General features: G+C 36.7%; 1 protein-coding gene and 3 long non-coding RNA genes across 9 annotated transcripts; 1 reads left to right on the forward strand and 3 right to left on the reverse strand.

Moving 5' to 3' along the window:
- Nucleotides 1–3966: 3966 nt before the first annotated feature.
- Nucleotides 3967–63824, reverse strand: LOC148051052 (uncharacterized). Its single transcript, XR_015700726.1, has 4 exons — nucleotides 63630–63824; nucleotides 8003–8086; nucleotides 7054–7177; nucleotides 3967–4035 (listed from the first exon to the last, which is right to left on the reverse strand). It is a non-coding gene; the product is annotated as an uncharacterized LOC148051052 (long non-coding RNA).
- Nucleotides 63825–199588: 135764 nt separating this feature from the next.
- Nucleotides 199589–276545, reverse strand: LOC148051053 (uncharacterized). Of its 2 annotated transcripts, XR_015700412.1 has the most exons (6): nucleotides 276448–276545; nucleotides 218251–218385; nucleotides 211005–211173; nucleotides 210316–210450; nucleotides 200641–200747; nucleotides 199589–199727 (listed from the first exon to the last, which is right to left on the reverse strand). It is a non-coding gene; the product is annotated as an uncharacterized LOC148051053 (long non-coding RNA). The 2 variants fall into 2 exon arrangements; XR_015700413.1 differs by lacking the exon at nucleotides 211005–211173.
- A 27-nt stretch (nucleotides 276546–276572) lies between these two features.
- Nucleotides 276573–679326, forward strand: CDH8 (cadherin 8). 5 transcript variants are annotated; one of them, XM_087739090.1, is made up of 17 exons: nucleotides 276573–276642; nucleotides 283368–283513; nucleotides 410518–410680; nucleotides 437371–437573; nucleotides 526741–526923; nucleotides 541931–542021; nucleotides 542115–542377; nucleotides 580690–580984; nucleotides 597955–598074; nucleotides 612141–612308; nucleotides 616101–616288; nucleotides 619026–619279; nucleotides 626453–626589; nucleotides 644162–644283; nucleotides 651040–651157; nucleotides 675867–676118; nucleotides 677260–679326. In XM_087739090.1, the coding sequence occupies exons 6-17, from the start codon at nucleotides 541940–541942 to the stop codon at nucleotides 677751–677753; spliced, it is 2493 nt and encodes an 830-aa protein (XP_087595216.1). In that variant the 5' UTR covers nucleotides 276573–276642; nucleotides 283368–283513; nucleotides 410518–410680; nucleotides 437371–437573; nucleotides 526741–526923; nucleotides 541931–541939; the 3' UTR covers nucleotides 677754–679326. The 5 variants fall into 5 exon arrangements, with proteins under 5 accessions (XP_087595216.1, XP_087595215.1, XP_009464010.2 ...); XM_087739089.1 differs by lacking the exon at nucleotides 276573–276642 and adding an exon at nucleotides 276805–276950; XM_009465735.2 differs by lacking the exons at nucleotides 276573–276642; nucleotides 283368–283513; nucleotides 410518–410680; nucleotides 437371–437573; nucleotides 526741–526923 and adding an exon at nucleotides 463372–463459.
- Nucleotides 679327–1002225: 322899 nt separating this feature from the next.
- LOC148051054 (uncharacterized) lies at nucleotides 1002226–1027289 on the reverse strand. The gene is made up of 3 exons (XR_015700759.1): nucleotides 1027084–1027289; nucleotides 1003842–1003966; nucleotides 1002226–1002431 (listed from the first exon to the last, which is right to left on the reverse strand). It is a non-coding gene; the product is annotated as an uncharacterized LOC148051054 (long non-coding RNA).
- Between the last annotated feature and the right edge of the window lie 126144 nt (nucleotides 1027290–1153433).

Here is a 1153433-nt window from a genome sequence, read left to right on the forward strand (position 1 = left end):
CAAGTTTGAATGCTCTTAAAAGGGTCACTTATAAAAATAAAAATTCCAGTGATGTCTTAAATTTCTAACAATGCTTTGATATTTCAAATTTGTAAAACTCTTTATTCTTTCTACTTTTCCTCCCCCAATAAGTCACAACATGCTGAAATGCAATATTTTGCCTTTACAATAATTAATAAATTGGTATTTACTACATTTATCATCTCCATTTACTATGCTCATCTGACCCTGTCTCATCTCATATATTTGCTGTTTCACATCAAGTTTTAAAAGTTGTTTATTTAAATGGTGAAATGAATTTTGTTTGTGCCTGCCATAACAAAGAGTAATAACATTTCCCCTTCTGTAGACATCCTCCATACAAATGGCCTCAAGTTTAAAATCAAAATAAAAGGGTTAGTCAACCCTGCTAATTAATTTTACAGACTACTTAGATTTCTTTGGGCACAGCAGTGTGTTAGTTTGAAACTAGGCCATCAAGCATCTGATCTGTTAGAGCTGAATTGAATTTTTCTGCAGTACAAATGCAGTTTTCATATTTGTTTCCTAAAAATTTTGATTTATTTTCCCATTGAAGGTAAATAAGTCAGTTTCCCCTTTTTCATTTGCCACGACATTCAGATGTAACAGCCTAAAGAATGGCCTGTAAAAGTTCTGCTTGATTATTTCTTTCTAAAATCTAATTTAACTTATTTTAATGGAAGTTTTACAGAAACCATATCTTATTGCTCCAACATAAGTAAATATTTCTATGAAATGCAAAATGTGCTATGATTTCATTTGGCATTATTCTCACTTGGATTTGCTTACAGTGCATCGCTAAAGAATTTGCCATCCATTTTTTTATTAATCAGACAATAACATACAACGACATGGTAGTTAATTCAAAGAAAGTCACAAAAAGTTGAGATGAGTTTAGATTCATGAATTCAAGCCCAAATGCATCACCTAGACCTGGCTAAAGTAATTTCTGCACCTACCAACCATCTCTTAAACATGGATAGAAGGATAAATAGAGAAGAGAGCTGGAGAGATTGTACAAAACACAAGTCATTCGCAGGCAGTTTCTACATCCTGAATAAATACATCAGGAAAGAAAAAAATCAAAAGAACAATATCCATTTATTAAATAACTTCATGTAAGAAAGAGATACTGTGCATGTGATACAGCTTGTATACAAACCACGCTCACATAAGTCTAAAGAAGAAGGGGAAGGGGTAAGGAGACATTCTAATTCAGACTCTCAGCATCAAATAGCTTGGCCTGTTTCACTATGTGGAATGTGTAACACTATCCTATTATATTACTACTATTTAAATATATCTCAAGTTATATTGCATAGTTATTCTGCAAGACCAATCTTTAAGCAACTGGACTAGACAGGTTGCTCAGTAATGAGCCCCAGCCCACCTGAACTGCTCGTTAATCAAAGCTACTGTTCATCGTATGACAATTAGGAGACAGTTACATTAAACAGCACCAACAGCCTTACTGCCAAACAGTCCTAAGCATAAGTAATGCACTTGTAAATACAGTGCATTAATTACAAATATATGTGATTAAATAAAAAAAAACATTAATACACATTGAACTACATACTTTCTTGTTTAAAGCTTATGTGATTTTGGCTGCTACACTACTTTACTGATTTGTCCTTGCCCCATTTCATAATTTTCCAATCAGAATTAATGTTAGAAGCTTTATGTCATTCCCTATCATTGTCTTTCCTAAACAAAGAAGTAATAACTTCAAAGACTCTCACTCTCTCTCACTTTTATTGGCAGTAGAAGTTACTAATTATTAGACCATTAATCTGATGCCCCCCTCTTGGCTGTCAAAGCAAGAAACTCCACAGTGCCAGATGTCCCTGTCCCACATAAAGGTTGCAGTCCTAATCTTGATGATTAAAGATTCTGAACATAATAATTTTATTTCACATTGCTTGTTTTTGTACAAGCTTTCATGATTTTGGGTGGGGTATTTTTGTCATTCCTTTAATTATTTAGCTCCTCTTGTAGCCAGAACCATTCACCATGGCCTGACCATAGTGTCTAGGATTTTGTGTCACAAAGATACATTGGTGTTGCTTTGGCCTTTGCTTTGAGGACTTCACCTACTACATCACAAACCACAAGTAGCAAGAAGACTTCTGGCACAGAACAATAGGGAACGTAAATATAATAGCTCTCAGGGCAACTTCTAAACTGCTTATCTACTAATATTTCTTAGATAATTTTGGGCTCTTATTAAAGATGTATAATTCTTTCTTTTTGGTTGAAAGCAGATCTTTATTGAACAAACAAATACAAAACCCTTCTTTGGTAATTTGCCTTACACAAACAACTAAAAAAGTTAAGCAATATGAAAGGAAAAATAACTAAAAGAAAAAAAAAAGTAAAATTAAGGATAAAAGCAAGAACTTTATTACCATATGAACCTCAGGCATATTCTTCTAATTCCATTCTTTGAAACTACAGCAACTATCTTTGATAGAATATACCACCAACAAGACAAGCAATATTTAACAGTATAGCAGAGCTTGGTTCATCATGTTACTTCTCAGTTTTAATAGTTCTGTAAGATAAGGATATCTCTGTACACTGTAGTGACAGTAAAATATTTTCCACACACTATCAGTGACAAAAACTTGACATGCCACTACAAAAATTAACTACTCCTATTGCAAATATTTTCATATATATTTAAATAGCACTAATAATACAACAGATTCAAGCTTGACTGAGGCTGCTTCAAACTGATTAGAGTAAAACTTTTTGGAACAGTTAATAGTCAGTCTTCTTTTCCCACTCACTAAATAGATGCTATCTAGAAAAGCTGGCAAAAAAAAAAAAAAAAAAAAAATAAATCAGTATTTCAGTTGTTCTAAAGGATTCTTTTACTTCAAAACAAGAGCAAAGCTTAAGCCATTTCCATATGAGTTTTATGAGAGATCATGAATCCTCAATGATCTTAGAACATGACAGGAGAATTAATCTCCTAAATCTTTACTTGTTCCTCCTTGAAAAGGTAGTATAGAAGTATTAAATTTGAATACTTCTATTTTTTATATTATCTATGCAAGAATTCAGCCTCATGCAGGACTACTTTCAAGGTCAAAAAGCTCAATTATTTTCAAAGTTTCTCTTGCATTCAGACTATTCCTCACCACTCTTTTTCAACAAAATTTCATAAGCTTTGTACTTCGTGCAGTTGAAAATTTGCCCTTTCTAGTTTGCCTTTCTTCATAACGCTGTTATAGTCATAACAAGCATATTGCCACCAGGCAGTATGACATGTGCCCACCCAATAAAGAATAATTGCAAATATTTAGAAATTCAGGAATTGCAAAAAGTAGTAAATAAAGCTTAGTCAAAGCCAGGATATGCAAATTATGACCTTAAAATATTGCAAAGTCCTTCTAAGTTTCTAATTTTTCTTTCTCCAAATTAAACTTACTTTTATTCTCTGAAAAGCTTCAGTGAAATAACAGTTAACAAGACCTGCATACATCCTGTGTGTCATTAAACTTCCTGCTCTCTGTGGAGCCTGTGATAAGGAAAGAACGTTTACTAAAAACTTGGAAAGATTATTTAAAAAATACCTTATTTGGAAAAAGACCAGTCCAGACTATACCTCTTGTTAGTGGAAACACTTGAGTGCTGAAATGGAAGAAAATTCACGAGAGGAACTGTGTCACTGTAATTTAAACAACTGTTTACAACCTGCTTCAGGACTGGACAGGGTTAGACTTCCATGAAGAGTGGAACATAAAATCATGTGTAATGCAATCTGAGACACCTTCTGAAATACTCTGAAAAATGGGTATCAGCCTAGTATAGGAATTTAGAAACTTAAACCACAGATTTCTTCAAGGGAGACAGAAGATGGGAAAATGCATCAAGCTTAATGATTAGACATAAACTGATACATCACAGAGACATACAAATTGAGTGTACTGGAATGAAGTCATTCCAATGATGACTCATGTCAACTTTATGTTCATAGATCGTGGGATGCTATTTCATTTTCTGCATCTGTAGAAAAAAATTATACAGTAGAGTCATAACTTGCTGGATGCTTACTACATCTTCTTTTAATCTCACTCATCTAAATATGTCTACTTTTTGCTTTGAAACTTTACAACTCAAAAGTTTAAAAATATTTTTAAAAAGCAAGGATTTGTGTTTACCTAAAAGTCACAGAGGAAAACATAAAAGATACCAAAATGTAAATGACTCTGTGAACTGTGCATTTCCATGTTTTTTATCTAGCTAAAAGCAATCAAAATCTTCTTCAACGTGGCTATCATTGCTCTCATGTTAATGACACCTTGACAAGTCAGGAGGAAAATGAAAAACATTGATTTCTGAAGGACTTTTTTGAATCTGCAGCCAAATAGCACTAGAATAAATTAGCTTCTAATATTTTAATAAAGTGAAAGTTTGTGATTTTTCCTCAATAGCTTATGACTCATCTCACATAAGAGTACAATAGCACAGCAGATTAACAAACAGCTACTTCTTATTATGTTGCTTTAATCTGTTTTTATTCACTACAAAAATGCTGAGATGATGCAGTTTACTAAGCACAGAACAACCCTTTCATGAAATACAAAGCACGCTTAAAGCAGAAGTTCCCCATTTAGATGGCCTTTAACATGCTTAAAATGCAATTCTTTAACTGAAAATTAGGCATCCTAAAATGAAACTAGCATCGTTGTAGATCATTGGATTTCTTTTGTTTGTCTCACTATCAATCATAATATTCTCAAGTTTCAAACTCAAAAGATAAGGGGACAAATGTTTCAATTATAAGTGCTACAAACCAAACTAAGTCACAACAGAAATAAATTTGACTTAAAAAAAATATTTAGAGTGAAGACACCCTAGATTTGAAAAAAGCAAAATACAATAGCTGCACAAATGTTCTAGTTTACTTTACGAGCCTTTAGAAGCAGTAAATGACTTTTGAAATGAAATATTACTGTGAAAGAAAAACCACAAAAAAAACCCTGTAGATAGATTCTGGGTTTCTTACAGGTGATTTTTCAGATTTTTTAGCTTTGTTAAAATTACATTTCAGTAATTTTTGTCAGTTTAAAGCATTGTACTGTAATTCTATAAAATACCATATGCACATAAATATTAGAGAATGAAAAACACTTAGAAAATGTCTTTACATCTTAAGATCCTTGACTGATTTTTAATAGGCTGTAATTATTTCCTGTATGAAAAAAAGGAAACAATAAACCCTTCTTGTGTAGACAAAAACCTCAGAAGCATACCAAAATGTCTATTTCTCTCTCTCTCTCTCTGATATAATGTTGATGACAAAAGGGAGACTTAAAGATAACTTATCCTTTGCACAACCAGCAAAACATTACAAAGAAGCTTTCTGATGAGGAGCTATTTAGGAAATCACCTGTTCAAAACAGAGACAGCACTGTAGAAGTCATATGCAAATTCACTCCCCTTATGCTCATAAGAGTACATTCTTTATTTGGAACTAGGGCTGTTTTTTTAATGTAATAGGAATAGGAAGCTAACCAGGACATTAAGGTCTTAATCTCTACAGCAAAACAGGCACCTTCAAGACATTAAAAAAAACAGTTTACTATTAGCTGCCATGGAAAAGCCTTCCCTTCTTCCAAAATCAACCAAATACTATCTCATAAATTTGCCATTTTCATTCTTGACCTCATGCTACAGTTTTGGGTCCATGGAGACATGGTTTTGTTGAATTCATTTTCTATTAGGCTTCCCAGTACAATGTTTTGACCATGTATGATTATATAGCTCTCTGAGAGTGCAGAATATTACCAGTAATTTCGGAAGAAATTCTACAACGAAGGCTGCAAGAATGTGTTCTTTAATTTAAAAAAAGTATTCACAGAACCTGCTTGTTTGTGCTGGTTGTAAGCACTGCTTGAACCCACCATAGCCCAATGTATCATTCAAATAAATATCATTTTATATCTTTGTCACTCTCTCCCTCTCCAGTGAATTTAAATGAGCTTGCAGAAATCTTTCTATTGCCACTGAATACATAACCCCACCATTCATTTAATTATACATACAGCAGCAGGAAAGAAAACCAAAGAATATGTTAGTACTGTGATGAAATGCTGTGTGTGAAACAGGAAAAAAAAAAAAAATAAAAGTATTAAACTGAGACACTGTTTTGGTCTTGATTCACTGATTTTCTCCAAAACAGGGGGAAAAAAGCGATCCTCCTTGGGTATATTTAAAGATTCTGTTAATTTTATAGACATAGATCATCCACAAAGAAAACAGAACTAAATCAATGATCAATGACCAATGATCATCAGTTGTATATACTGGAATTGCAGCCAGACCTTATATGCTAGCTTCCACTTTAATTGCTATTTCATTTTCTGCTCTTTCAGTATTGCTCATACCTAACATTTATTTCAGCTAGTCCACTATAACTTTCTCAGTTACTGTATAGACCAAATTCTCACTACTTTGGACTGAAATCCACTTTTTGCTACCTTTTTTTTTAACCAGAGTATAGCTACTTTTTATGGAATAGACAAATCCCAATGCCACATTTTTTCTACAGTGTGTTGTTTGTCAGCCCTGTTTATTATTATACACAGAGGAGCGTCAAGTCACAGCTGAATTAAGACATCAAGGAGTTTATTTCATCCACCTGCACTTCCCTCCTGCTTCTAAACATTTTTGAAGAGTCACTAGTAGACCAAAGATATAACTACTCCATGGTTCAACACAAATATGGTCTGACCTTTCACTGTCTGTTCACCATCCTTCAAAAAGCACAAGAGTAATGAAAAACAAACCCCACAACCTTAACTGCAGGACACAACAGAAAGTATGGGTTACAACGTGCAGTTAATAGTTAGATGAATTTGAACAGTCAAAGTAAAAGGTTGCAGACAGAACCACGCATCTGGTAGTATAATATGATTTACCTCTGGCCATGCAAGAATACCATAGAAAAAAGTAAACAGGTATAGTTTTGACACTTGATGTAAATGATCAATTCCAACTAATTCCATCTTTCAAACTTACTGGTCTTTCTGGGCTCGTAGGCTGCAGGGCAGGTCCATATCATAGCATGTCTCCAGAAACATCTCTAGGGATCTCATTAGAAAGTAAGGAGGCTCCCTCTATACCATGCACCCAGGTTTTCTTCCTGTGGAAACCACAGCATGTGGGTAGATAGAAAGCACACTCACATTTTGCCTACCTACGGCCACAATATTCATCCCTTAAATTTTAGAAATAGCTTGCATGTTTCAGTACACTATTATGTTGCAGCAAGTTTGCATATTACCTTACACCTTAGTTAAGCAAATAAAAGTACCTCATCTCTTCTGGAACATACAGCGTAGTTTTGTTACTCTATATACTTTCAGTTCACACATCATTCTATTTTCAACATTTATGTTATTTCTACTACCAATCTGAATGTGAACGGAACAAGCCCTTCTGTGATTTCAGATCTTTGATCCCACCATGAGATGCGATGATACATAAGATAGGATTATTGTTCTGCATTTTAGTAATCTTTAAAGTCAAAATAAAGGGTAAGATTATGTTAGATCAATGAAAATCTGAAAGTGAACAAGAGCCTTCATTCGCAGTCTACATGTTGTTCTGAGAACAGGAGCCATATCAGAATAGTCTTACCTCCACTCCATAGGAAAGGGAGAATCAATACATTTACAAGATCACCATGAGAGAGAGGGAGCAGTGCATGAAAACCATGAGTTGAAGGTAATTAATAAGTCAATTAAAAAGCAAAAAGGGCCACACAAACACCAGGCGTGTACTTTACAGAAAGATTAGCCTCAGGGTTTTGGGGGTTTTCTTTTTTGTTTTGCAAGATCTAGATTAAAACATTTTTATAGTAAAGGATATTATATTAACATTAAAATACATATATAAAAACCTCAGTAAATCTGAGATAGATAACATTACTCAAATACTATAAAGAAAAAGTTAAAACAATATTTACCCTCTGAGTGAGCAGTACTTTCAAAGGACACTCATAGCTCTCTCTGTTCACTCTGGATACAGTCCACTCAAATGTTCTTTTATGCTAGAAGACACATGGGAGGTAAGTAAATAGCGCTGCCTCCAAATGACTGTTCTCTTAGCCTCATTTTTTTTTTTTCATATATACTCTTTGTATATTCTTGGGTGTATTCAAGTATGCTTTGACATTACTAGGTGGTTTCAACATTCAGTTTGTTTTCTGTAGCATGAGTACACAAGCATTAGGAAATATTGGAAAGCTTATCATTTTGGCGACCTGGGTTTCATTTTGTACACTGATGTTTTGAGGTTAATGATGCCAATTACAACAGCTTCTAAATGTCTTCACAGGGGGACAGTATTTGGATACCTAGTAGTAACGGCAGTAAGCGTTTGACGCAGCTTTCAGGTTGTCAATATATTTATGTTCTGTCACGCTAACATTGTAATAATGAATCTGTAGTGATTTCTGTGATCTACACAGCTAATGACTTCTGGTTGATATTAGGAACCTCATTTATTTAAGTCAGACAGCAAAATTTTGTTCTCTACTTACTTCTGTTGTCTTTTTTTAACCCTGGTTTTAGACGAATTCCAAGAGGGACAGAAGCTATGATGATAAACTTCCACAAGCCTCTACTCGTGCAGTAGGCTTCTCAAGGACAGTTATTAGAGGGAAACCCCTTTTTTCTCCCCAGCTCTGAAGTCTCAGAAATTAATTTACAAAGCTACACACCACCTGGTGCAGCACACCTACTATCCTTAAGTGTATTCTATCTGTCACTTGCACGTGCAAATTTACCACTTCCATTCCCATTATTTCCTATCTCCACTCTGTTCCCTCGCTGGCACCATTTGTGTGAAAAGCACAGACCTGTTGTTCAGCTCCTAGCCCTTCCATACAAGATTCAGAAAAACAGAGTGGGCCAGGATATGGGGACGTAAGCCCCAGGAGATGTGGACTGTTTAACCATACGTGTGGTGCTGCAGTAATGAATATATCTGAAAATCTAGGCATTCTTCAAATGCGTCTGTATCTACTTTGGTGCAAGGAAAGGCTGCTGCTGAGAAGGAAAACCCTGCTTGTCCTTTTTGTTCTCCACCTGTCCTTGATTCTGCTTCTTCCCTTCAATTTCATTTAGGTTTCACAGTCACAATCAGATTTGCTGACATCACAGCAAGCAATTCCCATTTTTTTGGTAGGTTAGTTTTCAGTTGTACTGGTCCATTGATCCAACTTAACCTTTTGCTGCACAATCACTTAACCCAATGTGAAGCACTGGTGGAAACAAGCAAGGTGAAGAGAGCTGCAACCCACAGTTACACTGAATCAAGTATAATGTGAAATGGACTCTTTAGGATGCACTCACCAACACCACAAACACTAGCACCTGCTCCACATTGTCATGGGCAAGACAGAGCAAACAACTCCCTTTAGCAATAGCTTGGATTTAGACTAAATTATGCCACTTCTGAGATACATATCATAATGAATGTCAGAGGCCATGCAGTTGCATTTCCATGAAGCGATAGCCGAGAAAGCCAGAACCCAAGATAACTCCAGAGATTCATGATGAAGATAACCAGGCTGGATGCTCCAGATCAAGCATTCTAGGGAGCAGATGTGTCTGGTAGGTTGATATTAAAGTACTCTAAGACAGTAAGCACCCAGCTTGCTTGGTATTGGTAAGATCTCTGGTGTAATAACACAGCTAATGATAGGAAACTAGAAACTAAAAACTAATAATTAGATTTCTTTGATTTCCATTTAGAAAGAAAAGTTGTGCAGTGCAGTTGGATTGCCCTGAAAAAAATCCTTGGAAGTTCTAAATACTTTGAATTCCCACAATGGCATGATTGTATTAAAAAGTTGTCTGCCCCACCTCACAGGGTTTGGTATTTTGTATATGTTAAATCCATTTGAAAGATGCTGAGGAATCCAAGCAGCAAAATTGAGCAAGCCTTAATGCATAACCACTGTTGATTAATTTGGTTTCTCCCCTGCCTTTTTTACAAAGCCATAGAAATTAGGAACACTAAGATTCAGAATACGTAAATGGGCACCTGGGTATTTCCCAACATATTTGTCCCTACTCATACTATGCAAATGTGTAGAAAACTCTAGGGCTCATAAAGGGCTATGTCCAACATTCCCCATCCAGGCAAAGTTCCCACTTAACGATCCCAGTCAGAGGTTTTTGCTTGAGCAAAGGCTGAGGAATGAAATCCAGACAAATATCTTCAAGTGCAAATAGGTTTTACTCATCATCTTGTTTAAAGAAAAACAAAACCTTCTCAAAGATGTTACTTTCCTTGCTACAGATACTATAAGGAAAAGAGAACTAGCACCACAGAAAACAATTAGACAATGCTTAATTACACGGAAAGTCAGCTGCAGTATTAATCAGCACATTTGGAAGACTTCCTAAGTCATGGCCATGTACACTAAAGTAAGACTGCAGATATTTACAGATTTGCATTATAATACAAAGAGTGGGCCTTCCAAAGCTGCTGTAAGAAGTACTTCTCTCAGGTCTCTTATGCAATTTCAGTCAATGCTGCTTGATGTTCATTTAGAAGAAAATAAAATTGAACTCCCACATCATGAGGTGAAGGCAATATTTATTTATTTTTATTTATGTAGATTTACTTAACCATAGTTGAGGATGGTAAGGTATAGGCATCTGTGGCTCACTGAACACACCTGTCATGTTACAGTGCTCTGATATAAACATTATCTCCTTGGGAAATTTAGTCATGTAATTGTGCTGCAAATCTGAATACATCATGTAATCAGTCCCACATTATTCATAGGACTAAGTCTGGTAGCTGCCAAATGCCCAACTGTCAGCTTTCAATACGCAATATGGTCTACAGCTAGACCCACTGAAACAGGTGCAAATTCAACTTTTCTGCTTATGTGGAATCAAAGAGTGTTGTGAACATTAGTGCAAATGCCTGTTATCTCTAGATGTCAAAGGGCGGTAAAGAAAACCATCTTTCTTATTATTTTGTATTTCATCTTCTTCCAAGGACTACCAAGCACATCCAGGCACTATCAAGGAATTTATTCTACTATTGAATTGTCTGATCCTTGTCTTTTGGCAAGTAATAGGTGGGATGGGCTAAGAGTTTAATTTTAAGCAGATACCATAACTGGATTTAAAACAATCACTGCTCTAATTTTCATAATTTTTAAAGCTCAGTATTAAACAGCATATTACTACTTTTTATCAAAAAGTAATAATTTAGAAAAAACATGAAGAATTTAAGTTCTGAGCATTTACATTAGATTGCTAATAGATTTTCAAAACCGAAAATAAGCCTGCAGTACTTTTTATACTACAAAAAGCATGTTATTTTCCATTTTGAGACAGAGAAACAGTCTTGAAAGGAATTTATTTCTTATTAAGCATTTATCACTGTGAAACTACAGTTACCAATCAAATTTGATTATAACCAGATCTGATTTGGTACTTTTATCCCAACAATTTTTAACAAGACAACATCTGTGGTTTTCTGTATTCGTCCTGTTAGTTGTTCATCACTAGCACATTTTCATTCAGTGAAGAGCCCTTTAAGCTTTTACTGTAGTACATAAAAGCTAGTTTTCTTATAAAGGAGGACCTTTCAAGAAGACTTAGAAAAACAGTCAGCACTTCCAGCAACTCTGAACACACGAGTGAAAACACAGCACTGATTTAAACACAAACTCAGGACACTGGGGAGAATCTTGAAAAGCCAGTGGCGTATGCCTGCACCTCTGGGTGCTGGGGCCTGAGGCAGGCCCTGGCTGCCTCACCAGCCTGAGGGGAGGACATCCACACCTCTTTCCACCGCAACATCCCCCCAACGACGCTTTGCAACTCTGGACAGCCTGGCTGAACAGCAGCATAAACTAGAATACTTGAAAAAGGAACTCAGGGCAACCAGGGAAGCCCAGCTAGGAGGTTTATACACAACAGCTCCACTCACCATGCACCTGCAGGTTGGTCTCCAGGTCTGGGGCTCCTCACTGGCAACCCAGTTATTTCCCCAATTAGCAGAAAATAAAGCTCTTTTACACACTTGCACACACATTTACACACACACCCCCCTCCACACTTTGTGCCTACCCCTCGCCTGGCTGCGTGCAGGCCCCTGGCCTGTTCTACCCCTCACAGGTGCTCAGTAGCTCCCTCAGGACTGAGGCACCTTCCTCTTCCTCAACCGCTGACTAAGGGAGCATAACACAGAGCCACATGAATACAACAATTGTCATCTTCACCTTCTTTCCACTTGTCTGCCCTTTAGTCAGGGGCCATGCCTCAGGCACATTTATGTAACTGCCTGACCTACCTCTAGATTATGAATCCTGGAAAAGGGATGTGCAGAAAGGCAAGGCACAGAAGCGTAACAGGCTGCACAAGTTTCAGGGCCAGGCAGCAGTCTGGTACTGGACTCATTCATTTCCAAACACATAGCAGAGCAGCAAACTTCTGTAAGTTGTTATATATACACATGATTTTAGGTAATGAGTAATCTTGGGGATTTTGAAGAGGCTAAAATTCAGCATGTAACTCTGGGAGGAACACCCACTGCAGGAGGGGTTTAGCTGGTTCCTATCAGGTAGCATTTGTACTCCTTGCCTCAGGAAAGGAAATGTCTAGAGTTGCTAGAATAAAGAAGATATTAAAGAAAGCTCAAACCCCATGGTCACGTTTTTGCCACCCCCTGCTACAGCTGCATTCCCACATGGCAGTTTTGCTCAGATTACCCAGCACCCCACAGAGCTGGTCTGCAGCTGCCCATGGCTGCATAGATGTTGAACAGTTTCATGCCTTGCTATCTGGCAAGAAAACTCCCTTACTTTCTGTCTCTATTCAATATTTCTTCTCTGTCAGCACAGCTATTCACCTTTCCTGTACCTCAACAGCATCTGCCTTTGCACTGTTTTCCAAGTTACAACTGTTTCTAAAAGCCTGATGTTACATGGTTTAATCCAAACCAGTTATCACACCACCCAAATATCTGCAGTACAATACATCTCAGTACTGTGAAATTCAGTAGAACTGAAAATTTATTTCAATGTCAAGAGAACACATACAATCCACCTATGGTTTATCCTCAGGTTACCAAGGATAGCATGGAATATTCTCAGGCATGACCATACAAACTGTCCTTTAAAAACCCCTTATTTTAACAAAACGTAAGGAAATAACTCTGCACAGACATCTATAGGTCCCTGACTGCCCTCTACAATTTACTCCAGTCAACAAAAGATAAGCAGATGACTATAAAACTGTCTTGGTGGCAATATACCTACAATTCTCCTGATCAATATTTGCCCTGTAGTCTGGACAGACTCTAAAAATCCGACAGTTTGATGGAGCTTAAGGTGATGCGTAACCATTTGCAAGAAAACAAGAAGTCAATATTAAAATTTTATTTGAAAAGAATGTGCCCTAACTATTTTATAAGGGAGCCAGCAGAGCATACAATTTCTTGACTAATCTAAAAAACTCCTAATGACATCTGTGGATATTCAGTCTCGCTGACTGAGCGGTTGGGCCAGCAATGATTCATTAAGTTCTCAGGGCACCACTGAGACAAAGCAGTCTCTCTCACCCAGCTTGGCTTCATTTGTAACCTCAGATGGAGAGCCTGTGGTAATACATAGCTTTCAAAGTGCTGCTCCTTTGCTTCAGTGTGCTCCAACCACTGCCTCCCAAGGGTATGGATCCCATGTGGCATGGCAACCTTTTCCTCTTTTGGATGTATCGTTACAGCAGCAGAGAATAAAAGTAATGGGAAACTACAAAAGAGACCATGCATAATGGGATGATGCCACAGTGAAGCAAAGAAAACTCCAACTGCAGATTCTCCTTATGTAAATGCTGGTTCTCCTGAAAACATTTGTTTGTGTTCTATTGTTTCTGCTTTTCTCCTTTAGCTGAAAGTTAACTACAATTCTTGTTTGCAGTGCTCGCAGTGAGCTGGGCTCTTTCTAATTATTTGCTGTTATGTGATATGGCCTATTCACCACAAGCAACATGCATACTAAGATGAATATAAATAGAATTCTTAAAATTCTCCAGCCCTACCTTCTTCCTCCTATTCCATTTCTCAGGAGGTGTGGTAGATTTTAAATGTACTTGGGAAAAGACATAACCAATTGATGTTATGTTGAACAAAACAGGATTAAATTATTTGCTTCAAGCCACATTTGCTTACCAAATTTTTCAAGGTTGTTTTGCTTTATTAAATTTAGTATATTTTTATATTTTTGACAGAACACAAAATAAACTGTAAAATAACAGCTGGGTGGACAGAAAAACAAATACTTTGTAAAGGAAAGCAGGGTATTATAAGCAGAACAGTTCAACTTAAAACTACCTTCTTGGGGTTTTTTTGCAAGGCCTCTTCCAGTCAAAAGAATAAAGTCATATTTATGTCAACCTTCTCATATACATACTTGCAAGGTGTATTTCCATCAATTTTCTATACAATAAAGAGATTATATCTTCTATACTGTGCAGCTTTATTACCAAACTTACATATTCCTATTTGGCTGTTTTAACTGCAGAACTGTTTTGATTTTCATAAATTGGATGTAGTATTATGCTTAACACAGCAATATGTGACACTGTAGAGCTGAAAACTATCATTATAATAAATCAGAATACAACATGAGAGTTTATGAACTATTCCTTCTTTACAGCCTTCTTCTGTTCTGGCACAAACTCAATTTTCAAAAATATATTCCAAAGTCCTGGAACATAAGCAAGTATTTGGGAAACTGGGGGCCCTGATGACAAATGATTTCTTTACTTGATTTTTAAAAAATTATGAAAATTTATGTGTAATCCTATTTGAGCCCCTGGAGCTCTATAGCACCTTGGGTTTAATTGCCTAATTTGAATGGATTTAACATTTTAAAAAGGCAAATTGTAATGAGGACTGAGCAGATTCTGAACTCAGTTTGGAATCAGGAGTCGGCTCTAGTGGCCATTACTTCTCTCATTGTATGTATGTGCTCACCACATCATGGTTTCCTTCTCCCCATACTCTTCCCTCTCCAAGAATCCAAACCCCCCTGCCCCCAAGTAAAAGGTGGTGGTTCTTTTGAAAAACCTGAGGACTGACCAATTTTGCTCAGGTTGTGTGGGCCCTTGGATGGCTGGCAGCCCTAAACCACATTGTAATTAGTGGGTTGGGATGAGGTCTCTTCCCTGCAGCTGGGACCCTTGCTACATACACAGAACTGACTCAGTCACAAGTATCAAGTGGGCTTTCAGCTGCAGAAAGAGTGAAGAATTACAACTGGAAGTAGAAAAGCACAAGAGGTAAGATGGTATTCCTCCTCTAGTGAGTGATTTAAAGAGTCTGTCCATTTCCAAACCTGGTTTCTTTTGGAAAGATTTTGTCAAGAGACTATGCCTTTGGGTACAACAACTACTACCAGCAATCACTGCACAGACACCACAACAAAGCTACCATGACGTAAAACTTCCCTATGAATTACTACCTCGGTAATCATGGCACTGTAAAAGGTCACAAGTGTAAGGCTGAGTGGGGCATTTCAGAAATGTTTTATATATGAGTGGGATTTCTGCCACTCCAACACAACCTTTCAAGCTTATTCAACAAGGACAACTCTTCTCTACTGCCTAAGTCATCTGTCATTCAACATAAAAAAAAAATGCATATTAGCAGTCTTTTGATTATTATCATTGACTTAGAGAGTTTTAACTCATTATGAATCAGTAGGAATGCAAGATGATTATCAGTTGTCTGTATCCTCCAGTGCTAAGTAGTTTCGGACTGAACACCACTGAGCTGGCATAATGGGATTTGTATTTGCAATGATGGTCACATTTTTCTCTTCAAATAAATGAAGCCTCAATAGAAGATTATGGGAATACAGCAAAAATAATTGAAACAAGGCCTCAGGGAACTTTAAACAGCAAGAGATTATTATCAAGCATTTTTTTAAGAAAATAATGAAAGCTTGGGAACAAGTGATTTCCTTCTTATGCTCTTTCATACATGGAAAAGATACACTCCGTTTCTTTATTCCTGTCTATCCATTATTTTTAGATCCACAGACTATGTTCATGTAATGCGTTATTATACCAACACACCTCAAGTAGCTCAAAAGATGGGAAATATATTTCCATGTAGATTCCTGAAAGTAAAGCACTGCCAATGTAAGTTATTTTCTACACAGTACTCATTTCTACCAAGCTGTCAGCTATTCCACTATGTATCTCCCAACTATGAATCTTTCCTATACAAACAGCTAGTCATCTGCAAAACTGGTATCCTTGTTCATCCTGCATTCTGCATTAAAATGGCATGACCTGCATATTTCGTTGAACTGAGGAAGTAAATCTCCAGCTTTCTCTAGCACAATTATGTCCATGCCTCTCAAATCAACTGTCATGCTGGCCAGTCCTTAATTGCTCTAAAAATAAACCATTGAGAATGTAACATCAGAGAATGACTAAGAATTAAGAAACACACAAACAAATAAAAATGAGTCTATCCATCCATCAGTAAATATCCATTGGCCAGTCAGATATATTACACTGTAGACTGAAAGATAAAATTTGCAAAGTTAATGTTTTATAAAATCATAAAAATACTGACATTCACAGTTAAAGATATCATAATCCGCTCCATACACATTACTTCTATTCTTAAAATATATTTATGTGCATTTTAGAAGAGATGGATAGATTTTAAAACAAAGAAGTGTCCTCATTTTCATTGCAAATCAAGTATTTGTGTTGATGGCTATGATGCTTGGCTGCTTTTTAAGTAACATTTTTTTGTAGTAAAGAAGGAAGTTATGCACATCCATCTCCCTTTTTGGTGAAGTGGTGTTTAGGATTGTCTCAATACTGTGTCCTAGATCTTTGGAAACAGCTGTAAAAGCAATATTTTTTAATGATTTGCTGACACGATATGAAAACATTCAGCTTTCTAATTAGAGGTTGTCTAATTCCAACATTGACACAACTGCATGCTCAAGGCAGGACAGCTGAATATGATAGTTAGCCATGCAGAATGTATGTGCAATGGGAAAAACTAGTGAAAGTTTAAAAAGTTTGAAGTAGTGAGGAAAGAAGAATTATTAGGAGTATTCTTACAAAAATTCATTGCTGTATTTACACGTGCAGGAACATATTCTAGTTTGTCATAACTAAACCATCAGCTTAGGTTTTGGAGCTGTTTATGGAGAATATATAATAGCACTGGAACGTTTCCCAGAAAGTTTTTAGGACCTGACACTAGAAACATTAAAAAAGAATCTAAGGACTTTGTTGATTAATCATAAAATATTTTGGGAATTATGTTTCTGCAAGACGATAAACCAGTGGTATATTTAGGAGCTGACTGAAGCCCAAGAAACTGTGTTCAGCCTGAAAAAGAAATGCTGAAAACTTTTGAGTACTTCCATGAATATAGAAAAGCCAAAGATGGTCAGTAGAGAAATGCACTACAAATCATTGGAAGCTACATTATAGAATCCACTGTGCAAAACACCACCTACACATCAACAGATGATTGCAAAATTGCACGAGCATTTGTCAAATATGAAATACTTCCCCAGTGAGCAACTTCATGTAGTGGACACATTTTCAAGAGCATCTATAAACACTGGACTGAAGGATATGTAGAGTGTTTGAAACAAGTATAAAAAAAATACACTACTTACTCCTAAAACATGATAAGATGATATAGGATCACAAACATTTCAGAGGGAAAGATGATCTTGATAAATTGAAGAAATGGACATAAACCAATAAGGTGCAATATTACACAGAAAAGTATGAAGTATTGAATTTAGGTAGGAATAATCTGCTACACAGAGCACCAGGAACAATTGGTTAAGCACCACTGAATAAAATCTGGGTTTGCAGCAACCCACAAACTAAATAAGTATCAGCATTATCCCATTATTTTTTTAAAATAAGGTAGTATCTTACTAGATCAGTAAGATTTTATGGAAGTCACTTGAAGCAATCCTTTCACTTTCTTCAGCACTCTTAACATCCTGTGAAAAGACAAGTTAATTGACTGGAAAGAATCTAGAGGAGACAATAAGAGTGACTGGAGGTCTAGAAAATAATCATTTGTTAATCTTAGGCAAGTACTGAAATAGTAGCTCTGTTAATGCAGAAAAGCAAAATACTGAAATCAGACATCAAAAAAATCTTTACATATGTAGAAGGCAGCTGCAAAAAACCAGAAGATTAAAAACCTGATTTTTTTAATCTACACAGTTTTAAGAGAAGTAGCAATGTTCATAAATTACAATAGGGAAGAATAAGAGTGTACACCAGGGGAAAAAAAAAATCATAAGAATCAGGATATTCAGATATCAGCTGAATATTGGCAATGTTGTTCATATGTGAAGGTGCGGAATCCTCACCACTGGTATTTTTTAAAACAACACGGAAGTTGCTAAAACAGATATGTAATTTTGTGAAACAAACGTCTGCCAGAGTTATAAATATTAGATCCATTCCTTTGCTCAAGACTAATCACCTTTCCATGTATTGCCAATATTTTGTGGGGTTTGTTTGTTTGTTTTTAACTATCCTGTAACTATCTAAAAGAGCAAAGAAACCTAAAAAGTTGAAATCTACAGTTGTTTGGATGGTGGTGAAGTGACCAACAGAGATGTCCTGGTGTACTAAAAAAAACCCCAAACTTATGAGGATGACGGAGAAGCTGAAACATAACATGTTTTATAATTCCACTTCATCTAATGCATTTAATACTAATTTAACTGGTGTACAACCTTTCTAAATGAGGCAAAAATCCTCATGTTTATGAGGAAGCTTTTTAAGCTTATGCCCTATAAAAGTTTCATTATGTAATAAAGCTAACATGTTCTGTAACACTGACACAGGCGGATTACATGGGTATTTTATGATTTATGATCATGACATCTAAATATGGGACAGTGGAGGATTTTTATCTCAAAATCTTAAAAATTGGCTGAAATCCTAGATCACAGAAAAAAGAGGAGGGATTAACTGTGCAGAGATTGACATGAAAATCATCAGTATCATCTGGGTACTTTGTAACGCAGAAAGATGCAATAGTCACTCAACAGTAATAGCTTGAATTATCTGGGTTTTAAAAAAAATAGGTAAATGCTTCCTTGGTAAATGTATATAGAAGAAAAAAAAATATTTTTTTTTTTTATGTCTCTCTAAAACATATGCAGGTCATACTGTCTTAAGCTCTTCATACAAAATGCTGTTTATTTTCTAAATGTGCTTCCCAATATAAAGTTTTCAGAACTAAAAAGAAGGTATATCATTCTTTTCGCCGTAATTTCACCTCAAGAAAGACTAAGTAAAAATTAAAACATGTAATTTAATGTTTGCTTATGTCAGTAGAGTCTGATAAAGGTATGCTCTTTTTAATCTCTTGCAGTTCAGGAAAGTGCAAACAATTTTTTCGGATTCCTGTTTGGAAATTGTACTCTCTATGATGCTATGCACCCCATTCAGAAAATATGCAGCATACTTACTTTCTGCTTGTAAATCCTGAAGTAACTGCATGTTCCAGACAAATTGTGGCAATTTACAAATAACTAATACAACTAGGCATGCACGCCCAAATAAGCAGAAGTGTGGTGAACTCAAATTAGACAAATAAATACTACCTAGAATTGTACTGCTTTGTCATGCTGTTTGTAGTGTCCTCTTCAGAGCAAAGCAAACCAAACAAATCTTTTTGTTTGGCAAACCAAGCCTGTGAACTGTAAGATACAGGTAACTTGCACAGTGACTTGTTTGCATCTAAAGTCAAGTACGCACTCTTCAGCAACATGAAGGTTTTTTTCAAAATCATTTCAGCACTTTTCTTCTACCTGAATGAGATGACAGTTACAAAATTTGCTATTTTATTCCACTCTGATTTTATTCAGCTTCAGCACACATTGTCTCAAGATGTGAAATCATAATCTTGGGATGCATTTCACTTAATGTCTTTAAGTCCTCCTTTTTGGCTCAGAAACCTGGCTTTCAGGGCTATAAAGAGTAACTGGACGTTTGCCAGAGAATGGAAAAAAGGGATATCTGTGCTGCTAGTGCTGTCCCAGAATGTACTGTTTCACTGCTGTCTGATTTCTAATCTCTGACATAATGCACGTACTGCCTAATTCAAAACAAAGCTTAAGGACACAAAAAGACAGTAGCTAAATTTGACTGGTTTTAGCTGTCATCTCAAGTTGGTACACTTGGCCTTTTCGCCTTGATAATCACAGACAGAGATTAAAATACAAAGTAAAAATAGACTAGCCAATGTCAATGTCCCTGTAGCCAGATACAAGCAGGTGATCTTGCACAAGTGCTTTCCCCCTCGTAAGGTGACCAAAGATATTAACCTTCAGAATTCTGTTGGAGCTTTGCAGCAAAAGCTGTTTGAAGAGGTAAGCTATTTTATACTTATGAGGCTGCTGAACACCACTAAAAGCTTAATGTTCTAATAGTTAATAAATCTGATTGTTTATCTCTTTTGCACTCAAAGACCTGAAAGTGAAACAGAATATATGAATCAAGGCAACAGATACAGTCATCCTCTCTATGCTTTACAGATTTGCCCCTCTGCAGCAAGTCAAACTCATGATTAAATACAGATTTTAAACTCTTCACATTTCACTGTAAATGAGATTTGAACTGCAGATTCTTGTTGGGATGACAAAGTCAGCATAAATAGTCCATCTTGCCACACTGTTTTTTCTTTTTACTCTATGACATTATATTAGCATAAGACTGAAAAATTATACTTGCAAAATTATTTCTTTATAACAGTGGTGCAATGGAAACAGAATATTCTATTCCTTTTACACATACACTTGTTGGAAACCTTATTAGTTGTAAGCTAATTTCTCTTCCTCTTGTATAATAAAAGAGGTACAAAAATAATGACATTTTTAATCATCTATTTCCGCTCCAACACAGTTGTTATTTGGGGGTGGGTTTACACTAGTGTATTTCACTTTGATCTGACAAAAAAAGGGAACGTGTAAATGATGTAAAGATGGAAACAAAGAGTTGATGCAATTTAATTTCTTAAACTACTCCAGACCGATCACCAGGGGTACAGCTGTCTAAACTCGGCATTTTAAGCTGCATGTGCAAAAGGTAAAAAATTTTAGTTCCACAGGTGGTTTATTTGGTGTCTCTATTTATGCATTTCCTATAAATTCATCAAATTCCTCTTCTAAATCAAAAGCAACTTTTCATGTTGCTGGAAATATGTAATTAAAAATAGATGATCTGGGAAAAAGTTGTTTGGATTGTGAATGTGACAAGCATTACAGGCTAACAGTAAAAATCTCACAAATAAACAACTTCAGCTATTTGCTCAAATCATTTTCAATAATCCAAACAGAGTTTTAAGACTACAGTATTTTGCATAAGTTATTCAAATTTTAAATGTGCTCAGTAAGAACAAACAGAAGAGTTCCAATCTTAAGTGAATGAACAATTAGTCTTGTGACAGATATTGCATTTGATAACTGCTGGGTTGAATCTCTGATGGAGTTAGACTCTGAACAGAAAATGAACTAAACAATGTTGAAATAACATCGACTCAATTTTTCTTTGCCTCTTGTTAAGTACTACTTTGTTTAGCACAGGTGGGAAAACTTGAAAAAATGCAGGAAATATCTGTATTAAAGATATTTGAGGTAGGAATTCAGAACTTGGGGACGTGTTTTGGGTTATTATCCTTCATATAAAAGCTGACATAGAGAAATGGAGAAGTGAGAAAGAGAATTACAAATATACACTGTTCTTGGAGCAATGTAGTGTTACAGGAGATTTAAAAGAACCTAGGCAAATGCTTAGCTATATCGTAAATAATCATACTGCCCTGTCAAAGAGAATGACAAGGTAACCTAAGGTGTCTTTTCCATTGCTAAGTTCCCTGTTTCTGTGCCTGAGCTAGAGTAAACTCCCCTCCTCCCCCTAAATCATCTCGGCTAATTCCTAAGAAAACTGAATTTTCTGTAAAATGTTGAAAGTGTCAGTATTGCACTTTTCTTGAGGGCGATGGCATAGTAGCCCTAGTAACTGGAGTTCATGGGGACTTATATTTTGTTATGTCTTTCTCCATGTCTTTCCTTTGGTGCCTAAGGCTTCCGAATGTACTTTCAGCTGTATCGTGAATTTGTCAACCAACAATTGCCAACTTCATATTGTCAACTACTTTCCACAAGTCAGTTCATGCCATTAGCAAAATCTATTTTTTTTGTTTTGTTATTTTGTTAATTTTAGGAAAAATATGCCTAAGGATGACAACTTGCTTCTATTGTTGATGTTCTTCACCTCCCTGCTGACACATTTCAGTTCCTGCACCATTTACATCTGTAATCAGCAACATATAACAGTAACTTGTCTTATCCAAAACAGCAGCACAGAATATGTTACAAGATGTCAGTATTTTCTATGTCAATGTCTTCATTGCAGTACAATACAAGTTTGCAATAATGAATTATCCCCCATAAAAGGCATATATGATAAAGCGGTACTGTTAAAATCTTAACAGCTAGCTCTTTATGTCCTGCTAGTTAGATCCATTTCATTTGGAATCATGTCCAGTACCTTTTTTTATGAGATACACCTTAACAGATATCAACAGCAATTGCTAGTTAAGTGACTATCTCAGATGACTAAAGGAAGGAAGGCAAAACAACCTGTCAGAGTAGAGAAGCTGTAAGCGAGCAGATAAAGACTGCAGCTTTTCTGTTTGAGGTTTTTTGTTGTTGTTTCCCCCTCCAGGTTTGCATTTGGAGCTCTTTTTGGCCTTAAAGTTATAAAAATACACAGGTAAACAAAGTAGTGAAAATTGGAGCTTCATCTGCTCTCTACATGCTTTCTCCTTGTTACTGAGGTTTATATTCTATAATGTCATTGATAGAAACCCACAGTCTCCAGTGTTCCATGAATTATGTGTAGGAAATTCTCCACTGAGGCTTTACCAGAGTGCAGCAAACCATTAAAGGGGGCAGAAAAAGCCTGAAGACAGGGAAAACATTAGCTAAAGTTAGACAAATAAAGTGATTCTACCTTAAACTGAAACTCCTGGTGACATTCATGATCCTGTTACAGTTTTGTGAGTATTACCGTGAAAGAGGTTATTAGAAACTGCCAGCAACCTACCTGTAGAAATCATGGACCTTCCCATAGTTGCTGGGCCTGCTGTCAATTCCTCACCACGACTCAATGGCTAATTCCCCTTCTTCAGGGAGCAGAAAAGGTGAAACAATAGTCCCAATCTACTGAGTGCTCATAATTTGAGCAAGAACCAGCTTGAGATGAACAAAACTGTTTTCCCTGGATACGTGATCAGTGGAAGGCCTGAGGCACTGACTAGAGTGTAGTTTTAAGGTTTTGTCAGAAGGAAAAAAAGTAGTATACAGCTACCCAAAACGACAAAAGACAGGCACAGCTAGCCCTGTTAGCCACTGTCAAGTGTAGTCAGTGTTTTGATTACGTGGAATCATGCATTTCCAAACTATACAAAAGTATACAAGCATAGGCTATTTTGGTATGTATTCATCAACTGCACTGTGTTGTGGATAGCAACATCACAGGACATTGCTGTTTGCTGTTGCAGAGCTAATCCTTATTATGTCTAGTCCTCCCTTATTGTGTTCATATCACAGCTGCTAGGGAGCTGTAGGATCAATTGCATTCCTAAAACTTACTTATCAATAGAAATTACCAATATATAGTTTGTTGATGTTTCTGAGGGATGTTTTGACTCCAAATTAATATACTGGAGTCTACTCAATTTTTAAAAAGTATTAAGAAATTGACTTGTAGAAACATCAATATTAGTAACCTGATCTGCAAAGTGAAATAATGCTATAAAAGTATCAATTAAAAGGTGACAAACATCTGCAAAGGAGATATTTTTCAAGGGAAATACCAATTGACATAGCTCTGTAGAAATAGTATTGAATGGAAGCACAGATTTTAAATAACAGCACCACCTAATTAATTTTTACCGTTTTTGTTGATATTACGAATGGATGTATCAAAAGAATTAAATAATCTGTCTTGAAGGATATTTAGGTGCTATGGAAGTCTTAGAAATACTATAATCTGTCTTGGTGGCTGGTCAAACTATTAGGATTGTCATTCTACACTAAATACAAAAGTTAACAGTCAGCATCTATTCCAACAATGAGCAATTTAGAAATTATCAAAAATCTAATGTACCTCTTTACTGTCCAGCTGAAATAGCCTTTAATACTTCAAGAGAAGAGAAGGATTATAAGCATATTCTCAGACACATGAAGGTACCCAAAAACATAAGGATTAGTATGCGCTAATCTTTACAAGTCTGAAGCAGCAAAACATTTTGTTCTAATTCTGCAGGAGGAGGAACCAGAGCACAGAAAGCGAGAAAACTGGGCCAAAAATCACACAAGAAGCTGGACTCTCCTGAGATTCATTTCAATAATTAGGGTAGCCTTTTTTCCCCTCTAAATTCTTTTTCTAATAGCTTTGCTACCTAATTAATAGTCCATCCTCAACTCTCAGTAATTATGACTGGACTTTCACTGAAAGTACTGGCTTCAGCAAGTTTTTTCACCTATCATACATATTCAAGAATCTGCATGTACGTAACATGCATTAATAAACTGCCATAAGGCACAGCCACACAACTGAAATTGTAAGCTTAATCCACATAAGGAAAATACTTCTGTTTATGATAAAACTTACAGAAGGGGAGCCCAGTTATCCCTATCCTTACTGCCATTTTCCCCCAATTTGAAAAACTGCAACAGTACTTCCAAGAGCTTTAGTTCTAGTATTTGCTTTATCTGCTTTTGTTTATTGGTAGTTTTGTACATGAAACGCATCTCACTGTACTCATTAAAGGTGACTTCCATGCCCCCTAGGACAATGGTCATCAGACACCTGTGCAGAAAATAGCGTGAAGGAAATACATCATTTTAGGGGTAGTTCTCTTGGCAAGTGGGCCAGTGCATAGAGTGAGATGACCAGAAAACCCCTTAACTTCTCTTTTGAAAATATTTTCAGCCCTGAATGTATTTTTTTCAAAAAAAAAAAAAAAAAAAAAATCAAATACATCTACTACAACCAAAATGGTAAATGTTTTAATAATTGTATCTAAATATATCTGTTTTTAATACCAAGGAATATTTACTTTTATTTTTATTGTAGAACAACCTTGAAGTTTTAATTTTGTGGAAAAATGTTTCAAACAAATGATAAAAATCATATAAAAATTTATATCACTTTTAAGTTACAAATATTATTTTCACTTGAAAGTTTTGGGTTAGGTGCAAAGAGTATTTTGTTTTTCTTTAAAATTTCCTTTCTTGCATGGTAGACAGCGTTCCTCAGGCTGAGAATAAGGAAAATGATTCAGACAAGCTCCACTTGTTAGTGAGACAGCTTCAGATTTGCAGAGGCTTTTTTAGTCAGACAATTACTACCTGGGATATATACATGTCACTAACAGCCATATAATCTCGATTGTGATTTTAGGTGTGAGCTTTGGAAATGATGCTGCAAATACATTACGAGAAAACTACAATTTCACAATCACAGAGTGAAAATATTCTTTGTGTGGCGTTGGCTATGTTACACATTCATTTCACCCCAAAATTTTTTAACTTAAATTTCTAAACTGTTTTACTACATGCTTGCATTGATTTAAGCTTTGTATTTCTTTAAAAAACATCCAAGTTTCATTTAATTCAAGTTAATTAGAACTTTAAGAAAATATAAGCAACTTGTAATTAAATGTGTTGGAATAACTTTTGGAGTGAACTTTCTAATGTTCAGTTCCACAAGTTAGACACCTTAATTAGAATGAAGTTCTTATTTATTCCATTTTCAGTTTAAGATTTAAAAGTACATTGATTTATCTGAATTAATTGTCTATGCTGATTCAAGCCTCTTGCCAAGATCCCACTTCACCCAAAACTAACCACTTTTCATGATAATGGTTTGTTTCTTCAATACATTAATACAGCACAAAATATTAAAAATATCAACTTGTACAATGCTGTATTTAAATTACCAGATCAATCTACATTCTGAGATTATTGTGGCCATTTCCTCTGAAACCTTTTTTTGGCTATGTGATAATTATTCAATTCCTTTTTGTTCAGAAAAAAAGGAAACAAAGACTTATTAGGTAATGTTTTAGAGGACTAAAAGCAAATAAAATAGTAGAGAGACCATCTTTCCGTATTTAAAAAACACATAAAAATGAAGTAGAATAACAACATTTTAGCTTACATATCTAGTGTTACTACTGATTTATGACTTATGGCTGACTGTTATGCTGACCTTGCATTGTGCAAACATTTAGCTCGAAGCCACATTAGCCAACCAAATGTCCTCAAAAGAGTTCTTTAATATGCCATATGGAAATTGAGGGAAAGGGATGTTTCACTGTTTTTGAATCTTAAAAAAATTAATTATTCACAACACTGAAAACCCACCAATACCTGAATTAAAAAGTTGTTCCAGCTTTATCATACTGCATTGTTACTTTGCCTTTATTAGCATGCTTGAAATACAGGTATTTATATTTTACATTAAAATATTAACCATTAAATCAAAACGAACTGTTAATTTATACTAAGCTTGATAATTAATACACTGCAATGAAGACTCACTCTCTTCACAGAAAGTCTGTTATAGTCACTGTTATAGTCACTGTTTACTCAGATGTGTGCGCCGATTATGCTATTTTGATGAAAGCAACTGGGCATAACATTCCACCACGATGAAGAATTTTAAAAATGTCTTTTCCATTCTCTCCCTCATCCGTATTCTCATAACTCTTAATGTAGATCATGATCATGCAGTTCTTTCTCAAGAAAGCTTCTCTTATTTGGACAAACTTCAGGTAGATAGGAATGAGAATAATTTGCCCCTTCTTTATTACTGATTGCCAAATGGCCATTGAGTAATGCACAGAACAAGATACAAAGTCAATTCCATCTGCCAGTTTCCTGCAAGACAGACTAGATTTACATTTAATATAAGCAGAAGAAAGCCCAAGTGATTAGTCCATGTTAGTGGTAAGTCTGACTGACTTCTTTTCCTCAGAAAAATGCGAAAGGAATACAGAACTGATTAGTAATGATTATTACTGGACTAGAGATATTTTTTTGGCAGAAATAAAAATTGAGGGGTTTTCCCCCCCCACTATATGATGGTGATTTAACTTTTACAGCTCCAAGAAACTGCAATTTCAGAAAGAGGTCCAGCTGCTCTTTTTTTCCCTTTTCCACATACAAGGATAGTAGGATATTCCTCTCACTCCAACAGCTAAACATAATGGAATCTCCTTTCATCAGCCACTTAAGTAGGAGTCAGACCTCCTGAGCATGGAGCTATTATACCTCCCAAAATTATTATCAGAAGGAAGTGCTAGAGCATGTGTAGTACTTGGGAAGGAGTTCCTCTTTACTTACACCTTGGGAACAGAAAGGGATTAATTTGGAAGGCACTTGTCATCTGGAAACATCAAGTGGCAGAAATCGCAGCGAGACATGCTACTGAACAAAAAAACAACACGCTGGCACTTCCAGATGGTGCATCTCCCACAGATCTACACTTTCCGGGTACAACAAGTGAAAAGAAACCTGAAGCTGAGAGCAGGAGGGAAAACCAACATGGTTACAAACACAAGGTTCAACACCAGTGGGGAAAAGAAAGGCAAAGTGAGGGCCACAAGAGACAAAGGACCTATTCTAATACAGAAGATAAATAACGAACTTCAGGAGAGATGATTTGGGTGAACAGACTTAGGCCCTATTTTAGGCAAGGATTCATCAAGGAATTATTTATTCAATCCTTCCACTATGAGTGAAATTTACTTCTCTCTGTACCAAAGCTCAAGCAAGTACATAGGAGAGAGAGACCCTTCCACGCTCCATAATCCATATGGTATCTTAGCAACTGTTATCTATCTATGTCCCTTGAGGACAAAATAACTCTCATACCTCCACATTTTTTTCCTTTTCCTTTTATGCGCTATCAAAATCTACTTGTTTGAAGACAAGTTTCAGTACATCTAACATTTAGATATCACAATCCAAATACTATTTCCACTATGCTTCTATCCAAGAATCACTTGGATTAGGTACACGTATACTATTGCTCAATAAACAAACTATTGCTGTATGACTGCAGGGCAGGTAATGTTGTCTAAGAATCCATTACAGTGAAGCACAGCAACGTCATTCTGAGGATGTTGCTGCCAGAATTGGAAAGCTACATCCTCCTTGGGAGTTAGCAAAATAATCAGTCATCTGGACAATAATTAGCCAACAGCAGGTGAGGATGTGGTCCAAAACATCCTAACTGCACTACTTCCAAATGCAATTTCTGGAAACTAAAAAAATGCAATGACAACATTCAGTGTTTCAGACAAGCGTGCTAGTGTTAGCATTGGGATCTAGAAGACAATTCTCAACCTTTATATGTTAAGAAATCTTTCATTCACCAAAAAAAGTTAAAGTGGCTTATACAAAGAAACCTGATCAGTAAGCATGGAGAATAAGTATGTATTATTAAATACAAAGACTGTCTCTAAGTTTCTTCAGTGGTAAATTAGAATAACTTTGACATATACTGCAAGCTTAGAGCCTTGTTTTCTGACTTTGCTCACAATGACTTACACTGTAGGTAATATCATTTCTTTCACACAGCAGAATACTAAATAAACAGCAAATTTAATATAATTCTAGCCCTTAAAATTTGCTGGTTTAGATTATTTTACCTGAAGCAAACTGTACTTGGATGTGTTATATTTTTAATTTTCAACCAATATAGTTTAAGTAATGATTGATGAGGAAAAGACTACAGTTTGTGCATTGGAAAAGCAAGATATGCTGTACTGAAGATTTCTATCTAGAAGAGGTCTTAGGAACGTGCAATAGGGATTGTAAAAGAGGACTACAGAAGTCAGAAATTACTCTTCCCGGCAGGCCTTTGCACTTTCTCCTGTACCTGTTTGTCAATTGAATCAAGTCCCCACAACTTGTCTCTCTCCTCCACTTCTTAAAGAATACTAAGATAAAGAAGTTCATCTGATTAAAAATACTTTGGAGACCTGCACTTTAAATTGAGGGAATTAAACCATTAACTACCATAGCTATCTACGTACCACCCTTGGAAACACAGCATCTGTTGCAGTCACTTTCCATAAGCTGCATTCACTGACCCAGTTAGTCAGCTTTGTATCTCTGTTCCCCGAGTGTCAAAGATGTGAATCTGTCTCAGTTTAGTGGCATCTCTAGAGAACTACATCATATATATTTAACTAGAATAAAAGTAATTTTAGAACACTTGCCTGTTACTGATTTTTCCCTTTTCTATTCCATGAAATGTATAATCCTAATTTAACATTAAGGGATATTATTTTTCATTCTTTGGGAGCATATTTTGTCTTTGTATGTCTTTAGATATTAAGGCTTCAATATGCATTTTGTTAAAGCAAGCATCTTATTTTTATTAACATATTGCCTCTCAGATCTTCATGACTCGTCAGTCTAATGGAAGCATGCAAATGCAGCTACAGATAGAATTTAGCTCAAGTTCAGAAATGCATTCTCACAGAAAATAAGGCTGAAAAGCATCATATGTACTGAAAAAGTATCACTAGGATTCTTAAAATCCTAGTGGGTCCTGAATTCACTGAAGTAAAGAGGAAAATCTCCTTTGATTTGAGCAGGCTTACAATCAGAGTAAATCATCTATGGCTCTCACCATTTTCTCCATGTGCTATGAATTCCCCTAGCAACAAGGTCACTCCTTTGACTACAAAACACAGACTGTATGGAAACTGGAGCAACTGAAGAATGTTGCAATGTATTTTGTTATGCTGAGGTTATTCATGTCCCCAAATTAGTGGTATGCTAGACACTGAAATAACTGCACACCAATTATAACAGAAATATCTTTTCATTTAACAATGTTTACCGCATAATGTATATTTTTAGAATAATTAGTTGATTTAGTAAATTTATATTTGCTGGTTAATTTATATTTGCTTGATTAATTTAATGGCTTTTCTCTCTTCTCTATCATTAAACACCTATCAAGAAATAGTAAAGTAGAAGCTAAATAAAATCTATGCGTTTTCCTTTAGTTCATTCTGGTTTTCATTTTGTTTTCAAGTTAGCCCATCAGTTACTAGGACACACTCATGTGGCTCTTTTTTCATCATTTTAAGCAGGAAAAATATAGTGCATGTACTGTCCTGCCAAACAAAGCTATCCTCCATTTTTAGTTAAGCAGAAACTAAAGCTATATATACATAACATCCATAAGATGATACACTTAAATATTTAAAGCTTTAACAAGTATTTGACATTGCCCAATTTCAGTGCAGATAAACAAACCGGTGCCACACATTCTGCCTAACACTCTAAATCCTAAATCCTACCCATTCCTTTGGGCATCAAGGGACCATTAACTACAATTTTTCTCAAAGGGGGCTTTTAACTCCTAGATAAAGGAAGTATAACAGCTATCAGATTTCCCAAAGGCTTCAATTCTGTAGGTACTGTCAACTTAAGCTCTATGCAAGCTCTGCAGAACCTGGGCAAAGTGCCCATCAGTTGGTACCTCAATTGGGTTATCTGTTCTTGCACTTCCTCAAACACTTTCAGACACAACCCATTAGAGCCTGTGGTAGCATCTTACTCTGAATAAATTTTCAAGTATCCTATACTGTTGCATGAACCAGTTTTACGGTCCACACTGCAATGTATTTTTGAAACACTTTGTTTCTTCTGCTTCTTACCTTGTGCAGATCTCCCACTCTCAGCATGAGAGAGACATTAATTCAACACATCTGGATATTCTTTCTTCAAAAACAGACACCCCTCACATCAATGTGAAAAGCTCATGCCCTTTTAAAAATTATTTTTAGTTGCTGCCTTAATGAATGCATTGTCCTCAGTAAGGTTGCCAATATCATTTGCCATCTACCATACAAAACGTGTAATCCTCCTTTCATTCTTTGGGTCTTAAATTTTTATTTTGTACTGTACTTATAGGGTAAGGAACACAGCATGGTTCACAGTCCGTATCTAGGATACTTCAAAGAAGATCAAACTGATGACAACCTCAACAATGCTTGAACACCAGCTGGTAATTGAGGCAAAACTCAAGTGAAAGCAGAGTGAAAGAGCTAAGGAGAATTCACAGCAAGCTACATTCTTTACGCTGGATTGTGTCAAGGAATTACTGGCCAGTTTTTTTAGATACAGTGCATTAATGTAGTAATAAAGGGGAAGCAGACTGAATATGTTGTGACTTCCAGGAATTAGGTTGCTTTATCTAAACTGGAAGTGATCAGCTAATTCAGATCATGCCACATTCCCTTTGAGCTCTCTGGAATATGCCTTTTACCATCTCCTTTCTTCTCATGTGGTATTAGGAAAGGCAGGACATTGAATAGGGAAGCCTGATTTTTGTAATAATGGGTGTGATCACAATAATGCTTTGTGCACCAGATCAAATAAAACTGGAAAAAGTTCTTACAAATAAAGATGCCAATAATTTGAAGCTCGGTGAACATAAATATTGTGTGAGGAAGAAACAAAGCCACCTGACCTCTAAACTTAAAGCAGTGCAGAAAAACAGCAGTACTACCTGACAAAAGTTAAGTTCTAAAACTACTCAAAACAAGATAGAAAAAGGTTATATACTAGATGTCTTAGTCCAAGAGAAGAAGTAGCAGCAAAAAAGATCCTATCAAGTAAAAGAAGCAGACATTTACAAGAGAAAAAGAATTAATTAATAAGAAAGATGTATGGCAAGAAAATAAGTAACATCCAAAAAATATCTGGTGCTGGAGCAATGTGAGGATGTTCTAATAGACCACTGAAGGATTCATTAGACAGGTAAAAAAACCAAAACCCAAACCAAAAAAAAAACCCCAACTTATTGTGGGCTTACTATCTTTCTTGGTCAAATAACTACTCATGTCAAGTACTTAAGTGAAAACCAAGGCCAAGTAGAATCCTGGCCCAATTATCTGGAGAAATATTAATTACAAAGTTTGAATCAGATACTCAGAACTACAAGGTAGAAAAAAAAACATTTTGACTAGCCAGATTTGTTATGCCCTCTTATTTATCATAAAATCGCAAAAGAAAACAGTAGCATAATAAATACAAAAACCAGAAGAAACAGACTACAGCCTGATAGAAAGTAGTACTTTTTCACTAGCCCTGCGTAATTCTTAAGTACAAATCCATAAGTGACATATAAAAGAAGTTGCTTTCAAATAAGCCAGAAAGCATTTAGGATTCCACAGTATTTGAAGAAAAACTCATTAATGAGAAGCAGGCTTTCAATTTTGATTTGTCAGGAAATAGATAATTTTAAAGAACTGATGCCGTTTGGGTTTCTTTCAAAGAAATATATTAATTTTCAAAGATTGAAATATTTCCTGAAGTAGTATCTGATAATTCTCCTTTGTGCCTCTTTTTATGAGTACTGCTAAGACTTCCAGAACAAGGATAGTCTTGATTTGAATATCTTCATATATATCCTTTCAGTAAGAAGAAATGAGATATCTGCCTTCAAGATTCTCTTCTTAGGAGTCCTTAAATCAGGCAAAGGAGCAGCAAGAGAAAGAAAACACATTACATAATGTTGGCACTCCTTAGCTCCCATCCCTTCTGCCTCAGGGTTTTGTTTCCCTCAGATTGTGAGGGGACTGGAACACATGAAGAGGACCATTAAAAGAATTCATAATGTTGTGAACCCAGTGTCAAGCATTCTTTCATTGTGGGCCATGAAATGATCTCAGAAACAGAGAAGGGTGGGGGCAACTGTGACCTGTGAAAGCTGTACTTTCTAATCCATGGAAGTAGAAAGATATGCAAGTGCAGTTTAAGAACATGAACCTTCTTTGCACAGTATGTGTGATTAAAAATTTACAGAATACATGAGACAGAAACAAGTAAGGACGGGCACTGATTTGCAAAATGTAATAGTTTAGTTAAGAGGAATTAGTAACTGCTATTTAGCTAGAAGAAAAGGAAGAAAATGAACTGACCTGGAAGGCAAACTGGCTGAACTTACCTTTTATAGGAAAAGTAAAAAAAAAACTCAACTCATTAACAGTTGAGCTGGGGTCAGTCATAAACCAAAGGCGATACTGGCTTTGTAAAGAAAATTCTCAGATCTAACAGCAGCTGTCACCTGCAATCTTGTATGCATTGGAGACTATCCCTACAGCTATGTTATTTCGTCTGCCCAATGGCAAAATTAAGTTTCTTAAATATGGTTGTTTTCCAGGGTGAGGCTAATTACAGGATCATATAAAGTTATCTGTTTGAAGACTGAGAAGTTTTAGACTTATGAAAGCATACAAAAAGTTGAGGACATTCAAAATTTCCTTCCTCAAATTTGAGTTCTATAATAAAGATAAATTCTGATCCCCTAAAAAAAAAAAAGATTATATTTCAGATATAGCCTTTTATGCACAACAGCAGGGCATTTAAAGATTATTTCACTGGTTTAATGTCGCATGAAAAATGGAGAATGCTTTGAGGATTTTCATTTAATTTAGAAAAAGCATTTGACCAAGTAGAGTTGGGCTATCTCAAGGATGTTAGTAACAGGAAAAGAAGTTCATACATTTATATGTGTACATTCATACTTTGAATACGAGGGAAGTATTCAACTACAGAGCTAGTAAAGGGATATCTGTCCTGCCATCACCAGAGAGTCCTTTAATTCTGTGCTATTTGATCTATTAATTCATTTCAGGAGATGAGCAAGCAGAAGCAAAATGAGAGCACCTTTTCTTAAGCCATGATATATAAATGCAGATACGTAAGTCTGAATTGAGAAGTCTGACAAGTCCGGTCAAAACTGTGTTACTACTTCTGTTCGGCTACAACTGTTTTATAAAATGGATATGAAATAAGCCAGAGGAAATATGTACGTTTAAAAAAAGTTTTAGTAGTAAATGGAGCAATTTAAAGGAACAAATACACACATAAAGGCCTGATGTTCAAAACCACATTTTTTACATGCTATGTAAAGCACCTATCCACCACTTCAGCTCTTTATAAGGTCCATAAAACAGCTGCACTCTCTTCTTGGTAGAATATATATCTCCACAGGAAGCCATTACTTGTTGTCCTAAAGCAAACTATGGGTGAACAATGGCATATTTACATGTACCAATGAGCTCAAGAACTCATAGCAGTAGTCCATGAGCTAGGTAAAATTCATACCTTTTCCAGAGGTACAGATAGACTGTTCCTCCCGCCTCACACTTCTAAAATAAGACAACTTGTCAAGTACATCAACATACTTAGAAAGTTCTGTTTTCTATTCTGTCTGATAAAATGTAAACCATATTTCTGCAGCTATTCTGCAGATAGTTTTTTTCCTATTCATAACTGCTATTAAAGCTCTTGGGGGGGGGGGGGAAAGATACTCATCTGAATATTTTGGAAAGGAAAAAGACAAAATTCTATTGCACAAAGAGATAAAATTTAGTGCACGGTAAATTTAAAAAGTCTCACTTTCATTTTCAGCTACATCCTTGCACTTGAATATGAAAGAGTAGGAGGACAGGCACATTGCAGGATGGAGAACATTGATGTTAAACATGGCTATTTGCAAAGCAAGTCTTAGAGTCTTCCAGTGATGCCAGAATCAGGATCCTGACAGAAGACAGGGTACATCTTGGGATTTTGACCTTGTGTATATTGCCCAGGAAACTATAGGAAAATATGGGATTGCAAAGGAACAGAGAAGGGAAAGAACGATGCATAATAAATAAACCATTGAAGAGCACTTGAGATATACTTGGCTACATTGGAGGTATCAAGGGTACAAGTACCTATGTACGTGCATAGTTCAATTAGCTTAAAGTGCAGTGATTTCCCAGTTGTGTCCTATAGCATGCACACATGCCTGCTTACACCGAAGTATCAAAATGTGACAATATTTAGATGTAAATGTATATGTGCAAGTAGATATTTTCCAGACTGTGCTTACAGTGGAATTTATGAAAAGCTGTAACAACCTAAGGGTATCACCTGATACTGCAAGTTTTCACTTCTGAAATAAGGGACATAGAATTGTTAACCCAGGAATTATTTTAACAAAGAGGTCATTTATACACACTGGACCTGATGTTGCCTTTTTATTTTACAAGTTCTTCCATTAAAAACACAATGGCCCTGAGATAGATAGATATATGGAGGACACCTACCAAAATGTAGGAAATCAATACTTAAAACAATAATTGAACAAAAAAGAAATAATTGCATTTGCAGATTAACTGTTTCTGTCTCCTTATAAAATTAGTTTTATAAAAAAGTTATATGTAGCATCTAAGGGAAAGGAAGTAGTACATTTTTCATAGTCTTCAAATCTATTTTATGCTCTGCTAGAGTTAGCACTAAATTTGAAACAGAAGAACATGGATATTAGCCATTGAGCACGGAGTTTGGCAGAGTATCTGGTGGAAAAGTTGGTGGCTTTTATATGAAACTGCTGATATATACAAATGGAATCCCCTGCCTAAATCCTCAGACATCTGTACAAAGGGCACATAGCAGTGGAAATATAGATTTTAGATTAAAAGCTCTCATTATACCAGAAGCCACAAGGCTTTAGGTTCAAGACTGATTTTATTTCAAATACGAAAAAAAAAAAAAGTAGAAAAAACCCCAAGCTATAAATTTATATCTATTCCCTATCTCTAGCAAGTAACCCTTTAAGAATAATGAATTATTTAACAATATTACGTGTATCAGTAATTCCTGCTTCATGTCTTTGAGGAAGTAGAACACCATCAGTATCAAAAAAATACACTTCTGCATGATTGCATCTACGTTAGTTTATTCTAAAAAGCAAATCATTATATGGCCCTGATACAGAACACTTTAGAACTACAGTCATCCAAGGAACTTCACCTTTTTACACATAGATTAGACATAGTATGTCAACTTTAGCTTTCAGTTTTACTGGCTTTTTCTGTTTTCATATTAAAACTTATTTTCCATGTTTTAACCAATTCTACTTTGGATACGTAAGCTGTTATTAATATTCTGCTTGCTTAAGTAAATGTCTAAAGGGTTTTTCTAAAGTATATCTCTCTGCAAGGAATTAAGTGAACCATGTCACAAGCTCAGGACTAAACTAACCATTGTATTTGCACATTTAAATCACAAAACAATCCAGTGCTCAATCTTAAGACAGTAACTCTTCTAAATAACAGGCAGAAATAAAAAAAACCAATACCCAGAGATAAATAAGGTTTCAGCTAATCAGTCTCTGCATGTGATGAAGAGCTGAAGAGGATCAAAATTATTTTAAGTTAATTGTCTGTACTAAAATTCAGAGATAGACTACCTTCCTTAATTCATTTAAGCAAAATGGCTCCTTATCTGTTACTGAATTTTCCTATCTTACTTTTATTTTGTATAAATTTTCTTCTTAAAACCTAGATTCAGGAACATATTGTATATAGACAACAGGTAATTTGCTGTAAAGAAAAATAAATAATTTAATTGCACTGTCAACCTGTGTTTGCAGCAGGACACTAAAATGCTTATAGAGCAACAAACCAGGTTGGAAAAAGCCCTATTTGTGGACAAATTCTAACCAGATGCCTCCAAGATATTTTGATTTCCACAAGGTAAATTCACAGCAATAGTTTCATTCCTTGCAAACAAGGTAAAAACATTAAGGTGTTAGTATTTTCTTGTCTACGCCTAAGACCGTGCAGTCACGCTGTTTCTGTATACTGTATTTCACATTCCTGTAAGTTCCCAAGCAGTGACTTTTCACACAAGTCATTAAATTTAGTCATTTCTGCATCCATTTTAAACTAGTACTCCATAGGAGGGGAAAGCATTGGCCTTTAGAAGGCAGACTTCAATGGAATGCAAAATGACTTAATGAAACTTGGCTACAAACCAATAATGCACGGGAAACCAACAGCAGAAGAATAGTAAAGATTCAGTCATGCAGATGACAACTGTTTTCTTCTTCAATAATGTGTATATATATAAATTTATATGCAATATAGTACATATATAAAAAGCCAAAGTAAAAGAATGGATTTCATTTTGTTGTTTGGTGCAGAACTGCATCATAGACAAAAAGAAATACATAATAAAATGTTGAAAGCCAGTTTATGAAAACATATTAGCAAACTACACATATATACATTCTTAAAGTGATTTTCTGAACTGAAACGGAATTGCCAGCTTCTTGCATGTTGAATTATGGATTCCCATAGGGAACTTACACATTGGTTAGAACTAATATTGCTTCTAATCCATTCTTCTGTCTAGGTTTCTAGAAGGTACTTCAGGGAAATTTCTAGAAATTCTGTAATAAAATAAGCCACTTCTTAAATTCCATCATTATTCTGCTTAATGTGTTGCTGCCTTGTGTTTGATGCACTGAAATTTCTACAGCTTTTTGACTCTACCTATTGCAAAGACCAACGTTATATTGTATGCCCAAAATAGAAGCCATCCAATATTCTACAGCTTGTGGCAGTGAGTTCCCCAGACTATTTTTATGTTTTCATGAAAAAAAAAAAAATACATACTCAGTTATAAAAGGAATAAAAATGAATTTTTTTGTATTCATTATTTTCATGCTTCTTATGTTCCATTTCACTCCTCTCTGCTTCAAAAAGAGGGTCCTAATTGTTCCAAATCTATCTTCTTACAAAGTCATCCCAGGTCTATAATTATATTGTCACCCTTCTCTGGACCTCTTCTATTTATGCTAAATGTTTTTGAAGTACCTCCTCTGACATTTTAATTTACGTTTTTTGAAAAGAGTTACAAATCATTTAGCTTTTCAGCATAAACCTTATTCACCTTAAGTGCTCCCTTTGCTCTTTGGTAGGCCCAGTGACCCAGCAGCTCTCTCACAGACTGCGTGTGTCTGAAATATTTAATTTCTTATTAACTGCTTCTCTGAAATAATTCCATCAGAGCCCTCCTAATTCCCAGCTTTTAAACTACAGTGGGTAAAACTTGTATCTTTTTAATGTGCTCGAGTAGATCTGCATTTCCATTTGCAGAAGATTTTTCTTAAACCCTCCTATCATATACTTGCTCAGTTGCAATGTCAAAGGGTTTCTGCACATTCCCTCTTCATTTTAGGGCCCTTCTGTTGTTTTGGGTTTTTTGGGGGTTTGGTTTTGGTGTTTCGGTTTGTTAGGTTAACGGTTGGACTTGATGATCTTAAGTGTCTTTTCCAGCCTTAACGATTCTATGATTCAGGGGACTTTTGGGGTTGGGATTTTTTTTTCCTTTTTCTTTCCTGTGTGTGTTTTTTGTTTGTTTCTTTTTTAATTTATTTTTTAAAATAGATTCTTATTAAAGCAATCACAAAATGTAGTTTATTTAGATACCTCTTAGTGGCACAATTTCTCTGTTGCCAGATGCTGATTGCTGCTTCAAGCTAAATATACTTGACTTCTGCTTTGAAGAGATACTAACTTTTCATACTAAATGCCCTCCTAAATAAGGACTCTGTCTGAACACTCTGGAATCCTGAAATGAGCTGCCAATCCCTAATGTCTGATTCTCACAGAAACGTCTTGTCTGTTGGACAGCTTGGAGGTTTTCAAATCAAAAAGAGACAGATTAGCAGAAGCACTAAAACTTCAAGGTACGAAAAAATATTCTTGGGTGGAAAAAAAATTGTTTTAAAAACTTCCCAGAAACAGATAGCTTATACAACGGTTACAGTCATCTTGTCCTTGGAAATCATCTCATTGACCTATAACTCAGCATTGTTAAGCAGAATAGTAAAAAGTAAATACATCCTCTCTTTCAAATATTTAATAAAGGAAAAATATGCACTGCATTTAAAATATAGCTTTTTATGACTGATTTTAATGACAATAGAAGGCCAGTATTCTAATTTGTCTATAAAATCAGAACTGATGATGAATTTACAAATATGTTTTCTTCTGATATAGCATATTATAAGTGTATATTAAGGTAAGATTTACCTTCAGATATTACTCATATTACTAGTAAACTTTTTTCCTGAATTGTGTACATTGCGTATATTCTAAAGTCAAATGGACTATCTTGAGCCTCAGAGGCACAAAAAAAGAAGATATTTTATAACTCTGCAACATATCTTACACAGGGTGGAAATATAACAGTAATAGGAAACAATAAATTGAGGTAGCATTCACTTTGCTTACAGCCCACTTCAGGGACAACTGAGAATCTCGATAATGCTAATTCCAAAACTGTAGACTGAATAAAGACATTTTAGTTAAATGCCACTGAAACAGTCAAGAGCATTTGTTGAATGCCCTTGGTACTAAATAAATACTTGTTGAATGAGCAGGTAATATTAACACATTCTCAGAGGCTTTACTTCCACACAAATTCTTCATTATTTAGACCTAAGTAAGACCAACCTGCATTTTCCCTTCCAAATGTCTTCTGAGATTTTCAGTTCACCCAGAGCTCAAAACACTTTAGTACCATTAATACCTTCCAGAGCTCAAAACACTTCAGTACCATTAATACCTTCCCTGGATAATGCCTATTGCTCAGGTTACAATGGCTCAATAAATGCGTGAAAATGACAGGTCTTTGATGCGCAGTAGTTCAGCAGCTTCCTACAATACTTTTAGTATGACGTAGGCTCAGTGATAAAATAACTTTTGTAATTGCATAACTGAAGATAAAAGTCAAAATTAGTAAGTGTTTTGCTGCTAAAGAACCAGAAGGATAGTCTTGTCGAGCAAAAGAATAATCAGTGAGCATCAGCTATTAGAGATGCACATCCTACTGCTTTGCCTGCATTTGAAGGACAAAAAAAAATAATTCATAACTGAAAATATGAAAAGCCTTTGAAAAAAGCTTTTACTGTAGTGGTATTGGGTGTAGTGCTGCACATAGGAAAATTACTGTCTTCCATACACATATGCAAACCTCTGTATATTTTAGCTTTAATTTTTTATATTCCTACAAGTGATAAGCTGTATTTAAAAAATATATGAACTTAGATTTAGGATAGTTGCCAATGTTTAATTATGTTCCCTGACATGCTTTTGGAACACAGCTTTGTAATTTTATCATTCAGAGCTTTTGTTTAGTTTTTCCCATTTATTGATTGCTGGCAGTGTTTACCTATTGACAGCTATCTTCTGAAGTACAGAATCACGAAGTTAGGAGAACCATAGATAAAATAACCATCTTGGAATAAGTTGTAAGTAGCTGAATTCTGATAGCCTCTTGAATATGGCATACTAACACAAATATGTAATTATCACAGAAGCTTTTGAAATGCAGTAGCCTCATTCAGTTCTCAGGCAGGGTGCTACAGAACCTGGTAATACACTGTTAGTTCTTCCAGCTCTTCTTGTGTAGTTTCATATTCCTTTCGTCCAGTGACATACCTCATCAACCAATCTGCAAGGCTGAAGGACTCATTTAGGGACTGGACTGAAGGAAACTAATTATCTTTCCATGCCCTAACTTCCTTAACCTTCTCTACACTGTCTTTGCAGGTACTCCTAAATAATCTTCTTTTAATATTGCAGCTGAGTGCATTTCAGGGGTAGCCATCTCAATTTGCTTTATTCTTAATATAAGTCTAAATCCAAATTATACCTCAAGCACAAGAAATTTAGGTACTTGTTTGTTTTTTCTGCAGTTGGAGTCATGTTCCTCAGCCTTGACAATGTGGATGAAGTTTAAGATATTGCAACTGCAAATTTAAAAAAAAAAAAAAAAAAAAAAGAAACCCAAAGAAACCCATGTCCCACAGACAAGTATCACATCAGAAAAATTTTAGCATAGGCCCACAGGTTCACATCTGTGATGATATTGTGGTGCTTTCTGGCACTCTTATTAAATATAATAAGTAATTTTCTACATGTACTTTTTTATATTCCATTATAGCTCAATAAAATTTTTTAGTACAATATTTATCTCTTTGTTATATCATTCCCTAAAAAAAAATAAAGAAAAAAAAAGAACAGGTTCAAAAAGAGAGTCATAGCTATATCATCTCAGTCAGGAGTATTTCATGGCTTTTTTTTGTAGACTACATGCAAATCTCCATCATTTTATTATCCAGAAAATTGTAAACGAAAGTGATATATGCATGGAGGTCAGATAAATGATTTTAACCTGGCTAAAAATCATCTGTTCATCAAATAAACAGCATCTCTCTCTACCTTCCTCTTGATCTGACACTGTTTCATACACTGTCTTAGGTTGGCTAACAGCCCAACTTTCATTATGACCTGGAAAACAGGGAATCTGGTTCACATAGGTCTCAGGTTTTTGTCTCTAATAATAATAATAATAATAAAATCTCTAATTAAAAAATCCTGGAAAAAAAAAATCTTGCTTTTTCTCACAACTTCTATTACACTTTCATCTTATAGAAAATTTATTAAACGATTAGGTTTTTTAAAAATACTTCTGATGCATTGCCATACAGTGATACCATCCCTTGACAGAAGTGGTGTGGGTGGGGCCATTTCTATGAGGGGGTCAAATTGGTTTCTGCATTCTGGGGGGTTTTTTTGTATCTCAATTTGACTGGGATATGCACAACAGAAGAAGATACTATATCAATTCTCCAAGTAGCCTAAAATGATACATATTACTTCATTTCAATGGCTACAAGATGGATAATATGGTCTGTTATTTTTATTCCTCAGGACTCCTTAAAAACTGTGATACAAGAAAGAATTATAGAAGAAGGAATTACATAAAAATACAAAACTTTGGGCTTACTGTAGCAGCCCTTAGAATTACACTGTACATGCATAAACTAGGACCAGAATAACCAAATAAAGGACCAGAATGCATAAACTAGGACCAGTAAGAGAACACAATAGAATCAGCTTCCCTGTTCCTTATGAGTGCATATACACATGCAGTACATTTACACATACATATGTCATGTAAGTTTGTTATAAGTAACAAAATGCCACGTTACTATTGCTAATGCAGATGTGTAAGCCAAATAGTTTATAAAAGCCTTTGTCCAGAAATTTTTCAGAAATGCTTTAGTATGCTACCACAATATTTTACTGTGCTCCCTAAAATTTCTGCAAAAGAAAGCAATAATATAGTAACAGTCAGATATTAAATTCATTTGAAGCCAATGTCTTCATTATAATTTATCTGAAGAATATAAATGACTTTTTTTAAAGAGATCTTAAAACAAAATATGAAAATTTTGGACTTGGTTTTGTGTATACAAATTATATACCATCCCTTCAAATATTCATGAACAATTAATGAATATTCACTTTTGTAGAAAGAGAGTCTCTAGTATAAAGCAATAAAAGATGGCATATTTATTTTGGCCCACTATTTCCATCTCCCCCCACTCCCAGTCAGGAATATCCTTTTACTGGCTTAATAGCCAAACAAACAGTATAGTCAGCGAAGTGTAATTTGGTAAGTATTGTCTCCTTTTTTTTTTTTATTTTTAAAGGATTTATGTCAGGTGCACTCTGGCAACATTTGTAAAGCTTGCTCCTGAAATAAGGCTGGGGCAAGAATCAGCCTGTCCCTGGTTACAGGAAAGGAAGGATTTGACAAGACAGCAGGACAGCAGCAGTGGCCAGCTATTTATTTGCTGTTATTTTTGGATGTAGTCTTAAAGATTTACCATTTGATGTAGATTGAAACTGAAACAGAACACTGAAGTTGGAGGGGGAGGTGGTGGGGTGTTTGTTGTTTGTTTGTTTGTTTCAATCTCAGTACTCTTCACTTAGTAAAGTCCTCTCTAGAAGTATTTACTTACCTAGATTTTATATAAGGAAAAGAAAAACTCTGTGTCTAAGCACACTTGCTATCACTTTAAATAAAAAGAAAAATCATTCCAAAATCAATTGATTTTGGTCACATATTGCCCCCTTGCCTATCAGGTGTACATCAACCACTAGTCAATAAAACATAACAGAAATCAAATAAATCTCTTCCTATCCCTTATATAACCCAACAGGCACAGTCCAACAGGCCTCATCCCTCACGTGCTACATGAATACATACACACGCACACCTCTGAGCTCAGCACACTTGCCAAAACACCAGTACATTTGAGCTATATAAAATCAAGATGGGGAGTGAACTGTAATGGCAAAGGTTCCTTACAAAGTATTTTCACACTTGGAAGCAGTTGTGCATCTGAAACCAGCATAAAGTTCAAGGAAGACTAGCGAACCAAAAGCAGCTAATACACTTGAGTGCTAAGAGCTGCATCAAAAATTAATTACTGGCCAACATAAGAAATGAAGGAAATAAAGCCACCATTTAAATGAGACTACACTAAATAATATCTCTTGCTTCAGTGATTTTAGGCCACCTATATTCCATAATGATCTGGGAAGACTGTGTAAGTGGAGAAAGAGCTTTGTGTTTCTCTCAATGGCAAACAAAGGATGGAGTTACTGTCAGGACAATCTGCTGGGACTGTAACAGCTTTTAAGAGCAGGTGATGAAAATAGGCCCTTTCTCCAAACAGCAGCAGTCTATGCAGATTCAGAAGAAGCACGATAGCAGCATTTAAAGAAGTGGCTAGGATACATGGATTTGGAAAGTGCAAAGCAAGTATTGCAAAGATTACGTTAATCAACACCAAAGACCAGACTGCAGCTAAGAAATAGAGTATGTATGCCATATCCTTTATATATTTCTCTCCTATTTTTCTTCCGCCACAGAGAGCACTTGCAGCAAGTTCCACCACCTCTTCAGAATGTAATGGAGCTATCTTGGCTTCCATTTCTTCCACTTAAAATTCTCAACAAGTCACCATCTTCCGATATGTCAAAAAGATCTTTTAGATTAAATATATCACCAAACGTCAGGTGTAAGAGCTGGCCAATCTTTCATCTGAAGGTTCTGATTTATGTACTGTGTCACACTATCTGTGTGCCCTAACAGCGTGAAAGTCTGCACAAGTGTCTATCTGTTCCTTCAACATAACCAATTGTCAAGTCAGCCTGTGAGGCTTCTGCCAATGTGCTGGATTATAAATGTACTCCTAAGTCACCCAAATATTTATAGTGATTAAAACTGATCACAGACATTCTCATTTAACATCATTGGACAAATACAGGATTATGCATTTAAAAACAGTTAGACTTTCTTTTATTTACCAAAATCTTATTACTGGTGAATTCTAGTGAAGGTGTTAAACTGAAATTTCTTAAGAAATAATCAGCCACCAGACAAATCTTTTAAATTCCTCATTGGAAAAAAAGTTGATGGCCAGAGTTGGCCCCCAAAAGTGATCAGTAGCATACTTCCTCACCCCAGATCTAGGTGAAAAACAATGCATTACTACACCACCGTGAGTCTAGTCAAAGACATCTACACGTTCTCCTTTAAGCGCTAGAAAACTGTAGTATTGTTAGGGTTGTGCTACTTTGGCTGGACCAAATCCTAGCATCCCATCTGTGGTGACAAAAGAACCCCAGGGGTAGTTTTATTGCTTATTAGTTAGAAAAAAGCATATGAAAATATTGATAGGAAATAGTTTCAAGGACAACTTAATTGCTGTTATTTTTAGTGAATTGTGTAAAGCATCAGCACAGAAGCAGCCATTTGGCAAAAGTATTATCATCTGAATAATTTTCTTAGAGAAGAGTCCTAATGCTCTTCCAAATTTTCTATTGCTTTAATATCACATCATTGATGAAATACTTACAGTAGAAATAGTAGGAAAGCAAATTGCTTTGCAAAACAAAACCATGCCAAAAAAACCCTTGATAAACAGATCCATTATTCATTTTAACAGATCATTAAAAAATAGTTCTTCTATTTGCTTGGTTTTTCATATCAGTCAGGAAAAATAAAGTATTTTATTGCCTTTCATTTGTTGTACTGACAGTTAAAAACTGTATAAAAATTATAATGTTGGACTCAATTTAGCTTTCTACATGTCTAATTTTCAGAAGTGCAAAGTGAACAAATACTACTTATTAAAAACTCAGGCTATTGATTTAGGACATATCATTCTATGCCACTCTTCTCCCGCCCCACCTCAGCCTAACAGTGTAAGTGAAATTGCCTATCAAGAAATCAGGGGATCAGTTTTCACTGGGCCAAAATATAACCAATGGGTTTGGGTACTGAGATTTTCCAGAATTTGTGGAAAGCTTGTCACTTTGGCAGGAATAAAATGTATGCATAAATATTAGGGTACTAGATAGGATTTCAACATGCATATAATCAGAGGGTTCTAAAAGTGCCTGACTTGACTTCAGTTAAACTGTGTTTATATCAGCATACACCTAATAACATCCAGAACCTCAAAATGCTCAGCAATTTACACTGAAGTAAATTGCATCATTTCAATGATTTACATCAATGCTGAGGATTTGGAAAGTTTGCATTAATGTTTAGTGGAAGGGGTTTGTGCCACTGCTTTTCTTGAGATAAGCAGCACATGCTTCTCTAAAGAATTCATTCCTTTTTTATTCTAATTACAGTACAGAGAAATAACTGCTTGTCTTATCCAACCAACACCAAAGAACTCCTATTGTCTCAAAACCCTGAATCCTCTCTGAAATAAGAATTAATACAGTAGGTCATATCTTTTATAATACTGCCTCAAAAGCCAAATCGCTCTGTGTCCACACCTTGTTTCACAGCTTTCACCATGAAGTTACATCCTAGACCATGAAGTTACTATTTAAACCTATATTAATTAATAATGAGTAACAAAGCACATAATAAAATAGTTCCTTGTCAGGATATATATAAAATTTATATCCTGAATCAGTTTGTTTTATTTTCCATAAGTAATTCAGAAAAGTAAGAACAATGAGGATCTAAGTTTAACTTCCTAGAACATTACCAAGGATTTCAGCATGTTTTTAAAGCAGTTTTACACTGCATGATAAATCAATCAAACATTGTAGCAGATGTCTAATGTATTCTTTTCACATAAGCCAAATAGAAGTGGGTAGCATCTGTGTCAGATGCAAGCACAACTGCTTGCCAGCTAGGTTGGCCACAAGATGATGGATGTTGATTGACAGTAGCTATCAAAAGCTGAACCAAAAGTTTGAGAGAAATTCAAAGAGGGTTACTTTAGGGATAACAAATATGTTCCTCCAAAGAATTAATTCATTTTTATTCTGATTACTATAAAAGTTACTGTTTTCCTGGACAACTGTTTCAACTTTGTAACGTAAAAAGATTTATATGTAAAAGATGTGACTATTTCAGCTCATAAAACATGAAATGGTAACACTACTGATTTTTTAACAAAAACTGCTAGATTAGACCTGTACTATTGAGTTATGAGACTTGTATTTTGCTAATCAGAGATCAGTCTTATTAAAGTTTATAATGGTTTCAAGGGAAAGAATATCCATGTTGCTTTGATAAGAAAAATAAATATTAATGTATTAACAGCAGAAAGATGTAAAATTAGTTATATTGTACAGATATACTGTATACTGCTCTTGCACTTCTTTCCATCAACTTAAAACATGAGAAGTGAATGCCAGAACAAACCAAGGCTCCTCTCCCCTCCCCTCCCATACTTTACCACTATCACTTCTTTTCATTATTATTGAATTTTTATACCTGAGACTATACCATCTGGTCCACCCCTGTCTCCTCCCATACAACTGGGTTTAGACTCATCTTTGATGCTTTTGCCCAACAAAATTTCTCAGGTAAAATTCTCAAAAATCATCTTGTTTGCTTCTTTGATTTAAATTTCCATCTCTATTGGATTCATTAATAACTATGTGAAAACGTGAAAGAATATGACCTCCAGAATTATGCTTGATTCCTGCCCTCACAGCTTTCATCAACCTTTCTCTTTGAGTAATTCTCCTGACCTCCCCTTTTCCACTTCATCAGCAGGAATCAGTTCTTCCAAGGAAAACGCAGTATTCCACGTGCTCACTAATCTGCCTTCTCTTTCACATCACTGCTGCATAGCCTTTGTCCTACCAGTAAGCCTGGCAGGGACAAACCGTTTATCAGCTTTTTCACATGTCTCTGCACTTGCTTCCAAATCATCCTTTCTGACCCAGAACTTCCTCCAGCTCTCATGAAATGCAATAGGAAGATTCTGCAAAGCACTGCATCTCCAATACATAAAGTCTTTTCTTAATACTGACCTGTCCTATGATGCTTAAGATAGCAAACTTGTGCTGAGAAGAATGAAGATGCAAATGGGAATCTGAGAACAGGTAGCAGTTCGTATGAAAGACACCTAATGCTTCACATAAGAGAAAATTTTTAGATTTAATTTTATATATTAGGATTATTAAAACAACCTTTCCAACAAAGCTTTGGGCTTTGGCTTAAAGGTAATTTTGGGGTCGCTGAACAAATGTATTTTGCTGGTCCTATGAAATGCCATTTAGATTTGGCAGCTATAAAATACAGAGTCATGATTTCCCATCTGTGATTTCAATTATAAAACTTGATTTTGGCAACATGTCAAAACCCCAGAGCTTTCCAGAGCCCTGCTCACATACCACATGCAAGCAACTTCAGTATTCTGCACAGAGCTCATTCCCAAAGAGGCCATTGTGAGTGAGGAGCTCCTGGGAGCAGAGCCTCAGGCTAAAACCAGGCCACAGGACATGGAAGATCATGAATTAGAAACTTTGACCATCAACCATTTGTTTATTCCATTATTCTTATTGCTTCCATTAGAACTTCACTTGTCCAAATGCTGCCAACTAGGGCCCTCCTCCCAGATTCTCCTAGAATCTACCTCTCTGGAGATTACAGTTGCGTTTTTATTTTACAAGCCTAGACTTTTTTCCTTCCCCAGCATTCTGACTTGGAAGAATGCATTAGTCTCACAACACATTTTATAGCTGAACATTTCCTTGTCATTTGAGAGTAATTTAACTCTCATTTAACTGCATTCTGCTTTCTGTAATATGATTTGGTTTGGTACAGTACGCAGAAAATGTCTTCATTTCATAGAATCAATTGCAGTGACAGAAAAGGAACACAGAAGACAGGCTATAGAAAATAACTTTAGACTATTCTAGCCAATATTATACTACCCTTAGTCTATTAATAAACTAAATTTGCACTGTTAAATTGTGTTAGCAATGTTAATACTCAACAACCAATAACATACTGGCATACAATTTTTGTTTCCCAGTTAGTTCATTGTAATCCTGCTCACTACAGAGCTACATAACAATCATGGAAAAATATGTTAAAAGATATCATCAGAATATTCTGGTCACCAGGTATATTATAGTATCCTGCAACACACATTTGATGCCAGATCCTTTTTCCACCTGCGTAATTAGCAGTAACCGTACCACAGTTTAAGCAGGTGACTGGTGAGGATCAGTGCTCAGCTTTCTGTATTCTAACTGAAGGTGTTTTGAAAGGGCTTGATTTCAGAAAGGACAAATACTCCTTAAAGCAAGGACAACATTTCTTAAAAATCAACCTTCAAGAGATCTCAAACTGGAATATCATTTAGTCATTAATAACACCTGAAAATTTAGACTACACTTTAAGGTGAATCAAAGAGCAATTTTTCCCTTGCATCATTATCCACATCTAGGCATGTATTGAAGTAGTACTAGCTGAAGAGCATTTTGTTCAATCTCTTGGGTTTAGTAGTTGCTTGCTTTTATTTTGGAAATGTCAGGCTTAGTTATGCTCCTGGACTGATTAAGGAATTTAATTAACGTGAGTGGGCAGTTTATCAGATATTAAGCTACAGTGTTTTCACATAAATGCATAGCCTACAGTTATAGCTTTGTGGTTATATATCTGTTACACATACATAAATATAATAGGCTACCATTGTTGTTGCGAAGACCAAACCTAAGTCTACTATAGTCATAAATAAGAATTTCTACAAGTTTTCTATTCCTTTTCCTACTGGCAGAAGAATTATGTCCCAGAAAGGTGTGGGTTTAGCTTTGCAGCACAAATCTGAATTCCACATCAATAGCTTTTGTTTCCTACCTACTGCCTCTAAGCCATTATACTAGAAAAGAGATATGTGGTGAAACTGCTGCTCCTTCCCTGATATTTTGACTCTTTCAAAGAACAAATAAACAAATCCTTTTATTTTTCTTTCTCTGCATTAAGCAAAATATCACTTGCAAAAAAAAAAAAAAGAAGAAAGAAAACTGTAAGCTATGCAATGTAAAAGGAACAAATGCTTATTTATCTTATTCTGAATTTAAAAGCAAATGCACAAAGAAATGACAGAGCGGTGCCTTCAAGGATTCATTTGAGAAGGGACTTTTCGCTGGGTCATACAACAAGGACAAAAGCACTAAGCAAGACAGAGTCATAGACATGTTTCACTTGATCTTTGAGTAATCTGATACAATGTTGTGCGTAGGGGGAGAATGATTATAATATTGGCGCTGCTGAGCTGCTTGAGTGGATAACGGACTGGCTCGGTTATTAAAGACAAGTGCTTATAAAAGAATTCACTTCAGAGCAGAGGGAAAATACTATCAGCATGCTATAAAGATCAATACCAGACCACTTTTGTTTGATTTATTTAATCAGTGACTCCAGAGAAACAACACGCAAGGAGAAAGAAAATCTGCTGATTGTAGAAAACAGGGGTCGGGCAGAGTGGCACGGGGAGGGTGGGCTGCCGACTCTGCGGAAGGTGAACAGAGCAGTCAGAGAAGCAGAGAAAACTCAGCACAAGTTGCTGAGACAAAACAGTTTAGGGTAAGGAACTGAACAAGTACAAATCCTGGGGATCCAAAACAAGAAATGGGCTATTTAGAAAACGTTGATTTCAATCATATGATAGAGACACTCAAGTAATCCTTCCATTTTGCCATTTTGTGACTATTGTAGCTTCTTACTGTAGTTTTGACTGTATCAAACAAAAAGCGAACAAAGATATGGAGGAAACCGACAACAGTGCTCACAAACAGAAAGTGTTTCTGCAAGAGGGAAAAGGGTACATGCTCCTTCATCACTTAGAAGAGAAAAAACAATGCAAAAAAGTTGCAGTAAGAAAGTCTGGGGGCTTTTCAAACATCAATAAAATTTCTAATAATGAAGTAATAGACAATGTTTCTAATATTCTAGTATTTAATGAAGTACTAGACCAGACAGCTTGAGGAGACTATATGAATCTTTTGGTACAGACTCCATACAAACACCTGTCAAGAATGGTGTTCCTGCACCAAGGAACAGAAGATCTGCTAAATCATGTAATGAGGTTCCTTTGAGTCCTACTTCTTATGATTTTATTATGCTGATAGAGAAACAACCAAAGAGTCTTGACATAGAGCTTAACTGCGGTAAAAGCATTATAGTGTACAAAAGCATGACTGTCTAAAATATTTACAATAAATAAAAAAGCAAATATAAATCAAAGGAAATTATATTACTACTCAGATTTTAGTGTTCTATTAAGAACATTTTGAAGATTATTATAAAAAGTACATCAAATATTTAGAAAGAGTGAAGCAAGGTCATGCAGAATTCAAAAGCTCTAATTAAATGAGACTTCTGTTTAGAAAACAGTAGATAAAAAGTATATGAAATTCTTCAGTGAAAAGAAAATTGTACGTCACAAAGAATTTCATGCTAATATCTGACACAGAAAAACAGAGACTGGCTTGCACAAAAAGCTGGACAACACAAGAATCTGAGCAAAAGTTCTTTCATCACAGAAAGGACATTCAGGACATCCTTTAATTGATAAAGAAAAAGCAGCCCCATAGAACTGGCCAGTTTATATATTTCCCCCTTAAAAGGCTAAGGAGAAGATGTTGTCAAAAACCTGTGCATGTTAATAATGACATAATTTATGCACTTTCTTCCACCCATGTACATTTAATATTTATTTAGGCAATTAAATACATTACTTAGGATTAGCCTTTGCTGCAGTAGCAGATTCTTTTCCCAGTTATGCCTTGACTCATTTTTTGTGGTTTTTTGTTTTGTTTTGGGTTTTTTTGCTGTTGTTGTTTTTGTTTTGTTTTGTGTTTTTCCCTCTAAAAAGAATTGATTTCCCTGAAAACATACAAAGAAATTTGGAAAGAACACATCAAGATGTAGGTACATACAAAGGCACATTTAGGTACATCATTCTATCAGCTGCTTACAACGTATGCATGCTTACAATTGCATTCCTCTTTGTAGAGGGCCTCCATTTGAAACAGGTCTAAATAGGAACTTATGGCTCACTGTCAATGGGAGATGAGATCTTCATCTCTATATACACTAATAATTCCTATAATCCATTATATTCTACTAGAGTATCACATTTGTGATTGTTTTCAGTCAGAGACAAAAAAATAGTTTTTTAGCTATGCCACAAAAATCCTCTATGTAAGACAGGGGCTGAAATGTCAAATCTTGATGTACCACAGCTAGTAGTATATAGTCTTTTATATACCTAGAATGAGAGCTGGCAAATAATTTTTCTCATAAGGAATCACCAAGATATTTGTTTCTAATACATCAAAATAATATGTTTTAGAAATCCATTGGTTTTATTGAGCATTATAGTTTCAAACAAGCTGAAGAAATATTTACCTCAGAGTAACCATAGTTAGAAGTGTGCCAGCTGTATTCTCAATTTCATGTTTTCTGGTATATCAACAATTCAAGTGTCCTTAGGTTCCATATAAGACTAAGAATAACCCATCAATTGTTCCTTTACTTCTTCAGTAAGATCCAGGTATTATAAAACAAGGCAGACTTGGGAAAGAACACAACATAGGCCTCAACCAACCATCATCACTGTAACATAAAACCTACTGCAAAAGCTTGTTCATATATCCTGTACTGTATGGGAATAGCACAAGATCAGCAAAAATCCTTTTGAGTAAAACTTTGAAGGGTGGACTATTCGATGGATAAGAAATTGGCTAGATGAACACATCCAGAGAGTTGTGGTCAATGACTCTATATCCAAGTGGAGACCGGTGACGAGTGGTGTCCCTCAGGGCTCCGTCTTGGTACCAGTTCTTTTCAATATCTTTATCAATGACATAGACAGTGAGATAGAGTGCACCCTCAGCAAGTCTGAAGATGACACAAAGCTGAGTGGTGCAGCTGACACACCTGAAGGACAGGATGGGGGGACCTGGACAAGCTTGACAAGTGGGCCCATATGAACCAAATGAGGTTCAACAAGTCCAAATGTAAGGTCCCGCACCTGAGTTGAAGCAATCCCAGACATGAGTACAGACTGAGAGAAGAACTCATTGAGAGCAGCCATGCAGAGAAGGACTTGGGGGTCCTGGTGGACAAAAAGCTGGATATGAGCCAGCAATGTGCACTAGCAGCCCAGAAAGCCAACCCTATCCTGGGCTGCATCAAAAGACCCGTGGCCAGCAGGTCGAGGGAGACAATTCTCCCCCTCTACTCTGCCCTTGTGAGACCCCACCTGTAGTACTGTGTCCAGCTCTGGAGCCCTCAGAACAAGAAAGATGTGGACCTTTTAGAATGGTTCCAGAGGAGGGCCACTAAGATGATGAGAGGGCTGGAGCACCTCTGCTATGAGGACAAGCTGAGAGAGTTGGGGTTGTTCAGCCTGGAGAAGAGAAGGCTCTGGGGACACCTTATAGTGGCCTTCCAATACTTAAAGGGGGCTTATATAAAAGAGGGGGAGAGACTCTTCGTAAGGGCAAATAGCAATAGGACAAGGGGGAACAGTTTCAAGATGAAAGAGGGGAGATTTAGATTAGATGTTAGGAAAAAATTCTTCACTATGAGGGTGGTGAGGCACTGGAACAGGTTGCCTGGAGATGTTGCGGACACCCCATCCCTGGCAACATTCAAGGCCAGGTTGGATGGGGCCCTGAGCAACTTGTGGCATCCCTGCCCATGGCAGGGGGGCTGGAGTTAGATGATCTTTAAGGTCCCTTCCAGCTCAAGCCATTCTATGATGACAGTTCCAGGATCTGGCATTAGATTCTGACATCCTATTTTCTGACTGATCTTGGTTTTCTCACTAGCTTTGACCTCTAAATATCTTTCTTACTCTGCTATAGGAATTAGTACATTTCTCAAAGATGTTACTGAAGCTAACAGAGCTACTGTAGTTACCATTAAAGATGTATGCTTATTCAGTTGGCCCACTGGAAAAGGAAACAGAAATACCGGAGTAAGAGGAAGAGGTTTTGGGTCATACTAAATTCACTGTGCTTTTTTTCTTGACAAAATGAAAAATCTTAAAAACTTATTTTGCTTAACATGCAGACCTGATATAAAGACTTTCTTTTCAAGCAGAAATCTGTAATTCATAAAAGCTACTCTTTACACCAATTATACACCATTTTGCCCATTGCTTTTAATTGCATTCACCAGAGATGCAGGTTCAGAACAAAAAATACTGAAGTACTTCTTCCTACCCACAGAATTAATCAGGCAAACACTTGTTTTCAAATCTCATTGTAAATATGTAGTAACCCATTAAACCTTTTTTTTTTTTCCCCTTAGTGGAATTTTAGCTCATCATCTCATTGTGTTCCACTGAGTAGCTATAAATAAAAATGCAACATCTTTTAATGTAGGAATGTCTCAAAGTAAAGTCAAGGGCCCAATTCATTACAAATGTTTTGCCAAGGTCTGAAGACAGTTTACACTTTTTAATTTGCAGAGCCACCAAAGTGTTGATTGTATTCTTAATTCATATTGGACAATTTACATGCAGGTCACACACTTTGTTGTGCATGCTGGGTTTAATGCCATTATGAAAGTGTCTTCTGAGAAAGACAAGAACCGAGAATATATACCATTTTGGTAGGTATAAACAAAGTCTGATATGCCCAGTAATCAATGTTTATCTTTAAGGAACACGTTAGAAACAAACAGGAAGCTACCAGGAAAGGAAAAAAAATATAATTTTGACACTGATGAATGCAGAAAAGGGCAAGGCCAAACACGTGGACCTTTATCACTATATTATTAATATTATCACATCACAAAAGGTATTTAAAAGCACAAGTATGGTGGTTTTCACTGTTCCCTGGAGCATATAGCACAGGCTAGATTCCAAAAGCAAAGCTACCAGAATTTCACAAGGGCAGAGCCTGGCATCAAAGCACATCACTCAGCTAAACTGAAACCACATGTTACATCTCAATGCAAGAAGAAAAGGACAAAGAGGACATGCAGGGTTTGAAATCTGAAAGTTCAAACTTTTGCTTATTTTGTTTACAGTGCAGTGTAATATGAAAAGTAATGTCCCAGAGTAATATCAAGAAAAGTAGGTGTTACAGATAGTTTTCAAGGGAATCCTACTAATGGTGGTAATAAAAGCACCTAATCTAATAATAGTATTTTCTCAAATATAGTCATTCAGAAGATAGAAAGCAAACCTTTCAATAGACTATAACAAATATATTATCATATTATGTCAATTATAGTCACACTAGATAGTTTTATGGAAATGTGGACAAGTTTTGTAATACATTCTAGCCTCATTATCACTTCCATAAGAATTAATTTATATTGTATTTTTTCCTGTGGTAAAGTTCATAGCTAGTGCAGAGCACAACAAATCAGATAAGGCAACATATGCTTCATATATTCTGAGAAAGTTAACAGCAAACTGTCTTATATTGACTTTTTTAGTGTTCTGTAATTTTCTTCATTTATATGTTCAGTATCTTCTAACAGTATGGATAGTCATTAAAAACAAGGAATATTTGAATGAATAACTTATTGTAAGAGTCTCATTTCATGCACTATAGTGGAAGTGTAAATTCAGTGTCCTTTTCAAACAAGAAAAGGAGAAGGAAAAAGAAATGTATCTTTTTATGAATCCTGCATGTCAGTCTCCTGCCCCCAAAATTACTTCTACTTAAAGTGAGCAACATATTTGTTGTATTTTCAAACCACAGAACATGTGTTTCCATCTCTTCACTCAAAAACAAACACAGTCAAGTCAAAATTCACTGAAATTTTGAAAAGTCTAGGTTATAATTTTTGAAGTTAGCAATAATTTTCTTCACAGCAGTCCAGAAGTCTAATAAAAACTTCTGTTCATAAACTAGACTTTCTCTCTGTATTATATTGTCTGCTTTCAGGGAATTCCTGCATGCTTGTCAAAAGAAAGTAAAATAAACTTGAAATTCTGTTAAGTATGAAAAGTACCATTCATTTAAAACCAATTTTTCAACACAGGCTCCATAATTATAAGTATTTGCAGGGTTCACATGCCCCAAGAAGGAGGAAATGGTAATAAACAGAAGTTAAAACTTTTGTTATACAGTGATTCCTCTTGATCACAACGATGCTAAACACTTATATCCTTTTGAAATACAAAATATTGTTCTATCCAACACCCCATCCCTAGACAATGTAGATTTTATGTTGACAGAATATTTGTGTGTGTAGTTTTGAGGCAAAGTGCACAACGTGAGCAATAAGCTCACTGTTCCAATGAGAGATGGATGTAAGGTCTTCTCATTTGCTAAATTCAAGTTATGCCAACTCAAGTCCAGTCAGAACGCTGTATTATTACAAATTCATTAACCTTTTTACAGATTTGAAGACAAAGGAACCATTTTAATCATGTAGTTTGACTTCTGTGGTTTGTTCTGTGGTATTGACTGAACTATAGCACATGTTTAGATATCCATCTAGTCTTGAAACCTGAGCAAACTTCCTACAGCTAATGAATCATTAAAAAATTTGTATGACAAGAAACACAAAAAAGGAACGTAGCCACCCTAATCGCAATCCAAGTGCCTCGTGGAAAATTTACTCAGAACCAGCATTTCAAGTGAAAATACAGGATAACTTTGTATTAAAAAGTATCTGCTTCATTCAAAAAGTAAGCACTAAGACATGCAGGCCATGCGATCTACATGGTACTACAGTAATGAACTGTAGATTTTCCAATTTGTTAAATCTATTCTTATGCAAACAAGGGATTCTTATATTCAACACTTCAATATTTTAAAAATTCCCTTCCAAAAACTTCTAAAATCTGTTCTAAAATCTTCCTTAACAATGTACTGACAAAGTGCCTGTGGGCCTCCTCTTACTTCTCCAAGATCTTTTGCTGTCTTTCAAAGACAAGGTTGCCTTCTGTAGAACTCCTTTTTCAGTAGAACCTGGCCACTTGCACTTTGACCCCAAAGATCACTGCTATGATCAAGTCAGTTGGCGCTTGCCAACTCATGTGTATCTTGTCACAGATGTGGATGAGATATTATGTAATTATACTTCCTATTACATTAGTCCAAGTGCATAATAAAATGAAGTCTGGTTAATTTTTGTTTCCATATTTGCTTTATATCCAGCTCAGGGAAGATATTACGTGTGATTCATAAACAAAATTGCAATTTAGGCATGTGCTAGCATATTTATAGAACTACATTGCATACCAAATTATGTACTAAATTCAAGTTTGGACATGGCAATTTCCCTTGTGATGACAGTATGTGGTGGTAAAAATTAATCCTTAATCAGACTATACAAATATACTGTGATCATTTAAAATATTAGATACTTTCTCTCATAGAAAGAAAGAAAACTTTCTTAAACTTAGAGCATGGTAGGGTATCAGAAAAGGTAAATATCTGAGAAACATTTCCACCAGAAAAATGTTTGCTCTTTTAAACTCAGAAGGGAATGCATTGTTTTATTTAAAAAAAAAAAACAAAACAAAAAAAAACCCCAACCAAACTCATCCTTAAAGGCTCTGCTAACCCCCAGCCAAAACATTCCATTTTCTTTCTTATTTATCTGGCCATAACAAATCAGCTCCTCTTCATCTCTTTGTCCAAATAAGAAGTCTCTTTTCTCACTAGGTTTTGGGGAATCAAGTCTTGAATTTTAAAACATAAATACTAGTTTATGTCATATTTTATTGTAAATATATTTTAGTGGATTAATTTTACATGTATTCAATGGATTTAATTCCATTAACAGTATTCCATTTAATTCTGTTTCTGTTAATGAGAGAAGTACTGATAAAATGGAAGCTGAAGAGTGTAAGACATGAATCACAAACACGATCAGTATCGGAGATCCACATAATTTCATATAAATCGGTCTTTTTTTAATCATTTCTGGAGAATGCAGTTCTTTATATAAATACCTGTGTTTTCTTCAAAGGAAAAATATTTCTGCACAGTTAAGAATATTTGTTATTTTCTTATGGCTTGCTCTATTCAATTTCTTGTTTTTCATCAATTAAAAGCTCAAATCATTATCAAGTAGAAAACTAAAATAATTTTATTCTGGTTACAAATCAAGCAACAGCAATAGCGATCAAGAATAATTCATAAAATGATTCATGTATCCCTATACGTGGCAAGTAATCTATTTGCTGAAATACATAAACTACTTGGCAAATACCTAATAAAATTGTACCCAACTGGGATCAATCTATGAGTAATACACATAAGGGAGAAGACCAGGAAAGTTATCCAAAGCTGACTAGTCAAAGAGAGACTTTTTTTATGTCGACCTCAATGGGCTTTCAACTAAGCCCTAAAAACCGTATGACAAACCTAGCATGCTGTGCTCAAAGGTGAGCCTTAAAATGAAATGCATGCTGTGCCAAGAACAACCCAGGAGTTTCAACTGGAAGTTTAATGCGTTACAGATGAAAGAAATATAGATTTAAATGGGTGCTCTGCAGAAGTAATTACTAAAATATAATCAGTCTTTTAAAATGCAAGCACATTCTTATGATCAACAATAACTACAATCAAGAAGATATATACAACTCAAAATGTCTAATTAATGTCTATGCAAATACTAGGCATTGTGAATAAAAGCATCAGTTGTAGTCAGTCAAATTCTGTGATAATCTCTAAAGACTTTCTGAAGTCATGGGGACAGAAGTTAGACAAACACAAGTGATCTGGATGAAAAACTGAGCTCAGAAGTTACACATTTGATGTGATAGTACATGAAGTATCTACTCTTGCTGTCCTCATTTGTTCTGTTCAATGAATATGGATTAGCAATTAACCACTGCTACACTTGAAGTTAAGATGTATTACAGGAATAAATTCAATGTGGATTATATGATGTGAACTTCTTATTGATCAACGTGCAGAAAATGACCTCAAAACTACTGCCAGCCTTATATGATTGGAATTACTTGTTTTATTGTTGTTGTATCCAATTGTGTTAGATCTATCATTATAGATGTGCTAGTGCTGCTAGGAAGCAATTAGGATTAAAATGGTTCCAGTAATTCCACATACTGCCTCCCCAATAGGCATTCAATTTTCTTCTACTCTTCTGCATGGAGTACCTGATAGAGGAAAATGGCTGCATCTTACACAGCTCACTTCTTTTGGCACAAAACTCATCATCCTATTGCAAATAAAAAAGTATAGCTACAGGTGCTTAGATTGCAGTTTACATAGCTTCAAAATGAGAAATCCATGTTTCAGTTAGATGTGAATATTCTATAGAAAAATAACAAACCAAAAACCTCTCTTTGTTGTGGAACAAACGTGAGATGCTACATAACATAATGACATTAGGAAAAGTTGAAACCCCTGATTCCATAGCTCTGAATGGTGCTGAGCCATGCTGTACCATTAAATACCGTCAAATAAATTAGAACACAACCAACCATCAGAAAGGAATTATAAAAAAATTATACCAGACTTCAAACTCAAAGAGGTTTAAATAGAACACTACACAGTATCTGTCATGAGTAAATACCAGGGAAAGAAAGGTAAAATTGTCAAAATAGTTCCTTGTCACTGACCAAGCAGATACTAAGGCCCTTACTTTTAAGTAAACTTGAGCAGAACAGGATAATTAAGACACAATATTTAAACACCCAAGTGGCATAAACACAAAAAAATAGTTGCAATCACAATCTAAGAAAGGTAGGGAGTTATTTACAACAACAACAAAAAAAATCAGTTAGTTCATCTTTTGGATACTGGGCATTCTCAAGGGACTAACTCATAACCAAGATATGTGACAAAACACAAGATGACTACAAGCCTCAGAACAAATCCTTGACAAAGCAATGAGAAACTTATAAATAAATGAAGTTACCCATTTCAGAATGGAGCTCAAGTGTCAACAATCCTTTGATCCTATTGAAGCTACACTACAGAAAATATTACCAGTCTGACATTTAGGAAAATCTGTTCTGTTGAAATTTTAGCCTCATTTTCAAGAGCACCAGTAGAGCAAGCACAGCAAAGATGGTAACAGCAGTAGCACCGATTCAAAAGAAATACTCGCACAAACAACAAAGAACTCTATAAAAATAATATGCAATGGAGAAAAGGTAAAGTCAGCATACAAACATTTAACATGACTCCCAGTTAACAGAGAAAGGGAACAAAGATTTCTAGCTTTAGTCACAGGTGTGAAGAGTGGCCTGACTTAATGTAAGAGGAAACAGCTACTATCTGAAAGCAAGCACACAGTATTTGCCAGAGTAAGCCTAGCAAACACACAGCCAAAGCAAAGACCTGGTAGTCCAAACGACTAAAGGCATGATTAAATTATACTGTACTACCAATGGGTTGCCACCTTTTGCCACTATGACAAGATTGTGAAAACAAAAACACCATTACATAAACTTATGTCAAAGCCTCTACAATATCACAGATATACTGGGAGAAGAACAAAAGACAACATAATTTGGGCTCTAGGAACTGTCATCAATTCACATATCTAAAAAACAAGTGACAGCAGAAGAATCTAAAAAGAAAGCCCTGCCATTAGATGAAGTGGTGACTCCAGAAGAACAAATTCTGCTCTGTGTTTTTTACTACTGTTCCTAATTGCAGCAGGTTTAGGACTTGTAATACCCCATTTAAGAACACAAAGCAGTAAAATTTGGATGTACTTTGTAAAATTTTAACAGCAGCATCTATTTCAATGGGTTTCCATTTTTATTTGAAGTACAGAATTTTTGAACACCTCCTCAGCAGCATCTCAGCTTATCTACTAACCAATTAACATCGCTTTAGGGTGATCCCTGAAGTGTTTTTTTCATTGGGTCACTGCACTGTATCTTTAAATACTTGACTGCACAAACAAACAGTTATTTATGTTTATAGAGTAGTATTGAATCTGTGAATATATGGCTCTAAGTAAATGTCAGTCACTGATCAATACCAGTCCATCAGCTATAATAGTACCTTGAAGAAATACTGTTTAAAACTGCCATTATAAGTAAGACAGGAACTGTTGCAATGATGAACCAGTAAGCCAAGAAACTCTTGACTACAGCTGTCTACAGTACAAGAATTGAATTCAGACAGTTTTCCAGGAAAAAGACTCAAGTTCTAAGGCACTGTTGATTAAAAACCACCTAGAACTCTAGAAATACTTGAAGTTTCTTCTAAATTATTCAAGTATCATAAACTAAACAGCTGGACACTGTTTCAATCTGCTCTGAGCTGATTATATAAAATGGCACCATATGGCAACTTGAGCACACCCAGGCATATCACAAAGGTCAGGTGCTCCAAGAGTCAGGTAATGCTGATTTGCAAGAATGAAACAATCTTGACTGTTTACAAGTCTGCATCTTGTCAAAAGAGGGTCATGGCAGTTCTCTCTAAATTAAAACTGAAACCATCCTTCTTTCATAAATAGTGACATTTTGTAAAATAATAGAAAAAGTAAAAAGAATAAAGACATGCAATAATCAAAGTTACAATAACAGATTCATTCTTAATGAAGTATGTTTATCAATTCAACAAATCTAAGAACCCCCAAATGACATTTAACTCTCTTAATTCATAAAAATACTTTAACTGCAACATTTGTTAAAATTTAGGACAAAAATAAATGTTGTAATACTGTAATATTTATGGAGACAGGATATGAATTTTGCACTTAGCTCTAATAACAGGGTTCATACAAAACAAATAAGTACACTGGAGGGCAAAATTATCCCAATTCAGGAAACTGGAGAGAATATTGAAGGAGTTGTTTAAAACTAGGCACCAAAACTCTATTCCTAACTGAAGCCACTGTGGCTCAAATTCCTTTGAGCATTTTTCTGTATCAGAGCATTAGTCAACCATCACCTGACTTTTTAAAACTAAAAGCAATCCACATGATATCACCTCTGAGGTAAGTCATTCTTACCCCCCAAAAAAAAGAAAATAGGAAAAAAGCCGAAGTATTTCTGGTTATCAGTTTCTTCTCAGATGGAGTTGTTTTTAAAGGATCAATAAAAATAACTACTAAAAAGTCATTTCTATGTGTTCAGGAGGTTAATTAGTTTGTTTTATTTCAGTTATTAGGTCTTCCTTTGCTCCATCTCCTGTGTTTTCTTCTATTCTTTTTGACACTGTTTTGTGGAAATTAACACAGGTGGAAAATCATGTCAATTTCTTCCATTGTAATGAAAAGTATAAAAAAATATAAGCAGTCACATGCTATCACATCAACACATAAAAATTAAAACACACAAAAAATTAGGCAGAATTTGAATATTATAAGTTATCGCCCTTCTATGCCCTCATGAAAATATAATTCAAATAGTGACATTACTACTTTTTTTTTTTTTTTAAATCATACTGAATAATATCTTTTAATCTGAAGAAGCAGCAGATGAAAGCACAGAATAGACGAAGAACTCAAAGCTGAATTCAGGGGCAGAGCCCATGGACCATAACCAAAGAAAACTTATATTGATATATAAGCCAAATAGTCAAGTTAAACACTGTTCAGTTCTTATACACAAGCACACAGAATAAAAGCTGGTCTCACTGCCACTAAAATGAAAAAAATCTTTGCTTCTGCAGTACTTTTGCAGTGAAGTCTTCTCCATGCACTAACAGTCTATGAGAAAGAACGAAAAGAAAAAAATTCTAGAAGTCAAGCTGCTATACTCCTGAGTTTCAGAAATCAGCTACAGAGGTTTCCTTCCTGTTAGCTAACCACTATTTGTCTCATCATGTCTAAACACACTTAACGTTCCCCATTTCACAGCTTAAAATCTGTTCTGTGCTATCAACAGTTTGTACCAAAAAAGTCATGCCCGCATTACTTTTAACTTCATTAATGTAGTTGTTAGTAGATAAAATTTAAAGCATATGTCTTTAAGAGAAATTAAAGTGTTACCTTACCAGAGGAAAATCTTCCAACAAATGAAAGTCATATGACTTCAACACTATTTTTCAAATTTTAAGAGTATTTTTTTAAAAGGGAAAAGATTCTGCAACTATTAGCTATAGTAGACTTCAAATTAGCAACCTCTGAATAAATCCCTTCTGGGACACTGAATTTTAATGTAAGTTATGCTGCCCAATGGTCAACAGGAGCACTTGCACAAATAACAGTAATTCAACTGCCTATTTGCACCTGATTTTGTTTGTAGTTTCACATTTTTATTTTTTAAAGTGTTTCTTTAGCAGGAGTAAGTCATTCTATGAAGAGCAATCTTCTTTGCTAGATGATCCCACTTTTCTTTTATTCATACAAAATGTTCATTAAGGGAAGCTCAAAATTCCTACCAATTTTTGAGGTACTTGAACTTGGCCCAAGGGTTCATATGTCATTGGTTAGGATGAGAAGGTAGAAAGAGAAAGAACCTATCAATACAGACAGAACGACCACAGAATCCTCAATTCCCTAGAAACAAAATAAAAATACAAAAACAATATTCTAGAATAGGTGAATAATTATCTCAGCTGCACATTCAGTCCCATAATTGCCCTATCATCCTGGTGGAATTCTTTGTGATGATATTTTATCCAGGTTTTTCCTCAGTCTTTGGCACTTTTTTTCACTCCTATTCCAAAATTTCAGTCCTGGAAACTATCAGGCACCTGTTGTAAGAAGAAATCACCAACCTTGGTTTTTGTGACGTTCCATGTAATCTGTCATTTTTTGCCCCTAAACACACATTAAAAAATAAGAACAAAAACTTCATTACCTTGCTTCAGAATAAAGAATCCTAGAACACTGGCTTTATTTTGATAGTGCCTACCAGACAATTTTTGATAAAAAAATAAATAGATGACCCAAAACTTATTTACTTTACACATAACACTAAAAAATTAAAGCAAACTACAATACATAAGAATTACAAATTAGTAATCTCCTGGTCACCTTATAAGTGTTCTGAAATGTTAAATTACTTCATTACTATGTAATCACTATATGTTCAAACATGATAATACCAATGACTAATTGACATTCTTACAATTATGCCTAATAATCTCTGAAATATCAACATGGAAGTCAACAAGCAGCTGTAACCATGGCATCAAAGCTCTAAACACAACAATATCTGGATTTAAACTAAAACAAAAATTTTTTTAAAAAAAAGCAGAAATAAAGTGCTCAGTTTTTGCTAAGCACAGAAACAGGTTGCCCAGAGAAGCTGTGGAATCTCCATCCTTGGAGCTATTCAAAAGCCATCTGGAAATGGTCCTGAGCAACCTGGTCTAGGTGTCCTGCTTGTGCAGGAGAGCTGGACAAGATGACCTCCAGAGGCCCCTTCCAGCCTCACCCATTCTGTGAATGTTAGCCTTTTCCCCTAAGAGAAGGCTCTCATTCATTGGGGAGGAACAATAGTGATTATGGGTTTCAAGATGACTCTAATCTCAGTTACAGGCTACCAGGGAGCAGCAATGGCTGGCAGCTCTCTGCAGGACTCAGAGAGATAACCCACCTGGCAGGGCAGGGAGTCTCACTGGCCATATTTCATCCCATCACGAGCAGGCTGGTCAGAGAGGGCGCAGACACAGTCTGCCCAGAGTCCAAGTCACCAGGCACTTTCAGGGTGAAAAGGCATGTCTGAAGTCCAGTCAAAAAGACAAACCAGAGGTCAGGAACAACAAGGTTCTGGACTGAGCTAGAAACTACTTCTTTTCCATCACAGCGCAGGAACAGAACTAATGACCCAGGGCTGAGCTTAAGTGAGCAGGGTGTGGCTGGGGCCCCAGGTGAGGCTGGGCAGGGTCATTAAGGCCACCTGGTGCAGTCAGGGCTCTACCACGGTCATTTTGTTGCCAGAAACACTTAAGTACCTTTATCCATTCTACAATATTACTCATGCAGTATGAATAAATGTAATTTGTTCTTACTTACCTATTTCAAGTACTACTAATGAAGGTTATCTAAGCCCAATACATATAAAAATTAAATTATAAATAAAGTTAAACCTAACACCCATATGTATTTATATAAATTTTCTTTGATCTTCATTTTTATACAAGTAGTCTGTAAACTCTTAAACTATAGTAAACTGTGGTCAGAAGGAAAAAAATCTTGAAGTAGCTTATTGTGTTTCTTGGAACAAAGTTTGTCCCTAGAATTTCCCAGAGTTTACTGCTAGTTTACTGAGTTAGTCCACTGAATTTACTGAGTTAAGAGTTTAGTTTACAGTTTACTGCTATAGTAAAGTACCTGTAGTCAATCTATTTTTTACAGTATCCATAGTCAAGATTTTGAACTTTTTTTTACTTTTTGTGTAGTACAGATAGATTTTTAAAGTTTACTATTTATTTCTTTTATTTTTTTAGGTCCAGTGTTCATGGAAAAAGAATACACAGTACTGAGGTTCTGCACCAGAAGTGAGAACATGATTATTGATAAAGTAGATACAAATTTGAGGCAAAAGGTAGACGTTTTTACCATTTTTGATTTCTTGATGTTATGGATGAGTCCAGTAAGACATAGATATTTTATGGTATTTCAGCAAAAGCTAGCAGAGTTCCTGTATTCTCATAAGTGGAATATCATCCTGATTCTCACCTTTTGCAAACCATTCCATCTTTGTGGTAAGGATGAATTTGCTGAGAAATAAAGACCAAGGTACCATGACTTAGTTTTATATTTCTTTTTTTAACAGTTGTACACTATCTCAGCTTCTTTTGTCAAAGCTGACTTTCATGATTTTATGGTTTTAAAAGTGGATCAACATTTTTCAAGGCAACTGTTCTGGACCAGAAATAATGCAGCTGAGAGCAGTAGGACCCTTGTGCCTTGCTTCTTTAAAAATGACTTAAGTTTTTGAAACATTTTGTGTAGTCAGATCAACATCCACCATTCTCGTTCCTCCCCAGTCATACTTCGTGTTCAATGAACAGTGTATTTCTATAGTGCTCCTTTGGCAGGTTGATTAGAGTTATCACTGCAGGACTACACTAATAGTTGGTATTTCATATTCCAAACTATAACACACTAAAGAGCTTGCATTTCCAAGCAAACAGCCATGCCACTTAACTAGTATAAATAACAGGCCCTGCTGTGATCTGAACAGTGTGTATTCAGCAAAGGTCCCCCTTTTGGCAGACTTTCCCCAGCATTTCCACTGCTGCTGGGGGATTCGGGTTTGGTATTTTCAGCTGCGTGCTTTTAAAGAGGAAGTTTCCAGTAAATTTTTCTGTGTATTGTAAAGCTGTTATGTTAAATGTTTAAATATAACAATTTATGATATGCTGTATTTATTCATATTTAATCCTTAGTAATATAACTTCTTTGCCCCAACAGTACTGAAAGGATTACTCAACTGTGTGGTTTGGGTCTTTATGTTATGTTTTATTCAAAACTTTTGCAATTAAAAAAGCTCAGCAACACAGTTAGGTGCTTGTTCCCACTTTGCATTAACCTTCAACTTTAGGAAACCTCCCACAAACTTCAGGATCATATCCTGATTCATATATTATACATGGAGGAATTTACCACATATTATCAACTTAAGAACTCTGAGAAATTCTACATTCTGTAAAATGATGCAATTGAACAGATGTCTCCCTTATGGGAATGTATTATTTTTGAGACTGAAATACAAGCCCTTGTAAAAATTTGAACTTATTTGATTCTAAAGGTTTCCAAAATCTAATGAAGACATGCATGATTGATCACCCCAATCAAAGGTTTTTTTTTCTTGTAGGTCCAGAAATCGGAAGTTAAGCCAAAATTTTATAACTTTTGCAACTAATCTATTACAATTCTAGACCAAATGTTTCCATTTTCTGTGAAAAGGAGTTAAAGCTAACTTAGATGACAAAAGCAGAAGATGCTACAGAAGATTCTAGATTTCCAGGGCCCATGAATTGTTCTTCATTTAACTTCAAGAAATAACTACAGAATGCACTCTGCAAGTTGTACTTACACAGAAAAGAAAACTCAGAATTGCAATTATATAACCAGATATCTCCATTTACACTAAGGTATAAGGCATTAAATATCAATGTGTCTGTGATGTATAAGGGCATTGGAGTAGCAGACTCTATAAAAGAGAGCACACTGGCATTCCTTTATGAGTGCGATTAGACCTAACCAGAATAATTTTTTACTGACCATTTTTGCAAAATATCAGTGCAGCTTGCTGTGTGTTTCTCGAAGGAAGACCCTTGCAGGTAAGCAGTGTGTGCTAAAAGGAAGCAAGAGAGGCAATTTCTTCTCTGCTCTTATTATATGAGAGATACATTATATCTCTCCTTATATGGGAAGACTGGTCCTTCAAAGAAACATTTGAATCTTATTACAGTAAAAACAATAGTTAAAAATAATATTTCAGGAAGCCCTTCTGGATTATTCCCTCAGTTATTCCTCAGCATTCTTAGCAGTAGGATAATAAGGATGCCCAAATGCTTGATCTGGCATCCATGAAAACAAACAAACAAACAAAAAAGCCACAGCTGTTTCCTTTTTGGAGCCATAACTCAAGCTGTACTTACCCCTGAGGGAGTACCAAAATATTCTAAGCACAATAATAAAACTTTCTTCAAAAATTGTAATTCAGCTTAATTTCTGAGATTTCTCAAACTCCAGCAGGCTGATTATATCTCTTCTTTTTCCTGATTATTTCTAAATCAGCCTTTTTTTCAACAGTAAGTCCTTGTTTAAGCAAAATCCAGCAAGACAATCCCACTAATTTCTGTAAATATGGCAAGACAGAAACAAACTGTGGCTTAAAACCAAGGTAAAAATAAAGATGAGGAAAAATTCAAATTTTCACATCCCATTCATATATTGTGTCACTCACAGCACATTTTGCATGACACTTCTCATTCTCTTCTAGTCACAGAAAGACTAAAAAATTACTGAATGTCAGGTGGCACATGAACAAGGTATTATATGGTAAGCAGTTTTGAAAATGGGGGAGACACTTGAATGAGTTGTGATTTTCCTGCAGCAAAGCCACGAACTGCAAATTTATTCTATCACCTAGAATAGATAACTAAAATTCTAACTTAAAATAAAATTTCAGGAACTACTATTGACTCTGTTTGTACAGAAGATGGTTACAATGAAGTCTCAACCAAGTTGAAGCGCACTAAGTGCAAACATCATGTAAATAATAGCTCTGTACTATACGGCAATAGATACAATAATTTAAAACTTTCATTTAGAAAAAGAAATAATTTAATTTCAGAACCTGTTCAACATTCAGCACTGCATATATGGAACAAAGGTAAAGAAAAGTACAATTAGAATGAGAGTCATGTATTGCACCACTAAATTGTATGATTTTCTTGTGATTTCGCCATCCCGTATCTTATTAACCGAATCCTTTCTTGGGCCAAACCCAACCATAAAAAAAAAACAAACCCACAGCTTTTTTTTAAGTAGTTTCTAAAACACTTAACTCTGTCATGACTGAAGGAGTTCAGTACATCTGAGAAGATACCCAGCATCACCAAGAAGGGAGCCTCTAAACAGATAGTGCTTTGTTTTAAAGTCACAGCATATAATTCTGTTGGATTTTAAGCTTCAGTAAGGCAAAATTTTATCCAAAACCCACCTTTTTTTTGCTATACCAGAAGATATCTTCCAACTGATATTCAAATAGCATTCCATCTTTAATAGGTCTTTGTATTTTAAATTGAAAATCCCAATTTCTGTACTCACTATATGACTGAAAATAAATATTATTTTAATTGTCCTCAGTCTCTGAAAGTAACGCTGACAGCCTCAGGGCAGCTGCCTCCATTCTCTTATAAGATCTATAAAAGTCTCCTAAAAGGACAAGAAAAGTTTCGTGAAAACCAACATAAGATTGAAATTGCACGTTAAAATGTTGTTATGATATTTTATGATAAATTAACAACAGGGATATTTTTAAAGCCTCTAAATCATGATGATACAGCTTTTCAGGTGCTATTGCACTTTTACAAAACATATTCAAGCTGTTCCTAAAACTATAAAACCAGCCCAACCTGGGAAGAGAAAATGATTCAAAACTTGCTTTACTCCAGGATATTGTGTAACATCTGGACAAAAATTCCTCTGGTTATCAGCAAGCACTTATGCTGCAGTAAGGGGATTAAAAGAAAAGGCTCTTCTCTTTCATTCATGAGTTGAAATGAATTTAGAAGTTAACCTTTTATTGAATTCTCTTTAATGAGATTTCTGCTAAATGCTGCAGATTGCATTTCCTTTACCCAGGTTGAAGAAAGTTTGCGCTTCTTCCATGCTCATTTAAATGTTTTTGGAAAAGATAAGCTGTATCTCCATCCTCCCCAAAGGGAAAAAACTGTATCCAATTCAAATCTGTCCACGGTGTACACAGGTGCACTTTCCTTCACACCAGTGCTCTCTTCTGAGGCAGGCGTCAGAATGTTTACCAGATGCCTGCAAAGAGATACATTGGTGCATTTGCTTTGAAACAGAGCTATGAAGGACAACAGGGAGAGGATCCAAGGCAAAGGCGGATCACCCAGAGGTTCCAATACCTACCTTTCCGACATTAGTTTGGGGTTGTTTTGCTTTGGTTTTTAACTAATATTTAAGTGATATCAACATTGACAAACTTGACTTCTTCAGTGTAAGAATCAGGGGAAAGATTAGCAAGAGCATCAGTTAATAGAGATATGTCTTCTTGTTCCTAGCTACATCTGCTGTGTGGAGAAGGACCTCAGCTGGCCACTACCCTCTATACAGCTACAGAACAGAAAGAACAGAATTAAATCTGTATGAGTGCTAGTACAGATAACATGCTTGTAGCTGGATTTATTTCTGACAACTATTTCAGTTTAAGTATGCTGAACAGATAGTAAAAAATTATATTAATAGTTATTGCAATAGTTATATTAGTAGCATTTTAATATATTAATAGTAATTGTTATTCTGATTGTAGCAAGGCCTTATGAGGAATATTTGTATGCATAACGATACAAGAAACTTAGCACAGGAAGAAGTTAAAGTAATGGCTGTAAAATGTGAATAGTTGATAGAATTGAGTAAAAGTCAGATGGGAAATATAGTGTTCCCAGTGGCTGAAGTAAAACAAAGGCTGCTACCTAAGGAGGCATACCAATAACATCTGGTTACATATTTAATTGAACACATACTCTTTGAAAAGAATTTATCACTAAAACCTGTTTTCAAATTGCCAGAGTGGGGATTCTATAAATAAGATCATTAAACAGAACTGTTAAGAACTCAAGGCAGGAGGGCACTAAAAGAGCAAGTACCAACAAAATAGAGGAAACGTGAGATGGCAGGAATTATAATTTTGTTTTGGTTTGTTTGGGTTTTTTTTCTTGTTATGAAACATTTTAGCATTATATAGTAACTATAATTTCACTTTTTATTTAAGAATATTAGCAGTAGTGGACAGAGGCTAGATGTCTCTTACATCTCAGTGAAACTTATGAGTTTGTTTTAAAGCTGGTGCTTTTACCTAAGTCTCAAAGAATATGCAATTCAGTGGAAGCTTCATACTTAAAACAGAGAAAAGCAAGTGAAATACAGCACGACACATGAAAATAAACTCTGTCTCTCCCAGAAGATACCAGCACTGAGTCCCCACTCTGCACAGGATAATCTATGCTGTGCAGGGTTACTTTAGTGATTATAATCACACAAAATCTATTCAGAGTGGATATAACTCGAGTCTCTCTTTGAATATGTCTCCTACACGTAAAGATTCTTATGCAGGGAAAAGCTAAGTAAAGCCTAATATGCTCTCTAATAACTTCGACTAACCTGACATAGTCTGTATTTTGATATATGTAATTCACATTTGAGAACTACACAGTAGCAAACCCAGTAATATGTAGCTCTTTTCTTTCCTACCCTTAAAGAATTTGAGGCATAAGTATAATTAACATTAGAAATGGCTTAGTTTTCAGCCCTCTTATTTCCTAGGTTTGGCTGAGATAAAACAAAATATCTCAGTCTCCCTTTAGTTTCTACACAACCTGTATTAAAAATTCCATCTCACATAAAAGAATATCACCATAACCAGAAAAAAAATCAGCATTCTTTCATAGATTTTGGAGGTCCTTACCAAAGAAAAAATTGTTCCCTGCCAACATATGACACTAAACGAATTGGAAGGAAAAATATTTTGGAGGTGATATTACCCAGAAAAAATATCTATACAGAAATTCATGTGGGAAATTTACTAAATGACCTAACTGATTATCTGGGACATATCCTGGGATCAATTCTGCTTTTTCAAATCTCAAGGAAAGGAAAAAATAAACCAAACGTAAAATACAGACAAGATATTTTAAAACATGCATACAGCAAGGGAGATCAAATGGGTGAATAAACTTGCCACAGAATTAGAATGAAAGAACAAATGCTATGTAAAACATGCAGACCTTATAAAAATACAGGAAAAATATATCACAGAACACTGGAAAATATATCTGCCAAAATGCTGAACTGCTACAGAGCTTCTATAGCTTCCTACTCATTTTGTTCTTTGTTATTTGAATGGCAATAGATAAGCAGCAGAGTGAAATGACTGTTTATCATACAGCTCACCATTGTTACTGCTCATTACTGCTGCTTCTTTGGGTGATTTATAAACACATTCCAGTGTATGGTCCTTACTTGTATCACAGACTGCAACTGTAATGTTCGGTTAGTTCAAAATGTCGTTTAAATTCAGGAAGGAAGAGGCTACAGAAGAACACAGTATTATTGTGCTCAGATGTCAATTTTGATATAGGAGAATTAATGTTCATAAAATGGCAAAAAGCAGGAAAAGAATTTGAAAGGAGAAACAAAAGAGTATGAAAACTGAAGGATAGATGTTAACTAATGCTGTTTAAAAGTCTGTCAGTATGTAAATTAAAGGAAAACAAAATAATCCCAAACCTCAAGTAGCGTAATTCATAAAGCTATGAATGAATTATTATAAGCTAATTTTATGCATCTTTTATTTGTTTTGTATTACAAAGGCTTATAAAAAGTTCATATATTTCAGCAGCCAATATAGATAATACATTTGTTACAAATGTGAAATCCCTAGTTGTTCATTTCCTAGGGACTGACTTATCAGGACATACATTGTAAAACAAACAAATAATGTCAGAATGTAAAAAAAGAAATCACATAAACATAACAAACATCATTCTAACCAACAAGTCAGCTGACCAACTAACTGACTGGTAATTCTGTGCTGAAAAATAACCAAGTAGGCATCAGTTTTTAGTGAAGGAATAAGCTCCTAGAAAGACTTAATAATTGTGATTTATTTCCTTTTTTCAGCATCTTGAAAAGATACTCAGGGATCAAAACCACTGTTCCTTCTGTATACTGAAGCCCAGTACTCATTGTTTTCTCCAGAGACTTTGTACTGGCAAGGAGACGGGTTGCTTTACAGGAATATCTTCTACATCCACACAGACCACTGAGTTTCAGTGAATGGTAGTTGTGACCAAAACAGGAATACTGATTTCGTCACAGAATTTTGCTTCATGTTTCTCCTATTAGCTTCACAAATCTGAAGGCTGCAAGAAACTATAGCAGAAATTCCCGAAAAGTCGTCATTAAATCATCCTGATATCAAAGCAGGATAAAGGTATCTAAGTGGGCTTTTGTCTTCTCTCAGATTAGAACAGAAAACAGGACATGACTAATAATGTCAAACTGAATTGATCAATGAGATATATCTCCTGCTATCTCAAAGTAGCTCAGTCGTATATTGTGCTGAGCTTTCCCTAAGGCATCGGGCTCTTCAGTTTCTGAGATTTCTTGCATTGTCAAAGCAAACAGACTTTCTCCCTTATTATATTCTCTCTTATTACATTTGGAATTCATTTATTTATTGCATTCTAAATTCATAAATTCTCCTGAATTTATTATTGATAGAATAAACAGAAAGCATGCTCATTTCTTCCTAATTCTTAACTTGTGCAAATTCTCTAAACTTGAATCCAAATGCCTAACACATAGGAGTTCAGTGTTACTAGCTGCCAGTAAAAAGGGGACAGGTCGTGTGCCCCACTCACCTGAACATACCAGGACTGGTCCAAGGAACATTGCAATTAATCAGAAGAAAAGGCAAGCAGTATCAAGATAGTATTACTGTTTGTTTGGAAAAACACAAATAACCAAAAGTGACCTAGAGGATATTCCTTTTCCACTGCTGAGGGCTACATTTAAAGACAAAATTTGGTCTGAGCTAATTAGCACAAGTAAGCAAATGCCTCAGATCATTGGCTCCTGTAAATCACATTCTTGATAGGAGCTACATACTATATACTGTGCTACAAATAGAAGTGCTCTTTCATTTCAGTTGTTAGGGAATGTTTTATTACATATTATGTTTTATTACATATTCTACACAGCTAGAATTCTGCACTTGCATAGCTCTTGGCACTGATAAAGTAATCCTAAAAAATTATCAGTAACATTTCAGTGAATGCTAATGGCACAATGTTCCTAAATTTATAGAATCTTTGGCTTAGATGAATGTTGCTTGGAGCAACAATTAACTGGGAAGGCAAGTTTGGTAATCATCGCATATAACATGTGATGCAGATGCTGAATGATAAGAAAATTAGAAGATAAATCCACTCAATCCATGCAATGTGATTTATTAGCTGACAAAAGGATATGCAAACCTCACATTCCAAGGCCAGAAAGGAAAAAAACCCTACTTGGGCAATGTCCTCTCTCTTGAGGTAGTAATTCAACAGCCTCTTGTGCCAAGGAAGAGATTCCAAGTAGCCAACCCATGCCATCCTTCCAGCCAAAGTACCTGCTGCTTGGCTGCATCTGTCCTTTCAGTGCAAATGAACTGCAGCTCCCATTCCCAACCCCCATAAAGAAGCAAACTTCCCATAGTTTTTATGTCATTGGTTTATTAGTTCTGGAGAAAGGACTTAAACCACTGTTCCCACTGAAAACGTTCCTCTTAGAGTAGCAAGAACAAATTTATTTTTTGCCTACAGCAGGTGTTATTCAGAAATCTCAAACAAAAGTGTTTAAAATGCTATAAAAGTAATAATTTCAAAGTTTTATATAGTTTTCTGCATAAATTATATTAAAATATTTTGCTCCTGCACCTGCCTACTCTTTACATTAGCATAATTATTCATATCTTAACAAATACATTGGTGGCATTTGGTTATATGAAAAGAAAAATAGGAGCTTTGTCCATCTGTAAAGCATCTGCCATGACAGGAAAACTCCTGTCTTTTAATTATGGGAAAAAAAAAAGAAAAAGTGAAGGTTGGTTGTTTTGTTTTTTTTTTTTTTTAAATCAGAACTTTCAAGAAAGAGTAGGTCCTCTTTCTTATTTTCTTAAACTTCATCTAGGAACCACATGGTCTTATTAAGTTGAGATATGTGTTCTGATGAGTATTTATCTAAACAATGAGTTTACAACCATACCTATAGTAATTACCATAGCCACGCATAGTGTCTACTGGCTAACATCATTATGACCATTATATGATCCTGACTTGAAAAAGAGTCCCCTAGTGAAAGTATATTTATCTCAGACACAAATTCAATGGGAAGAGGGGACATAATTTCTCAGAGACCTTTGGTCATGTGTAGCCTCTGTATAAAGGTGACACAATATCCACTGGATATGGAAATAAATCAGTTGGTTGCACAGGAATTTTACACTTGGCAATTAAAAGCTTTCCATACGGATATAAATCCAAATGTATGTTAAAATGTTCTGCACATTGGCTAGAACTGGCTTCTGGATGTTGGGGACATGATATCATTTATAAAGACATTTTACTACCATGTGGAAAACTCTTACAGGAGACTTAGCTACAGCAATGGCAGAAAAAATGTGTCTCTTCTGCCATCATCTCAGTGCTGGATCATTAGGAATATTTCTGTTTGAAGGGTATTTCAACTTCATCACTTTCACAGGAGATTTTTTCAAAACCCATCTGAAAGTTCAGTCTATGAAGGGAAATGAATGCTTAAAGTCATGTTGCATAAAGAACAATGCCTCTGAGGCTGTGACATGAGGATATTAATTTACTTGAATGATGGCTTTGTAATACTTTGACATATTTTTGGATGGTAAAAAAGTTTTACAATATGGAGAAAGAAATACCAAGTTATTTTGTGACAACAGAATTTGTAAGTGTGTTTATATAATTTCAAGAGCATTTTAAAGGAAAATTTAGGACAGGGAACACTTTAATCCCACTGCATTCAAGATTAAAAATCAGAATTTAGCAAAAACATATACTCCTCTGGCTTCTCTTTATTGTTCCTTTTACTGGTATTACAGCCTACTGTTTGGATTGTCAAAGATGTGTAAGTAGTTTTAAGAAATGTGTCAAGCTGACACAAAATATTTTATAAGGCTTTACTTTTTCTAGTTATTGTGTATCTTATTTGGCGAGCTTTCTTACACCCCACAATGAATTTTTACGTGCTAACTTTTTCATTATTCAGTCTTGTCACATAAAAATTATGCCAAGAACAAAATCTACATAAAAGCTGAGCAACAAATTCTGTTATCATTTCAGCTTTCAGGATGAATCAAACACCTTGGTAATCAGTAGTTCTAGCCAATAATAATGCAGAGAATGTTCTTTCACTTAGTTTACCAATCACTTAATCTTGATTTACATTATGTATGTATAACATTAAATATTATATAAACAGAATAATAAAACCCTGACCCAGTAAAGTGTTGTGTTCTACCAATTTGCACTAGTTTGTATCTGAAAATGACGGTATTCTATACCTCTCAGAACTGACTTCTAAATCTCCAGATGCACCTAAAGTAGAAAAATAATTTAAGATCTGACATTTGTTTTTTATAACTTTGCATACAAGAGCAGGGAGATCTGTAAGAGAAATAGAACTACTATAGTATAAGAAAGAATAGCTGCATGTCTGGAGTGGCATGTATCTACAGATTATAATCTCATACCTCGGTCTCTGAACTCGAAGTTCAATGTCACTAGCCACTTCTTGTAACTATGATCTACTCCAGAACTGCAACACTTTATCACAAATAATCTTGAAGTAAATAGAGCATAATTCAATGAAAAATAAACAACAAACCTATGTCTCTTTCTTTCATTGCTAATTAAAAATGGATTTTTAGCCTAAAAAGAGGAATTATTTTCTATTTTTTATTGAACTAGAAGCATTCATTTCTGCTTACCTATGAGAATCCATGGACAAATGGACTAATATCCTGAAGATAGTCTGCTATGTTTTTTCAGGAGCTCTCATCAGGAAATTGAAATCTGAATTATTACAGCTCCATTAGACACCACACAAAGCAAATGTTCATTAGGCTTTAAAGTAATTTAACTAAAATAATTAAACAATTAGTAATTTCCTTTGTTTTCTGATGTCTTGTGTAATCTTCTAAGCTAGAGCAAACTGCATAACAAGTCATCCTTTCTGCTCAGTATTGCTCCTTTATTTGTTCATGTTGATTTCTTGTTCCCTGAAAGACATATCATTGAAATAAGCATTTGTCCCAAGGAGTTTTTTTAATCATATGATGTCATGTTAGATGACATTTTATCATTAAGACCTGAGAAGGCAGCCAACATATTTTGCTAGCAATTTTTATTTTGATCAGCTTCAGATCAAGATTGTCTGCAAAAATCAGAGACCATTTCAGAATATGCAGGGAAAGGTAGACTTAATATTCCTTACACTACTAAGATAAAGATTTAATAACAAAGAGTTTAATTAGATCTCTTCTAAAAACCCTGAAAGTCAGCAAGCGTTGGTTTGCAAGAGATTGGTAACTCAAAGAAATGGTCACAGTGAAGCAACATTCCGGAATGTAATAAGGCTTTTATTGAGATGATCTTAAAATTTCAAGTACAAGATCACAACTTAGCATGTAAGGACTGTATGCATATTTGCAATATATAATATATTCAGCTGACCACTTCCAAAGGTATGTTAAATTTATAAAGCAGAGCCATTTGCTGAAGTTAAGCTTCCCTTCTATGTATTCAACTTCTCAAATGTCTGTTTATATCAAAACTAATCTTTTTCACAGAATTTAAAATTAAATATAAAAGTTTGCCATCAATAATTTTGCCAATGCACTAATACAGATATTTAGTGGAGAGTACAAAATTAATTTTTAAAGAGAAGGTAACTTCCCCTCCCACACAATTTGATACATATTTTCCTATTCTTTACCTGCTTTAGTACTTACTTTCAGTAACTTCTGTACATTGTTCAGCTGGTATTGCTCAGCTGAAGATTTTTTCTTTCCGTAGCCTGTATGTTTTCAGACAAAATCAGCCCATAAAGATAATTTTAGATTCAAACCAATTACGTTTCTTTTAAAACAAATGAGTCTTGGCTGGCAACAGCAGGTATACTTTCAAGAGAGTAACATTAACTGAATTCCAAGTGCACTCTTTCCAAAATATTTTCCTGACCTCTTGAAAATCTGGCAGTATTTACCAAATTGTTCCTACACACATATCTCATTTATATATAGATGATTTTTTGTGTGCATATACACGCACTGTCTTCTTCTACATTCATGGCTTTCACTGCAGCTGAAGTGTAACTTAAACTGACTGTGTGATATGGATCAATGCCAGATACAAATGGCCAATAGACATGACAGAGCACATCCAAGACTTCTCAATCCTATAAACCATTTTCAATTTGTGGCATTGACTAGGGAAGCAGCAAAGTGTGGCAGGGATCTAGTGGGAGACAAAGGGAGAGCAGGCTTGCACAATATTGGGTTCCAGATAGGTAAGAGTAGCTGAGAAGGGCTGTGAGAGGCCATAAGATCATAGCAGATCTATGGGCAACACTGGGGATTTCTTTTCCTCTCTCTCTCCAAACTTTCTGGTACAGCTTCTATCCTTGAGCCCCTCTCATCCCACTCCACAGTCCAGACAACTCTCTCTGGTGGCTTCCTTTAGGATGCTGAAAAAAGCCGTTTTCTTTCTTCCAGCTCATCATGCTGTAGCCTCTTAGTACTCAGGGAAAATGGCTGGAGAAGACACCGGAGGATGCCCCTGAAGATTTTTGGGAGGTTTTGTTTGTTTTTTCTCAGGAGTAGAGGCAGAGTGGTTATTGCTGTTCCCACTCCTCAGCTATAGGCAAAGAGTTAATCTGTTACTTCCCGCATCCTGCTACTCTCAGCAGCAGCTACTCTCATTACCATTAAATTGGCTGTGCTGTAAGAGGTGACAACGCTGGGCCAATCCAGCACTCCTTGTCTGAGGAATGATGCAGTGAATCATTAAAGAAAAAATATTCTTGTTATGTGAAAGATACAACAAAAGGGGGAAATGTCAGCTGTAAAATGCACACAGTCACTTAGAGAGATTACTCTAAAGAGATAACCATCCTTTAAATAAAAGTGAAGAACTGTAAAAATTATTTTAATTATCCAATCACATTTACTTACATAGTATAATACCATATATATAATACTTTGATTTTGAATTGAAAAAAGAAGTAAATTACTTAAGTACCTGTCCTTATCAGGTCCTAACCTTCCTGCGGTAGATTTGAATTTTTTTTAATATATATGTAATTTTGTGTTTCTTTTGAACACCATTCTTTTGAATATCATTCAATTCAATAGGTGCCAATATTATAAGCATTAATATAATTTTTGTGCTTCTAGTAATCTATATACCAGGACACATATGAATCAGTTCTAATGATTAAAAACCTTGCATTAATTCAGACTTGGAAGAAAATCTCCCTGCCTGCCTATATAAACTAGAATGAGAATCCTAAATGATTTAGTAACAGTCATGAAGCTAAAACACAAAACTTTAAAAGCTTACAGGCTTCAAACAGATTTGTTTCTTTTTCTCTGATGGTTTTTCATACTTTTGGCCTTGTTGTATAACTACTGAACCAAAGGAAAGAGACAGAAAAGGTATGCCTTCAAATAAAACCAAAAACCTTTAAATATATATTTGATGGATGGTTAAATTTATCACTTAAAAGCCATGTTTTAATAGCCACCCATTAATAGACATTTTGAAGCTCTATCTGCTCACATGGGGAAACGGCTTTTGTTTGTAAGTCAACACACCAGAGGAAAATTGGAGAACAATAGCATTATGATGGAGGTCCATAGGGAAAAATTCTGACAATGCAGTCATGTTTTCAATCACATGTACCTAAAATTGTATTCCTAAATAAAAATGATCTTATTAATCACTCCTGATTATTATCCAAAACCTGACACACTAATTTTGCTAGAAAAGAAATCTGAAGTATCATCTGTATTTTTCCTTTGTTATGCTAATCAACATCAAAGACTAGGTTACTTACTTCTAATCAGTACCACTTGCTAACTGGTAATCAATCTGTCCATTTATTTTTTCACCTGGACAAACACAAGAAGACTTTGAATTTCTCTAGCCATTATTTATTAAATCAAAGAGACCTATCTTGTCCTGAGATGAAAGACAATTCCCTTCCTTATTCACATTGGAAAATTTCCCTTTCTGAAACACATAACCTGAATTAGAGTTCAGAAATAGCACAAAATTAGTGGTTTAGAATTCTTGCTTCCTAAACTTTTCTTGAGTTTATAAAGCTCTTTAAATTACAAATCTCTTTGTGATTCTTCAATAAAAGAAAAGTTAAACTCACATTTATGATGTTTTTTCCTCAGCAGAATTCTTTGAACATCTATTTCATTAATATTATGACAGCATGAAAGTGATACACTTGGTGTATAATGTTGGATTAAATTCAAAGTTATTTCTTTAACAGCTATTTGGTTTTGTGAAAACTGATATATTTTAAGAGAGTGGTTCTGAGGCAGGCAAAATTCTTTTGACTTAATCAGTTGGTTAAACTAAACAGCTTAAAACTGACACACTATAGCATAATTTCATCTGGTTCAAATGCAAAAGGATATCCAGAAAAAGGTTAAATGATTTCCTAATGAGATGTTATTGTTCATAGCCATAAGCATATAATCCTATAGAGCTAATTGCCTTGGACTGACTTCAATGGATGTTTGTTTAAAGAAAGCAGGGAGGATATACAGTATGGGTAAATTGCCCAGCATTCCTACTAACAGTTTAGCTTGTTTATAGTACTACTTAATTTGGTCTGAAATATTCCATTTTCTCATTTGAAAAAATCTATCCAAATTAGTTCATCTGTTTCTGAAAATAAGAGTAAGGAAAATAACTTTTGCCCTTGTTAAAAAACTTATGGTGACCTTTTCTTCCATCATTTGTTTCATTTATAATTTTGAAATTTGGTAGAGGTTACTGTGCATGTCAAGGGTGGACCTTTTGCCATCCACTTGAAAGTCACCTAAGTTTGACAGTTATAGCCTTTGAAAATTGCAGCTTGCCTATCCTCAACAGATAATTACTAGTTCCCCAAACCTAAATTTCTTTAAGAATTAAAACATTACAACTCTGGATAATGGTAGGTCAAGTTGGGTATTTTAACTAAGGAGAAGCAACATGCTTTTCAACTTCTCCCAGCAAGAAAAAAACGAACTATGGAGGGGATAAGATAAAAATATCAAAGTATCATCAATGTCAAAGGTATGGAGCCAAGTATGACAGGCATGGAACAGTAAAAAATGGCACAAGGTTCTTTGAAATGGGCAGTCTCAGGGTGTTGGGAGAGAGGCAAGGACTTGGAACAAAGACAAATGGAGACTGGAATATTTCTGCAAGGAGACCTGTGCAGCATACTGGGGCTGATGAATGAAAAGATGGTTGCAAGAGAGGTACATATAAAAAAAGAGCAACACAAAAAGACTGGAAATGGGAACCAATCAATAGGAATTAAATCCTATAAGTTGAGGAAACGGACTATTGTGTAGAAACAGAGCAGACCAAAAGCTAGATGGAAATGAGAAAGGAACTTGGGGCAGGAAACGTCTACAATTATAAAGAGGATAAGGCTCTCTGTATAAAGTTAACAGAAGGGGAAAGAGAACCAAGAGCAGAGAAAATACAATAGTACCAGGTTAGAGGGCATGAAGCATAAGATAGGAAGCTAAAACAACAACAGCAAAAAGACACCTTAATTTGTTAATAAAAACTTTCCATGCCAGAGCCTGGAAAATAATCCATTAATTACCTTCACTTTGCTGTCTGTGAAACCTATGATCAGACAGTTACATATCACATCAGTGGTATGTAGGATGACACATTATTGTGCTGGTTGCTCAGGATTTGCTGATTGCTTACATGGCCAGCATGGTTGTAGTGAATCAAATACATTATCTTACTGATAGTACCCTTGGGAGTCAATGTGTTGTCACATTCCAGCTCATTTTTCTTAAATATAAGAATATAAACACTGACAATCTGTACTCCAGTACAATTAACAAACTTAACACAGAAATGTCATCATTAAAATCTGTGCAACCGATAGCTAGGAACTGATCCACATTTAGGACTGTAGCACTCTACATTGCATATTTTTCCCACTATTTTTCCCCACAGGACTCATGACATTTTATTGACTTGCTTAATTAAAGTGCACTGAAGGATGTTGTTCGTAGGACTTCTGCTTCACTTGTTGTAGGAGGTGAAAAATGAATAATGAATGAGGCAGGAGATTCAACAATCAGAAACGTTGTTTAACAGTCTATATTAGGGTTACACAAACCGAATGTCATCTGACAGAGCTAAATCGCCTGTGCCACAGAAGTCCTATCCATGGCTTGTCCAGAGGATCGCTGATTGTTTCTCACAGTCTAGAAGCCAAACTAGAGGCCTTAGAACTTGCAACCAAAAGCAGTGGAAGTCACTGAAAAAAAATGAAATGAAAAAATGTTATGGGCTAAATCTGAAGATCTGAATAGAGTGGCATTTCAGATTAGACTTCCAATTCCATTAGAATTGGATTAGACTTCCAATTCCATAGACTTCCATTTCAGATTAGACCAGGCTAACTTCAGTCTCTGAGTGCCTCATGCCTTCATCTATTAATGATGAATGATAATATCATCTCGTCTTAGAAGCTGTTCTGAAAATTTTGTCAGGCTCTCAGAGGTTGTACAGATAAACATTACAGAAACACAGAATCACAGAATCATAGAATAATTCAGGTTGGAAGGGACAACAAGAGGCCACCTAGACCATTCCTCCAGCCTATCTAAGATCCACTGAAGGGTAGCTCTATCTTGGGGGACTGTTTCCTCCAATTTGGTGTCATTGCAAATGTGATTATCAACAAATATTGATATCAGACCCATATTGTCTAAGTGCTATAGATGACAAGACAAAAAAAGCTTGTATTAATACATATGGAATTGGATAGTATTGACAGTGGATAATATTGATTTTATCTAAGTAAAATTTAGAAAATGTTCCTTTCCCACTTTTATCATCCTCCAAGACATACTGTCATTACACTGTCTATGGCCTGAATGGGAGTGTTCTGTGGCCTAAATTCCATGAAACTCAGAATATGCATTAACACAGTGCAAATGCAACTGTTAGTTGTATAAGATAAAAATATTAGTTATGGTATTACTTTAAAAGTACCTGAACAGGGGAATATTTTATTTTGTCAAAAACAATGGGCTATCTAAATTTAAACAAAATTGTTACTGGTTTTCATGAGTGCAAATGAGACTCACTCCCAATTAAGAAACTCAAAATACTAAGCAAGGAAAATAATCTAAAACTCTAATACAGTGAAGAGAATATTAAAGTTAAAAACAGTTTTAAAAAACATTTACACTTATAACATGCTCCAATTAAGAATCCAAAAGTGAAGTATCTGATTTTATATCAAGTGTTTGAAAAACACTTTCTGTCACCATTAATCTAATCAGTTAATTACCCAGTAAGGCCTTTATTTATTAGAAGTGACAGCAGAATGGAATGGAAGGAACTTGGGAAATAGAAGGAACTTGGGAAACCTCAAGGAAGTAATTAAATAGCATCCCCAGCATTTGAACATACCAATGAGCTCTGGCAGGAATGACTGAACTGGACACTATGCTCACGGAAAATGCTCAGACCACGTTTCTGAAATTTATGTGTATGAATATTGTCTCAGATGAGATACTTGCTGAACCCCAAAATGTACTAGATTTGAAATGCTGTCTTAGATATATGGTTTCAAGTAAAAAAACTCACAATGAGCCCTCTGAATAACAGTTGTGATGGGACTTACAGTGAGCCCACAAATGAACATCAGCCACAGGTAAAATATAAACTGAAGAACAGAAGGAAAAGAGGAGCATCTAAAGAGAATAAAGGCTAACTGGGAAAGAAAAATAGGAAGTTTATATGAAAAGATTTCAATAATTGTGTAAGTAAGTTTCCAGTCTAAAAGAAAACCTAGAGGTGTAGGCCTAACCAACTAGAAATGGTGACATCATGGTTTCATGAGTAAAGCTCTGTGCAGACAAGAGGATTTAACAGAAGAATATGTGGAAGCGGGAAATACTGTTTTAAAAATATTTTATGCTAATTTTGTGACTTTTTTATCAGCTCTACTCGACTATAAGGCTCTTCCTGTATACTGCTCGGAAACCAGCCATTTTCAGGTGTGGTAGTACCAACACTATTTCTGTCTCAGTGATTTATGCATTGAATAAATATTGTTTCCTTATTAGACACCCAGGTAGCTACTGATTCTTACTACAGAATTTAAATTTTGTCTTGAACTTACAGTCTCCTACTATTTCTTCTTTCTTCATTTTGATGAGAGTTTCTGATCTGTATCAAAGAACATGTTCTTTTCCTTCTGTACAGTGATTAAACATTTGTTCATTTACTAATGATTAATTCATTGATGAAATAATGTCTATATTGTCTGTTAGACATATAGGACTTGCTCCTATTGCAACTGACTTCATTGCATTTGACCCTTTGAAGCACTATATAAGCACTATTAATGTAATCTTCTCTCTAGCTCTCTATTATTGCTTTATCTTGTTCGTTCAAATTCATCACTTTTCAAGCAATTCTACCATGCATGGTGTCTCAGCTCCTTAGGGGAAGCTCTTATGGTAGCAAATACCTTGCCACTTAATTACATTCTAGTAAATTATTAGATTGTACTCTCCAGTTTATCTTGTAAGGGAGAAAGGGAACTGTGTATATTTTGTTTATGAATTTCATATGCACTGCCGTTCACCTATTTGATACTGGTTTACTTTACAGTGAGGAGTTAAATTAAAAGAGATTGGGAGTGATAAAGCAGTCTGAAGAATCCAAAGAGCTCTCAAAGCTTACATGCTCTTGAACACACAAAAGACAATCGGATTTATTCTCCCCTCTATGAGACCAGGATAAAAGGGAACATGACATTTCAAAAGGGGTAGTCTAGGGAAGGAGACAAGGTGAATTGGTTCTTAGAAGCTCCTCAGAGTGAGGATGCCTATAGAAACAAAATAATAAAAACACACAGACGCTTCAGTGAACAGGCTGTTTTCCCACTTTTGGTAAAAGGTATTCATATTACCTTTAGCAGGCATATTGGGAAATATGTACATTAACATTTTCATTATACCTCTTTATCTTGCACTATGTATTTCAGGGTGTACAGGTGAATAGTCCTTTTCATTTTTCCTGAAGAACCCAATTATTTATCACTGAGCCACTGCTGCAGTGTTGCAGAGGAAAAGCCAAAGTCACTGGCCGAACTCATTGAGGCCTGTCAGATGACCATAGTTTGTACAATTTGAGGTTATAACCTAGGAAACACATTCGTGTAATCTCTTATAAAGAGATGAGAGTAGCAAAATCAATTCCCCAAGGTGTATGTTAAAGAAGACCTAACGTATAGCTTGCTGTTTACACATGATAAACCATAAAATTGTATAGACACAACTCAGAGTTGTCTAGCTGGGTCCAAAATGTAGCTGGCTTAAGTCTTAAAATGCAGTCTTAAAATGCATTACAAATTTGTTCTGCACTTACATAGCCCTGAGTACTTTAAAAATGAAGCATCTTATTCTGTCGCTCCCAATGTCTAATCTTCATATTAATAAAAAAGAGCTTCTTATTCAAAGGAGCGTATCCAGCTCCTTCTTTCTTATAGATGAGGGAGAGGAAAGCACACAGCCATTTGTGTATTGGTTGCAAGAGTTTGTTGAGTACAGAATTCACATTTACAATCCATTGCTTAATCTACAGTATTCATGACGTTCACAGGAATCAAACAAAAGCTTCCAACTGTTGCATACTCTTTATCCAGAAGATTAGATCATCTGTCTATAGCCTAAAAATCAGACTTACGCATTTTTTTTTCTCCATTCCTTTTCATAAGGATTTTCAGCTGGATTTTAAAAATGCTGCTCTGGTTTGTTTTGATGAAAATATATTTATATATTCCTCTAAATTGTGTTACTGAATATCCAGCATATGTTTTACCTCAAACTATGGCTCCCATTGGTGTAACAGGAACACTAATTTTTGCTTGTTTGCTATTTTTGTACCATTGCTTCTGTGGCATGTGGACTCACTACATAAACTGCATATAATGACCTATTAGTTTAAGACGCTTACAGCAGGAAGGTATAAGCACCAGGTATGATCACCTGCTACTTCTCTGACACACTGATTAACCACTGCAGCTACCCACATTTGTTCAAAAACCCTGAGGATAAAAAGCAAGCAAAGCAACCCAAAACCTTAGCTTTGGCAAATTTCCAAGAAGAGACATTCAAATGAAACAATTTACACCGTCACAGAAGAGGGCCATAACAGATGTATAAGCAGGTAATTGTACTAAATGGACATCCCTCCCCTCACCCCCATTTCCAGAATATTTGCACACGTAAACGTTGAACCGCAGAAAAGCCATTGCAATTCCTAATGTACGTTGCAGTCCATGAGGTACCTGATGTACAGAATCACATTCACTCACCTCCAAGCAGACAGATTATCACCTTCTGTGACAGGTGAAACTTCTGAGTAGCTTTTTAAGACTCATGAGAGAACACTACAGCAATCAAGAAGGAAGACTAACTAGCTCAATATTGGTCTCTACAAGACAGAACAAAAGATTGCTACTAGCTGATTAGGGAAAATATTGTAAGATAGTGCACTTATTACTAATCCCCTCAATAGAAGGAATTTATTAGATTTTTAGTAATAAACGGCATAAGTGAGACATTCTCAGCTATTCTGAGTAACCAAAATTGCTTTTTTCCAGGAGGGTTAAGGCAAGATGTGACGTGAAACTCATTTCAGCCATTTCTGCTTTTGCTGCTTCCAAATTTTATTATTAGAAGGCAATCTAATATGGGCTATATGCATTTATAAATGATTGTACATTATAATTTCTAGGTGATAAGAATCATAGAAAGACTGTTTAGCAAATTTCAGCCGAGCAAGAAGCGGTGCAGTTGCCAGGGATGTTTTAGTGTGGGGACCATATTACACCTGTTTTCCCATAATTCATGCTGTGTCTTAGTTTGCTCTGTATTTTGTTCAGAGTGCCAATGTTAACCTTCCAGTGTTTACTATTGCTTTACACAGGTAGATGAGCTGTTGAAACAGCAAATAATGCTGTATCATGGAAACATTATGGGCATTCTGAATCTTTTATGACACCTTCATATGCAGCTTCAAATATACCTGTATTCTCAGACTTCTGCGTAACATACATATAACTAATGTTTCCATGGGGATCAATTATAAATAATAACATAAGATGGATCATGCATGTCACCGTAGTACTGATGGATTTGGGAATGATTAGTTGCCATAGTGATGACTTGGCTGGGGCATGCTGGGAGAAGTTAGTCAAAGAATAGGGGAGGCTGTGTTTTGCATGTACAGTCAACTTAATTAATCTTGACATCGTGTAGAATAGAGCAAGAGTCCCTTGAAAGAACTTTTTCTTGAGGCATTTCTTATGTCCTTGAACACTGGAGTCAGAAGGTAGTTATGCTAAGATGTTTTCCCTTTTTTTTTACACATTTTTACTTAATAAGAGGTATTTTTTTTGCATTTTGAATCCTACATTTAAAATAAAAATCATTGAAGCAAGTGGCTTTTTATTGTATAATATTAATTAACAGTTTGTATTGATTGAATAAGATCAGCTTTAGCTAATGTATGTTTTCCAGTATGCTTTAGCTAATGATTTAAGAAACACTTTAAAAACTCAGTGAATACTATTTTCATTGCATAGTTAGGATAACAGGCACACAAAGAGGGCAAGTGATTTGCTTTGTTACCTAAATATATAGGTATAGAAAAATAGAACATATAGAATATATAGAATATAGAACAGCAGAATATATAGGTATAAAAAAAAGAAGACAAACTGCGAATGCAAGTAAAGAATTGTTATTTCATGCCTCTACGTCATCCATTAGTCTATTATTTTTATTTTTATTCACAAAGATCCCACTACAAATATTACAAGTTATTTTTTTTTCTCATGGATTCATGCAGTTCAGTATTCACAATCCAGTATCTTTTTTAAAAAAGATAAAAGTAGCACCTGATAGAATTCAAAATTTATTAATTCTGTATGTTCGAAATACTCTTGAGGATGAGGTATATTCATGATATACACCAGATGTAGATAACAGGACATTTTGGCCATTGAAAAACTGTCCAAACATGCTAACACTACTTAAAGCAAGATTGCTTATGATTTTTAAGAGCTCATGAAAATATATAAGCACCAAAACTATACTCATACCAGTAACATATATATTATACCGATTTCTATTAATAAATTTTGAATGACCCACCTGACATGCAAGCTTTACATCTCTTAAAAGAAAAATTTATGCATACACTACACAGAATTCAAAGTGAAGAATGGTACAAAATTCTCACGATGCTCTGACTCCTGACCAAATGGAATTAAAAGATCTGTATTCTCTTTCAAGGGCTAACTGGTAACATGCTGGCAACTTTAAATATCTTAAGAATTAGTATTTGTTTCACTAGTTCATTTGCAAATATAATTGGATGTAAAGAGGTACTCTTGCCTCTTCAGTAGAATATTATTTTTACCCTTCAGAAAAACAATAAAAATACTCTCTGCACTTATCTGTATGACATATAAGGTTGCATGTTGCTTAAAGTCTGTCCTTCAACTGTCTACTAATTAACTCAAGAAAAATAAAGCATTTCTTTCTTTCAAAATATACTCAACAATTTTCTTAGAGAGATCAGAATGAAAACTGTGCATATGAAAACATGCTAGGATTTTGTGGAAAATCCAACACCAAGCATATGATTTGTTTTTTTTCCCCTTAGCTTTTACAATGAGAAAAAAAAGCAAAAGCACTGTAAACCTTGCTTGTACAATGAAGAAAAAACAACCACTAAGTAACCTCTCTGAACCACAATTCCTCTCATACTCCTGACTCTAGTGCGGATAACTATCCTGATCAATGAGTGCAAACCCTGACATTTCCTAAAGTCTTCCATACACAGGCACAGGCCTGCCCACAGATTAGCTCTGCTGCCACCTACAAGCCTACGTAAAAACTTTTTGTCCTCTTGTCTGTACATGCAGTCTCAGAACATTACTCCCAACAGTTACAATTTCTGCTTGTCATTACTCGTCATAACAGTCCCTGCTTCCTTTAGTAAGACAGACAATTTCTAACCTAATGTTTTATCTAAATTAATCTATTTCTTCACAACCACTTTTTTTCTTAGGAATTATTAGAAAACATTCAAAAAGACATTTATAAACATTTATTTCTAGTTACTACTTAATCAGCATCTGTTTCATAATTATGCCTCACTTCTATAAACTGTCTTCATGTCATTTGGACTTTATTTCACTTACATACTTAAGATTTTTCCCCCTTTTAACTGCAATTGCTTAGAAATTTCACCATGTTAGCATGATTTTCCCTTGGATTAAGTATAGTTTTACATTTATGAGTTATTACATATCATACTAGTTTACTGCAATTAACAGTATGACCCATGGAAAATGATCTGTTTTACCAATATAGTAATACTTTCTGGAAGCCATACCTCAGTTTTTCTGCATCCTGAATCACAGAAGTAAAATATGTGAACCATGAAGCATTCATGAAAGGCGCTTCCTGCTTTTCATATATATCTAGTTTTCATATCTGGGACACTTAAATTGGATATAAGGGGTTCATTGTATTTTACTTTTTAATATCCACTAACATATGCTCTTCAATTATCCTTCTACAGAAACAAAGGAAATGAGTTAAAATTACTAATAAAACTCTAAATACATATAAAAATATCCCCGGCTGTGACCCTTAGCTAGAAATTGGTTTGGGTGGCTTCCTCCATCAAAATTTACAACATGTCATTTTTATACATGAAACGAGTGAGAAAGGATATAAGATAAAGATAAGAAAGTTAAATAAAGGACTGCTTGAGAAACTTAATTTAACTTGGAGATAATTGTATCATCCCTGCATCTTAGAAACAGTAATTTGGCATGCCTAGGGACAGGAACTGCAGACCCAATAATGAAATAAGATGTAAAGATAGAAGACGAGATTTTGAAAGCTTGTAACTTTAAAGCAAAGACTTTTTTTTGTAGAAGAGCTGAACCATGTTCTGTTACATCTGCTCTATCTAATCCTCAGACAAATCTGTTCTACCAGTAGCTACTCCCAATACTGTCCTTTTTGTAAGGACAACTTTGTTTAAAGGGGCACAAAGCACCTAGAACAATCTGATTGACTGTTCTTACATTGCATTAGCAGCCAAATGGGACCTACTTCTCACTTCTTCAGAAGCTTTTTACTCTAATGCTTACTAAACTACCAGTTTAAAAGATTCATAAGCTTTACATCGGAGTTTTCATTACAAGCCATGTACAAAGTTTTCTCTCTAATTGCTGAAACTACATCTTTTCAAAAAAAACAGACAAAGAACAGCTCTGTACCTGAAACGTTTCTAATAAACATAATGAAAAATGTCCTATAATGACTGGAAACCTTCAAGTGACTTTAGGAGTGGGGGTTATTCCAACCACCTGATTTTTGTTACAACTTTTAAAGAAAGAACCCTGACATCTAATCTAGAAAGGGTCCAAGGCTTTAAATATCTGTGGAAGAAAGTGCATTTTTGGTGAAAATGTCCAGGCTGAGGATGGGATGGGACCAAGGATCTGAAAGTGAGTTGCTTTTTAAGTACCTTGGGTGTACTGAGAGTTCCAGGCTGCACCCTGAGCATGCAGTTGGTCAGCACTGGGCAGGTTGGGAACTGACTCCAGGGCAAGCAATTGCTTCTGGCTACTCACTGCAGTGTAGTGTTTCTTGTCTGGAATTCAAGGTGTTTAAAGAATTTAACACCTGGAAGCATATAAAGAAATACATAAAGGAAGTAAATGAACACTCAGATATACATCCTATGATCTCAGATATACATCCTATGATATATTCTAGATAGACCTAGGAAGGGAAATATATTTTATCTCCCTGTATTCTCATGGAATATGAACTGCTACTGCATTAATTTCTGTTACGTAGCTACAATAACACAGCCACAGATGAAGTTAGATTTTACAAGGTTTCAGTCAAACTTATGGCTGTATGTGTGTCATAATCCTGAATACAGATGCTACTGTCTTTTATCAAACTGGATGTTTACCTGATTTTTCTCCCATTTATTTTTCCCAGTTAATTTCAGATGTTCTGCCTGTGCAAACAGGATAGTCATGAAGCTTAACTGTAATGCATCAACTCGCATTAGAGTGAAGGGCACTGAAGCTACTTGCACCTCACAGAACGCAATGGCCTTCATGAAGGATTAGATCCATTATATGAGGGGGGGAAATGATGTACAAATATACATGTTATTTGGACAATAATAAGTTTAAGTAACTTTTTACATGTTGATGACACCTCCCCTATTAGCTGTCTTATCCATTCAAAACAAATATCCAGGAATCAAATATTTGGAAACTTGAAGTAAGTTTCGCTGCCAGAGTGCACTAATGAGATGGGCTAAAGAAGACTTACTTTAGCTCTAATTGGACTCAGAATGAAGCTTTTTACATATTTTCTTTGAAAGGTCCCTATGACTAATTCTCATTCAAACCTGTCTAAGCAATGCATACTCTCAATTACCAGCAGCAAAGGTTACACTAAATGGGTAACTGCTGGTTTAACCACGCGCTATTAGAGTCTGCTAAAATTACATTTTGGGAAGTGTCAGTTACTGATATAACTTGACTCAGGAAATAACTTGAACTCATTTAAAGCCCATAGGAAAGTAAACTTTATTTTGCTTCATTCCTGTTTCTTATTCATAGAAACTGTTTTAGAGTCCATGCCTGGGAAGCACTAGGTGTATCTTCAGACATAATCATCTAAGAAATATTTATTTCTTCAGGATTACCTGAAACCTAAGCCACTAGTATAGCTCTTATGCAGTGATGGAGTTGGCCATGTTCTTTGTGCTGGTGCAGGAAGTAAGGTGGTATACAGTGAGTGTCTCTAATCACTTAAACTTTTTCATATTGAAAGTTAAGGATTATGCATAGGTATTAAGAGCTTCAATTTGTCCTTAGTAGCTAAAGCTGTGCAAACATTTGCTTTGTTTTACAGCTGTTTCCTGGGTTTTGCTTGTGTTCTTTTGCCTCAGATATGGTTAGATAATACAGTTGAAATGATGGAATGGTTCGTTATCATCAAAAATGATGATCCCAAGCCATTGCTCTGCTTCTGCTCCTTGTTCTCTCTGCTTCAGGTCCTTGTCATGCACACCCACCTCTCTTCTGGTTTCTTTAGTGGTGTGGTGTGTTGATCCCCAGTCAGGAGCTAAGCACCACAAGACCACTTGCTCACTCCCCCTCCTCAGCGGGACAGAGGAGAGAATATGAAGAAAAGTGAGAAAACTCACACATCTGACTAGTGATTTGAATCATCTCACTGTGGAGTTAGACAAGCACTGGTCAGAGTAATGTCTGAAAAACGGAAGGAAAATCAATCATAGAATCATAGAATGCTTTGGGATGGAAGGGACCTTTAAAGGTCATCTCGTCCATCCCCCCTGCAATTGGCAGGGACATCTTCAACTAGATCAGGTTGTTCAGAGCCGCATCTAGCCTGGCCTTTAATGTTTCCAAGGATGGGGCATCTACCACCTTTCTGGGCAACCCATTCCAGTGTTTCACCACCCTCATTGGGAAAAATTGTATCCTTGTAAAATGGTTTGCTCAAGGCCTTAGCTTAGAAGTATTACGCACTTCCACCCTTAGTTCAGTTTTGAGTTACTTGCGTTTCTTGTCTCCATAGTACCTGTTAATATTGGTATGCCTGTTAGCTGTGGTAGAACTTAATCACTGAGGCTTGGGTTTTTACTAAAGGATGACAACTATTCATGGACAACTACTCATGCTATGTCCTTCATAATGATATCACAGCCTGGTCCAACAGAATTCACACAAAGAATTAATCATTAAATACCATGTTTCGTTACAATTAAATATATTTAACTATCAGGAATTCATCGTGTAAGCAATTGTGCCACTTAAAATCATGCCAATTAAAAACCAGATGCATCTATTACATAAGAAATCTTAAACCTGTCTCATATGATTTCAAGTGATTCAAAATCTCAAGTCAACTCATCAAAAACTCTGCAAATCCTTAATCAGTGACTTTTACACTTAATTAAAGTTATATGTGACCAGTAAAGGGTCTCAAAACAATTTCTATTTTGCATATTATGTTTGAGCTACTGGACTAAACACTTCCAAAATAAGTTTTCTCATTGAGAACAATGATTAACTTACCATGAGCAGAGTTAAGCTCATCCTTGCTCAGCTAACCATTAAATTCAATCTCCCAGTCCCCTGGGGGATGAAGCGCAGACAAGGAGAATGCTAGCCCGTAAGGCAAAATACTTCAAAAAGGAAGGATACGCATTGAAGTGTCAGGTCGTCTGTTGTGATTTCATGTAGTAAATTCACTAGACCATCCATTGATTATCAATCAGAATTCATCACATTATATTCTTTATGCTGTTCAGCATACCAGGTCCCATTAAAATAAAAAAAAAGACTTGAATTAAATTCACTCTGCTTCTGCAAGGATGCATTAATACAATTTCAGAGATCCAGTGTTGGTCTTATTTTCATATTGCAATAGAATTCTCCTTTACACCAGCAAAACTTACATCAGACCATGCTTGATTGCTCACTAAACTCAAACTATTAAGGCTGTGCACGTATGGCCTCATGTTCTGAGGAATTCATGCTGACTCCCTGAGGAATGAAGTATCCCAGAAAATGGTCACAGCTGAGGCAAGACCCAGTAAAGCAATTTAAAGTACACACATATGTGCTGCTGAAAACTCCAGTTCAGCATATACATAAGTGTGTAGATTCATAAGCTTCGTTCACATCTCATAATTTGACTTTAAAGTACCTTGGGTAGCCGGACTTCTACTGCTGTTTGCACCTGGAGTTTCTCTCAGACTCCAACATTGTGCATAGTGCCAGAGCTCGTGCCTGAGCTCAGAATGGAACCGAGGAACAAGGTGAAGCTTCTTGAGGGATATGAGCTAGAGACAACTTCTGAAAATGCCATACAAATATTACCAACCTTCCAATTGAATAGAGTACTTGCCAGAACTGTTTTCATTTATAACATTTATAAATACAGCAATAAAAGGACATGGTATTTCTTTTTTTTTTTTTTTGTGGTTACCGTAGCCATTAAAATCACACCTTATATTCCAGAAACTTGCCTTAAATACTTAGGCTATATACTACCTGATCTCCACACAAGTTTGCCCATACTTTTTATATTAGCTATTGAGTAAAAAATTAAATATATATTAATCTCATGGATGAACTCAATCCTTCAGGGTAACTGTTTTAGCCTTGTTTAGTGTTGTTATTACTCCCAAACAGTCTATCTGACCTAAGACTCACTTCAGGTTTAAGAAGAACTTCAGCAAACCTCCGCCTTCAGGATCACAGTGTCGAAAGTATCATGTTCTTCAGAATTTCATCTATGAATAAATTTACTTACCTTGCAATACATACTCCTACCCAAATCTTCTTTTCAAGCTTTACTTAACCTTGGGTTCTTCTATAAACATATGAACCTACTGGGTATCACCACATAACCTCTGTTCACTCATCATTTCTCAACAATACAATAATAAAATTACTTTCAGATTCAAAGTAGGATTCAATTTGCTTCATGAAAAAGGAAAAAGCTGTAGTTCTCACAACCTTTTTTTTAACTCTAAGTGTAACAAGTGGTGCATCTTCACTCGTACTCTGACTGTGAAAATGTTTTCTTGCTGTTTTAGTAGATAAAGATATTGCACATGCATGTTCCCTGTACTCCAATGCTTTTTCCCTTTTACCAATTGCATGGTCATAAACTTATCATTTAAGTAATTTTGAGCATGACCTTTTTTAACCAAATACACTGTCTCTATACATTCAGCATGAGTTTATTCTGTAAATAGTTTCCATATCCTTAGGTTTATCTGAATTTTACGTTGGTAAAATTTACAGACAATTTAATGTCTACAAAACATTTTACAGGCTTGTATTGTTTAAAGGGGAAAAAAGGCTAGACATTGCAACAAAAAGAGACCAAAATTAAAGAGCAGCATATGAAGAATGGACCAATATATATACAGACTGATTCACAATGAACCCGTCAAAGAACATAATACAAAACTGTATGTCAGAATCAAAAACCTGTGATTTAGGACTTACTTATAAAAAGGAAGTTGTGCTTTGGCACACATACTTCTTTTTTAAACTGTAAGCAATGTTGACTGTGGTACCACTTCTCAGACTGGTCTGCACAAAAAAATAAGTACAATAGCAAGGAGTTATGAAAGCTTGCCAATACAAAAATCTGAAGACAGAAAGACCACAGAATCACAGAATGGATAGGGCTGGAAGGGACCTGTAACGATTGTCTAATCCTACCCTCCACCCAAAGTAGAATTAGCTACAGCATGTTGCCCTGGACCATGTCCAGTTGAGTTTTGAGTATCTCCACAGATGAAACCTCCACAACCTCTCTAGGCAACCTGCTCCACTGTTTGACCACCATCACAGTAAAATACCTTTTTCTTATGTTTAAATGGAATAACCTATATTTCAATGTGTGTCCATTGTCTCTTGTCCTGTCACTGGTTACAACTGAGACAAGTCCAGCTATCTTCTTTACTTCACCCATCAGTTATTTATATACATTGATAAGATCCCCTGAGCCTTCTCTTCTCCAGGCTGAACAGTCCCAGCTCCCTCAGCCTTTTCTAATTTATCAGACACTCCAGTCATTAAACATCTTTGTGGTCTTTCACTGGACTTGCTCCAGTACATCCATGTCTGTACTGGGGAACCTACAACTGGAAACAGCACTGCAAATGTGTTTCACCAGTGCTGAGCAGAGAGGAAGGATCACCTCCCTCAACCTGCTGGAGACACTCTGCTGCCTGCTGGCCTTCTTTGTCACAAGGGCATATTGCTTTCCTGGTTGTGCACCAGGACCCCCAGGTCCTTCTTTGCAAAGCTGCTTTCCAGTTGGTTGGCCTCCATCCAACTTGTGCTGATGTGTGGGATTTTTCCTCCCCAGATGTAAGACTTGGCATTTCCCTTTGTTAAACTTCATGAAGTTCCTGTCAATTTGATTCTCTGACCTGAATCATTCAGGTCCCTCTGAATGATAGTGCACCCTTCTGGCATATCAACCAGTTCTTCCAATTTTGTGTCATCTGCAAATTACTGAGGGTGCACTCAGTCCCATCATTCAGGACATTAAGAAAAATGTTAAACAGTACCAGTCACAATATTGACACCTGGGGTACATAACTCATGATTAGCCTCCAGCTGGACTTTGCATCACTGATCACAACCTGTTTGAGCCCATCAGTTCAGTCAGTTTTCAATACACCTCACTGCCCGTTTCTTTAGTCTGTATTTCAACAGTTTGTCTATTATGTTATGGGAGACACTGTCAAAGACTTTGCCAAAGTCAAGACAAGCAGCATTGCTTTGACATTTCATTGTCAAAGGCCATCACACTGGTCAAACATGACTTCCCCATCATAAATTCTTGTTGACTACTCCCAACTACCTTCTTGTCCTTAATAAGATGTCTTAAAACTGTCAGCAAATTTGTCCTGGTTATACCTTTGTTTTATGGCCAGTTTCATGACATCAACTGGGAAAAAGCCAAAGCTGAAGAATTCTAACTTTACCCAGAGAAAATACTGATACATGTGCAAATTATCTTCTCTGTCAGCAAAATATGATCTAGGAATAAGGCATTTTTTAGCACTTATGATATGTTTGTGGGTACAATAAGAACTTTCTATAGAAATGAAATAAGAACTACAGCAGCCACAACTCATTCAGTTTGAAGTTTTATTGCCAAACCAAAACTTACACCCGAGTCAATGGAGGTCAAGTCTCTTCAATTAACTTCAAAGTAAGCTGCGTTATGCATGATGTTTCATTGAAATAATGAGAAATATGGTATACCAGTTTGACTTTTACATTTAATGAAACCTAAATTCAAGGCAAATGTTAGAGATTCCTAGGATCCCTCAAAGTGGAAATGGTCAATTTTTACAGTTATAAGCTATTCTGCAGGAGAGGAGTTGCTCTCCCTCCCTCCTGTTTTATGAGCTGTTCTGCATCGCATAACAGAATGAAAGGGGCCCATCTGAATAGGGAAAAAAAGAGTGAGCAAAGCTGTGCAGTCTGGGATTTAAGGAACTCTCCCAAGGAGTGTGTAATGGGGATTGCATACACAGGTGCAAAAACAAACCCTTGAGTCCATATTTCTAACTGAGCGCTCTAATTTCCAAAAGACTGGATAATGCTGGGAGGGAGAGAGGGAGGGACAAGAAAACAGGAATTGCCTCTAACCTATCTTCTGAAAGTAGCAGTTTTGTTATTTTTATTTGTTATTCTGTTATTCTTTTAAGGGAATTAGAAGTCTACCTTCATGAGAGACTGTGAGTTGTGAACTACAACTGAAGAAAGATACCTACTTGTGTCTAGTGAATACAAAGGCCAGATCCATCTTAATGAACCCCACATATCCATCTGAGGCTTCTAAGACAGCTGGGTGGTTGATACGAACTCCCTGCTCTGTCAGCACTGAAGGATCCCTTCCATTTGAAGTTTATTTGCCTTCTCAATGTATCTATCTTTCTGCACAATTTCCTCTGCATCTACAGGGAAGATGAAAAAGACTGCCCTCTGAAGAACTTGGGTGTCTCAGTTAGGTAAAAAGCCAAAGAAGGCAGAAGAAACAGAACATCCCTCCTGTTTTTGAAATTTCCTACTGGTTTGCCTGTCTCTTTGTTCTTCGTGTTGATCTGCATATACCTCATCCTGAAGTGCAAGATCCTGCCTGTAGATCATATAAGTGGTCTCAGCTCAGTATTCAGTGAAAAGGGTTTTGGCATGGTGGTCAGATGCCTAAAGTTAGGTGTTGCAAAGCTCTGTGTCACGACACCTAAGTGCCTTTGAGCCTCTGGGCTAAGTTGCTAAGGCTAAAACAGAGCCTCAAGCAGTCATTTTTCTTGTTAGTGCTTAAGGCTGGCTCCAGGAAAAGCCTTGATAAAATATGAAAGCCTTTACTCAAGAATGGAATAAAATGTCTCAGGCCAGGAGATTACAGGGAGCATAAAAATACCCATAATCTAAGCATAATTATCCATCCCCTTTTCTCTCTAAAAACAAAATTGCACATCTGAAGTGATACGTTTCTAACACTGTGCTGAGCTGGTCCAGAACATAATTCATTGGCTCCAGTGTAATGCACTGCAGTCAGCCATTAACAGTCAGGCTTCTCAGGCTTTTTAAAGGCATGGACAGCTGTACTTTTGTGCTACCTGCAAAGCTGGCAGCTAGTGTACTGCATGTTTGTTCATTCGGATAGGTTAGTGATTCAACAGTTCAAAGTGTCAATTTTATATGCATTATGTACCAGTTCTTCAAAACTGTTATAATTTGCATCATAAAGATGATAATATTTGGAGTAGTACACAGTATTTATTGTATATTTTCAGACTATAGCATCAATACCTAAGCTGGCATTTCTTCCATTAGTATCACTAAACTTTTTTTCAATTGGACTATACTCAGAAGACTTTCATAAACATTTCTGCATTACATACACTTCTGACTGAGCCTATAGCAAAGATTTACTTGACCTCATTCGTATCTGGAACACAACTATGCAGAATAAAATTTTAAAATGAGGAAAGAATAACTTATGCAAATAAGTAGTGAAATGTATTATTTCCTGAAGAGATGTAAAAACAAGTAAGTATGGCAAATTAAAAATTCCCTCAAGGATCTAGACTTTTGATGTAACTGAATACTTTATTATCAATTACTAAATGGATTTTAAAATCTTCGGATGATTTATAAACATGATACAACATACAATCATCAGATTTTAAAGATTCCTCCATTTTCCCAAGGGAAATAATTACAAACAAAATAAAAGAACTACTTGCTAATATTTCTCATTAGTTTATCAAAATAAATTTTTAGCCATTTATCTTTTAAGTAAGAGGCTTTATAATGAATACTCTAAACTGTGTGGAGAAAGACATTAAGGATCATTCAGTAAATTGATTCTATAAAAAAAAAAAAAACAAAAACTGACTATCTATTAAGCCATTGCATAAAAAGGACAGCTTTCGGGTTAAACACCTCTTTCTGGTTGAGCCCCACTTTATAAGACACATGAATTCAGTGTGCCAGTTAACCATGAGGTACTCAGTAAATCCAGTCATGAAAGCAACCTCAATTTTAACCAGCCAATGAACCAAATATGGTTTTGAATACTTGAGGAATGACACTTAGCCATGTTAGTCACTTAAGCCTAGGACTTTAAAAGCATTACACATCAAGAAATGTAAGCTTTAAAACCCAAAAGGAATTTCAACAATTCTAGAAAGCTTACTGAACACCTATGTGTGTATCCAGATACCTAAATATCTTGAACAACTGACCAAGACTGTCTGGTTTAAATTTGACTTTTTTTTTTTTTTTAAAAATAATATAAAGAAAGCGCAAGCACTAATATTCCAAGATATTTTAAAGCCTGGAGTTTCTTTTAACACAAAAGAAAACACAAAAAAAAATGTTGTTTTCCTTCCCCAAACATGAAGATGGACATTCGCATAACCACTCAAACAACACCTTTAATTGAGAAATAAGCAGAAAGAAGCTTTAAGGCAAGAGATTATATTTTGGGCAGATCCCTCAGCCAAAAATATTGGGCAAATTTGTGAGCAAATCACACAGCTGAATTTAGCAGTATGTTAAATGCATCATTTCAGTTGTAACTACAGCCTCACTATCCTTTGTTTTAGTAACAGTTCATAGTGTTGAGTCATAGAGCCTGCTCAGAAGTGCAAGACATGTAATTGAGTTTGTGATGGAAAATGACTAAACGTAGCAGCAGAAATGCAACATGTGCTGCTATCTGACCTTTGTCAGCAATGCCAGAGGCTTTTTTCATATGCTGCTGCTAGTTGTCATTATTAACAGTGACTATGAATTTCTTTCTGTCAAAGTAATCAAACCACAGGAGAAAAGTTTCTGAGGAACTCCGCATAGAGAAGGTCACTGGCTCTTGATCTCATCAAGCTGTTTTCTTTGTTATTAGAAAAGGCAGGTGAGAAAATGAGTAAATGACACCCTTAAGATTTTTAAGAGCATTGGAAAGTCGTTATTAGACTTTGAGATCAGCAAATAGTATATCCTATTGATCAAGAAGACATGGGATATTGAGGAAAAAAATGTTGTTTTGTTCTCCTTCCCTTTGACTTAAACAAATTAAATTCTACCACGTCACACCAAATTTTTTTGAGTATTGATTTTTTTCAATCTTTGCTTGACATTTGAGGTGACTGAAAAGGTTCAGTGTGAGATCCTGAAGAAAAAAAGAGAAGTAGAGCAATGATGTTATATGCGGTCTGCAACGTGCTATACATCCATTATATACAAAAGATGACAAGCCAGATGGATATTAATCCATTTTCCTTTTGCATTATTATGTAGTTTGCCTCAGATATGCAGCTAAACAGTCAGAGAGCATATCACAACGGGCAGCTTCTTCATCACAACTGCAAAATGGCTTGTCCACCTAAGGTTATAAAACGCCTTTTTCAAAAAATGCGGTAGGAGCTCCCTCTACTGATACTTTTCAGCTTTCCAAGCTTTCTGGCTTTGGCAAGTGTAATACACCCAAATACATTTGAATTAAATACATATCGAGTGTTTTTATTTTCTTTATTACATAAAAGAAAAAAGTCATCATTTAGTGTAAAACACATCTAATATAGGCATTATTGATTTATATAAATGTATTTCTGCATTCATGTTACATACTCGTGATTCACCAATGGAATTAAGAAAAATATATCTCTGCTTTGATAAAGTAATTCTAGAGGTTTGTCATATTGTGAGACACATCAGCTTTGAGAAGTCAGTGGAAGCTGTCTAGCTGTATTAAGCTGGATTTGGCCTCTTAGCAAAAAGTTACAAGTTCTAAGAAGATTTGTCAGATTGCTAAACAACGGGCACCCTCTTCAGCTTATTAAAATTTGGGCATCTTTTTAGCAATTTCACTTGCAGTATCTTAAAAAGAACAAACAGCTAGGTTGGGTAGGCTACAGTGTTTTTAAGATCGTTTTGAAAAACATGTTTAATTAAGGAGGGTCACCCCAACTTTGTTCACCAACTGTTACTCAGCTGGATCATAATCCAATCTTTGTTCGTTCAGCTTCATCCAGCCAACACTAGGTTTATTCATCATAAGAGCTATGATGATTTGGACTCTAGAAGGTGACATGCCTCAAGATTTATTTTTGGTTTCATTCCTCAATGGAAGTTTAAGATAAGATTACACTATGAATAACGTGTCTTCTCTTAGGGAAATAAGGTGGTTCACATCAAGTGCCCATACAGTTTTGCTATGGAATCAATTACGTTCCTCAATACTTTTCAGGAAGCATGTAACTGCCTGACATCCATTATAAGTTATTGTTTATTTAAAGAGGAACTTAATGCATGCAAGAGAAGGTGATTTTCAAGGAGCTAAGGCCCACAAATGCTCATAATATCACTGCCAGAATTTTCAAAAGATGAGCCCACTCTTGTTTTTCCTTGTTTTGAATTTTTTAATTATTGGTACAGAGCGATGTTACTCAAATGGAGGACCAGTCCAGAAACAGACAATGTGTCCATTTTATCTGGAGTTCTCAGATGTACAATGTCTTCCACATTCCTCCAGCAGATACTGTATTTCTTGCCCTTCTCTCATCCTCAAAACAAGCAGTCTTAACAGACCATTGCAATTCTTAGCCAGGAAAATCATATGCAGTTCCTGAGTAGCCCAATACTGCTTCCTAATAAAGGGACCTCAATAAAAATTAGCTAGATAGTTCCAATCTAGAATTAGCCATTACTTCAATATCCTCAATTCATAATCTGAGATTTTGTTCTACTTCCTGCCATTGCAGTATGAATCTAGAAATTTCTTTTGTTTGTTCCCGTGCAGCAATTTTAATTGGCCATCCCATCAAGTGATGGATTTTTGTTGGTTTTGCATAATCTGGAAAGTTTAAATGCCCTCTAGGGCATTTTAACCATCTTTGAAACCACAAAAAATACAAAATATAACACCCAAAATGGTAAAGATGAAGAGGATATTGAAAATTATCAGATATGTTGGATTAGATTTTGGTATTTTCATTACCAGAAACTAGATATCCCAGTACTGTATTAATATAATTGTCTTACAATAGCAAAACAGCACCTAACAATTAAGTTAAAAATATAGTGTCTCAACTGTTGTAGGATGTTATTCACAGACCACATTAAGGTAAAACTATCGACATCGTCTGGGCACATAACAAAAAGAACATAAAGTTGTTATCATGACTGTAAACACTTTAAAGTGCAAACAGCATATAAAAAGCCAAAGTTAATAGTACTAACTATCACTATTCAGTCATATTTTTATGTATTAACATTAAATATGATAGAACAGGGCTTTGAAAGACAACTGTTAATTGCATACTAGTATTGGTCGCGACAGGTGTTTATTACTCAAAGGACTTACCGACCAACTGGACCAGAGTTTGCTCTTGATACCTGATCTAATGTTCAGTTTTAAAGGTGGAATTTTTCACTCACTTCACCAGATTCAGGGCTCATTACATTTAAAAAAGCCATCCTGGTAAAGAGAGAAGTAGAGATAAGTATAGGAAGATGGGCAAACAAAGTATATTCACTCTAGAGATCCATTGCATTTCAACAACTAACAAATCAATTTGGTTGTTACTCATTTTTTGTGTTCATAGCAATACATTTATACTGAGATGTCTTCAAATTCCCTACAAACTCTGTAAGGTATCATTTAAAAATCTCAATTAAAGACAGCCCTTGATTGAATGAAGACAGGCAACATAGTTCAAGCAATACTATGTGAGAGAGAAAACAAGAAAAATCTGTGTTGAGATGCAACTGTGGGGTATTTGCCACAAGACATTCAACTTTCACGTATCAAAATGTGATATGAGTCATTAAATTTGAGGTCTCTTCATATCAACTGAGAATGCTGCCTTTGATTTTATGTGAATTAGGCTCTTCCTATCAGTGTTAAGATTTTATAAATCAATGTGGAGGTTTATATGACTCCAGATTTGACAATTATCATGTAAAATAAAATATCATTATTTAGAAAATTGCTATTTCTTGCTTCTTAGGCCTCTCCATTTTGCCAATGCTATTTTCAATGACATCCAGAAAGCTGAATGTGATCAGGACAACGTTTGTCCTTCTGTTTCCATACAATTCTTTTAAAGTCGAAGTCAGATAAGTCACATGTATATTTCAATGCTTTACACCTCAGGGTGAAACTTCAGGCTGTCATCTAGGGCTTAGTGATAAAAGAAGGACTGATTAAAAGAGACTGACACTACAGAGCTGATAGAGTTGAAGGACTCTAGGGGCTTCCATGCTATTAAAAATCAGTCATGATTTTCTTTCAAGAGCACTGTTTCAAACAATGAGATTTAAATATTAATTCAAAGCAACATTTGTTGCCCTCTGCTCTGTGTATTTCTGGATGCCTCATTACAAAAATAATTTGATTGTCATCTGTATCTGTCACATAAAAATCTAACAAAATACTGTCTGTATTGTTGAAGTTTAAGAGGTATCAGTATATTAAGAAATGACTTTGTATTAAATTCTACCCAGGCAGATTCCAGCTGAAAATGGAATGATTACTACGGTAGCTTTTCCATGAGGGAACATGATTTAAAGTCTAATTTGGATGCAACAATTTAATATTTACACTCATGCCAGCTATACCGTTTAACAGCAGGTTTCCTGTTTAAAATTCAGGAATTACTGTATTCAGTAAAATATTAATACACTGCACTTACACAGTGCCTCAATTACAGGATCTTAAAATGCTTTTTAAGCATTAATTCAGATTCACATCATCCCTGAGAGGAAGGGACTTGTAAGCAGCATTATACTCGCTCTTTAAAGTAGCTGAGGTAAGAAACAGGGAAGCTACACTCTTGGCCAAAGGGCATACAGCAAGTCAGTAGCAGAACCAGGAACAGAATTTAGGCTTTCTGGTTTCTACTGCTCTTCTCTCACCATTAATTTACATTTTTTTCCAGCTTCCCCCTATAATACCAGTTATGACCTTAGGTAAGCACGCACATCCTTCATTGTCTTTGAAAAGAGTTTGTGTATTTGTCCATTGTATTCAATATATTGAATGAATTGAAAATTTGCACGAATACCATACTTTATGGGTAATTGTATGAAATCTTACACAAAAAGCCTTCAATATTATGCTCAATCATTTACCATTTACATATATCTTGTCAGCATTATTTAGTTTGATAATATGAAATAATCTTACTCTTAAAATTACTGGAACACATAGCTGGATTGCTACTTCACACCCAGGGATTAATGTCTGAATCATACAACCTTACTTCAATCAGTGAATAATCACAGCAACAGCCCCAACTTGGCCAACCTGAAAGATTTTGAAACTTTTCACCAGGTAAATAAAGGTAAAATATCAAATCCCTAAATTAGCAGATTACTTTAACAGCTTAAAAGCAATGTCAAGTCAATTAAATTCTTTGAAATTCTGTCATCCCTATCCCAAATATGAGCAGTCCTGTAATTTTTCCAATTACTGCCAATATGCAGTATTAAGTTACAATTTTGCCAGAGCAGAATGCCAAAGAATAATAATAAAAAGAAAATTAGAAAGGAGCCACAGCACCTATGTAAGGAAAGATTTTAACACCACACAAAATGAACTAATAAGAAATTCTTACTGCAGTGAAAAGAATGGGAGTATGCAATTTTCAAAGATGTTATCTGCACCATAACTGTGCCATAAACTTTTCCTTTGGATAGGATTCTACTGTAAAAGCATTAGTTATTTGCCAGGAGTAAATTTTCTTAGCATTAGTTATTCTTTGCTAGGAGCATGTTTCATTATTTTTTCAAGGATAATCTACCAATAGAGAACAATGACAAAATCTTATTCCCTTTGCCAAAAGACTCTGAACAATCTTATTTACTGTGATACTGGGTTTTCTAAAAATGCCACTACTGTTGGAGGTTTTTGACTTTCACTGTGTTTTCTTTTGTCATTTCATAAAATGTGTAATGTCACTTTATATCTCTAGTTTCTCCATATCTCTTCCCCTGTCTGTCTCTTTTTATAAAACACTTTCATGCATTGTTTAGCTGATGTCAAGAACTGTGGATAGCAGGTAAGTAGTTCTCCCATCGACTGCTTAGGCAATTCAAAGAACTTCATAATAGCAGAACAAAACAGAAAGGGAACAGTGAAAATCTGATGATAGCTGAGGTGTAAAAGGCGAGCCTTCTACTTTTCTGCAGCTTGAAACATAACTATTTTTTAGCACTGGTGCAGTTGCATTAATACTACCAACATAGTAAACTAGTATTATCTGAACATATATGTTTTTAATGACCTTATCACCAATGCTTGCTATGATTCAATCATTGAAAAATACATACTTTTCTAATACAGAGGCAGTTTGAAGTAAAGCTTAATTTCACTAAAATATTCCATGAATGCAAAAAGATCACAATTTCACAGATATGAAGTATTGTGTTTCCTGCTCATAAAGCTGATGAAGAAATGGGAAAGAAGACAAATAGATGGAAGGAGTCTGGCCCCCAGATTGTACTGGCTTCCTTAATCTGCCAGACAGTTTTCAAAGGATTCTTCCTCTCCTTTTCTGGGTAATAGGAAGAACTACTGAAAAGTAATCCTTTCTAGTAGAACTGCTATCGGGGTGGGGGGGAGAAGCTGACCCTCTTTACCTTAATAGCAAAAAGTCTTCTCAAATGCATTGCTTAAAGAAAGTCTACATTCCCTTTCTGCTGTTGCAAGAAGGACTTGTCTATAAGGGAACAGGCAAAGAGCTATTCTGGGTCCTGCTTTTTAGTGTGGAGTATAGCTGGATATTCTTGGCACCATCAGGACTTTAACGTGGACAGGCTGCCGAAGAGCTGCAAATACAATAGGCTGAAGAGTTCTGCAATAGCTTTTCTGCTATGGTTTTGTAACATGCCAATTGCTGATTTCATCTTTTTCTAGAACTGATTTTAGTTTTTACAGTATATGCTGAAAGCAAGAATTTACCTAGGTCTTAGTAAGACAATCTATAGAACACATCTAAGGACATATCTATGCCATCTTTGAATACTAAGCCACAACTGAAGTCTCAAAAAACCAAAAACAAACAAAAACTTTAAAATGCCTCATAGTCTTTGTTCTCTTAACATCAGGTGTGAAACTTGGAGTTTGAAAGCTCTGAGGTAGAGGGCAAAATGGCCTCCTCAGTCAATCTGTAATTGTATAGTTATGTGTTCACATGCTACTCATTTTGCCCACGGTTTTATAGGTCCAAAAAGAGGTTTATCAAAGCCTGTGCTAAGAACTTGGCTGTAAGATATTAAGTCTGAGAATCATATGACAGGGAACTTAACTTCCATAATTCTGATGGGATCACACCATCAATGAGTAATATACAGTGATTCTTGGCTATTTGTAAAAGCCTGAGAAGTCTGTTAGGACCAACTGAGAATGTACTTTAAAAAAAAGACTTTAGGAGATGCTTAATAAAATGGCATCCAGTGGCAAGTTTAACCAGTGCTCTTCGTCTTTGCAGTCACTGTATTCTCTTTTTAAATCTTGCAAAATAAATGCTGGAGATGCAACAGTCTCGATGGTTTGGTTAATCAATTCTCCCCAGAACAGACTTGCAAGCTGGGAACTTTTTTCAAGAAATATTATATATTGCTATAGGTTCAAAAAAGAGTTTCCACATATTGGAAGCAGCATAAAAAATAATGAATGAATTAGGTATTCAAGATCAATCTCAAAAGTATGTATGCTGAACAATTTTTATTTTAAAAGATATTCTTAGTTGAACTAAATATATACAGTTTTCTCTATTATTTTTTCTTATCTTGAGTTCTTCTTCCAAAGAGCACCATAAAGGACAGGTAATTTCTAGGGGAGGTGAAATGGAGATAGGACAAGGTTGACAAGGACAGACTGTCCATCATGCAGTACAAAACAGCATAATATGGTAAGAACAATGAAGTACTTTTCAGAAGGAACCATCACATAAGATATTGTGGTGGGTTAACCCAGGCTGGATGCCAGGTGCCCACCAAAGCCACTCTATCACTACCCTCCCCAACCGGACAGGGGAGAGAAAATATAACAAAAGGCTCATGGGTCGAGATAAGGACAGGGAAAGATCATTCACCAATTACCATCACGGGCAAAACAGACTCAAGTTGGGGAAAATTAATTTAATTTATTACGAATCAAATCAGAGTAAGGTAATGAGAAAATAAAAACTAAAACACCTTCCTTTCACCCCTCCCTTCTTCCCAGGCGTAACTTCACTCCCAACTTCTCTACCTCCTCCCCCCCCAGCGGTGCAGGGGATGGGGAATGGGGGTTGCGGTCAGTTCATCACACCTTGTCTCTGCCGCTCCTTCCTCCTCAGGGGGAGGACTCCTCACATGGCTTCCAGCAGCTTCTCACAGAAGCCACCCCTGTAGCCGCCCTGCTACAAAAACCTTGCCATGCAAACCCAATACACACATGAAAAAGAAAACTAATTGGGAATAGCTAGGCCTACAACAAAATCCAAATTTTTAGTACCTGAGACTTGATTAGCTTTTTCCTCCTCTCATAAAATAGTTAATTTTTCAGAATCTCTCGAAAAAAGCTTAATTAGTTCTCTTTCAGAGTTGCCCTAAAGAAACAATGAATGGTCCAAAAGAAAACAACACTAGAAAGAAGAGTATTTTCATGTAAGAGAAGGATGTTTTCATGTATTAACCTCAAAGAAGAGAAGACAAATTGTTAGGATAGACAGATTATTAATAAGCATTCCAAAAAGAAGAATTAACCAGCACAAACTAATCTATTAAAAGATTTTTGTATTAGAAAACAAGGAATTAACCTATTCATTTAAGTTAGCAAAGAATTTCTAGTGTTTTAGAGGACTAAAATAGCTGAGTAGTAGTAAGTTGATATAGCATGAAAACTAACATGTAGAATAAGAAATACTGTCCTCTAAACTATATAACAAGCTAAGAAATTAACCCATAAACTTTTTGCACAAGTGCATCTGAAAACTGTCCAGGTTTGAAAACATAGTCAGCTATTTGAATAATCAATCAAATGTGGAGAATTGCTAAGAAAGTGTGACTCGAGTGAAGTGCTCATGCTGGTGAAATAAATGGCTGCAAAGCAACTAGCCTGGTAAGTGTGATAAAGTATGGATGTCTGCTTACTTCAGAACACCCACTGTCTTCTGTGGTTTTACATTTTAGACACCATTTTTTCTTCTGAGATTGTGTAAGCATATTCACTTTATACTTTACTAGCTTTGAGCATACTCTATCCCGTTCAGATTTGACCAAAGCAAATACAGTTCTGCAGTTTTGATGCAGGTCTCCTGTTATAAACAAATAAGTAAAATAAGCATGTAGACACAGAAGCAAAACCCCCTAAGACCTTGTCTGAGAGCCACTGAAGATCCACTGACTGACAATGTTAGAATCATTATTTTATAGTTGCCGTCACAAACTCTTATAAACTCTGTAAAAATTTATATTTTTGAGTTATGAATTAGGTGTTGAATGAATATTTGCAATCACTCATTGTGTGTGAATCAATAAGAAATTGAATTAAGCATTAAAACTGGACATATTAAGTTCTATTAACCTCATATTTTGGCTCTCAAAATCTCTTTTTTGATGAAGGTAAAATGATCTTAAGATATTATTGAAGGAGAATTTAGTAGGTGTTTTCACATTTTTTAAATGTAATATTTACTTTTAATGTTTGGAAATCTCTAAAGCTCAAGAATAAAAATCTCCATACCATATTACATTATTTGTTATGCTGGACACAGCTATAGGAGATAGGCGGCTATCTCTACCTAATGGATTTTTATATTGCTCTCTAGATTGCAATAAGGATCAGTTACGTGAAAATGTATGGACACTTATATTCATGCTTTGAACTCTAGGGGATTTCCACAAAACAGAGAAAAAGAACCATCTATTTTTTTATTCAGCAAATTAAAGATATAAAACCAGACACAGTAGGCATAAAATAGTTCCCTGTAAAAAAAACTTCAGTAGAAGTTATTTTTTAGTTTATGTTTATCTTATAGTCTCTCTATACTAAAAATCTCCCCAAATTAATTAAATGAGTCAACAGTAAGACTTCTACAGAACCTTTACTTCTTCATGCAAAGCTCTAGTATTTATCTTAGCTTTTTTTTTTTTTTTTTTTTTTTTTTAATAACCTGAGGTGCCAGGATCACTGGGGCAGGGGTATACAGAGTTAATTTTTTGGAGGGTTTTTTTTTGATATGTAGATACCTGAAAAGAGTGCATCTAAAAACTTTCAGTGGTGAAGTCTACCTATGCAGCTAGACCTGTTCTGGTTCAGAAGCCCTACTCTCACACATTTTCTGAACTATAAAAAGATTGGAATAGCAGCATTCAGTCTGCATGGTTAGTAAGATGCAATTAATAGCAAGTTTGAGGTCCTGGCTTTCTACATGTTAAATTGCGTCAATAACTGGTAGTGAGAAAGAACAGCAACAACCTCAGGTGTTGTCAGGTACATATGTAAGTTTAGTTACTCCTGAAGGTCATTCTGTAAGTCAGCTCAGTTGTCTATTACTTTAACTGCTTATAAATAAGCTGTGTTTCTCCTTCCCTTATGAATGGAAATGCTCAAGAAGTTTATGCTCAGCAGACAACTAGCCCTTCTGGATGACCTTGCAAGAGAGGTTGCGTGTGCATTGTGGGTGATTTAATGGCAGACTAAGCATATGTTCCAGCTGAGAAATGGAAATCCACATCTGGCAGTAGTGAGCATTTTAAGCCACTTCAAGTTCATTTTGGTACAGGCTCAAAACGGTTAGCTTCAGCTAATTTGAACAACCTGATTCTACTTCCTCTCAGCTATAAGTTGATGCCACCCAGTAAAGAAGTGGCTTTTACTCGTTTACCCCTTGGGAGGCGAGCTGGCTATCTGGATAGAACGCTTGCTAAGGCAGGCCTACACATGGCCGTGCACTCTAGACGTGTACTCAGGGAAGTACCGAATTGTCATTTTTAGTTTATTTTCCCTCCTCTGTCCATTTTGTACTTTAAAGCAACTTTCTGATTAGTCATTAAGCAGACTTTCATAAGACAATTTTTTTTTAAGACTTAACATTTTTAAGACTTAATTTTTTTTAAGACTTAATTTTTTAAGTCTTAATTTTTAAGACTTAATTTTTTTCATCATGAGAAAAGGGAAGAAGGATGCAGAGAAATTGAATTAGCTGCAAATTATGTTTCAGAACACAACATGAGCCATTATGTGCTTTACCCCACTGCCTCCTCAAAGTGTATGTATGATCCTAATTCTCAAACTAAGCTGTGAATCAAGAAGTTTGCCAACATTTGCTAATCACTAGGAAACATGTAACTTACTCTGCAGTCAATAGTTAACAGTTGGCAGGAGCATACCCTTTGGTTTGGAATTGATTTTGCATTTGTTCAAGGATGACATGCATGCTGACAAGTGAGACCAGATAATTCAGATTTATCAGTTCTGACTTGCTGAATAACCATGTCAGATAGATGACGGATGGCTCCCAAACTGGCAATAAGACACAAGTTGGTGAAGGTGATAAACAAAAAAAATTAGCCTTCTCTGTGCTGAATAGTCTAATATTCCAAAATGCCAAATGGCATTATCCCAATATCTTCTGAAATATGTTAAGATTCAAAAATCGGTAAAGCATTTATTTGAAATACAGTAACTGTTAGACAAGAAACACTGAGGTCCACATGCTATGAAAGACCAGGGGCTTAAATAAGCTTGGAGTAGTCATGTAGTCTGATATTAGTGGCCAGGAGAGAAAACTTCACATGAATAACACTCACCGCTCCCCCCGCAGTCATTGCCAGCAGTGATAATAAAAGCAAAGTTTATTTCTGACTTTGGCATGACAGCCACTGATTTTGTCTGAAATGGCAGTATATCATCAATGACATTTATGACCGATAATGGAACAGATACTTCAGCTGCAGTTGGGGGCAGAGGGCATTTTGGGAGGAAGGACATGAATACATAATATTTGGCTGTATGCCATTTTTGAGAAGAACATGACTGAATAGAAGCCTGTGGCTTCTAGGAGTTGCTAGAGCATGAGGAAGTCCCTACTTAACATAATTTCCCAGGACTTTTATTCTGGCAAGCAGGATGTTGCAGAACCAATTGTGTTACGCTAAGGGATACTTCACTAGCTGGAATTGAGTTCAGGAAGACTGTCTGAGCATGTCAGGCTCTGAGGAGCATGGTCCAAATTGTGGAAATCATAGAAATGCATCAAGTTATGCATATAATATATTAATTTCCTCAGTCATCGTTGCCCATGCAGTGGTTGTAATTAACAGACACTCTGTAGGAATATTTACAGTAAGCATATTTACAGGAAACAACTTAAAGGAGAAGCTTATGAAAAGTAATAACAAATAAAAAGCATTCAGCTGTCATCTCTCTAATAGTTCATGTAGTAATCAGTAAAAATACATAAAACGTTAAAAGTTCAAGAGGTGCCCAACTATTTAATTCTGTTTTGTTCATACTGAGACTGCAATGTACATAGTGCTTTCTGAAAAAGGATGTACTTAAATCTTGAACTATTCAAACACATGGATTTGTGAAATTCAGGTGAAGTTTTCATGAAGGGTTTTTTTTTTTTGGTAAATTATCAGTTTCATCCTTTTTTATAGGATAGGAATATCCTTCTACAATTTGACCCTTGGCACACCACCTTAGAAGCAGGAAATGCAGAACCATATAAAAATCTCAGGTTTTACTACTGCGTAAGAGACTGAATTGGCTGATTCTTTGATTAAATTTTCCTATGCCTGCTTGAAAACTTAAAACACCTATCTCTAGAAGTCTTTTAAGACAGTATTGCAATCACTGTACATATGACCTCTGAAATGTGGCATTTAATGTTTAATTACCAGCTCAGGAATAGATGTCCTAAGACTAGCAAGAGAAGATAAGAGTCAAGAACAATTTTACATTTTACGTTATAAGTACAATACAGAAATTATTACTGAATATTGTAGACCCATTTCTTTCTTATTCAGATACATAAACAACTGCTCATTAAGCATCATAAAGAGCAAATTTTGTATAAAACAGATTTCTCCATAAAATAAGTAAAAAGCTATCTAAAACCAATCATCATTTGGATAATTTGCTCTTAAAATTTTTATTATTGTGTTGGTTAAAAAAAAGGGAGTTACTCCATATCGAAAAGCAGACTTTCTGCATCCAGGTAGATTCTGACTACCTGGAGAGACAGACACATAAGCAAATATAGAAATAATAGAAAGTAACCACTTCTCCCCAAAATATGTATTTTTACTTCTAACTGTCACTGACCATAATCCATGCGTAACTGAGAACCACCAATACATTTTTTAAGTACAATAAAGTAAATCTTACAGAAGTAATTTAGACAATAACATTTTCAGTGTATCATTAGGGCCAAATCCACACCAGCAGGCAAAGTAACATCCAGAGTGCCATTATTATTATTATTATTATTATTATTATTATTATTATTATTATTATTATTATTATTGATAACTAGATATTAAGACTCTCACGTAATAAAAATCAACTATCCATAATTCTTGAGTTTAGTATAAACACACATCGTTAAAGATGGAAACACTCCAATATAGCATAATACAGCAATAGATATCTGTACTATTTAAGTTTCACCTAATAAATTGTTCTTACAGTGCAATGTGCCGACTGACAAAGGTAACCTTATTTAAGATATACACCAATGGATCCTAAATGTGTAGCTTTGCCAAGAATCCTATGTACCCAAGCTTAGTCACAAAACTATTTCAACTACTGTTTGGCTGCCAGGGAATCCTTGAAAGCTAAATATCTAAACCAGTAAAACTCTACGACATATCACAATGTTGTTCCTTAGATATCATATCAAGAGAACAGAGCAGTCCGTTCTCAGGTAATAGTACAGTAAAGTGTCCAAGACAGATTCCAGGACTTTTCTGACATAAATAATATAGGAACAGAAAAATACCCTGAAAGAACAGCATTTACCTGCAGCAGGAACAGATTCACTGCAGCATTCCAAACTGTGATATGCATTCCTTGGTTTCCTGTAGTTTCCTAATGTCTGCTGCAAATTTGTGAGAAGCAAAGACCACTTTCTTCTTTGTACCTTGTAAAGGTATTAAAATAATGTTTGCTCTTTATATTTTTTTCATTTATCTATTCTTTGTTAAAATACACACTCATTTCACAAGCCTCAAACCTGATATATCAATGGTATCTATGGACTTTTTTTTTTTAAAGATACAGCTGGAAGCACATAATGAAGAAGTTCCAAAAGATAAATTCATACTGCAAACTGTAACAGTAGGAGATTCCAGTTCATAGGAGGTTCCATATAGTTCTATTGACTTGAATAAAGCTATGCTGATTTACGGTAGCCAAGAATTTGCTCATATATCCATGCAATCTAACTAGGCCTTTATATATCTTCACAGTAGACACTATAGTATCTGAGTCAAGCAGATCAAAGTAGAAAGCCTTGTTTTAAATCCCCTTGTGACAACAGCTTTAAACCGAGAAAGATTTAAAGACATTAGTGTAGCTTTAAACTGTAATAGAATATTCACTTTATAATTGAAGTGATCTCCTTGAACAAATTAAAATCCCAGAAGCAGCTGTCATTTTTAAAATATATTTTAAGAGTACTGCAAACTTCTTCTGCACACAGTTAATGGGTGAGGTTCAGCTTCTTCATTCTCAAAGTGAGTACTTGGATGCCTGTCTACCCCCACTTGAGGACTTAAGTGACTATCTCAAAGACTATACTGAAGTATACTATACATTCTTTTAATGTACTGAATCACCATAATATTCTTACAATTCATACCAGTTATGCTTCTCCAGAGACTAAACAAAAGAATTTCTAATGTTTATTGATTCTGAAAAAGTATTACTTGGGGATCTACTAGTAGCACTATCAGTGAGGTAGACTGCCTCCAACATCCATTAACATCAACTGTTTGGACTGGCAAAAGGAAGAACAACAACATAAAAAAGATGGGGCCTGAAGCGTTGCCAACTGCATGAAACTATCTGTTAGTCTGCAGAACAGCTGGAAACAGGGAATCCATAGTACATAGCATGCCCTCTTTCTGCAAGACTTTACGAAGCCCACTCCATAGGACCTGGGACACAGATGAGACCATGAAAAGACTTGAAAGAGCATGGTTGTATGTGGAGGCAGAGGGAAAGGAAGAGTGACTGCTCAGAGATGCTTGTAGTTTCTTTTTATATAGGTTTGACATTGTGGCTTCCTTAAAAAGAGGCCTGAAAAGAAGCTATGGCTTTTAACACAGTTCCATTGGAGCCTCACATACAGAATCTCCATGTGGATGATCACAGTCAACTGATCTCCCTTGAGCACATCTGTGCTTCAGTGATAATAACTCGTACTGCCACTTGGTACAGAAATGGGACATTTTCAGATTCCTTGCTGTTAAATTTGCTCCATGCAGTTGTTCACTAGAACCTGACTTTGCTGACATTTAAAATGCAGTGCAAGACATCGCTTCTTGGTCAAACATTTGCTTGATGCTATGGCTGCACTTAATTATTTATTGTGGTTGTTTCAGATGATGCAAGGCCTGGGAATACTTATCCTGCCTATTGTCAGTTTGATGTTTGCTGTTTTAGGTTTTTCCCCAGGAGCACTCTGATGACATTAGGAAGGAAACATAAAAAACCCCCAGTAAACAAGCTACTGCAAACTGTGATAAATATGCTGCATTTGCACATACACACAAAAAGGCCTCAGGTTTGTTTGTTTGTTTTTAAATTATTCTAAGTGGAAATGGTTTTTCTTCACATATGAAAGTCAACATCTTTACCAGCACACAGCAATTAAGGGGAGAAAACTCTGCAATTCTGACTTGTACCCCACAGTTCTGTCTATTGAGTCACAACTTACCCAAATTGCTGCAACAAGAAGTTTATTTGGAAGGTTTCTCATTAAAAAGATGATTCACATGGACCTGCTTAGTTTGAGATTTAATGAGAGTGTAACCAGAATTGGTCTGGCTGTGGTTAAAGCAGTGCTGAAAGCAGCCTATCACTTCAAATTAATGAAAATGCAACTTAATACAATCCAGTAACCATCAGGAAACTAAAATGCAGGAAAAGAAAAGAAAAGAAAAGAAAAGAAAAGAAAAGAAAAGAAAAGAAAAGAAAAGAAAAGAAAAGAAAAGAAAAGAAAAGAAAAGAAAAGAAAAGAAAAGAAAAGAAAAGAAAAGAAAAGAAAAGAAAAGAAAAGAAAAGAAAAGAAAAGAAAAGAAAAGAAAAGAAAAGAAAAGAAAAGAAAAGAAAAGAAAAGAAAAGAAAAGAAAAGAAAAGAAAAGAAAAGAAAAGAAAAGAAAAGAAAAGAAAAGAAAAGAAAAGAAAAGAAAAGAAAAGAAAAGAAAAGAAAAGAAAAGAAAAGAAAAGAAAAGAAAGCATTAACGTATAACAACAGGACTCACTAAACATTCATCAGGTAGAGCCTAAGATGGAAAGTATTTGATATCAGCACTAAAACATGCTGACACTAAATTCTCTCCTGCTCTTTACAGTCACTTTTGAGAACTTTATACACAATGTCTCATTGGATTTGTCTTTCATGTGCTCTTAATACTAACAATAGAATGATGGCATTGTCTTTCACACTGCCTAATCTGTACAATGGTAATTTGAATGCATTTATTTCCTACCTATTGTTTTATGTGACAGGTGCCAACCCCCTCTCCCAGTCTACAGTGTCATTCCAAAGGTACATAATATAAAATTCCATATTCATTCAGCTTAACAAAAAGAGAAATTTTGGAGAGTGATAATTCTGTTAGCTTCTATTGTTTTTGTCAAAGGTCTCCATATTTCTGTACTAGATCAATGATCTTGATTTAGCATGCTGCCATATTATTCAGTTCAGAACTGGAGAAGACATTAAAGCATTCAATCTTTAGACATCTTAGTTCTGCAAGAGGAAAGACAACAATGACAGAGCCTACATACAAATGGGGAGTCCACTTTACCAATTTTTATTTATATGTCTTTGAGGGAAATTCTCAACAAAAAGGACTTTTAAATACCCAGAAACTGCCAAAAGAAGACTTGACTTTACATGGCATGGCCAATTCAGGATATCAAATAAAAGAGTTAAAATACAGGCAACCTCTATTTATTGTATCTATCCCTCATCAGAACTAAGTATGTTATTCTGTACTTATTTTTAGTATAAAAATTGCTTAGAGAAATGGATGCATCAAACCAATGAAAAAAGAGAACAATTCCTGGTACTACTGGAACAGATAATTATGTGACATATTTGTTTATTTCTATATTAATTAAAAATAACAAAACAAAACCCTAAAAAGCAGTTGCTTCTGCTAATGAAGAAGCAGTGAAGTAAAACATTCAGGTTGAAGACACCACTGAAGTACAAAGTTGGAAAGTTTGCTGCTTCTGGAAATTTAAGTTAGCTGCTTCTCATTTTAGGTGAGTGGAACTTTCAATGAATTTACCAGTATCATCACCAGCTTTCTTAATGGGTATTAATAATACATGTGTGTTGCAAATTATGTGTGGTACTAAGCTTTCAACTGTGTTGGATTTATGCCTTTAAAATTAGAGATAGAACTATAGTATCTGATTTTGTACTTAAACTACAAAAAATTACACATAGGAAACCAACTTTTAGAATAAAAAATGCGTGCTCTTTCATTTTTCAGTCAATAGATGACTATACTGAAGACAAGGTATAGTTACTAGTGGCACAGAGCCACAATCTAATTGAAATGCAAATGGTGCTGCAGAGTGCCAGGGAATATTTGGCTTACTGTAAGAAAACTAACCTTGAGAATTCAATTTCCTTTGTCCAAGAAATACCATCACTAATCTAATAGTGTAGTTCATTTGTAATTAGTGATCAATCAGGCAAATTTCCATATTCATTAACAAAAATTAGTGAGTGTTTAAAGGGACCATTTAAAAACCTACAGATCCATGCTTCTAATTTAGTCTTAGTACAGTGGGACCCTTTCATCTGTGTTCTTATGGAAAACTAACAAATCTATGTATGTAACTAATTTTCTCTTATTTCCACATCATGTTGCTGTTTAGATATAATAGAAACTTTTCACATTTTGAATTCTGAAATATTATGGACCTTCTAGGTTTCCAGAACTTTTTAAAACATTAACAAAACTTGCAAGAACATCACTTCCTATGACGGGCAGCTAAGGACTTTGGCTTTGTCTAGTCTGGAGAAAAGGAGGCTGAGGGGTGACCGCATTCCTCTGTACAGCTCCCTGAGGAGGGGAAGTGGAGAGGCAGGTGCTGATCTTTCCTCCCTGGTATCCAGTGACAGGACACGTGGGAATGGCTGAAAGCTGCATCAGGGGAGGTTCAGACTTGACATTAGGAAACATTTGTTTACCAAGAGGGTAGTCAAGCACTGGAACAATGCTTTTTAGAGAGGTGGTCGATGCCCCAAGCCTGTCAGTGCTTAAGAGGCATTTGGACAATGCCCTTAATAACATGCTTTAATGTTTAGTCAACCCTGAAGTGATCAGGCATTTGGACTAGACGATTGTTGTAGGTCTCTTCCAACTGAACTATTCTATTCTATTCTATTCTATTCTATTCTATTCTATTCTATTCTATTCTGTTCTGTTCTGTTCTGTTCTGTTCTGTTCTGTTCTATTCTACTACCTCCTCACCTCTGGAAACATTCTATTATCTTACACATCATGGCAAGCAAGCTTAGACAAAATTTTGTGAGTATTTCCTCTTACTCACATTGATTCCTTCATATGGCCTCTCTAGAGGCTGGAAAAACTTTTCTCAAGTCACATCTTTTTGAAATTCCAATGCTTCTTACCTTTGCATTATAACAGGCCAGTAGCAGAAGCGTAATAAATTTAGACCTGCTGGTGGTAAGAAAAAGTCTTCAAAGGAATGAGGAACATTTGAGTCAAGTACTGAGAGAGGAGGAAACATTTCGAGCAGTAGTGGCAGTGATACAGAGGAATGGACTGGGAGATTATGAAGCCCACATTAGGAGAGACCTGTAAAAACAGATTAGGCAAGCACCTGTTAGAAATATTGCTAATCCTCTCTTGCAGAAGAGGAGTGTCTGCCTAAAAGCCTTTCTGCCTGTGATCAGATAGCATATGGCTGTGATATGTATATTCTCTTATCCCATCCCAACATTCTTTGCTATTCATAAGCACTTTGAGACCCATATTACAGAAATTTTCAAAATGAAAATAATGTATCGCTCCACCTGTGACTTCAGATATAGTCCAGCTGCAGTATCCAAAAGAGTACTTCATATGCTCTGCTGAGGCTCAAATACTCTTATGTCCTCTTTGCAGTGTGATGACCTTGAGAGGCTACATTAATTCCATACTATTCCTATGCAGTGCCCAATACCTTTAACCCTGAAAAATAAGACCAATGAGAAAGAGGTACGCGTTCTCAAACAATTTCTTGCTACTTGCTAGAGGACCTCTCAGCTACAGGGTAACAGCAGCTCATCAGTCTTCCAGGCACTGGGGTTTTTGCAGTCTGTAAAGCTCCACAGATACTTTGCACCAGCAGCTTCAGTCCTCTCAATTTTTTGATCTTTTCAAATATAGGATCAAAAACATTACTCCTTAATGACTAGGTTCTTTCCTTACGATATCTTCTGGCCTGTGCTGCCCTGAAGCCAAAGCAGTAGGGTAAAATCTCACAAACACCTCTTCTTTACTTCACAGGATATGGAGGAGCATTTTCTTATGTCACTCTGCGGCTTTACGAGAGATGCACTACAGGGTCAGACCAATAGTCTAGCTTGGTGTTCTACCTCTAGCAGCAGCAGCAGTAAAAGATGCTGTTTATGGAAGTCATGTAAGTTTAGCAACTTTCTGCAGTCCATTGGGTTTTGTCCCCCAACAGTCATTGGAGTAGGGGTGGTAGAAGGTATGCCTCTGTCTGTCTTTAGTATCTGTTTGTGATTATATTGTCCACAAATTTGTCTAACTCTATTTTGACTGTGTTGACACTCTCTGCCCCTACCATCTCCTGTGGCAAGAAAATCCAGAAGTTCACTGCCTGAAGTGTAAAGAAGTGCTACCTCAATTTAGTGACTGCCTTCGATGGGCCCCTTCGCAGTGCCATAAATGAGTGCTATGTAACACAGGTGTACGTGTTCAGGAAAGGACATGTTAAGGATGTGCTACATTGGCTGTCCAGACAGACATAATGTATATAGAAAAAAAACCAGTCAGTTCAATACTTTGTTAGAGAATTGACATTCTCAGGCATGCACTTTGGAGTTGATCTGTACAGGTTCAGTATACATTTTCAAATATCCAGCAGACTGAAATACTGGATAACTGTATAAAAATTTCAAACATTGCTAGGATAAATTTTCCAGGTGAAAAAAAGGAGATGCCTAGGCCTATAAGGAGCACTTTAAGTCCACGTGGATCTCAATTCTTTACTGGCTAATGGAAAAAAACACCCCTAATATATTAGCTAGTACAAATTATTTATTTTACTGGAAAGAGGAATATATAGGAGATACATCTAATTCAAAAGGATCTTTGCATTCAAGGATGCAAAGCATTAACCTTTTATTCCCAACCAATGTCTCATAGTGTTCAACAGATTTCTAGAGTAAGATTGTATATTTGATTATGTGTTGCAGAAATGAGCCATGATTATGTTAACAGGTAACTATAATGTCTATGACAAAACAAGTAATGCTTACTCTTCTATCAGAATTCTACTGAAATTTTATTATGATTATTTTTGATGTGTTGTACTAATTTGCTGACTTTCCTGAATGATCAAAATTTGTAACAATTATATTGTAACATAATTATACCTGACTTAATAGTCACCAAATTAATTCTTCATTACGTTAATGTACCTGCTTTAAAATTATGATATTCAACTCATAGTAATAATTGTAACTAAGAACATCCTTAAGCAAAGGTAAGAACTGTTTGAAGGGGACAAATGCTTGCATTTTCAGCTAGTGAAATAAGAGACTAAATGCAGAAACAGTCAGTTATTAGCTATTGAAATTGTGTTTCAGCTTTAAAGAAAAAAACAGCTTTGGCTTAAAAGCAGATATACGTATACATACTTGAGATATAACATGTGTGTGCTTGAGAAATAACAACTCCATAAAATCTATTTTTCAATAGAAAAAAAAATCTCTTAGAAATACGGATTGCAGCTTAAATTATTTTCACAAAATCAAATTCTACACTCTGTGAAAACAGTTAGAAGTAACAAAAAATGTTGGATTTTTTGTTCACTGCTCTGTTTTTCCAAAAGGAGTTGCATGTAACTCTGGATATAAGAATGCAAAAGAACAGGAAAAGGTTTGACAGAAATAAACAAAAATATATATATTTATAAAACATACCTTAGAAGTTCTTTTAGAATAAAACTCATCAAATAGTGGCTTTTTAGTATCTAAATACCTATCATATAATATACCAAAATCCTGAATACATTGGGAACGCTGTGTCTTTAATAATAGAGTGGATTCTGTAGGCACTATTGTACACATTTAATTTCACAGAAGTAACACTATTACGAGTATAAAATTGTATATAAAGTCAAAGACTTTGCAGTATTGAAGGCAATATATTTTGACAAGATGTTTCAAAGTATGGCCTTGCTGTAATGTTCTAAAAAAACTATGTCAGGGCTTGATAATACTTGGCAATAAATGCCTATCCCAGCTGTTCAAAACTTAGGATCCTTGTCTCCTAAAAGATTACACTCACCCATAAAATAGAAGGTTTGAGCCTGCCTGCTTTCTGAATTTTGAGCTAATAAGGTCTAGATGTTCACAGTCTTTTCTTGAGAAAAAGTATTCTCAAATGTTTTCTTTGGGTATTTCTTCAGGAACTAGGCTTTGGGAGGAGGAAACTTAGTGTTTTAGTACTGCAGAACATCTAGGACCAATCACTGAGCAAGACCTTCACTGCACTGAACAAAACACAAATAAGTGGGAAAAGCGTAATCCCATTCCAAGGCTTTCTAAATCAATATATCTGGAAGGATACAACGGACAATCACAGTAGGAGCAGTCTGAGAGGCAGGGAGAACAAGTACCATAACTAGAGCTTAGCAGAAATAATTTTCTAAGTGAGTAGCGTATGGTATATCAGTATTTTTTTCTGCCATACCAATCATTCTGTAAATATTGGAATGTTTTTTGAGAGCAGATTTTGACAGACATTTGTGTAGGTGTAAAAATCCACAAGTTTCTACTCTTCCAAATCACATGCAATGATAATCAAAATTACCAAGTGGGTACCCTAAATATTAAAACCAACCAATCAGTCAAACAAAACAAATTTACTAGAATGTAATCTATAAGAAAATTTCTGGAGTTTTCTCTCTTGCTTCAGTTAAGCACTGATCATTTGATAATACAGTTGTGTTTTTAACAGTTCTTGGGATCTCCATTAAAGTCAAGTCTTCCCTTGTCATGCTGATGTACAAAATGTATGTACTGAGTTTGTAATGGATGACGCAATATAAATTGACATATATAACCTACAGTACTTCAAAGAACTGTAGCACAAAGCACGTTGACATGTCTAATAATCATAAGTGACAGATGGTTGCAGGGGTTTTTTATGCTTAACAACTGAGTGGAGAGACAGCATTTATCTTGTATTAAACTGTTGCATTTTAGAATTGCCTTTAATTACAGGGGAAGGTAGGATATTAAAAAGGAATGTATTTTGCTGGATCATTTCGCCTTCACAGTCCTTATCTGTTAGATGTGCTTTAAGACAGCCTATCACACTGGTCCCTTGAGGTGAGAAGGGTCAAAGAAGCATAGGCTTAGGTAAGACGTAAATAAGAGGCAAACACATATCGTATATTGAGGATTTTTTGGAAGAGTCAAAATTTCAGGGCTCAGCATTTGACTCTACAGTCAAAGGCAGACACTTTCTGGTACACAGGTGTTACTTGTGAGGGAAATTTCAGGATTGCAGAGTTCTACTGATTCAGTTCCAGTAAAAAAAAGAATAGTCAACAATTCCCAGCATTTTAGTATGCAAACGGTAGCTCTTGCTACAGTGACACAGGGAAGGAAAAATTCCATAGATCAATTACATTATAAAAGCCTTTTATCATAACTACCTTATTTATAGTGGCATGCCTAACTTAGTCCAGGCAGACTCTGGTCTACTTAACTACATTGTAATTTGCTAATGTCTAAATAGGTTCCATAGGCAAAGGGTTCATGCTGATCTTTACCATGCTACTACTCTCTAATAAAAGTTGCTGCTGGAAAGAGCACAAAGATGTATTTTTCTAATAGGTAGTGGATTACATTTTTTAAACACTAGTTGAATAGTGGCATTGTGATGTAAACTTTGACTTTGGACTCAAAAATGTAGAATAATTAAGTAAAATACACTAATACATTATAAAATCTTTCACATTTCAGAAGAGGTAATTACTTGTTTAATATCAGGATAGCAACAAGTCTTTTCAGTAGTGAATGGAATACATGGAACCACAAAGTTGCAGACTGACATCAAGGAAATTCAATGTCCTTGTATGATTTGTTCCAAGGCAGTATCTTTAATGACACTGATACCAAAAAACACCAACAAAAAAACCAACCTGAACTGGTTCTGGCTGCAAAAACATGTGTGAAGATTATTTTGTTTTCTTTGCAAAACTCCTTTTTTCATCTCATTTTTTTGACATAAAATTAGGACTTCAGACTCCTGCACAGAGTTGTGAGATAACAAAGAGAAAAGGCTAGTAGGCATGCAGATTTCAGGACAGAGGTGGGTGCATAGTTTGTGGCGATGTAAGAATGCTATGCAGATAAAGTGCATGTTGAGTGACAGGAATACATGAAGGACATGGGAAAGGACTGAGAACCATAGTTTGATGCTACATTATATTAACATCTTTCCCATATGCTCAGCAGCCAGAAATTTTGAATAAGAAAGAGCAATTTTTGCAGAAAAGGAAATGTCAGTATGTTTGGAGAGAACGGGGGCAAAACAGGAGGATGAAGGAGAAGGATGGATTCTGGAACAGTCTGCTCCCGCTTTTGTATCACACGGGGCTTTTTGCATTCCTACCCCTTCTTACCTATTTTCAAAAGTTAGCATTAATCCTGCTAACATTAAACTGAATTTTGAGGTCCTGCTCTCCCTTCTGCTGTTAACACATAAACCAGAAATAGGGTCATGCCAGGTAATGGTGCATGGGAAGAAACTGTCTCTGAAGTCTCTGATGAGACAAACAAATAGACAATGAAACACAGATTGTTTCAAGAAAACAGTGTTTAAGACCCTGTGGAGCCTATACTGAATGGCACCTTGATGGCTTATATGAGGATTAGTAAGAACGCCTTTACATATGATTAAAAAAAATGCATATGGAAGGAAAGCTTATGCAGCATGAGCCTATGAAGGATTACCTCTTCTGGGCTTGAGGAAGGAATATTTGTCACGTCACTGTGCCATGCAGGCACAACTGTAATAGGTACAGGATTTCAAAAGCTTTAATACCAAGAAGATAAAATTATTCCTTTGCTACAATTTGCGTCTAGGTGAGGCAAACCAACTAATTTCCAGAAATAAATTTTGCTGAAGGATTTGATGGATATAGATGCCAGAAACCAGCAATTTTTACAGGATGTAAGCTCCCCTGTTTCACTCTGTAATTTCCACTCCAGCTTTCAAGAAAAGAGTATGTCAGGAGTAAGCTGTGAAAGGTCTACACCAATTGGACTGGTTACATGATACATTTAATATATTCTATACCTCTTGCAAAACACTACGTAGGGTCATATATAGGTCACTATTTTTCAGTGATATTTGAGAGAGTGGCCTACCACTTAAATCCTTTCATTAAATATGTCATTTATTCACCTTGGTGTCCTGCACAGTTAATGAGTGCCACGATGTGATGCTGCTTAGAGACAAAACATGAAGAAATGGTACCAAATATCATTTTCAGACTATAGGGGATTTGGTAGATACTAAAAAAATACTTTAAAAGGCAAATTATTTATGGCTTTTTCCATAGCATAAAATACAGCACTATAGCTGTATGTTTACAGTCTGGCATTTATTGTGCTTTTTATTTATAATACTTTCTGACAATTTTAGAGTGTATATACTAATGTTTCTTCTTCCCTTTAAAAATTTCAACATTTTCATTCTTTTTTTTGGGTGGCAGTGAAGGAGAAAAACCTTGTAACTAACAGTCACCTCACTCTGCTTCCCAGAATATGTTCTAGAATCAAGAAAAGCCCATCTTATTCAGTGTTCTTCACAGTTTGCTGTTGTTTTGACCATTGCTTTCCCTTCCTGACATAAATTAGTCAGTTCCAATAGTAAAGATCATAAACTTATCTAAAAAAAAGCAAAGATATTTGACATTTATGAAGTAAGATTTTTTGAGAAGATAGGACTTTATGAGTTGAAATACAAATCAGCAAATGCAGTAGGCTTAGTTTGAGGGAATTTTAAATTTCAGTAAGTGATAAAGATTTGTTAACACCACCACTTTGTTTAGGTTTTTAATATTTTATTTCCTTTTGCTCTCTGTATTATGGATAACTGTATTGTATTTTAATTGCTTTTTTGACATGCCGGCATCTCAGTAGGGGTTCATGGGGGAGTTTTATAACATTTTAAATAATTAATAGTAATTAATAGACTGCATTAAATCAAGCTCTCGTAATATTCTCCATATCTTCTGTGTATAGCAATGTTTTCACAAGCTGAGAGCTTAGCTCATCTTTTACAGTGTTTTAAGCTATTTTTTTTTCTGCATAAAATGTGAAATACATTAGGAGTTTTTGTTTTATAATATGCTGTCCTTTGTACTCCAGAAAGGCATCAAATACATTGGAGACATTTTTATGCTATATTTAATTTTTAATGAAAATGCCCTACTGGAAAAATGTGTTATAATTTGGGAAAGCCAAATTTTGTCATCCTTACTCAAATAAAACCTACTGATACTGATTAAGTCTGTGGGGCTGTACTTCAGGTCATTCTTATTACAGTGCCTAAACTTGGTCACAGAAGTCTAACTTTTACTGCTGTTCATGATACACAACCTGATACATACCTCATGATACACAACCCACTGAAGTCAACAAGTCTTGTTACTGATAGAATGGCCTTCTGATCAGGCAACTAGAGTAAGGCAATAATGTACTTGAAGCTAAATATGCTGCATGTCCCAAAGTCACTAAAATTAGTTATTTGTGATGTGCCAGAGCCTTAACCCATTGTACGTAGGTATTTGAATAAACTGCATTCGCATATTCAGCCTTGTGACTTATATTGTTAAGGTGCTTTCATACAGTCAGGTGAAGCATTTGGTGCAAACACAAAGTTACACTGGTATTATATTTAACCTATGAGTGAAGAAAAACATGCGAGTTTTTTTAAACAACCAGAAAGAATGAATATTTATTTTTAAATATCGTCTTTCCTATAGATACAGAAGGTAGCTGACTAAAAAGTATTCTCAGTTACTATACACCCTCTCTCTGTCCAGTAAGACCTTGAGATCTTTTAAAGCACATGCCTAAATTATTGTATAAAGGCAGCAAGTAACTACTATTTCTCCCAAAGTAAGACAAGTAAAGTGACAGGAAACTCTCTCTTGCTTTTCTCTGTGTGATGTTTGCTGTTTTACTAGGGAATAATCTAATTTTTCTTCCTTTCAGATGTGTTTATAATAATGTACAAACACATGCATGGAGTATTTCAGCTGTCAGATTCATTTTTGCCATTGATAAAATTATTGGCTGCTAAAACTTCCCGTATTTTCTTAAACCTACAGATTTTTGACTGCTTATAAAAACCACTATGTTATTATTCCTCACACTTTTGAAACTCAGAGATTAATGTAGTAGAGGCTCAAAGACCAAACACATGGTTATTCTCCTCATCAAAATCTCTCCTGTCTTATTCTTCTTCAGCTTTCATTAGGGACACACAGTGCCTTTTCTGAGCGAGTTGCTTGTATTTCCTTATTTCTCGTATTTCAAAATACACTGTTGTTTTCTAGACCCACCCTCATTTCTCTGTACCAATCTATGTCTATGTTAACTTATCTTTGTTTATTAATTAAGGCTTTCTATTAGGAGAACATGAAGGAATAAATCGTAACATCTGAAAAATGTGCATAGCTTCATTTAACTCAGAAAAAAAAAAGTCACTGAATCAGGAAAATTTAGGTTGGAAGAGATCTCAGGATGTCTCTAGTCCAACCTCCTGCTCAAAGCAAGGCTAACTTCAAAGTCAGGTCAGGTTGCTCAGGGCTTTGTGCCATCAAGCTCTCAAAATCTCCATGGGTGGGGATGCAGCAGCCTCCCTGGGTAATCTGTTCTGGTACTTAACCACTTTCATCATATAGCCAATTGCATGTCCTTTACTGCAACTTGTGGTTGTTGCCTCCTGTCCTTTCACCATGTGGATTCTCTTCTGCAGGCTAGAAAAACACAGCTCCCTCTGCCTCTCTTCATACACTGCCTGCCCCAGTCTCCAAACAATCCTCCTGCCTCTTTGCTGGACACACTGAGCTTCTGGCATAAGTGTTCTGAATCATGAAGAAGCATGCAGGTGTTTTCAATTCAGATTTAAATGGATTGTTTTTTATGTACTTCTTGTACCCTATTTAGTTATTTCTACTCAAATAGAGTATAATAGCCTTTCTCCTACTTCCATGAATCTCCTCCTTCCTCACCAATTAAAGTTGTCAAAATCACATTCTGTACCTCAAGTGAAATGTATTTTTAAATAGTAAACACAGTCCTATTTATATACTTTGGCATGCTATCACAGATACAGTAAAATGTAACATTTTTCAAATGTATGTCATCTTTATATACAAACTGAGTAGTAACAGACTACAAATGAGGCTTACATGTCATCATTTACAAAGCATGAGCTCCAGCATGTAAGCGGATAAACACTTTAAAAGACCTATGCACAAAAAGAAGTGAGATCATTCTAAGACCTTCAGGAACTGTTATCTAAAATTATCAAATTCCACTTTTTTTTTTTTCTTTTCATTTGTGCATACGAAGAGTCACCAAGTGAAATGCTTCTCTCTTAAGGGAAGTTATCATACACCTGACCTGTTCTTTTTGAGGACCTGTAATTTCTGTTGCTGTTAGGAGTTACTTGTCTTTTATGGGTTTTTGTTTGTTTTACATGATTACATACATCTTCAGCAGCTGCATTCTAGATATGGTTTTTGTTCCAAGTTATTCAGCAGTGGCATTTCCATTCCTGATAGCCCCTCTAGTCCCACTCAATATTTTTCACTTGACATGTCCTGTACATAACCAAGTATCAGTATGTATAGAGTGTGAATATAGTTAGTATTTTCACTAGGTAAGTATGCTAAACATGTATCTATTCCATAGATACAACCCAAAGCTCTATCAGAAATCATTTATCACTCACATCCACAGGCATGAAGTCAAACTAAGGACTGAAAGAATGTGATCTACCTTTCTCAGCAGGATCCCCACCAGAGTGTAAGTGTGGGAAAGAAGTCCTTCAGCTTTTTCATCCTGTGTGCTTCTTTAGAAGAAGGAAGCCACAGATGAGGTTACAAGAAATCTAGGAAACACTTTTGAGATACTTTACCCCAAAATGAAGCATTGAAGAAGAACAATTGAGGAATATTTAGTGCAAGCAAAATCTATAAAGCAAGTGGTATGAGGCCGTTTCATGTGAATTTAATGACAGAGGTACATTTCCTGCAGGAAAAAGGAGTGAGGTCAGTTATGCGTACACTAGATATGAAAAAAACAGTTAGGTTCTTAAAAGAAATGGGAACCCAGAAATGACAGAAGTAGTGAAAAACAAAGATAAAGCTTCAACTCCTATAACTAAGACAACAACAGAGAAGCATTTAATAAGAGCTTTTCAGATTTTCATGAATATGTGATGTGCGTGCTAGGGATCTACTCATTGGCATGCCACGGTTTTTCTTAATATAACCTCCCTTCAGATTTTATGTCAAGGTAAAGGGATCTTTTCCTTGAATACTTCTCTTCTTGCAACATTCAAGTGCCTGTCTTTATTAGAATTTTCTTTTCAAAAACACAAGTGACAAAATTCTGACTTTGGTTAACTGTGTCACTGACTTCCAAATGGACAAATATTTCATTCAATATCTCTATTTTTAAACAATGCTGCTGATACAGGCTGAATCATTTGAGAGACTGGATGCTGAGCAGAGCACTTGTTTTAAGTAATCATTTTCCAAATGGTATCATTAGAAATAGAATAATGCATAAAAGGTATCACATGTAAACTTGTCTTCTTTTGCAACATTCAGAAAATTCATGAAGGCCTTTGTTCAGAAAATGAGTATATACATAATACTCTGCTTATGAATATAAAGCAAAAAACACTGAGCAAATTCTGTGTTTCAGGATAGTTTCTGCATTTTCAATGATTTTATGCAACTGCAAAAATAGTGCAAAAATAGGAACTGCATGTTCCTTAACTTACGGAAAAAGGTGTATTAACTTTCATTTTGATATAAGAAAGAAATTTTTTACAGTGAGAACAATCAATCACTGGAACAACCTCCCCAGGGACATGGTAGAGTCCCCATCACTGGAGGTTTTCAAGATGTGATTGGACAGTATGATATATAATTTCGTCTGGGCTCCCTTTCCCATGAAAGGCTGGACCAGATGATCTTTTAAGGTCCCTTCCAACCTGGGCTGTTCTAGGATTCTAGGAATTATCACAGTCAATTTCACCACCAATTTTACCTGCTCTACTCTTTCACCATAGCCACCTTCAGAGTAACAAGCATATGGGTACTTAAGTGGGTGAGTCTTAATTACGGTCTTCAAAAGACTAAGAAACATATGACATGCAGAAAGACAAGACAATGACCTTACCTTTTTGTCTGTGTGTTGCCATTTTTAGTGGCTTCCTTAAAGAGCCTGATATAAAGATAAACAAATGAATGGGAGTCTTTCCTTTAAGGTGCATGTGATATGGGTAAGTCCTCCGTGCAACCCTTTTTTAATTAAAAAACAGATCAAATTCATCTTTTTACAATGCAGGTGTCGTGGTTTAACCCCAGCTAGCAACTAAGCACCATGCAGCCACTCACTCACTCCCCCACCAGCAGGATGGGGGAGAGAATCGGAAGGGCAAAAGGGGAAAACTCGTGGGTTGAGATAAGAACGGTTTAATAACTAAAGTAAAATAAAAATAGAACAGTAGTAATAGTAATAATAACAATAATAATAAGTAATAATAGTACAATAGCAATACAAAGCAAGCGATGTACTGTACAATTGCTCACCACCCACCAACTGATAGCCCAGCATGTCCCCCAAGCCGTGATCGTTGCCCCTCCCCTGGCCAACTCCCCTTGCTTATATACTGAGCATGACGTCATGTGGTACGGAGTGGCCCCTTGGCCAGTCTGGGTCAGCTGTCCTGGCTGTGCCCCCTCCCAGCTTCTTGTGCACCAGGCAGAGCATGGGAAGCTGAAAAGTCCTTGACCAGTGTGAGTGCCACTTAGCAACTACTTAGCTCTACTTAGCAAGAACCAAAACATCAGTGTATCATCGACATTGTTCTCATCCTAAACTCAAAACACAGCCCCATACCAGCTACCAAGAAGAAAATTAACTCTATCCCAGCTGAAACTAGGACAGCAGGTATGCTCAGGACTTAAGATGACTAAGTCTTGGGCTTCTGGTCATGCATTGGTTACAAATAATGACACTGATGGAACAACTGAGTACAGCAGATTGGGAATTCCTAAAAATTGCCAGACATCTCACTGAAAGAACAATGTGTGGAATGGTATATAGGAAACAAAGCCAGGATAAAATAAGAAAGTTGGAAAAAGTGGGCATGTTAGTATATTGAAAGGGTGAAAGTGAAAGGTACAAAGCATAGAAATGAGGATTCTTGTACATTTATACCTGATTTTCTCCCTCCTTTCTGTCAGTGATGCTCAGACTTAGAGTATTTTTTCTTTGAATTTTACACAGAATTTTGCAGAAAGAAAACTTAAAACCAGGCTGAAATAATAATCTAGGCCCTATCATCAGTTTTGCAATAGGTGCCACTCATATCTATTAAGTGAACTGAAGAATATGTATATATGTGTATGTATCTATATGTGTGTGTATGTATGTATGTATGTCATTCTGGATAAGCTACAGGCAAAGAATGATTCAGGTAATACTCATCATGCATTTTCTGCTCACAAATTGAAAAAAGCCACTGGACAATTCAGTAACAAAACAGGCTAAGTTCATTGATTAGACTCTCAGGTTGGGATCTAAATTGTCCCTTTAAGGACGTGTAGATGGTGCTTCATCTTCATAAGCGCTTGTTCAGAGAGATACTTCAAAGTCCTAAGCTCTCTTCATGATTTGCCCATATCCCATAACTGCAATACGTTAGAGTACCCCACACAAGAGGAGCTGTACAGGCCTAAGCAGTAGGGAAAACATTCAAATCTCCAACCCCATATTTAGGACCTGCCAAGGAAGGGAGTAAAATGCAACAGATTCTCTCTTGAGACACAGGAGGGCTCCTCCTTCCCTGCTTGAAAGCACAGCTCAATTCACAGCCTAGCTACATAAATTACAGGCTCATTTCTAGTAAAGTCAACAAGAGGAAAAGGCTGTAACCATATATCTGTGAAATGTAATATATTAATGGAAAGTACATAAGGCTTTTTTACATAGACTACACACCATTAACCTACTCTCATTCATATTAGTTTATCATTCTAAACTTAGCTTCTGCTTTCACTCAAATGTTTTTATTTGCTGTTGCTCACTTGCAAAAGGAGTAAAATAACAGGTTATCTAATCACCATGAAAAAGCCCTACTTTTAAGGAAGTCAAAGTTCTAAAACCTGCCCTCATAATTCATATAATACAAAAGGCATTATAATTCCAATACTTCATTCCTTTGACAAAGATTATAGCAAGGACAGAAAATGCCCACAGATTAATCCATCATTCTGACACAGTTTTTAATGAGTGGGAAATGCCAGAAATATGATCCATTATCTTTGCAATTCAAAACCTGTAATATCATGGACCAGTTTGAACTACTTGCTAAAATGTCTTAGATCTAGCATTCATGCCCAGAAGCTTGCCACTCATTAAAATTTTTAAAACATATTACACATCATTCTGCATGGATTAGAAATTAGATATGCATGATTTTTATTTTATTTTAGAGCAAGAACAAGAGGATTTTCCATCTTCATTGTTTTTGAAATGTCTTTCATTTGAACAAAAATGTAATGTCCCAGTGTCCCCTAGTGGGCAAATGAATTCATAGGTAAAGCATTCATTTCATACATGTCTATGCCTGTCATCATCAACACATTCAGAAAGACTGTTCTGAAGTATTGCACTAGTTCGCACCTTTTTTCCACTAAATAAATACACCATGAAGACCAGTGTCATGGTTTAGACCTAGTGGGCAACCAAGCACCACGCCACCGCTTGCTCACCTTCACCTTCGCTTCACCTATCACCGAGATAAGAACAGTTTAATAATTGAAATAAAATAAAATTTTATTTTATTATAAGAAGAAGAAGAAGAAGAAGAAGAAAAGAAGAAGAAGAAGAAGAAGAAAAGAAGAAGAAGAAGAAGAAAAGAAGAAGAAAAGAAGAAGAAAAGAAGAAAAGAAGAAGAAGAAGAAGAAGAAGAAGAAGACGAAGAAGAAGCCGAAGAAGAAGAAGAAGAAGAAGAAGAAGAAGAAGAAGAAGAAGAAGAAGAAGAAGAAGAAGAAGAAGAAGAAGAAGAAGAAGAAGAAGACGAAGAAGACGAAGAAGAAGAAGACGAAGAAGACGAAGAAGAAGAAGAAGAAGAAGAAGAAGAAGAAGAAGAAGAAGAAGAAGAAGAAGAAGAAGAAGAAGACGAAGAAGAAGAAGAAGAAGAAGACGAAGAAGAAGAAGACGAAGAAGACGAAGAAGAAGAAGAAGAAGAAGAAGAAGAAGAAGAAGAAGAAGAAGAAGAAGAAGAAGAAGACGAAGAAGAAGAAGAAGAAGAAGAAGAAGAAGAAGAAGAAGAAGAAGAAGAAGAAGACGAAGACGACGAAGAAGAAGAAGAAGAAGAAGAAGAAGAAGAAGAAGAAGAAGAAGAAGAAGAAGAAGAAGAAGAAGAAGAAGAAGAAGAAGAAGAAACAACTGTAATGAAAAGGAAAAAACAAGAGAGAAAGATAGAAACAAAATCCAGGAAAAACAAGTGATGCAACCGCTCACCACTCACCGACAGACGCCCAGCTACTCCCTGAGCAGCGATCGCTGCCCCCTGGCCAACTTCCCCCGGCTTATATACTGAGCATGACATCATATGGTATGGAATAACCCTTTGGCCAGTCTGGGTCAGCTGTCCTGGCTGTGCCCCCTCCCAGCTTCTTGTGCCCCTGGCAGAGCACGGGAAGCTAAAAAGTCCTTGACTGGTGTAAGCACTACTTAGCAACAACTAAAACATCAGTGTGTTATCAACATTATTCTCATACTAAATCCAAAACACAGTACTATACCAGCTACTAGGAAGAAAATTAACTCTGCGCCAGCTGAAACCAAGACAACCAGGTCTGATAAACTATTGTGAAGAAACAGGTAACTTTAGGAAAAACAAAACCAGATGCATTTACATAGGATATCCTACTGGACAGAAAGAGAAAATAATTTTAAAGACTACTCTGTTTTCTCCTCTATACTGTATAGGGTGATCTTGGGAAGGTTATTTCACATACCTATGCTTCAGTTTTGCTTGAATATAATGATATTGACAACTTTTTAATAGATCATGCAAGCACTGCACCGTAGCTGTACTTTGCTGTTGATTTACTGTTAGGTGGTGGGTAAGGAGCAGTTGCTATATTGTTTCAAGCATGTTTCCATCATCTTCCTCCTTACTTGAATTACCAGTAAAAGTCTGACATGATCACAGTAAAGCAGCCTAATGCAATGGTTAAATGAAAAACAACTGAAATAATAGAGAACTATCTCAAAACTTTTAAATGAATTCAGTCTTTGTGAATTTGAAGAATTCAAAAGTCATTCCTGAATTAGAGAAAGTAGTTTGCACTACTTCCTGGGCTTCCAAGCGCATTGGCGTTCTCAGGTTCTTTTAAGAAAACATTTTCAGTTTTATGCTGGCTCAACTAGCACAAAACTGGCAAATGGAGGTTAGAATCATGGTGGCTTAAAAGTAGAAGAATATTCAGGCACTTTAGCACTCAATGCTTTTGGCATCCAGGCAGAAGTAACAAACCTGTAGTTTTCCTACCACAGTGCTGAACCACTGATAGCAACAGTGTAAGTGACGTTTTTTGAGATTCAGGATGTAGCTTTTGAGGAAATTCAGCATTATTTTCGCTCAACATCGGCCATGCAGTTTTGGGGCTAGGAGAATACAGCCGTTTATAGGAGCTGCCTTGACAATGAGGAACAAAATAGCATAAATTTCTTATCCTCTAGTTAGCAAAACTGTTCTTCTCATAAAATAACTGAGCAACTCAGGTTTGCAAAATGAGAAAAAATAAGCACGTGTAATTAAGGTAATGATTTTAATGATATATTTAGAGGTTTTGAAAGCAAACATTAGCTAGTAGAATGGCTTCTCAATAATATTATACTCTCAAAACCAAATAAAGTTCTCATGGACAAGAAACAGGTCTCGGGAGATGCAGATTCAGATTTTCTCCCCAGAAGACCTTTGTGTAAATCATGGTTAAATCACTTCATCTCTTTATACCAGCTGTACCTCCGAAATTGCATAATACTTCCTTTGCATGCTTTCTAAAACCTGTCAATTTTGTCTGCTTTTTGAACTCTCAAATCCCTGGGCTAGGTACTGATTCTATGTATGTGCATATATGGAATCTATCACAACAGGGTGTCTAGCTATGGCTATGCAGCAAATAATATATACCTTTCTTCTGAGCTTATTTCTTCTTCCATTGCTTTGATTCCAGAATTGATTTATTTTACAGGAATGGCTTCATCTGCCTTACAACAAAAGCTAGAACCTCTAATCTATAAAGTAACTAATGAATAGCTATGGCATTGCCTACACCTTCTGCAGTCATATAAATCAATACAAGATAATTTCAACATTTTATTAAAGAAATGGAATTCTATTAGAAATAAAATATATGTAACAAAATATGCTTTATTACAAAACTGAACTGCAGAAGGCCAACACTATTGTTTTTCTTCTGAATTTATACAGGAATAAACCACCTTTTCACACAAAGGGCACATGTTTGATATAAAATGCAATTTTATAATGAGATGTAGGACAGACAGCAGAAGTGCTGGTACACTGCCTTCTCTTGCAACTGTAACGTCTCTAGAGAGATTGACCAAGCCAGGAAAAAAACTGCTAGGTCACAGCTATGTTTCACTCAGACTGTACTTATTCCAGATGCATAAAACCCTTCAACCAGGGGATCCGTGCCAACCATTCTCTGTGCTGCAGGAAACCTCATGATCAGTGTGACTGAAGACACCCACCTGAACATAACCCCAAATCTTTTAAATGTATATAGCTTAGCAAGGATCAAAACACAGATATGAAGAAGCTTCTCAGCTCAGTATGACACATTTTGGTCTGTAACCCCAGCACAAAGCAGAAATCCAATAGCAGTGTAGGGCAACTACCTAATTCTCTTTTCTAAGGGCTGCACATGTTGCAGCAGATGCCAGAGCTGCATCAGGCACATCCCCTCTGTGAATGTTATATTGCCCTACTAATTGCAGCTATGTAATTAGCATCTTTAAAACAATTTTCATATTTGCATATCTGACAAACTGCCTCCTCCAAGGAGAAATAAGTAGGATATATAAATGTATCAGGGTGGAGAGGGGAAGAACAAAGTACTGAGGGAAGCAACATGGCTTCGCAAAGAAACTATCCCAATGCAAAACCAGCAGTAAGAGTATGCAGGCTTGCTTTAGTTATTATTAGAAGTGTCTAGTCTGGACATCTAATATGTATGAGCAACAGCTGCTTCATTAGAGAATGAGTTCAGTCTTGATTCTAGACTACTCACCAAATCCACACTTTCACAACACTATCAAATACATTAATACCTTCTTCCTCCAGTATGACATGCTCTCCAGCATTTTTAAACAGGAAGATACATTTTTAAGGAGCTGAGATTATTCAATTTGTTAAGAGCTCAAGTTATAAATTAACAATAATACAGCGTAATGCTTTCCATAAGAAGTCCCATATTTAGTGACAAATCAGTGCAGCTCTAATATACTTAAACTCCTAGATACAACTCTTTATAGTCTGAAAAGACCACTCCCCTTTCTAACCTGATCTGCCTATCAAAACAAATTTGTTCAATAAACCTATCATAAACTGAGTAGTAAAAAGAAACAGATTTTCAGTTGTGTTCTGAGAGAAAATTGTCTTTGCTTCAGATTAATGGATTGAAAGTTGAGACAAAAGCTCTTTCTGGTACCGTAATCAGAAAATGAAGCAAGGGAAAGTAGAGAAGAAAAAAAAAAGCATGTTTTTAGGTTTTTTTTATTTCATCACTTAACAGTATGTGAAAAATGTCGACCATCTCTACAGCTGATTTTTGGTTACTATTGAGCCCAAATGTAATCACAAAAATAAGAAGAGAGGATTCAGGGAGGGAGGTGGGGGTGGGTGGGAGGGGTCAATTTCAACCCCTGGCAAGTGCATCCTTGCTCTATTTTCTGGATTACACTGGAATCCAAACAAGCAAGTTATTGTTTGGATGGAGGGGCAGGAAAAGGACAAATAGGGTTAACACATCCATTCAGAAAGGCTATTTTTTTCTAAAAAACTGCTCCACTACAGAGGGAAAGATAGAGCAGACTCTTAGTGCTATTGACCCTTTCCTTCCCACATGAGTTGAGCCTACTAATGAAATCTCTCCTCATTTTGGTTCTGGATGTGTCCTAAGAGTCTTACAACAACATTTTCAGAATTTTAAATCTAAGTTACCACAAAAGTCCCATTGGCTTCAGCAGTCTCACCCATTAACTGTTAACTTTTACTTAACTTCTGTTTTCCCACTCATTTTTGCTGATCTATTTCTATGCATGCCAAATAAATGTTTTGACAAGCTATAATTTTCTAGCCATGATATCACACAGGAAGATGATGTGCCACAAAACATTAAACTTCTGTTCATGTCTCTTTCTCAAATATCCATCTAACACAAAACATCACAGTTTCCAATGAAAATTTATACTTTGATAGTGAAAAAATTTCTTGGATTGTTACATGTGAGTGAGTCAGGGTCTGGTCATGATTAAGAAACACTAAATCCAACAGGTTACTTGCAATGAATTATGTCTTCATCTCCTCAGAGAATATAACCTGCAACAGATTTGTTTCATAAAAAGTGCTAAGGTTCATAGCCTCTCAACTGCTAGAGACAGATGCACTTAGCTTACCTATTACCTGTGAAACAGATTTGGTTGAATTTTGGCCTGGAAGATAATATTGTACAATGTTGGTGAAGTGCTGTAGTCAGAACAGAATTTTTTTTTTCCTACATATCATACCATCTTTCTGCCTATGTAATTATTTTTAAAAAAAAAGTAAGAAAAGAAAAAATCGGTAGGTTCTAAAAAACTTTTTTCTCAGCTTTTTCTCTCTAGTCACTGGCTTATCTAGTCTTCTTGAGCTGAATCAGCGTGCACTAGGAGTGTGCCCAATTTCAAGCACATAAATACCGACATCAAAATGGGAGACTATCCACATGGGCATAAAGTGAGGCTTGTCCAAAACTGTTTACAGCATAAGGCCTATGGAAAGTAATCACCCTCTGCACACTGGCTCAGAGGCACTGCAGTCTTAATGAATTTCAGGCTCAGACCAGTTTACATTTTCTGGCACTTGGTGCCTCAGTGGCATCTGGTGGGATTTTTTTTTTTTTTTTAAATTTGTTCTGCATCACAAGCCTCAGTAAATTTGCAAGGTTTTTGCAAGTAAGCTTGAAGGGCTTGTTCATCAGACCTTGAATTATCAGTAAGTACCCCAAATTAGTTGTCAACTTTGAGAAGGCTAGAAAATCCAACAGCATTCAACATAAATCTCTCACGCTTAGTGCTTTTGGGGGCACTCTGCAAGCCTTGTGGACAGTATTGTTAGTGTTTCCATTTGAATTTTGAGGTGGACCAGTGTTGTGTCTAAGCTTTTTCTTCACTGGAACAATTGCAGCACAATTTCAAATACACCTTCACAAGTGTGCACCTCAGTAAGAGTAAAGATTTGTCATCACACAGAGCAGCCACTACATTAATAGTGGCACAGGCAGTCTGACCTTCATTTATCAAAGGAAAGTGAGCACCTTCAGCCTTTTAAATCTCCTGCAGTATTCACTTTTTGTGAATTCACTCATTACTTCTTACTATTTTCACAAACACATCATCACTACTTCTAATTATATTACCATAGTATACAGTACAGTAGTATACTCAGTATGAGATTGAACAATACAGTTTCATGAATATCCACTACAAGGACATTAGTGGTAAACACAGAAGGGCAACAATTACAAACACTAATGTGTGGGCATGCAACTATTAAGCTTACAAAGTCAAGAACTAGAAGCCAGGAAATACTAGAATTAATGTTAGCTGCGTGGCCTTAATTTCTTCTATTTGAGAATACGTATTGTGATACTTTCTGTAATGATATTAGAATTTAATGCCCTTATGTCTAATTTTTCCATAAGGCCAACTCCTCCCAAATTTTGAGTTCAAGTTATTGAAGGAATTAGACTACATTGATTCTATGTTAACCACACAGATTATCAGAATATTTTAAGGTGTACAACATTTTTTTCCAAGCCTCAGAAACAGCTGTGCTGTTTTGGCTAAAACTTTGCAAACACCTGTGGGAGAAACTCATGAAAAATTCCAACTGGAAATGTGCAGTGCTATACATAAATAGAAAGAGGTGTGGGCTAATCCATTCACAAGGCTGACTCCACAATGCATTGTTAAAAAAGGCAGTATTGTACATGTTCAAAACATTTTAGCAAGCAGCCTTCAAAATAGCCCCATAAAGTAGGTAGACAGATGTGAAAACTGATACTGACATCAATTAAATAACTTAATCATGTAATCAGTCAGTAACAAAGGAGAGATGTATTCCACATTTCTCCTTCTCTAGCATACCAACTATGAAACAAATGTCAAATCAAAAACAAATAATGGTTGCAATCTATTTAAGGTACACAAACCAAACCTTTGTTCCTACCAAAGATTATCTGTGCAAATAGAATAGACAATTAGGTCTGAAACTACCCATTTTACATTTGCAAATACATACTGATAGAAACAAATTGAGATATTTCAGGTAAACAACTTTTCAGCATATTTGCAAGTGGAAAATTCATGCTAGCAGGTGATAATTTGGTCTATACTGTACATTTTTAGAGCTATTGAATTGCATGCTGCAGCGCTGCAATCTACCATTTCACTACATCCTATGTTTTGCCTAAGTGTTTGGTAAGGCAAGGAAAAATAGAGCCAGCAATGAAGCACACAAACAGAATAACAAATAGCATCACTTTTCATTTCACGCTTTTATATTATAGAATTATATTTTCAATCCTAACATAGGTCACAATAGTCACAATGGCAGTTTTTAACTTGCTTTCTAGGCACGTAGTACAGTTAGGAAAGATTTTCACATAATCAAAGTTAGATATTTCTAGAGAGATCAAAAGAGTCTGTGAAGTGGAGAGCAGGTGCTACAGACATCTTAGAGGATCTGAGAATGCAATTAACCAGCAAATGAGCCTTGGAAAACCTAGTCTTCCTGAACAGATGAGCACAATAAAAGCCACTGAGAAATGAGATGGCCAAAGCACGCTAATAACAGCAGCAAGCATATAGACATCTGCCCTGTATCTTAACCTTTAGGAAAAGATTGCGGATCAGATACAGAAAGGAAAGCAGGTACAATTATGCAAATGTGTGGGCCTCCCGGAGGAGATGAAAGTTTATTGATTGCTTTTACGGAGGCTCAGTTAAGCAGAATACTACTGGCCTCTCTCTTTTCACTCCAAGTGAATTGGTACTTAGGATGGCTAGTGCTGGAAGAAAATGGTAAAGTGGCTTCTAGAAGATTAGAAAAAACAAGTGATTTTACCCCTCAGCATTTATGTAGCAACTTTTTTCATCATTTATATTCCGACTGCCAGCATCAAAGTTTAGCACTGGGAGGTGTTTAATAAGGTTTGTGGGAATCTGTAGTCACTGGCAGCCTTTAACATTTGGACAAATGCAATATGGCTTTGGACAAATGAAAATAATCCATCTGAACAATTTCTGCTGATGCCAAATTTCATACAGGGTTTATTTAAACAATGGAAAAGTGAGGTCTCAAACTTTAAAAATGGGTCAGACTTTCTATAACTCTGTTCGTATTTTCTTCTGAGTTCTGCAATACACACTGCAGTAGCTTATGTCTTTACAGGGTATTAATCAGAAAAATTATCACATGTCAAGCCTAGTATGGATATTATAGGCATTCAGGTTAAAAAGGGGATTTTCTGCTCTGCCACAGAGGATCTTTGCGTGACAGGGCCATAAAATTTCCTCTTTTATGAAGAGAGAAAGAATTCAATGTGGGAGCGCGGGAACAAAGTGTGACACGATTCACCTTGAAACAAGTCACGTTGGTGCAGCTTGCATAGCTTTAATACTACAACTGTTATAAAATGGTTCACTATGTATAATTACAGAATATTTTCTTTATTTCAGCCTCCAACAACTCTGGAGTCTCAAAGAGCTTTGTCTTCCCCATTACTTAAGCTTGCTATGACTTGTTGAAACCTGAGACATGGCTGGAATGACCTTCAGCCCATCCAGCTAGCACTGGCAACAGCATAATCAGGCTGTGCAGCACCGCTGTGAAGATGAAGCGGCAATTATTTTTAAATGGTTTTGACTTGTTTCCTTGATCATTTTTTGCTACATTGTTAAGTTTGAGGACCTAGCCTTAGGTTGACACTGGATAATTTTTCTCTTCTTTTTTTAAACTAATGATTTTTAGCACCTCACAGTCTATAAATTAGACAGAGCATTTCATTACAGCAGTTGCTCAAATTACTCTTAAATTGTACTTAAGACACTTCTGAGCCCAGTTCTTCCATACTTAGATGTAGCTACCTCCCACTGCTAGACTTCAAGAACTTTCTCCAGCCTGAGTTAACAATTCAGAGATTCAAATACCCCTCCTTATGCTGAGAATGAACCTCACACTCACCCTTAAGAGAGTTCATTGGCTTAAATGGAGCTGAACCTTAAATGACCATATTCCTTGTGAATAGGAGTCTCAAATCAGATGCTGCCCCCATCTTTGAAATGCTGCAGGCTTATTTCTTTGCTCTGCTGCCATTTTTATATTGCTTCTTCCCCCTCCCCCCCATTTTGTGATATGCAGTTGCACAAGACAAGTATCAGCTATTTCCACTCCTTACACTTTTTTGTGTTAGCTTGATAATTTGTTAAAACAAAGATACCAGTTTAGCACCAGTGACTTCAGAGATCTTTAATGGCTTGGCTTTTGCAATAGGACAGTTAGACACAGTAGCATGCCCCTGTCATTTATTAAGGATTTAAGAAAATTAAAATCTTCCAGTCACGGAATTGATATTTAGAGGTCATCAGTCTGCACAGTTTGAAAGACATTCAGAAATATTTTCTGAATCACGCTAGGAGAAAAATCTTACACTTACTATTAATTACCACAGCGTGACAAGCAAAGTTCTCTTCAGGTTTTGTTCTTTTCGTTGTGGATAAAAGTCTTAAACTTTCATTTGCTCATTTTCACTCACAGGCAGCAGGCCAACTGCCGTTTGCCTGAAATAACCCATTATCCCAACATTGCTGGGTAATACCACCTGATGTAACAGAGTTAAGAATAGCTCCAGGGAGAAAAAGATAGAAGGAAGAAGTGTTTGGGTTAGCACCCTCAAAGCACCCAAGGCTAGGGGGAAACAAAATGCTGAACCTCCTGTTTGTTCTTACAGGATGCATTGCAACATTTCTCTCCTCTTACGGAGCTAAAGCTTTTGAAGGATATGCTGGAATTCCATGTCTGTTGACTCTAAGGATCTGGCCTGTATTCTCTTCTATCTCTTTCGTCTTTTTGTTCATTTTTTGTTTTGGGAAGGGTGGAGTCCAGGAGGAATCTAATGTCCATGAAAGATCTAGGGTGCATTAGTAACTACAATTACATTTTTCATCACGTCGTAATTTTTCACTCTCACCACCACCTCTCCTTAAAAATCTGTGTATTGGGCTGGTTCCTGATATTTTTTTAATGTATTTGCTAATATTGATGGTTTTAAAATCTGGATTATAAAAAAGCAACAATTTTTATTTGAGTTAAATGCAATCATATTGCTCTGTCAGTTCTGCCTATATTGATTACTTGGGAAGTAACTATCATATTTACTCCGCCAATTGTGCTTTTTATATTTTTCAAAATTCTCTGATATGAACAGACACAGAGTACACTTTCAAATAAGAACAAACATCGGATTAGATACAGAATCCACTACTTTGTTCACCTTTCTCTTAGAATGTGAACGAACATTTAGCCGCAAACCACAATGAGTTACATTATATTGGACTAAGGCCAATCCTTATTTTCTCACTCTCCTATTGCATGTATTCTCATGAACACATTGTAGAAAAAAAATGTAAGAACTATCTTTCTCAGTCAAAGATAAAAGAGTGATATGGGCTTCTGCAAGAGGAATTAATCTAATCCCACTGCTGGATGGCTCCCTCGGATTGGTTTTAGCTACCCAACAGCTCTCCTGAGAGTAACCTCAGGACCAGGGAACTGATTTAAATACTGGTGTTCGGCATCAATCCAATTAAAATAGCCATCCTCTTCCAGCTTGGAACAAACAAATAAAACAGCTGTCTGCCCATTTGCTGATGATGTTACAGCATGGGGGAGGCCTAAATCCTCTCTGTCCATGTCCCATGCTCCTGCTGGATTTCTGAAAAAGATCACTCTCTGTCTACATCCTTCCCCCAGCCCTTTGTCACCTCTCATCTTCTTTCCTTAGTTTTTACAAGTATTTTCCTCCACTTTCCAACTTCCACTATGCAGCAAACCTTTATGCAGCTAAGAAGCAATGTACAGAAAACTAGTTCTTTTCCTAGACTTTTCCAGACTTGGTACCAGTACCATTTCTACAGGGAAGTTATAAATCTCAGAATGTATTACTTCAAAAGCAACAGAGTTTGGCTGTCCTGAAATCTATTAAAATTGCAGTTCACACTGCGCCAAAAAAAAGATAATGGGAGCAAAACATTGCCAGTTCTTAGGACTTGAGGGGAAGGGGAATGATGTGAACATGATCAGTAGAATGGAGGACACTCATCATACATGTGCAATTCTAACTACTTCTTGATGATTTAAAAAATTCTGTATTTTGATATGTTACAAATTTTGGTCAGTGTTTTCTTCCACACAACTTCTTGATATTTTGGGATTTAAACTGATTAATTCTGAAAACTTCAGTGAGAAAGCATTAACACTACCAGAGAAGGAACTCAGAATAATGTAAGATTTTTAAAGGTGCTATGAAAACAACCGTCACTTGTATATTACACTTGCATATAATGCTGACAGATTATATTAAAGAATTTCAGAGTTTCATTTAGGCTACATCGTGAGGTCTCCATGGTGTTACAAGTGGGACATTGCTAAGCAGTCATAAACAGTCATTGCAACTATTAAACAATTTCAAAAAGACTTTAGGACTGACCTATAGTTTGTGAGCAGAGAAGAGTGATGTAAAGAAGTTTCTGGCCCACTTCAGATATAACATGCCACTTTCATCACAGAAACAGAAATCACTTGCCCTGTTTTCTTGCTCTCTCTTTAATCTGATTCCCTTTATTTCACTTTTCCACTTCTGCATGTGATAACGCAACAGAGTTGAATCCTTTTCCACTTCCCTACAAAAAAATCCCCAAATTCACACTGGTGCTGACATTGTAGCTACCTTCTCTTCATCTCTCTCCTGCCTTCTAGAAGCAGTCTGAACCACTAGATATCCAGGCCCTTATTAATTGTGTTTTCTAATGATTTATTAATTGGAACAGGGGAGCAGTACATCTGGCAACATTTACATTTGCAATTAGGGAATCTGATTCTCCATAGCAGAAGTCTAATTTTATTATTTGGCTTAACTTAGAAATAGTCAGATGGCTTAGATATGAAGAAATTTGTATTACTGAGGGATACAGAAATCTGGAGAGAAAGAATCTATCCTTTTGTAGAATATGTTGAGCCAAGTTTGTTAAATTTATGCACCCTCATGACATCACATTTGGTCTTTCAAATGTTTCTATACATATATTTTTACCTTCTATTTAAATTGATTGTAAATCAATTAAAAGTACTAGAAATACTGCTAGGTTTGCTCTTTTTCAAACTGTGTAGGTGATCTGGGACAACTGGCTTGACCTCCTTGGTGTTTAGGCAGGTAATTGGACAGGGCTACATGATCTCCAAGATTAATACAAGTATCTTCTGACTACCATTTTAGACATAAGCAACTTTATATTAGTGCATGGCTTTATTTAAAAATAGTATTTTGGCAAACAGCATTTCATATGCTCAGGAATGTATATGGTGGAGAATAATAGCAGGAATTTGAGTATTTGAATAAATACTAAGACAAATTAAAAATACAATAGAGATGTTTCCATGGCAAAGGTCTGAACTTAATAAATTCTGAAATATATTTAAATGTACTTGCTGTTTCTATATAATGTATTTTAATATACAATAATTATTTTTATGTTTTTAAACATAACCTTTGTCATTTCTCATCTGCATTTCTGCATCTAAACCAAATACAAGAATATGTAATATTCTAAAACATTGTCAAGTTTTTCAGGTAGTTTGAACGGCTCTAAGACAGTTGTACTATCATCTGCAGCACATCTCTACTAGATGCTAAAACCTTAACATGGTAAGCAGGAGCTGTATCCTTACAGGGCTTATTCTTTCAATGCTAAACTCTAGCAGGAGCTTTCTTGATAGGGAGTATGAGGAACAGAGGGCTATTATAATACTAAAAGTGTGCATGCTCGGGAGATCTGAATAGCACACAGCAAATAGGAAGGTCTATCTCCGTCCCTAATACAGCCTAAAACATAGGTAAGTCTGTAAAACTTCTCTTATAAGTAATTTCAGTTGCAAATTGCCAGGATATCTGAGAACTTGTATGGATGAAATAAGAGCAAGCTTAGGGCAGAAATCCATCCTTAAAGCATATGCCAGGATAGGGGAGTCACCCCTGTTATGAAGGATATGGGAGATAAATGAAATTGAAGCACTTTCTCCTGCCCTGTCTTTACACAGATGCAATGTTCAAGCACCCACACAGAGCTCTCAACAGGATTTCCATTCCAATTTTATTCTTCTAGCCCTTTGTCACATATATTGGACACCTCTGTCAAGGTATATGCGATATTTACATCGTAATAGATGTTGATGCTTTCATAGGAGATCCATAACTAGATGTTTCATTGTTGACTGAAGTATGTTATAAAAGTACATAGAACAGTCCAAAACACTTCTACCATGCCCATTTTTTATGCCATCACATTTTCAGAAGTTCTCTTATCCTCTATGCAGAGATTTCTTTGGTCTTTAATATTTCAATTTGCCACAAAGTCTTTACAAAAAAGTCTGAAAAACCACTATAATAATTTTTGACCTGTAATTTAATGATGAGATTTGATTTAAATTGATGACATGTAGGTTGGTGAGTGGAGCTTTTGGAATTATCCCCTGCCATGTATAGGAAATATAATTCAAAGCCTTAAAGAGATTAGGTTTAAATTTTGAAGGACTCACAGACTTGTTTTATTCAGCCTAATCTCTATAAAAGTATGTTTGGTAAGGTTCTAAATGGAATAGTGACATTTGCTTTTCAGATCCAAATTTCTTTTCTCTGGATGATCTTTAGACACACCAAAGAGTGGGGAAAACAGCTTTATTACACTGATTAAAATAATGTTTTGTAATAAAGCAAGGTGATGGTGATGAAATTGATAAAAACAAAGCACCCAAACATCTGACTAACTGCATTAAAAAGGAACTACAGTATCTGTTCTAATCCTTCCTACACGTAACACCTGGAACCTTGCTAGAGAAGGGTTTGACTAATATGTAATACAGGACTTCAGTAATATTTTTCTCATTTACAAGATTTCCGGAGCTTTTTAAAAGAAGGCAGGTACAAAGATGTTCTACGTACTGATAAAATATCCTACAAAAAAATTTATAGAGTGATTTCTATCAGACAGATGTGAAAACAAAAATAATTGTTTGTAAAAGCAACAGACTCAGTGAGGTTTTTCCTTCAGTTAAAAAAAAAAAATCAATACAAACAATAATATATGCCTTTTCCAGAAATCAAACAAATCCATAGCTTATACTATCTTTCATTAATCTGTCAAATGTAATTTTCAGAAGATTTCTTAATTTTTTTTTCCTCCATTTGACAGTGATCAGACCTAATGTACTCAACACAGATATTAGTATTTTCAGGATACCACTGTTCCATCATTTTGAATTATTTTGTTATTAGAGATGGGTAATTCCTAATACTTTCCAGTCAGTTCCATTATTCATTTTTTATTAAGCTGGCTAGAACTCACAGTCCACAAGTAGCCGAGTAGTCAATTTGTCTGTAGTTCCTTCTCTCAAGTGACTGTCCTACATCTGTGCTTTATTAAAACAGAACCCTGCAATTCAGCCCAATTTTGATTTTGTCACCAGGTTATAACACCTAATTTACCAAACAAATTGTTTCCAGCAGAAGTGATTTAATTTGTCCTCACTTCAGATTCACCTCTGGGAAGTGCAAAAATGAATTAAAACCAATCAAAAGCACAATGAATTTTCTTCTAAACCTTTCCTTGTCAATTAACTAAGGCTTGCAGGACACAAGATTAGCCAGCAGTCTTTCTTACTGTCCAGTCACTCAGCACATGTGGACAGATCAGTGCTGTCCATTAGCATTTCTGTTTCAAACTTCCTCTTCCTAAAAATTTTATTCAGCTAGCTTTAAAGGCTACATTAGAAAAGAAAAAAAAAAAAAGAAAAAAATTGCAACAACTTAGTCTTAGTATTTTTGATTAGCTTGTTTTTGTTGGGTTGGGGAGGTTGTTTCTGCCTCTGCATTCAGCTTAAGACCACAGCAGGATTATAGCAGGAAAGGCATTTCAGAAAGTCTTGATACAGTTCATTTTAAGCTATTCACGTATCATAACTAATAGCTAAAGTGTTACCTAAGAGGTTTTCTCAGGTTATTTTTTCCCCCTTTGTTTCTTCTCAATAAGATTCCTTAACAAAACAGCAATTACTACTTTATTACTAGGTAGGAAGTTTGGGAAAATCCATTAAAATTGAGATAGTGGTACCCAATCTTTTAATATTTACAAACATTTTTTTTTTAATATCCTCCATATGGATTGCCTTTTTCTCCTTCTGTCTCTGTTCTTCGTCATCCAGTGGGAATGACTTTGATTGCTGAATACTAATGAATGTATGATTGGTCCAACATATGATTGTTTGTTTTGAGTTATTAATTCAGTTTGAAAAACATCTGACCTGTGTTCCTAACTGTGAGAGAAGTGAGCTTAGGGTATGAAACAACTGAAATAATATCATGCAGTCCTAGTGAAAGATAACAATGGAAATGCACACCTGTGGCAGCAGACATTTATGAATACATTATGCTCTTCTCAAGGTTTCTTCATGTTTTCCTCTTTGAAGCATCTTCTCAGCAAGAACACTTATCCGTGTTCCTGTTACTTCTGCAAGCTCTTCCATATCTCCCGTACTTTTATTGAAATGCAGCAGAGAAACTAAACATCTGGCAAGTCACCAAGCTAGAGTGACTGGGAAAAGCTGAAAAATCCCTCAGAGAGTGAGCAACATCTGTTTGATAGGCAGGGAAAAATAAACCAGCAATAAACTCATTTTAACAGCAAATAAAAGGTACATGGGGCTAGGGGAAGGTTTTCTAGAAATGCTGATTACTCACATTATACAATTAAATTGGCATTACTGTGTTTGACAGTCATAGAAAAGCAATTGTGAAAAGCTTATGTGCTTGAAGAAACTGATTAAAGACTTAATTTTCTACTTGCATAGCAAGAAAATCTGCCTTTTGAAGTCTCCTGGGTATTTCCTGGGCAAGAACCTATGAACCTTGTCTATTTCAATCCCAAGAAAGCTGTAAAGGAAATACCGTACTCGCTTGGGGCTGAAAAAAACACCACAATGAAACTGATGCTTTATGTTCTTCGGAAATGCTATTAAAAAAGATGAAAAAAAAAAACCCCTCCACCTTGTTTAATGAATAGATAGATCATAATCAGATAATTCACCACATGAAATGAAGTACAACTAAATTTTTATCATTTACTGCAAATTTCATCATGATTCTAGATAAATCCATTGGAACTGGTTTGGATATAAAGCCGTCATCAATGAGCGTTATCCAATGGAATATAAATGCAGGTACTTGTAAGTAAACAAGACATTATTTAAGTTATAAACTCAAGAAATACGCTGAGCAATAATACAAAAATCCAAACTTCCTAACAAAGTACAAAATGCTGTTTTTGTAATGCACAGGCTCAAATCCGTTTATGTTCTAAGTCTAGTTTGCTTGGGAACAAGTGACAGAATCCTTTCCCTACTAATACGCTATGAAATAACGCTGAAAACTGTAAGAAAAAGTCCCTACTCCACTGATACACCACAGTATTAATTTTATCAGATTTGCAGCCTTTGGGTTACATGTGAAGTGTACACAGAAGAAACATGATCTTGTCCCATAAAACTACGGGCTGACGAAGGTGAGATTAGACAGTATGCAAGAACCAACTGACAAATATGAAGCTTCCTTCATACTGTCCTCTTGAATCAATGTATGATCATGAACACAGTTAGTGTCCATGTCTGTAAGATGGCCTACACTAATAAATCCCACTGAGAAGAGCAAAGCTGTGGAAAATACCAAGTGTTAGTACCTGAGGAAGCGATCACAGATGAACACTGACAGTGACAAGAGTACTGCAACAGTTCAGCCATCAAGAAAAGCACATGTGGTTCTGCCTTCACCTAAAAGGCATTAGACCATGCAAGCTGCACCCAGCAGATATACAGTCATTTACTCCTGCACATCACAAGGCTCTGAGACAGATGAACTACAGAATGTACATTTATCCTTCCCTTCGCCCTGTGACATCAGTGATGCATCTCAGAGAGAACAAAGCACCAAAAGATGCTTTTAATTCCTTGACAGTCATGAAGATGCCTAAAAGGAGAGTCATATGGGAAAATCTTATCCTGACTACTAGAGGTTTGTCATCATAACTTCAGGAGTTCATGAAGAGGCCAAGCATTTTTCATAGCCACCTTAAAATGTTTAAAATAAGACAGGTTTGTTTGGGTTTTTTGTTTTACCATGTAAGATTGTTTACTAACACTGAGGGAAGTTCTACTTTTTCTCCTGTTTTAAGGTGTCATTTGTGATATCATAACTAATGTTATATAGAAAGCCCTACAGCTAGACAGGGCAAATTTTACAGAAAGGTACACTTGTTATGATTTATTTTAAATATTTTTCTTTCCAGAGTGAAAGACGTTTGCTTGGTAAAATTTGTTGAGCAGCTCAGGGCAGCTGGATGCTTGCTTTCTGTTATAAGTCCTGTTTCAAGATACAAGTGCTTTAAATAATCACAGTGATTTTGCAGTTCACATAGTGGTGAATACTGACCATTTAAGGAAAGAAACTATTCACACTTTAATAGCAATAATAATGATCCTGTAAAGTGAGGAGTATCAGACTGTGTGCAACTTTGCTAATCGTTTAGGTACTCTAACCAAACTATTTGAAGCTGTTCCAAAATCTGAGGTACCATAATTTCTCATCTAAAGATATACAGTAGCACTTTGGAAGTCCTTTGCATAAAAAACTGTTCTCCTGACATTTTTGTTGTAGTCCAGCAGAAGGATCAATCTGTTACATTATAGAGCATAGGTCAAATTTTGGTTGTTATGAATTGCACATTTTCATGTTCTTGCACTTTTTATGTTCATTTGTAATATCAGCTTTCATCATGGTCAGGTGGATGGGAGAGGTTCATACTACAGTACAGATTCTACTTCAGTGGATTTAGATTTTGCAAGGTTCTTCCTGCAAAAAAGCAAAACTTAAAAACGGACCTTAGATTTTGTGACTTCAATCAAGGATGGTGTACAGCACATACCATTACTGCTAACCTGCACATTGCAGTTATTTGGCAAATTATATGCCATGATAGTCTTGAATATGTTTAATGGTTTAGGGGTTTTTGCTTCAACAGATAGAAATTTCTTTAAGCAAAACTTCATCTTAACCAAACATAAGCTTACATTGTAACCAGTGTTAAGTAAAATCATCCACAGATGAAGTATTCATATCAAGGGTTCAAGTACTACGCAGTTCTTACTCATTTTTCCATATAGTGAATGGTAAAGAAACACACTTGTGATTATACCTGACTTCAAGCATGTCCACAGATTCTTTGAATCAATTACATAATTATTTCTTTAAAAGGTCCAGTCAGAAGGACAGAGCTAAATTAGCAAGTGTCAGAGTTTAACCCCAGCCAGCAACTAAGCACCACACAGCTGCTCGCTCACTCCCCCTCAGTGGGATAGGGAAGAGAATCGGAAGAGTAAAAGTGAGAAAACTTCTGGGTTGAGGTAAAGACGGCTTAATAAATATAGCAAAAGCCACACATGCAAGCAAAACTAAACAAGGAATTTGTTCACTACTTCCCATCGGCAGACAGGTGTTCAGCCATCTCCAGGAAAGCTGGGCTCCATCACGCCTAACAGTTACTTGTGAAAACAAAACGCTATCACTCTGAACATCACCCCCCTTCTTTCTTCTTTCCCTAGCTTTATATGCTGAGCATGACATAATTGGTGTGGAATAGCCATCTGGTCAGTTGGGGTCAGCTGTCGCAGCTGTGTCCCCTCCCAGCTTCTTGTGCACCCCCAGCCCACTCACTGGTGGGGTGGGGTGAGAAGCAGAAAAGGCCTTGATCCTGTGTAAGCCCTGCTCAGCAGTAAGGAAACATCTCTGTATTATCAACACTGTTTCCAGCACAAATCCAAAACAGCCCCATACTAGCTACTGTGAAGAAAATTAACTCTACGCCAGCCAAAACCAGCACACCAAGTTTTTAGATCATTAAGCATTACTTAATTACCAAGAAACCAGTGTTTTGCATTAATTCAAAATGAACTGTAAGAACTGAGGCTAAATTTCTATCTTTTGAGTTCTTAAAGGCAGTCCTATTTCAAGAAAAACTGTTTAATTTCTAACATTGCAAGTTTTTGTAAAACCTGAAAGTACCTGTTAATGGTTATGTGAGTTAGTTAAAATATTTTATCTTACTGGAACCTACATTCTTCAGTGAAAGGATCTAAACTGAAAATTTTCTCTCACCCCATATCAATGACTCATTAAGACTAGTTACATCACTTGCTTAAAGTTCACATGATCTTATGTATCTTGCTTGTACTTGGAAGCCAAAAAAAAAAAATTCTGTTGATGGTTCTCATTACCTTTAATGGGCTGAGCCAGAGAAAGAGGCCCCAAAAGGTCCAAATTAAAATATTTAAATTAAGCTAAAAAAACTGGGAAGATATTTGTTTGTATTACTGGCATTGCTAGCTGCCTGCTGGATGAAGACACTGGACAAGCAGCACAAGTCTTTTTTGCCTAGAGAAGGCAGAGAGACTCAGATTCACAATGGCTGCTGTTATTATGCAAGGATAGATGTACGGTGTGAAGAATTAATCACATTCAACACCATTCATGCAGAGTAAGGCACAGTGTATAAATCCAGTGTCCCCATTGATTTCTATCTGTTACTTAAACGTTCTGACTAGAACAGGTCAAAAGAACAGGTTGTTTTAGTGACTATATTATAATGAAGCCTTTCTTCCTTAATAAAAGTAATACTGCAATGTACTAAAGCAAAATAATAATTAAAAGAAGATATTGACTGTCAATAGATTCCAGACAGGACTAATTGGCTTCCAACTTACAGAAAGCTCTGAAATACAGATTTGACTTTTCAACATCAAATTGATTAAATTCTACATAGAGAGTGCCTGGTGGAGGCTTTTAAGACAGGTTTCTTTACCTTGCTGATATGTTTTAATTCTCTTGTCACTCCACTTACCACACCTAAGACTGTTATTACTGGTACATGTCACTGTTCTGATTTAAGGACTCCAGAGAATTCAGCCACAGAGAAGGAGATTTTAGCCATTCCCTTGAGTAAAAAAAGCCATTTAACTTCACTGGATGAAAATGCCACCAAAGACAGAGACACTAAACACATGTGACATTGCCCTTGAAACAACAAGTAATTACTACCATGAGTGCCACTCACACACTAATATGTAAGAGACACTTAACTGATAATGTAATAATAGACCACCAAGAGAATATACAGACAATCTCCATTAGACTGGAAGAAATTTAATAAACAATTACCAGCTAAAACACCTACATGATTTTACATATTTCTCTGACATTCAGTGTGCTTGAATTTGAACTCTTTCGCAGAAGATTCACCTTTGCTTGCAGATATGAACACTGATAACACCAAGCCTTTTGGCAACTCCCTTTGACTCTAACAAGCTTTGAGTAGAGTTTTAAGATGACAAGGAAGTGTTTTTTCCTCTCATGAAAAGTCAAAGAGAAATTAACTATAATCCACAGCAGGCAGAGCTTGCTTGTACCCTGCTTCTCCAAAATGCAAGTGCTGTGACACAGTCACACTTGTAGAGCCTTTTTCTGCAAGTGCCAGTACAGGCCAAGCTCCGGGAGGCACTAATGGCTCTACACACATAGCACTAACTCGCTTTACCAATGAACGCACGTTTGCATACACAGATATGGCACTTCAACATACAACTTAGATACAGGATATAACTACATATATCACGTTTGCAGGCATTAAGAACTAAAGAGCAGTAGAACTGTCCTAGCCGTTCAAGCTGACAGACTGGTCATTGTCAGTTATTTGTGTACCAGTTCTTCACACAGTTCTCGAGAAAAAGCTGAAAACATGGAAGATTGATGTCACACCATGAAACACATTTATGCAAGTCTAAATAATTCAGTACCCAGAAACACAGCTTCCTCATCGAGCTAAGATTATACTGGTGTGATCACATGGCAGATTTTGACGTTTCAGTAAATGTAACTTGCTTTGGTTCCTTTCAGTGAAAGAGCTCATAGAAAGGCATAATATAATATGTAATCCTTTTCCCAGCCTGCATTCAACAGTAACTAGAGTTCTCCCTAGAGGTAACAGATGAAATTTAACAGTAACATCTCAAGCACCCACCCAGAAGACCTACTGAAAGTTATGCAAGAACAAGCAACGCTTCTTCACTTCCAAGCAGTAAGTTAGATGGGCTTAAACAGGATGTAATTGGGTGGAACAGGGAAAGATAATAGGACACCTACTTAAAGCAGTTTGAACAACTAGCAGTAGGCAGAACTACTCTCTCTCCACATGCCCCCCCACTTACAGCTGTGGACGCACTGTACACTAGCAGTAAGCTAATATTGCAGCCTTTCCCCCATTACAGCTCATTTATAATTCACCATAAAAGCATAGAGAAGTCCTCATGAGGGGCAGGGCATCCCCTCAGCTCTACTGAGGTCTCCCAAGCCAAGGCCAGCCTGAATGGCTGCAACTTCAGGGCTACCCTGGGAGGTCCCACAGATTTCTGGTGTGGATTGCCACAACCAAGCAACACACCAGTGACCACCACTATCCCTCCTCACCACTACACCTCTATATCTCTGCTGCTCTTTGCCACCATATCTTTATATATTGTTAAATTACCCTTCACAGCTGATCCTTTTCGGAAAGAAATCACTTGAGTCACTATGACAAAAAAAGAAAATCCTATTTTATCAGTCTTTCCTTTCTTCTGCTTTCACCTACAACTTTCACATTTTTCTATAACTGAAAGTTGGAGTTTTGGCTTTGGTCATTCTTCAGTCTGAAGTCTCTCATTCAGAGATGTACAGATAGGAATAATTTCTAAACAAATACTTCCCCATCTGTCCCATATCTGACATGTAAATGAGGCCTGGCTCATCCAGTTAGCTTCTCTTACTCTCCACAGGTTAACAACAAAACATTCCCTCTTACTCCACCTTTTCTCAGGAAAAAGGAACAAATCTGCATATTTTTTCCTTGTTTATCCACAAAAGTTAACAGTGGGCACATTACTCTTTGAGGTCCTCTTGCATATTGCTATTACTTACTCATTTAAATAGTGAGAAATTTACAATAATGTCTTTCTCTAAAAGCTTTTTAACAAAACATTTTGCATTGGAATTTTTTTCAGAACTATACCAATTTTACTTCAGTCACATATGTATATTCCCTTTTACCCAATTTTCAGAATTTCCCATAGAAGAAGAATTATGGTTGCTGTACAATACCGAAATACCACAAATAGGTGCCATATTCTGAAACAGAACATCTTTTGGAAAGAGAAGCTTTAAGATTTACCTGCTTCATACATAAAAATAGAGCTTGAGACTTCTATATCATCAATCACATACCCTTTATGAGCAGCACTGTTATTCATACAGAGATTTACAAGGATAACTGTTAACTGAATATTAGCTAGAACACACTCCGTTTTTCACTCTGATAGTCCCTTTCCAGGAGTTCATGTGACATGCTTAATGTTTCTTAAAAATAGCAATTTCCAGTTAATTTTGTTTTCTATTTTTAATTTATTCTTAGCTTCCTAAAAAATGCCCTGTTGTTAGACCTTCAGTGGTTAAAGATTTGCTCTAATCACGTTTCAGGATCAAAACTATAATAGGTATAATTATGATTTTGCAAAGTAAATAACAATATTTAGTTACACTCCAGCTGTCTCATGAGAATAATATATAATTACCAAAATCTGATATTTTAATTTAATATCTTCACTGCAACAACACACTGAGTGTCTAGCATTACAAAAATTAATGAGCTTTGGTTCGAAAATTAACTTGAACTGTAAATAATTAAGCATCTCCATATCTACATGTCCACAGGAATTTGTTACACAAGGAGTAGGAAAACAGACTCTATACTTCATCCCTTCAGCTTGTCAGTGCAATTCACAGATCCTGACTCTATCTTTCATAGATATTTAGCACATATAATAGGGGTGTGGCTATGCTACATGTAGCATGGGCTTTATTTTTGAGTTTAAATGATTCATTTGATAAAATAAAAAAAAGACTGATTTCCATTTTGGCTCTTCTTTCATAAAACTTAATTATCTTCTAAAATGGCATAACAGTTTAAATTAATGGTCTCAGGCACTACCAAAAGCTATATCATTTTCAAATTCCATGCAAAACACGACACAGTTAAAGAAGTGTTAAACCTTAACGATTCTATGGTTCTAAGTATCCATGAGACCAGTTGACATTGTTATCATGTAAGCCCATAGTATTTCCAGTGCCCAATAAATATAGAACTTTGCAAGAAAATTGTCTTCTGTGAAAAAATACAGGTTTTGTATTCTTGTGCTCAAAAACAACAACAAGAAGATCACCTTGCATTATGTATTTTTATTAAAGAAATGAGCAATATTGTCTGAATATAGGGTTTTGCCAAAGGGGAACAAATAAACTGTTCTGCCACAGTATCTCCTATCTCCTGGCTTCCATATGACCATGGTTAGAGCTTTTAGTCATGCTTCCTCTCCACAATACATCACAGTTATCATACTGTTCCCATACATACACCATCCTGAGAGGCTCCAGCCAGTAAATGTGGGCTAAGAGACACTGTGATACCACGCACTTGAATGACAGTTCCCACAGGGAACAACAGAGAACTTTTTCTAGAATCAACACTTCCCATTTTTGGAAAAAGTTATTTGAAACCCATTTTCCTGGCCAGACTTTGTGCCTGATAGAGTATGCCTAAACAGTGTTAATTATAAGGCAACTGCTGTATAATATAGTAGTTACGTGGCTACTACAGGGGAAGAAGATAAAATTAATTACAGATTCAGTTAGCATTAGGGTTATTTGGAAGCTCAAGAACTGTGTTTTAGAATTCATTACAATGGTGAAGCAGTAACACTAGATCATGAACATATTTCAATAAAGCGTTATGAAGAACCATTATACAAGGATCCCCTAAATCCTTCAAGAACAGGACAGGTGAAAAAAATTTCCTGGGATAATAAATATTTTTTTCTGCCTACATTGTGAGCCCCTTTATAACAGTTTCAGTTACAGTAACAGCTCATTCTCACTTTGCAGATCGCTACATATAAAAATGTCTTGAAGTACTGAGTGTGCCCTGAAGGCACAGGACAAGGTCTCCAGGTAGTGTAAATCACCAGATACCACTACTGAAACTGTAATATTTTAAAAGCCAAGGATCTGTCTCTCCAAGTTCTCTAAGTATCATTTAAAAAGCCACATTGCTTGCAGCACTTTACATTTACATATTCAGCCTTAAGGACTCTGGATTGTTAACGCTGAAAATAATTATGTTTTTAAAAGATACTTTGCAGCAGAGGGTCATTGCCTGGAAAGTGAAATGAAAAGAAATAGAAACTTGGTTATGGGCATATTTCAGAAAATTATTTTGAGAAAGATGAAAACAAAGTAGGGTTTAGGCTTAGTTTTTAATTATTGATTTAATTTCCCTCTTTATATAAAATTGTTTTAAGGTAAAGCTAAGAAAACCAACCAAGGCATTGGACGTTGCTGCTATACGGATTTTTTTTTTTTTTTTAAGTTAAAATATGTATATATTCTATTGGCAAAAAAGAATTAATATTGTCTAAACAGAATCATCATCATAATTAGGATACAGACAGATGTTTCAAAATACTTTGCTGTGAATGATGTTATACATATCATTTTTGATAATTTAAACAGCTGCTCTTTATTCAGGATAACTGTTATAAATAATTATCCAGCTTTACAAAGGCAATTGTTAAAACCAAAGAAATCTTCACAGAAAATAGCCATACGTCACCAGCCAGAATAAAGGCATATGCAAAGCCTGTGAAGGCATAGGGCCTTCATTAGTTATTAATTTGTGAAGTGATGCATGTCTGTGAGAGAAGTGGAAAGACAAGAAGCACCTGTGTGAGACAGGAATGAAAAAGAAATGCTAGAGAGAAAGGGCAGAAAACAAGGACACAACTTGAATAAGCAATGGCGCTCTGACCTTGAAAAAAGCTTAGTTAGATTCTTAAGCCAAACCTTAGCTTAGGTTAGATACAGTAGATTTTGCATTTTACTTATCAATAAACAAGAAACCATAAAAAATATATTCCTTCTTTTCTCAATCAAATATCTCTCCCTCCTAAACAACCAACAGATTACTAAGTTTTGGCTAACCAGGAATGAATGGAGAAAAGAAGGAATAGCATACCCTCTGAAATAATAATCCTTAGTGCATGTGGAACTGTTTTATCTAGTGGTGAAAAAACATTTCACCAATACTATGTTTCTTGTTCTGTAACTTAAATTATTTTGCTTTTTCATTTGAGCCTAGTATAATAACCAAAAAGCTCACAAACTGTAGATGGTACAACGGTCTATTTATGGTATTGCCAAAGTAAGAGACTTATTGTTACTTTTCTGATACTGTTTCTGTTAGTTCTGGTTTTTTAGAATACGTTTCTTACAATGAGGGTGGTGAAACACAGGAACAGGTTGCCCAGAGAGGTGGTAGATGCCCCACCCCTGGAAGCACTCAACGTCAGGTTGGAGGGGGCTCTGGGCAACCTGATCTAGTTGAAGATGTCCCTGCTCATTGCAGGGGGGTTGGCCTAGATGTCCTTTAAAGGTCCCTTCCAGCCCAAGCTATTCTATGATTCTATGATTTTCTTCTGAGAAAGCGGCAACAACTATGCTATCAGGTCTCTGTATTATCTTTCCCATGGTGTCTATTTATTTTTTTTTTTTACTTTTATTAGGAATTCTTTTGTTCTAGGATATGTTTTATTCTATAAATCTCACAATAAATTTAATAAAGAAAAGAGTAATGTAACATTTTTGTAAGTTATTTTTATTCCATTTAAGAGTGCTGTTTTGATAAACTAATGCTTTAAGCTATTTGACAAGGATGTAGAACGAAATATTTGAAGGACTAGATATTGAGACCTACATTTCATCAAGCATAATATGTTTGAATTTGATTATTTCAAATCCTTGTATTGGTTCTATTCCTTAATGGAATACAAATACTTTATCAGGTATGTTCACTTTGCTTTCTTTCAAACACAAAGGCAAACACAAAAGAAAATGGCCTTTAGCACAGGTGAATTTTCTGCCAATAATTTCAAATTCAGTGAAGTATGTAGCATAAATTTAGCCAAGGGGACACGTTTTCACTCATATGGCATCGCCCCAGAAAGTAAACCCAGGAACACACCATGTATCCCTGAGCAGCTGGATCAAACATTCTGGCTCAAAACTCTTTCAAGCGAGCCCATGTTTTCCACAGTCCCCAGATAAACTCCACTGAAAGCTTTTACTACAGCTTTCATAGAAATTAATTAAATAACACTCCTGTATTTTCTTTGGTCTCCTTTTTACAAATTATCCCCAATTCAGATGTGGAAGACTTGGCTGCATTTCAGTATTATTACTTTACATTAAGGGTGAAAAAAAGTTGGAGGGCTTAGGAGAGAAAAATCACAGATTCAGGCTGACAAGTGATGTTGATTCTTCACTGTATTGTCAGGAGTATGAGATGCATAGAAAGCTATAGCTATTTACATAGCAATTTAGCTAAGCACAACATGCTGCATGACTGTGGTCTTGTCTGAATATAATTGGCTCATTAACCAAAACCATTTCAACTTGTTCACATTATCAAAGTCAAGAAGCACAAATATGAGCTTTGATGAAAACATATATATTTGTTTTTTACAAGGAGGGGTGATTCAACCAATCATTCTTACTGATAATGTTCAGCTATTTTAAAGCAACATTTTTATGTCTTAAACAAAACAGACACTTTATCAAAATGACTGGCATTTCCTGCCCCTCTTTACCTAGTCTCATAGCAAATCAGAGGGACTGTATTCTACCTTGCTAACTCAATCTGTGCTTTTGTTTGTCATCTGGCTTTCAAAAGTCTGTCTGCTGACACACTGGTCTCACTCACTGTGTTTTCTGTGAAAATCAATTTAATACTTGGCATGTTTGTCTGACAATCAGGTAATAAAGTAATATTTGGAGCAAAGTCTATGGTGGGACAAGAATATCTCTCTTCTAGCTGAGAGCTGCATAATTGATTAGGAGAAATAAATGAAACAGAGAGATCCCCTTCTATTCAGCTCTGGCATTTGAGTTACAATTTGTCACCTGGGCATCAGCAGGGGAAATTGATTCTATATTCAGTAATCTATACTTTTATTTGCTAGGAATGGATGGAGCAATCTGTCTTCCCTTCCTCTGCCCTCCCCTGCCAAATCAGGCTCGCATACCTACAGGTGTTAAATACAATGACTGCAGTTGGTGTATTTCCAAAATACGGCAGATTATGTATATGTGATGCCCAAAGCAGTTATCAAGAGACAGAAAATTAGGTTAGGATGCAAACTCCCTAAATGGGATTTTAGGCACATAGAATTGACCAGAGTCACAGTCTCTGATCCAGTTAGCCTTGTTCATAGCACCACTGAACCTTGGTAAGGGCCTAAATTCACTAGTACTTCCATAATGAGTTTTAAATTTACCTAAGCTTCTCAACCATCTAACTGCAGATGCACCTATTCCCCTTCTAAACTCCGGAGTAATCAAAGTTTCTCTAGAAAGACACCTAAACATTGCTTAAAATCTGCCTAAATGGCCCAAAACACAGTGCTCTTACACTTGTAAGAGTGGTGAATACGAAACTGAGGAAGAAAGACTAAAAATATCAGAGTGGCAGAGAGGTGAATGGGCAACAGGTAAGAGCTTGATCATGATGCACAGTCTAGAGCCAGTGGATGATGCAATGCTTCCATGCAGATAGGAGAGTTGGTGGAATGTGTGGGTGTAGGAAAATGATGACAGAGTACAAACAAGGAAAGAAATTGGGCTACAGCAGGGATACACGTACCAGACCTGAACCAGATATAGACAAGTCAAAATGAAAAAGCAGTGGTGAGAGCCTCAGTGTTAACTACTCCTTAGCAAAACTTCACTGCATCTATAACTGTGAAGGTACTTATGAAAACTGCTTATAAGTAATAGCATAGACAGTAGTTGTATTTTGTTTGTGTATATAAATCTGCAAAAAAAAGCACTAGTTGTGTTAACACTACACTTCAAAATAGGGGAGGCACAACTGATCACCGACCTATTCAATACATATGCAAGCATTTTGTTATCACTGAAGGGAAATACACTTCTATTGCTTGTGTTTGTCTTCCATTTTGTTGCTAATTTTATGGCTTGTGTTTGGGTTAACAGTTTATTGCTTCTGTTCGGCCCAGTACACACTGGCCTTGAGGCTTGGTTATAATTTGGTAGCACAACAGTGTCTCTTCTGCAAGAAGCACTGCTCTGCTGGATTCACAAGACTGTCTAGATGACCGATTCCCTCTCTCAGCAGTGTAGCCCCTCTGCAAAGTTTCAATAGTGACCCTCACCGATTTATTTTACTTGCTGATGAGGTCCATGCTGACCCAGAAGTCATGGATCAAACACAGAACATAGCCCAAAAGCAAATTGTTTGAAAGGATACCTACAGCCATTAGCAGAGCAGACGGCCTGGCTCCAAGTACATACTATGTCAGCTATAGTAAATATGCTTGGGATATACTAGCAAGATGAGAAAGATCTCTGAACTAAATTGGTAGATAAATGAAGACACAGTCTTTAAAGGTAGGTAAGTCAATGGCTTCAGTTAACATTTCCAAAGATAAGCTTATGTCTATAGTTTATCATAAAAAAGCACAATAAAATGCTCTTTCCTATACTAGTCTTTGGGAAGACTGGCCTCAGCTCTGCAACTGAGTGGTACATTTTCCATGCCTGGAAGACTATCTAAGTATCTCTCTCACTCACCAACTGACTGGCTGGCCCTCTGACTGGCTAGCTACCTGGAGACTGCTTCTGGGAACCTCTCATTTTCATGACTGAATATCTCTGGGATCATTTTCACCACAGTGGAAGGTCATTTAAAACACTTCCACAGTTAGCATAAAAATACAGTTACAGATAAAATACAGATAACAACCCCTCTTTCTGTCCTGGAGGCCCAACATTTCAGTAAAGCACTGCTTAACCTGGGCTACATGCCAGACTGAAACTCAGAATTGTAGGGTATATGTATATATTTTTCTAAAGAATCTTAAAAAAAAAAAAAAGAAGTTTTTGAGTCCTTTGATACAAATCTACAATACTTGTACATAGACCCTAAGGTCAACACTTCAAAAAAAAGCCTCTGCAGTCTAGAGGTAAATCCCAAACTCAGTTAACTGGCTTTCAGAGATAACTAGCCCCCACTGAATTCAGTCAGGATGTTGATGGGAAAACTCACCCAATTAAGAGCTTGAATACAAAGCTAGAATTCCAGCTTTAGGCAGCCCACTTTTTTTAAACCTTAGCCTAAAATATATTGCATGTAGTTCTGCTCTTGTGGGGTCACGTATTCTACATGACATTTTCTCCAGTCTTTTGAAGCTCTTTTCATTGCCTCTTTTCCCATACCAGAGAGGTGTTTTGATAACAGGGGCCTAAATTCACTAGTACTTTCATAATGAGTTTTAAATTTACCTAAGCTTCTCAACCATCTAACTGCAGATGCACCTATTCCCCTTCTAAACTCCAGAGTAATCAATATTTCCCTAGAAAGACACCTAAATAGGAGCACCAGAGATTATCTCCTAATATGACAACTGGCATACATATGCAGCACTCATCACTGGTTTTCCTGATGTCATTGAATTGAAGCTTTATTTATAAAGCAACTCTTTCATTTGTTTGTTGTGAAATAATGAGTTACAGGAAAGAAATGCTGAAGCCTCCCTCAATCTTCTTACACAAACCCTCTCAATAAGAGATTTTTTAAGTATTCCTTTCTTTATAAACTCTCTATGCAGTATTAGAATGTGATACTTAACCTGTTCTGAGCAGGGTATCAGATCAAATGATCTTCAGAGATCCCTTTCAACCTAAACTATAATTATACTACCAAGTGATTTATTTCTACCTGGTAGGGCAGCACAGTAGAATGAGGCTCCTTCTGCCATATTTATGCAAAGCTTTGATCAACTACGGTAGGATACATGGACCCTGTGCTATTTAAATTTGACTATTGCTATTGATCCTATAGCTAGGACAAAAGGAAATAGGAAAAATAACACAGAATTGGATATTGGATATAGGATGTCAATTATCCACAAATATCAAACTGCCTCAGAACCAATATGCTTCAATTTAATGCTTGCATCTCTGTACAAGAGTAATTTCTCCTCCCTTGATATAAGGGCATAGAACATAGATTATAAAAATGCTTTTTGCTCATTCATCTATTTATACTTTTCACTTTGGCCTTTTTTTTTTTTTTAAGCACACACATAGCAGGACATAGGAGGCAGGGTGCACATGAATGCACTTGGGACTCTGGGAAAAAAGTGAGCATTTTTATATATGACTACTCTACTATTAAACTAACAGCACTGTTCAGGAACAGATACATAACTCTAGTTTTTTGGTTAAGTCATTATTTCCAGATTTTTCTTGTATTTACCACTAGTGAAAAACAGCAGGGATTATATTCAACGTGTTAGTTTAGAAAACTATTCCAGTTACAGCTTCAGTAATCAGAGAAACTCCGCCCCACCTCCATATTACAGAACAGGTAAAAAAATTAATTCTCAAAGGAATTAAGTTTAAAGCCACATATTATTGAATTCACGTTTTTTATTCCTTTCAAGTCAGTATGAAAGCTTAGTAAGCTTATCTGATTTTAATATCTAGTCATTAGATAGAGAGGAGGTGAATCAGGCTTTCAGATGTTAGCAGTAGGGAAGAGAGGGAAAAAAAGGAATACCTGTCTTTAATCTATGCATACATATACTATTAATATCAAGAGCACTAAGAGTTAAAAGGTTGTCCATAACCATAAATGCAGGACAAAAATAGCCGTGTTGAAAATTCAGATATATTTGGATGGCCATTTAGAATGATATTCAATATCCAGGAGAAATGTGCACTTGTACAGGCCAGTCTTCTGATTTTAAGGGTTACAAACATTCTTCAGAAATGCCAGAAACCCATACAGGTCTATGAGATGAAATCATATGCAGAGCTTCCTGCATTTCTAGATTACTACTGCCCATTTTTACCTCCCCTGTACATTTTTCATCATCCCTGTTCATGGCTGCTAGTCTATCTGAATGTGGGTGGTGGTGATACTGTGGGAATCAAATTGCATCTCTCTGCTGAAAAAAGAAAATGATGTGAGGGCACCAGAAGAGCAGAAATCTCCGCTGGCTGATTACAACTGGACATATACCTGTATTGGTACTCATCACTGTATCAGGTAAAACAACTCTCCTGGCAAGAAATACCCACAGAATGTATCATAACCCAAATGTTCAAAAGTATTTAGATGGTGGAACTTAAGATACTTTCAAAATCTAGAACCTGTAGACAAGTATAAAAACAATGGTCTTTGACAGCAATGCAGCCTCATTATCTGTTTTAGAAATGCTTGTTCCCACCTGAATTGGTATTCTGATGTTAAAAAATATGAACTTTATAAGAAAGGCCATAATAAAAGCTTCCATGTGTCAATTGCTACAGAATGTAGTATTTGAGCAACTACCCATGCAAAATTTCTTTTATGATAAACAGTCCAGCCTCTCTGCACAGCTTTACAGAGATTGTCAGTCCTTGCACTTACTGCTCAGGATAAAAAGAAGTTGTCAGTCTTCCACATCTGCATGCACAAATTTCTTCCATTTCTTTCTTTGCCTCCTAGCATTAAGTCATTCAAATACTTCTACTCATGAACAGAAAAAATCTGAATAGGGATCATTTATCTTGACAAATACATATCTGCTAAAATCTAGAGACAATTAATCAGTTTAAGATAAAATTTAAACTGTCTGTAAACACTGCCATTCTATGACTCTATCCTTCAAAATATTTTCCTAGATCATCCTATAAAGAAATCCTAAATGTTGAAAATTTGCAATATCAATTGTATGCAAGTATTCTATATGATAAAGTTTATATATTTAACAGCAGTAATGAATGTTGACAAAGTTTAACTACAAGCTTCTATTGTTTTTAAATTCAATGGAAGTTCTCTAGATAAAGATAACATTCAGACTAAGAAACTCTCATTGATTCCAATGAGTTGAGTTCAAATTGTAAGCCTTTTTAGGGGTGTCTGTTTACATTTCAGAGTAAGTCCCAAACTAATGTCTTATAAATTCAGATGGGTTACAACCCAGCTGTTAAAGCTGTTCTAAAAGTGAAAGTTTTATGACACCACAAAACTTATGACTTCTGTTTTTTACTCCCTGCCAACTATTCAGTTTGTCTTTCTACATTTTATGGAAACTATTACCCTGTTTCAGTGTAGGTGAAAAGTAAAACAGGCATGGAAACGGGTTCAAATATTTCCCCATACTACTTGAGAACAGTGATTTTAAAAAATTATGCCTTTTTTAGGGTATAAGAATAAAACACATATGCATACATAATCTGTAACATACTACAAATACATATTGCATATATATATGTGACTATATACTATATTCATACATCTTCTAAGAAAATAAAAAATTAATTTAAAAACAGTGCAGCCAAAGATGTTTCATGGAATTACTTTGAAATATGCAAAATGAAGGTGGCAGTGAGAAAGAACAATCCCTCACTATTTTCCCTTTTCATACTCCAAAGATGCCAGAGATTTCATTTCCTTCTCTCTCTTCAGGATCTTCTAACTGACAAGCAAAAGCATTCAGCACCTTTGCAGAAGAAAATCAGTCTTTTTGATTTAATGCAATGGTGTTTAATTGGAGCAAGAGACCTGTGACTGTGTTCCCACCTACATCACATACTCTGTAACATTCAGTAAGTCCCCCAAAAAGCATTTTCTGATGTGAGTGGTGGTAGTGAGTTCCTTAAATTGTGAACATCAGCTGTGACAAACAATGCACCCAGTTTCAGAAGTACTTATAATCTCTATCAAAGTGACACACTTCAAATTAGTTTCTTGTGTTATCTATATGTAAACATGACAATAATTAGTTCTTGGGGAACCTCATATTTCACTCAGGCAAATTGAGACCAAAATGTAGCATACTTTTTAAGGGATGGGTACATGGAAATACAATGTTCCTTATTGTTTGACAATAACATAGGAAGTAGAGGCACTTTTAAATACTAAGCCAGATGAAAAGTTGCCAACATCAGAGACTCTTTAAACCAGTTGTTTGTGTTACTATTAGGCCATAGTGAAACTTTTCCATTAACCTGTGTTCCTTAGATTCTAATCCTGCTGCTGAATCAGTTGTAGATAATGCCACAAGAAACAATGATTTCATGCTAGCTCTTTACAGGAACAAACAAGCAGTACATGCTCAAGGCCAAATTAAATATTTATTAATGAATTATAACAAAGTAATTAGTGTCAAGTTAGAATATACTGTAGATTTGATTAATAGTTAATTGTCTTTACTCACCTGGGAGTCTGTTGTTTCTGTATTCTCTGCCAAGTTAAAAATACAAGATGAAAAAAATTGTACATTGCATTGGAATGCTACATAATTTTGAAGGTTTCCATCAGTTAAAGGAGACAGTAGATCTAAGAATATATACTTATATATTACAAAAAAAAAAAATGCATTTTACTAGCAATCCTGAAAGTTGCATCCTGATTTAAAGACAGTCCTTCTAAACCATAATGTACATTATTGGTTCTTTAGTAAATGTGATAGCAGGATTATACCTAGGAATCGTCTCACCTAACTTCTAGATCACTAAAGCTAAATATCTACACTAGTTTATTGGGAATAGGAGTTTAAATAACTAGTTTAGACTATGTTTCTGAACTGACATAAGGTTAAATAAAAATCTAAAACCCAAAAGCCTAGAATTCGTGTCAACACCTTATGGGGAAAGGTAGTATGAATTTAGAGGGTAGGGGTAAGATAAGATGAATTAGAAAATGACAAATCATCACACAAACTCAGTAAATGTGAGACACAAATTGTACAACTCAGCGAGGATAACAAAAATATGAGTCTGGCTTTAACAAACATCTGTAATCAAAAGGTCTAATTCTCTGGGAATGTCCTAGACTTGAATTGAGCTCTTAATTATAGAAAACTAGCATTTGATACTTAGTCTAATAAGATCAGATTTTAACTCCTGCTCCCTCCACTTTGAATTCATCTAATGAAAATCAAGAGGAAGAAAACAGTTAACCAGTGCTAATGAGCTATAGATAACCAGTCAGAAAAAAACAAGCAAAGTAGGCTAATCCCTGTCACTCATTCTACTTTTTCAGGCAAAATGATGGATCATTTCTGCCCTCATGTGGTACCAAAAGGCATTACAGATTCAAAACATCTGCATAGTCAATGGAAGTGCTTGTCCTGCTCTTGAGCAAGAATAATAAAAAAAATGCATCATGGAAGTAGTGCCTGTGTTCCCACATCATTTTCTATTACGAAAAAACAGTCCAACAGAAGAGTGGACTGAACAGGAAGTGGTAGGATACTGCACACGATTTGGAAATTACTACTTTCAGAAACTTCACAAAAGACTAAAGATTTAAATGGAGGATGCCATGGGTAACCTATTTTTAGTTCTTTCCTTTGGCCTCACTCAGTCTCAGGGGAAATTCCATGAAAATACATACAAAAACACAGATGAAGAGACATGATATATTTTTGTGGTACACATCTTGAGATCAGTTTTCTCATGTCTTAGTACTTTGTTTGGAGACTTTCTAATAAGCTTTTGGCAATTCTCATTAAAGATAAGACCTGTGTCTCTTGAGATTTCTACGTCTTCTTTTGTACTACAGTACCTTTTAATATTGCTGGATTTACCAAAATATATGCAAAAGATAATTTGTCAAAACTGACATTGTAGGTCAATAAATACTTTAACTCAAAGTTTGTAGACAGAGGAAGGAATTTTGGCATTCATTGCTGGAAAACCATTTAGGTGGTCATCTTTTAGACCATTACAGAACAGGACAGGGACAAGAGCAAAAGGATGAACACTTTTTTCTTTAGTCAGCTGATGTAACTCTTCATTCACATCTGTAACCATTCACATCATGTGCTTGCTTCCTCAAAAAAAGGTGTAAATCAAAATGACGCTTTGTGCTTAGAAAATTCTCTGAAATAAGGGATCAGACAAAATATTAATTTTGTCTATAACTTGTTTCCACATAAATAAGATACCTGCTTTATTCTGTGTGCAAATCCACAATAAATTAACTAACAGCAAGATCTTAAAGAAAACAAAAGAAACAAAAGCTCCATATTTCACCTTCATAGTATGTAGAAAAGTAGACTTTATGAAATACCAGCAATAGGATTAAAAAGTTTGAGATATATACTTCATCTGCCTTTACTATGTCAACATATTGTGTAAAAGATGATCGAGGTTTTGTTGGACTTTAACAAATAAGTGTAACACATGCACACATTCTGCATGTCAGAAAAAGAAGCAAAAATATCATCTGCAGAACCAAACTCTATTGCATGAAAGCACTCAGAGACAGGATTTCAGTCTTGTGTAATGAATCTTTTCACCTAGTGGAGAATCCTTTCACTAAAGACATCTACCCAATTTACCTAGTCATTGTAGGCTTCCTATATGGGCAGTGGAGAAAGGCGACTTCAAGGGATGATTCAATTCATTAACGCCATAAGGTATTTATTGATTATGGTACCTGTTGTTTTCAAGCATTTTCATTTTACCAGCTTCATATTTGAACATGTTGAGATAGTTTTTTTCTCTCCATCTAATTTTGTTAAATGCAGACAGTTGAGGGTTAAGATGATGAAATCCAGTGTTTGGTCTGTAGAAAGCACAGAGTGATTTAGCTCCACGTTAGGCATGATGGGCATCTAAACATTGGGAACATGAATCTACCAGCCCTATCTACATCAAGAAAGGAAGGACTACCATCTATTTGTTCACTTAGTTACTAAATTTGACAAAGAATTTTAATTAGAGAGCGTTTCTAACAAAACAAATGCTAAAAGGAACGTTCATTTCCCCCTCTTCTTTTGTGTGTGTGTGTGTTTTTTGGTTTTTTTTTTTTGTCTGTCTGGTTTGTTTTGTTTTGCTTTCAAGGCAACTGAAATGCCTCAGAATGTAGCAGCATACAGGAATGAGCTCTCAGAAACATATTTTTACAGGTGAGAGGTATTAAAAACCTCTTGAAATTCAGAACTTAAATCTTTGGAGAAACTTCTATTTGCAATCAGATCTCATTCAAGTGTACAGGTACTGGGAGATGTTTAGCATCGCTGAAAACTAGGACATTTATTCAAGTGCTTAATTCCAAACAAACATTCTTATAGTCCTTTGACAAATACCAATGCTCAAAATATTTAAGTTTGGTCCCTTCACGGGCAACAGAATTGGGATGCAGGGAAACAAGATAAATGTCATTCACAGCATTTTGTGTAGCAGAAATTCTGCTGTATCAATGACCAGCTTAAAAAAAAAAAAAGTTTTAAATGAGGTAAGTGAGGTTTGTATGCAAATTTATGCTCTATATTTTGTAATTGTATTATATTTCTGGGAACAAGAAAACAACAAAGCCACCAACTTCTGTCTCAGCTTCTCTCTGATCCAAATTAAATTTCCAAATAAGTATCAGAAGGAAAGAGGACAGTTTCATAAATGCTTGAACTTTTATGAAATTATCCCGCTATTGCCATCTTGTGGATGACCTGCAGCATGATACTGCTTATTTTGCTTCTCTTTCCTTCTGTCTTGTAGAGAAATGTTTTCTGATACACCCAATTGCCATGGCAATCCATCACCTGAAAGTTATAAAAGATAGTTCTTTTACGTCAAAAGAATTAACTCTATTAATTTAAATGAACCAATTAAAGAAAAATAAACTTGTTTCAATAAATGAGGAGTTACTTTTTCCAAACAAGATGGTGAACACTACTAGTATGTGAACTGAATTGTAAAAAATAGCAACTGTGCCATAAAAGTGGCTTTAATTACATTTGTATAGTTCCTGTATTATTAGAGGATTGAATTTGTTCTGAAGAAGAATTATCTATTGTTTAAGGCATAAGGCTTATGTAAATCATGTAACTATTCAATGTCACAAAGCCTTGGAGATAATAGTTTTAAATATAAATGTATAACAGATTGTGTAAAACTCAGATACCATGGTATCCGATGGTAGGAGCCATATAATATAGAAAAAACCTTTCCAGCAATATTGCTTACTTATTATTTTTGTTCTCACATATAATATCCTTATAAAAATGAAATATAGCTTTTTAAATAGGCTTTTTTCTTTCTTTCCCCCCTCCCTCCCCCCCCCGAAAATAAGAGTCCCAAAGGCAAGAGAATACGTGACATAATTATGGAATTCCCAAGTTTAAAAAGATTTGTATGCTAAGCTGTCAAAGACTTTGTTTTCAGGTTTCATTTCACAAGTCTAGAGGTAAAAAAAAAAGAATTTAACTAATGGAAAATCAGTCTTAAGTACACAGCATTTCACTCTCCCACCATGAGAAGAACTGCAATAGAAATATCGCAGATACTATTGCACAGTCTTTTACAAGCAGATACCAATGCATTCTGCCTGCTCTATTCCAGCTGCTTTGCTTCCAACCCACAGTGGAAGCTGTGATTACTTTGGCACTGTGTTCAGTTAGTTAAGTATGCTTAAACATACTGTTATGCTGTTGTAACTACACTTTTTTCAGATAAGAATGATTCTACGTCTACCAGTGAAAAGCTCGCATCAACATCCCAATGGCCCCTCTGACACATATATAGCATCTACATAGAGTGTATTAAAAATATTTTTTTTCTGTATGGAAAGAATTATGCTACTAACATCATCTAAAATCTGCAAGCTTTGATCCTTGATGAATCAAGCCTTCTTGGCCAATTTCAGTTATGTTTGACACACACTCACTTAGAATATTACCTCACTGCCATGTCCCTTGGATTTTTTTTTATATTGTGCATCGCCATAATACCTCCATATTTCTTGAACTCTTTTCTCGTCCTTAAAATGTATTTTCAGTGTAATTTCAATGTAAGAAGTATTTAAAGATTTTTGAAGAGAGTTTCTACCTGGATTCAGTATAGTTTGCCTGCTTGTTTAGAAAGCAAGTCCCAGATTTTATAAATGGAAAAAAAAATCATATTCCATTGAAAAAATACTCCTTCAGTCATTTTTTCCCTAGGTTTTGGGTTTCTTATAAACAATATCATTGCACAAAATGATAGCTCTGATAACAAGCCTTTGGCTTTCACACCACAGCAGAATTTTGACTTCAGAGAAAAACACATCCTTTGTCAAGGTGGACCCAATTGGTACAAAATGAAAGATGATGTTACAATAGAGCAGCTTTTATAAATGCTTAAGCCTCAGCCTGGCAGAAATAAGCCAATGAACAGATTCAATGGAGAAAAAATCTGACTTTAGAAAAACCTCAAGGAAAAAAAACCAAGAGACACCCCCTTTTAAGGAGTCAGATTATATATTTTGTTAGCCATTTTCTGATTATATCAAACAGATTCCATCATTAAACATAAATGACAAATGTAGTTTTTTCCATACGGTTTTCCCTAAACAGCCATTTGTAAATTTTGAACTGTGCATACATGATTAGTCAGTGTCTGTCTACGCAAACTCCATGAGCTTGCAAAACATTATTCATGGAAAAGAGGGCTGATATAAAATCCTTTTAAATAAAAAAAAAAAACAAAACTCTGTTTACTTGGAAAGTATACCACAACATTGCTGTCAGAATTAGAGTATTTAAAATTTTGCTAAGTGCTAGGGACCTCTCAAATGTGCTTCTGCATTTGGACAGTGGAAGACATAAAGAAGGTGGGCAAGTCATGCGGTAACTGACTGGGCCACTTCCATAACAACTGTTACATAACAGTCTCCAGTAATTATTCATGCTATATAGAATAGAATCATAAAATCATAGAATATCTCAAGTTGGAAGTAGTTCATATTTCTGTCCTAGTCTAGTTTTATACATTGTACTCATGAATTTGAAAGATTCCTGATAGAGAGGGTACCTGAAAACATACAACAGATAATGAAGCTAGACAGTAAGGTAAAAAAAAAAAAAAAAAAAAAAAGATAAAAATTTACAAAGAAAGTGCAAATTGACCCACCTTCTATTAGTAAAGAAATCATGGCCACAAACTTCTGATCTAATCATATAATACAGTTCCTGAAGCTCGAGGTTTGGGAATGCACTTGTAAACCACACTGTAAACTGCCAGATTCAATGGCCAATTAATGTGGCCATCTACAGGGTCATCACATTTTGGCACCTGGCACTATATAACATTATTATTTGGGGTTTGGAGCTCTTGCTAGCCCATTGACACTGTAATTAATATTCACAAAGCTTCACTTGCGCTTCAGACCTGTTGCTACATTTCACTGACTCAGGGTGTAAGCAACATGCCTAGACATGAGTTAGTGAATGTAAACTAGCGTGGGTTAAAACAAGTATTTAAATTTTATCTGAAAATACTAATTTAATTGGACTTTGCATAAAGATGTATACAGACTTCTGAGATAACACTGGCAAGCTGTCTGATGTTTAAAACTCATATGAAAATTCAAGTTCACAATATTTTGCATGATGTATTTTATTTCATGTCAAAAAATATTTTGTCTTCTGAAAAGAAATTATTAAAGGGGGAGCTGGTAGCAACTTCTAAACTTGTTTTACACTTCCCTCTATAAAAAGTTATCACAATTCATTAGGATTATGACTTACTAGGTGAAAGTAATAAAGATCTCTCTTCAAAATAGATCTTTGAAATATGGCAAGCAACAGCATTGTGTTTTAGAAAGGTGCCTTTCTGTTGTCTTTTGTAATTACACTCTGGTTAAACTAAGTTCTATGCTATTTGTCTCTCTCTCTTTGGGGTAATGGCTTTTCTGCTTAGTGTCACATAATACAGCTAAACCTGTGTAGCAAAATGGGCAGGGGTGATTGACAGAGGGCAAACCTGCTGTACTTACTTGAACTTGTTAATTCCCATGGGTGTCAACAGAAAAAATTCTTAGGAAAACATGTGTACAATTTATATTGCCAAGTCAAACACTCCATAATTAAGAAGTAACAAATAAAAATGCATATTTATTATCTTTAATGTATTTCATTGACTGTATGCTTTATTGCCTAGACATTAATTACTTGATTGAATCCTTTTCTCCACTCCCTAGCCCCCACCCCCCAGTATGTCTACCACACTTTTTTTTAGTTTGTTTAGGGGTTTAGATCCCATCAAATGATAGCAACATGCATATAAGATGAACACTGATGATTTCAGCTGCAGGACTCTTTTGGCATGAATGAACTACAACACTGACTTTCAGAATTCTGAACAAGATGCTGAAAGTAATTTTAAATAACTCCCACTAATATTGTTTAAAAGATCTGAGGAGCTGTTTATTTTCTGAGGGGATTTTTAAGTTCTGATGTTTCAAGAATTCAGAATACAAGCAGTTTTCATAGAAACACCAAATTTCATTAGAGATTATTAGAACAATTGAAAGGTCTTACAATACAGAAGTAATTGATCTGTTCTATTCAAATGAAGAACACTTGTGTACACTTTAATAAAAAGCATCTCTCATGAAGATTATGTCCTACATATTGTGGGAATTCTGTCACCATAGACAACTTAGATTAATTGTAATAAACAGAAATTGTCACTAAAGCTTTCAGCTTATGCCATCTAATATTGTCTGAATAAATTTCATTTTCTAATATTATGCAACAGCCAAGAGTATAATAAATCATCTACCTAAGTCCTTTGAGAATTTTTGCATAATTTAACAAAACAAATTGATTTTAGCAGAAAAGCTACTAATTTACATGGGGAGGAATGCTTTTCTTAGTGTGATGAATTTAATTTCAATTTCCCTGTTTGCATGAATTCACTCCAGCAATTCATCACTGCTAGAATTAAACTGCAACTGTGTTTTACTTGAGCAGGCACATAACTTAAACCTGAATGACAATAAACTGCCTTTAAAAGGTAAGATGTGAAATTTGCAGAAGATATCTAGTGAAAATCATTGGAAAGGTGACACTACCTGTCAAAAATATAAACAATAAGATGCTGCAGAACAATATTAAACATTTAGAGAATTTTATCCATAGATCTGTTGTCAACTTTACATTTCTGAAGTCTAACCTTTCTAATAATTCATAAGTTTTTATTCTATAATAGGATACTTTCTCATGAAAGAACAGGGGTGTAAAAGAGAATTTGTAAAATGTGTAGGTTTAAATTAGAACAGAATGAACTCTCTCTTCAGATTTTTAACGCGAGTCATACATCCAAATGCTTTGAACATACATGATATGGGAATAAATTATCTTTTGTAGTCAGTTCATGCTAGTTCAACTTGGACTGAAAAGTAAAATAATATTACTGGCAACACAAATATAAAAGGAATGAATTTCTAGACTTATGTCCATAGTCCAGAATAAGATAATCCAGTGGCTACTGGGAATTCAAAGTGAGTGAATTTAAAGATCCGGAAATCAGTGCAAGAATGTATTTTCCCTAACCGTTCTCTTTAGTGACTGCTGCTATCAAGCAAGTGGCTCATCCCCTGAGGTTACTTTAGAGTTAGGCTTCAGTCAGCATTGTTCAAAGATGCTATCCTTCCATCAGGATAGAATATAAGAAAAACTATTCAGAATTGGGTTTTGGTTGGTTCATTCCATTTTTCAGTCATGTCTTAGACCTGTGTTCTCTGCCTCAAACCACAGCTGACACATTATAATAATTTTTAAATGTGATTTTCTAAGATATTGAGGTTTACATGATGTGTGAATATGCCTTTCTCCAAACACAGCAGTTTTTGAAGCTTTTACTCAATTTCAGGAAAATAATCTGACAAGAGAAACACATGACTCAAAGACTTTTGGTGCTAAACTTTTGCTGAAGGGTAGGAAGGCTCTAGAGAGGGATCTGGACAGGCTGGATAGATGAGCCGAGGCCAACTGTATGAGATTCAACAAGGCTCAGTGCCAGGTCCTGCACTTGGGTCACAACAACCCCATGCAATGCTACAGGCTTGGGGAAGAGTGGCTGGAGAGCTGCCTGGGGGTGCTGGGTGACACCCAGCTGAATATGAGCCAGCAGTGTGCTCAGGTGGCCAAGAGGGCCAATGGCATCCTGGCTTGTATCAGGAATACCGTGGCCAGCAGGACCAGGGAGGTGATAGTGCCCCTATACTCGGCACTGGTGAGGCTGCACCTAGAGTACTGTGTTCAGTTTTGGGCCCCTCACTCCAAGAAGGACATCGAGGTGCTGGAGTGCGTCCAAAGAAGGACGATGAAGCTGGTGAAGGGTCTGGAGAACAAGTCTTATGAGGAGCGACTGAGGGAGCTGGGGTTGTTTAGCCTGGAGAAGAGGAGGCTGAGGGGAGACATTATTGCTCTCTACAACTACCTGAAAGGAGGCTGTAGTGAGGTGGGGGTTGGTCTCTTCTGCCAAGTAACAAGTGATAGGATGAGAGGAAACAGGCTCAAGCTGCACCAGGGGAAGTTTAGGTTGGATATTAGGAAAATCTTCTTCACCGAAAGGGCAGTCAGGCACTGGAAGAGGCTGCCCAGGGAAGTGGTTGAGTCTCCATCCCTGGAGGTATTTAAAAGACGGGTAGACGTGGTGCTTAAGGACATGGTTTAGTGGTGGACTTGGCAGTGCTAGGTTAATGGTTGTACTCGATGATCTTAAGGGTCTTTTCCAACCTTAACGATTCTATGATTCTATGATTCTAAAACTTTTGTGAAAATAGGAAAGACGGAAGTGCTCTTACCGATGAAAAAAGTCAATACAAGTATATGACAGAAAATGTAGTTAAGAACTAAAATGTTTGGTCAAGAAAGCCTTAAAAGACTCATGTGCCTTCTCAGATATCAAAATCAAATGAAAACTTTCAGAATATGTAGGAATCCAGGGTAGCAAGCACGGTAGCTAAAAATCGACCCATTATTTCCTGCCTCTTGGTTAGCTGATAGTATCAGATCCATTGTTCTCGAACAAACACATATGTAGGAAACTAAACAGTAAAGGAAGTTGCCTTGTTTGCCTGCTGAGCTAAAGACAGTTGGTTATATTTTAAGCCATATTAGTTCTCGGGACTTGTGCCCATGGATATTCTAGGAATATCATTCTGCAAGGGAAGAAGATAGATCCAGAAATGTACAGGAATGGAAGCAACATTACTCAAGGGTCAACCATACAGACTGGATACTTTTCAGGTTTTCACCTCCCTTCATCCTAGGTTGTCCACTAGGGTAAGAAGCAGAATACTTCATTGTCATGATCAAGAACTGATGAATCAGAAGGTCACTCACCTCACTATTTATAAATTTATACCCATCTTAAATTACAATAATGCAAAAATAGTTAGCTAGATAATGACAAGATTTTTAATGAAAGTATTTCTCCACCATATACAACGCATTTGAAAGGAGAGTGGTCACTTGCTCGGTTTAGCACGCACAATATGGAAATTAATTTCACAGAAAGTAACTTGCTTCTCAGAGGGAAAAGGACACTGAAGATATTTATAGATTATTTGATTAGTTCCTTTCAGCAGCATCGAATTAGGATGACGCTATAGCAGTCTGTATTTACTTAATACTGGACCTGTAAAGAATCCATCATTTGCATATTTTTCTCAAAAGCACCAGCTGCACATTCTTAAATAAAGTTATAAATGGCACTGACAAGACTTCATTCTTTTATTGAAAAAAGAAACATATTATATGGTACAGACCGTGCCTGTACTTCACTTTCCAGACTTTTATATGCTTTATATGCTCAAAATTCTATAAATATTCTCAATTAGAATAAGAAGGGAAGTTGAAACCTCACTTGAAAATGCACTTGTTTGCTTATGGAGTCTATGTACATTTAATAACATTTGATTTACATATTTTACGTATAATTATTCTAAATAAAAGTATTTGAAGTAAAAGTAAATACTAAAGACAGCAGAGTAATTTTTACCTCCAACCACCCAGCCTATCTCACCGTTGCAAGATTGATATCTGTGCACTGCATGCATTGCTTTAAATATACTACTTCATAGGAATTTTTCCTTTTTATAGGTTGTAATAGTGCCAACAGCAAACTGGAGTGGTTCCCTTGATTTTTTTGAACCCATTCAGGGGAAGTTTTCTGGACATGTAACTACATGGCAAGCTTTTCTGGAGTCGGATTTCTGTTCTTTGTTTATGGCATGTAGTACAATAGAGTCCTGGAACACCTAGATGCTTCTATAATACACTGAAAATAATTCTTAATTAGAGACAGGTTGTTAAGTCTCCTTAGAATATGCACCATACTTCCCAAACAAATCATTCTGACTCCTTTCCTTCGTTCTGTTTTTATTTCTCTTGGTATTCATAATAACCTGTTAGGGATCTTTTACTCTCTTATTGTATCACTACCAACTTTCTTGTCTTTTTTTTTTGTTTTTTTTTTTTTTTTTCATTCTGACTCTTAAGATCACATCTTGCTTCCTGTACAGAAGCTTCTAAAATACATGATGCTTCCATTGCACCTTCATGCCTACTTCAAATATCGTAACCCCTAGTGTACTAGAAGGCATGAATGTCCTGAACACAGTGTAATGCTTTCACTGTACATTAGATTATTTCCTGCATTTTCTTCCAAAAATAAATATTTCAAAAATGAGAGGCAGAGCCAAGAGAAAGGAGAAAAGTTAAGGAAGCTCAACATAACCTCAAGAACCTTCTAGAATGCAATCCTTTTAAAACCAGTCTTTTATGTCATTGATTATGCAGACTGCATCTTCCTTTTACTACTTTCCTCCCATAGAGTGATTAAGAACTATATGGTCTGTGGCATGGAACTGTCCAGGAAGCATGACACCCAAAAGCAGAAATTCCTTATCAAGAAATCGAGCTTTCCTTTACTTAGAAAAGCAACTCTCTATGCATTAGGGACTAATACCTCAAGTCTTAGCAAGTAGAGGCAAAACTCAGTACAACAGGGCCAAATGGCAACAAAACTATAAAATTTATGTACATAGTCTCGCTTTGACAACTCCATAAGCTTATAACAAAGTTAGAGCAATACAACAATGGAGTTTTGGGGGGGTTAGGTTTTGGTGTTTTTTATCATTTTTAGTTCACTGCAGAAAAAAGGTGGGACCTGTGAGAATATACAATTTCCTCCCCTCTGTGTAGTAGTTTACACCCCTTCATGATATATTAAGCACACATCACCAATAAAGACTGCTTGCAGTCTCAACAGCAACATACACAAAACATTACTTGAAATCTGTTTGTTTTATGGGAAAATGCTTAACACTGAAGGAAAATTTTCTAAATCATGAACTTCTAACTTTAACAGTCATGTTCTTTGCCACATCTTGAATGCGTGCTAAATGGATGCATTATTGCTACAGCTTTCATCACCAGCTCCTGCTGTAATCCTTCTGTTTAATGATCCTGATTTAAAAATCGTTACAGTTAACAACTACTGATATTTTACTTTCAGCATTTTGGCATTCAGGACTGCTTAAATGAAACAGTTCAATCTTCTAAGTGACATTAATAGTTCTCATTATACCAACCTGCAGGACTTCCATTCTGTTACATTTTGATATATTATAGCCTACTCTGCTATAATCATTAGCATAGTATTAAAAATACACTTAATCTTTGTCAGAAAGCTCATAAAATATTGAATTTTTTGTTTGGAAAAATAACTGTTTCTTCCTGGGAATCATTCTTCCTTTTCCCATGTTGGACATGGGCTACAATCTAGCTAACAGTCTAAAGGTCTGACTTGATCATTCTGTTATTGCAAGTATGTAAAACAGTGTATTAAAACTGCCAATTGCTAGACTAATTCATGAATCCTACAGTCCCCACTGTCTTTTTGGAAGCTCTGGGAAGTCTTTCAAATCAGTTCTTTAAAGAATGCTGATAGCACTGAAACATTTAAAAGTCTCAACCTAAGTGATTTCTAAGTTTCTAAGAAGTGATTAATTTTACTTCTGTTTACTACATATTGATACAAAAGGTGATGCCCCTAATGTTACTAATAGATTAAAAACTATCAAGGTGAGGAGGAGGGGGAGTAGGCATTTCTGCTAATATTTTCATTACAGTAACAGATACTACTTTCTGGAAGACAAATGTCAAAATAGTAGTAATACAGGAAAATATTCAGAATGTTCATTCTTATGTACATATATAAGCTAGTTTAATATTGCTAAGAAGGCAGAAAATTTCAAGCAGACACCTCTTTTGCATACCTGCACTAGGTGAGAAAAATCAGAATCACACACATTAAAACAGCAATCATCCTAAGAGTTGGGAGGAGAAGTCACTTCTTTTCACCCTTACAGGTAAATATTGTAATAGTTCTCTGTCTATATAACAAAAGTCTGGAAGTTGCTCTTCATTGCTCTATTATGCTTTAAGATCTTAAGGTCAGATCATAACTCTTGCTTTCCACAGTCTCCTTTACCTTTTGCATAGATGTTAATACCAGTAATTCTATGCCCATTTCTAGCTGCTGAAGCTTTAGAGCGCTTTCTGACTGACGGTTCAAATGCTCTAGAAGTCAGTTCACATCCTCCTGTGGTCATGAACCTTGTTGTCATATGCAATCACTGAGCTTTTCCACTGTTTCAAACCTAATATCGATGATTAGAATGGGGTTTTAAAGGTCTGTAGCACTGCTCAAAAGGCCCTTACGAGAAAGTCCTAAAAGCAGTTTTTGACATAAGCAGACTCTTATCAGATACACATGTAAAAGCTACACCACTAATTGTGCCATGGTCTTTCTCCACTGGTGGCATCTACAGTAGCTGATGACCTTACAACACCCATCTTAAGAGAAGGAAAAGATTGATTAGCATCTGATGTGGCAAAATCCCGGAAAACACAAGCTTCATCTCAGCTGTCAGTAACTGTTTACAGAAGATAGTGTCACACATATGAGAAACCATAGAGTGGTTCAGCACATTTCATGAAGCATAGATGGCTTGTAAATATTGGTCAGCTTGTGCAAACCCTGTCATTCCTTTCTGGAGTAATTCATGCTGCAGTGAAGCACTGAAGGATCAGTCAAATACAGGACCTGTGATTGAGCAAAGAAAGCTAAGAGACATCATTCCTTTTCACCACATCTGTGAGGCATAGTGCCAACTTGACCAAAAATTAACACAGAACTGAGTATAGTAGAAAACAGATTTGCACTTAGAGATCTTGTAAGCGTAGCAACAAGTTTAGTACTTGTACTTTAGTACAGAGTAGGAAGCATAAAAGAAGCTGTTAAAGCTTTGCATTTCCAAACTTCTGTCTCGAGAATCACATAGGATCCAGAAAGCAAAAGTAGGAAACAGGATTTGGGCTGTCTTGGCTTAAAAGATCAGCAAGATAATGGGAGGAAATCAAGGTTAAACCTTTAACTGGAAAAAATAAAATCTCATAAACATAATACTTTAACAAAATCAGCAGAGTTGTGAAAGGGAACTGACTGTGTTGCAGTAATTGTGAGAACACAGATTCCTGGCTATTGAATTTTGGACTGTCTGTTTCTTTTTATTTGTGAATTTCTGAAGCTTAGTTCACTGAGCACGTCAATAGCCCATTTCTTGGGTTAAATTAAAAACATCACAACATTCAAAAGAGCAATGCCACATAAAGGGGTGGTATCAAACAGCCTGCAGTAATACAAGGGAAGTACGCAATAAAATGCTGTCTGTTAAATAATCCTATCACAGAACTGAGATAACTATCTTGACAAGGAAGCTCACAGCTTTAAGAGCTCATCAAACTCAAAAGTCAAATGAAACTTCTATTAATATTATTAGAGAAAAAAATAATTAAAATAGCAAGGAGTTGGGGAAAGTGGTGTTCTTGAAACCTGCCAAAGGATCTACACTTTTCTGCTTTTATGATTTTATAGTGAAAAGAGGTGGAGAGAAAAAAAAAAGTCAATACAATTTGCTACACGGCTACTAGGAAAGGGGGAGATCACATTCTGTTTTCCACGTAATTGCATCATCTCTTTGTTGATCCAGCAGTTCAGCTGAATTTCAGAAACAGGCAACTGTCTCACAGAAAATAAATTACTGGAATGTTATGAAAACTGGGAGCTACACAGCTCCGAACAGATACAGCTCCATTTATTCTGTTCTGCCTCTTGCTGGATAATAGTTATGGGACACAAACGAGCTGAGAGTACTAAGAAACAGGAGTTGTATGTGATAGAGAGGAAAAGGAAGAGTATCATGCAGAGGATGAAAATTAAAAGGGGGATGGAAGATGCAGGAAGAAAGAATTAGTAGCTTTGACTTTTTCTTTTAATTGGAAAGTATCCAAATCAAGTCTTGGTAAAGCAATTTTCCAAGCACAAGAACAGGACAAGTAATAACAAAACAGACATTCAGAATGTCTTTAATGCAAAAAATTTCTTTTTATAGTGAGGTCTGCAGTGACCATGCAAAACTGAAAAGACCCTGGAAATTCCATGTTCTTCTAAGGTTAGCCCACTCTACTTTCAAACCTGCTGGATAGATACCATGCTAGAAGGTAAGGAGACAACAGTGAGCCTCCAACATAATTTAGATGCCTAGCTCTATTGTCAGTTTAAAGTATGGGCCTTATTTAGAACCTGGCTCCAATATCCAGATGTCATACATAGAAGGTCTCCCACAGGAAGCCCAGTCACCTTGCAGCTGATGTAGATGTAGAAAGGACTCTCTGGGCACGCATTACAGATTTTCTGCACATGCAATCTATAGTCCTCTGCACTGTGGTAAACACGATGTTCCAGACTCTTATGATCTCTCCTAATTCTCATATATCTCATTTATATGCTCAAAAGGATCTCAGCAAAGGACCATCACCTTTTGTGCTGGCAGTTAAGCTCCATTGGCCATGAACAGAAGAATACACTGAAGCCCTTACAGCAAAATCTTTCTAGAGAGCTCTGTACCCACTTCTTGGAACTCTATCTAGATAATATGTTTAGAAGCTGTGTATGAAATCCTACTACACATTAGTATTTTATGTGATACAATATAGGAATTAGATTAGAGACAAATAACTTTTGCTGACACCTTACTCTTGGAAATAGTCCAAGGAATAAAGGTCACTCATAGTAAGGCTATCAGAAAGTGCCAACTGTTTCATAACCACCAGCTATAGGCAATTTCAGTCTCATCCAAAAGATGGAACTTACACTGATAAAAAATAATAACAGTTGTCAATTCCAATTATTCATCTCAAAGTGAATCTTGGCTTTATATTAATTTTCTTTTCATCAATGAATCAGTCCAACTAAATCCTCCTAATTATAATTTACTTCCAAAATTAAAATGTTATTTAGGCAACAGATCTTTCTATGCTAAAGTTACAGTTTATATATACAATCATTTAAATTTCAGTATGTGATCCTGTATGTATATATCTATCTCACTATAATTGTGTTTTAGGGCATACCATACATTTTTATGTTAAGGAAAATTATTTGCATTTTAATAAAGAAATTAACTCATTACAGAGACTGTACCATTGGAGGTTGACTGCAAGGTTGAAACTCCTGCTGAAAGCCTGAAGGAAGACCAAATGGATTCTCCTTTAGATTATTTATACACGTCATGTGCCTATAATCCACCAAATAACACTGTAATAATCTCAACTAATTTGGTGGCTGAAATCCAGCTTCTTATGGATAAATCATCAAACCAAATTATCAGTGTGCCCCTCATTTATAGTCAGCATAAAGCCACTTTGAATGTCACAGGATTTTAAACTGACCTTGTAAACTGAAGCAGTACTGAAGAACACTTTCATGTGAGTAAGGAAAACATGGTACCTTCTAGAATACCACATTGAAGGTAGCCACAACGAATTGGCTAAAAAGAATTGGCTAAAAAGAATGCTAAAATAGACAGGCAGAAGGAGAATTAAAGACTAAGACATTGCTTTGGGTTGTTTTTGTTCAATCTGCCACACAAAGATGTGTCACAACACAAGAGGGATCAACCAGAGGAGAACAGACGCAAATTAAATTTTTATCTCATCTTCCTACTTAGATAATGTGAATAATCAGGTTTATGTGATCCTTGATCTCCAGACCTGCAATGGGTGACCGTCTCTGGCCTGGAAAAAGTGCTGAAGCAGTACTGCTCAGAAATTATCTGAGGCAACTCAGAAAATGAATTGAGAGATTAGCAAGATTCTTTCATGTTAAGTTCTTAAATCACTTTTTAAAATTTCTTTTGCAAGCCAAACTAGACCAACTGCATTGTGTACTAAAATGACTGACCTTGTCTGCTTCTCCTAAATAAATAATATTATTTTGATAGAGAATCAAGACCAATTCCCACTTCTGAAGGCTTGATTGTTCAGGAAAGAGTTCATTCTCTATAGCTTTAAAGGTGATTTTTTCTTCTTTCTTGTAGCTAAAAAGGGCTTTTCCTACAGTGATAGCAGCTTTGCTGTTTCACCTTTCTATATCCACAAAACACTTACTTGGCCAGCAGATACACCTTCTGCAGCAGAGGATGGAAAGCTTATCATTAGGCTTGTGTAGTCAGGAGATCAATAACTAAGTGTATCTTTAGGGAAAGAAAGTGGAGGAGGCTGAAACAGCTACAAAGCATTGATGGAGAAATCCCACTTGACCAAAGATTTCCTCAGATTTCAGTATTTGTTGCACCTCTTGATTCAGAACTCACCTGTTAAGATTGGACCCTAGGGACAGGATTTGCCCTACAGAGGTTTATTCAGCAAAGGATTTTCAAAAGAAAAACTGCTGAGTATTAAGTTTGAATGGATTAAGAAGAAAACCCCCACAATGGTCAAGTTTTGCATTATTTACAATATTTGAGTATCAGAGAATGAATTGCCCAAGGCGAAAATAAGAGATCCTGTATAGAGGTTTTTTAGTAGGAGAAAAATCCAACATTACAGATAAGGGTACAACAGGAAATATATATGTGTATTTCACTTAGAAAGACTGATAGGAATGTCTTGAGAAAACTGGTCTTATGAAGAAGTTACAGGAAGAAACATTGCTTCAGTAGAACTAAAAGCAGTAACTCAAGATAAAATTCCCTACCTTTGTTTGGCAGATCTTGAAATCAGATTAACTTCTTCTTAGTGTTTTCTGAATGTTTTTTGAGAGCCTGCCTGAGAAGGTATGTCCTGACTAAACTTCTTACCAGGTTTTTGAAGCTAATCTTACCTCTACTACTTCTCATACTCCATTGTGCTTTGCAGATGTAGAAGTAGGAGGAATACTGCTCCTTCCATAAAATATCATAATGTCTTATGTTTGTGCAGGCATTATCTAATTCAATCTCCTTGCTAAGAGAAGAGGTTAAGAGATGGATTATCTTTATAATTGTTACTACCATCTGGAAACATGTATAAACCACCACTGACAGAAATAGTAGGCTACACAAAGAACAGAAGAGTGGTAAATAACTATGACAGTATTTTTTACAGGTTAATCCAAATGTCTGACAAAATGGGCCAATTAATGCAAGATGTATTTTAATACAGCTAAGCATCCGTAGGCAATAAATACAAGCCATACAAACAGAGCAGGAAGCTATCCTGGAAAACACAGACTCTGAATAGGATGTTAATGTCACGCTGATTAGTCAATTTACAGTGAAAACCCAAAGGAAATGAATGGCAGTAAATAATTTTACTCCTCTACCTAGGAATACTTCATGCAGATTGGGTGTTCATATGTTCAAAATCATGCTTAAAGAGTGGAATAGGTTCAGATAAAGACATAAGGCTGCAGAAAAGGCTGCAGAAAAATACTTGTAGTGAAAGACTTAGAGTTCAGTCTATTTAGCTTATCAAAAAGAAGACTGAAAGCAATTAAAAATTACTACTGTATAAGCATGTTCATAAGGAGAAAATATCAGTTACAAAAGGGCCCTATAACTAAGCAAAGAACAGCATAACATGAAAGTGAAGGCAGGCAAATAAAAATTGTTAAAAACAATTGTTTTTAACAGTGACTGTGACACAATAGTTGGAGTGAACTATTGAGGGAAACAGATAATTTTCCATCTCTTCGAGAATAAAGATTGCATGCCATATAGAAATTCAGCCATACAGAAATACATATGATCAAGACAGAGACATTAGGATAAGCATATGATAAATTAAAAAAGGTAATTTCAGGCAAGAAAGGTCTGGTAATCCATAAAATATACATCTGAACAGTCTGTCCATGTCTGAATGTGAGTAGTTGCTTTAATGAATCAATGGACACAAAATAGAAATCCAATAGTTACCAGATCATTAAGACTTGTGAGTAGCCAACGGGTAGAAATGATTTTGATGTCCAGAACCAAAATAGGATCTTTCCATTAAAATAACTGAAAAATTTCCACTAATTTAACATGAACGTGCTATTATTCTCCCTTTTGGGAAATCCATCTTTCTTGTGTTTTGTTGTAGGTTTTCTTAACAATAAACACCAACTTTAAAAAACTGGGTTACTAAGTTCACATTTACAGTTACATACATCAGCTGTTCAAAAGACAGACTAGCACATGCTTGTTTGGGATTTCAGTCAAAAAGCAAAAATTCACTTAATGCGTCCTATTCATATGCTTGTTTGGTTATTGTTCTTGTGAGACTTTCAGAACTGAAAAGAAATGAAGGAGGAGAAAATATCTATTACAGTGAACCAAGGGTGCATACTTGACATAAATTAAGAATTATTAGGACATCATAAGTAAGTATTTTGGCATATCATTATATGATGGTACATGCCATTTCTCAAAACAGAATTCTATTAGGTTACACACAGATTGTCTATCCAGACTATGTTAGACTTGCTAATTAAGACATAAAGCATGCAAATGCATAGGTTAATTACATAAGCAAGCATTGTAAGGCTTTACATACAATCCCAAAGTGTACTGACTGCCTCAGTAAATAAAAAAGCATTTATTTTCCTTTTCTACCAACAGGATTTTTCTGAACTAGTACTCATGTTTCACATTCATTCACTGAGTCAGTAAATGCACTGGTATTTGGCAAATCAGATTATAAGCGTACTGTTAGTCTCCCTTTCTGACCTCTCAGGACCATAGTACAACTTGGACACAAAGGCTTCACAGCTCAAACTGGTTCCAGAAAGATAAAAGGAAATGTCTCAGGGTACCTTGAGCTGCATAGTCATAAAAAGTCAGCCTCTAGTGCCTTTATGTGCTAAAATTTTGCTATGCCTCTAGCAAACGGAAGAAAGCCTGTGGTGTATATGCTTTTCCTAAAAATAGGGTAGGAAAAAAATTATCATCTAAAACCAGTTAAATATGTATATTTGTCTTTCATTCACAGAGTGAATAACAGACTGCTTAGCTTTAAACATGTGCCCATACGTTCTACTGACTTCAGAGGAATGTAAATCTGATTCACATTGATGGAATTATCTGAATACAGAGATGAATACAAGATCAACATTATGCATTGCATTCACACTTCCTGGAGTGTCTCTTATGCATTTGTTCACCAAATAAGAGATTATTTCACTCACAGGAATTTTACTAGTGCTTGAATTTCAGAAGGGCAAATATTTAAGAATGAAGAAAAATCACTGGCAATAAAAACTGGATACTTCTAGAAGCCACTGATAAAAGCTGCACCAATATTAAAAAAAAAAAATATAGTACTTTCTGAAAAAGCAAACAAACACCCCATATATCAGTCACATTTTGACAAGGAAAAGCAGTTCTTACTTCAGAAATTGTCTTAATCTTAAATGGAAATGTTTCAAAAAATAAAGAAAATTAGAAAATGGAGCAAGAACTCCCTACTGATCGGGCATGTCAGAAAAATGCTGATAGGCAATATATCATGTTTGACCTCTATAACCTCTGATCAAAATTTAAATTGTCCTCTGTAGAAATCATTATATTGTAATCATTTTCTCAAAAGGTTCATGATTATTAAAATGGCATAGGATTCATCACTAAGTGATATTCCCCGAATGAAAATGATTGCATCAGAATAATAATAATCTTGCTAGAAACATCAGTACAATAGGGAGTTTGTACCAAATCTAAAAAATTTAAAAATGTCTACATCTGCTGCTGAAAAATTTTACCTGCACGGCATGGAAGAACACTGGGCTACATAAATTGCTACATCTAAGAATTTTAATGAGGAGAAGTCTTTCTGATTAGTACTCCTCACTTTAATATTAATCAAGAACATCTTGATTACTTTTTTTTTTTTTTTTGATTCAGCTTCTTTTAGCTACAACCCAAACAGCAGAAATTTGGCAACTCTTGACATTTGGCTTATTGAAGGATAGGTGAATAAGCCGTTTGCAACATGCATCAGCAAAAAATCCCTATAATCAAAGAGCTATTAACAGTCTCAATAAATAACTGCACATTATCAAAATAGACTCAATGAAAGACAAACATGCATTTCAGATTCTGAACAAATGTGTCTTACATTTTTTGATACACTTGAAAACTTAACAGGAAATTCTTCAGAAAACTTGTTGATATTAGCTGGGTAGTTTGATTTTATGACCTTGGTCTGTTTTACTATTTTTGTGACTACACTCACTAAGACGACAGCAATTTTTTACTATCACAAAGATTTCATATGCAGAAGTACATAGTTATAGAAATGAAAATAAAACTAGTTAAGAAAAATATAGAACAGTAACAAAAAAGCTAAGTAATTTTAATCAGTCCTTGTACAAACTGAAGCACGTATGTCATGCCTTCAATCACATAAGAAGCTTTTAGAAAGAGTGTAAATTTCAACGATCACTCAAGAAATCACAAGCATACAATCTGAAAATTCTGGCTGACTGTATCACATCGTGGGGCTGCAGCTGTACTTTCTTCTTGCTGTCTGCATTTAACCCAGTTCTTTTGATCTAGTATTCCCTTGCTTAACCTGCTTTTATCTCTATTTCTTCTTCTCTCTCCTCAACCCTCTTATCTCCTGTAAGCAGAGCATGAATCTAACAATATTCTGGTCAGAAGTCAACTATTTTTTTGAAAGGGTAGAAGGAGGGGCAAATATATATTTCTGTTCTTTCATTCATTGCTGCTGCTTTTGATGGTCATAAAAAAGTAACTGAAGAGGAAATTATTTTATTTTTAGTTAAGTATTGAGCATGGCACCCAGTACCTAAGAAAAATACCACATCACAAAGATTGACTGGGAGGAGATGACATCCATATAAGAGAAAGATGTGTTGCTACAAAGTTGTGCAAGACTAAGAGTGCACCATATTTTATAGAATTTTACAGGATGGTTTAACCACTCCAAATGAGAGCTGCATGTTATGTTTTGGAGTTCGAACACCTGTTTCAGCCTCAAAAACATTTCACACAGAAGGAAGTTTTCCTTTTTAGAACATCACTGCTTTATTCTGCGCACATGTAGTTATAATGCTCCAGGCTTGAAAACACATATTAATTATGAATTTTTATTAATGTGCATGTTTTTGCTACTTGGAAGTCTGTGCAATGAAACTGCTCAGAATATAGACATAAATCGCAGAATATAAGCATGAATCATAGTGAGTGTTGATTTGTTCTTAGACTTACAAGCAAGTTGCATTCGCCAGTAAATTCATTGACTCCCTCACCTCTTCAAAGTCCCCCTAAACAGCTGTCATCATTACAAAATCTGGAATGGCAGATAAGCAACTCTATTTGGAACAGTGCAGTCAGCAACTTTCTCCAGGAAACAGAATTTGTCACTTCTGCCAAACATCCATCTTCTTGCCAATTCTTGACTTAATATCCCCAGGCAATGCTCAAAACAGGACTGCCTGTACTGGAACCTGTTGGTGTGCCACAGGCTGGTTTAGCTAAAAATTGAACACCTCAAGAAAAAGACCAGAAATGATCCTGATGACCTCGAGCTAATGCAGCAGGGTATCAACACACAAACATAAATTTAGTATTTGTTCACTATGCGATAGTATAGAAAATATTGTTTTCAAATATGCCAAATCATGTATGATGCAACTAGTCGAAGATGCATATATCAGCCTTTGCTGTTAAAAGGAAATGTTCCCTCAAGACAAGGCATGCTGCTGAGGACTTTTTGCACCATTTTAAGAGCACCTGATATTGGCTATCATCAAAACCTGGTCTAGACAGATGACAAATCTAGTTCAAGTTTGCCACATCTGTGAGTGGTCCTTACTGAATGACCCCTGTCAGTCTCAAAATAGTGGGAATTTTCTTCATTTAAAGGTTTGTTAGAGAAAAGGCTTCCTAAGAACTCTTTATATTTCTTCTGCCTTTGAAGACATGGAGAAACATATTGAGAGCTTGATACAGAAAAACTTTGTTTCCTTGTTGAGGCTAGCGCCTAATCAGTATTTTAAAAGTTTCTTTCCACATAATGCAAGATAAACGGGTTTAACCTTTTTTGGGGAAATTATTATAATTACAAGTCAATTTTAGAATCGTGCTTGAAGAATATAGAACGAAATTTTTCAACATGTAGAATTACAGATCCATGACAACTTGCATGAGTATCACAGTCCTTTGCAGACTTACATTTTTAATCTTTCCAAGGCTGTTCAAAAAAAGACCTCTTGGATAACCCACAGTTACAGAAATGGCAAGGGCATTTGAAACTCTGTATGAGGTATTCAAAAGGATAACCAACTAGGTTCAATTTGGCCAAGTACTGGTCCTGTTATTAGAACAAAAAGGTCCTGAAGCTAGGACAGCTCTGGATGTGTTTTTTCATATCTAATGAACAAAGTCAAATGGAAGCTTCCAGAACATTTAGATGAGATCTCCAAGGAAATTTCTGGAAATAGAAATAACCAATGTTTATTCACTAAGCTACAGATTTTCCAAGGAGCAAAGTCATACCTCAGTTTAATTAAAAGGACCATGAAGAGTTGCTTGCCAAGCTGTTGTCAAGAGAGAGAATTTCTGAACTAGATAAGGGATGGACTGCTATTTGCAGTCATTAAAGTACGCACAGCATTTTTCATGTAAAGGTATTGACCCTGGTACACTAGTAAAATCCCACTGCACGGAGTCTATGTTAACTTGCCGCTTATTCCCCTGGATGTCTCAAATCTAAAAGATTCTTTATAAACGCATTTTTCTCACTGTTCAAAATATGAGAACTAAAGCATGTTCAGTAAGTGTCTTGCCTTCTGTGATCTCTTGGCTCTCAGTCCAACTGAGATATCTACTATTAAGTGCCATTTCACACCTACAATTTTTTAATGATGCTCTTAACATTCCTATCACCAATCATTCTGTAGCTTTGCTGATCTTTGTTCTAATGACTGCATTTCACCTTAGAGGTGGCTGGATTTCTGTAATGCTAGAAACAGTATTCCCTTGGTGCACTCACAAAATATAAAAAAACCCTCAAAATCTTAAAAGGAAAAGAGAAAACAAAATTGGAAGGCAGTTTTTCATCTCTGTAAAATACATACTTAAAGTATTTTCATTCTTGTCATTCTATGAAGGACAAAACCAGCATAACTACAACTGTTTAATGTACAGCAGACCCGGAATAAACTGCTTCAGGAATTTCTTGTGATTCACCTAACTGGGATTTGGAGAGCTTAATCCCATTACTACAACTTTGGTACTCCTGTCAGCTGTGTTCTCTATCTTAGTTGCTTTGAAGGAATGTAAAGCATTCGTAGTAGCCACTATATAAAAACTCTTGCTGCTCTACTGTCTCAGAACAAAAAGTGTCTCTGAGCTCTCAGTGAAACTCTGTTGTGTACAAGAAAAGCATTTAACTCCAAATGATCAAACCTACAGGAAGACAGTAGGTATTCTCTTTAGTATATTTGCTTTCCTCTGTTCCAGTCATTCTATGTGGTGTTATTTTTGATAATATTCTTAGGTTCAGGCCACAGGAACATATGTACTTTGGCTCACTTCTTAACACAGGTAAGGAAAATTGCATGCTAGTGGGTGAGAATTTAAGGGAGTACTATAGGGAGCCTTACATTCTGATGTGAATGACCATTTGACCCCTGATTTATGCTGTGAGTAGTACAAACATTAATGCCCTTTTCAGATAATACATTAGTCTTATTCTCATATTATGCTTTCATAAATCTTTGGAATAGCTTTTCTAAAGATGAATGACTATGCAGCTTCAGTTGAGAAATTAATAGGAGGTTTGCAAACCATAGCCAATGGAAACATCATCAACCCACGTATCAGCTCAGCAATGTTTTTACTGAAATTGTCTGCAGCTGGGTGATTTGAGTGCAATTTATTTTCAAAGGCCATCATTTCAGGCAGTTTCAGATGGCTTTTTACGGACATCAGTGGCATTGCCCTGCATTAATCGTAGGTATTACATTTACTTCTTTTATTTCTGTGCTGCTATTCATTGGTAGGAAAGTACCTACTGGAAGTGTCAACACAGAATCACAGACTGGAGAAGGCTCAAGGGACCTCTGGAGATAGTCTAATCCATGCCCCCTGCCAAAGCAGGGTCACCTACAGCAGTTTGCTCACAGCTGCATCCAAGTCAGGTTTTCAGTATCTCCAAGGATGGAGAACCCACAATCCCTTTCAATGACCTGTTCCAAGGTTTGTCTATCCTTGCAGTGAAAAGGTTTTTTCTTATGTTTAAATGGAATTTCCTGCATTTCAATTTGTTGTAATTACCTCTTCTCCTTTCACAACATACCACTGAGAAGAGTTTGGCTCCATCTTCTTTACTACCCCCCATCAGGTATTTACATACTTCTGTAACGTTAACAATTACCATCAGCAACATATAAACTAGAGGGAGAAAAGGTAACTGGCATTTCAGTTGTCCTAGCCTTTTACTGCTCCATGAATTTTTTCTGCTTCTTATTCAACAATTTTGCATGGTAATACTGTCTGCAGACCTGAAACAGACTGGAGGCTCATCTGGGCTAGAGGAGAATAACAATTCCTTCTCTTCTTTTGGGTGGAATAAACTGAATTGTAGCACAGATTAAATGAACCACTGAGAGGGAGAGTTCCTCCCTTTTTGCCTATGTGCTCATAAATGGGAATCATGAGTTCCTACGCTACTTCTCACCAGGCTGACAGTATACACAAATAGGAGGAGGCAGAGGGCTCAACTTCCCCTCTACACAAGGAAGCTTTTAACAACAAAATAACACCTTTTTTCCATAATTTTTAAAAATTTCAATTAGGATAATATATTTAATTTAGATTGCAAAGAGTTAAAATATGAAAAAGGCTAAGATAGATTTGGTACCAGTAAAGAAGGAATGGAGAGGGAACTTCAGTCACCAAGACGTTTTAGCTGCTTGCTCACTGCCCTCTACCCCTGCAGTGGGATGAGGGAGAAAACAGGAAGAACAAGAGTGAGAAAACTCGTAGGTCAAAATAAAGACAAGGAAGTCACTTAACAAGTTTTGCTGCAAGAAAACCAAACTCAGCTTGGGGAATTTAACTTACATTATTGCCAATTAGAATAAACAATTACTGATTATGGTATTTGAAAACAAAAAAGACAAACACTTAAACCACCTATTCTCCCCTTTTCCCAGGCTCAGCTTCACTTCAGACACCTCTCCCCCCACCTTGTTATTGCCCAGGTTATCCTCAGTCCCTTCAGTGAGGAAATATATGGCACAGTGGGTTGGGGTCAGGTAGCTGTTTCTCTTTGCTGCTCCTTACTTCTCCATAGATATGAAGAAAATGAAATACTAGTCTCTAAAGTCTGAGAGCTGGTGTGAATTACTACAGAACACATCATAGCTGACCGCACTTAAAGCATCTGACTCATCTCTTGTAAAGTACCTAAGGCGCTTCAAGTGTATAAAACCAAATTCTAGCCAGCATGCTTCCCTAGCAGTAGAAATAATATGATGACAGCTAAGAGAGATATTGGAGTTTTAGGTGTTGGAACAGGTGATGGTACCACTAAGTCTAACATATTTATCCTTTGGGATTTAAAAATCAAGAAAGTGCATTAGTTTTCTTGTCTTTGCAGGAGGCTGACTAACATTGCTGGTACCTTCATTTTTTTGGAAAAGCAAGGGAGTTTTCCAACTCTGTCTTAATGCTTTTTTTCCAAGTTCATACCAAAAAGAGAATCACTTATGGGTTTTAGCTTCATTTTCCGTTTTCAGTGTCCTTTCATAAACCCCTTCCTGCTCTTATACAAGAACAGGTAGGATCTTGGTGGATAACGAAAGGAATGTACACTTCATATTAGAAAAGTAGCCTGGAAAAGTTGTGTGATTGACAGAATCCTGAGCTACTTAACAAAATCGTTTTCCTTAAATCTTGTGATAAATCTCTACTTATCACAAGTTTGCTTTGCAAAAGTGCAACAGCATAGGGTCATTAGAAGAAGCAGGGCAAGAGCAATAATTACTATACAGCTATATTATACAGTCTACAAAGAAAGTAGAATGTTTCTATCTGAAACCCTGAAAATTTCACATACTGAATTAAAGTTCGAATGCAAGTATGCATTTTCAAGACTGAAAAAAATCACTACTCTGGCGCATGATACTAAAACTTTGAATTTCAGCATTTCTTCAAAGGAGTTCACACATATAACAGGAAATAATTCTGTGCATATTTAGGGAGCATTCATAGCAAGCGTCATCACTTCTGTTCTCTGTATCATCATAATATTCATCACAATGAATTTTAGTCGAGATGGTTTCTTCTCATGATTAAAAATGTATATTCATAAAAAAATTTAGATTCACATTTGGGAACTTTGTATATTCCATTTGCATTAAATGACAGTTTTAGTGACTTTAAAAAGTAAACAGCTCTACCTATTTTCTGTATACACGTCTTATAAAAGGATTTGAATATTTAGGTAGCTATCATTTATATCTGCTGCCACATTGGATTTCAGTGTAATTTATCAGGCTTTACAAAAGTATCTCTGCAATATCTTGATTAAACAAACATTAAATTGCTAGATTAATCAGAGCTTTCATAATATTTCCACAGAATATTTGTCTGAATTAAGGCTGGTTTTAACTAAGATACCTTCATGTTCAAGTACTGCAATAGACATGTAACTAAAATGACCATAATACTCGACTGCTTTTTCTCTGTGTTTAGACACTACTGCAACTCCTGCTGACTAGGTTAGAAGCAGTGTTAGATTAATGCAAAGACATGTAAAGTCATGGGAAAATATATTAATATAAAAACCGTGCAGTTATCACACAATCTGTTCTTCTACTTATCCATTAACACAGATTGATTGTGTCTTTACACAAATGAGTGCAAGTGAGATTGACGCTAAAGGCTTGAACCAAAGACCCTTGACATCAACAGAAAACTCAAGTGACTTCAAAGAGCTTTGCACCAGACCATATCATCTGTAAGACAAACCTACCATAAAAAAGATATTCAGCATCAGATCTGCTAATTAAGTAGTAAGTAACACCATATATTTGGGTCTGAATCTCGCTTCATATTTTTATTCTGAAAAGCTTATTTTCAGCCATTGCAATTCACCTTTAAGTGTCTTAGGTAAAGTGTTCTGGACGTGAAAACATTTACCATTAGCAAGATGGAAATATTCACCCATCTCTGTCAATTTTCTCTAATCTTAAAGATCACTGTGGTTTTTCTTTGCTTTTGTTATTCATCATTTAATATACCAAATTACCGTGCAAAGGACTTACCAGTCTTCCTATGGCCACTATGTACACAATAGTATTTTCTGAACCTTAATCATTGAACTCTTCTACTTCACTGGTACATTTATTATGAAGGTGAAAGATTTCACACATTGCTGTAGGCCAGTTATAGTTTTGGTTCTGGCTGTTAATCTGCTTGCATGGCATTATCACTATAGTATTGAAATGACAGATGATAACTCCATAGTCCTCAATTCATACAGTTCTGGGAGAAGACTGGACACTAACTTATGAAAGGAAGTGATTCATTTTAGCCTTCTTTGTATAACAATGCACCTGTTTCCCATATTCCCAAATGATCATCTTTTCCTCAACACTACAGTCTACTGCTAATGCAGGCTATCTTTTGATCAGTTTTTCCTTCATTTCTGATGCTTAGCATAAACACCACAGAAAGTTAAAAAAAAAAATATATATATTCCAAAGTAATGACTGATCTAAAACTGCAGCTAAAATCTGCAAGGCTGGTTTCTACACCTCCTTTATCTTGCCAGCCAATAAAGACCATCTTAGATGATCTTTCTTGCATTGAATTTTTCCTGTCTTTGAATCTTTCAATGATTCCCTATTCTCCAGAGTACTCAGCTCAAGCTGCCTGCTCATCTCTAAAGCTTATTCTGTGTTGCTCGTCTTGCTTCATTCTATCCATTCTCTGTTCATATTCTTTAATCTGACATTGGCTTTGTCTATAGTGAGAAAAGTAAATGTTGGCTCCTGTCTGTACAGGAAAAGGGTTTACATTGTACTTATCAGGCCATAAAAAAAACCCACACACAAATGCCCAACTATACTTGGGAATTTATTTCAGGAAGAATAGCTAATGTTTTGTTCAGGGTATGTAATTTAAAATGTGGTTTTAGCCAAGGAAGAAAGCTACTTTTGTAACGGAAATGCATGTCCACAGGAGGGAGTTACATATATTACATCTGGGGAAGCCACTTGGTGTCATGCCTGGGTGTCACACAGAGAAATACCATCCGGGAAGTACCTTCCGAGACAAAAGGCAGTGAACTCTTGCTGATGCATGCACTCAGTTTCCCACAGAAAGACCTCCGTGCACTCCGTCAAGCATGGCTTTGCATGGAACTCCCTCCCAGCACTGCCTTCTCCATACAAACTCTCCTATGCACTTCCCTTTGGCTTTCTCAGTTAACTTTAAGCAAGACTATTGCTTAGCCTATTTTTTTGTAATTCATAATACATGAAGAATACAGTGGCCTTTCCCAAAAATAAATAGTGGTCAAAATTACTGTGCACTTCATTTTTTTTTCAGTATACTCATTGTAAATATACAACTCGTTAATCAGTTTCCTACACATTTGCAAATGGTGATGTATTTTTCTATTACCTTCAGTCACTTTTAGTTAAGATAAATTTCTAAAGAGCTTGAAATTGCTGGTCCTAAAAAATGGATGGGGAACTTGCTAGTAATGGCAGGATATTTTGCTCCCACAAAAGCAGATGTCCACATTTTGGCAAAAAGCCATCATCTACCCACTAGCTGTGGTCAGTGTTGGCTGATCGTTAAATGTCTGGTCTGCTCTATTGCTACTTACTCCGTCTGACAGCTGCCACTGCCTTTGCCTCTATTCCAGTAGCATAGTAAATGGCACAACCTATACATACTGCTGCCCAAACAAATACCAGAGGAGCCTAGAACCCAAACTTCATCAGACATGTCCTCCTTTGTAGAGAAAGTAGTACAAGATACATTTATTAGCACGTATCAGAAACATGAATATTATATTCAAGCTGCTCATGCACATTCATATCAAAAGCTGGTATTCTGGACTTAATTGGCACAGGTTAGCCAGATTCATTCTGAGTTTGAAGTGAATTTTGAATTAGAGTGAATGAATATGGGTGAAAGTCTCTGGAAGTTCAGCTTAGATGATATGAAACTACATACTCTTTGTTTTCACTATCTATCTGCAGCATTTAGGCCAGTCAAAGACCTTGGTAGTAGCTGACAGCTTCCTTGCCAGTTGTCATATGTAATTTGTATGATCATTTCGGCACAGGCTTACACTCACTACTGAATTGACTGCAAAGAACGTATCCACAATAGCCTGGTGAGATCTAGCATATTTGCATCAAATTTCTACTGAAGGAGATGTAGTGCTAGCAAGGAAGAGCAGACTAGCAGGCTGCCAAACCCCAACAAATGCAAAAGGATTGCATACACAAGCTTCTCCTCTTCCTCAGTGAAGCTCAAATATAAAGCTTGGTAAGCAAATAGAAGCAGAATCTGCCCTCAGCAAGCCTCTGCACAGAGGGGTGGCACCTTGAAACTTTTAAGCAGCACTCCCAATCTGCCTGCATGGAGTCACTTCAGAACTTGGGCATTTTCAGATGCACAGGAAAAATTAATCAGATTTTCAGGAAACAACCTGCTTTGCAGTGGACAGTTTGAAGGGCTGGCAAATATTTTTACAAAGGCATTTCCATATTAATGCTACAGTTTCTCTCTGACATAATAACTCACAAACCAGCAACTTGAGAAATGAGACCTATAGACATACAATTCTAGCTTGGATCATCTTGCCTTGGCTGCCACATGGATAAGAAGTGCTGTGATAGTTCTGCATAGTGGCTTAATTTCAAAACCACCGAACCCTGAAAGGCTCAAATGAGATTTCCCTTTCTGAGACGGAAAATAAAACTTCAAGATCCAACTGTTGAAAAGCTTCCCTAAATCTCCTGGGAATCACAGTGCAGTTTTATGTAGCTCTAACACCCATCATACCTGTAATTCTTCATTAAAATACAGCCTTTGCCATATGAGATAGATAGAATATGCCCACGCAGCATCGGCAACAAACAGGAGGAGCTGGAAGCCCTTGTGCAGCAGGAAAACTATGACGTAGTTGCCGCCATGGAAACATGGTGGGATGACTGGCACAACTGGAGTGCTGCAACGGACAGCTATAAACTCTTCAGAAGGGACAGGCAAGGAAGGAGAAGCAGTGGGGTAGCCCTGTATGTTAGGGAATGTTTTGATTTTCTAGAACTTAACGATGGTGAAATAGGGTTGAGTGTTCATGGGTAAGAATCAGGGGGAAAGCCAAAAAGGCAGATATCATGGTGGGAGTCTGTTATAGACCACCCAACCAGGACAAAGAGGCAGACGAAGTATTCTATGAGCAGCTGGGAGAAGTCTCGCAATCACTAGCCCTTGTTCTCGTGGGGGACTTCAACTTACCAGGCATCTGCTGGAAATACAAGACAGCAGAGAGGAAACAGTCTCGGAGGTTCCCGGAGTGTGTGGAAGAGAACTTCCTGGCACAGCTGGTGAGGAAGCCAACGAGGGAAGGCATCCACTGGACCTCTTGTTTGTGAAGAGAGAAGGCCTGGTGAGTGATGTGATGGTTGGAGGCCATCCTGGGCATAGTGATCATGAAATGATAGTGTTTTCAATTCTTGAAGAAGTAAGGAGGGGGGGTCAGCAGAACTGCTGCCTTGGACTTCTAGAGCCTATGGGGCTCAAGTCTATGGGGCCAGATGGGATCCACCCAAGAGTACTGAGGGAGCTGGCGGAGGTGCTTACCAAGCCACTTTCCATCATGTCTCAGCGGTCCTGGCTAACTGGGAAGGTCCCAGTTGACTGGAGGTTAGCAAATGTGGCGCCCATCTACAAGGAGGGCTGGAAGGAGGATCTGGGGAACTACAGGCCTGTCAGCCTGAACTCGGTGCCGGAGAAGGTCATGGAGCAGATCATCCTGAGTGCCATCACGTGGCACATACGGGACAACTAGGGGATCAGGCCCAGTCAGCATGGGTTTATGAAATGCAGTCCTGCTTGACTAACCTGGTCTCCTTCTGTGACAAGGTGATCCGCTTAGTGGATGAGGGAAAGGCTGTGGATGTTGTCTACCTGGACTTTAGTAAAGCCTTTGACACTGTTTCCCACAGCATTCTGCTGGAGAAACTGGCTGCTCATGGCTTGGACGGGCATACTCTTTGCTGGGTAAAAAACTGGACCCAAAGAGCTGTGGTGAATGGAGTTAAATCCAGTTGGTGGCCGGTCACAAGTGATGTTCCCCAGGGCTGAGTACTGGGGCCGGTTCTGTTTAATATCTTTATCAATGATCTGGACGAGGGGATTGAGTGCACCCTCAGTAAGTTTGCAGATGACACCAAGTTGGGCGGGAGCGTTGATCTGCTGGAAGGTGGGAAGGTTCTGCAGAGGGACCTGGCCAGGCTGGATCAATGGGCTGAGGCCAATTGTATGAGGTTCAACAGGGCTCAGTGCCGGGTCCTGCACTTGAGTCTCAAAAACCCCATGCAATGCTACAGGCTTGGGGAGGAGTGGCTGGAGAGCTGCCTGGTGGAAAATACATAGTATTAAGAAAGAAAGAAAGAAAAAAAACTTAAGTGGAAAAATACTTTCCTCACAAGGAGCACAAAAACAAATATAGAAATCCACTCAGGTAAGTAACAAAGTGTAACCAATAAATTCCAATATAAGAAAAAAAAATCTGAAACTAAAAACAGGAGGAAAGAGTCCTAGATGTGCAGTTACTGGAAATAAAAACAGAACCTTAGTGCACTGTAAGAGTGCCAAGTTCCTACAATATATAGCAGAGCCAACCACTATGATGTACTGTGCATCAAATGGATCTGCTGCAGACATGCACAGGTGTGAAGGAGGGCAGACCAAGGCTAAGGACACATTGAGATCCAGCAACCAAAGTTCACAGAACTAAGGTACAGGAAGCAGACAACAATCAATAGCATGGCTTGATATGTGGGAGTCTGTACTGACAACCATCACGGAAAGCATGCGGCTGTGATATTTAGCTATGGATTGCATTATCTTGGAATGACTTTTCATTTTATTCTAGGGAAAGAAGTACAATATTTGAATGTAATTACTCTAATACGAATTACTTCACTGTGAGTCTTTTCTTTTAATTCTGCAGTGTTGATTCTGCAATTGACCTGAAATATTTGAATCGACAGAATTAAACCTAGTCTGTTCTCAGGAAAATTATGGAGGATAGTTTTCCAATCCCATATGTAGGAACAAGCATACTAATATTTTGTCCAATTATTCTTCTAATAGCGCATAAATCACCATATTATCCGAGTGCTTTCCAAAAATCTGGTTATCAACAACACTCCCACATAAATAAGAACACCTGTTCTGGCTCAGGTGAAAGGCTTATTTATTTTAATTGTTCAACTATCATAGCTCCAAGCTGTTGTTTAGGAAAGAGTATAAAAAAAGACAAGTACTTGCAAAATTCTCTCTCAGCAATTTACATTGAGGTGTTTCCTCAGCCAGATGTGGTCTTTTACTTCATAGTTCTTAATGGATTTCTTCTACACAATTTTGAGTCACATCAGAATCCAAATAAATGATTAGCTTCCGTACATCCTGTAGCAAGGAGTTTCAGTGCTTAACAAGGTAAATGTTAAAAACAGTATGATATTTTAGATTAAAACATGAGTACTGACTACAAATTTTCAGTGCTGTCTCCTCAGTCTGTGTGCATTCAGTCTGTACTGGGAAAAGAAAATTAATCCACTTTTCTGAATATTAATACAACTGTGCATGTATTTAAAAAGCTACTATGATTGTGCAAGCATTGTAGGTTCAGTAGTAGGCAGAATATAAAATTTTTCACTATAAGATAGTATGATGACTGAACAAGGTGAAATGAACGATATTCAGGCTCATTTATGAGCTGGCCTTTTGTTCAAATAGAAATTCAGCTGTTATATTCTGACTTGCCTCAAGATGGTAGTGATATCATACAAACCTTTCTCCCAGTTAAATTATGCAACTGCATATTCTGAAGTCAGTCAAACACCTCATTTTGTAATCTTCAATACAGAACTGAAACCATTTCAGTCAGCTGTTCTAAAATATTTTAATCCTGTTTCTTCTCTAATTTACAGTAATGTAAATATAGAATAATAAGTTGTTCACGGTGCATTATTGTGGAAATAACATTTAATGAACTTATTTTTCTACAGCTCTAACTTAGCTTTCCAGAGTGAACATTACTACAGGTGGGAAAATAATAGATGTTTCAGTTCTGTACACAAACCCTCAAAAAGAGAGAGTGGTTTGGTTGACTTTTAACAGAACTTGAGGATGGAAGACAGAGAGAGAAAACAAAGGTGAGGAAAAAAAACCCAGCACCTTGGGGCAGCTTGAAATGCATCACTTAATCCAAAATTAAGTATTTAATGCAAAAACACTGCACAGAAACACTGAAAAATGCTGTTTTGAAGAAGTAGCGAAGAAATACTTAAATGTAAGGGTTTATTTTTCATACAGTATTTCACTTTGAAATTGACAATAATGAAACACTAACCACTTCCTTATTTCTGGAGAGATTTTTTAATTTTGATATCAAGGTACTAAAGATTTCAGCTGTCTTTCCAGTGGGGTCAGACAGACCCTTCTTATTTAGGAGCAGGAAGAATTGGGAGGAGTGAGGACTATCACTGGAGTCATAAATATATATAACATTCAGGTGTTATATAGGTTATATAAAAAGGCTATATACAAAAGATATCATTTACAGTCAGCTGATGTCACTGAGCTAAATGGCCTTGAATTTATGTTTTTCAGCTATTTGATCTATTTTATTTGACTTTTTCTTTCTTTATATAATTGAATGTTGTGCCAACGAATATGACCTTGTTTTACAGCAGAAGAAACCCACAAAAAAAATCTTGAATGTCCTAATCTTCGAATAATTAACTGTAAAAGATTTGAGTATAAGCTAAAAAATATATGTATATAGCCCATTAGAGCTCTTCATCAAAAAAGCTTTGTACATGCCAGGCAGCATCCTGGAGTCTAATGGGAAATCTCTTTTTAATGCTGTTGGAGATAAATGATACAATGCCTTGAATGGCAGACTATGTTCACCTCGTGTTGAAAACTGGTAGTATGAGAGAATGTTCTAATGTCTACTCAAAAAAGTGGACAGACTTGTTTGGATTAAGACCTTTGTATGCTGTCCATCTCAAGTAAAAAGATTTATTTTTTAGTATCAAAGATGATCTAACTCATAAACCTATGATGCTGAATCAAAAAAAAAAAAGATAACTTTTTGCCATGCCATGCCATTCAGAAGAAAATTACTGTAAGAAGCCTAGAGTTGGCAAGAATCGCCTTGCTATTCTCATGATTTCTTCCAAGGCACATAATTCTCATTGCTAATTATTTTGTTTAACACAATTCTATGCGTCTTGTACAACGGTATACTTTAGTGTTCACAAAATACAACTAGCTAGTACAACAGTTCTACCTACTACAGTGATACAGACCTAACATTCTTGCCAATGTAAGTATGCCATTGACAACAACTGTTTTGCGTACATAAAGAACGGACATACTCCTTCAGGCTTAAGCCTGCAATTCCTTTATTGGTTGAAAGTAATACACTTGTGGCACGCAAAAACAATGTATCAGGGGATGGGGTAGAGCATGTATAATTTCTCCAAATTTTATAAATTTCTACCGTAGTGGCAATGAAAATTCACCTTGGAAAGACTAACTGTATCATAACAGCGAATAGACTCAAGTAATCTAATACAGAACACCTAGGAAAGAAAAAAAAAAGCCAAAAACTAAACCTGATTCTGTGCCTGGAAAAATAAACAGCATGGCTATCAGTGACTTCACTAGACACTGAATAACCCACTTACATATAACTGCCAAATTTTTCTAATAAAAAGACAAAAATACACCATAAATTTTCATAAAGATTCATAGACTTATGTATAATAAAGAATTAGTAACCTGTTCATTGCAAGGAAGCCTTGTGAGAGCAGCTGTGGAATCTAAATGTAGACCTAAATTAGGAGGCAAGTCAGAAAAACATGTTACTTTTAAGCATTTAAATATCAGGGTTATTTTTTGAGTCACATCACAGACAGACACATATAATACCCAGTCCTTCTCAGACAGCCCACAGACTAGACACAAAACCTATAAAATTAATCGAGCTTCCCAGGAAACTTGGAGGAAGGGTCAAAATTCATTGTTATCTCACAGTTCTGTAGTGAGGCACAACATCACAAAAAAAAGACAAAAGATAGAACATGGTCTTTCACCTAAAACAGCTCTCTGCATCAATTTCCACTTCAGCTCTGTTTTCATATCTATTAAACAAAAGAACCGGATGGTAACTGCATCTGCCTGCCAAACTTGTAGCCAACACAAGTGTGGCTTATTCTCTGAGATTACCCCTTAGCTATTGTATAAAAATTATAATTAACATCCTTCATAAACACAAAAGAACTACCTTGTATCACACCAAATATCTGAAAGATTTCATGCTTCTATGGTGATACATTTCTGTATTTTTTTCCATATTCAATATTCTATAGATTATAGATGCCAGGATTTTCAGGGAGTTGTTCTTCAGTGTTGCTGAAGTAAGCACGTCTATTCCATTTGAAGGAAGGAGAGAGAATGTCAAAATGGCAACCTCATGGTTTCCCTGGCAATTACATTTGTAGAAGTTTTGAGTACCCAAGTAGGATCCCGAATGCTAAGAGTTTTTTGAAAAATGTTATTTTGGATCAATTATTGGTTGGTCTGATTTACACACTTTTTAATGATTTGTTATGTGCTATTAGAAGAATCATTTTGCCACCACAATCCTCCATCTTTCCTTCATTGTACATTGCCTGACATCTGTTGTTTAGCAGAGAACAGATTATCTCTATTACTTGCCTATTTTCTACTTGTTTGCGAACTTACGTCTTTTGGTGAAGTTTTCGTTTGCATGCATCTCCTTTTGAATTTGAATTCTTAGTCACTGAGACTGTTATGCAAGTAGCTTCAGCTCAGCTGCACTTTATTTTTTTCTGAAGGACAGATAACAGAATATAACGGTCCAGTGAGAACCACAAAGGTTATTTTCTGTTCTTTGTAACATGTGCCCAAAAAATCTTCTTAAAATACTTCTTTGTTTAAAAGATGATTTGAGAGGTTTTGTTATTGCCGCACGCATTTCCCATAATAGATTTCATCTTTTCAGACCATGTATGCTTTAAACGGATTCATTCAGAAAGCATTTTTCTGACTTATAGATGTCTCTAAATTAATGCTATAATAAGTAGAAATAACTCTGACCTCTCATGCTTTTGTTATTTGTCTGGAAGGCTGTCCACAGAAGACAGTGTGAAGAGGAGAGCTATACTCTTCCTCTTGTTACATTACAAGGACACATATTCCTTCCATTCCTTTTCGTAATGCAAAAACGGCTGGAGTCAAGCAAAGCACTTCTTTTATTGGGAATCCTTTTGATGCAGGGTCCATTGGGAGCTACTCCCTCCATAGGTGTAACACATGACCATACCACCCCTCCCTGTCCTTAGGATTTCTGTGCCAGAAAGAAATCATGACTTCTTAGGGGAAGAACATGATGCAAGACTCAAGTGGATGGATGAAGCAGGACACCTGTCATATACTTAATTATATTACTGAATCAGACCACTCATGGAGGTTGAGAGCCTGAACAATGAGATTGTTGTTCTAAGGTCAGCTGTCAATGAACTACCAGAAAAGAACAAAAGATTACAATTATTCTTCATTACCGATCATATTTAAGGTGTCTGATGCTCTGATTAAGCTCAGACTATTACCTTCTCTGCTTTTCTTCCCTGAAAGAAGGGGATAAATACCTTCTTCAGTAAATCAGTTAAGACTACAGATTCTGAGCAAGACCCTGCAGCCTTGTACGAAGCCTCTCACAACAAAGAATGTAAATTTTCCTAGGTTTCTAATTTCTGTAATGGTTAAATCTACCAGTTTTGTCTTGACTGATTTGAATCCTATTCCATAACATTAATTTCTAATCACTGCAATTGCATAGGTGCTTATACAATACTTCCTAGTTTTTAGTTCCATTCTGGGCATCATGGGATTAAAAGTTTTGTGTGTAGTACATATATTTTTTGCTGTACTGTAAGGCTAGCACAATTTGTACCTGCTTATACAGTTGACTGAGCTAGGAAATCTACTCTCTGTTCTCTTACCTGGAAACCAAAGCCAACTATTCAGACGTGCAAAATAAAGTGTCCTCTGCAAGACGAATATAAAAAATTTTATTGGAGCTCTGCTTGCATATGTCCCTAGAAATCCATCCTAGAAACTATTTCTCCCACCAGAAGCCTGAGTATAAACTTCTTATGGCTGTAATTCCTGATTTCAGACAAGTCAACAACAGCATTTCTCAGGAATTTTTATTTTAAAAAATGTGTGTCATTTCTAATGGTCAGTTAATTAGCAGACAGGTTTGTATTTCAATAATCTTACTGATATATTTAAATTACTCAAAATTACAGAATTTCTATATGTGTTTTCTTAAGGCAAGGTAGTTAGCTTCTGTTTACATGCGTCCTTTAAATAATGCTGCTGCACCTGTGAATGCATTCTAAAAATTTTTGTGCAATTAAAAAAAAATGTTTAAATAAAAGTTATAGCCTAAATTTCTTTTACCTTATTAATAAAAACGGCAGTATTATTTGCACTTACAGCATTGCAGCATTTTTGTAACTTAAATTTTTAAACTAATCCAGCTTTCACTCTTTACCTTTGTATGTGTTGCATATTAATCATATTATTCTTGGCTCCATTTATAGCTTCATGAAAACTATACAACCTACTTTAGTATTCTTTAGTCTTTAACAAGCGAGACTGGGAATTGAGGAGTAATCAGTAATGGTTATCTGCCTTTCCTATTTAAAAACAATAATGATGTTCACTCATCCTGAACAAGGCCTTTAATTAATCATTGTAGTAATGCAGACTGAAGTCCCAGTGTTACTATCACTGACGCGTAACAGTAATATAAACTCCTGCTTAAATGCTTTTGTTCTGTGGAATAAATCTTTACATCTATTCCCAATAATTTAGTAAAATTAAAATATAACCTCATTATTCTATTAATTACAAAATTTTCAAGCAGGTGTATTTATTTTTATCATGTGAGAGCTGACAACTATACTTGATTTAGAGGACTTTTCAGGCAGTGCATAAATAAATATATTTTATATATATTCAATGCATATAAATTTTTATTCTATATATATATATTTAATTCTTGTCTTTACATGCCAGTTCCACCTTCTATAAAGTTTTTCATTCAATTTTACAACACATGGCTAAATTCCACAAACCATAGCTTAACCTCAGGCTTTGTTTTCTTTTTTTTTTTAAGATTACTCTGTTTTCATAGGTATGGGGAGCACTACAAAACCATGTGCATTACCTCAAAGACTAGTACCCTGTTGACTGAAATATAATGTTCACCTTCTATTTAGAGATGTTCATCTTCTACTACTAGCTAATAGCCTAAGTACATTAAAAGCTACCCAGTGTGCTGTTTTTTTCCAAGTGAATAATTCAAGTGAAATAACTAATTAAATTCTTAAGGGAACCACATAGCTATTTATGATGATAACTTGGAGTCCCCAGCAAAGTGGCCATGCACGCATCTCTTTCTACTGTCAGATTTAAGTATACCCCCCTAGGTTGGAAACACTGTAGAAGTGAGGACTATGCAGATGAATTCTCCGAAGAGGAAGAATCAACTGTGCAGGGACTTAACAAACTACAGTTTCTAATGGAGAAAGAAAACAAAACCAAAAGAAAATATATTTCTTCAGCATCCTGAAATGTAAAGGGCTACATTTCATCTTTATATACTATGCTATATACAGTGTCATACTCTGAAGGTAATGAATTATACATAGCCATTGGGGTTTTTTGACACCTATTTAACTGGACTCCACGTAGATTCTGTCAGGATTTGGTACTTTTTTCTCAAGCTTTATCTGCCACATCTACTCAAAAAAAAGTTTGGCTAGCATCAACTTTGCTTTCCATCCAAATTTTCTACAGTTCTCGTGTAACATTCTGGTCCAGCCAATAGCAGTGTGAGTCAGCAAGGCACAGAGACTACAGTGTTCAAATGAAACTTAAAAAAAAAAAAAAAAAAAAAAAAAAAGCTGAAGCAAAGAATGTTGGTTTTATGTTTAATGGGCAACATGGAATTCCAGAGATGGGGACTGTGCCTTGCATTCTAGGCAATTGTGGACAAATCCTTTGACCTCTGAGCTTTCATTACCATTTAACAATTGAGGATGCTGACTTTTCACTACCAAGATCATCAGGTCACAAACACACATATCAATCAGTGGTTGTTATGCACCTTGGTAATACAGAAATCAAAGTAATACTTATTTGTCTAGATAGGTAGAAACCTGGTATCAAGCTCTCTGCATGAAAATTGAATCTGACTTTTAATGAGGAGATTTGGATAGGTGGTCTGGTTTTGAACGTAAAAACACTGAGAAACACTTTCCAAGTATATTTTTGTCCTTTTAATTAGAGCCTTTTTTCATTTTTCCAATCCCTTTCAACAATCCTCTAATATTTTTACAGCCTTGCCTTTTGAGGGGCAGGCACAAAGTGAGGCAGATACACTGAACAAGGGGATATCAAAGAATGAATTTCCCCTGTCGCTTTAACCACATGAAAGCTCTCCAAATGTATTCCCTTGCTCCTCTTAGTGGTTTGTATAATGAGATCAGTAGAAGCGAACACTAACATCTCCCTGTTCCATTTGCAGCTGTTAGTAGCTGAAGGATAACTGTGCTATGGTAATGATTCTATTTGAAAAGGGAATATTTGCTACTGCATTCTTTCTTCTTACTTTTTTTTTAAAGCTCTCACAGTGTTCTCAGTTTTGGGGAGGAAAGTGAAGGGAAGAGAAGAGCACTAGAGAAAGTGATGATCCCTGCCTCAAGAATTTAAAATCTGAAGAGAGAAAAAAGAGGACAAAAGAGGTGGTCTCAGGGGACACTATTATGGTGTAGGGAGGAAGAAAAGCCTGTTTGTTGCTTATCAGTCTGGAGCTGTGATGTCCAAGATAACTTATGTCAGTCTTCAGAACTGGAAACAGTAGAGCTCTGCAAAAATGTAGGTTTACAGAATACATGGTGTTTTGGTTGGGGTACACTACAAAATTGCTACCCTTTCTTGGATCCTCAGTTACTGTCTATGGTAGTGCCCTGTGCTGACTGTAGCTGTATGAATTTTCTAAGGCTTTTTCAACTGTGAAAAGTTGCTCAGTGTTGTATTACATAAAGGTCTGCAGGAGAAAATGAAAATGGAAAGACTACATGCTTGGACATTGAGAAAGGAAATGTTCACCGGTGAGGGAAACTGAAATCCAAAAGCGAGCATGTCTACACAGCAATCAAAGGTGGAACCACAGCATTAGGTAAGCATACTTTGCTGCCTTTTTTTTTTTTTTTAAATCTATATAGCCTCAAGAACATGGCTTTTGGTACTTACCACATTTACTGAATACAGACAAACTCCAAACCCCAGTACGTGAAACAGGAAGTGGGTGTATTGGTCTATTTTTAAGAAGATTGATACTTGAATTAGGACTCTACATTCATGCTGTTGTACGGTACCTCTCCTCTCAAATTAAAAAGCCAATCCCATGCTCTCCTACTACTCCATCCTCCCCCTATAGCACTCCTCTTCCCACTAGCCTGTTCTTCCTTAGCCTACTCTTGCATTCTCAGGTCGTAGGTTCTGATAATGGCTGAGTACCTGCAGGACCAGCAAGATACTACTTGCCTGTTTCTAAGGCAGAGCTTTTTGTGATAGCAAGAGATGGAAGCTTCTGTGTGTGGAGATCAATAGTATCTTGCTGCTGTCCAGGGTAATAGTCACTGCTTTTGCTCAGTTTGGAATACTGCAACATTCCCTTACACTTTAATACTGAAGCATACTGAGATGAAGTATTAACACCCAATACCTTTGACGGTTTGCTCAGGGAAAGGGGTTAGGAACCACACTTCCCACAACCCACATATCTGTATTTCACTGCTATACTTTAGGCTACAGTCTACAGTACAGAGGCCCAATTATCTCCCATGTCTCCAAGAGTATCTGCCTTTCTCTCCCTTTCCTGTAATAGACTATCTTGTGCCTACAGTCCTGTCCTTCTCTTAAATATTTCTGACATGCTCAATGCTCTCTGTACAACAACCTATATAAGAACAGCCCTTCACATCATAGACTTCCATACATATAAAATGATTTAACTGTTTCAGATATGTTTAAGAGATAAAGCTATCACAACATGTCAGTAAAACAGTGTAGTGAACCTAACATAAAATTGGATTAATTTGTTATATTCTGCACACGTAGTACTATGATGCCACTCCAGGATATAGTAGCTTTTGCTTATGCGCAGGTATGGAAAGCTCATGCAAGAATGAACAAGCCCTCCTAGACAAGATGGAAACAGTTTTCCTCAGAAGAGCTGTTTTACGCTACATGGATTTTTATGGAAAAGACTGAATACATAGGCTTTCACTGTGCCAAGTTCTGGTAGATAAGCAATACAAATACTTTTATTTTTATACAGGTTTTCTTTTTCTCCAGACAAATTAGCCGGGGGGGTGGGTGCCTTTAACATGTTATTTTCTCTAATAACATATACTATATACCTAATTTTTGCTTATGTATGGACAGGCTTACTACCATTCCGGGTCAGTGCAGTTATTAGTACCCCTTCAGGGAACAGTACGGCTTAATCTTTGTTCTAAAGAAGAGTATTATTAGAGCTGTTTGAATAATGTATTTTTTCATTCAGCTACTGAACCAGGCAATAAAAACTAATAAAAATTATGCAGATCAAATTAAAACTAAAACTTGCCACTTTTTCCTCATCAATTCTACAACTTAAGAAGTTTCATTTATTTTGATCTGCAACCTGAAATGAGACATTTTCATTTCAGGGACCTCTTTGAAAAGCAAAGAAAAAAAAGAAAGGCTAAATTCTCAAACTACCAGTGGAAGAAATACTGCTTGAATTTTACTGTTGGCTCAAAAGTTAGTCTCAGGCAGCGTAAGAGAAAAGATTGAATCCAAACCGCCTTCGTTAGGGAACTGTCAGTCTTGCTGATTTTGTCTCTTCTTTACCAATTAATTATTTTAACTCTGAAACTGATTTTGCTGAAGTCTGCATGTTGCTGGGATTGACTGAATTCAGAAAAAATGCAGCATAAAATGAAGAAAGGCCTTGTAGGAAGACTGTAAAGAAGATTTACACTCACTTCAGACAAATGCATGAACATGTAACAGTTACTAACAACTGAGCTTTGCCATCCAAATACATATAAATGTCAAATAATCAAGAGATCTCTCTAGTTTGTTTGCTTCAATAAGTTAACTTTTCAGAACCTGCCTAGCATCAGAGTATAACCTATTGTGAGTGATGTTGAAATATCACCTTGTAATATTCAACGACCTTACTTTCCCCAGGAATCTCTCTTAGCAGCATTTTACTCTTTTAAAATCAGAGAAATAAGACATTTAGGAACTTTACTAATTCTTCTCCTCTAATTACAGCATAAGCTAAGTGACATAGGAGTGCTGTAACATATGAGAACAGCCCAATGGCAAAGAGCTTGAAATGAAGAAATACATTGCTTTATGGGCTGCTCGTGTTAAAACCAAGATCAAGCAACAGAGTTAGAAAACACATACACCTTTCACCTTTGGTCAGAGAAAAATACCGGATCCTGGCAAGAGGGGGTATTGTAGTTCTTTTTAACGTTGTTTGTTGATTAGCTGTTGTTAAATGTGAATGTGCCAGCAGTTGTTAGTTCATTTGAACATAGAATAGAAAAAAACTTCTCCCCTGTTATTTTTTGTAAATGTTTGATGCAGTATGTCATTTCACACAGTCACAATACAAAATGGATCAAACACTGAAATAGTTGCTTTGTTTGCCAGTCAGAGAACAATGCCAACTGTCAGCATTTGAGTTATTATAGAGCCATTTGACATGTGTACAAAAAAGACTATGTATTCTTGACTTGCCTTGTATTGCATCAGCAAATAGAATTACTTAATAGGATTACTATTGAACTATATTGTACACTTCTATTTCAGTTACAGCCTTTGTACATTGCCTCTCTTTGTACTTTACACATGTAACTATATTATTAAAAAGAAATATAAAACATTGAAGAGCAGGCTGCTTCGTTAAAAGAATTTTATATGGTATATTTCAAATATATTGTTAAACTTAACCAATCATGGTAAAACAAAACTGCACTGAATCACATGGAAAAGGTTATTTTAAATTATTTGATTATTAACATTATATAAACACTAAATCTGGCTCCTGTTATTTATGCTATCTAGTTAAAAAGGATGGATCAACTGAATTCATGGGAAAAATCATTATTTTGATGGGTCTGATCCAGAGGTAAACAGAGGAAAAATAGGATGTCGCTCACTGGCAGGAGTGAAAATCAAAATTGCTCAACAGTAAATGGGCATAATCTGGGGGAAGCTAGTCTTACAACAAGTTGATGCACATCCCACTCTGAGATGAATTGTTCTGAACATGAATGAATTGAAAGATAGTTCTGATAATTGCTAGAAACAAGTGTTATGCTAGCACCCTGTCACTCTTAAGGAAGCCCTTCTGGACAAGCTCTCCCAGCCTAGAGTGAGCACATTTTTGTGCTATTATGCTTATTTTACAGAAGGTAACCCTTCTTTAACACAAATTGTGCATCTTTATCAACATTACAGTTCCTTCACATTGCATTTCCTTAAGATGAACACCACCCTCCTCTGAAGATATATTGCATCTGTTTTTCACAATTAGCTCTGTAATTTTCTCCTTGGGCCTCTGCTTTTTTTTTTTTTTTTTAAGTCATAGTCTGATTTTTTCCAAGGTATTCTTGGGATAGGCACTCCGCTATTATCCTCTGCTAGGGATACCCTTTGGGTGTAGAGGTGAAGAAAGAAGGGAAATGGATCAATTCAATAGGACCTGACACTGTCATTTCTAAAGAAGCCTCTCAAGCAGTAAACTTCACAAGAGACGAATGATACTGACTTCCAGTGCTCAATACTGCACACCAACTCGTTCATTCTGTTGCATTATTCTGAGTTAATCTTCACAGAATCCCTTTTTCTCACACAACAATTCTACTCTAATCCTTACCCAGACACAGCCTTTCTATGGTAAACTCTAAGTTGCAGAGAACCTTGAGGTGAAAGAGGCCTCTATTTTTCTTATTTTTCCTGTTCTAGAAAGATGTAATATAAATAAATCAATAATATAATATTGTTCGCTTTTTCCAATTAGATGTAGATTTTGTTATCATCTCTTCCAATTTCAATGACATGAAATATTTGTTGTACAGCAGTTATATATGTATCTGTATTTTCTTGAGATCAATCACTTCAGGTCAACCAGAGCAAATTCTGGTCTCAGTGAAACTGATCTGTCCTGCTATGTGCTCAGTGACCTGGGTCTCCCTGGGTTTACAGGCCCACAAAATTTATTATGTGAGTATTAACTGAGGAGATTCTGGAGAAACTAATTTTTCCAGAAGGCAGTAAGAAATAAAAACATTTGTTTAGAGCATTTCTGAAACAGAAAATTGGAAAAATTGAAGTTCTAGAGATACATTTTTAGGATATCATTAGCCACTGAGAAGTGCATAGTATTTATGATATAAAATAAATTGCAGAAAAGCTTGACTGAGTCCATGATGAATCTGACCATACTTGCTTTTGCTACAACATGCTAAAGCTCTAAGTAACGAAAAATTAAGGTATATTTGGACTTGTTCTATTTCAAAGTCAAACTCTGAAAAACATCTTATAAAGAACACATTTGATCCCATCAAGTGCATGTGTATGTGTGCCAAATCACTAAGAGTTTTTATGTATCCAAGAGTTTTTAACCTTTAATTATCAATCACATAAACCGGCAATCCGTTTTAGATGACAGAAAAGTACAATACAGCTTATTTCCTTAAATGAAAGTCAGTTCTGAAGCCTGCTCTTTGATGGTTTTCCGAGAAGCGGTAATATACCAAGGAGTTACAACACAAAATGTGTAAACTGAATCAGGTGTCACATGTGATGTGAAATCAAATCCTCATCAAATTCATGCAAGAACATTACAGTGCTTCACAGTTCTTTTAAAAAATAGATGTTTATTCAAACAAGTACGAAATAATGTCGTATTAAATGACATATGAACGACCTCATTTCATACCATTGATGTCTTTTAACATATACAATCTAACAATACTGGAACAAAACTTAAAAGATTTTTGAAACACTTAACAAGGGAAGCCATTGGTGCCAAATCTGTCTATTCCTTACCTTGCTCAGGTGTGCTCACCAATTTTTTCCTTGATGCTTTATCAAGCTCAAATGTACAAAAATGGTGGAAAATGAAAGGGAGAGGGGCTGGAAGGGTTAGGGGCTGGTATAAAGAACTACTTCTATGCAGAAGGTAAATTACTGTTTTGTAGATAAGAGCTAATTTGAACAATACCTAATCATTCTATGCTTCAGGTTACTTACCATTTAGGCATAACTCCCCAAAATGACAAAGGAGTAAAGGAAGAGACCTCTTTCCTTAAAATTTGATGATTTTCTCTTACTTAGTTCCGGATTCCTATCCTTCTTGAAGATGCAGTGATGATACCTTCAGGATACCTGCAGTATACCAAATGAAAATACTTTATTTCCATTGGTTTCAGTGGAACTCAACTGTAAAGAAATACATTGGCTGATTACCGGAATGTATTTTAGCCATCAGACTGTCAATATCAACAGAGAAACCAGGACTGTAAGGATGCAGAAGCTAATGAGAGAGAAAAAGAGAGAGAGAGTGCATATGTGTGGTTGTCTGTACATGAGACTAGCAAGGGACTTCAATGAAAATTTTGGAGTTTAAATGGCAAAACCACATCTTTCCATAAGGAAAGACATTACTTTAACAATCTCTATTAGTAAAAGGCCTGTCACTTCATCACATAAGTGCCTATTCTAAAAACAAAACTAGGATTTCTTAACAAACTCAGTATCCTAATAAAGTGAAAATATAACAGTGGCTCTCTAACAAGTACCTCAAGACACAGAAAAGCAGGAATCTGGCTTTACATCTCTTTAGCACCTGACTGAAGTCAAAGAAAATTCTAAGTACAAGACTTTATGTCTTTGCTTTGTGACTTTGTCTCTACGTTGTAAAATATAGATTGTAGGCTTACACGTGTAGGATTCTGGAACTGTGATTGTTTTGACATCACTGTCTTCAGACAATTCTTATTGTAGATGAATTTGTCCTTATTCTTCCTCCTCAGATACACAATTCATGTCATGATTGAAGTTATTTCCCTTAGACAGGAAGTTTGTATCTACCATTACATCAAATGCAATCTGGAAGATAAACGCAGTAAATTTGGGAAAAAAATATTACCCATAAATAAATAACACCTTGTCAACAAATGACATCTATGTACCTGTAGGAATATTACTCTTCAGTTTCAACATATCAGTTTCCAACCACTTTCCAGAAGAAAACACCAACATTTCAATTATATATAATCTAATGTTATGAAGACTTCCTTATGAAAATTTTAACAGTCATTTCAAGTAACATGAACGGAGACCTTATTGTGGCCTTTCAGGATATAAAGAAGTCTACAAGAAATACGGAGAGAGATTTTTTCCAAGGCCTGTAGTGACAGGACAAGGGACATCAGTTTTAAACTGGAAGAGGGTAGATTTACATTGGATATAAGGAAGAAATTTTTTATGATGAGTGTGGTGAGACACCAGAACAGGTTGCTCATAGAAGTTATGGATGCCCCATCGAAGCGTTCAAGGTCAGGTTGGATGGGGCTTTGAGCAACGTGATCTAGTGAAAGATGTCTCCCGCCATGGCAGGAGGGGTTGGACTAGGTGATCTCTAAAGGTCCCTTCCAAACCAAAACCATTCTATGATTCTATGAATAAGGATATGCAAGAGGAACTGATCCCATTAAGTATGTCTGTGGCTTTTTTTCATGTAACTTCTGAACAATTACTTGGGAGGGGATACCAGGATAAAAATGATGTAGCAATATTCAGATACTTTCTTCATCTGTAATGATCTCTTGTCTGTGTTGAAATACCTAACTTTTTAACTCTATGAATGGCAGTTTGCTGTTAAAACTTTTGTCTGTTTCTGTTATAGAAGGCAATAAAACTCTGAATTTCCTTTGAGTTGCTGTTACTTCATCTTAGGAAGGCATTCCACACTGCTGAATGTGGAACTATTAGCAACTTGACTGTCAGTCCTCCTAGATTAATATTTGGTTAATGGTTTGTTACAAGCACATCATTCAGATCTTTATATAATGCTAACCAGTAGCATGAAGCTGATTACTAGGCACAAATATATGTATCTCTCAATTTCTTAAAAGCATCCCTCTTCCTCGACTGCTGGACTTCAAGACAACGAAGAATTTCACAATTACATTGTTTGTTTGATGGATGGTTACAATAAATAGGATTCACGGAACTAGCAGCATAGCGCAGACTACTACGTGGTTCTCTTAACCAGTTATTTTTTACTTGCTGTTTGTTAGATTATGCAAAGAAGTCCCAGGATGCTTTGATTCTGTTCTCAACTTATATAATCTTGTGTGATTACACACAAGATTGTATGTAACCTAAAAATCTTTCCTCACTTGAAGTTGGTGGAGATGTGTTCTTTGAATCTTCAGGGTAGCTCTAAACAGGTGTCTCAAAATTATATTTGGCCCAACAAGGGATGGGTTTGAGAGGTTCACAACTTGTAAGAATTCAAAGTTTAAGCTTGCACAAAGTTCAATTCTTTGTTTTCCATACTGCTAAATAGGATAGTTTTCTGTCAAAATGTCACTAAGTGTCACAAAGTTTTAAACTAACGCCTGCTAGAATGGGAGGGGAAGGTGACCGCTCCAGTAGGAGGGTACTTTTACACTTAATTTGCACTTAAGTATACTTTCCACTTGTGTGAATCAGTAACAAGTATAAAATTTGGGAGGGGAAAATGAAACAAATAATTAATATTGAGAACTTGTAGAAAGCAAAGTGAAAATGTAATTTTTCTTTTTCATCAACAGAATTATGATTGCTTTTCATCTGTTTTCTCCTTGGAAATGGAATAGCTATGTACTTCACTAAAGAGTTAGTTTCTAAACAGCTTTGGAAAACTACTACGACAAACATGTCCAGGCATGAAGCAGCAGTCTTTGCAGGGGCCATTCTGGACAATGTTCCTGGGTGTGCTGGGGAGAGTACATAAGAAGAGTCAGAGTGAAAACAATGGTGAGAATCTCAGTTCTTAATTCCACTGTTGCAACCAGCACCTTTACAACACACAAAATTTCTGCCAGTTTTTGCTAGTGTCGTGGTTTAACCCCAGCCAGCAACTAAGCACCACACAGCCGCTCGCTCACTCCCCACCAGTGGGATTGGGGAGAGAATCGGAAGGGTAAAAAGGAGAAAACTCGTGGGTTGAGATAAGAACAGTTTAATAATTGAAGTAAAATAAATTAGAACAGTTAAATAGGCAAAGCAAAAACCGTGCACGCAAACAAAGCAAAACAAGGAATTCATTCACTACTTCCCATTGGCAGGAAGGTGTTCAGACATCTCCAGGAAAGGAGGGCTCCATCACGCCTAACGGTTACTTGGGAAGACAAACACCATCACTCCCATCAGAAGTCCCCCCCCTTCCTTCTTCTTACCCCCGGCTTATATACTGAGCATGATGTCATATGGTATGGAATAACCCTTTGGCCAGTCTGGGTCAGCACCCCCCCGGCTGTGCCCCCCTCCCAGCTTCTTGTGCACCCGGCGGAGCAGAGGAAGCTGAAAAGTCCTTGACCAGTGTGAACGCCACTTAGCACCTATTTAGCAACAGCTTAGCACTACTTAGCAAGAACCAAAGCATCAGTGTATCGTCAACATTGTTCTCATCCTAAACCCAAAACACAGCCCCGTACCGGCTACCAAGGTGAAAATTAACTCTATCCCAGCTGAAACCAGGACAGCTAGTTACAAAAACAAAGATGGGCTTGTATGTCTTTGTTTTGTACTGCCTAACAGTGCTAAGGTGAATGGAACCTGACATAGGTCATGGAAAGGAGTGACTAAAATCCATTGTGATATGTTCTGTAGAGTGAATTAAATTCCATTGGTTGGTTTTGAATTAATATTCAGAAAAGCAATCTCACCACTAATTTATTTTCACTTACTTTATTGCAGTGTTTCTGAAACTAAACATAACAAGCTCCTTGAAAAAAGAAGGCTCAATGATTCTACTATAAAGACCACATACATTGTACTTGGTGCATATGTTCATCCAACATTTAATTAGAATTATTAGTTAAGAGTCTGGACAGTCTATTTTCACTTTCGTACATGTTGTCATATTAAAGATAAAACAAGCCTCCTACTCCCTCGCCTCCATCTAAATCAATCTGGTTCTTTCTAATCTTTAGTCTTTAGACTTTTTCTCATAATTGAGTAACTGCATTTAATATATGAGACACATGAAACATATTGTCCTGGTTTCAGCTGGGATAGAGTTAATTTTCTTCTTAGTAGCTGGTATAGTGATTTAGCTGTTTTGGATTTAGGATGAGAATAATGTTGATAACACACTGATGTTTTGGTTCTCGCTGAGTAGAGTTTACACCAGTCAAGGACTTTTCAGCTTCCCATGCTCTGCCAGGCACATAAGAAGCTGGGAGGGGGCATAGCCAGGACAGCTGACCCCAACTGACCAAAGGGCTATGCCATACCATATGACATCATGCTCAGTATATAAGCTGGGGGAAGAAGAAGGAAGGGGGGGACTTCTGATGGGAGTGATGGCGTTTGTCTTCCCAAGTAACCGTTAGGCGTGATGGAGCCCTGCTTTCCTGGAGATGTCTGAACATCTGCCTGCTGATGGGAAGCAGTGAATGAATTCCTTGCTTTGCTTTGCTTGTGCACGCAGCTTTTGCTTTACATATTAAACTGTTTTTATCTCAACCCATGAGTTTTCTCGCTTTTACTCTTCTGATTCTCTCTCCCATCCCACTGGGGGGGAGTGAGCAAGCAGCTGTGTGGTGCTTAGTTGCTAGCTGGGGTTAAACCACAACACATATAAGAGACTAATTTGTAACTTCATAAATGCGAAGTATAAATGGTGTTATTTAGGTCAGGTGAAGACTGACTGACCATGAACAGATATCACTGTTCTTTGTTTACCATTCAGAAATACCCCATGCTCCACAAAAAATGAGAAAAAAATCTAGATGATCCAGATTAACATCTAATGATATAAATAAATTACCAGCAATCACATTGTGGTGGGTTGACCCTGGCTGGATGCCAGGTGCCCACCAAAGCTGCTCTATCACTCCCCCTCCTCAGCTGGACAGGAGAGAGAAAATATAACAAAAGGCTCATGGGTCGAGATAAGGACAGGGAAAGATCATTCACCAATTACCATCACAAGCAAAACACACTCAACTTGGGGAAAATTAATTTAATTTAATACCAATCAAATCAGAGTAAGGTAATGAGAAAATAAAAACTAAAACACCTTCCTCCCACCCCTCCCTTCTTCCCAGCTGTAACTTCACTCCCAGTTTCTCTAATTCCTCCCCCCCCAGTGGCACAGGAGACAGGGAATGGGGGTTTTGGCCAGTTCATCACACCTTGTCTCTGCCACTCCTTCCTCCTCAGGGGCAGGACTCCTCACACTCTTCCCCTGCTTCAGCATTGGGTCGCTCCCACGGGAGACATTCCTCCATGAACTTCTCCAACATGAGTCCTTCCCACGGGCTGCAGTTCTTCACGAACTGCTCCAGCGTGGGTCCCTTCCATGGGGTGCAGTCCTTCAGCAACAGACTGCTCCAGCGTGGGTCCCCCACAGGGTCACAAGTCCTGCCAGCAAACTACTCCAGTGTGGGCTCCTCTCTCCATTGGGCCACAGGTCCTGCCAGGAGCCTGCTCCAGCCCAGGCTTCCCACGGGGTCACAGCCTCCTTCTGGCACCCACCTGCTCCGACATGGGGTCCTCCATGGGCTGAAGGTGAATATCTGCTCCAACGTTAACCACCATGGTCTTCATGATGGGCTGCAAGGGAACCTCTGCTCTGGCACCTGCAGCACCTCCTCCCCCTCTTTCTTCCCTGACCTTGGTGTCTGCAGGGTTGATTCTCTCACATATTCTTACTCCTCTCTCTGGCTGCAGTTGCAGCAACTTTTTCCCCATCTTAAATGTGTTATCCCAGAGGTGCTACCACCATCACTGATAGGCTCGGCTTGGCTAGGGGCGGGTCTGTTTTGGAGCCGGCTAGCATTGGTGCTATTGGACATAGGGGAACCTTCTAGCAGCTTCTCACAGAAGCCATCCCTGTAGCCCCCCGACTACCAAAACCTTGCCACACAAACCCAATACACACATTAAAGTGTATCTTTTCAATAAAGTCTTCTTTTGTAGCTTTTGTGGGGAGAAGAATACTTCCAGAGTATTCCAGAGTATTTCCATTTTTACTTTCAAAGTAAAAATGCATATGCTAAAGACATGGTCTGCCATTTTCCTATCTAGGACAAATCCTATTTGTTCAAATCCACCAGACTGAATAAGTGTACTGTTGGGAGTGTTCTCTGAGGAGTTTAGTAACACTTACCCTCACCTTTCCCTAATGCAAAGGAGAAGGTAAAATACAAGCCTAAGATTGCCACACAAGACAGTAATGTAACTATTTTACTTTACATTTTTTTGGAGCTTTTATTTAAAGTGTGGATTTTAGGATCCAAATTTAGTTGGATTGCTTTCAGATTCAGATATTTCACCTGAGCTCAACTTTTTACTGCTAAGCCCTTCATTCCAGTACGTTATCCAGAAAGCTGGTAATAATAACTACTATTTAAATTTTTGGCAAATAATTTGTTGCAGCTGTAGTTGTTCACATGCATCATTAACTGCCTGGGCACATTCGGAAAAATGTCCTGTCTTTTTCAGGGTTTTTCATAGCTTTTCTGCTATAAGACTTATTAAGCTACGTTATGAAAAATCTCCCAATTCCACAGTATTTCCAACCCTCCAAGAAAAAAAGAGTCCAAATTCACCTATTAGAATTCTTCACAGTGGTTAGAAGCAACCATCACTTCTGTTTACAGTATAGGATTATAAATTATATTGAAATATCATTCAGTTGTAGTCGGTCTCCAACACTGCAAAGAGATGGATGGTCTCCAGGGTAAGGTTGTCATAAAAAGGAAAATCAAACCAGCTGAATAATACAATAAGTCTGTGTATCAAGCCAGCTCAACCAAGCAGTGATAAGAACTGTGGCAGCCTTTGAGGAGCTGGCTGACAGATTTCATTTGTCTGAGTTCAGATCTTGCCCTAGTGTCATATGTCATATCGTCCCACCATCCCTTTGGTGTTCTACCGGCACCCCTCCAGGTGCTGTCAGGGGATTAGAAGGAGCCTGCCAGTTAAAACGCTTGAATGGATAGTCAAGAGTACAAGTAAAGAGCCCATTTTTTTTTTAGGCCACAAAAATGACACATCTTTTGCATTTGGTTCTGTAATTAGATATATATTAAACTTTAGAATATAAATGTGTAGTACTATGTTGAAATAGGATATTTCACATATATATAAATGGTAATGAGAATGGAAAATGAAGATGATTAAGCCCTTTGACAATGTCAAGAGTTATCTTTAAATCCTATGACTACTAATGCAACATCTGGAACCACATAATCTGCTATTACTAATGTCTCTACAATTTAAAACATAAAACCTTGCCCACTTGTAAATGAGGCACATCAACATAAAAGTTATGTTAGCTACAATGTTTCCAGACCAAATAATTTTAAAATTAAAAAAAAAAAAACTCTCTAACTTTTTTTCCTCATAGATTTTCCTAATACGTGGATTACTGTCGCTCATCAATTTTAAGTAATTTTTGCATTTCACTCCACTGAGGCAACTAGTAAAGAGTTATACTTTACAGACCTGTCTAATGCAGATTCCTGAGTTGGTTCTGAATGAGTTTTGGAGAATAATTCAGATGACTAAGGTAGGCATCTAGTGACACCTTAGATGCATAAGTATCCTATCCATTCTCCAGTTGTTGCTCTAGAATAGTATGATTCACCGACATCGTATCTGCCATGGCTACTCTGGATGTCATGGTTACAGTAGTGTGTCCGAAACAGCAATAATTATCTATGCTTAGGTGTCTAAATCACAAACTATGCATTCACGGCACTGGTCAAGAGCAATTGTGCTCAGTTTCAGAGAGCAGCTCTGGCATGTTAAAGCAATAATTCAAACAGCCTAATATATGTAGAACAACATTGTACCTATATTGCCTACTGTTCCAGCTCAGCAGGAGTAAGGGCTGTATCACCATGAATAACAGATGTCTACACAAGCACGCAGGTACACTCCTGAAATTCACTATTTACCTACCTATGCCATTCCGGGAAGAACACGAAGAACAAATCCTCCTCTTAGGAATCTCGGGGCCTCAAGCTTCAAGGTTTCAAGCTCTGGCAGACAGCAAACTTCCATTTCATTTTACACAAATCTCTCCCTCACATTTGCCTGTACACAAGATTTGTAAAACAATAAAAAAATACAACATAGCACTTTTTATGCGTAAAATTCAACATCACACTTTTGATGTGTGATGCCACTACAATTTGAAAACGTAATATAGAGCATACAAACTAAACAGCAACTTTTTCAGAAAGTATTCTCTGTGAACACTTGATGAAAAGCAAAGGTAAAAGTTTTAGTCAGCTTCAAATTCTTTGTTTACAGGAGGAATCCTTGGATGTTATCAACACACTGAACAGAACTGTGAAAGGATAAAGTACAATTTAAAATTCAATTGACATTTCTATTTCAGATCAAAATTGAAAGTTTTGCATAGCATTTGTGGTTAAGTGCAACAGCGTTCCAAAATCAAGGGAATAAGATTCAAGTCTCACATAATCTATAAAAAATATTTTTTTAATTCAGCAAATGCCACTTTATATCTATTGAAATAACAAGAGTAATTATTCCCGTATCAATTCTAGGCTTTTTGATCATATACACATCTCCTGAAGGAGGTGGTCAAAGACACAGGGTATATATCTAAAAATTCCTGTAATGAGTGCAAAGTATACCTGAGCTGCAGATCACAAAAGAGAGGCAACAGCCAAACTGTAGAAGAAAAAAGCTAAAAACCCATTTCACATCTAGTCAAGACGTAGGCTTCTAGGTTTTCATTTTTATTAATTTTAAAATGTTTACCTTTCTATTTGTGAGCAAAAATAAAAGTGCACATGAATAAAAATATCTGGAGAAAAAAAAAAAAAAAACAACACCAACTCAAGCTCCCTTTAATCAGTAGCATTCAAGAATAAAATAGCTGTCAAAAAGCTGTTCCACTGTATCCTAGTTATCAGTCCAGCCTGATGCCAGAATGCCTCTAGCAATGTTGTTTTGACACACTAGTAATGTCTGCAACTTGTTAACAAGAGTTGTATTAAATCATCTTGTCACCAATTCTAGCTTTTATCAAGTTAAGTTAAACAAATTCACCACTTAAAATAGAAAAGATTGTTTTCAGTAAAATAATTCTAGATACATCATCTTTGAAATCCCATTTCCTTGTCTATATCTAGAACTAGACTTAGGCGTGGAAGATAGAAGAAAGGGTAAGCCCTTTTTGCTTATTAAAAAAAAAAATGGTAAAATGAAATTCTTTTTCACTACCAAATCTTAAAAGCACTGCCTTTTAAATAATGTTGATTTTAGCCAAAAGGAGAAAGACAAGCAGGTGGTGTTGCTAGATTTATTTAACATCAAAAAAGAGCTCGCTACAAGAAACAACACTTTTGAAGAGTTTGGTACCGTCAGTCATATTTTGAAATTTGGCATCTTTAATACTTTAGGGCCCCAAAATAAAATCAAATAAAAAAATTTAATGTAACAGTGGTGTCAAAGGATATATATTAAGGATGGCACAAAAAGGACATGTGGTAGCAGTGGATGGATTGATGGCATGACACATAATGCTGTCAACATGACTCAAACATTACAAAAATTGTCAGAGAAGAGGTGTCCTGACTTCCTAAGAGAGAATAAACTAAGTAGTACAGACTCTTGAATGAACACATATGCATATGTCCTGATGTTTGTGAAGTACATTTACTTCTGCTTCCACTGTGGAAATCTGTGCAACAGTGAATTCAAGAAATGGAAAAAACAGGCTTCAAGCATTAAACATTTTTAGACAGCTCAGAATCAGAACAGCTAATTTCCCTATGTCAGTCCCTTGTGTCACAGGCAGGGCCAAGGATAAAAACACAAATAGAGCTCCTCTGCATCCTGGTCCTCTGTCTATAGTAGTAGTAGTAAAGAGATGGTTACTACAAGTGAGTACACCATACACACCATGACTCTTTTCTGACTTTAAATTAGAGTTGCATCTCTAACGATACCTTGGAGAGGGGAGTATTAGTTTTGCTCTGCTTTTAAATGGACTTTATCTCAGTTTCTTAGAAATCAGTGGTAAAAATCCTACCAACAACTCGATCTCACTGCCAATGCTTGCTTTGCGTTCTGAAGGCAAACAAAAAGGAGAAGATGGGAGTAGAAGGCAATAAAGCAAGCAGCAAATCTAGACTCCCACTTAGAAGTTTAAATAAATTCTATATGAGAAAAGAGTTGCTACTATTCCCCAGTGAACTTCATGGCAAATCAGTTTTAAACTCAGTGAACACTGGGAAAAGAGCAGACTACTGTATTATATCTAAGCCCTTATATTACACAAAGGTGTAATAAAAATGCCTAGAAATATTTCAGCAGTTTCTAATTAAAACACTTGAAAAATATCCTGACGTGCCTCTACATTCTCTTCACTAAAATAAACATCGTTTCAGTAATCACAGTAGATTAAATCCTGTGTCTAAGATTTTTTTTGATTTTTCAGCCTACACTTAGACTCCTAATTCTAGATTTAGGTTACTAACAAAAATCCTGATAAGAAATTAAAATTGACCGCTTATTTTTCAACCATTATTTACTTTCCCAAACTAAATGAGTCTATTTTTGACAAAGTTGGCAGAAATTGATTGTGGTATATCTTGCAGGGATATCAGTCTCTTAGACAGAAAAATCCCAAAGTGGGAAGGGAAGAGTGGGATGCATAGCCATTTTCCAGCAACCCTTATGGATAGAGAGAAATGCTGTGTCTCCTAGCTCTGAACTCAAGGTATCTGGGTCAAGCACAAGCTTCCTAAACTTTCAGAAAACAGGGAAAGTTAACATAACTCTCAGAGGAACAGGCCTTCATATGTTCTTCTGGGTGAATAAACAGTACAATTGTTTTGAATGAGCTGTTTTGAGTCACCTGAATTAGCAAGAGCTCCCAAAGGAAATTTTCCTACTCATGGAAAATTCAATTGGGATTGTCATGTGAGCACAGTTTTAAAAGAAAAGACTGTAACTAGAGGATTTAGGCTAAGAATGATTAATCCCAGTGCTCCACCCTTGCAAGTAGGAAAGAAAGCAGTAAATGTTCCTATAGTGAAGCATTTGAAAAAAGCTGCAAAATGACTCTTCAGTAATCATGCTCTCCAACCTTGAAGAGTATTTGCTAAAACTTTACAGTTCAAGATGGGGTTTTACACTGCCCCAACTGACCTGCTTTGCCAGCTAGACCCCTCTAATCAAAACCTTGGTTCTGAAGAAAATTACCTCCACCGGTTATATGTAAAGACAAGCCAAAAACCCAGCTAAACCAGTGTGAATTCTTCCTCTTCTCTTTCCAAGAAAAAGAAGTATCTTCATAGATGCGTAGAAGGGCACTGCAAAATACACTGACCCCATAACTGAGCTGAGTAATTTATTTCCTTTTAAAAGCTAAGTAAAATATCATCAGGGATTTTCTTCTTCTTCAAAATCCATCAACTACCACAGTACAGTATAGGTGGGCAAACTTTATGCCTCAGATGGTAACTTTCATGATAGTTCTGCAAGACTGACTTACAGGGTATCTTGATTACTGCAGAGTCAGTAAAACTCTTGAAGTTTTGTATCTCAGTAAAGTTACTAAAGCTTTTGGATTTTTAGTAAATATACAATCACACACTTCTGACCTTCTCTCTCTGCGATTTACAGCGAATGCCACGTTCCTCACCTTAAAAATTCCCTTGTTGCAAAGAGAAGTCAAAACATGTGTCAGGAGGTGATGTCAGCCTTGCCTGTCACTCAGGCATTTAGCAAGATTGTTGCGCTCTTTACTGTGTTATCTCTGTATGGCCTGCCTGTAATACAGTTCTACAAAGGTGCTTGCTTGGAGACCAAGCAGGTTACCAGATTCCCAAGTGGATATGCACTAATGGATTAGATTTTGTGTGCTGAAAGACAAAAACCTTTTCCCACTAGATCCTCTTATTACACTAATTCTGAAAAAAAGGTCAAGGAATCAGTTTGCTGCTTCCTCTCCTCCAAAAAGCATTAGGTAAATTATCAGTTGGTGGGTTTCTTCAACATTCAGCATTAATACAGTAGTATTCCTCACACTTCAGTGAGCTCTATCTTCAGTTAATTCCTTGGAGCACTACTGCTCATATACTGTCAGATAACAGCACAGAATAGCTTTATCTGAGTGAGGTAGGAAAAATAAAGAGAAAACTGGCTTCACAATAATGAGCTGAAAGGTGTTGGTTAAATAAGGAACTTATTCAAGAATTCCACATATGCAGTCTACTGTATCTGTCTGCACTTTAATTATCTAAATTACGTTTATTTAGCCATAAAAATGGGATTCTTAAGGAGCCTCAGCACTACATCACATAAATTACAGAACAAATCTAAGTGTTAACTCATATACATTACAAATTTAGAACCTTAAATAAATCTGTATCTATATATGGGAAGTTATTTTTATTTACATAACTATAAACAAAGACAAGGAGAGAAACTTCAATTGAAGTCAAAAGGCATTTCTCATAGGCTAAAGCAATGTCTATTAAGAAGCCTATACCTAAAATCAAGCCCAGATTTTGCCCAAACCCCAATGAAATATTTAATTGCATGGACAAAATAATCTCACAGGCAGCACACACCCATGGGATACTCTGTGCGTCTCCTTTGACTATGCAGAAAACCCTTATTTTTCCAGTTTAATAAAAGAAATGGACATTGCACATATCATTAACATGCTTTGGAATAAGGTTTTACAAAAGCTAAGATTAGTATTTGTGTGACAATAAAAAGTCACCAATCTGCCCTTGATAGCAGATGTCTAGAATATGATCTTTTTTTTTTTTTTAATAAACAAAATCTCTTTATGCAGGAAAAAAGATTAAAAGATTAAATGTTTCATTTGAGTTGTGAGATTTGAAGGAATGGCAAGTCTTTTAATACCAGCCTATGAAACACCAGATTGCATCTAGAAAGGTTTAAACAGTTTATTAATCTACAGTAAAGAATAGAGAAAAAAAACGCAGAACCACTGAGTATATCTTGGAATAAAAACTAAATACTTATGAGTCCGTACTCCTCAAAAAAGGAAATGGGATTTTTCCCATGGACTTCAGTTGGCATTGGATCAATCCTCAGAATGCCTGTTCTTTTGATAAGAAAAAAGTTGAAGAACATTAAGAGAGGTATATTGTAATGTCTTATGCTAATTTCAAGTTTTTTACTTGTTAAGCAGTATTTATTCTGTCTGGATAACTTTAAAATGTTTGGAACTAGAAGCGTCTCTTCTCCTGTCCCTTTCCTCTGCAAATATGCTGAACAATTTTGAAAAGCAGTACAGAGAATTTTCATTAACAAAGAGAATTCTAAGGTATGTCAGGAAAATCCCAAGGAAAGTTTAGTCAACGCTTCTCCATATTTAATAATAAATACTGATTATTTAACAGCCAGGCTTCCAGATGCTGAAATGGCAAAAACACTGTTGGCAGCAAATCAACAGAGTTGGAACTCTCTACATTGAGCATAAAAAAAAAAAAGTTAAGTGCAGTAATCTTGGGAATCATTTTACTTCTCTAAGTACAATGCCTCAGCCCACGTTGTTTTTCCTTTTATTATTTCCTGGTCACCAAATTCTCATTGTGCTAATGTTGTGCTTCACTTAGTGACTGTTTCCAAACAAACCTTAAACTAAAAAAAAAAAAATACTTAAAGAGAGGAGATACATGTGTGTATATATACATGTTTGCATATGTATTTACATAGATAGATATCTATCTCAAATGGCTAGGAAACAATTTGGGTGATTGCATACCCAGGGAGCATAACAGCCATTCCATTTCAGTTTCTCTCAGATTATTCTTGTACATTAGGAAAAGCAGCATGTGTTTCCCATTAATACTCAAAAATCTGTAATGAACATTGGTTTTTACTTCTTTGTTGTTTTATGATGAGAATGAGTTTAAAGAAATACTTCAAAGTACTGCATTCTGAAAACTACTCTATTGTTTGCAGTATGTGAGGAGAGCTGATTATTTAATTTGATAGAATCACAGAATCATTTTGGTTGGAAGAGATCTCTGGCAGTCATCCAGTCTAACCTCCTGCTCAAAGCAAGGCCAACTTCCAAGTCAGATAAGACAGATTTCATTGTTAAAAGCCTTGTATACTGTGCAATACTGTGAAAAGAAAATCTCAAAGCCAGAATACAAGAAATTTCTTTCAAAAGAGCTATATCTACATCTTGTTCTTTTTGCCCATTCAGTGATTGTAAATCTGCAATAATAGAACTGGAAAACTCTGCCTGCTAAAACTGTAGATCCTTTGATGAGTTTTACCATCTCACTATTTGAGTGCCAACACTGTTTTTAGCATATATATCAGTTATATCAGTATATGCTTACGGCTTTATCCTAACAAACTTGTAGCCTAATACAAATGGTGGAATAAAACAACTGTAAAATGCAATGGCTCCTAATACAATACCAATTTTGTGAGCAATAAGAAATTGTTATTGAAATGCTTCTGATAGGTATTTGTTTTAAGAAGAAAGGGGTACAAGGAAAAATTGTTATATCAGGTTGGTTCTTGTTTTGTATTTGTTGATGAAAAAATCCATTTAAACTTAACTTGTTCAGTGCCTGATTACGCACAAGGAACGTGACCTAACTAGTGCTGAACAACTTCTGAGAAGGAGCCTGATTGATTTCAAATCCCAGCCATTTAACTATAAGCCAAAAAGAGCATTGGTCTGCATTAAAGAAATGAATATGCTTACAGTGACAACTGTTGACATGAATCTAGCTAAGTGGGGGAAAGCTACCTAAGGGCACACAAAGAATAAAGAACATGAACGTACAGAGATGTGAGCAGATGGGAGTTGTTCATTGTGTTTATACAGTAATTGAAACAAAGGATGTTTCAATAGAAGTCAAAATGTCTTAAAAATAAAATAATGTTATAGAAACTGAATTCAGAGATACTATGCACATCATCACCTGTTCTGAGTTTTAGAGTCTCTGCAGAGTGTTTGTAGTCTGTCCAAAGGCTGAGAAAGTTCTTGAACCTGACATTTCAAAGACTGGCAAACCTTCTGCAGAATGGGTTCAATCAAGCTTTCACACATATAACCAGAGTAGCTATCAAATGAAAATTATCCCTCTAATCTCTTAACATTCATTCAGAACTGGAACTACCTGTAACTCTGCAAATAACATTATCCAATGGTCAGGCAAGTTGAAGCAATTATCCATTCAGTCTTAGGTACGGCACACATTGATGTATATTCGGTTTCTAATGAGGTGGGAATGGTCTTTCAGCTGAAAAGACGAAAGATCATTGAGAAAATCTGTAGACTCAGTTTATTTAATCCTTGAGGACCTCATAAGATCCAAAATAAGTACTGTAATATTCTTTTACCATAGGTATGGCATAGACTAGAAATATCTGTGAAGAATACATTAGCGTATAAAAATATCTGGCCTAGCATCCCTGAAGAGAGACAATAATTAATCATTCACAAACAACTGTTAAAACTTATTAAGCATCAGACTGAGGCTATCATATTTTAGACAGAAACACAGGGTGAGAAATCCCACAAAGCACAACATGAATCATGGTAACAACAGGCTAGAGATATTCAGAATAGACATCTCTGTACATAACTTACATAAGTATTACACATAATAATACCAATTAATAACTCAAATAATAATGCACTCATCTGGCAAATAAGAGCTTCCTCTGTGACCCGCAAACCTGATTCCTGAAAACAACCCTGCTAAAGTCAAGCTGAGTACTTTCATAAAAAAAAATTTCTAAGCTTCTGCGGTAAGGATCTGTGTCTTAACCAGTAAAACAGATTAATACAATGATTTTTGACTTTGAGAAAGACTTTCAGTGCATCTACTTTCTTTTGATCTTTTTTTAGAGTATAACACTAATGATGAGAATTTTATTTCCTGTGTTTATAATAAAGCTGGTATTAGTTCTGTGTTCTTAATCAAAGTTTTAAGATGTATTAGACAAGGGCACGAACAGATTTAAACGTACTAAGCATTCTTTGAAAAAGTTTCAGCATTTTGCACTTTGCTTCTAGTATATGAGTGCAGAGATTTCACAGACAATGGAACCAGTGCTGAAGACTTTTCAAATAGGAGCAGCATTCCAAAAGCCCACAGAAGAAGAGGAAGTATGGATCATTTTTCAATAACTGAGGTGCAGCAGAGAATGAAGTTCAGTTTCAAAATCTCCTGCTGCAGGAATCTTCTCAACTTTTTCCAGTCTGTGTGGGTTTACACTCCCTCATCTGATCTTTGCATTCAGTAGCACGTGTGAATACTAGGGTGGTGAGAACTCCTCCTTTTCTTGGACCACTTCCTTAGAATCATAGAATCATTAAGGTTGGAAAAGACCCTTAAGATCATAGAGTCCAACCGTTAACCTAGCACTGCCAAGTCCATCTATACCATGTCCTTGAGCACCACATCTATCCGTTCTTTAAATACCTCCAGGGATGGAGACTCAACCACTTCCTGGTTGAGGCAGCCTGTTCCAATGTCTGACCACCCTTTTGGTGAAGAAGTTTTTCCTAATATCCAACCTAAACCTCCCCTGGCGTAGCTTGAGGCCATTTCCTCTCGTTCCATCACTCGTTACTAGGGAGAAGAAGCCAACCCCCACCTCGCTACAGCCTCCTTTCAGGTAGTTGTAGAGAGCAATAAGGTCTCCCCTCAGCCTTCTCCAGACTAAACAACCCCAGTTCCCTCAGTTGCTCCTCATAAGACTTGTGCTCTAGACCCTTCACCAACTTCATTGCCCTCCTCTGGACACGCTCCAGAACTGGCTCTATGCTGTGGACCTTGGGAAGAAAGACTGCCTCCCATAAAAAATATGAAAACGCTGTCGGTGAAACCAATGTAAAGAAAATGTTAACATTAGACCTGAGCATATTTTTTGTCAAAATGAGTTAAAAAGTTGAACTTCAAATAAGACTGACAATTTCTACTTCATTTTAAATTAACACATATATCTTTAGTTTTGTTCTTAGGAAAATCAGGTTTGTGTGACTCCGCTCTTTCTGTACACCGCTTTAATTTTTGTTGGTCAATTTGAACCAAATTTGACAAGGAGGAGAAGTCACAAAGAGAATTCAGCCCCCACAGTTAAAAACTGAATGGGTGGACTGGTGAAGGAAAGATGCCTTATAACTGTTCTCATCAATGAAAAGGCTTCTGTCATGAAGCAAGGCTCAAACATGTAAGAAAAGTTTCAGTTAACATTAATGCCTTCTTAAACACAAAGTTGACCAGAAAGATGAAAATCCATAGGAAAGTAGGCATCAGAACTGGGGGCTCACAGACTTAGTTGATTTCTGTCTAGAAATTAATCTTTTTTTTTTAAGTGAAATGCCCTGTTTTAGAGACAATTAAACCAGAAACTAAGTCAAGCCCAAATCCATGTTCTAGTTGATTATACGTAATTTTCCTGGGGATTTTTGTTTCATTTATACTTAGCTACTGAACTAAAAGCACCATTATTTCACCTTTCCACCTCAAGTCAACTGGTTCATGAGAAGTATAGAATTGTCTGGCCTTGGTTGATATTAGACACTGAGGTAGTTGTTTATTTGTCTGTTATTCTTGACTAAAGCTATGAAAACACTGTGTAAGTACAAAGGATTTAGAACAAGCAAAAAAACCTAAATGTCCACTCCTTCACTGTTATGAGTTTATTTCCTTTTTGAAATTATTCTCGTTTATCATATACTTGCCTTCATCAATGATGTTCTGACTTTGGCTAAGCTGTCAATAAAAATTGGTATGGGGTGGAGATAAGGAAAGAAATCAGGACTCCTCTAGATAAATTAACAAGTTGTTATATCACTTTTTGTATTTGGAATTATTTTTTCATCATCTCTCCAAAGCTAGCAGAAAATACTTTATCAGGGCATTAGCTCAGTGTTCTATGGACTAAACTACTTCCCTTGCCCTCAAATTTGACAGTATCTTCTGTAATAGAAGACAGTAAGAAAGAGGCAGTAAATATATTATCATAAATGAAAGTTTAATCTATATCTGAGAAGACCAGTTATGATTATTAGAGTTATGATCATCAAGAGAAATTCAGGAAATCCTAATCCCTTTGTCTGGTTGTATGCGCTTCTATTTGTCCTTTGAATAACTTGTCTGATTTCCACATTCATTATATGCACTTCATTACTGTCAACAGCATAACATGTTTTCCAAGGAAAGGCAATGAATAACATAACACATACCTCTCTTAAATAAATGTTGGGGTATGTAACATACTGTTTTAAGCTATTAGGAACCAAAACATAATTACTAAGTTTTTTGTAATATCTGAGAAGAGCCCCCTTGGTTGCTATTACACACAATTAGGCATTTATGAGTAATTAGGGATTTATGAATTTTAGAAGCATATGCTTCTTTCATATCTCTAAAGTACTGTAGGTTGCCATAGCATTTTTTTCCTTCACATCATCACATTTTCCAGAAAAAAGATACATGGCTAATGCTACCAAATTTCAGATTTCTCACAGTAAAGTAAGGCAGCTGGTTTTCCCTCTCTTCAGTTTTGCTGGGCAAGAGTTATGGATTTGCTTCACTTCCTGAGTTCTGCTCAGTAACAAAACACAATAGGCCACTGAAGAGGTAAATATTAAACATTACTTTTGAAGGAGTGACCACACTAGCTCCCTTTCTTTGGTGTTTTTAATCATGCCAATTGCTCTAAATACTTTACCGCTTCATGGAGTAAATTATGGAGCAGTAGTGACTTTGTAGAAATGAGGTCACCCGAAGGGTAAGCTGGAAAAAATGTCACACCCTATGTTCGGGTAGAATGAACTTTATGAGAATATATTCACAGAATATATTTTTAATATATTTTTAAATAGCCTTCAAACATGACAGATAAATGGGGTTTTGCTTTTCAAATTTTCATGCAAGAGGTTTCAAATAATTTAATTTTGTAAAAAGAGGTGTCCAAAGAATAGATTGCAATTTAGTTGAAATACCTGTTACCAACTGGAACGCACCTGAATTTCCAGATAATGGAAATACACATTCTTATTATTTTACTAACTCTGACTTTCAAACATAAGAAAACTTGGTTTGTTCTTAATAACTCTATATCTGCACAGTTCCACTGGCTTTGACAGAGCCATTCCAGCTTTGCACCAGCATAAATGAGAGAACGAGGTGGCTTAGGGACTTTTGACATATCTTTAAGGTCTGATAGAGTCAATTGCATACTGCCTCCACCCACTAATGAGGCAGTCAGTACGGAAATGGGTAATTTTAAATTAATTTAGACATGTAAGCACTCAGTCAGACTTGTTGGTTTAGGCAAAGCCCTGGTTTCATGAGACTATCCATGTCTGACTGCTCAGATAAGCTCTTTCTCTTTGATGAGACAGATATGAAGAATAGTTATTTTATGCATACCTGAAGGCAAGGCATATATTAAAACAAGACAGTTCTTTCCAGGAAATATATTTATTGATTCAATATGTGAAATTTGTCTTCTCTTTAATCCGTGTCCAAACCTAGAACTAATCACAAAAACTGACTTAACTGTAATAAAGAGTAACACACATATCCAACTACATAGAAAGAGAAGCTTCCTCATAGCTAGTCCTTAGAAATACACACACACACACCCCTTTTGTTTTTTTAAAGTGCTTTATACAAGGACAACTAGAAATTAAGCCAGCATGATCTCTGAAGACTTCCGATTCCATATATTTGGTTTCACCTTAATGAATCTTTTTCTTTTGCAAGCCCTTGGCATCTTTTTGTTTTGTTTGGTTTTGGTCCTTTAGCCACTGGAAAACTGAAACTTCAGAGTAAATTGTCTATTAGTCTTTTAAATACAACAGATGATAAGTGAGATCTGAATTGCCAAAATAGATCCACATAACTTCCAAATAATGCTGGACTACAGAGTTCAGAGTATAATGTTATTTAAAAAATTACTGGTTTTGGTTTTATGGCAATCTAGAATTGTCGTCTTAGACATTAGTTAAGGGTAAAATCAATTTGCACTAGAAATACCTATTTGTAACTGAGTATTCTCCGTGTAGAAGTTCTGAATTAAAACTAAGAAAGTCCTGTTTTCATCTTTCTATATGCTTGGTGACCTTCACTGACATAGCAGCTGGGACTGAATGTGGAGAACAGTATCATGGCAGAAGGTGAACACCTCTATCAAGGTGGTGATTTAAGTAAAATCACAATTTTCCCATTGGATTTCTATCTGAGGGGATCTGACAGACTGGAGAAGCCATGTGACACAAAATGAATTCTATAGCTACTTGAAACCTGCGAAATTTATACTCTGAAGCTGCACAAGAAAAGTGGAAAAAGCTGGGTTTTTTTCTTTCTTTTTTTTTAAAATCAAGACCATTGGCAATGCAAGTTACTGTAATATATAAAGGCCTGATCCCTCTCAGTCCTAATTCTGTACTCCACAGAATTCAACAGCAATAAGTTCATATATACTTGTATGCCCCTGCTCAGTTTGCCTTGGATGCGGTGCTCAAAAAAAAACAACCTTTTTGCGTGAGGTTTAGATCTCAGGGCTCACACTAGCTGATAGAATCCATGCTTCCTGAAGTGCCGAAGAATTTTAAATAATGCAAATACTCCAAGCATTTGGGAATAGTAGTGAAAGTTCAGCTTGTCTTGGGTTTGCAAGCTACTGGATATTATGAAAAAAGTTTGAACAGTCCCACTTGGTAAGGCCTGCACAAAATGCTCCTTTTTGTAGTTACGCATAATTAGGAACTTTGAATTGTAAATAGGAATGTGTTAATACCTGAAACACAGCATAATAGCATAAAAGTAAGGGCAAATAATGCAATGTTGTTTCCTCGAAAGAACATCACTTTTCCATGTTAACATTAGTATAATGTAGTAAGTATTTTAATACTAGTATTTCTACTTTTTTGCAGTAACACCAATCAAAACACTGGCTATTACAACAGTCAGGGAGAAACAAGGCACCGAGGTATGGGGAGAAGGAAGCTAGTTAAGTCCAGGATGCCCATTCCCTATGAAACTTATCCATTTCACCTTCACAGTGATAGGAAAAAAAATGTGATTTCTAAATGCATCAATAACCTAAGTCACTTTTTTTGGTCCTTTGTTGCCCCTGAATTCCTTATCTTTATGGCAGGCTGTGATATTATCTGTCTCACTGCAAGACAGAAAATAAGAGGGCTGTCAGGTTGACATGCATCTAAAAGCACTAGCTTACTATTAAATGAAAGACCTCCCAACAAAAACTGAAAATATTTTCTCCTTTTGTTGTGTTGTTCCATATTGTTTTACTTGCTGATACATACTGATGGAGGGTGAAAAGGGGAAAAACCATTTCTAACTGTGTATTGAATCCAAGCAGTTGCACTGTTTGTGCTTAGGTTGCATAGCTGAGTGATATGAAGAAGCAGTGAATCTCTCATGCAGTGATTCTGCCACCAGTACAGAAACAGCATCAGTGATTCCACCTAGACAGACTGTCAAATATAGTAGGTTTACATTAGCTGCTTTCTGAAATGCAGAAATTTTACAAGGACAGCAATAAATCCATTGGTTAAAAACCTCTCGCCTCATTAGAAGAATTCAGGCAAGTAGCTCACTTGTGCCTTTTCTGGTCCTTAATGTTAGTATATATTGAGTATATTGGTAGGTAAGATATGATACTCCTCATTGTTGTTACACCAAACCTTCATTGCTCCTTGTGCTCTGTTGATCAGCCAGCCACATGGCAGACCAAATGTATGAGAGGCATCTTTGCAGAAAAGACAGGGAGAGAGCACACAGGGTTCTCACCAGCCAAACTGAGCAAGAGAATGAGAATGATGCATTCTCCAGGAAAAGGCAGGAAACGTAGGGAGTACAGCAGTGGTTTGGGAGAAGCAGAACTTACCATGTGGGACTATTCGAGTTTTTTTCATCATCTTCAGTATCTCATAAACAGAAAACAATGTCACTCATAAGGAGATCTTTAGTAATATCCTTTGAATGAACGGGAACCCATCTCACTTAATCCACTGGATAACAGCTCCAGTTTCTCTTCAGAACCAGAAGCAACCGAGCCATTACAGAAGACTTACTGAACAGATCTGAAAATTACACATTTCTTACATTTGGGTTTGGAAATTTATGTACCAAGAAGCTGCAATATTCTGAGTCCCCCTAAAATGTTTATAGCTGCTACTATCAGCTCAGTCCCCCTTTCTGTTATTTCTAGGAGTGATGATCATACAGCAGCCATGTCTATTTCTGCTGTCATACATGCAGACGGAAAACTAAAGATGCATTCCTTTAGTAAGACAAAACTCAGGTGTATACACTGTAATGTTTTCTTCCATGGCATACCACCTCTGAAACATTGAAACACAGGGAAGTAAGAATTAAGGCAATCAAGTAAGGCTTGTGAAAACAATTACGTTAAATGTTTTACTTGTCCTTCAAGATTTCTATTTATTAAAAAAAAAAAAAAAAAAAGAAAGAAAGATCCCTAGCAACCCAGTCATCTGGTTAGCTACGGGCGGGGCAAGGGAAGAAAAATATATTTAACAAATATTTAAAGACAGCCTACAAAAAAAGATTTCAAAAAATCTTAACAGTTCAAAACTGTGAAAATACAATTAGAGGTTTTAAGATTATCAGGCTGACTCTTTCATCATTCAGTCATACTTCTAACAATTCAGTCTCTTTACTGCCCCTGAAGTACAGCTTAAAGGAATTAAATCTACCTTCTCTATTTGCAAACAATGGAACTACATTATAACATTTTCAGTTTGTTGACTGACCTTTACAGGAATTTCTACCTGGCATTTTTTTACTCTTAGCTTGAATTTGCTAGAGTTTCAAAAGATGAATAGTCATCTGCCTTGTAAAGGGTTTTGCAGAGATAAATCAGGATGAGGTTATCTCTAGACAGCTTCTTCTCAGATTAGGACACCCACTTTCTTCTGTCTCAAAAGATTTCTTCAATCTTACTATAGTTGGAAAAAAGTCTTTTTTTGTGATAAGTATTTATTGCATTCAGGTGCTATAGAAATTAAACATTAGGCTTCCATGAAGCACAGGAATTCATGGATCAAAATTATTTCCTTTAAGAAAATGCTTGTGACAGTGAAATTAATTCAACAAATTTTGCAGAAGACAGGACTGGCTAAGAGTTTTTACTTTCAGATAATAGCAATTATGATGATTTATTATTACTAGCCTATCACTTTTATATACTCAGCATGCAAAACGCATGACAGAGGAGTTTCTGCAGACATGTTTGGCCAGTTTGTGGTGATTTTGATGGTGAAATCCTTTCAGAAGTGCAGGGAGGTGACACTGCTCCTGTGGTCTAGAAAAAAATCTTCATGTGACCTTGCCTAGTTATTAACAATTGCAATGCCACGTTCTTGTTCTGTTCTTAACAATGCTTCTTGGACAATATTGAATTAAAAAGTGATTCTAATAGAGTGAGTTTCATGCAGGGTCTCAAAACTGAATAATGCATAGAAGAAGAAATGTATTTCCAATCAGTGAAGAAACAGACAAAATTTTCTGTTCTGTCACAAATGCTCTCTTGTTCCCACTGAACCGAGCTGTAAAATTTCTCTTATATGGAAAGGATGATCTTACAATAAGTTACTGGCATAATAAAGAAAAGAGTATCTGAATAAAAATTTAGAATGCAAATTAGATACAGAAGAACATCCATGCTGCATTTAGCATTTGAATGTAATTTGGTCATTCTTCCAAGCAGATCTCTGAACAGGATAAAGTCTGTGCTCCTAAAGTCTAGGGCTATGGTCCTGCTTTTTGCCTTGCTCCCTCCTCTCAGTATCCTGAACTCCACAATCTCATGGTCACTGCAGCCAATGCTGTCCCAAACTTTCACATCCACAACCTGTCCTTCCTTGTTTGTAAACATGAGGTCCAGCAGAGCACGTCCTTTCATTGGATCCTCAGTCACCTTTCACAGGAAGTTGTCATTGATATACTCCAGAAACCTCCCGGATTGTCTGTCTGCCTCCAGCAGATATTGGGGTGGTTAAAGTCCCCCATAAGGACCATAGCCAGTGAAAGGGAGGCTTCTTCCACTCATCTACTTCTTCCTGATCAAGCATCTGTAGCAGATACCCATCACAACATCGTCCTCATTGGTCTGTATGCTAATCCTCATCCATAACCTCTCAGATGGCCCATCGCCAATCCCAAGGCAGAGCTCTATATGTTCGTGCTGCTCTCTCACATATAAAGGGCATGTTACTCGCCCAGCCTGGCCTTCCTACTGAGCCTGTATCCAACCACTGCCGCATTGCAGTTGTGTGAACTATCACACCACATGTCGGTGACCTCAATGAGATTGCAGCCCTGCAACTGCACACAGTCCTCTGTTCATCCCGTTTGTTTCCCAGGCTGCATACAGGTACTTTGGAAAGGCATGCAGTTGTGCCAATTCCCTGGAAAAGGTATGTATGAGAGGTTTCCTCATAATGCTGTCCCATAGACACCTTCTTATTCTGTGCATACTCTTGAAGTGGGTTAGCTAACACAATGGTGTGCAAAAAAGAAAAAAACCACATCATCACTTTCTAAAATAAAGATGAATTTTTCAACAAACGACCTTGATAACTGGATGCTGTCCTACTATTTTCTATGCAAAACTATCTATGATGAAAGTGAAGAGAGGAAAAAAAGACTATAATATAAATAGCAAGAACCTAACTTTGCAATTAAAGGTATCTAATGAGTTGAGTGCATGTAGATATACATCTGTATAACATTTAGTTTGGACGACTGGATAACAAGTCACATCAGAAAGGAATTTCTACACATTTAAACCCCATGGAACTGGTAACAACACAGTAAGCACTAGTTAAAATCCACATGTATTTTGCATTATATATAACTCAGCATAATAGAATCAAGCTGCACAATAAACACAAACTGTAATTCCATGGTACAGAATATTTACAGTAGTAAACTGAATACTGATACAACCCTTAGTAATCTCTTAGGTTTCAGCACATGTTAAAGATTAAATACTGAGCAACATATTTATCTAATTATTAAATATTTATCTTCTCCCCTCCTTTAAAGGAAAAATAATCTATTTTCCCTGAAGCAAAAATATTTTGCTTTGAAAGTACTTGTTTTCATTAATGTGATTTTAATACTTAATTAAAAATGAGGGTTTTATTTGAATGAATTACATGTCGGAACTGTAGAAATAAAAATTAGTGTCACCAAACAAAATAGAATTTTAGTTGCAATATTAACTGGATCCAAATTACATGATATTTCAGTGACACTACTGAGTTAACTCAGAATTAATCCGATGGCAGAATTTTGCTGTAGATGTCTACCATACAAAAGTAATTAGATAGAGTTTGAGATTTCGAAAAACATTCAGTCTTGATCTAACTCTTAATCCTCAAGAAGTCAATGATAAACCAGCCATAAGCTTTAGTGGAATGAGAATTAAGCAGCTGACTCACTTAGACTTAACACATATAGAATACAATTACTTGTTCTCCCTCCCACTGTCCCCCCAAAATGTGTTATCATCAGAGACATACATTTTGGGAACCGTATTTGTAATAGTAGAACACCAAAATTCAGTTCCAGGTATATGTATCAATATGAACAGAAAGTATTAGGCCACGTTAATGTAGCCCCAGACTACTGGAGAAAAAAAAACGCAGTACGTGATCTATTTTCCAAGAATTTGTCACAATGTAAACTGTGAAAAACTCACATGAAACTCTCTCTTTTCCAAAGATTATGAAAAATTTGGCCCTTTTTCTTAAAAGGCTTTACATACAATGAGTTTTCATGGCACTGTTTAATTTCTGCCACACAAGAAGATGAACAGAGCAGTGGAATGTAGGGAATGGCCCAGGACTGAGACTGGGAACTCACCAGTGTTTGATCAGCTCACCTAGGAGTATCTTGCCTTGAGAGATCCAGTATTACAGATAGGTGATATAGTATCTGCATAGTACCGCAAGGTGCTGCAAGCACAGCAGTATCAGTAAGACAGGAAAGACACTATTTTCACCTCCCTTCAGGCTGGCTGGTGGAGAACTCAGCAATCTAAACTTTGTTTAAAGTATCTTTTTTCATTTACCAGTATTTTCATCTCAAAGACCACAAGTCTTGATATCCCAGAGATATGTGATACTGCTTGGTGTAATTCATTCTAGATGTTTACTGAGATGAAGAAATGCTTCACAAGGTGCCTTCACAAGGGCACCTTGTGAATTTTCACCTGGGCTACATATCCATCTCACTTCAGCAGATGTTGCTGATCCTCCTAGGGGTATTCTAACTTTCATTGCTTTATTTTCTCACTGAGTAACCAGATGCCAAACCACAGAAATACCAAATTCTGGTGAAATGTATGTCTACTTCAGTCATCAGAATACAAATTAGATAACTAATCTACACCAGCAGGCCGTAATTAAAGATCGAAGACTGCAGACAAAACCCTAACTAATGCTTACTTTGCAGTTCTTCCAAACATATAATCCATTTAGAAAAAACAGTTTTGAGATCTACGCCCTGCTTGGCTCTGGCACTGAATTGCCGAGTGACTTTCCCTTTATTTTCATTAGCTATCAAATGGTTTAATAGAGAGCTAGAATAAGTATGGACAAATGCAACTAGTGTGATTGGAAGCACGGAAGAGGTTCAATATGAGGGGAAATTAAATAGGCTAAAAACCTTCCCCTTCATAAAGAAAAGACTGGGAAGGGAATATGATGGAGATCTGAAAGCTGCTAGGGATGCAAATAGCAAATGGATGTGTATGCTTTCTCAAAACACAGGAACCTGGGTTCATTCAGTGAAACCATCAAGCAGTTGGTTTAAACCAAAGAGTACTCTCTCATGCAACCAATGCATTTACCACACAAAGGTATGAAGATAAAAGGTTATATGGGTTCAAAAAGGGATTAGAAAAATTCAAGTAACATAGGTTTAGTATTAGCTATCAAACACAAATATCTGTGTGCAAGTTCTTGTTCAAGATACCCACATTTTCTGGAAGTTGGGACAACATAACCCTAGGTAAGACCTATTTGTTCCCTAAAAATCCAGTAGTCCCTTCTGTTGGAATGAGATGCCAAAATAAGCTCACCTTAGATCCAGTCTTGTGTGGCAGTTACATATTCAGCAAGACATTTATCACACCATCTCATGAAACTTTACATTTTCATGAAGGAGAGGACCTTCTGGTGGTAGTTTAAAACACCCTACAGAAATGTAAGGAGAAGTTATGACTGGGACACAAAATCTTCTTTAGTTTCTGGACTGTTTTAATTCTTTTTGTTTGTGCAAAATTACCAAGTATAATGCTTGATCAAATTCACTTTTTGATCTGTATAAGCATTGATGATCATAATCTGTTATAAGAAAAGATCTTAATTTTTTTTTTTTAGTATATACACATAATCTGGATAGTAGGAGCATGCAGGACCTAATTAGCACACTGTACTTTGTACCCAGGGATGTCAACAGAAGGCAGAATATATGCTTAAATAATGCAGAGATTTTGCCACAAAGACTGCAGTCGCAGATTTCCACTCTGGAAATGACTCAACACTGTGTGAAATAGCTACATGACAAACAATTTCTGCAATCAAGAGAGGAACAACATGCTTGACTTAAGTTTCAAACTTAAGTCATACACAATCAGAAATGAAAAAAGAAAATTACGTAAAACAGAGCAATTACTCATTTGTTTCAACACACTTGACCAAAATAGGGCAAGGATGACATCTTATGAAATATCAATGAACTTAAATGATTTTTTTCATTTTTTTTTTCAGTTGTTTTAACAGTTGCTAATTTGTTTGATATTTTACAAGTGTGTTAAAAATGAAAATAGTGACTGGAAGAATCTAGTCCATTATGAGTAACTGCAAATATAAACTCCTGACAGACTTTCTAATAACTAGGTTTGTACCTGTTTTGTAATCTGATTTTTAAAATATGCCTCATTCATTTTTAATTAAATGAACTGCTCAAATGTCTGTATCACAGCTTCATTTTTAGAGTTATTTCAGCTACTTCTGAGAAGTTTAAGGTTTACAACACTTTGCAAACAGTTTAGGCAAAGAGAGCTACCTTTTAGCTCCTGGTGATACCAGTAACCCACAAAGTCTAGATAGATACAAAGGGAAGTTTTATTTTAACTACCTCACATTGGCCCCCACATATGTAAAGATCTTCAGCACTGGCAGAGCTTCTAATGTTCCATTCTTCCACTAGAGACATTTTTTAACTCCTGGTACCTTGTGTTACTCAGTAATCACTCAGGGTCAGCTTGTTGAACAGAATTCTGAATCACTTGGTAAAAAATCCAACTCCTCAGCAATTAGAACTTCTGCTACAGCAACTGCTGAGGATAAGGTGCTACAGAAAGTAATTACGGTCACTATTAGCACTGGGTGCCCCAAGCAGCATGTTGCTAGTCCCTATTACTGACCAAGTAAATAAATGAGTTTTTTTTTTTTTTTTATTCAAAAGAACTTAGGAACAGCAATTTTTAAGGCATCACTGAAAACATATATTAAAAAGGAACACATCTCAGCATTGAGAAATCTAAAAGAAGGGCCAGAGATCTCCAAAGTCATACCAGAAAAGTATGTACCCATACTCATTGTAAGCACACAAATAAAAGTAGAGGCCAAGAAACTTGATTAAGTCCATACACACAAAAAACCCAGACCATATATTTACACAATATCAACACATAGCATAAAGAACAAAAACCCCTTATGCACTTAGTCCTGGATAATTAGGACTTCAATTCCCACAGTATTATCTAGTTAGAAAGCATTGTATCAGAAATAACAAGTTATTGTGAATATAAGACATTTTTCTTAAAAAGAAGTTGGATCTGATAGCTGGCATGGTGAAATCTGAATACTGAGCAATATTTTGGCAGGCTAGAATTTAAGCATTTTGTTTTGATGTAAAGTTATACAATCTAAATGAAAATATAAAAGATAGATAATGTTTTCCATCAAATTGTGTGTTAGGGAATAAGAGTTATAAAAACAAAATACCAGCAAAGACAAAGACCATACAGAGCCTCTGATCTATATTTAGCACTCTTAAATTATAAAATACTACAAATGGGTTACCCTGGGTAATATTTCATTAAACAGAAACAACAATTCCCATATTATTAGCAACTTAAAAGCAGAACTGCAGGGAATAATGGGACACACAAGGGGATAGGAAAAGCCAACCAAACCCCAAATCCTTCATAACTTGTCCAGAAAGCTAGTACAATTTGAATGGTAGTATTCTTAGGTATATGCTGAATATATTTGTATCTTTAGTAAGACACAATGGTCACAAACAGTAATATTACAGTAAGTAGTCTGGCAGTTAAAGGAGATTGTAACAGAAAATTCTAATTTGAAAAAGAGATTATCAGTTAAATTTCAGTAAACAAATTAAGCATATCTCTATGAGACACTTTGCCTTTGGACAAAATGATATTCCATTCATTTAGTGAAGATAAAGGCAATAAAACATGTCTTCAAACCCACTGAAATATGTTCATTAGCAAGATACTGCTAAGGTTTATACTATCAGTAGGAAGTCTGTGTTGCCTCTAACATTTCATACATTTAAAATAATTTGATTTTTAATTCCAGTAGAACTTTAAAAAAATTTGAACTGAAATGTCTTTTATGAGCAAATACTTAGCTCAGATTTTGGTAACTATATTTAACCTCAAAACACTTCAAAAACTGTTATGTGATTAACTTCTAGTGCTACGCCCCCAAAGCACGCAAATGTGCTCCTGTGCATCCAATGCAGTGGTGGGGGAAAGAAGAACTCATCAGCTTAAAAGAAATGTTTCAAGCATTCGCTTCAGTAGTCTGAAGGGAAAGTTGGAGCTTTTCATAGAAAGATTAAAGAGATTAAAAGACATTGTAGGAATATCTTTCCTCTACTTAGACATGACAGATGATATACCATGTGCCAGTATAATAAATAATTTCTAGTATGGGGAATACACTTAACAGCTGAGCAACAGAGATGTAACTTACACTGTCAGATCATGGAAGTAAGACAACAAATTAAGAGCACCTAAACAGTAACAGAGAATAGACAGAAGTAGTTAAGGATTCTATCATGTGACACCAGCGCTAGACCTTTTGAAGCCAAATGTGGTATCTCAGATGAAAGTATTATTGTTATGAATTTAATTGCCTAATAAAGGCTACAGAGATGGCAATTTATAAATTATTTACCTGTCTTGCATTTTTAACAGCTTCAGTTTTCTTATGGTATCTTCATCTTCTTAACCAATGGTGAGGCCATGATTTACTGTATGTATTGCTCCCCAACAAAACCCAATAGCATGTTTATAGGACAAGCTCTATTACACCAGTGAAGAGACTGCAAGCTGTTTCATTGACTTGAGTAGGAGAAATACTGTGTCTCACATGATTTTAGACTTGCCTTTTAATTGGAACTCAATATCTGACTGACCTTAACAAGGTCAGACAGATGCCTTAACAGACACCTTTTGATGTAGACCTTTTGGTATTTTGTTGGTATAAATCAGCCTCTAACACTCACTCCAATGACCTAGGATGATTCATGTTAGTTTGGATGTGCTGGTGTCCTTAACAAACGAAAATTCTCATCATCAAATATTTCAGATGATACTGGAATTTTTAGGTATTTTAATTTTTAATCAGAATATATGCAGGGAAACTTTATTAATTATAGTTCGAGTTGTCAGAGTTGTTTGTTTGTTTGTTTTTAACTTTTCTTCAACTTCCCTTCTACCCTCAAGGCTACTTTTTCTGAGTGTGAGCATGTCACATTTCTCCCCCGAACAAAAAATACAATTTCTACTCCTTCTCCTATTCCTCACCATCACAAATACAATTATTTTCGGTAAGATACCTTCTTCGTCTTGACATCTGGTATATCCTCAAAATGATTATAATGTTACTTTAGAAGCTTCTTGGCTTTTGGAACTAGATATTAAAAATAAATTCTATTTATTGGCTTTCTTATTAACATCATCTCTTTCCCTAGTTGTAGATACTCTATAGATAATATTTCCTCAACAGAACACATTAAGAAAATGCGCAAAAGCACTTTTATCTGCACCTTGTCAAGTCATACACAGCCTAACCTGCTCTATGCTTTCATTGCTCTCACTATTCAATTCACAACTGAAACGTTCCCCACATTCTGTTTTTGTGCAGCGTTGCAGTACCATACGTATTTTAGGACAATAGTAATGGCAAACAACTGTAAAAATACCGCAAAACTACAATTAACACAAACAGTAATGTTTTATTTTGTTATAGCTGTAGAACGAAACTGAGGTGTGTGAGCTTAGTTATCACTCAAGTAAAGCTTGAGTGAAAGTGATCTGGTTAATACCTCATGCTTTACAACATGATACTAACTTGTAATTAAGAAAACTGATTGTTTTGAAATATAAGTTTGAAACGTAAGAGGACTACTAATATCAGAAATATTTCATTCCTCAGCTATGAGCACTCACACACTTGGATCTGTTTCCCAATGAAATGAAAAAGGAATACATTTGAAGCAAACAATCCACCTACATCAAATGGCTTTCACCCTAACAGCAAATGGATTTACTTTCCCAAATATTCACCTATTGAGGATTTAGTTTTCTTTCAGGCATCTTCACTTACAGATCTCATAGAAGTGACAAGGGTCCCATTGTATGCTTAGCCAGAAAATGATCTGTTAGATAGCTTGATAGTACTATAAAGTGTATTTGAAAACCTTCTGGCATCAGCAATCCCCTGTTGCCAGTCAAGGTGAAATACTTTATGTCAATAATAGTGTCACTTAGCAATTGTTCACATGAGACTTCTATTATAACCTCTTTTGGAAAAACTAGATATTCTATTAACAACCACAGGAAGAGCTGATGAAAAGCCTTCTTGGGTTACCAGAATTACCTGTGCCTGATTTATTCTGCTGCTTCAAGGATGCATCCACATAGAAGAAGGAATCCAAAACTTGCACAGCAAGAAAAAAGTTAATTAATCATTTCCCCCCCCGCCCCGTACAGTTGCTCTAATGCAGCCAGACAGGCAGGAAACTTGAACCTTAGGTTGCTGTGGCACAAATAATGTCTGTATGTGCACTGCTTAGTAAGGTATTTCTTAAATCTACTTCTGAATTATCTTAATAAACTTGCATCTCAGTCTTTTAATTGAGGCCATGTGTGGTTAATTATACAATCCACAGATAACCTGCTTAAGAGAAGCTGTTTTCAATATGAGTGTGTCCTGTATGCACATGTACCTTTTTGTGAGAAAGAACTACTTTCTTTTTGTGAATGGCAATCATGATTTCAACAGGAATTTTGGTTAAATATGTGATTCTGTGCATCTAAGGTGAACATGAAACTAGCAAACTGAAGAAAAACATTTAAAATTAAATTCATATTGCCACAAAATTGTACCACCATTGAATGGTACAAAGTTGAAAAGAGAACGAATTTGTGTCTCAAGACAATGACGTGGCAATCCGTATTGGTATTTCCTTTAGAGATTATATAGATATGAGAGTACATGTGTAGAATTTCCTGCCTCCATCTTATATAGCTCTGTCATAATGTAACCTTAGTTACAATACCAAAGGTGGTATTTAGGTTAATCTGTAAAATATTTTTTAACTGAGTTAAAACAGATGGAGGTAGAGTTTTTATGAGGACAGATAAAACACATTGTTTCCAAAAACATCTAGGGAGTTTATCAAATGAAGGTACAAAAAGAACCATACTGTTATAGGGGATAGATATATGTGTAATTATTATATTCGTTCAACTCTAGATAACATCAATCATTTTATTCTCTCAGTTTGGGATACTGTTCTGTAAGGATCTATTTTCCTAAGTTGGTCTAATGCATACAGCAATCCCTTCATAACAGAAATTTTTATATCCAGTAGAGGCACTTATGGCAGATGTTTAATGTAAAATTACTGCAAAATTACTATAAGTCTTCATTGCCAACTGTTAGGAAACAGAAAACAAATTTGGCATGCCCTTTAAAAATAACGCACTTCAGGAAATCACTAGTACCTTTCTTCTTTTCAGGAAAATTATTATATTGCCCTACAGGTTCCTTCCCCAAAAATATTTTTTATTTTACTGCTTCCTTCTCATGGCTCCCTAGGCAAACAATTATGGCTTTTTTCAAACCAATTTATTTCTTTTGTTTTCTAAAGCTTCTGCAATTTGAAAATGCATATAGAAAAGCGCTGGGAGTACACAGGCCACTATAGGTTACTTACTGTTGCTTTTAGCAACTGCATCACCAGTATATATCCTGCCATTGATCTGCATGTGCTGAAGTTCCTACTGAAATCAATGGAGACTTCTACAGGGGAAAAAAAAATAATCAAAGGCAGGAAACTGTCTTCTAATGAACAGACTGAAAGTCTATCACAACTCCCATTAGCAAAATAGACTACACTTCCAGACAGGTACCAATGTTAAGCTTAGTGCCATTTAGTATAAGCTTCTGAATATTTTCATTTAAACAGTTGCCACAAACCCAGATTCTGCTTTTCTCCACAGCTCTCCTCCCAGAACATGAAATATAGCTTTGTTATTTTGCCTTCCTTTCCCAAACATACTGTTAGACTCCCTAGGCACTAGATGACTTCCTCAGTCTTGTTCATCCTTAGCATTTCTGACGGATCTGAGGAAGAAAACACACTTGGAATAGCAATCTGGTATGGAAGAGCATTATCGCTAACAATGAAAGACCATCTAGGCAATCTGATTCCTGAACAAAACATAAAGGAAAAGAAACTCTAAACTATATCTTCATATTTAGGTACTCACTACTTCTGACCTGTCACAATGCTTAGAGGAAGCTTAGACTGTAACAGAAAGTTTATTCAAGGTTTTAGAAAATTCTGTTCAATTTCTGCAACTACATTACATGAATCAAAGGCATAGGCAGCCAAAAGGAAGCTTCCAAATACCCAGGGAGGGAGAATAAACCCATTAATTTTGTTACTACTTCATCTTACTCTGCACGCTGCCTTGCACATAATTAATTTAAAAATAACTTAAACTATATGTAGTGATCTAAACTATATCTAGTGACCTAAAGGATCATGAAACAGAGGTTTACTGGTTACCTGGCTCTACATGACTAATATGAAATCTGCCAGGGCCATAAGATAAAACTAGACACAGAAAATAAGGCTAAACAGTTCTAAAACAACCCTTTGTTTCACTTAATATATTCAAAAATACTTTAAAAAAAAAAAAGAATACTAAATACATTCAGAATCTTTAAAATGCTACTTTTCAATTTTTAACAGATTCTTTATTTTAAATTCTTCAGATTAAAAACATAATGCTTTTTCTAAGCATAAAACCATACTCTACAATATGTCACATTAGGCCAACAATACCATTTGTGAAATACGTGAAGGCATTGTGAGATTTGATGATAGTAGTGATTCCTAGTGCAATACAGTAAAATTCTATTTGAACAAAGACAACCTGGATTTATACCAGAATAATAAAATCAGAAGAGAGATTTCCAGATACAAAGAATGAACATTTATAACACAATGAACCAAGAAAAGCATGGCCACGTCCTAATTCTGCAAGACGCGAAGTGTTAAGAGTATGTGAGAAATATTATTCATGCATTTTCACAATGTTTTCATTAGTACACAGCCCTTGAATGAAATCTTGGCCAAAATGAAGGCAACTGGGATTTACTATTGACTTGAAAAAAACAGGAATCCTTTCTATGTGTAAAAACAACAACATAAAAAAAATTATTTTCGATTCTACTTGTATGTTTATTTTTTATGATATTTATTGAACATTTCTGAAAAAGAAATGCTACAATAGTCTCTTCAATAATTATGAAAGGCCAGTAGAGAATTCAGAGAGTGTCTCAACTGACACTAGCCTGCCATCTGCTACCAAAAAGGCACATATGCTTTGGATTTACTAACCCATTTATCGTGCCAGAGGTTACATTGGCATGAATAGCCACTTCTGTAAATAATAGATAATGTCGGGGAATTCAGTGTGATAATGATTCTTCTGAAGCATATTGTTCAAAAGAATTAAATGTTCAGAATAATTAGACATTCTAAGTTTTAATTGTGATTCTTAGCATTTTCTTATACTAATTTTGTAATTCTTTGGGTTTGACATGTGCAAGGTTAAATTAAAAAAGAATTAAAAAGCATATATAAATTAGGAAGGTTTTCTAGAAAAAAAGTGTCGTGCAGATGACGGTTTCAGCTTTGCTCTATATTTTCGTATTCTGTGTAACTGTAGAAATGGATAGTTGGTATCAAACGATGGAAAAAGTCTTACGGAAAACTGTATATCCTTTATGCAATGAAGCATGAAGTAATTGCATTGAAAATATAGTCTCTGATCTTGCAGACATTCCATTTCCCCAGCATAACTTCCAAATAATTGGCTTTCATATAAGTGAAAACCAGAGGAGCTTGGAAATGAAAGTTCACCCAGCCAGTTAGGGAACTGGTTTTCATGAGAACTATTCACCACAGATTATCCAGTTTCATTTCGTTTTGTAGTAGAAAGTAAAAAATTGGCATTAATCAAATACCGTAACTTTATAATCTGTATAAAAATGTTTCAGTATAAATTGTATCTAGAAGTACCTGTGATCACAGGATACCAAAATCCTTTAATCCTAAAACATACCTTATCTGGTAAGCATAAAGAAACCTTGTCTCCATCTACCTGATTCCTATTATCTGCCATTTTAACTGGTCCATCAAACCCTTCCATTAGTATTTGAGTTTTAATTATAGATCTTGGCTATGTAGCTGCTCCAGGAATTTCCAATGGACATGCCAAGTAATACTACATCCCCTAAACTACAACCAGTTGCTAAAGATAATTATCCCATCTTACCACTTCTATATTACTAATTTTATAAAGAAGGCAAAACCATCTGAAGGAGGAGGTGGCTGAGGTGGCAGAGGGGGCAGGGGGGGAGGGCAGTTCTTTCCTACTCCTCAGTGATGCAGGCAGTTGGATGTCACATAGTCTTCAGAATTTCAAACAAAAGAATCTCAGTTATTAGCAGGAATATGGGACTTGTTTTGTTTTGTTTTTTGAAAAGAAGAGCAAGAAGGAAAAACCCAGATACAGATCATTAATGGTCTACCTATCCGTTCACATGGAAGAGAAGTCAAACCCTGCTTATTTATTACATGGTGCTAATACCACCTGGAACAGCAGACATAGCTATTCTACTTCATTGAATAACAATTAAATACACCTTTTTTCTGATCATGCCAAAGGCAACAGCAAGAGCTGAGTTAGGAAGCCCAAAATGCTAATATGGTTTCTAAAAAGCATACCCATGATCAACCTCTAGCTGTGCAGTTTCTTGCTTACCTTCTAAGCTTTGCTTTCTGTCAGGCTGAAGTGAGTACAACTACACAGTGGTAATAATAGTAATATAGCAGTCACTTAGCAATCTGGCTGTACCCACTTGGGAGAGGAGTGTTTCGAGTGAAAAGTTGTTTATTGATCCAAGAGAACTTATTGTGACTCTGCTGTGCAGATAAGGGAGAGCTTTGGCAATGTGATTTATATAGATGATTGATATATAAGCCTGGAATGGATATGAACATGTCATTTAACCCTCCAAAAATAGAGTAATTCAAAATGAAAACCAAAACATTTTCAACACTTCTCCAGAATGTAAAGAAGTTCATAAGAGCTAAAGTACTCAAGGGACATGAAATTTTGAAGGACAGCACATGTATTGCAGTAATCATCTTCTTGTTTAATGCATATACTTTTATACTGAAGTAAAATACAGCTGTGATTATTAAACTGTATTATTTACTAAGTAAAACGTTCTGAAAGATTCTTTCCTAATGTGGTACACAATACAGACAGTACATTTTTCAAGGTAGTGTTCAATCCTCATGTCTGCAAGACCTTGGAATATTGAAGGTACTGTATGAGAATATATGCCATGCATTAAGTACTCCTAAGACAACTTTTCCATTCCACTTAACCCTTCACTAAGTTCTACTTCTGACAATTTTACTTATTTATTTTACTTTACTTCAAACAGTGTTTTTAAGTGCTCTGCAACAGGCTACACGAAAGATGACATACGAGAACTACAAATATATACTATTTAATAGATTTTACTTGTAAGGTATACTTCCAGAAAGTATCTCTGACTAAGTGCAGTTTCTGTACTGTACAGGATGATACAGGGTAAAAAATTGGCCCATCCGTTTAACTATCACTCATACACTGTAAAGAAACTATTAAAAGTATCTTTTTTTTTACCAGTACCAATTCAAATGATTACTCTTAAAGGCCACTGAATGTTGTATGCTTTATTTTGAACTCAACTAGGTGAATTTTATCTTAAAATTCGCATCTTGCCTTTTAATTTTTTTAAATCATCTTAATGCTTAAAACCACTGAAAACTCCTCAGAGAACATAGCACCTGAATGCCTGAAGAGACAGAAATTACTAAAAACCATCTGCGAAATAAAGTAAGATGGTATTGTATTGGCTTGTACGTTTTACATTCTTGGTATGCTGCCTAATAATAAGAAAGGTAACAGAATAATACAGGAGGTCCCAGGCATGAGATAAAGGTGCAGTGACCAGAGCCTCTTGAACATAATGACTACTTCGGCTACTACTTGTGTAAGATGGTTAAGTAAGGTGATGAGGGAGGACTCCTACTTCCCCTCTCCTTTCTCTTCACCTTAAGACCAGACTCAAAATACAGTCTTCACAATGGGACTAAGAACCTGAAATCGCTGAACTACACTATCTTTTCATGTTGTCTTCAGTAGATTCTGAACCAGTTGTGTGCAAGGTAAGACAGATGACTTTCACAGGCAAAAACCACTCTTCGCTATTTTTGGAACTGGAAATTTTTTTCCAATAATCTTCTGTCTCAATAATCACACCAGAGTTGTTCTGGTGTGGAGAACAGGATAACAAATTACTTCACAACAGTTAGCTTCTCACATATGAGAAACCTGCCTAGCACTATTTTACACAACACAGTGTGGATATCCACATTCTACAAGAGAATGATTGCATGTACCATGTTCTTGCTTTCCTATTGATTTGAGGTCTGTGGGCACGCATAAACCCTGATTCTTCATGTCAGGCTGCATGTGCTAGCTATGCATGCACTGCTAATAACTAATCACATTTTTTTGTGATCACTTCTGTGTATATACTGGCGAATCAATATGAGGTTCATTGTAATTTTCTATCACATTGATCATGATGGTATGTCACACTAACAGAATCTGATTGCTCTTTTACAGTAGTTACAGGTGTAGTTACAGGTGGATTTTTTTTCTACGCATGCACTGGAAACTCCTTTCTTGCCAAATGGAAATTTTCAGTATGACTTATTGTTGGTTCCCATATGTAATGTCACGTATGCCTTTCTAAAGTTACAGAGCACTTATTTCTCTGTAACATGTAACTCTTGCTATGCAAAACACTGATTGTGAATTCAAAAACCTTTTTAATTATTAATTAAAGTTTATGGGCATTGCCTTTTTGTTTTTTTCTTTCCAAGAATTGAAGTCCCACACAGTTATACTGTGTCATATGTGCTTCCTTCTTCATTTGATTACAATAATTCTTTTACTGTAAGTTGAATTACACTAATTCAAAGCAATTTATTGCTTTGATGGATTGATTTCAGCTGCAATTGATCACAGAACCATAGAATCATTTAGGTTGGAAAAGACCTTCAAGATCATCAAGTCCAACCATTAACCTAGAACTGCCAAGTCCACCACTAAACCATGTCCCTAAGCACCACATCCACACATCTTTTAAATACCTCCAGGGGTAGAGACTCAACCACTTCCCTGGGCAGCCTCTTCCAGTGCCTGACTGCCCTATCAGTGAAGAAGTTTTTCCTAATATCCAACCTAAACCTCCCCTGGCACAACTTGAGGCCATTTCCTCTCATCCTATTGCTTGTTACTTGGCAGAAGAGACTGACACCCACCTCGCTAAAACCTCCTTTTAGGTAGTTGTACAGAGCAATAAGTTCTCCGCTCAGCCTCCTTTTCTTCAGGCTAAACCACCCCAGCTCCCTCAGCCCCTCCTCATAAGACTTGTGCTCCAGACCTTTCACCAGGTTCGCTGTCCTTCTTTGGACGCACTCCAGCACCTTGATGTCCTTCTTGGAGTGAGGGGCCCAAAACTGAACACAGTAGTTGAGGTGTGGCCTCACCAGTGCTGAGTACAGGGGCACTATCACCTCCAGGGTCCTGCTGGCCACGCTATTCCTGATACAAGCCAGGATGCCATTGGCCCTCTTGGCCACCTGGGCACACTGCTGACTCATATTCAGCCAGCTGTTGACCAACACCCCCAGGTCCTTTTCTGCCAGGCGGCTCTCCAGCCACTCCTCCCCAAGCCTGTAGCATTGCATGGGGCTGTTGTGACCCAAGTGCAGGACCTGGCACTGAGCCTTGTTGAACCTCATACAGTTGGCCTCAGCCCATTGATCCTGTCCAGGTCCCCCTGTAGGGCCTTTCTACCCTCCAGCAGATCAACACTCCCGCCCAACTTGGTGTCATCTGCAAACTTACTGAGGGTGCACTCAATCCCCTCATCCAGATCATTGATAAAGATATTAAACAGAACCGGCCCCAGTACTCAGCCCTGGGGAACACAACTTGTGACCGGCCACCAACTGGATTTAACTCCATTCACCACAACTCTTTGGGCCCAGCCATTCAGACAGTTTTTTACTCAGCAAAGAGTATACCCGTCCAAGCCATGAGCAGCCCGTTTCTCCAGCAGAATGCTGTGGGAAACACTGTCAAAGGCTTTACTAAAGTCCAGGTAGACAACATCCACAGCCTCTCCCTCATCCACTATGCGGGTCACCTTGTCACAGAAGGAGATCAGGTTAGTCAAGCAGGACCTGCCTTTCATAAACCCATGCTGACTGGGCCTGATCCCCTGCTTGTCCCATATGTGCCCTGTGATGGCACTCAGGATAATCTGCTCCATAACCTTCCCCAGCACTGAGGTCAGGCTGACAGGCCTGTAGGTCCCCAGATCCTCCTTCCAGCCCTTCTTGTAGATGGGCGTCACATTTGCTAACCTCCAGTCAACAGGGACCTCCCCGGTTAGCCAGGACGGCTGAGAGATGATGCAAAGTGGCTTGGTGAGCACCTCCACCAGCTCCCTCAGTACTCTTGGGTGGATCCCATCTGGCCCCAGAGACTTGTGTGTGTCTAAGTGGTGTAGCAGGTCACCAACCATTTCCCCTTGGATTATGAGGGCTTCATTACACACCCCGTCCCTGTCTTCTAGCTCAGGGGGCTGGGTACCCTGAGAACAACTGGTCTGACTACTGAAGACTGAGGCAAAGAAGACATTAAGTACCTCAGCCTTTTCCTTGCCCTCTGTCACTGTGTTTCCCCCCATATCCAATAAAGGATGGAGATTCTCCTTAGCCCTCCTTTTGTTGCTGGTATATTTGTAGAAACATTTTTTATTGTCTTTTATGGCTGTTGCCAGATTAAGTTCCAGCTGGGCTTTGGCCCTTCTAATCCTCTCCCTGCATAACCTCACAACACCCTTGTATTCCTCCTGAGTTGCCTGCCCCTTCTTCCAAAGTTCCTAAACTCTCCTTTTACTCCTGAGTTCCAGCCAAAGCTCTCTATTCAGCCAGGCCAGTCTTCTCCCCCATCGGCTTGTCTTTCGGCACATATGGATGGTCACCAGTATACAAGGGATGACCAGTAACTTCCAGCTAACTTTCTTTTAAAATTCTTATAGGTTTGGTAAGTTTTAAGGTGTATGGTCTGAGAGAACTAAGAGTGACTTGGGTGTCTGTGCACTGTCACTTTATTTAGATGAAAGCAGTTCTCCTCCTCCTAAGTCACATACAAAATTGGACCACATCTGAGGTGAAAAGTATTACGTGTAAAGATCCCTGCACAGGCCTTTTAGAAACAAAGAGAAATAAATATATTTTAATTATTTGCTTTGAATGAAATTTATAAAGGTTTTATAAAGGATTTTTTTTTTTAAGTAAAAAAACCGAAACTGTAAGAGTTAAGGGGATCTAAACCAGAGATTTTGAGATTGTTGGGTACTTCAAGGTGCATCTAACCACTCATCCAGTTAAAAATCAAAGTAAGTAATCAAAGCAGATGAGTATTTTCATTTTCAGATTCCCAAATGCTTTCAGAAATGAGTCCTGATCTTTTATCCTTAAAACTTAAGTAAAAAAGATGCATCTTTCTGTAGAAGAGTCTGCATCTTCATATAGAGATATACATCCTAAAATCCTACCCCAACCTGTATAATTAGCTGTAATATATGGTAGAAACACTATACAAGTACAATACAAATGTTGCATATTTTGTAAAAAAGGATGTTACAGGGTATCAGAAGGAAACGCTGCCTGTATGTCATCTGACTGCTGTACTGTGTAACACATGGAGCAAGCCCGGTATCTAACTCTAAATACAGTGACCTGACCATAATTTCAGATCGACTTTTTTTTGGGAGCAGGGGGTCCCCAAATGAAAAATTACAATCCTGAATACTACCTTTCAAATGGTATCTACCCTCGGAGGTGTTGGAGGGTTTTTTAGGGGGTTTTTTTGTGGTTTTTTTTTTTTTTTTTTTTTAAGACTAGATCTTAGATTTTCCAGCCACAAGTAAATAATAAGCACACAGTGGAGAACATAGCATATGGCTATTTGAGCTAGTGACTATGCCTGCACAAAACAGAACATACAACTGGAAAGAACTTAGTGGCTGCAAGAGGCAACCATGTCATATCACCTCTTTCAGAAACAGCAAGTTTTCTTACAGAGCTGAGGGACCACTATTACAGAATGTCTTGCAGCTCTTAATTTCAGGCATGTTCTTTGGAGATGAACATTTTCTGAAACAGGAACTAAAAAAAAAAAAACCAAACAAAAACCACAAACCACAAACAAACTTGATTTTATATTTCTTACATTCTGGGTGAGTTAAGCACTACATATTTAGTTCCTGATATTAGTTTTTGATCTCTAGAAGAAACAGAGTTGGTATGAACCCTTAACTGCTTAAGACTATATAGTATCAGGAAACCCTATCCATGCTACACCTTTTACTACCACCAAGGGGAATGTACCCACACCCTGCTCCCCATTGATACTACTTTTCTTTCACAAATGTTTTATTTGACTGATTATGAAGGTGACTAACGTTTCCAAACATTGTGAATGCACTATAACTCAAAATATTACAAAATATGTTAATGCAGGCTTTGCCTTTGTGATAAAATCCCAGAAACTATCAAATATTTCCACCATTTTGCAAAGTACAGTAGAACATGTTGGACAATCAGTTTTGGATGCCACTACCTTTTTTTCCACTCCCAAATACTCTGTTTCCTTTCCATGATATCTCTCCTCTTACACTTTTGTAGGATTTACTAGTATATTTAAAAACCTGGCATATTAATCTGATTATCCTCAAATGTAAATTATTAGCATAATCCCTATTAGTGACTGATACTAAAATAAACATATATATCTTAAGGACAGAAAAATATTCAAAATCCCTGACTGAAATTCAGCCACTACTTGATTAAAAAGAGCCAGGTTACAGTCATTTTTTTTCAAGTTACCCTAGAACTGAAGGACACTCAAACAAATAACTAGAAAGTGAATGGCACTTGGTTCAGATTTGCAGTCCCAATGAAGCAAGAGACAGAAAAGTAGAAAAACACCTCCCTCTCCCTGCCCCCTTCCCCAAACAGCATTTCAAAGTTGGCCTGCTCATCTGGAAGTTGGTCTGTATCTCTACCTGGACAGATAGAAAGTATAGCAGTACCATTAAAAATATTTAAAAGCACTGCAACATTTATCACTGATGGCACACGTCTAATTATTGAAACGATGATGTTAAACAAAAGTCAGTGATTTTATTTATTAGCAGTCTGAGTAGCAGAGGGGAAGTAATCTCTGAAATAGTATCAACCAAATGAATTATAAAAGAGATTTAGAACTTTCCTTTTATTTGAGTACAAATAACGCTAGATCTAATTAAATTACATGTTAAGATCTAATTAAATTACATGTTAAGAGCATCCTTATATCCCTTAATGCTGTACAAATTCACACATTGCCATCTGTCTCTCACATACACTAATTAGTCATACAAGAATGAAAATCTGTTTGCAATCATATGCTCTGAATTCCAGCTTCTTGAAAGATAAGCTTGCTTTACATGCATAGGGCTTAAGAGTTGGCTAGGTTTGTTGAGAGGAAGAGTGTCTGTGGGAATCAGCTTTATATACATACATATTCCATTTCATTTCGGTGTTTAAGTTCTGACTACACATTGTTTCCTACCCCATAAATTATCTGTAAGGGAGCAAAAGCTGTCTTAACAAAGTAAGAGGCTGACTGAAAAACAAATGAATAGGCTAAACAATGAAGAAACTTGCTTTGAAGAAAAATAAAATACTTAGCACGTTATCTTTGCTGATTCATTTAAATTCTTCCTACCACTGTCAAAAAGATTCCCTAAAAAACCAAACACAAGAGGGCAATGAGCATATGATGTATGCACATCTGCCATTGAACCTCTGAACATTATTTTCTACTTAAAATTTTTTCTTTGTGATTACCTCTATTAAGAAAGATGCAAAACTTCATTATTCAAGCACAACAAGCTAATATTCCTTGCACATTTATGGTACTTCATGTATTACGAACATGGAATCAGACCTCCAAAATTTCAAATCTCAGGTCACTTAAGTTTATTTGCAATATATCACATCAAGTTCAAGAGTGTATTATTAGTTTATTTAATAAAGCAGAGCTATTTTCTACTGAAATCCAATAAGCAGAGTTTAGCACCCAAAATCCTGGAATCTTTGTGGTTTCTTTAGAGTCAGCATGACTGCATTTAAAATACAGAAACTATGTTATCACCTTCAGAAAATCCAATTAGCAATTTTGGAGTCAAAAGTCATTTGGTTGGTAACTGCTAATGATGGCAATACCTGTTCATTAATCAGACTGCAGTAAAAAGTCAATTTATCTTTTAGGAGTCCATTGTCCCACCAGATAAAAAAAATGACTTAGAGTCTCATTGAGATTCTTATTGTTCATATATATTAGCTGAGGGTGGAGTCCTCCTCACACCTTACATACATAATGTTACTCAAAGAAGTTGAGGATCAAAACTAAATATGTATTGAAACATACAAGATTAACTCAACATATTTTTAAATGAAATCAGCTAAATTAAGACACAACTTCAGATATGTGGCTCATCTACCTATAGTGCATAGGGGAACGCAGAAGAGAAATCCCCAAAATAGAGCTCAGACAAAATATTTTGGAATCCTTTCTGACGACTGAGCTGCTCCTGAGGAAACTGAACAAAAAATCTGACAGACTGCCTACCTTTCTTATATAAAGCTTTGGTATAATTTCAGTCACAGTAGTTTAATAACAAAATTGATAATATCTTCAAATTTCCTACCTTTGAATATGCTTTAGATATATCTGGATCTCAGGGAAAGAAAAGTCAAGTAAGAAAAAACAAAAAGAAATATCTATGTCCATGCTGTGTTTATTTAGCTTCCCCCTTCTAGCTATAGGGAGTGTAAAAATACCTTTGCTTGTCCACATGTACATTTTTATATATACACCTCTATGAAGGTATATTATTACATAAAATAAATATATAAAAAACAAGCCACCATGACTGAAATATCTGATACACACAGCAGTGACTGTGTTAATAGGACCATGCTTTTGTACCCTGTAGTATTTCTATTTGCATGTTAATGAAGTTGAAGGTCAGATGCCACTAATTACAACCTATCCACTCTGTCCAGCATACCACTACCAAATACTCATGAGTGGACCTCTTAATGCCATTATGCAAATGATACTTAAGTACAGAAATAAATTCAAAATAGTGGCATCTAAAGCAGCATATTAGCAGGAGGTAAATTAATAAATATATTCAAGAAATTGAAATTAAAAATTATTATTCAACACTAGATTAATCATTGCTGAATAATATGTAAAAAAAACTTGCCCCGCCCCCGCCACTGGTGTTAGTTGTAACAGAATAAAATTTCCAGTATCTTGCTAAAATATATTAACCAACATTTCTGGAAGGATTCCAGCATGGGTCTGACTGAGAGTATACTGAAGTAAATATTAAGTAGCTATACAGATAAGTAGAAAAGTAAAGAACTGACTCTCAAATAATTTGAAAATATGTTGAAGTGATGTTAAAAAACCACAAACAAACCACCCCCAAAAAACCCACAACATCTCATAGTATAACAGTTTGGTACTGGAGAAGATACATAATATGCTTTCTACAATTCATGGCTGATGTAAACAATAAGTAAATAGTTGCTTACCAGTGTAAATTGTTAAATGTGTTTCACATGTAACTCCATGGCATAAAAAGTGCGATTATTTGTTCTTCGGTGTTAAGAGTGCTAAAAGAAACTGATCATTTATTTTAACATCTTATTTCCCATTTAAAATGAGAGTATAAACAACTCTATAACTTGAAAGGGAAGACCTCATATAAAAAATAAGCCTGGAAATAAGCATTGAATTCAGACAATTCAGCATTTACAGACACTTGCTGAAAAGGATAAAGTAGGGAATAAAATTATTTTGTCTATTGTGGGAGAGCAACAACTAATACAAGGCTTCCAAAGACAAAGCAAAAGAATTCATGTGAAAGAATACCTGAAGCTGTGAAAGAGGTTTACCGTGAAGAACGTGATGAAGGTGCAAGGAAGACAACAGGTCAGCATTTCCAAGATGACATAACGGATTTAGTCTGTAGCAAACACCACAAAAGGAATTATGGTGATATGCAGGATAAAAGAACAGGAAAGGGTGCAGGGTATCTATGCTACTGGTTTTAATCACATAGAGAGAGGAAAATTAGTTACACCTGAGAACTGGCAAAGAACAGAAAAGCATAAGAGAGGCTAAGGAGATCATGGAGAGAGAAAACACTGATATTGCAAAATAGTAATCAGGTAAAACACTCAAGGATAAGTTTGAAGGTAACTGAGTGAAAAAAATAGATTGCCAGAAGAAAAACAATGTGATATTATATAGTAATGCAAGGAGTCAGGACATGAAATAAAAGCACTAGTTCTGCAATGGATAAATCTTGCCTTAGTCCTTTATCCCCAATGAAAAATATAAAGGATAGCAAAGCAAAAAAATCTATAAAGGATAGCCCAAAAAAAACCCCTCAAACTAGCGGAAGATCATTTGTCTACATAAATTAGAGCTCAAATTAGGTAATTATGCAAGAACTTCATCACTTCACGATGCTTTGGAAAATTGAACTCCTGTTCCAATGGCTTTTATACAAAATTTTTATTCATTCTCTTGCACCAAGACTTTCTTCTTTGAATGCTTGTAAATAAAGGTTCAGCTTTAAAATTATAAAACTTCTCTGCAGAACAAAATCAAGTGGCATGACAGAAGGAGACCTATAGACTGAATGGCATGGGGAATATCACCACAGTTTGAATTCACAGTATATCCAACTATTTTTAACATTAGTGTTAAAACAAGGGTAAAGGCAAGCCCTACAGGAAAAGTTTGAGACAATACAAGAACGCTATCAGCGTCTTGATATATGTCAAGAAAGATAATCAGTATTTCTTGGGGAAAAATTTCTCCTAGAGTAGAAATCTGTCACAGTACTATCCAAAATTTGGAAGGACACACAGCGCTATGTAAATCTTTGTTTCTGAGAGTAAGAAACGAAGCAAATCCTTTTAAAATATCCTTCAGAGGATAGTGAAATAATGAATCACGTTCTCTGGATACTGAATTCTGTAATATTCACCTAAGTAGTCTTTTATGTTTTTCTCACAAATACTTATCAATAAGAAAAATTCTCTTTAAGATTTCATCTTGAAACCCAATTTCTCTATACATTAGTTTATGCACTCCACAATTCAGCCAATACTCTCTTTGTCCATTTCAAATCAGATATATTAATCCTGTACCTATTCTATCTTTTTATCAGTCCCTTTGGATGCGGGAGTCAGCAGGATCACTTAGGAACTAACCACAATTTATATACTCCTTCCCCACCATTTTTCCCATTCTGTAGCATGTAAACCCTTCTTAGTTCACTAAAATAATTCACTGTTCTTGCTTTACTTTTGTCTTTCATCTTCATTGAATGTAAAACAGTCGGATAGGTGCACTTAATATAACTCCCTCTATAATATTAAATACAAAAAATACAAAAAATGTCACTGGTATTTTCTCAGTTTTTGTTTTCATGAGGTTATGGTACTAAAAAAACTTCAATAGCCATTATTTTGTTATCAGACTAACAGAATAAAGTAGAAAAAGTGTTTAACAAATACGTATCAGTGTTTTAGGACTGATAATTTGGAGGATTTAAAATAATGAGCAAAAATAAAAGCACAAAGTCATAAAAGATGAGAACGAGCAGTACATTTTTAATAAAGAAGATTATAATAATCTGGTTTTCATCTAATTCTATCTGGTTTCAATCTTAGATGGTTTTCACTGTAGTAATACATTAGATTGTATATCATGACTATAAAAATCTGTCAAAGAAAAGATATCCCCTCCTGTAAGATAACTGAATAATAAAACACTCGTAGTATTACACCTATAAATATTAAAATCAGACATAATCAATAATTTTAACATTTCTTCCTCTATTGTAAATTGCCATCTGTCATTTAATAAGCATAAAAGGCAAACCTTTTAAGGAGCTGAAAGACACTCATTTCCAAAATCATTTAGTAGTGAATTATACCTTCATGCACTCCTTTTTAGATATTTGGTTTGGTTTACCAAAGACCATAATGCTAGCCAAGCTACTTTGAAATCTTCCCTGCAGCATACACACATTTACTTGTACTAAGATGGACAACTCTAAAACGTTAACAAGGTTTATCTTTTCTGGAAAAACAGATTAACATAAGCAAAAGTCACCTTTGCTACATAAGGCCAGAATCTCTTAAAGCTTTCATATGGACTGCATAATGATGTATTGAATTCCTTCAGCTGTTTTCCCCATATTCTTATACAATCTTTCCACCTCTTAGTCCTATAACCACGGGACAATCATAAGGCTGCTTTTATTCTGAAAGCCTTCAGCAAGGAAAATCTTGCCAATATTTGTAGCTATTCCTGTGGCATATGATGGATGGTCATATTGAATCGCTTAAAGATTTTCTTTTTTTATAACCTCTGTAATTCTATTCTAGAACCATCAGTGTGCCTGAATATATTCAAAACATTTTTTGATTCTTATGATGGGACAGAGAAATCCTTTGATGACATACCGTGTCTTGAAGTACCTCTTGGTGTTTACAATTCTGCATGAAAGTGTCTTAATGTAGTACTGGTCTAATTTTAAAAGATTAATTCAAGCTTTTAAAATATTCTGATCTTCCAAATTTACATTATTTAACTGGAACACTCTTCTCATTAGTAGCTTTATTATATTTTAATTTGCTCATTGTTTGGAGAGTATTGACATGTGTCTAGAAAGCACTGATGCTATGCAGAAAAAAAAATTAAAAGAGAGAAGAAATATTTTAGTGTGAATTCCTTTAATATAGCTCTATACAGTTTTTGTTTGTTTTACTTTGTTTTTAATGGTTTGGGGTTTTTTACACCATCTTTGTATGCCATGTAAAGGTCAAGTTTGCACAGATAGTATTAAAGGCTTTAGGAGGGTTCCAATTATGCCATTCAGTGACATTTTAAATGGTATTCTAAGTTCTTTTCAAATAGTGAGCCACCCTCACCTAAGTTAATATTTTTGTCTTTATCAAAGCAAATTATAGCCATCACACAAGATGTCCTGGTCTCTAGAATGTTTTAAAAATAGATTTGACCTAAACTTCAAGAAGTTTTGGTCTTTACCTAGGTTACAATTAGAAGAGAAATTATATAAATCATCCAGATATATTAGCCAATAATAAAATGCTTCTGTTAGGACATCAAAATATTCAGTTTGTCCCTTCCAAGTATTCCCTCACTGACACAAAGAAAAGCACACCAGGTCCCTCCTGACTGCAGAAGCAAGGCAGACCTAAGTATATTTGACCTGCTTCATCTTTTATTTCCTTTTTTGCCAGCCAACTACCTCTGCTTTACCACCTTCATCTCTTCCAGAAAAAAAAAAAAGAAAAAAAGAAAAAAAAATGTACTGGCATTAGTGCCACAAGCCTACCCACACACATACTTCAGAAGTTCCTCAATAACTTTGCTCATAAGCAAGTGGGTTTCAGTACAGCTTTTTTTGCTTGTTTAATAATTCATTTCCACTGTATACAAAATAGAAAAACAAAAAGGTCTAGCAGGAAATAGGAAGTAGCTGAAACCTTGAAGTGTAAGCGTGCTGGCGTTAGAAAGCAAAGTTGGTGTACTTATCCATAATGAATACCCAAGGCAATAAATAGCTTAATACGTAACAAGAAAGTACTAGAATATTCACTTTATAGAAATAATCCACTGACATGTGATTCATTAATTTTCTCCATTTGATCTTTTCATACACTATAACTGAATGCAGACGAATTGTGATAGAAAGGCACACAGAAAAGTAAAAAGTTATACTTGAGATCTGGTTATGTTAGCTTAACTGTCTGCTAATGTTAACGATGTTATTTTTAAGAGCATACAGGTATAAACATGATCTCTGTTTATCTCAGTAATTTTGACAACTCATACTATTATTCCAAAGCACAGCTGAAGTAATTCAAAATGAACTTCTACACATCAGCTGGAGGCGGTCTGGATGGAGTGATTTCAGAAAGCTTAGCAAGTACTTTTATTTTGTGGTAATAAGCAGAAGCATAGGCTGTGGGGGCTTAGTATTGAAAAAAAAGAAGAAAAAAATTTCCTTGTATACAGCAGGAACATTTTAAGTGACCATAGTGATGGCCTAAAGTGAGTAACACTTTGCAAAGGTCTCATGATATAACAATATCAAAGATATTGATTACATGAGCTGCAAAAGCACTAAAGGACTAAGTTCCCCTGAGGACCGTACACAGGATACTAAAATTACCTGTCACTGAATCAGCTTTGTTACTATTTTCCTTTTCATTTGAAATTGAAATTATTTATTTAACATTTAAGATTGTTACTCTTTATAACAGGGCTAAAAAGCAGCACTCACAGCTCTAAACATATTTCAACATTGTGCAACAATGACAACTGCAAACTGGCACTAAAAGCTAAAACTACAGCTAAACCTTTTGATTTAACTTGTAAAGTTAAAAGTTTATTTAACTTTACACTTTCTGATTGAAGACGATCTCTCTATTCTATAAGGTGGATACTATACGAAGTACAAACTGATTGAGAAAAGGTGAAGATATGTACTAAATATAAGCAGTTACGCTGAAATAAGGGAGGCAGGACTACCGGAAATTTCAATAAATAGCTTTTGTTAAGTAACTTGCATTAGGGTTTTTCTTTTTTATGGTATTATGTGGTTTTTAGTACTAATGTAGAAGTTGCTTAGTCCAGTTCTTAAATAGAGAAAAAGCAGATGGTACAGTAGCTCAGAGTAAGTTGTGTATCATATTATATACACAGAATCATTGAATCGTTAAGGTTGGAAAAGACCTTTAAGATCATTGAGTCCAACCGTTAACCTAGCACTGCCAAGTCCACCACTAAACCATGTCCCTAAGCACCACATCCACACATCTTTTAAATACCTCCAGGAATGGAGACTCAGCCACTTCCCTGGGCAGCCTCTTCCAGTGCCTGACTGCCCTATCAGTGAAGAAGATTTTCCTAATATCCAACCTAAACTTCCCCTGGCGCAGCTTGAGCCCGTTTCCTCTCATCCTATCACTTGTTACTTGGCAGAAGAGACCAACCCCCACCTCACTACAGACTCCTTTCAGGTAGTTGTAGAGAGCAATAAGGTCTCCCCTCAGCCTCCTTTTCTCCAGGCTAAACAACCCCAGCTCCCTTAGCCCCTTCTCATAAGACTTGTGCTCCAGACCCTTCACCAACTTCATTGCCCTTCTCTGGACACGCTCCAGAACCTCAATGTCCTTCTTGTAGTGAGGGGCCCAAAACTGAACACAGTACTCAAGGTGCGGCCTCACCAGTGCCGAGTACTGGGACACTATCACCTCCCTGGTCCTGCTGGCCACACTATTCCTGATACAAGCCAGGATGCTGTTGGCCCTCTTGGCCACCTGGGCACACTGCTGGCTCATATTCAGCCAGCTGTTGACCAACACCCCCAGGTCCTTTTCTGCCAGGCAGCTCTCCAGCCACTCTTCCCCAAGCCTGTAGCATTGCATGGGGTTGCTGTGATCCGAGTGCAGGACCCAGCACATGCTTCCTTGTATTAAATTGCCATATTTGGTTGTGAGGTATCATGTTACCTCATTATCAAAACCAGGACTTTCTTATATAGGATAATGAACTATGGTAATTAGATAATTTTCTTCATTAATTCTATTTCATAGTTTGTGATATTGCTGAAATAATAAATGGCACTCTCAGTTGTTACGGCCTATAATTCTATCTTTCATCCACAATGCCAAAGATCACACTAAAAAATTTTGCAGTTTAAGACCATAAACATATTTGACATCCCAATTCATGACTGGGATTATACTCTTCCTTATTAGTTATCAATTAATTAAAGATAAAATCTCTTCTTCCTTTCTCAGATGAGCAACTTGACAGCAAGTGAACAGATAGAAACATTGCTTAACATAGTTTGGCTTAATTATAATGAGGTATATGAGATTTGCTCAAATACTGTTACATACTCTGAACTTTTATCCCAGCTACCAGATCAAGAAGTTGCTTGCAGTATACGTTCTTGATTAGATTTTTATTGCAAAATTTAAATCATTGCCCTTTGCATTTAAAATTGAGCAGAGGAATAAAGGGATTTCCACACCAATTTTCTTTTAACTAATTGCAGAGATTGGTCCTGTTTCTTTAAATTTAATTAACCATACTGACTGAAGTTCATAGAGGCTCCATACTTTCAATAGGCACTAAGGACAATGTGAGCATAGAGTTCCCAAAATCCTGAAAAGCCATAGCTGAAACAGACGTTCTTGCTACTCATCTTGAAAGTTACAAATGCAAGAAGAGACTAATGTTTCTTCTTGTTTTCTCAGCAAGCTGACAATACTCCATGCTAATATACTGTGGGTCATAACACAATGAACACAGATTTTGTCTTTTTTTTTTTATGTTAAGAAATTAGATGGCCCCATCATCTGAGTAAAAGATAAAAAAAAAAATATTATTTATGTGGGTAATTCAGTGCTAAAAGTTTTGTTTAAGCCCAGGAGGTACGTACTCTTTTTGTTCTCTGAAGATGAAATGCTTCTGTGTTATGTAATAAGCCTTCATAACACCAAAAAGAAAATGTATTTGAAACAAAAAAATTACTATATATTGCATGCTACTGTATAAGGGAGTAAGGGGAAATTCAATCTCAAGACAATTTTCTGAAGCCAGAAAGAAAACAATGCAATTGCTAAGAAAGCAATCAGACTCTTTTTTTATGCTACCTGTCTTGATTTTTAATAGAGATAGCTCTATCTCTCAAGACACAGTTTGATACTGAATACAATTTATTTTTTTCTGAGTACAAAGAAGTTTAAATCATTTCTTCTAGAATGAAAAAAAAAAAAAAAGAAGAAAAAATGGCATTTACATTTAAGATATGCAAGGAATAAAAAACCCACATGTATTGAAATTGTAAAATCTATTTTCTCACTTCTCTGCATATAAAATGGATGGTACTAATACATCTAAGGAATCTGTATTTATAATTATTCCTCGTGTTTTAGTAATCCTTTTGTCTACTGGGAAGTATAGAAAACCTGTCTTTTTTTTTTTATCCTTCTTTGAAGATAACTATTATATGTAAAGATATTTTATATTTTTTTCCTATCCCATTAACATGAAAGCTAAAATTACTTGGAATCATGGGTCATGTTGAAAAGCATCAGGAAGTCAAGAAAATGTGACTCTGATATTGTTTCACACTAATGCTTATCTTACTTCATTGTATAAACTACTATTGACTGGCATTTCTGGAGAAGGATATTCAATTTACAGAAGCCTGAATTGTATTTGTATCTATGACTTTGAGAAAAGAATGACCTATAATCATTTTAATTTCTAAAGTATCATTAAAAAGACTGTTGAATTTTCCTTTCATTTCCATAAAATACATTCTGCCTTTTGAGTCTTAATTGCTTTTGTAATACCATTATTGTCTGAAACAGTAAACAATCTGGAAATAATATTAGGTGTTTATTGCTGAGAGGCATTTGCATCAGTAGACTGAATGTAATACATCTTTTCACTTCAGAAAGCTGACACACCTTAATGCTTTATCATATGACACTCACAAAAATGTAATAAGTAAAAAACAAAATTTTTAAAAATTTTTAAATGGATAAAACTTTACTTACTGACACTAAATCTGGTTCATCTGAATAGATTATTAACTGCTAAATATGTGTTTTTCTACTCAAACACATAATTCTATATTATGTAAATTATTCAAAATATTTTAATTACAAAAGTACAATTTTAAATGCTTCAGTATCCTGATCTTGCATGATGTCTCTGCATGAGGCCAGATTCCCTGGTTTTGATCCCAGCTCATTTGTGATGTTCAACAAGATATTTATTCACTGAAAACTAAAGATTCACATCCATTCCTCTCTTTTGCATGTACCATTCAGTCCCTCCCAGTCCATTGTTCATGGACATGAAAGTATATCAGAAAAACAGAAATGTAGATGTTGTAGCTCTGATGCAAGAAACGATATGATTATATAGACATCTACATGCGAGGAAAAAAGAATTTAACTCTGCTACAAAAATAAAGTAAAGCATGTATCAAATCTTCTGTAAAGATCCATTCTTCTTCAAGTGGGAAAAAAATAATTTAAAAAAAATCACTTTAAAAAAAGGAGTCATATACTGAAAGGATAAGTGTGAATAGAAACAGCCTTTAACAGAACAAGGCACTGGTTACCTTTGTTACTTACCCTGGTAACTGATTCAAGACTAAGTAGTTCTGCCTTAAGTACACTGGTAGAAATGTTTTCTACTAGATCTCCCCAGCTTAAGTGTGAAAACTATTGGACTTCACTATAATTCTTCAAATCTACTGTTTTTCAAATGTAATATACCATTACTGTATCCCTCAAAGGAAGACCACAAACAGTACTTTTTAGTTATTCCCTTACCTAAAGTAAAATGTAAATGCTTTTTCCTTTCTTCTTGTGGATCTTACTCAATGATTCAAGAAGGAAACTCTCAGTGCACTAGTTGAATATGGCCAATACCACCATAATATATGTTGGTGAAATGACATACTAGGTCCAGCATTATTTTGCTGAATAGCCAATAATATCTTTAGAAGCAGAATTTTTTGTTGATTTTGTTTGTTTGTTTTTCCCTCTCTCTCAAACTGAATTCTCTTTACATGTATCCTAAAAACAGGAATATAACACTATGTTATAGCTTAAATAATTTTCTGGTTTTTTTTTTCCTATGTTTCCTGCTCCTACGCAATGAAACAAACAAACAAAAAAAACCAGTGGAATCTCTTACGAACTTATTTGCTTTAAATATATATCATTATGTAACTTGCAAGTACTTTGAAAGCCAGGTAAAATATTTACTTTTTTTGTTGGGTTTCCCAGGCATTTTATCTCTTTATCTTGTCTTATTTTCTTGCATAGTCCATTAGCCGTATATTTTGTCAACTCACAAAACTACATCAGGAGACAAGTAAATAACGCATGGAAAAGGTTATTAGTGGATCACCATATTCTGCAAGATTTTAGTCAAATCTCTCAGTAAATTGAAACAGGAAAAAAAAAAATCCGGCAAATAGATTTATAATTTATGCTGTATTTCTAATTTAATACTGATGATATAAGCCATACTTCTATGTATATGACTTCAGAATTACCCCTTAGCATCTGGAGACCTTTATACAGAAAGGTTACTTTTTTGTGATAATGGCTGAGTGATGGTTGAGGTCCTGCATGTCTCACAATATGTTTTTACAGAATGAAAAATATTGATTCTTTCTCTAAAAATTTTCATTTCCCCCTCCCACCCCTCCAAATGTTTTTCTCTAAAAGGATAATGATCTTTTAGACACTAATTATATAGAAATTAATGCTAGTATTTTGGCATTGAGTAGACAGGAGATGGTGCAATATCAGATATTTTCAAACTTCACTTATAAGGAAAATAAAAGTACAAAGAAACAAATAAACAAAGTGACCTATCTCATGGATCAGTGTGTATACCATACTCTACTTTCAGCATGTTGTTCAAACACTTCTTTGAATACAGAATAAAGATTTTCTTCATAGTATGTAAACTTCTGAGCTTGTCACAGAACAAGACCATAGCAAGGATACCTTCATAAATCCATTAGAACACTGGGAATGTTTTAACATGTTTTTAATATTTCATGGCAGATGATAGGTCACAATGCTCAGGATTCTTAAGGAACTATTTTATTCATTCTTTTCAGAGGTATTAATGATGAAGAGGCACAAGTATACATCTAAAAGTAGGTAACAATCCCCAAAACCTAAATGAATTACACATCAGATTTTGACCAGTTATGTTTCACGTTTTTATAGCCTACACCTCTTCTTCATTCAAACTGCACCAGTGTCACCGTTTCATTCTGCCTTTCTGTGGCAATTTTGGGGTGGCTTGATTTGGGTATTTTTGTGCATTACTGCACCATATAGACTGCAGGCTATCATTTGTTTCAACAGACAAGAGCAGTGGCCCAGTTGTGCTCCCAAAAATCCTATTCAGGAGAAAAAGGACTAAGTCCCTGACTTAGTAAATTTCTAATAAGAAATTAATATAAAAACATAGGCAGTCACAATTATTAAATTAGCATGTGTGAGGAGTATAATAGCCCTACTAAGTAATGGAGCCACTATATTCAATGACTATCAATTAAACAAATGGAGGCAAAAGCATAAACAGGTATTTGGTCTTTCGGTGATGGACCACATAGCGTGCACATACTGATGAGACTCATTTCTTTTATACTAGCCTGGCAATTTTAAATAGGGGTACATGGATTAGCAAAGATGCAGTGAAAGCAGCAAATGACTTCCGAGGCAAACACAAGAAGCACTTAACTTCTGATCTCAAGGTAATTAAATTTATTAGAAATGTGGACTTGAAGCCATCTCAAGCCTATTGTAACCCAGTAAAGACCTTCCAATCAGTGCAAGTCGGGCATCATCATGTCTTCAGATGTCTGGGTCAATGCTACTTTCAGCATTTGTTCTTGCTGCGTATTATTTTATAAATAATACATGCAAGTCTAATTCTGCTCAGACTATGTCAGACAAAGCTATTTGACATTGCTTGCTTTCTAGAAAAGTAATTACTGTTTTTTGTCAGTAAAATAAAGCCCTGTGGGAAACCTATTTTTCCTGGTCAAGAAAAGACTGCAGTGGATACTGAGTGAAGGAGAGTACTCTTAAGTACAAAAGAAAAGTAGAAATTATGCAGACAGTATGACTGGAGAAGAATGAGGAAGAAGTGCAAAGCGAGCTTACAATACATGTGCAAAAAAGAGCTGACACGCATATCGCTGGTGATGTAAAACAACTAATCACCAGTCTCTACTATCACATGCTAAGGTTCACAAAGCTGGAATCTACTCATTTCAATGCTTATTGTCATGCTTACTGTCCATTCAACTAGGGAGCTAGCGGATTCTCAGATCTAGAAGTGAAGGTCAAGTCTTGCAGTTGTAACAAATTTTATAGGCAGGTATTTGATTTACTCTCCTAAAGAAGACTTTGTAAGATTTTTTTTTTCTTTCCCTACACAGTCCCTCTTCTGATACCCTGTAATCTTCCAAGACCTCAAATGACCTTCCCATCTTGTTGCTTTCTAGTATGCAAAATACATTACACATTATAATTCACATTCTATGTGTCAGATTGGAAAACATTGTTACTTATAGTTTAAGTTGGTTAGAACATAGTTTAATAGGTGGAAGTATATTAACTATTCCCTACTGTTAAAGCAAGCACAGTGAAAAAGACTGGTGGCGCAATGCTGACTGGCAGAAGGTCAGAGGTATTGCTCATAAGAACTAAAATGAAACATTTTTCAATATATTCATTATCTTGGGTGCAATAATTACACCACATAAAAATAATAAATAAAATTTTAAATGAGGAATACTAAACAGTGAAATTATGGTAGTATATATCTATTCAAATGACTTAGCTATGTTCAAACACCACAGTATTTTTCAAGGTTTCTAGAATTAATTTAAATCTGGATATGAAGCAGCTATTTGATATGGGCTTTGAAATATTTTTTTTTCCTTTTTTATTGCTAAGTTATATACCTATTTTTAGTGCATTGATAGTACAGATAATGTCTTTATTAAGTTTTATCATCATGAAACAAACGCATAGTCTATGCTTTTAAAGAAAAAGCAAGCCTGGTTAAGAGGGAAGTGTTTAAGCATTCTTACCCATACCCCATTAGCCAGCCTGCTCTAAAGGATGCATTCAACATGACACTCATACTGTCAGTTTCAGTGTGAGCGATCTTACTGATAACTGTGTGGTCACTCTGGAGATACAGTTTTAACCCTACACATTTTTAAAGCATGAAAACCTAAATTATATTCTTCATGTTTTAGCACTGTTATTTAGCAATGACAGAATCACTGAAAAATGCAGATTGGAGAAGATCTCTCAAGATCATCTAATCCGACTTCCTCCTGAAAGCAGGGTTAACTTTAAAGCCAGATCAGGTTGCTCAGAGACTTGCACAATCAAGTTTTGAAAATCTCCAAGAATGGAGATTCCACAATTTGTCTGGGCAATCTCTTACAGTAGTTAATCACTCTTTCATTTAAAATTTGGAAAAGCAGCTCCAGACAAAATATATCTGTACAACTCTAAATACAAACCCCTGTTAATTCTAAGAATTCATAAGTGTATTTTAAAATAGTTTTGAAATTACTTTGGGCAGGCAGCAACAATCTTGACAATTTGGAACATTCTAAACTTAAACTATGGCTGAATGCAAGTATTTCTTTTGATAGGCTAGTCCTTCCCAAATTGTATTTGCTTTTGCAGAATACTTGCTTTTCATCAAGGAACAGAAATTGAAAATTACAGCAAAAAATCTCACTGAGGAAGTTCTTAGTTTTGTTACTGTCAATTTTTTAAGCCATATTTTCTTGAGAATCACTGTTTTCCAATGAGTCCTAATTTAACTTAAAAAAACATTACTTTTATCTCTAAAAGCGGTACAAAGATACCAGTCCATAAGGACTTCCTCAATAGACCAAGATATATATACACCAGACTCAAACTTAAGTACTTGAGAAAAAATAATTTTAATGAAGATAAATAATACAGTTATATGAGTAGTTGCATGGTACTCAAACTACATATGTTCAGATGTTCCAGCATCTAGCTCTATGAATATCATTGAGCAATTATTCTTTGAAGTAAACAGTGGAGAAAGTAACTTAAGTCATTAGAATAGAAATGTAAGTAGGTGAGCAGGATAAACAGTGTTTTAATAAATGTTTTCCTATTCCATAAGCAGTCCCAGTAATTTGCAACTCAATTGCTTTTATTCAGCATGAGAGGACTTTGTGACTATGCAAGTTGCTAAAATAAAGCACATGATACCTTAACATGGCACTGAATTGTACATTACATAAGCATCTTGTTGCAGTGGTAGTTGGTAAGTTTTGAAATGTCAGTTATATGGTTCCGCACATTTCCCAAATGGCACATCAACTCTTAACTCCTGCGTTCTTCATTCTGAATTCTATTACTTGCAACAGGACTTGTAAAGAGGTAATAATTACCTAATCATACACTTGTTGATTAATCTGGTTTAGAGTTAATTGAACAGTAATTAAGTTCATTTCTTGTAGATTTAAGTACCCTCTAACAATTAGAGTATGTATTTAACATAGTCTATTAAACATAAATGAAATTGCTTGCATTAAGCAAAAAAGGCTCCTTTTTCTGTACACACATTCACATAAGCATAAAAATGAAGAAATACAATGCCAAATATACGAAAGGATGTAAACACATGGAAGGCATATACCAATGTCAAATATTTCTAACAAAGTTTTAGAGTGGTCTGGTTAATCTTTTTTGAAAGCAGTTATTTTCTGCAGATGTTGGGCCACCAACACTTCCTATGTGATTAAATTCAAACAAGTAAATAACCATGCTTTTTTTAATGTTTCTGCATGGGTTTTTTTCCTAAATCCTATCTGCTTGTTGCCCATTGACTGTAAAATTGCTAATTTTATCTGTTTTGGAAAAAATTGCCAACCAAACAATGCATTAAGATACAATGATAAAGGGTACAGGTGTTCAGAGCAACTGTCAGGTAGCAAATCAGCTATGTTAAACTGAGTAAGGACAACAGATAAAGTTCAATTCTCTCATTGCCATGATTTGTAACAGCAAATTATGACAGGAGACTGTGTTCTTAAAGTAGCAGAATTTAGGCAATATATCCCCTTTTCTGGGCATGTGACTGTGAGAAAAAGAGCAGGTAGAAATTACTGATTACAGGCAGTATGAACCACAACAGGAAGCAAATTTGGACATCCTGGTACTTCCCATCTTCCCCTCCTTCTCCCAAATGCAAAGTTTTAACCTGACTTTCCCTGCTCTAAGCTAACTTGCCATTTTCTTCAGTTTCTCTGCTTCTTCCATTTCTTTGTGCCTAGCAATCTGTCCTCTGACTATGCTCTAAAAATGCTTTTCCTTTAATGACCCTTATGCCTTCACTTGTCTCTCCATTTAGCAGTAAAGTTCATCCAGTGAAAGAAAAATAACATGCATCTTAGAGAAAGCACATTGCTTGTAGCTTCTACGTTTTCATTGCTCCAGGAACAACACATTACTCTTTGCTTAGTAGTGCCGGGCACAAAACTCCTACTCTATGCTGGTCATAATAGAAAGAATTAGTGCATAACTAGGAACATAAGTAAATTGTCCTTCAGTGCCGCACTTGAAATAAGGTATCACGTTCCTAACAGCATGGATCTCACCTACTGGTAATGGGGGCCTGTAGTGCCTGCTATCAGGGGCTCTATAGCAAAGATGCTGAGGAATTTCCTTACAAAAATTCACTAAAACATTGATTCACTGAAAACCGTATTTTCTAGCAGAAAAATGTATCCATTTCCAATGTTTCATTGAAATATAAATGAATCATCAGGTGCCAGAAAAGGTAACTCCAGTGCAGAGTTAAGGATTTCTCTTTTTAATTCTCAATTGGACTGACAGTGTTACAATTGCCCATAGCCAATTGTATCATGTCCTTGTTAAGGTTCTTTATATTTTGATGTGCTTTGAACCATTGATAAGAATAGATACTTTAAAGTAAATTGGCAAATAATTATAAACAACAGAACTGGAAAATTGGTTCAACGTATTCACTATTAGTGGGCATTTTATGATATTTTTAATTTTCCATTAACACCTGAAATTCCCCTAATAAAGAAAATAGCGGACTAAATGTTAACCCTATTACTGTTAATGAAAAAAAATCTGAAGTACCAAGTCATTTTCAACAAGTAAGCAGTAACAGACTTTTAAAAAGCAATAGTATCTGCATTTCAGGTACATCTCTGCCTGCAGGACAATATGCTAACTGTTTTCCTTCATCTTTTTATACAATATACAAAACACAAATACTTCCAGTATTTTAAAACCTGGTAAATCCCTACTCCAGATTAAACCAAGTTATACTGACTCTCAACAGATGAAACTTTTAAAAATGACTGCTACAAAGTTTTTATCCAGGCTAACAAGCATGATCCAGTGAGGCTCTTAAGCCTGACTTATGCAGAATTTAGTCTCCCAAGTGTTAATTGAAAAGCTCGGTTTACTGTCATGATTAGTGACATGAAAGAAGACATTAGTGTCATGAAAGAAGTGCTTAAAGCCGTTATGTACTTTAATATTCAAATTGCTGTACTTGGAGCTATGCCTGTGCTCATATCTAGCTAGATTTGTGCTTCAAAATCAGAACTTCATACTGTGAAACTCAAGATCTAAAAGAGGGGAGACACTGGGCAGGTAACTAAATCCTGGTCTCCCCCCCTCTTTCTAAGTAAGTATTCCAACTGCTAAGACTACGCAATAAACATCAGGGTCTCTGGATCCCAGTTGAGATTGGTACTCTACACATATGTAAAGGAACCCATAAGTACAGACATTGTAGAGTTTTGCACTCCATAAAATTTGGTACCATAAAATTTGGACATTGCCATGATTTAACTTCCAGGCACCTAAAACTGCATTAAGCTCCACATATCAAGATTAAGCATGGGTTCCCTAGAATAATTCAGTATAACATGAATTTAAGCAACTTTCTTTTTTTAATAATGTATGAAATTCTTATGCGATGTTTTTAAATGAAAATTTGTGGCTTCCTTGGATAAGTGGAAGTTCTGCTGCCTCCTACTTGATCCAAAAATTGATTCTTTTAAGTAGTAATTATGCATATGATAGCAATGCCTGATTTGATAGCACTGAACTCAGTTCACTTCACCAGCCAGGTGAGTAAAAAAAATAAATTACTTACACTTTGACTAGGTTTACTTTGACTTCTTTAATAGTATCATTTCATAGCCTTAGTTCAAGGACTCAATTTCACTGAGCTACAACACATTAAAGGATAAATAAAACAAAGGAGTTATTTGATTGTTGATAGTTTTTTTTATAGTATCCAGCAACAGCTTCTTTTTTTCTATTCTAATACAAAAACTTCTCAGACTGAAATTTCTGACCTCTCCGACATTAAAACTGATGAAGTATGCTTATGACAACTTGGAATTATATTATGATGACGAAGTGTGTTCACTGCACAATAGTATGGGGGCATTATAGTATTGCCATTATTACTACTGGAAAGCTCTCTATTAGATTAAACCAGTAACTGATCACACATATACCAGCGGATCTGCCGCACTACAACAAAGGGGAACAAAAAAATACTGTAACACACAGAAATGGGATAATGATAATAATAATAATAATGCAGAGGAGGCTATAAAATTGCAACTATTCAGTTGTCAGTGAGCAATAAGAATCTGATCCTTAAATTATTGCATATAGAATTTACTAGCTCAGTACAAGCTACACTGATCATTATTATATTCTATTTGCCAATCAGCACCATACAACAGTATCTTAGTAGAGGATGTAAATGTGGCATCTGTAGGTTTCTCAGCGATGACTGTTTACATATGCCTGAGGGTACCAGGGTCTGGCATTCAACCCTTTCATAATTTATAATCTATCAGAGCCGTTGCCATAATAATCTGTCCTATTGATGACTGCCTCGATAGTGTTAATGGTACAGTTTGACTTAATCTTCCCATTTATTAGAAAAAAAAAGTTAAGAACTCTGAGAAGGTATAAGCTATTTTATTTCTGATGTGGTTTTATAGCTCCAGTTTGCATTCTTCACTCCCTGACATTTTGCATGTCATATGGTGTGTTTCCTCAGGGAAAGTAAATCAGCTTCTCTCCTGGAGTGCAAGCTTCCTAATACACAAAAAAAGTGCTTTGTTTGAGAGCAAAAGTACTGTATAGTTGTTATGGTAACACAATTTTAAAAGGAAGTGCATAGTTTTGAAGGGCATCTGCTTAATTCCCAAACAAATTCTTCACCCCAGCTGCCCTCAAAGGAATGATTTTAAATCAGTCTCTTGCAAGACGCAAAGAGTGACTTCCAGCTGAGAAGCTTAGCACAGCTCCCACTGGCTCAATGAAAAGGATGATCCCTTTATTTCAGCTGGAAGAGTTGCTTGTTTATGAGCCACAAGAGTCCTCGCTTATGCCTCAGTTCTGTTAACGTAAAGGGTGAATACATTGCACATCCAGTTGAGGCAGTACTCGGTGATTGTACAGTGCTACAAAATTTAGTTTTACTTGGCAGAAACAGAGTATCCTCTTTTCTTCCTGGACATACACACAAGAATAATTTCCAATGCAGGTATAAGGTCCTGTACAAATAAGGAAAAAGCATAAATGGAAATCCATCTGGCACGTGTGTGTGCGGCAGGGGCTGGAAATGGCAATGCTGATCATGGTTGCCACTGTACCATCAGAATCTGTCGAAGAAGTTTTAATATGAAGCTATGAATTAGGAACTTAAGTTCTTTCATATTTTTAAGAAGGCTACTAATATTTGAATCATGCATAATTGACAACATTGACTTTCAGTGGTCTTTACTATGTGTAGGTTTACCTATTTTCAACAACAACATTACACAGATTCAGGTTTGGTGGTTTTTTTTTTCCTGAAACATGCAGCACTTGCATATGCAACATATATACGCATACAGACAATATTACAAATGAAGAATATTCATACTAGTGAAAAACTATACCAGAACTAATGGCTTTGTATGGAAAAAGTGCAGTCAGTCAAGCAACGAAAGGATCATCCAATGACTTACAGCTAAAGAGTCAGGTAAGATTCCTAACGTTACAAGTAATACGCAGACGTACAAAGGAGTTCTTTCAAAGGAACATTTACCATCAAGCACAAACTGAAGTAAAACGGACAAAGTAACTGAACATGCCAAGAGTCACGCATTATATTAACTTCAACAATAATTAACTACCTTCTCAAAGCTATGTGAGTCTTACTGAATGATATCCAAATATACAAAGCCTCTTGTATCTTGTAGAAATATGAATGGCTTGAGAAATGTTAAAATATTGTATAACAACAATAATAAATTTCAGCAATCAGAAGTAGAAACTCTAAATCTGGATTCAACTAAAGCAAGGAGTTCAAAATACCAGACCTTTAACGATACATTACATTGTAGCTGCTAAAAATACACATGCTTCTCACCTGATATTGTAAATGAAATGTTTTTGTTTTGCATTCAAAAAATTCTAAAGTCTTAACAAATGTACAAGTATTTAATTATAGCAAAGCAGCAGTATTATTTTGTACTGATAAAAATAATAGAGAATCAATATGTATGAATAAGCCCAGTAGAAGGCATTACTTATATGGCTGCTCCATGCCCTTTTCCTTTTTATTTATTTTTAATAGTGTCTTTCTGTTTTCAAGGCTGCTTTGAAAGATGGGCATCAGATGGCTGTTTACACACGTAAACAATGTGCATCTTTAAAAAACTCTGAATTATATCTAGTTTATAAATACTGCCAACTTTCTGCACCTGCACTAAATCAAGCCAGATTTTATATAAGGAGGAATTGTGTGTTCACAGATGCATCTTAACATTAAAGTCCATTTCATTTACATGACCCTGGAGCCTTGTCCAAACAAGCTCACTTGAGCTTTACCCAGATGGTGGCCATTTGCTTGGGCTTCATTTATTACTATTCCCTTAAGTTAAGGCAGGCAGCCAGCTGGCAGAGAATCACAGACTTTTGCTGTAGAGATTGCATGTCTTCATCACTGCATAGTAAATAAAGGAATGACAGTTATAAACGTGCTAATGTTTGCATCATTTTCTTGCTTAACCTACTGTGTACAAGCTTGTTTTGTGCCTGAAAGTAATATATACATACATTAATAAGCACAGTCATGAAAGAATTGCAGCAAGAGCAGAAAAGAGCTGCCCCCAATTCACAGGACACTAGTGTTGCCATCTAAGCCTAAAATAAAGCTCCAAACTCTAAAAGAAACTAGTGCAGGATAAAAATCAAAATATCAAAGATGAGGATGTTATGAAGAAATAAACAGGTTTTCCAGCAAATTCTTGTTAGAACAACTTAAGCAGATTAATATGAAGCTTTTTCATTTTAAAATGTTTTACTATAGTAGCATTACTAAACAGATGAATGAAATATACCAACAAGAGTTTTTATTTAAAATTTTACCAGGTTTAATATTATGTATCCTAGCATATATGCAAGAAAAATAGGTAGTGCTGCCTGCATGAAATTGATACATGTTAAGCTGAAAGTTTTTACCAGTGTGTAATTGTGACTGTTTATTTCACCTTCTGTGAAAATAAAATATTACCTATATGCCTAAAAGACTTACATATATCACATTCATTAAATGTTAGTAGTATAACATGCTAAGTTCGCTATCATCACACAATTTTATTATTATATGGTAATTTTTCTTAAGATAGCACTTGTTATCATATGCAACACGCTGAGCTACGCCCATGTTGAAAATAATAAAAAATAAAAATACATCCTTCAAAACCCATCTAAAGACAGCGTGAATATTATATAAGGTATACACTAGCAGACATAACACATGGCTGGCAGTTTGTAATACCTTTATGTGAGGAGTGTCAAGTTCACCACCACTGCTCTACTATGGAAAAATTTTAAGTGACGACTTTACAACACTAAACAATATAGAATAAATTCGTATTACACGAGCAGCAGTCAATTCATATTCAAGTATCCAGCATTAAAATAAATATAACCTCTTATATTCCATCAACATTAATGATATCAGTACCTAAAACATTTATCGTGTTCCCGAACTATTAATTTTCAAGTAGCTAATGAATGGACAACCAAACCATTAAATTACACTACCTCTTTTCATAGATCTAGTAGAGAACAATTTACTTGTTTTAAGACAGCTTCTGAGCTTTTAAAAGTGTATCATTTCCTACTCAAGGACAGCAAGTCTGCAACAGATTTAGAATTTCATGTGAACGTCCAACTTTTCTAGCTAAAAGTTTAGGTTTTGAGATCTTTCTTTTTTTTTTTTCTCCAGAAACTCTGCCTATGATGTCTACAACCAGAGTTTCAATAAACGTAAAAGACTTGACTGAACTTGATTTCCAATCATTTCCATGTGCAAATTACACAGCAAATCAGAGCCCTAACTTTAAACTTCAACAAGCAGTAGGAAAAGAAGTACCTCCTCATGCGAAACAGCAATACAACCCTCACGTATGTGAAAGGTGAACCGTATCCCTATCAAATTGCACTGTGGACTTACTTGAGGCACCTGGCAATGGCTTTTCCTCAGCAGAGCTGCAACCTGAAGCAGTTTGTCTCAGGAAAGTCAGGAACTCCCTTCAGCAAAGTACCACCAGCTCTCTGCTACCTCAACTCTAGCAAAGCACCACAGGAGATGTTAAAGCCACACCACGTACAGCTGCTCTGTGTTAGCATCTGCCTGATTTGTGTGAAGGTATGAGGTAAAACTACTTTCTTTCTTAGTGACCATTCAAAACAGCTTAGGAAAGGGGGAGGAAAACCACCTAATTGCCTTAACCTGTAGCGGGGGTGCGCCCCGCCGTAGAGTTACCTCAGCGAGCTCCACCTGGAAGCTTCTAGAAGGCACGGAACGGCGCGGGGCTGCATCTCACCGCACCTCGGCACCGCACGTCGGGGCGGTGTTTGCAAGGGCTGCAGTAGGGACGGCTTCAGTCTGGGAAGCCACGGGGAATAGCAGTCTGAAGGAAAGTGCCGCCTTGCTTTGCTTCCTCATTGCTAACGGTATGGTGACTAGGTTTGGGTTTTCTTTGGTTTCTTTTTGTTTGTTTGTTTGTTTTTCGGGGGGCGGGGCGGGGGGGCGGTTTTGGTTAATTCCCCTGGGAACTCCTGACTGGCAGCGCCTGCCCTGCCCGTGTAACACCATGTTCTCAGCCCGTTTCATGCAGGTTGACTGTTCCTGCCCCGGAGAAGCGCTCTGTGGAGCCCTGTGGGTTTCCTGACTGACCGCCCGCGGGAGCGCGGCGGGAGGGCTCTGGGTGCAGGGCAGGCTGTGCTTAGAAGTGATCTTACGCAGATGCTTAGGTGCATGTAAGGATACGCTTTTCCGAGATAGTTTCTGCTGTATTTTTTTAGTTGATTGTGCGTTTTAAAGCTGACTTCATTATCTGTTTCTACAGTGAAATTAGCTGTGTGTCTGTATGCTTTGGGCAAGTGTTAAAATTCAGCCTTGTCTGTGCTGAAATTGGCATTTGTTGCAGATAAAGCTACTGGTCCGTTCCTGTCAGGGAATTTGTTTTTAGCTTTTGTTATCTACTGAAGTCATGTTGGTTTCTGTCAAGTTTAAGGACTGTTAAAGTCAAGCATATGCTTAAATTCTTCACTGAACCCAAGCACTTGTTAATGGCTTTATTGAATTGGTGATATGTTTTTCAGCAGCTTTTCACTTAGTTCAGATGTCGTCAATGTAAACACTTAATACCTCTGTTTCATCAAAAATAGAGGCTGCAGTAAAATAATTGTCACAGAGTTAGTGAAAATATAAAGATCGTGCTTTTTTTTTGGTCTCTATCTATAACGGTGCATTAAGGATGTACAAAATTGGTCAGCTGCAGCCCTCCTCTTCCCCCATTGACTCTGTGGTTGTTGGGAAATGGTTGGTTTTTTTTCATGTTGTTGGTTTTCCTATACCTGTTGGAAACTTTGCATTCTTCTTTCCTTTTAGCTATCATGATATTTACTCAATATGTGGATTCTTGTACTTAATGAGTTTCAGAGCAATAAACATGTTCAGTATCTCAAACAGTCCCTGTTTTCACAAACTACAAATTGATTTTCCTTCTTTCCATTTTTTTTCCTGAGTTATCTTGACCCCACCTGTACCACAAGTGAAACTTCTTGATAAGAGCAAGGACTTGATAGGCTTCTAATCTAATCTTTGCTGCTAATTCCTTTACTAGGAATACTAGTGGATTTTTTTGTTTGTTTCTTCTTTCCTGAGCTTCTGTTGCAGGAAAAAATCTAACGGTCTTGATGAGTTTATTTCTGGGCTTTCTGCAGTTCCTACCCCGCTCTCCCCCAGCTTGGTACATGCAGGGACGTTCATTTCTAAATATAGCATCTTACCAGGATTTCCTCTTAGAGGAATGCCCTGGTCTTCAGCCTCTGGATAGTTACAAAGCCTATTCATTGTTTCACATTTGTTTGGAGTTTCTGCTTAAAATAAAGCCAATGTTTTCCTTCACAGTACTGCTTAGATGTGTGTATGACAGTTTCACAGCCTTGTTTACATGCACAAAATCTGAATGCATAAAGCTGTAGCTTTTTGCCATCTTTTCACAGGCATTGATTACTCGCACATCTGGATTAAAATTTTGCTTAAACTTATTTCAGGTTTCAGGTGTCTTCCATATTTGCAGTGATTTTTCCCTTGAAAGATGTTTAATTTCTGGTTACTAAGGCTGTTTTTCTTTATTTTCTCTTACTGCTGTGTGTGTGACAAGTATTGATTCTTCAAGATGCTTGAAGCTTTGGCAGTTCAGTCACAGCATAGCAGTCATTTCTCTGTAGCTCAATGTGGTCTTCCATAGGTGTCTCTCAGATGCCTTGTCTCCAAGGCCAAATTAATGTTACGGTTTGCAAGACAGTCTTACAGTCCAACGTCCTTGCATAAGATTGAAAAAAGAAACTTAGTTTTAGAGTTCCAACTGAATTCTAAGCAAAAGAAAAACTGAATTGCAAAGAGGAATGGAGTTCAAAAGTAGGCACCTTCTAATTGAAGTAAAATTACAATAGCAAAATGTGAGTAGCGTCTGAGATATTAATGCATCACCACATAAGGTGTTGATTATAACTTCTTAATAGGTTACTTCTGACCAGTGTTGGTTTCTAGGTAAAAATAACTGCTCAACAAACAAACATTCCAGCATATACAGAAAAATCACATTTTTTGGTTATATGAATGATTGTCTGAATCTAGATACTTGCAACAAATTCTGAAATCAGTACATGGCTAATAACGTTTTACCATCACAGAAACTAAGTCACACAATTTCAGTTAGTATCTACAAGCTTAATTTTTAAATAGCAGAGTGGCTGTCTGGAAATAATCTACAGGATAGGATAAGTCAAAAGGAAATTCTGTCAATGGGCATTTCTTTTTGGTAGTGCACAATTTCTTCATTTGCTGTGTGTGTGCTGTGACCTTCCTGTTGCTTTTAATTACTAGAGCATCGCCGTTACTGTTTTAGCTCAGCACTGGCTTGTGTTTATTGCCTGTTGTGAACTTTCCTAAACTTTTCCTGGGAGTCTTCTAGGTTATAGAACGTGGACCCTCAGCACTAGGTCTGTGATCCTGGCAATCTTGTACAATCTACAAAAGCCGTCCTTGGAGAATCTATTGAAGGGGATTTTATTAACAGAAAAATTGAGCCCATGAAGTGGGTGCAAAGAGAAAGTTGTGAAGTTTTTTTAAAAAAAAAAAAAATACAAATGAAAAGCTACTCATTCATGGTTTCTAATAGTAATTATAATTCTCAGTTGTTGTTAGTTATGTATAGCTGGATTTGTTATTTTAGTTTAAGAAATCACATAAAGATTGATAATTAATTTGCAACCTCAGCTAATAAATTCATTACATTAGCAGTTTTCCCATGAACATTATTTTTTGAAGGATTAGGACTACAGAATGTACATTTTTTTTTTTTTTAACAAGCACTTGACAAACAGTTCAAGTAAATCATGACAAACCCATAGAAAGAAAATTACTTATTTTGACTCCTAACCATTTGTTAATTTTCTTGAAGTTATGAAATATTAATGAAAACATTTCTTGCTACAGAAGTAACTTAAAGACAAAGTTTATTATAAGTACGATTCATAAAGGGCCAGTACCTTCAATGTTGTTTTAAGGATGAGGAGCAATTTTAGGTACTCCTTTCCTCTGGGCCTGCTGATGTCTTATCCGGGAGGGGGGTGGGTGTTTATTTGTTGGTTTTTGGTAGTATTTGTATGTATAAGCATGTTTCAATAAAGTGGAAAGAAACATACAAGTCATCCTGAAAGTTTCTGTTTTCCTGGAGCACTTCAACCTTTTTTTGTTTAGCTTGATAATTTCATTTTTATTGCCAGATTTCTGGGGTTTTTTACTTATAAAAGCGCTTACACCAGTATCATAACATCAATGCAAGTGTCTCATATATATTTCTACTGACATGGTAACAGCCCCAGAGGAGCCATTACCATCACATTCCAGGCACTGGAGCTGTTACAGTGTCAATGAAGTGTCTCTCATACTTCCTTCGATGTGGTAACAGCCCCAGAGGAGTCGTTACAATGTCAGTGCAAGTGCCTGAGTGGTTATGATGTCAGTGGAAGTGCCGTTTTAATGCCAGTGTAGAATGGTTGTGCAAAATTCCATAACCATGATGAAATAAGGGATTGCTTTTAACACGTTATTTTCGCTACTCAGTGGAAGCTTTGAATGTAAGCCTCAAAGAGAGAGATCCTCTGCAACATCTTAGCTATGTGCTTTGGCGTACTGAGAAAGACAAAAATTACTTAGGAATTTCTAACTTCTACTACACTACATAGTACCAACATACTATAAAGGTGCACCACAGTACAGTTGATGCAATAGAGTAGTAACTATTGTTCTTGCTGAACTAGACAAATGGTGAAAGCATCAGTCATGACACAAAGTGATGCTGGAAACACAAGAAAATTGTGTCTTATTCTTCGTCCTGTCTGGGGTAGGTATAGTAAGTTCTATTCAGTTCATGTTCTGGTGATCTCATGGATGAGATCCTAGAATACAATCTTTGCGCTGCATTTAAAGAACTCGTAGGACTGAATGTTTTACTCAATGTTGTTAGCTAGTCAGGTGAACAAGGTGAATTAAACATTCGTTGCTTTGCCAGATTTGTGTCTCTAACCAGAAATTTTGAAGTAATTGCACTGTAACAATGGATTTATATTAGAAACAAAATTATAGGAGTAACTTTTTTTTAAAACTGAAAAATCAAAATACTTATTTTCATCAAAGCAGAAGTCATAGAAACGTAAGAAGAGTAGCTCTGGGCTATGTCTGTGAATAACTTATAGTAATAGTAACTGCTTTGATTTGTTGTGCTAAAATGGATCACGATGGAGGTTGCCTCAGTAAAAGGAATTCCAGAGAACCATTCATCTGTATGTTATCCAGACTTTTTTATGATCCATTTTCTTTATAGGGATGTTGTGAATTATTTGGTTAGGACAGCTATCACAACATATCCATGTCTCCCCCCCACCCCCCTTTGTCATATCTTTGTTACTTTAACTTAACCTAGCAATTGGTTATTGATTAAAAACCACTCCCAGCAAATGCTCATAAATAAGGGTACAGGGCAGTAAAATATCTACTGTTAAATTAATTTTTCTTTCTAACACTCACTGAGGATTGAGGTTCATTATAAATCAAATTATTTAGGGAAATATAGACTGCACAATAAAAAAAGTCAAGTGAAACATTTGATGCTGTATTAGTTCATATAAATATATTTACTGTAAAATGTTTGTGGGCTGGTTGGTTCTCATACAATGAAAGGCAGATGGATAAGTAATACAAGATTTTTTTATTCTTAGAAGAAAAATATAATCTCCTTTAACTAGATCTTTAAATGCATCCTTATATTCCCTGCACTAATCTGCATGGACACTTTTAAGCTATACCTATTTGACTATATTCTTTTTATTGTACCTTTCCTAAATTTTAGTATCACCTTAGTCATTGTTTAAAATCAGCCTTACAGGTACTATTGAAAAACATAGTCTGACTTCACTGATGTTGAAAACATCTGCATTTGTAACATCTAAACTATGTAATAAAGTACTTTGTTAGCGCACTACAAGGTTAAGTGCTTTTTATGTTCCATTAACAGGAGTGAGATGTGTCTTTTTAAATAGAGAGTAATATACATTCTTCATTCTCTTATTCTTGCTTTCATTAATATATGGTAAGGGACCAACATAACAATGATCCTAGGTTAGCTACTTGTATATAACCACAGTTCTTTTAATTCGTTAAAGTAACCTAGGTCAGTTAGTCCTAGGTGTTAGTAATTCATTAAAGGTAAGTTTCTTTGCCCTTACTAACCTTAATTTCTTAATTTGCAAGTAAACAGTGGACCAGTAATTCTGGATTGTGGAGGAAGGCAATCTGTGTGTTTTCATATGTGTTCCTACAACTATGCACAACTGGATATGTAGTTAATAAATATATACATATTGATATATATTCTAAAATATTGGTGTCTCCCTTAATAGCGATGTTTTGTTTGCATTTAATACAAGATAATACTTTTTCCTGGCAAACAAACTTTGTATGCAACACAAAATGCAGCTTCAGAGGGAAGAGCATTATGTGTTTTAGTAACTAAGAATTGTAGCATTTGTTCAATATTTAGAAACTTCACAGCATTTGTTTACCTCAATTTATTTTGCTTTTTTAATTCATTTTTGGTATGAATGCCTACTTTTATATTAACAGTGACAGTTTCCCCTCAGTGTTGGGGGAGTGAGGGCACTATTTAATTTCTTTATATTGTCCCTCATTATTTACTTATTCCTCTATACCTGCACTGATTGATTAGATATATTAGGCTTTCCAAATTGTTAGTCTGTAACTATCACCTGGTGAATTTACACATTATCTTACTCTCTTTGCACATCAGGCTTCAATTATTTTGCTAGACTAATAGACAAAATACTGTTCTCTCTTGCCAACTCTTCTCTGAAGTCCTGAGGTAGGAATATCCAAATTAAACCACCTTGTTCATATAGAAAAACTTGGTGACTATGTGATATCCCTAGAAGCAGGTCTTGTAATCCTTTTCTCCATAGTTCATACAAAATCTTGTTTAACATTACTTTTGTTTTTTACTACTTCATATTTATATCTTTTGCTGTAATTTTTGTGATGCAAGAAATATATTTTGACAGTGCACAAAAGACAGTGACATTGCAGTGTGCAGATGTAGGTAGTTAGAGGTTAAAGTAGCCTATTTTTAAAATATATGTTAAGAATTTGTTTGTCATTTCTTTTTAGGTAGAGACTAAATTACTTTATTTTCTCAGTCTTGACCTTCAGTACCTTGACTCCATTCTAATTCAGTGGTGGTAGCTCTGTTTTTAGCTGGTAATGGTCTCTTGTGTACTCTGCAGGTACAGCTTGCTCCCTGTCCTGGCTTACATCTCGAGTTTCCAGTGGGTTGTGATGTTGGGCATGGTGCTTTGTATGGGAGAGAGAGAATCTCAGATTTCAGAAAAGGTATGAAGTTCTGGTGGAGGTGGCCCTTCAGTAACTCAAGGTAAGAGCTGGCTCTTGTGAACATAATAAGCTTATATGTGGTGGAACATAGGAGGTCATCTCAGTGTGTGCTCAGAATATACCATAATTTTTATGTACTAAGATGTAAAATATTTTAGTATCTACAAAAATGTTCTTTAATAATGACTTTACCCATGTTCCACTTTCAGGGACTGTGGCTTATAAACCACAAGCACCTTGAGGATTTGTAGGAGAATTAATTCTACTTTTAGGCTTTTAATGGACCTATGTCAGAAGAAGTACTACAAAACTGTTTGGTTTTAATTTGGATTGGTGTGTTAACTAACAAAAAAAATCCTTTGCCTGGCTGTTAATACATTATTATTGCAATACTAAACACTAATGCAATACAATACATGCTTTTGATAACATTTGGCTATGCCATTCCTTCCAACATTCTCACCTTGGTGGAGGGACTCAACGGAATGTGTGTTTCTCTGTGTTTGTAATACCTTACTGTCATTTACTTACAATCCTACTTACAGTTCTACCTTTATTTTTGGGACTGAGTAGTAGGAAGGAACCAGAGGTACAAACAGAGGCTTCCTTTCTTTCAGGCACCCTCTGTCATGGTTGGAGAGGCTTTCCAAGCTGGAAATATGCAATGTAAAAGTTTTAAATAATGGTTAATACACATAATGGATGCTGTTTTCTTCACACCCCACACATTCCCCTTAGAGTTTTCTAGCTTTTGATGTTGGCATTTCATTTTAGGCACTGTGAGTGCCTAAAAATTAATGGAACCATTCTTGTAAGGTGTGGTATCTGGGAAAACAGTGTCAAAGTAATAGCAAGGCAAATTCTTTGATGATGCCTTCTATAATGACCTTGCTATGCTACCAGTGAGAGCAAACATGACCTCTGACTTCACTGTTTTTCAGTTTTGTTAGATGGTAGTAATGTCTGTCACAATTTGTTTCTCAAACGTGCACAGTAACATCATGACTGCAGACTTCCTCATTCTTTCATTGAGCATAAGAACATGTGTGGGAGTTGAGACAGTGGTTTCTGTGCTGTTTATTTTCCATGCTGTTCTGACATGTATAAGCCAATTAGTGAGATTCTGCATCCAGAATATTACATGCATCTCTCTTCATCTTGATGACTTCCTGTGGTTTGAACAAAATAGCTTAAAGTTGGGGTTTTTTTTTGTGGGAGTTTATCTATGCTTTATCTTTTTTCCACGGCTGAGAAGTATTTTGAAATTTCTGCTGGTTTAGTTGTGACATATTTCACTTTTACTATTTACTGAAAGCCCCAGAGGCAGCAAGTACACGTACTGTCAAACATTTGCTTAGTGCTGATTGAAACTCTAGCAATTGGCTGCTGTTGTTATTTGTCTGGGATGCGTATTGCTCTGGAATGCTTTGATATGCAGAAATGGGACTAAGAGAAATGAGCTGCAGTTCTTTTGAAAAGAAATAAACCTTAGCTTGTATATTTTTGAATTCTATGAGGACATTCAGACCACTCTTAGACAGCCAGCATAAATCTTTGAAGAAATAAGTCTTGCTAGATAGACAAGTGACCAGTAAGTTTGTTATTCACAGTAAATGTTTGAAGACCTTAAATGAAAATGTCACAGGAATGTGACCCGTATAACAATAAAGCAAAACAAAAGAAAGTCTTTGTCTTTCCTGCCCCCCTAGCTGAGTTTACATTTACTTCTAAGAACATGTAGGACTCTGGTTTGTGGAATATTAGTTCTTTCCTTGAATACTTGGGGGTGGGGAAACCTGCATTTGCTCTTAACAAGACATGAAACAACTGTCTAAAATGTACTAGTCTAAAGTGTTCTGTCCTGGTAAAGTTCCACTGCTCATTCCTCACTGGAGCTATTTCAGTTATCCATTACTTTAACTATCCTTTCCTAATTGTCTGCTCACTGTGACTCTACTTCCACCTCCCTCCCCCCTTTTCAAAAATAAATTGTTGCAGTAGTAAGCCTTTATGTACAGTAGCCTTGGATCGCTGATAGGCCTTGAACTCCCACAGTTTCTCATTCATGTATACCCGCTGTTTAACTGTCAATCTGTAAACCCTTATTCTTGGGGTTAGGTATTGCTCGTTTCAGGGAGGTGCAATTTTGAGTGATCTTTGCTGTAAGTGCTGTAAAACCAAAGAATAAAATAATGTTAAAAGTGATATTTTAATTTTTAGAGAAAGCAACAGAAGTGTTTGTATGTTTGTAGGTGTAAGGATTGCTATGTTTTATGATTTCATGTTTTGTGGCTTCTATTATGCAACCTCAGAAGTCTGGACACACTGAACAGATAATTGCATTTGTGCTTAAAGGCAATAATAAACATAGATGTGAAAAACAAAATGCTGCTGAATGACCTTGGAGAGGAATGCCTGAGGCACGGTGCTGTGGCAGCTGACATCATTAACTGTGACTGTTATGGTTGGGTCCTGGAATAATCAGACTTCAGAGAAATGTTTCGCAGGGGGCACCGTATGGATGTTAGTCTTTCATGAACTCATTATGATGCTGTACGTGTTTGATTGTGTGAGAACAAGGAGGATCTACCTTGAGGCGTATCAGGCAGTCTAGCTGGAGGTATTAGAAATCTTGACAGAGTAAAGCAGTGTATTAAGAGCTTTCACACTGATGATCCTCTTGAAAATGAGACTTCGCAACATCTATTGCATAGCATGATTCATCTAAGACATCAAATAACATATGTTCTTAGCCTTTGACTGCAGTCTTATTAATGTTACACTTCAGCTGAAAAGTAAAATTAGTAATAAGTTTTAAAATACCTAACTAATTTCTCCACAATATTTTTGCATATACCTCTTGCCAAGAGGCTGATTCCTGTAATCATTGAATCAGTGAATTGATGCCTGAGTTAAGTCACTTTTAGGATAAAATATTTTTTAAAAAATTATAAACCTATGTTTTCCATGCAGAAAAGTAATTGAACATAAGAATCTTTTATAACATCTTTATATCTGAGATCTGTTATACTCTGTCCTGTCCCTTTACCGGAGAAACATTTTCTATTCCTTAGCACCATGTTGTGAATCCCTAGCAGACTAAGTCCTTTCCATGACAACATACGCTTGTGAATAATTTCTCTTGAGATAAGGCAGACTTCCTAGATTCTCAGTCTTTGTTCTCCCTTGTCCTCAAGTATAGCTTTCCCCATACTTTTCCCCTCATTTCACTGCATTCGAGACCCAGTAGGATAGCTGTCATATTTGTGATTTTCAGGGAAAGTTAGTATATGATTAATGATCTTCCCAGAAGATATCTACTTCATCTCCTTTTTCTATAATGCCATCTTCCCAAATGTTCTCACAAACTGATAACTGACTGCTTTCCACTTGCATTTGCCAATAAGATGATAATGTGTGATCTTGTCAAGTTTGTTTAGCAAGGATGTCTTCAGTTTCATCTTTATATACCATTCCTGTTTGTCAGACAAGAGTTTAGATAAGTTACCAGGTATTTTGTGAAAGCATATAGAATTTCATAGAATCATAGAATGGTTTGGGTTGGAAGGGACCTTAAAGATCAGCTGGTTCCAACCCCCTTGCTGTGGGCAGGGACACCTTCCACTACACCAGGTTGCTCAAAGCCCCATTCAACCTGGCCTTGAACACTTTCAAGGATAGGGCATCCACAACTTCTCTGGGCAACCTGTTCCAGTGCCCCACCACCCTCATAGTGAAGAATTTCTGCCTTGTATCTAATCTAAATCTACCCTCCTTCAGTTTAAAGCCATTACCCCTTGTCCTATCATTGTGTGTCCCTGTAAAAAGTCCCTCTCCAGCTTTCTTGTAGGCCCCCTTCAGGTACTGGAAGGCTGCTATGAGCTCTCCCCAGAGCCTGCTCTTCTCCAGGCTGAACAACCCCAGCTCTCTCAGCCTGTCCTCAGAGGAGAGGTGCTCCAGCCCTCTGATCATCTTCGTGGCCCTCCTCTGGACTGGCTCCAACAGGTCCATGTCCTTCTTATGTTGAGGACCCCAGAGCTGAACGCGGTACTCCAGGTGGGGTCTCACCAGAGCAGAGCAGAGGGGGAGAATCACCTCCCTTGACCTGTTGGTCACGCTTCTTCTTGATGCAGCCCAGGATATGGTAGGCTTTTTTTAGGGCTGCAAGCACACATTGCTGGGTCATGCTGAGCTTCTTATCAACCAGCACCCCCAAGTCCTTCTCCTCGGGGCTGCTCTCCATCCATTCTCCACCCAGCCTGTATTTGCGCTTGGGCTTGCCTCGACCCACGTCCAGGACCTTGTGCTTGGCCTTGTTGAACTTCATGAAGTTTGCACAGGCCCACCTCTCAAGCCTGTCAAGGTCCCTCTGGATGGCGTCCCTTTCCTCCAGTGTGTCAACCACACCACACAGCTTGGTGTTGTCGGCAAACTTGCTGAGGGTGCCCTCAATCCCACTGTCCATGTCGCCGACAAAGATGTTAAACAGCGCCGGTCCCAATAACGACCCCTGAGGAACGCCACTTGTCACTGGTCTCCACTTGGAGATCAAACTGTTGATGGCAACTCTTTGAGTGCAACCAGCCAGCCAGTTCCTTATCCACCGAGCGGTCCATCTGTCAGATCCACGTCTCTCCAATTTAGAGACAAGGATGTTGTGCGGGACAGCGTCAAATGCTTTGCACAAGTCCAGGTAGATGACGTCAGTTGCTCTTCTTTTATCCACCAATACTGTAACCCCATTGTAGAAGGCCACCAAATTTGTCAGGTATGGCAAATTGTTTCTTGCTTAAAAGTTTAAATACGGTTAATAGGAAACACGGCACTAAAAATCACAATTAACAGTAGAATCTGTACTGTGGTTTCAAAACAGTATTTCTTCAGCAAGCTTCTGTACAGTGTAGTTCACTTAGATATATTTTTCTTAGAGCTAATAGATGACTGACTTATTAGAAATGCATTTATGAATAGAAAGAATTATTTTAGTAATCATCCATTGTTATCAGTAAAACAGTGATAGGTATCTTATGGAAGTTAATTATCACATTAAGCTTACCTATTGTAATCTAGTAACATTATGAAGAGAATTCAAAATAATAGACCTATATAAAATAAGCATTTAAACTCAGTGTTTATCATCTTTTAGAGTTAACTGCCTGAGAGTCATTGCCCTTAAGTTGCTCCTGCTGAAGCAGCAGGAGTCGGTCAGTTTTCTGTCATGAATGAGTGGCACTACAAAGGAAGGGGCCTGTCAGGACTGAAAAGGAAGTTGAACATCTCAGAGAAACCATTACTACTGCTTTAGCCAAATATCTATGTGTCATTGAAGAGATGGAGTAGATAATAGATTCTTAGAAAAAAATGTGTTTTGTATCAAAAGATAAGCTAGGGAGACTAAAAGCTTTAGAAGGGCACCTCATTATTAAACTTTTTTTTGTGTATGATGTGGGTTTAGATGTATTTATCTTCCTGTCACGTCCCACCTGGGGAGGAGGGGGGAGGAGTGACAAAGATTCGCAAATCCTCTCGGTCTGGATTAAGGTGGGCCAACACTCAAGGTCCGTACACAAACACCAGCTTTAATAGAAAGCTTCTATAGAGACAAATATTGAGTACAAATATTCGATACCCGCCAACCCTCTCACAGTTATATTCAGCCCAGCTATGCAGTTTTACAGAAAATCAAGGTAGGCCATGCAGTACTTCAATTTAACAACTTTTAACAACTTAATCACCTTAGGAAAAGTGAAACAAAAAGAGAGAGAGAGAGAGAAAATCACCAGTCCTGGATCCAGTGTTGGTCCTGCCAACAAGGGTATTCGCTGAGGGAAGAAGAAGATTCTTAGAGAGATGTTAATTCTGCGCAGGGTGCTCGGTGAGAATAATTCCACAAATCATGCACGCACGAGCATGAGCACGAACGTAAACACGAGTACCGGTACGCACACGAGCACACACAACACGCACAAACTACAGCACATTTATCAGGCTACATGATTAGTATAAACCCGCCTAAATTTACACTTATTGGTTAGTGATTAACATTTCATACACTATTGGTTTACTGTATTTAAATTAGCCTCGCTTGCTATGTAAATTAGCACACATGCTCCTTTCAGGTGTGGGGGGGCAAGTCTTTTCGGTCCTGAATTGAGTTGGTGGTCGTGATCTCCCCTCGCCACATTTACCTTTCACCTACTTTCTGCAGTTTTATCTTCTCTGGCCACTGTCCAGTCTTTGGTGCCAAGATGTTCACTTTTGTCGGCTTGTTAGCTCTTCTTCAAGGTTAGAGCCGTTAGTTTTCCACAGTTTGTTATATTTTAGCTCCCTCCCAAATTCCTTTCCCAAGGCACAAGTGGTTAGTAGTTTTGCTAATTGGAAAATTACATCAGTGACCAGTCAAAACCAAGAGGAGTGATACGCCCCTACTGCCTGGGGGACAGTCCTGGTGTGGGAGGAATAAGACGCTTCACAGACCACGGGGAATGGGGCCGAGGCAAGGCTGCCCTGTCTCCACAGGACTCCCTCCCTCACTCCAGGCTACTGTCCGGTCCTGGGTCCTAGCGACCGTTGTTCTGCATTGTGGATTTAGCACCAGGCTGTTTGAGACATCTTGTTGTTTTACATTAGCAGTTCTCCACCCTTCCAATTAGGATTTTGTTGGTACACTGAGTGACCAAATTTAGATGCAGGTCAACATCAGTTACAGATATGATCTGTTGTTCACATTTGTTGTCTCGGTGTAGATTTTTTTAGACCCCTTTTTTACAGTCTTGTGAAATCTAGATGTTTCACAGATTTGCTCTCAAAATACCTCACGTATTTTATGCTTCCTGGTGGAATACCTTTAAAAAGATATTGACACTGTGCATTCTGTCCCTGCATTAATGATGAGCTGACTATTTAGCTTTGAAGAGTTCTTTGTTTTGTTTTCACAAGTGATTCACTCTCTATGGGAGAAACACAGTTTTAATATTGTGTTCTGAATCGATTACAGGCTTGAATTAGGCTGTTAGAGGTTATCTGGTATTCTGTATGAGCAGCAAAATATCTGAAGGGGACCCCCCATTCCAAACACTGTAAAGAAATGTCTTGGGATTGAAACATCCTGTGAAGAAGCAACCATGAGTGCTAAATGAGTGTTTGTCTTGCCAGTTGTATGGGTTTGGACCCTGAAAAGCAACTAACAGAAAGATTCTGTGATAATGGTTGGTAAATTTTCCGAATATGTAGAATCATAGAAGTGTAACAGCTGCACCAGACTGTGGTTTAGAAGTATTACATAGCTATAGTAAAAGAAGCCTTTCTTTTTAAAAGTAAACCATGGCATGCAGGTGTCTGTAGTAGTTGTATTGTCTGACTTGAGCCAACAGTATCCTGTAGACAGTAATTTCATTGCTTCTGGCCCTGATCCTTAGCTTTAGACCCATAACAGTAGTAGGGGAATGTTTGAGCATGAATGTTTGTAAGGTTAGTGGTAATTAATTGTGTAATAACTGAAGACAAGGGAAGCAAAACTGATTCTATTGGCTCAGGAGGTAATTATTATTTAACCTAAAGCAGAATTTCCACTAGCTGTTTAATGATGTATAACTTATACCTGTGCAATTGGGCATTTCTTATCTTTATCCAATAGAAGGTAATGGCATATAGCATACTAGCCAGTTAACATGTATTTGATATCTCAGACTTTACAGTGACACGCCAAGATAGTACATTCTCTGTACTTAACCTATTTTAATTTACTGCAATTTATTTGTGGCAGTACTCCTTGTAAAACTTGCCTCTTCACCACAAATATTAAGTGGTCACAATATATTTGGTGTATTCCATTGCTGTTCATGTGTTCTTGGGGTTTTTTTTATGTGACAAAGCTTATAGGGGAAACAGAATTTAGTTTAACACTCAACTCCTGTGTGTCTGTAGTTATTACTTGAGGTCACAGTGCTTGAGTTCAGATGGCAATTGAGTTTATTCAGAATTTTATTTCTGATTTGAATATGCTTGATACAGTGGAATATCTTAATGACTGTGGAGTGTTTAATTTTTTTTTTCATTTAATAGATGAGCTCTTAGCTATAATAAATAAAAAAAAGGACAACCTTAATACTACCACCCACTATGTGTGCAAATGTGCACGCATGCACTCAGTTTTTATTTTTTTCCCCATGGGCTAGTGCCCTTTGAGCAAGCCTTCAAATTTATAGCCAAGCCTAGGTCTGTTAGAGTCGAGACACTAACAAAAATTTTAAAGAGAGATAACCTTTTGCAATATTAATAAATGCTCTGTATTTTTACTATATTTCTTTGACCTATAATGCCAGAATTATAGATTACGCCATTAAATCATGCATTTCTGCATTCTTATGGTATTTGCTTCCTTTTATTTTACAATGAATATGTCCAGATTTTTACAACATCTGGCATATTTTTAGTAATTAGTTCTGGACAAGCTGTGCTGCTGTCATTCTAAATTGCGAAGTCCAAACACATACACCAATTATGATTAGAAGTGATTTAGTCAATGAGTAAGTAGTTTATCTTACTCACTTAAACTATAAAGCTATGAAACCTGACAGGTCTTACTGTTTTGATGCTCTTTTCTTTGATTAAAATTAAGCTTTTTATAAGTTTTTTAAATTTTTTAGGTAAGCACAAATGTGAAATGATGTAAATACTGTTCAATAAGACTGTTTTGCTTTGGGTGGAATATATTTATACTGATGAATAAATCTTTGATAAAGGAATTCTGAATACAACACGCATTTACTTGTGGAGTAGGTGTCCTTGTGAAATAAATGGATCTATTATAATAATTAAGGCTATTCTTGTGAAAAAAGGGTGATTTGTTTTGCAAATTCTCTCAAATATAAAGGTCACTGTCAACATCATTCTGTTAAGTCACTTGTCAGCTTTTACTTTCAACTTCAATAATACTGAAGTGTATTTAAAAAACTTAGCTTTGTGCATTTCCTATACCATAAAAAAGGTCATTAAGTACTTAGTATATTAATTACCTCAATTAAATTGCTTGTTATTGGCATAGCTCTTTGATACCTAAGACCATGATCCGTGCAAAAATGCTATATTATGCCCATACAGGAATCAGTAACTGCTCTAATACAGACTTTCTACATTGACATTTCCATCGTTGAAAATTATTTCTCTGTTACTGAACTTTTTTTGTACAATGTAAGATGCTGCAATTTTCCAGTAAAGGGAAAACTGTAATTTGTAGTTTCAGGAGTGGTGTATTGATGATGGTAATACTTACATGTTACACAAAAAAAAGAAGTCTGTAACATCCCATTGATGCTCTGTGCGGTGTAGGAATCTATAAATTATTACTTGGCTTTTTGTTGACAACATGACTTATGAATCCTAAGTGACAACTCTGTCATGCCCCTGTACATACGCAGGTGTACACACACACACACATATCTCTTCAATAGTGGAGAATGCAAGCCTACAAATCCATTAAAGCTTTGAGAGTTGGCAGTCCTTTTTCCTCTACCTGATCCAGAAAATTTGCTTGTTCAAGTACAGAATAAAGGACAAGAAAAGGCATGCTGTCCTGGTTTCAGCTGGGATAGAGTTAATTTTCTTCCTAGTAGCTAGCATAGTGCTGTGTTTTGGATTTAGGATGAGAATAATGTTGATAACACACTGATGTTTTAGTTGTTGCTAAGTAGTGCTTACACCAGTCAAGAACTTTTCAGCTTCCCATGCTCTGCCAGGGGCACAAGAAGCTGGGAGAGGGCACAGCCAGGACAGCTGACCCAGACTGGCCAAAGGGCTATTCCATACCATATGACATCATGCTCAGTATAGAAACTGGGGGAGTTGGCCATCGGTGGGCAGTGACCGCTGCTTGGAGTCTGGCTGGGCATGAGTTGGCAGATGGTGAGTAATTGCATTGTGCATCACTTACTTTGTGTATTATTAGTACTACTAGTATTTTACTTTATTTCAATTATTAAGCTGTTCTTATCTCAACCCATGAGTTTTCTCATTTTTACTCTTTGATTCTCTCCCCCATCCCACCGAGGCAGGGGAGTGAGCGAGTGGCTGCGTGGTGCTTAGTTGCTGGCTAGGGTTAAACGACGACATGTGCATTAGGAAAAAAGTTAGTAGTAAGTTTCTTTCTGCTTGAAATAGACTGTTTAAAAAAAAAAAATGTGTCTTTGTGAAGTGTCCTCTCACTGCAGATTAATTTCTGCATCTCTTGTCAGCTGAATGCATATCTTAAGTTTTTTGATTTTGTTTTTTTTAATGTTCAAGAAGGATATTTAATTGGATGTCTCTACTCATCTGTGGTTTACATTTGGTTAGCAGAGAATTAATGTGTGCAGATCACATTGTTCGTTACCTCAAACAGTGAGATTACATTATGTATATCTTGCTCCATGCATTGAGATTGACTGCCTAGTTGTGGACATGAGGGTTACAGAGCATACATGTTCAAATCCAAATTGTGAAATGCAGAAGAAATCAGCTAGTATAAACTAGTCAGGAATGCTAACAGGAAAGTTAACAGCTTTTTTTTTTTTTTTTTGTAAACAGGTATTTCTGGTTTGTCAAGAATTGAAACAAATTGTAAAGCAAAGTGTACTTGAAAGCTTTTCTCTGACAATCCCTGGACAAAGGCAGTCTTTACTATGTGACACCTTCATGTCTGGTTTTCATAGTAAATTCATAGAAAGGCAAAGAAATTTGATTGTAGTGTCCTAGCTGGAATGCCTAGAAGTGATTCCCCCTGAATGGTATAGTTCAGGTGATTTATTGTTTGAAATGTTACTTTCCACATGGGACCAAGACAAACTCTGAACAAAAAAGGAATCAGTTATAATGTGCAATAACAATGTATCTTAACACTTGTGTTCTCATCACTTCTATGCCTTTTTTATTTTTAATAGGATAATTTAAGGATTGTACATTTATTCTCTGGTTCAAATCAGAACAGCTGAAGTGGATTCAGTGGAACTGTTTTCAGCTACCAAGCATCTGTCCCAGAGTTAGAAATAGGCTATGTTTTTAGGTAGAACCTGAGCATAAAATATTAATCTGTCGTCCTGAGTAACAAAGATGATTAAGGAAAGTCAGCCTGTCTTTGATAACATAATAATTCTGCAATATGTAGTAGCAAATTAACAGCAGAAGAAATGGGTAAAGGTACGGCCCATGTGTATTTCTGCTGTTATTCCACACTAGCCTTTTCATTATTTGAGGTCATTGGAAAAACTCTTCTTACCAGCATCATTCTATACCAAAATACCTACTTGGCCTACAGACTGAAAAATTGATCACTTTACATTATGCAGTGTGAAACTATTACATAAAAAAAAGTTCTACACACAATCTGTGAATAGTTTGGTTTGAGAGACTACACTTTCAAGATTTCTGTCTCATGTTGCTCTTTATGGCCAAATTCTAATATTAGTCTATGTAACTATTTGATTCACCTTGCTTTCAGCTGAGTGACATTTGCAGCTAATGGAAACTGGCTTTGCTTTGTTGAAGTCAACAGAGTTGATCCGAGTTAGCTGAGAATGTTGGGCTGCATAAATTTTAGCTCCTGTCTTGAAGTCTTGAGAATTTTCTACCCTGAAAGGAATAAGCTTGTACAGTAAGTTAGCCAAAAGATGCAAGAGCTGTAAAATAGCAGTATGCAAAAGATACTAAATAAATGTATGCTTTTTGATTGAATTTTTCTGTTTATAGGTAATGGGCTTTGAATTACCACAACTTTTTGTTATAAATGCTTTTAAATGTAAATTAGTGTAAGCAATTGGGACAATATGTGCAGAGAACACTTTAAAAAAAAAAAAAAGCTATATGCAGTATAGGATCTCCTGTGAAAAACAGCTGCTGGGAGGAAGATAATCCTTTCAAGTAAATCCCTAATGAGTAGTATTTTGTCCAGCTAGGTGTTACCTCTCTCGCTATATGTACAAACATGAAATAATTTTCACTACAGTTCCTAAGATATATAATGCAAGAACCTGATGTGTGTAAAAATCCTTCTTTAATGCTCTATGGTAGACATTTATAGTTCTATTTGATGTTTAGGTAAGATGCTTGCTCTATCAAATATGGTGATTAGTCACTCTTGAATATAAGAGAGGGATTTCTGGCAGCAGAAATCTATTTGACTGTAAAACCTAGGAGTCTGGAAAGAAATCCTTCATATAAAAAATGTCTCTATATAGTTGCTCATACACCAGATTCTAAAAAGAACCTCTAAGCTGTCAAGAACTACAATATGATAAAAGCAGGGATGATGAAAAGGAAATGGCACCTTGCAGCTGACCGTATAAAAGCATAAATTCCTCCTGGGACTTCTGCATATAAAAGATAGGTTTCACTACTTTCCTAAGAACACTGGATCACATTAACTTATTCAAATAGGAGGTCAGATCACAGTGTTTAGGTTTTAAAGCTGTCCCACACAGTCCTTGATAAGAAAAAATTGACAAATCCCACTTTTGAATAAACTCATTTTAATCCTTTTCTTCCTTTTAAAGTAATAAAAATACCCCTGTCATGCAGTTGCCATTGCATTTAATGGATGTCATTTAGTGAAATGGAAAAATGATATCTGAACATAATGACTTCAAATATGGCTAATAACATTTTACATGAGGACAAATACTTTTATTTTACATGAATATGGCTGTTACTCTACTATTATTGAAAATTTAGCTGTTTTGCCTATTGCAGCAGAGTGACAAGAACAGATATGATTCTTTCTTGTCATCCATGTAAAAGAATAGTAATATGTATTCTTAAGTTTTGTATAATTTTTCAGAGCTCAACAAATTCTTTACCAATTACCACTTTATATTATTTTTATTTCATATAGTAAGCAAAATATCACAAACTGTTATATTTTAAAATGATGCATTGATTATGTTTTGGAATCTGTTGTCATAAATGTGCTTTTATCCCAGAATACATCACTCTTGTTGAGATTTATGGCAATGCCATTGTATAAATGGGCATTAATTACTGCTAAATTACAATGGGGTGTATATGGAATTAGAGGTGACATCCACATCAGCACCAAATGAGTTCCTAGTGATTAAACTTACTAACATTTCTAATTAACCTTGACTGCACTGGACATAAACTGCACAAATCCTCTGAATTGCATAACATGATTTGCAGCTCCACTGAAAACAAGATGTACTGTTCAAGAAATGGCTGTACAAAGTAGTTAAAAGACCACCTGTATGCTGAGCTGACATTTGAAAGAGCCCAAGAGAATCAGACCTCATTCAGATCCACTCATAAGGAAAATCAAACAAATTGCAGAGTCAATAAAAATATGTCTTTGGAAGGCTAAGCATACTTTGTTCTCAACTCTAGTGCTTACTCCGGGCAATACCTTTGCAAGAGCTTTCATAGAAATCTCACTAATGCGGCAACTGAAATACATTACCTTCTTTGTACCGGACACATTTGTATCCTGAAGGGGGAAATCAGACTTTGAATTGCAGTGAAGATGCAGCAGGTTGACTTTTAATTATTGGAGGATTCTGCCCCTAAAAGAACAATACGAGAGGCTTGCTTATTGCAACTGATTTCGGGAGCACACTGAGAATACTAAGTCACGGCAGGTTTTAGCTGAGATATGAAAGTGGGGATAGTCCAGTCCATAGTTGATTGTTCTTGAGTATGTGGCAGAAACCTCCAGGTTTATTTTGTAAGTGGTGGTTAAAAATATAAAGACCAGAAAGAAGAAAATGCCTCTTATTGAAACTAGGAATGGCTTATAGCATAAAGTAAATACCAACAGTATTTCGAAGTAATGCATACAGGCGTTTGCTTAGAAAGGTACATTTTAGTCCCCATTTATATATGTTGTTCTCTGGACCACTTGAGGTGCACTGTTTATTCCATCTAACTTAAGATTGTTGTTCGTATTGGATGTTTGTATGTGTCCGGTTTGTGGCTTGTGTCTATGAGAGTGTAACACAGTCATAAATATGGATTGTTTCATTGAGATGAAATTGGCTGTCAGTGGATCAAGAGCAGCCCCGAGGAGAAGGACTTGGGGGTGCTGGTTGATAAGAAGCTCAGCATGACCCAGCAATGTGTGCTTGCAGCCCTAAAAAAAGCCTACCATATCCTGGGCTGCATCAAGAAGAAGCGTGACCAACAGGTCAAGGGAGGTGATTCTCCCCCTCTGCTCTGCTCTGGTGAGACCCCACCTGGAGTACCGCGTTCAGCTCTGGGGTCCTCAACATAAGAAGGACATGGACCTGTTGGAGCCAGTCCAGAGGAGGGCCACGAAGATGATCAGAGGGCTGGAGCACCTCTCCTCTGAGGACAGGCTGAGAGAGCTGGGGTTGTTCAGCCTGGAGAAGAGCAGGCTCTGGGGAGAGCTCATAGCAGCCTTCCAGTACCTGAAGGGGGCCTACAAGAAAGCTGGAGAGGGACTTTTTACAGGGACACACAATGATAGGACAAGGGGTAATGGCTTTAAACTGAAGGAGGGTAGATTTAGATTAGATACAAGGCAGAAATTCTTCACTATGAGGGTGGTGGGGCACTGGAACAGGTTGCCCAGAGAAGTTGTGGATGCCCTATCCTTGAAAGTGTTCAAGGCCAGGTTGAATGGGGCTTTGAGCAACCTGGTGTAGTGGAAGGTGTCCCTGCCCACAGCAAGGGGGTTGGAACCAGCTGATCTTTAAGGTCCCTTCCAACCCAAACCATTCTGATTCTATGATAATGAACAATACCAAGATCTTCAGTTTGTGTTATTGTTTAGTAGATTTCCAAATATGAGCCTGTTCACATCATTGAGAAGCTCCCCTTGATGCTTGTGTACAATTTAATGCATCATTTTGATGTCCTAGATCATTGAAACAAAGTTGGACAGATGACCATATGTAAATGACTCTACTTTCCCTTGTTGTAGAACTCTAGATGGTATATAACTGACTATCCTTATATGTGCACTTCCTATTCTCAGTTTCTTTGTCAGGATGAAAATCCTGATGCAGAGATGGATTTTTTTGGCAACACAGAAAAATTTTTGTCCTTTAAAATTTGGAAATTCAAAAGTTGTGCAGTATGAATTGGCAGGGTGGCCTGCAGATTTTGATAAAATATCATAGATTCACTTCCAAGTGGCAGCTAATTAATACTTGGTTGGGATATAGAGAACTTTTTTTATTACATGAATTAAAATTGTCTTCTGCATTTATCATTCATCCAATGCCTCCAGCGTTATTTTTTTGCTTTTAGTTGCTATGATAAGATGCCAAAGAATTTCAGACAGACAGGTAGCCTTCACTTTAAACATTCTGCTTAAAATCTGAATTAATAGTGTGCGTATTGAAGTGCTAGTGACATCACATTTAGTTAATAGATATGGAAGTTTAAGGATGACGTGTGCATGCGTAAACTTTTCTGTGTATTAATTAAATTTTTTCATGATGTCACAAATGTCAAATAGGAAACCTTAAGCTACAGTGCTGCTTTCTAATGCAATATGGTCCTCTTGTGACTGCTACTATGGGATAAAAGGATTTGCTTTTCATCATAGGCCAAATTAAATTTAATTGCCTCTGAAAACACAAATGTCAAAAGCAAATCTTCAAGCCAAGATTGTGATCCTTTGTCACAAGATATGTCCCCATTTAAAAGTAAAATAAATGTTTTCTTCACTTCAAGTGTTTTCCACAAAATATTCTAAAGTTTTTTTTCAAAACATAGTGCTATGATACATATGTACTGAACCATGGTACAGCTGTTTACATGGTAGATCTTAATTTACGCATCATATCAGAAACTGTTATGCTTAATATGTCAGTTTTTTGATCATCTTGCAAGTACATCAAATTGAACATAATGTATAGTTTGTTAAATTGTATATTGTGGCATGTAGTTTGCATACAGAACTCGTAATCAACTAAGGGGCAAAGGGGAACATTCTTAGTGGATATAGATCAATGAATCTTCACTGTCCTTAATGTTGCATTCTCTGGAATTGACCCTAAGCTTCTTTTTGCTTAATTCTAATTCTTACATGTTTCCTGTCATTCCAAGCTGTCTTTAACATAAATCCTGGTTCAAAATCGCTATTAGGCATATTGATCTGCTAAATATAACTCAGTAGCTGTTTCATACCAGAAGGTCCTGGTTCATTATGATCCCAGTAAGAGAGGCACTTGAATGTATTATTTAAAATTTTATTGAAGCTAAAACTATAAAGAAAGAGAAGATAGTATAGATTATCTTACATCCTTCCAGGTACTGAGAACCCTGATTTGTGCAGCATTGAACAATCCTTTGGCTGGGGATCAGCATTCTGTGCCGATTCTGTCCATGAAGGGAACCCGCTTTTTGGTCTTCAGAGGTTTTTATAGGATTTTCTTGAAAGAAAACAACTCTATTCATTATTTGTTCTTTCAAATAAAAATAATGTTCACGTGAGAACTTGTTGCTGCACTTTTAAATAAAGGCAAAAGACACAAGTAGTGTTATCACTGGTAACAAGTGGGAGCTGCGTATAGAGGTTCCTGCGTTACAGTTGGCCCACCAAGTTTATGCTGCAGCCAGGGGACGTGCACGGAGCAACACACGCCTTAAGAGCATGCTATACATGCAGCATAGGCCTGCTCTTACTCAGAGACATGGATCATACATTCCTTGATGTACAGTGCTCTTCAGGTTGGGATCACTATAGCAGCTATGACTTTTATGAATGGAAGAAAATAGGCAATATTATTTTAAAGTCTGTAAGAAAGCAGACATGAACATAATGATTTTGTTTCATTCAATTATCATTCAAATATGGCATGTAATTGTAAAACTTATGGAACTATGAAAGTGGAAATTTATAATGAAGCAGTCTTAATTTTATTAATTTAATCCATAAAGCAGATATTACACCAAGACAGACATCAAATTAAAACTCTCAGACTCTAATTAGCTTTAGGAGTCTCTTATGTCTAATTTATATGGCTGTCATAATTAATTTAAATACTGATTTCAACCTGGTCATGATGCAGAAAACTCCATTCAGTAGCAACCATTAAAGAAATATTAAGTGGGATCTCATTTTGTAACCATGCTTTAATTTACAGTAAAATGTCCAATTGACTTACATGATCTGGACAATATTAAGGTACTTTATAGGAAAGAGAGAGAAAACTGGAAAAGTTAACCACACCACATACTATTAGGATTGCTTGGCTTGTCATGCAGAAGCAATGTGTTGAAGTAGAGGTTTCTGTGTTCTTTGTAGCAGATAATACTATTTTCCCAGTATCCTTAGGATGACACCATAAAGTCGTCATCTTTTTTTTTTTTTTTAAGTTTTGAATTTGAAAAGGTACTTAGGTGCTTTTTTGCCTCTTTTAATCCCAAGACCTAGGTGCCAAAAAGGTGTAAGCCATCTGAAGTTGAGGCAGGAGCCGAATTTCAGTGTCTGTGGTTCAGATTCACTAAAGGATCACAGAAATTTATATAGAAATATTATCAGCTTCTGTCTAGTATTTAAAGCTCTTGTATTCAAAGATCTCTTGATATGTAGAGTTCTTTTTCTGTGCATGCCGTAAACACATCAGGCTTTGAGCAATTCAGTATCCATCTTGCAAAATTTAATCCAAGTTGTAGAATCCATTAATTATTCCATCTAACCTCTTGGTACAGCCCAATTCTGTAGATACTTCTTGGCAAAGCCCTGGTGCTTAGGCTTCTTAAAATTTAGTTATGGGTTCTTTTTATTAATGGCTCATGGAAGAATGAGTGGTAGCATCCACCTGTTAACAAGTTCTCCAGTTAGGTAAGTGTATAGCTCAAGAGGTAGAATTATCATCAAGGAAGTTGGAAATGTAAGTTTTGTTTTATTTCTTAAGTACAGGATGTTGAAATCAACATCAGCAATCTTTTCAGGAGGTTGTCCAAACCCTCTAGGCAAAAGTCACCCTCCTGAGACTGAACTGTGATTGTACAGATTTATTGGTCTGTACAAGTAAGAAACTAACGCTGCAGCTGCCTTGTTGGGACTTTTACTGGAGCATGCAAATGCACTGAAGTTACTGCAGTGTTTGAAGGAGTGCTTCTATGCTTTGTTTTGATTCTGTAACATTAGAAAGCTAGCTTTTAAAATAGAAACTAGCAGCCAAGATTTCTTTTCTGTTAGTGAGTATGAGAATAGAATTGAGATTTTAGAAGGGGGTGGGGGGGAAGGAAGCAGAGGGGGGAGGAATGGAGAGAAAGAGAGGGAGGTTTAGCTAGTAACAGCAGATTTAGTATAACTTATGATGCTTTTAAAAGTGAAGCAACATTGGGGTGGCATACGCAAGCCTAGCTATACGATAGTTAAAGGCAGTTCCATATAAAACCATTAATATAACTTGCACTTACCACTGTGAAAGAAACAATGCAAAAATGACAAGACTCTTTAAAAATAAATAATATAAAGAATTAAAAATTGGTTTGCGTTTGCATACTTTTATAGGCAGAGCTCAAAGTTGAATGATTTGTTTCTTGCAAGCAGCATTATATCACCATAGCTTAAGCAAATGGTGAATGAGTCTCGAAGAGTGGTTGGTATCAGCACTCATCTATTGTATGGTAGACTGCAGTATAAGTTCTATTCCAGCAAATCACCTCAATGTTCAACAGGCTAATTGCTATGGCACTTCATTAAGAGGTGGGACCTAGATTGAATTTCTTGTTCCAAGTCAGGATAAGAAGGAAATTGTACCTAACTGTTGGAGGTTGGTGCTGCATTCAGAGGGCCATAGGGTGGAGGCATCTTATTTGAAGAATCAGATAAGCTCTGAGAGAAGTGAAGGACACCTAGTTTGTAAATCTCTGCTGGTGAGCTCTGAGCGTAGCAGTTTGGATGTGTACCCCTGAGGCCTGCCTTAGTGCACACCAGCTGGGGTGTGTGTTGGCCTGTTGCTCTTTCTTGCCTTTGTATATTCTTGAGTGTATATGCCATCGACAGCAATCTTTTTTTAATGAAATTTCATTGAGATAAATGTATATACCTGGGAACCTGTTCTTTAAAAGTTGTAGATACATGTGGAAATCAGTTGTACTTAAATCTAGTCAGAGATTTGAGGCTTTGAATTTTGCATGTGCACCCTGGTTAATCCAGCCCTTAAAGTGTTTTATTGGGCTGCTCTGTATGACATCCCCAGCTGATGTAAAACTGTATCTTCACTCACTTTTGTAACTGCATCAAGTATCACCAGCTATTTCTGAATGGGAAAGTTAGAAAGGAATAATTAGTGAGTTTTCACTTTACTGGTTGTTAGATGCTCCATAAATAACTGTGTCCGCTTTTCCAGCAGTTTTGGAGCATCTTTCCTTTACTTATATAATCTTCAAAATAACACTAAGCTTAAATCAAGGTAAGTGTTTAGAAGTTTAGGTTTATACTTTAGATTAAGGATGCTTATCTGCATCCAGGTTTCTCATTTCTGGTTCATGATTAGGTAATTGTGTGAAAAATAGTTTAGAAAAGTCATGAAAACATAAAGACAGTCATATAAGACTAATTATCACTTTTTTTGGAATACAATAGCTGTCATATTTTCCCGCTGAAAATATGAACACTAAACATCAGAATAAAAGGGAAGGAAAAACAACTGCAGAAACATGTAAAAGCTATTTTCTTTCTTGCTAGATATAATAAAGAGCTTGCATATGAGTAGTCATTCATCATATAAATGAATGGAGTAATTTGTTAAACTTATTTCACAGATGTGAAAAGAAGTTTAACAGTCTTCATTAAAGTTTATATAGGATTCTTCAACTTCCATGTTTTCCCTGAAATTGCTTCCTTTCAGGCTGAGGGGAAAATAAAATACCAAACATTTTATTTATTTATATCTATTGCAGCTGACTTAGTTGTTGGTGGAACAGTTGATTTGCACTAGTTTATGGTGACTCAGCATCTGACTTCAGATGAGATAGGTGGTTTTGATGCCATCTGGGAATTTGGGTAACATGCCAAAAAACAGTCTCTAACAATTAGTGTGAATAAAAGCTGACACCTTAAAAAATTCTAAGCAGCTGAATGGTCTTGACAGTTAGTTATAGTGCAGTGGTTTTTTTAAATATTTGCAAATACTGACAAATTTCTTGTCAATATACAATCCGATTTTCTTTCACCTATATTAGAAAATAACCTTGAGAGAAGGAATAGTTAAGGGGATTCTTCAAAATATGCTTATGGATATCACTTCAGGATTTTTTTCATTATGGTTTTTAGGAGACTTCAACTGTGTCACTTCTAATGCTGATGTCATGAGAGCCATCCAAAACTAAACCTATGCTCTGTTGTGAGAAAGATGAAAAAAGTAAGATTTTTATCTGAGTTTAATAGACCCTCTGATATATGGAAGCCTTCTTTTGGCCAAGCCTATATGACACATTTCCCTCTTACCTATAGCTGTCTTTCAGGATGGACACAGAAAAGCTTGAAACATCTTGTCTTCTAGGAAAGAGCCATGCTATTTCTCTCACATCTCTGATTTAACATGCATGCTTCATGGTTGCCTTAAAATGCTTTTCAAGTCTGATTTGAATCATATTTTTCCTGAACTTTTTAATCTCTTAATGCCAGTCAGTCAGCTTATCACTCTGCCAAGCTCAGCTCACTCTCAAGTCCCACAACTCATTCCAAATGTGAAGAACCTTTCTCCAGAACAAGGCTGTTGTGTTTAAAACAAAACAAAAACATTGCCATCCTCTAATTTTTGGCAAGAGTTCCACTGAGAAATTCAAGATGTTTACTATGGAAATGACCTGTTTATGACTATTAGGCTGACCTGAATAGCATGGACCATAGGATGGTGCATAAGTCTAGTATTTCCCCTTTAGTTATCCACCTGAAGTCTGAGATTTTTGCATTAGGAGGAAAAGCCCAGCATCAGAAAAAAATTCTACACAAATTCAGGATTCAATTTCCTTACAGAACATTAGCAATGCAAATTCTGATTTGTTGAAAAATAGTTCTTTGCCAAATATTGTAGGTTCGGGTAAGGAGCTAGTTCAAGCGGGTGGAGTACTGATGTAATATAATGTAACTGCACCAGCATATGCACAATAAGGCTCAAGTTCCTAGAACACTGCAAGCAGTTAAATTCAGTAAATGTGCAGGGAATGTATTTTTACCATAGATAATAGCAGAAACAGAAGTGCATATGTTTCTTTGTAATTGCTAGAAACATGAGCGAGGATCTGAGTAACTTAACAGTGGGAGAGATATAGGAAACAAGTTATGACTGTTGCAGTTAGCAAAAGAGTGGAACAGAAAATGCTGACGGCAAATAAATTAATAGAGAATAATGGTCCGTCCTAATTTATTTGTACAGAATGATTTTATGCTTTTTGTGGTTTAGTCCTAAAGCACACAGAAAACTGGAGCTCACTGTTTTATCACTGACATGATCTCTCAAGACTATCAGTATTTCAGAGTTGGCTAACACTTCAATCACGTAGTAAAATACTGGAGGTAGCACATATAAAATTCCTTTGGTGTACTCCTGCGACTTCTTGACTGCAGTGGAACTGGCAGTCTGCATTGTTACACTTGTCATGATATACATGAGAAGTGTTCTGTGCAGGATCATTTGGGGTCATGGCGTTTGTAATCAAAAAAAAAAAAGGAAGAAAAGAATGAAACCCCACATCTAAAAACTCCTAGAGGAAAGAAGTTTTCTGAGTCTCCATAAAGCATTAGAACAAAAGTTTAAAATTAGCATTAAAGACAATATTGTAAATGCAAGTCTGCAATGCTTATTTGGAGAATTAAAAATGAATGTATTAATATTTTACAGCCATAGCCAAGCTGCTGCCATGCATACTCCAGGCTACTTTTGAATTTAGATTTATTTTTTCAAATTGCTTATTGGTTTAAATAAACAGATGTAAATACTTCAATGTTCAGCATGTCTTTTTGTAACAATTATGGCTAGGTTAAAATAAGGGTACAGAAGCTACCTACAGAGGAAATGGGGGGAGGAGGGAGCAGGGAAAGATGGACTTCAGGGGGTGGGGCTAAACCTGCCTTACAATGGCAGGTTTCAAATACAGATCAGATGACGAAGTGAGACAGTATTCTTTCTGAGTCAGAAGTTTAGTGACATGTCACAAAGGCAGTGATTTTTCACAGGACTTCATATAAGATGCTAGTGTTAATCAGAAGCAATCAGTCTGGATTATCCAGAGCATGTTTGGGCTTTTTTGTTGTGTGCGGGGGTTTTTTTGGTGGTGTGGTGGTTTGGTGTTTTTGTAGTGTGGTGGGGTTATTTTTGGTTGTTTGGGTTTGGGTTTTTTGTTTCCTAAAGATTGTGTAGCCAGGGCTCATAAGAGATTTTTCTCATGAAAGGGTTTTCTGTTAGGAAATACCGATCATTTAAAAATGATCTACGGAAATGATCACTTTCAATAGAACATTCACTGAAGCTGTAGCTGTGATTCAGATTCTAGCTGTAGTCTCTGAGGAAGTCTGTGATCTAATCACATGGTTGTGACAGAATTGGGGGGCTTCAAGATGTTTCAAGTCAGCAACAATATGTATCAACCTCACAGTATAGACTCCTCTGGGTTGAGGGGCCTCAGCGCTTACTGGCTCATACACAGCTGCCTAATTGGCATATGCCAGCAAAACAATTGCCAGAGTGTCAGGCAGTCAGGGAAGCCTGGCCATGAGACTGCATGGCTGAACCTGAAAAGCAAAGGGGGTAGTTGGTAGAAAGTGACGTATTTCTGCATTTCGGTGATCAACAACAACAAAAAAAGTGATGAAATTGAGGAAAACTGTATCAGTTCTACTCAGTGGCAGCTGAGATTCCCAGGAAGCACAGCTTATTTCTACAATGCAATTAAATCTCTTACTTTCTAGATTTGTGATCTCTGAAACATTTGGAGATTAATTTGCCTCACTTCAGTACAAGGAGATACTTCAAAACTGCTGTAGAAGATGCATGCTTTTCTTCAGCCAAATCTGTCTACTTGTAACACTCCAGAAAAGCATTAACAATGTTGAGAATCCATTAAAGTAGTGCTCAGGAATAGGAAATAATTTCATGTTGCCTCAGGTTGAAACATCTGGTTAAAGTGCAAATTGCATTTGTATTGTCTTACAGCTTCCAGTAGCAGTACATGGGGGAAGGGAAAGAGTCTGGTACACTTTTCCTAAAATTCATTTAGATTCCAAGTTTTCACGGAGAAGTTCTGAGTTCATAGCTTCCCTCTACAGTCTAATGCATTGCCTGGAAGCTTTTGTTTTGAAAGCTTTGTTTGCAGTTGCCTTTAGCTGTGTGCATGACCTGTGATGCTGCTCTCCTTGTCTGTTTTGTCGAGATCTGGATGTGCCTGGCTTGCTCTAGAGTTGCCTTCTATCACTCACTGATCTCATGCCTTGCCAGTTCATTTCATTGACAAGACGCTGGTACTTTGATAATTTCATCAGAAGCCCTTATGAATGCTGTTGTAGATTCACGAAGTTCCTCCTTTTTTAAAAAACAAACAGTATTTTTGAGAATACTATAAATTTTGAGACTGATAATTCAAGTAGGCTGTGGGTTTTTTTCATGGGTCACTACTGAATGTCTCTCTCTTACATAGTAGAGGTAGATAATTTTTGCTGTGTACCCTTTGAAAGAGTTCTAGCTGGGAAAAAAGTCATAGCAACCAATTAATTACATGTGCTGTTTCCTTTTTCTTTGTGACTTCATTGTAAATAGACAACAACTATTTGACTTCTTTAAAAAAAAAAAGAAAACACAACAAACTATTGTTAATGAACAACTTCATAGGTTTGGCTTCAGGCCACTGTTGGACAATTGTTTTTAAGAGGGAATTTTAAAAAGAACAAAATTGTGCTTAGAGGCACGTTCTGCAGCATTTCCAGCTTCCAACTTAATACTTCCAACTTAATTTTAGAATCTAGTTTTCTGGTTAAAGTGTATGGATTCAAAATTCAATATTTGCTTTACATCCTTTTTTTTTCATGGTAACTTGGTATTGCTCAACTGTGCTTTGTTTGTTTTTTATTTTTTAAACCACCTTTTTGCTAGATTGGGATCAAACTATGAATGCACAAGGGATTCAAACACTACTAGTAGAGATCTGAATCTTTAGTCATGTAAATAAAACCCCACAAATCTGATGAATGAACAAACCAGGATCAACAAGTGTCTTCTCTTACAAAAGTAGCAGTGCCCTATTGCTGCTTTCTTCTTGTAAAGTGTTCCCCAAGCCATGACCTATTAATATTAAATTTCTTATATTAGCATTGCTTACTATAGGTTTTAATTCTATCAAATGTCACTTTTCTATAGTGTATGTATTTGCTATATATATGCTGTTGCTATTTTGCCTGGTGGTACAGCTGCTGTTATGGTGTGAATACCATCAGGGTTTCTGTTTGCATAGACTGTTCTATTAGGGACAAGTGTAATCTATTTTTGTTCACCTACACAAAATGTGACCAAAAAAGTAGCTGGTAAAAGGCAATACCACAAATACACAAAATAGGTTTATTCTGTATGTGTATACCATATTTAAAATCCCAACAGCAAGACATGGGGATCTCCAGGTGTGTCTCATATTTTGACTTGATGCTTTCAGGCTAAAATGATGTCATCTTTCAATATTACTGTCAAATGATTTATTTTTTTTTTTTGTGGGTGAATTGTCTCATTATGCTTACCAGACTTAGAGTATCAAAAGAGAGTTCATTTAGAGTCCAAGAATATAATGCTCAATTCCCTTTTAAATGCTTAAGAAATTAAAGAAATTAAGAACCAATATAAGAACAAAGTAGAGATGGAAGGGGGCAAACACAGGAAAGGGAATGGTTAAGAATACAAAAGTAGCTAGAAAAGATTGCAAATACACTTATATCTCCTCCTGTTCTACCTTGCATGAGTGTTTTGGGTGTGTGCCTTCTTGGGGGCATTTTGATTTTTGTTTATTTTTTGGTGTGGGGTGGGTTTTTTAAGTGTTTTTTTTTCCCTTTTTTTTGTAGTTATTTTTAATCTTACTGTATTGCCTTTACAGATCTCTGTCTGGACCCTAATAGTATTGAGGCTGATGCTTTAATAACTGCTGCTTCTACATTGGTTCTCGCTATTTTGAATTCTTTGACCCTCTGGTTTTATTTTAATGAATAGCTGGTGGGATGTGTGAATACCATGTACTCCCAAACAAAAACATTGTTGCCATCTGGGAGGTTTTTGCTCAGATTGTGAAAACAGGTTCCATATTACTATAAATTTGTTTTCTGCTAGCAGTATTCTTGTTGGCTTCAAATGGGAAAACAGCATTGTAGTTTAAGTAAAAATTCAGAATTAAATCAGTAGATGGTGCTATAATCTTAGTTTTACTTGCTAGTGCAACAAGTCAAAGAAAGACTTACTGCATGATTTTTTTTGTACATTTGAGAAGGAAACTGTTATATAAAAATGTAATCAACATGATGCTATAATTATTTTATATATTTGACATTTAAAATATTTTAATGTGATATTTACTCTGAAGACTATGCTATATTTAGGTATGGTTCTTGATGAGAATCTACTGGACAAGCAACAAGTATGTAATGTGATTCTGAAGAAAATAAAGATTTGATTGTGCCCACTGTGGCTTTTTTCACAGCTGTATATTGCGTTTGCTTTGCTTCAAAACAGCACATCTCCCAAAGGTTCCCTGTTGTGCTGAGAGAAAGAAATCTGTTGTTTCTTTTGAGACTGCATGTCTCGTTGGAACCTAGGAGATTTCTGCATGCTCAATTCCTCTTTTTCTCCTAACCAGCTCTTTTTCTCTGGTGGGGAGGGGAAAGGGAGAGGGTATTTCCTGGAAGTTTGACCTAAGTAATTTTACTTTTCAGAGAAAAGGAGTTGCAAATGTAACCTGTAGTTAAGACAACCATCTGGGAAGGATCTTTACCCTGTTGCTCTATGATGTGTGTTAGCTGACGTTATTGGCTAAACAATATATTTAAATATATGAAGCTGGAAGCAGTGGCAGTGATAAGGATTCGGCCATCATTTGGTGATAGATTCAGAATTTAGGAAAGCAAGTAAAATCAAGTACTCGCAGTAACAAGCAGTTGCTGCATCTGGTAGAGAGCTACACTTTACTAGAAGACTTACTCTGAATAATCTACAGTTTGTGTAGCACAAGACCTATAAAAGATAGCATAGGTATCATCAAGGAATGGTAAATGTAAACTGAAAAACAAATATTCCTGGAATCTTTCTATACTATGAAAATTAAAGCACACCCCCCACCCCCTACCCCTTAGAGACTAAATGAGAGATACGAGCCTGAGCACATGCTGTAGGTGTGAGGTCATTGTACAGTGTTGTTAATGAACAGTACTAACTGGTCACTTTGTACTGAGGTCAGGAAAATTTCTGGTAAGAAGACTTTCTGTCATTTGCAGTATAAGCTCTGCACAACTTGCATACTTTTCTCTACTTTCCTTCTATGTACCGCCTTGGCATGAATCCTGCACTGCTATAGCCCCTATGCACAGTAATATATATAAAGACACTTTCTGCAGGTGGTAGAGTTATGGGACTGTACAAGACTTGCACAAGAGTGGATTACTCTTGTATTGATAGCAGATGGCGTTAGCGATGAAAACAGTTTACTCCCACCTTGTCTTGCATTTCTTTTCTAAACCTCCATCTCTCTTGCAATTACAGACTAGGTCATTTCAGGGAGGTATGGCAATGATAATTTGTATAAGCCTCTTTAAAGTAAGACTAGGTGTATAAAAACTTTCATATTAATAACAATTATGCCTTGTTAAGTTTCACATGTCCTGGACAATGAGACTTAAAGATATAAGTAGTTTATAGTGGCATAGTGAGGGGACTTGAAAAGCAATTGTTATGGTAGAGTTACTATTATTTTCAATATAATGTTTCTCTTTTAGAATGACCAAAACCTCATGTTTCTGTGTCAACAAAACCAGTAAATGCTACTAGTTCTGGAATGCATGTTTCCTACTGGAAGCTTTTGGTAAAGCAGAAGATAAACCAGTTTTTACTAGTGTACATTAAAAGTGTTTTCACTTCTGTTTAAAAAATATGTAGGAATGTTGAACTATTTAAATGAAAAGATCATATTTTGCAGTCTAGTACCTTAGCACAGTAGCTGATGCTTGAACAAGGAATGTAGTTTAGAGGCCCTTATTTGTGACAGTACTACTTGTGACGGTAGTCACAGGGACATTGTAACAGTTCCTAGTACATTAGATTATTAAAATATTTGAATTTTTATGCTAAGATGTGAATAGCTGCACTAGTTAGATGCAGAACTATTTTAACCGTGGGGGAGCCTTAACACAGCTCTAAATGGGCAATGAAGATCTTATGAAGCTTATGTGAAGTCTCATCGGTACCACTTAATTGGTGAAAAGACTTCTGAGGTCCCAAAAGCAAGCATGCATTATAAAGTACAAGATTTTTTTTCTCAAGAAGATCTTCACTTGTGGGAAGACTCTGAAGTGGAATGTTTTATAAACGAGCAGGTGACTTGCACTAATTTTTGCTAAGGAAACAGAGGCTATATATGCCATAAATATAATACAAATCATAATCTGTAAAGGTTAACAGTATAAAACTTTATACTGTGGTTTATTTTATGTTGCTGGTAGTTGTTTCTTTTATGAGAGTTCCAAATTGCTCCCAAGCAAAGATACATAGCAATAACACACAAGTACATTGTATTGTTAGGAAGTGGCTCATTATAACCTCATCTTATCATATAAACCACCAACTCAGGGATGCATTAATGCACTTAGAATGTGCCTTATGGGCTTGCACAAGAAACAGATTAATGCTTGTGAAATCATATTTTAATTTTTAAATATTCTTTCAAGATGAAAGGAATCCTCTTATTGCTATGGGTAAGCAATATTTTAAATCTGTGTGATTGTAATGTGGTTATTAATTTAATGTATTATACTCATACAAAAACACATATTATCATGAGTCTGGTTTAAAATGCCAGTATTGCAGAAGCTAAGCATTCCTTTTTTGAGCAAATATAGTAACACAGTCAATCAAAACCAAGAAATTTGTTTTACTTTTATGTGGATGTATACGTTCCTGATGCAGTGGAAAGCACTTAATTGTTGTTAATAAAGTTGTATTTCTTTTATCTGACATGACTAAATGTTAAAAACTGTATACATTGGGGAAAGAAATAAATAGACATAAGCATAAAAACTTTGAGATCATACGGTGTGACAATATAACATCATTCTCCACTGTGTGAAAGCAAAAGGAGACTACTGAAATACATTATCCTAGTTAGAAATTGAATTAGAAAAATTAGATATGCAGTAGACATTTCTAAATTCTTCTTTTTACTTCCAGAATTATCACTTTTCAATTAGAATACAGTGTATGAGGTGCTAAATCCTGAAATTCAGTATTTCTTTAGAGCTTTTTAAAGTGCTGCAGATTGACAACTAATGTCTCCATGCATTCCAAAGAATAAAGGAGAAAAAAAAAAAACAAAAAGCAAAACCAAAAACCAAACAACTTTGCAAGAATTTGGAAATGGTTTGCAAATCATTCAGAGGAAAACACAGCTGAACTTCTAAAATGTGTAAGAGTTGCAGCTGTCTTCAGATAAGCAGCCTTTTGTAAGGCACTCATGGAAGCCTATGGCCTTATTCAATTGTCTAAGGCTGTAGGTAAGAATATAATGATAGAGAAGATAATATTGAAAACAGAATTAATCCTGCTAGTTAACCCAATGGATGTAAGAAACTGAGTTCCTTGATTGTGTTTTGTAGATCCTGATCAGGATCCTGTTGATCCTGATTTGTCTTCTGTAGAACTTCAGCAAGGAATTGTATCCAAACTGCATGATCAGTCACTGATTCAAATATCCTAAAGGTGCCTTTGAAATTGAAATAGATATGTGATACTTAAACATAATAAAAATCCTCTGTTACTTCTTCATATCGTCAGATAGCACTCATGAGAAAAATGTTTACTGTACAAACAGAAACTTGTTTAGCAATATTTTATAGTTGAACCACTTCTGCTAGGAAAGAGCAAAAATAAATACTTCTTGTACTCTGAGGAAGCTCTTTAGTCCCGAATTTCTGTGTATAGTAGTAGTGTCTTGCCAAACACTGAAAAAGCTCCCAGTTCTGCTGAATAAAAGGAAGGTTTTCCTTCTTTTTTTCTTAAAGACTACAAGAATCTAATTTTGGATTTAGGCTCTAATCTTAATCTTCAAAGAATGTTTTAGCCTAGTAAATTTATCTCAGTCCCATTTTCTGATATGTGTGCTAGCAAGCAGAACTCTTCATTGTGTGAGGTGTTTGTGCTAGCAAGAGACTTGTAAGCAGCACATGCTGATGTAAAACTCAGCAGTATCACTGGCGTACACTGCTTAGGGAGTCAATTTTCTATGCAATTTGGATGTGGATAACATGCTACGTCTGACAAGAAAATGGAATTTGCTGTATTTGTAGCTAGGTGGTTAGATGTAACTAATGAGTTCGGCAGGTCTTCTGGTCTTAGCATTACTATTCTGGAAGTTCTGGCTTTTTCCCAGTTAAAGTTTAAAAGCAATTGATCCCAACACAAAGCAAGTTGGACAAAAATGCCTGGGAGGCCTGCATGGATGAATGAGGCGCTCCTGTCAAAACTCAAACATAAAGACGAAATATTCAGAAGGTGGAAGCAGGGTCAGGTATTAAAAAGACATTTTCTCCCTACCTGTAATACTGTTTTCACTGCAGAGCATGTAGGTTGATGCTTCAATTTTGAAAGGTCTGTGTTTGATCAGTTGTTGATCCATATTTGAGTGTTAATCGTTACTGAAAATTATTTAAATTGACTGACACTTTCACCTTTAAACTGTATTCCTATTAGCAGGTCAATGATTGTTAGACATGTGTCCGGTGACCATTCTGGCCTTCCAAACACATACTATAATGGTAAGCTAGTATAAAGTCAGGAAGAAAAAAGTCAAGCAGGGGAAATCAGCAACTGACTTGGTCCATGAAGAAAAAAAATTGGACCATCTTGCCTGATTGTCTTTAGCTCCCTCTAATTCTCTTGTTAACAATTTTATGCAAGGTGGCAGATTTCTTTAAGAAGCTGAAGAAAGAAATGATTGGCATACCACACCTTTAAAAATTATGGAAATATTAATGGATTAGTGTAAAGAGTGAAAAATTCAGGTCATTAGAATAGACAGAGCTTGAATTCCATCTTTTCTCATTCTCAGAATATAGCATTAATGTACAGCACTGTAACACTCCTGAGAAAAATATTTTCTTTCTTTGCATTTGCTTATCTGTTTCAGACATAATTTTATTATAGCGGAAGCTCAACATTGGCTATGAAAATATGAACATTATGTGAAAGGAATGAGAGAACGGATTTCCTATTCTTTTTGTTTTGAAAAATTGAAAGCTTTTTATTTTAATGATCACTGAATTCCTTTAAAAGTATGACAAACTTCAGCAATTTACATCTATTTTCCTAAATTACTATGGCATTCAAAGCTGTTTGCATTCTTATTTGTTACATACACACAAAAGACCTTTTTATAGATACACTGTCTGTCATGGGCTAAAGAAATAACCATAGTAATTACACATTTTAGGATTGTAAGAGGATCCATATATAACATACAACATCAGTTGTTAGTACCTGTGGGTGTTCAAAATTGAATACGAATTCTGTTCTGAAATAGTTTAGGGTTGTTTAGATATTTGGTCTATGTTGTATTTTAATTAGAAATAAGTTTTCGTTTTCGAGTCATATAAAGAAAACCCAAAAGATACATGACAAGTTCTTCTTTTCTTTTTTTTTTTTTTCATTTCACTATTATCTTAGTACTTGTCTACTCTCTCTTTAGTCAGTTTGAAGCATTAGAAAATGTAAAATCTTACCTCACAACTGTGTCACTTGCAGTGATTTGAGAAGAATTTTTTTCTTCCATTGAAACTAAAAGTAAATAAATAGTGCCTGGCTATTACATAGCATATTTTTCAGTAGCTCCCAGTGTACATTGAATTGAAGTTGATTGTCATTACCCCATTCTACAGATGAAAAATCTTAATCAAAGAAAAGAGACTTAGCAAAACTATTGGAAGGTCGGGGCCAAGAGCAGAAATCAGTCTCCTGTTCCACTGTACTGCCCATGTTGCTATGTATATGAACCAGATTGTATAGATGTTAGAGAAGGCATGTGCTAGTCTAACTGCACTGCTTTTTCTTTTGTACCGTTTTTCCTCACTCGCTCTTGCATTTTCCTTGTTGGCTCACCAAAACCTTTGACTTTTCTTTATATTCTTTTGAGGTCATTTTGTGTTTATGTATTGTTTAGGGGTATGTGAATTGTGTCTTTGATACATGCTTATCTCTGGCCATATTTTTGAGTGCTACGTATTGCAAAACAATGAAGGTACAACCTAAGCAGGAAGGGAGAAATTAAGTGTTCTTAATAAAAAAAGATACAGTAACAATGAAAAAAGGCCAGGTATGTGATGGCTTGAATAAAAAGTAAGTTAACTTCATTTGATAGATTGTACATTGGAAAATGCGTTCCAGCACATTTATTTAAAATTCATATTTTAAAAAAGCATCTTGTGTATCATGTTCGGAGAAAGTTTTCGGGATTGTATGTTGCCAGAAACAAAGTTTTGGTCTCTGTGGTGTAACTGTTGTAGTGATCCAAACTGGAAGACCACCTTACATTGGGAAATTAGTAATCCATATTCAGTACTCTGAGCAGCTGCAGGACTGGGCTGTTCTGCACATATAGCTTGGCCTTCAGGCCTGTGCTGTGCTGCGCACATCCCTTGGCCACAGGATAAATTTAGCCAGTTAAGTGTTAAAGAGGAGCCTGTAGGTTTCCAGTCAGTACTGGTGATTACACCAACTCTGTATCCCTACCTTTATCTAAAAGTGCAGTAACAAGTTCTCACGTGAATGTCCTTTTTGTTTTACAGTAGAGATGAACAGCATTGTTTTCTTCTAAGAAAATGCTGTAAGAACACAAATACCAAAATGAGGTAACCTTTGCTGAGACAGGATCTGCATGGCATGCTGCACGCTGGCTGGGGGCCCATTCAATGCCATGCAGCTTGAGATTCCCAGCATCTGAAGGGATGTAAAATTATCTATGCTGTGATATATTTCTTCTTGGTGTTAGCTCCAATGAATGGCATTCTAATTGATACTTTGCGGAGTCTGAGTACCTTTCTTACAGGGATCATAACATGCCAGCACCTCCTGGAGCAAAAGGAATGTATGGCCTATACACAGTTCTGAGTAATTATTCTGTTCTCGATTTACTTAATCTCATTTCCAATTTAACGTTCATCTGTAGTTTACTGGTGTTCCTGATACTCCTGTCAACACAACACAGGAGCCTTCTCGGCTAGCCTTAGCCATTTTAGGCACCTAGTCAAAGACAGACTTCTTGTCCAGTTAGTGGAGAATTCTAAGTATGTCCAGGAGGTGAGACATCTCACTATGGTAAGAGTCAAGGGTAAGTTACTTAGACTTCAGTATTTAGGCACTAATTAGGATACTAAGTAGGGATTTTGTGTTGTTTACACATAGCAACTTATTTTACCCAGATAAATACCTAAAATGACCATCATTAAACATTTAAATAATTAATAAACTAAAACTGCATATGTGAATAATAACTAAACAGTGCAGTAATAGAAATACTGAGTTATGATTTAGGAGAGAACAGCAGGAAACAGAACAGGTTCTGTGTCTTTGTCATTGGGTTTTGCTGGATTTGGGGTAGACTGTCTTGTGTGTGTCAAACTCTTGCACTGAAGGGAAGTTCAATCAAATTTTTAAAAGCTATCACTTTGTTGCAAAAAATCCATTTTTTCATTTCTTTGATAGCATGTTGCAGTGAGGTTTGAACTGAGAAAAGGTAACTTTGGAAACCTGATTATTGTTTCTATCTGAGTTGTTGAAAGGTTGTTTTATTACATATCTGCAAAGTTATAGAAGTTTCCAGAGTATCTTTTGAATTATCAACTCTTGTACAGATTAACTGATTCAAACAAAAGAACAGCTCTCATCTAAAATTTGGACTATATGTTATGCCACTTTTAGTTGGAACCATTATCTCTTAAAAATAAGCTATCTTCATAATTAAAGTTCATCTCTGTACTTTTGTTAAGGACATAGAAATGTAATACCCAAATCCCACGAGACTGTATTGTTCAAATGCTCTTCTTCTGAAGAAGAGAGTAGAACTATGGGAAGGCTTGCTCTGTTAAGATTTCCATCCCACTTTTTCAGAACAAAGAAGGGGAGATGGGATTTTTCTGTGCCTGCAATTATCTGATTTATATCTTCAAATTGTTAACATCAGCAATTGCCTAGGGGTACTGAACTGTAACAGTTGATGAAGTACTTATGAAGGCTAAAGTTCTGAAACATGGCCTTAATTACATGCCCAATTTTAGGCACCTATGTGTAGTCTGAATTTTGGAGCTGGCAAACACTTGCAACTCTATGATGTGTGTGTTAAACAGCCAAGTAACCTTGAAATGGACAGCAAAGTTTGTCTGTTCAAACATTAGATGGCATATCTTACTATTTTGTTCCCATAGCCTGGTTTCTCAAGGTGCTGAGCACCTGTCTTTGCTGCTGATTGCTTTAAGAATTGAGACCATTCAGGGAAGCTCTTAGTACCTTCTTGATTAGACTCCCCCGTTGGTGAAAACCAGCATTTTGATTGTTAGGAAGTTTAAAAATCTTTTGTCACAAGCATGAGAATGGGATTCTAATAAATGTGCTAAATTGTGGAGAAATACATATAAATTGCTGATATTATGCAAACGCTTAATCAGTTCTTACAATGTCATGGGATTGTGAGGAAATTGGATGTAAAAGTCTTTAAAATGTTTTTGATAGTAGTGTGGCAGTACCCAAATCCTGTTAAGAACTGTTCAGCGGAGAACAGGCTAGCATGTAAAACTGTCTATAGGCTCCCAGCATTACTGGCCTCGGTTTATCAGGGAGGGTAAATCATGAAGAATAAACAGAAGCTGGATATCACCAAAACAGCAGTATTTTTGAGAGACAGATTCCATGTTTCTAGTGCTGGGTTGTCAGAGTCAATATGATTGTACTGAGGTGAAGAACACTGCCTGTAATCAATGACAATTTACAGAGCCTGAAGCTCTGCCTTCAATTTGATGTGTAAAGTGAGGGAGTAGTTATAAATTTACTGTATTTGTATTTTTCTATGTTTCTTTCTTGATTAAAAACCTTATTCTGTCAGTACTTAATCAGTCACACATTTTTAGCGTTCTGTGACTATGCTTCTGAGAATTTCTAAATGTTTTGGAAGTCCTAATTTAGACAGTGGATGTACTAAGATACATTGGTCTGTGCTGAGGAATGGGGGAAATCATTGTAGGAGTACTGGGAAGTGCACTGAGAACATCAACAGCCTTCATTCATTTATGCAACTCATCAAAAGGCAGTAGAGGACCACGTATGAATCTCCTTCAGCTTCAGTATCCATCCTTGCAGCTGTACATCCCTCAAGTTTACAGCTCTTCAGTAACGCAGGTCATCAAAAATAAGTTCAATAATTATTTCTGCAAGTTGATTTTAACTCCTCTACCAACACGCTATCCTTTTTGAAGGAAACCTGATTGACTGACACTGCAAAACTTGAGATGAATAGAAATAGGTGAATATTTGTCCATTCCATGTGACACATATTTGCTGAAGCCAGTTTATAACAGGGAAGAACATAATTCTTCTGGTTTAGTGTATGAAATAAAGGAAATAATTTGCTTATTTGCCACTAATGTCAACAGCATAAACAAAGTTAAAAGTAAAAGAAAAAGCTTGGTAGTATGTCAGAGAGCAGCTAAGCAGCTATACTCTTGAATTATTCATATGGCTTATGTAAAAATGGAACTTGGAAAATGGAAAAGGAAAAGCTATTATTTATTTATGCTACTGAAGAATACCACATGTAAAGTGGAAAAGCAAGTGGAGTCTGAATTGTAGTCCTATCATCTTTTATTTGTGTTTTAAAATAAATAAAAATAAACTTATTTTAAAATAAATAAAACTAAACTAATAAATCAGTTCTGTTGAATATACTTAAAATTCTGGTAAGAAATATCCTTGGTTACAAATTTTTATGCAGATACACAGTTTCTGTAAATACCTCAATTACACTAAAAGAGGGCTTGAGCCATTGTCTTCTCTGTTTTCTTTCTAGACTAGTATAAGAACAGGAAATGCAGCTGACATGCTCCCTGAATAGTTTCTGTACATATATATTTTCATATTATATATCATTATATACAGTATTTCTCCATATCACTAAAATACTGACATTGTCATGTATGAGTGCTTTTTGTGGTTAAAGAATCCTGATGTGAATTTCTAATGCACTTAGAAAACACTGATCAGGATCAAAAAATAATAAATAATTTGAAGCACTTTGCTCTCAGGACTCATTTCATAATGTCCAGGTACAGACAGCCTAGATTAAGATCAAAGTGTTTTTAAGCAAAATGTGGAGGCTTTGTCTCCCAACAGTCAATGATCTAGCAGGGGTTAGTAGAGATGCTGCTGTTGTGGCTTTTTCTTGTTTCTTCATAATGCCCTGCAACATACTTTTCCTAATGGGACTAAGAAAGCTGGCTCCTGTGCCAGCTCATTGCTGCCTGAGGTTTCTCTGGTATGTGGGCATCCAGCTGGCCAGTTACACCAAGTTTGTATCATCTTTATCTCAGAGCTGAGCAGTGAATCTATTGCGTCTCAGCTTCAGCCTTCTCTGGCTTCACCTGCTTTAACAGGCACACTCACAAAGAATACACTGCGTACTGACATATGTAAGTAATGCGTTCTGCAACATGGACATGTATATTTAGGACTTAGCTCTTGAAGTAAAACTAATTGATTGAACAGAAGATAACCTTCATGTCAGATGCTGTTGAGGATGCACTGTGCAAATATGAGGCAAAAAGCTGTTTGGATGGACCTACTGATTCGTCAATATTTTTTTTCTCCTTCTTTGCTATATATTCTCAATGTTCTTTATCTCTTACAATTCTTGCTTCATTGCTTGGATATTCACTTCAACTTGTCAGGCAGCTAAATAAAAAAAAAAGTTTACACATGTGCATACATGTATGTACATCTAAATTTACCATGTGAATATGTATTACAGGAGAAATTTAAACATGAAACAAGTAGAACTAATTATCGTTGCTAAGGTTATAGCTAAAGGGTTTTTTTTGTGTGTATATACATATATATATATATATATTTTTTTTTAGATAACGAAGGTGGAAAAGGAAGAACTTTAGGAGATAGGTTATACTGTGAACCAAGATTCAAGTTTCCAGTCTGATCATTCTGTATAAAACCTCATATACTCACTGTGGTTTGTTCTCTTCTAGAGGTGACTGGATTGCCTGTGTGTCACTGGGCCTGTTAAGGGGTTGGTGAAAAGATCTTTTCACCAACTTTTCCTCAGGCTGTATCACTCCATGCTTTTTAGTGTAGAGGTCTCTCATTTGACCCTTATTTCTGCTGACTTACTTGGGGTCTCATTATCTTTCAGAGTTTGTAAGGATGGGAGTTTCATTCATTGAGTGGTAGGACGGAGTCAGGCATACAAGTAACTTAAATCAGGATAGCTGTGTCCAGTGAAGAGCATGGCCAAGAAATGGGGATATTTGTTTCAGGATGTTTTGGGGGTATATCTGTGTGGTTAAAAAAAAAACAAACCCACATTTATTAACCATATTTTAAAGAGAATTCTTCAGCTGCAGTTCTACGCTGTGGGCAATAAAATCGACCAGCGACCGATGACACAAAACAAACAGAATACTGTGGTGTCAGCTTCTCTTGAACATCTCACTGATGTTTCTCACAGTAAAGGCTGGATTTAAGAATTTTAGTTTTCCTTACATATTTTCATCTTTTTTGCTACTTCTTTTTAAGTAACAAAGCTAATTTTAACTGATTGCTTCATCAGAAGGATTTCTTTGATACTTTCTTCGCCCTCCAACCTATCCCTCACTTCCAGCTTTTCCTGTGTAGAGACTATTAGGTTTCATGGTTTCTTTTCTGTTCACAATATTTACTTCAAAATGACATATTAAATGTATAATTCACACATGTATATTTTGTATTTTCCCTGCCTCTTTTTCGTATTGTTGCTAAAGGTTTTTGTCAGCAAAAATACAATTGATAGAGAAGATGGATTCATGTACTGTTACTAATGGTCCAAATGTTACACTGTTTTGTCAACAGAGCTCTATTGTTGAAAGCAATTTCTCTCACTGTGTCAATATATATGCCATGCTGTGTTGATATTAATGGATCTGCCAGGAAAGGCATTTAATTAATCAGTTCCCAGAATAAACTCTGTCAACTTTAATTTCCTAGCTAACAGTAATGCTTGGGCCAGCATGGTGGGTCAGTCAACAAATGTTGTAATAAGTTAGATTCATGTTGAAAAAGCCTTGGTTCAGGACCTAGGAATGGTGCTTAGGTCAGCAATTTGTTTCTTTCTATCTGTGGACATGTTTCAGCTGTCTGGCAGCTCTGACATTGTGCAAGGAAAGAAAAGAGTAGTCTGCAGTGTTCCAACAGGTCATAGCATCAAAAGCATTTGCCAAGTTCTGGAGGAAAACTAGGAATACATTTGGTTGCCTGTTGGTCAGTAAGTGTATTAATTGCAGTTTTACTGTAACTACAGAATTATGCATTAATGCGCCAAAAATTCACGTAAGTCAGAAGTGATCACAAACTTTTTGAGGACACTTGCATGTAATTTCCAAGATTTTGTAGCATATGTGGCTGGTTTTCGTCATGTTTTTACTTGAACAGATCTTATAATATGCAAAATGAAATAACTTGCATATTACTTTACAAAGAAGAGAGTCTCATCCAGTGCTTGTTGTTATCAGTAGGAAAATATATTGGTGGATATTGTCAGACACACCAGTATAAAAACAATTGCAGTGCCTAGTAGCAAAAATATTTTTTTCACAATAAGTTACAGAAGATAAAGATGAGACTGGGAAGCAGAAGTTAAAATTAAAGGTTAAAATTGTTAAATCAAGTCTCTGTGAAATTTCTCTTACTACATTTATAATCTGTTAGAACAATGTTTTTGTGGCCTCTATGCTCTGTATCATTTAAAGTAACTTTCAAAGTACACTATGAACTATATGAGTTTCAGAGCTGTCTTCCTCAATCTGACAATTTGCAGTACAGCCTCCAAAATTGCAAACCTTAAGCTTGCATAAGATCTCATAACAAAATTCCATAGTTACCACAGAAATGTCAGAGCACTGGTGTCCTTATTTGTAAAATAATAAAATAATTGAAAAGCATAATGGAAATCCAAGTTTTTGCATTAGATGAGAAAGTTTTCTTACTATTTTGCAGAGGAACATTTTTAAAGAATTTTGTTCAGTGGTAACCTGCATGCTCCTAACCCCCAGGGGTACAATAATCAATAGTATTGTACTAGTGGGATTTATGTAATTTCTTTCAGAGGTGTTACTAGCTGAAAAAGATGGTGGTGAAATTAAGTAGTCGTGTTTCTGCTTTTGAAAACACTTGACACTGCAGCTGATTTTAGATAGAGTGATTGGCATAAAACGGAACATTTGGGGAATTTCTGTATTCAAGAAATTCAAGGCCATTTTGCTCATAGAATTTTTATTCCAGCCAAACAGCTAAGACAACTACATTTTTCTTATTACACATAGGTAATAAAGTAACTTCAGAATCATCAGCTTTGACAAAGTTATAGTTAATTTTCACTTCTGCAGTCAGAAAAATTGCTATGTCTGGTACCTCCAGCAAGGATCATACTTTGAAGTCCACAAGAAAATAAGATTTTACTTCTATTTATAAATTGGTTTGAGTGCTTTGTAGACTGTTATTAGCTTTCTGCATGCCTATTATTTACACAGTATAAATCATTGAATCATAGAATCGTAGAATACCAGATTGGAAGGAACCTCAAGGATCATCTGGTCCAACCTTTCTAGGCAAGAGCACAGTCTAGACGAGATGGGCCAGCACCCTGTCCAGCTGAGTCTTAAAAGTGTCCAGTGTAGTGGAGTCAACCAGGGGACTATTAATTGCAAATATAAGCAAACACCATATATACATAACATCCATGCGTGCATGTTATTTACATGCCTGTAAAGTATTTAAAATGTTTTTGCTTTCTTATCAGATTTCTGAATTCAGCAAATTTTGATCTCAAATTGCTATATATCAGGACAACTAGGTTAGTGGAATGGCACAAAAATAATACTCATGTACACAGCCTTACTTACATGAAGCATCTTGTTCGTATTGTCAGATGAGTGGAAAGCACTTCATTTTTCAAGCAGGTTTTATTTTGAATGTCAAATGTCCAGAAAATTAATGTTTCTTAAGAGATAATAGTATCTTAAATACTCATTCTCTGCACGTCACTTCCTCTACTCACAGATGCACTTTTTAGTGTGATTCATGCAGGCATTGACCAGTAATTTTAAATCCTCAAAATATTAATATCCTCTTATTGTCTGGGCATGCTGTGTTTTACTCTTGGATACTGATAAATCTTTCTGCATTTTGTCCTGGTCAAGAATAAGTAACAGGACATTTCTATTTGATTAGGAGTCAGTTAGGCATGGTAATAGCTGAACTCTAGCCAAACTCCAGAATGGCTTGGAGATGGGAAAGAGGAGTTGGGAGCCAAAATATTAATTTTGTAATTTAAGCTTCTTACTCCTTTTGAAGATCGTTTAGTTCTACAGTGAAGTATACATGCTTTAGGCTTGCTGTCGTGGTTTAACCCCAGCTAGCAACTAAGCACCACGCAGCCGCTTGCTCACTCCCCCACCAGCGGGATGGGGGAGAGAATCGGAAGGGCAAAAGGGGAAAACTCGTGGGCTGAGATAAGAACAGTTTAATAACTAAAGTAAAATAAAAATAGAACAGTAGTAATAGTAATAATAACAATAATAATAATAATAAGTAACAATAGTACAATAGTAATACAAAGCAAGCGATGCACTGTACAATTTCTCACCACTCACCAACCGATGCCCAGCACGTCCCCCAAGCCGTGATCATTGCCCCTCCCCTGGCCAAAAAACCTTCAAAACAAAACAAAAACTAAACAAAAAATATCCCCCAAAACCCAAACCATTTTTTTTTTTTTTCAGTCTTACTTGGCCTAATATCTAAGGCCTTTTTTTCAGAGAGTGGAAGTGGCAGATTCTCTTACAAGTGCAGCAGTGGACATACTCATGGAACCTGGGGTCATGCCTGTTCTACTAAAATCTGATATAAAATACATCTTGCCCACAAAATGAAGTACTAAATGAAATTCTCTGTCTCTTAGCTTTTATTCCCTCCAACAAGTACATTATTTATTGACAGAAAGACTGAATTAAATGCATTTTATCAGCAGCATTACAGATGGGCATTGTTGAATTGCAGGGATTTTTTTAGCAAATTAAATTAAAGGACTCACCATAGTTTGTATCGATGGAATGTAATAAGAACTTTAATAAAACTGTTTTGTTAACAGACTAAACTAAGGGATTTCCTGAAAAATGTGTTTTATTGACAAAAGAGAAATACGATCTTGGAGGAAAGTGCAGGTCAACAGAGTATCGTGCAAACCTTGAAAATTCTTTATAGTGAAAAATTGCACCCCTAATTCTACTTCCACTTGTTAAAGTACTGTGCTAGATGTGATGATTTCATTTAACAAAATGAGTGTCCTAGACTCAATTGACACTAATAGTTGTAGTTCCCTTGAAGCCAATGGAGCCAGGCCAGCTTATGGTAGATAAAGATTTGCCTAATTGAGTTTACTAAGATTCAAAGTTTTGTATTCCTACAATAGCATATTCTTTTTTTTGAAAAGTGGGGAGCAATTTAGCAGAGAAGAAAATACTATGCAATGTGCATTCCTCTGTGTGCTGTTAATATTTTGTTATGTAGCTTAGTTTTATCCACCTCTAATACTCTGAATTAGACTGGTCTAATTATAGGGACCTAAAAACTATTACACTAAAAAATAAGACATTAAAAATATATTGAATGACCCTTTTCTCATATAATCCATCATGGGGTTTAATGTTGAATTCATATTTGCCCACTGTGTCTCAGCAAAGAGAGCACACTTTAGAATGGAATGAAAATTTCTAGAAGTGGCTGTGCTGCTATAACTTTTCTTCAAATACTCAGTGAGGAATATGTGTATCTAAGATATACATTCTCTGAATTATAAAAGGTGGCTACCCCAATGTATTAGATAGTGATCCAATTCATGTATTAAAATAACAGGACTATCTTAGAGTTGAATTTAGGTGGGTCATTGTGCCCCCCCCTGCTCAATTAATTCTCTTAATCTTTGTAGTGCAGTTCTCTTGCATCCTGTATAGTCCTTCAGGGACTTCATTGTTCTGCTTTCAGAAACCAGAACAAATTTGTTATCAGAGATCTTCAGCTAGAATTACTGTAACAGAACCTGTTAGCGTAGTATGAAACTGAGATGAAGATAAGGTGATAACAGCCATAATCTTACCTTCTATAGCTGTCCTCCTATTGAAGTCGTTACTGGTTGTGCATGACATTTGGTAGGCACAATATATACTGAGTGTTCTGTAGAATGAACAACATGTTTATTCCAACATTGAACATTTGCTAGCTATTGGATGTAAGATTTCCAGAAATTATAACAAGCAGATATCACAGGAAAACTATATATTTGGAGCATATAAACATCAGGTATTAAATCACCATACTTAGCTACTTATCCGTGAATAATGTTATTGAAAAGAGATAACACCCACATAGTATCACATGACTCGTAAGGTTGGAAGTCGAGAGATAAAAATGTAAATGCCCTGCTCAATTTCATCTAATTACTGATGCTTCCTATTTTAAACAAAGAGATCTGTGCCAACGCACGCAGCATGGGCAAGAAACAGGAGGAGATGGAAGCCCTTGTGCAGCAGGAAAGCTATGACATAGTTGCCATCATGGAAACACGGTGGGGTGACTCACACAACTGGAGTGCTGCAACGGACAGCTATAAACTCTTCAGAAGGGATAGGCAAGGAAGGAGAAGCAGTGGGGTAACCTTGTATGTTAGGGACTGTTTTGATTGTCTAGAGCTTAATGATGGTGATGACAGGGTTGAGTGTTTATGGGTAAGAATCAGGGGGAAGGCCAACAAGGCAGATATCATGGTGGGAGGCTGTTATAGACCACCCAACGAGGACAAAGAGGCAGACGAAATATTGTATATGCAGCTGGGAGAAGTCTCACAATCGCTAGCCCTTGTTCTCATGGGGGACTTACCAGACATCTGCTGGAAATACAAGACAGCAGAGAGGAAACAGTCTCGGAGGTTCCTGGAGTGTGCGGAAGAGAACTTCGTGGCACAGCTGGTGAGGAAGCCAACTAGGGAAGGAGTCCTGCTGGACCTCTTGTTAGTGAACAGAGAAGGACTTGTGAGGTGATGTGGTGGTTGGAGGCTGCCTTGGGCATAGCTATCACGAAAAGACAGAGTTTTTGATTCATGGAGAAGTAAGGAGGGGGGTCAGCAGAACTGCTGCCTTGGACTTTCTAAGGGCGGACTTTGGCCTGTTCAGGAACCTGGTTGACAGAGTCCCTTGGGAGGCAGTCCTGAAGGGCAAAGGAGCCCAGGAAGGCTGGACATTCTTCCAGAAGGAAATCTTACAGGCGCAGGCGCAGGTCGTCCCCATGTGCCGAAAGATGAGCTGGTGGGTGAGAAGACCGGCCTGGCTGAACAGAGAGCTTTGGCTGGAACTCAGGAAAAAATGGAGAGTTTAGGAACTTTGGAAGAAGGGGCAGGCAACTCAGGAGGATGACAAGGATGTTGTGTGGTTATGCAGGGAGAGGATTAGAAGGGCCAAAACCCAGCTGGAACTTAAACTGGCTTCTGCTGTAAAAGACAACAAAAAATGTTTCTACAAATAAACCAGCAACAAAAGGAGGGCTAAGGACAATCTCCATCCTTTATTGGATATAGGGGGAAACACAGAGGGCAAGGAAAAGGCTGAGGTACTTAATGTCTTCTTTGCCTCAGTCTTCAGTAGTCAGACCAGTTGTTCTCAGGGTACCCAGCCCCCTGAGCTAGAAGACAGGGACGGGGTGTGTAATGAAGCCCCCATAATCCAAGGGGAAATGGTTGGTGACCTGCTACACCACTTAGACACACACAAGTCTATGGGGCCAGATGGGATCCACCCAAGAGTACTGAGGGAGCTAGTGGAGGTGCTCACCAAGCCACTTTGCATCATCTCTCAGCAGTCCTGGCTAACCGGGGAGGTCCCTGTTGACTGGAGGTTAGCAAATGTGACGCCCATCTACAAGGAGGGCTGGAAGGAGGATCTGGGGACCTACAGGCCTGTCAGCCTGACCTCAGTGCTGGGGAAGGTTATGGAGCAGATTATCCTGAGTGCCATCACAGGGCACATATGGGACAAGCAGGGGATCAGGCCCAGTCAGCATGGGTTTATGAAAGGCAGGTCCTGCTTGACTAACCTGGTCTCCTTCTGTGACAAGGTGACCTGCTTAGTGGATGAGGGAGAGGCTGCGGATCTTGTCTACCTGGGCTATAGTAAAACCTTTGATACTGTTTCCCACACCATTTTCTGTGCTGGCTGCTCATGGCTTGGACAGGCATACTCTTTGCTGAGTAAAAAACTGTCTGAATGGCTGGGCCCAAAGAGTTGTGGTGAATGGAGTTAAATCCAGTTGGTGGCCAGTCACAAGTGGTGTTCCCCAGGGCTCAGTATTGGGGCTGGTTCTGTTCAATATCTTCATTGATGATCTGGACGAGGGGATTGAGTGCACCCTCAGTAAGTTTGCGGATGACACCAAGTTGGGCGGGAGTGTTGATCTGCTGGAGGGTAGAAAGGTTCTACAGGGGGATCTGGACAGGCTGGATCGATGAGCCGAGGCCAACTGTATGAGGTTCAAGAAGGCTCAGTGCCGGGTCCTGCACTTGGGTCACAACAACCCCATGCAATGCTACAGGCTTGGGGAGGAGTGGCTGGAGAGCTGCCTGGCAGAAAAGGACCTGGGGGTGTTGGTCAACAGCTGGCTGAATATGAGTCAGCATTGTGCCCAGGTGGCCAAGAAGGCCAATGGCATCCTGGCTTGTATCAGGAATAGTGTGGCCAGCAGGACCCGGGAGGTGATAGTGCCCCTGTACTCAGCACTGGTGAGGCCACACCTCAAGTACTGTGTTCAGTTTTGGGCCCCTCACTCCAAGAAGGAAATCGAGATACTAGAGCGTGTCCAGAGGAGGGCAACAAAGTTGGTGAAGGGTCTAGAGAACAAGTCTTATGAGGAGGGGCTGAGGGAGCTGGGGTTGTTCAGCCTGGAGAAGAGGAGGCTCAGGGGAGAGCTTATTGCTCTCTACAACTACCTGAAAGGAGGTTGTAGCGAGGTAGGGGTTGGTCTCTTCTGCCAAGTAACAAGTGATAGGATGAGAGGAAATGGGCTCAAGTTGTGCCAGGGGAGGATTAGGTTGGATATTAGGAAAATCTTCTTCACCGAAAGGGTAGTGAGGCACTGGAACAGGCTGCCCAGGGAAGTGGTTGAGTATCAATCCCTGGAGGTATTTCAAAGAAGGGTAGATGTGGTGCTTAGGGACATGGTTTAGTGGTGGACTTGGCAGTGCTAGGTTAATGGTTGGACTTGATGGTCTTGAAGGTCTTTTCCAACCTAAATGATTCTGTGATCTAGGAACTTAAGTGTCTTCGAGATCAGATCCTGCAATCCAACAATTCATATTTTCAATAAGATGGTAGCTTCTTTTATGGTAGGTGGAGGGTTCTGAGCAGTCTTGAAACTCTGGTTGAAGATAGATTCTTTTCCGTTACTGGCAGAATGTATAATATGCTTAACAGTCTCTTCTATCATTTAGCTTTTGTTGAGTTCTTGGAAGCTTATAGTTAATTGGATGAAAAGGTACTAACTTCCCCAAAGTGGTTCTTATCTCTTGTAAATTAAGACCAGATTTGTTTAAGGTTCCAGCAGACTTTGCAATAGGTAGAATATAATGCCATGCAGATAAAATGGTCTAAATAATGGTTCTTTGGTATTGTACCTTCTCCTAGCATCCATAGATATAACAGTTCTGTTGAGACCTACTTGAATAATGTGATAATTAAGTTTTTCATGTCTGCTCTTTTCTCCTTTTGTATTTGGTTTGTAGCTTTAAATAGGAAAAAAAAATTTGCAATATTCTAAAGAAGCATGACAAAGAATATAATTTAACTTCTCTGTTGTGGTGATGTGGGATCTGATTTTGTAGCAGTTGTTACTAATAGTTACTAGTTTGTGTGCTATGGGGAAAAGTCTCAGAAAGGGGAGAATGGGGAAAACAATTTTGCAGTTTGATTGCCTGTTTTAATAAAGGATTCAAATAAAATAATAATAATAAACATGAAAATATATTTCTTCAAAGAGCTGCATGGTAATAAGCACCCTGAATCATTCTAGGTGTAGGTGATCTGCTACCTTTAAGGCCAAGTATGGAATCTAATTGGCATATCTTCATCTGCAAAGATTTAAAAAAAAAAAAAAAAAACCAAAACACCACACACACAAAAAAAAAACCCAAACACTATAAAAAGCCCCTAGTCATACAGTACATTTTTCTCTTTATAATTGTATGTATTTACTAGAGATTTCCTGGAATTGAAACTGTAACATATAAACAATCGTCTTTAAAATATATGTGGTGCTGTGATAATTTGTATTTGTGCACAAATCCATATCTTTGAACTGGGTGTTTGTAAATAACTGGATGTTTATAATACTTGGAGGTAATCTGATTAACTAAATTTCAAACAGAGAATTCATACTGGGGTAAAACTTAAAAAAGATTTTTTATTAAAGAAGTATAAAGGTTATGTTAATTACTTGATCTACACATGCTTTCCTTTTATGATCAAGAGTAGCTTCTATGAATATACTGTTGGGATTGAGCTCTCATGCACAAAATATTTTTTTGCATTTGTGTTTCTAATGAAGTTCAAATTTTCATTTTATGAGCATCCATGAAACTATAGCAGTTAGGTTTGAAGCAGTAGAAGACTTGTCATTTTGGGGCACTGCTAGAAACATGATAGGTTTTCCCAGAAACTATGCAATCTATTCTCACCTGGGCAACTGATTGGCTTGCTGACTGTTGTTTAGTAGCCCCTTCATGCTCTGTACTATTAACATTTTTACAACACATTTAAGACTTGTTGTAATGAAATTAAATCTCAAGCATGTGGAAAAACCAAATTCAAAAGAAAACTGGAGTCAGAATGAAAATTACATCAGAGGTCTCCTGAGTCTGTTGTATGTTGAGATATGGTGAATGCCAGCCACATCAGTAACCTTTTTGAATCTTAGCTTTGATATTGAGGTTGTAGTGTGTAGGAATGTACCTAAGGAATTACAATTTTGTTTTTATTTTTCTCTCATGAAGTACTAGAATACTGTAAAGTAAGCCGTATCATTATTGTATTATATTGGTTTTGTGAAAAGATTTAATAAGACTGTAGAAACAAGTCAGAGTTGTATTTGGACAACCATATTATGAGCCAATTAAATTGGGTGATTAGAAAGTTAGAATAAATTGTTTTGTGAGTGTATATCTGCTGAGAGAATACTTTGGCCATTGCATATTTTAGTGGACATCCAAATAACTACTCAAAACCCACAAATTTTAATATATAACAGTTCTCCAAACTACTTGCTTAATGCTATGTCAAGACTACAGTTTTAATGATGCCTCACGCTGCTACTAAGCAGTGGTTAAAACCAGTATTTAAATGAACATATTAAGTGCTATTGAAAATCACCATCACGTGGATACTGGTTCTAAAAGCTGTCAGTTCACTAAAGCTTTCAGCAGTGCTCAACCTCTGCAAGACCAGCTTTTACCTTTTACTCAGAATGGTAAATTAGAATTATTATAAACCTTTAATCTTCTTTCATCACTAAGAAATAAAAATATAAAGCCAGAACAAATAAAAGTAAAAATGGCTGAAAGCCATGATTATGCAAATCCCCTTATAGGTAATGTTAAAATATACCCAAATACTGCTAGAAATAGCAAGAGAAAGGATTCTAGGAGGAACTCAGAAAGTATTTTCTTAGTAGTAAATGGCAATGTTAATGGGTTGAAATAGGTACCTCAGGTGGGAGCAGCTGTACTGCAGGGGCTGCAACTGGAATGTGAAGGAGTGCAAAAGGTCAAGGAAGAGGGGGCAGGTCGCAGGGGAGGATGTTGACCAAAGTTTTATAATAAGAAGGAACTCAACACTATGAAGAGGGAGACAAGGCTGTATACATATACAAGCATACAAAAGGGCATGTAATCACAGAATCATAGAATCGTTTAGGTTGGAAAAGACCTTTAAGATCATCAAGTCCAACCATTAACCTAGCAATGCTAAGTCCACCACTAAACCGTGTCCCTAGGCACTTCATCTACCTTCTTTTAAATACCTCCAGGAGATAATGGCAGAAGTAACAGGAAAACAGAAGGAGGTAAAATGGAGAAAAAGAAATTGAATTATGGAAGATTATTTTTTAAAAAAGCAAAAAAGAATGCAAAGGAATAAGGGAATTGTGTAACTACTACAAATTCAAATATACCTGAATGTAAAGAGGAAACCATAAAGATAACAAATATTAAATTGGAATTATTAGTGAATTGAGTTTAAAATGATTAAAATTAGGACTATAAATGACACTGAAGATGTATTTTTTTATATGTTAAGGCAATCGAAAATTCAATTCTTGTTCCATGGAGTACCATATATTAAGATTACATTTATGTAAGCACAGTATCTATATCTATATAAACTTTTACAGTCTCTCCAATTCTTTGAATCATCTTCATCACTGAGGTTTTTTTCTGGAAGACAGATACTGAACAATGTAAGACAGAAATTAAAAATGCAATTCTCTTGCTGACTGTTTATGCTTTTTTACAATTGCATCAGTGGTCTATAAGAAGAAGAATAGGAGCAATAATAACATGGACATCTGTATCTTGTACTCTAACATAATGAGGAACCTGAATTCTGAAATACATACTTTGCAGAAGGCTCTTGGATTGTTTCAGGCAAGTAGTCAAATTATTGGAAGGAAAGATGTTCCTATCAAACAATGAGTTCAGAAATGAGGAGCTAGTAAGAAACAATTGAGAGAATAGCAAAAATTTTAAAAGAGTCTCTATTTGTACTGTGAGACTTGGTAGTGTTCCTAGAAACTAATATGTGGGTGTGTTTTCTTTCTACACTGTGACTCCTTTAGAAGAAATCTTGAGTGCACAAACCAGAAGAAAGCCACCAGGCTCCTGACCTGCTAAGTAAAATGGCAGTTTAGAGTTATTGGAGGCCACGACTGTGCAGGATAAATTTGGTGGTATGACAGTGTATGTCCTTGTCCCTTCATTTCTTATGAATAATAATCCTTTGTTCATTATTCTGTATCTACTTCACTCATGGGACCAGCATTTCAAGTGATACTCTTTGAATCTGGATAGTAGATCCAGCGTGCCACAGAAATTCGTGTTAGTCTGTCCCTTCCTCAGGTGTAGGTATCATTTTGTTGTATTTTTAGATACCATGTAAGATTAGCTTGCACAACTGTTCTGTAAATTTTCTGATGTTGGTAGGACTTCTGTGCTATGAGAATGAATACTTGAATATTCTTGTGTCAGAGTTAATAGTTAGATATTCTTGTATAAATCTCTCTTCTATGGTGATGAAATGAATGTATTTTGAAGTACGTTAAATCTGCAAATTTGAGTACTTTGATGCCAGTGTTCCTTTTATTGCTAGGTATCCCATTTTCATCTTCATAAAATTAAATGCTTACATGTACCACGTAATTAAGTTTAGGCACAGCAGAGAATTTGATCTGTGCATTTATTAACTTTTGACTGCATCTCTGTTTAACTGCTTTGGAAGTTTTATCAGACTACAATGTATCCAGGATACATTTACCAAGGAAAGAAATGTAAAAATGTTGACACATAGGAAATTGTAACATTTAAAAACCAGACTATCTATATGCATCACAGTAACCTTCATACTGGGTGTGAGGGGGAACCCAACCCTGGCTCCATCTCTAATACTGTTCATACGCTATTTTTCATTATTTTAGAATGGAGAGATATGAGCTTTGTGTGTGCAGTTGTGCGTATTGGGAGTGAAAGATGGAATGCATTGTGCACACACATTGTTGAACTGGAAGTGTTTCTGGATCTTTTTAATATAAAATCTGTAGATCGCAGTGTGTACATAATGGACATGTAGAGGTAGATTTGTCAAACACGCTTCCTAAGCACACAGAGTTTTCCTGATGCTTGCTAATTAAGTTTTGAGAGTGTAAAATTTATTCAGAAATGTGTCCTCCTAAATGTTTAATAAAGATTAAGTTGGTGAAACCTTCTAAAACAGCATACTTTCACTGTTCTTGGTTTAGAAGGCATGGTAGCAGCTAACTCATAAACTTAGTGTGAATATTATACTGAACAGGCTTATGTTAATGTTTGGTAAACAGAATAGGAGGAAGGAGAAAGAATGAAAAAAGCATATAGCAACAGCAAATTACTCTTAAGTGATTTTATATTTCAAACTCAAGGGCAGAATTTCCAAGGCTGTAAAACCACAAATGAGGCTGAAGTCAGACGCGTGTTCAGTAGTTTGAATATCAGTAATTTGATGACCACTGTGTGCCTCATTGCTGCCTTTGAGCATATTTTCGGGTTCATGCAGAATGCACGACTGTCACCATCTGGACTTTGTCCAGCTGTGGTCTACATGTACCCCCTTTTTCAAACTGTGTCCTCTTGTGACTGTTTAAAGTCTGAAATTGTATGAATACACAGATACATGCAGGTCAGTTTTATGATATGTTGGACAACCCAAGTGTATGACAAATTGAGCATGGATTTTTTTTTTTTTTTTTTAGTCACATAGACCTTAATATTTTTACATGCATGCCGTAGGCAATTATGGTATAATTCAAACACCACATCCTCTGGGTGCAAACACCAGTTCCTCTGTGCACAGTAGATCCTTAAAGGACAGATAAATTATAGTGAGGTAATAGTTCTGTCTACAAGGAAGACTAGGGCATATGTTTCTTTCAGAATTAAGTGTAATAGTTAATAATATATTGAAAGATTATGTAGCCATGGTTTCATGGATCTTTTCTGGTTTAAGTAAATAGAAGAGTTGTAGGCCAGTACTAAGTTCTTTCTTCTTCTGTTCATATGTCTGTGTACATGTGTGCACACACACATTGTATAGTAAAGAATATCTGCAAATATCAGACAACTAGAGCTCATATGGGAAGCATTTGAGGAGCTGGCAAATCCGAAGTACTCTCCTCTTTCAAAACTTGGATATAAATGGTAAAGCTTTGTAATCATGCTGGTTCTGATATACAGAGCAGTGAAACTGAAACTTTAGATCTTAAAATGTGCTAAGAATATGCTTCAACAAACACTCTTACTTCATCTTCTCTTGATGATATCTGTTATCAGTATGTGTGGCTGTGGTTGCAACAGTATATGCTTTCATACCTTCAGATAATATAATGTGAAACACTTAGGGTTAGGTATATAGGATGTCAGTGTTTATGGATGTGGAAATAAGTATAGTAGAAATGTTGAAAAGGAAAAAGGAAAACATATTTTAACTATCAGATAATAAGAAAGCATTCTTGATGCCGTGACATTGGATGAGAGGTATTACCTGTTTCCTAAAGATATTATTCAGAAGAAAAATGTCTGCCTGGTAATGAACTTCATAATAAATTTTGCTTGTAAGTTTCTGTTTACCTCAATTTATGTTGAGGAAGAATTCTAAAGGATTAAAAAATTGATTAAAAAAGAAAATATTTGCATTTTTCCTTATTTTATAGTAAAAGGAAACTGGTAAATGCAACAAATTTATGTGTACATGTTCCAGGTTCCAGATAGGCAGAAGCTCTTTTTTTTTTTTTTTTTTTTAAGGTTCTGAAGTATCTGAAAATGTAGCCACTGGGTTTTGTTTTTTGTTTTCCTTTCTTACATGCCAGCCATTGATTATTGATTCAGGACGTGTTTGGAAAAATCATAATTCTAGCTTTTAAAGTTTCCTTCTTTTGATCTTCCCTTAAACATTACCATCGTTACTTGGAGGAGGAAGCATTCTGTTCATATTGCCAAGCATTGCCTTTCATCTTCTATTTAATGTTAGAGATGGGTTCCTGTACACTATTCAGTTGCATCTGTGACATAGCTGCCATCAAATCTTAGCCAATATTTCCTGAAGTGTCAGAAGTAGAAGAACCATCATTTTATTTTGCTGCCCAAGATTTTGACAAGTTAATGCTGAGGGAAGTCTGATTCAAAATTTTTATATAAAACTGGAAACTCGATAATGATATTGTTGACAAGAATAAATTTTATTCAATATAAATATTAAGAAATAAAAGCCTAAAATTATGCAATATTATTAAACAAATTTTGTAAATTTGTTATATTCTGTGTATCATACAGTGCCCTGGAAGTCTTTTTTCATCTTCTTTTTATTTTCTTTGGTGGTATTTTCTAAACCGATATGAATGAACTTGTACTTTTTTCCTGAAGTTGTTCTTTCACTGTTTTATATTGCTTTCAGTCAAGTCTGTCATAGTCTGCTTAGCATTTTCCTATGCAGTTCTAGAATTAGTTTTCAAATGTACAGGCAGGATGGCTTTCACCTTGGCAATAGTGGGTTTTTCTGATCAAAATTTTATAAGCCTCACTATAGTCTCATATCATTCTGTTCTAATAACAGCGTCTTCAAGGATGGCAGCTTTGCAACCTTTCTGAGTATGCAGTGGAGCAAAAAGCAGTAATCATGTGTAGCCAGTTTTCATAGGTAAATAAATAAATATATATTGGCTAATGCTCAAGCACATTTCAGAGTGTGCACACATTTGTGCACATGCTCAGTAGCCTTCACAAGGGATTTTGCTGGCTGTCCCCAAGCTTACAAAGGTAGGCATGAGTCAAGTGAGGCTTAGAGCAAAAGGGATGTGTAGGAGAAAATTACAAGGTCCTTCGCAAGTTAATGGTCATTATTCCTGTCTTCCAACATACAAACAATCGTATATTCTCATTCTGGTAATATTACCTTGATAGTGAATGTCCTGTATTATCATTGCTTTTACAATATTGTTCCCTCTGTGTTATAAGTCCGTGTGCATGCACGCACATGGATGCAGACATACACACGACTACTACAAATTTTCTGTTGAAACTGCCACTGCTAAAAAGCATTTGAGGCACCACTGCATATGATACAGTATAATACAACGGTTTCCATATAAAAATATTTTGTTCTCCTAAGAACAGTGAGATTGACTTCTTAATATGTTTGTATCTTTGTTTCTTACTGTTCTTTTTCAATTTAACTGCATTTTCATACAATTTTATTTTTATAATCCTTCTACTGTTGTAAACCTTTTAGCTCTTTGTGATCCTGAGGGTAGTACTTGCTAAGTGCTTTGGGATGCCTTGGTAGATGTTAAGTCTTTAGAAATGAAAGTTGTTATTATTTTTGTCATGTTACTGATGTACTGCTTATTTGCCCCCATTATAATGCCACACACACAAGGCTACTGTTAAGATTATGTCAGACTTTCTATTGTAAACCTTATTTTTAGACTTAAAGCTTGCCTATGAATATATCTTTGAGTGCTAAAACACATGTCATATCTCACCTTGAGAACAAACTACAGAAAACTGGAAGAAAAAGAGTTGTTGATAGACAGAAGTTTAATTGGGAAAAAACATATCTAATTGTAACAACTGTCCATTGTATGATATAAACAATACACAACAGTGGTAAGTATTAATACATGGCAATAAAACATTTATTCCACTCTCTCATATTGTGCATATACTATAAGGAATACAGTAGAAAATAACAACTGATTAAAAGGTTGGGGTTTTTTTGTCCTACAGCAAGATATTATCTATAATATTTTAGGATTCAGTGTATTTATTTGCATAACTCTTAAGTAGTTATCTCTTGGATTGCTACTGAAGAGTTATAAGGATAGGAAGGGGCTGTATGTATTACCATAAACTGAGACCATAGGTAAAATTTTTTTTACAAGAACATGAAAAGAAAGTTTTAGAATATAATTCACCTCTAACATAATTCAAAATACTGGCGTTTTGGAATACAGTTAGAATTTTTTCATGGACCACCTTATTTGAAAGCAGTTGTTTTTCATGTGTCACGTCCACCAATTTGAAAATATGTATGTATTGCTATTTTCACAGAGTCATCTTAGCTAGTCTCAATATAGAACAATTTACGTATGGTCTGGGAAAGCTGTCTTAGAAAATACAGGACTTAATTTGCATGGTAATTTTATTTTAATTAATAAATCAAATTGATATGGTTCAAGTCTGAAAACATTTCAAAATCGTAACTACCATATACTCCCCTACATTTCAGGTTCCTGAATTTGAAATTTAGGCAATGAAAATATTCTAACTTTGAGGTGATTCTGAGATTGAAATTATTCAATTTATATGGCATAACTTCTGAATGACATAATTTTAAAGCAGTGCACATAAGCTTGGTAAGGAAAAGGTCAGCTTATTCAGTGTCTGTAGCTTTAAATCTCCTGGAGTTTTTTTTCCCAAACTTAGTCTCTCTTGAAAGTATCAATAAGATCATACCCCAAAACAACATGCAGTGTACTGTATATTACTGCGGAGTGGTTAAGAAATGTCATTTTGCATTAGGGTATACCTAGCTGGTATATTCAAAACATGTACTCCTTGGGTTTTGACTGCCTGTTTATTTGGCAGTTTATAATGATTGCAATGCTACTTTTTAATTCTAATAATATGATGATAACACAAATGTGTGTGTGAAGGACGGGTAAGGTAATAAGCACTTGCCTAAGTGAGCTAAGGTTAACTTTACACTCTTCACATCATGTCTGTTTAGAAGTCTGAGGCTGTAATATTTTTAGTTTGGAATTAAACGCTGTGCCATTGCCTTACGTATGATTTATTTCAGATAATGAAACTGTTGAATTTTAAATAACTTATGTCAATTAATATTAATCTTTTTATTAAATACATTTTTACTTTATATTTGACTACAAACTCCACTTGTAAAAAGACTATACTGTAGCACTGTGAAAAAGAGACATATCATTCTTCTCTCTTAACAGCCACACAGCTGATAAAAACCTTAAAAGTTTATTTGGTATATCTTTTGCCCAATGGCATGCTCAGCTATAATTGCTGTCATTCTTGAACAGATGTTTGAACATCACTCCATTAAAAGATCTCTCTTTATAGGGATTAGAAAACCTCCAAAGGACTGTATATCATCCATTCCAATGTTTCTGATCTTGATAGTTAAAAAAAAGAGAACGTCTTCTTAAGTAAAATCTCCCATTTCAATTTCTTTCTTCTTGCAGGAATCTTTGCATTTAAAGATTAGTAATGCTTTTCCTTAGAATAAATCCAACTTGTTCAAGCTATCCTTTCAGTTCTAGATCTATAAACATTCTTGTTGCTTGTAGCTTTTCCATCTGGTCCACAACTTAAAGTACACAGATCTGAGAAAAAGGAGGTAGGAAACAACCCAAGAAGTCATAGAATTCTCTGATAAGAGGGAATGGTTTTCAGTCTGAGCAGTTTGTCTGCTATACTTTTGGTGCAGCATATGCTTTACATCTCAAGCAGAGAACATGGATATGTCAACCTGATGATGATTTGAGAATGAAATGTTCTGTGGTTGCCTGCCTCCCAATTTCATGTAACAATGTTAATGACAGAGAAGTGGAAGAAGAAAAAATACTGTGAAAGGATGCTGTTAATGATCTAGAACATCTTCTGTATTGAAGGCTTTGAGTACTTTATTTCTTGCAGCTGAGAAAGAAGAGAATACAGGTATTTGGGAAAGAGAAAGTTTGGGGGCACAGATTTGAACCTATGCACTGAATCTTTTCCTAAATCAGGATCTAATTTATAAACTGCCTTCCTGTTTGTTTTTTTTTTTATTTTGGATAATACAGATCAACTCAGTTTATATGTAATTCCGGGGTCGGGTTTTTTTCTGTATGTGAAGTAACCCACTTGGCCTGTCCCAGAAGAATACTTACAGACTTAACGTTAAGCAAACAAGCAAACTCAGTGGTGTTAAATAATTGTGAAAATTGTAATGTTACTTAATTTTCAAAGTTTCTATGAAGTTTTGATTTAATTCTTAGAGCATATTTCACAGTTCTTATCTGAAAAATATGATTGCATAATTAAGTGTCGATATTTTAATAAAGTTCTGTTATGCTATAGGATATCGGCTGCCCCTTTGCTAAGGTTCTGGTGATTCTTTTTCCAGATAATTCATAGATAATTTTATCCAATATGTGAATAAATTATTATATCTGATAAGTATTGGCTAATGATACTCTCAGTCCCTGCATAATATATTAAAGGATATATAAATAATAATACCATTAAATAAGTATTCAAACTATTTTTTTACCTGAAGGAATGAGTTGTAGATTGCATTATATACTCAGAACTGTTTGGCATTTTCTTTGGAGATGTAAATTTATACAGTAGAGATCTTCAGCATCTATTATTGCAATATTGCTGTTATGTTAATCTGTGGCTCAGATAATTTACAGGAATATTTGTAATTTCCTCATATAAAAAGTGGGGAAAAATTGCAAGTGGTTATATTGCTTAATAGTACGCTTACATGACTCATGGTTTCATTAGATAGATTGTATGGAGACATTACATACCTTTATGTAACAATTGTCAAGGTTTACCATGGAGGGTTTTATAGTATAGAACAGCAGCATATCTGTAATACTTCAGTCCCCTTTCCTAGACATCATGAAGTTTTGTGTTTTCAAAATAGGCTGATAAGGTTTTCCTCACATTTTGAATTTGCGAATGCTTTCAGTTACAGTCTGTGATTATTTGGGGGGAAGGAGGCAGTGCATTTTCCAAAACCAGTTTTAGATTAAAAAATTAGAGATTCTAACAGTTCAGGTGACCAGTTTGGAAAAAAAAAAAAGTGTCCAGTCAGCTAATTAATTCCTGTTTTTCTTTATAGTCAAACCAGGTTTTTGGTTATGTGAGGTGAAAGGTATAAGCAAAGAATTGCTGACTATATTGCCAGTATTGATTTTAATTAATCTGGAATTATTTAAATTGTTTCAAGTGATGAAGTCTTGTTATGATACTTTTTGATTTGAGATGTATGATATTTAAAGTATACTAGCACAGCATGCTATTAAATCAGTCGGTATATGAATGTTGAATACCATTGTCACTTCACAATGTGCAATGTCACAGACTTTATCAGATCAGACTCTGGTACACAGTCCTTCATGTTGTCAGATCAGTGAGGTTGACTCAGTTCTGCTAGTAAGTCTTCATTTTGGATTTCACCAAGTGATGATAGTTCAATTGATTACTCTGGCAACCTGTGGTATTGGTTTCTAGTGATAGTAGTATAAGTAATCTGATAAGGTGAAAGAGAGAGTACTCAAGGATTTTAGCAAATAAAAGCAATAAAAGCAGTTAATTTGTAAAAAAAGTGATAAACCTACTTAGAGAAAAGAGAATATGATGGTACTTTGAAAGGTGCAGAATCCTCACCTTTTGATGAGTAATTGGAATGGAGTGAGGTTAAAGTTTAGGGTAATGAAAAGGAAAAGTAGAAGAACCCATTAATGGTGGATATTTGCTGTTTGGAAAGGGAATGATATAGGATAGGCTGCATTGTGTTTTTTAGGTCGTAATTCATATTGGTTGGTTCCTCATCACTACTTACTCCTGGGTTTATGAGACACTTTACAGGTAGGGCTAGAAAAAGGAAGTACCAAAGCTGGGGAGTACCACATTGGTGCATGTACTATGAGAGACCAAGGATGAAGGGTGTATTCCTTTCTGGAGACGCAGTAGTTCTTCATAGACCCTAAATGTAGGGTAGCCACCATTTGTCATTGCAGGAGTTAAAAAAATGGAAGGGAGGGGAAGAGTCCTTGTTGTTCATGGTTATTTACTGCCTGAGACAAAAGAGAGATGTAAGCTGGGTTCATGTGATGCTTAGATGTAGTTGCCCAGAGTACCTCCAGATTTCCAGTCAACAGAGAAGTAAGAGAAGTTTTAAATGGGAGAGGATGGAGAATGGAACAAGGTCTTCTGTTTCAGTTTATTCTTGGAATGCAACGCCATTCAAACACTTACCATGAAACTTTTTTTATGAATTGTGATTTTTGAAAATGTCTTAAATACATGACTTAAATTTTTGTGTTAGCTTCAAAAAATAGGCCATTTTAAGATGTGCAGAGCTGAACAACCCCACCGCTTTGCAAGTTATGTGTAGTCTGAAAGACACTGTTTTGGTTGAATATTATATGTTTAGTTCCAGCTGTGTGATATTTAATTTAGAATTATTTGTTTTAGTACTATTTAGGTCTTCACATTTTGAAACCTAGTTATACAGTAACAGTGTATTAGCCATGCAATTTATCAATATTTATTCATTATCCAAATGGCAGACTACTTGTCATAACTAATTATTGAAGTAATAAATAGTCTTATTAATAAAAACTGATGACAAGAACAGAATGATTTCCTTGATAGAGACTGGTGACAGATTTTAGTATCTGAGACGACACTCAGAACAGTGTGCAGATTGAATCTAAGGCCTCCTGCATGGATAATAAATTGTTATTTCAGAGAATGAAATGATTGATACATTTGCTTTGTGTGGAAAAAGCACCTGGGAAAAGATTCTACTCCCTAAGTTATTTAAACAGACTATGGTGAAATTTTCTTTCCTTGTGACAAATTTAACTTTCCAAGGAAGTGACAGCTCTTTGGCAGAGAGAGAGGAATTGATGCCTGCTTGGGGTCCTTGACTTACAGATTCTCCTAAAAGTCATATTCATTTGAAAATCTCTTGGCATTCTTGCTCACTTTGCATACTTCTTTGGCAGCACACAAAGGAGTGGCTGCAACACAGCAAAAGGATGATGGGAAAGCATGACCACGTGACATGGCAGAGTCTATTCTGAGACAAATGAAGCCTGTCAGATCCTTTGGAAAGACTGCTGCTGTTTTTATTGCTGCATGGCTGAGTTGGCCTCTGGTTCAAACTCATTGTATTTTTTTCATTGGTTTGATCTTACCTTCTGTGACAAAGCAACCCCAGAGACTAAGCATCTTTTGACAACTTGGAAATGGCTGGGCTGGGGGGGTGGCCGGGGGGAGTCTTTCACACAGAATAATGATTAAAAAAAAACAAAACAAAACAAAACAAAACAAAACTATTGTATATTTCAGGAAATGTTTTATTCATAAGCAGTATTATTGAAAATTAAAATCTAAATATTATATTTGAAAAGTCGTCTGAAGGGTGTTGGGTCCATAAGATGTCTGGCATTCAGTTTCCTTAGCATAAGGAAAGTAGTACATTTTGTTTCCTTTGGTGCATCGTTTTCCCCATTTTCCATATTTTAATTGAACTTAAAGGAGTTTCATATATATAAAATAGCACTGACATTTGCAACAAATTTAAACATGGAAGTCCTATACAATTTTCTGTTAATTACTTCCTTAATGGCTTATTTAAGGTAGTCTATAAAATCAGTCTTGGCACCAACAAAGTCATGATATGGAGATTTATAACAGTTCTTACAAATTCTTGTCTTTCAGTTGCTGAGCTCTGTATCAACAATATTATAAAGCAAGAAACAGTAACAGGATATGCTACTCTACTGAATGTCCATCTAATTTATTTAGAATTTTTTATACTGTACTCCATAGTTTGCACTAAATCATACTGAATGATTTCCAGATCATACTCCTATAATCATATACAAAATGTAGTTGTACTTTTATTGGAATTTTGGGTTTAGGCCAAACAGGTGAGTAAAATACCAAGAAAAGACTCCACGGACAAAGACATGAAAAAGATATGGTTATTGTCAGGTTTGACACACACCTTTATGGAACAACCTTTGCATCTGACCCATTGATTTGCCGTATACTTGCATATAATTATTCTGAGAATGGCAGTATTTTTTCTTCTGATTAATTAATGATGCATACCTTGCGCCAAATCCTGTCACAATGAACTGCAGCCAGTCTTAAGTTATGTCATCTTTCTGAAAGTAGTTAGATGATTGTAGCATATGATACAAGAATAAACATGGCAAAACTTTACTTCAGTTTCTTATTTTTTAAATTTTTTAGTAACGAGTAGAAGGGAGTTGTGGATGACTGACTACCGTTAAAACTGCTTGCTAATGTGGATATTCAATAATCTAATTATATAGCAAATTCTAATAGTAGGTAATTCTAATATTTGCAATTATATGCTACATGCATCATGATAACAGTTCTGTAGGAACCTGATCACCTTCAAAGTGATCAAAGTTCAAATTCAAGTGATCAAATTCAAAGGAAATCTGTCAAATTTGTCTATTTTTGCAGAGCAATAGCTGTAAGATAAAAGGCAGCTTAAGAAAAAGAGAATACATATATGTGCAATTGGGAGTGGGAAGATGTAGTATTGTTTAATTTTGAACTACACACCTATAACCACAGAGTTCAGAGTTGGGCACTGTTGCGTTTGATTGGTATTAGAATGAAAGATCTCAGGAACCTAATACAGTTAGCCTCTTCCTTACTTGTGCTATGTATCTGTGCTTACCATGTAGCTATATGCCTTCATAATATTCCTGAAGCATTATCATTTGACTGTGCAAAGTACATTCAATTTTTTGTTGACTGGTTGTAGACTGAATTATTACACCTCTATAGGAAGGTATTGAATATTATACCTATATTGAATTATTATACCTCTATAGGAAAGTGAGATAAAAGAGGTATGTATCAAATAATAATGCTTCTCTGAAGATTAAACATTTCAAAAAAGAGAAAGATTAACAATTAAAAATAGAGTATATATAATTAAGTTTTCATTGTTTGAACACTGACATTCTGTAACATTGAGAGTACAGTTGCCTCTTCCACCAGAAGTTTTTAACAGAAAGTGAATTGCCATATAGTACTTTCATTGTTCTTGCAATATTAACGTTAGCAAGCTGTTTGTATTGATCATAGATATACGTGCTCTTTAGAGCAATGTTGAAAACAAAGTATGTGTTACTTATACTAGGAATATGTTCTGTTTCTTTTCTGAATGTAAGTGAATGCATCTGTAATGTCAGTATTCTCCTTTCAGGGTCCTACTCCTTAGTTGTTTGCACAGCATACATAACATCTCATTCACAACCTCCAATCTGCAGTCAGTCATGCTGTTCCCTTGTAAATGGGATGTGCAAAATTCGGAACAGTTTACTCCAGTTTTCAAATCCTATAGGGAGTGTGGATAAAACCTAGTTCCTGGAACATGGCCCAGGATTAAAGACAGTGTAGGCATAGCAGTGGGTGGGCCAAGTTTGTACTGAGATTTACTGAACAGGATGAAGAATGTCCTCGCATATTCATCTGAGACGCATCTCTGCTTCCTGTTCTCTCCCCTGTCGTGCCTGGGGGGGATGGTGGGGAGGGAGGAGGTGGTGAAGGGGGTAAGGGAGTGAGGAACTGTGTGGGTACTTGGCTGCTGACTGGGGTCAATTTACCATATCTGTATAACATGGTAGTTACAGCAGTCTCCTGTCAAATGGATTTGAGGGTTTGAATCTATTTGGGGTAATCCTTACAATTGCTGCCCACAGAGGGTGTGTGTGTGTGTGTGTGTGTGTGTGTATTTAAAACCATATGATACAGTACAGATACAAAATCGGTATCATTGCTACCTCTTCCTTGATCTTTGACAGCTGTGTCAGAAAGGAAAAAATGCAGTCTTACTCCATTCCTTAAATAAAAATATATGTGCATGTCAAACTCAGGATTTTTAGCTGTGCATTTGTAGTTGATTCCTATCTCACTGCACTTTTAAGTTAAAGCCTCAGAAGTAAAGGGTATAGACACATCATTTGCAGCATTTTTTTCTGGTTTCCTTCTAATCAAATCTGTAGCCTATTGGCTGGTATGTCCCATTCTGGAGCTCTTGGCCCTACTTAGAGACTGAATACATACCTAGGTATGAAACAGGTGTTGATGGTACTTTGGGTGCCAGGTACTTGAAGTTAGTTTTTAAAATTAGTTCAGCATTGTAATAGTCAACTTACAGATAGATACCTGAACTCCTCCTTTAATGTAGGTCTTACAGTACAAAGAAGAGTAATGGTGAAAAAATATTTTAACGTTTGAACTGTGTAAGATTTTCAGAAGCATTTAACTATCGTGCTGCCCATTCAAATGCAATATTCTATTATGATGTGATAAAAGAATCAAAGCAAACTACTACTTTGAGAAAGTAATAAACTTTAGAAGGTCCTCATATGAGTTATGAGGTTCAATAACACATGCTTAAGTAAAATGACTGCAAATCACTAATAAGCTCTTGTTCATGAAAGGATTCTAGTATTTTGGCCCTGCACTGATCCAGAATTGTCCCAGTTTCAGGACTGATACCTGTCTGAACACTAAGCCTTAAGCTAGTTTCTCCTTTTGCAGTGCCTAATCTGACAGATGCATATATTGGGAGGAATGGATTCCACGGAATTCTAGCATTGTGTTCTGAAGCTGAGCACTGTGCAGAAAAGTAATCAAGGACCAGTGTAAACCCCAATTGTATTAGTAGGCCAGTAACTTCTTGCTTTGCCTATGCTAGTTGGACACAGGTCATCTATAAACTTGAAGCTGTATAACCATAATAAAAATAACAGAGAGAATGAGCTAGTAACTGTTTTGATGGGGAACTTGAAAGAACTCAAGCCTTTCAGGTTTCCTGTTTTTTTTTTTTTTCTTTTCTGATGCAGTTATTCTTGTTTTCATTCCCAGATACTTTCAACAGATGGGTTGGTGAGCATTCCTTTCACCTTCATAAAATTGCCCAATTGTGCATGTGTAGAGCAGAATGTAGAATTTATTTATCTTACAGTGTTGGTTTTCGTTTGTTTGGCTGGTTGGTTTTCTAAATACCAGCAATTCAAAGTGAAATCTAGATGTCGTCTTAATTCTAGTGTTTCTGAAACTTCTGTCAGTAAGGTCTCTCTTATATTTAATAATTAAAGCTATCTAGGGTTCTATTGGGTTTAGCTCCAGTAAATTCTATAGCATTTTCCCAAAGGGACAATAAAATACTTTTAAAACTTTCAAATAAAGAATGAAAGGAAGAGAAGCAGAATATGTAATACTGAAGTAGAAGCATGCTGCAGAAAACAAGCTGAAGAAGCTGATGAGAAGCTATTAACATCTGCTCCCTGTGCTAAAATCAGCACTAAAGTCTGAACATCTAAAAGAATTCTGTTTAATAGGAAACCTTATGCAACCTGATTATTACTTAGCAGGTGAGAGGAAAATCAGGAAATTGCCAGAACTCATTTTTATGTATAGAATTAATAACAGCATAAGTTTAAAAAGTGGCTTAGATGGCAATGAGAGACTGCGAATGAAGTGATGATTAGGCAGATAACAGGTGGCCCTTATGCAAGGTTGTCCAGGTTAGCTTCAATGATGTAAGATAAGTTTGTTGTGAGTCAGCTAACTGCATCATGAATATAGAAGAGCTAAATGCCCTGGTTCTGGGCCCTGTTAGATAGCTCTTGATGTAAATTTTGTTTGTGTAGTTTCAACATGCACTCAGATGAAACATCCTATTTTCATGTTTTTAAAGTAAATTACCCTGAATAGAGAGGAGATGATTTGCAATATAATTAGGCTAAAGTGAAATCCAACTTTCATACAAAGGTCAAGATATCCTCTATTTTATCAAAGTTTTTACCTTTTCTATCAGTCCATGCCCTTTGAAGCACTGTTTCATCTTAAAACTGATACAATTGTATACTGCTTCAACTGTTAATAGTGCCAGTGGAACGAGTGGTTCATTTTTGCTGGATTATAAGACAATGATGTGCTAAACCACACATACAGAATTTTTAGTCCAGTTCTCTGTGTGTTGACAAATGTATACATCTAAGAGGTAGACTTAGATATTCCACAGTGGCATGTTTGGAAAAACACTTTGGAGAGAAACTGCTTTTTTCATTTCTTCAGAGAGTGACCAAGAGGGTGGAAACTTCTCTTTTACTGATTAAATGAAGTCCATACTTAGAAGGAGTAGAACTCCATGCATTATTTTGAGCATCAAATGATACTGTATTCATGGAGTACAGTCTGAGCTTAGGAGCAGGGCTTACATACACTTAACATGTATTTCCAATTAAGCTTCCTTATATTTCTTTTGTGGGACAGGTAAAAATATTGTCCCCCCAAAAAGGTGGCAGGATCAATAGCCCAACTGAAGTGCATCGACACCAATGCATGCAGCATGGGCAAGAAACAGGAGCTGGAAGCCATTGCACAGCAGGAAAACTATGACGTAGTTGCCATCACGGAAACATGGTGGGGTGACTCACACAACTGGAGTGCTGCAACGGACAGCTATAAACTCTTCAGAAGGGATAGGCAAGGAAGGAGAAGCAGTGGGGTAACCTTGTACGTTAGGGACTGTTTTGATTGTCTAGAGCTTAATGATGGTGATGACAGGGTTGAGTGTTTATGGGTAAGAATCAGGGGGAAGGCCAACAAGGCAGATATCATGGTGGGAGGCTGTTATAGACCACCCAACGAGGACAAAGAGGCAGACGAAATATTGTATATGCAGCTGGGAGAAGTCTCACAATCGCTAGCCCTTGTTCTCATGGGGGACTTACCAGACATCTGCTGGAAATACAAGACAGCAGAGAGGAAACAGTCTCGGAGGTTCCTGGAGTGTGCGGAAGAGAACTTCGTGGCACAGCTGGTGAGGAAGCCAACTAGGGAAGGAGTCCTGCTGGACCTCTTGTTAGTGAACAGAGAAGGACTTGTGAGGTGATGTGGTGGTTGGAGGCTGCCTTGGGCATAGCTATCACGAAAAGACAGAGTTTTTGATTCATGGAGAAGTAAGGAGGGGGGTCAGCAGAACTGCTGCCTTGGACTTTCTAAGGGCGGACTTTGGCCTGTTCAGGAACCTGGTTGACAGAGTCCCTTGGGAGGCAGTCCTGAAGGGCAAAGGAGTCCAGGAAGGCATTGTTAAAAGAAGTCTTAAAGGTGCAGGAGCAGCTTGTCCCCATGTGCCAGGCCCAAAGAGATGTGGTGAATGGAGTTAAATCCAGTTGGTGGCCAGTCACAAGTGGTGTTCCCCAGGGCTCAGTATTGGGGCCGGTTCTGTTCAATATCTTTATCAATGATCTGGATGAGGGGATTGAGTGCACCCTCAGTAAGTTTGCGGATGACACCAAGTTGGGCGGGAGTGTTGATCTGCTGGAGGGTAGAAAGGCTCTACAGGGGGATCTGGACAGGCTGGATTGATGGGCCGAAGCCAATCATATGAGATTCAACAAGGCTCAGTGCCAGGTCCCGCACTTGGGTCACAACAACACGTGCAATGCTACAGACTTGGGGAAGAGTGGCTGGAGAGCTGCCTGGCAAAAAAGAATCTAGACGTGTTAGTCGACAGCTGGCTGAATGTGAGCCAGCAGTGTGCCCAGGTGGCCAAGAAGTCAAATAGCATCCTGGCTTGAATCAGAAACAGTGTGGCCAGCAGGACCAGCGAGGTGATTGTCCCCCTGTACTCAGCACTGGTGAGGCCGCACCTCAAGTACTGTGTTCAGTTTTGGGCCCCTCACTCCAAGAAGGAAATCGAAATACTAGAGCATGTCCAGAGGAGGGCAACAAAGTTGGTGAAGGGTCTAGAGAACAAGTCTTATGAGGAGGGGCTGAGGGAGCTGGGGTTGTTCAGCCTGGAGAAGAGGAGGCTCAGGGGAGAGCTTATTGCTCTCTACAACTACCTGAAAGGAGGTTGTAGTGAGGTGGGTGTCAGTCTCCTCTGCCAAGTAACAAGTGATAGGACAAGAGGAAATGGGCTCAAGTTGTGCGAGGGGAGGATTAGGTTGGATATTAGCAAAAACTTCTTCACCAAAAGGGTATTTCAAAGATGTGTGGATGTGGTGCTTGAGGACATGGTTTAGTGGTGGGGTTGGCGGTGCTAGGTTAATGGTTAGACTCGATGATCTTAAAGGTTCTTTCCAACATAAAGGATTCTAGGGTTCTGTGATAACATAACTGTGTTACATGAACATAATAAAAAGTACACAGGAACCCTCCTCTCCAAAGCATATTCAGAATTATACCTTACAGCTCTTGGATCATAATAGATCATAGAATCATAGAATGGTTTGGATTGGAAGGGAACTTAAAGATCAGCTGGTTCCAACCCCCCTGCTGTGGGCAGGGACACCTTCCACTACACCAGGTTGCTCAAAGCCCCGTCCAACCTGGCCTTGAACACTTTCAAGAACAACGCATCCACAGCTTCTCTGAGCAACCTGTTCCAGTGCCTCACCACCCTCATAGTGAAGAATTTCTTCCTTATATCTAATCTAAATCCACCCTCTTTCAGTTTAAAGCCATTACCCCTTGTCCTATCACTGTGTGCACTTGTAAAAAGTCCCTCTCCAGCTTTCTTGTAGGCCCCCTTCAGGTACCAAGATAAATGAAGGAGGTTATCCACAGCTAATTGTGAATTCATCCATGGTCGAAATCCTCCAAAATAGAAATGTTATCACTTGCATACGTGTTTCATACTGTAATCATAGAATCATTAAGGTTGGAAAAGACCCTTAAGATCATTGAGTCCAGCGGTTAACCTAACACTAAAGTCCACCACTAAACCATGTCCTCAAGCACCACATCTATCCGTTCTTTAAATACCTCCAGGGATGGAGACTCAACCACTTCCCTGGGCAGCCTGTTCCAATGCCTGACTGCCCTTTCAGTGAAGAAGATTTTCCTAATATCCAACCTAAACTTCCCCTGGTGCAGCTTGAGCCCGTTTCGTCTCATCCTATCACTTGTTACTTGGCAGAAGAGACCAACCCCCACCTGGCTCCAGCCTCCTTTCAGGTAGTTGTAGAGAGCAATAAGCTCTCCCCTGAGCCTCCTCTTCTCCAGGCTGAACAACCCCAGCTCCCTCAGCCCCTCCTCATAAGACTTGTTCTCTAGACCCTTCACCAACTTTGTTGCCCTCCTCTGGACATGCTCTAGTATTTCGATTTCCTTCTTGGAGTGAGGGGCCCAAAACTGAACACAGTACTTGAGGTGCGGCCTCACCAGTGCTGAGTACAGGGGGACAATCACCTCGCTGGTCCTGCTGGCCACACTATTCCTGATACAAGCCAGGATGCCATTGGCCTTCTTGGCCACCTGGGCACAATGCTGACTCATATTCAGCCAGCTGTTGACCAACACCCCCAGGTCCTTTTCTGCCAGGCAGCTCTCCAGCCACTCCTCCCCAAGCCTGTAGCATTGCATGGGGTTGTTGTGACCCAAGTGCAGGACCCAGCACTGAGCCTTCTTGAACCTCATACAGTTGGCCTCGGCTCATCGATCCAGCCTGTCCAGATCCCCCTGTAGAGCCTTTCTACCCTCCAGCAGATCAACACTCCCGCCCAACTTGGTGTCATCCGCAAACTTACTGAGGGTGCACTCAATCCCCTCGTCCAGATCATCAATGAAGATATTGAACAGAACCGGCCCCAATACTGAGCCCTGGGGAACACCACTTGTGACTGGCCACCAACTGGATTTAACTCCATTCACCACCACTCTCTGGGCTCGGCTGCTCACTGTTTGGATAAGTGCACTCTGCACTGGGTTGTTGCTGATATATTTGTAAAGTCATGTATATACTAATAATACTAATACTAATACTAATACTAATAATAATAATAAAATTAGTTGGGTGCCCAGTTTTTTCATGTTGAACTGTAGCTGGATAGCTACAATCTGATTTCCTCAAGTATTCTACAAATTCAGGGTAATATATAAACAGTGCTGTAATTTTTTTGTCTTCAGGGAGATAAGTAGTTCTTTCTGACACTGCATTGAAAGTAAAGGCTTTGGCAGAGAAAGAACCCATTGCGCAATAAGGACTATCCTGTAAGGCTTTAGTCTGACGTGCAGGGTCCTTGGTGTCTTCCCTAGACCTAATTCATAGCAACCTAGGGTTCCATCATCACAGAGACAGCAAGAATTCTTGTGTTTCCTTACTGCCCTTCTCACAGAGGTCAGTATGTTCTTGGCTTTTCTTGCTTATTTGTTGATCACATGCACACGTGTATATAGACACCTTACAAAGAAAATAAGAGTAATTTAAAGAGATTTTTTCATTTAATTTGGGCTTTTTCTTACTGATCATTAATTTCTGGAGATGATGCAGCTAGTTTAATGAGAAAATAGGATTTTATTCCACTTCATGTGTCAACAACAAAATTGTTACCTAAGTGCAGTTACAAAATAGTTTAGCCTAACTTTCTCAGGCATCAAAATACCCACAGCTATTATTCACTATATGGGGAATTAAATAAGTACTTTTGAAAATGAGGGCATTCTTTAATGTTGGGTGCGTTAATCAAATCACTAGAAAAAACATAGCTTGACTTTAAATTCTATGTCGTCTCCTACATCTCTTCTCTTACTCATGTTATTGAACATATTTGACAGAGTGACAGTGAGAAAGAAGGAATTATTGATAAGTGATTATTAGTGTCAGTTTTAGAGGAAAAAGCAAACTAACATGGGGAATAAAACCATGAAGGCCTAGTGGGCTTTCAGTTTTACTTCCTGATGCTTGTTATATACAGACACAGAAGCCAATAGTGGAGCTCACCAAGTTAAAATCAGTTGCCAAAAAAATAGTGCAAAGGATTGGTTTGTGTAGCTCCACGTACATTCATATATTATAACCAGTAAGAAATGGCTGAAATTGTTGTAGGAGTCCTGATGATACTGTGTTTGAGAGATCTAAACCTAAGCATCGAATAACTGTGTTATGACTATTCAGATTAAATGTTTGTAATTATAACTGATATGTTGAAAATTATTAAGTGTCTTATTTACCACTTTTTAGTTGCCAGTCGAAGGAACAGTGGGGAAAAATTGATTACATGTTTAACCATGTGGACTCAAGTGATTTCCATGAACTCTGCTTCTGCTTTGTTGCTGAACTGCGTACAAAATAGGACAGTTTGCAGTAGATGTGATCAGCTTTGCATAGCAGTATAAATGTATTAATTCCTGTATAACCAATTAAACTATTGTCCAAATCACCCATTTATTCAAAATTTTGTATGAAATGCAATACCAGTGTTTTCCTTTTCTAAGTGTATAATATACAGGGCACCAATTCCTCTGTAATGACTATTGATAATTGAAAGTGGAAGTTATATTATTGAATCTTAATCTCGTGCATTGATATAATGTTCTCCAAATGCTGGCTTGTTTGTTTTCATTTTGTTTTTAATGCATTGTTACTAATGCAGCAAAGGGATGGGGAAGTTGGAGAATAGTGCTTAATACAAAAGGTTAACTGCTTTTTTGAAATAATACATTATTGCTGAAAGAAAACATTAAAATTCTTAAATCTGTATATATATTTAATTTTTTATCTGTGCATTTAACAAGAATGCTCTGCACATCTGTTTCAGCCATCACTAACTGAAGTGACTTATTTGCTTGAGGGTTACATTAGACTTTAAAGCTAACATGGATTTGCTTCTCTGCATGGACAGTGGGATTTGGAGTGACAATTTATTATAATGCATTATACTTTATTTATAATTCACAAATGGCTTAGAGATTTAGATTTTTTTGTTATCTTATTCCTAAATCCTCTCTTCATAGTTAGTGCCATTATCCATTAGACATGATTGCTAAGGACAAACTAGTTTCCTCAGTAAATGAAAAACTATCAGAATTTCATGGAACCAGCTGTGGCAATTCATCCAAAGAAGCTCTGAACTAATTAGCAGGTAAAAGTATAAGCAAAAATTTTCCATTTAGAAGAGCTAGAAAAAATGCGCAGTAACATGACAGATATCCTGGGAAACTGAGTCATAAAATACACCACGACTACTTGAAATATTTTTACATTCCCATTTATTTATGTTTACCCAACTTGAGAGCAATAAGCATCTCCATGTTCCTAAAATAACTTTGTTTGTGCTACTGTCTTGCAAAGTAGCATGACGTTATACTGGTTACTACAACAGTAAAAAGTAGTCTGCATAGTGAAGCTTTCAGATGATAAAGACAGTATTGTAGCTATACTTATTCAGGGAAGCCTGCTATAACTGGATAAAAACAATAATGCAGGCACAAAATATATGGTATTTTTTAAATCAGGTATTTTCCATAAGCTTGACTTTGAGACTTGCAGTAATTACATAACTTATAACATCTTAAGAGGTGAGAGAAGATAGGGGAAGAGAATATTACGTTAAACAAAGAATACCTGAAAAAAGCTAACAGTTATTCTAAAAATGGTAGCAGATAACTAGAACAATGATGCAACAATTCTCTTGCACGAACCCTTGCCAAGTGCTACTTTCCCTCTCCAGTGGAACCTATCTTACTGTCTTCCAGAAGAAACTGTGAGGGTAATTTGTTCCTTCATTTCAAATTAGGTGAGAAAAGACAACATTATACAGCCCTGATGTTACTGTAGGAAAAGCCTGTTCATGTTGGCTATACCTGAAGTAATGCAAGAAGAGAATTTGAAAAAAATAATCTGAATCAGCAAATGTGGTTAGGATTTTTAGCCTGGTTAAGGTTTAATACCAAGTATAGTTTGCAAAGATTTCTGTGAGTGACTTTTGCCTTTGATTGTGTTTGTGTTCATACAATTTCTTGGTCAAGAGCGTTTCTACTATGTCATGATCATTTGCAAAAATTTTGGAAAGTCTAGGAGTTTTAAACATTTGAGTACAAATGATTGTTCAGTTTAAAGGTTTTTTTTTATTTTATTGTTTGCTATTTGGTATTGAACAGTTAGTATGCCACTGCTCAGAAAGTCCTGCTGAGCAGCAAGTGATGCAGCCTTTCTTAGAACAGGAATGTTTGTAGTTGAAAGGTCACAAAGAAGTACATTCTCATGTTTCTGCAGACCCAAGCAGTTGTCTATTCTCCGAGCAGGTTCTTTTCAGATGCTCCAAGGTATTCCAATAGCCATGTGACCAGAAATGTGTAAAGTATGAGGAAATTCCAGACTTGTTTCCTGTAGGTGAAGAAGGAAAAGGATAACTTAGGAGTCCTAATATTGGTGAAGTGCAAATATTCCAAATTATTAATTTCACCAACCAGATATTACAGCACAGAGAACTGAAACAGCAACTGTTTATTAAGTGTTCTGTAGAAACAATCCTCCAAAGAAGCAGAAATGTGACTGTAACACTTAAAGTAAACACCAGTCTTTCTTATTATGTTAAAGTGAAAGTATTATAGCAAAACTTTAAATTTAAAAACAGCCATGAGAGGATTAACAGAATTTAGAAAAGTAAAGAGTTCAAGCAAGTAAATTTCAGACAACCAGCTCATTTTGCAGTAGGTAGTATAATGGAACGTACAAGAAGCAAAAAGAGAGATAACACAACAGGCTTTCTTTAAAAGAGCCCATTAGATGGCATTTAAAGTCTAATGGATAAAATTCCCAGTTCAGCAGAGACTGTGGAGCAGTTATATGTGAATTTCAGATTGTCAGCAGATGTTTCCCTGGGTTATGCTCCCACAACTTATTATTTCATTGGAAATAATGCCTCTCACCTGTAGTTAAAAATGGTAAATGCATTAACAGAACCACATTATCTCAGCATAACATTTTCCTATGTAGATCAGTCCCCACTTCCCTTTGAGACATTATCCATTGGCAACTCAATATAATTGACAGAAAATTCTGTCTTGAGTTGCCTACAGTATCCTCAAAATGTAGCTCTAGTCCAGCTACAGTATCTTTAAAAACTTGTGCTATGAGTACATAACTTATCAACAGTGATGGAACAGAGCTGATCAGTTCTAAAGCCTTTCAGAAAGTAGTCCATGTCAAGTCAGAGGGCACTTTCTGGTCTGAAACTACAAAGGTCATTTTTATTTTTTTCCATAAGACATTTGAATTTAGCAAAGTCTGCGGCTAGAGGTCTGAGATTATTTCTTCTGCTGAGAAGAATCTCAGTGTTACAGTCTTGCTAAACAAGACTGTTGGTGTCAAATTCTCAGATCCCTGTGTTCTCCCTTCTCACCCCAATAGTTTTCTATTAAGTACTTGTATTTGGCTGTGAGGTATAAGATGCTTTGTACCTTCCTTTTCTAATTAAATCTGCTTCACGGTAAGTCTTCTCAAGTGCATCACTTCAGTTGGATCTACTAGAAATTATCAAAGTACTGTTGGCTTCTGTCAGTGATACAGAAGTTCTTGTGAGAAAAAAAAGTTCTAAGTTCTTGTGAGAAAAAAAGTTCTCAGTTCTTGTGAGAAAAGGAATAACTTTGTCATAGAATCATAGCAGAGTTACCTGAATTGGAGCCCCACGGGACATCAAGGCCAACGTTCCACTTGAAGAAGAATGATTATCAGCCTGCTGCTAGATAAAGGCAATAGCTTTGTCTAGCAAAGGTTTGGAAACCTCTGTGAATGGAGATTCCACTACCTGAAAGGGCAACCTAGCCCAAGGCTGCACTACTCCTAGTGAATTTGGGGCAGGGGGGTGGGGGTGGGTAGGGGTTGGTTTTTTTGTTTTGGGTTTTTTTTTTTCAAAATACTTAACCTGAACCTCCCAAGTCTGAGTTTCTGGTTTTCTCAGTTTCTGACATGACAAAGCACAGTTTGGATCCATTGTCCATCAGTCCATTGCAGTGTTATATAACTAAAATTGTATTCACAGGTCTTAATCATCATGATTTTTCTGGTACCGGAATTTCCCTTCCTCAAACATAGATTTTATTGTCTATAAATCTTTGATTATGAGTTCATTCTTATGCTTACAGCTTTTGTGGCTCTTCTCCACCTTACTGTGCATCTACTTTAGATGTTCTTCTACTCCACGGATTGTTTTCAAAGTCAAGAAGTTAAGTAGTTGTGCTTGAAAAGGCAAACTTGGGAAGAGGCTGAAAGGGAGGATAAAGACACACAAAGAAAGACTGAAAGAGGTGATTAAAGGATATACTACCAAAATATAGCTAGGCTCCAGGGGCAGCACTTTTAAAATACAATTTTTTTTTAAAGAGGCATGGTTTTAAGACAATTATGTATAGAATCCAGTTCCGAAATGAAACAGAAACCAGGATATGTAACTTCAGATGAAAGTTCTTGATCCTCACTACAAGCGTAGTGATCTCACAGTTGCAACACTAGACAGGATTGCAGTGTTTTGTGGGCTAACCCCAGTAGGCAGCTAAGCACCACACAGCTGCTTGCTCACTTACCCCCGTGCCAGTGGGAAGAGGAAAGAAAGAGTAAAAGCAAGACCAAAAATGTTTAATAAGTGAAGAAGTGGAAGAAGAGAGAAAGAAAGCAAAACAAGTGATGCAAAGGCAATCACTCACCATCTTCCATGGGTAGACCTATAATCAGCCAGTTCCTGAGCAAAAAAATGGCTAACCTCCCCAGACCCCTTTCTATCCATTTTTGTTGCTGAGCATGACATTATATGGCATGGAATATCTTTGGTTAGTTTGAGTCATCTGCTTGGTCGTGTCCCCACCCAACCCCCTTGCACACCCTCAATCTGTTCATTGGGGGGCAGAGTGAGAAACGGAGAAGGCCTTGACACTGTGTAAACATTGTTCAGCAATAGCTAAAACAGTGTGTTAACAGCCTTGTTGCAGCCCAGTGAACTATAGTGTTTATAACAATTTATTACCTCATAGTTGCAGTACATCAATATATTCTACTGCAGGCAGGTACACTTCTGTTCTTGTTTATCTCCATGTTCAGCTGCACAAGAAGTGTAAAAACTTATACGTTTTCTAATTAATTTCCCCTCTTGTACCTTACAATCACACCTAGTTATGTTGCTAGTGGATTTCAATATCCAAGCTAGTGTATACCAGATTTGCTTCAAATGGGAGGCAAATTCTTTTTTAATTTATACTGATGTTAAAAGAGCAGAGTAAAACTTTTATTGCTTTAAAATACCAACTTGTTATAAAATTGTACTCCATTGATGTTGTAAAGTAAGGTGGTGATATTTGAATCATGTGCTGGGGAATGGAAACTGGATTTCATTTGAGAAACCTGGATGGCTTCCCAATTTGTGTATCACTTTTTTAACCAGTTCACAAAAACAGGCTGAACCAGAAGCCAGTTACTTTTTTTAGGGTAAGTTAGCTGAAGATTTCATTGTTTTATGCAACAAAATAAAGCAACATTTCCTTCCTTTCCCTCTTGTGCTTCTGAACTCTCTTTCCCTTAGTAGCATTAGCAGGGCATGATGATGAAACAGTGATACTTATGCTGGTGCCAAGTGGTCATTTTTCTTTTAATTTAGGATCCAGGTATTGGACCTGGTTGCTTTGCAGTAATTATTAGTTGCTTTTACTTCTCCAGCTAAAGGCAATTTTAGTACTCATTACAGGAAATATTTTTAAACAAGATAATCAGCTATTTACCAATAATTGTTGCAGTGGAATAAGAAAAACTTCTACTGTGCTACCTGATATATTTTCTCTCTAATCACTGATATAGATTCTCAACTGTGATAATTGGCCTAGTTTGGTGGAAGCCAAGTTAAGTGGTGGTTTATATACCTGAGGATTTGGCCTATCCTTTTTTCCTTTTACCAATCAACATTATTACCTCATTTCACGCTTTCTTTTGATCTGCATTTTTTTTCTGCTGTCTGCTTTGATGAACTTTAACCACAAAGAATAACGATTCTCAACATTATGTTTAAAGATGTATATATGTGCACACGTTTAAAATAGCTTTCATTAGGGAATATCAGCTTTGAAAAACCAAGTCTTTAAAAGTTCAGAGATGTGGTAATTAAACCTCCATGCATAAATTCTTTATTTTGTCTCCCCACTTGAGATATCTAGAGCCTGTTCTCTTTCAGAGCACTTGATATTTTGATAGCCTTTGCTTTTTAAGCCAGTTTCATTTTATCTCATTCAACACCTAGTTCAGTCTAATGCCATTTTTATATTAGAGAAACAGAGACTGAGTGCAGCTTGGAAAAGTTTGATTTCCATGACTTGGTGAGCATCGTATAGGAAATATCTTTTAAAGGCAAGAAGACAATCCAATTCTTGGAGCAAAACTTAGATGTTTTATACATAACATAATCCCTTTTTTTGTTACCTCTTTTGCTACATACCTTCCAGATTCTGAAGTAAAAGAAAGAGTTCTTAAAGTCCATGTTAACTTTATAACTCTAATGCATTTGTGGAGCATCAGCTGTCTGAATCAGTAAAAGAGCCTCTCCTGCTTTTGCTCCTTCTGCAGAGTTTTATACTCCTGTCTTTGGGACTATTTGAGTCTTAATCCCTGATTTCTAAAAGTTTAGCTCTCTGTATTCCTGACCTCACTATCAGTGGAAGTTTCTTCTGAGTACAATGGTATGCGTTATCTTTCAAGCAGCAGCACAATAGGAAATCTAAAAATTCACATTCTGGTTCCACAGAGCAAGCCCTGGTCCTGTACAACCAGTCTGTGACCCCAGATCTCAAGTTCCAGCATGGCTTCTTGAACCCCCTTCCTATCCAGCTGACCCAGTGCACCTACTGGAACCCTGCCGAGTAACCTGAATTCTAGGTGACTCCAGGGTGTTGTATTTAAGGTACAATGGCAGTCAACGGCTGGGTACCACACGAAGTACTCCATGCAGTTTGTGTAGGCTAAATATGCACAGATACAAGAATTTATTCATAGTCTAATTTAAGAATTAGCAGTCTAATAGTTATTATTAGTCAAGTTGCAATGATATTAACATTTGTAGTCTAAAGAATCCGGATTGCTAATTCTCAGTAATACTACAGTTAACACTGATATATTGCAAACTTTCTAGCATCTACTCCTTCTTGGGTGTTATACTAACCCTTTCAGTATCCTTCTGGGTACTAAGATGGATGGTACTAGTTTTCCTTAAGAAAAAGGTGGGAGGGGGCTTATGGTGAGTCAGTGGCAGCATTTCTGATTCTTCTCTCAGAGGAGTATAATGTTGGTAGTAGGAGGTTTCTTCCTTTTCTGAAAGGTAGCTGAGTATTGATAATGCAAAAATGATTACATTCTCATTCTCATACTGGGTTATTAGTTGTTTAGTACACTATACATACTTATCAGTCTATTCTTAGAGAAGTACTGTAATTACCTAGCATTTGGGATGTAAATTTTACTGATTGAGTTTCCTAAATGAGAGTTTATTAAAACAGCAGTGATTTTCTTCTGAGGATTATTTTCTTATTAATTATCGGTCTGATCCAAACGATGCTTAAATGTTCTAAAAAGAGGGGAGAAAAATTAAAGCTACATACAGCGGAAGAAAAAAAAATCTCAGGTGATGTTGTGAATAGTATACATATATCGCATCAAATCCATGGCAATTTGCTTGATTCCATACTTCATTTCCACCATCATTACCATATTCTTTATGCAACAAAAAGATACAGTTAATACTCCTCCCTAATTTCTTCTCTGCAAAGACATTCCACCCCATGAACTTCATCAATATGTACAGTATTTCTTTGTGACGGTGTCATTTAGTGTGCTGAGAGGGGCATGCTAGTAAGAGCAAATGAGATTATATTAGTGTCATTACTAATTGAGTTCTAATGTTGGTGTTCGTTAACACAGAAGGAAACACAGCACTACAGCCAAGACTTTCCTATTAAAAATTACAACATTAAGTGGCATGCATGATACTAAAATTGCACTTCGACCAAGAAGGTACTATATGGGTTTTGTGTTACATTTGCATCCTTTATTAAAAATACATTAGTTATGAATTCTGTCAATTTACTAAAGTACAACTTAATATTACAAAAAGATCAGTTAAATACTATTATTTTAGTAGGTTTTTAAAGTGATAGTCTTAAATAACCATTTACCATAACCATGGACTGTAGTACTCGCATATTTTAATTGATTTGCATGTTGTTTGCTTGTTCTAGCTGGAAAATACCTATTCAATAGTGTTTATGGCTTAAAATCAATGGATTCAGTTGCTCTTCTCTTGGGCTATTCCTGACTGAATCAACAATGTTGTGCTGCTAACTAAATACAATGAGTGCCTATGATTTACAAAATCTGAGATAATAAATAGGAATATCAAATAATTACATACAGAAATGCATCAATTCTGTCAAGGTACATGTGTCTCACTGCTAACAGTTTATAGAAGATTTTGTCCTGTAACTCTTCCCATGAGAAATACAAAGCTAGAAGAGCTGATGCTTTTGATCTTGTAAGTTCATCCCAGCCTCCTCAATCTTCAAAACTTCTGCTTTTGGGTGTTTTCATTGATAAAGCATGTTAACCATTGTAAGTCTTATAAATGAGATACTCTGGGACTATTCTTATTGATTAGGCATACTATCCTGCTATGAGTAGCCAAACACACTCACAAATTGTACAGAAATGTAAAATTCTAATACAAGAAAATCACACAATACTGTGTGATGCAACATTTGTTTGGATTTTATTTAATTACATCATTGACCAGGTGATCAAAGGGGTTAGTAGACTCTATGGGCTGGACCTGAATGAAGTTGTCCAATACATGATTTTTGGAAAAGAAAAAGAAGAATAGTGAATAAATAAAGTAGAACTGACGTTTCAGTAAGCTCAGAAAATCACTGGGTAAAATCTGATGTCGAAGGGTAAAAGGGATTCTGGAAAGGGGTTGACAGTTACTTAAGGATGAAATATTAAGACTAAAAGCAAAAGTTATCCTAAAACAAAGAAGGCATAGGAAAATCAGTGAAGCGCCAAGTTGGCTAAATAATGAGTTCCTCAATGACTTGATCATGAAAAAGAAGTCTATAGAAAATAGGAGCCAAACTATTAAGAGTGTAAATACCAAAAAAATAGCACAGAAGTATAAGTGAAACATCAAAAGACCTGATACAGCTAGCAAGGCACATAAAGAATAAACGGAAGGATTCTGTAAGTACATTAGTAGTAAGAGGAAAATGAAGGAAAGAGCTGGTCTGCTTCTCAGATGAGAAGGAAAATAAATGATAGCTGGTGGTTTTGAAAGGTCAGAGTGTTAATATCTTTTCTACATCAGTCTTAACTAAAAACCTCTCCTGTCATAATTTTAAAGCAACTAACATTAGTGGCAAAGGAAAAAGAACTTGTGATAGTATAGGGAAAGATCAGAACAGAGACTTCTTCCTAAATCAGGTGCTTACACATAGCTGATCTGGAAGAAATTCACCCAAATTACTTGAGAGAATTGATTTAAGCTGTTTGAGTCATCAGTGGTTATCTTTGAAACAGGAGATGGATAAAGGTCCAAACAAGTGCAAAACAGCAAGCGTATTGCCTGTTTTAAGAAAGAGGAGAAAATGAGAGGGTAGGCTTATGAATTAGATTGGAACAAATATTGAAACAATTAAACTGTTTATAAACACATAAAAGTTAGCGAGAGGATTGATAGTACAGAATCATGAAAAATATCATGTCAAAACAACAATTGCCTTTTGTTATAAGGTATTGTATTGATATGTGTGAGGCATCAGAATATTGTATATATCTTCATTTCTTTATAAAGCATGTAATACCATCTAATAGCAGAATATTCTCATTAGTAAGCTAAAAATTTACCCTAGAAGAAACTATTGTAAGTATCTTAGAGAAACATATCCAGGAAGTATTTTTCAGTGGCCTACTATCTAGCTGGAAAGATTCATTGAGAATGATGACGTAGGAATGTAGGAGGTTAAGTGGGACATTAGGAAAAAATTACTCAAGGTAAGTTTCACTAGAGAAATTGTCTTGGACTGTTGCGGAATTCCATCACTTCTAGGAACAAATTAATCGTACTTACCTCAGAAATAGTTTCCATAAAGTTGATCTTTCCATGGGGCAGAGAATAGGCTAGATTTTCTTTCAGAGCCTTTTTTTCTTTTTTTTAATATTTGTACCCTAAAAGTAAAATGGTCATAATTTTCCAAAAGAAAAAAAAATAACTAGTTTTATTTTCCCCATATGAATTAATAAGATTGTTTAAATTGTTTATGCTTTAGTTTTGGTCTGAACTTTTAGAAATTTCTGTCACTTAAACACACTTCTTAGTCTAAATTCCACTTTTGAAATTGAATTTCCTGTAATTGATTATTAAGAAGGTTTGAAAAACAAATAGTGTATGTACCCTGATCCATTTACAGGCTTTCACAGCTTAAAGAGTCATTGCTTTGTCCTTGAAACCTATTGCTTTGAACCTACAGTAATAATTAAAGAACAGCTTTTAAAAATGTATGACTTTATATCATACCTTCATAACAGTATTAAACTTAATATTCTGATATCCACTGCATTTGTATTTCAGAGTCCTTGGACTGTTCTTTTTGAAGTAGGGTAGAAGGCCATTGTCCTTTCTCCATTGCCCTTTAAACACAGACCAATCTCTGATTATTATAAACAAACAGGGCTGATCATGAGACTTCAGATCTAGATGTGATTATCTTAACTCATTTATGTTGAGTATGTGTATAGAATTTAATTAGAGGGAGGACTTTTGTGATCTTTACTAATAACAAAATGGTGCTGGAAAATCATGCCTCTAGGATTTACTTCAGTATTGTTAGATCTTAGATGTATATATCTCAAAGTATTGATCATTCATAAAATGGTTGATGAGCCAGACGTAAAGCAGGTGTGAGTTGTTTGTTTAATATCACTTTCCCATTCTCTCCTCCTTGCCCTCAAGGTAACAGGCATGCTGAAATGCATCGAGATGTGTCAGTGAATCTCCAACTAAAATGAAACACTCTGAAATAATTGATATTTACCATCTTGGTTTATTTACAAATTGACATGCTATAACACAAATAATAATTTCCATGTCCTTTCCAGGTATGCAGTTTAAGCAGAAACTCACACCTCAGTATTAGTCATCAGTGATATTCATGCAGTTGACACAGAAGTGGTGGATGAGGTTTAAAAAGCAGTATCTGTCCAAAATGTATTGTATTTTTTGTTTTGTTTTATTGAAGGGTTTTTTCTTCTATTGGTTTTTGTTTTTGAAAGTGGAAAATATGTGGAGATCACATATCACATAATGATCAGCTATCTTTCCTGTGAAGGTCTGTTTTAGTGTGAATAATGATGGCAGAAATGCAAACAATAAGTGGGTCGATTAAGCCTGTGAGTACTGTTATCAGTGCTTCCTTATTCAGAAACACTGTTATTGTTGGCATTAGCAGCATTTCTGAATAGAGAATCTGGAAATTGTAGATGAAGTAATGTTGTACGCTTTTGGATGTGAGAAATGCTAAAACCCCCAATCATGTAAGAAGATTCAGTTACTTCTGTTAGACGTGTCCAGAAATCATAGAATCATAGAATGGTTTGGGTTGGAAGGGATGTTAAGATCATGTGGTTCCAGCCCCGCTGCCATGGGCAGGGACACCTTCCACTACACCAGGTTGCTCAAAGCCCCATCCAACCTGGCCTTGAACACTGCCAGGGATGGGGCACCTCCCTAACTACCAGTTAACTGTGCTGGTTTTGGCTGGGATAGAGTTAATTTTCTTCACAGTAGCTAGTGTGAGGCTATGCTTTGGATTTGCGCTGAAAACAGTGTTAATACAGAGATGTTTTCGTTACTGCTGAGCAGTGCTTACACAGGGTCAAGGCCTTTTCTGCTTCTCACCCCACCCCGCCAACGAGTAGGGTGGGCATGTACAAGAAGTTGGAAGGAGACACAGCTGGGACAGCTGACCCCAACTGACCAAAGGGATATTCTATGCCATATGATGTCATGCTCAGCATGTAGAGCTGGGGGAAGAAGAAGCAAGGGGGGGACTTCTGATGGGAGTGATGGCATTTGTCTTCCCAAGTAACCGTTAGGCGTGATGGAGCCCTGCTTTCCTGGAGATGGCGGAACACCTGACTGCTGATGGGAAGTAGTGAATGAATTCCTTGTTTTGCTTTGCTTGCATGCGTGGCTTTTGCTTTACCTATTAAACTGTCTTTATCTCAACCCATGAGTTTTCTCACTTTTACTCTTCTGATTCTCTCCCCCATCCCACTGGTGAGGAGTGAGCGAGCGGCTGTGGGGTGCTTAGTTGCCAGCTGGGATTAAACCACGACAGTCCAAGACAGAAAAAGTTCTTGTGTAATAAAATCCCTGTAATATCTTTGGTCCACAGGAGAACTGTCAGCAGAGTAAGTTTATACAAGTTCAGAAAATCATCTTCATGTTGGAAAAAAAATTTTCAGTATTTAGCAGCGTATGGTTATTTTACTTCTTGATTGTTGTGTGATATCATGAAAGTAGGGTAAGTCTCTCAGTAAAAGATGATTCTGAAACAAAACCATCTCTCCTCTCCCCCCCCCCCCCAAAAAAAAAAGAAAAGCTGGCAAAGCACAGAATCTGATATAGCAGTGCTCCTTAAAAAAAAGGCTGTAAAAACTTGCTATCTGTCTGAAGAATGAGATAACAGCATACCTCCTTTTGCACCGTTCTACATTTTCTACATTTACCCCCAAAATGAAAACACACTATCTTTTTGCACATACTAATAACCTCTTATTACAGGATTAAAAATGTAATTGAATTACACAGTTCAAATTTGTAGCAGTATAGAGGGAACTTGATTGGTGCACCGGTTTGAATATTTATACAATGTGTTTCATGATGATTAGCCATGATATATCCACCCTGAGCTGGTCAGTATACGAGCATCTCCTTTCAGTTTGCTGTCTCTCCACACAGTATCTCAGTGTCCATTTTTGAAATTAGCTTGGTCATAACATTTTTATCTGAAGTTTTCTTTTAATAATCTTCAACCTTTAGTAATGTTGATTTTTGTAATCTTCAACTATTAATAAGGTTGAAGATGCAATTACTTCTAACAAAGAGGTGTGTGGGGGATTAAATTTGTGCTAATTGTAAAAATGATAAACACTGTTGAAATGGAATACTTATGATGCCTGCCTTTTATCAGGTTTTTAACCTTGAAGGAAATGTGTTTCTAGGCAAATTGGGACTGGCTGTTTATCTCATCGGTGCTCTAACCATGCTATGTACTCATTGGTAAGTGGGGATGTCTTAGGTAAAAGGCATAGTATGGATGAATATCTAGAATGTAGTCAGCTAAAAAGAGTTATCCAGCTGATTTACTTAGCCTGCACCATGCTTTCTGGGGAAGGCAGTGACACCAACAAAAAAGAAAACTTGGTGCGGCATTCTCGTGTAGCTTTACTCATTTGACTTAGCAGGCTGATGCATGCTTATGGCATCAAATGTAGCTGTCGTGTGCGCAATTCCCTTGCATTCTTCTTCTGTTTCACTCAGTTATTTTTTAAAACATGTAGATTCACCAGGTTCCATCTCCTTTCCACTGACACTTATATTGTTTCCTTTTCTACTCTGACTAGCACTAACCGATTCAAACAGGAATCATGCTGGATTTCGTTCTTACCCAAATGAGTAGACATACTGAATCTCCAGGAATCACACTGACCCATGCTGATGCTAAAATATTTCTGCACATCATAATTATAGTGCCAAAAATCATGGCTGCATATTCCTCATATGCATTTGAGACCGTTTTGGTCATGTTATGAGGGACAGAAATGTGTCAGTCCGCTTTTCTGTAGGAAAAATAGTGTTAGGTTATATCTGTTTATCCAAAGCCAGTGCAAAGCCAGTCCTTTCACTCAAGAGTTGATCTGATTTAAGAACTTCTATTAAATGCATTCCAATTCTCTTGTCAGAAGTTCTCTGATAGTTTTCTTGGGTCGCCGGGATGTCATAGTACAAGTGAAGGGCAATGTGATCATAGTGATGTGTTCCCTGCAGCCTGCGTGAAGTAGCTGCAGTTCATGATATTCTCTACATATCTGTGAAAAGCCTGGGGCCATTTCTGTTCTCCTGAACCTGGTGAGCCCACCCCGAACATCTTCAATCTCATAGAGTGCATGCTATAGACTACTGGATATTTTTTTGTTCTGAAACAGTCTTGTACATCTACAGTGAAATATGTCCTTATTTGCAGTAGGACAGATAGAAGAATTCAGAAGGATTATTTCTCAGAGGTCAGCCAGTGGGAAATACGGAGCAAAGAGCCACTTTCAGGGAGGCTATTCTGACAGTGTACACACTGTAGTAGTGATCAAGGTTAGGAAGGAAAAAAAAAAAAATCTGTCCATGAAAGAAGGAGGCAACAGAAAATTTTTAATAAGTGAAGGAGCTAGTTTTCTCTTAAGCAATGAATGCTCTCCATAACTTTTTTTGGCTGACTGAACTGTGAGCAGGGACTCTGATCAATCATCTGGTCATCTAAAGTTCTTACAACCTGACACTTCCCCATTGCTGCTGCCTATTCACAGAGCTGTAATTCTGTAGATTTCTGCAGCTGATTCAAGTATCCTCTATACCAAATCAAACTAGGAGTAACTGAAAGTGAAATCATTTGATCCATAGCAATGTAAGAGTGATGGCCAATTAGAGTTAGGCTTAAGAATTGAAAGATGGAACAAGCTTCAAGGAGATTGGAGAGATGAGATAGGTGAAAACAAATAAGAATGCTGGTGAAGAATTGTCACTTTGAAATGCATATTTTAATCACGACATTCTTAATTTAAAAAATCCCATTTATTGCAAATGCATTTCTTACAGGAAAAGATATGAAAGTTTTCCATAAGACACTTCTGAAACTTAGTGTAACTAGATTAAGGAAAAGTAGGTATCACAAAACTGCTTTTCTCAAGAATGAGTTATAGTTTCTTCCTGAGGATACTCTACAGTGCAATAATGTAGTATACAAAAGGTATCATGGAGAAAACACTTACTTGTAGATTTTGAGGGTTGGGGGGTGTTGTTGTTTATCTTCTGTTGGCCCAAAACTGGGGTATATGTTTCTTAAATGATACTGTAGAATGATCTTTAAAAGCCAGTTGTTGTTAACTAATATCAAACAACCTTTGCTAAAACTGTCAGTTATCTTTCCTCTATATTTAGAGTAGATAATAGCTGTGATACATGATTCATCATGCAGTCTCCTTCATTATGCAAACACGAATAAACTCAGATATGGTAAAACTGAGATTAGTCTTTATGCCCTTTATTCTGAATACAAATATCTTTACATCGCTGACATTGAGGAATCCCAAAGAAGTAATATAAATAAAGACAAACAGATATGAGTAGCACATTATGAATCATGCATAATTAAAAGCTTCCATTTTTTCTTCAAGAACAGAGTGACACGAATGACCTCTCACACTTTCAAATAGTGTAAAAAGCTTGCACAAAAAAAAAAAAAAGTGCCTTTTAATTATTGTTCCTTATTTAAATTGACATGATCCTTAAAGTTAGAGCTGGTATTGGTGCTTGGTGTTACCGTTGCTAGCTTTTGCATGAAAGGTCCTGTTTTCAGTTGCTTATAACTTTACAAATCTGCAAAGGAATAGCCAATATTTTTGCATGAAAATTCTGCTAGAGGCCAATTCCCTGCAATCCCAAGTTCACTTCATATTAGACAATGGACAGCATGATGAAGTAATTTCCAAGGAGAAATTTGTTGTGGAATGTTTTGTTTTATTGTGGCAAAGAGAGTGACAATTTTTTCTTTAAGAAGCACCAACAGTTCATGTTTTGAAACTGGAACATGATCCTTGACAGATGAAGTACCTTTTGGGGTGAAAGTGCTCACTGCTGGCAAAGTTGCCTGGCTTTGAAAATTTGTGTATTATTCAAGTTGCAATTGGGTCAAGCTGGACCATTTATAGGGCTCAGTGAGATCAACACAAAAAGGCCTGTTCTCACACTAATCTTGTTTAGAAACTGAGATGGACACCAAGATTTTTGAGTGTAATCATTTCCTTTTCTCTAAAACTCCCTGGCTAGTCATTGTAGAAAATGACAGTCTGCTGTTGCTATCAGTTAGTTGCAGTTGCATGTGGAAGAGTTTTGAGTTGTAAAGGTTTGATTTCTAGCATGTTGTATGTCACTGGTGAGACTTATGGTAGAATATGACATGTAAACTTGTACCTTCATTTTTTTCAAAACATTAAAGAAATGGAGATCATACAGAAAAGAGCTATGGAAATGATTTGAGGAGAAGGGAAGATGTTATTGAGAGACTTCAAGCTCCATCTGTTTGGGTAAGCAAAACAAGTAGTAACTGGGCATGGTGAAGGTCTCAAAAATTGACCTGCAGTCAAGTGAATTATGAACAACTACTTGGGAAGTGGACTTTTCCAAGATAGATAGACTACATGGCTGATTACAGCAGCAAAAGTTTATCCCTCCGAAAAACCAAGACCGTATTAATCTTCCTGCATTTAGATGAAGCTGTTATGACATTTGCTCTATTTTGCTTTTGCTTGCCTGGAGAAGAAAATAGAGCTGTTCATATTCAGAACCTATTTTCCTTTACAGAGATTTTCTTCCTTAATATATGGGTTGTCTCACCTTATGAATGACAAATTTGATAATCCTGTTTTATTTTTGTAACTGAAAACTTTGACAAAACTCTTGTAAGCAATGCAATGAATGTATATTCACTTTCTAGGTTGATCCACAATTACATTTATAATGATCAATATGTAGAAAAATGTTCTTGAACCTCAATGTACATGCAAAGATCATTAGATTTATTTTCTAGAGTTGACTTTAAGATGATCTTGTAATACTTTTCAACATACAGGACACTTAATTCCTTGCAATTTGAACTCAGAATTTTGGCAACACTATGTACTTTCAGTTTGAATTTTACCTATGCACTGACAGTATGAGATTCTTGGCTTGTCAGCTGCATATGCTTGTCTGTTATAAAGAATGGCAAATTACTTTGCTCATGACAGAATGCACAAGAAGTGTCAAACATTCAATTAAAAGTACAAATAAAAATACCCATAAGCCTAGTTCTTGTAGGCTCAAATTCTCTGTCTACGAAGATAAGACAATTGGCATTAGCAGTTATCCTAACTGTAGCTAAGTAGACCTTAATGTAGTAATTTAAAACTTTTTTTTTCTGTAAATTGCTTAAGTTTATTCAGAAACCATTCAAATACCATAAACTCAAAAATTGGCATGAGAATTATGCTTGCTGCAGTACTGCAAGCCAGGTGAATTTGCATATATTTTTAATTAATGTTTTCTTGCACAGTTGGTTGTTTTTTCTTTTCCCTATTAAAATTGTTGATGTGACTGCAACCCACTTTCTTCTAAAATACAGGAATTGAAATGTTTACATTGAGATTTCTCGATGCAAAAGGTCTTTCTTTGCAAAAGGTCTAAGGTAAAGACATGCAACAAATAATAGCGAGGATTGGTTTCCTCAGAAAAATGAATTAAAAGGCTATGCTGATATGCTGCATTTAAGTGTTAATATCCGGAGAGTTTCAGTTGTACCTTGCAAATGTCGTCCTAAAACTAAGCATGTGCTCACGTTCACTGGATAGCAGAATTTGGCCAACAGATTTTAAACAAACCACTGACTTTATTTGGTTTTTTGAATTATCCTGTATTTGGATATATATTGCTCTTTCTGCTGTCTGATCCTGCTTCTCCTTTAAAACCAATAGGATTTTATTTTTGCCTTTTATGTACCAATTCTTAAAATGTTTATGCATGTTTAATTTTATGCACTGACACTGTTCTGAGGACAGATAAGTACATGCAAAAGATTTTTCAAGAGGGAAGAAGAATCTAGTTCTTAGTGAAGCAGTGGAATTTTATCTTGGCTATTAAAATGGGACAGACACATATAAAAATGTCTGAACTTCTCTATTTGTCAGTAGTTTCCAAAGCATTCAACCGTTGTAATCTGAGACAGTTACAGCCACTGGTTGCTCAGTCTACACAGGTATCATATTTGTAACCATTAATATGCAGACAGGAGATGATTAAATGTGCTTGTGATAAAATGTGACACCATATTATAAATGAGAATGGAAAATGAATTTATAACCATAAATCATGTATTAAAATATATGTGACAAGCTCAGACTGATGAAGAGAATGCAGAAATAACAAATACTGTATGTCAGTTTCATCATAAAAAAGAGATGTTTTCTTCTTGTAATGTTCTGGTTTATGTCTGGGTTTTGTTTAAATTCATGTGCCTCAGTGGAAAATAACAACAGAGGTGTGGCTATGGTACATCTGTTAACATTTGGTGGCTATCAGTCAACATTCCTTTCTAACATTAAATAAGACCGTGAAATACATTAAATTCTTCTCCAGAAAATCTAATAAAAATTGAACTGAAGTTCTCTCTTTTACCATAATAAGCACTTCTGAAATGTTGTGTTACAGAAATTAAAGATTCTCTCCAATTAATATGAAAACATTTACCTGACACATTGCAAGAGATTACATTGTTCAGGTAGCTTTATCGTAGGTTCATAGAGTCACTGCCAAGGAGCCTGAAGGGAACTTTTGAGGTCATCTAGGCACATGGACCATCTTCTCAGTCTAGAACACAAAAGAGGACTTCTGTGTCTAGAACTTGGTCATTTTTCCTTGTCAATTTAATATGTATTTGTTAAAAAATTTATTAGTATTCTCACTGAACTCAGGTATCTATTTACAAGATCACAGGCTGGGCAGTCCCACATCAGTGTATAAACTATTCTGTGTGTAAACTTAATTAGAGACTTAATTTTTCCTGGTTCAGAGATTTTATCTATACCATTCCAAGCATTAAATCCTGAAGTTGTTTTCTCATTTCTTCCTTTAAGCACTCATATAATCTGATTATTAATACTGCACATGCACAGTTAGTCCAATGGGTTAAGAGTATATCAAATTTATCACATACATAAAAATCATTGGGATACATGCTTAACTGATGTTCCATGGACAGGAGACCTTTTGGAGTCTCCAGGCGTCTATTTAAAGCTGTTGTGGAAATCTCAGATGAATGTGTGTTGTCCTCAAATTTTGTGTAAAAAAGGGAAGTACTTTAAAAAAATGGAAGCTTTATGTGAATCTAGCACTGAAACAATATACACCTTTTCCTTAGAGAAAACCTTGGTCCTTCATTATATTTAAAATAACAGCTTGGAAACTTTCATTAGATAAAGATATGTACTGTATTTTTACAATACAGTGCAGTACTGTAAAGAATAGTTTTCTATAGGACACTAAAGTGAACTAAATTATTTTAATGTCTTTAATCTTATTTACTTACTTTTTATTATTGACTTTTATTTCCCTAATACTTGCCCAGGAGTGTATTAGGTGGTTATATGAACATGGAGGAAAATACAATATTTTGGCATAAAAATTTCAAAGCTAGCTAGGCAGGACAGAAGAAAACTGTGTGGCAACAGGCACAAACAGGTAAAGCAATTTGTCTAAGGTCACACAGGTCAGCAGTATAGCTTGGGGTAGAACTCACGATTTCTGACTTCCAATGTTAGAGTCCTAATGAATAATTCATTTAATTTCCCTGTTTTTATCTGCTTGCAAAATCATCATGAGTGTGCTCTGACAATCTCCAAGTCATTCTGTATTCATTCAGGAATCCTTTTTTTTAAAAAGCTCAAATACTGTTTGATTATGGCTATCTAACATTCTAGATCCTAATTCATGTTTCACTGATGAGTTGTATGGGAATGTAAGGCCTTTCTCCCACAACAGGCACACCTCATTTACAGTTTTAGACCCTCTGAATTCAGTGGGGTTGGGGCAGGGTTGTGCAGAGGAGGAAAGGGTCAGGGTTACTCAGAAAATAATGAAATTGTGGTTATGCTTCAATGCTTGCAAAATGAAAGACATGTCCTTGTTTTTTTCTTCTGAATAGTCAGCATAGCACTGGCTTTAAATTAATTTACTGGAATTTAGGTAATAATAATTTTGAATAACCAAATATATATTGTGAAAATTTGTTTTCTTGAATAGCAAGTTTACAGTCTCACTTTTTGCAGCTGTTTCTCCCTGAAATGTTCGACCACTCAGTAATGAAAAAAAGTTAGGATTGAAGTAAAATTTCTATTAAAATTCAAATGACTATTCATAGAAAATGCTTTATTCATTCTACTCTGATATTATGTATTAAACAGAAATACATATGTGCCCAGACAGCCTGGATTAAATTTTGTAAGTGCACGACTGTAAATCTGTGGAAAAAATGTGGGAAAATTTGGAAATTACTTTCTCAATCTGTAGCTCTGACCTGGTTTGCATTATGTACTCCACCATTCTTGTTTTTCATTTTAGAAGAGAAAATATTCTGGCACTTGCATAATCAAGCTTAGAGAAAGATTTCTGATTATTTTAGAAAACACACAAAAACCAAATTAACTGTATAATGTTAAACCTGATATCGTTTGTGAAAGAAGAATGAAAGGCAGGTGCTCAGGGAAGTAAATTTTCTTTACTGACTTGAGTGAAGTCAGTTCATGCAACTTGAGGATTTGGCCTTTGAAACACTTTCTTAGCCAAGAGATAGCCACTAGTTTCTACAGCTGACATCTTTCACTTGTTAGGAAAAGAATGTTTTCCTTCAGGGAAAGAAAGTCCTAAGTCCAAAATAGTAATTACTCTCTATGTATCAAACTCTATTGTAGGGGCACAGTGAATGGAGAACCTGTTAGAAGTGAAATGATGAAAATGTTGAAAGTCACCATTTTTGTTTTACTGGGAGTTTCATTTCACATCTCGGGAAATAATTTCCTGTGCCATCCCCTTGTGAATTTAGAGAAAATTATGACCTCTCGGTTTCATAGGGCAACTAAGTTGTGTAATGATCAGTCATCACAGTTGCTTGTGAATACTGCAGAAAAAGCACCTGTTTTGTCATACACTGTAGGATCACATTATAGATCTTCAAATTCTTGTAGGTGGTGTCAATGTACCCTCAGCAGATGAAGAACTCCCAACAGAAGCTAACTGGCATGTCTTTCCAGGGGCTTTACATCTGAACAGAGCGAGCTGAAATGCAAATAGTAACAAAGTGGGAAAGAAGGCAAAGAACAGTTAAAGAAAAAAACTTCCATCATATTTTTCATATTAAATTAGATTTCCAAACAGAAATAATCCTATATGAACCATAATGGTGGCTACTATTTTGTTTAAAATTTTCTATTTTCTGAGAAAGTCATAGTAATAATACCAAAAAATTATATATAGGCAATATAGGCTGCTATTACCTATAGTTTTTCATACATCACATGAATGCAGCACATTTTCTGTTGATGTTGCTGTGATTTAATAGCTGATGAATACATTTTATATTACAGAATAATATTTCTTTTGAAGATAGTCTTGGTAACCACAACAAAAGTGTCACGACAGATAACTGTAATGCTTAATTGTTCCAGTTATACTGTGACCATTATTTAACAAAAATAAAATTATAGATTTTATGTATAATTTTTAAAGAAATTGAATTAGAAATTGTATACAATTAAAGAATAGGAATTCTATTAAGTTAACTATGTGTACTCATTATGCAGAGTATCAATATTTTGTGGTCAAAAATATACATTAGCTCTTATGACAGTATGATGTTTTCAGGAAAAGATTACTGTGCCATCAACTATTAGCTGTTAATAAGATACATTGTTTCAAAATAGCCACTAAGACACCTTGATGTGTGTGTCACATTTTAGAATATGCATAGCTTATTTTCCACAGTAAATGAACTGTCATTTTATTCACATCTATGTATTTTATCACCTTTTCCACTGTTGTGATTGGGTAAACATCAGTAGCAGTTCAAACAAAGAACTTAAGTACATACACAAAGTAGAAATGGCTGAATACATCTTCACACAAATAGAAAAGAATTTTCAGCAGCAGCAGTGGTTCAAGTTGCTAATTTTTAGAACAGAATCTTTACTAGCATGTTAATATTTATTATCTCCTTCAACCTTCCTTCCTATTGTGTATTTTGTAGATCTGTGTATTAATACACCCAGTATGTTTGGACACATGACATTTTTTTTAAATAAAGTGAGGAAGAATTATTCTAAATATTGTTTTTGCACAGTCTTATGCTTTAATGGATGATGATAGAACCCTCCTTGCAGCCAGTACTTCTTATTCCCTTTGAAGTTAAAGAAGCACTTAGGAAACTGTTGTTTAAACTCAAAGAAACCTCTTAAAGGGTTCTGATCATTCTTCTGTTTCTCATGTCTCTTATTCCAAATCATAATAAAGCCCAATTATCAACTCGGTTGGTGATGTATAAAGTATCAAACGAACTTGGAAAGGTTTGAAATTACTTCCTGAGATTAGCCATGTCTCTTTCTAAACGTTCTAGGTCTTCATCCTACGAGCACACAGGAATGCTTTATTTTCCTGCTCTGAGTAAAGTAAATGTGTGTTAACGCGTGCAGCATTGGAGGCTGAAATGAAATGGATATTATCACATTTTTAAATGAATATTTGTTACAAGTGCCTTTGAAATATTTTGAAGTGTATTAAAAGGTTGAGGGTTTCAAGGTTTTTTACTCAAAGTATTTTTTAAAACTTAGTTTCAAAGGAAACCCATTTTCAATGAAAATTATTTTCCTCATGCAATTTCAAGCAATTCTGCATAGTAGTTAAACTTAGTTTTCATGAAATAGTTAGCCTAATCCAAGCATTTCAAACATTTTAGTCTATATTTCATCTATGTAAATAATGCTATGAAGATCAGGAGTAAAATAATTGCTATGCTGCAATGTACCCATATCCTAAATGTACAGTTGTAATGGATATGATGAGTTCTGATGTTTGGAAAAATAATCTCATTTTCTCAAAATCATCACAATCTAAACTGCTCATTAGCTGAAACTTAAACATTGGTTTATATCTATTCCTGCCCCACCTGTAAAATATTTTGAAGGACGTGAGTTATAAATCCAAGAATTTTTGTTATTAATTTTAGAAGTCTGTTTTACTCTTAACAATTAGACTCTAAATAATTAGCCATATTTTAGGAATTACTAAACAACAGTTTATATTGTATTACATGGTATTCTTAGTAATAAGGCCACTGTTTTGGAGTCTGAAATGTAGAAGCAAAGAGGATTTTTTTAGATAAGAAATGGATAGTTCTGGTTGCTATTGTGGTTCATCGGTGGAGATGTTAAATAGCATTAGGCTTGTCAGGAATGAAAAAATAAGACAAATGCTGAATTTGCTTTTAGAATATAAAGCTATTTGTAGAACAGTGGAACACTTTTTAAATCTACAAAGTTAATCATGGTTTGGTTTAACAATTTTCCTCTGAAATACTATTTGGAACTTCTTAGACTTCTTCAATGGTAAAAAGTAAATTATTAAATGAGGTCATATATCTCATTAAAATCTAATACAGTTCTGTAAATCTAACTGGTATGAGCAGTATGGAAAATCGGATTTCACCATAGGTGAGGTGCATGTACAGTATTTTAAATTAATTACAAAGACTTGTTTTTTTCAGTGTGTGATGAAAACTTAGAAGTATTATGTCATGCTGTGGTCTGAGTTTAAATAATGAGTAACCAGAATCACCTAAATCAGTAGAAGATTTTTCTTCATTAAATACTATTGTTTTTTTCCCTAGAGATTAAGTTTCCCAATTCCTAACTCTTCATGTAGTTTTTCAGTCATTGGACAAACAGGAATAGACCCATTCAGCATAAAACAGAACATCTTGGTGCTGCTATCTTAGCTCACCTTCATCACTAACATTAATCTGTTTGCTATTCTAGAGGACAACTCAGTAAATTCCTAGGAAGGAGAAATAAATACTTGACACAGATCATTATTACATTCAAAGATTGTTTACTTAGGGTATCTGTAGAGTAGTTTCTATGAGCAACTGGCACATGCAGAAATGCAAAAAATCTGGTCCAAGAAACTAAAAAATAACTGTGATAATTATTAACTTCATTATTTCATTTCATTTATATATATAAAAAACATTCTAAGCACACTGTCCGTGTGAACCAAGTGTGTATTGCTCATTGAAATAAATGCAAGTCCTATATACATGTCCTAACAAAAAATGAGCTACAGATAGTGAGACAGTTTCTGTTGACTCAGGTAAAGGTTCCATTGGACCTATGAGACATTACAGTATTGTTCAAAAAATAGAAGTTAATACAAGCAAGTAAGCAAAATGATTGAAAGTTTCTTGATAGAGCAGTTTGGACAGACTGCTGGATTTGATTGCATTTTTTTCAGGAAAAGTGAGAATTTGCTTCAAAAGTGTTTTGTTTATTTTTTAAAAATTCTGATTTCTATCTAAACAGGAAACTAAAAGACTGAACTGCTAGTTAAATAGGAAAAGTGTTGTGCTTACCATTTTAGTTGGCGTATTTTCCAATCAAAAAGTGTCTACTGTGATCGCCATGAAATGCTTCTTTGTATGTATCACATAAATATGAATGTATAAAACTGAACTTTAAGTGGAAAACTGCTTTGGTCAGTGTATTTACAAGCAAAGAAAACTCCCCCTCCCCTCCCCAGTGTATTTAATGTTTTTTCAAGCTTAATCTAGCTTCTTTCAAATGTTTGAATATATGAGACTTTTCCAGCAGAAATATGTCATTTGTTTGCCAGTATGGTATTCAAGAAATTAATATAATGGATAAAATATAGGGTGAAAATATTCTTTCTGTGAAGTTTCCAGATATTACAGTATTGTTGTCTGTTACGTCTATGATATTAAAATTATTAAGATTATTAAAAAAAAATCTCTTTATGATATACCACAAGGATAGACTCTCCAAATTTGATACAGAACGAGATGCACTGTTTGATTTTTGCTTTGTTTCTTTTTCACTAAATACATTCTAAAGCAATACAGCTAAAGATAATTCAATGAAAAGACACAAATTGGATTTTCTTTTTTCTTCAAAATAAATTAATTCACAAGGTACTTTATCTTGTTTAAAACTCAGCCCAAGAGATATCAAATAACATTTTTTTAATGTGGAAAAATAAATTCAGTGCAGTGGAGAGGAGTTTAACAACATTGATAAATAAAATCTAAACATCAATAGTTGTTAGCCTTCCTTTAACTGCAATCTTCTCTAATTTAATGAAAACCTCACACTATTTCTTAACGCTGTAGCACTATTGATTATAAAATGCTGTAATTTGCTGCTTGAAAGCCCAATATACACAAATATGTAAACGCAAAATCTGCCATGAAAACTATGAAAAAAATAATAATTGTAAATGAGATCAGTAAATTCCAGGCACGATAGTAATTTCACAGTACTTAATCAAAAACAGTAACATGTAATGAACCCTGAGAAATTCCTGAAAAAAGTTGAGTAACAACCGTGTTTGCTCTGTTAAAATGTCTTGATACAGAAGGTATACTTCGACAAATTTAGTTGTTGATCTGTCTTCCCCTGAACACCTATCTTTAAGAAAATTATTAGATGTTTAATTCATAGTTCATTATAATTAGAACTCTGCTGACTTCTAAAAGAATTCATACAAATACAAAAGCCTCTTGTATAGGTAGCATGGCTGAGGAAAATCTGTTTACTCTTGTCTGATTCAGGACTCTCACAGCAGGATATTGCAGTTAATTCATGCTTGCGGTATATAAAGTATAAAAAAGTGATCCGAAAGTCTCATGCAAGGAATGCTTAGGCTTCTGCAAGAAGATACTTGGACTTCTGTTCATAGCTAAAAGCTGGAGAAGTGTCATAGCCAAGTGCCAGCTTCTGTAAGAGAATATTCTACAAGTACCATGCTTACCTGTACTCTTCTGGAGTGAACGCTGTGAGGCTGCAGGACACTTAATCCAAATTTTCACTTAGGCAAATGGCTGCAGGTGTATACTGTCTTCGCCTAATGCCCCAAATGAGAGAATTATTTTGATTACCGTGTTTTGGACTTTCTTAGTGCTCAAATCTTGGTTTTGATCATGTCCTGTTTGATCCAGGACATTATACATTGTTTTGTTGATGCGTGAGGCTTGTCATGATCTTAAGGGAAACCAGTTTTGAAAACATCCTTCAAAAATTTAAAACTTTGCAGATAAGGTGAAAGCTCAATGGATTATGATACACATATGAAGAAAGATGGTTTCTATCTGTCTAATTTTCATATGACCTACTGAGTACACACTGAGGCTATTGAACTTCAGCTGTATCCAACAAACCTGCCAGAGAACTACAAGGAAAATCTGAAGACTTGGTGTTATAAAATGGCAAGCATCTTAGCTATTGCTATGCAGAAAGAAAGTGTCAAACTATGTCAAAAAATTAGTGACACATTTGTATTGCACTAGGAAAAAAATTCCTGCAATGATACTAAAAAGAATGTGGGAATAAGATATATTACTTGGGGAAGAGAGAGGTGGGAAGAGAAGGGATTTGACTGAGAAGGTCACTGGAGGAGGATACTGAGTTGCTGGTGATGCTATCAGAGTGCCTCTCCATGGTTGTCTGTAATAAAAAATCTGTGGAAAAACTGAAGATGATGTCAGTGTATGTATCAGAGCATTGCTTGTACACAGTCAAGGGCCATTTCTTTCTTACAGAGTGGAAGGCTTGCAAAGGGAAAGAGTTAGGCCTGGAATCATTTTGCCACCTCTTTCTCCTGATTCTCTTAGCTCTGTTAAGAAGTATTCTGGAATACCTCAGATTTTAGGATAAAATTCGAATGTGTGTCTTGTTACTGTTTTAAAAACATTGTATGAATCATACAAGCTTATTCCAGACTATGAGCTGCTTAATAGTGGCTTATGTAAAAAGGGAAAGACAGCTTTGGAAAGAGCAGTGCATTTTTTTCTCTGACTACTGTTATACTTCAGGATTTCCACTAAATTCTATAGGCCTACCCAAACTTTCCGAGTTACTTACACACAGATGATTTTGCATGCCTTGTCACAGGGAGCTGTGGAAATACAGGTTGTATCCTGTATTCCTTCTGAAGTCTGGAATAGAGAAGCATGACGAAACGTATAAAATATTGACTTAATTCCCAGAAAATTTGTCCTTTCCATCATTTCTGCAGGTCTTGAAAAAAAACATTGCTGGAATAGAGCATTTGCATTTTCTGCTAAGCTTCCTTTATAGCGCTTTGGAAAATACCACAATGAATCCTGTGTAAACATTATTAGAAAACAGTGCTTTGTTAAGACTCCATGGTTTGTCTGATTAACAGCTTCTATATCATCTAGTCATGAGTATCAATATCATTTTTTACATATTTTACATTGCATTTTTGACATTGCAAAAGTAACTTCACAAATTAAGCCATTCTTTTAAAATTTGCATAGAAATATTTGTTTTCTAGTGACTTTCATAAAAGTTTAATGAAATTGAAGCTATTAAGTTCAGCTCTTTTTCTTATGTAAAGCACCCTGACTTTTGGAACACACAGTATGTTTACATTTTAAGTTGCCACAGCATATCAATTAGTAAACATGCTTATGAAATTGTCCATTTAAAACAACATTTTTACACTACATTGAGCCTTGTAAATCACAGGATGCTGACAACATGAAATGCCAGCTGTGAAATGCGAAACTGATGAAAATGCAGTAATTCTGAATTTTAATATAATATAAACCATGTCAGCAATATTTGTGAATAGCAGCTGTCAAGATTTTGTTTGAACTGCATGTATTATGGTATTTTTATATTCTGTTATTTTCCGATAATTTAGACCTTCCTCTGCCCCCTCCCAACCTTTCTGTATGATAAGCTTTGCAAGAATTGGAAATTTCTATAAAAATCTTAACTGAATAGCATGAAAAGTATTGTCACATTAAAACAGAAAGACTAATTATAGTGATCATTAAAATTGTGTTCAAAAATTCCACACACTATCATACTGGTATTATTTATTTTAAAAACTCAGTATTTCATTAAACTTTTGAAAAATGTGTTTTATTTAAAAATGTGATAGGTATACAAGAAGTGATGGAGATTTCTACTGAACAAGACTGTGATCTACACAGTCATATCCTGCAAAGAAATTTAGTAGATTTAAATGGGTCTTTACTGAAGTGGTTTAGATATGGAAGTACTTGTAGAATCAGATAAACAATGTGTGGAATCTCGTATCTGTGCAGTGTCTTGCAGTACTGTATGCTTACTAAGAAAATGAAAAGGACTTTAAAAAGACAATATGCATACAGAGTTGTAGGCTGGAATGCCTAAAAGGAACAAATATTTTCTGAGTTTTTTCTTACTATGAATCCATCTAAGTCAAGGAATTTGTTCCTGACTGTAAAACCTCTATGTTTTCTTGTATATTCTCTGAATGCTGCTTTTTGTTTCCATCATCTCCTAAGGGGTCAAGAAAAATCAGAAAATGCTTCTGTATTTGAATGTGATCTGAAATTCTGGTGTTCAGTAAGTGATACAGTCATAACTAGATGAGTTGCCTGTTGTATAAAGAACACATATTCAGATGTCTGTCAGTGGAAGTGACCCAATTTGTATTGAGTTTTAGGAAGATAGAAGTGAATTGCTGGCATAATTTAATATGATTTGCTTCAAAAATCAATGTCTAAAATCATTTAACCCTATTCTTTGAATAGCAGTAAACAAACAGTATTAAACAGTTGTACCACAAAGCTGTGATGTGCAGACTTTACCACATACAGCTCATACTTTGCAGCTGAGGCTGAGTGTGAAATACAGCTAACTCTCCTAAAACTGAAAAATGCAATAATGAGAAAGCTGTGTGCCTTTACAGAAGGGAGCAGGTAACATTTCAGCTATTGCTTTGATTTCCCAATCAGTGTCACTTGGCCTTTCCAAGGTTTAGGTTGGGTAATTAATTTTCATCGAAGGCTTGATTTGTTGTAAACATTGTGTAGGCACAGGTGCTGCTCAGTGGTATGGGGATATCACCTGCCAATCAGAATGTAGCTCACTGACTGGCATTCTGTTTCTCATCTTCTATCTAATGTATAAATAAATATGTAAAAGAAATGTAATCAAGAATTCTTTTATGAGGAAGCCACCATGTTTTACTCAACAGCATGATTTCATGCTCAGCTGCCAGTGATTGTAGTGAAACCCAGAGGGCAATCAAAAGAGCTAGAGAACTGTAATTTGAAGAAAAATCTTTAACATTTCTCTGTATACAGTTTAGATATAGCAAAAGGGAAGGGATCTTTAGCAAAAACAAATGTCAATTGAAGATAATGAGGCATAAATACACTTTATGGGGAAAAAAAACCTCGATATAGAAATTAATAAATAGCTTTGCAAAACACTGATACTCTATAAAAACTGCTTCTGGAGTAAAGAAGGCCAACGTTTGCAAAACACAAAGAATGTTGGCCCAAAAGAAACCAGTGGCAAAACCCCACTGACTTTCCCTGCAGCATGCATGCTGTTCACTTATTGCACTTCAAAGAATTCTAGAGTGAGGATTCATATCCAGAATGGAAGACATGTCTTGGTTGTATACTTGCGAACACATATTCTGTAATTTCAGTAACTCACTGTCATGCACACTTTGCCATTGAGGAAACTAATGAATTCTATTCAATAACAAATTGGTAACCATCCTGAGAAAGTTTTGATAATTGTATTTTTCTGATTTGCAATTCCCTTTTGTGGAACACATAACTCATTACAGTTACTTGTGGTCAAACACTATCAAATCACTGAAAAATGCAAACAAAAATAACTATTTTTATCCACTTATGATTAGATATTTTTTTGTCCAACATAATGGTGGCTGCTTCAATTATCTATCAGCAATCTGGAAGTTTGGAGTCCTTTATCTGGATGAAAGTACAAAGCATGTCTTTTCACTTACATACCAGCAAATTAATAGTTTGTAAAGAACTTTTAAGATTGAGAAAACAGGAAGGGACAGGCAAATCTTGTAACCTAGTAAGAGAGAAGACATTTCCTTACTAAGACATGAAGCAATTGGAGTAGGATTTTTAGCGTTTTAGTGTTTGTTTGTTACTCCTATAGGACAATCACAAAACTGTTAATGCAAATTAAAGTTAGTTGTATATGTGAACGAACTTCAGAGGTGGTATTAATATTTGTTGGCTTTGGGGAGTATAAAAATAAGACCATGTCAAACCGAAGGCCTGTTTCTTTCAGAATCCTGTTTGCAGTTCTGGCAGGTAGCACATCTACGGCATGGGCAGATGAAATGTGATCTTTCCTTGTATATAGGCCTGTAATTTCTAAAAGTCATATGTTTAAATACCTCTAGAATGGTAGCTTCAGAACCATTGTGCTTCATAACAGATGATGAACCTATGGTAAATTAGAGTAATCTCTTTTTAAACCCTGCTTTACTTTTGTTCTCCATTGTACCTTTGTCAGTGACTTCCATAATTCTGACTGCATGAAAAAATACTTTTTTTTTTTTTTTAATTTTGTTATGCTATGTATTTTTGCCCCTTAGGAATTTAGTGAGTACTCCTTCAATCGCTTGTGTTATAACAGATTTTTCAAAATACCCATATTATGATAAATCTTTATCACAGATCCTTTGGGAGATTTCTTTTCCCATATGAAGAGGTTTAGTCTCACTTCTCTATTTAATTTCTTGTATAGATGCTGTCTTATAGCTCTTATCAGTAATGTCAGCCTCTCTATACCTTTTTTGGTTCTACTTTATATTTTAAGCAGAAGTGACCAAAATTGTTGGATCGTGACTAATTTATGTAGTGACATAGTAATATTTTTTCTTTCAGTAGTTTTTAATGCTCTGCATACCTTTTTGAACAATTCTGTTCTGGTTTGAACATATTCAAAGAACAATCCAAAGTGAAATGAAGTTCTGTCTCCCGCATTAAAATAGATAGCGTATATATGTATCCTGATGCTTATTCTTTTCCATTGGCATTTGTTTGCATTTATCATTATTTAATTTAATTTGTTATTTTATTACCCTTAGTATTGTGAAGTTCTTTAACAGCTTTTCATATAATGGTTATATTTCATTATCCTGAATAATTCTATAAAATCAGCAAACTCTTTACTTCATCATTCTGTTCTTCTTCTGGGTCACATACATGGAATATATGCATAAATCCTTCTATGATCCCATTGGTACCTTTCCTATTATGATAACAAGTCTTTCTTCTCATCCACCATATCCCATCTTTTAAACTGTCAATACTATTAAGAGAAACTTCGCCTTTATCCTTTGCCTTATCTGTTCTCTGCTGAGCCTTTGGAAAGGGATCTTGTTTAAAAAAACTTAAACAATAATCCTCTGGATCACCCTTCTGTACCTGCCCCTACAGTCCCTTAAGGGAACCAAATAGATCAATAAAGCTGGGTTCACTCTATGCCAATATTTTGTATTTATCCATTTGCTTAGAAATTTTGTTCTTTATTCAGATTCCTACAGATTTACTTGGTATAGAGGTCAGACTTGCTCATCTCTGCTCATGAAATCATCCCTGGGTCCCATTTTAAAAATGGATGTTGCACTTACCACCTTCTGTTCAGTTGCTGAAGATGATTTAGCTGATAGATAACACATCATCCTGCGAGTTCAGCAATTTCGTGTTTAATTCCTTTAGAACTTTTAGGTGAATAGTTCCTCGTACTGTCAATTTTTGATGACTTTATAATCTTTTTTTCTCCTAAAACCTCTTTTATTGACACTTCAAATTGAGGCAAATCCAGAACTAATAATTTTTAAAGAATGGCCCTAATGGTAAGAATCTTCCTAACCTCCTTCATACTAAGCACTGATGGAAAGAGGCCGTTTAGCTTTTCTGTTGTGGTCTTAACCTTCCTTGAGTTCTCTTTTCACTCCTTGATTGTCTGTCAGCCTTACTAACTCTGGCAGGCTTTCTGCTTCTGATGTGTTTGAAAAAGCTTTTATTATTAGCTTTTATGCCTTAAGCAAGTTGTTCTTCAAACCTTGTTTGGCCTTCCTTATTAGGATTTTATATGCAACTTACCAGAGTTCAAGTGGAAAAACTGTAAAATGATGAAAAAGTTGAAAGAAAGAATTTTAATGTTCCTACTCTTTCTGCATTCATTATCACATCCCTCCTTTTCTTCTGGAGTTGCTACAGATCCGTGAACAAGAAGTGAAAACATAGGCATTGTTATATAGGATCTCTTGATTTTATTTGATAGTCAACATCAGGTCATAAAAAGTAAGAATCAGTGGTGTCTGGGAGATGGAGTAACCTAGCAATTGGTAAAGGTTTTTTAAAAGTATATCATTGTCTTATCCTTTTTACTCCCTTTCCACTCCCTAAAGAGATAGCTTAGTGATTGGTCACAGGAGCTTTTCCAGCTTCTGGCTGCTGAGACATAGTCACTGCTTTTTATACTGCTTGCAGATGTTCTATAGGGACTTCAAAGCATTCATATGATAATTAGGTAAGTTGAGATTGTAGGAATATGAATAAACAACTTTGTAAATACCAATTATAATGTATTTATTGAGTCTGAGTTGAACATATGTTTCTAAGTGCTGTATTTCAGAAAGGAAGTTCAGTTACAAACTTAAGTCTTAACGACCTCTGCGTTGGGATTTCATAAGTAAAAAAGAAAGAAATCATTCATACATTGCATCTTCACAATCTTTTTCTCATAGCTTTTTGTATCTCAGAAATCATATTTGGAGTGACACTATTGTACAGATATGGCTCTTTTTGACTGGAATAAGCTTTCTTGCATTAGAGGAGTAGCAAGAGTAAAATTTGATCTTTTCCAGATACATTTTCTATAATATGTCAAGCACTGCTGAAGACTTTGGGGATGCATCATGTGACAAGGTGAACTGAAACATCAAAATATTCTGAGCTTTCAACTTGAACTTCACAGTTCTTCGTACATTGTTAAATTTTCAGAGCTACACATCTGTGCATATTGTCACTCAGAGCAACACAACCTGGATTTGTTAGAACATGGGGAAATTGAAGTACTTAGGCTGCCAAACTCATCCTTCCTCCACAGGGATGGTTCTCCTATCACTCATTCATCACTTTGCCTATCCCAGTTTTTCATGTGGTTCCAAATCAATTTGTTTTCATTCAAGAGGAGGAATAAGCCAATGTAAGGTACTGCCAGATTTGTGTGTTCTCTCACTTGGTTGTTTTAATCTCCTGGTTTGTTTCATTGCAGTTCTCCATAGTGCCTGGCAAAATTACGGAGAAGATTATTCTGGGAGTTATTGAAAAACACCTGAAAGACAATGCAGTCATTTGTCCCAGCCAGCACAGGTTCACGAGGGGAAGGTCCTGCTTAACAAACTTGATTTCCTTCTATGGCAAGATTACCCACCTAGTTGACCAAGGGAAACCAGTCGATATAATCTTTTTGGGCTTCAGTAAACCTTCGGTACTGCCTCTCACAGTATCCTCCTGGACAAAATGCCCAGCATACAGCTGGATAAACACATAATTCAATGGGTGAGCAATTGGCTGATGGGTCAGGCTCAAAGGGTTATAGTAAATGGGGCTACATCAGGCTGGCAACCAGTCACTATCAGGGTTCCACAGGGATCCATCTTAGGACCAGCGCTCTGCACTGGTGCAGCCTCATCTTGTGTACTGTGTGCAGTTTTGGGCGCCACAGTATAAAAAGGGTACGAAGCTACTAGAGAGTGTCCAGAAGAGAGCCACAAAGATGGTGAAGGATTTAGAGGGGAAGCCGTACAAGGAGTGGCTGAAGTCACTTGGTCTGTTCAGCCTGGAGAAGAGGAGACTGAGGGGAGACCTCATCATGGTCTACAGCTTCCTCACAAGGGGAAGAGGAGGGGCAGGTGCTGATCTCTTCTTTCTGGTGAACAATGATAGAACCCAAGGGAACGGCAGGAAGATATGCCAGGGGAGGTTTAGGTTGGACATTAGGAAAAGGTTCTTCACCCAGAGGGTAGTGGAGCACTGGAACAGGGAGGTAGTCACGGTGCCAAGCCTGACAACATTCAAGAAGCAATTGGACAATGCCCTCAGACATATGGTGTGATTTTTGGGGTTGTCCTATGCAGGGACAGGAGTTGGACTTGGTGATCCTTGTGAGTGCCTTCCAACTCAGGGCCTTCTATGATTCTATTATTCTATAGTGAAACAAGCAACTGTTGCCAAATCTGCAGTATTTCTACTGAAGATCTTTCTAGTTAGCAGCAATTTATGTTTCTGTATCTTCTGCAAACAGATTTTTCAGGTCAGATTTTTGGTCTGACAGATATGGGAATTTCTTGGAGAAATGCTATGAAAGAAATCTTTCAAACAAAAAGTACTTTCATTACATATTTTCTGCATTTAGAACAGACATCAAGTTGATTTCTGACTAAAAAATTGATGAAAGGTGGGTTTCTGACATCTAGATATAATCGAGGAAATGATCTCAAACCCATTCTTATTTGGGCAGTTCCAATGTGTAGTATTTTATTTTTAAACTCTTATTATCTCATATGTATAAATGCCAATTCCTCAAATGAAGTTTACAGCATTCACAAACCCTTTTCCTTACAGGCATTCCCATTCTGCTATTCTGTCTTCTGAGTATTTAAGTAGTCACTGTTCTTTACTGTCTTGTACTAGAAGCTGAGTTGGAAGAGAATTAGTACCCTCTATATAGTTCAGAGACAGTATTCTCTACCTATCTACCTGGTGAAGCTGAACAGTTGATCCAGCAGCTGTGTGCACCTAGTGTTCATATGGTTGTCTTTCACCAGACCTTTTTATTTATGAAAAATAAACTTAAATAACCTTCTTTAAAAAAAAAAAAAATCTGTGCAGCTTACAATGCCATTTTCTAATCATCTGCTGAAAAGAGGAGTACAAAAAGTACACAAATTTCAGGCTGTCCTTCATGTTTCATTTGCTCTGTTTAGGGCTCTATCTGCCAGGTCACCAAGTTTAAGAAGAGTTGGGAAACGGTCTTTCTGGATGATACAGAAGTGTGTCGGGTTAATACCCTTTATCTTCCAGTTTCTCCAAAATTATGCAGACATAGGTGGTGAACCAATACTGGCACCTGGTACAGAGACTTGGAGTTACAGAGTGTGGTATAAGAACTGCCAAATACAAGGTGCAAGTATAGAACAGTCTGATTTTCCATTTCACCTCTTGATTGAAACTGTTTCAGGGAGCAGGAAGAGCTCCCTACCGAATGGGAAGCTATAATGCAGCTAGCAGGCAAGGGGCTTTACCACCCAGGCCCCTTTTCTGCCACCTCCAAAAGCAAGGTGAGCAGGGCTGACCTGGGAATGGCCACTTGGACTTTCCCAGATTCCAGGTCTCAGGCAAGTTTGTTCTGACAAGGAAGGCCTGAGGTCAAGTTGAGAAGTCAATCTGCAGGTGATAAGCAGATTCAGGGATGGTACCCAGAGCCAGACACAGCTCAGTGATCACTGGGCAGATCCATAGTGATGAGACAGATCAAACCAGGCAGTCAGTCTGCAGGTCAGGGTCTGGATCAACAGGGTCCATAGCCAGATACGGAGATTGCCAGGGCTGAGCTAGAGCCTAGCACTCCTCAGAATAGCTCCGGCAGGAATTGGTAGCCCAGGGCTTAGCTTAAGTGGACCCCCTGGGCCCATGAGAAGTTTGGTAGTTCAGGGCCATTAAGGTCTGTTAGTGCTTTTATAGCCCTGACAGCAAGGGGCTTCAAGAGATCAACCCATTCCTTCCATTATACATGGAAATAGGATCAAATACACCTCAGCTGTCCATTCAGTAATGTGAAATACAACTCCAAACAAAACTGAACACCGTGAGTTCTTAGAATTAGCTCAATGCACTTAAATCATAAAAAATATTTAAAAAATGGAATAAACACCCTCAATATCAAAAAGAAAGATAGAAGTGTATGGTGGGGGCAAAAGAAGTAATGAAGAACAGAATGATTTGCTATCCTTAGGGACATTGTACAGACTCATAAATGTTTGCCCCTCTGACTCATCAATGGGCTTCTCTAGTACTGTAGAGGAAACAAAACCTGTTTATTTTACAGTCTTTGCAAAAGCTTCCATCTGTTTCTATTACAACTTCACTTTTACAGGGAAGAGTAAGAGCTCCTGCATCTCATGCCATCTATAATTATTGCATTTTATTAGTTTGGCATTATACATGGAAACTTACTGTACAGTTAATATTTTTGTAGTTTATCACATGTGAAATATATAACTCATTGTGGTCACTTTCTTAAAAAAACCAGTGCATTTCTTATAGCTTCTTTAAGTTACCTAGTAATATAGTTCTTGTAGCTGGGGGTTACAATTGTCTTACGTTTTCTGAAGAATTAAGCACCTACAAAAAGGTAATTATTAATGAAAAGAATACTGAGTTTCAGTGGAAATCAAGACAATCCACATTGGTTCTTTTACTTTAGTCTTGTTATATACAGCCCTCTGATAGCATCTAACATAAGTAAAATCTTTTTTTTAATCCAGTTATGAACGCTTTCTATGTTACTGTTTCTATGATACTTTTTGCCTACAAAGTGATAGGAAGGCTGTTTCAAGCATCCAGAAATTAGAACATAGGTCTCTGATAATTGGGAGAAAAGCACCAGCAACTTATAAATATAGCACAAGTTTGATTTCTAAGACAGTATATATAAAAACCCAAATTGTTTGAATTTTACTCACTTTTCCTCCCTCTTCCTCCCAGCACCTACCCTTTCAACAGTGGTTGTCCATGTATGCTTAGATCACAATGTTAGTCCGTTAGAAATTCAGACTTACTGCAGGCTGTCATTCCAGTGTGTCTAGCATCTTCCAGTCCTTTACAGAAATAAGGTGACATTAACCTGCCAGTCCTTCTTCATAAGTTTCTGACTTTTTTGAAGGCCTGAGGCAAACACATGCGACCAGTCACTAAAGGATTTGGTAATGTTCCTACAGTGCAGTAAGTCTCTACCCCAGCAGCTGTTGTTTAGTGATAGATCAGTGAAGCAAAAAATTATGCTGGTATAAAAAATAGATCTTGAACCACAGCTCTCATTCTTATGCCTTTGTTCTGCATTAGTGGCAAACCTCTGGGATTCATTTTGCTGTAATCATTTGTTACTGAGGGGCAGAGTGTCTTTCAGATAGTGGTGATGGAGTCACCTTTGAAACGAGTGCAAATGAGTAGAAATCATTTACCAATCTGCCCTCCCAGGATTACATTTTATAACTGGCACGTACTCCAAGAACCTGTTCAGAATGTATAACACAAACATAAACACCAAAAAAGCATTTTACTTTGTTATTCCTATTTTTTCTGAGACAGTTTAATTAGTTTTGTAACTAATAAGGGATTTGTAATCCTTTATTGAAGAACGACAGACATACAAGCAAGCACCATTCTGTTTCTGTTTACACTGAGGGAGAAAAAGACCTATTAGGTGTCTTTTTCAAAACTCAGTGGAGTCAATAATAGTGGTCAGTGGCTTTGGATTAATTGTAGAATTATTGCTAGAGGATACTCACAGTTGTTTGGGTGATTTTTTTTCATTAAACCGTTTTTTCATGCTCATTCCTTTTCCAAAATCAAGTTGCAAAATGTATGCTTTTACTCACTCAATACAATTTAGTTTGTGGTTTGCAGATGAAGACAAGAAAGCTTGTAAGATAGCTATGAAAGCACTTGAGGCACTACCTGTTGCAAATATCTGATCATAGTGGGGATTTAATGCTTTAGTTTTTGTAGTTTTCATACTGAATAAAAACATGCTCAACAGAATATTTGCAGTTATGTATTAAAAGTTACACCCATCGCCCAAAAGTTGTTTTGTTTGGGTTTTATTTTCATAAAACTGTTTGACCCACTTTAAATAATTGACGTATTGTCTACGGATTGGGAATGAAAACTATTATAAGGATCCTTGCAATTACCAATCTCCCAATATAGTAACAGATTTTTTTCCAAAAAAACCCCAGGATAAATTCCAGATTAAAAAGAGATTCAAGAACAACTTTGGTATCTGAGTCAAAAATTTCAATTTTTAATCCCTCCATACCCCAAATTTTTCCCTTCTGGTCAGATAGAGCCTGATTCTGGATGTACGCTAAGTGCCATAGATTTTCAGCTTTCTGTATTAAGTACAAAGAATTGTTATTCTGCACATGCCTACAAATATCTCTGGAAAAGAGCTCATGTCTGCATTAAGCTAAGGTCTGAGCTGAGTCACAGCTTTTTTCCTCTGATTTTATCTAAAGGGCTTGATCCTGCTTCACTTTGTGAGCATTTTTGTACATAATATTTGTGCGTGACCACTATTTTCTTTTAAAAGAAGAAAAGAAAAGATAAGAATGCTTTCATCAAGCAGTCGAATGATTAAAAGTCAGACCCAAGAAACTGGCAGCATTTACTTCTTTTTTTCCACCTAAAGTAAATCATACCCAGTTCCACATCCACAAAGCAGGCTCTAATGGCTGTTCCGAGGCAGCAATACTGACTTCATCCACTTTGGCTGGAAAGGAGGAGTTTGGCTGCTTCAGTCATGTAGGAATTTCTGCTTCCATATTTACTACTTGGATTATTTTGGCCAATAATAATTTCAAATTAAATACTGAGACAGTAATAAGTGGGAAATCATCTCCTGTATTCTCACTTAGCTTGGCAGTACTAATCTGAGTTTAAGAACTATAACTCTCATGTATATATAGATGTAATTGTAATATATATAGTTTCTTCCTCAAGCTTAATTATATCACCACTTTATGTAATTATCAGAATAGACAACTTACATTTAGTCTGTCACTTAAACAAAATACCTAGCAAAATTTGTGAACACTATGTTATATTTATTGGGAGTAATTCCCGTGGAACTACTACATTTGAAAAAACAGAGTTGCTTAGTTATGTCTAAATACATAAGTCCAAGCCAACTTTCTTTATGATCTTAAGGGTCAGCAAAAAGCATGTGCTTGTCCTATACATTGAAAGTACATATCAAGTGATATTCTGAGCAACGATGTAAATACTCTCTTTTGTCTAAGTCATGAGTTTTTAACCTGTTTTCCTCTTTCTACAAGTCTCTCAAGTTCATGAAATCCCAAAACATTGAGCACAGTTGTGGACTTTCTACTGTTACAGCAACAGGAGTATGGGATGTACATCACGGGATGTACCAGTCAGGTCACATAACTGGTTAAACCTTTATGAGAAGCCATGTGTTCAGCAGGTATATCTATTCACATGACATGGATGGACCTGCAGCGTATGTAACTGTTGAAGAACCCTGTCCTGGTTTCAGCTGGGATAGAGTTAATTTTTGTTTTGGTAGCCGGTACGGGGCTGTGTTTTGGGTTTAGGATGAGAACAATGTCGACAATACACTGATGCTTTGGTTCTTGCTAAGTAGTGCTAAGCTGTTGCTAAATAGGTGCTAAGTGGCGCTCACACTGGTCAAGGACTTTTCAGCTTCCCCTGCTCTGCCGGGTGTACAATAAGCTGGGAGGCGGCACAGCCGGGGGGGTGCTGAACCCAGACTGGCCAAAGGGTTATTCCATACCATATGACGTCATGCTCAGTATATAAGCTGGGGGAAGAAGAAGGAAGGGGGGGACATTGGGTATGATGGCGTTTGTCTTCCCAAGTAACCGTTAGGCATGATGGAGCCCTGCTTTCCTGGAGATGGCTGAACACCTGACTGCCGATGGGAAGTAGTGAATGAATTCTTTGTTTTGCTTTGTTTGCGTGCACGGTTTTCTTTTTGCTTTGCCTATTTAACTGTTCTAATTTATTTTACTTCAATTGTTAAACTGTTCTTATCTCAACCCACGAGTTTTCTCCCTTTTACCCTTCCGATTCTCTCCTCCATCCCACTGGTGAGGAGTGAGCGAGCGGCTGCTTGGTGCTTACTTGCTGGCTGGGGTTAAACCACGACAAACCCCTACTGTCACCACAGCCTTTGACTGCATGTTTTCCACACTAATGTGCTGTAAATGTCTAGCTACCAAAAGCTCCATTGAGCTGATTTGTAGGCTTGTTCAACAGTTACTAAAGTGTTCCAGTCTACATTCCAGTTGGAACTAACTTAAATCTTGATAATAAATATTAGTCATAAATATGTGAGAACATACCTTAGACTCAAGTTATTTGGTCATAACAAGAATCTTTTATTTCAAGTACGATATCACTGTCTTATTTCTAATTTTATATATCATTCAAACCTTGTTTTCTTCCCAGAGATTTTGTCAGTCTCTCCACTAACAAGTATTTTCTTACAGGCTGTGTTTAAACTCGCCACCCATACTGAAAGACAAAGATGCAGAAAATGAAATTTAAATCCAAACCAGAGTTCCAAAAAATTAAATGAAATATGAACAAAAACCCACACTCAAAACTTAACAGTTTTGTCATAGGCTAATAATTCCTGCCAGACTCCAAACAAAAGGCTTGCCATTAACCTAGCTCTTAAATATCAGAAGAAATCAACAAATTGGATAAAGCTGCAACTGAAACAAGGAGCCACAATGGAGGACTAGCCTTTGCAGCACATAGTAGCCATTCCACAGTCATCCAACGTTAGTAACAGTGAGCTGGTTAACCAAACTATTTAAAACTTTGTGTCCATGGATTGGATGGGCAGGCACCAGGTTAAACACAGTATGAAATAGTACATTCTTCCCATCAATAGTAGTAGTAATGGTCCAGCCACTTTCCAGCTGTTGCCAGCTTCTTTTTGCATATGCCATCAGAGACATACCTGATTATGTTAAATATGCAGAATGGCAAACTGCAGTTTTGTTTTGACAAGCATAAACCTTGAGCAAATTCAGACTTCAGTACAGTGATTCTATCTGTACACTAGAATAAGTAAGAAATGGACCCTGTATTAGAATAATACTGGGAGAGTAGCTAAAAATTAGAGGAACTATTGTATAAAAGAATACCTATGAGAAGATATCTCGCGTTTAATGAAGAGAGTTAACTGGTTTACGACACTCCCTATTAGGCTGAAAAACAACAACAGAATTAGGAAGGTGTGAAGTGTTACATACAGTTTCTGATGATTATATAACACTTGAAAAAAAACCGTTCAGAATCAGTATTCAGTTCATCAAAAGTAACTTCTGAAAGTGTGTTAGTTCAGAAAGCCAGACGTTTGCAGTCTTGCATTGACCTTGCGGTCAATGTTGTAATACGTTGCCCAGTCAGATCTGTCTGTGTTTGCGATAAGTTCTCCATCTAGTGGTTAGTCCACATATAGCATGAAACAAAAGCTTTACACTGAGATTCTGCAGAAAAGTAAAAAAGTTAAGTTTCTTAAAGTAAAAAACACCCAACCAAAGTAAAAAAAACAACAACAACAAAAAAAAACCAAACAGCCCACCCCCAAAAAAAACAGAATCACCATTGCTATCTTCAAATTAGAGAAGCTAAACAGAAAATTACTCCAGTGTTTCCTAAATTCTTAATGCATCAGGAAAAAAGATACAATGCATTTTTTTCTCTTTTAGGCAGTTATAGACCTTGAAATCTCTTCCTTACAGGCTATATTCAAATTTAAACTTTTGTTTCTCAGACACAAAACTTCAATGTTGCACATATTGTTTGTCTCAGTTCAACACTATCCTAGGAATTAATGTAGCTGTGCTAGTTGTATCACTGAACTAATTTTACTAAGGTAAAATTTGTTTACAAAATCCTTCCTGGACTCCCTGACATGCTCACCATTTTGCTTGAAAAAGACTGTGTGTAGAAACAGTGCTTCAGGAATTGGAATAAGAGTAGAGTGATATCCGTCAATATAGTGCTGTATGGCACCAGTGTTCTCTGGCAAAGACCGAAGTCCTTTAGAATTCTAGTGCCCTGGTATGAGTGTTGATCTTAATAATTAATCAGCCAACAGTAAGAGTTTTAACACAATACGGCCATTATGACAAAAAATAATATGCTCAAATATTCTGTACACTAGAAAAAAAGAAATGGCCTCTGCCATTCTTCACGCAGTAGGACTAGTGAGAGAGATGTTGGTACTCTCCCTTTCATTCACATCCACCAATGTAGAATCTGTGTATCAGCAGCCCCTTGGTGAAGCAGCTACTGAATGCAGGATGAGTGAGCGAAGGCATCTGGTTAGAGAACTTGGTGCCTCCATCTTTTTCTACCTCCAGCTGCCCCCATTATGCTTTGAAATTTTGAGTGTACATGGAGTGGAGGAGCCATCCTGTGCTCAGTACAGAGAATTCTGGATCCTTTATTTCAGTCCTAGACAGTTTATATCAATTGGTTATTGTGAAAATTGCAAACTTACCAAGGCAGCAGTTTAGAACTTTTTTTTTTTCCCCTTTTAGATGCAGTGTAATACATTTTTAATGAATTGCTAGTGTTTTTAACTTAAGGGTTTAGTACCAAGGATATTTGATACTGTCTCAACTTGTGTTTATGAAGCTGCCTCCTTTTTAAACATGCCTGATAATGAAATAGACAAGCTAGGAAACAGCAAGTAACTTGAACATGCAATGGAATCAAGCTTTTCTTTTTGACTATGTGATTCTTCACAGAAAGAAATATGCTTTTCATCTCTTAAAAAATATAATTATAAAAATAGAAGCTTAATTCTACCAAGAACAAGAAAAAAGGACTGAGAATAACGTTAATGCTTTATATAAAACTTACTATTATTCATCATGTAGTACTGAAAAGATTGCTAGTATTCAAATAGACGAGCAACAGTGACTGTTATTTGTTGTACGGATACAGCTAATCCTTCAGTCTTCTATCTCCTGTCTTTCTACTTAGTCCTTGGGCTAAATCAAAACTCCACTAATACTGACTAACAGAAGTCTAACTTCTTTCTGTAGTGTAGCAGCATTATCTTTCAGCTGACTCTCAATTTACCAGAGTCAATTGAGAAGCATTGTTTTACTAGGAAGCACTGAGCCTTGGAAAAAAGAAGCATGAACCTGGCCTCTTACTCCAACTTCTCTCTTCTGTCATGTGATACAGCATTGTCTCAAAAATTCTCTTTCTAAACTTCGGAAAAGTAGGGAAAAATCTCAAACATATTCCAGATATTTCCTCTTTCAGGCCTTCCCTGAACTCCCATCTTCTGCTTAAGAACCTAATAGATTAGCTGTGCATCCTCTGCAGCCTCTTTTCACAGTGAGTGGAGGGCAGTTCTTACCTACAAATGCTTTTCCTAACAGTTATTGCAGTGACACATACAGCTACCAGACTACAGATTGCAAAATGTTTTGACTCCAGGCTGTGTTAGCTACATATACAAGCTGTTTTATGGTCTCCTTTGTAGGCTTAATTCACTGACTAATTCTGTCATTGTCATGAGGACAGTGGTGGGCGAGCCAGCACTCCTACACTGAATATGAAGCTTTTATTTCTAGAAGGTATCTCACAATAATCAGGAGGTAGGACTGAGTGGCAGGAGCAGGAAATAGAAATGGAAAATATTAAGAAGCTAGAGGTCACGGTCAGCTTACATAAAGAAAAAAAGACATTGGAACCATATAAATTTGCAATTTATTTTATGCTTGTTATCTAATGTAGACCTTTATTGCAGGATAGGCACAAGTTTTTTTTAATCCACAAAAACATTCTAGTTGAAAGCACTGACAGTTCAATGTCTTTGCTGAGAATAAGTGCCCCTTAATCAAGGCTGTAGACAATGAGATGCAAGTAAGAATCTTAGCCCTTGCAGACAACCTGATAGCCACCAAAGGTAGCTGTCCTCAACAGCATAAGAGGGAGAGAACACAAGGCATTTGTGTACTTCAATGTTTTACTTTGTTAGTCTGAAACACCAAGCATAATACACTATTCTGTGTACTGAGCATATTTTTGCTGTGCTTAGGCACACTCTCAGCAACTGCCTCAGCTGCCCGTTGATCAGCGCATGTCCCATTTACTCTTTGAAGATTACTACTTTAGAAGGAATTGAATACACATGCTCTGCTGTTTGTAGGAGCAGGGTTGTGGTAAGGAGGCTTGACCTTTGAAATATTATTACAATAATACAATATGTTATTATTAGAATATTATTATTACAATAACAATATGTTATTTTGGAGTCCGCTGTAGTTGTTAGCCAGGCCTGCGTCCTTTTGAATAGTCAAAAATCTTAAGCACTGTTGTCAAGAGAGGTTGAATTATTCTGCAGAAGTGCCTTGATAAGTTAAAAATAATGTTATAGACTATGTGAGTGGAATAGATGTTCAGTCCATAGCTCTGCATGGAAACAACAAATCTGGAGTGCTGATATTAAGCAGTTCAATGGTCAAGAAATAGTCAAGCAATGTGGAGAGTTGTTCCACACCAATCATAGGGTGTACGGATCAGTGATTTCCAGTAACTCTATTAGATGTATGAAACAACATCAGTAGAGTAAAAGCAGCTTTCATGCTAGACATGCAGACATGCAAACCCTGTGAAACAGTATCTTTAAACATTATAACATTAAAACACCACATTGTAATGAACATTTATAATGGTCAACATGCTTTTTCTCAGGTATGCTGATCAAAATACCTAGCAATACTTCCAAGTGTGCACAATTTATAGAAATGAGATTTTCTAAGAGTATCAACTACTATATATTTTGTTGTTGCAAATATAAAGACAGTTTGTGAATACAATTCCTTGTTTTGCATAGTTATTTCTTCTATTAGTCCAAGGGAGATAATGCATCCATGGTCTGTTAATCTTATTTGAGGATTTTTTACTCTTTGCATTAATGCTCAATTATGATAATATTTTGTGTTGCATCTGACTCTTGCTGTCTAATATAGAATCCAAAAAGCACTATTAGTAGTGAGTTCAATCAATTTCTAAGTGCATACATTTCCTCTAGGTACTGATCTAATTGCAATCATAGAAAACATTAAAGAAACATGCTCTAAAAATCGGAATATTGTATAAGTTAGAGTGCCAGATACAATGAATAAACATGTATCTGATTCTTCTAAGTGCTTTTGGAATGAAAGTTTATTAATCCACATAAATTCACATAAATATCTCTAATCAAATGCATATTTTAAGCTGCCTCCCAAAATGTGATTTACACACTTGTCTTCAAAGACAGCAAACACTTTCAGCAACCATACCTATGTTACAGAGAACATGGTTCAATTTTATCATAGCTCTGCCTCTTTAAAAGTGGATTTAATGTGTCAGGACCCTGAGTGCTTAAATAGTGGCCTTGACCAGCTTCACCTGGGGTTCCTACCCAGCCCAGCCTATGGGCCTGGGGCTCCATTTAAGCTCAACCTTTAAGCTTTAGTCCATCACAGATGTCCTTGTTTTCAGTCCTTTCTCTGGTGCTGCCTCCTTGGTGGGCCTCATCTATACACCGTAAGTTAGCTCAGCTCCTGGGCTGACTCCTCAGATGTAACTTCCAGCTTGTATCTGGAACTGTCTTTGGCCTCGTCCCCCAGACAGACTTTAGACCTGTGTCACAACCCTGCTGTCAGTTGTCTCAGAGCTCAACTCCTTTTGCTTCTGACTGGACTTTCTGTTTGGACCCTGGACCTGGTTCACCACTTGTCTTCTTTGGGGTAGTCAGTGGACCTTGTTACCAGCACCAGACTCTGCCCACTGTGTTCAGACCCTGCAGATCTGTGCCCTGTTGTTGAGGGCAGTGTCTATGCTGGAGTCATCCTTGGCTCCTGGCTCCCTCCCCTTAGGGAGCAGCTGGCCCTGGCTGCTTCTTGACATAATGAAAATGCTGTGTCTATCCTGTATAGTGTAGTTTTCATACTAAGAAAACTTGTGTCTCTTGAAAAGTAATCTCAGCTGAGCAGTAATAGAAAAAAAAAGGCAAGTATGAAGCACCCAAATTACAGTTCATATGCAGTACAATGGCAGGTGAATACTGTTTAACGTTGAGCTAAAACAAAAATGCTTAACCACTTCTGAGCTGAAAACTCTGACATAGTTTCATATTACAGAAGAGGTCTACATTTCAGTTTCAACTCTAGTGCAGGAGGAAAGTAAACCTTGCAATATATCATTTCCTACTGAAAAGAAATATAATGTGAAATTGTTTGGGTTTTTTTCCTATCAGCCTTGATCTCTGAATTAACTATATTCTAACCAAACAACTAGGCACCGAAAAGGTCTAATTTCTTGCAAGTTTAAATCAATATTTAATCTGTATGCCCAGTGCTAAATAAAATTATTAATAATACTATTTCCTCATCACCTGTCTGCTCTCCAAGTGATACAAGACTGTGAGAAATATTCCAGTATAATTCAGAACAGCAACCTTTGCTAGAGAGTAAGCAATATTTAAATAAAATAGTATTCTTCAACTCTGGCACCATTTTCTAGATCACAGTACTTATGTATACAGTCTTTAGACAATTAAATGATATAGGATTGTCTCAAGTGTTGAAAAAAATACTCCATGTAAAATAAAGAAATTTAGGGGAAAAGAAGTCATCCTGTGTTCCCAGATTTTAGTGAAACTAAAGTTCTTGGAGATCTCTAGTTAAAAAGATGAAAAAATTCAAATCATAGTAACGCAAAATGTACACCTTTTTTGTAAAAACTAAAATGCAGTTTGTGGAAACCTACTTTGTATTGTTAAGCATCAATTTAAATAAATACAAAATCTTCATATTTTATTACAATCTTCTGTAAACTTTCTAAGTTGCAGTTTTCTAAGTTCTTTCCTGCCTATTCCAGATAAAACATGGAGGACAGCCAAGTTAATGGAAGGACAAAATGGGACACATTTATGAGAGATTTTCAAGAAATTAAAAAACATTGTTGAGATGATGAAACAGATGTCAGGCAGCAGGGTAATACATTTCTGGACTCATTGGTATTCTCTAATGTGCTTCCCAGAAAATCAGCAGAAGAGTTGCTTTTCTCTGAATCAGCTTATCTTAGCAGTCACTGTGACTATGTTGACTTAGCTGGTGGGCTGGTGGATGAACTATTTGGTTTATTGAAGAAATTATTTGTTTCTTCAAGACTTTCCCTGAAAAGTCTTTTTATCAAAGTATGAGACCAAGCAATTTTTGAGAGTTTATAGCACTTTTTATTTAAAATTTTACAAACAGTTTCACAGAATTCACATTGTAGAATTAGGAGCATCTTAACTAAAGAGTAGAACACATTGCCTTGAAAGTATTTTATGTGCTCAGAGCACAGGCATGCAATTCTTGTCCTTTCTACTCTCTTGCCCCCACATCCCTATCACAGGGTCAATTTGACAGGTAGCAAAAGAATCTAACTGCATTTCTAGGTAAAAAAAGAAAATTATCATAATGCTTACTTGTAAGCTGGTAGAAAATAGCTTTGGTGTTGGATGGGGTCTGTTGAATGCAACTAAAGTGGAAATAGCAAATTTTCATGTAAGATTTTTCTTCCTGTGAGCTGTTTTCTGTGGTTTTAAACTGCAATCAAAGTATTCTAATGTTCACTTTCAAGGGCTATGTACTAGCTGTTGAATGTATTATGCTCCCAAATGATGTCTGGTTTTTGTGCTGAAGTTATCAAATGTATTATTAGACATTTAGGCATGCACCTTTAGTTATGCTCTTTTAAGCTTGCTCGGGGCAAAATATTTTTCTTTCCAAGACAGGAGTGAATTGCAGCTTCCAATTTGTCGTGAGATCCATGTGTAGGCACATAGAGATGTACACATGTTGTTCTGTAAAACAAATACTAAGGATTCGAAGCTTCAGTGCTACCTAAAGTCACAGTCTGCCTCAAAACAGCTCAGAAGGAAAAAAGGTCCATACTGCAATACTCATTGCTGTGGGCAAGCTTCCATCCCTCTATTTTAGCTACATAAATGGACTGCCACTGATTGTCTTCTTTGTAGCTATGAGTTGTGATTTCATTGCTTTCAGATATGCTGCTCAGGAGAAATCAACAGCAAAGAGGTGAATAATTCAGTCCTCACATGTAACACAGTTTAATCCCATAAGTAGCCACGTTAAAGCTGAGGGCTCTAGTTCCTAGTTGCGTGAATTTACCAGAGCAGGGAAGCCTTGGGCAAAGTTTGACTAAGCAACTCTTTTCAAAATGTGATATGGCTGATTTTGAAATTCTTGTCAGTCTTTATCTACACAGAATAACTGCTCATAGTGGGAACAATATGTATGACACAGGCCTGGAAATAGCAGATGTGTTTTAGAATACTATTCCTCAATTGACTCACCTTCATTTTTTTCACAACCAAGTTCTGCAAAGCTCTGTTTACTTTGGGTTTTTAGTCAGTATCAGTTATATCAAAATTATGAGGTTTAGACAGACCAGTTCTTCATCATAGTTATCAGTACTTTATACTAACTCTGAGCAGGATTAGTCAGCAACATGATAAAACAAGCCCCTGGTGTTACAGCTATATTAGTGATCATAGTGTTGCTACTGCTGATGAAAACAATGTTGGAAATCATTTAGCAGAGCAATAGTAACCATTCAATATCTTCAAAATGATACTTCAAAACTAAACTAACCTGGTTTTAAAGTCCATTATATGTAATAATATATAATTTCTTGTGTATAAATAGAAGTTATGAGTAAAAAGTAGTTCTGCATTTGCTAATTATTATAAAAAGACAGTAATACTAGCAGAAATAACAAATTTGCTTATTATACACTTCAATGCATATCTAACTCAACACTAGCAAGGAACAATTTTACAGAAACCCACACAAAATATTCTGAAATCATCTTTCTGAATAATTGAAGATGGCTTCGCATTTTTACCAGCATCTCCATAAACTCAGTATGGCATCAATGACGGTTTACCACAGTATCAGCCATAGAGTATAATTTACAAATATATTTAGAGAGGTTTACTGTAATAATGAAATTATTAGAGAGCAACCAGGACAAATATATCTGAATGCTAAAATGCTTTATGATCTCAGTAATTCTCACAGTAAATATAATTGTTTTTTAAAGACCAGACGGCTAATAGCTGGACTGTGCAATTTTGAAGTGGGTGGGTAAATGAATTTGCTGTTTTCCCATCTTTCTCCCCCATAAAACTGGCTTCTGTAGCTCACATATGGGAAAACCAATACTAGATTTCTGGACCATATTTTAGTTGTGGCTATTTATTTTTTCAAAAAGAACCATAGACACCTTGTCTTCACTCACTGAAAGGTCCAAGCATAGTCTAGTGTCCTACTGGTTAAAGAAATCTAGCTTTATTTATGCCTTGTGAAGTATGAGGGAAGAGAAAGCAATTAAGTATGTTGTACTTCTTATGGAAAGTAGCCACAGATATTTTCCAGGTGTAAATTGATACTTTGATGATGGAATTTCACCATATATTCCTTCTACTCTAGACTGTAAGTGGTATCATCTAATTAAAAGAGAAAATAAAACCTCTTCTGATAATTTTCCTTATTTTAAATCAAAACTTCAAAAAAGTATTTCAAGCTGAAACTACTCAGGTGTCACTTGTATTAGAAAACATTTTCTATTAATAAAACCCATGTAATTTTGAAGAAAAAATAGTGTGTATCTAGTACTACAAATAGCTGCTGTGAGTTTGAATTCATTGACAATTACAAGTGATGCACAGGGAGGTACATGCCCAAGTCTATGTTACATCAGGATAAGAAGTCAAACTTGCCACTTTCTCATTCCCATCTCTAACTGTCAGAGCTCTGTTAGATAAGAAGACTAGTCTTAGTAACATAATTTTGTAAGCAAGCGTGTCAGACAAGTTCTGGAATACAAACCAGGGCTGTTTGTGTTCAGACTCCTATTTACAGCAAATGAAAACCAAAGACAAAGTGCAACTCCATGCATGCATATGAACAACCTATGTACATGAACCAGGGGAGAAAGAGGAGCTAGAAAATCTGCCACTAGAGAATAACAGTAAGAAGCACTTGACTAAGTTCATAAATCTGCAAATCCATGAGTCTTTATAACTATACCCTGAGGCAGTCCATCTTCAGTTTTGGATTAAACTTTGGATTTGGGCTTTCCTCAAGAATAGCAGGTGCCTTGCTGTCCCATTGAGATGAACTGTCTGTTGCCCCGACCAACGGATATGAAAACTTGCTGGGTTAGGCTAATACAGAATTTCCTAATCACTTTTCATAATCTGTATCACAGCTGTTTTCCATAATGCATATAGTAATGTTCAGACGTAGACATTTTCTACTGAAGTGTTAGGTCATCCATATGTGTTTAGCAATCCCTTACTTAAAAAGTTTCAAAGCTTCCTTTACTCTGTTTCCTTTCAGAAGTTGATTCAGTATGTTAGAAATGTGTAAAAAACTATGCTCATTGAGCCTTCAAAGTCATCAGAAACACGAAGTGTGTTATTTCTATAAGGATAAATCTCCACGGTCAGATAGGAGCCTAAATGTGCAGCCTCTACTTGTGGTTATCTAGCAAGTCATCATCTCCAGGAAAAGGACTGTGGTGTTTAGAATTATAAACCAGCAAGAGTAAGTAGCTAGCTAGGTGTTTTCCTTTGTAGAAAACAGTACTTAAAGGTATTTTTCACTAAATCCTATTACATTTATTTAAAATTGTCGTTTTTTCTATGTGACAGTAATGTCTTTAATCCCTAATACTAGACCTAGACATAAAATTGAGATATATGTCTACATAGAAGTTTTTCACCTCTAAGTGTTGCATTTTCCTCAACTTAAAGGAAAGAACTCAATGTAGAAAATAAGTAATTTATCACTTGGAGGTGGAAATAGCATTGCCAGGTTGCTGTCCCTATCAATATTGAAGAGTATTTCCATTGTCTGAACCTGATCTAGTGGAGGAGGAGCAAACTGTCAGAACTGGAAATGTGTGACTCAATGGAAAACATCCATTTTTATGAGCAGAGTTATTTAGAGGCTGAGACAGGTATAAGGCAAAGAAAACTATTAAAAGATTTTCTTTTGTGAGTCAACCCTTCTGAAATTTCTTTTAATTTCTTTGTCATTCTCACACTCATCCTCAAAAAATAAACACAACATATCTAAATTTAGTTTTGCTGTTAAAAAAAAAAAAATATATAGTTGGTTACCAGTGGAGAAAAATCTACAAAATCTGCCCCCCTCTGCCCCGTCTCCCTCCTCAGCTGGAAGTGATGTAGTCACTTTTTGTCTTGGAAGAGAACCTAAGTTCCATGTGTGAAAACGCATTTGCAATGTTGATGTAGTCACTTTTTGTCTTGGAAGAGAACCTAAGTTCCATGTGTGAAAAAGCATTTGCAATGTTGAAAGTCGTTAGTATACCACAGCCCTTTTTGGGAACAGCATGGAGTAAACATAATGAAGATTAGTGTCAGTAGGAGTCAAGCTAAAAAAGGAATGTCAAAATCAGTACCAACAACCAGTTACTGGACTAGGGCAATTAGCAACTAACTTAGTTGTCTCCCAAGTACTCCTAAGTGCTTAGTTTCTTCATTAATACCACCACACTCCTTGTGGTTTAGACTTTCTTTATCTTCCCATATAATCTCCATTTTTTCAGCATTCAAATGCAAAGCTCCTGAAGTTTGATTCTCATCAACACATTATGATCTGCTTGGAAGATCTTCTTACGTAGTATTTGAATGTACTGACAAGAGGTCTCTCTATGGCACGGTGCCTAAAGAGCTTCAAATTGGTCTTATAAATTAAGGGTACTATTGCAGTTACAATTTAAATGAACTCTCCATTTCTGGAAGTTCAGCACTCATCTGTAAGTGATAACTATTTTGCATTTTGTCAGCCATATTCAGAGCTCTATTGTATATTCAGGATGTTTACATTGATACTGACTACGACATTTGGCATTTATTCTTTATCATAATTCTGTGATGTTGAAAAGTGTTCTAATACACATGGGGAAGAAAACAAGTGTCAGCAAGTGGAACCTGTTTAGCTCTCATATATGGAGAAATAATTATTGGCTTAGACAATCAACAACACAGTATGGTTAAGATCAAATGCCCAGATGATATGCTCTACCTCTTAACTTTCCTCGAGTGCAGATCAGCTTAGTTAAGTAATTGTGGTACTTTTCTTGCTGCCAGTGCAGTAGCACAGGACTACAGAATGGGAAATAGTTATACTGAAGATCCATTTTCAAGTACATGATTATCCTGCCTTGACAAACACGTAATTTCTTTAAAGTCAGCAAATATATTTTCCTCTCTTGTTATTTCATTCTTCTTCTATATCACTGAAGAAGCATTCTCTCAATTAACACACTTACAGCAGAAGATGCTTGGAGTCCACAGATAAGTCTTTACCAAGAGTTGTTTTGTTTTTATGTTAGGAGTAGGTTATATAGAACACTGACTGTCCTTGATTTCTTCAATGGTCAGAATTTAAACAATGTAAGTGGAATTTGAGTACTCACTAAATTATATTCAAAATCTCAAATTATTTAAATGTTTAGGCAGTTACTTTATATTTTCTGGTCTATATGGGTTTTTTTCAAAATATAATCCAACTTTTTATGCCACAGAGAATGTAATCACTGACTTTGAAAACCAAGACCTGTGTTTTAGTGCTGGCAGTGGTAGCTTGAACTAAAGCTGTCAGTAAGCTAGGAATGTCTGAAACTGTTACTCATTTGTGTTTTTTCCTGTTCAAGTTCTGGTTGTCATAGTATCAGAAGGTACCAATGATTTCTGAATTCTTACTGCAATAATTTTATTTTTACTTTTATTTTTTATTTCTGTAGAACTAAAAAATCACCATTTATAATTATGATGTCATAAAATACTTCTAGTATGCAAACTTTTCTACCTTAAATTTATTTTGAAATTTGTGAGTGAAAATTCTTTCTTTTACCTATTGTTATACTGCAAAGCATGCAATACCTTTCTGTTTATGCATTTTGAAATGTGCAGATGGAGATGAATCCCTGTGGTTTGTCTTGAGTGTAACATGCTCTTTATCCCAATATTTAATGGTTTCCAATAATCATTCCTCTGGTACACAGAAACCTTTTTGTTCTCCTTTGAAACGTGCTTCTCTTTCTTTCTTAGAAAACTGTGAAGCAGAAGTGATCAAGAGAGACTATTGATTCCAGAGAGAGTGATCTTGAAAGCAAAGAGGAACACCACAAAGGGATAGGCATATTTTTGTGCTTGTTTCCATGGGCCATGGAACTAGATTGTGATATTTACATCACATTCCCACATGACAGATGAAGAGAACATTGTTCTAGGAATGGAAGTAGTGAGATTCAACAGAGTGAAATTTCCTTTAATGGAATAATGTTTTTATGGGGTACATAGTCTGCTCCAACCATCAATGGAATAGGTGCCTATTGGATATCAGCATATTTACATGAAGTCAGCTTATAAAATAGATGGTTGTGATTGCCTTCCGTTTTATTGTGTCCTATTGTCAAAGGGGGTAGCACTGCAGAACTGCCTCTTGTTAGTCAAGGACTTGGTAATAGATCTGGAGGGAAAAGGGTCTCTGATTTTCCTTGCTGGTGTACAGCCATGTCTCTTAAGTACATGATCTTTAGGCAAAAGCTGTCTTCCATATATAAAGGCTTGGAAACACAAGAGCTTTTTTGCATCCTGTTCTTCAAGGCCTGGGAATAAGTGTTCTACTGCAATTGGGAAGAGTGGATAAAAATAAAAGGCACTAAAATAGCCCTTTTTTAATCACATGATCTGGTTGCAGTCTGTAATCTTAAACCTTTCACGACAGAACAAAGGAATCTAAGGCAATTCCTATCCTGCTAGAACTATACAAGCATCCCCAAATATTTTTGAAATAATTGTTTTTATAGATCTCCTGCACTGTTTCATACACTTTTAAGGTACTACATTATTCTGCATGCTGTGCTGACAGTAGTCAGCAATCTTGTGCAATCAGTAGTCAATCAGTAGTCAAGTAGTGCAATCAGTAGTCAGAATGTGTGAAGTCTTGCAGAATTTCCTTGGCGGGATCTTCCATCTGCTATAGGTCAAAGGTCAGCAAATCTATATAGGAGATACGAAACAGGAGAATTTCATAGAAGGAAGCTTCAAATTAAATTAGTTTGAAGATTTAATTTAAATACATTAATGAAGTAAGCAAAAATATGTCTGTCAGAACAGTTCAGCATGCCTACTCTGTGGTCTACTAAGAGTTCCTTATTACCAAGCTTCAAAGAAAACGTTGTCTCTTAGTTATTCCATTGTTAAAAAGTTAAAGTTCACACAGCTAGAACACTCAGGTCAGATTTAGAATCATAGAATGGTTTGGGTTGGAAGGGACCTTTAAAGGTCATCTAGTCGAACCCCCCTGCAATGAGCAGGGACATCTTCAACTAGATCAGGTTGCTCAGAGCCCTGTCCAACCTGACCTTGAATGTTTCCAGGGATGGGGCATCTACCACCTCTCTGGGCAACCTGTTCCAGTGTTTCATCATCCTCATCGTAAAAAAATTTGTATCATCTTACTGCTACGTTCATGCATTCAGCAGTAATTCAACAAAGAGCTTAATTTTTTTGCTCATAAGCTGGGATTCCACTTAGAAGGTTTAATTAAATACCTTATTTTGGGTACCTTTTTTTAAAACTGGTGGTGTGGTGGCAGCACACTAATGTGATGTTTCATGATGGAACATGTGCAAAATAAAATGGTTCTAGTCTTCCATTTAAGAGCAGGATGTCAATCATAAGACATGAGAAAAAAATACATAAACCTTTTACATATTATTTCAGTGGCAAATTGTGTTCCATTATGAAAATATAGAAAGACAAGAAAGCACACTAGTTGAATGCAGTTTATGCACATATACAATTTTTACCTTTCTAAATAGAAAATTAAAATTTTCAAAAATAGTATTTCCCTGTTTTGAAATGTATTCTTTTTAAAGGAAAGCAGACTGTCAGTGGATGTAGCAGTATATTTTGGGCGGGTTTTGGTTGGGTAGCCAAAATAAGAGCATCAGAGGCCTAACATCATTACAATAAAGAAAAGTGAAATCATTATCCTTTGTGGAAAAGCCCAGGAGTGTCTGTCAGTTCTGTGTCTCCTATTCTGAAATCTTCACATCACTAAGCAGAGATTTGCAATTGGAGAAACATGGTCAAAACATGCTCCTCATTAACAAGTGTTTACTTGAGATGATACTCTCTAGCATGCTAGTACTACCTATGAAAATTAGAGCAGACTAGACACTTACTTGGTTCTAAGCTGTTCCCATGATCAACTGGAAGATGGAAAGGTGGCTGGAAAGTATTTCTTTGTATGATTGAAAAATAGCTGCAGTTTAATTGGATACATGCAGATGTCTGTAAATTTAGTCTCACAGAAGTGGTTTTCTGGATGCGGTATACATAGGTAAGATAATTTTGATTACATGTAAAGTTTCTCTGGGTGATACATTTACGAATGAACACAACAAAACATGCATAACTGCAGGTTAAGTACATCTATGCCTACGATGTGTCAGACCCAGGTGTTGAATTTAATAAATATACTAGTAATTAAACAAGTTACTATTTTTAATGTTATATATGTGTGTTTTACCATTTTCAATCTTTGTCTTCTGTGTGAAAGGATCTTTTTTTCCTCCTTCCCTGTCAAAATATTATTGTAAGAATTAGATGATCATTGACTATTCTGATCATGAGAACTTTATTCTGTATTTTTCCTGCTTCAAAAATCAGTAATATAGCATTACTATGACAATTTTCAGACAAAGATAGCTTTCCTTTCAAAATTATGATGAGTTCTATTGTAATCATCAAGGCTTCCTTATATCCATTGGGCTCTGAACCTCCCTTCCGACTTTTTTACTTTGGGCTCTGATGATAAGATGACATGGAAATGAGTCAATGAATGTGAAAGATCAGAGTAGGTGGAGTAATATTGTATTTACTTGTATACTTCTTACCATCCAGTGAACCTTTTCATGGTTTTACTGCAGAAAAAGGAAAAACCCATACAGTCAGGATCTGATTTTCAGTGTTGCATCCCATTAATTCAATTTTGTGTTCTACCTTAGCTTTAAAAAGTGATTTTTAAAAGACAGTTTGCATTTAAACTGAAAGAATAATGTTCACATTCAGTGGCTTGCTTAGAAAATACTAATGAGGTATGCACAACTGTGGTTTTACATGTGTACATGCACACATAGAGATGAAATTATGCCTGGTTTATTTAGAGTTCTTTAGAAGAATTTTTCTGTGGGGCTTGGTTCCTTGTTAGTGGAATTCAAAGACCAAAATGAGCAAGAAACACATTTGTTTAATAATAAATAGGCTTTAAAGACTTTACATTCTCAGAGATATTTAGGACTGTAACTTGTATTGAATATTTATAGCATGCATTTGATTCATATTTGTTATCAATGTGACATACATGCCTTATCAAAACGTGACTGAAGAGCATCTCCTTGATATCTAGCAGTTACACATAGCGTCGGAAAGAAGATTGACTTTTCCTTAAACCATGATCAGCAACAAAAAATAGATTTTAAAAGAATGGATTTAACCACAATCATAGCTTGTTTTTTTTTTTTTTTTTAGTCTTCAACTGATACTGTTTAATAGATAATTTTGCCCCTTTTAATTTACTGCTTATGTTCAGTATTCATTAATCTTCATATTTTAAAAGTAAGGTTAGATGAACTTAACACAGGCAGTATTTTTCTGGTGACAGATACTGTTTTTCTTCCAGAATTATTTTTAGTATTTACTATGTACAGTTTAAGGTGACACGCAGCTAAAGTTACCTTCTCCAAGGCTTCTAGGCTAATTTAGAACAGCCTCAGGATTACCCTAATTTCTGCCCAGTTTTAGTGTTCTCTGTTGCTGTACTACTCCTAATAAGTAAAGGGAAAAGCTACAGTATAAGGTGAGTTGTGCTGCACCTGAAATACTCAGACTCTCCCTCAATAGGAGGCATTTCCAGATGGCTTTTTTTTCCCCCCTCCAAACAATGTTTACGGGAGAGATTAATAAGAACTCCATTAATTTTACCTTCAGCATTCTTCTTCTGCTCCACCCCCTCCAGGCAAGTACTACGATTCTTGTCATACTCAAGTTAATACTTGAGTTTATCTAAGAAAGTTATCAACATCCATGGTTCCCATTGGACAAATTCAGGTCATTAGTTACCATGGTGCAGAAAGTATATTAATCAGAGGATGCTGAGGAATGTTGATTTCTATAAAAAATAGTACCAAAGATGCTGTATTTTTTTTCACATTAAAATAGGATTATCCTTAATTGAGGTGGCTATTTTGTCCTCTGATACTTGATCTCTGGAATAGTTATATTGGTTTCTCTGTGTTTTGGGGTTTTTTTTGTTTTGTTTTGTTTTTTTAATTTGAGGTGTTTCTTTTACAAAAAGATTACCTTTGTTAGAAAGATTTCCTCAGCACCACTTAAAAACCTTTCCGTCTTCTTCCCTGACCTCTTATTTTTTCATGTATTGTAGTTAAAAAATTTCCTGTTTAATCTTATCCTGTTGTGCAATCTGCATTTCATGGCTACCCATGCCGTAATCATTTTTCAAACTTGCAGATTTAGTCTGTGTTCTTTGTCCTTTTAAGTGATGTGCTATATCTGACATATTCATCTTTTTCACTTTTCATTAGTTTTTCAGTTAATTCTTTTCCATATAGCTCCATATATCTGAAGGCAGCATGAAGCCTCCAGATATCAGATTGGTTTTTACCATTTCCTGTGTCCTTCTACTTTAAAGAAAATGTATCACTCAACTTTATTAGTGGTGGTTTTTTTTTAATTTAGCAGAGTAAATCTGTGCTGCTTTGTACATGATTATTCACTGGTGACATATCCGCCAGGAAGTTGCTTATGGAAACTTGAAATTTCTCTTTGAGGTAATGGTGATGCTTGCAAAATATTTTTTATTTGAAAACAGAAAATTTTTCAATATTAATGCTCTCAAAATTTTATCTCAGTGAGTTTTCAGAAAATGCAGTTTAGGGATTTTCACTTCCATCCTTTCAAAATTTAGTACTGTTTCATCTCTCCTACTTTGTATAGTCCACTTTTGTCTGTAAGCAGGTAAAGGCAGAGGTTATTGTTGCAATTTCTAACACATTGGGCCTGATGCTGAAACTTAAAATAAGTTTTAAATTATAAAATAATATTTAGCAATTACCCCATTATTTTCTCAGAAAAGAAAATGTATGCAAAATTAGAAATTACTCTGCTTTAATATGCATGATCAAATAATCACAAAAAAAATAGTTCCCCAATTGCTTGTTTTAATAACACAGTGATAATTCCAGTTCAGCTTTTCATGGATCCTTCTCAGCTTCTGTATGTATTTTAAAGTGTTTGTTCCAACGTTTGATCTCAGATTTTCATTAACACCTATTAAAAAAGAAAATAGTTCTTTTCATTGTTGTTTGTCATTGGATATTCACTGTAATAATGCACAGAAATTATTTATGTAATCAAAAGTTTTCAAAGTGAAGAGTTCACAAAAGAATATACAGCTTGTAAAACTGTTTCTCTAGACTCTTTCAGAAATATACCATTTTAGTGCTCTAAATATATGTCATTTTAGATCAGACTCTATGTTCTGGTGTCTGAAGTGGAAAGCAGGAAAAGGAGATATAAGAGCTAATTTAAAGTGAATGCTGGGAACTTTTAACTTGTTATGTATTAAAATATGTATCACTGCTGGCTTTTATGATTCTTCTTAAGTTAATTTATTTATTTTTTAAATGGATATTCCTTTACCTGACCCTGCTGATCACTCAAATCAGTTCAGCAATATGTATAAGACTACCATTGCACCAACAGTGCAATGTTTTGTGTCCTTAATTCTTCAGAGAAATTTTTAGTGCTATGTTTGTAGACATTCCATTTTCCCACTAAAATGGTTGTGTTCAGTGCTTCCGATACCCTTTTTTTCCGGAAATTATCAGCTATTATTCTCAACTAACTGAAAATAGTACTTTAAAAAGTACTTTTATGGGGAAGATCTTGGAAAAATAAGTGAAGCAGATCAGCTTGACATGACAACAGAAATAATACAGCAATCTAGACAGAGTGATTAACTCTTCCTTCGAGCAACAGCAAAAGCACTGAGAAGATTATGAACAACTTCTAGAAGGGATGAGTTTGGATTCAGGGAGGAGAAGTACATGTATGATAACCCTCCTTCTCTCTGGCAGATAGCCTTGGAGTTGCATCAGTAGAGGCTGCATGAAATTTCTTGTGGCTGGTGAGCTGAAACTTCATTGCCGACTGGCGTCTGGATTCAGACCTGACAGAAATCAGCAGCCACCTTTAGTCTACTGCAACGCTTCTAGTTCTCATTTTATCCAGACTCCAGAGGTGAGTGCAAAGAAGAAATTCTATCCAACTTTATGAGCAAAATTATGAGCAGCTGGAAACAGCAGAACCACTAATAAGGAAGCTGTATATCGGATGTCAGGAACCTAAATTGCTTTTTATTCAATTGTTTTAAAATTTTGTCTAATGTGTGTATATATGTATATATATATGTATAAATATATATATATATATTTAGTTGGTCTTTTTCAGAAAAAAATCAAGATTTGGACAAAATCCTTGCTTTTTTCCCAGTGTTACATGGAAGAATTTTTAGCTTTCAGAAACTCATGCAATATCACATAAATTATGGGAAACTTGAGGTTCAGTAGCCAGTATGGTGAAAGAGGACAATTTGATTTTGGTAAGTGATAACTGAAGAAATGCAAAATGAACCTAGAACTTGGAAACAGGAATCCAAACTAATGTAAGATTGAACAGATAGGAGGAAAAAAATTGGAAATTAATGGAAAAGAAAAGAATGAATAGCTGTTTTTATATCAACTCTTTCTGGGTTCTTTCCATTCTTTTGATACCATTAGTTTATCTCATTTTAATGTATGTGTATTTTTATGGAATTAAAAGTCTAGGTCAGTGATCAAGTCTGAATGGAGAAGTGTCTACAATTGCTAACATGGATTTTAAGGCTTCACTAAGCTTGAGAAAGTGTTGTAAATTTTTTCAAAATTTCTACCTAGGATGTGGTAATTCACTTCCTCTAGCAGTGGTTTCTGAGTCTGGCATAATCCAGATTGCAAGGAAGCCGAGTTGAATGCAGTGGCAAAATAAAGAAACAGTTTTTTGAGAAAATGATCCATAACTTGTGCAGCCCCTCAGGCATCTCTCTTCCCTTTTCTCCCACCTACTTCTTTAGGCTTTGCTTTGGAGCAACATTAAACCACTGAAATTCTAGGCTCCAACCCTAGACATTACTGAACACTTCATAATTCTTTTATCATAAAAGGCTATGTAGCATCATGAGAAAAATTACTGTCTTATAGACAATTGCACAGGTTAGATCAACTCGGTGCCACAGGCTTGGAACTGAGGGTATAAAGAAACACTGGGGAACTGTGGTTACCAAAGTAGGACAGTATGTTATATACGCAATAGCACTGAAGGCTTAGATTGCTTCTTAAAGGAAAATTTGAGACATATGTTCCTTTTGGGTTTTGAATGACTTGCAGTGACTTTAAAGATGCACTGATTAAGAAGACTGCAGGTGAAGAATGATTCACACAAGAGACCAAGCTGAGTGCACAGGTCAAAGTAGAGGGAAAGAGAAGACAGATCAAAACTTAACATATGAAGGACTTCTTAATAAAAAAAAAAAAAAAAAAAAAAAAAAAACAAACAAATCAGGCATGTCAACTGTTTGTAAAACTGCCAAGAAGAAAGTAGCTATTATTGCCACAAAATGGATTATATTAGTTCAACACTTTTGTTTATCTTCAGAATATTACACAGGTGCATTGTAAGTTATGGAAATGAAGATTGTTTAGTGATGCTGACATCTGTTTGAAACCAACAATGAATCTTCCTGTGATACAGATGAATGAAAGAAATAGAGTGGGAATATGAGACAGGCGTAAGTGATCAAGATCAGATTACTTGGATTGATTTTTACCTACATTTTACTTGTGCTAAGGAGAGAGATTTGGAAATTTCTTCCACATGAAGGATGATTGGATTCATACTGAAGTCAGTAAAATAATCCATTGATTTCCACATGACAAAAATTAAAAGAATCTCTACCAATGCATTCAACATGAACATATTCTAACCAGTATTGCCTAAAGTACTTTGATTTAGTAGATACAAGACCTGCTTCCTAGAAGAAAAGATATTATGCTGATGTTCCTCCTAGTTTTCATTATAATAATCATTAACATTGTTAAAAAAAACACTTATATTCAAATAATAGCAGTGCTTAGTATTTACACAATGCTCTTCATATTGTATTTTACAAGCATTAACTAATGGATATTTTAAATCAGAAGCAAATGCTGTAAAGTTTCAGATAAGGCTACAGGGATTCCCTTAAATTAGAGATTCCAAAATACTAGCTGCAATATGGCAATTTTATGTTGCTGGCTGATAATCGCACAGACTGGAACTTTAGTGAGTTAATCAGATTTTTCCCACACTTCTGCACATTTGCTTTAATTAAATTGTCAGCTGAACCCTATGTTAGATAATGTACAGATTATATAAATGTATACTAAGCAATGAGGCATTACAAATCAGAGTCATTTGGGGTAGGAAATAAGACAGAGTAAATCCTGCAGTTTGCAAGCATCTATTTGTTGAGGAAGTGAATCTCTGATTTCATTCAGGCACTTTGAGGATTCCCCTGCTTCTCCATGTTTCATGCTTGTAGCTTTTAAAATACACAGCAGACTGAAAAAAATGCTCAACATGATCAACAGTGGTAAGACTTTTCAGACCAGCAAAATCTTCAGAGCGTTTTCGCTTTCCCTGCTGGCATCCTGCCTGGTCCTAAGTGGAAGAGATTGCCTTCCTGTACTGCATTGTGGCACAGTAGACTACATCAGCTGTAAGCCATCCCTGAGGGAGGATCATCAAATCTTGCCTTGAAAATGTTTCAACAATTACACATATCACTGTATATTTATGTCTGTAAGAAAATCCTCTGTCCCAGAAGTACTATAAGTACTATGGTTTGCAGAGATAGCCATGTTAAATACATAGTTTTCATAGAACAAATGAATAAGCAGCTGCTTCTAGCAAGGGATTGTTGTATTTTTGTTGCCAGACTTCTGCCCTAGGAGTTTTATTTACATATATATTCATACATATACATATATCGTATATTCTAATAAATATATCAAACATAAAATATGTATAAATATGTACGTACTTATATGTATGCATGTATTTTTTATATGTATATTGTCTACTGGTGTAAACTAGCTGTAGAAAATACAAAATATCTACTATTTTTTTAATTGTGTTTGGAATTGCAGGTTCCATCTCTAAAATTCTGAGTTCCCTATTTATGAACATAAAGGAAATAGTGGATCCCATGAATTACATAAGGTCATGTTTTAAGTTAAAAGTCTACCTCATAGTGTCCCTGGGGAGGATTTATTTAGAAATAATGGAGAATTATACACAAGTGTTTTATGAAATGCACTGAGTGCAGCACCTTAAATCCTTGCTTTGCATTTCTTGGCTGTCAGTTATAACAAGACATAAAGTGGGAAAAAAATAAAAACTCACTTTGGCTTGGGGAACAGCTTCAGTATTTATTCCTTTGCAGTATAGCCTCTAGTTGGATTGACATGCTTAATGAGTTGTAAAAACACTTTTTTCTTTGCCCACTCTCAGCTTGGAGATCCCAATACTTTCTCTTTATTTTAGACCTTCCCCCTCCAAAACTATTGTATTAAAACCATGCAAAATAACAGTTTCATCTTACAAGTGTTTATGCATATATGTTCCTGAAATTGCAATCAAGAAACCTGAAGGAGCAAGTATTAATGTGGACTCAAAGTAAGTCTGGGTAGCAAATGAGCTAGGGGTTTGGGGTTTTTTTTCCAAATTAGTTCAACATTGAGAACCATATCTAAGTGAAGAGGTCTCATGTAATCTGTTGGAAGTCCTGTCTCATGTTGCATTGCTAACTAAAGCTCCACTTGCTCATCTGGCATCTCTGAATTACTTACTTTGCTGTTGCCCTTTCAGAAACTGTAAAGTGAGGAAATACCTCTTATCATTTGAGACATCCCCATAAAGATGTGAGAATAATTTGAAACACTTTAAAGCTCATTACAATCTTTAGATACAGTAAGGCATTGATAAGAACCAGAACTACTTTTAGAAATTACTTTGATATTGCTATGATTTTCATCCTTAGACAAGCAAGGTTAGCTGGTTGTCAGCCACCTGAACATGAGCCAGCAGTGTGCTCAGGTGGCCAAGAAGGCCAATAGCATCCTGGCTTGTATCAGGAATAGTGTGGCCAGCAGGACCAGGGAGGTGATAGTGCCCCTGTATTCGGCACTGGTGAGGCCACACGTCAAGTACTGTGTTCAGTTTTGGGCCCCTCACTCCAAGAAGGACATCGAGGTGCTGGAGCGTGTCCAAAGAAGGGTAATGAAGTTGGTGAAGGGTCTAGAGAACAAGTCCTACAAGGAGCAGCTGAGGGAGCTGGGGTTGTTTAGCCTGGAGAAAAGGAGGCTGAGGGGAGACCTTATTGCTCTGTACAACTACCTGAAAGGAGGTTGTAGTGAGGTGGGGGTTGGTCTCTTCTCCCTAGTAACAAGCGATAGGACGAAACGGCCTCAAGCTGCACCAGGGGAGGTTTAGGTTGGATATTAGGAAAAACTTCTTCACCGAAAGGGTAGTCAGGCACTGGAAGAGGCTGCCCAGGGAAGTGGTTGAGTCTCCATCCCTGGAGGTATTTAAAAGATGGGTAGACGTGGTGCTCGAGGACATGGTTTAGTGGTGGACTTGGCAGTGCTAGGTTAATGGTTGGACTCGATGATCTTAAGGGTCTTTTCCAACCTTAACGATTCTATGATTCTATGATTCAAGGGGTGCAGGTATTGATGACTCTTTCAAGCTGGGATTTTCAGAAAAATCACAGAAGTTCACTAGGTTGTGTTTAAATTTGGGGGAAGACTGAATGTTCATAGAATGTGACAGTTACTACAGCTGAGGGTGGTAATCATTGTACAGCTAGATTGGATAGTTAAACCGCTATTTACTTAAGTGAGAGCTATTTATATGAGAGCATGGAGTGAGAACTCTAAGCTACTCATGGCATGTACATAGTGGGTAGCTTATGAATATTCAGTCTCAGCATTCATACCCACAATAAAATTTAATAGAACAAGAGTCACAGTAACAGCATAAGGAGCTAGTGAAGATGTTCAAAATACAAGAATGGTCTATATCCAAATACCCTAAAAGATATTGCACTCTAGGCCCCAGTCTCTTACTCTTAAGGATATCTGAGCAAATGGATTGCAGCTAGCTTGGCTCTGCCTTGGATGTTTCTAACAGTCATAAACATACCCACTACTGTTATCCTACAAAAGCGCAGTGCTTTATTCTGCTGCTTCTGGCATTGGAGTAGCACTTGAATACAATTTTCAGTCACGATCACAGTGTTCAGTCAAGCTAGTGTTTGCAAAATGTCAGTACTTGCAATAACTCTTGAGTTTTTTGCTAATTAATCTTACCCTGTTGAGGAAAATAAGATAAACATTAAAGTTAAAATTATGTGACACTTCTGTCTGTGGTCCAGTTATCCCACTTTACTATTTTGCTGAAGTTTAATGCAACATCCAGACTATTTTTGTCCAAAAAGCTCAAAATCCAGTTTCACTGAAATGACATGCGGAAGTCCTATTCATGAAGAAGAAAGAAATTCAGTACAGCAGCTAGATACCTGCCTGTTCCTAAAAATTGCCCTACAAGCACCAAGTATTTTACAAACCTCTGGGCTTTTGATATATTTATGACCCTGAATTAAATTTTTGTGCTTTGATACTTTTTCCTATTACTTTGTTACCTGAATTCTTCTTACATACAAGATATTATGTTACTAGTTTGTTTATACCGTGTGACTGAACAGGTCAGCCTATTTCTCCACCAAATCAAATTAGAAAAGGGTTTTGGCGTTGATAGAACTAAAGAAGTATAGTTCTCCCACCCTGTTTAAAGCTTGATTTTTGAGGGAAGGTGAAAACAAAAGCAAGTGTTACTTGAATTTTGTTTTGGCTGATGTCACATCTCATGCCATCTGATCTTAATTTCAGGAAGGTTTCATACAGAAAAATTTGACCTATGGCTATTTATACTGTTACTTTATATTCAAGGCTGCATAGTGATGAGTGTAACTATGAATACATGTGTTTCTCAACTTGTGATTATTCACATTCAGGTATAGCAGCTATTAGGTGATATATTTCACTGTTCAGTAGAATTCATAATACTTAAGAAAAAAACAAGAATGACTTTTTTCATGAGAACTACCATAATTTTTCATGTTACTGTCTCAGAATTAGAACAAAAAGTTTTAAGCAGCAGTAGCAGCTCTTAAGTAGCTTTTTAATACAAGAATGTTTATCATACTTTATCCTTAGGAGGGAATATTTAATAATAAGGAAAAGTAGAAATAATTTTCACTTACATCCTAGTCTGTTCTAAACTTATTTAGCACTTTACACTGAAAGAACATAATCATTGAAAAAGAACTAAGTACAAAGGAGACCCAGGAAAGCAAAGAAAGAGAAATGGTGGTTGGAGCACACCATGCCACAGAAGAAACACAAAAGAGCCACAGATTTAGCATTCAATAATGCTAATATACATTTGAGAAACAGTGTTTTGAATTTGTTCCTCATACTGTAAGTTGAACAAATAATTATCTTCACTACTATCAGCTCTGCACTACTTTTGGGTCTCAGAGAGAATCTCCTTTTGTTCTGAGAGGTGATACAATTACCTGCTTCAAGAGTAGGTATTCTCCATTTCTTCTCTGGGACATATCTCTGCTTTAGAACACTTTCTGAAGTAGTAAAACAAAGATTATTTGAACCGGAAAAGTAAAAAGATTGCTGGTTTCCTTGTACTCAGGAGCTCCTGGCAGGTTGCTAAATACCTGGTATAAACCAAGATGTTGATTAATAACTTTATAAAAATTCTAACAGCTGAATCGCAGCTACCCCTGGCATTAAGAGATCAGTGTGAGAATGGTGGTTTATCTGTTAAACCTTTTTCCATGGAGAAAGTGAACAGTTCTTTTCACTTGAAAGTAAACCAGTCGAAGACTGGGGGGCAAACCATTTAATCCCCAATAAACAGAATTTTAGAGCATCTGAGACTACTCAAATTTTTTTTTTAAGGTAGGTGTCACACCAAGAGGCTTGGTAGTTTTGCGTTTATCTACCAGCTTAAAAATGGATGCAAGAAATTCCACTTTTGTCTTTTGAACTTACCTTTTTTATGTGCAGAATGTCCTCACCATCTGCTAATTATACTATAACACAACTTTGGGTAGATTGTTCCTAGTCTGTTCTGCTGATTTCACTTCTCAATGTGAGAGAATGGCTTCATCACCTCGTAGTTAGGAGAACTTCCTTAGAACTGTGAACAAGGGGAAAGGTTTTTGCTTCCAATCTACTCTTCCACTGATTAAAAACAGAACTTTCAGATGAGCAGTGTATATTCACATGTCCTGTGTTAGAGTAAATATTCTATACAGGTGATGGGGAAAGAAAAGTGCTACAGCATCCTTTTTATCTAAAAGGTTTTTTTCTTGTGTGAAAAAAAAGCAGACCCTTTTGAGTCCAATACTATGTTCATTAGACCTGAAACATATTTACTGATGAAAAAAACAAGATTTATTTCAGCTTGGCCCAACTCATTTCCATTCTGTTCCTTTTGTTCAGCTATCGAACGAAAAAGTAGTGTTCACTCAGCTCTGAAAATTATTGTGTTTTGACAAGGTCCAAAAATGTTCTTTAATTTTTTTCTTCAGATTGACTACAGTTTCTTCTTTTGCAACAGCTGGAAGTAATTATGTTTTATCATTTTGCTGGCTAAATGGTTATTGTTCAAGAAGTCTCTAAAGGAAGTAAAATTTTAATGGAACAAACTCAAAGAAAACAACAACATATGAATATATATAGGATTTAACTTGTTCCCAGTGTTTGCATAGTCACACAAGGAAGCAGGAAACAATGAGCATATCTCATTTCCATGATACAATACAGTTTGATGCTCCCATTCCTTTGAGCTTTGAGAAGGCTTTTCCACACTATTCCTCAAAATGCAAATGTGTGCTGTATATTAGCCTGCCAGGGCAGCATGTATTCCAGGTCAGACTACTGTATGGTCCGAATACTTGATTTTGTATTGGGAACATAGGTCTTCTGCAAGAAATTTTAAGTACCTAAGTTAGAACTACAATATACTTTTTGATAACTGCTCAACCAGGCCACTAGCCTATTGAAAGAGTGATCTCAATTGTTGACATGGTTAATTGTCCAAAGGTAAAATGGAATGGTGTTACTATACAATGAATTTCTGTAGGGGAGTATTCTTTTTTCATTAGGGAATTGCTTATACATGTTGATCACTTAATTTCCAAAGAAATAATCCTGCTTCTCTTAAAGTCACTGTCCAAGGATTTCACCAACTCCAGTAGAAGGCCACTATAAGTAGCATATAAAAGCAAGTCATTTACCTTTTTTTCCTAATGAGATGAATCATGAGGGAAAAGCCAGGTTAATGTTCCAAGGAGCTTAATTAGAATCAGATGAGAGCTTGAAAAGGCAGCTAAGGTGATTTCAGGCAGTGCTTATATGAAAAGCCTTAATTAAGAAGACTAATGGCCTTTTACTTAAGTCTTTTCAAGAGTATACAGAACCCTATTTAACTCCTCCAGACCTGGTAGCAAAACGTATTTGAAATTCCGACATGTTTCTTAGTAAATAAAACAAAACAGCATCTTTGTGGCTACAGTGGACTGTACAGCAGCCTACTTCCTCAAGGATACTAACAGAAATGCAGTGTCACAGAGGGGCATAGAAGAAAACACAATTGAATAGGAATTCAATAAAAAGTTTACTCATAATTGAAGCATTCATAAAATGACAAATATTTCAGTACAAATGCAGTGCAAACAGTCGAATGGTAGATTACAAAAGTATTTTATAGCTAAGACTTCTGTTATTTTTTTTTAATTTGCTTGCAATACACAATCTCTCATGGAATTCATTTAGTAATCTTAAAAATCCACATAAGCTTTAAATTTATCACTTTAGTCAAGGTTTTTTTTCTGTTTTTTTTCCCTCCGCCCCATAAGAACAATAAGGTATATGAGGTATTTTAGCTGCAGGGTGCATATTTGGAGAAAGTGCTTCCTGCAGAGCTCTTCTGCCTTTCTTGTAAATTAACTGACAAAAACCCGGTCATGTTACAGTATGACATTTAGTTTTCTAATCTGTTTAATGCCATGGTTTGCACATGATGTGTTCTGATGTGCTTTTATGTTTTTGATACTAAAAAAACACATTAGAGTTGCAGTAGGGATTCTTTTCACAGACAATATAACTTGTAACAAATTGCATATTTCAGAAGAAATATAACAAAAGACCTAACCTTTTATGATGTTCATTATTCTAAAAATACAGCCCACATCCTATCTTTCTGTTTGTTGATATAATGTATGAGTACTATTTTGGACACATATACATGCTGCATCCCTAGTAATTGCATTCAATTTTAATGGCTTAAGACTAAAAAAATAAAGTTAGCATTTGAATGGTCTCAAGTAGTCACTTAAGAATTTTTGTATTAAATAATTATGTACGTGTACGTGTGTACTGGTGAGTATATATACACTCATATGCTTCAACTATCTGTTTTCCCAGAGTGAAAGTATTGTCTTGTATTTCAGCTGTATAGAAGTACAATTAAATAATTTTATTTTTCAGTTTTGCAGTCATTCATACAAAAGGCTTAATAAAAAGAAGGTAAATGGTTTATTATGCTCCATCTTCTTCAACCCTTACCATTTCAGACTACTCTAAAACCAGTTTTCTTGAAGCAGCACCAGGCAATTTTATCCAGCTTTACGTAACTAGTAATTCAGAACTAGTGATAAAGATTTTTTTTCTTAAAGGAAATAGGCATTTTTACTGTAAAGATTCTTATCTTCTTTCCTCTTACTTAAGAGAATTTCAAAATATAGATATATGTAATGGGAAAGAGTCTGGGGTTAAGAGGAAAGAAAGACAGGAGAACTGGAAGACTTGAAAGTATTCAAAACAAAAGCTGAAGACTTTTTTTTTTTTTTTTAAATGTGAACTTTACCTTCCTCCCTCCCCCCACTTTTCATTTTAATCTATTTCTTTAATCACGATCTTGGGAATTCTCATCTCTACAACTGAAAAGCCTACTTTAGAGGGTCTTGCCATAAGAAGAAAAAAAAGAAATCCAGAAGAACATACAGAAGGATTAAATCCCAGCAACATGTACTGCAAATGAGTTACAAAAGTACTGCCATCGTTAAATGAGCTATTCACTGAAGAGCACTCAGCCTACTAGCTGGCAGTCCTGCTTTTGTATTCCTATCCAGAACAAAAGATTTCAGATTTTGATCTGAGTTACTTCAGGCTCAAAATTTCCATGCACAACAAACCATCATCATCTTGACAGATATTAATTAGTCTGCACAACCGTTGCACCTAATTGCATGTTCACCATTAAATGATGGAATGACGAAGAGCTAGAACCTAAATTCCAGGTTAGTTTGCCTGCATGAGAGTCTGTAAATTATTGTGTTCTGCATGGGGTGGATAGAATTTGTCAAAAACTTGCATTAAGCTACCGATGTGGACTGTTCACTTTAATATCATGTGTTGAGCAAAACAGACAGTGGAACGCGATTCTTCATGCATTAAGACTAGTATTAGCATTAGTAAAACTCTTTGTCTTTCTAATGGGAGATTTTTTTTTCCTTAGCTTGCAAGAGTCTATAATTTTTTAAAGGTTTTGGCATTTGGGAAAGGTGCCAAATGACTGGAAAATTGCAAATGTTATGCCAGGCAAGAATGGGGATGTGGAGAAATACAGGCTTGGCAGTCTCATAGAAGTCTCTGGAAAGATAATCTAGAGAGGAATGCTGCTGGGACAGAACAAGCCCATGGAACCATACAGCTAGTGCCTGACAGGGTGGGTAGCCATCCACACTGAAGAATGGGGGGGGCAGATGGACAGTAAAGTGAACATGAGTCAGCAGTGTTTTTTTGCAGCAGTGAAAGCTTCCCACTTACTGGGCTGCATTGGCAAGTTCATAGACAGGAGTTCTAGAGAAAAGATTATTCCCCTGTTCTCAGCAGTTTTGGGGAACCACCTTGAATTCTGTATCTAGTTTTGAGCTCGTGAGTAAGAGCGAGTCCAGTGGAAGGCCACTAAGATGTTTAGGGGGCTTCACCAGAAGGATTGTCAAGCATTGGAACAGGCTGCCCAGGGAAGTGATTGAGTGCCCATCCCTGGTGGTATTTAAAAGACATGTAGACGTGGTGCTTAGGGACATGGTTTAGTGGTGGACTTGGCAGTGCTAGGTTAATGGTTGGACTTGATGATCTTAAAGGTCTTTTCCAACCTAAATGACTCTGTGATTTTATGTATGAGGGGAGGTAGAGGGAGCTGTAGTTGTTTAGCTTAGAGAAGAGAATGCTGAGAGGAAGGGTATCTCATTGCAGTATTTCAGGTGAACAGATACACAGAGTACATGCTTCTTCAATGAGCATTTTTGTTATTGTTATATGAAGTGGTTTTGGAGTTGTCTGTTGCATAAATACCGAGGCTTGCTGTTCTCTTTACAGTATAAGCTTAGTATCAAAACAAACAAACAAACAAACAATTATAGTTTTTAAAAATATTTCATCTACTGCACATTCTTTCCATCCTTGTCAATTGTTTTTCATGTGCTTGGAGTATTCATCAACATACATTTTCTGTTGTTTTTGCAATCTGCCTTCTCAAGATAAGAATAGTATCTCCTTAATATGTAACTTCCACAATTGTAGTTTGAGTTAGCATGGGACAATTCCCACATACTAGTTTAAATTGGAAACAGTGAACTAAGTTTAGAAGCGTTAGACTGCGTAAATTCTAATTTAAGGAAAAGTAAAGCCATAGGTATGTACCCAAGCTGCTGAGACATTCAAAGACACGCATTCAGGCATTATTGAGATGTAGAGTTCCATGGCCTCTGGCAGCCCAACCAGGTATCAAGAGCACCTTCACAGTATTTCATCTAGAAATATTGCTACATTAATTTGTCCTCTGGTATTTCAAAGAAATGCAAAAAGGTAGCACTTGGAGACCATTGTTTTGGGGAAAGAAAAGATTTTATTTTTCGTTCTGATGATTTTCCTCTGTTGTGATAACAAATTGTGAAAGCAAAATAGACAATATAAATAGGTTAAACAAAATCTGAAGTGTTAGGGTAAAGCACTAGATGTACAAGCTCTCTTAAAACTCCTGAGAGGAAAATGATTTAAATATGACAACTCCTAGTGGTAAGCACAGACCCCTTCTAGTGAGGAGAACTGCAACATTAAGAGCCCTGACATTAAAAGCAAAAAACATATTGAGGCAGGTGATGTTTAACTTAATTATCATTTATTAATGTAATTAATTACTGGTTACATGAGATACTGAGGATTAAAGCCAATAATATGTAAAATGGTCATCATTTTCCATATTATTTCTTTTTCTGCATTAAAGAACTTCCTGTAACTTTTCAGTTCCTAAATCACTACACAGCAAAACTGTTTCTCCTACAGTCCCCCCAAATCAAGATATATATTAGTCATCTCTCACCTAACTTAAAAAGCCTATTCTGTTTGTGGCTTCATTGAAGTTTGTCATGGCTGTGTCTTTCTTACCTTGGCACTGCCCTTTTCAAAGGGGTTAGCCAAAGTACTGTTTGTGCCAGAGGCACAGCCTTATCTAGACTAATTTTGGATAACTGAAAGGTCATAGCCACAAAGAAACAGCAGGTACAATTACTGCCACAGTAGAAGGGTGCAACAAATACATATGAATACCCAACAGAGTTCAGTATTGTCTTTTGAAGTGGTGTACATAAAGTCCTGATCTTAGGAACAGAATGGAAAGCAATAATTAGGGCCTTTAATTTATCACTGAAATGTTAAAAGAAGTCTGACAGAGTAAACATCAGTTCTGACAAAAAGAGCAGGAGTCATGTGTTTATAGAAAAGATGAAGCCTTGCAGGGAGTTATTCTTCCACTGCTGGGCAGAAGTCCCATTGACAACTCCAGGAGATATTATTATTTCTTCACTTTTTTTCTCAGACTTGTGGGAGAAATAAACACACATATTTTAGGTGAGTGATTCTGGTAATTAACAGAGGACCTGAGCCTGCTAATACAGCATTAGCAGAATAGAATATTTTTTTCCAGCAATTTCATTATTTATAGTCTAAGAAGAGACATAATTGGTTCTACTAATTTAATTCAGGTAGCTTTTCTTTTCCGTTCTTGACCTGCCATGTCACAGGGGGTTGTAAAAAAGTGCCCAAAGACAATGTAATGCCAGGATGCAGAACGTTTTTCTTCAAACTTAAAGCTTCAAAACCTCGGAAATGAACAAATTTATGTTAGTACTATTAATGTGTTTTCTCTTCCAAAATATCTCATCGTGATCTTCTTTGAGTCAAAATAACCTCCTCTCCTTTATCAGCAGAGAAGTTCAGAGAGTATTTCAATTTAGCAGCAGCTTTTTCAATTTTGCAAAAAAAAAAAAATTGATACATATAGAGGTGATCTATATGTATAGATGATACCTCATGAGGAGGGCTCATTTAGGACCAGTCAAGGTTCAGCAGCATATATAGTAGAAGGTACACTTGTATGCAGCTTTTTTTTTTCAGGTCAGTAATTTTGTATTGGGTGTTCAGGGGTGGCAAGATGATTTAATAGCATGTTTTGGTTTGTTTTTGTTTTTTTTCTAAGTGCTTTGTATTTTCCTGGACTTCCTGAATTTATTGAAGATGGAAACTTGCTTCTTTCACCAGTTTTGCTGCATACTGTGCAAGTTGTTGACGCCATCTCTTAATAGGACTGATGGTGAGATGATCTAGCAGGAGTTAAGGTGGGCATCTTGTATGCATCTGTATATGGGGTTTCAGCATTTCTCAAGAACACAGCAGGGGCATAAGGCATAGTGCCTTTCAGGGAATGGAACACCTCATCACCTTTCTCAATCGCTGACAGAGTACCATGTTTTCCCTAGAACCTTTGCAACTTGTGGCAGGCCCCTCATAGATTATAAGCATCGGGACTTCATTTATTTTGTGGTTCTGTAGCAGAGCCCAGAGTCTGAGAAGATGGAAGATAGGAGGTGCACAGCTCAGAAGTGCAGCTCCCGAAGAGTGGCCGACACAGGGGCCTGAGGGGTGCAAATACAGGGCAGGAGCTGTCAGGAAGGAGTGGGCTTCCTTCTGTGAAAGTTCAGAAATGAAGGGGTTTCTAAAGTTTTGGAACCAGGAGATAGTTGGGAAAGGGATGCAGGTTCATCAGCCTTTCTCAGATGGGTTTTGCAGTTGGATTTGGATTTCGATGAGGTTTGTTCAGTTTTAGTCTGTCCACAGCCATCGGGAGGTACAACAAAGTCACGGGAGACACAGCATAAACTGTCCAGGCCTCTGCATCACAACACGCAGGGCCGAATGTCAAACAGGTCTCATTTTGGAAAGCATTAGGTACATTAAGGTACGTGAAAATATCCTGTATATTATAATATACTGTGGTGCCCCCCTGCACCAGCCTTTGCGTGGTGGGGCACATGCCTCCCTACGCCAGCCTTTGCGCTTTGTAGCATCGTTGTTTCCAATAAGGGTTGCTTTCTCTGTTCAGTGCTTTGCCTGCTGTAAGCTTAAGGCAGATGAGTAAACTCCCTGCTGATCCTCCAGCTGCCTTTATGCCTTCTTGTGGTTTGCCCCTCCCCTTTCCCAGGGGATTGTGGGAAGGGTGGTGGGCAGGGCCTGGGATATATGAGCTGCAACCTCTCCTGAGGGAGCTTATTCTGCTTCTGGGCTTCTCTGGTGTCAGTGCTCTGTAGTTCCTTCAGTCAGTTGCAGCTTTTGAGCTGTCTAAGCTATTTGGGTAGGTGTGTTTTGATATGTAGAGAAGTAGAGGTGTCTGTTTGAGTTAAATTGATGAGCTCAGTTATGTTGCAGCTTATATATCCCAGGCCATGCTGGGCACCTTTCCCACATTCACCTGGGAAAGGAGAGGGGCAAACCACCAGAAGGTATAAAGGTGGCCGGAGGAGTGGCAGGGAGTTTGCTCACCTGCCTTAAGCGTAGAGCATGCAAAGCACTGAACAGAGAAAGCAACCCTTGCTGGAAACAAGGATGCCACGCCTGGTGCAGGCCGGTGCAGGGGGGGTGCTGCCACTTGCGCAGGGGGGCACCACAGTTGATTATAATATATATATATTTTTTTCCATGGAATATGAAGCTTTTTGATTGTTTTTGCAAAAACAAAATTGCTGAAGTGTCAATTTTCTGACTAAGTCTGATTTTTTTTTATTTTATTTATTTTTTTTTTCATGTTTGATATCAGTGACAATAGGACACAGTATCTCCTTTCTAAAACTTGTGTTGGTTGTGAGTAATTGCCTAGCTGTCCAAAACTGAGGAATTGAATCTCGGTTTTTCTATGCTGTTCCAGTGGGACATTGCTGCCTGTTGCATAGAACATCCTCTGAGATGTTCATTCTGTATTCTGTTGACTAGATTTATCTTACTAAAAGTTAAATCAAATTCCTTAATTTTTTTACACATTAAGCATAATAACATTGAGATAGTCAATTATATCTGTTCAGTTTTTCCTTAACAAGGATTTTCTCTTGTTTCCTTGATCAGGACAGGCTGCAGTTTTGTCCTGTGTCTGTGTTTTTTCTAATTAATTTTGGCTAATCATCATCAGTTTGGCACAGATCAGCATAATAGGTAGTCAATGCTCAAGAGAGGTTCAGGGCATTTTCTGTGGAGGGGTTAGGATATGACTTTGCCATATCAATACTGTTATAGTCAGAGCCTGAATCATAATATAGTCTTCCTTAAAAGACACAACATTCCTAGTAGTCAAATAAGGAACTAAAGGAAAACTCAAGGAAAACCAAACTTCTAAACCAAGACTTACTGCTTTTAACAGTTGCTCTTTCCCAGTGTGCGGGGGTTTTTTAGTATATAAAAATATGAGGAAAAGTAACTTAAAATTTTTAGGAGTGTTGATATTTGTTTTTTCCCCCAGCAGTATGACTGGAAAATTACTATAACAATTTATCATTTTCTCTTTTCCTTCATTTTAGTGTAAGGGGGAAGAAGGAGCTGAAAGAAACCTTTGAAGCTTAAGTTGTTGTTGATTAAAATTTAAAGAGCAAACAAAAAAATGCTCAGAACTGCTCCTTGACAAATCCTTTTAAATGATAGTTCTGATTTTCTTAATGTTGATTTTTGTTCTAATTGCCTTACAAATAAAAAGCCTTTTCTATAGTGAACTTCAGGAGAATTTTTACCTCTATTTGTCTATACGATCTTAGTTGAAATGACAGAATAACTAGAAATAATTAGTTAAGACTGATGTATCCAACAATATAGAATCCATAATTGTAAGAGAAAACTGGCTACTTGTGACACTTAATGTATCCCAGGCACCTAAACTGGAGCTATACCAGTTCTTTTTAAAGTTATCCAATGTAGTGAATACATGACGTGTCAGCAAACCTTTATAGCTTCATTGTAGTGTTTACACCAGTCCCAGTAGTTAATGTAGATAGAAGCACTTGCAGACTAGTTAAGCTCAATATGCAATTGTTGATCTTAATGTGACCTAAGAGAAGATACCTATCGAGACTTGCCAAAACTGCAGTGTCGGACAAATGAAAATGTTGTGATTTACAGATTTCGCAGACCTACACTTTCCAAACTTGGTACAGAGGCTTTCTTAGGTGAAAAAGAAAACCTCAGCTACAAATCAAAGCATTTTTTAAAATTAGGTCACTAAAAATGAAATGTAAAACAGCTGGGAGATTTGTGCTTTTTCTGAACTCATGCCCTGTGGGTTGAATTTCACTGCCAACAGTGTATTTGTTAATTGCTGCTGTTGTGATCCAGAGAGCTTTTCAGAGCTTGATACTTATATTGAACATCTAAATTAAATTCCCTCTTGATGATGTATATGCAAAGGTATCTCAGAACAGCTTTTTACATTACTTCATGAACATTTTCCACTCCAAAGGTCGTAGCAAGTTTTCTCCTTCTCCCATTAATCTTTCTGCAGAGGAATGTGCTCAGCTAGTGATAACGTTTTACTAACTAACAAACTGTTTTCCAAATTCATTTCTGTCATTATTGGAATGTGGTGCCTGTTTTTAAATTTGTCTGTTAGTGTACAGGTAAGTCAATTTTTATTCACTGAAAAATAGCAAGTAGAATGTTAAGATGTATTTTGGATATCAATAAATTAACTTATATAAAGGTTTCTGTTTCAGCTGAATGAGATATTTTCCTTTTGATATTTAATTGTGTTAACTATATGAAAACTCACTAGATCTCTCTAGACATTGCTTAATAAATTACAGAAGTCCAAGAGTAATGAACTACAAACATGACCTAGCAGAGGTTGCTAGAGTCACAATGCCTGTTTCCTGCCCATTGTGTTAATGTGTGTTTATTACTGTGTTTAAGGCCACAAGGTGAAGGTAGAAAATAGCTAGAGAAGGGTCCAAATTGAATTTCTGCCAGATATATAAGCTTTACAACAGGTAGAAATCTGCTTTTTGTATTCCACATACATCTGCATGGCATTTTTAGAAGGGTCAGCTTCAGCTAACAGCAGTCTAGTTCTCTGTCACTCTGTGCCTGGATAGAAAATGCCCGGAGTTAGTGTTATCTATAGTTTGTAAGGATATCCTAAACTTGAGTTACAATGTTGTATGCCCCAAGTACAAATGAGATGTGTTGGTAGCATTTATAAGAAATGTCTCTCAGACATTTTCGGGCACTATCTGTCCCCAGATATCAAACATATGACATGGAAATGTGGTAATGGCTCACATTCCCTCTGGGTATGTATTTGATCTCACACCAAAAGGTGGCACAAATCCAAGCTTTCATCCTGGCATTCCTGTATTTGACTCAAACCACTCACCAGCATGGTTTTATATCCAACATTGGCAAGTTTGGGTTAAGGGATACACTCAGCTTTATACTTAAATGCAATTCTTAAATCAATACAATCATTTGCATTTCTATTCCTATGTTTTAAAGTATGTATTTCCAAGAACAGAAAAATTTGTTAAGGCTGACAATACAGTTTGCAGGAGCTATGACACATCCATTAAAAAGAGACAGGGACATACACAGTTTTTCTGTAAATAACTTGGACATTAGAAATTATGAAAATATAAAGTAACAAAATGACCTTTTTTCCCCTTAGTGAGGTGGCCTCCTTTGTTCTTATTTTGTAAGAGACTGTTTTCAGATCAAAGACTCTATTATTCTACAGCATGTGGCTTACACACTGTATAACGACTAGGTGTTTAGAATATAAGATGATTATTGAAGAGGGGTGCCATTAGAGTTTACTAATTTGTGTTTGGAATCTGCAGATAAATTGTGGTGTATATTGTGTAAATAAGATCACTATTGGCATTCAGAGTGCAAGATTCTCATTTGGGGGAGGGATTGTTTGGTTTCCCGAAAAATTTAGCAATTTCAGTACCATATAGCAATCTATAGAAGGTCATAGGATTGTTCAAACATAACAGAATCATTAACTGAAATTAGCTGTGTGAGGAAAGTCTGCAGTTTCACTTCAACTTAGTAATACCTTTATGCACAGCTAGTGGTTTTGTCTTCTGGTGACTTTTTTTTCCCAATTTATCATTTCTCTTCTGCAATTCTGTAAGAGGTGGCTCATAATAGAGGCTTTACTGCTTGGGCTCTAGATAGTGTGGTCCTCCTCGTTCTCACCCTTCTTCCACACATCCCCACTCAACATAAACATGCACACACAAACACATAAATGTACTGTCAAGAGTTGATGTACTGATTGGCTGTGTTGTTTCTATCTTGCTCTTTAAGAACAAGGATGTCAAAGAGCTTCTATGCTCTCCAGACCAGCTGAGTGCTGGCTGTGCTCAGCAGTTTCAGTATTTATACAACATCCAGAAGTTTTGTCCAAGACAATTTTCCCCATAAGCTGCAATTAGGGCAGGAACTTGCTTTGTGGTTTCCTGCTACTTGTTCCAACACAAATTGACCTCCCAGCTGTGTGTAACACTTGCATGGCATCAAGGCCTTAAAAAACCCAAGAACAACAAACACCCCTCTGCCCCCCAAACAACAGTGAATAGAGACTAATTTTCTCCAATTCCTACTGTTTTGAAAACTACAAACCAGTGTAATGTGTAGTACTACGGTCTGTGAAGTAGTGACCCATTTGGGGCAGAATGTAGGTCTACCAAAATAGTTTTTCACTGAGATATCACTTCGGTGTCAGGGAGGCAGCAAAAGTGGGCTGCTCTGCAAGGGAAGGCAAGCTGAGGCCTGCAGTAAAAGCTGGTAGGGGCAGTGATCACCACAAAGAGGCTCAGTCACAGAGAGCTGCAAAGAGACTCAGTGCCAAAAAAAGACCAGCATGGCAAGGTTGGCCAACAGTCCAGTGGTTGCCAGATGTGCCTATTGTGATGAGGTAGGTTTGAAGTCAAGTCAGCAGGTCAATGTCAGGATCAGCAGCATGCATGGCCAAGCACAGACATACTGCCATTGTAGCTCAGACAAGGGACCATGACAGAGGCCTGGGATTAATTGTGGGCCCCCAGCAAGACTTACAGTTTTTCTCGCATGGTTTTGCTTTTTCACAGCAGTGCTATATCAGAGCTGGCCTTGAAGACAGACAGCTAAAATCCACTTTGGGGAGACGGCACTGCAGTATCTCTACACCTTGTTCAGGGCCCTCATAGCAATGACTGTGGACACTAATGAGGATTAAGTTGTACTTAATATAATCTGATCAGAACATTTATATGTAATTGATGCCATTGGCTACAGGTTTAGTTATTTTCAAGCTTTCATAAAAAAGGCTAGTACCTTGTAGGGCAGAAAGTACTTTTAGTTTATTTTTCTTCAGAGGTAAAAAATTCTTTCCTTCAAAGTAATTATTTTAACCTCCAATTTCAAATTGCTGCTTTTGGAGTAATGATTGCTAGGAATCTTGCACTCAAAACTAGTGCTTTTTGCTCAGTAATAAATGCGATTGGCTTTCCTAAGACTTTTGGTTTGCTACAGAAAATTTTACAATCAAGTTGTTATAGTAATGTGAATTCAGATTTTTCTAGAGAAATGAAATCTGCTAAAAATTTACTCCCACCAAAACAAAAATTTCTAGCAGGCTGCTGTACCTATCAAACTGGGGGAGGTTCTCCAACAGGACTTAAGGTGGAGACAATGTGTTTTGTATCCTGTTCTCTCCTTTTTTCCTCTTCTCTTTATAGCAACCTTTGAATTTCACTCAGATCAGACTAATAGAAAAGTATTTAACCACATCTTACTGATTATGTTACTATTTTCTACTTTTACCATACCATTTATTGTGTAAATGTATTTAAATTTGCAACCAGACTTTGTCATCATGAATCAGTTCTTTTATGTGAGAACTGAGATTCTTTGGTGGTTATGATTTGAGTGTCATGATCTCTAAAATTTGCTTCCATCTCTGATATAGTTCCACTTCTGAACCTTCATGCATTTTTTTGCCATACTGTTCCCATTCTGTTCCTGCTGTAAACTTGTAGAGCCTATCTATGTATCAGACTAGATACAGACTGTACTATTTCTCCCATCCTCACTGCAAAACATCCATAGTTCTTGTACTGTTTTAGTTTTTTTCCTTGCTTAATTATGGGTGATACTTAATCCTGTATCTCTTGGGCTCTAAGACAATCTTTTTCATAGGATAATCCTTCCTTTTCTGCCCTTTATATTCTCCCAAATTCACACCACCTAAAAAACATAACAGGAAATTCAGTTAATTCAGAGAGACTTTCAGGCTCACCCACAGATATTGCTAGGTACATTGGTTTCACAGAACTTGCACCTTCAACCAGAAAGTTTCAAGAATTCTCTCTGTCCAAATCCTAATGGTCTTTAGTAATAGACAGAATTTGTTCTCTTTGTTTCTCAGTATTTTGCTTTTGTAATGCACATCCTTACTTAGAAAGCTACTTCTGTATACTTTTCTGCACAACTGATATCTTCTGTGATAATTCTACCTGAGGGTTTCTTTCTCTGAACTGTTCTGCGTGGCTTTTGCCACTGCCTAAACCCAAATATAGATATGTAATCTTCAGAATGCTTTCGGTGAGCACTCGCTGAAGAAATTTGATAGCTGTTATATTTTCATGTGTTTTTACATATAAAGCAGAGCATTTGTTCTGAAGTTTACGTTGGGAAATAAAGACTTCTATATTAGCATTAGGCAGATCCATATAAAAATTATCCCTTTGTTAGTAGCAGACTCCCAGCGCTACCTCAGAAGATTCACTTTTACCTTCCTTCCCCAAAGTGATGTCAATTCACAAAAGATTTTTTTAACCATGTTATCTCATTTTCTGTTGTTCATCATTAACTAACAATACTAATATAAATCACCTTTGTAAGTCTCAAACTCTTGATTGTTTTGTGTTGCATTCTTGATCATGTTCAGTTTCCCTTGTAAGCTGAGATGTTACAATCCTCAGTCTTGACAATGTTTTGTGCCCTCCTTCTTTGTCTTGATTCTTCCTCCACTTTCAACCATTTTTTTTCTTTTAATTGGTACGTTTATAGCCTTAAGTCATCCTTGTGAAATACATTTTTGTCATTCTTAAAGAGAAGAATTTGGAAATGATGCCAAAGGATCAATGATAATAGATCAGAAATTCTGCTTTTATGCCTGTTCCTATAACTCGGATACAATGGTCATAATCACCCAGTACATTGGTAAGCCTGGAGATTACTTGGATTGGAATCCTAGTCCTCCTGTATTTGAAGATTCATTTAAGAAAACATTGAAACAAGGCTTAGGAATGTCTTCAGATGAATAAGAGTACTACAAGGCAAAATAATTATGTTATCCATCAAAACTATGCTGGGAAAAGTTTTGTTGCTTTTCATTATTTTCACTGTCATTCCAAGTGCCAAATTTTCTGTGAAATTTGGAGATTACATTCTTGAACAAACCACGGAGAACTCTTAAAGTCACAAATCAAATAAGTAGGAAAATCAATTCATTTAACTGAGGAAAATTGTATGAACAAGTAATCCTAATATCATTTTTTCTTGCAACTTACCATCAACATATTGTATACTGACATAAAAATAGATTACAGTATCTCTAAAATTAAAAATGGATCTGTGTATATATATATTTCCCAAGACATTCTCATTGTACAGCATTTGATCAATTCTCACCCTCTTTTATAACTATTGATGGAACAAAAAATTATTCAGAAATAACTGATCAATATTAGAATCAGTTCCTGGACTTCTTATATTATCCATGGGTATGCTATTACTTTCTAATTCGTGATTGTATTTCCTTATTTATTGTTTCAAGACTTAGGCATATTTATATACCAAACCCACCAGGAAATTCTTTAAACACTGTTATTCTCTAAAACTCTGCATAACCTTGCATAAATATACACACTGTAGCAACACCGATACTGCATCCTCTCTGTTCTCATCCATTTATTCTAGACAAATTGTAGGGCAATTTCTCACTTTGTGTTTTCAGGTACATACTTTAAAAATAAAATTGAATATACCAAATCATCTACATTAGAAGATGGTAAATAAACCATTAGTCTGCCAGAAAATGTCTTTTCATTCTGTTAATCAGTTGGTGTGAAGATAAGTATTTATTTCTGTTCCATGTAAGTTATCAGTATAAGGCTGTAGGGATAAATATGAGGGTTGTTTAAAAGCACAATACTAGTGGTACCTTTCAATGAAAAAGTGTGCTATGGTATTTATTTACATAGTGCATACAGTAATTCATCCATACACTATTTTTTAAAATAGGGCAAGTGTGTTTATGGGATATAAAATCAGAAGCTGTTTACTGTGAAACCTTGCAACAAGTGCATTAAACAGATTTTTTGAAATGTACATCTACAACTGAAGCTCTTTTGTGATAACATCTATTTTTAAGTAGACTATGGCTTAACATAGCACTTTCCATATTAAAGTTTTTAGAAGAGGAGCGTGCCATTATGCATATTAATCCATTTGTGCTCAAAGTAGGATTTTCCTGGAACATAATTAATTGTTGGCACAAGAGATCTGGGAATTAATATTTTTGTAGTCCATTTCCAGTTTTAGACTTAATACTTTATGATCTAAAAAAAAATCTATATTTGATGAAAAGAAGGTATAAAGGCTAGACCGGCTTAACTTTTCTGCAGCCTTGCCTACCAAAGGCTAACTTCCCAGGTAAGTATTTTTTTATTCCTGCCCTCACCCCAAGACACATCATGTCCCAAAGCTTGTACAGTTCACAGCTGTTCCAATCCTCCTAAATTAACAAATAAATGATCCTTCTCTTTCTGTGTAACACTGTGGTACTTTAAAGTCTGGCCTGTGCAAATTGGACAGGGTGGTCTGAGTTGTACAGGTGTCAATCCAAGAAACAAGAAAGATGGAGTGGTTTTAGAAGTACTAGTTTTCATGTAGAAAACACAGCCCTGTCCACTATGTTAGAAGAAAGTTAAGGTTACAAAGACAGAGTTCAGAAGTGCTGGAATTAAACTTATCTGGAAAGCTCTTTCAATTTAATTCCATTAATGAAAAGCTGAATGTTAGGGTTAAAGTTTTCTCTACTTTCAAAGCAGAAATTCTCTCACATGCAACCTTGCCAACCACTATATAATTCAGCACAGACATTTGCTTCTCGAGCAGTGGGAGTAATAATGAGGAGTCTGCGAACAATGGTAGGTTGTAATCAAATGCAGGTCAGCCACTTGACAATGTTGAAGTACTTTGCACGGATGGGTTTTTCAGCTATTTACTGACTGCAGAGGCGTATGGAGTCCTCAGTGGTATTTGAAGTTATGAGAAGTCATTAGATGTACAGGTTGAGCATATAAAATTGACTTCTAAATTCCAGTTTCTGAAAATTTACCTTTGGAGTCAAAAATCTGCTTACCCATATAGATCAGTTGGTAGGACATAAACTTGAAGACTTAAGGAACAAACGAGTCTTTATAGAAGTCAGGAAGGTACCCAAAATGTGTATTTTCCTTAATTCAAATAACTAGACATTGGATCTAAGCTCCATGCTTGGAAAATGTCACTTGTCCTATAGCCTATGTGAAGTGTGAGGAATCTCTCAATACTAAAATGTATTCTGTGCGACATGTTCAAATGCTGACTTATATCGAGACAAATTCCTATTGAACTTCAGAGGAAAACTTGTCTTTTTAAGGACAAGAAGCACTTGGAGAGAGGGGCAACAACTATACTTATAATATGGAAATTTAACATGAGTTCCTCAGAGTTGGTTGGAGAATTTTGACCCAGAGTTGTGATACACGATATATATACATTTACATGTATGTCTATATAAAACACAAATAAAAATGTATAGTATAGAGTTTTCTTTGCAGTGGGCTGCACATTTATAGTATATTTTTCAAATAGTCACCCTGCCCAGAATGCCCTGTTTAGCTTCTGTCCCCTGACAGTATATTAAGACACTGAATTAGAACTGTCTTACCTGGTAAAACACTTCTGCAGCAGTGCTAGTAGTTTTTCATTTCTGGTTCATTGGGTTTTGTGGATAAAACAGTAATAGCTATTTGTTTTCTGAATCCAGTTTTCTAAGAAAAAGGTTAAAACTGTCTGTTTAGCATAATCTTTTTATTTTTTCTAATTGAAAAAAATAATTTTTCAGCTATAAGTGTGCCAGAATTACAACCTCTCAATTCTGTCTCTCCCAGTAAAAGCAGATGTTGCATCAGGTACCCAAACATGACATGCATTTAGTCCATGCCTTAAAGCAAATAACTAAGCAGAATTTCACAGAACAAACAGCTTAATACTAAGATTTATGTTCTGGTTTAAACCAATGTTTAATGTATTACGTGGAGAGGCAGCTGAACAGGAGACCAATCTATTTAGGTTCATCTTGTCCAGGAAAGCATATCAAGAGGTCTTAACCATGCTAAAGAGAGCAGTATGACAGATTAACTCTGATGTTAACAAATGCATCATTACAAACTTTGGGAAAGTTCCTTGTCAACATGCAGCTATAGATATTAGCGTATTTAACAAATGCAGAAGGTGGAAATACTGAAGCTACTGATAAAACTCCAACACAAGAACTACATCAGTACATGTCAGATTTTGATACCACAGCAGCAATAAAATCTAATTTTATTATCTGCTTAAGGTTGAGAAGAATCTTTTCTTATTTGAGTCAGGTCAAATACCAGAAACAAATTTTTTTTTAAAAAAATCTTATATACTGTTGAGCTATTCTGAGGAAAAAAAAAATGTTTCATATATGTTCTTATTAGGTCTCTTAAACGACAGCTGTTCTCACAACAGCCAAATAAAGTGCACATTATGTTGTCATGTCATGTGTTTTTAAAGTGAATAGTAGCAATCATCTTCAAGGATGTGCTAGCATAATTATATTTCTATTTTTAATCCATTTTTAATACATGATCCAATTTACATTTGTCTATAGATATGTAAATTTACATTCTATACACAAATATCACTAGGGCTAACTATAGTGCTGTAGGAATTGTACTATATAAAGGCTGAACGAATTATAACTCTATATTAGAACCTAAATGTTATAGTTGAAATATTCTTTATACAATATGGAATCCAAACAAATGGAAGAAAACCTTCTGTTTCATGAAATATTTAAAAGCTAAAAGTCTCTAAAATTCTTATGTGGAGTTCTTACAGATTCTGAATCTGCATGTGTTGTGATAAGAACCCTCAGCAAAGTGCAAACACATTTTTCTTGATATTCTGAAGAAGGGAGGTAGTGATACAGTCTATGTAGTTTCTATGCAATTCTCAGACAGAACTGCAGTTTGAACATGAATGCACTATTCAATATCAAAACCAGTTAACAAATAATACAAAAAAAGTGAATAAATTTAGCAAATGTTGGCAGTGAGTTGAAATCTCAGAATGATACGCCCTTAGTTGTTTTTTCTTCAACTGTGGACCTATTGCAGATTATGAAATTAGATCATAATTTTAAACAGGTCTGCTTTCTGCTGCCTCTCAAATTGCTAATCTCTGATGTAAAAAAGTAACCTCAGATTTGTGACAGTTCTTAATATAGCCATTGATGATAACTATCTTGTTGCTAATTTTACCATTTAGTAGGAGAGTAATGATGAAAGCTTCTTTGAGACATTCATAGTAACTTCAATATATTTGAAAACCAAATATATTTTCCCTCATCTGTTTTTCCCCAGTTAATGAAGTAGAGACATTCTACTCTGAGGTATCATAGAAGGTAAACTGTACCCAGATTTGTTGCCATTATAAATATATATATGTGTGTGTTCCAAGGTAATTTACAGCTGCAGTGATGAATATTCTGGCATACAGTCTTCATTCTTGCCTACTGTAGATTCAGGCATTCATTAAGTAACTTACCACATAACAAAGTCATATGTTGTGAATGTTAATTGGTCTAGGATTTTCTCACAAGGTGCACCTGGGAGAAACAAAATTACTTTGTTTCTGTCCTTAATGCCTCTAGGAGCCATTTCAGGTTTGATTAACCTCATGTTCAAGAATTTCAGAAATACCTAAAAGCTCTCTCTGACAGACTTGTCAAGACAACATTACCATTCCACAGCCAAAGCCTTTGAGGATCAGGAGAAAGATACCCAAAGAATGTTATTTTCTGTATGGGTCTAACTGCTGTTGTCTTTCAGTGCAGTTATACTGTAGTGACCAGGGACAGAACATGGCTTAGAGTGTGCTTAATCAGAACAATAGTTTCATTAGGTTCAAGAGCAATTAAGTATTTGACCGAAACCTATTCAGAGCACTGACAGATGATAGTATTTTTTGTTCGTTGTTTTACAGGTCACTATCTGAGTACTTCATATTCTATGAAATAAGCAATAGTCGGGTCATGGAGAAAGAAGCTGCATGGTTACCTTATCCTTGCTGCTGTATCTGAGGTCATGTGGATCTTTCTGGAGGGAGAGTAAGGTTGTTCTTTCCTGGTAAGAACAGCATGCTCAGTGGAAGAAGTTTCTGGATTGAAGGCAGAGAAACACAAGAAGGTAGGTAGTGGTGGTGGCTGAAAAGAGCAGCAGTTTGATACAGAGCCCAGACCTCAGACACAGAGGAAGACGTCTCCTAAGAGTTAGTAAGGAAACGTATGGAGTTCGTTGCAACCTAGGAACCCACCCAATTGCTTGACTGAGCAAAGGAAAGGACCTGCCATTCAGAAGCTTAGTAGACAGAGGAAGAATTGTAGAAGTCTGTTCTTTTGCTTTATTAGTCACTCAACTAAAGACAAAAGCTGAGAACTGAAGCACACTAAAACCGTTGGCAGTATTCTGTGTCTAAATTTCTAAATTCACAGAAGAGACAAAATTTAGGTGTTGCATTGTTTTGCTACAGCTAATGCTCAGAAAAGCTTAATGGTGGAAGGACAATGCTTACGATCATTAATATTTACATCCTGGCAAGGTAGCAAATATGATTAATTCATAGAAAATGCATTTAGAAGTGAGATAAATGCTTTAAAGACACCCAGTTAGAACAGCATTGAGTATAGATTCAGCTCTGGTTTAAGACCTGTGGAAGAAGAAACTCCTTGTTTACCACTCAACCAAAGACAGACTTGACTGGAAACAGATCTCCTTCTCCAAATGTTATTAAAGGTAACTTCATGGGTTATTTTACTTAAATGTAAGTGAAGGTTTTGGTACAGGATTTGGAGAGTAAGCCACTGTTGGAAAAGTTTCTGTGTCCTCTGTAAGTGTATGCCCTGGTGGAGGTTTGTGCTTATCAAGATGTTAGTTTTTTTCTTTTTAAATAAATAAAAATTCTATTTCTCAGTAGACCAAAGATGTTTTTTTGCAGACTAAGCAAACTTTACCAGAAAATCTTAGTTAAACAGCAATGGCTAGGTGAACCTAAGGCAGGTAGATAAAACTTTTATTAGCTGGTATGGAGAGGAAAAGAGACATGATCTTCACCATTATTCTGTGCACTGAAATGGGTTAAAAATTTCAGATGGGTTTTGACTAGCATGAGTTTTTTAATATGGAAAATACTTTGCAATTTTGAGTTTTGCAGGCTATGCTACATCAATGCTTCCTCTAAATTCCTAGTTACTATACCCAAACTAAAATAGTTGCCAGACTGAGGAATCAACATGTATTAATTAAAGCCTACTTAAACTTCTGTTTTGGTATTTATCTTCATATAGATTCACTTGTTTAATTTTTGAAAAACATAGTTCTGCAACAGTTTAAATCCAAAATATTTATGAAACCAACATTGACCAACTGAACAAAAAAGGTATATCTATCTTAGGAAAAGTTAATCTTGGACCGACATTTACAGTATCTATTGTCAGTTTATTAGGTTGGACCAGGTGGCAAGGCCATTAGGAAATCGGTCCAAAAGAAGTAAAATAGAAGAATAAAAGCAATAGGTGATGAATAGAACTGCAAACCACAGCAGACAAATAAGCAAAAGCATGAAACAAAGTCTTCATGCTTTGTGATAAGACAATATCACTACAAGTATTACATTATTAGTCAGAGTGGGATAGAATTTACTTAGATATTCAGGGCCTCCTGCATTGAAAATGTGGATCACGGTAACTGTAAATCTGCGCTTTACAGTAAGTTTCATGAAGAGCTGACAAGGAGGTCTCTAAATAGTACAGCATATAGGGAAGGAGCAGATGAAAAACAGTAATACAAATGACTTTTTAGGGAGAGCAGAAAAATCACAGTAATCCATGTTAGAGAGCATAATATGGATGCTACAGAGGGTTGGAAAACACTGGGGAAATTTAATTCAACTACTTTTTGCTTCAGTAGAGAAATAATAGTGATTCATTATATTAATTCCTTTGACATATTAGGATGTTTAAGGTTTAGGAAGTGAGATTCAATATCTCTAGATACTACTGTGAGTATTGTTTGGGTAGCCTATTTAGATCTACCACCATGTTTAATGGCTGGATCCCAGAGATCACTAAGATGGTAACAGGAATTGATCAGACCTCATATGCTTACAGTATAGTATCCCTGGTATAGAAGCATTTCATTTTAGCTAGAGTCTTTAGGGGCTCTTAGAATACAGATAACAAAAAATCTTTAACTACAGAAACACGGTGAAATACAACTTTGCATTGGAATTGCAAGTATTATAGACAGACATTAAAATCATTAAGTGATAAAGAAGCAAAGCATGTTAAATTACCAAGACTTATTAAAAAATACTTAGAGGCAAATATGTTCATTCATATAGATTTTAAACTGGACAAGATGGTCAGACAGCCTTAAATTACACAATATTTTCAGAAATAGAGCAGTGAGGTGTTCATACAAACACTTTGGTAGACAACACTCAGCTTTTTTAATTACCTTCAGATACATTTTCTATTATGATTATTAAAATTTTAATCTATGCCTTTGCTAACTCAGCATCTTGTCTTGATTCATTGATTTAATTAAGTTTACATTATATATATTTACAGTCCCCAAACAGTTTTACAGTTATACCTATGATCACTTTTTCTCTATGTTATTTTAAAAGAGGACATGAGAGATGATTACTTATTTAAAACTTTGGGATCCTTCTACCAGACTGTCATGCTCAGCCTCATCAAAATGTTTTCCAGCTAAAAAATGCAAAAGCATTGTTGATGATCTCTAGTTAACTGCTGTGATTCACATTTGAGTAACTGGCTTGTCTTGGGTTGAAGCCATCTCTTTGTTTCTTAAAATTAATGCTCAGCAGTGGTTTATGGTCCTCTGGTTTTCGTTCTGTGCCAGACAGAAGAGTTTTCCTGTCATAGGGAGGAAAGGAAAATCTTTCCAAGATTTTTCACTGTGATGTACATCAACAAAGAGATTCTATTACTTGAACTGTACTCGGATAGTTTTCCTAAATCATCAATAGAGCTCTGAATAATTTTGCCGAACTTGTCTCAGGTTTTTCTGAACTGTAGCATTGCATGGAGCATCATAGATATTGAAATATATTATTCATAAATATTTAGCAATTCCAAGTGGGGTTACACTTCAAACCAGATCGTTAACTTCATTATTCATGTTTTGTTTGGATTCATAGTAAAAAAATTAAGTTAATTTGAACATTGACCACAACAGGCTTTTACTGTATCTAAAACACAGCCAGGCATGCAAAAAAATTTGCTTTGGGCATCACAAAAATGAATATGGGGTTAAATTTCTTAAATTATTAAGTAATTTATTAAGCTTAAGTCCCAAGACAAAAGAATGCAGTGTGACTCAAGTAACTACTCAAACAGCTCAGTTTGAATTGTGCATTCTGAATATTCTCAGTGAAGAAATTTGAGTCAACTGGGTTAGAAGTTGTGCCTACAAAAGATTCATCACACGATCAACAAAATACTTCAGCAAAGGTCTGGAATGTGTCTACATGCATAATACTAAAAGGCCACCTTTGTTGAATACATATTTTCCATTAATATTTAGTCCAAATCTGTCTATAAGCTGCTTGACTGGAGATATTCCAATGAACTCATTAGCCTATCGGGACTAGAAGTGCTTATTTTTGACCAGCTGAATTTGGATATTCTGCATTGAAATCAATTTGACCTATACTTGTAGATAACTCCTATTTTGTATTATTTTTTGTTGTCTTAGTTACATGCTGTAAGAGAAGACCAAAAGGATAGATAAACATGCCAATAAAAGGAGACAAGTAAGCTATTATCCATCCCTTTGACTGTTTACACTGAATAAAATAGGTATTAGTATTCCAGGCTTGTGACTCTACCTCTTGGCTCTTAGACTTTTAAATGCAGTTGCTAATAATCTCCATGCATTCATGCATGCTGACAGATATGCCACAACACTTTAATCAGCATTGGCTACAAGGCTAATAAAGGTTAGTAATAAAATAAAATTCTGTAGGGGCTTCCTCTTTACAGGCAATATCAAGCCCTATGAACTTTTAATGCCTACTCTGTCTATTTAGATAGTCATGGCTCAAAGCTTGTATTAAAAATAGCAAGGAATTCTTATTCTGAAGTGTTTGAAAATATTGCAAATTACACTGTAGTATTAGCTTACTCCAAACTAATCTTATCCCTTACCGACCTTTGCAGAAACACTCCTCTTTCATTTGGCAGCTTCATTTCCCTTCTTTCCTTCTGTCTTATTCCCCTGCCCTTTTACCTGTAGTTTATTTAGTCATCAGAAATTGGTGTGATGGGGCTGCTGCTTTTTAACTATGTAGCTCATAGGTTTGTTGTGTCCACCCAGAAGCAAATACCTATTTCTCATTCCACTTCCATTGCAGCTTCATTTTCATCTCAATATTGTATTCCTCAGGAGCTGCACAATACATTTCTTTTGAGGAAAGCAATGAATGTATTTACTCTTTGATTTACCTCTGTACAGGGTACTGTGGATTTTCCTGTCCTTTATTTCCCTGTACGTTTTATAAAAATTAAATTCATCAGGAAGCTAAAAATAAATGCAACGATGAGTCAAGAAATAAACATGTACACATGCATTTGCAATAAAGGTCTTTTGTTAAATTATTTTTTAAAAACAGATAGACTACAGCACAATAGCAGTGCAAAAATTAGTAAGGCAAGTGGAAAGCTAAAATCTTCTTACATTGAAAGATGGATATATCTTGTATTCTTTAAGATCACCAAGCTTCTCTCAGGTCTAATGCTACCCTGGTAGTCGATATAAGTTTCCAGACTTCATAGTGGAAATTGCATCTTTTTACAGTCATGAAGAAAAAAGTGAACCTGGAGTGGTCTTCACAGAATGAGTGCATTTAACTATGGAACCGCTATTTCATTTCAAACCACATAAAATATCCAGACATTGATCTGTACCATCCTGTTATTTCATCTCAGAATCTCCACCAACAGGACCAAGAGATATTGGATTCTTGTTTCCAGGCTCCCATCCTAATCCAGCAGTCAATGGGCTTGCCAGACTCCCATAAATCTGTGGCAAAAGCAGTCTGGCATTCACACACCCATTGCAGCTATTGTTGTTTAGGTAGTTTGTGAGTTTATAGATCATCTGCTTCATTCATCTGTAATGACATTATAATTGTATTCTGAATGTAATTCATTCCAGTTGTGCCAGAGCCATTGACAGGTAATACAGTTTTACCCAGTGCTCCTCAAAAGGAACCTTATAATCCTGTAGGATATCATTCTGTTGTGCTCTAGGCATCCCCAGTTTCCATGGGTGAGCTATCCATGTTGTCAGAGTACTGGCCATATTGACTACCAGTGTGTTTTGGAAGGTCCTCCTTTGCCACTAGCCTGGACTGTACTCAGTGATGTGGTTTAAGGAGCAGAGGCTCATAGATGTTCTCCTGTCAACATTCACAGCTTGGCTGGATCAACCTCCATCCTCAATGATAACATTTGAGATGCCTAGGAAGCAGAGTGCTGCTGAAGGACAAATGGGTCTGTAGAACAGGCACCCTCACTTTCAAGTATCAAAGTTTGGATAATCTAGAAATAGATGAATTGATGTTCTGTTCCTGCTCATCATGTGATGATGAGGGGCCCAGAACTGACCCAGAAGCAAAGAACCAAGGAAAGACATTTCTTCTTCCTTTTCAAGATCTCTGTTTGATAGGTCTCAGGTAAGGTTTTATAGCTTACTGTAAGATGCCACTCAAACTCAGCTGTAGAGAGGACTCTCTGCCTACTTGAAAGGTTTGCCAAATCCTCTCATGTCTTCTCTTTCTGATGAGATCCATCTTCCCTTATGGTGACACAAAATATATTGCACTGGAAGATTGTTTCTTTGAAGCCTTCTTCAGACTTTTCTACCAGATCCTGAGTTTTTACCCTTGACATTTCAGCTGAAGTATTCTCAGGATGTCCCAGAGATGCTATGGGTAGTCAGAGAGCCCCAGAGCATCCTTGTACTGACCATACTGCAGGGTTGCTTGCCCTGCCTTCATAGCAAGAGATACCTGTGTAACTGCTACACAAACAAATATAAACAGTTCTAGGAATGTCAGCAGTATAACTTGAAAGACTAGGCATTAAAAAAAAACATATAAAAAACCTGAACCAAAATAGCAATAAATGATACAAACCAAGAGGTCTTAATTTTTTTTTTTTTTTAATTTGGGATCTACTGCTTCATATTACTGCATACAGCTTAATTTTCACTGTCGCAGCCACGTGCTCTCCTATAGGCTGGAGATAATGGATAATCACATCTAAGCAATAAATCTCAAAAGTCTAAAACCAAAACAAGACTAGCAAGCCACAAACCAAATGCTTATGTTGGAATATGTCATCAAGATGCTTTAAAGAGTAAATCTATGATCTATTCAAGGACTTCTGAGAGAAAAACAAGACCAAATTTGTTGATTACAGTATTTATCCAGATTTTGTTAGTTCAAATTAAGTACTAATTCTCTTCCTTTCATTTAAGATTAAGAGAAAAAAATGGATTAAATTAATTTTTGTGTGGAGGACCAGCAAAGTGACTATTCTACTTATGTCCTGTTTTCAGGGCTAAAGAAGGATTTAAATGATGCCTAAGTTTTTGTGAAAGTCATTAGCAAAGGTATGAGTCTTTTCCAGCAGAATAGCAAAAGAAAAAAAATAGGATGTTTTCATATCCGTGTATTATAAATGTTTAAAGATGTTTCTAGAAGGACTACTTGCAGACACAAGGTTATATCCTTTTTTCCTTTCTAACTGTTTTCAAAATGCTTGGTTTTTTTCTAATAGCTTTTACACTTTGTTCATAAAAGAAAATCACATACCATCAGATATCCTTGCAGAGAAAGCGTTATGTTTTATAATAATATGCCCAATTTACTGTACTGTTTTTGCAATCCTGCCAGTGTTTAAGACTTCACTATTCATCACAAAGTCAAATCCAATTTTTCCACTGCTTGATTTCTTCACTAGTACTACAGTTAACATGTCTTTAGTCCTGTTCTTACATGTCTTCCTTTTTATCAACATCTGGCAAGCCTATAGCTTTTGTGGTACTATAGTTCTGCAAACATTTACAGTGAAGTATTTTAAGCATATCTAGGTGACAACTCTGTATATAGAAAGAGAGTAATTCTTCTTTGCTGCAGCACTTTCCTTTTGTTCTTATTTGACTTCAACACAGTTCTTTCCACTGAGGAATTTGTATCACTTGTTTGGCATCAGCATCTCCAATTGGAACGCCTGCTTTACCATCTGCTAGTGCAAAACTGATGTGTTGTGCAAGAGTTATACTTGGTACTCTTTTGAAGTGGTTTGTGAGGTTTACAATGCAAATACAAAACTGGATTATATCAATCCTGTAACGCAATATTTGTTGAATAACAAAACTAGTATTTTTCCATGGTTATCTTATAAAAAATTTACAATTTCACCATCTGGTTAGCAATGATTTTGTATTCAGGATTCAATGGCATAATTCTCAACAAACTTTAACATTAAAATTTGGTCACAGTTAAACCACAGCTGCACTTTATCTCTAAGAAGGATAATGCACTGGTTGAGATATGGATTGGCATATGTATTCTTTTTTTACATTTAGGACATGTCTATGTCACATCAGTACCAGAGCCCTAGTGTGAATTCAGATTTGCGATTTGCAATGAGTTGACCTGGAACTCTCTGCAATTGTTCACTATTTCCAACTGGCTGTGCAGACTCGGGCATGTCAATAAATTTCTTTGCGCCTCAAGTACCCTGTGAAATGGGGATTATGTGGTGTTTCTTAAATAGTCTTGTCTCTTCTCTATTTACATTTCAAGGCCTGTATTTGTTTATGGTCTCCAGATAGTACCAAAATACAACTAAACAACAACAATAAAATAATTACAGTTCTAAGTAGTCTGCAGTATAACTTTGCCAATTTGTTAGCTGCCAGGAAACTTATTTGTAGTGTATGTGTAGCAACTGCATGGTTGCTCAGATACTTAACAATGAATGCTTTGCATATTTATAAAATTTAATATAGTCTAAACGTCATAGATGATCCTACTCATGTAAGATATTATCCATCAACATCAACAGAAGTGTTAAAGTCCCTGGCTGTTATATAAAAACATCTTTAGTAATATATTTCTTGGTTTTTTCCCCTCAGTGTTCATTGTTTGAAAATTACTTTGATGCAACATAATTGTACATCTTTTATTACAACCATTTTTTCTTTTTCTATCCTTCTACTCCTGCTTTCAGTTTTTCTTTCCCTTTTTAACGCGCAGCAGTAGCCACACATTATCTGTAGCTACATTAGTGTGATGCAACACGACTATGTCTGTGAAGCCAAATAGTTGGTGCTAAGAGCTTGATCTACATTAAGGGAATATCAAGCAAGCTTATTTCAGACTAGTTTTCGTTTGGTCCCATGGACTAAATATTCATTAGTGGCTGTATCTAATGCAGTCCAGGACTACAACTGAAAGGAATCAAGTTTGTCCTCTCCATAACTGTTCCCATGGTCTGTGGTAAATGAAGACTCCTGGGAGATGGCCTTCAAAAGTGCAGTCATGATTAAAACTAAAGTACTAATGCAGTTGCACAAAGTAATGAACGTATGGGGTTGTACTTCCTGGCTGATGGGCAGATTTGTAATGCATTTAAGTTTTGTGTGCATCTACAAAGTTACTGCATAAACTTTGCATTCTAAAGCACAAAGATCTAAAGCCAGTTCTCCAGCCAGGTTGAAGAGCCACTGGCTCTGGAGTAGTAAAAGACCACATGTGCATGCTAGAAGAGAAGGAGCAGGTCCCTAGATTGTTTTTCTTTCCACCATTACACTGCTGCAGATGCTGCCACAGAGATCTCTAAAGAACTGTCTGACAAGTCCATCTGCTCATTGATCATTTCAGCCTGGCAGGGAGGGTAATCAGTCACTAACAGGATGGATTTTGTCAGGCTGATGTTAGCAGGGCAGGGTCTTAGAGACAGTGTATCTTGCAGATAAGCTTAAAAAAGGCAGAAGAAAACACAGTAGTAATCATGTCAGCCTGTCAGATACCCAGCTCTCGCACAAAACAACAAGATCCAAGACGGTCAAAGCTGAGTGACCCAAAAAACTCTTCCTGAAATTGTTGTACATAGCCTGACAGTTATGGACAAGCCCTGCTCTAATGGAATAAAGCCACTGCAGAGGGGAGAGAAATGTGAAGAGAAAATTACCATGTGAAGAATTTATATTTGATTCTGACACTTTCTTTTTCCATGTAATTATTAACGTATTTTTTAAAAGTGCATTAAAATTTCATTCAGATTAAGATGAAATATAAGAACAGGAATACGAGTAATGCATTGAAAGATCCTGTGTTGACAATCAGTTTTAGGCAGTAACCTTAATCAAGGTTAATGTCATTTCAGTGCCTCATCTCAGATCCTCATTTTGTGTCTTAGGCAAGCCTGGCATTTTTGCGTTTTTTTCCAAGTAATCTGTTTTATTCGTGATGTGTGCTGCAGACTAATTATTCAGGCTTATCACATGTTTAAATAGCATCTGTGGTGGAACTTCATAAAACATTTATTAATAAATGTAAAGTACCCAAGATCTAAAAATATTTTTGCTTGATTTTATTTAAAAGCAACAATATTTTATTTTATGTGGACCTTCATACCAAGTTTTCAGTAATTTAAGTACCTGAGTTTTTTACTCTTGCTATAGAAAAAACTCTGGGAAGTAATTCTGTTGCTAGGAATCACAACAAATAGTTCATATTTTTTTGATCTCTGCAAGATCCCATTATGCTGTGCATGCGTACATTACATTGTATTAATTCTAGCTCATTAGATATGTTTTATTACAGCATGGTTTCCAGTATAAGCCTCCTGATTTTGCTGCATAATACATACTACTTAGATAATCTATTTGACTGGACCATTGATGTGCCCTGCTGACATTATGTAGTCCTATATCCTTAATACTTTTAGCTGGCCACTGATACTCCCCCAAATGTAGCCGCAACCCAAATATGCATGGTTTGATCTTTTGCATACAGAGAGGGTGCATATGAAAGTTCTCAAATATTTCAGTTGTTGAAGATCAGGGTTTAAATTTGCAGTCTCCTTTTCTGGCAAAAATTCAAATCTTCCATTCAAAATGCTGATCTGCCAAACTTTGTTAGATGAGTCATCCTAATTATGCAGGTGAGCTTACTGACTGTGTCACATGGCTATGCAATTTAAGAAAAGATTAAAAGATTTGGTCATACATTGGGAGAGGGTAAAAAAATTGCTGCATTTAATTGAAAATGCAGGAAACTGGAACGATAGAATGTTTCAGCTTTTGTATCTAAGCACACTAAGAAAATTGATTGGTTATTCACCATATTTTCTAGGAGTGAAATAAGTTATGGATTTCATTTATTCATTTTCACTATGTAGTATGTATTTTGGGAACAGCACCATCAAGTGGATGGAAAGAGAGAGTTAGGTTGCTTTTAGCTCCATTTTCAGAGCAAGACAAAATAAAATTAACACACAATTGTGTTTGCTTTACTATGGGCAAAAATTTGATTCTCAGCCAGAATGGATAACTAATGCTTTTTGTGTACAAATACAATTAACATTATACTTACATCTCACTCTGTTTGAATTGTACAGGTAGTTATCATGTTCTGTGTTAGATACGAATGTCTGAGTATTGACTGAGTATATCACGTGTGTTTGACCAAGCCAGACCAGTGAGTTACAGATATGCTATCAGATAATTCATGTTTAAGAAAGTTTCACCTCATGCAAAAGAGGATTTTGCAAGGTGATGTACTGTAGAAAAAAGGCACCTTCCACCTCCTTCTAGTAATTCCTTTTTTGACTAGCTGTTAATATTGACTAACCTTTTTTGGAGCTGCATGTTTTGTTGAATGGAAGTTACCCCACAAGGCTGAAATAGGATATATTCCTAGGCAAATATGTTGGGGATGAGATTTTTTGGGGCCTTAAGCAAGGATAGGAGTGATGTGTGTGGCAAAAATATACAGATGGTCATAATCTCCTATATCCATCTGATTTATTCTTTTTTAATCACAGTAATTTCTGATTATAGCTTTGACTTTGCTCTGTCTTTGCTGCTGTTTTCTACTGCATAGCAAAAACTTTTGTTTGTTCTAAAAAATATTAAGCAATGGTCTAAGCTGCTCATCTGCTAAAAGCTACCCATATTTATCCACCTCTGTTGTTTACTGTCATTAATAGCAATTGCATTTCACAATCTGACCTTGAAATGACAGTTTATGTGCATAAATTCTCCCTCCCTCTAACACACATATAAACACATAGTATTCGTGAACACAAACATTAAATCAAAAATCTCTAATTTAATACTAGAAAAATACAAGTGTGAAGAAAGAGTACTTAAACATATTGGTAATGTTCATGTAAAATATATTTTTTCATTTTACCTTTTTGCAAAATAATATCTGCATCCTTTCCCTTCCCCCCCCCCCCCCAGTAGCACAAAAAATAGCAAGTCCAACTGCACAGTTATAACAGAGGCATTGTGGGCATTGTGTGATTGTAGTGCTGCTCCATAACAAGAATAACAGAATAAACACTATGAATTCTGTTTTCTAATAAAAAAAAATATGCAGTTGGTTCACTGTAAAGAATTATTTGATGTACCTCTAGGAAGTATCTGGAGACCATTTGATGCAAAACTGTTGTGCCTCCCACTTGGTAGTTAATTTTAGGAATATATTCTATGTAAAGCTCTGTGTTCAACTGAGAACCCGTTTTCTGCTTCCCTCCTCCTCTGTGCGCATGAAGATAGTTACAGTATTGAAGATGGAGAAAGGATGCTTTGTCCATCCTACAGGTGGCTGTGTGTTTTGGGATGAGTGAATGTTGCCCAGGGACATTATTTATTAAAACGCTCAGGAATCCTTCAAGATAAAAGGCACTATAGATTAACTTATGTTAGAATTCTGTACCACATCTAAGTCTGCATTTTCTGAGGAGTGTTGATAATGTTTCTCATTATAGTAAGCATATTAGATCTTCTAGCCTTACATTCAGGCACCAATGTAAAAGAAACATAGCTTATAAGTACTTAGATCCTCTTTTACCAGCTTTCTCTAGAGGGACATACATTTTCCTTACCATAATGAGGCCCATAAAGAAGAAAAATGATGTGGCCTAGTATAGATAGTCACATTACAGTAACTTTTCATCAGAATTAGAGTAGTTAGAGACTACTATATTATAGCAGTGGCAGGTAACTCTGCTACTGTTAAGAGCCAGCTGTCAATATTTCTGTTATAAACCCTATTTTTCAGGGGTTTATAACTCCTCTGGAAATTCCACTCAGAGTGAAGCTTAGTTTAGAAAGACTAAGTAAGGGAGTGATCTTGTGAAAATGAAATAGAGGAACAAATAAAAAAAAACTGAAATCCATGCATTTTCTGGTGAACTGCTGTTTTCCCATTTTGTTTCCTTTACCTTAGTATGGTTGCTTTAGTTTTAGTATAAAGGACTTGCAAATAGAGTTTTTGAAAACATTTCAGTGCTGATACTGAAGTGATTACTGTATAGTTAGAGTTCAGTGTCAGCTCCAATGAACAGATCTACCAAGCACTCTTAAATGGTTACAGAAACATCTGACTCCCCTGGGACAGCCTGTTAACAAAGGAAAAAAGAAAAAAAGGGAAAAAAAACCCAACTGAAACAGTACAGGACTAAAATGAGATGATGGAGATGATTTCTTTGGTCTTTCTGACACAGTCAACTTCTGCCCCATCTCAGCTCCAACCTGTTTCTTCATGTAGAGCTCCACTACACACTGAGCTTCTGTGGGGTGTAGAATGCAGTACAGAGAATTTCTAAGACCCTCAATCCATCATTGCCAAACAGAAGTGAAATCTGTGCAGGGAATAGTCATTAAATAGACTGTAAAAAATAGTAATGGTAATTCAATAAGTGAACTCTGAAGAGAGTGTCTTACCCTGGCATTAAAGGGCAACGAAGGTACTGCTTTTCCAACAGGACATTAAACTAATAGCCACTTGTAGGCACTGGAGTTTTCATTGAACTCTTCTAACAGCCTGACTGCTAGCCTTAGTGTCATAGCCAAATTTCATGTCAAGTGATTATTAGCACTAACGATCAGTGAGTGAACAGTGCAAAAATAAAGCTGTGAGTTTTCATTTAAATTTCAAAGCAAATTTATGACTGTTTTTATGACCTTTTTGAATAAATCTCTGGAAGCATCCTTGCACTCAAACTTCTATTAGAATGTCCCTTAAATGTCAACTTTAATGTTCTGTAAGAGTTAATTTCTATTTGCACTGTATTTTCTGGTATAATTTGCAGCTTTGCTAAAGAAGGATCAATTATTGCAAACCAGTGAAAAAAAAAGCTTGAAAATAGGTTAAATTTGCCTCTGTGATTATTTCCTACAAATTACCCACCAGCTCTAGTAGTGGCCTGCTTACCCAGAATTTCTCTAGCATTTATTTTACATGATGTTTTCTGTCATGCAAACAGTTGTTATGTTTGACTCTGGAGGAGGCAGCGTGGTGGTGGTGGTGAATTAAGGTCCTCAGTTGCTCAAAGGCATGGTAACCCAATTTTACATGCTTAACTAATCATCAGTATGATTATATGAGAAATATAGAAATAAGGAAATGTAGGAAAAAATTACCAGCAGTGTAGCTGAACACCGGGACTATGTGAGATACACTGAAGCAAGCTGCTTGTGCCTTTTCAGAATAGGCTGAAATTACTAATTGAACTTTGTGTCTATACATCTGACTACTACAAATCAGATCTTCCAGTGAAGGATGATACAACTATCTGAAAGGCGGTTGTAGCGAGGTGGGTGTCAGTCTCTTTTCCCACGTAACAAGTGATACGATGAGGGGAAATGGCCTCAAGTTGTGCCAGGGGAGGTTTAGATTGGATATTAGGAAAAATTTCTTCACCAGAAAGGTTGTCAAGCATTGGAACAGGCTGCCCAGGGAAGTGGTTGAGTCCCCATCCCTGGAGGTATTTAAAAGACCTGTAGATGTGGTGCTTAGGGACACAATTTAGTGGTGGACTTGGCAGTGCTAGGTTAATGGTTGGACTCGATGATCTTAAAGGTCTTTTCCAACCTAAATAATTCTATGATTCTGTGATTCTATGATGTAATGCCTGCTCCAGAGAGCAGTGAGGTGTCATAGAAAATTGCCACTTGGTAATTTCTTTGACAATCTTCCGTCTTCTGGAAACATGATGATGTTTTTGTAGCCTCGTTTCCCACCAATCTCTGATGACAGCATCTTTTACCTGAGAGATTTGATTCTGGGTCCATCCATTTATCTCAGTGTGCAAAAACCATACGTACAACACGTTCCTTTTGCAGACTACAGTTTCTTTGCCATTCCTGCAACTGAACTTGTATCTTTCCACTGTATCAAGCAGATATGTTTTCTGCATTTTATATTTATTTAAATTATAGTTAAAATTAATGCAAGGTAAAAAAGAACATGCAGTAACAAGATGAACAATAATTTTAGTCATGTTGTTTTATGCATATTTTATATTGCTTGCCAGTCGTTGATTGTGCCTTGAGTCAAGAAACAGATGAATCATCATCTCAAATTTTTCCTCTCCTTATTTTTTATGGTTCTCTGTTCTTTCCAGGATAGTAAGTGGGAATAATTAATTGCCCAATTTCTTTGCTGCATATGCAAATAATTACTCACAGTATACCTGGCAGACAAGTACCTCGTCATTACTACAATTTTTAACTTTTTGTGTGTGTGTGCTCATTGTGGGTAGAGACATGAAAGAGCAGAGATTTTTTTTTATTTTATTTTTTACACCCATCTTGAGTTTGACAGAAAGAATTAAGAATGTGAAACACAAGGGCACATTATTTTCTCTGAGAGTTAGGGAGCTAAGGATATTTTATGATTATTAAAATCACATTTTGTTGCTTTCTTGCTGTTATGACAACACGATAACTGTTGCTTGTTATTCAAGGGCCAGAATGTATTTACAATCTTCTTCCTAGATTTCCTCCATAAACCAAAAATCTTCTTCTTTTCTGAAACAGCCACTTAGGAATCTAGATTACTGCTGATAGCTTGCCAGTTTAACCAGAATAATAATTGAAATTGCCATTAACACAATAATTTCAGCCTCCATTTTGATAAGCATTTTGTATCGCTCAAGTTCTGAAAAATAAAAACAGCAATGTACAGGTGGAAAAAAGCTTTTGATAAAACTCTTCTCACAAAGGGAGACGTTTTTGAACACAACTTTTAATCAAATCAGAATCAACAATAAATTTTTTTATGACTTTGTGGTTTGAGTGATATATCAAACCATGTAAAGCAATAGTAATCTCTGACAGGAGTAATAACGATCGCTTTAGGGAGGAGAATTTACATTCTTCTGGGAAACGTGTATAAACCCAAGTGGTAAAATCTACAGAAAAATTAACCAAACAGGTTGTTCTAGCATGTCAGATAATCTGTATGAATGAAGTGCCTGCTTTCAAAGATAATTGCATCTATAAAGAAAAAAATAAATAACCTTTTCTTTGATTTATAATAGAAATATATTCCTGGTTGAATGCTATGAGCAGATTTATGTCTATGAGAATATGTTTAAATACTTACTCAGTCTCCAATTCTGGGTTGAAACCTTATGTTTTTATGTTGGGAGACTAAGAAACTGCCAGAACAAAAGGATTGAAATAAGTTTTATTTTCCTATTTCTGCAACTCCTGAATGGGGTAATGCTATCAGCAGAGATAATAACACCTTTAAATGACTTGGAATTTGTTTGGTTCACAAAATCATATGGGAAGATTGACAGCATCTTAAACAGCAGCAGTCAGTGAGGATGTGGCTTGAGTATTGATAGAAGTGATTTTTCAAGTAATGAAGAAGGTGACGTGATTAAGTTCCCTGAAGCATACATTGCCTGCCGTGTGCACTTACTGTATATTGTCACCCTTCTGAGTCACAGAAGAGCTTCACTTTTTTTCAGAAGCAGGATCAATAGGATTAGGGGATTTGCGCTCAAAGCTTGCCTGTGGCTTCTTGTTAAGCATGTCGTGTGCTTTACAGCTGCCTTTGACTGGCTTTTTGCACTGTTCCATAGTATTAATCACCTAAATAATATTCCTACAATCTGATGTTTTGGCTAGTTTTTTCTATTACTACTCTAAAAAATGAGGTATTTAAAAAGGACTTAAAAGGTAGACTCTGAAATTCATGTTTAGAATTTGAAATAATAGCCTGCTCCTCAGAAATTCTGAGTACTCTTCAACTTTCATAGCAACTGGTGATGCTCACAATTTTATTTTTTCTTATTAGAAAAGTTGTTTGACTCTAGCTCTTCTGCAGAAGACCTGTTGCTTTTGTGTGTCAAACAGTATACACAGAGAAGTCTGCACAGCCAGATGGGTAATGTAGTTTGGCAGACACATCAAGTCAGATATACAGAGGACAGCTTAGCTGGCTCCTTGCAGGTCAGCTAATAGCTCATCAGAAGTCATTGGGTAAGCCAATGATTGTGCAAGCCAGAAGTATTTTGCAAGACATGATTTGCATGAAATGGTAAAGTTTACTAGTGTGCTACAGTTTAAGGGGCTTTCATTGAAGTGTGGAGTTCAGACTTTTTATCTCCAGTCTTTATTGTTGCTGGTCTAATGGACTGGTATAAAGCCACAACAAAAAGAAGTGATTACTGAAGCAGCTGAGGAATCAAGTCCTTTGCAGACCTATACACAAAGCACATAAAATGCCAGCTTTGAATGATAACACATAACACTTCCTTGCCCCAATACAACAGCAAGTGAGGAATACTGCTGTTTATCTTACCTACTTTAATCCAATTTATAACTTCTATTCTATTTCTGCCCCTATTTTGTAGGCAGAGGTTATGGGATATACAGCTAGATGCTTGAGAATAGTTACTACACATACAGGGGTTTGTGTAAGAGGAAAGAGGGTCCGCTAAACCTGGAGCAATACACATTGGTAAGTTCCCATCCTTATAGATAGTAAAAGAGGAAAAAAAAAAAAAAAAAGAGGAATTTTGTTACTTGTGTGGTATATTTTTAAAAGGTTTCCTATTGAGGAGTTTAGAAAAAAGATGCAGCATACCTGTAGCTTTGCAATTGAGTAGTTCATTAGAGAGCTAATTAGATGAAGTGCTTGATCAGTGATGGGTAAAATATGTCAGAACTTACCTGAGCACTGGTTTAAGAATAGGCTTATCCTTTTTCTAGGATGGAACAGACGTAGACTACAAAAGCAGAACGAGCTGTTTCTCAGGAGAATTTGGCTTAAGAAATTCAATATTAAAGAAAGTCTTTTAACTCTAGATTATTGTTTTGGAGCTGAATTAGTGGGCATGAATTAAGCATTGTCATACTATCCAGGGAAGGGAAAAAGCACATAATTGTGTGTAAAGGAATCCAGGAGGACAAGGACTGCATAGGACAGTTTTGTTGAAACTCAATGTGTGTGGATTTGAATATTTGGTACTTGAAAATAGACAGGTAATAGTGGCTGAAATTGCAATAGAAATGGACATTGGTGCTAGCTCACTGAAAATAAATGTACTGGAAAAACTGGGCATGAGAAAAATCATGGTTATATATACATTCTCAGATATTTTATAAAGGACAAAAGGACATAGGAATCATTGAGAAGAGTGAGGTATCTGTTTAAAGGATTAAACTTTCTCTGATGTTCATAGTTTAGCAAACTGGAATGACTTTTGCAATTTTACTGTTCAACTGCAAAAATGGTCAGCTAAAGAGAGTAAGAAACATTTCTTCTAAAATTGTCATACAGATTTTTAATGGGAATCTTTGAGGTGCTGTGCGGTTACTTTTTTAAGAACACAATCAATGATTTTGGAGATATGAGCCCATTTTGGAAAAAATAAAAGGATTATATTAACAATTGAGTACAGATACTCATCCAGGGAATTACACAGAATAGATAGCAGATAGTAATTACTTTCTTCTGATTTATGCTGTGTTAGTTAGATGGTGCCATAACTGAATGAATTACTTCAGTTGTGCTAGTGATAGAACAGCAGCAGTGATGGTCAAATTAAAGTTTAGCACCATGCGAGAAGTAGTACTGATTAGAAAGTGTAAACTGGCAGCTCTGTGTTCAAGGCAAGTGAACCTAGATAAGTAATGAGACCCAATATGTAGTTGGATTCCTGTTACAATATGTTTTAGCTGCCTTTTCCTTTATCTCAACTTTTGTTGAATTTTTATCTTTACATTTTTTACATTTACATTGTGTGCAGAGTACATTTATACTATCTATGGAGGTAATAAGAACAGGCCCAGTCTAGTCACAGTCATTGTTACACAAGGTTATCAACTTTACTATCCATTTTTCAATGGGCCACTGAGTCAAGATTGCTTTGACTATTGGGTTGGCAGATTAATATGACTGCTGTGTTACCTGTCATAAATTGTTCACCATAAATGCAGGATTGTTATTTATAGTCATTTGAAAGATGCTTCACATTACTAGCCCACCCTCAAGAAGACTGGGGAAGACTGACAGTAACAAAACTTCAGGTGACTAGAAACAACCGTAACAAAAGGCCATGTTACTTTCATAGGTGTTAGTGTGAACAGGAAGTAGATGTCATTTCTAATAGTAGTGTCCCAGAACAAGGTGCAGGCTTTTCTTTACCTAAAGAAAATGCGTATCCTGTTATGAGGAAAATAAGGTGTTAGAATTACTTTGTCTTTTTAATCTAGTTCTCCTAGCTCAATCATTGTGCCCTTTCAAGAATCAATGGAAGTTTGCATTGCTATAGAAATTCATAATGCAAAATTTGTTCCTAGGTCCCGATATGAGTAAGAGGATGTATAAAATTTCACTTGAGAAGTTGTGAGGAAAAATAAGGAGAACATTCCTTTTTTATATATAAAAGGACCAGATAAGAAAGTTTGAGTTTGGATACAATAAAGAAAGTTTGAGTTTGGATACAATAAGTAATAGAAAGGTTTATCAGGTATTATGGTAAGAAAACCTATGGAGGGTTACTATTTGATTATGGATCATCTGGATACATTTATCAAAGAGAAATCACTGCAACACATTTTATAAATTCTCCTTTTGTAAAGCATTGAGTGGGAAATCCCTAGCTGCAATTTACTAGAGCATTTAAGAAATCACTTTATATATATGGTGAAAATATTCAAAAGACTAATCTATCTAAATCAATCTAAAAATACAAATGACTAATCAGCAAGATCGGTAAGTTACAAATTATGAGTAGCTCACAGACGCAGAACTTGATTGGATCTCGGTGACAGAGGGCAAATATGAATGACGAGACTTTGGGAATTAGAGATATAAATGCAGGTGCACAAAAGATCAGGTTCCTAACCTGTTTTCAAATGTATTGGCTGATTTACATTTTAAATAATTAGGAAGAAGAAATGCATAGTAAGGCAAAGAAATATGCTGAGGAAACAAATCCAAGGCAGGATAGTCAATACAAAGGGCAGGACAGTAACAGCAACATACTAGAAAGGAGGTTATGTCACAGGCATGCTGGTTATTAACGAATTAATGTTGAAAGAGTTGATGTTTTAGTTGAGAAAAGCCTGGAAAAATTCAGATTAAAGTGCAAAATGTAACCTAAATATGAAAGCCTGCAAAACTTTTCTGGAAATGTAAAAAGACAAACCTTCTTGTGAATTTAATGGGCATTTTTTATTCTCTGCTATAATGGCAAATTTGGCTCAGAACCAGAAAATAACTTTTCATTTTGAACTATTATGTCCATCTAAGATGGGGAAAGATTTGAAAAGTGTGATTCAAAACCAATGATCCTATATTCTTTACGCTTGAAAACCCATTCTCTGAGTTGTGTTTGTTGCACTACAGTGTAAGTAACAAAACTATTTCAGAAAAGAAAAATAGATCTCATCTGAGTATAGATTTTTTCCCATTGTTAACCTTTAATTAGTTTATTAATGATTTTTTTACAAAAATAAACATCATTACACTTCTGTGAGAAGTATTATTTATGTTATTGTGGAAAGGGAGCTAAAAGTAATAAATAGATTAAAAAAGTAAAATGTGAAAAATTCTTCTCAAAATTAAGGCAGAATGTAGTAGCACCAACCTTCTTTATTCTTAAATACTTCTTATGATTTTGAGTCGCTAATCATTACACACACATAACAAAACGTAGAAATACGGTTCAAGTACTTACGTGAAGCCATTTACAGAAGTATTTAGTGCCATTTTCTTAGTAAATCCAAACATAAAGAGTACAATGGAAGGTTACTATTGATTTGTCATTTATTGTTCTCAGATGAACTTTTTTTGTCTTTACTTGGATAGTCCCCTTTCTGATGCAGTTTACTTTTCCTTTTTTATGTTATTGGATGTTTTTATTCCCATAATGTACTGAGAGACACATAAGGGGTCAAAAAAGAAATTTAATTTGTGACAGTTCTATCCCTATGTTGTGGAACAGCAATACAGCACTGAATAACTAGGTTTTTTACATTGTTGGACCATTTATCAGAAAACTTTCATAGATAGGCAGAGAAATAATTAAAAAAACAACCTTGTGGCTGATCTTCTTAGAGTAATAATCTTCCGAGTTTCCAGGTCTTTTCTGTTTAACATTTGAGCAGGAACTTCCCCAAAATGCTTTTTTGGTACTTTCTCTCTCTAAAATATATACATTGTGATATTTATTTTCCATAGCTGTCACCTTTTTTCCCACTAATTCTACTACAGTCTTAAAGTTTTTTATGCTTACGTCCATGTAAATTACTGTAAAATGTTAGATAAAAGGTGTTTTTCCTGTAACAAAATAAGGTTATGTTTTTTCTTAAGAGAATGTTGTCTCTCTGTCCATTTCATTTACTTATCCTAATGACTTCAGGATGTTCTAAAGTCTAAGGCACCATTATATACTGCAAAAGCCAATATATTTTCCTAAGAGGACAACCTGAAAGAACAGGAGGAATGGAAAATAACCTGTTAAAATATTAATGCAATTTCTCTGAAACCCAGTCTTGAAATTCTACATATTTTTCTTCATACCTTCATTAGCAAACAAATAGTTAACATATCAACTGAGTAAGTAACTTTTGCCTATAGCCATTTTACTGCTTTAAATGTTCGTGTTACTAAAAGCTCCATAAATAAATAAATAACATGTTCAAGCTAGATGTCAGTACACAAGTAAATTAAGAGCCGTTTCATCCACTTCCACATAACCTGTTTTAAAATCTAGGGTTTGTCAGCTTTGTCCCCAGTCATTTTACTGAAGCTCCTTATCTAAATCTTATTACTAATATTTCTGCAGTGCTGTTTTTTGTCATCCTAACTATGTTTCCTCTCCATAGTCATCACTTTTTTCACCATTCCTGGGACAGATCTTAAACATTGAGGATGTACTACTGTGAAGGTTTTGTTCATGTTTTCACTGGAAGTTGTGTTCAACATCAAACAGAAAAAAAATATCTTTAATTACTGAGAAAGAGTTGTAGGTACTTTTCTTACAAATCGTAATTCCGTACTTTTAAGGACTTATGGTTCTAGGTGAGGATGTAAGTCATAGAATTTTTAAAATCATAATTATATTAGCAATCCTTAAAAGTAACTTCTGTTTGATAAGACACTTTTATATTGGATTTAAAGTGCTTTTTGTGAAGATGAGTACTACTTAACATATGCAAACAAACAAGCAATATCTCCTACCCTTTCATTTTATGTTGTAATTATTTTAGAGCAACAAGGAACAACAGGATTTTTTTCCTCACAGGAAAAATCATTGCATTAATCATGATGTAGAAACTCCTACCAGGTAGGGTGACATATGCTAGTAAGATGGGCAGCGCAGCATGCAGCTGTGCAGAAACCCATCAAGCCTTTAGAAATGAAGTCTTTGTTATAATTCTGACAATTTCAGAATGTACATATATAGAAGTACACACACACAAATTATTTTCAGAAAGAAGCATTTCTGTCATCAAATACTTGCAATACACCTGATTTCAGAGTAGCAGTAAAATAGTAAAAATAAATCACCACGCTAACCTTTTGCTGAGATGATTAGCAGGATTGGCATGACTCATTAAATAATGTGAGATAATTATTTTTTGTTAGAGGCAGGGGATTTTCATACAAAGGAAGAATAATGTCGCAGCTGAATGGATGGACTCAGAGTGTACCTATGACTAGTACAGAAGTTCTAGTGTATGCAATGATTTTTATTTTTAAAAGTTTGTATATAAGGAAAAGTGTACGCACATCTATTGATAGCCTTTTGTTTTCCAGCCTTCTTCTTTCTCTACAGATTGGGAAAAATGTCATTTTCTATTTAATCTCAAATTAGAGATGGCAGTTTTCTGCCATTATTTGTTTCTTGACATGGTCGTGTTCATATTTCCACTGTTCCAAGGATTGCTTTGAACTATTACTGTCAGGGTTTGACCCCATATCCCTTTTTATCTTGTTCATATTGGTTGTGAATATACAAATACCTAATATCCTTCTCAGGAGCACTGTCAGAGGGAAGAAAACAGTCCGTAGTATTTCTTCATTTTACATATATATATATGCATACATACACACACATATATTAACAGATACACGCAGAGTGAAAAATCACAGGGTTCATGGCTTCACTGACCCACAGGCAGAAATTCCATCAGCTTTGAGAAGCTACAGGATTTCACCCCAGAAATGTAAGCGTCCCAACCTGTATTTTATTTTTACTTGCATGCTTTGCCTCATTAATTAATAGTATAACACACTGTAACATCAAAGATGAAACACCAGAAACCACCTTTTGCTCTAACATCAGAGACCCAGACATTTTGTTCAAATGTGTAACAAATAGCAATGCAAATTTAATCTTCTTCCAGTTCTCAGAGACAGTTCTGGAAGAAGCATACAAAATGCCTCTGAGCCTATCTACACTTTTCAAGCTGAGCTGGCTATGGTAAAATACACAGCATGAAGAATTTTAGTTTGAAACAGACTCCATTAATGTTACCTATTTGTTTGAAATATATAGTGTTAGTGTTATCCTCAAATGCTGTATCCAGCTATTTTTTTTTATTTTTACCAGAGAAAATGTGATTATCATAGTAATTATGACATTAAACTTTTAAAATGAATGTACTATTTCAACTTGTATAATCATCTAAAAGGGTGTTTTCTTTGAGTCACAACAGAATCAAAACTTACCATGTAAACAGCCTGGGATAGACCTCTCTGTTCCAGGACTTTTTTTCCATAGTTATTTTAATATTAAAAAAAAAATAACACTCTCTGGGATATGTCTACCTCAGTTCCACCCACTCATCCAGGAGAAGCTCAAAACAGCAAACAAATTAGATTTGCATTTTAAAAAATTACTTTAAAAGCCCTACTGGAATCCAACACAGCTATAGAATAATTTCTGGAGAAGGGAGAAGATACCATGCTCTTCAAACCTATTTCAGTAATTAATTATTAGTTATCTGTAAAATTGAAAAACACTTTTTATTTGAAATTATTTAACTTCAGGAAGTTAGGTATTGAAATAACATCAAAAGTAGCACCTGCCTGTTTTTTTCTTGTCAGTATTTAATACCTGAATGTTTGTGTACTGATCAAAACTACAGATAACACTTTTCTGTAGGGAATTAGGGCAGTTTCACTAAAGGCATCAGACATTTATCTGTACCATATGTGTGCTAGTTTTGACTGGGGTAAAGTTAATTTTTTCCATAATAGCTAGTATGGGGCTGTGTTTTGGATTTGTGCTGGGAACAGTGTTGATAATACAGGGATGTTTTTGTTATTGCTGAGCAGTGCTTACACAGAGTCAAGGCCTTTTCTGCTTCCCACCCCACCAGTGAGTAGGCTGGGGGTGCACAAGAAGCTGGGAGGGGACACAGCTGGGACAGCTGACCCCAGCTGACCAAAGGGATATCCCACACCATATGATGTCATGCTCAGCACATAAAGCTGGGGGAAGAAGGAAGCTGGCGGGGGCGGCGTGTTTGGAGTGATGGTGTTTGTCTTCCCAGGTAACAGTTATGCATGATGGAGCCCTGCTTTCCTAGAGATAGCTGAACACCTGCCTGCTGATGGGAAGAAGCAAATGAATTCCTTGTTTTGCTTTGCTTGTGTCCATGGCTTTTGCTTTACCTATTAAACTGTCTTTATCTCAACCCAGTTGTTTTCTCACTTTTACTCTTCCAGTTCTCTCCCCCATCCCACCAGGGGGGAGTGAGCAAGCAGCTGCGTGGTGCTTAGTTGCTGGCCAGGGTTAAACAATGACAATATGTTAGACAAATAGAAAAATGCTGCTGTATTTCTATTTCTTCCCCAAGGGTAGCCATTTTAAAGATTTATTCTCCACCACCCACTCATTTTCTTGTATTCATACTAAAAAAACACTTCTTTCTACTTCTTCCCACTGTGTTCAACCTAATCAGTATCAGTACACTCATACCGTAAGCTCTCAAAAAGCAGTATAAGATAGATAGAATATCTGTTATGTCTTAGTTAAGGCAATAGCAAACCTTAAGTATCCAAACATTAATATCAAGCCTTAATTATTGAGAGGATGAAGTTAGAAAAAGTACCTTTTTACATTTATCTAAATACTCTTCCTGGAAGAAAAAAAGGATTCTGAAAGCTTTAAAAATAATAATAAACAGCTTTTCAAGGAAATGGAATACATAGCTTTTGTACATAATTTCCTCATAGTAATTGCTACTGCAAATGCTAATTAGTCACATTATTAGAACAGTTGCCTATTTTCTTCTTAAAATTATGGTGAATGTACCCATTAGCTACATACATAAGCCACAATGTATTTGGCATATCACATACAATTAAGGGAATAATATTGCACTTGTGTCTTAGTACATAATTCGTTATATATTGTGGTGGGTTGACCTTGGCAGTCTGCCAGGTGCCCACCCAGTTGCTCTTAACTCCCCCATCTCAACAAGACAGGAGGAAAACATAAGACAAAAAAGCTTGCAGGTCGAGCTATAGACAGGGAGATCACTTACAATTACCTTCACAGGCAAAACAGACTCAGGGATAATTCATTTTATTTATTACTACTTAAACTAGATTTGGATGGTGAGAAACAGAGACAAAACCAAAACCACCTCCCCTGCCCCTCCTTTTCCCAGGCTCAATTTCAATCCTTCAGTCCCCACCAAGTGCCACAGGGGGACGGTGAATAAGGGCTGCAGTCACTGCATAACAGCTACTCTCAGCTGCTCCTTCCTCCTTGCACTTCTCCCCTGCTCTAACGTGGGTCCTTCTATGCACTGCAGTCCTTCAGGATAAACTTGCTCCAGCATAGCCTCTCCAGAGGCTGCAGTTCCTTCAGGAAACATCTGCTTGCTCTGGCACAGGACCCTGCCATGGGCTGCATTGTGGATATCTGCTCCAGCAAGTCTTCCCACAGGCTGCAAGGAAACAGTGCACCATCATAATCCCCTCTAAAGGGAAATCTCTGCTCCAGTACTGGGCATATTCATTCCCTCCCTCCCTCCTCTCTGACCTTGGTACTTACAAGACTATTTCCTCACTTCATAGATAGGATTTCATCTTTCTTAAATATTTTCCCAGAGGCACCACTGGCTTTGCTAATTGGCTCAGCTGTGACAGGTTCATTATGGAACCACCTGGAACCAGCTGAGGGCAGCCCTGGCTTCTCCTCACAGAGGTCACCCTGCAGCTCCCCACTACCGAAACCTTGCCTGGTAAACCCAATGCATATAGGTATTAATTGGTTATATGTTTCAGCTGAAGCCAGACTCACAGCTGGAGTAGATTAATGCAGCTGCACTCAAATCTATAAAGCTGTGCTAGGGGGGATTAGCAGAGGTTTTGCTCTTGTGAGAGGTGAAATCAATAGCAGAGTGGTGGTCTTCAGTTCTAGGCAGGGTATGGAAGTATGTTGGATGGCTTCACTACTGCCTTTGGAGTACAGGTATGTTTAAAATAATCCTTGTTTGCTTTTAAACCAATGATATGCTTGAGGTGTTTTCTTTAGAGAGGTTAGGATGATGTTATTTCTTCTGAAAACATTGGGGTTTTTTAAATATTTTGGGAAGCTGAAAGTTCCTCTGGTATGTCAAATCCAATTGTCTGGAGCCTAGAGGTTTTAGAGGTTATAACTTGTGTGTTAAAGAGGAAAAAAAAAGTCTTTTAGCCTTGTGTAATTGTAGTGATTTCATTCTGTGTTAGTGCTGGTCTTTCCTGGTGTAAACTGATTAATTGGGAGTAATTAATTGATTAATAGGGTTTGTTTTATAAGTCATACTTCATGATTTTATAATTTCACATATTTTTAAGTTAAGAAGTGCTTGAAAGCAACACTGTATTGTGGTGGTTTTTTAGATGGTATTCCCTTAGTAATATATTTTTATATGAATGCTGATTTCACTTTGATACCTGAAGGAAAGACCAGTAGCTAGGTTTCAGTAGTAAGTAGATTAAGGTGTGGGAAAACTTTCTTATACAATTTCTCACCTAAGGAGTGCCATGGACTGCCATATAACACTATGGTTGAAGTGTATGCTTGTCTGCTTTCAGAAGAGAATATACTTTGTTGATAACTTGTTGGGACTAAAATGATCTTTATTTGATTCTTTCAATTAACTGTTTTTAACTTTGTGTAATAATGCTGTTTTCCACAAAACATTTGTGTTGTTATTTCCACCACACACCCCGCCCCGCCTTACAAAATTTCTCATCAGTGTCCTTAATGGCTTTATGACATCACTGTGTTACTATTGTGGGCTTTCACAGACTCCTATAGACAGTATGGCTCATAAGCTTAATGGGAGTAAGTTCATTAATTTAATCCTAGTAATTAACAAACTTGCTGCTTACTTCTCAGTTGTCTAATTTGTGACAGTCTTGGCAATTGGCTTCCACTGGAAGCAAGGCTTGCATCCAAAAAGCCCATAAAAGTGAAAAGTAAATTAATCTTCATTAGAATTAGATTATTGGATTTAAAAATCTGTTGTTGATATGTGTTGACTTAGAAATGTTTTTTTTTACTTAGAAAAAGTAATTAGTAAGAGGGGAGTTCACTAAAGCAGCTTTTCTTTCTCTACACCTATGTCTAAAATATGTTTTGGATACAGTAAATTTCCCTAAGTTGAGTCCTTCTGATTCATCAGAATACAGCTTTGGGCTCTACGGGAAGACTAAGTGGAGAAGGAGGCTAAATAGCTATGCTCTAAAAATCCAAACCCAAATGCTCAATGCCTTCTGATAATGTCTTGATCTTAATTTAATATTTGTTTTCAGTATTAAATAAGAATGTCAGTAAGAATAAGATGAATCTTTTTTAGAAAGTTGTGTAAAGAAGAGATGATGGATCTGTTACACTAGCATGCTAATCTTAATAACAGGGACTGATTGGGAAGACTTTGAATATGCTTCTATTTTTATTTTTATCCAATGGACCTTATTAAAGTTACTTGATTTGTTTATATTCCTCTATCTGAAACTAGAGTTGGGACTGTTGAGGTTTTATTGCTGTATTATTATTATTGTTAAAAGGTTTCATCCCCGAGATAAATTGTATTCTTTGTTAGAATTAACTATGTGCTGATACAGGAAAAAAAACTTAAGAGCTTCTTTTCTTTCTCTTTCTAAAATTAAAAATATATTGTGCTATTTCAAATATTGAATTTAGATTTCTGAAACAGGTAAAGTTTTGCAATGAATAACTGTTCTAAGTTTTCATAGTTTTTATTTGAAGCAGTAAATAAAAGGCAAATGCATGCCAAGGGGAAAGTACGCTGTATCTGCTCTCTGCATGTCAAGAGAACCAAAACCTTTGCACACCTTTAAGCTGCTTTTAGCACCTAACTGTGGAGGCTGTAGTTCAGGAAAGTGTTTGTCATTAAGACACCAATCCCATGTAGGCATCTGAGCTCAGCTTGAGGGAAAGGGGAATTCCAGTAGTTTTCTGACAGTCACTGCCTGAAGTGGAAGTAACAGTGTTGAGTTAGGAGCCTTGCTTCCTTTACCATGCGAAGGGGGAGCTGATTGCTTCTAGAGGGCAATCCATAAACTGCACTCTGTTAGCAACCGGATAGCTAGCTAAAGATAGCAGTAAATCTTGACTCTATCCCTTCTGAGCCTAGACTAGACTTGTACCAGATCTGTAGCTTCTCCTAAAGGTAAATGCCTGAAAAGCATCTGAAAAAATTGAGCATCACCATTTGCTTTCGTAAATTACAGTGATGTCATCTTTTATGTAATGCCATACTCTATGTAATATCTTATTGGTTAGGCTGCTTGCTGCTAAAGCAATGTTCTTGCTGCTAAATTTTAATTCCTTACACTGAAGATATCCAAATGTATGTTTTCTAACCTATAGATCCCATAAACAATCAGCTGGAGTGCCCCGAACAGCTGTTGCTGAAAAATGTGTAATTATGTAGCAATTTTAAGTTAATGGAAGAAGAAAGTAGTGGGTAGTATGATGTGTTAGCCATGACTGCACTGTTGAAGGCGTTAATGATGTTGAGGTATAGGATGCCCTTTCCAGGGCATCAGGCAGGATGAGCAGTTGTGATAGTCACAGTTTGTATGGACACGTGGTACTTAAAAAAATTATTTTAACTTTATATTTTTAAATAGAATTCAGCTTAAAATAACATCTCCAAAGTTTAGGTTTCTAAATGTAAGCTGTTTGACCAATAGCCTGGTTCCAAAATGAGGAAATTCCTTTAATTGCAGAATAGACAAGGTGTCATGGTTTAACCCAGCAGGCAGCTAAACACTATGCAGCAATTTGCTTGCCCCCCTGCCCTGTAGGATGGGGGAGAGAGAATGGGGGAGAGCGGGGGTGAAGTAAGATTCATGGGTTGAGATAAAGATGTTTAATAGGACAGAAAAGGAAGGGAAAACAATAATAATGATAACAGCATATACAAAACAAGTGATGCACAATGCAATTGCTCACCACCCACTGATTGATGCCCAGCCAGTTCACGAGCAGCGGTCCCCCGGCCAACTCCCCCAGTTTCTATACTGAGTGTGGTCATGTGGTATGGAATAACCCTTTGGCCAGTCTGGGTCAGCTGTCCTGCCTGTGCCCCCTCCCAGCTTCTTGTGCCCCTGGCAGAGCATGGGAAGCTGAGAAGTCCTTGACTGGTGTAAGCACTGCTTAGCAACAACTAAAACATCAGTGTGTTATCAACATTATTCTCATCCTAAATCCAAAACACAGCACTATGCTAGCTACTAGGAAGAAAATTAACTCTATCCCAGCTGAAACCAGGACATGAGTAAGAAGATTTGTCTGTTTATAGAATGGCAGAGAAGTTATGATGATATCTACTATTGCATAGGTGAATTTATTTTTAATTTTTCCGACAGGTGACTGATTAACTATTTTGACTGTCCTGGCATTCTTATAAATAGTTATTTTTATAGACATTTGTCCATGGAATAGATTCATGGTGCTTTTAGGCAGGTGATCTAGGCAAAAATCTTCAGAAGTGATTATATCTGCCTGGATTTTCAATAGCTTTATGGGTTCACAAATCAGTGGTATGCATGTGAAGGGAAATAGTAGTTTTCTTTTTTATCCTGATTTAATTCAGCTTTCCCAGGGTGATTCTGCTAATGATGATCTAATTCAAAGTAGGATGCTTGGTTCTAAGGCAGGCTGTTTTTCTGTTTAAAGACCAACAGGAGGGAATGCCTTAAGGCAGAGAAAGACTGAAAACATCATATATCAGGCTTAAAAAAAAAAATTCTAGGAGGAAACATTGTTTCCCGAGATCACTGAAAATACATATATAATGCAACAAAAATATCTGAAATGCTTAAACAAAATGCCTCCTTTCTCTCAAAAAAAAAGTCTGTTGATAAAAAGGTTCCAGTGTGCAAAGCCCCACAGTCTGATTTGTTCTTGCTGTCTGGAACTGTTGATCTGTAAGAACTCAGAATATGGTGAAAACTGTTGTCTTATGAGATCTTATGCGTCTTCCATCTGTTTTTTATGGGTTTTGATTTCACTAGTTGAGAAGCATCATACCTTTCCAATTTCCTTGATTAGCTGTGCTTAGAAGGTTCTGAATGTGTATCTATTTGTAATCTTACATAATTGACTTCAGGCAAAAAGTTTATTTTTAGTGTTTGAATAACTGAGATTGAAATTATTCTTCCATTGTTAGCACTCATCCAGGTGCTTTCTTTCATTTAAAATAATGAAGTTGTTCAAAAGAAACCCAAAAACCTTTTAATGTGAACATGTACTGCATGTCTGATTTCCTGCTTTTAAACAAACGGGAGCAAGACTGAGATTTAGAGAATTTGAAATATGTGGTCAAATTTTGTAGTTAAGATTCACCTAGGTGGTTTTGAGTCTGTTCCTAGGCATAATCTAGAGATTAGGAAAAAAAAAAAACTTAATTACTTTTTTAATTTATAAGTGATGAAGAAAAACAGGGAATAGTAAACATAAGGGTAAACAAGAAAGCAACAGTAGTGAAAGCATTTCAGACCCAACTTTAATTATTTCAGTAGTAGAAATCTAATAAAAGGTTGTGTTAGGATTTCCAAGTAACTTTTCAGAGTTATGTAATTTAAATGATCCAACTGTATCCTGGGCTGCATCAAAAGAAGCATGACCAGCAGGTCGAGGGAGCTGATTCTCCACATCTACTCCATTCTCGTGAGACCCTCCCCCTGAATACCGAGTTCAGCTCTGGGGCTCCCAACATAAGAAGGACATGGACCTGTTGGAGCCAGTCCAGAGGAGGGCCACGAAGATGATCAGAGGGCTGGAGCACCTCTCCTCTGAGGACAGGCTGAGAGAGCTGGGGTTGTTCAGCCTGGAGAAGAGCAGGCTCTGGGGAGAGCTCATAGCAGCCTTCCAGTACCTGAAGGGGGCCTACAAGAAAGCTGGAGAGGGACTTTTTACAGGGGCACACAATGATAGGACAAGGGGTAATGGCTTTAAACTGAAGGAGGGTAGATTTAGATTAGATACAAGGCAGAAATTCTTCACTATGAGGGTGGTGGGGCACTGGAACAGGTTGCCCAGAGAAGTTGTGGATGCCCTATCCTTGAAAGTGTTCAAGGCCAGGTTGGATGGGGCTTTGAGCAACCTGGTGTAGTGGAAGGTGTCCCTGCCCACAGCAGGGGGGTTGGAACCAGCTGATCTTTAAGGTCCCTTCCAACCCAAACCATTCTATGATTCTATGAATCTGCTTGGTATGAATTATGTCTATGTATCAAAAGCTAGATCATTAAAATATTTTTTTAATGCAAAGTGAGAAAATTGCTGAAGGGACAATAGAAAGCACAGTACTTAATGTTATTTGGTGAAATATATTATCATGTTTGAGTAGTATCATGTTTGGTGAACAAAGGAAAGAAATAAAAGAAATTGCAGTATCCTTAGAAAAACTGAAGTACCTACTCTGAGTAGTTTAATGACTTTTTGATAGGATGGCTGTGGGTTAAGATACTAAGTGTTGTAAGTGAACTCTCTGTAATTTTGTCCTTAGTGCTCTGCATGAACAATGTGGATTACAATCAATGGAATGAAGAAAAATTAGCTATGCACAATGGGAATACAAATTGGTGCTGACAACAGTAAAGCCAGATAAAAGTATAAACTTAAGATATTTTTAGAGTGCAAGAATTAATTTGCTAATATAGGGGCATACAGAATTTTGTTGTGATTGCTGTGTGGAAATAAAAACTAGTACAAGAGACTAGTATTTGTGTTCCCCAGGGCTCAGCATTGGGCCTGGTTCTGTTCAATATCTTTATCAGTGATCTGGATGAGGGAATCAAGTGCACCCTCAGTAAGTTTGCAGATGACACCAAGTTGGGAGGGAGTGTTGATCTGCCTGAATGTAGGAAGGCTCTACAGAGGGACCTGGACAGGCTGGATCGATGGGCTGAGGCCAATTGTATGAGATTCAACAAGGCTCAGTGCTGGGTCCTGCACTTGGGTCACAACAACCCCATGCAATGCTACAGGCTGGGGGAGGAGTGGCTGGAGAGCTGCCTGGCAGAAAAGGACCTGGGGGTGTAGGTCAACAGCTGACTGAACATGAGCCAGCATTGTGCCCAGGTGGCCAAGAAGGCCAATAGCATCCTGGCTTGTATCAGGAATAGTGTGGCCAGCAGGACCAGCGAGGTGATAGTGCCCCTGTACTCAGCACTGGTGAGGCTGCACCTTGAGTACTGTGTTCAGTTTTGGGCCCCTCACTCCAAGAAGGACATCGAGGTGCTGGAGTGCGTCCAAAGAAGGACAATGAAGCTGGTGAAGGGTCTGGAGCACAAGTCTTATGAGGAGCAGCTGAGGGAGCTGGGGTGGTTTAGTTTGGAGAAGAGGAGGCTGAGGGGAGACCTCATTGCTCTGTACAACTACCTGAAAGGAGGTTGTAGTGAGGTGGGTGGTCGGTCTCTTCTGCCAAGTAACAAGTGACAGGACAAGAGGAAATGGGCTCAAGTTGTGCCAGGGTAGGTTTAGGTTGGATATTAGGAAAAACTTCTTCATGGAGAGAGTGGTTAGGCATTTGAACAGCCCGCCCAGGGAAGTGGTGCAATCACAGTCCCTGGAAGTATTCAAAAAAAGTGTGGATGTGGTGCTTAGGGACAGGGTTTAGAGGTGGACCAGGCAGTTAGATTAATAGGTTGGACTTGATGATCTTGGAGGTCCTTTCCAACCTTAATGATTCTATGATTCTATTTAGGAAAGAAGAGCAATGTTTTATCTACTTTAAAAACCCTCTGTGTTTCCATTTACCCTATGTTTTGGGAATATTATGTTTTGATAGAAGTGACATATTAATAACTGATGAATAAACAGTGATAATCTTCTGTTAAATAGAAGAGTGAAATTATCAGCCTTTTAATCTGGATGATCAGTTAAGGCTAATTAAAATCATAGTTAGAATAAGTCATTTATTCTATAATGAATTCTGTAACCAATAACAATAAGTTTTTTGTGAATTCATTGTTTTCTTGAGTGAAATGTGGGAGACTGTTTAAATCCACTTTGTCCCGCTTACAGATCTGTTCATTGCTATGCATGCTCTTTATGTTTGCACAAAGTTCATGTTTTTTGTAAGTTCACAAATAATATTCCAGCTCTCAGTTAAGTGGCAGATATTGTAGCCTGGGGAATAAAAATTGAGGCTCCAGAATTACTTCTCCTGTAATCATTTAGTCATAATTCTGAACAAGGTATAAAAAAAACCAAAACAAAACAAAAAACCTCCTCTTTTAATGTAATTCATTTACCTGCTATGAAGGAAAAATATGAGTTGTATTTTCAAGACAAAAGGGTTATTTACTGAAATAATTGAGCATATTACTCTTCATCTAAAATAAATATATGTTTAAGAAGCCTTAAATGCAACAGGTTCTTACCATGTGTAATAGAGAATATGGAACAGAGCCAAGAGTTTTCTGAAGGTTGTACTGAAGTATGGATTGGGTAGTAACTATCAGTATTGATGTAAAAGCCTAAAACATCTTTATATAATCTTTTCAGTGACATGAAAATCAGTTTGATACTGAGGCAAAGAAAGAATGAAACTGTACAAGTGATAGTGTTTTCTCAGTAAATTGGCAGATAGTTTTTAGTTTTCCATTAGCAGAGTTATATGTATCCTTGAAAGCTGCTTAAGATGTGAAGAAAAGTATTCAGGAAAGTCTGTTTCTGTTACTTTTTTCCAAAAGACCTTTGGCTTCTAGATTCTGATGTCTTTCTGTGAAATGAGAGTTACAGCTAATACACACAAGCTAACCGTATTGACCGAAGATAATTGTCCCTGCCATGCTTGATACTTGCCTGCCAGTTAGAAATGCAAGAAAACCTTGATGTAGATGAAGTCATTCACTTCAGACTAAGCTGAGCTGATTTATTGTATACTTGATATAGACTAAGAGCATATATACAGGCAGCTATCATAGCTGAGGTGATGTGAAGTAGCTCATCCATGTCCCTGAAGCACTTTTCTGTGCAGTATGATCTGGCACTTCTTTTAATTGCATGATCCACTGATCTTTGAATTTTTAAGTTATTTCTTTGATGGCCAAACAAAAAGAAATAATGAAGGATGGGTGTTGATGGGACTTCGTATTTCTTGCAGTAAACTTCTGAGTAATAGCTTGTGCACTGTAGGGGTCAAAAAGGTGATAAGAAAAGAAACAGAGAACCGAGTAGAAAGCATTGCTGACCCTTTCATTTTGTATAGAGTTGTACCTTTGGAGTAATGCATGAAGGTCTCATACACTTTCTTAGGAAATAAATTCCTGGTTCTCAGCTGCTGTCTCATATATTTAACCACTTTCCAGAACATGCCTTTATACTATGTGTGTTTTTCAGTGCCATGAATCCTAAATCCTTTCATTTTCTTGTATAGTGACAAAGTCAAAAATATCTACTGGGAGTTCTACTTCTCTCAGGTTAATACTACAAAACAAAGTCCATCTTGTGCTTCTAAAAGTAACAGAAGCTGAAAATCTGTTCTTTGCATTGTTTCAGGTTATCCTTGTTCCTTTAAAAAAAGGAAAAGTTTATAATGATATTGAAATGTTTTTCTAGCATTCATATGTTCTGTTGTCTCTTGAAACCTCAAATGTTCAGCTAGTCCTAGAAAATGTAATAAAGTTGCAATGTTTCCCAGCTGATCTGTCAAAAAAAAATTTATTCATGATTCCGATTGTATGGATGTGTGGACAATGAAACTGTGAATTATCAGTCAACACCATTTTGTTTACTTAGTCTTGAAAGATATGTTATGTCTAATTGGTTTAATCTTGTGTTCCCCTGTTTACCAACAGATTCAGATAAAACATGAAAGGCAAAATGGTGATGAAGAGAAAGTGACAAAAAGCCTGAATTTCTGGTGATTCTTATATTTGTTTTTTTCTGTGCTTAATTTCAGGTTAGGGCATATTGTACTAGCCTTTCAGCCCTTTTGAGTATTAGAGTAAGATCACCATTTTATGCTGTTATAAAGCCTTTTTTAAAAGCCAATATCTCAACATATTTGAGAAAGGAGAAGAGAACAAAACAGTACAAACTATTGTCAAAGCTGTAAATGGATCTACCTGCCAAAACAAATCTGATGACAAAATTGAAGCAGTCAAGAAGACAACAAGGAATACAAGAAACAGTGCAAAGCTGTCTCAGAACTAGGCGGAGTTATTTTTAGTTTCGGGTGGTGGGGTAGAGAGAGCCTTTGATTTCTGATATGATTGTTCTGAAAAGTTTCCATTCAGTGGAAAATGTTCCACAAAGTTTTGTGCATATTAAATGGCTGCTTATAGAAAGTGGACAAAATGAGTATGTACTTTTTTCTTTTCTGTTTGTGAATATTTTCAAGCTTTATGTTGGGATTTGTTTTTATTATCTATTTAGGAGTGATTGAGTTCATAGTTGTGGTTTCCACCATCTTCCAGCAGACTAGTTTGTACAGGTTTTGAATCTCTAAACAACTTTCTGTAGATACTATATGGGACTCAATGTAATTTACCCTGTGACTCAGTCTTGACATAAGAATGCTCATGTGATTTACTGACCTTTATCTCACGCCTCAATACGGTACCCTTTTTATCCCTTATCTTGCTTCATGTCTCTATGGTGTGTATGTTTTTTGGCAAGGAGAAAAAGTTCTATAGTGCTAAAATACACTTAGATTGCAGTATGTTCTCTTTTTCCAATAATGCTTTGTATATATTTGTATTTTTATATGAAAAAGGCATATAGAGAAAGTATCATTTATTTCTTGCATTAAAGCATGGACAAAGTAAACAAGTGGAAAAGAAACTAGGATATATCCAAGTATTATGTTACTCTTTTCTCTTGTTGACTGAATTGGTATTTGCTTTGAGAGAAGATGTTTCCCTGCAGAGTCCAATGCCTTTCTCCAAGTTTGAATTGTTTGAGGAAAATGAGTGGGTTTTTTGCCTTTCCCTTATTACACACACACAGAGGTAATAAACTAATTCAGTTAATCAATGTATGCTATCCTTTGTAAAGAGCTTTGAGATTATATTTTTAGGTACATTTGAGATGTTAAAACTTGCATAATATCAAAGATAAATTTCTTAAAAATAATAATAAAACAAAATACTGTAGGTGAGGTTAAGTAGATTTAATTAGTGCACGGCACCCCCTGGATGGGGTAGATCTTGGCTTTTAGAGATATTCTTTTCAAAATCAGTGTTCACATACTTGAAAGCTTTGATCTTGAGTATTTAGTAGTGATACCATTATTTCAGAATAAACTTCAGAGGGGCTTGTATATAAACTTCAATTAAAAAGATTAAATGGCAGTGTGATATGTGCACAGAATATATCAATTCTATGCTTTGAAACACAGAAGACTACAGTTATTTTAACTGATTATTGATTAATGATTACCTGTTGACTTACAGGAACAATAAAATTAGTCATCTAGGGAATTCAATACAAATTCATGCATCATGTAATGCTGTGGTATGTACACTAAAAAGTTACTGCTTCTATAGTTTTTAGCCGGCTCATTTGTTTGAATGATCTCTAGTTGGTATATAACCAATTTCTTAATCTCTTAATGCAGAAAGAAAGCACTAACTGTAATGCCTATATGATGCTTGGGGATAAATTGAAAGAGTAGTGCCAGTAACAGCTACTCTCTAATCCATGGGCACTCTTTCAGACCCTAAATATGACAATTTCTTTGTTCTAGATTGCATTTCTAGCAGGAGAGAATACTCCAACTCTGCTACATAGTTTCCACACTCTGAAGAATGCTGTTCTAGCCTGTTAGTGTCTGAGAGTGGATGTGATTTATGCAACCAGCAGTTGGTTTCAGCTTCACAAAACAACTCTCTTAGAGTAAGTCAGATTACTTACATTTTGTTGTGGTAGCATTGCTTATGTCTCTGCCTAGTGACTTCTACTTCAATTTATGTCACTGCAGAAAGCATCTGGTTGTTCTTTCAGTTCTCTGACAGTTCCCGTTTTTGTTTCACACTCTGCTTGCACTGTTTTCACATTTCTGCCTTCCTTGGCCAACTGGTGTTACAAATCAATGTTTGGTCAATTTGTCTTCCATTCTATCTCAAGAGTCTGCTAGATGCATGTTGACAGTCCAAAATAATTTCTTCAAACTAACCAAAATGATTACCACTTGCATGCAAAACGAATTAACTTCTTTCCCTCCAGTATGAGAAAAGAATGAATGGAGAAATTAAGCCTAAACTGTATTCATTAGATAAGTAGTACAGACATTTCTTACATTCTTTAGAGTACTTTATTACCACCCTGCGCTGTGTAGAAACTCAAAGTCAAATCCCCTGGTAGTTCTCACAGTGGAAACTGTCACCATAATGATTCTGCCAAAAGAATGGTTTCTTTGTATAAAAGTTTTGTGTCAAGAAACAAAGCTCACTGCGGAAGAATGAATAATATGCTCTTCAGAATGACCATTTATTAGAGAATACCTAGATGTACAACTCTAATACTACACGTGAAGTTAATGACCTAGATGTAGTGCAGATTTTAGTAATGGTAAAGTGGTTTGTGGGTGATTTTTGTTTTTTCTTACATCAATGCATGAAGTTGCTGGAATGTGAGCCCTACAGCCTCTTATGAAATGAATGAAACAAGTGAATGAGATTTGCAAACAAGTGAATTTCCTGACTTGCCAAAATATGAGCTCTAAGCAAAGCATGCTTATTTACTGACAGGTAAAATAAATGCTTTCATCTGGAGTTTTGAGCCTTCTTTAGTCAGTATGGCTGTACAAATTCAGCACGTTGGTTTTAAGTCTGCATAGGAAAGAGGTGGGAAGAATTCACCACAGTTTTTTGATAAAGTCAAATTAAAAATTCATGTAAGTAAAACACCTTTCTGTCTGATCCAGTAGGAGACAAGTTTGGGAAATAAAAAAGCATTAGTAGGTGCAAAAGCCTCTGGTGCGTTATTTTATTTCATTTTAAATGTTACTCGTCTATTTTGTGATGATTTTATCACCTGTCTCTTGAATACAGTAGTTCTCAGAGGAATAATCTTACCTCCATGCTGCTGATGTACAAATGTTCTGTATTTGATGATCAACAATAGTATACTCCAGAAAGGGCTTTAAGCCAGTAGGGCTTGGAGGAAACAGATCTTGTAACAGTAGCAAATCAATACTTTCTTTTTATATTTGAGGAACATACATATTTGTGCTAGATAAATACAGCACTACCTAGCTTTGTTTAGTCTGCTTACCTGCACAACTTCCAGAGATCATATCTGTATTTTTGTACTGGTCATTATGATCTCAAAAGCCTATTCAGAACAGACAGCTACAATATTAGTTGGGGTTTTTCCAACATTCACTTCTGTGTGTTGGAAGTAGGCGTGGTCTGGAAAATAATTCAGAACTAATGCTAAACCTTTTGTTAAATTAGTTAATGCAGTGGGGATTAGCAAAAAAAGTTAAATATCCCTTACAGCAGGAATTTAGCTATTTCAGTGGGATACCTCATAGATGATTGCTTTAAGCAAAGACAACAAAGCAGGAATGCTATGTAACTCCAATTTGCAGCATAGTAACTCAATTAAAATGAGAAAAAAATACAACAGTATGGAAATGAAATGCTGTGATGAACAAGTGCAAATTGTGTCTCCAGTTTCATGCATTTTGATAATTACAATTTCTTGACTAAGTGTGTATACTTACAGCAATGTGTCAGGCAATTTACAGAAGGAGAGAGAGAGAAGGTCAAGTTCAGTAAAAGTCCAAGAGTGGTCTCACATCAGTCTGGCAACAACAAATCAAGTTCCGTAGAAGTCTGCAGCCACTGAAACACATACTAAGTCTTCAATTGAGAACTGCTCATTAGATGAGCAATATTTTGAGAACCAGGCACCTTGGTATGAGATATGCAACAAGCAGAAACCCTGAACAGGGAGCTGGAGGGGCAGGGATGTGGCAAGGAAGGAATGCTGAGCAGAGAGGTGTGCAGACCACTTCTCAGATTCATTTTTAGGGCACCATGGGCTGCAAGCAGAAGAGGAGGCATTTTGGTCATACAACATAGTGGTTAAGGGTCTTTTACTCTGTTCTGTTCTCCATCCCCAAGTGTCAATATTTTCACAAAACAGTACTAGCATCCACGACTCTTATCTCCAGGTATTGCTTGTGCTGTCTAGGCAACAGGAGACTTTCAAATTTAAAATAAAAAATGAGCACCACCCCCAAAACGAACAGTGGGGAGAGGGGATGCATAGATACTTCCACTGCAAAATGGGGGGGGGCGGGGGGGGCCGGGGCCACATAGCGTTTTATGATTGCAGATTTTTCAATTGCTTAAGTTCTGAATCTCACTTTAAATATTAATGATCTCCATGCAAATGCTTGATATGGCACTATAATTCCTAGGATGTAAATGGCAGCCTAAAGGAATAGATTTCATAAAGTACTAGGAAATTGCTCTGCATTATATTCTGAGGAGTACTATGTAATGGAAGTAGTACTTTAGAAATCATGTGCTTTAATCTCAAGATGGAGAAACGTTAGGAAATCTTTATTGTCTAAAATATTGAAGGCTTGAGAATTCCATATGTACTCTTCTGGATCTTGTCATAAATATTGTCTCTAATCTGCCACAGAAATGTTGTAACCTGAACTATAGTAAATGAATAGTATTGTCTGGATTCTGTAAGTGGATTGGATTAAAAATGGTTAGATTCTGGCTTTGTCTGAAGTTGAGAAAAAGGGGGGCTTCTTATTGAGATAGCTGTCTAACTGTATAGTCCTTTTGAGATAAGGCATCAATAACTTTCTCCTAATCTTAGTTGAGCTTAATCAAACACATCACTTATCAGACTTAGCTGCTCTCAGGTAAAAGCCTCCTTATCTTGCATTCACAGGATTTTATAGGAAGTTAGTTAACATCAAAAAGCACAGATTTTGAGCATGACAAAGTCACCTCTACTCTGCAGAATATAAGCAATCACACTGTTCACATACATGAAAAGTAGTTAAATCTGAAATCTTGAGAGGTTCCAGTCACAACTGGTAAAATTTTCTTCGTTAATAATGATAATGGCTGAGAGTTTTGTTCTTTGGAGCTTAACATTAATGTTTCTGAACAGAATAGCACCAGGTTACATGTGCATACCAGAACGAATTCTTGCTAAGAAAAAAGCTACATCTAAAGGACAGTGTAAAAGAAATAAATTTACATTGTTGAAGGATTATTTTCATAATAATTGAATACACTAATGGGTGATATTAAAGTGCCTACATTGCCAAGTCAAGCTATATATAGCAAGCCAATTGTTAATTTTGCTTGGTTTATGCATTTTTATTTCTGAATTTTTCCTTATGGTACATGCCAGCCTATGAAGCAGAGGAGGGCTGCCTTTGTATCTGATTCTGCTAATTTAGTTTAGAACAGTGTCAGGTTTTTTGTGAGTAAATACCCAGAGAAGATCCAGAGGAAGGATTTTGTTTGCTAAATGGTAAAGGAGATATGAGAGGACAGATGTAATCCAGAAAGGGAATTGACTTGGCACTGATGTAAAGTAATAAGGATGATATGAAAGTCTAAGGAAAATGTTCATTTCAAAAGATAAAAAGCATTATGAAGATTTCAAAGACCTAGAGTGCTACTGAACTGTATCTGGTGAATGAGGAGTGTGAAATATTAAGCATTTGAAATGTTTTGTTCATATGGCAATTCATTTGAAATTGTTGTTGATTTTATTATGCAGTTCATGTTAATGGATATTTGACTGTAAGGTTGATTATTAATGAAGGACAAATGAAATCTATGCTTAATGTTATGCCATAGCATATCACCTTGAAACTTTAATTGTAAAAATTCAGTAGGGCCAGACTTGATCAGCATTTCAATTGAAAGCCATGACATGCATGAAGTAGTGCTGGTGACAGGCCCCAGGACAGTTTAATGACAATTTATGGTACTTTTAGAGAGAGGGACTGAACTACTGCAGTGTGTCATGATCTTATGCTATTTTAAGACAGGGAAAAAAACAAACAAAAAACCCCACCAAACTTCAAAAGGTTTGGTTACACAGCAGTCAATAAAACCTGTGTAACGCTTTCTATAACTAAACAGTTTCTTGCAGTCTTACTGGCTGAAGTATTTTTCTTTTAACAGTACTTTGTGAATGTTAAGTTTTGTTTTGTTTCATCCCATGCACTTCAAGTACAAATTTGCTTCAGAATTAAAGGCCCCCTTGTGAAATATTTTGCAATGGTATAGAAATACATCTTGGAGCAGGCCAGGATTTTTTTGCCACATGTGGATGTTGAGGGTTGGAGCTCTTTGATATTTTACTTGTTTTTTCTGATAGAAAATATTGGTTTGTCAGAATTCTTTCAATGAATATTAGATGTTAGCACTTGGATGGTGTTTTTTGGTTTTTGGGTTTTTTGGATGTTTTTTTGTGTTTGCTTGTTTGGTTGGGTTTTTTTCAGAACTAAAGAGAAGCCTTCTTTATTCCCTTTCCACCCTTCCCATAATCCCAAAACACAGACCTCAGGAGCTCTTGTCAGTAACCCAGCACTTGGTATTGCACCCTTGCTTTCACAAGCATTCATGCAAAATGGGACCCCGGGAGACTCTAGAATGGGAGTCTGACCATGTCTATGATTGCAAGTGATGTAGACTGATGGAAGCAGAGCTGTAGAACAAAATAGTTGTCTTAGAGGACCTGTCATCCACCATATGCGCTTTTCTGTTTTTTGTTTTTTATTTTTTTTATTAGCTGTCGTCTGGCTCTAGGGAAATAAATACACATTTGCAGTTGGAATGCCACACTGCCACACTGTGGTTATTTGGAAGATAGATCATAAGCAAGAAACTCATCTGTGGACCCCTAAAACCACAGTACAAAGCTTTGGTCCTTGTTAACCTCTTACTCAGATGAGACAGGCTTGCATAAGGCTGATACCTATGAAGAGTATCAGCATGACTGTTTTTTTCTCTGTTTTTGTGTGTGTGTGTTTCATTGAATCCAGCACTTTGAGAGATTTTCATAGTCTTACAAGTAACTTGCTCTGAAGTAAGCAGAGGGGAATATCACGAGAACCAACATAAATTCAGTAGTCTTCAGTTCTTGTTTTCAGTTTTTTCCAAAGCAAAATAAATTTCAATATCCAGTTGTTTTAGTCAGGCTTCAGATGTAACCTGTATATTTAATATAATCTAATATTCATTAAACAATTCTTAAAATTCATTGTTCATAAACATACCTGCCATTAGGGCCTTCAATGGATTCCCTTGGGGCTCCCTGTAGAACTGTTCCTCTTCAGAAATCCCTTTCTGATCTCATCTGCCTCTGCACTCATGTGCTTGTGAAATTAAAAACCTGCACACAATCAAAGAAATAAGCTGGGGGGGAAGACAAACCACTGTTTTAAAGCTGCTTCTTCAAGTATCTGTGGCCCAAGCCAGGGAGTAGTCAGCCTGTGCCCATTAAACAGCTTGTGGTTTGTGAACAATGCCAGGGCTGTCGCACAGCAGTGCTCCAGCACGGGTATCGCCCTGTCTCTGCCACAGCTCCATGCCCTGCTCAGCCCTGTTTTACCTTGGCATGGTGGGATCAGCCATGGAGACCATGACCTGTGTCACTTGAGTGCAGATGTCCTTTGATCCAGGGCTGTGTCTTTGTCATATGAGGACATTTTTTTGGTACATGGCTAGTAGATGAGGAAGCATGATCACATCTGGTCCAAAACAAAACAGAAGGACCAAACTTCTGGAACATACCCTTTAGCGAGGGCACTGTAACTAGTTTTCTGCCTTTTTGAATCTCGGAGCAGTTCTCTTGTGTGTCCTAACTGCTGATTTATCTCACCAGTGAGAGAAGTAATACTCAAGCAATTATCAATCTATTTAAACTTCTGTATCTCAAACTTGACGTCTTCAGCTGTGACTAGGAAGCAGTGGAAAGCAAGTGCAGATCGTTACATTGTTATGTTACTTAGTTCTGTCTTACAGGGCCTAAGGATGCTAATCACAAATTTCAAATCTTTTGAATGCTGGCAATTTGCAGATGCCTAAAGGCATAGAGAATAAAAGAAACATAGTCAGGGTTATACAGTGGGTATAACAGAGCTAGAAAGCAAATTAGAAGTTCTTATGCATTCCTCCACTTCTAAGCATTAGAAGAGATTTTTTAATGGTGTCAGGTATCAATATTTGTTATAGGAATTGAGGAGATCAATTTAAATTTCCAATTAATTGGAAATTTTAGTAAGATTTTTAATGAACAAATAAATGTTCCTTTGTGACATGGGATACTACTGGAACCTTTAGAATTGAGACATATGACCCTAACACAGGTTAAGCAACTTGAGTGTAATTAAGATTATAGTTGGACTAGCTGATCTTAAGGGTCTTTTCCAACCTTAATAATTCTATGATTCTATGATTGTAAGTCTTCTCAAGTTATAATTACAGTTCAGTGTTTTAGATAGTGTCGTCTTTTTTCCATTCTTTCCTACCAGCAGCATGTATGTGACTTGGCACTTTAACCATATGCATTGTTCACATTATATCACATTAATAAGGTCAGTGCACCTGAGATAGAATGAGCTATTGCACAGCTTTTTCCCCTCTCTGCTCCAGCATGTGTCATAACAAAGGCTCCACAGGTCATTGCGTTGGTATCTCTGGGCTTTCTTCTGCCAGATGGTTGGGTTGCAAGTGTGAGGTCTCAGTCTCATTCCTTTTTTATTTTTTCTTCTTTTGGTATATCTTTAATTCTGAAGAGTTTGTTAAATCTGAGTGCAGCATGTATAATTTTCTCATTAAATCAATGGACAAGGTCATTATATGTTAAAAGGAGGAAATAACTAGTTCACACATGTTATCTTCACAAAAATATGAGCTGAGCAATTCTGTACTGACCTTTCAATATCATTCAAAATTAAATTCCATAGGCACTCTGCTACTATATTTTGTTCTGATGCTGCTATGGTGTTAGAATGGCTTTTAGATGAAAAATAGAAACTGTAACTATTTCTTAGTAACTGTTCCATTGCATTTTCTTGTCCCTGTTTTTCTGTTTGTTTGCCTAAATTTAACTTTTCAATGCACATATGTTTTCACTGTACTGATCATGGGAACATCAGGTAGTTTCTAATTGCAATAAAGCCTGCTATGAACTTTGCATGTACTACTGTCTCCAGAAACACAGGCCTTGATATGCTTAAGAGTAACAAGTGGATGGACTTGCATCATTAAATACTATAGAAAAGACATTAATATGGATTTGTAGTCATGAAATGAATTGGTCTGTCTCAGTGGCAGGAAACAATTTCTGCAGGGTGTAATTCAGAACACAAGAACATTGCTACAAAGGTGCTGTAAAGATATAGAACAGTAACAGATAAGCCCCTAGAGTACACATATTTACTAAAGGAATGTTAGAGTGATTTGAGAATGAAGAAATGGAATAATAACACTCAGGGCTGCAGTGCTCACATCTGTGAATATGCTTAATTGTTTTATTGCAATGATTTAAATGTGGTGCATGATGAATAGAAATCTATAACATGCTTTCTTATTAGGGTTTCACCTGAAGCCTTAAGGCAGAGGCATTTATCTTTGCTAGTAGCAATGTTCTCTATGAGCTAATAATTTATGAAAATGCATGGATACTATGCAAAGGACTTTGAGGAAAGCTTTGTCTTGCTCTGTTTTCAGAACCTAGCACAACTGGCTTTTTAATATTTACTGTGGTCTTGGAAAACAGCAGAACATAGATAAATATTTGGGGGATGGAGGTGGAGATGACTACTACTAAAAACTTTCTGTGCCTAAAAATGAAGCATTGAGGCCAGAGACTGCTGAATAAGTGGGTATTTTTTTATTGAAGTCTCATTTTTGTCTTGACTGAGACCTGATCTGATGATGATGAAATTAGAGCTGGATAAGAAGGTGTTTCATCTTAATGTAGATTGTCTTTGAAAGTTTCAAACAAGATTTGCACAGGAGGAGAACAAAACTTTGCCAAGGTTGAGGACAAAATATTAAACAGCAATAGCAGGACACTCAGAAGCCAAGGGTGCCTCTGCTGAGATGTGGGAGTGCCATGTTCAGTCAGTTCTGCTGTATAAAGATTAACATCCTGACCTTCCTATTTTATTAGTTTAGGATATCTTCATGTCTTTCTGGTTTTGACCAGAGACCTTTTCCAGTGTATTGCTGAAGTTGGTCTATTCTCAGCCTTTTGTCTATTGTGACCAAAAATAATTTAGTTGAGCTAGTCAAGAATTTGGCTGTTTCAAATATAGACAGATAGGGTGACTTGCCAAGCTAGAAAGAGCACAATGGAATGGTTTCAGTTTGAAGTTGAGTTCATCCCTTTGCTTTTAAGATAAGAAATTTCTGGACTGAGAAGGCAGATACAACTTCCAGTTTAAGAAAGGACGCTAGGAAAGGTCAAAACAATTTAGAAGAGATTTGTGTCTTCAAATAAGGCAAGTAGTTATGTTGTTTTAAAAAAGGAAATGAAATCTTCATTGTGGAGGACTTATTCATGTAAAACAGATTAAAATATGCATTCATAATATGTAAATATAGAGTCAATTAACATGAAGCTTTTTTACAGTATAAGTGATTGTAACCTGCCAGTGTCCTCTGGGACGACTTTGAAACCGAAATGCTTCTTCTCTATAGTCCCAGTTAACAAAAATCAATAAACAGTAAACAGAGCAGTCTGTTGCCAAGTGAGCAATGTCTGAATAGGACAGTTTAATTTTCAACAGATGAGCAGAATTCACCAGGAACAGATAGGCTCAGGAGTCGACAAAGCCCTGCATGCATTCCAGGATCAATTTCAGTAGGCAGCAGAAAGAGCAAAATTAGAGAGACGATTAAAATCTATGTGTTTGGACTGACTCCTGTCTGTGTTGCTTCAGATTTAGTCAGTTACGACACTCATATGAAGTCAATATGAAGAGGCTATAAAAACATTGAGGCATTTATTTCCACTTTCAGTTCGATCTTTTCTTTGATCCTTGAAAGGTTCCGTCAAAGCAGGACAGTTTGAATCTGTCAGGAGGTCTGTTGGTAAAGAAGGTCGTGGTGTGTCAATTTAGTAAAAGTGACATCTTTCCCCTGCAACTGATTCTTCTAGAGGCCAAATTTTTACTGGCTGTTACCATTGCCACAATCCTCTGTAAAACTGATGGTGTCAGGTCATAATAAAGAGCTAACATTATTTATATATAAAATTATACAAGTGAATGTCTGACTTTTTTTTCCCCTTGAACAGTTGGAGTAATTACTCTATTTGATAACTAAATTATACCATGTAACATAGTCATTTAAGTGGCCATGCTTTGCTCCTATTTCTAGAATTTAGCCTTTTTTCAAGTCTCCTTATATGAAAACATATAACAAGGTATTCGACCATTTTTATATGAGGTCTGCTTATATACAATGTTCTGTTCACAATCTCCAATTTTTGTTTTGCATATGATCCTTGAAGTATTCATCACTGCATCTTTAATTGCATTAATCCAAGTTGCAAATAGCTTGCGTGTTTCTGGCGGTACAGAGGTTAGCTCAACTAAGTACAAAACTCTTAAAATTAAATAGATTGCTGAGGGTTTTGCACATTTGCTATGTTCAGCAATTGAAAGCAGTTTCTGCTGAAAGTCTGTCTACTTAAAATTCAAGCACTCTGCAACTAAGGAACTCCAAAAAGAGGTAATGAACCATAAATTATTGCCGTTAGATATTTAATACTCAATCAGTATGTGCTCTCTCATGCATATCCCACTGGCATTGCATTTATTCTGATAGCGTGGTACTGGTTCAATTACTTTGCTCATTTACAATAAAAGATTAATGAAAGGAGGTATATTTTAGTTCACAGAGATTAATTGCATCCCTTACTTTCCCTACTCTAGAAATATTCAACCCATAATCCTGATAGCTTTTTCGTCAACAAGTACATGGAAAATTAATAGACTTTCTTCTGCTGGAATCCTCAGTAGGCTTGCAGATACAAACATCCAGGGAAAAGCTGACTGAAAGTTGGCTTTCTGGTATGGAGGAATTAATTTACCTCTCTCCCTTGCTCTTTCTCTTTCCTTCTTTCTTTAATCCACTCCGATGACACTTTGAATTAGCCAGAATAAAAACACTTCTGCAGTAAGAGTTTGAAGCCAGCACACTTTCTTATGTAGTCCGACTAATATATGTTGTGTATTTCCCTACTGAGGTGCAGCCAAAGGCAGCTAGTCATTGTGAGGGTGGATAGACATTTCAAGCACTTTCTAGGGTGTTACTGCCTTATAAAATGTAATAGCCTTTATATTTCCAGAATACTTGTTAAGGTTACTAATAAAAATTATTTTTAATCTTGCTATGAATGTAGTTGATACTTGTTTAAAATTGCAAAGATTCTCACATAGCTTAAGACTGAATAACCTCTCAGGCATTTTAGTTTGGAGTTTTCACTCCCCTGTGTGAAGATGATGGGGGGGAAAAATCAACAAAAAACACATTCATATGTTTGCTATTGACATATAGGGAGAGAAAATGTTCTACTTTATTTTATAGGAGTTCTATCTACATCAACAAGAAAACAAGCCTAAGAAAAAGGCTATAATTACAGTATCATGACAAAACTCACCAGTGGCAGTGGTTTATAAAAATACAAAGTTAAGAGGCATACATGTAAGCTGCAGAACCTTAAGGCAGATCTTCAGCACTTCACATTTGTAGCTGGACTTTGGCTTAGCCTCTTAAACAGTAGCCATTTTGTGACCCTACTGGAATGCAAGTATGGCAAGACAGATTTCAAAAGGGGTTGCTTTGAGTTCAGCTTAGATAAGCATCCAGAAGTTCAGAAGTTATCACAAATTTCTAGACCTGTTGAGCTTACAAGACCAGAAGGGAAATCTGATTAAAATAATCTTTTCTTACAATGTTTTGGCAGTTCTGGTTCTGTTCACTACTAGAAACTGTTAGTGGAAAAAAGATACATTTCAATATTTTAGACCTTAAACATTTGTGTTAGGCACAAATAGATGTATGCTTTAGGTATATGTCTAGTACAGGCATTTATTTTATCTAACTTGTGTGCCTCTCCATGGTCACATAGTACAGGCTCTTAGAACTAGCTTTGAAAATGCTTCCTGGATATCCTGCTCTAAATCTACTGTAAAATATGTAACAGCTAGCTTAAAGTCTATAACCATCTCAACCTCAAAATGCAGTTATATGTATTATGATCCTTTTTAATCTGTACTATTTTCCATATTATTAAGGCTCATCATTAATTCAGGGTAAGCCTTGCTGACTTACAGAGTAGAATGAAAGCTGAACTGGTTTATGACTGGATACTACAATTTATGGGGCAGTTTAGACTAAGGTAAATGAAGAAGCATGACTTCAGGGAGTCGTAAGTCCTCTGCGGTCATTACACAGCCAGAGTTGTCTCTTGAGGGCTGAACAAAGATGTGGATAAAATATTCAGACTTGGATTGTTGGTATCTTAATAATGAGGACTTTACAGGCCTGTTTAATCCATCTGGAGTAGGTCCTGTGCCTCTTTCTTCAAGAGTTTGTCTTGCTATCATTGGACAGTATAAGGGATTCTGAGCTCTTAGCTTGAAAAAGAGGGCATAAGTCAAATAGATATGCACAAGTTCTGAAGAACTGAGGTTAGACTACTGCTTAGTGCACTATGCTCTGATTGTATGATGCTGCTGTTCATTTTCCTCATCTTACTAGGCATGGGGGATCTTTCTGGAAATGGTTTCACTGGGGAAAAAATGTTATTTGGCTGCTCTTCAGGATAAACTGGGTTTACTTCTTTTCTCATTTTAATGAGAGCTGAATAGTTAGCTGGTAGCTACATCTGATTTAGAAAACTGCAGCACAACACTACTGCATATAATTATTTTCTGTGTGAAAATTGTATTTTAAATCTGAATAATTTAGCTCATTTCACTTCTGTCTATGCCTACTATTTCTTTGAATGGTGAATGATTCTATATTTAATTTCTGATCTTTCTACTAGCAGATTTTTTAATTTAATAATACAATAATATACTTTAGAGCTGCCTGTAATTACTTGGAAGATATGACTTCTTTTTGTGTAAGTTATATGCCTGTAATTAAAAGAAGATCTGGCATATATATCTCCAGTTAATAATACTCATGATAATAGAAAACTTGTGTAGATTTTAATAGGAAACAACTTTTTTATTTGCTTTTATTGAATCCTGTGTAAATTGACACAAAACTATTTCCCTTCCGTTGCACAGTATGTCTTAAGGAGAAAATTTGATAAAAAGACAGTTTTAAATTCTGCATACTAGACCCTGAGCTGAGCACCTTTGCAGAATGCCACACAGAGCTGTGCCCTGCCATTGGGTTTCTCCACAGAAGCATGATGCAGCATCCTAAACCAGAAGCCGTGTTTTCACCCAAGTCAAAACTTGTAATGCTGAAGAATCACTTGTTGCTTAACTCATAGAGGCACCGAAGCTGCATAGGTAGCTGAAATTCTGACCTTTAACCTTTTGTGCAGAGGTGGAATTTTAGATGTTTGTTCTCAGTGTTTCAGTCTCCATAGCCTGAGAGATCAGCCGATAAGCTGAGAGTAAGACCAAAGCAGGTGGGTTTAAATCCCCTGTGGCAGAGAACAGACCTGAGGTAAGGATCTAGCTACTGAGACCAGTTTGACAGCAGACACTGCAAGAAGAAAAGGAGATTATGGTAGCTTCTTTTTTCTATGGCACCACTCATTTTCTTGACACATGGTTTGGAAATATTTTTCTGCCTTTGAGCCTGTAGGACAGTCTGAGGAGAACATGCTGATAGAAGTCCTTTTTGTGGGCTTCTACAGTATCAAGTGGTGATGAGATTACCTCTGTCAGTGAAACTACTGTTCATTTGGCTGTCATTGCTCTTTTCTTACTCCTTCTAGAAAGTCGTATGACTGCAGCGCTCACAGCACATATTAATCTTGAAGATAACTGTAACACTTGCATTTTTTTGTTGTTCTGCTGGGTCTTCCTCAGTCTGATTGCCCAGCTTGTTTTTTAATATTCTACATGAATATTTGTAACTCTGCGCCTGTGTTTCATACCATAGAAGGACCTACAATTTGAAAATGCAATTATTCAAGCAATGCTCTTGCAGAGACACCCCTTAAATTAAATACATCAATTTGGTAATGGTCTTGCATACTCATACAGAATTCCATCTTATTGCACCCCAAATTCTGAACCAATTCATTTAGTGTGGTATTAAAAGATGAGAACAAAGGAAACGTGGCGGGGGGGAGAGGAGGTATATTTTTTTTTTAAACTGGATTTGGCAGTCGTTTCACTTCGTCTGCACCCTGTCTTCTGCCTTCTATCAGAGACCACATCTTCAATTCTAATATTTTAAATCTTCAAGACTCTTAAAAAAAAATCTGCTGTAAAACTATATTCTTTCTTCATCTTTAGTCTTAACTAACTCTTAATCCAAAATTTTGGACAGAATTTTCCACAGCACTCATTGAATAAATCGGAGCATCTGTTTCTTTAGCATTTGATTTTCTTTCAGTTGCAGCTGGGGCAAGACCAACTGAGGGAGAAAAGAACATTGATCTCTTTGCTTCCACTTGGCTGAATAAGATCTCTGGTGATGTTTGCTTCTAGGACTTACTTCAAAAGTTCAAGGAAATCAAAAGTCTTTCCCTTTACTTCAGAAAGCTTTGAATATCGCTTATAGTGGATAATTACGCATTTATTTTTTGTGTATGTATATAAATATTAAAAACAGGAAAATGTCTGTATAGGATCAGCTTTTGTTTAATTAAAAATTGGCTTATACAGATATTGATTATTTAGCTCAGCAAAAGCACAAGCAAAAACAAGGCAAAGAGCCAAATGATGATGCATCTTGGGGGAAAAAAATCTAATAGAACACTTTACATCAAGCAAGTAAAAAGTAGTATGGAATAAGAAACATGGCCTGATGTGTTGAATTATTTTAATGATCTAGGATGCTGACTCAGACTGTACAGGTTTCTTAGTCCTTTTTTGAGGGGGAGAAGGCATCCTACTACTAAAAAAGGTAATCAAATATCCAATGCAATTCTGCTCATTCTTTAATAAAGATGAGATAAATTTTAGTCATTTTACTTTACAACTAAACTTTATTGAAACTTAGTGTTTTAAATAACCTTATTTATTAATGCAATATTTTAAATGAGAGCAACTCTGTGAATGACTTCTTAGGCATAAAAAGCAGAAAACTATCAGTGAATTAACTGTATGTAATACAACTGTATGTAAGGGTGTTTCTTAGTGTACTCTCAGAACTGTTGTCCTTTAACAATGCCTTTTTTTCCCTGGAGCCAAATGGGGAAGGTAGGGAAGGAGTTGCTTAAATGTATCTACATCAAATATGCTTTGATATTGTCTTAAGTCCATCAGTTCCTCATTCTTCTTCCTCCCTACCCTGATACTGCTTAACTCCATTACAATAAAAGAACCATGTAAGTTTATAGAGGGTTTATATGATGGAGGGAATTGGATCTTCAGGAAATTCTGTCTGCCTCTACATACTGTGGCTCAAGAGGGAAAAGCAGTCATAGTTTGAGTTTTAAAGCTTAAAATTACTTATGTATTATAAATTGTATAGGGGTAGGGAAAAGGTCCAGACGCTTAAAAGATGATGTAGGTGAAGCTTAGGTATCTTGTTCCAAAATCATACTTCAGTGCTTCCATGATCAGCCTCTCCACATGGTTGAGATCCTGGAGTTCTCAAAATTGCTCTTAATTGGATTTTATACAATTTTTTAATTTTTTTACTATTGGATTTTATCCTCCAAAAGTAATAGTTAAGGATGGTAAAAATGAGTAGTATTGGGAAAATTTGTAGAAGCTTCATTAAATTGATTCTCTTTTGCACATTTGCAAACAATACATCTGAGTCTCCGTATCTTCAGAGATTTTCTTGTGTTCAATTTAATCTCTTTCTGAAGAAAAGATGGCGTTTCATTACCTGAATCTTCTGTATCAAAAATGCTAGTGGCAAAACAATATATATTGATATCAGGATATTCCACTGTATTTTGTGCATTGTATTTTAATAGTAAAATTGTGGGAAAACATAATTTAAAAAAGCTTTCACAAGACAAAAAAAGAAACAAAAAACGCAAAGACACTTGTTAAACAATATTTGCATTGGTTGAGAGAATAGGTTATATTACTAAAATAAATATCACCAAACAAGTTTTTATTGGTAACTACCTTTAAAAAAAAATAATCAGGTGAGATGATTAGGGATCAATCATTTTTGCCTTTTATCACAAATGATTTTGTATTTACATCCATTTGATTATGTGAACAAAGCTAAATACCTTTTATTAGCTGAACTTTCTGGAAAAAAAACCAAACAACAATTGAATTCATGCTGTTGGGATAACTTGTTCTCTATACCAGCAATTCTTTGTGGCATATGTTTAATGTCATCTAAAGAGCTGTCATTAACTAGAGAGGAAAAGTAGTTAATTAAGCCTACAAGTACAGAAATGGCATTCTTAAAGAACTTATTTAGAAACTGAAGTGTTGTTGAAAGAGAGAGTTAGGTGGTTTCTTCTTCCTTCATGAAGAAGATAATGGGACAGTATATGTTAGGGGATAACAATATTGATGGTCACATATGGCTTTCAAGCAAACAAAGGATCAGAAGCCTTCAGAGTACTGCTGAGATTCTATTGGCTCCAAGATTTATGACTAATTTTATAAATAACTCGTATATATTTGCTAATTTTTTAAACTTTACTTTTCTTCTTGCTATTAGAAAACTATGTGAGAAACAAGTTGAAAGAAAACACTACACAGATGTTATGTGTATAGTATTTTAACCTTCCCATATAATGTGAATCATACTAAGGAAATGCATCTGTGTTGGAGTCTTGAGTTCTTGTTGTACAATGCAGCTGGTGCAATTATTTAGTATGCCATGCATCTGCTTCAAAACCACAATAGTTCAGGTGTGGGATAAAAAGTAACAGACTACATTAAAAATGGAAAAGGAGGTGTGGCTGAGCCATCTGAGGCAAGAGTGGCAAGTCAAATTTAGTTGCAGTCAGCTAATGTAGGTCATTGCTTTCATGAGCCAGCTAGATTTAGAACATGAACCTTCTACATATTATTTAAATCAAACACCCTCAAAGATGAAAAAAGCCAAATTCTGGTATTAATTAATGCAACTCTGTTGTTGACCTTTGAAACATAACTTGTCTGTTAAAGGGGTGATGGACAATGCTTGGATCCTTTGGGGTCTAGAAGCTAAATATTAGACTTTAAAGTTAGAGGTAGGTGTGCATAAATATATCTGTAGCTGGGAAGGAAAAGGAGATTGATGGTAAGTCAGCCTCCACTGGTGAAGCATGGGATAGATCTGTCCCAAGTAGAAGAGAGAAGGTGAGGTGATGATTTCAAGGATAAGTATCCTCACCCAGGGGCGGGGGGTTATAGCAATTTGTTTCTTGCACGAGTAGGAAACACCAAAATACATTAAGACCCTGAAAGCAGTTACTTGTAGCATACTTTACCCTGCTATTGCTCTTAAGCTATGCCATGTCTGAGAGTCCAAACACTCAGGCTCAAATGCTCATTCGGGAGCATTTTTCTCATTAATGTAACTATTGATGCAATCAGTAGTTCAGCTGGAGTCAATAGATTATTGTTGGAATAAAGAAAAGGAAATAGCAGTTGAGGGGAACCCTTTTATAAAGTGTCTTACATGTATCCCCTTGCAGTTAAGGCCAATGTTGCTGCTACAAAGCTGACTTGAATAGAACTTGGTCTGAAAGAAAGAAGGACTAAATGAAACAGTTGACTGTAAATCCATAGGTCCTGTGGCATTTGGTAAAATATTGTTATAACTGGTTCTGGTAGGTGAACAGGACAACAAAGCAAAATTCTTCAGGCTTCTTTTTCTGTTTGGTCTTTGTCAGAACATTATTTCATTTAATATCTGGCTTTTAAATAGACATCAGGTCTTTGCACTTACTCAACTGCACAGGAGTTCTACGCAGTTATTCTCTCTCCCCACTGTCTTGTTGATCTTGTCATCATCTAATGTTGGAAGAGAAGACTTTAGAAAGCTTCTAATTTCTTCCTCCAAAGGAGTTCTGCACCATACCTTGTATTCCTTGAGATGACTCTTACAGGGCAAAAAACCTCAATTTGCTGAAGTAAAACCCACATTCATTTGCTTTGTGACTTTAAAGAGGAGTTAACTGCTAAAGATTCAAGAAAATGGTCCTACTTTAAAGGAAGATAATAAAAGCACCCAGGAGACGTTAAAAAGAAAAAGAAAAAAAAAAAAAAAAGCTGGGGGGAGTAAACAAGAGAATCTTGATAGAGGAGAGTTGGGTCATTGTAGAATAGGTAATGTGCCTTTGACAAAAGGCATCAATAGGACATAGCTGTCAGATTCAGACCTGGAGAGAAGCAAAAAAAAATTATATGAAAACTAATGACATTATTGACAGACTTATCAAATGTATTTCGGAATAAGACTTGGTGTGAATACAACTAAAATGACCAGTTGGTGTTTTTGTAATCCTTGAACCTGTTGGGTTTGTACTCTTCCAGACTCTCTAGTGATTTGTGTTCTCTGAATTGTTTTTCTTTGCAATCTCTATCTCACTATAGGGTTCTCTATTCAGAGCAGAAAATGAAGGAGTGGAAAAAGGAAACTGAACCATTTCGCAAGAAATTTATCACAGATAGCAATTTAGGAGACTCATTATCCCAGCATGAGAAAAATATAGTAGAATCCTAAGAAAGCCAACACAATACAAATGCAGTGAATATACTCAATGATTCAGTAGAAAATATCATAATTTTTCAGTTCAGGTTAATGAAGATCCTAATTCATTTTGCTGTAATAGAATGTATTAAGTAAATATTAAGTACTAATTAGTATTGAAAAAACAGGAAACATAGCATATGAGTTCAAACTGGTAGAAATTCTTAAGTTACTGGGTAATTGGGAATGGTATAACTAAGGTATGGGCAGAAATCTTAGTAGCAAAAAGGCTAAAAATGCTTGTAAGGATTTTCCATGCAAGTCTAGCTACAAAAAGAAAATATATACAGTGCTAAGTTGGTGGAGATGGTCAGTTTTAAGTTTTCAATACCAGAAACTAGAAAGGCAGTTTCAGCATTGTCAGTGCTATTAACACTGTTTTCTCGATTGCAGCAGTTTTAATGTATGTTGTTTTCTGATGGATTCCTCCTTGTCTCCCCAGTAAATGCTTTTTTGAAATGCAAAGACACTCTTGTAAACAGAGCCAACAGAGCTGGTCAAAACCAGTAAAAACAGCAATTTTGTTTAACATATTCTGACTGGCCGTAAAAATCAATAACACTTCAGACACTGCATTTAGATATATGCTCATCTCTGTGGTATACCTCAGCTTTTGTCTCAATAGAAGGTATTTGTGCTGTGGAGGTGCAAGTAATGCAGAAAACTCTGGTGCCTTGAAATGAATTGTATTTGTCAGCCAGCTTTGACAGTCTAACCTTTGCTCTGCCCATCATTGCAGGAACAGTAATTTTAATTTAGAAAGGTAAAGTGATAAGTAGTGCACCAATTTATTCTTAAAAGACACATTTCAAATTGCTATCCATGTTATAGAAATTATGAGCTGATACGGAAAACGCCATTTGTCTGACCAGTAATGCACACACCAGAATGCTTTTCCTGCTGAGTTAACAGAATTAAACTTTGTCTGCTGACTCATGGTGAATTAACAGAGCAAGTAATAAAAATACTACTTGCTGTTACTGGAGTTCAAAAGATGTCTGCCACAATTGTTCAAATTAATTGAGCCTGGCAAGGGGTAGCTTCTTAATGAAACTATAAAGGGAAGACACCTGGGAACTGTGCAGCACCCACATGTCAGGAAAGCCATCATAGATGACCTTTCCAACAAATCAAGGATCACTCTGGTTTGGGCTCTCTTGTGTAATTCAGTGCAGTATATCTAATGCAGGTGTAATGGTGACTTAGTTAAAGGAAAATATTGACAAAAGTAGTCTCTCACTTGTCCAATCTGTGTAGAAGCCGAGTGCTCATAACAGATTCACTAGTATCAGACTGAATAGGATAAATATGCAGTATGTGGCACAGTGTGCTGAATGGTACTGCAGTAATAAAATATAAAATAGTTCCCATAAATAGCTTGTGCTGTTTTTGAAAGTTACGTACAAAGGAAATTGTTTCTTGTGTCAATGTGGAATTACAGTAGTTATTTGCAACTGGCTGTATATCACTTGACACATTAATACTTGTAATACCAGGCCACCCTTCCCTGGAGGGAGCGGGGATAACCAACATATGAGTAGGATTTGGTGGAACTTAGGTAAAGTAGAGCTTGTAAAATTCAGGACTGGAGGAGGATGTTCTTGGACTCCTGCTCTCAGCAGCAGCATTTGCTTGATAGGAGATACTCAACTGTTTGACTATTTTCCCTCTCTTCACCCCAACTCAGCCTTGGCACCAGCTGTCTTCTGTGCAACTTCAGTGTCTTTGCCTGTTTTTAAATTTACCTTCTTACCTTGGGGGTCTCTAGTCAGCAAAGAAAAATATCTTCATCTCTAGGTTCCACAGCTCCTCTACCACAACTGTGCATGCACGTGATTACTGCTCTAAACCCTTTCTTGTCACTTATGCTGACTAATAGCACAAAACCATGGGCGTTTACTGCTTCCTGAGGGGTACCACCTACAAATCTAATTTCAGGCTTCTGGTGAACAATGGGCATAAAAACTGTTACTGCTCATTCAGGGATTTCACCCTAGTGCTCTAAAGGCTACATCCATGTAACTGTTTTCTTAAACTTTGGTTTTGACTGACCTTTTTCAGTCTATGAATGGCCTGGAAATTATAGAATAGATATGTTAGAGACACAGAAAGCAAACTGTAGAAATGCAGTCTGATGTCACATATTACTGCACTGAATAATTTAAAACTGACAATGTAGACAAAAAGTGTATGCTCTTATTCAGTTTAATATATATAAAAAAAGAGCTTAATCCTTTCTTTGTCTAGACAAAAGATGTGTTCTTATAATTAGTTATGTTAACTACTTGCCAGAGTCACTTTGTACCATCCAAAGACCTTGTAAACCTTTACTAAATTGAGCTATTGAAATACACTTTCAGATAGACTTCCTGTAATGGATTTGTATTTGTACTGCCAATGCATTCAAGAAAAGTTAGAGTCCTTCTGTGTCTCTTTATCCATTCATTAAAATGGTGTCCATAGAAAGTGTTTTCCAGTGCTAATACTGTATTTTATGTGAATATATTTTTATAAACTCATTAAAATGACTTTTTATGTAAATGTTACTCTTTCTGGGTGAGACAAAAAGATTAAAAAGTCTTCTACTTGAGAACAGCAGGGAGAAAAATAAAGTCGATATTACAGTGCACCAGACTTGTTTTTTTCCTTTCAGTACAGTATGTGTTAAGCAAATGAGGCAAACTTGTACCAAATCAGGTGTTTCAGCATGTGAGGTGGGGATCTGTATGTGACACAAATGTTGGAAAACTTACTGTTGTTGCTGTACTGTTGCAAAATTAGGCATCTAATTTTCATTGAGTTGCCATGTAATGATGACTTCAACAGTAATTTACTAACTTTAATTAAAATACTTTCCAGCTAATCTTTGGACATTATCCCTTTAATTATAAAAAGCATCTGTTATATTAATAGCCTTGGAGACTGCCTTATTTGCTTTAAAATGTAGGTGCATGTACAATTAAACTTTTGCCATGTTTCACTGTGTTCTGGGTAGGATCAGTGACCATTATGCATTACAAGGCTTACAGAGCTGTGATAATGAAGCAAATTTGTGCTGAAAACCTGTACTTCAAGGGAGTATTAAAGCTCATTAATTTCATTAGCTGAATGAATCTTTTTTTCAACATAATTTTAAAGAAATCTTGCAACACCATGTAACAGTACTGTGGCACTGCAGAATGGACCAATTTGTTCAATAACTGTGGCTTCATAGCAAATAAACATTTTCACATGATTAGTCTAATAGTATGCTAAGACAGGATTTTCTTTCAAAGTTTAGCGTTTTCTCTTTTGCATATTTCTTAACTGCATTCAGTGGTGACACATTATATTCCACATCATTAGGAACTAGCAGAGTCCGAAGAAATGACATTGCTTGGTACAGAACAAGTGAAGCTAGGAGTTATGTAGAACAGGCTCAAGGCATAAGCGTAAGTTGTAATCTAGGATGGGAGGGCAAATGAGTTTGATGTCTGAGGAGGCTGGAGTTGACTGCTTCCAGCTCAGCTCTTTTCCTACCCTTGCAACGCCTTCAAACTTCAGCTGTTGCCTTTACCACAGTTATGAATTAGAAAAATCCAGTCTTTTGGGACTGCTGTTCTGGTTGTATATCTTTCTTCTGTGCTCTTTTATTTCCTGAAGTAAGAGAAGGCTATAGCTCTTTACCCATCTTTTTTTTTTTTTTTTTTTTTCAGTAGCTGGGAAGGATACAAAATGTGGAGGAGAAAGGAAAGAAAAGCTGTTTGTTTTGCAGAAGGAGTTGGGGGAGACTTGAAGGTGCACAGTTGTAGGACAGGAGGCAGACTGAAGGGGTCAGAGGAGTTTATGATCGGGTGGGAGAGGAGCAGTTGAGAATTTCAGGAGTGAAGTAGACTGAGCAAGGATGGCCTTCAGGTGGCTCTGTCTCAATTCTGTATGAGGTGGTACAAAGAGGACCCAGAGTTCTGTTTGGGTGGGCAGAGGACATGTCACTCATTCCTCTTTGGGTCAGCTTTAAGTAGCTTCCTGATTAGTATTTTGGGAGACCCTCTACTAGGCACCCAAACAGAAAATAAACTTCCCTTCTTTTAATGGACCCATTTCCATACTGATACAATAGAAATGATGGTTTGCATTTGTAAGGCCCCTGTGTTCTATTCTATATGGTTGGCTCTGTCCAACTACCAGATTGTATTATATCAGAGTTATGGTAGTTGACACCTCTTAAAGGCTGTCTCCATATTTAGGTGAGTGTTAGGCTTCAGTTATCTTTTCAAGTGTTTCATGGCAACAATGAAAGACAGCTCTCTAAAAGATGAGGTTGTAGTATCTGCTGTGAAAGGAGCAGCAGCCCAGAGTCCAGACATGTACTGTGTATGCTCCAACACTTCCTTCAGCATCCCATTGAAACTAGTATTATTGTCAAGAAGCTAGTAAAGGATATTAGAATTTAACCTGAGTCAGTCTCCTAGAGATTATACAGCCTCAGCCAGTTAAGCATTTCTATTACTTTGCCATCATTCCAAGAAATAATTGTTTTTCTAAAATAATATGCTATTGATAATAAGTGCTGTTATTAAGGACTAAAAATGGTCAAATATCCCTTCTTTGACAATGTGCTATTATGTAAATATTTTTCCCTAACTCTTTTTCTATTCTTTAATGCAAGTGAGATTTAAGTGTTGTGTGCCCTAAACTTAAAGAATCTCCATAACCCAGCTATGTAGCTATAAGTACCTATTAGAAATTGCTGTCTTAATATCTTCCATCTTAGCTGTTTTTTTCTACATTAAGAGCTAAAACCAAAGAAACTCTACCAACTGAAGTCACAGCAGGTTAGTCTGAAAGCAATGCATTTTATGATAGCATAGTACAAAGAATCAGTGCTCTGCTGTTAGTTGAGGAACTCTACTGTATCTACTCAATCACTTCCCAAAAATGTACACTCTACAAATAAATATAACTCTTTACTTTTAGAGAAGTCCCATATTTGTTTCTGTATTTAAGGAAATAATTTAAATAAAGATTTGATCATTATAATGATAATTCATCATAAAATTGGTTTAGCTAATATTAATTCTAAGCCTTATACCATAGCTCTTGTTCATCTGGACTGAGAACCTCCTTTACAGTCTGAATTCTGGGTTGGTTTCTAATTGATCATTCTCCCTGACAAGTCTGATGCTTGATGCTGTGTATTTCCAGAGGTGTCCATTTCCTTTTTGCATAGTCATTATTTTTTCTTAATAGGCGGAAGATATAATAAGGAATTCAGGGGAGCCTGGTTGTTGCAACTGTTTCTAAAGCAGGATAAAAGTTTGGTTTGCAATTAGGAAAAATAAGTTTAAAGCATGATTCCAAACAATCAAAAAAAATTCCCTTTCAAGTAACAGTAATACATTTTCTCATATAAAAATGTAAAACTGGTATTTCGTCTGTCCCAAGAGAACAACTGAAAAAGTTAAGATAGTGAAACTGCAGTGTATATTATTTTCCTTAGCGTGTTGATTGTTCCCAAGCTCTCTGCATTTGTTCTACATGCAGCTCAGCATCAGTTACAGAAAAGGCAGACATATTAACATACATGTAAGAAGCAGCCAAAATTGTGATCAGTGAGGAAAGACTTCATACAAAACTAGAATGATAACTGCTGGTGTTTACTCAGAAGACTATTCTGAAATTTTGTTTCCTTCCCTAATTGCTTTCATGTGACATGAAGTGTTTTGTCTAAATCTTGTCTCCTGGATGAGAAGGGTGTGCATTTCAATACCTTTTCATTGAACTGAATTGTTTATGAGTTTTTGTTGGAGTGCTGTTTTTGTTTGGTTGGGTTTTTTTCCTCTCTTTCCCTAAAAGCCATAGCTGGCTGATTTGTCTGCTGTAAGTTGAAACATAGCATCTTCCCTGATTTACACAACCAAGAGAAATCCTCAACCAGAACGCAATTGTTGTTAATTAGTATCACAGTGCCTTAACGAAGAGTTGTTGAGTCCTTTAATTTTGCAAAGTTGATTTTATTTTAATGTCCCTACAGACTGCTTTCTCCATGAAGTTTAGTAATGTTAATGATAGTAAAGTCATTTGCAATTACTGTGATACAATTTTGGTTAAGACAAACTAAAAGGAGGATTGAGCTGGAAACTAGTGATCCTCTCCTTATTTAGTAGGTGCTTTTATTAATGTAATTTAGTTGAAGGGGATCTATGAGATGCCTTGGGGTAGTAAGTCCAGATATTTATCTAAAATTAAATCAATTGCCTGAATTTTCTGACACAGACAATATTTCAGTGTGGTGAAATTGTGGGCCAGGTTCTCTGCTTCAATTAACTTGATTTGACCTCACTGGAGTTGGAAGATTTATTAGTTACGCTGCTTCCAAAGTGACTTTCAGGTCCCATTAGTTACCAAGGAAGTACTCATCCAAGTCCTGATCTGTTTTGAATAGGAACCCACTTGGCAGAAGAGAGATCATGTACTCCCTACTCCCTCATGTTTTCACAGCACGTATTAAATAGTTATAATAACTTATCATTAGTTTCTGAATGTCTCGCTCTCTCTGCCACGAAGTCCAACTTGCTGATGCTCATCCTAGCGTTGTGAGGCTACATTTTTTTTTTAGCCATGGTCTAACCTGAGATAACAGATTAAGTAGTGATACTTGTGTAAAAAGTGAAAGGGCTCATGCCATTTTAAGCAATCTTAAGTTTTTGGCTGTTTCTGATATATGACTGTGTTCTGTGATAGTCATCTTGCTTTTCAGTGTGAGGAAAAAAAGATTGTAATTATTAGTATTTCCAGAGGTTTTGGCTTTATAAATATCATTGATGTAGTAGAAGTTATTACATCAGACTTACTTAGCTGAAGAGTCATTAAGTGCTTCAAAAATGTAAGGGCAATTTTCCTTTTACGAGTCAAGTTAAGCCATGAAGGAGTGCAACAGCATGGTGTCAGCTTTGGCTCTGCTCTACTCTTCTTATTGCTGATAGAGCAGCTGACCTCCCTGAGCTGGGGAGAAGGAGACGGAGAAGTCTCCAAAGACAGACAGGAATGTAGCAAAGGAAAGATCAATGACTCTTTATCACTCACTGAGCTCTTCCAGGATAGAACAGTTATACTTGCATGTATAAGGTTGCATATATAAGGACTTGGGAAGTGTTAAGTACTTTGTAGTTCAACAGTAACTCAATTTTTAGAAATACTTTATATATATAGTATATAGTCATCCTTCCTTTCACTTGCAATCTGAGAAGTCAAATAAAATAAAAGGACTGTTTTTCAAGGGCATTATTAGATGAATACCATGTAATTTAGTGTTCTCTGTTAAATGTAGTTAGATATCAAGGCAGCTTATATTGATGATAATTTAGTTAATTAACCAAGACTTTCATTCTGTAGTAGTTTGACACCCAATAAGCAGTAGTAAACATATTGTTATTTGAAACCTGATACTTTCTGTTAAGGTCCTGTACAGTTGTTTCTTCAAAACTAACATATAGAGAGAAAAGCAAAAAGATGAATCAAGGCTAATCCTCAGAGTACCAGATGCTGGATCCCGGGATCCTGTTAGTACATTTGAGCATTTCCCGTCAATTTGGTGCAATCTGTACTGGAGCAAGGAGTTCGTAGCAAGCCCTGTTCATTGAACAGCTATCCTGAGAAACTATGTAATTGGTACTTCTTATTTTTTTACCCTGTGTATGTTTTTGTTCTAAAATCTGTCTTGGTTTGGGAGCCTTGGCAAAAGTAAAAGCACTACCTTGTGTCTCTAAAAAAAAAGAAATGGGACATTTGCCTTTGACTTCCAATTATATCATCACACTTTGTTCAAAATGCTGTATCTTCTTAATTTAGAAATATTTTACAGCATATATTTTAGAATGAATTAGTGTTTTTTCATAAGCAATCCTGCTGTTGCCATTTAAAAAAAGGAGCAAACCTGTAATATTGTCACTGAAGGCCACATTGACACCAGATACTATCAGCTGGATAACTCAGCACTGTGTGCTCTGTTCTGCAGCAGGTATTTGAGGGTTGGAGGCCTAAAGCAGAAAAACCAGACACTGGATACTGGAGGGACAGGTCATGTGAAGTGACAAGGGGGCACTGGATGCTTAAAATTAGGTAGGTTCTTGGGGAGGGGGGGGGGGAACCAAACCAAACCAAAAAAACACAAACAAACAAAAAACAACAACAAAAAAAAAGCAGAAGCTGAGGTCCCTTGATTAAGAAAAGTAGTGTGAAGAGATTTCAAGGTTATCCTGAGACCAAATACCTCTCAAGCATCCTGTAACAATACTGTATTATGCTTTTTCTTTGAATTAGCTACCTGATCTGATCGGGTTTTTTCTTCCAAAGGTCCAGCAAGGCATCTAAAAATCACTTGCACTCAACTACTGAGTTGTATAAATATTTGATGACATGAAGTCCTGTGGGCACTGCAATAATTATACAAATTGTAATGCTAATCCTTGGTATCAATAATGCCTTTGGAGAAAATAGCATTATATACTTCACTCCCAGAGAATAATAACAATATTAACGTAGCACTGACACTTGGCAGAACTGCTTCCCCAGCCTATGTTCACTTGGCAATTGGAATTGCAAAGAAGCATAGAAAGCACACATTTCTGGCTGCAGTTCTGCTTCCAGAGTGGCAGAAAGAATTTGCCATTTAATGATATGCAAAGTGTTGTTCCTGTTTGATTGTAGTATACTATACATGCCTTGGAGCATGACTTAAAGTAATTTAACAACTGGAATAACAGGCATTTGGGAAGGAACTAATTTCATACGAAGGCAGATTACAGACACTAGGCTTGTTCATAAAAATGTTGCCTTGTCATGCTATATGAAGTTGGATATCAAGCTAGCAAGATGATGATGTGGGGGCAACATCGCTCAGTTCAGACTGGATGAGATCCACTTGACAAAATAACATAATTAGTGAAATGTAAACATTGTAGCTAACCTGCTTTACAGATCCATATCAAAGATGGATGATTTTTTTTTTCCTTAACACTTCTCTGAGTATCAATTTGGACTATTGCATACTAGTTCTGGACTGCTCCATGGCTACCCATCACTGCCTGCCTCCTCTATTACATTACCTTGGAGAAGGAAATGTATCAGTTGAAGTGGAAAGTGATTTGGGTTTTGGAGTCCGCTTGCTTCTCAGCTATTTTGCTGGTAGCCTTGTCAAATTGAATAATTGTCAATAACTGTTGTCCATATGTACTGGAAACACAGCTGAAGCTGCTAGTGTGTTCAGGTAGTTCACAGTGAATTTGGAAAGAAGTGGGGAAAAAAAAGTAGTAGCAGCCTCTATTACTGTCTCTCAATTTGTGTCATTCCCCATGCCAGAGCTGGATCTGGAGAGCTTAAAGGCTTACAATTCAACTCTCCATAGCTGAATGGAGGATAGAGGCTGGAGGAGACCTGGATTTTAGAACTGTCCGATTTTTTTTCCTTTCCAGTCTTCCTCAAACTACTCTGACTTATTTTTATGCCAGTAAAAGAATGAGGAGAAAATTGGAAGTGGTATGGTGTGTCGCAGGAAAGCTTGGATAGAGGTCACTGGGTTGAGAGTCTTAAAGCGCTGTCCTTGATGATGTCATCAGTGTGGTTAAGGATTCTATATTTAGGAGATTACCTAACTGAATAAAATCTGTGGTTGTTTTTGACACTCTCAGCACTAATTAAGGCAGAAACCCAAATTCCTTTTAGATAGCGCATGTAAGTCCCAGTTCTTAATCTTTCATATTCCACAAGATTGTTATAAGAGCTATGAGATTTTTGAAGTATAACTCTGAGGTTGAAATTATTTTAAAAATAGAAATTATTTGCACTTCTTTATCAGCTTTCATCCAAGAAATTGAAGTGCTTTACCAACTGTAATAAAGTAAGCCACATAACATAGTTGTGAAGTAAGAAATGGATATAACTAATTCCCTTCTTGGTGTAAGAAAAGTGACGTAGCAAAAATTGCGAAGTCAAACCTTCTCAGGAAAGACAAACCAATTTTTTTCCACTATGTATATTTGCAATTCTTTCTCCATGTTCATGTATCTTATGATGTAGCCCTGAATGATTATATAAAATACCTTTCTGTGAGATGCATATGTATCCTTACTGAATGCATAGGATAACCACATAAAATAGGGTAGAAATAATTTGGAAAAATCAATATAATGCAGCCTTCAATCAGTGGATTTTACAATTCCTTGATATATTATGTTTAAACATGAGCTATACAGTATAAATGTTGTATAATGACTTCTGTATGCGGAGATAGTTTTACTCTTGCACAGGAAAAAACTTATCAAGTGTCAATTCAATATTCCCTTTAAACTGAATCTTAGGAAGTTACATCCCATTTCTCTGTCCCATAATGGCTACCATTTATCTTGCACTATCATGATTTTATGTTAGGATGTCTTGCTTAAAAAATCAAGTACTTTTTAAATCAAGTAAGAAATGGAGAATTAAGACTGAAAGTGATATCTTCTTGCCGTTTCTGTGTTACTTTTCAGACTCCAATGTGTCTGACAATGCGATCTGACAAATGCAGTAGGAGATGGGTGTTATATCCTATTCTGAATTTTGTTACAGTTGCCATTTTTAGTGAATATTAATTAAGTTCTATGTAACACCTCTCCTGAAACATTAGAATTCAATGGTATAATGAAATTCATAGTAGAATATGCCAATGCTCATTTGAGACCTGTTTATCATATTGCCTTCAGTTAGATAAAAAAGATCATTTAAGAAATGTTTTAGGTGAAATTATAGACTAGTGTTCTACTTATTCACGCTTAAAATTGAGTTCTATTTCAGCTGTCGTGGCCAATAAATCTGATATTTTAGGGGCTTTTTTCCATGTTAGTTCTTAAAGTTCATTGTGTATCAGCAAGAGATCCTTTTTCTGCATTTTAGCAACTAATCTCTGATCAAAGGAATATAAAAACCAAAACATCAAAGGTGCTTCTTAAGGGTTTACAAAATCTCTGCTTTCTTCTGTATCACAGAATACGGGTGCTAGTTTTGAGGATACTGCATTTTATCTTGGGGGGGGGGAAGTCTTCAGTCACTTAAACTATCAGATCTACTGGTAATTTTCATCTTTGTATATTATATTAGCTTTTTCCATTTCTTCAGCAGAGCCATCTGGATGATAGGCTTCAATAAAGAGTGCATTGAATATAATTATAGTAATTCAGACAAAAAAGTGCTATTTCACCAAAAATTAACATTGTTAAAAATTCTAGTATGACTTTCAATTACTGAAAAAAAGCAGCAGAGTTGACTAGCCTAAAAGCATATCAAAACAAGTGCAGCAGAGAAATCCATAAAAAGAAGGAAATGGACAAAGAAGTCGTATAAACATCAGTAGTTGAATGCTGGTCATCTCCGCTGTTACTGGCAGGAACGGAACATGTTAGCGTCCATGATTCTGTAGCAAAATTTTGCAGGCTATTTCATAATTTTTTTAACTTAGTGTGCAGGTCTCTTATATTCATTACTGCTCCTTTGTTCAGGGACTTCACTATTATGGGAAAATCTGAACATACACAAATACTGGTACATTTATCAAAATTGTAGGCATGAAGGAGCATGGCAACAGTGTGCAACTGTGTGCTTGCACATGCTGTTTGATGTGTGGGGAAACAAAAAGCAGTGGGATCCTGCAGACTGATGTCATTCTATTAATGAAAAAGCTAAGTGTATGTCAGGAGAAAGCAACCTGTCTAAATCTTAGGGTTAGTTGTGTGGTATATATGTGCTGTCTTTTTTATTAGAATCTCCAATGGATCTCAATAGTGTTTTCAGTCAGCTGTGCTTTTTTGAAAATATCCAGTGAAAATCCCCTAAAATCCTATGCTTTCTACCAAACTTATTGTGTTGTGATGTTTGCTAGCATGCCTTGCCATGGCACTGCATCTCTAAAAGCATATATGATCAAAAATCTACCATCCGTGTAATCAATGCATATAAAACCATTGAGGAAGAACACTTATTTCACAGGTCAGGTGAGATCTCAAAGTCTGTAATACTCTCTGATCTTATCTCCCTTTTTGCAAAGCTCAGGTGTGGTCTCTGGACTAGTTTCTTTGACTTTTCTGCTCTTTTTGAACTTTCCTTGCTCACTTTCCACTAGGACACAATCCAGCATGTCCCCTTCTGCTCTGCTCCTGTTACTAACTATTGCTGGTCCTTTTTATGATTATTCTTCCTCTCTCACCCAACCTATGGGACTTCCATTTCTTCTTCCTTCTTTCCTGCAAGAGAATCCTCCTAGTGTTGTGGTTATTGGGTTTTTAATTTATTCTGAATTTGCTAATTTAATCTTTTGGGTTTAATATTTTTTTTTTCCCCCTGCTCTCCTGGCATAGTACTATGTGACAGATCCCTTTACATAAGCACAGGAAACAGTGAAATTTACTCCTGGTGGTTTGAAGTAGTTGGGTGTCTGTGCATTTCCAGCTTGTAGGTGGAGGTACATCTGTATTGTCTCCACATGCAGTGGTACACTCCATTCAGGAGAACACTGGCTTAAACCAAAATTGTGACAGGTCATCGCTTCATACTTATGGAATAATAAACAATAAAGGAGGTAGTAACGATCAATGGCTGGAAAGAGGATCTGCAGCCAAACATACTGAGTAGAGACCTATGACAGACTGCAATCTGCTTGTATGAAGCATCGACAAAAAGATTATTTACTGTGTTTCTGAATGAAACTGTAGGTTGACCCAACTGTGCCAGGTACAGATTTCTAGGAGGTCTGTGGAGTCCCCATAATTATTCAGTGTAATGGCACAGAATTCTGCATGAAGCAGCTACCTGGCTCTTCCCTTCTGATTGCTATTGTCCTTGAAAGTGGTGTTAAACCCCCCATTGATCTGTATGGGAATTCAGCTGGACTAGCTCCAAATGCTTTTGAAAGTCCTACTGGACTATTATTCTAGTCCTACTATTCTAAAGGGCAATTTCAATCTCTAATAGAGGCCATTGGAATTTTCAAATGAGGCACCTTTTAAAATGTGGAAATAGCTTTGATGATAATTCCTGGTAAAGTAAACATTGAGTGTTAGCTTTTTGTTGTTGCTGTGCAGAAAAATACAGTTTTGCTTGGGGTCGATAAGAGATTGAAAAGTGTGGTTAATAATAAAAACTGAAGTGGGAGTTACTTTAATAATGGGATGTCATGTGTAAGCCTATAAAATAAATAGTAATTATCACATTTGAGAAACTACTCTGTTAGAATTTGTATTGCTCTTGACAGCTTCATCTGTACATCAAGCCTTTCTGGATTATGCACTTTCTTGTTCTTAATGAGCAAACAAATGAAACAGAAATTCTTACCCTGATAGAAGGTGTTGATTTCAACAAAAACCTGAACAAAAATAGATAAAAGACAGCCAGTATAGCAGACTGCAGGATTATATATTGCTAATGCATTTTGCTGTTACAAAACAAGAGGAAAAACATAGCTATAGTTTTATTATTTATGTTTTTCCTCCACCTTCTATATGGTACATGTTGAAGGAGGTGGATCCTACATATTACGTAGCCCAAATCAGACAAGTTTTATGAGCAGTAGTGAATCCAGAATAAAACTCCACAGTTTTTGCAAATAAATGGTAATGTCTCATGTTTGTGAATCCATAAACTTTGGTGTATTGATTTTGGAGGAGATGGTGAGCATTCGTGGTGGTTTTATTCTGTTTCTCTCTCTATCCCTACACACCTACTATTTAAGGAAAACTCCAGCAATATTTGTCCTTGGGGGAAAGGTTTTTTTAAATGTGATTTAGTATATTATTTAAATTATAGATTTTTTTTTTTAATACTCACAGCAAATGTATCTAAGAACATAATCTACAGCTGTTTGCCATATCTATTTTATAACTTTTATTTAAATATTTGTATTTTTTTGTCAGCATTTATAATGGGATTTACATGTTCCTTGCATTCTTTAGGAAGACTGAAAGTGTAACACTCTTGCCAACAATGTAAAACATTCTTTGTCTTATCAAAAAGAAATTCATCAGTGCCTAACTCATACGAACACACTCCAAAGTGTATTTACTTTGGTACTAAATAATGTCCTTGGTTATAAAGATAAAACTAACTTCAATAGCTATTTAAAGATAGGTAACTCATCTTCTACACATCAGTTCTGAATTTAGTCTTCTGAGCCTTAGAGAGTCAGAGTTGGAGTTGATGTGTGTCAAGAAATAGGAAAATAAAAGTTAAATCAAGGGAAGTTAGGAGCAGAAAATAAGTTGCTAGAATCTTGTTACACTGTCCCTTGAAAGAGTTTTGTCATGTTTTTTTCCTTTTGTTCTCTTATATGGGGCAATAAGTTCCTCTAATCAGATCGAGTCTGTGAAATTGAGGTGTTATGTGTAAAGAGGATGTGGGACGCACACTATATGCATGGATTAGCAAATCTGAATCACTATGTCAGGTGCGATTCAGGAAGCATATTTTCAGTAGAAGTTATTTCAGTGTGCTGACTTCATTCACAGTGATGTTAATGGCAAAGCTATTGATTTTGACATTACCAGGATTACAGACTTCTTTACAGTTTTATCTGAATTTAGCCTTGTGTTTGTAGGCAAGCTCTAATGCCAAGGAAAAAAGGGAGACATGCCTGTTGGACACAGCAAATAAAGTGCTCATTTTTAAAAAAGCCCTTGAGGGAGTAGCACCAAACAGCAGAAGCACTACTGATTGAGCTGTTCTGACTTTGTACAATGCTTCAGTCAGAGGGAGCCCCCTTTGCTCAGCAATAAACCAGGGACTCCTGGGTGGCAAACAGGGGTTTGGCGAGGTACATCCCTGGCTTGCACAGTTTTTGCAGACTCCCACCCACGAGAGGGCAGGACGATCTCAATTTCCTGCAGTCAGAATAACTGGTAAAGTGGAAGCAGCACAGTTTCATTCCAAAATCTGTTTGTCATCCTGCTTCAGCACAAATTCAAGTTAAATTAATCACAGCAACACCCCAGCAATTGTGAGAATGGTACTGCCTGCAACTGTTGCTAAAATGCTGCATGTCACCTTCTAGTTGCAAGTGTGGTTGTGAGCCTCTGCCAAGGCCTGGAGTCGCTTTGGCAGCACTTAGGTAATAGCAGTATTGCAAAAGACTGTTTGCAATTCCCTGACAATCTCATTACAGCCCGAGGCTTTGCTGCAGCAGAGATCCTTTTTGGATAAGGATAATGTTTGAGCTAAACTTCTAATGCAAACCTGGAAAGTGACGGGCATTTTAAGTAGCCAGGGCATAAGTGCTGGTAGGCTGGGCTGTGGCACCATTGAGCTGTAGTCCAAGTGCAGCACCTCAGCTATTCGTTTTTCACCATGGTGCTGGCTGTCGGCCCCCAATTTGAGAGAGTGTGAGGTACAGTCAGATGTTCATATGCCCGGGAATGTGGCACTGCATGTTGATCATGCTGAGCAGGGAGGGGATCAGTGCCAAGCAGTGCAGATGGCACAAGGGTCTGTAAAACCCTAGTTACATATTGCTCGTGCAGTATTTGAGCAATAGCTCTCTATAGCGAAGAGTCATATCTGAAATCTACAATCCACTAGGTAGAAGCTAGGGAATTTATGTTCAGTTGTGCTTTGCTATTCAGTGAGCAATCAGGTAATTGTCTGTCTGTGGTGCCTGAGCACTACGGCAGGTGACTTGGTTTTCCTGCTGGCCCTGCTACAGCTGTCCTCTGCTGGAATGTGGTCTGCAACTTCCTAGGTGTGTTTCACGCAGTGAAGAGTTTTAACCTATTCGATGGTGCCTTTATAAAGCATTCTTTTTGTTGTTATGGAGGTCCCCTTTGTGATGATGATGTAAAAGAAAAGCACAGTAAAGCTAGTGCAGGTTACACACAAGGAATAAATAGCTGTAGGAGACTGATGCACTGTGGAACTCTGGAAGGAGCAATAATGCAGGACAAAAAAAACCCTCCCTAAATGTACTGAGTTAATGGATTTTTTGTGTGTGTTTTGTCATCCCCCCGCTCCTATTCCAAGCTTTTTAATGTTAGAGAGCTAAATACAAAGGCAGAAATGGGAAGAAAATAAAGGGGACAACTTGGCTGTGTTTTTGGAAGGATAAAATGAGACAACACAATGAATGCTAGGCTACTGTTCCCAGTATGATGTCTGCTGTGCTGTCTTGTGTCCAAGTTCAACTCTATTAGCTTTAGAAAATCCTCATAAATGCAGAATTCTCACCTAATTGTCAGGTGGGAGGAGCCATACTTTGTGTTCATTTTGTGCTGGTTCATTGTTGCGCATGTCTTTGCATTTTAGTCATGGAACAAAATGGAACAAAATCACTGCAAAAGGTTCTACAAAAATAGTTATGATAAATCAGTGGTGGCAGTAGACAGCATAGCACTAAACCCTAATAATGAGGAATATCTTGGCTAGTCTACACCATCATGTTATGTAGTCAAGCCTGGGCTCTAATTATGCATTCTTTTTCTATGTCGGCTTCTGTTCTGGCTTCAGTCTAGAGCCAACTGGATCACAAAACGGGGAAACTCTGATATTGGCAATAGCAAATATTACACTAAAGGTTAGGGTAGGCTTACATTTGAGCTATGCAACTGCAGGTAGCATGGATGCATCTGAATTTGAATGCAAAAGATATACAGGTGCTATAAAAAGCAAACACACACCCCTCCCCTTGCCTCAAAGTATGGATTTGTTCTAACAGAGAGAAACTGTTGTCCTTAACATACTGGATGCTCAATGGTGATCTTCCTCCAAAACTCAGAACAACAAAAAAGAACAATTTTTAGTTCTCGCATGTTACAGTGCTGTTCAGCGTCTCAGAACAGCTGCCTTCTCTGCAGAGATCCACCTTCTGAGAGAGGCACAGTGGTAGCCCTAATTACAGTGAGAGACACTTGCTTTCCAAATGTCTTTTTTTTTATTTCAACTGTTATCAAATACTGAAGACAACTTTCTATAGTGTTTGCATTTATTTTCAGTTAATGTAGTGACTACTCTTTGCTTCACTCTTTATAAAAGCGAGGATCATCCCTTACATGGTAGTGCTATGATTCTGCACTAAATTTTACCAGAACTCAGAAACACATAGGAGTTAGTTTGCATTTGAAGTCGAGGAGCTAGTTTTTGCTTTTAAAAATTAACATTCATGGATGTAAGTCTTATTTACCAATATCCTGCTGTGATGAGAATAACATTAATATACTACATAGCTTCAACTAAGCTAGATTTCCATTTTGTAATTATATTTTTTCCACCTGAATTTTTCTGTCCCTCACTGAGAAAATGCTTTGTATTATACAATGGAGTTTAAAAAGCCACAAACTGATCTGGATTTGTGGTGCATAATTTCTAGTAATTTTTATGTATATTAATGTTAAATCATGTTCTTGATTTCCATAAATGACCCACATAACATGCCAAACTTCTTCCACATTTTAAACAGCCCTAGGTTTTGATGAACAAAATTGATAGGTATGAGATGAACAAAAGAACACTGATGACACATAATATAAGCCTTGATCAAAAGTTGTGAACTTGTCAGATGGTCTGCCAAAAATGGATTATTTTCTAAAAGTTTGAAATATGGCTGAGATGCATGCTGGCCATTATTCAAAACCTTTAATTTATAATATTGATGCTGTTAGGCAACTGATAATCATAGGTTTTAATTTCCTACAGAATTGTGCATAAGTGTAAAATGCTTTCTATAATTTAATATGCAAAAAATCCCTCAGATCAGAGAATAGAATTTATATCCCCATCAGTATAGGTTGTCTAATCTGACATAGATTGATATTAATACATTACATAAAATTGAATTTCTCCTAGACCTGTGGTATTTTGTTGAATCCTTGATGTTCACACTTTCAAAAATGTCGAGGTGCAATTTTATGTCCATCTTTAGTAATATACAATCTGTAGTATTTTGTTTAGTTAAACATTATCCTATAATTTTCTTCTGACTTCATAGCACTCTTGTTCTTTATCCACTTTGGATTGGTGAGATCTCTGTTGGGTTGTGCATAAATCATAGACTTGTTGATGCTACTGTCTTTTTCTGCCAGTTAACAGTAAAATAGCACATATTACAAATGGGACAGTCATCTAATACAGATAGTTTCTTAGCTAAGCATGTTTTTGGTATAGCTTTTTAGGTTCTGTTTGTGTACTGTTTGTTTTCTTTGGCAAGGGATAGTAAATAAAGTACAAGTTCGTAAAAACACTCCTGCAAAAACATTTTAGATGTCTTCCAATCGTATTCTCGTCCCAACAAAGCTGATTTCATCAGGAAAAAGCTTCCCAGCAACCAGGCAATCTTGCAAAACCATACAGGGACTCATTGAACCACAGCAAGCATCTGATTTCCTAGCTGTCGGCTGAGTAACCTCCCCTTGATCTGTTGTGTTCTGCAGACAGCTAGCCATGAGGCAGCTTGGATCTGAGGTCAGGGGTCTTGCTCCGTGTTAGATTATTGCAGAGATGAAATCCTGATGAAATCATGAAGTTGCTGGCACAGGACCAGTTAGACACCATAAAAAAGCCAACTGGCGAAGGGTCCTTCCTGGCCAAAGGAAGACTGAGGTCCCCAGGGCATGCCTCCACAGGCTCTTAGGAGTGCCTGAGCAGCTGAACGAAACTGATATTCTTTGGGATTTAATAATATGTTAATTTTACTCAGCTACATATAGGGATCCAGAAACAATGAGTTTCTAAAGATTTTTTTTGAGGTTTTTTGTGAAAAATATTTTCTGCAAAATATTTTAAGCTTGACTCTGCCTTACCTCAAAGCAGCTTGTTCTCTCTGCAGGTTTACAGAACACTTTCCGTTTCCTTCCTGACGTGTTTTTTGGGTTTGTTTTTGTTTTTGTTTTTTTTATTAAACACTTTTAACAACATGGAAAACACGCTAAGTATACTTTACAAAAAGTGCCAGTGGTAATAGTTCCATGGCCATTTATATTACTTGAGAATCTGACCCCGTATTCTAGCAAGTAAAACTTTTTTCTATTTAATATGTTTTTTGGTTGGACTAACAGTATACAAGGATCTGACTAACTTCATGGCGTAGAAAAGAACAGGTTATGTCTATTTGTAAGTAAAAGCTAACATTTTGCATTTTAACAGGGAAGGAAATGAACAGTGGCAGTAAAAACACATCTGCCAGAGCAGAGCCTAGTGGCAAAAGTTACCTCTTGTTAGTGTGATGACAGTAGCCAGATGTCACACAGTTAGGGGCATTTGCTAAAATCTTTTTGAAGTAGGAACACCTGTGACCGTCAAAAGTGATAAATATTAGATAATAAAATGCATTCCTGGTAGGTGTACTGTGTAACCACCATAGTCACTGATAGAGCAATCAAATTCCTTACACTTTCCTTCAAAACACTTGCTTCTCTCTGTTTATTCCTATTTATATAGTACTTCTCCCTTGGCTGAATCTCTGAGGGCCTCTTAATTTACTTGGGATTTTTGCAGCTGTTTTCATATGTAATGTGCACTATTGCATGGTTTCCCATTTACTTTCCTGTTTTTCTTATTTTTTAGACTGATATTCTGCGGGTCTGAACTTTAAATGGCTGGAACTTTAGATTTGGTTAACCACTGGGAATTGAGGGTGCATCTTTCTGTATAGTTGCACATTTGCTTGGTGTCAGCTGGGTGTTGCCCCATTGTAAGTAAGGAAATCATATGCAATGAACACATTGCCATGAGTTGTGTTTAAGCATGAACATTTGAAATATCGTTCTGTGGTCTTTGCTTTCCTCAGTTTCAGTGAATCTGAGGAAGAGTTTTAGGCTTTTGAGAGAACAGAACACACAGCATGCTTGAGTTCTTTAGTCATTTGAACTTAGAATATTGCCTCACCTAAAGCAAAAAATCCGCCCCAGAATCCAAACTCATTTGTTTTGCGATAGATGATAAAAGCTTGACCACTTGTTATCCTTCCTTCTGGAGAGCTGACTATTGCCATTCCTAGCTTGAATATGGCTTGCTCTCTTTGTACAGCTTTGAAGCTGCTGGCAACTCCTTCTGTTCCCCAAAACAATAAAGAGAGTAGCAAAACACTATCCTATTGCCATGGAGTAAGAATGTTGTCTTCCATAACTACACTGCTTTCAGACATGTCTTTGCACATTTTCAATTCCAACAGGATATTAAGATACCCTCTCTGTATCTGTGTTTAAATGGAGACAGATGCAATTCTGCGTTTTGGGGGAAAAAATATGATTACACTTTTAGTTTTTGAATAAAAATGAAATTACTAAGTCCTTGCTATATGAAAATCCACTGTTTCCATTTGATGCATCGATAGTGACCTCTGGGGTTGCTGTTCTGCTTCTCAAGGGGATTCTGTCTCTGCTATTTTGGCTGGACTCCAGGTTTGGATGACAATTTCAAGGTTACAGTTTGTTTATTTTCTTTATCCAGAGACAGGGGAGATCAATCCTAATCTATAGAGAGATGGAATCCCAAATGTCAGAGTGCCAAAGGCTTGACCCTTAGAAGCGCTGAGCACTCTATGCTTGTAGGCTACCATGTGGTATTCTGTACCTTACAGGCTCAGACTTACCATTACTATCCTCTACTTTGCCTTGAGAACTGAATTAGACTCTTAGTTTGCTTTCATACCAGAGGATTTTCTTCCAATTTATATTGATGCCATTGAACTCTTTCCCAGTAAAGTGGATAGCAGCATTCACTAATTTCTCTTCATTCTTCAAGGTAATATTGGAGACTTACTGATTGTTTTTCTTTTTTCCTTAGATACTTTTCCACTAGCCTTTTCTGCTCTTGCAATCTGTGATCCTTTGTTTTCCATGTTAGCTCAGAAATATAAGAAACCAGGCTACCTGAATAACTGGTTCAGTCAGCAGCATCCTTTTTTAAGAGCTAACCTTTGGTCTTTGATAGACTTGAGACAATGCTGAATAATGGAAGGCACTACTTGTTTTAGTGTTGTCAACAACAGCAAAGAGAAACATAAAAAAACTGTTTCAATTCTTTCTATTTTCTATCCTGAAGACATTTTCTTATGGCCATTTAAGTGGAGGTATCCCTCCACCTCCCTGATGCTCTGTGACCTTTAGCAGTACCAAAAGGAAGCTCAGTACTGGTGACAGTAGGGAGATGTCAGCAGACTGCAGAACCTGAGTGAAAATATCCAAGCACAGCACTTCGCCGGGATGAGTGAAATCCTATTTTTGGAGAAGATAACATCATAACCTTTTCATTTTCCTTTCTATTTTTTTCTTGGTGACAGACTGACAAGCCTAGAGAATGAAGTTGTCTATTCATAGAACAGGTTCAGCATGGGCAACAGCACCGATTGTTTCCCATGTTGCCCTGCTGGCGTTTCTCAAACCTGACCTCAAGAGGCTGCTCTGAGATGGAGGAGTTCAGCCACCAGTCCAGTGTCCTTTTCCTCTCTGAGACTGCTGAGATGACTGATGCTCAATGCTAGTGCAAAAGTGGTTCTGCAGAGTAAACAGCTCTCTACTAAGTGCACTGATCACTAACCAGCTGAGTCGTTCGTAGCTTTCAGTTCCTAACAGCTGTCTGATTTCCTACCCCAGCCAAATTTTTTCTTCTGTCTCCAACTTTTTGTGCTCTTAACCACTGCTCACACTTTGGCATAATTAAAATCTTGTAGCAGAAGATGAGTCTTCTCTTATGCAAAATTATTTTAAGTATTACTAGTATGGTAAAAGAAATAAACAGGAAAATGTGGCATCAGTTTGCAAGCTGTTGTTTATTTAATGTATGTTTACTATAGACAGCAGGTTATAACACAGGTTAAGAAAAAGACGTGCCACAAATGAATCCCTTTCCCTTTGATAAATAATTCCCCTTTCCTAAATCTTTTTTTCAGTGTTGATGTTAGTATCATCTCCATTTGTTGTATGTAAAAGATACTGCTTTCTGATAATGAAGATATTAGTCATACAATTATCAGAACTGTTGCTTCTGAGCATTTATAACTGAATTTGGGGGCCCTTGCAGCAAGTATGCAAGAGAATGTGCACAAAGGGGATGATCTTGCTGTCCCTGCTCTTGCTTGTGTGGATTCTCACCCATCGACTCTGAGAATGAATAGCAATAAAGACTATCCAGAATCAAGATAGGATAATATCTAATAATTTCCTGAACAGACAAAGAAAGTTTAGGGTGACTTTAAGAGGGTATTACTATCTCAACTTTAATGATATGATACTATATATTAATTTAAAATCCTCAACTTGAAAATATTCTTGTGGCCTCCACTCTCAGTCCACACAAACCTGCTAAGACAAAGTACCTTTCTAGGCTAGAGAGAGCCATCAGTCAGCAGCGCACAATACATATCAAAGACATCACAGTTCCAAAGGTATCATTAATACCAATACAGAATAGAGTGCACTGCAGCTTTTAATATCTCATCTGAACGAAAACCACACAGTAAATCGCACTTTGCCTAGCTGAGGAGGAAGGGAAGCATGCACTCTAAGATTTCTCAAGGATGAGCACAATTTATATCTGTTCAGACGGTATTACTTGAGTTTATATTTGCCTATGGATCACTCCAGTTATTCCTTTAGGAAATAAAGCACTATACTGTCAGTCTTCAAAAATACGTATTGTTAACATTAGCTTTACTTTGCATTAAACATTTAAATTATATATGAGGCAACTCAGGGTAAGGGTGTGCAGTGAACTGTGGTGTGGAGACTAAAAGTCTGTCTGAAGGCACTTTAACAGAGAGCTTTGTGTGAAGACCATACACCCGTCCAAACATGTCTGGGCTGAACTACAAAGCAAATGATAAATCCTGTCTTTCTCTCAATGACAGCAGACACTGACTTTTCAGAAGAGATCATAAAATGTGCTGAGCATTTGTACACCTCTATGGTATAAGGAGTCTATATAAGCATTTACCCCTTTATGTACATACATGTGTATTGGTTATGAGGCTAGCACCTGGGAGGAAAGAACACTTGGGGTGTGCTGCTGAGAAGTGTCCACTTACACTGAAGTGCAAGGGAAAGGCAAAATTACCATGGGAAAGCATCTTTGGCTTGGTGGTTCCAGCATTCCTGTCTCTGCTGGCAGTATCTTCACGTTTTATTTGTCAGCCTAACCAACGTAGAAGGAAGATGTGGCAGTGGACCCTTTTAGACTATACAGGCTACTGTGTATCACTGAAACATGCACCCAGGTGAAATTTTAGTGGCCACACAGCTGATAAGCAGTTGCCAGGGAATTTTCAGCAATCATTTAACTGTGCTGGTTTGTACACGTGCCTAGGAAGACTCCTTTACCTTATGTTTCAATGGTGATCCATTTGACCCATAGTGTATATATTGTTCCTTACTTGTTCTACAGATTAAGCTTTTTATTTGTAAGCGTAGTGTCACTTTTCACTGTTCTGAACCTTGTCAGTTAGAAACAGATGCTTTATCTGTGGAAACTTCAAGGCAAAGTAAAACATAACACTAGTGGAAGCTCACTTGTTATTTCTGCTGCCTCTTGAGCCTTAGTTAAATGAAGTGGTAGGATATGACACTGTGGAGAAACTTGCTTTTTTTTTTTTTTTTTTGGTAACTATTCCAAATAATGTCATAACTTATTTCCAGGAGATTGTTCATTAGGCAGGTACCGAAGTGAAAGCTCAGTGCTTGTTTGCTTTGTAACGTTCTTTTACTTGTGCACTGAAAAGAATACTGTAACAATGTGACTGACAGCTACACATAATGGAATATGTGTTTATCCCTGTTTATATTTGCAGCATCATGCATGTTAATTAGAAGACTGTATCTCCAGTGCACTCTTATCTGCCAAATGTAAATGTTACCTAGTTTTAGATGAGTTGTCCAATGTGTAAACAAGCAAACTAGACTTAGTTCAATCTTTTTGATAACTCTCAAGAAGACTCTTTCACTAAGATTTGATTCATATGATTCTTTAATATTCTGCACAGTATTTGCACTGCATAACGGTAGTACTCCTGCCAGCAACCCTATGCATCTGTCTACCAGGAAATAACATATCTGTAATTATAGCATGGGTGATGACGGATAGATGAGTGGGAAATGGTGAGGGATAGTGGGAAGACAATCATAGCAACAAACCACACAATCTGCAGAAGGCAAGTCAAAAGAATATTAGAAAACTAAACAAGAGTTTGCAGGGATTAAATCAGAAAAAAGTATTACTGTGGTAAACAGAAAGAATGGCTTAACTGGAAAAAGGACAATAGCTAAACGGATAGGGCCTCATATTTGTGTGCTTGTAAATGAAGAGAATTTCCACTTAAAGCATCATTAAATTGTAGCCTCTGATAAATCTGAAATGCTGATGAGTTAGATTTGATTTGTTAGTGTTTGCCATTTGATTTTAATCAGTGTTTCTGCAAGTGCGTGTAACCTATAGTTTTTCAGTGGAAAGCTGAGACATACAAGCTACCTGGGTGTGTGGTTTGTGTGTACAGCCAAGGCAGGAAGAACAACCGGAGTATACTGAAGAGGCATAAATGTTACTTTGCAATGCCATAATTATAGGGAGACATTAAAAGCTTTGGAGGTGTGCTGGAGAAAGAAATTTCTTTCTGGTAGGGCTATAACCTTGTTGTGGGTCGAACTGTTGCCTGGCATTTGGTTTGATCCAGGAGCTTTTTGCTGTAACTCTTCCTTGGATTTCTTTTTGTAGAATAATAGTAAAAGTCTAGAGACAATAAGCTGAGATAAATTAATGTAAGGAAAAGAATTTGTGATATTGACACAGGGATGATGGGTGGGTTGTATTCCTTGCAAAGCTTTTACCCTCCAATCCTTTGCAAGCAAACTGACCCTTTCTCTCGCTTGCAAGGTGCTGACCTTCCCTGAAGATTTCCTGATAGTTTCCAACTGTTGCTTTTACACCTGTGTTCTGTCAGCGATAGCAAGGGAGGACTCATCAGTGCGGGCTAGTAGCTGATCTTTGAACACACTGTCCTCTATACCCTTTTTAATAGGGTTAGATGTTAAATGGAATGCTAGAAACATGGATGGTAATAAGCTTTATTTGTGCTAGCTTAACCTAGTTCATTAGCACAGATAGAGCCAAGCTAGTCCTAGAAAAAGAAAAGAAAAACTGAAGAAAAATGCTTAGCGAAAATGCATCCCTCACCAGCCCATCCAGGCAGGGAGTTGAGGCATGTGGAAGTACAGATTGTTCTCTCCTGAAAGCTGACCTTGAGCTGAAGAGGTAACATGTGGCTCCCTTCTCGCTTTTTCTGTAATTGCATGGCTATCAAAAAAACAAAGAACTCTGCTGGGTTTTTGTTCATATCTTAAAGGCATTTTACTAAAGTAATAGATAAAAAAGAAATATGTTAAATAAAAACATTTATTAGAGGACATAATTTTAAATATTTAATGATATAATTAAGTCTTATTAATGTAATGGTCTATTCTTCAGCTTAAAAATTCACAAGGTTAATTTCCCTTTCATCTTTATTATGCAATGTTTGCCACAATTATTTGTTATATATTCTTATAAATATTTGATGAATATTAGAGATTTTAATTTAAATAAAAATATGGGTTGTCTTTTACCACGGTGTTACTCCAGTGTTAAGCTGGAATTAGTGAAATTAACACAGTAGTGAATCAGGCCCTACTATTCCTTCACTTATGCTACAATTGGCTTATTTGACTTGAGTAATTCATGGAGAACGCTGCCTTTTGCTACTGTCTCTTTACTTCAAAGGGCTTGCAAAGAAGCTGAGGATCAACAAAGAACAGAACTATTAGCCATGCCATTTATATGTTGTTTCCCAGGGGGACATTATTTCCAGCACCTCAGTCTCAGATACTTGTTGACTTGATTTTACTACTATTTAACAATAAACACGACCTATGAAAGTTCTTAAATGAATGTGGAATACATATTTCCGGAGGTATTTACTTGATTCACTAAATTACTGGCATTAAAACTAGTTGTTTTCAGTAAAATAATTCTTCCTCTGTACGCTCTTTTTTAACTACTTTCTGAAAAAGAAAAGTACTTCAGCATTAAGTCCTGGGGATTTAAATGATTTATATTCTCCTTCATTAGCAATATTCGTTACATATGCACCAGAAAATATTTTTTATGGGAAATAGGTGTTTTATTCTGCCACAGCATTACCTCTTTTTTTGTTGTTGTTGTTTTTTGTTTTCCTTCAGATCAGTCTGCCAAACTACGTCAGCAGTTCCTGAAAAAAATCACTTTATGGGCAATTTGTTGACTTACCTTTGTAATTAAATAAGGAAACAAAACAAATCTCTGGAGAAAAGTACTTTGAAATAAGCATATACTCCTAATGTGTCACTGTGTTCAGAATGGAAAAACAAATATGATTTGGGCTAGCAGGCAAATTTTCAGCTTGTGTTGCTATTAGATTTGGGTTATGGGGTATGCATAACTACCTTTCTGGGAGTTTCTTCAGGTGGTATATGCTGAAACCTGAGGCTCATGCTCCTTTTCCTTTTGCTTCTATTAGTAACCGCAGGTACCTTTAGTTTGTTTACCTGCTATCATTGTCACCCTCACATGGACATCAGATACGCTGTTTCTACTCTAGTTAAGGAAGGCACCTTCATGAAGAGCTGGTCTAAACTTAAGACATTTGTTGTTCAGAACAGAGATGACAGAATGCTGTCAATTTTAAGTTACCCATTCTATGGCAAGGAGATACCCTTGCCACTGAATGGCTTTTTCCTTTCATTATGTTATCTAGCAGGTATATTTTGCTACCGCTGTAATATCAGTTCATCCATATCACTGCACTGTGGTGAGAGCTGAACACAGTCTGGATAAGTTTACTCAAATCTGATGGTAATGAATGCAGTTTATTTTCCCAAATCACCACCAAGACCCATCTAGCCCCTACTAACATGTATGTTAGGTCTGTACTTGCTTTAAAGTATGAGAGTCTCTTTTCTGGTATTGTTTCTGGAATAAATCTAGTTGTTGCATTACTGCCATCATGTTGCCTGGGTGCAGCATGGATATTAAGATACATTAAAATAGGTTGTTAAGTGTTAGAAAACTGTGTATTGGCATACTGTGATATTTAGTTTTCTATTCTGTTAGCCTCACATGTATGCCAAAACTGTGTTAGAAAACTGTTCTCTACGGAATGCACGAGGAATAGTTAAGTTACAAAAAATAACATTCAAAAGAGACAACGGGCTAAGCAGGGAAGAGTCTAAGCTAGCAAACAGGAAACAATCCTGTTGGCTTCTCTCAGCATCTCACTTGGAAAATACAGCCCTAGCTCAGATACAGGGGTGATGACTCTTTCCATTTATAGGAAGTCCTACTGATTTTACAGTTTACAGAAGATTCAATTCTCTCACCTTGTGGCATATCCCAAGAATTTCATCTCTCCTGTGATCCACCCATCCCTCTTATATCAGCTCTCAATTAGAAGCCATTAAAAATCTGTTTTATTTAGAGTATTCTTAAGCTTGCTATTATGGAATTTTATGGTAAATCCTACTTGCAAGTGAATACTTGGCTCCGAAGTCAGACCACAATGAAATGAGGAATGGGAAAAAGTCTTCAATGGTCATCCCCCCTTCCCCCCCCCCAATTAACTCATTTGTGCAGTGGAGAAAGTCAGGTGGGTACCTCAAGTGTTAAGCCTGCTTTTTAAATACAGGGGAGCCTCTTAGAAATATGATTAAATAAGTTAAACAAGTACCCCTTGCAGGTACATTTACTGATATTTTTCATTCTTTGTTCTCAGAGCTGCACCTACTTCTCCAGACTATTACCTCCCACCATACTCTTTCTTCCCATCCTCCCTTTCTTCTTTATCTGTTGTCAAGCAGGCTTCTTCTGCCCTGCTGATGTAGCAGCTAAACAGCTAAAACTGCTTGGCCGCATGCATTGCCTCCTGTAGCCAAAAAGCAGCATTGTACAGAACTTCCTACCACTGACAGACGTGCACAACTTGTCCAGCCAAGGAATGTCAGAATTTTGACCAAGCACATCAGTGTAACGGAAGGACAGATTAATCCTGCTGTTAAGGACAGATGAGAACACATAGAACTTGTTACATGTGTAATTTCTTAATTTATATTCATTATATATTATATTAATTTATATTCATGTAGAAATACTTATTTTCTAAACTGGTGACAAAAAGTACTTTCATTACAGCCTTATTCAATCACTTGCTGATAAAGAATGGGATATATGTGTCTGTATAAGAGTACTTCAATTTTTCACAAATTAGTGTGCATTTTTAGAGGGTATTTGTGTTTGCCTGGAAGAGCTAAAAATAACTTTCAAAGCTAGGATTATCAGTGGTGTCCAGCACTTTAAAAAATATATTAAAAAAAAAACAAACAACAACAACAAAAAAAACCAGAGGGCCAAACACAAAATTCTGCAAGCATAATTAGGAGTTTTGTTGTTAAATCTTGTTTGAGGGTCATGTTTTGCTAAAGAATATGTTAATTTCCTTTTGCAGATAGAGAAGACTGTTGTTTTCATTTCGGTAACACTGAAAACTGATTGTATCTCAACAACATTTGCACAATGTCCGGAAGAATTATTGGGCTTTATTTAACTAATACCTGTGAGAATAAAAACTTGACAGCAAAGGGGGTGATTTGATTTTACATAGAGGAAATAATTCATTTATATCCACACAATTAATGCAGTGAACACTGAATTTCTCTTTCCTCTGAGAAGAAAAGCAGTGTTACACATTACCTTGGGATTTAGAAGAGTGGCTGTTAGGAAAAAGAAAAAAAAAATTATTTTAACCTGCTTAGTTACTGCACACTAGAGGGCACTTGAGGTAGAGCAAAAAATATTTGCACAGCTACTGAAACCAATTCAGTTACCTATATTCACATGGCATATTGAAAACTAAAAGCGAAAGATTAACTTTCCAAATTGTATTCAGAACATAATGCACAAAAAACCTGTTCATTGCCTTGCTTGATATCATTTTCTTTTGTCTTTATCTTAGTGTTTGATGTACAGAAGAAATACTTGTTTTTCTAATAGTCAATCTGACAGCAACTAATCAAAATTGCAAACGGTACCCAAGGAGTAATAAAACTTGATACTGTGTTTTTATTTTTATGCATTCCATAATATCATTGGTGCATATGGTACAGAAATTAGTAGTTGGTTTTTTTCTATTTTAATATCTCCACAGTGAGGGGGGCTCAGAACTAGTTATGTTTTATTTTACTAAATGGAGTCATTCTGGGATGGCAAAAGGATTTGCTAAGGGCCCAAAAGCCCCAGTGCTGCTGTTGGGTTAAACCTTTGTTTCTGTTTGACAGTCCAGGGCTGGAAAAGGAATTTGCATGGTTATAAGAATGTGTGTGTCCAATCAAGGCAAAAGTAACTTAGTCAAAATCAATGCATTTATTTCTTCCCATGTATCGAGTAACAAGGGAATGGATTTTGATTAGATGTCTTTGACAGAAGGCCAGACTGGAAAGCAAGTATTTTTGGGTGATTGAGAATCAGTTTTGTCACTTATGGATGCTGCTGCTTTATGGTCTGTTCTTTCTTCAGTGGGGTTTTTCAAGCTTTCTGTACCAGTGTTGGATATTGAATTTTAACCATTTTTGATCTCTGTAAAGACCTGGCATTTCTTTACAAATTCCTCACATAAGTTTCTCACTGTTTCTAGTTTTCCCTGTTAAAATGAAACCATGAATTTCTGTCAGTACAAAAAAAAAAAAAAAACACCACCACCCACCAAAAAAACCCTACTCCAAATCATATACCTTTATCTCATGGACCATTTCTATAATTTCCTTTGTTTTAATCTATAGTATCAGTTGTAAGCATTATATAATGGAACCTTTTCAAGTCGCAGATGTCTTCAGTGACTTCCCAAACACAGAGGATCATTATGTTTCATGATAACCAACTTGTCATAACTGTATACAAGCAGGTTTTAAAGGTTGCAAGACGGTGATAAGAACCTATGTTCTAAAGGTAATTATGTCTCTGTACTGTCATAGTGAACTGATAAAAGTGCATATTTTATTCAGAAACATTCTGGACTTATCTTGTTTCTTCTTACTTTATGGAATGTGAACTCTAGCCTTTCAAAGCGAATTAAATTTAGGAATAATCCCTCACATAACTTGAGTAAAAGGTACAAACTAGGTAGAGCGTTTGGATATTGCCTGGGAAAACAGCATTGAATTTAAAGCTTTAATAGAATAATGGTAGGATACACCACCATTCTGTAAGCCTGCTTTAATAACTTTCAGATCAGTTATTAATTTTATATTATTAATACTACTTTTAGGTGGCATGCTAGCGGTAATCCCTGTAAGCAAAAGTTTTTTGCATTAAAAGTAATTTATCTTAATCAAGTAATTCACACTGGACTCATTAACCTCAGGTAATTTTGGTTCAGGCCCTATATTGTGCATTAAAAACTGAAATGAGCTACTGATACTTTGAGGAAAATATCTCATTACTAGGTGATCTGATGGAATAAAATCTGAATATGAGGAATTAACACAGTCGTTTCTTTTCCAGGCATGCTTCCCTTCACTCTCCTCCCCACCCCTTTCAAGTTCCTGACTTTTGCATTGTTATTTAAATGAGATGATGCTGAACATTTACATCAGCAGCAGCCCTTGTAAGGCTGTGTTGTGATTGAGTTGTCCCTTAAGAGCTCGTTTCAAGTCACTTCTATTGAATATTTTTAAGCAGTAAGGTCTAAATTCTCTGTCTTCAGAAAACAGTTTATTGCACTGCTTTGCAATGCTGAGGAACAAAGAATAATATGATAATCAACAACTATTTTCACAAAAATATAAAAGGGTGAAAAGATGCTTGCATTCCATTATGCCACACATTTTTAGATGATAGACAGATATTTCTTGTCTGTATATGAATGAAAAGTCACACTGGGGTTTTACTCCTCCTTACTCATAAAAGCAAAGTAATATGGAAGAAAATCTCCAAGTTCTCTTCCAAGCAGAGGTTCATTTTTCTCTCCCCCTTATCAGTCACAATCAAACACACCCCACCCCCCCCCAAAACAAACCACCAAAAAATCCTAACAAAAAACCACAACAAAACGACACAAAAAAGGGACACACACCCCAAAACCACCACCCCCCAAACTAGAAACCAATGCATTTTTGTGAAGCTTCTGTATATTTTTTTCTGGTACAAAGATTTAACATTAAAAATTGAATTCCAGTTTGATCTAGGATGCAGCCACATACATTTTGCAGATTTTTTTTTTTCTTCAATACAGTTATTAAACTAAAAACCTTGATCCCACTTCAATCAGTCAGAGCTGCTTTTTGCTTAAAAAAATGAAATGACTATTTAGAAGATAGAGGAAGTATCTTCCTCGTAATATATATTTAAGAGGAAACAATTTTTAGCAAGCATACTCATCAGTGCTATGTGACACTGTGTGTGTATGTGTATATATATATATAACTATGATAAATATCATTAAATCATTTAATTTGGATAGGATGCAGAAAGTTGTAAATGTTCCTTTGCTATTCCAAGATTATTTTAAAATTACATATGAATCCATACACTTCTTCCTGTCAAGACTTACTCCATCATCTGAAAGGCTTTCCAGCAGGGGAATCCATGGATGACATAATCAATTTTAACAAGACACTTACAACCCTCTCCTAGAACAACTTGAGGATGAAAGAGCATAGCATTTGCCCCAGTAATTTCCAACTGCAAGAAAGGTCACATAGAACAAATGGCAAAAGTCAAAGGTTGAAATCAAAACAAAAACTAAACTTTTAAGCTGTACTTGGAGGTGTAACCTCTACCATTAGCTTTCTTCCCACACACAACTGTACTACCTGTTTCAAGCACAGACACAAGGGATCTAACCCATTCTTATTAGTGAGAATTTTTATTCTTGGTTGCTTGCATTAGGTATTTTTAATAGAAATGAAAACAAGGTATGCAACTACTCTTACTGAAACTTCAAAAAGTTTGAAAACTGTCATTAATTACCAGGAGTAAAGGCAGGCTAAACATCCTCATGTTTCCTTGTGGCAGCATCTATATTTTCCCTGTATTGTTCAGTTGGTGGAGGGATGGGGGAGAAAAATACTGTTTACCTCACTGGAACCCCAGATAAAGGGAAGCCACATTTCTGATGTTATCTATTGCACTGCAAAGTGTTTTGTATTTCCCTCAAGGCTCTCTGCCTGCTTCAAGTAAGTATTGTGTATTTTATATCCATCCTTCTCCAAGGAATCATCCCAGGCTCACAGCTTGGAAAGTAAACGTTTGGGCTGCAGGAAGCAAGGAAATAGTTAGATGTTTCTTCATTGCCCTTGAAAAACATCATTCTGGGTACATTTTGCTACATTCTGATGAGTTTGAGACTTTTCAGAATGAGCATTTGTGCAAGAAGAAATGCACCTGTTATCTGCAATAACTTGCATTTAGTTAAAATAAAGTGAAGCACGTAAGAGCTCCAAATGCAGGTCTCTCCCTTTCTCTCGTTCACTATCTTGCATGCACGCACACATAGTATCAGCATGAAAAATAAGATTAACTGTCATGAAACTAAATTATATGGTATTCTTACTATATAGAGAAATATTAGGGTCCACTCTCTGTAATCCTAGATAGATCTTCAACAATATAGTCATCTTATTTTTTGCTTAAGCTTAAAAGGTTTTTGGATTTTATGAGTGAGTTTCAGATGGCCAGCCATTTAAAAATAAAGTTGAGCCACAAACCAGCTTTAATAATAGAGAACCACACTGAATGCTTATCTTAAACACAATGTAATACTGCTCAAGGAAAGTTAGAGAAAGAGGATGAAACTGAATGCACTTAAGCTTTCACAACAGTACTAGTTAAGAGCTGAATCAGTCCTCCATTTTAAGAGTAGTCGTCTGTACCTGACCATGTCTATACCTTCTGCTCCTAGCACAATACTGACCCCTTCTCTATTGGTAAATGGTAAACTTGGGAAAAAATACAGGTTGTGGTAACATTTAGAGCTATGATGTATGTAATTATTAAATAGAATACATTTAATCTGCCCAGAGATAATACATGCAGCATACAAAGAAAGAAAGCTCAAAGTCAACTGATAAAGAAGGTGGGGAAAGGGGTCACTTTGACCTCTCACGTGGCGGTGGCCGTGGTGTTCCTTAGCTCTCTGCAGGGACACTTTGCTGTTGGCCCTGCCTGGACCCGTGCTGAGCCCTCAGAAGGGATGAGTGACCTTCAGCTCTTTAAAGTCAAAGGCAATGCTAAGGGTCCTTTAGCCTCTTTCCAGCACTTCACAAGCTGGGGCTGTGCAGGTTACCAGCACTGTCAGTCACAAAGAGGACTTGGAAACTGGGTGATGGTCAACAACTTACTGTACTGCGGTTGCCCTTCAGCCATCTCTTGCTGTGTGGAGGTCTTGGCTCTGTTCTGCGTTTTAGGCTGGTTCAGGCTCCTGCTTATAATTTGATTGCCACCCTTGGCTTTAAAACAGTACAGGAGATTTAAATGCCTGCAGTTCTTTAGGGTTTGTTTGGAAAAGGGTCTTTAAGGGATGCCCTCCTTGTCCCCGGAGCGTCTGTCACGGAGATGAACAACTGCCTCCTGCCCCTCCCGCCCGCTCCTTGCCCCTCCGCAGCCCTCTCCAGGGTCCTGCCTCCTCCCGCGGCCCCCCGCCCTCCCCGCGCCGCACCCCCGATCCCGACCCGCTGTGCCCGCAGCCCGGCCGCTGCCCGTCTCCCGGCGGCCCCGGCCTCCCCTTCGTGGCGGGCATCGCCTCAGAGGACGAGGGGCTCCTTCCCGCTCGCCGCCTCCCGCGCCCTCTGCCCCCGCGGCGCTTCGCCGCCGCTCTTCCTCCCTCCCGGCGCTCCGGGCACGTCCCAGCCCTGCCGTGCTGCTCCGCCGCCCCGGCGGGCGCCTCCCCGGTGGCCCCGCGGCTCAGAGCCCGGCCTCTCCCCTCCCTCGGCGGCTGCCGCCTCGGCGTCCGCCCCCGCGCCCTTCCCGCCCGGCCTGAGGGAAATGCCCCGGCTGCGGAGTTGGCGGTGCGGGCGCCTGCCACGGCTCCGGGGAACGAGTGGCTCCACGGTGTGTGGAAAAGTTGTGTGCTTACCGGGTTAAAGGCGGGGTGGGGGGGTGCGAAGGAGAGGGAGGGGGAAAAACCACCACCCAAAACTGCTTACATGAATTTCCAAGCGCTAGACCTGCCTCCGAGATCAGCCCAATAAGAGCTGTCAGGGGAGGCTCCCAGCTCACTTTTCCACATCACTTCACAGTTACATTTGGCAGGCAGGCACGTTGGAGCGCTCAGACCCGGAATTAGTGGATTTATTTGGAATATCCCTGCTTTCCTGGAGACGTGCTGCTGCTGCTGGCTTGTGTAAAGGGAGAAATTAGTAACTGCACTTTAACATGCAGGCACAGCAACCCGAGAAGCTAAGTAACCAGCATCTCCTCCAGCACCAGCAGCCTCAAAAAGCATGAAAAGAAAATCTGGAGAATCCTGCCTGTTCACAGGGACTGGCTAATGTTTTTTACCTCACCCTTTCAATCCGTGCGTGAAGTGGCTGTCAGCAAGCGCTTTCCTTGGTCCTTGAAAGAGTGAGTATTCATTTTATTAATATTATTTATGTCTTGCTGGCAGAGGGCTGTCTCTCTGTAGATTTCTTTTTGACTTAGTGTCTGTCTGTGTTCTTGTAAGGTGCACTGTGCGAGTGCCTTCATTGATAATAGGTATGGTATTAGGCTGAACTGTAGTGGCTCGTTAAGTCGGATGTTTTGAAATTCCTGATAATGAAAATGTCATGGGATGCTAGTTAGGATTTTTTTTATTCCCTTGGGAGGAGGAGTGGTGGTGGTGTGGCTATTTCTCCTCCTGATTTGTTTTTTAGGGTAGGTTTTTTTTTTTCTTCTTCTTCTCTTCCTCCCCCCCGCCTTTAAAGGATCAGGAGGACTTTGGATCACAGAGGGTTGCGTCCAAGGCTGGAGAACCCGTTTCTTCTCCTTGTTTTCTTATTTAGTACAATAAATGTCTGGGCTATTTCACTGCGTTGAATAGATGGAGGGCTGCATTCATGCATTGAAATAGATTGCAGTTTTCGTGCTGAGAATAAAAATCACCCACTAGCCAGATATGTAAATGAGGGAGGAGGAGGCTGGAAGAATGATGGGGGGGGGGAAATCCCCCTGAATTATCACCACCTTCCCTCCCTCCAAAGCTTTGCACCCCCTAGATAAATAAATAAATAGGAATGGTATGATAGCTTCCTTTCCTACTTTCAGAGAGGAAGGCATCCCAGAAATACTGCTCTTCCTCTTAAAAGCTGAGATGGGAATGAATCTTTAGCCATAACTAGCCAGGAGTCATCCCTGTCCCACAAGTTGTTTTCCTTCCCTTTCTTTGGTTGACTAAACAGATAATGCACTCAGCTGAAACTTCGGAGAGGGAGAAAGCCCCTTAGCTCCTGTCACTCGTTAGTTGTATCACTGCCAAGGCTCCCAGAGAAGAAATGCAGGAGCCTGTCGACCCCTGAAGCTGGCTGTTCCACTGAACGCTTCATCTTCTCTTTGAGGAGGACGGAGGAGTAACACGTCCTTACATTCTGCTTGGCTACAGTATCTGCTGGGTAGCAGCATTCCAATCGGGAGCCCCGAGCTGTCAGACAGCATCCCTGCTAGACAGTATCAGACCTGTATACAGTGCTTGGCTGGGGAGCCTGGGAGGCACTGCAAAGCTTCAGCACAGGAAGCCTATGGCAGTTTCTATGTGGATATTATAGAAGAGATTAATTCAAATCCTTAGTTAGACACTGCCTACCGCCATGAAGGTGACACCACTTAACACAGGCAGGAATTCCTTTGTGGTTCATTGCTGTTCAGTCATGTTTTGAATCTGTCTCAATTCAAACAGTTTGCGTTTAGTACCAGACTAAATAGAGTGGAATCAATCCAACCTGGCACATAACGGTGTTACACAAACCTGCTCATGTTGCCAACAGGTATCAAACTCTATACCCTCACTTCTCCCTCCCTCTTCCTCTCTTTTAGACGGGCACAAACACACACGCTCAGTTTCATGTAAATGAGTCTTTCTTCCCTCTGAAAGTAGGAATACATACAACTTTCATAAAGACTGACACTCCTAAACAGCCAACTTGATCGCATGAACGGCTTGCCATTTGTGTCTCTGGGTATTACAGGCAGAGTTTTTTTGGGGGGGTACTGATTGTAAGAAATCAAATAACACTAACTGTTTATTGTTTCAAATCTACCACGTTAGTGCTTAATAGAAGGGAAGCTAACAGCTGCTCACTTCAGCTTCAATAAAAGAATAGAGCTGATAACTACCAAAGCTATAGATAAAGAATCCTCTTAACTTCACTCATCCTCTTTTGGAAATTCTTCAAGAGTTTCTCTGCAATAAGGATAAAGAGAAATATTCTTTTGTATGAATTATATTCCTCCTCTACATTCAATACCAGACTGTTAAGAACAAGAAGAGACTTCATAATAGGCTTCTCAGTAAATATATGTAAATAACAAATACATTCAGAAGACTGAAAAATTACCCTAGCGTACATTTTACCTGTCTTAAATAAAATGATAAAGCAGCTAGAAGAAGTTAGTATTTTGCATACCTGTGAAATTACCAAATTTCACACCCATAAAATGTGATAACATCAAAACCCAAAAGCTCTCTATAGTGTCACCTCCCAGCCTAACTGTATGAATGTTTGCGACAGGAAAACCCTAGGAAGGGAAGTGATTATTATGTGATATTCTAGTCTAAGGTTTTCATCTATTCAGCCTTATTGTTTTACCTTACTGCATACAGAATGAGTACAGCTTTCTGCTAGCTTCCTCCTAGGCTTGCTATTTATTAACTCTCCCTTCTTTTTTTTTTTTTTTTTTTTTTAAACTTGGATCCTGGCTATAAAGAACTTTGATTTCTGTGCCTAGTTGTAAGCTGAGGGCCTTCAGTGTCCTCGGAGATTGAAGTATTTCATGAAAGTTGGTTCTTAAGTTATACAGGTGAGCAATTTGTTAACTGAGCAGGCTGCTAGCCAAGAAACTAACTTTGGACATTTTCTTCAATATTAAAAAATCAATAAGAAGTATGTGTGCCTACTTAACAAATGCAGCTGGTTTTAATAAGAAGGATCCCTGTATAGGACATCTACTCCTTTTACACCTTTCATTTAAAAAAAAAAAAAAAAGTAGTTTTCATCTCTGTGAGATGAGGTAGAATCCTCCTTAGATGAAGTTGCTCAGTGCTTTTTCAATATACTTTAGTCATTCCCATCAGCTTCTGCTACTGAAGTCCAAAATAGAGTTGTAAAGGGAGAAGTAGTCTCACAATCAGATTTAAATTAACTTTCTTTGTCATTTGTAATCTTTAGAATTTTTCCAATAATATTGCACCTTTACCCAATAAATTAATTGATCCTTGGACACTCTATTTGTATCACTGTTAACATATTCTGCATCGTCTTCTCTAGAAAAAATATATTTGTATTCCCTTCTTCAGGATATAGAACTGTTACAAGTAAGAACACACCATCGGCCATGGTTATAGATTTAGGTCTATTACCCCTTGAAGTACTTCCTGAATTTTCTTTCTATTTCTTCTCATGCAGTTGCAGATTTAATCTTTTAAAATCTTCATTTTAGAAGACCTAAGTGCCCTACAGACTTTAGCTGAGACTTTTTCAGCCACTTATTGAAATTAGGGGCCTGGAACCCACCTACTTGACCCTTGATACATATAGATAATTTCATTTCCAAAACTTGAGAGACTTTCAAGGGGAAAAAAATACTGACCATTAAGTTTATGAAAAAGAAGGAAATGTGAACACGTACTTTAAGCTCTTGGTGCTGTGTATCTCTAAGTGATGATTATGCATACTCTAACAAAAAACAGCTGCTCAATCTACATAGTATAAACAGGTATTTTCATAGCATATTCAATAACCATAAGCTACTGTATATCTTAGCAGTATTCCTTTTCTATTCTGTTTTCCATTTTTATTTTATTAGAGCCTGACCTTTTGGATATACTGTTAATACTGACAGTTGTATGCTTACAGTATACACTATAGTTTTATCATAAGAGTCTTTCAACTATGAGTTTAAAATAATACAAACTAAATTCTTTCAGTGGGAGGGAAATGCTAAGGCATTTTGAGCTTGGAACATTTTAAGCATCATCGCTACCATAAGATCACATCAATAGAATTAAATTAGATGATGGAAACCTAACATTTTTCTTACTGTTGTTGCCATAGAAAAGATGGCTCACTTCATAGCTTTCTGAACATAACTATTTGAGCAGTAGGTAGACATAGACCAAAATAAAGTCCAATTTGAGATTTCAAGAGTGTGTGTGTGTATATATATATATATATATATATTTTTTTTTTTTTCTTCTTCTTCCCCTCAGATAGACCCTTTTGTTCTGGAATCTGTTCAGCACATTTCTTATTTTGTCAACCCAGTAAATAACAACAGCACAGTGACATTTCAACTATATTAGTAAAATTATGTTCCCAAAAAACATTGGGTACTGATGGTATCTGAAGTGGTAAGTGCAAGCTGAAAAGGAAAGATGATTTCTGAACTAGTTCAGTTAGCAGCAGATAGAGTTTAAAGCATCTGACTCCAGGAAAGAGACTGATTTCTACCTGCCTTAGTCGTGAGAGTAGCCTTTATCCATGAGTTGCAATGATAATACTCATAGAATTGATTTTCCAAGGAGTTGAGCATGATGTGTCTTGTGAAAATCATTTGAGATTTAGAATGATCAGCACCTTGGCTTGGATTTGAAATTAGTAATGTCAGCCAGTCCTAGATCTGAATAAGTGAAACCTTCAATGAGAAGTGTCTACTGTACCCTGCGGTGCCTAAGTCATAGACAAGCTTAGAAAGGCGTTTCTCAGTGTGTCTTGCTCATGTCTTTGCAACTGGATGTGGGAGCTTAAAACATTATCAAAACAGTCAGTCTTGGCAGTCATTAGTTCACAGTTTCAACTTTCTAATATGGTATATATTCGGTCGAAGTAGCTTACTCCTGGGAAGCAATGCTCAGCCTAATTTGAGGAACTTGGATAACCATCTAAATCCATTTCCTTTGCAGTCACTGATTTTATATTTCTGTGGGGTTTTAATATATATATATAAAAATCACTATACCACAGCCCCTAAATTCTAATGCAAATGGACTGTATGCATTCAGAGGTAGTGCAATTCATTAGTTGAGTTTTGCAGCTGAGCAACACTTTAGATGTGACCTTCTCTTATGGATTAAATGTAACAGCTATGATTGCCTTTTAACGGAGCATCAGAACTTAATTCTTAATGTCACTGAAGTTTAGATTGAATCCTGTATTCTAGTCTGTGGGCTTTATTTTTTGAGCATTTCTAAAAGTTAGATTAAAATAAACAAACAAACAAATGAAAAAAACCACCAAAACAAAACCCTCAACCTGGCAACTGCAAAAGAAATGTTTCGTGTTGGAGGACCTTAATTCTTTCCAAACAACTCATAGCAGTCGATGGTAAAACTGCCGTCAAATTCAGTGATGCAAAATTAAAGACCTTCACTTCTAATTTCATATGTTTCAGCAAAAAAGATTTGAGTAGGTTTACTGCAGCAGTACTGTATGTAGTTAGAAAAGTCCAGTTATGTTCACATTTTTCCTTTTTAAAGATTTTGGTTTTTATGTACGCACACATTTATGCATATGGCTGGAAAGTTTGTATAGCTTTCACTAAATCCTGATGACAAGTCACAATTTTATATTCTTAGTTTAATCAGAATACATGTCAGGAAAACTTGTGAGTTTTTCCTTAATTATTATGTTTTGTTTAATTATGTAGAGAATACCTAGTATTCTTTAATGAAAATGAAAGCTCTGTTGTATATCAAAAAAAGACTGAAAAAGAAGCCCAGCAAGCAAGAAGTTTAAGTCCTCCATTAATATTTAAACATTTTTCAGCAAGTACAGGATAAGCACATCCCAGCTGCTGAAACTCTCATGATAAACGATGCCCTAGGCAGAGCATGGTTAACACCTAATTCTCAGTCGCAGTCCAATCTGTTTGCCTTTTTATGAGCTCTCTTCATGTTGTGCACAATTTGCCTTTTTTCCCCTCTCTCCTTTAAAAGTGATATAGGTCTTCGAATTATGTAATACATCCTCGTAAAAATGAGTATCGGTTTGAGAGATGAGGTTGGCATGAGCTGAAGCTATTAAATCTGTCTGTAATGCAGTTCTATTTAGTCAAAGGAAAATCGCTTTAATCAGTGGACTGTAGAGAATAAAAATTACTTCAGTTATTTCTTCCTCTTACTGTAGAACGAAAACAATGCAGATACAACTATTTTTGTCATGTTTAAGTTTCTGGACCACCTCCGTTGTTCAAACAGATTTTGACTTTCTTCCCTCTCCATTTTGAGCCTGCATCATGAGCTTCTCAGCACAACAGCATGAGGTGAAGTGATGTTTTGACACACATCAGTGGAGTATCTGACTCCCGTAAACCCCAAAACATTTTTTTTTTTTCTTTTCTATGTATAAGAGGCTGAAAGGGAAGTTTGCAAATATCTTTTGTTCTACAGTAGATCTAAAATAGCTATATTGTCATTTTAATGCCTATTCTTTTGGTATCAGTGGTCATGAAAAAGAAAAAAAACACCAAAAAAATCCACAAGTAAAAAAAAAAAAACAATCCTAGAATCTGGTAGATACTCATTTCATTGGAGAGGAAATCCAATCAAACAAGTCATATTACTTCAATTGCAAACTGTGGAGCACATACTGATTCTTTGTCCTGTATCTGTACAATGTCTAGCACAGTTGGATTCATGACTGGAATTCCTGAGCACTACATAATGCAAGTAATAATGAAGTAGAAGAAATAGTTTGGAAGTGCTAATAACACACTTTGTGGTTTTTGTAAATGCATTCTGGTTCTGTAAGGTAGTGAAGACTTCTGGAAAGACTGACAGCTTTATATACAAAGTATCAGAGCCTTGGCAGCATTAAAGTTGGCCCATGTTGATTTTACTATCAAAGAGTAACAACAATATACCCAATAAGAAATTCTATTGATTCCGGTAGAAGTTAAACAGTAAGCATGACATCACAGGGCCAGGATAGTCTTTTTATTTTTTTTTTTTTAAGAGGATTTCCCAAAAGTAAATATTTGCCAAAAAGTATAAAAAAGATTTACGTAGTCACTATCATAAAATAGACGTAGATATGATAAAGTATCATGTTAAGCAATCACAGAATAACAGACAATTTGTTACAATCTTACTTTGATTAAAGAAGATGTATTTCAATGTGACGTACATATCATTTTCTCTTTATCCCAAAGCATTAATCAAGTTGTGTAATGACCTATATCCTGTAGCAGTCTCATCTGTACTTCAGAACACCCGTCGTGGTTTTTCCTAGTTAAAGCAAAAAGAGTAAGGAAACTAAGGAAGAGGAATTTATCTTAGAAAAGCTTTTCTAACCCTTCCTTCCTTCTGCCTCTGAAACAGACCCCTAAAACTGAAGTAACCTGCTTTTGCTAATAATAATAATCTTATAGATAGATGAATAAATCCCCCAATAAATATTAAAGGCCTAAATACAGAATAAACTGTTGCATTTCTGTACCTGCATGTGTATTTCTGCATGTCTATATTTCCTCAGTGCAAGTGTATGGATTCCATCAGCTCTATGTCCGATGCAAAGACTGACAAACACTGTGCTTAGAACAGTCCCTTAGCATTTTGACACAAGCTTAAGAACTCAATAACCTGAAGAACTGTTCAGATGTCTTTAACTATAAAGAGTAGCAATGCATGACTAAGCTTAAAAAATAAAGTGGCATATCTTTGCACACTGAATTACTCTGTCTGTGTGTCTGTGTGTGTGTAGGACAGAATATCCAAGACCAAAGAAAGAGAAAGGTAGTGTCTGTTACCGTTGTTGCTGAAATAAGTAATTTTTTAGGTAACTGTCTTTGATTCTCCAAGCAACCATAAGCAAATTGCCACATGTAATACATCAAAATAAACTTGGACAGTTGATTTGCACTTGTATTGGCAGGATCATCTCCTGCACACCTCTGACAGCACAAAGTATACTTGAAGTGTATGTCACCCTGCTGCTATAGCAGAGTTAGCATAACATTTCCCATCTTATTTTCCTTCCTTTGAAATTTCAGGTGCTTGGCCAAAGGAAAGGACATGTGGATAATGCTTTTCTATGTTACAGTTAACTCCAGGTGACATAACAGTCCCTTAAAATCACTGTTAGTCAGTGAAATTTAGAGCAGCTATAAAGTATAATTATGATTTGGGGCAATGCCTAGAACATGCATGGCCCAGAATCTGGCTGCTTGCTCGCTGCGGTTTTCAGCCCCTCTCCACTGTGTGGTGGTGTGTGCTGCTTGTGGTCAGGATCACTGGGAGTTCCCCGCCTGACAGAGACTGTTCTCAGAACAGCACATCTGACTGCTGCCTGGCTGCAGCTGAGACAGTGGGAGAGGTTTCCATTCCTAAAATCTGCCAGCATCAATGAACAGAGCTGCATGTGATTGCCATGGTTATATACTGGCAGTCCATCAGAGGGGTTTTTTTAAGTAGTTTCACTGTCCCCAATTGCTTGTTCTCTCCTCTTTTCCAGAAGTTATCCTCCACTCAGTTTTGTTGATTCAACTGGTTGTCTGACTGCTCTCTAAAAGCATATAGTCAAACTTCACGTGCTCTTTGGCAGCACAGCTGTTTTCAAAACTTTCTGTTGTTGTCCTCTATTTTATGGGCTCTTTAGTTGTGCTGATGCAACTGCTTGTGCAGCCATGCTGTAAACTAGATCAGTGCAATGATCTGGGTTATAAACTTGAAGGGAAAGACTTCTTGAAACAGGGTTTTGTTGCAGGTTTGTTGTTTTTTTTTTTTTAAACCCACATTTCATTGATCTGGCTTACCATGTTGCCTTGCAAGTAGCACAACTGCAGGGATGGTAAACTGCAGTGAAGAAAGGAATGGGAATGGAGAAGAATTATTGGAAACATGCAGCTGGTATGCTGCAGGGGCAAGGAGGGGCAAGAACCTCTTAAACTAAAATTGCTCTTGGTGGAAGAATAGCATAAGCAATGGCCTAATCTAGCTCTGTCAAAATGATTTGGTTTAAAAAACACCTTACTATTAAAAGCGTTTAAGTTAACAAGATCATTTTGACAGATCTGGGTTAGGGAGTGACTACACATACAGTTATGCTGGCAGAGAAGAGAGGCAGTAAAGTCTAACCAGGGCATACAAGTGGCTCTTTGCAGTGGGCGCTGTAAGCATGAGCTACTGCCATACTAGCATGTCTGATTACAGCCTCAGTCCCTCTTCATCTCAAAGCAAGGTGGAGAATTGCTTTTTAATTTCAATTTTTTGGGGTAATCTTTACACAAATGAGTAATCCACTGAAGAATAATAGTTATTATTTATGGCAAGAAGTACTCATTCCTTTGCAGAGGAAACATGAAAATGCTCCTTATCCAAGGTAATTTAAAATCAAGTTCAGGTACAATATAATGGATATGTTCTGGAAACAGAATGAGTATATAGCAAAGTTATGCGGGCAAGGATGACATGATTATTTTTTAGTTACAGTGTCTTGATAGTTCTATTCTGATGGACTTTGTTTTTGTTCTGCTTTAATGGCAAATTAAAATCCTTACCACAGTTCTTTTATAAGTACAAATTATTCCTACAAGCGAGACTGGAGTGCTAAGGACTGCTAAGGCCTTATATTTTTACTATTGAAAACTTAAGGCTCTATTGTGCTGCCAAAAGAGGATCAATGAAGGAAAGATAATTGTGCTTCCCACGGTGGGAAGGCTTTGCATCATGTTGCTGCTATTGACCCTGTCTGAATCCTTGAGAAATGGGGTTAGGAAGCATAAATGGTAATGTAGCCAGTACCTGCAGTAGTAAAAGGAAACCTAAAGAGCTTTAGGAACAGGAAGAACAGTGTGAAGCCAAAAAATCCCCAAGAAGATACTCCAGCTACTGTGGGGACAAAAAAGCAGGAAGGAGAGAAATGGTCAGAGGTTAAAAAAATAGTAATTTGGACAATAACAAGGAATTTGCTTGGAGGTTAAGAAAGGAAACACTAAAAGGTATGAAATACCTATACCTGTGTACAGGCTGTCAAAATGGATCCCATGTTTGCAGACCTATTGACAGGTGAAATACAATACTGGATCATGAGCTGCAGGAAACCTGTGATAGTGTAAAGAGAAACTCATTGTTGCTTAATGAAATTCAGATAAAGGAAGTCACAAAATGTAAATTTTTGTCAAGGACACCTGGTTAACCTTCCTATTTTATTCTCCTAACCTATCTTAAAACTATTACCCACAGCTCTGTTCTGCAGGAATAAGGATCCTTATTTCTGGCAGAAATTAAATTAAAATCATTCTTCTGGACATGAAAGCCCACATGGGTCAGATGGAATTTTGAGGTTCCAAAGGAGGCATGCAAAATGCACAGACTATCTGCCTGCTGTCGCACAGTGCTAGTTGGAACTCTCTAGGTGATCAGTAAACGAACGCCTCTCATCAATTATTTGAGGCTGCTTGTATTGTAATGTGGATTTGCTTATATTGAATTAGCATCAAAGGTAGAGGTTATGCATAAAGATATCTAAAACATTTTTACTAGAACTCCATTGCCTTTATGTATTGTCTACCTCCTCATGTTGTGGCAGTTTGATATCAGTCTTCTGAATGCATGCTGAAGGGGTCATTTAATGTATAAAATATAAAAGATCCTGAAAATTCTACCAAAAAAACCCTGCTTTAAGCAATGATCACCCACTTTTGTCTGGCATCTCTAGTGTAACTTATTTAAATAAACTAGTACTTCAAGGTTTTTTTTACCTTAATAACAGCTTAGGAATTAATAAAGTCCACCCTAATGAAATAGTGAGGTCAAAGGGCTTAACTGTTGCATATCATCACTACGAATGATAAGGTAAATGCAGAATGAAATAAAGAAAAAACTTTTTTGCAATTCTTAACTCTTCCTGTCTGTTATGTGAAGAAACAATGGAGTGGCTCTAAAAACTTTTAAACTAAGATCATGGTGTAAATCAATGCGCTAGCATTGTAATACAGTGGTTTACTTGAGCAGATAGATATTCCGTCGTTTGAAACCTAAAAATAAATTGATTTTTTTTAAAAGCTTTTTATGATCTTTGCCTCTTTTTCAATAAGAAGTTTATATATTAAACTGCTTCTATTAACTTTATTAATCTTTTTAACAAATCTACTGCATTCCAGTGTTCACCTTTTAAAGCTACAAGATGATGCTAAAATAATTGTAGCGAAGTTAGTTACATCAGAGATGCTAGTCATCATAAAGCTTTCCACCACTCATATACAAAATGTGAACTGTCATCAGTTAATATATCTACTATAACTACCTACTGTCATACCTGGTTCTAACTTTATGCAGGCAATTAACTCATACAAGTAACCTAAATAGATTTTAGTTCCAAAAGAGGTTCCAATGTATATTACATTAATTTCTGAAGTTGGTAAGCTAGTTATGTTCTAGTGTTAGGTTATAAACTTCTACCTCATTGTAATCACTTTTTGTGTTGTATAAAATGTATGCACTCTGTGGTGTAGAGTTGTACAAGTAGTGCTTCAAGATGCATGTTCCTGTTAATAGAATAATATTTTTCTAAAACTATATCAACACGTATAGTACATGGAAAATAAACCACTCAACTTTATCTGTATTTCTCTATAGGTTTTGCATGGACAACCAAATTTATGAATACAGTCTTATGTTTTTGAAGCATAAGACAGTTATCTGAATCTTTGCTACCTGACATACTGTCACATTTTCTTTCCTCTATTTGCTACTTTAAAGAAACTCTTTATATTTTAAATATCACTTCCCCTCTCAGGGGTGAATAAAGAACCAAAGCTGTTTTGTAAACAGCTTTGCTGGATTAGAGTTGTGTCTCTAGTTGTATATATCATACACTATACAGAGAAACCACTTTAGAACAACAGTGAAGTTTTGTTAAAGAAAACAGCCCAGGGCCATTTGAATACGTGGAAATTCAAAGCAAAAATTATGCTTTTATCAACAGCAACAAAATTTTTATGAGGGTGGAAATACACTCTTTAAGGGCTGTGTGCTTGTCCTCTCTTCTGGTTGCTTAGCAAAAGGTAGTTCTGGCTTCACTGGAATAATTTTGCTGTCATTCCATACTCACTGCTTCTTTAGACCCTGGCATAACATAAGAAAGGAAAATGCTACTGTGCCTCACCTGCTAGTCTTCCCTGATTGCCAGATCTCCCAGATGTGGCTTTTTAATATTGTTATAGTAGTCTGATTCAGTAGACATATCAGTTTATCTCACACATCTAATCTAGAGGATTATAATTTAACTACAAGACATTTCCTGATTTTCATATTAGCCAATATGAAAATTGCAATGCCAAGTATTTAATAATGCCTTCCATCAGCTCCCAACCACATACATGGTGTTCTTCCAGGAATGGAGATGAAAATTCATTTCCAAATTTGGTAAAGAAATTCAGGGACAGTACAATCTCCATGCATTGCACAAAGTAAATGCCACAATTCGCTGATTGAGCAGTGAATCCCGAATGAGAGTCTGTTTCTCAAATAAATCTCAGAAGGCTCCAGCAGTCTAGGTTGAACTGTAGAGAAATTTATCCAGCTCTACTGTTATACACGTATCATGTTGCCCTGCAATACACCGATATGTGCAAAAGCCCCATCAGATTTTTTTCTTTACCCTGCACTGCTGAACGCTTGCCTAACTTTCCTGTCGGTACTTGAGAATCTCTCAGTTTTGTGTTCATCAAGCTTGTGTAACTGTACTCTTCACGGGGTTATTTCATTGAGTTAGGTTTAATGACATGGTATGTGCATTACTAATATTTTTCGGTGTGCTTTTGACTCGTTTGCCTTAAGGTATTGCTGAATAGGGAGCTACTGTGAGGACAGTCCAGTCACAGTGAATCTTATGCATTACTGCTAGTGGATAGGACCTAAATTTGATTGGGGTAAGTGAAGAGTAACAGGCAGGAAGTCTGGGGGAGGAACTGAGGCGGGATGCACTGAAATGAACTTAATGCTTGCCAAGGATTCAGAGTGGTAGTCTGAAAAACAAATATCCTGTTCTTTCTTCAAACAAGAATGTTTCTGTGAGCATTGTATTGTTTTATCTCATTTATTTAATCTCTTTCAGAAGGCAGCCTGTGTAGATTAATTAGGAATTGTTTTCAAAAAGCTTCTTGAATATGAAAACAAGTGCTTTACTTTATTATTATTTGGTCCTGTGAGTAAAAAGAACTATACCAATTTGTATTGGACGAGTTAGAAAGTCAGTCATGGCCCAGTTGGGTTCTTTTTTAAGGCTTTCTTGGACAAAGGTATAATGTGCTATTCTGTTTGTGGTGGGCTTCTATTTCTGTGTCAAAAATCACTTTGTATATAAAAACTGAAAACTCAGCTACAGAAAAGGACTCTCAAATTGGGTTTTCAGTTAATGCCCCCAGTTTTGAATTTAATCCTGGATATTGTTTGAAGATATTACTATTACTCTGTTATACAGTGGTTCTATTTCTCCTATGTTTCAATTCTTGCTCCACTGAAGAAATCGGAAAAATCTGTCCCCCGGCAGACACATGCACTCACAAGTCCGCTCACATATGTGCAAGGATCCTGTACAAACAAACTTAACGGCTTTCATTAAAAGTTTGGCTGTTTCTCTCTTTTGATACCTTCCATTACCAAACATGCCCCAGGAAATCTCTCTTTTTAACGTACGCCAGAAAGCAGAACCAGTAACCTCCATTTAATTCCCTAGACCGAAGAGGGTTTTCAGAGGGTGACTTGACAGACCCTTCCCATCAAGCAGTTAGGCTGTTTGCTTCTCATTCTTTTCCCTTCTCTCGGATTGAGAGAATGCCAAGAGATTGAAGGCCTCTCTTGCTTCCCTCACATTTTTCCCCAAATTTCATTGCAAGAGCATAGTGTATTCTCTAATTTCTTTCTTTCCATCTCAGTCAGCAATGAGGCCTAAATGATGTTTCTAAGCCACACAGTTACTTCTGTAATGGATATTCACCTCATTCTTGATGCATGATCAAAGCACTGTGCTATTAGCTTACCATTCTTCCATGCTACTTGAGATATTGAGTTTTAGTTTGATAACAGCTCTTCTCCCCTTTTAACAAGACAAGTTTCTCACAGTTCCAGATTTTCATGCAACAGATTTCACAGTTGCTTTGGCAGTTACTGAAGTTTAAAAAAAATTACTTTTTACATTGTTTGCTTTTAAGATAACAGCTGACTTTTACTGGTGTTGTTCATGTTTTCAGATATTTTCTTCCGTGAGTGTGTGTGAACCTAAGGAAAAAAAAAAACAACACAGCCCCCCCCCCCCCCCCCAACAAACCAAAACCCAACCCGCCAAGATTTTCATAGACATACAACACTAGGAACTCATTTTAAAGTGGCAAAAAACCAGTCTAAGACACAACGTAAGCTTAAGAGTAGACATTTCTACCTATCTTGTATATAGTGGATTCTCATGAGATGTTTGGATATGAATCAGTCAAAGAAAACGTATCAGGAATCTTTTTACATAACTCAGCCTCAGTAGAATAGCTGTAATGCAGCCCTTCTCCTTGAGCCATGTCCCATCAATCTTTCCATGGCTTCATTTCAGGTTTTGCCCATTACTGTGGCATTAGCAAGCCCTACTATGTTAACTTGCTTGTCCGTTTCAAGGAATATTTACACTGAGATGAAACCTGATGTGGCCTTCTAATACATGAAAGGGTGGGTGGGGAAAGAAAGACAAAATGCTCCCAAGTGTCCATCAAGGAAAATATCTCTGAAATAAAATCTGACTGTGTGTTTTCTCTGAAAGTGAGGGGAAGACACTGAGAGTCCTGTAGTGCAGATGTGCACAAATGAGCTGCTTAGGTTCTGGTAGTGGTCTGGTTTGGGGATCATGGATTTCACAGGGGACTTACCAGTCCTGTTCCTCTGCTGGGCTGTGAAAGTTTTGCTGAGCTGTGTGCTGCTGCAGCTAGATGATTACTAAAATGAGAATGTACTGGTGGAGCTTTGTACACCTATGAGAAGTATTGGTTTTTGGTTTTTTTTTTTTTGTGAAGGAGAGTAATTCTGTATGCAAGAACATTATTTTGTTTGACTTCTATTATTTGACATGCTAAGTGTTCATAGTTGGCTACATAAAATGTACAGGCTAGCAAGAAGGCCAGGAGCTTCTTCAGACTCTAAGACAAACTTCAAGGAAAATGTTTTCCTGAGTGTGTGTAATCATTTATCTGGGTCTTCTCTCACTATTTCAGGCAATGAAGGAATTCACAGAATCACGTCATTTAATTTTTTAACCCATTTAATATGCACTAGTATTATGTACTACAAATTTAAAACCTAATATGGCTTGTTTATGATGTAAAAGTAAATACGATCTTTCAGAATGCTTTCCTAAGCTCTTTAGTCACTGATTTGACCTTTTTTTTTTCCCCCCACCAGGAATCTTTAATGACTGGAAAACTCAATGGATCATGTTTTTATAATCTAAGCTATTTTTACATTGACTGTGCTGTAAACACATGGAGGAGCTGTAAGTAAATGTTCTGTACTGCATGATGAATTGGATTGCTACAGTCTGGAGGAAAGCAAAATAATAATTTCATTTCTGTGGTGATTTGCGTAGCTTGTGGTACAATGCCAGAAAGACTAACGGAAATGCTTATGGATACGTGGACTCCATTAATAATATTATGGATTACTGTCCTTCCTTCCATTTATATGACTCCAATGAATCAACCTCAAGTACTACCAAGTGGATCCAATACAGGACTAAAAAGACTAACTGAAGAACAAAGAGTTTTGAATCGTTCCAAGAGAGGCTGGGTTTGGAATCAAATGTTTGTATTAGAAGAATTTTCTGGACCTGAACCAATACTAGTTGGCCGGGTAAGGCAAGATTTGTTTTTTTTCCTCTGAGTATGTAAATGTATAGCATGTGAAGGTCTTCAGTCATGTGGACCCTTGAAGAAATTCAAAGTTGAGGTGCTCTGTTATTCTGAAATTCTTCTCTAATATCCATACATTTGTGCTTTAAATGTACCTCATTCTAAGGATATGGTTTTCTGGTTAGCTAACCTGCTATTTACAACAAAATTATACATATTCCATTTGACAAAAATACACAGGCATGTACACATCCTTTCTTTAATATCGTTAGTCACCACTCTTCACCTCTGTGAGCTAAAGATTTTCACTAAAGCAGCTTTTTGTAATATGTTCCTATTCATTCCAAATACGTTGCTATTCATTCATTCAAAAAGGTTGTTACACCTATAGGTCATTTTCTATCTCCAGCCTGATTACACAGAAGTTATTTATGCTCTGAGAATTTTTAAAAATAAAAAGGCAAGTGTGGTATATACAGCCAATTACAAGGTACTAGTTTATAGGGAGGTCCTGGTATGCATATATATGAAATAACATTATTGCCACAGATTTTGTAATTTACTTTCAAAGTTAGAAAGATAACACAAAGAAAATGATAATGTTTTTCTATGTGTCCTAGCTTGCCTGTTGCCTTAAACCTTTGATTGTTGCCATGTATTAGCTTATTCTGTAGCTCAGTGTATTACCCCCAGTCAGTGAATCAGCCTTGCACTTTCTCTAAAAAGAGGTCATGGGTCATCTGCATTCATCAGGAATGAATTCTCTTTAGAATTATTCTTAGCAAAGAATTATCTGTTCCCAAATGCTTGTTTGGCCTATAGCGAGCAGTTATAAATACCCTGATTGTTTATTACTAAAGTTCAGTTGCCTTTGAATAACCAGGTATATTATTGTCATATTACCTGGCTACTGAAATTGGGTAAAAAAATCTAGAGAACAGAAATTATGGATATCAGTTAATCTCATAATAATTTTGGAAATTCTCTAGGTAAATTAATAGCATATAGTATAATACAGGTGCTGTCAATAGCTATATCTATTATTGAAGAGAACACAGATCACGTGTATTCCTAAATTTTCCCAAGTGTAGCTACTTTCTGGTCAAAACTTAGGGTCAGAAGGTGTAATGAGCTTTGTATCCAGTGACTTTTGAGTGCTATGTTAATTTACATTTATATCAGGTATTATATATCTGTTCTCATTTGTTTTTCTGTGGTTAGTAACATAACTCAATTTCAGAGAGATAGCGGTATGCTTAATTTTGGATCTTAAAATATTTTATCCAACCCATTCTTTTTAGAATATTTTTGTCAAGCTTTTAAAATTATTTTGAGTTGCTTTTGAGTAGCTGGGGAGAATCCCAAGTTTGTACTTCATAGTACTTTGATTTTCAGGGTGTATCCAAGTCTTAATATTTCTACAATATTAGGTTTTTTTGGTGGATATAATATCCTGAATTGTTCGAGTCATTAGTGAATAGAAGTGGGTAAGTTAAACTAAGCCAAGCCAATAAAGACATTATCCCATCTTCTGCTGGCATTTTGAATAGAATTAGCTACTCTAAAATGCTGTGACAATCTATTTGTTGAGACTGCTGCATAATTAAAACACTGCATGATATAGATGGAAATGAGCAAAAAGTGAAATTTGCTCCCATAGGGAGAAATCCTTGGTTTACTCATGAAAATGGCTTAAAATATTCTTGTAATTCTTGTCTGTATTTTTTTACTCTCTCTAGAAAAATCATCTGTATTTCTGACCTATTTTTCTTTCCTAAGGTTTACGAGTAATACGGGTGCTTTCAAACTCTGCTGTAGTCAGTGGGAACAGAGGTACTCCACACCTTTCAGAGCTGCTCTTAATCCTTCCTGACTATAAAGTAGCAACTCCCTCAATTATAGTTCTTGGCAATCCTTCTTCCCAAAACTTAAAGGTATTCAGAATGTCACAAGCAAAATGCTCTCGTTCTCCATGAAGTTGGGCTATGGTTTGTCCTCTGTCACCCTCGCTGGTTTCTTATCCATTGCAATTTAAAAATAACCTCCTTTTCAGAACTCACAGTAGATTTGCACTTACCTAGTTCCTCCTCATCTCTTTTCTACTTACACTCTTCTTCCAACCTTTCAATTTTGTTGCCTGCCAAAGGATTTGCCCACTTGGGGTATCTCCTTTGTTCTATGACTTTCTTTATCAACTATTTTTCTGCCCTATGACTTACCTTGATTTTCTTTTTTTTTTTTCTTCTTTTCACCAGACTTTGAATGAAGGGCACTCTGTAACATATGATATAGTGAATTAATGCAGAGAGGCTTAATATTGTGGAGAGAATGATACGAAACATGTATGCTGCTTATTTGCTGCATTTTGTGGACATAAATATGCTTTTGTGCCATTATAGAGGCAATGTTGCTTGTATATGCTTTTTACATGTTCAAAGTATTAGTGTAATCTCCAAACAAATATATTATTTGATAGTTAATTGCTTCAAAGGGAACATTCTTGAAGCAAATCTAATTACATAGGTTTTGGTTGCAGTTTTCGTCTTTCTACTGTATTGTAGAGTGTACATGGTACTTTTCATAGTCATGTATGATTTTTACAAACATGTAATTACGTGCTCTAGATAGTAAATACAAAAATAAGGTTTTGCACAAACAGGAATAATATACACACAAGCAGAATTTGGTGTATGTTCTCAAATGTACCTTTAAAGCCTACTGAAAATTCAGCTCTTAGGAACTGCTCAGAATAATATAGATACTTAAATAATGGTTTTCATGATAGTGGGTGGAAAGGCACTGAGTAGCAGCATTTGATTATAATGGAATTGAAATATATATCAGCAAAATAAAACTGAAAATTGGATTAATTATAATAAACATAAACAGAATACAAATCACTTTCTAAATAAAAGCCTGAATATAGAGTCTATGCATTCATTCGGTTAGTTTAAAACGTCTCATACCAAAGATTCTTGAAGTACAGAGAAAGTTTAGCAAGACAGGATTTACAGAGATACGTAACATCTTTTATTAGGCTGCTCAGTTTTTCCAGGAGAAACAGCTTCTTGGCATAAAGACCCTTCTTCAGAATTTTAAGTGTTGCAATACAACTGCACACTCTTCAAAGGTACTTATTCATTGCTGTTCTGCATGAATATATATTAATAAATGCATTCCCAATGTATTTGCTCTAATAAATGAAAGAATCTGGGGTGAGACTAATAGGAGGATTTAATGTGACTACCACTAAAGTGTGGTAGTTTTCTTCAATGACTCAAGTAAAGGACAGGAGAAAATCTTTTGCTTTCATTCTTGAACTTCTTACAATAAGTTTGAACAATATGCACTTTTAATGTCATATTCAGTAGGATCGAGCTCAAACAAAATAAGCAGCTCTACTTGAGTTCACGCATCTGTAAAACGTATGAATACTTATCTCTTAGGGTGATTTCTGAATTTACGAGATTATTCTATAAAATGCTGCAAACATCCTAGTTTTTCTTTTTTGCCTGTATTACCATTGCATTTATTTTGAAACATAGTATTGTAATAAATTCCATATTGTTTTGATCTGTACATGTAGAAATGTATATATGCGTTTTGAGAAACCTACAAAGTAACCTTTTTCATGTTCGTGTGACATACTTCAATACAGAAAGATAGATTTACAAATGCCCTTTCATACTTCATTTCTTTTTTTTTTTTTTTCCTTCTTCATCCATAGAAAGAGGTACATACTTTACAAGCTACTGTGTCTACTTTAGAAGACTCCATATACTGCATATTGCTGTCAGCAGTTTGCAGGCCTCCCAGTGGCTGACAACCTCATTCAAGTGTAGAGTGATATGTCTTGTGACACTGCATGCTGTCCCTGTGGACTTGATTAGTTAGATAGAACTTTTACTTGATATACACTGCTGCATTTTCTCAGTCTCCTCTGCATGCATTTACAGCACCATGGCAGATGTGCTGTGAAATCTGTGGTGTAGCAAATGCCACTGTTCTTTCACAGGAGACAGCCACTGAATTCACAATGAAATAGATAATAAAGTTAAAAAGCATTAGGAAAGTAGGTTTGGGGTATATAATTATAGCTCCTGTTTTATGGAATGTGTTATTTGTGATGTTTTAATTGGGATAGGACCTGGTTTAATAGATGTTTTTAAGCAAAACCCTGGGATAGTTAATGGGTTAACTTGTTGTTAAGTTGTCGTTTCTAAGTACAATGCATAGAGAGGACAAAAGAGGGAATAAAGGTGACAAAAGTTGGGATTTTGAGGGTGTTTTTGTTCATTTGCTTGTTTCCACTAAATGAATCAGCAGTTAGATCCAGACACAAAAACCCAGTAATGGTCCATCAGATCACTGCTGTTTCTGTGGTATCACTCCTCTGACAGTACTCCCTGGTTTCTCCAGAACCTTCTTCAGAATTTTTTGAATTTACCTGTTTCCGGTCCCAAGGTAATAATATATTGCATATTTTGCACACAGTGTCTGTGATGAGAGATTTGTAAAATGAGCTGGGCCGGGCAGACCAGCACCTCTGTCACGTGCACAGCTGCTGTGCCACGCCTGTGGCACACGGTCGGTAGAAGAGCTGTGCTGGCTCTTGAGAAGTTGCTCTGAAAAGCCTGGACAGGGGAGGAGACAAACCAGGGTGAGTTACAGAGGCTCAGAAAGAACGTGGCCAGGTCAACTCTTTAGCGCAGCGGAGTCTCAGGTAGACATTTTTTATCTGTGACCGTCGTGTTTTTCTTCCTTGCTTCTGACTTACCTGGTATGTGTCCTTGCACTCTCTTAAATGCAGATTTTTTTTTTCTTTTTTATAGCTTATAGGATGCAGGAGCTAGGCAACTTTTGCTTTTTAGAGCAATGGAGATTTCTCCCTTGATGTATGAGGCTTAGGTTCAGGCCTTTAGAGGAGAAATAATTTTCCTGTAGGAGGAGCAGTAGAGAGGCATCATGTTTCCACAGTTAAGTGCTTCAGGCCGTGCTACTGTAAAAACCGAACCTGGAAATGCAGAGAGCACTTATAAATAGCTTCAAGCTGTATGTTCTACATTATACATGCTTTATGCAATCTTTGATTTCATTGCCAACATACATTTTATCTCTTAACGAGGAAATGGTAAAATCGTACTTGTTTAAAATTATAAATAGTTCTGTTGAAGTACAAGTGATACATATATGCAAAGTAAACAAGGTTTTAATTAAACAAGTTCTTTCCATATGTTTTCCTTTTTATTCCTGCATTGAGCTTGTGATTATAATGGCTGCCTGAAAATACTGTTGTACTCAAGTGATGCAAACCAGAAATGTATATAACCAAGGCTCCCATTACTTTAGGGATGAATTACATGCTGTTTCCCTGAATGGAAGAAGTCATTGTGAAATATAGGTGTAGTATAGCCCTAGCACAGGTTTCGTAGGGTATGACATGGTCCTATATTAATGCATTGTTAAAGTTTTCACAGTTAGAAAAACAGAAATCAGAGCACCATATTATATAGATTGTCCTCTTTTCCTTCTAATATACACTTGTATGTTTTGCTATCTATGATTTAAATGCATGCCATAAAATATTCAATATCTGAAATGTTGCAAATTCAACATTGCTTTCTGAGCCCTAGAATTTTGTTGTTGTTTTGCAACAATAATTATACACTAATTTTCCTACTTATGTTTAATAAACTCCCAGAAGCTGAAATGTATCATTTATTCTTCTGCTGTATTCTTTATAGAAAATACTAATTCCCCCCTGCCTTTTGTGTGCTTCTGAAGGAGAAGAGATGACTCTCTACTTCAGAGAATGCTCCAGTTTACGTGGTCTAAATCAACTTAGTAAGCAGGAATATAAGTAGCCCTGAGAAAAACTCTTCTTAATTAAATATTGCTACAAAGACAATATATATAGTATGTAAGATTTTATAGATGCCTGATAAAAGTAGTGGGTTTTAAACAAATATTCCTAAGTCTGCAGATTTAATTTTTTTCCTTTTAACTAAGTACAAGGTCCAAGAAATTTCTTCTTGGAACGTATAAATTTAAACAAAGATGGTTTGACTGAAGTAAGCCAACAGTGTCTACGTTTTATAAGAGTGTAAAAATCATTTTACTGATTTCTGAGTTAAGAAACAAGATATATCTTCAGACTCTAACATCTCATTTCTGTATATTTCTGGGAGTATCACTGAGTAAGGCTGAACACTTTCATGTTCCCTCATCTCCAGTCTGGGGGCATAATGTAAGCACAATTTAAGTAGAGTCACAACTTAAAACACTTGTGTGTCATTACAAATGGACTGGTAATAACTTCAAAGAGGCATTTCATCTATTTCTGCCTCACACTATTAAAGCAACAGCGTAAAAAAAGTGACACATACCAGTATGGGCCACTAATGTGGCAAGCACTTAAAGAAATGCATTATAATGTCAAGAATCCTGCATAGCAAAGGGTCAGCCTGCAAAAGACCAGGCACCTTCTGAGCCGTCTGTGTTTTCTTTAATAAAGTGGGAACACCTCTGTGATGTGATTTGCATCTTAAATTTTAGATTTCATAGACAATAAGTGTAGATAGCTTCAAAGAGTTGGGCTGGGGTTTTTGTTTGGGTTTTTTGGGGTTGTTTTGTTTTTCCCCTTAAAGAATAGTATATATGGTGGGTACAATTACACTGTGTGTGCTTAGGCATTTGGATCCTCTGGTGTTACTTTAACATTATTCACTTAAATTTCCTTGTCATATTTTTGTAAAGCCACAAAGGTTTATAATCTCCTGAAAAAGGTAGCTAACATTGAGAATTTTTTTTTGTTTGTGAAGAATTAGAAGCTTGTGTACTTTGTTCAATATATTGATCTAAACACTTTATCTTTCTCTCAATGAATTGAAATGTTTTCCAAGTATGCATGCAAAATGCCAAAGTGACAGTATGAAAAATTAAGTAGAGCCTTCCACATGATATTCTGCAGATGCCCTATGATCGTTTAGTCTTTCCAACATTGCTTTAGTAAATGGTTTTCAGTTTCTACCTGTAGGGCCCACCTCTGGTGCTGTCAGGATGCTTCAGTTCCAGTTGTCAATTTAACCACCAATTAGTGCCAATTGTGATGGTGGTTTTTGCTAAAAGTTTGTCCTTCCTGAACTTGACAAACATCTTTCCCATAGGCCAATGAAAAGCTATCAGATAGTAGTGACTTCCCAAAAGTGACAGGAACATGTTGCCTTTCAACCAGTGAAGTGAAAGGGTGTGTGTATTGTTTTCAGGTCCTGATGTGATGTTCCTCAATTTGCCAACGATTCATGTAATGAAAACCTTAAAAATAATTCTGCATTAAAATGAGAAATGCTTTGGGACTAATTCCTTTAGTGTCTGCAGGCTTCCAGTAAGAGTTTTGGAGCTGAAATAGGTGATACCTCATGAACTGAATTACATCTGAGAAAGGTTGGCTTTTTAGCTGGTGGACAGCTCTGTAGTTTTAGGATGTAATAAATACACATTCACAGGAATTCCAAGCAAAAGTAGTTTGCATGTGAAAATGATGGGAAAGAGTTTGCATAAATTTTGTTTCTTGAAAGTTCTGTTTTAAAAGTTGGTTTTTTTCATATTCTAGTAAAGTGAAAGAAGAAAAAGGAAGGCATAATACTGTGTTGTGTAACAGACCAAGAACTTCATTGAGGGTCTTTTGCTTGTTTTCTGGTGGGTTTTTTTGGACAAATCCAGGGATGTTGATGCTGTGCTTTTTAATCTGGATGTGGATCAGTTGGCTTCATTACAGAAATCATTTGCTGCAATAAGTATTTTAGGTAGTGTTTAAAAGTAACTATTATTTGAAAGCAAAGGGTGGGGCATGTGGCATTGAAAATAAATGTAGATAATTTTCCTAAAAATATTTAAACAAATATTTATGTATCTGAGTAGCCTCTTGGTGATCCCTGAGGAACACCTGTAGTGATATAGAGTAATATATAGCTTTCCTGAGGACTCTCTATTAGTGTAAAGATTCCCCTTCCATAATTTCTTTCAAAGCCTTTATTTTACAGCAGTCATGCCAGCAGCTAAGAAAAAGTAAGTGTAGCTCTCCCTGGAGAGTATCAATGCCGTTGCTGAATTAACCAGAGGAATCATTAGGAGCAACATAAGAAATCCCTTTTCTTGTTTCAGGGTCTGAGCTCAATAACTCTTATGCACCCAGCCCCTGGTGAATAAAAGTAAAGCTGAGGGTTTGTATTTCAACCTGATGTGCTGCGCGTTGCTGTTAGATTGCCTCAATGAGGGGGAACATAGTGAGATAAAAGACTGACTCACAGAGGATCACTGGAGGCAAGGAGCCCAGTTGTAGGTAGAACCAGCAAAAGATATTTCTTAGCAGTTCAGAGTGCCCTAGTCATCTGCTGGTTGAAATCCAGAAACCTTATTATCCAATTTTCTTTGCCCTTGCTGAGAGAGAACTGCTTACATACAATAGGGGTATTGTTACCAAGTGAGAAAAGGTGAATTTTAGTATATGCAGAACTGGTGGTGGGCATCCAGACACGAAGTACACAGAGGACAGAGGAATTGAACCAAACCATAGCTCTTCTATCACATTATTTTCTGAGGTCATCAAGCTGCAAGCATCATTAAGAGCTACGACATGTTATACACCCAAGCTAAGAAATCAGGATATTAAAGTGAATGGAAAAAAAAACCTTATTTTTTAATTAATTTGGGATAATTTGCCACATAATTGATGCAACATGATCCTGTATGTTAAAGCATGATGCAAAAGGCTCAGAATCTGATATTACTCAACTCAAATAGCTTAGTAAAAATCTACCATAGTTTTACAGAATAAGTTTTCTAAATATTATTACTGACACACTTGCTATTCCCTTTTCACTCTTTTTTTTTTTTTTTTTTTGAATTATCTGTTTTGCAGGCGCCCTGTTCTCTAATTATTATGCAATCTAAAGCATTTAATGTAGACCACTGGCACAATTTGCAATTCCTATTGTTGTCTTGTCATACAGACAAGAAAATACAATGTCCAGAGGCAACATGTTTGTGTTTCGTCCTGCATGCAAAATCATCTGAAACAAGACTTAATGCCAACACAATATTTCAAATTTGTTAGTTTATTTCTGCTAATGAATGGAACTTAATTGTTTTGTTGGATATCCCACATACTTGTTAGAATATTTGATTAACTGAGAGCAGGCACTGATCTATATGTACAAGGATTTTTACTTTTTATTGAGTTTTCATCTGAATAAACAGAAGTTACTTAAATCATTTAAAGCATATACCAGGACTTTACTTGGCACGAAAAGATTTACAGACCAAATGAGATTTAAGCCATGGTTTCTCTAAGGGAATCTCAGCGTGGACCTCTGTCTTGTGCAAATTTTGGAAACATTGTACATAACCTCAAAGCATACATGGAGGGCATTTTTATAAACTGAACTACCGCAAATGAGGAATGGTACACCAAGTAACAGTAAATGTGAAAGCTGTTAACATTGTCATTTATATTAGGAAACCTTTGCTAAAATTTTGATCTGTTTTGTTGAGTAGGAGACAATTCCTGCCTCAAAGCTGTTACTGTCTAAATAGGATATGCAGACTGTAACTAAAGAAGAAAATACAAACGCAGAAAGATGGTGTGGGCAGAGAGGTAGTTTTCAATGTCCACAATTACGTCTCAAGTCCATGGCATTGCCAGGGGACAAGCTTTCTGATTCTCTGTTAATTTCTGTACACAGTGCAGTCTCCCATTAGCCAGTAATGGTATTGCAAGGTGTAAAGACCGAATATTATGGGGAAATGTAAGAAAGCAAGTGATTACTTTTCAAGGGCGTGGGACATTCTGTAAGAGATGTGTCCTGTGCAATTTATTAATAACTTAAATGTGATATAATAACGAATATATGTACACTTAAATATATTGAACATAAGGCTTACTGACATGGTGGAGTTATCGTACCTCAAAAATAAAGAAAGAAAATGCCAAACACTCTAACTTGTTAGGCAGAATTAGGCTTCTCGTTCTATGTAGAAGGCAACTGCACTGATCATCCCATTAAGTAATCGTTTTGTAATGATCTAAATTCTGTCACTTCAGAAGACCACCTGCTAGTTACTGCAAATTACTGATAAGCAAAGGAATGCTAGGAATTGAGCAGTATATTTGCGTAAATAAATATTTGGATTTTAAGGGAACTTTTTGTGAGTAAATGTTTCTATCTAAATCAAATGCATTCTGCACAAATACTGTAATAGACAGTCCTCTATGGGACAAAGTCTGATGGATAGTAGAGCAAAATTTTGCTCTACTAGTCAGGCTGGAGGCCCGCTCTGAGACAATAGGTTCATTGCAGTGCTTTGAATGTGTTATGAGATGTACATGCTTCATACTTGTAAAGTGAAAAAAAACATAGTATTTCTGAGTCAGTATCTATTCCAACTGGCATCTCCTATGCAGAATCAGGAATACATTTATGAATTCTGCAAATTGTAGAAAGACTGGAAAACATAACAGATACTTCCCTCACTTTAAAACAGGCAAACATGGCTCTGTTTTGTCTTAAGGCTCAGTTTCCAAGGGCAGTTTCTTTGTGAGGGGAAAGGTCTGATGTCACTTTAGGAAGGCAGGTTGTCAGCCTGGAAGAATACAAATACTGACTCATCTGATAGTCCGCTTTGTATTTAGCTTTGAGAACCTCCATAGCACAGGAGGATCTAGGCTGGTGTAGGACAAAGTAGCCAACCTCAGGAGTCTTTTCTTGGTGACCTTCCTGCTGTAATAACCATGATATAGTCTTCAGGCACTCATGTGTTTCATTGTCCCCATGAGACACTGTCAAAAGAAATCTCTCAGGATCATTTGTTTGAGAATTCTCAGGGAGACCAATAAGCCAGTAATAGTTAATCCTTAATTTATTCTTTTCTCAGCCACTTGATTTGTAAGTCGCTTGTCCTTATTGTGCCCCGTGATATGTTCTGTTACAGAGCCTGAATTTCTGCTTTGTGAAGCTCTATGCTTTGCAGTACTGCTTTTAGTTGATAAAAATAATTTTGAGGGGTCCAGTCTTCTAGATACTTTGAATTGCTTCAGATCCAATAGGTCAAATTCATTCCAAATTTGCTTAGTGAAGTCACTAGGCATTAAGTCTGTCTTAATGTACTTAACATAAAGCCTTATATACAGTTTATGCAGTGTCTGGTGGAGGCAGGGAGATGAAAGAAAAAGCGATGACTATACTGAGATGAAAACTGGTGTGCGTGTGTTGCGTATATGCACAGGTTGGTATGGGTATCTAAGAGTATGTTAAAAGGATTCCTGTTAAGAAGAGGGGACCACAATAATTGGTAGGGCATGTGTTTCATTAGTGAAACTGTTGCTCTTTCTGGAATGAAGTAAGCGTGGGAGCATAAGAAAACCACAGCACTCACACAGCTTCCTCTCCATGTAGATTGACCCTTGTAATGTTCATGTTCTTTGTCATTCTTTTAGAAATGCTGTTAACCTTTTCTGTAGTGACTGTACCTTCACACTTAATGCAGCAGTATTGTGAGCCAAAATTGGAAAAAAAGAATGCACCAAAGGTAATTTTGCATGGCATACCAAGTTCTGCTCTGCAGCAGGAAAAGAGCTGCAGCTACTTTAAATCCTTTTTTTATAATCTTCCCTATTGATCACACCTGTATTGAAATACTGTGTATGGAAGCTCAAATATTCTTTGCCAGGGCTTCTCAGAAATAATTATTTATTTCATTTGAGAATCAAAAAGTGATAATGAGACATACCTTAATTTCTAAAAGTCGGAGTCCTTTGTCATCCTGTGTCTTACCAACCTAACATTAGTCAGGATTCTTTCGGAAGCGCAGCTTGCTCATTAGGAATGTGTGAAATTAAATCATTTATCCTATGTATTTCTAAATCTCTATTATTTTCAATTGGCTCTTAATATGAAAAAATTGTTATTAAGCTTGTTTTGAGAGGCATTAAGTGTTTGGGTGTTAAATAAAAGCTGATATGGTTTCATTTATAGGGATTAATGATAGGCCATGTAAGTAGGAAAGGTATTCTTGTATATAATGTATTACAGCAAAACTGTGGAAAGGTTTGTCCTTGGTACTGTTCTGGCCTTTTATTACAAAGAGCAGGAAGAACAGTCAATAACCACTTATTAATGTTTTTCTCTCTCCTTTATTGTAGCTTTAGGTACATTAGGCTCTCAGTAATTATCTCATTCATAATCCTCTATCACAAGTAATATTTTCTGCATCTTGTGAAGCATAATTGGAAAATATTTTCTTTGGATGTACACTATTTCTATTCCCTCTTTAATATAACTTTACCCAAGAGTATCTTGCCTAGGAAAAATGAGCAAGCATAATTTTATACAGGTAATCAAATCTCTCAAATGTTGGCACATTTTTCTTTATCTCCATGGGACCAAAAGCTAACCTTCAAATAGACCTCAGCATTAAAAGAGAGAATTTCAGCACACAATTAGAACTCAAATAAGCTTGTACAGGCAACTTGAACAGAAGTGCTATTTTGAGTTATTAGTACTGTATTTCCACTCCAGAGTATTCCATTTGATTAATACAGAACTGCAGGGGAATATATATATTAGTCTAAGTGTATGCATGTGCGTCTTGGTGTTTGTATATATAGATAGCCTAACATATTATTTAAACAATGGCTTATAGTAGGAGTTTTACTGCCTTTCTAAATAATTCTTTTTTTTTTTCCCCACTCAGGACTCAAAACATCATCTTGATACAGGTTTTGTTATTCGGTTGAGCGAAATAAATATAGGGGCGGGGGGGAAGAAATCAGCATGTCTTTAGGATCATCATGGTTGCAGTACACTGTAGAACAGTTAATTTATTCCAAACCTTCTGACATAAATCATGCTGAAGTGAGAGACAACAAAAGCCATATAGAATCACAGATACAAAGCTAAGGACTGCTAAGCAGAGCAGACACTTTCAAGGCTAGTATATGGTAGACCTACAATGAAACCTTTCAGTCTCTATTTTTGTTGTGGAATTGAACATTCTCATTTCTATTTTCACTCATCTCGGTATCAAGGGCTCTCGTGAATGCAGAACCCAGAGAAAGATGATACTGAAAGATGATATGACTCTCCAGCTGTAAACAATTTACCAGGATTCTGGTAGTGTGTAACCCAGAAAGATAGCTGCCATTTTCACAATGCTTATTTTAAAGGAGATGCTAGATCACTCAGTGAAGATAGTTTTTTTCCCCTGTTCTAGTCTAAAAGTTTGGTTTGACATTAGTTGTGTATTTAAATGCAATAGTAGGCTTATGTTTGTAATTAAGAATTTTGTGGTGTGAACATGCTCATTCTTTAAGACCAAATTTTGGATTATTTTAAATTCCATTTCCAGTTGGTCAGATTATTCCATGGCTATCACATGTAAAGCCTGGTAATTGAGGTCTGAATTTGGTTTTTTTATGTTCTTGGGCCAATATTTTTCTGTTTTGCATTACCATTGAAATATCCACTGAGTTCTTCCAATTATAACACTTGAGTTCTAAGATAATTTGCTTAGTTAGATGTTTGTCAATCATTGTCTTAATTTACTGTGAAAACATTGTTAAAAATGGGATATTCAGTAATTGGCTTTTTAAATCTGGTGCAAGTATGATTAAAAAAAAAAAAAGAATAAAAGCTCTCAATACAAAAGTTACATTTTTAACCTGAGTCAAAACAGCAGTGGAGATGAGGTAACTTGCCTAATACTTTTGATAATCTATTGAGTTTATTTGCTGATAGAACAAACTTGGATCACCCATCTCTGCTTGGAATTTCAGCCCAGGCAGAAAGTACCTCTAACATAGAGTCAATATGGATCCTTTCCTGTGTTAGGCTCATAGCTCAGGCCAGTATTCGTCCTCCAGAACAGAGAGGGCCTTCATTCAAGGGGTCCTGATAGTCTGAGGTGGGTCTGTTCTTAAAGTTCTTCCCTCTGCACAAAAAATTAAACATCAATGGGCAAAATAAAGAACAGGGATAAAGAGAAATGGTATAACCTAGGGGAAGGGGATTAAGAGAGGTGAAAGCCACTGTTCAGTGTTCTGGTCTTAAGGGAGAGGATTTTCAAATACCTGCTTAATTAGATGAATAAAATGTGGGATGGGAAATTGTCAGCATGTTTCCTGTGTTCTCTGAAAGTTAGCTGTGTGATTCTATAAATCAGGCCCTCTGTGAGAAGGTGTGTCTATTTTTAAATCCAAGTGACGTGGAAGGCTAAAATATATGCAAACTGACGGCTGTCAGCTTTTGCGCAAACCTGGAAAAAGGCATTTAGTTGTTTCGGGGCTAGAGAGAGATAGTTTAGATACAGTTTCCTAAAGCTGCTGGTAGATTTCTAAGTCTCTTTATGAATCTAAGAAGCCATCTGCTAATGTCCATATTAATGCTAGATAATTGACCTGAAATGGGCCTGGTAGCTAATTGACCTGAGAGTTGCTTAGGAAGTAAAATTTTGTAATCCTCTGATGACACCACTTCTTTGTAGGTGAGATGGCCTCTAACATTCCTTACTTTCCTCTTAATGTTCTTTGAACTATATTTCAGTCTATTTTGTATATCGCTGCTTTTAATATTATTCAGTGTTTCAGTTGCTCTTGTGAAGCTTGCTCTTGTGAAGCTTACATATACTTTGAGCGTGTCTGTAAATCAGGCCTTGCAGGTAAAGAAATACATATTTGTACGTTTTGTCAAGTCTTAGGGCTGGATAATGTATTCAGTTTTAAAAATACAATTTAAAAATAATGAAAAATCAGCCTTAGAGTACAGATGCTCTAAAGGCCACAGCAGTAAAGTCAGAGGTGTGGCATGCTCACTTACATGTGTCAGAACATATGCCATGCCATCTTTCTAAAGAGCTTCTCCATGAACTTGTATAAGCATATTGTATTATTTGCTGATATAGAAATGGTACTATACATCTTTTCCAGTTGTATTGTGCTTCACTCCTACTAAAATGAACTTCCTCAAACTTCACTTCAATATATTTGACATTTGTATTGTGTTTGGATCTTTTTGTCCTGTAAACCAGTGTCCTTTGCGCATTTTGTTCATTATTCATGGGGTCATCTTCAAAAGGTTCAACAACTTACTGGCAGTACTTCTACTATAAGAAATGCAACCTTCTTTCCTCGTACTTATTTTTCTCCCTCTCTGAATTCCTAAGGAAACTGAAGTTTGAGAGATGTAAAAAAAAATTTTAAAAAATCCTTTACTATTTACTTTCAGTTTGCCCAAGTACAGCATATCTATGCTGACCCCATGTTCAATGTTATTATCATTAGGACCGATTAGGGAGCGGGAAGAAAGGCTTGTGGGGATAACAAAAAGGAAGATTTCAAAGGAATTAATTTTTATTTTTACTGAAATATATTTTCACAAAATTACCCAGCTGTTCATTGTTGTTTAAGGTATTAGTCAATGTCACAAATTTATGAGACTTCTACTGTTGGAAATAGGAATTTCTGGAAAATCAGTTTCTTTCTAAACTTAAGAGAATAGTATTTGTGATGAATAAAGGGTACGTGCTGTTTTGTTTATTTTGCTTGAAAAAGTCCATTGTTCTTGAAATGCTATTTGAGTTCAGTGAAGCATTTGCATTACAAGATACATTTTATTACAAAGCACTTTTACATAGTCGTGCAGGTTTGTAGCAGGGAACTTGCTGCTTCTCTGTTTCTCTTAGTATTCATCTTAATTCATTACATTGAGCTCATGTGGCATAAAAATGTGATGCACTTCACTGAAAAACTGTGAATATATACTCAGAAATATCCAGTTGTATGTACCCTGAGATGAGAGAGTTGCTCTTAGTATCTATACTGGCTTTTCAAGCAGCAATAAAGGACACTCTGTAATAATAACTGAACACTTGTGACTGGCAAACACCCTCCTGCAGTTCAGAACTGGAATATGAATGGACACTGTGGGAGGCTGGCCCATTTCTGATGAAAACAGTTTTTAACAGCATGAATTTATGAATCTACTCAGTGCAAATGAGAGTTTATTATGCTGAGAGTCTAAAAATGATGCTTCATTTATTAAATTAATACAAAAATTGTATTCAGATACTGCTGGAGAGTTTTGTTAGACCTTCCTGAATGTCAGAGCTGAGGCTGAAACCATTGACTTAGGTTATGGGAGGTAATAGTGAAAACAGGACAAGCTGCCAAAAACTTCCCATTCTTTGCTTGATTAAAATGAATGTGTATTTGGAACAGCACCTGTCACAATTTCCCAGTCTGTGCACTAGAGAAAATGATACTTGCCCATTTTGAAAATACTGAGATTGTTTAATGAAAGCTTTTCGTAATCATTTTGCCTTAGAAAAAAGCTTTTGCCCTTTTAAGACCATTCCTCCACAACATGGGTCAGCTACATCTGATTGCTGCAAGATTGGAAGCAATGGCATCTACTGTAGTGGAATCTGAAGTAGCTTCAAAATTACGCTGATACAGTAGAAATAATAACATAAAATTCAGGCAAATTTTATACCTAGTCATACATAACTCTAAGGCTTATTGCCAGATTTTGATATCTAGTCTGCCAGCTGTAGTGTGCACTGCCCAGCTCATTCCAACCATATGCCTTGAGCAAACAATCAGCAAAGTGTGTTAAAAGCTCTGAAAAGTACCACATTAGCCATAAGTCAACCAGCTGCATGCACTGCCCTATTAATTCGGATAAAAGCTTACCCCTTCAAAACTGATTTTATTTTTTTTTTTACTACTTTGTTCTAAAAATATGGTTTAAATATAATCTGTGCATCTGCAGTTAGATTTATAGCAATAATTTCATACTATTTGCAAAATATTTTTGAAATTCTGTTTAGGGTTTAAAAGTTTCCCTAGAAACAGAAGAGTCCATTACAATCTTTTATGTAGCTCAAAAGGAAAGAGTCATTCATGGAGCACCCTTAAAGCCTTTGTAGCACATATTCTTCATACTCCTGAAAGCGTCTTGGTCAGAGTGCAGTGTTCATTCTTGTGCCATAAACAAAATGAAAAATGTGTGCATTGTTTTTCCTCCTTTGGTTGGATTTGGCTGATGCTTACCCTGGTTGAGTCACTATCCTACAGCTATTTGCAAGAGCAAGTCAAGAATTCACTGGCAATAATAAACATGTAAACTGTGTATGTGTATGACTTCTTACTTCTGTGAAGTACTGCTTTGTCTCTACACTTCTATACTTTTTTTTTTTTCATGTGTCCTGATTAAAATGGATTCTCTGGTATTTACATTTATGTAGCTATGGATTGTTATTATCTGCATATTAAAATAAAGGGTAGATATGAAAATAAGGAGATAGCATTGCCATTGTGACTGGTAGAAAATCATACTTTCTCACCTATAATCATATCTCAGAATCCAGGATGGTATTATTTTAGATTCAATTTTGTAAGATTTAAAAAGGAAGAACAATGCATATTAATAAAAATTTTAGCAGTATCTCTGAGCTAGAATGAAATATTTTACTCCAAGCAGTCTTAGCTAAATAAAAAAAAGGTAGCAAGCATATTGCGAATGAAACATTTTCATTGCTGCTTCTTACTTACATAGTCTTCTGCTTTCAACCTCTGAAATAGATTATCAAGAGAAACCAATGTTGCAACTGATAACCCAGAACAGCAGGGCAGTCTACTGGGGTTAGTTGCCTGTTCTTCATCATGCTTATGGTTAGGCCAAAGTGAGGCATAATTAGGCAAGTAAATTTGATCTACTTTCTATCACTCAAACTGATATTGTACCTTTATTAATATCACTCTGCAATGTTAGAAAAAAAAAATGTTTAAATATTAGGGTAGTAGAAAACCTGACAGACTTCTACTGTTCTATTTATCTGTTGACTTGTGCAAGTTCTCACAGCAAATACAAACAAATTACAAGAACACAGTTCCACTTAGCAGTGCTTAGAGTGTATGCAACAGATGTAACATACCATTGTTTATCCTTTGCTGCTGTTCATCTCATCACATCACAGACCTGTAATGACTTTATTATATAGTTTATTGACTCAACTTCAAGTTTCCTTTTACCTTCTATTCTATGTCATTGCAGATGGAATATATCTTGACTTAGTGCAAGATATCTCACTGTTCCACATAGCTAAAAAGTACTAAAGTTCCTTCTCATTCATGCATCGGTCTTGGGTAGTTGCTGTCCTCCAAATTATGGTCCCCAGTAGCAACAATGTCAAACGTGTCATTTAAGACAATGGCGTAGTCTTAGAGCTTTACACTTCCCACTTGTGGCAGAAGTGGCTGAAAGTCGAAAGGTGTTTTCCCAGGTCTTGACTGTGGCTATGAAGTTTTAGGACTTTGGAGTTGCAGAGACACCACTGATATGAATACGTGTTTATAAAGTTCACTTCAAAGTTGGGGATGTAGCTCCCTGCAGAAGTATTCCTCCAGTGTCAAACTGATACTACACTGGATGAGAGCCAACAGGCTCTTAACTTGCTTTTAAAAACCTGAATCTGGAAAGCTTTTCAGGGAATACATCTGTATTTCTAATTTGCACCTTGAAGGATGAAATTGACTGGAGAGTTGGTGAGAATGAATAAATTGATTCACAGTGGGTTGACAGCTCCCCGTGTCTCACTTTGTGAAACATCTGTGGGTGATGCCACCACAAAATTTGACTGCTGGCTTGCAAGCTGGTCTACTAGCAATACATGATTAAAAACCTGTTACTCAGATACATGCAACTGAATTCATGGCACTGTTTTCCAGATTACTTTGTGTAACTTTGAATGGGTGATAAGGGAACTGGAGCAGAGCAAGGAAAGACCTGTTTGTTCAGGAAATGTCATCTCTGCTCTGCTGACTCTCATAGATGTGCAAGTGGAATAATGCAGCGGAAAATCAAGACCAGAACTGAAAGTAATGATTTATTAAGAAAATATTTTTCTTTTTAAAAAGTAATTTTTTTATGAAATTTTTTTACGGCTTTAGAGAGAAAAATAATGAAGATGACTAAGTTTTAGCAAAACTACAGAATGAAATTTCTAGCAGCCAAATCATTAGATGCATTCATTTGTAAATATTAGTGATGGAGATGACAAGTTATATACATCACAATTCTTCTCTTCTTGTCATGAGGAGTAGTAATTTATTATTTGAGTAATCACGCAGCACAGCACAGAATTTAGATTCCCCAAGAAAAAGATTCACAATGTTTATGAATGTGCTAGCATTGTATCATTATAAAATTATAAACTCAGAACAAATCATTAATTTCTAAAATGCAATGTGTGTACACTGAATACAGCTGTTGTATAAAACAGGCAGGTAGACCTGTGACTCAAATGCTCTTGCGCATCATATATTAACTAAAGATTTTCCTGATTTGTTTCTATTATAGACAAAGTATACTCACCTTCCTGCCACTTTAGCCTATGATGAAGGTGCAGAATCTACTCAGAAAGCATCCTTATGTTGAGCACACTTAATGTGTAGAACTGTGCTATTTGGCTTTCTTTCATCCCGAGAATTGTCCAATTTCATGCAAAGATGAAATGAGACAAGAGACTCGGATGTCCTGGCAGTCTTGGTGCTGAAGAATTAATTAATTAAATATAGGAAATTTTTTGCCACTATCTTTTTACAAAGGGAAACATAAAATTACGTAATTATCCAATATTGGCATTTAAATTTATTCAGCCCTTGTAGAATCTGCCTGTGGCTTTTTTTTTTCCCCAAACAGACATTATTGTAGCTTTATTATAAGGAACAATTTGCTGTATCACAGCTGGCCATCAGTGAGGCATTGTAGACTTAATTCCATAGATGGCCTTCAGTGAGGCATCGTCTGATTCGTTCTTAGCTGAACAATGCCAGGACACATACTTGCTTACTAAAACAAGGAGAAGCGTTTTAGGTCTATTTGTATTTGTGTGTGAGCGCATGCTGTAAGTTTATTTTTTCAGGCTAAAGGGAAGGACTATTAACCACAAACTCTAGAGCCTCTGATTTTATAATTAGAAATCAATTGGGCAAAGCTTAGTTTTGCATATGTGACCTCTTCCCATAACTATATCCCAGAATGGTTTTCTCCTGGAATGATTTGCTTAACAATTTTATGTTAACAGCTAATGTATTTGCAAAATCAGTTTGAAATACTAAATTACCTGTGTGCTTTTGGTGGCCACATAGAAAAAAGTTTAACCAACACGGAATTACCTGAATGGTGTTTTTGTAATTTACATTTTAATCTCATTGTTTATTTGTTTTAATTAAAAGCTGTCACAAAACTTGTTGGCACTGCAGAGTTGCATTGACTTTGGTAAGGGCATGGCAGGGCGAATTACATCTGGAGTTTATGTTGTTCATTTGTGTCCACAAGGAGGGTAAAATGCAGCTGGACTATGTTATGCCAGACAGATTGCTAAAAGACATTTACTCAACTGATTTGGCCACCATGGGCCAGTATGGTGGTGCGGATTCATTTCTGTCCTGATTGCCCTGGTATTTGGGAATCCTCGGGTGGCACAGATGTAGCGTTTCCTATTTCACTTACTTTCTGATATTGCGCACAGGGAGCTTTTTAGCTCTCTAAAAGAAGGTATCTGACCAGTGTATTTAATTCCAATGACCTTCAAATTCAGGGGTGGGGGAGCAGGACCCAACAATCTGGGTTTTTTTTCCTGGAAAGTAAACTATAATTTGTAGTAGCCCACATTCTGTATTTCATCTGAGTTCCTAGTATAGGGAGGACTGAATGCAGGGTAATGCTGCTGTTGCTCTTTCCTGTATGTACAGTGCGAGTCAGCCAAATTTCTTGATCTTAGCCAAATGTAAATGTAACAACAAGGTAATTTATAAATGTTATAAATGTATAAATGTTGCTCTTCTGTTCTGGTTAATTTTATGTTGGGATGGAAAGCTCTTTCCATGCTAAAGGGGAAATTTCTAATTAATAGCACAGTAAAATTGTTTGGGATTTTTAATTCACAATAATGATTTATTGTGGTGGTAACAACTTATATTTTGGGGGAGCGGGAACCAAGAAATAATCTTTTGTTTTTTTCTCCTTTTGTCCGAGATCTCATTATCTGTGCAAGCTTATTATTTACTACCCCACAGTAATACTGTTTTAAAATGTGCAACAATATCCGAGATTCATGGTATGATAGAGCTGAATTGAATTGCATCTAAGTAACTGCAGATGTGGCTGGTTTCATCTTTATCAGCTTACCTAAGCTTTTGCACTTAAAGGCTTCTGTCAGTTCAAAGCACAGACACTGCTTGGTTGAACAGAGCTAACCTGTGGTTGCACTTCTTAGCCTTTCAAAAATAATGCTAACTTAATTCAAAATAATGTACTGCAGAACTTGAAGGAGTTTAGATATGCATCAAGTAAAAATTCCTTTCAATTGTTATAATACAAGGAGGCACCAATAAAAAAGAAACATATCAAAGCTCTTGAAGTTTAATTTTAGTTTTCTCAAAAATGAGTTTTCTTTCCATGTGAACAAATACAATTTGAGTTCTTCCCCCATTCCCTTGCTTAAAATAAAGAAATCGCTAAAATATAAATCAAAATTTAGCATCAAAGAGCAACTTTGTCAATACAGGCATTTGGGGAGATTCTTAGAATGCTGAGATAATTATAACATTAGATTTCTGTTCAGCATAGGGATAGACAAAAATTTGCTACTACATAGCATAATGAGATATCTAAGTACATTTCTGTATTTGAAATGATGGGAGAGCCTACTAGTGCAGCATAGATAAAAATGGCGCTTTTTTACCTTGGGTTTTGTTTTGTTTGTATCTCCATTTTTGATAGTTTGTGCTTCAGCTAGACATTATGGCACATTCAGAGGAGAGTTGGTATCCTTTCTTTTGATTGCCCTTTTTGAAAGGGCAAAAATATGGACAGCATCACAAATGTATAATTTCAAAAAGAGCCTCAAAAATTAAGACTGGAGATTTCCAAAAGCCAGGCCAAACTCAGCCTAATTCATTTGCTAGTAAAATATATTCAAAGCAAGAACAGAAAGGGCTGCGCAGAGGAATGATTGGGTTTGTGCATCAAAACTTGTATTCCAAAATCCTTTGGCTGAGGTAGGATCCGTGAAAGATAAACTGGAAGAAATGATTAGGAAGAAACTGTTGAAGAACTAAGAAGGTAAGGGCTAATCATGTCTTTCCCAAAACTCAGTCTATCAGCTTTCAGGAATGTTTATGCATTGACCTTTCGCCTTAGGTTAAGTTTATCAGGCTTCTATATGATTTTTGCTATTTATGAAAACTTGACTTTCCTCATAATGATATCCTATAAAAGATGAGAATATGTTTTGAAAATATAATTTTCTGATCCCTGGAAAAAATAAGCAATTGGATCCCCTGCAGGACTCAGCCTGATGAGAGCAGAGGAAAGAGACTAAGTCCAGGGGACTGCCTGTAGTGCCTTGTAGATCAATCAGATGGCACTGGTGGTGACCTTGTCGAAGGGATCATTCATCTAGAATGGCCCCTGTCATCTTTTCCTTTGGTGCAGATGGTTTGCACACCCTAGTCAGCAGAGTACTCGACAAAAGTTTTAGATGGGTATTAGATAAAGCAGCAGGTTATTCCTTTATGCACAGTACCCCAAATAATGTAAAGAAAAGGCACACTAGGTAAAAAAAGGGGGGAAAGCAAAAATTGAGAGATTGGTTTGACTGAACATCTGAGGCTTTGACACTGTGGGATGACCCTGCCACTTTCCTGTCCCCGAATACTGTCACTTGTGCTAGTGGCAGGAGTCAATTGTGCCCATCCCTTTCAGAGGTAGACCTCTGCAGTGTCTTGTGCCTCCATGTTCTTCTGGACCATGACAACACGTGTATGTGATTAATAGAGATTGTTTACGGGGGGGGAAACAACTGTCTTCAGGTGAGATTTCTCTGTGTTGATTGTGGATTTCTGAGTAACTGGAAGAGAATTCTGTCACTGGGAATGAGAGGAAACTAATTTAGGAGAACATAGTATGTGGATGTTTATCATCCTGTGATGTAGCTCAGTGACTTTCATTGCAAACTACAAAAAAGTTTAAATAATTTAAAGGTCTTTCTAAATCCTACACAAGTTAAGAAGTGCTCTCAGCAGGTACTATAAATGTGGATTTTACTCCAGTCTTAACTTATCCCGCTGTGATTACTGATTCAAATTGTGCAGGCAGCTGCCAAGTCATAGATGTGATGTCCTTTATCACAGAAGCACAATACTTAATTTTGTTTGTTAAGGTATGCTAATCAGAGATATCTTGATCTATGTAATTCTAGACCACAATCTAAGATCTGATTTTAGAGATATTAATATGTGCTAGATGAATGATTACAATGGTTGTTGAGCTTCTGTTAATTTGAAGTCTTTAAAGCATTCAATAAAATGAGTGCTGTCCACCCCTGAGTGGAATGCCAATTCTTGTTTATAACATTGTAAAGTTAAAAAGAAAGTCCAGTAATTATCTCCAGCAGGCTCATTTGCATTATTTCTTCATAGTAATTACATGAACAATAGGGATTCCATACCTAAGAGCAAAATATATGTTGATCTGTATATGCCGAAGTATAATCACAGCAAATATGTTTTAATTATGCTTGTGATGCTGTGGAAGTAAAGACGTGGCAGAAAGCTGTTCTGGTATCTACAGAATGAGTCATAGCATAAAATACTAAAACATCAAAATAAAGCTGGTTCTAATAAAGAAAATAATTAAATTACGATAAACAAAGGGAATGCAATTGTTTTATTTTTGTTGGAAGTAAAGGTTTAATTGGAAGATTTGTGTAGGTAGCAGGAATGGTTTTGCTTTTAAAGCAAATAAGAATTTAATTCTCCTAGAACTCGAGTGCTTCTTCTGAGATGAGTAATAGATTTTAATTTCATGAGCAGTTTTGAAAAGTTGGGGAGAAAAGGTACTTTTGTGTCACTCTAAATACAAATTTTTGGAATATCAAAAGATATTTTGGGCTAGGCATAGTATTTTTATTATATGAAAAAGAAACCCCTACTATGATAACAAATAAAATTAATTTAAAAGGAAGCATTTTGTTTACATTTTGAACATATTAAAAAGTTAGATACTTTAAAAGAATGAAATTAATGCATATACAGGCATAAAAAGCTTTTGAATGTAAAATAACATTGAAGCATTCTGGTCAGGAAACATTCAGAAAAAATACTGCATTGGTCTTTTCCCAAACCTGTATTTGTTTCCTAAATCAATTTCTCAGTAATATGCAGGTGAATGGTTGAAGTGAGTGTCACTGAATCATTATTCTTGTCCAAAAAAATAAAAGTGAAAAAATATATGCAGCTACAAGGGTAAGGCTGCTCTTTTGGGTGTAGCTTCTTAGTGGTCTCAAGCAGCTGTCCTTAGGACCTTCAGCTATTCTATTTGTTCTGAATATTGGGTCTCTTTATTTCTGTGACTCTGTTTCCCCATCAGCAGAATGGGAAGAAAAAATAATTTTTGCTTTGCAATGGTGTGGTGATGCTCATTCAATTGCTGTGGTGATACATTCAGATTGTGCAGTAATGTACGTGATGTCCATGTACTAATATTTAGATGATGATAATGTTACCTTGATTGCAGGAAGGCAAATAAAAAGTTATTTCTGGTTTCTGCAAAGCTCTGAGTGAGTTGCTGGTATTCACGATGTGCGATCACTCTTGGCATTGCACCCTGGGGCTGAGTGACACGGCCAGTTTGATGATGACTCTCTTTGCTTGGGCTATCAATATAAAATGTCACTTCTAGAAGAGAATCAGGCCGGAAGAGAGCTTTAGCCACAGGGAGTGAGAAGAAATGAGCTTGGCAGTAAGATTCCAGGCAGAATAAATAAGGTTTGGGAGTATTCTTAGCAAAGAAATGCACTCGCTACTGAATATAATGAGATCCAAATCAGGTATTACTTCTGGAAAAAAAAAAAAAACAACAAAAAACTCAGAGGCTTTTCTGTTGATCTCATATTCTGTATCCATTCATTTAGCTATCATCTGCAGTCAAAGAAGCTATTGAAATCTGTTATCTTTGCAAACAACTTGTGGCCCACCTTTCAGGAATGTAATTCCTTGTATTGTTCTTGATTTCAACTAGCTGCTATTCTAATTTTTTCTCATGCAGATTTCTTGGAAGAGCTTCTTCCCATCGAGCAACTCCCCCACCCCTTTGATAGTGAGGGTCTGCTTCTCTGGTGTTTCTCCACACAGGCTTAAAAATTCAGTTATTGTCAAATCTCTTGTAGACAAGAGCAGGAAAAGAAAAGAAAAAGTATTTGTCAAATGTAAAACTCTCCAGGTAGCCCTTAAAGTGAATATTATCACAAGCATATATAGATTGTTGGGGGCTTTTTCCTCTTTGCTTTTGGGTATTTGTAAGGCTGTGGTTTGTTTGTCTTTTATAACAAAAAAAAAAAAAAATCCAACCATCTTGTAATCAATAAACTGGCATCTGGAAGTGAAATATTCTCAGCTTCATTTTCTGTGGCAAGATTTAAATTGCCTAACATTCATGTAACTTTTTTCTATGTGCTTTTTAGGAGCCATATGCTTGGTATTTACTTCCTTTTGTTTCTTCCTGCTTTCCCTTTTGTTTACTCTAGATACTTCTATTTCTTGGTTGTTTTCATCGTCCAAACTGGCTGATGTTTGTTTTTTGACTTACACTACCGCCATCCCTTTGGAACTATATCTCAGCAGATAGAAGAAAGCTGAAATACAAGGATTTTTTTGTTGTTGTTGTGACAATATAGTATACTTTAGATGGAGGCTTTTTATGGTCTTTTCACATTTTCTCTATTATCTATCACCTAGTCTGCATAACCTCATTCCTTTTTATTGGTAGAGGACAGGTGCCAGACTTTTAACTATTTAAGTCTTACATTGAAGTTCTTTTTTAAGGTATAAAGAGTAAAACATTGTATATGATACAACTTCACTACTATCTTTCATTCTGTCTTATAAATATACATTCTGTTCATGTTGGAATGTTTGGAACTAATGTAATATTCATTTAAACAGCTCAAATTGGACTGAGTAGAGACTGACCATACTGGCAAGCAGCACACAAAGGTTTAAAGTTACAGGTCAACTCTAAGAAATCCATGGTATTTGCAGATCAAGAAGTGGAATTGAATCTTTAAGTGATGATTTCTAGCAATACTTATGCATACTACAATCTCCATGAATGTGAATCATTTTTAAGTGACTGTTCATGACTTATTTGTAACGATTGACAAACATAAGAATTTTTCAGTCCTTCTGGATTCTTTCACAGGCTTGGAACTGTTTGTTAAACCTACATATCAATAATATAGGAAACAAAAGCAGAATATATAGCTCGCTCAGGGACTCTGCTTTTCTTATGAATTTCTATCCTATTATAGGAAATGTAAGTGTTGTAGTCCCCCAAAATTGCTCTGTGTTTTCTCTTTGTCAGGTTGAGATTGCTTGGGTTTTGCGCTGATTAGAAGGGCAGGGTTATATTCAGGCTAATTATTTTTTCTTGAAAATAATATTGAGCCTGTTCTACCACTATGTCATACTTTCTCATGGCACATATGGAAAAAGAAAAGGAGACTGGAGAACCCATGGGGTTTCCCTGTTTAGCCACCTTGCTAACATTGATGCTGTATAATCAGAAGTAGTTATGCACCAGACTGGAGAAAGTTATGGCTCCAAGCATTCTCATCCTGTGGGTTTCTGTCTTTTTCTGAGATAAGCTACCTATTAGTGAAGTTGGCGTAGCTGAGACAGGGAACTATGGTCCAGCTGATAAACATATACAAACTCAGAAACCAATTGTGGTCAGTAGTGAGATATTTCATATGGCTTTGAATTTTCAGTATGGGTGGAAAAAAAGTTTGGTTTAATCATGCTATGACTGTGATTTTTGACTGGCCAGGATCCCAATTTGTGTCAAAAAAGAGTTAACATTTGATAAGCCAAGATATGTTTGTTAACTCTATCAGTTTTTGTGTCAGAATACCCATAACAGAACGGAGCAACGGTGCATTTGTACTGCTAATATTTTGTTGAAGAACATACAGCAGATTATCTTTTCAGTTCACTTTGCCATCAATATCCATTTACATACCCAATGATCCCATCTCCATAGACAAACAAAATATTCTATCTCCTATATCCTGAGTAAATGTAAAAAGGCAGCTTTACTGACTTGATAAATAATCTCAAATATTCTAATTTACTTCAAGGTCTTGCTATTTTCAACACTTTATTATCTCACAGTCAGATATGTTAATCTCATTATTTATCTAGTTTGTATGAAAGTTGATTACACATGATCTGTCAGTTATCAGAAAAGTATAAAAAAATTAAACTTGTAGGCTAATGGTAAATTCTGAATTTAACTGGACTATAAATTATGGAGTAATAATATGAATTAATAACTAGATGTCAGTTGTGATTTTTTTTTTTTGTCTTTTTGGGGAAGTGTCTTTGGTTCTGTATCTTTCTTTATATATGTTTCAAATAAAGAGTTTTGTCTGGTGTCCCTTGAAATTTGAGACAGAGACTCCTACTGAGTTCCTGGGTCTTATATCAGACCCTAAAAGCATTCACATTAAAAAAAAAAAAAAATTAAAAAATAATCATCTTAGAACTAGAAATTTATGCAAGAATTCAGCCCCATTTTTTCCATAAGTTTGAGCCATACTGAAGCCATAGGTGGTAATTGTAGAAATTAGCCAATGTCTTAGAAACTCATTTCTAAAAATATGTATTCTGGGTTCATTCTTCCTTGTCCCTTTTTCAGAAAAAGGGAAGGGGAAAAAAAGCCATTTAATATTTCACCATAAGGAGAGGACAGTGAAGTAAGCTCAGTGAAGGTTGCAGCACACGGTATAACAGAGCCCTTGTGTCAACAAGGACCTCTATGTGTTATTGTAATACAAGTAATTAATAATCATTATTTATAGATGAGTACTGACTCTGCAGTTGTCAGCTGCCCAGCTAACCAGCTGTCATTTGGTTCTCTCAGTAGAGTTCTTTCAGATAAATAGCAGGGATGTACATAAGATATTTGGGTTTTGTGTCATTCTTGTATCTAGGGTATCATTTGGATCATTTAAAAACTTCAGTTCTCAACATTGTACCTCTTTCTCACCTTTTTAAAGGTTTTTTTTTGTTCTTTTTTTTCTGAGCCGCTCCAGTAGGTACCTGAACTTATTTTATTAGAGAAACCTCAGCAGAGTCCTTGGAGATCTTCAAGGATCTCCCTTATGCTGCTGTTTCCCTCCTTTGCTGTTCCTTTTATGGCCGCTACGTTCTCTAGTGGGCCACCTGACAATCAGTTCTTTGAAGGAGGGGAATACGCGTATCATTTGAAAAGAGGTCCTGAGAAATCATGATAGGTTTCTTTGCCTCTTAACTTCAGTCTAGCGTGTATTGTGTATCCTGTCTGCTAATCACAATGCCAAAAGATATTAGTGCAGGATAGCTGGTCACCTCTCCTTTCTAAGAAGGATGTCCCAGTAGAGAAATGCAAAGAACAGCTGAATGGGGAGAGGAACATATGGGGTTTTGGCTGTTCTGTGCTCGCAGAGTGATATGAGTGCTACCAAGCTTGTGTGGGTAGAGAAGACCGACAGTGATTCAACCATCATTAAATTAGTACAGATGTCTCCCGCAGTCTCCCACAGTAGTCTTCACCATGAGCTCAGACAATTTGGATAAAGGTCTAGACTAAATCATTGCTAACTCTGTATGCATTCTGGCTGTTTTGAGATTGACATATGTTACACACTTACAGCTTCTGTGATACTGATTTGTATACAATTTGTCCGTATTCATGCTGAGCCAGAGTTTCTTTTTTGATGGGACATTGACCCCAAATTTTGGATGCTTTGAATCACAGGTAGGTTAGGTGTTTACAGCAAATGACATAAATACTCCAAACAGTGCCCACACTTATAATCATAGCACTGCTATTTTTTCCTCCTTGGAAACAGGTCAGGTTATCTGATGTGCGAAAAAAAGTGGTAATTGTCACTGAGACTTTAGCCTCCGTATGTACTGAGAAGGGGACTGCAGGACTCAATACAAGTTGCTAGAGAATTAGAAGTAATATATTACTAAATATCAAACCCTGCTGGAGTGGGCACAGTAGTTTATTTCTGCGTATTTAATATTGTCTGTGTGTAATGGTTTGTGTTCTCCTCTCCTCTGTCAGTTCTTCCAGAAAAGCATTAACAACGGCAGAAGCTATGATCTCTCTCTAGTGGTTTAAAAAATATTTCAAATTTAATGGTATTGCAAATTAATCACATTATGAGAGACATAACCTTTGCAAGTCAGTTTGTAAGAAACTCACAAGAACGCATGACTTAGTGGAAGTGTATGGGAAATTACATTAGAAAGCTTTAAAAGCCACACAAGTGATGTGGCAAATAATTTCTTGTGAAACTGCATGAAATCATAATAACTAGTTTCAACCAGGTTCTTCTGAATAACTTACAATTCTGCATGAGTTATCCCTAATAAACATCTAACTGCAAGAAAATGGGGAAAAATAATCAAATTATCCTCATGTTATATCTATTTATTCTGATGTATGACACTGTAATGTTACTATGTAACTGCAAACATAGTAACTCTGAAGAACTAATGTTTTATTTGACATCTCATAAGGAATTTGCTTTGTAGCATTTCCTAGCTGTGTTTATTTGCACATTCCAAGTCACTTGAAAAATATTTTTAGTAAGAAAAAATGTATACTGTACCCATGTGTACAGTTCACAGGTTAGTGTAAGTACACTAAAAATAAGTTATATTATCACACGTAAGCAGATAGTTTATAAGATAATCAGTATGTAAGTACTCACAATTTAATTTTTCAGTTCTCTTTATTTCACTCAGTTACCTTCTCAACAGTTTTCAATTTTAGCTCAAAGCTGGCTGCATAGCTGATGTTTATATTTCTGCACTGTAGATGTGTTTGACAGCCAGTTGCTAGAAAAGAGCTTTCTATTTGCACTGCCAGCTTTACACATTATGTGGATTTAGACAGTACTTACTTCCTTATGTTCAGACACTGAAGTATGCTAAGCATTCATGGTAAGTTTGAAAAATTACCTTCAAAAAAAGGTATTTTAATGCTTTTAGGTTTGTTCTGTTAAATATTATTAAATAACAGAACACATTAAGTCACAGAATGCATTCTGCATGGATTTGAAATTCTTTTATTAAGACGGAGGACAGGTTAAATATATTATCACTGGGATCCTCCTAATCATTGTGAGCAAAGCATGATCAGAAGCCAGGGTGGTGAAAGCAGCTGAAAGCAGAGCCTTGAAGGATTGTAAAATCATGACAACTTAAATATGCTTAAATAAATAGAAATATCCTATCACCTTTGACCACACTGGCCTATTGTACCGTTTTCTGCCTTTGCTGATCTAGGCTATAGCTTGTCTAGTTTGGCAGATTTTATAAGCAGCCTTCAAATTACTGCTGTGGGTATGTAGCAATTAACTTTTTTATTCCTCTTCTGCAATCCTAAGAGTATGTATTATAAGATATTGCTCTGACATTCACTTGAGAAAATAATTTGAAAAACACAAAGAGGTCTTAATGCTCAAGTGCAATGTACTCTATGCCTGAGAATGAAGCCTGGCAAGTTACAATATGCTTCTAAAAAGGAAAGAAAGAATATAGCTCAAACAACATGGAAGAAAAGCTCGGAACAGTATAAATAAGATGATGATGATTAAAGGAACAGAAGAGAAGGATTTGGTATATAGGAACTGCTGAACTTCTGGCTAGCACATTGAATGGGAAACTCTCATGGCTTATGGTTTTTTACAGCCTTCCCCATCTTTTGTCTCTATTGAGGAAGGAGCGGCGAGACAGTATAGTTTGTGTCCAAGACTGACAAGATGGAGGAGGGAGTAAATGGCTTTACTGCTGTTTCACTGAGTTGGGAAAAGAGTGACAAGTGCAGGAGGCACTGTTAATTATAATGCCTGAAGCACTGGAATTGTTAATATAAGTGCTTGACCCCAACCAGTAGGAGATGACAGATACTTCCCCCCTCCTCCCCAAAGACACAAAAGAGCGAATATGTTTTACAAGACTAAAACTGCGTGTGATTTTTGAGGCTCTCTATACCCAGCTTTCAGATCTCCTGTGGTGAACCACAGTACACTATGGATGAAATAATAGAGAAGTAAATGAGATGGGAAAGTATTCCTCTTTGGCAATACGACACAATTTCATTGCATGTTTCCAAGTGTCAGAAACAGTTGGGTTAAAAAATCAAGACCTTTTTTCAGGAGTAGTGTCTGCCGGAACATGAGAAAGGAACAGCAGTCTGGTTTCAGAAATAGTTACATGAACTCCAAGCTAGGCAGAAAGCCAACTACAAAAAGGTGCCAGCCATCTGAGGCCACTCGACACAGGACACTTGGGCGTTAAATAGCTGCAGAAAGCAGTGACTAAAGGAGGCAGTCCAAGCTGCGGTGGGACACAGGTCATACGTGGTGGCGGTGTTCTCAGGACAGAAGGGAAGACAGATGGTATTCCCAAATGGAAATGGCCAAGGCCAGAACTAGGAAAACAGAAAGCTTTAGCTATCATCTGGTTTAACATAAGGATTCAGAAGAAGCAAGGTATATAAGAAATATATACAGAAAAATCAACCTGCTTTGGAATGAAGATAGCAAAGAGTAGAAACAAATTGCCTTGTCTTCGTTGCCATCACAACCACTGAAGATGAACATGTGATTTGAACATGGATTTGAGGAACACTTTGCACCTGAAGGCATAGTTTCCTCCCTCTTAGGGAGTTCCCCTGGCAGGGGGAACAACTTCTGTGAAACAACACCGGCAATACATAACAATTTTAATTAAAAATTAATACTGTGATTAACTGGAGATAAATGCGTAGAGCTGTTTAGGAATGGCTTGGGTAGTCCTATGGTCTGGATGTTTTTTCCTAATACGGATCTTTGTGAGACCAAAAGTGAGTTTATCTCTTTCTCTGTTCCTCCCATGTGTAATAACAAGTATAGTTATCTTTGTTCTCCCAAGACACTGAGTGAAAATATATGTTAAAAATTATTAATTCAGCCTGGTGGGGAGGGTGACACATGACATACAGAAAGGACCAATGGTGCTCTAACCAGGAAGGCCTTAGATCAAGACTCAGTCACGTTCCTGAGCTCTTTTCTTGCATCAGCTGGTCATAATCAGTGAATTGGAACAAACAGATTGTTAGATCCCAATCTTGTCTCCAGTTTTTAAACAACAGTTCACTCTAGTGTATTATAAGATGATACCAAAAGGTAAGCAATGAAAAGCAGTTTGTGCACAGTTGCAGTATGACTATAAACAGAGACAAAATTAGCAAATCAAATAGAATAAAAAAGCAGTAGCAAAGAATAAACAGAAACATAAAAGAAGCCATCTGGAATCAAAGATACTCAAATGACATGGTAGGAAACTGAGGCAGACAAAAGCAGAGATTATACTCTTAAATGAAAGTGTTAGGGATATTATTGCTTTAATTCTCTTTGAATATGGTTATGAAACTGCAGCTGAGAAGTGTGAGCAGTAATGTCTTTTGACAGTTACTCTAGAGGCTTCAAGTTACATGATTCTCATATCTTAAATGAAACCTTTGTCATCCACGGACATGTCTGTTCTCTTTCCGAAAGTGTTCCAAGTACTGACATTATGTCAGATACATCAAGTCTGTGCCCCAATTTGTCATTACCCTGAATAATAATGCAGAATATTTGGTTTTCCTCTTCCCCATTGTGCAGCTATAGTTCCCATTACTAGAGACGGGATGAGCCTATCCATGGAGAAAATGAAAGATTCTACTAAATTGAAATTACATTCACTTTATTAATTCTCCGTTGTGTGCAAATGAATTGAATCTATCTATAATAGTTTAATTATGAATGATTTTTAAACTGTGGGTCATCAATAAATGTGCTCATTGTCCATTATGTGTCAGAACACATCAACAACACACACAAAAGCCTTCGGTAACACCTAATGATGTTCATACTTTTAGGGAAAAAAACCCTGCAAAAGTCACAGAAAGAAACACATGATGAGTAAAGTGCATTACAGTTTTTGAAAGCATTAATATATATATAAATGATTGTAAAAGTCACTAAAATCCTTCCATACTTCCACAGAAAAAGCTAGAGCTTCTTAGAACCCAGCAGTTTTGGAAAATAGTCATAAAAGCTGAACATTCTGTCTCTTAGTTCACTAAATGGGGTCTGCCTCATAAATGAGGAATTTTATTGCAAGGCATAGGTAAAAAATAGAAGAACCTGACGCATTAGGATAGTGTTGGTGTGCTGTGTGTGTATCTGTGTAACATCAGGTGAAAATCAGTGATGCACTAGTTAATCTCTTAAAAAAGATTCCAGAGTTAGGAAGGAGAAGAATGATGCAAATTTTAAAATGAAGTTCTAAGGGCAGATTATGCCTTTTCCCTTGAAACAAGTAAGGGGTAATTCCCTTGTAATTACACGAGGATGAATTAATTACTTTTTAACAAACTCAAATAAAAACTTGACTACATAATGCCTTCTTCTCTTTTCTTAATTAAAAATGTCCAGGAGCATTTTCATAATATGTAGATTTCCCCCCTCTTGTGAATTATTGACATATTTATGCTTTTTACTAATATGAGGAAATTGGGGTTCCAAATCCTCCCTTTGATGATGCATCTCATTACGGGCCAGTCTGTGTCAAGTTGTGCATCAACAGCACACCTAGAGAGGACTTGAAGTGCCCAGTCCTACTACAAAGGCCAGTCAACAGCTTTCTGCTAATTCTGGGTATGGACCAGACCCAAGTGCATTATGTACTTTCCTGATGGTGAACACATGGCTTGAACATGAAATTCATTGTGCTGAGCAAGCTGCTGTTTTGACTACCATTGATTTGCCAGGTAGCTGACTGAGAGCAAGTGAGACAGTCGTCATCTGCAGAAGAGACTCATAAATCTCCCTGTGTACTCAGAATTGCAAAAGAACTTCACAAACCTAGCTCGGAGCTTCTGCAGCCTTCATCCATACATGAAGTCCTTGGCTGCATACATAGTTTTGAACCAAGTATTTGTTAAGAAAATGTGGTTAAAAATATGATGAACAAATATCTATGGAATAGAAGAATGTAATATCAGTAACATGCGCATGTATTTGTTTTTTACTGCAGAGTAGTACATTTACATCTGCAGAATATAGAGGCTCTTTGAGTAAGTTTCATCTCTGCAGTTTCTCTTGCATTGATTGTAATTATGCATGTTTGTAATGTATGTACGTGGGAGACTATAAATATATGTTATATATTTGAATAGTGTGTTGGGAATACTTTTAGATATGCATTCATTATTAGTGAAAATAACGTTAGTTTTGTGGAAGTACACTGTGCTGTTACCGTCAATACTGGCTGCATTGATTATCATCTGTATTATAATATAGAATAGTAAAGGAATTAATAATAATTAGAAACTGTCGTGTTCAGAGGGTTCATTTTGAATGAAGTTCATTGTTTGGGAATGGATCTGTGCTGAGGCTACATGGGAGCCATTAGTAGGGTATTAACACAGGGCATCTGCATCACCATTAAAACTAAGAGAGAATCCAAAACCTCTCCCGTTGCCATAAATCCAGGCATGAATTGGGTAGTGGGGTTGCATCTGCTACTTTAAGGGAGAGAGGTATTTGGATTTATAGTCCTACAGGCAGGGCAGTGATGGAGGAAGAAGATTTCACTTCCTTTGAAGTCTAATTAATTGAATCTCCCATAAAAGAAGTGAGTTTGACTCACTCTGAACGTGATTTAAGTTTTCCAGTAACCATGCTTTTCTGTTTTAGGATGCTGTCTAGTAGTGGAACATAGGGGCGAGCTACAGATATCTCCTGTTTTAAATAGAAATTCTTGTTACATTTCTCGATATTGCTCTGAAAAATAAGAGGTCAGCTTTCAAGCACAGGCGCAACAAATAAAGCTACAGGTGTGGAAAGCAGTTTCACATTTACAACATTTGTGAGGCTTTTTCAGCAGAAATCATTATTCATTTATCATATTCATTATGCCTCTCTACCATTCACCTAGACCCTATATAATTATGTGTTTAATGATCTTTAACCTTCACATGAATACAGCTTGCTGAAGCTTGATGATTGCTGTAAATTATCATTCACATCTGGTAGAAGAGAGGAAATATTACTTGAAAAAAATACTATGCTTTCTGGCTTAGGATTTCACTTTATTTCTATGATTTAACATTCTAAGTAGATGATGTTTTAATCCTAAATTCAAACAATGAAATGATTTTGGAAAAATGGCTTTTCCATAGGTCATTTATTATAATATTTTGATATTAGAGTGTAAGAACTTCAAAACCTAGAAAAGATATTTTAATCTGTCAGCCGGATGATCACCATAAAAAGTACATGATTTCAGTAAATGCCATGTTTATGGCTTGTTTTTTATTAAAGAACTAAAAAAAAAAAAAAAACACAACAAAAAAAACTACTATCGTTTTTGCCACTATTAATATTTAGGTAAAAAACTGATTTTCTGCTAATCAGACTCAGTTTCAAATTTAAGATTGTAAAATGCTTCTAGCTCTTGCACTTTTTGTTTAGTGTTTAGCCCTTCATTTTATAGTGTTTCAAATAGCAGTATCTGTTTCTTTCTTTTGATACAAAGGACTTTAACTTATTAGAAGAAGCAACTAATAGTGACCATAGACTTTTTTTCATTTTAACTGTTGGTATCTTACTAGCACTGTAAAGTGTTACCAGAACTGATTTGTGAACCATAATTTCTGTCGGATAATGTGGGTAAAAGTTACACCAGAGATTATACTGACAGCCTTTCCTACTTATTAGCAAATAGCAAACTGGAGGATCTTTGAGCATTCTCAAATATCTGTGTGGCATATCTAGTTTATCCAGCCAGTGCCACCTTAGAAATTCAGATTATAGTTTTTCACTGTAAGGCTCTGTGTAGTTGGGTGAACCGAGATGTTCCCAATTGCTTGCTGAGTTGTGTGTGTCCAGACAATGTTGTGATGTGACAACACTGTAATTCAGCTATGAATATTCTGCCAAATCCTTCATATGCAATGTTAATAATGTATAGATTTTATTTAGCGATCAAACAGATGCTTAAAGTGTAAACAATCTGTTTAAAACACAGACAGATTCTGGATTGATCTTGACAGGCTCCGGGACCCTGAAAATAATTCTTTGTGTTTCTGACACCTAAATTGAGTATAATCCTGCTCATAAGGACAATAACATTTAAGACAAAAAAAAAGTTGTATTAACATGTCTTACTGAGCAGACAAAACTGCAGTACCAAGCAACAGGAGAGTGCTGTTAACTTAAATTAACATAACGTAAATTATACTGATTGTTCTCAAGTAAAAGCTGATGGCAGCTACAAAAAGAAAAACAGATTGAGTTTTTGGAAAAAGGACTCAGCTATCACTTGATGTCTATGTGTACGTTCACGTGGGTAGGGTAAGAAGAGTGAACTGGATTGAGTCATTCATATTCACAGACAGTCAAAGTGCTTTTAAAAAGTTGTTAAAACAATAGTGTGGTAATAGCTGGTGTGGTAATAATGTGTTGCCCAGTAAAACACAGAGGATGAAGTTATACCTCTTGTAGTCAGTGGGAGTTCTGCTATTATTGCAGAGCAGAGAATACACTGGTGGCCCAGGATTTTGTACGTATAATAAACCAGATCAACTGGAAAATCAGACCTGACTGCCGTTGTCTGCTGCGCTCATTGCAACAATTCGAGATTCCTTTTTTGTAAGGTGTTGTTAACGAGTTTTCTGAGCTCTTATTCCCAAACAGCTAATTTGCAGATGTAACTCTATGTGACCAATTATCTGCTGAAGAACCTGCAGAGCCTACTTGTGGTATGACATAAAAATCTACTTGTGGCTTGGCTGTAGCCAGTGTTACAAGGCTTTTTTTCCCACACCTATTTTAATATCCTAATACAGCTTCTTATATCAAATGATAATGCTGCTCGGCCCTAGCAACCACTGCTATCAATTGAAGAGTAAAATGCATAACCAGCAACAATTTCTGTTGAGCTGTCTGCACAAAAATGAGCAAACAGGAACAAGTCTAGTAGTAGTTGTTGTAAGTCATGTTGCAGCTATCCTAAACAGGTTGTACGTATTTCCTTCAGACTATCTTTTGTGAGGGAGAGATAAATAATAATAAATGAAAGTTACATTTTTAATGACGTTATTCACTTCTTATTGTTCATATTGAGTGTGTTAGATTTAATAGTAAATAGAATTCAAAGCACTATTACTGTATATTTAAGTTATTATCCTGTATTTTTGAATGTGTTGACATTAATACATATGGTCCACCAATTGGTGCGGTCGCCCTCGCAAATTAAAAATTATTGGAGATAATCTGATATTTAGTACTTGGCTCTGAGCCTACAAAAATCAATGGAAGTCCTTTGTTTGTCTCCAGCGTTCTTCAGTTCAGGCTTTTAATTAATAAAAAAAAAATCAAAGTAAAGAAGAAAACATATTTTTCCCATGATGTTTCAGATTATCATAATCCTATCTTGTTTTTTGAAAAGCCAAGTACAACCTAGATATTATTTTTTATAATGGGGCATTGAGGAGAATGGGAAGATGTGTGTAAGGGTTCTTATATTTCTGGAAACTTGCTTTAACAAAGCTTTCTTTTAGGGGAAATACTTTTAGAATAAAGATCTTAGAACCTTTTAAGTTCTGCTAACAGCTAAGTTGTGATATGGTTCTAAATTTCTGTGAATGCTGTCCATTACAGCATATACATAGATGCCAGTGTTCAGCCATTTTCAGTCACCTGAAAATAAGCTGAAAGTAGTAACTAAAAATAAGAAACTACATTAAAATATATATTATTGTTAGTCCTTCATTCGCCCTTTGATCTAATAGGTTAAGGACATTTTGTGCTTGTTCATTTTGGCTGCTAATAGTTCTGAAGGCATTTACATTTTAGAACAGGGATTTAAAATATATATAACAGCTGCTTTTTAAATAGAAAGTCTAATTATGCCTATGATTACATTCACTTTTGATTAGTATGCGTACAAATCCCTACTCTCCTTGTGTATTGAAGCTGAGATATGGATCATTGGTGCTAAGATTAAAGTACAAAAGAATAGCTTGACAAAATGTATGGTTAGACCAATGCAAAAAAAATTCTGGGTGTAATTTTTGTATCTAAAATGCTTTTTTTTCCTTTTAGTTACACACAGACCTGGATCCTGGCAGCAGCAAAATCAAGTATATTCTGTCAGGAGATGGAGCTGGAACAATCTTTGTGATCAATGACAAGACTGGAGACATTCATGCAATGAAAAGGCTTGACCGTGAGGAAAAAGCTGAATACACTCTAACAGCTCAAGCAGTCGACAGGGACACAAACAAACCTCTGGAGCCTCCTTCAGAATTCATTATTAAGGTTCAAGACATCAATGACAACGCCCCAGAGTTTGTTGATGGTCCATATCATGCCACAGTTCCAGAAATGTCTGTTGTAGGTATGTATGTCTAAACGTTGGCGAACTTTGATTACTCACAATTTAAACTATGCTAGTATGCCATTGAGTTGTTGATGAATAATAAGATATTTATTATGTTGTTAGCATTAATTTGCATGTTTTCACATCTCTTCTTGGCCAAAGCTTTCATCTGCAGCACAATACTAGAGTCCCTTAGTAGTAAGAAAATGACTAACAGATGCATTAATGTGTCTTTCTTTGTCCAACAACACTTTAATGGGCTAAATTTATATTCCCCTTATGACACAGTAGTTAGAGTATTGTTATTGAGAAGGATTTATCAAGATTTGTTCCAACATGACACTCTAATCCTATTGATATTTTGTTGATGTTTAATTATCTGTTTGTGTATTTTCATACACAGATGTAGCACTTGCTGTGTGTTGATACGTACTTACTTGTTTTCCTTTAAGTGCAACCCTAATCAGCCAAAAACATTGAAATGAAAGATGCTGTGTCTGGGAATTGATGGTTAGACTCTGGAGTGGACTTAACCAATTCGCCATAGGATTTACGTGGAAGATGGAAGGGGAAAACAGAGAAAGCTGTGGAAAAAGATGGTGAAATGGGAAATTAACTGTGTGAAAGGGGAGAAAAAGAAAGAAGTAGGAAATAATCTTCTTAATACCTTTTACTTATATTTATTCATTTTGTTAGATTAGTGTGAATCTGTTTCCTCATGGATTAGTATATTAGAGGGTTTTTGGCATAATTTGTCCCTTTTTCTGTGTTTGCAAATGTATACGTATGCACTTACAGAGGTACGTATTTACGTACTCAGGTCCTCAGTCCCCACTGATACACACATATCGAGTGCAGGTGATCTTTAGCTGTCAGTAAAGCAAAAGGGAAGTAAGCCCATCAAACCAAAAGAGTCAATTTCAGGGTAATATAAAAATTCGCTATAAGCAAAGACATCAAAAGCAGGTCATGAAACGCAGAGTAAATTCTAATGTTTTCTAGTATCAGGTTGAGGATAATGTGCTTTTCAGCAATTTGTCTACATCTGTCAAAGCAAGATAATTGAGGGAGTTCCAAGGCACTTTGTAAAATAAAGCAGCACCCTATCAAAAAGTTTCAAAACCACCATTCTGTCTTAGTTAAAAAGAGGAGGAATGTGAGGAGCCAGAACCATTCTCTCACTCGCATTCAGCACAATGAGTTGTACCAGGTCATTTTCAAATGTAAGCATGGTGTGCTGACTAGACAGTGATACCTGAGGCTTCATTTTTTTTAATCAACACTTCTACAACAGATTTTCATATCTTGGTTGCATTGAATTGGTTGTGCCAAAACTGATAAGTGAATTTTCAAGCCTACATGTTAGTTCTTTTACCAAAACATAGGTTTAATTTGTTAAGTTACTTTTAATTTTACAGCAGCACAAACATAATATGGACCTGCTTTCAGAAGATATTTGTGCCAAGCTCTAGGCAAGAAAATGGCTTAAATAAATAAAATAAATTAAAAAAAAAAAAGAAAAAAAAAAAGAAAGGAGGAGGAAGAAGGGAAATTGAAGGCAGTTAATCCTTATATAAATGGGACTTGTTTGGTATTGCAGGAAAAAAGAAAATGAAAATATATGCAGACAAGAAAAGATGGTTTCTGATCACAAAGGCTACTATAAAAATAATTCATATCTGTGCATATAAGCACTATTTATAATCCTTAGTACAGACATGGCCCCTATCCAAGGAGTATTCACTGTAAAGAAGATGAGGAAAAAAAAAAAACCAAAAACTTTGACAGGAACCTAGTCAGAAGATCAAATGAATAAAAATCTAGTGATTTGGTTAACGTGAGGTTTAAAAGATGGTAAAAGTGCAATGAGAGCAAGAGAATAAAAGGTAAAATATTAACGAAAGAGAGGGAAAGTGAAATAATTGAGAAAAGTGTTAGGGTGAGAGAGGAGGGGAAAAAGGTAAAGGAAGGTCAGGACAGATTAATTAAAAGATAAAACTTTAGCTGGGAAAACTTTATAGTAGAAGATTGTAGAAGAAATGACCAATGCCTGAACATAGATGTCAGTTTAGGGAATTGTGAAAGGGGCTGGCTTCTGGAGGATATTATTTCACCTGTTTCCCCCTAGCGTGGTGGAGGAAAGAGAAACAGTTCTTCACTGAACTGCCTCTGAAATCATGTAGTTCCACGTTTTTATGTATTCTGGCTGCATGGGAGAGTTTGGTCCAAAACAAGTTTATTCTAACAATACAAATATAGGTAGAATTTTTTTACAGGTTATCTTAGAGGTCAACTATTTATTACCTTTAATTACCGAAACTATGCAAGTTTTGCACTTTTATCGCTTATGATCCCTGATCCTTGTGTGTCTTTTGTGACGTTCCTAGGAGTGCATGTTTACAAGCTATGTCTCTAAAGAAGCACAAACATACACTCCTGCTCTTTTGTTGATAAACAAAACCTAATTCTCAGCTGCCACTTCAAAACTCAGGGTATGTTTGCCATTGCATTACATGGGTCATGAATGACTGTAAAATCTATGCAACAGACACAGTCAAGTCTGCATCTTAATCTCTGATGCTACCAAATTTCAAGGCTGGAAAGTCGAAGATGAAAATGTTACCGCTTCACCAATGTTGCTGTTACTGTTTCCTTCTGCCTTCCTCTTTTAACCCACAGGTAGCAACATCAAGAGCTGTACTAAATGATGATCCGTAAATTATTTTAACTTTCTTTAGGTTTTGTTAGTCCTCTTAAAATTACTTCAACTCCTCTATAATATTAATAAGAAAACTGTCTCAGAGTTCAAGGATTTTTTTTTTTTTTTGCCACACTAAGAGTATTTCACTTCCATTATCCACTTACTTAATTCCCCTTAAAGAGATCTCCACCCACTGCTAATTTCAGCCTTGACATTTCTACAACACAGTCATTACAAGGCAGTGTTCTTATTCAGGATAAAACAAAGTTCTACTAAACCTCTTCTTTCCTCAAAATACTTGTACCAATTCTGACTGCTCTGAAACAGAAGAGGAATTCATATGCTATATGTATAGTACTTATGTAATGAGGATGCAGTACAAGGCATTTTATTTTTGGACCTCTGTGGAAAGCAATGAATAAACACAGATGAACACATTAACCTTTCATTATTCTGTAACATAACGTTGAGGTGCTAACACAATGCAGTTTTTCTAATAGGTACATTAGATACTGGTCTTATGTTCCTTGCTAGAAGAGAGGTATTATATGAATGTCAGTGGTATTTTTGCATGACTATCTAGAACATAAATGATACACTATGGGGATGTGAAGACTGTAACATATGTGGAAATTCTCTGTATGTGATATATATGAATGTGTGTGTATGCCAATATACAAGATTATCACACATATATGGCCACAATCCAGCCTGCTTGATTTTTATGTTATGTATCAGTGATATCTGGAAAATCCCGCTTCCCTACTAAAACAAAAGAAAAGGATTTGCATGGCTTTCCTCCCACTACTTGGTGCAAAGACGATTAGTATTACACTGTTATCTCCACTAGGACTGATGCTCACTTTTCAGCTGTCTTCACAGAACGCACACCCACACACGTACTGAGTGGTGTGTATCGTCACTGTGTTCAGAGTTATTTTGAAATAATTTATTTCTCTCTTTGAGGAAAGAGAGGAGCATATTCCAGAAAAAGTTTTGAGAACTAAATTGAATTTTCCCTTATTCCATCCTTGCGTTCCTTTCTTTTTTTATGTAATTCCTATATAATCTGCCATAGTAAGCCCTGTTCCCCAACTCCAAAATGATGAATTTGCTTGTGAAAGCTAATAGTGTATATGGAGAATATGTTCTTTGCTGAAACTGAGCACTTTAATCTTTTAATTCTTATATTAATTTTCTTAAGGAATTAAAGATCAAAAAGTGAAATCTGTGGAATCACTTCATTGTAACAGTATTGCATTTCACAAATAGGAAATAATTTAATTTGTCTGTAAATCTTGTTTAATCACTTTTAGATGTAAAGGGACACACTGGGAATGAAACCCAGTTAAAACCTTTTTAAAAGAGATTCAGCTAAGCTTCTGGGAGGAAGAACCCCATGACTTTTTTTTTTTTTTTTTTCCCATTTGTCTGTGAGCTCTGTATATATGCCTGCAGTGAAGATTGCTCATTCATTTACATAATATGCTATCTTAGAAGATCCACAAGGGTAATTGGAACTGGTCCTGTAGCTTATTTAAAGAAAAGAAAAGGGAAAAAAAAAGAAGAAAAAAAACCACCCACCCCCACCCACCCCGAGTATGTTCTGTTTCTGTGTTGCCTTCTCAACTATGCACAGATTCATGAATTCCCTGAAAGCACACTGCAGAGGTCATAACGGGAGCAAAAGTGTGTATTGTCTCCCAACAGTATAGTTTCAGGATCTTTTTTTCAGGAGAGGAATGAGGAGTGAAATTTCTTGATTTCGTTCTTAGTGAAGCCAAGAGTGTTTAGACAGCTAGTGTCATGTTGAAAGACAGAAGACGACAGAAGTAGAGTGACAAATGTGTTGGTGAAATAAAAAAGGATACAGATGGAAAAAGAACAAAAGCCATAAGGGAAGAGAATTCTCTCATAGTTTGCCCGAATTAAGGTAAACAGACAAACTTTAATAATCTTCAAATATTAAGAATTTCCCTGACAGTCATAAAAACCCCCATCTCTAAAATACATACCGTGGAATTCAGTGTGCCATTGCTCTAGAAGTGTTTTTGCCTTTAACACTTGAAAATATTAACAATGTGAAAAAGCTTAGAATAATATTTTTTTCCTTAAATGCTTCCATGAAAACTATTTACTGGGGGGAAAAAGGTCTTTATTGGAAAGGGTTTAGGCTTCCAGATGAGTCAGAATATCAATTTCCAATTTTGGCACAAGTGCATCTACTTCACAATGTTTTCCTTTGGATCAAAGTTTGCCCTTGATTATACCATTGTAAACAAGAAATCATTCAATCTTCTTTTCTTTTTTTTTCAAAAGCAGAACAGAGTTATTTAATATACCCATGTATAGTAGAAGCGTACTGTACACAGTGTAACTTTTCTTTCCAGTTCTCACAAAGATATTAGTTCTCTTCCAGTTACAAGTTATGTGCAAAAGGACAAAATCTGCTTAATATGAAGTCAACGTGCAATGTCTGATATGAATAGTGATAAAATAACTTGATAAATTAGAAAATTGTGATAAAAACCTGAACTGAAATGTTATCAAGATCAACCACACTTACTGTTTTTTCTCCTATGTATTCATTGATTTTTTAAGGCACTGAGCATGACTGTTAAATCAATGATAGTTTGTCACAAAATTGTAGAGTAAAAGGACTATATTACTGGGGTCAACTACAAATTAGCCCAAAGGGTAAATGCAAAGGGAGTGCAAAAGCTAAGGAAAAAAACCAGCAGATGTTGTAAAATATGGCAATAATGTAACAGCTGTTAGAAAATGTATATCTTCATATTGTCTTGTTCCTCTACTAGTTCATATTGTGCATTATCAAATTCATTTGCTGTGGTACTGAAGAGCATTTTACGTGAGAGATTTATTTAGTGAGTGTGCATGTGTTTAAAATCTTCTGTACATTCTGTGTGACTGAAGCACAGTTCCAAAAGCAAAGTCATAAGTAATCTTAAGTAATTGGTTAGGATATATTCAAAACCAAGACAGTCTTCTCCTTAATTTGACTTGTTATTGAGCCTTGAAAAAAACATATTTCTGAGTGTGTGCTATTATTTTTATACTTTCCATTTCTCATGAGGCCTGATTGAAAATGTCATTATCTTTTCATATTGTTCTTAAATGACCATTATGAGCTCGAGGACCAGGGATGAAGTTACGATATTGCTCTTTAGGGGTCTATAATCTGACCCTTTAGTTGCACTGACCTGTATTGTCCTGAGTGTACTAAGCTAGTTCATTGACTTTATACAAAATTGTTAAAATCAGTGGGATTGCTCAAAATGCTTCGTGCCAGTGGCAGCAAGTACTTGAATGTTCAGGTTCTGAAGACACTCTCTGGTTCTTGGAAATAATCCCTAAATTACCTGTGCCAAGTATGGAGCTGTTAATGTGTAGTGGTTTCTTAGACAAAAGCTGCCTTTTTTCCTCTCCATTAACTGTCAGCAATTTGTCACAAATTTTCCATTTTTTGCACACATGCATTCCCTTTGCACGAAGGAACGTCGTGCAGATGACACATAGTGAAGATAAACTCCTCAGGAAAAAGCCGTTTGGATCAGAACTGAAGTCATAGTTCCTTATGGAGTTCCATATAGAGGAATATATCTTCCTTTGATGTTCCTGTTTCACAGGGTGAGGACGGACAGACATAGATAGCTGTATGTTGATCATATGAGGGCAGAGCAGAGAAAATTTTGGCAGTCTTAGGTGCATGCTTCTCTAGTCCTATGTAATCTACAAGAATCTTTCCTACTGTTGTTTTTCCACGTGATTCTTGTCTCATAGTCACAAACATCTTGTTCTTGTTGCAGATACTCTACTTCTGAAATTCTTTGTGGTTGCTTTCATTTGTACATATCAAACATATCATATTTCTGTTCTGTGACTATATGAAAACAAGTCTTTGACTCAGGTTTCTGATAGATTCTCTTTTGGTTACAAGTTTAAATCAACTCTTAGCAAGGATTTTTCACAATTTTCCCAAATTTCAAATTTTGGGGAAACAAATGTTTAAAACAGTGGTAGGGTTTTTGTTTTGTTGGCTTTGAGAGCATGGGACTTCATTTTTCCAAACAGCTATGCTTGTGACATGAGCCCATTTGCTGGCTGGTGGATGATGCCTAAGTGGAAAACAGACAGATGAGAGGAAGTAGACCAGTACAGATTTCTGCCAGACTGAGGCTCTCTGAAATGCCACAGAACTGAACTGGAACGTATTCTCTCTTTTTTCAATTGTGGGAAATGTAGACAAGTTCTAACCACGAGGTAGACAGTTCTAGGTCAGAAAATCAAATTCAGTGTGGTATTATTTTCACAGAACCTTTTATTAATATCACTTATATCACTCTGCTAACACAAAAGATTTAGCTTTAGAATGCTGGGGACCAATGCTCCTCAAAATCTGTTAATTCAGATGGCCTGCGTTAGACGTCTCTTTGATGGACACACTTGACATTTGGGAAAATGAGATTCAGACGAAATTCAGAATCCATTTTTTTTCTGGCACTGGTCATTCCCCACCCTGCCCTGAATTGGTACCTCTGTTTAGTTGCTGAATCTGCAGCACTTAATGTTTCTTCATGAATACAGATAAGCAATTGCCTGTGGAGCTGATGTCAATACAGCTTTCTCATGAATCAGCTGGTAGAGTACTGCTGGGCAGCTGATTCAACTGTACCCTTTCCCTGGGGCCCAAATGGTCTCTGCTGCCATATGCTTGCTCCACAGTGGCCTGAGGGGGCAATATTTCAGAGTCTGCTTTTGCAACCTGGAATACAGTTGCTGGCATTATAGGCTTCACTCTACCAAACAAAGCAAGCAGAGCATCAAAGCTGCAAGATTATACCAGCCGTTTTCTATTTTCACAACAGAAAGTTATAAATGAAAGAATTTCTGCAGTAAACAGCCAGGGCTACTTTATTATTTATGTTTTTATACAATACACCTGAGCATAACCTGAAACTTCCACCGAAATCAACAAGCCTTACGGTACTTTTTTTTCTGCTTGGAAATATAGTGTACAGTGATCATCCAATTTTACTGTCTTTGCCTGGGGACCTCGCAGAATGAATGCTGATGAAATAGTCAATTGATTAGAGACAAGCAGTCCTTCAAAAAGTCCTGAACAAAAGAATAGCTATTTCCCACATGCCTCACAAATATCAATTAATATTCCATAGTGAGGGTGATATCTAAAGGGAGCATAAAAAAAATAACATGAAAAGAAAACATAATTCTTTAAGCCAAACGTAAAATATATTTTACGTTTCTACTGTTGCCTGTGATGTTACAGCCTGTATTCTAATTCTAACAAAGAGCCACCCAGGGGAGTTTACAAAGGAGTACCTGCAGGCTCTCTAATGGCACCATCTTATAAGTTGTAGCAAGAAAGAACTGCCAACCTTAAAACTGAAAAGGCGGTGTCTTTTCATATTAGATTCACACAAGCCAAATCCAAGCAGTAGGTAGCATCAGTAAGGATAATTGCCAAAGAGTTATCTATATCACTAGATCTAAATATCTATTTAGATGTAAAACATTTTGGTTTTTTGTTTCCAAAAGATCATGTTAAAAAGGCAGCATCAGAGTTCTAAAACAATTAGTTTATGCACAAAAAATTGTAAAATATGCAGCTTATTAGATTTCATAGCCATGCTTTCTACAGTCCTCATTACACAGCTGTGAAATGCTGAAGGCTGCCAGCTTGCTCCATTGTCTGTGGGCTGTACAGAACGCATTTTTCTCCTATGCATAGCAAGCACCTTTCATACTTCTGCAGTTACACATTTGCATACAATATATTTTTCCCATTTCCCTCACATTGTAAAAAGTCCTTAAAATGACACATGAGCAATCTAAAAACATTGTTATGTTACATGTGGTAGGATATTCAGTTGTTCAGAGATTTTCACTCATACACATACTGCATGGTATTAACATTTTTTAGTTTTCATTAACTTTCTAAACTATCTACTCTAAAAATTGCATTGAGAAATATGTAATGTGGAAGAAACAACCAGATTCCCCTTCTGCTTATGGAGCTAAACCTGACTTAGTATCCCAGAGGTATACGAAAAGATTATTTTCCTAGTGGAAACAGGAAACAGTTTCTTGCATTTTCCTGCATGGTATTTCATAATTTATTGTAGTGGTTATTTCCTACTGTTGACTGAGCTGCTCCTGTTTGATTCTTTCACATCCCTTTATTAAGCCAGATTTTTCAGGTGTTAAAACTTTTGGTTTAGACTGTCAATTCTTTGGGGCAGCATCTGCCATTTCCTGTAGGTCTGTAGAGTACTGGGTTCTCAAATCTTTTTCTTTGCATTTCAGTGACATTACATATGGCTGCTTATATAAAGCAAAATAGCAAAACAAACAAGTAATGCTTTGTTACTCTACTCTTTTAGATTGGATATAAAAAAAAGAATATGAAGTATATCAGTTGCAGTTTATTTCAGAAAGTGTATACAAAGTCTATATGAGTTTATAAGTGCCCATAACTGTGTATATATATGGAAAATAATGTAAATGAAAACAAAAGTCTTGCAAGATTTGTACTTGTCCTATACGTTGGTGTGTCTGCTTACAGGCTTGAAGTTCTTGGAGGGTTCGTATTGTAGACTGGTATGGCCTAGTTTGAGTAGACACACATAAGAGAGTAGTCGTATGATTGAAATTTAGGCATTCACATTAGCTGGCTAATTTAATTTGGATTCCTCTCTGGTCAACCAAGAAAGGAGGATCCCATGAGAGGGCAATTCTGTCTTCCTCTCTTGGATAGAGCAGAAAGCTAGTGCAACTAGGTATCTAATTTAGCCAGTTGAGCCTAAAATTGAGTTGTATGAATAACCCTCTTCTTCTTCCTTACCTTAATCATCATAAACAAGATCATGACAGCATCACAGTATTTCACTACTTAGAGTCAAATAAATTACAGCTGGGAAAGACAAATTACCCGATTAGTTAATCTTCCTGTCTTTCTAGGGTTTTCCCTTAGAATACATTATCTAGCAACCTGTGCAACAGAGCGAACTCTTCAGTGAGGAGGATTCTGTTATTTCCCTTGGGGAGCTATTCCTCCTTGTACAATTTCTCACTGTAAGGAAGCTTTTGTTGTTGTTTTTCTCTTTGCAGAAGATTAAGTGAAGTCTTGTATCTATCTATGTATTTATATGGGTCTCATCACCCACATATCAGTATTACATCTGTAAAGTACACAAATTTCTTTCTCATTTCTCCCTCTAGGAGTGGCTGTATACAGGATTCTACTATAGATACAGTAGAATACATTCTGGCCTTCCTGTCTCTCTAGTATGTCAAGTGTAAGTTGCCCAGTTTTCCTTTAGTGGACTGTTCTGGCCCACGTCTCTACCCCTTACTCTGCTTAGGATGTCATCTTCCGCCTCCATTAATTTTTCAGCACTGAAAGGGGTCCACTGGACACCTAAAAAGCAAACACCTTTCTATTTTTGACATGCTTTCCTTTAAGTGTGGGAAGATCTCCCAAAAAAACCCACACAAGACCTCTGTCGTCTGTTCTCAAAGCAGTCCTTAAAACTCTTCCATGATGCCTGCATTCTGTAGGCACTGTGGGGTAGTTGTGCTAACCTGACAGCAGGTAGGTCAGGCAGCAGCACCACTGTGTGCTGACAGCATTGCTTCCCAGGGTGATTTACATCCTCTTGTCATCTCCTTGTCTCTCGTCAGTTGTCTGTCTGCATTTGTCTTTCCTGGTACTCAGCTCTTGGAGTCTTTGGGGAGAGGACTTTCTCGCATTGTGAGACCTGATCCACATATTGGGCTTTTAGAGCTTTGGCACTAAAGTAACTATTAATAATAATACATTCAAGTACTGATGTAGAAGGTAGGAGTGAAATGATGTACAATCTGCAAAAGAACCCTAAAACGCTCATACAACATACCCACATACACATATATCTGCATACACACCAAACTATGCAATTTAAAATACCGATGATATAATTTTATGTGTGTATTTTGCATGTGTTAACAAGTTTTGAAGTGCATTTCACAAATTTCTGTTTCAGATACGTTTTCTTTATTTGGCTAGTGAAATCTGTAATCCATAGATTTTGTGTTTAGAAATGGTCTCATATAGAATAATACAGGATGATAAGGCTTAAAACTATGTTTTAGTATTTAAAAAAATGAGCAACAATGACAAACAAATAAGAATAAGTTTCTTCAGCTTTGAGGCAGTAATAATTTACATGTCAAGAAGTTATACAGGTTTTTATGAGATTATTGCAGTTTTATTCAATAAAAAATAGTTACCATGACAACAACTGTCATGCTACCTGTGAGATTATAGCAAAGAAGGACAGTGAAGAAAAGGCTTCATTTTGAAATGAATGCTTATCTGACCTGCTGAATACAGACAATGCTTTGCTTTGACCACTACTGACTGCAGGGCTACTATCAGCCAAACTCAAAATCTAGCTAGAGATTTTGAAGCACAGTGATCCTCTTGGAAAAACAAAACAGTTGGTAAATAATGGTAGGTCTTTTTCATGCAAATACACTCTTAATGCTCTGTCAGATTGGTAATCAGATCTTCTGAATGAAATGGAGATTTCAGCCTGTCAAGATTTGAGAAGAGCAGGAGAGAAAGAGTGAGGGAGACCAAAACAGGTATCAGAAAAGGAAAAAAAAACAGAAGTCCCTGGGAAAATTAGAAAACACGGTCCCACTAGGTTGCATTATGGTCACATTTTTTATTTTTACCAGCCATTGCAATCTTTCAACAAAATGGTTGCTTCATTGAATATGGATTCATGTAAATTTCTGGCACTGACTACGTGTTACTTCCTTTAGAACATACAAGTTTGATTTTTTTTTTCCAGTACACACATTTCACTGCCACACCAAAAAATTTGCTTTCTTACTCCCCGTGGCAGCATATGCGTTTTTCTTTCTGACTAATGTGCAGAATCTGTACCCTGACTTGCACATAAAAACACAGCCAAAACAGGTGAAGAGCAGTAGCTGAACACGCACATCGTGTTTTTATGATGGCTTTTAATCTTAGTTTGCCAGCAAACACAGGCTTTCTTACCGAGCCATATAAAAATACTTTTATTGTTAATTGTGTCTCTGATTGCTAGCCTGTTGCAAAGAGAAACTATGAAACCTGACACTAATAGAGTAAAACAATCAGCAATGGTTAATGGCTAAATCACATTAGAAGCGTTCATTAATTAAAATCTGTTGAAGCTCTTTGCAGTCCATATTTAATCACAGGGCCATTAGCATTGCGAAAGTGTACCTCAGAAAAAAATGAGGAAAGTTTTTAAACTGAATATCTTAAAATTTGCCTCATCTATTGAAAAAATGGTTTTGTTTTACATAAGGCAATATTAGGTACATAAAGAAAAACAGAAACAGTGATTATGTTGTTGGGCCAGATTATATAAAACTGCTATATTATTGTAATTAGGACAACAGTGACTTGGACTATAATAGTGGCTTTCTTGTAAAAATCGCACCATTTCAAATTTATAGTCTCTAGCTAAATGAGTTTGTTGTAGCATTGACAAAGAAACAAACACAAGCCAAATGCAGTCAAAATTAAACACAAACAGAAACCGTAGCTGTTTATTTCCTGGGTAGAACCCAGAATGTTGTTTTTCAAAGAGCATTTACTTAATAAATGCTCTTCCCTGCATTCTTACTGCTTTTTCAATGCAAAATTTTTATCTTTAAAACTTTAAGCACATTATGCATGTAAAAAATACTTATGTACATGCAGTTTATAACTGCAGTGTCTGTAGTGGAGTAAAATCGTACTTAAATATTGATAATCTAAGGCTCTGGACGAAAGAACGGAGAGTTCTGCTGTGTTCGGGAGATTGCCTAAATAACAGCCGTGGTGGTGTGGGTTCCTTTTTTCTGCATTACTTTTCACCCTCAGGAATCTCTCAGTTCTCCAAATCTTTTGTTCATGCTTAGTTGAAAAGGGTTCTGTCACTTACGGGAGTGGGATAGGTTGCTACTTTTTCGGGACCCTTAGCATCTTGCAGTGGAACCAGAGCTGCACTGACGTAGCAACATCCTCTGCAGCTGCGGAGGGGACAGAGTTTGCTCCTTTATGTACTTATTGCCAGTGTGAACATATTAATGTGTCATGTTTCACACCTGCATAAGATTTGATTCGAGGCATACAACAAAAAAATTCAAATTAAAGGTGATAAAATTTAAACTATGTAAAAGCTTAACTAATTTCAGTAGTGGAAGTAATTTCTTTAATTTCTGTTTCATGATTGCTTAGATCTTTCATAAACAATTTTCATCAATAAGATGTTGGGAGCAAATTACTGAATTTGAGAGACCTTCTCAGAACTGTGTATGACAGTCGGAAGTGAAGTGCTGAGTGGCAGAGACTGGCAGTATAAGAAATTGATTTCTAGGAGGTGGAAGAGTATTTTATTTTTCCATTCCCTTCATTAGTTTTATTAGGTGAGATTATAGTCACACTTCAAGTGACCTGTAAGGAAAGAAAAAGAAGGGTATGCCATTTTTTCCCACCTTTGTATATATAAACAGTGAACGAGAATACTGAGTATTATGTATGTATTTTTAATGTATGTATAAATTTCAGATAAACATGGGGACTCAATAAGTGATTAAATTATTTTATATCACAAGAATAAAATCTTGAGAGCTGAGCATCAGAATTGGAAGCAATGTTAGACACTGATTGCCTCTTTTTATTAAGGCGTATTCAACTTTAATGTCTAATGAACACTTGGGATAAAGGAGGTGTTTATCAAAGAATCAGCATACCCATTTAAGTCGAAATCTTGAAATAAATATCTATAAAAGTCTTCAGGAATTCTCAAGTGAAATAAGAAAAGAATAGACATTATATATCAAACCTTTCTAAACAAGCAATGTAATTATTTCTGAAGTCCTTTGAAATGAAAGCCAGCTAGGCAAATCAAACACAATCTCAAAGAAGTCAACAGTTTCACTTCTTTATTTTCCTTTGTGTATAAAGTATATCATGGAAACAAAATGGAACAGCCTAGATAAAAAACTGTTACAAAAATTTTCACTGTTCTGTGATGAGCCTTATCTTATTCCAGCTCTGCCCCATGTATGATGTTATGCACAAACCTCTTCTGTCTTAGAAGGTTACAAAACAAAAGTTATATGATAGCAGCCACAGAAACCTAGTTAGTCACCTGCTATTTCAGTTTTAATCCAGTTGAAGAAAGCACTGACCTCTACATTTGTATTTGGTATCACACATGGAACAGCAGCTGCGAACTGCAGGGAATGTCCTGCTGGGGTGGTGGGACTACGGCCTGAATTCTGCAAGAGGGGAGGTGCAGCTTGGCTCAGAGATTACTTTCTATAGGACCAACAAAGCAGAGAACTTGTAACTCGTGTATGATTTACAGAAGGTGAGCCAACAAAACTTAAATATGTGAGACAATTCTAATAGCTACATCTTTTCACGCTTTGTAACTACTGTGGGCAAGCCACAAAGGGTCCTTTTGTTCCTCTGTTCCTGCAACATCCAAACTCAAGCTTCCTGCATGCTTCCTTGTCATTGTTCCCAATTTCATTTATTTTCTGTAGCCTATGCCATGGCCTCTGAGTGTGCCCCATGGTTGCTTCCCTGTTACTGTTTTTATTCTCCTGTATGTGAAGGAGGTCATTCAAGATATCATCTATAGGCTGAGGCTGCTGTACTTGCTACAAGGCTGGGGACCGCATTTGTGTCATCTGTTCCCTTTATCATTTTCACTCAAAGCTACCAGGCATTGTCTGTTAGCGTCTGGGTATACAGCAAAATTCGTAATTGGTCCAGCAACATATTTCTGATGTTACTTCCTTATAAACCAACCATCAAGTTAAGGATAAAGCCCATTTCTCATGCCCAGTGGCAGGTTAAAGATTATTATTTTAAACGTTAGGTATAAGATCACCTTTCAACATCAGAAACAGTTATGCTTCAAAACATAAACTGTTTACATGTTTATAAGAACAGGTTCAGCTAGCATCTGTCAAAGACAGATACAACGTAATATTCATCAGCATTGTGTTCCTCTTCCACGTGGTACGCATCAGCTGCAGGCCACGTGGATTCCTCTGGACTCTGCTGAGCAGCAGGAGAGATGCTGGTGGAGCACTTTCTTGCCAGATGGGGCCATGACAACCAGCTGATCTGCTTCCCTTCATTGATGTTCTCCCTCTGTAAGAATGGATAAATTTACGCCAGCAGCCGAAATAAATGACCAGTATAAGCCATAGGGATTTTTTTCTCTATTGAGATGTATTTCTGCAACCTGCATTCCTGTCCCTGGGAATTATCCCATTATTCCCATGCAGCAAACCTGCCACAACTTCAGGCACTGCAGAACTTCCACTCCATAAGCGAGGTGTTATCCATCCCTCTAGGCACTCCCAAATCCTGCTAGCCCCATATCTTGCCCTGATGTTTGAAGTGGCCAGGTGGGAAAGCATGAAATGGAAGCTATTGGGTGATATGCAAATTCTCTCTAAATACCCAAGTATTCCTCTAAATAATTTGCATGTACTGTAACGCACAAAACTGCCCAAAGCCATAGCGGTGATGTGCCATACAGAGAAAGAAAAAAGAGCACAATGCAAGGACATGCCAAAGGGATCTCCTCCCCTTTTAGTTTGCTGTTCCTGTCCTGAAATGACATGTAATTTGGACTCAGCAGTGCACAAAGTGTGAGAAGCAAGAGGAGGCTATTTTTATTGGCATATACAGAAAGGGGGGTATTTTGGTGGGTGCTATAATTCTTTTCCTTTCTGAACATAAGAAACGTAATTCAGCCCTGTTGTGGTTTAACCCCAGCCGGCAACTCAGCACCGCACAGCCGCTCGCTCACTCCCCCTCAGTGGGATGGGGGAGAGAATTGGATGAGTAAAAGTGAGAAAAACTCGTGGGTTGAGATAAAGACAGCTTAATAGGTAAAGCAAAAGCCATGCACGCAAGCAAAGCAAAACAAGGAATTCATTCACTACTTCCCATTGGCAGTCAGGTGTTCCGCCATCTCCAGGAAAGCAGGGCTCCATCACGCGTAACAGTTACTTGGGAAGACAAATGCCATCACTCCAAATGTCCCCCTCTGCCGCCTTCTTCTTCTTCCCCCAGCTTTATGTGCTGAGCATGACGTCATATGGTCTGGAATAGCCCTTTGGTCAGCTGGGGTCAGCTGTCCCAGCTGTGTCCCTTCCCAGCTTCTTGTGCACCCCCACCCTACTCACTGGTGGGGTGGGGTGAGAAGCAGAAAAGGCCTTGACTCTGTGTAAGCACTGCTCAGCAGTAAGGAAAACATCCCTGTATTATCAGCACTGTTTCCAGCACAAATCCAAAACACAGCCCCATACTAGCTACTATGAAGAAAATTAACTTTATTCCAGCCAAAACCAGCACAAGCCCTTAGCCTTTCTCCTACTCTTGCTTTCTCTCCCTCTGTAGATATTGTCTTATTGTTAGCCTAATTAGCATCATCATTATATTTTTAAGTAATCCAAAAAAAAGTCTCTGCAGCAAGCTTAATGTAACCAACTGAATTGCATTCGATTTTGCTTCTTATGGAAATGGTAAGTGCTATGTTGCCTAAAAAATAAAAAGGGAAATTTCCTTAATTTTTTTCTTCTATTTTTTGGTCAGAGTATGGAATTTTATAACTCTGGCCAGACAATGCCCCCCTCAGTGGCAGAGACTCATTTCAGAGACAATAGGTGTTGTCCTAACTCTGTCACTGTGGCCACATCAAACCATTATTATGGCTGCAAGCCAAGAGAAGAAAAAAGAATCCTTTTTATTATTGCTTTTCTATGCGGCCTCTGTAACTTGGCAAGGTTCTTTCAAACGTGATTTTGCAAATCTGTAATGCAACATATTGTATTGTATTATTAACCTTGTATTTCATATCCCTTTGATATGGTTCCTTTGCAAATGCTTGAAGTCTACACAGATCTATCAGGTAGCTTTAAATGCATTCTACAAAGAAACCTTAAATAATACAGCTACTAAAAAGGTTTTGCTTTTACCCAGAAATTTAGTCTGCTGGAATATATCATCTTGAACGAAAATGTTTTGTTTGTGTTCCACAAGTAATGTTTTGTTACTGATGTTTTTTCTTCTTTTCTTATTGTCATACAACTCACAAAGAAATTAATTTTTGTTTCAAATTATTTTTTGAATAAGTTATGCAAATTTCTAGTAAGAGTGTAAACATTAATTGTGTATATTCTTTTTATTCAGGCACCTTTGTTACTAAAGTAACAGCTACAGATGCAGATGATCCAGTTTATGGAAATAGTGCAAAGCTGGTTTATAGCATTCTGGAAGGACAGCCTTACTTTTCTATTGAGCCACATACAGGTAGGTGACTCTGAATATGAATCCCTGGGTTGTATTTACACAAGTGACTGTGGCTCTTACGTGTTTTGTATAATATACTCAAACAGGGAGCATAAGTAGATGTCTGTCGGTATTACCGAGTTGTAACGTGTCTCACTCGTATTCCATCAGAGTCTGATCGTGTGAAAAGACAAAGAAAAATCTGTATTAATGATGGTGTAAGTAATGGTGATGCTAACATTACAGAAGTTACTGAAGCAAAACCAAAGGTAGCGCAAGTGCCGTGTGACTTATAACTGATTAGGGATTGAAAGACTTGGCCTGAGGAATTTAATGAGCATAATGTAATTTTCAGTCTGAGACTATAGTATTTCCTGTTAAACAAAGTACAGTTTAGCTTGGGAATTTTAGGGAATATATTGTGTGTTTTCATTAAAAAATATTTTTTTTTCTTGATTGGATGAATCGGGGGAAAGAAAGAACCTGATACTGACTGTTGGTATGAAGTTTTATTAGCATGCATTTAGGACGGCTTTATTTCTCTGTGGTTTTAAAGTCTTGAAAGTCATCTGAAAGAAGTGCCAATAAATCCATTCCCTCTTGTTCTCTGTACATATGTCGTACTTACAGCAAATTCATTTAGTTATGTCTGAGAAGTGTTTTTTGAAGCGATTTGATATTATTTCTTATATTGTTTTACCTGTTAACTAGAAGCCGGTTTTAATCACTGTGAGGCAAGCAGCTGTGGTCTCCTAAGGAGAAGAAAACTGTAATTCATTTTAAAATATACAAAAAACCATCTGAATTTATATGGCCATAAAGGAGTAAAGCAGGAGTAAAAATTCTCGTCTTCATGCAGATTAACAAAATTATGAAGTAAATGCTAGGAGAAATTATTAAAAGATACTTTTGATAACTCAAGTGTGATAGGTTTTCTCACCTACATTAAATAGAGTACTCTTCACTCTTTAAAATCTGACAGTTCTTTAACTCTTTCTGGTGAGATTGCATGGGAAAAATTATTTCCCTTTCCTAAAAATGCCATGACTTGCAGAGACTTTAGGTAAATAGTATAGGTCAATAAATATTAATAGGTTAATGGATTAATCCACTAAAATATTTTCTTCTGATTGAAGGACAGGTATCCTAGATGTGAAAACAATCTCTGGAATGTGATTCAATATTTTATTTTATGCTGCATGTAAAAGAGAGTTTTACAAAGAATAACTCTAGCACAGCACAATGGAAAAAGAGTAACTTGTTTCAAAAGTAAGTGTGTCAAGAGAGTGTTATTAGTGAAGCCCCTTAGTTCATGCTGGCTGATTTGTGACAAGCCATGTGGAAATGCAACTCTGAACAGCCCCCTGACCGTCAAGTATCAAAACATATGATTTGGTTTTCTTTAATATTACAGATTATTGCATGCAGTAATGACTTGAGTGAGCTGTCTTAATTAGAGGGGGATTAGCTGTAGGCTCTTTGTGAGTTTCTACTAGGGAAAGTTAGTGCTTTAGCATGGGCACACATCAGCTTTCACAGAGGAGCTGAGAAGTATATTCTCCACCTACACAGGAGGTTTTTCACTTCTTTCACGTAAAATAGCCTGAAAGAAAATATTCCAAATGTAAAAAATTGTTTAATTTTACTCAGGTTTATTATTTGTGTTGCATTAAAACCTTATGCTTAATCCATTGAAGTAAGTATTCCTCACCTAGGAAAGTGATTTCCATTATCATGAAAGTCAGAGAAAACTCCAAAGCTTTTTGGTGAACCTGAAAATCATGATTTTTCTCCTGTTTCACTAGCATTAAATTCCCCCTCCTACCTTCATTTCCAGTTATAAATATTTCTTTGAGTAGCAGTTCAGTTACCATGAAAATTACATGTTAGTTTCTGAAGGGAATTTAATTCTGAAGAATTCAGCTGTGGCTTTGCCACAGTCCCTGAGTAAGTGGCTTCGTATTATGGAGCTGCTTCTGAAGGAATAAGTGATTTCGGATTCCCCATTTTTCTAGATCTATGGAGGACATCAATTATGTTCTTCTCTAAACCATTACAACTGAATGAATTTATGTACTGAGGCTGTCCTCTGTTTCTTTGCCATCTTTGTGTAATGGCCTTCATCTGTAGCGTAACTACCATACTACTCTTACAGCTACCCACCAAATCATCTGCTAAATCCGGAGAGTATGCAGTTGTTTCTCTGATGTTAGATGGACCTACCCATGGCTTGTAATGTTTTAAAATGTGCAGAATTTGTTCTTCTGTCCGAGATGTGTCTTCATTCACTTAGAGAAATCTTAGCCATACTAAATGTCAAATTGTGTAGAGCCCTCCAGCAGACATTTGTTTAGAATACGTAGACAATAAATATACATAAAAGTCTAGTCAGACTAGATGCAGGTAGTCATGTAAAAACTGCAGCCACATATTATACAAGGTGAAAAAGATTGCTCTAAAACCCAGCAGCTTTATAGTTGTGGTTCTTCTGAAAAGAAGCGTTGATTTCAGAAAACGTAAGGACCTATGCAGCAGATTTTCTTGGTAATACCAGAATTTTGGAGCAAGGGTACGATAATATGTATTCCATATCAGAGAGAGTTTTATGGGTTGTTACATGCAGTCTCAAAATGCCAATAGTATTATGCTAAGATAGCTACAATTTTGCAGTAGCTTGTGGCACTGTATATTTCACCTTTTAGAGGTAGTGGTGAATAAAACATGCACACTAGTTTAGCAGCTATATAATTTGGACAGTAGTGCTGTTTCCATGGACAGATAGAGCAGAAGGTGCATTTTAACAAAAAGAAAATGTCCAAAGCAAATAGAAAGTATGTAGATGTTTGATTGTTTCTTTATATTTATGTATATATCTTAGCAATGTGAACCATCACAACTAATATTTGTTTCCTCTTAGTAACTAGGCCAGGAAGACACATTTATGTTAGACATTCATATGTAGTACTCAGGAACCTCAGTGAAAGTTTTCATGTGGGAAGATGTTTGGATACTGTTGTGACAGCGTACAAATTAAAGCAGAACAGCCAGGTATAGTAGTGTCTTATCCAAAACAAATCAAACCTAAAGGTGATCCTCTAAGCATGGTGGATATTTTAGGGCTTGGGGTTTGCTTGTTTGTTTGGTTTTTTTGGCGGGGATGGGGGGTATGAAGATGTGCGTATAGCTACATTTTCTCTGTGGTTACATTTCATTAGCGCCCCTGCTAAGTTGAAAGCCTTTCTAATTCATTTGAAACAGAATTTTGTCTGAACGCAGATATCGCATCTAGAATTGTGTCTTTCCCAAAATGGAATTGCTGTTTTAAGAAACTGACTATGTTGAAGTGATCCACATCAGAATGTAAATATTTTCTGTCATTTATGGGAGCGTATCAAAACTTATCAAAACTATCGCTGCTTAGAGCTGATATACTTACTATTTTTCTATATGACTGGCCTTTTTATTAGTTTTGTTTGTTAGAAATTAAGACTAGATTTAGATCTGCGCAGCTACCAGCACCAGGGCAGCCATAGATGGGCTGTACTGCCTATAATTTTTTTCATTTCCTGGCTCAGACTAAAGATTGTCTGACCTTGTTGCTTTGTTTTAATGGTACGCTGAGAGCTGACCATCAGGAATAATCCCAATCCTGCCTCCTGATTCCTCTCTCTTCTGTAGTACTCTGAATAAAAAGAGGGAGCAAAGGTGTAGGATATGGCTGCATGCCTACATTAGAAAGGGTTGCTGCACCTGAGGGTAAACCTGAAGAAAATAGTTGCTTACTCTTCTGCTTTTTTGTTCTTACCAACTTGACATTAACTAGGTGTAGTCCTTGTTTGAATCACACTCTTGGTTGAAACTCTGACAGTACACTCAACCTTCTTGCTGAAACAATTCTGTAATGCTGGGTGCACAGAAATAAGTACTGGTAAGTGACCTATAAAACAATAATTTTCCATTACCTTAGATGAAAAATGCATATACTTTTGCTGTTCTAGTTTGCAAATTCTTCTATGAGTTATAGACACATGACAGAAGGTAATTCAGAAGTTATTTTTCATTCAGTGTTCCGAATATGGCTTAGGGTAAATGCTTTTTTGATGGCTTATTCTGAATATTTTTCATTTTTCATAGGTGAATTTTAATACGACCATTGGTTTATTGGATAGAGAGTAAACATAATACATTACAAACATACAGATTCAGATTTTCTACGAGAGGCTAAACCTACAACGTGATGACATCAGATGAGTAACAAAACTCACGGTGGACTAAAATATATTCCATAAATCATTATCACTGCATCTGACTAACTGATGTCAGGTTTCCTGATTAGTGTGTATTATTTATAAAGGTTTACAAATTGTATGTATTCTCTCATAATGCAAATAATGACAATCAAAATGCTGGGGAAGGCGGTTCCTTAAGACTGCTAAATGTAGCTAAAGTACACTTCTCACTTTTAAGCCTTTTCAAGGATATTAAATCATGACTGTCAGTTTTAATATAAGATTATCATAATGGAATATAATATGAAGTGGCACTGTGTTCTACAATATAGGAATGGCAGAGAAAATACGTTTTCATGTCATCTGTGTCTGACTTATTTACATTTCACATGAACTTAAATAATGTCACTCCTACACATACCTGAAATACAGTTACATGAACAAGGCAAATTACACCAAACGCCCTACTGCACTGGAAAACACATGCTATTATCCAAGCATAAACTCTTACTATATATGAAAAAGAATAGCTTTTAAACACTGCCATCATGGATATGGTCATTTGGTACAAAGCCAAAGTTCAAGTTAGTAAAACGGAGATGAATAGAAGAGTCAGGAGACTGAGTCGGTCTCTTCTCCCTAGTAATGAGTGATAGGACGAGAGGAAACGGCCTCAAGCTGCGCCAGGGGAGGTTTAGGTTAGACATTAGGAAAAACTTCTTCACCGAAAGGGTGGTCAAGCATTGGAACAGGCTGCCCAGGGAAGTGGTTGAGTCTCCATCCCTGGAGGTATTTAAAGAACGGATAGATGTGGTGCTTGAGGACATGGTTTAGTGGTGGACTTGGCAGTGTTAGGTTAACCGTCGGACTCAATGATCTTAAGGGTCTTTTCCAACCTTGACGATTCTATGATTCTATGATTCTATGAGACCTAGAAAACTAAAGAGTCTCCTAATAGAATGTGGATATTTTTTTGGAGAGTGAATAATTGATTTTTTTCTATACCTGCTTTTAGATTTCAGGTGAAAGTGCACATGCTTTAATCAACAGCGCTTTTAATGATTTAGTATATGGCCCTCTCTGGACCACAGTGTTGAACCCTGTGGTTCTGAAATCAGAACATAAATGAGTAGGCCTAGGAGGAATGAAAATGGCATTCAGCAGAAGTCAGTTTTGAATCTTTTATTTTAATTTGCAGTCTTTATTATCTTCCTTCATCTAAACCTTGAAATACAGTCCAGCAGAATAAAAACAAGTAAGGCAGCGAGAGGATAAATGACAGCAACTTTTGAGTTACAGACATTTTTGTGATGTTACAGACTATTTCTTCTATCTGGTTGTTAATGTCCAGTTTATTAGTAATGGTGCATATCAGCGATAGCACTAGCTGCCCTCAGAGTATTGCATGTGGTGCTGATAAGACCCATCATCATAAAAAAGACTACTGAAATACTGAAGAAAGTTCAAAGCAGGGTAGCTAAGGTGAGAAGAATATTACTTATAATGAAAGACTGATTGAACTTAGTTTGTATAAACTGGATAAGAGGTGATTAAAGGAGGATATGAAATCACTACACAAATATTTGAGAGGTGTTAATAAAAGAGAGGCACGGGGACTGTTTCTGTAATTACTCATGATAAAATGACAAGGTAGTATTTTCAAACTCAAGAGAGATGGGGAAACAGCTTTAATACAGGAAGTGGTCTGCAACTGTAAGGGGAAAGCAATGAGCTGCTAGGAACAGAACTAACTCGTGTTCAACAGAGCCTTTCTAAATAGTTCAGTTTCTAAATAGTTTCGTTTTAAACCCACATAGGATTAGTGTAGAGAAAGAACTTGTTCGACATTAGTCAGAGACTGGATTGAACTGCTGCTTTCTAGCTCATTTTATTAACTAGTGCTGCTGTGATATCCTTGCAAATTACCACAATTTAGTAAAATTTAACTAATTTTTTAACTGAAATAATTTTAAGAGGCGTGAACTGGGATGGGTCGATGTTGTTCTGTCTTAGCAAGTGAGGTGTAGGATCTCATTTCCTAAAGGAGAAGGCAGGTGTGTGCAGCAGCATACAGAAGGTAGGTCCGTGCAGCCCGGATAGCAACATTCCCAAGGTAGCAGAATCCGTTTCAGGACATGCAAGGATTTCTGGAGTTGATACTTGGTCGCTTCCGTTACAGCACCTTCAGCTCTGTCTTGACAACAGTTGATGCACTTAGGCGCAATGCTGGAAATAGAGTATATTTTCAAACTGGTATAAGTCTTTTCTTGTCATTGTGTACTAAGTATACCGTGCAACCTCTGGAGTTGCGTTAAAGTGTTTGTACAGAGATTCTTTGGTGATTCTGAGAGTTGTCCTGGTGACAGCCCATTAGAAAAGAGAGTTGTACTGACAAACCACTAGTGCAGCAGACCCGAGGGTCAGTCCTACAGTTCTTGCTTTTTACTTAGAAGTATAAAGTGCAACTATTATGGTTAAGGTATGTAGGATTGGGTCCTTCAGTAGCAGCAAGAGCTGTCTTTTCTGATTAATAACAGAAGTATAAAATCACTGCAGAGATGTTTGAAAACAGTTATGATGGTCTGTAGTTGGTAAAGATGCGCGGCTTAAGATCAAGAGAGATTGGTATTTGAAAAAAGGAGATTTCTGCTTCTAGAGTTTATCTAATAACAGTAGTAATAAAAAAGCTGATACGACACATATTTCTTGCATTTCAGAACAATACCCCTATCATTTTAGAAAGCTAGTGAGGTAGTTAGCACTTAACCATTTTCCTCATGCTGAGTATGAAAATGGGGGCTACATATCTAAATAATGTTGTTCTTCAAGAAACTGGATTAGAGAGAGGAATTTGAATTACACAGCTAGCTTTGGAAAGCATCTGAAAAAGAATCCAAAGCTACTTTCTGTAAAGTGTCTAGTATAATTACAGGTATTAGAGGATCATTACAAATAAAATCCTAAGGAAGCAAGGTCATAAATGCAGTGCAGAATATTTATTGCATTCACTCTCAGTTGACGAGAGGGTGATCCTTTCACTATGCCAGTGAAACTTGGTCCCAGGGGAAAGGGAATGGCTGGCAAGTAGAGCTGAACGCTTTTTACCCATACTATAAAACCCAGATAAAAGTTAATCTGAATTAAAAAGGTAGTATTATACTAGGTGTTATCCAGTCATATCCTATATGATATTCTTGAAGCAGAATACATGTAGTGAAAGGTAGGTAGTGTTAATTTACACGCAATGGCAAACTTGCAAGGTCAACTTCAGTATGAAAGTAATATCAGAAAACACAAAAATGGTAATAATATGGGATGAAAAAGAAAATACAATAGATTGTAGGTTACACCAGAAACAAGAGAGTTAATAAAATTATGTTCAACCTTCATCTCACTGTTTAATAGAAAGGCAGGCAGTGCCATCTTCCCCATACAATTTTAAAAAATAAACATTGTAATAAGATATGTACAATGTTAGCCTTTCTCTTAAAAATACAAAACCAGCACAGAATCACTCCACATAAAATGGCATAACATAGTATTCAATTCCTCACCTAGTGATTATTTTTACTGTGGCTAACGTCTTTGATTTGAAATATGTCTACATCTCAATGTAGTTCAGACAACTCCTGTAATTGATAATTTTTCTAGAAAGTTAGCCAATTTGCTAGAGGCTACAGAAATTTTTCTTGTGTTGCTAAAATAAAAATCCTAAGGCATTAGAACTAAGTAAGAAATGAGAATATTTGATGGTAATTTTTATTAAAACTATTATGATTTTTATGAAGGGTAAATTAAATTAGAAATAGTGGATTGGTATGCCTGTATCACATCATCAAAGCACTAGAATTTTTTTAATTTTCAAGAAAGCTAGTTGTGATCTGTTCATTTTTTAGGAATTATGGTACGGGTTTTCCACAGATCTCCAAGTGAACCTTTTTTATGGACTGCTAAAACATCACTGAAGTCAGTGTGCTTCATGGGAATACAAAGAATGCATCTCATGGCTCTCTGAAGAAATTACAAGATTGATTTTTCAGGAGTTTGGGTCCTAAATGACTGTTATATTTAATAGGAATCTCCACCAAGATTTTAGCACGGAAGGAAGATCAAAGCAATTACTTAGCTCTTCCAAAATGAAGAAAGGGAAGTTCCAAAGTATGCAAGGTGAAATAGCAGGAAGTCTTCATCAAAATGTGTAAGATGAATGAGATGATTAAGGCTTTTCATGGCCAGATTCCAATTTTGCATAGTGCTTGCTTGGTTTTGTTCCATGTTCTCAATTATTATTATGTGTAGTTTTGTAGCGTTACCATAAAGAGATCCTTAAAAAAAATTGAGAGGAAAATGAAAAGTGAACAACAGATCCTTATTTCTGTTGTTCCTTTTGCATCTCTTCTTTCTATCAGCTATAGCCTCTGACACATTGCTTCTTTTCCCCTGATCTTTTTCAGTCTGAGACAGTGTATATTCTTCCAAATAGGTTTTTGAAAGTAGTCCACAGGGGTGCATTTTAACTGATTCAAGTTGTGAGGCAAATTGTGCAAATTGCTCAGTGTGTGCATTTAGGACCACTGTAAAAGTAAATCCCATTCTGCAGCTGTTTTATTTGCTATTGAGCAGTTTGACACCAATAGCTGTTTAGGAAAAGCTACTCAGCCAAAAAAAAAAAGATACTTCCAATATTGGGGGTGTTTTCATTCTTTGAAGAAAGAGATTACTTCTTGATTTGTTTACCTTCCAACCCACTTCCTGATGTTTCCAGCTTTAGTCAGAGGATCCATAGCCAAATTATGATGCAGGTGTCTGTTCTGTGGTTGTACTATATGTCCATTGAATGTTTTCACAGGACTAAGGTTTGTGAAATATTTTAGAGTACATAGAGCTAAAGCTTTATCTTAGACAACATGGAGGGAAGGGACCTCAAGCGAGAATGCAACGAGTGCCTTTGCCCCAAAAAAGGACCAGGTTTATCCCTTCTCGTTCTTGATAGACGTTTGTCTGATAGGTTCTTAAAAACTTTTGGTAATGAAAATACTAAAAAATTCTACAGGCAGCCTTCTCTGTACTTACCTTCTCTGTTAGAAAGTGTTCCCCTAATGTTTAACTGAAATCTCTCTTGCTGCAATTTAAACCCATTTTGTGGTTTATGTTTTAGGCCCATCATTTCTTCTGTTATCCCCAGTGGAAAAAGGAGAGTAGCTCCCAGTAATTTTTACATATTTGGCTGTAAAGTCTTTCCTCATACTTCCCTAACTATGTCAATCAATTTTTTTCAAAACTGGACACACCATTCCAGCTGCAGTCTTGCCAGTATGAGTGAACTGGAAGGATAATTCCACAGTTCTTCCATATAACATACTAGCTAATATACCAGGAAATGTTTGAGCGTTTTTATCAGCAAAACGCTGCTGACTCATTTTCAGCTTGTTTTGACTCCACATTCTTTTCTGTCTTGTGAGTCATCTGCTCTATTGTAATTGTGAAGTTAATTGTTTCATCCACACAGAATACTTTTTACTTGCCAAATTGAGTTGCCTCCTGCTTTTTTAGACTATCCAATGTCTCAAAATTGTTTTGAACTCTAATCCTGTTCTTCCAGTACTTCCAGTGGCTCCCAACTTTGTGTCATTTGAAAGGCTTCATAAGTTCTTCCTGTTTTCCATCATTCAGGAAATATTGAATGATGCTATAAGCAGAACAAACCCTATGAACCACTTCATCCATCTATCCACTTTGACAGTAAGCCATTGATGACTGTTCTGAATGCAGTCTTCCAACAAGCGTCTACCGGCCTTACATTAGTTTACAGTAATTGTTGTCCCTTGCTTTTAAACTACTCTCCTGTTTGGCACATATCATTTTCATCCATCATAGCATGCTGAAAGTGATTATGTTTTTATTTTCGATTTGTTTCTGGGTTGAAGTAGAGCAGGTTGAATGCTCAATGAGTTAATGTTGTGTGTGCTGTATGCATATTAGTATTTTGTGAGACTGAATTATTTTCTAAAAATAGATTGAAAGTTTCAGTACTTCCTGTGAGCCCAGCCTGAGAACTGGTGAATAAAGCAAAAGAACAAATAAATATCCTTGAAATTCTCTATGCATAACTCTCCTAGTCTGTCTTTGTCTCTATCACATCCTCACTAGGTGAGAATGGAGCCTTTTTGTGTTTGTTAATTTGTCTCATAAGGTACTGACACTTCTCTTTTGCTGACCTCCATTCTATAGATTCTGAATATAGAAATACTGGTGGTAACAATCAGCCTGTGTAATTTGGATATATTTGATGTTTAAAAACCTTCAGCTCCTCTTGTATTAATTAGAACAGTAAATTTATTTTTAGCTTTTTATTGTGTTTGAAATTGAAACTTGACTTTGACTCTCAGCTTCTGGCATATGGTTTATGGGCTGAGACAGCAGATAGAAATATGTATAAAACTATTGAAATAACAGGTTTTGCTAGTATCTTTATACAGAATAAAGCCCCAGTTTTTATGTCTTACAAGTCAGAAACTGTAGTTCTGATTTAGGCACTTTTTAAGGTATTTAATCTTTCTGATATCAAACCATAGGCAAGGACTAGACTGTTCCATACATTAAGAGACAAATCAAAATGCATGTCTAGGAAAAATCATCACTTTATTGAAATAATTAACTTGTCTCAAAGGAAACTGCAGAATACAAAATGTGGCATCTTATACAAGTCATCTGTAGGCTAGACTTAACTATGTAACTTAGGATAAAAAAAAACCAAACAAACAAGGGAAACACTGCCTAAAAAATAACAATGCAGGAAAAGTTATAGTAGGCTTAAGAGAAAACCCATTGAAATAAGGTTTCCCTGACTAGTGAAAAAAATTAATGTGGACCAAATTCTGATACCCTAAGTTTGCCTTACATCCTTTTTATGAGTCATCTCATAACAGTAGAATTTTTCACAGAATACATCATTATTATTCCTAAATAGTAGACCAATCAGTCCAAACCAGTCACAACTGTCAAATGCTTTTAGAGATAAATATCATTTACTCTCCTTACCCAGGCTACTATGGAGGAAATGGCCCTACTCTTTTACTGAATGTATTTTGCACCTATCACATCTGATAAATGTTTATTATTATCTTCTGGGTTTTACTGTTCCCCATTTTCATTCAAAAAATTTAACAGAAGCATGTTCTTCAATGTTTTGCAGAACAACTTATGTCCCCTCCTATAGATGGTATAGAATAGTTAAATTACATGAATGTTGTACTTCAGGGCTGCTTCATTGCTTTTACAAGCCCTGGATTACATTGTATTTGTCAGGGGCCTGAGCATAACCTCCTTCAAGGAGTTTAGTTGGTTAAGTTTAGAAGCGTAACTGGCTGCATCCAAGGTCAGCTCCTTCGCTGGTACGAGCTGTTGTGAAGAAAGCTGCATGCAGAGGCTGCCCCTCCTTTTCCTTGGGAGCTGCTTTCAGGCTGAGGCTCTACTGCTGGCCCCCAGCTGTGCTACATCTGCACCTGGGCTCCTATTTTCTGCTTCTGACCCAGATCCAGACCCTCCAGCTGGGTTTCCTGGCCTGGCCTCAGACCAGCCTTGTTGCTGTGGACTCGCTGGGTGATCATCAGACTCTGGCTCATCCTGGCCACTGTCTCTGGATCTGAGTGGGACTCTGACTTGCCACCCTGCAGGCTGGCTCCTTGTTGGTGAGGTCACTGCTCCTGCCTGCCATGTTTCCACACTCGGCTCCCAACTCACCTGTAACTGCAATGCAGCTGGCCTTGCTGCTCCTAACCCCACTTACCACATGTTGGAATGAAAAATCACTGATTACATATTGAGTTCCTTGGGATCAAGAGATTACTCTGGCTTGGCAGTTGCAGATATAAGATAAAGGTTTCATTTTCATCCAGAATTATATTTATAAAATATGTAGGACAACAACCCAAAATATTTTATGGAAAACATTTATAAAAGTGTAGGTTACAAGGTTGATACTATGTTATGTTTTATGTAGCAAGCATATTGCTTTATTCTAAATGCCTTACACCCCCTTGCTCTTAGCTTGGTCCTGTACTCAGCCAAGAAAAGAAGGTCTGATCAGATTCTTAGTATTAAAACATTAAAGATAAATGGATTCTAAAATTTACTAAAATGCATCTCAATTAATGATAAAGACTAGGAAAATTTATTTAGTCACCATAAATACACAAATAGATAATCTCAGCATTTCAGCCAGAGTATAATTTCTAAGAAGCTTATTTAATTGAAAGAAAAAGAGCTATTTGAAGTCTCCACAGCTATGCTAGTCCCAATAGAGAAATCAAGACTAATAGATTCATAATAAGTATTGATTGACATCTAAAAAATTCTGACAATACTTAACAAAGAACAGGTAAAAAAAAATTCAGCGTGAGCTAATGAAATGTATGACCAGGCCCAGCAACAGGTATGTATGATCCAGGGTGTGAACTTGGCCACTCTATTCAACATGCAAAGCTTAACAAATATACAGTATAATATAGAATTCTTACCTTCTTTTTTTTTATTTCTGAATACTTGGTGAGTTACTGTCAATGTCTGCCCATAAACTGTGTCCTTCAGCTCTGTGAGTACAGGCCCATGAAAAGAGACACTCTTTATGCCTCACAAGAACCCTCAAGCACCATGGTTTAAAGGAACCACTGCAATGGTGTATTCAATTCTCCTTGGTACTCTTACACTTCACTTAACCACTAAGAAAATTCAGTAACTTGAACTTTGTGCTCTCTTTTCATGGATAAATGATTTTTTTTTAAATAGAATTCAAAAACAGGATTAAAAGAAAAAAATGCCATATTTCAATTTAACATTTAGAGTTGTTTTTCCTAGGTTTCGTGGGACTTCTTTAGTTGATTCTTATCTTTTTATTATGGTGAACATTACTAGACTGTGATGAACACCATTTAAATTTGCCATTAAATATTTAGTATTGCACTTTCCATACTGAATGTTGTGAATATAATAGCACATTGCAGGTGGAGAAGTTTTGGAAAGAAAAAAAGATTTTATTATTTCTTCTGTTAGATGTCCATGAAATCTATAGGAGTTTGCAGTGGATCTGGACCCATATTTAATTTGACTGTCCCTTGCAGGTGTCTTCCTGCTAGCCCACTGACATTTTATATTTCGATATACTACAGATCATTTTACTTCTCTATCTTTAAAAACTTCTAACCTGATAAAGTAGATGATAGCAGCTTACTGAGATCATTGTCCAGCCAGTGGCCCTCCTAGAGTAGGGACAACGGAGTGACTTTATGATTTTGCAGTCCTGGTGACTATGCTGAAAGACATACTGAAAGACATGCTGTCATTCTCCAGTAGAAGTTTGGGCACTCGATTTAGGACTTAAGGGTACAACTGTAGCCTGTGTTATATACGAGAGCAGATTAAGTAATGGTTTTGGTTTTAAAATATTTGAAACAATCTGACAGATATGGTTAACAGTGTTTACAGATTAAGTTTACCATGTGGTTGTCTTCTGTTTGTGAATTCTGTGGGGAAACAATGGATTTTTGTGGGAGGTAGGACAGAAACCAAAAAGTTTATCAGGAAAAAAATGTAAAAATTAATATGTATCGCCGGTATGATTAATTCTTGGGTTTTGGACCACAATGTCATTGCACTTTCAATTCATTCAAGGTAGGTGACCTGTAATATATTTTTTTGAAAATCTCAAATTCTTCTTTATCCTTGGTACTAATAGGCAACTTAACTGGACCATTAGCATTTCAATTTTTATACCAATATTTACATATATCCATGAAAGTAGCTGCAAAACTGAATTTGGGTCTGTACCTGACTTTTTTCCCCCCCCCCCCATTATTGTAGCTATAATTAAAACAGCTCTTCCCAACATGGACAGAGAAGCCAAAGAAGAATACTTTGTGGTCATCCAAGCAAAGGACATGGGAGGACATATGGGTGGACTCTCTGGAACTACAACAGTGACAATTACACTCACTGATGTTAATGACAATCCTCCTAAGTTTGCACAGAGTAAGTGCCTTTATGTGTATGTGTTCTCCTATACAAAAGAGTAATACAGTGCTGCCTTTTTTTTTTTTTTTTTATTGAGCTCTTTTTTTTTATCATCATATTGCCTGGGTTTGTAATGTAATTTAAAAATATGTAGCTGCTACTAGAGAAAGATTAATAGTCCTCTGCCTGATTAAGAGCTTAGGAAAGAGGGAATTACATCCATACCAGTGTACACAGCTGTCTGTCGTCTTTGTTACCCCTCTTATATCCACCCAAAAGGGCTTGGGGACTTTTTTTCATATATTTATTTGCTTCCAGTGCAATTGTTTCTAAGTGCTAGTTAAGTTCCTGTTACATGGGCTTCCATCTCATGCAGACAAGTGACACCACCAGTAAAAGACATACATAACTGATAAAAGAAATAAAGGTTTGACTAATTGGGTAATAGTGAAGAAAACAAAGAAAATAAGTCTGAGTCTAGATAATTGTTGATCTTTAATTCAAAATCCATACTTACTACTGTGGTTCCAATGGATATCTTGCTGGGCTAGGTTAAAATGATTTGGCATCCTGCTGAGATTCTCTACAAGCTTTGTAGTCTATTTCAAAGATGAAGGCGAAAGAAAGAAGAGGGAAGAGCATAATGACTGGATCAATTTTATTTGGAATAGGTGCAATCTAATACACTATTAGAAACTTATCTTTCTATCCGGCTTGTTCTGAAAAACTAAAGTTGTAAGGTATTAAGAGTCTGCTTTGAGGTTGGAGAATGTTCACATCTAGACTTTGGATCATTTTTACTTTATTAGAAGCATGTTTTTCTAACAAGCTACTTATGCACCCAATGTAAAATTAATTCTTTTCCACATATGTATGACTTGAAGTCCACTTTTGCCCTGTTCTGAAGATGCAAAGAGTGAAATGGGTTTGTCCTAGTAATCAGCATGCGATAAATACTCTCCTATAGTCTAGAAAATGCACATACAGATAGAGAGAGAGAAAAAATATAAAATAAATAAGCAGAGGTAAAAGCTTATTTGCAAAATATATATTTTATTTCCTCATCTTAGTGGTTTTTAACAGATAAACACTCGGTGCACAGTAAAAGGTTTTCTCTCATTATAAAATAAGAAATGCATAAATTTTTTACTTCGTATCACATTGCATTGCTTGCACTTGTGTAGTAGTGCTTTCCAACATAAGATGACAGTTTCCCTAATAATGTAAACATCTGTAGATGAGAATCCTGGCTGAACTGTATCACCAGAATGCAGAGGGCCATTTCTTTTAGACCTGCAATATGCTGTAGCTCTAACTCTGTGACTACAGATCTACTTTTGCCAGCTTACCTGGCTTTTATATTTGTATCAGCACTTTCTGTCTCAAAAAGCCTTTGGCTGCCAGTATGAAAAAAGCTGATCAGAAAATCAGCAACACAACTGGTGCTAATTGGTACATTTGCTGGAGGTCTCAGCAGGAAGCACAGGAGTGAATGCACACAGAGATGAAGCTGTACTTTCCCCGTGCATTTTACTCATATCTGTTCTCCTGTAGTTTGGATACAGTGGCGCATCGACTGGGTAGCATGAGGAAGACTGCATCACAGATCCCTGAAATATATTTTCTATATGGAAAATGTAGATTAGTTTTCCTTCAACAAAGAGTGAGTTGCTGTCTTTGAAGCTGTTATGGCTGGTGCATTCCAGTGCAGAATTCAAGCTACCATCCAGGAATCACCACCCTGTTATAACACTGACGATTACACAACGTCATTAGAAAAAAACTGCGTGTACTGTAACTTCGTATTATGTATATATTGCATTTAATGAGGATGAGCCATAGTAAATATTGTAACTGGATGCTATTACAAATTCTGCCTTTCAGAACTAAGTATTCATAGCATGCTGCCTAGCATTACAGATTAGTCATGACTCTGGCCTTGTACAAGAGCTGATCAAGTCTTTAACATTTCTTTACACCGTTGAAGCACAGTTTGCATTTGCCTGGAAAGGAAAATAAGAAAGAATCAAACTTACAATAGAGCCTAACCAGAATGAAATAGAAATTCATAAGATGTAATACATGCTGCTTTCACAATAAATTGTAATGAACTCAGAAAGCAGGGTGTTTTATCGGTTTATTGTTTCCAGGCAGGACAGAAATGTATATTTATGGTTTGATTTCAAAGAGTGTTAGCCTCCTGGGTTTTAGAAATGAAAAAGATGAACTTTCACTATTTCTGTGATCTCTTTGAGATAATTTTAGAGGCATTTTATAAGTCACAGAAGTTTTTAACCTGGCAGTTTACCATAGGATTGTACTGAGAACTGTGCACTGCTGTTGAAAACCAAGGCTTTTCAAAGATGCATAACGTGGATTTTTGATCAGCTCTGCACTATGACATCTTGACAGGACAATCCATAATTCTTGAGAGAATTTGTGTAAAAGAGTCGGCTGCATCCCAATAATTTTTTTTGCAATATTTTATAAAGTATCTTAATAAATCTGAGAGAAAAATACCAACTTAAAAATGCAATCAACTGTGTCTGGAGAGTCAAACCACAAGGTATGGACAGCAGTATAAATTATGAACACATAATTTAGTCTCCTGAGGCACTTGATTGCTTTGGCTGCTCATTGTTTGTGAGCCATTATGAATATTCTTGAGGAATCTTCATGATCTCCAAGTTATCTCTAATAATTGAGCCTAGAAACATTAAAGGGAAAAATATGTCACTTTGGGATAGACTATATGTATAGCTATGTCCTGGTTTCAGGAAAAGAGCAAGTCCAGAACCCTTTGTCAAAAACTATTTGAATGGTCTCATCTGCTAACCTTGAATTCCTTTTGACTATTTTAACTACTAAGTAACACTGCAGTTGATTGATCACATATTAACCATAGCTTCAATAAGTGTAAATTACCAAGAGGTAAAAAAAAAAAAAAAAGGCACTCCATAAAGAATTTTTGAGGTAAAGCATGCGTCTTCTGTTTTTCAGAGCACTGTTAAAAAGTGGGATATATAATAGTAAAATGGGTATTTTGAGTTTTCTCTTAATAAAATGCTTACCTAAAATAATATATTACAAGTTCTAAATACATTTTTGACACTTCTTAGGTCAGAAGGTTTGAAGAAAGTATTATAAAAAATAAAAATGCTGACAATTTGAATAGCACTTTCTAGTGGATTTTAGTCTAACCCTGCAACCAAATAGTGAATATGGTAATGATTGCTATGAAAAGTAGTTGTTTCCTTTAAAACATAAATTTTGGGAGTTTTCTTAAATGTTTCTTAATTAGTTTCTTACCACAAAAGGGAGGTGGAAGGAGTTAAACAAACAAAACCAAATCAAATTAAAAGGGCCAAAAAAGTAGTAAGGATCTGAAATTGTATAAGGTATCTTTAAAGTATTAGACCAGTTTTCTGCAGAGTAAAAGCCAAAGTTTCATAGTTGAATTCTAACTACACGTCTGCAAATAAAACGGTAAGTTCAACAGTGTCTGCAGTAGAGAATGTTGCATACTTTCAATGTTAAAAGTAGCTTAATATTTATGTTTGCCAACATTAAGCATCCCTGCAAGGGAGAAGCAGAATACTACTGTAATGAAAAGAACATTCACACACAGTAAACTGAGTATTCCTGTATAAGGAACACATTTTGCTGCTTTCAGTAAATAGCTTGTGTAAATGTGGTTTGTATCAGTTGCACATCTCAAGAGTTTGCATTGGGGAAGTATAAACAAATGAAGAGCACACAAGAGATACTGGAATCAGGTGTAATGTTTAGTCTTTTCCTCTTATTTGTAAGGTCTGTATCACTTCTCAGTAATGGAAGATGTTGCTCTTGGTGAACCAATAGGAAGGGTGAAAGCAAATGACCTGGATATTGGAGAAAATGCTAAATCATCCTATGATATTATTGAAGGAGATGGAATGGATATATTTGAAATTACTACAGATGCCCAAACTCAGGACGGCATTATTAGAGTGAGAAAGGTAAATGGTATCTCTGTTAAAAAAAATGTTTATTGTACACACAACGACCCAGCCAGACTGTACTCTGTGCGAAGATGCTGGATTTCCAAGGATTCTTTTATCTATGGGTGAGGTGTCAAGCCAGTGAAGTGATAAAAAAGGGATGTATTAGCCATGTCCCTCAAAATTGCCATTTAGGTGACAAGTGGGGAGACAACCACGGAAGTATTTTCGGTGCTGGGAATGTGTTAATCTTGCCTGGGCTTCCACATGGTTAAATCATACAGGTTCTGCTTCCTTGGTTCCAAAGGAGAAGAGTAGATTAGAATCTGCTTTGGTGGTGGTGTAAACTTCCGTAAAATCTTGGCTGAGTATTCATCAAATACCTTTTCTCTGTTCTTTGATTTGCTGTATAGCTGGTCAAATACCATTCAGAGACAAAAAAATATAGTGTATTATTTAAATTACCTGATGTGTGAGAGGCTTAGTCTTCCATGTTTTCTCATGCTGAACTCTCTTTGCTCAATGAATAGTGATTTCCATGAACTTTATCAGGGAGATCAGTACTGTTTCACATGAGAAGTGCCAAATTCAGGCCCTAAAGAAGGTTAAACTCTGTTACCTTTTCTATGCTTGTACAGTCTTGATGTATGCAAGGTGAGGTATTTGCATGTACACAACAGAGGGACAACCCAATTATATACAGAAATATGGGGAGAGACAGCATATCTTGAACAAAACACGGCTAGTAAAGTCAATGAAACATTATTTGCAGATTTAATTTCCATTATTTTCTGGGGAAGGAGAAGAGAGCTGCATCTCATGCTGTGTTCCAAAAAAGGATATGAATGTAATTTATAACACTGGCATAGAGGGTTTTAAATATGAAGCATACAGCACTCTAAATGAATCTTTCTTTTTTAAAAAAAACCACAAAACCGAAACAAACAAAGACATTTCAGTGAAAAAAGAACAATCCAATGAGTACAGGTAATTAATATTCAACTTGTACCTGTAATTAAAGAGGTCAGGCAGAGAACCTGTCAAAAGTTTATATTTTCTGTTTCTCAGTGAGTAGGTCAGCACTGTAGATTTATAATAAAATTATGTATATTTATCTAAATGTAGATCTGTTTTCCTAAAGAGAAAATTATGATATACATCCCCGATCTTCCTTACTGTTATTTATTGTATGCAGTGGCCTCTTTTGTAAACTAAGGCAATTAGCCTTTTGCCCCAGTTCCCTTGGCTTTATTTCATAACTGAGTCTCTAACATAATGTTGTTTCGTATATTCATTTTGACAGCAATAATCATTTTGGTTCTACTACAGTAGATGATGTATGCAGGGTACTGTTCACCAACAGATTTTCTCCAGCATAAATTCATGGGTTTTAGACAATGCAGAGTAAATTTTCAATATGATATTCTGATTAAGCATGACTAAATGTATTGGGGTGCTGTCATTTCTGTAAAGCATATGAAAAGCAATTGAAGAAATTATATAGGAGCTATGATTGGCAAATTGTGAATATGCTGATTTATAAATCACCATTCATAATTACAAAAGCTTACTAATTTAAGAGCTGCTAAAGAAGCAAAGTTTTCTCATGTTTACTAGAATTTGTGAAAAAGAGCAAATCCCATTAGAGCTTGATTCATACCTGAAAAAAATCAACAAAATTTGAAAGTATACATATTGAAGGCTTTGACAGACTTCCTGAAGGTCCCTATTTGTGCTCTTGCTGGTATTTGCATTGCAGATTCAGAGTTTCTATGTCCTTTTCTTTTTATCCCTGGGACATTGTAATGCAAATCTTAATATCTTTCCAATGCTTGGCAATTTGCATCTTTGAAATTTGAATCATTGTGAGACACAAGAGAATTATATAGTGAATATACTGATGTTCTTCAAGACACAAACTTGAATCTCCTATAATGAAAAATTCTAATATTCAAAAGTGTCACAGATTTGGTTTTTATTTGGTATTTCATTCCTTTAAATCCCCTGTGTTTTCATCTTTTATGTTTTAATATGGAACTCTAAAATAGTAAAAACAATGGTGACATGGCAGGTATATTGATAGAATAAAGTAATCGGTTTCGTGTTTCTCTCTCTGAAAAAAAAATAAGATACAGAAATAGGAATTGCTACAGTTTTAAGAAATTCCTGAGAGATGTCTACCTCATTTACCCCTATAAACAGAAATGCAGAGTTACCTGAAGTGCAATAATACCGAAGTACTTTCTTATATGATTAGCTCTACATTTTTCCACATAATGCCTCTCATGTCCAACAAATAATAATTGCTAGTTCTTTGCATTTCTTACATTGTTCTGGAAGTAATAAAATATTTATTCTTTGTGCAGCTATTATATTTTTTTTTTCTTATCTCCAACTAACAAAGCACTGATTAAGTGCATGATTAGTATGCAAGTCATGCCATCACCAACAAATTTGTAGTATTTATCTGATATGTAATTGTAATGGTATAATTCATGAGAGAGAATATTTTGGTAAATTTCTTGTGAAAAGCAAGAAAACAAAGAGTCTTGTTTTCTCTGAGGCTGGTTAATAAACAGATATCAATATATGCCTAGAAAATTTGGAGGTTGGATTTCTGGGAGTGGGAAGCAATTGCATTAAAACTCATTGAATGTGCTTAAATGCACATAACTTTCATCCATCAGCATTATATTAATTTGTTCTTTCTCTGTGGCCATTAGTAAAAGACATTTATCTTTGTCATTCTTAACAGCCACTGGACTTTGAGACCAAAAAATCCTATACTCTGAAGGTAGAAGCAGCCAACATTCATATTGATCCTCGCTTCATCAGTGGAGGACCATTCAAGGATACAGCAACAGTAAAAATTGTAGTAGAGGATGCTGATGAGCCACCAGTCTTTTCATCACCTACTTACCTACTGGAAGTGCATGAAAATGCTGCTATTAACTCTGTGATTGGTCAGGTGACTGCCCATGACCCCGATGTGTCTTCCAGTCCTATAAGGTAGTGCTGCTTTAAAGTTCTCTTTGAAAAAACTGCTGGCAGAATGCTAAGTGTATTTTCCCCTACATTGTATGACACTGTTCTCATGCTGTTTTATTTCTATGAAAATACTTGTATAGGATTTGTTTTATGATGTTAGATTTATCAGTGCAGATCATTTTCAAAATCATAAAAATGCTCCTTGCCACATGAGTAGTCTTATGAAACAGTAGGAATGCAATGAAAATAAGACATAGGGTGTATATGGTCAGATGGGGTTGAATCATCAGTGTGTGTCTCTGCAGTTATTTTAAATAATCCGCTAGTGTCTGCACTAACGATACTGAGGTTGTTCCACGTAGCAGTAAGGTTGTCAAAACATATTTTGTATTCTTTTATTTTAAAGCCATTCCTGGTTTAAAGATAAAAAGTCAGAGATGATTATGCCCATATGACTTTTGCATCTTCGATTTACAATATTTTCACTTTTTGATCTGACTTGAACAAATTCTGTTATTCCAGTTTCATCAGATCAGAGTTTTCTGTCGCATTTTGATGAGCACACATCTTCCCCTTCCCTTTGTAACAGTTAGTATGGTATGATGCGAGTGTTCCCAAAACACATTTTGCTATGTATAGTACTGCCCGCTAAAAGCATTATGAAAACAAACACTAAAGTGTCAAATTCATAGTAAAGGTATATTTGGAGAGAGTCTATTTAATAATAATCATCAATGTACATTACTGCCTTAGGGTATTTAAGCTTCACAAGCAGTCTTTAGTATTGTGAGGATGATACTAATTGTTCTAATCTATCACTTCACACCATTTTCTAATCATTGTTTACATCAGATTTGTCGGAGAGCCAAACAGTAAACCTTTATTTATGCATGTTGCTATCATATTTTAGTATTTTCAGAATTAGAAATTCATAATTTCCAACATGGTTGGATGTATTAGAACTTGTGTATGAAGATGTTGGAGAGTATGTTGGAGTCTCTCATTTCTACATCATCCTTTCAAATCTAGGTAAACGTAGCATTATCTATCACAGATTTCTATACAAATTAATTGATTAATATATTTTCTACTGCAGCACACAACCCAGACAGTGTTAATAGGCACCAAATTTATTTTCTTATCAGAGAAGCTCTCAGGGTGATCAAAGATGGTAATGTGATCATAGAAATAGGAAATAAATGAGGGTAGTTACCCAGGTTAGAAAAATGTTATGTAAACAAAAAAAAAGTAATCTAAAATGCACAGAGTTTGATCTAACACAATTTAAGCAGTGGCTCCACCTCTAATTTTATTACTGCTGTCCACTGGCGTCTGTGAAACAGGGCTTGCACTGCCGCTACAAAGACGGGGTCTTCTGAAAGGTGTGTGAGACAGCCAGGGTGGCAGCAAGTTGGCTTTCTTCCCTTTATTCCAACTCGATAGTAATTTCTCTTTCAATTTAACCTTAGTTCCTTCTCTCTACCCTGTTCTGCTTTGCTCTTGGCTCTTGTGTCCCCTTTCTTCCTCATCTCAGCCTGGCCTCGACTCTGCTTCAGTTTTACCTTGGCTATTTTTCCAGTCTTGTTCTGTTTCCCTGAATTCTTTTCTAGTCCTGCCCCAAACTTGTAATCATTTAGATTAGCTACAAACCTACCTATGTTCTAAAATTGAGCCTCTCTATTCCATCTTTATGTATCCAAGCGCAAAAAGTTGAACTGAGTAAAATATTTACTTCATTTCCATTTTTTCATCATTTTATAGATCAAGATATTTTCAAACTTTTAGAAGCAAAAAATATTTTATATGTGCAAATTGAATTAGAATGCTATTACTTATCAATTCGGGTAGAAACAATTGATACACATGAAAGAGAATGGCCAAAATTCATTACATTTAAACAAAAAGGTAATTAATTAGTGTTATTTATATCTTCATTAAAAATATATGCAATACTTTATAAAATTTAATTTTTCTACGGTATTGGCTTGATAGCTAATTTAGGAATATACAGAGCTCAATTTTCTATGCAACTTTTTGTTTGCTCACCTGATTAACTTGGCTTTATCTGGGATATCTCTGGAAAGTGCAAATTCCTTTTTTTCATTTTTTGCATGAAAAATATTTTAAGACAAAAAAAGAGATTTCAAGTTACTAATTCTACTATTATGTGTGCAAAAATATTCATCAGAGACAAGTAGGGAGTAGAAATGCAGTTATTTTCTTTCCAATTCAGAATAAAACTGGAACGTGGCAGGTTCTAACAAAAATATGTGGAAGCATTGTTTTGTTGGATTAGAATGTTTCATTTTGATTGTATATTTCATTGTGCATTTCGAGTGTTTACTCTGGAACTGTATCACATATATGATGTAAATTTTATGTATATGTTCTGATACACTTTCAAAAATACTGAACGTAAGTTAAAAATTTGAAAAACAGAATTAAAACATTCTGTTCTGAAAATAGTGGACTGTTTTAATACTGCCTGGCCATTTTCAAATGTATTTTTTTCTTTAAAACAGAATTTTAGGAGACAACAACCAATTGCATTTGAAGGAAATTATATTTTTCAATAGATATCTGTTCTATCAATATTATGGTTAGACAGAGCTTTTGTGTACATTTGTTATAAAAACCCTAGCAACATGAACGAAAATATGAATCACCTTAGGTGCTACCAATACCACATCTGCTGCACGTTAGTCTTATACACAAAGGCTCAGTAAACTCAGAGTACTGCAGTACCATAAATGAAATAAAACTTGGATATCTCTAAATATGGAAATAGTCTGATAATTGAGTCATGAGACAAAACACTAAAGAATTTAGAAAAGTTATTATAGAAAACAACCTGGAAAGAAACTTCTCCTGTGTTTTCTTTTTTTTTTTTTTTTTTTTTTAAAAGTTTAATCTCCTTTCTATCCAATACAACGGTACTTTGTTTTTTACACTTCCTTAAAAGAGATGAAACATATTCTCTGATCTTTACATCACTTGATCTCAAAGGTATGAAGGCTATCATAGATTTACAAGCAGGTGTGTAGATGGGTTACCCGTCTGGTTCTGAATGTGCCCCCTTATGGAAATACCTGAAGAGGGTTATTTAGCAATGCCTTGTGTCAAATATGGAATTTTGGCAGTGGTTATTAGTCTGAAATCTATGTATCGGCCAAAGAAATTTAGACACCTTTAGACAGATGAGCCTAAAGGATGCATATGTTGTATGGGACTTTTCTCGTTGCTGTTGAGCCCTAATTGTGGATAAGCAAAGGCATCTTTGAATGGCTAAGTGATAATATGATACTTGGCTGAATTATGCTTTCATCATGCATTTCTCCAATGAATATGAACTATCTCTTCTTATCGGTTGTTAGCTTAGTCTAACTATATAATATCTTTCATAACCCAGTATTTTTAAAATGAGCAGCAGAATTTCTCTTTTATCTTTATTTGCTATTCTGCTGTGCGTGTTGCTTAAGGGCCTGTCTCACTTTTAAGCCTGATGGTGAAAAGGATTTACGAATTTGGCTAATAATTGTAAACACGGTCAGTAGTTTGTCTTATTCTAGCCTAGTCATTTCAGAAGCATGTGTCAGTGGCTCACATCTTACCATATCTAGACTGCATGCATCTCTCTTGGGAAAGGGACCCAGTGAATTCAGGTAAGCTAGTTGTAAGGCTTTACTGTAGTTATTTAGTAAGGGTGGCACATTCTGGCTTATAGTATAATTAGGCTTGAAAGATCATTATCTATTAGCGTACAAATCTATTGATTCCAGTAGTACTTATTTGGTGTTTCTGTTGTTATTTTATAACCATGGTCTATTTATCTGCAGTAAATTATCTTGGATAAAGCATGATACAAGTGCATAGAAAAAAGCATGGGTAATAATCTTTCTTCCTATACTGTATCTGCCCTCCTATAAATCACTGCCCTTCAGTGTCTTTCTCCGTGGAGAGATAAGCTTCACTGTGGCAGGTTTTCCCCGTTCATATCGACAGAGATTTCATCTTTGGCAGCAGTTGATCATTTTCTTAATTCACAGGAGGCCTTAAAAACCTAGATACTATTATTTTCTGCCTCCCTTATGGTGCAGCTGTTTATCTGTCACTAAGTAGCATGTCCGATCTGCCTGGCATTAATAAACAATGGCGATTTACCACTGATGGGGTATCAGTACTGTGATTCAAATCTCAGCAGGTGCAGCAAAAAAGGATTTCTGCTCTTGTTTACATTGGTGCAAATAAAGAATAGATGGAATTAAGTCATAACAGCAATAACAGTAGTGCAGGGGCAGGCCTGAGAATCATTTTAAGTCTTCTGTTAAACCACTATGGGGTTGTTCCTATAATTGCCATAGCAGACCCGTAAACTAACCAAAACTTTCCAATAACCTGTGCTGGGTTTATGGCAATTTCAAAAGATATTATTTCCCAAGATATTCTTTTCTCATTTTTAGAAAAATATATGTTTTATGTATAGCTTATGGATCTGACAACTCATTCCCATTGAAAAGAGTTACAATACCATTATCGTGAAAAGGAAACTGCAAATGTACTATTAGTTTTCCTCGGTTTACGACACTGCAGATTTTATTTTTTAGTTTTGTACCAAATATTCATCAAATTAAAATCAGGAGAGGGTTTTACCTCTTTGTAGAGCCATGTAACTTATGTTAAAAATGTTCCACTTTGAATGCTGGTTTTGCATTGTGAATAAGTACTGTTGGGATGAGGTGAAATGCAATATAATAAACTCACAGATGTTACGCTCCCAGTTTTATAACTTCAAAAAATGTACTGCAGGAAGACTGTGAATGGAAGTTTAAAAAAGGATTGATCCTTAGAGAAAAACTGTGTCTTATCTCAGTGGAATTTATGTCAAGCCCAGGTCAACTAAACATTAAACAGCATATAAGCATTTCATATTTTATTTCTTTTGTGGACTGTAAAAATTTCATAAATGTTTGATATCAGCAGAGTTCTTTCTGCATCATTACATGAACATCAAGAATTAAAAGCTAGTTTTAAGTGATGACATCTTAAAAATATTATCTTGATTGCTATCTTTCTTGTATTTTCTTGAGTGAAATCTTAAACCCGTGAAAGTCTGCAAGATGTTTTTTACTAACCTCACTAGTACCAGAATTTTACTTCTAATACTTTAATTGGAACTAGGGAGACATCAAAATAAAGTTAAGATACATTTTCAGAAATGATTGCCTGAAGTTAGGCACCTACAGCTTTATTCTTCCACACAAGTGACCTGATTTTCAGAGTTGCTGAGGATAGTACAATTCCCATTAAACCATTGAGAACTGAGTATGTGGAGCTCACTAGAAAATCAGTTTACTTGAATGTCCAAATATAGATGCACATGCCTAGCTTTAGGCACATATATTTTGAATTTTACTTCATATTTTTTCTGGTACTCTTCTTAACGAAACTACTCATTTAATGTGAGTAAAACTAGTTCTTCTCAGAGTTTAAAAACAGAAAACTTAAATGTCTAACAAATCCCGTTTCTTAGTTAAACAGGGGTTTTCACTCTTAAGTCCATTAGTTGTTAAGTACTTTCCCAGTGTGATCATGCCTTGATCTTCAGTAACACAGTCGTTAAACATTTAAACATTAAGATTTTGATAAATCTTCGTAATTTAAAATGAGTTTTTTGAAAGTGAATTGTACCTTACCGAATGCATTGCACAAGCAATCTAATTGCAGTGTATCTTTCATTCTAAATGCGAAAATATCTGACAGTAAAATAAAAAATGGTGAACACCATAATCCTAAGCTTTGAAATCAGATCCTAATGCTATGTCTATCAAAATCAGTTGTGTTACTCTGGAATGAGCTTGAGTTCATCAGAATATGTTTATTGTAGCATATAAAGGAACCTCTGAATCAGAACTTTTTTTGGAAATTGCTTATGATAAAGCATAAACCAGAATGGAATAACTGATTTTCAGATAACTGTGCCATTGTCACTGTAGCAAAATATGCTCTTGTTCTTTTATCAGTGAATTTAACAGCATATTTGCAAAAAGTAGAAACGTAATGAGAAATGAACAGGCTGAGTCACTTTTCTGACCACTATATAGTGTAATCCAGTCTGATACTGTATCCTAAGTCACCCTATTATGCCCAGATATAATGCAGAACAGATGTAAAAATTGTCAGTGCGTGTTGTTAGGTTCTGTAATACATAGGCACAAAGGCTTAAAAGGCTTTTATATAAATCCACAATTAGGATTCAGTAAAACCCCTTGAAGTCAATTTTTGTTGAACCATATCAATAGTTTATCACTAAACGCTCTCATTTCGTACCTTTCCTGTCAAAAAATTGGAAGGCTTAATTTTGTGATTTAGTTTCTTTTTGCGAACAATACATTAATAAAACAACTCTGAGAAAATGGAAAAACATAACATCTTTCCTGGAGATCCTGTTCTGAGCTTTAAATCATCATCCTGCTTAATGCACTGTTGGAGCAATCTACTGCAGCTCGCTCCTGTTGTCAGACTGGCTCTGGTTGGGCTGCATAATTTACCTGGGCATTCACATTTGCAAACTCTGACTACTTGTCAGATGAAACTTGTTTTGTTAAAAATCAGTGATGTCAATCCATGAAACAATCAGTCCTTCAGTGTTTGAAGTGTTTTATAGGAAACTGGTGATTCACTAGCTACATTCTGCCCACGGAGCTGCTTGAACCATAACCAAATAATATGCTTGGTGAATAGTTCATGCTTCATTAATCTGAAATTTATTGGTTAAAATAATGTTATTCAGCCTTTTTAAAAATAACCATGAAGCCCACCATTTTTGTGTGCTTAATACATTACTGTTGAAATTATCATCGGTTACTGTGAAATACCATAGAAACTGTCTAATAAATGTGATGGATTGTGTAATTAACTCTTGATCAGCACCGTTTTTCAAAGATGTTACCCAGTGAACCTGAGGGCATTTTATGACCTTCACACTGGGTATACAGCTAATTACTCCTTGGGCAATAATTATTAAGTTTTTGTAGTCTCAGTTTGTCATTTTGTCTTATAAATTATTATGCTATTGAGCTTCTCGATCCATTTGGCTATAAAACTGCAGCTCTCAGAGGGCTCCCTAAATTGTCTTGTGATTGTATGGATTACACCAACTTCATTAAGTAGATTACAGGGATGTCTGTTTTGTAGGTTTTCCATTGATCGGCATACTGACCTTGAGAGACAGTTCAACATTAACGCAGAAGATGGGAAAATAACTTTGGCAACACCACTGGACAGAGAAACAAATATGTGGCACAACATAACTATTGTAGCTACTGAAACTAGTAAGTATTTGGGTTTAGAATTAATTTTAACAGCGTGTGCAGTGGAAACTGTATATAATTCAGTAAAAAGTAAAACACGTTGGATTTTTAAAGTACAGAATTTTTGAAAGAAAACGTCATTTCTGCTGAAGTTCCATTTCTTTTAGTTTTCAAAACTGTATTTTTTCAGTGAATACAGTAGTATAGATTTTGAAGAGATACATGAGTGCATTTGTACAGAGCATATAGGGTATATGTAAAAAAATGTTTAAAAAAACCCAAAACCAAAGCCTTATATTGTTAGTTGTATTAAGACAGGAAAAATAAAGCTTTGCTATTATAGAAGTAAATTGCAGACTCAACCCAGAAGTTCTTAACGCTGACTGATATTATGTTTCAGTACCATAAATGATTAAGCACATGGGTAATGTTGCATGAAGGTAGTCCTATTTGATACATATGAATAAATTTACTCATATACAACTATAGATCAGAACATGGATTGTTCAGATCCACAAATCTATGGTGACTGATCTGTGCACCGAAGTCATTGGGAGCCAGGAGTGTCACCCTATCTGGGAATATGGGTCCTAGATTTTAATCAAGAAGAATTCTTGATTAGTTTGGAATTGTAAGTGCTGCTGACAGGATCACATATGACAATATAATTTATTATTCATATTAGCACTGTATTTTAGGCTATACATTTCACATGGACATGTTGCAGCAAAAGAACAGATTCAGAACGTAGGTCTGTCACCCCATATCGTTGTCTTAACTAAAACACAAACTATGAAAATGTTTCTGCTGATGTGTCTGTTCTGCAGTCAGTGGTATGCATAATTCCCATACGCGCATACACACTTGACACGTCGTTGTAAGAATATTTGTTGTCAGAGCCTGATGATCAGTGCTGCTAATTCTTGCGTGTAGAAAGTAGGGTGATGTTAATGCTTGCTTTTCCCCCAGAGTATCTTTTCTAAAGGATATAGTATTATGATACAGAACTTTTAATGCTCAGTTTCATAATACTGTAGCTATGAACATAATGAATGGGAGGATAAAATACGCTTATTTGGCCCATTTTTTTGGTGGTACTTGTTTTCAAAACCAAACATGTTAGGAATCTGTGACAGGGAACTGAAATGGCATACATAAATGAGAAAGATAGGTCCGAGTATAAACTAAGCTCTCAGCTTACAACCCGTGTAAACTGTATTCCTGTGACCTCCCTTAATAATTTGTGTGTGTCACTGCCAGAAGTGCAGTAGTGCCAACAGTGCCCTGTTAATTACTGTTACATCTCGCAGGCAAACACTACTGATAAGTTAGCAAGAATACTTTCTGCTTGCAGGAAACCCAAGCCGACACACGGAATCAAACTACATAAGGAAAGAAAGTAAGCTCTGGTTTCATAGGGCATATTTTGTCCAGGTTAATATCAAACCAGTTACTAATTTTGATGTTTTTAAAGGAGAAAGATATAAAATTTCCATACCAATTTTCTCAAGACATGAGGAATGTCAGATCATGAGATTTACCAATGGCATGGAAAGCAGAATTATTAGTTTGTGATCCATAGTTTTCAGATATTGATATAGTAAGATGTAAAGAGAAGTAATTTTACATTTTGTTTCCTCCAAAAAGTCAAAAAAGAACAAAATAAAAAGAATAATTTTTCAAGAAACTCCTCCAATTAATTTTTTTATCTCCCTTATATGTGTGTGTCAGAGCAAAGTTACCAGAAGTGCACTTTACTAAGCCACATCAGAATCAAATCTGCCTTTTGCATCTTCAGATTTTTGAAACATAATTATACTCAAAAATTTTGTAAGAAATCAGCCTTGTCATTAGACTTCATGGGAGCCTCAGCGTCTATCACTGTTGTAAAATTGCCTCTTATCAGACTGGCTATGAAAATAATAATGCCAATCTTGTTCTAAGCATTTGTGTTCCTGCTGATGGCTTATTTTCGCATTCCTAATAAAATTATTTGACATTTACAAAAAACAAGAGTTTAATTTCATAGGCTACTATCTTTGCTTATTTAAGAGAAATTATTTTTAAACTCCTCATGCAGAAACTAAATGTGTTCATAGAACTGTCATGCAGGGTAAAATGGGCATTTTTAGATTCTTTTCCAACACAGTAATAAGCAAAATCTCTGTTACAAAATAAGAGAAATCTGTTAGAGGCAGGCACAAGCAACAAATGAAAACACAAAGTGTGTCATTACAATGCTTTCACTGACAGTAATATTAATGGACTGCTGATCTCTCCCATAAAAGTAAACATGTCAGCATCATTTGTACAGGAGCATTTTCTCTTCCTTGGCTAGCTGCTTTCCAGATTCAGTTCAAGGCTCACCTCTTCCTGTGGGGCAATGATCAGACCATTGCATTGCCATTACACTTGCTTACTAATTATAAGCCATGATATTGTTTTTTTCTTCTTGATTCCCAGCATGGTACATCCTAAATATACCTTGATGTATCAACACTTTCATAGATAAACACCAAGTATTGCCAAAACATAAATCACTATTTCAGAACTTCGTGCTGGTAAGTTACCTGCAGCTAAATTTGTGCTTTAAGCACAGGTAATTTTTGGCAGTTTTCTGCTGTCACTGTGACAAAGTCATTCTTTTGTATCATCCCTCAGTCACTTTCTCAGGCGGGAATGTCCCAAGACAAGATTGGTCTGGCTGAATTGAGCATAACTACTTCTGCATTTTCACCTGGCTTGAGGATGAAGATTTTTAGATTCAGACTGGCTGAGCTCTTTGAAAGCAATCAGATTTAGAATGTGTGTGGATAATTTTAAACATGCTACTTCTTCTTAATCTGAGTGCCCCAAAATGTGAACTTAACCCTTTCATCTCTAGCAAAACTAGGAGTAGAAACACAAAAGCATGAGCCAGTGAGGACTGTGGCTCTTTTCTGTAAGTACGTAACAGGCAAAAGACTAGTTTGGGGTTTTTTTAGAAGGAGGACATTTTCTTTTCCTATTCATAGACAAGTGTCTGCGTGGTTCTAATTCAGAACAAATTCATGCCATTGGTGACAAATAGTATTACCATCATATTCTGAGACTTATGCAAAGTGAGACATTTTGGAGGGTGACATTGCCCTCCTTTCACTTTTCCATCACTAGCAGACTCCTTCCAGCCTCTGTGAAGGAGTCTCTGTTGTCTGCAGCCTTTCTTCTCATGTGGTTAAACTAGCCAGACAGACTAAGGAGAAGTTGCCTTGAGTGGCTCTCCCTCAGACAGTTGCCCAAACTTTTGTATTGCCTTTATGTTCTGGTTCTTAAAATATGTAGACAAGTTGCATATAGTTTTATGCCTCTTGTTTAAATCACAGTAACTATGTAGCATACTGGTTGCATGCCCCCTAGAGATAATTCTTCAAATATCTCATCCATCTGAATCTTTTTTTGGTTACTAAAGATGAAACAATGTAAAGAGCGATCAGTGAAAAAGACTGGACTGAAAGTGATAGACATGGTACAGGTGATATTTAGGTGACAGTTTCAGTATTTCAGATTTATTTACACATTTTCCATGAATTTAGTGAAAAAACAGTAGATAAATTCCTTCTGCAGCTTTGATCCTCTCAACTGCTACCTTTAAATCTGTCTACTCTTAAATGTTCCATTCCTTTTGCACATTTTTTTTCTGTTGTATGATTTCTTATACTTCTTTCTTATATTGTCAAATTAAATTTTGCTCCTTTGTTGTTCAACTTTTTTCGTCTCTGGTCATGTATTGACTCCTCTATGTTGATGAATTCTGTTACGTGGATTTTTAAGAGAAGAGAGTATTGCAAAGAACTTTGACCTCTTTGAAAGATCACTCTGAAATACAGGCTGAGGGTTTGCAGCAGAAATATATGTGTTAACACTCACGGCAAGAGAGATACTGAAAGTTACTGCACCTATGAATTGGTTTTTAAATTTTCTTTCTACATTGCCATACCTCCAATTTTACTCTGCTGAATGAGTCTGGAGCAGGAACATCTAGAGGAAGCAGGCTCAGTATCAAAATGACCTTTCCCTGAGAACATGCCTTGTGGTCTGTGGATGTAAAAGGTGAACTTTGTTTTCTGTCACTGACTCTGGACTTCAAATACCGGACTAATGAGATTTCTCATTGTTTTGTTGTGTGGTTGAGACTTACGTGAGCTTAAAGTTGTATTCCAAGGTTGGGAGGTTTATTTGAGCTAGATGCTTGAGAGATGGATAGAGCCTTGCTTTGTAAGGCAGGGCTGATTATGCTGCTCGTATGTTTGGGCTCTCTGGAGCTATGCCCTGAACAGGAAAGGAATCTGGGGGCATATGCAAGTATTGTCTGAGAGCCTGAATTGCAGTGCAGTAAGAACGAATGATTAACTTACAGGCGTTTCTTTTGGTGCATCTTTTTTTATATGTACAAAGGCTCATCACATCTTTGGTTCTTTGGTACTTTTTTGAAATGGAATTTTCTGCCATTCAGTAAAATCTAGTAAAGTCAGGATCCTAATAGTCATATGTGATCCCATTCATCTGAACACACAAATACATTTTTTAGTTTGTATAAAAGTTACAATATATAACTATATGTAGAGATAACTACTGTTCACATCGGCATGCTTGTGTTGTTTCCATTCACTGGCTAGCTGGGCAGTGAAGCAGAGCAGAGTGCAGGCTGGGCTAACGTCCTCAGTATTCTCTCAGTTTCTTGTACAGGTTTTGCAGTACTTGCCAAGTTATGTGTTGTCAATGCTACTCAGCTACTAAAAGAAAATCAAACAGCCATGATTTATTTATTAGAACATTTTTGCTACAGTTTGCACAGATTCTGAGTGGAGTTCAGAATCACTGATCATTCAAGCTATCAGATTGTCATACATGAATAAGGCATATAATAATTAAAAACTATCTTTCTGCCTCTAGCTCCATGGATTTCCATTTCCATCTTCTAATGGCGGTAACAGCCACAATGCAGTTATTTCCCTAGCATCCTCACTGTGTGTCTCATTAATACCAAGGAAATGCCCTGTACTTCAGTCATTGCTGGTTAATTGATATAACGAAAGCAGTAATAAATGGAGAACTAATGCAGTTTGAAACCAAAGCGAAGACTTATCTCAGAGAAGCTGTTTTAACTTAGGCAAGGAAGTGTATTAGTAACGTAATTTAACTGCACAACATTCTTCCAATTTAAATATGAATATCCTGATATTTGCATACTGATCTCTCCTAAACTGTAGCTGAGATCTGCTTGAGATACAGGATTCTAGTGAATTCTTTGAAAACAAAAAGTATACTATAATGCATTCACTATTAGCAATGCTTATCTGGAATTCTCTTTCAAAAAAGTGAGGTAATCCTTTTCTCAAGACTATGTGTATTACATAGCAGAAATTCATTGAATGATACCATAGATTTCAACAAGAAAAAACTTCTGAACATGTTCCAGTTGGCAGCCTCTGAGATTTGTGAAAAACACACCAACAAATAACAGAAGCCATGGCTCATAAACTTTAAAGACAAGTAAATGATGATCCCTTTAAAGTTCCCAAGCTTTCGTTCACATCGAGTGGGCTACTCAAGGTTTAGATTTTCTTCCTAGCCTTCTTATGAGCATGTGGAGCACTGGATTTCTCGGACTGCATTCAGGTCAAATCTCAGTTACCATTTGTGAGGTACTACTGTGAGCATATTCAAGCATAGACAGGTTCTTTTATAATTAGTATAGGCTCAAGCCTTTCCAGACATGGTGGGAAACACAGAGATGAAGCGTGCAGCCGTTTGCTCTGTTGCATCAGATTACAAGAAGGCTTTTCTAAAACCTCTTGCTCTTCTCACACTCTGTGCATCACATGCACAGACATGCAACAAATCAGTCCGCTGGGGAATTCCAAAGCCAGTGCTGGACTGCCTGGGAGACGGTGTTTCTTAGCCTAAAGCAATGCTTTTAGCCAAGTTTTAAATCTCTGAATGATGGGTTTTAATGGAATTTCTGTTTTCCTTGTTCTCCAGGCACTGCAGTCACGGAGCTATTATTTTCATTTTGATTGACTGCTTTATCAAATGATTCTTGGTATTCAGCTTCACTTGCCAAACAAAAAGCATACCAGTGGCTAGCTAAGCCCCCCGTCCAAGTACTTGGCAAAGTACCAGAACTGCCACAACTAGTAGAAATTCTTGTGAATTATTAGTCACAGCAATAGATGAAAATATAGACAAGATCTTGAAATGTAAATGGTGATGTGACCACAATAAATATTTTCCAGGCATAAAGCATAGGAATCTCAAGGACAAAGCTGTGGGCTCTGTCTGACAAAGGTAATTACCCATACCAACTGCATTCTTTAGAAATGAAGAAGCATGAGGCAATTTTATCACCTAATGGAAAAGGGCATAAAGCCAGAAAGACTCTTTATGGTTTACCAAGAATATAAATACAATAATTGAATCATCACCTGGCACATGCTCTACTAAAGTTATCTATATTGTATATTCCTTTAAAAAATACAAGGACACTAATTAAAAAGGAAGAGAGACATAATTACTCTTCGGAATAAGCCTTCGACTACAGTGTACTTTTTAATGCCATGAATACCTTTCCTCATGCTTTCATTTAATTTTATTTAGCCTTTTATTGTAAAAATGACTATAGGCATTATTAGCAATAATTCTAAAATTTTAGGGAGTTACTTTGGTGCATCCTATAATTACCTCTAATTTAGGACTGAGTACATTTCAGTAAGTTTTAGAAAGAGAAGGAAATAAGCCTTTATGGAGGTTTAAACAGGAGAAGCTCAGGAATATTAACCTTTTTCGCTTGACCCTTTTTGCTCTGGCTTAGTGGAACTCAGACTAGATAATCCATCATTTTTGCACAGAAACACAGAATTTAGTAAGGTAGTTTTTACTCATTTGCACATAAATACAGGGTTAGACAGAACTCCATAGATTCCAGTGGGTTGCAGAGCATTTGCCACTGGTCAGTGGAGGGCTGGTATATCACGTATGGCTAGTTTGCAGTTCTCAGCTATGAAAGTGCGTTCAGACATATCACAGGCTTTCCCATTAGTGTTTTTCACAGCTCAAGAGTAGCAGGAGAGGTGATCCACATGGATAATGGCATGGGAGTGGCCATATTATGAGGAAATATGAATGGGAATGGAGTGTACTTATGAAACAATCCCTGTATAAAATGGTCTCAGTAGTTCAGGAGCAAGCATTAAAATTCAGGTATGGGATGCTGAATAGAAATTAGCAACCTCTGATTTCAGAAGAAAGCATGTAAAGCACCTGTGAATAAAGCATCTGAGTAATTCAGTGCAAAAAAAAAAAAAGTCAGAGGAGGTAATAAACATAATTATGGCAAAGAAAAGGAGAGAGATTTGCATGAACAGTCTAACTTCTTTTATTTCTGGTTTCAGGGCATTATAAAGCCAGGCTAGACATCTTAGTTCTAGACTTGCAAATGTTGATTTCACAAAAACATATTGGAATTGAGAACACTGTTCAAAGCTTAAAAGGTTAGGATACTAGGTGGTGTTTTAGACGGGAATAGGGCTTTCTGGGGCACAAAACTGGTAAGGATTCAAGGAAGGAATACAAGGGTCATTAGTGAAAGCGTACTTGACTAATTCATGTGAAGTATGTTTGTTGATTACTTTGAGAAAACTGGAGGCATGGTTAAACTCACAATATACGTATTATATTAGCAAAATGAGTGCATTGTTAAACTGAACAACTAACAATTGGCTATCTGCACTTCGAACATTTGAATTAGAATTTCTGAAGAAAATATGATTAATCTTAAAAATACTGTATAGTATTAATCTAGTTTGATAAGCTGAATTCATCTGCTTCTAAGCAGAATATGACAATCTAAAATCTCCGCTGTTTTTTCTGTAAGGCCTAAGCATGAGAGTAGGTCAGAGTAGAGGTTTGTAACTGAATATCGTTTTAGTCAACCTTCTTTAAGCACATTCCTTTCTAGAATAAAGACTCAGAGTAGCATGCTTTGAGCTTCTAGTAAAGTTGCTGGATAGCAAAGAATGACAGTATTTTCTGGCTGAACACCAGAGGAGAGGATTTTTTAAAGGTACGTACTGATATGCTAGGGAGATCTTTTTGCTTATTGCTGAAGGTATGCAAGTAAGAATGGTTTGATGCTAAACTCCTAGAACCTGATTCAGATCCAGCATATCCAGCAATGTTTTATCTGTGAAGCAAGCATAAGAGTAATTAAATTGCACTGTTAAGAAAATCAGTCCCAGAAAGGAATATGAGCTCTAAAAATAATGACACTGAAATACTTCTGTGATAAATTCTTGTTTAATAAAAATTTTTATTGAAGCATTTTGATGTTTTGTCTATCAGTAAGGGAGGGATTTCATTTGAGCTATTAATTATTTTCCTTCAATCATGAAATAATCTAAAATAAAAAAATCAAAATATTCCAGACATCTTATCCTCAATCAGTCTGCTTATTGTTATTATTATTGCTGCTAGTCATTATAAAATTTCATAGCTAATTATAATTGACAATAAGACCTTGCATATCTAAGTCAATATTTTATAACATTTTAATATGCATGATGTATTAGCATATTAACCATATAATTGCTCTAAAGCGTGGGCCAGATTCTGACTGGTTTATGCTAGCACAACTCCCTTGATTAAGCTGGAATTGAGCAACACGGCAGCAAATCATGCCCCGGTACATTTGCTGTGTCTTAAAACTTTTCTTCAATCAGTTTTCCTCCTGCCTGTTCACTGGTTTATTCTATAAGGCAAATCCTTTTCCGTCACTTAATGGCACCATATTGTTTTCTGGAAATTTTTTCTCATTGATATATTTAGAAATTAAAACCTATAACTTCCTCACAATGATGAAGGCATTACGCTCCCTCAGAAAATCTGGCATCATAATTAGGTTTGTGGTGCTGTGATCCACAAGAAGTAAAGATCCAGTAGCATTTCATCACGCTGTTATTATTGCTAGTGTGTATATGGAACGATGTGGTTCCCTGTCCTTTTCGGTGGTTCCCTGTTTGCCTAACTCTTTTTTCCTTCTTATTGGTAGCTGCCACAAGGAAGTGGAAGAAACTATTTTCAAAAGCTTTTAGTACACTCTGACTTCTGCTACAATGATGGGTCTGTAGAATAGCGCTTCCTAGTTGCAGATGCTTCCAGAGATTACAAATGCTGTTTTGCTATTGCTTATTCTTGAAGTTAGGTATAATTTTTTCCTTTTTTTTTTAGTTTGCATTGATTTTTTTCAAAAAATGTAACTGTATAACTTCAAATATTTCTAGCTGACCTTCTTTAGAGTTTATAAGTCCACTGCTAATAATTGCTAAAACTTAAACCATATTTTTAATTTTTGCACTCGTAACAATTCACCCCAGAAATACGTACCACAGTTTATTTATGAAAGTGATATAACTGCAAACTAGATCCTGACTTGCATCCTTGTTAGAGATAAATAAGGCTCAATAACACAGTACTGTATCAGAAATACAGGTTGTTTTCTGCCTGCGTTTGTTTCAGTTTGGTCTCTGGATAGATGTGTGGGTGGAAGGATGTTGGCAGTGTACTTTTTTAATTTTTTTTTTCCTTAAGGATTTACTTAGGGTCTGTGAATAAAACAGAATTGTTTTCATTGTCATAAACCTGACATGACTATAGCAGCTTCCAATACAACCCGCTCAAGCAGCTATACTAATAATTTCTTTTGAATTATGTATTTGTTTACTCATATTGATGTGTCGCATATATCTTGATTATGTGTCACAAAGAATATAAAGCTCACTGTGGTCAAAATTAGATATGCAGAAGAACAGTCTCTGAGGACATGCTGTTTGCATGCAGAGCTTCTGACAAGAGACAAGTACCTGTAATTGCTACTCAAATATTGAAAAGGTGCTACAGTTTCTGATTACGATGCCCCTTCTAACTCTTTTCAAGCCTCATCCCATCCCTTTGTTCCCCCTACTTTAATACCCCCCCTTCTGTCTCCTAGTGCATATCCCATGCAGTCTAATCACTCTCTTATGCAATAGGTAGGTTACCTGTAATGAGCACTCATGTTACCTAGTACATCTAGTGTCTACTATATCTTCTAGGATTTTCTTTTTGGAGTCCATGAAAATGAAGAGGAAGTGGTGAAACTAAGGTGGATTTTTCAAAGCACAAACCTCATGATTAAAGGGAGACGGCCGTTCAAAGTGATTCATAATAACCAGAAACCCTTGAGTTTCTGGGTGGTTTGGTTTTCGGGAGGGTGGCACGAGGGGTGGGGGTTGCCTATGCTTCCCATTCCTCTCCAGCTCTAAGGTGGATATGAATTATTTTCAGCATCCTCTGCTCCCTCAAGGGCAAAATCACAGCTCACTACCTTGGCCCCTGGTTCTCAATCACATTGCAGCAGCAGCAAACTTTTCCTCTCTTATTGTGCATGGCTAAATTTAAACAGAACAGTGTCTTTTGATTTTCACTTACAACCAGGGTTATGGTATTAGAGAGCCTCTCCACAGCTGTAAACTACATTTGAGGGGATGTTTTGCTTTTCCAATCTAGTTTTGCCTTTCCAAGCCCTTTTGATCTATCTGTGCATTCAGACAAGACAATATCATGCATATAAACCAAACCAAATATGATACTTCTGCAAAAAATTACAAACATTTCCCAGTTTTGCAAATGGATCTTTCAATTCACAGAGGATCAGAGGTAATTACAGGGTAACTATTTGTTAGGTTGCTGAATAACTGTACAGCTTAATGGTATGAAAAATAACAGAGAGGTTGCATTTGAATGTCAAATTATAGCCTGCCCTCAGATAAGCAAAAAGGGGGCTAGCTGATTCCATCAGTATGTATTGTATCTGTATGAAAAGAATATACTTTTTTAGACTGTAGTTTGATTATCAAGTTTTAGAAATCAGTGTTGATGCAGTGATAGGTTAACAGTTGGACTCGATGATCTTAAGGGCCTTTTCCAACCTTAATGATTCTATGATTCTATGATACTTTGAAGTTAACAAAGTACCCGGTTTAAGTCCCTGTTTTAATTTAAATTATATTTACATTTTAAATCTCAAATTATTTTCAATGTGGCAAATAGATAATGTAATATTAAGGACAAGGACTAGATTAAACTTCCAGAATAGAAGAGATCTGACTAACTTCAGTAGAAGCTGAATCAGGCCTTGAAGTGAAAGGGAGAAGTGCGTACCAACATAGTCTGTTGACATTACTTTGCTACTACAATGGCAAGCAAAGAACTCAGTGCAGGGTTAGGTGCAATCTCGCTGATTGTCACTGATTTGGTTGGACTCAATGATCTTAAGGGTCTTTTCCAACCTAAATTGTTCTATGATTAAAAAAAAATCATCCATTTGGTCTTTTTGCAGGCATGTTTCATTTTTCTGCAAATTGTAGGTAATGGATTCAAAATTCATATTGGTTCTGAGCTATATTAAACGATTTTTGTGTCTCGCATGCACTAATGTGAAAAAAAAAAAGAAACCCCCACAGAAAGTGAAAGTGAGTGAAAACTTTGAAGAGAGCCTGAAGAATATGGCTTTATTTAATTAACGTTTTCTGGCATGGCTTGTGCATCTGTCACAGAAATTTTACTATTTCTTTTTTCTTTTGGTATTATCAGCAACGTGAAAGTATAATCTGTCCTTTAGTCCCAAGCTACGCATCTTATATATTGATTACAGGTAGGTATGTGGCCTATCTTAGTCACCTCTTTACAGATGGAGTTGCTGAACTTTGGAAACCTCTTAACTACAAATACAGCTTTGAAGTCAAGGCCTCGAAAATGTAGTCTGTCCTCAGTTTCCCCTCCTCCTTGTCCTCCTTTCCAGGATACGCAGTCGAAATACACTCCTCGCGCTCCACCTGGTTAGCGGGTATGTATGGTTCTTCTGCATTTATCCCTGCCTGTGGAAGCATGCATTTTGCAAGAGTCTGACATCTTTTTCATGGCAATGAGAGGTAGAAAAGTGGACAAAAATTAAGGAGGTGGAAGATGTTGAGCAAGTCCTTGGTTAAACTTGTGACAGTCTATCAGTGAGGAAATAAAAATAGAAGGTAACATAGTTTTGCTCTTGACTTGTTCATCTTTCTTCTGGAGACCATAATAAAATAAACCGACTGATCTACTGAAAGGAGACAAAACTTTTCAACTCTATTATTATTTTTCTCCCAAAGAATGACTTAAGGAACAAACCCGAGAAATATGTTTCACATCTTTTTCTTTCTGCCTCCCTCCCACACACATGTACACGCAGAGACTCGCCACAATCTGTACTCCTCTAACATGTTCCAGTGTGCTGAAATAAATATAAATGGAACATTAATTTTGAAGCAGTGTTTGTTTCTTGTCTTAGCAACTTGTACAGAAGCCTTTCTGCTATGCACTGGTATGTTTATATTATTTTCTAGGTATTCCACAACACTTAGTACTTTCTTATCCTTTAAAAATACAGTTTCAGGGGGATCTAAATCTTCATGATGACCAATCCTGTTTGGTACTTTTTTTTGTTTGGATGCTTGAATTTTATCCTAATTCAGAAATAGCTTATGTTCTGTTATTTTTAACAGAAATATTGCCAATGACTGATGTCTTTCCTGACAATTTCAGAGTCAGTCTCAGGCACTCAGACTCTCTTGAATCAGGTCATTACATAACGTTTCAGACAAATGAACACAGAATTTGCTGCATTATGTGATTTCTATAGTTAAACTTCAACACAAATAAAATTTCAGTTTCACAGTTTCCGTTTCTGAGGATTCTTGAAGTTAGATTTGCCAGTTTTATATGGCAAAAAAATTGTTATAAGCTGTGATGTTATATAGGTAAAGGATTGCACAAAGAAACAACATAAACCCTAAGAGGAGAAATAAACTTGTCCTGCATGTAGATTATCTTAGTAAAGTCACCAGATAAAACCTTGATAAAGTCATGGGGAATGGAACTGTTAAAATACAACTTAATAAGTTTGAAATATAAAGGATGTAAAACAAGTGCTGTTGTTTTTATTAAGTCAGTGCTTCAGACTTTATTTTGATTTCTCTGTTAGAACTAAGACTTCCTCTACTTCTAATTTAAAATATTATTATAGTAGAAATTTCACTGAATCAGAGGAGCATGAAATAGCCATTTCCAAGCCATGTGGTGACAATAATAATAAAAGATGTGTTATTTTCTGGGAGTCTACTTTCTCTTCAGGTACTTAATTTTAGTTAAAATGCAAGACAGCTTATGAGTTTTTAAAGAGAACCTTGAAGAGATTTTGGATGATTTAATTAAATAAAGCAAAACTAGATTAAACTGGATTTCTTTGGGTTAAACAAATGATGAACTTCATTTTGTGCAGCCAATAATTCTCTTTCTTAAAGCCCCCTGCTCTTTAAGACCACTTGTATGTGTGTCTGTCAAGGAAAGACAGTGGAGAAGTGTTTTAAGCATGTTTATGAAGTGTTTCAGTGTTTATGGGAGTTGAATAGCTGTATTATGTTCTGTTAGTTATGGCACAAGACCAAAAATTTCATTCATAAGCTCCAGTTACTCCTAGTATTACTTGCTGCACACAGTAACAATGTTAGCAATGCTTAGTGCTGTGCATTACAAATTTCCAGTGATACACACACATCTCAGATATGTAGGGGTTTTCCAGGAAGGCAGAAATGTGTTGATCACAATAAGAACTAGTCTGGGTCTGTAGCCTCCAATAGTTCAGGTTTGGAGACAGGAAATGGCTTGATAATGGGATTTTTTAAATTTGACTTTGATTACCTCATCTGCCTCTTCATTTTTGTATGAAACTCTGCAGCCTTTTTTAATCCCGAGTAAGTTTCTGTGGGTACGTTACTCAAACATGAGCACCAGCAAGGTGTGTATTTCAAGCATTTAATGTTCCAATAGAATCTTGAGAACGGAGGAGAAAAGCAGAAGAGCTTTTGAGGTGCTTATAATTCTTGTAAACCTTTCAATGTGCATTTCTAAACTCATCTGGACTTTCCAATATTTTTGGAAATTTATTCATTATCACTAGTAAGTTCCACTAGTTATTTTTACATTGAGTCATCTTTTCCTTCTATCTGTCTAGATGTTCCTTTCTCTGTGTGTGTGCTGTGCTCATCTACAGCAGACTGCTGGATCCAAGAACTGTGGGCAGTAATTGAGACTTCAGCAGAGACATAAAAGAGCTGTACTTCTAGGAAATTATGTACACAATTTGCATATGTGTTTCTTACAGATACATGCTGTGCTGTGGCAGTGGTGTCCACAGATGACCAATTGAATGTATTTGAAATTAAAAACTAAATCTTTCTGTGCAGCCTTACTCTGAAAAGAGTTTCAGTAAACTAGACTAGAAGAAATTTTCTCAATATTTTTTAATCTTGCACCTCAGTGTGCTAAATTTTCAAACCAAGCCATTGCTTCTCAAGTGACAGTCCTAATGATATACTTGCATTGCAAAATTCAAGGTAGGTCTTTTTAAACTGTGCATCACAATAAATACAGGTGATGAAGCTTTTACAAATTCAGTTAGTTTCTTAGAGAGAGACTCTCTAACTTTACACTCTTGTATGATTTTGCATAAAATAATGGATTGGAACTTAGCAATCAGTCTTACTATCTACCTGGTACATGCAAAAAGACTCAGTCTCCCTTAATTCTGTTGACTGTGTGATTCATTGGGGAAAAAAAAAACAACCAACAAACCAGATTAAAAAAGCCTGAGTAATTAAAATTCAGTTTTGTCACTAGTTTAGAAAGAACTGACTCTCCATTCATATAAATGAGGAAAAGTTCTGAACATCGAATGCTAATCAGTATGAAGGCCAGCTGTATGAAGGACCGTTGCCCATGCAAACGTGACAGCTTGTGCACTCTGTGGATCAGAGTGGATCCACTTCAGTCACTTTCTACATTTAGTTCAAGGATATTGGGCATCGCTAACAGCGATGGATTTAAACTTGAAAGGGACATCCTCTGTGTACATGTTTCACCACTGAGAAGTTTGCAGACATCAAAGTATGAAAATGGGCAGATGAAACTATTTTATCTCGACAGTGTTTTCATCCACAAGTGAAATCTGGATTTTCTTAGTGAGAATTCATTAATTTGTTTGAATGGGTATACTTAGGGTGATTTTTATTTACGGGGAAAACACTTAGCATAAAATGAAATTTCATTGAAAAGTTTGCAATGACAAAAGAATGCAATGTATTCAGTGTGGTGGGCAGTACAAGCAGTAGATAAAATTCCCTTTCCCTCTCTCTTTCTCAACAACAAACTTCATCATAGTCACAAGAACCCTAATAGGCAGTGGGTATCCCCTTGTTTGGAGATTTCCAAACCAGTTGGGTCTCTCTTGTGTTTAGTAAATTAATTTTTTAAATGAATTCTCATCAAGTTTCTGATTATAATTTCTTTAAATTTAATGTTTGTATTTCTGATGAAAGACAAACATTTTGGGGGCAGTCACAAGGGACATGAATAATTTCTTTAGAAGCTTATCTAATTAATTACATTTCTCTGTAATGTCTTTAAAATTTGAACTGCCATAATTTCATTAATTTAGATAAAAGTAAATCTTTAGTGTTTACATATGACACTAGTGCTGAGAATTCTGATAACCTCAAGATTCATTGTCTGTATTTTTATCAAGTTAAAAAAATGTTTTTAAATTGTTTGGGATTCATGATTTGCATATTAACTTTTATTTGATTTCAAATACATTATTATTTCATGGCGTAAGTGTTCATCTCACCTGTTAATAAGTAAGATCATATGATGCAAAATGGACATGAATATTACTCTTACAGTATTTTGGTGGGGATTTCTTTTTCTTCTGTAACATGTTTCTTTCTGAACAAAACTTTTTGACTCCTTCAAATGGGAAGCATTTGAGTCTGATGTCTTGTAATCTTCCATATCCTATACAGGTGGAATTTTAATATTTCAGACTATCCAGAAAGCATAAAGCCTTTGTTTATAGCACTAATACATTTGGGTTTGTGTCTTTCAAAATAGTTATTTTAATGCTATTTCAAAGTAATGTTAGTAGAGCAATTGAAATTTACACATTTATGTTCATAGGTGGAGCCTCAAAATTATGGCTGTCTTTAGCATACAAGGAAAAAAAAAGAATGCAAGAGGTAGGGTTTGATTAGGTCGCAACACAATTAAATTTGATGGAAGCCACAAAAAATACAGTGTATATAGTGATTCTTCCTTTAATCATCTCTACCACTTGTAGGGCTGCCACCAGTTGCTAACTGCCCACTGGTGGAGCCTGACGTCCTTCTACTTTGTAGACATTTGTTATGAGAGGTACACTGAATACCAGGCAATAGGAGCTTCTGTCCTGCCTTCCCCTAAGCCCATTCTGTGTTGCCAGAGAACAGAACCCACGTGGACCGATGGCAGCTTTGGACAGCTGCTAAGCTCTCACAACAACTGTGAGTAAGTTGATACCCTGACGGTAGCAGCTTTCTTGCCTGCAGTAATAATGTAGGCAAAAGCATGTAGTTTAATTACAAGTCAGACCCAGAGTTTAATGCACACAGTGTGCAGTTCTTCAAACTGTTGATGATACAAGCAAGATAAAATACTATGGTTGTAAAATAATACTCACTAAGAGATGGATTTTGAAACTAGGATTGAGTTACTTGTAGAAGTATGCATGTGCTATAGAACAGTGTTTTAAACTCTTCAGATCAGCTGGTCACCTCAGTTTAAAGTGAATTCATGGTTTTTCTCTTTGGGAAAAAAATCTAAAATATCTATAAATAGTCTCTTAAAAAAAATTAACTCTACCGAGTTGAAGGAAGGACACTAGAAACCGACTGTGAAATTGATTCAAAGTAGAATGCAAACTGTTGGTTTAGTTTTTCTTTCCTTACAGCTTAACAAGGTTATTCTACTTCTTTACAGTGATAAACACGTTTATGCAAAATAGCTTTATATTATAAATAATGAGGCTTTATTTTGGTGAAGAAAGAAGTTCACAGGTCATATTTTTGGTCAGTGGCAGATGAATCAAAGTACTTTAATAGTCCAAAGTACTATCTAGTTTTGCCTATGTCAATCTACCATCTATCTTTCTCACAATGTGGGTCTCCACATTAATCGTATTTGTAATGAAGAAATAATAGATGTGCAGTCAGAACAACTAATAGAGTAAAATGCTCTGTGCTCTGCTAAAGATAAACAAAGAAATAAATCTATGTTGTTTACAGCCTTCCCTTTTCCATGTATAATGGACTTTATCAATAAAACAATACAAACTTCATCAAAGAAAAATCTTACCAATTTAGTCCAAGAAAGGTCTTCATTGAGCTAATCGCCAACAAATGCTGTTTGCAATAGGGATCTATTTATTCTTTTCAACCATAAAATACTGGCCATCCTTCTTTATCTCATGCTCCAACTCTGCGATCCATTACAGATAAGACAACCCAATTAAGCAAGAACAGAAGACAGGAAGAGTATGGTTACTATGTAAGCATTTATGTATCAGTCCCAAATTAAATATGCTCACCTTCTATGCTTTGATTTCTTTTCTTAGGGAACCACAGTCAAGTGTCCCGGGTGCCTGTTGCTATCAAAGTTCTTGATGTAAATGACAACGCTCCTGAGTTTGCGTCAGAGCATGAAGCCTTTTTATGTGAGAATGGGAAGCCTGGACAAGTAAGTACCTCCATGTTTTTATGTTGTGTACTTTAGTGTGTGAGAATGGGGTGCGGTTTCTCCCTGTCATCTCATCTTTATTCACAAAATATGTGCCTATGTATTCACGCTAAGAACTCTTAACATTCATTTAAGCTAAACCTATGATCGTATTCTGTGGTACATCTCTCTATATGTGGAAATACATACTATTTGAAGTGTCGGTTTTAAATTAAAGGTAGGTATCTTGAGACAATATCCAGAAAAAATGCTGAGTGTCTTTAAGCTCCCACTGTTTCCACTCTGTTTGATGGAGCTGATCACTTCATAGGTTCATGTGTGTTAATAGGTAAAAGTATAATCCAACCTGAATTCCAGTTCAGTTATAGAACTATATTGCAGCTGGTCCCAGGTATAATTTAGAAGAAACACTTAAAACAATAAAACTATTCCCCCTTACCCATATCTCAGTTATAATCTCTATCTGTTTAGTTCTTACTCCCCTTTCTATAACTATTGGGAAAAAACAAGAAAGCAAACCAGAACTTGATGGAAAGTCAAGTAAACTGTAACTGCATGTAAACTACCTAAAGAGGGATAGGATGTTGGAGAAGCGGCCTTTAAGTTTTCATGATACTCCACAAAAAAACACAAAAAAAGAGACTTAACAGGTTATTTGTCCCTTGATTTAATGAAATAAGAGGGTTGGCAAAGGAATTTACACAACACTCTGCAAGGTGAAATAATCATAGCAAGATATCAGAAGCAAGATTTAACCTGTATAGCCTTTTTCAAAGAAAATGTAACCAATTTCTTAAAAGGTATCCATTTTGAAGGACAAATGTACAGAAATAGGGAAGAATATCTCATATGCCACATAAATGACAAATAAAGACTCAAGAAAATTTACAGATTTTTAGAAAGTAATGCAGTGTAAATGAGATTTAACTTTTGTCCAGCTTGAGAAACACTGTATGTTACAACAATTCACTGTTTTTAAACTTTCTAATTTATTTCTAGATTGTGACATTTTATGTAAATAAACAGCAGCTGACAGCATGACACTAGTCTTGTTAATCCAACTATTCCTGTGTCTCATGTGGGTGTTAGGCATTAAATTCACTGTTCTCCAAAGAAGGTTACCTGACAATAGAGTTAGAAATTATTTTCTTTTAGTAGTATTAAGTGACAACCTATATAGTAGTATATGACAACCTACCTCTGCCAAGACTGGATTGTTACAGAAGATGATTTGACTTCTAGCACCCCTTTTTGTTTATTGAAAAGGTGTCAAAAATATGTCATTTAAGAAATGAGAATTCTCTCTAACCACTGAAAAGCAGACTATTGAAATGTGCCCTTATGGGCAGACAGTTATGTTACTGTTGGTATTTAAGTTGTTGTAGCTGAGAGTGGATTTCTGTTTAGCTCAGGGTGGATTTCAGATGCTGAGTAGTTACATTTTCTAGGATATATTCAATTCAAATCAGTATACCTTTATCCAGGGCTCAGTAAGCTTCCCTGAAATTAGAAAGCTGTGTTGCACAGTGTCTTCTGAATATATTTATCTAGCTATTCCTATCAAATTCCAGGTGGTTTAAGAGATGGTGAAAAATGTTCGCATTTCATTTTGGAATAAAGCAATAAATAAGATGATTAAGGGTCACCTGGTAAAAGAGGCTTTCGTTTAAGCACTTATGGAAGACTTTCACTAAACCATGACATTCTTCATCTTAGCATCACCTTTTACACTCTTGATCTGATGGCAGATGTCACTCTTCCGCATGAATCCTTGTGTGAACTTTACAGATGGTTATTAAATATTTGGCTGCCAGCATGGATGAGGTGGCACTGATCCTGCAATTTATTCTGTGTTTTAAACAAATAACATTATTGGAACAGTAACCAGTCCAGAATAATCACCAAGGTTAGGTTTGAAATTTAAGTCGTCATTCAAAAATTATCCTCTCCTGTAAAGATTTTGGTATCTACACTACCTGCTTGGTTTTTCTTATGCTTATTATTCCGTATTCAACTTTTGTAAGAAATCATATTAATCAGTTAAGATGTAGAATTCAAAAAAATAAATATGTCTTAGCTATGAAATAGCTAATATGAGAAAGACACTACTCTTCTACATAGTAGCAAAAGCCTAATTGGGATAGTTCTCCAAACTTTGAACTTGAATGTTACATGTGGAGGAAAGGCACAATTGGTTTATGTTATTGCAATCTATTTACATTTGCAATTCAACCTAAATGTAAGTTTAAATCAAATTTGAGTTACCATAAGGGAGATTACATTGGGACCTTTTACGAAACCTTATTTGCAGCCCCTGAATATATTGAACCATCTATTCCAGTTCAGTTTCTAAGTGTTCTATTTTGGGTTCTGATATAATTGCAAGTGGCAAGTGCAGCTGCCGGTGATATGACAGAATGTGTTAAAAACTGTTGATGTATAACATTGCCAGATGCATTTTCTTTGCTCTAACCTACCTCTAACAGTAGAGGTACTACAGCTAGTAGGAGAGGAAAGGGAGAGGAGGAGAAAATGTATTTGACCATGCACATATTAATATGCTCCTTGCACATTTTTACACACAACAGAAAGATGCCAGAAATGTTTTTTGTCAGTTTATGGGGGGCGGGGGAGGGAATTGAACGTACTCTTACAGTACCTCTAAGCTAACCATAAACCAGCTCATGGCCTTCTCTATTTTTCCTTTTTTTGCATAATTCCACTTACTAAAGCCACAACATTCATGGTTTTGCTGGCTATATCTGTACAGTTGATTGTTCTCCAGCCCAGCTAAACTATTTTCCTATACTCCTAGAACAGAACAGCTGTATTGTTGAGTAAGAAAAGTGCCTCACTCACTGTTCCCCTATCCATACCCAGACTTCTCCAGTGAAGTGCTGTTTGCTCAAAACAAAGCTACAAAATTTTCACTTAAGTAGTGCAGACAATGATGTATCAGTGCTCAAGCCAGTGTTCAAACTAGAGCAATATAAAACAATATATACAATGTTCCTCCAGTCTCTTACAATTTGTCTCTATTTTATTCAGTTCTCCTAATAGAATTGGCTTTTTCTAATGGAAGAAGTCTTCAGATAGATCTTTGTCCCGCTGAAGAGTCAAAGCTCATTCAAATGGCAAAATGCAGGTTGTAGCAGTAAAGGACTGCCTCTATCTGAAAAGACAAAGTTAAAATTGTACTGTGATGAGTCTACTGCTTATAGTATTATGAGTCTGCAAAGTAATTCAGAAATAACCATAACACCAATGTAACTGCAAAAGTTTTTTCAGAGTTGGAAGAACAGTTTTAACAAACGTAGGGAAAAGTTTACTAATGATAAGGACCCATTCTAAGTTAGGTTAACAAGTTGCATTGCAGGGAAAGACTTCTAAACAGTATCATATATTAAAATTGCACATAGACAGTTATGATACATTGATAAGAACTCTGTTTTGCTGTTTATCATTCTACATGATTCATTATGGTTATACCGGTAATCTTTTATAAATATTACTCTGGGCATATGTGGCTTTGTAGAAATGCAATACAAACCTGCAGACTATAATGCCGAGTTGTCCTAGGAGATCATTTAACTATTAATTTCAATCCAGAGGTGCCTGTTAAGCAAAATATGCTGATTTACTATGTTTCTACTAAATGTATGTACAGAATCAAATATATGCATGAATTTTTAATACAACATCAAAGTTGAAATTTTACATGGAAGAATTTCAGAAATTTCAAGATGGAACAGCGAAAGGATTATTTACTTTCACTGTAGTGCTTATGAATACATAGTGAAAAAATCAGTTCTTGTTTGTTTATTGTTAGTATTGACCAGTTTTGTTATATGGAACACCTTTGTTATGCATGGTATTACTAGGAAAGAAAAAACATCTGTAGTGATAAGTAAGGCAGGTCGGCCCTGGAAGATTCTTTACCATGTTATGAACCACAAATTAAGAGTTGGAGAATTACTTCAATAGTGTTCCATTACATGATCACACAACACTGAGCAATAAAGTATGCTCATCAACATACTAATAAAAATGTGGTAATGAGAATTACTGGACTTTTCTCACCCCTATGGAGTAAAAGATACAGCAGCATTGTATCACTGTACATATGTTATCCTTTTTTTTTTTTTAAGAGCTTATTTTAATGCAAACGCACAAAGAAATAAGGTTGCTATGGGAACACTAACTCTTAATTCCTTGATGTGTGCATGTAACACAACAAATGTAGTGTTCCACTAAGCCTGTGTTTTGCATATAATTTTCAGTGCATTTTCAGAGAAAGAATTATTTGGTAAACAATGAAGGGAATGGATGGAAAGAAATGAATATAAGAAAGAATTCTATAGGACATTAAGAGGTATCTACAGTTCCGGGGGGGGAAGTACAAAGAATATGCCCAGTTTCTATTTCTTGAAAATTTCCAATCTAGATGATATTCTAAGCTTATTTCATAAAATTTCTGTGAGCTGAAAACCCATATTACTAATGTTCCTGGCTACTGGCTTTCAGGTATATTAATTGAAAACCTGCAGACGGTGAAGTGAATTTTTACAGTCAACTCTCTTACATAATGCTGGAAAGAATTAACAGTTATGTAGCCAGTAGAGATAAAATTGCATAGCCATCTGATAAACTGCACCTATTATGTGCAGTTGACCTTCCAGACGTCACTGTGCCATTATCGTTTTTCCCTATTGCTTTCCCATTCTAGCAGTGTTTGAAAAATGGAACAATCATAAAATATATCTGTCTAGAGATACTTGTTCGGGATTCCATTCTAATTTGCACTTACCTGTGATGCAGAATTACTAGTACCTACTCCAGCCCTGGGCCCAGCACACGTGGATAGTTTAGTACCTTAGACCTGTGCAAAGAGAAAGCTGAAAATGTTCCACATCTATAAATGTGTCCATCTCTGCAGTGGGACAGACAACATCTGCTTGTATATTTTTTAGCTGTTTATATTTTTTCACACTGCATAGCTCTCTAGGATCCATTATGCAGCTATTAAATTGGAGACCTACTTCTTTAAGTAAAAGTTATGTTAGGCCTTTTTTTGTCCATCTCTTCTAATACATGTATTTGAAGTCATATCAATCAAGGTTTTTACCTTGGCAGATGCAGTTATCAAAAAAAAGAAACTATTTATGTGGTATTTAAACAATCTAAAACTTTTTCCAGTAGGCAAGGAATTCATTGTCTCAAATTCCTTCCTACGTTGTCTAACAAATTCTGTAAGCCTATATCAATACCTGATCAAACATCTTTTTACATACGTAATTTCAAATATTTATGTTTTGATGTTGCTCCTTGTGGTTATCTAGTAAGGTTTTATTCTTTCTTTGACTCTTGAAGAACATAGAATAAAGAATGGGATATTGACTATTATCGTATATGTAACATATAGAGATTGATAGTCCTTTCTTTTGTGATAAAACCAGTATAAAATATTAGTTATTAGAATTTTGTTAGTGAAGCTTTGAAAATTTAAAGTATAATTCTATGAATTTGGATAGCATCAGACCCTGTTTCCATTTTTTTACTCTACTCTTTAAAAATGAAACTTGTAGTGATTGCTAATTTGAATTTAATTGTCCAAGAAATTATTGGTCAGTTGCTTTAGGCATTACAAAAATAACTACATAAGACAAAAATGTTATTGAATTTAATGGACATGGGAAAGGTCAATAATTCTCATTAAATTTCTTATAAACCTCATCTAGCATGAGCTAACTACCACAGAAATTCAACTCTGAGTGCAGGATCTGGATCCATAGTTGTCTTTGTTTCTACTTCTCTGGAAAATACTTGGAATCAAAAGTAATTGCACCAAATATTAAAAAAAAAAACATTCAAACCTCGTGATTATTTTGAAATAATGTTTCCTCCTTTCATATTCCTGTGCAGCACTGTATGATTTGAAGATGATCAGCTGCAGTATCTTTCTGAGTAATGTTGGAGGTAAAAGAACTAAATGGAGGTAAATACCCTGCAGATACTGTAGTTGGTCATATAAATCATATGAGGTGCTTCATACAAAGTTATTCAATTATTCAAAGTTATTCAGACTATCCAAACACTCTCTCCTTTTCTAACCTTAGAATCCTGTATTATTCTGGGAATCATTTGTTAATAATGATATTTTAAAACAAACTTATGTTCCTAGTACAGGAATAACTGAGGTTTTATTAAAAGTAGGAAAAAATCCAAATACAGACTTGGATATTTTCTTTTTTTTTTTTAGATTAGATTATTTATTGTATAAAACTTCACACCAAAAGTTAATTTAAAAAAAATATATTTAGTCAATGAAGTGAAAAATGGTGGTGAGGGAAAGGAGAAAGGATTAAAGATAGATTATACATTTTGGTACAGTGAGAAGCGTGGCTATATGAATGAAAGACTACCATAGGCATCATGAGTGTTTCTGAAACACAGTTTTCCTTCCTCTTTATTGCTGAGTAATAATTTATTACTTGCCTAAATCAGAAGCAGTTTTCACTGGCCTCTCTTATGTACCTGTCTCTCCGTGTTCTGGAAACAGTTTAAATGGGCCAGATACAGTCCCTGTTCCCCAGACTTTCAGTCTAAGATCTGTAAAAGCCTTGCAAGATTATAAATTAGCATTTTTAATCTGGCATGTAGACAAATGAGAATGTGTCCAGTAGAATGGAATGGTTTTTTCAATACTGTATGTTTATCAGGAGTGTGAATACTTAATGAAAGCATTTTCTGTTGTAGGTAATTCAGATTGTCAGTGCCGTTGACAAAGATGATCCTAAAAATGGGCATTATTTCCTGTACAGTCTTCTTCCTGAAATGGTCAACAATCCAAATTTCACCATCAAGAAAAATGAAGGTAAATATAAAACATATAATGTGTATCTGAACAACTTAGTTTTGAATTGCTTTGTTGACTTCCAGTTACTTTACCAGTTTGTCCCTTGGGCAATTACAATATAGATAATCTGTTTAATGGTACCTTCGTTCTATCTCTTAAGCTATTTCCAGTATCTTTACAGTAGATAAGAAGAAAGTAAAATGAATACTGAATTTAGATCCAGAAGACAGCTCACTGGCTTAAATAAAATGAAAGGATGGATTTACTGCCTGTTTCATTTCTATTAATTTGAAATTCCAGAGGTATGCTGTAAGATGAAAATTTGAAACTATGTTGATGAATAAATGTTGATCCTATGTTGACTGGATATAGATGGGAGCATGAAATTAAGTATCCACTAAATCCCCCACAGGAAACACCTTTTAAACCTGTTTGTTGTGTGTATAAAGGTTCCAAAGTATTTCAGTTAGGATCTTTTACTAGAAAGAGAAATCTGCTAGGTCAGCAAAGCTCAGAAGGGCACTTTGTATCACTAAGCTTTAGAGTACTTCTGGAAGGGCATAATGTCATTTTGTAGTACTATAGAAGTGGAATTTCATGCGTGATGGAAAAAGAGACCCATTTAATATTGTTGAGCAATAAATTTACACTGATCCTTTTCTTTGGCACACAGATATATTTCAAGGTCATGTGAGAAAGAGCTGGGAATGATCACAAGAATGCTATAAGTAGTGCTTTATGTATTTGTACTTACTTGAATATTCAGCAAAGTTTTTCCATCTTGGCCTTTTTTTTGTAATAAAACACTACCCTGTCAGGAATTTTAGTCAAATTCAGTCTCTTATTTCTCTTATTTGAAATGGTAATGAAGGAAATCCCTGTTTAGTCCATTAATAATAGGAAGATGTATGTGTGAGGTGTATGTGCATGAGTGTAAAAGTAATACATGAAATGCTCAAAGAAAGAGAAAATGCTGTTTTCATTTTTTATTCTAGCTGTTCCAACCAAGAAGAATGATGGCACCATTTTGTTAAACGATACTATAAGAACCTAAATTCTTAAATCTGCTTAAATATATCCTGAATTTTTCCTTACATTACATATGTTTTTCTTTTGTAGCATTCACAAAATGTGTCTCTGCTTATATTTGTACTTTCATGTAGGAAATAAGTCTCTTTATGTTTTCTGCACTTAGAGGAGAAGATAAAACAAATCTCTTCAAAATGCATTTCATAATCACCAGTAATGTAACACAAATTGAATTAACCATCCTAAATGTGAGGTGGTTTGCTTTGCACAGCATGACAAGGTAAAAAAGGTCTAAGCATTCCTCTTCATGTTTAAATACTTAGCTCACATCACTAATTAGCCTTGTCCTTCCAATCTGTTACCCATTTAAGACCCATTCTTACTCCTAGTCACAGCCAATGGCAAAATGACTCCTGATCTGAGTGGGAGTGAGGAACCTTTCTAGGTAACATGGTTTAGAAAAGTAAGTCCAATTTTGTTACAACATTGCCACTCAGTTTTACAGTTTTTAATGCATTTGAATCAGTTAAATGTGTAAATCCTCTTAAAACAACCAACTGAAATCTCTTAACATTAAAAATCCACTTGAAGAAACTTTTCTGATTGAGTCTTTCAGTATCCAAGAATAAAATTCCAATTATGCATACCATCTTTTTCTATCAAGATTGCTTAGCCAGGGATGCAGTCCATGGTTGATGCTAGAACATGATTTCCCACAGGAAGCAGGTATTCATGTCAAAGCCAAAATCAGGGTCTGATTTGGTTAAGGTGAGGTTTCCTGTCATTTAAACATCATAAATCTTTAGTAAGTCTTTATTTAGTTATGCCACTTAAGCAATGAACTTGACCATGACTTTGTCTTGCATAGATCTGCTAGATAAGCATGAGTGATTATTCTTGTTGAAGAAACTCCACTATTCCTAAAAAAACCTGAACTCACAAGTCAAATTTCTCCTTAGTTGCACTAATGAGTGTCTGGGCTGTCCAAAAGCCAGTTTGGTGTGGTTTGTAAGTGTCGTGGTTTAATCCCAGCTGGCAACTAAGCACCACATTGCCGCTCGCTCATCCTCCCCATCCCGGTGAGATGGGGGAGAGAATCGCAAGGGTAAAAGTGAGAAAACTCACGGGTTGAGAAAAGAACAGTTTAATAATGGAAATAATAATAATAATAATAATAATAATAATAATAATAATAATAATAATAATAATAATAATAATAATAATAATAATAATAATAATGAAAAGGAAAACAACACAAAAAGAACAAAACACAGGAAAAACAAGTGATGTAACTGCTCCCCACCTGCTGACTGACACCCAGCCCATCTCTGAGCAGTGATTGCTGCCCCCCGGCCAACTCCCCCAGTTTCTATACTGGGCATGACCTCATATGGTATGGACTAGCCCTTTGGCCAGTCTGGGTCAGCTGTCCCGGCTGTGCCCCCTCCCAGCTTCTTGTGCACCTGGCAGAGCATGGGAAGCTGAAAAGTCCTTGACTGGTGTAAGCACTGCTTAGCAACAACTAAAACATCAGTGTGTTATCAACATTGTTCTCATACTAAATCCAAATCACAGCACTGTACCAGCTACTAGGAAGAAAATGAACTCTATCTCAGCCAAAACCAGGACAATTAGAAGCAGTGTGAGAGAATGCCTGTAACAAACACTACTCTCATTTCTGGAGAATTGTGTTTCTGAGGATCAGATCAGTGCACAACCCACTTAGGCCTGGAACGGAAAAACATTTCCTCATACTGGTGGGCAAAATCCTTGATATCTTCCTGGCTGTGACCTCAGCCTCATCTTCCTCCCATATTCTTGGCCCTGCCAAATTCTTCAAGGCAGCAGAGACTGCCTTGATGGCTGCTGAAGAAATGCCATCCTATTATGGATATTATAAATGGATTGCATTTTCTCAGGAAACCTAACATAGAAACTCAATCTTTTATTTGCTAGAATTAGTAATTTTTTTTCTCTATTTAAATGATTTTTCATATCTTGCCTTTCTGTAAAATTCTGTCAAGTGCAGAGATAAACAAAAGTAGCCCTCCTCAAGAGCATTTGTGAAATTACATTACCCTTTGGGATTCCTTTTTGGTGCTTTAGGTAGCATTGTGGCATTTGGCAATTACTTCCCTGCTTCACAAAGTAATGGTGTTATCTTATCTGGTGGCACTAGTATGCAAACAATCCAGTTTGTCATCTCCCATACGAAGAAAGCTGTGATGTTCTGTTTCTGTCCTTCATACTAAAGAATATATGATGCATGTATTTTGGAATTTTCTCTTGCTATATGGAACATAAGGATAACCATTAATTAATTTAGTTTGTTGCTTACAGGCTAATTCTATTGTTTAAACTTTCCAGATTGCCCTAAGGCAAGTTCACATGATACTTCAGTAATTAACTGTGCTGCCCAAATATAGTACAAATATTATGATCGGCTACATGTTATTGCCAAATATATTTAACTGAGTGACACAACGGTATATCTTCATCAGAAACCACAAAAAAACCCCACTTCTCCTAAGATTATATTACGTATTATAGAAATTATCCTGTGATCACAGCAGAATCTGTTCCTTGAAATGATATACCGGTATCCTTTATTTGTTTGGTCTGTTAAATTTGCCTATCTACAATCTCTTCTGTAGACAAGATGCCCAAAACTGTAGAGGCTGTAGTGCCTTTCTGATGTAAGTAATGTAAAAATGTAAATTTAAATGTCTTCATACATCTCACTGAATGTCTTCAGATCATCTCTTAGAAATCTTTATTTTTCATATCTCCTGATCTGTTCTTTCTGTTCTTTTCCGAGCTCAAATGTCTGTTACCAAGTAGTTTTTCATAGGCTTTGGGCCTTGGCTAAATGGGCAGCTATTGATAAACTGAAGTACAGCAATCCTACTCTCTTGAACTGTAATGCGAGGAACACTGATTATTTAGGTTGCCAGATGCATAAACCTTTATCCCTTCACAAGAGAAATAATCAAATTATGTCATAAAAGTATAACAAGTTAATGCAACATGAAAATCATGTAATGTTTTCTGTGTTATTCCTGGTGACTCAACCTGTGACTCCATGACATAACAAATCCTTGACTGCATAAACTCATATAGACTGACTGTCTGGTCACTTCGTTCTCACATGGCTTTGTGCTGGGTTTCTGCATAGGAACAGAAATGTGAAAAATGAAAATAAATGTTTTGTGTAGAGTTTCTGATAAACTTCAAACCAGAAAAAAACTAAAACCTCAGATGAAAGTATCTGATGTTTAGGCAGGTGTCGATACACTCTAGCAATGCGTTGTAGATTCCTTAGCTGAATGTAATTAACCCTTCCAAAAAGATGTAGGATCACAATAAATGACAAAAAACTGACAGGAATTTAGACAACTGATAAGGATTTTGTACTGTCATGGCATCAGTAAACTGAAATGAGACCTCTGGAAATGGAATTAGCATTTGTTGACAGTCTTTTTTCAGGTGAGTGGTCTTCACAGAGCGTTACCTAGAATCTAATGCCAGTACATGGATCGTCTCCTGCATCCCAAACAACACGCTCACAGCAATACCAGTTTTCAGCATTGAATTCCTAATTCCTAAACATTAGGAATGGTTTCCTTAGGTGTTCAAGTGAGAACAGAATTTTGTGATAAAAGTGTTTTCACAGATGTAAACATTTTGATATGCTGCCAATGCAATTTTTACTTTTAAAAACTAGCAAATACATCTTTGCCATAAAGAGACTTAAAAGTTTTTCCCAAAAGATGTTTCCATTACTACCCCATTTTTCTTATGCCAAATTCTGCTTCCTAATGGAATAAACCCCAAATCAAATGTTCTACAGTGCATTTGGATGCAGTAACTCTTCTGACAGAAGAAATAGTGCATCTCTACTGTAAAAATGTGATATTACATACCTCTTACTAGTGCTTATGTAGTAGAAGCAATCACAGGGTTGCTTGGAACATGGGCAGGCCTTATCTTTGGGTTAAGAGAACCATCTTAATGGCATGCGTTCGTATTCCTGCAGAAGTCCAATAGCCTTACAAGTAATCAGTCTCCCCTCTCCCCAAAATATTCAATGTCCATCTGGTGATTTGAGCTATGAATTTGGGCCAAATTGACTTTAGTGAGTGCATAGTAAAGATTTTTTTTTTTCTTTTTAAATTGAAGTATTATATGTACTTCGGTGATGAACTCTTCTGTTGGTTCTCTATAATGCACTTAATATTTATTCTCAGCCATGCTTAGTCTATTATACCTATGATACCTATAATAGCTCCAAGAATGTTTATTCTAAATGTCCATTTCTTTTGTTCTTTCCATCTAGCAAGTCACTTATGCCTTCATTGTACTGCCTTGAAAGTATAGGCAATGTGTCATGTACCTAAAAGGAAATAGCCTGCTATAATCACTTCAATCACTAACTGGCTTGCATGCCTTTGTATACTATTGCACATCTTATTTTAAAAATATTTGCTATTTCTCATCACCTCTTTACCATTAATAAACAAATATTTCTAAAGTATGTGGAAATAGCCGGAGAAGACAATTACATGCAACCTCTCCTTTAGATATCCCAAATAATAAAAACAAATGACCAGCACTACTTCATTTTTGAAAGTACTTGTGTCACTGTGTTTTTAATGTAACAAAACCTAGATTTTTTTTTTTCCACATCTTTTTCCTGAAAATATTTTTAGCAGCATCTGTCAAATGCATACCTGGAGGGTGAGTCTTTTGTTCCCACAAGAGTAACTCTCATGTGTTAAAATGAGTTTCTTTCCCTGAATCAGTTTCTTTTGGCATTTCTCGATAAGTCTCTCTGCCATTGTCTCAGCTGCCAGCTAGAGCTCCTTCTGTGGTTTTGATTGACTTTTCTTTCCAAATATATACCTCAGAGAGCTAAGAGGTGGCACTGCTATTTCATTCCCCTCCTTCCAGTTTGCCCAATTTCAAAGTTAACCCACTGACCTCAGGTACAAATTGCCTTAGCAAGGACATCATTAAACCCATGATTTCTTGATGGATGTAAGATGAACATCTAGAATAACAGCACCCATATGGTTCCTTGGATATGAGCAGTAAATCCTCATACATTTTTGCAGTTTCATGCAATTTTTCAAGAGCCTTGGGAAACGTTGTGGCCCAGCTGCTATCTGCGCCAGAGGGTGTTTCACAATGGCAATTCTCAAGGGAAAGCACATGCTTATATACTTCTAATGTGTTTAATTACCATCCTCATTTCTTTTATATATCAATAATTAGACTTCCAAAGTACAATTCTAAAACATACCAAATCACATCCTTGTTAGTGGTTTTCTTGAAAAGTAAAATTAAGTGATGTGATCAGAGATGTGTCTTGCATCCTATAAGTAAATATTTTTCTACCATGTCTGTTAGTATTAGTGGTATGGAATAACGCCTAGAAGACTGCATCTAAAATTGTAAAAGAATATGCTGCATAATCTAGGAAACAGCATTGATCAGCATCTCTCTTAATAGGCATAGTTTTGTCACCAGAAATCACAGGGAATACTTGCATAGCAAGGTGCATTCAGTGTGAAAGCAGCAGAGTCAGAAATAAATTATTCAAATATATTAAAAAAACAACAAACACAAACTAACCTATAATCTGGCACTTCTGTGCCAGAATCTGCCATCCACAGGCACACGTCATGTTTTTCCAGGAGTGTTCATAGTGTGAAAAATCGTATTATAAATATCATACTATCAATCTTTTTCTCAGCATGGCATTAAAACTGGAGCTGTTTAAATAGCAAAGTTCAACATTTTTATAAACTGAGAGTACTGGAACAACCCCAGATTATTGGGTTTTTTATGAATGATATAGTTAATAATGAAATTGTTAATACAAAATTATTGAAATATTTCCTTTTTAGTGTGGTTGAAAGATTTTGTTCAGTAAGTTCTTTTTTGCTTATAAGTTGCGAGTTATAGAAGTTAAAACAAGAAAGCGTAAAGATGTTGATATTTTGCTGAGTAGAAAGGTCTAAGTTTTATCAAAATAAATCATGTGATAGTTAAGGTAGCTAAACTCCATGAAACGTTTTAGTTCTGTGGATTTAGACTATTCTGACATGAAATCGTATTTCAGAAAACTCTTAATTATATTTTGGATGCATACTTACCTTTCTCAGTAAAAAACAAAATGTGATTTACAGGCCTGAACTACCACATTCTACTTATGATCTACAAGTAATACTACACTGATGGATCTGAGTCCCTTTCTAAGAATGTCTCAAGTATGTCTTGGTCTGTGTGCTGGAAAGCATGTAAGAATTATGATCCAAGTATGTGGTGATAAGAGAACACTGTGCTACCTTACCTCGTTCACTATTGAAGCATGCAGGCAGGGATATCATGACGTGAAAAAGGAAAGGACAGATTCTAGCTTCCACTCGATTAATATGCAAACAATGGAATTCAGCCAGTGCAAATGTTTTTCCTGGAGAGAGTGGTTGTGCATTAGGGGGTAAGTGTCAAGTCCCTGAAATAATTTGTTTTTATAACAGAGGAAGGGCAGTTCCTTATTTATTATACTCGGGTTCCTTCATCCTTAGTCGTTAGACAGTTGACCTGATTGAAACTGCTTTGGATCAGAAACTACGTTAGATCATTCTTTGTAGGAAAAGTAATCAATTTTCTTATTTACATATCTGACAGAATCCTAAGATGTAATGTCATCCTGTGAAGTAATAGACTGTGTCTAAAGACTCAAGAAGATGAGCCCTTTCTGCTAATGATAAAGTGATAAGCAACGTGAGGTGGAAATTGGTACTATAGATCTTTAGACTATTCTCAAATTCCAGGAGACTGGTAGAATTTCAAGTTAATGATAATATTACCAAGGGACCCCAATACATTCCAGTAATGCTCAGATGTTCTGTCTTGCCAGGCACTGAATGCATTTCCATTTCCATTGTATGATTTCACATTGCAATTGAAGTAATATATTCAACTCCTTTCTGCTATACCATTTTGTGGTCCTAGCAAGGTTACAGTTTTCCATGGTACAGTAGTGTTAGTTCCATCTAGTCTGAGAATGTCAGTGAAAATATTCTCAGTATATATCTTTCATACCTGATAGCTTTCTGCTTCCTTTCCCTCTTCTTACTTTACTATCATCACTATTGACTATGCTCTGTTATTCCCTGATGTTCTGTTTTTCCTTGATGTTGAATATCAGTTGAGTGTGATTTGAAACAACTTCTCTGGCATAGAAGGATGTGATGTTATTTTCTGAAGTGAAGATTACATTAATGTAGATGGGAAACCAGAATTTTCCACTCCAATCCTTTGTGTGCCACTTCCTTCACTGACACCTGCTTCTGCTGTCTTTCCCATCTTTCTTCTTGCATGCAGATCACTGCTCTTTCTGGACTCCCTTCTAATTAGAACCACAGAACAGGTGAAGACTAAGTGCAGTTCCTCTGCAAACATACTTTTTGTCCCTATCTGGATGATTTACACCTTCTTACAATGGTTACATGCTTTTCACAACTTCGATAGGCTAAAGAGATGAACCCTTCTTGGTGCACATAGCTGCTGTAGCTGAAACTGAATGTCAGAAAAATAGAATCAACTCTTCAAAGGCTAACTCAGCTACCAAGCTCCTCCACGCTTTGACCATTCTGTCTATTCTGTCCATCTGAAACCTTATTCACTCCTCTCCTGTATTCAGGATGCAGGGCTCCAGACAGATTCCCTCTCTCCTCCGCCCTAAGCCAGATGTGATCCATCAAGTCTTCATTCGACTGGACAGGCAAACCTGATGAATGAACCAGCAAGGAGGGGGCCATCTGGTAAGCCGACTGTCCTCTTTTAGGCATCTTTAGGCTCTTCTTCAGCTCTGCTGTGTTCCCCAGCACGTCTGTACTTTTTATAGTTTTGTAGCTGGCAAAGTGTTTCGCTGAGAGCACTTCTGTTCCGAATGCTGTTTAACCTTTCAGTCCTGTTTTAGTTTAGCTCTGTGACGACAACTTCTTTCCAAGCCTCACAAATACAAACTTTCAGACAACTACACAAAAGTTGTATACGCACACTGGAAAATAAGACTAATTTCCACAGCATCACATGCTTGCAGAGAGTGCCTTTTTTTATCATATGAATCAATCACAATTACATAGCTATTTCAGGACATTTATGTAAACATGACCCAGCCCAAAACAACATAAAATGTGAGTGATGAAATACAGGATAATACTGTATATATGCAACATGCCATTATGCATACATGACCAAAGAGACTTTTACTTCACTTCATTCTTAATTTATTATTTGTGCTGCTAGCAACATAATGTTGCCAAGGCGTCAATTATGTTTCATTTTATAAATCAAACTAATTAAGAACCAGATGCAATCTGAGTGAAAAAGATCTGAGGTCAGTGTTGTGCACCATATGTACGACAGTGCTTACTCATGATGAGGAGATGGATTGGACAGCTGTGAATTTTCCTGCTGTAGGAGTTTCATCACACTCAGATAGTGTAACATACTTATCTCTCTTTTTCCAGTTTATTTCTTTAATTTCATAATAGAACTAAAGAAAAGTGAGCAACACTGCCATGACTTTAAAAGACTAAGTAAGGGATAAAAGGTTATGACAACAAAACAAAAGAGGAAAATAATTTGGTCAGAAAATTAGCATGAAAATGAATCTATTTTAGTAATAATATGGAATGTGGATGAGAGAAATTAACAGAGATAAGAACAAATTGAATCTTCAGCATGACTTAATTTCAGCCACATGATGGGGAAAATAAACTTTAAATCAGGGTCTCAAAACTTAATTGCTTAGCAGACAGAGAGGCGTTGTTCTTAATGATTACAAAACTTCTCAACTAAATGCTATCAGGACAACAGTAAGATCTGCAGTACTATCTCTCTGGAACTTGTCTTCCAATGAAACATTGATCCAATAGCCTTTTAATTTTCAAAGGTTCCCTAAGTGCTTTTAAAACATAAGGCCTTGAAAGCTAACAGCACCCATGATAATTATATTCTAGGACTTTAAAAGTATGTCATAGTAGTATTTATAACTAAGTGAATATAGAATATTTGGAGATAAGTTTCCAGATTTTTAATCAACTATCTTCTGAAAATATGTTAAGAGATTTCTGCCAAAGTACCACTTCTGGTTGCATGGGTGGATCTAATTCCTCCAGGTTTTCTGCAAGAAACAACTCCTGTAGTGGAAGTGTTCATGGACAGTGCATGGACTATGCTTGATTGGGTTTCCTTCACTGAGTAGGAGGAATGATGTCCTAGAGCTGAAGGTTCTGGTAGGGCCTCTACCCCTTCACCACCTCAGTATATTACCTGATAGAAACATACTGCATCTTAAGAAGTCCCTCTCTGTTTTCACCTCATTGTTAGGTTTTGTTTTGTTTTGAATATTTGAATTTTCTCTCTAAGTACCTAATCGGTAATCATGGCACAAGACCTTTTTTCTTCCTTTTTTTTGCACCTTGTAAATTTATTGGTTGCTCTCATTATGGAATGTTTCTTTGTTTTATCATGTCCAAAATACAGGCTGTTGATGGGGAATAACAATTAATTTATTAGTTGCTCTAATTGTAGTTTTCTTTTGTCAATTAATGAGAAACTGCATAGGAGTCCCATTTTAAAGTTTCGGTTGTAGTAAACATTAAAAGAACCCCAACACTCTTCTACTAGAGGAAGAATCTAAACAGGCTAAAAATGAAAACAATATAAGCAGGAATCATCACATATTAGCTGTTAAATTTTCCTTTGATTAGTAAAAATCTCCTTTTGTCATTGTAACAGGTATAATGTATACAGACGATTTGCACATGGTTCGTCCATTAAAATAGAAGGTATTAATTTTTCACACTTAGCCTCAAGGCTTGTCTGATAACTATTGCACAACTAACGTTATAATGTGAATTAAAAAGACAAAGACTGTGTTCCAATTTGCATCTTGTTTTGAACCAATTACACAAGTGATGTACAGGAAGGAAGTAATTATTATTGGAATCACAGTTATTATTCCTATGAGGTGACCGTTACATTAATTATTATGTGAACTCTATGTCTGTACATTCTCCTGAACCTGTCTGGTGTGGTCACGTTTATTCCATACCCTTTCATTTCCTTCTTACTCCTTTTTTAAGGAGATGACTGTTCAAGAATGGGCTGTATTTCTCTGGCAAGAGCAAATATAGCAGTGACAAACTGAAGGAAATCTGCAATTTTAATCATTTTGACCAGAGCTTCTCATGTCAAGCTTTAAAGAATAAGGGAGACAAAGCTTTTATTCTGTTGGTTGGGGTTTTTTTCTACCACCTATGATATTTTCCCATCAACTTCTGATTTTGTAATTTGTATGGGTGGCCTTGTTGTAAAATGAGTCACTTTGTTGGTCTTCATTTAATTCTCTCTAATTAGGGTGTATTCTATTTGGCAAGCATCCAGTAATTAGTGATATATTTATGTAATTATTAGTATTTAATATTTATATAATAAATATGCCTAGAAGGCAATCCATTCAAAGGCCAGAAAAGAGGTAGAGTACATGATTTTACTGAATGCAAAGATCTTACATACTGAGCCAAATGCAGAAAATAAATTAAATGCATAAGTTGACCTGTCTAGTCTGGGGAGAGAGTTTGCATATCCTAAAATGATAGGATGTGCATACTTGGTAATCAGTGTTGATTATAGAGGGAGTGAAGATGGGCCCCTGTTTGAAGTGAGATAATAAGCCAGCTTGTTAGGGAGAGATAAATAGAAGAACTTCAAGAAAAGGACCAGATGTCTGCTTGATGGTGTCGAAGAGGGAGAGCTAGTGGGGTCCTTCGGAGGTAACATGGATGGATGCGTAGTCAGATTACAGTGAATCAGCAACGCAGTGATAGCTGTCTGCCCATATTAAGATAGCAAAGTCAAATCACCCCAGCTTGGCCTAAACTAATGGCAGGCTCAAGGAAGTAAACTTCACTTTTGCTGTAGACTAAGGGCTGTGTACACTCTGGAGCAGTAACTGTAACACTATCGTAATTGTTTTTCACACATATGATTCTATAATAAGAGATAAGTCAGCAATAAAGTCTTATCTATGGAGTTTTGAGTGGAGTTAAGTATTGCAGTTACAAACCTTAAAAGGAGCATCAATAATAGTCACTGAATGTTGATGAAAGTACTCTGCCGTATTCTACAGAATGTTGGACTGTCTTGAACATGAACACTAGCTTTTTTCTTTATTTTTAGAATGTAATAAATGACATAACAGTTTCATATAGCTTTCATAAAAACACAGAACTACTTGGTTTTGTTTGTGTTTTGTTAGGAAGCTTTCATTCAGTCTAGCCAGAATTGAAGCTAAACTCTAGGTTATAGGAAATAATAAGAAATAAGATAAAAATGTTTCATGTAGCCTTTTTGAACTTGTCACTCTCTAACTTTGCTTCACTCTGTCATGTCACTTTCTATAACATTTTCATCCATTATATATGACCCGTCTGTAAATTATACAGTGTTCACCCCAATAAAGATTAAGACCTTGTGATCTAAGATTACTCTACAGGAGTGATGGTTTTTTGGTTAAGGAACTGTTCTGGAGTTCAGAATAGTTTCGTATAGCTTGGTTACAGGTTTCCTGTATGATTTTGGACAAGTAATTTAATCACTGTGCCTGTCATCGTGCCATGCATACACTGCAGACGTTCTTTTAAAACATTCCTCTGATACTCGCATATGACATTAATGGCACCTATTAGCAGCTCCCTATGGATTGGTAAAGACTGAGATTTTCAAGAGTGCATTACGGTGTCTCTTTGGATTCTTCTGAAACTCCCAGTTGGAAAACACGTAGAAGTTATTCTGCAGCTCAGGGAAGGAAATGGTGGAACCCAATCTAATGACAGCTGTAGCTAAAGCATTGTTGTATCTTTGGTACAAGCTGGAATACTAAATATAGAAGAAGGTAGTTTAGACTTGATTCTACACCGTACATCTCCTTCTATATCATCTTTATGTATCCCACAACATTACAACTTCTCTCTTTGTACTACTATTTTCTATTTTTAGATGAGAAAAATAATAGTTTTATAACAAATCAACTTTCTCTTATTTTGTGTGTGTCGTCTGCTAACAAGCAAGACAAAATGATGTATTTGCTAAAAATTTTATAGAGTTCTAATGCAGTCTGTCTAGCAGAACCACTTGCTTCAAAACTTTGTATAAAGAACTTAGCTTTTTCTGGACTAAAATTGTTTTTCTTAGTCTTTGTTCTTTTCTTTTTCCCAGTAAGGAAATATATATCTTTCTCAAAGTATCTGTCATTTTTTTCTGCTCTTCTTTTTGACTATTTAAGTTTTCTTTCATGATCATGGAGGGTTTTTTGGCATATTAAAATGTTTTCTTTGCCAGTAGCATTGCCTAGTCTCTTATAATAGTTCTACTTGATCCTGCTTCATATTTTTATTGCAGCTTCTTCCTATACACTTCATTTGTACTTTGTCAGACTCTTCATCATGAATTAAAAGACAACAGGGAACAATTTCACTGTGATATGCAAGTTGTTCTCTTAGCATAGAGATGCATTGTATATTTGTACCTTGTAGCTTCTCCGCTTGATATGAAGAGAATGAATGAATAAGATGTCTTCTGTTTTGTCGCAAACATATTTCAATTGTGACTAACAAATGTTTTACTATTTGTAGAGTCTCCATCCTTGGAGATATTCAAAAGCTGCCTGGACATGGTCCTGGGCTCTAGGTAGCTGTGCTTGAGCAGGGGGGTAGACCAGATTGACCTCCAGAGGTCCCACATCCAACCTCAACCATTCTGTGATTCTATGAAAACTCTAGAACATCTTATGAACTGATGCTATAGTTTGCAGATATTTACCAATATAAGCATTGACTTTGTAATATCTCTACAGTGGTGAGGCAGAATTCAAATGTTGACATCTTGCCCCAGCTCCTTCTTCTTTCCAAGTTATGTGTTGTGTCATGCAACGTATGGGTCTTGCAGCATGTCCCAGTCTTGAAATTTAAATGCATGTGCATGTGTGTTCCTGTAGACCTGCTTTGATTCTCAGTAATCTGACTGTGTATGCTAGTTTGGAACTTCTGGCTATGCCAGGTTTTCTTTATGTAATGTTTATATGGTGTGCAGAAATGTTCCCAAGAGTATCTGAAACGTTTCATTTGAAAACTTTATACAAACTATTCCACTCTATAGACAGGTAATGGGATTTTTTCACTTACTGAAATTCCTTCTCTGGATGCATTTGGCTGTTCCCTGCATTTCAAATGGCCATTAGTCTTCACCATAGGAGACATGTCCTCATTGAGAGGTGTGCATATAATAAGACATTATGTGTACACTTTGGGTGTAAGACAGAGGTATAAATTACTGCCATTAATGGCCTGATGATAACAAATTGTTATTGTTATATGTAATCTGCATATGAGAATGTCTTCAAACAGTCATTATCATGCTGCCTGTGTGCCCAGGGGCAATCTTATACCATAGCATTTCAGTCTTTCAAATTACAAAAAGCTAATATAACTCTTGATGACATTTACAAAAATGTATAATGGCAATCCTTTCAGTTCTCTCACAGAAATTATTCTCAGTGAAGTTAGAGGGAGTTCTGCGCATATAAGAACTGCAGGATCTGGCACTTTTTAAAATCAAACCCACGTTTTTTTCTTAAGTGGCACCAGCTGAAGAAAACGTTAAGTCAAAATTTTTTAAATTTATTTTCTGACTTAAAATGCCTCAGCCAATGTAAGTCGTATTTAACTTTCAATGCTCTTTGGCAGAGAGTACACATTCTAAATTTCTTGTCATAGTAAGTTGTTATGTCAGAGTTATAAACCCCTGAAAATTGGCATTTTGTAATGGAAGTGCTGACAAGACCTTTATTACACCAGTACAAATAGGCGGCATTCCAATAAATGCTGGTTGTTTTCCTTATAGTCTGGTGGTTGTTTTCTGCCACTGTATTTCAAAATGAACATTATAAAAAAAGTAATAGCATAATAGAAATACACTGGTATGGCTTGAATTTGGCTCTCTAACTGTTGTAACAAAACTTCAATATGGTTGATTCGTCCAATTCCAGATTCAGTTTTAAAGGACTGTTACATGATCTACTGGTAAATTGTTTTAAATTCTTACCATGTGCATGTATATGTTCCATACAGTATTGGAACAGAAAAGACATTTATGGCATGGAGAAGTGGATGTTAAGTTGCTTAGTGTGAAACTCAATTAAATGCCAAGAACACATCACATTTAAAAACCAAAATATTCCTGCTTAAGTTTTACTATGGTATTCATAGTTTACATTCCAGAAAGAAAGATTCACTTGAAACATCTGTGATTGTCTTCATAGTTGTGAAGACTCTGAACTTTTCCAGACCCTAGAAGTGAGTCGCTAAAGTATGAATTGAAGGATGTGTGTGAATTGAGGAAAGCGAAGAACATAGGATGGAATTCTTGGAACTCTTCCATCACCTACCAAAAGTACTATAAATTTCATTGAATGTGCTTGAGATTTAGCTTTACACATAAGAGAACCCCAAAACAATGTAATGTGTAAAACTGTAAATCTCACAGTGACCTAAGGGGCTTAGACACCTATCTTTTCATTAGTTTCACCTCCTAGACTGCACTTGTAAGTACACATTCATAGAAAGAATAAGAATCCATTATCCCTAAAGAGAAATACAGATCGCAAAGCCTTGGGATATTTTGGCTTTTTTATTTATCTTTGCAGCATTTTGTTGGAATCTGGTAACTCAGTAATGGAAAGTTCTTGGTTCAAATGCAAAATATAGCCATTCTTTTATCAAAGCATTATAAACCACAGTATTACTTTCTGAAACTTTTTTGGTTAAAATAACAAAATAATAGAATTAACTAGAATATGTAGATTTCAAAAATGATCCATCAGTCTATGCAAATTGCTGTGTTAATAATGTATTTTTAATGCTAAGCACATTTGACAGCCATTTCATCTCTCTTTCTAAACTAGAGCTTGGCAACCTGCATTAATTCTTACACTTTACAGATGTAACATTCAATGCACATGCCATGTAGTGATGTGATCCGAATAAAGTAAAGCATGTCAAAGCAATGTGATTATTAGTAAACAAGTTTGTGGCTGGCTTGTTGAATACAGAAGGGAAAAATGAGAGGCAAAAGCCAGTGCTGTTTTAGCATATCTTACATCTTCACTGGCCTGAATTTGCTTCAGATTATGGGAGTGTCAATCATAACTGGCACCAGGGGATTCAGAAGAGATAAATGGGCATAAGATCAGGGTGGGTGAGATTAAAATCAGGTATGTTCGGTACGGTTCAGACAACTGTGGTAACTGTGTAGCTTAGACTCAGAGCCCAAAGTTCCCTGGTTTGACTTGCCATAAGTATCTGCAAATTAAAAAGAGAGAGAGGTACTGTGTCCTAATTATTTCTCTACCTCATTAACAATAAAACTAGTATTGTTTCAGACTCAGTGCATGCTTCTACATCATTATTTCTTCAGCAGGGATTTTCTGTCCTTCCTTCAATGGGTTAAAAAACCAAGGTACAAAATACAAGAGTTGCTGGTAGACTGGAAGTGACCATATAGATATGTTTGATTATAGCTTCGCTGGACTAAAGGTCAAAGGAAAGTTTTAGAATACTTAAGAGACAATTATCTAAAGTTCAGACTTTTCCAAAGGAATAGAACTAGAAATTATACAGACTATTATCTAAAGTTCACATTTTTCAAAGGAAAAAGGTAGGAGGAAGTGCTTATTCCATCACTTTGCTGTTAATTTGTCTGGTTGGTTTTTTTTTAATTCTGTCAAGAATTTATTTACCACAAGTTCTGCATCACAGTAATGTTAACATGATTATTCCTCTTTCCAAGGAATTTTAACATATGAGAATGATGTATTCTTACACATGATTAACTATTACTTTGCTCATGATTCAGAATTCCCAGCAGCACTTGGTATTTCTGCAAAGGAATACATGACCTGGAAATGTGTTTAGGTTTTTTTATTCATTTGTTGATTCAACAGTTCAATTCTGGTATAAGTTATTATTATTTAGGCCAATCGGTAAAGAAGAAAAAAAAATCAAAGGTACAAAATATGTGACATTTTTCAGTTCTTTTCCTCATCAGTACATTTTCTCCCATGAAATACTTTTTTTCCTCTTTTTTTTAATTGGTGTTTTAAGGGATTCCAGAAAGTCCAGGTCTCTAGAAAAATAAAAATTCATTCAGGTGTTTGCTAATGTGTCATAGGAATGTTTTGTGAATTGCCATTATATATTTCAGTATGGCATGTGACCTACTATGGTGTAGGAGAGACAGTTTGATCAGTCAGCTGAATTTTTATAACACAAAAACTTTTTTCTTTTGAACCTGATGTCTGCTATCGAATTTGATAGCAGTCATCAATCTGCTTTTTTGAAGACATCACAAATTTTTGACATTCATGAAAAGCAGGTCAGTTTGAAATACCTGTGAATGCTTCAGTGCCCATATGGTTTGGCTCTCATAAATCAGACAAAATATACTATAAAAATGTCCTCTTTTTATTTTCAAATTATTTTATAAGCCTTTTACCTGAATAGAACATTTATGCTTTTACCATTCAGATTAGGCAAAGGGTCATCTTTCTTGTAAACTGTTGTTCAACAGCATTTTGTTTGAGACAATCATCAAGGAAGATCTTGTACATGTGTAAAATATTACACGTGACACAGTTGTGTATATATATATTAACGTATATACATATATGCGTTCTCATAAAAATGTATTTGGTGTGCATAAATACATCCATGTTGAAAATGCTAAGTTTAACCATGGAACAAAATTGTTATTCTAATACTAATGAACAAATAGATTCTTTTTTCATCTACTAACAATTGGCAAATTTATAACATGCAAACTCAAAATTGTTCCCTTTTAATCAGTTATTCCTTTAAAAAGTGTTACAGCCTAAAGCAGAAACAAAAAAGACCTGTCTTACATAAACACGGGTGTCTCTCTCAAAGCATTTTAATGGCATTCTTTTGGAAGCAAGAAACTGATGCTTCTAACTTGTACTTAAGCATAGTCTGAAACATACAAATCGGTTTTTCAGCTCAGGGCCCATCTACAAATAGTGTTCTTTTACAAGGTGGACGTGGATGAGGGTATGCTTTGAGTTGCCACTTGTGGGTTTTGTGTTAGATCAGAAAGCAGGTCATGAATATTCTTTCCCACTGTTTTTGTAATTACAAGAATAAAAAAAGATTTCAAAACAGTTGAGCTGACAGAGAGATATCACATGTGGGACTATGAATTGTGAATTGTTGGGGCTGCATTCATTGGTCTTGTTTCTGCAGTGTGATATTACCAATCTAAATATGTGTTATTTGTAAATCCTTTCATAGAAAGGTATGCACTACTGAGAAAATATGCAAAAGACTAATGATTAGGTATGGTTTATAGCTCATAGACTTATAGACTTTTTGAGAGACCTCTGTGTCTTTGGACAACTTCATTATTTCCCAGTCTCTAAAATGGGTATTGGAATCTTCCCTATATTCCACTATTTCTCTGTCGTTAGGTTTGAATTTTGAAGAAAAACAGAAATACCAGTATTACTACAGATCCTTTGAAAATCTGTTTTACGTTGTAAGGTCTCCAGTACTGAATAGTAAGTATTACAGGAGGAACGTACATGAATTAATAGTTATGCAGAGAGCTGAAATGCTATCTTAGCATGCTCTTGAATGTTCTCTTCTAGTGCATTTTCAAATGACTGCTAAATATTCTATAGCTAACAGTTCTTAGAATGTCATACATTTTGTTTTTTCTGCCTGCACTTTGGTAGTTTGCACTGAAACCTTGATGATAACTTAATTACTCCGTTATTTCAAGTTCTTATGTGAGAATAGATGCCATTTATGAACTGAGAAAGGAAATGAATGAGCTGTCCTTGTCTTTTCATTATCAAAAAAAGCAGGGAGTATCACAGTAAGGATATTCTTGCTGCTCTTCTACTTGCGCCAAAGGACTCTGTATAACAGAGAATCTGTTTTAGACTAAAAATGTACACAAAAAGATAGCTTTAATAAACAGAAGGAAACATGGATTTCTGTCATTCTAGTGTTTCCAGTTGTAAAGTTTCCAGTTAAAATTCTTTCTTCACATAAGTAACATATCCAGCATAGATAACAATTTCTACCACAAAGTCCTGAATACCATTAATGATTTGATCCTTCTGAGAACATTATAAAAGGGACAGAAAAAGAAAGACAGAAAAAGAGCTATCTAGGTGTAAGGTTACACAGCAGGAAAGTCCACTGATCTCAAAATATTAGAGACCATGAGGGAATTAAAGAATTGCAATAACGTGTGCAGAGAAAATGACTCTTGGATGTAAACGGACTGCTTCTGTTTTTACTTCTGTCATTTTATTGTCTGACTTAAAATTGCAACATGCATTCTAGTACAAAGTGGAAGATGAAGAAGTTGACTCCTGCCTGCGTGTTTCACATCCAGATTGATGTCGATGCCATTAAAGTCACTCATGTCCAGCAAATCCAAAAGTAGCTTTGTATTAAAATTATTACATTTACTTTTTCTCAAAATCTTTCATCCAAGAACCTCAAAAGAGATCAGGGGGTCTTGAGAACAGTTGGGACTCTGCAGGAAGCACTTGGCCCTGTGGTGAGCATGTCCTCGGTTGTGGTTATTCAAACTACTTTTGTCTAGAAATCACACTGGACATCTTGTAAAGACCACCTGCATTGTCATTCTTTGTTCCAGCTGTGAGGGAGATATTCCCTTAACAGTTGCTTTCATGGTTGTTTCACAAATCTGCTTGTAAACTTCAGAAACTGAGAGTCATCCAGTGATCTAAATGACTGATTTGGTTTCATGTTTAAAAGAAAGTAAAAATGAGCAGCAGATCTAAATTGTAGTTATGTATTCCTGGAGCTGTGTTACTCTGACCTTACACCGATGCACTGATGCAAAAGTTTGGATGAGTTAAGACTATTACTAAGATCACTTATCTTACATTATTCCTTAAGCCTGCAGGACAAAATATAGCTCCTAGTCCATCCCATGTAGTTGGTACATCATCAGTGACATGGCATTTAATAGGACTCTGGCATTTCAATTAACTTCTTCAATCCCTTCCCCACATAGAAGGATACACAATTCAGGGAGTCATTTTGATTGAGAATGCCAAAGGACATCCTGAATATACCTCACTGACTGGAGGTAAAGACTTGGTGTCTCTCTTTGCTTGTGGCAGGTTGCCTCAGAGCTTTATTAACAGAGAGGGGTTCTTTTTTCTGCATGTAATTTTCCTTGTTTTGCTAAAAGTAACATGAATAAATAAATAACCTGAACAGCGCTATAATGAAGGATCAGTGGGTTAATTGGAAAGATGAGTGGAAAGTGATTGTCCCCTCTCCTGCTGAGCACCTGCTGCCAAGTTAATTCATGCAGCAGCGCTGGAGGTTGTTCCTGGAGGAGATTCCTGCTGTTTGTCAGCTACGGGTAAGGGGAATATCCACAGAGAGGAGAAAGCAAATCAGATAAATTGAGTTTATTGCTAATCAGCTGCTAGGATTTATTTTCAAGTTCTAGGAACCAACTAAAATGTCAATTGGAGAGTCATTGTTCTTCACTCAAGAGTCGCATCTCCAGCAACACCAAGTTATATTTATTTTAGGACATAGCAAAGAAGGGCAAGGACTTTGTTGCTAAACAAAATTCCCAAGGCAAAATTGAGTACTTGCCATCCATTGGCAAAACAATTCAGTCATTTCATTTTGCTTTTCCTATCGACTGCTTCTGATTGCCAGTTTCTTTCTGGGCACAACAAATTCAACTTTAGTCTAACATAGCAGTTTTTAACAAAAAAAACCCCAAAACCTCTCTGTAAAAGAAGAAATGTTATTCTCTGCTCTCCTTGTCTTGCATCTCTTCTTACATAGTACTAACTATTCAGCCATTACAACTTCTTTTACACTTAAATAGTTCAGCTAAATGTCCCAAATATCTTGTGTATCTTTCACTTTATCTCATTTCTTTTGAACTTGAATTGATAGCCATTACTGGTACCAGGTAGTTTCTTATACTCAGCATAGCTTCACTGATAGGCAGAAATGGGCACTTTATTTTCTCCATCCCTCCTGCTTCCTCTCGTTTTTTCTGCCCTCTTCTATTTGTCTCTTTATAGTACTCTTCCTTTTTTCCTTTGTTTACTCTCTCATTCTGACTTACTAGAATTTTCTGAACCAGGCAGAGTAGCAGTGAGTGTGTCAGAAAGATGGAAGGGATCTGAAGCTGTCCCCAACAAGAGCAGCTTCTTTTTTTTCATTTCTTCCTAAAGTTGGTGCCTTACCTCTTTTGCATATCTGTAAAGGGCAGGGATGCTAGGCTAGGGCTCAGCATATCAATCCTTTCTTCCAGCTCGGACAGAGAAGGACTGTAGTAGGCTTATAGGAAGGAACAGGTTGCATCAGTACAGATTTCTAGAGCAAAAGAAGTCACTGTATAATATAACTGTAAAAGTCTCTGGAGTTCTGAATAAATGACTACAGATGTGATGCTTCTGAGTGTGATTTGTCTCAAAGACAGAAAGAGATCGAAATTGAGCCCCACTTATTTTCTCTCCTTTGAAAGATTAAAGCAAAAGGATTAAGGATGCAACTTATGCTGAGATATTTTTAATTTTGCAGGAGAAAGTCAAATGGACAGATATATTTATTTTTCAGTATTTGAAAAAGGGGGGTGTGGAGGAGGAAAAGAATGCTATCAGGTAAAAATGTACCTTTTACACATTACAATAGGTGTGGTACTTACTTTGGTAAAGCTATGCATACCAATATTCAGGAAAACTTAGTTACAATATTATTTTACTAACATAACATTTCCCTTTGTTCCTTGCGGTTCAGCTAGAGAGCAAGTATGATCCTGGAAGTGGTTTAACTTGCACACATGTGTGTTTAAATCTCTGACGTATTCAACCAAGAAGGACAAGTGCAGTTTTTGCTTAACTCTAAATGTGTGCTAATTGTTGACTTAAAACATACTTGACTTTTCCACTGCATCAGAGTGGCACATATATCACTGGGTATCATCAAGGATTTTGGTCCTATTTGAGTTGTCAGAATTCTTAAGAGCTTATACCTGAAATTTATCGTCAGTAAACACATATGCTTCCTTTAATTTTAGAAAGGGCACAAGGAACGACTAGACTATTTATTTAGCTCCAGGGTGCCATCAGTTTTGATGTGACTGTTTCCAATTTGAATAGATAAAAACTCAGGTTTCCTGGAAAGAAAAATTATTAGGAATCCTTTTTGTTCTGCAAAGGTATTATGAAGTGACCATATTTATACTGATTTATAAAGCAGTTAATTTTTAGGTTGGTCTTCAGGTGTTACATACACTAAATGCTATGAAAAATGCTGAAATTATTACATAACCTGCAATATAAATTATAGTAAGAACCTCTCTAGGCTGCGTAAGTGTGATTGGTAGGTGATTCCACCATGGAAGGGATACAGGAAGACTGCAAAATCAAAGACCCTGAACTTCAGAAGAAGCCTACTTGAAGTTCAGTTTGTTAGTCACTGAATGGGAAAACAAGCCTTCTTTGTTCTCTTGTATGAGACAATTACCCCATGTGCTTAAATATCAAATAATCTTTCTTCATGTTTTGTTTTATGAAAGTAATGAATTAACTATAGGAGTTATATACTGATTGATATCTTGATATAGATTCAGGACATGATAAAGTTTAGTAATGTTTCATTCTTATTAATATGCCTCCTTACTAAGAAGGGCTTCAAGAACAAAATACTGCATTTTAAATTTATATTTTTGGATGTGAAAAATGTCTTTACAGTATTTGCTTCATGAATGTTTTGCCCTGCTTCCTTCTCTGCATCTTTCTTTGACTTTTGTACTTCATGGACTGCCAGCTATTTCGAGCATGCATGAGTCTTTTATGTTGGGGCAGAGATATATGCTGCACAAATACCATGGGCTGTCAGAAATGTACCTGGTGATCACTGTTAGTACAAATTAAACATTTCTAAACTATTTAATGTTTTCAAGTGAGTACCTGACCAGTACCAAGATCAAAGTAGATATAAAGCTTTCTTACAGTCACTATATGTATGTGCATACACATGTTGTCGTGCACTTCAGGTACCTTTTTTTGGTTTAAACTCAAGAATCGGGTCTTTGTTGTACCTGTCATATGAACATTGGCTGCCTTCCAAGTCTTCTCTTCCTTATGCCTGCCACATACCTCTCTAATTTCCTTTCTTCCATGGAATGGCATTTAGTGATTGCATGTGCCCATTTTATAGCATAAAATATCAGGAGGCTTACTTTTGTTCATGATACTTCAGGAAAATTAACTTTGGTAGCACAGGGGAAGAGAGTTTAATGAAAGGAGCTACAATCTCCTTCTCCCAAATATGTTGTGCAGCTTTATTTTTAAATTGTCATTGGATTCCTCAGTAACACACACATGCATTCCTATTCTGTGTGTGTCAAAGTCTTTTTATTAATTTATGGTCTTATTCTTGATGAACATAAAAAGCAAACTAGTACAGGACAACATGCACTCCATTAGTATATAACTCATAATACTGAATTGATTTTTTTTTAATTCCACAGAATAGACCAGTTAAAAGCTAAAGTGAATATTTAAGTATGTAAATAAATCAAAGTGTTTTGCATATTTGACATGCTTACTAATCATGGTTTATACCTGAGCATTCTGGCACATACAAAATCATTGATATTTGATAGTAGTTAAATGGCTAGAATCTATAATTCTTACAACTATATACAACAGAATCTATATGATTAGCCTAAGTAAAATCAACTTGTAATCATTTTGATGGTGAACTGAGAACTGAGTGACATGAGAGGTTTAACTGTGTAACTTCATGTCTGGGTAGGATGCCATGCAGTCAGATGCCTCTATATGTTTCTAGAATTAAGTATCTGCATATGTGTGCAGAGGTAAGAATGTCGTAGACTCATTTCCTCTGGCTGCCTTCATAGGAGACACATTCTGTTTTGGTTTGTTCTGTTTTCATCATTGAGGCCCAATAAATGTTTAAATCGCCAAAAATTAAGCCTACAACTTTTAATACATTCAGCTTTTCCTTTATTTGTCTTTATATTGCTCATTAATAAAAAAGAAGACTCTTCATAGCAGGGCAAAATATTGTGTAATTTGTGTTTATAATGCATGGAACATTTGTTTTAATTGATGAATGTGCTTTATTAAGTTTGTGTTACTTTAACATTTCACTTCTCTCTTTGTTGTACTGGTTGAATTTTTATGACTGTGTGACTTGAAAACCAGTGATGAGTCATGATGGGAAGACATCTGTAGGGATGCATGCAGAGAAGAAAGTGAGGGGTTGCCATTATGATCATACCACACGACACAAGAAAATGCGTATGTTGCACTCACTCATTTGGGGCATGGGCAGCCAGACAGAAAGGGGAAGGATTTCTGTGTCACATGCTGCTGGTATAATGAGTATAATAATGTGCATATGTGTTTGTATAGTGGTTTTCTGAATGCGTTAAGAAAAAGCTGTGGTTTTAGCAGTTATTCTATGTGGTGAAACAATGCAAATTTTCACTTTTTCAGATAATACTCTCAGCATATTGGCAAAGCATAGTGGATTCAGCCGGCAGAAGCAAGAAGTATATCTCCTGCCAATCATAATAAGCGATAGTGGGAATCCTCCCATGAGCAGCACTAGCACTCTCACTATTCGAGTCTGTGGTTGCAGCAGTGATGGTATTGTCCAGTCCTGTAACGTTGAAGCATACGTACTTCCTATTGGACTCAGTATGGGAGCCTTAATTGCAATATTAGCATGCATCATTTTGCTGCTAGGTATGTATTCATTTCACAGCCTGGTGTTCAAAATTTTTCTAATTCCTGGGTGGCTGTAAGTAAGCAAAGGAGACACGTAGAAGGACATACAATCTAATAGAATGTAACGTGCAGCAGTACTGACAGACCTGCCAGGACTGCATCCCTACTGTACTAAGAACTGAACAAAAGCATATAAAGCAAAGTCCCAATCTGAAGTAGTCTTACACACAAGTTACATAATAAACAGGCATGGAATACGAAACTGAAAATCAAATCAGGTATGTTAAGTAGCAAGGTGGGCACAGGATATAGTGCACATGATGGAAAATGGATTTGTTGTATCTTCTAAGACTTTTAAGAGTTTATTCTGGATTGTAATGGCACAAGACACATTACAGTTTTACACGTTAAGAAGCACTGTATATTTTAATAAAACATACAAAATTTGTATACGACATCAAGCAAGTGAGCGAGAGAACAGTGAAGGAGGAGGCCTATTTCTGCACTTTGCAGCTTCACTTTGTAACTGAGATTTACATCAGTAACTGAGATTTCAGCATTAAGCTGCAAAAACAACACTGTAACCAATTTAGAGCTTTTTATGCGTCTGTCCATGATTCTGAAATGGATGTGTCTAAGCTCTTTCTTTCTCCCTTACTGTCACATTCTCTTTTCAGTTATATAGTATGAGTCTGTTGCAACACGTCAAAACAAGGCACCAATTTCCTTCTGTCATCAGGGCTATATTTTCAGAAAAACACCCTTTAATTTTGGAAAACTCCATCCATAATGTAGATTGTGATAGACTATGTTCAGTGAATGATGATAGCTTGACTTCACCTAGGTTTGTAACCTTTCCAAAGGGAAAAGTTGTTGTCTAAATTCAAGGCTCAAAAATGGAAGTATGTGAATGTTATTGCCTATATAAAATTGAGCTTCAGATGTAAATACGAGTTGATAATAGAAAACTAGAAGACTAACCAGAGCTTCTGATCAAATTTCCATCACTTGAATGGGGTTGAAGTTATAGGTCTTTCAGCTTTTCACCACCCTTATTACTCTTATTTTCACAAAACGCAAACCTCCACAACTGCGCTTAACATGTAGTGCTTTGATTGGAAATTTTTTACCTAATCAGCCTGTGATGCTTTCTTTGCAGTCATTGTGGTGCTGTTTGTAACACTAAGAAGACATAAGAATGAGCCTCTAATCATCAAAGATGATGAAGATGTGAGGGAAAATATTATTCGTTATGATGATGAAGGAGGTGGAGAAGAGGATACAGAAGCTTTTGACATTGCAACTTTGCAAAATCCGGATGGAATTAATGGATTTTTGCCTCGTAAGGATATTAAGCCTGATCTTCAATTTATGCCCAGGCAGGGTCTTGCACCTGTTCCTAATGGTGTTGATGTTGATGAATTTATTAATGTAAGGCTTCATGAAGCCGATAATGATCCCACGGCTCCGCCATATGACTCTATCCAGATTTATGGCTATGAAGGAAGAGGGTCAGCGGCTGGTTCCCTTAGCTCATTGGAGTCCTCTACATCAGACTCAGATCAGAATTTTGACTACCTCAGTGAATGGGGTCCTCGCTTTAAAAGACTTGGAGAACTTTACTCAGTTGGAGAAAGTGACAAAGAAACTTGACAGTGGATTACAAACTTTTTCACTGTTGACTTAATGATCATGTAATATTCTAGGGCCACTGCTGTTAGTTAAAACTAATGTGGCTTTTTGTTTTAGAGGCAAGTTTAGCGCCAGTCATCTATAAAATCAACTACATTGTAATGTTGAACCAAAAAAAAAAAAAAAAGTGTATGTTAGGAGGTTAAGTCTTGTGGAGTGTGAAGTAAAGTATGTGGAGTGTCTAGAAGTCTTTGGATATTTGATATTCACTTGACCACTCTGAAGATGGAGATTTGGATCTTTGATTATCTTCAGTGAATTGAAAAGAACAAAAAGAAATTGGTGCTTTCTTAGGAAATGGACTTGCAGGGATTTTGCTGTTGAACAGTAGCTCCTGCCAGTACGTGTAAAGCTAATGGTTTGGTTTTGCATTGCCAACAAAGATCCCGCCACAGAAATGTTAAAAGCAATATCTTGGTCTTCTTAGCAATGCTGAATAGAAATAGCATTGTAAATTCCTACTGGCTTCTACTGTGCAGTGACCATACATTGTACATACAGTAATTGTTGGCCACATAACCACAGACTGAATATCATCTTTAAACATTGTGTTAAGCCTTAAAATATTCACATGTTCTTAATCCATTCCAGTGATGGGTAATAAATCCTACTAATGTGCAGAGATTCAGAGGCAGGGCTACAAAACCTTGCTTTACAAAAGGATCTTTTTCTAGAAGAAGGATCAATCCTGTGCTTCATCTTCTGAAAGGAAATAAAAAACTGTGAAAGGGGATGGACTTACAATATGAAAGAATTGCTGATTTTATTGCTAAAGATCGAATTTATTTGTTTAATCTTTGAAATAAATATTTTATTGATGTCCATTACTGCTTTTATTTATTAAGACTGATAATCTATAGAGTAAGATTATGAAGAAAACTAAATTATATCTGTTAGATTTTTTTTCTATATATAATGAATGTTTAATACATGTACATTTTGAAAAGAAAAATGACAAATTGTTGCAGGTTAAAGCAGTAACCTATCCATTTGCAGTAGATGAATTTTAAGAGAATGCTGGCAGGAATAAAACTTTCCCAGAGAAAACTTTTGACAGTTTTATATCTTCTTCATAAATCTAGTACCTGGTGTTTTTAATACAAGCACAAACAGCTGGAAGTAAACTGGTTCATGTGAATATTTAAACTATAGACTTTTAGAAATCCACACATAACACAGTACAGTAAAAAACATGCTTATAGTTCTCCACTGTATTAGAGCAGGAACCAGTGTGTACATAATTTTACTGCTTATGTTATTAGCATTTCTTTTCTATAATATTCATAGTGATGCACCAGGGCTCTTGCACACAGAGAAAGAACAACACTAGAAGCTGCAAGCATACTCAATTTGTAATGCAAACTTGCCATTTAGAAGTAGCAATTGTATAATAAAACTACGTATTACATGCAAATCATTTTAATTTTCTACTTTGTTTTGAAGCTATATTATTGTTTGTTTATTTACTCCATGTATTGTATTCAGAGAAACTCCTGTATTGTTTCCTACTTTGTGAAATATATTTTTATAAATACTTTTCTTGTTATTGCTTTTCTTTCAGTTTTACCTGTACACTGCAGAAAGGAATCTGCCTGAATAACTTCATAGTTTGTTGAGGAATGTACTTCCTTCAAAATCATTTATTTATTAGTTGAATACAGCCAAAATAAGAAAGGATAATAGTTGAAGCAATTTTTGACAGTGTTTGCAGAATTAGATATGCAGCGGCCTGTGACCACAGGAGTTATGTGTGTCTAATTCACTGTGCCATGCTGAAAAGTAACCTCACTTTTTTTGTGAAGTACTGCTAGTAAAAATGATCCCCTCTCTTTAAGCTCCTTAGTAATGTTTGTTCTGCAAACAAAATGTCTTAATGCATCACCCCCGATTTTACCTGTATATCAAAATGGAAACACTTTACTTTAGCTGTGGCATGACTGGTTTTAATGACTGCAGACAACTAATACGCTAACACCACCTCTATATGTATTATAAAAATTTTATTGAAATTAATGAAGTATCCAATTCATTTAAGTTAAACTGCATTAAAAAAAATGCCTCTGAAGAACTTTATCTAGCAATTTTGGTAATACTATAAACTAAACAGTGAAGTCATCTAAAGACAGGAAAGAAGCAGTCATCAAGATTTCAATGAAATCAAACATATTTATGTAACAGACTGTAATAACAGCAAAACACATCCTTACTAATCACTTGCACCAAGTGCCAGGGTGTTCTGAATTGCCATGCCAAATCTAATAGTAGTGTAAATGCAAAAGTCTGATTTGAAACTTAGACTGAGCCAATTTTTAGTCTACATCCCACTCCTGGGAGCAAAGGAAGGTGCTGTGAGATATGGATCACATTATTGTCTATAGTCACTTAAGCGTTTAGGGCAAGTAGCTCTGACTATGAGTTCTAGTATATACTCTAGAGTTTTGCAAAGCTCTTTTGTAGGAAAACTCACAAATGGATAACCTTCTGATTGCGTTTTTGATTGAAAGTTCCATCTGAGACCACAACAGCGCATTCAGTAATAAGATTTCCAGGAAAAAAAATCCCATCACTGGCACTGTAGGAGAGGCAAAGCATGACAGAAATCTCATCATTGTCAGTCAAAAAGAGATGGTAGCTACTACTGGTGGGCATAGCTGTAAACTGTGCATTTATACAGGTTTAAACCTGAATATCTACAATGCAAAGGGGAGTAAAAAAATTAATGGTTTTGTGGTCTGTCAATAGCGATGTGCTATTTCCATTGCTACCCCACCAAAGGGAAATGATTCATTCTGCAAACTAATTCCATGTAATTTGAATATAAAATTTATACCCATACATATTAGAGGGTTAAATGTTGATCATTCAGTTTTCCAGTAGTTGTTCATTTTTTGACAATGAAATTAATTCAGTATAAAATTGTTTTGGATAACCACAGTATTTAGGGGGATTAGAATCATATTGTTCTACATTTCACATCTAGATTTAGACATATTAGTGACATTCTTTTTAAGCATGTAAAATGGTAATTCATCTTTTTCAACAACATTTAATTAGCAATTGACTCATTATAAGTGACAAGGAAAATGCATTAAATTAAAATTATTAATACTGATAAATTTGAGAATTAAATTCTCAAAATCTTTTACAAGTGCCAAGCGCCTTAGAGTCCCATTGATTCTGGCTTGCCTTCACCTACCTATGTCTCATACTCATTTGTCAGAACTGCTGAAGTAAACCATCCCACATATAAAAGCTGAAATTCTAAGTTTTTGGCCTGGACATTGTCCAGGCACAAAATTCAGCTCAGACATTTCAATATGCAACCACTGTGAAGTGAATGTGTCTACAGGTTTACTAATTATAACTCAGATGACTAAAGGTCTTGAACATGTTCTGTCCTTTACAATAACTGAAAGCATATTCTATTTGTGTGCTGTGACCTTGAAATCAAATCATGGAAAGCTCATTTAGACACAATGCATTTTTCACCTGGTATCATTTATACCTTTTTGTCTATGATGAATTTGAAATGACTGTGAAATATACAGGAGAGAAAATGGCTGAAGATTTTCATTTAAATCAGCAGTTGCTGATCACAGGAGAAACATTTAACACTATGGCAACTCCAAATACCATCAACTATGCCGCAGCACAGCAGTAACAATTCTCAATCTGGAGAACAGACAGAATGTCTGCAAAATAGTATGTTCGAAATAACTTTATTTGTACAGCTCTGCTAGAGATGGAGCTGCTGATTTTAATATTCAGAGAAAAATAAATCAACTATACTATATCCACCCAGTTGCATGTACCTACATACACTACATATGTGTGTGGCAATTTTTTTTTAACAGCCTGCATGGTCATTGAATTCTAGAAATGGATAAATGGGCTTAGAAAGCTTCTCCAAGGTCTGTCCAGCTGGAGGAAACCTTGGAAGGTAGTCTGGTTTTGTATGAGATTTTCTTCAGACACAATTTCAGTCTTAATTGAGCTATTTGACTGTTTCTCCTTTTCCCTGCCCCTCTCTCCACCAGTTCACCTATCCTGAGCTATAATACCGTGAACACATAATGTTAGGAAGTAACTTCATTGAGACCACATAGCTCTTTTTCAGCTGGTTTCAGCTGGTGTGTTCAGTGACTGGAAACAAGCAGGCAGGCCAGGACAGTTAAGCTCACCAAGCTCTCTTCCCTCTCTCTCATTATCCTATTTGTGTTTAAAAAGAAAACAAACCAAAAACCAACAAACAACTGTATGCAAGTGGCTTACTTTTCAGATGTAGTCAGAGGACTGTATTGTTACTTGAATGAGTTCAAGTGTTGCATAAAAAAAATAAAAAGCATGACTAGAAGCAATACAAAAACCTATCATAGGAAGACTTAGAGTGAACAGTCTGGGCTACTTACACCAAAGGACTGTTTCTGTATTTTAAATTACACTGAAAAATCTAAAGCCAATGATGATGCTTTTTAGTTAATAGGAAGAATGTTCAGTAGCAACACACACTCACAAGTATTTCTGATGAAGAAAAGTGAAAGAGCTTACTCAAAAAATTATTTTTCAGATTTGGAACGTTTTTAGCAGTGGAAGGATGTCCTAGTAAATTAAAGCTTAGTAAAAGGAAAGAAAAAGTGTGAGTATTCACCATTATTAGAGTTTGCTTTCAGAATGTATCAGGTGTCATTAGCAGCAGACAGAGTGAGCAGTGGAAGCTTTCTGTAGTCTATCATTCAGATAAGTTGGACTTGTATTATTTCTACATTTGTACACTATTTGTGCAAGATAATATTCTGGCTTTGCAGAAGGTGGAAACCAATTTAACTTGCTGTATAATTCACAGTGATGGGTTTTGTAATCACATTGCAAAATGAGTCTAGCTGCTGTATTATACAATACTGATACTGGCTTATGGGCTGCAGAAATAGTCCCTCTCCAAATAATGTCATAGTATTCTAAATGAGAAAATATAAAAGCCCTGACAATGCCTTTTTTGCAACTGCAACTAAGACATCTTCCAAAATGGCTAATAAACGCAAGCTGAAGCACAGAGTTTCTGGCAAAGCCTTGTAAATGTGATCATTAGCATTGCAACACAACTATTCCTTTTTTTTTTTCTCCTCCTACCAGCCCTCTCCCCCCCTTGCAAAAATTAAACCAGTGAAATGAACAAAATGAAAATTTCAGCCTTTGCTTCAGAGGGGCTATGTAATAATTTGCAAAATTCCCTTTCTTCTCCTTCCACTATTTCAGATGCTTGCTTGAATGAAGTCTGTGTGATGATGACAGGCAGATGAAAGGGATGAGTAGAGGTTACCTGTTTCATTACATGAATGGAGAAGCATTTATGGTATGAGGGCAGTAGTACCCTCTCCTCAAAGTCCTGTCAAAATAAAAATCTTGCAGATGTTCCTCTAGGGAGTTCTCATCATGCCACATATATCCAGGGAAAGATCCTCCTCAATGTATACGAAATAGAATTGTTCTTCTTCTGTGCGCTCCCAACGAACTACTTGAAGTCCGATACTGGCATCTCAAATTCCTATTCATCAAATGAACATGGGCCAGCTATTCTGTGGTAAATACCCATATAAAGACTCACTCCATCGTGCTTATGAACACAGAGATTTGTTTCTTTACTGATGTGGAAAGGTTCTGATTTGTGAAGTTTGGAATAAACAGCCAGTGAGACGGAAGGCAGGGAGCATAGATAATGGATGGTAAAAGGATGGATGATTCTGGAATGGGTCCTCATTTTGTATCTTACTTTGGTCTTTGTGTTGTCTAAGTCTAGCCTTGATTTTTTTACCTTCAAAATATTTTTTTTAACAGCAAAACAGTCAATTCCCTGCTCTTCATAACGGCTTGGTTTTTGAATTATAAAACAGGTGTTATGTTTGGGGTAGGGGGTGAGGGGTCTTTTTATCATTTCTTTCTTTGTTAATGGAACTTTCACTGATGGCAACATTGTCACAGTTCATTCTGCCAAATTTCACAATCTGGCCATTTTAACAATTAATATGAAAATAAAAGATGTGCATTTTTTTAACTGAAATATGATTTATATAACTGGAAGTAAGGCAAAACCAGTTGAATCACCTTTAAAATAAACTCCAACAGTCCCACATTTCCAGCCACAGGTGTGATCACTTCTGGACTCATTTTCACATACACTGGTATACCTGTATTCACATGCAGTTGGTATGAGATTTACATGCAAGGGAATGCCTCAGTCTCTTCATAAAGATTGTTGAGGAATAAGTTTCCTATATTTTATCAAAACAGTATGTCATGACTTAAATCTATGGACAAGGAAAGAATAGGTTTTTATATCCAAAAACACATGCACAAATAGAATCCAGAGCTGAATTCAAAGTCCTGGTTAAGCATCTCTGCTGTGAGATACAGGCAAGTGGATAGCTGATTAGAGGTAAGTAACAGATTATTTCGGCAATATGTATGACCTCCCTCCTTCACACAACCAAGGGGTCTTGTTGCAACTATCAAGCACATAGTTATTTTGTAGGTTACCCGAGGCAGAGGGTTATCCCAGCCTCCTGCCAGGTAAGCTCCATGGCAAAGTGGTGAAGGTGACCAAGAGCCTGTCATCTCACAGAGGGGTAGATGTAGCTTTATAGTCTTTGTATTAAGACAGCTTTTACAATCTTCTAGACAGTACTGACTTCCTTTCAATTTCTGCAGTTTCAGGTGTTAACTGTTGCAAGCTGTAGCAACCCAGTATAACCTGTTATACCAAATAAAGGCAGGGTATTGTTAGGTAAAATGTCACTGCGACACAGAGCGGGAGATACAATTAATCCTTGCAGAAAAAGGTCAAGTATGAATCATCAAATGCTGTAGATTTTTAATGGATATTTTCCAACCCTCTTATTTCACATGAAACAGCAGCCATTTATTTTATTGTATATAATATTTCTTTAAATAAAAGTAACAATTCGTGATAAAGGGGCTTTATTTAGACTGTCATAATGTCTGCTGGTTCTTTTTTATAATTTACAAAACAAACGGGAAATTTTCAGCCCGTGATTGTATAGACCCAACCTAACATCTGACCAGAGCAGAAGACTACATTACTCTCTTCTTTCTGTCCCATCCTCACAAATGCTTTTGGCTTGTTTAATTAATTAATTAATTAATTAAATTTAGCATTCTGTCTGGTCTTGTCCATGTGGCAGCTGGTTTGAGAGCTTTTTGACTGAGACTCTAGTAACAAGCCTCTCCTTTCAGGCAGTGTGTTAATATCAGACAGGGAAGAAAAGTATTATCTTACGAACCTGTCATTGCCTTAATAACTGCTCCACAGTTTCTGTTTCTGAATATATTTTATCACTTAAAGATGCACAAAAGAATTAGGTGAGTGGGGTCTTTTGCAATCCTAATATGACACAAAGAGAATCTATTAATTTTGAGAATTTACTTCCCCTTATGTTATCATGATGGTCAAATGAGCACATAATGATGTGAAGAGTTTTGTTATCACAAACCAACTTCTAGTTAAGAATAGAAAGAAAAAAGAAAGACATTTAAAATAAAAAAAAAAATCTTCTCCTATATTTTCAGAATTATTCAGTCTAGTTTTAATTTTCATTTTCATTTCCAACATATGGATCCTAATAATCTCAAAAGGTACTTGCACCGAAATCAATGCCTGCTAGCTAGCTTTGCATGACAAAGGGGGCTGGATTTTGCCCCAAGAAATGCTACACCAAATGTTTACATTGTGGAACAGAGTACACAGATAAAAACCTTATTCTCCACTCAGGAGATGACATAATGAGAGTTCAGGTAAGTTTTTTTGACAGAAAGTTACATTTTACATTGAAAACCATGTCTCCACTGCTGAACATTCTTGGGTTCCTCCTACATCATTCAAGCCTGGTTATAAGCAACCCTGTTGCAAACTAAAATCTATTGTTTCTCCTTATGAAAAATTGAGCAGTGGCTACAGCATTTTATTTCAGTAATATTTTTAGTGTGCTTTTGGAATATTTTGTGGAAACAAATACATACGCTGATTGTCATAGGAAAATTATTTCTGTTAAGAGAACACACATTATTGCTGCAAGTGGTCCTTTCATGTGGATCATGAAACTTGATGGCTCGATACCAATTTAGTTTTCAACAAGGAATTATGGGAGCTGTAGTCTTCATGGAGAGCTTGGATACATTCAGTTGTTGGAAGTCATGACAGGTAAAAAATGTGAGAACTTCAGAGTGAACAGCAGGTTTACAGGGTGTAAGAAAAGTTGTTGGGAAGACACAGATTGTGCTCCAGGTTTCAATGTTACACTGTTAAATCTGTCCTCATCCTAATTTGTTGTTTCCATATGACACTAGAAAACAGCAGGCTGAATAAGCATTTCAGAGAGTGGACCTAGCTATTCAAACTCTGGGTGGGAAGTAAGCAACCCTTTTGTTATATAGTAGCCTTAAGGTAGAGGAAGAAGTGTGTAGGGCTCCATACAGTGTGATATGTTATTGTAGAGATTTCTCTAAGTAAGGAATGCACTACTGAGTAAAGAGGTAACAAACTGCTACAGTCCTAGCAAGTGCCTGCTGCACCAGGTGTGAATGCTGTAGACTGAGAAGGGCTAATTTGCCTATTTCTGTTTTAGCATTTGTTTCTGATTGCTTTTAGGTGGAAGGTGAAGCACACAAAAATCAGTGAGAAACAAACTGAGGCACTAAGTCAGATGTAATACAACACATTCTGATCTAAGCTAATACCTGATCAGGTAAGTGTGTAGCAGCCATTTTTATACTTGTCTTAGGAACTCAAACATTTTTCTTTGAAAGCGGAATTTCAAATTATGAATACTTGGACGTGCTTATAGAATGTTGTTTGTATTCATAGCTCTTGATGCTTTATGTAAAACATTCAAACAAGTTTCTAGAAGTTGTGAAGGGCTAGTGATGAAAAAGGGGTACAGCTGAAAAAAGAAAAAAAAAATTACTGCTGTGAATAGTTCACCTAGCTCAAAGGGTAAAAGCTTCCCCTGTGCAGGGAACCAGAGTGAGACCTATACACCGCTTAATTAACACTTAAACCCACAAAATATGGCCCTCAGCACCGCAGTGATTTTCTCTGAGGACACAAACATAGAGAATAAGCTTCAAACTTGCAGGCTATTGCCATTATGTTGGCAGTCTCATACATCATTGTAACTTTCATGCCTGTACCCAATGGCTTTACAATTCTGTAGTGCAGTGTAAGCTGAAAATGTTCAAAATTGTACCAGTCAGCTGGTGAGAATTCAAATAATGTACAAGAGTTGAAAGTGAATGAGCAGCTAAAACATAAGGTGTCACTTATAATCAAATCACTGTGTTGCAATCCAAGTCTGAGCATAATTGTTTTTAGTGTGTATACAGTAAACCCCAAATCAGATTGGGAATGTAGTGATTTCTGGGATGAGTAGCAAAGCAGAAAGCAGTATAAATGAGAATAAAACCCCAGAATTTCTTTCTCCCAAATACATTATAAATATGAGACAGAGTATGTGTGTGGAGTATGGGAGAGAATGACAAAGAAAATATCAAAATTTTGAAAAAGATTCTGCAAACATGGACATTTAATACCCTAACATTCAATCTTTATAAACAGGATTAATGGTCCAGCTTATACAGTTCTCAAGCATTTCTATTCTAGTGAGTTAACTATTAGAAAACTTATACATCTACTCAGGTTATTTTCTTCACTGCTTTTATCTGCAACACAAGCAACTTTTTTTTTTTTTTTGTTATAAAAGGAATCATCATCAGAGTCACATGATCTGAGCAATAATATATGTCTGATCATTTCAGTATGCCTTAAATAGAATTTCATATTTCAGATTGCCTTTCACCCAAAGGTGAAAGGCAATCAGACATCTTACAGTATTTCTTTCTGATGTTGCAGTATTTCATCTCCTTGATTTTATGATATTTATACAGCTCCTTTACCTATTGCAAACTCAAGGAAAGATATGTGAGGTCGTCATCTTTTTAAAAAAAGGAACCATCCTTACCGGTCAATTTCAGAGAAACAGCATTGGGTAAAGAAATTATTTTCTTCTAATTCAGTAGAATTTCACAGCAATGAAGGAACGTAGTAACGGGTTTTTTTTTTCTTTAGTAGCTATTTTCCAGAACAGATGGATTTCCCCATCACCACTAATTTGTATATGCATTAGGGAGAGAACTACAATGATCCTGATTTTGTTAGTATTGATGCTAAAAAAAGAGCTAGATATCTCAAAGTTTTTCTTGAAGTCACAGGTTTAAGCCTGAATTTGATTGCCAATGAATCCTTCAGTGTGATCCACACACTGTGGACGATACTGACTGAGCCAGGAATGAGCATCCACACTGCACAGCTGTTTAGCAGGCAGGGAATATCACAGAAGCATGATGCCAGAGAGCATTGTCATATTTTCTATAGAATCACAGAAAAAGATTAGTTTGGAGGAGACCTCCTGAGGCCTCTAGTCCAACCTTTTTCTCAAAGCCCTGACTTCAAAGGTAGACAATGTTGCTCAGGTCTTTGCATAACTAAGTTTTGAAAGTATCCAAGGATGGAAATTCCATAGCCTCTCTGTGCATCTAACCATCTATGTATCCTTTTTAGTTGCATATATCTGAAAAATTATTATGTTTGTCTGTGAACAGTAACAAGCCTAAACCATGCTGGGGAATGAAAAGGATGGTTTGTTTAGCCTGGAAAAGAGAAGGGTAATGGGGAACCTAGTGGCAGCCTTCAAATACCTAAAGGAGGACAATAAAAAGGCAGAGTCAGACTTCCTGAAAGCACGCAGGAAAAGGGCAAGAGTGAATGACCACAACTTGCAACAAAGGCAGTTCCGAGTGGACAGAAGGAAAGAATCTTCACAACAGAAGTGGTTAAGACCCTGGGGTGGATGCTGGCTTAAACAAATATGCTAAGTTGAAGTCCAGGAGCGCTTCAGTGGTTTAAGCCATGGGATGACTTCAGCATTTAGCATAATTTTTTCTTTTTTTTGGGGGAAAAAAAAAAAAAAAAGAACTACCACAAAACCCCCAACACAACAAACCACCAAAAAAACCCCAACATTTCTGGATCAGCTGGCTGTATCTGACTGTTATTATCCAGGTATTTAAAAAGCAAAGTAACTAATTAACTCTCAATTAACTAAGAAATCTAAGACTGCATCTCAAATAAACATGGGGAGAGGTACTGAAAGATTCTGAGAAATATCTAGAGATCTGCTCCCCTGCTGGTACAAGTTCTAAATAAGTCCAAAATTTGTAGTGGCTTCCTTCTCCCTCTGAGTCTGGAGTGTCTTTCCATGAAAACCAGTGTATGAGGAAGGACTGTATATGGAGGTAGGATACTGAGCCTTGGATGCATTCCTGGGACTATCTATTTAGATGTAGCCTAAATGAGTTCAAGTTTATCAGAAAGTGTTATTCTGTCTCATCAGGGGACCAAAGTATGACTTTTTTGCTCTTTCACAGTAATACTGAACATAGTACTAAGTGTGAGTAAAGAAAGGCATTAGAATCAAAACCACAAAAGGCAAAGATTAGAAATAAAATATCTAGTCCCCTGCAAGATTAATTCCTCTTGAGGGTTAAGAAAAAAGGACTTTCAGATCTTGCTTTGTAAAAATATGCAATAAGCTTAAAGAAGTTATATGATACGATAAATAACTTGAAATTTTGAGTAGGAATTGTCATTGTAATACATGGATCAATAAAGAGGATTTATATAGTTCCCAAGCAGATACTTCAGAACAATGGTCAATTTCTCATTACCCTTTACTCTGTGCCTGTCTTATTTTATGTGCTATTCTCTCAAAAAATATTCCTGACTTACATCTGTGCGCTTTGCTGATGATGTTCCTGTGGAATGTGTTGCATGCCAAACTTTTTATTTAATGTGGGGTGGCCAGAAACAAAAAAATCAACCTTCCTGCCAATTCTCCTCTCCTCTCCCACCTCTAACCTGTTTTCTGACAAGAAGGTAGATGTATTTTACTAAGGTGAATACCTTTAGTCAGTTATTTTTTTAATTATAACCCTTTGGTATGGTATAGATGAATTGTATGGTCATCACTTGTTTTGAGGTATGTTTGAGTTTTGGGTAATAAGTGATTTTTAATCATAAATTCATTCATTCACATGGGCATGTTATGTGCCAAAATAGTGTTCTTTTCAGGAATTGGTACTGTGTTTATGGATATCTGTGTGAAAAGAATGGAAGACAAACTTGTTTTAAATGATAGAGTCTCAAAAAAAATTAAAATGTGACATTCAAGCTAGATAATTTCTGAAGTCTATCTATCTCATCAATAAAGAAAGAATATGAACAATTTGCCCTTATATTGCCTGAGGTTAGTGGAAAGGTAGAAAAGAAGGAAAAAAGGAATGAATTATACTGGATTGGTGAGAGACAAAATTATAACGGAGGTTAAAAAAAAAATGCTGTTATTCACAGGAGGTTCCTAAAGCATTAGCCTGGTTATTTGCCTCCATAGCGGAACAGAGACAGAACACATTAATAGTTTAATTAATAGCCAGACTTTAGAGACTCTAGGATTTCAAGACACTGTAAGATTTTTTTCTTGAGAGATTGATTCCATCAAGAGTCTAAGAATTGAAGGGGAGGTATATACTTCTGTCTCTTTAATGTACATTGTTAGTTTCCATTATTGTAGTAGCTGAATGCCTCGCTTTTTTTAAGTTACCCACACAACACCTCTACGTTGTAACAATGTGCTATTAACCACCTTGCACAAATTAAGGAACTGAAACTGAGATGCTAAAGGACTTGCGTAGGACCACACAGAAAATGGAATAAAATAGAAACCTTAACCTAAAACCTATGCACATCCTGTAAGACCAGGATCACCGCCTTTCCTATTTATATTAAAGGAGACTATACAGTAGCTTGACCAAGTTAACAGAACACACTGTAACTGAAGAAAGTGTAATAGAAAATACTAGATTTCATGTTTCCGTCATTTGATTATAATCTCTTCTTTTAACATAGTTGTGATGTTGTTCAGCTTCTGCTGAAGTGAACAAGAACCTTCCATTTAGTCTAACGTCAGTGTGACCAACTGATTAATGATTTCTCAGCATTCTGATGAGTGAGCTGCCTCATTCCTTAGTAATATTTTTAAATGAACTAATCTAGAATTTCTCACTTTGTTCAAAATCCTGATCTTTTTTGGTCTGTAAATTAATAATTTGCATGTCTCTGCACTCCTGTGAGGTATCTGTGAATGGAATGGAAGTACTATGTGGGAAAGGCATTTCTGAGTAGTCCAAATGGGGACGATAGTCCCAAGAGATGAAAAAATTTCTGCAGCCTGCTTTTTATACCAAAGGGATGCTTTGGATAATCATTCAAAAAGCTTTTGAAATGAACCTTCAAAAAATTTAGAATCATCCCTCTCTCATAAAAGGCCTTTTCTGCATCACATCAGTGAGATGAAATGAAGATGAAGGTTGCTCTGTTTAAAATTATTTCTTTCTGACATTAGTTTGAATTTGGCTTTTATTCACTCTACAGCAATCTCAGTGGAGATCACGTGGCACGGGCTGCTGTTCCCATGCTCAGAAATTTTACATTTCAATTACATGTTTGTATTTCTAGATCTAAGCAGATAGAGATAAGTAGTGATTTGAGCATGCCCTGAATCCAGAATGTGCTGTCCGTAAGCTAGGGAATAAATGTACTTATTATGGGTTAGTTGTTCATGTTCCTGAGGGAGCTGGGAGTAGAGGAGAGGATTCTAAATGTCAGTGATGTTTAGCTTAGCCCTGTGCTGCACACACTGTGAGTGTGGTCTGTCCTGCGGTAGTTTGGCCCTGCTGACCATATGCTCTGAAGCTGATTGGCATACACAGTGAGGTGCTACTCTTCTGAAAGAGTGGCTTTGACGTGGAGATCATGGACAAATGGCTATTATCATCTGTTCTCAGGTGGGCTGCAAGAAGGAAATACAGGGGACCTTATCTTGGGAAAAAATGGGAGGGTACATCTTGCAAAAGGAAATAACACATTCTCTGTAAAACTGGAAGAAAGTTTGCAGATATCTCATTCAAATCCTTGAAATGCAATATGCTTGGCAACCCTCTTACTCTTCCTTCGTATTACAACACAATGTATCAGGCTGTCAACTACATAAACGGGGTGGCTTTCTAGACAGACGAGCTTTTTGTTTTTTGTACCAGTTATGATCCAGAAGGCTCTAGGTAATGACATTCCATAAACTATCCATCCAGATTCCTAACCATTTTTTACACCAGTGTGAATCCGCAGTAATTTCAGTGAAGTGAAGTTGCAATCCAGAGCCAGCTGAAGCCAGTGAAAAGAACTGACATCACTGGGTTTGCCTAATACACTGCTTCTAGATTTCTACTAGAGTAATCATGACCACATATGGACATTGATCCCTGGTAACATCTGTGTAACAATCCCTGTTAGCAATTTTGCTTTCATCTTGTTCACTATTTTATTTGTCCCATATGATAAGAGGTCCTAGGCACTTTTTCTTTCAGTGTTTTAAGGAAAAGCAGTAGGCCCAAAGAGAATGTCTGCAAATGACTTTTGTTTTGCTTTTTATGATGATTATGGATAAAAGGATGAGATAACAGTAGCTCCATAAAAGAGCAACATACTTTAAAGGCATGACATTTCCCCTCACATTTATGCATTATTTGTTATCTAAATATTTCCTTATCCCTGTTCTCTTTGTTTTGGAAAGAACAAAAGTTATCAATCACCTGGAACTGTGCTGATGTTTCCATGGCAGTTTAGTAATTAGGTCTGTTCACCAGGGGCTCCGATTAGTCCAATAAAATCCTTTGTGCAATTCTTTCAGACAGAGTATTACTCCACGTTGCCAGCCTATGAATAAAGTAAAATTATTCTAGCTGCAGACACTTATTTTCTCATTGATACACAATACTCGAGCCTTAAATGCCTTTATTGTGTTCTTTTAGGTTTCTCAGTATTCAATTCTGGTCTGGAAATCCAAGCTCTGACCTGAGAATGATCACGCATTCCCCAGCAGAGAACAAGCAGTTAACAGTTTGTACTCTAAAAAGTTTTAACAGCTGGGCAACTTTTGCCCCCAAATGATCATGGCCAGTATGATGTAACTGGCAGACACTTACTTCCTTCAGAAGAAAGCTAAAAACAGCTCTGTGAACAGTTCACAGTATTTGCACAGCTATTTTGCACATCAGCATCTAAAATTGCCCCTTCTACTGAGTTCTTATAAGCCAAAGCAGCACGTCCAACTGGTAGGAATGAAGTGACTAAAATAAGCTCAGCCTCTTAGATGGGTTTTTCTACCTACTGTCAATGTGCCTACAAAGCTGGTGTATGACCCTCACCTTGATCCGACTTGCACTTAGACAGGGAAAATCATATTCCTACACTTGCGATATGAGTGAAATTTCTATTGTGCTTCTGTTTATATACTGCTGTACTGCCATATGAAACTGCTGAGGTGCAATGTTTGCTATGAAGGGGCTGGTATGATTAAGACATGGGAGCATCTTCCGATACACATTGGACAAAGAACTTAAAGGTGAGTTAGTTTCCATTTTGGAGGATAAAGAGAAATGCTGGTGACTTGGAATTTCATGTAAATTTTTGGTACTGCAAAGAATCATAAGGCCAATATGTCATACTAATCCAGTGTTCAATTCTTTCTTGTTGCACCTTGCCATTTCTCATATCTATTAAACAATTAGTTCTACACAGTAAGTTGCTAATTCTTCTGGGTTCTCTAGTAACATTAAAAAATTAATTCTTGTCATGTAAAGACTTCAATTGCTCTTTATTGAAGATACTTAAGTATTGTTTGCAGGCACTTTGTTGAATCATAAGTCTCTGCCATAAATATAATGCATAGAAGTTTGTGGTTTCCTAGATTGGAAACAAACAAACATACTATATATTGTTTCCTATACTAGTATAAATGCAATCATCCATGTTCATCGCTCCAAACACATATGCAGATACTTAATTATGTCACTAGCAAATGAAAAATGGCTCATATACAGTATATTCGCAATAGCAGAGGAATGGAAACTAGTATCAGTGTTTCATTAAAATTCACAAGTGAAGTTTCAGAAACTTGTTCAAAGTTGAAGCTTTTTAACCTTTTGATAGAAAACCCAAAGCTTTTTGGAAGTCAAATGGCAGTGAGGAAGAAGAGACAGATTTTACCCTTCTGTGAAAACCTGTATGCTTGCCTGTGATAATTTCACTTGCTGCTCTTCACTTCTCCCCAAACCAAAAGTCCACAAAACCTTGTTTCCATGTTTCTGCAGCAGTGAAAGTGTCAACTCTGACAAATTCTAATGAAATAAAAAAAAAAAAATTCCTTTTTCAGCAGTTTTATGCTGCGAAATACAAGTTTCATGCCACTTAACCTCAACTCCTTGTCATCTCTTTTTTTTTTTTTTTAAAGGATTAAATAAAAATTTTTAATTTATTAAGGAGCAAGAAAAAGAGGATGGAGCAACACTATTTTACCTCTTGTATGAGCTAAGTAATTGTATATAAAGGGTGGATGTATCAAGTGGTAATGTGAAATGTTGCTTGGATGATGGGGCCTGTCATTTAGCTTCAGCTTTGTTGCATAGACAGCATGACATCTTTCTTGTACCAATGTTGGCTTTTGAAAACATTGCAGTGAAGCCTTTGTTTGTGCAAAGACCAAGATGTAGTTTCTGGATTGTGGCTTTTTTTGTGATTGAGAAGGGCAATAAAAATTTAGCCTTTTTAGTAGACACCACCAATGGATGCTCCAGTGCTAGCTAGCTCATCATAAGCAGCAGTCTTCAGAGAGGGAACTGTTAATGCCCTAAACAGAAGGACAACAATGAGTGATCTTGGCTGTGCATGACACCAGGAAGCTAAGAAGCAAATTCATAACAGGGTCTGGGAATTAATTACATTAAATATAATAGCCTTATGACTATTCAAGGCATCTCTACAGACTTTCTAAACAAAATGCCAATGTGGAGAACACACCAGTGGAAATCAGCAGCCCTGCTGCTGATCAATAGGCAAAAAAATTGAGTGATTCTAGATGGGTAATCTCTAAACACTGTATTTGTATACAGGAATCTGGCAAATCCTGAAGCATCTATAATTGGAATTACCATTGTGATGCTTTAATCACTTTTTGTAGGGCTGGGTGTTTGATGCTTAACATTTAGCTGCTTCTTTGGGGATTTTTTTAAATCACAAAACTTACCTTTTCTTTGATTTCTTTGAAAAAGTCCCCATTTCATTAAACTGACAAATAGTAGGGTCTATAGTGGATAAATGATGTTTACTTCATTATTGCTTGACAGCTTCCCTACACTAGAAAATTGCGGTGTTTGACTCTGTGTTAACTAAGATTGTACAAGTCTGTGCTGTAGGCTAAAAAGAACATGGATCTTATGGGAGAGTACAACCATGTGATGCTATAGTAAATGCTCTGATACACTGAAAACTAAATTCTTGAATATTACGTTGATGTCTGTGAAGTAGCATAACTGGCTTTTATTTAAAATAATAAAAAAAAGGAGATAAAATCGCTTAAGAATGGGACATTAAGCAGATGATGACTCATTCTTGCTGATACTGCTTGTCTGTCAGTGCAGGATTCCAAAGTAAAAAGAAACTTAAAGATATTTGAATATTTCATTATTTTTTAATTAGAAACTCAAGGGTATAACCAGATCTTTTCTGAAAACTGTTGCAATCCTCACTCTTTTTTCTGTCCAGCAAGCAACCTTTGTTTTTTCTTCCTATCAATCAACTAATATGACCTCTCAACTTCTCTAAGAATAGGGGGAAATATGATGGAATGTGGAGATCTCATAAAGAGCTGAGCTGTGACTATACTCAAAGATAACCAATGCCAAGTAGCATAAAAATATGGTCATCCCTTTTTATTCAGAGGGAACAGATGCTCAACCCACATCATTGCCATGGAGACCTTGGAATTCCTGAACTCCCTGTTGTTGAACCTTTAGAGATGTAAATGGAACATGCAGAGCACATAGCTTTTATTAAGTTTTGAATATGCATAAATATAAAAATGAGGTATCATCTACCTACATACAGCCTATAATTTTCTTCAGATTGATTTGTGAGTATTAGTCCTAATTTTAGTCTTTTTGTTAGTATACATTATGATTGCTATGAACTAAATGGCAGAGATTGCCCTTTTAAAGTACCTTGAATTTTCAAATGTGTACCCAGAAGCTGGAGTAATGCACAGTTATCTTGTGTACAATCAGTAGACTTTTGCCAAGTGGTCTATTTTGAGCTTTTTATATAACTAATGTTTTGATAAGAACGATATATGAATACTAATAGTATTTCTTGTGGAGATAGTAGATATCAGAGGTTTACAAAGGTACTGAGATATCTGTCAATTTATTTGATGTATCTGAGGTATTATTACAGATCTGTTCGTGTGTGTCTTGATCAGATAGCTGGTTATGTAATCACCATGATTATCCCAAATTAATGTGTTGAAAATTATAACGTATTGCACACTTCATTTACATTATTTGTCTTACTGGATTAACTCAGATGAGTAACGCATGTTCTCTCCGGCATTTGTTAAATATTTCACTTTTGGGTATACTGTTAGACATTAACCAAGTAATTCATGATTCAAGATACACATTGACAAAAAAGCCCAAAATATTCCCTATATGTAAATGGTAACTAAACTCTATGAGAATTAATGACGGCTCTGAGCAAATAAGTTAAATTCCAGACTTCTCCAAGTAGTTATTTTGTAATGACACATTATTTTACAGCTAGAATTTTTGACAACTCCTATTGCTAATCTGAGTCAAAGAGGGATCTTGATCTTGCCCCAAGAGCTAACTTTATAAGTATTCTTGTTTGATTCTTCACAACTCCAGTTGTTGAGTTGTGTGTAGTTGAAATCATACAAGCAATGCTGGAGATGACTCACAGCTGGCAGAAGCTAAACAATGTTAGACTAATTTGGAGTTCTTTTGCATGAGTTTCACTTGGAGTGCAGAAGAATGAAATATGAGTACATCGACTATGGTAGATACTGAGAAAGTATAAGGTAATATAGCAGCTACGTATTTAATTCTGTGCTTTTCTCAGACTACTGGGTGCATAGAATGGGTTAAGCAAGTCTAAAATTTTTTACTGTATTAACCGTTTCTAAGTCGGGACTCTTGTCCATGTTATTGGTCCTCTAGTGCATTAAGTTTAAATATTCCCTAAGATTCTTCTATCCGTTCAATGTTAAAAATGCAGACAGCAACAAAAATTTCTAATATAAACCAAGCAAAACCTTAAGAAAACCACCTCCTTACCCCACTCACCTCACTTTGAGATGAGTTTTGGATTAGAACTTGGTTTTAATGAAAAACAAAATTGAATGTTCAAGTTCAGAACATGCTCACTTTTGATACTGTACTTGTTCACTACATCAGTGTATTCATTTCAGTTCATGTATTCATTCATGTTCAGTGTATTCATTTCTTCCTACAGTCCATTTGAGAACCACATATTCATCAGCTGACTGCCTTAGTGGCATTTCAGTCCAAGCTAACAATTTTTTTTTCTCAAAGATAAAACAATAGCATAGTTCTTCCAGTAATGCAATATTTTTGTTTAATTTTGCATTGCATTATGCTTGAATGTCAGTTTTGAGTTAGATGAAAGGAAAATTATATCCTTAAGCAAACAATGGGGGATTCTGCCAGTATGACCTTTAGGGTCAATCATCTCATTAGCAGTCAGCTTTTACAACTGCACGTTATTTATAGGAGAGGGATTTACAAGCTGTTAAACTAAACAACAAATTAAATTGTCCGTGAGCCATCGTCATCTGATATAGAAATTCCCCTTGGGTAACAAGCTGCTGCTTTTTCAATGGGAAGTTTTGGAAAAATTTAATACACTTTATTTTTTGCCAGCATAACCTTTATAGGGAACGGTCCCTTTTTTATTATGACGGAAAACTGTGCCATCAGTGTAAACAGCTCCAGATGCACAGTGAAATTCAGCAGTCACAATCCACCAGCCTCATTTTAATGAATGCTCACAGGCATCTCTCTCATCTGCTAATTGTTTTCAATCAAATTTAAAATACCACAAATAGAGAGTAGCACAGTAGTGCATTTACAGTCTCCATTAACTAACAGTTTTTATTAAATATATTTAAAAAGCAATAATCTGAGAAGATAGCTTTAGGAAAGGTTTCCATCTCTGCATTTTGAAAATAGTAGTATTGTTTCAAATAACCTGTCAGCCTGACTGTGATGTGATGTAATAAAGAAATACATTGTGACATCATATGTCCAATGTTCTTAAAGAATAGGTAGACCAGATTTGTAGCATGCCTAATGATGCTGTTTTGCACTGACTAACTTAAGTGTGCAAGCACTTTAGTTACTATCACAGGGACTCTTCATTTTACATGTTTTGCTGTTTTTGCCTTAACCTTTTCAGGTATTTCAGTCTTAAGGATTAGTCTTCTCATACAAAGTCTATTAATTCTTCTGTTTTCAATCAAATTGCTTATTGCTTTCAGAAGTCTAAGTCATTGCTTCATTGTGTGTTTCAGCTTACCTCACTTTTGTGCATTCTTTTCTAATACTGTCCTTACGAAGGAAACATAGTCCAGGCCTAATTTATCATTTTCCCTTCTTTCAATACCTCATTTTTGCCTGAGAAACATTTGTATCAAGACAACTCCAAAGAAAATCTTCTGTTACTCACTGTGCTTTGTGCTTGTTCTGGCCTCTCTTTATACTTCATATGGATAGGCAGAGAAACAGAAAGCTGCTTTCAGGACTTCTGAACTCCTTATAGTCAACTGTTTCTGGAAAGGAAACAGAAAGAATACAGAGTCAGATACTTGCTTACTTAAAAACAAAACAAAAAGCCCACAAGACCCAACAGGCTTTTCCACGCTTTAACATTTAGTTTATATTGCTAGACATTGGTGGGTAGGGTAGGGTAGGGTAGGGTAGGGTAGGGTAGGGTAGGGTAGGGTAGGGGAGAGCCAACCCTGATACTCTAAGTTCAAATGAAACAATGCTCACTTTTCATAAGAACTAAATGTAATTTGTGAAATCTGTATTAAACTATCTGTGCCATAGTCCAATCAAGTCAGCAAACCTTTGATAACTTACTTCCTCTATGACCTTAATCAATGCCAGACTAACTTCACAAATCTAATCAAAGCCAACGATTTTTGAGAAGTCTGACTCTGTAACAAATAACACTACCAACATCAGGCCTACATGCTGACCTTATGCTTAAATTCATGGTAAACATACAAAAAATGCCCTGCAGGATATACAATGTCACATAAAACTGTTCTAATTAATCACACAGCATGAATGTAAGCCCACTTATTTGAAGAGAGAGCTTTTGTCAGGATAGTGGCTCTACAAAGATTATGACTTTTTTTATGGACTTCCATGAAAAGGTGAATATAAGTTTAGACTGGCAAGAAGTCAAGGAGGACATGGAGTTTTCACCGCAAGAAGGGTATGGTCTGTACACACCTTGTGATATATTTAGCATGGACTAGACAATCACACAAATTACCATGTTCCCAATTGTGTGTTCAGGACAGTTTCTCACAGAATGGTTAGGAGGTCTAGTTCTTTAATACACTGACATGCAAGGGGAAACTTGGGAGCTAACATAAGGCCCCTAAGACCTACAGAAGAGAAATACCATTTTGCCATGGGCTGAACACCAGCTGTGTATGGCTGCTGGCAACTTTCACTCTGGTAGAAAGATTATGCAAGTACCTGTGTCCTATACCATGGGATTTAATTCTGGATAGCTCTCAAATGGATTAAATTAAACAAGCTGTTACTCAGTTAAAATTCACAATTAGCTTTTCATTTTCTTTTTTTCCCTCACATGTCAGAAGAACATTGTCTAAATCCCACACTGAGAGTTCACATTAAAGAAGGAAATACATTTAATGACAGTTTAGGACTTTTGGAAAACAACTCAATAGAAAAAGAGCAAAATATGAATCACTACCTTAAACCTGTGAAAATGTTTTAAGATTATGTACTCCTGTGCAGGTTTTGGCTGGGACAGAGTTAATTTTCTTCATAGAAGCTAGTATGAAGCTGTGTTTTGGATTTCTGCTGGAAACAGTGTTGATAATACAGGGATGATTTCATTACTGCTGAGCAGTGCTTACAAAGGGTCAAGGCCTTTTCTGCTTCCATGATTCCCACCCCACCAGCGAGTGGGCTGGGGGTGCACAAGAAGCTGGGAGGGGACACAGCTGGGACAGCTGACCCCAACTGACGAAAGGGATATTCCACACCAATGATGTCATGCTCAGCATAGAAAGCTGGGGGAAGAAGAAAGAAGAGGGGGACATTCGGAGTGATGGCGTTTGTGTTCCCAAGTAACCGTTAGGCGTGATGGAGCCCTGCTTTCCTGGAGATGGCGGAACACCTGACTGCCAATGGGAAGCAGTGAATGAGTTCTTTGTTTTGCTTTGCTTGTGTGCGTGGCTTATCCTTTACCTATTAAACTGTCTTTATCTCAACCCACCAGTTTTCTCACTTTTACCCTTCCGATTCTCTCTCCCATCCCACTGGGGAGGAGTGAGCGAGCAGCTGTCTGGTGCTTAGTTGCCGGCTGGGGTTAAACCATGACAACTCCACATTCTAGAATGATAATATTTTGTACACAATCCTAAGCTCCAGAAACTACATCTAAATGAAAGACTTCTGCTAGATATTGGGCATAAGCTACTGACATCACTCTCTCCCAGGTGATTAATTCAAGTCACTCACAATCACTTGAGTGGCATCTAGTTTTTACTTCTGTTATGACTGCCGAGCCAATGGCACTATGAGCTGGTATATATTTTGTTGCATGCGACATCAGCAGAATTGCAGCTGGGTCTCGCTGTAGAACTTTTATTAGAAAGATGATGTATGAAGCAGAAGGAACACAGCTTGACTTTCAGATCCCAGACTGAGTTTGCTGCTCTAGCAGTTGGAGAAGTGGGAGAAATGCTTTTGACATGCAAATTTTGTATCATTTTGGTACAAAGGCAAATGATGGATGATAAATACCATATCCCATTATATACACTTTACACTTTGCAGACAGAACCACACTTCGATATGCACAACCAGGAGAAAAGGAGTCAAGGGGGGACTATGATAGGGACATAAACGTCTACAAATAATTGAGCAGCAAGAATCCTGTTGTGTTATTGACAGTGGCTGAAAATGGCATAATGAGGAGCAACAGCGTGAAATTACTGCATAAAAGGAAACATTTAAATCAGACATTAGGGGAAAAAAATTCTTAACAATGAGAAAAATTAGGCAATGGCAGTACTGATTTGTAGAGATATTTAAAACATCACTATGAGGTGTTCCAAAGTGTGATTTCACTTGACACATCGTTATAAAAACTGCAGTTTCTTTACCCATTTTATCAGTTTGTTTAGTCACATTTACTGATTTTTAGTGACAACAAGTTGTTTTTATACCATGCAGTTCTTGTCATGGGCACTGACAAGCAACAAAGTGAGAAAATAAGGTGAACTGTACTGGGCTTCAGTTATAATCAAGAAAATTGGTGTTTAGAGTAAGTTGACAGTGTCTTTCGGATTCCTGAAAGAAGATCTTGATTTTAGGACTGATTTTGAAGTAATAGAAGTAAGCATGTCACTTTACTTAAAATGCAAAATTCAGCCATATGGCTTTTCTAAGCAGAAGCGTAACTTTTTAAAAATGTGCAGTAGTCGTGCTGAGAGTTGGTGTAAGAATGTGAGAGAATCAAGGTCTGCTGGGAGAAAGGATATCTTTAATTAAACTGCTGATAGTGCTTTTGAGCCTCTTTTTATAATCCAGCATGATAGTAGCCTTCAGGTCTCAGTTTCATTTTGCAGGTCACAATGAAAAACGGAATGAATTTCAAAGTTTGAAGTAGTATGAACATGCTGATTTGTACGAAATATGGTGAAAGTTAACACCAGTTCATTACTGCAAGAAACAATGAAGTTTGTATTCAGAGTTTCTTTTGTGTGATGAACTGTGCTAGTACTTCTTTTTTAATGAAAACATCCTGTGGCATGGGGAACAACTCAGTTGTATTGCTAAGTTTTCATATGAGTAAGTACGGGATGTTTGCTTTTGGTTTTGAGTGTTATTTTGGTTTTGTGTTTTAGTCTTTGGTTGCTGTAGAAACAGTTTGTTTCACATTTAGGGGGTGTAAGGACCATTTAAGGATAGATGGCAGCTCTCTTGCTTTTGGCTATAGGACAGAAGCCATCTGTAAGGCCTTCTCCTGGTAAATGTGCATCTCAAAATGCAAACATTAAGCAAGTCCTTATACCAGGCATATTTTGCAAAGGATTACACGTGACTTTCTCCAGTAATAAGCGTGGCAGCAAGAGGAAAAAATAATTTAGGCTGCATTCCTGTTTCCTGGGTATTTGCTAGAAACAGTATTCCTATACAAAGTGGGAAGATACCTTCCAGAATTGGGTGGTTCACTCTTCTGCTTATTAATGAGGATGTATTAGTCATTATATCAAAATCTACCAGAAAGCACTGTCTAATTTATTCTCTTTATTTCTCCCTCTTTTTTATTTCATTCTTATGTAAGGAAGCTTCCTCTTTACTTTTTGGAAATTCACAGTATTTTAGCATTTGGAGTCTCCTGAGACTCCTGTCCATCCCGAATTTGTGCTAGATTCTATTATGAGCAGTCAATACTTGACGCTTACTCATGAACCACATGGAATCCATTATATGCGGTATGCTGCAGCCTTTAATGTTGTAGTATATTGTATGTGTTTAGCTTAGACTATTTTATTATTTAGCTTAGTTTATTTTAAGATCAATACCACCTGCTGAATTTGGTACTGTTTCCAAGACATTCACTAGCATTGTGGTTAAGAAAATGAGTGCCCAATCACAACGCATATTCTTTTTTATCACTTAAGATAATTCCAGTTAAAGTAGCTTATGTACACTTTAAGAAATTGAATGTTAAAAACATTTTAAGAGGATTCAAGAGTAGAATTACTGAAATTCTGAAATGATGCTTAAAGGCCAATTTTATCTACTATATTTTAAACTTGTCAAGGTTTTTTAACTTTCCTTTTAGGTCATCATTTTGCATTTGTTCTTTAGCCCTGGGGCTGAACTCCTATAGCTTGCCAATTTTAAGTCACTGTGCAGGTTTTGGCTGGGATAGAGTTAATTTTCTTCATAGTAGCTAGTATGGGGCTGTGTTTTGGATTTGTGCTGGAAACAGTGTTGATAATACAGGGATGTTTTCCTTACACAGGGTCGAGGCCTTTTCTGCTTCTACGATTCCCACCCCACCCCACCACCGAGTAGGCTGGGGGTGCACAAGAAGCTGGGAGGGGACACAGCTGGGACAGCTGACCCCAACTGACCAAAGGGCTATTCTATGCCATATGACGTCATGCTCAGCATAGAAAGCTGGGGGAAGAAGAAGAAAGAAGGGGGGACGTTTGGAGTGATGGCGTTTGTGTTCCCAAGTAACCGTTAGGCATGATGGAGCCCTGCTTTCCTGGAGATGGCTGAACACCTGACTGCCGATGGGAAGCAGTGAATGAATTCCTTGTTTTCCTTTGCTTGCATGTGTGGCTTTTGCTTTACCTATTAAAATGTCTTTATCTCAACACAGTTGTTTTCTCACTTTTACTCTTCCGATTCTCTCCCCCATCCCACCGTGGGGGTGACGACTGAGTGAGCACTGTGTGGTGCTTAGTTGCCGGCTGGGGTTAAACCACGACAATCACAAACAAACTTGCTCTTTCAGTTCAGTGTGAAAAGTTTCTTGGTAAATGTCGTATTACGGGGATCCATGGCTGTTCCACCTTGATGAGTCTTAACTGAATGTACTTGTCGCTCAAGAAGAATGTTCTGGCTGCCAGTCTGGAAAACTCCACCTGTGTTCAGAGAGTCAGATGGGTGTTGGTTTGGGGTTTTTTTCGCATTTCAAGCATTACTATCAGTAATAAAGAGTCTGTTTGCTGAATTAAGCCCCTAGCGGCACCTCTGTAACTGCTATTGTACAGCTATAACTGACTGGAACTACCAAACTATTTCAATGATGTACTTGCAGCAATACCCTTCTGTTAACTCTAAACTATTTTGGCTCTGCAGGAGTAATAGGAATAAACTTTTGTCACTAATGAGATACGACTGGATACATATATAGATCAGGCTCGTTGAGAAAGAAGGTGCCATTTTATCTTGTCACTTTCCAGAGCAGAGCAATACTTTAAATAAGACCTGACAGAACACTGCTCTTTCTGGTGTCTGAGCGGACAACTTGATACATTACTGTGTAACATCACCATTTGTTTGCAGTTCTTCAGCGAGCTTCCAGTCCAGCTGGCTTGTTTCCAAGTCATTTTGAATTGCTTTTGGAAGATTGTGTAAGACATTCTGTCCAATAGTTTATTACTACAGAGACCTTGAGCCAGATCATCCTTTTAGAAGCTTTTTTTCCTTGTATTTTTCTATATTTCTGTAAGGGGGAGCAGCCCTGTAGCCACTTTACAAAATCTTTAAGAGGATTTCTTCCAACAGAGGGAATACTCTTGTGGCAGATGGGGGCTGTAGAGTTCCCATCCCCTTGTCATGTTTGTTGCCTTCCTCCTCTCTTACACCTTCTAGAAATATCAGTTTACTTATTTGTTACAGTCTTGTTTTATAGTACTATCAAAAAGGATTAAAAATAATGAGGACAGTGAAATGCATTGTGGAGAACCTGTTCTCTTTTTAAATCTGTCCAGTTTCTAGATGGTAGTGAGAGCTGGTGTGTAGGCTTTTGGGGTTCAGACCTCAATTCTGTTCTTTGTCTGGAACTCTTTGCCAAGACTTTTCTCCTTGTGCCCCAGTCTTCTCTTCCCTAAAATAAGGATAACGAAACACCTTTGTAAATTACTTGGAGATCTCTGATAAAAAGCATAAAAGAAACTGGCTGCTCATGGCTTGGATGGGTGAATGCTTTGCTGGGTATAAAAACTGTCTGGATGGCTGGGGCCAAAGAGTTGTGGTGAACAGAATTAAATCCAGTTGGCGGCCGGTCACAAGTGGTGTTACCCAGGGCTCAGTATTGGAGCCAGTTCTGTTTCATATCTTTATCAATGATCTGGATGAGGGGATTGAGTGCACCCTCAGTAAGTTTGCGGACGACACCATGTTGGGCGGGAGTGTTGGTCTGCTGGAGGGTAGGAAGGCTCTGCAGAGGGATCTGGCCAGGCTGGATCAATGGGCTGAGGCCAACTGTGTTAGGTTCAACAAGGCTCAGTGCCGGGTCCTGCACTTGGGTCACAACAACCCCATGCAGTGCTACAGGCTTGTGGAAGAGTGGCTGGAGAGCTGCCTGGCAGAAAAGGACCTGGGGGTCCTGGTTGACAGCCAGCTGAACATGAGCCAGCAGTGTGCTCAGGTGGCCAAGAGGGCCAATGGCATCCTGGCTTGTATCAGAAACTAGGGAAGTGATTGTCCTCCTGTCCTTGGGACTGGTGAGGCCGCACCTCAAATACTGTGTTCAGTTTTGGGCCCCTCACTACCAGAAGGACATCGAGGTGCTGGAGCGTGTCCAAAGAAGGGCAACAAAGCTGGTGAAGGGTCTGGAGCACAAGTCTTATGAGGAGCAGCTGAGGGAGCTGGGGTTGTTTAGTCTGGAGAAAAGGAGGCTGAGGGGAGACCTTATCGCTCTCTACAACTACCTGAAAGGAGGTTGTAGCCAGGTGGATGTTGGTCTCTACTGCCAAGTAACAAGCAATAGGATGAGAGGAAATGGCCTCAAGTTGTGCCAGAGGAGCTTTAGGTTGGATATTAGGAAAAACTTCTTCACCGAAAGGGTAGTCAGGCACTGGGACAGGCTGCCCAGGGAAGTGGTTGAGTCCCCATCCCTGGAGGTAATTAAAAGATGGGTAGATGTGGAGCTTAGCGACATGGTTTAGTGATGAACTTGGCAGTGCTAGGTTAATGGTTGGACTCGATGATCTTAAAAGTCTTTTCCAACCTAAACAATTCGATGATTCTATGATTCTGTAAACTGAAATGATTATCGTTTTTTTGATAACTTTTTTTTTTTTTTTAGGCAGAAAGTAGTACTGAAGTATTTGGGGAGGGCAGGAGGGGTGTGACCTTTAACAGCATTTTTCCTGTGCAAGATGCACTAGAACGTGCCTACCAAGATATTGAAATAAAATAAAAAAAGAAGTCTTGTTTTGTTTCCTAGATAAGCTTCATCTTTACTTGTTTCCTTTTTCCTGTAAAAGAGCAGCCGAAAAGAACCTACAGATCTGTCCAGCATTGAGCAAGTTCTTGTGTTGGGGTTTTTTCTTAGTGTTTCAGTGGGTCATTGTTCTGTAAGATGACAATGTTTCTTGCATTGCTGAGAAAAGAAATAACAGATTGGATAATTTTTAGCTTTCTGTTTTTCTAAAATTTAATGTCATAACTCTTCCATTTCCATGTTTTCTACTTCCTGTTAGTTCTAAAAAGAATGAGTCAGAGAAATGGAAACATAGCTGCTGTGAATAATTTAAAAGTGGTCTGAGAATAGCTAACCATCACTTCTGGTGATGCTGCTTGTGATGGTTACACAATGATAAGATTATCAAAAGAATTGTGGGAGACAGAAAAATGGAAAGGATGCATTAAGTCATGTAGTCATTTTTGCTATTGTAGGATTATGCCTTACATTAGTTTTACTAATGGCTTGTCTGGCTACCTTTAAAAAGTTTGAGAAAATGGATTTGCAGTATTTCTTCAACATTATCCCTATACCTTCTGCTTCCACTAAAAGATTTTTTTTTTTTAATTTCATCCTATTATTTCTAGAGACTGTTCTTGCGGCTAAAAACTCTACAGGTTAAAACAGACAGCGATCACTCCCTTTTGCCATCATACAAGTGATGAAAAAAATCATACTTCAGATTTCTTGCATTACAAAAATGCATGACAACACGTTTTCATAAAACCCACAGTATTTCATAAAAATGAGCGAACCTACTGTATATATTTCTGTACTTTTTTGCTTTCTCATCTATTCTGTCTTTGCTCCACCTTTCACACCAGTGGGGGTGAGCAGGATGCTGAGCCCACACATTGGAGCTGTTTTCTAGCCAAACCATTTCTTTCTTTGAAAGTAGGATGGCACCATGCTTGTCCCAAATATTCTCTAAGTAGCAAAAGGATAGAATAAATTTACTTTTTCTTTTTGCATCTTTAGTAATCCACGACAAATTGTGTAGCCCTGATTCAGTAAATGTTTGATACTGAGTCTGAAGATGGGACAGAATCCCAATTACTCTTTCATACTTGTTTTAGGAGGCTAACACCATAAAAAGCAATTACGTATTAATTTATTCTAATTTGTTTTCCAATTTCACTGTTTGGTGAAAAGAAACTTTGGCTTTGCCATAAATAAGCATGTGCTGAAGAACTGTAAAGATGAAATTTGATCAGGATTGGAGGATACCACTTTCCAGACTGTAATTTCAGAATGTAACTACCATCTTAAAACTAAGCTTTCCTGTTTGCTTTTCTCCTGTTAACACTGTTTTCATAAGAGATTTTAATCCTTAACTCAGACAGAGAAAAGGTCTGGAATTAGAGATATAAATGGCTCATGGATAAATACAAGCAGTGAGTAATTTTTTCTGTGTTGCCTGCCAAAACAGAACAGTGGATATTTCCCATTTGGCATCACTTTAATTAGCTGCCTCCATTGTAACTACACAATTACCTATCTATTAGTATTGCTTAAGCCCTGTTAATTTTCAGGAAAACTCTACCTGTGAAACTGAACCCCTTCTTATGGCTCTACACTGAGCCCTTTTTTATGGCTCTAAACTATTCAACTACAGGGATATAAATATGAAAGGACAGGCCAGAGTGAACCCCCAGAGCTGTACGTTTGCAGAATGATGGAAAACGGATTTCATGTTTGTCTGAAGGCTGACTTGGAGCAGCTGTCTACCTTCTGGTCCTCTGAGTACTAAGTAGCAGCCAAGAAGTGGCCTGGCCATTTCCTCGTTCTTAAGCTGCACGTGGCCTGATCAAGCCTTACCTTGTAATATCTTCTGCACTGGCATATTTGACAAAAATAATTCACTTCATTTGAGGTTTGAAATTCCTCTGGTTTCATAAATTCCATGTTTCCACCCAAAGTTGTACTGATCTTTTATCACCACTGTCGCTGTTCCAATAGAAAAAGCAGTTGGGCAGCCTCTCTGCTTCCTTTCTTCGGAGTCTATTGAGTTTACGTCTAATGGGCAGATATAAAACTGGGACCAATGCCTTGGAAATCTCTTTAAGTTTCACTTAGAGGCCAAGTAGTTACAATCTCCTCAAGCGATCTGTACTTTAACCCTAACAACTGCTGATTTTCCTCTAGCTTCTCTATTTGTCCTTCTCTCAACTTTTTTCTCACAGATTCAAGCAATAGTTTTAAGTCTTTAAGAGAACTGGTCACTTGTCATTGCTGCCAGATCTTTCAGCAGGACGAAATCTACTTCAGGGAAGACGTAGTCACCTATCATTAAAGTTTCCTGACATTGTTCTCTACAAGAAACGACTTCTATTTGGTTTTGACTTCAGCAAGTTTCAATTACGTAAGTTAAAAGGTTTCCAGCTTGGATGTTTCTCTCTGATTTTGGGGATGAGAGAAGAATGGGAGACGAGACAGGACAAAAGGTTTATGGAGCAGCTCCTAAAGTGGGCTCTTGCTTCTGCCTGTGTTGAGCGACAAAAGGACACTTTTTCCTTTGAAAGTACTCTCTTTCTTATACATGGACTGGATATTTTCTCCTTTCTTGCTTAGGAGATACCATTGGAATCTTAACATTTGTATCAATTTTCTTAAATTAAAAATTCTTTGCCCCAGAAACACCATAGAGAAAAGCCAGAGGAGAAAAAGCAAAAGCAATCCATGGCAGCTGGGCATGTGCACATTCTTCTAGCACGGTGCTCCCACACAAGAGGATGACAGGATGACACGAAAGGAAAACGGCTGAGCGACGAAGGCTGTCCCTGCTCCATACTCTGCTTTTCCTGCACAACAGCATTGCCAGGGGGCTTACATCCCTCCACCCCGCCAAATGCCTACAGCCTCTTCCTTCGTCCCTCTGTCTCACCTTCGGGGATGTGGAGGAGCGGAGGGGGAGCAGCCGGGGTACACTCATTTAGCGGCACTCCCCGCTGCCTCTCCCCTCACAACCCGTCGCCGCGAAGGTGGGAACAGCCCCGCGCTGCTTCAAGCAACGGAGGCTGAGTGCGGGGCGGGGGGGGGGGGGGGGGGGGGTACGGGGAGGGCAGCCGTCGTGAGGCATGAGAAAGGAGGGGTCCGAATGCACCAATAGAAAAAAACGCGCCCCCCCAACCCGAGCGGGATTGGCTGAACACTGAGGGCGCCGGGCGTGGTGGGCGTCTCTGAGATGAAGTCTGCCTGGCAACCCAGAACGTTCTGGAAACTCTGAGGGACGGAGAGGAAGCGGCCCGTGGTGGTTCTTGCTGTGCGGGCGGTGAAGGCTTTAGTTTCTTAAGGGTCCTTGGCAGGCTGGTCATCCAGCGCGGGTGTCCTCATGCGTTTTGTTTGCCTTTGTTTTCTCTGCCTTGTGAATCCTGCACAGTTTCTCTCCCTCAGTAACTGCAGAATTGACTGTGGCTTACCCCTTTGGGTAACTGGTGTTGTGGGGAGATGGCTGCTATGAAGCTTACCTGAAAAAAAAGGTGAGAATTGCTGTTCCCACAGTTTTAGTTTCCTTGGTGTGACAGTACTCTGCTGTCGTGTCTATTACCTCCTTTTCTAAAATCAATCACACACTGGTGGCAACTTCCAGCTCCTGTTGGTTAGTGCAAAGGGTAGGTGCGTGTGCTGAGCTTCACCCATGGCAGCTTGGCTGCCAATCCCTGTGGATGTCAGGTACTGGTGAAACTGTCATGAAACTGGTGGGCTTTGGTCTCTTTCTAAGGGGGAAAAATGCAAAGTTTGTTAATTCCTTCTTAGGATTACAAAATAAAGTGCTTAACAATGAAGAGTGTTAGTGTTTAACTTCCAAGTGCGTAACTGTATCGTCACCAACCAATTGTGGGTTGGTTTCCTGAAGAAATGAGGTTTAGCTGTTTGCTCTAACAATGTCGTTGAGTGCATGAGAGAGATGTTTTCTCAAAGTGATTTTTGCATTTTACCAGACTAAAAGAAATGAGAGATGTTTTCTCAAAGTGACATTTTACCAGACTAAAGGAAGTTCAACTGAGACACATAAATGCAGACACTGTTTGTTTCCATGCATGCAAGTTCACTAAATTAAGGTGCATGGGCTGCCTTAATTTCTGTGTTTTTTCTGACTGGTGTTTGACCTTTCATTTTTAAGAATATTTAAGCAAACTTTTTTGTATAAGCTCCAAGATATGCAAAGTGTATGGATTTGTACAAAACTATAAGCCATGTTCAGAGGGTGCAATCCCTATTGCACAGCATATTGTATAGCATCGGGCTATTTGGCAGCTCTGTACTGGACTTCAAGTCTGCCTCTACTGAATTCATGTTTATGGATGGATTTAATGTAGGATGGAGTAGAGCTCTCTGTTTGAATAACTTACAGAGGCATCTGTGCTCCTTGTTGTGGGTTGGACTGGTCTCTGTTATCTTCAGCTACCAGAACATGTGGATGGCCTATGGTTCTGATAAATTCTTTAAAGTTTAAACAAGCTTTTACACATTGAGATGCTCTGTCCAGACAATAACTTTGTAATTAAAATTCTGCCCATACCAGAATTTCCATAGCTGATTCTACCAAGCATGTAGCCTGTCATTCTCTTTTGAAATTTATGAGGTCAAAGTTTTACCACTTTCAATGACTCATTTTCAGTGCTGTGCTGTCAGTTTAATTTAAAGCAGGGTAAACTGGTAAAACCATAGATTGAGGGGGTCACAGCAAAAAATAAATCAATAGCTTCAATATTCAAATAGGTTTTCCTAACTCCCTACAGCCTCTGTTTTCTGCTTTCTGCTTCTTCCTTTCTTCTAAAGGATAACAAATTGTTTCCTATTTTAGTTAGTGTTACAGCTGGCAATTAAGGAATGTAGAGTTTGGCCAAAACTGAGCACCTTGGAGTTCACATCATTCACTAGTGGAGAAAAAGGGTTCATGGCTGTTCATAAAAGTAGCCTATTTGCTCCATTGGGGATGTTAATTTAAGTAACCACTGAGTGGTGGGACCAAGACATTTGGACTTTTGCCTCTTGTTAGTGAACGTTTACAGAGTAATTACATTGTTAATACACATTGTGTCTGTTTTTTTTTAAAACACTTGCAAATGTAGTCTAAAATACTTTTGTTTTAGCTGGAGGGGGTAGGGATGAATATATTTTTGTTTCATATCCATGGTAACTCCTTTTTTTTATTACTCCTTAAAAAGAGAATTTGCTACTCTTTAACCTCTTTTTAAAAAAGTTATTGAAACATAGACTCTTTGTTTTCTATTAAAATATTTTCTGCTTATTAAAACATTGAAGTAGCTCTTTTTAAAATAGAGTAAAAAGAAAATTTGTTCTAGAAGATGAAATACTTTAAGGCAGTATCTTTCTCATTTCAATTCAACAGCATTAAATATTTCAATGCTGTGTAACTCCCAGTATATTTATTTTTTATGCTAGGGAAGTGAGGCCTATCCCTTTTTAGAGATCCAGTTGTGAATTTTGGTTCATTTCTAACTTCTGATAAAATCCTGCTTTTTTTTTTTTTTTCCCCTGAGATACATGTCCCAGATATTAACTGCTTATATAGTGGCTCAGCCCTAGCATTTATTTTATGGAAGGAAAGGAATGCTTCATTGCCTCTTTTTTTTTTTTTTTTTTTTTTTTTTGGGGGGGGGGGAAGGATTATTATGTATTAGAAAATAAGTAGATGCCAGGCTACTTATTAGAAAATAAGTAGATGTAGGCTCAAGAACACAAAATATTGAATTAAACATAGTAATGCTTTTCAAGTAAGATTAGATTTTAATAAAGTTTAGAAAGAACAGTCAATGGAATGGACAATCTTAGCTGTAGTTTATTTTATTATTAGGAATCACTTGCAGTGGTATGTATGTGAATTAGAAATAACCTGGGGCTACATTAAGGTAGGCACTTCAGCAGTGTCCTCAGGCTAGCAAAGCTGCTCTTTTTTTTACTGGTAAGCAGTCTTCAGATTGGCCTCAGAGGTTTAATTTTCATCAGCCTTGCCACATTTTCCATGAAGAGTGAATCTAAAGGCATTGTTCATGCTTGTGCTGCTCCATCTGCGGAAAAATGAAAATGACGTCAGCTTAGGATCTGCTGAAGTGAATGACTACTCTACAGTAACCTTTTATGTGCTACACTGTATTTTTTCTGAAGGGAAGGGATGGATGTGGGGTCAAACAGATGAAGCAGAATGTGTGCATTGAGAAAAGAGAAAAAAATAAATACTTCTGTTAAATAGCTTCCCCCCTTCTATCAGACAGGGAGTTGCTGGGGTGAGCTCATGTTAGAGGTCTCACTCTTACATAGGATTCTTTCATATGTTCAGTAATGTTCCCAGCTTCCATGAATCTGAGAAGGAATAAAAGTGATATGCTACAAAGCCTTACCACTTGAGTAATCTTGAATGTTTGAGCTGGATGAAAATTTTTTTATATATTTTGAAGAAATATTATTGGAACAGATTTTTTTTTTTTTTTTTCAGTGTGTGTGGGGGGAGCTCATTCCTTGCTTTTACTTTGTATTTTCCTATTTCTTTTGTGTTCTTCCCAACAAAATTTTTATAAGATGTACTAAGCAACCGAACAATTTTGTTTTGTCAAAGCTATAAGAAAAAGTACTTAAAAGTGAAAGATTTTGACAGAAATATTTGGTTTTGTTTAATTTTTCTTTTGCTCTGTATTAGACTACGTTCTTTTGAAGTGACTGCAGACAGAAACCTCGTGGAGGAAAGGAGAGATTGTCTGTCAAGGGAGCTGCTAAGCAGGCACTCTCAAGAAATGGAAGCTTCATGAGGCTGCAGGGCGTGGTAGGAACAGTGCCACTGGAGCTTGCCATGCAGAGAGGGAGACCCAGCCAGCCAGGCCAAAGACAGTTAAAGAGGAATTGCCTGTGGAGCCAGAGGGTAATGGGCAAAGCTTGCTACAGTTGAGGAAGTTGTTGAATCAGCATCACCAACCCAGGAAGTGGGGACCTGCCTGGAGGGAAGCAGTAGGTAAGGAAATATTAATAGTATTCATTTACTAGCTAGAATAGGGTACAGACACAGTTGCTTTACAATTTTATGAAACTGGTCTTTAAGCTTCACTGTCCTTTCTATTGAGTCAGTGGTTTTGGTATCCGAATTACTATTTTTAGTTTCTAGGCTCATCTTTGAAAGGTATTTGAGAGAGAGACTCCAGAGTCAAGAGTGACTTTTTCTGGTAGGTCCCCTGGCAAATGCGATTCCCCCTTCCCCTACCACCCCTTAATGAATTATGTAGTGTAGTGGCTGTTTATTTTCGCCTGAGGGCATTTGGTAGGCCAAATGAAGTATATTCAGCTCTAGAATGAAGGAACTGAAAATGTTTATCCTTCTTATGGCAATTAATTTGATGATATATGTGTTAGAATGTTTTACGTTTCTACAGTGTGGGCTCTCTGGTATGTTCTAACAAAAAGTGCTTTTGATTATGAGTTTAGTAAAAAGGGCAGGAGGTGGCATTTGAATTTTTAGAGTAGTGATGGAACAAATACTGTACTGAAAAAATTCTCCTGTGCTGATTGGTTAGGTTTTTAAAAAATGTGTTCTGTTTGTAGAGAAGAATGTCCTTGTTCGCAGAAGTAATCCTTTTTACGTTATTGAGGTGGGAGTGACGAAATTTCCTCTCAGTAAATGCAGTGGAATTTGAGGACTTGACTGTTATCATTGGAATTTTTAAGAAGTGTTTTCATTGTTTCTGAATTAGTAAGGTAGATGTGCTGGTACATATAATTTATAAGAGAGTCTAGTATTAGCTACAAGATACTGCCTAGTTTGACCTAATCCTAGTTTCAGAATGGGTTTTAGTACTTAAAACTGTAAATTCCATGTTGCATGAACACATTGCAGAGTTCACGTTCCTAGCAATGAAAAAAAACATAATATGCAAGCTTGGTTTGTTAACAGTCATGTACATGTTTGTATGCTTTGTGCCTACCTTTGCCATTGAGAAAGTCAATGGAAGAAGAGAGTTGATGGCTATCCATGTGTTGAAACTGATTTATAAGAAAATGTCGGTTACCATCATGTTGCTTTGGAATTGTCCTAACCTGAGAAACAAAGGCTTGGTTTGCTGTCTGTAGTGTGGCTGTTTTTCAGAATTCAGTCAAGCAACCTGATCTTAGTGTATCAGTTGTGAATGAAGTTTACTTTAATTTTGCCTGGTAACTTTGTGACTGTCATAGTTTGGGAAAGTGGAATGACACTGACGAGATGGTATGTTGTGGCAAGAGAATTTGATTTAGTAACTACACAATTTACATACCATTACTTTTTTTTTTAATTTTTTTTTTTAGTGCTCTCTTGAGACTGCACTTCACTGCAGTACTACCCTGTTTAAAGTGCAGGGAAGGTGTGTTGTGTTGTGTAACATTCACTGGGTTTTTTTGGTCCCTTCTTGTCTAGTTTATGGACCTGTTGTGACTCATTCTGGCCTGTGTGTGCAATCTTCTACCTCAGGGGATCTAGGTTATAAAGCAAATACTCTGGCACATAAAGTCAGCCAGCTGTGCACATTCACTGAAGAACTGGGAAGTGCTGTCAGACTTGTGGGTTAGAGGTAGCTGAAAGTAGTGTAGGATCTACTGGGTACATAATTATTTTTTAGACTGAGAAATAATGAGTTACAGAGTATGTCAAGTTGTTCAGGAGCAGCAGGGAATTTCTAAACATTTTCATGGATTACTTTGGGTTTGGTTTGATAATGTATAGTAGCAGTTATTTGCCACAAGCAACTTTCAGTATTATTAACAGTCTAAAATAGCATAAGTAGGCAAAAGACATCTTAGTGGAAAAGCAGATAATGGCTTCTATAATTGCTAGTGATAGGCACTAAAATGTGTTTCTGAGTTTACCTTTCTATTCAATGAAAATGTCTTCTGTTTATTGAGATACAAAGATTTTCTGAATTGGCTAAGAAAATTAAAGCTTCTACCCAAACTGAGCAAGGTGATGGAATTAAAAAAAGTAGCAGAGCCAGATGCCTGAATTGTGCACATTTCAGCATCAGATCTAGAATTTGCAGTGTGAACTACGTTCTCTTTCCAAATTCATCTTACTATTGTGATGCTTTTAGATTGAGGTCTGGATTTCTGTTTTGTGAATTACACCCCTTGTTGCAAGAAAATCAGTTTGGTAAAAGATGATGTTTCTCAGGAAAAAGGTCTAGAATGCAGAGACTTCAAACATGGAGGCAGATCTGTCTCAATGATGTGTTTTGTTACCGGTAGTGAGGGTGCTGACTTCTATTGTTCTGTAAATTTAAAAAAAAGAAAAAAAAAGCGCTAATTCTCTGGTGTCTTAAAATTAAAATGGGACTTTTCTATAATAATATCTATCACCACAGCACCACTTAAAGAAGTTTCTTTCACAATATGAAACCTGAGCTGGCTAAAATATCTACTAGTGACTCTCATAGTGTGATATCCGATGTGTGCCATTGATGAATAGTAGCTGTGTTGAAACCAATGTGTTGGGAGAAAAGATACTGTTAAGAATACAGAAGGAAAAATCCCACCCAAAACTTCAGGTCATTGCTTTCTTGCTCTTTATTGAAGGCCTCTTCTGCACATTATGTTTGGGTTCCCCTCTTTTTGGGTATTTAGTACAAAATCCATTGTTGTTGTGCAAGTGCAGAAATTTAGGAGTGGTATAATGCATTACAAACATTCCTTTTATTTGTTTTTCAATTTTCATTTCATGAGTGAAAGAAATTTTTTCGGTGGATATACATGTTCTCATTTATAAAAGGGTGGAGGAAGTCACACTTTTAAGAATGAATTACTTTCAAAGAATTCCTGTAAAATCAGTATACAGTATGTCTCTTACAGCAGTGAAAAACTTGCCTAAAGAAATAGAGAAACCATTTAAATAAAACAGCTTTGAGCAACAGTTACTTCCAGCTTGGGCTTTTTGCTATAGTTTTTGTGGACCAGATTCATTAGAAAAAAAATTGGTTCATTTAGGGAACACTAATCATGACTGTTAAGATTTGAGTAATTTAAAGATTAAAAAAGTGCCCACACCATGTAGCATTTTAAAAATTCTTGTTCCCATTGATACTGTGAATGAATTCCGCAATCAGTTGATCTTTTCCTTCCAGATCTGTTGTTCAAGGAGTATCTAGACTTTTCAGGTATTTGTATAGTGAGCAGTGTTTCCAGCTAAACTGAGAGACATTCAGGAATCCAGTTCACATCTTTAGACTGAGCACAAGAACTCTATGCTTTCTGAATTTGCGAGATCTATTGTGTGCATGTTGCAAAACGAAATGCATGGGACATGTTGGACTTAATGCTTATGTACAGATAATTTTTGTAGCAAATCATTTGCATCAGGCAAAGTGCATATGCGTGTGTTTCCGTCCAGCAGATGTTCTCCTGCAGAAGTATGGGAGTCTGCGCGAAGAGAGAAATCTTGCGTTTAATTAAAAAGTTTTCCTGTTTTTTACTGGAATTCCAACTAAACCTGGTTGGACTGTGAGGTATCAAGGGTGGTAACATAAACATTTATACACTTGTTCAATTTTTGACACCTGAGAACAGTAGACTAGAATTTACACACAGTTTAAATTAAATTTTACAGCAGATCTAGCTATATTAAATTCTGTTTACATATTACACAAGGAGAGTCTGTATGATCTATACTTTATATCTGTAATTGGTTGTGTGATGCATTTGAATCATTAGGATTCAAAGAGCCAATCTTAAATATTCTTCACAAATATCTGTATTTGGTATAGGGGGAGGAGAACTCTTTGTTTTCAAAACCTCTGAAGTTCTTGAAGTGCAAAATGTTTCCTGAGGTCAATTGATTATTGACATCAGATATTCCCATTTCTCAGATGGTGAACTGAAACAAGGCCTGCTTGGTGAGCACAAAGGCTGTTCTATTACAGTGGATGATTAGACTTGCAAACCTAATTATCCCCTTTGGGACTCAGCACAGACCTAATGCAGCTTGGATTATGGAGGCAGGTTCTTACTTTCAACTTTGTTCAATAGATTTCTGACAAGTCTGGTCTTAGAGATGATTAAATTTCAGTACAACGATTAGAGAGATTTCTGCAAAGGAATCACTGGTTTTTGGGGGATTGGAATGGAACAACTCTTCTGTTTCACTTTCAGGTTTGTTTTTTTCCCCCTATTAGTTTTATTCAGGGGAAAAAAGTAGGGGCTTTTTTCAAGTAGAGCTATCCTTCAGGTCTGATGTATGAGAAGTGATTCATGCACTGGGTATCTACCATCCCTATAAAGTTTATGTCTGCAAAATGAAATTGTCATAAATAAGTGGTAACTGTGGTCACTGGGCAATTTTATTGCCACATCTGGTTTTAGCTTGATGAGCTGATGAATGGCACAGGAGGTAAGGTAATTCAGGTCGTCACTTAGAGTCCCTGTGGTGCGTAGACAGGCTGCCTGACCTTCAGACAAAGTCATGCCTACTTAGTGTCTCCCCAAGGCTGTCAGTGAAGATGTAACAGGTTGTAGGTAGGCTCTGGAGCTTCAGTGATAAAGTCAGTTGATCCAACTTTAGGTGTTTGCATTAGCTGATTGTTACTGAAGCTTCTAAAGCATGAAAGCATATTTAATTTCCCAGAGGAGGACAATAAAAAGAGAATTTTATTGAAATCTAAATCCTAAGCCTGAAAAACTTACTCCTGGAGTATTACTAGTGTAAACATCAGTCCTTTTTCCAGGCTGTAATTACCACTAAATTTATATTTTTATAAAGTCATAAGTCAAGACTTATGACATATCAAAACACATCTATCCATCTCTTTTAATATACTCAGCACTTATGTTACTGCATTCTTGTAATGAAGGTAAGAATACTTGCAAATAATCCTGCAAACACTAATACTAGAGAAGTTGTAAGGGTTTGTCTTGCAGAATTGCCAGATACTTAATTATGAGCACCCTTGTACAGAAGCTTTTCTTGTGGGCTCTCTTAGGTAGATTTTCTTGTATCCTTTTGTCCCTCAAGAAGGGTTTTAATAATCTGTCAGTCTATCCTACTTTCTGTGAAATGTAAATGACTTTTATTTATTTGAGACTGCTGTCTTAAAAAAAAAAAATTAAAAAAAAAAAATTGGCCTGTAGATTAAGAAGTGATTGGGAGGAAGAGGGAAGCGAGGTGTTTGCCTTTTTTTAAGCCTTCTTTCTGTATGAGACTAGGCTAAAGTATCTTCCCCTAAATATGTGATGTTCTCAATCTAATTAGCTACATATTTTCTACACTGAAAGATGAAGAAAGCCCTACAGTCTTACAAGCAGCTCTTAGACAGACAGGCAGACACAAATTTTTGTTGCCTGTAAATAAATTATTCAGGTAATAATTTACTGAACAGTAAGAATGCACTGTACATCAAACTGATTTAAAAAAAAAAAATACTGTAATTTGGCACAGTCAAGCATCTCATGAATAGCACAGTAATTCTGAAAGTTATAAATACGTGGTCTGGACAAAAATACTGGCAGTCAAGTACATTGTACTCTGTATTGTATATTGAAAAATATGTGCTGATAGGGAAAGAAATGCCCTACCAAAACAACATATAGTTCTTATTACACTGTTCTTGATATCTTATTAGTAGGTATGGATTATTGGCATGATGGGGTTGTCAGAAGTGAGTGACTTGGGAAAGGGCTTTATGCACAGAAGCATGTAAAAGAAGGGATGTTGGGATCCTTAGGAGTTATCTGGCTTCTGAAAAAAAGCAAACGTACAAGCAATGCAAAAACCCCAACCCAGCTAACCACTGTTTTTCTTCCATGAAAAGTCCTGGAGGACCTCTTGTGTATATCCTCGATACCTGTTTGGTGTTCATCCACATCAGAAGATGTCTTGAGAATTCTTACCTTTCCATAGCAGTCTCGTGCAACTCTGGACTGCAGGACTGAAGTATTGCCCACATTTATGTATTTGCCATTGTTTGTGTTTAACTATCCTGTATGCTACATACCTCCTAACCAAGTCATGGTTCTTTTTCCAGCTCTAGGTAACATAAAGTGTTACAGAAAAACAGACTTTGCTCAGTTTTATATATTTTACAATGTTACTGTGGAAGGAAAGGAAAGAGAGTCCTAATGGGTGTGTGGAGGAACATTTTATCTGGTCCATGCTTCCTTCATTGGCTGTTGGTTTTTTTTTTTGTGTGGTTTTTTTCTAGCTTACTAATGTGTACTAATATTTTTGTCTATTTAATATAAGAATCACAGTTGTAAACCATTATTTTAATATCTCTGAATCACTCCACAATTTACCTCTCCACACATGTTCATGTAGGGGTAAAATGCGGCAAGTAAGTTTCTTGCATAAACAACCAATGATTTCTTCTCAGGCATTTCTAAAAGTACTATGCCGTTGTCTCTATTGATAAGAAAAAGAAAACCCTGCTGAAATAGAAAATGAACAGAAATTTACCTGTATTTGTAAAATGTGTACTTTTTTTTCTTGGAGTCTTCACAGCTTTGTTAGTCCCTTAGAAGATCTTAGTAGTATAGGAAGCTGTGGAAAAACTGCAATTACCAGAATTCAAATGTTGAAATGTAAAGGACTCTATTTTATGGGTTCTTCTGTGATATTTGGATGTGTTTGGATGAATTTCATGTTACTGTGTCCATTTTTGTAGGGATGCGTAACAATATTTAAAGTGATATGTAACAAATGTCATGTAAGTGTTCTAAAGTTTGGATGCCTTTGTAAAATATGGATAAATTGCTGGCAATAAGATTCTTAGGACTGATAGCTGAGATTACAAATGAGGACAGAACTCTTAAATTCATGGTGTATTCAGATTCACACTCGTAAGCAAGAGAAACTTCTCAGCAGTACTATCAAAGACTTTTATGAAACTTGGCTTAAGATTAGGGTTCGCAGTTCAGGAGTTTCTGCCTGGGAAAGATTCTTCCTGCCATATGCATAACCACTCAGTATGCATTTAGTGGGTTTATGTTCTGTAGTAACATAAGTACAGATTAAAAAACTGATTGTTTTAAAATAAATAGTTCATTAAAACATATTTGTTGGTTAGTTTGTCATTTGCTTTCTGTTACTAAGGCAACTGCCTTTTTCTTGAAGGGCAAAAAATTGATTGTCAATGCTATCTAAGATTAAAAAAAAAAAAATTCTTGACTATCTTGCTTTGCAAATTGCCTCAATCTACTTTCTTGGGAATTTTTAAGCAAGCACTAGAAAAACAGAAAACCTGCTAGTTTTTTAAAACAATGTATGAAACAACCTCAGCTATAGCAAGCATCTTGGAAGAGTATAAGATGTAAATTGAGTAGTTGATAGTAGGAAATCAAAGTAGAAAGTAATAGTTTGATAATACTATGGTAATTATCACCTTGGATATAGGGTTCAATTTTTATTTTAAAATGTTTTAAATATGAGGGTCATCATATCCTTGTGTGCCATGTTGCACTGTAGTACACTGACAGACAACGTAGTTAGACAACTTGCCTTTTTTATATATTTGAAACTTCAAATTATAACACCAGTTTGTTTGTGTTTATCCAAACAATCCATTTCTCCAGTGCTGAGAGAGTTTGGCTGAGTATCTCATAGCAACAGTCCTTTAAGAATCTCCATTCGGTCATCCTCTGTGATTTGGATCAGGCTTGTTACTGAAAGCAGAAGATAAAGTTAAATAAAACAGTAGCAACTGGTTTAAAGCTTCCACAGTATTTATTATATGTAGCACAGAAATAGTTTGAATTCTGAATGCATTTGTAGCATTTTTTCAATACCAGTTCAGCTGTTCCCTAACATACTTTTTAGGCTCCAAGAACAAAAAAAAAAAAAAAAAGGCTGGAGGTGGGGGAAACCTTGACATCTAAAACATTTGCAGCCCTGTTGTGAATAAGGGTACACCTACTCTTACATTTTGAAAGCAGCATGCAGAATTTTTCTTGTACGCTTCCACTCTTAGTTGGAAGTTAATGGGAGGCCAACAGTTAAATTGCCATGCCAGTCTTTTGAAGTATGTTTTGTTTCCTGTGTTTGTTTGGAGAGTTGCTTTCTGTAGCCTCTCTGTGACTTTATTATCATAGAACTTTGTTTTATGAACCAGAAAAGATGAAAACAGATTAAAACTTGCCAAAGTTTTGGCAGATTTAGAGTTCTGTAACTTGTTGAGTTATAAGCATTTGCTATGTTTTAGCAGTCTAAAAACTATTTATGGTGATTAGTTCATCTGAGAATTAGAGCCTTGGTTGCTTAATATTTAGATACAGTCCTCCTGTATAAAAAAATTAAATTGAATAGGGACCTCTCCAGGTGAGCATTGTGAGAAACATTTGTTTCATATGTTTTTATATATGATCAGAATATAATAAATTGCTGCCCAAATATATTAAATCCAGGGACATTTCTGTGCAGATGTTTTAGTACTCTGTGTAAGAGAATGTGTTAATTGTAATAGTGTCTAGTTAGTCAAGCCTGGGGATAAAGGTTTGGAACTCTTAATTTTTGTTCCTTGAAATAAATGCTGAAGTTTTGGAAGATGCTTTTTTGGGAATAAAACAAAACAAACTATACCTGCTTACATCCATAGTACAGATGCTAGATGTGATAAATACAGCAGGCATCTTATTTGTGGCTCACTCACACTTTTTAAAAGAACAAATATATAAATATCTCTATATGATATATAAATATGATGTATAAATAAAATAATAAATATCATAAATATTATGTATATATAATATATAAATATAATGTATATTCAATGATCAATAAATAAAAGTCCCACCCATCCCGTTGTTATTCAGTTTTTCAAATCTGATAACATCAAATACAGAGGTAAATTACCTCAGTCTTTGGCAATTACCAATATTAGATGTTATCACTGGTCTGAGATGAGAATAGAGCTGATGATTGCAGTATGAATCCCTTTCAATAGAGTTGAGGGAGACAAAAAATTTAAAAAAAAAATGGTAAAATACACAGCAAACTATTATTTCTCTGCTATGAGCATGGAAAGACCATGCGGCATGTGCACCTCAGGTATCTTATTTCAGATGAGTATGTCATTTGGGAGTGGGGGAAAGGTAGCCAAATTAATATAGATTTCAACAATATTAGTGAGAAAATTGCCCTGTCTCTGTACCAGAGAAAGAAGAGTACAAAGTAGTTTGCCTTCCACTTGCTGGTAATGATCTGATGGGTGAAATTTAAAGTCGATTCTTTGAGAGAATTAACATTTTCAAATACTTTTTGAAGGCCTGTATAGGATGGAACTTCGCTATTGGCGGAATGGTCTAAGGAAGCAGAGGAGACAAAGGCTTGTAATAACTTTTATTGGACCAGGTGTTAGAGTTGGAAAAGCTAGATGAGTTTTAAAGCACATAAGCTCTTCTCACGGTCTGAAATAGGAATAGTGGGTTTCAAAGCTAAACACAAGTGGAGAGCTATTTCTGAGTTTGTCTTAGCTTTACAGGAAATTTTTCATATGTAGGATGAAGTTAAATAAGATCCCTGTTGTAGCCTTGATACTCAAATACACAGCAAGAGACTTGACTTCAGAGCTTATATGGGCTGCACTTGTTTCATTAGAAGAAACAAAAAAGGTTTAATTTTTGTTTCGGTGTGGAGGAAGAAAAGTGTGTGCAGGGATGTTTTTCAGGCTCTTCCAGTTAATAGTCATGTTATACAAATTCTCAGGAGGAAAAATAGCATAACTGAAACTAAAATATTGTGCATTGAATCTGCTTCTGTAAAACTGTTTAATGTTTGGAATTCATCTTGTGTTTTTGTTACTGGTAAGGTATCAGAGTAGTTTCCTTGTTTGAGGTCAGAATGAATACATTTATACTGTGGAAAGATTTTTTTTTTTTTTTTTTGGAAAATATACATGGATTTGGTGAAGTACCTTTCGAACCAGTTCTTAATTATAATTTTGTGTTCCTTAATCTATCAATTTAGTGCTCCTTAAGAAATGAGAGGACTTAAAAACAAATTACTTACTTTACTTATAAAATCAAGCACTCAGTTGTTTAGTCATAGGATACTTCCTCTGAAATACAAATCTGCCATGAAAATAGGGATCCAAGGGAAAATACAAAACCAATAGTGATTTACTTTCTAGGTACGTAATGGTATGGTCTTGCCCTTCAGCATGTCAGGTTCTCATGGTGTTGAACATACAGTACTGTGAGGTCAAACTCATGCTTTGTAAGTGTTTAAATCGTGGTTTAAGAGAACATTGAGAAGACTTCCTGGGCTATTTCATTCAAGCAAGGACAGAATCACAGTATTCATCTTTACTGTGCTGTGGCTCACTTAAAAATTTTGCACTTTGTCCCTGCATGGAATCATGTTCATGTCAGTGGACTTTTCTGTGGTAAGCCATGCAGATTTGAGACTGGATTAAAGAACAGGTACCTGGCTCCGATTCAAACAGCCTGACTTTGACCTAAGTCCTGTGTCTTCTGCTACTGCTGTCTGAAGTTTGGCCTCAGAAACACCTAGTCAGTTTTAATAGTAGCCTAACTTCCAGCGTATCTGGTAAGAATCAGCTTTTCTGCCAGTCAGGTGAAGATGTGGAGACTGGGCAAAACGTGCAGCAGCATGCCTTTTGATGGGTCTGCTTTTCTATGCCAGCTGACATTTTCTATATTCTCTTCAGTGAAGAGAATTGATGGAATTCTCAAAAATCGTTAGTGTGGCAGCTGAAGCCTTCATCCTGGGATTTTACTAATTTAGGTTGATATCCATTCCCATATAGGAAACAGTTCTACTGTTCAATTTAGTAAATTGCCATGTAGGTAGACTTGCCAGAGTCTTGCCAGTTTATAATCTTTGTAGTTAATTGGTCATTTTGCCAGAGGTGTTCAAAAGCTCAGAATGTTCAGCTTCTGCTGGAGATACTTTATCCCCAGTTACAGGCTCTCTGTGTCTTTGAAAATTGCTTGGTTGCTTCCTTCCTTAGTTGCATGTAAAACATTCCACAGATGATGTGCTGCCTAATTTCAGGGTTTGTGAGCCAGACTGGAACCCACATGTTTAAAAGGTGGCCCTCTCTTAGGATGTTAGCAATATTTTCTAAATAATTGTAGTAGTTAAACTGCAAGTACAATGTAATTAAGTCATTTTATAGCATGGAATCTAACACACAAGCAAAGCTTACTTTCTGAGGGGAGCAGAGAGCATGAAATGCAGAGCTATTTAATTCAGTAGGAAAGGTTTACAGCCCTCCCATTTTGAAATACGGAACAAAACTGTATTGTTGGAACGGTAATACACAATACTTCTTAAAGCCAGAGGTATCTAACCTTCTTTAAATGTTCTTCAGAAGCAATCAGATGGCAAATACACATTTTCACAAAAGCAGTTTCTTCCACAAAGCAAGCAAGCTTTATAAAGCTGCTAAGCCTTATAAAATCTGTTATTACTTGTGTCCTTTATACTCTAGGTGTTTTAGCTTTTAAAATGATATTATCAGTTTAATTAAAAACTTATCAAAGTCTACCTCTCACACAGAAGCAATTCAGAAATTCAAAACACAAACATCTTACCGTGTAAATTAGATGCTAGAAATCATATCAAACTTCAGGTATGTTAATTATTAAAAAAAAAAATAATCCCCTATGCATTTAATGAACTAGATAATCGGAGTAGCTTCTTGTTAAAGCTGAAAATGTCTTTGACCTCTGAGAGAGTGGAAGGAAGTAATCCCCTTGGTGCAAGTGAGCTTTGATTTTTATACTTAAGCATGTCTAGTAACCTAAGTCTTTTTCATAGAGGGTGATATTAATTATGGGCTAACATGATGGAAAAGTCATTGAAGCCTACAGAAGCATTCATCAACAGTTGGAAGACTTTGGATCAGGTTCTCTGTACGGCCTGAGCTCCTATAACTCTTGATCTTGTGAAAGAACATACTTTTTCTCTGAGGATTTTCCTTCTGTTTAAAGTAATCACCAGAAATAGCAGGTATTTTTTCCTGTGAAGATAATAGATGAAAACTAAGAGCTTGTATCTACACTCCTTCTGTTCCTTTAATAAGGAACTCAGTTATGACTGAATTTTAAAAATAACAGTTCTTACTGTGGTGTTTGTTTTTTTTTTTTAATCTCTTTGAGAAACTTGTATTGCTTGGATGCATGCTGCAGTATGGACTGATGCATTAGACTGGAAGATCTTTCCCAGGTGTCATATGCTGTACCTTCAGCAAAGCAGAGTAAGGCAGGCATTTTATTAATAGGTGATCAGTAACTCTTTTGTTTTCTAGAACCGTCTATTTAGGATAAGATTGTCACTGTTACATGGTGCTGCCAAGTCTCAGTGGATGTTAGGGTGAAAAGTGCACCTGTGCTGTGAATTCTGGCATTCCAAACAAGATAGCAGTCCCACAGCAAGTACCTGAAAATGTCTTCTAGTGTCATTATGGCACTAGATAGAATCTTACAGCATGCTGAAATCTAATGGGAAAAATAGTTCTGTATGTTACTTGTTATACATGTGAAATCAGTTTTTAAAATTTGCACCTTTTAAAGAGGTTATTAATAATGGTTTCATGTGCATACATGTTTATTTTTGTAAGTGCATTTTTAAGGGACTAAAGTTTTCTAAAGTCTTGCTTCAGCTTACTGTCTATAAGAATCTTGATCGTTATTATTGTTATTTATCATGATGAAGTACCTAGGCAATATCAACAAGTACATACTAAAATCTCTTTCCCTCTTTCTTACATGGCTTCAAAGTTTAGAATAAATAGGGCTAGTATGTGATTTTTAATAATTAAAGTTTACTTCTCAAGCTGTATTTTTTAGATTCAGTTGGAGTATTTGTTAAAAACACTGTGTAAATAATGTGTATGTTTTAGTGCTTAGAGATCATACAACCGTAGATAGCATGTAGACATTATAGGCATGCAGTTGTTCAGAGGCAAATCTTATATTGGTACAAGTTTCCATAGGTTCAGTGCCTTAAATGGAATAACAGATTTGCCCCAGCTATAGTTGTCTCTGTGGTTTTTTATCATTTGTATGTTTTTGGTTTTTATAGGTTTTTTTTTCACTTGGAAAGTTTGTAGATGAAATTGTATGCTTGAAATCTATACGCAGAATGTATGGAATCACTGATCTGTTTTAAAATTTGAATTATTGTGAAAGATTATGGATATTGTGTTTTCTCTTGACATTTAAAAATTTATTGATTTTTCAGCACCCTGTTATCAACAATTAAATTAGTAGATGGAAACAATGTAGTGGGTTCATTTAGTATTAATGCACTAATGGATACTGTATGCTATATACCTGTTTGCTTTCAAGATATTTCAGTTTTTAGTGGATTAGGGTGTATTCTATCCCAGAGTAGCTTAAAAGTTTACTGCTGCGATTTTGAGGTGTGTTAGTTTTACTATAGTGACAGAAATTTGTAGCCTATTTAAAATTGTTTTTTGCCTTTGAAGAATAACAGATTACGAATTCACTTTCAAAATCATCTTCTGTATTTGGGCAAATCCTATGTAACTTTTTAATTAAATATTTCTGTTAATACCAGCTTTTGATAAGGGGCTTGAACTGAGTGTGTCCAAAATCCTCTGAGATCCATAGTTAATGCTAGAGATGTTTTGTGAACCCAGAAACATGTTGTTTCACAGTTTAATTGTTTGGGTTTCAGCTGTATACCCAGACAAACTAATAGTGGAGCTGAATTTCTTGAGGGTTTTGAAATCTTTAGGAAACTACATGCACAGCTCAGACTTCAGTAGCAAGCTGGTAGGGTGGAACAAGGCTGTTCTTGAAGAACGGGTAGGCAGGGCACAAAATGCTGTGGTATAAGAAAGCAATGCTGACTATCCCTAAATTACGTCTGGCCTAACCATCTTCTAGTTTTGTCTGGGAACAAAGGTAGATCTGCTTTTCTTCTGGCATTCCTAGGAAATCCTAAGAATTCAGAGGAAAAACATTGATGCTGGAGGTGCAGCAGTGCCTCTAAAATTATTTTTTTTACATGTGCATTCTCAGTACTTTTACACCCACCCAGTCCCCTTGCTAGCCTAATTATAACCTTTCACAGGATACGTTATTCTGAACAATTTTGATATTGCTGATGAAAATCCCAGTGCTTTCAAATATGTAACACAGGATTGTCCCTAGCTGGCATCCCCATATTGACTTCCATTATTGTTTCTTGTTCTGAAAATGTGCTTTCTTTTGCTGTATGTTGTTTTAAAATAAGCACATAGTGTTCTCTTGAGTTGAATGGATGGTGAAGGAAGAAGAAAGGATTTCCCTAACGGTTCAACAAGAGCACTTAGTAAATAATTTATCATCATCAAATGCCAACTTTATCTGAAACTTGACAGGTCTTTCTTTTATGATTCAGTAGTGTCTGTGATGACCTGCTGTACACACTGGCCGTCAATGTTGTAAATCCATTCTGGTGTCATCCAGCCACTGTTACTTCATAAAGTATAAAAAGTAGTGGATTAGTGTATCTACTGATATTCATGAAGTATATGTTATTAAATGTATGAGTAAGTATTTTAAGGCTCATTAATATTTTGAATACAGAAATACACCTTTTGTATTTGAATTTGTAACAGACATCTTGTTTTATTATAACAGTAAGAAAGCGATTTTGCTTATTGATTGACATTATCAAGCAGTCAGGCAGACACTCTACCAGGTAGAATTACCTTTTTGTGTTGATGTCTGCCAGAGGTTAACAGCAAAAGTGATGTCCTTTCTGCTAGTGAGAGCTAATATGCAGGAAGGTAATGGGTTTTAAAAATGCTGCAAACCTTAATGGTGTGAGATCAATATTACTGCTACTACAGGTAAAATGCTTCTACATATATTATTAAGACCTTCTTCAAAATTGAATTACTTGAAGCACTTTTGGACTGTTAGAGGATTCGCTATTTATCTTCACAATAAAATACTAATGGACCTGAATTTGGGGGAAATAATATTCATATTTTTCTTCTAGTTTAGGAATGTGAAAACTTATTTTAGGAATGTAGAGATGAACACAACAATGCCAGACAAATGTATTGGTTTCCTTGCTACTAGGTAATGTTTGAGATTTAGGGAAAGTTAAATTAGCTGATACAGGAGCTAGACAATTTTGCAAGGATTACATGTATGCCTGTGTGTATATTTGTCTGATGGGAAGAGAATAAGCAAGATAATCCTGTTTTGTTCTATTAGCAGTATGTTCATAACCTTGATACCAAGAGTATACGTCTTTAGTGAGGCCTCAGAAACACTGCAGGATGTTTAAGGCCTCAGATATTTTGCAAGCCCCATTGTTTGAGTATTAATGTGTGTGTGATTCTAAGGTTACATGTGCTAAGTGCAAAGCATACAACAGTTACTTGCAGTGAATCTTTTTCTAATTTCTTATCTCAATAATGTTCTCATGTGCTCTGCAAATTATCCTGTCAAGTTTTAACCTAGCTCATAGTATCTCATATCATTTAATCATTTGTTTGGAATTGGGGTTCAAACAGGTTGTGGGAGAACAGTTTTACCTTCCTGATGGTTTCCCAAGGCAGCTAGGGCACAGTCCATAACTTGTGTCAGTTAAAGCAAAAATTGAATTTTTTGGCTTATTAGATTCTCATAGGTTAAACAGGCTGAGTAAAAAAAAAAAAAAGAAAAAATGAGGTTACCTCAAATCTTCTAACTGGAAATAAAGAGAATATTCATAAACAGAACTGTCGTCAACTCAGGTTGAGCTGAGTTTCAACTGAAATGTATTACAAATCTGTAAATATTAATTGCAATAAAAAAGCTACTTCTTTTTTTGTTTTCAGAACAGTAAAGCAATTATATTTACATTGAAATTTATTATTCAGTATCCTTGTTGAGTCTTTTCATTTACAGTATACAGTATGCTGAACAACTTCGGCAGTAAATTATAACAAAAGTTGTGTGTCATGATTGTAGCTATATTGCACGTTTTCCTTATCTGTAACTTTGAAATTCTTTGAACAGCATGCAGTTTTTTTTCTCTGTGGCATGTTGTAGATATTCAGCTTTAGCATGCTCAGGCTAACACATGGAAAATGAAATATTGTGGCATAAGCATACAGTCTAGTTTCTAGTCCTGGACAGATGGGCAAAATCATCATTCCCTAGAGATTTAGCTTTGTGACTAGATCACTTGTCACAGTAAATATATTCAGTGTTCCATAACATTGGCACAGTCTAACATGAACAAGTGTCAATGCAGAATAGTAATCCTACTCAGAATTTTTCAAACACTTTCTCTATTGCAGTGGTATGTTCAAACACATGAACAAATGTGAATTTTACATGGAATGGCGGGCAAAAACAAGGCTTATGAAAAAATTATGTATAAATATTGTCATAAGGTGAGAAGCACATGGAGTTCATCCTGCTCAAACCCATGTTTGGCATAGATCTACCAGATCGTCTGCCAGTGATATTTTTTTTTCTATGCTTCTCTGTTCAGTGCCAGTTGGAAAACATAAAAACCCTACTCATTTTCTCAAGAGAAAAGGAAATCATTTTTCCCACGTTTGTGTATATGCATGCGCCCACATACATATATGTGTGTGAGAATATATATATATGAAAACCTGTGTGCATATCTGTATGTATATGAAAAATACTTTTTACATGTATCACATGGCAGCAATCTGAAAAAGTTATAGTAAAAATAGGAGACAAAAACCATGGTAGAAAAAGAAAATACCGACTTGGGAAATTGAGACACAGTGTGCAAAATACGATGTTTTTATTATTTTTTACTTTCATGGTAATGTCTATGTGCATAAAGTATCATGTAAATAATTTGCTAGTTTAAAGCATGATGTTTATAAGATAATTCGTAGATAAGTTAATTCCTGGAGTATTAAGGCAGGAGAAGAGATGAGTCATGTTGGAAAAGCTTGTTGAATTTAATCCAGTATCCCTGTTTGTCTATTCTGTAAATATATGCGCTTGTAAATGCATAAAAATGCAATTAATATTGAACTATGATGTGTACCTATGGTTTATTGCTAATAAGTTTAAATCATTGTACTGCGGTAGGAACTCATTCTCCTTCATTCCCTGTTGTGTGTTTTTTTTTTTTTTTTCTTTTTGGTGATGTTACATTAAATCTGTGTTGACTGTCAGTGACTGCCTAATAGCACATGAAGGAAGACTGGCAGTTCAAGCTGACTTGTCCTCATTTTTAGGTTAGCTGTTTTGGATGTTTAAGTGGAACTTGCTTTGTTTATAGTGATCTTTATTTACTTTGGGATTTGTTTTACCATGGAGCGGTAAGACTGTTAGAAAACCAAAACATTGTAAGCAGTTCTTTAGATGCAGGAGCCTTTGGTCTCCAGTGAAGAATCAGAAGTTGCAAAGAACATTACTAGCTTGCATACAATCACCCACTTTTGGTCACCCTCTTGCTGAGTCGCTCTCTTTTTTTAAAAGAAGTTGAGGAACTGCAAATAAAGATGAGCTTTCAGAAAGTACCAGTTATCTGATGGGCATGTGAATATACTTGCACTTATGATGTGCCTAAATCTATGGCTTAAGTCTGAGAGGCATGTGATAGAGTTTCTGATAAAGAGGACTTAATGGTGAATGCAGGATACATGATGCTGTGATGTAAATGGAAGAGAGTGCTACAGAGCAGTGCATTTTCTGAATTAAAAAATATTTCAGGGCATCATTAACAAGTATATCCAAGTAGGTTCCACTGCAGTTGCATCCAAGCAAGTTTAACAGATGTGAGCGTCTGTGTTGATAATAAGCAAACCTGGATTACAACGCAGAAAAATGTCAAAATTGTATCTTCAATCAGCACTTTGTAGGATGGCTTCTTTTCATATTTCGGGTGTAAAAAGTGGGGGGTTACTTCAAGGTGATAATTCACTACGCTCTATGTAGCTTTACATTGGGTTCTTATAACTAAGATGAGTAAGAGCAGTGAATCTATCCACCTAAGGACCAGTTTGACTCTGCTTCAAGCTGCATTTGTCTCAAGCTCTTGAAAATCTGAAAGGTTCTACAGGGAGGTTAGGGTAAAAGTCCCGAACAATGCAACGTATTCACCAGTCTGGCTCCGTTTACAGCAACTATTATTATATACGCATACACACAAACACATAATAGCACTGTATTTTTTTATGTTCAGTTATTTAAAATCTTACCCAAAATATTTTTGCCCTCTCTGCTATCAGAGTGAGTACCATACATACAGACGTACTATTGTTTCTATTTTATAAATAACAGAATTGGGAACAGACATAATAAACATTAGAATCTTAGTGACAATTAGGTATCTAACAAGTTTAAGTAGGCATGATATGTGATTTGCTGGTTAGAGATCCTGCTGAATCCTGTTAATTTCAGTGGAAGCTATGTGCTTCAGGTGCAGCTTTGCAATACAGCTGACTTGATTAGTGCCCTACTTCCTGTATAAAAGATGCTGGCTGCCTATCTCCAGTGTTTCCTTTGGGCCACCCTCTGTGCTCAGCTGACCTTGGGGTGAGCCACATGAAAGAGTTAAGATGGTAGAGACTAAACTCAGTAGAAATGTAATTAGGTATTTTGCTAACTTATCTCATGAACTGCTACACCTCGAAGTCAGAGGAGTATTGGTCCTGAGGCACGGGATATGATGGTAGAATGCAGGTAGCGATGGAGAATAGGTTTGCATCGTTTGGAATTGAGTCATCATTGGCTTGGCTGTTGCCTGAAGCTATATCCTGAGGTATGTTACCCATATGTTAAAGCATAAAAAGCTTTAAAGCAACGACAACCTAAAAAACATGGAGCCAGGTTATTTCTGGAAAATTACAGGGAAAGCTTGTGCCATGCCAGGAGAACTGAATGTGATATTCTGAACCCTAGCCTGATCAAGTGTATCTTTCAATATAGCAGTTTTATTATAGTTCTTAATAATGCTGTTCTTTATATGTTTTCACTACTTTTTTGTATTAACTGTCATCTGCCTGGTTTTGAGTGGATACTCTGCTTCTTATGGCTATAAAGCTATTTGTGAATGAAAAAATTGCATTCTGATAAAATTTTTCTCAATTAAATGTGTGTTTTGCAGGTTATTTTGCTTTTACTTTCTTGCAAAGTTAGCACTGTATTTAACAAGTATTTGACTACTTCTCTGTTTATTTTGTTGTAAGCCAGATGCCTTTTTTTCTTGTTTTAACATCTACACTTTAAATACATCCTGATATGAACATGTGAATAATATAAACCAGTATTTCACTTCTCTGGTGGCACTTTATCTTTTATTTGGAGAATGGTGTTTAGTTTTCCTTGAATTTCTAACCCTGCAACAAAGGCAAATAGTGTTTGCCTTTGTTACAAGTCTGTTTAAGTTGCAAATTCCTGAACTCAGAAAATTGCTACTATTGCCTAGTTTTTGTATAGCTACAACTTTCTGGAAGTGCTTTTCTGCAAGTAAGCTGTAAAGGCACATTTGTGAAGTGGTAAGTATATGGGGAGAACTTCTACACTCTGGTAGGTGTTGTATTTCCGTCTTTTAGGGTCCCTGGTGATGATAGCCTTACACTTATTTTCTCCATACACTTAAAGATATTTTGCGTACACTTAACATTTAAGTTGTGACTAAAGTTTTCTTTTACTACAAAGGATAAGATTGCTTATAGTTCACCTCTATCTGCTGATCCTAATGCAGCTGTGCGTAACAGGGTCCTGTCTCCTTGTGTCGTTTTGGAAGAGAATTTACATCATGTGAGTCAATCATACATGAAGGACACTTTAAAAAAAAAAAAAAAAAGTGGTTACAAAGCCACAACTACTTTTTACTGGTGTTTCAGCAGCAAAATGTTTGAGAGAAAGAAACATTTGTGTCAGTTATCTGAGGCTTTTATTTATCCTCCTAAGTGCTGTCTTTGACTGTCCTAGACACAAGTGGCTGGGGTGCAGGGAAGGATCTTGTCTAGAATTTCAAGATGATAGTTGCAAATCACATGCTATTCCTTAGAAGTAGATTTAGTGTCATACATCTTAATTGCCTTACAGGACAGAGGGCAACCATTGATTCTTAAGGTAAGTTCTCATTGAGCCTATGGCTCTGATGTTCTCAGACGTGCAGCGTCAAAAGTTGCATTCAAGTTTAGCTTAAAACCTGTTTGTTAGAATTGCTTATGGGTTTTGTCATAAGTGTTTCACTGCTCTAAAATAGTGAGATGACTGTGCTAACTTAAAATTAAAGAAAAAAATGGATGCATCTCTATGTAAACAGGAGGTGGAAAACAAGTGATTTCACCTTCACAGAATGGGTTATAAATTTTGTAGTAGTCGACACAGAGCAATTCTGCTGTAACTTATTACTCTTCAGGCATCTCACAAAGGTGCTCAGGATCTGATTATTCAAAAAATTGCTATAGAATAACACGTCAGTTTTAGTCTTTGAATTTTATGGGCAATGCCCAAGAAAATACACCACTGATTTTGAAAATATACTTGATATTCTCCTCAGAAGTTGCATTAGAATGATCTTGATTTCATTCATATGTACTAGATATGTATTTTATGGGTGTAATAGCTGATATTTGGACTTTCTTAGGGATGTTATGACTTGTTTCATTGTGGGATCCATTTGAAAAATATAATGCTCAAGAATTCATAGAGTCAGTAAACCTATTGGGGTAAATACAAAACATGTAATTAGTGTGTATTGCTAAATTCATATAGTGAATTGATTTAGTAAAATTTCTCGTGAGATGTGCAAAAATAAAATTCTTCTCTGCAATAGGAGTTTTGAAACTTATATTAAAAATTAGTGATTGAATATTTGGTATTAAAACACTTTTATGCAGGTAACATCAATGTATGGAATTCATAACGATAAAATTTTGTTGAAGTTTTAGTTAAGAACCTGATCTTTAGAGGCTTTCATATACAGATTTCCCTTAAATTTCTTGCAAGTGTGAAGTCTTTAAATAGATCGGTGGAACATAGTATATAAAATGGTAATTAAGCATATAGCGTTGGGACAGGGGAGTACCTCTGAATGCTGCTACTCAGCTGAGTTCACTGGAACTTGTATATCAGGTACTAGTCAAGATACACTGTTGATTTCTTGAGGCCCTGGTGTACAGAGGTATAGGTTTTATTTATATCTGTATGTGAAGAGTCATATCAAAGAAGTATGAACAGCCTGAACCTCCAGGCTACTGCATCTCAGTCCCATAATTTCTTCCTGTTTTTAACATTTGAAAAGGAAGAGGTAATGAGCAAATGAACAAACAGTACTATAGCCCCAAAGTAAAAGTTTGGCAAGTTCTGCTTTTAATAACAAAATTGAATTTAGTTTGATTTTTGCACACTTAATGCAGTATGTTCTTATAATTCCAGAATTCTCTATGGATACAATTACTATGTAAAAAATAAATTAATTTTAGTATTTCTACTTTAATTTTTCTCTTCATGAAAGGTGGAACTGGTTTCAGTATTCATCTAAATGCATTTCCAATCCTTCTAGAATCTTTCAGTAAAAAGCAGTCCCAAAGAAGCTATTTGTTGTCAGGAATTAATATACATGTTATAAAATCTGTTAGCTAGAATAACAGGGCAGCTTAAAGCAATCTTTTCCATTATTTAAAACAATAGTCCTTTATATTAAGCAACCAAGTAGATGAACAGAGTGTTCCTGGAAATTAAGCGGATTACATATACAAAGCCATTACACTTAATATTTCAAATGAGAAAGTGGAGGGGAAAAAAAAAAAGAAAAGGAAGAAAAAAAAAGGGGGGGGGGGGAAGCATGTGAGAATACTGTGGCAGTAGTACCAGTCATCAGATGTGTTCCTGGTAACTCCAATTATGTAATTGTAATGGCTGTCTAGAAATACAAGAACTTAATGTTGGCAAACGTATATCAGCAATTCCCATTATATTTTCTGTTTTTAGCAGAAGTTGGATAGAGGTTGATACTGGTTTCTGTGCTATTAATAGTAATAATCAGCATTGTATCCCTTGGCTTTTATATAGCAATATTCCCCCATAGATCTTCAAGTGCTGTGATTATCCTTGTTTCACAAAGAATAGTAAGAAACAGAAGTGGAGTGACTTGTCAAAGTCATTGAGGTGATCAGTAGAGCCTGAAATGGAACTTTGGACTCCAAAGTCCTGTGTCTGTGCCTGTTAGATTATTCTGATGTCGATGGTATTTTAATCTTGGAAGAGTAGAAATGTTTATATTTTCAGGTTTTGGTTTCCACTGTATCTATCAGTAGTCTGTCTTCTGTGTATACAATTATTGTCATAACTGCAATATGCTCTAGTACAATGTGAAAAGCTCCCGAAATATGAAGGAATGCAGACTATGGAAAGTTAGAAACATTTGTAGTATATCCAGTGTTATTACTGTTTCACTTAAGGATCACAGAAAACTCGGCGAGCTTAATCATCAGACTAAGGGATTGTAGTTTGATGGACACAGTCTTGGAATCCAATGTATTACAAGAGAAGAGGAAAACGTAGGAAGAGGAAAGTAGATCGAAATACTAGAAGATTAAGAGGATTAAACATGAAGATCAGGAGTGTCCAGAGTGAAGACATTTGGTGTGCCTGAAAAGCTAGGACCAAGCTAAGCATTATCATTACATCCCTGAGATAGGGTAAGACAGAGTTTGGTCTGTGACGAATGTTTCCATATAGTGTTCTTGTTGTTGTTTGTTTGTTTATTTGTTGTTTGTTTGTTTTTTTAAAACTGGTTCTCAGTACAGGATTATGTATTTTGGGGACACTGTGTTTATGACGTGCTTCCAAACAAGGGCAGACTTTTCCCTGTGGTTAGAGAATGAGCATACATAACCCCTGCAATTCTCACAGCCAGCTGCTGAGCTCCTCGGAGAAGGAGAGGCTGGTGGAAGTAATATCTTTGGTAGGTCTAGTTAGCTGTATGATGAGATTGAGTATTTAGTTAGATATTTTATTGTGCATCGCAAAGTGATATCTTAAAAAGGCTTTTTTTTTTTTTTTCCTTGTTTTTGTTATGTTTTCGTAGCATGCAGTTAGTTTCTGATGGGTTGCCAGGATTAGGATAGAATGATGCAGTATAGTTAGAGGCCAGCCTGTAATTGCATAACAATATACAGAACCACAGTTCTAGCTGCAGCGTGTATGGTAGCTCAAAGGGTGTGCGTAACAGTTTTTGTTTGTAACGTGCACTGGTGATCTAGGCTGTAATTCTGAAATCAAGTCCCTGTGAATAGATTCTAGTGCTGGTGTGAAACTTAAAACCAGTGGGGCTGATGCAAGGATCCTTACACATAAATCTGATTGCAGGCTAAATCTGAAACAGTGGTTGTGTCCAGGCTTGTCCTTGTCATATCTCTTATTCATTTAATCCTTAAACTTTGCTCTTTCTCAAAATACATAAGCAAGATAAAAATACTCAGAAATTAAAAAAAAATTTTAATTTTTTTTACAGAAATGGTATTATTGGGAAAAATAGATGTGAGAATTTATGTATGTATGACTTATAGTGTGTTAATATAATTGAATAGCACTTATGACTTACTCTGGATGCAATGAGAAAATCCTTTGTTCAAAGAAAGAAGCATTACTGGAAACCCCAGAGAATGCATTTTGTTTTGCTGATTGAAAAGGTGGCATTGTGATTTAGGAATTACGAGCCTTCTGATACCAATTTAATTTTTTTTTTAAATGTTCAATACAAGCATTGTAGTCCCATGCTCTGTAAATTTCCCAGGACTCAGTGGTGACCATTCACTGATACACTTGCACAGGAATCCTACTTCAGTTAAGACTAGATAGTGATAATATGCTGCAGCTGCTTCTATCTATGTGTTGCTTTCACTACAGCTGGGAACAACTGAATTTCTCAGCAAGCAATGATTAGCATTTTGATCTTCACAAGCACTTTACTGTCTGAATACCAATGTCTGAATGATTGTTTTCACCAAGCGAGGCATAAACAGCTATTGCATATATAGCTTGTAGTTAGCTTTTGCTTACTAGAAGCAATTGATCAAATACTTGCACACTTGATTTTTTTAAACTGTATTAGAAGTAATCTCCTCTGATTTATAGTTGTATAAAAAGTGTCGTTTTGTGAGTTTGTGTGCTACGTCAACTAATTCTAGTATGAAATGCTAGATGTCTGAAAGAGCATTTAGTGTCAGGTGTCATGATCTAATATGTTAGTGGTTCATGCCAGTGCTCCCAGCTACATGCAAATTAACAGTATTCAAGTGTAACCAGACAGCATTTATAGTCTACAGATTAGCATAGCCTGAGAAAAATCCAATTATCCTTTCCTTGGTTGTTTGCCTTCATTATATTTTTGTTTCAGGGTACCTTTTTTCTTAAAACTTTAGAATTATTTATAGAACTAAAATCAAATTTGTAAATAGCAAATGATAATATGAATCACCAGGCAGAAGTATGAGAGACTGTACTTTGTCCATCTTTTCAGTAAAGGAAACATCTTACCAATGAAGCCCAAGTACCAGGGACAGGGGAATAGAAGTTAAGCTTTGCAATGTGTTTATGTTTTGCTGCAAAACAAGCTTAAATCAAGACTAACTTAGGCTCCTGGCCCCATTTTAGCTGTTAGAGAAAAGCCTCCTGTCCTCCAGTCAGGGACAGAACAACTATAGAAAGCTATCTTGTGGAGACCTGAAAAGAATAGAGGGGTGATAACTACAGGTGCTTCTGCTCATGCCCTAATGTTCCCTTTTATGTTCAGGAATGCTGCTGAAATGAATATACTGCAGCACATGACTACAATGCACTATCAAAGCATGCATTATACTTAATTGTTCACAAGAAAATATTGTGCAAATGATCATACCTATTTATGGAATATGGGGTATACCTATATTTGTTTAGGTAATACTAGAACTGTGTTCAATAGGTTGACTAAACTTAAAGACACAGCCAGATATAACTGTGTCATGTCTAGTTAGGGTGTCCAATGTATATAGGAGGCTAACGGCTGCTTCTCAAAAACAGATTTGGTAGAAGCTGGAGACAGTTTGAATTGTAGCTCAGATCCATTTTATGCAAAAAGTAACAGTTTGGGCTAGTAGGCCTTCAGCTTTTGAGCAGGGCTGCAGGTTGCCAGATGCTGATGAGCCAAGCTGCCTCTCAAACCAATTTCTGACTGGCCTGAAGGATTTGGAATTTTCCAAATACAGTAGGAATAGTGTGTTTAAGGATGGGAAATCACACCACTTCATAAAAGTCTCTATATAGCTGTAAACAAAACGTAACCTTCTGTTCAGGCACCTTGGCTATGTGATTTTCGTCTGTATCTGAGTCAATAGGAAAGAAGAATGTTAGGAAATCACTTAACAGGGAATGATATTAATAGCGATCATATGAAATGCATTAGTTTGCCAGTTGCTCAAGATACACCCCTGAACAGTGCCATCCAGCTTTACTGGATGATCAAAGAGAGCCCCCCATCCTGTGAGACTGGGGGTGAGGAGGAGCCATGTCACAATAAAGAATCAGCTGAAAAATAATCAATTACAGATATCTGTGAGGAATTTAAAATACAGGTAGGAGTATCCATTAACAAAGAAGAGGTCTTAGGCTTTAGAAAACTATGTAAAGGTTAAAGACCGTGTTGATACCTGGTGGGAGAACATTCAGAGATATGGTAGTGGGAATCACAGAGGGACTATGAGAATATCTTGAAGTATAAAGAACAAAAGATGGTTTGAAGATTGCATGAAGAAATTGAAGACTGATGTGGAGTGCAGATAATACACATTAACAGTTATCCATAGGTTGATTAATACTGTCAAGATAAAATACAATACAAGAAATTATATTTGTGTGGTTTAATAGAGAAGATGAAGCAGATCAGAAGTACAGCTGAAGGGGTTTTTAGGGGACCATCAAGAGCAGGTATTTTCCTTTTTACATTTGCACATGCTTGAGTTTTTTTCCTGAAGCAGGAGGATATTTACAAAGTCTCAGACAGCATTAATGTTACCCTGTGGATACTTTGTAGAAATGCATTGGAGCATAAATGTTTTTGGAGTCCTTGTGAAATGGTGCATTTTCATGTGAGTAGAATCAGGTATTGCAAAGAAATCTTTCACTGAAGTCAGACTAAGGTAAATGGGGGAGAAGTACTTAGCAAGAAAATTCAAAATTAACAGGGTGTTAAATTAGTGTGAAAGGCCCTTGTGACATAAGTGGACAGGGAATGCATAATTTCCGTGCAAAAAAATGTTCAGATGTTTTTCACTCTTTGCAGCGACTGTTCTAAAGATATAAAATGCATGTAGCCGGGAACTCTTTGCACATCTTAGGTGCTTGGACTGTACAACAGCATTGTAGCTTGTGGGCAAGCGATGTTCTCTTCTTTCACATTCTTCCTCTTTGAAAAGATTATGTATCCATAATTTCTTTCTAGAATGGAATTTTAGATGCTACCCTACAGATTATTGGCCCACTTAAAAAAAGCAAAAAAAAAAAAAGACAACACCCACACAACCCCACCCCCAAAAAAATACAAAACCAACCAAAAAACTCCGCCCCCAATCCATTTTTTATTTCTCCCCCAAAGTGCTAAGGGTTTCCTTAGGTGATAATTCTGTTGTTTTACTAGACTGCTAATAAATTGCTGCCGTATGGTGTATGAGGGTCAGATGAATAAAAAGAGAATTTTTCTCAGCTGGTAATTTCATGCACAAGTCTAAGTCCCTTTACTGCATTGAACCTTCTGTTTATTTCTATGCATTACTTAATAACTATACATAATGCAAATGTAAATCCAGCATCTCTTTCTTTGAGAGGAGTATAAAACACTGGGATGATAATTGATCACAGGATTGAATCCTTGAGGAACAGATGAGGCATAGGTATGAAAGTGTGAAAAAGTAAATGAGCTGAGAATTCAAAATCGTTACCAAGAATGTAATTATAGAGAGTTTGAGGTACTAGCGCAGTGAGAGTCTTAATGGTGAAATAAGTAGACAGCTAGTTTCTAGACAGCTGAATTGTTTGTGAGGAACTAGAATGTGATGAAATTCAGAAGGCAGTCATAACCTTCAGGGATAACAAAGCACCAGGTGTTGATAAGGTTCCAGTTGGGACTCAAAGGATTTTCAGTGTTATTTTTGTTAGTTTTGGCAAGAAAGTCAAGGAATAGTAAGTAATGGTCATAACGAATAGAAGATAAGATTTTGATTGTATAGAGAAGAGCTATTTATTTGCTAATACAGAAAGCAAGTGGCTGGAACTAAAACAGGCTAAGCCTTATGTTCACCATCCCTGATGGAGTCACCCGTCAGTCACTGCTGGCCAGGAAGTCATCAGGCAGATGGGAAGGTGTCAGCCTTTGCTGCTTATTGGAATGTGGTGATTCTTGATCTTTCTGAACTAGTACCTTCCAACTCATTTTGTTTTCCCTCTCAAGGTTTTATGCTTCTTCGTGTCTGTGTTTTCCTCTTAATTGAGTTATAAACTACTACCAACTCAAAAGTTTTTGTTGCTTGTTTGTACTTACTAAAACAATCTTTCAAGTCTTTAGCTTATATGCTTCCTTTTTGTCAATTCAGCAGTAGTCTTTTGCTTTGAAACCGAGCCAGGGTCATACAGGTGTGCTTTGCAGAATTTGGCCTTATATTAGAGACGGTTGATTTTCATTAGAATGGATCCTGGATTACAGTCCGTCTACCAGCAAAACAAACACAACGATACATTCATTATTTTGCCCCCCTCCTCTCCTCCAAGGATTTTGAGAATAACAGAGGAGCTTTGAGATGTTTTGATGAAACATGATGGTTATATTAAAAAATATAAAAGTAGGCTAAATACAAGTAAAATTAATTGCTCAGATCTATGAAAAATTCTGTACATCTAAGTAGCACAGAGTTAATTTAATTATTTATAGAAATTATAAAGGTTCAGTAAATCATGCATCAAGTTAAGATCCTACTAGCTATTACATTTTCAGATATCATGAGTCAGCAGCTTTATAACTGTAACCATCTGAATTTCAAATGTTAAATGTATTTTTAACACTGCTCTAGAATGCATAAGAAATTATAGAACGTCACTCTTTTACCTGTGCATGTGTAATTCGATATATGTAACATAATCTATTATGCACATCAGGTTTGTATTGTGCAATTTTTTATGTAAAACATAGCACAAGCTTCATTTTTTTTTTTTTCACCTTTCTGCCAGCAAAGTCACTGACTGATAGTTGCGTTTCAAAGGCAAAGATCTGGCTTTTTGAGAAACTTCAAACGTAAAAATGCAATTTTTCCTAGATGTGTACAAGGCCAGGCCTCACTTCAGGCACAGCTTTACTTGGAACCATGCATTACCTTTAACCGATAGCCTTATTTGGTATCAGTTAAGGAGTATGATCAAGAGCCTGGCCTCTCAGCCAGAAGGGCCAGTTATTAGAAGGAAGCAGTCTGCCTATAAAATCTGACTTTTTTTTTTTTTTTTTGACTTGTCCAATGACCTGTCAATACTGATAGTCACAATATATTTATACACATTAGCATTGAGGCATTTGTATTTACATATGCAGTAGTATGTTTATAAAGACTTTTGAATCCTGTTTAAGGAATAGGAAATTTAAACCAATAATCCTCTCTTAATAGAAAGGTCCGGTTTAAGTGTTTACTAAAGATGTTAAACCTAAAGGCAGATCATATACTATTGTCTTTATATATGATCGTTTCAGTTTTGAAATAAAGAATAATCTTAAGTTCCTTTCACATTATTTCTTTAAGCAACCATCTAAATTTTGAACCTTGTAATATTTGTGTATGATATGTTTGGAGTTAAACTCTATTTTGAAACATCAAATATGACCAAAGAAGATGACCCAGAAGATTAATTTAATAACAGGAGGAAACTTGATTTGAGATGCTTGAATAAATAAAGTGCTTGGTATTTAAAAAAAAAAAAAAAAATAGAAGCTGCTCTGACAGTGGCTTTGTTATGAAGACTTCCTCTGATGCATCTGTAAATAAAACAGAACAGGGACCAAGTGCTGTGCATGTAGCTTGTATTTACAAAGTATAAGAAGTTTCATAAGTGCTTCAAAACTGGATACTGATTCAGAGCTGGGAAAGTTAACAAAATTAATTGTGTATTGAAAAGGATGCTAGGAGGCCCATTTCTTCAGAAATAAATTATTTGGGAATATTTATAGTGACCAAGTAAGCAGGTGAAAGGTACAGTCATTAAAATGTATTTAGATATTGCGCTTTTGAATGTGTGGTTTGAAATAGGGCAACACGATCAATTTTCCCAGGAACAATGCAGAGGGAAGATGTCACGTTTACTGTTGAAAAGCAACACTGTGCACTAAGAAACCTGTATGGCATTAAAAGCACTGCTTGTATCGAGCCAGGTAGATGCTTCTGCTGGTGATGAAGAACAGTCAGTTATGCTACCTATAGTAACAAACAACTTGGTCTCCACAGGCAAAAATTGGCTTTATAAATCCATACGAAGTAGCATGGTGTTTCTCATGTTGTCAAATGGTATTGTCATAAGACTGGGCAGGGAAAGGCAAACAGCAAGACTCTCCAAATGAGGAAAGCTTTGTGACCAATAGTAAATGGTAACACTGGGATACAGCCAGCTGTTAAAAAAGACATGCTCTCAAATGCTAAACTGCATTATTTATGTTGACACTAACTGCCAATGACAGCTTCAGAAACTGAAGATACTAAAGCAAAACTACAGAGCTGATTTTCTGTTCGAAGGGTTTCAAGCAACAGTGAATAAGAGTGATGCAGTGTAGAAGATAATTAGGAGAGCTAAATAGTCTTGCTACAGGAAAGAGAAAACTCAGGTTTTTTCAAGTGCTGAGATGATTTGGGGAGTACTACAAGTGAAAAGTTCGGGCAAAAAATCTAATTAAAAAAAAAAAACGGAAATCCAGTAAAGAAAATGTGTAGTAAAAGCTGTGAAATTCAACAATCTTATTGCACAGAGCATATACTTAGGTTTATAGACCAGGTAAGTATCTCTTGGGAGGCCATTCAACCTCTTTGTTGGTCTGAAAAAGATGAAGGGCTAAGAGGGACCAAATCTTAAAGACTTTTCCTGGGAATTGCTTGCAGTAGGGAAAATATGCGCTTATCGGGAAGGAACTGGGGAAATTTGGAGTGGTAGGGTGTGAAAGAGTTCGTAAGGATATTAATAGTATTAGGCACAGCATCGAGCCAGGAACTATGACTAAAGTAGGTTAATAAATACCTACATACTGTCCAGTTGTCACTAGAATGTTCTGTTGCATGAATTAGAAGACTGGAAGAATCCACATAAATTTTAATTGTAATTGCAATATAAGCAGTTAATAATGAGTGATCATGGAGGGTAGGAATCCCCCTTCCCCACTGTGGTAGCATGTCTGACTTCTGAAAAGAATCTCAACAACTATTTCAGTAATTCAAGCGTACTCCAGGTGCCTGTGAGTACCTCACTGTAACTAAATATTCACTGAGGATAGTGTTGACCTATGGTATTTGCCTGTCATTTTTGAGTCTGGTGGATGCTTAAGGGTTGATTTATGATTTCATTTGTAATCAACCAAATTAGGTATAAAATCAAAGAATAGAAGGTTTTCTTTAACCCTTGTGTATGCACTGTGGTGATTCTTTTCACAAGGTGTATGCATGAACTTTTGTTTTGCTGGAACAGTATGGCATTTACAAACTGATTTGTGATCGGTGTTTAGAACGGGGGATGGGCTACTTGGGAACAGAGCTAAGGGCCTCTTTATAAGCAGGGGAGAGTGATGTGGAGTTTACCTAACTTCAGAGCATTTCAAAGCTTTGATCATTTTTAGTTTTCTAGTATTACTGTTGCTGTTTTTAGATGTGTGTGGTTTAGGGTTTTTTTTCTTCAGTTGATGTAGTTCTATAAATTACTGAGGTCAAGGGATGGTGATAATGCTTTTGTAAGTACAAATAGCAATATTTAGGTAGCAGGTTTATATTATAACAGTCATTGCTGATTCTGTCGCTATTATTCCTGACTCACTATGTCAGAATGACCAGCTTATCTTACTTTGGTCTGAATGGATAGCTCTACTCATTCACTCCTGCTGTCTTGCATCAGTGTCCATGATGAAGCAGCTAGAGGCAAGCTTTACCTGGATCACAACACTGAGAGTGCCTGATGCCAAAGACATTTTTAATATTTCATTGAATAGCGGAGATAAAGGCATATGAGGAAATTTCTTAAGTTTAAATATGGCCACAGCTGACAGATGTAGTTCAGAACTATGTCATATTTGTAGAGCTCCTTAAGCGTATAAAAGGTTCTGTAAGTGCTACCTATTAACTGCTCGTTTCTCCTGTTCTATTTTTAGATTGCAGAATAGCCTTCCAAAGGAAATACTACAAGATTTGTCACTTGAGACTGTAAAACCACACTCTCACAATACTAGAAAACATAGCTTTGAGTTTTTATAAAGTCTTGGAAAGCCTTTCTGAAGGATGAAATCAAAAACTGAGAGCTGAGAGGCTGCTTCTGTCTGTTACTTCTATAGTGGCTGGCTGAGAAAGATGCCCAGAAAGCTGTAGATCTTTTCATGGCTTTGTTCTCTTACGATTATTTCTTTCACCTGTCCACTTTAAAATGTTATAGCTATAGATTGATTTAGCAAATGCAGGGAGTTCAAAGTTGAATGCATTGTGTTAATTTTAGCACTGATTTGTTTTGTTTGGCATTTAGCTGTATATAAAAATAGGCTGGACATAGCAATATTTAAGTAATTACTTTAGATATAGAAGCTTCTATACTCATTTCTCATTTTTACAGGAAAATGTGTTGATAGTCTGTCTTGCTTTTTTGTTAAGAGTTTCAAGAGAGACTCTAGAGGCAGAAGGAGATTTAAGACACTTCTGAATGAGATTTAAGGTACTTCTCGATCTGATTGTTGTGACCCTTCAGATCACACTCCATGAAAATATCTTACTGATATCCAAATACATTTTAACTGGTTTGCGATGTAGAACCCATACTTAGTTTTTTTAATGTGCAAGTCTTGATGCAGAGAAGCAGAGGTTATTTAGGAACACACACACACCCCCCACACGTGTGTGTGTGTCCCAACCACCAACTAGATGCTGACTTAGAGATATATTTTAAAAACTGATAGTTAGTTACAAGAGAAACAGTCTTACAATACACAGATAAACATCTGTTAGTGAAAGCGCATTTAAGTGGACTATATCTCCACTGAGCAATCAAACACAATGCATTGAATTGACGTCCAGCTTGCTAAATCTTGTTGTGTGCCTGTTAAAACATACATATTACTTATGAAATGAACAGACTATGCAGAATGCTATTGTTGCTAAAACAATGATGGATTAATCAAATAGGAACTCAATTATCTCCTGTATTTCCTAGATTTCTGCCTTGTATCATCAGTTCATGAATATTTGATATGCTGAGCATGCTTCATTGAAATAACAAATTACAAATGTTGTGATTTATTGAACGTACTTTACTGGAGTTTTAATAGAAATATCTATTCCAAAGTAATTTGAACACAGATTGTGTGTTTGCTTTTTAAAACTTCCATCCAATATAATAAATTTTCTACTTTAATTGCATGTTAACCTTTGAGAAATTACACCTCTGGGAAAGCCTCCCACTGGAACATACAGTTTCTGAATTCAGTGATGGCACAGTTGCAGGTAACTGTTATGGCAAAAAAAGCATAAACTGCATTTATGATCATGCTAGATACAGAGACTTTTTGGTCTGTGGCCATTTGCATAAGGCCTCAACTCCTAATAAAGGTCCTTCTAGACTAAGTTATGTGACATGTATTTATGAGCAGGGGGGAGAAGGCCTTAACCTATGCCTGGAGACTAAAGAAGCCTATAAATTTTCTTTGCTAGGAAGCTCTTTTTTCTTCAGACTTCTTGGCTAAGATTTTTAGATACAGCCTCTGTTTCAAAAGGGGAAAAGAAAAAGATTACATTCTAAATGGAAAGCACATTAACATTCCTGAGCCTTGCATATAGTCTAACAAGAAAACCTCTAAAACATTTTGACCAACACGTAGGACTGCTGCTGTCTGGTAGCTGATTTTCCTAATAAGGTAAAAGGTATGAACCTGCAGCAGGAAATCAAAAAGAAAAGGGTGTATGTTTAGAGACCAGTGGGTCTAGCTATGACTTTGAACTGAAGAGAGAGCTCATATCTTTTTGGCCTACATAAAAAGTAGTGTCCGTTTAAATTTGATGCTTCTTTTATTCTGTACTTGCCCTTGAAGGTATAAAAGGTCTCTGACTTCTGTAATCCTGTTCAATTCAGGATTTAAGGTGCTGGAAGATCATTCCTTTAAGTCTGGACTTTGTGTTTGAGGGAAGTCCTCTCTTTTCCAGCTGGATACAGAGATGCTCAAATACTGCTTTGTTTTGTTTTTTCAAAACTATTACTGTAATTCTTAATAGTATGAAATAATTTTTGAGAGTCCTCCAGATAAGCTGGCATACTTGTTTCCAGTTGCAGGTGGTAATGTGTGCACAGGTTAATTTTGTAAGTTTTAAAATGCTCATTTAACCTGCCACTGAAAGTTTCTCTGTGTTTCCTCTGCTATACTCATCTTCCATTTTTTTTGACTGTCATGACAAAATTGACAACGAATTTACTGGTGAAATAATCGGCCAAGGGGCTGTAGGGGAGTGATGTTGACATTAATGTATTTCGTCCCTTCAGTCTTTTTTTCTGATCAGTGAAAGGCACTTGCTAGGGCCTGCAGGGTAAGACATGCAAGATCCAGCTAGAAACATCGATATTGGAAGGGTGTGTAGATGTGAATACTCAATTCTTTACACTTTCTGGATGTCTATTAAAAAAAACCAAACCAACCAAACAAAAAAAAAACCAAAGCAAACAACTGAGAGACATTATCTAAAGACACATCAAAAATTATTTTAAAATATTAGAAGAAAGACAAATTAAAAATGTCAGCTATCTGTATTTATTGATACTGGTTATCCTGTGAGGACACAAAGTGAGAGATCAGCCCTGTATAATTTCTAGGGAAGGTACATAGACATATTTAGACATAGCAACTATGGACATGTGTCAGGAGTTACAGATCCTGAAGTTCTGGCATAAGATCAGACTATTCAGTCTTACTAAGTAAAGTCGAAGTAGAGTTCCTAAATCTCATGACTGCAAAGAGACATTTAAAAATGTGTGAGGCATTAGTGATCTTTGTCCCCAGTTTGGTGACAGGTAAAAGTGAGATGAGCTGTTGCCATTTGTCTTCCCCATGAAATGAATTGCAGTTGAACAAGGCAGATAGGTGTATAGCGCTTGGCTGAAAGGTGGTTGCTAAAAGAGGGTGGGACACTGAAGGATCTAGTCTGAGGTTCTCACGGTTAGTGGATTTTCTGAAGTATATGCTTGAGCATCAGTATTTTTTTGTGTGATTATTTAGTGCTAATCTCAGTCCCTTCTCAATGTAAAAACTGGATTAAAATTTCAGAAACAGAAGTAATATACTGACTAAAAAATCTGCAAGCATGTAGTTCTACTGTTACTAAATATATTTAATTGAGAGTAATTATAAAGAAATCCCATTTGATTGTTGGTGGAAAGTGCACCTACTGAGGTAGAGTATATAAAGATAAATCTACTTGCCATGTAATTAATTCAAATTAGCAGAGCCAGTAGGTATGTGACCATACTTCTATTGTTATATTAGACTTCTGAGGAAAGTTTCATAATTTAATTAGCATTTAACCACATAACTAAAAAAAATTGAGATACTAAACATGCTATCTAATTAATTTGTTACAAATTATTTGTTAAATAAGGATTATATACCTAAACACTTTGTATCTGTTTTAAATATAAGTGTTACGCAGGTTGTGTTACATAATGTCATACACTTCTAAATAATTTACATGGAATCAAAGAATACTATTTGCTATTAAACAAATTTGCAGAATTCTGATCATCTAAATTTTAATGTGCTTTCAAAGTTTTCTGAAAATTCCGGGGCTACTTGTTGAGTAAAACCAGTCTGAAATAGCATTTTGTTCAGCAGTTCCTACCAGTGCATATCTGGAAGTCTACTGATAGAAACTCTGTAACCCTCTAGCAGTGGAATCACAAGATTTTGTTGTTCATTTAACATTATGTACCTTTAACATTATGAACTTTCAGATTTTTCAAAGATACTCCTTAAGAATTTTGCATGTGAGAAGAATGTCTTTGAGGTGATGCTATCTTCTTAACTGTTTCAAAACTTCACTTTTCTCATCTCCAGGCAAAATTTGTCTCTGCAGTCTTCACTACACTTTATCACCTGTAGAAATCCAAGTGTTTCTCCTGTGGGACAAGTTCATGCTAGGTATCTGCTATGCTTTGCAGTGTGAGTTAGAAAGAAAAATGTAATAGGTTAAGAGTAGGTGAGTTGTTTAATATGCCTTTCAGGGCTGGAAATAATATCCTTGCCTTTTTTTTAATGTAGCTATTACTTTGTTACCTAAACATGAGACGCATTGCTTTCAGAAACCTTTTAAATTTGTACCATAACCAGCTTGATACAGTTTTGAACTGTGCTTTGTCCCACAAAGTCATTATACTTCTGGTTCTTTAGAACATGTTTTTGGTAGCAGTGTTTTGTCTCATAAAGAATTCCCCTTGAGAAAAATTTAATATCAAGGTTTTTAGAGGTAGATCTATTTGAGGAGGACTTTAAATTACAATTCCTGACTGTAAATAAAGGAACAAGTTCAAGGAATGTTTGCCATGGTTTAGACAATCATTATGTTATGAGACTTTCAGTGGCATTTCAATATATGAATTTACTACTTAATGCTATAGCACTTTATTTTGTATTTAAATGATCAGTCTGTACTTTTAGCAGCTTAATTTTGAGGTAGTTATGGCAAATGTCTGCTCAATATTTATTTTCTGTGTGTAATAATTTTGTCCCATAGTTAAGCTATGATATTTATAAGGTATTTTGCTACTTGTTATGATCCTGGATATTATTGCTCAGAAGTACCGTGAGTTATATTTCTCTGCATCAGTTCAATAGCCTGTGACCATCTGAACTAATTGGCATTGAGAAAGAGAATGCATCAATGATAATAAAGAAATCATAGTTGGACTTGCTCTTTCTTGGGGGGGGGGGGGGGGGGAGATAAAAAGAAATTCAGTGGATGTAACCAAATAGAGTGACAGATCTAAGAGCCATGTTCATTAAAGTGCAGTGACTGATTAATACATGTGGATATGAGATTAAATGGAGATTTGAACACTTTACCGTTAATAAAATAACCTAAAGATAAACCAAATGGTCTTGAAAAAAATATTGAATGCATTTTAAAGTACAGGTTTAAATAGGTTAAATGATGTAAGCCCTGAGCAGAATAAGTTATAAGACTTAGTTGTATGAGCAAGTTACTGTTAGATAATGAATAACTGTCTGTCTGCTGACCTGTAGTAACTGTTCAGGTACTTATTGTTTCTCCATAGCAAATACAAGATAATTTATCTGTGTAGCAGATTCTCAATATTTAATTATAATGAGATGACTTGACTTTGAGAAATAGGAATGAGAAAGATAAGGAGAAGACAGAAACCTGAGTTCAAGTTAGGGATTAGAGATATTAGTATAAAGTAAAATACAGATTTGGGATTGGAACCAAGATTCTTCATCTTTCATATTGGATCATGAATAAGAGTCATACTTTATTTTGCTCAGTAGCTATTGGTACATTTTTGTGACAGTGTAATCATGGATGTTGTAATCATTGTGGCATGTTCCTAGTGGGATATTAAGCTGGTATGTATACTGTCGGTGTGTGGTCCATTTAAGTTCTCACACTGGTTGTGGATTTACTGTGTAACAAACCTTGAAGAGTCCCAATTGGCCTTCCCCTACTCTTTTATTTGAACTAATGGGTTTTTAAATGATCCATTAAAAAAATGGAAAAGCCATTTCCAGTGAGAGGTGGTGTACTTTTCTTCTTGTTGTAGCCTAGAGTAACTTGCATCTTGGCACTTAAAGCATGCCATTAGGAACGAAGAAACATGGGAGGTTTTTTTTCCCCTTTTGAAGGAGACTTTCATGAATGTCATACATCCAAAGCTATCAAAGACATAAGGGAGTTACCCTTTTTGCCACTGTGATTGAATTAGCTCTGTAAGAGCAGAACATTTGAAATATGAAGGTGCTTCTGGGTTGGAAAGTTTGGATTTGGCAAAATGAATCAGTTGATCGTGCCCATTATGGCATGGTCATTGCTGACTGCAGGAAACCTCTGATGATGCCAGTTCACCATCTCTAAAATGAAATCTCTTTATGTACTGAAATGGGGAGTTCATCAAGAAAGTTTATCAGTAGTCAAGTAATTCCAGTATTTTGTAGAGCATGTAACACAAAACTGAAACTGATGTGGGCTAAAGGGGGAGGGAAGAGGGGGGGAGGAGAAGGTTGAACCATTGTTTTTACAATAAAAGAGAAGGGGTCTCTTGCCAAATCATTGTATTGCTCCTAGGAGAGACATAAAGTAAGTTGTTCACAAATATTTGCAGATCAAAAACTGTGACTGGATTATTTCTGTCAGAAGTAGATTAGCTGTGTGTCCGGTCCCCTGGGAAAAGGTAATTTCCATTGGCCTGAAATACTTTGTACTTTCACCAGAAAGTTTTATCAGGAAAAGATGACTGTTGTAGCCTGGTGAGGTTTATTAAACAACCTTGTCACTCAAATGCTGGAACTACATGTTCTGTTCTGTGTTAGTCTTCTGGGGGAGGATGGAAGAAAGCTTGTCTAATCACCATGCTTTAGGCTCACCTGGAAAGTGAGGTGAATGCATCTTAGACTTTGTTTTCATGAGTATTCTATCAGTTATATTCCAAGTGGAATTGCTTGGGTGAAAGAGATCAGTGCATGCCAGAATGTAGTACAGCCTAACTGGCACACTTGCCCAAGAATTGGAAACCTAAATTGAAGACTTAGCTCTGAATTAGACAGAGAGAAGGCTTCAACTTGAAATGTTTTGGTTCAAAGCTGAACTAAACCCACTCATCCTTCCTCATAACTTGTTGCAAGCATTATATCCCGTGACATTCATTATATCCTATCCAGCAAGATATTAAATTTATAGATCCTATATTGACTTCTGCAGAAGTCAAGAAGTTCAATTATTTAGCTAATTGAAACATCTCTGTTTTGCCATTCTGTGATAGTGTCAGAACAACAAAGTTCATTAAAGCAACAAAGAAAGACTTTTGAAAAGGGAACATAAGAATAAATAAAAAAGTTCTGGCAGACTGTGCGTGATTGGGTTTAAATCATAGAATGCTTTGGGATGGAAAGGACCTTTAAAGGTCATCTAATCCATCCCCTCTGCAATTGGCAGGGACATCTTCAACTAGATCAGGTTGCTCAGAGCCCCATCCAGCCTGCCCTTGAATGTTTCCAAGGATGGGGCATCTACCACCTCTCTGGGCAACCTGTTCCAGTGTTTCACTGCCCTCATTGTGAAATTTTTTTTTTCTTGTGTTTAGTCTAAATCTACCCTCCTTTAGTTTAAAACCATTACCCCTTGCCCTGTCGCAGCAGGCCTTGCTAAAAAGACTATCCCCATCTTTCCTGTAGGCCCCCTTTAAGTATTGAAAGGCTGCCATAAGGTCACCCCGCAGCCTTCTCTTCTTCATGCTGAACAACCCCAGCTCTTTCAGCCTTTCCTCGTAGCAGAGGTGTTCCATCCCTCTGATCATTTCTGTGGCCCTCCTCTGGACCCTCTCCAACAGGTCAATGTCCTTCCTGTACTGAGGACCCCAGAGCTGGACGCAGTACTCCAGGTGGGGTCTCACCAGAGCAGAGTAGAGGGGCAGAATCACCTCCCTCGACCTGCTGGCCACACTTCTTTTGATGCAGCCCAGGATACGGTTGGCTTTCTGGGCTGCGAGAGCACATGGCCAGCTCACGTCCAGCTTTTCATCTGCCAGTACCCCTACCCCCAAGTCCTTCTCCTCAGGGCTGCTCTCAATCCCTTCATCCCCCAGCCTGTACTGATACTGGGGGTTGCCCAGCTCCACGTGCAGGATCCTGCACTTGTCCTTGTTGAACCTCATGAGGTTCACACAGGCCCACTTCTCAAGCTTGTCCAGGTCCCTCTGGATGGCATCCCATCCCTCAGGTGTGTCAACTGCATGACTCAGCTTGGTGTCATCTGCAAACTTGCTGAGGGTGCACGTGATCCCACTGTCTATGTCATTGATGAAGATATTGAACAGAACTGGCCCCAGTACAGACCCCTGAGGGACACCACTTGTCACTAAAGGCCAGATTCTTTTGATAATAATTTTTTTTAAAAGCATTGGATAGTGTTTTCCCTGTTTGCCCTTTCCCACTTTTTTACTTGATAGTTGGCAATAGCACCTTCCTTACATGCTTTTGCAACTTCATGGGTATTAACTTCCAAGTCTTGGGATCTACAAATTTTTTTATTTTCCGTTATCTCAAAAACGGAGTCCATGATTCCCATTTGAGTTGCCTCTGTGAAGGTTTTTAGCTGTCAGCCACTGGAGTATATGCTAGACAAGTTTAAAGTGGAAACAGTGATGTTATTTTAACTGAAGCAAAATTAATTTTTAATTAGAAAATTGCATAAAACAACCTGATGAGCAACAGAGTGCAGATGTAGAGTATCTGTCATTACTCCTGTGTTAGAGTCATTGCTTACAGGTTTTTTTGAGATACTTCTGTTCTACAGGTCACTAGAGATCCTGGTCAGGAGAACTCCATCAATGTCTTCCAGAGCAGGATTCTATTCCAGAACTATTTTCTTCTTTTAATGCCTGGAGATTAGCTAGTTGCAATTCAATGTTAGCAGAGATTCAAGGCATAATGCCACAAGAAATCCCTTATTTTTCTAATATGTGGGACAGCTTTGTGTTTTGGCTTTGGCTTTTGCAGCCTTTTTTGGTATGAGACTGGTGATGAAACACTCATAAAATTTGAGAAGAAATTTCTTTGACTAGAGAAGGATGTTGGCGCGTGAAATGCCTTTATCAGTAGTATTTTTATTTACTGCCTCAGGCAGTAAGCAGCATTGCAGTTATATGTTTATTTCTCTAATGGTTTTCATGCAACATACTGGAAAAGCTCGCTCTCTATTTAATAGAGAGAAATGGGGAGGGGGAGTTGGCATCCTAGAGCAGTTTCTTTCCTTTTACTGGTATTTAAAGAAACTTCTGGTTGCGTAGTAGTGCATGTGCTGGGCCCCTGTGTCACCACGAAATTTCAACTGTAATGTTAAATATTTGTTCTGTGCTTTGTTTTTTACCCTGTAGATATGGTTGTTGGTTTATCCTTGGGTGTACCTGATGAGTGGACTCACCCGTGCTGCTTAAGATACATATTATTGCAGTGAGAAGCACACAAACAGTTGTGCTTTGCCAGTGGCTTGTTATGCTATGTGCAGTTTTATTTCTGGTGGTAGAAGAAATCAGTGCATTGACAGCTTATTATTAAGAGCTTTTTTTGTGTGTGTACAATAACTTTGTTTTGTTTTCCTCATTTTAGAGAAATATGTCCTGAAAATGAAAATCTTCTTAACTTTAATGAAAAGACTGAGAACGTGTTATAATTAAATACCAGTGCTTCATCCCTTTATTTGCAGAATTGTGGGTTGTTGCAAAATTACTGTTCTCATTTTTTGGGGGGGAATGTGTTTTAAAATGGCAGTACTGTGTACTCACTATACAAAGACAATGCCTTTGAGTCAAGTGGGCTGTAGAAATTAGATCATATCACCTGAAATAGTTTAATTTTCAGTAGTTTTCTTGGTATTGATTTTTTTTCTTTTTTTCTTCCCCCTTTATATTTACTCAGCCAAAAAAAGGCTGACAGGACAGAAAACAAACTTCTGACAAATCATTAAAGGATGTCTTTGCTAATACAATAAAATATATGCTTCATTTAAAAAACAAAAAGTGAAAAAAAATCAGAATTAATCAAAGCATCATTAAAATTCTTTCACAATTGTTTTGAAAATAACACCATTGTAATAATATTTTTTTCCTTCCATTTCTGTTGTCTTTTTGGAGTTGTTAGATGCAGTAGTAGTAGAAAGGAAGAAATGTAATCTTTATAATTAAATTTATAATTAAATCAAGTTATGCTTAACTACATAGAGTGCAAGGAGAGGAACTTTTTTGTAAGTTAGAAGGAGTACACTGAGGATTTTTATGTGGAAACTAAATTCTCAGTAGCAAAAATCACTACTGTGTTCTGCAGACTTCAGTAGAGAGCTAATTAATGTTCTCACTCATACATATTTTAAACCACTGAGAATACAGTTTTTCTGTAATACTTTTCTTTTACCTCACTTTTTTCCTTTCTTTAGGGTTGCCATTTTTTTACCCTTCCTCCTATTTCTCATGTTGTGTCTTTCCCAGTTTTCTTTTGCCCTATTTTCAGCCTAGGTTTCCACATCTCTTTGTTAGCTGTATTCCTCTTTGTCTACCTCCCAAACTACTGTAATGCCTCTGTATTCTTAATACTGGGTGAACTCTTAAATACACTGTTACATAGGGGTGTGAAGCAATATAGAGGCGGTGGAATAAAAGACATTAGTAATATTTAGTGTTTCCCAGATAACGACTGATGAAATTGCAACAATGAAAGTTGAAAAAATGGAGAATAATCCCTGTTTGAATTGGTGTGATGTCACTTACTTTTGATGGTAAAATAAGTACTTGTTGTCAAGACTTACTTTGAATCAGAGAAGACTTTTAACTAGTTGTGTTACGGCTACATTGTGCTGCTTTTCCTGGCTCCAGTAGGTTGTATTGTAAACAGTTCTAGTGAAATCTGTAGAGCAGAAGGAGGTGGTACTCATTGTAAATAATAGACTTGATGATGTATATAGTAAAAATCAGAGTATACCTTTATATGTGTATTTGTCAATTCTCACATAGGCTGTAACCTCATCTTGCACTCCAAAAACAGTAAGCTTTTGTCCATATGTGAAAGTACTGTACTTCATAATGAGTTCTGCATATTGGGCTGTGATTTTGGAGGAATATTAGCCAGCTCCAAAAAGGAATTTGGCAATCTTCTGGGGATTTTGCCTCTAAAGCACATGGGAGTCAGAATCATGAGGGTAAGGCTAATAGCCATGCACATAATATATGCATTCCTACCTTGGATATGTGAGCCTAAGATCAACTCCAGAGTTTTCCTGAGCATGGCTGATTCTTGTTTCGTATTTCAGTTTCTGTAAATCATATTGACAATTCATTTCTTCTTTGTTTATTTTAGTAAGCCTTAAAAATGCAAAGGTTAACATGGTCTAAAAATCTCTTTCTAGATGGAAGTGATAAGGATTCTGACTAAAAATCAGTTCTTTTTTGTTCTTAAGTCAGTGGCATGTAAATTGAAGGTAACCAGGGAAACCAAGAGCTTGCTATCCTTATATACTTTGCAGAGTGCTTTCTGTAAATAGAGTATTCTCCAATCTGTCGTGATCAGTATTCTCTGAGAATAATAAATATGTGACAAAATATGAAAATAATCTTAACACATGTAAGAAGCAGGAAGACAGGATCCTCTTAATGTGAAAGTAATCATGTAGTCCTCAAAACTTCCATTTTGTTACAAATTTACTGGTGGCACTAGGAAATTGCAAAAAAAAAAAAAAAATGCTAAATGCATGGTAAACTGTTGTGTGTCACAAATTCAGCCTTCTTGAGCAGTATCACACGTGCCTGTATATGGAGATGCAATTAAGAATGCTTTTCATTAGGAATTAGTTGTATCTCTAGGTTTAGATGCGCTGAGGAACATGCACTGTGTGTTTCCTCACCCATGTGTAGTCGTAGACTTCACACGTGATCGAAGATGTGCGGGTACTTTACTTTTTTCCTGGTATATGGAGCTGTAGAGCAGAATCTCCTTCCATTCTCTCCTGAATTTAGCCAGGCAGAGACTAGGTGTTGGTGACTTTACATCCCTGGGATATTTTGTGGTTACAGTGGGCATCATGTCCTCCTGGGGGAAGTGTGTGTTTTCTCAATGGAGGCAGGTGTTGTCAAAGGGTTAATTGTAATAAGAAGTAGTAGATCTTCAATATAATAAGTTTAAATATTTACTATATGGGAATCATAGCCATAAAGGCAGTGGACTCATGCTTACATATTGGTCTCTGATATTTTAGCTCTAAACTTAGATTCTGAAAAATCAGTAATGCCAAACTGGTGGTAACTTTGATTTTTTTTTTTTTTTTTTTTTTTTGGGGGTGGTGGTGGTGTGGTGTGTGGTTTATAAGTAGAAGACTAAATCTTTAACTACTTTTAGAAGTAAGCTCTTTTATATGTGATTCCTGAAGGGCCAGAGGGCTTTCTTCATGGTGGACTTCAGAAACATCTTTCATTGCCGCTGTACTGAAGGCAATACTACTTATACAAGCTACCTTTTAGGATTTGACATTTAGAATAACTTTTCCATCACTGTGCTACTAACAGATATGTGCTGTACAGTCTCTAACGTTAATTACGAATTCTATTAAGATATTTGGAAAATGTTTCAAAGCGAATTAAAAATTAATGACAAAGTTAGTTATATTACTTTTGTGGCTTGTATTTTCACCTGCAGATAACTAAAAACCATCAAAGAAAGCAAGCATTAGATTCTACTTTGGGGTGTCTTATTGAAGGACAGTAATCACTAAACCTCTAATGATATTTTTTGACAACTCCCTTATTCTTACAAGCTGTTGGTAAGAGCTGCGTCAAGCTTGCTGAGAGCCCTGGCTCTCACTTGAGTAATTCAGAGAAATGTGTGGCCTGTGGTCATTTAGAAGAAATTATAACTTTAAGAGCATATCTAGAGATATTTGGGTTTCTTTTCTTGCAGCAAGTGGTAGAATCAGAGCTGCTGATTCTGCCATTCATATTCTGTTTCATCAGTTGCCCAACAGCCATAAAGAATAAGCAGGCAAAAATAGCAATGGGTCTTACACTTACTGTATTTGAAAAAAACCAGACGCAATACGACCCAGTGATTCAGTTCATTGTTTGTGTCTGTATGTGGTAATCAATGTCATAAATACACCAAACATGAGGTTTTTAATCTTTCACTTTAAAATACTTTTGCTTCATTTAAAAATAAAAAATAAGAGTTTGACAAAGGTCTATGAAGTTAATTTTCCATGTGGAATTGCTATTAATTATGACAGCAGTAAGTAGGAAACGCTTTTTTCATATATCTAATATTACTGAAACACCACCTTCTCTCACCTTCCAGAGTCTTGATAGCTTTGTCCATGTTTAATGGGTATGTTTGCACTATTTGAAGTCTTCCTTTGCATCTGAACATGCAAAGGGGGAACATGCTTCAATAGTATGTAATGATAATTTTTTTTCACCAACAAACCAGGGACCAAAGAAAGAATCTGAGGACTAAAATCACAGCTATCTGGTCAGAAGGAGACAAGTTGCTTAACTAACTACTCAAAGGATTCCTGTTCTCTGTGGTTCATGCAGAGATCCAGTCAGAACCAGTCAGTTTCACTGAGCTAAATTGGGTAGGACAGCATAGCCCACAACATATTGCACAACCCCGCAGGACTTAAAAGTGAACTTAAGACTGTATTCAGAGTGGAAAGTGTGTGGGATGTGGCTGCATGTTTGAATCTATTTGATTACCTACGAGCGAGGTACAGTGTTATATATGGAATAGATAAAGCAACAGTTTTATTTACTGGATAGTGAAAGGGTAGAATAGTTAACTTATTAGCACTGTTCCGTAGGAGCATCTATTACTTTTTTTTCCCTGTATGTATCAGAAGCAATTACAAAGGAGGTCTGAGATCTACATTGATACTTCTAAAGCACAGGAACTAAAAAAAGATGGCTTCTTTGAAATCCTTTCCTGTCCAGTTTTTGTGATTCTGTTGTCATAGTTGATACCCACACAGTATTCTGTTGCAGTTAGCATAACTATGGTTTATTAGTACTGCAACATTATGTAGAGCCCAATCAACGTCTCATAGCATATGTAGGGTAGTTTAGATGTCGGTAGTTTTTCTTGATGTTCTTTTTATCAATTTGCATATGGTCTGTTTCTGCACATGTTCTAAATGACCTGTTGGTGAGAAGTGGATACCTTTATGTATTGTGGTTTTAGACTTGTCACATGAGTCTTTGAACATAAGTCATAGAAATGTGACAGAATATATCCCATTGGATACTGAAGTTAGAGCAATAGATACTATTCATTTTGGGAAGGCAGTCCACATTTATTTCAAAACTGCAGGCAGTAATTCTGTTTTATCTTTGTGGAGTGACTCGTCCCATCATAAGTGGTGTCTTCATTCTTAAGCTGTTGACAGAAGATAAAATCTTGACCTTTTCAACCAGTCTGCTTAGTCAGCTTAGTAAATGTATTTTCACGGTTTAGTGTATCAGAAATAAGTGTTGGCAATATTTTTTGACATAACAAACAAAACTAGAACTGTGGAACTCTCTCCCATATTTTTCCAAGGTATGTGACTTGACACGAACCAGCCCCCACGCATACTTGTCACATAGGAAAATGCCACATCATTACTGCATATTTAGTCCTCAAGATGTGTATTGCTCCAGTACTTCAATCTGAATTTAAAAAAAAAAAAAGTATAAATACATATGTCGAAGTAATGAGTATTTCTTCTGTAAGTTTCTGTTAAGAGTATGAATTATTAGATAGGTTTGGGACTTCCTGCACCTGTTTGCCATTGGATTTTGTTGATTAAGAGTGCTAATTTTGAGATAACACATGCTGTATTGTGTAAGAAAAGTTATCTAAACTATAACATACTTCAACAGAAAAGTAATGCTAAAGAGAAGCCTGTTGCTTGGTTAGTAAATCACATTTGTAGCAATATTACTTGAAATCATCGTTAATGTAGAGAACTCATCAGGTATGTACATTTTAGATGATATGTTAAAATGTGTCTACGCTCTTAGCAAAAAGGCTACATTTTTTGCAAACACTTTGGATCATTGTTTGGAGAGGAAAAAAAAGATATGTTACCAGGAATGCAGTAAAGACTTCTAAAATATATACGCACATACTTTCAGCAAGTAGCACTGTGTTTCTCAAATAGTAGGTCTACATTCACGGAAGACACTTGTGGATTGACTGGCTATTCAGAACAAAATAATGTCTAGGGATCATTAAGTGTATAAGGCAAAAACTACAGTGTTTACTCTTTGTGCATTACTAGTCTAATTTCTAAGTAAACTTGTCCCTAGGTGGGCTTGATATGGAACCAAGTGGAGATAGGAAAACTGTCTAACCTTTACTTAGTATAGTGACATTTAGTCCAAGTCACATATCTCGGCACTGCTGAATCTGTTTTGCACTCGGTTGAATTAGCTGAATTGTTTTGCATGTGATCTGCATACCTTTTGTCTTTCGTTCCTCAGATGCTGGTGATTGACTTATTTAAAAAATAATATAAGGAAAAAGAACATTTAAAATTACTATCAGCAAATAAATGTTAGTTTGTTTTGCATAGAGAAACGTGAATTTTAGGCTACAAACTTTGATTTTATAGTTACACTTATCCATTCATAGAGTGAATATGACCTGACAGTATGATTGGCAATGAACAGAGACACGTAGTACTGTGTGTATTCATTGTAGTTGTTAATGTATTTCAATATAAGCATGCAAAATTTCATGATTTCTTAACAAAGTTTATAACGTGGGCTTTAAAAATAGGAGAGTGTGATTATACAAACCTAGGAGCATGCATTAAATTCAGCACAACCTCAGCTACTCATTCTACTTCTAACAAATTGTAAAAAGATGATGACTTGCTTGTAAGAGGATATTGATTCAGATGTTCCATGCATTCTCTTGAAACCAGGAGTGTTACGTTTCTCTGAAGTTCCAGACCCATATCAAACTTCTGTATCTGGAGTTACGTTTTTACATGAATACGTGCTGCTGCTAAGACTCTAAAGAGAGAATACCTTTTGCAGTAAACATGTTCATTAGTTCTCAAACTGGCAAAACTGTAGTTTAACTTTATGCAGTATGGGTAGTCTGAATTCAGATTTCTCTGAATGTTTAACTCCCACATATAACTTATTTGGTTGGGGTTGGTTTTTTTAGTTTGCTTCTCATCTTGTCATAAGAGTCAGATTACAGGTTGCGCTTAACCGGCTTGTTTGTTTGTTTGTTTGTTTAGAAAGATGGCTGGGAAATGAATTAGTTTTACCAAGTTCTCCTAAGGACAGAAGTCGGAAAACCAGAACGATAATACCATATTGAACAGAAGCATTTAATGAAATTTGTGTATTTATAAATATGGCCATTGTGCAAATCTGGTATAACTCCATGCACAGTTCCTGAAAGCTAAAAATGCTTTATAGTATTTTTTTGTGCTACAATGTATTAACTTTCAAGGGCACGTTGTATATTGTCCTGTATAATTGAGGCTTCATATTAAAACTTCCATTGAAAATTTTGATGAGTGTAGAATTTATTGACTTGTATTCCATCAAGATATTTATGGTTTTCTTGTAGCTTTTTAAATCTGATTTAAAGCATACAAACCTTTGAAATTTGTTATGCCAATGTGGCAGAAAGAATTTGACAACTGATTTGCTACAAAGAAGTTGAGATTAAATTATAGATCACATGCTATTACTTTTTAATTCAAAATCAGACACAAAAATAATATTTGATAGTGTATGACCTGATAGGCAATATGAGTAGACTACATAAAACTTCAGATTTTTTTAATGTAAATAGTACATTATGGTAAAATGCAAAGGACATAATTTCATGGTTAATGAACAGTCATTTTAAATACTAAGTGTACGTCTGTACGGTAGAAGTGAGAGAAAAAATGTAAGTTATTGTTGGGATATCAATGTTACAGGGCATAGTCTCACCCTGTGTCTTTCCCTTGTGTAAGGGAAATTGGTACTTACTGGGAATCTTTCTCCCCTTGGCTCCATGCATCTTTGTCCTATTCATGGAAATCTTATGAATCCATTATTAGAACTGCATACAAATAGTGGAAAAAGAAACTGATTATTTCAGCAATATCTGAACTTGGGCATCCTAATTGCTCAACATTTTGAGCAATATTGCGATGTCTTATATGTGACCTGGGCTTGCTTAGACATATCTGGACAAAATTCTGGAGTGTTTGTAGATAATGCTTAGGAAATGATAGTGATCAGTGTTACCTGGGTTCATGGCTTTTATTTCAGAAGTATGAGGGAACTCTTAGATTCTGCTGATAATGATGACTGAAAATGAATACAAATAACCTGCCAGTGCTCTACATAATACCAGATTAAGTGTCCATATCTTAGCGCTATGTCAAAGAAGGAGCAGAAGAATTCATAGCATGTTAGGGTTTTGCTTTATTTGGTTTAAAAGACAAACCACAGTTGCATCTTGCTTTGTTTTGTGTTACCTGTCTCTCTCAAGTGGTGAGGAAGATGCCTCACCTCTCAGGTATTTAAGTGCCTGTAGTTTTAAATTCCCAACGTATTAGAAAAAAGGCTGCTGAATGTTTGAGGAAGACTTCAGTACAGGCAGGCATCTGCGAGCCTCCAGAATGCCACTATGTTAAGTATCGTGTTTTATGTGTCATTCAACCTTTCAAATGGCAATTTTAAGTTCACATGTAGGAGAGTTGTACTAAACAAAAACACCATCAGTGATAAAGCTCCCGCCATTTTTTGGTTTTGTTTCTTTTCTCGTACTGGAGAAGCTGCAACACAAAATTGGCACTAGGCATCATTTTTGTCTTGTTAAGGAACTTAATCACTATTATGTGAAGCATCCTTCTCTACCTGTAGCAAATCAGAATAGGTTCCAGTACCATAAACCACCTGTAAAATCACCCCATCCCCATACCAGCATCTGGAGTATTACCAGTGAGGATGTCCCTGAGATAATTAGTAATGGTCTATGTCATATGAAGAACATGAGAATTCTCACCATCACTTTGATGGATCTGAGACTTGGAAGTTAATAGCTGTGTTACAGCTTGCCTGTATGCACTCTCTTCACCACATACTGTTTTATTTTGCAGTATATTAATTATGGATGATCAGGCTTTTTAATGAGCATGAATTTTTACTGAAGAGTATATATGCCTCAAAGAAAGTGTTATTTTACCATCATAGAAATCTTGTAAGCAATAACTTTACCATTTATTAAAGCAACTGTGACTGATGTAGACTGAAATTTTATACTTTTTCTCAAATACTAAATTATTTGTATAGGTAGTTTGTATATCCAGAAGATACTAGTGCTTAAAAAACGAATGTGGATCAACTGGAAACCTGAAGAAAAGAATAGCAAGTATTGGTTGTAAGCTCATTTGGTTCTTTTCATTTACTGTTGGTGGGTTCATTGTATCAAGAGCATAGCTCATACTGGAAAGTTCAGTTTCTTGCACAGGTTAGGTATCAACAGGTCTAGTTTCATTTGAAAGATTCAGATGGGCTTTGCTGATTTGTAAATAAGATACTGGTTTCTTTTCACCCGTCTTGAATGGTTATTTCTTTGAGTGGGTGTCTACAGAACTAAAAGAATTCACTGAATGAATTACCGTATACAAGGAGCGCTGAACACACCTTGGATACATAACCACTTACAGTATTCACTATGAGTATAAGAATGCCTCTCCATGGAGTAGTCTTTTGGTTTTGATTAGTGATTCTCAACATATATTGCTATTTGCAGGAGAAAAAATAGGTGATGAAGTTGTTTGCCAAAGATTTTTTCAGCATCCAAGTCAGGTTATAGATCTTGTCTGTCTCAGTCCAGTAATCTGTCATCTAGATTATCCTACTATAAATTCACAAAACGTGGAACGTTGTATATCTGTTTGCGTGCTCAGTTGTTTGGGGTTTTTGTTTTTAAATTAGAGTAAGTTTCAAAAAAGTCTTTATATTTTCTGAGCTGTGTGGAACGCAGAAATCTGCCTGACCTCCATTGTCCATTTTTGTTTGCCTTTTCAAAATATGTCCAATATGCCTCCTGAGCACACAGTATTAACATCGTGTTGTCAGTCAGCTGTTTTTGTAGAAAAGTATCAGTGGAATAATTTGAGCAATGTTAAGAGGCATTTCTAACTAAAGAAAAATATGAAACTTTCAGCCAGAGCTGGACATCTAAAATGTAAGTTAGATGTACATAGACATCAATGTAAAGGTGTTGTGATTTACATATAGGAATTCTACATGTTATATGAAAACGTCTACCCCCTATTCCAGAATCTTCTTAAAATACATTGCGAATGTAGGTTATTGATAATTCATTTATAACTAACAAATAAAAAGGCGTATTAGATCCCACCACTCCAGATTCATATTCGTAGGGCAAGCTGAAGTATAAAGAACACCATTTTACAGTCTGGATGGAGGAAAAGTGATGCAGTGCCATAAAGAAGAGTTTTTCCTGAGAGTTGGCCTAGCTTTTCCTTTTATTGAAAGAATTTTAACCCTTATGCCTGTGTTGTCCTGAGCTTTGGTGGCATATGGTGTGGTTAGAAATGGTGTTCCAAACAAACAGCTGTTTCAAAGAAACAAGTTTATACTTTCAACATAACAGTGGCAGCACTAATGGTTTGTAGCTGGTAGAGATCTCGGCAAAGGTTTTGTAGGAGCATTGTGTGTGTTCATGTCCATACATATAAATAAAAATGTTCCTTAGTTGTCTCCCAAGATGTGAACCAGAAGAGCAACCGCCTCAAGTGTATGTATACAAATGCACACAGTCTGGGAAACAAACAGGAGGAACTGGAGCTCCGTGCCCAGTCGGAAGGTTATGATGTCATAGGAGTAACTGAAACATGGTGGGACAGCTCACATGACTGGGGGATCATGATGGACGGTTATAGGCAGGGAAGAAGAGGTGAAGGGTCACACTCTATATTAAGGAAAACCTTGAATGTATAGAATTCAACTGTGGTGATTGTGAATGCTCTATCAAATGCCTCTGGGTTAAAATCAGAGGGGTCGTCTCCAAGCAGGACCTTACAGTGGGCATCTGCTACCGACCTCCAAACCACAATGATAAGGCTGATGAAGCAATATTTGGGAAACTAAAGCAAGATTCTGGTCAACAGAACCTGGTTCTCATGGGTGACTTCAACTACCCAGACATTTGCTGGAAGAACAATAGAGCAGCTCGCACATCATCTATCAAGTTCCTGGAATGCGTAGAGGACTGTTTCCTCTTAAAAATGTTAGATGTGCCAACCAGGAATGAGGCACTGCTGGACTTGCTATTCACAAACCAAGAAAACCTGCTTTGTAGTATCTCGGTTAGTAACAACCTTTGCTGGAGTGATCACAATATTGTGCAGTTCGGGATCCGGCTGAGCATGCTGAAGGTTAGCACAAAGACAAGGGTTCTAGATTTTAGAAGAGCAAACTTGAGCTCACTCAGAACTCAGTTGGGAGGGATTCTGTGAGAAGCTTCCATGGAGGATAAAGGAGCTAGCGAGTGCTGGGAGTTCTTCAAGAATGTTCTCTTGGAAGCACAAAACCAGTTTATCACCCATAAAAGAAAGGGAAGTAAGTGGAGCAAGAGGCCCCCTTGGCTCAACCACGAGCTCCTGGGTCTGCTTAAAACCAAGAGAGATGCGTACCAGAGATGGAGAAGTGGAAGATTATCCATTGAGAACTACAAGGTCATTGCCAGAGTGTGCACAGATGCAGTTAGAAAAGCAAAAGCTCAGCTTGAATTGGAACTGGCCAGAGATGTCAAAAATCACAAGAAAGGCTTCTTCAGGTGTGTAAATTGCAAGCAGAAACAGAAGGAAAACATAAGCCCACTGTTAAACAGTAGAGGTGAATCAGTCACCAACAATGCTGAAAAGGCAGAGGTTCTCAACACTTTCTTCACCTCTGTCTTTACCAACACTGTTGGGTCCCTGGCATTGGGAATGAAAATCCAGGTTGATCCAAACATAGACCCACCATCAGTGAAGGAGAGTTAATATGTGAATTATTGAAGGAGCTTGACCCCTACAAATCGATGGGCCCTGATGCCATCCACCCAGGGGTGTTGAGAGAGCTGGCTGATGTCATTGCAGGGCCACTCTTTATAATCTTCGAGAAGTCGTGGAGATTGGGGGATGTCCCAGAGGACTGGAGGAAGGCAAATGTTACCCCTATCTACAAGAAGGGCTCAAGGGAGGATCCGGGTAATTATAGGCCTATCAGTCTTACTTCAGTCCTTGGGAAAGTTATGGAACGAATCCTCCTGGGGGCCATGACAAATCAAATGAAGCATGTGATTGGGAAAAGCCAACATGGCTTCACTAAGGGCAGATTGTGCCTGACAAATCTGGTGGCCTTCTATGATAAAGTGACCTGCTCAGTTGACATGGGGTGAGTGGTGGACGTTGTCTACCTGGACTTCTCCAAGGCTTTCGATACGCTTCCCCACAGCCTCCTCCTGGAGAAATTGATGCAGTATGGCCTAGACAAGTGGTCTGTGCAGTGGGTGAGGAATTGGCTGGCAGGCTGCACCCAAAGGGTGGTGGTAAATAGCTCTTTTTCAAACTGGCAACCCGTCACAAGTGGGGTCCCCCAGGGATCAATATTGGGCCCAACATTATTTAATATCTTCATAAGTGATCTGGATAATGGGATCAGGTGTAGCCTGATGAAGTTTGGAGATGATACCAAACTGAGAGGGAAAGTAGACACTCTGGAAGGGAGAGCCACCCTGCAGGAAGATCTGGATAGTCTGGAAGAGTGGGCTAACATGAACCTTATGAAGTTTAACAAGGACAAGTGTAAGGTCTTGCACCTGGGAAAACATAATCCAGGAGTACAGCACAGGCTGGCATCCACCTGGCTAGAGAGCAGCTCTGTGGAGAGGGACCTGGGAGTCCTGGTGGACAGGAAGCTCAATATGAATGAGCAGTGTGCTGCTGCGGCCAAGAAGGCCAATAGGATGCTGGGTTGCATCAAAAAGGGCATCACCAGCAGAGATAAAGAAGTCGTCATCCCACTCTACTTGGCACTTGTCAGGCCACACCTGGAATACTGTGTACAGTTCTGGTCCCTGCTATACAAAAAAAGATGTGGACAGGCTGGAGGGGGTCCAGAGAAGGGCCGCCAAGATGATCAAGGGTCTGGGAAGCCTGCCATATGAGGATAGGCTGAGAAAGCTGGGCTTGTTCAGCCTTGAGAAAAGGAGGCTTAGAGGTGATCTCATCACCATGTACCTGTACTTAAAGGGTACTTACAAAGAAGATGGAGACTGCCTTTTTACAAGGAGTCACATGGTGAGGACAAGGGTAATGGGTACAAGTTGCTCCCAGGGAGATTCCGATTGGACATGAGAGGAAAATTTTTCACAATGAGAACAGTCAGCCATCGGAATAATCTTCCCAGGAAGTGGTTGACTCCGCTACACTGGACACGTTTAAGACTCAGCTGGACATAGTGCTGGGCTGTCTCGTCTAGACTGTGCTCTTGCCTAGAAAGGTTGGACCAGATGATCCTTGAGGTCCCTTCCAACCTGATATTCTGTGATTGATTCTATGCTATAATGTAGTGGAGATTTAAGAAAAATATTGTACAAAACAACAACAGCAGAGATTATTAAAATAATGCTGGTAAGATGAAATTATTTAGTTGCATGTCACAAAAACACAGAACATGAACAACCACCTTGTGAAGGACCTGGTATCTATTTCCTGTGTAACCTCTTTTGTTTGGCCTGAGTTGCCAGATGCCTGTCTCTGCAAGCATGGGGGAGATAGTCAGTAAAATTCCCTTCTTATGCATGGCAGATCTGATTCTTTTACTGGATTTATTTTTTAACATAAAATTTTATGTTGCTCGCTTCATCATAAAAAGGAGAGTTGAAGCACACAGGTATGCAATAAATCCTTGTGCTCCCTTGTGAATGCAATCACAGGTCTCAACATCCCAGATATCCTAACATTCATCCTTATACTCTGCTTTTTGTGTCCAGCCTGAATTTTTGTGTGCCTTACCTCCATGAGCTGGCAGTAGCCAAGGAAAATTCCAATGACGACTACTGCACAGCTGCAGTGTATTTTCTATTCTAACATTTTGCTGCCAGGCTTGGTGCTTGCATGTGTGCTTACTATGCTTAGGACAGGAAGGTAAAAAGCTGAGAAAGATTTCTACCAAGTACTAAAATGTTCAAGCACAGAGAGACCTGACCATCCCAAAGATAAGAGATGCCTCATATGAGTAAAAAAAAAAAAAAAAAATGTTCTAAAGCATGTAAAGGAAAAAGAACAACACCTTCAAGTTGAAAACTGTTTTCAGTGGTTAGAAAGCTGGGTTATGGTTGCTATGTATTGAGAATTAAAGTTAATGTAGAGGGAGTTAGAGAGGAGGTGCTGCATTGTACACTGGGACTGACATATAAAGATACACTGGAAGCCATAATGAGGTACTGGAGCTCTGATAACAGGGGATAACTGCAAAGTAGAATACTAACTTCAAGGGATTTGGATAGAATCCGACTGAGTGAATAACAACGCATATAAGTAACAAGAGAATGGTTCATGTTCAAGCCAAGCTCTGTGAGGTTATGTTCAATAAAATGTCTATTTAAATTTGATCTCTCCCTATTTCAAAATAGGGGAGTAGAGGTGTAAGGAAAAAAAAACAAACAACACCAAGCACCAGACAAGCAAAACAGCAAAAGTACTTTCTGTAGGTGTGAGGAAATATAACCATTTTCATAGGATTCTACATCTGTAACATCCTCCTTAGAAGAGGAAACATAAAATTGCAGCTGGATCTCATGGTTTTTATGCAGCAGCTAAAGATACTCATATTCATTTGAAGATTAAAAAAAAAAAAAAAAAAAAGCTTTGGTTAGTTGTGCATTCCATAAAGTTATCCTTAGGTTAACTCTTTTTAGATGGTTTATTTGCACTGTGTTAAACTCTCCTGTGGCTTTTCTTGGACTGTGGGTTGTCACAGTAGACCACAGGGCTTCCTTTGGAGCCACTTCACCATCTTAATTAAATCTGTGGTTAGGTTTATTTAGCTATTATTCGCTTCATAGAATAAAACATTTGAGAGTTTGGTGTCTGCTCTTGAGGGTACTAAAAGTAACTGCCTTAATTAAACAAAAAATGCAGTCAGTTCTGTGTTTTGAAGTGCTAACATTATTACCAACTTCACCAGTAACTATTTTTTAATTTTTTTTTAAATAGAGACGTATAACTGCTACAGTAAATGCTTAGCTCTAAATTGTAAAGTTTTATAAAGGAGACCTATTCAGTGGGCGTTCTTTATGTTTTAGGGTACAGGCTGCAAAGTTTTTAAAAAATGTAAAAGTAAAGTAAATTTTGTGATTTTTTTTTTTTTTTTAAGTTGAAGTTGATTTTTGCTTTTGAAGAAAATGGGTCTCATCTGTTTCCTTACGTGTTTTTCTTTTTTTTTTTTTCCACCCCTTGGAGTTTTCATTTCAGGAAAATAAGTTTTTACTGTAGTAACACTGTATACTGTTTTCATCTCTATCTACAATTTTCCAAAGAAATATTTCAAAAAACCTTCTTCTCTTAAAACTCTTATAAACTGATTATTTGAGAGACGTTTCACAGATATGCTTAGAGGCTCAACTGTATGCACACTAGGTGATAGTCTGCGCTGCAAACAGCTTGCAGTTCGAATAATGTTTTCTTATGAAAACAACAGAGTCCATATTCTTAAAGAGGAGAAAAACATACTAATGTTCATTCGGCTTAAGGGATAAGAAATATGCTGTTCAGTTACTGAAAATAGCTGCTTATTCATGAAGTTATGATCCTAGAAGATCACTGAAAGATGATATAGTATTTGTGCATGACTAGTGTGCGATTTATCTATTTCTTGTACTTCTCTGAATTTTTAAGTGGTAACACAGTTTTGTGTTTGTGTAGAGAACTGGTATTTGAATTTATGGTGAGCACAGTGCTTAACCAGAATTGTAGACTGAAGCAAAGCTGTGAAAACCTGAAAGAATGACTCTAATGATAAAGGCAATAAAGGAAGCTGGGTAAAATGATTAACAAAATGTTAGATGGCAAACTAAGAGCAAGATGTCTGTAACGTATCAAAGACTAATAAGATCTACAGTAGCCACTTCAAGAGACAGAGCAGAACATGCAGATTAAGAAATGTTTAAACACATCATTTAAAGATGCAAATCACATACTGAACATAAGCTGCTGTTGCTATCTATGTGTGTGCTTGTTTAGCTTAAAAACACATGGTAAACTATGATTAACTAGTGGGGCCAAGAGTAGAGTAATATACTGTATTCCTGGAAGATGAGGGTTTCACATTCAGTAGGAGATATTTTAGCAATAGAAATCAATAGTGGTAACTATTCTAATTTTCATAAATTGTCATTTTCTGAAGAATAATTCTGTTGCCAAAATTTTGCTGGTACCCTAAGTACATGCATAGGTAGGAGACCTCTACATCACTTGAGTCTCCTTGAAGAGGGCACTCTCTCTCCTTCTCATGAAAACAGCACCTTGAGAGGACTTAAAAGGGTGCTTGGTCCTCAAAAAGGGCTTCTACAAAGGACTCCCTTTCACTTTACAGTGCATTGAGACTTGATTTGCATAAGCAACAAGAGTAAATAAGTTCTAGAAATTGAAGCAGCACTGCAGGTAAATATTTTTAGCCAATAAGAACAAAATACAGAAATAAAACCAAATACTTCTTTGTACACTTCGTACTGTTTATAAATCCAGAGTTGTCCATGAGTTGCCAGCTGTTTAATTCATCATGTTAGCTCTTGATGTTTTTCTGATAAGTATGAAAGATAAATAGATCTATCACATTTTTGCTTTCTAACTGCAATAGCATTTTCAGCATAGGATGCACTGAAATAAGAGATTGCTTAGCAAAGTAAATATATGAAAATGGTGTTTAGGATTTCAGTGTAAGCAGTAATTAGAGTACCGCTTGTCAGTTTTAGAGCACTGTGAAATATTATGGCATATTGTGACTTTATTTTTACAGAATCTGTTACATACCTGTCATGTTAATTCAACTAGAAAGCATTCCTTATGACAATTCATATAATATCATAAAGGCAACCAGTCATGTTTGTTACTGAATCATTGTATGTCTCAATGTTGAAATTAAATTGGAAAAGAAAAAGATGGTGCAGGAAGATTAAGCTGAGTATAAAATGCATTTTGAAGGAAGCAGATCTTATTTTGCCCTTCCCCTTGTAGTCATAAAATTCTTAAGATGTGAACTTGCTTAAATTAGATATATCTGCAGGCATTAATATTTTGTCTAGTGTTGACAGTAGTGATCACACGAACTGCAACAAAATGCCCAAGGTTGATGAAGAAAATGTAAAACTTTTATTATTGTTCAGTTCTTACAGGGCAAGATGGATTTTTACTTTTATTCAGTGACTCTGACATTCTAATTTTTTTTTTTTTCTTTATTGGTCCACATTTACTATTGATGAAAATGGACTCTTAAGTGTTCTCTTACAACTAATCCTAAGCTTTTTATATAAGTAGCTTTAACCTTTTTCCTAAGCAAATGGATGGACCCCTGCAACTTCTGTGTTATTGAAAATGATCTGACACAGTTTTAAACATTAACTTTACTTACTGTCCTTGTGAACAGCAGGATACATGTCTGAAAAGGAATGATCCTTTATTTCTTGGTTTGGTCAACCTTGGTATCTTGAAAGCGTGGATTTTGGTGATTAGTTGGTGGGGTGGGGTTTTTTTGATGATAGCTTTCTTAGACACTGCTTGGAAGGAATCCAATTTGTGTGTGATTGGTGTCTCAAGTCTCTCTCTTGATGCGAAATATGATTGGGTCTGTTCTGTGCATCTTATTTGTTTTCTGTTTTCATAATTTACTCTACATTTATTGTTAGCAGTCTTGTACGTTTCTCAGATAGCACCAGATGTCAGCTCAAGCGTTTTTACTGGGGCATATCTATGTAGTCTTACCTGCGAGGGCAGGTACAATAAAAGGTTTTCCAACATTTCTGTAAACTGAATGTTTTTAAAAGTGGGTTTGCAATCTCTTATGCTGCTTTAAGTAAGTTTGAACTATGTTTGACTTTGTTGGTTCCTAACAACATACTGGAGTTGAATTACCTGGAGTTACATACAGCTGGTGCTGCTGGGCAAGATTATCACAGTTACTAGATGGCTATTTCACTGCAAATATATAGTAGATATAATTAATATTGTTTAGTGAAGCATCCCTCTACTGATTTGTTTTATTAACATGGCATAGAACAGTGATAGTAAATATCATTAAAAATTTTTATCCTTCTTGGGTAAAAGTAATAGGGTAGTTATTAATTGAACAAATAAAAAGGTTTTATGAAACATTTTTATATAGATATCTGTATACTTGTCTAGCTTTATTCGTCTCTGAAATAGTGAAGATTTTTTCCAATAATGTTTACCACTAGTTGAAGTGTTCTATATGCCAGTTCAAACCAGAAGTTGTTAATAACTGTGATAGGATCTACTAAGAGGAGCTGTAGCTCACCTATAAGTAGTTTAGTATTCAAGATTGCTTTCTTTGATTTCCATCTCGGAAAGTGTTGAGCATGTTGCTGATTCTCAGTTTTACTTCAAACTTGTCTACTTCAATATTGAAAAGTCAGGCCAATGTTGTCAAATACAGCTGAACTTAAGACTTTTGGTCCTTAGTCTGTGCCCATTATCAAGGGACGTGAGCTTATTTAAAGGATGTACTAAGTAACAAGAGAAGCATTTTGGAAATGTGGGGTTTTTTTTATTCCTTTCTCAATTAAAAATGTGTAGGTACTTATATTTTATTTCAGTGTGCTTGTTACTGTGCTCTGTGATGGTTAACATATGCACTGGGCTTCAATTGGACAGAATACGGTGTAATTAAAAAAACTTTTAGAAAAGGACTGAAAAACTGGTAGCTGTATTTTTGGGTTCCAGTATTTGTTTTATTCTGACTTTTCTGTCTGATTTATATATTTAAGAGGCATTTTTCTGTTGGCCAATGTGAAATTGCATGAGGTAGCGACCACTGACTTTGAATATCACAGTTCTGTAGCAACTGATTTTGATGGCTCCTCAATACTAATCACTGCTTAAGCATTTGCTGTCATTTATTAATGATTAAATATGAAGATGATTAGAAGTAGTGTGGCACTAAATGCAAGTACTATGTTTTTCAGTTTTAGCTGAATATACTCTCACATTTGGGTCAGTTGGAGATATCTCAATATGGAGATTTTTATTATTATTTTTTGTTCTGGTACTGAGGTGATGAACATCAAATATGCACTAGTCATACAAAATATGATGCTATCAGTACCACTTATTGGCAGCAATTGTTAATACTTTTGATATATTAATCATTCAGCTATGCATCGACCCGTAAATTAGCATGTTAACTGTGTAAGTGATATCATCTTCTCACAAATGCAGATAACTTTTTTCCTTTTGCTGTGTAATCTTTTCCACTAAACCTTACATACATGTATAAATAGATATATGTATGTATGTGATAGTTGTGAGAGGACCAGTGCATTTGGTGAGTTTTGGTTAATCTCGACAAAGATGAAATTTAAAGTGCACTCCTAGGGCTGAAAGATCAGTTGTTTTAAAATTTAAAAAGAATGTTGGAAATTCTCTTTCTATATGAATGGGGGAAAAAAAGAATGAACAAACTCCCCACCCCCCAAATGAAAAGATCGGTGTCAAATGCTTAGCAAAAAAAATATGAACCTTTAAACTTAATCCTTTCTGATTACTGGAAGAGCATTGATATTTTTCATGAACTCCCTCTGATTTCGTATAAAGTGAGAAACTGGAGCCAATGAGCTTTTGCTCTCACAAAATGAAAAAAATTGCCTGTCATACCTCTACCAGATCTCTTTCAAAGTTTGGGCTGAAGTGCACTGTCGTATGGTGTGAATAAAATGAAAATTTCATTTATTAAGGCATTTTTGCAGGGAGCCTGAAAGCACTTTTGTTTGTAGGATTCAATTCCTTGGCTTTTCATACGCTTAATTCTGAATTCAGGAAATACGGATTCATACCCGAACGTATACAAACAAACACGCATGTAATCATCCAGCCACTTATGAGCAGTTTATCATTTAATGGATTCCCATTTTTAGAGAGTATTTTGAATAGTATTCCACTTGCAATAAAACCAGATAAATTTTAAATAATGTATTAATAGTATATTAATATGGAGAGCTTATACTTTTGAGGTTTCATGACTAAAAAATGTCAGTGGAATGCCTGTAACATCAGTGAACTTGTTTACTCCTCTAAAAACTGGATTGAATGGCTGCTGCAGATCAGATATACAAATACTAGAGAGGCCACCCATCAGCGAAGTTGTAGAGAAAACCAGTGATACTATTGCATAGAACTAAGAAATAGTATTTTAGTATACTTAATCTTGAATCTTCTGATGCTTAATTGTTTTGCAACAATTAAGATTTAATGTTTTTGTAAGATTAGGGGGTTTAGGGCATTGTTTTAGTTTGTATTTACAGAAAAATGTTATAGTAGCATTTTGCAGCATTTCGTAAAATAAATAGAACAACTAACACATCACAGTAGGAAGGGAAAATGGCTTAATTTGAAACAAAGGGCACGTAGTTTACTGTGGGTGGGAGGAAAAGCATGTAAAAATCTTTTCTTTAACCCTTTTCTCATTGCTGGGGAGATTATCACAATTATTTCTCTATCATTGGAGGTTTTAAAGGCTAAAGCATGTGCGAGGACTTTTGTCTTGTCTTAACCCACGAGGACAGGCAAGATGACTTCTCAGACTTTCACCCTTATTTTTTAGCATCTTTAACTAAATGGGTATTAATAACAGCTGTATATCAAAGAATTTCCCCAACAAATAAGAAAAATGTTGGAACTCTATTTGGTTCATGAAATTAATTTCTTGGTCAGGGATATGACCTGAGGTTTACTTCCTGCCAAGTCTGCCAAAATAATCAGCTTGCGTGATAATTTAAGACACTTGAGAAACTAGGTCACCTTGCGGAAATCCTGTGACATCATTGTCCAATGATATTTGTCATTGCCATAGACTTGAGGAATGATGGGAGACTGCAAACGTCTGGTTGAAATTATTACAGTCCACACCAGGAATTCTTTTCAAAATTTCCATTTTCGCTTTTGATAGTTGTTGAAGAAAAGATGTGTTAATAAGGTGAAACTTTGGTCTTCTGGCAATGTAGAAATTATCACTGAAGTCTTCTGTCTGTTCAGTTGTATCTTTTGAGAAGGATGCTTTGGGCTGAGTTCATATGTATCTCTTGGCACTGCAGTGTGTAGTGCAGACAACTCCTTTTCAGTCTGTGATAGGTGAAAAGAAACACTGAGAGTGAGATGTTTGATGGTATCTGTTGATGAGGAAGGAGAAGAAACTGGATGGCACAGATCTTGCTTGGTCTTCATTCATATGATACTGTTTATCCGAATTTTACTTTATGTTAACTTCATGTTAAAATGTTACAATCCCTTTTTGTAATAAAGAGCCAAGAGAGCTACCCCAAGTATACGAGGACGAAGTCTTCGAAGCAGAGTGGGCTAAAAAGGATTAGCATGCATTTTTGGTAGTTTGGGGGTCCTTTGTACCACTAAACTCCCTCTCTAAAGTGACAATGCAGACCAAGCTTTCCTAGAGAAGAAACGCCCACACTGTGGTGGTGTAGAAATAAGTAAGGTTTTTTGTATGCTTGTTTTCCAACCTCCCAACCCCCCCCCACCCCTTTGGTATTAGAGTTCCTAGAGTTTGTTTACTATGACTGCTAATTGGTGGAGAGGAACATAGCTGGTAATGTGACTTGGCATGCTATGTGACTAGAAATAATAGCATTGTAAGTCATTCTTTGGAAGGAAAAAAAATAACTCTGCATTATAGGTGATACTTCTTCCCCAGTTCTGAAATACAGGATTTAAGCTTGATGGAAAAAAATTGCGTTGCAATACTCACTATTTGCAGTACTTGACAGTTCTCATTGTTACCAGGGGTCCCATTTCATGTATTTTATAAATATTTCAAATCAAGGTTCTTTAGATGAAGATATTAAGAAGCCATCATTTCACAGCTGAATGTCATTGGTGACAGGTAATTTTCCAATGTTCCAAACAGATTTTCTTTTTCTTTGTAACTTTTCTTATTTTTCAGTATTCCTAAATCCTCTCTGATTCCTTTCACACTTCTGTCTTCTCAGTCGGTTTCATAAAGAATGTGGCAATAGAAAGGTGTATTAAAAAGCTCCTCAAGTTTGAGTATAAAATGAAATAAAGTGCTTGAATACTTTACTGTTATTTTTTGCCTGTAATCTACTACTTTTTTTTTTTCCCTGTAATCTACTACTTTTCTGTAGTTTATTATGGCTTTTTTTCAGTTGAGGATAAATTCTTAGTACATTAGGTGAAGACAGAAAATAAATTCCCTAGTCATAAGAATGTTAAGGCAAAGTATTTTAATTTAAGGTAAGGTCTCACTGGGTGAAAATCTTGTAGTGAAATGTAAAAAGGTTCAAAGTAAGATGCTTTAATTTATCTTTTAATTTTCTAGGAGATTTGAATTGGGACGAATGGAATAGTCTCATTTTTCATAAGTTAAGTATGTAATTAGAACAATTTCACGCATCTTTATTTTTGGTTTTCAAGAAGCTCTGATTTTATTGTGTAACTAATGGCAGAATGTAGAAGGATTATGGTGGATTAATTTGCAACAGCTGTTGTAACAACTTCCTAATAGTTTCCTAAGTATAAAGGTAGGACCTGTTTATCTCTTTTTAATTGTATAAAGTACATATGAACTGCTAATAGATCTATGATGTCTAGCTATGCATGCAAGATCATTTAGATATAAATTATCTTTTATAATTGACTAGGTATGGGATGCAGATAATTTTGACCCACCTTCTACAGGAAATATAATGATTGTATGTTTGATACTTCATTCTTCTTTCACATTAGAATATAGATTTTGGTAAAAGTGTGATGCTATGATTTTCCAGTGTACTTCCTGAGTATGTAAGTTTAGTTAAGAGAATGAAGAACAATGTGTTCAAGTTCTGTATTGATGTATGTAAACAAACAGTTATTGGATTTGAGAGGTGGGATTATCGGACCTCAAGCAATCATCTGAAAAGATCATTGGGTCTAGTCCCGTCAGTCACTTACCACATGAAATATCCCTTTCTTAAATTTACAAAGATGCATTTAAAAAAATTAAATATTTTGTCCCTACTATTTCTCATCTGAAACTCTGTTCCAAAAGGTGTTCCAGATTGTGATAGCTCTAATGGCAAAAAACTCTGCTAATTTCCAACTTAAATCTGTGAAGTGGCTATGAACCCTAATTTGCATTGGTCTTTAAGGTAAATAGTTCTTTTAATATTTTCATTTCCTCCTTCCCTTTCTTTCTCTCTCCCCTACCACATGTCAGCGTTATGCTTGTATCCGTTGCATATGAGAGCTTTAACAGCATCCTCTGCAGTTGCACCCACGGAGCCTTTGGGATCAGACATCTTTACCTGGTATTCCAGCCATGGAGGGTCTCTTTGAGCTCGGTGTCCGGGCTGGCCCAAGGCAAGAGACAAGAACAGGAGATGTGAGGGTTCTAACAAGCAATAGCTCAGATAGGCTGAGCTCTGCCTGCTAGCCAGTTTTATTAGCTGTCCTGGCAACAGCGATAACAACAACAGGGGCTACCAAACACAGAATGTTTACAGAACATCATCTCCTTTGAATGGCATAACCCTGACACAATGTGTATATACATATCAGTCATTCATTTCCATTTAACATCTATGTTGATGCATGAACGAATCAAGGTCGTATTCTATTTGAAATGACGTTTCACTAGTACACTTATACATAGGATTGATACTAATATCTCTAGTGAACATGCATTGCTTTTTTGCATTATGACATTGTGTTTGATTTCTGCAAATTCCGTCTGTAGCAATAAGGGTGTATTGCAGTGGTGGCTTCTAATGGGTCCATATCCCTGTTCTCCGCAGTCATTTCTGATTGATGATTGATTTCTTTGGTGTAGCGTTGGGTTTTTCTTCTTCATTACTAGCTGAATCACCTTGACTTTTATGCTTAGGGCTTTCATTCCCTTTCTGTAACTCCAGTCATTGAGATAATCCAGTTCATTTGGTATATCTCCTTTCTACTCCTTATTGACAGTGGTCCTAACTTGGTTTTAGCAGTGCTTGTCTGTTTCTTGTGTGATGGTAATACAAAGAAAATACTGAAAAGATTAGTTCCAAGAATAATCTTTCTCATTGCTAACCTCCTTGCAGCTGATGCTTTCCTTTCAGAGGATGGTTAAGACTTAATTTGACATTTTTCATCCTAAATAACATTAAAAACTCTGTTTTTTCTCATGATGTCTGAGTATTTTTAGTTAAGTGTAAAATAATGCAATATGCAAGGCATGTAACTCTCACGTCATAAGTCAGAAAGTCAGAATAACAGAAACATTATTTTTCTATGTTACTACCCTGTACTGTGGTATGCGGTATATGGTACTGTGTGAATGTAGATGTTCACACTTAGAAAAGTTTCTCCTCCTTCCTTTCTGGTTGAAACGTCTATTGATAAATGTTAACACTACAATTCAACTAAGAATGAGGAAAAACTCAATTGGCTATTTAAACAACATCATACCCTGAAAGCACTAAAAATAAAGTTCAAAGAACATTGCAACCAGTTAATTCACACTGGGCTTGTGCATCCTGAATATGCATTTTTCTTATTTAATTGTCATCGTGGTGAATATACTGTTCACTAAAATATTAACGGTGTCAGAATTACATACTCAGACAGGGATGATGAAAAAGGGAAGACCAAGGGGAAATTGAAAATAATGAAAAAAGATTACTGGCTACAGGGCTGTCTTTCATGACAGCTTTATCTGCCTTCTCAGCCTTTCCTCTGTCTGAAAGGCTATAATATAGACTTTTGTTTCTGATAGTAGTCCATGCAATTGTTGTCAGCACGTATGAAACCTCACTGTGGTAACTATATGATCTCATTTCCTGCATGAGGCAAAGAGTTATTGTGTTACTCGTGTGGGTTCAGGTCTTCTAGGAAATATTGGCTATGCAGTGTGGTGGTTGTGTGTTTGGGGGGCGGGGGTTGGGGTTATTTTTTTAGGTTTTTTTTGTTTGTTTTAAAGCTCTGTATCAGGTTTGTCATTATTTCATCTCCCCAAAACAAATTTATTGTGTCTTTCCAAAAATGCAACTTCAGCATTTACACAAACTTAATTCTTTTAACATAATATATATATTGTAATGTTGAGATCTGTAATTGTGGAAAACTTTCAGAATGGCTGTTTAAATGCACAAACTTTGTGCAAACTTCCCATTGCTAGAAGCTATTGTCTAGTACCTAGGAAAGCTATGTTTGTCTGCCTGTTCTCTGTAATTGATTGAAGTGTAGGTTATAAAGTAAATTTTAACAAGCGATCCCAGTTGGTATAGTGTGATTACAAATTCGGTAGCAATGGCAAGTAGCTTTTCCTCATCTTGAGTAGGCTGTTTGGTAACCTCAACACGTGGCTTTTGATTTGGCTTCTAGGAGAACACTGTTAAAACACTCTTAATGCAACAAAGAGGCAAGAGGTTCTGCAACCAGTTTTCCTTCAGTCACTTTTTGTGAGGGTTAGGTTTCTAAATCAACTAACTGTAGAATGGACAACTGGTCAATCAATTTGTTCATTGATTTCTAAAAACCTTTTTTTTTTTTTCTATTGCCTGATAACTCTAGTGGTTTATGATGTAAATGTAATTAGCTTTTCACTAAATGAACAAAGCTAGCTTGTAATTTCAGATTATATTTTCAAATTCATGGCAACCTCTGTTCATCACCATTTCAACCTACAGCTAAATGATTTCCCCTTTAGTCATATTATTAATGTGGTTTTCTTCTTATATGTCCCACAATAACCTTCTACTAATGAATAGACGCACATAAAATTTTATTCTGCATTTTCAGGACTTGGACCTCTTGCTGTCTCTCTGATACCTTTATGAAAATCCCTTAAAGCTAGTAGAGGATGTGTGTGTGTGTGTGTGGTGGGTGTGTTTGGGTTTGCTTTGTTTTAATCTTATCCTGACAGTACCTAAACTTCAGTATATACTTTTGGCTTTGCAATGCAGATCATGATATAAGTATGAAGCTGTTTAAATGTATGTACCCAATGCTGATCCTCTCCCTGAAAATCTTCAGTTATTTCAGAATTAAAGATTATAGATTTGCTGACTGTAATCCAGTTAATTTTGTCAATACCGAAGTGGCTAATGTAATTACTTATTTTCTGTGTGCACTCTCACAAGATGTAAAAGGAGACCTATGCTTAAGCACTAAAATAAGTAAGATGTAACAATGAAGAATTACCTTATTTAAAGCTTCAAGAAGTGATGCAGCATCTGCATCATGGGGGTTATGAGAATATGACGAATGGAATATACAGTGACTGAATTGTTTCCTCATGTCATCAAGTACAGAATCCACACCAACCAGTCCTACTGTGAGATGGAAAATCTGTAGCCTGACATCTTCTTAGTAATTTTGTTCTGTAATTAATAACAAACTTGATTCAAAAGGCAAGTTGGATCTTGATAAACGAAGTGAAAAATCTTTAAATGGAATTTAAATCAGACAAAATCCAGCCAATTTTCCCTTCTCCATACCTGAAAAAAAAAACCCCACGTATCTTTCTTGAGATACTCTTTATCATTTTATAGGAGTTCTGATGACGAATGTAGATAATATATTGATAGTTATGCCTGTCTGCTCATGAGCAACATTTTCACTGACTTTGGAGAAATTTAGGGAATTAATGGGAGAAAGAAGGAAAATCATTTAAACCAATGACAAAATGAAGGCCCACCTTTTAAAAAAATGTCTGTGATTTTTGGTCTTGAGGACTGGATCCCCAGGGTTTAATTCACTCACAATTTCTAAGAGTTTCTGAGGACCTGTGACTTTCATTGACTTCATATGGTGATGTGGATCTTAAAATGTCTGAATTTCGGGGATTTATGCATGTAATAAGCTCATAAGGTGTGGTAGAAGATTTGATTGTGTAGTTATACAAGCAGAGCTAACTTAAAAAAAAAAAAAGTGGACACATTCACAGAATAAAAATTCCTTGCTGGATGTAAATCTTTTGAAAGGTTTTAAAATCAGGGAAGTTACTCAGATGCATTCTGTATTACTAGTTATGAGGAGAGTCTGCTGGCTCAGTGTTACATGTGGAAATGTACTATTTCTTGATTTGAGGAAATGATGCAGAATCACATCAATTGTTGTAAAAGTACTGCGTTCATGCAGTTTATAAAACATTTAACAGACTCTTTATTCCAAAGCAGATATTTGAAATTTTTGCCTCTGATAGAGAAGAAACAGTTGCTTTGTTTCAATAGACTTTTATATCAATCTAGACAAATAGTGCCAAACACAACTGTATCTAGTGTATGCGTTGTTCCTTACCCCCACACCCTGTTCACATACAGCATTTCAGCAACAAATGCAGGCTGATAAATGGGAAGTTCTAAAGGTGCTGATGTCCAACAAGTCTTCATAGATGATTCAAAATATGAAGAAATAGTAATGAAGAAGCTAAATCACCGAGTAATCCTGGGATGAGTGCTACAAAATGGTTCATCTAGCTTAGAGGTTAAGTCGGCCTACGCCCTGTGTCAAAACAGCTTCCATAAAGAAAAAAAGATGGGTCATTGTCATAGGAGACTCTCTCCTGAGGGGAACAGAAGGCCCGATATGCAGACCGGACCCACTTCTTAGGGAAGTCTGCTGCCTCCCTGGGGCCCGGGTTAAAGATGTGAAGAGAAAGCTTCCTACCCTGGTACAGCCCTCAGATTACTATCCATTATTGTTTTTCCAGGTAGGCAGTGAGGAAGTTTCAACAAGAAGTCCGATGGCAATCAAGAGAGACTTCAGGGCCTTGGGACGACTGGTTAAGGGATTGGGAGCACAAGTAGTGTTCTCCTCTATCCTTCCAGTTGCAGGGAATGATGAGGAAAGATGCAGGAAGAGCCAGCAGATCAATACCTGGCTCCAAGTCTGGTGTCCCTGGCAGAATTTTGGGGGTTTTTCGATCATGGGTTGGTCTACATGGCACCAGGCCTGCTGGTGACAGATGGGGTGGACCTGTCTCAAAGGTGGAAAAGGATCTTTGCACAGGAGTTAGCAGGGCTCCTTGAAAGAGCTTTAAACTCGATTGGAAGGGGGAAAGGGGTAAAACCAGGCTCGCTAGAGATAAGCCTAGGGGTGGCATGCCTATGTTTGAGGGACGGTGTGCTAGCGAGGTCCTTTGGTCTGCCATCTCAGTGGAGGCACGGGATGGAGAGCCATGCAGCAGCAAAGACGCAGGGGTTATGGATGTGTTAGGAACCATGGAAGTGCCTGAGAATGGTCACGTAGGAACTAGGGCTTCTCCCCCCAAAAAGGTGGCGGGATCAATAGCCCAACTGAAGTGCATCTACGCCAATGCACGCAGCGTGGGCAACAAACAGGAGGAGCTGGAAGCCCTTGTGCAGTAGGAAAGCTATGATATAGTTGCCGTCACAGGAACACGGTGGGATGACTCGCAGAATGGGAGTGCTGCAATGGGCAGCTACAAGCTCTTCAGAAGGGACAGGCAAGGCAGGAGAGGCGGTGGAGTAGCCCTGTATGTTCGGGACTGTTCTGATTGTCTAGAGCTTGATGACGGTGATGATAGGGTTGAGTGTTTATGGGTAAGAATCAGGGGGAAGGCCAACAAGGCAGATATCATGGTGGGAGTCTGTTACAGACCACCCAACCAGGACAAAGAGGCAGATGAAATATTGTATATGCAGCTGGGAGAAGTCTCACAATCGCTAGCCCTTGTTCTCGTGGGGGACTTCAGCTTACCAGACATCTGCTGGAAATACAAGACAGCGCAGAGGAAACAGTCTCGGAGGTTCCCGGAGTGTGTGGAAGAGAACTTCCTGGCACAGCTGGTGAGGGAGCCAACGAGGGAAGGCATCCGCTGGACCTCTTGTTTGTGAAGAGAGAAGGCCTGGTGAGTGATGTGCCTGTTGGAGTAGCCTGGTTGACAGAGTCCCTTGGGAGGCAGTCCTGAAGGGCAAAGGAGCCCAGGAAGGCTGGCCATTCTTTCAGAAGGAAATCTTAGAGGCGCAGGAGCAGGTCATCCCCATGTGCCAAAAGATGAGCCGGTGGGGAAGACGACCGGCCTGGCTGAAGAGAGAGCTTTGGCTGGAACTCAGGAGTAAAAAAAGGAGAGTTTGTGACCTTTGGAAGAAGGGGCAGGCAACTCAGGAGGACGACAAGGATGTTGTGAGGTTATGCAGGGAGAAGATTAGAAGGGCCAAAGCCCAGCTGGAACTTAAACTGGCTTCTGCTGTAAAAGACAATAAAAGATGTTTCTACAAATACATTAGCAACAAAGGGAGGGCTAAGGAGAATCTCCATCCTTTATTGGATGTGGGGGGAAAGACAGTGACAGAGGGCAAGGAAAAGGCTGAGGTACTTAATGCCTTCTTTGCCTCAGTCTTCAGTAGTCAGACCAGTTGTTCTCAGGGTACCCAGCCCCCTGAGCTGGAAGACAGGGACAGAGAGCAGAATGAAGCCCCCATAATCCAAGGGGAAATGGTTAGTGAGCCGTTACACCACTTAGACACACACAAGTCTCTGGGGCCGGATGGGATCCACCCAAGAGTACTGAGGGAGCTGGCGGAGGTGCTCACCAAGCCACTTTGCATCATGTCTCAGCAGTCCTGGCTAACCGGGGAGGTCCCAGTTGACTGGAGGTTAGCAAATGTGACGCCCATCTACAAGAAGGGCCGGAAGGAGGATCTGGGGACCTACAGGCCTGTCAGCCTGACCTCGGTGCTGGGGAAGGTTATGGAGCAGATCATCGTGAGTGCCATCACACAGCATGTGCGGGACAAGCAGGGGATCAGGCTCAGTCAGCATGGGTTTATGAAAGGCAGGTCCTGCTTGACTAACCTGATCTCCTTCTGTGACAAGGTGACCTGCTTAGTGGATGAGAGAAAGGCTGCGGATGTTGTCTACCTGGACTTTAGTAAAGCCTTTGACACTGTTTCCCACAGCATTCTGCTGGAGAAACTGGCTGCTCATGGCTTGGACAGGCGTGGTCTTTGCTGGGTAAAAAACTGGGCCCAAAGAGCTGTGGTGAATGGAGTTAAATCCGGTTGGCGGCCGGTCACAAGTGGTGTTCCCCAGGGCTGAGTACTGGGGCCGGTTCTATTTAATATCTTTATCAATGATCTGGATGAGGGGATTGAGTGCACCCTCAGTAAGTTTGCGGATGACACCAAGTTGGGCGGGAGTGTTGATCTGCTGGAAGGTGGGAAGGTTCTGCAGAGGGACCTGGCCAGGCTGGATCAATGGGCTGAGGCCAATTGTATGAGGTTCAACAAGGCTCAGTGCCAGGTCCTGCACTTGGGTCACAACAACCCCATGCAGCGCTTGGGGAAGAGTGGCTGGAGAGCTGCCCGGCGGAAAAGGCCCTGGGGGTGTTGGTTGACAGCTGGCTGAATATGAGCCAGCAGTGTGCTGAGGTGGCCAGGAAGGCCAATGGCATCCTGGCTTGTATCAGGAATAGTGTGGCCAGCAGGACGAGGGAGGTGATTGTCCCCCTGTACTTGGCACTGGTGAGGCCGCACCTCGAGTACTGTGTTCAGTTTTGGGCCCCTCACTCCAAGAAGGACATCGAGGTGCTGGAGTGTGTCGAAAGAAGGGCAATGAAGCTGGTGAAGGGTCTGGAGCACAAGTCTTATGAGGAGCAGCTGAGGGAGCTGGGGTTGTTTAGTTTGGAGAAGAAGAGGCTGAGGGGAGACCTTATTGCTCTCTACAACTACCTGAAAGGAGGTTGTAGCCAGGTGGGTGTTGGTCTCTTCTCCCTAGTAACGAGTGATAGGATGAGAGGAAACAGCCTCAAGCTGCACCAGGGGAAATTTAGGTTGGATATTAGGAAAAACTTCTTCACTGAAAGGGCAGTCAGGCACTGGAAGAGGCTTCCCAGGGAAGTGGTTGAGTATTCATCCCTGGAGGTATTTAAAAGAAGGGTAGACGTGGTGCTTAGGGACATGGTTTAGTGGTGGACTTGGCAGTGCTAGGTTAACGGTTGGACTCGATGATCTTAAGGGTCTTTTCCAACCTAAATGATTCTATGATTTTATGAAAATTAATGTTGGATTTCTGAGGGAATCTGATTGACTTGGAAAGAAATCTTCTGTTTTCTAGATTTCAATCTTACAGAAGTTTGTCATTCTAAAAGCCGAAGATTTTGTGTCTGATTGTCCTTGAGACATTATTTTTCAGGCAGAAGAAGCTTTTCCTTGGAAGATTCCAAAGCACCTGATTGTTTATCCAAAGTCATTTTATATGACCAGGCTGAAAGGCATTGTACTCATAAAGAGTTTCTTTGGAAACTCTGAGCATCTGGAAGCTTCTGATAGCTTATCTGTGGGAAAATAGGATAGCGTCCTCATTAGCTGCATATGTATGCCAACCAAAGCATTTAATTCTTTTGAATCTTTAAAAGTTTTTATCAGCACATGTTTAGTAGATGTCAGAATGGAGAAGAATGCTGTGGAAGAGGGGGAAGAACAAAAAAGGGGGAGTTGAGCAATAAACAGTTAAGAAAATTGTAATAAATTATAGGAATTTCTAGAGCCATGTAATTTCTTTCAACAAGAAGAACTTTAAGGTCGGGCTTTTTTTTTTGCATTTTTGCTTCAATTAATGTAATAAAGCCTTACAGTTTAATTTACAACAGCTAGCTTAACTCCCTGGGAGGTAATCTAGTGGTAATTAGTCATCTGAGAAAATGCAGCAAAGTCCAAGTAGCTGGCAGATTCATAAACACATCACACATACACTGTTGTTAAATTTTTAGGGTTTTTCTTAGAGAAATATGTGCATTATGCCATGTGAAATGATGCACATGAACACATACTTAAGGGGGGGGAATAATTTAGCTCACATGTTTTCTCTTAATACCCTTCTTTACAAAGGAATGATATTTTACCTATGAGTGAAAGTGCGGGATGTTATCTCATCACTCATGTGTAAAACATTATCTGAAACTTTGGCTAGAAAACTTGAGTTTTGCTTCTATCCCATTTTTAAAAGGCAACAAACCTGCAACTCTGTGGCTGAGCTGACATCTAGGCAGGCAGAGCTCAGTTTCTGTTTTGCAGTGCCACACGTAAATAAGGGAATCCATCCTGCATTTGGACTGTCAGACCAGGAATGGGGCCTTTCTGCAAGCTGTGAGGAAGAAGCAATGTTTAATGAAGGAAGTGCCAGGGTTAGGGGAGAGTGGGGAAATCTGTTTTCCAAAATTTAATAAATTATTACAGGTTTATATTGTAAGAAGTATAGCCTTTAGGCCTTTGGTTTTTGGAATGTCCGCCTTTTCACCACATAAACGTATATTTGAGCCTGTTTTTCCTGCCTTACAGTATAGTTCATTGCAATATACTATAACTGCATATTATTCTTATTATACAAAGTCGTATTAAACTCAATGGTGCATGTATCTTTCACTTCAATGTGACTTTGTGTAGTAAAATCATGTATAGTGAGAGGAATTCTTAATGAAGTAGCTGCCAAGACTTCTCAAAGAACAACTAAGGGACTGAGAAAATGAAAAATGGTGTTGTCACGTAATTCACCATACAGTCACAGCTACAGATTTTTTTTTATGAAGCAACCACAATTATACAACATACCTCTTTTTTTTTTTTTTTTTTTTTTTTTTATAAAGTCTCATTATTTTCATAAAGAGTTTAGGCCTGGCCTTGATGTTAGTGGCAAACTCTACAGAGGAGACAATTGAGACAGGAACAGATGCTTTTCTTGTAGGGTTAAGTTAAGAAAAGGAACAAGGCTTGCAGGGAAAGGAGTCCAAAAAGAAAGCAAGAAAATGCCCTTCAATGGTAATACTTAATAAAGGTTATCTTTAAAAAGAAAAACAGATAAACTTGAATTAAATTCAGTACTGTAAATCATCTCAAATTACATTGGCTGTGTATTAATTCTCAGGTGAAATTTTAAGATGCTATTTTTCACATTTCAAAGCTCTGAACATAAAAGAACTTAGGATAAAGAGAGAGGATCTCTTTCACTCTTCTTGTTTTGGTGAAGAGCTGAGACCATGAGGTGTCTTACTGATGTATGCAGCAGTAGGTGCTTCTGTTTCTACAGAATATTTCCAAGTTTCATTCATCTTGGTTTGAAAAGGCCTAAATCTGATTATTTGCTTCAGGCCACATTACATTGCTCAACATTGAGAAATCATAATTAAATAGTAAGTTTGAAGGAAGAGACTGGCTGTTTAAAATGACTGTAGTTCGGGTGTGTTTTAAAGATGAACTGTAACTCTTGAATTTTCTATGAATTCAAAATAGGTAGACTAATCCCATGAAATAAATGTGTTATTTTCAATGTCTGGCCTTCAGAATCATATTCTGCACAAACCACAACAAGGATTATAGGTCGTATCTCTCACTTGATCTTGAAACTTGAGACCTGAAGCTATAAATACTGTTTTATAGAAGCCAGATCCTCAGTTACATCCATTCCCTCAGTCCCCTTTTCTGTGGAATCTCTTTTCCATCCAAAGAGCCTGTATAGTGAATGAAATTCAATGGGCTCATTTTCAAACTTAAACTAATTTGAGACTTCTGTGGAGAAAAATATAAGGAACTTCTTGTGCCTCTCTGCAGTGATAGATCTATGAAGTTAAGAAAAGGGATGTGATTCTAGGCTAATGTAAAAATGGAAAAAACAGTTTGGTTTTGGATCATACCATAGAATATATAAACAGCTTTACATTCATGGGTAATGGCTTTTGTTACAAGTTTTTTTTGATACTGAGATAAGTTACTAGATTTTTAGCACACTAGGTTAAGGTTTCGTATCATTTAATAGACAAAGACAACTAATCATAGTTGGTTGAGGCACAATTCTGACATTTCAATGTTTATTCATTACAGGAAGGTTACAATGAATGAACTATCAATTCTGTTCAAGAGCAAAAGAAACACACTGAATATGCTTCTTTCAATTTTTTGAGGAAAAAATATTTTTTTGCTCAAACGAAACATGCAACTACATACTGTTCCTACCTTTTTGACTGGTGTGTTTTAAAATAAAATGTTTTATTTTAAAACATTAAATGAAATTTTTAAAAACATGAAATGAAATGTCATTAATTTTGCAGTATGCATGTTTATGATGTCTTATTTAAAAGAAAGGACAAAGGAGTTGCTTAAGTATTTAAAAAGGATGAGTAATTCGGTTATGTTCACTGTCTCAATGGAAAAAGTAATATCATAAATCCTTGATATAACACATACTAAAGTTTTTTGGATAGAGAGAATGCAGAGATATGCAAGTAAGTCTAGAGATTGGAAACTTTCAAACCAAAATTCTGTCTCATTCAGTAAGGACAGAGAGAGGAAGTGGAGAGAACAAGAGACAAGCAGTGTAAAGGCTTCTTTATGTAGTGTTTATTAAATCCTTATGTATCTGCACAGTGGGCTGAGTGCTCTATCTTTGCAGGCAGGTTCTTTTGATTAGAGTTGTTTCTAGGCCAACCGTTCAATGGCTTTCCAAGACCTATGAATTACTCTTTTTCAAAGATGTCCATGTGCTCGTTCTAACTTTATGTTTTCAGTCGGATCATGTAAGCCTTGGAAGGTACTGGAACGGCAAATATTTATTCCTTTGAAAAATCAGGAATTAGCATGTGCTGGACTGAGACTTACAGGAATGTGAAGAAGGTGCAAGATTATGTTGAGGTTTTAAAGATGTGGGAAGAACTACAAGGGAAAATCAGTCCAGTACTTTCTTGACTTGATCCCAGTGTTTATAGTTTTAATGGCTTCTGGAGTGAAAACAGCATTGGAAAAGAGTGCTCTCACTTGGCTGGCATAAAAGTGAATAGGCCACTACACACAGCCTAGACAAACTGGTCATGAGTTTGTCTCCGCCATCATTTTTTTTTTTTTAATCAGTGATACCCAAGTCATATGGAAGTCTCGCGTGGTATGCCATCCATTGCAAAAAGGCTTAACATCACTTTTTCTGATTGTGGCTGCTACGTGAGAGAAGGCATGCTTGATAGCCATGTTTTTCATAAGGCCGAGTGACTGCGTGTCTAACCTTCAGTTTGCTCCCTCCTACACAGTGTGGTAAATGTAAGACGTGCTAAAACGTGCTGTATTATTCGTAGTCATGTTAAATTCTGTAAACCCATATAAAGCCAATGTGAGAGATTTTCAGGATCGAGACTTGTAGAAATTATGTGATAGTGGAGTGACCATGCAGATGGTGTTACTAAGTAAACAAAAAAAAAATCAGTAAGAAATGAATCTGTACTATGACTGAGTGCATTCTCTCATTTTCCACCACTGTTTTCCAGTATCTAATTTGGTTCAGTTATTCCATTGTGAACTTGAAATAAAAGAATTATTGTTAATGGTGGTATTCACATATAACTAGAGAAGAATTTGGATTAGGATTTTGAAGAGCGAGTCTTAATGGTACCCATATAGTAGATTAACTGCTAATAAAAGTAGGTCTTGCTAAAAGGCTTTTGTAAGGAAAATTTCATCCCAGCACTTTTTCGGTATTAATGAGTAATGAAATTACTTCTATCAATTCAGTGTGCTAAACAGAATTGATTACCACACTGCTCATGTTAGCACACACAGAGCATAATATGGATCAGATTTTGACAGCTAAGTGAATGCAACATTAAAAATGAGAATTTTTCTTTCCACTGAAATCAGAACATTTGAGGTTCAGAATAAAACCTTAATTTTGGGCATTCTAGTTAAAAGTATTTAATAGAATAGAACTGCACTTTATCAAATGAGTAGTCCAAAGATGTTTCACCCTTAATTGTATTGTTCTTTCTCTCCCAAATCATATGTGTGAAGTTTCCTTAGCTATTCTCTGTTCTGAACATAGTTTGGTAAGATTAATGAAAATAAATATGTAATCTAATACTACCATTCAGTTGTCATCTTCCCATATAATTTCATAACATGCAAACCTTTTCAAAATCCCATCAGCAGCACTGACATTCAGTTCTAGCATGTAGCCAGTTGTAATTTGTGTCCTGTTACTTACAGTGTCGGTTAGAGAACTATTCTGGAGGTGAGACAACATTTGAAATCCAATAAAAGAAAAATCACTCCTGTCCTAACTACAGGAAGCATAATTTTACTCGACCCTTTCTGCCCATGCTTGACCAGCCATACTTAGGGAGTCTTACGAGTTTGCAAGAAAGAAGTTTCAAGAACTTGAGAGAAGCTTGCTTATAGGCAGTTGCATCCTGTTCATTTTTCTGCTTTCAGGACAAGTATATCTGTCAGTGTTCTTTATAGCTTGCTCATTTTCTGGATGGTTTCATCTCGCCTCCCAAATCCTGTCCTAGTTTGCTTTGTTGCCACTTTTATTTTATATATATGTATGTATGCACAGAGTTATTCTAATACACTAGGTTGTACAGTTCAATACCTTCCATCTCTTTGAAGAGTGTTTTCCCAGTTGTCTTCCCATATATCTTAATTGTCCAGACCTTTGTTTCTAATTTCGGATCTCATTGTCTTGCTTGTTGACTGAATGTACTCTGTTCAGATGCTACCAGTATTCTAACTACATAACTTCATGAAACTGTGTTTCAGTGCTCCCGATACCACCAATACATATGTTACCCTCTATCTTTTCTGCATCGCCAATTCGTTGTATTTTTCTTTCCTTCTGCTTATTGAACTCTTGCAGTCCATACTACCAGTTTCCATCTGCTTGGCTTCCTGGGCTCTTTCAGAACTATTTTAACACCTACTGTTTTTGGGAACCGTATGGATATTAAACTTCCAGTTCTGTTTGGAAGTCTTGATCATGTTCACAGTATGCTGAGCCGATAGTTTTCCCCTCCTCTTCACCTTCATTGCTAGTCTCTTATGATAAACAGAGCAGGAATATTCCTTAGTTTTTAAATGCTGTTATAATTATATGTAAAACAAAATTGAGGCAGAAAATAATGATCATAATTTTATAAAACAAACTGTACTACACATGAATTAAACATGACATTACCATGCTACTGTTTGACTTCAGTGAGTTGAACTTAGTCTTTTCACATAGGGATCAGTGCTCTGTGTTCTGACATAGGAAGTTAATTGTAAAATTACAGTACAATCTTGGTAGGAAATTCTAAATAACTTACTGAATTCAAACTACAGGAGAGATTGGGGCAGGTAGGATGTGATTATCTACATTGAAATTTTGCCAGGGCACTTGTTCTAACATTGGAGAGTCATAAAACTTAGATATGAACTTGCTGAGTATTTCAACAGTTTGGGATTTTCTTTGGGAGTCGAGGACTCAAAATTGAGCAAGCCTTATGGGACAGACACATTGTGAGAACTCAGCATGAAGAGTGTCTGTAGCAGGAAGTTTTTATATGAAACATTGCATATTCTGATGTTTAAAGGATATTGACATAGAACGTTATTAGACAGGAGCTGGTAAATGTAGTCAGAACACAGAAAGAATTTGATTGGAGGTCTGTGTTTGCAGGATGTTTGACAGAGGAACATAATACAGTGATCTGTCAAGCCTCTGCATTCAGTATTTTTTTTCAATACTTTTTGTGTGTCAAACTGGTGTCTAGTTTGACCCTTGACATCCTCTGTGAATTATTAAATGCCTTAATATTCTGAATCTGTACAGTCACATACATACTTTGGCAATTTATATTTATATAGAACTGTCATTTACTGAATGATAAACTGATACTTATGTATCTACTTTTCTTTAACTTTTAAGTATTTACGTAAGCTACATTAAGAAAATTGCTATCCAAAATATCTACATGGAGCACCTGGCATTAGTGCGTAAATTACTTAATGTGACTTAACATCTGACTTTAAATAGTCTCCTCTCTAGCAATCTGCACATCACGAACTTAATCCACATAGCAAGTGCAAAACTGACAAGATAATGCACTTGCCATAAGTTTAGCAAAACTACGCTAGGGAATCTGTATAAAACAGTCTGAAATGTTGATAGGCCTATTTCTTGGAAGGACAGTAGATGACCAAATCTCACTGTTCTCAAGCAACAGCATTCACTGTAGTGTCTTCTTATTTGTATGACCAGTGTACTGTGACATTTTTGACCATCAGTAGGTTTTCCAGATATTACTACTGCAGTATTACTAATATGAGTAGTAACTAATGTATTGACTACTTGGTTAAATAGCACTGTCTTTGAGAAAATTGAATCTTTACGAATTATTCATGTAAATCATTGAGGATATTTAGAATACCATCTATATTCAGTATACTTTTAAAGATTTAATGCAACTGTACTTATTACAATGTAGGAAAATTACAGCAACATTTTCTGTACAGAAATAAATTTATATTTTCTGAATAGTTTTTTTTAAGTAGTTTGGAATATGAGAATGAGAGTTAGAACAAAAATTGAACCAAATGCTTTAAGTTTAAAAAAGAAAAAAATCACCTGCAAATAGGGGACACTTACGCTGTTTTAATTGCATACTCAGCCAATATACATATTCAGCTTTTGACTTAAGAATCATTCTTTTTAGTAAGATCAGCAGCTGTAGCACACCACCACTCACAACCCCAAGCCAGTGCTGTCATTTCTAGAGATATAAGAAGTCATCTTGTTTTCAGAATGGGAGGATAGTACATGAATTAGTATAATTGCATGCAATATATGCAAATTATAGTTAAAATAAAATGACACCTCATATACATATAATCATGATACATATATTTAGATGTGATATATATAAAGTGAAGTATTCCATCTATTTTGTTTAGATGATGTCTGAGTCACAGTGCAGTTAGGCAATTAGAGTTATCCAGTGATTCCTTGGAAACAAAATCTATGCACAGTTTATTATCTTCTGCAACTTGAAATTCATTATAGGGGTAAATAATTTAGGCTGGTTCTCCCATGTAGTGCATCCACGTTATACCAGAAACAGAAGATTTGTTCTCGTACTTTTCCACGCTCACTGCCCAGGAAGGCCCTTCTGCTTGGTTGCTAAGTCAACACAAATCAAACATAATCATACAAGTTTGTCCTTTATGTTCCATTGCACATGCTTCACCCTATTACCCAATGTCCTTTTGTTGGTGCTGGGAGCTCTTTGTCTTGGCAACTAAGGTATTTTTTGGTTCTGCACTTGATATTAAAGTCCGAACTAATCACAATGATGCACAGATTTAAGGTCATTCTAGCTTTTAAATGTGAATTGTTCTGCCAGCAATTCTCATTTACAAGGATTTTTAAAGGCCACACACACATTCTGTAGGACTCAATAGTTGGACATTTTCTGAAACCAATTAATAAATATAACTGGTCTTAAAAAAGAAGCCATATGCATATTGTCCTAGGCTGCTTCTTTCACTGTAAGCAGATTTATTTACAAGCCGTTTTAATGAAGTTGTGAATGTTTGGAATCTATTTAAGCTTATATTTTGTTTTGCCTAAATTAATGGGTTTATTTACCAGAAGAAACCACAGAAACTCTGATTTCCTTTTTTTTTTTTCCCTCCCCACCTTTTCCTCTTGCTGAAGGAGGTACAGAATAATGAAATCTGTCTTAAGTGATTTATTTCTTCTTTTTTATTTTTACTTGATCTGTTTATTAGACATCTAAAAATGGAGTTTATGAAGTTGGTTTGTTGTTTTTTTTTTTAAAGTAGATTTCAAAGTACCTTCAAGTTTTCAGAAACAGTATGTCCATGGATGTTTTTCTGACTGCGAACATGCAGGATGTGATTATATGTCCTTGGAGATAAAATGTGGTACCTGTTTGGGTAATGTTCAGTCAAGACTCCTTGGAGTTTTGTGGAAATCCACAAATGGCTGTCAGGACGACAATTTTCAGTTGAGATTTTCTAGATGTGCTTTTTTGTTGTTCTGAAGAGCATAAACAGAGCTTTAAACTAGTATATTAGGGATATACTCATAAAAATAATACCATAAAAACGGGGAGTTAAGGACCACCTTAGTGAGTCCATTCCTGCAGCAAAAGGCAATTGGATTACCACTAAATTATTTATAAATACATTTTCATTTATTGAATGTCAACAGCATACTCCCTTTGTTAATGCTAAGCAGAACTCTAAGTACGGTGGTGGTATTTTCATAGGAAAACAATTAAGGCAAAGAACAAATCTGGAGTCAGAAATGAAAGGACAGAGGACAGTCTTCTCAACTTGTGAGAGTAAATCTTGTACTTAACACTTCCATACATTTGCAAGAAGTGGATAAGCAGTTGACTAGCTGGACACTGTGACCAAGATTGTATAGTGATGATTTAGTTGAGTTTATCTGAACTGGATGCCAAAATTATGCTGGTTCTTGAACTGCTAATAATTGCCTCCAGGGTAGTGTGCCTCCCCTTCTACTTAAGTCACAAACCTTGAGGTCAGATCCAGTGTCAAAAATCATAGAATCATAGAATCATTTAGGTTGAAGAGACTTTTAAGATCATCAAGTCCACCACTAAAACGTGCCCCTGAGCACCACATCTACAGGTCTTTTAAATACCTCCAGGCATAGGGACTCAACCACTTCCCTGGGCAGCCTGTTTCAGTGCCTGACTACCCTTTCAGTGAAGAAATTTTTCCTAACATCCATGGAGGTATCTTGCAGGTGTAAGGTGGAATATCCACGGATGCATCTTAGAGGTGTAGGGAAGAAAGAGAAACTCCCTGTGCCTGGGTTCTGTAGCAATAGTGGGTGTTACAAAACAGAAAAGGAAGATCCTGATCCTCTGAGTAAATTGTCTTCTGAGATTTCATGGTGATAGGGAAGCTTATTTCGGTTCCCAGCACGGAGGGAGGGAGTGGGAGCGAACAGCAGTGGTTAGAGGAATCTATGAATTTTCTCCTACTGCATGTTGCTACTCACTTATCTTTTGCTGTATATATATGAATATTGGGCCCAGCTGCTGTACTTCCTAACAGCACCTGTGAAATGGGTTAATATTTGTTTAGCAACACAGTCTGAATTGTGAACCCTTTTCATTAAGGTATATGTAGTAGTGAAATCTCTGTCATGCCGCTGTGCATTGCGTTAAAGCTCCTTGCTCCGCATCAGTGTGCACCCAGCTCAGAAGAGAAACAAAACAAGCTGAACAGCAAATGTAGTGTGTGAGAAAGATGAGTACATCACAGGCAGAAGTCCAAGAACAGTTTGGAGAAAAGTGCAAAAATGAGCTGGGCAACACATGTTGCTTGCCAGGTGGAACGCAACCAAAGAGACTTGTGAAAGAGGAGAGAAATACTTCAAAATGAACAAGGTGGATTGAATGACCTGTGCAGTAATATGAGGAGCAATTGCTTTTTGCTGTTAAATATGTTAGCTTTTAGTTTGTTTTTCAAATTTTCATAAATTAAATGTAAATTGCAATTGTCTAGAGTCTGTCAGTTTACTGAAATATGTTTAACAAATACACAGAATTCTTCTTCAAAGTTTTAGGAAGTTTATTGCAAATGTAGTTGTTCCTTTTCGTTCTTCTCCTCTAACAAAACTGCACACAGTTCCCTTAGGTGCTTGCAAGAGGAACATGAGTACATTCTGATATTCAGTAGTGATATTTTCTTCTGTTATGTTGTCATGCTGAATATGATTCTGTACTGCACTATGCTATTGCTATATAGATACTACTTTTCTATGATCAGCATGTTATGATAGTCCTTTTTGGTGTAATATAGTTAGAAGCTTGAACTGTATAAGTGTTAAGTAGAACTGGTGAGAAAGTGAAGTTCTTCACTGTAACAAAATGTTAAGGTTTAGGTATGTGGTAAAGCAGTGATCCTTTCAATGCTACGGTTTAAAACCAAACGACAGTGTGGAGACTGAATGGATTTGGATACCAAAACACTTTAATCAGATATGTGCAATTTTACTAATGACATGACTTCACTTTCCCATAGGAGAGAGAGCATAGTCTGCCTAGAAGTTGGGCAGGTTAGCATAGTCGTTCCTTACGTGATTTCCCTGTTCTGCAGGAGAGATGATACAGCTGAGGAGAGAAGTTGGGTGGGTTAGTGTGGTGGATTCAGCAGTGCTATGTGTAGTCCTGGCTCAGTCATGGGCTCCTATGGGTAGTTCTCTACTTCCCGAGTACCCAAAAGGCTGAAGAGGTGGTCCCAGATCCTGTGCAGGATTGTGGGGTTCCCTCACCAGAGTTGTTCAGGTACTCAGGGTATTGAAGAGATGGTCCCAGCTCCTAGCAGTGGTTCCATCCATGTGATGCGTAGTTATGGTGCAGGATCATGGGTTGTGGACACCTTCTTCCTCCTCCTCCTGCCCCGTTCCCCACATCATTTTACTATTCTTGCTGCCTTAAGTGTCCCTAGTTTATAGAACCGTGTAGGGAATACCTCATTGGTCATTAGTCTGTTCAAACTCCGGTGTCATTTTCTGAATTGCTGTAGCTGTTGCTGGTACTCTCAATGTTCTCGTTCTGGACGCCTCTGGTCATGTTTGCACTTCTTTACAATCAACAGGTAACTTGTATAGTTTTATCCGTTTTCTTGAGCACACCGAAACTATTTGGTAGTTTGAGGCAGGTGGTGGATCATATTTTGTCCACTTCTGCAGCAAAACCTCATAACATTTATACTGCAACCTCAGAATTGGTTGAGTTCCAGATTTGAACATGTTCCTAGGTCTCATGAGCACACATGGCTGGCCGTTGTCTGCATGGGGTCTTTGCTTTTCTTCCTTCTCGCCCCCCCTTTTTTTTGTTATCACCCTGTCGTCCCCACGTTCCCTGCATCACCCACTGATCCATGAGAGTTAGTCACAACTGAATATAGACTGGAACTGACATGGAACTTTTACAAAGCCTGTCACAATTTCTTCCCATTTTCTGTCTGCACGTACTTCTGATGTGACCTAGTGCATTCCTGTCCATCCTAAAATCTCTTCATGAAAGCTGGCTTTGTTTCATCCTGTTTCAAATCTGGTTAGAATGTATTAATGGAGCCTGCAGCTTAGACTGATATGAGTGCTATACAGTACGGAAGCTGTATTGCTTCTGCTATGTCATAGCTGAAATCCATGGTACAGATCCAAGAGGTGTTAGGGCCTTATTCTTCACGGTTTTGCTGCACATTATCCTTTTATAGCTGTGCAAGTGAGTATAGTGCTGACAAGTCAAGAATAACAGTGTTCCTCTTCCCAGGTGCAAATGACTCCAAAAGGTTGGAAGTCACTGGAGAGTAAGACCCTCTATGAATAGCAAAGGAGTTGTATTTTATGCTAACTTTGACTCATGACTTAGAAGTTAATGAAACCATTCAAGTTGAGTACTTTAATCTCACAAATTGGTTATCACAGCCTTGTGGCCACTTCTTGTTTTATAATGAAGCATAACACAAAATATCTGTGAAGACTTACAAAATTAAACTAAGGGAAATATGTGCAATTTTGAGCTCATTAGGAGCAATTCATATTTTCATTTGTCTCATTAGAGATGTTTTCATGAACTAGGAAAGTACTTTTGAATCTGTGATTTTTAATTTCCCTGCCAACTGGTGTGAGCTTTTTGGGATTGTTATTTTCTTTTCCTTTATTTCAAAATGTTAAAAGGAGGACAAAAAAAAAAAACAACACTACAGGAGAAATGAGAAGAAAAGCAAGGCACTAAGAAACAAGTGAACTGCATGAACGTGATAAGAAATACTATTTTATAGTAGGATTGTTCTATATATATCCTTTTTTGGTACTTTGATGATAGTGTATGGAAATAGAGCATGCTGGTAATGGACTCAGAAGATGCAGTTCAGAATTGGAAGATGCACAGGTGAAGCACATCATCTTGAAGAATGATACTTGACTTGATGCTATTATGTATATTTTTTGGTAAAAGTGACAGATTTCCTTAAGTCAGATATAACTTCAGTCTAACTGTACTTTTACTGTTCAAAATAAAACTGTTGGACCTTTGGTAGTGTTGACAGTGAACCATACACAAGCTTTTTGTTTGAAGAATGTAGGGGAAACATAAGTACTCATTTCATAGGACTGTAATGACTAACCACAACATACTTCCGATACTGCTATACACATAACGCTAGATATCAACTACTCTTCAGGTGTTAGGATTTCAAGGTGGGTTTTTTTTTTTAGTGTAAATATTCAGAAATTTATGGTTATATTTATTACTTTTGAAGTCTAATGTAATGTCTGAGAGAACCCCAGAGAAGAAAACTGTGGTCTTTCATTTCTTTGCATGACACTGCTGTCCATACAGCAAAATGAGTTTCTCTGTTGTGTCATTAATCCTAGCTTTAACCTTTATGTTGAGGTGATTTCCCTGCCAAATCAGTTCTTCATTTTGTTCTTGACTTTGATCATATTATTGCTGATTGCAGACTGTGATGGCGATTGTTGTGATGAGATTGTCTGCGGTTTAAAGAATGACCACACTATGCATTGTAGTACAGTTTTACCTAAACAAATCTCGACAATTTCATGAGGCTTAATCTGTGTGATTTTCAATTTTTTTAGTTTAGTGTTTTTTGTCCAATATTGCCCATTACTTTTCCTCATTTGTGGCATTTGTTAGTGAGAAAGCACTTCCCTTATTAATTAAAAGTCAGTTTTAAAAATCTGAACTAGTCCTCTTCACCTTTTGAAATGATTGAACAAAAAAATTACTTTTATACAGCCTTCTCACTTGGCAACCAGATTTCCAGGAGATTCTTTGCATTGAACATGCCCCATACTTGCAGTGTAATACCACCTTACAGTTCAGGCCTGCAGAAGCTGAACAGGATTTTGCTTGGAAATAACCATCCTGGTAGATCCTGATAATGTGCATGTACCTGTTTCAAGCACGTAGTGGTTCCTACATGATCAAAGCCACAGTCTGTTGTGAAATAATTGAACCACAGAACCTTTTGGTGGAATAAAAAAAAAAAAAAAAAAAAAAAAAGGAAAGAAATAATTTATGTCATTTAAAACTGATGTCAGAATGAAGCCACAAGGGCAAGCTTAAGTCTGGAATTTTCTGTCTCAAATGTTTGACTGAACACAATCTGGATGTGAAGATGGGATTGCTTTTTTTAATCATAGAATCATAGAATGGTTTGGGTTGGAAGGGACCTTTAAAGATTATCTAGTTCCAACCCCCCTGCCACGGACAGGGACATCTTTCACTAGGTGGGTTGCTCAAAGCCCCGTCCAGCCTGACCTTGAACACTTCCAATGATGCAGATGTGTTGCTCTTGGTGGTGCCAGTGGAAGCTACAAAACAGTGGTGCTTCCTCAAACTCTGATCGGTAGAAAATCTCCTTGAGAGAATCTTTCAAATATCTTTTTCTATTCAGTCTTCAGGTTTTCTGCTTAGATTGCCAGAAAGGTTGTCTTTTAGTGCTAGTCATGATGATGGTTTCTGTGATGCAGCTATCTTCCTGTTTATGAGCTGAACAGAGGCTGCCAATTTATGTCATGGAGATCACCAACCAGCCATTATCTATGTCATTGATTTTTACATGTGCAGCTGCATGCCCATACTACACGTTACATAGCAATACACTACATTTTTATTTTTAATTTATTTCTTTATTATTTGCCATCTCTGTGTGGCAACCATAGGCTGGAAAACACTGAAATATCATGTGGTAATTCCTTTGTAAATGTCAGCTTTTTCATAGTAACAAGCTACCAATTTCTGTTGTCACAAGTGTCTTCACAGTAAATCTGTCTCTGAGTGTTTTGCTTTAATTTGCCTGTGAGCTACAGTTAGGCCTTGCAGAGAAGGTATTTGCTTTTCAGAAGAAAATGCAGTGGACTGTGCATTGTATCTTAAAGTATGTTGCTGCAAACATGCATATAGTGGTTAGACAAGGCTTAAAAGAAGTTGAGCCCTCTTCTCCATTGTAACATGTTGAGTTTCTTAAACTATTTTTGAGGTCTTGCCATACAGCATAGATTAAAATGCCTGCTATTTCCTGTTTTTTTCAAAACATATAGACATAAATCTGTCATACACTGCAACTCAGTTTGGTATTACATACTGAGAAAATGAACTCAATAGCAATATAATCTTACTTTGCAGTATAACTGAACTGCAGAAAACATTTCTGGAAGTACATAGATTTAGGGATCAAATAAAATTTAAGTGTCCTGATATGTAGGAGTTTATGAAGGCACAACTTCTTTGTTGAGAGGCATTTTTCCTTTTATTAGTTGATGTAAAACTCGTCTTTCATTTTAACTGTAGTTTATTTCAGCTTTCACTCTTGTTGTGGTTTAACTCGGCAGGCAGCTAAACACCTTGTTCACTCCCCCTCCTCCCGGGGCGGGGGGGAGGGGGGGAGAGAGAGAAAAAAAAAGGTAGAATTCATGGGTTGAGATAAAGACCGTTTAATAGGACAGAAAATGAAGGGAAATATTAATAGTAGTAATAATAATGATAAAAGAATATACAAAATAAGTGATGCACAATGCAATTGCTCACCACCCACTGACCGATGCCCAGCCAGTTCCTGAGCAGCGATCGCTGCCCCACAGCCAACTCCCCCCAGTTTCTATACTGGGCATGACATCATATGGTATGGAATAGCCCTTTGGCCAGTCTGGGTCAGCTGTCCTGGCCGTGCCCTCTCCCAGCTTCTTGCGCACCTGGCAGAGCATGGGAAGCTGAAAAAGTCCTCGACTGGTGTAAGCACTGCTTAGCAGCAACTAAAACATCAGTGTGTTATCAACATTATTCTCATCCTAAATCCAAAGCACACCACTATACCAGCTACTAGGAAGAAATTTAACTTTATCCCAGCCAAAACAAGGACAACTCTCCATAGAATGGGAGTTTGATTTTTATTTTTTTTGATCATATACTTTGTTGGGATTATTATTTAATGAAAAATGTCACTACAATTAATTTAATAGACATTTAATTTACTTTCTGTAAATCTCACTGATCTCACTGTGTTTTGTTTTTTTTTTTTTCCTACTGGAAAAACATGTGTTCTGTCTCAAAATATGACAATCTGGTTAGGTATTAGAACTTGTGATATTTTAAAAACTCAGATTACAGTAGTATCCTCCTCGCATTTATTCAGCAAGGCCTAAATATATGTGTGTATTCTACTGACTCAATGGGCAACTGGAAGAGACATATGGGTCGGTCACTTTCTTAGCTTTCTACAGGATAGCTTTATTTTTATGTAGACATAAGTTTTTAATAGTTTTTAATATTTTTATTAGCACAATTGTTGAGTTTGGTTGTAAACTTCTATACCTATATATGCAAACATCTTGTACTTGCAGTGACTATTCACGTGCAGAAGTAAGTTTTCGTTTTTGAAGCTTGTGCTAGTATGCAGAACCAGCATAAAATGCATTGTTCCGGTAAGCCTAAGAGTTCTGAAGTTCTTGTCCAAGATCAAAGATTACGTAGTACTATAGAAGCTGTAATATTCTTTTTACAATAAAAATGTTAAATAGAAATCTTATTTACAAAAATGTTCCTATTGCTAGGCTCTAGTCACAGAATTTGGGCTAACCAGAAGAGTCGTCATCTTACTTGTTGTGTAACGAATGTGCACTACGTACAGCGATTAGGGCGCTGTTCCAGGTCTGGAAAGGTCTATGAGTATGATCATCTAGTTAAACTTCATAAAACAGTATCAGTCTAATTGCATGCCTTTCTACTGATGTGTCATCTTTTATCTGAGATAGATAGAGTTACAGTGTAATGACAACTAATCGTTTGTGTTGATCCCTCTGTGAAACCTTTAGGAAATAACAATATTTTAATTCCTTCACGGGACACAGCTTCAAGGAATGGAGAATACCTAAAGCTGCTTTTGGTAGTAGTGCTTTCTTTTCCCATGAACGTGTACTTGGTTTTAAGTGCTTTCATGGTAGTTCAAACTAAATCACCTTAGTTCCCAGCATGTACTGATGGTTTGCACGCAGTGCTACATGTTTTATATGACCTCAGTTGCTGAGCAGTAACTCATTAATTTCTGTAACTTGAGCACTTGTGATACTCTAAACATAATTTTAGATTAGTCTGAGATTTTATAGTTAAAAAAACTCCACCTGTGACTATTTGAATGTTAGGAAGCAATCAATGTGTATCACATGCTTTTAATGAGGAACATACTGAAGAGGTAAATTAAATTTTTGAACTGTCTTCAGCATTGCAGTAGATATCAAGGGATAATGCCATCCTGAGTGCTTTGTAGACAACTGAAGGCATTAATAAGGAACACAAAATAAAATGAGTTGCATTCATCTTAGTGTAATTAAATATAAAACCAGTTCAGGTTATGAGTGCTCTTGGAATTGCTGAGAGCAACTAATACCCAAATGCTTGGTAATAAATGATCTGAAAGAATCTTTGCTTTTCTCTTTTCATATTGTAACTTAGCATCATTGTCACCTTAGTTTTTCTTGACTAAATGTAAACACCGGCATATAAAATCTATATATTTTTGTTAATGGAAGAGATAATGGCTGATTGGTCCTTAATCAGCGTCTCTCTTCTGCTTAGGATTTTGTACGTATCATACTGTTCTATCATCTTTTTTCAGGCTGAAGAGAACTAGGCAGTTGAATCATTTCTTGTACAAAACCAGTTTGCCTGCTGGTGATTGTTCTTCATAGTGACTTTTCAATTCCCATGCTAGCTTTTTGAGGGTGGGACCAGAGCTACACCTAGAACATGAGTGCACCATGGGTTTATACTGACATAGTGTTGTTATGTCTATTCTGTTCTACTCCTTTTCTCCAGTAATTTCAAATATTTGATGTGTTGTTTTGACGGATACTGAACATTAACTGACATAAGCTTACCTACCCTATATCTTGCTCCTGTAAATCAGCTCATGAGTCCATTAGTGCGTACAGGTAAAATTTGTTATTGGGATTGTTTTATCCCAGCGTGTGTTGCCTTCTCTGTTCTTTTGGCGTGGTGTTTTTTTCATTGTTTGTTTGTTTTATTTTACACTGCATTGAATAGATAGTCAGAATTGTTTGAAGCATTCATTAGGCTCATCAAAACTTCCACTGCAACAACTTTCTTTATTTTCTCGTAGTATGAATCAACATTAGCAGTTGGCATCATTAAGGTCTCTGTGAATATTTGGAAAATATTTAGTCGTGCCTCCAGTTGTCCACTCCTTGAAGTCTTGTTTGCAGCCATTGTATAAGGTGTAACCTTGAATTTTGTATTATGGAAATACTTATGAACTGTGATTCTGTAGCATGTACATGTGCTTTGCAGACGTGCAATAACACAAGATGCAGGAATGATTTTATGAAAATAATACACCTGACAGTAGAAACAATATGTGTAGAAACTTTAAAGTTGCTTTTATTGTAGTATAGAGGGGTCTCTGACTTCAGTGCACACATTGCTTGCTTTCCTGTCTTTTAATGAGCTGTGATTTTGCTTTCTCCTTTTTCTTCCTTTTTTTATCATTATATTCACATAGTTTAATAGTCAAGAACAGTATAGTTGTACTGAAGAACAGTGATGGAGGAACCAGATACAATCTCCTAACAAAAAAAAGGAAATAGTGAACAAAGTAGTTATTGGTAACTTTATCTTGTCTATGCCACAGGAAGTCATCCTAAAGATGTATTTGCATGAGAGGCCCTTGGCACTCGGCTGGGGATACACCCTAGATAACCTATGAAGTTTGTTACCCCATATGTCACAAGGCAGTGTCTTCAGAATTCTTCAGAATCTTGTCCAAGGGTTTATAGCAGAGCATCCCCTTTTGAATTTTAAGAATGCAAAATCATTGACTGTCAAGGAAAGGATTTATTCCTCCAAAGTGGTACTTCATTGAATTTAGGCTATAAGAGTTGGAATCCTAAATTGTTATAAAGATACCGTCTAATCCTGGAGGCATTGCAATGGTAGTATTGTGTATGTCTTTTTACACTAAAGCTCTTTAGGCATATTATATTTTGGAACATCTCAACTTTGACAGACCTGAGCATATCGGGATTTATCCTCCATATACCCTGCAATCCAAAAACTAGGCATTACTCTCCATAATGCCTAAACAAGTACCTTTGTCCCTTAAGACATATGAGGCTTTGCTAGGAGTTGACTTTAAAGCAGAAAGCCATGCTCAGTTATATGTGTAGAAGAACTGGTATTTTGTTATAATTTAGGGCAGCTGGCTCCAAAAGGCAAACTGTGAGTGGTACAAACAGTTAGTTGGTAAATAAAAGGTAATGGAGAATGTTTTGGCTCTTAATTTATTCAGCACGTTTCTAGCTTCTGTGAAGAGACTGCATTGAAATGCCTCCTGAATTTCCTTTTAGGGCTGGAAGTTGACAATATTAGCCTTTTTAGATACTACCTCCTGGCTGCATGAAAATTTTTGTCAAGTCTTCTCTTCAAGTTTTAAGTAAAAAGGGGGGAATTACACTAAATACTGATTTGAAGCAAAACTTGATGTTTCTTTACACACACACACACACACACACACAGAGTATATTTGTATCACAATAGGCAATTGTGTAAGCATAATGATGTGTAATTTATGTCTTTTCATCCTTGTTCTTGATCCTTAATCAGGGTTTTTAGCTGTTACTGTAATGAGAATAAATTAAGTAATAAGAATAAATTGCTTAAAAATACAATTAAAAAAAATTGTTGCTTTGGCATTTGTTCCCTGTTCAGCATAGGCCCTTAGAGATATCAGGTATTTTAAAATACATAATGGTCTTTAGTGTTCTTATTATCAGAGTTGTGTTTGTTAGAGTAATATGAAATCTATGCAAAGGATTTCTGCTTTTTCACAGACATTACTTCCCTGAACCTAAGCAGTCATTTTATTTCCATGACATTATATAGTCCTAGTTCCCAAATTGTCTTTGTTACTGTTACTAGTGTTTATATACAGCACACACTTGTGTTTTTGTTTTATTGCTGGAAATTATGTGAAGCTTCTTTGATTTTTAGATAAAATTATGGGCAAGATGTTTTTGAGCCACAAAAGGATGTTTCTTAGTGCAAATAAATGGAAGTCATTACATGGATATCTGAACCTCAGATGCAATATCTAACTACACTCAAATTACATGTTCAAATCCCTGTTGGTCTGGTCTACTCTGTGAACAATGGTTATGCTCCTTTAAGTACTTAGTGTTATCTCATAAGCATTGTTCGGCTCAGATTCTAACAAGGTTAGCCTCTGCTCTTAATGGACACTGCGCCAGAGTTTAGTATGGTTTTGCATCCTTAATTAAATTGCAGGCACAGATCTTCCCATGTACGTGTCTATTTAGCCACTATGGAATTTGCTACTATTTTCATAAAATAAATGATGGAGATTTAAAAAAGATTTTAGCTCAGAATAGGAATTGGTAAAACAGCGGGGATTCTAGTTTGTTAGAATTTTGCTTTTATTGCTATCAATTATCCAATAATTGATTTTAGTCTAAGTGGGACAACATGAATTTTTTTAAAAGCACTTAGGGACCCAGAAGTTCAGAACTATGACTGAAGTTCAGTGTCTAGTAGCATGAAGAGCTGATCATAAGCAGGACCTGCAGTTATTGTCATAATGCACATAATTTATAAAATGTGAAACATGGATAGAAGAAAAATTAAAAAAAAAAAAAGGGATGAAGGTCTTGCAAAGAAAAAGCAGCAGACTTCTGTGGTCTTCGGATCCTTTTATGAAATCTGAAACTCCCTAATACAGCAAAAAACCTTTTGAATATCATTATTTGATTTTGTCATTTGTGTTAGAGCTGAACTGGTATTTTGTTCAATTTTCCTATCTGTCTAGGCAGGCTGTGTACACACAAGCACAGAGATATAAAGTAGAGGTTTTCTTTGGTCTATGTCTTGGCGACAAAGTATGTTGAAAATGACTGTTGGACCATATGCGTATGTTCAAGCAAAGTAAATATTATTTGGCACCCTATTTCTATTGTGCTCTTGTTAGCCTTTAGCTAGATGAGCTACTGGTTTTCATTGGGGAAGAATATGTTAAACACTCTAACAATTTAAAGGAAGGAATAGTCACGCTGTGAGAGCAGTGAAAGACATTGCACTGGTAGGCTACAGATCCAAGTCTGAAGAGGTTAATAAAAAAAAAAAAGTGCTAGATTTGGCTGGGATAGAGTTAACTTTCTTCACAGTAGCTAGTATGGGGCTGTGTTTTGGATTTGTGCTGGAAACAGTGTTGATAACACAGGAATGTTTTCCTTACTGCTGAGCAGTGCTTACACAGGGTCAGGGCCTTTTCTGCTTCTCACCCTGCCTCACCAGCGAGTGGGCTGGGGGTGCACAAGGAGCTGGGAGGGGACACAGCTGGGACAGCTGACCCCAGCTGACCAAAGGGCTATTCCAGACCATATGACGTCATGCTCAGCACATAAAGCTGGGGGAAGAAAAAGAAGGCGGCAGAGGGGGACATTTGGAGTGATGGCATTTGTCTTCCCAAGTAACCGTTACGCGTGATGGAGCCCTGCTTTCCTGGAGATGGCGGAACACCTGACTGCCGATGGGAAGCAGTGAATGAATTCCTTGTTTTGCTTTGCTTGTGTGCGCAGCTTTTCCTTTACCTATTAAAGTGTCCTTATCTCAACCCATGAGGTTTCTCACTTTTACTCTGCTGATTCTCTCCCCCATCCCACTGTGAGGGGAGTGAGCAAGTGGCTGTGTGGTGCTTAGTTGCTGGCTGGGGTTAAAGCATGACAAAATAAAATAAAAAAAAAAAATTCCTAAGGTGCTGATTGGTAGTTCACCAGTGCATCCACTGATATGACTTATTGGGACAGTAGAACCCTATATGAGTGCCCCCTGCTCCTTCTAAGCAAACAGGGATTTTCAGCATTGAGCAAAATTCCAGATCCTCTTGTTCTGCCTCAGAGGGCAAAGATGTTTTCCAGTAAAAGTGAAACTTCTAAACAATTATCTTTATGTTATTTTTAGAGCTGACTTGCCCTAAAACCTTCAGAGCATCATCTGCTCCAGAGTCAGATGTCTTTGTTAGAATAATATGTGACACTTTGACATACTTGTATTATGGTTACTCATGTCCTTTGTCTGTTTTCTTCCCCAGATCAGCTTAGGATAGTAGAACAGGGGAGGAGAAAAAGACAGAAGTCCATAAATATTCCTTACTCATAACCTTTGTAGTTTTCTTCCCCCTCCTGCCCTCACTTATCTTCATCACCCATGTCTACTGAGGGGAGACAGAAGAGGGGAAGAGAAGGAATAGAAACTTTTCTTTAATTGCATGCTGAAATTCTTTCCGAACACAGTGCATGCCATTCTCTTCTGATACACCGATGAATTTCCATCTATATTGATTGTAAAAAAATCTTGAAAAATGGGTGATATTAAAAACTTAGAAAATTAGAGTCCAAGCAGACTTCTCCTAGGGAGCATTTGGAGTCAGAGGATTTCTTGATAGATGTGGGAATGGCAAATGGGGGGGCTGTCATATGGATAGAGCATTCTGACAGTGTCAGTAAAGATTTTGCTTTTTAGAACCAAGTTTATAAATGATACCTTCCAACAGAGAAACAAGGTAAGAATACTTGTGCCTGAAGAGTATGAGACAATGTATGCAGTGTTCACTATTAACTAGGGTGATTTTATTTATGTAGTATTGATGATTTGTCCCTACCAAGAGAGAGAGAAGTAGGGAAAGAGGTAAAACAAGTAAGATTGGGGAAAATACAAAATTTAGTTTATACAAATTAAACAAAGCTTAATAATGATGAACTGAGCATAAAAATTTTTAGATTGATTAAGACACAGATAAATTAATCTCTGGCTCCACTGGAATTCTAATGGAATTACACGTAACAATTTTTTTCCCCAGGAAAAGAATTAAAGCAGAAGCTCTCTCAAAGGAGAAGAAAAATATCAAAAGAAAAGCAGCATTTGACACTGAGAAGAGAAATTAAGTCTTGTAAGACATGGGTGTTTACATTCATGACAGCCAAATCTGTAAGCATGATTGTAAATATGACAGTCATGACACTCTTGATTTGCATGGTTAATATTAGTATTTAAACTCTCTTCCACCTACAGATCTTTCACTATGTACAGTCATAAATTATTAGGCCTCACTTGCAGCACAGCTGCTTAAACTTGAAATCACCAGCCATTCCCGATTTACTTATACTTGAACTTCAACATTAATGATTCTTCTTGCTTTTAAGAAAATTTCCTGACTTGTTTCAATATAAATCTTTGATGTAAAACACTAAAAATTAAGCAAACAGCAAAGTAAAAAGATCTAATCTAACTAGCACCTCTGGTGGACAAAAACCCACCCCAATGTAATTATTTAAATAATATAATTACCATTGCAGGACTGAGCAACTAAGTGGTTACATTGTACGTTAGTTATTTGTGATTGATTACCTTTCATAACTCTTCCATAGTTTCTACTTGTGAGTAATAAGGCCATTAGTAATATATAGAAATATATCCCTCAATCCATTAAATACATTTCTAAGTGTTATTCAATGAGGAAACAAACTGGTTTGCTACAACTATGTGCCTCTAGCATCTTGCATCTGGATTGTTCAGATCTTCTAAACCTTTTAAAATTGTGAGGGATCCTCCAGGCTGGATTTCTGTTTTATCATTTGGCATCAATGAAAGCCGGTAAGAGAAGGTTTGCTTATATATGAAATAGGCTTTTAACTTCAAGATAAGCAGTAGGGAGACTGACTCAGCCAGTGACTCTTAGTATTTTTACTCCCTGTTTATATGGAGTACTGCATACTGTTTATAAGATGCTGTGGACCTTTTGATAAATCTTTTGACTTAGTTTTTAATACTTTCTTATTAAAAGTAGATAATATAGGAAAAAAGTTGTCTGTAACTTGCTTTCCTGAAAATTTAAGAGCCAGTGGACTTAGCCCAATAAATTATCAGAAACAGGGAAATATGTCCTTGTAGGTGTTTTAGGATTAAGTGAATGCAGGGATCTTTTCCAAGACAGCCACTGTATCCCACAGCCAAGGGTCCTCGGGGAAGGCCTGTTGCAAATGCTGTAAAAAATGGATCATTGCAGGGAAGACAAAGTCTGACCATGTCATCTTGGAACCTGAAGCTACAAGCCCTTTTTCAGGACTGACTGCTCATAGTGTGACAGTAGAAATTCTCGTAACAAATATCTGGGGTGAAGGGATCCAGGAGAGCAGGGGGGAGAATGGACGTCTTTACCAGTGAGATTGGCTTATGTTGTTTTAAATGGGTCTGAAACTTCAACCACTGTGTTAGTGATGTAATGTAAGTGTCAGTAGTAGATCACTAAATGATTTATTTAGTTGGTGTTACTTTCAACTTTGCAATAAAGAACCTACCCTTAGCTACCTTCCTAGATAAAGGTAGTTCCCTCCAAGTTCACGTTACAGACATGGAATACCAAGTGGGGAAAAAAAAAAGGTAGGTGATTATTGTTTTCTTACACTACAGAGCATGGAGATTAATAATAGAATTTAAAGGTGCAAGAGGTACAAGAATATTGGGAGTGAGGATAAGAAGCCATTGCTGGAAATCTGAGACTGTTTCTCTGCTCTGTTGCAGATTAGCTCTGCATTCCTGATCTTTTGAGTTCAAATAAATTCAGCCAGTAGCTGTATACAGCTTTCTAGGACAGAATTTTTCTGTAGTTACTGATACACAATTTCGCAGGAACTTGAAGTAACTATACTATTTATACTCAAGTGGATGCAATCTTTAAGCCACTGAGACAAAATTATAACAGGATTTGGTGTTGATATTTGATTCAATATTTAAGAAGAAAAATGCATAAGAAATTATTGATAGACTGTTAAAAAATAATCAAAATTGCATCATTGTCAGCTACACTTAAGTCTTAATTGATCTACAGGATAAACCTCAAGTTCTGTCAGGGAGAGTTCATTTATAATGTATTAGATATTACACTTGTTTTATGAGAAAAGCCTGAGAACAAGAAGCAGAAAAACATCTCTGCCAGTAATATTTACAACTCAAAACACATTTGAAATTTCAAAGCAAGAGGCATTCTTAATTTGTTTTTAAAGCTATCTGAAAATAAAGCACATTTTTAGTCTGTCAAGGGTAGCCTCTTAAACTCTGTCTAGAAATAGTCCAGAGCATTTTATTTTAAATGACAGATAATTCATTTTTCTTTGTTTTTGCCCACAAAATATTTACACTTTTTCTTCTCGTTTTAAGTGGATAATGAATCAATGTAAGATGTTACTGTCAGTCACAGAGACTCAATCCTCCTTTCTTTCTCATTATAGTTAAAGAGAATTTGGAGTTCTCAGGAACGGCACGCCTAAGGTATTATTTTCAAAAGCACATAAATTATTAATGTTCCTTGACTCTATTTTTAAAAATAATTCAGGAACCTAGGTGCATTCTCAGGCGTTACAAAAAATGTTTTTGTTCTTTTTGATGAAATGGACTGCCGGTGTGGACAGTGCCATTGCAGAATTAGACAGTATTACCAGGATTATAATGTCAGCTTCCTAATTATCAATTAAATTTATTATAGTTTGCCTAAAGCAAAAAATACTGTGTAGAACATCAGAGCAGAGTTTTCCCCAGTATTTCTGTGGTATGTTGATAAGTAAAAATTTAATTTTCCAGTGCAAATAAGTGTGAAATTAACTACATATGAAACACTTTTTTTAGAGCAGAAGTATCTTTATTGGCTACTTTAAAGTTTACTCAGCAATCTGTTTTAAAAGTCACTTTGGTTAGGTGCTTACAGAAAATAGTGCGGTGGGTTAATCCAGTTTGCAGGCTGATTTCCAAAGAAATGCTTAATAAAAAGAATTTCATGCAATATGCTATTAGAGCTTCATTTACATTAATAAGACTCTGTTCTCAAACTATTAAGCTACCTTCAAGATAAAAAAAAAAAAGGGACTCACTGTATTCTGCATGTACAACCACAGCGATTAGTTTCTGCTGCTCTTGTACCCTTCTGAGCTCAGTGTGTACGAGAGAGAAAACATTGTTTTCCTCACAGCTGAAAAGATGTCCTGTCATCTTGCTGCCATGAAGTTCCCCTCAAACAAAACAGTAAAATCCAAAAGAGAAGCCGATAATTTGGTTTGCTGTAGTTGCACTGCAGTGGCACTAGGTGCTGTGGAAATTAGCCCAAGGTTTCCGAGAACCGAACTGACTGAATTCCGTGTTGCAAAGTGACCACAGGAATTCTGAGTGTGTGTACTAACGTTACACAGATTATTCATATAATAATCTGAAAATACCAGGGTTGGGACTGGTGCTTGCCATATGAAAAGAGGCACATGTAATTTGGATTGAGCCATAAATTACTTCAGCACTTTAGAATCTAGTTATCAGTTATCTGCCATTAGGAATATAGAATGAACCGTATGAGATTAGAACACTGTTCATATCTGTGCTACCTGTTGTCTCTGGACCTTTAAAATGGTGAAGGAAAAGCACAAGAAGATAAAACTGCAATTTTCTACTGCTAGGAAAGCAAATGAATGGATTGATTACAACCCTGTGAAATTCAGAGAAGCTGACTTCTGTTTTTCAATAAAAACTAGTACATTGTATGTTGTGAGGAATAGTTTGGGACAGAGGAGCAAATAAAGAACTTTTAGAACTATATCATGGTACTAGATTTTTGTAATTGAGGGGTCCTTTTCGGGGAGAATCCTGTAGAGCAAGACTGAAACAGAAAAAGTTGGCTTCATCTTATTTAGCAACTCTTAATCTAGATGTATGATCAGCTCATTATAATTTCCTCTGACTGTGGTGTATTTTTTGATTGTGCAGAGTGTTGTGTTATATGTTGTCTTCCTCAGACGTGGGAAAAAAACCCCAAACCAAATCAAATTACAATATCCACTTTAGTAGATGATCTGAGACGTTTACTTAGCTATCACAGTAAAGTAGGAGGAAACCTATCTTAAGATCTCATCCAGAAAAAGGAAATGTTCAACTAGAAGTGGGTGAACTGTAAACACCATTGTTTATTACTGCATGGATTACTGTTTTGTGTTCAGTTAACAGCCACAAAATTATTTTAAATATTATTATATTTAATCAATTTTGAATATTTGTTTTTATGATTTAAAGAGGGGAAGAAATTGCTAATAGTAGATTAAACTAGCAGAAAGTCATGTAAGGTCCGATGGATATTTGAAGTGTATACATATCTTTAATATTTACTTACTGAGAGAAGTGGTAGCTTCCTTCTTAATTTTAAATCTTTACTGCAAGAAATTAGCTAGGAAAGTATTGGTGTGATGCAAAAATGGTGAGTGAGATTATTTTACCTTTGTTCTGCTGGAGGTCAGTATAGCTGATAATTGTCTCTTACTAATTTTAAAATCGGCTTGTCATTTTTCCACTGATATAATAGCTGTAGCTTTTCAGCAGTGCTTCATGACATGAAAGAAAAAGGTCTTTACATATGTTTATATGCAAATAGTTAATAGACAAAGTGCCAGCAGCAGATGCCAAGAAATGCGCTGACCTTTTTGTGAGTTTTGCAAGATCAATAAACTTCTTGTTAATGTGCACTGGAAATAGCTTCTTGTCTGGAGCTTGTAACAGTTACTTTTGGCTTCAGGGAGTTAAAATTCACAATTATGAATTATGCTAGATGGCCAGTTACCTATATTATCTGCTTTAGTTTCTCCATTTTTGTTTATTAACTGCCATCTTGCACTGTACTCTAAAGACAAACTTCAAGATCTGTAAACAAAAATATTCCTGGCAAGTACAGGCATAGTTTTAATTTTTTTTTTCCTCTTTCATCTTTCTGGGGGAAAAAAAATCCTCATGCTTATTACTGGGCAACTTTGTTAATGACTGGCTGTAGTACTTTTCTAGTTCTGTGTGCAACAGTTAGGCTTGATTTAGTTCGCATGATGTCAGTTTTGGAAGTCTGTGACCCATAGGTAAGACTGCAAAAAATTTGATCTCATTCTCGAAATGTGTGCAAAAGAGATTTTGTGATTTTAGAATTATAAGGAAAAAAAAACACCCTTCTAAAAGAGAGCTAAGCTAACTTTTACTCATGGGATAAGGTAAGTGAATGTGTGGGTGTGTTAACTATTGCAGCATTCAACTTATGGCCTTGTTGTAATTGGTAGAGCTAGCTATTTGATTAATATCTTATTGTGTGGATTGCTGTATTTAACAAACAAACACTGAGATGGAATTGCTATTAACCTGTTGTTGCTCTGTTACACAATTGAGTTAGTGGGAATGGTTATAATTCTTAATAAAACCTCAACGTTACAGGTTTACCAGCAGCTAATGTACATCTTGCTCTATGCAACCACTAGGTTTACATTTGAGCAGGTAACATGACATTTTTCTTCTTTATGTACACACTTACGATAGTTCCGCCGTGCATATTATGGTGTTATGGATTTGTTAACATGCATCTGGAGAGTTGCAAGCAAGAAAAAAGTAATTTTCTCTTAAATTTCGGTAGGTCCAGCACTTAGTGTGTAATAATGTGTTCATAGTGCCTACTAACAGGAACTGATATAAACCTGGTTTCCTGTTTTCTAATAAAGTTTTGCGATGCTGAAAAAACAGCTTTCATCTGGAAGCTGAATACCTTTCCCAGTTGGTATAAAAGAAAATCAAAATCCTAAATGAAATAAGTAAAACTATTGAAACAGGCCTTGTGGGTCACTTGAAGTACTTCATTTAGCTGTTTTTCAAGTGTCTGTTTTGGAAGTTGACTTTCTTCCTTCTGCTGAAGTTTTAAGTATACGTTTCTTCCCGATTTGAACTCAGAAGTAATTATGATTCAACGTGAAAAACTTCATTTGAACAATATCAGAAAGGGGTTTTCAAATAACTTCAACTTTTTCCTTTAATAATTGTTTAATTTAGGAGATTTATTAAAACAGACTTTGTCCTGGAAAAAGTTGATTTCACAAATTGTAAACGTCCAGTAAAAATATTTCTTTGCTCATTTGAAAATGTTATGCTGATGTTAGTCTGTAAACATTAACTGAGACCTGCATCTGTGCATCAATTTAAAAAGGACTTAATTCCTGTTCACATTTTTATCATGTAAGAAGGGATGAATAAGAGAATGTTGATAATACAGTGTTCGAGATGTTACAGTGAGAGGAGTTGAAGGTATGCACTTTTATTGGATTGTGGTGATTCTTAGCTTGCTGTTAAGGCAAACTTTCCAGCTTACAGGTTGCAAATTTTTAGAAGCAGAGGTTTAAGGGATATTTTGTTTGTGCTGCCTTTGTTTACATTTGTTTGAGTCCACCCTTTGAAAACAACCAACTAACCCTCTTACAAGAATTAGTGAAACTGTTCTTCTGCAGTGCCTTTGGGATGCTTAGCAATTTCTACAGGAGACTTTCCCAAAGGACTCTTGGTCTGTTCTAGTAAGCAGTGATTTGGTTAGGCCTTTGTAGGTGGTTTGTTTTTTGTTTTGGTTTGGGTTTTTTTTTTCCCTTGGGTGTTGACATAGCCTCTGATTTTAGCCACATATGATAACAAGCCCATGTAGCTGTTGAGTCAACTTGATAGATGTTCTCTCTAAACAGGGCTAGCCTTAGGATTATATAGTACTACAGTGGATTAATCCTAGTTATTTAATTACCATTTTCTTAGGAAGTATAACTGTATTAGCTCCGTATTTTGGACACTTATGCGGTTGAAGATAATGTTTCCGGAGCATTTTATACTATTGTAGGCACATGTTGGGTTTCAGCTTTACTAGCATTTAGTTAAAGATTTTTTTGCACTAAAGGATGTCTCAAGGCTAAAGTTGTGACAGTCCAGAGGAATGTGGAGTTGATGGTAAAAATACAGATAGTCAGCATTCAGCAACCCAGAAGTTTCAGCTTAATCATTTGCCTACCTACTTTAGCTTGAGATAGAGATGATCTTGAAGGAGGGTAGTATAGGCATTTGAATTGAGCCTGCATTAATAGCCATTTGGAAGTCTTCCAACTCTATTTAAAAGTAGTCTATTCTCATCAGATACTGTAGGTTAACTATCTTTCATTGTGCATGGTATGTCTCTTCAGATCTTCACTGTATCTGATACACACTTGTAAAAGATGAGTGAGTGGCTGTGCATCTGCTTAACAAAGCAGTTTTCTGACTTAAGTTTTCTCTAATGTATTTTTTATTTTTCTTTTTGCAACCGATCTCTGAAATACCTATATGGCATTTACTTCAAGTGTTATTTATTTATTTATTACATAACATAAGCTTTTTGGCTAGCTGTGTTTATCATGTGAACTTTACAATATTTTTTTTCTTGTTCTTTTGCTGCAATCAAGAAGGAGCTTAAAGAAGCCACTGCACCTGTGAATCTCCCTTTGAGGCACAGACGTTTAGAAAATTCTAGCTGGTGAGCCACTTGGTGATGCTGGAAGTATAAATAGTAGATTTCTTTCTTTGAGCTGAGCAAACTGTCACCTCAGGCACCCTCCCTAGAAATCTGTAGAATTTAATTTTTCTTTCTTCAAAAGTTGTGTGCATCTCTGGTTGTGAAGGTATTAATTGGTTGCCTTTGTACATCTTGCAGCCTCCCCAGGTTCACAGGAGAGCTTGTGAACAATAGTCTTTCCCATTGTGTGCATAAGTGGCCCAACCTGCTTAAAATCAAGTGTATTGTTAATTTATTGTAGTCTTCTCTCATTATCACACTCTCTTCTTTTGCTTTTCTTTTTTCCTTTTTTTTTTTTTTTTTTTGGTACAGCTGAGTTTCCTGGGTAACTCTGTATTTAGTCATGTATTGTATGTTTTATCTAATGTGGAAAAAAATCTAAATGTTAAAAATATAGCAAAAAAAAAATCTATTATTTTAGGGCTACCATTTACTGAGAGATTTCATTTCCATCTCCTGCCCTTCCACCTAGACCGATGTTAAGCTTTTCAGAATTTAGTCGTTTGCTATTTTAGTCTGCAAATGCAAATGTTAAAAGTAATTATTATGCATTGGGCAGCGTCTTCTAGACCTGTGTGCTGAAGGGAATTGCCATGGGTGACCATTTGAAAACACATGACTCACGACCCAATGAGGTCTAATAGAAACAGATTTTAATTTGCTTAACTTACTGCTTGTGGATAAAGCCAGGACTATATTTAAGGTTAGTTTTAATGTTCTACAAAACAAAAAAGTAAAGCTGTTTTATCTTGTAGAAGTGGTTTTTTTCCAGGCTGTGGTCATCTAAGATGCAGTAATACAACAAACTGTTTGTAGTCTTTTAAGCATTGAACTCCAACTTGAAATCTGTTACTAGCCCCAGCCTTATCCAGAGACTTCTGCCTAACTCAGAACCAAGCACAGGGTGTTTACTGTGGTGGCAGGAATCTTTCTGGTAGCTCTATGCACATCATGCTAAATATCTCTGTGGAAATACAGGGTACTCCAAATTTCAACCCTAGATTTGGACGTTAACACACCCGAAGGCTCTCTGCAAAATTTAATATTAACCATAGGGCATTTGGGTTCCTTGCTCCCAGTCCTCATCTGTAATCAAAATAGTAGTAATGATAAACAAATAGGTGTCTTCCACCTTTAATTTATATTGCTAAATTTTCTTTGTTATGGTGAGTACCCCTGAACACCATAGAGAATAAACCTGATATTAAAATATGCTTGAATTAAAAATAAATAAAATATTAGATTTTAGCTTTTTTAATGTAAAAGAGACAAAAAGTGCACAGAAATGCTGATAAGTAAATTATATAAACATTTTTATACTTATTTTGTATGAAGGATTAATATAACTTGTAGACAGGAATTGTTTTTCTTGGGCTGTTAATGATCTGCCATTTTGTTCCCTAGATTAGTTTTCAAAGGTCAAAATGCGATCAATTATCCATTAATTTGGATCCCTTAATTGGCTTGGTTGTGCTTGAAAAGCAAAGCTTTCTGTTTTATTTCTATTATATAGTCTGAAAAAAAGCAGAGGAAAAAAAAAGATTCAGATGATGTTTAGAAGAACATTATGGATTGATACGCAAAATGAAAATATGTACAGATACATTCTTGGACTCTTTTCAGTGATATTTTCAAATTCTTTCCATTAGACATTGAGAATTCAGGAATACCAAAATGTAGTGTCCTTCCTAAGTCACTTTCTGAAGGAAAAAAAGAATTTGAATAGATTCCCTGCATTTTTGGGGACTCTGAAGGAAAGCAGTAGGTGAAAAGCAGAAGAGGAATAAGAATAACTGTAGAGTTTTTTGATTCATACAGTGATCTAGCCTAATGTCTATAAAAGATTTCCATTGACTTGAACGGGAATTGGATCAGACCACAATGGCTGTTTATAGCACTTCCGTGCCTGAAATGTGGTGGGTGATTTCAGTTAAGTAATTAGAAAAAGAAAACAAGAGTTAGTATTTCTCTTTACGTTCCCTACTCTGTCACAGATTTAGTTAAAGTTTGGATTAAATATACAGCTATGTCAATTATTTTCTGGTTAAAAATGGCAATAATACAATTTACTGAAGTAATAGAAATATTGGAAGGCTTATTTAATAATATATATTTATATGTAAATGTTCAGTGAAATTTTCATTAGTAATCTTATAATTTGAAATCATATTGTTTATATTTCCCTATATATTAAGGAGATGCATCATTTTATTCACAGTTTAAATTCACATAGCTAATTAAGTTCTTATTCTATTTTTATCTTCAAGGTAAAGAATGTAGAACAGTTTTAATGTCAAAATTATTTTGTATTCATAATTAGTCCTCTCCTAATAATTCTATTAAAAATTTAAAGGTCTGGCTTTCATGTTAAAAGAAAAATCAGCATTCACTATGACAGGGTTGAGAAACTGCTTTTTGGCAACTGGACAAGAATATGTAGTAGTAGAACCGTCACTGAATCTATTATGTTTAGAGATGGTCACAATATTGTTCATATTTTCTAGTAGATGGTATTCAGATTTCTTTCTTTGGCATTTTAATGGGTAACAAGCCTTCGTAAGTGACTTGGAGAAACTAGCAATAGCAATTTCTTCCTTAAAAGCGTACTTTTCTTGCGAAGTCTACTGACTCTGATTTTATTAGTGGGATCACAGTGCTGCTCTTAATGTGGTGCTAGTGAAAGTCAAGTCTTTAACATGTCTGTGCCAAAATATGCTTGTATTTCTAAACTGACCTTTTTAATCCTCATAGTTTTATGAAATAGTCCTTTTTTTTTTTTAAAAAACCTACAACTTTATCTTTTATACTTTGTCTTCCTCAACATCTAATTGTTACAGGCATGTTCATGGTTGTCCTCATGAAGTGGATATTTCTGCCTCATTACCCACAAGCTATGTGATTTTGTTGTAGTATCAAAGAAAGTGAATATTTTTCCCCCATGTCAAGGTGTTTAGGAGACAGATGTTCCTTAAATGTTAGTATCTGGAAAAGATGGTTTCTTCATTGTTTACAAGTCTTTACAGTTGTTACAGTATGTAACCAAGAACTTTTATTCTGTTACGTGTGATCACTGAATAGGCTGATTCAGTGGTAGCAGTGTAAAGGTTATCTTACTGTTCTCTTTACTTACCCACTTATTGCACTGGGAGATTATTCAGGTGCACTAAAAATAGAAATGTTAGTTTTCACATTTTTTTTTCATTAAGAACTTCAGGATATTTTCATCATAAAATTGTACTGATTCAGGAAATTATTACAGAGAGTTTGGAGTTGCACTTTAAACAGTAGAGTAGACCGATTCTTTAAGTATCTTATAGTTGATGGCAAAGATGTCTTCTATAAGAATAATAATAAACATGTAAGTTTACTGTATTAAAAATGAACACCAAAATAACTTTTTATCCCAAATGTATTTCACGTTCTTTATATGTTTCCAAAAGAGTATCCAGTGATGCTTATATTGCTGTTAAAGAACATCTACAGGGATTACTTTCAGCACTTCAAAAAAATAATTGCTCTCTAATCCAAGATTTAGATTTTTCCTGTTTTTGATTTAATCTTTTATAGTTAGAAGGCAAAATATTTTGTTTAATTAAAGGGACCTGCTTGTTTGATGCATTTTTCCCTTGAGACTGGTTTAAAATTACTGAAATACTGAAAAACTCTTTGGCCTCCATTGACATTATATAAGCACCTTTTGATTGCTTGTTGACAAAGATGACACTCAACAGGCTGTATTCCTTTATGTATTATTTATGTTAATATATGTTTGTGTAAATATACCTATTTTTAAGATGAAAATTATTGTTGAAAAAGGAGAATTAGTATGTTATAGCCATAGCCTGCAGTGTATTTAATTTGCATGTTGGCACATTTACCAAATATTTTCAAAAACAGAACAGCATATTAAAAGTTCTAAGAATCATGAAAGGGATCCATTTACCACTAACTCACGAAATCATACAAAAAAAAAAAAAAAAAAAAGGACTACAGCAATCTTGTATTTTCTTTACATTTAATTGCTTTTTGTATCCACAGATTTTGCTCAATTATAAATTATTGAGTGCAGTATTTTAAATACAAACCTTTGAAGTATATTTGTGTTTATTTGCAAGCCTTGAATTTGCCCTAGGGAAGAGGAGTTTGACCATTGTCCTGTGCTGAAATTTCATATCCTTTGTTTTAGATCCAAGAAAGCCTGTTGTACTGCATCTGACCGCCATCTCTCATCAGGTTCAGGAATATCAGATGGATTGAAAATACTCTACTTTGTGTAGTATAAATTTTACTCACCCTTGTTTTGTGTTGTTAATCTGCCATGTTATTTTGCCTTAGGACATCTTTAACCTCAGAGGAAATACACAATATTTTTCTGAACTGCAGATCCATTTAAGGGTAGGTGAATTATAACTTATGCTAAGTTACATGTATGGTTGACTCGCAAATAAATTTATACATGCATTAGAGAGGATTTTAATATTAATCCTTCAATTAGTCTGAATATTAGTCTTTTTTTTTAATACACTATTGGTGAAAGTAGTTCTTTGCGGGTAGTTTCTGGGTAGTTTCATGGATAAGATGGATATATCCACAATAATGACTTTTGTATAAGCTTCCAGGCACACACTGAAGTAGGTCTTTTTTTTCACATGTATGTCCTCTCAAATACACTTGTGCACAGATATATTTGCCTGACAAAAATATTCTCAGACTTCACTTCACAGCAGGAGGTGGTGAGCCAAATGTTTAGAATGCAGTATATATGGTAGTGACCTTAATACTACATATCCAATCATAGTCCTTGGAGGCAGGTAAATATAACTGAAAAACTGTGTATTCACGTTGGGCTGCTGATACTGTAAAGGAAGTGCAGGCCTGATTTTTCTCAGTGATGGAGATTCTGGGGAATGGATATAGGGCTTCAAATGCAAATTAATCTTCTTTATATGCGGATAGCAACTTTTATCCTTGGTGGCCATTTCCTGAGAGGAAAGAACATCTGTCAGTGCTGATAGAATCATGTCTTATCTACTAAGGCCACAATCAAGGGCTCTCTGACAACATTCTTCATGGCCTGAGTAATCTACCTCTGTGGAAAATCTTGCAGGTTTAGGAACAAGAGCAAAGTTAATCTCAGTTATTGGAGAGGTTTCTAAGATGTTGGCATTTGTCTGGGGGGGGGAATAAATGGAACCTTTAAACTTGAGGTTTGTAGCCAAAACTCTAGTTGAATACGAAAGTCCATTGGAATTTGTGTCTTAAATGTTTCAGGAATATTGTAGCCATTTTAAAAAAAATATATTTTTTGAAATTGGTGTGCTGAATAAAAATTGATACAGTTTTATTTTCAGGCTCAGAATTTCAATGTTACATAATTGTTGTTTTTAAATATTTCCTTTATAACATTTCCCCTCATACGTTCTGGGCATTGTATCCAAAACTGAGGACTAAAATGCGTACTCTATATATGTCCATATACACCCATATATAGTGTACGACTTAGTATTAACAGGATTTATCATAGGTCGTGGAAAATTAATAAAAGCCCTGTGGAATATGAAATGACAGCTTGTTTGCAATTTTTAAAGCCTTAAACACTTGAAAATACGATGGTATAATTATGACAGTGTAATTACTAACAGACATAACTATATTATTGTTAAAATGTGAATATATGAAACTAAATAGCTGCAAAATTTAAGATACTGTATTGGGTTTGTGTGGCAAGGATTTGGTAGCGGGGGGGCTACAGGGGTGGCTTCTGTGAGAAGCTGCCAGAAGCTTCCCCTATGTCCAACAGAGCCAATGCCAGCCGGCTCCAAGATGGACCCACCGCTGGCAAAGCCGAGCCCATCAGCAATGGTGGCAGCGCCTCTGGGATAACATAGTTAAGAAGGGCGGGGGGCGGGACATGACACACAAAAACTGCGCAATTGTAGCCAGAGGGAGGAGGGCGACTATGTGAGAGGAACAACCCTGCAGACACCAAGGTCAGGGAATAAGGATGGGCAGGATGTGCTCCAGGTGCCGGAGCAGAGATTCCCCTGCAGCCCATGGGGAAGACCATGGTGAAGCAGGCTGTCCCCCTGCAGCCCGTGGAGGTTAACGGTGGAGCAGATATGCACCTGCAGCCCATGGAGGACCCCACGCTGGAGCAGGTGGATGACTGAAGGAGGCTGTGGCCCAGTGGGAAGCCTGCGCTGGAGCAGGCTCCTGGCAGGACCTGTGGAGAGAGGAGCCCAGGCTGGAGCAGGTTTGCTGGCAGGACTTGTGACCTCGCGGGGGCCCATGCTGGAGCAGTCTGTTCCTGAAGGACTGCACCCCATGGAAGGGACCCATGCTGGAGCAGTTCGTGAAGAACTGCAGCCTGTGGGAAGGACTCACGTTGGAGAAGTTCGTGGAGGACTGTCTCCCATGGGAGGGACCCCACACTGGCTCAGGGTGTGAGGAGTCCTGCCCCTGAGGAGGAAGGAGCGGCAGAGATGATGTGTGATGAACTGGCTACAATCCCTATTCCCCGTCCCCTGCGCCTCTGGGAAGGAGGAGATAGAGAATTCAGGAGTAAAGTTAAGCCCAGGAAGAAGGGAGGGGTGGGGGGAAGGTGTTTTTAAGATTTGGTTTTCATTTCTCACTATCCTACTCTGATTTGATTGGTAATAAATTAAACTAATTTCCCCAAGTAGAGTCTGTTTGTCCTTTGATGGTAATCGGCGAATGATCTCTCCTTGTCCTTACCTCAACCCACGAGCCTTTACTTATATTTTCTCTCCCCTGTCCAGCTGAGGAGGGGGAGTGATAGAGTGGCTTTGGTGGGCACCTGGCATCCAGGCAGGGTCAACTCACCACAATATGAAGTTTTGAAGTGTATAATGAGTATAACAGAAGATAGCACCCAGTGGAAGCCCTTAGCTAAAGGGAAGAAAAATACCTAAAAATTATCTTAATAACTTTGCTTTTCCTTCCAATGCCAAATAATTCCTTATTTTCCTTATTTAAATGAAGACAGACAAACTCTTTCACTTTGATAATAACTCATATATTCAATCTTTTGTATGTGTTGTAGCATAACTGTTCAGTACGTAGGTAAGCACAGCATTTAGGATTCACTTGAAAGTGTTCAGGAAGGATAAAAGCTTAGTGAACTAATTCAGGAAAAATCATATTTATCTGAGCCAATTTTTGTAGGTTCACATTTTATGATTTACTTCTAAGCTGCTAAAAGAGCTTAAGAAACCTCTTCCTTCTGGTTTCTGTGATTTTATTTATTTATTTTTTATGTGCTGCTTAATCCTGCCTGAAATTTGTGCAATTAATATTGAAACAAACATAATGGGTATTGACTATGACAAACCTAAAGATGTGTGAGATTAGAAATGATTATGTACCTCACAGAACTGTTTAATACATGATAATATTAGTACATCACCCAAAGAATTTAAAGATACTGTATAGTTTTCTGCAAAATAGAGCTGATAATGTGCAGTAGTGTTGAAGTGAGTGTTGAGGGTTTCTAGTATTTTGTCAGCTTTAAAAATGTTCCAAGCCAGTTACACACACAAAAATAAAAAATTCAGTCTGTTTACTATTCAAAGTCAGTTGTTATTGGCATGAAAGGTACTTAAATTGTGCAGAGGCTTGAACTGTGGCTGAATCCTTTATGAAATCTCTAGGGAGAAAACCATTTAGGTGTAAGAAAAACATCTGATGCAGTTAATAAACAACCAGAAATGGGCAGTTTACTGTGCCTATAGACTGATACCTGGAAACCTTTAGCAAGACTTTGTGCTTAAGTCCCATGTATTGAAACATAAATGTGCTCTTCCATGCACATATGCACAATCACAATTATGCATTAGTGACCCCAAAATACAAGTGTGTGAATGTTTGCTAACATTAATTAAACGTACTCTTACACAACAGAGCTTTACGTAGGATGAAATAGTGGTCTGTGGTAAGTGGGCAAAATGGATATGCACATCAGTTCTTTTGGTACAGTTATATTTCCAAAAACATCTTCCATCAGTGGATGATTTTGATAAGTAGACCTATGTTAGGAGTTGAAATGAGGTCAACAGTCTCTTTCCCTCCACCCCCTATTTTAAGTTAGTAACACAAGCTTAGTAAAAGCAGAAAATTAAGCGGTAATAAACAGTACTTGAGAGATCTGGGAAGAGGAGGTTCCGCCTTAATGCTGCTCTACATTCCTTGAAGCAGCTTAATAACTCAGTAGTAGTCGAAGTGTAAAATAATTTACACTTGGTTTTGATGCCTTATCTTGGACATCATTCCTAAAATGGCCTTTTTGACATCCAGGGACAAGCTGTCCATATCTGATGAGTCTTCCAAAGTATTGGTTAAAAAAATATAAAAGTGTTTACTGAAGTCCACATTTGTTAAAATTTGGGAATGGAATTGGTCAGGATAGTGAATTACCACTGTGTAGGTGTAAAAGAAACAGAAAAATACCTGTTTTATCAGAACGTATAGCACATACTACCATTGAAGTAGGCGCCATTTACAATTTTAATTGGGAGGGAGATGACTAAATGCCAACTGCTTTCAACTGGCTTGCAGCTATCTTCTTTCCATTTTAAACTGCTATAACAACTTGATAAAGATGTATAAAACATGTGTCTGTTAATTATCGTTTTTGTGAGGCTGCTTCTGAATATTTCCTTGAGTTGCCAATTAACTATATAATCAATTAATCAATATCTGTAATATATAGGAGAGAAAGCATTTTTTTTAGTTTTTTTAATAGCTTTTCAGATTACCAGTTGTGCTTACCATCATATTTGGTATACCTGTTGAGAAGTGCCCAAGGTGAGCCACTTGCAACTTTTTGGTGAAGGTCTGTGCCATCTCAGTCACCAGCCTACTCCAGTAGTTCTGGAGTACCTACTGCAAGCTATGTTAGTTGTCTACATGTGTATTAATTGCTATCGATATGGTACAAATTTTTACAAATGGACACATCTATGAGAAAAACTAGGGTTTTTTTCTTAGTTAGAAGGTTTTAAACCAAGGCTTTAAATAGAATTCTGACCAATTAAGAATTTGTTTAATTCAATATGCAGGCTTGATTTGTAACAGATGTGAGATGCCTTGCGCTATAAGCAAAAACAATACTAATCAAAGATGGAGAGTTTTTGTCAAGGAAAATCCCCTCCAAACCTCAGTTTTTAAAAACTAATTGTGAAATTAATGTCGCTATTGCTCCTTTCCAAAAGTATTGTCAAGAGAAACCCATAGTTTTTGTTACATCTTGTGAATTAGGTATGTCTTTTGTTTCAGAAATAGACAACTACGATTTTTCAGTGCTATCTGTTCCTAAAGAGATTGAATATTTATGTCATTTTGTTATTAGGATAGACAAATTATGTGTTCATTGTTAGTGATATCAGGTGTGGTCTGACATTATTTTGGGAGATATGTATGTAGCTTTTGTGGTTTGTATGTAAAAGTTGACTAACTGCTGCATAGTGAAGAAAAGTACTTCAGAAATTTTAAGGTCTTAACTAGAAAGATGAAGAGACTCATGATGTATACATTTGCAGTCTTCCCTGCCAGTCCTTCTGTTATGATCTTGTATTTAAATTTACTCTCATGTTTTACACTACCTGTTATTTTTTATAAATGCTTCCACATCATTCAAAATCTCTGCCTATGGAAGCATTGTGGTGGTGCCCAGTGGACTATTTAATACTTTATATTAACTTTCACGGAGTAACTTTTGTGATCATAAAATACTGTTACTCTGTACCAGAGTGCTACTCTATATAGAACCTGAACTTTTTTTTTTATTAAGAAACTGATAGATTGAAATGTTGAAGTGTCACCTTTCCAAAGTAGAGTGTGTTGTTTGTAGATGGCAAAGTTCTCCAGAAGCTTTGCAGTGTGTTGTCTGCTCTTTTCCAGAGCTATTTTCAATATCTAGGCTAGTAATACCAGACATGCAAAGATAATACTTGAAGTTTGTGCTCTTGAACATTGTTCAAGAATTTGCTGAATTCTTGTCCACATAAAAATAAATAAATAAAATGCCAGTTTTCTGGAATCCCATCACAGACTTTTTTGTAATTATCAGCACTTGAGATTTTAGCTAAAGCTGTACAAAGATTACATTAGCATAAAATGTTGTGTTCTTTTGATTGAATATATTATTTGAGAGAAAATATTCAGCAGTACTAAAGGTAGGAATAAGAAATTATTACCTGCCAGGTGATAAATAGTACTCTGTTGATGAGAAATATTTTTAAAAAATGCTAATTGCTCCGTTGAAGTTGACACTTAATCCAGTTAAAAATATGCCACAAATCCAGCTTTGAAAATTCAGAATATAAGTAATGGGGCTGTTTGAATTGTAGCAATTACTGGTTCCAAATTAGTGGGTTCTCCTTTAAAATTTACTTGTCACATCATATTTTGTCACATCATGTAGTTCCACTTCATTACACATTGGCATATAATCCTGATTGGTGAACTGCAGTGAGATGATCAGAGTCCCACTTTGACTTTGGTGCTTCTGATTGAAAAGAAACCCAAACACTGCAATGCAAATAAAATGTTTTACTGATTACACAGCTACATTTCATAGCTTTTATTCCAGGACCTCTCTGCACAGAATTTCTTTCACCTTCTTAACCCCTCATATGCTCCTCATGAATTATTCTACTTTGTTTTAAAAGTCTACTGTAGTTACTGCATATTTAAAGTACAGTGGTGCCTGTTTGAATGTAACCCTATCTTGCCATTATTAGTGCGTCTCTGCTACTGATTGGATTAAATACAAATGGGTTTATCAGCTTTCCCCCAAGATGAAAGTACCAAACATCTGACAATATTGCAACTCATAGTGATGTCTTTTAGTGTTTAGCTGCTTCTGAAATTAGTGATGCAGTGACTGTACCTTTGAGAAATTTTCTGACTATCTATAAACCTGAGAAATACCTTCCTATACAAGGTAAACAGAAATTCTTTTATTTGATGCAGCTTCCTTTGCTGATCTAGAGTGGAGAAAATTTTACTGTATGTAAAACAGAGAACAGTCCCTTAAGGAGTTCAGCTGTAGAACAGTATGTCTTTTTTTGTTCCTAGAAAGGGCCCGGAAGGGAAAATATTGGTGGGATACCTCTATTTCCTTCTTTTTTCAGACCAGTCAAAACTCCTGTCCTTAAATATGGAAGTAAGGCAAGCACAGAAAGCTTCGGGGGAAAACTTGGTGTACGGCTGATTGGTTAGAAGTGTTTTCATTTTTCACTGCTCCATATTTGCTCAGTGAATCTCCTTTATGGAGATTCTTTGGAAAAGGGTCACTATATAGGAGTTTAATAGTAGGCAAAATCAACGCCTGTTGTTTTTGCTTCTCTGTTGAAGTTTTTAGGGCTGGAATGCAAAAATGTAACCCTTTCCTTAAGAGATGGTTTGTGACACTGCATTTGGATGCAGAGAATTTATAGAAAGAAAAAGGGCTCTTGTGGCTCGTTAAAAAAATTATTTTTGGCGTTGATTTTCCTACTGTTTTGTCTCTCTTGAATTTCTCCACAAGTTTTCTTCTTCTCATAAAATAATGAATTACTGGGCTTTAGACTTTCAGGTGGTAAGATCTTCCACATTTCATGGAGATGAGGAAATTGTGCTCAGTGTCTGAATTTTCTGCCATGGTGAGAATGTCCCACATTTCAGTATTAACCCGCAAACGGCATACATGCAGAAACCGATATGAATGCTTTTGGCCCCTATCCCTCACTTGTTTGTTTTGTGGAGATTGCAATCAGCATTCACCTGGCTGCTTTGCTCTCCTTGGTACAGGAAGAGACCTCCTGATATTAGGGAATGTTGACATAGCTAGGTTGGCCTGATGGAGCATTTGATGGCTAGACAGAGCTGGCCAACTTAAAAATCCGGGTTTATTTCAGGATCTTGGTTTCTTTAAAGCTCCACATTAACTAAGTTATGCCACATAACTGTCTCTTTGTTGAGTACTTTTGTGCCACTGTAAATATCCATGGAAAAAATGCTGCTAATATTTCAGTTCAGTTGTGCAAGGTCAAAGAACTAAGACTTTTCAATTGAGCACCTGTGACTCTGGCATTTACTGGCAAATGAGGATCTTTCCCATGTGACTTGCATTGAGATTCTCCTTTATGTATAACTGGATACCTAAGAGTTCACCAGTCTGTTTTGAAATTTCTTGTTTGTTTAGTAACAGTCGTGTTCTAAAAAAGGGACCTCTTCTTTTCGCAGAATGGCTTTTATACGTAAATGAATGTCTGTAATTGGTTTCTGAGCACAAACTTTTCAGTAGCTGAAAACTGTTTTCAAAACTGTTTTGTGTGTTCCTTTTTCATACTTTGAATAGTAGCTGGCAACTGTTTTTTGGTTTTGTTTTCGTTTGGTTTTTAAGTCTTTCCTTTATTATTTCAGTATTTATTTTTGGAGCTGAATGGGAATATTTGAGAATCTGATGATTTTTGATGTAGAAATTAACAGGCAATATAATGTAAAAGTTATTTCCATCAGTAGTAAAGCTACTTTCAAGGCAACAATGGATATTTCTAATCTGCAAAAGAATGTGTGGGACAGATACACTAGTCATATTACAAGTTTAGGGATGGTAAGACAAAGCTCTAAAGCAAGTTAAATTAGTAGGTCCATAAATTTAGGTGACTGTCTAGACTGCCAGTACCTGAGCTGATTGCTAGACCTCTTTCAAGGACTTCTGCATCTGCTGTAGTTTTCAATGCAGACGTATCCTGAGAGCACAGGAGAAACCTCAGTACTCACGGGTGTGTTCTCTGGGTTGTATTACTGCTGAACCCCAGCGGCTCTGGGACTTTTTGTGGGCGTTTCATGTTTTGTATGCTTAATTTGGAGTACCAGTAAGGAGGAATGCGGCACAAAATACTGGGCTTTTTTTCCTCTGAACTTGTGGTGGGTTTTTTTTTGTTATTGTTGTTGTTTGTTTGTTTGTTTGTTTTTAACTGGAAAACCCTATCTGATTACCTAATTGAGACTAGCTTCTTTCATCAATGTTTATGGAACACATGGTACAATGATTATAGAGAAATAAGAAATTATAACAGATTATGTTCCATAAGCATGGCTAGTGATTTATGCCATGTACAATAGCAGTAGTATTGAATGTGCACTGCTGTCTCTCTACCCTCCCTTTCTCTCTCCCTGCTTTTTGTTTTGTTTTTCTTTCTTTTCTTTTTTTTTTTTTTAAACGGAATGTGTGTATGAACCGAGTGAAGCCTCCTTATGCTGTAATTTAGATACAGGCATTTTTGGTGATGAAGTTTTAAATAAGAACATTTACTCTGGCAAAAAAAGAAATGGAAAGGAAACAAAGACATTGCCCCATGTGTACTGTATAATGAGTTGCTGTCCTCATTTTTCACTTGAAACCAATCGTTATGGTACTGTAGTGAACAGTGCCTCATCTATACATATATATCATTTTTCCAAAGGATGCTCTAGAGACGATGAAGATCAATATGAATTCATTTTTTCTGGTAATGGAAAATATTTGAACTGTTCAGTTATCAGGCACAAAGATGACTTCTGGGGGTATCATGCTTGTGTTTCTACCCACTGCCCTGAAAATTCCAGGCATCTGTAAACCAACAGCTTCTTGTATGCCTTGACAAGTATTCTGAAGAGACCAGAGTTACTTACACTGTTGAGAAGGTAGAATGATACATGATTAGCAGAAAAACAATTTTCCTTAAATAGACCCTATGCTCAACATATCTGCTAAAATTCAGCTGTGTTTTGTTTACTATTTATTTTAGAGCTAACAATATTTGGAAAAATGAAAGTGGTTTCAAAAACCCATATATGAAGTTCAAAATACTTTCAACATACACACTGTAAAACAGATAAATACTACGATGGTCACAGAGTAGAATTATATTTTAATAGATGAAGAGAATACAGAGGTGCTAAGATATTCAGTTTACAAGTAACATGCATAAGCCCTAAAAGAATTGTTTTAATTACAAGATATGTTACGTTCTCTACTACTTGCCTACAATATTATCTTGTTAATTATAAACATTTGGAAATAGACATATTTACGCAAAGATATTTCTATTGGGAAGACACTTTCAAGCTACTTAGAAACCTCAAAGTAGGGCATGAAAGAATAATACAACGTTTAAGTAGAAATGCTGACAAAATCTGAAGTACATTACAGTGGGGATAGAACAAGTAATTGCTGTGTTACCGTTATGAGGTTTGGACAATGAGGAAAAGGGAGACAAAGAATAGAGATAGAGACTAGAATTTGAAGTCCTCTATTAAGCTCAGTGCCTTGTAGATGAAGAAAACACTGTATGGCTGTTACAGACAGTGTAAGTGTAAAACTACATTTTAACTTTTAAAGCCAATCAAATAATTTCTAATAAAGTTCCTTGAAAAGTAATAGGCTTTTTAAAAAAAAAAAAATCTTTCCATGATCAGCTGCTGAAAATTAGTGGCCTAAAGACAATAATGCTTGACTGTCAGTATAGATCAACCATAATGGCTGTTTCGTATGTCAGTACATCCAGGATGGATTCTTTGTATTTTTTTAATATCCTTGGCATATGTGATTTCTGTGCCAAATAGTTTGTGAGAGATGCTAATTTTATCAAAAGTATTCCATTTTGAAGTTGCATCTCATTTAAACCTGAGCTCTATATCAAGCCTGTATCTGGTAGTGAAGGTGGGAAACTATTTATTTATTTATTTATTTATATATTTATTTATTTATGTATTTATTGTCTGTCATGTGTTGAAAACTTCAGGTGGGCTTTTAAGGGAATTTTAGACCTTAAATTGTAATGTGTTTAACCCATTATCACTTGATTTTTTTATTTTTTAATTTTTTTATTTTTTATATTTTGTAACTATACCTCAGCATTCAAGAAGTTTCTTCTGCAGATTAGTGATTATTATGTGGGATTTCCAAAAGTTTAGTTTATATATCCTTTCTTTACTACTCAGTGGAAGTTTAAATTACAAAAATATGTCTGTGAAATTACAATTTATCAGCTATAGGCTACTGAAGATGAAAATTTACTTGTGCCTACTTCAGAAGATCATCCTACAGCAGAGGGGGGTAACTGGCAAAATGTTAAAGTTTCAGTTTAGGTTTCAGAAACCTGAATTTTATTTTTTTATTAACTTCTAGCTAGGTAATGAAAGTTTCATAAACTAAACTGCAAATAACTGCCTGGGGAAAGTCCTATTTAAATCTGTAGTGGAGAAACAAGCTGAATGCTGTTCAAAAATATTCTAAAAGTCCGAGGAATATTTTCTGTCCAGTTTTTTGTTCGTTTGGTTTTTTTATTTTTTTTTCTTTTTAGTTTAACTGAGAAAAATCTGTAGAGCGAAGAAAGTAAAGTACTTTATTGATTACATTTCTTTTTTCTTTTTCTTTTTTTTTTTTTTCCTTCTTTTTTTTCTGGTTCAGAATGCTTTGAGTCAGGTTATCATTCTATATTAAACCCCTGAGAGGCTGAAAGAAACCAAACCAAATCTCATGCTGAACAAAGAAAGCCTTAAAAATTGTTTAAAGAAACAAAACAAGCAAAGCTTTGTTTCACTTGCCTCCATTCAACAAGATGGAGTTTGGCCTTAGGGCACTCAGGTCCTGATCCAAACCACTGTGGAAAGAATCCCTCATGGTCTAATTATCAGCAACTCTAAGCATTGAGAGTCCTTATTGTATGCACCTTAATGAGGGGAAATCAGGAGGATTATTACAGGACTGGCCTTAAAACATACACATTTTCTTTGAAAATGAAGACCTTTTTCTAGAAGTTCAGTGTATTTATTTTTCTGTTATTGCTCTATAATAGGAATGTAACTTTTATCAGCATTTGATGTATTTCTATAAAAAGTCTGAAAGGCTTTTTCAGACATTTAAAAGAAATACTTAGATTGGGAGGTGGGCTTGTCACAGACACAGGAAACTAGGTACTCAAAGTGTATTTCCTTAAAGAAAATTACATTTATGGATATTGACTTACTCTGTTTTCTAGAGATGTATGTATGTATTTTCCTCAATGACTCAAAGGGATTCAGTAAGATTCAGTAGTAAGATTCACTGCCTGGTGAAACCAGGGAATGTAAGCTACAGGAGATGGGAATATTGATGTTCTCACTTGAATTGCAACCTGGTTGATCTGCTGGGAAGGAAACACCTCCACTGTGGAATATGCTTCACCCTTGTGAAGTGGGCGCTTAGCTAAATAGCAAACTGTTGTCTAATGGCTGTACGATGACGGTCTTAGCTTGAGCAGCTAAGGATTTGCACAGGTTCTGGAGTTAAGAGAAAGCAGACTGTAATTGGTCAACTTGCATCTTTAAAAAGCTTTAGCCTCAATAGTTAGGTATAAAAGAAGAATGAAAGGACCAGGAGCAGCCATCCACAGCACTCACCTAGCTGTGAAAACTGGTTTTGAAGGGACTGAGTTGATGGTCATTATTAAGCGTTTTCCTATTCTGTCTTGTGCTTCATAGGTAAAGTTCTAACTAATGAGGGAACAAAGATTCGAACTGAGCTTGGGAAAGCATAATGACCTGTTCCAAGTTAAAAGTGATCATAACATCATTCACTGTTGACTCAGTTATATCAGAACAGAAATGCTTCCCTGGAAGTCTGTGCTTGTTCCCTATGCCTTTCATTCAGACCCATAGTAGACTGTATATACCTCTGCTCTGAATTCTGCAACCTGGTAGTTTGGAGTCAAAAATTTCCCAGGCTATGGTAAAAAGCTATTGATAGGTGACTGCCGCCAGAGTGGAGGCTGCACAGCATGCTCTTTCATCACAGAACCAGAAATAGAGAGGTGTAATATTTACTTAGTCCAAAAATAGTTGTATATTCTCTCTTCTCTCAAACTTCTGGTCCTATTTCTTTCTCAACACAGATCTCTAAATAGTCTGTTGAAGTGTCTTTGAGGAGACTTTCATATCAGAAGAGGATATCCTGGAAAGGACAACACATCACAGTGCCTCTCTGAAAAGTCATTCATGCCTCCATGTCTATAAATAGATGGAAAAGCTAAGAGTTTTCACTATTTTATCAGGGTATTCGCAATTAAATTCCACAGGCAATTGGGAAACTGTCAGATTTATATAAGCCTTCTATTTAATTAATTTCTACCAAAATATATATACTTCATATTACTTTTTCTACGAGTTTAAATATATGATGTTTCCAGTGAAAAATCTGTCAGACATTGTACCTGTAGCATTGGTTTTAAAGCTATCAAATGAGTTCAAAGGAAACAAATTTATGGAAATGAATTAGAGGTAAAAGGATTTAATTGCAGGTTTATTGAAAGTAATTGAAATTAACAAAGGCTATTGATAGAGATCAAAAGTAATTAAATTAATGGGAAGAAATTGGGTTTAATTGAGATTTAGTTGAGAATTACTAAAATTGAATGAAATTCAGTGAGAAAATTGATAAGCTGTCTGCTGATTTTTAAGATTGATATTAATGATTTTCTAAAATGAAAAGCTGTTATCTAGGAAAATATATAACAAAGGTATATGCATATGACCATTCATTTCTTTATTTTCTTAATGGGAACATTGATATTGTAATGGTGTCACAAATACTATAAAAATATTCAAACTATCTGAGTACAAAATATAATCTTGATAAATATAGATTCATAAGCTGTATGTAGAGAATAAAGAAATGCTCCATGCTTTTTCAATTTCTGTTATAATTGGTACTGAAAGAAATGAAGTATTGCTAGATATAGAACTACTGGACTAGTAATAATTCTCAGTATCATCTTTTAAACAAAATAATCTATCATGATTATGATGTGACATTTTCCAATGGTACTGCTTGCAAGGGCTATAAATTCTTCTTTCAAAGTGACCCTAGTCTTATATGGCAAATAGGAATACAAATAAGTAGTTTTGGTTATTTTAGAATACAAATATATATAGATTCTGAAAAATACAGGGTCTTTTTACTTGATAAATGGGGTTCTGAAAAGGGAAGAGAGCTCGTTACTGCTTTCTTTGTAGGAACCCATACCAAAAATAGAGGGGATTTGTGAAAGCAAGAGTAGGGATGTGAGCATAAAGTTACTTGGTAGTATTAGTATTTGTCTGAAAACTGGCTGGAAAAGTCATAGGAATTGAACTGCAGCAACTTTTGAAAGTCTGACATACCCCTGGCCCCAGTGGTTTGGGTGACGATGCCATAAACTGCATGGGAAAAAATGGGATTTCTTCTACCAGTGCATGACTTAAAGCTTCTTTTGGCCAGTAAGCCGTCCCAATTATCCTCACGTCTTGCTGGAGTGTTTTGTGTGGAGAGGATAGGCTTACTATTGCAGATGAATTTTCAGATGTCTACCGTATGACATTTATCCACGCTGTTGTGTATGAGTAGTGTGGGAGCCACATGGGAGAGGCGGTGATGTGAAAAGTGTTGCACTGACACTGGAGGACTGATGATAACACGTATCAGTTACACTGCTTATTCAAATAAATTCTTGCCATTTTCTGATTTAACACGTTTGTTTTCTCTAGTCCCTGTGTAAGAGGTGGTAGTCTTTGGAATGATTTATTATATATATATAAAATTAATATCTGGAACTGGAAGCTCAACCTCAGGCATGTATTATACGGGAAACATGTACAGGTATTTAGAGTTACATTGTCTATTTCTGGTTTCATAGGAACCCATATTTTGAAAAGCAGCAACTACAGCCATGGAGTACTTATTCATTCAGAAGTTGCCCTGATGCTGATCTTGAAGAAGGGGTTTAGACTATCTCTTCATTTTGTGTAAATAAATATAGTTTCATTTAAAATAATATGTTTTTGCCTTCTATGTGTTTATATTACCCCTTTCAAATATTTTCAGAAAACAGTAATTGGTAATGCTTCTAGCAAAAGAGACAGATATCAAAAAAACCTTTAGGGGAGGCAATTGCATAAAAGGATTCTAAATCTGCTTATATAAATTGGATTTTCCTAAGTTAATTCTCAAAATTAAGGTAACCATGCATTCTTCAGAATGAAATACCGTTCCAGTTTTGAAAAATACATTTCTATTCCCCTTTCAGATATTTTAATGTAGATATGTATAATACATATATGCATATGTAAAATATATATAACATAAATAAAAGCTGAAGCTTGTTAAGGATTGCATTTTTTAAGTAAGATTTTGATTTCAACTTGTACCTTGGAGTGTATAGATAAAAGAAGAGCATGTGGGGAAAGGGAAGTGTTACCGTGTATGTAATTAACAGGCTTTAACATAACAAGGAAAACCCATTAAAAATATTGGGGTTTTTTCCTGTTGTTCTATATAAATCTGTGAATTTGAAAATCTTTTCTAATTCTGATGTTCATTAAAAAAATGTAGTAATTTCTTTTGTAGGCAGGTTTTTCCAGTCTACCTGAAGTGTTGATTCACTGGCTAGTTTTATTTACCTAGAGCTCAGCCATTGTGAAAGGAGCATTAATCTTGCCTAGAAAGGCCTGTCTGATGTCAGTCAATTAATCAGAAACGTTCTGTAGAAGCTATTGGCTCGCAGTTTCAGCCAGTGGTAGATGATAAGATACCTTTTTTAGAAGGAGATTTTAATACGAATAGTTAAGGTAGTTATTAAGGTGTCTAATCATAAAAGATGCTATGGTTCTGGATTTTTTTTGGTCTTGTTAGGTGCCAAATGCTTTGTGACATTTGGTCACTGGAGTAGGATGCTGAATTCAGGGTTCTGCATTTTATTTCTTCTGTGAGGCATAGGTTTTCTCATTTTGTTGCACTACTGTTTGTTTCTAGGACATGTATGAAGTTCTGGTTCCCTGAATGCAGGAGTTCTTGCCCGTAGTTCAAATTCTGTTTTGATTAACTAACTTAAAAGGTCTCTATAAACTTTGCTTCTCTCAGTGGTTGTTCAGACCATATTAGATGCTTCCTTGCTGTTTCCTTTATCAGCTTCTCTCTTTGCTACCTCTGCCTTTAACACAGACATGAACCTTCAGAAAACAATGTGCAGCTAATTTTCTCTAGCCTAAAAATGACCTTTTTTAAAAAGAAAGTAATCTGAATCCTACCGTGACTCTTTATTAATACCCTCTGAATTGAATCTATCATGTATAAAGATGTTTTTTTTATGTTGTTTGTACAAAGACGACTTGGCAACTTAGAGTTACCTGTTTGATACTTATGTCAGTGAAAAAATTGTGTTCAAGAACACTAGGCTACTATATGTGTAAAGGAGTTTTCAGGGATTTCACGCAGAGAATGACTTTTAGCAATTCATGCTAATTGAACATGCTGCATTGAAAGGCACAAGTTATAATACTCAGTCTCATACAAATAAATGGTAAGAGTGAATTTGGTCAATAATAAATAATGTGTTAGATGCGTACGTTTATCTTCCAGTGATCATATTTTTCATGTTGTCTCAATGTCTAGAATCTTCTTTTTAATTACAATAACTGCATTTTTATAGGAGAATTAAATTGCTACTCCAAGAATACGGAAAGTTCTGTCCAGTGTAAGCCAAAAGAAAATATCCATTAGCTAACATTGAATCAATGTTTGTGTCATGGTATGACAAAGCTCATATCAAACTCTGGACTCTTCAAAACTGGCAGTAGTTACAGTAAATAGTTAAGTCTGGCCTTTTTTCTTTTTTTTTTTCTTTGTGTGTGTGGTCACTGCATGATGGCAAGTTTCATAGAAACCTGTGCTCAGAAGAGTGTCTATCTGTTGGTGTTGTTCCCTTTTACTATCTTTGAACTCTTATTTAAAGCCTAAAATATTTTAAGAAGGAACACATTAACAGTATAGCTCTTAATTCAGTTTTGTTGAACAGTAAATGTACTTCTGGTTTCATTTGTGTTTTTCCAGGATTTAAGCTGAGAAGGAATTGCTTTGCAATTCCAACAGATAATTTTTTCCCCTAAGAGGTTAACTTGTGATTTTTAGAATGTTCCAGGAAAGGCTGAACTGCTTCACTGTTGTTAGAGGACATGCTGGTGTAATACTAAAAATTAAACCTTGAATAATCAATCTGCTAATAGTTAGCATGTCTTATAATAATAACAACTATTCTACAGTTCTTCGACCAGCAGGTCCATTCATATAGAACACTCATTTTTCTAAAAAATACATGCATTTATATTTACCTTCCTGAGGATATCTTCGCCATGTCACAAGTACATAACCACTTCCTTTGAACTTCGCCGTATGAAATTGCTTCATATTTTCCGAACAGTTACAGTTCAGCTACGACTTTGTTTTTCATTCACAGACAGAAGGTGATGTAGGTCTTAATTTCCCAGCAAAGCTATACCTTAGTTTCTGCTGATTATAACATTTCTGTTCTCCTTTTAGCTGTAAAAGCTTCAAAAATAAGTTACCATTTTTAATAATAAATAAGCAGACTTGTGCAAATCAAAATGCGGATGAGTTAGATGGAAACTGCAAAACCTGTATTCACTGTGCCTTACATCTTACATGTGTATTTTTTTTTGAGGTAAGCAAAGCATTTGAATGTGAATTCAAGGGCAGTCTGTGCTCTTTTCCTGTTGCTTTGATCAGTCATTGCTAGACGTGCTGCTTCCTCTGTAATGTTCGTATATTACATTTGGAAACTTGTTTGATTCTGAAGCTCATAAATGAGTAAATGTTTATATTTTTAGATTAACTGAATTGTGAGAATTTTATGGAAGATAGCAGTGGATTTAGAAATACAGTTTAGAGCCAACAACCAACTAAAAAAAAGTTTTGGAGTAGGCAGCTATAGTATATTTCTGTCACATTTTATGCTACTTAAATATGATTTTCAATGAGTTACACCCAGGTGTAGGTTATCCTAAGCAAATAACTGATAGAGTTTAATTGGCATATCTAAGCTCTATATGTTCTGTAATTTAATTTCCGTTTGCTTATATAAAGTAAACCGAGAATCACAACCCTTTTTATTAGTACAGCCCACAGTTCCCTGTATCCATCTCACTTGGTTATGTATATGTTTTAGATTATGATCAAAAGAAAGTTGTAATTCTTCTAGCAATGCAATTTATTTCTTTCTCTCTTTAAATACTTCACTCTGTGTGTATGTAAGCTTGGGTTTGCATGTCTTTGCTAGGAATTTCACCCGTATCAGGTAGCGAATCCTCTCATATTCCAAAATGCAGAATGTTAACTTCAGCAGCTGAGTTAACTGTTAGTAACTTTCAGCTCTGGTGTGGGAAGGTATGCTTTCCCTTCATCTTTGAGTTCATCAAAAGAATCAATGATCCTCTCCAGATACGTTATTGGTTATTAGTAATAAACACATTGCTGCTTGTTTTTTTAACCTCTAAACACTGGCATGCTGAGCGAACAAATTAACTCTTCTTGCAGCAGGCTCTGTACTAACAGAGCTTATGGTTTGCACAGATCCAGTAAAGATTTGTTATTCTTTTACGCTTTAATGCTCCATCATTATTTACCATAAGGAGGGTTTGTTAACATTTTTTAATGTCACTCTTTCTCTCCTGTCTGGCCCCCTCTCAGCACAAATATGTTTGATATTTTAAGAATTCCATGAAGACCAGTGTGTGCTTTTTGGTACAGGTGTTGTTATGGAGAAGGGAGTATCTAACTGTCTGCAGTAGGTAAAACTGGGAATCCCTTTTAACTTTTACATTTAGTAAAACATGAAGAAACTCTTTGGTAGTAAGTGGTTTTTTTAATCAATATCCTCATAAAAACCAGTGTTGTCAGAAAATAGTAGAAGATGGCATGTTCATGGATTGATAATAAGATGAGCAACCGTTCAAGTAGGGGACATCGGCTAAAATCCAACAGTGTGATAGGTGGTGATAAAATCATATCTGGATAACTGTTTGATGGTCTTAAGGACATACAATGTTCTTACTCTGTTTCTTACAGATTAATAATTACTGTATGAAAATCCCTTCCATCACACTTCGCGCTAACGCACACCTTTATGCGGCAGCTGGAAAACAGAACCAGGTATGAAAGTGGAACCATCTTTCTACCTCTCTACTGCTTTTGTGTGCCTTCATCATAACTAAAGGGATGCTTGAGCTACTACTAAGTAGCAGAAGACCTACAGAATTTTTTTAAGAATGTCATTGGTAGTTGCAAACACCAGATTGATTTGGAATAATTCAAACCAACAAAACCTGCCATTCTAATTTTATTAAGTCTGTAGCAAAATGATTGTGATGTATTTACTCGTTTCATAATTCTGTTACATCTGCTTGATTAAACATTTAAGTAAATGAAAAAAGGATAAATAATTATTGAGCCTAACAAATGTATACAAGAAAAATTAGCTGACCTTCAGTTCCAACACTTTAGTTTCTCTTGACATTTCCTTTATTTTGAGCTATTACATCTGCCCTAGCAAACACATTTATAAGTAGTTTCACAAGCAAAGTCAACATTTAGTCAGACAAAATAAAGCTAACAATGGAATGATTGCTTGTAAAATGAAAATTATTTGGGTTAGAAGAGACCAAACACACTGTATGAACAGTAAGTATTGCATAGCTTAACTCACCACATGCCCAGAGTATTTCGTCTTTTATGAAAACATATGAATAGATATTTTATTTAGTGTGGAGTCCTGTACTGAAAGGTATAGAATACTTGGGAAATAAATGGTTTTAGAGGAGGATGGTGGGGAGAAAGATTATATGGCGTCTTCTGGAATATGTGCTGTAGTTCAGCAGCATGTATAGAGAAGGAATCTTTAAAATAACAGTATCATACAGAGGTATGTTTCATGCTTCTGTAATTAACTTGATTAACTCCAAGGCAACAGGTAATTACCTACTCTTTAAGTCAGATCAGTCTATGTCCAGATAACTAATAAAGCATTCTTAGGTATTTTTCAGAAATATGTTGCATAATGCATATTTTGTCCTGCAAAACAGGACAGAAGGGGTCTTTTTGTTAAAAAAAAAAATACTGTCACTGTTTTGAAGAAGGGATTCAGTTAAAATTTGTTGTCCTGCACCTGATTGTCTACATTTCACTTTTTTGTAGAGGATAGTAAAATAGTCTGTGAACTTTCCCTCTGTTTTAAAAGCAAGATAAGTAACAACAGGATTGATGATGCAGAACACTTTTGGAAAGGACTTTATGGCAAGTGATGTGAAGAATTACACCTTACCTTTAAATGCTTTATCTTACTGAAGTTTATAGTGAAGTTTACTCTCTTCCTCGTTACACTTAGCTTCTAGTTGAGCAACTGATAGTAGAAATACTGGATTTTTGTTAGTCTAAAGGTAATGCTTAGAGTAAAGTGTCAGAATTTAGACTTCAGGAATTCAAAATTTTTAAGTTTGCCTAGCCCCATACCAAAAACTGCACTACCGAAGACCAGAGGCATCAAACAATTGGCAAGTTAATTTAATATCTAGAATCACAATATATATTACTACATGCTAGCGTTAGAAATTATGTAGATTAGGGAATTTAAACAGTAAGTTTATCACAGAGGACATTCTTCAGATACTGACTTTGGTTTCATTAATAACCTTGCATTAGCTAAAAAAAAAGATACAAAACAAACCATGAACTAAAAATATGGAACAAGACATGAACTTAAGCTATTACTGTTTTCCTGGTTATATCAAACGTTATCACAGGTCACTGAAACACAGAATAGAACAAAGTTCTCCATGATCTTTTAGTAATACACACTTGGAAGACCTAATGCAATTGACTGCAATGTCAGAAAAGTTTGGAATCTGGTGCTTGTTATCTTCCACTGGATAGCAGGTGTTCAATCAAAGTTGTTAATGTATTTTCTGTGGATCTCATATACTTTAAAAGCAGGTAATTAGAATTATCCACAGATACTTTGTAACTATGAATAATTCATTTCCTGTGCATCAATAAAATAATTATTGCATATTATCATTCTTAGCTTTCTACTTCAATAAAATTGCTCACATCATGTCACTGTCATAGTAATGTGCCTTTTTATTTTTCATATTAATGAAAATTACCAGTAGAATGAGGAAAATTGTAATAAGATTTAATGTCACCTATAAGCCTGTTCTGTTGTATTGCACGGAAATGATAGAATATCTGGATTCTGGTTGATCGTAGATGGGTATTCTTGGCCACTTTTGAATACTTCCTTTCTAAAATAATTGTTAAGTGCTTTAGAGCTCTTGCTTTAGCTTAACTAACTTAATTCCCAACTTATTTTGTAAAATTCAGGGCTTCTTTACAGTTGTAAAGCTCTTTTTTTCTGATCTTGTTACTTTGTTTGTTTAGGAATTCACTACAGTCTTGATCCAGAATGATTTCACATATGAGTAATGCCGTATCCTCATTAAAAACATATCTATATTTTATATTAAGCAAGTGCTTAAATCCTTGCTGGATTAAGATCAACTTCTATTTGAATTTATTTTTAATGACTTATCTTTCAGGAAACATTTAATGCTCATTAGAAATTTTTATTTCAGATGAAATTTATTGTTTTTCCAACAGCGCTAGAAAAACCTGAAACAACAAAGCAAACGTTTTGGAAAAAAAAAAAAAAAAAACCACCCCAAAACCAAAAGCAAAACTAACAAACCCAAATCCATTTCTTTGTGGGAATACTTAAAACCACATTGGCTATAAAATACTTGGATTTTTAAAGGATTGTGCATTGTTTTGTTAAGATTTTTTGTTACTTTCACTAGAAAAATACCTACATCATTGTGACTTCATTGTTTTTACAAGGTTTAAAAGCATCCTTTTCAAGTCTGTGTAGTACTAGTCATGGAAGTTGCAATGGATTCTGTAATGCGACTGTCAGAGGCTTTGGAGAGACTGGAACTCGGGATTTGTATCAGCAAACCAAGTGCTATAGCCTTTGTTATTTTGGTTAAAAAAAAAATCTAGCAAGACTTTCTCATTTATGTTCTGTTTGAAAAAGAAGTGCTGTGGTTCTGGTGTCTAGCTCTAGACAAAATGATGAGGGAGAGAAGCCTCTGAGTTTCTGTATATGAGTTGGAAGCATCAATGAAGAGTGAGTTCTGAGCAGTCAGATATTTGGCTAGCCTGAGTCGTCCTGTCTTGATCATGTAATTCTGTGGAGTTAGGTGACAAGTTTGCTACAACATTTAGGGAAGAATTAGGTGGGTTGAAAGTTAGCAAGATCAGTGTGGGGGCCTTAGCAAGCAAGGGATATTGAAAGACTCTGCCTGCTTTCCATACTGAGTGGTGAGCAAACTTACAGAAACAGTCCCGCAGTACTTGAGCGAATTAGAGAAATTAATGAATCTCCTCATTTGTCCGTTGCAATGTGCTGAACAAAGGACTCCCACCGCAGGTCCTGTATGATGTTGAGGAAATGCGTGTGATCTGAGACTTTGCAATCGGCAGTGCTGTGCATGTGGAGCAGGTTCTGGCTGAATGATTTGGAGCCGTATGTGTTGTGTCTGATGGGAATAAACAGAGCAAAAGCATTTTTAGTGAAAGGTGGAGTGAGTCCAACCCAACCTAAGGTCATCATCCCAGGGACTCAAACTCTCTGAAGAAAGGAGTTTAGAATATTGATATTTATTTTTTTTTACTTATTCTGTTAATTCATCTTGATTGCTAATTGTTCTTTGTTACTCTCTGAGCATTTAAACGAGGGGTCTGATCCTTATTCTTACTTATTGAAACCTTAGGGCTTTTCCCATTAGTATTAAATTACTTGCATAGAATCATTACTTGGAGGATCAGGTAAGAAAGTAAAGGAATACTTTGCAATTTTGGGCCAGGACAGCATCCTAAGCTTATACTGCAGATTCATTTGCTACTTTCTTTGTAATTTTCAAAATAATAAGATTACGAAGCCTCAAAGCTAGTTTCATGTTTAGCTTGGTCTTGAATTTTGAATGAACGATCTGAAGTGAAAAAAAAAAATTGATCTTTCATGAAAATTATTTAGGTTTAACAAAGTATGGACAAAAATAAATCAAAATATACTATATTTTCTAGGAGAAAATATCCAGAACTTTCTCATAGCCCTTCTTCTGTTAAGTCTACCCTGTTTTTGTTTTCCAGACTGCATAGGTAGATTAAGTATATATTTATCAAGCATCTGCTGACCAGTTGTGTTTGTTTTTTTTTAAATGGGAGTGCCATGGTCACTGAGATCTGCATGAACACCTTCAGGGTAGGACAGGAGAGAGGGGTAAATAATGTCCATTTGAATTAAACTGTAACTTGAGGCTACAATTATCTATATCAGCAATAAGCTGATGTTCTTTTATTTTCTGGATTAGAATATTTCTTCTTTGTTGCCTTCAACATTGCCTTAATGTTTGTTGTAAATAAAGCAAAAAATTTATTCTGCTTAGAAAAGGGAAAATATGTTCTAAGTTTTGTAAAATGCTTTAGAAATATTTTTTATTTCTACAATTCACATGCTCAAGTTTTCACAAAACTTCTACCTTTGATCTGAACTTTAACCTTTTTTTTGCCCAACCTTTGCTTAATTTAAAGGGTAAGTACAATGAAATTAATTATCTCACTATATGCTGCTTGTAACACAGTCCAAGCACTTTGTTGCATGTAAATAATTTCCTTAGAATGTGGAGCAGAACTTAAATTAGTTAATAAAACAACAAAAATGCAGGCTGTAAGCAAAAATCTAAAAACTTCAACTTCCCAGAATTATCAGGCATCCTTAAGGAGTGAAAAACAAATGAAAAAACCATTCTGTGGCAAGATCGGGGATTTAGACTTAGGAAAATAATAAGTTAAATCTTTTATTTTTTCCATTACTGCAAGGTGAATGAAATTCTTATTTGCAAACTGTGCTGGTTTTGGCTGGGATAGAGTTAATTTTCTTCACAGTAGCTAGTACGGGGCTGTGTTTTGGATTTGTGCTGGAAACAGTGCTGATAATACAGGGATGTTTTCCTTACTGCTGAGCAGTGCTTACACAGGGTCAGGGCCTTTTCTGCTTCTCACCCCACCCCAACAGTGAGTGGGCTGGGGGTGCACAAGAAGCTGGGAGGGGACACAGCTGGGACAGCTGACCCCAACTGACCAAAGGGATGTTCCATACCATATGATGTCATGCTCAGCATAGAAAGCTGGGGGAAGAAGAAGAAGGCGGCAGAGGGGGACGTTTGGAGTGATGGCGTTTGTCTTCCCAAGTAACCGTTAGGCGTGATGGAGCCCTGCTTTCCTGGAGATGGCAGAACACCTGCCTGCTGATGGGAAGGAGTGAATGAATTCCTTGTTGTGTTTTGCTTGCGTGCGCAGCTTTTGCTTTACCTATTAAACTGTCTTTACCTTGGCCCATGAGTTTTCTCACTTTTACTCTGCTGATTCTCTTCCCCATCCCATTGTGGGGGGGTGAGCAAGCGGCTGTGTGGTGCTTAGTTGCTGGCTGGGGTTAAATGATGGGGTTTAATGGGCTTAAATCTAAAATTTAAAAATATTTTTTTATATTAGGAAATGTTAATGTTCAACTTAAAATAATTATTTGGTGCGCACAGTATGCTTTGTACTTATCTATAATACCATGGCTCAGCACACATGTGCTACCTGCTCTTATTTACTATTGCCTTAATTTCAAATTTGTTGTCAGAAAAATATCTTCCTTTTCTATCCTTCAGTTCACTGTAACCTAAAACTCAGTTTTTAGTCAGTGCTTGTTTGAAGCAGAAAGATATGATCGTGCTATGTGTAAACATGCAATTCAATGTGAAAATAATCTTAATAAAATACTATGGAAAATGTTAGGGGTGAGATAGCAAAGGTTGTATACTTTCTCTTCTGTTTATTTTCCTGGTTCTGTGCTATGGATCCATGTATTTTGCACTTGAACATGTGTCAAAATTGATTAATTCTGAATTCTACTGCTACTTAAACATCTTTTCAGGCATGTCCACATCAGCGTAATCAGTGACAGTGATGTCCATGTAAGTGAATCCTTTGAAAATATATTTTCATTTAGCCTTGACACAGTCATACTGTCAGGTTATTAAATAGTCCATGAAATGGTGTGTGTATTTATCTCCTCAAATCATGCGTTCCAGTGTAGTAAGACTTGCCAAGTCATTTAACTTCGGCATAAGATTCACTCCTTTGGGCTCCTCTTGCTTGCCATAGTACCTGCTATGCCTCAGACTCAGCACAGCTCAGTCTCTTCCTGCTCCAAGAACCCACCCAGCCTCTTTTGCTGATTAGATTCCTTTAGAGCATGACAGTTCGGTCAGCCCAGGAAATGGCACGTAGCGTGGAGTAGGTCAGTGTTCTGGTTTTTCTGGATGCTTGCATAGCTTATTCTGACTTGTATGATTGGTATCAGGAAAGGAATGCTTTCCTAAGCTAGACTAGGATGAATTTGGGGGGATTTTTTTAACCTTTTGTTCCTGAAAGCCTTTAACATATTTGCTTCGCTCTCCTTGGAGAGGCTTCAGGTGTTAGCAGCCTCTTAGTCTTCTGTCTTGTCTGTTTTAATTTCAAAAATACGGTGGGCGTTCTTTTTGCTTAAATAATTTTGTGGATTTGGTAATAGAAGTGTCCAGATGAAGTAGAATGGCTGGTGATCAGGTGCTCTGAGTTTGCTCTGATGTTAAAGTCTATGAAACAATGAAACTAAGTGAAGAAATTGTGTATGCTGTAATGTTCATTCAAACAGAAAGAAATTGAAAAACAACTGCACCTGGGGAAAAAGATTTGGAAAGACACCTGGAGGTGTTCCAAATGTGTGCTTTCTTAATAATTAGCACATCATACACCTAGTTAGCATCTCATAAATAACCATGAAGTAGTCATTTAATGAATCATTTTACTTTGTGCTGTCAGAGGTTACAGAAAAAGCAAAATACTTAGTTTATTTTAAGAACAAGGTGCGGCTCTTCTTTCAGCATCGTTAAAAAAACTGCTGTAGGAAAACTGATGTCATATTATAGATCAGGTGTTTGGTTTTTTTTTTTTTTTTGAATACTACATAGCATGAGTTAAGCTCAGTGGCATCAAGTACACTGCTATTTTGTACACGTTACGTTTTTTGGCACATTCCAGAGGATGGCATTGGTTAAGCCGTGGGGCATATTCTGACTGTGGACTTGACTAGCTTTGTATGCCTGAGATCCTACGTGGGAATCTGTTCAGCCACAGAAACTTTTTAGGCTTCTCAGCTCTGATCTACTCAGGTAGACCCAGTTAGCTTATTTAGTGCTAACAAAAGCATTGCCACACTGTAACATTCTGGGCTTTGTAGATGCATATCTAGTCTTGAGAGCTGCAAGCATGGGTTATAGTTCTGCTACCCTCTGTGGGGGTAAATAGAACTAAGTCTAGCTATGGAGGAAGACTCTTGGTGTTGTTAAGGCACCAGACTGAGCTTGGGGTGGGGGAGCAGAGAGGCAGTACGCAGTCCCATCCACTTAGAGAGACATGTCTTAGCACTTTGCCTGGGTTTTATCAATGGTTTCAACATACCTGGTTAAGAGTCACTTTCATTTATTGTCTGAACTTAATGATTTCTTACATGATGAGGGCAAACATCAGTCTATTCTGATAATCCTTTAACAATAGGCAGTATAAAGTGCTTAGGGAAGCATATAGGTAGTAGGGGTTCTGTATAATCATAGCATCATAGAAGCATTTAGGTTGGAAAAAACCCTTAAGATCATAGACCGTTAACCTAATGCTACCAAGTTAACTACTGTTCCTTCATTCTGCTACATGCCTTCATCTTGCATGGCCTCCCAGATTGTGTTAGTCACCAATATTTTGTATATCTCAGACAGAAATTGCACTTAAATCATTGTGTGTAGTAGCAGCTAACAAACTACCTGCATGTAAATTCCAGAGTAATTCTTTCATGTCTTAAATTTTCACAAGTAAAGGTAGGCATGAAGTCTGCCTCTTCAGAAGTGACTGAAAGGACAACCATTGATGTAGTTGGTATGCTAATTTTAGCTCTTAGTCCAAAGATGGTTATTGGTTTCATTCTAATGTCCAAGAAAAGCAAGTCTCAATTACTTGTGTAGGTATCAAGAGACCTCCACGGAACAGGGGTGCAACATTGGTCTTCTCACAGTTTATGGTAAACCTGGTTTCAGTGAGAAAGTAATTACATATTAGGTGGTTCAAATCTTAGTTTGAAGCGTTACTGATGTAACATTATTTGCTACACATATAGTTCTTGGATGTTAAGCATAGGGGTGTGGGGAGGAGGGGATGTGGTGGGGAATCTCACACTTAGTCGTTGCTGAAGATAAGAAACCCCCAAGCGCAGTTTGGGAGACCAGACTTTGGCTTCTTCAGGAATCTGCTTCCAGGGAACATGGATAGGGCCATAGCAGAAAGCGATAGGGCCCTAGTGGCAAGAGGGTTGCAGGAAAGATGGTTAATATTCAAGATCACATCCTCCAAGCTAAAAAGCAGTCTACTCCAATGAACAGGAAGTCTAGGCAGGAGGCCTGCATGGATGAACAAGTTGCTTCTGGCAAAACTCAAACATGAAAAGGGAATATACAGAAGGTGGAAGCAAAGACAGGTATTCCTGGGAGGAATATAGAGAAGCTGTCTGAGCACGCAGAGATGGGGTTAGGAAAGCCAAAACCCACCTGAATTAAAATCTGATTAGGGTTGTCAAAGGCAACAAGAAGGGCTTCTATAAATACATAAGCAGCAAAAGGAAGACGAGGGAAAATGTGGGCCTGCTGCTGAATTGGAGCAGGGGCCCTGGTGGCACAGGATGTGGAAAAGGCTAAGGCACTGAACGCCCTCTTCATCTCATTCTTTACTAGCAAGACTAGCCTTCAGAAATCCAAGACCAGGGGGAAGTCTGGAGCAAGGAAGTCTTTCTTGTGGTGGAAGGGGATCAAGTTAGGGAATGCTTAAGCAACCGGACATAAGAAGTCCATGGGTCCTGATGGGGTGCATGCACAAGTGCTGAGGGAGGCTGCTGACTGATGTCTTTGTGAGGCCACTCTCGATAACCTTGGAACAATCATGGGGATTGGCAGAGGCACCTGAGGACTGGCAGGAAGCAAATGTCATTTCTCTGCTCAGAAAGGACAGGAGGGAGGACCCAGTCAGCCTGTTTATTGTAACCAGCCACAGTGCACTAGCTGAAGTGCCCTTCATGAAGAACTCTTGTGTTTATTCTTCTTACTGTATTTTTAATGTGTAAAATGATGCACTTCTGGAGGAATTTTCTCTATGGAAAAAAGCGTTCAAAGTCTGGCTTCTACGTATGTTTTTTTTGAGAACTAAAAGTAGCCTGAATTTTAAGTGCTTAGCCCTATCATTGCTTACTGAAGGTACTGTGAACAAATAGAAACCTAGCTTTCATAGAAACCAGGCATTTCTTTACAGATCCAGGAAAAAGTAAGGCTTAAAACTGTTAGCCAGTAACTGTTGTTCTATTGCTATGCTGTATTTGTACAGACTAGAAATACTAAATTATGTATAACTTAAAGCAAAGTTCTCATTGGAATTAATGAGAGCCTTCCAAGAGAAATAACAAACGTTGGTAGTCAGCTTTCCTGTTCCTTTGTAAGGAAGGAAACTGACCAGTGATGCTGCAGAGCAGAAGGAAAAAAATGAAGTAGAAATCTAGACAAAATATTATATTCTCTTTTTCTTCTATTAAGAATTGATTACAATGTTTGTGACTACTCTGTTACACAAAATAGGAATAACTAAATGTAACAAAGGCCTCTATTTAAAATTAATAAAAAATAGATATATAGAGCACATCAGTAAGGAACTTTCCTTGTTTGCTTAAAGTTAAGTATATATGCTCAGTGTTGTAGGATCAAGGCATATACACTGGTAAGAAAAGCAAAAAAGATAAGATTTGGAAGCTGGGCTCTGTATCCCTACTTTGGGCTTGGTGCAAGTCTGCAGTGTGGCTATCAGAGGTGTGAGAGGAGACTGTGTAAATCAGATTTTTAATGTGTGTATACTTAATTCTCTTACATGAGGCTGACTCCATTTTTCTCTTCCATTTTTGGCATCTTCAGTATCTCTGTAGATGTTTTTTCTGTAGCACAAACAAGTGAAGATACTTTTTCATGTACCAACAGTTTATCATAATCCAAGACTTGAATTTAAATGCTCTACGTAGTAATTCTGTTTCTTATTTAGAAACAGAATTAAATTAAATTAAATTCTGAAGTAATTTGGCTGGCATCTTGGAGCTTGCTGATTGTGTTTGTTGGAGCTATAGAGTTGGGGGAAAAAATAACAACCAACATCTAAAAATATTTTTAAGAAACCTTTGAATAAATGATCTGAAAAGGATCCTTAGAGAGCCTTTGACATCCATCAGCCTTCTTTAAGTGGTAAGTACCAATAAAATGTGTGTGGAGAGAAAAACTTAGAATTATCTAATGTGGTGAGTACAAACAAGGTATTTTTGGATTTCTTAATGTAGCTTTCCATCCTGCAATGTGTCATTAGATGTTATCACAGCAAGGAAAACTGCCAATCGACTTAACAACTAACTACTTTTAAAAAGTCATCCAGTGACTTTAATTATGATTAAGTATTTATGAAATTAAGTAACGCCAAATACACAAATTCCTTCTGGTAATGATCAAGGTGTTTATTTTCTCCATATTGTTAGGCTTTTGTCTTGCAGAGCACTTCGAGCATATGCATACTTTTGAAGTTAGTAGGAATTTCTTACATAACAGATGTAATTTAATTACCTTGAAAAATAAGCCCCGAAAGACCTCCAAGCCCCCTTTGTTTCTCCAGCAAGCAGCTGTACTCTTTACCCTCTGTTTTTATTCAATGTTCTTTCTGTAATTTACCTTCCCTTGAACTTCACTCCTGTGTTTTTCAGCTTGTTTTGGTCTTTGTTGAATTGAAACTGTTCATTTTAAGGCGTTTACTGATAGTCTATCTCATCTTTGTTCCCTGGTCTTCAAAAGCAGTGAAGAGTTTGCCTTTTTAGTAGATCTGCCTGGCCCCAGGCCAAAATGTTGAGGTACATGCTCCTTCCAAAGCATCTAGGAACAGACTGAAGTCCTGCCTCCCATCACTGTCTGGAGACAGAAAAGTAGGTATGGTGTCTATGGTACTTTTAGCTCCTAATGTCTTGAGGGCTGAGTGAAATTGGTGGCCTGCTTTGGAGGAATGCAAAAGACTGGAAGACTCAGTGCTTGAATCAAAGGATACATCTCCAAACTCTCACAACGTAAGGTCTCCTAAGTCCTTCATATTTAATTTTCTATTGGTGCTGGTGCCAACTTGTCATGTGTACTTGAAATCAAGTACATTTATGTACATTACTCATTTTGTATGCTGCAGACAGGTGTTCTTTCCATTTGGCCATTGTAGAGTACCTCACCACTATAGGATGACTCTTCTGCGTTTCTTGCTTAGCAACTAGTTTATTATTTTACAGTCTGAAATAACTGAAATAGGAAAACTCTGAGTAAGAGCAGCCCTATAATGTTCAATAGCCCAGGAATTAGGGTGTGGGATAATAAATTCAACATTCTGCTCTAGATAGGTTGGAGCAGGGACTTGCTTTCCCATCCTACCTCAACTCATGTAAGTGCTTTGCCCCAATTGTTCTAAGTAATTATTCCTCTCATTTTCTTCTTTTAATTAACAGAAAATAAAAACAAGTAATAAACTCAAATGTAGAGACTTTGGGCAGATGAAACTCGAAGGACTGCAAGAATTCTTCCAACAATGCTAACTGAGGTTTTTAATATTTTACAAACTGTTAATATACCTTCTGAGTAGGCATTCCTAAACCTAAATATTGCAACCTTTAGGAGAATTTGAGAGTCTGGTCAGGACTAGATGAATATAGCCAAAACCCGTAGATACTAGATGCACTTAGGTGGAAAATAGCTGAAAAACGTGTGTGGCTGAAAATACCTTATTAGGTCCCTAAGGAATTCAGAGACTTAACTACTCTATAGCTCTTTAATCAATGAGAGTAATCAACTGTTAACATGTTTTGCAGCTAAGCACTCAGTAACATTCGTTAAATACTGAAGTACCTTTGAAAATCTGGCTCTACATCCTTCTGGCATATGGAATCCTCCTCCTCCTCCTCGATTGTGCTGTTGCTTTTGGTGGCACTGGTAATACTGCCCTTTCTACTATTGTTCCTCTTCCCCTTGCAGAAACTTCTGTTTCATGTACTGTAACCTTCTGCTCTTCAACCACCTAGAATCCAGAACAGTGTGGAGTGCGTCCATCTTCTGTCTGGACTCATTGCTTCTCACTGTGTTTCTTTCTCTCTCCTTCCCTGCCACACTCCCATTTTTCAGTGTGTCAGTCAGGCATCATTTTTACATTTAGAAGCACTTAAAAACTCTTACTTTTTTTACTTTCTTTGCTTGGCTCTGAAGATATTTTGCGGGCATACAGTAGTCGAGAATTTGCCTATGTGACTCTGGGAGGATGGGAGCAATGAACTAACTCAGTGGCCCTTCCTGTCCTTACCTGTGTTTTTTTTGTTGTTGTTTCACTGCGCACGCACACACACACACACAGACACACACAGAAGAAGAAAAACAACCTAGTAGTTTTAATTCTCTTCTAAGAAATTAATTGACTTGACTTAGCTATCAGGGGTTTTAGATGTTAGAATATTGTATAGCCAGTGAGTGATCTAACATAATACAAATTTCTTTAGGCCTCAGCTTTACAGACCAAATTAGAAAACTAAAAAAAGAACTCAAACTTAGGCTTTTAATTTAATATTCTGAATTACATAGAAGATTCCACTATTAGGCAAGCATGCATTGGTGCAGTTATATGTGTTTTCATTTGCAGAAGATCCTTCAATACATATTTATAAGGAACTAAGATTTATGTTAATACATTTTCTTTTTTGTGCTTACGTTCTTTCTCTCACATGCTCTTTTTCTCACTCTTGGTCTTTTTTTTTTTATATTGACTATAATGTTTAAGTTAACCCTGCTTTACTCTAAATATTACCTTGATGTTTAACCCTTTTATTTAAAGGAAAACTCTCCCAAAAGGGAGCATATGCCAAACTGTGTTTCAGGCAATTAAAAACATAGATTTCCATCATTTGGTAATCAGACAATACTAGCATGCTTATTTCCTTGCACTTGCTAGGCAAGAGAATTTATATTATCTTGTTATAAAATCCAACTTCAGTGGTAGTAGCAAACTAAACCCAGAATAAAACTATATGCTGCTTCTTTGCAATGAATAATAGTTAAAGAACTCAGTAATGTACATATATTTTCTTCAATTAAGTAACCTAAGATGCAGAGCAAAATAGAATGATTTTACAACAAGTCTTGGCTCTAAACCAAATGGGCAAGAGAAATAGAAGGTAGATATTAAATGTTATTTGTCTCTGTGTATATTATGTATTTGTATTTTAAATTCCTTTGCTCTTTAAAGAATTATATAAAGAGTAGGTTGCAGCCACTCATTTATGTGTCATAAGACTGTACGGTGTTAAATGAGATTAAACAAGTCTTTCATTTTTGGTTAATGGTTGAATTATTAATTGTGCTTGCACGCATCTATAGGGATTATTTGGAGAACAGAATTTAGACTATGTTATCCTAAGGAATACAGAGTGTCTGTTTTTAATTCACTGCTGAATTAACTATACTCGAAGTCTGAGGAAAAGGCTGCTGGCCATCAGCCAACAGCAATTGCCACAAGTCAAAAGAGCTGCAAGAAGCAGGTCAAATTTAAGAAGTACAGAATGTTAAAGCTCAATTATTTAAATCAAAAAACCTAGTGCAGATGATCAAATAAGCAGTTGAGAGTATTTGACTGGGAGCACATGGAAACCATCTGTTCCTCTATAAGCTAAACCATAGTAATAAATACAGGCAATCATGTGTAGTTAACTGGCTGCATTTTAGTTAGTACACTATAATGCCATTCTCCGATTGAATTTATAAAAAATATTTCAGGTTATTTGTGTGGAAAAACATGTATATATGCAAATGAGAAATGCCCCACAAATGTGTGCAGAGTTTCATTTGGTTACTCTTCAGTACAAATGAATACTGGCTAAGTAGAAATAATTTTTGCCTTTTTTGGTTTGTTTTTTTTTTTTAAACAAATCATCTTAGGCTACAAAAATTGTACAAAGAAGAGGCTTCTTGATGGTCTGTCCATTTCAAATGACATTTCCAATGGAGAGTTCTAAACAACGTTATTTTACAGGTACTGTGTTTGAATGGTCGAGAAGTGGCTTAAGATTTTTTTGTCTTTTTAAAAACAGTGTTTGGTTTTTGGAGCTGGAAATGATTGAAAATGAAGTGGAAATTTTTCTCTATTTTGATAGCAAAGCTTTTTAACTGTGGTCATAATTAATCAGTATGAATTATTTTACATTTCTGCACCAAGTCTGCATTTTCCATCATTGTTTGTTACAGGAGAGGTTTCTGATAGTTGAATTCTTTACCCCTAACTGGGATAATTAAATAAAAGCAAGTGCACGCAGGGCTTGTGCTGCAGTCATTTTTCCAAGCTGTAGTATTTACTGCACTTCAACCCCATGTCAACCTCCCTCGAGAAATATGAGTGTAATATGGTGCACATACACAGTGCCATTCTGAAATTTTATGGAAAGTTTCTTCCAAATAGATTGGACTTGCCTTCTGTTTGTGTAATGATTGGAGTGAACAAATGCAGTGATCAAGCGTATGAAACTACACAGAAGAAGTGTTCTAGACTGGCCAATTTTCTGAAGTGTAGATTTCTAGTATTACCTGAAGCCATATCAAATCTTGTTGGTATTAGTACTGTACAAAATAAAGGAATGTGTTCCTCACCTCCATAATTCTTTGGTCTGCACAATTACTTTTAAAATATTAATTTGCACTGATAGAAGGTGTTAGTAGAAGCTCTACTAATGTGCAGGCTTAACTGCCATAGGGGTACACAGAGATTACTACTTCTCAATCCATTTCAAGTATGAATTTACTTGTTAAATTTTTCTTTTCTTTGTATCCTTCTTTACATGCAGTATTTGGTCTTTTGTTCAGTAATTCTGTATGCCAGACAGCTGTTTGAGAGCTCTGCGCAGCTTCCTGATGTCCAGGAACCTGCGATAAATAGCAGTTGCACATACAGTCTACACATAAACAGTAAGTCTTGAGGCATCCCTAGAGTCGATTTTGGTAGCTGCGTGCTGTCCAGTGCATCTGCCTAAACTTACATCCAGTAGTTCTGTTGTGGATGGAGTGTAATTGCTGCCATTCACTTCAGAATCTGAAGAGTATTTCAGATGCGTCACAGAAGCAGTGTTGAAACGGCAGCAAGTCTTTAAGTCAAGAAAAGGCACAAGAATGTCAGCACCCTTAGAAATTGTCTGTTTCTTTTGAAGATTTTCATGCTTGTGAAAGCAAGGTACAAGTCTACAGGAATCCTTAGTGAAGGAGGCTGGTATGAAACCTCAGCCCCACCTAAACAATCTCATGACATCTCGTCCAAAGTAAAGCTTAGAAGGAGAGTTTTAGCATCAGGAGCTGATGGAGGAGAGGGCTGGAGAGATGAACAAAGATGCTATGTCTCATCATTTGTTTCCTGCTCTGTAAGGGGAATCTAGTTTTAAAAGTTAAAGTGAGTATGTCCAAGAAGTAACAAACTCCTTCAAATTGTCCTTGTAACAGGAACAACTGGCAGTCTTCAAACTGGCTAAGTGACTGAATCATAATTTGATACCTGTGCAAGTGAGAGATGGAAAGAACCAGGCAAAGAAGATACTAAGTAAGATGCTCGGAACTTGTGTACTATAAACTAGTTACCTTACTTTGTAAATTAGGACATCTAAATTTGCAAAATAAACCAATTGAAGTATGAAATAACTTGCATAAATATGGAACTTCGTCTTTATACATTAAAAATCATGGGAAGAAATTACCCATCGCTTCTTTTTTCCTTGTAAGTTTCCTTGATATCCACTGCTTTGTTGCATTTCAAGAATTTGGACTGATGAAAATTGCTAGTATAATATAATGTCCCTTATGTCTTCTAGTTTTGACTGGTAAAGGTTAAAGTTTTGAGCAATACTGCTACATGTAAATCAATAAACTGCTTTGTGATCATGGGTAAATGTCTGAAGAAGCAAAAAAGGTGTATATTTCTTGCTTTTTTGTGTGCATACACCATGTGTCCTCTGTGCATATCTTGAGTTTCATGGGCAGGAGAAAGGCTAGACTGAATTTTAAGTTGAGTAGTATATACAAAATGTAAGTCAGAAGTCAAAAAGTGTATTCATAGCCTTCTTTTTTGAGCGTTTTGTATGAAAACACGCTTAGTTTTTCTTCTTTGTGGTAGTCACTCATTTTTCCCCACTTTTGCAGCTATGAAGTTGCACTGAGGGGGAGACCTCTGGTAAACCTCAGTTCTTTGAAGTAAAAAATGTTCACTAAATGAGAATGGCTCTAAAATAGCTTAAGGCAAGCAACATCATGTACTTCATGAGAACTAACATTACTTTTGCAGAATTCTTTAGATAGTCCTTCAGAGTGTTTTTTCACAAGTCAAAGTAACTGAAAATCTGAAATTTCAAATGATGGCACTGTTGTAGATTTTGAATAATGATCTTTCAATAACACAGTGGTTTACTTCAGTCCATTTTGGATATCTTTGTTCAGTTACATAAAGTTATGAATCAATTAATTACAAGTACAGATGGGCACACCGAAGCTTTTTGATGATTATAGAAATAATGTACAACATAAGCACTTCTTTGGAATTTATGTAGAGGTGGCAGTACACTGCACAATTTTTTTTGTAACACCAGCTAGCTAACTAATTACAGTGTACCGTATTTGTGCTGTCACTAAATGGTTTCACAGTGTGTAGCCACATCAGTTCTGTTCTTGAATTTGGCAACTTCAATTATTGCTGATAAAAGCTGACTTGTTCAGAAACTCTAAACTATGGGAAGTATGCTATTAAATTCTCCAGGGATCCTGTTTTAATTCAAAACTGAGTTCTTTGGTATCCAAAATTTCAGTTTTCAACGAACAACTGAATAGAAAATGTCAATTAAGCAGAGCTCAAATCTTAGAATGCAGAGTGCCCTTCTGGCTTATGTCGGAACTGTTTTATTTCACAACAAAATTGCTGTACGATTCCATGAAGGCAGTTAAACAATCTAAGATAAACTTTCTTCTTTAGATGTATGAGTGAAGGTATAAATTTTGCTTTTTGTGAGGTGCATGAGTGTAATATGTTCTTACAAACATTGTCCATTAAAATAAGGTAGATAAGACAGTATAGTTGTGTGTTACTGACAAGCTTTTAAAAATAAACTCTACAGTTGTGGTAGATGGTGGAAAATAGTTATGTCTAGCAGAATGAATCACAAGTAAGGATCTAATTCTGGAGATGTGGGTCATACTGAAATCCCACGGAACTGACTATTGTTGCCTGCAAGTTATGTCTTAGGTTAATGTGAAGGAAACAGCTATTAGTGGATACCCATTACAGAAGACATGGTACAGAGATCAACAGGTAATCCTTTCATCAAAGAGTTTGCAATGAAAACTGATAATACAGTGAAAAAAATAATGTACCTAGGAGCAAATAATATGATGGTAAGATACTGTATTTTTTCTAGAACTATTTTGTTTTTCAAGGAAGAGGAGTAGAAATTGCTATGTGAAGGATAATGGTTTAACTTGTGAGAAATAAGAGAGCAGAATGAAGCAGATAAGGGAGGGCAAGAGTGGAAAAGTAAAAAAAAGGCCAAGGGGTTGTGAAGGCAATGGAAGGAAAATTTGAGGCTAATGGCCAATCATCTGATTGTGCCAGTTAGAATCCAGACAAAGTGTATGTCAGTGCTTGGGCTGCTTCAGCTGCTGCTTCGCCCTTCCTCACTATTTATTTCTGGCGTGCTTCGCATGGCTGCAAGTCTAGGGACAAATGTGTTAAGGAAGAGTAATGAAATAAATGAATAAACCTTCCTTTTTCTCTTTTGCCATTTGTATAGACATTTGTGACAAACAGTAGCAATTAGAAAGTAATTTATTAGAGATTGCAGGGAAGAGACATTTTTATTTGATTGGGAAATGCTTTGTGCGTTCTGTCCTGTAGCGGACAGCTTGGTTTTGGTGGCATTGCACAACAGCATGCCCTTCCATGGATATTTTTGTCTTTTTCTTCATGAGTTTCTATTGATAAAATTCTGTTAATTCAGTTTTAGAGAAGTGAAGACCACAAAAAAATCATAAGATTGCGAAAATGCCTTTGGGTATCCAGAGGGTTATATTCAACATTGGTTATTCTGTGATTCTAGACATCTACTATAGGTCTGAATAGATTCATTGTATTATAGTACTTAGTGGTGTACTGAAGTGCCAGCAGGTACATTAAACAATGAGTGGTCTGTCATGGGTTGGTTGATCTTTTATATGACTGTTGAAAAAGAAATGTGTATAGTGAAATGATTTGTTTTGTTCGGCATGAGATATTTTGTTCTTGTTTTTATTGTTTTTTTTCTTTTGTCTCTTATTGAAGTTAGAGTGTTTTGGTCTGGCAAAGATATATTCTTTGCACTTGGAGCAAAGTGTAGTGAGATTTGGGATTGTGCCTATTTCCTGGGAGAGTATCTTCAAAAAGTTTGTCCCACATGTAGTTGAACTTGTTACAGAGATCTTAGTTGTTGACCGTGGTCTTTATCCTGGACATCAGGCCATCTTTTAGATGCCCTTGGACTAGATGACAGAGCACGTTAACACTGAAGACAACAAAAAATTGAATATGCTAATTAGGGAGCCTCTGGGTTTTGTGGTGTGGGTTTTTGTTTTTGTTTTTTTTTTTTTAAGGGGACATCTGGACACATCTGGTATGCTTACATAACACTTAACACTACACTGTTACATGTTAGATATGCTCCCTGACCGAGAAAGACTTGCTTCATCATGTTCCGGTATATCACATTACGTAGTTCAGCCGGGAAGTGATGAAATCCCGAGCAAATCCCAGCCAAGATGGAATGCTCATAGCTGTGGTGTTTGTGAACTTAGCATCAGCCAAGAAGCTAACAGTGCTCCCAGCTGACTTGACCATCTGACCTTCAAAAAGCAGGAAAATAATGCAAATAATCTCAATGGTAAAAAAAGATACTTTAGCATAATAAAAGGATTGTATTGCTTTGTCAGTTGACAAAACAGTTATCTCTTGTTACTTTGCTTATAGGTTAAGGAGAATAACACAACTGCTGATACACAAGAATTTCAGGGTACCGTATGAAAATGTATTTTAAAATAATTTGATGAAAAAGAAGCCGATTTGTTGGATGGGATTTCTTATTGGCCAATTCACTAATCTCTTGAAGTAGCAGGACTACAACCGTAGCTTTTAATATTGAACTATAAACCCCACAGAATTGTGTATTAATTGCTTTTACTTTATACATTCATTTATGCGTATTGTGATTCTCAGTCTTCAAAAAAGATTGTCTCCACATTATTTTGTCTAATTTATGCAGACTTAATTAGAGATTCTGCTCTCAAAAACTTTAAATTTCAATTATACTTACTTAAGCAAGCATGAAAGTGATGGGTTAAGTGTGAAAAAGACAGAAACAAAAGTTGAAAATGCAATGCAAAAACTTTAAATTGAAATTAGCTATGAAGAATGAAGAATTTTTTTTTAAAGGTAATTTTTAATCTATATATTTTGAAAAGCAGTACATTAAGCACACCTATTCACCACTTGAAATGATCTGGTGTAATCATTACTAGCTTTTCTTAGGTTATCGAGGAAGAGAAAGTAAATTGGGTGCTGAAAGTTTAATAAAGCAGGAATGCGAATTAGTTTTAGACTTATGTAAGTAAACAGAGGCATTTTTCTGTATTTTTAGGTGGTTAACATGGTGCCTGAAAGTCCTGTGTTGATGTGAAATTCCAAATTCTACTTTCAGTGTAGAAAACAGGGGAAAGAAGGAAATTTGTTGTCCTACCACCCTGCTTTTTAGAGCTTCCAGCAATAGGCTGTTAGAGAAGGAGCTGCAAACTCTTCTCATGGGCTCGTGCTATCTTGTGAGCTCTTGTGCTCTTGCTCTCTTCAGTCTGATGTCGTACAGTTAGCCTGTACCTTCCAATATTTTGTGGAATTCTTGCAGAAAGGAAAGTAATAGTCCAGACTGGGATCATTCATCACTGAGGAGAGGGAAATCTATAGCTAGTGTTGTAGTACTGCAGTCCCTAAGAGGAAGACGGAATTACACAGGGGAGGGAGATAGAGAGCTGGCTGATACGCTTTGAGAGGTAGCTTCTTTATTAAGAAGCAGCAGCACTGATTCAGGATAGGTTAAGGAATATGCAGAAAATGGAATCAACAAAAGAAAATTTCCCCTTTCTCCTTCCACATACTTGGTAGGTGTTGATGCATCTTGCTAAGCATCTTACAAGATACAGGAATGTATTGTGTTTCAGGCCATTTCACCAGCTTAATCTCCTGATAAGCTTTCTAACATCTGTTCTGAACTTGACATGTATTTCCTTTTCTGTGCTGTCCTTGAGGCAAAATTCTCTTCTCCGGTCCTCGCTGCAGCTTTCTTATCTACACGGCGGATCTTTTTTATGAATTTATATTCATTTTGCTGACTGAACGTCCATTGACATCAAGTTTTGCATACCAGCCAAGCACAGAATGAATATATTTAACATTTCTTCCCTTTCTCACTTCAAATCTTAGAGAAGAGAGAATGAAGGAGCTTCTAACTGATTTTTTTTGTGTGTGTGTGGATTTTTTCCTTCACAACCTTTTCAACTACTTACACATTTGGTTTTGGAGAAACAAATGACAAAACATTGACAAGTAACATACATTACAAGTATCATTTGTGAGTGGCTGCACCTTATCAAATGCAGAAGCAAGCATTTAATTAGAAAGTAAAATGCTGTACGTAATTTAAATTTTTCTGTTGCTTGTGGGGAGTTGGTTTGTTACATTTCCTTGTAAAGCGTACCGCTCAGGCAGAGGGCTGCAGATTTTTGTTGTCAATCAATATAAAAGTTCATTCACAAATTTTGTGGTGACTGAACTATACCACATATTGATTATTTTTTTTTGTCAGCACATTTTAGTCTCCTAGGTGTTTACAGGATATGCATGTTCTACACTGTGTTCTTCACTATGATGCTGAAAAATTTAAAGGTGGTTTTTTTGTACAGATGGTTAGAATAGAGCAAGATCTTTTTTTTTTTTTTTTTTTTTTTCCCAAAGTGCTCCAAAGGAGCATCCAGTTTCCTACTGGAAACTTAAAGAACTTGATGTTCTTGCGTGTTTTACGGAAGCGTGTTGTAGGTCTGATCTCAGACCTAATTAATTCAGTTGTGTCCAATGCCAAATTGAGATCTCATTAAGATTTTTAATAAGATAATGATCTATGGTTTTAAGACCACATTAAGATCTTAAAACTTGTTATATTTACTGAAGGCTTCTCCAATAACTTAAATATTTTTAATCCAGTAGGTGAACTTTCGATATGTACTAAGTGCATTGCGCTATCATTTGCATTGTAAGGGTGGGTAGAAACACCTGTGGTCGTTCTCTGCACAACAGAGTATATCAGCCCAACAAACTTTTTTTTCTGTTATGATATGACACATGCTGATTCTGGAGCAACATTGGATTGCTACAGACCAGAACTCCACATGGAAATGACAGTTATGACCACGTTAGCTAAGAGCTGCTCTTGTTGCAGATTGAATTAGTTTGTGGTTGTCTGTTTTCTTGAAAGCAACATTTCAGTTACAGAGGCATTTGCAACTTATAAAGTATCTGAAAGTGTTTTCAGGGAGCCTTGTGATCCTAGGATCAAAAGGACTACATCAGTGCTTCAGTTCTTTAGGCACTCAGGACTCCTTTTTTTGGCATTCTTGTAATTTAAATATACCTCAAATGATTATATTTTATTTCAAATGTTGTAAACGAGAAATAATTCATGGCAGAGATCTGTGTTCGGATTTCCACACCCAAATGCCTTTTGAACATTGAACTCTTACAGAATCTTAATTGATGCCAACCCTTCAGTTTTTGTAAAAGTGTAACTGATAGGATTGTAACGTCAGTAACTGTAGATCTTTGCATTCATTCACTTTCAAAGTCAATATAGTAGCAGTATAATATTCTCCTATGTATTATTTCACAGTGTGATCACTGCTCATAAGATGACTGTATACATGGTATGATTTTGTGAATGTTTGGCGAATACTGTGTAAAACCATGATGTTTCTAGGTAGTTCTCCTCTATCTCCTTTTAGCTTGAACATTGCATGAAGAGAGCATGTAATTTTTATGTGGAAATTTTTTTTTAGGAATTATACAGGCTTTCTTTACAGTAGCTGTAGCATGATGTCAAGTGGCAGTGAAGCTCTGTCTTTTTGTTCTAGTTCCTATAGTTCCTCAGAAAAAAGAAAGGACTTGATATATCAGTTCCTGTTAACTGTAATCAGAAGGGTACTCACCAAGCTTACCAGTGGGTCAGTGAAGAGAAAAAAAAAAAAAACCTCAATATTTGGTACTTTTGGGGTTTGGAGTTTTTTATGGTTTCATATGTCTTGGCTGTCATTTACTGCAGTATTAAAAGGTTAGAACTGTATGGCATGAACATTTATTGTCCAGGACACAAAATAGGTAGCTCACTGTTTAAGCAAGATTTTGAGAAGTTTAGTTTGTCAGCGAGCTTACTGAGTTTGAGACTGCAGTCCTGTTTTGAGAAATGACTTCATAAAAATGTCTGCATCTTATCAATTAGTTATATTTGTTTGCCTTGTTAGAAACTAATATTGTTACATATAATGCTGAAAACACAGCAATCATTGAAAGGGGTAGATTCTATTAATCTTTCAGTTTTCGGCCCTTCTGCTTTTAAGCTTGAATTGATTAGTTAATTAATTCATCCATGTAAAGAAAACCCCCCTCAATATAGTGCACTCTAATTGTGATTTCTTTTAGGATTCTTAAGGAGATCATATGAATTTGAGAGTTGTCATACACACTATCTTATCTCTAACACCTGGAGCTGCAGATTTTTCACTACATGTTTGTGGAAAAAAGTATGAGAAACGGTGGAGGTGCAGAGTGACCTTTCCCCTGTTTGTTCTTCGAGCTTCTGGCAGACAATGACAGGGATTTATTGAGTTGGAAATTGCATCGAAAAGCATTCATTGCATTTGATTGTGACTAGTGGAGATCTAGGAATTACAGCTCATACTTTTTTGAAATAGTCTTATGTTCAACCATGTCTTGTGGCAATGAATTTCACAATTTAATTATGTATTGTGTTAAAAATTACTTTAAGCATTACTTTCTTTGTTACTTTTAATATGCTACCTAATAATTGCATGAAAGGTTTCTCCATTCCTGTGCTGTGAGAAACAGCGAGCATACGTTCCACATTCATTTTCCTCACTATTGTTCATGATTTTATACATCTTTGTAGTATTCTAATGCCTCTCTCTCACACTGAAGAGTCCTAGTCACTCGTTTTACGATGCTCTCTTCCGTAATCTCCTTATTCCCCTTCTCTGGGCTTTTTCTAATTCTCTCATTTGTTGTTTTTTTTTTTCGTTGGTTTTTTTTTTTTGTGAGATAAGGAACCAGAATGGCTGCAGTATAAGACGCCATTCTTCCATGGATTTGAATCCAGGAGAATCCCTGGGTATAATATAATAATAATACCATGGGTTATGTTTTTTCCAGAGAGCTGGCCACAGTGACTTAAAGGTCTCATTCCTGAATGACGTTAGTTTGGTTCAGTGATCATCCCTGAATGTATGGTTTAACTCTCTTTAGTGTGAATTGCTTTGGACTTAGCTGACATGGGACTTTTTCCCCCAGTTGGTATCAAAAGCTCTTTCTGCAAGTCTTAGTGTAGTTAATATGAAAAAAAAATATATATTGAGTACGTAATATGAGAAGAATCTCTGTGGCAGCAGTTATCGTTGCTGGATTATTTTACTCTCTGAAACACATCCATATGAAGTAAGCCCAGCGTTGGAAACTCAAGTAAAAGAAAAGAGAACTTTTAACATGCCTGCCAGTGCTGTGAACGATCTACGTGTCAGTGCGTAGTCTGCTCATGACGATGAACATGTGCTCTCCTGGAATGATTTACATGGTTTAGTATGTTTGTAACATTATTTTCCTCAGTGAAGATGTCATTTTCCCTGCTTTTCCTAGATTTGTGTAGACAGATGACTTCATGGCTAGAATTCTTTGTCTCTGTGGTGAATTGCTGCAATAGCTTACTGTCTCTGTGGTTTATTATGGAGTTCCTGCTGTGCCAACACTTATCATCAACAATACTGTCCATATTGCAATTCACATGCAAAACTATTGCAAAAGCTGTGGAAGAACAATTGTGGATTAGGGGGAGACCCTTTTACTGTTGTGTTTATTTAAAATGAGCAGCATCTGAACAAAACGAGTATAGTATAGGTCTTTGTACTGAAGAGTGCGTCTAAGCAAGTGCCTGAAACTATCCTTGAGATACTAGACTACCAAAACTTAAGCTTTTTCTTAACAGTTAATTTAATAGAGTTTCATTTTGTATTGCTTGTTTCTCTTGATCTTTACTCCACATTTTTGGAACTTCTTACTTCAATAGATAAGTCTTATGAAGAAGTATAAAATATCTGGAGTTGTTAATTTAGCATTTGTTTTTTCCTGAAGCAAAGATGTAGTTGTGTGGTAAACCAAGTATGTTGGTATTTGTAGTTGAACGCAATAGTAAATACTAAACTTGAGCTAAAGGGCTTTTTGCTTTAAAATCCAACTATACCTTTATTTGTTCGATACTCGTTTATGAACTGTTTCCTGACTGGTAAAATGGAAGTTGTCAATAGAAATCTGCACTGAGTGCCTCCCACCCCCGTCTTGTGAGCTATGGCAGCTGCTTGGAAAAGAAAAGAGGTGTGCTATGATTTAAAATACAGGTTGTAATAACTTTGATTGGACTCATCAGTAACTCCCCTTTTTATTTTGTTTTTTTCTTTTTTTGCTAGAATGATAATACCGTCACAAGCTAGCATGATACAATAAACAAGCAGATTTTGAATAACAGTGGTGTGATTATTGGGGTTTCCAAAATACATATTTGTACTTCAAAACAGTCCTCCTTACAGTGGGTTGAGAAGCGTGCTTTGCTTAGACATATCTATATCCAAATAAGTTTTTAAACAAGTGAATAATGTCACTGTGGTCAGCTAAAACATGCACTTTGTCCATTTTTATATCTTTTTGAAGTCACCAGAGTGGTACAGGTTCTTAAAATTGAACTCATGCTTATATGCCATGTTTGACTGAGACCATAGTAAACCCCCAGAATACTCTGAGCTGTTGTTCTGGTCACTTTACAAAGACAGATGATTATTTGCCACAATGAAGTATTGCGATTTTTAAACAAAATGGGTAATATTTATTTGTTATTTCAAAGGTTATGCATCATGTCTACTTTCTTGTTACCGACATTAACATTTATTTTTCTTTTATTTCTTATCTCTCTTGTTACTTGATGCTTACAAATGTAAATCATTCCAAAAAAACCCTCTATAATTAAATTCCTTGGACATCATATGCATCAAAAGAATGAAGACTTTTTGAGCTTACTAATGTTCTGCAGTGGATACTGTTTGTGTCCCAGAGGGAAATGTGCACAAAAGGTGAAATAATTGGCAGTTGTCAGTTGTATATCTTCCTTCCAAAGGCAGGGCCATCTGAGAAGTAGTGTTTATAATTTGCTGTTTTCCTTGTGAGAGTTAACAGTATGTATTATTGTGAACACAGTGACAGTGGGTCTGATGGCTCACCAAGCCAGAGCTCTGTGCTCAGATGCGAGCAAAACGTACAGCAAAGACAAACTCTGAAAAACTTAAGTAGGTTCTTGATGGACTGACACAGATTTCCTATGGGTAAACTATAAATATTCACCAAACAACTTAGATTTTTTTTTTTTTTTTTTTTTTCCCCCCAGGTCATGGATAAACTTCTACCTCCCCTCAGTCTTTCAGGGAGTTTAGCCACCACAAAGCCTGGAGAAAGTGAGGTAAGGCATTCTTACATTTACTAATTTATAAGGATTCTTCTTCATTACTTTTGTTGAGGAATTACTCACTCCTCTGTTACCATTCCTGGTCTTTGAGTCTGATTCAATTTACAATGAAGACACTGGAATAATCTAGATGCATTTTACAGGCCTTCAGCCAGTGCTTAGATTTTTGCATGAGAGAACCATAATGAAAGATAGGAGACTAGTATTTCACAAAATATTTGTGAAAGAGGTTTTTTTTCTATACATATAATATTTGTGAAAGAGGCCTGTAATCTGTTGCCAGTGGTAGATTGTTATAAATGCAATAGCAAGCATTGCACAAGATATGTAACAAAGGAAAGAAAATAGTGTATAATACAATGCATTTTCATTTAAATTTTTGTACCAAGAAATGTGGTTTTATGAACAGATGTATTACATTTGTTTATATTCTCTCTCTCTCTCAAATGCATTATATCTGTGTTTTGTATTTATCATAGTATACATACAGCGTTAGGAAGAAAGATTAAAGCAATACTTATTCATGCACGCACATTCTTACTTTTGTTTTCAAAATTGGCCTTGGTATTCTAAATAACCCTGTATTTTGCCAAAATATCTTCAGTTTAATTGTAAAAACATAGACTGATATAGTTTGGAAGGCCCCTGTAGAGATCATCTGATCTAGCCCCACCTTGCTGAAGTGTTGAAGACTTCAAGTGTATTGCTCAGGATCTGTCCATTGGCAGTTCCTCTGGCTCCTATAGCGTTTCAGAGACGATAGAGAATGGCTTCTCAATGCCACTGACAAGCTCCCTTGGCACCCTCAAATCGTATGGACTTGTATGTGTCCGTTTGCTGAAGCAGTCTCTAGTTTAACCTTCCTCTGTTGAAATGCTTCACTCTCCCAGACCCTGCTTCTAGATGAGCCAGCTCTCCCAGACCCCTTTCCTGAAGTCCGGGGTTGTAATTCTGCTGTTTGTTTTGCTCACTTCTCTCAGGACCTTAAACTCCATCATGTGGCCTTTTCAGCCAAGGCTGTCATTGACCTCCACGTCCTCAAACAGTTTTCCTTATTTATGAGGTAGTAGGTCCAACAGTGGGCCTCTCCTGGTTAACTTGCTGATCACCTGTGACAAAAAGCTCTCATGAATTCTCTCCAGAAATCTTCTGGATTTGTTGTGTCCTACCATGTTGCTCTTCCAGCAAATGTTCAATCATTAATCTTCCCAGTGAGAAGTGGGGCTGTGATGATGAGGCAACCTCCAGTTTTTTGAGGGTCAATCCTTCTTAATCACATGATCTGTACTAGACACCCACCATGATGTCAGCAATGATTGTCTGTTCTCTGGTCCTTACCCATAAGCTCTAAACTAGCTTGTCACCAGTTCTACAGCAAAGCTACATGTTGTCTAAGCTGCTCTTTGGCCCTCTTCCTTACGTTTCCCTCCTGTCCTTCCACAAGAGCCCGTAGTCCTTGTAGCGCTCTGGTCTGAGCTGTGCCAAGGAGATCAAGCCTGTGCAACTGCTTACGGGGCCATACACCAGAGTCCATTCACATATCAATAGATCTAACACATCACAAAGCATCCTTAGTCAATGTTACTACACACCTTTATCATTGCTAGGTGTCAAATTTGTGGTAGGTAGTCTTTAACCATCCTCCTCTGCATTCTCCTGAAATAGTTCATTTGGTGATTATCATTGTTTGACTAGACACCATCTTGAGACATTTTTGCTTTGAGTCTTCCATTAGAAGATTTTGTATCACTTTTAAACTTCAAAGTATATAAAGACCGATGGGAGAGGGGGAGAGGAAAAAAAATGGTTTGTTTTTTCAGACTATTTGTTAACGTTTGTGGTCTTGGATTCCCTTTGATGTTTTCCACATTTCTTTTTGTTTTGTCACTTGGCTGTAAATAACATACTTTCCTGGCCACTTAGAAAGGTAATGTTCTCCTCGCTTGTCTTGTACAATAGACTTATCATTGAGCAGAGCATTCCTGGCAGCCTATTGAAGAGCTTTAAATTGAAACATCCTTTTAGTGTAGAGTGGTAATCAAAATGCTTGTGTGTTATATGGGAAAGGAGAAGTAAGCATTTTTCAAGTTTATGGCACAGAGCTTTTCCCATTGTTGTAAGAGTTCCATCATTAAAGAAGCCACCTTAAATTGCCACATAGATCCCAAAGCAGTTCTAAAAAATGTTTGCTTTTGGAGAGCAGTCTTTGGATCAGTTGTAATTGTAATTGTATTATGGTGTCATTAGTTCTCTGTGTGGCTTTGCTCTGTGTGTTCTTCATCATCCAGAAAGTACATTCTATTTGAAGGATTTACTCCTAAGTCCCAGAGTAAAATATATTACATGATTTTCTCTATCATCTCCAACAACTGTGCATTCGTAGAGGTTCAGATTTGCGTCTCAGTAAATATCCTCTTTTTGTATGATTTTAAAAACTGTAACACTGATGCTACATACAGTACAGTAACGTGCTGTATGTGCATTGTGTAGCATGGTAGCAAACTATAAATTGTAGTAAGTGCTGCCTTTACAATACAGAGTGTTTCCCATAGGAGGGAACTGATATTTATATTCTTTTGATAGAGTTTTCAGGAATTTATGAGGATATGACCTACTGAAGGAGAAAAACAACATGAAAATGAGACTTTTTCTTGCATTTATTTACCAGATGGTTGTACTAGCCATAGGTCTTGTACTTTGGGGCTTTTTCAATTGTTGAATTTGCCAAATTGTCTGATTGGAAGTATTTCATGTAAGTGGTTTCATTTTTTATGAGCTCATAATGAAACTTCATTTTCTCTTAAATTGCTTATCTGGCTCTAGATGAATGCAGATAGGTTGCCAAGCCCCCAAGGCTTCTTGGGGTCATGTATTTGGGATCACTTGCCATGTGCTTTCATAAGCCATGGCTTCTAGACTAGATCTCTAGGCTGGCCAACTTGCTTGGCATCTGGTCTCCAGATTTCCTGACTGTGGGAGATCCCTAATGAGCTGTGATAGGAGTTGTGGCAGGTGCAGACTGAAATTAAGATTCATAGTCAGTATAAAAATCTATCGTGCTAGTCAGAGGTGAATAGCCAAGGAACTGGCAGATATTTTATCCATATCCATCTAGAGCTGCTAAAGCTGCTTGGATGACCTGCTCTAGTGAGACCACTGATCAGTTTAGCAAGTAGATTGGTACCTTGGAGTGCTCATTTCATTCTAGAAATGCCATAGTTTGGCAATAAGTACACACTTTCAAGTTTTGGTTTATTGTCCTGATTCAGTCTTATTTTTCTTGAAAATAAAAATTTCCTGGAAACTGAAATTTCATTTGTGCACCTGCTCTCAGCATGTACATGTTCCACTGAACATATACAAAATAAAAGTGAAACAAAATTATACGTATCTTTAAAAGTTAAGAAATAACAGATTGTTGGCATTTAGTCCCTTCTTGCACGTACATTATGATTATGTGCTGTTCCCCAGCAAGAATGTACTGACCGTAAAACCTAAGCTTCCTTAATCAGCTCCTCGTTGGTTCTGCCCTCCCAAGCTTCAGCTCTTTATCCTTGATAAATACTAACTAAGCCTGTTTTCTTCCTCACCATCAGCTTCCTCTGCTTTTGACAAGTTAGCTTTTTTGGCACTTTCTCTGCAGTTTCAGACTGCTCCTTTTCTTTTTTTCTTTAGTTTGTGATTCAGTGGTGCTAGAATGCCAGTAGAGTGCAAGAAGACAAAAGATCTTTGCTTTTAATACAAATACCTTATTGTATCTTGTAGCAGCAATTATTAAAACCCTTCTTCACCCTTTCTACCAAAGAACAGGACGTGCCTACTCAGGCTGTGGTGTTGGAACATGCACTGTGCAGTTACAAACAGAATTTAATACCCACTTTCTTGCACAGATAGAATGCTTGTAAAGTTTGGTCAGCAACATCCAACAGTTTGAGCTGTGAGAGGCTCCAGTTCAGTCACTGAGAACAGATTCTTTAGTTTGTTAATCTTTGAGTGCCGCCTTACATGTGTGGGAAGTGTGGAAATGCTAGCAGGCTTCAAAACAAAAAAGTCTGGGAGCTATTTTACATGTGCAAAATTCTTCTCTCCTACTGCCAGTGTCAGAAATGGCTGAGCTGATCAGGATGAAGTATCAAAAATGAAAAAGAAAAGCTCAACCAGAGAGAGAGTGAGAGCGCGAGCCACTGTAGGAAATGTCAACACAATTGACTAAAGTTTGAGCTAGAAAAAGCAGGATGTTGAAGAAAGAACAGTAATGCAGTGTTACTATTCAGCGCTACCTGGAGTTCCCTGAATATCAGCACCGAATAATCCTTGCTTTTATTTTGTATATTTAAGTAGTAGTGAGGATAAAGCTTTCTGCTATAAGTTCACATGCCTCAATTTGCTCCAGCTTTTGGAACCCAGCAATAGGATAAGTGAAATGGAATTGCTCTTTTCCTTCATCATGAACTGTTTTGTATTGCCAGGGTTCAGAGGAGGTTTAAGAGTTATCATCTGAAAAGCAAATTATTTTATTGGTTGATTTATTTATTTTGCTTTTATACTTTACCTTTCAGGAGGCAATTATATCTACTACATAATTTCATATTTTTAAGCCAGCATGTAAATTAACTGTAGTGATATGTAGATGCATTTTGGAATAGATCCAAACTTCCTCATTTGTCAGATATGATTATAATGTATCTTAACAAGTTTAATAAAGTGTGCTAAAGTGGTGTCACTATAAAAGTATTCCCAGAGATGTCTGCATTGATGTGAAACAGTTCCCTGACTATTCTGATTTGATCAGAGCTACACAGCTAGCTTCACATCAGGCTTTTCCAGGCTTGATCACTCAGATTTCCATTAATTTTTCAAGCCTTTCTCTAAAATCTGCTTTATTATTTATTTAGCTGTTTCTTTGCTACAGTGAAATCCAGTGGAAAATGAATATCTTAGCTGCCTAACCGTTTGGCTAGGTCAGGTTATTTACTGTGTCTCACTGTCTTCGGTATAACTGAAGGTGCTGCTTTGTTTTTTGGCTCTGTGCCATGCGCCAGTCCACACAGGTGAATCAATAGTTAACCCATGGATGAAACTGGGCCTGTGAGTGACAAACAGCTCCATGATCATTCATATGGACAAGTCTGAAGTTGCCTACTCTCTTCTCAGGCCTGAAAAGATGGCAGGAAAACCCAGCTAGCCAGAATGGTTCATTAATAGCTGCTGCTTGGTAGTGCATATGTACAAGCATGCATATGTTATTAGCTGTCAGGCTTTCAATTTAGCTCTTAAGAAAAGGAAGATATGTTAGTTATTTCTTTTTATGACACAGAAGTGTTCATCAAAGTCAAGATTCTACATCAGAAAGCATATCATATCGCAGCACAGTACGTTGCTTGGATCATAGAGAGAAATCAGTTTGGGCAGTTAGTGGCCACCTTGTTGGGTGCAGAAAGTCTTCATGACAGTGATTGGCAGGGTTGAGCTCCACAGCCCCCAGCATGGAAAAGCTTTCAGTCTTGTATATCAAAATCTACATCTAAATCTTACCTTCTTGCTCTCCCCATTCCCTCGCTGTTCTTTCACTGATGTGAAAAGAGAGGAGAAGAGAGCCTAGAGTACAAGAGACAATAAATTCCTTGGCTAGAGGAGTGCATTATGGAGCTCCGTTTATGTGGGTGAGCCTAGGGCTAGCTGGGCAGGTTCGAATATAAATGAGATGGCTCCAAAAAGCTCCATAAGGCACAAGAGTGCAAGACTAGAGATAGCAAGAGAATACAAGTGTTGGCACACTGGGTTAGTAAAACTTTGACAGTGGTTTTGGTTTAGTTCTCCTATTACATGGTAAGTTCACCTTAGCAAGAAAAAAGCTGTCTCTCCTGAATGCAGTGCCTGCAGAAATCTCTGATAATTGCAAAAGCAGTGAACTACTACTTCTTCAACAGACTTCTCTTGACCTGAGGTCTGTGTTTTTTCCTGTACAGTTGTGTTCTGCAGTTGTGAATGACTATATTTCAGTTTCATTTAAATTCAATAGTGGGATTATAAACTAACTCTCCAAAAGACAGTCTCTGTGTTGCAGTATTTTATTTTATTTATAACCCTCAGTGCAAAAATTATCATAGGCTTAACTTGTTTTCCTATATTTGAATTCCTGTTATGGAGTATGTATACACTGCACCTTGAGGCATGCAATGTTTCTAGTGTATTTTATATAGTGTTACAGATTTTAGCAAACTTATGTCATCCTGGTGGTCTTTGAAGGAATTATAATTTCAGATTTACTCATCTACTTGCAGTTAGGAACCACAGACTGTGGCAACCAATGCCAGGTGGGATACATAGTCATAAATCCTATAACTCTGATGCTTTGTATTATAGCATTTGAATATTTTAATCAAAAGAGAAAAGTGATGAGGAGGATGTATGGATATTAATTGGAATACTTTTTATACACAGAATGTAAAGTGGAGAACCTGATTGGAAAGACCTAGCAATATCCCAAAGTAGGTTTTGAAATAACAGGACGATTTCGTTGTGAACAAGAAGTCTATGAAATGCACCTACATTCCCTTTCTCACTTAAATAAAGAGCTAGTTAAAGGTTAGTTGGGAAAAGTTAAGGATATACTCTTTTGTACCAGTCTAGCAATGGTTGGTCTTCAGTGTAAACTACAGTAATGTGAGGATTTAGCATTCCTGCATGTAGTACATTAAGGTGTTAGTGCTTATGTAAGGTGAAATGTATTTGTTCAGACATTTTTTAAAGGTACTATTAAGTGCACTTGTGTGGGTACAGACACACGACTTCTGTGATCTGAGCTTGTAGAATGTGAGCTAGGTCTCATCCTCAACTGTTGCAACTAAGCTTGTAAGGCTTTTTTTTCCTATCGTTCTCAGTACAAGCATGTTAACATAGCCAGAGGAAACATGGGGAAATAATTTCACCACTTTTTGTATTTGTTTGTGTAGACGTATAGGCAGATACTGTGGTGCATCCTTTGCCCTGTTTCTCTGGTTGTGGTGGCTTAACTTTGCCTAACAGCCAGACGCCCACCCAGCTGCTTGCTCACTCCCCCTCCTCAGCGGCGCAAGGGGAGAAAATAGGATGCGAAAGCTTTTGGGTTGAGATAAAGAGAGGGAAATTCCTTAGCAATTACTGTCATAGGCAAGAGAGACTCAACTTGGGGAAAAATAATTTTTATTTCCAATTAAAATAGATTCAGGTAGTAAGAAACAAAAAGACAAAAATTAAACCAGCACATTTCCTCCCCCTTTTCCCATAGTTAACCTCACTCTGTCCCTCCAGATGGCTGTCCCGTCCCCGGGTGGCTCTGGGGGTGGCAGGTATGGCCAGTATACAGCAGTTTCTCTCTGCCGCTCCTTCCATCCCTCACTTTTCCCCTGGTCCCCTGTGGTCTGTCCCAGGGGCTGCAGGGGACTCTCTGCTCCGGTGCCTGGAGCACCTCCTCACCCTCCTCCTCCTCCTCCTCTCACCCTGATTTTCACACTGCAGGTTTTCAGTACCTTTTTCTCCTTCCTCCGCTGCCCTTTCTTAAATAGGCTCTCACAGAGGCTCCACCAGCCTCTCTGATGGGCTCAGCTGTGCCCTGTGGGGTGGCTGTTCCAGAGCCGGCTGGAACCATCTGTGTCTGGCACAGGGCAGCCCCAGTCTCTCCTCACAGAGGCCCCCCACGGCCAGCACCTTGTCAGGTGAATCCAGCACAGGGGTAGAAGGAAAGTCAGCATAGACAGGAGTGATTAGGGGAGCAGAAAAAAAGGAAAAGGTGGGTTTATGTATTTTAAATTGATAGGCATGTTGGATGAGCTCCTAGTGTGAGACTGGCTTGGGAACTTACCGATGAAATTATATTGACAAATTGTATGATAACATAATCCTGTAAGAAAATACCTACAGTCCAAAGAGACTGCATCAGACAGCCTGGAGAAGGAGAAGGCTACAAAACTGAATTTACAGGAGAGGGTGAGGTGTGAAAGAGGATGTTATTTTGCCTTCCTGTATCTTGTATTTCTGCCATGTGCCTGATGCAAGCTTATCTTCTGCTTACTCTGTACGGAGAGTTTTATGCGCAGTTAATTCTGTGGACTAGCAGCTAGGATATTTTTGCAGTGTGCATGTATTTCCCAGAAGTGCTAGTATATGAAGATCTGGGAATAAGCCATTAAGATTTGTGAGTACCTTGTTCCTTCCTACAGGGTGTTGTAAATAACTTACAATAGTTTGGACTTAAGCAAAAAGGAATTAAGAAGTTGATTGTGCTAATGAATACTAATGATTGTTGGAAACATGATCAATGTGAGGCACATATTATTAGTGAAGGTGCCCTTCTTAAACTTCATTAATCACCAAGATACCTAGGAAGCAACAAATAATACCTTGTTATTTGGCAACAGCTAAAGGAAGAGCCGGTTTGCAATAGGTGTTAAATTCTGCATTCCTGTCGCATGCTGATGTGACGAAAAATTTCTGTAAGAGTTCATGCTGGCATAAGTAAAAAATGTTTAGTGCCCTATTGGCGCTTCAGCATGCAAGTGTATCTGAATAAATGACTAATCCTGTTCAAGTCAACCAAGTAACATGTGAGTTTATAGTTAATCATGTATTTAAATACAAGTCTGTAAGGGTTTCCATATAGGCAGAGCGAAGCCATGACGGTGAGATTGAGATTGTCAATGAAATTGTACTGTCTTCTGAAATCCTGTATCATACAAAGATACATCCTTCTACTTTTCCCTAGTTAAACACAATCACCATAACAAAAACGTCTCTGAAATTAAATGCTTGTTAAACATGTCTTCTAGTTTTATCTGTTTTAATGACCACAGTGGTGCTGCTTGTTTTCATATGCCTATTTCAGTGTCTTCAGAAAATCTACAAACAGCTTTCAGGTAATAGCTTTGTTACTTGCTTTTTTTTTCCCCAGAAATCTCTCAATAAATCCATTAGGAATGCGATATCATTCGACTTCTGTTGGTGTGGCATTGTCCTTAAATTTTTCCTTCTCAATAGCAAAATATTTTAAATGGAGTCTTTTAAATTCAAATTCTTTGTGGAATGACTTCCCCAAAATACATATTTTATAGAGAAGGTTTTAAAGCTGTTACAAATGACAGGTGGAGGAAAGTTCTATTTCAGACCCAAAGAAGGATTTTTTTGCAGCTGATAACTTGTCCACTTTTTCTGTCTATTTGTCAAATAAAATATGCAACCTCTCCCTACAAGCCTTCAAACACATGAATCAGTGTTTTCTTTGCAGCATCAGTGAAAGTGATCTTGTTAATAATGAAATAGCAAGAAACTTTTTGCACTTCATCATCGGGCCCTATGTTTACCTTCTCTCTAGGCATGTCGTGCATTTGTAAGAACAAGACTGGAGTTAATAGATTTAAAAAAAAAAAAAAAGAAGAAAAAAAACCACAAACAAACCCCCAAACACCCCGAAGTCCCCCATATAAACCCCCCAAATAAACGCAAAAAAACCTGTTTACTGATAATTTGGAGCCATCATACGGGTGGGCATATATAATGAACAGTAAAAAGACTGTAAGTATTGGACTTGGTGATTGACTTTGTGCCACCAGGGATAGTAATAAATGTGTACAACCTTATTTTCTTTTTTCTGTTTCCTAACGTTTCCCTACAGATACCAGAATAGCATTAAAGCTCTCAGGAAAAAAATTAAAATTTCTGATTGAAAAGTACACACTTTTAATAAAATTCTGTACATAGTTAGATTACCAGATCGGGGCTTGGTTTTTGTCTTTGTCCATCTGTTATTTTTCAGATTGCAAACTTTAAAAAGTTTCCTTACTCTGCATCAGGTATTTCTTCCTTAGCTCAACTAATTTTTTAAATGAGATCGTGCCAGGAAAGTTCTAGTTACGTTTGATATAGACATTATTTCAAATGTATATTTGCAACCTCTTTCTTGATTTATTTGTTTTGTCACTCTTACTAATGGTATTAATGTTAAGGTATGAATTTACAGTGGAGGCGTTAGCTGTCTTAAGCTTATTGCTGTCTAGCAATGTTTAAACTTAACTAAGCTATGGAACTTTTATTTCTTTCTAAGAATCTGCACAGAAAAATTTTGTGTAGTTTAGTTATTTCAGTTTGGAATTTCATTCACGTGAAATTTTTCAATATCCATGTGTGGCGGAACCCTTCTAGCACAGTCAAATCAATTGATCCCTTTGACTGTCTATGATTTGCAGTTAGCCCAGACTTGATTTTTGTTTCCTGATTTACATTGTTCTCTTCCATCTCATTTCAAGAAAATACTTTTTTGCCTCTTTTTCCTCCTTATTGCCTTGAAGTTTTCTATCTAGTTTGTTCATTTAAGTAACAAGCAGGCCAACTGTATCAAGAACTTCAGACCTTTTCAGCACTATGTGCTGTATTTTTACTGTTCAGTAATTAGTTCCTTCAGCAATTCAGTTAGCAACTGATCTTCCTAGGAAGTTTCATTAGATCCCGTTGATAATAACCTGCTGTGGAGAATTCTTTGAAGAAGTTTACCTTTCCCAAGTGTGATTTTTCTTTCTCCTGAGCTTTCTTGTGTTCATTTACACTCCTCACAGTAAAAAATCTTAGAGGAATGCAAAAATTCTCAATTTGGAAACTTAAACGCTCTAAGAGACTTAGCTTTTTGCCATTCTGTAGGGATGAAATCAGAGCTATTTTGATCATTTGCCACAATTTCTCAAGTAAATTAGATTTGGTGCTGATAAAAGGACAGGGAGAATAGGCAGAGCAAAGGTTTGCATGGGTCTTCTGCATCTAATGGCGAGCTTCGCCGAAAAAATTCGCTGGGGATATCTACCTTTGCCACTAGGTTTCAGTGTACGCAGAGAATAAAGCACACTAGTGACATCTTTTCTCCTCTGTGCCACCACCGGTGCTATCTGTCCTTGCAGAAAAAAAACAATCATCTTCAGACACAGAACAAGCTGCTAGGTGTATAACAGTGCCAGTAAATGCTTTTAGCTTTATCCCTTGGATTGGCTATTAGACCTATGGTAAATTTAGCATCTCTTTTTTTCTGGAGCATTTTTATTTTCCTACCATATGCAGAGTGAGGATACTGCTAATAGTTAACATTTGGATGTCGTTCTCTAAGGATCATCACTTTCCTTTAGGTGATCATACAGTGAAAGTTTCAAGGGAAGCTGTTTTTATCAGTGAAGTAACACACTTGCTTTCTCACTGTCTGCTTTTGTCTCCATTTCCAAAAGAGGTAGCTTCTGGGAGAAAACTTGCATGTGAAAACATTAATGTTCTTTCCCATCATGTGGTGCAGAGTGTTCCAACACTGCTGATCTTTGAGCCCAGATTTTTAGGTTGAAAGAAGTATTCTGCATATGGAAATGTTTGTACCTGAGGCTGGTATGTGTGGCTAAGGGAGAGAGAATTAGTCTGTCAGTGCAGCTATGAGTATTTCTGTGGTGCTGTTTTTCACTGTGAATTTAGAATATGAAAAGGGGTTAGGCTGAACCCAAGGGTTTTTAGGTGAGGTATTGCCTGACCATGTTCTTGTCTCACTCCCTTAAATGCCTCAGAAATTTTTGTGCCTCTGGTTTTCCTCTATTTTCACAAGTCTACACAAGGAAAAGAAAACATTTGTAAATTATAGTATTCTTAATAAACAGTGATAAAAAGTAATTCAATTACTCCTATTGAGTGAATAATATCATTTTATATTAATAATTGTGTATTTACTGACATGGGATAATATATCTGAGTAAAAACCCATGGTTACTCTTACAAAAAGATGATAGAGCCTGACATATTAATCTGAGTGTAAAAGATAAAGAAACAGATTGACTGTGGTTCACAGCAGTTTGCTATGGACAAAATTCTTCTCAGCCCATTATGGTCACAAATTGTCACTCGTATGTTTCAATGATAAATATTTAATTATCCTATAATAATTCTGTAATTCATTTTTACCCTTTATATTGCACAGTGATTATTTTATAATTAAATATTAATTTAATAACATGATTATGTTTGTGTTGTAGCACAGAATTAACACAGAGTTAATTATGAAGTATTTCAGATGAAGCAGCTTGAAGTAGTAACCTCTCCCTTTTCCCAAAAGAAATGTAACAAGAATTGTATTCAGAATGTACTCCAGAGTAGTAAAACGGGATAATCTTATGCATTAATTATGACAGACTTGAGGGGACTAAGGTAGTTTATTGGCATTTATAAATGTATAAAGGAATAATTCTGGCTTTAACACACTTAATACTTTAGCAGGGACTGATGATTCTTATACTACTAGTGGTGACTCTTACTAGAAATAAGTATTCAGATACTATTGTGTGTTTAAGATGCTGATCTTCATATGCAAAGAAATTGCAACTGCACAGGAAACATTTTGTGATGGAATTATGGGGCTAAAAATTGTGCGCCCTAAGGACTGCAGTGACTGTTCATAGTATACTAAATGAATCTGGTGTTTTGGTTACTAAATGAGTCTTGTCAGTGTCTAATTAATTCTGGAAAAGGAAAACATTGGTGACTAAGTAAATTTTAAAAAAAGGTCCTATTTGTGTAATTTTGAGGCATTAATTTTTGGGGCAATATTATGAATACTAAAGTGCTGCGCAAGGACTTAACCTAGCTAACAGTACTGTTTAACTGTGTTTATAGCATACTTTTTGCATTATTTTTACACCCAACAGAGAGAAAATAGTTGTCTTTAGCAAATAAAACCCCTCCTATACTAGACTTGATGTGGAATTATGAACTATGTGGGGTTTTTCCAAGCGGTGGAAATAAATTCGTTCTGAAGATGGATTTACTGTGGGAAAGATTGCTTCATAGCAATATGGAATAGTGTGTTTTGAGAGAGTGCAGCTCTTCTTAAAACATTATTCCACCCTATCTTCTTTCTTTATTGTGTTTCTCCTTGCCAAATCGCTTTGTCTCTGATTAGGCTGACAGTTGTGTTAGTTAAGATACTGCCTAAAGTCACATAATGCAGAGTCACAGGTTATTTAGGGAATTATTAAAAGAAACAGGTTATTTCCAAACAAATGGAACTTGCTCTTACAGAAATAAGAGTAATTTTTCCTCATTGTTTATCCCGGTGCATTTCTGATACCCTTTTCAGTAGTTCATCACATGACTGAATTCAACCACATAACCTTGGTATTCACAGAGTATTAACAGCAATGTTTTACATCATAGTATCTGAAATAGTGGATAGTATTTCATAATCTGTTTTCCTCCGTTAGCATTGCCATTGTTCCTTATCAATCTGTTGCAGTTGCAGAGTGTAAGTCACAGTATTGGAAGCTATTTATAGTGAGCTTTGTGAAAGGTCAAATACCTTAGGCTGTTTAGACGTTTTCATTAACAATATTATTTCCTATATTCATACTGTTTGAAAATATGCCAAACCAATATTTTTTAGAGAATAATATTTAGATTTTTTAAAACAGAGGACTGTTTTTTATCTTAGCTTGATAAATTCTTCCCTCACAGAAGAACAGGTAACAAAACTAATTATTGTTCCTTTTTATATCTTTTATCTGTTTTTGTATTGAAGAGTCCATACATTATAAATATAGTAAGCATTTTTCATAAATGTGAATTGATTAGTCGGGCTTGGAACTAGAATATCCACAGGGTACTGAGATAAAGAAGAAACCTGGAAAGCTGGTATCAAAAGCTTAAGGAATGAATAGAAAAGAACTTAATATTGCACATTTGATATAATCATTAACAGAAATATCAAAATACTACTGTTCAGGTTATGTCATAGCTCTCTGAGGTGTTTGTTGCTTCCCTTTGGGGCAGAAAGCACCTGCCTTCATACTGAGATTCACATCCCAGAAACCCTGTTTGTGATAGGTCCCAAACACTTTTTTCAAAAACAGTTGTGCTCTCTCTATTCTCTAGCACTGCATCTTCCAAAAGAAAAGATAGTGGTGTAACCCCAACTTTCATAGAGCAGCTCTGCTTCCAGCTGCATGGTTGCTGGTGCCAGTCTGGAGTCTGGTGCTTTGCTGACCGTTTATTGAGCTGATTCAACTAGCTGATCCAGAAAAAACAAGCCTGATCCCCATCTCCTTCTCCAGAAAAATGGTTATTCTAGGGGAGCGTGTTGAATTACCTCATCAAGGGATCAGACAAGCTGCAGCCTGTCCATGTGAACATTGTGGCCAGGAGCAAGGTTGAATGGGAAAAAAAGATTTGGTAGATAGAAGAGGGAGCAGAAGATGAGCTCCACAGCAGCATGTAAACTCTGAATGTATTTAGGTCCTATATAATTGGACCTGAAGAAGAATATGAGACAAATTGACTGGGCCAGAAGGAGAGAGAACCCCCTTTCTCTAGTTTAGTGGTGAAGACAAATGCTGCTGAGGTAGACACCAGAAGGGCATGATTATTCTAGCTTAGGTCTGGTCTCACCAGTTCATGGATAAATGTGGAACACTGCCTCTTTCCACTCCAAGCTGTGTTTTTGAATGAAAGCAGCATCTGGTGCTGTGTTTTATGCTGTGATACCTTCCCGAATGTTCCCTTTGGGGAACATAGCAGGAGAGCATCTACACTGAAGATTCTGCAGGGAGTCTGTGTGAGATGATACCAACCTGCTCAGCTCTGATAAGACGATGATCTTCTGGGCATGTGCAGAAAAGCATGTCTGTAACACCTGAAATATTACTGGTGAAAATGTATGTGTTTGTAGGGAGTAGTTGAGAATTTTGAGCGTTGCTTTTGTGGATTAAAGCATGTAAATTGCAGTTACGTCTTGCTTCTGGTGCGTATATCTAATTTTGAATCTGCATGGTCTCTTGTCTGCTGGGATGAGATTTATAAAGGCGCATTTGGTGTTTCCAATTAAGGTTTTGCACGTTTGAAAATTCAGACTGTGTTCCCAGTAGGATTTAAAGAAGCAGTGGTATGGGTCTTAGGAAGATGAGGCACTAAATTGTACATAATGATGGACAAGCCACTTAGTACTGGTTGAAGTAGCAGGAAATACTGACTGCAGATGCATGTCCTCTCTGGACTCCTCTAAGTCACCTGACTCAAACATGAACATGAGGCTCTCAATTTTCGGAGAAATTGTCTTCCCAAGGATTCTTGTTCTTCACTACATTTTAGTAGTTTTGTGTGTTCTCTTATAAATACATTTGGAAGAATAGGCTCTCCTATTATCTTTTGAGTAATTTTCCAAAGGCCTTAGTGAAATACCAGTTTTCACCCTGGGGAAGTATGCACGCCAGCTTCATTTGTAGCTGGTGGAGAGCTCCTCCTCCTCAAAAGCAAACAGAATTATGTGCTGTTCGGGCAAGTTGATCATATGGTTTTGATCCATTGCCCACCTCTTTGTTTAACATCTGAAAAATGGATTGCACTTCAACTAACGTATTGAATGAAATATCATCAAAAGAGAACAGAAAATTCACACACAAAAATGAACTGACTAATCTGAGTTTTGTCTGGGCTTCCTGTAGGTTTTATGCAGTTCTTCCAGTTACGAGAGTGGTAGTCCTGAATCTTGAAGCAGTACATCGGAGTTGGCTTAAAAACGTCCTGATGGAAACAATTTTCATAAGGAGGAAATAGCAAAGCAAGTTGCTGTGGTGTAATATGGAGTTGAATACTTGCATACATATTTTATTGAGTCTCTGGATATGCTCGGTGTGAACATGAATATATTGAGTCATACAGATGTGCACTTCATAAAAGACTCTGAGGCTTCTTCTGGCCAGCCTAGCTCCTGAGGTCTTACTTAATAGTGCAACCATCTTCTGCCACTTTTATGTGGGTTAAGCTCTGATCATCATGCCTGTTTAGGAACTGTTTATTTTTCACTTAACCTTTTCCTTTGCATGTGTTTAATTAAAAGATCTCTCAAGAAAGCACATTGCTACAGTGCCATATTCCACTGCTTTTGTCAAGATTATATATAAGTGCTTCTCTAGTAATTGTCCTGGGATTTAGGAGAATTCTGCAAATGGGTCACCTCCCTGCCGTCAAATCTGTTTCCCATATTAAACAGATTGCCCTTCAGCCTGTAATATGTTAAAAGTCTGGTTTATAATACCGTAAACAGTAACATAGCTGAAGTAAATCTCACTAACAGTGCAGTTTACATCAATTGTTAGTGTTAATTTATGATCAGGCTTTATTAAATCCATTTAGTTTTATAAAAGGACTGTAAATTAATTCTGTGATTTGGGAACACACTGAAGTTATTACTGCACAGCACCTTATTAAAACATTTGAACACTCCTTGCCTGTACAAATACACTGCAATGCTCTCATAGTCTCAATGGTTTTTAACTGTGCTACTGCAACAATATAATGATTTTCTTTAGTATAAGAGAAAATTCAGGTGATAGTTATACATTTTCTGTTTAATTATATGCTATATTTGATTTCACAGGTATACTGAGCCCCTTTTAGTTTATTATTCATAGCGCTTAAGGGAATCCTTTCTTGACAATCTCAAGGCATTTATGTGTTATGTCCATTACTGTTTGCCGTTGCTATTCAAAGAAACAGAAGTGTCTATAGACACTTTGTTAGACAGTACAAAAAAAAAAAAATCTTTATTTTATCATGTCAGATTGCAGGGAGCAACAAGAAAACCACCAAATTCGTCATTGCTTTTCTTCTAAATTTTTTTCTTTGAATTCATTCTGGGAGAAAAAAAATACTCTGCAAAATCATTAAATATAAATTTGAAAAAAACCAACCTTAGTATTATATTCAAAAAGGCATCAGTTTTATTCCATTATATGTTGAAATGTCATCACTGGTGTAAAACACAGGATGTTAATGAAGTGAGAGCAGATATCTTGCACAGTAGAGATGTGAAAAGGTAAATTTAACACCTAACAGGTGTTAAGAGCCATAAATAACGAATGGCTCAGCAGTAATTTAATCCTTTGTCAATCAAAGTATTCACTATTGAGAAAACATCTTGCTGAGAATGCTATGTTTAATGGAAATGCTTGTTAGTTTGAGAGGCAAAGTGTAATTTTACTACCATAACACTGAGCGTGGTGCATTTTCAAACAGCCTGTGAACTCTCAAATATCAAAAAAGATTAGTTTTATTGCTGGTAGTCATATTTTCTTGTTATTCAAGAATTCTGTACTAATAACACAATGGCAAATAGACAAAGCGCTTTCACATTTAGTATCTACATAATGTTTGTTGGTGTTCTAGGTTGGCCTTACTGTATGATAGATAAATAATTCACAGGATTCTCAGAAAAGTACTTTAAAATTGTATGGAAAGTAAAATCATTAAAATACGGGTGAAAAGATGAGTAAAATATTTAACAATTATTTGGCTTGGGTTTGTTGCAGTCTGCTTTCCACACGGACAGACTCAGTGAAATATAAATTGAGGTTTAGGTTGGGAGAGGAAAGGCCATGTGTGTCACACTCCTGTGTAGCTGTGTTAGGTACATTGAGGGATCGTGGTAATTGTAGTCTTCAGTCAGCTGTGCATGTGCTTAACTAGGAGCTCATAAACAGTCACAGGCTAGCGACAGATGTCCTCTTCTGCATCTAGTTTTGCCTATGGAAGCAATTATCATCTGTAAGCGATGCCTTCCTCCCTGCTGTTCTCCCCTGTAGGGTCTTCTCCCCTGCCAGCACAATTGCTCTTTTGAAAGCTCCCTGACCCATTTCAGTCAGAAAGCTGGATTCAGAGAGACTTGCTCTAGATACTGGCTAAAGCCATCCTGCTCATTCTGACTGAAAGCAAATGAGAATGGCATTCACAAAAGTAGCTTTGGGAGGAGAAAGTAGGAACAGTCGCGAGAAACTTGGCAACAGCTTTTTGTCTGGCACATCTGGGTCTGGAAGAAAACTTGTGTCCTCATCTGTTTGACAGAACAGTCTCTGTTGCAGCTGATGAGCTGGGGGGCTCTGTCTTTGCCTGTCTCCTGCAGAAGCAGTCACTTGGTTGTGTGGTTGTACTAACCTGGCTAGAATTTGCTCAGGCCACACCAGAGTTCTCACGCAGGACTGCTGTTTGCATGAGAAGTGAATCTGATCTTGAGGACAGTCTCTGAACTGTCCTTTTCTTGCAATGGATATAATTAAGTATGGTTCAGTAGGTTAATTCCCATGCTTAAGCACATGTATGTTGAAGATTAGGGTAAAATATATGCAGGCACATAGTTTTGCCATAATTGACTGCAGTGAGGTGAGGTATATTGATGACTGCAGTAATCATGAGTATATTAAAAGTAGAAATCATGCTCAGAAACCTCCAAGCAAGGTTGTCTTCCATTTTGATAAGGGCAACCACTTGTTTTCATTGACTTAAATGCTCAGCATCCCAAAAGGAAACAAAACAACAACAAAAGAGCACAATATAATTAATTATTGTTTAAAGTTGAGGAACAAAGTGTTAAAAATTGACAGAATGAGTATCCATAATGTAGTATAAAGATACAAAGATAGGATTTTGTCACTCACTTCTTAGTATTCCAGAGAACATGACAAATAAAAATTGTATACTGTACATATATTTTTTAAGCTTTCAAAAAGTATGTTACATTTTTGGGTCATAATTTTGCCAGGGAAGATCTATTTATTTTCTACGTATGATGTCACTCGGTAGATACCCTGCTGGCTTCATTTACGGTAAGCAGTTCTGCAAAAGCATAGACAAGATTTTTCCTTTCCATCTGCTGTTCAGTTAAATTCCTATTACATTTGGTTGGTATTTATATAAATTGCTGGTTCTTTATCATTGCTTCAGATGGTAACTGTTCAGTTTCAAGATCCCTTTCCTCAAATTAACAGTGAGGGCTCACGCTGTTTTCAATTATTACAATTCATTCTATTTGCCTTGTAAAGAATGCTTTTCTGCATTTGAGCGAGGCACCAAAACTAAGTTTTCCTTAAAATCAGTGGAATCCCACTAGAACAGTGTTTGTCTGATACTGTCTGTACTGTGGGTGCCTTTTGGCTTACTCCTCTTTTCTTTGAAAGCCAGCCCCTCCTGAGTTCAAAGTGAGTAGGGTCAGAGCCTCAGTGAAGCAGAGAATAGCCTTCACAGAACTGCCTGTACTGTTATGCCAAGCTCTGCCTCTGAATTATTACTGCAATCTCAGCACAGGCTAAACAACTGGATTTGAGTACATCTGGCATCATATAGCGAAAGACATGCAAAAGAGTGACTGGTGAGAGTTCTGGTGGCCCATTTTGTTGATTGCAGGATTTGATTGCCCGAGCTGCTCACTTTGCATATATTGACTAGGGAAATAGGTATTCTGTAGTGACACATTGTGAACATGGTAGAATCTAAGAGGAAGGTTGTTTGAGAAGTTGCGTACGGTATTTAATATCCTAATGTGTGCAAGAAATTTTGAGTCCCAGGGATAGGAGTGTGTATTTTTTTTCTGTTTATTTTGTTTTGTGGTTTTTTTGACTGTAGAGGCTGGTTTGGCCCACTTCTGTTGCTTGCATGAAATTGAAATAGTATTCGAAGTGGTGGGCAACAGTACAACACCCTCAGTCAGAAAATAGAAATGGGTCTATAGCTGCAATCACTATTTATGTCTGCGTGGGAAGTGTGTGCAATCCTTGTACAGACTGCATTGTGGTCAATAACTTGCACTTATTGTAGTTCAGATTATACACATGCAGGCTGTCAAGGGTGACACATTTATCTAACGCCTTCTGACAGATTCAGCGCAGTCCTTAGCTGGCAGACGCGCTGTTTGGACCAAATGTTCCAACACCAACGCGTTAGGCAAAGAGCCAGTAACTGTTTGTCATGCAAATATAAATAACTGATACCACAGCAGTGGTGTCTTGCTGCAGAAAAGTCTGCTTTCTGGTAAAAACACAGTTCACTGGTTGTATTTGAAGCATAGAGGATGAAGTAATATGTGTATTTTTAAATTACATATTCAAGTGTCAGAGAACAATTAGTAATATTGTTATAAATTCTGTAATATTTGAAAACTCATGCTATGTATTCTTGGAATCTTTGAAGCTGCCTTCTTTTGTGTATTTGAACAGTGTGTGGCAGAGTATGGACCCTTCTCAGTGCAAGTGTGCAGGTTCTGCTGCATTTTTAATCTTCCTGCCTGTCCAGACAGAGAGCGCCTGTGATCACATAGGCAAGGAGAATGCTGACCCTTGGAAGTGAGCCCTAGAGTCAAGGCTGAGGTCCTTTCCCGCTTTATTTCACCTTGACCATATGTACCTCCCCACTGCTGGCCAGATGCTGGTACAGGAGAGCAAAGCTGCTCATCCCTGTAGTCTCCTCTTGGTAGATGTGTGGAAACAGGGCAGTTGAGCCATTCTGACTGAGACTACCTCGCCTGGCCTGCGTTAAAGTGCAGGTATCATATTGCCAAGATACTGTGCATCTGGCCAACTGCTAAGATACCAAATCAGGAATACATTTTTCTAGGGAACCTAAGTTGCCAAGGTATCTTCATAGCAGCCTGGATGTTTAGAGCCAGCCTATTGCAGAGCAGGAAGTTGTAAGGTTCATATTTAGATGGCTTTGTATTTTTGCCAATTTTCAGCTAACACAGGTAGATCACTTCCAGTGTAATACAGGAGATTAAGGAGATCATGAGCAATATCGGTTTATTAAAATAATAAAAAAGGTATTTTAAATCATCTCTGATTAAGATAGCTCTTCTCTACTTTCCTTCCTCCTTTTTTAGTGAAAGACCTAACTATCATGTTTATTTGGCTTGGAACACTTAGCAACATATTGATCCAAGTAAAAACATTTTGGTGTAATATCTCCGCCTGTGATAAAAGTTAATAAAGTTACAGCCTCCTACTTTAAATCAGCTCTTCTATTCTGAATTCATTTGTGCGTGTGTCCTAGTCAATAGAGGCACTTCTGCAGAGAAATTCAGCAGCTGTTAGAAAGCAAACCTGCTGCAGTAGAGGCTTAGGACAAAACTGGAAATGCAAAATGAGGTCTTTGTGGGAAGACAAATTGTTATGACTGCCTGAAATTGAATTTGGATTGGTGAATTGTAATGAGACGTTTACTTACCATAAAGAGCCAGTTTCTTGACTTTCATAGAAGCGTCAAGAAGCAGATTACTTTATCTTTTTCTCAGGATCTGTTCAGCATACAAAGGGTGCAACCACTGATTCAAATACTGCTTCTTAAACAACTTGCGTGTCCTCCATATATGTGTGGCATAACTAGTGTTACTGTTACATTTTAGCTCTTTTGGATCTGAGTAATTGTGTATCTACTGTCTTAGTTTCTTGAAGTATCTTACCCAATGGTTTTTTTGTTGTTGTTGGTTTTGTGTGTTTGTTTCTAAAATATACACTTCAGTTTCTGGGAAAGCTGTGTTTGATAATGAAAGCTCTGCCTCTGCTATCACAAAACAATTCCTTATCCTTCTCTTTTGCTGTAAACAAGGATAAATGGTTATGCTCCCTTACAGCTTATGTCAGTCACAGCATATAAACATCTTCTCTTTTTCTCTTACGTTAGTGGCAGGGAAAAAAAATTACAGTGCTGGTGAGTTTCTTCATCCTTCTACTTGTTTCAAATCTTGGAGTCATGATGCATAAACGTAACGAGGACTTTGTTATCCAGCCGCAAAGCTGATCTGCAAAACGTAATTAACTTGGACGGTGACATCTCTCTGTAACCTATGTAGTCAATACTTCAGCTCTTTGTTCTCTGGAAGCGTTAAAGCTGTTGTCTCATTTCACTTTATCTCTTTGGTATTGCTCTACATCTTTCAATCCACCTCCAGTGTTTGTTTCTGCAATGTATTGCGCAAAAAATGGAAAAGCTGCCCCATCATAAGTAAAAGTGCTAGAAGCATGTAGGAAGTGTATAAACAAATTGCTATTTGGCATCCTTCTTAAAAGTTGTAATCTCCCTGTCTTGGCTGTTCATTAAGACAGATGCATAAAATATCTGTACTAGTCATCATTCACTGCCAGAATCCTGGCTACTCCAAACAGAGCTGAAAAACCCATTTTACTAATTGAGGAGGGAGTTACCAGCAATCATTTTGACAATAGCGGTTTCGTGGACTTCAGTCACTGGAGGGGGGAAAAAACAAAGCTATGTCTGTGGTATGTATGTATTCTACATAATACCACCCAGGATTTCACATAATCCAAGCTAGCAGGCAATTAGAAATATTAGTCCTTTTTTAAAGCTAATTATTGCATGGGAATCCAGTTCATTATTCAGTACCATTACTGATGTAAAGGCTAAAAGTTTAATTTCAGGACAGCTCTGAAAAATGGAGTCCTGCTAGGTACCTCCCCAAGTACGTATTTTAGTAGTGTACGCAGTAAATTTGTTGTGCTTACAAAATATGTAGATATTTATCCAAAAGATCTCAGCAGAGGATGCGGACATACAAGCAATATTTAACCCAATGAGTAAAATCAATTTTTGTTCCTTTTCATGATCTGTCACTCATATTTTCAAAAGCATGTGTGAATCTGTTTTGAATACTCCCACTAAATTTACTAAATGAGTAGAAGTTTAATGAAAATTTCTGTTAAGCTGCTAAACTTAGCAGTGTGTTGGTAAAGTATATTTTTACTGTTCAGTTCATTTGTGTCTGCGATAGGGAATTTGAAGTGATACATTTGTTCGGAAAGGAAAAACTTGTTTAGCTGTACTGAAAGCTATACCCACAGCTAAGACTCTTCTAAATAACGTAATGTATAATTATTGATCTTACTAATGCATGGATTCTGAACTGCAGGATGTAACACAAAAAATGTAGCACAGAAATTAAAAAGCATTCATATTTTTGAGTAAAAGTACTGAACAGTTTTCATCAACTCCATTTTATAATGGAGATACTTCAGTGAATTTACTTAAAATTTCAGTTGCTATTTGTGAAAGCAAAGGCTGAATGGGTTTAGTCCCGAATGAATTTATGTGGAGCGGAGGTGCAGGGGCAGCATGGGCAGTGTTCTTCAGAAATACAATTGGTTTTCCACAGATACACTTAATTTTCATCAAACTTTTTAACCATTTTTTTTAAGGTCTCATACTGAAGGCAGAGTTTGGGTTTTACAAATACACAAGAAGAATATCTGAATTTTAGAGAAATAAATAGTCTTGAACAATGTCCCTAAAAATGCAGTGAAAGTCTCTCATTAAAAACTCCATGTAATGAAAAAATCATGTATTCTCTGACTGACAAGTTTTAGTGTTCTGTATTTACATATCCTAAAATGAATATGAATAAATGCATTATGCATTACTTAACATGTTAAAAACAGTGTATAAAATTGCTAGCGCCCTACCTGTACAATGTTTTTTCTTCCATCATTGTTTGTTGTAATAGCTGTGTATTTGCTAAACTATATCTTCCAAATGGCACAGTAAAACTGGTGCTTAAGAAAAATGCTGCATCTTCAGCTCTGTTGCCTAATACCTTCTATTTAGACAAGATTCGTTATATTACAGATACTAGTAATATAGTACTTACTTCAAACTGCCTCAGAGGGGTTAAGCTGCTGTTTTGTTTTGAGAAGACTGTGATGACGTCACTGTCAGTTTTCAGATTCTTAGTGTAGTATCTCCCTGTCTTTTACTTTACAGGTACGTTAAGCAACACAATTAACAACTGCCATGGAGTTTGTTCTTTAGGGAAGAAGCGTGTTAAGGCAAATTACTTTGTTTTGAATTGTTATTTCATATGGGATGGGTTTGTGGAAAAATAAATATACACAAACTTACTGGTAGAACAATAATCAGCATAACTCCATAGACACAGTTCTGCTTTGCAAGAGGGTTTACAAGAAGCACGTATGTTTACACAGTCCCATACTTGCTGCTTGTGGCAGTATCAGCAGATGTTTCTTGAACAACTAAGTGAAATGTGCAAAGATTTATGATGGTCCTTAGTTAGTTGGAAGATTTATTCTGCAGTCCTGAGCTGTCCCAGGAAATTTCCATCTCTCGAGTAAAATATTTTCAATGTTCCTACATTGATTTCTAATCTGCTTACTGATTAGAGCAGAAACATTTACAGTAAATAAGTTATTTGTGAATTCAAGTAGGCTTTTTGTCTTTAAACAGCTTGTGCTTTTAACACATTTCTTCTCAAGCCATAATTATCCAGTAAGTCATTTTATGATTCTTATTCTCAAGACCAACAGTACACTATAAAATTTCAGGTTCAAGGAGTCAAAAGCATGCTTGTGATTCATATTTGGGCTCTGATTGTTGTCTGGTCACAAGGAGGTAACTCTTTACACTTGAGTGATTAACGTGGCTGTGATAGGCAGCTGAAACTCTAGGAATGTCTTTGTCCTTTGCAAACTGGAAACTAAAGAGTTGTTGCTCTATGGGCTACTCCTCATCTCCATTTATTAGTTTGAGAAGAGGTCAGAGAATGGTGAAATTATTTAACAATTATAACGGTAGTACTTTGTGCCTTTGGGGAAAGTGAACTCCTTCTATATTCAATGTTCCTTGTACACTGAAACAAGCTAGAAAATTGGAAGTGCCTTCCGAGGGAAGCCATTCTTATTCTTGCTGTTCTACACTAAGGAAGAATTTGCATGGGGAACAAAACCTAAACGTATCGCAAAGCTAGATGCACTCCCATAACATGTGCCTTTCAGGTGTAATATGCATTATTTGGGATTTAAAAAAAAAAGAAAAAAGAAAGAAAATCAGGAAATGGTTACCTAAAAAAAATTATTTCCCCAGTTTAAACAACTGGTAAAAAATAGAGGATAGTAGTATTGTTTCAGCATGCACAAACGTTTTTAATCTTAATAATAAATACAGCAAAAAATTAAGTAGTACAATCTAAGAATATTAAGTTTGGTTTGCATATAAATATGCTATATACACACACATATATATGTGTGAGTGTGTGCACGTGTGTGTACTACATAACAACGATTATGAATGTGTTGGTTGCTCTAATGAGGTGGTAGTGGTAGGTGTCTTTAGAAGGTGGAGGTTCCGTGAAGTAAATGTTATTACTTACTAGGCTTTCCTCTCTACTCCCTTAACAGGCTGCACTTTTCATAACTCTTTCTTAACTGAATTTATCTTCCTCTTTGTAACAGCTAGAACTCAGTACCATGGCACTTTAAAGATAGAACATCGGATGTTTGAAGCAACCTACCTTCTTCTACCTGCTTCTACATTTATTTATTTTTTATTCAGTGCACGTGCTCAGAATTAAGTAGGTCTGTTACAAGAGTCTGCCTGGGCAAATATTTTATCTTTAAAGAATGAACGGCAGAAGTGTTTCCCATGCCTTTAGATTTGCTGTTGCCTACAGATCAATCCAACTTAGATTAATTTGGACCCTAAAGCTTCTCTTTATTAAACATCACAGTATAAAAATGCCAAACCAGCTGTTAAGAGAACTGCACTTTTGATAAGTGGAATCAACTATATTTAATATTACTTGTACATCAATACAAAGTTTAAAAGTAAACTATAAAAAAGATATGGCCCTGTTCTTTAAGACAAGCAATAAACATGGACCTGGTATCAGAATGAAAAAACTGTCAGTAGAAGTGTAATTCTGCACTTTCATGTAGTTTCTGTGCAGAGGATCCCATTCTCATTCATTTTGTTCAGGAAGAATTTCTCTTAAGAATTAAAGGCATCATGCTCATATGCAACAAAACTCAGAGCAATGGAAGACAGAAGGGACACATGCACTTTTCAAAAAAACTCTATATTGGAATTCATTACTATTAGTAAGAAGGGAGAACAATATTATGTGGAAGCCCAGAAATGAATAAAAATGCATTATTTTTTGTAGATTCCTGTTGCAATTTTTTTTTAGTCCTAGCACAAGCGTTTTTTGATTGACTCCCTGACTGAGCTCAGATTCTGTTTGATGCATTTTCATCTTTGTCATTAATACAAGTACATGTGATAGTTATGAAATATTTGCCATAGCTGTGTCCTGGTTTCGGCTGGGATAGAGTTAATTTTTTTCCTAGTAGCTGGTATAGTGCTGTGTTTTAGATTTAGTATGAGAATAATGTTAATAACACACTGATGTTTTAGTTGTTGCTAAGCAGTGCTTACACCAGTCAAGGACTTTTTCAGCTTCCCATGCTCTGCCAGGTGCACAAGAAGCTGGGAGAGGGCACGGCCAGGACAGCTGACCCAGACTGGCCAAAGGGCTATTCCATACCATATGATGTCATGCTCAGTATAGAAACTGGGGGAGCTGGCTGGGGGGTGGCAACCGCTGCCCAGGAACTGGCTGGGCATCAGTTGGCAGCTGGTGGGCAATTGCATTGTGCATAATTTATTATAATAATAATAATAATAATAATAATAATAATAATAATAATAATAATAATAATAATAATAATAATAACAATAAATTATTAAATAATTATATTAAACTGTCTTCATCCCAACCCACAAATTTTACTTTTTTTTCCCTGATACTCTCCCCCATCCCACTGGGGACGGGGAGTGAGCGAATGGCTGTGTTGTGTTTAGCTGCCTGCTGGGTGAAACCACAACAAACTGATATTCTGTATACTTACGTAGTAGTTCAGAAAAGTGACTATACCACTTTCTGGCTCAATCTTACTGAAGTCCAGTGTGTCCAGAATAAAAGAACATATTAATGGTACGGTAATAACTAGACGTAGGCTTATTCACTTCTAATAAATGAAAGAGGTTTTTCTGTACACTTCTTGCAGAGAACCAAAGTTAAATACATTAGGTTTTTTTAATGTATTTGCTAGATTTAGAGTCCTCTGATCTCAGTGGAGAAATTCTCATTCTGTTTAGTGGCTTATAAATGTAGCCTCTTAAAAGAAAGTCTCTTGTAAAGTCTCTTCCTCTAAATTATTGTGTTTGGGCATGTATTAGTTTGCATGAAGAAATGTCTCTTGCTTTTGTCGTACAGGTGTAAGACAGACTTTCTTAACCTCTTGGTCTGCTTAGCAAATCATTTACGTGACATTTTTCAGAGTGGAAAAAAAATTTTTTAGTATTTATGGTGATTAATATTGTTCAGCTCAGATACATTAAATGTATCTAGTGGGGCTTGTTTAGAGTTAAATCCAAAATATCTCTATCTCAATTTCAAGTGATAATAAAATCCTATTTTATATTAGAGGTTGCTGTGTATCTGTACAAATTGCAATTCTACTTTCAGTAAATGGAATATAATAAAGTTATTTACTTGGTAGGGTTAAAGCATAAAGATAAATATAGAAGACACTCAGTGATATATTATCATTTTCCAGTTGCGTTTTTTTCACATTCCCTCTCTGCCTAACAAATATATCAACCTTCTCATATTTTGTCATAATTATACCTGTAGATCAAATGGTTGTGCGGCTGTGATGATGCAGAGACTTGAGGAATGTGCCCAGTCGATAACAATGGTGCTTGTACATAAAGAGACAATAAAACAGGTGATAAAACACAATCTGTTTGCTCAGTGTTGTTGATACCTTGATTGGGATGTGAAGGGAAACATTTCATATTGGCTTAGTTTTCTGTTCAGTAGAATTTAGAACAAATCTTTCCTCAAAAAGGAAAGGCTTATCTTTCTTATTCAATCATGTTTGATGTGTGTTCTAAGGCAGTTAAACAGGGAAGATCCACGTAGCCTGAAAGTATATAAAACTACAAATGTTTGCATTTGAACTGTTGAGAAAGTGATGCATGTTTCATGTTGAGAGCACCTGAACACTAATGTGCAACAAAGAGGTTTTATTTTCCTTAAAATTCTGCTCAGTTTTTCAGAATCTGGTCGGAATTTTGGTTTGGTAATCGGACAGTTGTAGCTTTTTAAGAAACAAAAATTGAAAATAGGCTCAGTGTACTTAAAGACTTGCATTTTGTCATAGTTGATGGCTCTTTATGTTGGTCTTAGTGTAATTCAATTATCTTTTTATAAATTGTATGCTACATACTGGAAACTGCATTCTACTTGATGACATTCAGTACGAGGCAGCCAGTGTGCGTTGCTTTATCATAAATCATTAAACAGTACATGGGATTTAAGGTGATTTGTTGGCTCTGGTTGCATCCTACGTGCTAGTGTATGTTGATACAGGGTGACTGAATTTTGTGTATTTACTCTCCGAGCAGAGCACTTCTTTATCTCAGTTCTGTTTGCAACTGAATCTATTTGCTAAGTCATGTGTAAATACTAATTCTGATCAAGAAGTGGCATTGAATATTGGGTGGAATGTGCACAATGTGCTGTAAACTAATACAGTGTAAGAACTTCAAAGATGAGCTGTGGCTTAAGAGGAAGAAGTATATTAAAGTTCCTCCCTCCAGAGAGGTACAGAGGTCAGCCTAGCATAATAGCAGTAGTTATATAGCATTAAGACCATCTTCATCATTAATAGACAAAATTACAGGTGTGAAACTGTTGTAATTGTACAGATCCCAAATCTGAGCAATAGCAACAGAACAGCAAGAAAGATGGAGGGAGGGAGGGCGGGCTGACATTCCCTGTTGGTTGGTTGCTCCTCTTCTTTCCTTTGGCACAGTGAAGGATTTTTTTCTGGCTTTATGCAGAGAAGAGGGAAGCAGTTTGGAAAGATTGTGAGAATCATGTTTCCCACCTTCCAAGAAAATAAAAAGGCTTTACAATACTCAAACTGTGTTAATGAATGCAGATTTTGGGGCCATCCAGAAAGAGGAAAACTGCTAGTCCTGTGGCTGGTATAGGTCTCAACAGATCTGTGATGTGCAGGAGAAAAGGGGTAATAAACATGGAAATCTCAAGGCTGTTGCTGCAGTTTCCACTGTTGGAAGGCACAGTCTGCCTGAGGAAGCCTACACATGGGGCTAGAACATGAAATGTGGTAACAGCTTCTGTAACTTCTAGGTAGGCAATTATTCGTATGGATCATAAGCAATTATAATACATCTCTTCCTGAATGAGACTTTGTGACAACCAGGTATCCTCCCTTTCCTCTGGAAAGCTTGCTTCTTGCTACTTCGGCAAATTATATCCGTGCATGTTCTTTCATTAGCATACCACTCAGACTTGGTAGGGATGGAAAAATTCACATTCAGTACTGGCTTGTTTAGCCCAGATATTGTCTAATAATAGTGTGTAAATGATCAATGTGTTGTCCCTGAGCCATTGTGCTGCACTGGCACAAAGACTGCAGACAGTCTAAATTCATGGCTTATGAATTTGGTGGGGCATAATGGCTGCTGAGGCCAAAATCATCTAAGTGCCTTGGGATTGTATATCTTTTCCAAACCTGGATCTTCCTTTTCACTTTTTGGGAACACTTTGCAATTACTGTTGGCCATCCTAGTGTTTTGGCATTAGCTAATTATTTCATTTGCCTTCAGTCTTAAAGAAATTTATTACATATAGCAGACAAAACGGTAGTTTCCGTGCCCGTGAGCTTCACTAGAATTTTGACTTCTCATAGACCAGGCTCAGCATTAATGCTTTGCATTGTAGTAATGTACCAGTTTAATCTTATTGTGTACTAAAAGCTTGAGGCACATTGGACATTAACACTTCGTTCATGTAAACCTTCATTTTATATATCTGAACTAATTTTGAATCTCCTAATACTACGTTATATATTGTGAATCTTATGCTGCAGAAAGGGTCCTCAACCCAGCTTTCTCTAAATAATTAATGTTACAGAGATTCCATTTGCAGAAATCATTGCAAACTAGAAATTATAGGCAAGGTCTTAAGAAATTCATCTTACTCATTCAATTAGAGACATTCAGCTATTCTCTATCTTGTATGTTATGAGTATTATTCAGTCTCTTTTTAATATAAGTGTGTTTATAGGATGAATTTATGTCTGCAGGAGCACCAGAAACTCTTCTGTGAACCTAAACAACATAGACATTGTGCCAAAGACAGATCAAAGATTAAAAGTTTGTATCACCTTTTGCTTAAGATAACCAGTTAAGAACGCAGGATTTAGTCTGACCCTCGTTACATTTGGTCACACTTTTTGCTTCAGCGATAACAGCATGAAGTAAGTCAACAAAGGCATTTTAACCACAAAATCGTTTAGTACATCTACTAGATCTATGTATTGTGTGTGTCTGTGCACATAGTCATGTACATGGACTAATATTAAAATTTCGTCTTTCTGTTGGGGAAAAAAATCACTACTCTCTTCAATAATCTGACTTCATCGGAGGGAAGTAGTTCTTGTGGGAATATTCCTGTTAAAAAGTACCTTCCTTTGTGTGCAGAGCATGCACACATGCAAAAAAATCAGGTTACATGCTTTTCCATTAAAATATGACTACTGTAACTTAGTGCTTGGGAGCTTGTGTCATAAGTCTGTAATTTAGAGTGACAAGTATATAAAGGTCCATTCTGCTTTCTTCTTCCCCTACCAGTCTGTCCCACATATGTTCCTCATTTGTAATGATTTTTAAAAATAATTGAGAAATATTTTTACAAATATTTTCTTTCCCAAAGACGCAGGTTTTTAAAATCAGAAAACAGGGTTCTTTGTGGTCTAGACAGTAAAGAAACTTGCTTTTTGGGAGGGATGGAAAAGAGATTGTATGGTTTTGGTTTTTTTTAAACTAATAACTCCTAGGGAGTTGATTAGATAATTCTGCCAGATGGAAGGGTATTTCACATTCAGTTAACTAAATGTGCTTTTAGTCTAGGATCTGTTAAACCAATATAGTTAGTGCAGAAAAGTCAAGCACAGGAGAAAGTGGAAAGCTCTAAAGAAAAACAAAAATCAAACCACTGATAACAGGCATAATTCTGTTATTCTGTTCCGGAACCTCACCACAAAATTTATGGCATTTGTATGTGCATATCTCATATTTGTATGTGCAATACCAGACCCTGTATCACAGTTTTATTTTCCTCTCTAAAGCCACCTTTATCATTTTTCACTAGCTCCCTCTTAGGCCATGGAGCTGATATTCCTCAGTGTTAATGAGAACAAAACCCAGAGAAAATCCAAGTTATTTGAAAGTCCTTATGCCCCAAACAAGTGATTGGATATTTAGCTCGAGAGCTGTGTGTGCTCAGCCTTTAAAACTAGGGCATCTTTTTAGATACTTATTGTTTTAGATTTCATACATGTTTGAAAAGCCCTTGTGACTAAGTGTATCATTAAAGGAATAAACACAATCTTCAGTTGTAGAAAAGATTTTTCCCAAGTTTTGTAGATACTCCAGCACTCTAGACTTCTATCATATCTTTGTTTTCTTGGAGATGAAAGACTGAGAAGAACCTTGTGAATGAAAAGAAACAAGTTTCTGGCCCGCCTAAGTGAACCTTTCTGATATTTTTGCAAATCTGCAAACTGTGGTAGGAGAAAAAGGCAAACATAAGAAAGAAAAGTAAATAATATCATCTGAAAGTAGTTTCTCATTTCCTCCTCTTACAGACTGTCAGGGTGATTAGCTCTTTAGGGGCTTGGGATGAAATACAGTAGCCTTTGAAGTATCTGGTTTAAGACCGGTTGCTGTTGGACTTCATGTGCAGCCTACCTCACAGGGAGAGACACAGTCCCCATCTATAACCATCAAAAGAAAGACAGCCAGGAAGTGAGCCTGGCACTGCTTGATTGTGAGGTCTTTTTTGAACTGCTGTGTCTGTCTTTTCACTTAAAAGCTGCAGCTTAGGAATAGTTTACTCCTGGGATACTCCAGAAAGGCAATATAAGCAGTGTTCTCTCAGGTTTGGCCTCTTCCTGCATAAGCAGTCCTCTAACACTGTCCCATCAGGCGGTGCACTCCCAGATACCCACAGATGGATGCGTGCAACACTTCGGTCAGCTTACCTTGATAACAGTACCATTCTTGTGGGCTGTAGTATATCCGTCGCATTATTTCAGGTTCTTTGCACTGAATAAAGCACACAAAGTACTAATGTTTTAGGGCCACAAAGACGCTGTATGTGGCCCAGAGGGAATCTTGTGGCGCGGTTTCTGAAACGTTTCCTATTCCAGGTGGTGATGTGTGTCATGACCCTTGTTGTGAGCCATGACTGAGAATGAAAGCTCTACTATAGGGAGAGGCAGCAGGGGAGAGAAACCAAACCCTAGAAAGCTTTTTGATCTTGGTTTTCAGCCATAACTCTAAATAGCTTTTCTATAAACAGGGGCAGGGTAATCCACCAGTTCGCCTTCATTGCTTCTAGCTTTTTAACTTTATTGTAATAGTGGTTGGTAGTAGTATTAGCAGCAATCTTTCCGTCTCGTTCATATGAAGCTATCATATTAATGTATGATGGTTTATATACATATAAAAATTATGTATGTATATATGTATTTAGTTTAGACATATATATATGTGTGTATAAAAATGCAAAGGGGCAAGTGAGAACCAGAGAGAAGCCTAAGTGGTGAACTGAAGGTTAAGATCATATTATTCACGTCTGCCTCTAGGTGGTTGCTCCCCATAGTGTAAGGAAGGGTTAAACTTGATTTCTCCCTATACATGGTAAATCCTACAGCATATAGTAAGTGAAATAAAACTAACACTTGAGCCTGACTTTCCACAAACCTCTCTCGTAAACAAATTGTAATTTGGGCAAAATGAAGGTAGAGATAGTTTTCTTCAGTTTCTTTCCTCCTTCATGTGCATGTGACCTTGGGAGCATAAATGCATTTTGTTGCTAACACCCATCAGAGAAAGCAGAAGATTGTTCAGTGTTGAGGCCAAGAATATGTGGAAACCTTTCTTAAGTAATGATGATTTGAGAGGCAGGGAGACATTCCCTCACAAATCTGAGGCAAAGGCTAATATTTGTAAGTGGGAGTTGCAACAGTATCTGCTATTCCTTTGTGGAGTGTCCTGTTGTTAGTTCTTTTAAGGTGAAATAAAATTAGGCAAATATTTAGGGTGCTGTTGTCTTACTTGTTTGGTGACCAGTACAATAACAACACTGCTTTTTCTTTTAATTTTGAAGCTGTCAGACTTCAAATTATGATATATTACTAATTTTATATGTTTTTCTTTTGAAAGGCTATGCATACCTACATATGAATATTTATATATGTGTCTTATGCACTTATCTTTTATAGTGACGTTCAGGATGTTGGAGATTCTGTAAAGCGACTAGTCTCTATACTGAGTATATCTAAAATATGAATGCTTATGGGACTTGCAACTCAATATTGTAACTTCAGTTTCAGAGGGAGAGGAGTTAGTTTGTAAGTGGCAGTAGTGGATTTCTAGATGGTACTTCCTTCATCCTTAAACTTGAAGTACAATATAGATTTGTAAATCAGAGAGAATTATGTGAATTTAGGCAATCTGAGGTAAAAAGGGAAAACATATTTTCAAAATGTATATTATCTACCCCATCTTTATCATCTTTAGAAAAGAGCTGTCAGTGAGAACACTATTGCCTAGCAATGAGATCCTAATTTTCCTTTTGCTCATCAGTCTGCTATCGTTTCAGCTTTCTTGGCTTTCTAGCAATTGATTTTTCTACACCAACAAACTTCATACTACTCAGCTTGTCAACTTTAAGGTCTTTTTTTCCTCTATTACTGTTTTTACCTAGGTTCCTCCACAGTGGTTTCTTAAGACAGAAAGTTAACAGTGGGTGGCTTTTTGTTATTTCTTTTTCTGAAGTGTATATTCTTCCGTAGTGTTTAAGAGCATGTTTTTCTTTCTGACAATGATTCAGCAAAGATAGTGGAAAAGGAAGTTTTCACATATGATCTCATACCACTCCTGTGTTTGTGTACCTTAGCTGAAGGTAAAATATCTTCTAAGGTAGTGATTACCGTAGCACTCAGTCTCCTTAAAGGAAGGAAAGTGCAATTTATTACTATTTCCTCAATATAGGGCCATTCCTTGAGACTGCAGTGTATCAGCTTATCCTCTGAACTAGAAAAGCTAAGGTATGGAGATGTTGCCTGTATCCATACAAGAGATAAAAGGGAGGTCTGGGAAGAGAAATCAAGTGCCCAAGTCATTAGAGAAAAGTGTGGTCTCAGAGTCAGATGGGAAATTGACCTTGTTCATATGTTTTTTTTTAAAAAAAGTATATTACAACTGCACTGAGCAATAATTAATCATCTATGGGAGGCAGTGCTTGGAATAAAAAATAAACATATCAAACTAATTAAATATGAAAAGGTATATTTAAAATCAACTTCAGATTGAAGTTGCAGAAGAGGAAATTTTTATTTCATGTGAAAGGGAAGGAGGATCTTCCATGTGCATTACAGGCTAGAGCTGTATATAAATCTGCCATCCATGGCAATTGATGGCTATTGATTAGATATTAATAATAATTTATTAAATTATTTAGTGTATTAATTTTATAGAAAAGATAGTAAAACTGGTAGAAGGGCACACAGTAATTTAATTGCAGTTCCCTTGTGTTCGAACAAGCCACTGACCAAATTTTCAAATGCCAGTGACTACTGAATGGGAACGATAGTGGATACCAAACCCTGTGATTTCTCCTGAAATCTGGACAGTCCTGCTGTAAAAATTAAACTGCAGTAGTAACAGAGAAGTCAAGTTGTTAAATGACATGGAAAAGTCTCAAGACAGCCAGTCAGTGAAACACTGGGAAATTTGATTAACAATCCTGCTTTGGCTCTTAATTTTCAATTGTGCCTCTTTTTTACAAACATTTAACATATTCTCATCTTTTCCGAAGAAGATCTAAATGTATACATGAGTTACAAATTTGCATATAATACATAGTTTTATAGGGTTTTTGAACTTAATCATAAATGACTACTTTTGTGCTTTTTGTTGCAAGTTTGAGAACTTTAAAGGAATCAGTGATAAAATATAGTATGTTATAGTATGTTCTAGAAGCAGGGCTGTCTACAGTCTCACTTTTGTTTCAGTGGAAGAGAATCTTAGGAATAGCTCACTTGCTGGCTAACATGGTGTAGCCGTCTTCAGTGCTTATGATGTATACTTTACTTGAAAGCTTTATTACAGGGTAGTGGATAAAACCCAAACTAATTCTATTAATGAAATATAGAATAAAGTCAGGTTCTCTGGTTATTTAATATTAGTGCAATGAGCTTTGCCAATAATTACTACATAAATTAATACTAGTTCTTGGGGTTTTTTTGGTTTGGTTTGGTTTTTTGTTTTGGATTTTGGGGTTTGGGTTTGTGGGGAGGTTTTTTGCTTTTGTTTTGCGTTTTTTTTTTTAAATCTAGTTCAGGTTTCATCACTCTTAAAAAAAAAACAAAACAAAACCCCATGGTTTTGGTATTTTGGAAGGGGAGGGGAAGAGAAGGAGATTTGTATATACCAGAGCGGCTACGGGGAGTGGGGAAAAAGAGAAGCAATAAGAGACCTTTCCTTTGCTACTTCGAGTGGGAATATAGATTCACAGAGTACAGCTTGCAAACACAGGAGAATACATGAGCTTCCTGCTTAATTTCAGAAGTGAAATCTCATGAGAAATTTTCTTCTTTGATTAAAACATGCCTTTTTTCAGTGACTTGGCATCCAATTATTATCTACAAAAAGCCATCTTTGACCTAGCTGAAAGCTGTGCTGCCACTCAGTCCATTTAACTCCAGTGAATATCCACAGTTCTAGAAAAGCACTAGAACAATTTTTGTAGATAGTTATTCTTTGCCAGGTTGCCATTATTCTTCCCAGTATATCTTGTTTGTGTATTTGATGTATGCTTTATTCGTTTTGGGACACAAGATTATGATGAGTCTGTTGCATCCTGTTCTATGAAAGTTTGGAACTTCTTCCTGTGCTTACTTAATGCTGCTACAAAACAGAATTTTATACCAACCCACAAAAGTGACAACAGTAAAATGATGGAAATTGCACCTCAGTGTATTTCAGTATCTGAAATAAGACTTATTATAATGAAGCAGCAGTTTGTTGATGAGCAGTGAAGTTTTTAAAAGCCTTCAAATCTTCTTCAGAAATATGCACCTAGGTACTTGAGACTGTCTTCTTTAGCAGTATATGGATATGTCAAAGCATCTCTTCAGTCTTATTGATTCTGGAGACATTCGATTTCGACTTTCCATTTATTACATAAAATGCATTTGAGTGGTTTTTAAGTTGCTACATCTTCTTTTACTTAAAGTTCTGCTGTCCCTTCAGCACAGGGCAAACTGAACTTTATAAATCTTTGCAATCTTTCTTTTGCAAATGCTGCGCTGTTACTCTTATGTTGTACCTTTTTCAGAAAAGAAACTACCACCTGTATTGAATTTGTATGCTGCCTTGGTGATATGAACAACTCCAATTAAGACTTGTTCAAGACTCTGCCAGGCTCATTTGGCTTTTATGAGCCTAAGTAACAAAAAGGAAAAAAACCTAAATACTGTTTAACTCAATAATCCATCTCTCTGGAAGAGTGATGCTATTATTGTATATCTCAGTGAACAAGGCCTTGAGCAGCTTCTTCATATTTCATGTCAGTTTGTCTGCCTTCTTGTAGCCTCACATCACCTTATGTGAAATTCATTTGTTTTCTGTGAGCTTCATTGCATATTCAATGAAAATGTCTTGTCTTCTCATCTGAACTCAGGTCCCGCTAATGTAAATTATTATTCTTCCATTTTACAAATAGACCGTATGCAAATGATTTAATATATGCTTTTCTCTTAGGGTACACATACAAACTTAGATATATGAGTGAACTCTAGTAAGCCAGGAAATACCTTGCTTTTTTCTTCTTCATTAAGAAAAAAGAGTTCAAATGAAGAGAAACTAACATGATCCTCTGATGGGAAGTCCACAAAAGAAGGTAAGAGGTCGTTATGCACCTAGGAAATTAGGTCAGAACAAAAATGCATTTTTTCCGTTCTTAATCCAGATTTGAGTGTCATTAAATTATAACGGACAGATGGAGGAATCCCATGCAAGAAGTCAGCTAGTAATTTATTTTTTTTTTTTTTGGCCAGGTTGACTACGTATCTGTCAAAATCTACAGTAGTTAGAACTGCTAATGGATTCCTAATTAGAAATTAGCCAGCCATATTAATAATATATAATGTTTCCTAAGTCTGTCAACCAAGAGGATGAAACCATTAACAGCCTGACTGCTAGGTTGATTCATGCTTATTTAAGTATATGATTTTACATACTATTTAGCCTTTTCTCTCATCGTGACCAAGTAGTTTTGAGGTGAGTTGTAGCATTTTTTAAATTAATTCTACACCAACCTTTTTTAATGGCCCAATTTGACTATTTTGAAACCTCAAAGTAATAGTGGTGGTACTGTGTGTTGTATAGCAGTGCTGTATAGATCTAATTATTACAGTGCAAAAAGATGTTTGCTTATTTGGCATTAATGCAGTAGAGAAGATAAGTTGCATTCATCAGGAGATGTGAAATCAGTAGACCTACATATTTAGATTGATTGCTTGTGTTTGGTCTATACAACATAATGTTTTCTTGGGAAAAGTCTGAATTAACTCAAGCTCAGTACAATTAAATAAAATATTACCAGGATTACAAAATAGAGATACTTCTTGCTTTAATTTCCTTCTTGAAAACTCCACAGATTAATTTTATTCTATATCCCATTTGAGGCAGCAGTAACGGGCACAGCCAAAATGAAGAAATTGGCTTAGGCTGAAATGTTACTTAATTATTTACATATGTTTACTTCTTTGGAGCAGTGTATTTGTATCACTGATATAAGTGAAAGTGGAGTTAATATGAACATTGGGATATTAATAGAACCCAAAGAAAAAAAAGTGTTAGCATCAGCCATACTGGATTCAGCTTTGGAGGTAGGAGAGCCAGGGATATTTCAGTGCCTTGTTTGGTTCTTCAGATGTTAAACTGCAAAAGATCTAAACTTGTGATGCAATTTTGAACTCACTATTTATGCCCTAGATGACCTTAGGGGGGGCTCTGAAAAGCAAGAATGGACCATCTAGAGAAGTCCCATGACACACACGAATCCCAAACCATGCTATTCAATACTTCTGAGTTTTCTGTTTAGTTCTAGCAGATTCACTTTGTACAGTTCAAGTAGCTACCACTGATCCTGTTGAAAATGGGGGGTGGCCAGTTTTGGGAAGCTATCATCAATATTTCAAGACCTTTTAGCCAGGACATGCCAAAGTACAGAGTTAGAACCAATTTATGGGTTTTCTAATGAACAGCATGTATAAACGTGTTGAAGTTGCATTTTAATGTGTTCCATGTACGTCGTGCAGAATACCTGTGCAAGTACTTGGGAAACGTCACTGAATTTCACGGCATTGGACCGTTATATAAAAAATAACTTTTACAAAGCAGTGAGGTGTTAAACCTATATATGCTGCATAGAACTTTAACTGGTAAGGATGTTTTGGGGATTTTTTCTGCTCTTTTCCTCTTTAAAAAAATGTTATGAATCAAGAAAGGGCAAAAGAGGGAAATACTTTCATTCAAGGGATTGATGCTCATAGTTTCTTTGTATCCTGATATTTTCAAAAAGCCACTTGCTTCAAAGTATCAGACAATTGAGGAATTGATTTAGAGTTGTAGGTGAGCTCAGAAGAAGAAATGTGTGTGCTGTGGTCAATATTTTAGCTTTAATGGGAAATTGAGTATTCCAAAGCTCACTCAGACCTTTAATGAGCATTTCAGACTTCACTAAGGCCAAAAGTAATGTTCTCTAATTCTTGCAAATAAATATTTTACTGTTTCTCTTTTCTAATGTGAGTGCTCAGATAATTGAGGCAAAGTGTTGGTGTTTAATCATTGCAATTAATTTTAATTGTAAATGTACATTTCCAGAGGAAAAATTATCCAGAGCACCTTTGCATTTTTTTCAAATGTGAACTGGAAATCCTGATAGTGCCTAAAGCACTAAAAGCAAACAACAACAGAGATCCCATAATTGTTGATTTAGGCTACATTAAAGTTGAATAAACTGTTAATGAGTAAAAAATAAACTAAAGTGAGTACCTCATTAATCTTATTTTAAGTAACTAAAAGTAACCCTAACAGTGTGTTGAGTTTCAGCAGAGGTGATGGTAAGTTTTTTGTTGGCAAGGGCATTGTGAGAAATGTGCATAATGTGATGGAATATTGCCTGAAAACTGAAGGATCTTTTCATACTGTGGTGCTGATTCATACAGTACAGGAAGACTGCTTATTAAGAGTTATTAAGAGTGGTTGGAGTGTCCTAATTAGTGCTCTGTGTTTTGTGCTTGTTCCCTGTGATGGCACTTGAAGGTCAAAAAAAAAAAAAAGGAAAGCAAATGAAATGAACTGAAACAAGCCAAGGCATTTCTGCATATTTCTTTTCTGCAAGTAGATCTTTTTGTGAAGCTATTTGTATGACCCAAGGTGGGGAAACAGTGGTTTTGCTCTTTCTAATATGAATTTGTACAACTTCACCATTTAGGAATTGTCAAGATGCTAATGATTTAAGCTTTTTTCTGTAATACTCACTGGGAAAAAAATGCTACACTTCGGGTTGTTAGAGTATGAACGAAAGATCTCCAGCCTTGCTGAAAATAACTGGACTTTGTCTGAAGCGGCTAAGTAGGAAATATGTTCCCATGCCTTATACATAGCCTCAGATTAAAATTGGGGAGCTGAGGGGGGGAGGAATAATTTCTGTACTTGAAAATATAGAACTGTGTATGTGGGCAGTTATGCTAAAGTGTTTCTCAGAAAATTTGAAGAAAAATACATCATCAATTATTCAGTTTGCTTTTGAGGATACTAATGACCTTATAGTAAAGCTTAATGAAAAACCCAATATATAATAACTGTTCTCTTCACTTTTGTCCTAGCGTATATGTATTTATGATTATAGCAGTCTTTCTTAGAAGCTCTAAGTGTGGTTTTTGTTGGGGAATGCTCAAATGTCCAACAGAAAGATTGTCCCTGAATTTGAAATGGATATGAATAAAATTTAGACTGTTGCAGGATAAGCCTGATCTTGTTTACTAAGGAAACCAGTAGAATTTCTGTAATATAGGTAGAACTATTGTTGGACCACTTCTGCTTGGTTTATGCCACAGCTGAGTCAATGGAATTTCCAGAAATGTTTCCAATGATCATTGTTTTAGTATCAGAAGCAGCATTAGGCATAAAAAAACCCCACAAAAAACAAAAAACAACCCAAAACAAAACAAACTAGGGGAAAAAAAACAACGGAAAAAAGAAGCTAGAATATACAAGGCTGCATTATATTCTTGAATTGCTTAAGAAACTGTCTTTTTCAGTTTCCAGGATACAGCTATCACTATGTAAACATACACTCTGGTGCATTGTTAACCCAGCCTTGCAGAAGGCTCTCTCTAGCCATAAGATGCTATCAGCAAAGGTGTGAATATGTCAGTTAAAATGAGATGAGCTGGTATGCCCTATGATCTGTTTGTTTTCAAAATTTTACAGCATTAAAGAAAACTGTCTTAATTCTTAGTTTGCAAATTGAGCAGGCCTTAATCTGCAGTAGATCCATGTTGGAACTCGCATATTATTTCATAAGAAGTGGAGCTAAATCTTACAAATACAACTCAGTTAAATATGCATTCAACTAAAAATAGAAACAAATTTAAGATACTACAAACTGAAATGACTTAGCCCTTTTAAATCTCTGTGTAATCTGATAGAATTCTGAAAACTGCTAAAGACTTCTGGAAGGAATAGGTGAACAGGTTTGTGTATGGCACTTCTGTCTGGTAGCACTGAATATAACCTAAGCCCAGCAAATAAATTTTAGTGAAAAATATTATTTTTACTGGAATTTGCCTGAATTTTCCAGAGCCAAATTTGATTGCTACCAATGACTTTGGAGAGCTTTGACTGAGAAGCTTTGTTGAAGTTCTTTGTTGGCCTGACAATAAATTCGCTGGCAGAGGACAGAATCCTGCTACTGCAGAAAATAGCAAGCTGAAGGAAGAATGTGATGCAAATTAAAGGGATGGTGTAATATTACTTTGTTCTTACATCACCTGAGCGTTTTTCTCTGATAGGCAGCCATTCTCAGTTGCCGAGACGAGCAGCTCCAGAGCCGGCAGGACCGGCAGCCGAGCACTCCAGCGTGTGGCATGCAGCAGGGTCCCATCCCGGGCGGCCTCAGGGGAGCCGAGAGAGCCCGGCACCAGTGTGTGTCCAGCGGGACCCGGGCCGGCTGGGCCAGGAGCACTGTCAGGCCCACCCCCCCACACACACCCCCCCACACACCCCCCCCCCCCGGTATAAAGGAAGCCCTTAGGTTCCTGCCCAGCACGGCAGGTGTGTCTCCTCTGTGACTGCCCCGCCTTCCCAGGTGCCCTTACAAAACAGGTATGAAGCTCTGCAAGTGGAACCAAACAATGACGGAGACAATGATACATCCAGCTTGGAGGTGTCGCTGAGGTTAAATCAGCCTATGCCCTGTGTCAAAACAGCTTCCATAAAGAAAAAAAGATGGGTCATTGTCATAGGAGACTCTCTCCTGAGGGGAACAGAAGGCCCAATATGCAGACCGGACCCACTTCTTAGGGAAGTCTGCTGCCTCCCTGGGGCCCGGGTTAAAGATGTGAAGAGAAAGCTTCCTACCCTGGTACAGCCCTCAGATTACTATCCATTATTGTTTTTCCAGGTAGGCAGTGAGGAAGTTTCAACAAGAAGTCCGATGGCAATCAAGAGAGACTTCAGGGCCTTGGGACGACTGGTTAAGGGATTGGGAGCACAAGTAGTGTTCTCCTCTATCCTTCCAGTTGCAGGGAATGATGAGGAAAGATGCAGGAAGAGCCAGCAGATCAATACCTGGCTCCAAGTCTGGTGTCCCTGGCAGAATTTTGGGGGTTTTTCGATCATGGGTTGGTCTACATGGCACCAGGCCTGCTGGTGACAGATGGGGTGGACCTGTCTCAAAGGTGGAAAAGGATCTTTGCACAGGAGTTAGCAGGGCTCCTTGAAAGAGCTTTAAACTCGATTGGAAGGGGGAAAGGGGTAAAACCAGGCTCGCTAGAGATAAGCCTAGGGGTGGCATGCCTATGTTTGAGGGACGGTGTGCTAGCGAGGTCCTTTGGTCTGCCATCTCAGTGGAGGCACGGGATGGAGAGTCATGCAGCAGCAAAGACGCAGGGGTTATGGATGTGTTAGGAACCATGGAAGTGCCTGAGAATGGTCACGTAGGAACTAGGGCTTCTCCCCCCAAAAAGGTGGCAGGATCAATAGCCCAACTGAAGTGCATCTATGCCAATGCACGCAGCATGGGCAACAAACAGGAGGAGCTGGAAGCCCTTGTGCAGTAGGAAAGCTATGATATAGTTGCCGTCACAGGAACACGGTGGGATGACTCGCAGAATGGGAGTGCTGCAATGGGCAGCTACAAGCTCTTCAGAAGGGACAGGCAAGGCAGGAGAGGCGGTGGAGTAGCCCTGTATGTTCGGGACTGTTTTGATTGTCTAGAGCTTGATGACGGTGATTGATAGGGTTGAGTGTTTATGGGTAAGAATCAGGGGGAAGGCCAACAAGGCAGATATCATGGTGGGAGTCTGTTATAGACCACCCAACCAGGACAAAGAAGCAGATGAAATATTGTATATGCAGCTGGGAGAAGTCTCACAATCGCTAGCCCTTGTTCTCTTGGGGGACTTCAGCTTACCAGATGTCTGCTGGAAATACAAGACAGCGCAGAGGAAACAGTCTCGGAGGTTCCCGGAGTGTGTGGAAGAGAACTTCCTGGTACAGCTGGTGAGGGAGCCAACGAGGGAAGGCATCCACTGGACCTCTTGTTTGTGAAGAGAGAAGGCCTGGTGAGTGATGTGCCTGTTGGAGTAGCCTGGTTGACAGAGTCCCTTGGGAGGCAGTCCTGAAGGGCAAAGGAGCCCAGGAAGGCTGGCCATTCTTTCAGAAGGAAATCTTAGAGGCGCAGGAGCAGGTCATCCCCATGTGCCAAAAGATGAGCCGGTGGGGAAGACGACCGGCCTGGCTGAAGAGAGAGCTTTGGCTGGAACTCAGGAGTAAAAAAAGGAGAGTTTGTGACCTTTGGAAGAAGGGGCAGGCAACTCAGGAGGACGACAAGGATGTTGTGAGGTTATGCAGGGAGAAGATTAGAAGGGCCAAAGCCCAGCTGGAACTTAAACTGGCTTCTGCTGTAAAAGACAATAAAAGATGTTTCTACAAATACATTAGCAACAAAGGGAGGGCTAAGGAGAATCTCCATCCTTTATTGGATGTGGGGGGAAAGACAGTGACAGAGGGCAAGGAAAAGGCTGAGGTACTTAATGCCTTCTTTGCCTCAGTCTTCAGTAGTCAGACCAGTTGTTCTCAGGGTACCCAGCCCCCTGAGCTGGAAGCCAGGGACAGAGAGCAGAATGAAGCCCCCATAATCCAAGGGGAAATGGTTAGTGAGCCGTTACACCACTTAGACACACACAAGTCTCTGGGGCCGGATGGGATCCACCCAAGAGTACTGAGGGAGCTGGCGGAGGTGCTCACCAAGCCACTTTGCATCGTGTCTCAGCAGTCCTGGCTAACCGGGGAGGTCCCAGTTGACTGGAGGTTAGCAAATGTGACGCCCATCTACAAGAAGGGCCGGAAGGAGGATCTGGGGACCTACAGGCCTGTCAGCCTGACCTCGGTGCTGGGGAAGGTTATGGAGCAGATCATCGTGAGTGCCATCACACAGCATGTGCGGGACAAGCAGGGGATCAGGCTCAGTCAGCATGGGTTTATGAAAGGCAGGTCCTGCTTGACTAACCTGATCTCCTTCTGTGACAAGGTGACCTGCTTAGTGGATGAGAGAAAGGCTGCGGATGTTGTCTACCTGGACTTTAGTAAAGCCTTTGACACTGTTTCCCACAGCATTCTGCTGGAGAAACTGGCTGCTCATGGCTTGGACAGGCGTGGTCTTTGCTGGGTAAAAAACTGGGCCCAAAGAGCTGTGGTGAATGGAGTTAAATCCAGTTGGCGGCCGGTCACAAGTGGTGTTCCCCAGGGCTGAGTACTGGGGCCGGTTCTATTTAATATCTTTATCAATGATCTGGATGAGGGGATTGAGTGCACCCTCAGTAAGTTTGCAGATGACTCCAAGTTGGGCGGGAGTGTTGATCTGCTGGAAGGTGGGAAGGTTCTGCAGAGGGACCTGGCCAGGCTGGATCAATGGGCTGAGGCCAATTGTATGAGGTTCAACAAGGCTCAGTGCTGGGTCCTGCACTTGGGTCACAACAACCCCATGCAGCGCTTGGGGAAGAGTGGCTGGAGAGCTGCCCGGCGGAAAAGGCCCTGGGGGTGTTGGTTGACAGCTGGCTGAATATGAGCCAGCAGTGTGCTGAGGTGGCCAAGAGGGCCAATGGCATCCTGGCTTGTATCAGGAATAGTGTGGCCAGTAGGACCAGGGAGGTGATAGTGCTCCTGTACTTGGCACTGGTGAGGCCGCACCTCGAGTACTCTGTTTGGTTTTGGGCCCCTCACTACAAGAAACACATTGAGGTGCTGGAGCGTGTCCACAGAAGGGCAACGAAGCTGGTGAAGGGTCTGGAGCACAAGTCTTATGAGGAGCGGCTGAGGGAGCTGGGGTTGTTTAGTTTGGAGAAGAAGAGGCTGAGGGGAGACCTTATTGCTCTCTACAACTACCTGAAAGGAGGTTGTAGCCAGGTGGTTGTCAGTCTCTTCTGCCAAGTAACAAGTGATAGGACAAGAGGAAATGGGCTCAAGTTGTGCCAGGGGAGGTTTAGGTTGGATATTAGGAAAAACTTCTTCACCAAAAGGGTAGTCATGTATTTTGTTGGTATGTGTTCTGCCACTTGCCAAGTCCACGCAACAGTAGCTGGTCATGGAACTATGGTCAAGAATTATGTCTGGAGGAAATGATATAATTTCTTTTGGCAATGATACCATTTCAGAAGCTGCGGAGGTTTGAACCCAAGCTTTGAATTGCAGTTACAGTAATGGCTACTGCTGATTCTATGTTCAACCATACTGTGCAGTGAAATATACGCCTACAGGCCTATCTGTTCTTCTTAGGTGGCAGAGCAACAGCAGTTTTTCATGGCTAACATAACGTGAAAAACAATTATGGGCACTGGGATACATATTCACTGTCCAGACTTCTGTGTTTCTCAGCTTCTCCAAGAAAGGGCAGAAGCTAAGATGGAAGGCTGCTGGATGGCCATGTCCAGCCCCTGGACCATAACCTTTTAGACCAAGAATCACCCAGTCTGTAGATTTCAATTTTGAATACAGTAAGAAGGTGCGTTTTAGTTTGATTCCTGTAATTTTCTTTAATAGCAGAATTGTATACACCCTGATCCATTCTTAAACTGGTCCAACATTCACAAAAAATTCTTCTCAACCTTCCGTTTTGTTCTTGCATAGCAGCACTGTGGGCTTCTGAGATGTCCTTGTAGGATTTGACTGCCTTTTTCTCCTACAACAGAAATTCTCCCCATCTCACCCTCTACATCACCTTGCAGTGGCAGTTTTTTCTCCCCAATGTTCTAAAAGAAATGCCATTAGAAGTATGCAAAGACTTTATTTTTTTAATGAGTCTTTCAAATCTTTCACCTTTCTCTTGACCTAATAGCTTGTCAGCTGCACCTCACCTTCTTTTTCTTTTATAGAATCTTTAGTATCATTCATTTTGAAAGAGTAAGTGAGTTCATGGGGATACAAACCTGTTTGAACTGCAAGAAATCTGCCTCCACTTATATAAAGCTATGTTAGTATGCCAATGCGAAAACACGTTCAGCATGGTTGCTCACTAAATGTCTTCAACCAGGATGAAATGATGGGCAATAAGGGAAAAACATACTTTTGCACAGAGATATTTTACAATAGAAGGGGTAATTTTGTGTATTTGTTTGTATATTATTCTATGTGCAACGGACCTGAGGAAAGGGTTCTTCCATGTTCAGGCTTAACATAAATAGGCTCAAAAAATGTGAGGGAATGTTTCACAAGTGCTCTAAGATGCTTGTGAAACAGAGAGAGATAGGCAGGAGTAAAAGACCTTCAGGAATACGTTACTTATTTCTTGTCATTGCAGAACTATTGAGATATATATTATTCCCAGAAAATGTCTGTCTTCATTCAAAACTCTTCATCAGGTCTGTATATAAGACATATTCTAGCTATAGCTCTTTAGGAAGGCTGTCAGCTGCTTCTAAGGCAGGTTCAGGGAGATGCTGAAGTTTCTGCCTTGCTTCCAGCCAGCTCAGAGTACTGGTGGCATGACTGTGTGTGGGAAGGCTGTGTAGACCCTGTGAAACGCTGTAGTTCTGTGTAGGCAGGAAACCTCAAAAAGCGGAAAAGAGTGATGGAGTGAAGGATGTTTGTAATGTGTGATCATGAGCAAGAGAGCTCAAACGCATGTCTAAACTAGAGACAAAATGATGTATAAATTATGAATATATTTGAAAGATGTATGTTATGATATTTAAACAAGGTAAGAATATGAATATGAACCTCAGGAAAGATCTAAAGTCCCAAGTGCCAGATTTACAGTGAATAAAAGCTGAAAGTAAAATCTCTTGCGAGCAAGAGAATTCATCTCTCTGTCAAAGGTGAGTCAATACCATCCCAGCTTGATACATGTTGTGAGGACCTTGAGGTGTTCCATAGTGGAAAAGCTCATACAATATCTTGTCAAGTAAACTGCAGTCAAGCTTGAATCAAAGATAATTACCTGTCATCTTAAACAGATTCTCTTCAGTACAAATCAGCTGTGCAGTGGCTAATCCTCACCAGGAACTCTATTATGCACATCATCATTTGTTCTGGCAAATGCATGAAATCTCTGGTCAGAATGAACTCCAAAGGTAATTGCCTCATTGCATGCAAGTGTATGTATGAAAAGGTTCCAGCGAGCGCCCTTCCTAATCTTCGGTTCTTGCAGTGAAGGCTCAAATACTTTCTCAAATCATGAGGTCTAGTAGTGTTTTCAGAATTGTTGCCCTTCCCTGAATCTCCCTGCATGCCACTGTACCTCTGCTACAGCTGTGAGCAGCATGAGTTCTTTGAGAAATATCTTCACAGAATAAATTTTGCAGCATCTTGGCAGATCTCATGTTTTCAGTTTTAGGTTAGTTCAGGTCTCTGGAGAGACTATCAAAGCAGTTAAAAGCATTATTGTTTTGATTCTAATGACATAGAAAATGTACCTGGTGGTTAGGCACAATATGAAGCTTTTATCACGTGAGTTTACAGTGGTGGCTAGTCAGAAGTAAGGAAGCAAAAGTAGTGTTGCTTTTCACCGTTAAGGGTTAAAAACACATGTGCTAGCCCATCCTAGTGGTTACATAGTATATTGCAAATATGTTACCCTTAAGGCATCCTTAAAAAGTTACAGCTTCTTAGAAAGAGCTGGTAGGTTTTAGGAAACTAAGAAAATGACCTAAAAAAGGTAGAATTAAAGAATAAGGAATAAAGATCTAGATGTTCTGTGGCTGTAAAAGCATCACCCTTAACTTGTTACAGGTATAATATTTCTTGCATATATAGCTCTTTAATATAGCGATGCCTTGTTTATGAACCAGACTTGGGTCTTCTTAGCACAAACAACTGATATTTTTTATTGTTCCCGTTCTTCATTATTAGTAGTACTAATATTAAATATTACAAGCGTTGCATGTTTAACTTGCAGATCGTGAAAGCTTGTACCCTGTACTATTCACTTTTGTTATTCATCAGTCAGTATTGGTGTTGTGCAGTCAGCCACTCATAGGCATGACCACCTGACAAGCAATCAAACGAAACTGTCTCCTTTTTTCTAAGTTGACTTACCCAAAAAAAAAAAAAAAAAAAAGAAAAAGTAATCACAGGAAGGAACACTATTTTTTTTCCTAATTTTATTTGAAAAGTTACAAGCATGGAATAGTGGGCACAAAGTAAGCTACATGTCACTTACAGAGATATGAGGAATTTAGGTTTGAATTTTTTTGCTATTATTGCTGTTTTTAAAAGTAATAATAATTGAATTATTCTAATGAGAGTAAGCCTTGAGCTTATGATGATGATGTTAGAATAGAATAGATGTAACTAGAAGTTAAATAGATGTAACTAGAGGGAAGTTAAAGCCAAAAGGTATTGTTACCTGAAGTACCAAGGTATGATATTTTATGGCAGATCCGTTGTCACAATATATATTTGTATGTTTAATCAATACCAGGAGAGTTGTATTATGTTAATGGCGTGTATATGCTTGATGCATACTAAATAAGGCCACGTTGTAACTGTAAGGCAGGTTGTTTGTGTTGTGTGACACTGTAGGCATATCATAAGCAAATGCATAAAAATTTTGCCCAAATGAGAATTGGAATATTTCTCATAAACTGCTCTGCTACATATCTAGTGGTAGAGCTCTGTTTCGTTCATGTGTGAGCTCCCAACAACACTGACAGGCTCTTCTTTTTGAATCTGCAGGCAAACTGAAATCCTGTTTATAAGGTTAGTTGTTAGCTGTCCATCAGTGTGCTCATTGACTGCATTACAATAATGCATCAAAACCCACGGAGGGAAGCACGTGCTGCTCTCTCCGTCTTTGGCGAAAGCCACGTTATACATTAAAGCTTCTTAAGTGGGGAACTGATCCATTCAGTGGGCTTTATGTTTTGGAAAGCCAGGATGTTGATATCCCAAGTTCAGCATTATGACTTAATTGCAGAGTCAGGAAGGAAGAAAGAAGAGATGGAGGAGGCAGTGATGAGGAAAAGGATTGATTTAAAAGGCCTACTGAATAAATTATTGGAAATTGATGTGAGTTCTCGTTAGGATGCACTGTGAATAAGGAGTTTGCCTCATCTTTACTGGGACTCACATCTTTGCTATTTAAGTATGAAGCACATGACTAAAATAGTAACTGTTCTCATTTCCCCCTCTGTACTAAAACTGGAATAGGTGAACTGGAGCCGAAGCCATTCACTAGTTTCTGTTTGTGAATAAGCATCTCAGATCTTCCATTACCTAAGCAGAAATATTTCTTAGTCATGACAGTTCATCTGTCCTCTTCCCTCTAACTGGGGCAGAACTGTAAGCAAAAGCTATTCAGGTGAATACTGAAGTCTCAGAGACGATCCCCTATCTTCTTTTAATAAGCTCCTGTGATTGTGGAATAGAATACAACAGAATTTTTTTTGCAGCAAACTGCCCTAGAATCATGCCTCCGCAAAAGGCTCTGGGAACTTCTACAGTAAGATGTGAACAATCTTTCTTCTTCAAAGATGTCCGGCTGGACCCGTGTCAATATGCAAACTCCTTTTGCCTTCTTGGTCCAGCAGTCTTGAGCTAGAAGCACAGTGTAGATTTGGGTTCCACAGAGCATCTTGTGATGCAAGCAAAGTCTGGAAGTGCAGAGCTGTGGATATGTATGAGAGAGTGTCTTGAGATTTTTTCCAACTACGTGTGGATCTACAGATCCAACACAGTAGATAGTTGGCCTTGAGAAAGTACAGTAACAAGTAGTGTTGGAAAACAGTAAAACAGTTATAGAGACAGTGGAGAGGTAGAATAAAAAGAAAAAAAAAATCTCAGTTCTCAGAGAGTTTTCTTCATCATTCTTTCTTCATTATGTGTACTGTTAGAATGATAATGTAGTCAATTAGGTATGAGAAACAGCATAAATACTACATCTTTCTGGCTCTGCAAACTCCAATTTTAAATGCTGTATTTTATATTTTGTTCTTTTAGTAACATTAAATAGAGTGTATCTATTGTCCGGAAGGAGCTAGAATTATTCAGATTTTTTTTTTTTTTTTGGTTAGAAGTTTCACATACTTAGTTTAAGAAAAACATCTGAATGTTAGCACTCTGGTTAAAGTGAAATTTCTTGTTTAAAAATGTGACAGGAGTACAACCTGATGTTTATGTAGCTTATTTCAAGAAAATAGGATGGGGAAAGTAAAGATAAGAGGAAGAGAAGTAGTATTGCTAACAGTGAATTACTTTTTATATATAGCATTATCTGTAGTCCCCTGTAGTACAGAGAAAGAAAAAAATCTTAAATTCTGACCTTAGCTGTTGCTACTTCCCTCTGCAGAAGTTAAACTTAGTTTCACTGTGGTCTCTCCTCTTCCTGCCAGCCCAGAAGCTCCTATCTCATATTTTCCAGTGCTTATTTCTACCACTCCTCTACAGTCTTGGAACAGGCCACCCGCTCCACCTGAAGTCAGTGGAACACTGTTTACTGTTTTTAATAGAATCTGAATCAGGAACTTTATATCTTCTGTATTTAGATTCTACGGTTTTACATTGTTCATACCAACAAAATATCCCTTGTGGAAAATTCCCCACAGCTTTACGTTTTTTAAAAATCATGAAGTTAGTTTTGCAGAACCAAATTATAATTTGAGATCTATAAAACCTTGAATTCCGTTGAACCCCTTGTTGAAATGCTGTGAAATCAGTCATTGCAACTATTTGCAGAACTTCAGACAATACAGTAGACTGAAGTGATTAGGTTAGGGATTAATTTTTGTTAAATTTGCAGTGGGATGAAGTTTCATGACGAAGAAAAATGTGAACTCAAAATGCCAGAGCTCATGGTGTCCCTAGAAGTTACTCCTACTACTTGGTACTGTTTGAGGCAGATTCTAGATTATAATGTAACATAGAGACACCTAGGGGAGATTACTTGGATGGTAGAAGCAGCCTTGTTAAGCCAAATATGTCTTACTTAACCTCCACAACAGAAAATGTGTTGTAGCTGCAGTTAGAAAAAATCCAGTACCTAGAATTCCATTGTATGTGAAACAATTTGCATATCTCTCTGTCACACTTTAGTCTGCAGACTTGCCTTAAGCAGCTGAAATTCTGCAGAAACCCTCCAAGGTATAACTTTGCACAAAAATACTTAAATTGTGATGTTGTTATTTATGTTAATTTTTCAAAAGTAAGTATTGGTGAGTGTCCGGTTTTAGGTAGATGCCCTGTATTTGGCTGTACTAGACTCTGAATGCAGATTTTGTGCATGTCAAGCTGTGCAGTAGAATGAGAGTTTTCTTTGGATTCTGTCTCTTTGGTAAGAGTGGTCTCTTGAGACGGAATTGCTCATGTTGGGCTGTGATTTCTGTGTTCGGCTGTAATCGCAACCAGCATGTTATTTGACAACTCACATTCCAGTGCTAGTTAGAGATCTGTAAATAAAACAAGTTTTACTGATGGTCATTCAGATTGGGGCTCTAGCTGGAATGCACTTGAGTTCTCCCCCAACTACATGCCTGACTTTCTTCCTTGGAGGTGGAGAGAAGACAAGACTGGTCCTGACAAGAAATGACATCTTTCTCCCACAGCCTACAAATCAAACATAAATCTAGTCTTGTCAGGCTTCCTGTGTTAGTTACAAGGGAGAGATGAGTTTCTTCAGAAAGTGATTGAGAGCATACTTATTTTCTGGAACTGTTTGTCTCCACTTGTTTTGTTGCAGATGTGCAGAGGTGACTGAAACTGTGTAACACAAATACATTCAGCTCCACAGTGGTATGCTAGATGTTGATGGTACTGAAATCTTGTAGGTGTCGAGAAAAAAGAGCAGGATACGTTATCAGCTGTTTAATTTCTTGGTCTGATGTTTTCAAATGGTTTCAGTATTTCTGTAAAAACTTACATCTTGGAAAAATGTATGAAGTATTTCAGTTGACAATATTTGGTATTTCAGTAGGACAAACTTCATTTCTACAAAATAAAATCTATCCAGGATCTTTCTTTAAACAGTGCTAGTAGGAAAACATCTGTTTTATTGTACACATGGTAAGCAGTCAAAAAGTAAATATTTCTTTAAGTGACCTAGTAATTATCTACAAAACATCTGCTAAATTTCATCTGCTCTGAAATCTTTCATACAACTGTGTTTTAATGAAAGTTTTGCTTTTTTGTGCTCTTTTTAACATAATTCGATATGATGTCTTGAAATTCAGTACAGCTACTGGAAAGAAAAACTGTTTCAAACAAAATGGGTTATAAAAATGTTTTTAAAGGATTTAATTTGTAATCGTTACAAAGAGCTGAAATGTTTCATGCTGTGATTGATCATTTAAATATTGTGATATCAAAGGCAGTTGAGTGATGTACTGAGAGCACAAATTTGTTAGCTATTGCCTAGTATTATGTTATAATCTAGTCTGTCTGAGTGTGGGTGAACCTGTGTGCTGAATGAAAGCAAAGGGAAGACTAAATAAAGTCTGAAGTCTTGGCTTGTTGCTGGTCTATATTCTAACAATATAGACATACTGCAATAAAGTTGCTTAAACTTTTATTATTTTTTTTTAAATGTAACTTCACTGAGACAATCAAATCCACATGTGTAAGAGTATACTTCACTTGTTTGTTAGATGGGGCATGACCTTTGGAAGAAATGAATTTTGTTCTTAACTTGCAACTGGTGACTACTAAATGTCAGAAATCCTTCCTCCTAATTTGTTTTCTGGAATATTTTGGTTTCTCCCAATAAGCTTCAGTACTAGCATTAAAGGAAGTGAAGTACAACTCTAGATCATTTTGAAGTGATTCAACAATTTTTACAAGAAGGGAGGAATTCAGATTTTTATTTTCTTTTTAAGACGAAGTATTTGTGTCTGAAGTTAGATTAATTAATTTTTAACATAAATGCATATCACCAACGTTTCTCACTTAACATGCTAAGTATTGTTTTCTTCCTGACTAATCCAATTGTGTTGCGTGCTTGTGTGTTCAAAGGGTTGCTCTCTTCCCCCGCCTGCCAGTATACCCTGGTGGCTTCAGTGAAGCAGAACCCAAATTGCCTGCTTAAATAACAGCAGGAAAAATCACTCATGCAACTAAACATAGTATCAGGAATTCATCATATTACAGGATCTTTCTTTTGGGTTTTGGTGGGTGTTCTTTTTTCCTTGGTTTTCATTTCATTCGTTCATATCTTGGTTCAGCAAATTAATAAAACTGCAGCATATGAAAACAAAGAAAGTAAATGCGGACATTCAAATCCCTAAGCTCACAAGTTGGTTTACCACTGCTCCACAGTGTTAGCAGCAGTGACTGCTAACCCAAATAAGTGTTGTACTGGTGGTTCATGTGTGTTTTCTGTGCCATATAAAATCCTGCCATGGCTTTCTGAAGGGTCTGAGAGGCTATGCTATCAATGCTCTCACTGGTATGCTACCCAAGAAGTTCTTATAAAGCCAACCATTTTACTGCCTTTCTCTCTGTACAGTCCTGTTCTCAGTGAATGAAAGGGTATAGTCACTCGCAAGGATGTTAACCATGCTAGAGTCTGATAGTAGGTTCTAAAGATGTCCAAGGATTGAAGTGGAAAAGTGGGAAGTCTCAGGGGTCTATTACTGCGATGGTCTTCCAGTGGAGCAAATTATACACTGTGCATAGCCTAAGGGTTTATTGAGCACTGTGGATGTAAAAATAGAAATCAAGAAATAGCAAAGGAAGCTCATTGAAAAAGTTTTGATTTTTGAACAGAAAACAATGAAGAACAGCAATTAGCATTAATCATTAAGGAGGAAAGGTATTTGACAAGATTACCTTATGTTTAAAGAGTCTGTTTTGAAAGAATTAAAATACTGATGCAAATTGAATTTTCTTAAAGCTTTAATCATCTTGTTAATTCCCTTTCATTAGAAAGTGCCTAGTCAAAAGTTCCTTTCAAAGCCCAGCTAGAGAGATCTTTAAAATCTGCCTTTCTTGCATGTTTATTTCTCTTGTGTGGATTTTCCAGTGAGCAGACTTAGAGAATTCCCAAATGCACAGAAATGATTGGAAGAATTCCAGTGCAGTTTTAGATCAGGTTCAAAATTCACAGACTGTTGATGTCAGGCTCCCATCAGCTTCCAAATAAAGTGGGACACCTAGTTGGTAGAGAAAGGTGGGAGAAGGGGGAAGGTGTGGGGAGAGTACTGTTACGTTGAAACAGAGCTTGGCATTTTCATGATGTTCTTGGGGGCGGGGGGGGGTGGATCTAGAAAGGCCTGCACCTTGTTTGGAGGAACTAGCTATATTGACCCATAGGTCATGACTGTTACTCAAATTAACAGCAGAGGCTGAAGGAAAATGTTATGGTGTAATTTGTAGGGGACATCCTGCGTACATTGTAAAAGCATAAAGAAAAGCAATTTAATATCTTTCATGCTGAATTAGTAATGTAGAAAAATATTATAAATCAGGATGGAATGTTAAAGAATTATAATGGATGAAAACGTGCCAGAGGAAAAATATTTCTTCCTGAAAACTGAAATAGAATTTGAATTTCTTGAATTTCACCTAAAATGACAATTATAATATTTACAATGAAAAAATACAGGGGGGAAAAAAACCCTACAAGCAGTAAGTTGGTAATTATGCACTTGCTGAAAACATGCACTCTGCATTTTTTAAATTCCCTAATTAAATCCTAATTAGCATGTGCGCTAGAGTGTTAATCCTTGCTTTTATTCCTCTAGGGCATCCCTACACCTTCAGGAACATAAGCTTACTCAGATATGTAAAAGATAATTATCAATAAATGGGACTACCACATAGTATGTTCATTACATTACTTATTTGTTATGTGCCTGCTAGTCTATTAGCCAGAAAAGCAATAGAATATGTTTTGTTTCTGTTTTTGTATGAATGCATTCAGCTTTATCAACAGGATATCACAGCAGCACAAAAATTGGTCAGCATATTGTCAGGTAATAACAACACTGGAGCAATTTTTGACTGCAAAATCCAAGTTTAACTGTTTGTGTGTTTGAAAACATTTCCTAAAGCCTAGACATTTCTGTTGGTAGACTACAAAAGAGAAAAAATGAGTGCCAGTTTTAAAGAGATACTCAATGCTGTTATACAGATCTTTAGGTTATTTCTATTCTCATGCCAATATTCCACCTGTCATACTACTTGAACTTCACATTGACTACTTGGTGGTTTGTTCATATTTACAAAAGCAGTAACTCTCATAATAAACACAAGGTATTAATTAAACACCCATATTAACACTCAACAGGTAAAAAACCCAAACATTGAAAAGAAACAAACAGTGTGATTCCTTGGCAGCCACTAATAAATCAGCCAGTGGAGTTGTATTGGGGAAACAGATGGGTTTACTATATGAGATATGTTCTAAGCATCCTCTCCATAGGGCTGAAAATCGCACTCCTGAGGCCATGCCTAATCCAACTCGTTAGTGTTTAGAAAAAGACAGGATTTGGATTGGGTGGTAAGTCATTTGTACAAAACAATCACTAGGTATCTTTCTTTGTCGATCAAAACAGGTGTAAGTGGTCAACTGTACTCAGAAGGTGAAAATTTTTATTTCTGAGGCTGGCACTTTGATTGCATTCAGATTTTTAATTAGTCATTTGATAAAGTGACTAAGAATAGGTGGTTTTCTTCCATTCATTTTTCTGTCCCTCTCTTCCTACAGCAGGGATGCTGTCACCATATGTGATGGTTTACAGTTCATTAAGTTCTTGTCCTGAATGTCAAAGGGGCTCATCTTTTCCATCTGAAGGAGCTGTTTTTGGAAGTATTTTGCCAAAAGTACTAAGTTCTCACATTTTTCTTGGTTGCAGTTAGTCTTTGAATGCAAAGTTTGAACCCCAATGAACAATGTAAGCTCAGCTGTCCTCACCATTAAGTAACCTGATCTTAGTAACAAATTATTAATGGAAAATAAAGTTTTCTCTGAATAAAGTAAAATCAATAAAAATATACCACGTATTATCGTTTGCTACCTCTAATGAGTTTCAATCCCATTTAGATTGAATATCTGTTTTATTGTACATATTTTAGTGACTTTCACTAAAAATTGCAAAGATTAATATTCCTTAAGCAATTAGAAATAATTTCTTAAGTTTATTTAGACTTTTGTTGGTCAAGAGTTGCTTGGCTGTCAGAAGATAATCCATTAACTATAGGAATTCAAGGCTAGGAAGTCTGTAAGTAATCATCTTATGCATCCCTTTGCACCAAAATGTTTGTCTAATGTGTTTGCAGCACCAACGAATCAAAAGGGTTTCTACAGCCTTTCTAGAAATCTCTGAAGGCTTAGTATCTCTTTTATTCAGAAAACTTTTCCTAATATCTAAAGTAAATATTTGAACCAAATTATAATGTCTGTCTTTTGGTTTTTTGCTGCCCTGCATAGGATGACTGTCATTTTGCAGATTTTTGCATTTTAAGTCTCATGAATCTCGCTTTAATGTTTTCTTTTGTAAATCAAATACATCAAGTTCCTTCAGCTCTTCTTTATATGTCATGTTCTAAAATCTATTGTCTTTATTGTTTCTCTCATGTAGAGTGTGTGATTTGACAGCATCTATTTGGGGGTCTCAGTAGCTCATTCACACTATCAGTGTCAAGAATAATTGTCTTTCTGTATTTTGCAGTCCTGCTAGTATCCCAAGAGTGAGTTTGTCTTTTGTTTTCATACTGTTTATGTTCTAGGCCCTCTGTTCTCTTCTTCAGTTTTGCTGTCTGACCCCTTACTCCTTATTTTGTCTGGGTGCATTTCATGACTTATTCCCACATGCAATGTTTTGAATCTGCCTTTACCAAATTTCATCCTAGAGATGTTTATTGACTTTGTTTCCAATTTGTAAATACCATTTTGGATCACAAAGATCCAGAGTGCTTACATGTCCTCCTGCCTTCTTTCACCTGCGCTTTTTCCCCTGACCCTCTTCACTGGAGGATAATTTAGATATTGCCTGGGTGGACCCCTGTGAATTTCCATCTTAATGCCATTTTTCAGTTCAAAATCAGAATATTGATAATTGTTCCTTGAACACGTCTTTTAAATTAATTAAGGATTTACCTCAAGGTTTTTTTCATCCAGGTAGTATTTTCCTAGTTTGCCTATGGAGACTCCATGTCTAGTGGTGTTTAAAGCTTTATTAAAGTGAGGCTGTATAACATCTACTGCTTCTACCTTATCAATTAAACCACTTACCTGTAAAGGAAGGAAATTTAATGGGTTTGGCACAGGTTGCTCTTGACAAATCTGTGTTGGCTATTTTCATCACTTTATTATCCTGTAGGTGATTATTAATTGATTGTTTAATCATTTTTTTCCAGACTCTGTTGAACTATTGAAGTTGGGCTGGCTGATAATTATAATTCTCTCCTTTTAACTTTTTGGATGGGAAGTGAATCTGTGCAATGTTTGTACTCCTTTTTGGCTTCCATATTCTTTGTTAGTTGTATATATCATTGCACCGAGATTTGCTTGCACTATTCCTTTATATACATCCTCAGTCATATGCCTTTTTATTGCTATTGTAAATTTCCTTTTGATTTTTAATTCTCTAAAGAATATCTTCACCAATTCTCCTTTGCAGAACAATATCTTATTTTCCTTTGTCATCAGTGTTTCTACAGCTCCTCATTCACCTCTCCCATTCATCCGTCTGCTTAGACTCACGAGATTAAGTTTAACGTGATAAGGATCTAGTCTCTTTCTTACAGAACAACTGTTTCATTTTCCAACCAAAGTGATACTTCATCTTCTTAAGCTTTTTAATCTTTGCTTTGTCTGTATGCTTCCTAGTGACTTGGACATAACATACAGTCAAATCTCACTGCCAAGCGAAACCTTCCTGTAGATTCTGGATTCCCAGCCTCATGAGTGGCACTTAGTGCCTGGCTTACTACTTCAATATTTGTGAAGGTTTAGACTGGAGGGTATATGCCTGGGCAAGTCCATCATAAGCACACCCTTACGTGAGAGTTATCAGCAGTTTCGGCAACATTTCTACACTTAACAGCTCAGAAATCTCTGCTTTCTCCTCTACTTTGTTGGCACACTGGACTAGCTCCTGTGCTGCTTGCATTTATAGAATGATCTCTTCTTTGTGTTTTTTCAGTTCTGAAGTCTTTAGTCTTAAGATTAGTGAATGTTTAAGAAAGAGCTTGTCTAGGTAAGGCCTCTCATTTGAAATAACAGACAGATATTAGCTCTCAGGTAAGTGTATAGATCATTTACTGTTTTTTAGAAACTGTACATAAAGAAATGACCTTTGCCCTGAAGGTCACAAAATTAGTATTCAAATTAGATCTGCTAAGGGCCATGAGTCAGGTTGGATCTGAGACAGAAACAGGATCCTGAAATGGTGTTTCCTCTTTTACTCTAGAATATCGTCTTTAACCGCTCTCCATTAAGTACTTGCTGATGTCTGTGGCATGGTCCCCACTGTAGAAGTCATTCTGTGTTCTGAGTCCATACTGTCTCTTGACAATAACTGCCACTTTAGTAAGGTTGAGGCAGTCTTGAAATTCATCATTTTTCAGTCAGTGCCCGCTTTTGAAAAATTACTTTTGCTTGGTTTCTCCTCTTCATGAAGGTATACTAGCTGGGGGCAGGGCACACTTTCTGAAATGGTTTAGAAAAATTCCCACTATGCCCCCATGAGGAATAAACTTTTTGGTTAAGATGTTTTGGGAGTCGAGCTTGAGGCTGTCTAGAATTAAATCACATGGCACTGGACCACTGCTTTGTTTTGTTTCACACTATTTCTTCTCGGCTAATTTTTCACTTTTCATAGTAAAGGGAAACTAAAAATCAGTTCTCCCACGAACTCTGGACTAAATAGACTTGATGTTCCTACTTAGGCAATTGTATTCATGTACGCCTTCTGGATTTAACCTTTTCTTCTTAATACGTGGTCCTTATTCAGACAAACTTTGTGACTTAGCTTGAGCAAATAGCTAAAATGCTTCCTTGTAAAGAGATCTTTCTAATCAGAGTTCTGTCTCTCTCTGTATCATCAACTTGGCACACTCTGGGTTTTCTGCTCAAGCCTTATTGATCATTATGCTTGCCTGAGTGTTAATAACATGGTCTCTCACCAGGTGATTTCTATGGAGCTACTGAGAAACTTAGGGAAAACCACTGCAAAGCAAAGGCTGACTTACACATGGGTCACACACCTACATTTAATAGAGAGATAGCTATGCCACAGCTAGTGATCATCTCATTGTATCATCTGTGAGAAGCCATTTACAAATGACCCTTGGTCAATTCAAGACTGTTTCACCTCTTTCATGATAATATGGCTGAGCCTCAAAACCAAATTTAAATAGCGCAAATGATGTATTTTAAGTGTTGTAATATCTTAAAATTATTCACTCTTTCCAAGAAACAAACACTTACCTAGAATTTAATAATTTTGTATTAATGTTTCTTATCATTGCTGAAAAACACAACAACGTAGAAATGGTCCGACTGAATTGTTTAAAGCACTATAAAGTGCCATCGTGGTCCTTTCACCTCAGAGTCTTTCAGAAAGCAATTGGCTTAGAACAGCATGGAATAATAGATATTCTGTGCCTGAGTGCTGTATCCCAATTATCTTAGAAATACAATTTTAATGCTTACTTTGTGCTCAACATGCAGTAGGGGCTTTGAGGGAATATGTGGATCACCTACCAATTGTGAAAATACTAGTACAGAAAAAATAACGATGTGATAATTCCCCAAAGTATTCTTGTCAGAAGAAGTTTCATATATTTAATACATTGACACTGAACTGTGAGTGTTGTCATGGCCTTATTATGGTGCAGTCTTCACAGATACTGTCCTGGCAGTTTAATTGGAGAATGAGACGTTAGCAAATGTTAAATAATGTAAACATACTTTGGCATACATATAATGGTACATTTCATAATAAATACACAGTTTAGATACATGTAATATGTGTGCCAGATCAATAGAATTGCCTAATACTACTGTCCATCTATCCAGATAGAGATGTCCAAATGTGTATGAGCCTAAACTTTTAGTTTTGTGCACATGGTGATAAAGTCCTGCATGCAAAGGGAGTTGGGCAGGCCTGTTCTAACATTGGGCATTGAATAGCCAAAGGGAACCAGAGAAGGGAGATATTTATTCTAAAACAATAGTGAACATTATTCTCTGTAGTTTGATATTCTCTAATTTTGAACATTTTTAGTTATTGTTAAACTATGCTTTGGCGATTGTTTTTCATCAGTCTGTATGTTCTGTAAGAGATTGCAGTCATCAAGTGCTTCTTCCCAGTTCCGTTTGCACGTCACGGAATACTGTGAACATAAACAATGAAAAAAATCCACTGCTATTAGGTATTGAACCTTTAAAAGGTTGCACAGCAGGGAACCATGGACATTTAGTGAATAGGACTGACATGTTAGAGTATGCAGGCAGAATGAAGCAAGAGGACAAATCTGGGTGAATATATATTAGACCTGAGAGCATTGGCTCAATTCCTTGCTCTCTCATAGAATTCTGTTTGGAGTTCTACAAACTCCTTGGCTTCTCAGTTCCCTTCTGGAGATGGCAATAAAAACATTGCAGTGGGTGCTGATCAAGAATTTTTGGAAGAATGTCTTCCAGAAAAGAAGAAAACTATTGCAGTACTTTAGATAGCACTCTATTTTAAAGGATTTGGAATGAAGCACTGGATGTTTCATTTGAGATTACCTTTCATAGTGAATATATAATATTACACGTTAAATGTACATTCAAACTTTAAAGTGTAAATGAGTTAGAATATTTAAAAAAAAAAAAAGGTTGATTGATGGAAAGGTGTCTTCAAGCCTTCTGGAGAGCTAGACTGTAGACAAAGATGGCCATACTGAAATGCTAAAAATGCAGTTGCAGCATGGTTTTGTCCTAACTGACCTCTACGCTGCAGTCTTTTACAGTGTCTACCCCATGAGCATATGAGTTTTCATGGTTTAAAAAAACAGTAAATTGCAAGCAATACTGTAATAACTTACAATTTCAGCTGTTCATGCAGAAATTGAATAGATGACATTGTAATCATTGCAGTAGGATGCATACTTTATTACAGTATGTTTTTAAAGTATCCTGAGGAAGGTTATTCATGCTACACTAGTCAGGGATCGGTTTTGTTAAACAAGAAAAATAAAACTGTTAAGTGCTAGATCATTTACCTGGCTGTAGAGTTTAAGCCCATCTGTGTATTCTGCAGTCTCTCCTGAAGAACACGATAGCTTTACATGGCTTAAAACTGCAAGCTGACTTGCAGGCTTGTCAGACAGGCTCATGTCGACATCAACAAATCAAATAATGGCTGTGAGAAAAAACATGTGTTGGTGGGTGGGAGGCCATAAGGGTCAACAATTGGCATTTACACAGATCTTTACTTTGAAAAATAGTATTAGCAGTTTTTTGCTGCTTCCTTTCAACAGCAGCGTGTGAGAACTAGAGTAGAGAAAAAAAATGATCCAGTGATACAAGTCAAATTGCTGTGGCTTCACTTAAAACCTATCATTCTGAGTTTCTTTCAGCTGATTTTTCAAAAAAATGAGAGGCAGAATCTACAGATAGAGAAAATTATCCTTTTAACGTGGGATTTTCCAGGTAAAAGCAATAGACCTACTACATGGAAAGAAAAGTCCTTTTCTTACCCAGAGCATAGGAATATATAATAACTATTAGAACTATTTTTTTGGTTTCTAACTTGAAATCGTACTTACATGTCTTAAGTTTTTGGGAGATTTATTAATGCTTTCTGTATAAAAATCAGAAATAAATCAGTAGTTACTATACTTTATCTTTTTGTTTAAAGAAGCATTCTGCAATATAATTTTCAGATTTCTCTGTATGAGGGAATGTTATCTTCTTATGGAGTAAATGCACTTTACAGAAAATTGCTGTCTTGTGGGTTTTTGAAATTTTAGTAAGTGCAGCTTTATTTATGAAATGGTCATATGGGCAAAAGAGGATGATGTGTTGATTTTTTTTCATGCATTAGATATTTTATATTAGATATGTATCTTCAGCTCTGAGCATCTTATTTGTTACCTTTTTTGCATGTAATTAATATTCTTTTTTTAATTAACACCAGTTTCCTTTATTCTTTGAAACATTCCTCTGATTTTGATTTTTTTTTTTTCTAATGGGAGGCTACCAGTAGTCTTGGTGCTATGTGAGATGAGTTATATTTGTACAGTTTCATTAATATAAATTGTGAAATGAGAGTAGAACGCGAAAAGAGGTCCATTTTTATTGCAATTTTTTTACTTGGATTATAAAAAAACATGTTGCAAACAGACCCACACATAATGATAAGCAAGATAGTATTAATAGGAAAAGCACACATATAAAACAGCATGGAAAAAGCTGATAATTCTACTGGGAAATTGTGTGAAATTCTTAGAATTCACATTGTGTAAAATTCATGTGTCATTTGAGCGAAAAGATCCATATTGACTGCGTTCTAGGACTGTCTTGCTAGGATAAGCTTAGGACTGAATGATGTACAGTGAGTTCTTGGTGCAGACAGCAGTGTTCGTGTCTTTTGAAGTGCTTAGAATTCTCCATGGACCATTTAACTGTTTGCTTTCATCGGGGGGTGTGTCTTCCAGTTGTAGGGCCATATGGTAAGGAATTACCCTGCCTTCCTTGCAAGCTGCACTGTTTTTATTAAGGTGCAGAAAACTTATGTTTAACAAGTAAACTTATTTTTATTGAAATGTTAGATAACAAAGAAATAAGGGCCTGCTAGCAACAGTCTGTCTGTTCTGTGCACTCTGGAAAACAGTCTTCAAACAGCAGGTGAAGCACTAATGTCTCCATTGCACTGCTAGTGTGATCACAGCAGGTACAGGCATATGTGTGTCAGCTTTGATATGGATGGGCTGAGCCACTAATACAAGTGAAGTCCGGAGCCACAGAGGTTTCAAGACAGCTGCTTTAGCTGAAGCCCATGTCTCCCGTCACACTGTTGCTGGTATATGTGTTCACTAGATGAAAGCTAGGTTTAACATGCCCGTCCGTGTTCCCAGCATACCTCTGATTTCCAAACAGATGACCTATGCATAGGTGTTGTGCCACACCTGCATATTGACACAAGCTGTGTGAATCACTGCCAGGAGCTTGCACTCTTCTGCTGAAGTCTTTCACTGTTCTATTCTTAGCTACTCATATCTAAGTTTACAGGATTAGAGGTGACTTGAGCATGTGTTCTCATGCTGCAACTAAGCCTCTAGTTGCTTTGGAGAGGCAATCAGTCTTCCTACAAGAACACTGTCTATTCAATGCACAAAGCCAGTGTGCATTAGAAGGCACAAAACCGCAGTTAGCTTCTGAGGGCCCAGTCTTGCAAGGAATTTTCTGATTGTGGGTGACCAAAATACTTAAACAAGGTGCTTGCCTTTCAGTGACTGTGAGAATCTTTACATTGGCTTTAGTAGGTTGAAGCACCGGCTTCCATTTCAGGGCTTTAGAATTAGAAAGCGTAGCCTTCTAAAGGATGAACCCCTGAAAGTGTGTTTTGTCTTGGCATATGACCCCTGTGCCTCTTCTCCTGTATAGCTGCGAAGGGATGTGTTGTGTAGAGAGGCAACACAGATGTGGGAAGTGCTTGGGAATCCAGCCTGGATAATGTGCCTTACCACCCAAAGAGCTCACTGTGCAGTAATAAGTATTGCTGGCATTACTGGGCAGAGGCCCAGTAGATCCATTGTTTTGTGGATCCATTGCTATGTTTCATGTTCCATTTATAACGGGGAAAAAAATCATTGAAGTTCCTTTATTATTTCTCGTTACTAAAAGTCGGAATAGTAGTAATAGTATATTTATTCTTTTTATATGTAACTTGTCTTTGAGTAAGAGAAACTGTTCTGGATTTTTATTTATTTATATTTACCTTTTGGCTTAGAAATCAATGTGGTAATGGCAGACCACATTGCTGGCTGTGTATATGCATTATGCAAAGCCACTGTATTTTTCAGTGTTTATTCTCCTTCCTGACTGTGTCTGTCTGACTCGTTGCACTTCCTGGTCTGCATCCAAAGAGTGATTTCCTAGTTGGAAGGGTGGTGTGGATATATACATCATGGATCAAGGCTTGAGGGAGAAGAGGGTGCCAACCATTTCTTGAATATTTTTACTTCAGGTTCTTTGCTGCCTTCCTTTCTTTCTTTCTTCTCTGCTCCTTGTTACATGGTAGCTACTTGATTTAATTATGCTTTTTCTTTCAATGCTCTTCATAAAGACCTTCCTGTTAAATCATTCTGCTCTTTTTTCTTCGTAAATACTCACTTAACAGTAGTATTACTCCATTCTGGTATTTCATGAGTAAATTTCTCATAATTCCTTTACATCACTTTTAAGGCACTTAACAAATATGGTGGAATCATCTCTTCTCTGAATTTGTTCTTATTGACATCAGTGTTTTTTAGGATGAGGCACATTAATATGTGTCTTTCATACAAACATACTCTTCATTATCTGTTAATCTACAGACTGATATCTGTGCCCCTGTTTGATTGCTTTTCTCTTAAGTAACTGTGCTCTGGCTCTTAAAAATAAAACAAGCTTCTAAAGAAAAAAACTAAAACAGAGCAAACATAGGTGAGGAGAAAGTAAACATGATGGAAACGGTGAAGGATTGCTATTTCTGTGCTTTGCAAACCCAGTAAGGAAAAAAATAAATACAACTAAAGCTGTGGCCCAGAATACTAATCTGGAGCGATTTTTCTTGGAATACTTTGTGGCAAAGACATCCATTCAATCCACAAAGCAGGTTAGAACAACCCCCTAAACAGCAAGGCTAAACAAGAGCAATGCAAATTGAATTAACATAAAACATGATCGGCAAGCAGAAATGTTAACTTAAAAAATGGCTCTCAGGGTTGCCAGCAAGTGTCTTCCTGATAGGCTTTTAGCAAAGGGTAGCATGATAGTTCTGAGTTAGGCAGTTGGACTGGGTAAAAGAAGGTTTGAACTCCATGCAAAATACAAAAATTTCTACTTGGACAAAAGAAAAATTTAACTTTGTAATACGCTTTTGGGGAAGACCTGGCAGGTTCTACCTATATTGCATTTTGAATGGTTGAGTTAGTGTCAGTAGCATTCCTTTGTGCTTCCATGTACTGGACGTACTGTAGATAGTGTGTCCCGTGCTAAATGCTCATTCTGTGCGGTCACTCTGGTCTGAGGGGAGGACACAAGGAATGCTGTCGCTGTTACCAAAATTCCTGGAGGAAATACATTGAAAACTGCGTCTGCAGAGGCACAAGAGGGGATGGGCTGTCAGGTTTTCTTTCCCTTTGAATGTTAGAGGTCAAGCACAGTTATTCTTACAAACAAGGTGCAAGCAGTTGAAGTAAAAGCTGATCTTGCTTTCTGTGTGAGACTCGGGTGTAACTGCTCTTGAGTAATGGTATAGCTGTACTTCCTTTAGTTATACTCCTTCAGCACAGCACTAAGCCTGACAGCAGATCTTGAAACACCTTCTCCCTTTACGCATCTGTAAATACATGTTACTTACTAGATACCAGTGTTCCGCTGAAAGCTCTAAAAATTTCATCAGAATATCCAGAATCTCTCTTAACTGCCTTATTAGTTATCCTAATGCCATTATCAGCTTCCAATCTTTGATGTAGTGAAGAGTCAGAAGAAACTTGGCCTGCCAACGTGATAACATGCAAAGAGGAGGTGAGCGCTTAATGATCGCATCTGTCTCAGTATCACCCTATTAACTGAAGACATCTGTGCCGATAATATATTAAGGTGGCTGGCTTGCCAGCAGGGAGTCTGTTTTCACTAAATCTAGTTTTTAAAATGTTAGAATCTTTCTAGAGCCCTTTCTTAAAATCCCTTTGCCTAAGGAAGAAAACGGCCTAAGTCTTTTCAGGAATTTATTAGTATGGCAAAGAAGATTAATATTGTGTAGATTCTCATATGATTAGAAAGAACCTCAAAAGGCCATAATTTCTGTCCCTTGTGAAAATCGGGATGAACTCTCTGTCATTTCTGACAGTTGCATGTCTGACTTCTAAAGATCTCTGCTGACAGACTAAACTATTTCAGTTAACTTGTTCAGTACTTCAGTAGTCGCAACATTTTTCTTCATGTCTAACCCAAATCTTCCTTGCTGCAACTTAATCCTGTTGCTGGCGTATGGACCAGAGACATAAATACTCACTGTTCTTGTATGCAGCAGCATACTATATTTTGAAGACTGTTGTTATGTCCATCGCATTTCCCCTCCCCCTAGCATTTTCTTCTCTTGCTTGAACAACTCGGATTCAGCCTTCCCCCTTTCTCCTCCCCTTCTTTGTTTGGGTAGCTAACAATTTGCATTGTTCTCTTTGAAACTCTGCCTCATTAGTGTTTTCCCATCAGTATTTTGTGAAGAAAAGTGCTGAAACTGGAGACACATCTTCAGCTGAAGACCTTGGTGGCATGGAAGGATGACTGCAAGTGTTTTACAAACTGCTTCTGTTAGCACATCCTACTGTAGTGTTCATTTTTGTCTAATTATGCCATTGGTGACTTACGTCCTGCTATAGGTGATCTTCATCCAGTTCCTTCCCTGCAACTTAATATTTCCTCTGTCACATTCATGAGGAACTCAAGTTGTGAGCATTTTGCCATGTTGGAGAGTTGACTTCAAGTGTATATCTAACTGCTAAGGCAGCTAATGTCCAAACACTTACTAAATAAGTAGAAATCAATTGACTGCAAAATTGAATAGGTCACACAGTAGAAACACCTTAATCCCTGTATAATTTGCAATCTAATTGAAATTAAGTAAATGAAAACAATGCAGATGAGGTAAGCAAAGTGTAACTACGTGTCTTGACTAGGCTATTAGAAAGTCTGTATCACAGCTTTTGCTTCTTTTGTTTTTTTCCAAGCAAAGTAAATTGCACTTTTCAATTATCTGACCTTTCAGGAAAAAATAAGTATGGGTAGCTGAATAGGCAGCTCACCATCAAGCTTTTATTTGTTTTTATTTCAATTCCTATACGGATGATGGGTCTATTTAAAAGACTGATATCAATCATCCTTCCAAATAGATTCATCCTCTTCACATGATTTGAACCATCAGGTGCAACCAATAGAGCAGTGCTGAACAATTATTACAAACCAGCACATGTGGCTTTTCACAAGACACAAGCAGGATTCAGATGCTTAAATCTGAAATTGCAATTTAAAGGTTAGTTTTTACTTTAAAAGTAGTCTAGTACTGACAGCCTTCATTTTTAACATAAAGTTTTTTTAAGTGCCTGCCATTCAGCTTTCTCCACATAGCCAGAATTGTCTTGGCCTAAGCAGCTGTAATCCTGTGCCTAACTGGGACCCTAAAGCTAGAGAAAGCATTATGCAAGTCCCTGAAAGGTTCTGTTGAGCAGGCAGCCTTTTGGACTGTAACTGTGGGATCATTATCAAGCACCTCTCTAGTATAGTTTATGTACTTCATTTTTAAAGTACCATTCTCACAGCTGTGGAGCTTAACAGTTCTGATATGATGTTTTTTCTGTGCTTAGCTGGTAGGATTTATCTACTACACAGTTTGTAATAGCAGCAGCTTGGCATTCAGGGTGGGCTAGAGAGACTGTGTTGTGTTCTGAAAAACCTGAAGGAACTCAGGCTAGGTTATTCTGACCGCATTTCCATTTGTTCTGTGTAGGCTGTTGTGACTACACTGCTATCCACATCCAAGTCATTTGGCTTAAAATAGCTCAGGTCTAATTTTAAGATATATTCAGTTGACAGATTCTGTTGGTTTTGTCTGGGATAGAGTTAATTTTCTTCACAGTAGCTAGTACGGGGCTGTGTTTTGGATTTGTGCTGGAAACAGTGTTGATAATACAGGGATGTTTTATTTACTGCTGAGCAGTGCTTACACAGGGTCAGGGCCTTTTCTGCTTCTCACCCCACCCCGCCAGCGACTGGGCTGGGGGTGCACAAGAAGCTGGGAGGGGACACAGCTGGGACAGCTGACCCCATAGGGTCAAAGGCATATTCCAAAGGGATATGACCAAAGGGATAATCCATAACATATGATGTCATGCTCAGCATACAAAGCTGGGGGAAGAAGAAGAAGGAAGGGGGGACGTTCAGACTGATGGCGTTTGTCTTCCCAAGTAACCGTTAGGCATGATGGAGCCCTGCTTTCCTGGAGATGGCGGAACACCTGCCTGCTGATGGGAAGGAGTGAATGAATTCCTTGTTTTGCTTTGCTTGTGTGCGTGCCTTTTTCTTTACCTATTAAAATGTCCTTATCTCAACCCATGAGTTCTCTCACTTTTACTCTTCTGATTTTCTCCCGCATCCCACCAGGGGAAAGTGAGCAAGCGGCTGTGTGGTGCTGAGTTGCCAGCCGGGGTTAAACTGTGACACAGATATAGTACTATCCCAAGGATTTTATGCAGTAATGTGTCTGTGTGTTAAAAGCATTTCAGTTTTTCCAAGAAGCATACCAGGGATATTCAAATATGTGAAAGATTCTGTACGTGGAACATTAAATCGAATAGGACTTCAGCCTGGAAAAGAGATGACTTTAGGGGGATATAGCAGAGATCTGTTCAATTGTGAGTGGCTTGTAGAAGGTGAATTTGGAATGTTTATTTTCTGTCTTTTCCAGTACAGAACTAAATTAAACCAGGGGTGCAGGGGGGGACAAACAAAGAAAAAAACCAAGAAAAACCCCACAGGAAAACCCCTAACAACAAAAAGAACCTCAACCCCCCCAAAAAACAAGCAAACAAAACCCCATCTTCAAAACCATGTAATTAAGTCCCTGCTTAACTCTTGCCAGAATAAGTATTCAACAGATTGTTGTGGGAATTTAGAGTGTTCGAACCTCATACAGTTGGCCTTGGCCCATCGATCCAGCCTGGCCAGATCCCTCTGCAGAGCCTTCCTACCCTCCAGCAGACCAACACTCCTGCCCAACCTGGTGTCGTCTGCAAACTTACTGAGGGTGCACTTGATTCCCTTGTCCAGATCATTGATAAAGATATTAAACAGAACTGGCCCCAGTACTGAGCCCTGGGGAACACCACTTGTGATGAAGGGTTTTGAAATACAGAGGAATCTCTCAGGCTTGTAGAGTACTAAAGCTATGGATCGTTGGGGGAGGGGAGAGCATTCTGAGGAGGTATCTTTATATACTTGTCTTTCTGTTATATTCTTACAGCTAGTGCTTGCTGTCAAAAACAGTTGGAGGAATCAGGCTGGAGTAATCTTTGGTTTGACCTGATAAACTTTTCCTAGGTTCCTAAGAACATTTTTTTTTTTTCCCTGGTGCATCAATTAATTATTCCCCATTCTCCATTTCTGGCATGATTTTAACTTCACTTCTCTATTTGTCTCTAAAGTACTCACAAACAATTAGCCTTAAACCAGCCCTTTTCTTTACTTTGCCCAGTAACACCTTTTTTTTTTTTTTTTTAGATTTAAACTGCTTGCACTCTTTTCCTATATTTTTTGTTCTAGACTGTAGCAGCTATGACTTCCCCCCTGCCATTTCTACCCCTAGGAAATCCCAGCATGCCACTGTGCTTTCCTTTCTTACTCACCCACTGTGATTTATTCTATAAGAGGCTCTAAACTACAATGTTCAGTCAATAAACAACATACTAGGGTGGCAGCTTGATGGACCAATTACAGAAAGGTAATTGTGAAAATGTGCATTTATTTCCTCTAGACATTGTGTGCAGGAGTCATAAAGTGGACGGCACTTTACTGAAGTCAAATTATGATGAATGAGAATGCATGCCAACATTTCGGCATGGTTTTGGCAACTTGTAGATTTATTAGCTGATTAGAAATAAAAGATGAAGACACACTGCCCGTTGGTTCATTGAAAAGCTGTTCAAATGCTAATATAATGGAACTATTATTTCTAAGAACTTTGATTAAATGTGATATTATACTTCTACAGCATCACTTTTCTGTCTGCAGTCTCACTGGAAAGGATAATCTGTTGTAATAATACCAATCTTGGTAGATAATACCATCAAACTTTAAACCAATGGAATATTTCACTTAATAAAGTGATGCGATTATGTGCATTTTAAATAATTTCTCTGTTTTCATTGATTTGTGCTTAAATCAAGATGTCTTGGAATAAAACCGTAGTCTTTCTAGTTTCCAGTAGTTTCTAAGTGTGAAACTGAAGTAACCAGATTGTTATCTGTTACTTGCTTACTTGGGGTTCATGAAATTCTTCTTATGTGAGGGCCTCCTTCCTTTTGCCAACATGAAATTCTCCAGGTTAGCATTAATTTCTCCCAAGGATTTTATGCTTGGACAATTTGTACAATTTTGTCAGTATAGATTATACTTGTACAAACCTGATTTTATCAGGACTTTTTTGATTGAAAAATAATACTGTGCTGTGAAGAGTTAGATATTTGTAAGATTTCCTGTAATTATATTTAAGTTTATTGTAATTAATCTGCAGATAAAAAGTCATGTGATGATCTAATATGTTCTCTAATATGTCAGTCCTTCCTAAGCCTGTATTTATCTTGGGGAGCTGGTGCGAGAGCAGGGCTGGCAGTGACAGAATTGAATCTTGATGGTAAAACTTTCTATTTGCATACAGAATATAATAAAATATATAATCAAATGTGAAAGTGACCTTTCTGCCACTTTTTCCTGGCTCATCTTTTCTCATCCTTATGTCTAACTTGTGTGTCTCAGGGACTGTCTCTTGTTATATTTTCTACAATGGCTCAAATCCAGTGTTTTATTTGACTTCCAGTTAGCTATTCAGCGTTTAGTAAAGGTCTGAGTAGGCGGGAATAGAGAGAATTAATTGCAGAAAAATAATGGCCTGTGCAGTAGTTTTTCTTTGTTGGTTTTATTAGTGGTCTAAGACAAATTCAGCAAAATACAAGTATTTGCCTTATACAAGGGGAGAGACGGTCATGCTACAACACAAAAACTTTGTAGTAGTACCATAATGGGTATAATTGGAAACGCTCTTATCGGAGGTGAGCTGTGTGCCTGGTGTTATTTTAAATCTTATCAGTCTGTTTGTTTCAATAGATTTTGAGGCTTGAAAAATTAATTGTAGGTAATTTTTGAAACTGGCTTTAAATTTCTTGCCTTTTAGTCACATTGAAATTTCCGTTCTATTAATTTAGGCCAGAATAAATAAGAGTTCCCAACTGGCATTAACTGTACTATTAATTTTTATATATATATCAATAGGCCAGACGGGTAGATCATTATCACTCAGCAACATCAGCAGGAACAGGATCAAAAGGCAAGACAGCATTTAACCAAGAAAATATACGCACATTGCACATATGAAAGAGAGCTGAGGAGTTCTGCTAGCAATTAGAGTCCCAGTGAGGGTCCTGCTGTTGTTAGTCTGCAGCCAAGACATTACTGAGCCTGACCTATGCACTGTGTGTAGTTTTAAAATGCATTAATATGAATATAATAAAATAACCCACATAAGTTCGCCTGTAGATAAGTTGGCTTTTTTTCTGAGGTAAGATATAATAACTATAGTGTGTTTTCATGGGAAGCTATTTGTGCATGAAGAGAAGAGCAACATAAAATACAGTCAAAACTATTCTCCACAGCCCATGATTTGGTAGTTTGTGGGGAAGAATGTGATTGTGTTGGAAAGCTCTTTTGCACATTTTAGCTGTCTACTCAGAGTGAATGAAATTGCCTGCATGCTTAAGTGTTTTGCTTTATTCCCCTGAAATACAGGGCAGAAGAGGAAAAGGAGTACTACAGGCTGGTGTGATACCCAGTAGGGTGGATGATAGTTGTGTCCATTACTTTGATCCTTATTCTTCACCAACAGTCTTAAAAAAGAATTAAGCCAGGGTATACCCACAGCGCAGGCACATGTCTGCTTTTCAGCAGCATAATATATTCTGTGCTGAACTCTGTGCTGCAAGAAGTTGGCTGTGAAGAGCAACAGTGCCTGCTGTCTTTAAACTGTCACATATACTGTGGATATTATTTATCATGCTATTCTCTCCTATTTTCTAGTAGCCTCCTTGTCATGTGTCTAGTCCTCAAGAGGTTTTATACTTCTTTAATCATATTACTAATAGGAGGAGCATTACTAGTGTTTTCTTACCATCCCTAGGGAGTGTGGTTAACATGTATTTTTCTCTTATTAAAAAAAACCCTTTTCCTCTTTGTGGTCATTGAAAGGACTATTGTTATTTGCTATCCCGGCTTCATATTTGCAGTGCACAGTGGATTATTCACGTTGGCTCTACATTTGATTTTAAAGTATTTCTTGTGGATCTGGCTTTTCTGTGTGGTTTGTGTGGAGAGAAGAGGTTAATTTTTAAAGAGATTTGTCACTGTTCAGGAGGAGAGGCTGCCTTTGTCTTGGTGCTTTGTGTATACCAGGAATATATTTTATAAACATACTAACTGCTGCTTACTGTATTTAATGGCTGCCAAAGTAAAGTTTTGAATGTCATCAAAACAGCAAGAGAATTAAACTCAGTTTCTGGGTTGCCTCAGGAGAGGACAGATCCCACCAGAGGTACTGGAAAGCATGGTTGCTATCTCCCCAGCAGCGCAATGCTAACATACAGGCTGCCAGGGACTGAGTCCATGAGAAAAGAGAGTGCAGTGGTGAGTAGGAAGAGTTGTTGGAAGCAGGTTTTAATACCTACTTCCACCACACCATCTTCCTCACAGGCCCAGGTGATGCAGGTCTCTGGTGAAGTTGTTATGGCGTGAATAAGCCATACCCTTCATCTGCCACATGGGTTGTGACTCAAAAAAGCTGGGATAGAAGCCAGAATAAAAAGTCAGACCAGGAACAACATGGTATCTAGTAGGTTACTGTATCATAATATACAATAGTTACTATAATTATTCAGAATTACAGTGGCAAAAAAACCCCTGTCTTTTATAGCAGAAATTCTTAGGAAAGAATGCATATGTGATGATGTGCATTTCAGGTGGGGTGAGAGAGGCAAGACTAGGGTAGGGAGAATAACTTAGTGGATGGTGCAGGTGTGCATAACTGCACGTGATGGAGATAAAGGGTAAAGAAAAAAGGTGTTTTATGGTGTTGATGAAACTACCTCAGCATGGCTCATGCTTTCACCAATATCCACCAGAGTAACATAATTTCAACAAAGTAATACGATTTGTTAAATGAACTATGTAACTTTAAGAATGATTCTTGTCCAAGCTGGAAAATACTCAAACTTCCACTTTTAGTATAATCACAAGCAAAATATTAACATATCCTGGGAAGGGCCAAAGCAGATGAATGTGGAGTCCAGGAGTTCAATCTAGTATCCAGATTCCTAAACCAGAGTGGTGGATACGAGAACTTGGTTCAGATGAATACCATTACTGTTTTCAGGTTTTGTATCTCTTGTTCTGTCTGAAACTGTTTTCTGTTCTTTTACTTTCTTTTCCTCCATCTGGGACTCCTTCTTCCATAAGTCATCCATTTCAAAAGTGTTAGAGAAATGTAAAACTGTAAGACTAGGAAGAAAATAATTTGCAAGAAAGAAAATAATAAATAATGTGTTATTTATTAAAATAATAAAGATATTTATTTTAATAAATAACACATTATTTATTAAATAAAATAACAGTGTTTTTTTTTCTCCTGCTGGTGTAATTGTGCTATGTAATTCTTGTGCATTTGTAGCAGTTACAAGACCTGCATAGTCAATGTTTCTTTGTCTCTAATGTAGGCATCATCTTTCAGTAAATTGGAGATCTAACAGCAGATGTTATCTTTGCTTTATCTGCAGTTAAATCTGGTTTTATTTCTGTTCCTTAGAACACAAAGGGCTGAAGTTTATAATTTCCAAAACTACAGGCTAAAAATACTTCTCTTCACAAAAACGATTCATGATGACATTTTACTATGTCATTTACTATTTACATTTTACTATGTAGCTATAACAGAGATTTGCTGTTTGTATGTACGGTGGTATATCAGAGATTTACTGAGATTTGCTTTGAAAATCAGAGATTCTTGAATCTGTTGTAGGATTTGGGCTGCTTCAGCCTGGATGATTCAAGGTAAATAAACAACTTCGGACTTCACTTTGTATCTTCACTATTCTTGCAGTTCCTGCAGCAACACACCCCACCCCACCCCCTCCTGAAACAGCGTCATCCATTCAGTCCATGGCCACAATTTGGTCCTCTCCTCAGATTCTTTTCTTCACAAAAGTAATAGATCTGAAGCCATTCTGTAACTGCAAGGCTGTTAGACAGTCCTGCATTTCCACCTCCCAGTGGCAGTGGCCTAAACAGAAGCAGAGCCAGCACATTTTATCAAGACCACCACGAACAGTGCTTTATTGAATTTATTTTGAGAAGGCAGGATTTTTCCAGCTACATGACAGCTGGGAAACATCAGTAGAAGCTAGGGTCTATCTTTTTAATGTCAGCTGGCAAAGATAGGATAGAGCTGTACTTGCCAAGGATATTAGTTTTATGGTGACGAAAGGAAGAACAGCTGAACCTCCTCCAGAGCTTTGTGACCTCACTCCTGCACTTATTCTTGATGTCCTTTGATTTCCCATGGAGTTTTCTCTAAAGTCCTTCACTGAGATAAGGTAGACACTGTATCTGTAGCAATAAATTGAAGACTGTTGCGGAGCACTCTCAGCATTGGCACTTGATCTCAGAAACTGTTAAAGTGTTACAATGGTGTCGTGGTTTAACCCCAGCCAGCAACTAAGCACCACACAGCCGCTCGCTCACTCCCCCGCGGTGGGATGGGGGAGAGAATCGGAAGAGTAAAAGTGAGAAAACTCATGGGTTGAGATAAAGACAGTTTAATGGGTAAAGCAAAAGCCGCGCGCGCAAGCAAAGCAAAGCAAGGAATTCATTCACTACTTCCCATCGGCAGGCAGGTGTTCAGCCATCCTCAGGAAAGCAGGGCTCCATCACGCGTAACGGTTACTTGGGAAGACAAACGCCATCACGCCGAACATCCCCCCCTTCCTCCTTCTTCCCCCAGCTTATATACTGAGCATGACGTCATATGGTATGGAATAGCCCTTTGGCCAGTCTGGGTCAGCTGTCCTAGCTATCCTCCCTCCCAGCTTCTTGTGCACCTGGCAGAGCACAAGAAGCTGAGAAGTCCTTGACTAGTGTAAACTCTGCTCAGCAAGAACCAAAACATCAGTGCGTTATCAACATTATTCTCATCCTAAATCCAAAACACAGCGCTCTACCAGCTACTAAGAAGAAAACTAACTCTATCCCAGCTGAAACCAGGACAAATGGTCATGGTCACCATGTAGCAAAAAGAAACATCACAGTGTGGGATAACACAGGAACCATGAAATAGAGCGCCCTATCACTGAATTTCTGATATTTAGAGTCTGATTATTTGAAGATGTAAGGTTGAAATTCCGTGTCTGCTAATGCTTTCTTTGCTGTTAAGTATTCTGGTTCTAGATATCCTTGTTCACGCAAATGCCCGTCACCTGGAATCTCTGCATTCTTACCTCAGCAACATACTGTGCACTGACACATTAGAATTAGCAAGACATTTAAATATTTTCTTTCAAGACAGAGATTTTTAAATTAAAAAGCAAATACAGAGAGTGCATTTTGCAAATGTTTGCTTTTTTCTGACATTTTTGATAGGTCAGTTGACCTTCTGTAGTTCTAAACATGGTGTCAAATATTTAAGTCTAACAAAAACAGAAATAAGAATGTTGTTTCTTCAGTAGGCTTTGTCTCAGGGAATTAGTAAGCATTGATATAAACCCCCAAACAGGGGGTCACCTGTGTCCTTTATGCTCTTCCACTAGGCAAAAGTTAGAAGATAAAATGGAAATAGGACAATAAATCTCTTTTATCTGATGTTAGAAGAATTTGTTGTTAGGAAAAATGGCACACCCTAAATAGCATCTTGTATAGATTTGTGTAAGAGAAGATATAATATGGGTGCATATTAATTTTAATTTGAAAAATATCTTGTCTTGAAATGAAATAAGGAAATTTTGCCCTTTTATATAATAGGAATAGTTTTGGCACGTACCGGTCATTTCCCATGTCAAATCAGGAGATCTTGCACGATGCTCCTAAAAGGCAGAAAGAATAATAGTAAGATACTTCGTACTTAGCTATTCAGCATATTACTTTTAGCCTGAAATGGTTATGATAAATAGCTTTGAATAGGAAAGCTCAAAGAACAAAGAAATATATAGGAGGTCTATGAAAAGTATTTTCTATCAATCAGAGCCATGTTAACAGGAATGTAAGTCAGGAAGATGCTACAGCTCTTTTTTATTTGATGCCATTGTAAGACAATGCAATAAGTAGGAAGGTCATTGTTGAGTTTTTGTGGTTTGCTATTTCCAAGACAGAGGATTAAACAAAAGGCTGGAATGTGTAGAATACTGGAGAGAGTAGAAGAGCACATGACAACTAGTAGATAAAAAATAAGGGCAAAATTATTTTAGTAATTTCTCTTTCTCCTGCTTGTTGTAATGAACTTCATAATTTGGTATATGCCTTTTGTACAAAAGGAATACCTTTTGCCCTTGCATTAAATTTCTATGCAGTTTTGCCTATGCAGCAATGTAAAGGTCTTCTCCAAGCACTCACACTGGCTATCTTGCTACCCACTTTGCTTGTGCAAGTACAGTAGCTGCCCACATGTTCCTGTTTCCTTTTTGCCTAAATTTATGTCTTGATTATAGTTCTGTCTGAAGGACAAAATTTCCCTCTTCGATCTGCACATCAAAGCTCAACTCTAATAAGCAGCTCTCACTTTGAGTGGATCACCCAGTGAGATCAATGGGACTTTTGCATGCAGGGTAAGAACAGTGTATTAGAAGTGAGGTTTGCTCTGTAGATTTCAGAGGGCATCTCTGTCCTAAGTATGATTTTTTTTTTTTTTTTTAAAAAGTGTATACCCTGTCTTTAAATGCAGCTCCTACATTTGGTGCTACTGCATGGTGTAAGGTTATTTCTTAACAAAAAAGAGATGCCAACAGAGGAAGGTATAGCTTAAACAGTAGGCCAAAAATTTATACAAATTGTTGAATATATCTAGACACAGTTAGTCCATTGTGTAGACACATGGGCACTGATGTGTTTAGAGAATACTAAGGGGGATAAGGGAAGAGACCCCAGTCTGTCAAAATCTTTGGGTCTCTGCCTCATTTGTGTGTCTGACTGACACGGAAATTTTGCTATTGAAGTAGTGGTACTTGACTGTACCAACCATACTCCAGCTAGGACAAGCACATGACAAATAAATCCACATTTTTCAGCCCTATCTTTGATTCTGTGAGGAAGGTAGAAAAGTCTGCTCAGTTTCAGTCAACCTGACTTTTATAGGAAAATTCCTCCAAAGCAGGCAAGTAGCTAAGTATGAATCCAGTGTAGGAAGGCAGAAGTGAGCTGTCAGTGCCTATGTGTAGAGCTCAAATCCAGCCAAACGGACTGGAGCGAAGCAATGAAAGAGCGATCTCAGAAAGCAGTTCTTAAACGATAATTGCACAACCTTATTTGTGCCACATTCTTTCTCCTGAATCAGACCAATCACCACATTTAGCTACAGCGTACAGTATTTGTGATAAATATAATAACCTGGAAAAGGGGTGGCTATCCTTTAATGTAGATGCAGAAGTGAGTAGTTTCTAGAATGAGGGAGGAGAAGTGGAAAAGAATGAGTGCAGAAAAGTACACTAAGTTCTTGCGTGACTGATATGATTCTTCTGTATTTTTGTATCACAATAGTGTAAACATAAAAGAAGAGAGTGTTTTCTTGATATTGTGCAGCCTACAGCATGCTTTAACTTGCATTCACTAAGGAAACAGTTGTTTAAGTTAACAGCCTCTGGCCACCTCTCATTATATTTCTGCAAGAGGTTCCTATTTGTATGAGAGGGTCGGTAGAACAGAGCAGACCCCCGTTACTCCAGTTCCTCTTTCTTGGGCGGTTAAGCTAACCTGTCTGATTGTAAACCGAGTTAAGTCAAAGGCAATGTTGTTTTCTGTTGACTGTGTTGCAGGGGTGACAACCTATGGCACAAAGGCAGGTGACAGCTGAAGGGTAGTAGCTGTTAGTTCAGTTTTTCTTTCTCTAGAGAAATCAAGGGGTGAAGTGTGTCCTACAGATACATTTCACTAGGTGTGGCTTCTAGTTCAGATTAATTCTGACATTTGGTGAGTTGCTAAACATCTTTGTACCTTAATATTTCCACTACAGAATACAAGCGTGACCACAATAGAACTGCAGTCTCTTTTAACTATATATTGAAGAATGTTGAGATCCTCCAAAGAAAGCACAAAAGACAGTGTTTTTGTAATTCATTACTATTATAAAAACATCAGTGCAAAACCCGTTCACTACAGTAATTTTGTAGATGTTGGAAACTTAATGGAATCTATATGGATTTCGTATTTCAGGGACTAAAGGTGGTATTACCTGCCTATATGACATACTATAAATCGCTTAATTAGCTGACAGATGAGAATTACCAAATGGTCTCTCTCACTTGCTGCACTAAAGCTGTGCTGTAACAACTTACTGTACAGTTGGTTTAGTGGGAATTCATTCTTAGTTGTAGTCTGTGCTAGCAACATGAATGGAACTGAAGAAAGAATGCTTCTGGATGGGACAGCCATCATTAATCTTACTAATTAGTCATTGATATCAAGTATATTTTTAAAAAATAAATAAAAATATGCATTCTTGGGAACTGGACCTGCACTTAGTACTGGACAAATGCTTCAACTGATTTTAATTTTGAGTTCTTCTTTTTCACTTTATATTATTTTTTTCTTTCAATCTAAATATTTTAACTTTTTTCTCAAGGCTGTATGAGGTCCACAGGAGGAAGTCTATAGCTTTCATCTTGATTTATAGAGACGACGATAAAAGTTTAGTCTCACAGCTTGTTGCCCATTTCTCTGCTAGATTGCTGCCTACAGCATATGTTCAAAGACAGGTTGCCCATAGTTGAATGTAGCTTTATTTCAGTAAACATAGCCTACAGTAGAAACATATTGAATTTAGGCTAAACTTGCAGAAAGATTGGAAGAAAAACACTATGTATAGTGTTGGGTTGCAATTAACTCTGTTCTAACATTTATAAGCCTGTGTGGCTACGCTAGAGGGTTAGAAATGGATGGGGTTCCATCCCCATTTCGGATGTCTGCGGTAGTTATGGTTTGTGGCTCAGGGTGTACAGAAACGAGATATTGTCACTTGTGTTGTATGAATGTATCTTCTTGTGAATCAATTTTCTGTGTGTCTCAGGAATCTGTATCTCTCAGATATCACAAAGAATGATTTCTGTGCAAGTTTTTCATGCTATAGAGGAGAAACAATATGAAACTGCAGATGAATAAGAGGACAATTATTCATCCCCAGGTGAGGAAGAAGACTGCTTCTTCATGCTTCCTCAGAAACACAGGAAGCAATATAATACAGTCATCACTTTGAAATACCCTTCACTGATACATATTTATATATATATATATATATAAAATTTATATAACATTTATACACACACACATATATACACAAATATCTTCTTTTATATATAGACTGTACACACTGTTATGTTAATAACAGCAAAGGAACTGCTTACTTTTATTGACCAGTGCCTTAAACGTTAATTAGTTTAATATTAATTTGATAATAAAATTAATACAGTTAATATGTTAGTGATTGCGTGCTATAGGAGGGCGTTCTCAGTTTTACCAAAAGAGGATGTATGCTTATTTTTTTTTCCTGAGGCAAGCATTCACTGACACTAAAATACAGCCTCACCTCACCAAACAAGGACAAGCTTAAGTAAAAGCATGCATATGCTTTAGGGTCACTCATTCTTAGTATTCCTTGAATTTATTGTCTGGAATTACTGCAATAAGGTTCTGCTACAGCAGAAAGGCAATTCTGTGCACAGCCCTGTCCATGGGTTGGAGCCCGCTCTTGTCAAAATTATTGCAATGCAGAAATACAAAATTACAGATCTCTTTCAGTATTAAATATTTAGTAATGAAGGGACAGAGGTTTGGTTTCTTTTTTCTTTCTGTTGCGGAGGTAGGGCTGTACAAAGTGCCATACAAAGCTGCATTTCTACTGCTAATGATGGAAGTACCTATCACTGACTTACAGGGCAGACAGCAAACAGATTTGCACTAAAAGAGAAGAAATATTCAGTCTAAATGCATCAGATCGAATGGAAATTTTTGTTACTTTTACTTAAGTTAGTTGAAGCAGAATAAAGTGAAGGATGTTACTAGAACTACATGGTGAAGTAGTGGTTCATTAAGATCATCATCCATAACCTGCCTGTCGCACACCCCTTGTTGAGACCAGATTGTCTGCTGTAGGAAAGTTCAGATTAATCTATCCCTTATGTTGTCATACTTGCTGGAGTGGCAGATTAAGATTCTATTTTTGGTGCCTAATTTCTAAATTAGCAGTTTTCATCAAACCGTGTTTACTGCTGTCACAGAAGAACAAGCTGGGATGTGCACAGTCTCAGTGAGTGACATGTAATTATAAAAAGCTGAGGATGTGCCCTTGTGCTTGCTAAATGAGATGGTAGCAGTTCTTTTCCTCTCTGAATTTACTGATGAGCTCTTTTTTGTGTATCTTTAGTTGGCACATTCTTTAATAGTTAAAGTACTGGGAGGTTTTTTCCTGTCACTGACTGGTAATTGGTCAAATTTAAAGGAGTTTTTTTCATTAGTTTAATCATTTTCTTTTTCTGAATCTTTTGTACTGTTCCAGTCCCTGCTAAGTGAGTAGGCTTACTTTATATACTATAGTTGAATACAGTTTTAGTTATTGAAAAGTAAAAGAAAATGGCTTTCTCGGCTCATATGAAAAAATATGTCAGTTCTAATAAGGTTAAAACATATCTGTGACTGGCTTGCACTGTCCAGCCATGCAAAGGGCTGAAGGTTGAGGAATGCCAGGGAAATTCCAGGAAAAGTTCTAACAACTGCATCAGAGTGGAGTGAATGCTGTCATTTTGCTTCCTGAAGTTATATTCATTGTAAGTATAGACTCTCAGTTTTCTAGGGAGTGAATTTGGATTGACTCCCTTTCCTAAAATTAGCCTTTGGGAAAATTGGCACTCTTCAGATAAATTGGAAACAATCCACCAAATTTTTTTTAAGGTCTTAAAAGATGTTAAGCTTCTTGGGAAAAGTCTCATATCAGCTGGGAAGTAGCCATCATAGGGAATGAAAGGTAAAAATGGGGCCACCAAAACTTGCAGACTATTAGATTTTGGCAATGAGGAGGGGTTTCTAAGGACAAAATATTTGCAGAAAGGAGGATATGCTGAATGTGGAGGGAGAAGTCAGGGTATTGGCCAAGATCAGTAGACTTTTGTTCACTTTCTTGTGTAGTAACTGCCCAGTGAAACAGAGTAGTTTTCATTCAGCATGTAGCCAGGATTCACAGCACACAGCCTGCTGATGTGTAGTGGTACCTCAATTTCAGTTTTAGAGTAGAAAGCATCAAAAAAGTGTCAGGCGATAGCACTCAGTATAAATGTGAAAATGGTTTTGGTGTATCTCCAAGTTGTGCTAATTAATACTAGTTAACTAATACTAATTAAGCAAAACCATTTCAGGTGCTACTTAACATAAGGCAGAATCAGACAGTTTTTTTAACAGGTCATCTATATCTCTTGGAGATATTCAGATTAGTGCTGGTTTAGGAATTCCATATAATTATATGAATTTAAAAACATTCAGATCTTAACAGAGAAATCTTCGTATCATTTGATTTACATTTCACTACTACACATATGTCTGGGTGATGAAGGAGCATTTATATTTCTTAAATGTATATATGAAACAGTTAAGTATCTTAGCAAACTGCTATATATTTAAATACTAATTACACATCGAAATATTATCACAGATTGGACAGAATTATTTTTAACTTCAACATCTTTTATTCCTCATTCGCCTTTTTTACCTTATCAGGAAGGTCATTCAGGATAAGCAACTGACTCTTTATTCAGACTGCAGTTTTTTAAAGAAGGGCCTAGCAGTCTTGAAAAGGATTCATAATCACTTCTTTGGATTTCTTTAGATATGTTTGCTGAACTCCTCAGGGAGTCTTTGATATCCTGACACTTCATGTTAGTGCAGTGTGTTTGCCAAAAATATTCTTTGTCAAAGAGGTTGCAGAGTTTTTTTCTGTTTGCCTCTTGAAGCTGCATGGCACACAGATAACTACAGTGAGAAAATGGGATAAAGAAAATGGTGTAAATGTAATTACTGTCAGCTATTTGGTGCAACAACTTGAAAAGATTTTTCATCAAACAGTGGAAGAGCAGTGGTTCATTTGGAGTAAAATGGTAAACATTAGGTTTTGATTAAAACATCTAGAATCTATACTGTGGAGTTCCTTAAAGAGGCTCTGACTAGAGATGTTTCAAGCACTCCTGTGAAGATGAAGTTATTTCAGATTGGGGTTACTCACTGGGCCCTGGGTAGGGAAGCTACGCTGACACATGTTTAGCAGTATCTGTGAGACTCTCTTTCAACCACAGTAGTACACTATTATCTCCAGATAACAGATCTGCAAACAATATTTTAGTCCTGGAAATGCTAACGCATTCAGGTTGTATTTTCCATTTCTCTGGTACAGACTTCTTACCTGTAACTTCTAGGAATATAGACACAGAACAGCGCTAGAATAAATCATAGTGATTTCATTCCACTCTGCTCTTATAAATTGTTGCCTAAATTGTCAACACCTCTTCACTATTAGTATTAAGTAAACTAGCTTTTATAAAATATGAGGAACTCGATCATTTATCTTAAGCCCCAATCTATTTTCTTGTTGTTTTTAAAGGTAAGCTATAATATTAAGTGAAAATAGGAATTGCTTCCCTGAGGAAATTTTACTGCGATCAAAGCAACCTGACTCTGCATGAGTGAAAACAATGCCTAGCTTAATGAAATTTAAAATAAATTAGATAAATAGATGAAATAGAGGATTCCAAACAAATTGTACGGTAACTCTGAAGAGTGAATGCAAAATACTGAGCCTTCAGGATGAATGCGGAAGGGACAACAGTACTAGTAAAATAGCTCATGAAATGTATTCTCTTGAAGAAAGGGAAGGTATGAATGTGGAAGTGGCTTTGGGAGAGGTGGACACTTGATTACATTAAATTGCCTTTGGAGGGATATAGGTGAAGGTGATGAGAGAAGAGAAGGGAGAAGGGAGGAGCAGAGTTGTGAGAAGGGAGGAGCAGAGTTATGTAGAGCCTGCAAGATGAGGGCAGGAAGACTGAACTTTAATTTAAAATCTAAGTTTTTGTGGAAAATGTAATTCAAAAAAAAAAATCTATATTTCTTAATAAATGGAAGATTGCTATGCAAGCAATAGAGTCTGGTTCGAAAGTAATTCTCCCATCTTCAGGCCTGCCAAAGGAATAAACGTGAAGTGGGCCAGAACTAAATGTCTGCCAGATCCAAATACAGCTTCAACTTAAAATAATTGTTCTTTTCTAATTCTAGTTTAGAAGTCATAGGCTTCAAGGGATTTGCTGTTGATTGACTTAATAGCCTTTATACTTGTCATAATATCTCACTTCTGAGAGGCCTGGTTTGTATGTTCTACTCACAATCTCAGGATTATATCGTTTGCCAGATTTGGGTCTGGGAAATCATTCTTCCCGGATCACATTGATGGGGTAATGCACCATTTGTAAAGGTCACTTAAGTATAATTGCACTGTTTGATTTGTGCAAATTTTGTCAGTAAAAGTGTTTCAAAAATCACAAAACAACTTTTCTTCTTTGCTGCTTCTTTGCTTTTTCTCTTTGCTTCTTTTGCTCTGCTCTGTGGGGACAGAAATCACTATGTTCATTTAGGAGTGTCTAATGATTTTCTGCGCTCTTTCTTTCTAGGAAGTCTTGCTTGCCGTGTGAAGAACCAGAGAAAGGTAAGAAAGACATTTTTTTAATTCCTGTTGTATCTAACCATCTGTCTCTGGGGGAAAAACTTGCCTCAGAAGACTGCTTATAAGGAGGTTTGAAACAATACGTCACTAATCAGAACCTTTTGCAGGTGAATGCTAGGGTATTCCAGGGTGTGACACGGATGCAGTTGTAGCTGAATAATTGCCAAATTGCTCTGCACGTATTCAGCCAAGGCTAGGAATTGTTGTGATTTTCCCTGTTTTATATAGCCTTCAATTTAACTTTAGAATCTCTTCTCTTCCTCCACCCCACTAAACCTAGATGGATATAATTACTTTGTTTTGAATGCATTTCAACTTCTGCAATTAGTTTCTTTCAGCAGAAAAAAAGTCAATTGTTAGGTTGACTTAAAAGTCTCCCATTTTTTTCCTCTCTGTCTTCTTCAGAGAAAGGTGAGAACAGGTTTTTGGATCCCAATATATTACACTGGCATCTATATAGCACTTAATCTTTTGTGTCTGATGTGATGGCCAGCAAAATATACATGCTATTGGAATTATGTTTTCTTTTTTTATTCTTTCTTTTGAGCCTAGTTGTTTAATCATGGTGTAGTGCTACCAGGACAAACATTGTCTGCTTATTTTTTGGTAGATCTCCATCTCTGTCTACAGCCATCTGTTGTGGTGTTCTCTCCTTAGGCAGATGCCCAAACAAGTAGTCTGGGTAGCAAATATAGTAGAGTTAGGGTCAAATGCCATGTTATATGCTAACTGTGTTGCAATATTTATCAAAGTCTTTGCTATCCAATAGCTGTACAGGTCTATATATTATAATTATAAAGATGCAAGTGTGAATAATTCTTAATAAGAGCTGTGGTTGTGTGTTAAGCACAAAAGCTACACTGCCCGATGTCACATTTCTTAAAGGTACGATAGCCTCCACTGGATTCTTTCGAATCTGTGGCTTTTCGATCTGTTTCTCTAGGCAGAAGAAAAAAGAACAGATGGTCCACGTTTTTACTGATTCTATAGTAGTCCATGGGCAACAAGGTAGACCTTTCTTGACCACAGATTGCACAGAGTGAGTGGGGTTTGGAGAGGTGGCAGGGGAAGAAGAGTGGGGAATAAGGATACTGCAATAGTATGGGGTTGCTGGATAACAGAGTGTCTGGGGGAGCTGAAAGGCCTCCAGCTTATCTTCACTGCAGACACTTAAAACACGAGCTTAATGGAAGCATCATAGGAAGTGACAGCAATATAAAAGACAACCGTAAGTTATCATGCAGCACGAGTTAGGCTTAGTTTGTTTTCATTACAAGCATGTCTTTGACCTGTATGGATTTTCATCCCATCACTATTTCAGTATCTTAAAATCAGATAATTTTCTGCTACATTGCTGTTTTGAAACATTCAGCTTTCAAACATCTACATTCAGGGCCATCATTCATATAGCACTTTATTAGGAAACAGTTTGAAAGTTGGAGAGACTCCTCATTTAAATCAATTGAAAGGAAAGTTGTCAGTTGCATTTTCAGTGCTCATCTGCCCCTTTGCACTATGTGAGAGGAAGAGGATTTCTGTCTTATTCAATCCAGCCACTCCTCAGACTTAAACTGGTCCTCAAAATTCAGGAAGTAAAGCTGGGAATTCGGAACAGATAATTCTGCAAAGCACAGACAGGAAAGCTGCAGTGTAAATGTGGGTTGTTAGCTGAGATCATTACCCAACAAACTCTTTTTTGCAGTATCAAATAAAAAAAAATATATATTTACATATAGTGGATGTAAACTGTTAAGTATCTTTCTGTTACCTTGGATACCCTCCCCCCGCCACCCATTGGTTTTGCCAGTGCAGCATGGCTATTTTATTTTTGTGATAATATTTTGTTTTGATTTGAGCAGGTTGGTAAACAACTGAGCTGTGATAATTACTTCAGCAGTTTGTTTGGTTTTATTTCCTCCTTGGGATAGTCTATGTAACTGACTCTGTACTGCCCATTCCTCAGGCAAATGTTTCGGTATTGGAAATACTGTCTTCTAGACAACTTTATGTTAAGATTTTGTGTCTTTTATTCTTCACATTTCTATATTTTTTCTACTGCTGCTTCTTTCCACTCCTTCCTTGTCTGTTAATAGAAATGATTTACAATTAACGTTTTGTTATTAAGAGAAAGGATATGCCATTAAAATGCCAAGAATTTTATTGTATGTCTATGAACTTCAGAACAGACTTCTGTGCTCAGATAAGCTTTAACATCTTTCTCAACCCTCTTTCTGTCCCAAGTGCATACTATACTTTCATTAAGATACAATGCAGTTATGTTGAATTCTGTGTTGGTATTTTGAGTTTTGGGTTACCTCAGTCAGTGTTATCCAAGGGGAGAGTCAGTTTATTCAAAATGTATTGTTTCTGGTTTTGCCCAGTTCTACTGAATACATGAAAATGTTTTCAACACAATGGTACTGTTTCACACAAACAGGGAGGGTTATCTAAAAGGAATAAAGGCAAATGCCCAGTTTTAGCATCTTTGGTTCTTCAGTGGCATCGACTTAGCTGTACAATGGCTGGTGCAAACGTCAGTGATGGTGTCCCCATTTTGTCATTTACTGAGGGTGCAAATGCAAAATAGGGCTTTCCTGGATAAATTCTTGCCATTGCCATTTGTCTGGCTATGTGCAGTTTGGAATGTAGTTTAGAGAAAATCAGGTTATATTCTATTCTAGCTTGTTCTACTTTTGATAATTGTTACTCTTCCAAATTTTAACACATTCCTTTGTCATCCCACGTGTGTATGGTGATGATGAGATGTACTGCCTTCAATGCTAGTCTGTTCTTTTAACAATCCATATGAGTGACACAGATTAATAAAATGTGGCATTTCAGGATCCAGAGTAAAATATGAAATAAAAAATGACTGTTTGAGGAAAAATTAGTCATATGCAGAGGGACCTATTAAAGTTGCCTCACGTATCAAGCCTTTGTTCTGAGCATGTGTGACTGGAAGTGCAAAGCTAGGCTGTCAGAATTTGTTTAGCTAATGATTCTAACTTGTTAAAATTTTAACCATGGCTCCTTTTGTTGTGCTTCAAAGGATTCGTAATGCTCTTTATATTAATTTGTCTTATATTCTTGAAAATATAAATTTTTTTTAGTTATTATTGGGACATTGATGTGTCTGCTTGGCAAATACTGTTTATATGTAATTTTGATTTTGAATCTGGGGTTCAGTGTAAAAAGAATCTGCATAAAATTCATAGCTCAAGTACAAGAGCTTTTTTGTTATCCACTAAGACATGAGATACAAATCAAGTGTGGGGAAAAGCTTGAAGCTAGACTGTAAGATGTGAATGCTAAAATCTATCACAATTCATAGTGTCAGGGAAATACACATTTAAAAACCCTTGGTCATGTATAATAACAGACTGAAACACAAATAGCTGCTCAAACATAAAACTTTAAGAACACTTCTGTCTGAGAAGCTTCCTGTGGTAAGCTTCTGGTTACAAAGCCATCTGGTTACAAACATGCAGATGTGGCCTCTTGCCATGGGGTAAAGGCGATGCGTAACAGTTTTGGTTTATGATTATGTTTGGCGCTGTTCTGTCCTCCTTTCCGTCCCTGCCCACAATGCAGATATTTTGCTCCCTGAGCTGGTTCCAGAGCCCAGTAGAGTGAATGGAGACGATCCTGTGGTTTTCAACACGCTTTGGACTAAGTTCAGTTTCATAACCTGTTCCTTACACAGACATTCAAAACACAGAACCTACTTCTCCCTGTGTGCATAGGAAGGTGGGCTAACCAGTTCCAGGGTAGAAAGAGATGTTTTTAAACAGCTACATCCAAATGCAGTTGTTTACGTGTGCATAGCCTCTTGGTTGTCAGAAAAACGGCCTCCTGAAACATCTGTGGGAAAAGAAAGACAGCTTTAGAAATGCATTGAAAGGATGGGTTCAAACCAAAAGCAGACATAGTGAACAGTTGTTTAAGACGAGTCTCAGTAGAGCAAAGAACTGAACTTCTTGCTTCTCACCTAGAAAAATCTCACTGATCAGGAACACCTGATTTCACAGGGAATATAATTTCTTTTGCATCTGTTTCTGACGGGGTTGAGCTCTTGAAGACATTGCACAAGGAAAAAGCAGTCTTACCCTCCCATTAATCTGCATGTCTCTTGATTCTGCTGGTCTCTGTTAGGACAGTTGCATACTCACCTGTCCATTACATCCTTTGTAGTAAAATATTCCTGTTAAAAATACAGCTTGCTTGAATTTCTCATGTCATAAAATGTCAGAGGGATCATAATTAAGTTATTTACCTGGTCTGTGAGGTGAAAACCACACACAATAACAAATCTCTTTAGTACTAGCAACAACAAAGTTATTGGTTGGATCGGGTGTCAAACTAAGGAGCACTAAAAGTCAGGCATGAGTTGGGTCATAGAACCACGCAGGAGGCAGTAGCATTTAAAATGCACTGTGCTTACAACTAGGCTATGTTAATAATTTTTATACCATAGTGATTGGCCCAGGTAGATTGCATTTGTATTAACTGTAAGTATAGAAAAATGTGTATGTATAGAAATCTGTGCAATTAAATTGTTATAAAAGATGTGTGTACCCTAAAGCACATACATATAGATTCAGTACATGCTTTGTATTTTCTTTTTGATATAGTGAAGAAAGAAACTACAAGGAGAATTACACTCTAAGCAATACAAAGGACTTCCTAATATTTTTGGAAAATATTATGTATAGAATAGCATGCCACTGAATATGTATTATTTGCATTTTTAGAATTCCCGTTGTATTTACCGGAGCCAAAGATTGGTTGCCAGTGTCAAATAGTGACCTTCTGAACGAGTCTTTCCATCCTTTACACTGTGACAACTTTGTTCCTCTTCATGTGTGAAGCTTGAGATTGTGCTACCTTTCTGTCTCTCTATAGCAGAGATTTTGTCATGGCAGTTACAAGTGAGCATATGGAGGCAACAGCCTTTTGGGCATCAGAAGCTGCAGCATCAGAACAAGCCACATTAGTAGACTAGATGAAGGATGCTTCCTTGTTGATAAATATCATGTAAAGCATTCTATCTGCATGAAAATGTGTGTAGTTTTCTATGCAAGACCAAAGGGATTCCTAACTCTCTGCCCAGATTGGAAATGCGCACTCAAGTATGTGGATGGCCTAAGATGCCCGTATGCTACGGCATATTTTTGGATTTCTTTTTGATTAATATCATGCTTCAGTGCCTCCATCTGTCTGTGTACTAAGTGCAAGTTTCAAAGGAAGATAAATGATATACATCAATTAAAAATGCAGGCAAAGTTTAGGACTTTAGCAAATTTCAATAACTTTCTAATAGTAAGGTGTTGCCAGATTGAAATGATAAACAAGTTTATACAGTTTTCAAAATAAATGAAATCCATTTCATAAATGTAATTAATAAACATCTGCGAGGCTGAATAGCACTTCTAGCTCTCCTTGTTCCAAGAGATCAGGAAAACACAAGAGATAGGCCAAAGATATTTTGTTGTCATAATAGTCTAGGATGGACTTGGTTAGATAATGGCAGTAATTTCCTGGAGACTAAGCAAATGATTTCAGAGTAGTTTGGCAGGTCTGCAGTTCACAAAGCAAAAGCTATGGGTGTATTTTACCATAGACACATTTTAATCTACCCTGCAAACTCTGCTTCAAAAGTCAAGCTTCCAGCTTTCCTAAAGCTGTGCCTTCAAATCCATTTTGAGCAGTGGATGCATTGTTTGTGTCAGGCTTGGGAACGTGAGCTATTAGCCTAGAAGTTACTGAGTGAAATAAGAATAGCGAAAAGTCTATAAGAAACTTAACCCATACGGTTTAGCAATCACTAAACAAGCTAACAAATAGAGACTATTTAAATTGCTTCACAATGCCAGTTGCTTGCAGAATACCTACCATCCTCTTGATAGGTTAAAAAATAATCTATTTGCAGCTCTAAGGTTGAAGAATGCAATGAATTTAGCAAGCTCAAGCCTCACTGCACTTGTCTTTCATGCTACCAAATATGTCCTTTTAAGATATTATACTGTTTCACACCTGATTGAATGAAGAATTTAAGAAGATATCTTCTCACAGTATATCTGTTCTTAAGTCTCTTATCATTTCTTAACGTTGGAACACATACATGCCAATATCCATGGGGCAGTTGGAAAATATTTATAAAAAATGTCATGGCCGATGCTTTTAAAGCTTTATTTGAATATCCAAGGAAGACTTAGATTTCTTACTTTACAGAAAAAATTAGTCCACTTATCCACAGACAAATACTCTATACTATAGTATGCTTCTTCGAAGATAGTGGCTAATGACATAAAAAGGGTCAGTAAATTGCAACCTTAGGGCAATAGAGTAACAATTACCAAATTTGTCACTAGTGTAACTCCATTACAGTTAATCAGATTACAGTTGAAATGATTTGGCCCAATGAATCTGCAAGTAATGTCTTCTGAGAGACTGAAGGACATACGGTTACTCTGTATTTTAACAGTGATGTTCTGTGACAAGTTTCTGAGTTCTAGTCTATATTGTGTGAAATCAAATGGACCTTGTGCAGCAGAAATTTATGATGTGCTTATATATCCATATCTTCCGTAAAGATTGCACATTGCTAAATACCTAAATTATCTCAATATTTCTGCATTCTTACATAGTTATTTCTAGCTTCAATTTATAAATTTATTAAAGCAATGTGGTGGTGGTGGTGCATTCAGCCAAATTTCAGTGCATATGTATGTTTACAAAGGTGTTGATAGATATTTATACCTGTATACATAGGTATAGGTATTGCAGATGTACCAAGCATTTGTAACGTTTTTGCGCTCTAAATAATTCAGTGTGTTTGGAGGTATTTGAAACAAAAACTGCCTTGGGATATCAGTAGGTCATACATTCAGCGAGAATCGGCTTCTCCATTAACTAGCACTGGCATTGAATCAATATAGTGTGAGTTATGCTGGCAGCTTGTTCATTTCTGCTTCATAAAAATGTGAAATAAATATCCAAATTTCACAATGGTTTATCCAAAGCAGAAAGAATCTCGGTGACTAATTTTGCATGTGAAATTGATGAAGGGCTGAGGAGAACAACAGAGCTCAGGACCTTGGACAATTGTTTGTGGATAGGATTTTGTGTAGAGAAGTTAATAAGCATTATAGTTTCCTTGTTTCTCATCACAGTTCTTTTCTGGTTGAGTGTTGCGGGGTTTTTTTAGAATCAAGCTCTGTATGTTAAGAGCCCATTTACATGCTTGCAAAATTCACTGAAACTCTGAAAGCCACTGACTGGGGTAAGTATTTAAAAGCATATATATGTTAGGGAGTGGAAATTTCTGGTTTAAAAGACTGATAAAGATTTTGCTCAAGTGTCATGAAGAGGAGGCTAAATTAAATTCTTTGAATGATACGTGTCTGAGGTTGCAAAAATCTCACACAACACAAGATCAGCTTTCACGTACTTCAAGATACCTGTGTTTCTGTTGGTTCATGTGTGCGCAAAATATTCCTGGTCTGATCAAAAGCGTTTAGCATCAGTATACGTTAGGTTCTTTGCCGCTTATAAACTGGCTTCTACAGCAAACTGACCTTTCTCTGAATAGGTCAACATCTTACAGAGCCCAGGGACCACCATCTGACCTATGTTACAATGATGAATTTCTAGAGTATCTTCACTGATGTCAGTACAGCTACTCCATTATATGCAGCTGTGAGAGCAGAAATTTCACTGGGAGCTTCCTTCAATTATCTACATAAACAGTTTAAAAACTTTAAATCAGTTTCTTTGCAATGGTAATTAATTAAGTAGAGGCTTTAAATGTAGCACTTGCACTCTGCCAGGAAAAGCGAAGGACCAGGTCAGAGGAGATGGACTTGTACGTGAGGAAATCTTCTAACCTTTAACCTTAGAGATTGTGATTTGTGTTCATATTGGAGACAGCTGTCTACAGAGACACTTACCAAAATGATTTTGCAAGGCTGTGTGATTGCCTATGGATAGAGTCTACCTGTCTTCTTTGCTGGTTATTTCATAATCTCTGTAAGCAGTAAAATTGAGATGGATATTCTGGTTTAGAAAAAGGAAAATAAAATTAGTTTACTTTGAATTAAGAATGTATATTACTGACAGACTCTATCACAGATGATCAGTGCAGACTTGATGTTACATATTACTTGACAATTTTTCTCTCATTGAAATTAAAGAAATTTAGGGCGCTTCCAAACAAAGCTGTGTCTAATTCTCTAGAAGTGCACTTGTCTGCCTTGAGGGACCTTCAGAAATGTCTGTTTATGATAAAACACTTCAAGCATAAAGTTTTCAGACATGTAGAATGTTAGCAACTATAAAGAAAAACCATGTCTGTTTAATTCAGATCATTTTCCAATTTATGTAAATGAAAGGCTTCCAATTTATTTTTTTTTCTTTTGCCCAAGATTCCAGTTTTCAGTGCTTTATTGCATCAAAATGGGCAAACAAAAATGGATGCTTTTACCGAGATGTGTGTTTAACACCAAACTCAGGGCAACAGATACAATCTTGCAAAATATCATTGGGCTTGGCATTGCATGACACTACCATCAGTAAGTCCTCCCAAGTGGTTAAATTCAGTCCAGATTCAGTGTTGGATCTCAGGTATTATATATTATTTCACATCCATTTAGGATGGTTTTGTTGTGTTGATTTAGACCTTCTGCCAGGCTGATTTCTGATTTGAGAACATTGAGTAGTGGCTAAGTGGGAGCTATAGAATCCTGCAGAGTGATGATGCCACTGTGTTCAGCAAGCCAAATAACGGTTCTACCATGCATCTCCTAGCCTATACATGTTATGCCTCTTCTGCAGTGAGTGAAACATGTTAGTACCTTCAAAGTTTCTCCTTTATTTTGCAGATGGATACCACTCACATTCTCAGTTGGTACAACAGAAATATGTGATTTTAAAAAAAAAAAAAAAAAAAAAGAGGTATCTAGTCTCCTACACAATAGGGTCATTGTGCAATTATTTGCCTTCCAAAACCGTAGTTTTTTATTCCCTACCTGTTATCCTTCATTTTTCCATAGATGATGAACCTAAAACTTGCAGCATACCACTGAGCTTTCTCCCATATGCTCTGTATGTATGTATTGCGTATACATATACAAGTATATGTAAAATTATATATAGTGAGAAAGAAGCAATCACTCCTCAGGCTGTGTAACTGTCCTGTGCACAGATGGGAGTAGTCAGGTTAAAAGCGTATGGGATGAGTGGAAGCTTAAACCAGGTTATATAAGTAATATTTAAAATTTCTGTGGGGAAAATGTAAGAGATAATTATTATTGGATAATACTGCAGACAGTGGACTAAAGAAGTTCCTTTATGTAGTTGGGAAATTGACTTGTTGTTAAGGTGCAGGTCGGTCTGTGAATGAAGACATCTGAAGCAACGGTCACGATAATAATGAACCAGCTGCAGTGTCATCCTTCCACTCCTTGGGTTATGTTTGCTTGCATCGAATACTTTGCAATAGATTTTTCTGTGAGATCCAATACTGTCTATGACAAAGCAGGTAGTTTAGTGAAGGTTCTGGTTCTTGATTTCTAATCCCAAAGTCCCTGAGAAACTAATTTAATATCAGACAGCTCTGATTTCACGAGGGTGTGTGTATTTAGTGGACTCTATATAAAAAAGAATAACTATATTAGGATGGTATTCTGCTATGTTGTGTGCTTAATTGATCGTATCCATGAGCTGAAGTATGAAGGCAAAGGAGTACAAGTACAAGGCTGGAATGCTTGTACCAATAAGGATCACGTTCATTTCAATAAAAATCTCTGCTGGATATTTTTAGATAGAATATTCTTTGTGATTCCCACATAGGAAGCATAGATATTAAACTACACCCTATAGTGTTTTGGTCATTTAAATTCAGAATTCAGCATTGAATCCAGCATGGGTACAATTCATTGCCTAAGGTTTCCTAGCTACACAGAATGCATTAATAATATGCACTAAAATAGAGAACACTCCTAGACCTTATGCAACACTGGTTTTAGCTGTGCAGTTTATAAGTGAGCATGTAGAGCTACAGACAGAGAATATATATGAACAAATGTGAATACTGTGTACAGTTCTGGTCCCCGTTACACAAAAAAGATGTGGACAGGCTGGAGGGGGTCCAGAGAAGGGCCGCCAAGATGATCAAGGGTCTGGGAAGCCTGCCATATGAGGATAGGCTGAGAGAGCTGGGCTTGTTCAGCCTTGAGAAAAGGAGGCTTAGAGGTGATCTCATCACCATGTACCTGTACTTAAAGGGTACTTACAAAGAAGATGGAGACTGCCTTTTTACAAGGAGTCACATGGTGAGGACAAGGGTAATGGGTACAAGTTGCTCCCAGGGAGATTCCGATTGGACATGAGAGGAAAATTTTTCACAATGAGAACAGTCAGCCATCGGAATAATCTCCCCAGGGAAGTGGTTGACTCCACTATGCTGAACACGTTTAAGACTCAGCTGGACATGGTGCTGGGCCATCTCGTCTAGATTGTGCTAGAAAGGTTGGACCAGATGATCCTTGAGGTCCCTTCCAACCTGGTATTCTGTGATTCTATGATTCTATGAAATGTTCTTACAGGAAAATACAGACTAAATACCGAAGTAAAGAATATCAGTGAGACTATATGCTACAGACTGATTTTTTTTTTTTTTTTCCACTGTGCTCAAATGTGGAACCAGCTTGAAAGCTCAGGCAAAGGTGTGGCTTCCCTAAGGCAGAGACAAAAGACAGGATTAAGAGCTATTTATTGTTCTGGGGATGAAAACTGGTTTACACAGTGCAGCAGCAGATAAATACCGAAGAAATATGTTCTGTATATTAAGCATAGATTTAATACATAATGTGTTCTAAAATTAGGCAAAAAGGAAATCCAAATGATGTGGCATTTCTTAATGTTGGTGAATGACTGCCATTTCTTGGCATCACGTATCTAATAGCCTCATAGTACCTTAGTAGAAATGTTATAAAAGTATAATCCGATAAGGCAAAATGCTAAACTAAAGAGCCAGTAAACTTGAGATAGAAGCCGTTAATCCAATGACCCTTCAATAGGAAACAGAGCAGAGATGACCAAGGCACAGCAAATGTTTCTGGATTGTTATATGCACAGTTTTCTTGATTTGGCACAAACTTGTGTATTTATTCATACAGAGTTGAAGTAAGAACAACAGTTAAGCAAATAGGGTATAGTAAATTAAGGAATGCAGGTTGGGGGGTTTTTAGCCCTGCTAAATTTCATTGATCAGGTAAGTCTGTCTGCTTTTCTTTTTCTTTTGCCTCATTCTTTTTCTCAATGCAATCCTTTTGAAGAGTTTTCTATGCGAGTGCAATGTTTCGTGTGGGAATGTTGTGCTCAGTTACTGCGTTCTGGTAGCTTACAGTCCTGGTAGTCATACAAATGGGTGCAAAAGATTCTAGTGCCTTGCCCTTTTTCCAATGCAGTGTATGTAAGATAGCTGTAAGAAAGAAACTTTGTATTTGGTTTTATGTAGTGTTCTGCCTGGCAGCTATGCTTTGCATTTCAGCTACCTAGTGCATATTTGAGCTTATTTATTTGACACAAGGCTGCTTTGTGTTGTGTTTCGTCATCTTGGAGTACAGGCCAAAGACTTTGGATCTTGCTACGCATGTCCATGTTGCCAGCCCTCCATTAAATAATGTGATTGCTAACTACACACCCATTTAAAGCTTAGCAGTGCCTCTGAAATTTTATTGACATCCTCAGTGACTCATCATGATCTAGACAGTGGTCCTTCTGTTTAAGTATACAACTGTTCTTCATTTTCATGGATGTTGTACATGTATGTACACTGGTTTGGGTTGTTTTACTTTATTTAGACAAGAATGTATAGGTATTTATCATTAAACAAATATTTTCTACCCTCTGCAGTGTTACAAGAATAAGTTCTTAACTTTATCTCTAGAGAACAATCAACCAGAGAAACATATTGTTATCAGTTTTTGAATACTGGCAGTCTGGAAAGGTTGATATTGTGCTCAGTTACTGCACTTTGTCAGCACAAATATGGTATAGACTTTATTAATGTTTACATTAAAAGCCCTAATTTCCTTATGTGCAATTATTGTAGCAGTTTCTGAAGGCAGCCAACTGAAATACAGGTTTTGCATTGTTGCTTCAGATATGACTAATTTGTCATTGACAAACAAAAAAGGATTACTCGTAAGCCTCTTCGTTCATATTTTAGTTGTACGTTATCAAACATGCAGTGGTCAGTCCGGTTTCAAACTGTATACTGGATTCAAAGAACATTTGAGAGATGATGTTTATTAGAGAGAAGATAAATTGGTATAACACAATATTTAAAAATACAGATTTCTGATGAAGGCTGTCTCATAGCAATGACCAGGGAGCAGCAAGGGAGCAGCGAGAATATATATATATATATATATGTGTATTCCTAAAATATACATTTGCTACAGATAAACATAATGCCTTATAAAGTAACTTCCAGCAAAGGGGAAAGTTTCCTCACTAGTGTGGATCAAAAAACCAAGGCCGTAGTTACAGTGGACATTTTGTCTTTGTTTGACTTTAGGGAGTGAACTTGAACCAAAATGTGAACTTTTGATCCGTGCTGTTTCTTACTGTCAGTGACAACTATGAGCTTGTTTCTGTTTGTTTTCCTCTGATAAGAGGCCTATGTATCTCAGCTCCTCCAGAAGGAGGACATATATCAGAGGATAACTAAGTGATGAAATCCAGGTTTTACTCCCTACCGTAAAATGACCTTTCTAAAAGTGCATCATTTAGCACTGTAGTATCCATTGATTTCTACTAATGTATTTTTTTATCCTTTAGAGCACCGTGAAAACTCTGTGGAATTTAATCCTGTTACTCACACATGCGTGCTAATAATTCCTGCTTAATAAGGGCAAAACTTAAGTCTTTCCTTACTCAGAAACTATGCTGGTTATTGTGGAACCAATGAAAATACAGAGAGAGAGTAGATTTTGCTAATTGTGTAGACTCCTTGATTAAAATGTGATAAATTTTAGAAGATTCTGTTTTATAGTTATTTAGCGTTTCCTACAAACAAGCTACAACTAGTGTTTGAAATTAGTGTTGCTGGTTAAAAAAAACGCAGAAACTAAGCTCAGGGGAAAGCAAAAAAGAACTAAAGGCTGAGCATTGAAAAGATGAGACTGGCAAGCAACTGTGTTCACATATGCTTCTGTTACAATGGTGTTTTATCACTTAGCTTATGAAAGGCAACTTCTTCTCTTAGGCTGCCTTCATTCAATGAAAGAATTGCAGTCTCTGGTTTGTAGCCTCCAGGCTGATAAATTCAGCAGCTCAACGAGTGGGTGGCAGAAAGGTCATCTTATTGACAAACTATCCTATGTATCTTTACAGATATGTAACACATTCATTGACTGCTAGAATACATATTAGTTGTGATAGAAACCGTATGTCTTCTTACTTACTTCAGGCTATGGATTTGTCAGGTACAGGTGACATATATAGTTATCTGTAGTGTCGTGGGTCCAGAGCTGAAGTGACTGAATGAAGGAAGACTTTGTTGGAAAAGTTGGGAACATACTGAAAGGTTCAACAATTCATTCGGTTACGCATAGAGAATTGTATAGCCTACTTGAAACTCATACAAATGAGAGAAACTTCCTGGGCTTGAAAAATAGGGTCATAGTATTAATCTTGAAAAATGTCCTCCTTTGATATTTCTGGTATGTTGTTTTCTACCTAAGCCAGTAATAATAGGAAGAAAAGATTCACTTAGAAAACTTCTGCATGGTTGTTTTCAATGGTTGTACCAGCATTGCAAAGAAAAATATTTTGAGACTGCCTGTCCCAGTGAGCTGTGAAGAAAATGAAGGGGTTGGTAGTTCTTACCCCTTCCACCTCATAACTTCCTATGAAATTCTCTATGATGTATCTCAACTCAATAGCTGTGGAGATTTTCTTACAAGTTTTTTAAAAAAAACTTTTTTCAGTGGTTAATCTACTCTTTGTTTCAAGAGAAGAATCTTAAGTATATTCTTGCTGAAAAGCAAGCAGTTAAAGAATTATCTTCCATTTCCATTTCAATTATTAAAGCAGTCTGCTTAAGTTCTTATCCTTTCAAAGTAAAGCCCTCACTCTCAGTTGCTTACTCAATAGAATAATACAAGTCTCCAAATTTTGAGATTCGCCCAGCAATTTTTGCTATAAAAGTACTTGCCTTCTTTTTTTCTCCACAAAATGTTGGCAGCCATTTGAATTTTTCCTATAAAGTGGAGTTACTATGAAATGTCATAATAAATCTCACCAAGTTTCCTGATAAACTTGTCAACAGTTAGAAATCTAATTGTCAAGACAAAATAAAAAATTAATGTGTTTCCCAACCATAATGACTAATTTTACTGAAGCTATCACTCTGTGGAAGTACTTCTACTCCTCATGCATTCCGGATAGATGCTTGTCATGCCTGAGCTGCTTGAAATACAGAAATATGTTACATTTGGGTTTCCAACTGCTATATGCAAAGAGCTTCTATCATTTCAGTATGGTATCATTTCAATACAGTGCTACAGCATACGCTTGTGCTGTCTTTTCTTTCTCTTCCCATATACCACTGGTTCTTTTAAAAAGGACTGAGAATCAAGACACTGAAAACCTGGCATGTGCCTTTTATTTTAAACAAACATGAATGATATTAAGTATGGTCTTCCACGCTATTCATCATTATTAGTGTCATTTAGAGCTGGACTTCTCCCCCGTTCGTTTTTAGTGTGTTTCCTTCTTGTGGAAAATGCCAGATTGACAGCCTTGAAAACCGAAATCCCTCTGTTTATCTTCAGGCTGCAATAGTATAGTCAACGACAGCACAAACATCCCCTCTGCCTCATCAATATGCCTGAAGTGTGAGTGAAGGTTGTTCAGTCTCCATGGCCATTAAATCCTGTTGATTCCATCAATAAGGATGCCAGTTAGTGAAAGATGTCATAGTGACTTTGTGATCCGAATGACTGCTCAAGAGACACTAGATTGAGACACCAAATTCATGTCACATACCTCAGCACATATATGATGGTAATAGTTTTCATTCACAGTGAATCTGGGATGGATTCAAAAGGTGTCTTAGATTTAAAGCTTTCTAAAATTCAATAACCATTCCCCTGAGCCCCACAGTCCCTTCACTTACTTGAGAAACTTGTTCATGTTTTTTAACAGGCTCCTTTTCATGTATGAGGTCTTTATTGTTTTCAGTAGCTTCCTATCAGTAGGAAATAGTTTCTAGGATCTGTGGGACATGTGAATAAGAATACTTAAAGATTTACTTGAATGTAAAAAACTGGATACCATCTGGTACTGCTGCATGTATTTGTTTTATGCTGTTAAATGAGCTGCAGGTACCTGTCTTTAGTCTGAGTTCTGACCCTGCTTATGTCACCAACGGGAGTTGCAAAAGCATGAGGGACTGTAAGGAGAGCAAAGAATACTTGGGTAGCCCTCAACAAAGTCACCTTGCTTCCTGCCTCAGCTTCCCGAACGAGAAATTGGGGATAGCAATGCTCAGTGAAATAAGCTTTTAAAAACTGATTAGTTTGTATTTGAGTATTTTATCTGGCATGTAAAATGCTAAGTAGTATTGCCACCTAGTTAAGCTATCTATTAGTAGATTAAAAAAAAAATGGAATATCTTTTAGATTTTTGGTTGTAATAAGACTTTGAGGCCACGGAAATGTGGTGTAGATAATTTGCTGCCTTCTTTTTTATTTCAGAATGCTTCCCTGGAAGAGAAGTACTCTTAGAAAATTCAAATACAAGTAACAGCAAAGTTTACTTCAAGAAAAACCTATAGAAAACCTATGAGCTTCATTAGTTATCAGGCAATATTTGACTGAACTAGTATGATTAACAGATGCTGCTCACCAAAGGGTGCTTTTGTCTAAAAATTGTTTTGAGCATAAAGAAAAAGAGAATGAAGAAAAAATTGTAGAAAACGTGCCTGTGGGGAAAAAAAAATAATGTATTTGGCCTAAAAAAAAGACTTTTTTCCTAGCATCCCAGGAGTTCCATGTCAAAGATGGGTGTCAATGGTATGCACAGTCTTTTCACTGGAAAGGCTTTGTGTAATCAATAGAATGAGAAAATTCTCAATCAACACCCCAAACTTGCATGACTAAAATGGCTGTAGAAGAAATACTTTGCAGCTTCATTTACTTTAGAAGGTAGCTCCACACACGTCAGACAGGCTATCCATAGTATCAAGTGGCATGCAGGGGGCATGGGGAGGATTTAATATCTGGTTCTGCAGTTGATAAAAATGCTGCTGATGGCATTTTGGTGCTGGTTGCATCATCTTCTTCCAAATTGCTATAGTAAACACGAAAGTTTTTACAAAAATTACAAGTTTATAGAATCCAAACTTATTTTATGTCAGCATCCTATTTCACATCAGCAATCTGTTTCATAGATAGAAGGCAAGATTTCAATTTCCTATGTGCTGACTCTTGGAATTATCAGGGTAGGTGACAGGCCTGAGCGCTTCCTTTCCTGTCCAGGTAGCCACGCAGTGGATGACTCTCCGACACACTTTGCCCCTCAGTGCAGGTCAGTTGGTAAGAAAAGTTAGAATTGACAGCGTGCCCCAAGTAAAGTGCTTAGATTTTTTCTTCCATACCAGGAGTACAGGGAGAACATGGGGCAACTCTTAATCAGGTTTCTGATTTGATTCTGCAGTAGCAGAAATACAACTTCCATCTTACAGCATGCAGGTAAATCACAGGTGAGCCAATGTCCCTGTCAATCCTCAGATAAGCTCTGCATTTTGCCTGTCATTAAAGATGGTCCAAAACCGTTTTGGATATCTTGAAAATTGGAGCATATATAATCTATCTCTAAATCCTATTGACATCCCTGACATTTATATCTTTGCTAACATATTTTATTCCTGCGTATATCTTCAGCAAGAAGGGAGAAGACATTTCTACACTGAATATAGTTTCAGATGTATCAAACGGCCCAATCAACTGTGGCTTAAGTAATCTGAAACTTTTTACCATTGACTTTAATGGGATCTGTAGTTTGAAGATGAGTAAACTATGGGAGGAAAATAAAACTTGACCTCTAGTATTGCATACTGCAATATGTTGTGTAGTTCTTTTTAGGGCAGTAGCACTTCATTAGTATATATCATTTTCACTCTTACAAGGTTCTCCCACATTCTTAATCTTAAACTATATATAAATTTTGTTAAACATATAAATATATAGGATCTACATTAAGTTCATCGTGTCTGTGCCTTAAGGAACACATTTTTATTGTAAAAATTACACTTTTAATTTATGGCCACTTATAAATAATATATTAGTAATCAGTAAATGATTAATACACATTTTCCCCCGTAGTTATTTAGGGTAGTGTTGAATAGGACAGTAAGAACTAATGCACGTTATAATGTATAAGTGCTACGAAATAATGGATAGCATCCTGTAGTAATGTATTTTAATATTATTTATACATGTCTCTCTCATATGTTATACAGTGGAGCTACTTGCAATAATTTAACTTAAGAAAGCAATGCCTAGACTCGTTATCCATTTGTCCAAAATTGTCATCTTAGTTTATAGTGATACTGGTATTTGCTATTTACCTTTTTAAAACATTAATGCTGTTTACTGCTTCACTGTCTGGACCAGCGCAATAGAGAAAGAGACTTAAAAAATTCTAAGCAGCTCTGACCTAATCCTGCAGCGCAGACAGGAGGAAGGACTCCCTGCACCTATACGGACTCCCACCAAGCTCAGTGGGAGCGCACAGATGTGAAAGACACTCGGGGACTAATTGCGCTGCTGGAGGTTGGCCTGTAGGGAACTGAAAAGATGTAATGTAACTAATCCAATAGGGACTCAAATACAAAGCTTAACTTTTAGCATTTCACAGTGAACACAACTGAACAGATAACTCTGTTTTATAAACCTGATTGCCATGCTCCTTTCTCTTTTTTTGGTCACAAAATGCATGGCTCTAAATGCATTAAAAGGAGTAAAATCTCAGAGTTCAAAGCTCTCTCAGAATATTTGCTTATTTGTTGTAAGTGTTAATGTGTTGAGTACAGCAAATTATTTAAGCTATGCCCTTGTAGTAAATAATTATTTTGGTTTTGCTAAGTATCAAAATAACACAGGAGCATTTGGCTTCCTTTTTTAAATGTGCGTTAAAAGCTACTGGTAGCGTATTCACATCGATTATTCATTAGTATCAATGTGGCAGGTTCCTAGTAAGGAAAGATAAATAATTTTAATGAAAATGCAGTGACAGAAAAATAAGCAAACAGAATTGAACAATTGGTATTTTAATGGCTGGCTTTTCTCATGGAAGTTAATGGGCACTTTTAAACTGACTTCACATGGAATATGGTCAGTCCAATAACTGCTTTCTACTGATGTACTCAGTACAATTGCAAATAACTTAGGTAGCACCATGGCTGGTATTGATTAGTATTCTAGACTTGCAGTACTGGATTCAGTGATGATGCATATAATGCTTCTCTGTACTCATTTCAAATCTGGGCTGTAGTTTGTAACAGGTATAATACATAAAGATACACTTTTAAATGCTTTCCATATATGTCTCCAAATGATGCAATCCTGAAACGGTGTTTTTAAACTAAGTATGAGTGGCAAGGTGACACAGTGGGACTCGGGAGTTTGCACTTATAAAGGTTTATCTGTAGTGTGCCACATGGTAGGGTGTTATTAGCTTGACTAAGCACTAACAAACCTACATGACATTTTGAGTGGAAATGATTTGAATTCATACAACTGGGAGCTGGCAGAGAGAACTCGTGTTTGTCTGTACCCATCCATGTAGACATACCCTAGATTTTCAGCTTAGATCTTAGCAAAGAAATAAAAGAAGGATCCCACTATTCATAGGTTCCTGTGAAGTACTCTGCTGAGCTCAGTTTAATTTCCCATGGATAGGTGTCCACCTATGCCGGAACTGTGACATCTTGTACCCAAACTGACCCAGCAGTAAAATGAAGCAAATATAACAGATACCCTTTTTTTTAAAGTATATATCTCACTGCCATTATAAATTTCATCTGGCATTTCAGACTACATAAAAAAACCTATCCTGAAAAAAAGTTTAAAATTGTGTTGCCATATTTTCAGAAGAGATCATTCTCCTCTGTTAAAGACAAAAGACATGGTTCTAACAACATAGCTTAAAACACTGTTTTGCAGTTCTCTGTTTTTGAGGATTGCTTCAGATTTCAAGTGGAAGGAGATGGTTTGAGATTTTGCTGGCTTTCATTCCATACTTTAGGGAAGAAAAATGCAGGCCCTGAGATTCAATAGTCTGTTTTTCTCTTACCATGGCTTCCAATTTTTGTGTGTTAAGATTTCATTATAATTTGGCTTCCATTGTCTCTTTTTCAGTGAAGTGATGGTAATTTATACACACCTGTTTATTGTATGCTAGAGTTCATACGACATTTTCTCTAGTTTTATAATAAATAGGAAGTTTCATCTATCTATTCCTTTTTACTGTGTTTTAAATTTCTGAAAGTGAAGCATTTTTCCAGGATGGCAGTAGGAATCCTCCTCTGGCTCTGCGAAAACAATAGATACAAACATATAAAATCACAGCACTAAACCACAAAATCGTGTGTATTTTTTTGGTAAATACATGTATCTGAGTAAACTGAAGAATGAATGTGATTAGAAATCTGCATTCTTGCAAGACCCATCTACTGTATGAAGTTTTGACATTTGAGAATTGCAAGGCATTAGGAGATTTTAAGATTAGAAGACTTAAAGCAGATGGCTTCATCCTATTTAATTTAATAAAATTTATTTAGTATGGAAAAGGGGGAGAGCTAACTGTCTCCAGCATGAAAGCTCTTTAAATACATTAGTTCCTGAGAGGCCTGCAATCTGAACACCGCTACTGTGCTCTTTAGATGAATTAGACATTGTCTTCCTTCATTCTTTTTAAATTGTGAGGGAGAATAGCTTCTGAAGTTCTTTTAATACAGGAGGATGCTCAGGCATCCAGTCTTGAATTGGAAGTACATTACTATGTAACAGTGAAAGTGTAGTTCAAAACCATTTTTCACTTATGTTGTCTATTAAGGTCCCAGACCATCCCAAAGATCTACTTAGCAATTAAAAAAAAATCTTCAGCAAAGATCTACTTAAGAGTAGTAACATCTTCTTCATTTCACATGCATTATGGAAAGTATTACACATTCTTGGACTGTGAGTTGGACTGGGTTCAGAATATGCAGAACTGGGAGAGGGGGTATGCTCATCATTGTACAGGTCAACATCTGCATGTTGACTTACGTTTTTAGATAACACCCTAGGAAAGGTCCTTTCCTGGAGAACTGTGCAGGTCAAAGGGAAGGGGTGACACAGCACAGAATTGCCGGTTTCTATTCCTTATAGTTCTTGTTTCCTGATCTGCTTGAGATAAATTTCACACTGTTCTTAGGAATGCAATGTGCACTCCACAGTGCAAGATTCTGTGCTGTAATATTTTCGTATCAGTTTTTATTCAAGATGATTATATGACTACATAGATCCTGGTTTTTAGAAATGTTTTTCTCGTGCTTATTCCTAGATTCGCACGTGTTACTAAGACTAAAAGAATGCATACGATCTTCAGATCTGAATTCCTGTGTATGTGAACCATAGGCAGGTAATAACGAAGTATATATTTTGAAAGATACAATACTACAATGCTCTTTAAGCAATGGCGAGTTTCACAACTTCTGTGGTAGTCTGTTACAGTGTTTAATTATCCAGAATTTTGAACAAAAATCAGTACACTTGGCCTCATTAATGTAAGCCAAAGAGCTTTTTTAAAGCAACCTCCAGACAGGATTTGTAAACATCAACTTCATTTTTATTTGGTACAAAGCACATTAACAGCAGCAGCAGAGAGAGAGCTAAAATTTTACAAGTAGAGAATTAATCACAGCGGGTGATGACAGGCTGGTAAAGTGTCTCATTAGTAAAAGAATAACAAGGAGTTTAATTGAGAGTCAGTGTTTTGTAAGTATAATGGCCTGGGTTTTCAAAAGGGATTGGTGATTTGGGAATGCCTATAGTTTTGATACCAATTCAAAACACCCAATTTTCAGAAGGTATTTAAAACCTTTCCCTGCAACTCCTTTAAAGCATTTTGAGGGTGAGCATCCCAAAGTCAGTAGACTGTTTTATCAGTCTTAGGCAAAATTCTTGACTAAAAACCACCTAGATTCACAATATTTCAGGAGGCAACAGCATGCTTTAAGAAGCAGATTTGCAGCTGATTTAAAATATCACAGACCCAGACAATGTAGCCAGAGCAGTGCCAGTTTACAGTAGTTGAGATACTGCCCCTACCATGAATTCCTTGCAGCAGGAGAAGGATCTGTCATTCTAGGGGAAAGCTGTACGTCATGTGAAAAGCTAACCCCCACTCCTCCACCCCCCAGTCATGCAACCGCAGCACTTACCCCACTAGAGTATTTTGGAAAAGCTTTTTTTCAAACATGCATTCTGCTTGCAACAGATGTAACTAACACAAGATCTAATCTAGAAAAGGGCATAATGAACATAGCTGGCAGAAGAAGGAGACATAACCATAAAGACAAGAACAAGCTGTAGCTTGGACAGATCGGAAAATGGAAGATGTGAGGAAGAAATTCCAATATTATTTTAGCTATTTTGACGATGAGCCAGGACTTCTACAGCAAGCGTGCTGGATAGATTACTCTTGTGAAGTATAACTAATCTCTTCAAACAGATTATCTGTAAAAGTACTTTTTTTTTCTTTTTAAGCTTTTGTTGATACATTTAAATATATTATTTTGATTGGTTTTTACTCTCCTGAGTGCCTTTTCCTCAACTACTGAGTATATAGTTTATATAACCTTGTAACACAATATATTGCAGGTAGGTATTTTATGGCATGTTTTATTTATATTTTACTGTTGTTGTGTGCCATAACAATGTTTCTGCTGCTTCCAGTTTCACTCATTAGAGCAGGCAGGATGATGGGCAAAGCATCTTGTAATAACTAGGGGCTAAAGCACAATAGGGATTTCAGCAATGCCTCATTCTTAGAGGCCCTCACCTGGTGTAATATGTAGCTACAAGTTAGTAGACTTTGTAAATGATAGAGGAAGAAGTATGCACCAAAAAATAATTAATGAAATTCAATGTGTGATGTAGCAAGACCAAAAGACTTAGAAAAGATGGGCTGAGGCTTGGTCTATAAATCCCATTGGTGTTTAAGGACCTAATTTTTTTAATGCCTCAAACTGAAGCACATTCATCCTTAAGGATACAAACCTTTGTACTGACGAACTTTAGAGTTTTTTAAAGTCAGGTAGCTTCTGTGCAGGGGTTCTGAAGAATTAGCTTTTGGACCTTTACATACTTAAAACAGTAATCAGATAATGTCTTTGGTGATGTTTCTCCTAAAGATCAGATCTGCCTTGTGTGCTCAGAGATAGCACCGTTCTCTGCTAGAGCTGCCATCTGAATAAAAGCAGTGCTGTTGTGCAAAGTGGTGGCAGGATCAGTACCCGTACTGCCGTAACTCAGGTACTGAAGTGGAGGTTTGTCTGTCAGCGCAAGAAAACCAAATTTCTCTTTTGATGCTTCCCCCCCCGCTAAATCTATTGAAGTGACGGGGAAAATTTTGATGCCACCCCCAATCTATTGAAGTCACATTGAGAAGATTTTTAGTGTTAGTTATATAGCCAAATTACTTCTAGATATTCAGTTCACAATAAATCTACTTAGGGTGCTTTGTTCTGATGAACTCATTTAAATGTATTATATTAAAAAATTACATTTTCAGAAGCTTCTCTAGACATTTTTTAATCGGTTGTCATGGTGATGTCACTGATTACGGTTTTTAATGTCCCATTTGAAGATTATGCACTACTTAATGATCCAAAAAGTAGGTCTAATTTCTTTAAAGAAAAAAATCTTTTCATGGAATGAATTGCACAGGTTACTCATAGTAAAAAATAATGAAAAAATGCAAATGACACAATGTAAAGAAAGATTTCCTTAAGATTATAGGCCTAGAAGATGTTCTACATAAAGCACCTTTTTAATAAACATAGCAATATAATAAAAGAGTTGCAATCTCTAAAAATGTGAATATGGATAAGAGTAAAGAACACCTGAAATACTCTTGTGCAATCTTCATCTCTCTTTACAATTACAAAATGGTAATGGTCTGGAGAGCATGTGAAATTATTTTATATTTTAAAGGAATTTGTTGTGACATAGTTCTCAGTTCCTGGTTGGACTGTCACTTTGATTTAGGTAGGTTTGCAAGCTGCAGCGGAGTTCTAGTTGGGAATTCAGTTTCAGCTTCACCTGAGCGTGCTCCACATTTGGAGGTAAAAAAAAATCTTGTTACTTTTATGTTTCAGACTGTTTTTCTCATCCTTAAAGGATAAAATGTCACTAGTCGTTGCTCTAAAAGGTTTAAAAACATTCCTTTCATAAATAATATTTTAAATTTCAAGAGGTATTTTTGCAGGCTTTTTTAACCTTTACATTTATAGGTGTCCTAGACTGTAACATCTCTTCCGTACATATTCTTCCTGTCCATCCAGACAGTCTGGAACAAGACACATAAACTTCCTATTACAATGCAAATGACTGTTTTCTCTGATCAGGACAATATCACTTCCTATTTAAAAGTTAATTTCCATTTAGGTCCATTTCCCCAAAATTGATTGGGAAAATTGCATTCGATCCTTGTGAAATGGAGAGAATTTTAAATGACATAGGATGCACTTACGTCAGTGTTCAAGTTTGGAGCAGGAGGGCATTTTAAAGCTCATCTGATCATTTTCAGTTGCTGTGTTTTGTTTTGCATCATGTGTAATCTCAGAGCACATGAACTGGATTCTATTCAGTTTAACTTAAACCAGCAGATCTCTTCCAAACCCTAATGAACCTGCCTAAAGTTAGTCCAGAATAAATCCTCCTAAATGTGTGTGGCATGGACATTAACTCCTCAGTAACAGCCGGTTCTGTCGCCCCGTCCTTTGCTGTCTCCTAACACAGATATAACAATAGTGTGTCACACTACTCTCTGCATTGCGCATGTCTGTCTTTTGAGTTGGCTTGTGCAGACAGTGGCAGTTCCTGAACCCATGATCCAGTCAGGAGATATTTGCTTCATCATGTTTATGCCATCTATTCTGCTATTCATTCTCTCTTACACTTGTAAAACTATATAGTGCTTAGGCTGATTTGCAGCACACTGAAGTCAAGGAATTGAAGAGTGAACTGTTTGTTTACTAGCAAAAGAATTGTGAAAACTAGTGAAGGGAATGGAGGAAGGAGAGAATAAGGAATAACGAGGGAAAAATTAAATGATAAGGAAAAAAGTAGAATATAGAATCGTTTAGGTTGGAAAAGACCTTTAAGGTCATTGAGTCCAACTGTTAACCTAGCACTGCTATGTCCACCACTAAACCATGTCCCTAAGAACCACATCTACACATCTTTTAAATACATCTCGATTCACATTATGTGATCATTTATCTTTGTCCAAAGCCTAGGTTTGCAGAAATATTTAGCCACTTAAATCTCATTACTTCAGAAGAGAATTAGGTACCTATATGCCTTGACTTTTGGTTAATAAAATACTGCTTTACCTTCCTTAAACAAAAACATTTTGTAAAATCTGTTGAGAAAGGTTTTCTATCAAGATTTCAGGTCCTTGCTTTTCATTTCTTGGCAGATCCCAAATTTCTGTAGCTATAAAAACTTCCACAGGGATCAAGGGTGAGAACACAAGTAATGAAGACTTGCATTGTGGCAGATTCAAAAGACATCAAAAGGAAACCAGTGCATTTTGTGCATGAGGAGAGTTGGAGCTTTTCATAGTCATGAAGAAGTACTTGATTCACAGCGCAATAAGTGCTTTTTTTTTTTTTTTTTTTTTTTTAGAAAATACCCATCTTCTAACTGTCTTTTGTAGACAATAGTGGCCACAGAAAATATGGAAAGAATGAAAATAAATGCTTCAAAAGAAATATGCTTTATTCATTGGTGGAGGGGAAGGTTTAGAGGGAAAAAAGTACTGGGAAAATGTTTTTTTGGAAAAAAAAAAAAATCCCAAAGAAGTCCCAAAACAATAATCTGTTTTGGAAAGTCTTTCTTATATTTGAACTAGGCCTATCTCATCCCTGCTGTAACAGGCCTAGAAAAGCAATTCCTCTGTCCTGCTGATGTTATCCATTACCATAATACTGATGCAGTTTTTAATGTTTTTATTCTCAGAACAAAGGTTTTGTTAGCCCCATCGAACAAATTAGGCATAGAGAAAACAAAAAAGCTTGATTCTTAGAGGCTCAATGCCTTTTCAGATGTCAAACGCAGACACTGGAAGCATGGACTTTCCCCATTATAATATAGTGCTCTGCCATAGCTCTGGTTATTCTTCTGATTCTTACAATTCTCCTTTTCATGTGAGAGGAACAGAATGAATATCATGTTTTCTGACTTCTTCTGAAAAACCCTTTTCTTAATGGGCTTATAATTGTAGCTATAAAAAGTAAAAAAAGCATTGTTAAACCTTGCACAAACACACCTCATCTACCTCATCAGTACCTTGTCCTTATTATCTGGCTTGGGCTCACAGGTCCTTGGACACATTGCAGTGATCTCTTCATTTTTTCAGGCCTACTTGTGTGAGGCGATTTTATTCCTCTATACTAATCACACAATTTTATACCTGCTTACTATTCATGAACACATGCAGCATGCATGTATTTGATGCTGTGCCCACAGGACATACCTCAGGCTAATTTACTTAAGATATGCTGGAGAGCAATTTGTTAACAGGGAATACAGGGCAATTTTCATTTCATCCTTTTCTTCTTTTGAGAACATGGTCTTTGCAGTTTGCAAATTTTTTCTTCTATTTTTTTTTCTGAAGTTGCATGTAAATTCACAACTTGATTAAATAGTTTCCTAAAAAAAAAAAAAAAGAAAGAGAAGAAATTTGCTGCTCAGGCCTGATTTTACCTTGCTCAGGCCTGATTTTATCTCATCAGAGCTCCATGACTTGCTTGTTTGGCAGCATGTGTATTATGTATATTATTGAAAGCTAACCAGATCTCCATACAGGTAACTGTTCTGGTAACCTCCAAAAGTTTTATTCAAGTTTATCCACAATGGGTGCAAGTACTATGTAAAAGAAATAAAGAATGAGACCACAAATGCCTTTAAAGTTATAGTGGAAGGGAGTCAGCAGAGGAAAACTTAAGAAGGTTGCATGATCTATAGATTATTATGCGTATGCTATAACAGCCAGAACATTAAATATCTGGTGCTCTATCGCAGCCACAAATACTACGTTTGGCATGTAATGAAGTCTGGACTATAGAAAGTGGTTTTATTCAGCAAGAGGCTTAAAGATAAAACCCTTCAGAGCTGAACCTAATTGTCCTTTGAGGTATGTGTAAGGTCAAAGCTGTACTTGATGGTAATTATACTTACCTTCCCATGAAATCTTTGCAATAGCACTAAAAACAGTATCAAAAGCTCCTGAGCTTTTACTGTTTTTACTGCAGAGAGAAATAGTGTTTCCTCTTTCTTTACAGTAAATAATGCTAATTTAAGAGATCATTGTATTTTAGGGTTTTTTTGGTGGTTATTCCTGCAACTAAACCAATATCAGTGAAAATAAATTTCACAAAAAAAAAAAAAAAAAGATTAAAAGGAAACAGTAAGAAATAGTATAAAAAACAAATGGCTATTCTGATCAGGAGACCAGCCTACTTAGAAACCCAGTCAAGAAATGAACCACCTCTTTTCCTACAAGAGGCAGCCATTCTTTATTAGCATTCATCTCCCTCCTAGTATTTCCCTCACTCCTTAGCAGTGAGAAAAACTGCCACATAGCTTTCCGTGTTCTTGTAAAAACTTTGCATGTTTTTTGTAGTGTAGGATCTGCCTGAACAATGGTACTTTTTAATAAAGAAATGTAACACTGCAAAATAACTCTCACTAACCCGTCTCCCCAGTTTTCCATATCTAGGAAGCAAACAAGAAAGGAAAAGGAAGAAAATCAAACCCCAGACCTCCCATTTTACATTCCTCTTGTTGACTATTTAGGTCTGGTAGACTGAGACTTCCAGGCTCTGGCAAATAATCTTTTTTTTTAAGACCCTAGGTCTGCTGTTTTGCTCTCAGCTTAAAGTTTGCATAAATTGACACGCTATTTCCATCCTTTTTTACCTTCTCACTCTTGTTCTCCGAAGTCACATTGCTATGAAACATTGTGCCTTTTCAGTTTCTATTGACATGAGGGAGTCTTGATGGTTGTCAGCACTTAGCAGCAGAGCGCTAGGGTTTGTCCCCTCAAGAACTAATGCACTCCCTACCGTGTCTTGTCTAGAAATCCCTCCTGCCTTTTTTCATTTTGTCAATTAGCTTCCTGTCTCCTTTGGCACATCATTGCGGTCCTCTAGGTTTCCTCAGGATGATCACTTCTATTTTGTGGTCTGTGTCCCTCTAGTTATTATGTAGAAGCATGTGGCTGAAGGTATTTCTATTTCAGTTAGCTTTAGGAGAATGCTTTTGAATGAGTAGATTTCTGTATACACCTCACTGTAGTTAAAAAAATGAATATATGTAAGATTCATAGAAAACTAAGTTTTAAGTCATCTCACTTCTTCAGCCTTCTTTGACTTAATGTTTTTTCTTATTTTAGATAATGTGTTTTATCTGTATTTGCACTTAATCTGAGAAGTTCCAGTGTTCCAACTGGTCTCTCTGAGCTATTCACAAATTCTTCCTTTTCTTGGCCAAACTTAAAGATAAACATTCCTTCTGTAGAAATGTTCAGTCCAGTTTGTATATGTGTGTAGTCACACCTTGGGAAATTCATAAAAAGACTCTGGTTTAGCTTCACTTCTTTCAGTGGTTGGGGTTTTTTGAGGAAAGACAAGTCCTGTAAGAATAAGAGAAATTTTGAAGGCTGAATAACGTAAATAATGTTATTACAGTGCACAGCAGCACTGTAATTTCAATGCTTTCTGTGTTCATGACAACAGATTGTATTTTATATATTTATTATCGTTTACATACTATAGCTGCAGTCCTCATTTGTTCACAGTAATGGTACATTTATGGTCACACAATAGCTTGTTTAGGCCAAATATAGGTCATTACATTTCTGTGAAGTATTCATCACTTTGTGGCATTATACGCTGACCTCTTCTTTCTCAGATTAAATCATTTTATACTAATTTATGCAATTTTTCTCCCTCTCTCTCTTTTTTATTCCTTCAGCCAATGGATGGAAATGTAATTCACCATTGAGGACTGACAGGCATACATTCACACTAATGGTAAAGTGATTAACTCTTCAAGGTGGCATAAAAGATGCCAAGCCAAATACATCTATTTGTCATTGAATATTCAGAAAAGATCATGGTCTTAGTTAATTCAGTTCAACAGTAAGATACATGGTAGAAAGGTGGTTTTTGTCTCTAAACTTGAGACTTTTCCATACTGGCATGCAATTTGATTAATGCTTACATTAACAGCAATTTATTGGTCACTTGCTCAGCAGAAGCTTTCCAAAGAGAGATTATATATGCTAATGTGTTACTACTTACATCCCCATAAAACACACACAGATTACAAATTGGAAAATATAGGACTAATTAACACTGATCAGCAGATGTGTATGCTGATATGATACATTGAGAAAATCGGATTTTCAGCTTCATTTAGTCAGAATCAACATGTTGACCATCATTTTGAGGAATGCCTGAGTGGGCATTAAAACACATCAGTAAGGCCCTATTCGTATAGTCAGCCTTGGTTTTCTATAAATCTAAAATAGATAATAATATGATTAAGTTTAAGATATATATCTATTTTGCATTGGATTTGACAATCGAATAACAACTACTTAACTGTGTAAGTAAAGACACACTGGTAAAGGAATCCTAGGATGATATTCAGAAGACTGATCCACATAGCCCAAAAAAATACATTTCTGTATAGATGAAAGCTGAAGTCTCTCTTTTTTATGTACTGTTCTTAGATATTTTTATTATGATGAGAATAGGAGATACAATAAGAAAGAAATCACAGCGTAGCTAAAATCAAGAAGGAAAAACTTTAAGGCAATTAGTGTGTTTAGAGATCATTGTATGTCCAGTACAATACAAAAGGAATAGCTTCCACTTCTGGTAAAAGAAATGTATCAAATAAAAAAACACTTTATTTTTGTTTTCCACAAGTACATTCACACACAAGTGGACCATATGCTAGCGGGCAGCAAGACTAAGGCAGATGTGAAGGTTTATGAGAGAAGCACACAGGACAGAGAAATCAGCATGAAGAAGCTGGCTGATCTTACTCAGAGCCCATAATCAGAAAGGAACATGTCATTCCTGTTTGCTCCTAGGCAGTGCTGGGAAATGAATAGCATTAAACTTTCAGCAACATTATTCCTTTTCTATGTCTGCATAAATTTTTAACAGTTGTGGTGTCAAAAATAATTTGTATAAGTTTTAAAGCTAGGAAATATGTTCAATCATAATATGGCTTTGCCAGCCAATCCAATAAATTTAATTTCTGAGTACTGCCCTTAAAGTCTGAATTGGACTATCTTTGAATCAATTTGAAATTAAAATTTTAAATTGATGCCAAATTCCTTGGCATTACAAGAGGCTAAGTTTTAGCCTACTGAAAGGTACCCCAGAAAACTTGTGCCTATTTTGTCAGATACAGCTTTTTACCAGCATGCATATGCTTACATACGTGGGTACGTACTTTTTCTGTCATCACTGGTGATATGAGAGATCTCTGTGTATTTTATATATATATACACACATATGTTTACTATAAAATGTATATCTCATTTCAAGTTGCTGCTCTTATGGAGTGCCATGTCAAGTACGTCTGTACAGTAAGTCCTATTCTTCGTGCTTTTATGGTCTCATAGACCTACCCACAGCCCAGCCTTCAATCTCCCCACTTTCATTGATATTTTCTCGCCACCAGCTTTAAAGATCTTTTAGACATTTGAGCAATATGTCATATTTTCTCATCTGTTGTCAACAAGGTTCAGGTCATCCATGCAGTCTGTTCAGCTGCTGTAATTGCTTCCTCTTAACAGGTGGGGAGTGCTCTGCTGGAATGTAACAGTAATGTACGGAGATTCATGAACCTGAAGAGCTTTTCTCTGCCTAGTCAAATCTCTGAGCATTTCAAATTTTATTAACCTCTACTATTATCTGATTCCTGTGCATTATGGCTTGCCAGCAATGTGCGTGGACCATCAATAAATGGCTTTGCTGTTAGAAACAAGACTGATGTAAGACAAGAGGGATCTGGCTTTCTTTTCCAATCAGGAGGACAAAGCAAGGCAAACTGCTGTGTGTCCTTAGCAACTTTGCTACCAGAATTTCCTTCTAAACATTCCTGACTGCAGCCCCCTGATTTTGACAAATACTTCACCTTCAAAAGAGCCTTTAGCTTCAGAATTATGTCTTTTTTGAAAACAAACAAGAAACATACAGAGCATGTAAAAACATGTTTTATGGAGTAAAGATCTTAGGACTAAAATGGTTTTGATTTTCCAACTTCTGGTGAGAATTCTGTAGCAGTAACTTAGTTTGCAAGTTAGTATTTCTGTACAGGATGGCATTTCCTCCAATCTAACCTTACAGAGAAAATTTCTATAGGTGCTTCAGTAATTCAGTTTAAATTCTGCTTTTGGTCCACAGTGTGTGAATTCTGCTCTAACCACAGATATTTGTCTGGAAACCAGTGTAGTGATAGTATCATCTGCTGATTTTTGTCTTCTGAGTTCATCACTTCTTAGAAGTGAAATAATCATTCCAGAAGAATATGCAGTATGGATATTAGATTAATCACGTATTTGTTAAGAGAAAAAAACATAAAGGAATTTATGCCCTGTACATTTCTACATTTAATGAATAAATTACGGAAATTATTGCCTTTGTTCACAGAAGAGAAAATCTTACTCAAGTATTTACCACTACCATATTCAACTGTCTTGTGAATTAACACCCTCTTCCCCTTCTGTTATACTTGACCAACAACAAAACCAAAAGGTTTTCTACATCTGTTCATTTCTTTGGCTCAGACAGCAAAAAGAGAGGCAGCTTGTGGGTATCTTTTAAGAAAGAATAAAATCATCCATTGTCTTAACTGAAAGAATAAATAGTTTTTCCAAATTATCCAATGATAAGATATTAGGGAAGGCTACCGTGGATTATGTAATGGATCACTTTGGTACTCCAGAAACAGCACAGCCTGCATAAATTGAAGAAGAAGGAAAGCAATTTCTTTTCCAGGGGCCCAAAGACATAGGTAAAGAAAGCTTCAAGCCTTTGTGTTGCAGTGTGAGTGTACAGGGAGTCACAGTGCATTCTTCTACTCGCAGCCCAGAAAGCCAACCATATCCCGGGCTGCATCAAAAGCAGCATGGCCAGCAGGTCGAGGGAGGTGATTCTGCCCCTCTACTCTGCTCTGGTGAGACCCCACCTGGAGTACTGCGTCCAGCTCTGGGGTCCTCAGTAGAAGAAGGACATGGACCTGTTGGAGAGGGTCCAGAGAAGGGCCACAGAAATGATCAGAGGGATGGAACACCTCTCTTATGAGGAAAGGCTGAAAGAGCTGGGGTTGTTCAGCATGGAGAAGAGAAGGTTGCGGGGTGACCTTATTGCAGCCTTTCAATACTTAAAGGGGGCCTAAAAGAAAGATGGGGATAGTCTTTTTAGCAAGGCCTGCGGCGACAGGGCAAGGGGTAATGGTTTTAAACTAAAAGAGGGTAGATTCAGACTAGATATAAGGAAGAAATTTTTTACGATGAGGGTAGTGAAACACGGGAACAGGTTGCCCAGAGAGGTGGTAGATGCCCCATCCTTGGAAACATTCAAGGCCAGGCTGGATGGGGCTCTGAGCAACCTGATCTAGTTGAAGATGTCCCTGCCCATGGCAGGGGGGTTGGACTAGATGACCTTTAAAGGTCCCTTCCATCCCAAAGCGTTCTATGATTCCATGATTCTAAAGAAATGGTACTGAAGATGTGCGTTGCCTTCCCCTGCAGTCAGACCACACAGAAGCTGAATCTCTTTCTTCCTAGCACTGTGTAGTTGGAAGTACTTAGCTGAAGCTGAACACTGCCAATAGTACATCTTTCTTAGAGAACAGCATTTTATGCCAGAAGTTGCATGCAAGTATGGCAGAACTGTATATCCATATTAGGTGTAGATATGTCTTTAGATGCTATTGACTGGTTTAACGTTACCCATTAGTTCTCAGAAACCTGAATATTAAGGCTCCTCAGTAAGAATAAACAGTATTCTGAGAAACATTTTTCATATGAATATGGAGCATCCACCTTCACTGAACGCAGAACAGCTGTCCGCAGGTCACTGAAAATTTGGTGATTTCACCAGTTGAAGAGATTTAATATATTTTCCTCTGGTTTTAACTCAAATGAAAAAATCTTTCATGATATATGATACTGTGCTGGAGTAGAGGCAAATACCAGGTAGAAGTACAAAAAAGTGCCTGTGATAAAAAAAGATACTCTATGTTGTGTTGGTGCCAATATTTAACCATAGGAATCTGCAAGTCAAGAATATGAAAGCTAGCAATGAACAGTTTTCTCTCAGTCAGATGCCCTGCAGTGTTTTGGGCATTTAAAGTGCTTTTTATTAACCTGAGATCATACAATTAAGGAACTGCATCACACTGCTCATGCCTTGTTCAGATGCACTGACTTTTGAATACTTACCTCTGTAGTATTAAAAGTGTATTAACATAACTTATTTAGACACATTTGAACATAGTTTTTGGTTTATAATGCAGTAATTATTTTGAAAGTACTGTATAATCACCAAGTCTATACAATCTATTTGTAACGTTGGCTGGGAAGTCTGTCTTGAACCTTGCAAAAGTATAGGATGGTTAGTATGCCTGAGGAAGCATCCATGGCCATCTAAGTATGGTACATGCTACCGATCTCATCCTGTCCACAATAAATTTTTGTATCAAAAGCTGAAGAATTTTCTTAGCCATCTCCGAGTAGTGTCCCAGATTCCTGCCAGAACCGTACTTCAAACTTGGTAACCTTCTTCCATGGTATCTTTTTTCGGTTTTAAAAACTGTCATTATTCAAACATTTCCACGTTTCCCTGTCTTCTTTCTAGATACAGTCACTGCTAATTGAATGTGTAAAAACAACAGGCACCTATTTCCAGTCGGATTTTGTGAGTGTGCATCCTATTGTGTAGGTCACTGTTTGTAAGATGCAGAAACAGATCTATAATTTATGTTATGTTATTTATGTTAATGCTGTATGTTTATGTTTGTGTGCATACACATATGAACATATATGTATATATATGTGTGTGTATATATACACGCTATCCTGTCCCCATGCACTGGCAGCCTTCTAAGTCCTTTATCTGTTTTTCTTTCAGAACAAGATACCTGTTTGCACTCCTTGTACCAAATCAATTTGGAAGTGGTAGCAATTTTTAAAAAGTCAGTAAATCTTAGGCAGGCGAGTGAAAGGTCATCTATTGGGAACAAAGAGAAAGAACATCAATTGTATGCCGCAAATACTGTTTATCTTTTTCATTCATCTGTCAATTTTGAAAAATCGTATGTTATCTAACAGTTAAAAATAGAAGAATGCTGACATTTTACAGAAATGCTTGTTCTAGATCTTAAATTCCAATTATTGCCTATAGTACATTGATAACTTAATTTAGTGCAACTTTTATAAGCAGCAAACCTACAGCTGCCTGCTGTACCTTAGATGGTTTCAATACTTGTTATAATCCGATGTGTAAGTTAGCGTACCGTGAGGAATAGGGAGTCTTCCAATTTATTAGCTGAAGTATCTTACATCTTTCGATGCTAGAAAAAATTTTATATTGACATATCCGGAGTTTTTATTGAAGTTATATTAGTGCTATCTATCAGGGATATGCTAGAAAATCTATAACTTCCACCAAAATGTTGCCCATGTGAGCAATTCAGTTTATGAAGTACAATCTTCCCAGGCTGGCTTAGTGCCTCCTGGTTCATTTTTCAAGCTATGTGATGTTTAATGAATTTGTCAAAATAAAAACTAATACACAGTTTCACGTCGATCATCAAATTATGCTTTCCAATATACAGCTAAAAGTATGAAAAAAGACACCTATATGAAGGTCTGCAAATGGAAAACATCTCAGGTCTATGCTATTCTATTTCTTGTTTTGACACTTCTTTGCAGTCTCAAAGATGTTTTACTTTGGTTGCAATTACACTGGGAGTTTGCCTAGATAAAGTAATGACACTGTTTCATTATGTGAAGCATGTAGATATTTGTCTGGGGTGCACCATCAAGCCAGTCAATATATTTGCAAAAAAATAAATAAAAGGAGAGGTTGAGAGGTCTTTATGACCTTGTTTAAAGCAATCTCAGATCCCATTTTCTAAACTACTAAACAGAGATTTTCAGACTCATTCGTTTTCTCCTACATATTAAGTCAGAACCTTACATAAACTAACAGACTGACATTTTAAAAATAGCTTGACATAATGTTTGCCCTGTTTATATGTACTGCATTGTTTTCCTGGGGCCTTAAGTTTCTTTGAATAAAGCTAAGAACAGTAAACCTTTAGGAATACTAAAAGGGAAAATGGTTTCTCTGTGCCCTGTTCTGCAGGCATGAGTAATATTTGCTATACTGGCTACCAATTTTCATAATCATAGGCAGTTGTCAATCATCATAAATCAGTCTCTGCTGTGACCTCTGTGAGATTATGCAGGTCACTGCAGAGTGCTTCACATGTTTTATTTTTCAGTTTTGATGGAGTGAAGTAATGACACAATGGCAAGAGGAGAGTTACAAGACCTGTAACTTCTCAGGCCCGTTAGCCCAGTCAGAGGCCGTGTGGGCACTCCATCATACAGCTGGGGCTTCAGGGCTGCAAAGCTCTGTTCTCACTGCAGCTGAATCCAGGGCTGACAATCCCCTGGCCTTTCTACACGCAAGTGCAATGTTCAGGCATATTAAGCTAATAAAGCATATTAAAAACCCACTGGTGGGGCACTGCTGATTATGGAATGTAAACTAGCCTAACCTTACAGCACAGAGAGGCTTATTGTGGAGAATATATAACCATCAACAGACACATTCCTATATTTCATCATTAGAAAAGTGTATCTTAAGCGTGTCTTTTTAAATCCTGCAGTGTCAGCTGCTGAGCGGAGATGATGTGGCCTTGAATTTAGTGGAGTGGTCATGTTTTATATCCACTGATACAAATTTTACACATGTAGATGCTCTTAATACCAGCACATGGATGGAATAATATTTAAATGCCTCAAATGCATCTGGCCAAATAGTTTGCTGGCCTTTAAAAACTTGTGTTTTGTGCATGATACTGGGTGTGCCTTGATGCATGGGAGTGTAAGTGTAACCTTAGAAATGCATGTAATCATGTTGGATCAGGAATATGAAACAGGAGCTGTATGATAGAAAACAGTAAATACCATCTGTAGCAAGTACTCCTTTTACTACAGAATACAGCACATATACTGCCCAGGACAGTGCCAGTCCTAGGCTTGTCCCTGCCTAGTCATACTACTTCAGTCCTGTGCAGGCAGACTCTGACAACTTTCTGTCGTTTTAGTGTTTTCCCATTCTTGTTCAGGAGATGATACTGCTGGGACAGTCTGCAGAGCCAACATCACCAGCCACTGAATCAAGATATTAGGTCTTGCAAAGATATAAATATAAAATATATGGATATATAAAATATAAGATATACAAAATACAGAGGGCTTCAGAAATAAAACATGATTCTGTGGGTGGTTGGTTTGTTTTCTTTTTCCAGGCAGGATCGAAGTCCCTGTCAGAAAGAAAATTAGGAATTTGAAAAAGGCAGAGAACTCCCAGTGAAATGATGACCATAGACAGGTGCAAGTCTGGGAATAAATAGGAGAGGTAGTATTGAAAGCCCATCTGTTGAGGTCTGTGATTGCCCCAAAGGGGTTAATTGAGTTTTTCAAAACATTCTCCATTGGTTTCAGATGATAATATCTAACTAATGAATCAAGAATGAAGATTCCTTGAAGGAATGTTCATTAGCATAATTATGCTCATTAACATAATATGTTCATCACTTAATATGGATCTGATTGGCTTACTTAGGATTAAAAGCCTGAAGCTGCAAAAGTGAAGATGACCTTTGCTATGAGCTAGCAGACTTTACTACTGAAAAGGTTTGTGATCATAGGGTCCAAGAGCCCATGGTTTCACCAGTGCTTCCGGTATGTTTTTGTTCACAATTATAGCCTCAGAATAATTAAGGCTCTCAGAGTTTCTTTTCATTGCCAGAACATCTAATATTTGCCAGTCAGATAAATTCCTGTGAGACAGTATTGTATGTAGGAGGGTGTTCTGGAAACAGTTAATATAGAACCTCTGTGTAAGTTGAGTTCATTTATTCTTGATAATAATGGAATGCTAGGTTGGCATCCTAATGTCCTATTTTTCTGCTTAGTTGGAACCTGTCATGTGCATGTTGACATTAACAGGAAAGCTGAATATGAAACTTGACTTCACTACCTAGAACATTAAAATTTCAGTAAGTTCAAAAAAGAAAAATGCAAACATTTGAGAGGTCATTTTGCTTGTTCATTTTTTACAGTAAATTGCATGCAGCTCTCATTATATCATTTATCTCTCATAATAGCTTAATTTGGACTCCTTCCAAATTAAAATGGAGACAAAGTCATTGTTTTGCTGTTTTCAAAAGAGATGCTGAATTTCATATGAATAAGGCAATAGAGCAATGTCTTGAATACTAAAAGGAATACACAATTTCCGTCGGTAGCTGTGCTGGCAATTGAGTTAGTATGTTTCCCTTGCTTGAATGGCTAAAGAAAATAATGGTTTTGTCCCTTCAAATGGCACTGTTGAATCCAAGAGTTGATTTCAGCAATGTGACTCATACATCATGCTGTCGTAGTCCGCATATGGTCTCTTCTTCTAGAAGAGTTTCTTGATGGCTTCCCGTGTGATAAAACACATCTCTCCGCAGCTTATATTGCTTCCATTGCATCCTCCACACTGCAAAGGCAAAATAAGTAGGTAAATCCTGCTTATCTCTGAACATTCCCTTTTGAAGGCAGTATATGATGTTATTACTAAAATCATAGTTTTCAAAGATGATCAGACAATACTTATTTTTTTAAGACGAGTCATTATATAATGATATCCACACCAGTACTGCCTATTGTCCCTGCCAATGTAAGCTAAACTGTCAGCATGTTGCATGCTAGTTTAATAAGGCTGGTTCTTAGGCTGTAGTAAGGCTGGTCCAGTACTTAACTACAAATGTCTGTAAGGCAGTCACAATGAACCTGAACAAAAAGCATAGTTCTGTGGCAGCTCCATAACTAACACCCATCACCTACGTGGTGAACTCGTCGGAAGTTGTACGCTAGATGTATGATAGTTGTCATAAACCTAAGGCTACTTTATGGTCACTTGGTGAATTTCTGCTTTAAGCTCTGTCTGTCCATAGCTAAGTCCAGTATAAGCTTGTGATAAAGGCCTGGCTGAAGTTTTCAGAAGCATTTCAGTTTTGCAATGTTGCAGTAGGGACATGTCCAAGGGCCCTCATGGTAACAGCTTAGCCTTCAGTACGTGTTATCGGTCACTCTTCGGGAGTGTGCTCCCTTCCCCCCTTTGTATCTTTTTTTCATCTGGGAAAATCATAGTGTTCAATTTCAATTTAACAAATTGTGACTTTGATTACAACTCCACTGATTTTCCTGGGCTTGCACGATGTTCCCGGGTTTGCATGGGCACTGAGAGCAGAATTTGACTGTACACCACTATCAAATGTAAATAACAAATATTAAGAATAGCAATTGTAGGCATTTTTCAATAACATCCCACAATAATACGGAGCACGTACTGAAGAATAACGTACACAATTCACTGAATTTTAAGTCAGCAAAATGCAAGTGTTTATACTGGAAAGTGGCCAAGAGGCAACTATTATCTGCCACATTTTATTTGAAACATTCTCCTCCATAACAAGTGATGAGAGGAGGTCAAAGACACCCTTTAACTCATGCCCTGGAGATAAACACAATTCATACTGCCTTTTAAATATTAACTAGTGGCTGTTCTCAGTTTTCCTATGACTTAAGTAACAATAGTAATCATTAATATCAGATGCTCTTATGAACCTTTCAAGGCATGGACTTCAAAGAACTCTGCAAAAATATGAAAGCGTCTTTATTTCCCAGTTTTGCAAATAAGGAGAGTGATGTGGTTTGGACTAGTGATTTGCCTAAAAGCACACATTGATATGATGACTTTCTAAGAATAGCACTTGGAAGTTTTGGCTCTCAGCCAAAGGATCACTTCACTGAACCACTTTGCTTCCGATACCTGTGTTAAGACCCATGTAACACTGATTTAGATATGAATGGAAAGGAAGAGCACCATTTCGTGTACCAGCAGCACTGTGCTTTTCAGAACCTCAGATTGTGTTATCGGAGATATCAGAGATTTCTCATCTAAGTACAAACAGACCTAAACTGTTGCTTATTTGACGAGTAGGGTCATAGTCCTCAGTTCTTGGATGATTGTATGCAGGAATACTCTTGACTGGTAGGTTTTAGCATGCTTTGCTCTGTGTAATTCTTATTGTTGTGCCCACTCTTTTTGAAGATTTTTACTTCATTGATAATAAGTACTGATGGGGCATTAAAACTTAAAGAAAAGTCTTAGCTCAAAGTGAATAGAATGAAATTCAGTGTGAATGGTGAAATACACAGAAGTGGTTGTGGGATAAACCTGAGAACAGAAAACTGTATTTTGCTTATAGAGTAAATTTGGCATCACTAGTCTCATCGGAGACGAGCCAGCATCTCAGTCTGCACCACTATTTCTTCATGGAAACTTTGTCACTAGCTACAGCTATAATAGTTAAAAAATAATATTGAAAATTCAATGAAAGCTAGAAAGCCGCTGGTAACTTTTTACCACAGATACAGAAGAGAGCCAAATTTTAATAGCTGTATTCTTCTTCTTAAAGTAGTGGAGAAAGAGAAAATAAATATCACCACAGGGCATATATGCTTACAGTTTGCTTTGAGATGTACCCAAGCACTTTACAGTCTTCCACCATTTCTTTTTGCACATGTCTGGTAGCTGATGCGGTAGGTAGTGTTACATGTGGTGGAATGGGGCACTGAGACTCACATTACTTAATGGGTTTTGACAGGCTCCATTCACCATCGACTAGTCCAAGGTCCAAATCTTTAGAGGCCTTTATTGCTAATTATTTTTTATTTTGTTGGCGTTAGGAACATTATCAAACATATGCCAAACCACCTGTGGATTGCATGAATCTGATGAAAGCTAGACCCCACAGCTTATGCACCATAAGGCTTATGTTTTAGGCAGCAATGGTCTGACCAAAAAAAGAGACTTCACTGTGATACACAGGCTAGATCACCTATAATTCAGGAGTAGAATTCATAGATAATGCAGATGATTAAATTCTGTATCAGAAGATAAAGGTTTGATGCCTGGGAATGCATCTCAGACATGCTGCACATTGAGACAAGGGAAGACTCTGAAAATGAGCTGAAATGGCTGAGGAGAGGGGTGTTACTCTCATCCTGCTTCTTTTGTGCACTCTTTCTAAACATTGCTTCTACCCTTTGAAGATCTAGCTCTAAGCTCCAGGTCCTGAGACCTGTTGTGCACGTAGGAGCACTGGGGAAAGGTTGGGATAGGGAGATGGGGGAAGGTGGGAGTGAAAGAATAAAGGAAGTAACAGATACCTAGGAGACACTAACTACCAGAAGCTAAAATATTCTTTTTGAAACTGGACCGCTGTGCAGCCAGAAAGTCAAAGGATATTAAGCTAGTCCAGTATGGAGTACTTGAATCTATGATAATGACTAAAACAGTCTGAAGAACAGAATACCAACATTTTTCAGTACCTTGGCCAATAGACAGCATAGTAATGCTTTTAATGAGTCCTTGTGTTTTTTCAGTTCTGGCTGCTTGGTGGCTCCCTTCTTTAGGAAGCACAGTCTCTGCATGTTAAGTGAACATATACTATGCTTAATTAATTGGGGTTTCCAAAAACACAGGCGGAAATGAATGTCTAACTCATGAAGTTGCTTAGGCTGAGTTAGGCACTCCTTTTCCCCTGTCAAGACATTTTGGTCTGTACATGTTCCAGCTCAAAGGTTTTGGGCCAGAGAGCTATCTGCTGTGTTTTAGATACCCTCTAGGTTCAGGTGGCTGTTGCTAATCCTGCGGATTCTTTTTTTAGCATGGGTGCCTAAATTGTGCTTATCTGCCATTGCAGGAGTCAAGGTAGGAGTCTGAACCTCAAACACAACACCTAAAGCCTGATGCTGGCTCTCAGGAGAGAGTAACTTCTGTACTGTTCCGGGAGGAAAGAGGAAGGGATCAATCCCCTTTGCTTTCCTGAGACATGTATTTTGTTTTCAAGATTTACTAAAGGGGGCAATGTGTATGGAGGTGTAGTCATGGCAATATTTATTTTCCCCAAATAAGACCTCAGAAAGAGTTGCATGGGTTTTGGTTTCTTTTCATAAGAAGTGAACCCAAAGTAGAAAATTAGAATTTTTGTGAAGAGGCTAAAACTTAGTCTAAGTTGCAGGCAAGGAGAAACTCTGGCTTAAGTGGAAAGTGGCTGGAAAACACCTTTTAGATGTAAATTAATGATGTTACTGTTCTTATAAGCCAGCACAGGAAATGTCTCCTTTTTACCCTTCTATTCTGCATTTATCATCATTAGCTGCTAAACCACATTTTCCAAAGTTTTAAAACAATATATTGTATTTTTTTTTAGTTGGGGCATTTTTCAAATATTTGCGCTATTTCCCATCTTTAACCAAATCCTGCCATTCACATCTGTTAGTTTAGTAGCCTTTTAAGATTCATTTCCCTTCTGAAAGTGTTTTAGATATGTTTATTGCACTGTCATTGGGACGTATTTTCGTAGAACTACATTGATTTAACGTGTCAGCTTTGGAGTCCAAATTGGATACAATTCTTTTATTGAATCCCTGTTGTTAAACATTAGAACTAATGCCAAGTCATGGTGATGTTATTAGCACTGGGTAAATAATAAAAATGAAGTGTCCAATAATTTAGTTGAAAGTATCAAGATACTGAGTAGTCTATGAATGTTGTTCACTAGTGCAAAGGGATCCTGTGGTGACTCAGGGAGTTGTTACTGAGAGCCACTGAAGTCAGAAGTTCACTGAAGTTGACTCACAGGATGAGATCCCACCACGCTTGTCTGAGTACTGGTGTAGACCTCCATTCATTAGGTTAGCCACTAATCATTTCTGCCAGTGTGTACAGGAAGAATTAAGTGCCATTCGTTAATGATTCTGGATCTCTCTTGCATGTGAAGCGTAGCTGACACATTACAAAACACACTTTTCATTGCCTAGGGTAAAAATTTGGTAATCAGCCATATCCTCAGTTGGTGTAAATGGCAGGACTCCAAGGGGGTTCTGCCAGCTGAGGAGCTATCCAAGAATTTTGTCATGTTACATTCTCTAGGAGCACATTATCAAATACAGTCTTACTCATGTATTGCTTTATTTTGCAAGAGCACTGTTAATACCACTGTCACAGCAACTATCTAATAAGTGTAGACTCTTAAGTCAACTAAATTCCTTCTCTTTAGAGCCCCTGTTGTCTGTGATTAATGTTTGTGGTAAATAGCCATGATATCAAACATTGTTTCTGTTCATTTCATTTTGATTTATGATACAGCAAATGTCATAACTGGGGAGCAAGGGTCAGTGTTTGGTCCCATTTCTGATTCCCCTGAATCCGTGCATCCCAAATACTGAATCTTGAAGAGAAACCATGTGGTGCTTTGACTTAGCAACAGGACTGTGTCCAGACTGGCATATACAACCTCATGTTTCATGACAGTCTGTTTGCCCTGTGGTTTTGACTGTATTTTTCCTGAAAGAGGTTGATAAACTATGTTCTTGAAAAGAGAAAAAAGATTTTGAATGACTGTGTTAGAAATTTATTATTGCCGTCTGGCACTCAACTGAGTTCTCAAGCAAGCTGCATAGCCTGTTTCGCTAAATTACAGTGAGAGAAGAGAGTTATGTTACATATTCCATCTTTTACTGTATTATCTAGCAACCTACAGCAGCTGTAGTTTACCCTGCCAATCCTCTTTTTCTCTTCTTGTCTATCTCTGTTAAGAGGCTGAGTTTAAGACACTGCCTCGAATCTGAGCCTAAAAAGCATACTGCTGGATGGTTTCTTTGCTTTCCAAGGACCAAGATGGAAATCTTCCAGTGCTTTTGTGGGTTTGTCTGTCTTCCAAACAAGAGAATGCTTTGCGCGTGGTGCTCCATTGTTTTGGAAGTAAGGACTAGGTTAGCCTCTGTGTGTTGTAGTACGTGGTCTCCTACCTGTCTCTCCTCCTTGGATATCAAAAATTATTTTTTGTCTATTTGTGCTATCTTCTGCAGGAGAATTTCTCTTCCCTGTTTGTTTTAACTGGTAAACTTTCACTGCGAGACCTTAATTTAGTGTGGTCCACTTATATAATGTAATCGTATAATTTTTCATTTAGTATGTTTCTAGTTATACCACTGTGAAGGTGCCTCAGACCAGCTCAGCATATTAAATACTTGAGAGTATATTATAGCAGCAAAGGAACATTTTTATTAATACAGTTTATGATGTAATTAAAGAACTTGAACTGTTGTGTGTAGACAAGGCCTTAACTTCATAACGCTGGGTTTATTCAGTCCTTTTAGCTAGTCCTTATAGCAAAGGTTCGCTGCTATATATATTGGTAGAGCTGTAGAGGGGAGCAATAAATCAGTGTTCTTATCATGTCCCCTGTCAGTACCTGGTCTTTACTGGGAAAATTGATGATTAAACCAGCAGATGGAATTCACTGAATCCCAGTCATTCAGACATTCACCAAAAAGACAGGCTACTCTACTTGAAAATCCTCCTGGTCTGGATGCAACTTATAACAATAAAAGAGTGCTTTTGTCAGACTTGCTTATGCCACTTCCCTGAATGAAATAAGCTATGTTTTTTCTCAGTGTGACTGTGTCTACCCCGGGGCTTTTGCTACTACAAAAATACTCCTAGCCGACGTTGTTCAATGGGAAACGTGTATATTTAGCTTTGGTCTAACTATGATCTTAGAAATAAGAGACTGCACTTCAGATACAGATTGAAGTGGGAAATGAGCACTGCTGCACGTGGTCACCAGTGTCATAATAACATTATGTGTGATGCATTTGATGATATTTTCCTAACAGTCTGGCAATCTAAACATGTGCTGAAGAATTTGTCACGTACTCACCTAATATTGTTTTACATACATTCATTTACTTGTGGGTGCCTTGTGTGAGTCAAATTTTAGGTTAGGTGCAACTTTAGTAATTGCAGGGAGATGAACTTGACCCTGCATTTTCTTGACTTATTGATGGCATGTAATAAAATGCAAATGCCTACCTTATATCTGTGAAATAATAATTAATGATAAATATTAGTAGTTATATATTTCTTAATTGGATAAATATGCATTTCAGAAAGGAACCGGTCACATTTTACAACCTAATTAAAAGAATGTATAAAAGGATTATTGCATGCAGTGGTCTATGATAATTGAGAAGGACAAATAAACCGAAGCTTTACTGCAGGCTATTTGAAGCAAGAAATTCCATAACAGAAAAGGAAAGGAAAGCGTGCACTGAATGGGCATTGCTCTGCATGTCGACATGGCTGATCCGGACATGGAAGGAAGGCTTCATGGGGTTGTTACCACTGTTCCAACAGTTCCAGGATAATGCTGTATCACACGGCATGAAAGGAACAGCATGTATTATCAAATTCCATTACCCAGAAGCTATTCTTCAGAGTCTTTGGTTCAGGTGATTATCATGGTCCCTAATTTGGCAGCCTGCAACAAACCTTTCCGTCATAATGCTGCAGTCAGACAATACTCAGAAATGCTGTTGCAAAACTTGCCCAGGGTTCTTTCCCTTGGTACTGGAAGCTGCAGAGAAAAAAGATTTAGTGAAGAAAGCATACTTACCTAGGAGACCTATGCTACATGCTCTGCTACCCATTTTATTTTGCTTCTGCTAGCAATTTCTCCTCTCTTTTATTGTTTCTTTTTTGAAAGAGGAAGTATGTAAGTATCTCCAAGATAAAAAAAAAAACCAAACCAAAAACAAAACAACAACCCAACCAAAACCCCAAAGCAACAGCAAAAAGAGAAATCAAATAAAGCTACTTGCAAACTGTGGAGATGTTTTAAAGCTTTAATGCATTGCTATGTATAGCAATCTTCCTATGCTTCAGATTGGGCCTTTTATGTATATTGTACGTATTTTGTATATTATGATAAGTGTCATTAGTTATAAGGCATTTATTGGCAAAAATATTCAGTAATGTCAGTGACAGGCCATGAGTCTAGAGTTTGAAAATGAGTGGCCTGAACCAGGATTTAAGAACAGGCTGAACAATTTCCAGCTGAAGGGTTTATGTAGGAAAATAATAAACAAAAATGTTGCACGGGACATGCTACTTTCATCGGAATTTTCAGTGAGAATGTATTGAAATATTTAGTAAGATCAATATATTGTGTTCTGTAAGAGCAGAATGCAGCATATTTTGCTAGTCAAACATTTTGATGATCAAAATGAAATATTTCATAACTTTGTTTTTATTCTGATTTGAGATGATGAAAAAAAAAAACCCAAACATTATGAGCATGTGGAGTAGAATTAATATCTTGGGTTTCCTGACAGTATAGAAAAGGGTCTCTTTTCCTCATAATCACAAAATCACAGAATAGTTGAAATTGGAAGGGAGCTCTGGAGATAGATCACTTGCCCAACTCTGCTCCAAGCAGGTTGCTCAGGCCATGTCCAGTCAGATTCTGAACAGTTCCAAGACACTACAACCTCCCTGGGCAACCCATTCCAGTGGTCGACCATCCTTACGGGAAAGTTTTTTCATATATCGAAATGGGTTTGTGCCCATTGCCTCTTGTCCTGTCGCTGGGCTCTGCTCAGAAGAGTCTGGTTCCACCTGCCTTACTCCCTCCCATCAGAAATCGAAACACATTGATAAGATCCCCCTGAACTGTCTTTTCTCCAGGCTAAGCAATCCCAGCCTCTCCTTGTATGTCAGATGCTCCAAGCCCTTAATCATCTTTGTGGACCTTCACTGGCCTCGCTCCAGTGTGTCTCTGTCTTTCTTTCACTAGGGAGCCCGGCACTGGATGTAGCACTCCAGATGTGGTCTCACTAGTGCCAAACAGGGGGGAATAATCACCTCCCTCAACCTGTAATTCATCATTGTCAAACTATGGCAAATACTAACTGGCAAAACCTCAGTTATGAGCCTTGTTACCATCCAAGACCGAGTCCTATTTTTAAATGTATTTGTTCAATGTTTAGGATCTGATTCTTACCTTGCTCCTGTGTATAGGTTGTAAGAATAACTCCATTAAAGGTTGACTAATAAAAGCTAAAATTGCCATTAAGCGAATGCATTGTAAAGCATTAGAGAGATCCTCTGCTTATCTATGTGTTCATAAATACATTGACAAAAACTTTCTCTGAGCTCTAAGTTTCCTCGTCAGTGTCAGCCCGGTAAGAGAGTAGCATTTTCTGGTAAAATTTCTTCCACACAAATGTATCAATGGCTGCTGAATATCAATAGGACAAGGTGAACTTTTATAGAGAATACTTTTAATTTTGGGACTGTTCTTTTAATTTGGGGGGTAACTGAAAGAGACTACAATATATATCATGAAAAAGGAGAAGGCAGTTTTTGCATATGTGCTTTATTTCTCTGAGATATAAATGACAATGCACACAAGCTTTTAGTAAAAACTAGAGATTTGGGAACTTCTTAGGGCACATTCGCTAGGAGAATGGCCATGACAGGATCTTTCAATTTCTATTGAAAATCTGTAATCGATGCTGTCAGCTGAAGTCAGGTAGTAGCTGGATAAAGAACCTTTCCTTGCTGCTGGGGCAAAAGATCTAATAACAGTGGTAGCATCCTACACACTGTCTTTGACAGCTGAAGTAGGGCTTCGTACCATGTTGTCTTGGCTGCGCCAGAAAAAATTAAAATAATTGCTCCAGCCTTGTTTTATCTTCCTCACTATCTCCTGAACTAATGGAAAAGCAGGAGAAGGCAGAGAAGAGCATACATTGATCCTGTCACAGAAGCAACGACTTCAGAATGCCATTCTTTCTTTCCTGCTCTGGAATGAAATAGTTGACCCCTCGTGGTTTTGACCGACAGTGAATTTTCTGAATCTAGAATATCCCAAATACTCTGAATTAATCTCGTATCACCTGTGGCTTTAGCAGTCTTTCATGCAGGTGTCAGTGTCCTGCCCAGCTGATTGTCAGTGAGTACTGTAAGCTTATGCTGTCTCCAGTACTGTTTCCAGTGCCTCTGGTATCCTGGATAATACTTAAGATCTGGTACGCAGGCATGCATTCACTTCTGTGAGATTTTTTTCTTTGGTAAGGAATGCAAGATTTGTCCCATTTTTAACAGTAATATGCCTCATCTTAAGTCGTAGCAATGCACACTCAATTTTTGGCAATACCTTCTGCATCTCTATTTATGAAGGGGAAATGCCGCCTTTTCTGGAGAGAAAGGGAAGTATCTGACAGTTCTTTGCAACGTTTACTATGTGTAAACAGATTATTAGTATTCTGCAATAAATATTTACTTCCAATTTTAAAACCCTTAGCAGAAGCGACTAGTACTCTGATACGACGGTTTTAAAATCCTTCAGGAGGCAGAGGAGTGTCCTTTAGGGCTAATTTGTATATATGATTTTTAGTATAAAACAGCTATATTTTTATTCACATTAAATATTGATGATGCATGTTTCACAATGTCATGAAAAAATTGACGGCAATAATAATCTCCTCTTGGTCATGTAAAAAATCTCCTCTGAGCCTCTAGCTAAAATTTGACAGTTGGCTAATTCTAGATGAAAATAGTCTTCTGTTCCAGGAGACAACCACACAGGCTATGATTTGCTTCCTGAATGTCACAGGGAAAACCCAGCTGCAGTCCTCAAATAGGAAAATGAGCATACAGGATTGGTGCTGGTGTCCTGCCACAGCACTGCAAAGAATCCCTGCAGCCCTCCAGTGAGACTTTGAAAAGGGTTTGGATTGCCTGGACATGTTTTTTAGGCAGGCTGTTCAGTGAGTCCAAACCTTGCTAAATCCAGTCCTGCCTAAAACACAAACTACAGGTTTTTGGCAGCGGCTGGACCAAGAGAATTTACAAACTAAAATTCATTGTTTTCCTACACAACTGCTTTCTGCTTAGGACAGAGGCTAGTGCAGTTCATTTAACTCCAGTCAGGACAAATTCCCCCAAGGTCCACAGGAAAGAATTCAAAGCCCTACATAATGTGGAGTAATGCCAAAAGTAGTGTGACCTCTACACATCTGAAACATGAGTTGTTATTGTGAATAGTGTTGATTTTGTCTGGGCTAAAATAATTCTGAGAGGAGCAGTCTGAGTTTATAAAATGGGATTGCATGCGTAGCAGAGTTCTTTAGCTTAATGGTAATGTTGCTTTTGTGTCTTTCAAGTTCTCTGCTGGGAGACCAGTGCGATTCAGTTGTACTCCTACATATTTAAGTATGATTTTACTTGCTTCAGAGATGTGGTCTAAATATGCTCAAGAATTATGCAAAACCTCTAGGTTAGTGAAGCCTTCAGCATCATTCTTAAACCATTAAGATGGAATTTAAATCACAGGGGAACACAAAAATATTGTAATTAAGTTCAGAAGTTTTTATAGCATAGATGAGATATATTGTTTGAGGCAGTTCCTTGCCATTAATGTGTTTTGCTTAAGATGTTGCTGTGTGACAAAAACCCAACCAACCAACCAAAAAAAAAAAAGCTACCCACAAAGAAAAAACGTAGACTTGTCCATAAACTGCAAAGCTGAATTACCATAATCCCCTCCCTAGAGCTGAACTGGTATGTCTGTATGGCAGTGGCCTTCATCATCTGTAGGTGGTACTGCTCATGCCCTGGAAGGCTACAGCAGCACCCATCTGATACCATACCCGTGTTGTTCTATATATCTGATGCTTAATTCTTAATCAGTCTGGCAGAGCTCTGCACTCACACAGCTGAGTGGTTTCCAAGGCTCAAGATAGACTCGGTGCACTGTTCTACTGTGGAGGCAAAACAGTAGATGGACCAGCACAGGTTAATGCTTGCTTATGACTCCCTGTACTGGCCATCTTTGCAGCCATGCTGTGTTGTAGTTGTAGTTATGACTCTTAGTGTTGTTTTAACCCTAGGAATGCTGCCTGTTCCGTGGAGATCCCGTGCATGCTCTGCTCCCCTTGTTTCCTTATCCCACAACTTTTCTGCTCTTCTTCCTTTTTGTTTTCTTGACCCCCTTCTGTAAAACCATTAACTTATATTGAAATTCTGTTATTGCGTTTTGTGTACCACAAAGCATTTAACACCTGACATTTGCAGAACTACTCTAATGGAGCGTTTCTGGGTTGTTGGGTGTTGTTCTGTTTTTTTTCCCCATCTGATATACAGAACAGAGTTATTTGTGATTTGTCTCTCTTGGTGAGAAAAGCTGCTCTCGCTGTTCAGACAGGCTGCTGTGTTGCTCTGGTGTCCATGTTTTGCTAACAAATAACATGCAGTGGGAAAGACTAAAGTTCAAGATATGGCGGTGACATTAGCAGTGGCTCTTTTCTCCCGAAGATTCCCCCAAACCATCTGCCATCAACTGATAAGACGGTGTAAGTGGAAAAATGTAAGCAACAGACTTCCTAGTTCATTGTCTGCATGACCACAGGAGAGATGAAAAAACTGATAGTACAATTCTGCCAGGAGGTATGAGCATCAGGGGGTAATCCTTAATAAACTAACATACTAGATGCAGTGTGCAGAAGGGTCGCTTTAAGAAAGGCTTGAACAAATGAGAGCAAATTCTTTATAAAGGTACATAGGTATTGTATCCTATGAGAGTGGAGACAAGAAACATGTCTGTAAAATCTACACCTGTGGCCTTTAGGTCTAATATTTATGACAGACAGACTGAGCTTTGATTGACCACCCAGTGTATAATCGTTCTGTAAATATCCAGAGCATGCTATGCAATGGCACTGACCCAGTGGGTGCAGTTTTATTGGAAGCTTCATGCCTGCCTTCACATTATTATGCTGCTGTGGCCTTTTGAGCATAACATTTAAAATGAATGGACTCCACACTGGGTAGGATTTACCTATAAACTGTCATTTCTGTTTATGCAAACAGTCATGGCTCTTAACGAGAATTGACTCAATTGCAGGTAGGATACTGCTGCCTCTCCAGCCAGAAATCACAGGCTTCTAAGCCTAATTTTAGGAATCCAACCATTTTTTTTAAAGGTAGATTAAAAGAGATTGAATTTTGACACATGAAACCACGTTTTCAAAAGGCCTGTATATTTGGCATATCACTCCGATATACATAGTCCCTATTACATGTATTTTTTATGCATCTCACTCATTGCACAGGCCTTTGAGAATCTGCCACCTGGGGCTTTCATTTTCATAATACAAGCATTTTCCCATGCAGGCACATGCATGAAAATCATCTCGTGCAGTCTGTGACTGTGAGCCTAACACAAAACAGTTTTGTGCATGAATTTTGCTAACATGGAGACTTAGAAGTCAGCAGAGTCGATTTCCATCGTGCATTCTGAAATTCTCCGTTTAAGTCCTACTGTGCCATGAGAAGTGAAGCTTGTGCCAGGGACAACGTGGAGCAGTAGCAGCCAGAGGGGTACGCTGAGAGAGGCAGGAGGTCTGCTCTTACCAGGCGTGTGGGGAGAACGTGGGCGTTAGTTTCCCACTGAGGATGACATAGCTGGGCTCTTGTTTTGCGTGACTGGAAAGGTCCTTCTCTCTCTCTTTGGAAAATGGCACGTCAAACAAAATTGGCAGTAAGGCGTTCTGAAATCGATTGGATTTGGAAGACGCAGGGAACAGAAAGGATGAAACATCTTTGCACCTTTTTCTGACCCTGTGTGTAGACACCCGCTAGATGTAACTGGCCTTCACATATCCTAATTTGGCTATCGTCTTTACTTTTATTATTTTTTGCTTTGTTCAGTCTGTGCACTGTAGCATAGATTGTACAGTCTTGTAACATCCTCCAGCTGCCTTTATTCATTGTCTTGAAAACCGTCTGCTTACCAGACATGCAATTTTCAATTTTAAAAAGCCCTCATTATTCCCTAAATCCTGCTATTCTTGAGGTATTGGCCTCTAGTAAGATGATAACAATTCCCCATTGGTCTGTTGATGGCTGAATGTTTTTTTCCCTTTTTTATGCTTTAATAATTCTATGAATACAAGTAATGAATGAGACACAGCCGATTTTTGCATGCCTTTCTCCCAGTGCTAGTTTCATTCTAAATATGAGTTGGACCTATTCTAAGAATTATTAGGAGTGATTCCTTTCACAGGTCTTTAAGCCTTCCGAGTTTGGCAAGCCAAAATTACAGGCTTCAGTTGCTGTGCAGCCAACTGTATTCACTTTGCATGTGATAATTCAAATCTAAAGTTCTTTATGCAGGGCAGGAGGTCTTCTGTTTGTTTTGCAGACTCTGGATTATAAAACCCTTTTGTTTTTGCTCATGTAGGCTTATACATTCCAGGCCTGGTTTTCACCTGGTGTAAGCATTTCACGAAGCTCAGTGAAGCTATACAGCTTTCTACAAGCTGACAATCTAATCCATGGAATTACAAAACAGAAAGCCCCCAAAATCACCACAATAATTTTTCCTGATTTTATTTGGTTTCCATGCAAAGCTGAAAGTTGATGTAAGCTTCACTGACGGGTCTGGCCTAAGTGTCAGACTTGTCACAAAATCAGAAACCAGGCAGTTTTCACCAGATACTCAATTTTTACTAGTGAATTGTCACACAGCCGTAGTTCTAGGCTAATTGACTAGGCGTTGTGTATTTGCTGAGCTTATTCAGTGTGATTTTTGTCTTAGGACATGCAGGGAAAACAGAAGTTTAGCTGCTACTTACTTTGAGCGTTCCCCGTCATCGTGGGCAAAATGAACTTTGCAGAAAGGCAGACCCACCAGGGAGAGAGGGCCCGCTGTTTTGTGATGTTCTGCAGGCTTCAGAGGGGCAGCTTTGACTGCCGTTTGGGGGGGGGGGGGGAGAGGGGAGAATAGTTTGCTTTCACCACTTTGTAAATTACTTTGTGCTTTTTGCCAAGGAAAAATACTGTTATTGCTGCCTAGATGGCAGTTAGTGACAGTCTGTACAAAAGGAACTTCTTTTAGAAGGGGTGGTCACAGCAAGAATGGGTTAATAAGTTACTAGCTCAATACATTTCCATGCCATCATTAAAAAGTGGCACTCAAGAGATGCTAAGTGCTTAATTAGTCAAGATTTCTAGCTCTTCCTATTCACATATATTCTAATCATAACCCTCATCCTTTAGGCCCTCTCTCCCCCGCTCCCCTCCCTCCCCCCCGCCTTTTCATGCTTGGGTACCATTCAGCAGCACAAGAATATTCTGCCTAGAGGCTGTGAACCTCTGGCCCTGCCCATCAGCAGAATTGCAATGATTCTCTTCTTATATGGGTTTTGTTAGATTGGAACATGTAGCTCAGAAGCAATTGCTGAACTCCTATCATCCATGCTTTAATTTTGCAAACCTGTTTTTTCACTGGGCTAACAGATCAGTGATGTTGGGAGTTACGGAGCAGCTCTAGTCCTTGTTTGCTGGTAGTCAGTTTTCAGTGTAGGGTACTACATTAGACTTTCAGTCCCTTTCTGGTCATTAAATGGCTTGACCCAAAGCCTACTGAAAACAACAAAAGTCATTTCATTAACTTCGGTGGCCTTTGGATCAAGCTGTGTCAGGCTGCCTAGGATGGCTCTGAAATAGACCTTTTGAGAATTTTTGTCTCCCTTGGAAAATGTTAACGCTTAGGAGAAAACAGCGTTTGTGAACTTCTTGCTTCAGGAAAAATACTGAAAAAATGGTTTCAAGCTGCTGCTGTGTCAACTTGTTCTAATGAAAACAAAATACACTTTGTTTTGAAATATAAATAGCGTATAGGTGAAATATTTAGAAGTCAAAACAACTCAATACATTCTTGAAATAATTGAAACTGTCTCAGTTTTCCTCTTCTGGCTTTTTTTCAGATTTTTGGGAACCCAGTTTTGCCTTTTAATCCCAATTTTGGGTAGGAATATTTTACACATCAAAAGTGCCCATGAATGTGTGATGAGTGTTTTGTATACAATTCTACTACACAAGATCACCCCTCCGGAACTTTTGCCACGGTGCTATTTGCCCAGAGTGGCATTATTTAATGCGATAGTAAGAGGAATGAGAAAAGCAAAGTAGGAAAAATGACTGAGAGATGCAATTCTAATTCCTAAATCTCTTGCAATCTGAAGAGAAATTTATATCATCTTTGTTTTTGTCAGGCTGGCTATGCATTAACTTTTCTCAATCCTACTTCACGTTTTAAATCTTTGAAGTTTGGCATCATTTAAGTTACTTAGTCTCACATTCCTTCAAGAGAAATTATATCTTATCTAAGAACGAACGACAAACGCTAGATATACTACTCTATGTGAAGTCTAACCGTCGCCTTGCAAAGCAATAACGCTGCCGCTTTGATTCACGTTGTATGCCCTCAGCTCACCTCCCACCAGCCTGTTTATCTTATTCACTAGCAGCCAAATAGAAGGCTGAAAAAGCTTTTGAGGTTTGTTTCTGGAACAAGTGCCAAATTTTCTGTTCTGATCAGACTGTTGACTGTCTTTTGTTTGCACTTCCTCGCGCACTCTTTCTTTTGCTTTCTGGGGCTGATTGTTTTAAATGTTCCCTGATTGTACCACATTTCTCTGTCCATTTATCTGGGCCCAGGTACAGTAATAATGTGATGAAAAAGGATTCCTTCTCTATAGGAGCTGTTAAAAAGTGATGTAAAGAGCTGCGCAGAGGAAATCATTTGCAGTTCCCAGTAACAACAAGTTTTATTGGTCAATAAATCCCAGGAACTATACTGCTTTGTTTTCTTGTAGCATCTGCTGGCCCCTTATTTATTAACTAGCGATTTCAAAAATATAAAGCACTTTTAATACCAAGGCCTGATCCAAAGCCTCTGGGTAATTCAGTAGGTTTTGTATTGGCCACTAATACCGATGAGTGCTGCTGCTGAGCCTTTATGGGTGCCAAGAAAGGCACAGATAGCTCTTCCTTGCCTTACCATCATTTAACACCCACTAATAAATATGACACAAAGTCAGCGTTTTCAGGTAGCTGCTCATAGGCATGTCTTCTGCATTCTGTGCTCAGCACGCATCTGGCTTTAGAAAAGGTGCCCCGGCTCCCAGTTAAGCATTATAATGGCTTTCTCTGATGTTGCAGTGCTCTTCATTGAAACTGCTAATTCCCTGACTTCATATACCTTCAATACATATCTGCAGTGCTTGTCCGTGTGCATCAACACTGAGAAAACAGACATTAGAGGCAGCAGACATTGGTCTCTCCCTGATTGGGAATTTCTCAGTAAAATTTATTTAACTAGGAAAAGAGAGAAACAAAAGGAAGAAATCAAAATCAAAGTATTATCTGAGGAGCAGTGGCTCTTCACACATTTCTTCTTTAAAAAACAAAATTGAAGTTTTCAGATCTCCCATTTCAAAAGGCCGATGCTATCATGCAATATTTTGATTGATGTGATGAAAAATTGGTGAGGCAAGTAGCTTCAGCATTTCTTATCCAGCATTTAAATTTGTAGATTTAGATTGCCACACACATGGTAAGGCTGATGCAATTTCACTGAGACCCCAGGCAGAATGTAGATATAAATCCACACTACATTATTGCAGGAGAGCTCCTAGAATATTTTAATTAAATTAGTGTTTCAGAAATAAACTATTAAACCAATCTCAGAGTTATTATTCAGGTAAAATATCACACGGCAGAAAGGCTTCAGGATGTTATGACTAGTGTAGCTTACAATGATTTACTGGGCAACAGTAATATCATTCAATTCTGCTGTTTGTTTGGTTGGGGTTTTTTATGTTGTTGCCCATGCAACTGCACTGGAAGCTGGCTTTGTATTAATAGGCAGTATATTTAATTCTGTCAGTATCCCACTTAACTCCTCACCTGTGATCTGTCATTCATGCCTTTGCTTTCACCTGTTGTATGATTGATACATGAGTAATGAGATAATTAATCCTTGCCACATTGTGAGCTCCTCATCTTCTTCAGGTGTGTTTGTCTTTCCCAGAAAGGAGATAAATTCTTAATTATTTTAGGCTGACATTTACCTTTTCTGAAGAGGATGGAACATATGGAATGATAGCAAATGATGGTGGGGGAAGAGATAGAGGAATATCACCTTGGGCTTTTTAATTCATCCAGCTCAGACAGAATCACTGCAGGATACCAGCAGTTACTTATGGGAACCAATTTGTTGCTGTTGTCCTGTATGCCCCTTTTACCATCTGAGCGTCTATTAGGGAATGAAAAAGACATTCCTTAGTACAGGGAAGGTTTAAAGTGCAGACCAAAGTGGCTGTGCCAGATCCATGTCACTATGAGAAAAATGGAAGGAAGTGTAGAAAATAGCACGTCAAAAAGAACAGATGTTGCTAATGAAACATTCACTCCAACGAGTCTGTGTCCTGGCAGAGCTTGATAGGAGCTGAGCGAGCTCAAAAATGCCTTTACTTTTTTGCATTTGTGTTATGTATCGTGTTATGAGGATGATGATACTTAACTCCCGTTGACAAGCACTTTTAGCTGAAGTGTTATAGTAACATTAAATATTAGGTGGATGAGGACTGTTAGCAAACTGTTCTACTTCATCAGCCCACGGTTGCTCAGAGCGCACGCTGGCTTCTGAGTGGATGAAATGTTTCCCGGAGACCTCCCAGTTTCCTTAAAAGTTTTACTGAGGAATAGTTTGGGTTTGGAACAGAGATCCGTTGTCTAGGCAGGTAGATCACTAGCTCAGTATCTGCCTTCATTTGTAGATGAAAAGCCCCTTCCTCTCTGACAAAACCACCACAAACTTGTGTTGAATGCCGTGGGGTCCCAGTGTGGCTGCCAAGATGCAGAGGCTTCATCTGTCCGTGGTGTGACTCCCTGCCTCCTCCCGGTTATTCTTCAGCATGTGTTTGTTTGAAGGGTTTTGTTTTCTGAAAAAGAACATGCGCAAATATAAACAAGTTTCAGAAACTCAGAGGCTGACACAAAATGGAGTTCCCATCTGACCAGCCTTACCCACAACTGTTTCCCACTACCTGTTATTTAGATACTTTGGAACGGATTATTGAGAAAGAGAGGAGAAGATTTAATTGCTATTTTGCAATTTTTAATGAATAAATGCCATTTCTGTTCGTCTTCTATTTACTTTCACAATGTAAGGCAGAGTTCTAATGCCAAGAATGAATTTCATTACCAGCAGAAAAAAAGACGCTTCATTAATACTGAACTGTTATTGCTGGCATATGTGCTGGTTGGCTAATGTCTGTGATTATCAGTAGAAATACTCACAGCTTTTCAGACACAAGAGGAAGGCTGCCATTTCAGAAGTAACTAATTCTCATGGATGCTTCAGTTTCTGTAATTTTGATGTAGGCACTCGAAGAAAAGTTAATTTTTGGAGCACCGAGGTTTGGAATTTTCCATAATTCAGGTCCTCACTGATCTAGGCAAGGGACTAAAACTAAACTCATGGCTTCTAGTCATTTTCCAAATTTCCATTTTTCCAAAAACTAGTCATTTTCCAGATGAGAAGGGGTGGAGGATCAAGATACCCTCTTGGGGCATATCTGCACTAAGGACATTACGTCCATAATTCAATATACCTGAAAAATTAGATTGGAATAAAATCAAAGATTCTGAATCCCAAGACTGAAAGGTGGTCATGTTCCTGTCTGAAACATTTGGAATAGTAATTCTCTCCAATGTGAGCTATCTTTGCCTTGAAAACCGGGAGTTAAGTTCTGCTTGAAAGAAGCAAAATAAGGAAAATGCTAAGGAATATTTTAATGTTTCTTTTTCCAATATAGAAATGTGGAAATGGTTGAAGATCAAAATGATTTGATAACTAAGAGAAGACCACAATGAATTTTTGACAAAAATCTTTGTCTCTTTTTTGGCTGTTTTTATCAAACAAAAAATTTCTAAACACTGGAAAATTATGACGGGGAGTATTTCATAGTAAAATGTTAACTAACACTATGAAGTGTCTCATAGAGGAAGGTCACTACACATTGATATATACACAGGTACATTGATAAATACACATAGAAGTATTTAAGCATACACTGGCTTGGCTGCATTAACTGAATCGCTGTAATCTCTCTGTAAATGCTCCTAGATCCATGTATACCAACTTAGCAAAACCTGGCAATAATCTGATATAAGCTAAGCAATTAAATCTGAGGGTGTTTTTATAGGGATTTGCACAGAAGTACCTGTTTATATGCTGGTTTTAATTAAAACAGTGCAATTAAATGGGCAGGCCGGTTTTGTGGTTTTGGAAATACAAGTATATCTAAGTTGACTGGTGTACACCAACCCCTTTTCTGTTATTAACTTACCAGTATATAAAGGCAGCAGCATTTGGACCCCAGTTTTGAACACCACCACTTGGAGCATTACATCCTCCATTTTTGTCTTCTTGCAAAATTCAGAATTGGATCTGAGTTGGCATTTATTTAGCCTTCTGTATTCAGTAAAAGAACAAAGCATCATTATCATGCCCGTGAGTGTTTGTAATGACAGTCCTTGTCCTAAAAACCTGAACAACCGCCTTTGCTTTAAAGTTCAGGTAGCGATGTAATCTAGGTTTCAATTTCAAGACCAGCTCTTGCAATAAAACTTAGCCCTTTGTATTATAGAATCATGACTAATTTTCCTTGACCCTTTTTCCCATTGTATTGTCCTACTGTGTGCAAATGTTTTATACAACTCTTTTACTCTTACTGTGGATGTATGACGCAGCTTGGCTATCTGATGCTATTCTCCCTAATAATTTTTCATACATGATTTAACTTACAAAAAAAAATCACATTGCCACCGATCTGTCTTTCCAGTTGTTCATATACCTGTTCCTTTTTATTTTTTGATTATTAATAATCACACTAGTTTCAGGTTTATTACTGGAATTCAGATTTCACTTCAGTGATATTTCTTTACCACCTGCCCTTTAAATATCACTTACTTCTCCACAATAGTTTTCCTGCATAGTAGCTGATTCCAGTCAATTGTCTTTTAAGTTCTAATTCCTTGAATGTCTGGCTTTTTAAGAATCGAATGTCCTCGTGCTTGTGCTGTGCCATTTGAAAATACTTCAGATATATCCCTCATCTGATTGTATCAGATTAACTACAGTCATACACATCCAGCTATCTTCAGTCCGCACTTTGGCTAGCATACGGCTAAGTATGGAGAACCTTTAGCGCCTGCCTTCCGTTCCCCGGGCAGCGCCCTGTTTCCACATTCAGCTGCCCCAAGCGTGCACCTCTCTCGCCCTGTCCCCCCACATCCTTCTGGGGGCTTCCAGCCACCTCACGTGGCTGTTGGGTCCTTCAGGTAGGCGCAGGGGATATTGTGCATGTCCGCTCTATTAATATTTTTTTCCTTACATCTTGACCTCTAACTGGTTTAATTTTACCCTTTTACTTAAGGGTTTATTTTAAACCCTTTTGGCTAATGATTCCTGGGTTTTGATGGAATAGGGGTTCTAGGAAGTACATATCCTCAGTCAGTGAGGATGCAAATGAGGGCAGCATGACTCCTTATGCTCTCCGACTTTCAGGAAAACCACCTCAAAACTAAAAAACATTGAAAAGAGGAAGTCCAGAGGTTAGTAACAGAAAAAGTACTGACAACTAGTATGTAGCTTTAGCCAATTGACAGAGGAAAAGGAACAGAGAATATGCACCTTTAGTAAACTAAATGGCCCAGCTGAGCCATTTTATGATTTAACAGCATTACACTTTTACTGAAGTGCAGGGACTGAAGAACATCAGTTACTCTCTTCCTTACACTGGCAGGTTCTTTAGACAGCTTCAGCTGGTGTTTTTCCTCTGGTCACATACACGCTGAGGCACACTAGGTGTACCAGGATGAAAGCAAAGTGTCTGAGTCTTAAGTAATGCCATTGATGTCTAATGACCGCAAAATCTAGTCTGCTTTCATCTAAAAGCACAACAGAAATACAGCAGTCAACATGATTTAGAAGAGTATGTTAATTTTAGCAATGCTTATCAGAAATTAAGAGGGATTCACGTATGGGAGGAATCAGATTCTCTACAACACCAAGAATTCCTCAGTCCTTTCAGAGCCAAGATGCTGAGCTGCACACAACAGTGACCTTACATTACAGCAAACCCCACAGTGCTGTTGAGATGGGCGGCGGAGGGAATAAAGGGCAGAGGTATTTCGTTTCCAGCACTGACAAAAGACACTGGTGTTTTATGCAGCCTTTAATTTTAACATATAACAGCATGAAACAGGTATATTTTTGCCCCTCTCTATTGTTCCACATTAATATTTCAAGAAAAAATCTATTGTTTTCTCACATAAACATCAACAAAGCAATAAACAAGTATTTTACATAGGCTGCGTAATTGCATATCACTAAAAATGATTATACTTGACTGACTTCTCCATGTAAATCTTTCATAACAGGGTCAGACCTGCAACTAGAATAAATCCATACTGAACCCATAAAGGATTTGTATCACTTGTGGTCTATAGACCAATTGTGCCTTGGATTTTCCCATGTGCAGTTTGCTCAGAACTTGAAAAACATGTGCAGACATTGCTATGTATGGAAAAGATGACAACAGATTATTAAAATAAGCCAGATAACATGACATTATTATTACTAAATATTCTTAATGTGAGGTACGGTTACAGTCTCTGATTCAACAAGGCACAGGAGTGCTGCCTTTGGCTGTAGGACTTCTTTGAGCTCACACGCTTGAGAAATTCTTGGCTGAATTAGGGCTCAGTGCTACACGCTTTTGTAAACTATTATTAGTGAAGCCTTTCTATTAAAACTTCTACTAGGGGTTAATGGGCAAAACTCACTACACTATTAGCTTTCTGTGCCACACAGCTTATTTTTAATTGAAAAACATAAGTTTCATTTTCTAATCACATTTGTTCCTTTACCTGCTTTTTCCTATGAAGAAAGCATATTTAATTATAATCTGAAGTCCACAGGAGGCTGCAGTTCACCTCATCGGATTGCACCAGTCCTCTTTCTTTGAGCAATCACAGCACCCAGATGCCAAGCTGTTAAAATAGTTTTCTAGCTATAGCATCTGCCTCCAGATTGATCAAGCAGTTGTGTCGGAGTCAGTTAGGTGGTTAAAGGGATAATGGACTGTCTGTGCTGTCTGGCCTTCCTGAATGCCAATTTCTTTTGACTTGCATTTCACAGTAATTTATGCATCTTTACCAATTGTTCAGAAGGCTTTGCTGCAGTCCACCTCGCCTCATTGCAGTTTGCAGCAAGAAACAGAGGCTCCAAACCCATCGTGTTCAGGACCGGACGGTGTCTATGCCTAAGAACGTGGGTTACTTTATTTTTTTGATAGATTCCCTGTTTAAATAATAGTAGCACCAGTTGTCTGCTGCACAGTCACAACAGACCCTTTATAATCATGCTGTCAGACATTTTCTCGTGATTCTGGGCCACGGCAATTTAGTTACCTTTCTAAAATGAATATTTCAATGTTTGTAGCTCTGAATAACATACAGACTGGAATAAAAAAAAATGCAGCCCCTTCTTCCCCCCAGCTCCTTTTTATAGTTTTAGCTCTAGGAAGAATATGAATTAAATGTTAGGTACTAGAAGCTGAGATTTTTTTCCTCTAACTCACCAGTATTGGGGACGGAATAAATATGATGAATTTATTGCATGTGAGGCAAGGGTTCTGATTTTTATCTTCTCTCTGCATGAAACCAATCTTCTCTGAAAGGATATTTGAATTGAAGAAATAGAGGACAAATATAAATATGGATGGAGGTTAAAACTCTCGGTATAGGTGTGAAGTCATAAACCATTTGACCAAAAAAAATCATTATGTTGTTTCTGCTGCCAGCTTGCTGAGCCGATACACCAAAATTCCTTGAAAGATAAAGGGAACGGTATGTGAAACAGTGAAAAATTCAGAAAAATGACATTCATGTAGTGCTAATTTTATTGCATTCTTTTGTAGTGAAGTCACTCTTCAGTGCTTTCATTTTTCCCTCCCAGATTTACGGATAAAAGGACTATTCTCAGACAAAGAAAAATGCTGTGAGAGTACATGTTGTACTTCTGGTTCCACAAGATGTACACACGTACGTGTTTTCAAGGATCACATTGGCTTAATAGTAACAAAGCCTTAGGGGCTTATAGAATGCACATCCTATTTATTCTGAGGTTAAACATTTTCCTATCAAGCTGCAGATAATGGTTAATATACTGCAGTAAGTGCAATCTCATTATACATTCCTGTGATTTCAATTATTAACATGCTAATATTTTCTATTAATTTTTAAATATTCAGGGTTTGAATGTAAATCATTGTATGCTTCTGAATAGATTTTTTATATTAATTATTGAACCTTTGTTACTGTAGCAGTATTTTATTATACGTAGTTCAATCTTTTTTGCTAAAAAAAACCCCAAAAACCACAGATAAGGAAGCTTTGAATTTATACCACCTCTGGATATAACATGCATCCATATGTTCATACACACAGTCTTGTATACATATTGCTGATTTTGTAAATCATAACAAAATTCCTAATTTATATTTATTACCGCTGAACCAGGGACTGACACCAAGATTTGGGTGACCAGTGTGCGCCAGTGTTGTGTGTGTGTGTGAAAGAGACTACTGTTTAGAAACACTTAATGTCTCATTGACTACAGGACCAAGAAAGAGATCAAAATGTGAACATCCAGAGAAAGATAATGACGTGAGAGCAGGAGGGAAAAAAGTCTGAAGTGTAATATCCCAGATCATACTCTTGAAACGTGGAGTGAGTTGAGAGCGGGAAAAGGGCACAGAAGCTCACGGATACGCTAGTTCTGCTAACCTTACCCCTCCCCAGAGCACTCAGGTTTGATTTTGCATGTGGAACTGATTCTAAATATATTTTTTGAATACTAATTAAGGGAATTCATACGGACTATCATAAACTATAGTGGCCTCTTAAATCGATGGAAAGAAAAGATGCCTTCATCTATTGCTAAGATAAATAGATCATAGATCATAGAATGATCATGCTATGCTGTGCTATGCTATGCTATTCTATTCTAAGATAAATGTCTGAAGCGGATGGACTACAGAAAGAGGTTAGATATTTGCCTAAGCACAGACCCATAATTTTTTTAACGGTCACGTTAGAAATAGCCAGAATAAATCCCATATGAAATGTAAAAGGGCACGGGCATGTGCACATGTGTGTGGGATCAGCACCTTTCAGGTGTGACAGGTTCCTTGTGTCATGGACGGGATTGTTATCGTTTGTGATTTGCATGATGTTGCTACAGTAGAAGTCAATCTTTTTTTGTCCTCTTTGGTGTCTTAGCGTGCCCTTTCTGCCTGACTCGTATCACGTTGTCTGGCCCACTGACCATGCCACTCACCTCTCCCTTAAATGCCTTTTTTGCCTTCTCTGCTGTCCTATCGACGTAGTTCCCTTTTGTTCTCCTTCAAATCTTAGCGATTTCTTCTGTGACTATTAATGACTGGGTAAGAAATAGTATTTATATAGTTTTGCTCTGTGGATCTGCTCCAAAAATCTGACTGAAACCAATGTAATTACTTACATGCCTGAAATACAACATACACCTAACAGCTTTTACGAGTGACGCTCTGTCTCTCTTTGCCACCCTTTCCTTTCATTATATGCTTGTCTTCTTTTATATAGCTCTTCAGGAGACATATTTGTGGCATTACATATGCTTGATAGTAATTGCAGCAGTAGTAAGAATAGTAATAATAATGTGGTATTCTAGGTTGTTCATTTTATGCTCATTTAAATTGGCATTTCTATTTAATAAATCCCTGTAAATGAATCTCTGAAAAGCTGTAGTGAGAGTCCTTAAACAAGAATGTTACCTGTCACAAAACCCAAGCAATCAGTGCCATCACAGCATTTTAAGTGAACCCAGTGCCAATCCTCAAAAGTCTTCAGCTTATTGTTGATGCAACTGATGTTTGGATAAAACTCTGTATTGAGCCTCTTTAATTATGCCATAGATGACTTACAATTAATATGTAAATAGAGACATAAAACTAGGCTTACCACATGTAGCTATCTCTACTAGCAATCAGGCTTTACAAATCCCTCCCTTTTGAAAGTCCTTCAAGCTACTTGCTTCACATTTTATTTTCTCTTTGACTTCAGCTACCGAACTGCCAGCAGAATTCCAGGCACACTGTGGCCTCTTTGGAATTCGCACCATTCAAAGGCATGGCAAATCGTGATCCGCTTGGCTAACCAGCAAGACAACATATTGCTGGTTTACTTTTACAAATCTCTCTTCCTTCCACCATATTTTATGTACATAAATATGTAAGTTTATAGATTTGTGTAACCAAATTATTACAGCATTAGTAAGAAAGAAAGATGCATAATAGAGGAAACTTTCTTTAGTCACCAGCCACAGAAACACCTGGCCAGAGCTTGTGTACGTGCCAGGTCAACTGATTCTCATTTTTGCTAGACTTGCACAGCTCTGTAACTGTATATCAGAACTGGTCAGCAGGCAGATTTTCTTTTTCACAGAACAAATAAGCAACCCCAAAGCAAACCCCCAAAAGCCAGAATTTTTGCTGAGCAACTGCAACCAACAAATCTTAAAACTGCAAATCTGTTCTTCACCCAGCTGTAAACTGCAATATTTATATGCCATGGAGATCACGGTGGGCATGGTTAGAACCAATGAAGAGAGTAAATGTCATACTTAATTAATAATGGTGACAGGCGCTCCCTGCTATTGAAAGGGAGACTGCATCCAAACCCTGCACGTTCCCAGCCCTACTCAGCACTGACTCGGAAAGTCAAATGAGCAACTTTATCTGATTGTTGTTGTTATTAGGGATGCAGTAAAAGCAATGAAAAGTAGGAGTCAAAGTGAGAATTTAAATACATGTCTCTATGAAAGCTTCTTGCATCTACAGATGGAAAACTCCTAAAAGAGTAAGCATGGGGGTAGCTGGCATATACAGGAGCTTTAAACATCACTTATTTATTTAGCTGTCGTAGCGATATGCTCAGCTGAGTTGTTTGTCTCTGCTTGGAGCTGGTCTAAATCAGCCTGTCTCAGTCTCAGTATGAATGTTTTTTTCCCCATTCATAGTCCCTGGAATACAGTGCTGGATTTGCAGACCACAATCAGGGTTTGCTAACAACCTTCCCTCTTCACTTGAAGATGCACATCTTGCAACACATTTAAGAATAACCATGGCTTACCTCTCACATTTACATGTTTGAACAATGTTATCAATAAGAAGAAAAAAATGTTTAATGATTTGAAGTACAATATCCAGAAAAGTTTGAAGATTGAGACTTTTCAAATATTTTTGAACATACACATTTCCATCTATCTTTAAACACTTAAGTAATCTCTTGGACTATGCAGTTCTCATTTGAATGACCAGTGTCCTTCAGCTTAACTATGAAAGCAGAAAGGAAAAGAACAGTTAACTCTTGAAAAATCCATGATTCTATGCATTTATGCCATAGTATACATCTGCATTCTCTCGGAGCCTGATCCCAGACTGAAGGTTCAGTGAACGTCCCTGAATAATCCAAACATTAACAGGCTTTCCCAGGCAGCATTACTGTAAGGCTGCTCCCCCACCACCACGATCACCACTGAGTTTGCCGTCATCCTCACGTTTTGTAAGAAAAAAAACATGTATGAAACAGTACGCCGGTCACCCGGAGGTCCTGACCTGCATTCATCAGTTGCTTACAGTTCTCTGATAAGGAGACATCCAGGTGTAAGTCTGCGATGTCCAGGCCCTTTTCCAGCTCTGAAGTGTGATTTCCACAAAACCTTTTTGAAATTCTGGAAATTGTGCAGGAATCGGTCAGGACCAGCTAAAGCAGCAGCAGCAGCAAGAGCCGTCTTTTTCAGGCTCCCTCTAAATGGGATGAGGATGCCGTCATGCTGTTCTCACAACTGTGCCAATGTTTCCTGTGATGTCCCTACCACTCCGGCTTGACTGGGGGACCTGAGGAGTTGCAGACTGACTGCAGCTTCCCCTTGAAAATGTCCTTGTGCGTTCACGCCACAGCCAGCGGCACGAAAGGAAGCCCTGGCAGCGCACAGTCTGCGCCAAACTACGTAGCTTCTTTTTTCTACAGGCTACACAGCAAGTGGTGCAGTGCAAAGGGGTACATTAGGTAGGTGCTTGGCTAGCTATAGTGTCAAAGATAGAGTTTGGCCTTTTTGTTTTAAACTTGGAGAATTATTCCAATAATGATTACATTAATTAAGCTTTTATGGCTTAAGTTCTTAAGTTATGAACTTGTTTCCAACCTGTAGCCCCATAGATCAGAAGGGTTGAATTATTCTAATAACTATGCAGATCCTATCAGTAATTTTCAAAATTTATTACATTTGGAAAGAATCTATTAAAAATACAGATAAAATCGTTCTCATCAATGCCTTTTTATACCAGCACCCTACCGTCTTTCTGCTGCATTAGAAAAATGGATCATTTTTGTGACAAAATGCAAAGCTGAGCTATTGTGCTTCTCGCTGTAAAGATGTTGGGAGGTCTGATGTATGCTGGATTTGAAATATTTATTGTACTGCCAGAGCAATCCAAAACTAAACAGTTTTACAGATAATTATGCCCACTAATTATATGCAAAAGCCATCCATTTTTCCTTCAGTGATACTATACACATATGGATCTTCTGCTAAGAATAATCAAATTTACACACATACATTAAGGAGAGACGGAGCAACAAGCTCCCCTCATCTCCTCCTTTAAAAACTGGACAACTTCTTTTGCAGATCAAGCTGTTATAAAATTAAAGCACTTCTCTGAAATCATAGTACTTTCTATAACATATGTGAGAATGCAGAAAGCAGTTTGGAAAGAGAGAGAAACCTAGAGGGGCTGGAAGAGAGCCAAAACGATAAAGAACAATGAGTGGGCTTGCTGGTCTGTTGATCTTGGATTCTCCCCAAGTATCACTTTTTTCTATGAGCTGCCGTTTTTTTGTTGTTGGGTTTTTTTTCCTCCTTCCCCCCCCACCTCCCCCATCCCTTTTTCCTTCTTACAAGACAAGGACAAGAGAAAGAGAGCAAGGCAGTGCAGTAATTTTAAAAGGAGGATAAATAGGAATGAAAAAAGAGGTGTTTATTAGTACAGGAAATTGGTTTACAGCTTCATAAATTTAAAACAGGCATATCATATTGCACAGATTATGAAGTGTTAGACTGCTCTATTCAGGAAGCTTTGCAATGCAAAATGTACTTATACAAGTGCAGTGTAGATTTAATAGAAAGTTAGGGACTACTTAGATAAGCTGGACATCCACACAGAATCTTAGAACAGTTGGGGTTGAAGGGAGCCTCTGGAGATCACCTAGTCTGGCCTCCCCCCTCAAAGCAGGGTCAGCAAGAGCAGGTTGCTCAGGACTTTGTCCAGTCTCATTTTGAAAGCCTACAAGTCCATGGTGCTGGACACGATGCATTCAAAGATGTTCATGTCATTGGAAGGTTGCTGTCATCTTTGGAAAGTCATGACGGTCGGGGACTAGAAAAAGCAAATGTTATGCCCACCTTCAAAAAAGATGAGGAGGGTCTGAGGAACTGCTGGCCATAAAGCCTCAATTCAATCCCGAGCAAGGCCTCCTGGAAAGCATTTCCAGGCATGTGAAGGACAAGAAGGTGATTGGTATCAGCCATTAGGAATTCACCAGGGCCGAACTGTGGATGACCAACCTGATTGCTTCCTGTAAGGAAATGACTGGCTTTGAGGCTCAGGGTAGAGCAGTGGATGTTTCTTAACCTAGACTTCAGCCAGGTTTTCAGAAGTGTCCTTTAGTATCTTTGTAGCCAAACTCAGAAGGTATGAACTGGCTAGGACAGCTACAAGGGTGAAAGCTGACTGCACTGCTAGATTCAAAGAGACCCTGGTTCTAAGTGGATGTGTCGGTGGTTCCAAGTCCAACTACCAACCAGTTATAAGTGATGTATGCTGGAGGCTGATACTGGGGCTGATACTCTTTTACTATCTGTCTGAGCAACCTGGGCAAGGGCATGGAATACATCCTCAGCAAGCTCACGGGTAACACCAAATTGGATGGATCCGTTTATATGCTACCCTGGAGAGCAGAGCTGTCATTCAGAGAGGTGTTACCAGGGTGGGGAGTTGACAAAAATACAAGTAAGCAAAAGCATAATTCTGAGCTTGGAACAGAACAATCAATGATAGAGGCAAGGGGCTGACTAGCTAGAAAGCAGCTCTGCAGAAAAGGAATTGTGGTCCTGGTGGACAAAGGGGTGACCATGAGTCAGCATTGCATCGTTGCGGTAGCAACAGCTGACCGCGTATGGGGCTGCGATTAGGAGCACAGTGCTGCTGCTAAGAACGTAGCCAGGGAGGTGGTTATGCTTCTGTACTCAGTACTGATGAAGCATCACTGGGAGAACTGTGTTCACTCTCGCACCCCATGGACAAGAGTGAGAACACTGCAGCAAGTCTAGGAGAAAGCTACAACATGGTTTGGGAACTGGGGTACCTGACATTTAAGGACACGCTGAAGGGAAGTAGTTTGTTCACTGTGGAGAAGAGATGGCTAAGGGTGGATCTAACTGCTGCCTTCAGCTCCCTAAAGGAGTTCCCCCCTAAAGGGGAACTATAGAGAAGATGGATCTATATTCTTCCCAAAACGTACAGCAAAAGGGCAAGAAGCAACAGATACCAGATACAGCAAGAGAAATTCCATAGATTTGAGGAAAGTTTCCCCACAGTGCAGGTGGTTAAAGCAGTAGACCAGATTGTCCAGAGAGACTGTGGAATAACTATCCTCGATGATGCTTGGATCTGACCGGACAACGCCCTGATCTAACATTCAAGTTGACCCTGCTCTGATGCATCATACGGAGTTTTACTATCTGGCATGCTGGTTGTCTCCCTTGGCATTTTGAAGAGATGAAAAATTATGCTCTGGAGGACTTGCCAGCTAAATTCTTCGCCTGCAGTTTTGCTGCATTATATATCTCTAATTTTTATGCATCCAACTTTTGACTTTATTTTTTTCATCCTTCCGAAATATGGAAGTTATATTAAAGTGTCTCTAAAGCCCCGTGGATTTAACAAAAGTTATGCTGATTAATGGAGACAATTACTTCTCTACTAAAGAGTTACAGAAATGAACTAAAAAGAGATTATTTTACTTTAATTTTTTAGTTCTCCTTTCACTTAATACACATGCTTCTTCTATGATAGGAGCTAAAACAATGAACAAGGCAAAAGAAAGACATATTGCAGAGTACTTCATCAGGGAAATATATTTCAAGTTCCCTCATGGCTTAGGCTTTACGTTCAGTTTATGCAGTTGAGTACCTTTGCCTTTTCAAACATGGAGACTTACGCATGACATCTAATGATACTAAGACTAAATGAATACTCCTATATTTTTGGTTTTTTGTAAACCAGATAGCTGACTAATTCTCAAAAGGCAATCTTCTTTGCTGTGTCTGCAGGGTAAGGTTGGAGAGACTGTTCAGAAATGATAATCAGACTGGGCTTCTCCACAAAGGGAATGGCTGCTAATCTCAGGTACATATTTAGTCCCCTACCACATGTCTGAGTAATTCACTAACAGCAGCGTATTAATCTTCATTTCACTCTTGTGAAACAGGGAGCTACTGTTATCTCCATTTCACAAGCAGAAACCAAGTCAGAGGAAATGCTAAAACAATATGGCAAGAACAAAAAACCTGAGTAGCAGCCTCATCATTTGCAGATGACTTTCTCATGTTTCAGTATCTTTTTGTAGGTTTTTAGCTGGACCATCGTCTCAGCCAGAAGGGTAATCCTTATGTTTCTAGTGCATGAATAATGTACCTTTTAATAACATTATAAAAGTATTAGTGCAGCTTTAATCTTATTCCCATTTCAATCATAACTATTTTTTGGCATGGTAAAACACTCCCTCAAAACGCTGTCAGAGAAGCTTAACTTTGCAGTACAGTTCAAAAAAAGCAATTAGCTACTTATTATTTAATGGACGACTATCAGTGACCTGTGAGAATTACAAACCAGATCAGTATCAGCAGTAAGCATAATAAGTTTGTAACTTCCAGCCAGTGAAAAGGGAGATACTGCCATTTTCCATGATGAAGTATCTTCTACTTCATGACTGCAATCAGGTATATAAATACAACATCGCTGGGTTTTACAATGCAAATTTAGTCATCTCTACGTAGCGTGTTCAGTGTAAATGTCCTCAAATGCATAAAATGAAGCACAGTGAACAACAAATATGCACAATTTGTTACACAGAGCATGGAAGGGGTGTTTGCTCAGACAGACTCTGAGCACCATCTGGGAGACAAGTGTTTAGTTTTGCAACAGATTGCATAATTTTCATGTAGAATCTGGAGAAAAGCTCTAAATGCTTTAATAGATAGTTGATTTAACATGCGTTTAATCTTTGTTTTGTGTTGTCTTATAGGCTATGCATATGTTTTGAATGACAGAAGTAGTCATTAACTTATTACAGTGCTCATCCCTTTGCACAATTTGCTTGCTTTTCTTTTCTTCTCATTTTGTGTGTCTGTGTGCATGCAATATTTCACCTTACAGAGTTCGTTTTCACAGCACATGGTAATTAATCTTAGTAAAAGCCAAGCATCTACTGCATATGCATGCCATTTGATTGATTAGATTAAAAATTTAATGTTACAGTTCATACATTAGTAATATTTCAATATAACATATACCAAGGACTCTACTATCAATAATAAGAATACTTCAAGAACAACACAAATTAACACCTGAAGCATAAAGAATGACCTTGAGAGAATGAAATGCTTTACCTAAAACACACTGCTTAAAAAGCATTTAAACTGAGCACCGTGTTTGCGTGCTAAAAAACTGTAGAAAGCACTGCCCTTCAGAATAGGAAAATTTCCGATACAGAATTTCTCACTTGGAGCATTTTGGAAGAGGCATAATGTTTAGAAACACTGCATTCATTTTTAGGTTTTTTTAGTGGTATCCAACTAACTATATCTGCTACGCAATAGTAAAAAGCTATACGTTAGAACTTTTTTCAATTTTCTTCTTACACAAGTTAATAAAAACATTGGAAGGCATAAACTGAGGATTCACTTTATTAGGACCAGAAACACAGAGAAAGAAATGAAATAAAAATGAGACTATACGTACTGTATAAAAAAGGCATGCTGTATTATGTGACATTGTTATGACAAAATGAAATACCATCCTTCATTTGGATATCTCTTCTTCTATATCCAAAAGCAAAATTACATCAAAATACTTCTGCACTGATTGACTTGTAATGCAATACACTGCAGCATCTTTGAACCTTAAGCAATGATAATGCTTTCAAACCTGCTATAAACTGGGTCAACTGTATGAAGAAATTGTAAAAAATGATGCAGTAATTCAATTTAGCACTGTGTGAAAACTGCACAATAGCAGGATTAAAGGATCTGAAAATGAAGACAAGTGGTTCATTATTAACTCCTTAAATGTTGTTCCTTCTGCTTTTTCTGGAATGTCATTTATTTCTAGCTTAGAATTGTAATTTCTGTGTCATGATACAGTGGATACATTCTATATTGCCTCTCCATACGAGCACATTGAAGTTTCCCCAAAGGCTTAATAAAGTTTATGGAGTAAGTCAGCATTCACTATTAATTTTATCCACATAGGTAACAAAATAAATTAGAAAGAAAAAGCATTATACAATCATATAAAAGCTGTGGCATGTATAAAATGTAGTCAACTTTTTAAAAAAAGGAAAAAAGCAGCTGTTTAAGTGGCCAAAGCAGTATTAAAAAAAAACCCCAAAAACTAATGCTAAAGCTGCAAATGAAAAGTGCATGTGTGCAGAAGAGATACCCCTATTTGTTCCATGTATAATGCAATCATTTAAACAGCTGGCCTCTTTTGTAAGATGGTAATTTTATAGACATCGTTTCTTTATGTGCCTAAAGAGGTCTTTTTTTTCTCTTGGGCTATTGTGTGTTGTATGTGCATGTGAATATGTTTTGGATCAGCATGTGGAACTGCCACGGCCATTCTTTCAGCAGGAAGTCCAGCCTCTGCCCCCTTGTATAACAATAGCACTCCATGCTGGTGATCACCAGAATCCAGGGCTCAATTCAGAGGGAACGTCAAAATGAGTAACAATCGAAGAGAAACCAGCCTGGAATGATTTAAAGAGCTGGGTAAGCCTAAAGATAAAAAAAATAAAAAATAAAAAAAATTGTGCTCCAGGGGAGCAATTGTACTTTTGTGTATGAATCTATAAAAAAACGTCCTCTGAATTCTTTACTTTGAGAGCTTAGATAGCTTCAATTAAATTCAGTCTGGACCTCTAAAAATAAAGTTGATAATAGACAGAAGTGTGGTCTTACTTCTGCTCTGGAAAATTGTCTTTCTTCCAAACTGTAATGTTCGATAGCACTCATTTTTGAACTTCTCTCATTCTTAATTGGCAGAGGATTGATGCAGAGGATTCTATTTGGCACTTAGTATTTGTGCCTAAATTGCAGGACAGTGTGCTCCAAAATGCATGTTATGGTTCTGGCGACCAGTCATCCAAACCAAGTGATCTGCTGGAGCTCCTCCTCGCCTGCCTGAGGCTTTCTTGCCAGTGGCGGCTAGGCCAGAGTGACGTGCCCTGGGTCTGATTTCAACAAGCCAGGGCTGGTTAACTCTGTTCTGGAAAGCAGTCTTAGGTCCCCCAGTGTACGTGTATGCATGGCACTTTCCACAACTGCAGTTGCTTGGCCATCACGACAAAGAAATTAAAAATTGATGTGGGAGAAAGATCGTAACAATCCAAAATAAAGTAGCAACTTGAGTGATGATCAGCACTGATATTACTAACCAAGGAGTCTGAAGCCTAAATTCAGTGACTGAGCTGCAACATACAATATGTGTTTTAAAGAACTTGCAGTTTCTTTTCCTCTGCTTCCTTATCTCAAATAGTAGTAGTAATTATATGAATTACTACTCCCTTTTGAACTCATGGTTACATGATCCCAGAGCACAGAAGCTACATGATGCCTCATATATTTCTATATCATTTTATTGTGCAGATCTGGTGGTACCCGGATTGCGGCCTGCATCATCTACTTGTTGCAACTTATATCATAATTCATAGTAAAATCATTGGTCAATGAGCTCAGCAGTAATATTAGTGTTGGGGCTGACATTAAGTCAGCACGAGGTGAAAGGGAGTAGCTGCGCATATAGAAAAGCATTCATACAAAGAGACTTCACTCAATGGAACAAAGAGATATCATAAGTGGAAAATATTTTAAATAAATGTGACAGAACAGTTTGTTTTGAGAATAAAGAGAGAGAGAAGGGATATGATCTTCCAACTCTGTAAATGATCATTAAGCAATTCATGCTTTCTCCATCTGTGGTCCAAAACATAAGTTCTTCTCCTTCAGAAGTGATCGTACATTATGATTGTAGATTTACTTTTATCTCTAGGAACAAGGAAGGATGTGCAACTTACCAGTGTCGTTTTTAAAAAAGTGTAAATGTTGAATTATATAACAGAAAATTGACAAAAGGAGTAAGGTAAACTTTAAAATCAGAGTGGGAGAGATTTTTATTTTCCCTATAAGCATAATAATAATGTAGATTATATTTGTGAGATAAATTTAGAAACCCCTCATACTGTCTGTTTTCTCAGGTTTTGCCGTTTTCTCAGCTTGGATGATTACAATGATTTGACCTTTATGTTTGCTTATAGTCAATCTCATGTTTAAGTTACTGGAATTTGCGACTAGAGGTTTCATACTCTGGAAGAGTGCTCTATTTATGGAGGACAAAAATCAATGATCCTGTTGCGCTCAGATTTTTTCAAAAGTTTTTTTGTGTGTGTGTGTTTTTTCTTGATGCACAACTGCAGTTCTGGAACTCCCATAATTTCATAGTGTCTTTATGGTAACTTTCAAGGCATCCTGAAACTCAGTTTCACACTAACAGAATTTAACTGAATTTGTACTTACCAAAATCAGTATACATGGTTAACTTCATGAAACTGAGATTAGCTAAAGCTTGACATACAATGTCTACCAGAGCATCAGATTTCTATCATGACCATGCAACGGGAAAAACTTCCAGATTTCAGGTTCATAGTGTGAAAAGGATCTTTGTGTTAAGTTAGGTATTGGTGCAGGGAGCAGTTCTGGACCATGTGAGCACAGAGGTACATGGGGATTAATTTTGAAAGGTAATCCATGGCCTGATCAGCAAAAGATTAAAATATTTAGAGTAAAATTCAACTGGGGCACAGCAAAATGAGGAATGGAAATTACAGCAATATACCCCCACCTTTTATAGTTTCCTAAACTTATTCATTTACTCACCTTGACCACTGTGTTTGTGAAAGCAAGATGTAGTTTGCGTTTATGCATACCTTGCTGTATATGAATGCTTGTTTCTCAGTAGTAATAATATGCATTTTATGGATATGATCCAATACCTGCTGAAATCAGGACAGAAGTTTGTATTGCTCTCCAGCTTCTTTGAAACAGGTTCAGATCAGGAAAATAAGTGATACGTTCTGTGTTTCTGAGTGAAGTAACATGCGTCAATTAAAAAAACCCTTCTTTTTCATATGGGGCACAATAGCAAAGAAACCGGGTTTTAGAAGTGACATTTCTGTGCTAGAGCTCCTGATAAGTACCTGTGTATGGGAACCATCAGCATAGCCAGCAGAACAAGCCATTATTTGGCTGAATCCCTTGGCAAAGTGATAATTTGTGCAGAAAAGAAAAGCAAGTTTGCTTTCTTGGGGTGAAGGTGGGGTGGACATAATCACAACGTAGGTGAGAGATGACAGCATAACCTTTAACGTGCAGAGGATTAAAGCATGAGGTGGCAAAGAATAAATGTGGACTTCTAAATTTGTTTGGTAAGATAGATGTGCAATTAGAGGAAGCAGAAATTTAAGAGCCAATAAACCCTAAATAGAAGGCAGACCTGTCTGCTGTGATAAGGGAGTCATTTAGGCCCACAACAAGTGTCACTACAGTAATTAGAATATACTGAGAAATCTGATTGGAATTTTTGCAAGATGAGAGCATTGCCAGCTGCTTTTGATACTGACTGATAGCAACAGTAAGAGCCTGACGACACCTGTTCTGAATTCTTTACCAGCAAGAGGGGAAGATGCTTTTCAGTTGGTTTATCCTTTAGCATCTCCCCTTTCTTTTCCAGCCTCTTAAGTCCTTTGTAAACAAATAAACAGCAATGATATTTTAAAGGGTTAGTTGTGCCAGACGTTGCTCAAGCTCGCTTAAGAAGAGGTGCCATATATAAATTGCGTTCTTCATGTGTGAGCTTCCCCTCCGTATGACATTTGCTGTCAAGTTTTGGATTAACTTTGCAAGTTTGCAAAGCAATATTTTCCTATTCTAATGGTTTTCATAAGCACTGGCAAAGGATTTTGCTGTCCTGTCTCTCTCCTCTGGAGTTTCAGCTTGCTTGAAACAAAAAAAAGATTATTTGCAGTAGATCAATATTCCCTGATGTAAACGCATCAGCTCCTATAAGTGAAGCAAGATTTGGCCTGGCCAGTACTCTAACGTTAGATCTCGAAGGATATCTCAGGGGCTGCAGAAATTGTAACGAGGAATCAATACCTAGAACAAATCTCTCACAGGCCTGATGCAGCCTCTCAGAGTATGTTTGTGTCTTTGTATAACTGGAGGTAGTTTTCTGCAAATGAGATGCAAAATGGAGGAATTCAGGAATTCCTGTGGCAGTTTCAGTGCTGGGCAGGACTGTAAGTTTGATCCCAGAGGTAAGATTGCTGTCAGTAATGATCTCCTCCCTGCCTAAATTGCCGTTGGAGGAAATACTCGCCTGTACTCACCCCTCTTAGCTGGTACACGCTGTTTCCTTTTACTGCATGAGCAGAGTCTGTCTGTCACCCTAGCTATGCCTGAATTATAGTTTGGATTAAAGTGAATATACAGTGTTCTGGGGTGAAATGAGCAGTTTCAAATCCTACAAATGCATGCAGAGTATTTTGCTCTCTCCCACACTGTTCTTGGATGTGAACAAGCTGAGCTTTCTTGTGTCCGTTTGATAGCTTTATAAGAAAATGAGTCAGGCTTATGCTGCTGGACCACCACAGCCAGCTTTCTGTCTCCCAGGGCATGAGGGACTATGTAAATATATGCATATATATATCTATATATATCAGGGGCTATTTTTTGTACCACCTTAAATTGAACTGTTCTCAGATGTTTTGCCAGGTTGGAGATCCAGGGCAAGTTGAACGTCTCTGCAGCTGAATGCCGAGTGTGTGTATTTATAAGGCAAGCAGGAATCCTGTTGTATTCATTAATAATCCGAGATGCACAGAAAGGCTGCAAATGGCTTGATATTCATAAAACATATGAAAAGTTCAGATGCTGCATGCTGGGATGTTACAATTCCATTACAGTAAGGGCCTTTTGCCTTTGTTTTGTGAATGACCTTCACATTTATGGAGTCCCTCTTTGTTCTCTTCTCCAAGCTATTGTTCTTGTGTGTTAATTAAAACCCAGACGATTAAGTATACAAAAGTGCGTTCAAGCTTCTGTGCACACCCAGCTGAAAACAGGGCCAAACGACCAGAAACATGCTAGCAGAGATGTGAGCTTTGTCACTGAAGTAGAATGACTGAATGTAAAATCCATTATTGGGAAGCAAAGTGACATTTAAATTATGCTGCTGTTTCTCCTACAGGCTTCTGACAGAGCATTTTCAGAAAGAAAATTAAATGAGTTACAAGGCACTTAAATGCAATGCTTGAAACTGGTATCTTAATGTGTTTGATTCTTAAATGAAATGTTAGCCCTGTGTATCTCTATGATTTTACCATGAATGTGACATGTAAAACTGACACTACATCTCCTCAGATCTTCAGTGCACTACCTTGCATCCTCTAAACGTTGGCCTTGTGCCATTTCTGTTGAACCCACACAATAGAATTAGTCATGTGGAGAGGGGAACAGCTGGCAAGAACAAAAAAAAAAAGGCATGAGCAGCCAACTTAGCAACAGGTAAAAGACAGCAATGAATCACAGGCAAGTGCAAAACTATCAGGGGAAAAAAAGCCAGTAATAAAGGTGATTCAACTGTAATGTCAGGCTCTCTCGAGGAAGTGATCTGCAGATGGATAGAGAAGTGGAGAAGAAATGGCTTCAGACAGGTGAAGGCTAATTTTTGATGTTGAAAAGAAAGCTTTATCCTTCTTGTCTGAGGCCCCAGTTTTAAAAAGGTATTTATCTATGGGGTTAACTTCATCAGCTCTACTAACTGCACTCCAGTGAGAGATAAGAAGATAATTAAAATTACCACCATGCTTAATCAACTTGCCAGCATTGGGATACTCTTGAATTGGGGCACAATTAAATTAAGCTTAACTTCTTCCAAATATATGCAAGAAGTAGACATCTGGCAAAGTCTAGCTGAAAAGGCACAGAGCTGCATTATGACAATCTCCAAGGAAATGGAAAGTGAAAGGGTATGAGAGAGCAAGACTTCTGCCAAGTCCTTTCATCCTTGTTTTGCACTGCAGACTACCAGTAACAAAACATACTAGTGATTGCACCAATTTATTGCTAAATCACTAAACTAGTAATTTCACTCATTTACGCATATATACATACATACATATGAAAGCCTATGCATGTACCCTAATGTACATTATTTTATATGTTTCAGTAAGCATCTCTAACTGTTGTGTTTCACAACAATTTGTAACTGCAATTAAGAGGCCTGAAAATGAAATAAAAGGAAGTCGACTAATCGACCTAATCAGAGACAAGATCAAGGCCTTGAAATCTATAGCTCCATGAAAGGGAGTCTTTGGATATTTGCTGAATCTAAGGATATTACTAATCGGCAGTTACAGTTCTGTCCATCTATAAGGGGCATCAAAGAATTAATTTTTACAATATGCCCAGAAGGTAATAGCAGAATCCCTGTTAATTTTATTGAATCAGAAAGTTGAGAAGACCTGCTAAAGCCACAGCCAGAACTAGTCACAGCCAGATGATACCTTGCAAATTCCTGATTCCTAATCTCTGGGCATCTGCTAAAAGCTCGCTGAAGATGGAAAGGCTTCCATTCAGATTGGCTCTGATAAAAATAGCGTGACTGGCAGTTGTGCTCTCACACACTGAAAAGTCAGAATGCTTTAAAAATAATTCAGAGAGGACGTAAATAATTATCATTTCTTATTTTTCTCTACAGTAGGATCCTTGAAGAACCTTTTCAAACGTGAAACCCGCATTTCAGAAGTGCTTTAAAGAGTACGGTCACTCACCAAGAGCTGAAACGTAGGACCACCAAGCGCTTTCTATTTTAAATGGTATTTATCTTTATCTTGCAAAGGCATCAGCCCATTCCTTTTACTTAACTATGTGAAGAAAGGTAGTAATTCTCTTTTTTTTCCCCCCCAAACTGTACAAGTAATAAGTTCATTAGCTATGTTTTTTGCTTTTCTGTGCTTCTTTATGTAAGTTGCCCTTTCATACATGGGGGGAAGGTTGTAAAAGTACTGATGGAGGTTAAAGAAATGACTTGTTAATTTATTCCTTATTGAGATACCATTTGAACGCTTTGGAATTCTACTAAGTCTCCTGAATTCCCAGGTCTTCCTATATGGCTTGTTCTAGCCTGGCTACAACACCTCAGCAGTAGAATATAACTGGAGAGCTCTACTTTCAGGGGATCATCTTCCTTTTTCAACAGGTCCTTCCTCTTGCTGGGATCTGATTGTTGATCTTGCCTTTGTTTTCCATTTTACATATAAAATACAAGATTTTACAAAATAGTTCAGTGTATCAGATGTTAGTTTTCAGCCCAAACGTGTGATATCTTCAAATATGGCAGCAGTCAGTCCCTTCTCAAGTCATTCATTTAATACTCAATTCCAAAAGCAAATTAAAAGGGGAATTTATACCTAAATTCTTGTCTGCACTCCTGAATGAAATGTGTCAGAACCCACTTGTGTTAACTAGACTCCCATGCCATGCTTAATCCAATAGTTTATACTATAGTCTTTTGTTTTCCTACTGTTAAACACTTCCATGACAGCCAAGCATCAGTTCAGCAGGCGATAAATCTTACTCTGCTCTTCATCGGTCTCCCTGGGTGGGCAGCTGTTTGGCAGGCTGACAGAGGCAGGACGGCTTCTGCCAGAGCCTGGTTCAGGTAACTGCTGCAGTTCCCGTATCTCAGCCCCTGCACACGACCTCTGGAGGTGCCTAAGCGTGGAATGCAGACAGCTCCCGCCAGCTGGGATGGAAAATTTTGAACCAATGAGGGATATAAAATGAGGCTCTTGACATATATGCATGATGAAGTTTGTATATGGATGCAAAACCAGCAGCATTTGACACGCAGGGTCTCTACAGACCTGACACCATCCCTGGAGGTATTCAAAAGACATGCAGACGTGGTGTTTGGGGACATGGTTTAGTGGTGGACTTGGCAGTTAGGTGTTTGGACTTGATCTTAAAGGTCTTTTCCAACCTAAACGATTCTCTGATTCTATGACACAACACACTCGGAAAGCATGAGTTGATTTTAATTTCTTTAAATGTTGGAAAAGAAAGAATATTATTGAACACCTTCGGTTGAGTCTGGCAGTTAATTTAAATAGAAGAAAACACCAACATCAAAAAATCCTAGACCATAAAAAAGCCACCAGTTGTCCTGGCAAGTGTATCAAGTATCACTGGCAAACAAAACACTGAAACACTCTCCGTGTTTTTGTAAGGGGAGACAGAGAAATTCAACTCCTGAAGCTCCTACTCAGGCAGAATTTGCTGCTAATGCCAGTTCCTACACCAGATCTCATCAGGCTTGATTTGAAGGAAATTTTAGGCTCAAAGCCATAAAGTTCAGTATTAGAAAGGTAACTCCAGCAGGGAAAAAAAAAAGCAAAAATCAAATTGTCATCTGAAATGTTACTCTTTCAGTCATGAACACATTCTTCTGAAAAGTTAAACAAGTGACTAGCAAGTTATCAAAGCTGTCCATGCTGGACTACCTCCCCACAGAAAGAAATGGATGCTTTCATTAATAGTAATCCCAGAAAACCATTCTGACATTCTCATTTTTATTTTCTTCCATTGGCAATCAAAGAACTGTGCTTGTGAGGGAAAGAACATTCTAATATCCCCATCATCTTTTCCCCTTTCCTTTCAAACGGAAAAGAGTACATCTCTTCATTTCTCTGTTGTGTTCAGCTACTCTTTTACAACAGTGGGTTGTGAAACCAGAACTCCCACTGCCATAGGATCAGAGAGAGGCTTAAGATTTTAGAGGTGGTTCTGAAGTCCTGAGAAATCCTTCAAAAGCTGTATGCTTTTAGCCGTGCTGAATTGCTGCTGTCTTCAGATCTAATCTTTCCAGCAGTTGATTTTCCCTTTATCCTGTGTGACCAGACTTCTCCCATAGGAGAAATTATGGTTCCAGCTTCCTAAAATTCTGTAATTCTTATTCCCACAGTGGCACAAAAATGGGTCACACTTTGAATCCTGTTTACACTAGCTTCACAAACTTATTCATTGCTTTTATCATGCAGATGGTTGTATGTAAGAAAACATATTTGCTAGATGTAAATTTTAGCTGCGTGGGGTCTCTGTCTCTATGTAATATCTAGCCTAATGTCACCACAGGACAACATTTATGTTTTCATTTAAAAATAAAGTAAGCAGATGGGACTTCTCTCATCCATAGAGTAGTAAATTAAAAACAAAAGTAACAATTTTTTTAATGTTGTACTCTGCTGGGATGAGAGTTTGGCATTATGACATCTGGTCTAATTCGAGTATTCCAGTAGCTGCTGTACAGCATTTACTAAAACACTGAAACGAAGCCTGCTAATATTATTTTTGCATAATCCCTGTGAACATGCGCATAGAAAGTCTGTGCTTACCCACCTCTTTGCAAAATAAAAAAGCCCAGTACAAACTTAGTTACTTTCATGGCATATGTCAAGTAATAATCACTATAGTTGAAATGCTATCATACAAAGTCCATTTGAGATTACGTGTCCATCAAGACAATGGGAAACAGAAGAAGAAAAGAGATACCAGTCTCCCAACTTGTAGCTTTGAAAATTTCTTCCTAAATTAACATCTTTTTCTCAGTAGTATTTAGAACTCAAATTTTCTGTGAATCTTCCAACCATTAGGGCAAGTTATTGAGATTCCACTGAATATTCAAAATGTTTCTTCAATAGGTAGAGACCTTATGGTGCCAAGAAACTATCAATAGTAACTTAATTTTTGTCCTTTAATTATAAACTATTAAAACTTGTCATCTTTAAGCAGACACAAAGCATGACTAGTAAATGATTTAAATAATTTTCAAGAGTTCAATGTAACATGCCACAGATATGCCATAAAATTGAAAAACCTCTTCTATCTAAATATAAAATCCACATAAACACGCCAAATAGATAAACGGGCAGACTGCAGTTCCCAGGAAATAATGCCTTTTGCTCTACTACGGAATAAAAAAAGTTCTCATTTGTAAGTCATTTACTCTGATCTGGTCAAAAAATTACCTGCTGGAAACTGTTGCAGTTGGTAGTTGGTCTCAGACCAAATATGAGTAAGAAAATCAAGGCAGGCTTCTCGTTGAGAGGTAAGGCAATCTGGCAGATACATTACGAGATAACTTTGAAGACTGAGCCCCATTCCTTGCTTGACTGCTGGCTGAGCTGATGGCAAGTCACAGCTGTGCTATTTCCATAAAATGCCTAAGATTCTACACCTGTAACAAAGGAAGAAGGTTAGTGTTAGTAATATTTCTAAATGGTATTTATATGGTGCTTTGAAAAAAACCCAAAAGTAGTGTGATTTGTTTGGGGGTGGGGTGGGGGTTTCCAGCAAATAACTTGTTCAACTGACAGTGAGAGAATGCATTTGTCTCTTATCCTTTAGGTTTCAGTTTGGAACCAAGAGTCACAAGTGCTGAGGTCTGTAGGAACGCAGTGACCTTCCAGACGTGACGGATGACTTCCAGCTCCAGCTCTGTACACCCCACTACCTTTTCATGAGCACTAAGGGTACTTAGAAAGAAGACATTCTTTTAGATTTTTCAGGAAAACACTTTTGGCAAATCCAGCCAAAATACAAGTTCTTTTTACATACTTACATGGCTTTTTAGGGAAAATTAACGCTGTATCAACATGAGAGGAAGTACTTTTCAGTAAGATTGTGTTAGGGCTTCACAAGCATTTACCTTCTGCTTCTAGCTAAGGAGCAGTTAGCAATATCAAGTGAGATGAGAAGACAGCAAGCCTTGTGTTTATTCAAAGGTTATGCAATTACTTTAGTTGATATTTTTGTTCTGTGACAATAATGATACAATATTTTACACAAATATAATAAATAATGAATATTGTGAACGCTGATATTTTAATGGATTGTATTGAGAGAAGAAAAAACATCTTATTTGATCTTAAGTGTAATACAAGTTTGCTGTGCAAGAGGAAATATGATGAATAAATGTACTACATAGTCTTCTGCGGGTAACCCCATATGCATAGTGACCCTGGAACTGGGGCTCTGTGCAGGTGCAGGGCAACATCAGAATTTATGCAATTTTAGAATTTAGACCCTAATATGGAAAATTAACTTTCCTCCTGAATCAGCCAGCATGTACTTTCATTGGTGGTAGCTAGTACACAATGTTCAAAGGACTTTGAGACACCTTCTTTTCAGACCCCTAGCATTGGTCAAAACCAAACTTTTTTCATGAAAAATTTTGAACAAAGAAATCTTAGAATTTTTTCTTTTGCTTTTTGCTTTTCAGTCTAGCTTTTATGGTGGGAATAAAGAACTGGTGTCCAAAAGCAAGCATGGACAGAGAGCCATTTCAAGTACCTATTTGGAAACCTGAAGGATCAGGTATGTCTTAAACAACACTTCCTTCTGTGGACTTAAGGTAAGGGGAAATGCTAACCTTTGTTCAGGGTTTCTTTTGAAAAAATAAGGAAAATTTCCTTCTTTTAGACAGATGGCTAAAAAGTAGATGTTTCCTCTTCTACCCTCATTTATCTCAGTAACTAAACTACTCACTGAAGAGGTAGGGTACTTCAGTTCACAGCTTCTTCTATCCAGGGAATTGAAATTCAAATTCAAATCCTTATCTGTCTTTCTGAAGAGTGCTTCATCACCACTGTATGTTGCACCATGTGTATATCTGTAAGTATGCGAAAGAGCGTTTTTCTCAGATTTTTTAGGGAAGCAGTTTATTTTGCATGACATACTAATTAGCGAGCAGATGCACTCCTTTACAGTCTAATCTTATGCTTAGGACACTTTCCTGGGAGAGAGGAAAAATGTAGGTTCAGATTACCTGAAACATGGGAAGTAATTCCAAACAGACCTCCTGCACTCCGCTGTGTTCCGAGAACTGGATATACAGAGTTCCCACCGATTATCACTCTTGTACTCTTCTAACACCACATTTTAAAGTTCTCATGAAATTTTAAAGTTCTCATGAAATTAAAAATGAGCATTTTGTGCTGGAACAGTTTTGTTCTTTAGTAGTAATGGAGAAAATAGAATCTGGTCTTTGCAAGTAGCATTCCCACGTGGGCTCCAGAAATGTATTTTAATGTCTTTAGGGCAAGAACAAACTCAGAGAAAGGCTCTTTTATTTGCCACCTATGAATCTTGACCTTGACCTAGAAAGTCTATCCTCACTGTTGCATGAGGGGCAATTAAACTTCTGTGAAGCAAAACCTCCCTATCATAGCAAAATATGTCAAGTGTGTCAGAGCTCAAACCTCCAACCTCATTTTATTGCCTTTAAATGTGCCAAGCTGCCTCACATTAATTTGAATAAACTGAGAACAACAGCACTTAATAGATTTGAGAAACTTAAAAAGTTTCTTTTCATCTGTTTTAGATTGTTAGGGTTTGTTTTTTTTTTTTTTTTGTTGAGGGGAGAGCAGGTTTCCAAAATAAGTAAGACATAGATTTCCAAAAGAGACATTTAACTGAACTACATTGGTCTAAGAAGTTACTGTGCACCAGCTGAATCTTGTAGCTGTTAGTAACGGCTCGTGTGCTCGCTAATAGCCTTCCCTGGTTGTGAGCTAATACGACTTAGGGAAAAACTCAGAGTGACAGGCTATTGCATTTTATTTGGGGAGGGGGGCAGGCTGGAGCACACACATGAACTGTTCTGTTATGGCGGCTCAGCTGATGGGAAGTAATTTATTAAGCTTCTATTACCAAGTGGCTAATACAGCTATCAGTGCTATCCTTTCACAGACTCAAGGGTGGGAAGCGTACCCAACCAGAGCACGTACTGTTGAACGAATCATGGTCAGACAGCTCACTGATTTCTTACATAAAGCAAAGATGGTTTTAAAACTCAAGTGGATCCATGGGTCCTCAGATTCACGCTGTGCGTGAAGGAGCACAACATAAAATCTGATATTCTGTTTTTTGTCAGTAGTGTCTGACCGCAATAAAGGTTTGCGTGTCTCCAAGAAATGCAGGTCATCATTGTTTCGCTGAGATCTATGCTTAAATCTGCCTTGTTTCCTTATATACCCAAAGGAAATGCATCCAGAAGCCCTTTTTATCTTACATCCTTGAAAATGAAAAAGTTTACAACAGGAAAGAGGATCCTTGATGCTGAAAAATTACATGTAACTCAGATTTCAGTTTTCCTAGTAAAATCAATGCTTCTAGAATGCTGGATCCCAGGGTTTTGCAATTTTGCATTGATCTCATTCACCCCGTTTCCCATGAGAGCCTTTCTGAAATACTGCTATTAAGTAACATGCTCGCTAGTATGAAGGGAATAGAGAAGGAGTAACCTTTGCTGCTTGAGTAAAATGCAGAATGACATAAAGCATCCAATTCAGCCTCCTTTAGGGTGTTTAAGACACAGAACTCATTTTTCTGGATGAAAAGCAGACAGTGACACTGCCAGCAGCAACTGTGTCAGCTCAGGTTCTCCCAGCAGGAGGGACATACAGGGTGGCTGGAGAGGGAAACACAACAGATGCCACAAATAGAAGTGCTCATTTAGAGCCCACATTTAACTGCATAAAATGAGATGTGGGGCATGTAAAAGTTAACAGTGACTCTTCAAAACACAACAAATGCAACTGATCAATAATGAAAAGTATAGAACAATTACAATCTGTTTAAAGCGGGGGTCCCAGCTTGCATCCAGAGCATCTATCTCTAGATGTGGATGAATAACGAATGGCTTGGTTTGCTATCTTAACCACAAAAACATGCAACAGAAAAATTAAAACACAGTTTATGGAAGTACAAAAGAGAAATGTTTTGAGCAGAAAAACCTTTCCTCTCCTCCCAGATATACCTTAATAAATTACATAGTAATTACATTATATGTAATATTTTTCAATCAAAATATTTTATATCCTATTTTATATTTATCCTCATTACAACAGTTTTTCTATTGTGTCTATTTTTAAAGGAAAAATTATACTTAGCATTTTTTAGGAACCCAAATATCAGAATGAGCTAGATATATTTTTAAAGAAGAAAAAAAAAGGAATTTTGAAGATACACGCACAATACAAAATACATTCTTTCTAAGCAGACTATGTTAACATTTTGTACTGCTTAGCACTAAGATGATCATTACAGGATACAGGATATCATTACCTCATACTATATCCATTGATAAATTAGAAATTAATTTTAATGAAAGACAAAATATTAAAAAAACCAGTTATTAAATATTTAGAACATAACCGCCTTATAGTGGTTAAGATCAACTAAAATAAAATTCATCACATTTTTTCAAAGTAATCTAGATATATTTGGATGTTCCTGAAACCATTAAAATAAGAGTGATGGCTGTTGATAAGTTTGGCATTTTCGTAGCACTTACTTATTATTGGAATGGCTCTGTGAACAAAGCTGGTTTTGTTAACCTGGGACCAATTAATAAAGCAGTGCCTGCTATAACCTGTAGGTCATCGAAACACTGATTAGGAGGGCTATAGTGACTTTGTTTCTCTGTATGAAGAAGTGATCATTTCCACCACCTACTAGAGAAACAACAATTTACTTACAAACTCTACCTACTATTTAAAGGAAGGGAAAAGATGTGAATTGCTAACTATAGTTAGGGGGAAGTTCTTTTTTTCCTTTTTTTTTTTTTTTAAATGGTTACATTCTGTCCATCTACTTATAAAAGTGGCAGATACTTCATGGTTTTGTTACAGTCCATCATTACATATTATTCTATAATGTGTTCAATCATAATAGCTTTTACTTGAGGTCCAGTGTAACGTCTAGTTTGTGACTCAACTGGAAACATGGCATGTCTACTTACCTGCACTAGAAAAGTGCAGAAATCTATATACAGCAACAAGGCAAAAAGATAGGGACAGGTCCACGGCCCGGCATTATTGATGGGATACTTTGCAATAGTAGGTTTCCACTGTTTAATGAAACCCAAAATAGGGAACGTGCAGTTCAGTCCACTGGCAGATGAAGAACTGCAGTTAAGCTCGCAGTTTCTCAGGACTGCTATTTCTCCACTCGTGCCTCCTCTTTTACTTTTAACTCTTACATGAAACCAATCTCTTAAGTAAGTCCCTCAGATGTTTTTCCCGTAAAGCAGTCACCTGATGGCACTCCCGTCATCTTAGTATGAGCCTTAGATGTGGCTTGAATAGTACACAGCACCGCACAGGGTGAGTTTCACATGGTTAAGTGTCAGAAGAGAGATGCAAATAGCTTGAGATGGCCCATGATGAAGATCACAAGTAGCACTTAAATGTCATTGTTTCCACGACCTGTGTCATTTCATGAGTGCACTGGGGTTAAAAATGCTGTTCTGTCTGCTGCACAGGGCATTTGTGATTCGGGCAGACCATATCTGTCAGAGAGACAGAACTATAGACAAATATAGCTAGATTCAATATGCCGAGGCTGACTTCCACTGAGACATGCTTTGTACAGCTTCTTCTGCATTGAGCTCACCTGGTAAATCAGTTGTTTTCAGACCCCCAGAGTCCCAGGATGAGCCTCAGCTGTGGTACCGTTTAGGATGCATGCACAGCTATTCCGGGTCCTGCATGGGAAATTCTGCTAATTGGGTAAACCCGCTCTAGTGTACAGGCACCAACTGGCAGGCACAACTTTCACAATGAGAGAGATCCATAATTTTCAAATGTAACTAACAATTTGTGACAATAAAGCAGCAACAGGAGCCAAGATGCTGGCACTTCTTCTTGTCACCTCTTTCAAGCACAGTAACTAGAATTTGCATTTGTTTCTTTTCCAAAGGCAGTTACTTATTTTATAAAGTAGGCAATTAATGCATGCAGTTTCTTTGCATGATTTTATTTTTAAGCCAAAAAGTCTCTAAAGAGCTTAGTGTTGTCTCTTTTAAGAAAAGAAGCCAAATAGTATTTAACTAATACTGTATCAAACCAGAGAAATGTCATTGTATACACATACAGTAGAGATCAGAACTGTCTCAAAAAGGGTAAATAACGTAATTGTGCTAAAGGAAAGTGCATATGATGGAAGTATACAAAATTATGGGTGACAGACACAGTAAAACAAAAATTCTTGTTTAAACTTTCTAATGGCGACAAAGGCAGTGCACTTCAAACCCACAAGGTACAGCGTGACTGTTCATTGTCATTCGTGGTACAGCATCTTGGTTAAACAGTTAGCTACATCTCTGCCTCCCTTGTCCAGTGCACATCCCTGGCTCGTAGGGCTCCTTCGAGGGGAATTCACAATTTTTTTCGTTTTTAGACCAGGCCCTGGGCTACGATACGCAGGATATCAATCATTCTTACCCTGGAGGTTAAACTCCACAAAGAAGTCTCTGCACGGAGGAGGGTCAGTGCCAGAATAACATTTTTAGAAGAAAAGTATTCTTTATCTGGCATTTGGCTGTGGGAATAAATCTTGAAAGACAAAAAGAAAGAAAGAAAAAAAAAGGACAGAAAATTGGAGGGGAGAATTTTAAATGCTGGCTTAAGCATTGGTAGGGAGTAGGCAGAGGAAGTAGGGGTAGCTTTTTCAGATACCCTAAGTTCATTATCCTGGTTCCCCCTGCGGCAGACTTCACAAGGAGAGCTAACAGGCAGATGAAGAAACATTAACCTGAGCTGGTACTTTCATACAGCACTGTGTTGCACTGTGGAGGACACTAGTTCAAACTCCAAACGGCTTATTGCTGTGGTAGCGCAGAGCTAGCTCTGAGCTAAGACCATCTGCCTCTCAGCGGCACGCATTAGGCAGCCCAGCACCATGTTGATGTAAACATACTGCTTTAAGTTCTGGAAGCAGCTCCTGCGTAGTTGCTCAGTGCTCCACTGTGCAGCAAAGGCTGTCCCTCTCTCTTGTTAAAAAACTCCTACTTCAAATCTTGCCACATTTTGTTTTGTTTTTTGTTTTGGGTTTTTTTGGGGGGGAGTCCTTAATCATTTCTTGTCAGAACAATTTTGTAGGCTGTCTGGAAAAGGAGGTAGAGTCATTAAATCTAACAGTTCTGACGTTGTTTCTTAACAGCTCCTAAGTGTCACTTGATGGATGGCTGTCTGGAACGATATCCTCCTTCCTGCTGATATCCTCCACCAAACCCAAGCAATACAAAATGTCTCAGAATCCCAGCAATCATCTATTAGCAGTAAGTTATTACACTTCAGATCTTTTGCAGTCATCTACACTACACTATCCCCATACAGCATTTGAAAAGGATTAGACATTGTATGGATAATATGCACATTTGCAGTATTGTTAGATATGAGAGAAGGGGAAAGAGGCCCTGAAACCAAGATTCACTGTCAGGGTTAGAATGACATTTCGCCTCTCAGTGGATTATTGGGGCAGGGTGATGGACTAGGTGACCTCTTTAAGGTCCTTTCACGTTTAGGGTTTTGCCCATGCCCTTCGTGTCCCATCCGTCCCCATCATCCCCACCTTGGTTTCTATAATAAATGGTTTTTTTAAATTTCTGTGAAGAATCTGTTAGTCCCCTGCCAAAGGTAGTATAATGCAGAAGCTGAACTACAGGTCCAATCAGCTAAGACAATCCCTATGTTCTTTTTGGCCATTTTAATAAAACAAAGAATGGAGAACTCATTTGGAAATTTCCTATACACCAAGAAAACACTTAATTTTAAAAATACAACTTGAATTTTATGAGGATAATTCATATCAAATATTATATAGGCAGAAGCTGCTCTATTTCATTCAGCTTCTGGAGAAAAATAATTATGCTCTTTACAATTTGAAGTGCATTTGTATTCCTTCCAAATAGTCCTATTACAACAAATGAAGTACTTACGATACATCTTTTTCCTGCTGCTTTTCAACTTAAATTTAATTTTCACATAGATTTATTTAAAACAATTCTCAATGTGACTCAGCCAAATGATGAATTTATGGAAGGTTTAGTAAATGTGTAATCTAGTTGAAGTTAAAAATGGCTACTTGGTAATTCTGTGCCTAAATGAAATTACCCATTGTAGCCAGCTATTGTGTATCCATTTAAAGTCTGTTTCTTGAGGCACATAGTCAATCTTTAACTGAAAGAAAGCATAATGCAAATACGTTGCTAACAGAAAAATGTGTGTGTATATATATATAACATTAGTATTAAGTAAATGTTTTAATTTCTTTTTTCTGTTCTCTGAGCCTGCTTGAGCAGTTAATACACATACGTGTGTGTGTACATTTTGTATATGCAGAGAACAGACTGTACATATTGATGATGTCTTATTTTTTATTGCTCATAATACATGACTGTCTCTTTCCAAATGTAAATAGTTTAAATTTAAGAAGAAAAGGTAAATCAAATTAATGTTGCAGAGCATGAAAATATTTGTAACGAGATCTCACTACAGAAAAGGTTTGTGACTTGTACTGATAATAGAACAGACTGTGGGAGAACTTTGCCTCGGGCCAAGTGTGATTCTGTTTTCTGTTCCATTGTTGGCATAAAATCAGCAGTTACACCAGACTTAAGTCTAAAATCAGCCTAACTCTGATAAAAAATGCTTGAGTTCAGCTTGAGATGTTTACAAGTTCACCATTTTTAAGAGTGAGCCCCAACATTTTCTGAGAGAGAATGTGTCACTGAGGTTTCAAATGGCTACCCAGCATGGAGGTACACTCGAGTCATTATTCAGGAGTTTTGTCCAAGCTATCCACACTAAGTTTAGTCAGGATAAAGTTCATTTCTCCCACCCAAATACGTAAAAACTGAGCTACTAAATTCCGTGTCCATATCACCACAACTATGTACCAGCTACAGACTTGGTGCCTAATCCAAAATCCACTGCACACAATTTATGGAAAAACTTCCATCTTCCTCGCAGTTCTGGATGAGGCCTGTATTTCCTACTGCAGTAATACTTCATGCTATTTATTCAGTAATGTCCTGATTCATATAGAGGGATTGCCATTACCGTCTTTGCAAGAATTAGTAGATACAAAGAAAGACGTAATTCCACATCCTTAGAGATACCTAGCCTCCCAAAGTCAGACTGTATTCCATAGTTTGCGTTGTAGCCCATCCAGCATGCAAATTAGACTTCAGTTGTATAAATTACTGAGAGCGAGACTACTTTATTCTTTCTTTAAACAAGACCAAAAAAATCACAAACTGTTTCATCTTCTTTTCCCACTATTTTCATTTTTGATGTTAAAAGGTTGACAGCTGCACGCTAAGGAGATAGGCTTACAGTGGAATCACGACAAGGGAAGTGAGTGAACATGCCAGCTCTTTTGAGGTGACTGTCTCTGAGTATGCCTTTAACCCGCAGCACCTCAAGGGAAAGGCAGTAAAGCTTATCCAGCTTCCGCCGAGGGGCTACCTAACATGCCTGCGTTTCAGTGAAGATGCTGAGCCCTGTCTGTTATCACAGGCTGTTTAACTCAATGTAACATCATACCCTACTTTACCCTATAATGACTTGTTCGTGACTGTGATGTTACTTTTTGATACAGGATTAAAGGAGTGCAGCAAATACTCAGATATTGATTATAAGGACTCATTTTTCATTGTTAGTATCTCCTGCCTACTATTAAGCTACACAGCACACTAAAGTCTGGAATTTAGAACAGCACCATGTTCAAAAAAAACAGAATTCAGAACTCTTTTGCTTCTTGTTGCTTTGCTTCCTTTAAACCACAGAGAATGTACTGAGAAAAAGCTAAAAGGTTCTGATTTGTGATTAAGCCATGGGTTCTAACCAGATCCTGTTTTATAATCCTTTAACCTGTGTATCAGAAGTTTCCAACAAACGTATTTTATTGCAACAACAGTCCATCAAAAGAATGGCTTTACGTCACACAACCAGCGTTTCCTGAACAACTGTACAAAGGTATATGGAGCTCCTCATAGTTTAACTACTGACTGTCTCAAATTTGGTTAGGTTCCCCACATGGCAGCACAAGGGGTTGCTTGCTTTGGAGAATTTTATACTCGTGATGTACAGTTCCGAAATAATACTGAAGCCTGGACTTAGATGAAAGCCTCCAGAGTTCCTGGATTCTTCAAAAGGCTCATAAAATCTTTGAAGTTGATAGCACCTTCTGTTTCGTCTTCTGTATTCAGTGAAATGGAAGGTGGAGAAGGCATTTGGTTTTTGTTATTTTGAAATGAGCCAGTGAAAAGGGCCTGCCATAAACAAAGCTTATGAATAAATGAATGCATCTGACAAAGAAGTTAATGATCACATGGACTGAGCCCAAATTCTTGATCAATGAATCATGCAGGCTGCTTTGTTTAGGCTTTGGCAAATCAATACTCCATTTTGTTAAACAAGTAAAATAGATTTTTTGTGGGGGTGCTCTGGATTAATTTTTAAATATAAAGTGTCAGACAAAGAAAATGTGCAAGGGTGCTTGAGCGTATTGCTTGGAGCTTTTCAAATTTCTTTGCTTCTTTGTATTTATTGTCTTGTTATGCGTCGTACCAGGTGACAACACACAACAGATGACCAGTTACAGGAAAGAAACAGTAACGTTGAGAAGACTATATTGTAGATACAGAGCTGTGAAAGAGCTCATGACTTTGCAGATTATTAGTTTGGTATAATTATGTCACTACATCAGATTGCTGTTAAATGAAGTGGGATTGGTAAACAGTAGGACCCTCTCCATTTCGTTCTCTCCCTGAGCTTGCAACACCCAGCACATGAACAGTTTTTCTTGTTTCCTTTGTCATATCATGTTTGAGTTTTATTTGATGCAGGTGATTACATTGTCCCTCAGTGACCTGCCACACCTGTAGTAGGCAAAGCAACTCCAGTATGTAGTCTGTTGGGTTTTTATGATAGAAAGCACAAAAGTCAAGATTCCTAAAGGGTTTTAGGTACATAACGATGCAGATACACCCTGCTCAAGTGCTAAGAAATAAATTTAGGCTGGATGGTAGAAAGTTTCTATCCAGCAGCAACGTTATGTTAATTCCACTGGAAGAAATTTATTTAAGTAACTAATGTGGGTTCCTGACAGTAGAGTGGGTAAAACTGGTACTTGTTTTTTAAGAGAACTTGATTGGTTTTTGAAAATTACTCCTGCAATATCAGATGTATCAAAGGTATGAATATCAGATTCTCTTCTGATTCGTGCTCCCACAGCATTTTCAAAATGGATAGAGCAGACTAGGCAATTCACTTCTGCTGAAAGGCAGTAGAATCCCACTCCCCAGCTTACATTCTGCTCAAGTAATTCTGTAGATCACACCGGATATCTACGTGCACTTTGAATACCACCATAGTTCCCTAATTCCGGCCCCAAAGTGTTGGGTCAGATCTGGTACCATGAAGCATCTGAGTATTGCTGAGTTTGCACCTGTCCTCTTGATAGAGCAAACTACTGAAATTCCTGGCCTTAGGGCTCAATGAGTGAAAAAAACTCTGACTTGTGAAGAGAACAGAAAGTTTCTAACCTCGTCAAGAAAATGGCAGTGTCCTGCACTTGATATTGCCTGAACAATATTCCTGAAACATCGCTCCTAGATAGATCTAAGTAGAGACAAAATGCCAAATCTGATTACGTAGATCAAAGTGGTCTGCTTCTACAAAGCTCTGAGTACTCACAGCTCACATTGTCAAAATTAGATTTGTGGCTAAGTGGAATTTTTCATCATCATAGCAATTTGTTTTGGGTACTTAACAATGAATTTAGGGGCCTAACTTTAAGTAGCCAACATTGAAAGCTTTGGTTTTCTAAGAAAAGCTACTGCTGCCCAGATTCTCAGAGTTATTTATTACCTTCAGCGGCATATCTTGTTAAAGAGAGTGTTCAGAACCAACCTCCAGCAGGAAAAACAACCAGTACTGAGATACGGATAAGAAATGACCCCTTCCCCTAGCCTTGTTGGTTACTGGCCTTTCATCAAGCTTATATATGCAAATACTGCCCTGTCAGAAAACGACACTGTGACTTTAATAAGAAAGCTGAACAAGAAACTGCTGTCTGAACGATGAATTAAGCATTCTGTATGGTCACTGCATTGAGGCAGTGAAAGAAAAGAAATCAACTGTTCTGCAAAAGATAAATTATTATCCCCTAAAATGTTTTGTGTTCCCGTGGTTATTTGTAGTGAGTGATTGAAAGTCAGGTAGAAGACACAAGCTATTGAACAGATCGCTGTGGACTCTTTCAGGTTTGGTCTGTTAAAAATCTTCACGAGGATATCAGAAGATTGTGTACAGAATAGGACAAAATGGAGCAAAACAGAACAAATCCAAATCAAGGATTGTGCCTTACAAGAATGTGCAAACTTGAAGATAGTTAAAGGAGCTAAAATCTGTTCAGTGGTTTGTTATTTTAAAGCCTGAGCTGGGTTACTGGAATGCTAACAATTACTCATTCACAGAAGAGAAAACAAAACAAGAAACTGCCAGCAAGTAAAAAAAATAAGCTTATTCACAAAAGTACAGTATGTATTTTGCAAAGCTGTTGGCTTGATATTCTCAGGCTGAGACCACCCAGCGGCAGACACTCTTTCCATTTCGACAGAAACTAAGGCCTCATAGCACTTCTTAAAATCAGGCATTTTTTTCCTATTCTAACATTCTCCATGGCTGCAGATTCACATTGCTGAAGGTCTTTTTTAAATCCAAGTAGAGCTCGATATTCATAGTGGCACAGTTAGTTACTATCCTGTTCTTTATCAACTTGGGATCAAATGTTCTAATGAAAATCAATAGAGTATTTCCCCATTGTGTCTCTGAAAGCAAGAACAAATGCATATATCAGATAAAATGACTACGTTTTCACAAGCGATTAGCATGATTCAAGTGACACACTACTAAAATAACTTTATGCAGAATCAGTGTTTTTTAAAACAGCATTTAACTTTCTCTTTCATTTGTCTATAAATATTTCTGTTTTGGCGTATCTTTTATGCAGCAGTATCAAATCGCCACCCTGCTTAAGACTGATCCAGGCCATCAGCATCACCTCCATAAAAAGAAGATACAATCATCTTACTCATTCTCTACAGTATTGCTTAGTAGACTCAAGCACAATGTGTTGTGGTAGCTGGAAGTTCACAACACAAATTTCCCCATGCCTACTTCAATGATTAGTATGTAGAAAAATGTTTCATATTTAGGAACAAAATGATGTATCAGAGATTTCCATAAACAAAACACTAAGTCATACAGAAAACACAACAGAATTAAAGAAGTTAAATCTATAGAAAAATTATGGATTTTAAGAATAAAAAGCCTGAATTTGTTAGCAGTTTGGATGACAGAGTTGGAGTGTCTCACATATTTTAATTTGTTTGATGTAAGCTTAATGTATCAGTGTGACTTGTTTTACTTAAATATGCTTGCAAAAAATAGTATCAATGACCGTATTGTTACCTGATTTTAAAGTCGGTGAAAATACTCTCCATTGCACAGCTCCCAACACAAGGTGGTACATATCCATGACCAGGAGTTCTATAGTCTACCACAATATAAATAAGAATTTGTAATTACAACTTTTCTATCATGTTAGAGAAAAGTAAAGAGGCAGCACTAGGTTTCATTGGATGTTTTACCAATACTTCTGAAAGGTGACCAGGAACCAAGTGCAGTGTACTTTTATGCTGCATTTCCAAAAATAGGGAGCAGCCATTCCTTCTGGTGCTGCCACTGCCAGGACAGTGCTTACAGTGCCGAGACCTGAAGATCTTAATTTTCCATTTATGCATTTATTGGACTTGTTCTCATATAGATACAAAGACTGACGTGCACCATGGAATACTCAGTAATCTGGTAGATAAAGCATTCCGCTGGGAACTGTGGGTTCAAGTCATCACACACAAAGAAATAAACTGAGATTAGTCTCTTACTTCTTAGGTCATTGTATAAAAAAGTCACTGTGTGTACTGAGCCCTAAAGGCAATAAGGAAGGGCATTGCATGCTGTGGGGTAGGTCTAGAGAAAGGTGACAAAGAACTGTAAGAGAAATAATGGTATACATAGTATTTTTTAAGGAAACAAAAATGGCTTTCAGATCAAATGTAATGATGCTTTGACTCATTCAAGTAGTCTTTTTGACAGTGTGGAGTAAGAGCTGCAGATGGCCATAGCAAGAGAGAGAGAGATGGAAATCTCCAGTTCAGGGAAAGCTCGAAGTGTAATAGAAAGCAAGTTGGCTGCATCTATCCCCAAGACAGAGATTTCACTCATCATTGTTACAGAATGAAAAATTTAAGAAAGCCCCAAGAGAAGAATTTTCTTATTTTATTCAAACGAAGCTTCCATCTGAAGGCACATATGCCACCATATGGGATCCATTTCAGGCATTCATTAGGAGAAGAATAATTAGTCTAGCATCATACCAGGAAGAAAGGAAGAGGCCCAGAGGATAATTACTTTAGAAACAGAAATAAAAGACCTTGAAACTAAATTTGCTAGGGACAAGTCTATGAAAAATGAAAAAAAAAGACCTTCTTTATGGGAATTCTGAATTCAGTTATCAAGGAGAAGAGGAAAAGGGGCATGCCCATGACAGGATTATTTTTAGCTTGGGGAGAAGCTGGTACACTATTGTTTTAATGATTATGGAAAACATGTAGTCTCATATTTCAGCCATTCACCACAAGCAAGAAGCCTCTTCTCTAGTACAAAAGAGATGAAACACTTCCACATTATACTAGGAAGAACTGCACGGCGTGTCACCTCTTTGCAAATACACCACTATTTGTGCTACTGGTCATAGGCTTCAAATACAGCTGTGACCCTTTAAAGGTTGCAAAAGGGATTATTCCTTTGTAGGACTCACTATGAGATGACCTGCAAGAAAGAGAAATATCTGTATTATGTAAATAAAGCACGGATTGAGTAACATGAGAATAGAGAAGACTCAAAAATGTGTCAGATTTAGGGATTTTTCTATGAGCAATTAAACATACTGAGATAGTGCTCTGTATGCATCAACTTAATCCTAACCATGCATTTAGCCAACATATCTCTACTTCACCTTCTGGAAGGTAACAGATAGACACATCATATTGAATAAAAGACACATTGTATAGTGCACCACAGTCTGTCTGCAAAGCCTCAGGCCGTAAGTAACTAACCTCTAATTAACTGCTGAGTTTGGAGTTTCTGTGCTACTCAAAAGGCCCATGGGAAGTGAACAGTGACAAGATTTGGCCCTTAAAAAAAGCACCGGTGACTGGATTCCTCCTCTTCATACCAGGAAACACCTGATATTCTGCAGCACTGAAATCTTAATGTAAAAAGTAAAGATTTGTCTAGGTAAAATCCTTTGATTGAGACAGTGGTCAAAGGGACAGTTCTTTGATGTCTGGAGCTCTTTGTAACAAAGAATAAAACGAGATCTCACATTGCTGCGTGCGAAACAGATGGTATGGGTTATGACAGTGGTTCATTCATATTGGGAACACTTGTTACAATGCATTATCTTTTAAAGATACAGAGAAAGCTATCTAGCATTTTGTGACTCACCTACAGAATAAACAAGATAATTACCTGGTTCACCTGCTGGAGCAGGGAGATCGATTATAGAAGCTAATTAGAGACCTGTTTTAAGCAGATATGAACTCAGGGGTTTTCGTTATGGGTTCTTCTCCTCTTAACACACCACAGAGAAAACCATAGAACAACAGTGATTAGCCTTATTTCATTTTTATTGCTTCTCCCATTCAGAGTAAAACCACAGAAAGTCAAAAGTGTAGCTAATTTACTTTAGCAAGCCAGCAAATGTAAGTTAATTTCCTTGCTTTACTACTTAGAAAGCTCTGCCAGAGCATTAATGTCAAAGGAAAACAAAGAAAAAATACGTATCCATATGGAATATGAATGCAACTCATGGTAGCTTGACAAACACTGGCAGAGAAAATGCATATTTGCAAAGAGGTAACAGATACCAGTAGTGAGTATTTGAGCTCTTCGTTATTTGTACATGTCAGTAATGCAGCAGACAGATGTGCCAGGTTGTGATGTTTGTTGATTTTTACTTTTCTGGCACTGGAGTACATTTGCGTTTCCTTTAAGTAGCAGTCTTCCTTACTGTTGTTGTTCCCAAAAGCAGAACATCTATAGCAGTGTCCATGAATTTCTGATTGCTCATATTTAAATACGTCACATGTCTATGATGTGCAGTCATTTCCCAGCTCCATGTGATCTGTAATACTCCAGGAGGGATTACTTTAGAATCTGTTCAGTCTGAAAAATTTCACACTGCATCTCCACCCACATGTGGTATGAAAAACCAAATTACTTTAGGAAGGCAGAAAGACTTTAATAATTAGTACTTAATTCCCAAGGGACCTGCTGTCTAGCACAAACTACAGTTCGGAGCAGGGCACTCAGGCTTCCAGCCCACTGGAATGAAAAAGGTATGACATATCTGAGCCACCAGGCTTGGGCGGGAACTGGCACTGTCACTTGGAAATCCCAAGGAGTGAAACGTGGCCTGAACTGTACCCTTGTTAAACACCTGCAGCAGAGCTATAAAAAGACTTTGGCATTTTAGCCACAAAATTGTAAACTAAACCCTGCATTCACCAGGAAGAAGGTAAATCCTTTAGGTTTTCACCAAGTCCTTAGCAAACTGAGTGGTTTTGAGAATGTTTGCCTAAATAAGGCAAATATCACATAATTAGGCACACAGCTCATATCTCGGCGTGCTGGGATGTACAAGTTGGGTATTTCATCTCTCACGTGCAGGACCAAAGGAGGCATCATTCTAAGACCAAGTCTGCTATATCAGGTTGTACATAAAACTTGAAGCTTCCCCTGCTTCCCTTTTCTCCTGTGCACTGAAATGCATCTCTGTGGCTCCTGTTGAAGCTGTTCCATTTTGTATGCAGTACTTACCTGATCACTGAATCAGTGGAAAGAGCACAAGTGAGTGAGTGACTCTAATGAGCAGAGCGCTAACATGAGTAAGGGAAATCTTAGCTCAATTTGCTTTCCCAGTTGGTTTTTAGATGCTTTATAGCTTATGTAAATGTAATATAGCTTAAACAGCTTGGCCAGAGGAAGTCCTGCCCCAAAATGTGCTATACCTGATGTTTCAGGCACTCTCATAGGTGACACAAAGCTAACCTACTCCCCCTCTAATCCCAATCCTAGAAACTCAGTCTCCAAAACAACAAATGTTCTAGGCTGGGTGGCAAAAGCTGCTTCTCCCACCGATCAGCCAGCCTGCCTCTTTTCTGTCAGACCAATACATTGATGTTGAAGGTTCCTTCCAAGACAAGTAAGGTAAATCAGGCAGTATAAACTGTTAACAGCATTAAACAAGAGCAAAATACCCAGAAATTGTGCACTGTCAAAGATGAAGTGTCTTTGGATGTGCCCAGAAGCAGAAATGGGTATCTGGAGAGCGTAATGGATGGAGAGAGACTCTTTAGCTATACAGTTACTTCCTTGCAGAGACAAGCCTGCTCTGCCCTTACTCAAAGGCTACCAGATGTAGTGTAGTCACACCAGTGCAGCATTGAACCTGAGCCAGAGAGCCCTTTCCCAAGCCTAGTAGCCCACCTTGGCGCTGTCTAACTGAAGCTATGTGGGCTGTCCCGAATGAAGGCAGAGTAAACTCGAATCTGCGTGCAGAGGATTGTGTACAAACATTTCAAGAAATTAAGTGCCTACAGAGTTAATCAGCAACCAAGAAAGATCTTTACAGTCTCAAAGGTACTTAAATACTGGACTGACTTGCTGGCATGGTATTTTCCTGTGTCTATGGTTATTGCACGTGCAGATGCTCAGCTGCCCATCGGTGATATTAATACTCCTGCAAAAGCCGGACAGTAACAGATACTAAATGTGTGTAGCTGCTGAATTGTCTCAGTGATAGAGTCATATTTACACCATTTGCTTTCTACGCCCATTTATTCCATGGAAACTAACACAACCTGGGTTACAAAAGCAGCTAATCCTGACTGAGTGCCGAACTCTGTGGCAAGATTTGGAACTGATAATCCTAGGGCACAAGATGACATCCGCCTCTGACCACAGAGCTGCAGTTCTATTTGCCTGTCTCCTCATTAGATGCTAGGCTAGCATAGAAACTGCAATCAATGTCCTGAACAAGCCTTCCCTGTGCATTACGAGTCCATACATTTTTTTGGGATCATGGATACCTATCTTAGGAGGTGAAAATTGCTCGCTCTCAGGCAAGGAACCAGGTTTAGGGATGGGTAATGCTTAGAAGATATTAGCATGGACCTACATTTGTTACTGAAAATGATATTAAATATTTGACTAAATGCTTCCATTTATGCTACCAGATTGGTGCAGTATAAGAAACTACCTTGCAGTCACAGAAGGATACACTAGATATCTAATTTGAAAAAGGTCGCAGTGCATCTTCTCCACATACTTCTTGATCTCCTATAGCAAAGTTAGCACCTCTGATAAAAAGACTAAAAGTCACAAGAAATGCCAAAAAATGAGAAGGGCATATGCAGCGTCTTAGGCTCTGTGAGGGCAGTGTAGTTGTTAAATTGGGGAGAAATTATTCTTTTCCCACTGAACACAGCAATCGTGAAAAATCTATCAGTAAATGATATTGCACTTTGAAGCAGGCCTGGCACCAAGACCAAACTGTGCTTGTATTTTATGGTCATTCATCTCTGCTCTAAAAGAACCGATAGTTTTCTCTTTCCTTTTGACATAGAGATCCAGTGAAAGTGTTCACAGGAGGTAGAAAAAGGCTAGCAGCTTACTAATGCAAGATGCCAGCCAAAACTAATTATTAAAACCAAAGTGACAAGGGGGAGGGGGCACGTAGGGGGGAAGCCCCTCCAAAACCCCATTCAACACTATAGATTTAAGGGGTAGGGGGAAGAATATTATTTTTAAGAGACCAGAGTTATAGTAATATGAAGGTTTTATGTAGTGGTTCTTTATCAATCAGACAAAGGATGGCTTTTCACCTTAGCTCCTTAAATACCCTATCCAATAATTAATTTAACTGATATGGGACAGCTATATCATCCCTGAATAAAGTGATTTCTGTAGATCTAAAAGCAAATGCCTTGGCAGAAAGACAGGAGTGATAATTATTTCAAAGCTCTTTTTTATTTTTCCCCTACTCTTAAGACTTGTGAAATTATTTATTTGACAATCTGAAAATAAAACTTGAGCTGTATTAGCATGTAGGCTGCTCAATAAAAGGGAAAAAAGGGAGAGAGAGGATTAATAAATTACATGCTAGAAATGGGAAACAAGATTAGAGGTGACATTTTGGCAATGTCTTCTTCACAGGGAAGGAAAAAAATGAAACTATTAGTTGGAGGGGAAGGAGGGAGTCAGTCAGTAGGAAAAATGAAATTTAGAAAATGTGGGAAAGACTGAAAAATGGAGGAGTTGATTAGGGTAAAGGGTGCGCTAAAAGTGGCTCCATAGCAAAGAGGGACATCGCTGCTATCAAAAGGTAAGAAACAGTGAATCGGAGGGTTCGAAGGTAGGCTGGAGAATAACAGGCTGATAGCGGTGAGAATGCCCAATGGAGAGGATGGCAAGAGAGGAACAAACTAAAAACAATGTCTGTTACTGGTGCTACAAACGCAAGAGGAGTGAGTTTCCCCAAGGCCCGTGTCTGTGTCCCTCCTCCCTTCTTCTTACCTCTCCTCTGATAGCACAGACAATTGGTAAGCTATACACAATCGTACAAGAAACAATAGTTCTGTGTGGATTCACAGATATAGGCAAGACTGGATTTTCAGCCAGTTTGTTTGTTTTCATGGGTCAACATTGATAGATTGTACCCTACAGCAAATCTCAAATATGCATATCAGGTTGCTTCCTCCAGCACATTACTATAGCAACCCCACTTGAATCACTGATATTTGACATCACCGGGGCTGCTCTTTGTTTCTGTTTTCAACGGTAAGCCAAAAGAATGCTCCAGTGTTGTGCTACCTTCTCTGCAAGGCCAATGGACCTCTTCTGCTTCAACTTCCCCACCTCCATCATGAACGCTTGGCTCCCTAGAACCTATTATCTTTCCATTCCCCAGCCTCCTCTCTCACTGTTAAGATCTCCATTCTTTTTTTTCCTCTCTCCCCCTCTTTTTATACCCTGATACTTGCAGTGGCTGTTTGAAACTCATTTCAAATTAAATGAGAACATGGCAGGAGAAGCAGGGACTCCCCATGCTGTAACAAAGAGAAGCGATCACTCTGGATTAGCTGTAGCCTGAGCAGCTATTTCTCCTTTGATTAACCAGATCCTCCTTTCCTGGTATATTTGATAGTGAGCAAAATGGACAGGGAGGGGGTAGAGTCCACTGCCATGAGATAATGAAGTAGGTAGCTGTTTGCCTCTTCTCCATTTGCTGGCACTCTGCCATCAGCACTCAGTCTCATAAAAAAGCAAAGCACCTCTTGCTTCCGAGTACAATCAGAGCGGAGACAGCATGCATAGATGGTTTACTCTCGCTCTGATAAACATGCATCTGCATGGAAACCACTCTAATGCACATCTTGTTTGAAACACAACTTGCATAAAGCAGCAAATTGGAAGGAGCAGACCAAGACCACGGCTTTAACTGTGCATGAGCTTCATGAAGCTCTGAGAATTTGTCCAAGCAAAGCCTGTCCTGAGGTTGAACATACTGGCACTTTAAGAAATTGCCTCTTAACTGCTGGACCCAGATTATCATCTGAAACTGATACCTGTTGGTAATTGTGTGCGCTTATGACAGGATAAAATTCCCATATGCTACCACGAAAGTAAAGTTTGCATGCCAGGCATGCTGTGAACAAGCTTGGAATTAAGAGCAAAAAAACTCATAGCTATAAAAACCAAACCTTTTTTGGACAAGTGTCACAAGAGTGACTGTTTGGTCACTCTTCAGTGGCAGTTTGAGTCCCTGACTGTCTTGGACCTCCATCCTACCATCCAAGGGATCCTAAGGAAAAAAAAAAAACCAACCCAAAAAAAGCAAAAACCAAAAAGCCGTTTGGGTTGACCCTATTAAAATTTACAGGAATCATTCCATTGCTACCTTAATAACACCTTTCACAAAGGTATGAACATGGGCTCAGTCCAGGACACAGAATGGTGGATCCTGCTGTACTTCGCCTTTACATGAGTGATCATCTGAAAGAGATGATTCCTCCAGAAAATAACTCATCTTACTTCCTTTGCAAGTATCAGTAAAATGCCCATTATGCTTTCCTGCAGTCTTCTACAAGACACAGGGTACCAGAAGATGTCTTCTGTATGCAGCAGTAATTACCATCCCCTAAAACGCTCATGTTCCAACAGCAATTACTCCAAAGCATCTAAGCCTAAGAGACAAGGTAGGTGTTTTTTTCCTGTATTTAAATGTAGGATTTAACGAGTAACGGACTGTCGTACCTTGCCAATGTTGACTTTTTGAATCATAATTCCTGTAACTATGACTGCATTGAAAAGTTACATCAATTTGTCAATGAAATTGAGAGTAGTTAATGTATAAAAGGTAAATTTTGATATTCTAAGTCAGTAGGAATATTATACTGCTAAAATATTTATTAATCTTGAGAATTTGAAATGAATGCATGCTTTACTCATGGTCTTAATGGGACATCATTTCACCTAACCAAAAAATGCAGGTAGATGTATAGTATTTTCTTTTTAATTTATCAGCAGCTTATTAACATCATTTTACTTTTCAAGTATATTTTATTCTTAATGATAATTCTTTTCTAGATTGTTTCACAACCTGCTTTTAATTAGGACGCCAGGCAAATTTAAATTCGCCATTATTTTCCTTTTTCATAAAGTGTTCTTTATTCCCTATTAGTTTCCCACAGAGAATTTTTTAAATGAAGAGGTTTTGTTTCAGAATTTGTAATCTCCTGAACAGACTTCATAATAATGAAATATAAGTCTCTTTCACACAGTAACCTGCTGTTTGTCTTAGCTGTGTTTGGAAAGCTTCACGTAAGGCAAGAGGTTAAGTAAATCTCCGGTTCCCTAGGGGTCAATGTGCAGAACATGCAGATACATACCTATACCTTATATAATCTCTCAAAACTCTCTGCAAATGTTGCTTATTCTCTTGGTCTGCTTGTTTTTTAAAGTTGTGGCAAAAAGATACTAGAAGAACAACAACAGTATACACGAAGATATGTCAGCCACTCCCTTACCAAATGCAAAATATGGTGCTTACTTAGAAGTGCTTGTTAGAAGATCTTAACTTCCAGATTGCTGACCTGCCATCAAAGACTCTCTGTTAACACATATACAAATTTTCCATTTGTTAACTTTTTTTTTTCAAGAGAATCCTTCCTAGTTTTTTTAATCCCTGTTGATCAAAGACCTTAAGGCAAGATTCAGCAGTCGGAGCTGATAAAACATTTCTTACGTAACACAGAAGAAATACAGTTTAATCTGGACATCACCACTTGAAAGTTTTAAGTTACCAAAACAAAAACATAGAGTTAACATTCATGATTTCAACCCTACCTGACTGGACATTTAACCATGCGCTGAATGCATGTGCATTAGTTGAATGACACTTAGACTTCTATCAATAAGTTTTCAAGATACCAGGCAAAATTTTTTCAGCATTCTTTCTTTTACTGACCTTACGAAATGTTATTACTTACTGTGATTCAGCCAAAAATGTACCTGATATAGTGTTGCCTTCATGCCTGGAATAAAGACACTGGTGCTATGTTCTGAAGATAGCAGTGTTGTACAAATCTTAAGATGTTAAATGAGAATACTGTAAGATGCAAAGGAAAAGGTTTACATTTGAAATGTACACCATGTAATGTCTAGCATTATGTGCATTATGGAGATACAACTATACTACAGAATTAAAGGTAATGAAGGAAAAATTTGGCAGGAAGAACCAATGATTTCAAAGAGACATTTGACTAAATGTTAATCAAAACCAAACAACATAGATGTGAAAGTACAGTTAGTGATCACAGTTTTCAGTCCATTTGACATAAATTCTGAAGAGGAAGGAATCACTTAAGTATGGATTATAGTATACTTACATACTGATAGTATTATAAGTAGAATTTGCACACAATGTAATAAAAAAGGAAAAGCAAAAGAAAAACTGAAAGAGAATCAATTAAATTTGGCAGAAAGCCAGACTTGATGAAGTCGCTAGTTCAAAAATAGCCTCGTTATTTTCATTTTTTGTCTTAAAAGTGGAAGAGTTCTAACTGAGGACATTGAACTGGAGCTTTAGAAAAGTCACGTAAGTGTTGGGTAAAAGGAAATGGGATAAAGAAATGAAGGAAGAAGACATAGAAGACAAATTGTTTCTGGACATTAACGTTATGTCCCAGAGGGTAGTACATAGCATGACATCCAGCAGCAAATACCATAATAAAATGTGTAACTGCAAAAAGTCATCAAAGGTTAAGGAGCAAAACCACTCACAAATACAGTGGTACATAGGAGTAAATGAAGTTAAAAGACTGTAACATTAATAACAGAAAAAGGGATAGGCTGAAATTGTATATGAAATTGTTTTTATAATATGCATAAGAAAAGAAAAAAGGTTTGTAAGGGCTGAAAGGAGTACTATAGTGGGGAAAAGAGATATAGAATATAAAATATTTTTTGCCAGGGAATGACACCAAAAGAAAATAAAACTATATAAAAAAATGCCAGATAGGTATCAAAGGGAATCAGTTTCATATAAAAGAGGATCAAGAAATAACAGTACCTGAAGATTGACACAGCTTTAGAGTGAGCTGAGAGCTGTCCCAGAATTCCAAATAAAATGACAGTCGGTCAGGTAAGCCTCTCGGAGACATGCACAGATGAAACCGCTTTAGGAAATAATTATAAGGAACCCAACATCTATATTCTAAGAGAGAGTCTGGGGAAATTCACTCCTGTATAGAGGATCTTTGCAAGTTCCTTGCAGTATTTAAGATTTCAAGTTTAACAATTAGAGGTTCCCAAACTGTCACAATAGAACTCAGAACAACTGGTAAATAAGATGAACAGCGAGGAGATAAAATTTGCAGATGACACAATTTTTTAGGATGTACAAGGCAGGAAGACAATTTCAGGGAGGGTGATTACGCAAAGCTGAATGAAGGCACATCACACAAGACAAAGTTCAGTGACACAGTGTTGGAAAGAATTATTTAAGCATCTGTTATTCATTGCTAAGTTCTAAATGAACTTCTTAGAGTAAAGGGGAAAAAGAATCTCATGAATTTTTGGACTCTTCAATGGAGCCTTAATAAAAAGGAGAGAGAAGAATGATTCTACAATCTCTCCAAACTGCTGCACACTAAGAGAGACCAAGGAGCTGTAACGACATGTAGTCAGGTGTGTGTGTGTATTTGTGATTATTGCCAGTCTTTCTTACAAAATTATTTTGTAATGAGACTAACGTGAAATGGTCAGATCAATTTTGTATCCAGCTGCATGCTAGAAAGCAGGGAAAAAGGGAAGAGGAGAAGGGGATGGAGAAAAAACAAAAAGCTGGGCAGATAAGCCATCTCACTGGTTTCTTATTCTTCATTCACTAAACATTACAAATAGCCTTCAGAGTTCCTCAAATGTCAGGAACTAAATCATAAGAATCATAAAAAGCAGTGAGGACACAGTAAGTCAAGACAGCTGCTAGAATGCTACACCATGAAACCAGATCTGTAATTACACAGCAGACCTTCCAATTAAAGCTCAAAACCTATTAGAAGGCAAGGTACTTGGAAGCCAACAAGTCTGACATGGGAACAATGTTCATCAGCGGCGTGTACTGAAAACATGATTATCCAAACGCAGCTTGGGTGTAAACATCTGTACCCTCACAGTTGCCTGAGCAGAGCCCTTGGAAGACAAAACAAAGCTCTTAGTTAAAGTTGAACCCAGTACTGCACACAAACAATGCCTCCTGTTGTTGCTAATAAAATCTAAGAAGGAAGAGCAAACTAAAGATGTCCATAATATTAAAATGGTTGTATTTTGAAAAGGAAGAATTAATGGTGAAAAAGCTCTATACACTTATTACAGTGATGGCTCCTTGGCTTGTGTCCATGCTATATAAGCACTTGTCTTCACCTTCTGTGGTGTGTGAGGGCACGGGAGGGTATTGCGACTGCCGTGTGAAACTCTTGCATCTGATATTTAATTTACTGCACAACAGAATGCTGTGGAAAACAAAAGCAAGTCTTTGCTTCTAAATAATCCTCCCCCCCACACTGCATTGTCTTTGTAACATTTTATGATTTGTCATAGAAGACTCTGGGATATTGTACTACAGAGGATGCGATTATAAATATATTGTTGAAATGAAATACCTGTATGGTGTTCCTTACAGTACAGCTCGAGCAATGGCAGATTAGGCTATATGCATATCTTAATATTTTATTTTGAGTTTTTCAATTTTTGTAATAAAGAGCAAAAAGGAAGCAAAGAAGAAAACAAGCTTCACATTGATTTAGGATGTCAGGGAGAAGAATAAAGCTATTCCATCTATTTTACAAATGCTAATATGCTTATAACATTGATCTCAACAGTGTAAATCAATAATACCCAGAGCTTCCCTGTCCCCCACAGATTGTCTGCAAATTATAAACGGTCGTTACAAAAGTATAATCAGGGTGAAATATTATCATATCTCATATTCTACACATGCTGTAATTCAAAAAAGAAGCAGATATCTTGGAACCTAGAGATTTGATGTTTAAATGAGTGTACTATTTTTTTCTAGTGAAGCACAACCAATTAAATTGAGCATCCAGTCTTTTGCTCAAGGAACAGTCCGCAGCTCCCAAATGATTGCAATTCTCTCTTTTGCCATTATAGGAAAATCTTTTTATCCTGTCACCAAGCTCAGTGCACTCAGAAGGTATAAAGCAGCTGACAGCTGACATTAGTAGTATTCAATATAATCAGATTGGGTTGTGTATCTGACATAAGGAGCCACTAAGAGACACAAGGAAACACTACAACATATTTTGAAATGCATCTTTTATTGTTGGGTAAAAAGCAATGTTTCACAGCTTTTTCAGGACTTTGGTCTGTATCAAAATTAGCCTTTTGGAAGTGTTTCCAGATTGCTAACTGTTTGTTAAAAAAAAAAAAAAAAAAAAAAAAGCAGGTTTCAAAGGGTTCCATTTTTGCCTTTGTATGAGCAGTGAATCCAGGGACGCACCCTACTCCTTACCCGTGCGTTAGTATTTGATTAGGAATATGAAGTAGAGCAGCTTCAATAAAGAGAAACCAGAAGAACTTCTCCTAAGGTGAGCATAAGGGATGGAAGATGAGAGAATCAAATCTACTGAAGCAGAGGAAAGATTTTTTCCTATGTCAGTTGAATCCTTTAACCTTTATAGTGCTAGATATAAGCCCTATTGAAAAAAAAAAAGCCTCCTATTCCTCCTCTTGATGTATTTTGCCTGAGACCTAAGCTGGTAGGAAAGATCTGAGCTTTGGCTTTCATTTTACAAAGACTGGCTTGTTTGTGAATACCAAGAGAATGTATCAGCCTTCTCCTGCCTACTAAGCATTTTAAAAATCCAAAGCTCCCTAGAGGACATCACCGCTAGAAACTTTGACACATGGGATGTTAGGTGCTTCCAGACTTAGACTTTAGCTAAGAATTTTTAGTATCGAAAGTTTGGACTTTGTTGAATTTAGCCCTGACTGATTTGTCTGGATTCCGACAGAAAGTCTAGAACAGAATAGAGACTTTGAACCCACATCTGTCAAAGCTCCAGCTTCTTTTTCCAGCTATCAATTCGATTTTACCACCCGGTTCAAATTAATTTTTATCAGAACTGGATAGTTAAAGCAACTCTAAAAATACCAGACTCTTTTTAGAGGAGAAAGTAGCACTTGATCCCCTTCTCCTACCCCACATTCCTCAGATTACAGAGAGAAAGAAAGATGAGGGTTGCATTTTTCCTTTTTACTCTTCAAGGAACTCTGTGTCTGGCTTCAGCAATGGCACAGTAATATTTCCAGATAATTAATGTTATGGGTAAGATGATAGCAGTCAGGCTGCTGCAGACAACCTGAGAGATAGTCATGCTTTAGGAAGTGATAGGCTGATATTATAAAGATCACTGTAAATAAAATAACTCTTAGTGAGAAGCATAGATTGGTTAGTTAATGTGTTTATACCAGACCACATAGCAGTAAGTCCTGGTGCCTGCTTACTTATAGGTAATAATACTGACAGCAATGAACATTTCTGCATTGTTAAATGCTTAGTTTCAGTCTCTGCCATTTAAAACAACAGTAGTTTGAAATCTTTCTTCTGCTATAGTAAATGGAGGTACAGAAAGGCTATTGCTAGTGCTAATAAATTAGACAAGTAATTTTACCACTTCGTTAGCATTATTTGAACAGTGTAACACAAGTTCCTTATTATTTACTTTATAGTTATGCCACATACAAGCTTCATGTTAAAAGGTATACTTTTTTCCAGAATGACAACTAGCCAGTTTTGTTCTGACTTCTGAAACCACCCAGAAAGATACAAAGTTTTGGGAGACATGAGCCTGATGACAGACTCCATCAATAACTTAGGAAACAGATGTTACAGTGTTTGTTTAGGCTTTCCAAACTGGTCTGCAAATTATTTTTCTAACTATAGTTTAAGAACTTCTTTTCCATATTCATGTGTTTATTTTTGTTCAAAAGTTTCACGTTTTTTCCTAGGGAAAAAAAACCACCAAACCCACACCTAAAATGCTTATGTGTTTGTTTTGCTGAGTCCAGAGGTGACCCCAGCTTTGTGCTGCTGTTCTTACGTGCATCTATTGTGATAGTTTGCGAGTTGCTCGCACCTTTTAATGAAGCTGTCCTCACAGTAACCCCATGGGTAGGTAAATGCTATTATATCCATTTTACAGACAGAAAGCTGAAGCACATAGGGACCAAGTGATTTGTCGAAGTTCACACACAGTGTATAGCAGAACAGGGACTTGAAATCGCCTTTCAAATTACAGGGCTTGAACTTCTGCCTGAGGTACTGCAAAGTCCTTTCCCTTACTCGGCCATCCCTGTGCCCCCTTTCCACAGCCACCTGCCTGCCACCACAGGCTCTGCTCCATCATGTACTCCATCTCATTTCCTTCTGTGCGTGAGGCCAACTAAATCAGTTAAATCACCTGGGACTTCACAGAAAGTTAAATGTAAGAAGGTACTGTATGCCTACATCTATCCCTGACGTACCAGCCTGCGAGACACTCAGCCTCTTAGAGGGTCCATGGAAAGTGGACTAGAAAGAAGAAACTGAAATTCCAGAAATGGATTTCGGAAGCAGTGTCACAGAGATGTTTTTCCACTCTTTTTGGACTCTTCACAGAGCTAAACAATGCATTCCTGGGAATATGGTGGATGTTTTCAGCTACATCTCCTGGAACCAGGAGACCTGATTCACTATGCAAGCTGGAGAAATTTTTTTCAGTGTAAAGACACTTACTAATGTTCTACACTTGGGTAAATATCAATAAATATAATACAGTATAATTAATATAATATTAAATTATATTATAAATAATATGTATTATATAGCATTATAGAAATACTTATACTAAAATATAAATGGAACAGGATCTCAGCCCTTAAGGTTATGGGTATGGCTTGCAATTAATCTACCTGTGAGGAAAATAATAGCTTTTTTTTTTAAAGCATGACTTAATCATAAGCTGGCTCTATGTAATTCTTTATCAAACTGGGTCCTTGTTTCATAAGCACACTGAAAACTTCTCTTGTGTTTCATATGGAGAGCCAATAATTGGCCTTATTTAGTTTAGATGAAATAAATAATTTCACAGCCACTTCTCATTTACTAAGGTTGGCTACAGCCTGTCTTTTTTCTCCTCAGCTTGTATATTTTTGTTTGGAGTGAACATAAAAGCATATTTTCTTGCCTGCTGAGTGTTCATTAAAACCACTTCCAAATCTTTGCAGCCATTAGAGTCCTCACTATGTTCTGATCTTACTGGCATATTGATTTAACTGTAAAAACATTCCTTTCTTCAAATAATAATAGTAAAGATATTAACTAAAAGTTATGAAGGGCAGCTCTTCATCTAAAGGCCTAAACTACTTGCAAAGGTGTCAAAAAAGGAAAAAAAAATAACCAACCAAAACCCAGAAGGTCTCTGAAGAAATAAGAGTAATCCAAGCATGAATTCTACACTTGTTGCTGAAATGCAGTTACTGTTGCCCAGTCAGCCTACGAAACTGGTAGGCTGCAAAGGAATTACAGGAAAATTTGAGTTGAGCTAATTCTGTTCCCTGGCTGGAATCCACACAGGATACCTGGCTGTGCAAAACTTGCCGGTGGCAAAAACCAAAGACAGAGAGGAGGAAGCAAAAACCAAAGACAGAGAGGAGGAAATCACCATCTACGGCTCCAAGTTCGGGCCTCCCCCCCCCCCCCCCCCCCCCCCGAAATTCACCAAATTAAATTCATTCATTGACAGCTGTCTTCTGAGACTGGAGCGAGAGGTACACGGTCAGAAGAAGCCACAGCATTTGTCTCCATCGGAGGCCCTGAAGCTGGCCTTTTCACCGTTGTACTTAGGCCGCTGCCTGCAAGCTGATGTGGATAATGTGTTCCTCTCTGTGCTTATCTTAGCCTTAAAAAGACTCCATTGAGTTTTGAGACTGGTTTTCCTATTTTGGCACTATGTAAATCACATTCTCTCTCCTAGAAGTCTGTTTCAAACTCGGTATTACCTACTTGAGAATTTCTTACCTGAACCTTATTGTGGTATGCAACTCCTCCCTGAGTTGGGAAAATGGTATGAATGATATGAACAGCCCCTGATAATGGCACTGATAATGAATATAATTATCTTGTAGACAAATGGGGAACTCCAGAGCTCTAATGTCACCAAAAAGGCACTATTGGAAGCAGGTAAGAAAGATACGTAACTAAACATATACAGAAATTCCAATTTTCCACTGAAGCCTATGAAATACTCTCTTTGTGAAATTATAATTCGGTATTCTTTTGGGTTAGCAGTCTGAGCAAAATTACTGATCAGCTTCTCAGCACACAGACTGAGAATGTCTTCCTCTGGTTAAGGTGACACATTGCACGTAATACAGTAGATAACACAGCTATATTAAAAGCCTACTTAAGTTCTTCATTACTCCGAAATTCTGTAAATAACTTTGCTTTTTAATTACTGAAGATTTTCTATGCATAAAAGCCTCAAATTATATAGAGACAGAGTGACAATGCTCCGCAAGAGCAACAAGGAACACAGATATTAGATCATGTTATTTTAAAATGCCAGTTTTCGGGCAGTGTTATAATGACATTCAGCCAGCACACTGACAAAAGTACACAACTGATTAAAACTACCTAATAGGGAAATACTGAGGACAGGAGTGCACAGACTGCCTATTTATCTGTCTATCTGTCCTAGAGACTGCTGTACTACTAATTGCCGTTAGTTGTTGTAGTCATGCTGCTCAAGGATATAAGCACGATAAAGTCACAGGAAAAAAGTAATCGTTTATTATTGCTGGTAATCAGATAAGCTAATAAAAGTTCTCTCTCCCTACCTCAGTTCTGCCCTGATTGGGTACTGCTGATTACTTCTCAGAGAAAGAGTTGAGAACAATTATGATAAAATTACAGAAGTCATAATTTTAATGTCAGAGAGAAATATTGCAGTGCACACCACTGTAATAAATGTTAAGCTGTTGTCAAGAAAGAACTAGATAAATGATACGATCCATTCTCCACATCTTACTGAACATACAGAGCTGTAACTATTATTCTATTAGGTCTGTCTAGGCTGACAAATTGTATGCTAATGGATAAAATCTTAATCACAGAAATAAGGGCATGAAAATCATTCAGTTTAGCTAAGGTGCTTCATAATTACCAGTTACTCTTTCATTTGTCCTAACTCCTATTGGTAGTTCAGTCACACACCTCATCATTCCCTGAAAACTCAACAACCTCTTTGCAACTTGTCTGTAAAATTTTCCTTTTAACTTCAGTTTACTGTTGATGCCTCTCTAAAGAGTCTTGTGCTACTGTACATTAAGGCCATCCCATAAAAACACAATTTATTTTACTATATTATAAAAGAATGCCAGTTATCCTGACACATCTGTGTTATCGGCATGGTCCCACAGGAAATACTTGTGCAATAGAAGGGAATATGTTACAATTTGTTTGGAAACATTTTTACAGTCACCAGGTGAGCAAGTAATTGCTCACATGAAAATGGTTATCAACGCATTATCTCAAAGATGGAGATTACTGTGTGTGCACAGAATACCAGTAACTGCTATCGAATTTCTCTGGCAAATCTAGCTAAATAACTAGCTAAATGAAATAAGTAATGGAGATGGGAGTGTTCATATTTGAGGTAAGCTGGTAAGTTTTCACTAGGAAATGACACTGTGAGCAGCTGATTCTGAGATATTTAGTTCAATTGCCCAGTGTTGACCATGGCTTTGTACACAGGGGAGGCAGAAGCGATTTACGCTTAACCTTGTCTCAGCTGGACTCTGCTAGAGCCTGCTACACTAACTGCAGAATCAGGACTCCTCAAATTTAACAAGACTTCTCAAGGTTGTAATCTAAATTACCATAATCATCTGATGAAGACTGGGATTAATGAGAGAGACTGAGGGAAGCCAAGTGTCCCTTAACGAGGGAAGGCAAGCGTACAAGAACCTGGGGAGGAGGTTTTCCTGTCGAAAGCAAGGTATCATTCATGATTTTGGAAAAAGTGGATAGTACAATACAGGCAAATACTTTTTAGACTTTGAGGAGCTTTCTCTACCCCCTGCTGATCTGCCTGGGAGGATTTTGCTCTCTCAGTCTCACTCTCTGAACTGAACAGTCTTCTTATGGCTCCCAGCTATGAAGTAGGAGAAGGACTTAACTTACTCTTTTCTCACATGTTAATATAACATGCTTACAGGCTATTAGCACTTGGCTTCAAGAGGTAGCACGCTCTGCCTAAAGTTTTACTGCCTGAACTCATATACATAGAGAATCACAGCTTTATTTGTAGGACTGACTGAATTTTCCTAGCAAAAAAATTCTAATATAAAATTAAAACTAAAAAATACAAACAAAAATGGCTTTTTGCTAAAACATTTTGAAAAAAAAAAAATTATGTTCTTTTTCCTCCCTAGCAAAATACAAAAGCTATTTTGAAAAATAATTTCACAAATAAAAATGCAGTAGTTCAGACATCCCCCTGAAAAAGAGGATCTGCTGGAAAATGCCAGTTATCTCTAGGTAGAATCAAAGGAGTTTAGTTTACTCTCTCTCCCCCACATACACATCCAATGCTCTAAAAAACATTATTCCGAAATTATCTTCTGGTCGCACATTATTTTTAATGGCTTTTTTTTTGGTTGGTTGGTTGATTTTATTGCTTGTTTTAGGCAATTTTCAAGAAATCTTAAGCTTTCCTCCCTTTTCCCAGGTCTAATTATTCTGCATACACTTGTGATATATCTGGAACTACATTTCTACAGTCCTCTGTTTCTAACTATATCTTGTTCACAACTGGTGATCATCCTAAGGTTTGTAATGCTATAAATAAAAGTTGAGAAGCAAAGCACATCCCTATTGTTATGATGTGATGAACAAACAAAATGCATTCTTTTGTATTCTGTAAATGGACTATTATCTTGTCCTTCAATACTCAGATGGTTTCTCTTAGTAAAAAAATTTAATAGATAATTTTACAGCTGAATAACATTTGACCTTGGAACTGCTCATTGAAATCAATGAGGCAAGTTGATTTTTATGCAGCATCTATGCACTAAAAAGGCACTTCAGGCAATTCCAAACATGAGATAGCATAGCAATAGGAAACACTGGTTTCTTGAAACATGAAAGAGCTTGTACGCTCTACAAGGCTTGTAGTTACTTCTGTATAAACTTCTAAATAAGTATGACACATTTTATCATAGCAGGACTCATACAAAAAACTTGTACGACTGCTGCACTAATAAGGAGACGTAGTGATCCTAAGAGTTTCATCACAGCAGAGTATTTCTAGCAGTTTTGATATTTTTTTAATTGAAAAATCTCTCCAAAGACTATCAGCATAGGTTTCTTTTTTAAGCCAACAACTACTGCTGAACGGACTTCTTTTTATAAAAGCATAGCTGAAGCCTATGATGATGATAGGCTAATATTAATCTTAAGTCTCAAAATTTAGAGCTTAGAAATCCAAATCCAGACCACGCTATTAATGTGTGGTCTGGAGGCACATCTTGTAAACATCATGTTTTTATCTGTAGGTTGATTCTCCTCTGTCACTTGAAGCCACTCTTCACCAAAAAGCAAAATCACTGATACAGTTACTGAACTTGTGTTAATTCTGCTGATTATCTATTCATGGAATAAAACACCATATAAAAGTGTGTTACTATGTTTAATAGACAGATTAAGAATTTCTGGACACTAATTTGCAGAGTGAATCGGGTCTGGTCTGAATGAATGTCTGAAGGTATAAAAGACAGTGGGAAACCAAATTCAAACCCACATGTAGGTTTGAAATCAACATGTAAATTCCTATCTGGGCAAAACCAAATAGTTGGTCCTAGTCCACTGTTCAGCCTCCATTGCAGACACCCATTTAGTATAATGAACTCCAGCAATCTCTTTTTTTCTTTATTTTTTTTCCTTTCCTCAGACATTTGCAGACACCACCACCCCCCCCCCGCACCCCCCAATTCATGGCAGGCTTCTCACATTTGCATTTATTATGTGTTGTGTAACCACAACCATATAATTACCTTCACTTCCGACATGAATGACTGTCCAGATAATAGCTACTGGATAGTTCATAGCAGTATGCTCAAAGACAAGAAAATGTGAATGGTCAGGGCTAAAAAGCCGGATACCCCTCCACCATGCCATAGAAGAGGCAATGCAGAACACCCATGACTTTTACTTACACTAACAAAAGGACTGGATAGCAAAGATCTCAGTATTTTTCAAAAACCTGTAACAATATGTAAAAATGTTTTCCCCTAGAGAAAACAAACACACACTTAATCCCTGCTACCTGAGGTCTGTTGAAAGGTCAATAAACACTGCTATTTCAGTTTTAAACTATACAGTTCTATAACATGGAACAATTACCCCCTACATGATATAAATTACAAATTAATTTTTGCTGATTATTATACACTGAATTCATTTTAGAGAACAACTCACTAGAGCATAAATGTCAATTTCATTATTATTTTTTTAAAACTAGGATTCAATTTTGCATTTCTATCATTCAAAAAAATAATTTTCTATGTAACTCAGTGGGATATTCATATGTGCTCAGAAACTAATGAGGTATGGGAAATAGATACGCTATCATAAAAGGAAAATTACTAAATGAGAAAAAAAGATTTTAAAAGGATCTCTTAGAGTAAAAAGAGCAATTTCATCACCAAATGGGACTGCTTCTTCACTATATCTCTGTTTTTTGCCACCCCAAGAGGCCTGTTCATTTATGTAACTATTTTGGAACATTCTCCTACTTTTACTGATTGAAAGAATCCTGTTCATTAAATATCTTTGTAAAGTAGTGTTAAAAAGAAAACCGAAGTAAAAAAGTTTTTATAAAGATAATTTTAAAATAAAACTGTTCTCCTTTTGTTAATTCTGCTTTGACTATAGTAAATAAATGGTTCTCTAAATGACAAACAAAATAAGGGGAGCACACAGCTGTACTGCTAAGTAACACTCCCTCATTATTTTTAAGGAAGAAAAAAAGATATTAACTGAGTAATATCCTTCTCATCTTGCGGCCTGAGTGCCCCTTTTCATTTGGTGCACTTTAGATAAACTGGCTGGTCAGTGCTTTCACGCAGCTGTTTGCCATATTCCAGTTCTTAATGAAATCTGTGTTTGACTTAGATCTGCCTGCTTTCAAACTTAATTTTGGCAATTACACAAAGATTAAATAATTTGTATGAGCTGATTCAAAGGCACAGTATTCAAGGTTAACGTGTGCCCTGGTGTAATGACAGTATGTGATGTCAGCTTGGACACAAATGTAAGGTGTGACCCTCCAACAAACTGGCAACAGTTGCTGGAAAAGTGCTGTTACAGAGGAATTAAAAATTCTCTTTAATTAAGAGCTACATGTTCAGAGAAAGTTAGTGAAAGATGTCTCTAAGCAGAGTAAGAAAAATACATATTCATATTCTGATAAGGCAATCAAGATGTTGATGTTAATATTAGAGCAATAACTTTAATTGTATTTCAGCAAACGAATGGCAATTAGAAAACAAATTATCTCAGAGAAGCATGTCTGCTGCACAGCTTAGCCCCGAAGGCAAGCCAAAAGCTAAACCTTTTTCTTGAATTTTAATGCAGAAGATAAATAGACACACCTCTGGAATTATTCTAAATAGAAATACCATAAACGGTTTAAAGTTACTCTGAGACACAAATGTAAAAATTGCCTTTCCTCTTGAAGCAGATTCTTTGCTGCCATAACAAACATTAGCATGCAAGAGTAAAATATTACTCTATGCTTTAAAGATGGGGAAAATGTAACAGATGTTGGCCATGCTAATTAAAGAGCATATGTGTATAGTAAGTTATTTCCATTAGGGTAAGATTTAGTGCATAAATGCAATATTAATGATTCAAGGTGAATTTTCGTACTATTTCTCAGTGCTATGCTGTTTACACAGTGACCAACCACAACTAGAGCCACATTGTTTTCTGACAGAAATAAACACTCCCCCTGCTTTGTATCTGATCATATCGGCTCTAACAAAATAGCTGGTAAGGTTGCTTGAATCCTCTCTCACCCGGAATGGCAATGGCCAGCCAGCGTATGACTCGGTATGCTACAGGGTACCTACAATGGATTTCCACCAACGCAACTGAGAGCTAAAATCAGGTGTAACATTTCCAGATGTACACTTATCTTCTGTGATAAAAATGCCTCCTTCCAAGAGAAATATGCTCATGTTTCTAGCCGTCAGTGTTTTTTCTTCTCCCTGGTCCACTCCCCTGAAACAATATGCCCCATCTGTCGAGATGAAAGTCTGTTCTAACGATCCACTCGCCTCACTGCTGTAGACCTTTTTGGTCTGTATGATTTGGCATGGACTGTATTTTGCTAAAATGCTTAGGCATTACTCAGCCCTCCATGGTTTCCATCATACTATTTAGAAAATTTATAAAATCTTTTGATCAAGCTTGAATGGTTTTAATGATGCTGTAACTGAATCCATCCAGATTGCAACAGAACATTACAATTTCTAACCATCAAATTATGCATAAATGGTGAAAAGATGGACTGCAACTGAGATCTTGATCCTTAAAAATCTCCTCACTCAGAAAGGAAATCAGTGACAATTTCTCATTGTACCTGCAATGCAACAGTCCATCTTGGTTCTACAAAGCAATTAAGTACCTCATTAACTTTAAGCACCTGCTTAATTCCCATGGCTTTGAAACCAGTGGGAGTTAAATGCTTGTTCCTGAATTTGTGCAGGAAAAACATGCTTGTTAAAATTTGCAAAAAAAGAGGATTATGTCTGCTAAACTTGTTGTAGACTGGTTTAATAAACTTTACGGAATTTAACCTTCATCTTTGTTACATGAAGAATCAGACTAGAGCCCAAATGTGTGATGACATTTAGGCCGTATCTTCAAATGATGCACCAGACATGAGGTGATTGTAACAGGCTATTTAGAACTTGAAATTATACTAATCTACTCAACTGACCACTACTACCAAAGGGGGGAAAAAATCTAGGAAAAAAAGGAATAGGAATCTTCTTGATGAAGCTTATACTTTTAGGAGACTGACCATAACATCTTTACCAGACATGATGTTCTTTCTTTTTAGTATGAGTTTTACACTAAGGGTTCCAAGATTTTCACAAAAAAACTGAGGTTTCTGTCAAGAATGTCATGATGGTGGTGGCCAGGTGTTTTACAGCATTTTAAGTACACTCACATATGATATGTCAGCCTCGGAGTATCTGTGTTCTCTCTGAAGAAACAGATGATGAATACAGATATAGGCTACAAAGATGTAACAGAGGCTCTTCCAAAATGTGTCATTTAAATCAAGTGCTGAAACAGTGGACGACAGGCCTGTTGCACACGGGTTGTAAACAACTTCATGGCATTCTCTACCAATGCTAACCAAGGAGAGATGGAGGGAGCAAGGCGCAAGAGACATCACTATGAATTTCTAGCAATGAGACACCTACCTCTTTGGCAGGATGAGGTAGGGGAGAAGTTGTAAGAGCAGCCACGACCTGTGTACTCTTGCCTGCAGAGACAGGAAACAGCACTATGATCTGCTTTGCAGGAAATGAAACGCACAGTGCTAACTCCCAGGAAAATATTTTCTGATGAGTTGGTAAGGAACAGAATGGTACACTCACTAAACTATCCACAACCACCTTTACATTAACAAATACATCAAAGGTTTTTATTTTACATTGTGAGCTTCATTGTGATGCAGCAAAATATACATATATATATATATATATATATATGAAAGATGTCCTCTGGACTGCTGAACACTTCAAAGTACATATTTGAAAGTTTTCTTCCCTGTTTCCTGAAATAAAAGTATTTTTGATTGTCTTCGTTATCTGAACACGTATTTTTTGCACAACACACTGATCATACTGCTTTTCTCATAGCAGCTATTTACCTTCACAGGTGATTCGAGGATTTCTCAGTAACCCTTTTTGATCTGAACAGTGAGATAAAACCTCAGATCTTAGACATTGCTTCTTTCAGCCAGTGAAATTGGTGGTGGAGCGTGTGATGTATTGTTTGCTTGACTACATGAGTAGTCACATAAGCCACAGTACCTTACCCACAGAGCTAAGCCCTTTTCTACTAGCCAGGACTTCAGCCTTCAAAACATGTTCAAAATCTGGTTCATTGTTAATTTTTACTAGCGTTAGTATGATAGTTTCACTTAAATTAATCAATGGTGGATCAACGAGTCTTACCACCAAAAGTGAGACATTTTCATGTCATGTACAAATTACAATAGTAATTTTTTAACTGTTCTTTGGCTTTCAAAAGGTAAATTAAATTTTCCAGTAAACTTTTCAAGCAGTACATTCTTTTAAAATCTATTGTGAAAACCACTTCTCAAATATGTCTGCATTGCTTTAACAACAAAAGACAGGAAAAAGCTGCTGAGGAGAATCCAAAAGGCTACCGGATTAAAATTCATGAAAGGCAGTTTCTCCCTTCAGTGTCAGAAGTAATTGCATAGACACTGAACATCAGAGCAGTTCCAGAAGTTGCAAACATATTATAAGCAGCAATTCAAATGTGTTGCAATCCTTTGCATCTGCTAATATCTTTCTGCAACCTATCCAGTGATTTTCTAGCCTTAAAATTGTGATTGGAGTGGTCACATGATTTAGGTAACAGTCTAGATAAAAAAAACTTAATTATTTCCAATGTTAGAGATGCTGTAAGAAATATGTCTGATAAAAACAGTGTGGAGTATTGGACCTACCGATGTCATGTGGAAACAGATCAACTGCAAAAAAGTCCTGTAGTGATTCCTAAGTCAAAAGTTGAAGAGTAAAATATATTAAGTGCACACATAATTCACATTTTTCTACCTATCTTCAAAGTTTTAGTGAATTTTAAATTTTGACTGTTTAGTGCAAATAACCTATACTGAGGACATCAGTTTCTATTTAGCCTTTTGGCATAGAAGCTTATTACATTACATCATAGTGTGTTAAAATTCACGGAGAAGCTTCCATGAAGAGCACACTCCACCTTTTCCTTATTTTTAAAAATGTTTTGAAAACAAATCCATCATATTTAGCATTTGTATGTGGTACTCAACTGACAAGCCTAAATGTTACTGAGTGACAGAATTGGTACAAAATATACTGCAGCACTACCTACTGCATCAGTTTTGAAGTCAAGGGGACCATTTCTAGTGTGGGAGGAAACAAGATTTTTTTTTCCTAAGAGAGACAAGCCCATTTCTTTTGCTAGGTTCGCCAACAAGCATAGCAGTACAGGTCAAACACCATGGGTCTATTTTTAATAGAAGGAAAGGACCAAAATGGTACAAATGATCTATATAATCCACACATATGTTTGTACATACACATTTGTGTAAAGTATAAAACACATAAGCCCTGGTTAGATGAAAATATAAATGCAGGGTTTGCAACTTCCCGGTAGAAGCCGTTCCCACTTTTTCTGAAAGGCGGCAACTGACACTGTTTTTACACTGGTATTTCACAGTGGAGGAGAAGGCACCTCTAGCCTACCTATTTGAATAAGGTACTTTTCTCAACTTTAATTAAATTAAATGATCTTTGAGGAATTTACTACAAGGAGAACAAAAGAGAAGGAAAAAGATAAATGAGGAAGTGGAATTTAACAGCATTTTATTGCATGTATCATCATGTCCTTTGCCTTCATAATATCTACCAGTAAAATGCTTTCTAAAAGTGAAAATGAATTATTTTCTTCAAAGTTTATTAATTAATCATATCCTTTTTTATGAGAGACTGATTATTTAATTTCAGTCATCAATGGGAATGTTGAGCTGCTTAATACCAGACTGAAGCCATGTAAGAAAAGAGCATTAATTAGTTTCTTTCCAAAAAGCAGGTGGAAAAGGCAATTTAATGATCTAATATAAGCAGGTATAGGCCCTGATCTCATGTGAAATCTCATTACTGTCTTTCTTTTGCATGACTGTTAGTTAAAATTCTACTATTCTGAAAGTTACTTTGTGGCCTACATGAAATAAGTTGATGGTCTCACTCTACTTCCCAGTGTTCAGGTGCCAACATCACAAGGATACTGTCAGAGCTGTCACTCTTTGACATATATGTTAGCAGGTTTATCAGGTAACAAAGATTTAATGGGCACGGAAACTGAATGCAACTCTTGACCCTATGGGGACTGCTCCCTGAGGCACACACGGGCAACATTACGTGAGAATTTCAATTTGCAATAACACCTAGTAGACTTGTTCTGTGGAGAAACCAGATGATCTTAGTCTCCTTTCTTGTTGTTTTCTCCCTATTTATTACACATGCATTCTGCAAAGTTCTCAGTAAAAAAGCCCCCTTGGTTCACTGGAAAGGTTAAAATGAGAATTAGAAGTGTGTGGGGGTATGGTTGTCTGAGAGAAGAGAGATGTGCTGGCATGCATATGTATGTGTACATAACAAATAAAATAAAAGAGAACTTTGACAGAATGCAGCACAGATTAGATGTCTGAGTGTGCAGAAAAATGCTGAAGTTAAAGGTACAACAGAAAAAATTTGTGTGCTCCAGGGCACAGGGCCATGAGAAGTGTTTCCTCCACCGCCTATCCCTTTTTCAAACGTTACGAAAGAAAGAAAGCCTGGTAGTGACATAGACCCATTATTAACGCATATGATAATATTTTGAAATAATCATGCAAAAGCTTCAGTAAATATATCTGAAGCATTTGAAGAGAAACAGAGTGATGTCCTTGAGTGACACAAAAACCCCACATTATTTTCCTGCATATGTGTCTATAGTGACAAAACTCGCCAATTAGTTATCATGAGAAATGTACAGCACCTTCTCAGGTCACTTAAAAGTGAATGTAGTGACTCTGGTGTACTATAATTAAGGAAGATAACACCATCAAGGGTTGAGATGTTGAAGGCAAAATACTGAGTCTTTTTTCACGTAACTGAGTTTTATAAATCAGAAAATTCAGTTATTATAATAGGACACATTTTAGCTTCTGGTACTTTTCCCTCACAGAATGATCCTGCATTATAGTTTCTGAAAAAATGTTTTAGCAGCTAGAAGCTGAACTATTTTACACATTTCAAACTTAAATAAAGAATATGAAGATCAAAGAAAAGGTAGGAGAAAGTTGTTGCCTGGACAACATAGAAGTAAGCAAAGTCCTGCAATGACTAATTCAGAAATCTCTCCAGACGACATTATCATACCCCATTCATGGAAAGCAGCCATACGGACAGATGTTGATGTTGACTAAGTACATTTATTCTAAAGAGTGACATCCGTCTTCTGCCAAGCATAAGAGATGTGTGACTACATCTGTTCACTCCACTAAGGGAGCATACAGGCATAGGACAGAAGAAAGGGCTGCCATAAAATAAAATGTTAATTAGTGCACAGAGTCCCATTTGAACCATTAGGAAATCTGTATTTCACAAGCCTTTAGGATTAGCCTATCACAGGTCCCCCTGAAGGCGACGAAGACTGTGCACTTGGTGTCCATGAGGGAAAAAACCAGATCAAGGATTAGTACTTAAGTTTGACCATTATCCATGGACCCTTAAATGGCTGATGACAATAAACATCCACTATCTACATACACATATATTTACGCACACATATCCACACACAGAGACACACGTACACATGCTTATTATTATGTCTATCAGCGTACATACACCTTCTGCCTCCAACTCCTTCTCTTTTTATACAACAACTGGAAAACAAAATTCTTATGTTAAACTTTCTACATTAGTTAAATGCAAAGATCAAAGGAATATGAACGTAATCAACTGTGGTCCTGGAATAAGTATATTCTCATGGTACAGTTCATGTGAAACATCAAGCTGATTTCCAGTAGTATCATTAAATAATACGACACTTGTAGAGTTCACTCAGAGGTCTGAGACACACAAAACTAATTTATTAATACATCCCTCATTTTGCAGCTTAGGACTTGACTTTACGTTGTACCATTGCCTTCACTTAGGTTTTAAGGGTCTTCAGGGCACCCTGAACAACTGCCAACTGGAGTACTTTAGTAAAGGAAAATAGCAATTTGCATATTTCACATTTATATGGTTAAATGTGTTCTTGTATGAAAACATCTTCAAATGCTACTTTACTATTATGTGTATATGTATATAATGCACATACATAAATAAGTTTCCTGACTTCCCTGACTAGTTGGGTTAACAATTGTGAGTCCTTTTTAATGTAATTCTGTGTTATGTTCTTTTCGCCGTACTGAATCCTGTTGCCCTGGGTGAAGGTGAAAGGAAATTGTCAAAATCTCAAAGATCTTTAAAAAATAATTTAAAATATTTCATCCCCCCGCAAATGTTGAACTGTATCCTAAAACAAGACAGTAAAACATGTTTATATTGATTGCTAACTTCCTTTCATACTTTCGCTACAGATGTTCTGCTCTTTCACCAGTTTTTGGAATCTATCTGTTTAACACTTCTACTCTTGAAATAATCCAGCTCCCACAGATGCAAGTGTGGCTGATTTTTGACCATATATTTTGACCATCTGAAAAGATATTCCATAAGATCATGCATTTGCCTCGATGTACATACAGTACAAGTAAAACACCTTATTTTAAGTTTTCATGGTGTTTGCTAACCGACAACTTAGAAGTTATAAAGTGAAATGGGTCATTTGTATGTTTTATGGATAGGCAAAAGCACAAATCTGTGTTTTGAAGGCAGAGATTTCCTGGCTAAGATAAAGCATGCAAGAGATTTGCTTTGAGTAACTTAAAGCTGATGGGCTTGGTAGGACTGCCAGCTCATACCGAATGCTATCATCCATAGCTACTGGCAAAAGTGTGCTGTAAGGTACCAGGTATGATCATCCACTGAATTCACAACAGGGACGCTGATAACATGGCTCCAAGACACAATAAATTAGTAATAACCTCTACTATTATATCTCCCAACTAAAAGTAAGAATAACTTCTGCCAGAAGGGGATATGCAGTAAATGTAGCACTGTAAGTTTGTTCTGATAAACTGATGTTTTAATGGCAGTTTCTGTACATTTTGTCTTCATTGCATGAACTCCCAGTTACCTACAAAGTCTTTACTTCAGTATTTCATGGCTTTTATGCGAATATTGATGTTAATAGCTTCATTTCTTTTCTTAGTTTGCTTTGTAGAGTTTTGCTGAGTTGCATTATGCAGTCATTAAAAATGAATAGCCAAAATAAAAATATTTCATATTGGAAACCATACTTAAAAATTAATGGTGTTTTAGCAAAAGACTGTTTCCCGTAATTTCACAAACACAGCAGAAACTTCATAAGGGAATGGTTAATCAGCTGAAGACAGCATTTATCTGTGCCCTTTCTACATTTGGTGCATTTGGTAAAAATCCCTATAGTTGCTTAAGCTATATAGGATTGCACACACAGACCAGACAGTGCAAAGGTGCCTTAAAGCTACCTTGTCCTCTGTGCAGCGTGCTGCCAGCTGGAGGTACAGCACATCATTCCCTTCCACTCACAGTGCTTAATAGAATAGGAAATAACTTTCTACAAATTCTTGCACTTTGGACAAATTACGGTTTCAGTTTTGTCTGTGGATAACAACAGTAACTCCACTAAAAAAGCTATTTGGGATATCCAGCAGATAATAGAAGAATAATGAGTCTTGTTTCAAGAAAACTAAAGGAAAACCCCACAGATCGTACTAACTGGATTTACATGAGGCACAGAGCCATGATAGCCTGATTCCTCACCGTTTCTCTTTTATGGATGGACTGCAAATCCATCAGTCTCGTACAATCAGAGAATCCAGTAGTCACAACCGGACTTCCTCAGTGATAAATTTAGAAAGTATTCAAGGGATTCACTATGTACTTTAACTGGTGTATGTTTAAAAAAAAAAAAAAAAAGTAATGTATTTCTAAGGAGCGCAGGTGCAAACAGTTATTCAACATACTGGAAAATGAAGAGTGAAATAATAATGGGCAGTGACTATCCCACAGTTGATTTTCTATTCTTAATTGCTCACAGGTTTTTGTAAGTAAGTCAGTACAGGAAAGTCTTCATAGTGACAAGGAGAGGAAGGGAAAGAAAAAAGAAACCAAGACAGAGAAATGGCAAAAGCAACTGAAGACGGTAGTGCTGGAGTCAGATTCCACATTTAGAGTGGGAAAGGTTTTACTGTTTGTTCTCTCCTGAATTCCTTGCCATCATCATGACTGCATTTTTTATCTCCTTAAATTATATTGAGCTCAGCAGAGAAAATGGCAGCTGAGATTCTTCTCATGAGTAGGTTTAGATTAGGCAAATTACGCATCCCCTTATTTTTACGAAGGATCAGCTTCAAATTCAATCCACTGCATGATTTTCAGTGAGTTTAACATACAATTATGAAAGTTCAGCTATTCCATTTTGGAAACAGTCCAATTTACATTCCTCATACTTGCATGAAGTTCTACTTTGCAGTCTTAAACATTTCACTGAGGTGGACTTCTTTGCATCTGCAACTCAGAATGCCAGTGATTGATTACTGAAATTCTCTCAAGTACATAGTGAACATCAAACAGAAGTGTGTACCCTGTTGGTATTGATTTAGAACTGATGACCTCATTAGAAAGCCCTAATTCTCAACATTGCTTTGGTTTACAAAATCTTTAATTTATTTTTAAAAAGCTGATTGGCCAACTATTTCAGCCTCATGACTGTCTTCTCATCTTACTAGACAACTGCTTTAGTCTTTGAGCATTTAAAAGGTCATTAATCCAAATGCTAATGCAATCAATACTATATTAAATAAACTATAAAAAGTAAATTAATATTAGGTAACGTGATGCATTGTGCCATAAGGTTTTAAAATGTGCTTATCGTCAGCACATTTAAAATGATAAATTAAAACAGGGAACCTTTCAAAAAATAATCCCAGGAAGCTTTTAAAATTACTTTCTCCACTATTTAAACATTGATTCATGGTGAAAACAGTAAGGAAAATATATATTATTTACTTTTTGTTTGAGCTAGCTTTTATACTGATGCTATTTTTCAAAAAACAATGTATGTATGTAAAATTGAATTTTAAACACAAGTGGAAGTCTTTAAGTTGAATGAATTTGGCCTTAGAAATCGAACACTTATGTCTAATGTGTAGCGGGTGGAGGTTAACTGAAGCTCTAGAAGGTGAAGGAGATCAGACTTGGCACATACCTCTATTTCAGACTGCAAAATCCCACAGATTATATACAAATATGTATTATTTTCTATTCTGAGAATATAAACCTCCCTCCAGCTACCTTATCTAAGATGGCCTAGTTAGCCTTCATACTCATCGCTCTCATAGTTTTTCCATGCTCTTAAATAGTAAGTGGTTTTGTTGTTTCTGTATTTGTAAACAATCCTGTTCAGTAGGTCCCAATTCTGAGCAGCCAATATGCACTACTGTAATAATTTAATTCTCATAGAGATGGTGGCATAAAACCAGCATTTACTGGAAGTTTTAGAAAGAGTATCCACGTTTTGAAATGTATTTATTTAACAGGCTTTCAAATAAAAAAGCTAGTTGAGAAATCAATGTATATCCACCCTCCAGCATCTATCCATCTTGCATCCTGTGGATTTGAAATCTAAGGCATGAGAAAAAGTTTATTCATTTTTTAAAATCTTGGATAATGAAAACTGAGCTCTTGAAGCTACACTGTTAAAAGCTTTTTCCCTTTTATCATCACTGGAAAATCCTGCATATCTTCAGTGCTTGCGTTTGCGGTCTCTGCGCTATTTACCTTCCTTCTCAGATTATCTTTCTGTATCCAGGTCCTTGTCTAAATAGCTCCTTTCCGCACCTTTGTCTTGAATGTTAAAACAATTGATGTGAACTTTTGGGATATCATGATTCCTTTAAAATGCCTCCAGTAGCTGATACTGATCATTTTCAGTCTTTCTAATGAACAGTTGCTAAAAAAATGCCTTTTTGGCAACGATACTTATCTTATTATCACTGGCATTCATTTCTCATTCACTGGCTCTACCAGCTTTTTAGGCTTTTTGCGCTCACCTTCCAGGCCCATCATCAGCCTGGCTTTCTCCTGTTCTGCCGTCTGCTAACAAATCTGTCAACCTAAACTGCCAGCTGAAGTGTTCAGCCAAGGAAGCTCTTGGGAGGAAAAAAAAAAAAAAAATAACCAAAAGGGTCACAATTTGTAACCACAAAAAAAAAAAAATCAGAATTTGTATCCACAAAATGAAGACTTGCACTTTTGCTCCTGTAAAAATGAATGGAGTGTGCAGACTTCATTATTTGGCTCTTCAACTACCAACTTCACACCAAATGGCTACAGCTGCACCAAAATACAGCTGTGAGCATATTATTTGGGAAAACTTATTAAGGAAAGAATATTGTGTCTAATAAAGGTGAAAGTGCCCTGTAGAAAACAATGTTGCACAGATTATTGCTATGTAATGATGACAATCTTAAAAAAACACAGCTAGCAACACAACAGGAGTGACCTCGGTTCAGCCAAAAGAAAGAACAAAACACAGATGGATGAGAAAATCACTGGTTAGAGAAAAATAGTATTTGTTTACAGAATCTGCACCTTATCTACTGTTTTAATTTGCTTGTAGTTGATCTTTCCCTTGCAGTCATTAGAAAAACACTTTTTTAACAGGCCAAAAGCATGGAAAAGAAGGGCTGTGGAATGAGTGGAAAGCCTAGGTCAAGGTTGGTTTCAGTTTATAAGCTAATGGAAACAGCCTAACATAAGCTGTCCTAGTGTTAAGGCAGTTTGGCTGAAGAAAGAATATTTTAATGGATCAAAGCTATACTGCAGTGGATTAGCCTCTGACCAGCTGGCAGCTGATAGGAAGACTGTGACCGGTATCAGTGCAGGTGAATATTTATGGCTTAGCGATGATTGCTTGTTCAACCTCATTATGTACTGGCTGTTTTGTTTTGTCGAGTATAAAGGTCTAGGAACTTTCTTAATTTAGAAAAGTATGAAAGCAAAAGGAATAACTGAACAGTCCTATGTTCTTTCCACTAGGATTGAGAAGTGATTCACTGTAAGTACCTCATATAGTAACAAGACTCCAAGAAAAGCAAGACTACTGCTCGTAGCGAGCCTCCAGGAGCAGTACTGCAGAGGCTCAGTAGACAGAGCTCACAGCATGAAGTGATGAAATGGTTCCTGCTGCTCAGAGGCAATATACCCACAGCAGTAACTCTTTATGTGGTATAACTCAGCTTGGTAGTTTTTTAACTGAACTGATAAATGATGATAAACAGGGGACTTTAAAAACAATTTTCCTTGATGGAAAAAAATCAATAAAAAGCCAATCATACTTGGGTATGAAAACATTTTCTTTCACTTCATTTTACTTTTTTTCATTGAATTTTTATGTTCCCAAGTGTCTTGTTTCAAGTATCTTGGATATTTTGCAACACTATCCACAAGGGGTGACATAACGAGTACAAGGAGAGTGTAACTAAGTGATGTGTAACAAAGTAGTGCTCATTTGAAGGGTGCATCATAAAAAGAAATTTTTAGAAGAATATTGCGCAGAGCACAAGATTTGAAATGCCAGTGCAGAGAAGAGTGGTAGCGGTGAGAATATTAAGAGATTACAAGGTGTAAGTATCTCAATTTTGAAGAGGTTAATTTCAGAGCGCTCAGGTATTGCTAGTCACACCAAGCTGAGCACTGGGGTAAACAGCAAATGCAAATCACCATGGAAACATCCTTAGGTCACCAAGAAGCAAACGCTGGGGCTGAGCTACCACATGATTCAAAGGCTGCTCAAAGTTATAAAGGGATGAGATTTGATTCACTTCAGAAACAAAATATTCAATTTGCTTTTGTGGTGGGTTGACCCTGCCTGGATGCCAGGTGCCCACCAAAGCCACTCTATCACTCCCCCTCCTCAGCTGGACAGGGGAGAGAAAATATAAGAAAAGGCTCATGGGTCGAGATAAGGACAGGGAGAGATCATTCACCAATTACCATCACGGGCAAAACAGACTCAACTTGGGGAAATTAGTTTAATTTATTACAAGTCAAATCAGAGAAGGATAGTGAGAAATAAAAACTAAACCTTAAAAACACCCTCTCTTCTTCCCGGGCTTAACTTTACTCCCAATTTTCTCTGCCTCCAGCGGCGCAGCGGACAGGGAATGGGGGTTGTGGCCAGTTCATCACACATTGTCTCTGCCGCTCCTTCCTCCTCAGGGGGAGGACTCCTTACACTCTTCCCCTGCTTCAGCATGGGGTCCCTCCCACGGCAGACAGTCCACCACAAACTTCTCCAATGTGAGTCCTTCCCACGGGCTGCAGTTCTTCACAAACTGCTCCAGCCTGGGTCCCTTCCATGGGGTGCAGTCCTTCAGGAACTGACTAGTCCAGTGCCTGGAGCACCTCCTCCCCCTCCTTCTTCACTCACCTTGGTGTCTGCAGGGTTGTTTCTCTCACATATTCTCACTCCTCTCTCCAGTTGCAATAGCCCAGGGTTTTTTTTCCCCCTCTTCTTAACTATGTTATCCCAGAGGCGTTACTGCCATTGCTGATGGGCTCAGCCTTGGCCAGCGGCGGGTCCGTCTTGGAGCCGGCTGGCATTGGCTCTGTCGGACATAGGGGAAGCTTCTGGCAGCTTCTCACAGAAGCCACCCCTGTAGCCCCCCCGCTACCAAATCCTTGCCACACAAACCCCGTACAGCTTTCCTAAGTAAGTACCATCTTGCATCATACTTTTATCCAGAGTAACAACAAATTACTATGAAAATTCTTTCTGAATTTTTTTTCATTATTTAAAAGAATATTTGCTACACAGTTGTGCATCTTCCCTAATTTCTGGAAGTCTGGAATGGTGTAGACTTCAAATAGTTAATGTATTTGCAGCATTTTTTCAGTGGAGTCACTCAAAATGGAGGAAGCATGCTTGTAAAATCAAGTGCCGATGCAGGGCAGTATTTCAATTATGCAGGTATTGCTGGACAGTGTTCTCAGAGAATACAAGTTTCTCTGGGACAACAGTGCATCTATTTGCAGTGACTCAGAAGTATGTTTGCTAACAATTGTCGAGACTGTTATGCACAAGTGCATCCTCACTTGTTGCAAGCTCCATGTGCTTCTTACTTCTGGCATAAATCACCTACATGCTAAAAATTAAGATTACTCTGCTTTGAATGAAATTATTCTTCTTTTTCTGCCTACATTAAAACAACCACAGATCAGAGCAAAAAGAACACCTAAGAATGAAACCAATTGCTCCCTAGGGTTAAGCAAACATTCCAAACATCTATCATTACTGTCACCTTTCATGGAACACCAAGGGGTAACAGACATCATGTGTAACTTCTGCTTATTGAGGACAAAGTTTGAATCTACAAGAGATAAAAATGTCCCAGCCAACCTGGTTTTATTTCTGATTCTCTTCTATCACAGGCAAAATTTTAGAAATACTGCGGCATCACAAAAAAGATTAATTTTAACTTTTAATATTAGTTGTAAACATTACTTTTTAATACATTGTTGTAAATTTACTAAATCCTGTTAATTCCAAGTATAACTTATTAATACTACGACTTGTATATAAAAAGAGAGCAATGAAACAGGGTAACTAGAATTGGAGAAAGAATAACAGATACCAGAGTACAGTGATATGGGCATTGCCTGATACTAGATTTTAAGGATGTCTGGTAATATTGGTTTTCAAGTCAGCTTAATAAAGACATTTTTCTTATTATTTTTTCAATTTTATTGTATTATGATTATAGGGAAAACATTATTTTAATGAAACAGAAAGAACCTAGGATTCCTTCTTGCTCTCCTTTGGGTGTCGTACGTTGTCAGAATAATGTATCTTAGTACTTAGCTGATGTCAGGAATACGGGGTTCTCTCTGATTACAGCAGCACCACAAATGTATGAGGGTGTATTTGCATCCTTCGCATCTTCTACTATGCACAAATACAACAGCTAGAAAGAACATCGCTCTAAGTGATTTTTAACCCCATTCATCAAATGCCAGTTTAACATCAAAGTTTCACACTATGTTAGTATCCTAACTGACAAATTTAGGAGACAGCCTTTACTGTGAGTTTTTCTTAAAAGCGATGCAAGGAAGGATTAACTTTGTCATTCTTCAGAAGAAAGAGAATATGATTTCTAATATGCTCTTGGTGAGACGAAGAGGAAAGCAAGCATACCACACATTACAATGACTTGAATGACTTGACAGCTGTTAGCTAAACAATACAACATTAATTTTCAACGTTTTTGCACATGGCTGGGTGAGAGATCCCTTAATCCCAGTTCCTCTTCTACTTCTGCCTCATTGTTGCTGTCTCCTTTTGTATCACTTATAATAATCAGTTTCTGCTGCGTACTCCCTTTCACCTTATTATTGTTGCAAAACTAAGGTACTAGGTTAATTCAGACTTGCTTCCCTGGGGTACATTAAGATGGATTTAAGTACTTTATTGAGACAGTCTGACTTCAAAAGCTGCTTTATCAGTTACTACCAGAGAGAGAGAGAGACCCATCCATGACAGCAGTAAACTAACCATAAATTCTCATATTCTATATGCTGAGTGACTTTCAAAAGGAGAACTATTGATTTTGTCATTTATGAATGGATTTAGTCAAATTAGTCTTTTCATTGCGCACAATAAGACAGCATTGTGATTAGGAATTAGAGGATAAAACTCTGTGGAACAAATGGAACTGCCATTTTTAGGATCCTCAGCACAAATTCAATAAGCTTTAGTTATGCTACCCTGATCATTTTGTTCATGACCACCTACTCTCCATATTTTGATTATCTTCAAAGGAAAGGAAAAGTGGCCTCTGCCTTCCAGAGGCACTTTGCTCTCCAGAAGACTTAACCTTTCAACAAGCTCTCACATCTTTATCTTTGAAAGAGCTAATAACTTGTTTGCCAAAATGGCACGAGTATTTACAGACATACTTGAAATCAGACAAAGATTACACTGTGAAATAAACAGAGAGACTGTCAACAATAAATTAAGTTTGTGCTGAAAACATAAAATGTTTAGAGTGTAGCAGACATCACTACGCATTATGCTACTCAAGCCTTTGAACTTTTCCAAACACAATAAGCACTGATAGGCCCTGGATACCTTTTCCTGAAGAGCCACTCCAGATGGTTATTTCAGTAGCTGGGCTGTATTGCTGGAAACAACAAAGCTAACACTTGTGTCCTGATTTTCATCCCCTTTGTGTGGTGTCTGGCATGAATATACCAGCTCACAGCTACATAGAGAATACACCGTCAACTGAAAAGCCACTGGGGAGGAGGAGTTGTGTGCCCATATTGTGTAGCATGTGTATTTAGGCGTTTGTGCATCCAAATGCCTGCACAAATGGGTACGCATAGAAATCTTAAGATGAAAAAATGAAATATGTTAACCATCTCAGCATTTGGTACTTCTTAATTATTTAATTGAAAGGTTTCTGCATCTAAACTTGACTTTGCAATTTAGGAGTACAGAAAAGCCTAGATTTTTAGTTTCCTTCACGATTGCAACGTTATTTTCTAACTATTCCTGTGTCCGATTTTATTTTATATTTTACATGCTACAACAGAAATTACAAGGCACATGCTACATCTGCATGCTGAAGAGGGCTCCTATGCATTCACATATTTGCTTGGAAATATGGACTGGTTACGTTTTGAAAACCTTGATACTATTTCCGAATTTATCATAGAACTACAAGATCAATGGCTTAGACCTGCTGTGCTATGTCCAGAGATGCCAGAAACAAAGTGAAAACAAGTTAATTTCTAAATATAAAGTATTTCAGTCTCTGATCCCCTTCAGTTTCAGAAGGAAATTGTGAATATCTTACACAGCTGATGCATGCCTGTGAAGCAAGTCCAGTACTTCTGGCTGGCTTCTATATGAAGAGTTATGCCAGTAATTCCAAGAAGCTGAAACAGCCATAGCAGCTATACCTTATGCAGTGTATAATGAATCCACTGTGTCCCAAAAGCATCAGTCAGTGCAGGTAGGAAGCGGCTGTACAGTATGCACACAAAGTCACATACTTCTCAAAAGCTTTGGGCTTACTGCATGTGTAATGTACAACACATCATTCAGAGCAGGAAAATATCATCAGCGCCTTGTAGATACACTGCAGTTTTTAAAAATATAGTTAAAAGAATCTTTTTAGAAAACTCCAACACAAACCAAAACAAAGCCCAGATGTTAATCACATAATGACTTTTGGGTTTTTTTTTTCATTTTACAGCCAAGTGTTAGGCGCAGATATTGTCCTCATTCCAGAGATGGCAAAGGGGAAACTGAAGTTTGTGCCAACACATTCAGGCTTAACCACTGACTGTTAATGGGAATTAATTTATGGGAAGATAGAGATGAAAAACTTGACAGCTTGGCTAGCTGTGGCGGCTGGGTTCTTAGACCCTCCACAACACAAAGACCATTTACTCAGGTTCCTGACTTCAGTTACTAAGTTTTAGTGCTCGTTACATGACTTGTGCAAGCTTATACAGCTTATACATGGCAGAGCCAGGTATAAAAACCAGAAAGGTCCCTTGGCTCAGGCTTTTTAAAGCCAATAACCACTATATCCTAAATACATTGCAACCTTGTCCTACAATTCAATGAGTACAACAAGCCTGATTAGGAGAATACACATTGGATATTTCATGGCTAATTAAGCAATATGTTGACTATAAAATTTATGATCTGCTAAACACAGCAGATTATTTAATATTAATATCTTTATATTCCTCAGATGAACCATGTTAAAATGAACAAAGTATAGCCATTCCTACCAAAAGATAATGTGATTAAGTTACTCAAATATCTCAAATAAATGGATAGGGATGCGAAATGGAAAAAAAATGGATATGGAGGCAGGAACCTGTCTGAAGTCACTATGAGTTTTACCATTAATGATTACAGGAATGGAGTAAGGCCCACTATCTCAACTTAGTCTGAAGATGAATGATCTTTTGTAAGACTTGAACAGATAACTTCCTTGGAGACAATACCAAACATAATATTAGACTAAAAAAAGAAAAACAAAAAATAGAAAAACCGCTGATGCACAGCCATGCTTATGCAAAACAGGAATATAGTACAGACTTAATTATAATGATATCCTTGGGCACTGAGTCTGAAGCAGATGCAAAAAGTTAAACAGATTGATGTGCTTCACTGAATAAGAATAAAAGGGAAAAGAGTAGCTAAGGTGTCAAGCAAAGGCAAGAAAACCTCAGCGATTTGAGATTTAAGTATAGCATAATACAAATATTTATTGGGCTCAGTGCTATTTTCAGTGTATTAATCGTGTAACATAAGCAGAAGAAAATCCATCCTGACTTTGTCTTCTGTCTTTTAACATCACACACCGTTACTTAGAACAGGTGCTTTAAAATAGGGCATTAATGACTTTTAAGACATAAAGTAATTACACAAAATAATAACAACCACCACTATATTGAAGTTTGTGTAATTTAAGCAAGAATATATAAAGATATGACTTTAGCTGGTTCATGAGAACAATACTTAATTGTAACATTTACATGGAAAGAGAGCAACTGCTTCAGTTGCTACTGCAGCTTTCTTTTATGCCATGTTAATTATATCATGTTATCTGAGTAAGAAGGATGTGTATAATGTCCTTGAGCCCTACTGCAAGTTAGGACATACTAGGAGTATACATTTGAGAGCATTTTCAGGAAGATATTTTGTCAGTTTCCTACCAGAAATTGTTACTGGAAGACACCGCTTCTTTTGTTGCTGAAAAAAAGTAGCTTTTTAGCTACATAACACAAATCTCTTTGACAGTCTAGGACTTATTGTGCAAATGCTTAAGCCAAGGGGATTTTAATCATCAACTTTAATGTGTTTAAGAGCTGAGCCCTAAATAATCCTGCCATTACTATGGCTGGTAAACTGTGTAAGCCCAACTGTTGTGTTATTCAAAAACGACCCTGCAAAAAAATAAATCATATAATCTCTAGCATCATCATTTGGAATATTGAAGGCATTTGTGTAACAGGTTTGTTTATGCAGCAGTAATTTTGCTCTCCGTTTTCCCTTGCTATTAACTAATAATGCAAAGCAAAATGTTCTCGCAGAGAAAAAGAGCCGGCTGTAAACAAATGTTACCCCCTTGGAGGATTATGTTTTCCCTTATGAAAAGCAATGCGTTGGATAATGTTATATATTTATAATAAAAGATACCCCAAAATATCACTGCATACGACTTCATTTAGAAGGAAGAGAAGATGTAGATATTCTCATAAATGTGCATACGTGTGTGATAAAAAAAGGGACCCTGAAAACTGATGATTTGATGAACTTGAAAATCCATGAAGAGTTATGCAACCAAATGACAGATTTGAGGTATAGAATATTATCCATATTATTATTTTAACACTGGAGTCTAAATTCTGGTTTCTTTATATTGCTAACTTAGTCTTTGTAAGATTCTATTTACAGCCTGACACATCTGAAAACTGATACAGTGAAAATGAAATCTTTTCTTCAACTTTTATGGTAATTTCCACATTTTTCTTATGTGCTGTCCTTCCCAAAATAATTCACTCACTGACAAAAAGCTATTTGAATAATCTTTATATATACAAGTTTCTGCAGAATGGAAACGAAAGAATAAAGAAGCGAGCTGAATACCTAAGTACAGTCTGAAACATTAGGATGCATGAAGATCATGTTACTCACTGCACAAGTTTTCTCCGTTAGAAAGAACTCCTCATCAGGGAAAATCGATCCTGAGCCTGGAATGCTATACATTGAGTACAAGACATTTATCATCAGAGGTGTGTGAACATATTTGGCATTACTCTTGTTACAACCAAAGGAAACAAAAGCAATTATTGCATCTTAATTAAGGGTAAACACTGGTAGGCATATGTTATCTACAAGAATAGCTATGTGTATGAATATGACTAGATCTAATCTAAAATGAGTGCTGAGATTAGCCAAAATCCTCCAGACATTATCTTTGTGTAGGACTGTTTTTATAATCTTGTTCTAAGGCTAAGATCAATGAAACCTTAAAGAAGGATTTAGTGATGCTGATAGGATTTTCTCTTTTTGATAGATTGTTAGGTGAAAAAAACCATATTAATGAGAATACATTAAAAAGTTTCTTGATGGTGCACTCATACTACATGTAATACCCGTACTGTAGAAATGAGTTGTAAAACAATCCTTTATTATTGTATGATGCACTTTTTCATATTGGTAATGCTACTTCAGATGCTCATGAAACATGAATCTTTCTGAGTATAAGATACCAAATTTAAATAGCAAAGAAAGGAGATTTGGGCAAAGATTAAAGCTAATGAATATACCGAAATCTGTCTCAGCTGGATCAATCTTACCTAAAGATAATATCTTGCTTCATATGCTTTCAAACATCCCAGTGCATTAGTGACACTTCTATCTCTTGATGGGGTATTTTCTTTAGCAGCAAATGGGTTATATACAATTATTGTCCACCTACTATAAGCCTCTGCTGAAATACACTCAATGCAGTTACGTGCGAGAATAAAGGTTCTTGGCATTTTTCAAGGTCTTCCAATCCCAGATAATCCAGGAATAAAAGAGAATGTGCAGATAATCTAACAGTCACTGAAAAAGGAGAACTGTTGAAATAAAATAAAATCCTAAACTCCCTCTTTTTCCTGGAATATGTAAAAAACCTATTTAACAGCAGTACTTTTACATGACAGTCATGTCTGAACTACCATGAACGGGTTTTATTCCTAATTTCAGTAATACCAAATAATTATTATACATTAATACTACAGATAATTACTGCTGTCAAAACAAACTGTCCACTTGCATTTAGAACTAGATGCATTTCTTTTCCTAGATAGCAACTACAGTGAGACAGGAATTGCTTTCTAGGAATTGCTGTATGATGTTCAAATGCAGAGGAGAAGGAGGACTGGTTCTGCAGAGGAGAAGGAGGACTGCTTCAACTAGACAGACATACAGCAATAGCTGAATTGTAAAAAAGAGACAAAGATGTGGATGGGAATAACAGATAAATAGAGCAGGTAAGAAAGGAACAAAGATCAGGCAGAGGAGGATGAGGGGGGAGGCTGGAGAAAGCTGAAAGCAGGTTAAGAGGCCCATTTAGCTGAGTACAGTAGGCTGTGGTTCATTAAAAAAAAGATCTAGAAAAGGGGCAAGGTGGGGGATTTGAAATATGTCAGGACTAGAAAGTAGTTTAAGGACAGTGAACACAGTGGAAGTGGTAAAAAATATGCAGGAACTAGGTGTTATAGAAAACTTCTATGCAGCATATGCACATTTAGCAGTGATTTTACTGGGAGGCAGCGTTTTACAGTGAAACCACCATCTCTTGCCTTTCAAGACAAGCACTTCAGCCCTAGGGTTGCAGGCACCGTCCCAGAATTCCTGTGTCGGGACAAAAGTCAGCTACCTAAAGGAAACCATCGTGGGTACCTCATGCAATAACTAAAAAGCTGGTTATTTCCAGTGAACAAATTTCCCAGTTCAGCAACTCTATTGCAGTAGTGCCACCAGACAAAGGAGAAGGAAAACTCAGTAGTTTGCAAGATAATGTGATACTCAGATTGGACACTTCTGAATTTTACTGTGAATGCAGAACAGTAGCGAACTGAAAACTACATAGATACAAACTGAAGTAAGAGATGCTGCACACAGGAAGATAATTAAGCGCTAATTAGTACAAATTGGCTGAAAGTAATTTGCTAGGTTTTTATTAAGAGATAGGGATAATTCCACAAGTCAGAAAGCTTGCTTTCCTTTTTTTTTTATCCCCATCCCAGGCATTTACCTCTCACCAACCATGGTGGGCATTTTAAAAATCCCACAGAAGATTTGAGCCATATCCTCTGTTCAGCTGAACTGTAATGTTTTACATCTGAGGCATCTCAGAGGGTGATTCAAGTGAAGAAATATTACTAGAAACAGATTTGAAGGGAAAATATATTTTAGTGTCCCACAGAGCACTGAGATTTCAAAATCCTCCCATTCTGCACTGAAACAGTAATCTTAGAAAACCAAGAGAAGGAAACCATTAAAAAGGAACAAAACCAGGAAACCTAATGAAAACTGTCCACTTGTAGCCTGCTTATCACAGCACTGCTCTGGAATGTGAAAGAGACAGGTTCAAATCCCTGCTCTGATTTTCACACAGCAATTCAAATCCGGAAAATGCTTTCCCAATCCAAAAAAAGCTTCTTTCAAATCTTGTGTGTTCCAGCAAAGCTCTGGTTTTGACAAGCCGATATTTTCTAATGAAAAACCATTTGTCAAAGATTTCTGATATAGAATATCTCTGCATACATGATATATTCAGAAAAACAGTCACTCGCAGACAATATATAGTATTACAGTAATGGCTAACACTTCCTATCTCCTAAAAAAATAGCTTTCAGTAGTTTTAAAAGAGAGGGTCTTAACTGTATAAAAAGATTATCAAATTTCCTGCTTGTTACAGAAGGGCTGGGCTCACCAATTCATAAAGAGACAATGTGGGTATACCAGCAGTCACCTCAAAATGTGCAAAACATTTTAGAGAGTTGATTGTAAAATGTTGAAGTATATTAATGTCATGGAAGAATTGGCTTGCATGTTTGGCTAGAAATTTAGATCTAAGAAAAACAGTGGGTAACTTAAAACTGGTCATTTGTGAGCATTCAGTTAATTATTTTTTTTAATTGTATCTTTCACACGTGCCCATTCTCTTTCAAAGAAAATACAGATAGTGTTGATGCCACACTTACATTTCAACACAGGAGCTAATCCAGATGAGAACCTGACTGGGGTTTAATTGAAGGAGTAAGATGGCTCAGGCAGAATTGAGTAATATTTTAGCGGTCCTTTTAAGGTAAATGGTATGTTTGTATATTTCTCAGAGTGTGTAATATCTCCCTGAGAGACTGGAATTGGTATGAAGAAACAACTTCCTGCCTCCCCCTGGTAAATAATGTATTTAAATAGGAGTTCTACAAATGTGTATTATGTGCAGACTGTCTCTGACGGAACTGTTCTAGTCTGATAGCTAAATATCTATTTATAAATGCTTTAAAATCCATATTATAGACGACCAAAGTGTAATGGTTCTTCCTGGAATGGTTCCAGGCTCTTGTGCAAATACATATTTAAGATGTATACCTTTTCTATTAAACAGGCATACACATAAAAAAACCACCCTTTGGGAAAAGACAAGTAACATGCCCTGGACCCCGTCTGAAATGCACTAGTGTCTTTGCCCAAAATTATTACTTTCCATTCACTTTGATTTCATAGAATCATAGAATCATTAAGGTTGGAAAAGACCCTTAAGATCATGGAGTCCAACTGTTAACCAATCACTACCAAGTCCACCACTAAACCATGTCCTCAAGCACCACGTCTGCCCTTTTTTTTAAACACCTCCAGGGATGAGGACTCAACCACTTCCCTGGGCAGCCTCTTCCAATGCCTGACTACCCTTTCGGTGAAGAAGTTTTTCCTAATATCCAACCTAAACTTCCCCTGGCACAACTTGAGCCCATTTCCTCTCATCCTATCACGTGTTACTTGGCAGAAGAGACCAACCCCCATATGGCTACAGCCTCCTTGCAGGTAGCTGTAGAGAGCAATAAGGTCTCCCCTCAGCCTCCTCTTCTCTAGACTAAACAACCCCAGCTCCCTCAGCTGCTCCTCATAAGACTTGTGCTCCAGACCCTTCACCAGCTTCGTTGCCCTTCTCTGGACACGCGCCAGCACCTCGATGCCCTTCTGGTAGTGAGGGGCCCAAAACTGAACACAGTACTCGAGGTGCGGCCTCACCAGTGCCGAGTACAGGGGCACTATCACCTCCCTGGTTGAAAGCACTTAACATCTTGTAGCGAATACTCAGCACCTGTCAGAATAGAAGGATAGAAAAAGACTATAAGGAGTCAAAAAGACAGGTTGCATAAAACACTTAATTAAGGAGGGGAACCTGAACTTACGTGCAGCTCTATTAGTAGATGAAAAGGTTATACATGGTTTTTTGTACTGTAATAAAAGGGGCACTCAGGGTGGGGGCTATTAAATGTACACAATCCCCCCCAGAAGTAACCTAATACCCGTTTCCAGTTGGCTTTGCCATTACAGACATGAAACCATGAGGGTAAATGATACATTCTAACATATCCCTGTACTTTTAGTAAGCAGTGGAAGGTCTGATCCTTCATATTTACACAATTGCATACGCATGATACATACTAATTCTTCCTGGTTTTAAAATGGGAAATATGTACAGCACACTGGACTAGGATCTGGCAGACTACTTTTCCATCCAGAACAACTTAAGTTGTCTCACTCGTAAATCCCATGGAAAATGGAGTTTATATTGCTAAATCCTTTTTAACCTCAGTTATAGGAGCACACGAGACACCTCTGAAATATTATTTTATGCTAATTTTATGATCCAAAGCCAGTCTTTGAGGTGTATGTTTGCTTTTTACTGGCTGTCCTTCAGATGAGAATAATTCTAAATTCACCAGTCATGATTATTGCCTGTTCTGTGTAGTTCCAGAGTGCCACCATGGCTGAATGTAAGCAAAAGTTATTGTATATACACCTTCTCTCCTGATCTGCTGCTCTTGCTGTTTAGGCTGAGACTCAGAGAAAGAATGTTAGTTCACATACTCTGAACATGTGCAAATCAACCGTTTGTGTTCAAAAGATCCAAGAAAGTACCTTCTTTACTATTTTCTAAGGAACAAATGGGGCTTTAATACTTGTATTGATACAAAACTTATTACAGGTTTAATTATAAAAAAAAATAAACCTGAGTTCCATTGAGCTTCCTTTAGTAATACGAAAACCAAAAAGACCCAAACCCAAAGAGCTGCCACATCTGCCTAGCCATGAACTTCAGGAGAATGGAATAAAATATCTATTGACACTTTTGGCCTTGTTTAAGGAGAAGTTTCCTTCTTAGCTCCAGTCCCAATTTAATCTGACTGGACTAAACTCTCAAGGCAGCATGAACCCTACTTCAAAAGATGCCTTGAAGAAGGAATTCTGAATTAAAGGGGCACAAGTCCTATTTACGTATCCTGGACTAGAGATCTAATAGTACTTAAGTGTGGCTTTAGTCTCTACTTATTCTCTAAACAGACCCATTTGATATTCTTCCAATTCTTACTCAGTCAAAAGCTGAGAGGTGGTTAGTAGCTGCTACTCTCAATGGTTTTCGACAGGATTTTCAAGTAATCTTGATTCTATTAAAGGGCAATGCCCTGTTTACTTTAATGGGCCAGACTTTGGTCTGATGCACATAAAATACCTGGGTAAAGATTAGAAAATTAGGTCATCTGCTTTCAAACCTTTTGAGGGTAGGGAAAGAGGGGTACTCCTCAGTGCCACTAAATCTACATACAGATAATTGCACTTAAGACAGCTGTGCTCTATGGGGAATTTTTCAAGCTGTAAATAGACTCAAATGTTTGCCTTTGTGTTTGAGTGAAGTGGTTGGTCCTGAAAGCAATTTGACACATTTTATTCAGAGTTATCAGCTGCTGCTAACATAAACAGTTTTGAAAATCTCAACTAAAATACATCTGTGATCATTTGGGCTGGATGAAACAGAACGATATGTGGCTATTTGGGAAAACAATGAGCAATGAGCATTCACTGGGGTTCAGAATTTAATATTATTCAGATGAATCAGCGAAAACATTGGGTGTACTGCTATTTCAGACACATTCTTCTTTTCATCCCTATTAGCAAAGTGCAGTTCTTTTTCCACATTGTACGAAGCCTGCTGTTTTCTCTTTTTGTGTGTGTGTGTATTGTGCATTTTATAGTTTTACAGTTCGTATAACAGGTCAAATCCTGAGAGACGATGAGTGATTGCTATGCATACTGGCTTATAACAGGCGTTCCAGAAAACCTGCCTCCATTTAAGATTCAGTTGTCTTTACATATTGTTTACATCAACCTCATTGCCAGTTTTTTGAAACAAGGGGAAAGCAATTGCCTTAAATAACAGATTATTTCCCACTGTGTACATAAGTTGGAAAGCATTCTGCTTCCTTTATATTGCAAAAGAATTTGTCTACCGTCAGTTAGTATCTTTTTACCTACTAAGTCTCGTACATCCAGCACAGAAAACAGACTTGAGGAAGCTGGTTCTTTTTCAGACAGGGATGAAAACCCAGGACTTTTGTTCTAAAAAAATATTGAGTGATAAAGAAGATAGAGCCAAAAGGCAGGACTCGCACTTATTCCTGGATTTGGAATAAGTACGAGTTTCTAGAATTGCCTGTAAGGTATTCATGAAACTTGGGATTCAGAAAGCATAAAATGCCAAACTCCAACTTCCTTGACATTTCATATCCTTCAATCAGTTTAGATGTTTGAATCTATGTAAGCTGACTCTGCAGTCTATGCTTTTATTCTGATTGATTTGATGTAACTAATGATGTAAATTGTTGGACAGAGCAGCAAGCAAACTACGTGAAAAGAGTGGACCCTACAAGGGTGTGCATTAGCAACTTTTTTTGGAGAGTCAGCTTTCCTGATGAAACAGGCTTATTCCTCAGTATTTTTCCATTCTTGTTTATACCGTACGAAGTACTGAGCGAGAGCATTCTGTCTAGTTCATATTTTGCCCAGATATTCTCTATTATTTGCAGATAGGCTGTCTTTGAGGGTTTAGCATGGATAATTTCATACCCGTGCATGCCAAGCTGTTATCCGCCTAGAATCTCAGCATTATTTGCATGGTATCTCTATATTCTTCAGCTGTCATTAAAGTATTTTGCATGACACCTGCTCTTAGAGATATATTATTACGTGGTCTTTTCTTGATTCATATTATATTTATCCTTAGAAGTTGTGGTTTTGCCAACAGGCTTCCTGAGGCCTTGATCCTGCCTTGGTAAAGGAACTGACTCTATTAGTGAAAACTGTGCAATGGTGCATGCTGAAAAGAACGATAGTTATAAATAATGCTACTAGCTATTCTTGAGATTTGCCATAGTTTTTTTAAGAGATAGGATAATAGTCTCCAAGAATGGCAGAAGTGTTAGCAACCGTCTCAGATTTTACTGCCATGAATTAAATTGAGTATTAAATTCAATGACAGCAACATTTTGATAAATACGTGTTTTCAGCTTAATAGCATGGAAAATTCAGCATTAGATTCTTGAACTGGATGAGAAATACAGTTACTACTACAGTATCAGCACTGTGAGATGGTGAAAAAGGGTTTCAGGGGAAATTTCCATTTTTCACAAATTTCATACAATGCAAAGGAAAAACATCACTTTTTGTTAGCAAAGTTGTACAAATTTGTGTTACAAGCATTAAAAATATGTTTTAAGTTCAAGCTTTAACTGCTGTCATAAAAATTATGCTGAAATCAGCTATGGCACATGCTTCTGTAAGGCCTCCTTACTCGATGGATGAATTAGATTATTTTGCAATTAGTCAGCTTAGCAAACTGTTTACTGACCTTTCGTCATTCAGTAACTCCTTTGTTAGGTGCTTGTGGTCAGTTATTTTTTGCTTGTTATAAATCTGTCCTAAAGTAGCTAGGGTGACTGTGACTTTTGCTTGCTAATGAAAATGGTCACTGAATCAGTCAAAGAAAGATTTTGTTCAACACCAAGAAAGTCTATACTTGGAGATATAGATACATAACTCCTCCCCCCAGCACCTCCACACACACATGTAGGTATGTATGTATACAGAATGTTGGAAGAGAGAGAGATAATGTTGAAAGAGAGAGTGAATGCAAGTAAAAAATAAGCTCTGTGAGCAAGAGCTACTCTTCCACAGTAAAGCTAAACTATATTCCACATTTCCGAGTTGATCAGCAAACCAGGTATGAACCTGCTCTCTTTAGCCCGCACCTCAGGAGCTATCACTTTAGAGAACAATCACAGAAACACTAGCAAAAGCAGCTGCTGTTTGAATAAGGAGCAATTAGTAATTTCTTAGTGCTATTACTGAACTACGTTATACAACCAGTGTACAAAGCAACATTTAGCATTATACAAATCTTGCTTTTCAAAGAGCCACTTCCATCTCTCAGTGGTACCTCCTGTATAGAAGACTGGCTGAGCATCCTCAGACTGGGGCACCTTTCTCCAGCACACAAGAGAACTTCTTACAACTGTAGGGAAATAGGAAGAGAGATTGTGAGTAGATCATGATTGTGACTGATGGAAGTAGCAGAGTTTCAGATACCAGAGGACAAAAAAGGTAGTGAAGGTCCTGTAGAGGTGATGAGAAACTCATCTGCAGTTCTTAAGGATCTGCAAGCTGAGAAATCAGATAAAACACTGCTACACCTAGTATTAAAGAATATAAGCACTTACATTTTTATTTCTTCTATTTTTCAAAACCTCATCTCCAAATACTTAACTCTTATATGCAACACTCTAGGTAGTATGCAACTTGTGTTCATGTTTCTAACAACTGAACTATGTTTTAATTGTGAAGTTCCAGAATAACAGTGTTCCTATCAGCACCTGAGCAGAAGTCCTGCTCCTGCACAAACTTTGCTTATGCTTATGCTTTCCTAGCTCATGATCAGCAGGATACACAGGTGTAGTTCATAGTTCGATTCTTCCTTTCTACCTTAGAAGAAAAACTTGTACAACATTATACCCACAGCAGAATTACCAAGAAGATCAGCAGAGATTCCTTTTTACTCCTTACCACTCAAAAAAACCCTGTATGACTCTGCTGTCAAACCACCTAGTCTGGGAAATATATATATATATATAGCACAGAATCCCCCAGTATACAGATTTCCCCAAGTAGCTCTAAATATATTGAAACTGGAGAATAAATTAGCCCAGTGGACCCCTGGTCGCCACTAAAAAAACAGATTGTTTACAGCTAACTTGAGTATTCCCAGTCTTCCTTGTAGTATGCAGTAAAGATATACCAAGCATTACTTGAATTCCCCATAACTTTCATTAGCATTATGACCATAACTACTAGGTACCATTCAACACACGAAAACAAAAATGCTCCCCCTGCCAAAAACTAACCAGCCAACCAACCACCTCAGGCAACTGCAAACCTAAGAAAAGAACAGTGCATGCCTTCCCACCCGTCCTCCTCCTCTGTTCCTCTCATTTCCCTTCTCTGTGTTTCTATATAATTTGAGAAATGTTAAAATAGCACATCTTATTTATTCATTTACTTCTTAATCCCTAGTGTGGTAAATAATAAGCTGAATTTGTGCTCTTTCAGTGGTGCACACCTATTTCCATAGTTATCCGCGTTACACTCAATGAGAGGGTACCACTTACGCAACAATGCTGTGAAGCCAGCATGGTAGGATTTGGCTCTTGAGAACGGTCTGACCTTTACTACATTAGCTGGTTACCATTTGGGGCACCTCTATGAGCTCTCCAACCATATGACTGCAAACATCTCCTTCAAGTTTGGGGAGTTCAGTGCTACCAAGCCAGATACATTCATCAGCTGTGTCACACTGCAGGGCTTCAGTTGGACGAAGCTACAGTAAGGCAGATGTGCCTCCATTTGGTACTCCCTTGTGATTGGGAATCCTGCAAACTTCATAGAGATTTCCTGTCTGTTCAGCTGCCAAATATATCAACTGGTGCTTGTGCAAACTGGCATATTACAGTTTTGTTTGGATGAATGGTTAGTATTTAAAACACATTCCAGACAAGGTCCCTGGCAAACTATATGCAAAGACGTGTGCTTTGATTTTTCACATTTGTAACCGCATATCCTCCCCCTCGCTTTTCCTCTACAGCTCAAGTTTCACAGGCAGTTAGTACGCTGGTCCCCATTTTCTTCCCTGCTGTCCCTGAACTCATTAGCCTCCTGCATACAGCCTAAGTCCAGCACGACTTAAGTTAACAACTTAGTGTTTATTGGTGTAGTGCCTAGCAGTAAACTTCTGTGTTGAAGCTCGTACGCAGAGCACTATAGCCAATACACATTCTCACAAAAATGCATCATCTTATATAAACTGTACAAAAAAATTTTCCACATTTTATATGATAAAATAGGTAATCAGATCTGCAAAAACTGCTTCCGATAATCCTGTGCAGATGTATCTATGTTAATCATAAAGCAGCTACAAACCCATATAAACAAAGAAGAGCGAGACGAATATAGGAAGGCACAGATGTACTTTGCATTAAATGTGTCAGGGGTCAGGTTAGAAGTTCAATACAAACAGAATGCTACTGTCGGTGATGTACATAGGTTCTGTTTTGTTCTTTTTTTTAATTTGTCTTCAGAGAGAAGTTCAGCTAAGAGGTTTTGATTTGAGGCTCATGGCTACACAAAGAGCGTAGCCACCCAAGGTCATGCAGCAAGTCAGCAGTTTAATTAGGATTTGATCTCAGAATTTTCCTGGCTCTTGGCTATTTGCTCTAACAAGCAGCTGGTACAACCTTCTAAAGATATTTATTTGGATGGTCAGTGGCCAAGAATGAAACCTGTTCCAGGCAGCTGTGTTCACCATTCTACCACTCTGTTATTCAGAAATCTAGATAAATCACCACATAATGAACTGGTTGGATAGCAGTTTCATAGGAAGGGATTTGAGAGTTACAGTGGATTGCAAGCTGAAGATGAATCACCACTTAGGTGTTGCACAAAGGGAAACACCATACTGGGATTATAAGCAAAACTATGACCTGCAGGATACAGAAAGAAATCTCTCAGCTCAGCTCAGCACTCACAAGTCCTCAGTTAATTTAAGTCCAGTTTTGGGCAACACACTTGGAGAGACACAAACCAATTTGAGAGAATCCAGAAGTGAGAAAAAAAATTGTCAGAGACTGAGAAACAGAGCTGACAAGGGGAAAAAAAGAAAAAAGTCAAACGGAGAATTCAATCTGCTCTCCAGGCTGTGGTGAACAGGGCAACAAGCAGAGGGATTACATTGCAACAAATAAGGTATTCCTTAGAAAGCAAAGCAAACTTACAGAAAGCGTAACAGTAGAGGGTTGAAACTGGTTCATTTGTGATCTGTCCTGTTGTAGTGAACACAAAAGACACTGCACATGTGTAATAACATAGTTGCACTTGATTTTGTGGTTCTCTCTAGAACTGCCATGTACTGGAAATTATTGGTATGATAAAACCTTAATCGCCATTTATGTATTTCAAACACCAACCTGTACCACCTGTATCACCTCTTAGTGGCCACTGATATTCACAAAGTAAGAAGTACTAGAAACGCAGTACCCATCTCTCTCACGCACACTTGGGACTATGTTATTAAAGCATCCATGCAGAGCTGTTCTCTAGCTAGACAACCCCCTTCCTCTACCATGTCTTAGCGTTGTTACATCGCTACACTGAACACGTTTAAGACTCAGCTGGACATGGTGCTGGGCCATCTCATCTAGACTGTGCTCTTGCTTAGAAAGGTTGGACCAGATGATCCTTGAGGTCCCTTCCAACCTGGTATTCTATGATTCTATGATACATTCCAGGTCTAGAATGGTGCTTTTGTCTTTACTGAACCTCATGGACGTTTCTGTCAGCCCATTTCTTCTTGCTGTTCATATGTTTTTGAGTGGCAGCTCTGTTCTGCTATGAAGCAGATCAACTATTCCACCCCATTTGGTCTCATCCACCAACTTGCTGAGGATCTCATGCCGACAAACACGTCATTACTGAATACTTAAAACAACAGTAGCCTTTTATTAGGGTTACTCCTGAGGAACATAACTTTTCACTGGCCACCAGCTGGACTTAGGACCAGTTGCCATTAGTTACTGGATGCCATAGTATCCATATTGCCTCAATGCGAGAGAGCACAAGAGAACCTCATAGAATTAAGCACACTCTGTCACTTACTCAGTGCATGTGTGCTCCCATGTACTTCCCCTAACCCCTGTCCCCACACACAGATACCTTTTGTGGGTGAAGAGACCAAGCCAGAGCCTTAGTAACATGAACAGCTTTAGAGTGGGGAAAAATATATATACAATACCTTATTCAGAAACACCAAATCGGATGCCCATAAACAAAAGGAATTAGGCTTCAAGGGATATTCTGCAAAGGTGTTGACACATAGTATGCCTTGACAGCCCATCTGGTAAATGTGGATGTCACTCAATACTATGAATTTCCCAGTGAATGGCATGCCAAAATCTCACTAGAATAAGAAATTGTACACCAAATGCCAATCATTCATTATTTTCTAATTCTCTAAGGAGTATTTTTCATTCAGTTTGGCATTTATAAAGGAAAAAAATGCTGTGCCTCTATAAATGAAAATTCTGCACTTTTGTATCAAGCCAAGGGCTGACACAGTGCACGCAGCCAGGCTTCTCTGAGGGATGACCATGTGCAAGATATGGAAATGGTGATGCTATGAAGAAAAACAAAGGCCTCATTAATGTGCTACTGAATTTAACAAAGAAATGAAAATGGAACCAAGACTATGCTCTTATTTTTCCCCGTTCATTTTAATTTTCTAGATTATCAGTCTAGGAGGGAGAAGAAAAAAATGCAAGTGCAGGAGTACCTCAAAATGCCATAATCAATAACTTAAACTGACTGGAATGAATAATGCAGTATCTTGCCTAGATTTTACATCTGTTATAGGCTGCTTAAAGTAAGGTATTCTGAAGTATAGAAGGACATTAACAATCTCTGTGTGCATGTTAGTGAGGGTATGTTAGAAAACATAAATAAAAGAACACAAAAGAGATGCAGGGAAAATTTGTTTCGTAAAAATAGTAGGGTCTCCAATTTTCATCGTTTGAGATATATTGTTTAAAGTAATTGAAGCGACTTTTGGTATCAATTTATTTGACACCTTCAGTTCTTGTTGACCTGCTGCAACACATACACACAATCTTCCTTCCACCCACACCAAAGCCAGCCCACCCACAGATTCAAATAGATGAAAACTTTTCTTGTACTTATGTGAAATATGTCCAAGAAAATATATCTTTCTCTGAAAATATTTTACATATTTTCAACAATTTTTCTTATTTCAATGTTTTGTTTTAAACCAGTTTTTGTTTAAAACTGTACTTCAGTTATTAATATTAATGTTACTAAGTACTCAGAGTGGAGCAAACATTGTGTTTGACCTGATTTTTTTTTCCTTTTTAGACTGCAAACAGTCAGTTACTTGTACTACTCTACAGATGAATATTGGTCATCCAAACTTTTTGCAAAGCGCATTCTAGCTTACATGTTTGTGTTATGTTTTGTGCTTTTCACTTCCAGAATCGGTAAGATCTAAAATAATTCCAAGTGTGTAATACACAGATGAGAAACAAGAAAAGAAAATGTGCAGCCCAGGTCAAGAGAAAAGACAACCAATGTGAAAGGTATCTAACCTTATATGACCATTTGTTTTACTGAGCTTTCAGCCTCCTCTCAAACTGCAGTGCAAGTCTCTGAATCAAGGAAGATAAGAGAGTTGTATATTGTCCTGAAGGATGTGCTAAGGACATATAATGCTCCAGGCATTAACGCTGAACACAGGGTATGCCTTGAAAAATGTCAGAAGATAAGGGATGAATGAAGGTGCATGTGACCTTCATTGTGCAAGGGCTTGAAAGGGAGAAACTCAGAAAAAGGCATTGGTTGTTTTTCCCCCCTATTTGTATGCTAAACTGTTGCTTCTCCTAGGGGCAAGATGAAGAGCCATTTTTCCTGAATAAATGTCCAATTCTGCCATGGACTTTCTTTAAAAAAAAAAAAGTCGATTTTAAAATATGGATATGATTCATTACACTGATACACTATTTTTACCCAAATCAGTGGTTATCGCAGCATAATACAATACCAAAATCAAGTCCAGCCTATTCTGTTCTGATTTAGTGAGATATTTAAGCATGCAAATAATCCCAGTAAAGTCAGTGTCTGTATAGACACGAGGACTATTCACATTCTTGAATTTTAACAGCAACTATTTGACTATTTCCATCTTCACCATGCCCGGAAACCCACAGAACTATAAAAATATTTTCATTTTTTGCTGCATTTGCTGACCTGAAAAAAGAAACAATACATTCTTTTGGATCAAATTGATTTTAAATAATTTGCTTTTTTCTCATGGAGATAGCAAAGTAATTCAACAAATCATTTTCAGTCTACATGCAACATTCCTAAACATGTTCCTAAAACAAAGTGTTGGAGTAATAGCTTAAGAAAAGCTCAAAAAAAAGAAAAAGGAGACTAAGATTCACAATATTTCCAGGGAAGCTACTTATCCAATTATATATAATGGTGCATGGCTAAAGCACACAAGAGCACAGGAAACCCATAGCTATCTCTACTGCTAGAAGAAAATGGAATTCATTTCTCCTACCTCCTAATGTCCCCAATGCAAAAGCTATACTTAAGCAGAGACTTTCAGTTCTTCTTCCTAAATATCCATTAATACCAAAAACAAGACAGTGAGAGCCAGATAATCAGAAAGCCCACCTGGAGCTGATTCTGTCTCTGCACTACCAGAACATCCTGGTACCTGCTGGTTAGGTCATTTCCCTGGAAGGTTAGAAACTTGAACTGAAATTCTTCCAGGCAGGAAGATCTCAGACTTGCCATATTCCAGCTGAATTCTGTAACAGCTGAGCTCCTGGATACTAGGAAAAAGGTCATTCTCCCACATCTCCATCCAGGACATCTAGCACTAATAACAATTTTTCCCTTCCTTTGAACTTATTTAGTAAACAGGACCAAATCTGTGAGAAGGCAACCTATGTAGTTCATTCTTTGCAAATAAATAATCCGGGGGGGGGGGAGGGGGGGGGGATGTTAAAAAAAAGGGGAAAAAAAAAAAAAAGGCAAGCTTAGTTCTCAGTTTTGTGGCCTATTTTTTTACCACTCATCTAAGACATAACCTCCTGTACCAACAAATCCAATTTTCTCTCATCAGCTAACCCACAGAAGAAAACAGATGGATTCACAGTCATGCACAAGAACTTGTCATTACAGAACATAAGATGCCCTTCACAGAATTAACTTGTGAAAAATATTGCCATGATCTGTTCATAGATCGCTTCTGGAAGAGGTCTCTCTTCCTTTCTGTTTCCAAGACCTGTAGCAAGCTAGTGTAACTTACATGCTTTTAGGCCTCCATCATTATGGTATCAGCATGACTCACAAACTTTTAACTCATAGATTTTAAGGCCAGAATGAACAATTGAGACAGTCTAGACTGACCTCCTTCATGATGCACACCAACAATCTTTGCATCAAGTCCGTCACTTCTGCTGAGCTATAAAATATATTTCAGAAAATTGTTTAGCTTTCATTAAAAGATTATAGTTGATAGAAATTCTAATCTGTCCATAACGATTACCTTTCTGGCCTTTTAAAAACGTTCCCTTTATTTCCACTCTGAATTGGTCCATTTTTGGCTTCAACTTCCTGTATCTGCTTATCCCTTTTTTACAAATTAAAGAGCAATCAGAAATATCTTGGACATCAAGACAAGGTAAAACTAAGTCTCCGTTTTTCAAAAGTTAAACAATTTGGCCTTTTCTTGCCTTCCCTGCTGTGATCTTTTTTATCAGTTTTCTGAACAGGCTTCTCTTTCAACTGTTTGCTGAGCTTTTACACTTTTTTATTTCATCTTTCCAACCTTTTTTTTTTTTTTTTAAAGATTGGCCAATATTAATAAATCATTGTCTCCCCAGTTCCACATACAGTGGAGATAAAATTGCTTTACTCCATAAATGTTCACTACAAAATTAGTGTAAAATATAATATTTGTTCTTGTGAGGAAAGGAACTGTTATGTCCAATTTTCAAATAAAAAATAGAGATAAAAGCACTGTGATTAACATCATAAACAAAGCATGTGGCAGAATCAGGACTCGAATATCTACTCAGTTCCAGCCTAGCCATAAAGACAAGATTATCCTACCCCTTAATTAAGCACAGAGCAACTTCCAGCATTTAGAAAAGGAGATTAATGCAAGTTCTTAGATCTGTTTGTGTCTTTTAATATTAATTATGTTCAGCAGTGATGGTATTTATGACTTATAATGTACTATGTGCCATGTAGACATATTTTCCCTATCGAAACAAGATGCCACTCAGTTTCTTAGATTTTCTATGAAAATAATTTTTTTTTAAATTGTGCTTTAATTTCTATATTGTTCTTCGGAGAAACACAAACCCATACATGCCATTTACCCACACCTGTACTACTACCATAAGACATTTTCTTTCATACATTGCACATTCAGAGTCTGACACCTCCAGACTGAGATGGCATACTGTTTTATCAAAGTGCACTGCCATCTTCATGGTTACGTCAACTGAAGTGCCTGGGTGTTTCTTCCTTGTTAAGTTTCTGTTGTTGCTATTTGAAAAAAATGACACAGAAGACTTACCTTCTGATTTGATGAATAATAGAAACCTACTGGCTAAAGAGATGATCCTGCACCTTTCATCTTATTTTATTTTTTATTTTATTATTTAATTTTGTATTAAATACAATCCTTTTTTTAGAGATTTGCTATTTGCCAGAAATAGAAATGTTCAGCACCCTGTACTAAAACAAAGGAATCATGTTTCCTGTGACAATAAACACTTAGAAAACATGATCTGTTCATGATCAGTAAGACTTCCATAGTGATACTAAGACACTGGAAATAGTGTAGCAGAGCAATTTTGTTCTCATTGTTCTGGGGTCACGCTATTCTCTCAAAAAAGGAAGATTTATTGTGGCAGAAATGATAGATGGATCATCTCCCCCCCCCCCCCCCTTTAACCTTCTGTAGACTTTCTCCACCTTTTCAATTTCTTGTCCCTCTGTACATGTTATCTCTAGCAATGCAATGCTTGCTCCTGTTACACCCTGATAATGAGCATTTTAAAAAGTAGCTTTTCTTAGGAAAAGTTACTCATAAATTCCAATTATTCTGATACTTAAGACTGAATTTTTACTTATTTTTAAAGGTTTATCTACAATGTGTTGAAGTGATTTTAATTCTTCTATTTTATTATCATCCAGTATGCTCATACAGTGTATTAATCCTTCTTATACTGCCATAAAGTCAAACTATCATAGCAATTTTGTTTTTATTCCAAATATACTAGCTAAGCCTTCAGCTTTAATAGAAATGCATTTTTATTATTTTTCCTTTCAACTGTGATAGAAAAGGGATTGCTGCTGTGACAGTTCAGGGAATTTTCTTATGTACAAGTCATAAATTGCTGTATCACAAAATGTCCCACCGTATGTAGCACTGGGTATATCTCATGGCTCTGGTGAGACCCCACCTGGAGTACTGTGTTCAGCTCTGGGGCCCCCAACATAAGAAGGACATGGACCTGTTGGAGCCAGTCCAGAGGAGGGCCACGAAGATGATGAGGGCTGGAGCACCTCTCCTATGACAGCAGGCTGAGAGAGCTGGGGTTGTTCAGCCTGGAGAAGAGCAGGCTCCGGGGAGACCTTACAGCAACCTTCCAGTACCCGAAGGGGGCCTACAAGAAAGCTGGAGAGGGACTTTTTACAAGGGCACACAGTGATAGGACAAGGGGTAATGGCTTTAAACTGAAAGAGGGTAGATTTAGATTAGATACAAGGCAGAAATTCTTCACTATGAGGGTGGTGGGGCACAGGAACAGGTTGCCCAGAGAAGTTGTGGATGCACCAATCCTGGAAGTGTTCAAGGCCAGGTTGGATGGGGCTTTGAGCAACCTGGTGTAGTGGAAGGCGTCCCTGCCCACAGCAGGGGGGTTGGAACCAGATGATCTTTAAGGTCCCTTCCAACCCAAACCATTCAATGATTCTATAACTCTACATAAGTCCCAGACCAAAGACAAGGGAGGGTCATTAAACTTCATGGCTCTCACTCAGTAATGATGATGACAGGGAAAAAAAAATGGCTGAACATTAAGGAAACCAGTCCAGCCCAATTTCTCTGCAAGAAGAGCTTGTGAAGAAGTTTCTCCAGAGGCAGAATAAATACTATTTAGTAAGAATTAATTTTATTAATATTGTCTGATTTTGACCATTATCTGTAAGTTAAATGTTACCTGGGATAACTTACAGGGATCTCAAGTCTCAAAAAAACATAGGCAGGATACATAGAGAGGCATGTTTTAGGGCCAGAAGGAAACTGAATGAACAAAGAGAGAAAGCAAGATGGACTCCACAACATGCAGAAGGAGCAGGTCAATCAAGACATCCTTTATAAACTCAGGTCACTTTTTAGTTAAATTCCCATGATTAGCTCCTTCCGAAAAAGCCAGAGCCTCTATTTTGCAGGAGTTAAACTTCTCTTTTAAAGTGTTTTCTTCTGCTATCACTAAATATCTTTACTTCTAGTCACCACAATGTTTTCCTTCTACTTTCTCTTAAGCATTTAGACATGACTTAGCCTGCTAACAACATTTAAATGGCTGCCCTGGAGAAAAGACGATATTATATTATTCCCATTTCCAATCTTATATGGAGGAAATTAGTAGCAATTCAAAATTCAGAGAATAAATTTATAGGAAAAATGTCTACATTCCCCATTATGTGCCTCTTTCTGTACATTGACGGTGTTTTTAATTTACTTCACAAGACATACTTCTAAATTACAGAAACAGACTTCCATCCTTAAAAGGAAATGTTAAAATTAAAGCTTTTCTGACTGGGATAATTAGATTCTGATAAAGACTGAAAAGGTTTTTTTTAATTGCAAGAAGAATATTTTTTTTTATAATCTTCAAACCAGAATCATGTATCTTCAAAGAACTAAAAAAAGAAGTTTCTTATCAAACCACAGCCCTTTAAACACTGCATAAAAACAGAGGTACAACGAGGCAAACCCCATTTTCTGACCTATGTCTAGCCTGAAAAACATAAAAAAGTAGATTTCTCAAAAAAACCCCAACTGACATCTTAATGAACAGTTTGTACTCTGCTAGGGGAGAAAGCTTCACTGTCTACTACTGATTGTTCCATTGTGGTTAAGACAAAATCAAAATAAAACAAAACAAATAAAAAGGTTCAATCGTGTTTATATTTTTATTCTACCTTACAGAAATAGATCTGGTTTGCAAGAAAACACTCTTGTTCAAAACAATGTCATTCAAAGCTTGGATTAAACGTCCACAAGCTTATGCATGACTGTTCCTGGTGAAATGACCCAACAGGTCACAAAGTAAATTCAAGCAACATTTTTAAGTCAATAAAATGTTGAACATGGTAAATACGCAAGAAATATAGCTAATCTAAGCCATGAAATGTTTGGTTTCATTTAAAAAACCATCACAATGAGTAGGAATCAAACTATTTTATGGGAGCTTCAATATATTAAAATTAATTTTACACAAAATACTGCAATATGTCAAAACAGAAGGGACACCGATATATTCACTGATTGTAACCATATACCAATGAAACAGATACTAGTACTGAATTAAGATTTACATTATATTTTGCATCTCAACATATATTTATGCTATTCCACTGTTAAACTATGCAAATCAGACTTCCAATTAGTACTTACCCTCAATTAGCTTTTATATTGCCAGTTTAGTGCTGAATAAGATGTACATTTATATGTAAATGAAATTTCCTTCTTAAAATTTGCCTAAAAATAACTTTACTTTTGGGTAATTGTAAGGGATGAGACAGGGAGACGGGGAGATCCCTGTTTGATTTTCCCATGCTTAGCAGTGTACGGCACACATCCTATAAACAAAGGTTTTTTTATTATAATTATTATTTGAGAGGTTATTTCATATTAAGATAAACATTTTTACTGGGTGTCGGATATCGGTTCATCAGAGATTTCACCATCTGAAGGTTACAGAAACAGCTTTCTTTCTTACACAATTTTAAACAGAAGATAATTTCTTCTATGGCACACAACATTTTTCCTATTTCTAAGCCACCCTCTCACCATCTCGGTTTAAGCTCCTCTGTGTATTTCCACTACAATGCTGTGAATGGAGGACACTCAGGAGGCACTGCTGAAAACTGCTGAAGACCCCTTTACAGAAGAGGAAATGTAATGTTCTTTTGAGATGAAGAACTGACGGAAGAGAACCCAGAAGGAAGTGTTCTGCCCTTCTGATAACAGCGATGCATAAGAAAGTCACTTACACAGTCTACAGTTCACTCTTCTGTAAGGGTTCACTACAAGTTTACTTTCTTGTCCAATGTTTTAAAAGAAATCTGAGGATTTAAATTGGAACACCTCCGTTGTAGCTGGATGAGCTACAACAATTTACACCAGTTTGAGACTAGTGCTGAAGCCAAATCAGTCATTGAAACTTAAATATTTTCCTTTCAGGCAACTCATTTCTATACTTTCCCTGTCTGCATCTTTTTTCTCCATGTACTAGCTTTGGTTACATATAAAATGGAAGTAGTTTCCTCAAGAAAATTTGAGTCTTGTTCTACACTGAGACAAACCTAAGACTTTCTTACTAGCATATGTGTGTGTGTGTGTCGTCGTGTATATATATGTGTGTATATTTAAAATAAGCAGGGCCTTCTTCCAGATGAAGTTAAGGGGCAGTATTCACACAGAAAGTAGGAAAGCCTGATTTAAATCATACCTAATTCAGACAAAACACTTGAACTTTGATCTGCTACAGCCCACTTAAGTGACAACCTTATTATTATTCTCTGCTGGTCCCATTACCTTGACTGGAAATTCTGTCCTTTACTTTTCATCAAAAGTTTTTCAAGACTGTCAAATTCAAATTTTTTAAAGGAGAGCTTATCAATCACCATGGTTTTGATGAGAACACATTCTTGATCAGACCTAGTCACAATTTTTTTCTCTGCCATCTGCCTGTATCCATCTGTTATCTGCTTTAAGATTAAAAGTGATTTAGGACAGGGAGTGTCTTGTTAAATTTTGTTTCTAGAATACCTAGCACAGGAGTGTCACGGTCCAAGCCAGAAAGATACTGCAGTTTCTTCTCAAGTCAAATGATAAATACAATAATCTATACCAACAAGTTCCCTGTCAGGTAGGTGCAGAATGAGGGCAGTGTGGTAGGGTTTCCTACAGTCTCTTCCCTGCAAACTCAGTATTCTAGTCCCAGGCATGAAGTGAAATTTTGACAATGAATAGTTTGGTCCTGGCTCTGAATGATCAGGTAAATTTTATTTATTTGCTGTAAAAGTTTTTTTCCTAAATTCTAGTAGCATTTTTCATTTGGGGCAAAAGATGTCCTGGAGATGTACATGCCTCTGGTTGCATCCTTCATTAAGGAAAGCCTATAATTTTGAGACAGCTCTTTTTGGGGGGTGACAATCATTTTGTGTTTGCTTGCTTTGCCACTTTGCTCAAGAAGCTTCATCTTTTCTTTTACACATAGCAGCTGAATACAGGATAAATCTTTTCAGTAGGTGCAATGTTAGCTTTTAAGCAGCCTCCAGGGAGCGTAAGGAGTTAGCTCTATACTGCATTGACATTCTACATTCCCCCACTCCCAGTGAGTATATTGCTTTTGTGACACTGGTGGCCCATTCAGCAATACTGACTAATTCCAGCTCCACAGTCCTTTATTAAGTGTTTTGTTTTGTTTGACCTCGCATCACAGGATCATCTTGTCTACCTCTGACTTTTTCATTACCTTTCATTACCTCTCATTTCAGCTTTCCCTACATTACATTGTCATCTTCAGAGACTTGCACTCATAACACTTAGAATAATTAAGTGATCTGCATAGCAGTAATACTGTTGCCCTCTGCAAAAATGCCATGCCACCAGCTTTTAACTAAGAACGGCAGCAATCCAGCCCTGAAGGCAGCAAAGCGAACAGCTTAAATTCTGTAAGTTTCTCTTGGAATCTCAAAAGGTGTAAACCAGGAATGAGAGAGGTGATAGTGACGGATGGTAAGTTAGTATTTTCAGTGAATGTACCTGAGCAAGTACTTTCCCAGAAGATGGCTATTTAGTGTTGCAGTCTTGCAGAAAGATGGAAGGGAACTAGGCCTTGTGTTTTCTTCATCTTTCCTATCTCTCTATTGGCATGCAAGTAAAGATTTCATGTTATACTTTCATATTTGTTCTTCCTACTGTTCAAGAGCTGCTCTCCGTCTCTTCCCCAAAGGGTCACTCATCACTGACATCTATTGGTTCAAAAGAAAAGGAAACTGCAGCAAAGAAGTTCTCATCCTGGTTGCAGACAGTAGCCATAACTCTTCAGCCTTTCCGCTGAATCATTCTTCAGGTGCACTTCAAATAGAGAGTGTCAGGAGAGCAGACCTTTCAGCTTACACATAAGGAATGGTGACCCACCTTCTGATCAGTCCTCAGATCCAGTGCCAGCCCACATCTTTCCCACCAGTCCAAGGCCGGGTGACTGAAAGGACCAGTTGACCCTGCTTCATGCTTGTCAAAGTCACATGGGCTTCAGGCTTGCACGGTACACCAGGACACACTCTGACACGTTTTACTGCATTTGAGGAGTTTGCTCTCCTCATGTGCACTAATGCAAAATGCTTTGTTACCCATTTTTTTGAAGGACAATTAAATTGAAATACAAGAAAAAACCCTTGAGAAAACAAACGACTTCTTACAGTTGCTTGTGGAGTGGAACTGAAATCCTTCACACTTTATAGAAGTTGCATTCTTCAAAACTGTTTTCTCAGGGGATTTTTTTTAACCTTTTTCTCCTCCACAAGATACACTATCAATTTTACTGCAGTAGGCTGACTGCAGTAGGCTGAAGTGTTCAAGAGTATTTCTGGTTTTTACATACACTGTACTGCGATTCAACCTTTCCCCATATTCCTCATTCCTCCCAAACAATTAATGAGTACGCCAAGTTACTGTTGTGCTCTTCATCTGCTTAACGCACACGCAGTTCAGATGACAGTAGCTCATGTTAAACTCTCCTGATGTCATTACCAATTAAGGAGGCTATAACTCAGACATTTACTTGCAGCTTCTCCATTTGTCACTGAAATACTTTCCACAATCCTGCATGTTACTTGAGCTATTTAGAGTGAAACCTGTGATGGTTCTAAAAACTGTAGTGAAAATAAGAAAGCTTGAATCTCAGGTAGACACAATTAATGTGATTTCCTACACATGGTCAGAAAGCTATTTCCTCGTCTTAACGTGCACCGTTCTCCTATCCTCTAATAAAGCCTTATTTCCAGCCCTGCTGTGTGAGTACACCATAGCTGTTTTTTCCTCCCCCTTGTTTTCCTGTGTATTGCAAACTTCTAATCACAACTTCTTAGTATCTTTAAAGTTGTGCCCATTTCTTTTCTGAACCTTACTGCTTCACTTAAAGCACTTCAGGCTTATGAGTTCTACAAATTGTCCTCTCTGGGAACTTTGCTGCTGTGCTTATTGCTTGCAGACTTTCAGTCCCTGAGTGCTTAGCTTACAATATAGTCCATTTTACCACTGTTTGGTCTCTAATAAGACTATGCTGATACAAACAAAGAGAAAAAAAAACAAAACAAAACTGAAAAAGCAAGAAAACTTTCACTGGCCAAACTCCTTAATCCAAATAACAAAAGTATTTTCTCTAACCCTTCCCAGGGCAATGAACATTTTGTTCATGTTTAGCTACAGATGAATCTTTAGGGATCATAATATCGTATGTATTAAATAAAGCCATAAAGTAGGGCAGAAAGGTCACTGTGCTAGTTTGTGACAACGTCTTCTGCTCAGTGGAACGTACTGAAAACCGTTCCTCCAGGCTTGCTTTAGAATATGTGATCCTATCTTCTCCTTGCCCTAACTTAATATTAAGAAAAGAAAACCTTGAATTTTTTTGTTATGGGTTTTCTGAAGAGATTTCAAGGGTGTGCTTGGCCCTTATTTGCACGCTTTTCCCTCATGCAACTGGGAATTTTGTTATTAAAGAAAATGCGCTAAAACTTTCACAAAATACCATGATTCCAGTAGCTGATATTTTGAGAAGGATAAACAAACAGAAATCAAAGTTGCAAGAATCCTAATAACACTCCAGGAGACAGCAACAATGCCAACACGTGGAAGTCATTCAAAGACAGCAGTGTAGGATTTATCTCAAAGTTAACAGAAGCTCATCACAGTCCATAAAAACAAGTAAACAGCTATATTAACACTGAACAGTAACATTTGCAACAGGAAATTGAATTCTGTAATCAATGAACACTTAAGAATTGCCATAATATTTTAATGTGTATTTTCTTAGGAGTTTGATTCCAGAAATTAGGGGTAGGAAGGGCATCCGATACAAATGTTTCTGGGAAGGAATAATGACCAAATGGTTCCACTGTATGGCTTAGGAAAAAAAAAATCCCTACACATCTGTAAATAACTCTAAACCAAGCTGTGTTTTATTTTTTTTTCACAGCTGGAATATTAGTTTTTATTACAGCTCAACTGGCATTGCAAATTAAAATCCATCTCTGTTTGTTAAACTGCGACTTAAAATGGCTTCCGCCAACTGTTACAGTTGGATATTATGTTGTCATTTATGCATTAAGGGGGAATGGTTCAATAGCATGAATATTTAAAAACAAGTACATGGAAAGTATTTTAATTGGGTTTCCATTGCTAACTGCTGAGTTATGTTCCCACGGTTTGGTCAAAGCCTGCTTAATTTTTCATTACCTATGAAGCAGCATCCACTGAATTAATGGAATCAAGATCCTTTGTAGATGCATCTCAGGGTGTCTGATCATAGCAGAACAGCTTTGCACTTTTAATGGACATCATTTAAAGTACTCAGCAGACTTCTACCATGCTGGTTAGTCTATGCTGAACAAGTTATTTGGTGAACTCTTCCTTAGAGATGTTAATTGGGAAAAAACCCACCATCTTATCATGAACAAAGGTACTATAGAATGACTGTAAGCACATTGGAACTTCTGGCAGAGATTTTCAAAGGTTCGCACTGGAGCTACGCTTGAAAAATTGTATGCTCATGGCCCACGGCATCTATAAAGGCCGAACGCCCATGGAAGCTGAGGTGAACTTTGCAAAATGAATAACTCTATGAGGATCTAGCTCTAATTTCATTTAAAATATCTGTCTGAGGATACAACAGGCAATTGTCACAGGTAACCAGATTATTTATACAGGAGTTAGGCAGTTCTGAAAAATTACAGTGAGTCTTCACCATCAGGTTTCTAAATAGCTCTTAATGACTGACTGCAACTTCCTCAGACATCGTTACAAATCTTTTCTCTTCGACCTATAAATCACATCCTGCAAGTGACACAAGTATCAGTCTTACCTGTTACTCAGAGGCAGTGATGTCCAAGATACTTTTGTTAAGGTTGTTCATGAACATTCCCTCAGACCATCTAACTTTACAGAAATCCCCATGATTCATATACTGAAGTTACAACTTTTACAATAGCTGAGTTGTGATATACATTGTTAAGGACTTACCCAAAGAGCTACATCAATTACTCAACACTTACAAAAAAACCCAGCACATCTATTTAGAAACCAAATAAGGTTTTCATAAATATCAAATGATTCCTAAATATCATTAAAGTTCAATAGGGCCTAGACATCTAAAATATGTTCAATAATACTGTTGAAAACATCTTCACTTATCTACGTGCCTTTGACATGCTTAGCCTTAGATTTTTTTTTTTAAACCACTTGCACTTTTATTGGAAACCTTCAAGGGAGGAGAGCTACTCCTCACGGTGACCACTGAATGACTGTGGAGGCCAGGAGAGTTCACAGCCTTCCCAGCTTTTTTGCCACATTGGGTCTTCCTGGCAAGTGTTACAGACAGCATAAATTTAACATCTTATTTTTTCTAATTGGCTTTGCATATTAACTCCGAAACAGATACATCTAAGTGCCTTGTACTTTAAGCAAGTGTCTAAGTCTATATCTCTTCATTATTTAAATATTTTGTAGGTGTAAAGCTAAGTATTTTGAAAAACATTATGTTAACTACTCATTTCCTTAAAGTGATGGAAATTGTCCTTTACATTCTGAGTCTTGAAAGTACTTAATATCAGTAAGGAAGTATCTTGCATTGATCATATTTCCCAAAATAAAATAAGCAGCAGATTCACTGCCTATGACTGGAAAATACTCTCTTTCCCCAATCTAGTGATTCCTCCCTTGACTAAAATAAAGGAGTCTATGAAGTCAAATGAAACTTTTAAAATTCCTCACATTGGCTTTTAAGATAATCATGTTGTTTTTTAAAATATAGTGAGACAGTAAACATTTCTGTAGTTGGGGCACAGGACAATTACTCCTCCATTGGAAAAGAATCTGCTTAGTTTTAGCCCTATGTGGATTTTATATGTGATTATTCTTGGGGTATATTGGATAAATATCTACACGTGCATCCTTAGAAATGTCTCCTCCAATCCTACTGTGAATTCCCAACATGATTTCGTAGTTTGTTTCATTCTTTTCAAAGGGATGGAGTGGAAGTGTGTGAGAAGCACACAAGTAGGACTTTAGAAAATTTAGTTTTCTTTTTCCGACCAATGCATACTGTTCTCCCAAGTTAGAGAACTACTTCCAAAAAGTTCTCCTGCTTCAAAATGATAACATACTTAAAAAAAGGAAATCTTTATTAAAACTTATCTTAATCTGAGGTTTACCTCCACTTGAACGTCCCAGGCAGACCAAACCCATGTGCCTGTGGGTACTGCTGAGTAGCTACTTGACACTCTTGAAGGTGTTTCAGAGCCTTTACTGTCTTCAAAATAAAAAAATCTGTCAGCTTAGTTTTAAGTAGATTTAAGGTCAGGCTTCCAAAATATCTACCAACTGTCAGGATATGCCACTGTTGATTCTAGCACTGAAGGCTCAAACCATTTTGCCCATTTTTTCTGAAGTATTTTCTTTCTAAGTACAAGGTATATGTCTCTCTGTACCCAACACTTCAATGTTTTCCTTCTATCTCTGCCTACTGTTCCCTGATGTGATTGTCCTCTCAACACTTTCACAGTGCTCCAGAATTCTAAGAAATATTTTTTTTTTTTCTGGGAATACACTGTGTAAAGGGTTTTTCCACTCCCAGGAAACTCCAGAAGAGATTAAAGACTCATTGAAATCAGCTGTTTAGATGAACTCCATTTTCTCACTTCACGACATCAGTACAATATTGAACCGATTTTTAAAAATCCATGCTATTTCAGTAAAAAGAAATTATTTCTGCTTCAGTGATCACAAAATGTTTGATTTTAAATAAAAGTGTCAAAATAACATTTATTACTGTATCTTTCAGAATATTTCTACCTCAGGAAATAGCAATATCGCTTTCTATTTCAGAGCAAAACCAAATGTTGATAACTTCCAAATTGCACTAAGATCTAATTCTTAACTATTAGATTTTAGGGAATCTGTATTAAGGGGTCCAAAATGGCAGTTCTGAGCTGTGTCTGTAATAATATTAGCCGAAGTGTTTCCATCCTTTATTACAGGAAAAGAAAATGGCTAACTGCATGGAATATTTATGTCCAAACAACAAACTGATATCTTCATTATATATCTAGTTATATCTTTTTTTTTTTTTTTTTAACCGCTCACTATTCAGAATGAAACTGTTGTTGCAACTGAGAAGCTTCTCCCCCCCTGCCCCGCCAATATAGATATATAAAGAGTAACCCCTATTGTTAAACAACTGTGTCTCCTGGCATGGAGAACTGTCAATCTTAAATCTTTTCTGCACATCGTTAAATACCTCCAGAAGACCCCAGATCTTTTTTCCTAGGGACACTGAACAGAGACATACTTTGATGCAGGTTGTACTCTCATTATTTTAAGCACATGTCAAAGATGGGAAATAGGTTGCAGGGACAAACCCATTTTGAAGGACCTGATGGAAAAGAATAAGATACTGTATGAAGATATTATGGATCATGACTGATACGAGAGTTTTCCCACTGACATTCCACTATGCCTCAGGGTGTCTGTCTTCATAATGCTAATGACAAAATTCTCCAGTTGGATGGAGAATTTTAGGGAGTTTTCTCTCTAAAAGGGAGAAAGAAAAGTTGACTGCATTGCAGGAAGAGAAATTAAAGAGTAAGAGAGTTTCATCGTCGGGGGTGGGGGGGAAATTAAAGATGTCAGTTGTCAATTATCAGTGTTACTTAGAAGAAGGAACTTCTATCAAGGTGGGGGCTCTTTTCACAGGACGGCAAAGAGAAGAGCGGGGCACATTTCAGAATTCAGAACATCTCAATTCTGCATCTGCAGACAGCATTACTCTTCCCTGCCCTCCTAATAGAGACAGCAGATTATCTATTTCTAGGATTACTATTGAGATACCAGGTTAAGTTTACGTATAGTCTTTTCTCAGGTACTCAAGCATAAATAAGGATGAAAAGGTTGACATTCCTGCATTTCATCACAAAATTACCTTTTAGAAGGCAAATGCCTGAAATATTCAGTCAAGGGAAGCGATTTGAACTGGTTAGTCAGGAAGATCAGGTAAGTTAACTACAAATTTATGTAATGTTCATTTCCTTTCCTGTCAGCCTTTTTCCAAACTAGCATGTCATACAATGTATAATCATGGGACAGCAAATGAGGACGTGAGACAGCATTTCCTTTGAACGACTAGCAGACTTTTGTTTTCTTCATCTTCTGATGAACAGTTAGGTTATCTCACCCAGTGAGGGAGATGGGAATTACCTCATCTGCATCAGACAAAAGTGATAAATCATAACAAAAGCAGGAATATGATGTTCAGGAAGTCTAAAAAAAAAAAAAAAAGCTGGCAAGATCTAATAGTAAATCCACAACTCTAAGTATGGGGAGATGAATTAAACATATTTTGAATGCTATTCATCAAACTCATTATCTTAGAAGAGCAATAGGACAATCCAGAGAAATGATGCTACTACTTAACAAAACTTGGCAAAAGGAGAACCTGAATCAGTTTGTCTTTCTATTTCACATGCACTCTCCCATATGCGATAACATTAAGCAGCAGTGTCATATGTTATTATGTTTTATTGCTTAAATGGGCAATTTCCCAACTAAGTTAGGCCTTGGGAAGCTCTTCAAATGCCAACCTAATCAGGAAACTTGCAACTCTATAGATTGCACTTGATGAAATATACTGCTCTCCAGCTGACCTTCAGGAAATGCAGCATGAGCTGGAAGCATGCCTCACTCCAGGTCTATGACTCAGAATTTAATTACATTAGAGAAGGGTATGATCTGAAAAGCTGATGCTGTTTTTATTCCAACCACTGAGCTTGTTGCCAGCTTAGTTATCAACCTCCATTCAGCTGAGTGGTCACTTGGGAATCTGTGGTGGCAGTGTTAATATGAAGATTGTGGTGCTGTTTTTCCTGTGGTGGCTGCTCTCCTGGAAGAAGACATGATGGGGTAGGGTAAAGGAGGATGCCCAGTGATACAATTCAGCTAGGTAGAAGCTAACTTGTAAACTGTTTTACAAATTCTAAAATGTTGCAGAGACAAACCTGCTTGATTTATAACTGAAAACCAAAACTGACGGTATACTTTTCACATACTTTCAAGCCTAATTACAGGTAAATGATTGTAGAAGAGATCCAGAATTATTATTGCCAACATTTCTAGCTAGCAGGGGAGACAACATTCAAAAAGAGATCTGCATTCAGTGGAAATTGTTTCATTTGAATATTAATTTTTCAGTCTCATAAAATGGGTTTACTAGAAATGAAATTAAGAAAAAAACAGGTTTCCATATTAGAAGACAGCACCGGTGCAGAATATTCAATATCCCCTCTTCAGAAAGGAAGGCTGGTCAGTTTGCATTTGAGAGTTGAAGTTACTTCCAAAATGCACTAGTATCTATTCAGCTACACCTGTGACATAGCTTACAGGAACAGTATTTGCCCAGTTATGCCCTAAACCAAAATTAAGATTTCCATTATTCCAGTCATTCCCAAGAGCATGGAACAGACTACTGTATTGATGTTTTATAAATACTCTTTTAACTTGACAATTTCTTACATACGTAAGATCTTTCTCCTAACAAGGAAAAGGGTTACTACCAAAGCAAAATGGGTAGATATAAAAACAAAAAATAAATCATATAATACAAGCCCTCTTTTGACACTGCTCCCTGACAGATGTGTTGGACAGAATGCTGAAAGCTGAACTGAATGCTGTACTGTCATACTCAGACCAAGTCCATCTGGTCCAGACTTTCACCTCCAACAGTAACCAATGCAATGCTTCAGGGAGAACATTTTAATAAACAGCTACAAGTTAATTTACACCAACTTGATACTGACACTCTCTTAACACACACAAATTTCATCTCAACAGTATTACTTGTTAGAAATACATTCAGCTAAACAACTTAATCCCAAGCTTTGAGGTCCCTCTCAATTCATGTACCTACATACTTTAAAAGGCTGGGACCTTAAAACTTAGTTCTTCAGCCATTAAAATGAATGGCATTTATAAATTCAGGAATGACAAAGCCCAGACATGATGTGGTAACATCTGATTGACAGACCACAGAATTTCTTCAATTAATCCCTGTTTAAATGTGGATTTTCAAAATCCTTAAAACAAGTTTAATCTTAGCTAAAAAAACAAACAAACAAAAAAACCCAAAATTCCAAGTGACAGAGAATGCAATAAACCATTAGCGAATTGCTCCAGTTGTTAGCAAACTTCAGTGAAAAAAAAAAATCACCTTGTTTCTCAGTTAAACTTATTGAGCTTCAAAGTACAGCCACTTTATCTTGTATCTTTGTCTCCTAGATTAAGGAGCCAACTACCTCTTCCAGGTACTTATAGACTCTGATGAAGTCCCTTGATTTAATTAAATGAAAATTGAAATATCTTGATTTAATTAAATGAAAAGAATTCAGACCTCAGAGAAGAACCAGGAATTCCAGTAATATACAGTCAATGACAAAAATAATGGCCAAAATTTGAAAGGATTTAGCTGCTGAAGTGAGAATGAAATAAAATTTAGGCACCTAAATACTGGAAACATCTTACTGGTAATACAGAAATCCTTTACTCCACAGAAACCTTAACTATTTACTTTCACTGATGCCTAGAGTGTACCTTTGAGTATTTCTAGAATTAAACAATTTGATTCCTAGCTAACTCATAAATGCAATCTGGACACAAAAGTGAGGCATTCCTTCACCTAGATTGCCAGTGGGCCTTGCTTTGGAAGGGTTCGTAAATCATTCCTTACCAAAAAACCCAAGATAAATCCCACAGAGAACGCAGTGACGGCTGCCATTCTTTTAAAATAACAGGTGAAGCAGAGAAAGGAGGGGAGAGTGGTGCTCCTGTTTCCCCTTCATTTGTCTGAACACACACCCGACAAGCAGCAGATGCAGGTTTCCTTTGTCTGCCTAAGTGATTTCAAACCCACATTTCCACCTTCTACAAAATATATACACCAAGATTAAACTTAAATCTTACCAGCAAGGAAAAAGACATAAATCCTACTTCTTCCTCATGATTTCCTAGTGACTAGATTAGACAACTCTCCATTTAGTGCTTGGATACTGTGAATCTCATTCTGCAAGAGCAACCCACCTGCATGCTGGAGGAAATAAGCATCAAGCTTAGAACAAAAGATTCTACTAGAAAATGAGGTGGTAAGAAGTTAGGTTATATCACGTTTTGTATTTCAGCGTTGTCCAATAGACTTAACATCATTATAGCATCGTTCATCCTGATCAAGAATCCCCTGGTCATTGTACGCTTCTGTTGCGCACAGCATCGTAGTGGGAGCACGTGTTGCACTGATTTTGTAGCATGATTTTCAAGACGTTCAGAGCCACTTTTTCTAAGTCGGAAGTCTCTCATACTGAAAGCATATTGAAATGCTTCTGGTCAGAAGTGAAAAACAAACTGTTTTCACTTACTTTGCCAAGTGACCTGGGTTGTTTTGGAAAAATGCCCATCTTATTCACTCATCTTTTTCAACATGTCCAAACTTTTTCACCACAGATTTTATGCATTTTCAAATTGACAAGTTAAAAAAAAAAAAAAAAAAAAAAAAAAAAAAAAGGTAAAGTAGAAGCATGAATCTGTACTTTCAAGGCTCCAGGAAGATTTGACTTAGTAGCAATTCCCCAGTTGTAACTGCCTTACTAGACAGTTTAAATCCATTTGGAAAGTTTTGTGTTAACTCTGTAGTTTCAAGAGTCTTGTCTCCAGAAATAGATCCCATTTGAACTGTAGCTGTTCACGTATATTTTAAATCAAGTCTGTGACTGTTTTTTACCTGGGGAGCTTGTGTATTGAAATAGGCATTTCAGGGACATATGACAGGAACGGGATAGAGCAGACACTGGTGCACATACATAAAGGTAAGCCAGCTGGTGCAATGGCTCAGTTAGGAGGCCAGGGGAGCTGCCTGAAGCCACCCCAATGGTTACACTTAGTGTGCTGTGGCACACAGCAAGCTACATACAAACCTTGTATATGTTACAGCTTTAACCCCCATCACTAAAACTAAATGAGTGAACCTAGAACTATTTTTTCCTGTATAGCTAACACACACCTGGAACATCTTTAATAGTCCTTTGATTTGAAACTGCAGGTAATTAAATCCTAGTACAGGTCTAGTATTTCAGTGTGCTCCCTCTGATCATAATTATCACATTCACAAAGAGCTACAGGATCCAGGCTGTTCCAAAAAGAGAGAATTTTTTTTCTATAACTTCACAAGGTAATTGTTTGCAAATAAGCATCGAAGCTACAGTCGGTGAACAAGTTCATGCCCTATCATGAAGTCAAGAGGAGAAGCAACAGGCCAGCTCATGTGCTGAGTGGTGCTGTGAATCATGCAAAAGGAAGGTTCATATCACACATAGGCTGGCATTTATCAACACGCTTCTAAGGCTTCACTCGTACATCTCCAACTGCATTTGTCATCCTTGACTCCAGTGGTTTCATCATTTTGATGAGGAGTATGTAAAAGGCATCCTCCATTCATGAACAACGAACACTGAGAGCAAATCAAAACAATTTCAAAATAAATGTCTGTAGTGTGCAAACACATTCAAGCTCTAGAGCCCTGTTCATTTTCTTTGATCTTGTTAGCTAGTCATAAACTTGAGAATTCCTATTCAATTGTCAAGCTATTATATACACTCCACCAATGGTTCGATATGGAAAATTGCATAGTTTATAGTGACGTTTACTGCAGCACAGCAATTTTACTTGGAGAGATCCCAGTTTAAATGTAGCATGAACTATATCCGGAAAAGAGGGAGTGGGGTCAGGGTCAACTCAACATCGAGGTGAATTAATTTCAAAACCACATTATGAAGTGATCTGTTGCAAGCTTTCAATTATTCTCGTAAAAGCTCCACACCAGGCTATCTGGGCTGCTGCACAATAGAATTGAGTTAAATCACTCTTCCACAGTGCCTGCCCACAACCCATTCAACTCTCGACAGTGCTTCCACTGATTACGAACACTATAATCAATGCCCAAAACAAATTAAAGAGAGGGATAAAGAGTCATCTGCCATCATTTGTATGTTCGTTACCTTTCAAAGGCTTCTAGCAATTAATTTGTTGGAAGTTTTATTGTTATCAAGTGAACACTTCATTTTGTAGGACACTATGGGTAAAAGATGCTATAATGCAAACAAACAATGGCAATCTGTTATTATGCTATAAATCTCCTTTCAAATCTGACTCATGCACTGAGGGTTTAGGATCTCTCTAAAGTAACATATTTGTTTACTTGTAAGGGGAAAAGGTCCTTCTGTATGTACTGCATAGATTAAAATTTAATCAGAATAAAAATGGCACTCTTTGCAAAGTATCGTTAGGAATACAGTGATCTGTGGTTTCATAATTAGGGGAGAATTATTTAAACACTTATTGATGAAGGAACATAGAAATGCTAGCAACCATTAGTGGGTCCTTCACACTCACAGAAGACAACATAAAAGTGCAATGAGATGCAGTAAGGCCAGTAAGGATCCTCTTCCACAGATCTCATGCATCTATCACACAGTTAGAGATCACACCTCTAACTAGTTTATTTCTCCTTTTTCTTTCGATTAACTGCTTTGAATGTTCTGCATCAGCCTTTACCCAGAACGGTCAACAGTCACTGGGTATTTCAAATGGGTTAGGTGCCACTTCAGAGTCTCATTACAATACTTCTAAAGGGCAATCACACTTCTTGCTCGTCTCCGTACTCGTACATGTGTGTACGCATGCATGTGAGTATTTGGCTGTAGGCATCTACACAACTAAATAAATATAACAACACAAGAAATCTGATGGGATATGTTTAGATATATATTATGGACATATATTCATTCAAAAAATGAGAGACAGAAAGAGAGATGATGCTGAAACAACGTTGCTAGTATCGCTAGATCAAGCAATCAAAAGTTGGGAAAAAGGGAGTGTAAAAAATTCCTCTCTCTTGCGATGTGACAATGAGAAATGAATGCTAATCAGCTGGCATAATCACACCTGCTTTAAACACTCTCTTCCCTTTTAGGGGAAATTATTAACTTCACAGAGCAAGGCAGACCGTTCAGAATAAAGCATGAAATAGAGCAGCGCAGTTTCTCACAGCACCTGTAAGCAGGTTTGCATTGTATAAGTAATTATGATTTGAATGGATGTTGCATAGATGTTATCATCTTCGATTACGGCTGCCATTTCCATAATGCCATTTCCATGTGAATGAAGAGCAAAGTCTGTCAGAAAAGTGTTGACCCTCCTAGGTAATAATACACTACTGATTGTGATAATAGTGGAACTCCTGTGCTCTGTAAAAAAGCAGCTTGTGTATCAAGGACAATTTAATAACAAAACCCAAAAAACAACCTTACTGTGTTCAGTGGTGGTTGTGTAAAGAAAATGCTAGTCACTTGCTGCAGTTCAGGCACAAGGATGATTGTCCACAGGGCATTATAGCCAATCTAACTACTTTGCTTGGTACTTGAGCTTCCTATCTGAATCCTGTTAAGAACGACTGTCATTTATACAATCTAAAATAAAGAAACCCCCCAAGGGAAATATGGCATTGATGTCCATAATTTAAGACAAATTATCAGTAACATCCTTTAAAGAGTAGATTAAAACCTTCCTGAACAAAAATGATAAAGCATTTTGCTTCTGACTTTTGTTTCAATAGAAACAAAATAAAGCCCTGTCTTCGCTTCAAGTACACTCTCAGTGCATATTAAAATGGGTTCTTTTTCAGAGATACTACAATATTGCAACTTCAGTCATTGAAGATGATTTACTAATCCACATATCCCATAATTATCACTCAAATGGTGTAATCTCTTTTCAGACCTAGCACAGAATTAATAACAAGGTCCTGATGCATATATTTTCTTACGAAAATAATAGATTTAGTCCTTTTTCCATTAAAGATTGTGGCAAAACTCCAATGATAATGAGAAAACTCCTAATAATATTTAACTGTCATATGATTACTATGTAGCAATTCCACTAGTAATTAAAACTAAATGGCACTTATCAAATCATATATTACCATCCACCTTTCCTAATACATGGCCTTTCAAACTAAGGGTCAAATTAATGTCAGTGTATGTGAAAAATACTTAAAAGGGAGGGAAAAGGTGTTTTCTGTCTATTTATCCCTATAAAAAGTCAGCCAAAGCCCTTCAATTCCCTTAAGCACAATGTATCATCAGGGTGAGAACCAGAATAACCTCTAGCCTCAAGAAAATTGATTTAGTGAAAATGGAAGTTCCCGATACTCTTCTTTTTCTGCATCTGCTCTTATAACTAAATTGCTAACCAGCAGGCATGTGCAAACTTTTCTATAGTGTGGTATCTTGATATATTGACTCTGGGAAGCACGGCTTAGGTAGTCACTCCTGCCTTCCATTCTACCCACTGCCTTCAGCGTACCCACTGGATCTGAGTTCTAGCGTAGCATAAACCAAGCCTCTGAATCACCCGTGGTAATCCATAAGCAAAGCAGGGATATGCATTTCAGCCTGCTTATATTCCATCTGCCTCACTTTCTAAAATATGTTGCTCTTTTGATTGAAATTCCTCTGAAGCGAGGCACTTAGAGTGGAATGGGGAAAATGTCAATGTCCAAAGAGTGATTCTGCTGTAGCTAATAGATCTTTACAACATTTTTTAATTAACTCCTCCCTACTGTATGCCATTCCAGGACTGATACCAGTTTCTGCTTCCAAATCTTCCCTTTTTTCTGAAAAATATTTTTCCTTTTTTTTTTTTTTTTAACAGATCAATAGATGTCTCTCAATCTCAATATTGTCCAATTAAAAGCAATCTAACTTTAAGTATCAAACTTCAAATATGAGTGCAGTAATACAGAGTCAAGTGACAAGCTGAATTTTAATACATGGTAAGCACTTAGCTACTAGTACCTATCTAGTCAAGCCACTACTGGTAATTTATTACTGCACTCCTCCGAAGTTATCAGAAGAAGCAACAAAAGCTTAAGTCTCTTATGAAAGATGACACTGTTGTTAATGCTAAACAATTTTTCTCCTTTTTTCCAAAAAGTCTTGTAGGAAAACAGACAGCTTGCAAGTGTTTTTTGACAATGTTTTTTCAAGACACTTAAGAAGAAAGATAGGAACCCAGGAAAAATTCTGACCTCACATGCACATAGTGGTTCTTGTGTAGGATCTTCTGTTCTGTTGTTGCAACAATCCCCATAAGAAAATGATAAGTTTTGAATATCAGTGCACCATTGCAACTGGTCCAGTTTAACTGTGCAATGATGTACTCCCTGAGTTTGGATGACCAGAATCAAGGCATATTAAAAACATAAATCAATGCTGATAATCATCACAAAGTTCTGAGAGCACAGCTTGGCAATAACCAATGGTTTAAACCCCTTTAAAAAGTATTTATTACAGATATCTTTGAATACACCAAGCTGCTATGCAATACATGCTAGAATAAAAATGCACATTGTTATGGAGAGCTCTGACTATGTATTACGGTAAAAAAGTATATTACACACACACACACACACAAAACCACCAACAAAAAATTCAAGTTCAAAATCCCTTCTGGTTGAGAGTGGAACTGAATCAGTGGTATTTTGATCAGAGAAGAATGGTCCTACCAGGTAGAACATAATGTGTTGGCTGTACTTTCTTTTGTGACAACAGGAGCCCATTTAGCCAGCTAACGCTGGAGACTAATCCTTAACCACTCAGGGCAGTGGAGTTTCAAAAATGTGCTCAGGAAAGTATATGATCAAACTCTAGATGTTATGTACACGGCAGATCTTCAGCTAGCATGAATCTGCATAGCTCCATGGATGAGCAAACAGGACCACGGCTGAATTAATCAACTTAACTGTCATTTTAAACTTTTGCCAATTAAAGACAATTGCAAAAGTGGAAGCTTTTGATTTATTTTTAAAAAAAGTAACTTTGGTGTAATATCTTACTTATGTATTTTGTATGTTTGTGTCTAGCCTTTCCTTTCCATTTTATTCTTCCAGTAAACAAAGGAGAAATAATTATAAGCTCAGTGCTGTCTCATTCCTTTTCTTTCTTCATTCTTTCCCATTTTTATCTAATGTCCTGAAATTTGATACGGGGCAAAGTGTTACAAGAAAATGTAAAATCCCCACACCATATGTAGAACAAAAAGGGGAACAGAGCTTGTACCATTTCTTTGGTTACTTCCAAACAAATGAGAAAAAAATAAACAAACAGTCCTGTACAGACAGCTCTACATTAAACCTGATTGAAGGCTTTCCTCAGTGATTTGATGTTATTGCTCCATTCAAAATATTTTTAAAAGTTTGACTGCAAGAAGAAGCAATTCCACTTCTGCCAGAAGTGGTCTCCTCCCACTTGGCCTCTACTGTTATTACTGTGCTCCCGGTAGATTATAAATTATGAATTGTATTTAGAAATTCACAGACGTGTATTTTCTTTGCAAAGAGGGAGCGAGCTCTTATTATTTGTACTTTCATGTACGCCCATACAGTAAAATGAAATCACTGCTTTTATAATACCCTATACATTCCAAGCATTTGACCCAAATGTATTTAAACAACACAGTATTATCTTTGTATGTGAAAAAATCTCTTCCCCCACCTCACACCTCTTCTCTTTTCTTGGGGTCTTTTTATAGCTCAAAATAGCCAAGCTTATCTCGCTGCCAGCATCCTCAGCTCATCTCAGTGTTCGGGGAGATAAGATTAGAGGCCTTGATCCTCCTGCTGTTAGAACAAGACCTCAATCTCTCACTGTCTCTATTTAATCAGGTTCCTATTTTAGCTGCCACAAAGCTGTCAACAAAAGAAAATAAGCTATACCCCATCAAGGGGTTAAATTGGATTTCACAATGTGCAAATGCTCGTCTGAACAAAATTCCACCTGCACCCTCCATCAGGCAAATTACTTCTGACTTTTAATTTATTTCTCTAGGAAATGGAAAGGTATGGCATACCCAAAGTCAATAGGGAATAAAGAACGAGGTGTAATCAGCCTGCTCACCAATTCAGAGCCCTCTTCTCTGTCAGCTTTAATAGATTCTCAGACCACACAATTTATAGAATGTAAGATGTATCTCTTCTGGTCTGTGTTTTATTTTGGACTTGTCTAGTTAATGGTCCTAACAAGTGACAACTGATGTTTGTTTGATGTAACAGAGCCTGTGAGACATATATGTTACTCAGGCAGATTTTGGACAGTCTGTTTGCCTACTCCGGGCTGTAACAGAACTGGATTTCAGCTGTGATGATCTGCAGTACCAGAATTCTGTTACGATTTTGCTCAGGAAGCAAGCTGATAAGTTTTTTATTCAGATCTACTATCTAGGCCTAAAAAACCCCAATAATTAATGACTTGAAACTTAAAGAATATTTTTACTTCTTTGTTCAAAATTGTTGGTTAGCAGTATGTTACCAAAAGAAGGTTTCCTTTTCTTGGATACTGATTATATTGTAGATATCAAATAATCACTTCACATTCTTTCAAAATATTTCTCCTGGTTTTCCCTCTCCTTAATATTTCAATTTTCTTAATTTCACCAGGCCAAATCCAAAACCTACTTAAATTGGTAACTCTCTGCTCCCTTCTGCCAGGGGAAGGAAGAGCGCCCATGAAGGTGAAGTAACTCTAAGGTAATGAAAGGAGTCCTAGTGTAATGATCATCTACTATGAAAACCTTATTGGCATTGCTGGTCTTGTAGCCCTATTCACTTTATTTGCTTGTCAGCCCTATAGCAAGGTAGAATTTGATCTGTAACGGGGGCACCATTAAAACTTAACTGTAATCTTAAAGCATAACATAAAATCATAAAAATAACAAAAAAATTCACATCTGAAGTGCTTCGATCTCATTAATTTTCTGAATAGCATTAGAAAATCTACACCATACGTGATCCTCACACAAGGGATAAAGGTCATTTTTTCGCTAAACCGAAGAGGAGAAATATCTTTTGCATCTTCAACTTATTTTCTAATCCCATGTTATGAAACATGTACTTGCCTCCAGTGTGTTTATTGCTGTCTAGTAGGACATCTGCTACCTGGCTGCTAACATCTGTCTACCTATGATCACATAGTGTTAGGCATAATTTTGTCCTTAATAGCTTTTCTCGGGTTTTGTCTCTTTACCTCTGATAGCCTGTATTTTGTGATCCAAGGAATAAAACTGCTTTATTTTTGGTCTAATTAAGATACATAAATCCTCATAATTACAAAAGTAATAGATTTGGGTTCTGGATAAAAATTAATCATGGTGATATTAAAGGTCTTGGGAACACACCATAAAATTGGGGGAAAGGAAAAGCAAATACTTTGAAGGAAAGAAACCTGCAGTGGTATTAAAAGGCAGATTACACCCTGCTAACAAATTGCCATAAAAGTTATTCTTTTTATCCTCTTATAATGGCACAGGTTCATGTTTTTCAACAGAATGATTATCTGAAAATCAAATGCATGTGCCTGAAGTAAATACGGACAAACAAACACCCTGTAGTAAGGACAAGAAGCATAAACCAAACAGGCAAAGATGTAAGCATGAAATACAAAGGCAGATTAAATACAGCTTCCAAGCATTCAGACAGACCCTTCTTCAAAGGGACCCTTCACTTAAGCAATTTAGAAACCCGAAACTGCGGTCCGAGTTGCCTTCTACCTCTCGGAACAAAGATGCAATCTTTCAGCCCAAAAAAAGTGCATTACTGGTACATTGTGGAGCAACAGGACAGAGAAAACAAATACTGGCGTTCACTATTGCTTATTAATCAGCTGAAAGATTTGGGACATTTTATTGTGAAAGTCTACATTTCAAATAACAGTTTGAAAGTCACTTAACAACAGCTAAATGCTAGGATGTGTAACATACTCCGTATTGAAACCTCATCTGAAGGTGCTTGAATCCATGCAAATGTTCGGAATGGGCGTCTTCAATTAGTTTCTATTTGAAGATATAGTGACACATTGAGGAGATCACCTCTCAGCTATCTCATTATAGTTTATTTTGGATAGCTGAGAAAATGCAAAGTGTTTGGCCAGAAGCCAATTCACATAAAACCCCATAACTTTTCTTAATAAAAAATGCAGAAATAGCTTTTGGACACAGTATTTTATTTTACCCAAAATAAATTTCAGTTGTTTGAAATTTAGCTAATTCAGATTAGGTCACACACTTGCAATATAAGTTCAGCTAAATTTAGTTCAGAAATATTTTTTTTTTAAAAGAAGAATTTACAGACCAATTGAAACAAAGTGTGACATTAGTAAATACGGGTTTTGCTTTTCCAAAGGACTGTTTAATTTAAAACATTGTAAATGGTTTCCCAGCTCCAATACTAACACAAACACTCCGCACTACTAATCTATCAGTGATTTCAGGTAATGTTGGAAGTATCTATATGTAGAGTAAGAATTACTGGGGTTTTACGGCATAGAAACATAATACTAGGGAACAATTATTATTAGCATAGCCAAATGCAAGTGTTGGAGTTCTCAGACTCTGAGAACTGCTAATCACACTGGATCCCAGACCTTTTTGCAGTATGCTGCAAAGCTCAAGTAACCTCACAGTTTCTTAAAAGAAGCTGTCTGACAGATACTGCCTAGTTAGATATGAGTTATTACCATTACCACAACATATTATTAGAAGTTCCATATGCAGCCATGTATTTTGGAGAGGCATTGACTTCAGACAGAGAATCTATTCAGAAATCACAAATTAACAGATTGTCTTTTGCTTTACAAATGCAAAATATTATTGAAAACAAAAAAAAAATCTATTCCATCTCAATGGAATGGCTGAGATGTAAGCCTCTGAAAATATGAGATTTTTTTTTTTGCTTTAAAAATACATATATATTCATCAGGAACCTGAAGGACTCATCAGCACCCTAAGTATTGACAACTATTATAGTAGTAAGGTACTGCCTATTCACTCTGAACCAGGATTGGAACAATGTTATTAAAACTAGTAGGACTTCCCACCCACGCTTCAGAAAACTCTAGTGTTCTACTGCAAAAGGAGAGAAACACAATTTGCCTGCATACAAGGATGACCCAGAAAGCTAAATCTTTTCCCCAGGAAAAATAGATAAACTTGTGCTTAAGTTCCTATAATGGCAGGGCATTCAACTGTTACCTAATAGAGAATGATGTTGGATCACTGAGTTTTCCCTGGAATTTAACATCTCTGCATGCAGTTCTTTCAATAAATAACCCAGCACAGGTGGTAGAATAAAGAAGTCTGATGCAAAAATCAAACAAACAAACAAACAACCCAACCAACCCTTTGATCTCAGTAATGACTAGCAAGTCAATCAAACTTCCCTAATGCTTTGTCTCATACATCAAGGCTTGAAATCCAGAGTTTGAAGCCAAATACCGGTCACTGTGTTGAGCCAGCTGCAAATGCATACCACTTATGACAACGCATCTGTTTACAGGACACTTGTATAAAACGGCTGTGGTGCCTTGCTAATTACAGGCACAGCAGTCATAAAGCATCAGCCTCAGCCCCTGTAAAAAAAGGACTGTTGTATAAAAGGAATCGCATACTATTAGCACTTCACTCCCAAACCCCAAAGGGTCCAGAAGCATGTAGGAACAATGCATTTCATTTTCCAAAAGTGCCAGTGGATGCCAGGGAAAAAAAACCAACCAAACAAACAAACTTAGCCATCTTATTGTTCTAGCTGAAAATGACTCTGAGATCAGACCCTTATCTCACCCCACCTCAAGGTAGTTCTCAACTTAAATGAAATTTCCCAGTTTACACCACAGGCTAACCTGGCCCTAGATATTTAACGGATTTGAAAAACAAAAAGATAACAAGCAAACAGTCCTGCAGCTGCAAATATGGACTAAATCCTCGGCACCACTATATGTTACATTTAATCAAATAGGATTTTTAGAGCTTCGTTATCCATACTTCCACATATGCATTTCGTCTCTCCTTCCAGGATACTTGTTCTGCTTCTTTGAATTTGGAATCAGCACCACCATTAAGAGGTGCCCCCTTCTGCATGCCAGTAAGAGACTCTCCAGCACCACTTCCAAAGGGTACAAAACTTTTCTTTCCCTGGTCTGACAGAATGCGTCTCCCCCAAATTAAAGTCCTTGCACTGTCACATACAATACTAAGATTAATTCAGTACCTTCTTCCCTGCTTTCAAAGCTTTTTTCTGGTTGTTTAGCACACTAACTTTTAGCAGTTTGACACACACCCCCCCCCCATTTAATCTCTGTGCTACTGTTCATTCAATGGACTGGTCTAATTTGTTCACAATTCTAAGGGGCAGCACAAAGAAAAGTAATTTTCCCTAGTAATAAGATATATACACACAGAAGCCAGGAAGGGAAGGCACGAATAAAGCCAGATTATCTTGCAAAGTCTGTGGCTGCTCCTTAATGCTAATTTAAGTTTCCATCAATAGGCAGCTCCTACAACATGACACTTCAATACTGATTCACAGCAAATGTAGGAAGTGGTAAGCTGAATCATCCAAATGAAATCCTCACTATCAGGGAGAGCAAAGACGAGGACTCAAGCTCTTTCTCTTTACCACACGTCTTTGCTTTTTATCTGACACGTACAGTAGGATTCTAACAACGACACACAACGGGCAAGGCCCAGCTACCTACACGTGCTGCTTTTGTGGCCCAGAGCTCTAAAAATGGTAGCTAACTAATCAAGTTTTGGTTCCACAGAGAATAGTCAGGAATTTAACTTTTTGGTGGGTTTTCTGCATTTTGTGTGTGTTTTCAGAAGTTTCCATCAGAAGAATATTACCCAGTTCTCATAAGCTTATAGGCATCTTATATCATGCCATGTATTTTTTTTATTTAATTATAGGAAAGGATGGAATAATGATATTCTTAGATAAAAGGAAATAATCCCATATAAAGCATAGATCTTTGTTTAGGTCCAGACATTCGAAAGTGCTTAAGACCCAGAGAAATCAAAGCCAGACTTAGCAGATTTTGAGGAGTGTAAAGTCCCCAGCAGCGCTTGTTGTGACATGGCCAGTGTTTCAAAAGCTCTCAGCACACAAGGTTCTTCTGAACTCTTTTGAGAATCTAGATCTAAGTATCGCATTAGGAGCCGCTGTGTGCTTAGCATACTTAAGTATCAGATCTCTATTGTGGGCTTTTCTGAGCCCTTTTCAAAATCTGGTCTGTACTTTAAACATCCAGCTTCACGCATTGTTTCAGTCCTTGGAGGATTCAAGAGGTTTATAATGAATTTTTAAAATTGTGAAACTTGAATGAAAAGTGGCTTTTAACAGCTATATAAAGCAGGTTATCTCAGGCAACACATTTGTTATTGTTGCTACGGGAGGTATATGCCAACTATAAATACCATTTATTAGCACTGAATGATAAAGCCTCAGTGTAACTGAAGGCTTAATAGCAGAATGAATTAACTCCTGCTCATACTGCTGCAACTTTAATTCTAACTTGAGGCATTAAGGGGAAAAAACTTCTGGTTCCTAATGCTTTTCACCAGTGAAGAGCCAAATGTAAACAACCAGCTAAAATAAAAATAGGCAGTGGCTACTGGTCATTAGTATTTAGCAGTGAGTAGCTGCTCTAGCCCTTTATACAGATGTTATTCTTTTCTGAAAATGTAAAGACTCAATGTTAATATTTTACTTTTATTAGCTGCTTTACATCCACATTTGGACTAGCTAGGCCAATACCATGCCCCTTTTTTGAAACTTCACAAGACAGTAGACGGAACAGAAGGAAGCAATGCAGCTTAAATAGCTTTCTACGCCACAGGAAGAGAAAACATTTTTTTGTAAGAATACAATTGGGGGGGGAAGCTGACAATGACAATAAAAAGCTAAAAAAACATTTGCCCTTCCTATTTACTCAAAGTCCTGAAAGCCACAACTCCCCCTCTCCTGGAAGCCAGGAGAACATGCAGACAGGCTAATAAGGTGCTAGAAGGAAGCAGAATCGGTCTTTAGAAACCCAAATCTAAATGTTACAATTCAAGCGAGTCTCTATCATGTACCAGAGAGTGACGTGGGATATCTTTATTTTATGGACGAGGAAATACCTAAGGATGAGAATCTCGACTTAAACTCACAAAAGAGGTGGACCTACCATTAAGATGGAGATATCATTATACAAATTATATTAAACAAATTAAATAATCTTTTGCATGTCACTGTAGCATTGAATTCTGAATTAGCTGTCTTATAATTAAATTTAGATCTTCCAAAAACATTCTGAGGTTACCAATTACCCAATTCGTCTTACACGTTAACTTAGGGAAAAAAAACAAATGTTGTCAAATTTTCTAATAGTTACCTGCAAACCCCTAAAAGCCACAGCCTATTTCTTGTACCTTTTCACCAGCATGCTCACCCCCCTTCAAGAGGGATCTTCTCCTGTGTCCCTCAAAAGTGATACTGTAGCAAAGATTCAACAGTATGAAATAACCTTTGGCTGCAGGTACAGGACGGAAATAACAGAAGGTATTTTGACTCAAGCAATGCTTGGGTATTTTGCAATATAGAGGGTTCTATAAAAAGCTATTCTGTTCACATTCTAATAGTGACAAGCTAGGAATCCATCTCCATGAGAAACAAAGATGGAGACCAGTAGCATACCAACAAAACCCACACCCAACGATCACCTGCTCGTCTCTCTCATAAGCAGAGTTTAGAGTTCAGCATTGGCTCTTAGAATTTGTCCTCATCTAACCACCAAAAACATTTGGGAAACAGGCTTCAATTTTTCCCATTTCTCTCCACGGAAGCCCCTCCTGCAAAGGTTAGGAAATGCCTAGCTTCCTTGCATTGCTTGTAGCACTTGCAAAGGCGAAGATTAACCGCATTTGTAAATCAGATCCCTTGCATTTGCTATGGTTCTGATTTATGGCTTTGTAATCTTCATAGCCCAAATTGCAGGGAAGGAAAAATGGATATTGGAAGAAGTCATAGCAGATGTGTTCACTTCTAAAAAAGAATGCACAACATGTGCTGCAAAATAAAAGCACCATTTGGCAACATAAAATATCTTGGCATCTGTGTGAATTTGTAACTGCAGTAAAATATTGATATGGCTGATAAAGCTGAAGTTCCATTTTCCTGTGTCTTTGCATGTGTATGCCTTTAGAGAAAGTTTCCTTTTCATACTGTGGGATTGTCTTGTTTATTCAAGATTTTTTTTAATCGCCTCATATCACTTTGCCTGATGGAATGGCGAAAAAATGTAAAAAAAAAGTTCTAGCAACAGATCAGATGACTTTTTTGTGGCCTCATTCCATTGGGAAAATATTTGTGTATTTTTTCCCTAAACCTCGTGAATTTTAATGCTTAATCTTAAAAATAGTATGAAATTAGTGGATGAATTTCTTTAATTAACAGCCAATATACCTCCTTTTAACTGCATTGAGAATTTTCATACAGATTGGAAATGGTCAGAAATGTCCAAATGTCCTTTGCACAGATGTTTTCTTCGGGAGTAAGTGAGATAAAAACAAACCAAAAAGGAATAATATATTTACGTGCACAGGTCCAACTCTGTATTCTAGGCCATTATTTACAGAAACCATTTGTGAAGTTCACATCTGTTCCTGTTCCTTCCCTAGGTTTGAGGCTAATCATTCACACTTTGCAAGCAGTTCAAGATAATAGGTTATTGAAGGTTTGAAGCTGACTACAAAGATCCATAAATCCGTGAATTTTGTTCATACTTACAGAGGGACTTTCTGTTCTGAGATAACTTAAGCATGAAAAAAAATCCTTCAGAAACTATGTCTCAGAGCATTTGACCTCTGATGTACCTGGCTGGAACAGAACAAGCACATAAAAATGAAAATGAATGAGCATTACTGTGTTAAATATTTCTTCTATTAAAGAAAACTGTCATTTCCCCCCCACAAGGCTTTAATCTCCATTTCAAAATCAGCTTTGTCACTTCTGGATCTGTGACAAACCAATTTTACCTCCTCCACACAACCAATCACTGTGCACCATTAAAATAACACTGTGCCCAGGTTTTGAGGGAGCCTAAGAGATTATGAATATTGAGAGCACTTCAAATGTAATTTCCATCTCATAAAAAACTTTGGTGTCTGTTCTGAGTGCCGATATAATATGTGGAGGCTGCAAGCTTGTTCCTTTAATCCATAGCAATTAGTTTCTATCAGGATATACTCCCACGCTCTGGAGAAGTTTTATAAATTGTGGGGGACAGGGGATGTTTGAGGAAATTTTAGCTTCTTAAATCAGAACGAAAACAGCTATGAGACTCTCATGGGTCTGTAACGGACTGTAAAAAGGTCTACTGCAATCATATTTGCTGATGCTGTATTATCGATGATCTTAAGGGTCTTTTCCAACCTTAATAATTCTATGATTCTATGATCTACTCTGTGCAAAAAAGATTTTTTCCTATTCAAGGTCTCTTTTTTAGATGCTTACATTCCTGTTAAACCTATGAAATTCCTACGCATCACCCTTTCCATCGAATTGTGAGGAAGACTGCCAATATATACTTGTAATACAAGTTTACAGTCAATACTAGAAACAAGCCAAAAAGTTAAAAAGGAGTGAGTAGCTAGCGTGGACTAAAAGAACTTCACTTGCAACAGCAACTTAATTCCTGTAATACACCACCGCCCAATTTAGCATTTCCTATCCAGCTTTCAGGTTATTGTAATGAGATCACTTGCCTGTTGCTTTTTTCAATTTTCAGTTTTATTATTCCAAAATAACACATGGTTACTTTCAGACCTTTACAAGAGACCTTCAACAGCTGCACAGGCAGCTATTCTTGGAAACCAGTAGCAAAACCTGATATGAACAATGTTTCTCTAGTGCAGTACCACTTTCTGCTATGGTGATGTTGGCTGCAGATGAAATAAATGTTTACTACAAATCAGAGCCATAGTAGAAAAAGGTCTGAATTCAAGAAAAAACCCACAAGTTTTAGCAAACAAGTTTGCTTTCTGCTCAGCAGACAATTATTGTGGTATGCACTACTTTGCCACAAAAAATCCCTCCCATGAAATATTAAAAGTATTTCATTTCAGAATCAATCAATTTTCATGTTCAGAATTCACACCCTTCTTGATATAAGGGTTGGATGCCTTCCTCAAATAACTAGCTAACAGCAAGCAAGCTACTGATACCTCCTCTGTTGTTTTTAATAAAAACTAAGTCAATAATAAATCTATCTGGCCATAAGCATTATATTACAAACATGAGCCCTCCAGCAAATTATTGAATTGGTTCAGTTAACAGATCCAAAAAAATGTTTTAGCCAGGAAACTCTTTCATTATTACTGAAATCTTATTTAAATAACATCATTTATTGAAAAAAAATCAGTTGTTTGTACCTGAATGTACAGCTATCTACATAATATTTAAGTCCTGGACAGAATATACTTTTTCTACACAAAGGAAGTAAACATTTATATTATGGATATGATTTAAAATACACACAGTCTTACTCCCATCCCCTTTTTTCCTGGAAGAGAGCTTTCTTCATTAGGTAGTGGGTTAATAGGATCTTTTACTCCAAATAAAACTGAAAATGCTATGTCTTGTCTTTTCACAGGACAGGTAACTGCCAGGTATCACAAAGTACGAATAATATGATAATCACCATTACTGTACAACAAAAGCTAAAATCAAGAGGGAAACAGTTGAATAAATATGCCAAAAGAAGTAAGGCTATATCTGTTCTACAGAACACAGTGCAACGCGGTGCAATACTCTGGCTCAAGCTAGCTTGAGTGTAACAAGCAGGACTGATGCATTTGCTCTACATCCTTCTCCCTGGGCTGGACTGGCAGGGCGATCTCTGGGCACTTACGCAGCTACATAGCCCAGGTTCTGAAAGCTAATGCGCTCCGAGCTAACCTGGCTTCCCTTACTGCACACTGAATTGTGCCACATGGACAAAGTGAAAGAAGCAGGTCTGATGTAGTCCAGGACTATGAGATTGGTTTGATCCTTTCCGCCCTTAAAGTCTGTGTATCTGATGAAAAGAAATACAGTAAGCAAAAGCTTCTGAAAATATTCACTGAGCAAATGACTCATCCTCTGGTTAAAAAGTAGATACATACTGACTCCCCAACAAAAGCATGTGGCTATTGCCTTAATAGACACTGAAGAAATAAAGGCTTGACAGGTGGAGTAGATGTAGGTTTAGAGACAAAATAAAGCCCTCATCAAGCTTTTCAAGCCTTTGTTGCTGTGGGTTTTTAGCTCCATTTTTGTTTACCTCCTGTATTTCAGCCTGTGGCTGAACAAAAGAGCAGCTGCTGAATCTGATAATATTGTTCAGCTCAGGCATTGCTTAGCAAATCAGAATAGTGTTAAATGGCTTTACTTTATTAGACTGCAGATTTGCATTGCTTAGTCTGTATTTCACTGTGTGTGTCTGTAGATGCCTATACGTTCCTTTTGTAATATACATGCATTTATTGAGATACGTACATATTTTAAAGCAAAGAATTATTGACTACTAAAACCAGAATAAAGCAATGAGAGCTACTGGCTAGAATAGGGGTTACGAAATAAGGATGTGTATGTTTAGATTCCAGCTCTGCTACTGACTAAGTAACTTTGTTACTTAATAAATGACAATACCCAATAAATGAGAATTTAATATAGAGCTACAGTGTAAAGGCTCTAGAGTTGCACAGATGAGCCAGGTCTTATTAGGAATACCACCATTCTAAGGTACTAGCTACTTATTAATTGTATTTAAATACGTTACATGACACTTAAATTGGATACAAGGGTGTGTGTATTACACAGGGGATTAAAATCAGCTGAATTCAATTTCTAGATGTACAGAATCTTGGTTAACTATTTTTCATTTTTATATGAGTCTCCATCTATAAAGCCAACAGGCTGCTTAGAATCTCCCCATATAAATCCATCCCTGCCGCATCACTGAGTGCCCTAGAGAGTGGGACTCCCCCCAGGAGCCAATCCTGACCACTCAGATATTTTGAAAGAGCAGCTTGAAAAGAGAGAAACCACTACCAAGGAAAAAAATGCCAGCAGAGCCCTGCGAACAGATTGATATATCATGGACAAAATGATGGAAGAAACAACCAGAAGGTGTAAAAAGCCCATACTTATGTCTTAAGTGAACAAACCTATTAACTCAGCTTTACACTCAATAGAAGAAAAGAAGACAGACCGAAGGAAAACATCTTCAAGTGTATTATTATTAACATTAACAGAGTTTTATCTTCATTTTGGTTGTTTTCCCTGAGTTCCTGTAGAAAACAGAGTAATCATTATGGTTGCTTTCTCTCTTGTTACTGTAACAGTACATTAATGCTCCTAAATAAGTTACTTCTGGAAAAAACAAAAAGCAACAAAAAAAAAACCTTTAGCAACTGAAAAAAACGTGTGTTTTCAAGTGATGCTCTCCTGTCCATTTTTAAAGGTTGGGAGGCCAACAGATGAGGTAAACACTGGGGTGTTCTCTAGGTGTGAGCACATTTCAGAGTCCGTAAGGCTGCAGGAGGAATGATCAAGCAGAGTAACGCCCAGTGTCTCTTGAGCTCATCCAGCCTTAATCATTTGGAGGCTAAACAGCGATATTACCTACTCAGTGGAACTTGACTGTTAAACAATAAATTGGCCTGCAGCCAAAAATGGGTACTTAAACAGAAATCTAGTTCTTACAGATTAAAACCCTTCTACGAACTCACAGCGACAGCATGCAGCCTGGAGAGCTTTCAGAATGTTTGTATTCAAAGAACAGTTACTGCCAAGAAGCACCTTGCAGGTCAGAAAGACAAAGCAGAGGAAATAACAAAGTGCACTGATAGCAAATTGCCTCAGCATGCAGTGAAAATGGAGCATGTAGTCAAAAATCGGTGCTAACCTGTCACACGTATCTGACAAGGGAGGAAAAAACCAAAACAACACAGTGCAACTCTTACCTACAGAGAAGCTGCTAAAGAATGTCTGGATTTACTGTAAAAGTGACAATGATGTGTCCCATACCGGAGTCCCTGAGCAACTATGATTAGGAAACCTGGAACAACAAGTACAAATGAAGCTGTGAGCCTGCTGAATTGCTTTGATGCCTGGGCTTGGGTTCAGTTCTCATCACCACACTGATAAAACAGCTCTGTCATTATAAGTGCCTTAATTTTCCTGTGAATTATCAGACATTTCTGGCATTTAAATGACATACACATTTTAAGCTATATTCCCTATGGCAGCCAAAAATGATGGCATTTTAGCTTGGGTAAGCCTGAGCATTTTTATTCACTGCCATTCCAAGTATATTCATATGACTCAGAGGTACAGCATCACAGTCATATTTTAATTTTTGACCCTAATTAATTCATCAAGTTCATAACTATTCTTCTCATCTGAAACTTGTTCTTAGCATTTCAACCTCTGTCTTATAGCTTTAACTTTAAAGCCAAAATGAGAATCTCAGCTCCCTTTCCTCTTTCATTAAAATGATTTAAATTATCTGGAATTTTTCCCACTCCCACAAATAGCTAGCTTTCTTTTGTCTTTTTGTAACATACATGAGTTGAGAGAAAGCCGGCTTCCACCAGTAACTAAACTGGAAGAAGGCTAACAGCGAACAAATTAACAGCACACATTTTGTCTTGAACTAAATTAATATCACTACTAGCACAGTAGCAGCTGGGGGGCTAGTGTTTTTCAGTGCAGAAGTACTTACTTTTAAATATTAAAATTACAAAGTGCAGATTGAACGCTTTGCATGACAATATCGCAAAGAGATTAGCTGAAACCAATTTAACAAAGGTGAGACACAGCAGAAAAGCCTTCCAGGTCAGAGAGTTTCAGTTAAACTGAGTGGATACTACGATGTTTCTCCCCTAGTTCTTGTAACTGTGCAGGCCTCCAAAGCATAACAAACAAACAAAGTGAGAAAGTAGCACCCCCTCTTTTCATGCTAGTGCTAGCGATGCTGCCACCTTTCTTCTGCAGAGTACTTTCCTGGTCCTCTGCTTGCATTGTCATTGCAGATTCTCAGCAAGTGGGTCAGAGAGCACACAGAGAATCCACTGGATTGCTGATGTGAGGCAAATAATCCTCTGCTCGCCAAGGGCAGAACTACTGGTGCAGAAGATAATTAAACACTGGCTATTGCTTTTTTCTCAATACACTTGGAAAGGAGATTAAAAGAACAAGGCTTGGAACTAAATCCAAGGCTGCATTATTGCCTTGATGTAAGGTATAAATGGACAGAAGGGAATTCAAGTATCAGTGGAGACTGGGATTTTGCATGTTTTGAGAGCAATAAGAATTTTTAGGTTTGTATCAAAAATGCTTGTCTGAAATTAACTGAGCAGGTAATGACACAAGAGCAGTTTCACTATAGCATCCGAGTGACTGAAATGCTAGATCAGTATTGCCTGGTTTGTGCTTCACCAGCAGTTATATTTTTCTAAATGAGGTATCTCCCAGAAGAGTATTTTCTTTGCAAGGCAATATTTCACAAGATCTCTCATTTTGACACTTCCATTTTGATAGCATACCACAGATCAGAAGATCATTCAATTTTATGTTACGAACTTCACACTAGTAATTGTCTGTTTCTTACCAGGCTCAAAGAAAAACCTAATTTTAAAATTTCAACAGGTTACTTGCCAATTTAGTTCCTTGGTACACTTTTAACTGGCTCTGTTTCACTTTCAGATAGTACGCAAAAACATGTCAATACTTCTCCCATATGGATAATATTACATAAAAATTTTATTCCAAGTATATCAAATAGATGATAAAATAGTTATACATATGAGTAGTAAATTATTGGCTAGGGAAATAATAGTTTAATAACTGTATATAACATGTCTACAATACCTAAGCACAGTAGGTTAGTCCCATATTTGCAGGTTTGGGGTTTTTTATTTGTTTGGTTTTTTTGTTTGTTTTCCAAGTTAGATTAAGAAGGAAGAAAAACAAGAAGAATTATAACATCTAGTATTTTAAAATCCTGAATCATATTCTTTGGACTATGGATGAGTAAATGAGGGCAGGAAGGCTTAAATCAAGACTGCTGAAAGGTAAAAAAATCCTCTTCAGCTACAAATCACTGGGAGCTATTTAGGTAAAACAACTTGTAAAGTCCTGTACAAATTAACAGTCCATTCTGCTGTTAACAACTGTGACTAGGTTAAAGCCCCCAAAAAAGACAACAAAGAACCCCAGCAAGATGAAAGGTGAATGTGGACCTTCTGTGAGAATCAGAGCTGGCTGGTTAACATACTTAAGCGTGCTTGTTCCTTTCAACTTCTAATTCTTAAAGCAGAGAAGGTATCTGCCTTGTCTTGTAAGGTACATTACCCTAAGAATATCTTCTTATTTAATTCTGATTCTAAAACCAATGGAAAACAGAAGGCAGAGTGACAGAACTAAAGCCCCAGGAAAATTTATGTGAGTGAAGAATAAATCAGAGGAATTCGGATGTCATCAGTGTCTCATTTCCAATTACAAAATTGCAAAACACAAACCCCATCTTTCTCCAGATTAGGTCAAACCTCTACCATTCTGAAAACAAACCTTAGTATAGTTAATAACGCATTATGGATAACTTTTCTTCACTCCAATGTATTGTGCATCTCTGCTCTGACATTCTCTGACATCGCTGAATAAGAAGCACAGAGACTTTTTGGCTTTCAGATACAGCTACTGTAAAAGGCCACTGAATAAAATGATTTTTCTACATTGTCCCAGCAATGACCTCAATCCTGACTGAGAAGCTAATTCAATTCCAAGGACTCTCACTATCAGATGCTGTCAATTTGTCCCCGTCCCCCCCCCCCCCCCTTTTTTTTTAAAGTAATATCTAATATGGAATAGAGCCACTAGGAAGTGAGCTGAGACCAGCAAAATTCACTTCAATTAGGGGATAAGATGGCACTGAAATTTCTCCCCTGGAGGAAAAGAGAACATGGCTTTTCATTCACATACCTGTAAAGGTTGTCAGTAAATAAAGTACTGTCATATAAGCTAGATTTCTGCTTGCAGCTGGGGGAAAAATATTTTATGTACATCTACTTCTTTATGCTGATTAAGAAATCTGAACAAAATGAAAATCTTGAATTTTTAATTCATTATGAAGTCAACCTCCCTCCCAATTTCTCATTTCCTCTTGTAATGTCAGTTCAAAATTTAAGCTTTCATTAGAAATTTCTTGGAAGAAAGGAAAATGGGTTCGGAATTTACATTATTCCCATGTGAAAGAAGTTAAAGAAACTCTGTGTTTTTTATAGGAAGCTGCTTTCCACACACAATAATCCATTGCTTTCTGAGTTGTAATGGTTTTGTGTGCACCTGCATTCAAGATTTCACTTTGCAAATAAGCCTTAGACCAAACAAATCAGAACTTCTACAAAGTTCATAAACAGTTTCATCTCAGTAATTTCACTAGGAATTTCGGGTCTGTTACTATTCTCTGTACTGTCAATACCTCTCCATTCAGGGAAGTATCCTGCTCATGTATGGAGTTTCATATATAATGCAGTTTGATACCTCCAAGTTGCATCATGCTCTCTGCTTCAGAAATCGCCAGGAAGTGCTGTAAGTCGTACACAACCTCATTGAACTCAGGTGGGTAGGATGCGGCCCAGCATTCAAAGCTATTGAGTAGATGCCTACCCTTCAAAGTACTCCTATTATCTAATTTGCACTATTGCACAAATTGTTACGAGAGTTAACACAAATTAAACACATGCAGACTGAGCCAAATTCAGTTGTATGTTTGGAAAAGCAGGATAAATGAAAGACACTTTGTAAAATCAGAGACTGCAATGCAAAGGGGCTGAAAGATTTTCTAAATTAGGAGGGAGGCTCATAATAAAAGCACCAAAATAAATTCTGATTGGCCAACTGTGGGAAAACTTCCAGCTTTTGGGAAGCATCATTTATCTGAAAAGCACAATATACAACAGAAAGGAATACAAAAAGTTAACTTTGGCAAGCATTAGAGCATGAAGCCCTGACACTGTAGTCTTGTTTCCAATCCTCAGGGTATTTTGAACTCACCCGATATTGCCAGATTTGGTTATACCTCAAATTTGAAATGTGAGATATTAACTCTTGTCAGCCTCTCCTTTATGTCCTTTTCCTTGATTCTTTCATCTTTTTCCAGTCTAGCTCGGTTTTCCTTCCACTTAGTAATGCCAGCTTAGATGCAGTCTTGCTTAGCTTTTACTGCAGACCAGGGACTAACAAAGTGCCACCAATATTAACAACAATGACAATAAAAGTTTGTCTGGTCTCAGAATATGAGCTGAGCCTGTGGTTTTCTACTAATGCCAGAGACAGAAAGGGTAGCTTTTGCCTGAATCATTTACATTTATCTTGATTTGCCTTTAAGTAGGTGGCATCAAATTTATATGCCAAAATCTCAACAGTGTGTTATTCCTCCACTTTTTCCAAGAGAACAGTTACAGCTTCTGAAAGACTGTCAAGCAGGATATTCTCTTATAAAAACACAGTTCTACTAAAAGAAACAAAGATGGCTAAAATAAATCAGTTAAAAAATCTTTTCAGAGCTTTATAAACATTTTTGTTGCCAGTATGTAACTGGGCCAAACTCTAAATAAAAACCTGAGAGGTGCAAGTGCTTCAGTGATGAAACATGAGTGTGAATTCCTCTGAACATTTGTACTTATTCCATCCCCACCAAACACAAATGAATCTCTGATACTGCAGAAAGATCTTGGCATCGATGATGTGATTCCAAAGTGGGAGGAGAAAATATTGAAAACCTTGCCTTCTTCTTTGCCAGAGACTTCTTCAAAATGGAGGGGAGAGGACGAAGATATTTACTGTGTATTTTGCATCAATGCTCTGTGTAACAGAGACAGTACATTTTACTATTATGAGACAGCAGTCTTTTGGCTCCCTGTGTATTACAGTAAATAGCAACATTAGTGCAGCATGCTGGAGGATGAAGGCTCCCAATCCTCAGACAGCAGGTTTATAAACTCTGTGCCAAGACTGAGGCTCCCAGACAAAGAAGATCTGTCTCTGTACATGTGAAGCAGCAAGGGATAGTCTTCAAAAAGTTTCCAGCAGCACAAATAAAGATCAGATGAGCATTCACACTTTGCGCTACATAAATTGAAATACCTAGTATCCTTCTAGTGTTTCTTTATATCCAGACAGAGCAAAGGACAAGTTGTAATGAGCTAAATGCTGTTGCCTTGAATTTCTTTATTTTTCCCCCCAATATTTAAGTATTTAGAAACCTAAAAAGAAAAACATAGGTAGAGCTTCACACTTCACATACTGATGCTGTCAGAATGTGTCTCTTCAGGTCTTCCGGACTCCTCTGAAGCAACACACTAAATCAAGAGCCCCAGCCTGCTGCACAGATTGCTGCTCTGAAGGACTCATCCTCCACCTCAGGACAACAAACAAGGACACTTCCACACACTAGTAATAGCATAATGGTCTGCTCTAACAAGAACACATTTCTACTATGTAAATGACATATGGACTTGAAATAAAAACACATTATAAAACATAAGCGTACATGTGAATTCTGTCCTGGGCATCCAATGGACAGATAGTTTCTCTAGGGTAGAGGTTACATGTAGCCAAGACCACCGTTAAATTATCACATGCACTGCAGATAGGATTTATCTAGTAGAGACTAAGCTTGTACAAAGTACATCCTGGGAGGCAATCCCCACTTTTAAGAATTTACAACCCAAATAGGAAGGATCAGAGAGGATTTGCCTGGGATCACAGCATCAGTCTGCAAGAATACTGACTGTATGACAGGCTGACTCAAGCTTGGTCCTACCACTCGCCAGCCTAGCAGCTCCCAAAACTGTCTTGTTGGTGCATTGTCATCAACATCAAAAGCTACAGTTTTCAGCATAACCTAGGATTTATCTGCTCATATTTACCTAGCACTTTCCTGTGGGCTATTTAATGTACTGTTCTATATTCATCTGTTGATACCTGTTTTCCAGTGCCCCTTTATTATTCTCCAGCAGAATAGACTGGTGGAAACCTGAAGGATAATGGCCTATTCAGAGTCTTAGTCCTAATTAGGAAACATGTTTATATTCTGTGGAGAAATCAGAATCACATAATAAGGGTTGTATCAGCCATTAGAGACTCACTTTAGTCTCACTGAAACACCTAACTGGTGTAGCGAAGTTTAAAGTATTTATGACAAGGAAGCCTGTAATTCTCAGGCTGGCACAAAGATATTACACATCATTTTCATGATGTGGGAAGGGAATATCCCTAACCTACAATATGAACTCCTGCATATGTACGCATAAGGGAAAGGGGAGCATGTGGATTGGAAGAGATCCGTGAACAACACTTAAATAACCTAAAGTAAAAACTATAACAACAGGGGGCAGGAAAATAGTCAAGTATGGATTATAGCCTACTACTTTTAGAAACTAGTAGCCCTAATCAGTTGATAAGTATTTTTATTATAACAGTATTTAGAAACCCTCTCAAATCAGACTGGGATTATTGTTCCAGGTATTGCACAAACTCCTACGGCGAATCCTGGCACAGAGACAGACATCATCTTTTACCCATTTGTAATATGGACTGTAAGAGTTTACTCTCGTCTAATGTCTAGCCTGAAATTTGCAAGTTGGAGAGTTTACCACCTTTAGCAAAATTTTGCCCTACAGAATAGACTTAAATAGGAAAACAAACAAACAAACAAAAAAAAACAACTAAGCAAGCAACAGAAAAAGAAAAAAAATATTTTCCGTTTTACTAATTTTAAAATCTGCCTGTGACCTGCAGGAAACCTGTCCATATTCAGGGAACGTCAGCAGGCATGGTAAGAGAAGGAAAACCAATTACAGGTTTGTAACAGTAGTTCTGAAGCTGCCACTCAGATAGGCTTGCATTCTCAGTACCAGACCAGATTGAGAAGACAGGATTTGGGTGCCTAAGTTCCAAACTTCAACATTTATATCCCTCTGTCATTTACAAATTCCCTTTCTAATCCTGACAGCAATAAAGTCCCCTAGAGTTTGTTGACACAGTATAATGCCTTGCTTTGAAGAGACACCTGAGCTTGTTCTTTTGCTTGCTCCATTTTCGCTTGGGCAAAGCTCTTAACTAGTGTAGATACACTGGCTCTGGTGACTCAGCTCCTTTACAGCTAGCATGGGAATCTACACAACAGTGTGTTGTGCCATAGAAACAAATTTTAAGCTTCTGCTGGTGAACAGTAAAATGCTTTTGTTGACGGGCAAAGGCATAACAAGCTAAATTCTGGCATTGCACAGCTGCTAGGACCTTCCAATACTACACATACTCAGCCTTGTCATCCACGGATTTCAATCGGTTGGCAAGCCGAGCGTATACCTAACCCCTCACTGAAGAAGGCAAATAAAGCCTAATAAAAGCAGCGGTACAGTAGCTAAACTATTATCTGCAAAAGATCCAAGTATACATCCACCTTCTGAATGGGAGAACTGTTGGTTTGCAACCTCCCATAAACATATTCTAGGTCTTAAATGAACTATATGGGAGTCAGGTTCTCCCCTGATGCCAGTTTTCTACTTTGCTTTAAATAATTATATATCAGAGCAGATAAGTGGCTCTAGTAACAACAGAGTTGCACGGTTTAGGTACACTGCCTCCCTGCTAAATGTGTTTGTGGCCAAGGTCTGTACATATTCATCTTAGATCCCCTTCCTCCCTGAATAATACAACAAAAAGTCTCAATGTTAAGGTTGCTCATTTTGCTAGCCTCCAGAATTCCCTAAATTGTTAGTAATCAAACAACCATTTCACAGTGCCTGAGCCTCCGGTCCAAAACTGTTTCTGCAACAGTTGGAAGCAATCAATAAACTAATGAAAGTTGAAGTGGCTGTGAGGCAGCAAGACTTCTGTGTACCTGGAGCTGAAGCTGTTCTTTTGGCACATAAGTACTCTTTGAACTAACAGGAATGATTTGGTCTTTTTCTGCAGTTCTCTGATTCACTACATCAAAAAACATTGCCTTTGTGAATGACTTCATTACAGAATATCTTTCAAGGAGAGCAACATAAGAACACGACAACTGTATCGGGTCAAATGAAAGATCCAGTTAGGCTGGAGCCTCTCAAAAGAGGATAAGAAAAGGGCAAGCATATGTGGTGCTTTCCCCAGACTTTCTCTCAGGCTGCAGCCATTTGTGCGGTTCATGGGACTCCTGGAGACAGATGTAGCTTCTGTGTACTTAGTAATGGGCAACAGGAATTTCTCCGTCATTAATCTGTCCAGCTTTGCCATGTAGTATTTTGTGTAGGACACATTTAACAACAGCTAAGTTATGCATTTTAAGGACTTGGATTTGAAACTCTCTAGGCACAGCCCATCCATTTGTTCCTGATTGCTCATTGTTCAGCACATTGATCCATGACTAAGGTTACTAGGTACTACAGCAATACAGCACAGCTTGCTAACAAATGAGACTAACCTCAACAGACAACATGGAAATTAAATAGATGAGAAAACTCCAGCAAGTTCAATAACTTTGGAATCAACCCAGTAATGGCTCAGTGGAGTATTTGCAGTTCCTTCTAGTTTGGAGAAGTTAGGGTGGCATCAGAAGGTAACAGCTGTTTTTACAGCAACAGTAGAAATAGGGATGTAAGAAGCTGCATTCATTTAGATTCCCAGCCAAACGGTAGTTTGCTCATTCCAAACCATTTCCTAAAAAAACCTCCTACCTTAATAGAAATTACAGTACTTTATTTGAAAATGAGAAGCAAGAGGAAATGAGTTTTATGTCATGATTCCATTTTTAAAGTTGTTAATAGCCTGAAAATTTAATTTCAATCATTCTACAGAGTTTTTCCTCACTTTTTTCAGAAGGTGAAATGAATACTTCAGAATGTTAAATCTTTTGATCACTGCAAAGGTAGAAAAAGTCTCATTTTGTTTCTCTTGAACTACTTTTCAGTTATAAGAAGTCTATTCTGTAATTGTTAAAAAAAAATCACTGTATTTGAAAGATCGACTTTATTAGCAGGAGCTAGCTCTGTTAAAGTCCATATAATCACAGCCCATTACTGTAACTGTTTTGATGCTCTACTGTATCGTTTCAAAGTCCATGTAGCCTTTCTTCAAAGTAATATTCACTTCTGAGTTAATTTTGAACTAATAATAAAAAGTATTTCTTCGAACAAAAAGTTATTCTGGAATGACATGTTGCAGTCTCCAGTTGCTTTCATCTTCCCCTTGAGATATTCCCATTTACATAATATTTTAACTATCTTTCCACTAAATGTATACATACTTATATACATAAAATTCCTTTCAAAAGACAACCTTACATCTTAAGAGCTCTGAATATGCAGCAATATAGGAGTCTGGATGAAAAAAGGCCACTGACTGTGAAGATTTAAGAAACAGCCTGACATCTGCCACCTCAATATTTCCCCTAGAAATGAAGCAGCATATTGTACACTGTGGAATTCATTCCTACCGGCAAAATACAGAACTCATCAGGAATCTGAAACTGAAAAATATCTCAGTATACTTTTTTATACGTACACACACAAACTCTTATAAGACAAATTTTCCATCATAGGGTTGTTGGATTTTTTGAGGTTTTGTTTTTTGTTTTTAAGACTTCCGTCTAATTCCGACAAGCTAGATATTCACTATTTTAATTGTCAGATTTAACACTTCCACAGCAATTTGTCCGGGGCACAATTCATTTAAAGATATTCCCCTTAAGCATTCAAGCCTCCCATATAAAGTCTCAAATTCCGAGCACAAAGGGAAGACTTGGAAGACGACAGACAATACAACACACTGAAAACTTGCTGCTGCTGATAATTCATTATTTTATAAAATAAGTCAGCAACTGATCCAAAGGTATAATTTCTTATTCAGTTTTATGCTGTGCCCACACGCAAGGTTATGAAGCAGCTGGCTACTGGTACTATTTATTTGTGCTGCTAAAGCAGACTTTAACCTCTTTGTGCTAGGTGATATGCGTATTCGTACATGATTTAAAAGTTTTAAGACCTTACTGGAAGAGAATGCACAGATACAGAATATAACGATTGTTCTTAATAATTTGTATTTCAGGAGCACTTAGAAGTTCGAAACAAAATCAATGAGTCAGACACCAACAGCATGAACCTATTACAGGACTGTCTCTGCCATAAAACTGTCTTATACACGATACACAAAAAATGCAAGACCAGAAAAGGGAAAAAAAAAAAAAAAAAAAAAAAAGAAAACCCACTATCTCAATTCAAAGTAAAAAAGATCAGGTTTTAAGCTAAAAATAGAACTTAGGTCTTCCAAAAGTGAATTCATTGCATATCGATCCAAAAAACAAAGCATATGATTTTTTAAACTTCCTTTAAAGGGAACAATATTTTTTGATGTTTCATGAGTTTTGCCAAGCCTTAATAGAAGCTTTTTTCCTTTTAACACCTGCCCAAATATGAAGCTACAAGAATTATTTTGTGCATATCCTCTTCCAGAATATGAATGCTTTTTACGCATGTTTGACATATACGTATGGAATTCCCACACGATCTCTACAGCTGCAGCCTGGTAGTAAGTTATGTCAGTAGTGAACTCTCAGTTGTATACGTCTGGAATTTGCTCTCGTATTCAACTGCTGTTCAACAGTTATAAAAACATTCTTCATCTAAACACCCCCCTGCCCTCCCTATTTATGGTAAAGGAAATGATAAGGGAAAAAAACAAGTCTTCATGATTAACTGAGACAATGCAGAGTAGGGTAGCTAACCACCTTCTCATTTCAAATTTATGAAATTCAGCCCCTTCAGCCACGGATCTCCAATGATCCTATTCTGACTGCTGCTTTCATTAGGTTCCCACCTAACTTTTGCAAGTGGAGCACAGCATACTGAAATCAGGTGCAAGTCTTAAGCTGAATATTTAAAAACTAGTGCAGTTTAAAAAAAAAAAAACAAAAAACACCTCACTTTGGAAACTACTGACCTTGGAATTTGTCATTTTTGATAGCATTACTTTAGGTCAGAAATACTTTATGATATCAACTGTATCTGTACCTGAAAATCAACTTTTTCAAAAGCCACTAGAGCTCCACGTGCTTTCATTTTAAATGCAAGTTCAGCCTAAATGTCTAAATACTTCCATAAATTCCATGCAATAGCAGTTTATGGATTACATAAAGCAATACTTACAATAGTCCTTGAGATCAAAGATTCCTTTAATAATTTCACAACTAATTCATTCTTAATGGCATAAACACTTTGGTAATAGTCTTATTCTAAACATCCAGAGTTTGCCAAACCTCATACTTTTAATGAGATGGCAGATATTTTACAGTGTATAACATTTTTATACATTTTGTGATATAAAGGCTAGTGACAGATTTGTGTTCCTCCTGTTCAGCTTAGAGTACACAAGCTTTCTTGTAGCATCATATTTGGAAGACCACCATTATTTAGTATTACCTAATCCCCAAGGAAGTTAGTTTTAAAACGGCAAATTATCCTCATTTAACTCTTTCACAAAACCAAGGAAATTATAATTCCCATAGCAGCTTAATGAAATATTTGCTTCAGTGTACAGCAGGACAAAGCAGGTAGATGACAGCTTAGCTGTATCACTCCACAGGACAACAAAGTTTCGCCATTAGATACCATGGCATTCAAAGGCCAGAGCATCAGTGCATATAGCTCTACAATGCTATCAAATAAAATGCCAAGTATTCCTTTGTTGTTTCCCCCTACCCTGTGAAATTTTTGTGTTTCAACAGTTTTTATTGGGGTGGGATGGGTGGGGGAGAAAATGAGTAATTTGTTTTTCTCTCACACTTCTCAAGTGGAACCTCCATCAAAGAACTACAGGAATGCACTGCAAACGCAAATGGTCCAGAGCAAAACATTTAGGTGTATGTTGAAATACTACACATGCTTTTGGGCAAATATCCATCAGCAGAATATGAGCAAAATAAGATATCTCTTTTTTTTTTTTTTTTTTTTTTTTTTAAATATATATTCCTTTAATACCTGCCACAAAAGGTTTAGCCTCAGACATCATGTGATTGAAAAGACTGGTTATAACAAAAAATTGTCTTGAATGTTAATATAGAATCGCTGCCTCCAGGCATCTTATTTAGCTTTGTCCGTTTTTAGATCTCTAAAGCAAGGGATTCCATTCAAATTCCTTGGAGGACTGGATCTACTGCTTTCATCACCAGTATCAAAGACTTACTTCCAGCATCTGGTTGGGCATATATGCTGCTAGACTTCTTGAAGTGTTTATTTTTCCCTGTAATAAGCTTCCATTCTCCACTCACAAAAGAGGTTCTGATTTTAGGGCCAGATAACGATTTTTCCCATAATCATTGATAAATCTTTAGAATCACCCCAAATTATCACAAAATCAATGACTTAAGTATTATTTACTAAGTCAGTATTTCCTTTTCACCAAGTCCAAGGAAATTATACTGTAATAGAGCATTCTCCGCAGTAACATTTTCATCATAACTAACACAGACTAATATTCTGTGTAAAATTACTACCATGAATTAACTTTATGTCTGTAGAAAATGAGATTGTATGTAATTACTGATTTCCATTCACAATAAACTAAGCAAATTATCTTCACAAACATAAATGCACCATAAATTTGTTTTGAGGCATAATGAAGAAATAAATTCGTGAAAGAAATATGGACTGAATCTGCCAAATTATTGTAAATGATAGCTTCTTTAAAATTAAGGCATGTAATTGCAATTGGAAAATGTTATCCTCTTAATGGTTGTATTATTATTTAGGTAGACCAATAATCCTCTTTGCTGATGCCTCATTTCTAAACTATTGGCAGATTTTATGCATTTTAATATCAAAATGCCATGCAATCTATAAATAGAATGATTTACCATTTGTAGGATTAGGTTTGTCCTAATGAATTTTAGAGGATTTTAAAAATGGAGATAAAAATGCTTAGTAGAAAGTCTTACAATTTTTCTGCTCATATTATTTAACTGAGTGTACTTATTCAATAGATAAGATTGTTTTAACATATGGTTCCCTGAGTTTAATGTTAATGAGTGAAAATCACCGTACTGAATATGACATTTTAAATCAAATAAAGCAATCAGTTTGATGATGTTTTAACAATTGCACATTACATCCTGCAATAAAATTGCAAAGTTAACTTCTTTAAAATGCCACAGAAATTAAAACACTTGTATTGTTGTAAGGCATCAACGTTATTTGACATTTCAAAAGCTCTAAATCATGTCAGATACTCCCTCTATCTTGTTGATGACCATGCATTTTAAGACATTGTTAAAAATTTCAACTGCTTTTAAGTGGCCAAGCTTGTAAAAATCTTTCAGGTTTGAGGATATTCACTAACGTTAATAACCCTACAGAATTCATCAGTATACTGGTATTAAAAATATGAATTACTTCTCTCTCCAAAAAAATTATTTTTGCTCATAGCCATTATGTTACTTTTTTTTTCCTCTTAGAATACATAAAAATAGAACAACAAAAAAACCCACATCCAAGTCGTCATTTGAAATAATTGGCAGTCAAATCAGTAGAAATTACTCAGACAATTGTATGAGATGGCTTTTGCTGCTGCCATAATGCCCAGCAGCTTTCCAAAACAGCTAAACAAGTATTGCGCATAGCGAGAATTCAAAAAGGTATCCGAAAATACAGTACAGTCACTGTGTCATGCTGCTAGACATGAGACAATCAGGAGTCACATTCCAAATTTCCTCCTCAGCACCTACTTTTTCTAGAGAAGTAAGTACTATAGCTGGCCAAACAAATCCTCTCCCTCCCATGAGGACTCAGGGTTGCTCTCATCCTTGCGGCTACCATGTCCCATCCTGTGCAGGGCCCCTTCATCCTCCTCTTTCCTTCTTTTGCACCTGCCACAGCTTTGCTATTGGGAAAGGGAACCTAGTGAAGCTAAACTGCAAGACAGACAGAAAAAAAGCCTTTGAAAGCTTGCCTTTCTCAGATAGATTCAGGTTGGAATTATCTTAAAATAAAATAGATCGTATTACAGAATTTCTATACTTTATCTGAACAAGTGAGGGAAGGATACAGTAATCTCTAAACCAGCTTAGACCAAAGCAACTACTTTGTTACTGATTTATGGGAATTTCTTTTCTTACTAGGCTGTTAGCACCACACCTAGGAAATGGGGGGAAGCTTTCCTCATTGTCCACACTGGGAAAACACAGCTACAGTCAAGCAGGAGCGTGAAAGCATGTTTGCACTTACTCACTTCCATGTAGGCTAAGGCAGCCTCACCACATTTTTGATGCAAAATAAAATGGAGCTAAGCTGTGGTTTGGAAGAATTAGCTTTGCTTTACACTACATTTCTTAGGAATATAGTTTTTTTTCAAATAAGCAGAGATATAGTAACCTAAAGGTCACTACATCTCTGTTGGCAATAGCTTCCAAGCTGAAGAAAAAGCCATTTCCTACGCCAATCACAAACCCTTGTCTGATGCTACTATGATGGTCTAAAACGTTTTAAAAAGTCAATTTTATTTATTTATGAAGTGGACTCTAAATCAATGTTAAAGTTGTCCTTCCTTGTTTGAAGGAAGACTCAATATTGTTTTCATTCATTATTTTCTTTCCAAACTTACGGATGTCCAAGTTTGGGCCTTACATTAAGACTTTGGGTAGTGAAAGTACAAAGTAGAAAACGGTAGTCTTGAATTTTTTACCTGAATAAAACTAAACATGCTAGACAACCACCTTTTTTCTTTAAAAAGGTGGAATGCTATTTTGACAATAGACTGTATGTTAGAAGTCAGCTGAAATTCCTAACATTATAACAAATGCTAGTTACCCTGAACTAAACAGAAATTTAATACTAAATATTGGGAATTTTAAAATTAGGGTTTTTTTCAGGGATGGTTCATGAGTTCAAGAAATTATAGGTTCTGTATCTAGCTGTTTGCCCTTCCTCTCTTCCACGCAGGATCTTCAGCAGTCTTCTGTATTACGTACACACAGAAGATTCCTCACAGCCTACTCCTCATACTTGGACTGCAATATCTCAGGGCACAGACTTGAGCTCTGCTCCTAGCACTGAATTACTGTTTTTATCAATGAGGCAAACACTCCAAGTGGCAACAGCTGAGTTAATGCTCCCGCCAACTACTACATAAAGCAGTGGTAGTAAAACAGAGTATATTGAGATTCCAGCATAGTAAATTAGTCTGTAATGAGAAAGTGATTCTCAGTCATCCAGATAATCCAGAGATCTTGTTCTTTGCTGACTGCCCTAGGCATAAAAAGAGAGTTTGAATCCTAATATGAAATCATTAAGCCAGTTTGGGTTTGATTTTTGTCAGATAATGCTGGGAGAATGCAACAGGTAACTAGAGGTGATCAGTAATTAATATGAGTAATAACAAATAGTAACTGCCAATAACCTACAAAGGATGGAAAAAGGACAAGCATGTGCCACTGAGCAGAATCCACACATTTTAAGTTTATTTCATTCTTCATTGAAAGCAGACAGAAAGCTCACTAAACCTGGGGAAAAGGCAATTTAACCTGCAAGCCCCTATTATCTTCATTCCATATTAACCAGGTGGTTTGACATTATATGCAGACCACTATGTGCTTACTAACATTCCCAGTTTGGCTTCTCTCATCATATCCACTAAAATCAGGCTTAGCATGTTCCTGTTGATCTAAGAGAGATCTGTGATGTGGGGAACAGCCCTATTCTACCAAGAGAACTAAGTGGAAACTCTTTACATTAGGCATCTTGCTTTGCTTTTTGTGAATAAACCACTCCAATGACAATTTCTAACTCCTTTATACAAAGTAAATCCATATGTTTTAAACACTAAAATCAATCTGTGATTCAGTATCAAAATCACTGAATAGTGTGGGCTGAAGATCAAAAGGTTAAAGACAGGCTAATGTATGAAGTGTCATTAGAGACGAAAAGGCACTTACTATTCGATTTCTTACTGCCTTGTGCTCTGTTGAACATTCAAGTGCAAGGGATTTGGCCCCAATAAAGGTAGTTAAGGGCTCATTCTGCACAGAAAAGAAAACTTTTCATTTAGCAAATGCTTTAAGAGGATTGTATCGTGTAATTAATTAATTAATTAATATTTTCATTAGCTTTGAATTCTGGAATGAAGGGAAATACTTTAAAATAGAGCTACTGCTCATAAATGTGGATGTCTCCCCATGTAGTTTAGTGCCAGGCCAGAGATTTTCTATTCCATATGCAGGAAACACAATAGATGTCTTTGAGATCTTGAAGATAATCTCAGCCCTAAAGGGCTTCACTGCAGACAACCATAAATTACCGCAGTCCTGAAGTTATGTTTTAAGCCAGGGGCTGCACAGAACCACAAATATTTCCATAATGTGGAAGAGAAGTAAAGACAAATATTTACTTTGAATGAGGTATCTGTGAGGATAGCTTAGCTAGATTGATTTATGAGTTGATGCCTCTTTTGTCTCCTTTTTCTCCATGTATAAAATGTGGAAAATTTATTTTGTCTGATATGAGAGTTTGTTGCAGGACCGATTAATTCATTAGCGTTCACAGAGGACTGTATTCTGAGCATCTGAAGTATCGCAAGAACTAGCTACTGCTCTGTAGTTATTGTTCATTCTGTGTATGGGGGAGGGATGAAGGGACTATGCTGCTGGTTGAAATAGAGCATCTCAACCCAGGTAATTCTCATGCTGTTGCTCTTATTTCTTATTTCAGGCTATTACAAAACAGGACGGCAAGTGAGGAAGTAAGTGGAAAACTGTATTACTCAAAGAAATGTAAATGCTTTCTTAGAAGCTTAAGAGTTGGAGTTCTGTATGAAGCAATTCTGGAGAAAGGGCTAGAGGGGGAAAAAAATACAAGAAACAGTTCCTAGACACAAAATGCATCTCCTCCATGAAACAATGAACAATGTGACATGAGTGAAGAACACCACTATAGTAACATATGTCTGGCACTCAGGCACATTTCTTTTTCCACAGAATACAAAAGAAGAAAAGCCGAGAATTTCTTGAGGTGTTTATTTAAAAAAAACAAAACCAAAACAACAACAAAACACAAAAATCCAAAACAAAACACAAACAAAAACCAAAGCCCAGACAAAAATCTTAGAAGGTACAAGCAACGTCAGAAAAAGCCACTATCAGCAGCATCTGCCAACAATGAGTACTTAAATATATTTTTCTGTCTATTATGCAACAATCATTGTAGTTCAGAAAGATAGCCATAGACTGATAGTGAGGAACTGTGGCTGAAAAGTGCTTGATACTAGGAAGAACATTCCCAGTGCAATACCATATAACATAATCTGAGGACTGCGTAACAAATGTTTACAAGAGTCATTCTTACTTGTATGAAGAGTTTTTCATACAAAAGCCAGTGCAAATAAGCGTGGTATAAAAGAAGTGGCATCTATCTGTGTTGTTGAAGAATTTGCCCAAGGAAATTTGCCTTATTGAATGGAAAACTGGACTTTTATCTATAATAGCTTATAACTACGGCCCAATCTTTTATCTGCCTGTCCTTCTCTACTGCATATATAAAATTCAAATTTAAAAGAAAAAAAAAAAAAAAAAAGGTTGGAGGGAAAGGGAGAGATCCCAGAAAATTAATCCGAGAACATTATCTCATCTCTTGCTTGTGATGCAGACTCTGATTACATGACCACATATTTATCTCCTCAGCATCTGAGGCTCGCCATCCTGATCAAATAAGTTCCCAAATACCTCAAATGCAGAGCTAAAAAACATTCCAACTTGATTGAAAGAATTGGTACTATCAAGTAAATGAGGCAGGAGTATTAATATGAAACGAGTTTTGCAGATCATCACCTCTGCTTCAAATTATAGCCCAAATCTGGCAAAAAGCAACAGACAGACACGTATTGACTCACATCCACAGGCATTCTGGCTTTAACAGGAATCCCCAAAAGTTGGTGTCTTTCGATTTGCAGGCTTGGGAATGATATCTGGAATTATAAACTCTAACCAAAAGAATCTGCATTCAGGATATAAAATAGTTGAGACATAGTCAAGGAACCAGGCATGGCTTTGAGTAATACATCTGTCTCGTTTCATGTTGGATTCTATTTAGTGAATGAATCAGGGTTCCAGTAATAGAACTGGAGAATAAAAACAATGTAAAAAAATAGAGCCAAGTTCTCAGCTGGTCAGTGGAGTACAAAACTTTAGTGATTCTCACCCAGGCAAGCATCTGGACTAAACACATACATTCACTCCAATGTCTTAAATTTCTACTTATCATGCAGGAAGGAGGAATATTTTTTCCTGATGGGAATTATAAAATTCCCAATTTAACAGGAATACAAGAGGGCAAAGAACTCATTTTAATGCAGAAGATACGTTAGGGAGATTTGACTACTATGACAAAGAGTATTTCAAAATTATGTTCAATCATTACAATGTTGAATGAAAGCTGAGGGAAAGAGAACAACTCCTCCACTTAATGCCTACATGGAATTATTTCCCTCCAGCTCCATATAGACACTAGAGTCACAAAACAAAATAAGCTTTAAGAATAAGACAGTTTATACACACAAAAAATCCCTTTGTGGTAAGTGCCAACAAAGAACACATTGTACATTAATTGCTGGTCTCTCAGTCCAGACCATCTGTCTCTGCGATGTAATGAAGGCTGGCAGCGTTGCTGCTATTTGCTCAATGACTAAAATTGGGTCTGAACTAAACCCTCCTCACTGTCTTGTTACACTATCAGCTTGACTTTTGTGAACTGAGATACAAATGCAGTGCACAGCCACCTTTTAGCAGCAATGGCTGAGCCTGCTGCAATGTGCCTGAAGTTGAGAACAGAGAGTATTAGCAGGGATAATGAGAAAGAAGTGAAACCACCAACCACACCTGAAAGCAGAGTGCATAATAACTGCTGTGCTTTCACATGGTGAGAATGTTCAGTACATATGGCGATAGCTGTCTCTGAGTACTGCTGAGCTACTGTGGGGGTTCAAACTCATTCCAGTACTAGAACTTGGAAATATATTTCTACTTGTGTAGATGGCATCTGCAAGAACTCTTATTTGACTAATGTTTGTAAGCAGCTGTGAAAGTCTAAGTAGTCTTAGCTTAAATACAAGGATAATGAAATACCAGAAAGCTGGGTAGCAGCATCTGATATTAAAATAGCCGTAAGTCATATGATCTGCTCTGCAGGAACAGAAATGTAAGCAAGGGAGAGATTGCATTTACCATTTAATGTCAATAAGCAAAAGCAAAACACTGAAGGCAGCTCTGTGGAATTTACACTCCCCTGCCCATGGAAGTGACATGCCATATTCAAAGAACTCAGGAAGACATTTTCCTGCTTGGAGTTTTCGAGGAGACAGTGAACACATGCAGTCCTCAGTACACTGCAAATTCTTCCTGCTTTGTGGTGCCCATCTAGCCCTGTAGGTGCAGTGTGTAAGCAATGATTTTAATGCTGACTCTCTGTGGCCAAGATGTAGTTGAGCTAAGGCTCAGCCGGTTGGTGGCTCAAGAGGAAGATGCAAGTTATCCTTGAATTTGTGCCTTCCCTCCAGAGAAAACATACGTTGCTTAAAAGACAACAAGATATAGGGAGAATCTGTGCAGCTGACTACTGAAGACAGATGTGACTACAATTCTGTGGCACCAGTCCAGTTACTACTCCTGCTAACACTAGCAGTTTTAGGATGCGGGTGGCAGAAAAAGAATAAGCCATTTTCATATATACGCAATTCATACAGCTCTCTGAAAGAATGTGGCCATGTTGCTGCAAAACTTCTCTTTGGAAAGCTGGATTCATCAGTTCCTAGCCTGCTGAGGAAGACTGATGATTTTTCATTATTTTCTGGCTTCAGGATCAACTGGGAGAAGATACAGGTTCTACTGCTTTCCAGACTTTGCCCCAGGAAATCTGTCCTCATCTTGGAGGTTTGGGGATTTTTTTTATTTTTTTTTTTTTTTTGTGTAGTGCCAGAACATTATGAAGCACTCAGGTATTTGGGATTCTCAATAACTCATTGACATGGGGAGCAAACATTTTTCATCATTAATTAAAATCCTGCAAAGAGATTTTGACAGATGGAAGTGATTGAACCTATTGCTACGGGGAAAGGTCAATTCCATTACAATGATTTTCACTCCAAAAAATTAATTATTGGCTGTTGAAGATACCATTGGAGAGTCTGAAGAGGATTTTTTTCCCCAAAGTTAGAACAACTGTTCAAAGAGTTCCTATCAGATGGAAAAGGCATTACTGTACTCGGACCAAAAAGCCAGAAATAAATAATTCTGCTCAATCTATATGCCTAGAAAAATGTTAAAACTTTTTCATTGATTCAAACTGATCTGTTATAACATCAAATGCTTATTAAATTGTCCAGAATTCCATTCTAGCAAGGGTACAGGTTTTGTAAGAATTGGGATGTGTGCCATTATATAAACTGGTTCTCATTTATGAAGAACCAGTGCTGAAGCTAGAATTAGTTTCAGCTTTTGTTTCCAAACCACCATAACAAAAACTGTATGCTTTTCTTGGAAACTGTGGGCTCACTGACCATTTTCCATGGGGATGTTTAGATTTTTTCCTGAAAACAATGCCTGTGTGTGCCTGAGGAAAAAAATGTGTTCATAACTTACATGAAAACAACAGGTTTAAAGATGGAAATTAAACACAGGAATCCAGTATCCAGTACTGGGCTCCCCAGTAGAAGAGAAATACAGAGCTACTGGAGAGAGTCCAGCAGAGAGCCACTAAGGTGATTAAGGGACTGGAGCCTCTCTCGTATGAGGAAAGGCTGAGAGAGCTGGGACTGTTCAGCCCATAGAAGAGAAGGCTCGCAGGGGGGATCTCTTCAATGTATATAAATATCTAAAGGGAGGGCATAAAGAAGATGGAGCCAGGCTCTTCCCAGTGATGCCCAGTGACAGGACAAGAGGCAATGGGCACAAACTGAAACACAGGAGGTTCTACCTGAACATCAGGAACCATTTTTTCACTGTGAAGGTGACCGAGCACTGGCACAGGTTGACCAGGGAGGTTGTGGAGTCTCCATCCTTGGAGATACTCAAAAGCCATCTGGTCCTGGGCAGCCTGCTGTAGGTGACCCAGCTTGAGCAGGGGTGTGAGACAAGATGACCTCCATGCGTCCCTTCTTACCTCAACCATTCAATGATTCTGTGATCCAAGGTCATGTTTCTAAACTGCTCTCCTTCAAATACTGCAGCCAGTCCAGATAGGGCCTCTCTCTGTTTCTCTCTATAAATACAGAGAGCTTAAGCAGTGGACACAGGTTGTGTGTTTGTCCTCAAAGCAGAGGTGAGCTTCACCCAAGTGATTAATCTCAGTAGTGTACACCGCCATGTTACATAAATCTTCCACACTCTCTAGAAGAGCCCATCCCCAACATGTTCTTTAATATATACAAAATGTGGTTTATTT

Source organism: Nipponia nippon, unplaced genomic scaffold (assembly GCF_047370975.1).
Source record: "Nipponia nippon isolate SJK-2023a ecotype South Korea unplaced genomic scaffold, ASM4737097v1 scaffold_7, whole genome shotgun sequence".
Taxonomy (NCBI): Eukaryota; Metazoa; Chordata; class Aves; order Pelecaniformes; family Threskiornithidae; genus Nipponia; species Nipponia nippon.

Bases quoted from the DNA above. Each gene is read 5' to 3' on its own strand.
- CDH8 (XM_009465735.2), top strand. From the start codon at position 463,424: ATGTTGGATGGCTTCACTACTGCCTTTGGAGTACAG. The intron at 612,309-616,100 runs GTAAGTGCCTTT...CTTATTTGTAAG, and splicing joins TCCTCCTAAGTTTGCACAGA to GTCTGTATCACTTCTCAGTA. The intron at 619,280-626,452 runs GTAGTGCTGCTT...TCTGTTTTGTAG, and splicing joins GTGTCTTCCAGTCCTATAAG to GTTTTCCATTGATCGGCATA.